Source organism: Anthonomus grandis, chromosome 18 (assembly GCF_022605725.1).
Source record: "Anthonomus grandis grandis chromosome 18, icAntGran1.3, whole genome shotgun sequence".
In the NCBI taxonomy this organism is placed as follows: domain Eukaryota; kingdom Metazoa; phylum Arthropoda; class Insecta; order Coleoptera; family Curculionidae; genus Anthonomus; species Anthonomus grandis.
The window spans coordinates 64,284-1,217,716 of record NC_065563.1 but is presented as its reverse complement, the minus strand read 5'-3'; the positions used below and the strand labels follow the sequence as shown (position 1 = coordinate 1,217,716).

Here is a 1,153,433-nt window from a genome sequence, read left to right as displayed (position 1 = left end):
AAAACATAATAAGTACCTAGTTATGTACACAATTATGCCACCCTATATATAATATTTGCTTATGTATATGCTTACTCAGTTATATTGTATTTCACGCTTTATTTGCATTATTTAGTCTATATAATCACTTGTAATATTAAGTTAAGGTAATCTTCGTTCTTGCTAACAGTACACTGTATCGCGGCTTGTCAAAATAAAAGTTTTTTAAAACGTTATTAACGTGACAGAAAACATAACTGGCGCAGTCGGTAGGATCAGGGCAGTTTTCGATTGAGATTTGCACGTCATCGAGACGATCAATCGTAAAAACGTGAGTTTTAACTCTTCAGTCCTGATACGAACGTGGAAGCTGAGATCAAACCTTATCAGAATCGCTCTGAGACGAGAGATCAGTGGAAACACCATTTGGCAGCACGACCACAGCACCTTAGCGACGCGGGGATTCATCTGATTGGAAAAAGGTAAGTGCCAATTTCCTTTCAAACCCTTTCCCTTACTTTGGATTGAGCGAGTGGAAAGTTAGTTTTAAGATTATTGTTATTTTTAAAATTTGTATTGAAACATATATTTGAAAAACTTATTTTGAATTTATCTTTATCAATTGAATATTATTGAAATTACCATTGAACTTTCTTTTGAGCAAATCCTATTGGAATCGTAGCCGATCGATAGTTCCAGCCTGGACACTTATCCCCGCTTCCATCGATACCTCACAACAGAAGCCGAAATCATGCGAGGCGACGACCGCATCGCGATGGCAAAAATTCCGCGCTGGGGTACATATGTTTCGTTGATTCGAAATAATATTTTACTGCAGTTATTATTGTAGTTTATAGTAAGATTACGCATTTAAAATTTTAAACTACCAAACTATTTTGATACTCGCTTTGAGTTTTAAAAAGAATAAAAATTCGGTATTTAAATTAGGTGGGTAAATTAACAATTTTATTTTTAACTTACATTTTACAATCTTAATTTTATTTAGAATAATGCCTACCTCTTGCTGCATTCCTGTTTAAGCTCAAAAAAAATTAAAATGGATTTAAATTTTTTTTTGTTTTTTTTTGATTATCTTCGGAATCATTCAAATTTTCGATTTTTTAAATAAGCAACAAAAATTTGGCGTAGGTACCTACCTAATTTTGTTTTCAGCATTAATATTTTTACGAAAAAGTAATACAGCAATGCAAAAACTTTCCCATAGCAACCAAGATAACCCACAAAAGTGTCAAGAATAAGTTTTTGAAAAATTGTTTTTTTTTAAATAATCTTCAAAACCACATAAAATATAATATATATATTTTTTTATATGGCATATTCTTTTACAAGTAAATAATCTGCAACTTTGGGGTAAATTATCCATTTTCGTATTTTGAGGGCAGACGAATTTGAAACACCGTTTATGTATATTTTTCCAATAAAATAAATAATAAAAAATATTTAAAACATTTATCATATACCTAAAAATACGTAATAATAAAAAAATTATATCATCTTGTAAAATGTAAAATATTAGGTCCCGCGGTATCTCCACTTAGTCGTTCCACTGTACGGCGTGCGCCACCAAATCTCGGCTTCAATTTTGACGCCACGAAACCAGTGTCACGGCTAGAACTCTCGATCGGCTACGACTGGAATATACTCTCTCTTTATCGTAAAGGAAGAAAGATTCAAACAATTTAGTAGTAAAATTAATTTTAGAATTGAGTTTATGTTATTTAATTAATAACATTATTTTTATTTTACTCTATGAGTGAACCAAACGTTGACGCATTAGCTGAAGAATTTTTCAGAACTCTCAAATTACAACAACAAAATTCGCATTTAGAAACAATCACTGAACAGTCCGAGTTATCTAATACAATGACTACTACACGATCAAATTCTATAAATTACACTCTTTTAAAAATGTACGTTGATACAATTCACCCTTACAATGGTGATTCTAATACCCTTAACAATTTCATTTCTTCCGCAGATTTTCTATTCGAAACATATGATAACCAAGAAGATCCTATTTTAAAAAATTACCTTATTAGAACTATTAGAATGAAATTAATTGACCGTGCACTAATATTAGTAGGTTGCCGCATGGAATTATTATCCTGGGCACATATTAGAACTGCTTTATTAGATTGTTTTGGCGATAAGCGTAGTATAGAATGCCTTGAACAAGATTTGTTTGTAGCTATCCCAAATAAGAATGAACAACCATTAGATTTTGCAAAAAGACTACAAGTATTGCGTAGTGCTTTAGCTCAAAAAATTAATAGTTTTGATAATAATATTATGACAGCTGAAACAAAACTTATTCATCTTAGACAATACGATACTATATGTTTAAGAACATTTATAAGAGGATTAAACAACCCCTTACAAAGTATTATCCGATTAAAAAACCCAGATTGCATAGAAACCGCAATGACAATGATATCAGAGGAAGAAAACTTCCATTATACACAAAATTTATACAAACCATTTATACCAATAAACCATAACAAACAACCAACATTAATGCACAAACCACCAGCATATTCACAGAATAACTCGCAACACAAAAATCATAATAATAATATACAATATTCAAATCAAAATAATTTTAGAACCCCAAATAATAATTTTTATCAACAACATAACTATAGACAGAATTTTATTCCACCTAGTTATCAGAATTTCAATCAAAATTCAAATTTCCCACGAGGTCCAGTTCCAATACAACCTAGGCCAATGCCTCAGAGACCTCTTCCAACCAATCGACAAGTTTTCGGTACCCCAAAGAATGTTTTCAAACCCACAGGTCGAACACCCCTTGATAAACCTGAGCCAATGTCAACCAGAACATCTTACACAATGCCAACAAATTCTAACATTCACCCCAATAATCATTTTAAGCCATCTGGCCCAAGAAATTTCATTTCGCAAGAACTTTTCCAAATGGAAAATAAAAATCTAGAAGAAAATGTCACAACCAATTACCACCCCAGTGAAGATAATGATGATTATTATGGAAATAATACTGAAAATCCTTATCAGTTAACTTCTTACCAAACAAATAGAAATGACCCCTGTACATCAACAGATTACAACGATTTTGAATATGAACCAGAATATTCTTATGATGAGAATACATTCCCTATTCCAGACCAACAAATAGAAAATGAAAATTTTCCTATTACCAACCCTTCGAAAACCCTAACATAACATACGAAGTAAATACACAAGTCACTAATGGCCTCCCTTATATCGAAATTCAAAACCCACCAATTAAACTGTTAATAGATACTGGCTGTTATCCATCAATATTACGACCCTCCATAGCTGAAAAATATTTTCCTGACAAAATCTATCAATTTTCATCGATATTAAAAACCGGAGTCGGAGAAAAAGAAGTTCTCTACAAAGCCAATATTCCAGCTTTTGCAGAATTGCAAACAAACGATTCGATTGATTTTATACTCTATGATTTTCATAACTATTATGACGGTATTTTAGGCCTTCGAGAATTAACTAAATTTATGTTTAACATTGACCTATATCATAAAAGGCTGATAAAGTCAGACGGTATTACAACCTTGTCATTCAGATATCGCGAGCCTGACTCAACATTTAAAATCACGGTCAACGCCCACGAAATTCTAAGCACAAAGGTACCCGTAACAACACATGATACTATTGACATAATTATACCTGAAGGAACAATAAATGACTCTTTATACATACCAGAAACGCTCTGCACAGCAGAAAATGGTTTTGCACGTGTTGATATTCAGAATAACACAGATGAAAATATTACTGTTGAATTAATGAGTCCAATTGACTGTAAAATTTTACCAGATTATCATAAAGATAATTTCGATTTTTTTCATTTAAACAATTTAATTAATTCAAACCCAGAAATATCCCATAATAATTACACTACATCTAATAAGAATCTCGATATTACCCAATTTATAAGACATGACCATCTTAATAAAGAGGAAAAATCAAAAGTTTTTAAATTAATCAGAGAATTCTCAGACATTTTTCATAAAGAAACTGAAAAACTATCATTTACAAACAAAATCAAACACGAAATTAAAACACATGATGAAATCCCAATACACTCAAAATCATACAGATACCCTTTCATACACAAGGAAGAAGTCCAAAAGCAAATCAACAAAATGCTGAAAGATGGAATTATAAGACCCAGCCAAAGTCCATGGAGTAGTCCAATATGGATAGTAAGTAAAAAACCTGACGCAAGTGGAAAACAAAAATGGCGAATTGTCAATGACTACAGAGGAGTCAACTCTAAAACAATTGATGACAGATACCCTCTGCCAAACATCAATGATATACTAGACAAACTAGGAAGGTGTACATACTTTTCCACAATTGATTTATCATCAGGATTCCACCAAATAGAAATGGGACCAAACTCTATTGAGAAAACAGCGTTCACAGTGGAAAATGGCCATTATGAATACGTAAGAATGCCATTCGGATTAAAAAACGCACCAGCCACCTTTCAGAGAATCATGGACAATGTACTGAAAGATATTCAAGGAAAAACCTGTTTAGTCTACATGGATGACATTATTGTCTTTTCAGCAAGCCTAGAAGAGCACATAAAAAACTTGCACCATGTTTTCCAAAGATTACGAACAGCAAGATTGAAAATTCAACTTGATAAATCTGAATTCCTAAGAACAGAAGTTGAATTTCTGGGACATGTGATAACAAAAGACGGAGTTAAGCCGAACCCTAGAAAAATAGAAGCGATCCAGAAATTCCCGATCCCGAGAACACCAAAGGAAATAAAATCATTCCTAGGACTCTTAGGTTACTACAGACGCTTTATAAACGGATTTGCGAAATTAACAAAACCATTCGCGAAATGCCTAAAGAAAGGAGCAGTGATAAAACACACCCCTGAATACATACAAGCCTTTGAAACATGTAAAAATTTGCTATGTAACGATCCTATACTACAATACCCAGACTTTAGAAAACCCTTCGTTTTAACCACAGATGCCTCAAAAATAGCAATAGAAGCCATATTAAGTCAAGGAAAAATAGGACAGGATCTTCCAATTGCATACGCATCTAGAACGTTAAACCAAGCTGAATGTAATTATTCGACCATAGAAAAGGAACTTTTAGCCATAGTATGGGCTACAAAACATTTCAGACCTTATCTATTTGGCAGAAAATTTATAATCGTCACAGACCATAAACCCCTGCAATACCTCTTCAACCTAAAAGAGCCAAACTCTAGATTGGTACGATGGAGACTAAAATTAGAAGAATTCGACTATGAAGTCCAATACAAAAAAGGAACACAGAATACAAATGCTGATGCTCTATCCAGAATAGAGATTAACATGATAGAAAATGATTCTATACTTGGAAGCCCTGGAGACATCACTGAAGAAATTGATCAATACATTGCAAATGAAAACGCTACTTTAGATGATTTAGACCAATTACCAGATCTATTTAACCCTGCTTTAAATCTAGAACCAAAATCAAATAAAATCAAAATTCTTTCTGATATACAAATATTACCCCCTCGTGACCAACGTCCACAAAATGGAGATACAATTCACTCAGCAATAGATGACCCAATATTAAATATACCTATAACAGAAAATTGTTTAAATACTTACAATCATCAAGTTCTAATTACCCACAATACAAATAAACAATATTGTGCCTTTAAAACAAAACATTTTGAGAACAAAATTAGATATCACTTAACTTTGACTAGCAACTATGTAAACGAAATCGTATACTTTTTCCGAGAATATATCGATCCTAAAGTTGTACACTGCATGTATATTCAACAATCTGAAATTGACAATTTAGGAAATAAAATAGGAGTAATCTTATCCAAAACATTTAAACATAACTCTTACAAATTAGTAATCTCCAATACATTCTTAAACGATATAGTAAATGTAGAAATGCAAATGAATTTAATAAAGAACCATCACGAGAAAACTTGCCACCGAGGTATTAATGAATGTATGATGTCACTGAAAAAATTATATTACTGGCCCAATATGAAATTAGACCTCACCCAGTATATAAACAATTGTGACATATGTCAACAAGCCAAGTATGACCGCCATCCTCCAAAAATAGAATTTTCATTAACACCCACACCTCGAGAACCTCTAGAATCCATCCACATGGACACTTTCCAAATTTCTAACGTAAAATTCCTAACTATAATAGATGTTTTTTCACGTTACGCCTAAGCTTACCCCTTAGAACCTAGTTGCAACGCAATTACAGTTCTAGATAATTTAGCAATTTTTATAAGTCATCATGGACTACCTCATCAGATTACCTGTGATAATGGCACAGAATTTAAAACTTCCCTATTAATTGATTTTTGTAAACTTCACAAAATAAAAATTCATTTCACTACTACCGGAAATTCAAATAGCAATAGTCCTATTGAAAGAGTCCATTCAACCTTAATTGATCACATTAGAGTTTTAAAACTTAAATTCCCAAATGCGACAATGAAACAACTAATGATTTACGCGATTACAGGTTACAACCTCTCTGTACATAGTGTTACTAAACAAAAACCCTTTGATGTCTTAAATGGACGTCCAAACGCTTTAGACCCTTTTGACCTTACAGATGAGATCATATTAAATAAATATGTTAATGATCGTAAAGACCGATTGAAAATTATCTATGACGAAATCTATAATCAATCTCTTAATACTAAATTACGTTTAAATGAAAAACAGAATAAAAATAGAGAAGCCCCTATAGACATTCCATCAGGATCAAAAATCTATGTAACAGATAAATCCGCTTCGAGAACTAAAGATAAAGCGCGTAAGAAAATAGAATACGTTCAAGAAGATATCGGTAATAAAATCATTACTAAAAACAAGAAAGTTGTACATAAATCTATGATACAAAAACCTAAAAAACACTTTCTTTTCCCTAGAAATAATGAATCTCCTGACACTTCAGAAGAGCTTCGCAGTTCTCCTACAAGTATTATCGACAACAGTGATAGCGACTAATCCTATCATAACCCCAATCAAATCCCCTTTATTCCCATTTCACTTAGGAAATGCGAGAATTATTGAAAGTAAACATACTTTCCTCCATTATGTAGAAATTAAACCATTAGTTATAGAGCTTACTAAACTAGAAGATAATTTTAGAATTTTAATTGCTGCTTGTAATGAAACAAATATTATTAACGCTTTGCTTTTACATCATATTAACACATTAGATATGCTTAAACATGCTAGCTACTTTATTAATGAAATCAAAACTAAACTTAATAACATTAAACCACATAGCCGTGAAAAACGAGGCTTAGTAAATATATTAGGTAAAACGTCAAAATGGCTTTTTGGTACATTAGACTCCGATGATGGAGAAAGATATGACAAAGCAATTGAAGAATTACGCTATAGTCAAAATACATATAAAAAAGAAATAAATATGCAAATGTCATTAACAAAGGATTTAATTAACAGTTACAATAACACCATACATACTTTAAGTAAAAACCAGAACTCTTTAAAAAATCATGTTGACCTTTTCAAAAAACAAATGAATAAAACAATTAATGATCTTTCTATATATTTAAAACTTCAAAATACTATAAGTCAATTAATTATAAATTGTCAGAGTTTTATTACTTTCCTAGACAATTTAGAGGATGCGATAATGTTTGCTAAACTCAATACCTTACATAGTACCGTAGTTTCAGCTATCCAATTAGAACAAATAATTTTGAATCTAACTACCCTTTATGGTGAGGAAAGACTAATATCATTTAGCGACTTAAATTATTATAATCAATTAACAGGACTTCAAGTAAGTTTTTCAAATGATAAAATAATTTTTGCTATTCATTTTCCTATATTTATAAAAGAAACTTTCGAACTTTTCCACCTGTTTGCTATTCCAACAAACCAAACCATTATAATTCCCAAACTTCCTTACCTTATAATTGGCACTGATCTACACCAATATCAAGAAGAGGCCTGCCCATTGATTGAAGACCTATACGTCTGTCAAAATGCTCTAGGACCCCAAGTGGATGACTGTACTACGTCCCTCATAAGAAAAGCAGAAAATCTAAACTGCAAGCTGCTTAAAGTTAACGTAACTACCCCTATTATCCATCCCATAAATCAGCAATATGTTCTAGCTATTCCTGCTAGCACCAAAATAAAAGCACAACAAACGTGCCAAAACAAGCAAATATTCTTTATTGATACACCTAGTTTAATAGAAATACCATATAAATGCGGTATAAGCTTACTAGGATCACAATTCTGGAATCAAGAGGATATCCTGAGATCCAACCCTTTTCATCTACCGGATGTAACATTTAATGACTTGGAAATGCAGCTGCCAGAGGAAACAATCCAACTAGATTCAATCGACTTCAACCACATCAGATCGTTAGCAGAACGCTCCAATATCTTGAAACCCCTTCCAGAGGAAGAAGAAAGAATTCACCCTGCAGCCTGGAGCTTTAGTATAACTCTTGGAACCCTACTAGCCATATGCTGTATAGTCTTCGTTATCTACACACTTATCCAAAAGAAAAGGTCTACCGAAGAGGAACTAGAACTTCAAGACAAAGAAGAAGCTGAAGAAAAAGATGCTACCCCTGGTACCTCGAAAAACAACACACCATCCCTGTTGTTTTCGACTTAGGCGGGAGGAGTTATGTACACAATTATGCCACCCTATATATAATATTTGCTTATGTATATGCTTACTCAGTTATATTGTATTTCACGCTTTATTTGCATTATTTAGTCTATATAATCACTTGTAATATTAAGTTAAGGTAATCTTCGTTCTTGCTAACAGTACACTGTATCGCGGCTTGTCAAAATAAAAGTTTTTTAAAACGTTATTAACGTGACAGAAAACATAACTACCTATAATATATATCTTTGTTATATTATTATGCATACTATGTATATTTTTTTATGTAGAAATACATTTTTTTGTTAACATGTTACATGCCATGTAATGTTATTTATTTTGTTTACGTATAAGTACCTATACGACAATAATTTTATTGAAGAAGAAGGTACATATTTCCTATATTTTGTTTTATTATTATTAGAATAATAGGTTTTTGTGACAGTGTGATTTTAAAGTCGATTTTTTGAACTTTTAACAAAAGATTAAGATCAAAAAAAGTTTATTCCATTTACTGCATTTTTCAAATATTTAACTTAATGGCGCTGGGTATTAATATGTGCAATTAAAAAGTAATCATTTTGTAAAATTAAAATTATTACTCGCTATGGAAAATCATCTTACTCGCCTGTTAAAAGGAAAAAATCAACTAAAGATTGCCTTTTTGTTGGTTGTTTATACCATGTCAAATTATATATATGTTTTTAAGCATAATATACCCTTATTTAACTATATATATAGTTAAATAAAAGAAGTAAAGCGCGCGTTTTCTGTTCGTACCCTTAGAAGTTTTAGCTGATGTCTTAAAACCTCAACACTCTATATTTAAAATTAAATCTATAGTTAGAACGCTATTCTGGTTAAGTGTTAATGTACCTTATATGTACCAGAATGTTAAATTATTATTTTTTTAATATATACTTAATTATATAAAATTTAAAGATTTTGTTGTTTAATTTCATACGTACATATATGAAATTTATCAATTTTATTTTTTAGATCTGAATTTAAGTTTATTATATTTTTAAGTAATATTGAATTACCAAATTTAACAATCATATCCTGTTTGAATTATATAACATATATAATAGGATCTGATTGGTAAATTATGTAACTCTATATTACTTAAAAGTATAATAATTTAAATATTTAATAATACAATGTATATTTTGTAATTTTTACCAATAAACAAATTAATTTCAAAGTATTTAAATGGACAATTTACTTGCCTAACAACTAATTATTCATAACATATTTTAAAATTTTAATAATTGTATTAATAAATAGTACAATATATATTTTGTAATTCTTACTAATAAAATTGGTAAATTTCATATATGTACGTATGAAATTAAACAACAAAATCTTTAAATTTTATATAATTAAGTATATATTAAAAAAATAATAATTTAACATTCCTCATTTTGAACTTGTCCGTAGCTCTATCATATATGGAGGTAGAAAGCTGTTTAATAAACTTCCACTAGAAATAAGACAACTTAAGACTGAAAAAAGCCTACGTACAAGGAAGAAAATATTTCTTGCTAGTAAAGCGTACTAAACTATGTAGCACCTAAACTATGATGAATTTTTAATGATTAGCATTTAAGTATTTTTCAAAGTTTTATATAATTTTATTTTATTTTAAATTAGTTTCTCGTTTTTATTCCTTTAATGTACAGTCTATTGGCTTTGTCTACAACTTCTATGTTTATATTGACAATAAAGCATTTTTGAGTTTAATGAGAGAGTAGGTGACAAATTTCTAAGGCCCATTTATTCTGTGGATTAAGGCATTAAATAGTTGTTTTTTGACACAAAAGTGTAAAATGTTTTGGTTTGTCTTCAAATTTTATATATTTCCTTTTCTTGGGAATTGAGATTTATTTTTACATGGTGGTGATTATTAATGGGGATTGTGGCTGCCATATTCAATGTCCTTTATTATAGTTTTTTTAATTAATACATATTATGATATATTATTATAATAATATACTCATGAAAACCCCCCATCTCTATATTTAGTACCAACTTCTTTTGATAAAAAGTAATTATGTAGTCAGAAAATTGGGAGTATATTTTTTAAAATAAACTTTTACATTAAAAATCATCTGGCTGTCTATACTTTATGCCTTTAAAAGACACAAGTTTTACTTATTAAAAAAAAAACACACTTTACATCCTGAACATATTTATTAATTTGTTTGCCTCGTATTTAGTTATTATGCATATTAGGAGAGATTAGATAAAAATTAACAAAAATAAATGCTTATACTAAAAACTAAAAATCTTATACAAAACACTACATTTTAAGTATACTGGATCCTAAAACTACAGTGAGGATACTAAATACTTTTATAAATTTAACCACTCTTTTGAATCTGGCCCAAAAAGTTAATACAAATTTTGTAAATTCTGTTTTTTTTGCCATTGTTCTTTAGCAGTTTCTTCCATTAAGGAAGGAAACAGTTTCTCTGTTGCCGCCATGGATTCCAACTTCATCTCGCACATCAGCATATGGATTCTAAAGCATTACATTATATATACTTTATTGTGTCGCTGAAGGACAAACAGGGGCAGTAAGCTGAAAAAAACAAAACTTTAAACTTGTTTAATTAATAAAAATAGGATTTTCTTACTATGGCAAAAAAGGGAGTTTTTTCCAGAGAATGGAGGAAGAAGCAGTCTTCATTGTGTTGCTGAAGGACAATAGGGGTATTAAGCTGTAAAAAACAAAATTTTAGATTTGTTTTCTTATTAAAAACAGTGTTTTTCTTACCATAGCAAAAAAGGGTTTTTCCCAGAGAATGGTGGAAGAAGCATATTATAAGATTTTATTAATAAAAATATGGTTTTCTTACTATGGCAAAAAAGGGACTTTTTTCCCAGAGAATGGAAGTCATACATCAATCATAAATGTATCATATCATGTTTCGGCTAAATAATATATGGATCTTTCTTCCTCCCAAATTTTTTAAATTTTCCTCAAATATTCTATACACCACCTGACAATTCCATTACAGCAGCTCTTTTGTTAACCATCTTAAGCTTAAATCCAAGTTTTATCAGATATCTCCGCAAGGTTGAGACTGACAAATGTTTGTCCCTTGCCGATAAGGTGTCTCTATGGTCAGAACCTCATTGTTTTTGTATTTAGAGTACACACCTTTCCTTAGCTATTTGGCAATATCCATGTCAAGTCCCTTTGATTGTCCTGCATCTTTCCTTTTTATTCTGTCTTTAATCCTTTTTTTTACAGGCATATTGTACTATAGGGAACCCCTGTTAAAAACGCTATTTTTTGCAAAGCACTACAATCATTTGTGAACTGAGTATCATTCCTTAGATTGTTATAGATATTTAGATAAATTTGTTCTTTTAAAACTGCTTGATTTCCTCTGTAGCTTCTACTTCCCTTGCTTCTTTTTGCTTCCTCAATACTAGAAAATGAACTATCAGAACTATGTAAGTCTAAATCACTGCCCAGATCACTCTTATTATTTTTATCACAAATGTTATTGTCTTTCTTGTACACCCACGGTCTCCATAAGCCCGCACAAACACTTTTCTCTTCATTTGCCAAATTTTCCTGCCTATTTTTCCAGGGTTGAAACATTTTAAGGTCTTTAGGTATAATACCAAAACAAATCCACAAACACAAATAAAAAAACACTGTTCCTCACAGTAAAAACTGCAAAAAATTTACAGGAATACAGGCCAAATTCTAAATTCTTTACTTTCATAAACGTGTAAAAAGCATACCCGGCAAAACACATCAAATAATAACCTCACATGGCCCCCCTCCCAACTATTAAAGGTGATAGACCCATCCAACAAGTATTTTAAAGGCGATAGACCCATCCGTAAAGATCTCTTTAAAAACACGACGAAAATAATACAAAAACGGTCCAAAAATTTATTTGGGTACGGCCCCGTAATTCTTAAATTCAGTGGGATAGAGAGAGATACACAATCACTTGCACAGCCTAAAGTAGGAATTGTCAGAACGCAGGTGTTTTATCTTTGTTTAATAGACTGGCTAAAAAGAGGTGACAAGTCTGTGAGTGCTGGAAGTGTTTAAAATATTTTGTAAGATGCTTGGATTTTAGTCCGCGGTCAATTTTTTGATATTATTTGTGATATTATTTTCTTTCTAAAAATTGACAGTTTCGAAAGAAAAATAAAAAATAGTATAAAACATGGGGTTTTAAGTATATTTAAAATGATTTCATAGATAGACAATATAAAATTTTGCCATTTAAACATATATATCATGCAACAATAAATATGACATAGGCGCACGGACTAGTTAGTGCGGCATCTGCGACACATCAAAGATTCTAATAGATCTCTGAACTGGACTTTATCTAAAACATTTAAGACATCCTTTGGACACAGACCTAAAATCGGCCAATACTCTTCCCGAATGACGGATAGTAATAGTTGAGGTCCTGGATGCAGCAAGGTTTTATGCTTATTTTCAAAAATCAACTTAGTAAGATGATGTTTAGAATGCAAAATTATGGGGTGTTTTTTCTGAGCTGGTAAATCTGCATTCTTTAAACGACCACCTACACTGAGAAAAATGGGCTTACTACAAACTTTAGTTAAAGGTATTCTAGTTGGTATAACCACTTTACACGCAGCCCTAATAAATTCCTCGTGTAACAATAACAGAACTGGTCTAGTTAAACGTTATTTATTACTGGCTACGCGGTATGTAAGTTAACCCAACCATTTTATTAGTAAATTTATAAAATAACTAGGTTCGTAGTAATGGTTACAGTAAAGTCATGTTAAGCAATTCTATATGCAAACTTAGTTATAACGCATAAATTACCTAGTAAAACTTACTAAAATATCTAGTAACAGTAACTAATTCCTAATAGTGAGTCCATCCAATCATACAAATTTTATATTTCCCGCGCATTCATTGTTGTCAATTGTCATTTCAGAATTCCGCTTCCGCCTGTCCGCCATGATTGATGTGGGGGATCAAAACGTGGTAGTGACTCGTGTCGTCGTTTTTGTTCTTTCTTTTCCTTTTGTTTCTCGATTGTGTCGGTGCCGCGTTTGATGCGCGTTGTGGGACGTTATTTTAATTTTATACTTGGAATTGAAGAAAAGAAAGAATTTTATACTTTGTAATGGAATTTGAAAACCATTTAAAGGCCTGGGGGCTGCAAGATTTTTTCCAAGCTTTTCGAGGTAGGTAACCATTTTTTATAGTACCTAATTATTTATGAAATTATGCTTTCTAATGACCACTACTGAAAGAATTGTGTATGGCTGCTATATAGATCCATTTATTTAGGTATCTTAACAATTTACTAGGAATTCATAAAAAAAAATTATTTCCATAAAATACTACTTTTTCTTCATTTTATAAATTTTAAAGTTTTCTAAACAACATCCTAAGTTTTTACAGCTTAAATTACCTACATTAACAGAGATATTCCAGGTGTTTCTAGTTTGTAATTAATCAAATTAAACCTGTAATCTGTGGCATAGCCCACACTCTTTATTTTTACTAAAAGCATAATATTACAAGGGATGGATTCATTTGTTATGGACACCATAAAAAATAGCTTTATAAATTGACATCTTTAGAGTGTTTTTGAGAGCTATTCTTGGCTAGGCCCTGTGGTTGGAACCTGGAACTAAAACTCCTTATTTTATTCTTCACAGGTGTTTCACAAAGTTTAAATACTAATTAAACTATAACTTGAACATTGATAGACTATTCTTAGACCTAAGTCTTTAAAAACCCTATTAAAGTCTTTTGTCAAGGTAGGATCATATGTTCATATTGCAAGGAAAGTTTAAGCTTTTTAAGATTAACTTTAAACTTATGTTTTTGAATAGCTTATCAATAATTCCATGACATTGCTATGGTCAACGGCCAAGTTAAGAAACCTTTTAGGAAGCCCAAAAGATAAAATGAAGACCAATGAAAAGTCTGGGATCTATGAAACTAATTGTAAGGATTGTGATAAGATAAGAAGTACATAGGGCAAACAAGATCAATTAATATCAGATTTAAAGAACATGTAGCTCATGTGAATTATGGTAAGAGTTGAAAAGTCAAGTTTGGCTGAGCATCTTCTGAATACTGGTCACTTTGTAGGAATAGATAATTGAAAATTACTTGAACTAGTCAATAACAATAAAAAATAAGTTCAGCAATATTTAGAAATCAAAAAACCATTCTTAATAGGGCTAAAGGTCCAATCCCTTATAGTCAGTATTAGTTTAGATAGTATCTAAACTTTGACTATTCTTGGCTTAACATAGGATGTCAAGTATGTGGGAGGTATAAATACTTTATATTATTTAAAGCATAAGGCTCAAAGTATCTCTTAGGATAAAACAATTTGAGGATAGAATAGCTGTAGTGTAAGGCAAAATATGGCTCTATATGTGGTTTATATTGAAATACAGATTCATACAGCATATTCTAATAATAATATAGAGGTATATTTAAATATAGGTTTGATAAAAATAGAATTGATAATGTCACTTCTTAAAATATTGCTATAAGTAACTCTCTTAAACCCCCTAAAAAAATTAAAATTCTTGAGTTGGATATTTCAATTGCCAAGCATATGATGTGGACCAAGGTTAGCCGAGTACAAAAACATTTAACTTCAACAATAACAATTTAAATGTTTGTGTTAAATTATTAATTAAGGGAAAGATTTTTCTGAAAACAAAAATTAACCACATGATTTGTTTGAAATTCTAAAATACTTTTCTTGTCTTTTATCTGGCTATTTTAGATGAGAGTATAACTAATGAAAGTTTCGATTTAATCAATGAAGACACAATTAACAAAATCTTTTCCAAAGCAGGTCCAGAACTGATATTTCAAAAACACTATACAGCTTATAAAAGAAGCTTAGACAAGATTCCACTTGATGCAACTAATATCACTGTGATTCCTCTAGAGGCGAGTTGGCTTAAATCAACTTCATGAGTTATTAATAATAATAATAATAATTACAGTACAATTAATTTTATGAGTCTCTGACAGTAAAATAAATATTACATTTCAATTCTTATCTTTTAGGAGCCTCTCTTAATAGACCTAAATAAAGAGATCAGTTTCTCTGAAACTGATATTGATAGTTTATCATCAAGATGCTTAATGGAAACTCCATCTACAAGCAGCTTTTTAGATGTTTCAGATTCTAACAATGAAAATGTTTTATCTGAAGATATATGCAGACCTAAAAGATTAAAAACCTATAAAAGTATTTTTTGTGGGGTAGGTTTTATCGTTTATACTATTTCAGAATTTGATTGTTTAAATTGATTGTTTTAATTTTTAACCAACAGAATTAAAGAGTAATTGCATATTTATTTTTTAATATTTCCTATATCTTTCTTACTTTTCTGGTAAACTTTGAGAGAATATTATTTTAGGGCATTGAGGCAGCTTTAAAAAAAAGCATTGATGGTCAGATTGTTTTGGCCAATAAAAATCATTTAAATAATGACCATTGGCAGAAATTGGTAAAAGCACTTATTAATGAGATGATGGCAGTATTTGGCCCTGAGTAAGTGTTAAATTAAAAAAGCTATAACTAATATAATTTTCATAATCATTGTGTAGTACCACAGATCAAAATATGTGAATTGACCCAAACATATTTAAGTTTAAAAGTATGTTTGCAAGATACAGGGTGTCAAAATTACAATTTTAATTTTTAATTTTTATTGCTTGAGAAGCATTTCAGATTTTGGCATAAAACTCAGTATATGAAGGTTTTCTATATTGAGAAACAAGGCTCTATTACTTTTTATGGTAAAACTTCTAGAGGGCGCCACTTACATTATTTCGGCAAATAACTTATCATAACTATCAACTTTTGGACTAAGGTATGTTTGGGTCAATTCACATATTATAGTCTGTATAGTCGGATATTATATATAGTCTGTAGTATCCCCAGTTTTGAGATTTCCCAACCTTTCGCAGACACTCTGTATAGCCCAGATGAATGAATATTGAGATCTTAATTTACTATCACTAACTATTATATGTTTATAAAGAATATATTGTAGATTAAGAGCCAGTACATTCATGCAAGTATCAGAGGAAATTGAAGAATTTTTTATAAATGAAGAGGCTGCAGCCTACTATATCCCCTATATACCAGAAGGAAAAAATAAGAAAGGGATAAATCCTCGTGGTAAACTTTGGAGTAGATTTTGTAATGTCAAGAAAGCCTTGAGAAATGCAAATTCTTGTATGGTCAGGGCAGAAGTAAATTATAAAAGTCCTGAAAAAACAGTGGCGTTGTTAGAAAGTCATAATTTTATAAAATTAGCTGTTGAGCCTTTAGAAAAAGTTAAAGAAGCATGGATTAATACATATAGAATAAGACAAAAAGAGTTTTTGGGAGTTGATTTATCAACTATTTTTCTAACATATCCTTGTTTGTGCCAAAACTATGGTATTAAACTAGTAAGCATTTTATGTACTATTAAAAAAACTTGTTAATTAATTTCTTTTTTACAAATTTTAAATACTTATGCACAAATATCTTTTCTTCTAGATTGAATTTGATTTTGAGACCAAATTTCCTAAACATAAAAAAGTACTATATGAAACATGGCCAAAAATTTCACCTGCTCTATTTAAGGAATATGAGGAAAAGAAAATTGACTTAAGAGATTTTCAATTTAAAGGTAGGCCATACTGATTCTTAACTTGGTGAGGAGAAATTATTTGCTTTAACATTTTTTTATTCCATTATAACTTTAAATATGCTAATTATTCTTCATTAATTCTAGAGCCAGCACTCCAACAAATCACTTTGTTACCATATCTTTTTCGAACAGTAAATGTGAAAAGTTCGAGAAAAGGTTTGCACTGGAGGCCATCCAGATCAGAACTTTTAGAAAGTTTCTTCTTAATCATATATGTAAGTCCCACATGTTAGTTACATCATTACTTACCTCAGTGAAATATTCGTAACATTTGCAAAAATGTTCTAAAATGCAATTAAAAAAAAAATCCAAAATTTCAATATTTCATATTTATTTTTGGGTCAAATTAAATATTAAATAATTCACAATGCATCTGTTGACTAATGAAATTAGTAGAATTTTAGATTTTACTTTTTTTGGGATGTTAAAAATGCACTCCATCCCTAAAATTACTTTCTTAATTTTTATTTTTCTATTTATGAATTCTTCCACTTAATTAAATTTAATGTCCACTAAAATTAGTAGGTTAGTAATTTTGGTCAGGGCTCTCTTTTTTCTAATACCAGTGCTTGAGAAGATATTTACAGATAATACTTGATGAATTATTGATCCTTGTTAATATTAGATTTTTTATTAAAGCAGTTTTATTATTTCAGAATTTCGATGAATTAGAACAACACATCAAACAAAGGCAAGAAAAACTGAAACGCTATGGAACAACATTACAGCCCCTTGCAGTAGTTGTATGTGGTGCAGGGAAGGAAGATTTTTACATTGTGGTTGAGGATATAAGGTACAAAGTTGATACAGCACTAAGGACTCTTGAGTTATTATTTAAGCTTTTTAATTCCATGGATATTGACTATCCTGCAGAAAGTGAACATATCTGGATTTTTATTCATCAGATACTATTTAATTTAAAATCTGAAAACAAAAACCCATCATCCGAAGCTGCTATAGCAGACACAAAAAATTACTTACAACTATAATGATTGGTACAAACCTAAAGAAGAATAAACTTTTTGGATTCATGTACAGTTTTTTTTCTAGACTAATTTAACAAATAATAATGCCAGTTTGCTTCATCTGCAGCTCATCTTTTTCAAAGCTTAGTGCTCTGTTTGTCTCCATTTGTCTATTGTTCATAATAAACAAAAAAATGGTACATATTATTGTAAAGAAAATAGTTGCTCTAGACATTTCCCAAACCAAAAAAGTTTTAGGAAACATTTAAAGATTCATGAACCTCAACATCGCAGTCCAAGTGTTGGTAGTTTAAGTAACCAAAATAATAAGTTTGAAGATCAGCTCATTGGGAATTATCATAATATTAACATACCTGATTCTAATTTAAAGACTGAGATTAAAAATTATGAAATAAATACTGATTTTTTAAAAGAATTTAAATTATCATTAATAAACAATAATGTTTCATTTATAACAAAGTTGTATGCACAAAATTCTTCTTGTCGAAAAGACATTCAAAATGCTATCAGCTATGTTACAGTATTACTTAATAACCCTATGAACATCTTTAAAAAATTTGTATTCACAGAACTTTGTGAGAAATATGGCATAAGTGCAGAGGATAATTTTAAAATTAATAGTTTTTTTAATGAGTTTAATGACTGTTTTCAAAGTTTAGCAACAGAACATTTAAGGTTCAAATATCTTCAAAAAAGTAATGTTTACATTGCACCTCAACCTCTTATTCTTGGTCAACATTTTGAAAGAGCTAAAGAATCTGTCATTCCCAAAAATTATACTGCTCATTATATTCCAATAGACATTGTTCTCACACAATTTTTTAAACTTCCAAATGTTTTGCTCCTAACAGTTAACTATTTAGAGAAACTGAAGAAACTGAAAGGAAAAAGAACCTACAATATTGTTCAGTTTTTTTTCATGTTTCATGAAAACGAAATTGTTTTGCCTCTCTTTTTATATAATGATGACGTAGAAATTGGAAATCCATTAGGTTCTCATGCAGGGCTTCACAAAATTGGAGTTATCTATTTTACAATAGGTTGTTTGCCGTCCAAATATAAAGCACAATTGGAAAATATTTTTATTGCACTTCTTTATCATGCTACAGATATTAAAAGGTTTGGGGAAAAAATTATTTTTGCAAAATTAATTTTTGAATTAAACTTACTGCAACAGAATGGAATAACTATAGATTTGGAAGGTAAAAAAACCACCATTTATTTTAGAGTAATAGGAATAATAGGTGATAATTTAGCCCTAAACTCATTACTTGGATTTCAGCCTAGTTTTTCTGCAAACTCATTTTGTAGATTTTGTCGTTGTCTTAAGTCAGAGACTCAGAAAAATTGTCAAAATGACCTTATATCCTTAAGAAATATTGATAATTATAATGAAGACCTTGCTACTGGCATCCCTTTCACAACGGGAATAAAGTTTAATTCATCATTTAATGACCTTAATTTTTTCCATGTTACTGAAAATTACTGTGTAGATATTGCCCATGATATTTTTGAAGGAGTTGCTTCTGTTCTTTTGGGGGCAATATTAAATCAGTTTATTTTAAATGATAAAATGTTTACACTAGAAACTTTGAATCATAAAATTGCATATTTTGATTATAGTATTAATAACAATAAACCACCTACAATATCTCAAGAACAGATAAAGAAAAGGCATTTAAAAATGAGTGCTTCAGAAATAAAAACTTTCATATTAAATGCTGGTTTAATTTTTGGAGACTTAATCCCAGAAACTAATGAATATTGGTCTTTGTACTTGTATTTAAGAGATATATTGAGAATATTAATGTGTGAATATACAGATGAATCAAATGTTGAAAAGTTAGATCAGTTGGTGTTTAATTTTAATTCATTATACATCAGGATGTTTAACACAACCCTTCGACCAAAATTTTATAACCTAGTTCATTACGCAACCATTCTCAAAATAATCGGACCGGTATTGCAAACAAGTACATTAAGATATTAATCCAAACATCGAGTTTTAAAACAGGCCGCAAATGTTGTGTCTTCTCGTGTAAATATAACCCTTACTTTGGCTATTAAACATCAATTACAGCTAACAGCTAGATTTGCTAATAAACAAGGCTTTAAGTTATCTGTTCAATTTTTAAAACAACCTGCTTTGGATGTTCTTCATATTGTGCCCAACTTTCACAACTTATTAACAAAGTCAGATGTTCCATATGCTGAGAAAAAATTGTTTAGCAAAGTAATATCAGTTAAACTTGTAACTATTCAAAGTAAGTTATTTCGCCAGAATGATATTATTGCAGTTGAGGAATTGAGAGGGATCACATTTAGGAAAATAAAATTTATTTTAATTAATGAGCTGGAAGAAATATGTTTTATTTGTATTAATATAGTTCTTTTAGAATTTCATGAGCATTTGTTTTCTTTTGAAATTAAATTTAGTGAGGAAGAGAGTTGTTGTTTTCTTGATCAATTAGCCATTTTTGATACTTTATGTGCAATTAGCAGGAATAATAAGACTTATTTGACGTACTGATGAGTAAAATCAGTTTTTCTTCTTTAGATTTTGTAATAATTTGTATTTTGTTCTTATATTTGTTTTAAATGGGAATTTAAAACAAATGGGATGGAATTTATTTGTTTTAATTTTATTCTTAAATAATACATGAAATTAAAGAATTCCAACTTAATAAGTATTTTCTTTCCATATCAGGTATATGTAAAAGAACTTTTGGATTATTGTTTTATGTTTTAAAAGTGTGTACATACATTTGTAAAAAAAAATGATTAATTTGTTATTGAATAATTAGAAATAAAAAGTTTTTATTTTATATGTGTATTTTAAAACCTTTGTTCCCACTATTGTGCTTTATGAACAAGTTGATATTTAAAATAAATTAAAACCTTGTATCTTCAAAAAAACGAAGCGTAGCACTTTTTTTCGCCAGACTTATCAAATCATTATGAAATTCATTATCATTGGCATTGAAATTTGGAAAAGGTTTTTAGTTTGCATCTGTTGGTATTTTATTGAATTAATAATACCAGCTGTTATCCACATTATATAGAAGCTTTTCTCGCTTTTAACAGAACAACCTGTATAGCTTGGTCATAATGACTAAAAAAGCAGCTTACTGTTACTAGATAATGGCTAAGAGTTACTGTGATTATGAAGCCAATTCAACTAAATACTTAAAAATTGATTTGATTACAATGTCAGCATATCTAGAACTATATTATTACCACTATGATAATTATAGTAACCATTACTATATGGCTAGTTAGTACTACCGCCGTCTATAGATTACAACAAGTCAGACCACTTACTATACCGCCCGTGTTAAAGCAAAATTGACCTTGAATCCCGCTGTTTGCTGCGTACGAGCGTTTACCAGGGTTTATCGTAAATATCGATGAAAGCAATTTCTGAGGCGCGCTGATTATTTTTATACGAGGAGTATTCATAAGAAGTATTTTAAGTCATAAAATAAGAACTTTTTTTATAGGACTGGAATAGAATGTGTTTACATGACAGTGTTTCTTAATTATTAACGTTTTTACACATTTTTTATATTAGCTTCACTTCTTTGCCTTTATGTAGCATTGTTTGTATGTATGTATATAACAAATCTAAGAATTCTATTTAAACTGTAACTTCTACTTGTCAGATTGTTTTTAAATTTTGTAGGTGCTTGGCTTTCGATAACAAGGATAGTTTTTAAAATGTTTTTGAGTTTCTCTTTTCTAAAATTGGTGTATCTAGAAGTTTTGATCAGTTCAATGAATTTGAGCTTTTAAATAAATTGGAAGCGTTTAATATGGCGGATTCAAAATGGCTGCCTTTTAAGTCAAATATAATATATAAAAAGTGAATTTGAAAAAAACCTTACTTGTTGAATTGTTTAAATTTGCTACATTTTTAGGAGTCTTATCAAAAAATACAAGTTATTACTTAATATTTGTTGAAATGTTAGAGATGAATATTCAAAAAATAAATCTAAAGTTAAAATAAATAAACAATTAAAAAACACATTTAAACGCACTAAAAAATATAAAATAATTTTAATACGGTATGGGTTATTTTAATTTTTGAATTAGGTCGTTTTAAAAATACAAAAGCGCAAAAGAATAACAAACAATTATCATAATAAGCGCTAAATAAGTAGTTTTATAAATTATATACTTTGTATTCATTTGTGGATATAGTAAATATATATAAAATATGTTAAAATATCAAAATTTACCGGGTCTTAAACGCCGACATTGGTGGCCGACAAAAAGAAGTGGGGTGTGTTGGTTTGGGATAATAGGTTGTAAAATCGGCTAAAACTATTTCAGTTACATTAGGGGGAGAAAATAAATAATAAATAATTTTTTTAAGATTGTAATGCTTTTATGTAAAACACAAAATACAGAACAAAATATTTGACATATAGGGATGAAATACATACTACTTTATTATTGGGTAATTATATTTATACAAGTAGTATGTAACCAAATTATTGTCTAAAACGCTACAAGCAAAAACTCTCTCGCGAAACGGATGCACACAAGTTAACGTACTTGCGAAAACTAAACCTGGGCTCTACCCAGCCGATGCATGGCGAGGTGAGGAACGGGGGGTGGGGCAATCGATTTCAGGGCCGCTCGAGTGGTCTGACTTGTTGTAATCTATAGGCGGTGGTACTACTAAAGATTTGGTAACCAGTCTGGCGGTCTGCAGAAAGCGGTAGTAATGATTATTAGATAGCTTAGTTAGCTCTACTAATAATCAGGTAACCACAACCAGAATCTCAAAAATGATATATAGCGCTTATTAAAGGTTACTAAATATCTTAGTCAGTTTTACTAAATATCAAGTAATCATAACTATAGTAGCCATTAAAGTATATGCAACGTGTGTTAATGATTACGAGGAAACCAGTAAGTATTACTTTTTATTTTTATATCATTAACTAGATCATCGAAGTTAACGGAACCAAAGTTTAAGTTAGCGCCTATTTTACTTAAGTTCCTAGTTATGAGGATTGAGTTTTTATTAATGGTTACTAGAAATTTTTCTCGGTGTACGCGAATAATACCGTCATCGTCTAAAAAGGGATTTAAACTGCTTAAACGATTGCTATGACACAAATTGCGTCCTTTAGATAATTGCAAGCGCTCTTCTTGAAAACTTTGTGATTGCGCAGCTTTTATAAGGCAAGCTAAAGCGATACGCAATTCTCTTAGAGAGATTAGACTGATAGTTTTTTCACTTGAACCTTTCGTGCAGGTTTTAAATCTTAAAATTAAAGCGGTAACTCTCTGTAGTCGCTGAAAGGATGAAAACCGTTCGAATGGAAAATCATTACTAATATTTACTAAGAACGATAATGTTTTTAAGGGTTTTAATCCTGGTAAATCCTCTACGTGAGGGTTTAAGGATGGCCACTCCGTCCTATTTTTAGATAACCAAGACGGACCGAACCACCACTTACTAGTTTGTATTAGCTAACTAGGCAGCAAACCGCGTGACGCCAAATCCGCCGGGTTATCTTGTGTTTGAATATATTGCCATTCATAATTTTCTGTCAAAGTCTGAATTTCAGCAACTCTAATGCCTTTAAAAGATTGGGGCTAGTTTTTAGCCACGCGAGTGTTATGGATGAATCAGACCAAAGTGTGCATTTTTTGAATTTTATTTTTATTGATTGTGTCACCTTGTTAGCTAATCTAGCCTAACAAGGTGTACTAACAAAGCGGCACAGAGCTCCAGTTTTGGGATAGTAAGCGATTTAACCGGAGCGACCTTTGTTTTAGAACATAAGATTTACAATGATGTTGCCTTCCTGATCGATGGAACGAAGATAGAGGCAAGCTCCGTAAGCCTTCTCTGACGCGTCCGCGAATCCGTGCAGTTCGACTTCTATAGGATTTTTACAAATAGCATGTCTCGAAATATCCATTTTGTTAAGATTTATTAAATCCTGTCGGTAGCGATTCCATTCTACAGAAAGACTGAGTGGCAATGGATCATTCCAGGACAATTTTCCAGCCAGAGACGCTGCATAAAAATTTTTGCTATGACAGTCGAAGTGCTCAAAAGACCTAATGGATCGAATATTTTTGCCGTTAATGAAAGAACGCTTCTTTTTGTGCATTTTCGCTCCGTTAAAATTTCAACATTGTAAATTAACTTGTCGTTTTGATATGACCAAGTTAAACCTAAAGTTTTAGTCTTCTCGTCCGGGGAAAAATCTAAAATACCACCAGATACTTCAGTTGATTTAAAGGTGTTTAGTACCTCCTGCTCGTTGGAGTAGCATTTTCGTAACTCAAAACATCCGCGCCTTAACACTTTCGAAACTTCGCGACAAATATGTTCATGTATCATGTTCAAATATGCGCATGCTCAATAGAATCTGCCCCGGAGAGAAGATCATCGACGTAAAAGTCATGACGAATGATTTCCGCAATTTCCGGACTTGAATCTTGATACTCATTGGCTAATTCAACTAGGCAGCTTATAGTTAAGAAACTAGCACAAGCATGCCCATATGTTACGGTGTTTAAAATGTAAACCTTAACTCGTTATTTGGATTTGCTCGCCAGAATATTTTTTGTAGGTTTTTTTTGTTTAGGCTCGACCAAGATTTGCCGATACATTTTGGCTACATCGGCATAAACCACATATGCGTGCTTACGAAATCTTATTAAAATTGTAAATAAATCATCTTGTAAAACCGGGTCTACGAGTTGAATATTATTTAAAGCTAGCCCGTTACTATTTGCTGCTGACGCATCGAACACTACGCGCAATTTGGTGGTTAGACTTGATTCGCGCAGAACGCCGTGATGCGGCATAAAATATTCGAAATGCGAATTATCAAAACTTTCAGTTTCGCTCATGTGATTTAATTCTTCGTATTCTCGCATAAAATTAACGTAGTAATCGCGTAACTTATTGTTTTTGCTTAGCCTTCTTTCAGTGGAATAAAATCTTTTTTCAGCTTGTTCCCTTGATTTCCCTAGAGTGCTTGGATCTTGTTTTAAAGGTAAGGTGACTACAAATCGGCCTTCCGAATTTCTACGAGTAGTTCGAACGAATATATTCTCACAGTCTATTTCTTCTTTCGATAGAGCTTTAGAGACACTAACTTCTTCTACTTCCCAGAATTTTGTTAAGGTTTTCTGAAGATCAGAACTAGTACCTAAACTGCATGAGTTAATACGAAGAGTAGAAGGGACCGAATTACCTATCATACCCGCCAAAATCCAGCCTAGCTCAGTTTCTTGCAAAAAGGGGTTATTTTTTCCACACAAAATTTTATTTTTGCCTAACAAAGTCCAAAACAGGTCCGCACCTATGAGAATGTCAATTGACCCTGGCTTAGAAAACTCTGGATCGGCCAGAGGGTAATCACACGGAATGCTTAAATTGTTGAAATGGATATTATTACTTGCGGGCGAAATACTACTTACTTGCGGAAGAATGAAACAAGTTAAAATAGCCTTAAAATCAAGTAGCCATTTACTTTTAATGTTTGACGGATTATTTGCAATTCCTAGCACTAAAAGATTGGCTTCATACCTTTCTAGACCAAGGCGATTGCACATTTCCTCAGAAATAAAAGAGGACTGTGAGCCGCAATCTAAAAGCGCTCGCGCAAAATGAATTTTTCCTTGTGCATCAAAAATCCGAATTTTAGCCGTCGATAAAAACACGTAACCCTCACCTGGAAATCCGCGTTTACTTAAAGCGGCTGTACTTTTATTTGCTCCGTTTGAACTCGCGCTAGTATTTTGATCGTCGGCTACCGAATCGATATGTAAAAGCGAATTATGCCAGGCTTTACATTTCTTGCATGGACCTGCTCTGCACCTTTTCCCGGAATGACCATCTCGTAAACAATTGGTGCACAGCCTTTTGTTTTTAATAAACGTTACTCTTTCGGCCGTAGGCAAACTAATGAATGTATGACAGGAATATATAGAATGGTTTTCCCCACAATAATAACATGCATATTTGCTTACTATTAAAGCTATTTGCTTACTATTAAACTTGTGACTACTACCTTTACTAGTATGTGAGTGTTGAGAGGACCGTTGATCGTCAGACTTACTTGGAGAAAGACTTTTTGCAATGGCTATATGCTGGAAATAGCTGTTTTCAAAACTTTCCCGTTCGTTAAATTCCCCTTCCAATTGTTCTTCCTCAACCGTACTCTCTATCTCACTCTATACTTCATTGAACTGAATATAAGTATCTTCGATCTTCGACAATCTTGCTTTTAAATTTATTCTGTCAACCTCGCCTAAACCGTTGTTACTCTCCTTGCACTAGTTAACAAATTTAGAAAAAAAGGTTAGTGAGGTTTTTAAGCTTGCGCGTTTTTTAATTAAATTGTCAGCCATTTTTATATTACTCTTAACTAGAGATAAACCTTGCTAAATAATTATCCTGTTTTTATTTAAATCTCGCTAGCTAACAACAAAGTTTGAAATATAAATTACTTGACAAAACTTGCTAAGACTTGATGAAACTAGTTTAAACTTGCAGACCAGCTAAACCACTAAGCGAATACTAGCAGAGTTGACTCAAACAATTACGCACGTAATCATTAAACTCAAACCTAGGGATATTAACTGGAAAAACTTGGTAAAAGGAACGACTCACCTCGATGCTCTAGCTTCTAGGCCCTTTCACTTACGTCCGCGGCTGTCACTTGCGCTTCCCGCGTGGACTGAGACCGCCCCGATTGCACTTTACTTGATTTTCGACGGCGAATTTATTCAATTTACCAACTTTTTAATCCCCTATTCGGCTCAAAGTGCCATGTTATAAACGGACTGTATATTTTAAATATTGACTTTATTCCATAGGAATTTAACAGGTTTGAAATTCTTAATTAAAGTTTATAAATTACGTAAATTGAACACAAAGGGGGAGCGCGGACTTGGTGTCGCTCAGGGCGGCTATTCTGTAATTTTGGAGGAAGTGACACTTCCTCTTGAGAGAAGGAATCTCACATCACGTTGCTCTCCCTAGGTATAAAAATTAGTATTCTGTAATAGCAGTGACCGTGTACGACCGGTGAACGATCATCACGATCATGTAATTCTTACAGCGTTGCCAGATTCTCGACCAATAGAATACGCGCGCTCATACGTTCGACGCGCCGCTGACCTGACAAGGATTTTGACATTTGACGTACCGGATGCCGGGTATTTATTATTTATTTTTTTGTACAACGGATTAAAAGACATTAATAATTGTCCTATAATTAATAAAGACATTAATATAATGTCCTATATAATAATTGTTACCACTTTAATAAATTAGAAATTAGATAGAAGTAGTCTGTGGTATTTAAATGACAGAGTGTAATCGATCGACTCCCATGACCAATGGACAAAAAAAAATTCTAACTGAGTGGATGAAAAAACACCCCCAGCTACAAAGTGGACTATTTTCAAATAGTTTTACAAAGAAAGACGCCCAAAACTTGTGGGAAAACATCACTGTAATGCCAAATGCATTCCCTGGGGCATCCTGTAAAACTTGGAGCAATGGCGAAAGTAGGTGACACATTAGGGTAAATAAAAACAGTTTTGAATATACCTTTCATTTTTAGTCTTGGCAAGATTTGAAGAAAAACATAAAGGCAAAAAATCCATAAATAATCCATAAATAAAAGCAAAATCCATATTATGGTTATTATTATACACAATAATAATAATCGGAGGAATTTTTTTATAATCAGAACCAACAAACCAAACAAAACAACGCTTTTTTTTTGGATTTTCATCGCCCACGCGTCTTTCTGTCACCTGTCTCGGAAGTTAGGTTAGGATACCCTTCTCCCTCACAATTTAGCAGTAGAAGTGTGATCACGCATTTTTCGCACGATGTGAGCGCTCCCCTGTTTACAGAATAAACTTTTAGTAATTTTCGAGTGAGTTCCGCCCACTTCTCGTGTGAATGTTGTTTCACGCGTTTACGGAATAGCCGTCCTGGGCTGGGATTCTAAAATCACGACTCGATCTCGATACGATCACGACTTCGAATTCGATCGCGACCCAGTCGTGACGAAGAGGGTGATTCTAAATTTCAATCGTCGGCTAAACTCGTTTTATTCGATTTGATTTAGGTTTCTTGGGATATATTTGTTATTTTTCCTAATATTTGATAGATGGAAGCGTCAATTGTCTTTTCTATTGATAAACACAAGAGTTTTCATTTATTTTGTTAATTTTTTCGCCTTCGTGTTTTTTTGTTTAAATATATGCCTATATTATTTATTTAAAATAAAAAATTGTCGTTTAAAACCATCACTATCCATTGGAAAATCATAATTGAATTCATGGAAAATCACAAAAACTTGTTGTGTTCATCCACTTTTGGTATGTTTAAACGTTTTAATATGGCAACATGTGTGCAATCAATAGGACCTAGAACACCAGGGAAATTGGATCTCTCTATAAATGTTAATTTAATAATTTCTCTAATCTCTTATATTTGAAAAATTAATGAATCGGCCAGCAAGATGATTGTCAATAATTTCAGTAATTTTATGGATCCAATGACTTGTAGTAGTTTCGCTAATTTCAAATTTAAAATCTTGTCCAATGCTTCTTTGGTAATATATGTGGCATAAAATCTTGATATATGTGCTAAAACTGCCCATTCAATGGTAACTCTATTTCCTCTGCCTCTATTATTAACAGAAGGTTGTGGAAAATAGGGTCGAATTAAATCTATTAGTTGTTGTGTTTAAGAAAGCTTCTTGATATATTAATGAAAACCTGGTATCATAGATAATATATATAATAACTAAAAATGCCTGGTATGACTATTGGTAAACAATAAATGAAACAAATACGTTTAAAAAGGATGCTGCTACATTATGCACGTATTAAAAAAGGAAGAAGCTATATCGTCTGGTGTATACGATATATCCAAGCGTGTCGTCGACAAATCGTTAAAAACTAGGCAATCCGCAAGACACTCACGACTGAAAATTTTATTTAGAATCAGTCATATCGAGTAATCGTGTCGAGTCGTGATTTTAGAATCCCAGTGCTGGTGTCTGGCTGAGAAGAGGGAGAGAGCGCCGCCGCGTCGACGGCTTGGTTGTATTTCGACATCGTGGTTTTAGATGTTGCCAAGTTGGGGCGCATAATGGACTTAGGGGCGCGTACAACGAGTTACACAATAAAACTCCATCATTGAAAATTTGTGCAATGAATTGGTTTCCAAATTTGTTTTCTAACATTTGTACATCTACTTTTCTACATGAAGAGGGAAACCATAAACGCAAACAACAACTGCAATTAACAGTCGGTCCCTCTCTTAAGAGTGCGGTCCACCACGTGACAAAATCGGTTTCGAAGCGCGACAGTAGTTTCGTGGCCGGTGCAGTTTTCGCTGAAAGTAGCAACACTGGCTGCCATAATTACCCACTCCACCGTTCCCTACTCCCTGATATATCGAATCTCGATTACCAGGGACTCAAGTCAACTGGTCTTACTTCTTGTTAGGTTTATTAACTACTTTTTATGTTATAAAGTTTTACATAAAATAGAAATATTTTGGGAACATGTTCAGAAGGTCAAAAAAGGATAAATTAACTCATATGTTCTAATCCGATTCTCGACCGTTTCAGAAATAATCGGTTCTGAAGTTTATTTGTAAGATTGTTGGCAGTTTTGTTCAAACGTGGCATGAGGATTTTCATCTGACTACCGATGTTCATTGTGTCGGTTATTAATTCCATTGCGGGTAAAATAAGCTTCATCGCTAAATAAAATGTAATTATGTAGGTCTCGATTTTGTAGGATCCATTCACAAAATTGAACCCCTAAACCAAAATCACCTTCTTGAAGATGTTGAACCGGTTGAATATGGATAGGCTTAAAACCGTTTTTCCTAAGTGTCTTCCAAACGTCTACATGTGATACTAATCGAAGTTCTTTTGTAATCCGCCTCGTACTAACACTCGGGTTCTCTTCAGCCATATCCGCCTCTCGTTCAGAATTAATTCTTATGCTTGGAAACATTCCTGTTTCCTGAGCGTTTGCAAAAACTGTCTGAAAAACTTTTCGATTAGGAATTCTTCGATTTGGAAAACCACGTCGGTATTCATCAACAGAACGTAATGCGCTACCAATACAGAAACCATACACGAATAATACTCCCTATGGGTGAATGTGTGAGACATTACATAATGGAACCGTTTGCAACGAGGTTTCAGGCTAATCACGCGCAACTGGGATATACACTAAACTAGTTTCAAACCATTCCAAATATTGTGCTAGAACAAACCTAATGATTATATTGTATTATAATAATATGTTTGATTCTTCTGCTTTGTCTCTAAGTGGTATTCCTTTTGGATAAAGTGGATTAACTTCCGGTAAAAGGTAATGTTCATAAAAATATTTTAGTTTGGGCAACATTTTAACTCTCCAAAATGCTTCATTACGAGGAATCTTCAAGAAAAACGACTATTAAAAATTATAAGGCATAGCTATAATGAATAATGGTGATGTTTCATATTTTAAAAATCATAATACATTTTCAAAAAAGAAATACATTATGTAGTATGTAGTTAAAGTAAGAGTTAAAATTATACCTTTATCGCAATATTATTGATCTTATAACATTTTTTTGAAATGTCCTCAACGAAAGTTAAATTTTAATACTGTTAAAATTACGGATTATCGGTTGAATGAGAACTTATTAATACAATGATTTACCTTCTATACAATTAATCCAAGAGGGCTTTATACTACAAAGAAACAGAATTTTCTTTTTGTAACTTGCAACTGTCCCTGGATTTGATAGTAATAGTTGTGGTTCCTTTTTAGATGTAAGGAACCATTTTCAATGATAGCAAATGTAAGTTTTTTTCTCTAATTCCCATTTCAGTACTAATTTTTGAAATTACAAATGGGCATTTAATTTTAATAATTTGAACGGAGACTCGTACTTAGAGATAAACCATTAAATGTTAAGCAGAACATGTATTTTATGTAAGATACATGTTCGCGCATTTTTCTCGACAGGTACGCAATTATCTTGACGAATAATATCCCGAACGTTGGATTGGCCGTGGAGGACCTTTGCTTTGGCCTGCGCGTGGTCCTGACTTAAACCCCATGGACTTCTGTATTTGGGGATATTTGAAATCAATTGTTTATGATAGTCCTATAATTAATAATCTAAATGAACTAAATATAAAAATTGTAAAATCTGTAAATATGTTAAAAATAATGAGGATCTTCTTTTTAAAATACGGCAGATATAAGAATTAACAAAAGTCGTAATATTTTTTTAAAAATAATCTTAGGTATTAATTTTATTTTATTTAGGATTGCATTGCTAAAAATCTAGTAAATTTAAGTCATTCACATATTATGAAAACCTAAAAGTGCGATTATGTTCTAAAAAAGTAAAAACTAACGCGACGAACGCCCTCTACCAAAAACGCGGAAACTGTATAAAACTCCAAGTCACCGGTCTTAAATAACTTTAAAATTGTATAATAAATAAAATCGGTTACATATTTCGCTCTTATTACGAGCATCTCTAGACCATATACTGGGACACCTTGTACACTTATTAATTACAAAAAAAGCATTATATTTATAGTTTAGGTGAAGTTACTTGGACAAGTATAAAAACTAAAAACGTTTAGCACGCGGCGGTTTCTTTATAGGGCATTGGCGTGCATATAACGTGTTGTTCTCTGGCTTAATATATATAGTAAAAATTTAGTTAAAAGTTATTTGACAACCAACAAAAACATTTATCAAGTCACGCAAAAGTCGTGGTTAGATTTAATGAAATATACACAGTTTTTTTTTAATTATTAAAAAAAATGTCAAAAGGTTGGGTGGTTTGTTGTTACATAGGTATAAAATAATGTCGTGGCCGTGCTGCAATAGAATATTGTTATACTTGCCTCCGCTGATATTTGTTTCGATAAGCCCAAAAATTTCCGCTGAACAATGAATTTTCATTGAAATGAAATTTTTGGGCTTATCGAAATCAAATATAAGTGAAGTTAACTATGTATTCATAATTTTGCACCCACATTTTTTTACGTCCAAAAATGCTTATCTATTTAGCATCATTATCCATCTCTTCAGAACTGGATTCGTCATTGGCATGAATTATAATTGGATTCATTCGCGGTATCTATTATATATATTTAAATTATTGTATTTAAGACTTATTGAACTTACATTAAAGTAAATATAACGAAAGGTTTTGTTAAAAATTTAAATTCAAATATATTTTAAATATGTGAATAAGTCTATTTTCTTCTTCTTTTCAATATTTGAGCGTATGAGATAGTATTTTCTAAATTGATATTTAATATAAGTGACATAATACCCAAAATAAGTAACTCGTTAATTTTAATGTCAAAAATTTAATTTAACCTTGAATTTTTATCTTAAAAAAACAGTACTGTATTTTTTTTGTTAAGCAAATATTAATGATATTTTTTAAAGTACATTATGTTTAAAAATTATAATTCAGGTTTAAAATATATTCAGGTCAAAAATGACACGAGTTAAAAAATTGATGCTCTCTTAAAATTTGATCGGTAAAGCGATCATAAACTAAGAGATTATGAAATGCCTAAAAATACCTATTTACCACAACTATTCGATTCATTATCACTAGTATTAAAAGGCCGCATAAATTTCATTTTCATTGTTCAAAAGTTGAGACGAAAGTAAATAAAAGAAAACATCAACAGTATATAACAAATAGAATAACAACAAGAACTACAGTATAATATAAACGCGAAACCGATTTTAGGGTGAGCCAAGTCTTCACCATGCTAATTTTAACACACTTACAAAATTCAAAATTGTTTTAATTATTACCATATACAGACCTATATATTATGGCAGGCATCTTAAGAAATGGTTGATTCTTCGCAACATTATTTCCACGTACAAAAGGGGTGGTCCAATAGCGCCCCAACAAGAAATATAAATTTAAATATTTTTTAAACAAATTTTCAAATGGCACATTTTTAGGCTCAAAAATGCGAAACTTCGTCCTAAATTTAACCATCTTCGTAACTCTTATATTTACCGAGATCCCAATAGTGAGCTTGGAATTTGTAACACGTCGTACATATAATATATAATATCTAATAAAAAATTACGTTTATAAATAATGGAACATAATAAAAGTTAATATTTTGCTTATATTTGTTTAGTTGAAGAAAACTGTAAAATAAAAATAATGAAACGTATAAAATAATTGCATTTCCTATTTTTGAGCGCGCGACTGTGTTTCCTATTTCCGGCGCGTCCACAATTCAATCCCAGCAGCATCGAGAGAATCTCGTATCTTCGTCTGTTTCACGTTATCCGCGCCGAACTTGCCTATCTTTATCTGACAAATATTGATTGTTGAACGGGCCGCCGCGCCGGAGGCTGTGCTGGAAAGACTCGAATCCACCGTAAATATATACGGGAATCGATCACTAAATATCGTAATATATTTTGCAGTTTATTTTAATGCGTATATGTAGTATGTTGATTGTATTTTGTACATACTCAATTTTGGAGCTTGACCAAGTCACTTCACCTAAACTATACCAGACGTTTTTTGAAATACGTTTTTTACTTTTACGAAAAGTAGCTAAACCTAAATGTTTTTTATCCACAACGTTTCATTTATTACGACCCATAACGAAAATTTTTAAACAACGACGAAAGTACACAATCACGAAAGTACAAAACACAATGCACTAATAAAATAAAGGAAAATAATAATTGCGAATATCACTTAGAATAAAATCAAGACTACTTAGCACTACCCGTTTATCAAAACCGTTTCGACCAATGAAAGCTGACCGGCAAATATTGTGCGTCCTAAGAAACAAGAACGGTGTTGCCAGATCTGCCTAAATATCCTATGGAGACCCAATTTTTAGCCAAAATTATTATTTTTTGGGTTAGGTTTTAAAAGAAACCAAAAATGTTTACAACATATATATTTCGTGTGTTATGTTTAATTAGATTTAAGGAACAGGGGATGGTCAATTTTACATTGTTTTAATAAAAAATAAAAATTTTTAACATTGTTTTTTTTGATTTTCAAAATTTTAAATAGCATCCCGTCTAGATAATCCAATAAACAATCCCTACACAAAATTTGAGCTTTCTAACTTTTTTTGTCTTGGTACAGGAGCTAACCCCGTTTTACGCAGGTAGACCTCCCTCTTAAAGCCAATTCAAAATTCGTTGGACGCTTCGTTATAATCTGTGGTGGCTGCTTCTCCTTATCCCTTATTTCTTCTGACACCTTTTTAGCTACATCTATAACTTTATGTTTTTTTTGAGTTGCAGTTTTTGACGACAATGCATCATTGTCATCAATAACTGTCAACAGCTTTCGCTTATTAGACTTTTTTATAGTTTCGTTAGACTTTAACTTACTTGTACTATCCTCTGAGGTCTTATTTTTGAGCAAGTTTTCTTGCAAATGTACAGGCTTACCAGAAATCTCTGGATTTTCATTATTGTTACCACTTTCTTTTCCATTTCTCTTTTCCATCTTTTTCGATTAATAATTTTCTTTATTCTGGCAGCTTTTGGTTTTCGCAGACTTTTTACTCATTTTTGGCATCTAAAAAATTAACATGCTTTAATGACAATTGTGGCCATATTTTGGTAAATGAGAATTTAAATAACAATTTTAATGAAATATTTATTGAAAAGGTGCTCATCCAGAACAATCGGGGTATAGGTTGTTCTAGATTTTATCAATGCCAAAAATTTTATCAAAATGTTGGCATATATTTTATAAAAATTAAGAAACTAAATTTAATCTTATAAAATAGATGTAAATAAATCTAATTTATATCCATTTATATTCTAATTATTGTAATGCAGTGAATCAAGTGGTAGTGATTGACAGGATTAATACAATAAAGTATCTAGGTCTTATAATTAAGAATGATTAAAAAAAAACATGCAAAAAATTGTAAATATTTTTTATGAAGAATTTCAAGAAATATAATTTTTTTTAAATATCTGTCACTTTTTCAAGATTGCTAATATTCAAAACAATTTTTTAGCCTTATTTTTATTATTGCTCTTCCTTTTACATTTAGCTAGCATCCAACCTACAAATATAGTTTAATAAGGTACAGATGTGATTAATATTAACGTAATATGACTACAATTTTAACCAATATAACCAATTAATTTTAGTCAATTAATTTTCACCTTGTAAGAACAAACAAATTATGATTTGATTTTAGTTATTAAGCATAAGCAGCTGTGATTTTTAGTTGGTTTGTTTATTTTCCTGATTGTATGAATTACTGTTATTCATAATTTATTGAACATAACAAATACAGGCTTAGTACAGGGTAGATGTAAACAAAATTAATTTGTAGTACCAATACAATAAAGTACACCCAGGTGCATGCCTGTATGCGTATAACTGAAAATTAATTATATTACTATACAACACAATTACACTTACTAGGGGCCCCATACCACTAATTTACATAAACCTGAGGGTAGTACATTTAAAACACAGGTAAAACAACTATAGGACACAAAGATTAAAAATTTCAGAAGAAAAGGAAAACGTTATTAGTTATTTATAGAAGGTCAAGTAAGGAATCATAATTTTCATAAATAAATCTTTTACAAAGTTCTAAATATTTTTGTTTGTTTGTAATCTCCCGAATTGTCCGCGGCAACTTATTGAAAATTTTCGATCTTATTACAGAATTACATCTTTGGCTTCCATCGAATCTGCGAACTGGTACATTAAGATGTCTTTCAGTTAGTTGTCTGGTTTCATGTTGGTGACTTATGTAGTTTTTATCTTTAAGTTTATATCAGAATACACAACTGGAGTATAGATATAAGGATCTGATGTTAAGTATTTTGGTATCACATGAGAGCGAGGTGGGGTACAATCAGTCTTTTTTACAGATTATTTTGATAATATAATTTTGAACAGTTTTTTAAAATTCAAGAGCATTATTTTAGAATCCATCCCAGGTCACTATACCATAGCATATTAGAGATTCCACAAATGATTGTGAAACGTGTGAATGGACTGATCGTTAAATAAACACTACTTTAAAAATGAACGTAGGTTATATTTGCTGGTTTTAACAAATTTCGTATAAAATTCGTTTACACAATACGGATAAATGCGTTAACTTCGCTTGCCGAAAACAGTGTGTGTTTCGTTCGGCTTCACAGAGCTCGCCAGCGTTGAGACCTTTTTCTAGTCGTCGGTTTCGCCAGGGACGTACTGAACATGCCCCCCGTCTTGAAAGGGTGCACTTTCAACAGGCAATGGACACAATCGGGTAACTGCTCGGGACAACATACCATCTTGCGTTTGCAAATAGGCAACTCGAGATACTCCGTCCTTTCCGCTGATAAGGTTAATTACTCTTCCAAGACGCCATCGCATAGGAGGTAATGAATTGTCTTTTATTAACACTAACTGTCCAATGTTGAGGCTGCCAGTAGATCTTTTCCATTTAATTCTGAGCTGCATCTCACTTATGTACTCTCTGTGCCATCTGTTCCAGAATTGTTCATGAATTTTCTGCAAAAGTTGGTACTGAGAAAGTCGGTTGTCGGGTAAATGAATGACTGATGGTTCCAATACGTTTAAAGTAGATCTTCCGATGAGGAAATGTGAAGGTGTGAGAGCGGAGAAATCATCGGGATTGGAACTTAAAGGACATATAGGACGGGAATTTAACACGCCTTCGATACGAATAAGCACTGTCTGAAAATCAAAAAGAAACAACGTATATGACCCCAAAACTCTTTTAAGGTGATGTTTTAGGCTCTTAACACCCGCCTCCCATATGCCTCCAAAATGGGGCGAATTCGCGGGAATAAAGTGCCACTTTATTCCAATGTTCGCTATTGATTCTGAAATAATTGAATTGTTTTCTTGTAGAAATTTGCCCAATAATTGAATTTCTTTATTTGACCTGGTAAAATTAGTCCCATTGTCGGAAAATACTTCCAAAGGTTTTCCACGACGATTAATGAACCTGTAAAACGCTTGTAGAAAATCCTCGGAACTTAATGATAAAACCATTTCAAGATGTATGGCTCTTGTGCTGAAACAAACAAACACTGCGACCCAGCACTTTATGACCTTAATCCCCTGCCGCGTCTATCTTTTATTAAATAAGGACCTGAATAATCGACTCCGGTTTTGACGAACGGCAAAGCTGCTTGAACCCGTGACACAGGCAAATCTCCCATAATGGGCTGATAATTATTGGAATCGTATCTAGCGCACCTTACGCAATCGTGAACTACCTTCCGAACAAGACTGCGACCAGAAATAGGCCAAAAGTTATCACGAAGGTGCGATAATAAAAGTTGCGGTCCAGCATGCATCAAATTGTCATGTTCGAATTTTGCGACTAATTTTGTTAAATGGTGATGCGGTGATAAGAGTATGGGATATTTTTTTGAGTATGAATAATTTGAGTTTGACAGTCTCCCTCCAACTCTTATGAGGTCATCATCATCCAAGAACGGATTAAGACTTAGAATTTTGCTATTAGATGATAATTGTCGTTTTTTCGATAAAATAAAGTAATCCTCAGGAAAAGATTCTATTTGCACAACCTTAAGAATTTTAGTAAAACTCGTATTGATTTCAGCTACGGTTAAATGGGTAAATACCCGATCTTTTGGTGGCTTTCTGCAATTCTCATAGAAACGAAAGATATAGGCTGCGGTTCGTTTTAAACGAACAAGACTTGAAAAACGTTCGAATGGAAAACTCCTGTTAGGAGTTGTGGATATAAATGAACTAATTCGAATTTCTGGTAAATCCTTATTTGCATAAATATTGACAGGCCAGTCCCTTTCATCACCTAAAAGCCATTTAGGGCCATGCCACCACATGTCTGAATTGATTAAATTTGCTGGACGTACACCTCGGGAAACTAGATCTGCCGGATTGTCCTTGGTGGGTACATGTCTCCACTTAAACGAATAGTTTTGTATTTCGGCAATTCGATTACTCACGAAAGGTTTTAGTAAACTCGGTGTTGACCGTAACCACCCAAGTACAATAGTTGAATCTGACCAACAAATTATCTTATCAAACTTAATATCTATCGCATTTAATGCCTTTGTCATAATTTGAGACAAAATAAAGGCTGCGCATAATTCTAACCTCGGCATTGTCAACGTTTTTAATGGGGCTACCTTTGATTTGGAGAATAGTAAATTGCAAACCGTTTTGTTTTTAGAATTTTTTGATAAAACATATACGCATGCTCCATAACTAGACTCTGAAGCGTCAGAGAATCCATGTAAAGAAATAGAGGTGGGTTGCTCACAGATAACTTTACGTTCAATAAGAATTTTATTTAGAATATCTAACTCGGATGAAAATTCCAACCAGGAATCAAGAATTCGTTTAGGAAGTGGCTGATCCCATGTAAGGTTCTCAGCCCAAAGTTTTTGCATTAAAACCTTCGCGATTATAATGCAAGGTGAAGTCAAACCTAAGGGATCAAATATGGACGCAATTTTTGACAAGATGACACGCTTTGTAATTTTTTTTGTATTTCCTTTGTGTGGAAGAGATATTTTGTAAGTGAGGATATCTTGATTGGAAGACCAAAGAAGACCTAAAATTTTGCTATTATTGTCTTTATTTTCAGAAAATTCGATTATATTCTCTGATTGCTCAACTTTGAGATCCTTTAAGACTTCATCACTATTGGACTTCCATTTTCGCATTTCAAAGCCTCGCTTTAACAAAATTTCAGGAAGTTTTTTGACAATTAACTTTGCTTGTTCAATCGAATCTAAACTTGTTAGCAAATCATCGACGTACATGTCATTTTTGATGATTTTAGCAATTTCAGAAAATTCATCCGAACACTCATTCGCTACCTCGCATAAGCTTCGTATTGCTAAAAACGAACCCGATGTAGTACCGTATGTGACCGTGTTTAATTCGTACGTTTTTATCGATTCGTTCGGGTTAGACCGCCACACAATTTTTTGCAAACGCCTTTGCTCTGGTTTAATTAAGACTTGACGATACATCATACGTATATCACCAGATAAAACAAAGGGTGGCATACGAAATCTCAATATGATCGAAAGTAAATCTGACTGTATTACCGGGCCTACCATCTGCAAATTATTGAGAGACACTCCAGTTGAAGAAAGTGATGAACCATCGAATACTACCCTCAATTTAGTACTCGAGCTTGATTCTCTAAGTACCCCGTGATGTGGCAGATAGTAGTCAGGTGCATTATCGGAAACTTGATCCGAAACTTCGGTCATGTGACCAAGCTCTTCGTACTCGCGTAGGAAATCATTATACATTTTTCGAAAAGTCTCGTTAAAAAAAAGTTTTCGTTCTAAACTAACCAGTCGCTTGATAGCTGTTTCGCGAGAGTTACCGAGTTTGCACGGAGAATCTTTTAACGGAAAAGAAACCACGTATCTTCCCTCAGGGGAGAATTCCAAATTTTCCATGAAATGTTTTTCGCATAATACTTCTTCGACCGACCATGGATTTTTCTGAGAAATTTCCTCTACTTCCCAAAATTTTGACAATTGATTTTGTAAAATAATATTTTTACTTAAATTGCATCGAGTTTTATGTGAAATTGAATGGTACGACGAATCTAAAGGACCCGTTACGACCCATCCGAGATGAGTATTTTGTAAAACTGGCCCGTGTTTTAATAAAAGGATCTTGCCTTCACTCAAAAGATTCCAAAAAACTTCTGCACCGATTAACATGTCAATCTTTTGAGGTCTTTCAAAATGAGGATCAGCTAATTGAATATGTGAAGGAATATTCAATCTGTCACGACTTATTAACGTATCGGGTAAATCATTTGTGATTTTTTCTATAATAAAACATGTCAGATCAAAACAATATGTATTTATGGTAGAACGAACTTTTAAAAAACATTTTTCCGTCGCATGAGAAATTTTACCGTTTATACCAGATATGGTTAAATTCGTCTTGATTTTTGGTAAATTCAATTTTTTATAGAGTTCATAAGTTATATAACTTGATTGCGACCCTGAATCAAGCAGTATTCGGGCATTAATGAATTCACCGTCAACATTTTGAACATTTACAACGGCCGTACACAAAAGAGCATTTTCTGACGCAGAAAGATTGCAACTTGAATTTTGGTGAACAACCGTATCACTTTCTGGAGACTGCGCACTGGAAGTTGCCGTTTTTTCTTTCGAAATATGAAGAATGGTATTATGTTTAGCTCCGCATAGTTTACAGCCTGTCCATTTACAATCTTTTGTCGAATGATTTGGACGTAAACAGTTATTACATAAATGTAATTCTTTTACTTTATTTATTCTATGAAATATAGAAAGTTTCAAGAAATCAGGACAGTAAAAAAGACTGTGATTTTGTTTACATAAAAAACAAACGTAAGTTTTTGGTTTAACTCCATATGAATTATAAGAAACATTATTGTCTTCTATCTTTTCGAATAAAGTTCTAGAATTAATGTTGCTGCGATTTTCGCGATTCACAACACGGTTGTCGCGCGTATTTGATCGTACTTCATTATCGCGTTCGTATTTATTTTTATGGAGATTCATTTCCATATTTTCAAGCAAATCTGCCCGTTCTTTTAGAAAGTTTTTGAAAAACTCTAAAGTACACGAATTCTTTTGTTTCGCACGTATTCTTTCCCATTCGCGGGCTGTATTATGGTCTAACTTACTTGATATGACGTATATAATCAAAGTGTCCCAATGTTCAGTTGGCTCACCTAATTGATTTAAAGAATTCAAATGCTTAAAAAGATTGTCGCTTAAATCTCGAATCTTAGCTGCTGACTCAGTAGATAGTGCATTTATATTAAAAATTGCACCAATGTGATTTTGGATTAAAAGGTTCGAATTGTTAAAACGATCGCATAAAGTTCTCCAGGCGATTCCATAATTTGCCGCGCAAAATTCTATAGACTGTATAACCTGTGTAGCGGAACCAACCAGAGAGGCCCGTAAATAATGAAATTTTTGAATTCCATTAATTTTGGGATTTTCATGAATAAGGGAAGCGAAAATATCCCGGAAATCTAGCCACGTTTGAAATGAGCCATCAAATTTTGGCAATTTTATTTCTGGCAATTTAATACCTTTAGAAATATCCGCATTAGACTGACTTGCTAAATGATTAGATACTAAATCGAGGTCGATTACTGGGTCGTCTTTTTTTAAATTAAATTTTTCGTATATTGTTTTTGCTAGCGATATACTAACATAATATCGTGTATGAAACTCCTCGCGTTCTGACAGCTGAGAATCAAGGTCATCGCAATTTAATTCAACGTCGTTTTGAATATCATCAAAAGTTACTAACAAAAACTCAGCATCGCGTATTCGTTGTTCCAACTCAAGGACCTTAACACGCTCAACTGTTTGGACGCCTGCTTGTTGGCTTTCAAATAATTTTACGTATTTTTCAAAAACTGTTAATCTGCCCTTTATTGAGCCTCGTTTTTTTACCAACAATTTAAATTCTTCGCTTTCTGTGACAGACATTTTACCAAGTAAAGAAAGAAAAATGCAGTAAAAAAAAAACTACCCTAACATAAAATACCTAAAACACCTTAAAAAAAGAAAAAATATCTTAAAATTAAATAAAACACAAATTTATGTATTTTTTTTTTTTAAAACAAAAATCGGATAAATTTTTTAAGCCGGCCCTGTTACAAAATAAATTCAAACGGAGAAGGCTGCAGGAATGGCGACCGGCCGGACCGACCGTAACACCGGCCGTAATAACCTCAAACGCTGTTTCTTGTTGCAAATAAAATTTTCAACAAAATGCAAATTATTTGCCTGCGTATTAACAGACAATCGCTATATCGTATCGAATTCGCTGCTAATAATAAAGGAAAAACACTAAATAGGAAAGGAAATAAATGGATCTTACTCCTTGCTGCGGCTGACCTTCGGCTTTGTTGTCGATTGGATTTCGTATTAGATTCGATTATTGGCACTAATTATTCGGCTAATCTGGCTTCAAGAAGGACCATGAAACGTGTGAATGGACTGATCGTTAAATAAACACTACTTTAAAAATGAACGTAGGTTATATTTGCTGGTTTTAACAAATTTCGTATAAAATTCGTTTACACAATACGGATAAATGCGTTAACTTCGCTTGCCGAAAACAGTGTGTGTTTCGTTCGGCTTCACAGAGCTCGCCAGCGTTGAGACCTTTTTCTAGTCGTCGGTTTCGCCAGGGACGTACTGAACAGATTGGTACAACATTATTAAAGTTTTTTTATCCAATATATTTCTAATAAGGAAAAATGTATGAATTAAGCTTTTGAGTTTAGGTGTTAAGTTTTGAATGTGTGGTGTCCATTTTCATTTTTTGTCTATTATTATACCTAGATGTTTAGTGTTTTCTACTTCTTTTATAATAAAGTGTTTGCAACAATTATTTGTTGTATAACACACCTATATGCAAGGATAAAAGGGAGTTTATATATAAAATAAAGGGTACGGATCCCAGCATTGTGCCTTGGGGCACTCCAATTTGCACAGTGCTAGGGTCAAACCGCAACACACTTTTTTCCCTGTTCCAATCCATATTTTATGTTTTCTATTAGACTATACATTGCATCATTTGTACCAGTTTTTTTTTTGAAAACCAAATTGATTTTTGTTAAGTACTTTATTTTTATTTAGGTAGTCATATAATCTTTTTTTTAAGCATTTTTCAAAAAAAATTCCAAATGTATTTATTAAGCTTATTGGTCTATAGTTAGAAACATCACTCTTAATTCCTTTTTTGTAAATTGGTGTAATAATTAAAGTTTTGAGTTCTTCAAGTATCTCTGCTGATGAGAAAATAAGGTTAAATATATATTTAAGTGGTTCAACAGTATATGGATGACACAACTTTACCATTTCAGAAGTTATGCCATCTGGACCTGGGGAAAGTTTTTCTTTAATTAATTAATATGAAGTATTAGTTCATTTTTTGTTATAGGCTTTAACGACATGCAGTTTAAGAAAGATGGATAATTTAGATTAAGCTTTGTGCACAGAAAAAAGACGGAGAAAATTTGCCTAATAAATATTTATTTGATTAATATTTATTTGAATAAACCATTTTTTTTTCAACTTAACTGCGTATGTTTTAGGTAAAAAATATTTATTTTATTTGAATAATTAAGAATGTTTGATGTCTTTGGAAAATTTGTTTGCTGTATTTTTCCGGTAACTCTTTTATGTCAAATAAATAATTATTTATATGAAATATATTTGAAATCAAAATAGATCTAAATATATTTTTTTGTTGCAAGCCGTCTGATTTTGTGGCAAATATTTATTTATTTGCGTCGCAGACTTCTTAAAAAAAGAAGGGGGTGAAACTGGCAAAGCACTCAAAGCAGGTTGGTTGGTCGTATACGTCGCGTGGTGTCGTATTGGTCGAGTCGCCAACGCGCTATGCATAGTACAGGGTACAGGCAGACGCTACTCCCGATCCCGCATTAAAATAAAACGTGTTTTCACTCTTTTTGTCGTATATATAGTGACTTGTGATTATATAAAATATATATGATGGAGGACCTCTTGAATGATTGGAAATTAAGTCATTTATGGCCTGTATTTAGAGGTAAGTAGATTTATTACTAATATATAATATTATGTATCTTATGTAGGTATATTGGCTGATGCAATTTTCATTAAAATAGGTACTTTATTTGGGATTTTCTATTGAATAATTTATTAAGTATATTTATCTTAGTAATTTGGCGGTATGACTCTGTCCACATACCTATTATTAGCGCATATTTTATTTGCACGCGAGTGCAGTTGCCCGAACGACGCGTAGCGAGTTCGGGCAAGCAGTCAAGGGCGGGAAAGACACTTTACGCAAGAGTTAGGATCAAATTTTTTTCTACAAGCGCTTAAAGGTATAATTTATTAAAAAAAAAATTAAAAAAAAATATTTTTTTTAGGTAAAATTGGTAAATATTGAAATAAATCAGCAAAAATACTTGAAATTACGCAAGCGAATAATGCAAATAAATGAATAAATAAATAATGCAAATAAGCGTGCGGAAAGTGACACTTTCCAAACTCAAATGCGTGCGGAAAGTAGCCACTTTCCGCACGCTCGTAGAAAAAAAATTTATTTAATTTTATTATTATTTTTTTTTAGAAAACAAGATAGATGATACAAAATCATTAGATGATAATGATTTAAACATATTATCTCCTGTGCTTGGAGATAGAATTCGCCTTAAAAAAGGGATTAGTCAGCTTAAAGAAGTATGTTTAACTTTGATTTTTAAATTAATATTTTTTCTAATTTCATTTTAAACTTGTTGAATAATATACTATATGTTTAATTATTTATTTAGCAAAATGAAGCACTAGAGCCCCCATCAAAAAAAAAATTTATTGATACATTACAATCCACCGAGCAATCCACAGAGCAGACCACCCATCAGCAATATACAAATTTTCAAGATCTAAATTCGGGTTCAATATTTTTGAATTTATCTGATGCTGATGATACTAACGTACCATCATCATCAATCGACCCAAATGTTATGCATCAGAATATTACACATCAAACTGAACCTGTTATTATTCTCGTCAAAAATGACCCGCCCACGACATCATCCGAATCATCACTAAGCCTACCCAGTACCATCACCGTTGATTCAGATTTTTCGTATTCATCCAGAACAAATGAGAATGAAAAAATAAATGTACTAGAAATTTTTCAAAACGTTATAGGCGAGGCACTTTTATCTAAGGCTAAGAGGACATCTTTAAACAATTTGGACCGTGACCGAATATCAGACATACTAATCACATACTTGTTAAACAGACGCAAAAAAGTAGATCATGACACTTTTAATTATTTGTCTGAACAATTAGAAAACACGTTTCCAAACGAAAAACGATGGAAGTGGTATGTGGATCCAATATAAAAAAAATGACTCGTCTAATAACAAATCCGTTCAAGCAAAAGGAAAACTGGTCGAAAAATACAGAAATCGACTTCATCTATTAAAGACGATAGAAAATGGTGAAAAAAGAAGGAAATCAGCTGACATCAGTCAAAAAGCAAATGATGATGGTATGTCTATTAAAATTAATGTTTGTATAATTTGTTCAATATATAGTATATTTCAATATTTCAGAAGAATCTACCAATTTGGACATCGGAAAGGATAGCCAAATTTGGCTGAAACATAATTTCGAGCCATACTGCAATGTCTTAGAGCATTGGAAAACAAGCTTTGTAGTTCGAAAATTAAAAAAAAATACTACAATCACGGAGTATTTAGAGGAGTGGCCAATATTGAAAACGAGAATCGCCCCTGAATTGGTAAGTTTGTAATTTCTATTCCTATACCTGTATTTAACATGATGGTTATATTTACATGACAACATATGAAAATACACATAAAATAATTATCATTTCGAAAATCCCAAATATGTTTTACCTATGAGAAAATTGCACAGTAGTTGTTTGTAGAATTAATTTTTTGTGAAATTTTATTATTTACTTAGATAGTTTTTCTTGTATTTTTAGATCAGCTATGACTTCGAACATATCCACCCTAATTCAAATATAGACATAGAAGCAGAGTTCAATAAGTTGTTCGAGAACGTGTACAGACAAAAAAAGAATAATTTGAATTCCTCCGACGACACTATTTCGACACTTTTAGAAACCGAAATAACTAAAGGTAAATTAAATTTTTTATATTATCCTCACAATGTTATTAATGTAAACCGAATTGTTATAGATTCGAAAGCCGCTATAAAAGCATACCTTTTACCTAGTTTAATTCCTCCCAAAGGACGATGCAAACTTGCTTCAAGTAAAAAGCCGTGGAAGCCTTCTATAAGCGAATCCAGAGATTCGTTAATGATACACATAAAAACACCAGGGGACCTTGAAGCAGTAAAGGGTATGAGAGTAGATTGTATGTTTCAAAAAGGATTAACTGTACAGCCATATATAGTAGCGCTAGGTTCAAATTTGTCAAACATAACCAATTTTATAGTTATTATAAATGACCAGGAATATCAGTGTTCATCATTTATAGATGCACTATCCTTTTGTTTTAAAGCATATCAAGTACTAGATGCAAAGTACCCATATAAAAGCGAACACTTATGGTTTTTAATGCAATGGACAGTGTTCAAATACCATCACTCAAAAGATCCAAAAATTTCACTGGTGATGGAATTTGTTTAAATTTTAATGATAATTTTTAAAGATGGATAAAGTAAAATAAAGCTGCTTTAAATGCAGCCACTGTTTTTTAAATTATAAAACTTTAATTACACACATCAAAATTACACATCAAAACTTAAACAAATTTCTATGTGGACAAACAAATTGCAATCGCTCATTTTCAGATTTAGTTGGGTTGAAAAAACATTATAATTACGATCATTCACATTACAGTTTTAATGTAAATGCCAGTTGTTCTTCAATTGAAGAACAAAGTTCATTGAACTTATGCGAACCTATTTCTCACGGAACAAGTTGAACTTCTATCAATAATGCATCTGAAGCTCTACCTAGTGTTCAGAGCAAAGAATTTTCCATAAATGAAGATTTTATTAGTACATACGTGTCGCGTCTCTATAGTAATTTAAATTTACCTCGAAATATTACTCAAACTATTATTGATAATAGTAGGGAGCTAGTAGAAAATATATTCACTTCTTTAGGTTCTAAAATATCATGTCCTGCTGAAAATGTAGCAATCTTAGAAAACGTATTCTCAGAAATAAACCAAAAATTTGAAGGGTTAAAATCAGAGCACCTAAGATTAAAATATTTTGAAAAAAAGGAAACTTTTATGCGCCCTCAATCATTTTATATAGGTCCCCGTACAACACTATCGAGAATCAGCACCGTAGGTACTCCAGATATTAGTATAAAAAAAGCGGAAGGACAAAAAATTTGTATTAAATCCAAACTTAGGATGTTTCTTGAACTTCCACAGGTTTACAATGATATTATCAATTACATCCATCAAGAAAGCTCTTCTCAGAATCATGTAACCAGTATTTATCAAAATACTCTTTGGAAAAATATGGAAAAAAAATTTCAAGGCAAAACTGTATTGCCTTTGCTTTCGTTTTACGATGATTTTGAACCTTGTAACGCTTTAGGTTCTAGAGCAGGATTATATAAACTTGGAGCAGTATACATTTCTTTGGCTTGCCTACCCCCCCAACATGCTTCAGCTTTAGAAAATATATTTTTAACGCAACTTTTTTACACTAATGACAGATCTGCTTATGGCAACAGTAATACTTTTGCTTCGTTAATTCAAGATATACTTTTCTTGGAAACTAAAGGTATAACGATTAAAACCGAAAATGGAATTTATCGTATTTATCTTACGCTTTTACTTATTTTAGGAGATAACCTGGGCCTAAATTCGATACTTGGTTTTACAGAAAGCTTTAATTCAGATTATTTTTGCCGTATGTGTATTGCTTCCAAAGCTCAAACCAGAATTTCTAAAACTGAAGATACTTTACCAATGATGCGTTCTATAAATAATTATAATTTAGATTTGGCTTCTTATGAACACGGCGTAAAGGAGGCTTGCATCTGGCATAAACTACCCAATTTTCATGTCACTAAAAATGTTTCTGTAGACCTAATGCATGATTTGTTAGAAGGAGTACTACGCTACGACATGGCTTACCTAATAGATGATCTTATTTTAAAAAAATACTTTACATTAAATCGTCTCAACGATAGAATAACATTTTTTAAGTTTTGTAAAAATGATTTAGGCAATCAAATGCCCCAAATAAAGTTAAATCATTTAAAAAATAAATGCATAATAATATCCGCATCAGAAATGCTCTCTCTGACGGTATATTTTGGAATTCTTGTGGGAGATTTGGTTGCAAAGGATGAAATTTCTTGGCAGTTCTATATTTTAATTTTCGAAATTTTGGAAATGTTATTGAGTCGTTCATTTACAGAACAATCAGTTGAATATCTAAAATTCCTAATTGAGGAACATCATACTCTATTTTGCCGATTATTTAATGAAACATTGAAACCAAAACACCACATTTTAATCCACTATCCTAGCATAATATTACAGGTTGGTCCGGTAAGGAATATATGGGGCATGAGGTATGAAGCCTATCATAAACGTCTAAAGACAGTTGTGAATTCAACAACCAGTAGAAAAAATTTATTATGCACAATATTTATAAAAGATTCACTGAAATTTTCCAGTAGACTATTGAGTAAACAAGGGTTTTTTGACAAATTTGAATTAGGTCCAACTAAATCTGATATGAGTTTTTTAAAAAAAGTTTCATCTACTTTTTACTTTGCCGAAAATGCATTTACAGTGTCGTGGGCAAGTATTAACAATGTTATTTTTAAAGTGGGACTTGTAACTCATGTCCCCGATGAAAAATACTTAGTTCCTAAATTTGGACTGATTAGGCATATTGTTATAGATAATAGGAATATGTTTTTAGTATGAGGAGATGTTGAGACTGTCGGTTATAGTGAGTGGCATGTTTCAGGCCTATGAAATAATATTATGTGACAGTAACTCATCATTAATTATGGTCAGTTATGATTCGCTGGAAGATTCCTTTGCTTACAGTGTTCACTATACGGGTGATGGCAAAACAGTGGTTATCCCTGTTTCATGATTTTGTTTTATTTGTTGAATTATATATTCCTTTTCATTAGGTATATAACCTTAATACATATACCTATATTATGTTTTTTCATTTGAAAGTTAGTAATAATAGTAGCATAAAACAATATTATTTTGATGCTTCTAAAGCCTCTTGTTTTGCCTACTATATAGTTCTTATACGTAAGATAAAAACCGTTGAAGTACTTATATTTTTATTCCAAAGAAGTTTTTTTTGTTATGGGTTAATTTGATATAGCCTTATGGCTTGTATAAGTGTAGATCTTTGTTTATTTTTATTCCAAAAAAAAAATATTTTTTTTGGCTGAATTTGTTATAGCCCCATTATGTATAAGTATATGATAGACCTTTGTTTATTTCTATATATTCCAAAGAAGTTTTAAGTTTTTTTTTGTTGTGGCTTAATTTTTTAATTTTTATATAGCCTTAATTATACTTATATAATAAGTAAGAGTTTTTGTTTTTGTTCAATAATAAAAATGTGTTCTACCCAAAAGGTGTTTTTTTTCTGTTTTTACTTGTATTTCATCAGAGCGTAAAATTCACGTTCCTAAAAAAATGATGTTTTTTAAAGATATAAGGCAAACTATATAAGTATACACTACGTATATAAATCCAAAAAAAATGTGACGAAGCTAAAGTATTCATTGCTTTAAAATTTAGGATCTTTTAAACAAATTGTAAACCAATTTGTTTAAAATTTCTTAAATTTTAAAGTTAATGAATATTTTTGCTTCGCCACTTCTTATTTAAGTCAGTGTATTTATATCAAATAAATATGTGTGACAAACAAACAATAATAATGTTTGTGTTAAATATATATTTGGTTGCGTAAAATATTAATCAAATAATGGGAAATAAAACTTATTTACTTGAAAAAAATATTTATTTGGGAGAAATAACCTCGGGTTTTAAATTAAATAAATAAGAACAGTCCCCCAAATAAATGTATAGTTGGTAAAACTAAATAATTTATTTAACCGGAATAATCAGTGTGTCTAAATAAAAAGGGTAATCTAAGGGTTTCTTGTCTTAAAAAAATATTTGTTTGCTTCAAATAATTAAAAAAATATTTTGAAATAATTATCATATTTCATTTAAACACACAGTTGTTTGGCATATACCAACTAAATATTTATTTGCAGGGACTCCAAATTTATTTAAGAGAAGCGTTTCGTTTTTTCTGTGTGGTCTAAAAGCAGTATGCCAGAATTTAATAAATAGAGAATTAAATGAAAATGTAAAAGTAGTTGTTGAGAAATTAAACTCAAGTCTCATAGAAAGATTTAAAAACGTTGAGCATAGTAATACACTTGCATTGTGTACATTTTTAGATCCAAGATTTAAAATGATACCATTTTCTGAAGAGTTTCTAAAAGTTAATTTGAAAAAAAGAGTAATAGGAATGGTGACATCAATACTTTTAGGAAGGCAATCAGCTAAAGAAAATGCGACCATCGCTGAGAAGGAAACAGAACTAAATGTAAATATTAGTGAATCTGATTCTGATGAAGAACTGTCCATATGGGGAGCTTTTTAAAAAACTGTTTTCTCTAATGCACAACCTAAATCAACAGCGAATTCTCAAGCAATAGTTGAAGTGCAAAGGTACTTAGAATGTGATTTAGTGCTGCGATCGAAAAATCCGTGTGAATGGTGGAGTGAAAATAGATATTACTATCCACTCTTAAGTGAAATTTTTGAAGATACATTTTGTGCCATCGCTACTTCAGTTCCTTGCGAAAGGCTTTTTGCCAAGGCTGGCCAAATAATTACAGAACGCCGAAACCGCATTAATTCAAATAAGGCAAGCATGCTAATTTTTTAAATTGCAATGAAGATCTTTAATATTTTTTAAAATGAATTTTATATATTATTAATTTTTTTTTGTGGTTTTATTGATTTTATTCAATTCTTTTTTTTTACTGTAGCATTAAACCGAAAGATGTGTAAAAAAAATTGACATAAAATAAATCCAAATGAAGGTCTTGCAATTTTTCAAATTTCGAAAAATTTTGTCTGATTTCTGTGTGTTTTTTATAATTTAAATTTAGTTTTTGGCCTAGGTTTTAGGTTATTAATAAAGGGTGGTATTATTATAACTATATATATTCAAATAACTATTTTTATAATATTATTGGTAGTTACTACTTTTAAGCACAATATATAGGTTTATACATACCAAAAATCTACATCTACATCTAATCTAAGTCTAAGTATATCTATATTTTATATTTTATTATTATAAAAATAAAATTTACTAAAGGAAAATGCTACGCATATTATTATTTTACATATTTAAAGAATTTTTTAATAAACACATTATTACTTTTATTATACCTGCTGCGTTATTTTAAAATTTGAAACTTAAACACCTATCCTATCCTTATATTATTAAGTATCTACTAGTATCTAGCCTTATATTATATTCTACACTTTGGAATGTTATTTTATTAGTCAATTATTCTAGTCTTCGGAACATTTTCCGTCCTCATGCTGGTACTCAGTGTAGTTGCATGATGATGCGTATCTTTTTTTTCGCGGTATTTTTTCGCACCGACAATTTACCAAAAATTGGACTTGTATAAATTGGCGATTAGGGCTATCTGAAACAAGTACCTGGGAAACTTCACATCCGGCAGGACACACCTCTCGAAATGATCCCCTCACATCCACTAAAAAATGACAATCCTGCCGGTAGACTCGGTCAGCACGTTCATACAATCCAATCCACCTATGCGGATTTCTGCCAGTTTGTGTGACAGGGTATAGATCTGTTAATCTATACCCTGCCGGTATATGATTATCTAATATGTTTCTGGCCTGTCCAAGGGCTATCTGGTCTACGTTTTCTGTACAAGGCATTTTATCCATGGTTCCAACATACCTTTTGAATATTCTTCAAATGATCTTCAAATGTTTTTCCCAGTATGATGACGTCATCCAGATAAAATAAACATGATTCCCAAGTCATTCCACGTAAAACTGTTTCCATAAGTCTCTCAAAGGTAGCTGGAGCATTGCAGAGCCCAAAGGGCATTACTGTAAACTGCCAAAGTCCTGTTCCAGTCGAAAATGCGGTCTTTTCCTTATCTTCTGGGTGCATCTTTACCTGCCAGTATCCACTCTTTAGATCGAGTGTTGAGAACTATTGTGAATCTGATAGCGTGTCCAGGGTGTCGTCAATTCTTGGTAGGGGATAACTGTCTTTCTTGGAACTGTCATTCAGTCGGCGATAGTCTACACAAAATCTAGTGGATCCATCCTTTTTCTTCACTAGCACAACTGGAGATGTCCAAGGACTCTGAGAAGGTTCTATCACTCCTTGTGTCCTCATTTCTTGAAGCATTGAGGAAACTTCTCCTTGTTTAGCTATCGGAATTCTTCGAGGTGCTTGTTTAATCGGAGCATTGTCTCCAGTGTTAATTCGATTTTCTTCAAGAAGACGTCGCAATTTACTAAACTGGTCTATGGTTAAATTGGCAGAAGATTCTTCAAATAGGTTTTGTAAACATACAGGAAAAGGTCTGTTTGAATAACGACTTCTATCAGCATTTTTCATGACTGCCACTACTTCAGAGCATACGCCAATGTTCTCTCCTTGTTTCAGGTGTTGATCATATCCTTTTAAATTTACCATTCGAATCAGAACAGTAGATTTCTTCTGCGTAGATAAAGTCCTGGCTGGAAAAATTCCTTGACCATATAGTTTGCAGTTTTCCCTTGGCTCAATCAAAACAGTTTCTCCCCTCTTTTCCTCCAGTTGTAGCATTAACCACCACCTCTGAATTTGCTGGTATGGTAATATCCTTGAATAACTTAACGACTCTGGTATTTACTTTATCTTCATATAGGTGGTGCATAAAAATCTCTTCATTTCTCGTCGTCAATATCCGGTTATATACATCCATTTTAAACTGCTGAACTCCGCCAATAAAACAATTTATAGAATTTTGTTCTCGGAACTCGGTTGGGCTGAAGGGTAAGCCAGATTTACTAATCCAGCAACATCGGCCTCAAACTGTTAGAGTCCTTCCTCGGGTTGTTGTCTTCTAGAGTTCAATTGAGCCTGGTACACTTGTTGTAGATGGGCTTCACCGTATCTCATCTCTAAGGTACGCACCAGTATGTCGAAATTGAGCTGATACTCGGATGGCACCATTCTTAATAGCTTGTAGCTTCTCCTCTCAGGCTTAGCTTAAGATTGATTGCCTTTTCTTCGTTATCCCAGCGATTTCCCCTAACAGCGGCCTCAAATTGATTCAAATAGGTACTCCATGCTTCTTTGCCGTCGAATTTTGGTGGCTTTACTTTCATCATTATTTGCATTCCAGGATCGGGATGAAGAGGAGTCCGTTTTACTTTCATTTCTAGTTCGTGGATCTTTTTTTGTACTTGCCCCAATTCTTCTTCTACTGTTGCTTCAAAGTTAGTCATTAATTGTTTCTGATTCTTCTCCAGATCTTCTTTAAGTTGTAAAACTCGTTCCTCTTGTTTTCTGTCTTGTTCCTTCTGCTCCCTTTTAAGATTATCTTTTAAATTAAGTAAGTCATCTTTCATGGTTCGAATCAGGTCTTCCTTTTCTTCTTTAGGTCATCTTTCATGGTCCTTATCAGGTCTTCATTTTCCTTCTTCAGGTCAGATTTAATTGTCTTTAGTAAATCTTCCTGTTTCTTGTCTCGCTCTTCTTATTTGCTGTCTCGTTCTTCTTGTTCTTCCTTCTGTTTACGGTATCGTTCTTCTTGTTCTTCCTTCTGTTTACGGTCTCGTTCTTCTTGTTCTTTCCTCTGTTTACGCTCTCGTTCTACTTTTTGCTCGTCAAACTTCCTTAATAGCAGCTCCATCAATTTCTCGGTCTCCATCTTGGCCTGACTTCTTGTTAAAGGCATACACTAAAATGAGCTTCCAAATATCCTTTACTTCTGACACCAATTGTAACGAAATTCGGGAATACACTTTTAATTGTCAACGTCAAAAGCACTTAACTTAACTCGCCTTGACTGTCGTTTAATTGTTTCCAAGGTAAAAACTGACTAAACAATTAAAACTGAATGAATTGTCATGAAGCGCGTCCTTTTTAAAACCTGATGGAACAGTTTCCAAATATTTAGAATTATCTTCATTGTTTTTGCCGAAAGAGACCAATAATTTTAGGAGAATACTGACAGTCAAAGCAAGCAAGTATACAAATTCTAGAAAATTAGAACTACAGGGATTGCGTTATTTACACGCTTAATTGGATAAAATAAATATTTTTTTTAAATAAAAACCACCACTTTTTGCCAGTGGTTATTTTAACACGCACTAGTGTGGACCTATATACACCACTTTTGCGTGTTAAAATTAACAGTCGATTTTTTACAGTGTAGCAAAAGATATAGCTACTTCTGTTTTTTCCAATTATATTATAAATGATTTGATATATCATTGATGTTTGATGAATAATTATAAAATGTAGTTCAAGATATTGAAAACTACACACCCCACAAAAATTATCGCATCACTAGTATTTTAAGATATTTTTAATATTTTTTGGAACAATCTGTATATGTATCAACTTAAAAGATATTTCTGGTTTTTTATCATGGACAAAAAATTATCGGAATTTCTTACATATTTTTTTGAAGCAAAAATGTTCGCGTAGATTATTCCTGTGTTGGCGAATGCATTAAGGTCGAAAACGTTCTAAGCAAATAGTGTTATTCTAAAGTGAAAATTTAAATTTATTGTTAATAATGGATGTGCCTGAACCGACTGAACTGAAAGACCGAGTGGACCAAGAAACATCGCTAAAAGCTATTATTTTTATTCCTTAATTTTTAAAATATTAAAAGCCGACTTCTTTCCGATAACGCTATCGCCGACGTCGCACCATAAACGCCACTGGAGATACCAGACAAGCTGCCGAGGTGCATGCGAAAAAATTCAGTTGCTATTTTAATAGCAGCGATTCTTAAACTCATAGCAGAACGCAGTTGCTACTAAACCAAATAGCAGTGAAAAAGTAACAGACTGCTAAATAGCAACCCAACACTAGACTACGTTCACGCAGTTCAGCTGAGAACTAACACTCTCCCCACCAGGGGCGGTCTCCACAACATCCGGGCCCCCCGGGATTCGAAAAGATGTCGCGGAGAATGCGATAGGATTGAAATGTCCTATCTCATGTACTGCAGCGATGCCCCGTTACCCACCATCAGCGCATCCGACGCCACGACCACGCCGTTTCGGAAATGGCTAAATCCTGCAACAGCAAATGCCATTCCGTTCAAGTTGAGCCCTCCATCCGAGGTTCCGATTGACGCCTCCATAAGCCCGACTTAATCGTGCGAACCACCAACGGGGTCACAGCAGTAATCGACGTCGCCGTTTGTTGGGAAAGTCCCAGACCTTTACAGGACCAATTTGCCAGCAAGGTTGCCACGTACTCCCAACCGAGCTTTCTTGACACCATCCGCCAGCTCTACCCCGAGGACAATATCATCATCTCCGGGCTGATCCTCGGAGCTAGAGGCACCTGGTGCTCCTCTAACGACCATCCCGAGGACTCTCCAGCTCCCGCCTGGCCTGGCGCGCTTTCTCATCTCCGGCGTTCTGCTGGGTAGAATTCTTACCCATAAATCATTCAGCGCGAGCGTCTGGGACCGAGATCAGCACCACCCCGCTCAATTTACCTACATAGCAATGTTTTGTGGAATAAAGCGTAGTCCCCTCTCCACTCTATCGCCACACCCTACTACCCTCCCTACCTCCCCCAACGTCCTCGTGCTTGTCCCCTTTTCCCCCTATCTTTTGATTTTTTTTGTGAGGTCACTGGGACCATAACCAGCTAAGTTTATTGTAGCTCTCTTCTCTATTTAGCTCTCAATTTGCTAGAGAACACGCAAATTGGAATATTCAAGATTGGTCCAATATTTTATTCACGGATGAATCAAGATTTTGTCTATATTCATTAGATAGGCGTGTACCAGTATATAGGCGACGTGTTGAACGGCACGATCAGGTTAATTTTTGTCAAACTGAAAGCCTTGGTGGTGGCTCTATCATGGTTTGGGAGGAATTTCTTTTGAGGGTCGCACGGAGCTAGTACCAGTGAATGATGGAAGACTAAATGCTGACAGGTATAGTTCAGTTCAGAGATCTATTAGAATCTTTGATGTACCGCAAATAGTCCGTGTGCCGGTGTTGCTTGTATTGTCACATGACATGCATCTTTAAACCGCAAAATTTTATGTGGAAAGAGTCATAAAGTATTATTCTAAGCGATATTTAATCATTTCATTAAATAAATAAATGTTTTAAGCATTTTTTTAAGAATTTATACATTTGATTCGTAAAATGTGCCCACGTACTATTTTGTTAAACGCCTGACCTTAGTCACAGCCACTCAAGCGTGAAAAGTTGCACAGGTCCGGCCTTAAAATTTATTTGTATTTAAAACTTTATTATTCGGGATTTTTTGGGTTTAGTTTTATTAAGTTAGAAATTCAGGATAGTTGATAGATAATATTTAATTTAAATATAAGATTTAAGTACGTTAAATGAGTTTAACCAAAAATTTTAATTTCATAAGTTTAGTTTTTAGCGTCATCAGTCCCTTATAACAAGTCAAGTCTCTTTGCTTTGCAATATGTCAAGTTGAAATAATGTATTGACTACTGTTAACCCACTGCATAGCTTTCATCAAATAGTATTAAACAATTTTAACACTGCTTTTCCTGTTGTCAATATTAAGAAACGAAATAGAAAACCTTTTTCTATTTCGTTTCTTAACAATCAGTGCTTAAAAAGAGCAATGATTGTTCCTCTTTACAAGGGTGGCGATCGCGACTGTCCTTCTAACTTTAGACCTATAGCGTTATTGCCTACTTTAGCCAAGATAGTGGAACGGCTCGTTAAGGTGAGGATGGTTTCATTTTCAAATAGATTTGGCCTATTGAGTCTTCAGCAGTTTGGCTTTCGTGAGTCTGTGAGCACAAATGATGCTTTCTTTCGCTTTCTAGAGCACCTGTACAACCGACTGAATGTTGGTGAAGTTGCAGCAGCGGTATTCTGTGACTTGTCCAAGGCATTTGACTGCATGAGTCACAGAGTGCTGCTGATGAAACTGGAGCTCTATGGTTTCAGCGGAACTGCCCTTGAGTGGTTTCGTTCCTACTTATCAAATCGTGTCCAGGCTGTCAAATTTAATGGTGGTATGTCTAAGGAACTTAATATAAATGTGGGTGTTCCGCAAGGATCAGTACTTGGTCTTTTAATTTTTCTCATTTATGTGAACGATCTGCCACAACTGCAGGTAACTGGTGTGCCGATGATACCACCATCCTGTGGCACGACTCTGATGTTTCTCAAATGGAGGCCAATATACGTGCAGATTTGTTAAAAATAAAAGACTGGTGTGATGCAAATTTTTTGACATTTAATGTTTCCAAAACAAATATCCTTAAATGTAATACAAATGATATATGTTTAAATAATGAAGCCATCAACATGCCACCGTTCAGTAAGTTTTTGGGTCTTTCCATAGACAAGTTTCTTAAATTTGAAGACCATATTGTGAATGTATGTAGAAAAGTCTCATCAGGCTGCTACGCCGTAAGGGTTGGGTTGGGTTAAGCCATATCTGCATACTTCGCGATTATCGAGTCGCACCTTCGATATGGAATTTGCTTTTGGGGTTCATGTTCAAATTCACTTTTTAGTTCAGTGTTTGTACTCCAGAAAGGGGCCATTAGATATCTATGGGGGGCCAAGCCTCGTGATTCATGTCGCCCGCTTTTTGTAAGTCATAATATTTTAACCCTGTGTTGTATTTTTATTTTGGAAACAGTTTGCTTAGTTTTTAGAAAATATAAACAGGAACTCCACTTAGGAAGCCACTATAATACGCGACAAAACTATTTGTTGAGGCTACCCATTCCTCATTTTGAACTTGTCCGTAGCTCTATCATATATGGAGGTAGAAAGCTGTTTAATAAACTTCCACTAGAAATAAGACAACTTAAGACTGAAAAAAGCCTACGTACAAGGAAGAAAATATTTCTTGCTAGTAAAGCGTACTAAACTATGTAGCACCTAAACTATGATGAATTTTTAATGATTAGCATTTAAGTATTTTTCAAAGTTTTAAATAATTTTATTTTATTTTAAATTAATTTCTCGTTTTTATTCCTTTAATGTACAGTCTATTGGCTTTGTCTACAACTTCTATGTTTATATTGACAATAAAGCATTTTTGAGTTTAATGAGAGAGTAGGTGACAAATTACTTAGGCCTATTTATTCTGTGGATTAAGGCATTAAATAGTTACTTTTTGACACAAAAGTGTAAAATGTTTTGGTTTGTCTTCAAATTTTATATATTTCCTTTTTTTGGGAATTGAGATTTATTTTTACATGGTGGTGATTATTAATGGGGATTGTGGCTGCCATATTCAATGTCCTTTATTATAGTTTTTTTCAATTAATACATATTATGATATATTATTATAATAATATACTCATGAAAACCCCCCATCTCTATATTTAGTACCAACTTCTTTTGATGAAAAGTAATTATGTAGTCAGAAAATTGGAAGTATATTTTTTAAAATAAACTTTTACATTAAAAATCATCTGGCTGTCTATACTTTATGTCTTTAAAAGACACAAGTTTTACTTATAAAAAAAAACACACTTTACATCCTGAACGTATTTATTAATTTGTTTGCCTCATATTTAATTATTATGCATATTAGAAGAGATTAGATAAAAATTAACAAAAATAAATGCTTATACTAAAAACTAAAAATCTAATACAAAACACTACATTTTAAGTATACTGGATCCTAAAACTACAGTGAGGATACTAAATACTTTTAAAATTTAACCACTCTTTTAAATCTGGCCCAAAAAGTTAATACAAATTTTGTAAATTCTGTTTTTTTGCCATTGTTCTTTAGCAGTTTCTTCCATTAAGGAAGGAAACAGTTTCTCTGTTGCCGCCATGGATTCCAACTTCATCTCGCACATCAGCATATGGATTCTAAAGCATTACATTATATATACTTTATTGTATCACTGAAGGACAACAGGGGCAGTAAGCTGTAAAAAACAAAATTTTAAACTTGTTTTATTAATAAAAATATGGTTTTCTTACTATGGCAAAAAAGGGACTTTTTTCCCAGAGAATGGAAATCATACATCAATCATAAATGTATCATATCATGTTGCGGCTAAATAATATATGGATCTTTCTTCCTCCCAAATTTTTTCAATTTTCCTCAAATATTCTATACACCACCTGACAATTCCATTACAGCAGCTCTTTTGTTAACCGTCTTAAGTTTAAATCCAAGTTTTATCAGGTATCTCCGCAAGGTTGAGACTGAGAAATGTTTGTCCCTTGCCGATAAGGTGTCTCTATGGTCAGAACCTCATTGTTTTTGTATTTAGAATACACACCTTTCCTTAGCAATTTGGCAATATCCATGTCAAGTCCCTTTGATTGTCCGGCATCTTTCCTTTTTATTCTGTCTTTAATCCTTTTTTTTACAGGCATATTGTACTATAGGGAACCCCTGTTAAAAACGCTATTTTTTGCAAAGCACTACAATCATTTGTGAACTGAGTACCATTCCTTAGATTGTGTTAGATATTTAGATAAATTTGTTCTTTTAAAACTGCTTGATTTCCTCTGTAGCTTCTACTTCTTTTTGCTTCCTCAATACTAGAAAATGAACTATCAGAACTATGTTAGTCTAAATCACTGCCCACATCACTCTTATTGTTTTTATCACAAATGTTATTGTCTTTCTTGTACACCCACGGTCTCCATAAGCCCGCACAAACACTTTCCTCTTCATTTGCCAAATTTTCCTGCCTATTTTTCCAGGGTCGAAACATTTTAAGGTCTTTAGGTATAATACCAAAACAAATCCACAAATACAAATAAAAAAACACTGTTCCTCACAGTAAAAACTGCAAAAAATTTACAGGAATACAGGCCAAATTCTAAATTCTTTACTTTCATAAACGTGTAAAAAGCATAACCGGCAAAACACATCAAATAATAACCTCACATGGCTCCCCCTCCCAACTATTAAAGGTGATAGACCCATCCAACAAGTATTTTAAAGGCGATAGACCCATCCGTAAAGATCTCTTTAAAAACACGACGAAAATAATACAAAAACGGTCCAAAAATTTATTTGGGTACGGCCCCGTAATTCTTAAATTCAGAGGGATAGAGAGAGATACACAATCACTTGCACAGCCTAAAGTAGGAATTGTCAAAACGCAGGTGTTTTATCTTTGTTTAATAGACTGGCTAAGAAGAGGTGACAAGTCTGTGAGTGCTGGAAGTGTTTAAAATATTTTGTATGCTTGGATTTTAGTCCGCGGTCAATTTTTTGATATTATTTTCTTGTGATATTATTTTCTTTCTAAAAATTGACATTTTCGAAAGAAAAATAAAAAATAGTATAAAACATGGGGTTTTACGTATATTTAAAATGATTTCATAGATAGACAATATAAAATTTTGCCATTTAAACATATATATCATGCAACAATAAATATGACATAGGCGCACGGACTAGTTAGTGCGGCATCTGCGACACATCAAAGATTCTAATAGATCTCTGAACTGGACTTTACATAACAGATATCCTAGAACCCCATGTAGTGCCCTATATCGGTGCTAATGCATGATAATGCTCGTCCACATGCTGCTAGAGTTGTTCGGCAGTACTTAGAAGAGGTCGAGGTACCCACCCTAAATTGGCCTGCACATAGCCCGGACCTTAATTCGATAGAACATGTCTGGGACCATCTAGGATGGCAAATTCAGCAACATCCAGCACCAATAAGAACACGAGATAATCTTCAAAATGTTCTTTTTGACTTCTGGACAAACGTGCGCAAGAATACCTCCAGAACCTGTTTAGAAGCCTTCGAAGACAAATGGAAGCTGTTATTAGAGCCAGGGGCGGTAACACACGCTATTAGAAAATCATTGGCTTAAATAAAGTTCATTTTTTTTGTATACATGTTTTGTACAATTTTTTTGATTTTTGTATGTTTTGGTAAATCAAAATGTTTGTCCTCTGTAGATTGAACTGATTTAAAATAAATGTTGCAAAAGTCGTATTATTTGGTGATTTAATTATCAATATCAATAAAATTTTAAAAAACAGGCAAAAAATTTAAAATACTTAAAAAATATTAAGTGATGCGATAATTTTTGTAGGGTGTGTATTTGATTGATTGAGTGATACTTGATTAATTGTAGTTTTTAATTGTGATATGCGACTTTTTAGAATATTTTGATTAATATTTCCAGCAATTACTTTTATTAAGGAGCCAAGAGGATTTAAAATATCTCGTTTTTGTTTTTCAATATGTATATTTGGGTTTATTTGTCTAATACGATGTTCAATTCGTTTTTCATAAGCAAATAGCGCTTGGTAACAAGGTGTTTTCACATTCTCTCATTGTTTAAAATCGATTTAAATAGAAAGAAATATCCCGTTCACGGGCTTTACACAATTTTCATTTTTAGCGCAGTTGCAATTATTACCCTAGTTTAGTGTCTTCACGCTTCATTTCTCAACTAATGTGACAACACAGCATCCTACGTTTGGGTTTAAAAATAGATTCCGCCCTGTTTTTCTTCTCGGCCACCGATTGTGATCTTATGTTTTTTAGGTTTAATTGTCACCGTAGTCGTAATAGTAGTTTTTTAAGAAGAAGTAGTATAAGTTTTGCTCTCCTTATACGCACACGTCAGGTTGTTGATAATTAGTTAGTAGCTCGCAGTGTTTGTTACCCCATAGTTTAGTAATATTTTCTCACGCATTAATGATGCAAAGTTTTTTAGTTTACAGTTTTACACAGTAAAAATTTCTCTCGCCATAAAATAAATTTCGCAGCTATATGCTTTTGTGTTAGATATAGTTGTTGTCTTAGTGGACAGTGATTTTTGACGTCACTCATTTACATTTCCAGTGGTTCTTTTTCTCTGACTCTGACTCGTGAAAACTTAGATTGGTTAGCATATACTGATTGCGATAACCTATCTAACCTACAGTGAAATACAGTGTTGAATTGGGGTCAATAAAGTTATTGATCCATTGTAAGTGCATGCAGAACCTTACAAGGGTTCTAACGACGGTTAAATTTTTACTTAGGCTAATTACAAATGAGCAAGGTTGAGCTAAGACCCAAACCACGCCATTTAATGGTCCTTCGAGCCGGATCCAAAGCAAAAAATTTATAACCGTTTAAATTACACACACAGTTAAGGAGAGACAAGACGCTGCTATTGACAAAAACAATAATGTGAATTCGAATATAGTGATCCTTGGTGATCCTGGTGAGATTCAGGTAATCAGTGATAGTGTACCTACCTAAAAAACCAAAAAGTGTAAAAATTACTGTGCAACCTCGTGTGCAACCTGAACCTGAACACTCGAGTAAGTGACAATTTTTAGTTTTTATGTAGACACATGTTGTGTCAAGTCTCACCTAAAACCATTGTAAAAATTTAGTGTAGATCATAATTTTAGGTTAATTTTGTAAAATAGTAGTAAATTTCAACATGACTGAAATTGAAGAATTGATTAGGCAACGTGGCGGTCATAAAGCTAGGATTACTCGTATTGTTAATTGGTTTAACAATAATAATGAAACAGAGACGGATTATTTTCAATATGATGTCAGACAGCACAGTTTAGTAAAATCTTTTGAAAATTTTGAATTAGTAGACGCCCAAATTCAAGAAATTGATCCTACCCGTGCTGATCAATCAGATATTAAAGATGTTTATTTTTCAATTTTAGCAGGGTTAAAAAGAAAAATTTTAGAGTTAACACCGCATCTCACATCACATACATCACAGAGCACAACTGCTGATAACTTTGTAGATAGGTCTCCCCATGTATATTTGCCCCAAGTAAATATTCCTGAATTTACAGGAGAGATAACAAAATGGAATGCATTTTTTCAATTATTTGATACCCTTATTTTAAAAAATAACTCTCTAACAAGCATCCAAAAATTGATCTATTTAAAACTGTATGTTAAAGGTGAACCGCTACAATTAATAGACACGTTAGAACTTTCCTCAGATAATTTAGATATAGCTTTAGAAACCCTTAAGCAGAGGTATAGTAATCAGCTTTCGATAATTTTTGCACACATCAAAAATTTAGTTGATATACCTGTTCTTTCTAAAGTTACCCATCAGAGTCTTAGCGATTTTATAGTCCGTATAAAACAAAATATGGAATCTCTAAAAAATCAAAAAATACCAGTTGAACAATGGGATTTGATTTTAATTTATATTTTTTCACAAAGGCTAGATTTTAGCACTAGAAAGGCTTACATCACAGAACGAGGTATAATCTCAAACAGGAGTTTAGAACCTTTAGACACGCATTTACCTAAATTAGAAGATTTTTTAAACTTTTTAGAGAAACGTTGCTCAGTATTAGCAGACTTAGTGGAAAATTCTTCTTATAAAGAAAAGAAGGAAAAGTCCTACCAACCTATTAAAAAATATTAACATTATTCACATGGAAATAACCAATCAGATAGTGACCTCAAAAAACCTTCGTCTTATCAGGCATCTTCATACCCTCTTCCCTTACAGAAATGCCAGTTTTGTAAAAATGTTGATCACAAAATTTATAGTTGTTTAAAATTTAAAAATTTGACATTAAAAGAAAAAACTGAATTTGTTTCTCAAAATAAACTTTGTTTTAACTGTCTCGGGTCAAAACATCAGGTTATGGAATGTCAATCTCAGTTGTTTGCATGTGGCAAAAAACATCATTCTTTGTTACATCCCACATTTCAGAATTCCCCCCATAGAAATAGTTACAGAGAAACAGTAAATACACCTAGCGGCAGGCTTAGACAGGTTAATGTCAACAGTAATAGTATTCAAAATACAAGTTCAGATAGCGTACAGCAAAATGTACAAAATCTCTCAAATCCCACCTCCAATCCCCCTTACAACAGTCATCAAAATGACAATCACTCAAGGTCTGACATAGTTCACACAACTCTTTCTGTTTTTACTGGGAATGACAATGAAATATTATTAGGAACTGCCTTAGTAGGCATTTTGGATGTTAATGGCAAATTGAAAGTTGCAAGGGCAATTATGGATCCTGGAAGCACTATTTCTATAATCTCGACTTCATTTTTAAATAAATTAAAAATTGAGCCACAATTACAAAACATTGTTATTTCAGGTATAGCAGGAAATGTTGAGAAGTCAAATAAGGCAGTCACCTTCCACATTCATTCTCTTTATGATTTAAATTTCTCACTTAATTTAAATTGTTGTGTATTGGACAAAATTACGGAATGTTCTCCACATTTTATAATTAATAGAAATAAATTAAATATCCAAAGGGATATTTTGCTTGCCGACCCACAGTTTAATTACCCAGCAATCAATCAATCGACTTGTTGCTTGGAGCAGACGTATATTATAAGGCTCTAACTGGGGAAATGATCACAATTAGTAATGAATGTTTGACATTAGTTGGTACTTCCTTTGGGTTTGTGATATCAGGTTTAATTCCCTCTCATGCACTTTTAAATGGCACTAAATTAAATCGCGACAGATCAGACAGGTTTGGCAGTTGCAATCTGACTCAAAGTTTTAAGACAGATACTCTAGAAAACTTAAATTCACTTATGGAAAGGTTTTGGTCCATAGAAACTTTTAATTTGAATAAGGCAAATAATTTATCTCCAGAAAATCAAAAGCTTGAACAATTTTTTTGTGACACGACAAAGGTTTTAGACAATGGCTTTTTTCAAGTAGATCTTCCCCTAAAAGAACCCACAGACAAAAATCAGTTAAGGTGGCATTCCGATCCTGGCAGTCGCGAGTCGGCTGCCGCAGCCGACTGCCGCGACCCATTGAAACTGCTCGGTCGCGCGACAATTACCATTCGGATAGAAGCGACCCTGTTTCCCAATTTATAGAGTCACTTAGTACTAGACCGAAGCCACTGTGAATAGTTGTGTGTGTTCGTCGTGTTTAAAGATTGAAGCAAAACTATGTCAGATATAGCAAAACAAGAACTTTTGATGCGGCTACTGGAGGACGAAGAAGAGGATGATGATATAATTTTGCTCTTACTATCTGCCAAGAGAAATAAAATTGATTCATTTTATACATCAAGACATGCTGAAGGCTGCTTTGAAATTTTAATAAAACGGCACTTGAATATCAAAGACGCAAAATTCAGAAAGTATTGCAGACTAAATAAAACACAGTTTAGATTTGTACTCAGTTTAATTCAAAATGAAATCCAACCAAAAAAACAAGGTTCGATTACAGCTGAGGAAAAAATATTTCTTACTTTAAGGTAAATATGTAAGACTATTATTTATATCATTTGACTCATTATAATAATCGAAATTAAAAGTATTCGAGTTATTTAAGTTAATTGCTGTAATGGGTAAATTAGTTGTATTCGAATTGCTCAAGTCACTAGCTTCAAGGGGCGAATGAGGCGACGAAACAGAACTTATTGGAGAATATGAATTTGATGATAAATACTCAGAGCTTTGGTGTAACAGAGAGCTATTGGAGGTATTGCTGGAACTCTGGTTTAGACTCTTTAACTCATATTCTGCTAAAATATTGAAAACTTTAGTTTTAGCTTGTATTCTCAACGCAGGAGTAAGTTTTGTCAACATTGTCCCAACATGTGAGCAAAACGATTTTTTATCATCTACATCTGGTTCATCTATTTGGACTGCGTTTGACTGAGATTTCAGATCCTGAATTTCAGCTCGTCTTTGGATATCCCTCTCTTTCCAATAATGTAATAACGCCACATTCATAGCATTATTTTGACCTACCTTCTTTTTTTTGAAAACGGCGCCGGCGCCAGTAGACCGTTTTGCGTTTGTTGTTTCATCTTTATCAGTCGTATCTGTACTGTCTGTTTCTTCCGTTACACTTCTATTTGCACTTACGACTGTTATTTCACTGTCCATTTCTATTTCATTATTCTCTATTTGTGTATTATTATCGTCATTATTATTATAAGAGTTTTCATCATTTAAAGCATCGTTTTCACCATGATCGGCATCCTGAGAGTCTTCAATATTACTCACACTTTTTCTTTCTGCTGGGATTTTTTCCAAAAACTGCAGTCTTTCAAGCAAAGGCCATTTTTTTGGTTTGCTACCCGCTGCTGATCCAGTTGGTAATTCATTTTTACGTTTGATTCGTGCGTAAGAATCTCGGATACATTTCCACCGTTTTTTGCAATCATCACCTAAAACATAAATTTTATTTCAGGTTCCTGGCAACTGGTGAAACTTACGCATCATTAGAATTTATGTATCGCATATCAGCAAGCTATATAAGTAGAATAATCCAGCAAGTTCTGAGGAGTTTAAGAAATAATTTAGTACCAATATTTCTTCCTGTGCCAACGGAAAATCAACTAAAGGGCGCAGCCAAACAATTTTGGAATAGGTGGAATTGTCCGAATTGTTTTGGAGCCATCGATGGGAAGCATGTACGTATTAGAGCTCCAACACAGAGTGGATCAATGTTCTTTAATTACAAAGATTATTTTTCCACTGTGCTGCTGGCTATAGTAGATGCAAACTACAAATTTGTCGCTGTCGATGTGGGTTCGTATGGAAAGGAAGGCGACAATGGGATATTTCAAAAGTCAGCTATGGGGAAGAAAATTATTTCTGGCCAATTTAATGTGCCTCAACCAGCATCTTTACCAGGCACAAATATCTTAATTCCACATTTTTTAATTGGCGACGACGCTTTTGCATTGGATGTCAACATGATGAAACCTTATTTCAAAGATCATGTTCGAAGTGATCGTGCTAAAGCAATCTTTAATTACCGTATCTGTCGAGCTCGAAGAGTCTCAGAGAATGCTTTTGCTCTGTTGAGCCAAGTATTCCGAATTTTATATACACCTATTGCAATTAAACCCGAAATATGTGATGACTTGATTATTGTTCTATGTTGCCTCCATAATTTACTAGGGGATGCGTATTTAGAAAATAATGGTGTCCCATTTTACCATTACGATGAGACAAAACCCAAACCTATACAAAACATGATTTCATTGGCTCGCAGGGGAGGATTTTCAAACATCGCTGGATTTCAAATCAGGGATACTCTTAAAGATTTCTTTAACTCAGAAGTTGGAAAAGTAGCATGGCAAGAAGAATGGATAAGTAGAAGGAATTGAATAAATGATTTTTTTTGGCAAATATATATTATTTCTTAAACAGGGTTTCCCACGACGAACTGGGGCGATCGATTTCTCGAAAAGTATGATTTGTGGTATATTTGGAAAATTTGGCAACGTCGATAAAGGGTAAAAATCTAGCTGTTAAAAATATTTTGAGTAATGCAGTGTTGTCGCTTCTATATAAAACCGGCAACGTTTTTCTTATTTTAAATGAAACACCCCATATATTTTTTATCATTTAGAGTCTCCATAAAAATTTAAGAAATCTGGTATACCATGTTATGGCCTACCTTTAACTGTTTTTGACAAAATGAGTTGAACATCCACTTTTTTAGTACTTTGACCAGTCATAACTTCCAAACTATTTAAGCTATTAAGCTAGAAAGAAACGGTTTTCACTGTCCTATCCTAATTTTTAAAGATCTTAATGTATGCAATGACAGTTGTCATTGCCAAAAATTTTAAAAATTAACATCTGTCATATTATTTTTTTTTAAATTATTTAGCGAGCTTTTAAAAGTTACGTGAAATAAACGTGAAAACCGTTTATCTTAAACTCTAACTTAAATAGTCTTAAAAAGTCTTTTTCGAAATCCTACGTTTCGAGCAAACGATCGCCGCAGTTCGTAGTGGGACACCCTGTATACTGGCATGCGTACAGTTTGACCATCGGATCTGTGTCTACGAAAAGAATGCGGGCGAAATTTTAAAGCGTTGTCACGTCTTACTGCAAAAATGAAATAGTATTGAATAAAAAGTAAATATAATGGTAAAATTAAGCTATATAATCATAAAAAAGATAATAAATAATGTAATGCAGTTTAAACCATATTTTTTGTTCTATTTGCTAATGTTTTGCATATTATAAAATCCAATATTGACTAACATTTATCCGAAATTCCTAATAAAACTTACAAAGCCGGCAACGTCGTGCTTTCGCGGAAGCATCTCGCTGTTTGGGGACAGGTGATTGGTTGATGACAGCGTGGCCATTAATTTATTATTTTTATGCAGCATTCTGTCTTTCTCTATCTTATTGGATCGCATCCTACCAGGTTTTGTGTAATTTTCGGAATAATATCGAGTTCTTGCGGATTCAGTGGCGGCGGCGTATGTTAATACTTTTGAGCTATTAAACTGTTTTTATTGCTGTATTTTTAGTACCTACTTAATTTTTGACCTATGACTTTTGAGTAGTATAGCATAGTTTAATTTATTTGCTATTATTGTTGTTGCTGTTTTGTTGTTGTTTTGTGTTATTTGTTTCTTTGTTGTTAAAGTTCATAATTTTTAACAGTTTTTGTGTTATTTACGTTAAAATGAATAACTTTATTCATAGCCAGGCAAGGGAAGTGATTGCGAAGGTTTATAGGTAAGTAAAATGATAATAAGAGAATTATAAAGCCTAAGCACAGTTATGAAAAAAAAACATTAAAATAAAATCATAATTTATGCGACACTAAATTTCAAAAATTATGTACCTAATGTTGTAATAAATAAAAATCATATTTAATGAAATAAAACCAAGCTGGATTGCTTTACAAACAAAAAAGATTTAAAGTTAATGTTGGTTATTTTGAATATAAAATGTCTATAAATATAAGTAATATGAATTGGAACGACGACTAAAAAAAATCGAATATCAGGATTATATACTTCTTGTACAAATTCTTAGGGTTTGCAATGAAGAAGCTACTAATAACTTCGTTAATCTACCAGTAAAGCGCAAACTTGAAAGAGTATCTCAATATACTGGCGTAAGCATTTCAATGGTGAAAAAAATTCACAAAGAAGATGAAGAAAGATTGCGGACGGACCCCAACAAAATGCTTTCTAGTCCCGGCAAAAAAAGACCGCGAATGACGAAGGTGGAACAAGACGACAAGTTTCATTTTCAAATAGTTAAACACCTAATAAATCGAATTTATATGGGTTTAAAGTTGTGCCTACTAGCAGAAAGCTGTTGCAAAAATTGCCAGAAGAAAAAAATTTTCCAAAAATAACATCTTTAAGGTATAAATACCTAAGAGAAATAAAAAAACACCGAGCCGAAGGTCGCAATATTGTCTATTTAGATGAAACTTGGATAGACAATGACCTAACGTTTAAAAAATGCTGGCAGAGTAAGACTGTTACTGGAGTGGTTATCTTCAACAGGTATAAATTGATTATACTTATTTAAATAATAATTTAAATTATACATATTATGTAGTAAATTCAACGTTTAAACAGCATAATTCGGATTATCTGCCGTGCTCTTTCCCTCGCGATATCCAGGCATCGAGTACGGCACTCTTATTTTAAGTGAATAAACTAAGTAGGTGTATCACAAATTTTGTGTTTTCTTTACTTTACTTTTATCTCAAACTTCCCTAATCTTGTCTGTCATTTTTTTATTACATATTTACAAATAAAATATTTTAGAAGACCTTAATTTCCAAATTAATATCTTACCTACAAATACCTATTTTAAAATTAAAACCAAATCATATTTTTTAATATTTAATACATTCAAATCTGTGTAATCGGTTTATAAAATTTCGCACGTCACTGGCCATTTCATTAATGAAATGAGGCGGGTCTAGTCTACAACCACGTTCCCCGCACCGATACCGCTTAGCTACAGATTGGTTGGGCAGACTTTACATAATAAGATCCAAATTTTTTAAATAAAATATGCTCTTAGTTTTGGCATTTTCCATTATAAGCAATAAATTATTTATAAAATTAAAATTAAATCCTCAAAACTTACCAGTTTAATTTTAATCTTTATTTTTAATAATAAAATAGTGTTCCATAGGAAATAAACCCTGTACTTTGTATTTTAACAGGAGTTATGTATTTGTACAATAATAATAGGAATAAATAATAATAAATGAAAATAAAAACATAGCACTTACTTGTCTTTTTTAGCTTTTTTGCTATATGCTCCCAAGTATTTTCGCGAACGGTACTGTCCTTATACGATTTTAGTCGGAAATCATATAGAGGAGGATTTTTATTAATCATTTCAATTAAATATTCATCATCTTGGTCATTAAACGTGGCCATTTTTGCTCAGTCACTGATTGAGTCGCGCGACGATACTGCTCTTGAAGCGGTCTGGCGGCGCTGCCAAAATGACGCGCATGCCGCGTTCACTAGCGGCGCGACCCAGTCGTGTACATCCAAAGGCTCTCCATTCAAATGCATACAAAGCAGTGTGCCGCGACCCGGCTGCCACCGCCGCGTCGCGACTCGTAGCCGATCGATAGTTCTAGCCTGGACACTTATCCCCGCTTCCATCGATACCTCACAACAGAAGCCGAAATCATGCGAGGCGACGACCGCATCGCGATGGCAAAAATTCCGCGCTGGGGTACATATGTTGCGTTGATTCGAAATAATATTTTACTGCAGTTATTATTGTAGTTTATAGTAAGATTACGCATTTAAAATTACCAAACTATTTTGATACTCGCTTTAAGTTTTAAAAAGAATAAAAATTCGGTATTTAAATTAGGTGGGTAAATTAACAATTTTATTTTTAACTTACATTTTACAATCTTAATTTTATTTAGAATAATGCCTACCTCTTGCTGCATTCCTGTTTAAGCTCAAAAAAAATTAAAATGGATTTAAATTTTTTTTTGTTTTTTTTTTATTATCTTCGGAATCATTCAAATTTTCGATTTTTTAAATAAGCAACAAAAATTTGGCGTAGGTACCTACCTAATTTTGTTTTCAGCATTAATATTTTTACGAAAAAGTAATACAGCAATGCAAAAACTTTCCCATAGCAACCAAGATAACCCACAAAAGTGTCAAGAATAAGTTTTTGAAAAATTGTTTTTTTTTAAATAATCTTCAAAACCACATAAAATATAATATATATATTTTTTTATATGGCATATTCTTTTACAAGTAAATAATCTGCAACTTTGGGGTAAATTATCCATTTTCGTATTTTGAGGGCAGACGAATTTGAAACACCGTTTATGTATATTTTTCCAATAAAATAAATAATAAAAAATATTTAAAACATTTATCATATACCTAAAAATACGTAATAATAAAAAAAATATATTATCTTGTAAAATGTAAAATATTAGGTCCCGCGGTATCTCCACTTAGTGCGGGTATACACGATCCGGTTTCAACGGATGCGGTAGAAACGGATGCGTTTCTACCGCATAGGATATACGCGATACACACTGCGTTAAAAACGGATAGGTATTAAAAAAAATTCAAAAATTTGATTGCTTCGAGACTTTCATCGGGAAATAATGTTTTCATTGCAAGATTCTTCATCAAGAATTATTTGTGGTCTTGAAGCAAAAGATTTTTTGCGAGAGTCAGTATAACGTGAAAACATTGAAGGCATCCATATTTTGAAAGTGGTGTAGAAAAAAATCGACAAATTTCATACAAATATTCGGCAGTATCATAATAAGTTTTTTAATTATTACAGAATGTCTAAAAAATCATTTGGCGAATTGTTGACTGTGTTAAAACAAGATATATAATTTAATAATTTGGGTGAAAATAACTAAAAACGCGCGTTACAACCGGAACGTATATCGCGATACATTGAAGTACGTGTGTTGCCCAGGATGATCCGGTTATCCGGCGCGCGGTCTTGCCGCAGCAAGCTGCGGCGCTGATCCGTCGATCCGGCATTGACGCATCCATGTATCGTCTTCTATTAAAACCTATGTGTTGTCGTGACGATCCGGCGCCGGACCGTTTTCGCCGGACCGTTCATACCGGATCGTGTATACCCGGCCTTAGTCGTTCCACTGTACGGCGTGCGCCACCAAATCTCGGCTTCAATTTTGACGCCACGAAACCAGTGTCACGGCTAGAACTCTCGATCGGCTACGCGCGACTGCACAACAGCGACTGCCAGGATCGGAATGCCACCTTTAGGCAACTCTGTTGCGCTTGCTCGAAAAAGATTTCTAAATTTAGAAAATCGCTTTAATAAAAATCCCCAGCTCTTCGAAGATTATAAAAAGTTCATTGACGAGTATCTCTCTCTTGGTCATGCACACATAATTCCCTTATCCTTGCAAAATAAAAATAATAAAAATAAATATTTTTTCGCTCATCATTGTGTCATTCGATCAGAGAGTAAAAGCACTAAATTAAGAGTTGTTTTCGATGGCTCAATAAAAACAACTTCTGGGCTTTCCCTAAACGACACTTTGCTTAGAGGTTTTACGGTTCAACCCGAACTATATGATATTTTATTGAGATTTAGAACTTTTAAATTTGCCGTGACATGCGATATAGAAAAAATGTATCGACAAATTAAGGTCAATCCGAAACATACCTATCTCCAAAATATTCTTTGGCGTGATAGTCCGTCAGAAGAATTAAAATGTATAGAATTGTTGACAGTTACGTATGGAACAAACTGTGCCCCATTTCTCGCGACTCGTGTTCTAAACGAACTTGCATTACTCAATAAAGAATCATTCCCCTTAGCTTCAGGAAAAAGAAGCAATTGAGTTGTTTTATCAATTGCAAAATTTGTGCAAATTAGCAAACTTCAATCTTCATAAATGGTGTTTTAACAGAAATAAAATGTCACACTTATTAGCAAGTTCCAAACTACCTTAATCTCAAGAATATTTCGATATTAAAACAGAAGGAGTATCTAGCAAAGTTTTAGGGATTATTTGGAAACCCTGTTGCGTATTCTACAAACCATCACAGCCAAAGTTCCCGACGACGACGTGTTCACCTGACAACACCAGAGGGACGGCTCGCTCTCACTTCTTGACCGCCGCAGCAACGATAACAGTCGCTCCTTTAATTTGTATTTTTTACGTACAATACACGCTTTTTTAAAAACAAGTAACTAGTGCATCATTTTCTACAGTTCATTTATACACGTTTCATGGTCCTTTAAAGTCGGATCCAGTTCATCTGTGGCAGAAAACAGTGTGAATGTGCGGGTAAGAATCCTAACCTTAAACCCATTTTTATTAGCATTATTTTCCCGTCTCTCCAAGTCAACGTTCAACCTACGCCGGCGCGCAGCGGCAGCACTCATTTGTATGTCGTTCGACTATTGGAGTGGATAGAGGAGGAATTGATATTTTTATTTTAAATTTGATTTTTTAGATTTTAATGCTTGAATTATTTTAGTTTGTTTTATAACAGTATTTACGTCAAATTTGATTTTTAAGTCAATATTTTTGTGTTTAAAATTTTAAATTTTTTTCCGTTAAAATAAAATACATATAAACGTCATGACAGAGGTATTACAGGTCTTCAAAAAGAAACGCTCTTCTATAAAGGCGAAATTAACAATATTTGAAAAATTTGTTAGGTCGATTGAAGGCTTGCAAAATGATACAGAATTACTTGAGCGGTCAAAAATTATGGAACTTGAGCAACGTTTGCAGGATGCCCAACAGTTAATTAATCAGTTTGACGATGTGCAAACTGAAATCGAATGTCTTGTAGATGATATTAATTCAGAATTAAATGAACGCGAGCAGTTTAGTAATAAGTTTTATGATATTTTAACAAAATCTAAAACAATAATACAAAATAATACGAGATCTAGCGATGAAAACAGCGATGTTGCTAGTCACATTTCAGGTCAGGGCTCTTTATCGGATTTATCTGATGCGGTAAAACTTCCCGAAATTAAGTTACCTAAATTTGACGGCTTGTTTCAAAACTGGTTAGAGTTTAGGTACATTTTTCAGTCACTGATACATGAAAATTGTAGAATTAATAACATACAAAAATTCCATTATCTTTGTGCCTCACTGGTTGGTACAGCAATGCAAGTAATTCAGTCAATTGAGTTTTGTGCTACTAATTATGAGGTGGCATGGAAAAACCTTTGTGAACGTTTCAATAACACGAATTTACTCATTCAAAATCACATTAATGCAATTTTTAATTCTGAAACGATTGATAAAGAATCAGCTTTTAAAATTAGAACTTTAAGTGATAATTTGTTCAAACATCTCACAAGCTTGAAACAACTAGGCGAACCAATCGAACATTGGGATACGTTAATAATATACATAGTTTCAGCCAAGTTAGACCCTAGCACAGCGCGAGAATGTACATTGTACATTAGAATTTTTTAAAAAATTTTTAAAAGAGAGAGCAGATATTCTTGAAAACTTAGAAAGTAACTTAAAAATAAAACAAACAGATTCAAGGCAAACAAAGCAGTCTAATTACGAAAATAAACGTACATATAATTCACGGGGTTTTCATGCAAATACAAATACAGATACGAATGAAAATACTTATAAACCGAATTTAAATCAAGAACAGTTAAAATATACATGTTTTTTGTGTAAAGGAAATCACAGTCTTTTCTATTGTGCAGAATATTTAAAGCTTTCAGTAGACGACAGATGGTCAAAGGCTAGAGAGTTAATATTATGCATTAACTGCTTAAAACGTAATCATAATACTAAAGAATGCAAGTGGTCAGGGTGCAAAGTGTGTAGTTTAAAACATAATACGTTATTACACGGTATAAAATCGCATACTAACACCAACCTGACAATTAATCAAGAAAGTGAAGAGCAGGTACTTAATAGCTCATATGAACCGAAAATTAATAATACAACTTGCACGATTGCATCAGCACAGAATGCACTTCTTTCAACGGCTCAAGTATACTGTCGCGATATATACGGAGAATTCATAACAGCACGTGCTTTGTTAGATTGTGGTTCACAATCCAGTTTTTTAACTAATGATTTATGTAAAACATTAAAATTACAAACCATTAACACTGATTTGACAATATCAGGTATAAGTGATAAAATTGCACATTCTTTTCAAAGGTGTCACGTGAAAATTAAATAAAAAATCAATAAGTTTTCTTTTAATGTAAATTGCTTTGTGTTAGACAAAATAACAAGTAACTTACCAGAAATAACCATAGATCGTAAGGCGCTTAAAATACCACAGCATTTTAAACTTGCAGATCCCTATTTCGAAATATCAGATAAAATAGACTTATTGTTAGGAGCCGATGTTTTTTGGAATCTCTTAACTTCAGGAAAAGAGGAACTGGGAAGCAATAGTCCTATCTTGCAAAATACTAGAATAGGATGGATAGTATCTGGTCCTCTAACTTATTTAAATGTTAACAGTTCAACAGTTTGTAATCTTAGTCAAAACATTTTACTACAAAATCAGCTTACCAAATTTTGGGAAGTTGAAAAAATTTCAAACAAAAAACCTCTTTCAAATGAGGAGGCCTTATGCGAAAAACATTTTACCGACACTCTAGAATATTCAACAGAAGGAAGATTTATAGTTTCTCTGCCTCTTAAAGAATCACCAGAAAAGCTTGGAGATAGTCGTGAATTAGCACTCAAACGTTTCGTAAATTTAGAACGAAAGCTTTTATCTAATGATAGGTTAAGAACATTATATGTAGATTTTTTACAAGAATATGAACAATTAGGTCACATGACAGAAATACAGGATGACACAGAGCATAATGAACCAGAATACTATTTGCCCCATCATGGGGTATTAAAGGAAACAAGTACCACGACCAAACTACGGGTCGTATTCGATGCGTCAGCACCGTCTTCAACGGGGTTGTCACTAAATAATTTACAAATGATCGGTCCAATAATTCAGTCGGACCTGTTATCAATCTTGTTGCGTTTCAGAACACGCGCCATTGTACTTTCAGGTGACATCAAAATGATGTATAGGCAGGTGCTAATAAATGCTAAACATCGACCTTTACAGAAAATAGTCTGGAGACCAAATCCAAACGAAGCAATTAAGACTTACCAACTGAATACCGTGACTTACGGTACTACAGCAGGATCATTTTTGGCAATACGTTCTTTACACCAGGTTGCCATAGAGAGCGAAAGTGAGCATCCAAAAATTGCTAGAATTATTCAGGAAGACATGTATGTCGATGATTTGCTCACATCAGTAGATTCAATTGAGGAAGCAGAATATGTTGTTAAAACTATATACAAGGCCCTACTAAAACGAGGATTTGAATTGCGCAAATGGCGATCAAATCGTTTCAATTGTAATACTAGTGACAACGTTTCAGATGTAGTGGAATTTACTGCTAATAAAGATCAGGATACAAAGGTATTAGGGCTACAATGGGCATGTGAAAAGGATATACTTACTTTTAAAATTAATCCATTAAATAAAGTTGATCCAAAGAAAATTACTAAAAGAGTTGTGTTATCCAGAATAGCTACCATATTTGATCCTCTAGGTTTGACGAGCCCATGCATAATATTAGCTAAGGTTTTGCTTCAAAAACTATGGAGTGAAAACCTAACTTGGGATCAGCCTTTACCATCACATATTTTGACATCATGTATCCATTTGTCTTCCGAACTGGAAACTCTAAACGAAATTATGATCAATCGAAAGGTCACTTGCGAAAATCCAAGTTATATTGCTCTACATGGGTTCTCGGATGCATCCGAGACAAGCTATGGAGCCTGTATATACGTGCTGTCAAAAAATATAAACGGTGACGTAGAATGCAATTTACTATGCGCTAAGTCTAAAGTAGCACCTCTTAAGACATTAACCATGCCAAGATTAGAGTTATGCGCAGCTTTAATTTTATCTCAACTTCTTACCAAGGTCTTGGCCTCTGTTAATATTAACATTAATAAGGTCTATTGCTGGTCAGACTCTACAATTGTATTGGGGTGGTTACGGACATCTCCAAATTTGCTTAAACAGTTTGTCGATAATCGCGTCGCGGAAATTCAGAAGCTGACTAGTACATTTACTTGGAATCACATAGTCTCACAAGAAAACCCAGCAGACCTAGTATCACGTGGTTTAAAGCCTAAACAGTTAATAATTTCTGATCTCTGGTGGCACGGCCCCAAGTGGTTATTTTTAAATGAACATGAATGGCCAATTAGCAATAACGTTATTTCAAATGATTTACCTGAAATGCGTAATTGCATATTTCTAACCAAAACGAATACAAAATCATTATTCCCATTTGAACAATTCTCAAATCTATTAAAAATTAAACGCGTCATGGCATATGTCCTCAGATTCGTGAATAATGCCAGAACACCTAAAAATAATCGTCAAAATTCATTTCTTACTTGTAACGAAATCAATGATGCTTTTAACTAACTGATAAAGGCTTCTCAGGTCGAGTCATTCGTTGACGAATTATCGATTTTATCCTCTAAGCGTCAGCTTCCAAAACCCAGTAATATCCTAAGCCTGAATCCATTTATAGACGACCAAGGAATTATGAGAGTTGGAGGCCGATTATCTAATTCAGAATATTCATTTTCCAAGAAATATCCCATATTATTGTCTCCAAATCATATCTTAACGCAATTAATTATGCGGTACGAGCACGAACGTCTCTTACATGCAGGTCCACAGCTACTGCTGTCACATATACGAGATAACTTTTGGCCCATTGCGGGACGTAACTTTGCTCGAAAGATAGTTCATAATTGCGTAAAATGCTGCAGGTATAATCCACAGTCTGTCCAACCGATAATGGGCGATTTACCTGCAGCAAGAGTACAGCGGGCATTACCCTTTATAAAGGTGGGGGTTGACTATGCAGGTCCCTTCCAAACGAAGGACCGGCGTGGACGCGGATGCAAAATTATTAAGTGTTGGGGTGGCTGTATTCGTTTGCATGAGTACTCGCGCTATACACTTAGAATTAGTTTTATCCCTTACTTCTGAGGATTTTTGGCAAGCATTCACTCGATTCATTAGCAAACGCGGAAGACCGTTGGAGGTTTTTTCTGACAACGGAGCAAACTTTGTTAGGGCTAACAAAAATCTCCAAGTCATGGCAGAATTTTTAAAAACAAATAGTACTCTTATTTCTGAATCAATTCAAAATCAAGGTATAAAATGGCATTTCATACCACAATTCCCCTCATTTTGGAGGTATTTGGGAAGCGGGGGGTAAAGAGTTTTAAATACCACTTTAAAAGAATAGTAGGTTCATATACTCTATTCCTCTTCGATCTACAAACTCTAGTTGCGCGCATAGAAGCAGTATTAAACTCCGTCCTCTCTGCCCTTTAAGCTCCGATCCCAACGACTTATCCCCTCTAACCCCCGCACATTTCCTCATCGGAAGATCAGCAATGGCGTTAGCAGAACCATCCGTGATGCACTTACCCGAAAATCGACTCTCGCAATATCAGTTGGTGCAGAAGGTTCAGGAGCAGTTCTGGAATCGCTGGCATCGTGAATATATGCACGAGTTGCAGCAACGAAGAAAATGGAAAGTTACCAGCGGCAGCCTTCACTTGGGACAATTAGTATTGGTCAAGGACAACAATCTACCACCCATGAAGTGGCGCCTAGGACGTGTTTTGAACCTCGTCGGCGGTAAGGACGATGTAAACAGAGTGGCCTCAGTCAAGACCATGGATGGAATCATCAGTAGGGCCGTCGTTAGACTCTGCCCACTTCCATGTTGAAAGACATCCTTTCAAGGCGGGGGGGATGTTGCGTATTCTACAAACCATCACAGCCAAAGTTCCCGACGACGACGTGTTCACCTGACAACACCAGAGGGACGGCTCGCTCTCACTTCTTGACCGCCGCAGCAACGATAACAGTCGCTCCTTTAATTTGTATTTTTTACGTACAATACACGCTTTTTTAAAAACAAGTAACTAGTGCATCATTTTCTACAGTTCATTTATACACGTTTCAAACCCAACCTTGATAACTTTTCTATTTCACTTCCCGAAAATTTAGAGCAAATTCCCACCACAAAACGAGCAATATTATCAAACATTGCCCAAATGTATGACCCATTAGGTTTAATTGGACCCATTATTGTATTAGCTAAAAAAATAATGCAAGAGATTTGGAAAGAAAAACTTGATTGGGATGAACAATTAAGTCCATCTCCTTTCTTACAATGGAAAGAATTTTTTCAAAATATCCCACAACTTCACAGTCTAGAGATCCCACGATATGTTTTTTATGGGTCTCATAACAATGATCCCATTTTACTTCAGATACATGGATTCTCAGATGCCAGTCGCCATGCCTATGGAGCTTGTATCTACATTAGAGCTGTTTACGCTAATAAATCTGTTTCATGTCATTTAGTCACATCCAAAAGTAGAGTCTCCCCAATAAAGGAATTAACCATTCCACGTCTTGAGCTTTGTGCAGCACACCTTCTCTCGCAATTGACAGTTAGCACAGGGTTTGTGATATTTTAAATTCCAGATTTACATTTGAAAGTGTAAATTTATGGACGGACTCTGAAATTGTTTTAGCGTGGCTAGATTCGTATCCCTCTAGATTTAATGTTTTTGTGGCAAACCGCATATCACAAATTCAGACATTAACTTCTACTTTTAAATGGAGATATTAGATTTCTACAAAGGAAAACCCTGCAGATTGCCTCTCTCGGGGACTTATCCCTGAACAAATTAAATTTCACTCTCTTTGGTGGAAGGGACCTAGTTTCCTTCACGATGTTACTGCCACATTAGACACACATCTAAGGTTAATCCTACAGTGGAGGAAGAAAGAAAGGGAAAACCTGTTCTTCTTACCACCACTTCAGATTTTTGGTGCACAATTTTTGAGAAATTCTCTAATTACTCCAGACTACAAAGAACAATAGCTTTTATGCTCCGTTTTATTAATAATTGTAAAGCATCTTCCAGTGGCGAAGCGTGAACTTTTCTTTCGGGTAGACAAACAATAAAAATTGTTAATTAGAAAAAAATGTGTATTCAATATTATTCACTTTAATGAAATAGAGAATGAAAGCGCATGAAATATTAACTCAAAGAGAAAAATATGTAGTGATATACAAAAGAAAAAAATAATTACTACTAGCATAAAAAGATAGATAGATAAAAATAAATACTACTTACAAAAAAAACACAAGTAAAATACAATTGCCAATATCAAGCAGTCGTGTATAAATAACCCCTAAAATATCCACTAAAAAAATCTTTTCTATACTTCCAAAAATAAAAATACTAATTATTAAATTACAATAGCATGCGCCCGTACCAAATGCCAAATGCATCAAAAAACAAAACTGAAGATATATTGCGGCCGACCAGATCAAGCGTGTCCATAAACAATAACCCTCAAGAGCATAATACAATAGCTGGTCGACTTCGATAGACAAAAGCTCAAATGTCTTTCCCGCGAGTAAATTTTGCATACGTAATAGCGTTGATTGAATATTTGGGAAGATACGCAATCCTGTGTTAAAAAGTGTACCCAGTCGACTATCGGATTGCCGTTCAGTTTCGTGCACCGTGTGGTGCTGCCGCGAAGCGTCAAATCTAGGAACGATTTATCTTAGCTGCGTGGACTTGGCTTTTGGCTTCTTTGAGTCAGGTTTTCAACGATGCTGGAATCTCCGGTTACGCGGCCGTGTTGGATATTTTTTTAAGATATGGGATGATGCTGCCAACCATGTTTTTATTTTTTTTTTGAACATACAGCACGGTGTCATTTATGTGGTGGTCAAGTGATAAGTGATATACTTAAGGGTGGAGGCATACTGATTTCTTAAAAGTTAAATTTTAGAAACAAATAATTACTTACCAAAATATGTTTTTGAGACAAAAATTAATACAAAAATATATATAAAAAGCTATTTTTACAAAATTACCAACAAAGTTTAATACAAGTTATAATTCCAACAAACATTATGTTTTCTCCATTTTGTGTTCAAGAGGCTCAAGTTTTTAAATAAAAAGCGCGTTGCACTTAATTAACTAAAAACTAATATACAAAAAATATGTGGAACAAATTTTAAGATATAAGTAGGTTTCACGTAAATATTATAAAGAATAATTGAAATAATTCATCAGACTTAATACCGATGGTAATATAACTTCTTGATCAATAATTTTTTGTAAAAAGTAACCCATTTTGTCATGTGATTCAATATCTGAAAAATTGTGCAGCGTAGTGCGATCTGTAAAGTAAGGGGTTGTGAGTGAGGATGTTAATAGAAATAGAAAATAGGCCACATTTTAAGTTTTAAGCGACACAGGAAAATTCTGAATTACCAGTTGTTACATACTTAAAACGATAAAAAGATACCTAGTAACAAAAAAAAAAACATTTTGTTTAAAGACCCCGCATCACGGTTATACAGGACGTCAATAGAGGTGGTATAATTAGAGGAAAGTTAAGCAATATAGTGTCCTTTTATAATAAAATCTAAATACTTCCTAAATTTTGCAAAAAACTGAAATTTGGCAAAATCATTTTATTTTTTTTTCTGGCGTTATTTCAAAATATATGACAAAAGTATTTATTAAATAAATAAATTATTGTGACCACTTTTTCTGGCCTATACGATGACACCTTTAAATTTAAAATACGACTTTCTGTCTTTAAAGAGCCATCATCAACTTGTTTTGTTTTTCTTTGTCGGCGCTATATTGACCATTGGCAGTTTAACGACGCGGGAATCTTTGGGCGCCCGGCCGTTTTGTTATTTTTTTAAGACAAGGGCGATGATGATAACAGCGCTTTTATTTATTTTGTTATTGCCGATATTTAAATGCGCTGTGATCTCGTAATATATAACTATATATAACTAGATAAATGTGGTGGTCAAGTAATGTATTGGAAGGTGCTATCTCTTACAACTTAAATTTTATGAACAAATAATTACTTACCAAAATCCTTTTTTGAGACAAAAATAAATAAATAAAAACAAAACAAAAATTCAATAAGCTTTTATTTATTAATTAGAAAATTAACAAAAATATTAAATAAAGGTGATGATATAGGTAGGTTTCACGTAAATATAAAGAGTAAATTAAATAATTAAAGATTTAATATCTATATACGGTACTATAGTTTTTTAGAGTCAATAATTTTTTGCAAAAAGTAGCCCGTAATGTGATTTTTGACAATACGGGTGTGTGAAACCAGCCAATATCTCAAAAACTGTGTAGGGTAATGAGAACTGTGAAGTACACTTTTTTTGGACAAAAATATTGAAAAATAGATAACTGAAATTAATATAAAAATAAAATCGCAAAATTTAAAAGGTTTTGAATAAGGGTGTAACAACACTATAAAATATAGAAAATAGGCCACATTTTAATTTGCAATACAGGCAAACACTTAATTACTAATTCTTAAAACTAGAAAAAGTTAATAAGAAAAAAAACAAATATTTTGTTTAACAGTATGAAGGGTCTCATCGCCATTATACAGGATGTCCAAAGTAAGGATGAGCAGTAAATGGTTTAAGTAGGCGAAAGTTGCGCAATATAAATGCAATGATTGAATAAATGCAATCTAAAAATTGGAAAAATGCCAAATACTTCCTAATATTCAGGAAAGAGGTGAAATTTGGCAAAATGGTTTTTTATTTTTTCTGGCGTTATTTGAAAATATAAAATAAAATCATTTATACATTGTTGTAAACACTTTCTCTCATTTACAAGTTAACATCTTTAACTTTTAAATACGACGTTCCTTCCAGTTTTAAATAACCCTTTTAATTACTTTTTTAACGAGGTAATTTCTAGTGAGTAGTTGGAATCATCCCTATTAAATATTATATACCTCTCTCTCTTTTAAATACAATTTCGAATTTCAAAAAATTCAAAACATACTTTATTCATAAATACATGGTACCTACTTGTTGACATGGTACTTCTATGATATAAAATAGGCACATTAATCGACATATTACTAACACATAATTTAAAAACAATACACAATAGTGGGTTCAACATACTAGTATAAACACAAAATGTATTTTCAATTTCAAAGCAAGACGACTTAAAAATTTTTTAGAGTAACATCACAAATTCTAACCTTTACATCTTTACTAAAAACTAATTATATACTATTGGCCTATTCCTAACTATCTTCAAAAAATTCTAATGCTATAAAAATACTTGCTTTTAAGAAGTTTCGTTAAGGACTTTTTAAAGCGAGGAGAACTTCTAGAGACTTTTATGACATTTGGAAAATGATTAAAAATTTTTATGCTCAAGTAAATAAGAGAATTCTTAGTTCACTTTTCGGGATGGGCATTGGAATATTGTATTCTTTTCTGATATTATAATGTTTTAAGGAGCCATTATTTTGAAGATAAAATTTATATTTTTTATATATTAGGCAAGCAGACTCAACAATAAACAAGCAACACAAGGAAAGTATCTTTAAATAGAGGTCTGCATGTCCTGTGGAGATTTATGACACTTATATTTAATGGCTCGTTTTTTAAAAACAAACATCGAGTCAAAAAGCCGTTTACTAATGCAACTCCAAAATGTTATTCCATACTGTAGGTATTTTTGTATGAAAGTAAGTTTCAACTTTCAACAACAAAAAAATAGACCGTTTGGCTGCCATTTGGCCAAACAAACTTTTTTCTGTCTAACAAAACAAAATTTTAACCATTCTAGAGCAACTCCCCTAAATCCATATCTAGAAAGCTTACCTAGCAGTATTCCATGGTTGACACAGTCAAAGTCTTTAGAGAAGTCGCAGAATACCGCTGCAGCAAAGTGACCTTCTTCAAGCTCAAATATAATCTCTCCAGGAATGAAAACATTACTCGACATTCATTTAATATGTTATTTTTTTTAATTAGGAAAGCTACCATTCGTACTATAACCAGTTTTTCAATAACTTTAAAGGCTTTTTAGGCTTTATTTTTTATCTTTTTCATGAATGAATTTCATCATGAAAACAATTATTGAAAATACTTAAAACACTAAAGACCATAAACATAATATATTGATTTAAAATTTTCTTAAAGTAAAAAAAAGAAAAAGAGAAAATGGCTCTCATAGACATGACGGGACAATATCTTTAAGAGTTCGGATTGATTTTTTGTAGATAAAATAGATTTTAAAAGGAAAGACATTTTTTTTAAAGATTTTCTAATAAGATTTTGAGATTCCCATTTTAGGTTGTTATAAATCAAAGTCTTAATTAAAAAATGCAAAAATTTATCAATATGCTGTGGACATAGGTTTGGTTTATTTATATTTATTTTATCTAGTTATATTTTATTAATTGACTTGCATAGGGTGAACTGCCCAGTTAGCCGGCCACCCCTAGTTCTCGGCCACTTTTTCACAAAATAGTTAATAAATAGAGCATTCTACAATTTATTTATATGAACATATCGCCCCTGACTAATGTAGTTCTTCGCGCACCATATTCACGCACCAACATGTAGGCCAAAGCAGGCTTAAGAAAAATTCAGTCAAAACATGTACCTCCAGGAGTGCGTTGCATTTGCCGTTTTCTTACGTTTAGTGTAGTGTGCAGCTCGAAAGTAAATAGAATATAATTTCTGAAAACATCGAGTTTTGAGGTAAGTTTTGTGACTTTTTAGTTACTAAGGGGTTAATCTTTAATAATTAGATTAAAATATACAAGAAAACTTAATATTTAAAAAGAAAAATACGTGGCCGGAAAACCGGTCAAAAAAACCTTTTCTGCCATTTCTCGGCCAGGGTGGCCGAGAAGCGGTCTAATATAAATATTTTTCTTTATCTTTTTTTAACTTACTGATAGTTAGGGACTAGAGTGGGTTTCTCTTTTTAATAATATTCAGTTGGTTAGTAGATCAAGCCAGATCTCGGCCGGGTTTTTACGAAAATCAAGGGAGATATAAATATTTTGAAAGGGGGCCGAGAACTGGTGAATCCGCCTATTTTTCGGCCATTTTTATATTTTGCCATTAAAATGCATGCAAAAAATTAGTTTCTTGCAATGAACATATTGTTTTTTTACTTTATTAATTTAAAAAAAATTAAGATCTTAAATATTAAAAAAAAAAAACAGATGTACCTACTTGTAGGTCTGGCAAACGGATCTGAAACACCGGACGCAATGTTTGTTTTTATTTTTTTTAATTTTATCTTCAAATTATTATTTTAAAATTTAATTTAAATACATTTATAATATAATTATATACGCATTTAAATTAAATTTCACAAACAATATTAAAAAAAAAAAAAAATTAAAACATAAAAACAAACATTTCTTTTGGTGTTTCAGATCCGTTTGCTAGCCTATACCTATTTACATTCTGTGTTTTTTATTTTTATTTAGATGGCTACCAAGAAAGGCGTAAAGTTAAACGTTTCAAAACCCCGTAAGATGTTCACCTACAATGAAGAAAATCTCAATGTAGCCCTTAAACATGTGAGGGAAGGAACCTTGAGCGTTAGAGCAGCTTCAAAAGAATTTGGCGTTCCCAGGAGCACTATCCAAGATAGAGTGGCTGGAAGAAAACCAGATGAATTGAAAAAAACTGGGCCAGAACCAATTATGACAATTTAAGGTGAGAAACGCATAAAAGAGTGGGCTATAGCGCTTGCTAAGTCCGGATTTCCAATAAAAAAACATGAGTTGATGGAGACCGTTACTAAAGTTGCCATTAGTAATGGAAAAATCGATTCTTTTAAAAATAATAGGGTTGGAGAGAAATGGTACTTGCGATTTCTCTCGAGACATCCAGAACTAAAATTGCGTGAGTCTGAAAGCATTAATAAAGCACGGGCAGTAGTCACCGAAGAGTATATTAGGTCATGGTTTAGGGAATTGAGTAATTTTTTGGAAGAGAATAATCTTCAAGAGGTTATGGAGGATCCTACCCGTATTTTCAACGGAGATGAATCAGGATTTTCATTAGATCCTAAAACAGGAAAAGTTCTTGCTCCTCGGGGTCTTAAGAACGTATATTCAGTTAAAAAAGGCAATGAAAAGGAAACACTGACAGTTCTTATTACATTTAATGCACATGGAGATATTTGCCCCCCACTAGTTGTATTTCCGTATGTAAGGCCCCCGAAATCAGTTATTATGAATATGCCTGATAATTGGGTTCTTGGTAAATCCGACAGTGGGTGGATGAAGAGCGACGTATTCTATGAATATGTTTGCAATGATTTCAATAAATGGCTTGAGAATGGCAATATTAAAAAGCCAATCATATTATTTATAGACGGACATCGCTCACATTTAAATATATTTTTAAGCGAATTCTGTGAAAAAAATGGAATTATTCTTTACTCACTACCACCCAACACCACCCATGTACTCCAGCCCGCAGATGTAAGCGTGTTTAGGCCATTGAAACACCAATGGAAAAAAACCGTCAGGGAATGGCAAAGTACACAGGATGATGTAACCAGTTCAATTACAAAAGTGAATTTTTGTAAAATATTTCAGCAAAGTTTAGATAAGGTAGATATGGTGCCTTGCATTAAAAATGGATTTCGTAAATGTGGACTCTTTCCATTAAATCCGGACAATGTGGATTACACAAAGTGTGTCCAAAATGTTTTAGAAAAAAACAAACGCCCAGTCCAAAAAGAATATGACATTAAACAAGAAGAAATTGATAATGCCAAAAAAGTGATAAATCTTATCGAAACAAACTTAGCTGCCAAAGGTGTTGACGCAAAAATCATTTACCAAACCATAGATGAAATAAAGGTAAAGACTGAGCATGAAACGATAAATATTATAAGTGACATAACTGTTAATGACATGGAAATAACAATACATAAAGATAATTCATTGTCAGAGTCACTACCTATTGGTAGTATTGTCCCAATGGATTCTTTGAGTATAATTCCCTTTGAGGATTTAAATTTAACATTGACAGATTTGCCGTTGGATATATCTGTCACTGACATATTTGGAGCCAAAGAACCAGAGCATAGACACAACTATAATGATTCTATAAATATTTATCAAGACAATTACAAACAGAAAGGACCAAATGACAATGATAACAAAGATGAAGCAATTGAAAAAAAACCCGAACATGATAATAAAAAAGATACACAAGGAAATTATACATCTGCTATCACCAAAGAAACTCATGAATTTACCAGTCCAATTGAAGAATTCGGTAAAAAAATTAAAAATGATGACAAAAAATGTGAAGAAGATGATCAGAATCCACCAGAAAATGAAACCCTTGCTACCATTGAAGAAAGTCACGACTCTACTAATCCAATTGAAGAGACTAAAAGTTTAGATGACAATAAAAGTGAACCAGAAAACCAAAGAAATCTTGCAGACAATGATGCCTTAACTATCATTGAAGAAGGCCATACCATCAATCAAACTGAAGAGTTCAAGCAACCATTATTATTTAAAGAATCTAAAAATAATATTCCTGAAGAACTTGGATATGACATAAATAGTAGTAAAGAAAATATTAACAACCAAACAGCATGTGAAGTTAAAGGAGCAGATGCAATAACAAGAGAAGAAAGACCATTAAAAAGTATCGAAAATGAACTAGATAAAATCCAGATTGGCGAAAAAACCCCCCAAAAATCTATGAACGACGTTGAAGTTTTAAGTCCATTTTCTCAACATCTGAAGTTTCCTGAACCTATTAAAAAAAATAACGAAAGTAAAAAACGAGATAAACTGCCAAGTGCAATTTCCTCCAAAGCTTGGAGGGAACATATTCAAAAACAAGAAAAAGAAAAACAGAATAAACTGGATGTCCAGAAGAAGAAAAAAGAAGAAAGACAGGAGAAAAAGACACTGATAGCTAAAAATATGAGTGTCTCGAAAAATAACAAAAAAAGTAAAAAAATTAAACTTATGTGTTCTCTTTGCGAGGACGAACTTATAAGTGATACAGAAGATGACAATTTGAAAAATGTAGGCTGTGATATCTGTCCTAAGTGGTACCATTTAGCGTGCACTGAATTGTCCCATTTATCATATTCAGAAGCTGCAAGCAAATATTTTATATGTATTTCTTGCCAGTAAAATACCTACCTACCTATGTATATGTTCCTTGCCGTTACTTACCTAGTTATTATAGTAGGTACTTATAATTTAGGTATCAATAGTTTTAAAAAAAGTTTTAAAAGAAGCAATGTTTTTTTTATTTTTGTTAGAGTTTTGTTTCTTTTTTTGTTTGTCTATAGAGTTTAAAAGAACTTAAGTTTTTGTTCAAAGTATCTGTCTGTTATTTGTTTGTGTATGTACCTAATATTAGGAACCTACATTATAGTAGGTAAGGTATTAGTTTTACTATTTACTATTAGTTATAAGCAATTTTTTATATTTTTGTTAACTATAGAGATTTGAAGTTCCTACAAAACTAGGTAGGTACCTACTAAGTATGTTTGTACTAAGTTGGTATTAAATATATACCCTGTTATTTGCTTCTTTAGTTGCGTTTTTTTATTTTTCAATACAAAAATAAAAACATATTACATTTTTACTTGTACGACTTATAATAAAATTAAAACAATCTTTTTTAATTGCTTCTGGACTTTATTTATTTAGATCGGTCGAAAGTCAGTATTTTTCGGCCACCCCGGCCGAGAACCGGCATTTTGAGGCCGAGAAAAATTCCACCTGGCCGAGATCTGGCAGAATGCACATTTTTTAAATTTTAATTTATTTATAAAAACTGGGAATATTTTATCCTTTTTAGACCAAAGGAAACAATTAAGAACACTATAAGGTTTCACATAAAAAAACAAAAAAAACAAATTTTGTCCTTTTTCTAATTTTATTTCTCAGTCAAAGTCAAAAATTCAGTTAGGTGGCCGAGAACTGGGCAGTTCACCCTATATTATTATTTACTTTTAGAGTATGATAAAGTTCATTAAAGGATTTTATTGTGTTTTAACATAAATTTGAAAAATTCTCTGATGGGTTTATTAGAGAAGATACATTGTTTGATTTAGCAAAGCTTTTATTAATTAAAAATATTTCTATCTTAAAAGACTGAGAACATTGTTTTTACATTATTGCACCCACGATAAGCACACTGATTAATTTTGCCTAAAGGAGCCATTGTCTCACAAACTAAACACATTTACATATATCTATCTATTTGTGATTATGATATCCAAGAAAATTTTAATTTAACTACGAAATTTCAATACGGCAAACACGAACCTGTGCAAAAACTCTCCCACACGACTCAGGGATGATCGGCCGATTACTAATGAGAAGCGACGGACAAAATTATTTTCGCGCATACTGGAGAGAATCGCCATCTATTTTTCACGCATATTTGCGGTCACGCTTTAGCCCATAAGGTTGCGTATCTTCCCAAATATTCAATCAACGGTAATAGGCTGAATACTGATGCGGCTGGACCTGTCACCTGCTTGATGCGTATATGGTTCGACTATATGCTCCAAATTTCGGAAGACAAATATCAATGTGTCTTCCTGGGGCTCGTATACATTAATTGGGTGTCAGTCCTGCATTTTTATTTTAATTGGTGCATCAGGCGGGGCGCGCCTTAGATATTATAGATAGATAGATAGATATTATAGCCGTTTAGATACTATATAAGAATAGTAAGGAGAGCGACTACATTCTGTGTTATTTTTTTTTAATTTGAATTCAACAATTACATGAAATAATTACGTAATAAATTAATGAGAAATAACTGGATAATTTTGGGTAGACAGTGTCTACCTTGTCTACTCGTACGCTTCGCCACTGGCATCTTCTCAGAAAGTAAAAGGTTGTCTCACAGTTTCTGAGCTCAGAGCTATTTATAGCACGTCAAATTCAAAAGAGTTCATTTTTCAAGGAAATTCTTGAAATAAACTCCGCCTCTGGTAAAATATCTAATAAACAAATTGCATATTTAAATCCATTTATTGACGATACTAATCTTTTAAGGGTTGGAGGTAGAATATCGCAGGCATTAGTACCCTATGAACAGAAGTTTCCCACTTTACTCCCTTCAAGGAATCATGTAGTAATTTTGTTTCTTAAAAAGGAACATATTAGACTTGGACATTCAGGTGCGCAAACTGTTTTGTCTAATGTTCGCCTTAAATATTGGCCTTTAAATGGACTCAAAGAATTAAAAAAGTTAACTTTTACATGCCCGAATTGCCGCCGATTTAAGGCAAGGCAATTTCAGCAAATAATGGCTGATTTACCTCAATCTCGAATAATCCCTCTCGTCCTTTTTCGAAAACCGGAGTCGACTTTGCCGGTCCCTTTTTTGTAAAAACTTCAAACCTCAGAAATGCTAAAATTGAAAAGGCATATGTGGCTGTATTTATCTGCATGGTAACTAAAGCTGTCCACATAGAATTAGTTTCCAATCTCTCTACACAAGCATTCTTAGCCTCTCTTAAACGCTTTATTGCTAGAAGAGGCTCTCCCGCAGTCATGTTTAGTGATAATGGCAGTAATTTTTTAGGAGCTCGCAATCAAATAAAGGAAATCTATGATTTATTAAGAACAGAGAAAGTTAAGGCAAATATAAACAATTTTCTTTTGAGTCAAGAAATAAAGTGGCAATTTATTCCTCCTCACTCTCCGCATTGGGGTGGATTGTGGGAAGCCGCTGTAAAGAAAACCAAATATCACTTAAAACGTTTAATTGGTGAGCAACGATTTACTTTTGAGGAGTTCGTCACTATACTTACCCAAATTGAGGCCATCCTCAATTCGCGACCTCTGCAACCTCTCTCTTCAGACCCTACCGATTTATCATGCTTAACCCCAGGACATTTTTTGATAGGAACTCCATTGATTTCATTTCCTGAACCTGATGTTCAGGAGATTTCTTTAAATAGACTTGATCGCTGGCATAGAATTACACAAATTCAGCAACTTTTCTGGTCAAGATGGGTTAAAGAGTATTTGTCCCAATTACAAAACAGACCTAAATGGATGTTTCCTTCAAAAAATGTTCAAATTAACGATATAGTTCTGCTTAAGGAAGATAACACTAAACCTTTAGAGTGGCCCTTAGCTAGAGTTATTAAAATTTTTCCCGGCAAGGATAACCATGTTCGATCTGTATTGTTAAAAACTAAAAATGGCGAACTTATTAGAAACATAACCAAATTATGTCCCTTGCCTCGTGAATAGTGTTCTAAGACTTGATAATGGATTTAGATTTAAGTGTATATTTATATGTATATTTGTAAAAAAAAAAATTGTTTTGAAGGGAAACCCTTCAAGGAGGGGGAGTATGTTTAAAATCGATTTAAATAGAAAGAAATATCCCATTCACGGGCTTTACACAATTTTCATTTTTGCGCAGTTGCAATTGAATAGCCTAGACGAAAAAGGGCCCATCTGTGCAGTTTGTCGAAAACCCGTTTTTTATGAATTCTGATTCCTTGTCAAAGTTGGCATATACCGAGTAGAAGAAAGGCCCACTAAACGTACTCTAAAACGGATTGAATCAGCTGTTTTTCTCTGCTGAGAAGAATAAGGGCCCATCTGCTACATTTGGGCCTTTCTTTCGCCAAGTTAAATACCCATAATTTGTGTTGATATTTGTAAACATAACCTTCAAATCATTATAATAACAATAAAATATCAGTGTGGTTTTTGGATTTTTGTTTCTTGATTCATATAATCATGGATGTCTTAGAAAATGAGGAAGCGTTATAAAAGAGAAAGTGTTATAAAATTGAAAAGAAAGAGGAAAATTGAAGAGTGGAAAAGTGTCAAAAATAAAAAGTTAAAGGCAAAAGGGGAGGAGTACATTGGTAAATCAGGAAGAAAAGCTGCTAGACAAACAGGTCAAAAATGCAGGTAAGTTAGGATTGTAAAGAATGTTGTATATAGTTTAAAATATATCTTATTTTTGTGTAGATGTAAACGAAAGTGTCTTACATCATTATCAAAAGAAGAGATGGCTCGTATATTGAAAAATTTTAATGAGATTGGAGATCATGGGGCCCAGAATGTTCACTTACAACCTCTTATCACAGTATCGTCAGTAAACCGACAAAGAAAGGGAGTGTTCAAGAAGAAGTTTAATTTTTCGTATAAAGTGCATGTCGGTGAAAGGGTGCGAAATATTGGAGCATGCAAGACTTTAGCCGCTGTGCCAACCGATAATCGTGGCAAGCACACTAACCGAAAAAACAAATTATCTGGTATTGTTGTTCAAAATATTGATGCACATATACAAAGTTTTCCATATTATATTGTGCACTATGGACCAAGCGGCGAGCGAAGAAGGTATCTGTCACCACAGCTGAGTGTTTTGAAAATGTATGAAATGTTTCTGGAAAAACATTACCCAGAAGTCCTACTCGACGCCAAACAAAATGATCAAAATTTCCAAAAATTGAAATGTGAAGTGAAATTCTTTTTATCTACAGTATTTTCGTGACAACTACAACTACACGTTTGGTCGCCCTCGTTCAGATGTTTGTACTACGTGTTCAGAAATAGAGGCCAAAATTTCCCGCGAAAAAAATGGCGCATTAAGAAGAGGTTATGAAATAGATCTTAAGTTACATAAGAAAAAAAGCAAAGCTATTTTACACAAAGATGCAAGAATGTTTGATGAAAGCTAAAGAAAATGAAGATACAGAAGTTCTCTGCTTCGACTTTAAACAAAATATTCCCTGTCCACATATGTGTACTAGTGATGTCTTTTATAAAAGACAACTTTGGTTGTACTGTATGTCCATTTACTCTGGCAAAAAAGCAAAGAGCATTATGTATACTTGGCCTGAAAATATTGCAAAGCGGGGCTGTAACGAAGTTCTCTCTGTACTTAACCATTACATAGAAGCATGCCTACCTAGCACTGTTAAAAAGTTATATATATTTACTGACGGTTGCAGGGGCCAGAATCATAACCAAAACATGCTAAAATTTTGGCAGTCATTGGTACTTAATGGAAAGTTTAAAAATGTTCAGCATTTTTTTCCACAACGGGGTCACAGTTTCCTGCCTTGTGACAGGCATTTTGCTGTTATAGAAAAAATGCAAAGAAAAAGGGAAGTAGTTGAATCGCCTTCAAATTGGAACAGCATTATAAGTACCAAATTTACCGTTGTTGAGCTTAAAAGCAATATGGTAAAGGACTTGTTGTAGCCGGATTGTCTGAACCGTTTTTTAAAAAAACCTTCACCACAAATAAGTTAAAGTTTCAAATAACCAAATACAAGTTCTTTGACTTTAAAGCTGAATCAAAGTACTTCATGTTTGGCAGCTTTTCTTTGAATGGTGTGTGTCTCGATGTATTTCGTCTTCTGAAACCTGGCGTTGAACGTGTCCCTATACCCGAAAAGCTTGCTTATTCTGGTGATATACCAATAAATGCCCTAAAACTACAAAACATCAAGGAGCTTCGCAAGTTTTTGAAAGATGAAAATGCTATCGCATTTTATGATACCTTGTCAGGTGCTACATGTACACACTAGGATGATCAGAAAGACCCTTAGCTCATGGAAAACATATTTCTGTATAAAAAAACGTAATTAGATTTTCAAATAAATATTTTTCATTTCCTGTTTTTCATTTTATTTTCTAGTAGTTCTTGTGTAATCTTCAATAGATTATCACTTGGAAGAAAAAGGGTCCATTTTTAGAATTTTTGTAACCCTGTATATCCTGTAGACATATATTTTCAGAAAAAAATTTGGTGTAAAAACATTTTGAAATACGTCACAAATACATAGGTCAATTTCATATATTACATTTTTACTTTCTTTATCCGAAATACAATTTTTTGCATTTCCTGAAAAATCCACTTTTTCAAAGATGGGCCCTTTTTCATCTAGGTCATTCAATTATTACCCTAGTTTAGTGTCTTCACGCTTCATTTCTCAACTAATGTGACAACACAGCATCCTACGTTTGGGTTTAAAAATAGATTCCGCCCTGTTTTTCTTCTCGGCCACCGATTGTGATCTTATGTTTTTTAGGTTTAATTGTCACCGTAGTCGTAATAGTAGTTTTTTAAGAAGAAGTAGTATAAGTTTTGCTCTCCTTATACGCACACGTCACGTTGTTGACAATTAGTTAGTAGCTCGCAGTGTTTGTTACCCCATAGTTTAGTAATATTTTCTCACGCATTAATGATGCAAAGTTTTTTAGTTTACAGTTTTACACAGTAAAAATTTCTCTCGCCATAAAATAAATTTCGCAGCTATATGCTTTTGTGTTAGATATAGTTGTTGTCTTAGTGGACAGTGTTTTTTGACGTCACTCATTTACATTTCCAGTGGTTCTTTTTCTCTGACTCTGACTCTTGAAAACTTAGATTGGTTAGCATATACTGATTGCGATAACCTATCTAACCTACAGTGAAATACAGTGTTGAATTGGGGTCAATAAAGTTATTGATCCATTGTAAGTGCATGCAGAACCTTACAAGGGGTCTAACGACTAAAAACTTAAATTTTAAATAAATTGGTTTGTTTTGAATCATTGCGTTTTATTAATTAGCAAAGGCTAATTACAAATGAGCAAGGTTGAGCTAAGACCCAAACCACGCCACTCATATAAATAAAATCAGTATATAAAGCGTTAATTAAGATTTTCGCATAATTTTTGAAAGTATAAAATTTTTTTATAATAAGAGTAAAATCTTACCTAATTTGTACGGTAGTAATCCAGGATTATTATTTAGATCATGGAAATCATCTATACCGTTGGTATACCGTTGATTTCGATCATCAATCTGCAACAAGTAGCATTATTTTAGCTTCATTTACATGAACTATTTCTTTTTTATTGTCATTTTGATTTTGAATCTCTGAAATTGTATTATCTTCTAATATCTGTGTTCATAAAGTGGATCTTGATTTAAGTTTACCAAGCCTTTTGTTTTGTTTCTGATATACTTCGCTCGATTTTTGTTATGTTTTTTAATAATTTGTTCTTTTAACTTAATAGCATCATTTTAAATTTTTTGGTATAATGCCTCGGTTTTAATTCGATACAAATTTATATATTCCGGATACATATGAGCAGCCATTATTTTCATGGGATCTTATGTATCCATAAGTAGATTAGTTAAAAGGATGTAAAATTTGTACTGGAATGTATAGTATTGTTATAAGCAATAACTGCATATGGCATTATACATACAATGTCTTCATTTTTTTTCTTTTTCTTTGAAAAGTCTAATATGTTCAGTTAAAGTTGAATTTAATCCTTTATTAGGGCTGTTGTGGGGTTGTAAAATGAATGAAAAATACTATACCAGAGTTTAAAGTACTGAAATTAGTGTACCAAAATAGGGTAAAACTTCATCAAATTCTGAAAAAATTATCAATTAAGATAAGGAATATTTAATTTCAAAAAATGATAATAAAGTTACTTTTGTGTTTGACCGCTAGTCAAAAGCAGGCGACTAATATTGAACTTTTAAAACCTAATAAAAATAAACAAAAACTCATTTAATTTCTATCCAACAATTACAGAAAAAAAAGACTAGGTTAAATAGTTGCATTAATAATATATTTACCAATATTGATATCGCTTGTGTGCTAGGCATGACTGCAAACTCATATTTCAAATCATAAAGGGCAAAAAATAATCCTCGGAACTAAAAACCAGTATATATACCGAAAACAATATAAAAGATTTTTTCCTGAAACAAGCCTTTTTTTATTCAACAGCTAAAAGAAGAGAACTGGGCTGACGTTTTTGGTCAGAATGATTGTGATGTAAATAGCTAATGGGGTGCTTTTACAAATATATTTGAATCGATTTTTAATCAAAGTTTTTCAAATAAACTAATATCTCAGAAAAATAAAAAAGATCTTTTATAGAGATCTTTTTTATTTTATATTCCTTACAATAAGGAAGTTAGGGAAGTAAAGGATCAGTTAGATGTTTATTTGATGATTTTTCCAATGTATGCAGATACATACAAAATTGTAAAAACAGAGTGAGATGACAGCAGCTAACCCTAGAAGCTTCTTGTTAAGGCCTATAAAGCCCAAACGAACTTTTAAGTATTCTTAAAAAAGTATAAGATAAATTGAGCCAGGGAAATGAAATATCAGCGAGTATTATCAAAATTTGCATTCCAACAATATCTGAAGTTTTTTGCCACATGTTGAACATTACATTAAAACATGGTGTACCATAAGTGCACTCATTAACCTATTTTCCAAAAAAAGGCCCATCCTAATGAATTTGACAACTATACAGTGTGTCCCAGAATGAGGGAATTTATAGGTCAAAATTACAAGGTCAAATTTCAACTACAATTTTGTAGTTGAAATTTGACCATTTGGCATCCAGCTCTGCTTGATTAAAAAATAAAATTTAGCATATTTTTATTTTTTTTTAATCAAGCATCCTTGATGCGAGCATGTTTTAAATTTTATGAGTAGGTAAAGTGGAGGGTAAAGTAGTAATTCTAGGAAAGATATAAAAAAAGTTTATAAGAAAAAGTTGTTTATAATTATAGATTGCAAAATTATGCCCGAATACCGAATTTCAGAGTTATAGGCCGACTTTGATTTTTACGTTTTGTGTACCTTTTAATTTTTTTATTCATATTTAATTATTAGAAAAACTAATTAATTAATTTATCTAATAGTTAAATCACTGATCTAAGACGAAAAACAATGAAAAACACAAAGTCACGGTCTCACAACATTTACTTAAAGCTACACGTGTTTCGCTCTATTGAGAGCATCATCAGGCCTAAAACAATAATAATTAGTATTAAAAAAAAAAAAGGAGGACATTAAAAAGACTAAAACCTTAAAAAGCCACTAACGTTGGCAAAACAGTAAATAAACATACATTTTAAGGTTAGGATGACTATACAGTTATTTAGAACCAAAAAAAAAAGAAAAAAAAAATTAAAAAAAAAAAAATTGTAAAATAATATCACACCTATTGGGAATCGTACCCGCGACAACAAGCTTACAAGCCAAACAACTTTTTGTATTTCCCTAAAAATTATATTGCTAACTTAACTATGGTACTTATTTACAGAATATACAAAAAAAAATTATACAAAATTTACAGAATTCATATTTGAGTCCGCACGCGGACATTTAAATATGAAAGAACCCCCGGGGGGAGCCGTTGTTATGGCCTGGTCTGCAAATGGTACCACTTAGCTAGTGCCGACACTAACTCCCATCGCCTATCTACGAGATTTATATGGGAACTTCAGTTGTGAATGAGCGTAATGCTCTTAGCAATGTAACGTAAGCATGCCGCGGGTTGTTCAACAGCGTCAATGGTGTTTTTTGAGGAAAAGCCGGAGTGAAAAACCTCATCAAATTTCATTCAGGTACCTTGTAGCAAAAAGATTGGCGCAGAGCGTTTGTTTGAATCTCCCACTGGCCGGAACCACGGGAGTGGGAACCGAGAAGCAGCGAGTCAATGACTCGAAGTGTGCGACGGCGACGGCGACAGGTGCAACGCCCGCTCTCGCCTGTGGCGTAGTGATGCGAAGAGTCCGGATTAATCGTCCGTTCAATCCGAATATCAAATTATTCCGAATCAATCCGGATATCTAAATCGTCCGGATACACGCCGCCCGTTCATTCGACCGACAATGAAATAAAAGCTTACACGAAGTGACACGATGTTCCACGTTCCACCGGCTAAGAGAATCCGAATTAAATCGTCCGGACAAATAACCCGGCAATCGGCAATATCGTCGCGTCGCCTTGTGTAAACATATTGCTTTATCTATCCTTATTGTACTCATTTAGAAACATAAGAGACAATATGAGAACGCCCAAACTTTTTTGTAAACAAAGCATTTTTGTAGTGTTATTTTGCATCGTTTAAAATACACTTGATTTATTACATACATAATTAGCTATTTCAGTTTTAACATCATGTAGAAATGCGTAAAAACGAAATGTCTAATGGGTTGCATAATGCATACCTTATATTCGAAAAACAGCTATAAAAAACGTTTATCGGACGGTCGAGCATCGAGCCCGAAACATGGCATAATTTGCCGAACGGGCGAGACATCGAGCGGATGAATTCATCCGGATGAAAAAACCGAATTTTCAATTCATCCAAATCAATGCTGTCCGGATATTGAATTAATCCGGATTTTTACAACACTACTGTGGCGTCTGCCGCGTCGCCGTTGGTCAGTGACGTGCTATGTTAGGTAGAGGTTGGGGGCTTTGTGGGAGGTGTCAATCGGTATCTCGGCATGGCGCTCGCTTTAAGGGGGGACCGTTTAGGATGCCCGAAAATAAACTGGAAGCCTTTTATAAATTGGCCCATGTTTAATTTGATTTTGGTTATTATATCGGATTTGGGTGATATTTCGCGTCATTTCCGTTCCTTTCACGGACACCGTGTAGAACCTCTCTGATATATCGCTGATATAATCAGAGATGTATTCCACACCGGTGCTTTCATGCAAGTCACGGATCCGCGTATATCTGTCCGCAGATAAGACGCCTCTCAGAATTTTATTTTGAAAAACTTGGAGGCGCTTCCGTTGCGTGTCCGATATGATGCACCAAACTGGAGCTCCATAGGTGAGGCAAGGTCTAATTATCTAAATGATCAGTTTATTTTCCGGGCTTAAGGGTGATTTAGGACTGATGAGGGGATAGAGTTTTTGTTGTGCTGCAAATGTTCTTTGCAGCACTGAGGAAATGTGGGCTTGAAAGGATAGTCTTTGATCGAGAACGATGCCGAGATACTCTGCCTTTTTTGAAGGGGTAATGGGAGTGTTTTTTACGATAAGTGGAGAGATAATTCGGTGATTGGTGCGTTTTCGGGTAAAAGTAACCAGCTCGGTTTTTGCACCATTCACCCTTAGCTTCCACTTATCGTAGTAGGGAAGGAGGGTTGTAAGGTGGTGTGCAAGGGTTTGTTTTGTGGCTTGGGCATAGTAGGATTGGGTATAGATGGCTGTGTCGTCAGCGTACAGTGCCAATTTGGTGTTCGCAAATTTTGGGATGTCGGATACGTAGAGGTTGTACGGTGCCTTGGAGGACACCGGCTTTTAAGTGTTTGTAAGTGGACAGGGTATTTTCAATTTTTATTTGGAAAGTTCTGTCATGGAGATATGATGTAATAAGGGATACCAGATGCAGAGGAAAGTTGAGAATGGAAAGGAGTTTGTAAATAAGGCCAGAGTGCCAAACTTTATCGAAAGCCCTCTCCATGTCCAGGAGCAACAGTGAGGTGTTCATCTTTTGGTTGTAGCCATCGAAGATGTCTTGGACTATCCTTGCGGTGAGCAAAGTGGTATTATGCCGAGGTCTAAAACCAAATTGCTCCTTAGGGATTGTTTTATTGGCTTCGACCACAGTATTAATCCTGGACAGGAGAATCTGCTCGGTAAGTGTTCCCATGGTGTTTAAAAGGGAGATGGGCCGATAGGAGCTAGGAAGAGAAGGATTTTTGCCAGGCTTAGGAAAAAGGATGACAATAGCTTTTTTCCAAGCGGTGGGAAAGTGTTAGAGTTTACTTACGCCATTTATAATGTACATTAGTTGTACAAGAGTTTTTCGGGGTAAAGCCTTAAGGAGGCGATATGGAATGCCGTCAGGACCAGGAGCTTTATTATTGGGAAGTCGGCGTAAATATTTTTGAATTTCGGAAGGGGATGTTATTAGGTTTTCAAGTACACGAGGGGATATTGGGAATTTTTGAACACCAAAATTTGCAACTGCATTGCTGATGTGTGTCTGCTCTGTGTTTGTGTCTGCGTTCTCACTGTGTATTCCCGCCAAGAAATTTGCGAAAGCTTCGGATTTATCATCGAAATCCGTTACGTAATCCCGGCCGTTATGTGCAATGGTTGGGATTTTTTGGTTATGCTTCCGCATTCCCCTCGCGAATTTCCACAGTGAGTTGTCCGTCGGTGTCAGTTTTCGCAGTTTCTCTGTCCAACAGGAATTGCGATGACTGGCAATTTTTTGTCTTATCGTGTTGGACAGATCTACAAGTGTTTGTCGGTATGTTGGTCTTTTGTAGTGTTGCCAAAGCTTCCTGATTCGATTTCTTTCTTTAATGAGGTTAAGAATGTCTTCAGGAAGTTTTTCTTGTCGGGGTGTGTCCGATACTTTTTTGGCAAGTTTGTCCTGCAGTGTTTGTATATTAGTGGTGATATTCTCTACCTCTCGTTCTAGCTGAGAAATTGTTTGAATTTCACCACTAATATTTCGTTCTGTTCGTTTAGTTTTTGTCTGAAAGTTTGATAGTTAAAGTTTTTGTAGCTGTAGGTTGTGCGTTGGTTGTTTGCTGGTTTGTTTCCCCCACCCCAGTCGACAATCACAGGCAGATGATCTGAATTGAGATCATTGACTGTGAGGGGATCTGTTAGTTGTGTTAGTCCTTTGTTAACCAGCACGTCTATGTAAGTTGGTGTCGTGCCATTTGGGGGATAGTGGGTGGGTGTGTCGGGACATAGTAGCTGTAGTTGTGGGGAGTTTTGGATATAATCATAGAGAACAACTTCGTGCTGGTTGTCTCTATGATTATTCCAGGCTCTATGTCGGGCGTTTAGGTCTCCTAGGAGAAGGGAACTAAAGTTAGGTGGGAAGAAGGGAAAAAGGTCGTTTTGGGTGATAGGTTGAGAGGGTGGAAGGTATGCCCCACCGATCAGCACATTTCCCTGTAGCGAGATGGTGACGTGCTCCAATACTGGGTTATATTGGGGCATGCGTTTGTATGGAATTTTTGTGCTGATCAGTACGGCAACACCGCCCCCTCTCACGTGCAATCTGTCACTTCTTTCGACCTGGAAGTTTCTGACTCTCAGGCGGTCGCCGCCGCGCAGTCGTGTTTCCACGAGAATAGCTATGTAAACTTTTTGGGAGCCAAGGAAGTGAATGAATTCGCTTTGCTTCTCGCGAATCCCATTGCAGTTCCACAGTAGGAGTCTGAAAATAAAATACAAATAAAAACTAAATGAATGCTTAGATGCTGAAGCTGGAAAGCTTTTCCTCAAAAAACACCCTGCTGGCGTTAAACTTTTCCATTGCCGAGTTACAACCACGCAGCATACTCACAAAACAGCAGATGGCGTCGTTTAAGCCATCAAGATTAATGAGAGACTGAAGTTCCCCTAAAGCATCCTGTATACTGCGAAATTTGTCAACGGTAATATTCGCAGTATCGGCACTGGTCCATGGAGCCATGGCAGAGGCGGGCGCGCGGCGGCCATTCAGAGTAGCGGGGAACTCCCTATCGTATGAGCGGCTGACTGGCGGCGCTTGCTGGTTCGTGGTATTGGTACTGCTGGTGGGCTGGCCTCGAGTTTGCGTTTGCCATGCTGGTTTGTTTGGCAGAGGAGCTGGGACGAATTTTGGTGCCTTCTCCGTTACCTGCTTTATGTTTCTAGAGTCGGATTCCGTGTACCCTTGATTTCTAAAACGACATGTCGCGTTTGATATTTTGTATTCCGCGCACCGTTTTCTACACGACTTTTAGCCCCGTGGCGACTTTTAAAGGCAGCACGTCGGGTGGTATTGATTTGTCTAGTCAATATGACTTTGTTGGGCGACAATTGTGAGTGTTATTGAATTTTTATCTATTTTCACGTTTTTTAATAAATAGTTTTATGCTAATTGTTTGTGTTATATGGTTTTTGGAGTTTTATGTTGCAAATTTGGGTTTAGTGGACAACTAAAACTAAAAAGGAAGTAGGTACCTAAGGTAATTGTTTAGAAAACGATTTTCTGCTATTTTTATATTTACAGTGATATTTTTGGTACAGATACTGTCTCTTCTTCCTAGAGAATCTAAATCATAAATTAAAAACATTAAGTTAAGTTGAAAATACGCGGCCCCATGATTTTGTTTTTTACCTATAAAATGCAAGATGCAAGATTTATACATTTATAGTTTATAGGTTATGTTATTGTTTGCAAAATAAAAACTGATTTTGGGATTTAAAATTTTTTTTTGTTAACATGTGGTTTATGTACCTTTTGTAGATAGATAACAGATATTTATCCTATAATTTATAACTATTTAACATTCAGACAAGGCTATACCTACCTACATACCTGTAAATAAAAAAAATAGCATAATATGTCTTTTTTATACATACTTTACAGCTTGCTTTAAAGTCATTTGTATGTTTTTTTGCCTTATAGATGTTCCCTGTAAATATCAACAATATTGTTGTGCTGCAAAGGGAGGAACACTTGGAAGAAATTCGACAATACAATATTGCTAGACGGAGGATAAGGGATGGATCCAACCCTTTTGATTTACGAACTGACATATTTAAAAAGTCATTTAGATTGAATAAGGAAATGGCCCGTTATGTATATAACTCAGTGGCTGAGAATATAGATACAACAGATAATATTGTTGCAGTTCCTCCTATTTTGCTACTCTTCACTTCTACGCTACGGGGTCATATCAATATTCCCTGGGGCAAAATTTTAATTTAAGTTTATCTCAATCAGTTGCATCTCGAGCAATACACACAGTAACCAATGCCATTGAAGAAAGATTGGGTCACTTATGGGTAAAGTTTCCAACAACAGTTACTGACAAAATGAAAATTAAGGCAAGATTCATGGAGGCAACAGGTTTCCCTGGAATTCTGGGTGCCATAGACTGTACACATGTGGCTATATATACCTAATGAAGAAGAACACAATTATTTGAACAGGAAAAATTTCCACTCAAAAAATGTTCAATTGGTAAGTAGCTATTCGTAGATGTAATTAATTGGTGGTCTCTATTATTCTCTTTAAATAAATATGCAATGGGCAAGGTGTTACAAAAATAGTTATTTATTAGACAATATAAGGGAAAAAAGTTGTGGGTTTTAGCTCGAGTCTTCTGCTGCCCGGGGCAATGTAAAAAAATTGATTTCAATAAAAAGTGCCTAGGTATTTCAGAGCTAAAACCTCAATTTTTTTCCACTCACAGAAAAGAAAAAGAATAAATGTAGTCCTATTAAAACAATATTTTTTTTGCATAAATGTTATAAATATGCCCAAATGCTAAAAAAAGGTAATACTTAGGTACCCTGGGTGTTTTGGTATTTTTGTATTTATATATTTACAACACACAATTTTTTTTTAGATTTGTGACTATGATCTGCGGATTTTAAATGTGAACGCGCAATTCCCTGGAGCTACCCATGATGCAACAGTGTTCGTGCATTTGTTGATGTGTTAAGAAGCCATATTTTATGTAAATTTTTCGGTGTGTACCTAAGCAGATTAAGACTTCATAAAAAAGGTAAGAGCAAATGTATTAATAACAATAAACACTACATATTCTAAGCAATATTTTAAGCATATTTGAATGCATTGAAAATCTATTCGTTTTGAAGTATCAGGTTACGTTTAAAATTTTGTCCGGTTGCTCATGTTGAACCCCAAACGGTATCCTAAGTTGAACCGGGGTTCAATTTAAGCAACTGTTTTTTTTTTTATAAAATATTTATCTAAATGTAATAAATACAGGGTATAATACTAAAGTGATGGTCAATATTGATACCACGTACTCTTGAGCCAAAAAAAAAAGGTTCATGTAATATTTTTTCTTACGGCACTCCGTATCCGAGATACAGGGTGCTTTGGCTTTTTTTACTTTAGTAAAAAATGCCACATTTTTATTCAACTAAAAAAAAAAACGGTACGTTCTTGCTTTTTTTAAAATAAAAATTATTTTTGTAATCTTCCATTAGTTTTTAACAAAAATGTCCTTTTAACTTTTTTCTGTGCAGTGAACAATTTCCGAGTAAAAAAATAAAATGTATTTACCTGCATTTGCTTCATCCTTAAAGATGCACAGGTCATGCAAATAAATGAATTTTATTTTTTTACTTAAAAACCGTTCACCGCACAGAAAAAAGTTGAAAGGACATTTTTGTTAGAAACTAATGGAAGATTACAAAAATAATTTTTATTTTAAAAAAAGCAGTAGCGTACCGTTTTTTTAGTTCAATAAAAATATGGCATTGTTTAATTTTAGCACCTTGTATCTCGGCAACGGAGTGCCGCAGGAAAAATTGTTACATGAACTCTTGTCCTTTTTTTGGCTCAAGAACACGTGGTATCAATATTGATCATCAATTTAGTTACACTCTGTATGTATTTTTTTGCAGATGGCGAAAAGAGGAAATTATGGAAAGTGGTCGGCGGCCGATTTGGAGAAGGCATTAGCTGCCTATAACTCTGGTGAAAAGGGCTTGAATAAATGTTATCGGGAATATAACATTCCCAAAGCCACACTACTTCGGCATGTACGAGAAACAAATAAAATAGCCAAGGGTACAAAGAAATCGTTTGGAAGAAGTACTACATTTGACAGTGAACTTGAAGAACTACTTTGTGAGCGTATCGTTCAATTTGCAAACTGCCTTTTTGGATTGACTATACGTGATATTCGAAAGATTGCTTTTGATTTGGCTGAAAAACACAAAATCCCTTATCAGTTCAACAAAGAAAAAAGAATTGCGGGTAAGAAATGGTACTACAAATTTATGAAGAGACACTCCAATTTATCACTGCGTCAACCTCAATCCACTTTACAAGTCGGCATATATGGAATAGTCGGGTAATATAGAACTTTTCATAATTTTTAAACTGGTGGCTCCATATCTAGAGTGATGGCGACATTAGAATTCTTGTTGAAATTCTAGACTGTTGGCATGAAGTAAAATTTCCGCATACGCCATCAACGCCGAAAAAGTTGAGGTTATGATTTTTCACATGTTCAGAGTTTGTACACGGGGTCAGTTAAAATCGTTTTGTGGCTACATTTTGTTGAAACAAAAGTGTTTAAGCGCATGGTAAGTTTGTTTAGGCATAATATGGTAGAAATCTTAAAGATTTGCTTTGATATTTTTCATGATACTATATAGAGTACTTGTTTTGTTTACATATTGTGTAGCGTGTAATATGGGATATTCCATATTACCCGCCCTATCCCATATCCCATATTACCCGCTCAGTATAAAATAGAGTTTTTTTTTTAATTTTCAGACATAATGGCTGCTCCCTTCAAGCAAAAGCGAAAACAATGGAGTGAGGTAGATATGGAACAATATGGGAAGATATGGAAAACGCCATTGAATCAGTAAGAAACAGAAATATGGGTTATTTGGCGGCAGCAAAAAGATTTAAAGTTCCACGCTCAACACTTTTTCGCCTCTGTCATACTGAAGGGCCTCCAGCAATTGTGAGTAAAACGAAGTTGGGTAAACGACCAGTTTTGTCAGAGGAGTTGGAAAAGGAACTAGTTCAATATTTACTTATAATGGATCAGAAGTTTTTTGGTCTGACAAGAAGGGATGTCCGATCTCTAGCATTCCAACTTGCTACACGTAACAATATACCAAATCCATTCTCTCTTTTACGTGAATCTGCGGGAAAAGATTGGTTTTCATCATTCATGCACAGGCATACGAAACTACACTAAGTTTACGAAAGCCCACTGGAACTTCCCTAGCAAGAGCCGTTGGTTTTAATAGGGAAAATGTCAATGAGTTTTTCGACTTATTAGAGAGGACTATGGCGGAGCGAAATTATGGACCTCATCAAATATATAATGTAGATGAGTCGGGGTTGTCCATTGTGCAATCAAGATGTCCAGAAGTGGTATCGCTTAGAGGCAAACGACAAGTTGGTACTCTCACATCAGCCGAAAGAGGTTCACTTATAACCATCGTAATGTGTATGAGTGCGGCAGGTAATTTTGTGCCACCGATGATCATCTTTCCACGCAAAAAAGCCAGTGAGCAGTTAAAAAAGGGGGCTCCTCCAGAATCGCTGTTTGCTTTTCACCCATCCGGGTGGATTCAAACAGATTTATTTACAAAATGGTTTGACCACTTCCTAGAGCTAGCCAAACCTTCAGCAACAAAACCAATACTGTTGATATTAGACGGCCATCACACTCACACTAGAAATCTAGATGTACTTATCAAAGCTAAAGAAAATAATTTTTTTAGTTACTATTTTATGCCTACCACCACATACAACGCACAAACTTCAGCCCCTTGATAAGACCGTCATGGGTGCATTAAAGACCTTCTATAACGAAGAAGTGAGAATCTTCATGAGAACGGAAAAACGTGCAGTAACACATTTTGATATTTGCCAGTTATTTGGTAGCGCCTATCTTAAAGTGCAATCTGGGGAAAGAGCTGATAAAGGATTTAGTGCCACTGGGATCTACCCTTTAAGAAGAAATATTTTCACAGACGAAGAATTTGCGGCCGAAATGCAAAACGAAAATCAAAATTTGCCGAACGATAATACACGTCTTCATAATGTGCAAAATAACTTGCCTTATGTTAATCCTAGTGACATAATTCCAGTTCTAGAACTAACAAAGAAGCCGGCAACTCGGGGAAGAAAATGTGGGCGTTCCAAAATAATCACGTCGACGCCGAATAAGGAGGAATTAGAACAATCAATTAATCTCTCAAAACAAAAAGTTACACGAAACGTTTTCGATGAACCTGGATCTAGTGGATTACAAACCAAGAAGCGTAAAGTCACGAAAAAATATGTACCATCTAGTTCCTCTGATTCAGAATCTGAAGCAGTAATTGATGATTCATCTGATGATGATCTGCCATTAAGCTGCTACAATAAAAAACCAACCGGTGAAGATGTCCCATGTATTTTTTGCCTAGAAACATTTTCCTCAAGCCGAAGTAGAGAAATATGGGTGCAATGCGCAATCTGCCATGAATGGGCTCACGAAGCTTGTACCAGTGCAGAAAAAGATGTATTTGTTTGCGATTTTTGCAATTCCTAGATATACTTTTATATTCATATTGATGTTCTGAAGTTAAATAATTTTAGTAAAGTTTTTTAGTTTTTTGCGTATAATAAGTCTATTCCATATTACCCGATATGCATATTCCATATTATCCTCCTTTTTTTTGTCGGCCAAAAATGCATTTTTTTTAAATGTTTTTGTAAAATTACCGAATATGATTTAATTTTTAATTTAGCACCTGACACTCTTTGGAGATACTTAGAAGTATATATTAATGAAATCATGCAGCTCTAAACACTTATGTTTTGATGTTATCGCTATAAAAATGATTGGTATTCCATATATGCCGACTTTACTCTAGGATTAAAGGATTTAACAAGGAAAACGTTCTGGAATTCTACGACTTACTGGAAAAATTGTGTGATGAGCACAAAATCGAGGCAACAACCATCTTTAACATGGATGAATCTGGTTTTTCCACCGTAGCCAAAAAATGTCAAAAGGTTGTCACGGTCAAAGGATCCAAGATCGTCGGTTCTGTGGCGAGCGGAGAACGTGGTGTTAATACAACAATAGTTTGTTGTGTGAGTGCATCAGGCTTTTACGTGCCACCTATGATAATTTTTAAGCGCAAGAGGCTTACCCCAGAACTAGGTAATAGAGCTCCACCTGGAAGTAAAATCATGATATCGGATTCCGGATACATCACCAGCGAGATATTCGTGAAATGGTTGCAGTATTTCATAAATACGGTTCGTCCTACAAAGGACAATAAGGTGTTACTCCTGCTAGATGGGCACACAACACATTGTAAAAATCTTGAAGCTCTTCTTCTAGCAAGAGAAAATGGTGTGATAATGGTTCAACTAATGGGTCATACCACTCATCGCTTACAGCCACTAGATAGATCCTTTTTCAAACCATTAGAGGTATATTACACTCAGGCTTCAGAAAAATGGTTAAGGAGCAATATTGGACGAATGGTTTCCCAATTTCAAGTAGCAGAGCTCTTAAATGAAGCATATGGAAGAGCGACAACCATTGAAACGGCAGTGAATGGTTTCAGGGTATCAGATGTTTGGCCTATTGATAGGCATGTCAAAGAATCTGATTTCATTGCTGCTGATGATTTAATGCCAAATGTTACTCAGACAAACGACCAACATGATGCTTCGGAAATTGAAGGAACTAATCGGACACTGAGGAAGACAGTACAACGGGACTGCTCCATGTCTGTGTCCGAACCACCAGTCCTCGATTTGAACCAATCTTCAACATCCACGGCATCACTATTAGATGAAGTCGCCCCTATACCCAAACAGTTGTAAATGAGAATGTAACAAAAAGACGTAGAGGCATTCAAAAGTCAGTGGAAATAACTAGTAGTGCTTATAGGGACGATCTTGAGGCCAGTGTGGGAAAAAATAAAAATAAAAAAATAAAAGAACCTGTAAAGGAAAACAGGCTAACAAACAAAGGCCCAAAAACAAAAGACTAAATGAAACAGGAATCGGGAAAATGGTTCTGTGGGGAGTGTGAATTGGACGAATGCAGGGACATGATTCAATGCCTAAAATGCAAAACATGGTTCCACTGCAGCTGCGTAGGGGTAGGTCCCAAAAAAAAGTATTTTTTTGTAATTCGTGCGTTTGTTAACGGTTCTTTTTATTAGTTTATAAGTTTCCTTCTATAAAACTAAAAGTTCTGTTCTGATTCTTAGTATTTACCTAACTTTAGTTGATAAGCCTTTATTTTCTTACATTAGTCTAAGCCAGAAAGTGTTATCTTTTTTTCTAAATTGGTCGACGTAATCTTTCTCGTCGAGTTTTCTTTTTTGAGAATAAAAATTTTGTTTTTGCAGGTACTGATTCTCTTTGGCAATATTGCAAGCCAGTGTTAATTTGTATAAATGGTTTATTTTATAGAAATAAGGATATTTATTTATTTTTTGGATGGCATTATTTCTTCAATTTATTATGCGTTTCTTGATTCCATATTGTGTGTAGGTTCAATTTGGGACACCGAGGGTTCAACTTGTGCAACCCGTTTCCCAAAATGAACCACTTGCAAATATTTTTTTAATATCAATTTAAAAATGTGTTGACATTCCAAAAATGTCATTTATGGTCACCAAATTTTAATAAAATAGCCGGTTCATCTTTCAGACCCTTTAAATTAATTATTCTAAATTTATTATATAAGTAACAGCCAGTTTTGTCAAAAGTAGTTTAATATGGGCGACCTTACCCTACATATAATCCTGATATTAATACATAGGTATATTACATAACCAATTTGTGCCAATTGAAAAAATATGTACTATAATACAGGGTAATTTTTTATATATGCGTGCCCATATACAGGGGTAAATGTATTGTAATATCTTTTATTTTAGTCCTATTTATTTTATTTTGTAGGAGATCACAATACATGGCTGATTGGGGATTCTGGATACCCTCTACAGCCATGGTTAATGACCCCTTTTCATAATCCAGCCATAAACACTCCTGAAGGAAGGTTTAATGATATCCGAGCCAGAAATTGTATTGAAAGGTGCAATGGTGTTTTAAAATCAAGGTTTAGATGCCTATTGAGGGAAAGAGTTTTAAGATATTCGCCAGAGAAAGTTGGCAAAATAGTAAATGCTTGTTCCATTCTGCACAATATCTGCATTGCTGCAAATTTAGAATTAGATGAGGACATAGTCAATGAGGAAGAAATAAATAATGGACGTTTTCAAAATGATGCTCAAGATAATATTTTCAGGCAAGGCGAAGCCACCAGGAGGCGTATTGTAAATAATTACTTTAGAAATAATTAAAATTACATTATAAAAATAATATCAATTTAGAATCAAATGGCAGATCTAAAGTAAGAAATTTATTTTTTTTATCCTATTAAATTAACACTCAAATAACCTTATAAAATAAAGCATCTTCTCTAGTCAATAAAAAACAGTTTTAAAAGTGTCTACATATTATTGCCTACAAACTGAAAGATATTAATTTTAGTTCTGGCATTTGGTTTTAAATTTCTCAGAGTTCATTTTTTTTACTACTTTCCTTTTATATGAATTTGTAAAAAAAATAACTCAATAGCTGCACACACAAATTCTTAGAATTAGTAATGCATTTATGTATTTTCATTTGATGTATGTATGTATATTTTCTTTAATTAAAATAAATATTTAAGATATTTTGTTCTTTATATTGTTGTCCGTATTTGTTTATTTGCTATTATTTACTTTAAAAATCAAAATATATTTTTTTAAACTTAGGTAGAAAAAATAGGTCTAACAATTATTACCTAAAATGAAACAAATAATACAAAACAAATTAACGGTCTATTCTTTATAAAAAAATAACATAACAGCCTTAAATCACAGTAACAAAAAAAACTTATTCTAATAAATAATTGAAAACTCAAAAATTAACATTTTTATAAATTCTAATAATAATAATTAATTGTTAGAAACAAAATCACAGTACGTAATTAATTATTTGGTTTCTGAATTAAATGATTGACTAGTTTTTCGAAGCTATCTGCAATCCTCGCAGTGTTCTGATCTATATTTTTTAATATAGTTAGTGATTCAGAAGTCATATTTTCGATGTTCTGTGATATCCTTGGAATATTTTGTATTTTGGTTCTTTTGCCTCGGACGGGCGAATTATTTTCATCGCAATAATCGTGCTCTTCACCAAATTTTATGGCTGTTGTTAGTCTGTCATGTTTACGTTTCTGTAAATAAACGAAAGTACATATTATTATACTGCCGTGCTAAGAAAGAAGAGCATAAGTACCATTTTGCTACTTTTGAGAAAAACGCATTTAAAGTTTTATTTTTGTATTTTATTAAAAGTCTTTCGTTTTATGGCAAATTCTACGGTTTTTTTTTGCCTACTGAATTCCTTGCATGTGTTTAACTATATCTTTAAAATATTATCTCTAAATATGTAAAAGTTCTTTCAAAAATAAGAAAAAACAAAAGCATAAGGGTATCTAATTTTTATTTTATGCCAACATCCCTAGAAAGAAAAGCATATATCGCCTAATCGGTACATATGCTTTTCTTGGTAAGTATTATAAACCCATACAGATTACAACGTACATAGTAAAATAGGCTTAAGCTCTATTTGATTTTAATTGCATTGTATGATTTGAAAGAAGCCTAAATAATAAAAAAAGTATATTTTTTTACTAATTTATAAGGAAAAATACATATAGAGATTAGTACAGTAAATTTATTACTTAAAAACATAAGATTTATTCTCTTAAAATATTTGCTTAACTTAATTTTAAATTAAAATGCCTTAGAGTCTAATTAAATGTTAAAATTTGGGTTTTATTTGGAACAGCTTTTATTCATCATTTTCGTCATTATCAACAGGAATATTTTGATTATTTTGGTTAACTGGCAGTTCCTTCCAAAAATTTTGTTTATGTTCTGGCATTAATTTAAGTAATTTATTATTAATAGTATTTTTTCTATCAACAGATATGCCTTTATTTTGATCCAAAGGTTCTGGTTTTTTTAGTTGAGAATTTCCTTTTAAAAATTTTTTTGGTAAAAACTCAAAAATGTCTTCTGTCCCATTTATTTCTTTTTTAAAATATAAGCTTTTTGATCCACGTTTAACTGATATTTCTTTAAAATCTCGTATCGATACCGACTTGGACTTAATTTGGTAAGTAGAGCTTAGCGATGGCCAGTGACAGAAATCGTCTTTCTTCATCTCTTCTACGATTGGTTTAACAGAACTGCAGTTTTGAACTACATCGCAAAAATCTTGAAAATCATAAACTCGACCTTGCTTTCGAAGCTGCTTTTCCACAAGGTGATGAAAGGAATCAGCTGCCATAAACGTGTGTCCAGGTTCAAAATAACAAAATGTTATAGTATTTGCACATATTTCATTTGAGTTTATAATGTAAATTAAAAAGCTGAACAAGCAATAGTTTTTGTTTTGTGCGGTGCAGTTGTCCGCCCAAAACACTATATTTTCATAGTCCCTCGCATAAGTGGTTAAAAAATTGTGGTATGTGCTAGTGATATCTTCTTTTTTTCTTCCAGTCACTCCCTCATGCCAAATTGCAGCAAATGGCGGTCTTTTTTTGTTAAATTTCCCCAAAGGAACGAAACTTTCATTGAATGCAATTATTCGGGGAGTGAATATAACCTCTTTAAACGCCTCCAAACGAGGCAACATAATAACTTTTTGTAAGTCCACACTTACATGTAAGTCATTAGATGAATTAAGTTTTTCGCCGGCCCTGTATTTTTGTCGAGCATCATTAGCCCTTTTTAAATGGATTTTATGGTTAGAACATTCACCACATTCATCGGTCTCATTTTCCGAATGAGAGACTTCATGAAGTTTGTGAGCTTCACACTTCTCACATTCTTCATGCCCTAGTTTTGTGAATGCTATATTAAGGTCATTCACAACTACTTTACGGTAAGATTCATAGCTGCAGGACGAATGACCATAAGTTTGTAAAAAGTTTGTATGCATACCTGTTATTGTCAAATCACTAGGCAAATATAGCTTTTTGGGGGCATGCTCTCTTCGATAATGCGATATTGTAGGGCAAAATGACATTACATGTAAATTTATATTCTCTGTATTTACTTTTTTTAATTGGTTATTATGTTTTCCCCTTTTGTCTTTTGGAGGTGTTATATTTTTTAATAGAGAACCATTATTTTTTTTATAGCCAAGTGTACCAGCAAAAAATTCTTTACATACTTTAACTCGTTCATTATTTGATGTCTTTAAAAAGTAATAAATGGTTTTATTTCTTTTAAAGGTACTGTGGTTTTTTATTTTACGTATTTTAACTAAACTTTCTTCGCACATATTTGATATAAATGTTTTTCTTGACTCATAATTTAAAGCCCAAATTTTTTTATTTATTTCCAATCTTCTTTCGCTTATAATTTTTTCCTTACACTTGTTTTGGCAATTGCAAGGTGGCCGTACAACGTAAGATTGAATTTTTTTCGCTTTTCTAATCTTGTTACGTTCTTCTTTGGAATGAACATATCTTTTTCTTTTTCTCATACCAGCAACCACAGCAAAGTAATCTTCTTCTGACGATACCTCACTTTCAGATAAATCGATATTATTCTCGACATTTTCCTCTGGGGTTCTAACATTGTCTTTATTACTTATAATATTGGGATCGGCGTTTTCGATATTTTCGTTTAAGTCTGATCTTTCAAAAACAGATAAATTAATGTCTTGTACACTCACATTCAGTACATCCGATGTCAAGAACTCATTAAAGCTGTTATCACTGTCATCAGTGGTGTTGGTGTGGACAATATTTGGGCTTGAAGTTTTCAAAGACAGCGCCATAATGTTTCGCGATCGCATACTGGATGTTGATGGAATATTCTGCAACAAAATTTTCACAAATGATAATATGTGGTACTTACGTACTATCGGAGACTTAAGTCATGTCCCTACACATCACCTTACAGGTTATATGGATAACTGCAAAACACGACAACTTAGCGCTTAGGAAAATTGTCAAATGAAAATGTCAATATGGAAAGGACCATTCCTGTTGATAGTATTAAGGCATGCTTACCAAGAATGCCAACTGTAAGACACAGCATAGGGACATGACTTTTAAGTCTCCTATAGTACATGTTTTACATAACAAGGAGTTATGAAATTCAAGTAGGTATCTCTTAGAATAAAGTCTATACAAAATAAAATCCATTTAGTCAAATGTCGTGTTTTTCCCGGAAATCTCGGATATTAGTTTCGAATACTTATAAATCCAGGATATATTTTAGGTATTCGGGATTTTATTACTTTTTAAAACGTTAGGTATTTTCTTCCAAAAGTCCAAAACGCACAATTTTGCCTCCATTTAATCGGCCCTGTAACTCTTGCGGTTTTCGAGATCCCGTATGTAAACACCCTCCCCGAATTTGAGACACCCTGTATAGTTAAAATTAGTAGCTGCACTAAAAATTTTTCGGTAAAACATGATAAGAACCTATGTCTTAATACCAACTTTTAGTCCCATAATTATGATAAAAGCATGAAATATTTTTAATTGCAATCATTTGATTTGTAATCACTTAAAAAAAAATAATAAAAACATTAATACTACTTACCATTTTACGTTCCATCACAATTGCATAAACAACAAAAAAACACCAACAAAATGAAAAACCAGAACAAAACAAATTAAAGCCACCTACACGAACGTCCGTCGTCTCTTACCAATTATTAATTTGCGACTAACGCTTATTCAACAAATTATGTGGGCCTGTAAATACATATAAAGAAAAGCATATGCGGCTATAGCTGGCACAAGAAGCACACACGTTCAAATGGTTTGAGCTAATTCCATAAAAAGAACAGCATAAGTGCCCATGTTCATGGTTACTTATGCCATTCTTTTAATGTATTAGGAACAAAGTTGGTCTTTATGCTTTTCTTTTTATGTTTTTGAATAAAAATATTTAATGGAGTATGCACTTGTGCTTTTTTTAATTAAAAAAAATCGTTTAAAAAATTTTTTTTTGGCAATTGTTTTTTTTTTATATGATCAGTCAATCCCAAAAGATTCCAAAAATGCAAAAAACAGAAATTTGAAAAAAATCGACTTATGCTCTTCTTTCTTAGCACGGCAGTATAATATGAAGGTATGTATATGCAGTCTTATAAAAATATAAGTGTATATTCTAAAAAGAATATACACTATACAGAGTGCATAGCTTTTTCACACACACTTCAACAACAATTTGTTTTTTTTTAATGTACTCTGTTTATTTTATGTGAGTGAAATTTTATGATTATTAAGTGTTACATATTTTTCACATTTATTTTCATAGGCTTTGAATTATACTATTGTAGGTACTTACAGGTACTTTTTTTAGAAATTCATTGCTATTAGCAAGAGATGTAGAAGTGGTAATAGGTATTGTTGAAGATGCTACCGGCATTGTAAAGCTGTCAATATCTGAATTTATTAGTGTAGGTATACCATCATCAAAGTCAAATTCTTCAATTACCTGAAAAAACATATTGTTAAAAATCCAAGTAGTAAAATTAAATAAGGGCCCAAATATTAAAAGAAAGATTTTTGCTCTTAAATATTGCTTTAATTAAATTACATCGCTGCATTAAATAATCACATATTATAATTTTTTTTAATGCACAAAAGATTTTATTTATTTTTTTTTTAAATTTATTTTGAGGAAAAAATGTAAACATACTTACATTTTCAGTCACTTCAACTGGTTCAGATGTTTTTGTTGTTGGAATACCTAATTCCTTGATACCATTATCCCCCTCAAAGCCTTTTCTTCCCATTATTGCTATCAACTTCTCTTCTATATGTGTTAAAGGAGGAATATTGGAGGAGCCACCACCAGTTTGTAATGCAGATTGCCTTAGTTTAGACGCTTTACTTTTAACTTTGCATTTCCAATCGGTAACAGCCTAAAAATATATTATATAATGCTAGTTCTAATAAAATGTAGGTAGTAGGAACACCCCAAAGAGCAAATTCTTTAAATTTTACAGAGTAGCAAAGAGTTTAAAATAATAGAATGTGAATTAGTCTACGACACCCCATCTGAATGCTTAGTTTATATTTTAGCAAGTACTCATAGTACGTACTTACCCTTCTCCATTCCACAATGGCAGATGGGAGTCCACCAGCAGGAGATTGTGTCACGAAAAAGTATACTTTATGATTCTCCACGTCGCAGTTACCTGAAGAATCCACAAAGAGTATTTCATTTGCTTGCGGTAATAGTCGCGCAACGCGTTGCATGATTGGTGTACATATTGCAACTGAATAATTGTCCTGAGCGCAAGAAACTTTATATAAGATCCCATGATTCTTTTTTTGTTCGGCTAAATATTTTTCCAGATAAATTAACATATTTTTCTCTGATCTCTCCCCGTATGTTGTTTTAAAGTTAGACTTCCATAGATTTTGAACGTCATTTTTTGTAGAAAAAAGACATCTGTCTGAAACGTAAGTCTCATACTCATCATTATAATGTATCATCATTTCGACACAGTACGTATGATAGGCACTAGAGGCATTATGACCATGCTGGAATCATTCAAGGAAACGTTTTTTAGCTGCGTCTCCTATTGGCCTATAGCGAAGTGCAGCAGCTGACAGGATAGTGTGATTATGGTCATTTTTGAATTCTATTACGCATGGCCATTTAGTAATAAGACTATTATGCTCTGGCGACTTTGACCTAACAAGTTTTCGTTCAATTTTTATATACATTTGATGAGCACAATTAGTATTTCTGCTTCGGGATGAGTGCGTTTCATCCTTCCTTGTATTGAAATGGCAGTGATATATCCTTTTAAAAATATTAACTGGCCTTACAGAACTTACTGGAAAGGTTTTTGTTATTCTATAAGTAACTTTGGTTTTTTTGTTCTAAATCATGTACCCATTTCTGAAAAGAAAATATCAACCATAATTCCAGGGAAGTAATTGTTACTTTTGCTACTATATTTTTTAAGACAGTAATTGATAAAAATACGATGAATATTTAACAAAAGAGGCAAGGCATGCTGCAGACTACATGAGAAAAGTAAAAATATCAGCAAGGTGTTTAAAATGCAAAATGCAAAATTTTTTAAATTGGTTTGACATATTTCGTGTGTTATATGCAGAAAATAAAAAGTGTTAATAAAGCCCCTTAAAAATAGGGGTTGGGGTAACTTTCGTTTAGCCAAAACCATTTATAAAAGAAATGTTTGTTTATTTTGTATCTGTTGAAGTCAAATGCCGAATTCGTCCATTTGCCGAAATAAATGGTCCATTGCCGATTAGCCGATTTAAATATTATTTAAAAAACCAAAAACTTAACCCAAAACAATCCAACCCTTGAAGAAAAGATACCTGAAGAAAATGGTAGGGTTGGATTAATTTTGGGTTAAGTTTTTGGTTTTATAAAAAGCATTTATAACGTAAATGGAATACTTATTTCGGCGAATGAGCAAATTCGGCATCTGACTTCAACATATTTACTAGGAACACCTATTAATAAAAAATCACTATACAGTGTTTCCAAGATAAGGATGTCTATCATGGGGATTTTAGTTTTTTTCTTCGAAACGAAACGTCGTACGAAAAAACTCTTAAGGTTATTTTTTAGAGCTTAAAAAGTGGCCATAAGAAAGTGTCTTTTGTTTTTCCATATCTCTTTAAATAACGCTAGAAAAAAATAAAAACGAAATCGGCAAATTTCGGTTTTTCTCGAATATCTCCGGATCTACTCAAAATTTAAAAACTTTCTAAACGGCATATTGTTAGGCTCTAAAATGCAGAACTTTTCTCTAATTTAACCAACCTCGTATCCCCTATAGTTGCCATGCATGATAGACATCCTTATCTTGGACACACTGTATATTTATCACTATCTATTTTATAAGCCCTCTTGAAAATAAAACACTTCTACAAGAAAATTATTGTAATTATCCGTTTAGGCACGGCTCTCCAGATAGTACTAAAAAAACATACAAAAATCTTTTAAAACTAATTTTGGTTAAGAGAGAGTTGAGGCTAATTCAAGTTTTTAGTTTAAAATACCCAGTAAAAAATAATAATGTTTACTTAAAAGGATACTGCTGTACCGGTAAAAAATTTGAATAAATAGAAAAGAAAAAAAGAAAAACGGCTCAACCGATTGTTATGAAATTTTGCATGCAGCTTTAGATGGTTACACTCTATAACTGAAAAAAAAATCAAATAAAAAATAAAAGAGTTGAAAATGGAAAAAAAATAAAATGAAAATTGGTACATACCCGATATAAATTAAAGAAATTTTATATATGACTCTATATTTTAATTCTTACGGAGATAAACAGCCAATATTTTGAATTTATTTTTTTAATTCTGTATTTTTTATTTGATTTCTTTTTTAGCTATAGAATTTAACCATATAAAGCTGTAGGTATGAAAAATTTCATAAAAATCGGTTAAACCGTTTTTCTTCTATTCAGATCCACATTTTTTACAGGTCCTCTTAATTCTCAAAAATATCACAAACCAATACCCTAAATAAACAGGGAGATTCATTGGTAAATGTAAATACCTACGTTAACAGTATATGTGGGACTATTCAAAAGAACCGATATTTCATAGGTCAACATTGCCTATTTATCTGTGCTATTTATCAAAATACAGGGTGATTTAATGTTTTTATTAATCTTGATAATATTGCTACTATATCTTTTGAATCACCTGGTATATTCAATAACGTAATTTGGTCTTTTTTTTTTCAATTAGCTTTATCGATTTCTCGGGGCAAAAAACAGGACTGGATCAAAAAAACATGCCCATCAATCCACAAATTTCAAAAACAACACCGTGTCTATAAAAATTTAAGAAAAAATGTGTTTTGACCATTTGAAGAGAGCATACAAAAATTAAGTCATTTAAGATAAATATTTAAACTGCTAGTTTTATTTTGGTATAAAAAATTGTTGACGAAAGAACAAGTTTTTACAAAATTTACCCAGAAAACTAATAAAATACCACCTTGTACATATACTAGTTTTGTAATTAATTCTTCTGCTTTACTAAGGCCCACTTAAATTAGTGCGCAAAAAACGTTCATAAGCCAGCCGCCATACCTACCTATTATAATAATAATATCACCATATTATACCATGCAGTTATTGTAGCAACTAAATAATCGCTAATGTGCGACTTATCATGACGTAATATGCTGTTTTATTTCTTTGAAAAGACTCTCTTTAACGGCCTGATAAAAAATTTGCGTTGCAATATCACAATTACCGCGAAAAATTATACTAACCTCTACTAGGGTTGCCAACCCTCCCGATTTAAGCGGAAGGCTCCCGCTTTTTTACTAAACCTCCCGGCTCCCGCGCCTTTAAGCAAACCCCCCACTTTTCGGTAAAAAAATATCTAGTAAAAAAATACATAATTTTTAAATTACGTCACCTAGTTCAATGTTTACCATAATTTTATTATATTAATACTTATTACTTTATAATAAATCCGGCAACAGGGAAACAACTATTAATAACGCGCGTTGCCGTCCGTCGTCCACCCCAAATCAATCAGCAGTATGAAGTCGTCGCTCGACCAAGTAAAAAGTAGGTCGCGGTCGCCCTTCGCACGGTCGGTCTCCGTCTTGAACTTTGCTCCCGGTTTTGGCGCGCAATAGCCGATCGGTATCTTTTATGTGCTATTTATAGCTCGCGGCGGTACTTCCCCGGTTTGTTTTAACTAAGCTTTTAGATGTTTAGTTAAGTTTTTAGTAGTGATTTGTACAACTTATAGTTTTGTAGACTATATTTTGGACCATTTTATGAATTAATCGGGTTTAATAAAGTTGTGTTAAACCAAAAGGTGCTTTATTTATTTCCCAAAGTAAGGCGAACCCTTGGGCAAACCAGTGATTGGAAATACAATAAAATCCTTCAAGAAATTAGGAGGGTCTCTGCTCCGTGCAGTAGAGCGCTAAAATTATTGTGGAATGTAACCGCCACAGGTAGTGTGCAGCCCCCTCCGCCCAAAAATGAATTGCAGGCCTTACAAGGGCAATTAGACCATGTCCTGCAGGGCATAAATTATATGGCCGAGCGGCTAAAGGTATGTTACGCCTTATTTATAAGTAATTCTTTAATATACACATGGCTAGTGAACGATGTTACATTAAATAGGTTTTTTTTTTTAATATTTGGTTGATATGGTAAGGTAATAATTAATTTTGCTCAATTACTCTAACATAATTTCTCTTTTGCGACGTTAGTTTTCGATAATATAATTACTTATTATATTAATTAAGTTTTATTTATCAGCTATTTAATTTCGTCAAAAGTTTATGTCTTGAATAGGGTGAACTGCCCAGTTCTCGGCCACCTAACTGAATTTTTGACTTTGACTGAGAAATAAAATTAGAAAAAGGACAAAATTTGTTTTTTTTGTTTTTTTATGTGAAACCTTATAGTGTTCTTAATTGTTTCCTTTGGTCTAAAAAGGATAAAATATTCCCAGTTTTTATAAATAAATTAAAATTTAAAAAATGTGCATTCTGCCAGATCTCGGCCAGGTGGAATTTTTCTCGGCCTCAAAATGCCGGTTCTCGGCCGGGGTGGCCGAAAAATACTGACTTTCGACCGATCTAAATAAATAAAGTCCAGAAGCAATTAAAAAAGATTATTTTAATTTTATTATAAGTCGTACAAGTAAAAATGTAATATGTTTTTATTCTTGTATTGAAAAATAAAAAAACGCAACTAAAGAAGCAAATAACAGGGTATATATTTAATACCAACTTAGTACAAACATACTTAGTAGGTACCTACCTAGTTTTGTAGGAACTTCAAATCTCTATAGTTAACAAAAATATAAAAAATTGCTTATAACTAATAGTAAATAGTAAAACTAATACCTTACCTACTATAATGTAGGTTCCTAATATTAGGTACATACACAAACAAATAACAGACAGATACTTTGAACAAAAACTTAAGTTCTTTTAAACTCTATAGACAAACAAAAAAAGAAACAAAACTCTAACAAAAATAAAAAAAACATTGCTTCTTTTAAAACTTTTCTTAAAACTATTGATACCTAAATTATAAGTACCTACTATAATAACTAGGTAAGTAACGGCAAGGAACATATACATAGGTAGGTAGGTATTTTACTGGCAAGAAATACATATAAAATATTTGCTTGCAGCTTCTGAATATGATAAATGGGACAATTCAGTGCACGCTAAATGGTACCACTTAGGACAGATATCACAGCCTACATTTTTCAAATTGTCATCTTCTGTATCACTTATAAGTTCGTCCTCGCAAAGAGAACACATAAGTTTAATTTTTTTACTTTTTTTGTTATTTTTCGAGACACTCATATTTTTAGCTATCAGTGTCTTTTTCTCCTGTCTTTCTTCTTTTTTCTTCTTCTGGACATCCAGTTTATTCTGTTTTTCTTTTTCTTGTTTTTGAATATGTTCCCTCCAAGCTTTGGAGGAAATTGCACTTGGCAGTTTATCTCGTTTTTTACTTTCGTTATTTTTTTTAATAGGTTCAGGAAACTTCAGATGTTGAGAAAATGGACTTAAAACTTCAACGTCGTTCATAGATTTTTGGGGGGTTTTTTCGCCAATCTGGATTTTATCTAGTTCATTTTCGATACTTTTTAATGGTCTTTCTTCTCTTGTTATTGCATCTGCTCCTTTAACTTCACATGCTGTTTGGTTGTTAATATTTTCTTTACTACTATTTATGTCATATCCAAGTTCTTCAGGAATATTATTTTTAGATTCTTTAAATAATAATGGTTGCTTGAACTCTTCAGTTTGATTGATGGTATGGCCTTCTTCAATGATAGTTAAGGCATCATTGTCTGCAAGATTTCTTTGGTTTTCTGGTTCACTTTTATTGTCATCTAAACTTTTAGTCTCTTCAATTGGATTAGTAGAGTCGTGACTTTCTTCAATGGTAGCAAGGGTTTCATTTTCTGGTGGATTCTGATCATCTTCTTCACATTTTTTGTCATCATTTTTAATTTTTTTACCGAATTCTTCAATTGGACTGGTAAATTCATGAGTTTCTTTGGTGATAGCAGATGTATAATTTCCTTGTGTATCTTTTTTATTATCATGTTCGGGTTTTTTTTCAATTGCTTCATCTTTGTTATCATTGTCATTTGGTCCTTTCTGTTTGTAATTGTCTTGATAAATATTTATAGAATCATTATAGTTGTGTCTATGCTCTGGTTCTTTGGCTCCAAATATGTCAGTGACAGATATATCCAACGGCAAATCTGTCAATGTTAAATTTAAATCCTCAAAGGGAATTATACTCAAAGAATCCATTGGGACAATACTACCAATAGGTAGTGACTCTGACAATGAATTATCTTTATGTATTGTTATTTCCATGTCATTAACAGTTATGTCACTTATAATATTTATCGTTTCATGCTCAGTCTTTACCTTTATTTCATCTATGGTTTGGTAAATGATTTTTGCGTCAACACCTTTGGCAGCTAAGTTTGTTTCGATAAGATTTATCACTTTTTTGGCATTATCAATTTCTTCTTGTTTAATGTCATATTCTTTTTGGACTGGGCGTTTGTTTTTTTCTAAAACATTTTGGACACACTTTGTGTAATCCACATTGTCCGGATTTAATGGAAAGAGTCCACATTTACGAAATCCATTTTTAATGCAAGGCACCATATCTACCTTATCTAAACTTTGCTGAAATATTTTACAAAAATTCACTTTTGTAATTGAACTGGTTACATCATCCTGTGTACTTTGCCATTCCCTGACGGTTTTTTTCCATTGGTGTTTCAATGGCCTAAACACGCTTACATCTGCGGGCTGGAGTACATGGGTGGTGTTGGGTGGTAGTGAGTAAAGAATAATTCCATTTTTTTCACAGAATTCGCTTAAAAATATATTTAAATGTGAGCGATGTCCGTCTATAAATAATATGATTGGCTTTTTAATATTGCCATTCTCAAGCCATTTATTGAAATCATTGCAAACATATTCATAGAATACGTCGCTCTTCATCCACCCACTGTCGGATTTACCAAGAACCCAATTATCAGGCATATTCATAATAACTGATTTCGGGGGCCTTACATACGGAAATACAACTAGTGGGGGGCAAATATCTCCATGTGCATTAAATGTAATAAGAACTGTCAGTGTTTCCTTTTCATTGCCTTTTTTAACTGAATATACGTTCTTAAGACCCCGAGGAGCAAGAACTTTTCCTGTTTTAGGATCTAATGAAAATCCTGATTCATCTCCGTTGAAAATACGGGTAGGATCCTCCATAACCTCTTGAAGATTATTCTCTTCCAAAAAATTACTCAATTCCCTAAACCATGACCTAATATACTCTTCGGTGACTACTGCCCGTGCTTTATTAATGCTTTCAGACTCACGCAATTTTAGTTCTGGATGTCTCGAGAGAAATCGCAAGTACCATTTCTCTCCAACCCTATTATTTTTAAAAGAATCGATTTTTCCATTACTAATGGCAACTTTAGTAACGGTCTCCATCAACTCATGTTTTTTTATTGGAAATCCGGACTTAGCAAGCGCTATAGCCCACTCTTTTATGCGTTTCTCACCTTAAATTGTCATAATTGGTTCTGGCCCAGTTTTTTTCAATTCATCTAGTTTTCTTCCAGCCACTCTATCTTGGATAGTGCTCCTGGGAACGCCAAATTCTTTTGAAGCTGCTCTAACGCTCAAGGTTCCTTCCCTCACATGTTTAAGGGCTACATTGAGATTTTCTTCATTGTAGGTGAACATCTTACGGGGTTTTGAAACGTTTAACTTTACGCCTTTCTTGGTAGCCATCTAAATAAAAATAAAAAACACAGAATGTAAATAGGTATAGGCTAGCAAACGGATCTGAAACACCAAAAGAAATGTTTGTTTTTATGTTTTAATTTTTTTTTTTTTTTAATATTGTTTGTGAAATTTAATTTAAATGCGTATATAATTATATTATAAATGTATTTAAATTAAATTTTAAAATAATAATTTGAAGATAAAATTAAAAAAAATAAAAACAAACATTGCGTCCGGTGTTTCAGATCCGTTTGCCAGACCTACAAGTAGGTACATCTGTTTTTTTTTTTTTAATATTTAAGATCTTAATTTTTTTAAAATTAATAAAGGAAAAAAACAATATGTTCATTGCAAGAAACTAATTTTTTGCATGCATTTTAATGGCAAAATATAAAAATGGCCGAAAAATAGGCGGATTCACCAGTTCTCGGCCCCCTTTCAAAATATTTATATCTCCCTTGATTTTCGTAAAAACCCGGCCGAGATCTGGCTTGATCTACTAACCAACTGAATATTATTAAAAAGAGAAACCCACTCTAGTCCCTAACTATCAGTAAGTTAAAAAAAGATAAAGAAAAATATTTATATTAGACCGCTTCTCGGCCACCCTGGCCGAGAAATGGCAGAAAAGGTTTTTTTGACCGGTTTTCCGGCCACGTATTTTTCTTTTTAAATATTAAGTTTTCTTGTATATTTTAATCTAATTATTAAAGATTAACCCCTTAGTAACTAAAAAGTCACAAAACTTACCTCAAAACTCGATGTTTTCAGAAATTATATTCTATTTACTTTCGAGCTGCACACTACACTAAACGTAAGAAAACGGCAAATGCAACGCACTCCTGGAGGTACATGTTTTGACTGAATTTTTCTTAAGCCTGCTTTGGCCTATAAGGATGTTGGTGCGTGAATATGGTGCGCGAAGAACTACATTAGTCAGGGGCGATATGTTCATATAAATAAATTGTAGAATGCTCTATTTATTAACTATTTTGTGAAAAAGTGGCCGAGAACTAGGGGTGGCCGGCTAACTGGGCAGTTCACCCTATGCGGTTTCTATTGGACTGATTACATGCGAGAAAGACTACACCTACGTGCGTGATGCTACTTGGCCTAATATTCGGAACCGAACAATGGTAAGTAACTTATTACTTCCGCATTATAATCCGTTTGTATACAAACGGATTATTATAGTGTATTAAGATACACTATAATAACCCGTAACCATATAAGTGGTTTAGATATCTCACAAAGTCCTAAAACGTCGTAAAAGTCGGTTTAGAGGAAAAAAATCGTGTCTGTTTTTTTCTAAAAATCTAGTATGTGCGTGTTAAGTAATAACTTTTAAACGGCTTAATATTTTGCGTTGCCTATGAGTAAAATCTCAAAAGTGGGGTGAGTCGAATCAGATCCAGTTCATGAGCTTTACGTACTAAACGCAAGGCGCAAAGTTTATGAATTGGGCTTCAAGAGGAAGAGAGGAAAAATTTATTTTATTCATGATAAATAACGAAAGTGATAATACCATTTTTACCCAAAACAAAAAAAAATTGTTTTTTGGTCCAAAAAAATGGGAAAAAACAATTTTTAAGTTATTTTTGGACAATTTTGTATATTTTTTTATTTTCTTATTTTGAAGGGATCGCATGATGGTATTAATTTCATTAGCATCCGTTTTTTTTCAATGTAGGCACTTAAAAAAATAGAACTTTATTACTCTTGCTCAGCAATTTTATTAAAAAAATATTCATGCAATTGTTTTATTACGCTACAATGCAGTGCTAACGCTCTAATTTAAAATAAAAACTAATATACTTTGTATTTTAATTGAAGATATTTTTTAGATCAAACTTGATAACGCAAAAAAAACTGGATCAGATGGCGGCCCCGATTCGAAACTTGATGACACCGACAAGCTAGTAATTGAAATAATTGGAAAAAACTCTCCAGTTATAGAAGGAATCGGGGTCGCGGATTCAATGGAGGAAGAGGTTGTAACCCAAACTCTACCGACTAATACTGAGACATTACCTGATGTAACAGAGATAAAAGAGGATGTGGGAAATACATTTGAAGATGTCGTAAGCCCACCGCTGAAGTCCCAAAAGTTAACAAGAGGTTATTATCGATAGTTCCTAAATTAATTTTCAATTCCAGCTGGCTTTGGATAGAAGGCTACAGCTGGACAAAAATACATTTCCATTAGATAAAGACCTCGATAAAGACTGTCCTCATAAAAAGATTATTACTTATATTTTTTATTTTTCCACCAAAAAACTCGTTTATTTTTGTGCATAGAAAGTAACCTTTCCAAGTAAGTTTTCCAAGCGTGTATTTATCATTCCCTACACTGTCCTTTTTCCATCATTTGATTTGACCTTTTTACTAAAATTAATTGTTTTCGGTTGCAGGATGTCTTAAGAGAAAAATCATTGTCCAAAATTCCAATGAAACAAAATACCTCGAGGACCTCAAGAGAAAAAAACTTGAACTAGAAGTCCGAAAATTGGAGTTGGAAGTGTGGGATAAAGAAAGGTCACTTAATGTAAGTCACTGTAACCTTACAAGCCATATTGAAGAGCAAAAGGACACACAAAATATTACTGAATATATTTTAAATGAAGAAGGTGATGTAATCGGTATTAATGAAAAACTATGACTGATTTAAAAAAAATTGTTATCTATCTAAATAAAAAAGGTAAATAAAGAACAATTTTGCATTTAAAAAAATATATTGTAGTTTCTTTTATACGTCCTAACCTTTCTTTTATTGTCCTATATTTTAATTAATTATTACGAAAATAATTGTAAAAATAGTTAAGTTTCTCCTCAGCTCCTATATCTATTTCATCTTGTTCTTCTGCATCTATGTTGTCATCATTGGCATTTTCTTCCTCCTCTATGTTATATTGTTCGTTATCTGCTTTTGATATGTTGCAAAGAGTGACGCAACATTTTATCATTTCGCAAGCAAACACTGTATTTCTCAGTCGAACATAATTGAGGCAAGGAAATTTTTCTTTTAAAATGCCTATAGCACATTCAACTACTCTGCGAGTCGTTTTATGAGCTCTTAGAAATCGCATTTGCGAAGCGTCACCGTCGTTTCGTAAAACAGGTGGAATAAGCCATGATTTAAGTGGATAAATGGAGTCTCCCAGCAATACAGATCCTGGAAATGGTCGCCAACCGTTTTCCATTCTTTGGAATAATGAACTAGTTCGCAGAACTCTAGCATCACTTACGCTACCAGGCCAGTTAGCGGAAACGTAGTAAAATTTTAACGAAGGACCACAAACAAGCATAATATTTAAAGAGTAGTTTCCATGGCGATCAACAAAAGCTGGTTCATGTAAACTAGGTGCATCAACTTTAATAAGTGTTCCATCAACTGCTCCACAAACAAGCGGCATACCAGCAATTTGTTTAAATTGATACATAACTCTTCCAATATCATCGGGCCAACAAACGGTTTCTCTAAGCATGGTTCTGTTAATAGATAGAACAACTTTGTGAACTATACGGCATACTGTAGCTTTTGAGATGCCATGCATATCTCCTGCACTGTGATACTGCATGCCACTTCCAAGCCAATGTAAAGCAACCATTAGTTGCTGTTTCGGCGTTAACGCGTAATTTCGCCTTGTATCGTGGGCTAGTTGTTGTTCTATTCTGTTTAAAATTACGTAGAACTTCGCACTAGGTAACCTAAATCGTTCATTAAATTCATCATAAGTATCTTCTATATAAAAATAGGAAATTCGTTCCCTAAATATTCTTGGTCTTCTCACAAAAACTCTCTCTTCCTCGTCACTTGATTCAGAATCGCCCATTTTGTAAACTTTTGCAAATTAACTCTATTATTCTAACTCACATTATTATGCTAAAAACACTCATAAAAATACATCAATTTTATTAGTAAAATTTATGAAGTCTAGGTATTTATGAAACAGTTCTCAAATTATCCTAATAAAATGTACTAATTTATTAACCAATACGCTAATAATTAATAATATTATCTAATAAGTTTATGAAACATAAATTGATAATGTAAACTAATATTACTAGATTTTTGCCAATAATATTGGACTAATATTTTTTATGAAACAGGCCCCAGGGCTTGTTTTCGCGCCATTTTAATAAAAATTTCCGGATCTCAGGATGGTCGAGAGCTTTAACACGTTCCTTGAATTTTGTGTGTCTGGCGACAATAAACTCCTCTATGGTACTCATTTTAAGGTCTGTTCTTATATCAGAGTTTCTTATGTACTGCGGAGCATTTGCGATCAGCCTAAGCGTCTTATTTTGAAATATTTCCAAGTAAGCCATTGTTGATTTTGGAATCTTTGAGAGGACACAAGACCCATATAAGAGCTTAGGTCTGATCACCTGCTTATACAAGAGGAGCTTATTGTCGAGAGACATCTTACTTTTCCTGCCCAAGAAGGGGTAGAGGCTTTGGACTAATCCATTGCACTGGTTTATTTGGTTTTTTATGTGATGGACAAAGGTATTTTTATTATCAAAGTGTACTCCCAGGTACTTCACCTCACTCTTCCAGGGGACCATCCTGCCCAGCACCGTTAAGTTTGGAATATCACGGTCCCATTTTTTGGTGATAAGGATTGCCTCAGTTTTATCCTCATTTATTTTAATTTTCCACTTTTCGGCCCATACCGCTATTTTATCAATGTGGCTCTGAATATACGCTGTTATTTGGCCCAGGTACTTGCAGCTCGCAAGGACACAAGTATCGTCCGCAAATAATGCCAGCTTAGAATAGTGATCGTTCTTTGGGATGTCTGCCTGGTATATATTGTACAGGGTGGGTGCCAAGGGGGAGCCCTGTGGGACTCCAGCTCTGATTTTTTTATAATCTTGGGTGATGTTATTTATTTGTGCAGTGAACTCCCTGTTTTTTAAAAAGCTTTGGATAAATTTGGTTATACCCGGAGACACCCCAAATGTCGCCATTTTGTAAATCAACCCGCCATGCCACACTCTATCGAAGGCTTTCTCGATATCGAGCGTGATCCTGGCAGTTGAATACTTGGAATTGAACGAATCAACTAGACTTTGCTGGATCCTTGCAAGCTGTATTTCTGTTGATAGGCCCTTCACAAAACCACACTGTTCTGCCGGGATTATTTTTAATATATTTATTTCGTCTATTAGTCTACTTAGCACCGCTTTCTCAAACACTTTTCCAATTGATGGGAGTAGACTGATAGACGATAATTTTCTGGTTTTGCTAAGTTCTTCCCGGGTTTTGGTATTAGTTTTACTATTGCCCTTTTCCATGAGTTTGGGAAATAGCTGAGGGTGAGACATTGATTAAAAATTATCATTAATTCATATATTATGTTGTCGGGTAGCATTTTAAGCATCTTATTGTTTATGCCATCGACCCCTGGTGCTTTTCTATTTTGTTGATTTGTGATTATGTCTCTTATTTCTTGAAATCTAATTCTTTTTGGGGCATTTAAAGTTTGGTATTGAATATTTTCTATTTCTCTGTATACTTGGTTAACTTGATTTAATACAGTGTGGTCCTCTGGGAAATTATTTAAATTAAATTGATTTTCTAATGAGTTATTAAATGCTTCTACTTTGTCTATATCTGTGTAGACTAAGCTTCCATCTGGTATTTGTATGGGCGGGAACTCTGTTTTGGTTGTTCCTCTCAGAACCTTAGAGACTCTCCAGTAATTTATGTGATTTTCGTCATCATTGTTTAATTCCTCTAAGAAATTATTCCACCTTTCATTCCTGAAGTCATGCACTTCATTTTTTATTCTTTTTGTTAAACTATTGGCTATTCTTCTTGCTTCTGGGTCTTTGTGTAACCTAGCCTGTTTATTTAATCTATTTCTTGTTCTAATTAGGTTTTTTATTCTCACTGGGAAAACCAAGGTGTGGGTATTTGGTATTGGAATTTTAGTAGTGGATTTTTCATATGCTGAATTAATGATGCTTGTTATTTCATTTACTTTTTGTTCCACTTCTTCTTCAGTGTTGGGAGTTGGGAGGGGATGGGTATTAGATAACAGTTCGGTGAAAAACTGCCAGTTTGTTATCTTTTTATCCGGGAGGGGATCTTTTTTGAAAGTTTGGGCTATGGATATAAGGATTGGTGTATGGTCTGAGGAACTTAGTTGATCAAGGTTTTCCACAGCGACGTTATGGCTCAGGTTTTTTATTACTGCAATGTCTAATATGTCGGGTGTCGAAAAATGATAATGAGTTGGCTCTGGTGGAGCTGCTACCCTTACTGTATTTTCTCTGACATATCTCTCAAGCTTTTGCCCGGAATTATTTTCCTTTGTGCATCCCCAGATTCTACTTTTGGCATTCCAATCCCCTGCGGCTATTGTTGGAATGTCTTCAATAAAAAGTGTATCTAAATCTTTATAGCTTAACCCTTTCGGTACGAATGACGGATAAATCAGGCACAAAAAAAAAGCCACACAGACGAATGACGGATATAACCGGCCGCGGTTCAAATTGCTTACCAGACTACTGCCTGTTATATCCGTCGCTAACGAAAATTTATGCTTGCGTACAGACGACTGACTTATTTATCAGTCACAAAAAATCTTTCCAGGTGGACGAGTGTCGGTTATATCAGTCACCGCCGGAAATAACCGACAGTCGGCGATTTCATGGTGTAGCGTACCGTACCGCTGGCATAGCGTTTAGTGTTTAGTTTAGCATAGAATGTCGCGAAAGAAGGACGCCGCACCGTCTGGCAGTCGCCCCAGAGCGAAAGTCGCAAGGTTAGATTCATATTGTGGTTTATCCGAAAGCGAAGTGCGTAGCATTTGTACTATAAACAATGTGTATTTTTCTTGTGATAGTGAAGAAGAGCCGTTTCCTGGTAGTGATAGCGAGTATAAACCGAGCTCTTCGGATGAAAGTGAGTCTTTTGAAGAAGGTCATGAATCTGACCAGGAAGTGAGTATCACAAACGAGACTGAAGCACCCCAAGGTGAGATTCCAACACCCGAGGTTGTAGTCGGTCACGAAGATTTACAGATTTTGTGGACAAAACATGATTTTATTCCAGTAGTTCATGAATTCGACAGTACAATAGCGGAATAACCGATAAGTCTTTACATGGAAAAAGGGAGATTACTACCATTATTGAGGAAACAAACAGGTATGCAGTTCAGCAGAATGCACCACAATGGACAGCTATTGACTTGAACGAATTTTTCGTGTTTATTGGTATAACGATGCTGATGACAAGAAACAAAAAACTTACTATCAAGGAGTTTTGGTCCAGGAACGAGCTGCTACATTCCCCTATTTTCGGAAAAAAAATGTCAAGGGACAAATACCTGCAAATTTAAAGGTATTTACACTTTTGCGACATTGAGAATGCTTCCGCTAATAATTGTCTCTATAAAGTCGACCATATTCTATTGCGAATAAAGGAAAGGTTTCAAACACAATTTCGGCCATTTCAGGACCTTGTTATCGATGAAAGCTTAATACTTTTTTTTTGGCAGATTAAGCTCTAAGCAGTTTATAAAAAGTAAAAGACACCGTTTTGGAGTTAAGCTATTTGTTTTCTGCGACTGCGAAACAGGAATAGTATTGGACTTCATAGTATATTTGGGAAAAGCTACAAGTGAAAATTTGGGACCCAATGAAGCAGGTATATCCGGAGCTGTTGTAACGAAGCTCATGGATCAATATCTTAACAAAGGACACTCGCTATTTACAGATAACTACTACAGTAGTCCTGCCTTGTCAACTTTTCTTTTTAAAAGTAACACTAACTCTTGTGGAACTGTCCGGCCACATAGAAAACATATGCCAAAGTTCACCGGCAAACTAAATAAAGGAGATGTTGAATGGTATTCCAGTGCAATCCGTATTCAATTGGTAACAAAATGGAAAGATCGTCGAGATATTCATATGATAACCACTATGCATGCAAACGAAATTGAAGTTCTTCCAAAAGTAGACAGGATCACTAAAGGAAACGTACGGAATCCCAGATGTGTAATGGAGTATAATAATAAAATGGGAGCAGTCGACCGTACTGACATGATGATTTCTAGTATTGACAGTATGCGTAAAAGCATAAAATGGTATAAGAAGTTGTATTTTCATGTTATGGATGTTTGTTTACTTAATGCCCACGCCATGTTTTTGACCACGGATGCTAGAAAAATTCCATTAGCGCCATTTCAGTTAGAGATCATTCGTCAGTTATTTGAGAGGTTTGTAATCGTCTTCATTTTAAAAATATAACGCATACGCAATGAGAGGCATAAAATATTGTAAGCATCTTAGTCATGCGTTTAACGCCCTCAGCGACTAAAAACCCTTTCCTAACGGCTCGTGTTTTCATTTCCACGCCGCGGGCGTTAAACGCTTCCTTTATGACCTAGATACATAAATAGAAATTATTTATAGGTTTTCCACAAATAATCCAGTAACAAGGCCTGATCTGAACCTTAATTCCGCACGATTAACCGATAGGCACTTTCCGATGTGCGTTCCAGGTACAGAAAAGAACAAGAATCCTTCCAGACGATGTCTGGTTTGTTCCCATACGAAAAAACGAGAAAGAAAAAGGACACTAGGTATATGTGCAAGGACTGCAATATTAGACTTTGCATTATACCTTGCTTTCAAATTTACCACACTCAAGCTAACTTTTAAATTTTTAACCTTAGTTTTAGAACTTATGTTACCTTTTAGAATTTGTTTGTCTTTTAATGTTCATTTCTTTGAAATATTTTATTACCTTTTTGGAATAGATTTGCATTTGCTATAGATGTATTCAAACATAAATTCGAATTTCATTTTACCTATTTTAGCATCTGACGGGTATATACGTCACTCGTCTGTCGAGTACTGCAATTACGTCGTCCGTGAGAAAAAATCGTCTGAAATAAAAGCCGTACCGAAAGGGTTAATAATTTACTAGGTGGTCTATAAATTGAAATTAATAGTATTTCTTTGTTGCCTATGTATACCTTTATAGCCGTATTTTCTATTACCGGGTCTGTTTCCCTTTGCGGTGCTTCTTTATGTATTATATTTCTTTTAATTATAATTGCTGTTCCTCCGCCCACAACGTTAGATCTGTCGTTTCTGTATATTTTATAATTAGGTATCTTAAATTTTGTGTAGGGCCTCAGAAAAGTTTCCTGAACCAATGCCACATCGATATTATTTGTAAGTAGAAAATCAATAAATTCGGATTTTTTAGGATATAGTGATTGTGAATTCCAACTAACGATGCTTAAGCAACTAGATAAGTCCCCCAGAGTAGCTTAGTTAGCACCTAGGAGTAATTTTATTGCTGGGTTTGAATATAAAGAATTTAATTTTGTTAATAAATTATCAATTTTTTTATTTATTTCAGCTTCAGGTAAACTAAGTAGATAAAGTAAGTTATTATTTTTTATATTGTTTGGGTTTTTTATGTTGTTATTGTTGAGCAGGACGTTTGACAGACCTGAGGTACCCGCCCCCAAGATGTCCGCCATAGGCTCCGCCCCCTTTGTATCCTGGTTCCTGTTGAGTGTTTTCTTTGCCATTTCTGCAAAGGTGGCCCCGTTTCTTTTAGTTTTAATAAAGTTCGGGTTTTTTGGGCACCGCCAGAAGTTTGCTGGGTGCTCTCCACCGCAATGGCAACACTTCGCCGGCGCTGCTTTATCCTTTTGACATTCAGTGTATAAATGGTCACCGTTACATTTATGGCAACGCGGCTTAGCGTTGCAATTACTCATGGAGTGCCCAAACTCCTGACACCTATGGCATTGCCCCACTTGGTCAGAAGCCAAGATTCTGCATAAGGAACAGCACTGGCGGAATAGGAAGTTCATAGAGGCAGCTTTCATTTCACAGAATCAGGGGATCTTCAGCCAGCCAAGCGTCGATATACCCAACATCTGGGAAGCCTCTACTCTCAGGACAGTGTAGGATCTAGAGAGAGGCGTGTCCTCCCCCCCAACTCTTCTCACGGATGACTTTCCTTTCCACATCGCTGCACACATCTAGTATATAAGCCTATAGAATAGTACTTAGTAGTTTGCTGTCAGTTTACACTTGATAACGGTTGGAGATACTTACCAACCGAAACGTCGTGTTACATTAAATAAATAAGACAATGCAAGTCCGACAAGATGTTTTCGATAAAAGTTCGGTTAAACTAGGAACGGGAATTTTTATGTTTTTTTTTATGCGAAATTTTCACTCTTTTTGGTATTTACGAAAAAAGTAAGGTAATTTGAGAAAAATATAAGGTAAATAACTTACCTAATTTTTCGTTTACTGTTATTTATGTTAATGTTTTTTTTAAGTCTCACACACTTCACTTAGACATGTTTTTATTTTCACTGGTGAAATAAGCGAGCTCGTTTTCTTTACCTTCAGCCTCGTATTCACTATCGTCTTCACTACTACTGCCATTATTGTCACTGTCCTCATTTCCTATTGTGATGACAAAGGGCTCGATTTCTTCCATGATTTGGTCAGTTTCCCAGAATTTATCCTCCAGAAGTTTTTCCGTGAGCCATCTAGTAAAATTTTCCCTATTCATTTGGCCATGGTAATCACCTGTGGCCAATCCGGCTTTAAATATTAAACAGGCATTGTCCACAAAACCCTTGTCGGAACCTGCATGAACAATTATTAGCCGACCTAAAATATCATTTAAAATATATATATATATTTCTCAAATTTAACGGGTCCTTGCCCGTAAAAAAATATATGACTGTAACTTAAACACACTGTTTTGTATTGTATGCTTACCCGTTGAACTAATATTTTTTAAAACACCAGTAACCGTATCGCTCTGCCAACATTTCTTGAACGTCAAATCGTTATCCACCCAAGTTGCGTCCAAGTAAATAATGTTTCGGCCTTCTTCACGATATTTTCGTATTTCGCGAAGATATTTGTATCTCCAGGAAAGAATATTGGGCCTCTCCATTAAGATTTTCCTCTTATTTCGACACTTACGCCAAAAAAAGCCATTTGACTTTAATAAAAGACGAAGCGTTTCCCTGGAATAAGAAAAATTTGCCTCTTCTTTTAATTTTCTTCTTTCTAGTTGTAACAACTTTCTAGTTGTCGGAACCACTTTATACTACAGGTAAAATCTGGTGATACAATGCCTAACTATTTGAAAATGAAAACTCTCATCTTTTTCGACGACAGTTTTCCGTGGCCGTTTTTTCGCTGAACTGGCTCACATTTCGTCAGGGTTATTTTGTCGCCTTTCTTCATCTTCCTTGTGAATTTTTCTCACAGATGATACAGAGACTCCGGTATAAAGGGAAACGCGATCAAGCTTACACTTCTTTATCGCAAAGCCTAATAACAACATTTTGAATGCATAGTTGGTATACAAAAAGCAATAAAATATAATATAAACTACTGTTTTTTTAAGAGGCACAATGTATTTCACTTTTTTTTAAATAAATTATTATAACTTACCTGTACGTTTGCTATCACTTCCCTCGTTTGACTATGAAGGACCTTACCCTCAGTGAATTTATTCATTATAATAAATGTTATTATTCGTATATATGTAGACAATAATAAAACAAACTAAAAAATTAAATAATAGGTATTTCATGTAAGTAATAAAACAGTGAAACTCCAAACCTAAGAAAATTACACTACCTACTTAGGTATACACAACACTAATATTAGTTTTTTTAATTAATAGCCACAAATAAAACAAAATAATAAATAACATATATAATAAACGGAATCCAAAAATCAACGATAAAACCTACGCCACTGTCCACCCTTCAATAGTAATCAATGTTTTGAAACGGCAGCAAGCATTGTAAACAGGTGACAAAGACCCTGTCCAATGAACTGTCGAAATAATTCATAACAAAAACACGTGCGGCGAGGGAAACCAATCACAAGCGTTCAGGTTCATAATGGCTGACCCCTATTATACAAGAAGTAGAGGAGTAGACGTAGGAATGTAGAGGTGTAACGTAATGTTGCCAGATTTACTAAACATGATCCATTTTTTGGACAAACATTTAATTGTATCATATTTAATGGTAAAACAATTGCGTATTAAAGCCAAAATGGAATAACTATTTAGATTTTAATTCTTAATATTTTACCCTCTATATCTTGTTATTGTAAAAAATCTTATATTGCATATTATTAGAAAGTAAGTCCCGCACAATTACGTTTTGAGGTTAAACGTGGCAACGTCGAATATTTTGGCCCACATTCCTGCCGCTGTTTCAGATCCACTTGCCAGACTATACAACATTGTTCATTCTGTAATTTATGAAAATAAAATGGCAGAAGAAAACCCACAACAACCTATGGATCAGGAAGCCAGTAAGTATTTATAATTTTTGTAATAATGCATTGTGACTATTAACATATTTTGGTAAAATAATAAAAATATATTATTATGTAAGTAAATATATATTGGATAGAAGATGCTTATTTTAATTTGCACGAACATTTTGTAGCAAAACTGTTCATTCGTCTGCTTTTAGGAATACAAAGCGAAAGTTTTTTTTTTAAGTATGCCATATTTATTAAGAAAAAATTGTTGTAAACTAAACATAAAAAAGTTTTCGGATATTTATATTTATTATTATTTCATTTTTGCATAGATACGTCATCGGGTAGTGTGCAGCCCCCTCCGCCCAAAAATGACTTGCAGGCCTTACAAGGGCAATTAGACCATGTCCTACAGGGCATAAACTATATGGCCGAGCGGCTAAAGGTATGTTACGTCTTATTTATAAGTAATTCTTTAATATACACATGGCTAGTGAACGATGTTACATTAAATATGTTTTTTTTTTAATATTTGTTTGTTTTGGTAAGGTAATAATTAATTTTGCTCAATTACTCTAACATAATTTCTTTTTTGCGACTTTAGTTTTCGATAATATAATTACTTATTATATTAATTAAGTTTTATTTATCAGCTATTTAATTTCGTCAAAAGTTTATGTCTTGAATATCAGATTTGTTTTATATGATTCGCAGGAATCGGGGTATGCTTTATAGTTTCATACTAGAATCAGATTTAAGTAGTTATTATTTAGCTCATCATACAAAATAAATGCACTTGGATTTAGTTTTTAAGGACTCCAAGGACGTGGCGACCCTTGGTCTAAATAGCCCGACCCGGGGCATGCGGGGCTCTGTCGCGGGAGTATTGTCTATTTCCCTTGCTACTCGTGGGACCAACTATGGACCAAAACAAAAATAAAAAAGGGGAGGATGACCTCTCAAAAACATCTGAAAATATGGACACCGAGGACTCCAAAAGCCTCACGAAAGCAACAGAAGACGAAGAAGAGCTTCTACAATCCACCGATGACGAACTCGGTAAAGACCTGAACGCCCTAAAACTAAAGGGTGAACAGAGGGCTAAGCTGAGCGGTGCAGCCAGAAAGAGGATGAAGTTCCTTATAAACAAAGGGCTGAGTGCTGAAGAAGCCCGTAAGAAAGCACTGGAGCCAATCCGAGAAAGGGCTGATCCCTCTAGTAAGGGGCCAAAAAGAGTCCGCTCGGAAGCCCACACTCCAGAGACTCATGAAAAAAAACGAGCCAAACGGAAGGAAACAGGCACAAGTGCCCCGCCTTCCAAAAAGAAGGAAACGAGCAGCAGTGCTCCGCCTTCCAAAGCTCCCAAACCAACCTTCAGTCAAATGGCTGGAGGCATAAGGGTAGCAATATTGTCCAAAGACTTCCCTGATGCTTTGATGACAGTGGCTCAGATCGCAGCCACGAAAGAAGCCATCATGGATAAAATAGTGGACGAAGCGACTTCGGAAAGTAACATTAGACCGAAGTTCCTCAGCGCCCACAACAGACCCGGTTGGTTAGCGCTAGTCTGCGAAAATATAGCCACCAAGCAGTGGCTGCAGACCATAGCCACAACCATAACACCCTGGGAAGTAGCATCTGTCAGGATAGCAGAGGAATCAGAAATTCCTCACTCCGAAATTATGATTGCTCGATTCCCCGGCAGCGAGGACTACTCAACAGAGAAGATCCTACACCTGGTGCAAGGTCAAAACGAAGGCCTTAACGTCAAAAACTGGCGAGTCGTAAGACGCCATGCCGAGGGTCACCTGGTGACGCTTACTCTCTCAGTGGACAGTGCGTCCGCGGAGAAACTGAAAAAAGAGGGCTATGTGATCAGCTACAAGTTTGGTCACACCACCATAAAGCCGCAGAACAACCCAAAATCTCAGGGGCAACTAAGCTCCTCAAGCGACCGCGCTGGCAGTTCCAAACAAGGCACAAAGCCCTCGGAACCAGAGGGTGGCAAAGGTGCCCCCGGACCAGCCCCAAGTCCCCAATAACTCTTCAATGGCTAATCCACAGCCAAGAAGAAAATCACACCACACCACTTCTGTCAAATGTAGTCAAATGTATCCAAATCAGCCTCCAGCATTGCAAAGCCGCCACGAGTGAGCTAAGAAGGAGAGTTTTTGGACAGAAGATAAATATAGGGCTATTACAAGAACCCTGGATCAACAGAGGATGCATAAAGGGCCTCAACATTAAATCATGCAAGCTAATTTACTGCACTACACATGAACAACCTAGAGCAGCTCTGCTGCTCGACAACAATTTAAAATTTTTACCTGTTCCAGAATTCATCACCCAAGACTTGGCAATTGCAATCGTAGAAGTGCCAACAGCGGGTGGTACAAGGCATATTCTCATAGCCTCCGCCTACTTTCCAAGGGACGAAGATCAAGCCCCACCCGAGATGGTACGACGTCTCATTTCATGGTGTAAAGAAAGGAACAGACACTACATCATCGGGGCCGATGCCAATGCACATCACAACATTGGTTGGGGCAGCACCGACATAAATCCGAGAGGTGAGCATCTTTTTGAATACTTGAATTCTAACAACGTAGACATTATCAACAAAGGTAGCAAACCCACTTTTATCAATGCAGTCAGAAAAGAAGTCTTAGACATAACCCTTTCTGACTCATTCACATCACACACAATAACTAATTGGCATGTGTCAAACGAACCCTCCTTTTCAGACCATCAGTCTATTTTGTTTGATTTAGAGGCAAAAATATGTCACTCAGAAGAGACGAGAATACCAAAACTTACCAATTGGGGCTCCTATGTAGAGGGTCTCTGTCTGAGTTTAGATGAAACTCCTACCGATTTAAACACAATTGAAGAACTAGAAGATTCATCTAACAATCTAATCAACGCAATCAGTAACTCCTTTGAAACAGCTGTCCCGTAAAACAGAAGGCTATCCGAAGGGACGTGCCTTGGTGGAACGAAGAACTCGGACGTTTGAAACGAGAGGTCAGGAAACTGAAAAAGCAAAAATTACTGGAGACTGGGCGCACTACAAAACAGCCCTCACCGTGTACAACAAAGAACTTAGAAAATCAAAAAGGAAATCATGGAGGCAGTTCTGCGAGGGAATAGATGAATTAGCCCCAGCACAACGTCTGCAAAAAATCCTTTCAAAAAATCATTCGAACGTAATTGGTCTACTAAAAAAGCCAAGCGGTGAATAGTGTAACGATCAAAAAGAAAGCCTAGAGGTACTTCTTCAGACTCACTTCCCGGAATCGCAGATTATTGAAGATAACCAGAACCAGTCAAATCTCCAAAACGAAGGGCTCCAAAACCCAAACGGGAGAAGTAAAAGGCTGGCAAGCAAAATCCTCACAACTAACAGAATCAAATGGGCAATCGAAAGCTTTAAGCCCTATAAATCTCCAGGCAAAGATGGAATTTTCCCAGCTCTGCTACAAAGAGGCTATGAGATACTAAAAGTACACCTACAAAAAATCTTTAAAGCCAGCCTCATTTTAGGAGACGTACCACTAGCTTGGAGAGAGGCTAATGTAATATTCATACCAAAAACGGGGCGTCGTCCTGAAAACGAAGCAAAATCATATCGCCCGATTAGTCTAACCTCCTTTCTTCTAAAAACAATGGAGAAAGCAATTGACCAATAAATAAGAAGCGTAACTCTTTCTAGAACACCGCTCCACCCTAGACAATTTGCCTACCAAGCAGGCAAATCTACAATAAGTGCACTGCACTGCCTCGTAAGAGACATAGAAAAGTCAAACGACTGCAAAGAAATTGCTCTTACTGCAATCAATGACATAGAGGGAGCATTCGACAATACCTCACACCTGTCCATAACAAAAGCCTTGCAAGACTGGGGGGTGGAGGCCCCCATCGTAAAGTGGACAGGATCAATGCTCAAGCACCGCTCCATCACAGCAGAAATAAATGGAGCGACAGCAACAGTAACCACAGTAAAAGGATGTCCCCAAGGAGGGGTTCTGTCACCTCTACTGTGGACATTAGTAGTAAACAAAATTCTTAACATATTAAGTAGATCCGGATTCACAGTTCTAGGCTACGCAGATGACCTGGTAGTAATAGTTAGGGGCAAGCACGAGGGCGTAATATCGAATCGAATGCAAAGTGCCCTAAATACTATACAAAACTGGGGCGAAACTGAAGGATTATCTTTAAATCCTAGAAAAACAATTTTAGTGCCGTTTACCAGAAGAAGGAAGCTAGAACTCAGAGCACCTATATTAAACGGAATTCAGCTAATATTTTCTAACGAGGTGAAATACCTGGGGGTTACCTTGGACCACAAACTAACTTGGAACAATCATCTAGACAAGACCATTTCCAAAGCCATAGTGGCAATCTGATCATGCCGCAAACTCGTTGGCAAGACATGGGGGCTAAAACCGAAAATGGTATACTGGATCTACCAAACAGTCATTAAGCCCATCATCACATACGCTTCGCTGGTATGGCGGCCGAAGACCAAACAAACAACTGCACAGACCAAATTAAACAAAGTCCAAAGGCTGATATGTCTAGGAATAACCGGGGCAATGTCTACTTGTCCTACCACAGCCTTAGAGACACTGCTAAACATGCCTCCACTTCACATAAGCGTGAAAAAAGAGGCAATTAACAGTGCTCACAGGCTTTTCCAAACCGGCAAATTCAAGCCTGGGGATTTAAGTGGTCACCTGCGCATCCTCGAAGAAATTAAACTGGAAAATGCCAGCAAACCACGTGACCACATAACGGCCATGCTGGATCTAGAAATTCCATTCGAAGTGATTACAGATGATCGCCAATCATGGGAGAAAAAAGAAGTACCAAAAGCCGACAATGCATCGCTATGGTACACAGACGGTTCCAAACTAACAGAAGGAGCAGGACTGGGCGTGTCAGGCCCTAACATTAAGATCTCAAAGTCACTGGGCAAATACCCTAACATCTTTCAAGCTGAAGTGCTTGCCATAGTCATATGTGCAGAAGAGTGCATCAACCAAGGCCTCCAAAGAAAACACATATTTATACTATCAGACAGCCAAGCTGCTCTAAAGGCCCTGAAAGCTTTTAAATGTGATTCAAAGCTAGTCTGGGAGTGCAAACAAACCCTAAAGCGCCTTACAACAAAGAATCAAGTAACACTATTGTGGCTACCTGGCCACTGGGGTATAGAGGGGAACGAAGAAGCTCGCCTTGCGAAAAAAGGGGCTCAAACACCATACTATGGTCCAGAGCCATACTGTGGTTTAATGAAGTCCCACATCACCGAAGACCTAAACAGGTGGGAAAAAGAACAATTGCTGTCGCACTGGAGAAGAGCACCAGGACTAAGACAGGCAAAAAAGTTTATAACCACTTCTAGAAAAAGAGCTGAACAGCTCCTAGACATGAACCGATCAGACATCAGAACAGCAGTCGGACTCCTAACCGGTCATTGCCCAGTGAAATATCACCTAAAGGCAATAGGTATAACAGAGGACGACCAATGTAGATTCTGCAGCAATGCCACAGAAACAGCAGAACACCTGCTCTGTGAATGCCCGACCCAACTCTGCAAGAGGCTCAAGTACCTGGAAGGGGTACAACCAACACCTCAAGAAGTGGGACAACTACCTCCCAAAAATATAGCTTTGTACGGCAGAAGTCTAAGACTTTTTGAGACAAACTAAGACAAGTAGAGTTATGCACAAAATATCTCACAGGTAGCAGTGCTAAGCGGCGGATCAGCCGAAACGACTCCCTTCTCAATCTACAATCTAGTTTTTAATAAAGGAATGATTTCATTTCGTAATCAGTGCAAGAATATTTATTCTCACTCTTGTTTTTATAAAAAAAAAGCTTTATTTCTCCAAGGAAATATGATTTTATAGTAGTATAACTAATTAATGATGTAGTAAGTATAAGCGTTAGCTTATATAAGTATATTCTACCAAAATAAACTATAGACTTGGTGCATTTATCATCTAATTAAATTATATATTTTACTACATCACAGAATTAAATAATTGCATATTCTTTCGTAATTTGCTTTATATTAAAATTATCTCTAAATTATTATCTCTATATAATTGTATTTGTTGGCATTTAAATTATCTAAAATGTTTAATATTTCTTTTAAAATACGATATGAGTGAGCCTGGGCGCTATCTAAAACTATCCTGTTTTTACTTTTATACCATCATCACCAACAATTATGTTTTAAATCATTAAATAAGGTATATATATCTGAATATAAAAAGCTAAACATTTCATACAACTGTGAATGATAAATAAATTGATTTAAAATTAAAATAACATAGTCATAGAAAGAGTATCGTATATAATATGTGCGAATTTTAAAATTCTGATAAAATTTTGCTTATTTCGCCCTTGTGCTCCTTGTTATAGAATATGCTTTTCGCTCAACTTCAATGTACTGGAACGTATTATTCTTATCGATGTAAGCGTTAATACTTCGACAAAAATACAGTGCTTTATCTTGATAAGGTTTTTTATCAGAGCAATGAAATCTTCAAAAAAAAATCTTTTGGATCGTTTTCTATCTACGTCTAATGCATTATTTAAAATAACTATTACATGATTTCATTAAAAATAACTAATGATTCTATTATTCAGTTTTTAGAAGAAAAACAAAATGAAGCGTGTAAAGAGAGGGAGGAAGAAAAAAAAAGAAAAGAAGAGGAAGAGCGGAGGGAAATTCAAAGGAGAGAGGGTTAGTTGGATATTTTAATCTTTGTGGACAATACTCTTGGAGAAAAAACTATTCGATTGTTCCTACATTTTATGAAACTTATGAAGGTGAATCACGATCGATGCAAAGTTAAACGTTTACGAATAAGGGAACATCAGACTTCTTTGAAAATTTGACAACATCGATAAGGGATTGGGATGGGATCTAACGAGCTAAAATGTTTTTAGATGAATAATTATATTGGAAAGAAATATCTATAAAAATGAAATTTTGGTAAATTCAGTCACTCTTTTAGGATTATTGTTAAATATAATTAGCGATTTTTTTAAGCCATGTGCGATAAATACATAATATTGTAATGAAATTTAGGAACACATCAGAGACTATAAAAGAAAATATTAAGCTAAACGTAAGTAGAACCCTGAATAAATCTCACTAATCAACTTTTAACTACAAAATACGAATAAAATACTTCAAAAACTAGAAGAATAATTTACGTATTTACATTTTCATAATAATATATTAAAGTTCATTTTTTATAATTTTTTTTTATTTCCGAAACTTTATAGCATTTTTCGTATATGGCGATGAAATCAAATGAAAATCGTTAAAGATTGGCATAGGACAACACCAGAAAAAAACACACAAACTCAAAAAGGTTAGCATATACAGGGTGATTTATTTACAACACCAAACATGATGTTACCTTTTAGTATGAGCAGCAACGTCGCATCGCTAAAAATAATATTTTCGCTTGTTATATCATATGTTGTTAAATTTTCTAAAAAATGCAATGTTCCTTATTCCGTTAATGTTTCAACTTCAGCATCGATCGTGATATATTCTGTATAGATTGAATACACTTATATTTTTAATTTTATTTTCTTTATAGAACAAAGAATCCAGAGGGGCCGCGCCCGAATATTTAGGGGGCGCATAGGGAGGGGGCCATATGAGGGCCCTTCCGATAGAGAAGAAAGGGCTGAACCGAGAGGAGGGTGGAGGGGCCGGGGAGGAAGGAGGGGCAGTAGGGGAGGCCCAAAAAATTATTATATTTATTTTTAAATATTTTTTAAGTTTTAATCATAAAATTAGTATAATTAATAAATCATAAAAATTGAATAATTAAACGTTTTATTTCAAATGCATATGAACGAATCTATGCAATGAATCTATACTACATACATGTGTTATATTTTGACACATTTTTTGGTCTACGTTCTCCCGGAGAAACTGTACCGTGAGCTCAATTATTGTACAGTAGGCGCTCTCAGTAAAAAACGGTCTTCAGTCAATAAGCCAAGTTGAATGGTCTGTAATGAAAAAAATCTCCTTTAAAATATTCTCCATGTTTAATTTTATTATTTCTTATTTACCCTTCTCTATCTTATATTTTTATGAATTTAATTCTGTTTGCGGTTCTCGAATCTCTTGTAGACGTGTGTTCGGGACAGTATTATTTTCCCCTAATTTCATAATTAGTTTAAGTGTAGTGGCAACAGCGCTCATCTGTCAATCTATTTATAATTACGCGCTGTTATTTCACTTATGTCTAGAGGCTGACCCACTATTCGGAGCGGTGTACTGTGAGTTGCTTATAAAACATAATAGACTGACAGCTTTCATATTGTATTGTGGGTTGCTTCTCTTATTTTCTGCTGTACATAACCTCAGATAATCTGATAGAATTATTTTTCCGAACACCAAAAATAATAATATTATAAGTATAAAAAATGTTTAGGTTCAATTCGAATCATTGAAACAGTTGATTGAACATAAAAAATCGCATCGTGGAATAATAATTATTCAGTGCTCTTTGTGTAAATTTAAATAAGGATTTTGAGGTAAGTTTTTGACATTATTTTATAAGCTAGCTTATATTTATTTTAATTGCAGCAGTAGAAGACAAATAAATACGAAAAAAGAGACAGTTTCCTTATTTCGATAGTTACAGATGGAGATTTTAGGTGCAATAATGAGTTTTGAGGTAAGTTTTTGTCATTATTTAATAAGTTAGCTCATATTTATTTTAATTGCAGCAGTGGAAGACAAATAAATATGGAAAAAGAGACATCTTCCTTATTTCGATAGTTACAGATTTGAAAAGTGCAATATATAAGTCTTGATAGTATAGGGGAGATTATTAGTATGTATTTATTAATATAATATAAATAAACAAATTATATTAAATTGGGGTTTTTATTATGTTTATTAATTAAAATATAAATTAATTATTTGGCTGTTTGATGTTATGCCAATTTGATTAAAAAATGAAATAAAACCACAATCGTATAAAAAGCTTCGCGCATTTTATTCGAATATTTATTTATATAGTTAAACTTTCCGTACTTTAAAAAGCCTACAAGTTTAAATAATAATAATGATAACAAATTAAATTTTGAAATTTGCTTAATCAATTAAGCAAATTTATCGCCAGAGTGTTCCATTCTTCGTTTGTAGGTTTAGACAGCGGCACTTTCTTTTTGTTTTTTTTCTTTGTGCTAAACAGCCTTCTCTGTTTTACGATTTTTGAATGACTTGGTGTTGCATCTTTCAATTTAAAATTACTGATGGACTGTTGGTTGATTGCTGCCAAAGTTGGTTCAATTGGATTAACCAATGTTTCCAAAGCTTTCCATTGTTCTTCTGTTTTAATGCCATTAACCATAACATACAAGTGTCGCAACATCTCTTCCTTTCTTACAGTTAATGTTTTGCCTTTTAAAGATGATTGATTGTCAAGTTCTTCAAAAAGAGTTTTTGATTCAACTGCTCTTTCATCACAAACAATTTTCATTTCTTTTCCTATAAAAATATAACTCATATTAAAAAAAATGACAAAAATGGAACTATATACTTGAATTAAATCAATTTTCATGCAAAATATTATATATTATTAGTTATTAGTATATTTAAAAATAAGGATAGAATAAAACACGAGATAAAATATTATTAAATATGCAAATACCATCACCCAAAACCAAATGCATGCATATTACTTTAAATATAATAAGTTAAATTACCAATTTTGCAATTATAGGTAACTGTAAAATTTAAAAACAAATAATTCATTTACCCCACTTGGTAAGAAATAGGTATACATTAAATTTATTTAATAAAATAAAAGGTTTGGGTGCTTTATTCATGCAAAAAAAATGTAGTTAAAAATCTCCTTAATTATATAAATAATACATAGCAGGCTAATAAAACCATAAATAAAACCATACCAACCCAAAAACGAAAGTACATATTCCAAATAAATTTACCTCTGATATACAGGGTCGACATTTTTTAATGGCTTGTCATGCATTGTGATGGTACAATTTCCTAAACAGTCTTATACATTTTTACCCATGATAATATTTTCATAAAAATGTATTTAAAAAATTAAAAGGTTTGCAATTAAAAAAAGATAATAATAATTTATACTGTAGAAAATAAAATATGTATTTACCATCCTCTGACGATCCCTGTGAACCCTGTGTTTCAGACTGTTCAAGTTGCCTAAACCTACAAAGTAAGTGAATGTGCTTGCACATATTCCATGCAATTGCAGAATCAAGGCAGCTGCATGAATATTTGTGAATACATACTTTGCAATCTGTACAAATAATTTGACAATCACAATGAATGTCATTTTCATTGATGCTGTACATTTTAGCTTTTGAAGAGGATGCAACTTGCCAAGTGTCTTCAAAGCTTGTAATTAAAGATATGTCTAAATCTAAACTAGTTTTATGCCTTTTCCGGAGCTGTATAATTTTAGAGGAAAGTTTACCTTTGTTTAGGATAATTAATCGGTCAAATAATTTGTCTCGTATGAATTTCATAAGGGCATTTACAGCTTTATCAAGCCTTTTAACATTTCTCCCACAAAAATAAATATACTTGATGGTACGATGCATTCTTTCAATGTGCATGTTTGTGTTTAATCCTGAATGCATTCTATAACAGTATGCCCAGGACATAGCTTTACTTGCATAATTTGACTTGAAATAAAGACCAAAATTTGAAGTGCTTGGATCATCAAGTACTGATCAGCAAGGAGTGTTTCTTAAAAAACTGTTTAGCATTTGTTTAAAGGCAGAGGGATCTGTTTCTTGGAGAAGAACTCTTAAATAAAAAACTTTTTGAGGTTAGAATAGAAATAGATAATCATCTGTCACTTTATCATGTTTTATATGCAACCCACAGTACACCGCTCCGAATAGTGGGTCAGCCTCTAGACATAAGTGTTATTTCCCCGCTCCCCGGACAATAAGTTAGTCGTCTATTGCCATCGACTCGGTAACGATTAAGTAACGTCGCGCGGCCGCCGTGTTTTGGCCACAGTTGGGTAATAGAGTCCATAAAATGAGAGAATATGCCGGTGACGTAAAATGCGCACAAACCCACTTTAAACCAAAAAATCAATAAAGGGGAGGCCCCATATTTCCCTGATTAGGTTTACTTGACCGTGAATACATGCATCTCTCTCTTTCACAAGGAAAAAGATAAAGTCGTTATAATAGTTATACCTCTCCGCTTTATTCATCACAGTACCCTTGGAAGTTCGATGGTGTTTCGCAATAAGTCAGTGTCGTCGCACTTGGGAACGCGTTGAGAGTGTAGAGTGTGCGTGTAAATTCAGTTTAATTTGTGTTTACCTACTTTTTTCTTCCAATTTTGGTGTGTTTTAATTTAAAGACTATTATTTTGTGTGTGTTTGTTACTACTAACGTATTAAAGGTAAGAAAATGTAGTAGTTTTTTTAAAAGGTATCTTACAGTGCAAATTAATAAACCAAAAGTGCAACTCCAAAGAAACAAAGAATTTACATTAACTTTATTTTTGAAGTTTTTTGATTTTATTCATATTGTCTGTTTTTTTTTCAAAACATGTAAAAATAAGAACGAATGGTTATTCAAATCATTTAGTTAGTTTATAGAACTATGTAAAATATTTAACTGTTTTGTAGATGTCGCCAAAGAAATTAGGTACGAAAGGGCAAATAATACATAGCCAGGGAAGAGAAATTATTGCCAATGTAGCAGAATTTATGCATAAAGAGGCAGAAGAAGGATTAAATATTCCTTTAAAACGCTTTAGGTAAGTTATCCAACGGTTAAAAAATCACAGATAATTAATTATTATTAAAATAATGTAACATTTAAATAAAATATTATTTACTTATAATTAACATAATAAATTATTAATATAACAATATAGATATTTTTGTGGCTGTTTAAAATATGAAATATAAAACAAAATTAGGTATACAAAACAGCTACATTACTGTTTTTTATGATATAGTTTTTATTTCTTTGGTAAAATTAATATACAGTGCTTTTCTTTGAATTCTGCCCCCCATTTATTTTTTGAACGGGTCAAAAAAAATTTTTGAAACTTGGCATAAGTAAATTGGTCTATAGATACTATTTTTCACTGTAAACTAGGTAGTGATAAATTCCAAGATGGCGGCTGGGCGACATCTTGAGAAAAAATTTTAAATAGAAAGGGGGGTCGTGTGGTACCTCATTTTAAAGGTCTCAATGAGTACTTTATAACCCTGAAATATTAGACCCATATCTTAACCCGTTTCAAAATGGCGGCCTAATAAAAAAGTATTTTTTTTTATTTTAACGTTTTACATTTTTATGATTTTTGAATAGGTAAAAATCAGTGTACGAAAATAAATGCGTCACTATTTTATTTTGACATAAAAATGACAGTTCTAGATGTCAAAATAACATATAAGCGCCATCTTTAATAAATGCATTAAATAGAAATCTTGTGTTACCTCATTTAAAAGGTTTTATTGAGAACTTTTAATATTTATTACATGGACTCGGTGGACTCCATTTTGACCTGTCTAAAAGTAACAGCCAAAAAAATACACTGTTGCGATTTTATCATTTTCACTATATCGAATCACTAACATTTGTCAAAATATTGAGGCAGATGTATTTGAAAATGTTCGACGTGAATTTTCAGATAGGTTATTTATGTGTCAAGAGGTACAAGGAAATCATTTCCAGCATCTTTTAAATTAAATATTGTCTTTCTTTTGATAAATTGTTTATTTGCTAATTGTAAATTAGTATTTCATTGTATTCTATTAAAAACGTTAATAAAATCGCAACAGTGTATTTTTTTGGCTGTTACTTTTAGACAGGTCAAAATGGAGTCCACCGAGTCCATGTAATAAATATTAAAAGTACTCAATAAAACCTTTTAAATGAGGTAACACAAGATTTCTATTTAATGCATTTATTCAAGATAGCGCTTATGTGTTATTTTGACATTTAGAACTGTCGTTTTTATGTCAAAATAAAATAGTGACGCATTTATTTTCGTACACTGATTTTTACCTATTCAACAATCATAAAAATGTAAAACGTTAAAATAAAAAAAAATACTTTTTTATTAGGCCGCCATTTTGAAACGGGTTAAGATATGGGTCTAATATTTCAGGGTTATAAAGTACTCATTGAGAACTTTGAAATGAGGTACCACACGACCCCCCTTTCTATTTAAAATTTTTTCTCAAGATGTCGCCCAGCCGCCATCTTGGAATTTATAACTACCTAGTTTACAGTGAAAAATAGTATCTATAGACCAATTTACTTATGCCAAGTTTCAAAAATTTTTTTTGACCCGTTCAAAAAATAAATGGGGGGGGGGGACTTCAAAGAAAAGCACTGTATACATACATATGTATATAAATAAATTTTATGTTACGTCTTAGAGATTTTCCGATTACGTTTAAAAATCACAATATTAATATTCATATAATTTATACATCCTATATTATTTCCAGAGAACGTACGTTGGCTGCTACAAAAATATCGAAAGATACCTACCAAAAAATATTGAAGGAGTCGGCCAATATAAAAAATAACCCCTCTTGTTCATTCAGCAGTCCAAGAAAAAAGAGGCCCAGGAAATCACGTATACTTGGCATTACTTCGACGCAACTTAAAGAAATTAGGAGCATAGTTAATGATTTTTATATAGTGGAAAAAAGAAGGCCTACTCTCAAGTGTACGTATTTACCTTTATTGTGCTTTTTTAATTTGAATCCTATTTTTTATTAGCAGTAATCCTACAAAAGATCATTGACCGATCTGTTATTCATGAGCCTATGAGTATACCATCCTTAGCAAAACTACTAAAGAGCATTGGATTTAGGTATGTATGGTTCAACCATATTTATATTTTGCATTCGTTTGTAATATTACAATTTTTATCTAGTCTTAGCGTTCATTGAAAAAATACTAAAAAGAACACTGAAAAGATATGCATATGATATTTTCATTCATATAAACTTAAAACATAGAAAATTAAAAAAATATTTAAATTAAGTTCAAATTCTAAATTGCGCTACCCATAATATAGCTATTACAATTTCCTGACTACCTGTTACAAACCCTTTTTTAATTTTATTTATTGATAAATACACACCTGTAGGATGCATAAGCATGTTACCTGTAAGTTTAAAACTCCTGCCGCGGACCAACTTCACCTGTCCCAGCTGTCGTGTCGTGGCTAAGGGATTGCACCAGGTTTTAACGATGCCAGGTGGGGCCTGTACCCACCTGTTACACCAGGTCTCCGGCTGTCCGTGGTCACGTCTCGCGAGCCGGAGAAAGGGGGGTCTTGGCTTTGCCGCCCGGACCAAGAGGAGACAACCTCATCAAAAACCTAAATCCAAGATGGGGAGCCAGGTCGAAGGATGCGTGGCTAGATAGAGGACTAGCCGCAACTGGTTTCAACCTTGGGGCACCGGGGGGCACCCCATTGTATATACCCCTTATCCCAGCATGCGGGGCTCTGCTGGGACGGACCTACATTCCCTTGCTACTCGTGGGAACATTATGGACATGAGCAAGAAAACAAAAAAAACAAAAGAACGGAGACAATCCTCCGAACATAACAGTAAGGCAGGAGAAACATCCTCCTCCTCAAAGCAAGTGGCAGGAGCAACAACCTCCTCCTCTCAGATGGCAGGGGCAACACCCTCCACCACAAAGCAAGCGGGAAAAGAAACTGCTTCAAAATCTCAAAGGAGATTTTCCTTTTCTCTTCCAGAACTGGGAAAGCCTGGGGGAAGGGACGATCCACTAAGGCGTGGACTTAGTGGTGCAGGCGTCAGGAAATACCTACGCTTTCTTCACGAGGGCATGTCACCCGAAGAAGCGAGGAAAAAAGTCCTAGACGACAAGGAAAAAAGAAAGGAAGAACAACCTCCTCAAACTTCCAAGGCATCGCCTAAGAAAAACCCCCAAGGTAAGAGGGGAAGTGACTTCATCTCACCCCAACAAAAAAAGGGGAAAAGAAGCAAAGAACCGGTGACGATCCCCGGGTAATGAAGACGAGCAAGTCTGCAAACATAGCAGGGCAAGCCACCAGCTATGCAAAAGCGGCAAAGCTCATCAGAATCGGAGTATTGCCGGAGGACTACCCTGAGGCAACTCTAACCTCCGAACAACTCACAGATGTGGAGGAAGCAATCGTATCAGAAATGATCAACAGCACAACAAAGGGCCTGCAGTTCTCAGGTATTCATTTTCGCTCGGGAATGATACTTGTGGACTGCGAGTCGGAGCAGACAGCAGAATGGCTGGCTCAGATGGCACCTAGGTTGAAGGAATGGAAAGGGCCAGCGCTGGTAGCGAAAAGAGGAGAGGACATCCCAAAAGCGCATACCATCAGCCTTTTTCTTCCACGGAGCAAAGGGCAAGACACCACAGCTCTCCTGAAACTCATTGGAGTACAGAATCCAGAGATCTCCACCGAGACCTGGAAAGTAATAAGCGCCAAAGGAAATGGCCACGGTCAAGTGCTTTCTGTTGGGATCGACACCAAATCTGCGGATAGCATCCAGGCAAAGGGATACACTATCCACTACAGGTTTGGGCAAATCCCCGTATCTGGCCTCAGAAAGCAGAAGAAGGCAAAGGACAAAAAGATGGAGCTTGATCCATCCACTTCAGCCTCTACCTCCTCCGAGCCAGTCGCCAATGAGAACACCTCTACGGCGACTGAAACACAAGAGACCGAGGGCATGGACCTCGATCTCAATGTCAACCCGACCACTTCCGCTGAGGGGAATGTCATCAGCAGCGAAGAAGAAGATAGGCTTCTGGGACCTAATGTAGACCATCAGGGGGACGGACCGGATGGCCCTGACAAATCATAAGAGGACTTCACTCTGCCAAACCAGAAGCCTCTAAATTCAGCAAATTAGCACAAATAAACCTGCAACACAAACGAGCATCCTCCGATGTGATTGCACGGATGTTTGTCAAGCAAGATCTGGGACTAGTCTTGATCCAAGAACCCTGGATCAATCGGGGGCAGATCAAGGGTCTGTCAAGCAAAACGTCAAAAGTAATATATGATACCAGGCAGGAATCATCCAGAGCCTGAGAGATAAGCCTAAGAAAGGAGAGCCTAAGAAATAACATCAATTACATATGTATTTCAGAACTCATGACACGGGACCTAACACCTATTGTCGTAAATCTCGACATTGGGGACACCAACAGGACCATAGTAATTGCGTCAGCATATTTTGCTGGAGATGGGCCTATGACACCACCAGCAGAAGTGCAAGAGCTGATTCAATACTGTAGCAGATTGCGTCTACCACTCCTTCTAGGCTGCGACGCAAATGCTCACCATATCACATGGGGAAGCACAGATATTAACTTTAGAGGTGAGTGTCTGCTTGAATATCTAACGACAACCGATCTCGAGGTTCTGAATGTGGGAACTACACCAACATTCGTAACTAAATCAAGATCGGAAGTATTAGATATTACTTTAGTCAGCTCCAGTCTCAGAGACCACATCAAGGACTGGAGAGTATCAGCTGAACCATCACTGTCCGACCACAGGATTATCGAATTCAAGCTGGACAGCATTAAATACAATCGACCCGAAAGGAGGGTCCTAGGAAAAACAGACTGGGAATTATGCAACACCAATCTGGAAAACAACTTAAATTATCTAAGCTTAAATGGGAAACCGCACCATCTAGACTTAGAGCAGGACTCACAAGCTGTCACACGTGCAATAAATGAGGCGTTCGACTCAAGTTGCCCAGTGACCAGTGAGAGACCCGTTAAAGACGCCCCGTGGTGTAATACACACCTGTCAAAACTAAGGTCAAAAGTGCGTCATCTTTTCAATACAGCGAAAAGAGACGGTAACTGGCAGGTATATGCCGAAGTGCTTACTCTTTATAACAAAGAGATAAGAAAAACCAAAAGACAGCACTTCAGAACTTTCTGTGCGGAAATCGCTAACACTCCGACTGCGGCTAGACTGCACAAAGCAATGGCTAAGGGAGGCACATACCCAATAATGGCCCTCAAAAAGCCAGATGGCACCTACACGAAGGGAGAAGAGGAGCAGGCCATCCTATTACTTCAAACACACTTTCCAGGGTGCGAACCTATAGAAACGGTCCCAATAAAGTACACCAATCCTAAAAAAGAGGACTGGGAAGTTGCAAGGACCGTCTTTACGACAGAAAGGTTGAAATGGGCAATAAACACCTTTCAACCGTACAAGTCACCGGGAGTGGATGGAATTTTTCCTGCTCTCCTACAAAACGGACAAGAGAAAGTCCTTCCTCACCTGAGTAGAATAGCAAGGACGAGCTTAGCGTCGGGATACATTCCCAGTAGCTGGCGAAGGGCAAAAGTCACCTTCATACCGAAAATAGGAAAAAAAGATGGGACTGACCCCAAATCTTTTAGACCTATCAGCCTTACGTCTTTCATTCTGAAAACAATAGAAAAAATTGTAGACAACCATATCAGGAATGACATTCTGGAGAGAGCACCTCTACATCAGTGTCAACATGCTTATAGAGCGGGCAGATCCACAGAAACCGCACTATATCAACTGACACAAATCATCCAGAAAAGCCTGAATGAGAAAGAAACAGCCATCTGCGCCTTTCTAGATATATCTGGGGCATTTGATAACACGTCACATGTAGCGGTAAAAAATGCCCTGGAAAAAAGAAATTTGAACAAAACCATAATCCGATGGATTTGTCAAATGCTTGCCACGCGTACGGCTGAGACTACTGTGGGCGAACAGACCACAGGCATCAAAACTACTCGTGGCACGCCTCAAGGAGGGGTAACTTCACCCTTACTATGGAGTCTAGTAGTCGATGAACTACTTGAGATATTGACAAATCTCGGTTTCACCTGCATAGGATATGCTGATGATATCGTTATTATAGTCAAAGGCAGGTATAAGGGCACTTTATACGACCTCATACAAAGAAGTCTAAGCATCACGGAAGAATGGTGCACATCAGTGGGGCTGAGCATAAATTCAGCGAAAACTACTATCGTACCATTCACTCGTAAAAGGAAAATGCAACCTACCAGGGACATCCACCTGGGCGGACAAGTTGTACATACATCGGATGAAGTAAAATATCTAGGAGTGACACTGGATAGTAAGCTTAGTTGGAACAAGCATCTAGAATTCACAGTAAACAAGGCCACTAAAGCCATTATGATCTGTAGGAACCTAGCGGGTAAAAACTGGGGATGCTCCCCAAAAATACTGCGATGGATGTACACCATGATGGTTAAACCCATAATCACATATGGGGCAGTGGTGTGGCATGACACTACAAAGTTAAGTACAGTAAGGCGTAAACTTGACAAGGTTCAAAGACTTGCATGCGTATGCATCACAGGAGCTATGAAAACATGCCCCACAGCAGCACTGGAGGTCATAGTTGACCTGGCACCTCTTCACCTGGCAGTAGAGAGAGCTGCTAAAAGGGCCATGTTCGGATTAGCAAGGGATAAAACGAACAGTAGGGACATTGATCAGAGAGCCTGGGTATCTCAAACAAGATCCATTCCCCTGTTCGATCTTCCCAAGGACGATATAACTCGGGAATATCACTTTGTTAGGAATTTCAGTACAAAAATTGACAGCAAAAGTGACTGGGAAAATGGATCTGTCGCCCGCTCACTTAAACAGAATACTATCAAATTGTACACAGATGGTTCTAAAACCGAAAAAGGAACAGGAGCTGGAGTATTTGGGCCTGGCACCAAATACTCAGAGCCACTGAGAAAATACACCAGTGTCTTTCAAGCGGAAATACACGCTATAGAAAGATGCGCTCAATTAATCCTGAACAAAGACTACCTCAAGCAGGACATCGCAATCTTCACCGACAGTCAAGCAGCCATAGCAGCACTGAGTTCACATGTCATCAGTTCTAAAATGGTAAGAGACTGTTTGGGCAAACATAATGAGGTAGGAAAGAGAAATAAAGTCACAATATTGTGGGTACCTGGACATACAGGCGTGCAAGGTAACGAAGAAGCCAATATTCTGGCAAAAAAGGGATCTGGTTCTCAATTTGTAGGACCGGAACCTTTCTGCGGCATAGGAAAGAATACTTACCTATATGAGCTTACAAAAATTGAGGATCAACTCAGAGAAAGCCTCTGGGATGATCATCCAGGGTTGAGACACTCCAAGATGTTCCTTGGAACCCTCGACCCAAAAAAATCTAAAGCTCTAGTAAGTTTAACTAAAACTAAACTACGGATTGTAACAGGATTCCTAACAGGGCACTGTCACCTTCGAGAACACCGCAGGAAACTAAAACTAGAACAGACAGGTGAATGCAGATTCTGTGGGGAAGAGGAAGAGACCCCAGAACACCTAGTAACTACATGCGAAACAGTTGCCGAAAGTCGTGCCATGCACCTCGGTAATTATGAAATTCCAGAAGGAAATATCTCATTACTGGAACCGTCACAACTACTAGCCTTTATTAAAGCCATAGGATTGTACGAAGTAATTTGACTTGAGAATAACATCAAGCAGTAATTAGAAAGGGGCACACAATAGATCTTTTAGGTCGCAGTGAAACTTCAGCCTTATTTTAATCTAATCTAATCTAAATCTACCTGTAAGATAAAAAAAGGTATGACCCTGGTTAATCCACTCTTTCCTCTTAATTGGACATATTATTATATTCTTCTCCTTAATGTTCTACCTAACTAGAATATCATTTTTAAAATTTTACCTGTGTCTCTTTATTTATCTTGAATTTTATTTTTAGGGTTATGAGTTTTTTAAAATTATATGTACCTGTTAGATGTTAATATGTATATAAATTTCTAACTTCTAAACATTGTTTTTTAGATGGAAGAAGACAGATGATAATAGAAAGGCCTTGATGGAATCATATGACATACGTTTGAAGAGAATAAAATACTTAAAACAAATTACCGAATTTAAAAATCAAGATAGAAATATAGTGTATACTGACGAAACCTATATACACAGTAGTCATACTTCTGACAAAGGTTGGTTTGACGAAAGCCTAAGCGGTATACGAAAACCCATTTCAAAAGGACAGTGATTAATCATCGTTCATGCTGGAGGAAAAAATGGTTTTGTTAAAGACGGTCTACTTATATTCCGCTCAGGTAAGATATAAAAAATATATATTATGTGCTTATTAATTTCTTACTTATAACATTTCAGGTTCTAAAAGTGGCGATTACCATGACGACATGAATCATGAAAATTTCATGAAATGGGTGGAAACCCAATTACTTCCGAATTTGCCACCAAATTCGGTCTTAGTTTTGGACAATGCATCATACCATAATGTACAAGTAAAAAAGAATGTTACCTCAGGAAGTAAGAAACAACTCATAATTGATTGGCTTAAGGAGCATAATTTAGAACATGACGAGAAAATGACAAAAACGGAACTTTATGAAATAGTTCTTCAAAATAAAAGATTTTATCCGATAAAGTGCTTGACGAACTAATGGAAAGTCACGGACAATCAACTTTGCGTTTGCCTCCATACCACCCAGAATTGAACCCCATTGAAAAAATCTGGGCCACTGTTAAAAACTGGGTAGCAAGCAGGAACACAACTTTTAAGTTAGCAGATGTAGAAGCTTTGACGAGGCAAAAATTTGCAGAAGTATCTGTCGATGATTGGAGAAGCATTTGTGACCATGTCGACAAAATTGAAGACAAATATATAAAAGATCATAATCTTTTTGATGAAACTTTAGATTCCCTAAAATTTACGGTAAACACTGGCTCATCAGATGAAGATTCGGAAACGAGTTCCGACGAATCAATTATCAGCAATGTGGACATTTTGTCAGATAGTGACTAATTTAATAATATGAATATGTATTATATACCGTAATAATATTATGTAGTGTTTTTATGAGCAGTAAAATGTATATACCCTTATGTGGAATTTTAATTTTTAATATCTTTAATAGCTGAAGAAAGAAAAGAAATAGATGTTTTAAAACATATTTTAAAAATTAATTTTTGTTTTAAATATTTTTTTTTTATATTTTAAGATTTCAACTGATTTTTAAACAAAAGTATTTCAAAGGACATAATCTTAAATGATGATTACATTAATGAATATCAAATAATGTTCGTATCATAATGAGTATAAAAAAAAACATATGTATTTCTTTAACACGTATCGTAAACGTTATTTTGAGTATCTAAAGTAATATATGTATGTAAAGCTAACACTTATATCCACATACGCATAAATAAAGCAAAGAAAAGTTTAAATTTATTTAACAGTATTTTAAACCCCATTTATTTAATAATATTTTAACACAATACACCCCCGGCACTGATTGTTTAGTCATAAACTATCTGCTAGAATTCTAGGCTTCTACGCTTAACGATAGCCAGGTTAGATGCGCGAAGTCTGACGTCACCGGCATATTCTCTCATTTTATGGACTCTAGAAAAATTAACACATTAAAATCCCTATAGAACTTATATTATATAGGTATACAGTTGAACTTAAAAATTCCGCTTATCTAAATTGGTTTATTGTGTTAAATGTATAGGTATGTTGTATCGTCATCACATGCTTGTAGTAATTATAATTATTAACTTTAATTTTCTCTTAATCAATAGTTAGTGATACTTTAACTTTAATTTAATTCTTTACTTGTATTTAATATTTATGCATTCAAAAATACGCGTTTTGCTAATAACTTATTTAACTTTACACAATTTGCCTTACATCTTTTCCTTTTCCCACCTTTTGTATATTCCTGAACATATCTTTCCTTATATTAAATACGAATGCGAAAAGAGTGGGAGAAAAGGAGAAGGTCGTGCTAAGCTGTGAATTGAGTAGCAGCAATTCTGGCATTGACCGAAAACCGATTTGATCCATAAGTGTCGACACTGTTTTACGCGTGTATTTTTCGGTACGTGACCTACTACACCCATCCCCAAAATATCCAGAGTAAGTTACTTTATTTACTAAGCTACTCTCTCTTTACGTTTACGAATCAGCAGGTGAGAGGTTTAGATTACCGGTTAAATTCGAATATTGAGTCAGTGAAACCTATGACTTAAGGGTTTTACTTAATTCCCTCGGGATATACATATTTCGAAGGAGTTGACCCATATGTAAAGGTTACATTAAGACTAACTCTTACATCTTTCCCGAGAACATTCCTTTAGTTACTTGGAAAGGAAAAAAATTTAAAGCAAGAAATAGCTTTGTTCTACAAAAAATCCCAAACCAGTCAGCGCTAGTACTATTGATTTAATTACATAGCAACCGGATTTTTACTCCTGCATCTATGGTCTTTGGCCAATGGGCATGCCTAATTTGGGATTCTTGTGAGAACAAAGCTAATATCTAAATAGAAATACCTAGCAAAAATACTCGCATACAACTTTTCTCCAACCAAATTATCTTCAAACATTGAAAAAGAATGTCAAAACGATAATCATAATAAGTAGCAGAATTACCAAGTTTTCAAAATACCTACAGTTTTATGCTAAACTTTCGATTATCCTATCCTATATATGAAAACAATCTATTATTATTCTCCAAATTCATTCATTCATTGCCAAATTCCAAATCAAAAGAAAAACAAATCCTTTATTTGGAGGTTAGAATAAAAACCATCCTAGTTTGGTACATCTACGTCATACGCAACAAAGAGAAAATATAGCGCGATGTTTGTTAAGTTCTGCTAAGCTGGATGCGAAATAACTCCACAGGCGTGCACTGCTGTTTTGTAATAATATTGTCACGCAAATGAATGTCGAAATGAGCTGGCAACGCCGAGGCTCAAATATCATAATATTCAACGCTCTCCGCAGAACTGTGTGAGAGATCGTTCGGTCAACATCCATAAGGATATTGCTTCCGTTATTTTAAGCGTTGCCAGTTGTTTTGTTCACGAAAGATCGCCGGCGTTTTATCTGTTTGTTTTTTGGTATTAATTTGAAATTATTTGTGACTATTCATTTAAGATATTATTGTGTGTGTGTGTATGTGTGTGTTTATATTGATAATATTGATATGGCACCTAAAAAACTTGGACGGGGTCGTGTTTTACACAGCCAAAGCTGTGAAATTGTGAACAATATTATTCAGTTCATGAAAAGGTATCATCTACGATATATATCTACGGTAAATCAATAAGAACACACAATTCCAGTATTTTGAACATTTTCAAGAAAAAGAAGAAAACAAAAACCTGTTTAAAAAAAGAAGGGTTATAGGCTGAAATTGATTAAATTGATTCTCAAATCGATTTTCACATAAAATAAGTCAAAAAGTTAAACGTCTTTTCAACCAACTTTTGTTTTATTTCCTATTTTAATTTGGTGCATAAATTATACCATAAGGAAAACACACACTGAACTTTTATATTATATTTCTTATTTTATTTTATATTAGGTATAGGTATGTTATTTAGAGCAGAAACCCACTTTAAATAAAACAAAATTATTGTATCTATTAAATTATCTTCATAGGTACGAATTACTTAGAAAACAATTTTTTAGAAGAATTATACGACGTAGAATTCTTTTATTTACATGATACGTACAGGGTGTCCCAAATCTATGTAATTATTATTATTAAGTTTTCTACCGAAAGTAAAGGTAGATGGTTAAAATTTTTTCTTCGTTCAAAATTAACCAGGCCAGAGTTATACAAAATAATTTCTGAAAATAAATTTCGTTTTCCCATAAAATATAGGTCATAGGTAGATGAGCTTTTAGAAAAAGATAGTTATTGTGTGCTCCGTTCACCTCCGTACCATCCCGAACTAAACCCCATTGAAAAAATATGGGCTTTGGTAAAGAATTGGGTTGCAGCGTGGAATACCACGTTTAGATTGCCTGATACTGAGGCGCTGGCAAGACAAAAATTTGAGGAGGTGACAGAACAATATTTTTCTTTTTCAAATTTTCAATTTAGATTCAATATTTGCCAACATGTAAGAAAGTTTGAGAATGAACTCATAGGAAAAGAAGAAGTTTTAGATGAAGCAGTGGAAAATTTAGTGTTCACTCTGTTAATACAGGCTCATCTGAGGAGAGTGAAGAGGGTTGGGATGACGATGAGACGGCAACAGAGGATGAACTAGGGTGTTCAATCCTTGAATCGGACAGCTCTGAACAGAATGACGATGTGGTGTAAATATGTAATATTTTAATAAATATTTCACTATACTTTTTCCTACTTATGTGGATACTTTGTACACTTGTTTATTTTTGTAAATATTTCACCTCGTATTTCACTAAACTTTTTTGTACTTATCTACCTACTTTGTAAATTGTAAATACAAATGCAAATGCAAAATTTAAGAAATTATTAGAATCTGCCTAAATATTATAAAAATATAACAATTAAATCTCACCATTTTATAAAATCCATATTTATAAAATCAACTATCCCACTGGAACACCCCGAATAAAGGGGGGTTTACACGATGCCAGTGACTTGAACAAGTTACTAAAATCCAGCACTGGATTTTAGTACTTGCTTTGTGTAAACATATATTCCAATACTAAATTCCAGTACTGATTTTAGTAACGATTCCAGTACAGTGAATAGAAAGCATTTCTATTTACTGGAGCAAGTGGTTACCCCCACTCCCACAATCCTCTTAACTAAACCTGTGTAGACACGATGATTCCAGCGTTCGATTTTAGTAAATAAATCAGTACGTAGTTTTAGTAATTGTTTTAAAGTGTAGGTGTTATTATTATTCAAAATGTGCGCAAAATGGACTGAAGATACCACAGTAAAGTTTGTAGAATTATATAGGGAGGAAGAGTGCCTTTGGAATACACAGTTGGTAATCTATAGCAATAAACAAGCCCGTGAGTCGGCTATAAAAAGAATTGTGGAAACAATGGAAATCGAGAATTTTGGCCCAATAGATGTAAAAAACAAAATAAAAACTCTAAGGTCGACGTATGTACAAGAGGTAGCAAAAATTAAGAAATCGCAAAGCTCTGGGGCCGGAGCCGATGAAATATATATACCAAAAATGAAGTGGTTTTCAGTTATGCATATGTTTTTACAAACAATGGATAAGAGAAGGGTAACATGCAGTAATTTGGTAAGTAAGAAGCTACTATATATTTTTTATTATATGTACCTATATTAGTAATTGAATACAAAATATATTAAACTAAAATTAAAAAATCATTCGTTCCTGCCATGAAACGGCCCCTGTAGTCATAAAATAGTGTTTATATTTATCCCTTAAATTTCTTGCAAATTGTGAAGAATGATTACTTCCTATACGTGAAACTGATGGCAAACCAACTACTTCTGACCTCCAACTTCCAAGAATAATTCTACCTTGATCGGTATCTTCTTCGTCAACGGATCCCTTTGGCAAATATTCATTTACAGTAGTGCATCTAAGCCAGTTATGTAGAGCACAACATGTTCTGACTATTTTATCCACTGATGATAGTCCACAAGCTATGGGTTTCTCAAAAACTCGAAATCTAGACACTAAAATACCAAAACCATTTTCCACAATTCTTCTTGCACGAGACAATCTATAATTGAAGATTTTTTCATCAACAGTAAGTGCATTCTTTGAATATGGCTTAAGTAAATAATGCTTTAACGGAAAAGCGTCGTCTCCAACAAGAAATCCACCATCCGGTAATATATTGTTTTCTAAAGCAGCAAAAATAGAACACTGCGCAAAAACTCCTCCATCTGAGGCTCTTCCATTGTAGCCAACATCAATGTATATAAAATTGTAATTTCCGTCTACAATTGCCATCAAAATAATACTGTTTTGTCTCTTATACTTGAAAAAGTTACTGCCACAATTCTCAGCAGCTCGAATAAGTATGTGTTTTCCATCAATGGCACCATAACATCCTGGAAAATTCTATCTATGGTTGAAATCACTTTCGATAGCTTTCCATTCTTTGTTACTTTTTGGTACCTAAAATAAAAAATACTAAATAATTTCTTATTATGCCAAATGTGTGAATATGAGATATTTTCTAGGCTTCAGAAACATATAATGGATCGAATACATTACAAGTAGAAGATGAAGTTGAAGAGGCAACACACGAAGAAGTACCATTAGCAGCAGAGGTAATAAAAGCGAATGTTAGTGGAGCTATTAATGAACCTACTCCAAAACGCCATAAGGCAGCGAAGTCCAAGATTAAAGAAGTTGCTGGTTGCATCAAAGACTTAAATTCTTTAACGACGTCTATTCGAGATCTACAATCTACGGAATCATCTGAAAATGAATTCGATATTTTCGGGAAGAGCGTAGCTGCACAATTAAATAAGTTGCCCCTTTTAGCGGCCGTCACGGCTCAAGCTGAAATTCAGCAAATTTTGACTCGTTCCAGAGTGTCAAATATAGAAGGTACAAGCACCTCATTAGGTTCTTCCAGATGCACCAGTGCATTTAGTACTTTGCCGATCCCGGAATCAGGTGAAACCTTGATTTCTCCAGAATCACCCAACACATCCCTACCACCGGCAGATAACAATACAAGCAATATTCTTTCCGAAGCATATAGATCTGCTTTTGATCTAGATACTGATAATTGGGGTTAGAATCATATACTTTATTTTCATTCATACTTAATATTTAGATTTCAGTTTAAAGAATAATGTGTTATTTTACGTTTAATTTAATAATATGATATATGAATAATTATTTTTTTACTGTTGAAAACTATGATTTTAATTTTATAAAAAAAGGAATACGACATTATTTACCTGTATAAAATCCTCCAATGCATCGTATATGGCATCGCATACTTCTGGAATAAACTTGGAAATTGCAGGCCAGGAAACACGGAATTGCTGCTGCAAATTTCGGTAACTATTTCCAGTAGCTAAATATGACAGAGTAATTTCCAATTTTGTTCTGGCAGGTAAAGCCATTCTCATTGTGGTGTCAGATCAAATCGCTGTATAGCTGGCGATATTTTTTTCAGAAGAACGTCAAAGATCGCAAGAGACATTCTCATACAGTTTCTGTATTCTTGAACGTCTTCGATGGCAAGTTCCTTTAAAAGCATGTTAGATGCACTATGCGTGCTTCTCCTTGCCAGCCATTTTCTAACCCAAATTCTTTTCTTGGGATTTGTTGTTAATTCACTCTGAACAATGTCAATTAACTCCTCTATCAGTACTTTAACACCTAATATTAAGCTTCTTTTAAGTAAAACATATTCCTTCTGCTTCGCACTCATCATTTAAATTTAACGTTTTTAATTCTCGCCTGTAACCTACACTACAAAAACTTTATAAAATGGATTTTATGCAAGTTACTTGATCAAATGACTGGCATCATGTAGACAAGAACTATCTTCCAAAGCACTTGCTTTTGGTACTGGATTCTAGTAACTTGTTCAAGTCACTGGCATCGTATAAACCCCCCTTAAAACCCGTTCTCTCTCTTTTACCGCTTGATATGCGAAATACGTCTCGCTGCAGCGCTGACGTAGGCTGTGACGTAGGTGTACCAAACTAGGTTGATTCGTACTCTACCCTGTTTACCTATGAGTATTTAAAAGCCGGCAATTTTGAGAGAACTTCATTGGTTCAATAGCTCCAATAACAGCGCGTTTCTTGAGACATGCGAGTAGTGTAAAAACTAAAAAAGGTGGGTGATGGTGACGTAGCACCGTGTATTTCTTATGGACTTCCGGTGAAGTTGAAAAAGGGGCGGAGTCTAATAGATCACGTGACGCATGCGCGAAATGGAGCGTTCTGATCGGCTGAATGTAGTGGGTGGAGGGGGGTGCGGCGAGGGGGGGTACTATCAGAGACAACCAAAGAGACGTGCACTAGGTAGAAATTTTTATCCTATTGTTGTTGCTCTCTTTAATCTGTATTTATTGTATTTCATTGTCTCACTCTTCCTTTATAAAAGGTGAGCTAAGGTGGCGCCACAATAGTAATCTTCCGCAATGCTAAATGTATTTAATTATCAGTCAAGAGAATTAGCAGTCAAGAGAAAACATTCTTCCATCTCCGTCCAAATGAATGCAAAAATACGGGATAGCTTGTGTCCCATTCTCTAGTATTTCTAAAATTATAATTAAATACGGCAACAGTGCAATCCTTGCTTAACATGAGCACGTGAATTTCAATATGGCTGAATAGTTGTTGTTGCTGATTAATTTTGTTTTGTTTTACATCGTTTGTTGAGACACAAAAGATACACAAAGATACATTAGTTGAGATTTTGGACAAGTGCTTAAATTGTACGTATTTTATTACCTACCGGATTTAGGTGAACTTGGTTGCAGTAGTTGGTAGTTGTAGTTTTTTGTAGGATACAGATTTTAGTGTTTTGACTTGTGTTAGGAACAGAAATATGTTCATTAAGGTAATTGTTAAAGCTGTAGTTAAAATAGGTATTCCATGGAGGTTCAAAAGGAAAAGTTAAGAGATTTGAAAAAAAAACATTTAAAAAAAATTAAAAAACTAACATAAATAGTCAAATGAATCTAATTTTTATAATATAACTTAAAATAATTACAAGAATAACATTTGTTCGGACTATCTGTGCTGACTATTTGCTGCTATTCTAAATTTAGCTGTAATCTTTCTGTTTTATTCCTTTAATTAATTTTTATTGACTCAAAAAATACTGCATCATGAATAATGAAACATGTGTATATGTATTTCATACACATACAAATTTAACAGTATATTCATTATTATGAAATAGAACAGACTTATCTATTCTTTACTAATTAGTAGAAAAACAGTTTTACCAAATCAATTTCCTTTATTCTGGACACCTGTTTCGCTAACGATATTAGCATCTTTAGCAAAACATTAAACTTTCTTTATTTTAAGTGTTACACCAAAGGATATATTTTTTGGAATATTATTATTGTACTGTGATAATAAAAATCTTATCTAATCCTCTATATTTTAATTGCATTTATGTATATGCATGTTACTGTTACCGTCTTAAATTATAAATTGTGAAAATAATTAAGAAAATGCATGCACATACCATATACTGAAAATACAATACAAAACGTTTCAGAATTATATTTAGTTTATTTAGTTCCCCAATTTAAATGTTGTTAAATTGCATTGTTTTAATTAAAGTCTGCCATCGTTCTGAGCAATTAAAAACTTATCAATAACTTTTTATTTGTTTTAATTAAAATCAGCCGTTCTGTCTCAGAACATAATTATGATGTTCTGACTTCTGAGACATAACGGCTGATTTTAATTAAAATAAATCATTAAATGCTTAATAGCCGAGGTTTGAATTATGGCGGCAAACGCTATCTGCGCCATCTACGTTCACCTTTCACGAAGAGAGATAAAGATGGAAAATAATCGGATATTTTATTAGCGCACAGTTGCGTGTCTCTTTGGTTGTCTCTGGTACTATGTAAAAATGTAGAATGCTGATTGGCTGAGTGTAGGATGTACAATGATTAGGTGGTATGATCCAGGAAGTGGCGACCTCTATGTGTGTTTAGTAAAAATCGGTACCGAACAATAATTAATAATGCAGATTTCTGTTTTATTTAATTAAATTAAAAAAAAAGTCTTGATTGTTTATAAGATTCGATCCTAGAGAGGTCTCTATGAATTATTAAAAGTTAAGGTGCCCGCATTGTCTAGGTTGTACAATGATTAGGTGGTATGATTCCAGGAAGTGGCGACCTCTATGTGTGTTTAGTAAAAATTGATACCTAACAATAATTAATATTAATAATGCAGATTTCTGTTTCATTTAATTAAAAAAAAAAGTCTTAAATGTTTATGAGATTCGATCCTAGAGAGGTCCCTTTGAATGATTAAAAGTTAAGGTACCCGCATTGTCTTAACCACTACCACTAACACTAGACCACAGAAGCTTGATAAGAAAATTCAAATGTTTTATGTATATCTGTAAATGAAATAAATCAATATAAGGAAAGAAGCTGCACAAATAAATTAATTGAACTCGATTCTTATATTTTAACCAAAACAAAGTTTTAATCGCCCCTGTAGTATGGAATCGAGGTTATTTCATTTAATGCTCTCTTAGAAACAATACAATACAAACGGTAACTTTAGGTGAACGATACAAACAGCGTCCCTAACAACCATTATTTGGGTTTTGTTTGTGAGTTCGTTGTGTCGTCATGAACGTAGACGAAATTGCCCAAAATTTGGAGGCACTCATGGAGTGTGGTCCGGTAAGAATTAATTTAGACTATATTTTGAATAAGAGAATTGTTATATTTTATTGAATATCTAGTCAGAACCTCAGGAGAGGGAACAAAAACCCAACCCAACCCGAACCAACCCAACCCAAGCCAGCCCAACCCGAACCAAATCCACCCCAACCCGACCCAACCCAATAATCGTAAGTATAAAAACCTCTGAAATACTGACACTTAATTTTCCTTTCAATTGTAACAGAAAACATTAAAATCTTTTATTTTGTTCCAGAGGAAAATTACAATAATAGGTGGAGGCAAAGGGGAAAAGGGAATTGGAAAAGAAAAAGGCTTGAGCGGAGGGAACAATCGGTTCTAAATAAACAAAGTAATATATAACTTTTTTATATTAATTTTATTTTTAAATTTATATAGATTAAAGTTTGTTTTATATTTTTTTTTTTAGAAGTATTACTGTCGGTAGTAACCGACGCCATGGCCTCGGTGGCCTCCGCCGTGCTGAAGCACACGGGAGCCACTACAAGCGGGTACCAGTGGCGAGGGGGCTCTAGGAGTGGCCGAGGTCGTGGCAGGGGAAGGGGGAGGGTAGAATAGGTTTTAATTTTAGATTAATTAAATTTTTTATGTTATTTATTAAGTTATAGTTAAGTTATTTAATAAGTTATTGATAGTATATAAGTTATAGTTATGTAGATAGTAAAGTCCAGTTCAACGATACATTAGAATGGTCACAGGTCAACACACCAGCATTCCACCTGCCAAACAATGTCATCCACCTTCTATTTACATTGTTTGGCAGGTGGAATCATGGTGTTTTGACGGGTGACCATTCTAATATATCGTTGCACTGGACTTGATAAGTTGTTGCGTTTTATTATTTTTTAATAAAAAAAACAAATAAATAGTTTATTATTTGTACTGGATTGCCTGTATTATTCTAAAAGTGAAAGTCTTTTGAGAAAAGTGTGAAAGGGTTTTTTAACTTTAATAATATCCTAAAGGCTGGCTACAGACTGCGCTATATCTGTGTTATACCACAGATTTAACTAGCTACGCTAGTTAAATCTGTGGTTATACTTGTATATTGCTCATTAAATTAAATTAAACGCTATAAAAATTCGCTTGAAAATCTTAGAACATTGAAAACCCTTCAATGTTCTAAGTTGAAAATACACAAATGTTCACAATAACTTTCAATTTCTCATTAGCAAATAAATAAAAAATCCATTAAAATTTATTTCTTTTTGTAGTAAGCAAGTGGAGCGTTTCTATAGATAATTTTAACTCATACTTACTACTGGTAAGAGATGTGTTGATAATTGATTGAATAGTTTTTATTTTTTAAAAAAGAGTCTCAAAGAAGTTTTTCCGTTAGTTGTTCTGTAATATATCTGAGTGAACAAAAAATAAAAATAAAATGTATGTGATATTTAAACATCATAAATCTAGAGCTTCCATGGAAGATCATTTTTATATTTATATATGTGATGTTCGTTGGTGTTTCTGAAATGCAATAAAACTCTATAGTAATAACACGTATATATTATAATTATATATTAACAAAATATAAAAATATTGATATTGGAATCACAAACAAAAAGCATTAAGAATTAATATCTACTGTATTCGAAATTGGTTATTTGTAATCTATTATTTAATTTTTAGTCAAACCTCAGGCTTCATAAGTTGACAGCGAAAGGGAAAAATGATTATCACGACAACAATGACAAACGTAACTATAAAATTATCTAGAATTATGAAATTTTTTACTCCATTTTATTTCTCTCTTCAGAAACACTAGTATTGGTAAATTCTTCTGCGGCGGCCTCTGCTATTATAGTATGTAGCCGTCGGATAAGGGTAGGGTGTCGAGGAGGCGGGTATAGGGCATATACTTCTCTCGTAGGTTCTTTTTTCTGTAATAATTAGACAATTAATTTTAAAAAATTATATGGAAGCAACGTTGTACCTATATTCTCCACAGGTTGGCAGTCTATTTTTGGAAAGAGCGGTACCAGAGTTGTATCAAAGTAGTAATATCGTCTTCAAACTTAATTTCCTAAATACAATATAATAAAGAATATATGATAAAAAAAATATTAAATTACTATGACAAAACATTTGTCACAATCAGAAGATAATGTTGCTAAAAAAAGAATTTTATTTGTTTAAGAATCATCCAGGACTTGAGAGGCACTTGTCAGAGCGAAAATCAGTTTTTTGTAAATCGCGAATTAATTACATCAACTTCACAACAAAAAATTCTTAATAAATTAACATGAAACCATGAAATATAAATTAAAGAATTAATTGTGCTTAGTAGCCACATAGCAAAATTATATTATGTTTTACGGATAAATATGAAATTGTATAGTTTACTCTCCCAGAGAGACTTTTATATTTAAATATATATTTAAAAATATATATAAAACTAGAAAAGGGATTTTCATTGTGAAAGCGAATGTTTAATAGTAAGACATGCCAATAGCACAAGGCACTTCTACACTTATCTTCTATTTACCACTCACTATTCATTATACTCCGACTTTTGATACCTCAAGGCTTATTAATAGCAAGAGTTGCCTCGCCGAATGAAAAATCCGTCACCCATTGCAATAAGTAATTACATGCATTATAACAAATTGGCCATTAAGCTAGGTTTAATCACTTATCGCATAAGATGACTCTCATATATAAAGATATCACGTAGTGAAATCTTTTGAGGGGGAGGGAGGAGATCATAACCTAATATCTGAATCGAAGTGCGTCAAGAGTTTTGGTTACAGTCGGGCCGGATAACCCCTGGATGCATGTTGAGCTAGAGTGTGAGTAAACTGATGTTTTATTTGCTTGCAATGCAAAACTCACTGCTCATACTATTTGAATATTGCTTTGCTCATTTGTAATTTTGTTTATGTTAAATAGGTTTGTCCTAGTATTTTAAGAAAATTTAACATTTTTCTAAGAGCAATAAGTATACATCTTCTAAAGGGTTATCAAACCCAGACATTCTAGTTATGCGATTATCATCACATTTCCACCATTGATCGTTATTATTAACTATAGATGTATAATGACCAGATCCAATGGTGTTTCCATGATGCTTAACAACACTTTTTACTCGGAATATTTGATCATCCAAAATAACACTTTCAGAAGCAAAATTGTAAAATTTGGTATTTATCTTATTCCCTTGAGGGCCAATTCTCTGAAGACATACTACCAAATATTTATGGCAAATAACCACTGAGTGTGTTTTTAGATTATTGTTACAGTATGGGCATAATCTATCAGAGTCTTTTAGCATTAACATTGAATTAAAATCAATTAAATTCCCACAGTTTTCAGGAAAATAAAGAAAATGAGTGTATATTAATTGTTCATTTTCATTCATATTAATATTACAGTTTTGACAATTTAAAAGTTCATGACCATTAGCTTTTATGAAAATGCTAAAATCATCTGCATCTAATCTTCTGATTAAAGATTGACAAAATGATTGAGCGTCCATTTGTTGATTTACAGCAAAATTTTCACCATTTCGACCAGACACCAGTTGTCGAACTTTTAATGTGGAATTAATTTTGGTCAGCATAATATCATTTAGAATACTGTTTAGCGCTGTATTTCGCTTTGAAATGGAAAAGCGAAATTCAGGTAAACATAAAAATGACTGTACGATGCTATTTGCATAACATGATACCATATCGGTATTTAATAAAGCAGGCGGTTTAGTAAATAAGTTGGGGTTGTTTTCGACATCTGAACTAATATCTACTACCATATTGTCATTATTATCTTCTACACTTTGGTAAGTAGAGATAGCCAATGTATTTTGTGTTGGTAAAATTTGCATTTGCTTGGTATTAAATTTTAGTTCAGTAGAGCCTTTTGTAGATTGTTTATTTTTATCAACGTTTTTTACCTGCTTGGGAATAAAACCTTTATCATAAATACTAACCACTAGCGATTTATGGTGACTATACACAGTATTTTAAATATTGTAACTCAAATTATTAAAATTACTAAAAAGCCAATCAATTTGAGTTTTTGATTTTGTAGTTGATTCGCCAACACTCAATTTGCAACTTAAACCTTTAGATATTAAACAATTTTTCAAACCATTTTCATTTTGATTAATAATATCTTGATTAAAATCACCGATGATTAGGATATCACTTTGTTGATCAATAATCTCTTCCAAACAAAATTTAGCATGTGCAATGCTCAATTTTGGGGGAATATAAACTGCTATGACATAAATTTCATTCAAGTAAAATGTGATTGATTGAAACACTGTACCACAGAAATCTTTGGTGTATTTTTTCACTGACTTTATTTTTGCTGATACATTTTTTTTCTTGAAACAAATTATGCCATAGGGTTTTACTTACAGTTTGATCGTTATTTAGGTTGGCAAACACTTCAAAATCATTTATTTGTAAATTTTGTTTCTTTTTAAGTAACCAGGTTTCAACAAAAATTAGGAAATGTGCGTCTTTAAAAATGGGATTATTTTTTATAAAATTAAAATTTTTTGGTTGACTTTGCACATTTTGATAAGGAATAATGTATTTGAGATTAGAATCATTAAAATACTGAGTGTCATACCTGGATGTTATAAGTTTGTTTTCTTGCATATTTACCAGTTCTTTATAAGCGGCATCCTTTTCGGTTACCGGTTTGGGGGCCTTAAAGTTACCAATGATGTAGAGGCCACTAAGCTTTGTGGCCCGACTACAAGCAACATAGGTACTGGTTCTCCTCATGCGATTTCCAACGTGAACAGCCATCTGTTTGTAGGTGGCACCTTGACTCTTGTGGATTGTAATTCCTTCACTGATTACAAGAGGAAACTGAAGACGCTCAACGTGAACATTGCTGCCTTTTTGAACTTTAATAGCTCTTGCAGCTTTTTCTATGGGCGTCCGAGTGTATAACACACCCATAGACTTCTTAAGAGATTCGTTTCTCTTGCGGCATTCCTGGCCTGACTTAGAATCGAAGAACTCCATCCACACTCTGAATGGAATTTTATTTCGGTCATAGTCTATTTGACGTAGGATGCCTGTTGCACCATTAACTATTCCATCACTGGTGTCCACATTCATTGAAATCATATATTTGGCATCTACCTGCAATATTAAATTTAACATTAGGCCAAAACTCTCCCCCTTTTTTAAGCTTTTTGCGTGTTCCAGAAATAAATGTTTTAGTCGTTCTGAGCAACTCCCTTTGATTACGTCTCTGGCTTGACTTACGGCTCGCTCGGTTTTAAATGTAGACAGTTTCATTTCATTGAATGCATCTACTTCTGCATTGGTGGAAAATAAATGCATAGTGTCTTCAGGAATTTGGTCAATACTGTCGACTTCCCTGGACTTGATCAATTGCACATCTTCGTCGGTCATTTTACCAAACGCCATATTATTGAGGGCAACTGCAAAAGACTTATCTTCACTCTGTCTCATTATTTCTGAAAGATCAAAATATTTAAAATGATCCCACAGATACGTTCCGCATAATTCTTTATACGGATTTGTTTTTACTGGGCAAAAAATATACATATCCCTTACTGGGGGTAATTGACGATTATCGCCGCATAAAATTATTGACATATTTTCAAAGATGACGTCAGATTTAAAGATTTGCTGCAATCTACTGTTAATATGGTCAATCTGGCGCCAACCATGGAATATTCATCTACAATAATTAATTTTAAGTCACACAAATTACAATAAATAGTATTAACGGTGTCATGGTGTAACGGAATTAGTTGTTTACCATACTGTGTATCGGGTAACGATAATGCCGCATGTAAGGTTATACCTCCGATATGCCGCTTTACCTGTAGGCGCACAAAGTAACACTTTTAAACTTTGAGGATTATTTCCCGGTATTGAGTTGAAATGGAGCAATAACGACTGGGTTATTGCCGTAATCAGGTGACTTTTGCCTGTACCTGCTGGACCACTAAGTGTGCAGTAGAAAGTTTCCCCTTCAATTAGACTATCTTGCACGACATTAAGGAACTGATACTGCTTGTGATTCAGTTTGCTTATGAGGGCTTCATACTCTGAATCGCTTATCTGATGAGGCGTTGGGAAAGCGATATGTTTTACTGGCGCTTCGTCGTCTTTCTTATCGATGATGTGATTGAATGGATCATAAATGGGGTTGTCTAGTCCATAAGGCATAAACTCATCATCGATTTCTCCACCGAATCCACCATCGACTAATTGATTTGATCGGTCTTCGGCAAGTTTCAGTGCTTCGTCGATTACCTGTTCATCTAAGACATTGAACTTTTGTCGATTTGCAACAATCTCTTGGTATCGATCTTTGTATATGGTCTGTTGATCAATGTTCTCATTTTCAACTTCATCCACTTCATTTCTCCATGGGATGTATAACATTATTTGTTCCCTATAATAGTTAAGAGGGTCTTGCTAAAGTCCATAACTACGGTAGGCTAAAATTTTAGCATGACCCCTTTTAACTAAAACGCCATTTCCATCTTTTAAGGGTAAACCATTAGCCTTTGTTTCTGCTTGTTTCTTAAAGAAATCATAATAGGCCGCAAACTCAGCCAAACATATGTTTTCCATCTCATCAGGCCGCTGTTCATAGTGTTCTATAAGACCATCACAATAAATATTGGGATCGTCATTGTCCATTTCTTTAAGTTGTGCTAATGGTTTCAACATTTTTGTCCTTTCCCTGATTGGATTTGTATGGATGTATACATAGGAGGTACAGGTGTCATGCATCGTAGTTGTAACACGCTGTAGGCGGCTTCCTGGGCACTTACTTCGCTCGCATTTAAGAAAGCTGCTGCAAGAGATTTAAGTTTGCCCTTAACATCTAAATTACCTTTTTTAATTTCTTCCATAGTCTTCATTAAAATATCAGATACACCTCTTTGGGACTTATTGATATAGTTGACTATGTAGGTGCAACAACCATATGGCTCAATAACTAATTGAATGTCCATGTTGCTCTTCATCATGGAGAACATTTCAGCATTAAAATTGTTAATAAATCCATCTTTTGGCAGCCTTTCTAAAAATAAAGTGGTTTTTAATATGTTGCGCTGTATAACATTAAGATACTCATCTTTAGACATACCAAGGTCAGCCAAAAAGTTTTCGAATGACAAATCTGGTTTATCTTTAAGCTTACGCATTATCATCAAAAACTTTTCAGACATGGCCTTACATTAATCCGCTTCCTTGGTTTTGTCAATTTTTATTGGCGTTAGAATTACCGATTTATCCATTGGAAGGTATGGGATACCATACCTGCAAACTTTGTGTCCCCGCACTTCTTTTTGACACGATTTAGAATAATGATGCGTATTAAACTGAATTATATCACGGACACTTTCTAAATCGCTATTACAGGTAATATACCTGTTCGCAAATTCGGCACACTCTTTGAAACTTTCTAGTGTTTCTTGGAATTTTGGAGCATTGGATAACCACAATAACCCGTGAACATGAGGGGATCCATGATGTTGAAATTCTATGCGGTAATAATGATGCTCTATGGGATTTTGTTTAAAGGGTCCATTTTGACTCTTTATATGCTTGAATAGCAGTTTGAACTGATAATCAAAGTATCTGGCACAAGTTATCGGATCTGTTCTAATTCAGCGAGTTTTTTCTAAGTAGGACATACTCGCGGCCTCCTCTAGAGTAACATCTTTTTGATCAACAACTTGCTAATAACTTGATTAATTCGGGCCATGCTGTTTCGGCTGCTGACACAGTAAAAAACAGTGTAGGGATTCCAAATTGACGAATCATACACAGTAATTTTGTCTTGTAATCCTCATTCCTCTTTTTTCTGAGACATGTTGCAATTGCACTGGATAATTGGATTAGTTGACGTTTTTTAAATGTATACAACAGATAGTCTGTCCTTGCAAATCGCCTGTCTTTGTGCTGGAGTTGTATTTTCGTCTGGTCAGAATAGGAGAATTTTGTAAGAAATTGGTTAGCATGTCCACAGAAAAGTGTAGGAAATGAGAGTTCATCGCTAAACTGGTCCAGCATCAAATGTATTGGCGTTTTACCTTCTACTGGGGCAAAACAGATATTTTCTAGGTTACATTTGTCAAGCAAAGTTTCTTGGCCCCCAGGATTTAAAGGCTCTTCTTCTTCATCTAAGAATTCCTCTAAATTGTATATATTGTTTTTTTCAATTGAAGATTCTGCTTGAATATTTTTTCACTTCCATTGTTTCGAAAAACGCATTATCGAACAATTCTTCAAAATTTTCACTACACACTGTTTTAGAATCCAGTTCCACCACTTTTGAGCCTTCATTTAAGATCTGTGCAGAGGATTCTACTTGAGATCGTATATAGTCATTAATATTTTTTTCCCAATCATCTGATTGCTTTATGCCTTCTTGTATGTAAAGAGGTTGTTGACACAAAAATTTTGCCGCTTTTAGAACAACTGCGGGCCGTATGGTTCCAGGATAATAATTTTTATAGTTCATTTTTCTCTTGAGCTTAACCTGAATAGTTTGTGTCTCCTCTACATGAAGTGGGAAACCATAATCTCAAACAACAGCTGCAAACAATCGTGGGGCCTTCTCTTAATGCTAGTTCAAACTTGGTTGGATGATTGATTGTAGTGTCTTCCTGCATTTTGTCACTATTCTGAATTTCACCTGTATGGGATAACTTTTGAAAAGAATCAATAACTTTTTGTTTTTTATGATTAACAGTTTTTGATGACAATACTTCATTGTTGTCAATAACCGTTAATGACTTTCGCTTATTAGACTCTATTACAACTTCATTGAATTTTACCTTACTTGTACTATCCTCTGGGATCTTGTTTATGGGCAACTTGTGTTGCACATGTACTTGTTTACTAGTACTTTGTAAATTTTTCTCTTTGTTACCGCTTTCTGTATTTTCCAATTTTTTGGATAAATATATTTTTTTTTCTGGATGTTTTTCGTCTTAGCGGACTTTTTACTCATTTTTGGCATCTGAAAAATTTATTAAGTATACTTTAACGACAATCCTGGCTACATTTTTTAGAAATTGACAATTTAACCAGTAATTTTAATAGAATATTTATTGAAAAGTTGTCCAGCAAGAAAATATTATAGAACAATCTATATCACCCATTTAAAACATAGTTATATGCATATGTTCTATAAGAATTTAAAGACTTTTTTATTTTAGATTTTAGGCCTTATTTATAATTGTTATATATATCTTATAGGAGTTTACTATATTTGTGGATGGAATTTTAAATGGCAGAAATAAACCTACTAATGTTAAATCGAAATTAAATCACATTATAATGCAATCAATTAAAAGATATTAAAAATTTAGATGAATGAAATAAAAAATCTAGACTTTACAATTAATAATGAATAATAATTAATTAAGAATAATTTTAAAATACAGAACAATTGTAAACATTTTTTGTCATAAGTTATCTTTTTCCAATATTCACAATATTGAAATCAAATCTTCTGCCTCAATTTCATTACTGCTCTACTACATATAAAAATGTAGCTAACATCCTACCTACAAGTATAGTTTATTAGAACTCCGAAGGATGTAAATAATATTAAGGTTAATTGAGGTATCGGTCCTAAGGTCCTATTAAATTAAATTTTTGATTGTTTGGTTTCCTGTAATGAATATATAGTACATTTATAATAAAAACTATATATATATATATATATATATATATATATATATATATATATATATATATATATATATAAATATATTCCAGTATTTTTATATAAATATAATTATAACTGGATATATATACCAGGTGACACAGGAAAAAGGAAACACTTAATAGCCATTTTACTCTTTAAGATTATTAAGATTAACAAATGAAATTTGGTATATAAATGAAATTATTATAAGAGTAGTTTTTATGTATTATATTATATTATTATGTATTTCGATAGAAAATAATATTCTGAAAACAATGATACTAGTTTTTGCTACTTTTTGTTTGATACTCATAGGAAAAATATTTTTTTTAAAAGTTTAAAATATGGTGCCGTGAACGCGTTGAAAATCTTAAGTTTTAATTAAGCCATCACGGAAAAATAGTTTTAACCACCGATTTAAAAAATAATCATATCAAATTATTGGGAAAAAGAAACCGCATTTCAAAAGTGGTTGTTCCCAATAATATGCTATTTAAAAAAATAAAGTAAATGCCAAAATTAATGATTTGGACATTTTAAATAGGCGTGTAAAAGACTTAGGTCATAAAATGCATACAAATTATTTTTTCGTGATTACTTAATTAAAAATTTAAACTTTCAATGCATGTCACTTCCTGTTAAACCGGAAGTGATGGAAAACAATAGAATATGTCAACAGATGCTCTTATAACTATTCTATCGCTATACCAAATTTAATTTATTTATCTTGAAAAGAAAAAAAATTATTAGGTGTTCCTTTTTGTCTGTGCCACCCCGGATATATATATATATATATATATATATATATATATATATATATATATATATATAATTATATTTATTAGTTATTTAGTTATTATTATATATGTACTATATATTCATTACAAAAAAGCAAACAATAAAAAATTTAATTTAATAATATTAGTAGACACATAGTAAGTAAGTAGAGTAATAAAGGCACTTAAGGATGTATATATTTAGATATAAAAAACTAAAAACTTAAGTCCCATTAAGTGATCATATAATAGATATAAATTGGCATAATAATTGTCATAAAAAATACTTTACATATTTGAAATAAACTTGTAGTACAAAATGCATTACTTCTAAAATAATTTTAGTTAAATACAAGCAGATAAGGAACAATTATTAGGTTTAATTTTTGCTCTAGAAGAACTTTGAAAGTTTCTATAAAGTACTTTTAAAAACACTACTTGACTAAAAAGAAATTATTTATATATACATTTTTCTCATTTTGTTCTTGTTCACACAATAAATTTCTTTACACTTTATGCATCTTAAAATCAATTTAAACCTCTGATTGGTATACTTATAGAATGCATAGTCTTACAGCATGCACATAATTTTAATGTAAATACATATTTATAAGGAGAATGTATTTTAAAAATGACTGTTAAATGTCACAATCTTGATAATGCATAAAGTTAGATAAAACTTACCTTTGATTTTGTAGAATGGAACTATGTACCAATACTATAGGATGCAATGAGTCAAATATGTTTAGAAACTTTGCTTGCTTGCTTGCTTGCTTGCTTGGTCTATCACTGCAGCAGAGCGAGTGCAGGTCTAATAAGTCTAATAATAATTATTGCTTCAGATCACGAACCTATAAACAATAGAAAATTAATGTATAGCTATAAACGGTTGATACAACATTGAGTGATCCTTAAAATTAAAATACAACATAAAACATAAAATACAACATAAAATACATATAAAAACACAAAAGAAACATTAAGAAGTTCCAAAGGAAATTTTAAAACTTTTACTATGTAAAAAAAGAATATAAAATGAATGTTTACATCATTAACCCTAATTACCACTCTGTTCTGCTGTATTTTTCACCTTCCCATATTTATTATATAAAAAATATCATGTTTATAATATACATAAATTATAAAAAAACTTACCTTGATTTTTTAAATTGAAACTGGAGAAAACATAATCTATAGCATACAATGAGCAAACTCTATTGCTTGCTTGGTTTAGGCCTTTGAGAAAGGCAATCGCCACAACAATAAAACTTAACTGCTTATGCCTCCAAATCACTGACCTAAAAAACGAACAGAAACAAACTTATAACTAAAACCGATTATAGAACGTCGAAATAATTAATATTCCTCAAAATAGGCACAAAATAAACCTTAAAAAATTTCCGAGAGAAATCTTATAACGCTTATAATGCAAAACGGAATATAAAATGAATGTTTATTTACGCTGGTTACCCCGGATACCGCTCCATATACGTTTATTTGTCAAAAGCACGGGTAACTTTGTCCTTGTAGTTTTAAGGTGCTTCTATGTAGCGATGATTTAATGGAGCGATTCGCAACGGCGACATTTAAGCGTTGTCGTCGCTGACGAACTTTTTTTTGCTAGGTTTGGGTTATTTTATTATGTTCATTTTAAGATTTTACGAATAAGTTTCTGGGTTTTTGTATATAATATTAATGTTATAATATTTAATATTATTATTGTAATATTTAATGATAATAATTTAATATTAGTTGATGTTAACCATTTTTGCTTTCTTGCAATGGTATTTGAGATTCGTGGCGACCATCGCACTGTCAAACGCAATATAGCTACTAAATAACATTAATAATCAGAGATCATGACTATACATTTAGTTAAAAAAAACATAACATGTTTGACTAAAAACATTTATTGCTAATAAAGAGGTTTTGTAAATATAAAGCCTAAAAACTCATTAAATCAAATTACAAAGTTCAACTAAATCGGACCGTTAGCAAAAAAGTTACGGTAGTCACATGACCTAGGCTGAAACTCAAATGTCAGTTATCTGCCATAATTCATTACTTGTATCCTAAATAAACCATAAATACCAAATTCTGAGAGAAGCTCCCATAAGGGTCTATTTATTGAAATAGAACAAACGGGATTTTACGTCGATTTGTTTTAATTTTTCTTTTTTATTTTGAAAAGTAATTGTAATAAAATATGAAAAGATTTAACAGGAACAGAATAAGGAATAAAAAAAGCCTTCAATACATTGAATCAAAGCTTTAGAATCCGATATATTAGTAAAAGTATGAAAAAAACAAAAAAAATAATTTTTTCCCACTGTACTATCTTTTTTTTCCAAAATTGGTTACAGGCAAATTTCAATGTGAACCTTGAACTGAAGATCCTGAGGGATCAAAGACCAAGAAAAAAAATTTTTTTTTTGCTCCAAAATCAAAAGGAGTATATACAAAAAAAATTTCGAACAAACGGTTTTTATTTTTTTTAAAATAAACTATAAGACTAACAACATTTTGTTTTTTATAAAAGTTATGAGGAATATTACGAGGTATCCGCACGTTAAATCGAATCGGTTCTAGCTATCATAAAATGGGAGAAAATAAAGAAAAACCATGAAACATAAATATCGAATTATCATGAGCCCTATGGAAAAATTTTACCTTTTTATGTTTCTATCCTGTACTACTTCAGAGTACCTTTGAAAAAGGTTATTACCGATTTGACTCTAAAATAAACGGAAAACCTATTTCTTTGCATTTTTCGATTTTGAAGCAAAATCCGGGCTCAAAATGAGCATTTTTTCAAAATATGCTCTGAATTAAAAATTTCTTTTTTCTGGTTAAAAATCATTTAAAAACTAATAAAAAAGCTTTATGACAAAAGTTTCCAAGATTTATTTGAGTGGGTACTCTTTCCCTTTATATTACCCCATAATATAAAGGGAAAAATTTGGTTCCATAAGAGCCTATGTATAGAGATAAGTCAACCGGGATTTTCCGTCGATTTTTTAAATTTTTCAGTTTTATTTCGAAAGGCAATTGTAATAAAATATAAAAAGAATTAACAGGAGGAGAATAAGGAATAATAAAAACCATCAACGAATTGAATCGAAGCTATAGAAGTCGAGATATTAGTAAAAATGTGAAAAAAAATAAAAAAAAACTCGTTTTTTCCCACGGTAGCATTTTTTTTCTTAAAATGATAACCGACAAATTATAATGTAAGCTCTTAGTTGGCAATTTCCAGTAAAAAAAACCCAAGAAAAAAAAAATTTTTTGCTCCACAATCGAAAGGGTTATAGCCATGAAAATTTCGAAAAAATGGTTTTTATTTTTTTCTAAGTAAACTATAACTCTGACAACTTTTTGTCTTAAACAAAAGTTTTCGGAAATATTACGAGGTATCCGAATGTTAAAACGAATTGATTCTAACTATCACAGAATCGGAGAAAATTGTAAAAAACTATTAATCATAAATATCAAAATATCAAGAGCCCTATGGAAAAACTTTAATTTTTTATTATTCTATCTTGTACTACTTCAGGATACCTTTCATAAAGGTTATTATCGATTTGACTCTAAAATGAACAGAAAACCTATTTATTTGCATTTATCGATTTTCAAACAAAATCCGGCCCAAAATGAAAATTTTTCAAAACATGCTCCAAATTCAAAATTTCTTTCTTCTGGCTAAAGACCATTCAAAAAGTAATGAAAAAGCTTTATGACAAAATTTTTCAAAATCTATAATAATGCTACAATATTACGAAAGAAGATAAGTTCCCTTTAAAGCCTATGTATTCGAACCGATGATTTTTTAATTTTTTTTTTAAAGGCAAATTTAAGAAATAATTTAACTAATTAAGATAAAAGGAATAGGGTCATACATATCATCTAATAGCAAATTTCAATCAAATAGGAAATTTTGATAGTCACGTGACCCTAGAACTCAATATTTTAAAATTTTGTAAAAAATCAACAATTGCATCCTAAATAAACCCCAAATTCCAAATTTGAACCCAATCGGATCAATAGCAAAAAAGTTATGGAAGTCACGTGACTTTAAAATTCAATCTGTCAAATTTCTGGCAAAATTTATTACTTGCATCCTAAAAAAAGCCTAAATACTAAATTTCAACCCAATCGGATCAATAGCAAAAGAATTATGAAAGTCACGTGACTTTAAAATATAATTTGTCAATTATCTGTTAAAATTTATTAATTGTATCCTAAATAAAGCATAAATACCAAATTTGAATCCAATCGGACTCATAGCAAAAAAGTTACAATAGTCACGTGACCCGGAAGTCAAATGTCAAATATCTGTCAAAAATTAATAACTGCATCCTAAATAAAGCCCAAATACCAAATTTGAACCCAATCAGACCAATAGCAAAAAAGTTACAATAGTCACGTGACCTGGAAGTCAAATGTCAAATATCTGTGAAAAGTTAATAATTGCATCCTAAATAAACCCCAAATACCAAATTTGAACCCAATCGGACTCATAGCAAAAAAGTACCAATAGTCACGTGACCTTAAAACATAGTCATGTCAAATATCTGTCAAAATTTATTAATCTTATCCGAAATAGGTACTAGATACCAAATTTCAACCAAATCGCACCAATACCAAAAAAGTTATGATACTCGACTAACCTTAAAAATCAATAATTTCATAAAATTTTTATCTATATCCCAAAAGCAATGTTTAAGAATTGTTAACATTTAATAATAATAAACTAAATAGCATAAAACTCACAAAATATCTAAATTCTTATTTTAAATTAAATAGATCATTACGACTGACCCGTGTATATATTCGAATAATTTTAATAAAATAATAGGGCAAATTTCATTTCGTCCCACCCCGGTATAAAACCACTGACTTGTCAAAAAAACGGCATTTTTCGAAGACGTCAAAATGTTTGCCGAATTTTCCTGGCCGCAATACACAATTTCCGCAATTGATATGCACAGATTCGGAAAGCCCATTCATTTTCTGATTCGGTGCTTCCTTTCTCTGATCGTTTCCCGTTCATTTTCATTCATAATTTTACAAAAAACCCAACCAAGTCCCGGCTACCTGTCACGAGCAAAAAATCTTCCCACACCATGCGTCAAAGTATTGTTGCCACCAGCCATTTCTTTAGAGTTTAGGTTGACACCTCCAATTACCTGCAAAAACGCAAAAAAATGGACTTTTTTCATAAAATCGCATTTTTCGGGTACTTGTACTATCGCTGGAACCCTGAAATTTTAGTATGTGTTGTAAAACAAAATTTCGGATCCTTTAGATGTTGTTTGATCCTTTCACCATGTACAGGAACGTGGCAAATGAATTAAACGCGAAAATTCGAATTGCTCAGAACCTATTAATGTTGGAAGATTGTAATTTTACATAAATAATGGGGTTATTAAAGTATTTAATGCTTGAGAATATAAATGGTCTAGGTGCCACCACTGAAAAGTTATTAAATAAAATGTGATTTTCAGGTCGGACCTTGATGGGTAAAGTTCATTATTGCTCGCCCTGTATGGTTTCCAAAAATTTCGGTTATATAGCATATGAAAGGTAAAAGATGAAGTTATTTTTTGAAAAAAAAAATTTCCCAAAATAAGTATCGTTTGGCAGAAAATTCCAAAAAACTGAAAATGCCAGAACTCGTAAAATAAATTTTTTACAAAAAAAAGCTCCAAGTATGTTAAATCTCTTATAAAACGAAGTCTTTTCGCCGAAACACTTTTTTTATAAAAATTTTTTTTTAGCCTCTGGAGAAGTTTCAATTTTTTTTTTAGTCACTTTTGTTCGCTTATAATAACTCACCCTGTATACGGATCTGGCCCAAAAAGCATACAACTCTTAAGCCCCCACCGACCCTTATGTCCTAAAAATTTCAAGTCGTTTAAAAGCTTTTTATTTGAGTTCTCGCACCCGGAAGGAATTTGACCCGTTTTTTTATGAATTTTTGACTTTGAGACAGTACCGCTCCGTTTGGTGGTACCGGAAAAAAAAATTGTTTACGGATCCATGATTCTCAATGTATTAAGAGATCCTACGCCAAATTTCATCGTTTCGCTAGCCATACAGCCAAAGATATGAATTTTTATTTCCAAAAAAACACATTTACACAAGCGACAGCATTTCCACTGGCGGCTACGATGCTTCCAAAACGTTGAAGAAGCTTAGCTAAATTATCCTTGTAGGCTTCAGGGACATCCACTTCCAAATCCGTCGACGTTGATGGTAGTATAGTTAAAACGTTCGCCACTTTATTTTTTTCAATTTTAGTACCAGCATGACTAGGTCTGCCCAACCAATCTGTAGCTAAGCGGTATCGGTGCGGGGAACGTGGTTGTAGACTAGACCCGCCTCATTTCATTCATGAAATGGCCAGTGACGTGCGAAATTTTATAAACCGATTACACAGATTTGAATGTATTAAATATTAAAAAATATGGTTTGGTTTTAACTTTAAAATAGGTATTTGTAGGTAAGATATTAATTTTGAAATTAAAGTCTTCTAAAATATTTTATTTGTAAATATGTAATAAAAAAATGACAGACAAGATTAGGGAAGTTTGAGATAAAAGTAAAGTAAAGAAAACACAAAATTTGTAATACACCTACTTAGTTTATTCACTTAAAATAAGAGTGCCGTACTCGATGCCTGGATATCGCGAGGGAAAGAGCACGGCAGATAATCCGAATTATGCTGTTTAAACATTGAATTTACTACATAATATGTATAATTTAAATTATTATTTAAATAAGTATAATCAATTTGTACCTGTTGAAGATATATTGCTAACCACTCCAGTAACAGTCTCACTCTGCCAGCATTTTTTAAACGTTAGGTCATTGTCTATCCAGGTTTCATCTAAATAGACAATATTGCGACTTTCGGCTCGGTGTTTTTTTATTTCTCTTAGGTATTTATACCTTAAAGATGTTATTTTTGGAAAATGTTCTTCTTCTGGCAATTTTTGCAACAGCTTTCTGCTAGTAGGCACAACTTTAAACCCATATAAATTCGATTTATTAGGTGTTTAACTATTTGAAAATGAAAGTTGTCGTCTTGTTCCACCTTCGTCATTCGCGGTCTTTTTTTGCCGGGACTAGAAAGCATTTTGTTGGGGTCCGTCCGCATTCTTTCTTCATCTTCTTTGTGAATTTTTTTCACCACTGAAATGCTTACGCCAGTATATTGAGATACTCTTTCAAGTTTGCGCTTTACTGGTAGATTAACGAAGTTATTAGTAGCTTCTTCATTGCAAACCCTAAAAATTTGTACAAGAAGTATATAATCTTGATATTCAATTTTTTTTAGTCGTCGTTCCAATTCATATTACTTATATTTTTAGACATTTTATATTCAAAATAACCAACATTAACTTTAAATCTTTTTTGTTTGTAAAGCAATCGAGCTTGGTTTTATTTCATTGAATATGATTTTTATTTATTACAACATTAGGTACATAATTTTTGAAATTTAGTGTCGCATAAATTATGATTTTATTTTAATGTTTTTTTTTTCATAACTGTGCTTAGGCTTTATAATTATCTTATTATCATTTTACTTACCTATAAATATTCGCAATCACTTCCCTTGCCTGGCTATGAATAAAGTTATTCATTTTAACGTAAATAACACAAAAACTGTTAAAAATTATGAACTTTAACAACAAAGAAACGAATAACACATAACAACAACAAAACAGCAACAACAATAATAGCAAATAAACTAAACTATGCTACACTACTCAAAAGTCATAGGTCAGAAATTAAGTAGGTACCTAAAAATACAGCAATAAAAACAGTTTAATAGCTCAAAAGTATTAACATACGCCGCCGCCACTGAATCCGCAAGAAATCGATATTATTCCGAAAATTACACAAAACCTGGTAGGATGCGATTCAATAAGATAGAGAAAGACAGAGAGCTGCATAAAAATAATTAATTAATGGCCGCGATGTCATCAACCAATCACCTGTCCCCAAACAGCGAGATGCTTCCGCGAAAGCACGACGTTGCCGGCTTTGTAAGTTTTATTAGGAATTTCGGATAAATGTTAGTCAATATTGGATTTTATAATATGCAAAACATTAGCAAATAGAACTAAAAAATATGGTTTAAACTGCATTACATTATTTATTATCTTTTTTATGATTAAATAGCTTAATTTTACCATTATATTTACTTTTTATTCAATACTATTTCATTTTTGCAGTAAGACGTGACAACACTTCAAAATTTCGCCCGCATTCTTTTCGTAGACACAGATCCGATGGTCAAACTGTAACGGATATTATGTTGGGATCGTTGTATAAATTGCACCCCACTAATACATCATATTTCAGAAAGTCATCCGGAACGATATTAAACTTTAACTCTGTCATAACGTTAGACATTTCAAAATTAGCTGTAAAAGACTGATTTGAGATATAGTGTCCGGACAATAATCCATTAATGCAGGTACAACAGGTTTCAATTTTATTAATAAATTTATTAAAATATTTCTTAGTCATTAACGAAATATCTGAACCGGTATCCAAAATTCCATTCATCTTTATACCATCAATTTTCATTTCACATAACGAGTTTCTATTGCCAGTTTTACAAACATTTACACTTCGGCGTTTTTCAATACTTTTCTTTAAAAAGCAATCCTCAGCTTTGTGTCCTCTTTTAGCACAAAAAGAGCAAGTTAAGGGGGTAGTACTGGACTGGGATTGACCTGTATAGGACGAGCTTCTGCCTCATTATTTTGAGGACAAAATCTTTTAAAATGTCCATCCTTACCGCATATAAAACACGTAATAGTTATTTTTCTTTTAAATGTCTCATTTTCAGCACCTGCATAAAAGCGTTTACGGGAAGATTGAGTTGGTTTAAATGAAGTTGTATCGGAAATGTTATTCTCCAATCTGGCTTTGTCTGGTTGACGTTTAGGTACAGATCCTAAGTAGGCAATGAGCTTGGAAACGACAATTCGATTATTTTTTAGCAAAAAAGAGCAGGCTCTAACTTAAATTTAGCAATTTATTTCAGTTCTCTAGCATTTATAGTTACTTCACAATTAATTTTCAAAATTCGAATAAATACGCCATGTTTAATTTTTTCCTTGTACCAGCGCGGCCGGGATGATACGTCACAGGCGCCCAAGTGGACGCAACGACCGACGCTAGCATGTCGACCGCGCACGCTGCTTTGTCAAAATAACGCCTGGGCACTAGGCTGTGGCTGGCTGGCTAGCGAGCGCTCTATAATATACCGTCGCGTCGCGTCGGCGTCTATGACGTAGCGCGTAATTGGGACGGAATCTCAGGAGGTATAAAAAACCCCAGACTAGCAGCCTTATAACTTTGCAAATACTTACCCTAACAACTTGAAATAAACGTCCTTGTTCTTATAAACTTATGTTGTATTTATTTTTGGGAAAATATAAGGTACTGTTGGGTTGGGTTGGGTTGGTAATATTCTGTGGTCCTAGTGGCACCATCTAGGTGTAGACAGATCTAACACAAAACAGTTGGCGCTTTGCGAGCTAGTATACATTCCTCCATTTACCTACATGCACGTGTTTAAAAATTTGGAAGTGTTTTCGTGCCCGTGTTGTAAAAAATACCTGCAAAAGGTGAGTAACATTTTTTGGTAGTTTGATTAGAGTATTGTTTGCATTATATTTTCCAAATTGTGTTGGTATATAGATTAACTTAACATAGTTGTTTCGTTTTATTTACTCTTTTTTTGTTACATCTAACCTCAAAAAGAAAATGGATGCCAGACTTGTAACAAGGCCGCGGCCTTATTACCTGCCTTACCATTAAATTTGTTTGCAGATAATAAAGCCGGCTACAAAATAATGCGTAATTTTTTGTAAATTTATCTTAACTGTTTACGCTGGCAAAAGTCTTAAAAAAATAATCCCATTACTTATATATTTTTTACTTACTTATATATTTTTTTAAAGAAATTTCCCACCCTATCTCAATGCAATGAGCTCCCGGCCTTATTGCCTGCCGAAATGGTTACCTTTAAGTTTCTAGCCAGGTAATAAGGCCTATTACAAGATGGTCTAAAAGTTGTTTTTCCATGTAGGATTCCTGCGGAAGTCTTAGAAAATAGTTTTTTATACCAACGTGTCAGCAACAGTTACAGCGCGGAGCAGTTTTCTAGCTTAGGTAAGTATTATAGCTGTAGCTATAATGTTCCGGCCATATTATCTGTCTCCTACATACGCAGTAGAAAATACTTTTTTATTTTTCAGTTATGGGGAAAAAAAATCGAGGAATACGAGCAAATTGGACCGAAGAAATGATGGAAGAGGCCCTTCAGCTATTAAGGAGTGGTCGGTCTCAAGAATGGGTGGAACAGCAATCTGGGATTCCGCGTCGTACCTTAAGGAATCACCTTAAATCCGGTTCCTCAAACAGGTCATTGGGAGCAAAACCAGTATTAAATATGGAACAGGAAACGGACTTAGAAAGGAAAATATTGAGATTTTCTAGCAGAGGCTTTCCGTTAACTTCGAAAGTTTTACGCCGAAGTGTTTTCAATTATTGTGAGAAAATGAGCGTTAAACATAAATTTAACCGGGAAAAAAAAATTGGCGGGTAAAGAATGGTACCGTGCCTTTCTAAGACGTCATCCACAAATAGCTCAACGCAAAGCACAGCAATTAAATCCTGCCCGAGCTCAGAAATTGAATCATTTCATTGTAAATGATTATTTTGATAAATTGGATGCTCTGCTGTGTAGAACCGGATTAAAACATAGCCCCGAAAAAATTTACAACATGGATGAGAAGGGTTGCAGATTAACCCTTCATCACCAGCAGCTAGTACTAGCCCAAAAAGGTGCCAAAAGAGTGCACTTAGTGGCGCCTGAACATGCGGAAAACGTCACAGTAGTCGCTTGTGCAAATGCCCTAGGCCATGTCATACCACCTATGACTTTATTCAAAGGGCAACGTGGAAAACCTTGCTATTCTGATGGTTTACCAGCAGGCTCAGCTGTACACATGACCGCAAAGGGCAGCATGACGACTGAGATATTTATCAAATGGCTGGAGCACTTCTCACAATTTATGTCTTCCCCTCCAACAATTTTAATTTTTGATGGAGCGTCAAGTCACCTAGATGAGTCCATTGCTGAAAAGGCAGAAACTTTAGGAATTGAGCTTTTATGCCTACCCAGTAATACGACTCACGAGCTCCAGCCAATGGACAAATCCGTTTTCCGGTCTTTTGAATCCCACTGGGATCAACAGCTTCTTGAATATTGGAGTCAACATCCTGATAGAAGGTTGAGTAAAGAGAGATTTTCTGATGTATTCACGCCAGTCTGGGGAAAGTGCATGACTATTAATAACATCTGCAATGGTTTTAGATCAACTGGTATCTACCCGTTCAGTAGAAACGCCATTCCTGAACATGCATTCGCCCCAAGTCTTCCAACTCATCGTGGTCAAAATATTGCAGCTGAAAATAGTGAGGAAAGTGCCATAGTAAGGGAAGAACTTTGGGATTCGGAAGATGATATTCCATTAGCAACATTATTTAAGACAACTAAGGATAATTCAACAGTACATTCCAGTACCAGCCCTGCAGATCAGTCTCAGTCTCAATCAACTCAGTCAGAAGATTTAGCTGAAAAAGGAGAAACTTCACATCAAAACTCTTTCTCTGAAGTTTTAGTTACACCTGATATGGCACCAATAAAAACCTCCAATCGAAGAAAGGCTTTGAATTATCGTGCTCAAGAGGTCAAAAGGCACATATTTAAGGATCGTAGTTCTGGTAAAAAGGTTACCAATATCTCAAAAAAGGGTTCTGTTGTGAAGAGGAAGTCCGCCAATACGCCAACTACGAGCCTTTCAGCTGTATGGATGTGTTCTGTTTGCCTGCTTGACTTTGTAGCCGATATGAGAGCATGTTCATCTTGTGGTACTTGGGTTCACGAAGAATGTGTTGGACTAACAGTTGAAGATAAAGAAGCATTTATTTGCCCTGAATGCATGCCCTGAGGAAATTTTAAAAATCGGCCTTATTACCTGCTACAAATTTTACTCCGTGGCCATATTACCTGCCTATGCTGGTAATAAGGCCAAAAGAGTTGTTTTTATTTTTTTGCATTATGAATGTTTAAAAATTCTTGTTTTCATTTTTTAGTTATGTTTTTTAAAAGAATACATGTTGATTTATCTTTTGTATCTTACTTTGTAATAAAAATATTTTTTATTTGGTTATAACAAAAATATTTTTCTTAACCCGGCCTTATTACCCAACAGTACCTTATATATTTTTTTTTAATTTTCCAAGCCCATTAGCTCTGAAACTTTTTTATGATTTTGATTGCTGGCGGTTACCCTTACATCGCTCTCCATAATTCCGTGCACGACAATCTCGACAAGATCAGGTTCTTCCCAGTGTACACGTGAATTTCGAAGAAGATTAACCTTTTCAAAAACATACGCCTCATAGGTATTACACCGATTGCTGTTAAAGTCAGCTGCTTTTGAAAGAAGTTCTCCTAAAATTTTCTTGGGAGGAAAAGCCTCGGAAAAATCTCTAAAAAAAACTTCCCAACTTTTAACATCCGGGGACCAATTATCAAACCAGGTCTTGGATACTCCCGTTAAAAATCTTCCTACTCTAACAATGAGTTGCTGATCTGACCATTGAAATTCATTTTTTATACTTTCGATTTCGGCCAGCCATTTTTTTGTATCCGTAAAATCTGGACGAAAAATCGGCAAATCAACATGCTCAGGAGCTGTTCTAGAAGATTTTATTGCCTTAAGCAATTCCAGAAGCACCTCACTGCTGGCTCCTTCCATTATAATAGAGTGAATGTAGGCGTGTCAGTCCAACTTCTGATATAAACAAATACACAAAAACAATAGTAATTATTGTGCACACGACAAACGAAATCTTATCACAGCAACTCGACGGCTCTTTATTGTTCGAGCGGAATAATGAATTAACTCGAATCTCGATTCCTCACGTGCCGAGTGCCGACCGTAGGCGATCGGAGTGCTGTTTTCTTTTTTCTTTTTTTGCCTGTATAAGGGATTTTTAAAATATGGAATTCCCTTATCTGTGAAATTCTAACACTATAGAATTACTCGGTTCTTTTTCCAAAAAAAATATATTAATAATAAATTAATAATTTTCAAGATTCTTATTGACAACTAAGATTTGCCCAGCAAAGTTAGGAAAGTTTCTATTTTGTTAATAAATGCGCGACCGCGTTAATTATTAATTTATCACCGCGTTAATACCTCAGTATCGTTCGTGTCCGTACCACCACTACTGTTACCGCGTTTACTAAGTAGTTCTCTCACTAAGTAAGTTCTCTCATTTACAATAACTCCCTAAAACACTGTTACTTCCCATCCCCCTGGAAATCGGCTTCGGTCATTGTTATTCCTAAACCCGGCAAAAACCTTACTTTTCCCCAAAACTGGCGTCCAATAAGTCTCCTCCCCACTTTAGGCAAAATCCTTGAGAAAATAATCCTATCCCATATTGAATCATTTTTAATTTCCCACCCAATTATCCCTGCGGAGCAATGTGGCTTTGTAAAGGGGCTCTCCACAGTTCACCAACTGTGCAGAGTCCAGCAGAGCCTCATTGACTCCCTAAATCGCTCCCACTCCACCCTCATGCTGGCTCTGGACGTTGAAAAAGCTTTTGACCTCTCCTAAATAAACGTTCCTTTCAAGTCAAAATCAATAACACCCACTCTCCTACCCGCAATATTAACGCAGGTGTTCCTCAAGGCTCACCTCTATCCCCTATCCTATACAACATTTACCAAGCCGATTTGCCAAAAACGCCCCGCACCCAAATAGCCCTCTACGCCGCCGACATCCTAATCTATGCATCCTCAAAGAAACCTTAAAACAATCCATTCATATATCCAATCCCACATGAACCTTATATCCAAGTGGTCTAGCCGATGGAGGATCAAAATCAACGCAGATAAAACTGAAGCGATTTTGGTCTCCCGGAGGCGAGACCGCTCAATCCCCCCCATAAAAATCCACAACTTCCCGGTCCCATATAAAAACCAACTCAAATACTTGGGTTTTTATCTCGACCATAAAATATCCCTAAAACCCCATATTACTAAAACCCTCTCCATATGTAACAGCTCCTTTAATGAACTTTATCCTTTATTAAACAAAAAAAGTCCCTTCTCTCTCAAAAATAAACTGCTCCTTTACACCCAAATTATAAGACCCAAACTCCTCTACGCCGCCGCTCCTTTGTTCATAAACTGCCCCAAGACCCACCTACAAAAGCTCCAAGTTTTCCAAAACAAAATTCTAAGAATAATTACTGACGCCCCATGGTTCATTAGAACCGCTGACCTACACGCAGACCTAAACATAGACACAATTAAACAACACTTAATAAAGACCCACACAAAATTTAAAGACAAACTCACAATCAATAGTGAAAGCTCTATAACGAACTTCTAACAAAACCCAGACCAGACAAAGCATCTTTTGAAAACCTTTTTCCACATTAATGCCCACTACAAGCTCCGCCCACTCATCTCCTGTCCTAAATCCCGCCCCTCATCTTCATCACCTCGGTCCCGCAGTAATCAACGCGTTAAATTCACGTACTGCGCCTAACGGTCCGAACACCCATCAGACCGCATAATCATAATTTAAAGATCAATTGACTTACCTTAAGGAAAATTGATCGGAATTATATGAGTATTGCCGTTCGAAGAATTACAATAATTACACATGTAGTACCAATTTTTTCTGAGCTCTGCAGCACGAATTTTAAAGCAAATTCCCTCCGCCCCTGGGTCTCCGGTTCCCTGCCGATGCCGCTCGATCACTCGCATTACTCATTACAATTTTTTTTTTTAAGAGCAAGATCTAGATCTGGTAGGGAAGGGTAAAGGGAGGGATTGTAATTCTTCGAACGGCAATACTCATATAATTCCGATCAATTTTCCTTAAGGTAAGTCAATTGATCTTTAAATTATATTTCGTATTGCCGTTCTCAAATTACAATAATTACACATGTAGATGTTTAAAGAGAAATAAGATCTAGATCCACGTGATGTCAGAATGTAAGAGGTTTTGGATAACATCACATAACCAAAAAATAGAAAAATAAAGATCTAGAATAACGTATTTTATTAAAGAAGAACATATATATAGTATATATAATAAACAAATTTTATAATATTATCATATTAATACAAAAAAAACTATTTTTTAAATCTTTTTACACGTTTATACTTTTATTAAGTATACTTCTAGCAAATAATGTAGAATCAGAACTCAAAGGGCGATTATAAAAAGTGTTAAATGTGTTACTTTTTTGGGTCCATCCAGCGGCCTTCCTAATCACTTCTATCGAAACTCCAGCCCTATAGGCTGCCGAAGTCGCGGCGTGTCTTGTGCTGTGACTGGAAAAATAATTTATATCCACTCCGCTTTCAGATAATGTATTCTTAATCCATTTACTAATTCTTTGTGTGGTTGCTGGATGAACAGGCTTAGCATAAGTTAAAATTAACCAATCGTCTTCGTTAGACCTGTGAGTCTGGGTTCTTTGTATATATTCATCAATTACTGAGGCTAAACATAGTGAAGGATTTTCAGAAAAGTATGGAACAACCAGCAAAGGTTGACAATTATTACGACTTGATGTCTTTATTAAATCTGGAATTTTAATTTCTAGCCTATCGCTAAAATGAGCAATATTTTTAATTCTAATTTTAGACAATGTCTGTATTCTATGTCCCGTTACTAAAGCAAGTAAAGTTACTAGTTTACAGGTCAATTTTGGCATAGGTACCTCCGGTAGAGGGTATATTTTTGCTAAATAGTCTAGAGCTAAAGAAGGGTCCCACGTTATTTGATATTTAGGTTGAGGAGGTTTCTGTCTATATATTCCTTTTAAAAACCGTTTGAAAAAGATTTTTTCTTTATCTATCGATGAAAAAACAAAAGATAAAGCGGAATATTGTGAATTTAAGGTAGAGTATGATGCTCCTGTATTATATTGTTCCGTTAAAAATAAAAACAACGTGTCTAACGAATACTTATATGGAGATTTTGATTGTGACATACAAAAACTCCACCACTTACGATAATAAATATTGTATTGAGTAAATGTACTTGGCGCCAGAGAAGATATGATAGGTGAGATACCTAATAGCGGAATTCCTCTACGGAGGAAAGCCTGCCTGACAAAATCCCGGCCTCCAGGGTAAGATGACGCCACAAAGGATGTTTCTGCCTGAAAGGGGAAATTAATAAGGTTTCACTTGGTTGAAAAACTAAAGATTTATTTAACAGTAATCTTTGATATAGAGCGTACCACGGTTGAGAATTCCATCGAGGAACTACTAAAATACCTTGAGCTTTCTCATCAATTATTTTTCTTAAACATTTAGTAATTAAGCAAAAAGGTGGAAAAGCATAAAAAAAATCTTTTTGCCATGGAAAGGTAAAAGCATTCACTGTTAAGGAATTCGGATCAGGTTTCCATGAAATATAGCGGTTGCATTTCGTATTTAATTTTGTTGCAAATAGATCTATGCTTGGTGTTCCGAACTTAGAACAGATAATGGAGAAAACCTTAGAATTTAAAGAATATTCTGTGTCAATATTTTGTAACCGAGATGCCCTATCCGCAAAAACATTTTCTTTAGTATTTATATAGGAAGCAAAAATGTAAATATTTCGGTCTTCACACCATGTCCACAACTCTCTGGCAATATTGTTCAATTTTTTGAATCTTACACTCCCCATGCGGTTAATGCAGGATACAGCCGTTGTATTGTCAACACGAAGAAGTATGTAACAATTAGCGAGATGTTGGGCAAATGATTTTACCGCATTTAACGCGGCAACCAATTCTAAATAGTTAATGTGGTGTGAGGCTTCAAAAGAATTCCAAAAACCATTTATTGATTGATCCTTGCAAAATGCGCCCCAACCAGTTGGAGATGCGTCGGAAAAAATTTCTAAATCGTAATTTTTACTTGGTAAAATTGGCATTCCCTTATTAAGCGAAAGACATTGTATCCACCATTTTAAATCAGTTTTCATATAATCTGAGACTACCAATTTCCGTTTATAATTTTGGTTATTACGTTGTAAGGCTATACATTTTTCCCGTTCCAAAATCTTTAAATAGACCCAGCCATAGGGACACGCTGGGCACGCGGCTATCAATTTTCCTATGAGTTCTGCCAATGTTTGTATCGAAATTATAGTTTTATTTAATGTTTGAGAAATAAGTTCTAACAAAAGAGTTACTTTTTGTTGCGGTAAGGATAATAATAATTCTCGAGAATCATATAAAAACCCCAAATATTTGCATTTTTGCGTTGGAGTAAAACAACTCTTTTTCATATTTATAATAAATCCTAAAGAAACTAAAATATTTTTTGTAAACTGGGAATCAGTGATTGCTGCCTGCTCTGACTTACTAATAATAATTATGTCATCAAGAAAGATCACGCATACGATACCGTGACTTCGAAGATATCGTAAGACTGGTTTAAACATTTTTGTGAATATGTATGGAGCAGTACTGAGTCCAAAGGGAAGACAGTTAAATCTATAATATATGTTATTGTTTATAAAAGACAGATATTTTCTATGTTTCCAATAAATTGAGATTAAAAAATATGCGTCTTTAAGGTCTATTGTGGTAAAAAAACAATCTTTAAATATTAAGTGTAATACTGTCCTATAATCCTCCATTTTAAAATGGGAAGGCCTCAAGAAGGTATTTAATTTTTTTAAATTTAAGATAAATCTAGAACTACCATCTGGTTTTGGCACAAGAAAATATGAGGAAATAAACTGATTAACTTGCGGACTTGTAGCAGAGATTGCACCTATAGCTATTAATTTAGATAAACTGTTCTCCAACTCTTTTGCGTTACCTGGGTTTAAATCTGGGTTTGGTATGTGTAATTGAACTGGCTTTTTTATAAAAGGCAGTTTATAGCCTTTAAGACATTGCAGTATAGCCTTTTCACGAGTAAGCAGCGACCATTGATCAATGTACTGAGATAAACGACCGGCAGTCACCTGTGATAATAATGGCTGTGCAACGGCGGTCAGGTCCTCCTCCATTGTTATAGTTGATGTTTCCCTCGATTCAAATACACGACTGGCCTCGACAACTGATGATTCCCCCTCTAATGTTGGTATTGCCGTTTCCGTGGGTTGTGCCTCCCCTCCTCCTCCTTTCTGTAACGAGGTTTCACCGAACGTTGGCGGTACTGAAAAAACTGTGAATTTCTTCTTGAAGATCCAGCAGCCTGTTTCGATGATAAAGGGCGACGAGATGAAGTGGGAACTGTAGTTCCTGTACGAATAATCTTAGGCTTCTTTTTTATAGACGCGCCAAGTTTCTTTGCTTCAGAAGAGCACTTTAGTTTTTCAGTGAAATTCTGTCCAAAAAGGAAAGAATCTATAGAGCAAGTTTCCAAAACATCTTTGACGGCGTCGTCCAAACATGGAACCATTAAGTAACGTCTATGTTTTGATAAAGAATGAAAAGCATCGGCCACAAGTTTCATTGGATCTCCTAACTTCTCCAACTCCTCGTGGGAAGAAGATGGCGTGTCTGATTTTTTAAGCTTTTCATAAGTAATATTTAATGGAACAGCTAGTGCACTTATAGCTGCTGCTAATTGGCTCTGAAGCTTTGATAAGAACATATCCTGTCTTAATATTGCAGATGTAACACAAGATTTGATTTCCGGATTTATCTCTGGTGGTTTCAGAGCCTCACATCCTTTTAAAATTGGATATTGTTCTAGAGTAATCTTACGTCCTTCTGCATCCAGACCCTTTGAAAGAAAAACTGAGAGTAATTCCGAAATATCGGAATGTACCTCTGGTCCTAAATTTTCCGGAGTTTTCTTTTCCAGTAAAGCCCATAAACCGTTAGGTGGCTGCACCTGACCCGCTTTTGAAAGAGTGGCAAGGGGACAGGTCATTTCGGCGTCTTCATCGTCACTTTGAAACCCAATCGAAACATCCGAGTCGCCTATGGATAAATAAATTTGTAAGAATTTATTGACGCCTTCTCTAATTAAAAAATGTATAACCAAGATAAGGCGAAATGTTTACGAATAAGCGATAGCGCGACGTGGCCGGCTTCGCTATGCAACTCGATATTTTTATGATATTATGTTCATTGAAACTTCACAAAAAATTTGAGTATAATTCAGTGGGTTTATAATAAGAAAACAAAACATTCCTGTGGGAAAATTGTTTTCATGCAAACTAACAAAAAAAGGATGAAAATGCACAAAGTTTTGTATTTATTCCAGTGGGGAATATTAGGAAAACAAAAATACCAGTGGGTAAATTGTTTTCAGGCAAACAAAATAATAAAGGGGGATCAAACTGCACAAAAAATTTTATATATTCCAGTGGGAATATTACGAAAACAAAAATACCAGTGGGCAAATTGTTTTCATGCAAATAATTGTGTTGTATATTTGCAGCAGTTCGTTATTTCTAATACGTATGTTGTGACAAATTCTAAAAAAAAAAAAAAAAAAAAAAATATTAAGAGACTATCTACTTACTTGATTCCTCCAACAATTCTTGCAGTAATTCCTGCAACTTTCTCTTCTTGGATTTGCGATTTTCCGCCATTTTCACCACTTTTACACGTAAACGAAAAAACCCGTCGTCGCAGAGCACACGAAAAAATTGTAATAAGTAATGCGAGTGATCGAGCGGCATCGGCAGGGAACCGGAGACCCAGGGGCGGAGGGAATTTGCTTTAAAATTCGTGCTGCAGAGCTCAGAAAAAATTGGTACTACATGTGTAATTATTGTAATTTGAGAACGGCATTACGAAATATAATGCACTGTTTTGCCTCGAATATGGATGAGCTCTCTCAGCGTAAATGTCGCAGATGCTTGTTTCTTTTCTTTTAACTCCTCGTAAAAGCCAATTATATACAATTTCTAAGAATTAAATAAATTAGCAAATCATAAATAAAATGAAATTTATTACAAAACAAACCTAAAAATAAAAAATAAAAAAAATATTAAAAAAAAATTAATAAAAACTAAAATAGAATAAATTATGCATTACTCTCATGCCCTTTAAGAGCTGCGAAGGTTTCCCGGCCTTTGCACTCCATTCCTTCCACGCACACCCCTCCCCTCCCTTCCCGATATTAATCCTTTCTCTCCCCCTGTCCCTCCATGCTCAGGAAGCAGAGCCATAAATAAAAAAAAGCCTGCCTAAAGTCCCTTAGCTGACACGTGATAGCAAGTCACAGAAAGGGCAACACCCACGCCAGAGTACGCCCGGTTTGTAACGCCACAAATAAGAAGGCAGTGGGCAGTCCGCGCAGTCCGTTGAGTGGCACTTCGAGAGTAGCAGTCCGACCGAGAAGACCGACCGCAGCAACCAACCGAGGTAAGCCCCACAGTACCGTACATCGCTCCGCCGCCGCTGTTGTCAGCATGTAAGTATAATAGGTAAGAAGGTAGGCAAATTCCTTTTTCCTATTCCTAGTGTCTACAGGATACACGGGGTTGCGTGCCGGACTGTTACGGGGTAACACTGTGTATTCCTTAAAAAGTGCTAGGGGGCTACGTGTAGGACCGTTACGAGGTAGCACCCTGCATTGGACATTATCTCCTTATTCCTAATATCCACAGGATACACGGGGTTGCGTGCCGGACCGTTACGGGGTAACACTGTGTATTCCTTAAAAAGTGGTAGGGGGCTACGTGTAGGACCGTTACGAGGTATCACCCTGCATTGGATATTATCCCATTATTCCCAACCTGACAACTTTGCCATCTTCTACCTACATTATTAAGACTGCGTCTACCGACATTTTAAACAGAATTGGCCAAGGTTACGAGCGACCGCATTTATATTAGACCGCTTAATTATCCTGTGGGTGACTTACCGCTTACAATTCCGATTAATACCGACCGTTTCATACTTTATTTTCTCTGGGCTGTATCTGATCCGTTCATTCACTGCCATAAATTACCGTACCGCTTTTACATTTTGCTTACCGACATGGGTTCTCTTCATTGCACCCCTCCTATTCCCGCACCGTACCGTATTGAATTTGGCCGTATGTAAGGCTTATTGAGAAGTGTTAGCAAAGAGATGACATGTTAGGTTTTGGGATGAATAAATGTGATTTTGTTGCAATATTGCCTATTGTTTTACTCACACAGAAGACCTGGATTACTTCAGTGGCGGCTCGTGACAGTTCAGGGAGGTAGGGCCAAATCTTGATCTAATTTGGAAATGGATTTGCTTTTAAAAAACTAATTTTATTCATTGTTTTTAATAAAAATAAAAAACACCAACAAAGCCGAAAACGCCAGCCAAATAAAATAAAAGATCTCTACGGAACCGCAAACGCCAGATGAATAATCAAAACAAACAATATCACTCACGTTTTGCTAGAAAAGATTCTATTGGTTTGGAGCCCGGCCCAAAATTATTTAACCCTTTCGATACTAACGGGTGATATGTGTCCCACCAAAAAAACTGTTTTTAATATACGCATTTATTTTTAAATTAAATGTTTAAAAAATACTAGTGGGTCATATATGTCCCAGGCAATTCTTTTTACAAACGGGTGGGTCAAAAATGTATTATTTTTATATCGGCTGTTGTCCCAGTAGTATTATGCAGTTTTTGAAATTAAATATAACTCGTGGGCTTTATTTTGAGGTTAGATTGGATAGTAAATTTGAAATGTAAACAAGCGGTTAAGTGGCGCTCTTGTTTTTGTGGTTATTAAAGGTGTTTTTTTGTCTTTAAAAGTGAATTAAAACTATGACAAGGTAAGTTTTAGTTAAGGTAAAATATTGTATGTTGTATTTGAATAAAATAAGACCCAGATATTTAGATTTAGGGACGTATATGTCCCAGTCGTAAAATTAAGATTAAAGTGGAAATTTAGGCATTAGCTGTATGTTTCTTATAACGTCAATTTATAAGGCAAAAAATCATTGAAAATTACAAAAAGTTAGTAAGCCTTTTGAATATGTGAATATTTTTTTGATATTTTTCGGTTGGAATTTATGCCTCTACACCTCGTAAAAATTTGAACATAATAATTTTATAAAAAGTTCCAATAGGTATTTAGAATTCAAATTAATATAATAAAAATAATACTGTATAATACGTTTATTACAGTTTACAGTACGTACGTTTAAAAAATAATAATTACAGCATTTATAGTCGTTATGTTTGGTGAAGACCTACATGATATATATTTTTAAAAACCCATCAGCTGATGCTTACTTTTTTGTGCTTGCAGTAGAAAACCGCTAAAACCTAAAGAATTACAAGAAATGGCTATGAGTATTGACCAGTATGGATTATCCGATGATTCAGATATGGAAGATCCTTTTCAAGATTCCGGCTCTGAGTACCAGCCCTCATCTGAAAGTGATATTGAAATGGATTCACCTAAAAAGAAGAAGCCAAAACTAGTCTCCCAGGATGAATTGGCAATTATTTGTAGTACCGACAATACTTCCAACATTGAAAACGAAAGCCCTGAAAGCCTTATTGAACCTGAAGTAATTGAAGAAAACCAGGAGAATTCTGAAAATGCAATTTGTGACACTACAAACATTCATTGGACCACCAGTAGCAGCTTATTCCAGCCAGCAAAAACCATACCAAAAATAAAAATCCCTAGCATTTTGTATTCCGACATAACTCATAAATCGTCTGAACGGGAGTGTTTTTTCAAACTGTTTCCTAAAAGCCTGTTTATGTTTATTTCCCAATGCACCAACCAGAGATTACAAATTCTCGAAGTCAAAACAAAAAAAGCATATGCTCCAACTGATCATTATGAGATCATGATAGTTTTGGGGTGTTATATTGTTATGGCATATAACAAAGTACCGTGCATGGCAAACTACTGGTCCTCTAATAAGTCACTTGGAAATGAAGCTATAAAAGAAGCCATATCACGCGATCGTTTTCTTCTTCTTACATCTAAGATGTATTATAATAATCCAAGTCGTCCAGAAAATTCAGGAAAGCTTTATTACATTGAAGAAGTAATGTCCTGTTTGAAGCATACGTTTTCAAAAGCGCGTTCGGAGAGCACATTTCAAAGCATGGATGAGTCTATGGTAAAATTCAAAGGCCGTTAGCTCTTAAACAGTATCTTCCTCTAAAACCAATAAAAAGGGGCATCAAGGTTTGGGAAAGGTGTGATTCACAGTCTGGTTACGTATATGATATGAACATATATTGCGGGAAAGAAGTTGATACTCCAGATAGCACTCTTGGCCAAGGATTAGGTGAACGGGTTGTAAAGACCTTATGTAAGTCTATTAGAGAACCGGAGGTAATGGTATGCTTTGATAGATTTTTTGCTTCTGTTTCATTGATGTCTTCCATAAAATTTGCTGCAGTGAGTACATGTATGCCAAAACGAAAAAATCTTCCAAAATTTGAAGATTTTGTCGCTAAACAAAACATGAAGAAAGGCGATTCTTGCTCTTTATTTAGCAACGTAGGTGTTGCTGCATACTTATGGAAAGATTCAAAAGAAGTAATTGTTCTCTCAAACTGCCACAGTTCTGAGATGGAAACTGTAGAACGGCGACAGAAGGATGGAACTAAGGCTACAGTGCCGTTCCCCAAAGCAATCAAAGATTATAACTCCTATATGGGAGGAGTGGATCTCTCAGATCAACTCTCCGGCCTTTATGATATAGACCGGAAGTCACAGAAATGGTGGAGAAAGGTGTTCTATAAACTTTTTCTTACTTCAGCCACAAATGCGTGGATACTTTTCAAAGAAGCTCACAATCGTGATGTTCCATTTATAGTTTTTAGTATTGAAAATACTACTACGCGCGTTTATACGGCAGCTTTTGCATGGACAGATAAGAAACGACATGCGACATGCTATAGGTGCTATAGGGTTATTACGTTGTCCATATATGAGGTGTTTTTCTTACACATGATTCGGACTATATGTATAAGATAACGGCTTTTATCTTGAAAAGCTTGCAATGCTATATTTGTGGTTGGTTTGTTGTTGTGTTGTGCTGTTGTTTCATTTTTATTTTTATTTTACAATAAGTAGCAGATATTAATAGGTAAGAATATAAATGTTTCAAATATACAGGGTGTTAGTAGTTTGAGCATACATATTATACACAGTGTTACTAAATAAGTACATACCACAAAACCGCATTTCCTATATTATATTTCTAAGATACACATATTATTTATTAGATTAGACATAAATTAAAACTTAAATTAAAAATTATTAGAAATAAATTAATAATTTCTACCTACATATTTTGTGAGATACGTACCTACCATACATTCGTTTGGTACTCGTACTCTTTATTTTTTTAGTATATTATTATTTACTTATTGTTGGTATTTTAATATTATATGTTAAATCAGTTAAATTGTCTTAGTTTTAGACATGGCAAAGAAGCAAAACCCACTTTCCGATTTTGATGAAAATCTAACAGCTCAGCCCACATTAATTAAAAATAAATCGTCGTTAAAGAGAGAAATTTCAAATGTTTTAGAAGATGAAAAAATTATTAAAAAACGTAAATTAAACGCCGATCGTTGCCGTTCTTACAGAAATCGCAAGAAAAATTTATTAGCATCAGTAACTAGTAGTAATTCTTCAAATGGTATGTCCTTTGTAAATGATGGTTCATCATCCAGTAGTGGTAATTTAGAAGGTAATAATCCTGAAGCTATTCTTTTCTCTCTAACTGTTCCAACATCCCGGAATGCATTATATTGCCAAAGTTATAAAAAATAATAATTTTGTACTCGCTTTATTTTTTTAGTATATTATTATTTACTTATTGTTGGTATTTTATTATTATATGTTAAATCAGTTATCAGTTAAATTGTCTTAATTTTAGACATGGCAAAGAAGCAAAACCTACTTTCCGATTTTGATGAAAATCTAACAGCTCAGTCCACATTAACTAAAAATAAACCGTTGGTAAAGAGAGAAATTTCAAATGTTTTAGAAGATGAAAAAAGTTCCAAAAAACGTAAATTAAACGCCGATCGTTGCCGTTCTTACAGAAATCGAAAGAAAAATTTACTAGCATCAGTAACTAGTAGTACTTCAAATGGTGTGTCTTTTGTTAATGGTTTATCATCCAGCAGTGGTAATTTGGAAGGTAATAATCCTAAAGCTATTCCTTTTTCTCAGTATATGGATCAGGAAAGTAATAGTTGTTTTCTTTTAGATGATAATATTTTGTTAGAAAGTAATCATAACCCTTTAGTTAGTAATATCACTCTTTGGTTACATTAATGCCGACTAATGTAAAAGTTTTTGAAAAAAGAACATTATATTTGGAAAATTTTATGAAAACTAACTTTTATAACAATAAATTAAATGAATATTGTCGTATATGTGACAGAATTTGGTGGACCAAAGATGTTCGCCCAGTAAAAGAAAATGATATTTCGATCCTCCATGAGGCTGGTTTTCCGAAAATGTGTGCTAAAATCGAAGACGAATGTAAATTTTATAAGAGTTGTCGAAATTGCAGTTCAAGTTTATCTCGAAAAAAAATTCCTCAATTAGCTACCGTAAATGGATTTAAGTATCCCCCTATTCCATCTGATTTGCCATATTTAAATCCTATTGCGGAACGTTTAATTTCACCTCGCTTGCCATTTATGCAAATTCGTAAAATTCATTATTTTTCCGGAAGTCAGCGATTGGTTGGCCAAATAATAAATGTCCCTGTTAACGTAAATAATATGGTTACTTCCTTGCCAAGAAATATTGACGATGATTATGCCGTAACAGTGGTAATTAAACGAAACATTATTCATAAAAGTTCCTATTTAACTGGTTGCGTTTCTAAAGGTGTTTTGCGCAGATGGTTATTGTATCTACGAAGTACACCGCTGTATATAAAATATAATGTTAAAATAAATGACGCATTTTTAGGTATAGAGGAACCATTTGATTTTGCAGATGATAATGAAACATTATACGCAGAACATCAGTATGAAGCTAAGGCTTCCGAAAGAGCTTTAGATGCAATTTCCGCGAAAAGAGAAAAAATATTAACAGCCGAACAGTTATTAAATATGCAACAACAAACAATGTTTTGGGGAGAAGACATGGTATTGCATTTAGCTCCTGGGCAGGAAAATAAACCCTTTGCATTATCTTTCGATTCCGATGCCGAAGAATTATCATTTCCGGCTATTTATTATGGTCATGAGCGACGATTTAAAGTGAAAGTTACCCCATATATGATGGCTACAAGTGAAATCCGTCGTAGGGACAGACGGGGTGTAATGCCTAATCATATATTATACATGGCAGCAAAAATAATGCGTTTAAGAATTATTCAGGCATTTCAGATTATGTTTCGAAACAACGACAATGATGTAAAACATGTTACTAGAGAACATTTATGTGATTCCCAATTTGTTAAAGAAAGTATGGAACGAAATGAATCGTTTTTAAAACACATACATACCTAATTCCATACAATACTGGCAATCCAGAAAAAAGGACTTATTTGCCATGATGCGCCAACTTGGAAAACCCACTATTTTTCTTACACTTAGTGCCTCAGAAATACATTGGAAGCCACTTTTAAAATGTGTTTATAAATTTCAAGAAAATATAGACGATGAAGATAATATCGACGATAGTATCATTGATGCTATGTCCAATAGTGCTAAAGCCAACTTAGTAAATAATGACCCAGTTATATGCTGTTTATATTTTGATAAATTAGTAGATACACTTATTAGTTCTTTCAAAAAAAAGAGGTGTGGTCCATTCCGAAAATATTATTTAAAAGATTTCGCAGAGTAGAATTTCAACATCGTGGCAGTCCACATTGTCATATGTTATTATGGCTTGAAAATTCGCCACCATCCTCAGAGGCACAATTTTTAAATGGTGAGAATTTACCGGAAACTATTAAATTAATTGATACTATTGCCTCAGCTGAGGAAAGTTTGGTTTCCAGTTCTAGAAATTTGCAAACTCACCATCATACTCATACTTGCTACAAGAAAAATACAAAAAAATGTCGTTTTGGTGCACCATTTTGGCCAATGGATAAAACTAGGATCCTATTGCCAGTATTACCAGTAGACAAAGATCATTCAAAAGTGTTATTATTTGAAAAAATGCATAGAGCATTAGAAGATGGTACTTTTGTAAATTTTGAAGATTTTCTTCGCGGATTTTATTTGGAGTCATTCAATGAATATTTAGATGTTCTTCGACAAGGGATTCACCGACCAATGGTATTTATGAATCGCGGAATGGAAGATATTTGGATCAGCCCATTTAATCCATCTATTTCAAAGGTATTACAATCAAATATGGATGTGCAATTTATATTAGATGAATATTCCTGTGCGGCATATGTTGCCGAATATGTAAATAAAAGTGAACGAGGGTTTAGTTCACTTCATCGAGAAATATTAAAATTGCGTGATAAATATCCAGATATGGATTATGAGATGTGTATGAAAGAGATTGGAAAATTAGCATTAAATAACGTTGAAATGTGTACGCAAGAGGCTGCCTGGTATTTACTACGCTTGCCCATGTCGGAGGCTTCTAGAGCAGTTCAAACTATACCCACACAACATCCAACTGAACGATTTTTAATGAAAAAATCACTGAAGGAAATGAATGACCAACATATTGAAAACTATTCTACTGATATCTGGAAACTAAACATCATTCAGAAATATGAACAGAGGCCTTCTGATTTAAAGGAAGTTTTTTTGGCCGATTTTGTAGCTTGGTACGATTTGACACGTTCAAAAAAAATAAATAACTTACCCTTCTACATGGCGGATGAACTCAGTGATGAGGATAATAATGATATTCAATGTAGTAATAGTGATGGTACAGTCTCTGATAACAATATTTCCGTTAAATATCACACAAGAAAATTCGAAAAAGTGTTGAAATGGCGATCCTATGATAAAACGAGGGAACTTTTAAATTTTAAGCGAGAAATGGTGACACTTTTTTGGCCTTTTAAGAGTGAAGAACTGGATATTTTAGATAACGACAGGTATGTTAAAGTTTATGACGAACATTTCGCGCTATTGCAAGAACGCTGCAATAAATATGATGAGCGGTTTATCTTTACAAAAAATTGAAACTGTAATTGCACGAGAATTAAACGAGGAAAATGATAGTGTTAATATAGAAGATAGCCCATTAACTGTAGGACCTTTAGTTAGGTCTGTTCAAGATGAAGATTTCCTTAGAGAACCAAATCAAAAAGCTAAAAATCTTGATATAGATTCAATTGCTCGTTCAAGTGTCGTTAGGCGAGTAGAAAACGTGATGCCTCATTTGGAATTCTGTTCAGCTTTTAGACAGTTAAATTTAAAGCAATTTACATTTCTCTTGGAGTTTATAAATCGATTAACTTTTACATCCCATGGAGAAAATCATCAACCGTTACAAGTGTTTTTTACTGGGCCGGCTGGTACAGGAAAAAGTTTCGTTCTAAAATTGTTAATGGAAACAGCAAATAGATTCTCGACGCGACATAATACCACAAAATGTGCGTTTGTTGCTTGTGCAACCACTGGTAAGGCTGCAGTAAATATTGATGGTACAACTGTACATACAGCTTTTAATATTAGTATCAATGCAAAGAGAAACTTAAATTTAAGAGAAGATCTTCTACAAACTATGCGTTGTGATTTTAATGAAGTCACTACTATTATTGTTGATGAGGTTAGCATGATGAGTTATGACATATTAAAACAAATTGACAGTCGATTGAGAGCTGTAAGTCGAGACTCGAATGCTAACTTTGGCGGATTTCACGTAATATTTTGCGGCGATTTAAGACAACTACCACCAGTAAATGCGAAACCTGTATTCTCTAGACCACCTAATTTACTACAGACCCGTATGTTATGGCAATCACTTAACTATTTTTCCTTAAATGAGGTGGTTCGGCAAAAAGACACAAAATTTTCATCAATTTTGACTAAAGTTGGCAATGGAGATATGTTAAATAAAGAAGAACGTACAATATTAGAGAAACGTTTTGTTCACACTGAAAACTTAGGGGTGTTAAAGACATTAAAGGGCGCTGTATTTTTATTTCATCGTAACAGCGATGTCGATAATCATAACTATAAAGTTTTAAATATCGATGGAAATGTTTGCTGTATGGCTGAGGATAGTATAAGCGGCTATAAAAATAACAATCAATTACAATCTACTATTCAAAAAATAGAAAAAATGGACGTTACGCAAACTGGCAACATGCCTACAAAACTATTATTGGTCATTGATACTCCTTATATAATTACACAAAATATTGACAAAATTGATAAAATTGTTAATGGTTCCTTTGGCCACCTTCGACATATTGAGTACAACACCGACGATTTAAAAAAAGTGCAACGTTTGTGGTTAGAGTTTAGTGATACCAGTATGGGAACAATGCTACGTATGAAGTACCAACATCATTCGCAAGCTTTTGGTTTTCCAAGTACTTGGACTCCCATTATTCGTCGTGAAAGTGTTATTAGTGTTGGTTCCAAAATGATTAAAGTAAGAAGAAAACAATTTCCAATTGTTGCCGCTAATGCTATGACAATTCATAAATCGCAAGGTGGAACCACAGATTTAACTAGCTACGCTCCAGATAACCACTCCAATGTATTTCATTTGTCCCCACTGAGAAAGCAGCCGCTTGCTCGCAATTCAGCCGAAAACGGATATTTCGCTCCGATTGTGGCCCTGCGTTGCAACTTTTAATTTTTGTCGGTAGGTATGCTTCCGGGTCTTCGCTTCAATCATCGCATCGTAGCATCGCTTTCGTCGGCCACTGACGCACTTTTTTTTCCTCGATGCGACGCCGACGCGACGCGGTTAATTTTATTGACTAAGTAGGTACTGTCACAGATTTTACATTTTAAATCTGTGGTACTGTGACAATAATAATTGACGAATTTTTAAAGAGGTTTGTTTTACTTGAAAAATTTTTTTGCGATTTTTTATTCGTTAGTTTTATATTTTGCAACAAATATAAAAAAAAATTAAATGAAAAGTATAAAAACGAGCGAAAAAGCTGTTCTTTTATTTTTTTGCTCTTTTACTGTATAATTAATAAAAAGATTATAAATCATAAAAGTTTTTTTTATGTAAACAATAAAGGATATATCCGAAATATTTAAACTATAATAATGTAAGTTTTATGGTATATTAAAGATAATCAAAGATTTTTAAACGATAAATTCGAAAATAAAAATTTTTCGTTTTTGTTTTTAATCTATAGGTTGATAAGATGCATAGATTGATACATTATATACCTATATAGATAGTAGTACTTTTTTTTTAATAGTTAATAAAATAAATTATTAGACTGAGGTAAGATAATCTTTAAACTATATACTTAACATAAAGTCCAAAATGTTGTTTTTGTAGAAAACGAAAAAAATGCTCTCGGGAAAAAATATTTTAGTCCTTAATATTGGGACACATATAACAGTAATGTTTTTAGGAGGAATGAATATTTGGGGTGATAGAGTTCAGTGTCTTTTATATGATGAGGCCATAATCGCGTTTTCGACCGAAATTTTGGACTTATGTTGTTTTTAAAATAAACGCCTCAATTATTTCATTTTCGTAATTAGTTTTTATTTTAAAAAGTATTCGCTATTTTAAAAAACGGCAAAACAAGTCAATGGTATTTTTAAGTTTTTACCTTATGTAGCAAATTCTTATTTTCAGGAGAGGATGGCAATGGCTGAAACTAAGGGATGATGGTTATTTTTTATGTTATTTGTTATCTTAATTTTATTGTTAAGATACAAATTAAAACACCGTACCAAAATGTATCTTAAAGCTTATATAATTATATTTTTGCAGGCAGTTACTTTATAATAATTGATGGCTACGTACACCTATTATAAAATAAGTAAAAATTTTTAGAATGTCGTATATGTACATACCTAATCCTAAATAATAAATTTGTGGTCAATAATATTATAAAATTGAAAATTCTTATAAAACTGTTCCAACATAAATATATAGCTATAATAAAATTTAATTTTACAACTACTATTATCATTATATAAGATCTTCCAACGAAGAGGAAAAATGGTATTATTTGATTCCCCCTGGCCCGAGTGGGTATTTCTCAAAAAAATCAAAATAGCTAATCGATGTATTTTAGCTCGGAGAATTCGAAAAGCGTAACAAAAAACCAATTGCATGAGAAACAAAAGACTTTTTGTTCAAGATTTTCTTCAAAATTTTTGTCCAACTTTAAAATTTTTTGACATTTTTTTTTAATAAGTTATTTTTAATTATTATCAAATAAGTGCCCAAATAAATAAAAATTTAATTCAAAAATATAATGAAAATGTGCTTTTTCCTTCATTTTTTTTAATGATTTTTTTTTCATTGTACTTGAAAGAAAAATGCTGTCAAAATATTTAAAAAAAATTGAGGGTGCCATTTGAAATAAAAAATAGGGGTAGTTTCTCGGGGGTGAAATACGCAGGGGTAGTTTTGAATACATTTTTAGAAATAGCATTGTCTCCCATAAAAACCGCATTTTGGGTTTTTTTTCTTCAAAAGTGTCCAAGTTCTACGCTGTTAACGTTGTCGTGAGACACGCTGTGTAGGAAACAATAAAACTTTTGTTGTACGAAATAACACTGTTACCAGCAAATACCATTAAAATGTGCACGGTGTTATTGATAACCTACATCAAAAGTTATATGATTTTTGCTATAGAAAAATTTTGCATTACATTTTTGATACGTTAGAAAGTAAATTGAGTGTAGGGCATCAGACATGCTCACTATTGGACATTGCTCACCATTTACCAACGGAGAACTTGCTAAACTTGAAAAATATAATATAACTGTACTGCGCTTACCGCCATATCATTGCGAACTAAATCCTATAGAACTGATATGGGCGCAGGTAAAAGGATTTGTAGCAAGACAAAACACGACTTTTAAAATGAAAGATGTTAAGCTACTGTTTGATCAAGCCATTACGGAAGCGACACCAGAGAATTGGCGAAAAGCAGTCCAGCATGTAATTAAGCAAGAGGACAAAATGTGGGATCTTGACAAGCTCATCGATCAGACAGTCGATCCTAATTATAATGTCAAGAGGTGATGACAGTTCGTCAGATGACGAAGAAGACTACAATCTATTATAATTTAAAATTGTTATACACTGTTCAAAAAGTGCCAGATCCAAAAGTGACATTTTCAACTGTTTTACTCTACATATTATGTTCAATAAATTTGTGAAAAAAATATATTATTCCATTTAAACAAAAGTAACTTTCTAAAATAAAATGGCATTTAAGTACATTAATTATAAGGTAAAAAACAAGTCCCAGTTGCACGCCTTTGGCGAACCGTTTTCAATGTTTATCAGTGGGTAACAATGGGCAAAACTCATAAATTGACCCAAAACCGGGTGGCACTACCTGCAATCAACGAAAAGAAAGAATTTTACATTGAAACTAATACCCAACTAAGGTAGTGGCATAAAATATTGGTGGATCACCAGGTACCACTTTTGCATACCTAATGAGGTTTTATTGCTCTACACACTTCTGAAATAGAGTATAAAGGGATTTTTGAATAGAGTCGTTTACTATTCAAAGAATCAAATAAATTGTTTATGTTTTCAATAAAATCTGTAGTATTAGTACCCATTTCATCATTAATGAAACGTTTTGTTACACATGTCCTTAGGGCACTTTGAGAAAAAATCTGCAAAGCCAATTTGCCTGACATCTTTTCAAAAGCATTCGGACTTATGTGTTTGTCACTAATTTTTGGCAAAACTCGTGCTGACTGGGATGATTTATCGATATTGTAAGTTTCTTTTACAACATCAAAAGAAATTTTTTTTTAAAGAGCTCAAATGTTCCATTTAGCCAGTTATTCCGAATGCTTCTGAAAAGATGAGGAACATCGTACAAAAAAAATAGTGTTTATCTTTAGTTACGTTTAACAATAATATTGCATCTCTGTTGTTACTGCCCTGGTCACAAACTAAGGCAAGAGGCAAAAATCCCATGGCATTTAATCTGGTTATTACATATATAAGTAATTCTTTCAAATTATCTTTAACAACCGAATTTTGAGAAAAAAATAGGCCAGAGGAAACTTCCAATTGGAATAAATACCCTTAATGCAAATTGCTGTTTTTTTGCTCCTCCCTAAAGGAACTAAATCTTCAAAACCCTCTATAAAATCTAACTTTTTGTTAAACTCTAAGTTTTCCTTCAAACTCATTTTATCAAATGCCACTAGGCATTTTTTTTCGTTTTGGGTCATAACAGCACATGATTGTTTTAAAAAAAATTCAATATATCATCTATACCCGTACGTAAAACCACAAAACAAAAAGTAACACTGCAATTTACAAAATAATAGTCAAAATCAATTTAAATGAAGTATTACTGGATTAAATTAATCAATAATGATTAAATTAAATTAAATTAATGATTAAAATTAAATCTGTGATACAAGAGGCTCACCGTAACCCCCTTAAATCCTTAAAACCCCTACCGCCGTACGCCGTAATAAATTTATGGTCGCCCGAGGTGATCGGTATGGGAGCCCGGGTCTTATTACATTTGGCAACAGAGCGCAACAAAACGTGCTGTTGGTCAACCGGCTTGAAAAGTCGGGCGACATTTCGGGTGACGTTTCTGCCTATGCGAGTGTTTATCTGGAGCGTAGCTAGTTAAATCTGTGGTGGAACTTATGATACAATAGTATTTACGAATATTCTAAATCACATGAAGTAAGTTTAGTCTACGTAGCTTTATCAAGAGCTAAAACTCTCGGAGGACTTTATTTAACTAATCGCAATGAAGACTATAATTTTTATCACTCCAAAAAAAGTACTGATAGAGAAACGTTAAGAACGGAGTTTAAACGTTTGGAAAAACATAAATTAGATTGTGTAACGGAGCGTTGTTTGGAAAAAATTAAAAGTATGCCAGGAATTCCTTCTATTGCATATTTAAATGTACAAAGCTTAAATGCACATGCTGTAGACGTCGCAACTGATTTTGTTCTAAAAAAATGTAAACTTTTAGCCTTATCTGAAACTTGGATAAATGATTCTGAGGACGTAAAAACAATTGATGGATATCGATGCATAACACGATTCAAAAGACGTAATGTAAAAGCTGGCGGCGTTGCAATTTATGAATCGTTACAATCATGTTTTCAAAAGTGTGAATCTTTAGATATATTTCCTATAAAATCACCTTTTGGCGATTTATGTGCTGCTCGAATTGCTTACTTTGATCATAAAACAGGCCAAGAAAAATATTTTTGTATTGTAACGATATACTGTCAAGTTGGAATTTCTAAAAAAGAATTAATGAAATTACTTGACAATGCTCTACGTCCTTTTTTATCAGATGATTTATATTATTACCCACTAATTTTATGCGGCGATTTAAATTATAATATTCGAACAGACAATGGTTCTGACAGTGTTATGCAATATTTACGTACAGTATATCGCTTAGACCTGGCCTCTGATAAAATTGTTTTTACGACCAGATCGGGTAATTGCATTGATTATATATTTTATCGGGGACTGTCAGATGTGGAAGCGGTTCCTTACGTATCGTATTTTAGTGTTCACAGACCGATTTTAGTTTTTATACATTACGACAACACATACGGCGAAATATCACAAGCGCATACGGTGGCAGAATTATTAAATTCTGATAAACCCCAATATTGCCAGATTAATGAATTCGAGGAAGAAACATTATCAAATTTATGTGAAAACGATAACGATTAAACAACTTTAGCATAATAGTATAGTTTATAAGAATACACTGAGAAAAATAGTATATCATCATCATTATAAGGTTCACTGCCTGCAATAATTTTTTTTTTGTGTAGAAGATTGGAGCACAGGGGACATAATTCGCCAGTAAGCATATTGCTTAAAATGATATGAAATTATTGAATCTGTTGAGTGTTTAAAATTAGCTCAGTCTTTATTCGGCATTCGGCTTTGTTCATTTAATTCTTATTTAGGTATTTACGTGCAAAAAGTGACCATTTAAATTATTCAGCCGTAATAGGTATGTCTATTGCACAATTTTGTATCTCTTACCTCTTATTCTAATACTATTCCCATATCAATTTAGTTGTAATCTGTCACCATGGAACCATTACCAGAAAAAACTGAAACCATCGCACCTTCTACGTCTAAAAAAAGCACAAGGAAATCGCTTAAACAATTATTACAGTCAAAGCCTGCATTTGATTCTGTGGAAGACCCACAACCATCAACTTCGAATACAACATTTGAACATACATCAAATAAGGGAATATCGGAAGAGAATGAATATGTTTTACGCCCTGTAGGACCTTATACCTTCTTTGATGACAGTGAATTACATGAATACTATGAAGATTTTAGATCGAGTGCCACCGATCGCGTTTTTGTAGCCTACACTACTCATTTAAATAACATCGATTTAAAATTTTAAAAAAATCCTGTTGTAAGAAATGTCACCATGGCAGTGGCGACTAACGTGTATGGATTTGTTATCGGAAATTCGGAGAATTTTACGGACCGAACAACTCTTCCCAGTTTGTCAGTCTTGGAGGCGAAACATCGTGTATCTTTGCTTCTACCGACGGCAGAATTTTGGTGGAATAAAAATTCCGCAGCGATGTTTATGGGATTCATTCAAAAGGTTGGAACCGCAATAAAATCGTTGGCAACGGATGAAGAATTTAAAACGTCAATGGACCGTTTTCACCAAAACAAAGATGTTTTAATAAACTTTAAAAATAAATATTTATCTGCGACAAAGGTAATTAATTGTGAAACTGTTCCGGCAGTGTTCGGTGTAAAAGTGTACAACTCAAACCAGTTCAATAGTGAAATAGCTTTACCGATGGCCCAGATAATGAATGACAATTCTTTAGAGGAATCTGATGGATACGACTTGGTTCCTCCAACGTACATGCACGCATTGGTATTGCTTGCGATGAACGGATTTAAAATTACAAGAAGTGGAATTTCTTTAGACATGGAGGTAAACTATTTGCTTTATCGTAAATTTGAACGCGCTGAGCGTAGAAGGTTAAGCGGGTTTTCTTTGCAAAAACATATTATAAATCCAAAAAGAGGAAATTCTTTTTCGACGTCACTTAATTCATCTATAAGCAATTTAAGTGATTTCGAAGAAGAACCGAATAAAAAAAAAATAAACCGAGTGCTCTTCAGCTAGAATGGTAGCTTTTTTTAAAGCAAAGTTTGACGCTTCTTTGTTTAAATTTTTTCTAAACCTTTTACATTAATTAAGCAATAAATATTTATCTTTTTAATATTAAGGTGTTCCTAATTACCTATGTATATCAAAAGTGGACCTTATTTTTATTTTCTTTATAAAAATAAAGTTTTATTCTTTCACCTTCAAAACAGGAAAAAATCATTAAAAAATCATGTTTTTTTTTTAAATCCATTAACAAAATCGTTTTTTTTTTTAATCTAAAAATTTAATTTGATAAAATATAAAAGATTTGACTTGACCTTTTATTTTACTTTTTAGATTTTTTTAAGACAATTAAACATAAGGTTCCTTTATGGTATGCGCTACCTTATCCAAGGAAAACCTTTGTAATTTTTTTTGTGTTTTTTTATTTGTTTTATATTACCGCATGTAATCAAATATATTTTCTCGTAATAATAATTATATCTTACATTATTAATTATGTTATCAATATAGGGTACATAGCATATTTTATTCAAGGGCATAAGCATTTTAAAATAATTAATAGGTATATGAAATTGTTCTTATTTTTATGGATATGGTTGTTTTTTATATAGCAAAATGATTACAGTTTTTTAAAAATTAAAAATAGTTTTTAAAATATTTTTTTTTAACAGAATGAATTCTAAAAAAAAATGTTTTAAAGGTTTTTTTTTGTATAAGTCATAATTATAACTAACATATTTCTTAATTATTTTTTTATTGTATTTTATTAATTACAAAATTACGTTATCAATATTTTAGCGTTATTTTTAAAATATTATATGAATTTGTTTTTATTTGTAGGGATATGATTGTTTCTATTGTTTCTTATATCACAAAATAATTACAGTTTTTTTAAAATAAAGTTTTGGAACTTCTTTGTAGGCCTTTTTCTTTATTTTTTTTTATAGAGGCGCACTTGCTTCAACTTTAAAATCATATTTAAAACAAAAATAACAAAGTTAATAAGGTGGTTAAGGATTATTAGTAAAAAAACCCTGTCCATTTTGCTCTTTCCTTTAAAATCAGTTTAAATCAAATTTTATTTAATTAAAAAAGGCGTTTTAAAACAATTAATTTTGTTGACAAACTTTTAAATTAAACCTTGTTATAAAATTTTACATAACGAGATAACAAAATTTAGTAGATATATTATTGGAATAGTAAAATAAGCCTTTGGAAGTTATCGCAGGAAGCCAAAAATAGATGACAAAGAATAAAATATAAACAAAGGAACATCAGTAATCGGATTATAATTTTACGAGTCGAATTGAATAGCCAAATTTTAATTATATATTTATGTTGGCTTATTGAGTCTAGTTGGAATTTTGATTGAATCAAATAATTATTATATTTTACAACAACATAATCCTATATAATAACATAATAGGATATATTAAATTTTCCAGTTCAATACGACTCGTAAAATTATAATCCCACTGCAGGTCGATAGACACGTCATATTTTTGTATCTGTTCTACTTACTTAAATGGTAGATCTATTCTGACGAACTTCGTTTGCTATTTCAACTATTAGCTGATATCTCGTTACAGACTCGCTGTATAATACTCCAAGTGATACTATTTGCCCACATTTATTTAAATTGTCTTGAAAGAATGTTATATAGTGTTTTAGCTTCTCTTCACAGGGCTTATTATTTCTGTTTCCAGCGAATGAAAACTGCCACCACTTGATATTTTGAGTAGAAAAAGCAAATGTGTCTAAGAACACTAAGTCACAAGGTGTAATGCTCAACATAAGGCGTTCTGCCTCTCCCACGTTTTGCGCGTCAACTTGGGGCAGTTTAATTGGAATGTCAACAATTTTAGCCATTACGAGGGATATTGGTAGGCCTTATCTAGAAATATAATAATAAACAAAATTAAGCTAACAACTAAATTAAATGTAATTTGTTTTAAATTACATTTAAATACAACATGGATTTGCTATATACAGCATGTCTATTTAGGATACTCTCTTCCTCCATGGTAGCTTTATTTTTAAAATAAAAAAAATATATATTTTTTTATATACAAGGGGTCAAAAAATCTACATTTAAAAACTGTTTTAACAATTTTAACATAAAACAAGGTGTTCACAAAAAACAAAAGTTTTTTTTAAATGAAATACCCGGGCCTACATATTATTTTAATTTATGATTTTTCGTAAAATTCTAAGTCATATGATGTATCACATGATATATTTTTTAACTGTTTTTTAATTAAAAGTGGTTGAAAGACCACTATTTTTCGTCTTTTAGCGGTTATAACCAATACTATACGTCATATGACAAAACGGTTTTCACATTCCTACCTTACCTTTTTATGGTCCATCTAATGACATACATTTTCAGCTTGCCCAATTGTCAACATTTCTTTGACATTTTTAAGAAAAAAATTTGAAAAGTCATGCAAATCAAATTTCCAAACTTAAAAAGTTAAGATAGGAATGTAAAAACCGTTTTGTTATATTATGACCGTTTTGTTATATTATTATTGGTTATATAATCGCTAAAAGACGAAAAATAGTGGTCTTTCAACCACTTTTAATTTAAAAAAAATTTTAATTAAATTTAACATGTGATACATCATTATTAATGGCTTGGAATTTTACGAAAAATTATAAATTAAAATAATATGTAGGCCCGGGTGTTTCATTTAAAAAAAAACTTTTGTTACGTCTTTTGTGAACAGAATTGTGTCAGGCCTGTATTATGTTACAACAATTTTAAAATGTTTCTTTAACCCCTTGTGTAAAAAAAATATTAATTTTTTGCTTAAAAAAATAATAAAAACACCATCGAAAGGAAGACACAAAAGAAAGGAAGTACTAAATGAACACGCTGTATACAAAGATATACTAAGTAGGTATATGTGTGTTCGTCTTTCTTTGTATTCCTGCGATAATTTTTCCTTAAAAAGATATTAAAAAGGCTTTTAAGTGCCCGCTGGGAAAAAGATAGGTATACCTCTAAAAATCAATAAAACTTTTATTTTTAATTAGATTTTTAACTTTCAGTTTTTAATCAAAGAAAATGGCTATATACATATAAAAAAAATTCTAGTATTATTATCTTTCTCCAAAATTATTTCTCACATTAGGTGGTTAAAGTGATAAGGGGTTTCGCAAAACTTAGGTACTTGTTGACTCATTGGATAGTCTTTCTTACTATGCGGCATGTATTGGTCACGCCGGCGGGGTGGTTAACCCTAACGGTGGGGGGAAGGCTAGGACCCCGGGGGCGCTACTTCCCGTATAATGGGAATAGTGGTGTGTAGCTCGAAAAAAGCCTTTAAAAACATCTATATTATTTTGTTTTGTCCATTTAAGCCTTTGCGCCTTTCTCTTGGGAGGAGCAGTCTGTGGCTGTCCTAAACCATGAGTGGTAGGAGCTACGCTTTGGTGGTTGCCTGTGTCGAGTTGCCATTATCCCTGTAGGGTTTGTTAAGGGGGTTAGGCTCCCCCAGCTAAGGTACCTCGGGATTGTTACACCCGTACTCAACAAATTCGTTAAGCCTCTGAGGGTTATTATTATTAATATTATTATTATTTAAATTCGAGTTTATAAATTAAATATGAAAAAGACATTATTTTAAAAATATGAACAAAAAAGATAAGACCGCTTTAGCACAGCATCACTTTTCCACAGGGCATAACTTCAATTTTGATGATGTTAGCATAGTTGATAGAGAGAGGCACTATCTTAAACGCAATATCAGTGAAATGATACACATCCAACTGCATAATTCTGTTAATCACCGAACCGATACTCAGGGCCTAAGTACACAATATAATCACATCTTAAAGCTATATAAATCCAAACTGTAAAGTACTTAACTTTTCAACGAGCCCAGGTAATATTAAACCTATTTTACAGACATAAATAGAATGTGCATCATTCCTGCTTTATAACAATAAATTCTGCGTAGAGTTACTACTAAACACTGACTTAGAAGGTGCTTTTTTTTTTTTTTTACTATAATTATTATACGTACTACTTATTCACTGTGAATCAATCTGTGATATAAGCCAATTTTATTTTATGTACACTGTGTGTTCTTTTTTTTTTTTTTGGTTTTACTTAATGGTTGTGCTGCATATTTTAATGTGTAACAATCGTATCTGTGGTGTATGTATGATGGAGATGTTATTAGGTTTTAATTGTTACGTAAACCTCTAATGTAAATTTGGTAAGTCATCTTAATTTTAACTTTTATGCTTTGTTCTCCGTTTTATTTGTGTTTTTGTTTGGTGGTTTCTTAACTATTATATTAATAACTATTGCTTTCACCATTTTGTACCAATTCTATCTTTTTCAGCCTTGAAAAAGACGTAAATAAACGTCGAAACGTCGGCTAATTTCAAATCTTGAGGTTTGATTTCTGTCCTTAACCCGCTATACTTCACTTCTACATAAATTTTGACCCAAAATCAAATGGTGATACTGAAAAATAATTTGGAAAATCGGAAAGGGTAGTTTTTGCAAGGGTAGGGGGTTAATTCGTGAATAACTTTTTTTAGGTTATTTTCTTCGCAACGTGGGTTCATTTTTTAAAAACTACATACTTTTTCCTACAAAAAAGGTACTCTTGTTGCACATCGCCCAGAACGATGGTTTTCGAGAAAATTGAAGGCAAAAAGTTTGCTCTGATGGGCTGCTAACTGGTTAAACAACATAAACTTATGAAAGTTATGGGGTTTCAAAAGTAAACAAGTAGTTATTAAATAATTAATTGAAAAATCTAAATTTCATGATTTTTAAAACATCGTATTGCTTTAAAAAAACGAAATAAACCAATTACCAAAATTCCTTATTAAATGCATACTTATTTGATTCATTAGCCTAGTTTACACCGCAAGTACCAAATATTCAATACGCGGACCCAATCCCCTATTCTCAAACTCAACGTGCGCGAGTTGACAAGTTTACACGTAAATTATTCCAAATTGTGACTTAATAGGTTTGAGAATATGTAGAGGTTTTAGTCCGCGTACTGAATATTTGGTACTCGCGGGGTAAACGTAGCTATTGAAGGTATGCGGTCTTATTACTTTATTTATTTTGCATGTACGCAAAAATGTTCTGGTTCATAAATATTTTTGTCAGTTGATTGTTGTTGAAATGTGCGTAAACGTAAAATTTCACAAATTATGGAATACCCTGTGTGTGAACTGGCAGATATGCATTTTATTTATGGAAGAGCAAACGGAAACGGTCTTTTGGCTAAGCGCTTGTATGTCCAAAAATATCCAAATCGCAGGGCACCTTCTCACCGGATATTTGCGAGAATTCATCAGCGCCTAAGAGACACAGGTTCATTTGGACATAGAAACCAAGACCGTGGCCGTAACTTGATGGTACGTACACCTGATGTTGAGGAGCGCATTTTAGCACATGTAGAGGAAGATCCGGGGATATCTGTAAGGAGAATTGCAGCGCGGGAAAACGTGAGTCGCCATTCTGTGTGGATGACTCTTAAGACTCAACTCCTGCATCCGTATCACATCCAAAGGGTACAAGCTCTTGCTCCGGCAGACTATCCCGCTCGAGTCATCTTCTGTCGTTGGTTATTAAGAAAACAGGTACAAGAACCCCTTTTTTTGGCAAATATTTTATGCACGGATGAAGCTGGGTTTACAAGAAATGGAATTTTCAATTACCATAATACACATCACTGGTCCGATGAGAACCCTCATGCTGTTGTGGAAAGTCGACACCAAATTCGATTCTCAGTTAATGTTTGGGCGGGAATTCTTGGCGATAGACTTATTGGACCATTTTTTCTACCCCCGAGGTTAATTTGACACCTTTTGAAAAGTCGCTTGTTATTTATAATAATAAACATTTTAGGCTAAATGGTCAAAGTTACCTTAATTTTCTAATACATGATCTACCAGCACTTTTGGAGGAAGTTCCCATAGCACAGAGGCAGATCACGTATTTTATGCATGATGGTGCACCAGCTCATTTTCCGCTAGCGGTGAGGAATCATTTAAACCAAGTTTTTGAGAGGCGTTGGATAGGACGTGGTGGTCCACAAGCTTGGCCAGCAAGATCACCAGATCTTAATCCATTAGATTTCTACTTCTGGGGCCACTTGAAAACTTTGGTTTACTCAGTGCCGATTAATACTGAAGAGCAACTACGTCAACGCATTATCGACTGTTCCAATCAAATTCGTACAACCCCAGGGATATTCCACAGGGTACGCAGATCATGGAGAAGAAGAGCAGATGTCTGCATTGAAATGAATGGTGGTCACTTTGAACATTTACTATGAATGAATTAAGAAATGCATTATTTTAATAAGGAATTTTGGTAATTGGTTTATTTCGTTTTTTAAAGCAATAAGATGTTTTAAAAATCATAAAATTTAGATTTTTCAATTAATTATTTAATAACTACGTGTTTACTTTTGAAACCCCATAACTTTCATAGGTTTATGTTGTTTAACCAGTTAGCAACCCATCAGAGCAAACTTTTTGCCTTCAATTTTCTCGAAAACCATCGTTCTGGGCGATGTGCAACAAGAGTACCTTTTTTGTAGGAAAAAGTATGTAGTTTTTAAAAAATGAACCCACGTTGCGAAGAAAATAACCTAAAAAAAGTTATTCACGAATTAACCCCGTACCCTTGCAAAAACTACCCTTTCCGATTTTCCAAATTATTTTTCAGTATCACCATTTGATTTTGGGTCAAAATTTATGGCAGAGGATTTTTTTTCGAAATTTTATCTCGTTTTTTAAGCCTACAATTTCAAAAAACCGTTTTTTAAATTTACCCTTTCAGTGCCCCTAACTCCCTTAATATGCATTTTCCGCCCTATAGTTATAGGAACTTTTTTAAAAATTTTTAGGAGTACTATCACCCCCCGAATTTTTTTACACCATTTCAATGACACCCTGTATAGGCGAAATGCATGCAAAACATGTTTATTATTGCTTTAGATATCGGCTTCTTTTAAGAATCAATTTAAATTAAATGGTGCGCAAAATAATTTTCTTGATTTCTTTGTCATACTAAAATTATGTTCCTGCGATACTGGTCGCAGGTCAAATCAACATGCAAAAGTTCAAGTAACAAAACAATTTAATTGATAAACCAAATTAAATAATTATATTTTGTAAACTTACCTAGGTTTTTAATTTTGTTTAAAAGATTTTTTGCCAATTGGTATTATGAATACCAATTTATTAATATATAATAATATTCATTAATAAAAATTATATTTATAAGTCAGTATAGATTTGGATACAGATAGGTACAGATTATCAAAAAATGTTAAAAGCTGTGTCTGGTATTTTCAATACGTCAACGATACTTGCGTAAGATGCGAGATCTGTGAATTTTTTATTTTCTACCAGTGGCGTCCGATTGATACTGAATAATATAATATTTGAACGATAAAAAAAGCATAAACTTAAATTCACTCTATATAGCCTAAGATCGGTCTTAAGTTTTAACCCATCATTAGAAGTAATAATGAAAGGTTTTTTTATGAAAAAATAAATCGAGGATGGGTTGGCAAATGATATCAGGTCAAGGCTATCCTACATATTGATTAAGATCGATCGTAGTTTCGGATCTTATACTATAACTAAATACACATTTTATTATCAGTATGGTCTTAATCCATTATTCTTCTGTTTATCATTGCATTTTGCCAAGGAACTGTACCCTCGGGGGAAGAAAAATAATTTGCAAATATATCCCTAACAGATATGGCCTCCATCGTTGCATTTCCTCCTACTCGTCGTAAATTTTGAAGATTATCATTGTTAAGGTTATTGTCAACTGATTCCAATGAAATTAAAGAAGGCCTTAAAAAATTATGTAAACAACAGGTCGCTAAAATAACTTTGTCCACATGTTCGGGGCTCATTTTTAATCTCCTTTGATAAATCCTAAATACTTGTGTCAAAATTCCAAAAACATTTTCAGATAACCTTCTGGCTCAGCTCAAGCGATAATTAAAAGTTTTTTTTGATATATTGTCTTTAATTTGTGAACCAGGAAACGGTCGCAATAAATGCTTGTTTAGAGGGAATGCTTCATCGCCTACAATTACGTGAGGCACAATAATATTGGTTCCTGGAAGACTTTTATCAGGAGGTATATTAAAAGAGTTCTGCAACAGTGCTTTTCCCATATTAGAAGAAGCAAATATTCCTCCATCACTGTTCTTTCCATAGGCACCTACATCTACACATATAAAACGATAATTTGCATCTACTAATGCCAGTAGAACGACACTAAATGTCCTTTTGTAGTTAAAATATAGCGAACCACTATTGGCAGGTGCTTCAATAATAACATGTTTGCCGTCGATGGCACCGATGCAATTGGGGAAATTCCATAGTTCATAAAAGTCTTTTTCAACCATTTTCCATGCGTACTTTAGTCCAAATTATGTCACAAGTTGAATATACAATTTCTCTAACAGTGCTTTCTCCTAAGCGATACGAAAATGCAATTGATCTAAATGAATCTCCTGTAGCCAAGAATCTGAAAAGAAAATTTTTATATTTCAGCTTCAAAATGTAAAGATAAATGGAAAAAACTAAGAGACAATTTTCGCAAAGCCATTAAAGGTCGTAAAACAAAGAGTGGGGATGCTGCAAGAAAAATTAGGCCCTGGAAGCTTGAACAACAGATGTCTTTCCTTCTTCCACATATCACTAAAAGACCTCAAACCTCAAACATACAAATAACAGAGGAAGAAACTGGAAATTCAAGTGAAGAGGATTCTTACTCCAATATAAGTTCACCACCGCCCACTCCATCGACTACATCGACCTCATCAGCCCCTAAGAAAAAAATACAGAAATGTCGAAAAAAGGAAAGTTTTTAAAGCTGTTTATGAAGCTGAATTAGCAGCTTTATCTGAAAGACAACTTGTACAATCAAATAGAGCTGAATATCCACCATATCCACTCTCATCTTTATCACGAACATCTCGTCAGCATTCAAATAACTTTCAAGATTCTGTGCTATTGGCAATACCTCAAACATCACCAGACATAAACCATCAATACTATTCCTACACTCAACCATCATCATCATGTCAACAGACACAGGCCCCACAATTTTCCGAGTATCTTACCAATTTACATAATTTAGATGATTCACACTAGTTGCCTGAACACTTATAAAAATAATTAGGAAAACTTTTAATTTTATTTTTTTATTATAATTTAGAAAATTTATTTTTTGAGTTTTTTTGCATATTAGACGTGTACTTTTTTTGTAATATTTTTTGTATGAGAATCAACAAGTTATTTTAGAAGGTTGCCTTTAACTTGCTTTAATTATCTGTTAAATTAAAGTTTTACTTTTTTTTCTATTAAACCACTTAAATTACCTATTTTTTAATGTAATTAACCTTAAGCATACAGCTAACCTTTCTTCTGGACCTATAGCTTGACGAAATGACGTATTTTGTCTTTCTATTTCTGGTTTTAGGTAACCTAATAATTTCATGAATTGTCCATGCGTCATTCGGAAATACTGATGAAATTTAAATTCGTCTTCTATTAGATCAGGAAATAAAGTATAGAATTCACCCTCAGTCTTACGTTTTTTACATATATTATGTATCCACATTTTCTTTTTCTTTTTTGTTTTTTTTCTGCTTCTTCGCAGCAGAAACTCAGCTAGCCGCTCCGCGTCGCTTCGATTTAGCGCGCTCTATGTGCGTATGGGCAAGAAAATGCGCTCCGCCGCGCTGCCATGCGCTCCGGCACGCTCCGCTCTAGTGGGCGACACCCTTAAGACGTGTTCTATTCGCGAATTAGCAACATTTATTGGTAGTCTCGTGGCGGCTTGCCCAGCAACTCAATATGGATGGGCCCATGTAAAACTTTTAGAACGGGCAAAATACTTAGCTCTTAGTATAAATAACAATAATTATAATAAAAACATGAAGATCCCCTTTTTCGTTAGAGAGGAGAGGACCTAAATTGGTGGCTTGAAATACTTGATAACCCAGGGGTGGATATAAGTGAACCTAAATTCCAGTTCGAAATTTTCTCAGATTCTTCTTAAGATTGATGGGGGGCTGTATGTAATACAGTGAGAACGAGGGGCTACCGGAGTAATAAAGAAAGAATTTGCCACATTAATATTTTAGAACTCAAAGCGGTTTTTAATGCTTTAAAATGCTTTACAAAGGACGTGTATAATTGTAACATCTTAATTAGGGTAGATAATACTACTGCACTAGCCTATGTAAATAAAATGGGGGATATAAGACATAAAAAATTAAATAAAGGGGCTCAAGAAAGATGGAATTATTGCGAAAGTCGAAAAATACACGTTTTCGCTTCATATATTAATACAAAAGATAATATCGTGGCAGATTTTGAGTCAAGAAACCTCCAACATGAAACTGAATTTGAACTATTTCAACAAAATATGTAAAGTGTTTAATACTCCGGAAATACATTTATTTGCTTCTAAGCTTAATACAAAATGTAAGAGATACATCTCCTGGAAACCAGATCCTGATTCAGTCTTAGTAGATAGTTTTCTTATTCCATGGACAGGGCTTTATTTCTATGCCTTTCCCCCATTTAGTATAATCAATAAAACTATAAAAAAGATTACAAATGATAAAGCAATAGGAATGTTAGTGGTTCCAAAATGGCTGTTGTTATTTGTTTAATGAGATGCATATGCAGATAGCACAATGGGTTGGGTTATTACAACATAAATAAAAACTACTTGCGTACAAACGACAGTTTTTCAGGCAGATATTTCAGATATCTTAAAAAACAAAAATGTTAATAAAAATAGCAAACTATTGCCTCTTACCCCCATCTTAGAGGAGGGTATTCTCAGAGTTGGTGGTCGTATCACCAACGCAAAATTTCTAAGTTTTTCTCAAATGCATCCTATAATTTTACCCTCAGTTCATCATATTACTACATGTTTAATTCGGGATGAACATTACAAAAACTTACATGCGGGACCACAATCATTATTAGCCACATTGCGAACAAAATACTGGTTTTTGTCAGATTTAACAACAGTCAAAAAGGTTTTGAGAAAATGTATGTAAATGTAACTACTGAGTGTTTTTTGAATTGCTTAAAACGTTTTATAAGTCGTAGAGGTAAACCTTTAACTCTTTCATCAGACAATGCAACAACTTTTGTTGGTGCAAGTAATCAACTAAAGGCCATGTATGATTTTGTAAAAACTTCACAGGCTGACATTAATAATTTCTTGACAGTCGAGTCCATCAAATGGAAATTTATTCCTGCTCGATCTCCACATTATGGTGGTATCTGGGAAGCAGCTGTGAAGTCGTTTAAATTTCATCTAAAAAGAATCATTGGTAATTATGTTTTCTCATTAGAGAATTTTGCTACTTTAACAGCACAGATTGAAGCATGTCTTAATTCCCGACCTTTGACTCCTTTATCTTCCAATCCAACAGACTATCAAGCACTAACCCCAGGACATTTTTTTAATTTTTTCCCCATTGACAACCTTCCCCGAACCTGACTGACGTGAAGTTACTAGATTGAACAACTTTCAACACATGACGAAAGTACTTCAACATTTTTGGACAAGGTGGTCTACAGAGTACTTAGCCCAGTTGCAGTCAAGAACAAAATGGAAAACAGCTCAGACACATGATATTCAAGGACAGTTGGTGTGCCTAAAAGAGGACAATTTACCTCCTCTCTAGAATGGAAACTAGGACGAATCAGTGAAGTGCATCCAGGCAAAGACAATAAGGTTCGCGTGGTGACGGTTAAGACATCTAATGGTGAAGTAAAACGTGCGTTATCACGAATTTGTATATTACCAATGAATGTATAATTGTAAGTTAGTATTAATCATAGTTTTTAAGCAGTAGCAATGTTCAATGTACTTTAATTTGTTGTAAATATGTGTACTATTAAAGTAATTGTTTAGTTGGTATTACATATCATTGAAACCGCTGTTAACTGTTTCAAGGCTGGCGGCATGTTGTAGAAACACTTTTATTTAAGTTTTTTTTTTAATTATATTTATTTCATAACAATTTAAAATAATGTAATATAGAATAGACTCTACTTTACGGGCAGTCACAGAAAATATTACCAGTGCCTCTCGAACACAGAAGCAGTCGAATCGAGTCAAGTTTTCTCAGTTTTTTACAGACAATCAGTTACTTTTGTGTGTTTTGCGTGTTATCAGTTAGTTTTGTACATAATTTTGCATTAAAATTATTACCAATCAAGAACACCTGTGTATTATTAAAATACGCAACATATGGTATTCGATTAATCTTTAAATTTTTTTCGCACGAATCGCATCAGTAGTAGTTCAGTAGTAGACCTGTCTCAATACGTGTTTTTTCGATGGCCGACACATTTTCAGAATTGTTAATAGAGGCGGTTAGAAATTCTAAGTTCCTATGGGACATGACTGATAAAAGGTACCATAATCGACTGTTGGTGGATAGGGAGTGGACGAAAATAGCTAAAGAATTAGGGGAAACAAGTAAGATAAAAAAATATTGCCTTTTTATGTTTAATTACGAATTTAAATATAATGTACATATTTATTAAGTTTAAAATACTCAGTGGCGTTTGGTGTAAGTTTTATGCTAGGTTAGTATTGGAAAACTGAAAAAAAAAACTGAATATTATGGCATATACGTAATATTATATAAACACAACATTATAATTGATTTAACTATACACGTTGTATTGGTTGTAGTGTGAAGAATCTGCAAAACTTTTTTCTTATAATTGCAGCTTTCTTTGTGGAAGCATTTTTTTTGTCGGTGGTACGTATGCTCGGGGATAAATCTTAGCATTTTTCATATCACTTGTGTCACAATCTGATATTCTCTCAAAGTCTATAATAATGTTATGCAACAATGTGATAGCTTTCACGATATGCACAGCATTTTCTACTTTAGTTTCTATAGCTTTTCCTAAAATCTGGAATTTACTAACTATGCTACCAAATGAACAGTCCACAACCATCCTTGCCCTTGATAATCGGCAATTAAACGTATCATTTTCGGTTCCCTCTTGCAATTGGGATCGCGGGAAAGGGCGCATAAGGTATTCCGTAAGAGGAAAAGCTTCATCCCCAAGAAAAACAAAGGGTGTTGTAATTGTTGAATCTGGTAGTGTTGTTTCTTCAGGTAATGGAATTGTTCCTGATTCTATTCCACGTCGTATTGGACAAGAATCAAAAACCTCAGCATCACTGTCTTGTCCGTATGAGCCAATATTTACCATAACAAATTTATAGGTAGCATCTGTGACAGCAAGGAAACCAATAGAGAAAAAATTCTTGTAACAGTAGTACATAGAACCAGAATTAGCATGTTTTTTTATTCTGATATGTTTTCCGTCTATACACCCTAGACAATTAGGAAATTGCCACCTTCTCCAAAATGTCTTTGCAATCTCTTTAAATTTTATAACCGCAGGTTCCGGCATGTGTTCCATTATCAATGTTTTCCAGATTGCTTTGCATACTTCCACGACGATAGTTGCCACCGCACTCTTTGAAATTCTATAAGAATATGCTATTTGTCTAAACTGTATGCCTGTTGCCAAGTACCTAAAAAAAAAAGATTTGTTTTAAGTTTTAGAAGAAGCGGTTAAAGGGAAGTGGAGAAATTTACGGGATACATTTAGAAAGGAGCTAAAAAAGTCCCTAAACCGAAATCGGGCGACAGCGCAGAACAAGAGTCTCGATATACCGGGTCTTGGTTACACTTCGCAGCTATGCAATTTTTAAAGCGTATAGTAACGCCTAGGGAAATGGACGGAAACGTATCAATATCTCAGGATAGAAGTACTGCCGAACAGGAGTTTCAAGAATATGAATCCCAAGAATATGAACAGGATGAACTTGAGTCACAACATGAATCGCAAGCTAGGGATAGGGATACAGAAGAAGATATTGTTACTGAATCACAAATTCAACTGCAGTTATTAAATAAGGAAAAGTCTCAGACCAAGAGGTTACAAAAGACAATACAGGATCTAGAAACATCATTACCTGCCGCAAATACCCCAATAAACCCCATTCAAGTACCGTCTTCACGAAAACGTAAAGCTAAAACACTACAAAATCACACACTTGAGACAAGAAAACTTGATGCTTTAATAAGAGCAGATGATGACGATGAGGACATAAGTTTTTTTAAATCGCTTTTACCGCATGTCCAAAAGCTTCCCTCGCTGAATAAGTTAAACTTTCGAACTCAAGCTGGTACAAGAATTAACTAAGCTTCAAACGCCGCCTATTTTCCAATATTCAAATAATGAATCGCACTCAAGCACTACAGTATCTACACCACTCTGTTCGCCTCACTCTTCAGCCTATAATAGTGGTCAAGAAACCGGTTCAGGAAATTATTTAAGATACGAATATTTACCTTAAACAATATATCAAAAACAAAAGGCATAAGTATGGTATTAAACTTTATGTTTTGTCAACCCCTAATGGAATAGTACAAAAATTTGCAGTGTATACAGGCACGTAAGATGACTATGGTGGCAAAGATCACGCACAAAAAATTGTTCTTCATTTAATGGAAGAAAAATTGGAAGTTGGACATCATTTATATATGGACAATTTTTATAATTCTTTTGCGTTGGCTAAGATATTATTAGATAAAAAAATTCACTGCACCGGAACTCTAAGGACTGGAAGAAAAAATACGAACAAACAAGTTCAAACAGCAAAATTAAAAAAAGGCGAGACAGTTGCCAAATATTCTCAAGGGATTATGGTAGGAAAATGGCGCGATAAAAGGGACGTACTGTATATTTCAACTGAGTTCGAAAACGAAATGGTAGACGTTCAAAATAAAAGAAAGGAAATTATATCTAAGCCTTTGCCAATCGTAAATTACAACAAACATATGTCTGGCATTGATCAGCAAGATCAAATGCTGTCTTATTACTTGTCGGAACGTAAAACTTTAAGATGGTATAAAAAACTTTTCATGCACATTATCGAAATGATGGTAATTAACTCGCATGCCTTATACAATAAATACTCTAGAGAAAGGATGCCAGTTCATGAATTTAGACTTAGTATTATAAAAGCACTTGTACAAGCCTCTGGAGAACAGGAGCATCGAAAAAAGCAGGATGCTTACGTGATGGTAAAAAGAGAAGGTAGAGAAAAATCAAGGACGCAGAGAAGAAGGTGTAAATCTTGTGCTGGTAAAGGTAAACGTACAGAAACAGTATACGAATGCCGAGACTGTCTAGATAACCCAGGGTACTGCTTGAATTGTTGCATCATCTACCATGAGTAAAGTGAGGTAAGTTTCTTTTTTTTGTCTCATAATTCATGCTATATTTTATTTATTTTTTTACATAGGTCGCTAGAAGTTGCAAACGTCTTGACCTGGAATTTTTTGGATAAAATTACATGTGATTTCCTGATCTGTGAAATTATTATATAAGTTATAGTTATTTTTTGATAAGATGTTTAGTTAGTATTATGATATTTACTTTTTCATATATTTACATTATAATATATAATGTTTGACTTTGAGTATATTTTCTTTTTGTTTATAAAGAATACTTTAGATTTTCTGTTTATAAGCATGTATTTCACTTTTTTTCTTTTTTTTTTATTTTACTATTATATTTATACCTATTAAAGATTATTTTCGGTTCAACTTTTAATTTTTATTATTTCCCTACTGTGAATAATTTTTATAAATGATTTGAATAGTTCAATATCCCATTCATTTGATAAAAAACAATCTTGTCGCCAAATGGCGACACCGGCACACCAGTCCTACATTTTACCTGTAGTGCCAGTGTCGCCATCTGGCGACCAAAAAAATATTTGTATTTTAGTAAGAAAAAACTGAATAATAACATATCTCTTTTTTAATATTATTTAAAGCAATTTTCAGCCAAAAAAAAAGAAAAATCAACTTGGCCCCTGACTATATGTAACAACATTTTACCAGCAGCGAACGTGTTAATTAACATGTATGTACCTATTATGCTTTACTGATATCTAATATTAACCTTTAAGTCTTAAGTTAGTGTTTAGTTAATTACGTTAAAGAAAAGAAATGTGAAATATTTCTGTTACATACCTTAAAGTAAACATGAGTCTTTCTTCTACAGAAATTGGTCGCTGGAAATTAGTTGCCTTGTACCGTATTTCTGGCCTTATAGCGTTCACGATATAATTAAAAGTTGAGGGTAGCATTCTATGCGAGAATAAATTAGTTGAGAATAAATTATGAGAACTTCTTAAACGTTCATATAAAGGGTGATTCAAATTGAGCTTCCACATTAAAAATATTTAAAAAAAAATAAGAAATTGAAAATTATAGAAAAATATTTATTTTCCCCTTGAAGGTAGTTAATTACAATTATGTATGAAAGATGACATCATGTAATAGCCCGGGAGCCAGTGACAGATTTTTTTGACCAATTTCAACCCTGACCAAACTTTGTGGAGTACTAAATTTCGTTGTGCTTTAAGGCAAAATGACCATCAGCTAGCGCACCAGCGGTGGGTGGGCCAATGGGAGGGCCGAAAACACGTAAAAAAAATTTCAACATTCAGTCATTTCAACCCTGCCGAAATGTTTGTAGATGGTAGTTTATATAATTATTTAAATAAAAAAAATCGTCAGCCGGCTGTATGTTGGTGGAAAGCCCGTCAGATGACCATGAAAACATGTAAAATTTTTTTTTAATTTCAGTCATTTCAACCCTGCTGAAATTTATAGAGATGATAGTTTATATAATTATTTAAATAAAAAAAATCGTCAGCCGATTGTATGTCGGTGGAAAAGGCGTCAGCTAGCGCTGTGAAAAGTGTAGCGCGTAAATCACATATGCCACCCACCCGCGTTGTTAAGTGTATCAGCTGACGGGCTTTCCACCGACATGCAGCCGGCTGACGATTTTTTTTATTTAAAAAATTACATAAACTACCATCTATAAAAATTTCAGCAGGGTTAAAATGACTTACATTATTATTATAATATTATTTGACGTGAATTTTACATGATACGTACAAACCTGTTAGTGATACATATATTTCATGCATTGTAGCAGATATTTCTCATTATAAATTGTTATAAATTTTAATTAATTGAATTTTTTTTATGAAATTAATGAAATTTATATATAATTTACAGTTTAAAAAAAAAATTATTAAAAAATACATTTTGTAGTGAAAAAGGCAAGTTTTTGTCAAAATAAAGGCTATTCACTGTTCATCATCAATTTCATCTTCACTGTGACTGGTACAACTATCGTTATCTTGATCATCGCATTCAGACTCACTATCAGAGCTTGCCTGTGATATTAGGTCATCATCATCACTAATGTTATCTATAAAAAAAAAAAAATATGTAAGCATTTACGCACCGTATCAAACGAAATATAATAAAAGTATAGAGTAAATTAAAAAATTTTCACCTTCTTCAGGCTGCATAGTGATGTCATCGACAGAAACTGGTAACTGTCTTCCAGTAAACCAGATGTACCTAAAAGTATCATTGACTTGTGTCCATCCATATTCCGATGGATCATTTCCATTGGGCACTTTTAGGTGTGCATGTGCCCATGTTTCGGATATGTAACATGCTCTTGAAAATTGATTGACTAATTCAGCTTGGCACGGCGGTAGACTTGACCCATCAATATTTGTTTTCGGCAACTCAAAGACGTCATTTCTACCAATTTTGTAATTTTTATGAAAAGTTGCTTCTCTTGCCTGGTTAACTTTTTGTAATTTTTTAAATCCGTACACAGCACAGATATATTCTTCAATCACTTTAAAAGGTTCACTCTTCTCATGCGATGGCATCGACATTTGTGTGAATGCTTCAATGAAGCGAGAACTTTCTCTCATTATTGCCAGCGGTCGCTTTTTTCCTTTGCGGAAAAATGATGGATTGAAGTCGCACCCGGTGAAAGCATGGAAGGCAGGCAGCGCTTCGCTCACATCTTTTCCAAGAGTGTCGAATAATTTCGTAACTTCAATAAAGCGATGGTGATTGCCGGTACCAACTTCCATATGAATGTGATGGTTCTAACGTATTTGAGACATATTACCGAGCATGATGATTAACACATCTGTATCAGAGCAACGAATTGTAATATTCGCATCGAACTTCAACTGCGAAACGTGAAAAATCATTTTGGTGTCCGCCTCCTCGTGCGCGGGGCACGTCAATGACGGCTCCAACGTTTTGACAATTTTTCCATCGTTCACTTGATATTTATAACATGATTCACAGTTGATATAAATCTCTTTATTATTCATATAAGGTGCCATGTGATTTTCAGCCCAGTGTTGAATGAAGAAATTGACGATTGCTTCTTTGAAATTCGGATTTTTCAACTCCGTAGCCAAATCTTTCGTTCGCAACTGATCGGGACCATCAATCCGATAATCAGATATTTCCATACCCCTCATTTTACGCTCCGTATCTTTTATGGACGGGAAAATGTATCTGTCGAATGTGACTATAATAACTTTTGCTGGAGTTGCACAAATCCACTGCAGAAGTTGTAGAGAAATGTTTCCAAAAGTATTTGGTACTTCTTTCATCAAGTGAAGAATGAAAAATCCATCGTAGATAATCACATCTGTGTTTGTAGGTGCTTGTGATTGAACTTCTTTCTCCAACAATTTCATCAGAGCCGATTTTTCAGTCTTGCAAATAGAACCATCAAGATGGCACATTGACAAAGGTACTGGCGTTAATGGGTACGCAAGAACCTTTGCAATATCAACTTCTTTTTGCATGGAAATGTAAAGAAGCTTGCCAAAAATATCACGCTGCATTCTCAGCTCCACTTCCTTTCCAGCAATTGACAATTTTTTTTACTGATGATACTGGCAAAAGTATGAAGTTTATTTTGTGAAATAGCCTGATCAAACTTACTTGGATCGTCTACACACAATTGTATAAATTTTTGTCTCTGCTGATTGTCTCTGCTGATTTCTGAGCGACATTTTCTGGTGCAGCTTGGCCAGTAGAAATGTTGTATAAATTATTTTTGTTTAAAACTTTATCAAACGGGTTGATATTTCGTTTTATTCCACTAATTAATCGAGCTAGTTGACTGCTGTTTTTTTTAATCACACCCTTTGACAAATCTTGTGTCACGTCTTGTTTTTTAGTTAAATGTGCATCATCTAACGTATGACTAATAATCGCAGATCGAATGGTGTGGCTGCGGCACCATCGCTGTCTAGCTGCTATCGAACTTGTGATATGAGAAATTCCAGTCAGCTTATTAGCAGCATCTGCATTAATAGTTTGCTCAAGAGTGAGGTCAACTGATTGCCTTGAAAACGGTTTCTTTGTCCTTTTAACGCCGAATGATCCCTCCTCTAGCTGCGAACGCAGGCCAGGATGTGTGTCGTCAATTTTCAGCAAATTATCGAGATATTTAACTAAATATCTCGAATAATTTGGCTGATTAAATGTGAAAAATAAGTTAACCATTTTTGATAACATATATTTGAATAACTGGAAGTCGCCTTTGCGAATACTTGCATTTAGCAACAAATAATAGTCGACGAAACGTATGTATAGCATATAGTATTGTGAGGTCTTTCCATGATCGCCTTGCAATGTTTTTTCACTGTATTCTTCGTATTGTTTTACCAAATCTAATATTTCTTCATTTTCTATGAACGGCGAAGATGCTTTTTTCTTTGAAAATTGAATTAAAGCTAATATTAATCTAGATTTGCATTCATCATCAATCGTAACATTATTTTCAAGAATGAAGCTTTCAAAATGCAACATTCTTAATGCTAAGGCAACCATGGGGTGTAGTCGTTTACACCTGTTAAAATGCTTTCCAGCAATCACACCGTTGACTGATCCACTGGCAAGCATGAGAGCATCTACCATAATATTTGTAATACCACAATTATCGATAAATTTGCCCAATGCTTTAAAATAACCCAGTTTTATATGGAAAGATCCCAAGTGTATAAATAAATTATCAAATACTCCTTTTTCGGTACTTTGGATTTGGAGGGCGATTTTCGCGATAGCAAGATCGTATGTTACCTGCATATACTCTTCTCCGCATTCATCAGCCACTTTTTTACTTTGCTGCATGGTCTCTAATACAACAGATTTGTTTGTTGGCGAAGAATTTATTGTAGTTAAATAACGAACGAGTTGTTGTGGAGATGTGTCTTCATGCACTAAACTATTGTAGCCTACCCACATCGGTGTCATTGACAACTGATAATAGTGTGAAAGCAGATGTGAGATTTACTGTTATTGAATGTAATGGCGATTCGAGAGGCAGCAAACACTCAACAATTCGCGGTCGTTTCGGATACGGTTGCAAATCGTGGCTGATTACGTCGAAACTTCGTCTATGTTTAGTTTTTTTCGGTACCGTTACGTCGACGTTAATGTTGCTCGTACTTGCAACAGCTTCCTCTCTCTCAACAGCTTCCTCTCTCTCAACAGCTTCCTCACTTTCACAAGTACTCACATCTTGAAAAATTATTCCCACGGTATCGTGAAGTGTATCTTTACCTGATGTTGTATCAACAAACCGATCATAGTTATCAAAAGCGACACCTGTATGTAATCCTGGTAGTCGTTCGATTCCATCAGGACAAATATCTGAAGTCTCGCAAGACGAAAATGTAGCTTCAGTCTCAAGGCCTTCTAGAACACTATAACTACAAGTATGCCCATATCTATTGAGAATGTTGACAATCTTTTTACTATTAGTAAGACTTTTTACAGTCAAGCCAAGGGTCATATGTTTTGAACATTTTAATCGGCCATTTAATACACCATAAATAAGATCTTCTCCATACGATTTAGCTAATCTTTTAGTTCTTGAATTATGTCTGCGACGATAATTATTTCCGGCTAAAATTTTTTCATAAAAGTCCATCAAAAAGTCAGGAACGTCGCACTCGCCCTGTATTATGTCTTTTACTGTTAAGTTTTGTGGCAAATTACGACCTTGAAGATTACGAATTTTCTCATTTAAAATATCAGCAGCAGCCTCTAAAATATTACGTTTTTCAACCTCACTATTTACGACAATGCCCCTGTATGGTTTCACAAGGGTTTTATTTTCAAAAGTTATAATGGTAATTCTTTTTGGAAATTTTTTAAGTAATCTTTCCTTTAAGTGGTAAGGTTTAAAGGTATATGCACAAATGTCTCCAGTAAGCTCTTTTAAATGATCAATAAATAAATCATTTAAAAATGTCAGAAAAAATGTTTGTTCTTGATTGATAATATTTTGAAGAACAAAGTTTTCAACAGCTGCATACGCCTCTGCACGAGCATCTCTTGTCAAATGCCACTGTGACTGTTCTTTATTACCTCTTACAACTGATTGGCGAGTATTATAATAGGCTACTTTGCACCTCTTGTGATAAAAACTATCGATATCAGATGGAAAATCGTCTACTTTCTTCACCATTTCTTCGTCAATATCATCGCTTGACTGTGCGATATTTTTCACCGTGTCGCGTCCTGACTTCGTAAGTACAAATAACTGTTCCTCGCGGCCTTTTACTTTTTTTCTGCTTTTACCACAAAAAAAACAACTATGACTCACAGTAGTATCATCAGCATTGCTTATCTCAGCAGCACATTGCCTGAAAAATATATTTATAACGTAAATACTTTCATTTATGAATAACTTAATTATTTATAAACTTATACGAAAACATTCATCGATATTGATATACATACTGCTCTGTTGAATTAGCTGCTGATTGTGCTGTAGAAACTGTAAGTCTTTCCATCTCAATGTCATCACTTTGATTTTCAGCATGGTGTCTGAAAAAGGAATAGAATTTTTGTAATGCAAAATTTCATACAACTTGTAACTTTAATTTTAATTTTAAATTATGCAGTATCACTTTCTTTAAATATATATATATATGTTAAATAACTGATATTGATATACATACTGCTCGGCTGAACCAGCTGCTGATTGTGTTGTACAAGAGTCAGAATGAGTATGTACGGTAGGTTCAGTTGCCGCAACTTCATCAGTATTATCGCTCTGATTTTCAGCATGTTGTCTGAAAAAGGAATACAACTTCAATAATGCGTTCTTAATTTCGTTTTCTATACTCTTTTCAAACTTTTATTTTTATATACATTATAAAAATTTTTATATACATTAATTACTCAAATCACATGTAAATGAAAAAATTAACTATATACATACTGTGATGTTGAAGTTGATGCAACGTCTGGTTTAGATGCAGACACTCTGTACTTTTGCGGCAAGGCGGTAAAACGTCTATAACAATCTGTGTGATATTTCTGGAATTCATTGACTTCTTTTGGAACCACAACATCACAATAAGTTAATTTATTATCCTGGCGAATTTTCAATATTTCACGACATTTGCACAATATTTTTTCTTCAAAGCACTTCAATTTATCACTTTTTCTTTTGCAAATAACGCAAAACGGTTTAACGTTAGACATTTTCGAATTTGCTCCGAAATTACTTTTACGTTGCTTCTATGTGAAGAGACGAAAAAGAACTGAACTGCGTACAAATTGAAAAGTACGACTACTGGCTCAAACGACCTCAAGGCTAAATGTGTACCTAAACTTTTGGATTTCTATAGGTCCGAATCTCACTTGCGTCTAGCCGGCCCGGTAGCATTGATCCCGAACGTAATATTACTTTTCACCTTGTGCGTCGTATATACAAGATCGTGTATATTTTACAAGTCGTTTGATTTTAACAAAAATGATATTAATAATGTTGTTTTAAATTGATTTATACACCGTTAAAAAAGTACGATTGAAAGAACTTTTTTGATTTAATTTTTTTTTTAACAACTGGTTGAATTTTCAACCAAACAACGAGCCAAAATATGAAAAAGTTTAATTTTGAAGTTTAGTGTGTTAAATTTTCAATTTTTTTTTATTGAAAATTCAATTTTTTAACAATGTAATAATTTCATTCTTAAATAGAAATACATATTATCGCATTTTTACGTATCATGTAAAATTCACGTCAAATAATATTATAATAATAATGTAAGTCATTTTAACCCTGCTGAAATTTTTATAGATGGTAGTTTATGTAATTATTTAAATAAAAAAAATCGTCAGCCGGCTGCATGTCGGTGGAAAGCCCGTCAGCTGATATACTTAACAACGCGGGTGGGTGGCATATGTGATTTACGCGCTACACCTTTCACAGCGCTAGCTGACGCCTTTTCCACCGACATACAATCGGCTGACGATTTTTTTTATTTAAATAATTATATAAACTATCATCTCTATAAATTTCAGCAGGGTTGAAATGACTGAAATTAAAAAATTTTTTTACATGTTTTCATGGTCAGCTGACGGGCTTTCCACCAACATACAGCCGGCTGACGATTTTTTTTATTTAAATAATTATATAAACTACCATCTACAAAAATTTCGGCAGGGTTGAAATGACTGAAAGTTGAAATTTTTTTTACGTGTTTTCGGCCCTCCCATTGGCCCACCCACCGCTAGTGGACCAGCTGACGGTCATTTTGCTTTAGAGGACAACTAAATCTAACAATCCACAAAGTTTGGCTAGGGTTGCGATGGTTGACAAAAATCTGTCACTGGCTCCCGGGCTATAAATGACCGCCGCGGCTCATGTGGCATGACGTAATCCATTTGGAGAAATTTTCGACTACTCTGTCGCACAAATCAGGACCTATGTTGGTAATTTCGCGTCTAATCTCTTGTTTCAGCTCCGCAATGGTGTTCGGGTTATTCTTGTAGACTTTGCTCTTAAGATACCCCCATAGAAAATAATCTAAGGGAGTTAAATCACAGGATCGCGGCGGCCAATTGATATCACCGTTACGTGAAATAACGCGACCTGGAAACTTGCCGCGCAGTACTTGGATCGTTTCTCCTGATGTGTGACAGGTGGCACCGTCCTGTTGAAACCAGAGATCTTCGATGTCCATATCTTCCAACTGTTCCCAGAAAAATTCTGTTATGATGTTCCGATAGCGAACGCCATTAACCGTAATAGCGTTCTCCGCATGATCCTCGAAGAAAAATGGACCAATTACGCCTCCGGACCAAAAGGCACACCAAACAGTCACCTTTTGAGGATGCATTTTCACTTCAACAATCTGTCTTGGATTTTCTAATCCCCAAATACGGCAATTGTGAGTATTTACGAAGCCCCCAAGGTGAAAATGTGCCTCATCGCTAAAGATTATTTTCATTGGAAAATTTGCCCCTTGTTCTCTTATCCATTCAGCAAATACACGGCGCTGTTGATGGTCCCTAGGCTTCAATTCCTGCGTTATTTGGACTCTGTATGGGTGTAACTGCAAATCTTTTGTTAAAATCCGCTGTGTAGTGGAATATGTAAGGTCCAGTTGCTGCGATCGATGACGAATCGATGTTCTTGGATTTTCGTTCACACTTTCGGCAACAATAGCAATATTGTGTTCCGACCGACCTCTACGAGCATGCCTAGGAGTTTTGATGTTAGCGACGGATCCAGTTTGCTCGAATTTTTGTACCAAATTCCAAATTGTCTTCTCACAAGGCCGATTTTGTGCGCCAAAAAATTCACGTAAAGCACGAAATGTATTTTTCCTTGATCGGCCGTTTTCATAATAGGCTTGGATAATTTTAACACGTTGTTCGGTCGTATATTGCTCCATGACTGTTTTGTTTATATTTTGACGTTAGAAATGTCACGTTGCCGTTGACAAATTCAGTAGCGTTTCAAAAAAAAAAAATTGTAATGTGGAAACTCAATTTGAATCACCCATTAAATGGTGAAACTCTCCAAAGATTGTTCTTTCCAAAAAAATTATGTCTGTTGAATTCCTTTTTTTTATTTTCATTCTTCGTCTGACACTTCGCACCTTAAGTACCACATTCTCACACAGTAAAATTTTACGTCTGTTCGACCAACCCATTTTTGCAAGACTGATCAAGTCTAGTCGCCATATCTTGTTCCTAGAAGCACGAACAAACGCCAGAGGACACAACACTCGCCGCCCGAATTGGCCGCACCGCACCGCCCGCATCTGAACGGAACTACTCGCTCACGCAGGACAGTGCTTAAGCAATGAATATTGATGCCGTCGCAGTAACCGATATGAATCAATTTTGCTGCCGAATCAATTCAAAATTAAAAATCAGATATGCTGCCGAATCAATTTTTTTAATTCTTTGAACGTCGTATGTAGGTACGTCGCGCTACTACTACAGGGTGTTTATAATCTTTCGACGAGGTTGCTCGTATAATTAGGATCACTCTTCATTACAGGTAAGTCGATTGATCTTCTAATTTTAACCGCATAGGCTGGGTAATCGTGCGCACGGCAAGATTTCATTTAATCTTATTCTTAATTTTACAATATATTTTTTGGTACTAATTGATTCGCTCGCCTGTACTATATACACAAAATGAAGAACATCTGAGCCAAATTGCACATTTTTATATGACATTTACTAAAATACCAAGGTTTTTTCATAGGTGCGCACAATTCACCGACTCTCTGCCCCTAAATAAGCAAATTATAGAGTATCATCACTGTTTTTTCCATAGTATTAGTTGTAAACTCACATAAAGTCCTTACTTAATTCGGTCCGGTTATGACTATCTACGGAATTCGAAGTTAAATTCTTTATCGTGAACATTTAACGAGTTTAACGTCAATCCTGTTAGATTCAGCTCAACATTTAAGAGAAGTGGCTGTACGAATTTAATTTTTCGTACTGGACCTCTTAAGTTTAGTGATGGGACTGGCAGGTTATAGTAAGTAAATGGTTCTGTGAAATTTCTGTAGAATTATCCTGCAGATGAGATCTTGATCTATATCTAATTCCCATTAGGGTGGTTTTTCTTTCACTCTACCAGATATTGTTTTATTTAATATCACAAATTGCAGTTTATATCAAAACGGAATCGACAATTTATATTAATATTCCATCCTGGTAAGGTCAATTACAACATCAAATTACCTTATTTGTTTTATCAGAAAACATCATAGGACTGTGAGATAAATGAATCTCAAAAAATATACTACAACACGTCCTACAAAGTGTTACTTGACAGATGCCCTACTCAATTCAGGCTCTACACTTTAAAGGCTGGTGTTCATGGTTATTTCATACTGTCTGGAAAAATACAAAATAATATCAAATGGTTGACAATTGTTATTCAATTTCCGAACGTTTTCAATGTAGTTTTTCACTTCGACAATAACCAAAAAGAAAGTCATCACCTATTATAATACCTAATAACACATCTTACAAAGTGCTTCTGCAAAGATGCCTTACTCAATTCAGGACCTTGCACTTTGAAAGCTGGTGTTTTGGCATTGTATAAACTAATAAACATAATACAGCAGTGATGACCTTATTGATGAAATCAGGCTCATGATTTCAAGTTGGTTTAAATTTTTAAGAGCGTGCATTTTAGATAGGAAGGCGTAAGAGACAAACAATCATTCGTTAACCTTTCGGAATAGATACATTTTAAAATTTGTCACGCTCCATAAATTCGTCACAAAGATAGTGACAAAGTACAAAATTAAAACACAATAAAAATTAAAATGGGAAAATCCTGAAACCGAAGCATTTGATTTTCTGTTATATCCGATTGATTCCTAGGTGTCGGTGTAGAAAATTATCGTGAATACCATTTATATGTATATCGTCCCTATTGATTATTTCCTCACTTATATTTCCTCAATTAGTAATCAAAAAGTAGTAGCCAAGTATTGAACCTATAAGGGTTGAAAAATTAAAACACAAAATGCAGTAGTAACCTTTTATTAGTTTATCCCATTAATAATAAATAAGCGGCAGAAAGTTGAATGAACTTTCACAAGCCGAAAATGATACCTGCGTTTGCGGAGAATAATTATTAATAGAAGAGAATAATAATTAATAGTTCAGACGGGACGAAAATATGGTCGCTTCATTGGTGTGCGCTATTCTTTATTTTTTTCGAAGGCAATAAAAAAAAACTTTATTATAAATCCTAAATATTGCATAAAAATAAAATGCTTAAAAAACTACGAAAGTGAATTTGGGTGTTTAATAGACTGAAAACAATTTACGATACTAGTTTTAGTAACAGTTTATAAAACGGTTTTCTGCTATTTTTTTGTATCTCTTTTACCCTAGAAGCTTACGGGACCCGGGAGTGAATAGAGGTGCTGGGTAAGGTAAATTAACTATAAAATAGTGAAACAGCATCTGTACTGCATACCTAAATACAGCACGCAGCTACAGGGTCTTTTTGAACAAAGTAAAGGTCAAAAAACCCTAAAAAAAAACGTTCTTGGTTTACTGCTTATCCACTGAGCTAGGGCGATGTTGCCATGTTAACCTACAAATATAAACAAACTACTGAAATTTATTTTTATATGGGAAAAAAGGGTTGAAGCTATCCAGGTATATTTCTTTAAATCTTAGATAGCTATTTTATTAAAATATACTTCAACGTAAGTAATAAGAAACAAATACGTCTAAAAAGTGTATCCTATATAAGAAGAGAAATCCCAGAAGACATCTATATTTATCTGCCAAAATGATAACAGTGTTTTCACGTTAAAATAGTGAACGGGTTTCACTATTTCTACACAAGCTATTACCCAGCGATGAAACATTCATCGCTTAGGCAAAGGTTCGTAACCTTCATATTTTCTAACATTTTGAGATTCTATTCGTATGAAAAAGTATATAGAAGGCTCGTAAATGTTGAACACATGGAGGGAGCTTAGGTCGTGTTGGTTGATTCAGGTGTTACAGTTCGTAGATCTTAACACACCATAGTTCACTAAACAATCCACCAGTATTCGGCGATTGAAACTCATCACTAAAAATTCGCTGATTCTAAAAGCACAACTGTCACAAGCCACGTTTTTGTTTTGAAAAGCACTCAGCAAATTTAAACATTTAACAATAACAATTGAAATATTTAACCATGTTATCTAAGACATGCGTAATTACACCTTTATAATAAGAAGACAAGAGACAGAAGGTTTTACAAAATTTAGGCGATTTTATTGGAATTTTTGTTTTGTCTAAATTTTTCTCGAGTATTTATGAAAGTAAGACCTAATATTTTGGGAAAAATCGAGAAATATGTAGTCATTTAGTGAACTGGTTCCCAGAAATGTGATTTTAAGCGACTAAACAATGTCATTTACTTTAAATGCCGTAAGTATGGTTGTTTTTTGTATTAAAAAAAAAGGCTGTCATTTACAAAAAAAGGCAAATTCGTATTTTCGCCAGCGTACAACATGTAAATACCTACATTATGAAATGTATTATGATGCCATAATTTTAACCTTTTCGAAATTGCTGGCTCATAAATGTCCCAAGAATTTTTTCAAGAACACGAAACCAGCGCTTTGTAATGCATTGGGATGGGATAATTCAGTATTGGGGATATCTCAAACGGGATTCCCGAGCTACGACGTACGTTCTCGACATTTGTAGAGAAGGTTGGTGGCTCTCGAGACGTGCGCATTTTTCTCAATTCGCTACGCTTTTAGTGAATATTAATAATAGTTGTGCCTTTATTTTAGACGCGGTAGTGATGGATTTGGATAGACCAGGTAAGAATCCACTAATTTCGATATAATTTAAATTGTTCTAAAATATTTTTATTTAGTTAATAAAATTTAAACCGTAACAAGTATTATGAAGATTTTTTTGGGTATTATTTTTGCTTACTAATGGATTTGATATACTTTCCACCTAGATCCAGCTATTATTTCTATTACGATTAAAGGTTTTAGTCCTGTAGAAGTAAATGTTTTTATAATTAGTCGCGGAAAAGCGCGGATAAGTACTACTAGGGCACATTGAATTGATTTGTTTTTATCTGAATAAAAATAAAATAAAAACATTGTTATTGTAAGAGTAATAACAGGCGAACATTTTTTTGTTATAGATTGCCAAGGTCCCTCGGGAGTAAAACTAGTGACCCGTAGAAACATGTTCGACCGTATGCAGGCCCTGGGTCTACCAAGTTTGGAAGAAAAACTAAATGCTTTGAAGGATCAAATTTTGTCCTGTGACAATTTTACAGAAGATCAAATTGAAAGTTTTAAAGCCAGTTTTGCACGTTTTAAATCACAAACGAAGCAAAGGTGGGTAAAGGCCCATAAGAAGGAAGACGTGTTTTTAAAATACAATCAATCATGGTTAGAAGGAACTATTGAAATTTCCGTGGTTATTCAAAAAAGGCCAGGCCGACCACCTAAGATGTTTGAAGAATCAAGTGAAAGGACTAAAAGAAGAAAAACCGAAGAAATACGGGCTTCATTAGCCAAGGAAGTTATCATTCATGCTGCTCAGGTTGAGTTGCGAAAAAGCGGAAAACGCGATGCTGCCGACATACTAAAGGAAATAACCACAAGTAGCCCGTTACGTGCTACGAAATATAAGAAGGCGTTTTCAGAAACAAAAACCAAAGAGCCTACCCAACTTGCTCCATTGGAGGCGCTATCAATGTTTGTGGAAGCAGATTTAACTCGAAGACAATATGAGGTAATCCGAAATACGAACAAAAAGTTTTTTCCTTGTTACAGTCTTTTACAAAAAGAAAAACAAAAATGTTACCCACCAACAGAAGAATGCAACGTAACCAATACCAGTGCCGAAAGTAATTTGCAAGCTTTGGTTGATCTCACCGTAATGCGTTTATCTACCTACCTGAACGAAGTCCTAATAACGCTGAGAGAGGAAGAAAAAGACAGTTTAAAGGTTATTTGCAAATGGGGCTGTGATGGCTCACAATAATGTCAATTCAAACAAAAATTTGAAAATGACGCCGACTCAGACGCTAACATATTTCAAAGCTGTTTTGTACCTCTAAGACTAGTTTGTGGTAAAGAAGGTAAAAATATAGTCTGGGAAAATCCTACTCCCTCATCTCCTAGGTACTGTAGACCAATAAGGTTTCGATTCGTAAAAGAAAGTACAGATGTTACGCAGGAAGAAATTGAGTATATAAATAAGTCTATACAGGGACTTCAACCAACACGTGTTAATTTACAAGAAAAAGAATTGTTAGTTAGGCATGTCTTTATCATGACAATGGTGGATGGAAAGGTCTGCAATGCAGCTACAGGCACTAAATCAACCAGCAAGTGCTATATATGTGGTGCAACCTCCAAAGAATTTAACCAGTTAAACCTAGAAAAGCCAGTCTGTTCTGAAGCTTTAGAGTTTGGACTCTCAATTTTACATGCGAGAATTCGCTTTTCCGAAACTATCCTCCACTTGGCATATAAATTGCCGGTGAAAAAATACAGAGAACGAAAGACCGAAACAGAAAAAAGTATGGAAAAGGAGAGAAAGCTGGAAATTCAGGAAAGATTTCGCCGAGAAACTGGACTCTTAGTGGATATGCCAAAGGCTAATTTCAGCAATACAAATGACGGCAATACGAGCAGGAGGTTTTTCGAGGACCCAAAACTGTCATCAGAAATAACTGGCATTAGCTATGAGACTAAAAGTAATTTTGGAAGTAATTTCAAGTGGTTATATAATTAATCATGAAAAATACAACATATATGCATTGGAAACTGCTAGGTTAGATGTTAGTCTGTACCCTTGGCACCCAATGAGTCCAACTATGCATAAAGTACTTATTCATGGTGCAGTTATAATAAAAAATGCGTTATTGCCCAATGGACAGCTCTCCGAAGAGGCTGCAGAAGCCCGAAATAAACATTTCCGAGCATACCGTCAAGATTTTGCCCGAAAATTCTCCAGGAAGGACTGCAACAGGGACATTTTTAATCGGCTTCTTTAAAGTTCCGATCCGGTATTAAGTGGCATAACGAAAGTAAACAGAAGAAAATTGGGATCTTTTCTACCAGAAACCATAACACTTCTGATGCCTGCCAGTCCTCCAGACAGCGTAACTACTGCAGATCCATCAGACAGCGAAGATGATATTTTATTTGACGAATGTTAGTTTTTTTATCATTATTAATTTTATTATTATTAATTTTTTTATATTAAATATACTTGACTTATTAAAATAAGATGTTATTTACTTTAAAATATCCTTTGGCATAGATAAAAACAAAAAAATAATTTTGGCCGCATAGATTAATGAAATACCCCTATGTGCACCAGTAGAAACCGTAGAAGGACTCCACAAGGAAATTTAAAATGCTTCAAATATTATTAAAAACAATCTCCAATCAATTAAACGTACAGGGTGGCCAGATAAGAATGCAAAGTGCTGTATTTTGGAAACTATTTGTCGTAGAGACTTGCGGTAAAAAATTTTATGACTAAAGTGGCCAAAAGAATACCGTTGAAAATATTTTTAGATTTCCAAGATGGTCGCCAGGGGGCGTAACCGCCATATTAAACTTTTTAAGTGATTTTTCACTGATATCTACTCAGTAAATATTACAAAAAAATATATGCTTTTTAAAGCTCAGCTTTACTCGAGTAATTTTTGTTTAACACTTTGTGACGTATCTATTAAAAAAAAGTGGTGAGGGGTAATTCAATTTTTTTTTGACAGCTGTAACTCTTAAACGACTGAACGGATTTTAATAAACTTGGTCTCGTTAGAAAAAACATTTATTGTTCCATCAAATTCGTCTTATCTGTGATATGTCTAGTTCTTAGTAATGCCGCTAGAGCGCGTTTTTTGATCTAATAACAGAAAATTGCAAAATTCTCTAAAAAATTAAATGCAATAATATGACTTTTTTTCATATAAATGTAGTGAAACGATAGCTAAATAGGCCAGTGGAAACCGCATCTCGATACCTTATTCATAGCCTGAAATATCGAAGAAAGAATATTTAGTTATCATATAATTTTAATAAGACGATATTACACCGATATTTATTGTTATTTATTTGTCTTTTTTCAAGGTTCGATGATAAAATGTCTTAATTTAATAATTTTTAAATAATTAAAATATTCTTTCAAAAGTTAAAACAAAAAAACGCGTATGGCCATAATAACAAAAATTACCGATTTTGAAATAAAACTAATGCCTCCTTAAATGCTCGAACTGTCTTCCATCAAACTTAATGCATTGTTGGAGCCGCTTATGCGCGGACATTACAGCAGCTTCAATTTCTGCTCTTGACAGGCTGTAAATTGCTTCTTATATTCCTATTTTCATGTCGTCTCTAGTTGTTGGTTGAATTTGGTAAACAATATCTTTCAACCGACCCCATAGGTAGAAGTCGAAACAGGTGAGGTCTGGGGATCGGGGTGGCCAAGGAAATAGACTTCCTCGCCCAATCCACCTCTCTTGAAATCTTAAATCTACATGTCCTCCTAGGCAACCGTCTAAATGCAAAAACATATTTCGTCGTAACTGCAGGGGTATATCTTCTAATAAAAGAGGCAATTGGTTCACCAGAAAATTAAGAAATACGGCACCATTTAGTGGTTGATCAAAGAAATAGGGACCTATAATAGTTTTGCCCAGAATGCCACACCACACATTGAGACTCCAATGGCCTTGATGTGGGCCCTCCCGCAACCAGTGAGGATTGTTGTCACACCAATAATGCATATTATGCAAATTATGTTTCCATCCCTCCTAAAAGTGGCCTCATCTGTCCAAAGAATTTAGGATAAAAATCCTCTATTTTCCCTAATACTGCCCAACATTCAATAATAATAATCTAACCGTCGGTCAAAGTCTCCATGATTTAAGGCTTGATGTAAAACCATATGATATGGGCGCAGTCTAAAAATTTGAAAGAAACACATTGCGAAATAATTATGTAAAGTAGTATTTTTTGTGACATAAAAATTTACCTGTGATCCTTTAAAATGTTTAAAGAATACGTGGAATTCAATGGGGATTGACATTAATAATATTGTCTTCCCTTGTTCTAGCCGAGTGTCTTCGCAACTGAGGTCGAAAGCTGCCAGTATTACGCAAATTCGCACTAAACGCGGAAAAATTCTCGCATCGCGTAAACGCCGATTTGGATATCGAGCTCTGTATACCCTTTGAGCCAATGCAGCATTTTGAAGACATTCAAAATATACCGCAATCATATCGACATCATTTGTAAAAGGCATTTTAATAGTTTTAACGCTTTACTTATGTGTGCAACAAACACAAATTGGACTGCCTAATTTTAATATTTGTTGACAAGTTGATTTTAGGCATTTGTTTTTTCCTCCATGGCCTACTCTTCAATATTCTGCCTACCTTGCACTTGCATTTTATATGCATTGATTATTATGCCCCTACGCGTTTTTTTTTTTAATTTTTTGAACAAAGAATATTTTAATTATTTAAAAATTATTAAATTAAGATATTTTATCATTGAACCTTAAAAAAAGACAAATAAATAACAATAAATATCGGTGTAATATCGTCTTATTAAAATTAGAGAAAAAATGAAAACTCCTGAATGAATGAAATGAAGTCTCAGTCTCAAAATGTCTTTTTAATTAATCAGGTGGTGACATGTTTCGCTAATAAAGCATTATCAGACCTACAATAAACAGAAAAACACACGTAACTACAATAAAACCTTACACTAAAACAAAATCAAATATTAAAAATTAGATAAAATTACCTTATAGCTAGGTGACCTGCTAAGTACTGACGGTGTAGGATTTGAACCCACGCTCCAAAGTCGATCTCGGTGAAACACCAGACCGTTAACCACTCGGCCAGCCCTGCCTATGAATATTAGAGTCAAAGGTATATATGCGTATCGTGAGCAGAAACAAGAGGTTAGATTAGATTATTAAAGATAAGTCCTGGTTCAAAGGTGAAAACATCATTAACGCATGTCAAATTTGGACTCTTTTTGGCTTTGGTGATTTCCATTTTCTCCAAGAGATCCAACTTTCTACTCTTAGGGCACTCGTGAACAATGAAAACATTTTCAGGGACGGAAAAACTATGACCCGTTGATAATAAATGGTTAGCAAATGCTGACTTAGTTTCTGTGGTGTTGGTGTCCCTGAACTTTTTAACGAGGCGTAGGTGTTCCTGTACCCTTGTGGATACTCTCCTTCCTGATTGTCCTACATAAACGGCAGGGCAATCCTTACAATTAAGACAATATACACCCGATTTAGATAGAGGATCACTTTTATCCAACGTCTTTACTAGGTTCTTTCTTAGCGAGTTAGTCGTTTTGAAAGGCTGAAAGGCTTAAAAAATTTTGCAAGTTGTTGAAAAATGCCGCCGAAATAACTAAGGCATCTAAAATTATTATTGTTGGTGATGTTGTTCGGTGGGTGGACAATGTGATAGGACAGTTTATATTTATTATGAAATTTGTAATATAATTTGTTCAAGCTGTAAAGTGAGAAATTATTGTTTACAGCAATTGTTTTTATAATATTATGTTCTTTTTGAAAAGCGTCTTTGGACAGAGGTAATTTAAATAAACGGTAGAACATTGAATTAAAGGCTGCATATTTTTGTTGATAAGGAGAATTGGAATTAAATTGAATAATATTATCTGTGGCAGAAGGTTTGCGATATACTTCAAAAGAGATACTGTTATTATTTCGGTCAAAAATAATTAATTTTCTTAACTCTGAGAGACATAACTCTGTCCCTAATAATTACAACAAACAACACCTTAATTCTGTTAAAAACAAAATTGAAACGCACGATCTTCTAATTTCCAGAGCAGACAAAGGCTCTTGTTTGGTAGTCATGAAAAGACTCGACTATGTGGCTAGAGTGACGAAATTTCTATCGACTGACGACTTCGTGCCTATTACTAGGGATCCAACGATTAGTTTTTTCTCAAAACTTAAGAATTCTCTAGATTAATGTCTTATAACTCTGGAATACTTTAACACCACTAAATCTAACCTATACCCTATAAACCCACGTACTCCTGTGCTCTATGGCTTACCTAAGATTCATAAGGAGGGAAACCCAATAAGACCAGTAGTTTCCTTCGTAAACTCTCCTTGCTATAAATTATCCTCTTGGCTTAACAATACTTTAAGAGAAGTAACTGGTTTTCGGAACGAATTCTCCATTAAAAACTCAATTGAATTTGCCAATTATCTAAAGCAAATAGATGTTCCAAACAATGCCATTTTGCTTTCCTTAGATGTAAAGAACTTGTTCCCTAGCATACCCTCGTCAGATTGTTTAACATTGGTTGAGATCCTGCTAAACAATAATAGTACTTTACCAAAACTGGTGGTAGATAATCTTATCCACCTTTTATCATTGGTTTTGGAACAAAATTTCTTCAAATTTAATGATCAATTCTTTAGGCAAAAATCTGGTCTCGCCATGGGTTCTTGTTTTTCACCATTTTTGAGCGAGGTCTTCATGAGTCACTTGGAGGAGAAAATCATGAAAAGTCGTTTTGCGGGCTTTTTGAGAGCTTATAAGAGGTACGTGGACGATGTGTGCGTGTTGTGGGTTGGTGACGAGAATGATTTATTAGATTTCTTGTCATTTATTAACTCCCTTCATAATCAAATCTCTTTTACGCTGGAAAGAGAGACAAACAGAAAATTACCCTTTTTAGATCTTCTCTTATACCGAAATAATAACAGTATCTCTTTTGAAGTATATTACAAATTTTATAATAAATATAAACTGACCTATCACATCGTCCACCCACCAAACAACATCACCAACAATAATAATTTTAGATGCCTTAGTTATTTCGGCGGCATTTCTCAACAACTTGCAAAATTTTTTAAGCCTTTCAGCCTTTCCATAGCTTTCAAAACGACTAACTCGCTAAGAAAGAACCTAGTAAAGACGTTGGATAAAAGTGATCCTCTATCTAAATCGGGTGTAGATTGTCTTAATTGTAAGGATTGCCCTGCCGTTTATGTAGGACAATCAGGAAGGAGAGTATCCACAAGGGTACAGGAACACCTAAGCCTCGTTAAAAAGTTCAGGGACACCAACACCACAGAAACTAAGTCAGCATTTGCTAACCATTTATTATCAGCGGGTCATAGTTTTTCCGTCCCTGAAAATGTTTCCATTGTTCACGAGTGCCCTAAGAGTAGAAAGTTGGATCTCTTGGAGAAAATGGAAATCACCAAAGCCAAAAAGAGTCCAAATTTGACATGCGTTAATAATGTTTTCACCTTTGAACCAGGACTTATCTTTAATAATCTAATCTAACCTCTCGTTTCTGCTCACGATACGCATATATACCTTTGACTCCAATATTCATAGGCAGGGCTGGCCGAGTGGTTAACGGTCTGGTGTTTCACCGAGATCGACTTTGGAGCGTGGGTTCAAATCCTACACCCGTCACGTTTTTGTTATATTTTTTGTTGAATTTTTAAGCCGTGTTATTGTTTTTTTTATTACAAAATATTCTCATATTTAAATTATATTTGTCAGTACTTAGCAGGTCACCTAGCTATAAGGTAATTTTATCTAATTTTTAATATTTGATTTTGTTTTAGTGTAAGGTTTTATTGTAGTTACGTGTGTTTTTCTGTTTATTGTAGGTGATGATGCTTTATTAGCGAAACATGTCACCACCTGATTAATTAAAAAGACATTTTCAGACTGAGACTTGGAGTTTTCATGTTTTCGCTAGTTACGTAGGTCTCTTTGAGATAATGGACGAGTTCTTTCAATTATTAAAATTATATGATATCTAAATATTCTTTCTTCGATATTTCAGGCTACGAATAAGATATCGAGATACGGTTTTCACTGGCCTATTTAGCTATCATTTCACTAAATTTTTATGAAAAAAAAGTCATATTATTGCATTTAATTTTTTAGAGAATTTTGCAATTTTCTGTTATTAGATCAAAAAACGCGCTCTAGCGGCATTTCTAAGAACTAGACATATTACAGATAAGAGGGATTTGATGGAGCAATAAATGTTTTTTCCAACGAGACCAAGTTTATTAAAATCCGTTCAGTCGTTTAGGAGTTGCAGCTGTTTATTTAAAGGAACATTGAATTATGCCCCACCACTTTATTTTAATAGATACGTCACAAAGTGTTAAACAAAAATTACTCGAGTAGAGCTCAGCTTTAAAAAACAAATATTTTTTTGTAACATTTACTGGGTAGATTTCAGTGAAAAATCACTTAAAATGTTTAAGATGGCGGTTACGCCAGGGGGCGACCATCTTTGAAATCTAAAAATATTTTCCACGGTATTCTTTTGGCAACTTTAGTCATAAAATTTGTTACCGCTAAGTCTCTACGACGAATAGTTTCCAAGATATAGCACTTTGCATTCTTATCTGGCCACCCTGTGCAACACGAGCGCTTAACAAGCGTACTGCAGCTTGCCTTGAACTTGGTGAGGGTGTTTTCGAAAACATTTTAAATTAGTGGAATTTTGTTTTTTACTAGTATTTGTTTGTGTTTCTTTTAAAACAAAAAATCTTATAAAAAAACTCGTTTAGAATCGGATTAAAACGTATGGGTTGGTTTATCTTATTTTCACCTTTGAACATGTTCCCAAAATATGTCCGTTTCCTCCCGAAACCCCCTGTATATCTGATGAATAGTGTTGACTTTACCATAGTAAATCTTAATTGTTTTTTGAGCAGTTTTGAAATAATAATCGGAAACCATTGATCACATCAGGGACCGTAACGATATTTAAATTTTATGTATTCTTTTAAAAGAAATTATTAAATACAATTTTTAAAATATTGCTCTAGTGTCTCAAAACGACCCTACTATTTGAATGAACTTATATTAGGTAGCGTATAAAGTAGGTTTTGCAAATAAAATTTATTTGTAAACTAATAATAAGTTAAAACGTCAAAACCATAATTTAGGATGTAATTTAACTTTAACTTGATTCAAAAAGACGTTTTTTTGCCCTGAGTATATACAGGGTGAGTTTTTTAAAGTGTTACAATGCGATATGTCAAAAACGGCTGCAAATTTTTTTTTGACATTTTGGTGACATTTCAAGTATACCGGGGGGCACTTTTTGTGATATTTTTGACATTTGTCCCTTCACCCCCCTAAGAGGGGGGGAGGGTCACTTCCTTATTTTAAATGGAATGACGTGTTTTTTATTCTTAAATACGAATCTACATAAAATATGAAGTCTGTTTACAAAAAATTTTTAAAATTGCTCTGCTGGTTACGGAATTATGATCAAAAATGTTTTGATTAAATTTAAAAATAATTCGAATATTTTACCATAATAACAGCCGGTTGCCATGGAAATCCTACTGTTTATTTTACTAGTATGGATGGAAATGAAAATCCTAGTAACAGTAGGATTTCCATGGCAACATAACAAGCAGTGTCACATAAAAATTTTGACGTGTTATTAACAAGTAAATTGTGTTTAAAAAGAAAAAAATGGAAGCGAATTTCAGTGTAGAAGTAGATATGTTGTTAATTTTGGGGGAGTGCAGAAAAAATTATAGGGAGGCTGCAGTAGTGTGGGCCGAAAGGTTTCCGGATATTCCAAAATCTCATATGGCCTTTAAGAGACTGGAGACCAGAAGTCGTATGACTGGTAGTCCAAAAAGTAAACGACGAAATCGGATTAAAACGCAAACAGATGAAAATAAGGCAGTTGCTGTATTAGGAGCAGTAGCTATTGATCCTCAAATCAGTACCAGGCGGCTTGCTTTAGATGCTGGAATTAGTCAATCATCAATTATAACAATTCTGCACCGGTACAAGTTTCATCCTTACCACATTACACTTCATCAAGAGCTTTACGGACATGATTTTGAGAATCGCATTAATTTTTGCACTTGGATTTCAACAAAAATGCGTAAAAATAACCATTTTTTGAGAAACGTTATTTTTTCTGATGAGGCTTCTTTTAATAATTGCGGGCAGGTAAGATTCAACTTATTTAAATTAGAACATATTCAAGTTTTGGTTGTTTGTTTTTCTAAAAGGTAAACAGGCACAACATGCATTACTGGGCAACCAATAATCCTCACTGGATGAGAACTGTACCAAATCAACATCCCTGGTCTGTGAACGTATGGTGTGGTATTTTCGAGGATAGAGTTATTGGTCCGCATTTTTTCCAAGGTCATTTAAATGGACAGGTCTACACAGATTTTTTAAGAAATCAGTTACCTCGTCTACTAAACCAAAATTTAAATCCTAACGTATGGTTTTAGCAGGACGGAGCTCCACCCCATTATGCCATACAGGCCTGTACTTACTTAAATGAGATTTTTGAAAACAGGTGGATTGGTCGAGGTGGTCCTGTCAACTGGCCCGCTCGTTCGCCAGATTTGACCCCCCTTGACTTTTTTTTATGGGGATTTATAAAAGACAAAGTAATGGCTAGTGCACCTACAACTCCAGAGACATGAAGAACAGGATTCGTTTTGCTTGTTCATTAGTGACACCAGCAATGTTACAGCGGGTACGAAACTCATGTCAAGAAAGGATAAGAAAGTGTTTGGAAGTCGAAGGCGGTGGTCACTTCGAACAGCTCCTTAGGCATAATACATAGACGATAAATAGTTAAAAAGTAGGAAATAATTTGTTTTTATTGTAGTAGAATATTCGAATTATTTTTAAATTTAATCAAAACATTTTTGATCATAATTCCGTAACCAGCAGAGCAATTTTAAAAATTTTTTGTAAACAGACATATTTTATGTAGATTCGTATTTAAGAATAAAAAACACGTCATTCCATTTAAAATAAGGAAGTGACCCTCCCCCCCTCTTAGGGGGGTGAAGGGACAAATGTCAAAAATATCACAAAAAGTGCCCCCCGGTATACTTGAAATGTCACCAAAATGTCAAAAAAAAATTTGCAGCCGTTTTTGACAAGCTTCTCGCATTAAACTAAGATATTTTAAAAACAGTACCTTTAATCATAATTTTGCAAGGGTAACTTTTTTTTCCAAATTAAATGGAAAATCTAACAGTTGACTTCATATAAAAAAATATTTTTTCACCTTGCAGATTTGAGACAAAAAAGGACCAAGTCCCTCTGTATGTTACGCCACTGACAATTTTATTAGAAATTGGCTTCATCAGTACTTGATAATTCACTACAATAACCTGCATGCGAAATTTAATTAAAATTGAGCAGGTAGTTTAAAAGTTATGATAAATAAACAATTAATTATTCTTAACTTTAGCACCCTGTATCTTTGTTATTAAAAATTTCTGAGAAAAATTTTATAATGAAAGTCTATTTCTTTTTAAATTCTCTATCACGTATTAAAATTAATGACGCTTAAACTGAACCACCCTGTATATATAATATCTTAGAGGTTAATCAAATAGGATTCATATTGATTCAAATTTAGTTTACTTTCAGATTACATCCCTATCATGTCGTTCTGCACTAAGCTGCGACAGATATGGACTTCGATATGGACTCGATTATTGCCATTGGCTTCTGGGAATGGTTAACGAAAACCCTCAATTTCTATACAGAATTCTTTGGACAGGCGAGTCTACTTTTAATAGCAATGGTGGGGTAAATCGCCACAATATACATTATTGGTCTTCATAAATTTCCATTGGAAGCAAGAAGTTCAGCATCAAGGACGCTGTAGTATAAATGTATGATGTGGTATAATAGGTGGCACAATTTGACGAGGCACTAAGAGGTAACATCTAGAGTTCCACAGAAACACATTGCCAATTTTATTGGGAGATGTAAATCTGGATCTTAGGCGCAATATGTTTCTGCAACTTAATGGTTGTCCAGCGCATTTTGCAAGAAATATGCGAGAACCCCTAATTGCAGCATACTCATTGCTGCATTTAGGTGTTAAATGCTGCATTACCATACTTCCTATACTCGATGTATAGAAAGAAGAAGCCTGTTTCTATGGCCAGCCAGGTCACCCGACTTGACTGTTTTAGATTTTTACCTCTGGGGAAGAGTAAAAGACCTCGTTTTTCGGACCAGGCCTACATTCAGAAAATATGATCCTCAGAATTCAAAATGCGATTCATGGTTTGCCTACAGAGGAAATTGAATGTGTCGTCATCTCTACGAGGGAAAAATTGCAGCTACGCGTGAACATAGTGGCGCCCATTTTGAACAGCTAGGACGACACTAGAGCAATGATGTTTAAAAAAACGGTCTAAATAAATCTATTAATATAAATGTATTATATAAAAGAACGCCGCCTCGCGGATTTTCGAAAAACTACTTATATTAAGTTTTTTCTTTAAACGAACATTCATTTAAACACAAGTTTTCTCAATTCGACTAATGCAATAGGAATTTACGACGATTTTTGTAATGTTAATTTTTTAATGGTTAAATTTTTTGTAATAACTTTGGTTTGAGTAGTTATATCTGAATGCGGTTTTTACCAATCTGTTCAGCTTTGTTCCCTGCTTTTAATAGCATAAAAAAATATGTATCGTTAACTTGTTGAATAACGTAAATCCCCGAGTCAATGCCCCTATCGGATTTTAGCGAAAGCTAACAGTAATATTTTTTTTATATAAAAATAAAGCAGTAGAGAGCCTTTTAACCAAAACTTATTTTAGAAAAATCGGCCCATCCAGAGCCAGTTTTCAGCTGTTTTTCTCACTCAAGCTAAAAACTCCTCCCAACACTTTACAAGTATTTGTTAAAACTTTTTTGTGTGGAAATGTTTGAAGATTATTACAATAATATTTTAAGATACCCGTTATTGCAATGTTTTTGAAAAAATTGAATTTTAAATTTTGAAGTAGCCGTAACGCCCCCTAGTAGCCGGCCAATGAAGGTTCTACGATTATTAGTTTCTGAGATACAGCCGCTTACCTCGCTTAAGTGGCCGCCCGGTACATAGTACATCCCATCTAGGGAATCCAATCCCGCAATTGCGGGATCCCTCCAAGATTCTGCGGGATCAACATTGCGGGATTTTCCGTGCGGGATCTGCGGGAATCAATATTAAAATTCCGTTGTCGACAACAAAACTATAAATGTCTTTTAAAACGCCTCAGAAAGCAAAAAACCACTCACAAATAATTACGGACTTCTAACGGATTCTAGTCGGACTGTTATATAATTGCATTACTGCACGGATTTAAATCCAAGGGAAATCTCCGAGCGCCGACGCTTCGTCGCCCGGGATTTCCCGCTGGGCTATTGGAAATAAGTCAAACAAAACAAACAGGTTATTTTACTTTCCGATTTATGTGTGTGTGTATGTGCGTAAGTGGAAAGCGTTTAACTAGTGACTGGAAACGATTTCTTCAGTTAAATAAATTACGTATTACATCAATTGTAAACTAATGATCTGTAAGCTAAAATGAGTGTCAGTGTGGTTTATAAAGAGAATAAAGGCTCAAGTTTAGTTTGGAAACATTTATTAAAATCTGAAGATGGTTTTGCAGCTAAATGTAAGTTATGCCCAAGCATTATTAAAATCTCTGCTCGTTCTACCGAAGGTCTTCACACCCACTTAGCAATGAAGCATAATATGAATTTAAAATCCAAGAATAATAGCGAGAGTGATGTTATTGACATTGATAGTGCCAGTACCGCCAGTAGCTCGAAGAGTTCGTTTACTAGTTCTACCCTTATTTCTAAGCGCTCGGGCTCAGATGACATTAGTTCTTCTATGCTACCATAGTTTGTTTATAATTGCATAAGACATAAGACCTTTTCTTAGCAATTAGCATGTTTAATAGGTTTATTACAAAAAGTTATATATATATATTGTTAACAATCCCGGATTCTTGCGGATCCGCGGGATCGATGATTTTTATCTCGCAGGTTTGCGGGATTGAAGTTTTGGTGCGGAATTGAATTCCTTAATCCCATCTCTTAACACTTGCACTAAAAAAACATATTCTGTTAATTATATCTTAACAAAAATTAACTTGAAGTAGATCAGCATCATTCAACCCTAGGTTTAGATTATGGAATGCAGAGTGTTTTTTTAATGTCACAATAAATTATTTTTACATAACGGATTATAAAGCTAAGTTGGTCAATCAATTTTGAATTCTTTGAGGACAAATAAGCGGTTGAATTAAGTTTTTAAAGAATATTTGTCACTTTAACAGTTTGTGAATTTTAGATAATTAAATTAAATAACTAAAAATATTTCACAATAAATATGCGCTCTTCTATTATTTCACGCGCATGTTTAAAATTTCGAATATGTATTAACTTGTATTCTGTAGTGAATTGCAAATACACATTTTGTATTGTTCAGACATACTTAAGACCCTAACGTACCATAGCATCACTGTACGTTATTTTAAAAAAAATTGAGTTTTCTTTTATAAACTTTAATTTTTATTCCTTTTCTATAATAAAAACCGCTTAAAAGGTTCTAGGAGTCAAGTTAATTCTTCAGAATAATGGCGCGACTTTTAATTTTTTTTTTTTTTTTTTTTTTTTATTCATTAAACGGGAAATCTCCATTACAAAAAAAATAAATTATAAAATACAGTTATGTCAATAATTAATAATCCTTACTTAAACTATTAAAAGTTAAAGTACTTAACTAAAAAAAAGACTCTAAACAAAAAAAAATAAAAACTAAAGTAAATAAACAAAAAAAAAAAATAAAAATATCTTTGTATCAACTAACAGATTAGGAACATAAATTCTCACTTGGTTTACCCATCAAACAACATATTAATTGAACAATACTAAGTATTCAAAATTTTCATTAAACTACCCTTAAAAGACCCATATGAATTGCCAAAAACATCTAGCCTCTCCTCCCGATACAAAAAATCTAGAGATCTTACCAAAAAAGAGTTTTTACCATAATTGGTTCTATGGAACCCAATATGAAATAAATTATTTTGTCTAAGTCTTCTCTGAGGAATAGAAAATTTAACTTGGGAAAGTAAATCTGGACAGGATATAATACCATTCAACAACTTATAGATAAAACAGATGTCAAACATTGTTCTTCTTTTATCCAAAGACAAAACTTTAACATAATTCAATATTTGGGAATAATCATGATGAGCAATAAGATCCAAATTAAACATGTAGTTATAATATCTTAAAAATTTGTTTTGCACACTCTCCAGTAATAACTTATAGACATTATACTGGGGAGTCCACATAATTGAGCCATACTCAAGCTGTGATCATACCAATCCTACATATACAGATTTGACAGCTTGCAATGATAACCCCTCACAATTTCTAAGCATAAAATCCAACAATCTATTAGCTTTTACTACTATTTAGTCTATATGAATGCAGAAGTTTAATTTCGTGTCAAACAGTATTCCTAAATCCTTATCAACATCCTTTAATTAAAGTTTCTGGCCGTTAATTGTGTAAAATGATAGTACCCTACTTTTTTTCCTATGAAATGAAATTTGGAAGCATTTATTAATATTCAAATCTAACAAATTATTTTGGCACCACACTGTAAGAGGCTGATATCAAGTTCATTCATAATAACCAAGAAAAGTTTGAGGTCATCAGCAAACATTAAAAATTCACAATACTCCAAGACAGCCCTAAGGTCATTAACAAACAAACTAAATAGCAAAGGAGAGCAGTGTCCCCCTTGTGGCACTCCAGAACAAACTTCAATCACCCCAGACATAAAATTACCAAGTTTAATCACTTGCTTTCTATCACTAAGAAAGCTAAGCAACCATTTTAGCAATCTATCAGAAAAACCTATATTTTTCAATTTTTCAATTAATAACAAATGATTTACCTTGTCAAACGCCTTGGAGAAGTCTGTATATACAGCATCAATTTGATACCCCTTCTCCAAGGCATCTGACAACTTGTGGTATATGAGTAAATTTGTAAGAGTGGACCGACCACCTCTAAAACCATGCTGTTCCTCAACAATAATTTCTCTACATTGCCAATTTAAATGGGCAAACATAAGGCTGTCAAAAATTGGGGATGGATGACACTATGGACACACTACAATAATTTCTAACATCATCCGTCGATCCTGATTTAAAAATAGGAGAAATATAACCTTCCTTCCATATGTCTGGAAATGTTCCAGAAATAAGAGATAAGTTAAAAAGTTTACATAGTGGCTGTGATAGTACATATCGACAGTTTTTTAAAAGAATATTGGGGATTCCATCTGGACCAATCATTAACTTATTAGGCAAAGCCCCCAGCTTATCAAACACCTCAGCCAGACTTATGACAGGACAGTCAATATTAATTTGGCTGAAAGACTTTTCAGGTGAGGTTGTGTTTGCATTTGAATAGACTGCAGAAAAGTGAGTAGCGAATAAATCAACAATCTGCTGATCATCAGTTGCAATACTATTATCTAAAAACATTTCCCTTGGCACAATGTTAGATGCTCTTTTCTTATTAACGAACTTCCAAAAATTTTTCGGATTACTAGTCAAGTTCTCATTCAAAGTAGCAAGATAATTTCTGTAGCACTCTTGACTTAACCTTTTACACTGAGCTCTCAGAATGGTAAATTCATGATAATCTATTTCATCATTGGATAGTTGGTATTTTTTATGCTTACTTTTTTTGAGAAATACCAATCTTCTTAATTCGGTAGAAAAATATGGAGGAAAGCTAGATGTCTTATATCTTTTTTGATGCACAAAACATTGTATACCAAAATTTAAAATGTTATAGAACTCTGAGACCATAATGTTAATATCGCTATCATTAAAAATAGTATCCCAATTTATAGAAAAAAAATAATCATTTAAACCCTGATGGTTCCCATTTTTAAAATCAAAATAAAATTCCTCAACTTTAAGTGAATCCAACATTACATTGTTGTCTACTCTAAAATTACAGGTATAAAAAATATGATGAATTGAGCCACAAAAAAGTGGATCTGGAGACTTAAAACATTTCATGGTGCTATCAAATTGACATAAATAGTAGTAAATAAATATTTCAAGTAGTCTTAAGTTATCGTGTTTAGTGTGTACGTATAAAATAAATCGGTTAACTATTTTTGTACATCGAGTGTTTTAATTTACACGTTAACGGTAAAAACGCTACAATTTGAAAACATACCTGACCTCACTACAACAGGTTTTTAAAGTTGTAAAATCAATGTCTGAGGGTTTTTCTGCAGTTTCTGCTGTGCCACAGGGCAGTAATTTGAGGCCGTTGCTCTTTTGAATTCCTATTGATAGCCATCCAAGGGTGGTAAAACACTGGGAAAGTCTCCTTTTTTGTTGATGACTTTAAGATCTAGAAGTTGCAAGAAAATATAAACTTTGTAGAAAATTGATTTAAGCAAAATTAATATCAAATTTATTTATTTCATAACTAATAAATTATTAATTAAGAAAACAGAGGTAAAGGATCTGAAAGTTGTTTTTCAAAGTAATATAAAATTCAATATTCATTTTGAGAGATTACTACTAAAGTGTATGGTGCACTTGGTATTGGTATAAGGAATTCAAGGAACTTCACATGTTATCTTTATGTTAACATAGGTAATGTTTACTTATATATAGTTTCGTATAAAACCATGCTAAAGCAGTTTAATATTCAAACTTTAGAAATAAGGAGAAAAACTAAATTTTTCAGAGTCGAATAGAGGCCTACCAGATGAGAACAGTGAGCTTATACCGGGTAGTGCGTCGCCGAGCGGAACATAGGAAATCCCATGTAAATTTTAAGGGGGTTAATTATTGGCTTCCCTGTACATTTTATAGAAAAAATGTAAGATAACTTTTTGAAGAGACCAGTCTGGCAAACCCTCCTGCAAAGTTTCAAAAAATTTTAATAAGCGAATCTTGAATTATTCAATTAAATGTAATTGCTAAATTAACAAATTTTCGGTTCAGGTAAAACCAGGCACCAGCCACCAGCAAACAATTTGTTATAAGGCTTTGTCAAATCTGACGTACAGCCGAATACAAATGTTTTTTTTTTTCGTTTTATCAATCTCACAACCATACATTCAAGTAAGACTTAATTATGACTATTATTGTTCTCCATCGCCAGATCTGCATGCTTCGCATTTATCGAGTCGCATCTTCGATATGGAATTTGCTTTTGGGGTTCATGTTCAAATTCACTTTTTAGTTCAGTGTTTGTACTCCAGAAAAGGGCCATTAGATATCTATGTGGGGCCAAGCCTCATGCGCCCGTCATAATATTTTAACCCTGTTATGTATCTTTATTTTGGAAACAGTTTGCTTAGTTTTTAGAAAACATAAACAGGAGCTCCACTTAGGAAGCCACTATAATACGCGACAAAATTATTTGTTAAGGCTACCCATTCCTCATTTTGAACTTGTCCGTAGCTCTATCATATATGGAGGTAGAAAGCTGTTTAAGAAACTTCCACTAGAAATAAGACAACTTAAGACTGAAAAAAGCCTACGTACAAGAACGAAAATATTTCTTGCTAGTAAAGCGTACTATAGTTTAAGTGAATTTTTTAATGATTAGAATTTAAGTATTTTTCAAAGTTTTATATAATTTTATTTTATTTTAAATTAGTTTCTCGTTTTTATTCCTTTAATGTACAGTCTATTGGCTTTGTCTACAACTTCTATGTTTATATTGACAATAAAGCATTTTTGAGTTTGAGTTATTTATGAAGTAATTATTTATAACCTTAATTATGGCTATTTTTTCGTCGATTAAATAATGCATACTTGTTTTCAAATATCAACTGTCACTGATTTATTGACACTTTTCCTCACGTCAGTGACAATATTCATTTTACTGGTGTCCGTCCGTTTGGTTTTACCTGAACCGAAAATTTGCTAATTTAGCAATTACATTTATTTGAATAATTTAAGATTCGCTTATTAAAATTTTTTCAAACTTTGCACAAGAGTTTACCAGATTGGTCTCTTCAAAAAGTTATCTTACATTTTTTCTATAAAATGTACAGGGAAGCCAATAATTGACCCCCTTAAAATTTACATGGGTTGGGTTGGGTTATATGCTTGTCAAAGCCCCACTTGCTGTAACTGCACTAAAAAAATCAATAAAACAGATAATTTAAATATTTGAAAATATGTTTCTTTATATTCACTTATAAATAAAAAATAATTGTAGCTTGAGCTATGATAGCTTGCTAGTTGCTACATCTATAAATGCTTATTCTGCTCTACATGTTGGATAAAAATATGTTTAAGTAAAATCTGTACTGTTGTGGCAAATTCATGATGAGTTACCTACATTGTTGGGTTTTTTCATCAGTAATACAGTAAAAATCAATTTAGAAAATACTATGTCATGAGCTCAAATATTGAAAAGAAGATATATGACCTTAAATTTTTAACGAAACCTTTTGTTATATTTGATTTAATCCAAGTTCAATAAATCTTAAATACAATAATTTACTTGAAGATATTTTTTATATACACAGGAGCTGAGAATTAATCAATTGATCTCTGAGCTCGTTTCTTCTTTTCAATATACTACCTCATTTTATTATAGATATTGAAAACGATGAAAAAATGAGAAAAGCCTAACTTTAAAAAATTTTAAATTTCTTAGGTTGATGTTAATACATACTTTTTTAATGAAATTTAATTAATAATGTTGCAAGCATTCCAAACATTAAAAGAAATAATGGTGATGTCATTTGAAAAAAAAAGTTGAGGTGATTTTTAGGGGATCACTTGTCGGGGGTAGTGTTTATAAGTAATTTTGGGTATACATTTTCTTTTAAAAAATTATACTTTAAAATAAAGAAGTTACAGCCTGTGACGTGGAACACCCTGTATAAATCGAGTTTCCTATAAAGAAAATACATATTAAAATAATTATTATTGAGTCTTAATTTCTTTGAAGTGTCTTTTTTGTTCTTGAATGGCTGAAGAGCTTCTATCTTTCTTCAAGATTTATTTTATTTAAGTCCAACGTAGGAAGATTCGATATTTTTCTTTTATCATGAAAGTGAAAACTTTAATTTTGAGTGATATGTCATTCATTGTTAAGTTGGCTCAGTTTATAAGTCCTTGAGATGAATGGTTTGATTTGGATAATGCATTCATTGGTGGCTTCTACCAAATAAGAACTATGAAGTAAGACATTGTCTTTGAAAATTGGGCATGACACTGGAGCATTCAATTGGCCTGGAATGGATATCAACCATTTTCCATCCATAATTCTATTAACTTGAATATCTTGGAGTTCTATGCAAAAAGGGCGACACGTTATAGCATTATGCAGACAGTATGAGAATCTTTACATAAATACTGTAGTTCGGCAGATAATTATTTATCCATATAAGAATACGTCCTATCGCTAACCACAAGGAATGGCTTTTGGGGTAAGTTTAAGAAAAATTGATTTTGGCGATACAGAATAGGTATAACTGATACTAGTGATATATATACAGGGTGCCTCCGATTAAGTCGGCACTATTGATATCTTTGTTAATATTTAAGATACAGGGTCGGTTAAATTAGCAAACTAGTAGGATTTTTTCTGTTGATTAAAATGGTGAAAACAGAAAAAAATTGAACATCGCGTTTTCGAGAAAATGTGAAAAATGTACTTTTGTTAAATGGAATCCCCTGTATATTTTTACATAAATCAAAAGAAAATAATTTTCTTAATAAAAAAGTTTATTTACACTAATAGCCTAAACCTAAAAATAACAAAGTTGTAGTGTATTAATAATTTTGTCAAATTTAGGCAAGTTATTGTTATAACCAATAACTGCATATGGCATTAAACATACAATGTCTTCATTTTTATCTTTTTCTTTTAAAAGTCTAATATGTTCAATTAAAGTTGAATTTGATCTTTTATCAGGGCTGTTTGATTCGGGGTGTTGTGGGGTTGTAAAATCTATTTTAATATTATATGATTTGAATAATTCTTTAACACTTTCATTTTGGAATTCAGATCCGTTATCTAAAATAATTGTTTTATGAATACCACAGAATGAAAAATACTATACCAGAGTTTAAACTACTGAAATTATTGTACCAAAATAGGTTAAAACTTTTGAAAATTAATCAATTAAAACAAGACATTTTTCATTTCAAAAGATGATAAAAAAGTTACTTTTGTGTTTGACAGCCAGTAAAAAGTAAGCATTTATAGCAGGTGACTTTAATATTGAACTTTTGAAACCTAATAGAAATAAAGAAGAACTTTTATCAATCATGAACTCATTTAATTTCTAACCAACAATTACAGAAAAAAACTAGGTTAAATAGTTGTATCGATAATATATTTACCAATATTGATATTGCTTGTGTGCTAGGCATGACTATGCAAACTCATATTTCAAATCATAAACGGCAAAAAATGATCTTCTAAACTAAAAACCAGTATATATACCGAAAACAATATAAACGCTATTTTTCTGAAACAAACCTTTTTTTATTCAACAACTAAAAGAAGAGAACTGGGCTGACGTTTTTGGTCAGAATGATTGTAATGTAAATAGCTAATGGGGTGCTTTTACAAATATATTTGAACCGATTTTTAATCAAAGTTTTCTAAAGAAATTAATATGTAAGAAAAATAAAAAAGATCTCTATAAATATAATAATAAGGAAGTTAGGGAAGTAAAGTATCAATTAGATGTTTATTTGATGATTTTTTTCAATGTATGCAGACAGATACAAAATTGTAAACACAGAGTGAGATGACATGTTGATAAAATGCACATAAATATAGCAGCTAACCATAGAAGCTTCTTGTTAAGGCCTATAAAGCCAAAACGAACTTTTAAGTATTCCTAAAAAAGTAAAAGATAAATTGAGTGCGAGCGAGTATTATCAAAATATGCATTTCCAACAAGATCTGAAGTTTTCTGCCACATGTTGCACATTTCATTAAAGCATGGCCTGCATGGTCTTAATGCGAGCTTGTTTTCAATTTTATGAGTAGGTAAAGTAGTATTCCTAGGCAAGATATAAAAAAGTTTATAAGAAAAAGTTGTTTAGAACGCAAAATTATGCCCGAATACCGAATTTTACAACCGTAGGCCTACTTTGAGTTTTATGTTTTGTGTACCAATTAATTTTTGTATTCATATATAATTATTAGAGAAAAACTAACTAATTTATTTATCTAATAGTTAAATCACTGATCTAAGAGTTATAAACCATCCCCAAAAATATGTTTGTAATAAAATGTATATAGTACTTCTAATTTAACAAGAAAATTTATTTTATTTACTTATTTTAAATTTATTCAATGCAGCTATCTCAAAACATTTTTCAATCGAATTATCGAAACATTTTCCAATACCTTTCCTAAACTTTTTTAAATGAATTTCTAACTTGTTCAATGGAAATTGAATTACAAGCATCTCTAATTCTTTGTTTTAGTAATTCCTTGTCATTTGCTAATGGATCGAAATAATCAATTTGCTTGACCCCGTAAATCGGAATCAGAAATGGTTAAATCTTAAAAGTTAAAAGTTTTTTGTATATAACTTTGACAGTGACAATGTTTTATAGTAGCTGCTACATTTAATTGAGAATGTAATGAGTATGTATGTGATGTAATTTTTTAAAATGTAAAATTTTAAAAAATTCCACAAAAACTCGTAAATGCAGCAAAAAAGATCCCAATAAAATAAGCGGCATGCATTCCACGAGCCGAAAAAATTCCAACTGATCGTAAAAAAAATTAGTCCAAGAACAATAATTTTTAAAATAATTTTCACTATTTAAAATATTAATATTTATTTGGTTTTTGTTTAAACTTCGAGAAAAGTGAGAATAAATAAATAATTTAAACGTAAAAATCAAAGTAGGCCTATGGTTATAAATATCGGTATTCGGGCTTAATTTTGCATTCTAAACAACTTCTTATAAACTTTTTTTATATCTTCCCTAGATATAATACTTTACAATGCTTGATTTGAAAAAAAATAAAATATGCAAAATTTTATTTTTTAATTAAGCAGGGCTGGATGCCAAACTGTGAAATTTCAACCCTAAAATTTGTTGTCATTTTTACATATAAATTCACTTATCCTGGGACGCACTGTAGACCGATCAGCCTACTTCCAAGTTTTTCAAAGCTGTTTAAGTTAATTATTTGCAATCAGCTTCTCAGTTTTTTAAAAGAGTGCAATATTTTGTCTGATAATCAATATGGATATCTTGAGAGTAAATCTACACAAACTGCTATATTGCAGTTTCACTTGTGCAGTCTTGAGGAATTTGGAGAGGCGAAAGCTTTCATTGGCAATATTTTTAGACCTTTCTAAGGCATATGATTGATTAGATAGAAATTTATTAATAAAGAAATTACAGTAATATGGGGTGAGAAACAATTCCTTAAAATGGTTCACTGCTTATCTCAACAATAGAGTCCAACAAGTAATGTTAACAAGCAAAATATCACAAATTTAAATTATTTAATTAATGGTGTTCATAAATGACTTGCCTTTTGAAATTATTGACAATATTCAAACAGTATGTAATACCCTAAGAATATTTGCAGATGATGACAAATTTATTAGTGGCGTTTCCGAACATATCTAAGCTATGCTAGAATGAAGATCTACTGTTTCAAAAAAGCAAAGATTGGTTTAGTAAAAACAAGTTTATACTGAATGAATAAAAAACGACCGTTTTGATTTTTAAAGCAAAACAAAATTTACTATATGTGCTAATAAACTTCTACATAAAATATAAACTGTAGGATATCAATCGAAACAGGTTTAAACAGAAGGTGAAACTGAAAGGTGAATACCTAAGCATGTAAACTTATATGTAGTTATGTCAGGGAGGTGTTTTTTTACTAAATAGGCCTTTTTTGGTTATATCATTTTATTTTATATATGTTTTCATGTATAATGTTACTTCATAGTACGAAATAAAGAAAAATATTATTATTATTTCCTAATATAAGTGTATCTATATAAATAACTTCAAATGGTTTCAAATGTCTATTATATTTTGATTTTCGACAGATTTGACAATTATCAATATATTTTTCATTGATTTCCAATAATAGATAATTTTATTAGAGTGAAAGTTTCTTGAATTCTGTAATGAATAGTTTTTCCCTTATGAGAAAATTGAATTATTCGATTTCTTTCTTCAGGTTAAATTTTTCAATAATTTTTTACCAAAAAACTTTTGTTTGTAGAGGTTTGCAACCATCTAAAATCTATTTAGATATTTATCTTTTATAAAAAAAAAGTTTTATCCAAATCCTTTGGGAATTTTGGGACTTAGAGCCTTTTTAATTTTTTTACCATTTGACTTTTTAATTAATTTTCACAACAAAACCTTAGATTGTAGAAGCTTAGGACCATTGTCAGTCAATTTAGGTATTCATTGTTAATATCTGGACAAAAAATTATTAAAATCCCTTGGGAATTTCAGGAGATACTGGCATTATATTGATTAAATAACAGGGAGCGCGGTCTATAAATTGGTCGCTGCCAACCAGCATATGCTGCATTCTCAATTTTGGTTGCTGGTTATCGATCGGACGCTAGCTTCACACACATCAAAAGTGTTATAAACTATATAATTAAATTTCTAATTACCTAAGAGAAACAGGGATATACATTTCTTAGAGGGGTAAGTGATTGCTCCCTTACCCGATTTATTCAGCAAGTGTCAAACATTAAATCAGAAGTATTTTAACTTACGCTATTTTAAATTAAATACATGGGTCCTTCTTGCATGGATCCCCTTCGCCATTGCTGCCTCCTTATTCAGGAAGAGAGTTAAAATCTTATCTACCAGCCCCATGCACGCCACTTTCTATCTTGCCGTCTTCCATGGGTGCGTACACGATATGCTGGAATTGTAAAAGGGTCTTTTTTGGAATTTCACACTTATTTTCTGGCCATTGCCTACAACGTAAAAGAAAAAAAATAGAGGTAATGGTTAGTATGCAAGACACAGAACACAAATAGTCAAATATATACAAATATAGCTTGCCGCCTTCTCACATTTAACAGTGTTGTTACTGACAGCTGCCAATGTTGACTGTCAATACCAAGTGTCAAACGAAAAGAAAACAAACTAATGCTTCATCCAGATGTTACAGATATCGACGCTACCAGTCGATATTCATTTGGGATTCATTCTTCATTCCCTCGAAGTATCATATACTTTTGTATATATACAGTGTGGCCCAAATTGGGTGTACATGTATGGGTATCTTGGAAACTATAAGAGATAGAAAATTAATTAAATGGGGAAAGTTGTAGGGCATTTAGTTACCAATTAAGTGCCGCTTTCAGAACGATTTTATCTTTTTTGATTTTGAAATATTCGGAAAAAATCAAAAAGTTGCATTTTTGAAAAAGGGCTGTATTTTTTTTATTTCAACGTATTTTTAAAATCTGTAAGAACATTATTAGGACGACTTTTTAAGGACAACGCATACCTGAATTCAGTTTTTGTTTTCGACGTTTCGGTTCTGAGATTCCATCCTCAACTTCTTTTTTTCTTATGGCGGTCATTTTGTTTTTTTGCTAAATTAAAAAGATCTTTTTTGTCCCTTTAAAATGATGTATAACACTTTATGAAAATATTTTATGTTTACGTCAAAAAATTAAATAGTTTTATTTTCGCTGAGTTGGCCATGGTTTTTATTGGCATTTTGTCGTACACACAATTATTATTAACGTACTAACTTGCTAACTTATACTTTTACGTAATTTCTAAATAAAATAAATAACTACTTGTAACAATAATATTAAATGAAATTATTCAAAATGACGGCCATTTTTGTTAAAACATTTTTCACATTTCTTTAAAACACTTCTAGGTACCTTGCGCAGGGTGTTTTTATTCATATTATTTAAGACAGTCTGAACCCTGTCCTCTAGTTGTTCGAGAGTCGCAGGTGGTTTAAACTCATAAACTTCATTTGTAACATATCCCCAAAGATAAAAATCCAAGGGTGTAATATCTGGAGACCTAGCTGGCCAATTTACAGCACCGCGGTTCGCGATAAGTTTATTGTTAAATGCTTGCGTTAACAAGTTTTGAACGTCCCGAGTATTATGTGCGGAACACCCGTCTTGTTGAAACCACACTTCACTCCGTATTTGTTCTTCAGGTATTATAGCTTTCACGGTAGGTAATATCTGCGCTTCCAAAAGATTTAAATATCTTTGACCTGTCAATATTTGGTGATAAATAAAGAGCCCAATAAGCTGATTATCTAAAAACAACTATAGCATTTTACTGGAAAATAATAATTAAAATATGTATGGAAATTAACTTACCATACATACCACACCATACAATAAATCCAAATGTTACTTGTAGCCTGTGTGCCGCACCATAATAAAACTACCCGTTTTATTGGTCTACGACGGTCCTATAAATAACTCGGCCAAGAAATCAAAACACGAATTATTTTTTAAAATATAACTTTAATTGAACGAACGTAACACGGAAAGGTTTTCTCGATAACTAACTTACAAAAGTATTGCGTCAGCGGAGTAAGGCGACAGTGGATACGCCCCGCCAAAAGATGTACTTATCAAGAATTATAGACTAAACAAAACATTCCTCTTTTTAAGCGAAACTGTAAGCCGGCCAGGATATGAACAATAATATTTCTCACATATAGGGTGACTCAAACAAACGTGAACTTATTAGGTATATAATAAAAATGATTATACTTTTTGCTTAAATCTATGAATAAATGCCTAATGTTCCTAACATTCTCCCACCTTAAAAATGTTTTGAGAGAACAAACATTTTTCACCAACAAGAGTTGACATCGACAAAGTAAAAGTTAAGAGTACATAATAACTTCTCGCTGATTACAGTGAACTCTTAGGAAGTGAGTCTCGTGAGGAAAAACGTCGCGGGATTCTACAGACACGACCGCACCGTGTCGTTTTCACTTCGTCAACTCGCGCATTATTTTCTTCTATGGAGGCGTAGATTGTCTCTCCTTTCGCGCTTCCCTTTGGGTTCTGGTCCTCTGCCTCGGATTCAAACTCAGGAAAAGCACAACACTCTAAAGGGTATAACCTCTGCACTGGTCTCAGCAATTCACCCGCACCAATCGAACCTTTTTGTCTTTACCGGGTAAAAGCTCTATGACACGCCCGACCGGCCAACTCAAGCGACGAGTATTGTCATTACCGATTAAAACTAGATCACCAGATACAATCTCGCGAGTCGCTTTTTTATCGCACAAAAGTTTCAGCTGACCGAGATACTCCATACGGAACCTAGCTCGCAGCTCTTGACGTAAAACCTGCAGTCTTTGCACTTTGCGACATAAAGACTCTCGATCAATCGCGTCACAGTCCGGGACACCACTTTCAACTTGATCGTGCAAAAACATAACTGGACTTAGAGGAACTAAATCTCGAGGGTCTCCAGATACGTAGGTAAGTGGTCTTGCGTTTATAACTGCTTCGCAGTCGCACAAAACAGTCAGTAAATCTTCATAATCTAATCTGGCATTTCCTAGCACTTTTCTTAACAACCTTTTTAAAATCCCAATGAAACGTTCCCAAAACCCTCCCCACCAGGCCGAAGTAGGAGGGTTAAAACGCCAAGAAATCCGTTGTACGACTGTTTCGCGCAAAATCATGTCCCAGTCTAACTTTGAAAAAGCATTCTCTGCACCCGTGAAGTTCGTACCGTTATCAGTATAAATTGTGCTAGGCCTTCCTCGCCTCGACACGAACCGACGCAAAGCTTGTATGAAACATGATGTGGACATAGACGTGGTCAGCTCCATATGAACCGCCCGATAAATAGCACACGTGAACAAACACACCCATACTTTATCACCATTTCTTAAGTACAGCGGTCCTGCAAAGTCGATACCTGTTATCTCAAAACAGGCCGCATCACGCACTCGATCTATTGGCAAGGGTGGAGGTTCTACATTAAACGGTTTTGCTTCATACCTATTGCAAATTACGCACTTTGACGTAATAGATCTAACTGTTCTTCTACCCCCAAGAATACAGAATTTTTCTCTAAGTAAACTCAGTAAAATCTGGGACCCAGCATGACAGGATTTCTTGTGCTTTTCCATTATCAAACAACTAATAACATGGTGTTTCGACGGTAAGACGATAGAAAAACGGTAGTCTTCTGTGTCCGCTCTATTGGATACCCGAGATTTCAAACGAATGAGTCCATCTTCAGCAACAAACGGATTAAGACTGCTGATCCTTTTTTCCTCTTCACCGGAAAATACCTCTTGTTGCACTTTCTTCAAAACCAAAATCTCTGCTGCATTATATTCGTCCACTGTTAACTCCCCTAAAATCTTCTGGTTGAAATATTTACAATTATGGATAAAACGAAAGGTCCAAGCAATCATCCTTATGGTCTTGGTGTATGAAGAAAAATACTGAAGAATCCAATCGCTAGTACCACAGGTGTTTAAAAGCGTAGTCACTAACCTTTTCTTTCTTTCTGCACCAATCTCTTCCTCATCAAAAACGGTTGTACCACATGGCCATGCTTCTGGACTTTTATATAACCACGCAGGTCCCTCCCACCATCTTGACGTGACTAATTGTTTTGGGGTGCAGCCTCGTGAAGGCAAATCGGCTGGGTTGCAAACGCCAGGTAAATGAGACCATTTTTCTGCCATAGTCAAATTGCGGATCTCAGTTACCCTGTTCCAAACAAAAACGCCCCACTCTTCTTTCCTCTGGATCCAGGAAATGACAGTAGATGAATCGGTCCAGAAAAAAGATACAGGTTTGCAGTCAAGACTATTGATCACTTGATCGTAAAGACGAGCTCCTATTGTCGCTGCCAACAGCTCTAAACGAGGTATTGTCATCTTTGCACTCGAGTTCTTGAGTGGCGCTACCCTCGTTTTAGCAGCCAGCAAAAAAACAGCAACCTTATCCTCCGTAGCTACACGCAAAAATATTACACAAGCGTAGGCATCTTTGCTTGCATCACAAAAGGTATGCAAGCTTAACTTCTGTTCTGGAGCAGCACCAATACCTATCCATCGTGGAATTTCAATTTTTACTAGACATGGTAGCTCTTTCATCCAACCTTTAAAAATACTAGCGGTGACGACATCGACAGGTTCATCCCAGGTTATTTTTTCTGTCCATAGTTTCTGCAAAATTATTTTTGGAGTCAAAACGGCAGGACATAAATATCCAATGGGATCGAATATTTTTTGGGCAATCGAAAGAATTTGTCGTTTCGAAACTACTACGTTTTCAACATCAATGTCATCTTTAATAAATTCTTGGCTCAAGGTTAAAACATCTTTCTGTGGATACCATGACAAACCAAAAACAGGGCAAGTATCACACATATTTTCCTCATTATTTCGTGTATACTCCCACCCTCGTAGCTCAAACTGACCTTCAGACATTATGGCATTAGCTTCCTTAATAAATCTTTTCAGCAACTCCTGATCTGGTAGACTTAAAACGCAGTTATCGACATAAAAACTCTTGCTTAACTTCTGTACGGTTTCCAAAGTATAAGCACTTGAATCGCAACATTTTTCCAAGCATTTAGACAAATGTAATTCTAAAGTGGCACCAAGTAAAAAAGGACTACTGTTTACTTCAAACACTCTTTTGTGACGCAAAATCACCTCCTGACCTTGAGCATTTAACCAAAGAAATCTCAAAAAATTTTGATTCTGTTCATTTACGCTTATTTGTAAGAAAGCCTTGCGTATATCCGCGACCACACCTATTCTATTCTCTCGAAATCTTAATAGTATTGATGGTATGAGCTCAATAAGGTTTGTTCCTTTCTCCAAGCAGTGATTGAGTGCCGGTTTGTCCTTTTCATGCGCAGACGCATCGAACACAGGCCTAATCTTTGTAGTAGCGCTATTTTTCTTCAATACTGGTCGATGAGGGAGGTAATGTCCTTCGCTAATGTCTTCACCTGCCAATGTAGTGACTTCTTCTATAATTCCTTCGTTTTTCCACTCGAAAAAAATATTTTCATATTGCTCATAGATGCCTTGTTCTTTCAATTTTCCAACAGTTGAGTTCAGCCTTTTTTGAGCAAGCTTATAATTGTTCGGGAGAGGAGGATGACCTTCGAGCCACGGAAGTCTCACTTCATAGCGTCCCTCTTTGTCAATTTTAACTGTCTGTAAAAATAGCTCCTTTGCTGCCATAGCCTTTTCTTATTTTGTTCTCTTGTCGGGCGGTGCTTGAATACCTATTGCTTTCAACTCCCACAAGTTGCTCATGCAAGCGTCCTTGACAAATAAATTCAATGTAGTCAGAGCTACATCAGAACGTGGGTTCTTATTTGGTATCCTTCCCATCAATGTCCATCCAAATTGCGTCTCCATGACAACTAGTCCACAAGTCAGTTCATAGCGTGCTCCTGTATACAACTTTCCCGCAATGTCACATCTCAACAAAAGTTCAATGGGTCCAGGGATTTGATTATCCGAGACGTCTACATTCATGGATTTAATTTCTTTAGTCCAAACACCATAATATACCGGAGGTCCTCACCACAAATCTTCATTTGATCCAATGCCTCGAATGTGAATAAATCGTCTCCTTGACAGATATTGACATCATAACAACTATGAGTATTTGCTCCTGTCCGCCAAACAGGCAGTGGATAATTTCCTCTGACCGTTTAGGTATATATCCTAGTTGCCTAGAAGTGTTCTTCAGAACATAGGATCTTTGCGAGCCACTATCAATCAAAGCTCGCACACTCTTGCAACCATTTACTCCCCTTAAGGTTACCCTTAACGTTTGCAAAAATACTGGTGTACTCGTCTGGTTAGCTAACGTTTGGTCTTTGACGGGAGTAGCTTTCTCGTTAGTACTATTAAGAGAGTCATTGACATCCCTATTTCCACGTAAATCAGGACACATTAAAACTGCATGTGATCGGCTGCAAATAAATAGCACACCTCAAACGGCCTCTACACTTTTTGGCTCGATGTCCCGACTTTAAACAACGGAAACAGGCTCCTTTTCCAGAAAGGACTTCTTTCTTTTGATTATATGTCATTTTCTGCGCCTTAAAACACGACTCGCTTTTATGGGTCCCTGCACAAAAAATAAATGGCTCAACCTCGCAATTTATTAACCCTATAGCTGTTGGAACTGCGTCATTTTCCTTGAGCATCCCTTTTCTTCTAACACCGCTTTCCTTTACAGCTGATTTTTCACCTGAAAGACCAAAACCCTCTGCCGCTAGATTTATTCTTTGCTCGTTCTCTACCTCATGCTTCAGAAAATTCATTAAGCTTTTAAGCCTAATTTCCAGAGAAGCGATGGCCGTTTCGTCTTCCGAGGTAACAGAGTAGTTGAAATTGTTAGAACGTTGCCAAACTCTAAGTAATTCATTTGGTAAGCAAGACTCAATTAAAGGATAAAGCATTGCTGAGCACTTGTCAGAAGTAATGCCAAGTGTTTCAAGTGCTCGCAGTTGAGTCTCTATCTTATCATAAAGAGTGGCAATGTCCAACCCTTGATTTGAAGTCGATTTTGTTAAAATTAGTTTCAGCAGCTCCCTTACATAAACTTCGATCTGTAGATCCTCCCTACCGAATCTACTAAGCATACTATCTACGATTTTCTTATAATTCTCACTCATGGCCGGGTAGCTCTCAACCAACTGTCTAGCTCTGCTTCCGGGAACTGTGGCCTGAATAAGATATTCTATTTTGTCATGCTCATATATAGAATCTTCATGTATTTTTCGGAATTGGGCCCAAAACGAAAGCCAGTCAAATACCATCATAATGTTTGAATTCTATTCTAGGAAATTTAAAAGATCGCCTACCTGTTATATGATTCGTTGTATTGCGGGACCCATCACTAACACCTGAGGCTGAATCTTGTTGCTCCAGCGATTTCACTAATTTTTCATATTTCAACCTCAAGCCAGTAAACCTTTTTGCATACAAATCACTAGTCTCGATCTCACTTTCAAGCTCAGCTTCAGTCGCACTTGTCAATAAAAGCTCGTATATTTCACTATTCAAAATATGCAACTCATCAAATTTTGATTTAATACGCTCCCATGTAATATCCACCGATTCTGAGTCCAACGGTACGGCACTCAATCCGAGAGTAAGCTCATTAGCCGCCTTTGTAAATGAACTCCGAATCACACTACGGCTCTTTTTCTTTTTCTCGAGATCAGACATTTTAAATGCAATTTTTAAAAATCAGAAACCGACAACACAGACCCGGTTACAAACCCTCAAACGTTCAGTAGAACGCGGTAAAGGTCCGTCGAATTAACAACAACAATAAACAGTGCAAAACTTTTTGATAAACCCTAAATACTAAAAACAAACGAAAAGAACTAGATACGAAAAACCAATTTAACACTAACAAGAACAAGAATCATAAAATGAACAAGATAAAAACTACTAAACAAGATAAAAAGTTAAATCAAATAAATAATATTTTGTAGAATTGTTAGTAAATGACGCTAAATTACTAAACAATAATAATTGTTTATACGACAAATTGCCTCCGTAGTCATGGCCTCCGCATCCGTGGCCAACTCCGCGAAAAATAAACTATTTAATGTTTTGACGTAAACATAAAATATTTTCATAAAGCCTCATACATCATTTTAAAGGGAAAAAAAAAGATCTTTTTAATTTAGCAAAAAAACAAAATGGCCGCCATAAGAAAAAAAGAATTTGAGGATGGAATCTCAGAACCGAAACGTCGAAAACAAAAACTGAATTCAGGTATACGTTGTCCTTAAAAAGTTGTCCTAATAATGTTTTTACAGATTTTAAAAATACGTTGAAATAAAAAAAATACAGCCCTTCTTCAAAAATGCAACTTTTTGATTTTTTCCAAATATTTTAAAATCGGAAAAAGATAAAATCGTTCTGAAAGCGGCACTTAATTGGTAACTAAATGGCCTACAACTTTCCCTATTTAACCAATTTTCTATCTCTTATAGTTTCCAAGATACCCATACATGTACACCCAATTTGGGCCACACTGTATGTTACCGCTAACATGCATAATAGCTAGAGATATTGGGAATTATGCGTAAATACTAAAACCGTTGGTAGTTATGCAAAATAATGGCGCGTATCAGAAATTATCGATAACTACTAAAATCACTTAGATTCAATTAGAAATTAAATATTTTATAATTATTAAAGATTTCCTAATAAGTTTTTATTATTGTACGTTTATGGCCACGTTTGCTCCTGATTTGATGTTATGACATATTATATGAGTGGACTTGTGAAAAGATCGGCTTAAATCGCCTTTTTCCCATGGTGCGGGACAAACAGCACAAGTTTATACTATCGCAATGGTCCACAAAAACACTCAAATACGTCTTTTTTCAGCCAAACCCTAAAGAAAAAATAGAACTTCACAAATGCCGTGTTACCATTTCAAATTTTTTTGAAGCGGTTTTAGGAATAAGATTGTTAATAACTTTTTTGCTTTGAAGACCTTATTTTTGAGCTTAGAATAACATATATCTTTTTCTACTTTTTATTTTTAATCCAAAATCTAGCATGAATAAGCTAAATTAATACTATTAATTTTTCAATTTATCTCTTTCTTTGAAGAATTTTTTGTTTTGTTTATTACAGGTCGCAGGGCCAGACTCAAAGACAGTAGAGATTGATTTGAGACAGGATTGCTTTACGCATGGACAATTCTATGTAGCCTGTTCTAGAACAAGTTCACCAAAAAATTCATCAGTCCTGGCACAAGAAGGCAAAACAAAAAAAATTGTTTACAAAGAAGTTCTTCAGTAGAACTTTTCTTTTATTTTCAAATTTCACGCGAGCAACGCCGCGGCCGTCGCGGGCATTCAGCTAGTTCATAAAGCGTTTGTTGACATTTAGTAGAATTATTTATTTTTATTATGTTTTGGTTTTGCTTTAGGCCTCTTTGGGATGCAATTCTACTAGTAACTTCAAGTATGTCGATCTGGGTATCTGTGTCTATAGGTATCTTGTATGGACTTCTCCATTTTCGGGTCTTCTGGCCCGTGATTACCACTTTGAGTACACTGTTCTCTGTTGCAAGAGGGCTACCTACTTTTATAGCTGTGTATACTGTGTCGGCCCATTTTAAGGCCTGCTATTTTCTCAAAATTATCAGCTTTACGTAGTAATAATGTCTTTGTTCGGGACAGTATTATTTTTCCCTAATTTCATAATTAGTTTAAGTGTAGTGGCAACAGCGCTCACTTGTCAATCTATTTATAATTACGCGCTGTTATTTCCCCGCTCCCCGGACAATAAGTTAATCGTCTATTGTCATCCATTCGGTAACGATTAGGTAACGTCGCGCGGCCGCCGTGTTTTGGCCCTCTGTAATCATGCGGTAACTCATGTAAATTTTAAGTTTAATGTTTGTTAAATACTCCCGATAACTGTGTAAGAAGTGTTTATTTGTTTTCTATATCATTTGTAACTCAAGTATGAATAAATTACGTTCTGAGTTCGAGGAATTCGTAGTTTATCATTTGCCCTGTATCCGAATATTTTAAGTGGATAAAGCAGCTAAGACGGGTAGTTTTAGCTGGCCCCCATAGTCTTCTTCTCCCGTTTGTGTTTTCGCATCTGTAGATTCCTTAGCTACTAAATTATTTACTCTTTTTTCATATTTTGCGATCTTAGCGTTTTGTTCCTTTTTTGTCTGATGTCTTTCGTATTTGTCACTTTTATATTCTGCAATCGTTTATGGAACTGTTGAGCCTATTTGCTTTGCTAAAGTTTTAATATTTTTGTATACATTTTGCGTTTGGTCACAAAACTTCATTAGTTCGTCAACCCTAGTTTTCAGTACTTCAAGGTTTCTCGATATGATCCAAAATATATTCTGTGCTTCTGGAGTAGCGTTTCGTTTCCTTTTTTTGTTTTTGTTGCATACTGCGTCTTTCTCTTCACTTGTCTGGTGTTCCTTTACCTCCTACGATATGGTCCCCTTTGCAAATGGGGGTGTCCTGGATATACCGTTTCTCGCTGGGAAGAATCCATCTCTAATAATTCCTTTCTCTTTCCTTTCTCAGTCGCATAGGACTGCTCCCAGGCCTGGTTCCCTGCCAATGGAAATGAGCAGTTTTTTGGCTGACGGTCGTGCGGGGCCTGCTCGCTCACCCGCGTCACCGACCGGAACTGGGGATCCGTGCCCCTGCTCCGTAAACTTTTCTCCTGTAGTTTAACCCTCCTATTATTTATTTATAGTTCTTGTCCATAGCCCAGTCATTATCATGTTATCAATTTATTTTATTTTAATTTTTTTATGTTTTTTTTTTTGAGGTGTAGAAGGATTCCTAGCCCTCAAAAACCTAATAGCGCCGGGATCGGAAATATCAAGGGTTGACCAAGAGCGGTCGAAATAGAAAGACGAAAAGAGTCTCGCCCCAAGTTTAGCGGAAAGAAGGCAAGGGTAAAGGAAGGAAAGTGAGTATGAAGGTAAGTACCTGAGCCACCCTTTGCATACAGTGATCCAATCTCGCCGTAGAATCATTCGAGATTGGATAACTGGGAAACAGCTCGTTTATTACTTCCGACACTCTATCATCTGTCAATTTTATTGGTTCTGTATCGCCTTTTATGTTTTTCCTAACAATGTGATAGGCTTGTCCCCACAGGACGATCCCCACTTCATTGTAGAGTTCTTTCCACATTTTTGTTTTTTCCTTTCTAATTTCGTCATTGAGCGCTTTTCTTGCGTTTATGTGTTCTTCATGGGCAGCACTTTGCTGTTCGACTGTTGCCAAGTCAAATTTTGTTTGTATGAAACCTTTGTTTTGCCCTGAGACTTCTTTGGCAGCTCTTTCTTAGTGTCTCTATTTTTTCACCCCACCAGTATGGGGTTCTTTGTCTGTTTGGTCCATAATGTTTATCTGTAGAATTGTTGAGAATCTTTCTGACCATATTTGTCAGATTGTAGTGATTTTCTGGTTTTTATCTCGGTTAATTAACATTAACATTCATCTTCTCGCCTACCCTTTCTCTGTTGATTATGGTTTTATTTTTGAATGTCATGCTTGATATAATTTTTAACGAGAATTTCAACAGCTATATGTAGATGTAGTGATAAGGGCTCGTGATCCAAAACCCTCCACTCTCTAATTTTTTTAGCTATTCCTTGCGTAGATAGAGTTAAGTCTATATGAGATCTCGTGTTTCTCCTTACGAATGTGGGGGTTCCGTCATTATGAACTGCTAGTCCGAGTCTTGCCCCGGCCTCCAAGATATATTGTCCTTTTCTATCAGTTTTCGACGAACCCCGTTCTTCTGCTTTCGTATTGAAATCACCAGCTATTACTGCCTCTCGTCCTGTAGTCTCTACCATATCTAGCAGTGTATCAATGTAAGTTTTGTGTTGTTGCAGCAGAATATTTGGAGATGCCTAAAACCCATAGATTTTTTAGCTGAAGTCCCAGTACTCCATTCTCTTTCATAACCCTCTTGACATTAATGTTTGTGTTTAAGAGTTTAAGAGCCACCCAGCTTGCCCTGTCTGTACTCCAGAGTGAATTTTTTGTTAATTTTATATTTGGCTCACTCACTACTAAAATATCTGTAGATTCTTTTGCTGCAACTTTCGCTGCCATATCGGGGGCACCAGCGGAGCGGTCGGCGTTTATTTGAAGCATCTTCAACATATTTAATTGGATTTAATAAATAAGTAAAATATGTAAAATTAATTAGGAACTAGTACTAGAAGGAATATATCACAGTCTTTTTACAGTCGGTCGAAGTTCATATCACAGTTTTATCACATATTAGGTCAATAACACCTCTACAAAAGGACAAAGCGCTCCAAAAAATTTTGCTCGTGACGTCACGCGTTTGATCGATGCACTTCGGGTTGCTTTTCGGGTGAATTCAGCTGTTGACGCTGCCGTTGTTCGTCCGCGGAAGGCTGCCTGCAACGCTGCCAGACTTTGCACATTGACGTGAACGTTAGGATGCTCTATTACTATCTTAAAATAATTAAATCTATATCTTTAACTACTCTTACTTTACAATTTGGTTAAAAAAATGAGTGCATCCTTATTTCTCTTTTTATATTTTAAACTTCCATTTTTTCAAATTTTATTATTTATCTACTTAATACCTTGTTACTTGCCAATAGGAGTTTCTATATAAATCTGACAAGGGCGCATCTACTAGTTGTACCACCTGATGAAACGAGAGGTTAGGTTGTTTATATTTATGTTCTGTGGTTGCCGGTATTTCTGACGGGATCCGCAGTAAACATTAGCTCATTATTGTGTTTTTTTTTCTCAAATCGGAACTGTTTATTTCCGCGAAACGTGTATGTTAATATTTATGTAAAATCTTCGCGTACTTTTAAATCGCAAAATCGTATTTTCGGACTAGAAAAATCCTCGGAAAAACCGGTTTCCGGCGCGCCGCGGATTTATTTATTTATATCAGACTTTAATACTTTAGTTCGTGTTTAATTTAATGTTTTTCTCCTAGTTCGGCTTGTAGTTAATACCAGAGTGTAAATATGCCTCAAAAGTGTTGTGTTCCGGGTTGTAACGGACACTTTAAAAACGGACCTAAAGTGCATGTCTTCGGTTTTCCTAAGGATATAAATCTAAGGCGAAAATGGGTAAAGCCAAGTAAAGATGAAAGCACCGAACAATAACAAGACTAGAAGTCCCACTCTCGGTCGGCTGTTTGAAGTAGCGCTCTCAAATATGAGCCGCCGATCGCAAAAAAACCACGCAAGTGTTCAGCTGTGTCGGCTTGTACGAGGGTAATGCAGACAGTTAACGGCGCGTTGGCCATCAAAATAAAATAAAGGTTTACTTACCGGGGTGTTTCAAAACAATCAAACTATGTAATTAATATTATTGTGACCCATTCTGTTTTAGTTGTAGGTATTTAAATAAAAAAGAAAATATCTTAAACTGTTTAATTGATTGAAGATCATATATTGAAGATTATAATTATAACATATCCTAAATTATTATATTATACATTACATGCATACATATAACTAAAAAATAAGAAAAACGACAACAGTAATCTTAATTTGTTTCATTGCAGAATAATACTTGTTCTACACTTGTTTAATACAAACTTGTTTAATACAAGCTTTTGTTTCTTTTAATCTTCTAGCCTCACCTGAAATATTAATTTTCTTATTTTATCTTAACAATAATGTTTTATAACAAATTGTTACAATTCATCAAATAAATCAAGGTAAATTTATCTGTATAAAAAATGAACACACTTACTAGTTTCTCCGCTATTTTGCCATAAATTTTTTGACGGGACAGCGTTATACAGCAGATTTGATCTTACTGTATTACGCATTAAGGTTTCTTGAGGAAAATGTAATTCGCAGACTCTTAATTTAATATTAATACATTCTTCATAAGTATACCGGAGTCATATTGGCATACCTATGATTAATAACAAATCCCAAAGCCTGCTTCCAAAGTTGACATCTAGAAATATCATTTACAATTTTTTTATACTGATGAATATAAAAAAAAATTACTATTATTATTATTATTATTATTATTATTATTATTATTATTGTTTCTCATTTTAATAATATTATTACCCTCTATTATGTATAAAATATAAATATTAAAAAAATTATCATTCAAAATTATACGATTATATACGATTATACTAAAACGATTCTATAAATTCTTACCTATGTTCATCCCTGGGCCACCGAAACAATGATATTTCTGTCCCTTCTCTAATCAAACATCCATTAACACAACACATTCGTGGCATTTTATCAGAATCCTTAATAAAATCCCTAATAAAACCAAATCGCAAAACAATCGCTATAACGTTCTAGCACAGTATAGTTCTACCTACAAATAGCTGCTCTGTGAGACAACTGTTATACTACTTTAAATATGCCTTATCAGACAGCCGGTATATGCATTTCGCCTGGGAGCGACTTCGAGAGACTTAAAAAGAGTAGCGTCCGATATTCGAGTGAGATAGGCATAAGAAGAGGCGGAGCGTTAAGTGAACCTTCTAGTCTTGTTAGAATTCTATTGTTCGGTGATGAAAGGTTTAAAAATATTGACAAGTTGATGTTAGCAAATTAAGCAAAATTGACTTTGGCAAGCATGAGAAACAAAATAATTTTGACAGTTTTGAAGAGTTTATTGAAAAATTTTCTGCTTTTAAACTACCGAAAGATTGGTTTACTGCTCACAGTGAGACTCAAGACAGCAAAAAGCTAACAATTTTTAAAATTGAATACACACCTGGTCCATGCATTAATTGGGCAATTGTTTTTAATTTTAATTTAAATGTTGAAACTTTTTTATATAGCGAGCCAGTTTGTGTTTTAACATCAAAATTTAAAACTCCATATACTTCCCATAGTTTAGATGATTTATATGCAATACTTAAAGCAATAGACCTTACTATTATTACCCTGCCTTTGGAGGAAAATGTTACCAATAATGACAAACCTGACTGTGACTTAAATCCAAATTCTGCTACCGAGACTGGTAAAGTCCAGTGCAACTATATATTAGAATGGTCACCCGTCAAAACAGCAGCATTTTACTTGTCAAACAATGTAAATAGAAGGTGGATGACATTGTTTGGCAGGTGGAATGCTGGTGTTTTGACGGGTGACCATTCTAATATATCGTTGCACTGGACTTTACCAATACCCTTGGCAATACTATTCTCGATCATGTCAAACCATCAAATGACATAAATAAAATAAAACGTGTGTTCGATTTTGTGTCAAACATACTAAAAAGTTTTAAAAACCTTGAAGACAACAAAATAGTGCATGCTTTCGATTTTATTTGTGAACAATTAGCTTTGCTTACAACTGCAAAGGAAAGGTACAGATATTCAAGTATGTAGTACAATAATTTTGACTTCTATATTAGTCCTCATGTATACAAGTATTTAAGAGATTATGGATCCCTAATTTTACCACATCCTCAAACTATAATGGGTATTTGTAACAAACACATGACCGATCCCCACATAGATGAAAAAAAAATGTTTTTAACTTATGCCCGAAATGTGTTTAGTTTACTAAAGGATCCTGAGAGATTTGTGACACTACTTTTTGATGAAATTCATATTGATCCTTACATGGACTATAAAGGCAGTAATATCACTGGAACATCAGTCAATAATAAGTCTCTAGCTTCCTCGGCATTTACTTTTATGATTACCAGTGTGTGTTCCAGCTTTAAGGAAGTAGTTCACATAGCTCCCATCTCCAAAATTACATCAGACATACTTCATAATTTTATTAAGACAATTATTGAAAATTTAGAGGAGATTGGGTACATAGTTTTTTGTGTTATAAGTGATTATAATGCCATTAATGGGAAAGCCATGAGTCATTTTTCAACTGCAGACCAACTTAGCATTGTTTATCCTCATCCCATAGATAATCAGAGACCATTATTTTACCTATTTGACACAGTTCACTTACTTAAATGTGTATTTAATAATTGGCTTAACTCTAAACTAGACCAAAAATTTTATTTTCCTGATTTTGACACTTCGAAGAAAAAATGTGCTTCTTTTTCTGCAATTAAAAAATTACATGAACTGGAGTATGATAAGCTTTTTAAGCTTTTAAAGTCAATATATGTATTTATGTGTATATTATAACATTTTTTACTACTTGATGGTATAAAAAAATTATTATAAATACCTAAATACATATGTTGAATTTTGGTGCAGATGTGGGGGAGTTGGGAGTCTGCATTAAATATTACACCATAATATTTAACCTGACATTCAACCAGAACTAAAACATACCTTTGAATGTTTCCTGAACTCTATTCTATTCCTAACATTTTTTAAAATAAGCCAAATATTGAGATATAAGCATATGAAATCCCTTGGTTTTTAAAAATCGGTGGCCCACATCGATGACGTCACGCGCCAAGCACTAAGGCCTTGTCTTTGAGTGGGTGTTGGCTAGAACCGAATCGCGATCATGGACGTCGTTTACAAATATGCCGCCGGGCCGCGTATTTACATACTATACTACAGCACAGGGCACTCCAACTATACTACAGCACAGGGCACTCCAGAACTCGGCGGTTCTGCACCGCACTCCGCAGTATAATATGTAGTTGAAAAATGCGCTTATTTATCACTCCATACTATACTACGCCACAGATCATTAGAAAGAAAAATGTTTTTATATGATTTTTTTAGTGCTGTAAAATTGGTAGTAACACATTTAATTATTGTGTAATTATTTATTAATTTAAATAATTACAATTAATATATACAAAATACATAATATACAAAATAATTAGTAAATAATTATTATTTTTTCTAGCTATTTCAATATAAGACAAGGTAAAGGATGTTTAAATATTTAATGAATATGATGCGACTGGCAAATTTGAAAACAAATACCTAATGTTGTGAAGGTGTGTTGTACTTTAAAAATTTTAATAGTGGATTGTGGGTTTTTAAAGGTACGTAAATACTTTTCAGTGGTTAAGCTTGACTACGTTAAGTATTTTTCTGAAGTTTGCTTTAAATTTTTTTGCAATTTCAGAACAGTTTGCAAACTGTTTAGAATTAGAAGGTGCACCAAGTAAGGATACGACTATAAGAGATTATTTTATTAGATTAATTTTAATAGAAAAATAAAACAGATTTATAGGTATTAAACAAATATTTATTAAAAACAAATACAGGTACTTGACATAAAATAAAAATAAAATATCTCAGTCTACGAAACTTTATGTTAGATCTTAACTTTATTATCTAATTAGTTGTATTAGTATCTAAATTAGTATTTTATTATAGTTAGTTAGCCTAAAATAAACTTTTTAATAATATTTGGCGTTATGGCTGTTGCAGTCCTCAGCTTGATTCAGTGGCCTTGGAACCTTACGTCTTCGGATGATTTATTTATTTTTTGCTGGCCTTCCTGCCTGAATTCTTTTTGATCAAGATGTCATTCCAGATCTTTGCGATCTTCTACTTGTGGACGTAGGCTGTACTTTAATTATTTTTCCGCGACAAATATTCTTTATTTTATATTTGTTGCTTCAGGAGTCGAGTCTCTTTTAACCATCTGTACGAGATTTGAAAAATGTTGACCTAATTGTTCTACCGCAAGTTCTTTTCTCTTAAGTAGATCATCTGGATGTGAAGATGATGAAATTTGGAACCATATCTTGTTCAAAAAACGTAAGTGTGTCATCTTTTTCTTTACTGTTATCTTCATTTGTGACCACTTCTATGTTAGAAGTATCCATCCATTTTAGTTAAGATAGGTACTATTGAATTTAATCTTTTTGTTATGAATACTAGGTGTCATCTCTTTTATTTTTTTATATAAAATAGACCTACTAAATTATGGAATGATTTCTTACTGATTAACAGTGGTGTTTGTATAAACTCCTTAAGTTTGGTATATTGTCTATAGATAGGTAACATGCCCAATCTATGGTAGATAATATTAGGTAGATGAGTAAAATAAAAAGAAAATAAATAATAATCTGTATGCAGTGCGAACGTAAAGGTTGGAATAAATGCATTTAAAATTCAGGGGTATGTTCAAAAAAAAAACGCTCGGACATGTCGATTTTTATTTTTAACTGCGGGTTTTCTTACTATAATTTTATGTATACAGGGTGGCCCAAAAATAAGTTACGGTCATCAACGTAATTTTTTTAAATGTAAACACCTATTTTTTATTTTAGATTTAGGTTCTACATCAAATTCTAAGTACATTTCATGTACCATGTCCTATACCTAAACTCGACCGTTGACGATTGAACACAATAAAAGGCTATTTTTGGAAGAGTTATTTATATCAAGCAAGAATACATAAAAATATTTTAATTAATTTATTAAGTGTTGAAAATGGCTGCCACGAACCTCTTGGCAATATCCCAGTCGATGCTGAAATTCTTGTAAAACGTTATCGATAACAGAAGGTTCTATCAATCTTATTTCTTCCGTTATTCTAATTTTTAAGTCTTCAATGTTGTTTGGCCGATTAACATAAACTTTGGACTTAAGATACCTCCACAAAAAAAAATCTAAAGGAGTCAGATCCGGCGATCTGGCCGGCCATTCAATTGCACCCCTCCGCTTCTAATCATCCGCAAAGTTTGGCTTTCATATTTTAAGCAAAAGTAATTGCTTTATTTTTATTCATTGGGGCATTTAAATTTCAAGTCTAAACTAAATAGGTAGCACCAAAGAAGATTATAGCTACGCAATAGAAAACTCATCCCTTGTAATTAAAATGACCACCTCTATGGGGCCAGACTTTGGAAAGCGTGTAGAGATGTTGAAAAAGTAACTATTCGTTACAGAAGTATTCGTTACTCATTGATACCCGAAGTAACGAATACCGAATTCAAAAACATATGATTACTTTGATTACTACCTAATACATATACTCTATACTATTTATACAGCATCAAGCGCAGACCACCGTACGTATGTATGTAATCAAATGCGAGTTATACGAAAACATAGTATAGATACGAAAAGACTAACAAATGATGACGCTGGAATTAATAGGTAAATACCAAATCAGCATTTTTATTTTTAATTAAATTTTTATTTATTTTTTATATTTATTATTAATTTTTGTGCATGATTATCGTCAATCGGTACCGATAGCGGTATTTTACATGCAAATACCAATAAAAGTAACACAATCGGTACAGTAATCATAGTAATCAAAGTAACGAATACTTTAAATGATTACTTAATAGTCGAGTAACGATTAGTAACGAGTAATCAAAAGTAACGAAAATCAACATCTCCAAAAGCGTGGCCCCAGCGAGCGCGACCGGTTTGATTCCGCGAAAAATATTTGGGTTGTTGCCGGTTACTCGGCTCTTATACCATCGCACACGGAACTCTGCTCTTAGGGTATGGACATAACGGGGATCATTGATCCTCGACCATAGCAAAGCCCCCTCGACCATTGGTCCGACCCTCGCTCCGACCCATGCGCCGCAGTGGTCACATCGAGGTTCGGAGCATCGCATTTTTACACTAGTTTGGCGTAAACAAGTGTCGCATAAACATGGATTTTTCAACCTCCTTTTCATCAGATGAAGAAGATATTATTTTGAGTTCTAGTGCTAAAAAGTGGTACCTATATAAAAGATATCAAAATACGAAAATACATCCCCTAAACAAAAAACGCATGTCGTATGGAGAATTTCATCATCTTTATAAAGATTTACGAAAAGACCCTGCCCGCTTTTTTGTTTACATGAGAATGAAAATAGAAACTTTTGATTATATTTTAAACGAACTTGGAGATAAACTAAACAAAAATTACCAGAATTGCCATTGTCAACCAATTGGATCCGAAGAAAGACTCATGGTAACTTTAAGGTAAGTTTAAATCTTTATTAATATTTCTTCCTAGAAACATTTTTTTTAAATACAAAAATTCAAAACAACATTTTCTTTTTAAACAAATATAAAAAAACAAAGCGTTACAAATTTTTTCGGCAGAAATATGTGAAACTTTAACAAATGTATTTAATTTTTTTTTTAAATACATAATGTTATACCTACCTGATTTCAGTTAAAGCCCGAATTTCCTAGAAAAACCTAGCTTTAACTTTAAAGATAAGTAGTTGGGAACGCCCATGGTTAGGCTGATTTTTAAGGGAATTACATTTGCTACTGACTTCTCGACGGATCCCAAAAATTCTCTTAAAAATTAATCTAACCATGCGCGTTTCCAACCACATATCGTTAAAACTAGAATTTCCAAGAAAATTCGGGTGTTAACTGAAATCCGGTTTTTACAGTCAATCATTGTGTTATATAAAACTTAAGGTTTAACATTTTTTTTAAATACAAACATAAAAAAACTTGAAATGTTCTTCTAATACGAATATACGGTGTGTCCAAGATAAGATTAAACTAGGTTTTGACCTGGATGAAGCGATTTCTCATAGACAAAACGTCTCGTCGGATTGAAAACTTATTTACGTCATATTAAAGAGCATGTTGAGCTCTTTAATATGACGTAAATAATTTTGAATCTGATGTTTCGTCTACGAGAAATCGCGTTTTCCAAATCAGAAATTGTTCTTATCTTGGACACATACATGACATGCCCGATTAACTTTTTTTATCCATGTTAAACGACGGCAGCGATTTAACGCGACGTTCTCCGGTCGAGGGTGTAAAAAATACTAAGCTCGATTTTTACCCTGGTACGATGTAGAGACCTTAGCTCCGTCCTATGCGCGGAACGATGGTCGGCGCTTCAATGTTGCCACACAGATCTAACAGTGTGTATTTATTATTTATGGCGAGCAGAGCTATGGTGCAATGCTATGGTCAGAGCGATGGTCGGCGCTCCGTTATGTCCACCCACTTAGACCATCGCTGGTGGCCAAATAAATTAGTTGACTATTTTTCTGTATCGAGTGTTCACCCCTAACCAACAGTAAATTGGACGCCACTATTGGAAGATGTCAGGCCATGTGTGTCAATAATTTTATGACTGTAGAATTAGCAGTAGAAATGAAAAAATAAAAATGTTTCGGTTTCCTAAAAATAAAGAACTGTGTGAGAGATAATAAGTGGATAATAAATTCCGGCAAGTTAGGGGATATTTGTGATTAAAAAAAACTGACCTTTGCTTGTTTTCTCTAATAAAAAGGGGTGTTTGTTTTTATTTTTCGAGATACCTATCAGCCATTTAGGATTCTTCCTTTGTAAAAATGTGCCGTTAAAAAAATCTTAAGGGACATTTTTTCATATAGATGCGAATCACGAATTACGAATTGTATTTTTAAGTTTAGAATATGTCAATGCCATTATTGCAATTTCATTTTCGGGGGTAATTGCACAAGTGCATCAAAATTACCGATAATTTTTCATGAAAGCATGTTGTCAAATAACTGCATGAGTTTATTCATATTTTGCCAACATCTTTAAGGCTCCGCTACCTATCTTCTAGCCACACAGCTGAGGGGCAGCGGTGAGAGAGGCGGTTTTGGTGGTTACATACTGAAAAGTGTTCCTGTGTTTTCACTAGTATTTTTTTTTAAATACTTGTAAAATATGGATGTTAAAAGAAAAGGATTTAAAGGCCGACTTAGGTTAAATGCAGTTAGAAAACGTCCAGGTCCGAAAAAAGGACAGATTGTAAGTATATATGTAATTACAATGTTTTTTGTTTGCATAATTATAATTTTTAATGTCCATTTACATTACCATTGCTCTTTGGTAAGAAATAAAAAAAAGTACGATCCGCACTAAAGCACTATGTTGGCAGAATCATGACGTGCGCATTGTTCATTTAGAGAAGAACCAATAAAAAAAGCAGGAAATATATTTCCGGAATTTTATTTAATTAAAATAGAGCGTGTGTTGTGTAATAGAGCTCTGATTTCTTTTTAGACGATTATGAGGGACAAACTACCTAGATATTTTCAAATGATAGTTGGGTTGGGTCCTGGTTGGGTTTATCTGGTACTAATAAATAAAAAAAAACAAATTTATTTGATCAAATATTGTTTTGTTTATTTAGATCAACTCAACTAGGGAAAAATGTTTGGTAATTTATATAAAATGTGGCGCCAAGGAATACCTAGATACTAGATATAGTGTTACATTATTATTCTATATATCTGATAAACTCATCCCTCCGATTACCCCATCACAGAGCGCAAAGCAGAAGAAATGGGACGAGAATATCAATTCCTAAAGTTCCCTTTAGTATAATGCAAATTTTGTTTTTATTCGGAAATAATAACATTTAACTGTAGGACTCAAAAAGATACTTTTTCAAAATACAAATTTGTATTGAGATGTCTTTATTCCAGAAGAGCTACGTTCCAATATTTTTTTTATTTCAATCGTCAATTAACAAAAAGCTCCTTGACCATCTAGAGTGATCTATAGACAACAACCCTTCCATTTTCATATAAAAGATCTTAAGATTCGCAATTGCTTATTCTCATACTTAGCCCTTTTTTAATTTTAAAAAGATACACATTCTCTTGCGCGCGCTTCAACATAAAAATAATATTATTTTAGGTTACATTAAAAATGAAGGACGAATCTACGTCATCAAGTAATTTTGAGGCTATAGATCAATCAAGTGGCAAACCTCTAGACGAGAATGTATGTTTATTTTAATATTCTTTTATATCTATATTATTATATATTCTAATTATTTTTAAGACTATAGCAGTTGACGCTAGTTAAGAAACAATAACAGCATTTCTTGGTAAAGAAAATTAAAGTATTGTACGAAATACCCCTAAAACAGTTCAGAACCAAAATGAGGTAAGTTCGTAATAATGGAACTCAATAAAATACGGTACGGTACCCATCTCCCTTATCCATTTTTCTTCAAGTTCCTTATCCAAATTCCGAGAATTCATACAATTATTTTTTCATTGTACTTATTTTTCTCTGGATATTACCTAATCTTAGATAGTTCATTATTAAAATTAATAGACATGTTTTCTAATTTGTACTTTTTTTTAGGAAAAACCTGTTAAATTAGAGGGAAGAAGATTAGTGGATATTCAATATTTCTTGGACTGTATGAAAAATCTAAATAACCACGAGCCAAAGTTTGGGTGCACCTTAAGCAACATTCATGTCATAAAAGAAGTTAGAAATGGATATGTGTCAATATTAAAGTGTGATATGTGTAGAGGAACATACGATCTGCAAACGACAGCCACAAACCCGAATCAAGATGCTGTTCTGGGGGTGATAATGATAGGGGCAGGTTACAGTGCTCTAGCGCAGCTTTCAACATGCTTAGAAACTCCTTTTCCATCTCAACGGACATATCGAATTCATGAAGATATTCTTGGAGAAACTTTTGAAATAATTTCTTTGAAATCTATGAGACGGAAAAGAAATTAGCTATAGAAGCAGGTGATCTCTCACCTGATGGGGTTCCTATGATTACTGTCGTAGCGGATGAGTCTTGGGCCAAAAGATCATATAGATCCAATTACAATTCTCTTTCAGGAGCTGCAGCAATTATAGGCTGTAGAACTAAACAGGTAAAAATTGAATTAGCGGTTTATAGTTTTTCGCGAAATCAAAAATGTAATTTTCAGGTCCTTTTTATTGGCATAAAAAACAAATATTGTACAATTTGCCAACTCTCAAAAAATCAAGGACACAATCAGATGCCTAAAAGGCATAAATGTTTTAAAAACTTTGAAGGTTCTTCAACGAGCATGGAAGGCGATATTTTAAAAGAAGGATTTCTCCATTGGTAAATTTCTTAATACGACCCTGTCCGCTTCATCACAATTTATACTGAGTACGGACTGTACGATTGTAGTATTGCGATCCTCCGCTAGGAGAGGCCTTTTCCGGTGGTCGACGCGAGTTAAAGGACAACAACCGGCATTTGCTTTTTTAAAAAACAAATTTATTGAGAACAGGGACTAACTAACTTACAACTAACTTGATTGATAGATAATGACTACATCGATTACTATATTAATTGTTATTGCTCTTGTCTATTACATTATATTTATACGTTCTAAAAATGATGACAATACAAACTAAGCTATTTCTAAATAAAGTATGCAGGGTCGGCATAAGGTGGCGGGTTGGTACCCGTAACTCGCGGCCCGTTCTCGCTGAGCCTACGACTACGTCTGCATCTGTACGCGAGTTACGGGTACCAACCCGCCACCTTATGCCGACCCTGCATACTTTATTTAGAAATAGCTTAGTTTGTATTGTCATCATTTTTAGAACGTATAAATATAATGTAATAGACAAGAGCAATAACAATTAATATAGTAATCGATGTAGTCATTATCTATCAATCAAGTTAGTTGTAAGTTAAGTTAGTCCCTGTTCTCAATAAATTTGTTTTTTAAAAAAGCAAATGCCGGTTGTTGTCCTTTAACTGGCGCAGTCGGTAGTTCGGTCTTTCCAATATTGGACAAAAATCGCCATATTTGGGTCCGTTTCTACGGTTTGAAGACCGCTACAATCCCTGGAAGCTGAAAGAAGACCTGCAGAAACCTTCAAAGAACAAGAATCGTCGGAAGTACCTGCAGCGATCCAATTGAAGCAACCACCCGTTCAGCACCGGATTGAGAACAGCTATAGTTTAGGTCCTGGGAATACAAAAATCGATTCCTTTAGGAAATTAGGCTAAGAGACAAATGGAAATTTTGGCAAGAACCTTACTGTAAGTGAACATTTTTCCTTACCATTATTTTTAAATCCTTTTGGTGATATATTTTTGCATTTATTTTCGAGTATTTTGGTATATTTTAATATTTACCAAGGTGTATTTTATTTTATTTGAGTGAATTTTAATTGAAGTTTTTACCATTTATTTTTATTTCTTTATAAAAAGACGCTTTACCTTTTTATAACCTTTATTTTTACAATTTTTACAGTTAATAATTGTAAATTTTACTAGATTTTTGAATTTCTTTTATGTCTGAGCATGAAATAAGAGAACTCAACGAGTTCATAAATTTTTTGCAAACCGTTTCTCACGAAGAACTAAGACCTTTACCTTCAATTACTATCGAAAAAAAGAAAATGAGTCAAATAGATATTGGTATGTTAAGATATCAAGCTGACAATATCCCTACTTTTGATGGCAATCCAAGACAACTCAATAGATTTATCACTGCTTGTGAGCATGTACTTCAAAACTTTCAAGATGCCACTAATTTAAATAATCCGATAAATTTAGCTTTAATTGATACAATTTTAATGAAACTGAGAGGTCGTGCAGCCGATCTCATATGCTCTAACTCAGATTTAAATTCATGGTTATTAATTAAAGACGCACTTTTAATAGCTTTTTCAGATCAGCGTAGTATTGAATGTTTGATACAAGATTTAATTTTATTAAAAATACGTAGAAATGAAAATCCTGTTCAATTTGGTATGAGAGTGCAAGATGCTCGTTCACTCTTATTTTCAAAACTCAATACTTCCGTTGCAGATGAAAATGAACGTAGAATTAAGTTAACACATTACGAAGATTTTGCCCTTAAAACATTTTTAAATGGATTACCTTACCAAATCCAACTTGTTGTTAGGCTAAGAAACCCTGACACTTTGGAAAAAGCAATTTCTTTAGTCGTAGAAGAAGAGAACTTTCTTTATTTTTCTCAAGGCAAGAATTTTCAACAAAACTATTCAAGACCGCTTACTTTACCACCCTTACCACCTCGAAATTTCCCACATTCTTCCAGGCATCAACCCCAACAACGACCATATACGAATATTCCAACCTCTAATTTTCCATATAGAAATGCTCTTCAACCGACCCCATTACCTCAAAATATTTTCAGATCTAATGTACCACAAGGTATTGGATCAATTCCCCAAAATTTGAATCGTTCAAATTTTCCTCAAGGCCCTGTTCATCTAGGCAATAACTTCCAAAATAGATCTCGTACTGACTCTATTTCACAGCCCCACCTTTTTAGAAGTAGTAATAGCTCTACTTTTAGACAACCCTTTCTACCCCCAAGTAGACCAAATAATTTTAATCCCCGAGCAAGCTCTATTATTCGAAGAAATCAACCTGAGCCTATGGATACAAGTTCTGGCAACACTATTATCCATAATAATTTGGAATCCGCTTACCCCGAATATTCAGAAAATAATTACTACGATCCTGATAATTATTTCAATGACCCCTATATTAATTTAAATTACAATTATTCTGATTATCACAGTGAAATTTTGTCGCCACATGCACAATTAACTGGTGCATTCCCAGAAACTCAATACGATGAACCTCATGATAGTTCATCACACGATCAAAGTCATCTACCTCATAGTTCCGATGAACCCTACAATTCATCTGAACAGCAAAATTTTCACGAAATCACAAACCACGAACCCGTAACATAATATACCTTAACAATATCAGATCAGATTTACCGTACGTTTACATCCCAGAAATACAAGCTTATTTTTTAATCGACACTGGAAGCTCGAGAAGTTTGATGAGTCCGCAACTAGCATACAAATGTTTTAAGAATCACATTTCAAATGAGATATTTAATATACAGACGGCACACGCTAATTCCTTTCACAATGAAGTTGCTAACATCCCTATTTTTAAAATATTTAACACCCGTGGCTCACACAAATTTTATTTATTTAGCTTCTCTCAAAAATATGATGGTTTGATTGGTACTGATCTATTAAAACAACTAAACGCTAAAATTGACCTAAAAAATAGTAAACTTTCTACACAAAACTCTGACATTCCAATAATTTTCGAAAACTCTAAAGAAATAACCAATAATAATTCCGACAATTTTTTTCAAAACTTTTCTATAATCATTTCACCAAGATCGCAAGAAGTTATTAAACTACCTGTGACTATTGAATCTGGTTTAGGAATTTTTGATTACATAAATTTCGAAAATGGAGTAGAAATTCCAAAAGCATTAGTAAACATTTCTAACTTTTACGCTTATACTATGGTCACTAATTCTAACGAGACCCCCGTCAAAATCAACATAAATAAATCATTTAACGTTGAACCAATAAATTCTTTAGACGTAAATTTTTGTCAAAAAATGGAAAGTGAACAAACTCTTACCATCGAACATGACAATTTATTAAAAGAAAATCTGAAAAATTTACGCTTACAACACTGTAATAAAGAAGAAAAAGAAAAGCTCAGAAAATTATGCTTTAATTTTAGAGACATCTTTTATTGTGACAAAATCCCATTAACTTTTACAAACCAAATTCAACACAAAATAAATTTAACAGACGAAAGCCCCATTTTCACTAAAACTTACCGCTACCCCGAGATTCACAAAAAAGAAGTCAAGGAACAAGTTTCTAAAATGCTAGATCAAGGAATTATTCGAAATTCAGTTTCTCCCTGGTCCAGTCCAATATGGATCGTTCCAAAAAAGCTTGATTCTTCTGGCAAACGCAAATGGAGAGTCGTTATAGATTTCAGGCGATTAAACGAGCGCACTGTAGGAGATAAATACCCCCTTCCCAATATTGCCGATATTCTGGACAAACTTGGTCGAAGTCAGTATTTTTCCACTTTAGATCTCGCCAATGGTTTCCACCAAATCGAGATGGATCCACATGATATTTCTAAAACCGCTTTTTCTACTGAGTCTGGACATTTTGAGTTTTGTCGAATGCCATTCGGTCTTAAAAACGCACCCTCCACCTTTCAGAGAGTGATGGATAACATCCTTCGTGGCCTCCAAAATGAAATCTGCGTAGTTTATCTCGATGACATAATAATATTTAGCACATCCCTTGAAGAACATCTTTCTCGTCTAAAGCAAGTTTTTTCACGACTTCGTGAATCGAATTTTAAAGTTCAACTGGACAAATGCGAGTTTCTCAGGAAAGAAGTCCAATATCTCGGACATGTCGTTACATCCAATGGAGTCAAACCAAATCCAGATAAAATATCTGCTATCCAGAAATTTCCAATTCCTAAAAGTCCAAAAGAAATTAAAGCCTTTTTGGGTCTTCTAGGCTATTACAGACGTTTTATCAAAGACTTTGCAAAAATAACTAAGCCCATGACAGCTTGCTTAAAAAAAGATTCAAAAGTAGTTCATTCCCCTGAATTTATCCGATCTTTCGAGCATTGTAAACAACTGCTAATTAATGCCCCTATCCTTCAGTACCCCGATTTCGAAAAAACATTCATCCTTACCACCGATGCAAGTAATTTTGCAATAGGAGCCGTTCTTTCACAAGGCAACGTCCCAAATGACAAACCTGTAGCTTATGCCAGCCGCACACTTAATGATAGTGAATCCAGATATTCTACTATTGAGAAAGAACTTTTAGCAATAGTTTGGGCATGTAAATACTTCCGCCCTTATCTCTATGGAAAGAAATTTAAAATTTATAGCGATCATCGTCCTCTTGTTTGGCTTTTTAGTTTAAAAGAACCAAATAGTAAACTTATCAGATGGCGCCTCAAGCTTGAAGAGTTTGATTACGAAATAATCTATAAAAAAGGTACTCAAAACACCAATGCCGATGCTCTTTCCAGAATTCAAATAAACGCTTTAGAAAACGAAAGCATCATTAACAATCCAGGCGAAGTCAACAACGACATCTTAGACTTTTTGCGTAATATGGCTGAAAATCCTCTCGAAAATCATGATACAATTTATTCCCGCCCTTATCTACCTGAATCGCAATACTTTAACCCGCAACCATCTACAAGCACCAACTATAACTCCAACCCGACCATAAATGAAAACGAACAACGAAAGTCCCCAAAAATTAAAATATTGCAAGATATTTTAATAAGACCAGCTAACAATAACACGAATTTAGAAGTCATAGACAATACCCCAACTTTGGCAACACCGCATTCATGCAGTGACCCTGATAATCTTAGTGAAGGAATTAAAATACTAGATGACATAATAAATAACAAACCACAGCAAATGATCATCTCTAGACATTCCATAAACAAACTTGATGTTACACACGATAAGTTCGAACATCTAAAACTTCTTTTAGTAAAAATCCCTAAATCAAACGACCAACTAATATTTGATTTACTAAAAACCTACACCACCGGAAATAAAACATTTTATCTATATTTTTATGACGACTCACTTTATTTAGATTTTAACAGAGTGTATTTAAAAAATTTCTATAGCTCTGGACTGAAACTAATTAAGTGTACAAAAATAGTCACTAACATACGAGAATACGACCATAAAATATTATTAATAAAACACCAACATGAAGGCAAATGTAATCATAGAGGAATTAACGAAACTCTAGAACACCTTAAAAGAAATTACTATTGGCCCTCCATGAAAACAGATGTTACAAACTATATTAATGATTGCGAAACATGTCAACTCACTAAATATTCCAGAACAAAACCTTATGTTCCCCTGGTTCTAACCGAAACAGTAGGCAAACCTTTTGAGTTAATTCACATTGACGTATTTAAATTCGACAATCAAGACTTCCTAACATTAATTGACCCCTTTACAAAATTAGGACAAGCAATTCCAATTTTTGGAAAAACTGCTATCGAAATTTCTAATGCCCTAATAAAATATTTTTCATTTTATGGCATCCCTCAAAAAATTATAATGGACAATGGTTCCGAATTTAAGAATGAAACTGTACAAGAATTACTAAAAGCACACAAAATCAAAATACATTTTACTACACCACTCCATCATGAATCTAATTCACCTGTTGAAAGATTCCACTCGACTCTAATTGAACACCTGCGAATTCTTAGACACAAACATAAATCAGATAATGTAACTTCTTTAATGAATTACGCAATAATTGCCTATAATAATTCTATACACTCAACAACAAAGTTTACTCCCTTTGAACTAACACTTGGACATACTAATTGTAGAGATCCCTGCGATATTATAGAACCCACATTTTATAATGATTACGTTAACAATCACAAGGAAAAAGTCAAACACATTTATCAAAAAGTGACAGAAAACATCGATCAAACAAAAAGAAAAATCGTAGAAAAACATAACACTGCCGGACCAGAACAAACACAATTTAAAATAGGTCAAACTGTTTATATAGTTAACAACACTAGAAACAAAAAAGACAATAAGTTTAAAGGCCCCTACGAAATACTACAACTACTACAGCATAATAAAGTTAAAGTAAAAAATAAACAATCTAAAAAGGTAACAACAATTCACGTTAAAGAATTAAGAAAACCCCCTGTTGTTACAGAATCCTCACCTTCGTTGGAAGAGAACTAGCCCTTCCCCAATTCCATAACCTCAACCAGAACCCTGGACTACTACCACTTAAACTCGGCAATGCCCAAAACACAGCAGACTATTGGTCTTTTGTACAAATTTTTGACGTAAGTGACATAATCCAAGAAACCAAATACCTAGAACAGACTTTTATAAAACTAAAAGAATCAATTCATAAATTCTTTGACAATAACTCCTTTTTAAACTCTTATAATCTAGTCAATTCGTTAAGTGCTAAAGTAAACTTACAAATTGAACAACTAAATCCCTTATTTAACAACCGAAACAAACGTGGACTTATTAACGGCTTAGGTTCCATTATAAAAACCATAACTGGTAATCTCGCACAAGAAGATGCTGAAAAATATGACAAAGCTATTTTGGAAATCTCTAATAACCAAAATTCGCAAAAAACTTTTATAAAAGAGCAAATAACTATATCTAAAAAATCTGTCGAACATTTCGAAAGCATAAGCAAAAATTTGTCACATAATCAACGTATTTTAGAAAATCGTGTAAAAAAACTAGAATTGGTGGTTAAACAAATGAATTTGAATAATACAAATACATACTCTTTCTTTTTAAGTGAAATACTTGTCTCTCAAGTGATAAATGCGTATCAAAATATATACGATATCTTGGATAACATCGAAATAGCGATAACATTCTCGAAATTAAATATATTTCACAGCTCTATAATCGACCCAAAAGAACTTCTAAATGAAATAAAATTAATTGGCCCTAACTTAAGTAAAACTAAGTTACCATTTGCGGCAACTTTAGAGAACATTTTACTATTCGAAAAAATTGTCGAAATTAAGGGTTATACAAAGGAAAACAAAATATTCTTTATAATAGAGGTACCTATAGTTGAACTTGAAAATTATGTACTATATCACCTCTACCCTTTGCCCGTACCCTTAAATTCCATTTACCAAATAATTATCCCTCAAAGTCAATACCTTATCCTAAATGAACACTCATATGTACTGTTCAATGCCAAATGTCAAGAGGTAGCTACAGAAATCTACCTTTGCAAAGAAAACAGCCCTCTGAGCGTATCCGAGGATCCGCCATGTGAAGTACAAATGATGTTGTATTCAAAACATCCCTCAAATTGTCGAGCCATTCAAACCGAGATCAAGTCTTTGAAAATCCAGAAGCTGGAACAAGAAAAATGGATAATTGTTTCACCCCAAAAAACCGTAGCTGTCCAACAATGTGGCCATAATAAAGAAAATATCCCAATCCAAGGCACCCTTGTCCTTGAGTTAAACCCTAGCTGCACCATACAAATTCAGGACTACCAGATTAGAAGTTTCCACGATACAAACACCCATTTTCACAACATTGAATTACCCAAGCTGACCTTAGACTTAAATGTTCGCCCTAATGCTATTGATTTACAGCCCTTTGAACTCAATAGCTTAAACTTCGATGAACTTAAGAACATTCAAACCATGATGGACATCCAAGCCAAGAAAATGGAAGAAACCAGCCAAGGACCTGTCCATATAACAAATGTTAGCGTATGGACCATCATCTTGTATATCCTGATGACTACTGTAGCCGCCTTCCTGTTGCTGAGAAAGACAAGAAAATTAATCCAGGCCAAAAGAAAACATCTCAACCAAACCACCACCACGACCAGTGACGACGAAGAAACCCTACAGAATCCGAGCCATATTGTCATATAATTCACCCCTGGGCTCATTTCTTAGGAGGGAGGAGTTACGGGTACCAACCCGCCACCTTATGCCGACCCTGCATACTTTATTTAGAAATAGCTTAGTTTGTATTGTCATCATTTTTAGAACGTATAAATATAATGTAATAGACAAGAGCAATAACAATTAATATAGTAATCGATGTAGTCATTATCTATCAATCAAGTTAGTTGTAAGTTAAGTTAGTCCCTGTTCTCAATAAATTTGTTTTTTAAAAAAGCAAATGCCGGTTGTTGTCCTTTAACTCGCGTGAGATATCGATTCGATTTGTTGTTGTTGCAAACTATACGTACCCTAAATGTACGAAATAAAGGCTGTAAAATTGAGCCGAAATTTGTGATTTTATTCCTAAAGTAAGAAGGTCGCAAGATACAAACAGAAACCCACATCGTTGATTGAAGAGGCGAGAAGATATGCATATTTACGGGCAAAAACGTGACCCAAAAAGCGCGCGGCGGGTAGATGGCGCCACGCTCAAACGCGCGCGGAAATCTTTTTGCCGTTTGTCTCTCATTATTATTTAGCGGAGCTCACCAGCATCGTCTAAGGGAGTTTTTGCATGTTTGGCGTATTATTTTGTATTATTATTGTTTTGAATTATGTCAAATTCAAGCAAAATTAACGAGTGTGCTTATCGGGGATGTACTAATACTAGGAAGAGAAAAAACAATTCTCTTAGTTTTTTAAATTTCCGATCTTTAAGCCAGTGACACTTAATGAGTGGATACAAAACACCGGGAATGCTGAAATATTTATTATGGACGAAAGCATGGTAAAAAACAGAGTTGTTTGTGAGAAACATTTTGGAGCTGTTTTCTAAACGTCAAATGTCAAAGATATTGAAATAAGTGCGAGAAAAAATAAAAACAAACAACAAATTATTTCCTTTTTAAAAATGACACAAAATTTATTATGGCTAATAAGTTTTCTTTTTTAAAAATTTATGTTTAAGAACTAATTACATATAATATTACTGGCGTCTGGGGTATTATTTAAAAACAAACAAACTTATGATAGTGACAGCTGACAAACTAAGAAGTTACATCAACCAAACACGTCCAAGCGGACACGATTGGTTATGTTATAAAGGGACTGTTCAAGGTGAACCAAGGGCTTAACCGCGGTTAAAACCGATAGATCGCTTGGAATCGGTTATAGTCTATATTTGTCACCTGTCAAAAAAACTGCTATTAACCACCAGTCAAACTATTGTAAATGTGCAGGTTTGCTCTTTCAATTTACTATAAATCTCCAAGCTGTTATAAATTTTTAAGGAATAAGTTATTATTCTCTCTACATTCAGTATGCACTATTCAGTCGTGGTTAAAAGTAATTAACCTAAAGACTGGACTTGAAAACACGTTAACAAAAAAACTTTTTACGAAAGTAGAATCTATGGAAAACTCAGAACGAGTGTGTGCAGTTTTTTTTGATAAGATTGCATTAAAACCTAAATTAGACTACAATAAGGCACATGATTATATTGAGGATTTTGAAGATATGGCATTTCTTGGTCGTCATGATTCTATTAAAAATACAGCTCTAGTTTTTTACGCAAGAGGTATTTTTGGAAACTGGAAAATTCCTTTGTGTTATTTTACCTCTCAAGGTCTGGTTAAGGGCGATATATTAACAGAAATAATAAAATATGTTATAAAAAATTTAAACAAACTAGGGCTTATTCCAGTGACATTAACATGTGACCAGGGAACAAATAATCGAAAAGCTTTTAAAAATGTAGGTGCTTCAGAAGAAAGACCCTTAATAGAGATTGAAAACCTAAAAATATTTACCATTTTTGATGTTCCCCATTTACTAAAATCTTTAAGAAATAATTATATAAATACGAAATTAAAATTTATAGTTGCTGGGCATTCGGTATCTTGGTTTGATATTTTAAAAACATATGAAATGAACAAAAAAAGCAAAACTACAAGAACATTACCAAAGTTAACCGACACTCACTTAAAACCAAATACTTTTCAAAAAATGAGAGTGAAATATGCTGCCCAAATCTTTTCAAACTCAGTTGTCGCTGCTGTTAAGTCAGCTGGTCAATTACAGGCTTTAAAAGCACAACTGCTCATAATACATCCGATTTCTTAAAAAACGTTAATTTAATTTTTGATTCTTCTAATAGCAATATATTGTCAGATTCCAATCCAAATAAAAAACCTTTATCTATAACTAATTCAATGCCATTGAAAAACCTTCAATTTGGTCTTGAATATTTCAAGAGAATTCAAGTAACTGAAGGTGGAAATAGAAGAAATAACATCTATTGTATTAGCGGCTTTATTTGGACTCTTACATCTATTCTAGGGCTTTGGGAATATTTATTATCTTCATATAAATACAAATTTCTTTTTACAAGTCATCTCAATCAAGATCCTTTGAAAAATTTATTCTCAATTGCTAGAAATAGATGTGGATATAATCCAACTCCCTCTGTTCAACAATTTAAAGTGTCTTTACAGTACATAATAAATATAAGACTACTAAATTCATTAGAAACGGGAAATTGCGAAGATCTACAAGAATTTTTAAATGTCGATGAGTCAAAGCCAAATCTTGAAGTCATGTGAAAAAGAAATCTTTATAGATATGGAGAAAAACCCTGTTTTTTCTTACAATATTAAAGAACTTGGTGCCACAAATAATGCCCAAGGAAGCAATCATACTGAGACAAATAATACTATTTGTAATAAGATTACTTTAGAAACTTGTTCCAATGTACACGTTGCTGGTTATTTTGCATATACTATTTTAGAGAGGTTTAAGTATGAAAATAACTGTGAAGATTTTTTACTTAAAAATGACATCGATATTAATGACGAAAAAGAAATATTTTTATTAAATAAAGATTATGCAAACTTAAATTATGTTTCAAGTTTAAAAATTCCATCGGCAGTGGCGAAGCGTGATTTTTTTTTCGGGTAGACAAACAATAAAAATCGTTAATTAGAAAAAAATGTGTATTCACTTTAATGAAATAAAAGAATGAAAGCGCATGAAATATTAACTTAAAGAGAAAAATTATGTAGTGATATAAAAAAGAAAAAAATGATTACTACTAGCATAAAAAGTTAGTTAGATAAAAATAAATACTATTTATAAAAACACAACATAGGTATAACCATCCAACTTATAAATCCATAATATCCATTATTTTAAAATTAATTAAAGACAAATAAAAACACAACTAAAATACAATTGCCAATATCGAACAGTCGTTCATAAATAACCACTAAAATATCCACTAAAAAAACCTTTTCTATACGGGGTGGTCCGGTTTCGATGGCGGAAAATTAAATGGCCGACGGAGGACGAAAAAATAATAAGTTTGCTATTATAAATAATATTCGAAAAATGATTTGTTAAAAAATTACAGGGTGTCAAAATTCTAATTAAAAAAATCAATTTTTTTTATTTTTCTTAAACCAATTTAGATATTTTAATGAAATTTGGCACGTTTGTACAGTTAATCAAGATGCATCTTTTTATGCAAAAATTATTAATTTTATTCACCAGTGCGGGTCGATCTTCATACAATTTTAATTAATTTTAATTAAAAAAATGATGCGCCACTGTTTTTTTTTTAATTTCTTTTTTTTATGAAATCTTTGTTTAGTTTAAAATAAAAAACATCTCTTTACTTTTTGTCGTACGACACACTGTTTGCGAGTAAAAAAATAAATTTTTATAAATGCTGATTTTTTTATTAAACAAAAAATATGAAAATACTAAATTTAATTAAAGACTAAATTATTCTGTTGGGTTCTAAAAAAGACACAAGAATCTGGATTCCGAAATTCAAATAAATAATGAATATAATAATGCTGGCAAGAAGGCAATCCATGCATAAAACAACAGACGGTTTGTTTGTATTTTATTATGACAGTTAATTATTTAAGTAAGTCAAATTATTGCGTTGGTTAACTTATTAATTTTGCTATTGTTAACAGTGTTGTTAAAAGTATTGTGAAAAATGCGTTTTTCAAGTAATGAATACGCTGATATTCATTTTTGTTATGGATTTTGTGATGGAAATGCGGAAACGGCAGTTCGTGAATATCGAAGACGGTATCCAAATAGAAAAATTCCAAATGCTCGCGTGTTCATTAGAACACATCAAAATTTTAGGAACTTCGGTCTACGTGGTATTAATGAACAATACCGAAACCAGAGAAATAATAATGAAAATCGTGTACTGCGCACTTTTGATAATAATCCAAGGCTGAGCTCTCGCAAGGCAGCTCAACAACTACAAATTCCTAAATCTCAAATATTGCGAAGCTTACACGCTGACCACAGGCATGCATATCACCTACAGTCTGTTCAGGGTTTACACCCTGGTGATGCTGAAAAGAGAGTAAGATTTTGTCAGTGGCTTTTAAACTTAACAGAGGAAAATTCCGACTTTTTACACAAGATACTTTGGACGGATGAGTCTTGTATTACAAGACATGCAAAATCAAAATTTTGTGGCACTGGCTGCAATAAACTCCTTAATAACTCGGTGTAGAAAATGTATTGAGGTCGGTGGGCTGCATTTTGAACAACTTCTTTAATTATTAATTATAATTAAAGAATATCAAAACAAAACAAAACTGTAGATGTATTGCGGCCGACCAGATCAAGCGTGTTCATAAACAATAACCGTCAACAGCATAATAAAATAGCTGGTCGACTTCGATAGACAAAAGCTCGAATGACTTTCTCGCGAGTAAATTTTGCATACGTAATAGGCTGAATGCTGATGCAGCCGGACCTCTGTAGCCTGCTTGATGCGTATTTGGTTCGATTAGATGCTCCAAATTTCGGAAGACAAATATCAATGTGTCTTCCTGGGGCTCGTATACATTAATTGGGTGTCAGCCCTGTATTTTTGTCTTACTCGGTGCGGCAGGCGGGGCGCGCCTTCGGATTAATCATGCTTAGATACTATATAATAATAGTAAGGATAGCGACTACGTTCTGTGTTAATTTTTTTAAAATTTTAATTCAACAATTACATGGAATAATTACGTGATAAATTAATGACAAATAACGGGATAATTTTGGGTAGACATTGTCTACCTTGTCGACTCGTACGCTTCGCCACTGTCCATCGGATAATTTTTTAATTTTAACCCAACATTTCATGAATAAATTTAATGTAGTTTTTGATCATTTAAAGTTAACCGGTAATGTTTTTAAGTCAACGTTTAACATTTTGTTAAATAAAATAGATATACAGTCCATTAATTTATGCCCGCAACATATTGAAGTTTTCATAAAACTATTTATTAAGACAATGTTGTATAAGCAATTAAAATGGGAAACTGAAAAATACCAGCAAATGAGAGAAAAACAAAGTTCTAAGAAGCCGCATAGAAAAATACGTATTCTATCTAATCAATGACTGAAAATTAAATCTTGCCTCTTCAGTCAATGTTTAAACAAATAAAATAAAATATATTGATAAAAATTGTTTAAATAACCTTTATATGTAAATACTTTTACTACCATTTATTTATGATTATTTCGTTACGTAAAATTTTCTGCTAAAAATATATACGAGCCCCGTCTCATTTCAGTTGGCCCACTTAGTAAAAAACGAATTTATTATTCTTTTATCGAATCTTTATTCCACAATATTACAATACCAAAAAGTATCTCATATAAACATTATGTGTTATCTCTAAAATTAGATTTTGATTGATTAATACATTTTTTAATCATATTTAAAATAGTAGAAATAAGTTTCTTATTTTTATTTTTCATTTTATTTTCATCTATCAGGGTTCTATTCATTAGGTCTGAAATCCACTAGCAAGAAATTTGGGATAGTTTTAATCAGGGGTAGTACCAGAACTTAATAAACACCATGCCTTAAAGAATTGCGGCTGTTCAATATAAATGTGTTTACTTTCCCATTTTGTTGTGTTTATAGAATAAGTAAAGCTTATTATTTGTTTAAAACTATATAACACTATAAAATTTGTCTATTTTTGGTGGTTTAAACAGAAATTATTAAGAATTTTCAATTGGGCCAACTGAAGTGGGACGGGGCTCGTATGTTATGAACAATGTAATTATATGGCGATTATAAATAATGCCCAGGCAATTTAAGATATATGATGCTATTTATCAAACCAGAATATTAACCCAAAAATAATCCAAACCTACCATTTTCTTTGGTTGGATATATAGGGTTGGATTGTTTTTGGGTTATGTATGCTGCTTATGTATTTTTGAAATCAATTATTTTCTTGGGTATTGGTAATTGTTAAAACATAAAATTTATCTTGAATAAACATTTAATTTTAATAACGTTTCGGTCTTTTTCATATTCTTGACCCTTATCAAATCTACAAGAGACATTTTTAGATTTAAAAAAATACATTTAAAAGTTTTCAACTAAAGACTTGCCATATGAAACAAAAGTCAATCTAAAGGTGTATTATAACATATATATGTTTTCAAGGTTAATTTTTTTTCAAGGTAATTAATTTTTTTTTTAATTTATAAGCTGTAGGACCAAAAGCTTAAAACACTTTACTATATGTATATTTTTGCACCTAGTATAAAAAATAACAGCCTCTGGTTGTGCCGAAATGAAGGCAAACTCTATAATATACTGTACTTTTAAAAATAAGCAAAATTATATTACTTATTAGATTTTATACTAAAAAATAAAAAAAAAAACAAAATATGAAACTAAACCTCAATATTTCAATACACTTCAATATTTTCTCCCAAATGTATACTATGGAATATGCGAATATGTCCTCAAACAGAAATAGCGCAATGCGAAAACTCCCATTTCTCTGCGATTTTATGTCTCGTCATTTTTAATACCGAGCTTGCCAAGCGAGTTTCATCATTCCTACGTATAGGGGCCCCACCTTTTAGCTTCTAAATTGCTAGATAAAGCAAAGAACGGCTGGCTGCCGCGGTCACGAAATTTTATACAGTATTTGCGCATCTTTTCCCTTTTTAATCAACGCCCACATCTTTTTGGTCCTATCGAGCTCGGATAACCCGACAAATCCTGAGGCCACGCCATTAACCGGCAACCGGCACACAGCAGCAACAAGTATGGCGGATCTCCCGATGCAGCATGCAGCCAAACGAAATATATTTTGAATCGGCATAATATTAAGGTCAGTCCTATCGATTTTATTGCCTCGTGCATTTTATTAAAATATTGCAATTATTTGAACCACATTTTTATGTTTTATTGCGTTTTTACGTATTTTAACCTATATTTTAGCTATATCGCCCTGATTTATGCTATTTTTACCCGCCCACGACGCAAGTGTGTTTATGTTTAATGCAATTTTATTTTATTTAACCATAGACACCCACATACAATCCCTTTGTATTTTTTAAACAAGCTCATACGCCTCTCGTAAACTGCGAAAATGACTAAAAAGAAGTCAAAAAGCGCTTCTAACCTAAATGATTCGGAACAAGCTCAAATAGCTGAACAAACTAGTAGGTAACCGTGACGCTTTAACAAACCAAATATGTCGGTTTCAACCATTTTTAGAAACAAAATGTGACGTTTTAGAAAATCCTGCACTAAAAGTAGATTTAACCACCCGTTTAGGCAGGATTGAAGCTATTTTTAGTGAGTTTGAAACTATTCAATTGGAAATTGAACAGATATGTCTTCGAAATGACTTCGAAGAAACAAAAGAACAAGACCAAGAGAGGTCTGATTTCGAAGAGTTATTCTATAGTACCATAACCAATGCTAAATTAATTTTAGACAAAATAACTAAGTCACATGTGACAGCTTCAAGTGACCAGCTTAGCCCGAACTCAGTGGCTTCTTTACCCCTATTTTAATCTGGAGGTCAATATGGCCCACGCTTGCCCCCCATACCATTACCCAAATTCAATGGTTCCTATAAGTCCTGCAGCAACTTTAGGGACACCTTTATCTCCCTTATTGATAAAAATTCGCAAATAAACAATATTGAAAAGTTTTATTATTTGCAATCGACTTTACAGGGTGAAGCTGCTCAAATAATTAGCTCCCTAGCAGCTACAGAGCACAGTTATTCTACTGCATGGTCTTTATTACAGGAAAGATATGATAATCCAAAGGCAATTGTACCGGGTTGTCTTTTATATTTAGACAAAGCCTAGCTCGGTTATTATACGAGGTGGAAAAAAAAGTTTTATATAAAAGTTGTAGGGTTTACCTTAAATCGCCAGGAAATGTTATAAAATATAATACAGGGGTATCGCAAAGTTAATAAAAAATACACAGTTCATTTTTTTTTAAATGGAACCCCTTGTATATTTTTACATTACATAAAAGACATTTTTTTTCTGATTTCAAAAATATATAATATGTTAATATTTGGTTTAGCCGTTTTCCCAATATTTATCTTTAAAAAATTAAAAAATAAAACAACTGTTTACCCGAATCCCCGTTGCTATGGTGTTTATCGGTAACAATAAAATAAATAATGTTATTTATTGGGCTGTCACTGTCAATGTTTCTGCTATTTCTTTTGAATATGAGTTATACCGAAGAAGAAAAGTTTGAAATTATGAGGTTGTTTTTCAAAAACAACAATAATGTTGCTCGAGCGCAAGCTGAATATCACCGTATTCATCCCGAAATGAGAATTCCTGCTAGGTCCACTTTTTATTACACTGAAAGAAGTATGAGAAACCACAAAAATCTACAAAGAAAAAAACGAACAGTTTTAGCTAACGCGGATGAAGAACTACAAATTTTATTATATTTTCAAGGTAAAAAGTTATTTTATATTTAAGAGCCTTATAAGAATTATAATTTATGCTTTGATTTTTGTAGAAAAACCATATTTATCAACCGTAGTTGCTAGTAGACACTTTCAATGCTCTAGATCTAAGATTCAAAGAGTTCTTCAGAAATATGGATATCATCCTTACAAATTGATGCCAGTACAAAAATTACAAAATAATCATGAAATAAGAAGGCTAACATACTGTAATCAGATGTTAGATATAAAAAACGTAGATAACGATATCTTTAATAAAATCTTGTAGACGGATGAAGCTGTATTTACAACAGCAGGGATGTATAATAGAAAAAATACTCACATATGGGCACCAGCAAATCCTCACGCATACGTCGAAATAAAAAAACAGGGCAGAATGTCATTAAATGTGTGGTGTGGTATCCTTAGAAACCAAATAATTGGACCCATTATATTTCAAGGATCTTTGACTGGAAATAGGTATTTGCGGTTTCTAGAAAATGAGATTGAAGCTTTATTAGAAGAAATACCTTTAAGAGAATATACCAATATTATATGGCATCAAGATGGCGCCCCGCCTCATAACTTTAGGCCAGTAAGGATTTTCTTAAATAATCGTTTTATTCAGTGGATTGGAACCCATGGTACCATTAACTGGCCACCAAACAGCCCTGATTTGACTCCTCTAGATAGTTTTTTATGGGGTATCTTAAAAATGAAGTTTATAAGGGAAGAAGTGAAAATTTGGAGGAATTAAGGGAAAAAATTCAAAGAAGTATAAACTCCTTAAATGAAGAACACATGAATATATTTCAAATGCTCTGTTAAAACTGGACAAAGATTATAGAAACTGCGTTGAAAATAATGGCGGCCATATACAACATTTGTAAATATTTAAAGAAACAAGGCTCAAAGGTTTTTTTTTTCAAAAAACCAAATTTTTTTAAAAATGATGAATTAAATATTAACATTTTATATATTTTTGAAATTAGAAAAAAAATGTCTTTCATTTAAAGTAAAAATATACAAGGGGTTCCATTTAAAAAAAATTAACTTTGTGTTTTTTATTAACTTTGCGATACCCCTGTATTATATTTTATAATATTTCCTGGCGATTTAAGGTAAACCCTATAACTTTTATATCAAACTTTTTTTTCCACCTCGTATAGTAACCGAGCCAGGCTCTGTCTAAATATAAAAGACAACCCTGTACATTCACATGTTAAATGTATTTTTGACTTGCCTATAATAAAAGACGAAAGCCACACCCAACTAAGAAAATTATTAGATTCATTTCAAAATCATTTTAAATCCCTAAAAAACCTAAATGAACCTGTTGACCAGTGGTGTACAGAATGGGAAATGTATTCCAAAGACATTGATAAACCCACTACTCAAGATTTTATAAAATTTTTATCCCAACGCTGCAGATCTTTAGAATCTGTAGATTTTAAATTAAACACAAAAAAACCATTTTATTTATGCATGTAAAAGGTTTACAGATTTGCCTATATCAGGTAGGTTTTTTGAGGCTAAAAAGGGAAATTTATGTACTAACTGCTTGAGGCCAGGACACCGACAAGGAGACTGCCAGTCAACACATAACTGCCGCAGATGTCAAGGAAGACACCATACACTTTTGCACCAAGAACCTAATCATGCAGCTAGCTTTAATGTTAACAATAACAGTAGCAGTAATGCCTCTTTTCAGCCTCACCACCAACTTCACTCAGGGTCAATGCCTCACAACCCTTCTCAGCCCAGTCGAGGTACCATTCTTTAAGCCCCACAATTCTTTAAACCATCGAAGCACCAATCCAGGCCAAAATGCCAATTGACCAAGCCCTTCTCGAGCTGCACCTATTAATTCTAATAATCCAAGTCACCATGCCACCCATCATAGCACTGTCTATGAAAATTCTAATCTAGGCCATCATGCCACGAATTTTAACCCTATTGATGAAGCCACAAGTCAATTTCATGAATCTGAATATTCAACCCCACCTAATATGAGTCAAAATACACAGAATTTGCATTGCACAAGCCAAAATCCAAATTCTTTTGTCCTTTTGTCTACGACATCCCTATATGTATATGACAAAAATCATAATCCCATTGTCTGTAAGGCCATTTTGGACAACGGCAGCCAATCCAATTTTATCAGCAAGAAATTATTTAAAATTCTTGATTTACCCTATCAAACAGTTAATATTTCAGTTTCTGGTATAGGCCCAGACATGACGGACTTAACCAAACGAACCCAGCTTGAATTTAGATCTACAGTTAGTAATTTCTCAGCTAAAATGCCCGCTTTAGTGATTGACAAAATCACAGAGCTCACACCCCAGTGTCCTATTGACATTTCTAATTTAAAAATTCCCCACCATATAATTCTTGCCGACTCCAGTTTTCACACACCATCAGAAATTGACATTTTGATTGGTGCTGGTTTGTTTTATGAACTTGGTTCCGAACAAATAAAAACATCCAGAGGCGGACCTATTCTTCAAGAAACCCAACTTGGATATGTCATCAGCGGTCCAATATCGCTACTATCCAATATTTCTTATCCTAACACCCAAACCCAGTCGCTTTTCTCTACTAATGTACTTCAAAATAGTTTAGAAAAATTTTGGTTGACTGAGGAAACCACAGAACAATTTAAAGGTACTTGTGCGACTCTCTCTAGGGAAGAGCTCGAATGCAAAGAGCATTTTAAGGCCACAACTCAGCTTGATTCTACAGGATGTTTTATGGTAAACCTTCCTACCAAACCCAGTGTTTTTGAGCTAGGTGACTCATTACAACCAGCTTTAAAACGTTTTTTCTCCCTAGAGCGAAAGTTCAGTAAATCCCCTGAAATCAAAGGGCTATATACCGATTTCATAAAAGAATATATTTCTATGGGCCATATGTCCGAAATAAATCCAGATCAACAACCCATTAGTTCTCAATATCCATCCTACTATTTACCCCACCACTGTGTTGAAAAGGGTGACAGCACTACAACCCGTCTGAGAGTTGTTTTCGATGCTTCTTGTGCATCCAGTAGCGGACTATCGCTCAACGACACACTTAAGGTCGGACCCAACGTCCAGAATGATCTCTTTTCAATTATTTTAAAATTTCGTAAGCACGATTTTGTGCTCATTGGTGATATCGCCAAGTTTTATTGGAACCCAGCCAGCGCAATTTACAGCGCATAATTTGGCGGGACAACCCAAATGAAACCCTTAAACATTTCATGCTTAATACCGTTACCTACGGCATGGCCAGTTCTTCCTACTTGGCTACTCGATGTATCAAAGAAATAGCTGATCGTTCAGCACAGGACTATCCCCATGAAAGTCAAGTTTTACTAAAAGACTGCTTTGTTGACGATATCCTTACAGGAACGAATACAAAGGAGGAACTCATTACCCTCAGAAAAAACCTTGTTACCTTGCTCAAGAACTTTGGTTTCGATTTAAGAAAATTCTGTTCAAATGAACCCGATGTCTTGTCAGACATAAATCTTGAAGGTGACACCCATGTAGTTCTTTCTGACAATCAGAGCACCAAAACTCTAGATATTCTTTGGAATTCCAAAGAGGATTTATTTATATATACATCAACCATCAAATCCAACTCTAAGCCTATAACCAAAAGAACTATACTTTCCCTAATCTCCCAAATCTTTGACCCGCTAGGCCTCCTAGGGCCAATAGTAGTTCAGGTCAAGCTGCTTCTTCAAAAATTGTGGTTGTTAAAAATAGATTGGGATGAGCCTGTTCTGGAGAATCTGGAAAAACTTCACTTACCATTTGTCTTTGGTCGATTACTTCAAAATCCCTAGGCAAGTCACTATCAAAAATGCTATTTTTATTGAGTTCCACGGATTCTGTGACGCCTCAGTAAATGCATTTGGAGCGACAATTTACATACGTTCTCTAGATTCTTTTGGCAATATTTTTGTTAATCTTTTATGCGCTAAAAGTCGCGTAGCTCCCCTGAAGGCCGTAACCTTACCTCACCCTGAGCTATGTGGATCTTTAATCCTATCCCGTTTAATGAACAAGGCTATAAATGCTTTAAATTGCAACCCTGACAAAATTCACTTCTATACTGACTCGACAATAGTCCTTTGCTGGCTCTCTTTAGAACCCCGCCAATTAAAAACTTATGTCTGTAATCGAGTAGCTGAAATCCAGCATCTCACTGAGATAAATAACTGGCATTATATAGCATCAGGCGAAAATCCTGCCGACATTATTTCCAGGGGCACCAGTCCCAAAGATTTTAAAAAATCTTTATTGTGGTGGCACGGTCCATCATTTTTATCCAAGCCGACAGAATATTGGCCTAAAGATGATCATATTTCTTATTTTTGTCGTAAAACAAACGATCCAGAAATTCTGGAAATAAATCCCAAATCAATAGTTCTTGCTTCCACCAATGTTGTAAGAAACCCCTTATTTGACAAGTTTTCCGACTACAATAAATTAGTCAATGTAACTGCGTATTGTCTTCGATTTATTAAAAACTGCAAATTGCCCAAGTTATCACGTCAAATTGGACTGTTAACACCCCTAGAACGTCAAAACGCCCTAATCACCCTGGTTCTTATGACACAAAATGAATGTTTCTATACCGACATCAAAACCCTTAAATCTAAAAATCAGCTCAAGCCTTACAGTAAGTTAAAAACTTTAAACCCATTCCTTGATTCTCGAGGAGTCATACGTGTTGGTGGACGACTCGAAAATTCCTCCCTTGACTATGAATCGAAGTATCCCATGCTACTACCCCGAGGTCATCCTTTAACCAATCTAATTATAACACATGAACATATACGAAATTTTCATCCAGGGGTGCAATCGACCCTATCATTTATTAGGCAAAGATTTTGGCCAGTTCATGGTAAATCTTCAGTAAAAGCATGTCATTCGTAAATGTTTACAATGCTATAGGAATAATCCTAAACCCCTTAATGCGCTTATGGGAAATCTTCCTGATCCACGAGTTAACCCTTCCAGACCTTTCCTCCACACAGGTGTGGACTATGCGGGATTCTTTCTCATTAAAATTCAAATTTAAGAAATAAAAAATTTATTAAAGCTTATTTATGCGTTTTTGTGTGCCTAGCCACGAAGGCTGTACACTTGGAATTAGTCACAGACCTGACTTCTCAAGGTTTTTTGGCTATGCTCAAGCGGTTTGTTTCTCGACGAGGTCTTTGTCAGCATTTATATTCCGACAACGGAACTAATTTTGTCGGAGCGAACAGTGAACTACTAGAAATTTATAAACTCCACGAAACAAACGAATTTCAATCCTACTTAAAAACTAACATGATACAATTTCATTTCATTCCCGCGCGATCGCCACACTTTGGTGGTTTATTGGAGAGCGTTGTAAAATCTTTTAAACACCACCTGCGACGTGTAATATCCGACGATAATCCTCTTACTTACGAAGAATTTTATACATTTGAGGTTCAAGTAGAGGCAGTATTGAATTCCCGTCCCCTCCTTCCCTTAAGCAACGATCCTTCTGACCAGGAAATGCTCACGCCTGGACACTTTCTGGTTGGCCACGCTTTAAACATGGTACCTGATACGAATCTGCAGCAAGCTCCAACCAATCGTCTAAACCGATACCAAATGCTTCAAGCCATGGTACAGCATTTTTGGCGCAGATGGTCAGAACAATACCTACACACACTACACGAGAGAGCCAAGTGGAGATTCAAGGGCAACGATCCAAACCTCCTTGGAGCCTTAGTCCTCCTGAAAGACGAGAACAACCCTCCTTCAAGGTGGACCACTGCACGAATAGTCCAACTTCATCCAGGCAAAGACGGTGTAACAAGGGTAGTTAGTGTACGTGCTGCTAATGGCAACATTTTCAAAAGAAGTGTAGTGAAAGTGTGTGTCCTACCCATCTATGACGATAGACCCGATTGTGACTAATGTATTTTTTTTTTAACCCTGCATATTTACGAGCATTTATATTTATGTCTTTCCACTACTATTAACTTGTATATTATGTACTTTTTGCTTAATCTTATATCTAAGTTAATTCTATGCTACTATGTGTTACTTTAAGTCTATTTGTACACCTTGTTTTAGTTATTAATCATGCTTGATTCAAATTTAGCTTAAAATTTGTGAATTTTAACTTTTATGTTGTATTGAAACGTACTCTGGTGGTTTCTGTACTGCATACTACCCCTGGTACTTTCAAGGGCGGCGGTATGGTAAATTTCTTAATACGACCCTGTCCGCTTCATCACAATTTATACTGAGTACGGACTGTACGATTGTAGTATTGCGATCCTCCGCTAGGAGAGGCCTTTTCCGGTCGACGCGGCCCGTTCTCGCTGAGCCTACGACTACGTCTGCATCTGTACGCGTAAGATATCGATTCGATTTGTTGTTGTTGTAAACTATACGTACCCTAAATGTACGAAATAAAGGCTGTAAAATTGAGCCGAAACTTGTGATTTTATTCCTAAAGTAAGAAGGTCGCAAGATACAAACAGAAACCCACATCCATAGTTTAGAGCAACATGGATTAATCTACCATAAATTAATAGCTGACGGAGACAGCAATTCACTGAAAAAAATTTTAGATGCTCATCCATATGAAAATGTCATTGTGAAAAAAATTGAGTGCAGAAATCACCTTCTACGAAATTACTCCCGGAAAATTCGAGATTTGGGTAAAGACGTCAATGCTGGGCCATTAGTTCTTCGGAAGCAAATAATCGTAAGTACTTACTATTCGAAGAAAAATTATTTTAGGAAAAATACTTATGTTTCTGGTAAAGAAAAACATATTTGTAGATTTATAACGTAGTTTTTTTTGTAGAAAGAACAGCTAAGATTACGATATGCAGTTACAAAAGCTATCAAACATAGAAAAAATGAGGGTGTTCCGATGTTAGAAAAAATAAAGTTGTTCAAACAAGACATAGACAATTCTATTAGCCACGTTTTTGGAGAACACAAACTTTGTGCAGAATTGGGATATTTCTGTCATGAGCAATATAAACCCAGTGGTAGCATATTACCAGACTTAAAAATGACAGGTAGGTTCTAAAAGCCCAAAGTGTAAAGAATTACGGTTTATGACTGCCTTATAAATATTTATAATTTTTTGTTGTTTCAGACCTATACGACAAATTATATAGCTTTGTCAGCTATCTTTTAAGAAATAGCGTGAGTTTAATACAAGATGTTGACAATCGGATCGGATCATTGCAAAATTTATTGGCGGAAAACGCATTAATTATTGCCAACGAGGATCATATCAGGCTCGCTGTTTAGCTTCTGTAATTTCTCATAATACTAAAAAGCCTATATACACGATTAAAAAATTCCTTAATCATAAAAGATTGGCGAGTTAAAAACAGGGAAGTAAAGAAAAAATATATTAAACGGAAAAGATTATTCCAAACCAAAGAGAAGTCTGGACTTGATAGCAGTTACGGTGATAAATGTCAAAAGCCTGATCTAACACCTGAGGAGTTGCAAACAGAAAAAGAAGATTTTCTAGCTAGTATTAAAAAAAATGCAGAAGAAATCAAATTAATTGAAGAGCTCACAAAGGAACAGAGCCAATCTGATTTGTGGCACTTAGAGCGAAGAAAGCGTCTTACGGCATCAAATTACTATGCAATTTGCTCTAAATTTAGTGCCAGAAGCAACGGCGATACAAAAAAGCTCGTGGAACAACTTCTGTACCCAAAAACAATTCATTCTGCTAGCATTGAGTGGGGCAAACAAAATGAAAAACGGGCAATCAATGTTTTAGAAACATTAATTGATGAGAAGATATTACCATGTGGCTTATTTGTAAGCGAAAATATTTCATTCTTGGCAGCGACTTCCGATGGCCTTATTGGGAAGAAGGGGATTGTTGAAATCAAATGCCCCTTTAGTGCTAAAAATCTCACTCCTGAAGATGCGATAATGCAAAGAAAAATATCATTTTGGAAGAAAAACGGAGAAATTAATAAAAACCACAAATGGGTTTACCAAATACAAGGCCAATTGTTGGTAACTGGGAGATTCTACTGCTGCTTTGCAGTTTGGACACCTTTGGGCATTAAGAAGGAAACTATTTTAAAAAACGATGTATTCTGCGAAAACATGAAAAAGAAATTAACTATATTCTATTCGATATGTTATTTACCTGAGCTTGTAGATCCTCGCAAAAATAGAAATATGCATGTTAGAAATATTTCCCTAAAAGAATATACGATTGTATACGATTGTACGTTTTATATGTAGCCAACTTTGTATATTTTGTAATAAATGTCTTGTTTTGTTTGATTTATGTGTTATTGGCCTTTATTTTTATTATCATCACATTTTACAATTATACCAAATCGAAAAAATTTACCATAAAAACTCTTATTCAAAGTGTCTATTTGAATTGGATATTAAAATATATCCTCATAGTCAGTTTAATATACACGCGTCCCGTAGTTATTCTCTTTTTTGCTAAGTTTTTACTGAGATCAAATTGACCTATATAAGTAATTTTTGTTATACAGTATTTGTAAAGTTTGTTCTAGTGAATAGTTAACTTGAAATTCAGGTCTAGCTTCTAAGTTTCAAGTAATTAGAACATTAAAGAAAGTAAATGGATTCCCATTGTATTCCGATATACTGATATACGTACATACCTACAATAATTATAACAATACATGGGAATTTTTTGGCCGTCTCGTCGCATCGCAAGTTACATCCCTAAAATAGCTGATGTTTACATTAAATACCACTCCTTTACTATTAGATAAGGCAAGATTATAAATATAAGATAAATGCATTGAGTAGAGATTCTTTGTTTAGCTCAACTTACTTTCTGTATTTTGTTAAAACCCCGATTTCATTTTCTTTAATTTTGTTTCATGTACGAATCCTCCCTAAATAAATTTGTTACTTATACGAGGTATTTTAAATAAAAGTTTGTTTTTTAAAACTTTGTTTCCCTCGGCCCATACGTAACTGGCGCAGTCGTTCGGATTTTTGAGACGTTCTTATCGAATACGTAAAAGAACGGTTTCTTTCAAGAATTTACTCAAAAAAAAAAAGTGCTACAACGGTTAGGTGAAGACCAGAAGCCAGATAGTGTCGATCTAAGACAGCTTTTGGACTATTTTTGGAAGACGAAAAGTAAGAGAGTACCGATCTAAGGTGGCTTTTCGTTCAACCAATCACTAGGAGAACAAGATAGACAGAGAGTACCGATCTAAGGTATCTATCCAGTAATCCAGAATCGTTGGACGCGTTGTTGTTGGACCCGTGAGACAGAAAAAAAGAGAATCGGAAGAAGAAAAAAAAAGCAGCTACAGACAAGAAAAAGAGTTGGACTAGACAGAGAAGTCATCAAATCCCAATGAAGATATTAATTCTTACCTTATTGTAAGTCTTAACATTTTTATTAAATTTTGTACATATATTTTACCTGGAAATATTCGTATATCAACGCAACAAATTATCAATGGCATATTGATAGCGGTATATACAAATATTTTTAGAAATATTTTTATATTTTATTTATAGTATTATCATATTATTTTTTTTTTTAATCATATATATATTATATATTATTTTATTTTTATTCTACACATTTAATCATTTTATTTATACTATATTTTATTTTATGATTCACGTATTGGTATATCTAATTTTTGTTTTTACAGTATCGATTATTTTTCGTACGTATTTAATATTTAAACTTTGCAAAAATTGAGTCGAATTCTGATATTAACGTAAACTCTTTAATTTCGATTCTAGATAACTTAAATTTAAAAGAAATGGCCCCACCAGATTATCAACTTTTAAAATATCAATCTGATAATATTTCCCGTTTTGATGGTAACCCAAAATTATTAAATCGTTTTATAAGCGCTGTAGAAAATTTACTTAAAGCTTTTCAAGATAAAACCGATCCAAATGCATCTATAAATACATGTCTTTTTGATACAATATTAAGTAAATTTACTGGCAGAGCCGCTGAATTAATTGTTTCTCGTGGCGAATTAAATAAATGGTCTTTAATAAAAGATGTTTTATTAACAACTTTCTCGGATCAAAGATCTATTGATTGTTTAATCCAAGATTTGATAAATTTAAGACCGAACAAAAATGAAAATCCTTTAAATTTTGGCATCAGAATACAAGATTCTCGAAGTTTACTTTTTTCAAAATTAAACTCAAGTTCAGATAACGCTGATACTAAATTAATTAAAATTAATCACTATGATGAATTTGCATTAAAAACCTTTTTAAATGGCCTTCCATATAATTTACAATTGGTAACTAGATTGAAAAATCCAGATTCTTTAGAGCAAGCTATGGCATTTGTAAGAGAAGAAGAAAATTTTATTTATTTTAAAAATGCACAACACCATACACCTAATATTCAGAGATATACAAATAACCAACAAAATCAAAACAAGACTCATAAACCAAATACTTATCATAATACAACTAATAATATGCATACACCCTACATGCCACAACCCTATCCACCATATTATAATAATCAACATTTACCATATAATCCATACAATATACAACCTTTGGCATACAGAAATCTTAATTATCCACATATTCCACAAAATCCATCTTTTCAACACAGACAAAATTTTCAAAATCAACAAAGATTTACTAGACCAAATAACCTTCAATTTAATAACACTAATCAACAAAAATTTGGTTCAAATTCACATCAATTAGCAAGAGCAAATTTCAATAGAAAAACTGAACCCATCGACACAAGTTCTGGAAATACAGTTTTAAATAATTTCAACAAAAGTAAAATTGTTTCCCAACAACTTTATAACCAAGAAGTTTTACAACAAAATCCTGAACCATCAATTTCACATACTGATGCAGAACAACCCTCAAACTCTAATTATTATGATTATGATTTAGATTTAAACTATTCTAGTATAGTTAATTTTGACGAAAATTATCCTGAATTTCATTCAATAAACCCTGAACTAATTGATCAAAGTTACACTCAAGATTATGCTGTTAATCAAAATAATGATTATCAACAAAATTATGATCATCCCTGTAATGATCTAGGAAACCAAAATTTTCCTATGACGAGCCAACCACCGAATATGACGTAATAATATTAAATAATTATAACACCCAATTACCATATATTTATATCCCAGAAATTAATTCTAATTTTTTGTTAGATACAGGAAGTACAAGAAGTTTTATAAAACCTGAAATTGCTTATTCCTATTTTCCAAAATCAATACAAGAAGAAATTTTTCAAGTTCAAACAGCACATGCTACATCATTTCATAATGAAGTTGCAACAATTCCTATATTTCCAACTTTTAATACCCCTGGTACACATAAATTTTATCTTTTTAATTTTTCAGAAAAATTTGACGGATTAATAGGTTTAGATCTTATTACGCAATTAAATGCTAATTTAGATTTTGGTTCTTGCACGTTAAAATTACCTAATATAAAAATTCCAATTTCATATGGAACTCAAAATAGTACGCCACTTAATGGCATAGAAAATTATACACATATTATAGAACCTAGATGTATACAACAAATAAAAATCCCTGTAAAAACATCTTACCAATCTCAATACGGTATTTTACCATATCAAAAAACTGATCATATAGAAATACCTGAATGTCTCGTAAAAATAGAAAATAACTATGCTTATGCAACAGCTTTAAATTCAAAAAACGATCCTGTAAGTTTACAATTTCTTGATTATATTGATATTGAACCTGTTGATTTAGCTGAATTAAATTTTATTGATCACCCTGTATATCAAGAAAAACATAATCGCGACACAGATAATAAATTAAAAGAAAATTTGAAAAATATAAATCTTGAACATTGCAACAACGAAGAAAAAAATCAAATTTATAAACTTTGCTTTGAGTTTAGAGATATATTTCATTGTGAAGACATCCCTTTATCTTTCACTAACGCTACAAAACATGACATAAAATTATCTGATGAGACCCCTATTTTTACAAAAACTTATAGATACCCTGAAATTCATCGTGCAGAAGTCAAAACTCAAATTTCAAATCTTTTGAATCAAAATATTATAAGAGATTCTGATTCACCATGGTCATCTCCTATTTGGATTGTACCTAAAAAATTAGACCAATCAGGAAAGCAAAAATGGCGCATGGTCATTGATTATCGAAAACTAAATGAAAAAACAATTACAAAAAAATTTCCGTTACCTAATATAAATGAAATTTTAGATAAGTTAGGGAAAGCACATTACTTTACAACATTAGATCTCGCTAATGGATTTTATCAAATTCAAATGAATGACGAGGACATTCCTAAAACTGCCTTTAGTACTGATCTAGGACATTATGAATTTTTAAGAATGCCTTTCGGTCTTAAAAATGCCCCTGCGACTTTTCAACGAGTAATGAATAATATATTACGTGGTTTACAAAATGAAATATGTTATGTCTATTTAGATGACGTAATTATATTTAGTACAAGTCTTCAAGAACACATTTTAAAACTAAGAAAAGTCTTTACGCGATTACGCGAATCAAAATTTAAAATCCAATTAGATAAATCACATTTCTTACGAAAAGAAGTACAATATTTAGGTCATATTGTAAATAAAGATGGCGTTAAACCCAATCCAGAAAAAATAAAAGCAGTGAAAGACTTCCCAATTCCAAAGACTACTAAAGAAATAAAATCATTTTTAGGCTTAGTAGGTTACTATAGACGTTTCATTAAAGATTTTGCAAAAATAACAAAACCCCTAACTAAATGCTTGAAGAAAGATTAAAAAATACAGCACACTAACCAATTTAAAAACTCATTTGAACATTTAAAATCACTTTTAATCAATGCCCCAATTTTACAATACCCAGATTTTTCAAAACCCTTTTTACTAACAACTGATGCAAGTAATTTTGCTATTGGTGCCGTTTTGTCACAAGGAACACTCCCTAATGATAAACCTGTCGCTTATGCTTCAAGAACTTTAAGTGCTTCAGAAACTAGATATTCAACAATAGAAAAAGAACTTTTAGCTATCGTGTGGTCATGTAAATATTTTCGCCCTTATTTATATGGACGTAAATTTTTTATTTATACTGATCATAGACCTCTAGTTTGGCTCTTTAATTTAAAAGAACCCAATTCAAAATTAGTTAGATGGCGTTTACGCTTAGAAGAATTTGATTATCAAATTATTTATAAAAAAGGTTCTCAAAATTCCAATGCCGATGCCTTATCCCGAATACAATTAAACGTTTATGAAAATGAGTCATTAATTAATAACCCTGGAGATAACAATGAAAATATTTTAGAATATCTACGAAACCTTGCTGAAAATCCAATAGATAATGAAAACAATGAACCTATAAATTTAAATGAACCTAGTACCAGTCAGCAAAAGATTAATATCATCTCTGACATTCAAATCAAACCTTTTAATGTAACCCCTGACTCAACAGCCCACAGTAATCAACCTGATATGGAGAATAATAGCCTAAGTATCCTTAATGAAATAATAAACAATAAACCTCTACAATATTTAATAACGAAATCCTTACATTCTGAATTAAAAGTAAAATTTGAAAACTTTGAAAAACATAAAATCTATCATGTTGAACTTCCATTAGATATCGAAAAAATTAAATTGTTTATTCGAGATTATATGTTTCCCGAAAAAACATGTTTTATTTATTTTTACGATAAGGAACTTATTCCCAATTTTAATGACATTTATCTAAAACATTTTCAAGGTTTTAAAATTATACAATGTACTAAACTAGTTAATAATATATTAGAACTAGACGAAAAACTTATGCTCATTACTCAACAACATACTAGTAAAACAAACCACCGTGGTATTGATGAAACTTATTCTAGACTAAAAGACCTTTATTACTGGTTAAATATGAAAAAAGATATTATTCAATATATCAATGATTGTCATATCTGCCAAACACAAAAATATAGCAGATTTAAATACTATGTACCCCTAGTTAAAACGGAAACCCCTAGTAAACCTTTTCAAATGTTACATATCGATACCTTTATTTTTGAAGGACAGAATTTTCTAACAGTTTTTGATAAATTTTCAAAATACGGACAAGCTTATCCTTATGATAAAAATGCAAAATCAGTCTGTGACAAATTAATAAACTTTTTTTTCATTTTTTGGATGTCCAGAAACTATAACTTGTGATAATGGAGGAGAATTTAAAAATGAACTTCTACAAGAATTACTTAAAACTCAAAAAATTAAAATACATTTTACAACCCCAAGGCATCATGAATCCAATTCCCCTGTTGAAAGATTCCATTCAACAATCATCGAACACCTTCGTATTCTAAAACAAAAAGATAAAAATAAAACTGTCATTGAATTAATGCCTTATGCGATAATTGCATATAACAGCACAACTCATAGTACTACCAAGTTTACTCCTCATGAACTTGTATTAGGTCATACAAATTCCCGTGACCCACTTGATTTAATTTCAACGACCTTTTATTCTGATTATGTCACATCCCATAAAGAGAAAATTGATGCCATATACAAAAATGTAATATCTAAAACTGATAAAGAAAAAGAGAGAGTTTTAGCAAAAACAAACGTAAAAGGCAACGATCCTATTGAATTTGAATTAAACCAGAAAGTCTACAAAAAGTTGTCTCCCCGAAATAAAAGTAAAAGTAAGTTTACAGGCCCTTTTACCATTATTGAAATTTTAGAACATAACCGTGTCAAAATAGAAAGTTGCAAAAACCCGGGAAAAACAGAAATAATTCATATTAAAGAGTTAAAAAGACCTCTTGTTACAGATGGTCCTTCGCCTTTGGAGCATCCCCAAAATACCACAACTTAAATAACAACCCTGGAATTTTACCTTACAAAATAGGAAACGCACAAAAGGTAATAAATCACTGGACTTTTATACAAATATTTGACTTGACAAACTTAATTCACGAATATGATAACATTTGTAATAAATATAATGAACTCAAAAATAATCTTAATATTTATCCTAAATATAAAAATGAATTTTTCAACTCATTTATAATAACAGACAATTTACAACGAAAAATTGAAGAACAAATTAATCAAATAATTCCTACTAAAAAACGTGAAAAACGAGGCTTAATAAATGGATTAGGTAGTATAATAAAAAGTATTACAGGTAATTTGGATAACGAAGATGCCGAAAGAATAGATAAAAATATAAAAATTCTAAGACAAAACCAAAATAACCTAAAACATTCCTTAAATCAACAAATGACAATCCTTAGTAAATCCGTTAACACTTTCCAAGAATCTATAAAAAATATATCTCATAATCAAGAAACATTAAAGAATCACATTAATCAAATTTTAGAAACTATGAATCATTTTGAACTAGAGAATGCCTTTATTTCCGACATTACTCGAATACACGCAACTTTTTCCCAAATAAATACACTTTTTCAAAATATATATAATATTTTTGATAAAATTGAAGTAGCCATAAGTTTTGCAAAATTAAACGTATTTCATAATGCAATTGTCAACATAAAAGATTTCCTAATTGAACTACAATTAATAAAAAAGAATCTAGGTCCTGAAAAACTACCCTTTGAACCCTCAGTAGAAACTATTTTGTTAATAGAAAATACTTTAAATATTAGAAGTTACGTTAAAGAATCAGAAATCATCTTTATTATAGAAATACCTCTGGTAGAGAAATACAATTATAATTTGTATCATTTATTTCCACTACCTACAAAAAATAAAAATAATCATTTTCAAATAATTGTTCCCAATTTTGAATATTTATTGCTAAATGAAAAACATTTTGGATATTCTAACCAACCCTGTAAAAAAATTGCAGAAAATGAATATTTATGTAATCATATTCATTCTGAATCATTCTATGAAAATATACCCTGTGAGGTACAGTTACTTAAATATAATTCTAATAGTTCAAATTGTAAACCAATATCTATAGATATAGAAGATACACAAATCCAAAATATTAACGATAATACGTGGATTATTATAACAACTACCGATATTGTAGGAATAGAATCTTGCGAAAACTCGCAAAATAACATAATGTTTAATGGTACTTATCTTATAGAATTAAGTTCACCATGTATGTTAAAATTAAATAATATAATTATTAAGGCTTATAAAAATACTAAACATACTTTTAAGAAAATACCATTACCTAACGTATCGTTTAATTTTACAAGAAACACTGTATATAAAAAAGTAAAACTGCTCAATCTTAATAATATTAATTTTAATAAATTTGATCAATTACAGAATGATATTAATTTACAAAAAAGTGAAAACAATAAATTACTTAAAAATCCTATTTATTATAATAGAACAAGTATTTGGACAGTTTTACTATATGTTGTAATAATGTAATTAATTATAGCATTTTTATGGAAGTCTCTATGGCCTTTCCAATTAAAACTTAAAAATAGCAAACCTTCAAAAGAAGATAATATAATTGTTTAAATTTTGGTCATGGAAACTTTAATAAAAAACTTTAATAAAGTTTACATTCCTTTCTAAGGATGGAGGAGTTACATCCCTAAAATAGCTGATGTTTACATTAAATACCACTCCTTTACTATTAGATAAGGCAAGATTATAAATATAAGATAAATGCATTGAGTAGAGATTCTTTGTTTAGCTCAACTTACTTTCTGTATTTTGTTAAAACCCCGATTTCATTTTCTTTAATTTTGTTTCATGTACGAATCCTCCCTAAATAAATTTGTTACTTATACGAGGTATTTTAAATAAAAGTTTGTTTTTTAAAACTTTGTTTCCCTCGGCCCATACGTAACTCGCACACCTGGAGAATATCGAACTGTAGTGCAGTGGTTTTTGGATTTCGAGGTATTTATTTTGGTTAACTCTAGTGCGGTATATTTGGTTTTTTGGTTCGATATGCCTTCTTCATCAGACGATTGTGATATTTGCCGTAAGAATGTGGGAGACAACGATGAAGCTGTCTTGATGAGTGTTTAAAGCTAAGTAAAACGGCTTTCAAGAAGGTGGAGCGATCTACTTCCTTATGGAAATGTAATAAATGTTCAAACCCGTCCAGAGATGATACAGAGTCTAAAGACACATATACAATAGCCAACGTAATGGCTAAGCTCTCAGAAATGGAAATTAAATTTAACAAGCTACTTGATAATAGCTTGTTAAATATATGATATGAAGAGCAGGTTAATATCAATGCAGAACTTAAAAAAGAAATCTATATCATAAAGAGGCAGTTGAATAAAAGAGAGCAACATGAATTAAAGAATAATGTTGTTATACATGGAGTTCCCTTTAAAAATAATGAAAATGTCGCTGAGATTGTCAAGAAAATTGCTAATGTACTAAAAGTCCCTCATAATAAAGTCCAGAAAGCCTATAGATTAGGAAGTACCAAGCAAGAGAGAAGTTCGTTACCAATTAAAGTTGTTTTTGATGATCCAGAGCAAAAAAAAGAATGGATGATGAATAAAAAAAACACAACTGTAACTACTGATAAAATAATTGGACAAGTTAATCAGCCGGAACCTATATATATAAATCATGACCTCACAAAACAGAACTTTGAACTGTTTAAAAAGGCGAAACAATTTAAAAATTCTAATGGTTATAAGTATTTGTGGGTTGGCCAAGATGGAAGTATTTTGATGCGTAAAACTGATAACAGCAGCATTAAATTGATCGAAGATGAATGTGATTTAAAAAACTAATTAACGAAGACAATAGTATTAACATTGAATACATGAACATCCAAAGTGTGCGTAATAAAATTGATGATCTGAGGTGTTCAGTGACAAGTGATATTTTATTGTTAAGTGAAACATGGTTGTATTCAAATGAAACTCCACATTATGAAATTGATGGATATTCACCAATACATTCTTGTAGAGAAACAAGGGGAGGGGGAGTAGCTATTTATTTTAAAAAAACTATAAAGTACACCCTGATTGAAAAGAGTGACAGTAGTAAAGTGTGTAATTGGATTTGTATTGCTGTGGGTAACAAAGATCTTAAAATTAGTATTATATATAGACCTCCACAATACCAAACTAACGATTCTCTAAAAGAATTTGAACAAATAATAAATAAATATTCATCTAATCATATTATTGTAGGAGACATGAATGTTGATTTACTCGAATCTTCTCACAATGCAACAAAAAATTATAAAGATTTAATTTTATTGAATGGATTGGTAATAGCAAATAAAATAAATAGGGAAAATGCTACTAGGATAACTAATACAACACAAACACTTATTGATCATGTAATATGTTCCTCATCATTAAATTTTAGATGTAATGTTAGGGTACATGATATTCTTCTCTCAGATCATAGAAAATTATCAATTAATGTAAAAATTAAAATAAAACAGAATAATATAAAGATTCACATTCAACATAAAGGAGTTAACAATGAGAAATATAAAACTAATTTTATTAGTAATTTTGATAATCAAGATTATACAATAAATTCATTTTCAGACTTAATTAACCTTATTGATAAATCAAAAACTGCTGCTCAGTACACTAAAACGAATAAATGCCATCAAAATAATAATTGGGTTACTCCCGAACTTTTGCAATTGATTAAGATAAGAGATAAAGCTTATATGGCTTACAAAAAGGATTCTAATATCATAAATCTTAAACAAACCTTTCAAAAACTTAAAAATTCAGTAAACAACAAGATTAAAACTTTAAAAAACATGTATTTTAAAAATAAATGGTTAGAAGCAGGTAATAATTCAATAAAGCAATGGAAAATATAAACTCATTTATAAAAAATACTCCAAATAAAGAAGCTATATCTGAACTGGAAATTGATGGAAATTTAATTACAGACCGTGTAGAAATTGCAAATTCGTTGAATGTGTATTTTTCTCAAATAGGCTTAGAAATAGTTAAGGAAGTTGAAACGGAAAAAAATAATGTCAATGGAAATATTGTGTTTAACGAAATAGTAAATAATCAAAGTCTATTTTTAAGTCCAACAAATGAAAATGGAATTAATGATACGTTGTTGCACCTTAAAAGAAATACTTCTCCTGGGCATGACAATGTCTCAGTGCATGATCTGGTTAGTGTTAAAGAGCACATAATTCCCATATTGGCTAAACTAATAAATCAAGTTTTTATTACTGGTGAATTTCCTGAAGAGTTGAAAATTTCCAAAATTTATCCAATTTATAAGTCGGGGCAAAAATCTTCAAAAAATAACTATAGACCTATTTCATTACTTAGCATATTTTCAAAAATAATAGAAAAACTAATAAAAAAAAGAATGCTCTCTTTTATTGAAAGATTTGTAAAGTATGATTTGTTTCAGTATGGATTTCTAGCTAACAGTAGTACACTTAGTGCTACTTTTGACCTAACCAATTTCATTTCACAAAAACTAGATCAAGGAAATATGGTAATTGCGATTTTTATCGATCTTCGGAAGGCATTTGATGTTGTTAGTCATAACATATTAATTAGTAAGCTTGAACAAATGGGATTTAGGGGTACTGTGCTTAATTTAATTAGAACATATCTAGAAAATAGAAAGCAATATGTATGTGTAGATACTTGCAAAAGTGACATAGCAATAAACAATTGTGGAGTGCCCCAGGGCTCGGTTTTGGGTCGCTGTCGCAGTCGGCCGCTGCTCTATACATTGTTTGTTCTAAGCTTGCGCCTAGTGGGTTTAAATGGACAGTATTATACTTTCGCAGATGACACAGTGCTTCTTTATACTGAAAAAACATCAGAAGAAACCGCAAATTTGGCCAATAATGATTTAAAAATTTATCATGAGTGGTTGCTACAAAATAACCTAAAAATTAATACAAACAAAACAAAATATATATTGTTTAAACAAAAAAATAAAGTAATAACAGATATAGATATAAAAATTAATAATGAAAGTTTAGAAAAAGTTGATAGCATAAAATATTTAGGACTCTTTTTGGATGAGCAACTAAGTTGGAATGAACATATTAAACACATTAATAGCAAAATAATATCATTGATCGGAGCACTTAATAAATGTAAATATTTCTTAACTGACAATGCTAGGTATAAAATTTATTATGCGTTCTTTCTTTCAGTGGTCAGATATCAAATACCAGTATGGGGAACATGTTATAACACAAATTTGATTAAAATAGAAACTCTGCAAAGAAAAACCTTAAAAATTTTATTTAATATTGATTATTTGACGCCAACAAAGATCCTTTATCAATCCTTATCTGTTCAACCAATAGTATATTTATTAAATTTGGAACAATGTAAATTAATATATAAGATAATAAATCTTAAATATAAATCCAATACAGAAATAAAGTATGTTAATGAAATTCATAACCATAATTTGAGGAATTGTTCAAATATACGTTTGGACAATGCTAGAACAGATAAGGCACTGAAAAGCCCACTGGCTGTAGCTACACAGGTTTATAACAGATTACCATCAGAACTAAAGAATTTAAAATCGTACAATTTGTTTGTAAAAAAATTAAAATTATTCCTTGTTAATTGGGACTATGTATAACTATTTTTAAACATTTAAATTGTGTTGGATAGAGTTTTTTTTGGTTTTTTTTTTAAGCTTAAGACAGTATATGTTTTGTTATTTTTATTTTTGATTGAAATTATGGGCGTCATCTCCGGTACCAATACTATAAGTATTGCTTAGGAGATTACCTTAATTCGGATTTTATATTATAGTTTACTGTATATTGTTACCTATTATAACTTGTTAATTGTTTTGATTTCTGAATAAAGGATTTACAGATAAAAAAAAAAAAAATAAGAAGAAGGTATAGCAATGGAGTCAAGCAAGTAGGTAGGTAGGTATGAAAAAAAAATTGTGAACAGTCAAAGATAACATTGTATGCCAACTTATAGTTTTAATTTTTTTACCTAGATTAAAAGTCAAATATTTAAAAAAAGTATGATGTGGGTATTAATTTTGTAAGAATATAGATATCAAGAACACGCAAGAATGTTGTTCTTCAAATGTTATTTTCTACCAAAATAAACAGAAAAGTATTGTTAGTGGTATCATTTAAAGCAATTTTCGAACCATTGTCACAAAAAAAGAAACAAAAAAATAAAAAATATACAAGGGCGAACCACCTAATTGCGATACACAGTAGATCGACACAAACTATTAAATAGTGATTTTAACTAAAAAGCAAGTTAACTTTCTCAATAAAATATAATAAAATATCACATATTCAGGGTGACAATTTAAAAACTTGAATTGGCCATATATTAGGAACGAAAAACTGGAATAAAAAAACGCCCAAAAGAGTTTCTATAAAACGAAAGAGGAAAAAAACAAGCATATTATCCCACCCTTATCTGCAACCCCTTGGACAGTATATGACAATACACCCCTAAAATCTTAAATAAAAAGGGGAGTCGAGTGACATCAATTTCCTGAAATGTGGCTTTCTATGGTATCATTGGAAAGCATTTTTCAAAACCTTCAAGATGATCTATTACTCGACCCCCCTTTAAGATTTTAGGGGTGTATCTCACCCTGTCCAAGGGGTGCAGATAAGGGTGGGATAATATGCTTCTTTTTGTTCCCCCTTCGTGTTATAGAAACCGTTTTGAGCGTTTTTTTATTTCAGTTTTTCGTTCCTAATATAAATGGTCATTTCAAGTTTTTAAATTGTCACCCCGTATATTATTCCATTCCTAAATATTCCTAATCACTACAATAAGTTCCTTTTTTTCAAATCACTTCCTTTATAAGAATTGCCAAATAGAGAATAAAACACTTAAATTCGTATAATTTTTACCATCCAAGAAATTTGGAATTTAAGAGAGATTGATAGAAAACTGGAATAATAACAATCCTGTATTTTTTAGGCTATTTTAATAATAGTGTTGATTTAATTTAATAGGCTTTAGTAATCTGAATTTTTATTCTCAGCGTAATTAATTAATTTAATACATTTATTAAATTAATTTACTGCCATTTTCATAAAGTCATAATGATTAATCAAAACACGAGCACAACTTTTTCCTTAAAAAATAGTGGGTACCTAGTTGATTCAAATATGCCTTTACTAACATATAGATCTGATTCCAATATGACTCTTATATTTAAATTTAAATAAAATATTTAGAATACGAACCTGAAAACCACCCATCTCATCAAGTATCAAGTACTCATATAATCAGCAGAGACCGCCACGTCACTGCTAGTAAAAATGCACTTGTAAGGCTCTCGAAATCCGCGAATATTTCAGCAATGGTTTAACTTTTTTTTTTTAAATTTGACTAGCCTTTAGACAAAGGTTTGATCGATGTCTATAATTATGTTTAAACTTAATTTAAAATTTATAATTACTCTTAAATGGCGTTTGAATATCAACAATGTTTGATTAACAAATTTATATATTTCTAGGCATATCCTCAGATTTTCATATAATTACAGACATGTGTTGATCCTTTATCCATAAAATTAAAAAAAAATTGAGTCAAAAAGTCTAACGGTTTTCAAATTATACCCGGATTTCTAAACCCTTAAAATGATATTTTCGCATGGCCGTGATGCGGAGCCTTAACAAATTATGAAAGTAACCGAATGCAGTTTTTTACTGACAACATGCTTGAATGAAACATTTTTGGGTTTATTTCGATGCACGAGTGTAATTCGGTAGATTATTTCCCTAAGATAAGTGATTAAATCCCAAGAACTGTTTAATCACAGTTAAACTTTTACCTTTCGTACTGATTTTTATATGGACAACTGAATAAAATTATTTGTTGCTGAACTTCATTAAAGTTATTTCAGGAAATAATCTAGCCGTATACCACTAGACCTATAAATTTAAATGGATTAAATACTTTTATGCCCAATAATTTTAAAATAAAACCCCTCGACCGCTTCGCGAGTTTTTATTAAATTATTGTACATTCAAGTATTTCCAAAGCAAAATCATGCTCAAAATATGTTAGGTAGTTTAATCGATTAAATGTATAGGTCTCGTGATATAATATATGAATATTTCCCATGATGCTCCCATCCCCAATAATGCTCCATTATTGATTTTCGGAGAAACTATCAACCGAACTTTTTTGTGTTTTATTGATTTTGATTATGAGTGTATTTAAATTATATGCAAAAACATGCATATCATGACCCAATTATGATTAATATTTTTTAACGGCACAATCTAACAATTTTAATTTTGATCCATTCAAAGGTCAGAGGGTAATATATTTTTCTTAAAGGCCTAACGCCTTTATATTCAAGCATGAAACGAGTGAGGAAGAAAGTTCTTGGAAAAATAGCCGATTTACTCCAATAAAAACCTTGCTTCGACAACTTTACCATTTGTCATGTGATAATTACCAAAGTTGTCAAAAAACCGTTTTTATTAGAGTTAATCGGCTTATATCTACATTGAGTTTTTAATTTTCCAAATCTGGAAGCAAAATTTGAAAATGTAACATGTTTGTTGTGTTATTTTAGACAATTCTACATTAATAGGTCTGTGTCCTGAAGACTTATACAAGAAGCGTTTATGTGAAAAACATTTTACAAATAAGGATTTTAAAACAGAAAAAAAAACATTTTTTAAAAAATACCGCTGTTCCTAGAAGGTATGATGAAAATTGCGAGGATGAGGTTACCTTAAAAGTTCAAACTCCAACTAGGACATATTTACGAAGAAAACGTTCTATGCCTTTAGGGAGTCCTGAAAGCAGTTCAAAGAAGAGACTACGGTTTGAGGAGTCTACTAACTTCAAACATTCGCAGACTGTTGACGAGATTATTAAACTCCCAACCGAACAATTAACGCCAAGGAAAATTAAGCTAAAAAAACGCCTTAGATGTCAAATTACTAAACTTAAGTGGTACAAAAAGAAAATTGTTAGATTAAAACAAAAAATGGTAACTACTAAAAACCTAATTTACAACATAATGCCTTATTTGACTTTTCTCTCGACTGTGGCTAAAACATTGGTTCTAATGCAGCTTAGAGGAAAAGTAAGAAAGTCCTGGAGTTTGCAAGAGAAGGAGACTGCCATATCTTTTTTCTATAAATCTCCAGCGGCTTATTTGTTTCTGAGACGAAAAGAACTGATACTACCGTCAGTTGCGACTGTTCGGAGATGGGTAGGCCATAACGTGTTCAAAACTGGTTTTGATGATAATTTAAAATACCACTTAAAACTAAAATGTGACACTATGACCAAAAGTGAGAAGAAATGTGTAGTAGCTTTTGACGAGATGAGTATTAAAGAGCTAATTGAATATAATAAGAAACTTGACCTGATTGAGGGTTTCGAGGATCTTGGTCATTTAGGAAGAAGCGCTAAAACAGCCACGCATGCATTAGTTTTCTCAGTACGCGGTCTATTTAAAAACTGAAAAATTCCCGTTTCCTATTACTTTTCAAATCGCGCAGTGACACAACAGAAACTTGAAGATTTAATTATTTTTAACTTACAAACAATTATGGATTTAGGGTTTTCTCCATAGACATATAAATAAGGAGAGACGCAACTGTTTACATTTTCGGCCGCACATACATCTTTTTAGCAACAAAGCAACGTTGCCCGCCTTCTAAAAACGTCCTAGTATCCATTTACGCGGTACTCTAAAACGTCGATCAATATTTCGTTTACAGATAACGACTTGACGACATAGCGCGGTCGTCACTCCTCCCCTTCGTAATAAAATTTAGGGTTTCATTCATGGTTGGCGTTAGAAGTAGGTTGCAGTGTTGCTTTGTGTTTCGTTTCCCTTTTAGTGTTTTTTTGTGATATTTGACATTTTTATATTAAAAAAACTATTGAAAAACAATTTGTGATGGTTCGGCAGTGTGTAGTTTGCAAAAAAATGGACTATTCTGATCCAGAACTTATATTTCGGAGGTAAGTGAAATCCCGTTCGTCGCCATTATCTTTTTTCTCAATGCCGTAACAGTGACGTGCCTACCAACTCTTTATTTATTGAATTTTAAAAATGAGAAATTTACATGAAATTTAACATTTTAGTATTGCCAATTACAAGCTATATAATTTATAATAATTAAAAAAAAACATATTTCAAGGGTATATACTTAGTAAATAGCTCTTTATGTAAATAATAAATATTTTTTATTAACAAATAAATTGTCATTATAATAATTATTATAATAGCTATTAAAGGTTGTTTTTTTCTTTTCCCATTTTAGGTTTCCTATAAATTCGGAAAGGAGAGAGAGGTGGTCTTTAATTTTGGGTCTATGTAATCAGGCAATTACAAAGTACTCCCATATTTGTTCAAGCCATTTTGATCCTAGTGATATCATGATCACACAAATAACAGGCCGAAAGCAAATTAGGCCAAATGCTGACCCTCAGTTTCATCTTTCGATTTTCTTGGATCCTCCATCTTGCAGGTACATATTTTTTTTATATAAATTTTTTATATAAACTTTTCCTATAATATATTGTTTATAAAACTATTAAATTACTTAATATTATAAAACATGAAATATGATTTTTAGCTCCGATTCCAGTGTTATGGAGACACCTCCAAAAAAGTTTTCTGAATCCAATGCGTAAGTACTATTTCTAGCTTAAGGCTATTTTATATAAATATTTTAATTTTTAGTGCTGATTGGGAAACTTTTTCCAATGCTGTCGAAGATAATACTAACCCAAGTAGTCTTCAAAATATTGAATCTTTTAATTTGTAAGTATGGCTTCGGTTATTACTATGTTATAAATACAGGGTGGGGGCTTTAAATGGAAAGATGCCTATTATGGCTCTGAAATTTAGTTTTTTTAAAATACGATTTTAAATGTTTTTGGTAAGCCAATGGGCCATATTAGGCACCATTTCATTTAAAGCCCCTGCCTGTACATAAGTATACTAACATAAGCAAGTTTATATTTGGTATATCCCACTCATAAGTATCAATATTCTAGGAGTATATCTAAGACCGAACACATCATAGTGCCAGAAAGTACAGATAGTACTGAAACAGCATCAGAGACAGAAAAGATCGTAAAAAGGTATCCATTTAAAACTATTGTATTACAACAGTTTTTTTTTAAATTTACATAACTATAGATATATTATGAGCAACTAATTTTTTTTTGCAGCATTCAGAAAGAATCAGAAACTGCTGTCATATCATTGCCTGCCTGTAGTTCAAAAGCCCAAGGTGAAAAGATATCAAGGAAAAGGTATAAAAAATATTATATACTCGTATATAAAAATCAATTTTATATTAATTTTATTTACTTTTAACTACGAAGTATTTCTACATATGTAAAGGGTGATTCAAATTGAGCTTCCACATTAAAAATATTTAAAAAAAAAGAAGAAATTGAAAATTATAGAAAAATATTTATTTTCCCCTTGAAGGTAGTTAATTACAATTATGTATGAAAGATGACATCATGTAAATGACCGCCGCGGCTCATGTGGCATGGCGTAATCCTTTTGGAGAAATTTTCGACTACTCTGTGGCACAAATCAGGACCTATGTTGGTAATTTCGCGTCTAATCTCTTGTTTCAGCTCCGCAATGGTGTTCGGGTTATTCTTGTAGACTTTGCTCTTAAGATACCCCCATAGAAAATAATCTAAGGGAGTTAAATCACAGGATCGCGGCGGCCAATTGATATTACCGTTACGTGAAATAACGCGACCTGGAAACTTGCCGCGCAGTACTTGGATCGTTTCTCCTGATGTGTGACAGGTGGCACCGTCCTGTTGAAACCAGAGATCTTCGATGTCCATATCTTCTAACTGTTCCCAGAAAAATTCTGTTATGATGTTCCGATAGCGAACGCCATTAACCGTAACAGCGTTATCCGCATGATCCTCGAAGAAAAATGGACCAATTACGCCTCCGGACCAAAAGGCACACCAAACAGTCACCTTTTGAGGATGCATTTTCACTTCAACAATCTGTATTGGATTTTCTAATCCCCAAATACGGCAATTGTGAGTATTTAGGAAGCCCCCAAGGTGAAAATGTGCCTCATCGCTAAAGATTATTTTCATTGGAAAATTTGCCCCTTGTTCTCTTATCCATTCGGCAAATACACGGCGCTGTTGATGGTCCCTAGGCTTCAATTCCTGCGTTATTTGGACTCTGTATGGGTGTAACTGCAAATCTTTTGTTAAAATCCGCTGTGTAGTGGAATATGTAATATAAGCTGCGATCGATGACGAATCGATGTTCTTGGATTTTCGTTCACACTTTCGGCAACAATAGCAATATTGTGTTCCGACCGACCTCTACGAGCATGCCTAGGAGTTTTGATGTAAGCGACGGATCCAGTTTGCTCGAATTTTTGTACCAAATTCCAAATTGCCTTCTCACAAGGCCGATTTTGTGCGCCAAAAAATTCACGTAAAGCACGAAATGTATTTTTCCTTGATCGGCCGTTTTCATAATAGGCTTGGATAATTTTAACACGTTGTTCGGTCGTATATTGCTCCATGACTGTTTTGTTTATATTTTGACGTTAGAAATGTCACGTTGCCGTTGACAAATTCAGTAGCGTTTCAAAAAAAAAAAATTGTAATGTGGAAACTCAATTTGAATCACCCTTTATATTTATAGCATCACAGCGTGATGTGACAGTGAAAATGTATTATTTCCACATTATTTAGCATAATATATATAGCTTATTAATAGATCTACATTTATGCAGGATGAGCACCACAAGCATCTTGAAGTATATATGGGAAAGTGTTACCATTTTTAATATCTCTTTTCTTTCTTCTCTAGGCATATGCACAATGCACAGTGTTTTAAAGAAATATTTTAAAATACATACGTATATTTCTACATAAAGTTTTAAAAAAAAATTGAAAAAGTTATGTTTTTAAACAGAACACGCTATATTATATTTTATAACTTAAAATCTCCATAAAATTCCAATAAATTTGATATTAGCAGCTCTAAAATAAGTGCAAATTGTTCAATATGGGAAAATAGATTTAAGTACTTAGTAAAATTTACTTTTCAGCTTTTTGTATTACTTTTATTTGCCTTTTTCATTACAGGAAAAAAAATATATGGGAGATTAAGAAAGTAGCGATTTTTCTACTCCTGAGAAAAGAAGCAAAAATTTACAACTTGTTAAAAGATGGGATGAGAGACGAAGACATAAAATTCATATATTACAAATGAAAGTTAGAAGATTAAAGCTTAGAATTACAAGTTTGCAGCGTTTAATTGATTATTTAAAAGAAAAGGCTTTAATTAGTGAATCATCAGAATCTGTCATAAAGGTAACTAAATAATTTTTCACTTTTCCAGTATAAAGAACATTAATTATTATGAATTTAATTTTTTAGGCTTCCCTTGATGGACCAGCTATAAATATTTTTGAACGGATGTTGAAAAGTTCTTCCAGTCAAAAATACAATCCTATATTAAGATCATTTGCTTTGACTTTGGCATTTTATTCACCTAAAGCATATGAATTCGTTAGAAATACGTTCAACAAAAGGTTACCACATTTGGGAACAATATCAAGATGGTATGAATCAGTTGATGCAAGTCCAGGATTTTCAAAGGAAGCACTTAATGCATTAATTTTAAAACAGGCAAACTGTGCATATCCAATTCTTTGTAATTTAGTCATGGATGAAATGTCAATAAGAAAACAAGTTGAGTGGACAGGTAAAAAATTTACAGGGTATGTTGATGTAAGTACCCAGATAGATAGTGACACTTTACCATGGGCTAGGGAAGCTTTAGTATTTATGCTAGTTGCTGTTAATGCATCTTGGAAAATACCCATTGGCTATTTTTTTAATTGATGGCTTAACAGCTGTAGAAAAAGCTCAGCTAGTAACAAATTGTTTGGAATTTGTAAATAGGAGTACTGTTTCTGTTACATCTTTAACTTTTGATGGAGCCCCGGCAAATATTTCAATGTGTGAACATTTAGGTGCTAAATTTGCTAATCCTTTAAATTTACAAACTATGTTTTCCCATCCTGTAACAAAAGAACCTATTTTTATATTTCTTGACCCCTGCCACATGATAAAGCTGGTGAGAAATTGTTTAGCAAATAAGGGAGAACTTACGGATGGTGCGTTACTTCTCTAACGCACCATCTCAATTAGACCTATCTCAATTAGAGATGTAAATTGTATTTTATAATTGTAAATTAAAATTAACTTAAATATACCTAAAGTTGATTTTGCAAAAAACTTGGGTATTGTCTTAGATGCAGAGGTTACATATTATTGATAGAAACCGCATACAAAATATACAAAATAGTTGCTCTCAAGGTATATTTGGATTACAAAAATATGTAAAATATCTTTTTAAATTTTTGTTTAACCCGGCTTTTTCATGTATCATGCCATTACTCATCAGCATGCTTTACCATTGGACTGCCATATTTCAGAGATCATTTACATATAATGATATCAACATTTATAACTCTTTACCAATTGAGCTAACAGCTCTTAATGTACAAACATTTAAAAAATAGTTTAAGAAATATTTAATAACTTTAATGTAGACTTTGTATTATTATTGCCAACTTACATATGTTTTTCTTTTAATTATTTTCGTATTTTTGTTGTAATTTACTATTTTTTAGTGCAGGCGTTATAGTTTTTTTTAATTAGTTTTTAACTATGAATCTGCACTAAAGTAACTAACAATTATTGTTTAATAAACTTTATAACCGGATATGTTGGGTTCAGTAGAGTAGCTATTCTAGCTAGACAGCTAGACTACGCCCTACCTTTTGTGGTTTATAAAATTAATGTAAATTATCTTTGTGCATTTTATGTAATATAAGACATTTATTATTATTATTTAACTTCGGTTTTGTAGATATGGAGATATGCATCTAGAAATTTTTTTTTATAATAATGTTAATAGTTAGATATAGGTAATAGCATTCTATGACTAAAATATTTGTCGAGATTAACGGGTTCACGATAAAGAAAACTCCCGGTTTCTTATATTCCCTCTTTCTTTTATTTTTGTAAAAATTTTTAACAAGATAAAAGTCTACCAAAAAAACAAAATTAAAAAAATAAATATTCCAGAAAAAACTAAGTTTTTTTTTTCTGAGAATTGTTTATATAGTTACAAATTATGAATAATTAAATATGTAGTACTTAAAATGTATCACCCGAGTGTTAACTCTTAAAGATATGCAAACATATTTTATGATTGTAACATAGGGCTAATTTTCTATTAATAATATAATATGTATGTACATATATAAATAATTTCTTTTTGTTTTAGTAAATTGCCTACATTTATATTTTCGTTTTTACGTGCTTCATAATTTGTATATTTTAAGTAGAAAATAAAATGTTACAGTACAAATTGTATTTTATTTTTTTATATTCCGGTTTGGATCTTAAAGATATTCTGACCTATAATAATAAAATCTTATTAGTAATAACTTTTAGACGCCTTTAAACGAATAGCTTTAAATATGTTATATCGCATGTCACGTGATGAGATATGTAAATATGTATGTAATTGAACATCTAATTTCCTTAACAAAGCATCTATTAAGATTCTGTCTTTATAGCAATCAAATATAATTGCCGTAGCTATTTTTTTTTTGTAATCGTAAAAATCTACCATATAATGACAGATTTTTAACAAAAAATCCATTAAACTAAAAATACAACAAATAACAAAATGGTAATGGCAAGTGGCATGTTTTTGTTAATAAATATCCAAAATATTAAAGGTACAAAAAGGCTTCAATAAACTAAACATTTTTAAGAATATAATAATTATGTACCTATGTATTATAACCAACCATACGTAATATACGTAAATTTTTTTAATGTTTCGTATGTAATTAAATAAGAAAAAGATATCTACAATCTTTACCATCGCTAATTAATTTCATAAAATATTTTAATATAAATATTTTTGATTACACCAATTTTTAATTTTTTATTAACGGTTACGCCACTGGGCGACGCCGACGAAATATAGCCGACTGATATGAAATATTTTTGGACTGCCAGATGATGTCATTACGTCTTTCTCTTTTTATTAGTGACAGACGGAGAAGCCAATATCGCCGGCTCATATGGCGGGCGCATCTGATTGCGCTCGTAGATACGTGACTCGTTTGATGCGTTGTTGACGGTTTTCTGGCGGTCTCTCTCTTCTCTGTCTCTGTTCCGCTTACGTTAAAACTAGCGTCTGCGGAACCACCGTTCCTTGTGCCGCCGGCGCTCACTCTCGCGGCACAGCATAGTCAATGTTGCCGTTTTCATCAAAGATATCATATTTTATGATTAAAACGCATTCTGGGTGAGCCGTTATGCATGCATGTGATCGTTCGAAGTCTCGCAGGCTCAATGTTTAGCAATTTTGTATTTACTTGTTTATTTTGATATAAACAAATATCATTAGCTAAGTGATTGGTTTACATGTATATCCATTTACATTATGCATGTATTGTGTTATTTCCAGCCACATTTGAAGATGTTCTAAATATAAGGATAAGGTCGAAACGTCGGCATTCTTTTGTAAGAAACTGGTTTCATTTCCTTATTGGGTCCTACTTCTGGTAACTCTTCGCTACATAAATAAGTTTATCTTTTTCTTTGTTTTTTAATAATAAAATTTAGTTACCTATACTATGGTTTTATTTTGGATTGGTGCCTTTATTCCTTCTATTGATGGTGTTTAGATCATTAGAAAATTATTTTCTTTCTAATTTGAAATATTTTTGAAATAATTGCTAATTTAAACATATTTCTCAAAAGCGATATTTTAAAAATTCCAAATCCTACATTATTACTATTTTAATGCGTTAATGCTCTTCAGTCTGTAATATGCAGCTAAATCTATTATCTATTTGCAGATCAACAATAAACAAATCGCATTTTTTTATCTTACGTTTTTTACGCATATAAAAAAATACCTAGGTATTTATTAAATAAAATATCAAAATGTTTATGAATCCTAAAAATTAGCAATTTAAAGGTTAATGGTTACATTCAGAAAAGTGCAATATGTTTTTACCATTTTTAGAATCCTGCCCAGTTTCCTAGTCATAGCAAGCACAATTTTCAACACATTTATCTCATGAATGGTGGAATAAAATAATGGCATGTGATTTTATTACATTATGAGTTCATTGAAATCGTAGTAGGTACCTTTATCAATTTTTAACTCATTTTAGGGGTCTATTTAATATTAGTGCAATCAAAAGTAAACGTTTTTTGAAGAAAATTTAAAGAGGAGACCATTGTATAGTATTTTTATTTTTTAAAGGAAAAAAATGCGGAAAAATTAAGTTTTTTGCGTGAAAACGAAAAAAAGTAATAAATAAAGTTAATATTCCCGGTACGCGGCTCAAAAGACACTAACCCAACCGATGGGAGGCTCCAACCCACGGTCGATATCCGTTTTGAGATCCAGCTCTAAAATCAAGTCTCACTCCAACCCAGGCGCGCCCTTTCGAATTTTGCTCATTCAAACCAGTTAGAATGAACATTTTTGCGCTTCGCTTGTCACTAATGTCACTATAATCAATAGAAAATCCCAACACACTGACATTATTACTACGCGTCGAAAAATAGTTCCAGATTAAAATCATTAATATTATAATAACAAATTAAAATTCCTCATTTTTTCTTTTTGGAATTGACTTAAATTAGGTTATTCTCGTCATATTAATTAATTTTGTAATGTAATTCCGATTACACTAATGTTAAATGTCACCCATTTGAGTATATAAGGAAGGACAACTATTTAACATTAATAACCAAAACTGAAAAATCCATATAAATTAGAGGTGTATCCATATAAAGTAGAGATAAGTACTTAAATAGGTACATAATGTCCTATTACTGTACCCTGTACGTAGCGATATAACCTTTAAAAAAATAATTAATAAAAGAATCCTCCATTTAACACAAACCTATTTTATTTGTAACCAACTACCACCTTAAAAAATATCTCTCAGAACTGCCGGCGCGCAACATATGCACCCGGTATTTTAATATGAATAGCGGCAACGTAGCACCACACATCTGACTGCAGAGGCACAGTGATTTCCAGGCGGCAGACGCTAGTACGTTAAAGCATAAAGACATGCTTGATCGTCAACAAACCGAATTTATGAATGAAACGTGTTGTCTCCCCTTATTTATATGTCTATGGTTTTCTCCTTCTGCCATTGTTTGTGACCAAGGAAGTAACAATAGAGGAGCATTTAAGCTTTTGGGTATAACAGCAAATAACCCATTTTTTCACATAGGTCATAAAAAGATTTTTGGTCTTTTTGATGTTCCGCACTTATTTGAAAGCATTCGTAACAATCTACTGACAGGTGTTTTTAAGCTGGAAAATCAGATTATAAATTTTGAAGTTATACTTTTAAGAAGTTAACTTTTGAAATTGACAAGTCTTCGCCTTCTGCTAGGGCACTTATAAAAATTACTGAAAAACATCTGAATCCCAATCCTTTCGAAAAAATGTAGAAAAAGGTCTTTTGAAAGATGCAGAACTATGGCAGCGGCTATTAAGACTTGCGTCGTAAATAAATTAATTAATGCTAAAGAAAGCTCGGACACCGCTGACTTTCTTTTAACAATGAACAACTTGTTTGACGCATTAAATAGTGACAGACTGTTTGATAAAAATACATTTCGTTGTGGCCTTAGCGATAAAAACATAATGACATAATTGAAATTCTCGAAAAGGGAAGAGACATTTTTATATCAATGATTAAAGTTTCTAAAAAATATAGTAAGAAAACCGCGAAACCTTCACCACATTTAATTGAATCTAGACCACCATGTTTCGAAGGAATGGTCCAAACGATAAATGCCATATTTGGTCTCTTTGAATAAGTTAAAACGGGAAATAACTCATTTATCTTAACAAAAAGATTAAACCAAGATTTTCTTGAAAATTTGTTTTGTCATTAGACAACGTAGTGGTTGGAACCTAAATCCTTCAGCTAAATCATTTAGCTTATCCTTTAGAATACAAGCCATTACGGGATTTTTAAAGCCATCCCAATCTTCTAATTGCCAAGATGATTCCGATAAACAAACATTAATTAATCCAAACCATGGTAATGTTCAACCAAATTCTGACCAAATTGCTTTTACTGGACATATTTTTGATAACAGCGACTCTGATGGAGATGATCAATCAATGATATCTGAAGCAGCAGTAAAAAATCAGGGCTGTATCAGTTCGTTAGAGGAATGCACAGTATCCTATTATGCCGGTTATCTGTTAAAAAAAGTTAGAGATAAATTTCAGTGTAATCGTTGTTTGGATTCCCTTCAAGGTTCAAATATTTTGTCTGATTCGGAGCAATTGTTTATTTTATTCAAAAATTATGGTGGACCGCAACGAACTTATTTAACTGTACCCTCTGAAAATTTAACTACGTTGGTGCAATGGTCTTACTTACTATTCAAAAAATATTTTGAAAATGTGAAGGAACAGGAATTTGTTGGTACAAAACTAAAAAATTAATTACTGAGCAAAAACTTGCGATGGCTGGGTAATAAAGATGATCGTTGCTATGAACATAGAGTATTTTTAATTAAACATTTAGTTACGACCAATCTTTTTAAATTTATTTTATTTAATTTACCTCTTAGGGGGGTGAAGGGACAAATGTCAAAAGTATCACAAAAAGTGCCCCCCGGTATACTTGAAATGTCACCAAAATGTCAAAAAAAAATTTGCAGCCGTTTTTGACATATCGCATTGTAACACTTTAAAAAACTCACCCTGTATAAGGTGATCCAGTATAAAATGAATACCCCTTACTTTTTTATTTATCTAACACAGTTGTGTTGGATAAAAAAAAGCGCTCTTCAATAATTGGCAATCTAAATAAATTTTTGATCCAAAATAATCAGAGAAGCCAATAATTATTGATATCCCTTTTACATGGGATTTCCTATAGGCATTATGACATTGTGCAATGTGCATGACATAAGCTGTCATGAAAAAAAATCCACTTATTTTTTTTCGCCTAGCTTGGCAGTAGGAAAAAAACTAAGGTAACTGTCGAAATTACACTATGTAATTGACTTAAAATGACAGGTGTAAAATTTTCAAAGGAATATCCTACACAGTATCAGTGATTTTAAGAAAATTAGGGATTTTTTATAGATTCATACATAAAGTGGTTAAGAACCTACCTTTTTCTTTTAAAATCACCCAAAATTTTACACCACTTAAGGATTAGCAGTTTATAATGAAACACCCTGAATATTTTTTAAAGAAAAACTTAAAAACTTGTTATTATCACCCTATTGTGAAATAAGTTTTGGTTGTATTACTGGATTTATTGGTGAAATATTTGTATGTTTTTTGCCGATTTTCTTAAGTATGTACGCACATACTTTCCGATGTGTTTATTTTAGATTACATGAGTAATTTATCACATTTAATGTAAACGTATGTAATCTATGTAGTTACTTTGTTGTATTTGTTACTTAAATAAATTATTACAAGTAGTATTAATTTTTATTATCTTTTGGTCAAGACTTTTTCAATATTCTCTTTGATTTTTAAACTGCGCGAGCGTATCTCGAAAATAAAAAAAATACAAATTATTGAACATAATTTTCCACTATTCGAAAGCTTAGGAAAAATGCAAGTTTTTATTTCTCTTGGAAAATTATGAAACGATGCTTTTTTCGAAAAATGGTCGATTAAAAACGTCGAAACATTAAATTTAGGATTTGATTTTTTTTTAAATTTGCCAGACAAAATTTCGAAAACGAATCAAAATCATTGAACATAGTTTTACACAATTCGAAAGCTTGGGAAAGACAATAGCCCCCTTTTTTCATGTAGGACATCACTATGAAGGTACTGTATGTGTACAGGGTGTCCCAATTCTAATTATACACGAAATATTTCGGCTCTCGTCTAAAAAAGCGCAAAAAGAATTTTTATTAAAAACAAAATTCGCCTAGTAGGTTCTTTTTTAAATAATTATTGTCCCCGATCATTTTTAGGCGAATCAAAAATTATAACATATATTTTTGAAAGCGAATGTGAACTAAAATCTAAACCCTAAATGACCGGGCATGCATATCAATAATTATTTAATATTATTAACAAAACGTAGTAAAACGACTCATTCCACAAAAATATCTTGTAAATTGTAATACGTGACGCCGATTGGCAACGCCGCGTCTCGTTTCGGCCAACGGCACGAGGGTTACCGCATATTATATTCATTTTGCGGGCGCATTGATATCTCTGTAGAAATTCACTGCTTGTCGTTCGAATAAGTTATCTATTGCGTAGCTATAATAATCTTTGGTAGCACCTAATTAAAATCTAACAATTTATATGTACTTATTTAGATACATACTTTGTATTCATATACAGTGCATCGCAAAAGTTATGTCTAAATTTATTTAAAATTCAGCGGTGTGTGCGAAAAAACAACGCTCGGACCGTAGCCGATCGAGAGTTCTAGCCGTGACACTGGTTTCGTGGCGTCAAAATTGAAGCCGAGATTTGGTGGCGCACGCCGTACAGTGGAACGACTACGTGGAGATACCGCGGGACCTAATATTTTACATTTTACAAGATAATATATTTTTTTTATTATTACGTATTTTTAGGTATATGATAAATGTTTTAATATTTTTTAATATTTATTTTATTGGAAAAAATATACATAAACGGTGTTTCACATTCGTCTACCCTCAACATACAAAAATGGATAATTTACCCCAAAGTTGCACATTATTTACTTGTAAAAGAATAGGCCATATAAAAAAATATATATATTATATTTTATGTTTTGAAGATTATTAAAAAAAAAACAAATTTTCAAAAACTTATTCTTGACACTTTGTGGGTTAACTTGGTTGCTATGGGAAAGTTTTTGCATTGCTGTATTACTTTTTCGTAAAAATGTTAATGCCGAAAACGAAATTAGGTAGGTACCTACGCCAAATTTTTGTTGCTTATTTAAAAAATCGAAAATTTGAATGATTACGAAGATAATCAGAAAAAAACAAAAAAAAATTTAAAATCCATTATAATTTTTTTCTGAGCTTAAACAGGAATGCAGCAAGAGGTAGGCATTATTCTAAATAAAATTAAGATTGTAAAATTTAAGTTAAAAATAAAATTGTTAATTTACCCACCTAATTTAAATACCGAATCTTTATTCTTTTTAAAACTCAAAGCGAGTATCAAAATAGTTTGGTAGTTTAAAATTTTAAATGCGTAATCTTGAGACGGGTGCATTCAACACAATCGTCATTCGACATAATGGACATTCGACACAATACCCGCGAAATATTTTAAACGTTCGAGTATGATCGGATGGGTCTTTTACACGTCAGCCAATTTTTATTCGAAATAGCTGTAGTGTTGTCATCTAATACAAAAAAATAAGGTTAGGTTTAGGTATATTATTTTGTTTACATTCGAGTCGTGCTTACAATAATTAGTTTATATTTATCGATAGTTTGCCAAAAGTTATTAATTTGTGAGTTGTGAGTTCTTCAGTATATTTGAAGCTTTAAAATATAACTACAAAGGACCTGGGATGATACTTCCTGATACTGATTAAGAAATACTATAACTAACTTTGTGTAATTTACTACTTGGCCTCCTATCCTGTGATTCTTCTTCTTAGAACATTAAATACCTGCATTATACTTATTGCGAAGTGAAGAGGAATTTGACGCCAAAAAAAACGTACCATCACTTGGGAAAGTGCAAGTTTTTGATCTTGTGGAAGCATGTTTTTCATTAAAAATGTGGCAAACAAAGTTCCATTTGACTTGCATAGGTGTGGTAATAGTGTTTATATTTACTACTTTTGAATAATAAACTTGAAAAAGTGCAATTTAGGATAATATGCTGGAGAAACTGGATGATTTTGATGAAGTCATATGCCTCCGAGGATATTTGGATTATAAACTATAGTGTGTCAGCTTAAATATAATAAACTGAATAACCAAAAGGACTGTAATAGACTATACCGTTTTTAATTTACTTATACACACACTTATTGCTATCAAGTAATTTGTGACTCACATTATTTCTGAATCGGTGTCGTAAAAAAGTGAAATGAGTTATTAGTTAATAATATTTATAAGTAGGAAAAGAAACAGGTTCTTAGAGAATATCATATATTATAGCCTTATTTAGATTGAGCCAAGTTTTCATTCATATTGTTGAGTTTTGTCAGGGCTGGAATGTATATAAATTACGGTAACAGTTTACTATCTTATCGACTACTCATTTTCAAGATAAAAAAAGACAGGTACACAGGATAGTGAATGTCGTATTCATCATAATTTCATTGTCGGAGACCAAAAATTTCAATTTTTTCAATTTTATTTTATCCTATCGAACGCCGTTTTTTTGTACGAATTTAAAAAATTAAACAGTTACAAAAGTTAATGTATGTCGTATTTATTATAAATTCGTTGTCGGAGACTCAATCATTTTTCAATCATTTGAAAAAAGAAAATAAAAAATATTAAAATTTTACCCCTGTTCGTTTCTTTTTTGCGCAATCAGTTTTTCTTATGAAAAATGATTATTCACCCAACAGGTCCTTTTTGCACCCAGCGCCTTTTTATATAAAAAAAAATCACTACCAACCCAGCTCAGCCCCAACCAACCCAACCCAGCCTAATACAACTCAACCCAACCATACTTAACCCAATCCCATCCAACCCAAGATTCGCAAGCCAAGCAAAAAAGCAAAGCTGAAGTTTTGGTTTCGGGGAATCACTCGATGGATATTACAGAAAGCGGGTTTTCAGGGTTGTCAAGAGCCAAGACTTAGAAGCATCGGTCTTAGCGCCAATTGAAAACTGCAATTTAAATAGGAAACATATACTAAAAAGAATAATAAGACAGCTATTGAAATTAGTTTTGTTTTTTAATTATTTTTTTTAAGGATTTATCGAATGGTATACACTATTCGATCACCTAAAAAAATAATATATTACCTGTAAAATAATAGCGCTGGCAACCCCGATAATTCAGTGTCTCGAAAGGTTTTTTCGGTACGTATTCTGGTAAGTGATTTCCGATTTGTTATTCTATTTATAATCATAGGTAGGTTATATTAATTAATTATAATGTAAAGTAAATTATAAATAAGGTATCTCATTACATAACTAATTTATACTAATTTTACAACTTGACTGATTAAATAGAAAAATGTTCGTTGAGTTTTGTAACAAATGTTTTAAATATTTGAATATTTCTTAAATCATTAGGTAGCCTATTAAATGCTTTAGATGCAGAATACATTGGGCTATTCATTCCAATCATTGTTCTATTGTAACTAATATATAAATTTAATTGACCTCTGGTATTGCGTCTATGAACGTCGTTTGAGAATGTAAAATTTATATTGCATTTAATTTTTTTGTTTATAATTTTATATATGAGTTTACATTTTTCGAACTCCATTAACTGATTCAATTTAAAAACTTTAAGCTCCCTATATAGAAAATCTGTATTTGTAAGTATATTATATTGAAACAATATTTTAAGGACCTTATTTTGTAAAATTTGGATATTGTCAAATTTTGTTTTAGAACATGTTCCCCATATAGGCATCAAATATCTAAAGTGGGACAAAAAGAAAGCATTATAGATATTCATTTTTGTATTATTTGTTAGGTAGCTTCGGCTTTTATATATACAGGGTATCATAGAATTTATTTTGGATGTAATTTTGTTTATGTGAGTTTGCCAAGTCAATGCTTGATCAATATTTAAACCAAGATATTTAATGGAGGCAACTTTCTCTAGGCTAATTCCATTTATGTTTAGTTGAATATTATTTACTTGTTTGTTTTTTTGTTTAAACAGCATATATTTGGTTTTGTCGACATTTATTTTTAACCTGTTGTAAACTAGCCATTTAAAGTACAAGCTCAGATCAGCATTAATAAATTGCGCTAACTCCTCTTCATTTTCACCTTCATATACAAGGGCCGTATCATCTGCAAAAGTAAAATATCGAGCACGTAACCTGGCAAATTTTAGACTTAATACGTATAAAAGATATAATAAGGGTCCCAATACAGAGCCTTGAGGCACTCCATATTTATTCGAAAACAATTCACTAGCTACTCCCTCCCAGTAAACGTATTGACTTCTATCTTGTAAGTAGGTTTGAATCAGTTTCAAAAAGAGTTTTCCAAATCCCATGAGCCTAAGCTTTTTTAATAAAATATCAAAACTTACTACATCAAAGGCTTTCTGTAAATCAATGAATACCACAACTACAATTTTTTTGCTATCTAGGGACTTTGAAATACAACTAATAAAGTCAAATGTTGCCGAAAGAGTACTGCTATTTTGAATAAAACCATACTGATGACTATCCAGCAATGTATTTTTATGTACAAAAGACATTACTCTTTTTTTAATAATTTTTTCTATTATTTTTGATAAAGTATTAACAACAGTAATGGGTCTATAGTTATTCGTTTGATCCTTATCGCCAGATTTAAATATGGGAGTAATTTTATTTTTTTTTAATTCATTGGGATACACACCAGTGTTAAAGACATTATTGATTAGTTTCGCTAATATATTTATAATATAATCTTTTAAATTAATTATGTCCAACACTGTTATGCCATCCTCACCTGGAGAACAATTCCGCCTTAATCCCATGATGATTTCACAAACCTCATCACAATTTGTTGGTGAAACATTCAACATACTATCACAGTTAACTTCATCAAATATATTTTCGTCATCAATATGTTGAGTCTGGTTTACAAGTTTATTAACAATACTCTCTCCGACTTGGGAAAAATGTTTGTTTAAACAATTAACAATATCTTTTTTTTCTTTTATAATTGTTCCATTTATACTCTATTTCAGAAGTGTGTAGAGCAATAAAACCTCATTAGGTATGCAAAAGTGGTACCTGGTGATCCACCAATATTTTTTGCCACTACCTTAGTTGGGTATTAGTTTCAATGTAAAATTCTTTCTTTTCGTTGATTGCAGGTAGTGCCACCCGGTTTTGGGTCAATTTATGAGTTTTGCCCATTGTTACCCACTGATAAACATTGAAAACGGTTCGCCAAAGGCGTGCAACTGGGACTTGTTTTTTACCTTATAATTAATGTACTTAAATGCTATTTTATTTTAGAAAGTTACTTTTGTTTAAATGGAATAATATATTTTTTTCACAAATTTATTGAACATAATATGTAGAGTAAAACAGTTTAAAATGTCACTTTTGGATCTGGCACTTTTTGAACAGTGTATAGTAATTTTAAATTATAATAGATTGTAGTCTTCTTCGTCATCTGACGAACTGTCATCACCTCTTGACATTATAATTAAAGGATCGACTGTCTGATCGATGAGGTTGTCAAGATCCCACATTTTGTCCTCTTGCTTAATTACATGCTGGACTGCTTTTCGCCAATTCTCTGGTGTCGCTTCCGTAATGGCTTGATCAAACAGTTCTATAGGATTTAGTTCGCAATGATATGGCGGTAAGCGCAGTACAGTTATATTATATTTTTCGGCTATATCTTCCACGGCGTATTTCATGAAACGAGTTTTGTGTAAGTTTGCTATTGCCAGCAGTTCTTTTTTTATCAAATTTGCTTCAAACGCAATACCTTTTGCAGTCAGCCAATCGATAATTTCTTGCTTTCTCCAACTTGAAGTTGGCGTCTTCTCTATTCGCCGTGAATGATAGCTTGCGTTATCCATAACCACCACCGAATTAGCCGGAAGAAATTTTATCATTTCACCAAAATAGTCCTCGAAAACGTCTGAGTTCATGTCTTCATGGTAATCTCCTGTGCGAGTCGACTCAAAGGTTAGCAGACCTTCTTTTAAAAATCCCTCTTCGCTTCCAATATGTGTGATTATAAGTCTTTTTCCTTTTCCCGAAGGTACTTTAATACCCGTAGACAGGCCTTCTATGAAAGCTTGGCGAGCACTGGTTATATTTTTGTCTTGCCACATTTTTTGGACTATATAACCTTCGTTAATCCACGTCTCATCAAGATAAAAAACTTTCTTTTGCTCCCTGCGGTACTGCTTGATACTTCTCAAGTATTGTCGTCTCCAACAAACAATTTCGTCGCTCTCCAGTAAAAGTGCTTTGCGGTTATGCTTTTCCCAGGCAAAATCCATATTTTTTAAAGTTTTCCATAAAAGTTTTCTACTTATCAACGGAATACTGTCATCTCGGCCAAGCTCCATTAAAATTTTGTCTAGGGTGGGTATTTCCTTTTTAAAATAAAAAGAGTGAACTTTTCTTCGAATTATACATTTAGCATTTTCATCAAGGACTTTTGTAGGTCGTCCTGGCTTTTGCTTGGGAGATTCCACTTGACCTGCTACTTTTCTTTCCCGCAACAATTTGAAAATGGTGGACTTTCCAATTCCACTCATTCGAGAACATTTTTCAACAATTTCTTGCACAGTAAAACTAGGGTAATCGTGTTTTATGCAATCATGTACATTTAAAATAATAACGTTTTCACTCAGCGATAGTGGAGAATTTTTAGTACATCTTTTCGTTGGACTGAATACCTCCATTTTTTAAATATTGGGATAATAATATTGTGATTACACTACAGCGTAGCAGTGACTACTAACGTTTAAAATATGATTTAAAAGTATTTATAGTCTGTATATATTACCTGACCCCATTTTTGCATGTTACAAAGCGTTAAAAGATAGGTACCTATACAAAAGGATTAAAAGTATTTATTTAGTATTTAATCTCTTTCAAAATAAAGGCATTTAATCCGTGAAAATTAAATTCATAAATATTATAAGTACCTGCGCCTATGAACTACCACGAAATGTAGCCAAACAGAACGGAATTCCCCAGTTTATTGCTCTATACACTTCTGAAATAGAGTATAAGGTAAGAGAATTTATTTGAGTAGTGTTTGATTTATTTTTAAAAAACTTGTTTATAAATTGCCACCGTTTTTTTTGACTGCCGCCTGCATGTTCCCATTCTTTGCGAAAATACTGATTTTTTAATGCTTTTATTTTATTTGTTATTTTGTTTTTAATTGTACGAAATTCTTGATCATATAACGCACTACCAGGGTTTTTTATTTTTCGTTTGTATATAAAGTCGCGTTTTTTCATCATTTCTAGCACCTCCTCATTGATCCATGTATTATTTTCTCTTATCCTAAGTGGTTTAATGCGTTGAGCTTCATTTTTTGATTTCTGGATCAAATCGGTCAGTTCCTGAAATGATGATATGCTTACATTTTGAATATTTTGTTTAAATTTATACACAAATTTTTTATAATCAATGCTGCTAATCATATATTTTATCTTTGGTTTATATTCTTTGGTGGCATAATTTATATAAAATAACAATTTCTTATGATCAGAAAAAAGAACAAGAACTAACATTTAGGTTTTCGATTAAATTCGAGCTGCCCTCTGACAAAACATGATCTATAATAGTATGACTTCGCTCTGCGACTCTTGTAGTGTTTTCATACATAATTTCATTATTTATTTTAAAATTATTTTCAATTAACAAATTTTTATAATTAGTGACCAATGCAGAACTTTTTAACAAGTCAATATTAATATCACCAACAATAACATGCTTTTTGGGATACTTTATTAAAATTTTCTCTAAATCTTTTAGGAACTCTAAGTTATTATAAGAGGGTGGCTTATATATTACACTAACCTTTAAATTAGACTCGCCAACACATACACAAACCCAGTTAACACTTTCATTCGGTTTTGACTTTTCCACTTCACGACACTTTAATGTGTTTTTTATATACACTGTTGCTCCGCCCCCTCTGCCATCTCTGCATGAATGTATAGCGGTGTAGTTGTTTAAATCATAAAAAAATGTCTCATTTTCATTTATCCAAGTTTCTGAGAAAGCTAGAATACCACAGGGATTGTTGATCAGGTCACATTTAATTTCATCGATTTTATTTCGAATGCTTTGAATATTCATATACACTACCTTTATTTTCGTTTGAGGCCTTATTAGTTTTCCAATTCCTTTTCGGAGTGAACAAGTATGACTTTTGATGTGTCATTCTTTCTTAGAAATATCGTACCATTGCTAATCCATAGGTATTTATATTCATGCTGCTTTTTAAATGCCCTAGCAGCTGTAAATAGCTTGATATTTTCTTTTGTTAAGTCATGGTTCATATATATTTTGTGGTGGTTTCTATATCCTAAATCCTTTGAGTTTAGCTGATATCTCTTTTTTGATTTAAAAAGGCCCTCTTTTGTTTTTAAATTCTCAAAACAAACTTTAATAGGAGAACTTTTGGTAGGTTCCTTTCCCAACCGGTATGCTATAAAAGTGTTTTTTTCTATAGCTATGTCCAATGTCTCTCCTATTTTGGTGACTAAGACTTGCATGTCTTCATTTTCCTCATATGGTACTCCTTGAATAATAATGTTTTTGTCCAGTTCCTGTTGTTCCTTTTTATTTAATTGGTTTTTAATATCAGCCAATTCTTTTTGTAAATTTGCATTTACTTTCACCTGCTCTTCATATTTTAGAAACAGACTATTATACTTATTGTCCATTTCATTTAACTTGGCCATAATATCTGCCAATGTATAATTTTTAGCTTGTTGATTCTGCTTTTTTTGTTTACTTTTTTCAGCTTCTATGCAGGGTTCGCAATACCAAGGCTCTTTTAGCTTGCTGATCTGTGTATAGGCTTTCTGTGAAATAGATGCACATATCCTGTGCTTCCAAACATAGCACTTTTCACATAAAAGCGCCTCATCATCATCACTAACCTTTTTATTGCAGGTATTGCAGGTCTCAGACGCTTTTGTTGGCATACTGGCAACAGCGCGCCTGATCGCTTTATTGTTTTCGGTATCCTTGACCAACCTTGGCAGTACTGCATGCAAGTTTTACACTTTAGTAATACCGATTTTTGTGTTTTTTGACTGATTTCTCATTCAACTCTTTTTCCACTTATAATCGAGTGACTATTTAATCGATTTTGATACACTTTACTTAATTTTTCTAAAAAATACCGACAATTTACTGGGTTAAACGTTTACCGCATGTACTACGTCTGTGTACACCGTTGCCACACATAATAGTGTTAATCCTTATAAATATTTTGCTTATGTGTTTCCTGTATTATATTTCGCTTTGCATGCTAACTTTAGATTATAAATTAAGTTACACGACGTAGGATAAGTCAATCTTTGTTCTTTACTTCACGTATTAATGTATTCTTGTTGTAGAAATTAAAATTGGGTTTTTTTTAAAAGACGCTTAAATCAACCCGTAACGTAATTAACGAAAGCACCTTTTTTATTTCATTTTTGAATTTCGCGTGGAATTCTACGTATGTTTCATGCATCATGTCCTATACCTAAAGTCAACAGTTAGCGAAAAAAAGACGACCAAACATTATTATTGAAGTTTACCTTACGAGTCACCTTATCTCTGAGAATTTTTATGCAGAGCAAAATTCCATTCATTCGTGTTTTTTTATTATTGGCTGGTGACCATGTATTTTCATAGAAACTGTATGACAGTTGTACGCCAAACAGATATTGTCAAGTGTGAAGTGTACGAGCAAGATAGCGGTTTTCACAATGGTAAAGTTAATGGAACGAGAAAAAATAGAAATTATGTGCTTGGTTGGGTTTGGTGATTGAGAACACGTACTCAAAGAGAAGCTGCTCAATTATTCAATGAAATCCATCCTGATCGTCCTCCGATATGTCAAAAGATGGTGAGTAGAATAGAGGCTAAATTTAGAGAATTCGGTCATGTTAGAGATCCGCCGAAATCTGGTCGTCCTGCTCGAGATGAAAATAAACAACTTGACGTTTTGCTTCCTTTGGAAGAAAATCCATGCACTTCTCTGTGGCAGATTGGGGCAAATTTACACATGGCGAAATCTATAGTTCACCGAATAGTTAAAAAGCACAAATATCACCCCTACAAAGTTATTCCTGTGCAAGAGTTATTTTGATAGAGTTATTATGACGATTTCGATAGGCGAAATGAGTTTTGTGAACGCTTACAAAACATGTGCAATCTAAATAAGTAACAAATATTATTTTTTCCGATGAAGCCACGTTCTATTTGAAGGGTAGTGTGAACAGACAAAATTATCGATATTGGGCAACAGAAAATCCGCATTGGATGATGGAGGTAAACACTCAGTACCCTCAAAAACTAAATGTGTGGTGTGGAATAGTGCGTGGAAGAGTAATAAGTCCCTTTTTCTTTGAACAGACTTTAACGGGACAAGTGTATCTCGATTTTCTCCAATTTGAATTAGATCCAGCATTACTAGCTTTATTTCCAAATCCATTGGACCTAGACTATCCTGACGAAGAACTAATTTTCCAGCAAGATGGCGCTCCTCCGCACTATGCTGCCACTGTGCGTACATTTTTGGATGAAACCTTTCCCAATCGGTGGATAGGAAGGAGAGGACCTATCGAATGACCTGCTAGGTCGCCTGACCTAACACCAATGGACTTTTTTTTGTGGGGATACCTCAAGTCGAAAGTATTTGTTAATAGGCCAAATAATCTAGAAGACTTGAAAGAGAGAATTTGCAGAGAAGTGCGCGCCATAACTCTGGAAATGATTGAAAATGTGCAACGAGACTTTATTGATCGCCTTGGATATTGTCAAGCCGTGAATGGCAACCATTTTGAACATTTAACTTAATTTTTGTTGTTTTTTATTTGTTACATGAATTGTCTTTTTTTGATAACTGTTGACTTTAGGTATAGGACATGATGCATGAAATATGCATCATGTCCAATGTACATGTACAATGCATACGTAGAATTCCACGCAAAATTCAAAGATGAATATAAAAAGTTATTTTTGAGCAACCCTGTATATACAAACTTCACGTACAAAAATGCGCAACTTGAAATAAAAATCGACGGGTCCGAGCGTTTTTTTTCGCACACACCCCTGAATTTTAAATAAATTTAGACATAACTTTTGGGATGCACTGTATATTAAAATAAAAAACCTAACTTAAAAACAAAGCACTATCGAAATTCGAAAACCCAAAATACAACACACCTTCAAAACATTGTTTTTAAATTTGAAAGTAGCATTGAATTCATTAAATATTTTAACACGACTCATCTTGTATATTAAAATCACCAACAAAAATGAAGCAAAAACCAATAATAATCATAACACATTTATTCACTCTGTTACTACCAATTTTACAGCACCGAACAAATCACATAAAAACATTTTTCTTTCTAATGCTCTGTAGCGTAGTGTATGTAGTGATAAATAAGCTCATTTCTCAACTACATATTATTATACTGCGGTGCAGAGCCGCCGAGTTCTATGGTGCTCTGTGCTGTAATATAGTATGTATAGTCTGGCAAGTGGATCTGAAACAGCGGGAGGAATGTGGGCCAAAATTGTCGACGTTGCCACGTTTAACCTCAAAACGTAATTGTGCGGGACTTACTTTCTAATAATATGCAATATAAGATTTTTTACAATCACAAGATATAGAGGGTAAATTCTTAAGAATTATAATCTAAATAGTTATTTCATTTTGGCTTTAAAACGCAACTGTTTTACCATTAAATATGGTACAATTAAATGTTTGTCCAAAAAATGGATCATGTTTAGTAAATCTGGCAACATTACGTTCCACCTCGCCGCACGTGTTTTTGTTATGAATTTTTTCGACAGTTCATTGGACAGCGTATTTGTCACCTGTTTACAATGCTCGCTGCCGTTTCAAAACATTGATTACTATTGAAGGGTGGACAGTGGCGTAGGTTTTATCGTTGATTTTTGGATTCCGTTTATTTTATATGTTATTTATTATTTTGTTTTATTTGTGAAAAAACTGATATTAGTGTTGTGTATACCTATAAGTAGGTAGTGTAATTTTCGTAGGTTTGGAGTTTCACTGTTTTATTACTTACATGAAATACCTAATATTTAATTTTTTAGTTTGTTTTATTATTGTCTACATATATACGAATAATAACATTTATTATAATGAATAAGTTCACTGAGGGTAAGGTCCTTCATAGTCAAACGAGGGAAGTGATAGCAAACGTTTACAGGTAAGTTATAATAATTTATTTCAAAAAAAGTAAAATACATTGTGCCTCTTAAAAAAACAGTAGTTTATATTATATTTTATTGCTTTTTGTATACCAACTATGCATTCAAAATGTTTTTATTAGGATTTGCGATGAAGAAGCTGCAAATAATTCGATGAAATTGCCTCTTTAGCGTAAGCTTGATCGCGTTTCCCTTTATACCGGAGTCTCCGTATCATCTGCGAGAACAATTCACAAGGAAGATGAAGAAAGACGACAAAATAACCCTGATGAAATGTTAGCCAGTCCAGGGAAAAAAGGACCACGGAAAAACCAGATTTTACCTGGAATATAAAATGGTTCCGACAACTAGAAAGTTGTTAAGAAAATTAAAAGAAGAGGCAAATTTTTCTTATTCCAGGGAAACGCTTCGGCTTTTATTAAAGTCAAATGGCTTTTTTTGGCATAAGTGTCAAAATAAGAGGAAAATCTTAATGGAGAGGCCCAATATTCTTTCCTGGAGGTACAAATATTTTCGAGAAATACGAAAATATCCTGAAGAAGGCCGAAACATTATTTACTTGGACGAAACTTGGGTGGATAACGATTTGACGTTCAAGAAATGTTGGCAGAGCAATACGGTTACTGGTGGTTTAAAAAAAAATTAGTTCAACGGGTAAGCATACAATACAAAACAGTGTGTATAAGTGTGTACAGTCATATGTTTTTTCACGGGCAAGGACCCGTTAAATTTGGGAAATATATATATTTTAAATGATATTTTAGGTCGGCTAATAATTGTTCATGCAGGTTCCGACAAGGGTTTTGTGGACAATGCCTGTTTAAAATTTAAAGCCGGAAGGTGATTACCATGTCCAAATGAATAGGGAAAATTTTACTAGATGGCTCAAGAAAAAACTTCTCCCAAATATACCTGCCAATTTGGTAATAGTGCTAGATAATGCTCGTTATCATTCGGTGCAGGAGGATAAAACCCCAACAAAATCCTGTTTAAAAAAAATAATCGCCTGGTTAACTAAGAAAGGTAGCTATAACAACTTAATTAAGCCTCTTGAACTGATAAATTTTAAATTTTAAATATATAAATGTACCTACATAATATGTACATACACGGTGAGCTAATGTGTAAAATTTTTTTAAGATCGTTTTTTGACTTCAGGCGAACAAATTTATTTGGTATTTTCAATCCCTTAACTCTAACCCCCATGCGGGGGTGACTATCAACCCCAAAATCTTAAATAGGAAGGGGTGTCGAGTGATACCCTTACCATTTAAGATTTCGGGGTTGATAGTCACCCCTGCGTGGGGTTAAAGTTAAGAGGTTAAAAATACCAAATAAATTTGTCCCTTGCAGTCTATTTGGCAATTTTTTTTTTTAAGAAAATGGCTAAAAAAAATGGGGTAGAATAAGGCTTATCCTGTATATTATTATGTATTACATATACTATATGTTATAGGTATAAGTCACGATGCAAGTGTCAGAAAATTTGATCTTTTCGATTTGGTTTTACGCCACAAACCACCTGATGAACAAAAAAATTATATAGTAGATCGGATTATAAGGTCCCATGGGCATACTCCATTAAAAACACCGCCTTATTTATGCGAGTTAAACCCAATTGAATTAGCTTGGGCAAGACTCAAATTCGAGAATGAAAGTCGGAATACTACTAGCAATTTTAACATTACAACCTTAAAGGATGTTACTGAGGATGCTATACCCTCAATTTCCGAAAATGGTTGGCAGAAATTTCGCCAGCACGTCAGAACTGTGCAGGATAAATTCTGGGAAACTGACCAAATCATGGAAGAAATCGAGCCCCTTGTCATCACAATAGGAAATGAGGACAGTGACACTAATGGCATTAGTAGTGAAGACGATAGCGAATACGAGGCTAAAGCTAAAGAAAACGAGCTCGGCTATTTCACCAGTGAAAATAAAAACATGTTTAAGTGAGACTTAAAAAAAACATTAATATAAATAACAGTAAACGAAAAATTAGGTAAGCTATTTACCTTATATTTTTCTCAAATTACCTTACTTTTTCGGAAATACCAAAAAGAGTGAAAATTTCGCATAAAAAAACATAAAAATTCCCGTTCCTAGTTTAATCGAACTTTTATCATTGCCAAAACGCTTATGCTGTTCGTTTTTTATAATCTATACCAGGTGGCTCATTTTAGTCGACGTTTGACTTTTGTTTTGTTTTTTTTAATGACCTTCAAAATACACGTACTATTGCAGTGACGTGGCCCCCTGTGACCTTAGCAACTTTTGTTTAAACTTTGTTTCTAAATTCGGCTTAGCAACAGAGATATTTGCGTGCGACCCTGTATACAGGGTGTTCTACAATCAACGTCACAGGCTATAACTTTTTTATTTTTAAGTATATTTTTTTTTAAATATATTTTTAATAGCTATAGGATCACTACCCAAAATTTCTTAAAAAAACTACCCCCGACAAATTCATTTTTGGGGGATGTATTTGTTGGGGGTAGTTTTTTAAAGTAATTTTGGGTAGTGGTCCTATAGCTATTAATTTTTTTTTTTAATTTTTATAGGTAAAAATAAAAAAGTTATAGCCTGTGACGTTGATTGTGGGACACCCTGTATACCAAAAAAAAATAACTTATTTCTAAAACCATAAAACATACAAATGAATAATTGATTAGGAAAATTTATTTTGATAAATTTTTCCTTAAATCGAATTTAAATAGTTTCACATAATACCACACGCCACTGTCCATTTTATGAATGAAGTCGGTCATGTTGTCTCCACTACTGCATTCCCCTTACCTCAGGCCGAAGTGTTTCAGATCCGTCTGCCACACTGACGCCGCCGGGCCCGCTCCGCATTAAAGCAATCCCTAAAACGCACACCATAAAGGCCAATTCACACATACGGTACTGAGCACGCACTGTGTCGATTTGAACTAAATCGATCACCTGAAGTTTCCATTGAAAATGTTTTGAATTGCACTGTTTAATTCACACATGTAGGTCTACGCACAGACTGTGCTCTGACTGTGTTGATTCCGACCGCTCTGAAAGCGATTTCTCAAGGTTACGGTCCGACACGGTAGGAGCACGGTACGTGCATAACCGCTCTAGTGAGAACTATTGGAAGGCGACCAGAGGGCGGCCGTCATGTTTCGGGCAGCGCTCGCTCATTTTCGGGTATCGCGATTTTGCCGCTGGTATTCTTCATCGCGGTTAGTGTAAATTCATCGATGTTACGAGTAGGTAGAAAAAATGCCTGTTAATGAAGAATTTTTGATAATTTATGTGCAAGAACATGAATGTTTATACAATTTACAAAATAAAGATTATGATAATAACCTAGTTAGAGATAATATATGGAAAGACATCGCAAATAAATTGAATTCAACACCGGAAGAATGTAAAAATAAATGGGCTTTGCTGCGCTCGTACTACAGAAGAGCTCTGAGCCGGCGTAAAACAGTGAGTGGTCAAGCTGCAAAAAATATGAAAAAATGGAGGTTTGAAGACCAGATGGAATTTCTTAGAAGGCACATGCAAGAGCGACAGTAAGTATCTAAATTTTACGTAAAATTTGAGAGTAGCAAAGTTTTCTTGTGGTTGAAATAATCGGAAATTGGTACATGGCGAAATTAACGTTGTTTACATTATGATTTATAAGTTTTTCTTTGTTAACATATTGTGCTATGCAAACACACACACAACACACAGAGACATAAACATTTTGTTATTATTTTTGGTTTTATATTCTCGCGCCCATAGGGCTATTAGTTCCCAGTCCCTGCTGCTAAAAAAAGACTACTAACCGTTTGCAAATGATTGTGTTCTTTATGTCACGTTATGAACTTCTGTAAAAATAAAAATTGTCAGTAGCGGTACGTTTTTTTTTGCACGTAACTCTTAATTTTAGAATGTCGGACAACGGAATTTCGCAAAATTTTTGTAGGACAAGGTTACCACTTAAAGAGCATATTTGTAGTAAACGACCCTGAAAAAATCGGCTGTGTGAAAATAAATTCTGTGACGTCATAAGTTGACCTAAAAGTCATGCAAAAAGAAATGTACCGCCACTAAGAATTTTTATTTTTACAGAAATTCATAACTTGACATAAAGGATACGTATACAAATTTGCAAACGGTAATTAATCAATTTTACTTCCACATCACAAAATGATGGAAAAATAAAGTATCGGTAAAAAAAATGAAAAAAATTTTTTTGGCTAATCGTCTTAAACGCGCAAAAAACACAATTTAAGCTAATAAAAAGTCTATCTGTCTGTATGTCTGTCTATATGTTAATTCCCGCGATAACTTTCGAAGGAATTAAGGGTTTTCCGACAACTTTCCGTTTTTCTACAATCAATTTGAGATTTTTTTGCAAAAACAGGGTGGAGTTAAAAAAAAGGAAGGGAAAAATTCGAAATATTTGGAAAAAAATGAGAAATTTATCATTTTACGAGTTTTTAAGTATGCAGATTTTAATTGTATGCTTTATTTTATATTTTTATGAAAATTTAAAAGGGTAGAGAGGTAACATTAAAAAATATAATAAAATCGGCTTTTATAATTTTTTTTTATAAAAGTAGCTCTTTTATTTTAAAATAAATAACTAAAAATTTTACCACCCCTCTAGATAATGGGTTAAATTTAAAATATGATGTATATTGTTTTCTAGGTTTTTAGGATCAAAGAACCCAACATTACCATTAGTTTTTGATATAACATTATTTAACCGAGTAACCTATCCCTTTAAAAAAGTTAAATAATAAAAGTAATGTCGAAGTATTGATTCAATTTGCAGGGGTTTTACCGGGACTGATTTAAATAAAGTTTAGTATTTAGAATTTAAACATAAATAAAAATCTTTTTGTTACAGAACCTGTTCTAATTTGGATGCGTCAGAGGAAACTGAAGCAGATGATGAAGTTGATGACAATCAGGATATCCCACAACCTTCTCCATCTCCCGCTTTAGTGGTCCCAATAATATCTTCGAAAAAGCGAAAGGCAAGTGAGGATACTCTACAACCATCTTCTCCCGCTTCAGTGGCCTCAACAGTATTTTCGAGAAAGCGAAAGGCAAGTGCTACCTCTACTCAGCCCGCTTTGGCTGATGCTTTGAAAAATTTTATCCAAGTTAGAACACAATCCCCCGATTCTAACAATCACGTCACAATACCTTCACCAAAAAGAAATCTAATGACTTTCTTTGAAGACATAGCCGAAAGTATTCTAAAGTTCCCGGAGATAGATCAGGCGGAAATAAAACGGGATCTATTTAACCTCGTGAACAGCAAAGAAATCGTTCTGCTTAGAAAAAAACAGTATATTCCACCATTGTTTTCTCCGAACTCCACGGATGGGGGACAGCAATGCGTGCAAAATATTCCTTCAGATGCCGGCTATACAGATTCCCAACACGATTCTCAGCCACTGCCGGGGCCCTCTAATCGAATTGAAGATGGGTATTTTCCAAAGTTCATAGATGGAAGACGTCAATGGGTTGAAAATATTCCTTCTCCAGATACCGGCTACACAGTATCGCAACACCGTTCTCGGCTACTGCCGGGGTCCTCTAATCGATTTGAAGATGGGTATTCTCCAAACTTCATAGATGGAAGACGTCAATGGGTACAAAATCTTCCTTCTTCAGATACCGGCTACACAGATTCCGAACACCATCCTCCGTCACTGCCAAGGACCTCCAACCAAACTGAAGATAGATATTAGGCAATGTAAAAAATGTTTCAATTTTTTTTCTATTTTTTTAATCTGTTAAACATGAATTCCATTTACGTTATGAAACCAAAATATTTTAAGTTTTTTATTATGTTTGTAAAGTTGACGTATGTATGTAGCTGTCTAAGAATAAAACAGTTATCTAATAAATATGTAATATTTAATAAATAAATATGTAATATTTATTAACCCAATATGCAATATCTCGATATGTACTACAAATAATATAAATAATACAAAATTACTCTGTATTTTGGTAGGGTATACCTCTTCTTACTACCTCCAACTGCCATGGTACCGCGCCTGTAGTGTTTAAATAATTACAGAATGTATTTCTTACACCTATAGCTACTTCACTTGAATTCCCACCCAAACGACGGAGTCCCCTTAGTGGAAGTTGCTGTGAAGTAGAGATTTGTTCTTCATATACAGGCAGGCCCGATTTATTCTCAGATCTGTCATCTCGTAAGTAATTATGTAAGATACATGCGGCCAAAATAATTTTATCAGCGTTTTCAGGATTCACTTGAAGTCTACCATACAAGATTCTGAATTTTTGAATCAGGATGCCAAATGCATTTTCAACCACACGTCGAGCTCTTGACAGTCTATAGTTAAATATTTTCTGGTTTTCATTATCTCGTGCTGTGCTTCCTGGATAAGGTCTTAATAGATTTTCTTTTAAAGGAAAAGCTTCATCTCCTAATATCACGAATGGCACAATATCATCTGAATTAGGTAATGTTCTTGGTCCCGGAACATGAAGATTACTTTTTTCCAATGCTTGTCCTAGATTTGATTTTGAAAATATACCTCCGTCACTCGATTTACCATAACCTCCAACATCAACAACAATGAATTTATAATTAGCGTCTACAAGTGCCATGAGAACAACAGAGAATGTCTTTTTGTAGTTGTAGAATAGAGATCCGCTATTTTTGGGAGCCTGGATTTGAACGTGCTTACCGTCAACTGCACCAATGCAGTTGGGAAACTGCCACATTGTCCAGAAGTCATCAGCTATTTTTTTCCATCGATCTTCTGTTGGCTCAGGCATTTCTGTTCTTGACAGAACTCTCCATATTGCATCACAAGTGGAAACTACAATTGATTGTACTGTTGAAGGGGCAATTCTATAGCTCATTCCTAGACGGTACTGGGTAGTACCTGATGCTAAGTAACTGAAAATATAATAATTGTTTAAATACTTGTTATGTGTATTAATAATGAACAACATACCTCAAAGTTAATGCTAATCTTTCCTCTGCGGATATAGATCTTCTCCACTTTGTGTTCTGTTTTTGTATGTCTGGTTTTACAAGCTTCAGCAGATTGTTAAATTTCAAGAATGTCATGCGAAAGTATCGAACAAATTGTTCTGGATCATCTTTGAGTCGAGCAAATGCTGTGTGAAATTCTCCTTCTTCCTCCCGAGCTCTCCATAAACGATTAATCTAAATCTTCCTCTTTCTTTTTTTCACTTTTCCCGTTAATACTAGATACGCTCCGCATGCTATAACTACGTCCTCCTCTCTTCGATCCATGATACAAACTAACTGTAACACGTAATAACTTGAATAGTGTGAATATGCACAACACAGCACAGTCGGTGCACGGTTACGACACAGTCGACGCACAGTACCGTATGTGTGAATTGGCCTTAAGAGAGCCAGGGCCATGCATTTTGAGTTTAATCATAACATTCTTGGAAAAAAAATATATAAATTAGAAAATAAAATATAAATAGAAATCATAAATTCTAGGAAAACGCATCGCGTGTTTTCATCGCGGACGCCGACGGATGGACTGCTGTAAGAAGCTAATAAAGGCGCCGTTGCCAACGCGCGTCGTTATTCGGATATATTATAATACTATGCATTGATTTTCTCATTTATGTTATTACATTCGACCGAATGGCTTCATCATTTTCTGGCACAATCTGGCAAGAAATGCCGGTGATTTATTTTAAAGTTAAATGTTTGGTTTCTTGTGTATGAGATTTAGCACGCGTCGCAATAGTAGCAATGATCTGTTGATTTGCTGAGGTTTTTCATGTTTTTGATGGTGATTACAATGCAGTGAAATAATATATTTATTTTTATTAACATTTAAGTATTAAACTTTAAAGTGAAGTGATGGAGTACCATTGTGAGTGTGATGAAACAGTTAACTGCTTAGAGAAACTTATTACAGGGCCCTCCCCCTTTATTCGCATGACATTTACAGAAAAGCAAACTGTTATAAACATTGGTAGGCCTACCCCTGAATTAACAATTAAGCAATAACAAAAGAAGTCTGATCGGTAATTTAATAAAAAAAATGTATGATAATTATAAGTGGCTCTGCGGTTGTCTCCATAAAAACTAAATGTATTGTTGGCCCTGTTTACTGTTTGGAAAGAAAAAAAATGTTTGAAATAAAACTGGGTACATCGATTTAAGCAATTTTTCAAATGCAGCAAAAAAACATGACCAGTCGACTAATCACAGCGCGCTTTTCTCTGCATAGCTTTGGTCGAACTCGGATTGAAACAGCCATGTCTCATCAATTTCGAGAAGAAATTGAAAGGCACAATGCAAGGGTGGATAGAAATCTTAATGTAATGCGGCGATTAATAGATATTACATGTTATTTGGCTATGCAGGAATTGCCGTTTCGCGGGCATTTTGAGTCTGTAGACTCTGTAAACAGAGGTAATTTTATAGAATGTGTTAAGTTATTAAGAAATTATTACGGCCTTTTAGCGGATCACGTGCAATCAGTTACCGAAAAAGAAAACAGACCCGTATTTAGTGGACTGTCAAATAGGATCCAAAACGATCTTATTTTGAGTATATCAGCATTCATTTTAAAAACTGTTCGAGCTGAAATTTTGCAAACGAAATTCGTAGCAATAATGATAGACGAAACTCCTGATGTCAGTGGTAAAGAACAATTATGTGCCATTTTAAGATATTTTAATAAAAATAATGAAGTCGTTGATCGGTTTATCGGATTTTTTGATGTTTCGGGAAATAGAAATGCAGAAAAACTAACTGAAATTGTACTGGATTTACTAAAAGACTACGAGTGTTCTGATAAGCTTATAGCTCAAACTTATGACGGCGCTGCAGTGCTCTCTGCGAAGAAAAATGGCGTTCAAAAAAAAGTGCGCAAACCTTGTACAGATGCTTTGTACGTATGGTGCTCTGCGCATATTTTAAATCTGGTCTTGTCAAAATCGTGTGAACGGGTTGTTGAAACCAAACACTTTTTTGGCACGATAAAAAAGTTAGCTTAATTTTTTCACACAAGCACCAAAAGATCCGATTTATATAAAGTTTTGTTCGAAAAAATTTCCGCGAGTTGTGCAAACAAGATGGGTTTATAATTCCCGAACGGTTAATTTATATACACGGAGCGTGAGAATTTAATTAATATTTTTTGTGAGATAATGGATAATTTAGCAGACTGGGATGGTGAATGTATTTCTGCAGCAAGATCATATGAATCGGCTTTAAAACATGATTTTGAATTTAACTTCTTTTTGGAAATATTTAATACAATATTTGGACAAACTGACATCTTATATAATATCTTACAGTCGAAAATTATAGACGTAGGCTATTGTGTAAAAAAAATAGATGAATTTACCGATTATGTCGAAAACTTTTACAAAAAGAATAATGGTATTTATGAAAAAATTGTTAAATTTTGTGGAGAGCCTAGAAAAATTCGAAACATAGATAATTTAAAAATGCACTATAAAAGAATACTTCGAGAAATAATTGACAACATTAAAAACGAAATAATTGACAGATATAAGGAGATTCGCCAGTTACATTTTTTAAAACTTTTAACACTTTAAACACTGACTCATTTCAATCTTTTCGATTAAAATTCCCCGATAATCTTATTGCATTTAAAATCTATATATGGAAAATACTTTGATTTTTATCGTTTAAAAAACGAATTAGTTTGTTTATATTTTTCCTCCAAGTATTCCAAACTGAATGCGTACGAAATTATAAGATATTGTCATGAACAAAAGTTATGTGTTTCCCCAATTACTGATTTTTTGGCAAAATTAATTTTAACAATTCCTGCTAGTAGTGCATCAACAGAAAGATAATGCTCTGGGCTAAAAAGAATACATACCTATTTAAGAAACACTCAAGGACAGGAAACATTAACTAATTTGGCCGTAATTTCCTTGGAAAATGAACTTTTGCAAGACATTAAACGAAATTCAAACTTTTATAACGATGTCATTGATGTTTTTTTTAAAAAAGGATCGTAGAATTGACCTAATCTATAAATAATGTTAATATTTGTATTAAAAAGTTAAAAAAATAAAAAGATATCTACTTATATTTATAGAATTTTCATTTTATTCTTAAAAAACATTTAGATGTAGCTATAGGTAAGTAAAAAAATTATATAATAAACAATAAATAATAAATTTGGAGGTTAAAATAAACATTTGAGACGGGAAAGCCTCAACAAATTTTCTAAATTTTCTCTTAATTTTCTAGAATTTGTATACTTGCTTGCTTTGACTGTCAGTATTCTCCTAAAATTATTGGTCTCTTTCGGCAAAAACAATGAAGATAATTCTAAATATCTCGAAACTGTTCCATCGGGTTTTAAAAAGGACGCGCTTCGTGACAAATCAGTTTTAATTGTTAAGTCAGTTTTTACCTTGGAATCAATTAAACGACAGTCAAGGCGAGTTAGGTTAGTGTTTTTTTGACGTTGACAATAAAAGTGTGTTCCCGAATTTCGTTACAATATATAAACTTGATTGAAATTATAATATTTTTATCAGTCTTATTTAGCAAAGTCATTCTTTTTTTCATACATATTTCCACAATATAAGCTGAGTATACATATTTATATAAAACTGATAAAATACATATCAGTGGCGAAGCGTACGAGTAGACAAGGTAGACACTGTCTACCCAAAATTATCCAGTTATTTGTCATTCATTTATCACGTAATTATTTCATGTAATTGTTAAATTAAAATTTAAAAAAATAACACAGAACATAGTCGCTATCCTTACTATTATTATATAGTATCTAAACATGATTAATCCGAAGGCGCGCCCCGCCTGCCGCACCGATTAAGATAAAAATACAGGGCTGACACCCAATTAATGTATACGAGCTCCAGGAAGACACATTGATATTTGTTTTCCGAAATTTGGAGCATATCGAACCAAATACCCATCAAGCAGGCTACAGAGGTCCGGCCGCATTTAGCCTATTACATGCAAAATTAACTCGCGGGGAAGACATTCGAGCTTTTGTCTATCGAAGTCGACCAGCTATTTTATTATGCTGTTGAGGGTTATTGTTTATGGACACGCTTGATCTGGTCGGCCGCAATACATCTTCAGTTTTGTCTGCATTTGGTGGGGGCGCGTGCTATAGTAATTTAATAATTAGTATTTTTATTTTTGGGTGTATAGAAAAGGTTTTTTTAGTGGTTATTTATTAACGACTGTTCGATATTGGCAATTGTATTTTGTTTTTTTGTAAGTAGTATTTATTTTTATCTATCTATCTTTTTATGCTAGTAGTAATTATTTATTTCTGTTTTATATCACTACATAATTTTTCTCTTTGAGTTAATATTTCATGCGCTTTCATTCTGTATTTCATTAAAGTGAATAATATTGAATACACATTTTTTTCTAACTAACGATTTTTTATTGTTTGTCTACCCGAAAAAAAAGTTCACGCTTCGCCACTGATACATATACGTATGCATATGATTGAAACTTGTGCCTGATCGATGTCCAGCGACCAAAATCGAGAACGCAGCATATGTCGGTTGCCAGCGACCACATTATAGTCCGCGCTCCATGTTATTTCATCAATATAAGGTTTGGAAATTTTTAACGGATTTTAATAATTTTTTGTCCAGATATTAAAATTCTGTGAAAATTAATTAAAAAGTCAAATGTTAAAGAAATGAAAGGGCTCTAAATTCCAAAATTCCCAAAGGATTTGGATAAAACTTTTTTCTATAATAGATAATAAATATCTAAATCGATTTTTATTAAATCGACACCGTAGCTCTTTTGCTATTGATCCGGTTGGGATGAAATTTCGTATTTGTAGTTTATTTAGGATGCAAATAATACATTTTGACAAATATTTGAGGTCAGGTCACGTGACACCGTAACTCTTTTGCCATTGATCCGATTGAGTTAAAATTTGGTATTTGGAGTTTATTAAGAATACAATTATTAAATTTTTACAGATATTTGACTTTTAACACATTATATTGACACACAACGCGACTATATAACACATTATGGTTCTTTGAAGCATGATACCCCAACAACTGATTCTCTCTTTCCTTGGCATATAAGCGTTGGCCCCTCGACTGACCAGACTTAAGTACTCCTGATAATTTGTGAATTTTTTTTAAAGAAATCTCTCACGGAAAGGCCCATCACTGACAGGACCTAGAGGTTCCAAACAGCTTTTTGGTTGTTATTTTATATCCCTTACCCCATATGTCTTCATTTAAGACAGAGCATAGCTCTTTCTACTTTTCGCCTTTGCTTTTATTAATTTCTTCCTTGACTCATTTCTTAGCCTTTCTGTATTTTTCGAATGCTTTTTCGTTTGAGCCGTTTTTTCTATGTAACCGCGTGTTCTTGCTTCCTGCTATGGTCTCATTCCACCAGTACACTGGTTTCCTATTTCCTACTTCGGTACGCTTATGCTTAAAATGCTTGTTGCACATTTCCAGTAGTATGGAGCTACATTTTTTCGGGTCTAGATCTTTCTCGCCATATATAAAACGTTTTTTACCAGCATCCATAAATTTTTTATGGATGCTGGATCGTTTAAGCCGCATCCTATTATCATTTCTTTATTACTTAATTTATATCAGTCTTTAATATCGTCAAGGAGTCTTTCCAGGAAATGCTCTTCTCTATTAGGGAAAAAAAACTGATATAACAATTACATTTTCCAGTTCAATAGCTACAAAACCATGTTCCTGATATACATTTAAAATCCTAATACTACTGTCTGTATAAATAAAAGCATCACATTCGACATCACAGTAAAGGTTTTTGCAGAGTTTTTTATTTGGTTCTTGTCCTATTCCAATATTATTTTTTTTCCTCTATTGTTTTGTAGAACATATCGTGTGCCAGTCGGAATCGGTTTAAATTAATTTGTAACAAATGAAGACACATTTTATTTATTTATATATTTTTTTTCTTTTCCCTTTCTTTTTTTTTACAAATTGCGCTGACTTGGTAGCTATCTTTTCTTCTTTGTTTTTCAGTCATTATAGCTTCCCTAAATTTTTTGCAAGCTCCAGCGCCAGCCTCGTGACCGCTTTCTTTGCATATTGGGCATCTTATAATGTAATTTTTACATTCCGTTTTAATGTGGCCTTGTTCGCCACATTTAAAGCAGCATTTTGATATATCTTTTCCTGCTGACCTACAGCTTGAAGCATTATGTCCATATTCCCAGCATTTATAGCATCTTAGCACGTCCACTCTTTCTATGATGCTACATTCGCATAGTCCAATTTTAATTTTACCCCTTTTAATCAGCAGTCTCGCGTCTGAGTCTTCTAGTGCAGTGTTACTCAAACTTTTTTCGTGACGGAACCCTTTTAAAAAACTAAATTTTTAACGGAACCCTAAACTCTAAACTAAAAGCAAAAGCAGTTATATGTGAATTGTTTATTAATAATCATACAAAAAAGATAGATACAGGTCCACTTTAATACATGCATTCATTTATTATGACTGCTTGCGGAGCCCTACCGGGGCTTCGCGGAACACACTTTGAGTAACGCTGTTCTAGTGTGACTGTAGCTGTCTGTCGCCCTTCCTGCGTCATGCGTACTGTGATTGAAACTTTTTCTAGGGATTTTATACATTCGCTTCCTATCAGTGCTCTTTGTACGTCCTTTTCATCACTTAAACCATCCATTCCTCTAATCACCACCGTTCGTCTGGATCCTCCCAATGCGATTCTTACATTTGAGTTAGTAAAAACAGCCTGTACTTTTTTTTATTGTTCCGTTTTAGCATTTTATTTGCTTTAATCAGCAGATTTCCCTCTTTAGTTTTTAGCACTTGTTTGACTTTTGACGTTTCTTCATCTCCTAGCTGTGATTTAATGGCTTTAAGCATTTCCGCATATGGCGCTCCTTCTTTTTTCGGTACGATTATAGCGTCATTTCTCTTTTTAGACTTCCTTGTCTTTCTGGCACATTAGTTATAATTTTGATACTTATATTTTCTTTATTAAAGACGCATTCTGCTATTTTTTGCAGCATTTTTCATCACGGTTTCGGCGACAATTAGGCTTGATGCCTTTGCATTAGCATCTTTTAGGCTTATTTTCCAGTCCGAAAGCTGTTGAAATGCGAGCTTATTTAAGTCTCCCTCTCCCTTTTCGTAGTACATATAGCAGTCACCGATGTAACTTTGCTCTTCTCGGTTGCTTTGAATCAGAGGCGGTTCTAATATTTATGGTTTCTTCCAGACTGATAATAGACCATCCTTCACAGATTATAGGTTCTCCATTTTCCAGTTCCTGAAAGTTTTCCAGCAAATCTTGTTCTATCCGGCCTCTCTTACTATGTGTTTCATTCTCATCTTCCCGTTCCATTATAATGGCCAGATCAGCTTTTAATATACAGCCCTCAAGCAATTTTTTAATTATACCCCTGTTTAGGATTTCGACCTGTCTCTCTAACCTGGGTATACTCTCTTTCACTTCTCGTTTTGTGTTATACTTATCATTTGAGTAGATCGTTAGGTTTTTGCTAATCTTTTTACTAGATTCATCTGGTTGTTTTGCTTTTTCCTCAGTTTCATTGTCTGACTTGCCTGCAGATTTCTTCTCCCTTGCAAAGATATCGGCCTTCTCTTTGCTACTCATAGGAGGTGTCATACATATGGAGTTTCTTCTTCCGAATGCTAGATCCCGTTCTAATTCAGCAGTTGTGCCAGGCTCCGATATTTGTATCTTTTTCCACTTTTCCTCACTCAATTCCCCCCTTTCTTTTGATGTTTATTAGTTTCCATATTTTCCAACGAGTACTGCTGCCGTGATACTGACCCGGCCTTCAGCATACCGGGGTCAGGAGGTCTTTAAAACGTCCATAGATTTGCACACAAGTGACCCATGGTGGTCCGGTTACGGCACGGCTTACCCCGTGTCACGCTTTCCTCGGCCCGGTTCCCACACCTTGAATTGGTATTGAGTTTTTTTTTAAATATACTGTTTGGTTTTAGGGATGGAGAAATTTGGGAACCTCCTAGACCCGAAAGCCTAATAGCGTCAGAGGGGATAAAGCGCCGCTCTCAGGGAGCGGGAGAATAAGGACGAAAACTTAAAAGGTAATTGGTAATAAAATCGAGGTAAGGTAAGCAGGAAGCGTTTCCGGGAACGCCCGAGCTGTCCTTAGCAGACACACATCCAACCTCGCTCGGAATGACGTTCGAAATTAGACGGCTGTCTGAGCCCCCTCCACCAATCGACAAGGTCCAGCAGCTCCCCGAGGGGGAATCCAGCCCAACCCAACCTTTTTTTTTGTAAGAAGTTAGGAAAATCTGCTTGCAGACCACTCAGGTTCTGGCGCCTGGGGGAATGTGGGGTTGGAGAAGCCAATCACGGCATGTCCCCGACCCACTAAAACCCTTTCCTCTTTTCTTTTCCTGCGACTACCTTTTCTTGGACACGTCATTACAACATCTCCTTAAGAAAAGTTTCGATTGCCCTACACCAGGTTTCAAAATTAAAACATTTCCCTTTCCTTTTTTCTTTGGTTCCTATTACATGGTATATGTAATTCTCTATTTTGTTCCATGTTTTTTTCATTTTCCAACATTTTGTTAATAATATAATTTGTGGACAAAATCTCTCCAATATCTAAATAATGATTTTGGCGCTTTCTGATCCATTGTGGACACTCAAATATTGTATGCTCAGGCTCGTCTACCAAGTATCAATAAAAAATAATAAATATAGGACTTTTGCCAGAGTTTTATCACAGACGGTTACTTACCATGGTGTTTTCTTTAAGAATACCTTTTTGTTTCATTTTGAGGAGCGATTGTTTAAAACTTTAATATTTTCCGGAACCTGTTTTATGACTAACGTCATTACATATCGGGCTCCTTTCGATTTTATTCTGTTTGTTTGCTCCAAAACAGTTATATTATCGGCAGTCTCTATCAGCTCGGAAAAGCGGGCAGCAAAGGCTCTCTGTATGCCGTTTTCCATTTTTTGCTCCTCGTGTGTTACCAATACAATCTTAACCGCATCATCGTTTGCGTCCAATGGATTTGCTCTTTTCAAATCTGTGTTTTTAAACAATTGGCGATCCCAGTCTCTGTCGGCAAGTACTTCAAAGTCAGAGTAGTTTGTAACAGAGCTTAATATAACAGTCTCATTTTCGGGTGTTTGTGTGTCTGCGTCTAATAGCAATTTCTTCTCTTTTTCGAATTCATGATCCGCAATTCAGTTCTGGATAGCACTTCTGTTAAAAATTTTTGTGTTTGACAATTTGTTTTTTTAAGTTAAGACATAGATCTTTTAGTTCTCTTGTTTAGTATTCTCTCTCTCGTTTAGTATTCTGTTCAATATGTTTTGTTATTGCTTTCCCTATCTTTGTTATCTGCTGAATGGTTTCTTTTAGAACAAAAGCTTCGCAGCATTCTTTCTTGTTATAGAAGGTCTCCGTCCGGTAAGACCGTTTTCTCTTTATTCCTAGATCGCAGAAACCTACAGAGTTGCTTCTGTTTACTTTGAATCTTTTCGGTTCGGGAATTGCTATAGATGTTTCTAGGTCCTCACTCCACGCAAGTCCATAACTACGGATGAGTCTCTCCTTTCGATATTTAATGGATAGATCCCAGAATCCATAGGGCTGCCCGAGGCAATAGCATCGGTGCTGGATTCGCCGGAACCCGCCTGGGGTATATTTTCCTTCTCTTGACTAGCCATTTTTAAGTTTTGTACATTTTAAGGCTACTGCCACCCTCCAGATCAGATAATGCAGAGTCAAGTATAATATCAATCCATTATATATTTTTTTCTTTGGTAGGATGGGACAAAAAGAGGAATCTCCTAGCCCTCGTAAACCTAATAGCGTCGGAGGGGATAAGGCGCGCCGCTCCCAGGGAGACGGGGAAAAAGGAAATTAATTTATTAGGTACGGATGATTTGGGGTAGGTTATTTATTTGGAGATGCTTAAAAACGCCTGGGCCGTCCTTAGCAAGCAGACATCCTACCTCGGTCAGCATTTTTAATCGAGATCGGATGGCTGCCTGTTCTCCTCCACCAAGCGACGAGGTTTAGCGGCTCCTCGAGGGGGAATCCAACCCAACCGGTCCACAGCAATAAACTGAACCACCAGAACCATCAAAGTGGCATAAACATAGTCCCACCATTAGATGCTCCCTCTAAATCTACTGAAAACGGCAATTTAACAAACGAGAAAGACAATAGAAAACGTCCAGAATTACGAGTAAAAACGTTGAATGCGCGTTTTCAAAGGAATAACCAACTTCCAGAAAAAGAGGCGGGTCCAAGTGGTCGGAACCTAAAGAGCAAGGGCGGGGAGAAAAACAATTCGAAAGAGGATAAAAAATCTGAGCATCAAAGAACGGGGGCAATAAAAGGGGGCAACATAAGGGGCACAAGACGGGCCGGAACGAGTGGGGAGAACATGATGATCGCTATTATCTGAATTACTTGTGGTAAATAAATTTTACAAGTGGTAATTCTAATATCAGAAAATAATAAAATAAACTGATTTATTATTATACTCTTTGCATTTTATGTAACAAATACTATTCTAACATTTTCCCAATACGTTACAAAATACTTTAAATTAGATTCATGGAAGCCATTAAAAAACACCCTTTTTTGTATTTTCTTGTGAATTTTATCTGCTTTATTTTTGATCGTTTTAAATTCTTATATGATTAAAACTAAATTAAAAAGTAATTATCATTTAATTAAAACTAGAATCTACTTCTACATTTTCTTTATCAATTCAAACGTCACAATTTTAATTTTTTTGTTTTATTAATTGAAATTATTTCAACTTATACACATAAGAGATAAATTCATGTGCCTTGAAAGACCATTTCCTATTTTAATTAATGGCTGTTGACGGGTCTGGGAATGTGAATCATTGTTATCTGGACTAAGATCCACACTTCCACTGAGACTGAGAAAACGGTAAAAAAAAGAGAAAACCTGTTAAACTCTCAGCTCTTGTTAAAACTTTTAAACATCCTAAATTTTAAATTTATGAAACAGTCACTAATGTACCCTAGGAATAAAATTTCAAGGGAAAATTCTCAGTGGGAAGAAAATAACTATTTGAACTTCAATTATGTTTTAAGAAGTCATTATTTAATTCTACAACCTCAACAAATTTAGAGAAACATTAAAAAATTGTTGATAGAGAAACGAGAATAATGTAATTTTTCTAAAATTTCACTTCTAAATAAATATCTTTTGATACAGACTATTACCCTTTAGAAATAAGATTTCCCATACGCGATCCAATACGCTGTATAAATCTTAGCATCAACTTCAAAATCCATATTATCAATAAAATTTAATGCCAAAAGCTCAAAAGCTAAAATAATTTTTAAATAAATTAAAAATGTAAGGTTAAATTAATTAATTTTTGAATTGCATTATTCTTCTTTACAATCTCAATCTGGGCGGACAAAAGTGAAGAGGTTTTTCAACAATTGCTAGTAGAGGTTCATGATTTATTCATCATTAAGAATAATTTTTCCAAAAACATTGTTGGAACAAACTACAGACCAATCCACAGACAACTGAAAAATTTGTCTAGTTATTTAATTATTTAGGTGTTATGGGTCTACACATTCTCAAAGCACCCCAAAGTTTCCTGACAATAACTAACAACTGGATTAACCCATTCAGTATTTTCCATTAGCCTTTTTACAATGCGTCGACTCTAATTGGCCTAAATTTAATTTAAGGACATAGGAAAATTTCTGGTAATAGGTATAATAATAAAATTGTGTGTATTACTAAAACACTCTTGACTAAGCTGACTGACCTTATTGACCTGTAGCCTCATCGTCCAAGAGGTCCCCGACATTGCATCCACCCACCCAATATACCAGCTGCCGGATAACTGCTGTTGCTGATACAAGTAGGAAACCTACGAAAATAAATCATAATTAAAATAAAAATAGAATAAATCACTATTATCACTATTATTTTTATTGATTCCACGAACTTTTGTATTGTTATATGTATTTTTATTAAAACAAATTGTTGACCACTATTATGCCTATACATAGGATTTTTTAAATTGCTATTGAAATTATAAAAATCTGTCAAATGATTATACTTATGATTTCGAACACATTGTTAAATAAATTGCAAAATAAAATTCTGGTGGAAGCAAATACCCGCAGCTTTCTTAATATTCTTTTAAATTCATAAAATAAATATTCTATACTATTTCGGTGTTAATAGTAGATGGATCCTCAGAACACAGTGAATAATTATTGTTTTTTATTGCCTTATAGAAAACCGCGGCTAAAAGGAAGAATACATCGACGGCTAATAGTGATGATGGAAATTGAAGACTCCGTTTGACGACCATCATTCCACCGGAAAGAAGCGAACGAGATACCATTAAGTTCGGTCCTTGTCCGGACGTTTATTTAAAAGGCCGCTTCGATATTGATAGCTATTTCGTAGCGGCCTCTTCTTTGAGAGGACTGAACTTACCGTCATCTCTCAATATATTGGACGGTCAAATGTACCAACATTTTGAAAATAAAAAAGCTCTGCCCTCGCTACTATGCAAACTGAATGCGATGAAAATAGGCACGAAGAACAAAATGTTGTACGAAGTGAGATTCGCCAACTATGGATCAGAAACAATCTACGCAATCTTTATACACAAATCTTACCAGTAAGAAGAGCAGCAAACTCTCGCGAAACGGATAAATTAAGAAGCACTCACTATGGTAAAAGTTTGGTAGAAGAAGCAAAGGCTGCCTTGAACGAGCTACCGAAGAAAAGTCAAGTCACGTCAAAAAGTCAAAACGTCTTCGAAGCATTATGTTCACGGCAGACAACTACACTCTGCAATAACAAATACCGTGTTTCGAGAGAACTATAAGCAGTTCATTCCATTGTTTGAACGACGGCTATGTAATCTACGAAACAGACACACATTCGTAGAATATATATTTTTCTATTATTGCAAACATGGACTAAAGGACCAGGAATTCGATGACATATGCACACAAGTACAAGGTCTCATTGCTTCCAACACACATATATTTTGCTCGTCCAAATGCACATTGGAGTAATTTTCAACAGCCCGACGGACACTGGCATATTATTAAATATAGAGAGGGCACAGACGGCAAGAAAATGTGTGCAAATAGACATTATTTCCTGAAGAAACACGGGTATTTATTTGGACGAGACCTTGATCGTATTTACGAAAGATTAACTAAATATATGCAATCTTATGCGACAGTGATACATAAGTTCAGCAGTAAGGTGTACAAACTATTATTGTTATATGTTTTCCAGTTGCGAACGGATTCGTGACTGTCCAGTCGCAACGACAACCGATGGAGAGATTCTTTACAGAATTGTTCGACCTATATCAAAACCTTTATGAACAGATTAATATAAGGCTAGAAGTAGTACAGGAGTTCTGGATGAAGGAGCAACTGAATCGCAATCGATTCTTCGATCAGTTTTATGCGCTACGCAGACACAACCAAGGCGATCAGCGCATTACTTGCCGATAATACTTCATAAATTGGTTAGAGAAAATGCACTTGTATTGGTACGAAATTTTAAAGAGTAAATCAATCAGGTAATTGGACCGAAAATGCATTTTCTAGAAGCAATGATGAACTCTGTTCATTTGATACCACTACGCACACTAGTTAGCCATACATATTATCTCGCGGAACAGTAGCGGCAAGTAATCGCTTTCTTCGACGGCAACCGGCAGAGAAATGCTGATAGACTAGTGAATAGCCTGAACGCATCGAAAACACTTGACAAAGTGAAATGTTTATACACAAATCCAAATTTTACCATGGACGATCTTGGGGCGGACCACTTTCTCACGATCGACTCGGTGAAAATATCTTATCGATATCGTGAATTTAACTTCAGGTAAGTATACGTTTAAGTTTCAGGTTTTTACGACGAAGTAAAGCAAAACAAACCGGGTTTAACTTGGATTAATTGATTTATTACAACGAATAAATATTAAAGCGGACTGTATGAGGTTAAAATCAATTACAAAATTTACCCGACACTGTAAAGGCGAGAAAATAATAAAAATTACAGAAGTAAAAGTTCGTTCGCGACAAAATCTAGCGAGTGCGATCGAATGTCTCTCTGCACAAGTAGTAGGTCAATAATAATAAAAAATAGGGTTGAGCAAAATTTCACTACCTGTGAATCAATCATTCACTGTGAATAAAAAATCACATTCACGACTTGATGACAACTTAAAAATAAACTGTGAAATGTCAAAATGTAAATGAGAAAGGCGCGTTCACATTGAGACAAACCCATACGCCTCAAAATTAACCGAAAGAAGTAAGAACCTATTCCACATTCAATCGTATTCGTCCGCGCCCGATCTCGCATCAGCGATTGGCCGTCGTTAAACAGGCTATCCGATTCCCAACAAGAGTCTTCGTACACACCCATTTACTGAAATTTTGATTATGAAGAGCTTCGCGTGACGTGTGGCGGCTGTCATCTGTCATTGTCACATATGAAATATGAAACGAAATTTTGTAGGTTTAGGTTATGTTTCTGTTGTGTTTTTTTGCAAATTCTGTGTTTAATTGAATTTTATTAAAATGAATGTGATTTGTGGCGAATGCCAACAAAGTTATTCAAAAAAAGCTAATTTGAGAGCTCATGTTAAGAAAAAACACCCAGGTATGCATTTAAATATTTTTTTATACATGTACTTAAATGTATTGTTTGGATATACAGTGGACCACAAAAGTGATGGTACAATAGACAATTTATATATAAATTTTATTTATAATTTTTATATGAAATAAAAATCAATTTTTACTTTTATGTATTTATTTTTTCCAATGCCCAACATCATAACATAAACCTATTTGCATAAAATATCTAACACACAATAAACAAAAAAATAAAATAAAATTTTCTATAAAAATTTAATCCACAAAAGTCAAGGTACTCTTAATTTGTGTAAATCAAAATATGCAAGTATCTTTTAAATTTATTGTTATTTTGTTATTTGCTAATAAGAACATTCCTCTAATACTATTCTGGCATTCGTTTTCAGTATTCACTAGAATATTTCTTCTTAACTTTGACTGGTAAATACAGTGATAATCATGGGAAGAACCGAATTAAGTGTCAGTGAGCGGAAAATTATTATTAATTTGCATAGAGAGGGAAAATCATACACCAAAATTGCAGAAGTGATTAAAAGAAGCAGGTCCACTATACAAAAAGTAGTAAATCGTTTTCAAAATGAAAACAGAATTGAAAATAAAACGCGAACAGGACGTCCTCGGAAGCTGTCAGAGCGCGAATCCCGGTACATATTAAATGAAATTAAGAAGGACCCAAAGAAAAGTGCCATACAAATATCATCAGAGTTAAGAGAAATGTTTGGAGTATCTGTTCATGAAGAAACTGTTCGCCGGAAACTTAACCAGGGTGGATACAAATCCTGTAGTGCACGTAAGAAGCCCCATGTTAGCGATATTAATAGAAAAAAGAGACTGGAATTCGCTGAAAAGTACAAGTCTATTGAATTTGATTTCTGGGATAAAGTTATCTGGTCAGATGAAAGTAAATTTAACATTTTTGGGTCCGATGGTCGTGTCAAGGTGTGGAGGAAACCCGGTGAAGCTCTTAATCCGAAAAATACAATCAAAACAGTGAAACATGGAGGAGGTGGAGTAATGGTTTGGGGTTGCATGGCAACTTCAGGTGTAGGAAATATTGTTTTTATCGACGAAACAATGGATCAAAAAGTATACTTAAATATTTTAAAAGAAAATTTACGTGCCAGTGCTGAAAAATTAGGGTTGCATGAGAACTATTACTTTCAACAGGATAACGACCCTAAGCACAAAGCTTATACAGTACGTCAGTGGTTGGTTTTTAATACTCCCCATCTGCTGGAAACTCCTCCCCAAAGTCCCGATCTTAATCCTATAGAACATTTATGGGATGTTTTGGGGAGAAAAATTCGGCAACATGTGATTCATAATAAATCAGACTTAAAACAGGTAATTTTAGAAGAGTGGCCAAAAATATCCAACGATGTGACGAAAAAACTAGTTCATTCAATGCCAAATCGCTTAAAAGAGGTTATTAAACTGAAGGGTTTTCCCACGCGTTATTGACAGAACTTTATTAGCCCATAGTCTGAAATGTACCTTGACTTTTGTGGATTAAATTTTTGTAAGAAATTTTATTTTATTTTTTTATTTATTGCATATTAGATATATTATGGAAATAGGTTTATGTTATGATGTAGGGCATTAGAAAAAATAAATACATAAAAGTAAAAATTGATTTTTATTTCATAAAAAAATTATAAATAAAATTTGTATTGTAATTCTCTATTGTACCATGACTTTTCTGGGCCACTGTACATAGATATTTGTTTGATTATTGTTTCATCAATTTTTTAAAATAGATTTAATTATAACTTAAGAAACCTAGACTTAGGTAAGAGGTGTAATGTATATAAAAAAAAAATTAATTTTATACTGTTTTTTTTATAAAAATTTTTTTTAACGGATTGTACCTGAATTTAATTTTAACTGTGTTGTGGTTTTTGTTGTTTTAATTTTTGTAACTTAAAGAACATTTATTTTAATAGTGTTTTTTATGTACTTGAAATTACTTTGTTTTATCTGTAATTACTTGAATCCATTTCAGTGTCCTGAGGATGACTTAATATAAGTCGAAACGTCGACATTTAGGTAAACAGGTTTCTGTTTTATTTCTGACCCCACCCAACAACCCTCCGCAATATTGAAGATATTGGGTCACAAACACGAAATTGAAAATATCCAGGTATATATACAAAAAAATCTCTTAATAAATTTGGTCTTATTCAACTTTAATAAATTTTTAGTAAGACATAATAACCTTGAATAACTGGTCAAACTAAAAAATTATTATATTTCATTAACCATTGCTTGATATAGAGATGTTTACTAATTATGAACTATTAAATTATCAATTACATTAATTAATATGCCTTTATTTTTTTCTTTAAAATTTTTTAGATAAAATAGATGTTTTCTCTCCCAAAATTAAAAGTATTCCTCATGGTGTTTCTGGATCTGTATTATGTTTAGAGTGTTATGGATCATTTTGGAACTTAAATACTCTTAGACTTCATACGAAAAGGAAGCATCCAGGTAAGATACCTAATCAAATACTAAATCATATTTTTTATCAAAATATCTATAATTTCTAGAGCAATTTTTAACAATACTGGGTATAATAAAATATGTGTACAGAAATATATAGAAAAAAGAAAGTAGTTAAAGTTTAAAGTATCTGCGGATTATGTTGATACACCTAATTATTAATTAAAGTTTTTTTATTGCCAAAAAATAGTCAAGTATAGGTTGTAATATCAGTAGTTGTAATTCTTTTCACATAAATAAAATGATATAATTGGGATATTTACCAGCATAGCAAAAAAAGTAAAACAAAAAATATGATTTTTGTATTTTATGAAAGTTGCATCAATTATTAGTTAAGAGGCAACAATCGTATTACAACTGTACTAACTGTAATGCTCACTTTTCAACTCGACAGCAATTACTGTCACATAAAAGGCAAACACACAATAAAAAAATTATGAAGCAGCTAAAATGTCCTTTGTGTTTCCGCAAAGAAGGAACGCCTAGAGCAATGATTGCACACTATGAAAGCATACATTCTATTAGAATTTCTACTGAAAAAAAGGAATTTGAATCACTTGAAGCTTTTTATTTTTGGAAATCTAAACTGGAAAAGGAGACATTTGCTTCATTTGTGAATATGCATGGCACCAAACAGACATCAAAATGCCGTAGAATTAGGTAGGTAAAATGGTAATATGTATCCCATAAAATAACAATAGAATTTTAGATATGATTGTCATTGATCAGGAGAAATAAGAAGAAGAGGGCAAAATATTCACCAAATAAAATCGCAAGGATCAAATAAAATAGGGGGATATTGTCCGGCAAAAATCAGCCTGCTAATAGAAAACAATAATAGATGTTTAGTGACATTTACGTCAAGTCATATAGGTCATAAGAAACAAGAAGATTTAGGACACTTGTTTCTGTCAAAATCTGATAGACAAAAGGTGGCATCCAAAATTGCTGCAAAGATACCATTTCAGTCAATCTTGGATGAAATAAAAGACTCTGTTGCCAATAACGGTCAAATAGAACGCTTACATCTTTTGACAAAAAAAGATTTATTTAATATCGAGAAATCATTTAATTTAAACAAGTCTTCCATACGCCACATAAATGATGCTGTAAGTGTTGAGGCCTGGGTGAATGAATTGAAATGTGCTGGCAATATTCTTTTTTATAAACCCCAACTGAGTATTGCAGAAGAATATCCTAGTCTGAAATATGAAGATTTTTTGTTAATAATCATGACTGATGGACAAAGGGCATTGTTGTCAAAATTTGGGAATGACTGTATATGTGTAGATGGCACCCACGGCTTGAATGGGTATGGTTTCGAGCTTCATACTATACTCATATTGGATGATCTACGAAAAGGATATCCGTGCGCTTTTTTTATTTCCAATAGAAATGATACTGAAGCTTTCAAAATTTTTTTTTCATGTGTCAAAGACAGTAGTAATGGGACAGTAAAACCGAGAATATTTATGTCTGACATGGCTGAGGCCTACTATAATGCCTGGGTGGAAGTTATGTGTCCGGCAGAATATAGGTAAGTTTGTTAAAAAAAAGTAGTGTTTTTATGTTAAGGTTGGTTAATAAATTATAACTATTTTTAGACTTTTTTGTATGTGGCATGTTGACAGGGCCTGGAGGAAGAATTTAGAAAAAATTGCAGATAAAGAGAAAAAGGTATGTATATTTTACTTCTGTTCATTTTAATTTTCTAATAAAATAATGTAAATTAGGTTCTTGTCTACCGAATGCTGCGAATACTACTCCAAGAACTAGATGAATTTACTTTTAACAAACTTTTGCAAAATTTTCTACAATATTGTTCAGAAAATCCAGAAATTGTTGAGTTTGGAAAATACTTTAGTGATTCCTATATAAGCAAAGTTAAACAATGGGCCTATTGCTACAGGCTACATTGTGGATTAAACACCAACATGCATATAGAACGCATGCATAGGACCTTGAAACATTTATATTTAAATGGAAAATTTATCAAACGTCTTGATAAGGCCATTAGTGCCATTATGAAATTTGTCAGGGATAAAATATTTGAGAGGTTGATCATTGTTTCTAAGGAAAGGTTTGTACTAAATTAACAGATCTACGTCACAGGCATAAAGAAAGTTTAACTATAAATTTGAAAAAAATTGTTCAATCTAATGGAAGTTGGTTAGTACCATCATCCTCTAGCAAGGAAATTTACATGGTAAAGGAAGTAAAATCTTTATGTACCTGCAATTTGTTATGCAATGAATGCTCAGCTTGCTTCCATAAATACCGTTGTTCATGTTTAGACTGTAGTATTGAATGGAATATGTGCAAGCACATTCATTTAGTATGCAAATTTGTGCAGCAGTATCCACCATCTATTGATAAAGAAGCAGAAGATATATTGGCAGGTTCAGGTATGTATTTACTTTAAATTGTAATGGATTTTAGGCAAAAGGTTTTTATTGAGGTAACCATCAAAATAATTTTTTTGGGGGAAATACTTTAACAGTTGAAAATATATTATGTATATATGTAATTAAAACTTCAACCACAGCTTAAATAAAAATTAATTAATTGAATATATCTTTAATAAAATGTAGATAACTTTTTACTGAAACTAATGGAGTCAATATTAGACCATATTTACATTTACCATGAACGCCAATGCATTATCTGGTGGGTGTAAATAGATTATAAATATATATAACATTTGTTTAAATTTAGAATTTAGGTGTTGGTATGTAGTAAGTGCCTTAATGATATATTGTACCCTAGCTAATACATGACAATGGTTAATACTTTTTGTAAAATTTTTGCAGTCTACTATAGTAGAGTGCAAACATTTTTGATACCATATTACATACTTTATATTGCATTATTGTTGGTTGTCAGGGTGGTTACAATTACTATTAATCTTCATCAAAATTTATTTAATTATCAAAAAAATTATTTGATGGCAGATGTATTTGATTCATGGTTATATTTTTGATGGTAGGTGGTGTTTCATAATTGTAGTTTAGTTTTTTACTTGGTGTTTTTGTCTAAATTTTGAAACTCATTATTACAAGATTTAAAAATTTTTTGTAGGTAATCTCATTATTGACATCAATGAAAAGGATCAAGAGGCATTAAATCTGATATCGTCACTTAGAACTCCTGGTTCCATGCAGCACACTGATAAAAGTAATTTAATTGAGGAAAAACAGAAAATTTTACAATTTATTCAAGAAACCCTTGCAAATGTTGATTCACCTGAAGAAATTGACTGCATTAAAAAAATAATAGCACCAATAAAACCAACCCTTGAAGCTATCAAGAATCAAAAACTTATAGAAATTATTATTACATTATTTCGCTCTACTGAAAAGTTAGTAAAAAAAAGTAAACATCGAGATGAGGTATGGTTACCTTCGCGACGAATTGAGAACTAAAAATGTACCTTTTCTCTTTATCTGATTTTAATTATAATTTATTGTTGGTAAAAGAGGTAAATAACTTGAGAGATTTATAAATATATAATATAATTTACAAATATATAATAAATCTGCAACTATATTAGTCTTGCTATACTTGGTACATACCAAAAGTTTTAAGACCAACAAATATTGTAATAATGCATGTAACAATGTATGACATACCTACATTTTGTCCAGAGACAGCATGCCAATTATAAAATATGTGTGCTTTATAATATTATTATAACAAATAAAGTAAAAAACCTGCTTTAAACTTAAATATAATGTAATTTACTTTAAAAACTAATTTCAAAATTACTTAAATTTAACATAAAAAATAATATGTCAAATCTGTTAAATTAACCTTCAACTTTTACTGTCATAATATAAAATTATCTACCAGACCAAAATACATTATTATAACTCATCAATTTGGTTAACCTTATAGCTGCAAAAATTACTTTATTTAATATGGGTACTTTTTTATGTTTGTATAAATTTAATAATAGTTTTACAAATAATTTTAAATATGTTTACCTCGAATATCTGGCTTCCTGTTCTTGCTCCTAAATTTATGGTTCTCCACTAATTGTACCAGTATTGAACAGTTCTATATGTAGGATTTTTGACTCCACTTGCTAAGCACAATTCTTTGTCTACACAATACTCAAAATTTTTTTGATGGTAGTTAATAGCTTCACTGATGGTCATCCTATCATCGAAATAGTAAAAAAACCAGTTCTTTAGTTTTCCACTGCCTTTCAAAAATTGAAGCGTTTCAGCAGTTATAAGTGTGTGACTATGATTATTATCGATAATAATTAACCCATGCAATCCTTGCTAAAATAATAATACAATATAGTACTTGCTAATACAATAATGTTACAGTTATTTATTTTATTAAAAACATTATGATCAAAAATATTATAAAATATAGTACCTACCTTAATAATATTGGTCACTATTTCTTGTTCTTTTTGTGCTTAGCTTAACAGTTAAGTGAATACTTGCAGGACAATATGCATTTTTTGACAATCCTTTCTGGTTCTCATTTTTTTTAGCTTTCATGAAGGCACTATGCTGGCAAACAAATTTCTTCCTTTAAGAAACAAATTGCCATAATTTTTTGTGTAGTCATATCTCAAGTCATATAAATAAATAAAAGTGATGTATTTAAATTTTAACAAGATCGTAGCTACATATTATTATTATTATTATTAATTATTATTATTCTTTACTTACTTACAAACAATTCGTTCTCCATGAGAAACAGAACGTCGCATATTCCAATGAGTATAAGATATTTCACCGAAATCAGACACCCATTGGTTAATATCTTCCATATTTTTCAAAAAGCAACGAATTTTGATAATATTTCCTTCGTTTGATACAATAATATTATTGAAATTGCTAGGTAATGTATTTTCAGTGCACTTATATCCTTCGAACACATTATTTTCTTCTTCATTTTCCATTCTTAAGAATAAAAAATTGTACAAAACAACCACAAAAACCACGAAATTACGATTTGGATATCTTCAAGAACGACCGCCAAAACACAATAACACAAAAAGTTGGGTTAAACTGGTAAACAGCTGTTTAAAATTCAAAGTGGACGATCCCATTTTTTCAAAATAGGGAGGGTAGGTGGTATAAGCATACGTTAAAATACAAATATGCCTAGCCAATGAGAGCGCTTCGGCATCGGCGTGGTATGCGAACCGCCAAATTCAAAATACTTGCCAAATTTGATTTCTATAGCAAATAGGGAACTAACATAGAATTTTAAATAAGCTAATTATACTATAAAACACAAGAAAACGTAGAGATGATTCCAATATGTCAAGTGAAAAAACAATTTTTCACTCCACGTTCGTAAAAACTCGATTCAAAGTTGCTACAATATTCAAATTTAAGGTTTCAGCTAAGAACGCGTTTCTATTGGCCGTGACGTCATGACCCGTGTTTCTCGCCGGCAACCGGCGACGCTACGATGCCGACATTCGTTTAATCGCTTGGGAAGCGCGAAGCTCACATTCCGTATTCGTTATTATTGTTCTAGTATTTTTTTTTTGTGATTTAGTGATAAAACAATGGATGAAGGTTTTTGTAAGGGCCAGTCTGATAATTTACCTAAGGTGGACATGTTCATGGTGGCAACTTTTATAAAAAATGCAGAGAGCTTTTCACTAGGAGAGGTTCGGGGAGTTAAAGCAGACAGGTAAATAATACATAGTTATTTTTATTTATCGTGTTCGCTGTTTATCATTCTCGAGTGTTTGGTAGAAACGACTTAAGTCACTATTTTGCAAAATTTGGAAAAATAATGGTTCAGTCAATATTTTCCATTCTTTCTTTGTAGCAACTAGTGTTGGGACTCGAAACGAGTTGAATACTGTCACTTATCAATATCTTAAAATTAGAAAGTAATAATTGGATTCACACTAACTTAAAATACCTATTCTAAAATTCATTTTCTCGAAAACAGCAATTTTTGACTGCCCTTATTACCTGACCTTAGAGCAGTATTTTTTTGATGTAGTCATGTCATAAAAATATTTATTAAAGAAAATCAGGGTTTTCATAACCTTTATTTAATTTATTACTTTAATTATAGGTCAGGTAGACAATCTTATGGAGATGCTGCAGTTGGTTGGGTACAAGTTCGCAGAAATCAGGACATATGCACTGTAAAAGGGAAAATTACACCTGAACATAATGTGAGAAAGAAACAATATTCAGTGAGCTGTAGCATTAATGAAGTAACTGAAGAAGTAATAGATGTCCAATGCTACGATTGCGCTGCTTCATTAGGTAGGCACCTAAGTATTTATTACAAAATTTAAAATTAATAAGATAATCTTCATATTATTGTTTTCTTTAAACAAAAACAAGATAAGACCATTTAAAGTTGTTGCTAAATAAAATATACACACTGTACTTTGTTTTTGCAGGGGGCTGTAAGCACACTATAGCATTTCTAATGTGGTTGCATCGAAGAAGCAAAGAGCCTTCTCCTACTGAAATTACTTGCTATTGGGCAAAAAGTAAGCTTTCAAAGGTTGGAACATCCATTAAATTCATTACTTTAAAGGAATTTGGTGCAAAGGAAGAACTTGCCTCAGATGAAGAAAGTACTAATTTTCTTGAAGAAGTTTTGAAGAGAGGGGGCGAAACGGATTCTGACAGTCAGTTGCTGAAACATTTTGCTACAGATGAAGGAATTGATGAAAAATTAGGATTGCATCAGTTAATGCATAAATTTGTTTTACAAGGTGGAAAGAGAGAATATTCAGAGTTCTTCACCTATTGTTCAAATGTAATGAACATTCAACTTTGTAATGAGGCAGCTATAAAAACTACAGAGCAATCAAACTGCAGCCTATGGTATAATCTTCGATATGCCAGAATCACAGCATCAAAGTTGTATGATGCTGTACATTGTAAAAAGTGTGACGGAGTTTTCGTCAATCAAATTTTAGGTGTTTCAAAGATTAAACCTAATTCTGCAATGCTAAGAGGAAAAACTTTGGAAAAAGAAGTTGTAGAATGTTTAAAAAAAGAACTTAAAACTAATTTCAAACATATTGGATTGCAATTAAACCCAAAATATCCAATTTTTGGTGCTTCTCCTGATGCACTCTACAATGAATATTGTATTGAAGTCAAGTGTCCAAATTCAGAAAAATCTCTTTCAACATATTTAACGAAGGACAAAAAAATTACTGCTAAGTACAATGCCCAAGTGCAATTGCAAATGTTTTTATTCAATAAAAAAAAATGTTTATTTTGTATTGCAGATCCAGATTTTAAAAATAATTCTAAATTTCAATATGTATGGGTAGAATATGATAGCGAACACTTACAATTTTTATTAACAACTGCAGAACATTTTTGGAGGGATAATATTTTTAAGCACCTTTATGATAGTGCAACAAAATAAAAAAACAATGTAAGATTGATATAATAATAGAATTTACCTTTTTAATTATTGAATTTTTTTAGGTGGATGTTACAACAATGAAATTAAAACAATTCTTAATATATTTAAAATATGTATTTTTGGTATTTTCTAAGCATATTATTATACAAGCACTTACTAATATCTGAGTTTCATTCAATTCAGCATCATTTTCCCTTAATTCTAATACAAAAATAACCAACTCAAAAAATTATATTTTGATAATGGTACACAGTTCTATAGAATGTTTATAAACATAATATGTACCTATAACTTTAATTTATGATATTCACTTTTCCTAACCCTGTATATGATTTTGAAGAACCTGTCATTCACAAAACAAAAAGTTGCATTATATTAATTTTTCATGAAAAAGTAAGTAATAAACAAACATTTAAATAATGAGCATTTTATTGTTTTCCTGAAATAATTCCTGACTGTAAATTTATAAGTCCACATACTATTTTAATGATTTGATCTGTATGTGGTAGTAATTTAATATCAATGCAAGCATGTGGAGCCAGAGATGAAAATTCCCTTATTCTTCGAATAACTCTCTCCACATGTATTCTTAAACTAGCTATACGTTTAGTCTCAAAAACCTCATCTTTTGAAGATTTTACAGTTCCTGAAACACTAGGGGGTCTAACTAAAATACAATTTTTGGAAACAAGTAAATGTTCAATATGTTTAAATCCTCGATCTGCCATTATGGCCACATTTTCTGGTAATATATTTAAAAAGCCACTGTGTTCTACAATCACTGCATCAGATGCCCTTCCACCAAAGCCAGTAGAAATGAAATTTATTATACCATCAGGGGTACAAGCAATAAGGTATTTCAGAGTATTGCACTTTTTATAATCTGACCATGTTAATGACTGTTTGATAGCATCAGATGGCTTTTCAATTTCTATTTCGAGACAATCAATAATACAGAACACATTACTATATCGAGCTCGGAAGGCTAGTGGTAAATTTGCTTTGATTTGATTCACTGAAGGTGATATTATACATTTTCGTAAAAATTTGCTAATAACAGGCAAGGATTTAGAAAACATTCGTGAGGCATGAACTTCAGTTGTACCAAAGTCATCCCCTAAAATTGAAAATGAATGCCCAGTTCTTATTTTCTTTAATGTTAAAAATATATATCTACTTTCTAACCCACTATATTTTTCAAGTAACTGAAATACATAATATGCAAATTCTGGTAATCCCAAATAAAGACGTGGTCTTCTTTGTAATTTTTGCATGGTACATTTTAAAAATAATCTCTGAATGTCTACCTTTTGTTCACTTTCTAGTTCTTTTCTTTCACTGGATGACAACTGATATTCTTCAGAAAAGTCACTTACACTATATGAACTTCCTCCTTCACTACTCTTATCCACACTTGAATGCTCAGAAACACCTGAACATACACTAGCGCTACTAGTACATGGCACTGGTTTAGTTGGTGTAGTTGCGACATCATATGTAGATTGTTTTAAAGGGGATAAGGCAACTGTAACACCGCTACGAATGTTGCACTGTAAACACTTGCTTCTGACTTTTGGATGGGCTTGGATAGAAACATCCTTTTTTTTAACTGCTACTAAAACAGAGCTGCCCCCTGCTACTTCTTCAATAACTCCTACTTCGCTTATTTTGGGCTCAGTATGCTCCTGATTCTGCAGTTCTCTCACAACCTCCCCCTCAGTAAACGCTTGAGTAGACGATATTGCATCAGCCACAATTTGTCTTCTGATTCTTTTAGCGGCTGTTAGTCTAGGAGGCTGACTGAAGGTTCTTTTCCTATCAGGCTGGCAGTCAAATATGTGAGGTACAGAATGTGGTTTCATTATTTTTGGGCCACCCATAATCTTAAATTTGATATAATTGTCCATATCTTCTTCCAACTGAAAAAAATATTAAATTAGTTTCAGTTCAGATTTGAAAAAAGTAGGTCATATTGAAAATGCAGATTTTTTAATAGAGACTGGTGAATAATTTTATTTCTACTTACGTTAAAATGATCTTCACAAACATAAACTCCTTTATTTGACAGCGATATGTCATTTTCATTTCTCCTACATGCTTTTAACCACTTTCTTCTGCGGTCCTTATTTCCTGGCAAGCTTATAAAAATCTTTTCTGGAGTTTTCACTGTTGTATTTTTACATAATGGTACTAAACAATATTTATACTTTTTACTCATGGTAACTAAATTGATATTCACGGTCGACAAATAAACAAAATTCGCAAACAAACACTATAAACAGAGCTACAAACATCAAAATGAGAAAATGGCCTAATTTTCGTTCCGTAACGCACGCCGTAGACCGATCGATAGCGGGTCATGACGTCACCTGCATGGCGGGCTTGGTCAGGCGTTTCAAATATGTTTATGGCAAGCTTAACTTGATCAATTTTTATTTCATGAACCGTTTATTTTTAAGACGTGTGGTTTGGCATGGGTACTTTTTCGATAATACTAAATCTATTTATGCATTAAAAAAAAAATGTGTAAGTTCCCTATTATCTTTTAATGACGAAATTTGTTAATCATTTGGAATAGCGGTACGTGTAACCGCAATGTATGAATTATTTAATTATTATTGTTAGTTAAATATTAAAAATGGGGTGATACGAAATTGAATTGGTGTGTAGAGCTGATAAATTAATTGGTTAATAGGTGGATGAGTAGATAAATAAAAAAGTTAGAAAATAAAAATAAATGGCAATTAAATTTTTTAACAATATATGGTGAACATTTTAAAGTTCGCATTTTTACATACCTCTGTGTCATAATTCTAATATGCACCTTAGTAATATAATAATTGTCAATAGTTATTTGAAAGTATAATATTATTTTAAATCGTCCACTACCACTATACATATTCTATACATTATACTTTAGTGGCTATAAAGTATATATATGGTTGGAAAAGCTGGATAAAGGGTAAATATGACTAAAAAGTCAAAGTATAAGAACAGAAAACAAAAAAAAAAAAACGTAGAAATTATATTTTAACTTTGTTTATTCCAAATAATAAAAAATCTATAAATTTATTTGTTATTTAAATATAATAATTTATGGTATTTTTAATATCAACAACCTCAAAATTAAATGCAAATAGGCTAAATGTATTAATCTGGTATATAGTATGTAGTATGTACACTCGCACTTCTTTAGCTTCTTATTTGTCATCTCTGCTGGTCATGTATATACAGCCCAAACCATGATGTATATACATCAAACTTCCATACAATAGTAACATGGAAAAAAATTACTGCTCTGTATACATTTTAATTAATAAATATATACTCACAGAGGATCTTCCCCCTCGTTCCATGTCAATTTCAAGTTAATCCAATTAGCTTTTCTGCACCCTAAAAAATATTAAAAACGTAGCAAACAAAATGTAATAGAAAATGATTAGTTGAATATTAACATACAAAATAAGCTAACATTTTAGTCTTAAAATAAAAGATATAAAAATAGTTATACAGAAACCAACACCTATGACGTCTTAAAATTTGTTTTTAAAATTTGAAACCTCCACCAAAACCTTACAAAAAATATACTTAGTTATATTATACTGATTATAACACAAAATACCATATAAAATACCACATCCTATTTTTGTTAACTTCACAGCTATAATACAAACATAAAAAAATAGCTACAATTCAAATATTATCTAGCCATTAAATACACAAAGAAATCTAGCTTATTTTTTATTTGGATAGTACATTTGTTTTTCAATTTTTCTTTTCTTTTCAATGCCCTGAGAATTTTCTTCCTCCACTTCTTTATTTTTAAATTTGTTGATTACAGCCATAAATCTGGTAAATGCATTTTTATCTAAACTTTTACCATAGCTACAAATTTCTTGCATCTTAAAATAAGTATAAACGATTTAATAAAAATGTAACTTATATTTTACTCAAACTACTTCTCGATTTTCTTCAAAGTCCATCCAGACTTTCATTTTTGAACTCTCCTGAATAAAATGGTTTACATCCTCCTGATAATTGATTTGGCTAGTTGTGGGTTGATCAACAAACAAAACATTATCCTCTTCCTCTTCCCTCACAGTTGGGGAACCTACAACAAACTCGCTCCTCTGCTCAAAAATGGCTACAGCATGTATATGTTTACAAAGTATTGTTTAGACAGAATTTTCTGGACATTCACATCTGTATTTATGAAAACATATTTTACAGATGTTACAGTATCCAATGCGACATTTCTCATCACCTAGTTCATGACAAGACACAACATAGAACTTACCACTTACCGAAACACTTTGTACTTTAAATTTTCCAAATTCTAAAAATTCTACCTTACCATTCATTTTTTCGGCTTTGTTATGGGCTTCTATTACAATTTTATGCTGATAGCTATTTGAGTTTGGTCTTGTTGACATGTTCCTTGAATGCGAATGCTTCCCCCAGACTTCTCACTTTGCACGCGCTATTAAATCCTAAAAGTAAACACAATAAAACATACTTATGTATGTTTGATAATGATAACTAAGACTTTGTACAACCTCTGATATCACTACTGTTGCAATTGTAAAATATGTGTTCTTCCCCATTCTTAAACTTGTTTCGGGTCTGACAAGCATAATCTACTTCCCTATTATCTTGTGCCCTCCAATATGTGAATTCTTCAAAATTCCTAAAATTTAAAACTGATTCTTTGACAGTTATATGGTGAATATCAAGCAAATGTTTGTTTAAACAGTTAAAATATGAAAATGTCTGGATATCATTAGTACACATTGGACATTATAATGTGTTTTATTTGTTCCTTCCCAACAAATTCAGGATGAAACTTTTTCCAATGCCTGTTTCTGGTAGATGTGCTTGAAAATTCCTTATCACAAACTTCACAGATTGCATTTTGTTGACTGTAAAATAAATAATTATTCAAATTAGAATAATTATTTATTTTACATTTTTTGAATAATTATTCTGTAGATGAGGTTCAAAAATTTTTATATTTAAAGGGTGCTTTATCTGGAGAAGCATTAAAATTAATAAATGACCTCACTTTAACAAATGACAATTATAAACATGCTTTAAATTTGCTTAAGACTAGGTATGAAAATAAACTGGTAGTTATTAATGCTCACCTAAGGGGTATGTTGGATACACCTAACCTTGCAAAGGGTTCGGGTGAACAAATAAGAAACTTTTTAACTCATGTTCGACAACATATGAATTCTTTGATAGTTTTGGGTTTGCCTGTTAAGGAGTGGGATGTACTGCTTGTTTTTCTTTTTACTCAAAAGTTAGACTACCAAACTCATAAGGCCTATGAGTTAGAAAGAAATGCCTCTTTTTCAAATTCAGTGTTGCCAACATGTGAAGAATTTATTAATTTCCTGGAAAGGCGTTGTGTTGCCTTAGAAACTATTGAAGGGGAAAGTTCTCGGGAAATTTATAAAGGTGTGTTTTTATAATCGTGTTGGGCATACACTTATTAAATGTTTTAAATTTGCTGACTTGCCATTAAAGGAAAAAGGTTGATAGTTCAAAATAACAATTTATGTTACCTTTGTTTAGATAATTCACATTCAGTCTCACGCTGTACCAAACAACATTGTCAGATGTGTAAAAAAAGACATAATTTACTATTGCATGATTATTCTTGGGATGGTAATAGGGAAGGTTTTAATAGTAAACAAAATGGAGGTCAAGGTCAAGGTGAAGAAGTAAAAAGAGATGAACCTGTTATATTAAAAATAAAATTAATTCTAATGCCTTGTTAGGGGTTTCTGGGCATTTGAATAAAATTCAAGAATCGGAGTTGGAGTTGGGTTCAGATGAGGGTTACTTTGGGAAAGAGTTTGTTGGGGTGAGTCATGGGGTTGATATGGGTACTCTAGAGGAGCCTGTACTACAACAGGCTGCTGTGGCTCATTCTAATGTACAAGTTATTCTGGCCACAGCAATTGTAAATTTGATTTGTCCGGATGGCAATAAATTGGAGGCTAGGGCACTGTTGGACTCTGGGTCCCAGAGCTGTTTTATAACAAGGAAATTGTTTAATAAATTTACAAATGTTAATTGTAAGTTAACTGAATTTAAAATAGGTGGTATAGGAAATAAGGTCACAGAAATTAATGAGGTTGTTAATTTAGTTCTCGAGTCTCAGGTTACTAACTATAAGGTAGATGTGTCATTTGCAGTTTTAAATCAGATTACCTGTAAGTTGCCTCATGTTTCTATAAAAACAAATATGGTAAAAATTCCACCAGGTATTTTATTGGCTGATCCTTATTACTTCAAGCCATCGGATATAGATATTTTAATTTCAGCAGAGTTTTACTTTGATTTAGTGCTGCCTGATTTAATTAGGTTAGGGTCAGGTCTGCCAGTTCTACAAAACTCTCAATTGGGATGGTTAATTTGTGGAAATGCGCCGGTAAAGTCAGTTCAGAAAAATAGTAATAAAAATAGCACAAACAATAATTTAAGTGTTAATTTGTTTAGTCATTCTAAGGGCCAGGACGTTAATGAGTTTATTCCAAAATTTTGGCAAATGGAAGAGATATCAGGTCAACGGTTTTTATCCTCAGAAGATAAATTGTGTGAGGAAAAATTTATTAAATCCTGTAAGAGATTAGATGATGGATCTTTTCAGGTGGACTTACCATTTAGGGAACAAAATGGATACTTAAAGTTAGGTAATTCGTATGATTTAGCATTGAAAAGGTTTCAAAACTTGGAAAAAAGGTTACATACGCACTTAAAGTTATTTTCTGAGTATAAGGAGTTCATAAATGAATATGTAACTTTAGGGCATGGAAAATACATAAAAGAGGACTCAGTAAATTCTGATTCATTCGGAGAACAGGAAAGGGTATTCTTGGCGCATCACTGTGTCATAAGAGAGGATGCTGTGTCAACTAAACTCAGAGTTGTCTTTGATGCGTCAAGTAAGACGACAACAGGATATTCAATAAATGACGTTATGTTAAAAGGGTTTTCCGTTCAGCCGGAACTTTTTGATATTCTTTGTAGGTTCAGAACGTTTTTATATGTTTTAGTGACTGATATCCAAAAAATGTATCATATGATCAAGGTAAACCCGGATCATAGAAAATTCCATAATATTCTATGGCGGGAAAAGCCAGATGAACCAGTTAAAATCATAGAGTTGCAAACCGTGACATACGGTACCAACTCGGCTCCCTTTTTGGCAACTCGTTGCTTAAATAAATTGGCAACAGATGAGATGTGTAATTTTCCGGCGGCTTCAAGGGCAATTTTACAGGAATGTTAGGTTGATGATGTTCTTTGCGGCGCAAATTCTAAAATGGAAATTTTAGAAGTACAGGAGCAATTGTTTGGTTTGTTAAACTCTGGAGGTTTTAAATTGCACAAATGGTGTGCTAATGATTTGTCTTTATTAAAGAATGTTGGTAGTGACAAGGATGGTGAATGCATTTCTTTGGATAATGAGTTTTCAAATAAGGTGTTAGGACTGTTATGGTTTCCAACTCAGGATTATTTTAAAATATCTGTTCCAGCGGCCTGTTTCATAAACCATACTGATAATATTAGCTATTAATATTAGTCTCATAAATTAATAATATTAGTATGCTTTTTTCTGTTTCATAAAAATATATATTAGACTAATAAAAGTGAAGACTAATAATATTATTTTACTAGTCAGCTGTTTACAAGTTAGTGAGGTTATGTCATAATTTGCGGTGCGGTTCCATTAAGTGGCGTTAAATTTGCATAATGTCTAAAATAAGAAGTAAAAGATCGGAAAAGCAAGTTAAGCAACAAAACTTTCTCCGAAAAATTAAAGACATGAAAGATAGTCTATTTGGACAGTTTTCTACCACACTGACCAAGGAAACAAAAAGATCCGCATGGATGGAAGTTAGGGACTATGCGGTTTCTATTGGATTGATTACATGCGAGAAAGACTACACCTACGTGCGTGATGCTACTTGGCCTAATATTCGGAACCGAACAATGGTAAGTAACTTATTACTTCCGCATTATAATCCGTTTGTATACAAACGGATTATTATAGTGTATTAAGATACACTATAATAATCCGTAACCATATAAGTGGTTTAGATATCTCACAAAGTCCTAAAACGTCGTAAAAGTCGGTTTAGAGGAAAAAAATCGTGTCTGTTTTTTTCTAAAAATCTAGTATGTGCGTGTTACCCTACACGCGTGTATACACTATAATAATCCGTTTGTATACAAACGGATTATTATAGTGTATTAAGATACACTATAATAATCCGTAACCATATAAGTGGTTTAGATATCTCACAAAGTCCTAAAACGTCGTAAAAGTCGGTTTAGAGGAAAAAAATCGTGTCTGTTTTTTTCTAAAAATCTAGTATGTGCGTGTTAAGTAATAACTTTTAAACGGCTTAATATTTTGCGTTGCCTATGAGTAAAATCTCAAAAGTGGGGTGAGTCGAATCAGATCCAGTTCATGAGCTTTACGTACTAAACGCAAGGCGCAAAGTTTATGAATTGGGCTTTAAGAGGAAGAGAGGAAAAATTTATTTTATTCATGATAAATAACGAAAGTGATAATACCATTTTTACCCAAAACAAAAAAAAATTGTTTTTTGGTCCAAAAAAACGGGAAAAAACAATTTTTAAGTTATTTTTGGACAATTTTGTATATTTTTTTATTTTCTTATTTTGAAGGGATCGCATGATGGTATTAATTTCATTAGCATCCGTTTTTTTTCAATGTAGGCACTTAAAAAAATAGAACTTTATTACTCTTGCTCAGCAATTTTATTAAAAAAATATTCATGCAATTGTTTTATTACGCTACAATGCAGTGCTAACGCTCTAATTTAAAATAAAAACTAATATACTTTGTATTTTAATTGAAGATATTTTTTAAATCAAACTTGATAACGCAAAAAAAACTGGATCAGATGGCGTCCCCGATTCGAAACTTAATGACACGGACAAGCTAGTAATTGAAATAATTGGAAAAAACTCTCCAGTTATAGAAGGAATCGGGGTCGCGGATTCAATGGAGGAAGAGGTTGTAACCCAAACTCTACCGACTAATACTGAGACATTACCTGATGTAACAGAGATAAAAGAGGATGTGGGAAATACATTTGAAGATATCGTAAGCCCACCGCTGAAGTCCCAAAAGTTAACAAGAGGTTATTATCGATAGTTCCTAAATTAATTTTCAATTCCAGCTGGCTTTGGATAGAAGGCTACAGCTGGACAAAAATACATTTCCATTAGATAAAGACCTCGATAAAGACTGTCCTCATAAAAAGATTATTACTTATATTTTTTATTTTTTCACCAAAAAACTCGTTTATTTTTGTGCATAGAAAGTAACCTTTCCAAGTAAGTTTTCCAAGCGTGTATTTATCATTCCCTACACTGTCCTTTTTCCATCATTTGATTTGACCTTTTTACTAAAATTAATTGTTTTCGGTTGCAGGATGTCTTAAGAGAAAAATCATTGTCCAAAATTCCAATGAAACAAAATACCTCGAGGACCTCAAAAGAAAAAAACTTGAACTAGAAGTCCGAAAATTGGAGTTGGAAGTGTGGGATAAAGAAAGGTCACTTAATGTAAGTCACTGTAACCTTACAAGCCATATTGAAGAGCAAAAGGACACACAAAATATTACTGAATATATTTTAAATGAAGAAGGTGATGTTATCGGTATTAATGAAAAACTATGACTGATTTAAAAAAAATTGTTATCTATCTAAATAAAAAAGGTAAATAAAGAACAATTTTGCATTTAAAAAAATATATTGTAGTTTCTTTTATACGTCCTAACCTTTCTTTTATTGTCCTATATTTTAATTAATTATTACGAAAATAATTGTAAAAATAGTTAAGTTTCTCCTCAGCTCCTATATCTATTTCATCTTGTTCTTCTGCATCTATGTTGTCATCATTGGCATTTTCTTCCTCCTCTATGTTATATTGTTCGTTATCTGCTTTTGATATGTTGCAAAGAGTGACGCAACATTTTATCATTTCGCAAGCAAACACTGTATTTCTCAGTCGAACATAATTGAGGCAAGGAAATTTTTCTTTTAAAATGCCTATAGCACATTCAACTACTCTGCGAGTCGTTTTATGAGCTCTTAGAAATCGCATTTGCGAAGCGTCACCGTCATTTCGTAAAACAGGTGGAATAAGCCATGATTTAAGTGGATAAATGGAGTCTCCCAGCAATACAGATCCTGGAAATGGTCGCCAACCGTTTTCCATTCTTTGGAATAATGAACTAGTTCGCAGAACTCTCGCATCACTTACGCTACCAGGCCAGTTAGCGGAAACGTAGTAAAATTTTAACGAAGGACCACAAACAAGCATAATATTTAAAGAGTGGTTTCCATGGCGATCAACAAAAGCTGGTTCATGTAAACTAGGTGCATCAACTTTAATAAGTGTTCCATCAACTGCTCCACAAACAAGCGGCATACCAGCAATTTGTTTAAATTGATACATAACTTTTCCAATATCATCGGGCCAACAAACGGTTTCTCTAAGCATGGTTCTGTTAATAGATAGAACAACTTTGTGAACTATACGGCATACTGTAGCTTTTGAGATGCCATGCATATCTCCTGCACTGTGATACTGCATGCCACTTCCAAGCCCATGTAAAGCAACCATTAGTTGCTGTTTCGGCGTTAACGCGTAATTTCGCCTTGTATCGTGGGCTAGTTGTTGTTCTATTCTGTTTAAAATTACGTAGAACTTCGCACTAGGTAACCTAAATCGTTCATTAAATTCATAAGTATCTTCTATATAAAAATAGGAAATTCGTTCCCTAAATATTCTTGGTCTTCTCACAAAAACTCTCTCTTCCTCGTCACTTGATTCAGAATCGCCCATTTTGTAAACTTTTGCAAATTAACTCTATTATTCTAACTCACATTATTATGCTAAAAACACTCATAAAAATACATCAATTTTATTAGTAAAATTTATGAAGTCTAGGTATTTATGAAACAGTTCTCAAATTATCCTAATAAAATGTACTAATTTATTAACCAATACGCTAATAATTAATAATATTATCTAATAAGTTTATGAAACATAAATCGATAATGTAAACTAATATTACTAGATTTTTGCCAATAATATTGGACTAATATTTTTTATGAAACAGGCCCCAGATGAAATAGACAAAATTGAAATCAAGATAACAAAAAGATTGGTGTTATCAAAAATCGCACAGATGTACGATCCATTGGGTTTGTTGGGGCCTGTAATTGTTGTTGCGAAGATTTTAGTACAAGAAATCTGGGCAAGTAAAGTTGATTGCGATGAGGAACTCCTATCAATAAGTTTAGATAAGTGGAAATCGTTTTCGGCAGATATTAAATGTTTAGTTGAATTACAAATTTCTCGTTGTCTGTTTAATAATTCGGATATTGCTGAAATTCAGATACATGGATTTGCGGATGCTTCCATGAAAGCATACGGGGCCTGTTTATATGTAAGAGCTATTTATAAAAACAAAAATGTTTCCTGTAATTTACTCTGCTCGAAATCAAGAATAGCTCCCTTAAAAACAGTGTCATTGCCACGACTTGAACTTTGTGGAGCACTTCTAGTATCTCGTCTTACTTCTAAAATTTTGGGAATTTTAAACCTTAAAATGTCTAAGGTTGTTTTATGGACGGATTCCAAAGTTGTACTAGCTTGGTTAAATGGGTCACCAAGTAGATCGACCACCTTTGTGGCCAATAGGGTTTCTGAAGTGCAGGACTTTGAATTGTCAGTGGAAACATATTTCGTCTCAGGACAACCCGGCAGACTGCCTGTCAAGGGGTTTAATGTCGGGGCAACTTTTAAAACACAAAATTTGGTGGAAGGGCCCTGAATTTCTCTATGATTCAGAAATTGATTTTTTACCTGAGGAATGTTCAATTACTGAAGGTCTGCCAGAGCAACGAAAAATAGCTTTAACTCAGGTAAAGTTAAATCAAAGGGTCATCGATTGGATAAGGTTCTCGAATTTTAATAGGTTGCATCGGGCTGTTGCGTATTGTTTTCGATTTTTTGATAAAAGGGAATCTGGGTCACTGACAGTTGACGAACTTAAACGTTCAATAAATACAATTTTAAAACTTGTACAGGCTGAGACATCTTCAAAATAAGTTATGTATTTAAATTGTCATGGTGACAATAATTCTGAAACTTTTAAGACTAGTTCTTTAAAGTGTTTAAATGCATTTTTAGACACTAATGGTATAATGAGGGTTAATGGTCGATTATCCAAGGCGAATATTGACTACAACCAAAAATTTCCAATCGTATTGCCATCGAGGCATCACGTGGTAAAGTTAATTATTTGGGCAGAACATTTAAAATTATTTCATGCTGGACCACAGGCGGTGTTGGCAAACTTAAGGTTAAGGTATTGGCCAATCCATGGTCTTAGCGAAGTAAAGTCTGTGATTGGAAAATGTGTCAAATGTTATAGGCTTAAAGCGCAAACTTATGGGTTCTCTTCCTTTGGATAGAATTTCAATTGGACGTCCATTTTTAAATACCGGAGTTGACTTTGGAGGGCCGATATATGTCAAACAGTCAAGACTTAGAAGTTCTACGACTACAAAGGCATATATTGCAAACGAAGGCGATTCATATTGAATTAGTCAGTAATTTGAGCACGGAATGTTTTATATATGCGTTGAAAAGATTTATAGCTGGACGTGGTTGTCCTTCTAAAATTTATAGCGATAATGCAACTAATTTTCAAGGGGCAAATAACTTGCTGAAAGAAGTGTATCTTTTTTTTTTAAATGAAACAAATCGGAATAATATTAACACTTTTTTAGCAAGTAAAGAAATTAAATGGAAATTTATTCCGCCGTTAAGCCCACACTGGGGGGGATTGTGGGAAGCGGGGATAAAATCAACCAAGTTTCATCTAAGAAGTATTATAGGTAATTTGACATTGTCTTTCGAGGAAATGACTACGGTATTAACAGAAATTGAGGCAATTCTTAATTCAAGGCCACTTTGTGCATTGTCATCAGATTCAAGAGATTTGAATTGCTTAACACCGTCACATTTTTAATAGGTGAACCCTTAACGTCCGTTCCTGAAAGAGATGTATCCAATGTACCCGAAAACAGGTTAAGTTTTTGGAAGTTATGTTCAAAAAATCGTCAAAATTTCTGGACTCGATGGTCAGTTGAGTACTTGACTAGACTTCAGAATCAACCGAAATGGTATGTGTCAAGGAAAAAATTAGAAAGGGATATGGTTGTTCTCGTAAAAGATGAAAACTTACCTCCTTTGCAATGGGTATTGGCACGGGTGATTGAAGCGGTTCCAGGTTCCGATAGTAAGGTTCGAATGGTAAAAATAAGAACCAAAGAGGGAGAGTTTATACGTCCCATAACAAAGTTATGTCCTTTGCCATTTGATAAGGAATAATAAATATTTATTTATTTATTTATTTATTTTACAATACAAGCCTTACAGGTAAATAAATACCCATCTACAAGGCAGGAAAGATCTTCAAATACATAAATATAACTTATGCTAACTAAGAAAAATGTATATATAACTTGTTACAAAAATCTTCTAAGCTAACTAAAACTAACTAAAAAATTACATAAAAAGTAATAAGAGGCATAGAAAATAAGTAACAAAAACGATCAAAACCTAATGTGCTGACTATAAACCTCAATTTTTATTAACGGAAATGGCTATATTATTTACAAAAAATAGCTTAATACAAACTCAGGTTACTTGTGGCTTAGTGTTCAAGTGAGCGACATAAGGCTTCCTTTGTAATATTGAAAATGTCAAAATGAGCATCATTATTGTAAATACTACACATGGTATAAATTGGTGAAAATTTAAGTAGATTTGTTCTAGGAGTAGGGAGATAAAACGTGGTATGATGTCTATTATTGAGACGAGGCGCAAAAAAATATAATTTTGACACTAATGGCGGACTATCGATTAGATAATTAAGTAATTTATGCAATGTCATAAGAGCAGAAAAGGTTCGTCGAGTTTCTAGGGAACAAATATTAAAACGTTGGAGCAGATCATCATGTGGAAAACCCTGAGGTGGGTATACATTATCACACTTAAAACATAAGTATTTTAAAAAGCGCCTTTGCACTTGCTCTAGATTGTTGATGTGTACATTATAAGCCGGCGACCATATCACCGAAGCATATTCCAATCGCGATCGTACATATGCAAAATATAATGTTTTTATGGCATCTGGATTTCTGAAATCCTTAGTGCTTCTATAAATAAATCCATATGATTTTGACGCTTCTGAGACTACTGTGTCAATATGGTATGAGAAAGACAGTTTGGTATCAAAGTACACTCCCAAGTCTTTAAAAGAATTTGTGCGTATTAATGTAGTCGTATTTAAAGCGTAGTTAAATAATAACGGTTTTAATTTGTTGGTATATGTCATAACATTACATTTAGAAACATTCAACTTTAGACCATTTTCTACACACCAAGCATTTACCAAGTCAAGATTATACTGCAATCTATGACAATCTGCGAGATTTCTTATTTTATTATATAACTTGATATCGTCTGCATAAAGTAAAAAATCGCAATCCAATTTATCACCAATATCGTTAATAAAATAGTTAAACAGTAGCGGTCCAAGCACAGATCCCTGCGGGACACCAGAAACTACATCATAGGAGCTTGACCTTTCGCCGTATAACTCCACGTACTGACTTCTACCACATAGATATGAGCGAAACAATTGAAGAGAGACAGCTGAAAATCCAAAATTACTAAGCTTATCAACAATTAAACTATGATTCAATTGATCGAAAGCCTTGCTAAAATCCAGGTATATAACATCCATCTGTTCCCCATTATCAACTGCCTCAGCAATATTCTGAGTTATAAGCAAAAGGTTTGTGCTCGTAGACCTTCCTTTAAAAAATCCGTGCTGTTGGGGAATAATAATATTTTTGGTTAATGGAAAAACTCTATCGTGAATTAAAAATTCAAAAACTTTACAAAAATTGCAAATTATGGATATAGGTCTATAATTACATATATCGGACTTATTACCTTTTTTAAATACAGGACAAACCTTGGAAACTTTCCATAATGCGGGAATAGACCCCGATAAAAGACAGTTGTTAAACAAAACAAGTAAAGGCTTTACAAGTATATGCCTACAGTCCTTAATAATAAATGCAGGAATAAGATCCGGTCCTGTTGTAAATTTAGGTTTTAATTTGTTTAAAGCATTGAGTACTTCGCGTTCTGAAAAACAAGAAATATTTATATTAAGAGAGTTATTTGGGGTATGATGAGAATTAGGGTGTAAATTATTATTTAAAAAAGATCGTTTAAAGTAGTCAGCGAAGGAATTAACTATTTCAAGGGTGCCCTTTATAGGAGTGTCCTTGTAAAACATATCTTTAGGAATATCTCTTGTATTTTTTTTATTCTTTATAAAACTCCAAAATTTGTTAGGATTATTTATGATACTGCTTTCCACATTTGAAACGTATTGATAGTAAGATTTAGATATATCTCTTTTAGATTTATTGCGTAACAATTTAAACGTGTTTATATCATCGGTTCTTCCATATTTTTTAAATTTGTTGTAATGAAAACTCTTAAGCTTTATATCCCTTATAATACTATTTGTGAACCAAGGTGGAAAATTTCTCCTAGGTATATTAGGATATTTTGGTACAAAACTGTCCAATTCCTTTAATATTAAATCATAAAAGACCTTAAACTGATGCTCCACAGAAACCGTAGCTTCCATAAATGACCAATCAGTTTTTGAAAAGGCATCATATAAATTAGGAAAATTAGCTTTTTTAAAGTTAAATGCATTTTGTAGGTTAAAAAGTGTCTTACGCTTGAAATTCATAGAGTGGCAATATTTTAACGAAATATCAAGAGCAGGATGGTGAGTATCTTCGGTTAACAACGGATCCAAAGATTTATCCACTATGCAATTTTCATTATTGTTTATGACCAAATCAAGAATTCTGTTATTTGAATTTTGTATAGAGTTGCTTTGATTGCAATTAAGAAAAGTTATAAAGTTTTGCAGTATTAAAATATGCTTATCTTGAGAATTGTTACAGTTAACGTAATTAGGTAGATTAAAATCACCCAATATGCAAATATTATTACCAAAAATGCAGTCAAGGGATGTTAGACACTCAAACAGATTTTCCAAAGTTTCAGGAGATACTGGAGGAGGAAGATATACAGCAAAAACTAAAATTGACGAGAAATCTAATACAATCTTAACACCAACAATATCTATACCGGGTTCAAGATCAACACTTTGATTTACATCTATTTTAAAAGCATTAAACTTTTTATTAACGGCTATCAGACAGCCCCCACCTCGTGATTTTCCCGTATTTAGAAAATCTCTATCGGCTCGAAAGACATTGTACACAGCCGCAACCACCTCACCATCAGATATTGACGAATCGAGCCATGTCTCAGTAAGCGCCATTAGATCATACCAACACGCAGAGGTGCTATTTAATAAATCTGCAGTCTTTGTTCTCAAGCCACGTACGTTCTGATAATAGATCAAAAAGCGCTTACTAAGTCCGGTACTCGGTGCAGTATAATAATTTTGGTTGCTCGCAGTAGGCGCCATCAATACGGGCGGGGTCAATGCAGGAGCATAGTTCAAAATCGTTAGATGGGCAGCTACAGAAGCAGCACCTTGACCTATGAAATTATCAATTAATTGCTATTGGCCGAGAATATTTGCCCGTAGTTTTGCACACGCATTCTTGAAAACCGAACATACCGATATATCCCAAGCAGCATGATCCGATTTGACAGTGTTGCCACGATTATGAGAATTATGATTAATACAATTAGAACATTTTAATGTGGAAGATTTGCATTCTTTTACTGAGTGATTTTCACTACATCTGGGACAAATTTGAGTTTTAATGCAATTTTTTGAAGAATGGTTAAATTCATTGCAGTTAAAGCAGCGATTTACTTCAACACCATCAAATACAGAGCACGCATCATATCCCACAAAAACAGTGCCCACCTTTATGATCCTATCATATGTCGCTCTATCTAATTGAACAACAGCCTGAAATACCTTGTCACTTTTTTTTGTCGTACATATTTTAAAAACATTACATATGGATTCAGAAAAAAATACATCTTTATTTATTTGTTTAATTAAATTAAGAAATTCGTCATTATTATAATTTTCCCTAAAACCTACTATACGAACCCTAGGACTAATTCCGTGAAGCTCCTTAATTTCATAGGAATCAGCTAACTTTTCTTGAGCCATCTCTCTAAACTTTTTGTTTTCTTCCTGACTTTTACAGCCTACGACAATGGAACCATTTTTAACCGCTTTTACTTTGGTTAACTGTAAATTCAATTCCGATGGGTTAATTCGATGGGTTATATCTTCCTTGGTCTTTTCAGTGGTCTGGGCTTGGTTCTTTGGCACTACCAAGACAGCAGGTTGAGTGTTATTTTTTGCTATACTTGAATAACTCACCGGTGCAGTAGTCGCCGACTTGACACTTAAGATCTTCTCAGAGATTACAGTAACTAAATCAGATTTTAGGGATTCAAAAGCAGCAGTAATAGAAGCCAGTGATGATTGTACATGCTCATTTACGAGAAGTTTTAAACGTGATTGGTCAATGGAAATACATTTTGAAACACATTCATCACACTTCCAGGATAAACCTCTTACTTCAGAAATCAAATTGGCAACATCGACGGACTTGTGAACGCAGTTGATATGCGAAGCGTTTTTACATTCACTACATGGCAGTTTTTTTCGTGATGGTATAGATTCCTCACAAAAAACACATATAGACATATTTGGTCTATTGTTTGCACTTAAATCACTCTTTTAACACATTTACTGTTCACTAATCAAGTAACAACATATGGCGTTGGATTGGCAGTCTTACAAAGCACTACTAGTGAAAATTTCTTATTTCTGCTATTAATCTTAACACACTAAAACTGTGAGCAATTACGGAGCGAAATGACAATGCTGCCGGTCGATACGATACGATACTCACCAATATGGTTGAGAATGTTAGAACGCCAATTAATGTTACCTATTTAATTATTATTCGGGTATTGAGTGTTCTTCGAATCAACAAAATTGGCATGTTTACTCACTGCCTAGTTTGTATTAAAAAAGCCGCGTCGTTTGAAGCGACTTGCCGATTCGTATCTCATCTTCATCCGTGCGCCGTCCCGCCCGCAGAACGCCAAAATAAAAGATGTATTATTAAAAAATAGTCAGTCTGTCTGTTGACTCGCTGATATTAACAACATGTAAATGCGCTCGGGCTCTAATAAAAATTGCATGTGGCTAATTCTAAATGTTTTTGTTAATGTTAAACTACTAGTTTTGTAAGTTCCTGTTCGCAGTTGTGATTGTTTAATACGAGTTTTAAGGGTTAATAAACTGTGTTGAACAATTCACCGGGCGTGTTTTATTTCACGGTGTTTGGTAACGGTTAAAAAATATACAGTCCACTACTAGGTCTACAAGGAGGCCAAAGTACACTTGGGTACTAAGGAGTCCTATTTGGAGGATTCAAATTTATTCAATGGTGGCTCTCGACTTTCAGCCTTTTAATATAGTGAATGACATTGGCAAAAAATTTGTCAACCTGTTAGACCCAAGGTATGTACTTCCTAGTTCATTTACTTTAAGTGGCAAAATGTTGAATGAATTTTATTTGATTGAATATGTTGCTATATATAATTGCGATTCCTGGACCTCCACAGCAACAGAGTCATACTTGACTGTGACATGTCATTATATTAATACATATTATGAACTAAAAACAGCTATTCTTTCCACCAAACCTCTAACAGGTGGAATAAATCATATGGCCGAAAATATAGCCCAAACCCTAATCGAAATATTCGAAGAATGGAACATTGAAAATAAAGTTACGTGCATTGTCACAGATAATGCGGCTAATATGATTAAATTATGTGAGCTACTAAAAAAAAGCATTTACCATGCTATGCACATACTCTTAATTTGGCAGTCCAAGAAAATTTTGTCATTATCCAACCAGTAATTAAAAAATGTAAAGATATAGTTAAATTTTTTAAGAGTAGCACCATTGCTATGGATATGTTTAAAAAAGAACAAAATATTGATGCAAACAACGAAGGTCATAAAGAATATAAATTGATAAAAGAAGTGACTTCTAGATGGAATAGTACATACTACATGCTTGAAAGGATCTTGAAAACAGATGATGCAATTGGCAGAGCCATACTAAAATTAAGAAAGGCACCTGTACCTCTTTCTGTTGATGAGATCACTCTTATACAAGATTGTGTTAAAATTCTAAAATGTTTTGAGGAAGCTACCAGAAAAGTATCAGGTAAAATTATTCTTTTAGGAATTGTGCATGTGGTTTTAAAGTACGTATTTTAATTTTTTAGGTAATAATGTAACAGTGTCCCTGATAATTCCTTTGACATTAGGAATTTATAATTATTTAACAACAATTCATACAGAACTTGTGACGGAGGAGGAAAAAACATTTTGCAATAGATTAATTGAATCAGTAAAAAAGAGGCTGTTTCCATATGAAACTAGGACGAATACGAAATTGGCGACATTACTTGACTCTAGGTTTATTTATATACTTATTTTATTTATCCACTGGCAAAGCCCAATTACAATTTAGGTAGTGTTATAAATTAACAAATCAAAATTAATTAATCATCAAAAATAATAATAATAAAAATTAATCTAAATCTAGTTATATTAGATTTAAAAGAGATAACTATTTCCTTACTTTAGGTTTAAAAAAGAAGCTTTTCGAAGTTAATGTAGCATCGGCAACTTCATTACTGGAAAATGAAATGTATGCTATAATGAGAAAAAGGGAAGAGATTAGCAGGTCTGTTACTGATCAAACTCAGCCAACCATTCCAACACCTAGTGCATCCTCGGCCTCGCTTTTTGCGTTCTTGGAAACGAGAATAGCTGAGAAATCAAAATCGGTAACTGTTAAGACTTCTAAAATATAAAACATTATTTTATATTTCTTTGCGGCTTAAAAGGTAAAATAAACATAATAAATTCCAAGAACTGTACAAAGATATCGCTGCGTCGGTATTTCCTAGTAATTCGCATGAAAAGGCAGTGCCGCGAGTGCGTAGGTATCGATCGTCCCCAAAGGAACAAATCCCGCCTGAATTGGGTCGATAGTTTGAGAGTTAGTCACAATTTAGCACCGAGACGAGACGAGTATGGCAGTTTCATTCGCCGCGCCGGTTTTAGGGCGAAAACACAGTGAAAGCCGGTTTCCTGCTTACCGGAAACCAGCGCCGATCGGTTCCGAATTTCGGCACTTAGTGCGGACACAGTGCCGACGAGAAAAAAGCAAATAAAAACCAGCCTTTTGTCAGTTCCAGGTTAACCTTCGCGTCAAAAAGTTGGTGTTCACTCTATAAATCGTGAGAGGGTACTTTATGGTGAATATCATCATTTGTTCAAGAAGTTGACAGATGACCCTGACCGCTTTTTTCAGTACACCAGAATGAACCATGAAATAATTCTAGATATATATAGAAAAAGTTAAACATCTTCTAACTAAAAACTGGTGTAACCTTCACAGTCAGCCCATTTTACCAGAAGAAAGATTAGTCATTACCTTGAGGTAAGTATCTTTATAATATTTACGAGTATATATTTTAAGTAGGTTACTAACAAACAAATCATTTACTATTAACAAAACGTCTAGCAAATAATTACATATGTTGGTTTTGTTTCAACAAAAATAAGACTTAAAATGGTTGATTAAATTTTTATTTCAAAAAGAAGGACAGTGGTGGGGGACATTCGGAAGTACCAGAAACCGTTTCAGGTTGTTCCATGTTTGATAAAATGAGACTTGTACATTCTTCTTCTGCAGTGAAACGATTTCTATCGATGTAATTCAGTGATTGATTGGAAATAGATGAGTTGGAAGTTGAAGGACCAAGGATCGTAGATGGAACAGATTCGAACCTATTTAGCGGGTATGAAAATTGTTCAACTAGCTCTTGAACCCGGCATCGAAAAGCTAATACGCGTGACTCAGGAATTTTTTTCACATGAGGCAGAAGACTTTTAAAAAACAAGAGGTGTTCATCTTCTTTCTCATTTGCTCGCTTAGATTTTGACTCTAGGTATGCTACTTTTTGTTTCTCAATTTCTAATAATGAGTCGTTAAATATTTCTGTTGGGCCTCGTTTCTTTTTAGATGAAAATTGTGGTGTCGAAGATACATCAGTATTCCTTTTTGTTCTCGAAGGTGTTTTAATATTTTCTTGCCTTGTATTTTCTACGATATCATCGCCAGCATTTCGTTGAGGAGGTACAACATCTTCAGTGGAACAAAAGCTGGTCTCGTCTAATTCCATCGATGACTGAATCGACTCTTCTGCTTCAGTTTGACTTTCTGCAAAGCTTTCAGTACGACCACTTACTTGTGGCAAATTTCCTTTCAACTTTCTAGGCATTACCGTATCTTTCAAAAATAAGAGCAGTTTGAAGTATGGCCACTTGGATGTCGGAGTATCATTTGCGGCATCACCTGAACGTGGAGGAGGAAATTTTCCTAATTCTACGGAAAATTGATCCCTGATATACTTCCATTTTTTCCTCAGTTTATTTTCTGAAACAAAATTACATAGTAAAAAATTGCACCGACGCGACGCCGAAATTCAAAATGCACTAAAAAGTATGAAATAAAAATAATTAGTATCAAAAATTTGTAAATATCTTGATTATTCAAAATTCAATAATTTTTTCAAATTTATTGTTTGCTTTCATTATCTTATGATTTTACCATCTCTAAAAATATACTTTCAGGATAATTTTAATTTACACCCCTCACTGACCATTTGTAATCATTCATTCATTTATCAAAACGTCAAAACCACGTTCTAATAAAATATGTTTTTTGCAGGTATCTTGCTACAGGCTCATCTTTCAGAATGCTGTCATTTTCATTCAGGGTTGGAGCTTCTACTGTGGGAAAAATTGTAACAGAAACAGTTGCTGCATTGTGGAAAGTACTGCAACCAGTCCATATGCCTGTGCCCACGAAAGATGATTTTCAAAAGATATCTGAAGATTTTAACAATATTTGGAATTTTCCACATTGCATCGGCAGTATTGATGGAAAACATGTACGCATTCTTTGCCCTAGAAATTCAGGGTCAATGTTTTTTAATTATAAAAAATATTTTTCTGTGGTCCTACAAGGAGTAGCAGATGCAAATTATAAATTTATAGTTATAGATGTCGGTGGATACGGCAAACAAAGTGATGGTGGTACATTTCAATCTTCGGAACTGTATAAGTTGCTATCGAATAAACAACTGGATATTCCAGAACCAGCGTATCTGCCTCAAACTACCTTAAAAGCACCGTTTGTACTAATAGGTGACGAAGCATACCCCTTGCTTCCTTATCTTTTGAAACCATTTGGTGGAAGAGATTTAAATTTTGAGAAAGAGTGCTTTAATAAACGTTTATCTCGTGCAAGGAAAACTATTGAATGTGCCTTTGGTATCGTGAGTGCTAAATGGAGACTACTTTTAAAGTGCATTGAAACTGACATAGCTACTGCAGATCATATAATTAAATGTATATGTATTCTTCACAACACTATAATAGACAGAGAAGGATTTGAACGACATTTGACAGATGTAAGGTTAAATATTCCTGATCACAATAGATGGCAAGTAACAGGACGACCATTAAATGAAGCCAAAACGATTAGAGATATATTTGTAACATATTTTTCCAACATCACTCTGTCATACGATAAATAATAATCTATTTATTCATATTTTTAGAGAAATAAAAACAATAATATTATAATAAACGAAATAATAGATATATATTTTCATACGTACCATCCTCTTTCATTTCTTCAGCAATTTCTTTCCAACATTTGTCAACAACATTTCTATTGCTGTGTAATTTACTTTTCTTATCCCATATTGGGCATTTCTTATACACTGATGCTATTAAAATCTCTACATCCATAGCTGTATCTGTCTGCCTGTACGAACAACCGGCTAGAAAGAACTAAATAATCATTCCGGTAAAACCGGTGACGCCGACTACCAGCGCCAACAAGCCTGAGCCTGTCTCTATTGTGTTATTGCTAACTTGAAAGCATTATTTATTATAGAAGCTTATAGGCGCCGATCGGCGCTGGCTGCCGGTAAGCAGGAAATCGGCGTCCACTGTGTTTTTACACTTACGTTTGATGTTTCGGCTTTTTTGTTGACAGTCGGGTTTGCCCCCGCGCCTTGATATCCACATTTTATTCATTACGTTTAAGTCTCAATTCGTGTCTTTTCTTGTAAAAATCAGTGTAATCTGTCCTCGAAGAATATACGGGGTTTTTTACGAGTCAAGAGTTTTATTGCAATTCAAATATACAGTCCACTAACTAAACCAGCATTTTGGCAAAGGCTGGATCTTCGATTTCGATACTGAAGCAGCCAGGCCAGTATTGGAACAAGTTTCATGTAACAATACATTTTTTGATCCTTCGGCCGGATAATTTGTGGTTCGCTATATATAAGGTGTTTCGGATATTTACATTTTTCGTTACGGGCAAAACGACGAGATTCGATTCGAGTGTCAAGTGTGTGCAATCTTGGCAGCATACAAATAAGGTAAATGTGCATGTTCTATTTACTGTCCATTGGAGAGACCTACAGCCTGCAGTGCAGTTTCAAGTCGCTGTGAGGTTCCTGTCTCCTGTTACTGGGTGTGCCTGGGTGCCAAATGCCTGCATGGTCGCCTTTGTTTACGTTCCTGGTTCCGGTGTTGCTGCGTTCCTGTAGGCCTGTTCTAGAGGGTTCCTGAGGTTCCAGATCATTTGGGGGTTCCTGTCCTAGATGGTTCCTGTTCCTGCCGTTCCAGCTGTTGTTATATGTTGTTATAATTCTCAAGTTGCTCCCCTCCAGTGGGACATTTTTACCGTTGGCAAATAAACTTATTATTATACAGTGGCGTTCGTTATTTAAAGCGCAATTAAGCTAGTTTCTAAGCACTATTTTTAGGAAACTGCATGCTTAATTTTAAGTAGGAATTTAGGTCGGGTTTAGGTATACAATTTGTAAAAGGCTTTCATTGAGTACTTAGTTCTCCGTTGTACTAGGTACCTAGCCATACTTTAACATCTGCCTATATTTTCTGCTTTCATTTATATTATTTCTTTTACATTTGACAATTTTACATTTATATTCCCAATAATAAATTAAAATGGGAAAAAGGAATACTGGATCTGCGGTTAAAACCTCTAGTCAAAGCGATGTGGCTGACAATTTAGTCAGAAAGCAGGATATTTTGACAGCCAAACTAGAGCGGTTTAGTAGATTCTTAGATGCAGTTCAAGAAAGTCCAAGTGGCTCGAAACTAATAGAGCTTGATACTAGATTAAAAGATTTAGAAGGTCATTTGTTAAACGATTACAATGAAGTTCAGTTTTCTTTAGAGGGCATAGACTATGATAGGTATCATGATAGTTCATTTGAAGATACTTATTATAGTACCATTTCTATGGCCAAAGAACTAATTTTTGATTTATCTAGTAAAAATAATACTCCATCTAGTGCCTCAAATACTACATCTAGTTCAAATAATTTACATGTCAAATTGCCGGTCATTGAATTGCCCAAGTTTTCAGGTGCTTTTGATAAATGGCTCGAGTTTAAAGAACTATATGTTTCTCTAGTTCACAGTGTAAGCAATCTTGATCAAATCCAGAAATATCACTATCTTAAGGCCTCGTTAGAAGGTTCAGCTGCTCAGTGTATACAATGCTTGGAGATTTCTGCGAGCAATTATGAGTTGGCTTGGGACATCTTATGTCAGCGCTATGACAATAAGAAATTAATCATTCACAATCATATCAAGTCTTTGTTTAGTATTCCAGAGATCAATTCAAGCTCTCCTCAGTCTTTTCGAAATTTTGTTGATTTACTGTCGAAAAACTTGAATTCTCTAGAATGCTGCGGGGTGAAAACACAAAATTGGGATCCACTTATAATTTACATGGTTTCTAGTAAATTCGATAAAGACACAATTAAAGAGTGGGAACAATGTATTTCAAAGGTGGATTCACCTACAATTTCTTGTTTAAAAGATTTTTTAACGGCTAGAGCAGACTTTCTATACAAAATTGGCCTTCATAAGCCAAACGAGAATTCTAAATCGGGTCAACATGATTTTAAATCTAAAACCATGTCTGGTAAACGGTTTTCTGGGAATACTACGACCAATAGAGATCCCAATCCAACTCTAGCTAACCGAAGTAACTCATTTTCTTGCTATCACTGTGACAAACCTCATTCTATTTACAAATGTGAGGTTTTTCATAAGTTGTCAGTAAAAGAAAAGGAAGACAGATTAAGAGCATTGAGGATATGTATGAATTGTTTAAAAAAAGGCCATGACCTTTCGACTTGTAATGCTGGGTCCTGTAGGCATTGCAAGGAGAAACATAATTCGTTGTTGCATGTTTTCAATTGTTCTTTCACTAATAATGCAAATAGTTCAGCGAGGCATTGTTCTAGTTCTAATATCATGACTTTACCAGAATCTGAGACATTGTTCCTCGACAATCAAGTTGCCAATATTCCTAATCAGACGACTAGTTGCAGCGTTTCGGTCCAAGGTCAAGTCTTGTTGGCCACTGCATTAGTCCAAGTTTCAGACATAAATGGCAAATTACATACATGCAGAGCACTGTTAGACAGCGGCTCCATGTCAAGTTTCATTACTAGAGATATGGCCGAGAAACTAATGGTTCCACAAGATTCAGTGGACATTTCCGTTAATGGCATTAATCAAGGCCATACTCATGTTTCCAAATCATGTGTTATATATTTAAAGTCTTCCAATTCTCCTTTTAAAACTAATGTCCAGTGTCTGATTATTCCAGACATTACTGATAGTTTACCTACACATTCCATTAGTCCAGGTTTCTTGGAAATTCCATCTTTCATTAAACTTGCAGATCCAAAGTTCTTCGAGTCAAGTAGAATTGATATGCTCCTGGGTGCTGCTATCTTTTGGAGGCTTCTCCGTAAAGGGGTAAGACATTTAGGGCGAAATATGCCTGTTCTCCAAGAAAGCCATCTTGGATGGTATATATCTGGGCCTCTGAGTCCAAGTCAACAAGATAAGGTTATCTGTAACCATTCTAGAACCACAGATCTGGAGGCTTCCTTAACCAAATTCTGGGAGATTGAGGAAGTTTCTGTGGAAAAACCCTTCATACAGGAAGAGCAGCAAGCAGAAGAGCATTTTCAAAAAACGTTCCAAAGAGATTCTGATGGAAGGTTCATTGTTTCCATCCCATTAAAGGAATCTATTTCATGTCTTGGCGAGACAAGATCTGGTGCTACAAAACAGTTTCTTTCATTGGAGAAAAAGCTCGCCTCCAACCCAAAACTTAAAGAAATGTACACAGATTTCATGCAAGAGTACATTCACTTAGACCACATGTCACCCTTTGAACCATCATCAAATGACACATGCTTCTATTCACCTCATCATGGCGTTTTGCGTGAAGAGAGTGCCACCACAAAGTTACGTGTGGTTTTTAACAGCTCTTACATTTCCTCAAGTGGTTATTCTTACAATTCCCTTCAACTAGTAGGTCCAACGATTCAAGAAGACCTTGTCTCAATTTTATTACGTTTCCGTCAGCATTCGTATGTAGTTTCTGCGGATATTTGTAAAATGTACCGACAAATTCGTGTAGCTGAGGATTTTAAGCCTCTACAATTGATTTATTGGCGATCCAGCCCAGAGAAGGAGCTCCAATCCTACTCATTAAACACGGTTGTGTATGGCACAGCTAGTGCCCCATTTCTCGCTACAAGGTGTCTGTTACAGCTTTCCATTGACAACCAACAATCGCATCCTCAAGTTTCAGAGGCGATTAGGCGAAATTTCTATATTGATGATTGGTTGTGGGGAGCCAGTTCGGCCACTGAGGTCATTGAACTTAGCGAGCAAGTAACTTCTATATTAGGTTCCGCCCATTTTAAGTTACGCAAATGGAGATCCAATAATCCAGATATTCTAGAAAATCTACAAGATTCAAATAATTCTGACGACAAATTCTATTTTAATCAGTCAACGACATGTAAAACTCTCGGTATGCTGTGGACAAGTACGGATGATATATTTTCCTATAACATTAAATTATCGCCATTAAAAAATAAACTGACCAAGAGATTCATCCTATCAGAGACCGCAAGGATTTTCGATCCCCTAGGCTTGATTAGTCCGGTATTAATCACTGCAATAATCTTTCTACAAAAATTATGGTCCCTGAAGGTATCGTGGGATGACGAATTGCCGTGTGAACTTTCGAATAAATGGAAGGTTTTCCGTGAAGAGCTTCCAGTCCTCAATGGCTTGAAAATTCCGAGGCAAGCCACTTTTAAAAATGTAACTAGAATCGAGTTGCATGGATTCTCAGATGCTTCTCAGCAAGCATATGGGGCATGTATCTATTTGCGCACCATAGACACGGAAAACCAAGTGCATGTGCATCTTCTTACAGCTAAAACTCGCGTTGCTCCCTTAAAGCAAGTCAGCATTCCTAGATTGGAGTTATGTGCGGCGCTTCTTTTAGCACAACTTTATTCCAAGGTTATATCTTCTTTAACAATCCAAGTTAATGACGTACAATTTTGGTGTGACTCGACAGTTGCCCTGGCATGGATTCATTCTTCTTCGTGCCATTTCAAGGTGTTTGTGGCAAATCGAGTTGCACAAATTCAGAAGGTGGCTTCACCAGAACTGTGGAGATACGTTAGCACGAAGGAAAACCCGGCAGATATGCTGTCCAGAGGCATATCACCTAGTGCCCTAGCAACAAATAAAGAATGGGTTCACGGCCCATCGTGGTTGTACAAATCGTCTTCTTTCTGGCCAGTTGACATTTCCATTTCGAGGCCATATGATCTCTCTGAATTACCAGAAGTCATATGTACTTTAAGGTGCAACTCACAACAACTTCTCGCCTTTCCTCATTTTCCAAAACCATTCGAGTCGTAGCTTATTGCATCAGATTCATACGCAATTGTAAGTCCGCTAAATCCGACAGAATCGTCGATGAATTCACCGCAAACGAGTTGCATATAGCCACAATAAAGCTGGTAGGGCTGGTTCAGCAAGAAGCATTTCTTGAAGATTTAAACTCTTTAAAGAAAAATAATTGTGTTAACAATAAAAGTAACATTTTGAGTCTCACGCCTATCCTAGTAGATGGTATCATAAGAGTTGGTGGCAGGCTTCGCCATTCTTGTTATTCTATGGTCAAGAAACATCCTATGCTGTTACCGTCGAAGCATCATTTTACCTATTTGGTCTTTAAACATGAGCATTTCAATTCTTTTCATTGCAGCCCTCAATTATTATTAGCCAGAGTTCGAGAAAAGTTCTGGCCGGTATCTGGAAGGAATATTGCAAAAAAGGTGGTGAGAGAGTGCATTCTCTGCTTCAAATTTAAACCGCGTTTTATCAGTCATCTGATGGGAAACTTACCAAAAACTCGCGTGTCTGCAAAGGGTCCGTTTGTGGATGTCGGGGTCGATTACGCAGGTCCTTTTCTTTACAAAGATCGTAAGGGTCGTGGATGCAGAACATTTAAATGTTATCTTTGTGTTTTTGTCTGTCTTACCGTAAAAGCCGTACATTTGGAGTTAGTTACCGGCCTGTCTGAGCACAAATAAGTTTCTTGAGGCATTTCAAAGATTCATTGCTCGCAGAGGCAAGCCAGCCAACATTTACTCAGATAACGGCACTAATTTCATTGGCGCCAGTAATCATTTAAAGGAACTGGGCCAATTCTTAAAGTCTAATAAAAATGACATTATAAGGGAATGTGGTGCCAATCTAAACATAAATTGGCATTTCATAGCAGCCTACTCCCCACATCATGGTGGCATATGGGAGGCTCCTGTAAAAGCAGCAAAGCGGCATTTGTTAAAGGTTTTATCAAATAACCTTTCTAATTTAACCTTTGAAAGTCTTTATACGATAATCACTCAGGTAGAAAACATTCTCAATTCGAGACCTTTAACGCCTTTAACGGCAGATCCGAATGATCTGAGCGCGTTAACCCCTTCCCAATTTCTGATTGGACGCACGTCAGGTTATTTGCCATATACAGACTGTCGAAAGACTCCAACTAATCGCCTAAATGAGTTGGAGCAGCTTGAGAAAATTCGGCAACATTTCTGTGACCGGTGGTCCACGGAATATGTGACGTCCTTGCAACAGAGAACCAAATGGAAGGTCTCAAACCCGAACCTTTGTGTGGGTGATCTAGTTTTAGTGCATGAAAATGACTTACCGTCTTTTCAGTGGCGACTTGGTCGCATTTGTGATGTACATCCCGGGAAGGATGGAATCGTGCGAGTCGCGAGTGTAAAAACCAAAACGGGTATCATTAAGCGTGCCGTAGTTAAGCTCGCGCGTTTACCTGTAGATTAAGGTTGTACCTTTAGCTAGGCTAGATTAAGGATTTATGGTGTTCTGTCGGCCTACGGCCCATGTACTAGTTAAGGTTAGGTTAAGTTGCATGGTTTCCTTTGTTATCTAGAATAAGTTTCTTTGTTGAAATCAAGTTTCAACGCGGGGGCCATGTTAAGACTTCTAAAATATAAAACATTATTTTATATTTCTTTGCGGCTTAAAAGGTAAAATAAACATAATAAATTCCAAGAACTGTACAAAGATATCGCCGCGTCGGTATTTCCTAGTAATTCGCATGAAAAGGCAGTGCCGCGAGTGCGTAGGTATCGATCGTCCCCAAAGGAACAAATCCCGCCTGAATTGGGTCGATAGTTTGAGAGTTAGTCACAATTTAGCACCGAGACGAGACGAGTATGGCAGTTTCATTCGCCGCGCCGGTTTTACGTTTGATGTTTCGGCTTTTTTGTTGACAGTCGGGTTTGCCCCCGCGCCTTGATATCCACATTTTATTCATTACGTTTAAGTCTCAATTCGTGTCTTTTCTTGTAAAAATCAGTGTAATCTGTCCTCGAAGAATATACGGGGTTTTTTACGAGTCAAGAGTTTTATTGCAATTCAAATATACAGTCCACTAACTTAACCAGCATTTTGGCAAAGGCTGGATCTTCGATTTCGATACTGAAGCAGCCAGGCCAGTATTGGAACAAGTTTCATGTAACAATACAGTAACATCATAATCACAAAACGACAGTATTTAGAAAGGCCCAAATTAAGTGAGGAAACTAATTCTTTGTTATTTTTGGGACATTTTATGTTAGTTCCAAGTAACAAACCTTGTGAAAACTGCAATTCCGCATTGTCGTGACTACGTGGCATCAATTTTACGAGTCCCGCGTGTGAAAGTGAGGTTAAAAAGAATAAGTTTACAAGGTTTAAATAATGGAAAAAGGAAATGGTTTTTTTGATATCGTTCACTTTTTGGAGGAATATGAGAGAGTTCCTTGTTGGAGTATTCGTGGTACATACAATACAGAAGTACGGAAAATTAAAAACAGTAGAAAAACTGGAAGTGGAACGGGAGATGTGTATGTCCCAAAGCTTTTTTGGTTTGAAGTTGCTGATAGATTCCTAAGACCAACAACAGAAATATTCTCGGAATCAAACCTGGTAAGTGAATTAATACTTTTTCTATAGTTAATACATTTATTACAAAATGAGAAATATTCACAAAATCATTTGATCTTGCCAGTCTACAGCCCCTTCTCCAACAAAATATGTCGCATAATTATTTCTTTTTTCACGGGCTTCGTTGCGGTAATTTCGATTTTTTGTAGCCCTTAGATTAACTAATCCCTCAGAAGGTTCCTTATGCCAACTTCCTTGTATAAGTTTACCCTGCACAAAGTCTTCTGCATCACAAGTTATGCTATCATTAGCGGGTCCAATGGTTTTTCGAATCCAGTTGTGTAGGGCACAAGTAGCTTTTGCTATTTTAACTGCAGTACGTTCAGCTACACATATTGGTTTCCTGTATATACGAAATCGACTGGCTAGTATACCAAAAGCATTCTCTACAATGCGCCTCGCACGGCAATGTCGGTAGTCAAAGATCTTCTGTTCGTATGGCATGTCTGGACGTCGAGGGTATTGAGTCATGAGATACGGTTTTAATGGAAAGGCATCATCTCCTAAGATAACACATTCTGGTGGAATCTCTAGTGCATTTGATTCAAGTGCAGTTTTAAATGCACAATGATCGAAAATTGCGCCATCTGATGACTTCCATATCCCCCGATGCCTATTAATGTGAAACAATAATCGTGATCGACTAGTGCTAACAGGACAATGCTAAATGTTCCCTTGTAATTAAAATACAAACATGTCGTATTGAGTGGGCATTGAATTACCACGTGCTTGCCGTCTAATGCTCCCACGCAGCCTGGGAAGTTCCATTTCTTATCAAATCCTTGTGCTATATTCTTCCATTCGTTTTCGTCCCTTGGTATCTGAAACAATAATCAACTATTAATACTAGGTACTGTAAAGCTCAACTAAAAAAATCATTTTTCTAATTTTCAATTCTAAATAATTTTTTTTTTACAGCAACCGGATGATGACGAGGATGAAGAAGAGGAGGAGGATGAAGCTGCTCGTACAGCGATTGAGAATCCGCCTATGGACAACAATGCTACTCTAAATAATGCAAACACCACCGGTATCTTAAATCCATCAACTAGCAATACTTCAGATTCAAATCCAGCAAGAGCAGTCACAAAACGGCCACTCACATCTCGATGTCGCAAGAAGCAAATATCATCAATCGATAATGCTGTAGCCTCCTTAGAAAAAATTTCAAATGCTCACGCAAACAACGAATTTATAGCATTTGGGACTTCCGTTGGTATGCAACTGGAAAAGCTACCGTTACCAGCAGCATTAAAATTGCAGAGTGAAATCCAAAATCTGATTACACAAACTTGCTTACAATATTTAGAGCAGAATTCTTTATCAGATTCCTCTCGTCCCAGTTCATCCTTTAGCACAAGTAGCGTGCATACTCCAGCTACAACCCAATATGCACAAAATTTTGGGGAAGGCGGTGTAACCAATCAATCAGTCGCAATAGACTCTACACATATAGCGCCACCACTAAGTTCTCCACTACAAACATACTTTTCGAATTGGTCACTTCACTGTGGTGTAAGCAACGTGTTTTATCGCGCTTATACAAATTATGTTACATAAACATTTTTATGAGTTAGTGTTTTTTTTATGCGTTTATAATAAAAATTATGAGGGATCACAGAATAAAATGTTTTGTTTTCATATTAACGTGTTTCAATGTTACATTTGGTTACATTAATAAATTACTTACCTTTATAAATTCCTTCAATCCTGCATATATGGCGTCCAACACATCAGGGCGGCTATTCTGTAATTTTGGAGGAAGTGACACTTCCTCCTGAGAGAAGGGATCTCACATCACGTTTCTCTCCCTAGGTATAAAAATTAGTATTCTGTAATAGCAGTGACCGTGTGGTGAACGATCATCACGATCATGTAATTCTTACAGCGTTGCCAGATTCTCGACCAATAGAATATGCGTGCTCATACGTTCGACGCGCCGCTGACCTGACAAGGATTTTGACATTTGACGTACCGGATGCCGGGTATTTATTATTTATTTTATTTTTTTGTACAACGGATTAAAAGACGTTAATAATTGTCTGTGTTAGTATTACCACTTTAATAAATTAGAAATTAGATAGAAGTAGTATGTGGTATTAAAATGGCAGTGTAATCGAATCAGTAAAAGCAGGAGTGTAATCGATCGACCCCCATGACCAATGGACAAAAAAAAATTCTAACTGAGTGGATGAAAAAACACCCCCAGCTACAAAGTGGACTATTTTTAAATAGTTTTACAAAGAAAGACGCCCAAAACTTGTGAGAAAACATCACTGTAACGCTAAATGCATTCCCTGGGGCATCTTGTAAAACTTGGAAGCAATGGCGAAAAGTAGGTGAAACATTAGGGTAAATAAAAACAGTTTTGAGTATACCTTTCATTTTTAGTCTTGGCAAGATTTAAAGAAAAACATAAAGGCAAAAAATCCATAAATAAAAGCAAAATCCATATTATGGTTATTATTATACACAATAATAATAATCGGAGGGATTTTTTTATAATCAGAACAAACCAAACAAAACAACGCTATTTTTTTTGGATTTTCATCACCTGTCTTGGAAGTTAGGTTAGGATACCCTTCTCCCTCACAATTTAGCAGTAGAAGTGTGATCACGCATTTTTCGCACGATGTAAGCGCTCCCCTGTTTACAGAATAAACTTTTAGTAATTTTCGAGTGAGCTCCACCCACTTCTCGTGTGAATGTTGTTTCACGCGTTTACAGAATAGCCGTCCAGGTAGGAATATACTTATTGAACATTTCGGGACTCGATACAGATACTGTAAAGAAGATAATGAGTCTCCTGTAGCCAAGTACCTCAGAGTTATTTGAAGCTTCAATTTAGCTGATAATGCGTCTCGCATAACAGTATTCTTCTTTTGAATGCTAGTTTGAACCTTCCCAAGTAGAATATTAAACATAGCCTGGTCTATGCGCATGAAATTCAAAAAGCTTGAAGGATCTTCTGCAGCAAGTTCTCGTATAAGGGTGTTACATGCACCCAATTTATTTCTTCGTTGGATCCATTGTCTTACCCAGATTTTTTTTTTCACTTTTCCTTTTTTTTCTTTATTTTCACTTATAATTAAACTTAACACTCGTGCAGCTGCCGCAATCACTTCAGTCGACGCCATTTTTAGTTTAATGCAAAAGTCAAGACATTGAATACATGAAAACACTTCTCAAAAAATGTCATATTGTCATGACTTTAACTGTCGTGACATTATTATGTCGCATGAAAACGAGCTTTTAGCGTCTAGATATTATAATAACTGCCCCACCACTATTCAGTGTGAGAAGCATGGCAAACGTCTCTGCTCTGCGTTCTCAGTTAGATTTGAGACGGATCCATATTCCATACGTCCGAAAGCCCGTATATCAGAACCGGCTATGATGCTTACGTGAAGCAAAATATAGTGGTAATTTTATTGGGCGATCTCTGTCTCTGGCCACAAGGTGTTTATTTTGGGTTGGGGTGACGTGATGTAGATGGCGCCATTTAGTCATTTTGTTAGAGTGTTATAAATTTATAGTGTATTGCTTTTTTTGATTTAATTTGGGATGGGGTGACGTAATGTAGATGGCGTCATTTAGTTATAAGTTTATAGTGTAATGTTTTTATTTATATTGGTGACTACAATCAAATCATAAGTTGAAATAAAAATTAATTTGAAGGATCCGCCAACCTGTTAATGGCGAAAAAAAGGACAATATGTTCATGGTGTTCACAAGTAAAAAACGCCCTAAAAAAGTTCAATTGTAAAACGGCCCTATTATACATGCAGGGCCGAAACTATAGTGGGGGGGGCAAGGGGGCACTTGCCCTGGGCGCGATATAGGGCAGAGGGCGCCATACACAATTAAATAAGTGAATTGCAAAACTTGAAGACAAATAAATGTACCTAGACATGGAAAAAAATCGCAAAATTTGTTGCTATGCTATAATAATTATTTATATAATTTTAGGATACCTATCTTATATATGATAAAAAAAAAATCGGCTCGGCAATGAGGTGGCATATGTGCCCCGGGCTCTTTTACCGTTGCACGTTGTTTCATTATTATTATAAAAGGGAGGCACAGGGTGATTTGAATTCGACCCCCACCATTGGGATCTCAGTTAAATTATAGCTTTAATAGAAATATGAAAATGGTTAAATTGGTACAGGGTTGCGCATTTTTGAGCTCAAGAATACGCCATTAAAAAATTGGCAATGCAAAAGTGCATGATGTTATTTTAAAATCGGTAAAAATAGGGTAAAAAAAAATTATACCGAATTTTCAAAATGTCGATTCCGATTATTTTTGGAGCCATCCCGAAGTTTTGTTAGAAATATTTTTTGAATGTCATTGTTTGGCTTAAAAATGCGCAACTTGGCCTGGGCAATTGTAATGGGTTGGGTTGGGCAATTGTGATGGGTAAGTCATCGTCGTCATCGGCCCCTAGTTGGGCAAACATTTGTCCAACTGCCTCTGGAATAGGTGGGAAATTATAGAGGGGTTCGGGAGAAGGAGATCTGCTTGCAGGTTCAGGAGAGCGATGGGGGTTTGCTGAAGGGGATCGGCTGTCGGGTTCATGAAGAAGGGGAGGGCTTTGTGAAGAAAGCCTGTTGATGTGTTGAAAAGAAAAGGAAATTCTTCGTGAAAGGGATCTACTGGCGGGAGAATGAAGAAGTGAGGTAAAATAAGGCAGTTCTGAAGAAGAACTTGATGGAGAAGGTTCGATAGTTAATGTTGGGGTGTATGGATTCTGTTGTGAAGTGAATGGAAGGGAAAGTGTGTCGGTTAAAAGTGATGGTTTTAGCATTGTAGTGTCAATTGGAACGGGAGGAGCTAATGATGGCGGAGCAGTTGACGTAGTGGTGCTTGCAGGTTCAGGAGAGATATGGGGGTTTGCTGAAAGAAATCGGCTGTTGGGTTCATAAAAAAGGGGAGGATTTTGTGAAGGAGGTCTGTTGATGTGTTCAAAAGAAAAGGAGGTGCTTTGTGAAAGGGATCTACTGTCGGGAGAATGAGGAAGTGAGGCAAAACAAGGCAATTCTGAGGAGGAACTTGATGGGGAAAGTTCGAGAGTTAATGTTGGGTTGTGTGGATTCTGCTGTGAAGTGGATGCAATGGAAAGTGTGTCGGTTAAAGGTGATGGTTGTAGCAATGTAGTGGCAACAGGAGGAGGTACTGATGCCGGAATAGTTGACGTAGTGGATGCCAGAAGAGGTGATTGACTGACGAAAAAAAGCAAGTATGCAGGAGGTTCTTGAAGAGCAGGGATTTCTTGGGGTGCAGCAGGAACGTCCATGTTTGGATCTACATTGGGAACAGGGGCCAATAATCCTAAAAAGTTATCATTTTCAGGGACCGCCACAGGTTCTTCGTCTGCTGGATGTTCATCTTCGTTCCATTGTTGCAATAATCCATCCAACCCCTCAACAAAGTGGACTGCCTACCTAAGAAAATCACCCACGGTGAAACTTATTATCAGTCAGTCAGTCAAAACAAGTCTTTTTATATATAGGTAGAGAAGATTAATATTAAGAAATGTAGTTAAGCTTATTTTTTTTGGAAAATGACAAAGGTTTATTGTGTAAAAAATTTCACATGGATCGTTGCTTATTTATCGGAGATACTACGAGTTAAAAAGAAAAATATATAAAAACGCGTGCGGCGAAAAAAAAGGTAATTGTTAATTTTAAAAGTAATTGTTAATTTTTTATTTTTGTATAAAGTATTAAATTGCAATTGGTTTAAATCGGTTACCTCTCCTTGGCCATTTAATTATTCCATTTCTAAAGCGGTTTTTGGGGGTCCGCTGCACGCCTTAACGTACCGAAACGTAAACACACTGTACCGATTTTTAATGCAAAGAGTGATGTCATCTGCCGCCGAAAATAATATTGTAATTCATTGCGACGGGATCTCGATTGCGACATTCAGCGCCAGCAAGTGGACCCAATCTGAACTTTTCTCCGCGACACTGTTTCGGCTATTTTCAGTGCGTCTACCAAAAGAGACTTCCAATGTGTCTCCCTTCTCTCTCTTCAAAGCCGACGGTGCCTCTTCGGGATTCCTCGCGCGATTCGGATATACGGGTTTTCGTACGTATGGGCACAGAATGATGTAAATAGCTCCGCACGTGCGGTAGCGATTGTAGAAGTAAACTGCTGGACAATTGAACTGCATAACGTAATTTTTTTTGGATGTTTTTAAGGTACGATATTTTGAAAACGGTAAGCCGAATTAAACTGGGGGTTTCGTTGTTAGCTTGCCCAGTATGTGTAGATTATACCCTTGGTTGTGGGATGTCAGGTATAACTGAAAAAGGTCTGTACAGGGTGTGAACTAAACCTATGCATTTTTTACAAAATTTTATTCCACGATATTTTTTACAAAACAATATTTGATTTATTCTTATATACACCAAAATACGATTAGATACAAAAAAACAATTCTTGCGTTTTTCTAAATTCCTCTTTTCAATTCTCCAGCAGTTTAGTTTTTATGACTGTTATATTATTACGACAATGAAACATATACATGTGACTGTCACTTTTTGACAGTTCTAGAATGTTTCCAAACCGAGCTATCAATTTATCTGTTTTTAGCTGTTGAATAGTAACGAAAATGTCTCTTCCCTTCCCAAGGAAGGGGTCTTATTATACAACTGCAGAACTGGAAGAAATCCTAACACAAAGCGATTCTGAAGACGAGTTTTTAGCCGAACATTTATCTGTAGACCTGAATGACGAAGTTGTGCCAGCAGTGCTTCATGAATTGACAACAAATGCTTCCGACATCGATGAAAGTGAGACAGAGGAGCCCCAAGGTAATCAAACTGTCGATTTACATGCTAAAATATCATGGGAAAATGCGAACATTCAGCCCCACGTATTCCCTTTTGATACTACAAATTCTGGTAATAATGTACCAGATCTATTTGAGAACTGTTCAGAATATGACTGCTTTGAAGTTTTTTTTGGAGAGGATATAACTGCTTTAATAGTGAATGAGATTAATAAATTTTATGAATATGTTCTAGAAAATAAGGAAGGTATTCGACCACACTCCAGGCTGAATCAATGGAAAAACACTAGTTCTCAAGAAATGCACCGATTTTTCGCTCTGAATTTTCTTATGGCGCGGGTGAAGAAACTCCAAATACAAGAATATTGGTCAATAGATCCTTTGTTAGCTACACCTGTTTTCGGGAACACAATGCCTAGGGACTGTTTCTTGCTAATCATGAGTATGCTGCATTTTTCAAATAACAATTTACCCATAAACCAAGATTCCTTACGGAAAATTCGTAAAAAATAGTGGATCACATGAGACATGTATTCAAAGGATCATTCATTCCATACAAAGAATTGTGTATAGATGAAAGTCTGATGCTTTATAAAGGTAGGGTTTTTTTTAAGCAGTACATCCCCTCAAAACGAAACCGCTTTGGCATCAAGTTTTTTGTCCTGTGTGATGCGGTTAGTGGGTACATATTAGACTTTATTATATATACTGGGGCAACTACAGAAACGATGGAATCAGATTTCGGAAAATCTGGAGACGTGGTTATAACCCTGCTCGATCCTTATTTAGATAAAGGTCATACACTTTTTATTGACAACTGGTACAGCAGTCCATATCGTTTTGTGTAGCCCCATGCTTCGAAAGGTACCATGTTCAACGAGACCCGTAGTTTTTTCTTTTAGTGTTGTTAGGGTTCTGTTTGTTTTTTTATAATTTTTTGTAATTGAGTATATTTTTTTTGTGGCCAGAATGTGCAAAATAAATATATTTAAGTCAAAGCGACATTAAAAATTTTTAAATTTTTTTTGCACTTTTTCCTGTTTTTTCTCGTGTTTTTTTTTATTTTTTTTTGCAATATCTTGTTTTTTACTAGATTGTTAAATCCAAATAAAACCCTAAACCAAATTCTAGTTTTTTTTGCTAGCTTGGAATCTTATCGACTCAATGCGGACGACGCAAATTAGCGCAGCCGAGTGATGTCGGCTGCCTACCAGTACGGCTAGCAGTGAAAGGGTTAAGTATACAACATTTTGTTTCTTTTAATATTACAAATTGTAGATTACATCATAATATATATGTATAAAATCCCATTATGCTCAGATTCAATTAGAACATCAAATTATCATTTTATTACAGAAAAATTATGGGATTTTGAAATTAAAAATAGAATAACACGTCCTACAAAGTGTTACTTCACAGATGCCCTACTCAATTCAGGCCCTACACTTAAAAGGCTGGTGTTCCTGGTTATTTTATAACATCTGGAAAAGTACAGACTTATTTAAATATGGTACTGAATAATGTAAGCTTTTTGATTATTGGCATTCAATTTCAAGCGTTTTAAATGTAGTTTTTGACATCGACAATGACCAAAAAATACTGGCTATCAGGAAAGAAATTCACAAGTTCTGAATATTGTTAAAACACATCTTACAAAGTGTTTCTGAACAGATGCCTTACTCAATTCAGACTCTGCCACTTTGGAAGCTGGTGTTTTGGCATTGTATAAACATAATATTATTTCTTAAACAGCAGAACTTTATTAATAAAATCAGGCTCACTATTCCCAGTTTTTTTTTAAATTACACAAGCATAAAATTTATTATTTTTTAACGTTTCTATAGTAAAAATATATTTTTTTCGAAATGACTAGGTAATGTGGAGTCTTTGATTTCCTATTATATTCAACTTGATGGATGAAGACCTTAGTAATACTAAGCTCGTAGGTATCGGAGTAGAAAAAAAAAATTCTTCTCACTTCCATTTCCTGAATCGAGTAGCCAAAAATCATAGATACAAATATATTAGCCGATCCACATTAATTGGTAGGGTAATAAACCTATATACTAAGGGTTGGGTTGGGAAATTAAAACACAAAATACAGGAGTAGCGAACCTTTTATTGGTTTATCCTATTAATAACTAATAAGCGGTAAAGTGTTGAAAAGTTCCGACGATACCTGCATCTGCGGGTCATAATATACAGACGGGGGACAAAAATGGTCGCTCATTAGCGTGCGCATTTTTTTTTTATTTTTTAGAAAGTAATATAAAAAATCTATAAAAAAAGTTCCTTGTCATTTTAAATCATAAATATCGCATAAAAATAAACATTTAAATTCATAAAAAAAAATCCGAAAGTTCACGAAAAAATTCACGGTTCTGTTTTCAATTTAGGCTTTTAAACAAAAAAAAATATTATAAATAAAAATGCACCCTGTATCTGATTTTTTCTTACGAATTGAACGATATATCATAGAGCACATTATTTTTGTTACTTAAAATAAAAAATGCTTTTTTGTATTTTAACATGTTAATGTTACGTCAGAATAACTTAACATATAACAGTCTCAATATTCTCTTTTACTCATAAAATGACGAAACTAAAAATCTATAGTACTTGTTTCCGGCCTGTTTATAGCTGACATGCGAACCAACCACGCGGGTTAGATGGCCGTTTACGGCCTTAATTTCAGCCTCTCAAATTCCGCCAAAATTTGGGGCTGAAGAGGGATTGAAATGCCACAAGATGCCCTCTTTGATCGATGCATTACGCATATTTTGCAACAATTCCTTTGACGCACCTACAAAGTTTGTCCCACAATCGCTAAACATGTCTGTAACACGACCGCGGCGAGAGATAAAGCGCCTTAGGGTGGCAAAAAAAAGCATCGCTTGAAAGCTCCGTAACAAGTTCCAGGTGAAGAGCCTTACAAGTTTTACTGCCACGATGCTTGCCCATAGTGATTAAGTATGGTCCTCCAAAATCCACACCACTTTGGGTGAAACATTTAATTTGATTTACCCGAAAAGATGGTAAATCACCCATAAGAGGAGCTTGTGATGAAGGGTTACACTTAAAGCAACGTACACAGGAGGACAAAACTCGTTTAATAATTCTTCTTGAAGAAGGAATCCAAAAGCGTTGACTGAGTAGGAATTGGGTAGTTTGTAAACCAGGGTGCATATATTTAATGTGAGTTTGTTCAATAATTAGAGAGGTAATTCGATGATCACAGGGTAATAGACAGGGGTATTTATGATTATAAGAAAGGGAAGCGTGCTTCAATCGTCCGCCCACCCTGAGAACACTATCCTTGTCTAAAAAAGGAGAGAGCTTCCGAATATATTTCGGTAATACTGTTAGATTAGGATTGGCTTTCGAAAGTTCTGCCATTTTATGAGCAAAATCTTCTGAATTTCTCGGATTACAAGTAACAGAGCTCTATCCAGTTCTGTCAACGTGACATGGGTCAACAAATTTAGGAGCCTTTACATATGCACAGAAACGTAAAACATATGCAACAATACGAATAATATTTGATAAAGAGGAGAATCTGGATATTAAATTATCCCAGAAGCTAACTACTGGAGTCGAGGTTAATAAAACAATCCTTCTTTTTTCAAGGTCTATACTATCGTCAAGTATACAGGGATCATTAACCCATTCAGTAAGATGAGATGTAAGGGATTCTGGTCCAGCCCACCATTTTTCTAGATGAAGTAACTCGGGGGGAAGAAGACCTCTGGTAGCACAGTCAGCAGGATTATTTTCCGACCTAATATGAGCCCAGCAATCCGCAGATAATTTTTCCTGAATATACGATACGTGGTTACTTACAAAAATAGTCCATTTATGGGAAGAAGACTTTATCGTTGTTGAGTCGCCAAATCATCATCATCACCCTGGGCTACAATATTTAAAATGGAGGCGTGATGATTATTGAATTCAGTAACAATCCCTTCAAGGTGCTTGACCCGAATTTTTGACTGTGTGTGAAGGCGTACATTATTAATGGCATTTTCAGCAACTACTTTGATTTCTTCTAAGCGGCTAACAGCACTATCGCGTTGAGCAATAAGGCCTCTTAGTTTTTTATCAGCCATATTAACGAGAGCGAAAGAAGAAAAATTAAAATTAGGATTAAAATATTTTAACCCAAGATAAAGCAATACTGAGCAAAAAACAAAGTTTTAGACAAAATATGAAAGGGGGTTTATTATTTTTCTTATTTTGATTAAACAGTAAAAAATGCTTAATGAGGTGAAATTAACCAAGCTACTTATACCTATTAATATAGAGCTATAAACTCAGAGATTCAAAAAATGGATTTATTTTTGTATATTTATTTTATACGTTAAGCGTGAAAGGTATAATGAAGTTGATTAAATAGTTATAAAATTGTTCACGCAAGAGCAGAGATATAGAGAGATCAAGAGATATTAAGAGCATTAAAGAGAAGGAGAGATGGATGAGACCATATAAAGGAAATTGTTTTGATACACTAAATTGCAACAAATTTCTGAGAAGGTATAGCAAATAGAGAGAAACTGTCACAATATATAATCAAAACAATTGAGGGAGTTATGTGAGATATTATGAGTAATATTACAAATAATACCATATATAAGAAGAGAGAGGCAAATATCGCCTATGAGTATCACAAAGAGAGAAAGAGAGAGAGAAGATTTGGCAAACCAGGGGGTTTAATATTTGAGGTAATAAGATTAATTACCAAAAGTCAATAAAAAATTTTATTATTTTATCAGCAATATTATTGTAAAGTAATATTACTAGACAAGCCTACAACGAAAACCAAATTATAAGTCCGGGCGTAGAGAGGAAATAATATTAAGTAAAGCCACCGAAACCGAGTTGATTTACTTATTCCACTCTGTAAAAATATAATAAGAGACGGACGAGGGACCAGCGGCGCTGCAACTGACGCGATACGCAATTATCGACGCGTTGAGACGCTAAATGTAAGGAGAGAGATAGATAGACGGTACTGTCCGAATGACTCGAGAATGGAATTTCTATAATTAACCAAAATTTTAAACAATTTTAACATGAGGTTTACCAATATAGCAATACCGAATATTAATTTTGTATGCTCTTACACGTTTTGGATGTAATTTTTTGCTGAAATGTATGCAATCAAAATCCTAAATCCAAATCCGCGATCGAAGTGACCAAAAAATGTAGGAGAAATATAAAAATAGTGGACTGTATCTTTAATTAATTAATGCATAAAAATTTAAGACGGCGGCCAAGACAACCCCAAAATAATTTGTGGCTCACCTTGCTGTCGCTTCTGTTCAGGACTGCTCCTCCAGGTTCAAAACAATACCTTTCTTCGCAGCACAATCTTTAAAAATATCTTTCAAATAATTAGAACCACCCACAAAGTTTGTACCGTTATCCGAGTAAATATCAGTGACTTTTCGTCGCCGCGCGATAAAACGTCTGAGAGCCGCCAAAAATGCTTCTGTACTCAATTGAGATATTAGTTCAATATGCACCGCTTTAACCGCACAACATATGAACAAGGCTATGTATGCTTTGTTGGTCTTTACACCACGAAGTTTACCCATGGTTATAGAAAACGGACCACAAAATCTATACCAATATGCGAAAACACGCTGTTGGCTCACGCGGTATTTTGGCAAGTCGCCCATAGGGGGTTGATAAGGAATAGGTTTGGTTTTCCAGCAAGTAAGGCATTTTGAAAGTACGCTATGAATGGCTTTTCGAGCTTAATAAGTAAATCGGTGAATTTACTTTTTCTAGGTATCAACAGGGGAAATTTTACATCAAATGCTAGCTCTAAGAAATCCCTGACTATCTAAGAACGGTTTTAATTTTCTTAATGCAACTTCGCTTTTCAGTTTAGCTATTTCAACAGCAAAATGTTCCAGTTGGATACATTTAGTAAGGCAAAGTAGAGAATTTTGTAATTCAGGAATAGTGATATATTCAAATGGCACAATTTCCTTTTTTTGAAATCGGTGACATATTCGAACAACATAAGCAACAATTCTTCGTATATTAGACAGAGTTTAATTTTTCCAGCAACGATTGAAATATACAGATTGTCTCTACCGCCAAAAAAGTTTTACTTTTCGCTTCTGAAAAAACTATGTCACATTCTGGAACCGATGCATTAAAAAGATTCAATGTTCCGAACGTATTTTAAAAGTTCAGGTCCATTCCACCACAAATTGCAATTTAGAAGATCGAATGGGAACATTCCTCGAGTGACGCAAACACTAGGATTATTTATGATACGATTATTGATGATACCAACATTCGAAGGAAATTCTTTTTTGTATATATGAAACACGATTAGCTACAAACTGTTTCCAAGAATGAGCAGAACCTTTGATCCAATGTAATGCGACGGTACTGTCAGAAAAGCCAAATATTTGATCAAACCTTTGAGAGAGACTATGAGTAGTAAATTGGATTAGTTTTGTAAGAAGTACAATAGACAATAACTTTAGTCTAGGTATACCAATAGTTTGGAAAGGAGCATCCTTACTTTTACCGCAAAGCAAATAGTTTTGAATATTATTATTTTTATATAAGACACGAACGTAAAGTACGGCACAATAGGCCTTCTCAGAAGCATCACAAAATCCTATTAATTGGATTGAACGAGAGTCTCGTATATCAATGTGACGTAAAATTTTAAAATCATGTAGCAATTTTAATTCAGACTTATATTTTATCCATTAGAGGGTAACTTCTTTGGGTATTTCTTGATCCCAGGCAAGTTTAAGCTGCCACAAATGTTGAATTAATAATTTTGCAAATATAGTAATAGGGGTTAAATAACCCATTGGGTCAAAAATCTTACACAAATCAGAAAGTAATTTTCTTTTAGTAAGAGGCTCTATTACAGAGCAATCAAAGTGATAAAGAAATGCATCTGAAACCGGGCTCCATTTTAAGCCAAAGATTTTTAAAAAATTACGGTTTTCACTGTGAAAAGAAAGCGACTCTGTCTGAATGTGATCTGGTATGCCTTCTAATACTTTAAGGTTATTGGTAGCCCATTTTCGAACCAAAAAACCTGCTCGCATCAAAAGAATAATAAGTTGATCTTTCATAAGTAGCAAAGTGTCCAAAGAGTCATGGGACCCATGTATATCATCAATATAAATTAATGAATAATTAAATCACTAGTTAATGGCAAATCAGAATGATCATTAGCTAATCTTAGCAAGGTACGTATTGCAAGAAAGGGTGAGCAAGTTACCCCAAAAACAACAACATTAATCTCATAATCCGAGATTGGTTGGTCCGGTGAAAAACGCCATAAAATTCTTTGGAATTTTCGGTGCAAAGGATTTACTTGTATCATCCTATACATTGCCTTAATGTCGCAAGTAAAGACGTATTTACTAAAACGAAAATTCAATAGTATCTCTATCAAATCCTTTTGCAATTTAGGCCCCGTATAGAGCGCTTTATTTAAAGAAATCTTGTTAGGTGTGCACGCACTAGCATCGTAAACAATTCTTACAGGCGTACTAGAAGATTCTTTAAATATAGCATGATCTGGAGAAGAAATTATTAATTTCAGTAAATGCAGGCTGAGAAACCGCTTTCATATGTCCACAATCTAAATAATCATGCATTATTTCTGAGTATGCACTGTAGAAATGTTTGTTTTGTAGCAAACGACGTTCGAGTGCATAAAAACGCTTTAAAGCCATCGTTCGTGTGTCTCCAAAATCAGGTGAAATAACTCGAAATGGCAACGAAACTACATAGCGACCTTGAGGCGAAAGTGTAGTTGTTTCTTCAAAATATTTATGGCAATATTGTTCCTCCGGGCTAATACAGACAACTTCTGGAACTTTTTCAACTTCCCAGAATTTTTCCAAAGTTAAATCAAGATTAGAACCAGATGTTTTTGCAAAAAAAAGTGGTTTGCTTCTGCAAAATTGGAGAATTATTAGAAGTTTTCCCAACAATTGTCCAACCAAACAACGTATTTAAACAAACAGGATTATCGAAACCCATGCAAATTTTACCATCCCGCAAAATATAAGGAACAACGTCGTTACCTAAGAGTAAATGAATTGCTCCGGGCTTATTAAAATCTGGATCAAAAAGAGTAAGATTTTCTATTTGGGGACATTTAGTCAAAGAAATAGTGGTAGTAGCGATTGGATCGCCGATTTTATCCATGATAATAGCATTTAAACGAGAGAGAACGAAACAGTCATCTTATACATACATCTGCTTGTCAAAGACCCACTTGCTGTAACTGCACTAAAAAAATCAAATAAAACTGATAATTTAAATATTTGAAAATATGTTTCTTTATATTCACTTATAAATAAAAAATAATTGTAGCTTGAGGTGCTACATCTATAAATGCTTATTCTGCTCGACATGTTAGATGAAAATATGTATAAGTAAAATCTGTACTGTTGTGACAAATTCATGATGAGTTACCTATGTTGTTGGGTATTACGTCAGTAATACAGTAAAAATTAGAAAATACTATGTCATACACTCAAATATTGAAAAGAAGAAAACAACTTATTTTTGCATTTAAAAGATATATAAACTTACATTTTTAACGAAACCTTTCGTTATATTTAATTCAATGTAAGTTCAATAAGTCTTAAATACAATAATTTACTTGAGGTATATTAGATTTTTTTTATATACACAAGAGCTGAGGATTGATCTCTGAGCTCGTTTCTTCTTTTCAATATACTACCTCATTTTATTATAGATATTGAAAACGATGAGAAAACCTTAATTTTAAAAATTTTAAATTTAAAAATTCCTTAGGTTGATGTTAATACATGTTTTTTTTATGAAATTTTATTAATAATTTTACAAGCATTCCCAACATGAAAAGAAATAATGGTGATGTCATTTAAAAAAAAAGTTGAGGTGATTTTTATCACTTGTGAGGGTTAGTGTTTTTAAGTAATTTTGGGTATACATTTTCTTTAAAAAAATCATACTTAAAAATAAAAAAATTACAGCCTGTGACGTTGATAGTGGAACACCCTGTATAAATCGAGTTTCCTATAAAGAAAATACATATTAAATATAGTAAAATATTCTCTAATTCGAAATTAATTGAGTGTTAATTTCTGTGAAATGTCTTTTTTGTTCTTGAATGGCTGAAGAGCTTCTATCTTTCTTCAAGATTCATTGTATTTAGGTCCAACGTAGGGAGATTCAATATTTTCCTTTTATCATGAAAGTGAAAACTTAAATTTAATTTTGAGAGTGATATGTCATTCATAGTTAAGTTGGCTCGGTTTATAAGTCCTTGAGATGAATGGGTTTATTTGGATAATGCATTCATTGGTAGCTTCTACCAAATAAGAACTATGAAGTAAGAAATTGTCTTTGAAAATTGGGCATGACACTGGAGCATTCAATTGGCCTGGAATGGATATCAACCATTTTCCATCCATAATTCTATTAACTTGAATATCTTGGAGTTCTGTGCAAAAAGTTGTGGACACGTTATAGCATTATGCAGACAGTATGAGCATCTTCACCTTAGAACATTGAATACACTAGAATAAAAATTGGCTGCTTTGGATTGAGCGAAACATCTACACCGGGGGCAGAGAGGATATTTTGTTGATAAACATGCTCCATGTATTCCATGTTGCCAGTGATTACTCAATTTTAACAGAAGAAAATAAAGTGATATAATAAATTATTATAATTAGCAGAAACTGAGTTGTATCCTTCATTGTAAAGCAAAAGAAACGGTGAAAAATTAACTATTTTGTACTATATTTACACTAAACACCAATAATAATTAATATTTTTAATTTGAATTATTTAAATCACCAAATTTCCACACACAGCGGCGACGTCAATTTTGCCCAGAAATATTCTCGCGATAAAGGTATTTGGCAACTGCGCTCGTTATTAACTTTTGGATGGTGCACCTTTCGTACCGTATTAGTATTAAAAGGATGTTTTGAGTAGTTTCAGTGCGTTTTTCAAATTAATATTAAGACTAAAAACTCCCTTTTTGCTGAAAAATGATAAAGAAGTCTGAAGTGGGTCACATATATTCGAAAAAAAAGGAAATTCAAATCGTTCTTTTCACAGGCGAGTTAGGTGGATTCCTTCTAGGTTATAATGTTATAAAAGACGGCATATTTGTAAAATATTTCGAGTCGGCCCGTCCTTTTAATAAAGGCTTGCACGTTGTCCTGGTCCAGATCTTTAATATCTTCCCGCTGAAGTGTCGTTGCTCCGAAATTTTCTCCACCTATCACAGATACCTAGTATGTGGTATGAAGTTTCCTCCCCTGTACCGCAATTCGGACAGAGTGGACTTTCTCTTATACCAAGAAGGTGTAGATGCCTGTTTAGACTGTTGTGCCCGGTCAGGATTCCCAAGAAGTCTTTGATACTTTGTCGGGTCTTTGTTAGCAGTCGGCTTGCTTTAGAGCCGTCATGGTCTGGTATCATTTCCTTCTCCAATTCTTCCTTGTTTTTTCCCAGGCCCAATTATTAAGTGCCTGGGAGATTTGTTTTTTGCTAAGACCTAGACAAGGTTTGGGGCCTACGAAGGGGTTAACGAAACCTTGTCTTAACAGTTCGTCGGCCCACTCGTTGCCCTCGACACCTTGGTGTCCTGGGACCCACCTCAGTCACACTTTCTTGTGTGCTGCAAGCCTTTCCAATGCGTCTCTGCATTCCTGGACTAGCGCTGAGCTGGCCCTGGGTTTCTGAATCGCCTTGAGGGCAGCTTGACTATCGCAGTAGATTCAAATCCCCCCGTTACCTTCCAAGGCCTCTCGTTTGTTTGCTACTTCGAGTATAGCAAACACCTCCGCTTGGAAAACTGTGGCGTGTTTCCCTAGCGGGAAGGATTCCCCTATGTTCGTTTTCATCCTGTACACTCCGGCTCCCGCTGAATTGGTGCTTATCATCCATGATCCATCTGTGTACTAGGCCTGGACACCACTTGGCTCTTTAATTTGGTTCGCCGACGATTCTTCCCTTGTCAGGATTTCGACTTGCAACCCCTTCTTTAACCTTAGTTTGCCACTTTCTTTAGTGCATCTGGATGTCACAATTGTTATGTTTTTACACATCCTAAGAGCAATCGTCATATGGCCTTGTTCTAAGTGAACATTGCGCCACCCTCCGCTATCTCTCATCCTTTTATACGCCGCCATGGTCTCCCTCTCAATCCAGGCTGGGAGGTCCGGTAGCCCAAGAAGAATATTTAGTGGTGCCGCAGGTGTTGTTCAGTCTTTGCAGTCTGGTCAGCTTTTGGGCGTTGGTGACCTTCTATACGGCTGGCCACCATACCACGGATCCGTACGAGATCCTCGGTCGTATGACTGCGGTATAAAGCCACTGGAGAACGTGGGGTTTTAGACCCCATCTTGTACCTATTGTTCGCCGTAATTGCCATATTAGGGCCGTTGCCTTATTTACTGCCTGCTCTACGTGAGTTTTAAACGTGAGCTTGCTGTCTAAAATGACTCCCAAGTATTTGACTGCTGCCTCTAAGTAAATACTGCCTTGCGGGCAGCCGCCCTTCACCCTGGCCTCGACACTACAGTCTCCCAGTGTAGCACTGATCTTCCGGTATTCCAGCGCCGTTTTCACCCACCTGACAAGATGAGCCGGAGTGCCCCTAGTCAGGAGGGCTTGGCAGATAGTGTCTGTTTTTGCTTTGTCAAATGCTCCTTCCACGTCAAAGAAAAGAGCAAGTGCTATTTCCTGGTTCTCTATGGCTTTTTCAGCTTTGCTCACTACAGAGTGAAGTGCCGTTTCCGTCGACTTCCCTTTCATGTGGGCATGCTGATTCCTATGTAGTGGCGATTCTATTAGAATCTTCTCTGTTATGTACCTGTCTATAGGCCTTTCTATAGTCTTTAGTAGAAATGAAGTCAGGCTTACTTTAGTGCCCTAAAGGACTTTGGTTGACGGTAGTCTTTCTTCCCCGGTTTTGGGATAAAGACCACAATTGCCGCCCTCCATGTTAGTGGAACATACCCCATTGCAATGCTGGCCTCAAAAATTTTCTTTTATTTAAGGCAGTGTGGTTTCGAGGCCTACTTGCAACATCAAGGGTATGATTCCATCAGATGCCGCAGCCTTATATGGACTAAACCCACCCACTGCCCAAGCTATGGCTTCATTTGTTACTATGTTTTTGGCGAGGTTCCAGACTGGCTCCGGATCTGGTTCCTCGCCCCAAGGTGCAGCGTTTCCTTCTCCAGGAAAGTGAGTTTTAAGAGAGAAGCTTGATGGTCTCTTCTTTGTTTGAGGTCCATAATAGTTCACCTTTCTTCAGGCATCCTATCTCGGTTTTCCTGTCAGAGCCCAGTAGCTTCAGAAGACGGACTGTGTTTGAGAGAAATTCCATCTCTCCACAGAACTTGCGCCAGCAGTCTCTTTTGCATCGTCGGAGTTCGTTTTTGAATTTCCTTCTAGCTGTTAAGTGTAAATCCCAGTTCTCTTGAGTTCCCCCCTTGAGAGCGCGGTAGTGCGACCTTCTTACGTCTTTTTTGAGACGGTCCAAAAGGTCATTCCACCAGGGCAATCTCTTGTTGCCAACTCTCCTGGAAGGGCATGTGGCCTCGTAAGAACTGATGAGTATACTGTTTAGCCGTACTACCTCTGTATCTAGTTCCTCTCTGGAGGATATGTCTCCACCTAGAGTACCCATGGACTGCACAAGACCCTCTTTAAATTTGGTCCAGTCGGTAGCCCTCAGATTTCTCTTGAGGGGCTGTTCCTCCTTATCTATGATCGGACATTGTTACGTCCTGTGATACCCTCCAGTTTTCAACCCTTTCCGCAGTGTTATGTCCGTGTTACCAGCGTTATGTCGATAACCTCTTGTCTAACTCTATTGACAAAAGTCGGTTCCGCATTTACGTTTGCTACCTCAAGGTTTTCCGCTACTACATATTCTAATAATGTCGTAACCCTCGCGTTGGTATCCGTACTTCCCCATACAATGTTGTGCGCGTTTGCGTCACCCCGCGATTAATGGAAAACCACTATCCTTACTGTATTTTGTTAACCTTTTTAGATCTTCCGTCGGGGGAAGTTGTCCATTATCATACGGAAGATATAAACTGCATATTACTAAATTATATTTTGTGCCACTTACCGTGTACTCCAGCAGAGCTGCCGTAGCATCCTTGGAGCTTACGTGAAGGAAGAGTGTCCACCTGGCCTCCTCGAGTCGAGCAGCAACTTCCCTGCTCACCATGAAATGTAGATTAAACCTTCCAGACTCGCCTTCCGTCGTCAGGTGTTGCCAGATGGGGACGCTTAAGGCCCTATTCTGTATGCCAAGGATTTCCCTGACATACTCTAAGTCTGGCCGCTCCAGTGTCCTCAGAGTGAAGACTATCTTCACTGGCCATGGGGCGTCGGATGACATCACCGCGGTGAAGGTGTGACCCCCTCGGTCAGTGGTTGACAGGAGCTCAAAAGCCAGTCTCTGTTCGTCCTCCGTGGTGACCAGAAACCAGCTCGTCTCTGTGAGTCCGGAGTTTCGAGAGTGGAGCTCAGTCTTGGTCCTCCTCATCTCAGAGATGAGATGGAGCCTGAGGCGGTCCGGTCCGCCTCCTCTTTGGTCACCCTTCCACCTTCTCTGTCTGACCTAAAAACGACCTGATTTGCCCTGTTGACTGCCCCGCTATAGGAGCCAGAACTGGGTTGGTCATTTGTCCCTCGTGGATGCCCTGACTGGGTATCTCTCCTTAGAAGAGGAGACGCGCCTGTCTGCACATCTTTTTGAGGAATGGACCTGCCCTGTTGCCTAGGCTTCTTATGCTGGCGGTCGGGTGGGGTGTCCTTTTTGATTTGCCTCTTTTTGCTAGAGGCGCCGGTGCTGGGTGTCCTCCTCCCTGACAGCGGCGGGTGCCGTGGGCAGGATGATTAGGTTCAGCTTATCTGCCTCTCACCTTACATGTTTTGCCCTTGGTCCACGCCCTTTTACTAGCTGGCGACTCCTCAAGTGTTGCCCGCTGTTCGAGGCTTTGGTAGTGCCCTTAGAGCTGCCTCCTACAAGAGGATTTGTAGAAGCAGAAGCTGGTCCTGGACGAACTGTTGATCCCTCCTGGTTGGCTTCTCGCTCCTCCTTCTTCCTCTGTTTTTCCTCTTTCCGCCTCTTTGTGCGGTTGCGGTTCTTTGCCTGCTTCTTTTTTTTCATGAGTCGCAGCAATTTTTCGGCTTTGTTAGCGTTCCCGCCTGGTCAAAACCTTTTGGTTCTGCCCTGGTCGAGGAGTTTTCGCTTACTTCAGCTTCCTAATTGCTAGCGGCTAATGACCTTAGCAGCTCCTCCGCCTGGATGGATGAAAAGTCCATCCTGGCTTCGGGGGTAGGATCCCCTGTCTTGTTTGTAGGCTCTTTTTCTCCGACGTCCCTTTCTTGTAAGTTCATAATAAGTTAATTTTTTGGGTTGGTGAGAATATTATACTCTATTTCAGAAGTGTATAGAGCAATAAACTGGGGAATTCCGTTCTGTTTGGCTACATTTCGTGGTAGTTCATAGGCGCAGGTACTTATAATATTTATGAATTTAATTTTCACGGATTAAATGCCTTTATTTTGAAAGAGATTAAATACTAAATAAATACTTTTAATCCTTTTGTATAGGTACCTATCTTTTAACGTTAGTAGTCACTGCTACGCTGTAGTGTAATCACAATATTATTATCCCAATATTTAAAAAATGAAGGTATTCAGTCCAAAGAAAAGATGTACTAAAAATTCTCCACTATCGCTGAGTGAAAAAGTTATTATTTTAAATGTACATGATTGCATAAAACACGATTACCCTAGTTTTACTGTGCAAGAAATTGTTGAAAAATGTTCTCGAATGAGTGGAATTGGAAAGTCCACCATTTTCAAATTGTTGCGGGAAAGAAAAGTAGCAGGTCAAGTGGAATCTCCCAAGCAAAAGCCAGGACGACCTACAAAAGTCCTTGATGAAAATGCTAAATGTATAATTCGAAGAAAAGTTCACTCTTTTTATTTTAAAAAGGAAATACCCACCCTAGACAAAATTTTAATGGAGCTTGGCCGAGATGACAGTATTCCGTTGATAAGTAGAAAACTTTTATGGAAAACTTTAAAAAATATGGATTTTGCCTGGGAAAAGCATAACCGCAAAGCACTTTTACTGGAGAGCGACGAAATTGTTTGTTGGAGACGACAATACTTGAGAAGTATCAAGCAGTACCGCAGGGAGCAAAAGAAAGTTTTTTATCTTGATGAGACGTGGATTAACGAAGGTTATATAGTCCAAAAAATGTGGCAAGACAAAAATATAACCAGTGCTCGCCAAGCTTTCATAGAAGGCCTGTCTACGGGTATTAAAGTACCTTCGGAAAAAGGAAAAAGACTTATAATCACACATATTGGAAGCGAAGAGGGATTTTTAAAAGAAGGTCTGCTAACCTTTGAGTCGACTCGCACAGGAGATTACCATGAAGACATGAACTCAGACGTTTTCGAGGACTATTTTGGTGAAATGATAAAATTTCTTCCGGCTAATTCGGTGGTGGTTATGGATAACGCAAGCTATCATTCACGGCGAATAGAGAAGACGCCAACTTCAAGTTGGAGAAAGCAAGAAATTATCGATTGGCTGACTGCAAAAGGTATTGCGTTTGAAGCAAATTTGATAAAAAAAGAACTGCTGGCAATAGCAAACTTACACAAAACTCGTTTCATGAAATACGCCGTGGAAGATATAGCCGAAAAATATAATATAACTGTACTGCGCTTACCGCCATATCATTGCGAACTAAATCCTATAGAACTGATATGGGCGCAGGTAAAAGGATTTGTAGCAAGACAAAACACGACTTTTAAAATGAAAGATGTTAAGTTACTGTTTGATCAAGCCATTACGGAAGCGACACCAGAGAATTGGCGAAAAGCAGTCCAGCATGTAATTAAGCAAGAAGACAAAATGTGGGATCTTGACAACCTCATCGATCAGACAGTCGATCCTTTAATTATAATGTCAAGAGGTGATGACAGTTCGTCAGATGACGAAGAAGACTACAATCTATTATAATTTAAAATTGTTATACACTGTTCAAAAAGTGCCAGATCCAAAAGTGACATTTTCAACTGTTTTACTCTACATATTATGTTCAATAAATTTGTGAAAAAAATATATTATTCCATTTAAACAAAAGTAACTTTCTAAAATAAAATAGCATTTAAGTACACTAATTATAAGGTAAAAAACAAGTCCCAGTTGCACGCCTTTGGCGAACCGTTTTCAATGTTTATCAGTGGGTAACAATGGGCAAAACTCATAAATTGACCCAAAACCGGGTGGCACTACCTGCAATCAACGAAAAGAAAGAATTTTACATTGAAACTAATACCCAACTAAGGTAGTGGCATAAAATATTGGTGGATCACCAGGTACCACTTTTGCATACCTAATGAGGTTTTATTGCTCTACACACTTCTGAAATAGAGTATAATAAAGTATATTATTAAAATCTAGCAAATTTATTGCTTATTCGAACCCGAAATGCCGCAAAATTAATGTGTGCAAAAATGAAGGTAGTGTCTGGTCGATATCCAGCAACCAGAATCGAGAACGCAGCATATTTCGGTTGCTAGCAACATATTTATAGTCGGCGCCTATAATTTAATCAATATAATCCCCGTATCTCCTGGAATTCCAAAAGAGTTTTAATAATTTTTTGTCTAGATATTAACAAATAAAACAGAATAAAATATAACAGATAAAAAACTAAATCGGTTTATAGTGGGTATAAACCGCGACAAACTAAGGTTTTTTTTTTATAAAAATTAATTAAAAGGTTAACTTCCAAAGGATTTGAATTAAACTTTTTTTTGTAATATATAAATATCTAAACGGATTTGAGCTGGTTGCAAACCTCTAAAAACGAAAGAGTTATTGAGTTAGATGTTATAAACGGCTATAACTACTAAAGGATATGGATTTGGAAAACTTTGCCTTATAGCCGTTAGGAGTTACATAGCACTTTTTATTTTTTAACATCTAACAATTGAATAATTTTTTACCCAAAAACTTTCGTTTGTAGAGGTTTGCAACCATCTCAAATGATTCAGATATTTATTATAGAAAAAAGATTATTTCAAATCCTTTGAGAGCTTTTTTCATTTCTTTAACATTTAACTTCAACTTTTTAAAGTAAAGTAATTTTCACAAAAAAACTTTAGTTTGTAGAGGTTATACTATAAATCATTTATAGTGGTTATACTATAAATCGATTTAGTTATTAATTATTAATATCTGAACAAAAAAATATTAAAATTCCTTGGGCATTTCAGCAGATACGGACATTATATCGATTAAAGAACGACATACGCTGCGTTCTAGATTTTGGTTGTTGGATATCGATTGGGCGCTAGCTTCACAAATATGAAAAAATATCTAGAAAAACAACACAAAGTGGCAATATCGGATACGTGCATTGTAAATATAGAGGTATTCTACGTTGCCAAGTTGCTTTTTTTCTCTAATTTTTTTGTCAGGCATCTTTTTTTATTCTGAAAAATTTGTTTATTACTCTCAAAGTAGCCGGCCCCGGCACACAGTGCTTCGAGTATATAGGACTTGGGACAAAAATCAGTTACTTCTATTGGGCTAAGCGTAATGCTCCGAAACTTATGCAACTTTACACAAATAAAAGGCCCTTTCATTGAAAGAATTTATAGATACAAATAATAAATGTAAAAAGTGGGAAAAAATAACTCCTAAATTTAGCAAAAAATAAACAGTACTAATACTAAGCATGAAAATGCTTTAAGGTTTATGTGAAAATTAATCTAATCAAAACTAAAATTTTGTTTGTATTTTAACTAAAACTGAAAACTATAACAAAAAAATCTTAACTTAAAAAAGGTATGGAAAATATGTACACATATTATATATAGGTTTAAGGAAAATTATTCTGAATCAGAATTATCGCTAAAATCACTGCTGACAGAATCTTCTTAATTTATGTCTATATCATCAATTAATGTCCTTTCCTCTCGTATAATATATTTTTCGACTTCCCGGTTTTGATTCTCATTTTTCTTTGAAGTGACTGTCCTTTGCGATGAGATAATGGGCTTTGATGTTAAAAGTAGTATTTTTAATAAATCCATATTACATTTTGTTCTAGAATACTTGCGGGTGTGAAAGAATCGATATTTTCTTGCCTCTTTATGCCTCGCTTCTAAAGCATCCTCGGAAAGTTGTCCTATAAGTAAAGGAAATGAATCAAGTATTTCAGATCCGTGTACCAGAACCTTATGCAAGCTAATTGGCATGTAATACCAATTATATAAATCTAAATATAATTGTTTAGTCTCATCTAAAAGTTTCTTAAACTCTAGTACTTGAATGTGACAGACACCAGAAAGAGTACCAAGAATAGTCGAAAAATTTATTATAAGACGCTTGTCTATTCCTGTTATTTCAGAGCTTAAGTCTGGATTGTAAAAAAAGGAAGCTGTATTGCCATCGTTGCTTGACCCGTATCCTTGCTTTGGTTTGTCCATAATCAGGCTATTTTTTATTTAAAATCTGACTGTATTTTCGTTTTGTTGTTTTCCACTATTTGCTTATTTTCTGCTCCTTTAACTTGCCAAGATCTTATTTGCAATCGATAACTAATGTGAAGTAAGCACGCAAAAAATCTTATCCAGCAGTGTAATGTGGACAAACCAAAGCTATAGTTTTCTACTTTTGAAGGACGGTTGGTATTTGGCAAACTCATTTCTTTCGGACTTCCACAGATGATGCATCTGGATATTGCGTTTGTATCAGAGAGAATATTTGCTACACTACCATCCATCATAGTGAACAATATTTTAAATGATACTATACAAGTAGTTCCGTTTTGAAATTTTAAAATAAAATTATTAAGGTCATTAATTTTATTTCTGCTTTGCTTGGTGAAGTGAGTTTTAACTTGAGGCAAGGGATTGCTCAAATTTAAAAGGGAATGTATTTTTTCATAAATAAATAGTTTTGGATTTTAATTCCGATGGCCATGTCTCAAAAAGTTCAGCTTTCTTTATTGATTTGACATCCTCTGAAAAAAAAATATTTAAAGCTTCGTCGCAGACTGACGCAGATAAACTATATACGAAATGATAGTATATAAATGTATTAACAATAAAATGTAAAAACTACAAATGGTTTTAAGAGGCTTTTTTTATATGCCTTTTCAAAGTTTCAAATTTAAAGAGAAATATAAAATAATTGCAAACTACTTTTACATTTATTATGGTTAAATGATAAATGACTTTTAAATTTTTTAATACATGATATTAAAGTACATACCTTGTTGTACACTGTCCATGTTTAAAAAAGATTTCAACTTTTAACCGCTTGTCTTGAAACACCAACAAAGTATACTCAAGTTTTAATAACAAAAAGGTACTGGTCAACACACGAGATTTTATTATTTTCGGTGCAAATATTTATAAACGAAAAATGCTATTTGCAACAACATTTTTGTGGAATAGTGGCTATTAGTTTGTGGTCTTTAAGATAAGGTATTTAAATACTTCTGAAAAACAAGTCACTTTTTCGATTTTTGTCCATTGGTCGAAGCACTGTGCGGCAGCGCGGTGGGTATATACCTGCCTAGCAGTCGTGTGGCCCTGGGTTCGAGTCCCAGACTTGGCATGGTCGTTTGTGATGTCCGATTTACTTTAAATACTAAAAAAATTATATAGAGGCTTTTCGTGACTAAATGTGCTCAGCACAAGGTCAATAAATGAATTTAAAAAAAAACTCTCAAAGTATATATTAATGGTTTTTGGGGTAGGTTTAAGAAAAATGGATTTTGGCAATCAAGAATACGTATAATTGATACTAGTGATATATACAGGGTGTCCGCTAATTAATGGTACATGGAAAAACCACAGACTCCTGATGTAAAAATATTACGATTTAACTATATTTACCTATATCCAAAAGTTGATATTAACTGAGATACAGGGTGTTAAACTTAAAACTTTTTTTTTGTTTTTCCCCAATAACTTTAACAAAAGTTAACTTTTTTTCACAAAAATTTGTAGTTAGGGGTTTTTTAGGTCGAGAAATTCATTTTTTTAACAAATTGAGTATACAATGTAGGGGGCGCTGTCTGCGACATCTTTTTCTCTTTCATAAGGTCATAACTTTTTTGTGCTTAACTGTATTTATGTTTTTATTGAAAATAATACTTTTTTCATATTTTTTACGTAAAAAAGGTATACAAAGTTGAAGTCGCTCAGAGTTACCGTTTTGGAGATATTTGTATTTAAATTATTTAGTGCACCATGCACTCGACCCCGGCTGAATAATTAATATAATCGGGAAATAATTCGCTTTTTTAAAGTAAGCTATGAGAAAGCAAATGAATTTAGAGACGCAGTTGTTAGGAAACCGCCATGTTGTTGTTGTTTGTTGATTAGTTTAAAGTTGTCAGAAAATATTTAATTAGTGTTTTCTGTGATTTTGCATCCAGTTTACTGTTTTGTTGAATTTTTAAATTTTTCGTAAGTTGAGAAACAATGCCGAGGCACAATCTTTTTTCAAATGCCGAAATGAGGGATATGTTGTGTGTATAAGCGCAGGCAAATTTTAATGGACGCGAAGCCTATAGACGATATTCCGAACTCTATCCAAATCGAAGACAACCTGATTTCAAGATCTTCAAAAATCTTTACGATCGATTAGGAGAAACAGGTACATTTCGTCCTAAACGGAATTCCGCAGGGCGCCCGAAGGTTATAACTCCAGAACAAGAAGAAGAAATTCTGGTCCGCGTGGCTGAAAATCCGGAAATAAGTGTAAGACATGCTGCTGCGGCAACTGGAGTAGGCAAGTGATCCATTTGTAAAATATTTCACGAAGAGGGTCTTTATCCGTATCATTTCACTCCTGTGCAAAATTTATTAGAAAATGATTTTGCGCCCAGGATAGAATTTGCCCGTTTTTGCCGTGCCCAAATAAATGCCGACCCCATGTTTCTGAATAAGATACTATTTACTGATGAAGCAACGTTTACACGTAGAGGCATTTTCAATTTTAGAAATAAACACACATGGGCATTACAAAATCCACATTCAGTACACGAGCGTCATTTCCAACATGAATTCAAAATTAATGTATGGTGTGGTATAATCGATAATCATTTATTGGGCCCTTTCGAACTACCGCCCAATTTAAACGTGGAACTCTACCTTGAGTTCCTAGAAACACATTTACCAGATTTTGTCGATGATATTCCGCTGGACATAAGGCAACATATGTATTTCATGCAAGACGGAGCGCCAGCACACTTCTCTAGAGCTGTCAGAGAGTACCTGAACAACCGTTTTCCTAATCGCTGGATAGGTCGTGGGAGCCAGAGGCCATGGCCGGCGCGAAGTCCCGATTTTAACCCGCTGGATTTTTGTGTATGGGGCTATATGAAGTCGCTCGTTTACAAAGAAATAGTGAATTCCAGAGAAGAACTATGGCAGAGAATTTTATATGCTGTATTAGGAGATCTTTCAGCAAAAGAACTGTTAAATGTATTGAAGTGAATGGTAGACATTTTGAACAGTTTTTGTCAAAAGCAGATCTATTTTTTTACTAAATCTCGTCACAGTTTCAAAATGGAAAAGTTATCAGTCGCATAGTTAAGTTTGTTTTCGTTAATGTTGTTTTCTTTCAATAGATTTTCTAGTGTCATAGTTATTTTAAATAAAGTTAATTAAATGATAATCCAATTTTTGTCTGCATTATTCTCAATGACTTATACTAAAACTGACCTGAGACGACTCTGAGCGACCCGAAAGTAGAATACCTTTTTTACGTAAAAAATATAAAAAAAAGTATTATTTTCAATAAAAACTTAAATACAGTTAAGCACAAAAAAGTTATGACCTTATGAAAGAGAAAAAGATGTCGCAGACAGCGCCTCCTACATTGTACACTCAATTTGTTAAAAAAAATAATTTCTCGACCTAAAAAACCCCTAACTACAAATTTTTGTGAAAAAAAGTTAACTTTTGTTAAAGTTATTGGGGAAAAACAAAAAAAAAGTTTTTTAGTTTAACACCCTGTATCTTAGTTAATATCAACTTTTGGATATAGGTAAATATAGTTAAATCGTAATATTTTTACATCAGGAGTCTGTGGTTTTTCCATGTACCATTAATTAGCGGACACCCTGTATATCTGATTCGACCAATGGTAATACTAATCTAAAGGTAATAATTGCACCATTTGAGTCAAATTAAATTTAATTTCAATAATCTAAAAATTTAAAATGTTTTAGATATTAACTGGTATTGGCAAACTATCAATTGTTAATCGATTTTTTACCATATTTATTTGTTTTATTAATCCAGTTAGATCAATTATTGAATTATGTAATGGGTTTAACTTAGCAAAAGATATAGCTACTTGTTTTTTTCAATTATATTATAAATGATTTGATTGATGTTTGATGAATTATAAAATATAGTTCAAGATATTGAAAACTATTTGATTGATTGAGTGATACTTGATTAATTGTCGTTTTTAATTGTGATATGCGACTTTTTAGAATATATTGATTTGCAAAAACATTTGATCACATCATTTTGATCAATATTTCCAGTAATTACTTTTATTAAGGAGCCAAGAGGATTTAAAATATCTCGTTTTTGTTTTTCAATATGTATATTTGGGATTATTTGTCTAATACTATGTTCAATTCGTTTTTCATAAGCAAATAACGCTAACAAGGTGTTTTCACATTCTCTCATATAAATAAAATCAGTATTTAAAGCGTTAATTAAGATTTTCGCATAATTTTTGAAAGTATAAAATTCTTTTATAATAAGAGTGAAATCTTACCTAATTTGTACGGTAGTATTCCAGGATTATTATTTAGATCATGGAATTTTACTCCATTCCCGTTGGTATAGATGATTCCGATCATCAATCTGCAACAAGTGGCATTATTTTAGCTTCATTTACATGAATTATTTCTTCTTTATTGTCATTTTGATTTTGAATCTCTGAAATTTTATTTTCTTTTAATATCTGTGTTCATAAAGAGGATCTTGATTTAAGTTTACCAAGCCTTTTGTTTTGTTTCTTATATACTTGATATTCTCATTGTAGATTTCCCGATTTTCGAATTTTTTTATGTTTTTCAATAATTTGTTCTTTTAACTTAATAGTATCATTTTAAATTTTTTGGTATAATGCCTCGGTTTTAATTCAATACAAATTTATATATTCCGGATAAATATGAGCAGCCATTAATTTCATGGGATCTTATGTATCCATAAGTAGATTAGTTTAAAGGATGTAAAATTTGTACTGGACTGTATAGTATTGTTAGAAGCAATAAATGCATATGGCATTATACATACAATGTCTTCATTTTTATTTTTTTCTTTGAAGTCTAATATGTTCAATTAAAGTTGAATTTAATCCTTTATTAGGGCTGTTTGATTCGGGCGGTTGTGGGGTTGTAAAATGAATGAAAAATACTATACCAGAGTTTTATTGAAAGTACTGAAATTAGTGTACCAAAATAGGGTAAAACTTCATCAAATTCTGAAAAAATTATCAATTGAGACAAAAAAAAAGACTAGGTTAAATATATTTACCAATATTGATATTGCTTGTGTGCTACGCACGACTGCAAACTCATATTTCAAATCATAAAGGGCCAAAAATATTCTTGGAAACTAAAAACCAGTATATATACCGAAAACAATATAAAAGATTTTTTCCTCAAACAAACCTTTTTTTATTCAATAGCTAAAAGAAGAGAACTGGGCTGACGTTTTTGGTCAGAATGATCGTGATGTAAATAGCTAATGGGGTGCTTTTACAAATATACTTGAACCAATTTTTAATCAAAGTTTTCCAAAAAAACTAATATGTAAGAAAAATAAAAAAGATCTCTATAAATATAATAGGGAAGTGAAGTATCAATTAGATGTTTATTCGATGACTTTTTTCGATGTATGCAAATAGATACAAAATTGTAAAAACAGAGTGAGATGGCCGGTTGATAAAATGCACATAAACATAGCAGCTAACCATAGAAGCTTCTTGTTAAGGCCTATAAAGTCCAAACGAACTTTTAAGTATTCCTAAAAAAGTAAAAGATAAATATATCAGTGAGTATTATCAAAATATGCATTTCCAGCAACATCTTAAGTTTTCTGCCACATGTTGCACATTTCATTAAGGCACGGCCCGCATGCTAATGCATTTAACAACTATACAGTGTGTCTCAAAATAGGCGAATTTATACGTAAAAATGACAAAAAAATTTGTAGTTGAAATTTGACCGCAGGGCTGGCATCCAGCCCTGCTTGAATAAAAAATAAAATTTAGCATATTTTTATTTTTTTTAAATCAAGCATGTCTTGATTCGAGCTTGTTTTAAATTTTATGAGTAGGTAAAGTAGTATTCCTAGGCAAGATATAAAAAAGTTTATAACAAAAAGTTGTTTAGAACCCAAAATTATGCCTGAATACCGAATTTCACAACCATAGGCCTACTTTGAGTTTTACTTTTGTGTACCAATTAATTTTTTGATTCATATTTAATTATTAGAGAAAAACTAACTAATTTATCTAATAGTAAAATAATCTAATAGTTAAATCACTGATCTAAGAGTTACAAACTGTTGGGGTATTTAACCCACTGTTTGGTTCACTCTTTTTCGTTAATTAAAACCAATACATAATATGACAACACTTTAATAATTTTTGTACTTGCACGGTAAACTTTAATTTTAAAGATAAATGACCAAACCAACATGGCTACCATTTCAAGCCAAAACGAGACACATCTTACCATAGTAACAAAAAACGTGTGACACATGTATGTAAACAGATGTATGTGGGTACATGGTGCTGCCGCCACTATGTAAAAGGATAAACCTCAAGCGCTTTTGCCGTGGTGGTGACATTTAGATACTTAAACTTAACACAAATCATCCCCAAAAATATGTTTGTAATAAAATGTACATAGTACATCTAATTTAACAAAAAAAATTATTTTATTTACTTATTTTAAATTTATTCAATGTAGCTACCTCGAAACATTTTTCAATCTAATTATCGAAACAAATTTGCCAATACCTTTCCTAAACTTTTTTAAAAGAATTTCTAACTTGTTCAATGGAAATTGAATTCCAAGCATCTCTAATTCTTTGTTTTAGTAATTCCTTATCATTTGCTAATGGATCGGAATAAACAATTTGCTTGATCCCGTAAGTCGGAATCAGAAATGGTTAAATCAGGTGACCTTGGCGGCCACCCAATTGGGCCGCGTCTTCCAATCCATTGATTCGGAAAAGTTCTATTAAACCATTCTGCTACTTGAATAGTGGAGTGCGCTGGACAACCGTCGTGTTGAAAATAAAGATTTATTCTTTGATCAACTGGTAAAGGTTCTAAGTATGCTTGAAAAAATCTTTTCAAAATTTGAAGATATTTTTCTTGATTACGAGATCCTTTAATAAACTATGGTCCAATAATACCTAAATGGTAAGATATGGCGCACCATACGTTGACTTTTTGAAAATATTGCCTCTTGCCATAGATTACCCCAAGTTTGGCGTTTAATTGGACCAAAACCGACAATTTTGGGATGAAATTGCACCATTTGTCGTGAAAGTAGATTCGTCCGAGAATACTATTGCCTAACCAAGCAGAAAATAAGAAACGGTGCGATTCAAAACGTAGTTTAACGACATACTATTTCCACTACCATACGATTGCACAATGAACATTTTCTGCTCCAAATTTAATAACTCCATTTTTCTGTAAATTCCGATATTATTAATACATTTTTAAATTACTTACTTTACAATAAAATAATGATATAGGTTTTTTGTATATAACTTTGACAGTGACAATGTTTTATAGTAGCTGCTACATTTAATTGAGAATGTTTACATTTTAAAAAGTTCGACAAAAACTCGTAAATGCAGCAAAAAAGAACCCAATATAATTAATAAGCATGCATTCCACGAGCCGAAAAAATTCCTACCGATCGTAAAGGAAATAGTCCAAGGGCAATAATTTTTAAAATAATTTTCACTATTTTAAATATTAATATTAAAAAGTGAGAATAAATAAATAATTTAAACGTAAAAATCAAAGTAAGCCTATGGTTATGAAATTTGGTATTCGGGCTTAATTTTACATTCTAAACAGCTTTTTCTTATAAATTTTTTTTATATCTATCTATACTTTACCATACTTGATTTAAAAAAAATTAAAATATGCAAAATTTTATTTTTTAATTAAGCAGGGCTGGATGCCAAACTGTGAAATTTCAACCCTAAAATTTTTTGTCATTTTTACATATAAATTCACTTATCCTGGGACGCACTGTAGACTGATCAGCCTACTTCCAAGTTTTTCAAAGCTGTTAATTGTTTGCAATCAGCTTCTCAGTTTTTTAAAAGAGTGCATTATTTTGTCTGATAATCAATATGGATATCTTGAGAGTAAATCTACACAAACTGCAATATTTCAATTCACTTGTGCAGTCTTGAGGAATTTGAAGAGGCAAAAGCTTTCATTGGAATATTTTTAGATCTTTCTAAGGCATATGATTGTTTAGATAGAAATTTATTAATAAAGAAATTACAGTTATATGGTGTGAGAAATAATTCCTTAAAATAGTTCACTTCTTATCTCAACAATATAGAGTCCAACAAGTAATGTTAACAAGCAAAAGACCACAAATTTAGATTATTTACTTAATGGTGTTCATAAATGATTTGCCTTTTGAAATTATTGACAATATTCAAACAGTATGTAATACCCTAAGAATATTTGCAGATGATGACAAATTTATTAGTGGCATTTCCAGACATACTAAGCTATGGTAGAATGAAGATCTACTGTTTCAAAAAAGCAAAGATTGGTTTAGTAAAAAGAAGAATTATAGTTAGTTTATACTGAATAAACAAAAAACGACCATTTTGATTTTTAAAGCAAAACAAAACAAGGAAGCGACCCCAAAAGAAGTAAACCTCAACAATTACAAGGTTAAAGTGTGTGTACATATTGATGAATTTTTAGACTTTTCAGAACACATTGAACATTGACAAGTTAAATTAAATAAAGCTTATTTTTGTTTCTCTACAGCGCTAAAATACCTAAATGAATGGATTAGTATTTTGAAAACTTTGAGTCCGCAGCTAGGCATGGCATTATTTTCTGGGCAGCCAACTCCAAGATAAAAAATATATTTGTCATTCAAAAAAAGGTAATTAGAATAATGTTTAAGATGCAGTAGTTAGAATCTTGTAAAGGTATTTTTAGATCTAAGGGGATTTCAACTGTGTAACTTGTTTATATTTGAAGCAGTGATGTTTTTATTTAAGAATAGAGATAAGTTTCCTACTACTGTTGATCATGGGTTTAATACTTGCAATTATGTAATATTAACTACCCTATATAGAGGCTTTCACTCTTTGAACAGAGTACCTACTATATGTGCATAAAGTTATTTAATAAACTTCCTCATAAAATATAAACTATAGGAAATCAAACGAAACAGATTTAAACAGAAGGTAAAACTGAAAGCTGATTACCTAAGCATGTAGACTTATATGTAGTTATGTCAGGGAGATGTTTTTTTTACTAAATAGGCCTTTCTTGGTGATAATTTTATTTTATATAAGTTTTCATTTATAATGTTACTTCATAGTACTAAATAAAGAAATATATTACTATTATTTCCTAATATGAGTGTATCTATATAAATAACTTCAAAAGGTTTCAAATGTTTGCTATTATATTTAGATTTTCGACAGATTTCACAATTATCAACATATTTTATAATAAAATTTTTTCAGCTTAATTTTATTAGAGTGAAAGTTTCTTGAATTCCGCAATGAATAGTATTTCCCTTATGAGAAAATTGAATTAATTTGATTTCTTTCTTCAGGTTTAACATTATTTATTACTTGGTAAAATTCAATTAATGCCATTTCATTAAAATGGTTACTTAAAACTTGTTTAAAAACTGGACATAAATTTTGTGAGAAAAAGCGAATGAAATTTTTTTTTCTAAAAAGAAAATCCTAAAGTCATTATAGGAAATACTCTTTCAAAGACGCTCATACAGAGACTAAACACCCCCAAATCCCTCAAGCAACTTTTGCAACAAAATATTGATGCTACATCAAAAGCCTTCTTCAGATCAATTGCCCCAACCACTTGTTTTTTATCCAAAGCTCAATTATAATCTTAGATTATAAACATAATCTAAGTTTGTTTAAATAAATGATTTTCAAAAAGAAATGAAACAGAAATGAAGGAGACAAAACAAGGGACCAGTATTCCAGAATATGTAAAACCAGAGATAAATATTAGACATCTTACAAGTAGATATTGAACACAGCCCTATATGTGACTGATATAATCTAATTATTATGACTGGACTGAAAAGTGTGATTTTAAAATCCACAATCCTAAGATAAGAAATCTCAGATTTAATATGGTCTTTTTGCATTTTAATTGTATAATTTTATAACTCTTGGTTATTCAAACTAAATACATTCTCCATGCACCCCGCAAAAAAAAAAAAAATCTCTCTTAAGACAAGTGGTATCTAAGACAGTCCTAATCTCTATAAAAAATGTCACATCAACTGCAAATATCAACCAAACCTAACAAAATATCAAAAGCCACAGAGAGAGCCCCCAATCTTTACTTGTGATCTCCCAATAATGGATGTTAAAGAAAGCATCAAGTTTACAATAAGTATCGCATGATTGACCTGGTCAAAGAAATGCCCTTTTCCATACACTGCAAGCAAGTGCTTTGTTTACAAAATAAGTCTTCTAAGTAATCTTACCACAGCAATCTCACCATTTTAAGAATATAAGAATATTAAAAAATTAAAGGATACAGTCCATCTGATTGCTGCTTCCTTTGATCTTTTATGTGCTAGCTTTTTGGTAATTATTAAAATCGCGAAGCTCTTAACTAAATGAGTTGGCAAAGACAGATATACAGTATCTTCTAGTGAATTAAAAATTAGTTTTTGTTATATAGGGTTAATACTTGGTATCTGTTTGCTAATACTATTCTATTCCAGGCCTTTTACTAATTTCATTATTATATTGTTCCATAAGTTTTATAATGATAGAAGTAATAAATGGTAGAAGCTGTTTATTTGATATAATAAATATTATGACTTAGAATAGGGCAACAAAAAAGCAAATACCTATACTCTCAAAAGTGTTATAAACTATATAATTAAATTTCTAAATAAGAGAAACAGGGATATACATTTCTTAGACAGGTAAGTGACTGCTCCCTTACCTGATTTATTCAGCAAGTGTCAAACATTAAATCAGAAATATTTTAACTTACGCTATTTTAAATTAAATACATGGGTCCTTCTTGCATGGACCCCCTTCGCCATTGCTGCCTCCTTATTCAGGAAGAGAGTTAAAATCTCATTTACCAGCCCTATGGACGCAACTTTCTACCTTCCATGGGTGCGTACATGATAAGCTGGAATTGTAAAAGGGTCTTTTTTAGAATTTCACACTTATTTTCTGACCATTGCCTACAAGGTAAAAGAAAAAAAATAGAGGTTATGGTTAGTATTCAAGACACAGAACACAAAATATATAGCTTCTCCCGCCTTCTCACATTTAACACTGTTGTTTACTGACAGCTGCCAATGTTGTCTGTCAATACCAAGTGTCAAACGAAAAGAAAACAAACTAATGCTTCATCCAGATGTTACAGATATCGACGCTACCGGTCGATATTCATTTGGGATTCATTCTTCATTCCCTCGAAGTATCGTATACTTTGGGTCCATTACAGTAGCCCCCCCGGTTGTTTAAGAGCATTCATTTTTTAGCACCCTATAGCTCTCACCTAGCACTACCTAGCACCCAACTTACAGAGCTAGCACCACACCCCCCAGCGAATTATAAAATATTTTCACCGGGGGGGGGCTATTGTAACCCAACCCAACCCAACCCAACCCAACCCAACCCAACCCAACCCAACCCAACCCCCCCCCCCCCCGTTTGTGTTATTTCCCCAAAATTTTAGCACATGATAGCCCTTACCTAGCACTACCTAGCACCCAACTTAGAACGCTAGCACCACCTCCCCGAGCGAATTATCAGAACATCTTTACCGCGGGGGGAGGGCGGCTAATGTAACGCGAGCCCCCCCGTTTGTGTTATTTCCCTAAAATTTTAGCACCCGATAGCCCTCAGCTAGCACTACCTAGCACCCAACTTAGAAAGCTAGCACCACCTTCCTTAGTGAATTACAGAATATTTGAACATTTTTAGCGGTAGGGGGGAGGGGGTTCGGGTAGGGTTAATTGGCTATATCGATCGACGCTGTTCGTCTTGAGATATGATTGAGACGTGTATGTTTTATTTTGTGTATTTATTCTAGAAGATAAATTCAACTGAGAAGAAGGCACGCGCGTCATATAAAAAAGGACAGAAAAGTGTATATTTCTTGAGATGGAAAAAGCTTGGGTGGTGTAAAAGCGAGATGGGGAATCAACGAGCTCGTTGTCGCTAATGACGCGGTGGCTTATACTCACTTGAATTTAAATCAACAGAGGTTTTTTTAAATTTTGCCTTCATTATTTCATTTATAACCTAAATATATTTTTGACAATATTGTTTTTCTTACTCGATGACCTTGGTTAATTTATTATTTTACAAATTATGTACAGGATGGCCCAAATTCTAATTAATAATAATTTGATGCTTAGGAAAATCACGTTAAGAAATTTAAAAAAAAAACATATATTAGCATTTTAATTCGCAGATATAGGCAGGTCTACCAAAAACGAATATCTGTTAAAAATATAACCTTGCAAACAAAACTACCTATATTATTGTTCAGAATTTTCACTTTAAAGAAAATTTAATTAAAATAGTTTCCTCTGAAAAAATCAAGGAAAAAATCAATCCAAAATCAAAAATATAATTAACAGTATAATTTGTTGATTATTAAGTATATACGTTGGTATTTAAGCCGCCAATTTGCTAATTTTTATTAATTCTTATAAATTATTGCTTAATTTTATTATATTTAGCTTTTTCAATCTTATCATTCTCATCATCTCTCAATCTCAATCCTCAATTTGAACTAACCAATAGTCAGTTAAAGCGATATGTATAACAACTTAGTTTATAGGGATAGAGAAATACGATATACGAAATACACGAAACCCGCAACACGCCGAAGCCCTGTGACCGGTCTCCCTAAATGTCAGTCAAGACGCTGGGATTCCCAGTGCTCCTCTGATTTATTTTAGGCTTACTTTATTAAACTTTATTTACATTTACACGCACTGAAAAAGTGAAGTTGTACTTACATACCTACGTAATTTTTGTTGTGTTTAGTTGAGTCATTGGTTGAGTTGGTCATTTTTCTTTTGATTCTGTTTATCTAAGAGGTAAGCGTATTATTACCAAACTAGCTGGTATCCGCTGATAGGACAAATATGTGAAGTAGTCAAAGGCAGTAAGACTGGGCCAGTAGGTATTGATTTGTTGGGGTAATTAAGAAATTCGAAAATAAAATAGTCAACTCAAAAAACAAATAGTGTTTAGTGTTAAAAACACTTATGTACATATTATGGTGCTTGTGCTTACTTGGTTATTTTATAAACTAACCAATAATATTAGCTATTTGTTCGAGTTATTGACTCAATTATTATTTTATCGGTGTAATTTAAAGAGACCAGAAGAAATTCAGGCTAAGCAATTGAAAGGTCCGCGGCGAGACACTCAGTTTTTTTTTCTTTTTTTTATGAATGATCGTTATGTATTATCTAAGAACTATTATGTAGGCAAAAGGATACCGCGGTCGATTTTGTCAGGTAGAACCATTTTGTGTGTTTGTTTTAATATTTTTAATATTTAATATTTTTTAAATAAAATTTCGCAGAGTTACTAAGCTTTTATGCTCTATTTAACGAACTAAAACTTAGTATTTAATTGTCTTCAGGGGTGGGTAACACATGAGATTTAATTACCTTATTTTTCACCAACACCCTACAAAATTAAAAGTTGTCGAATTATTGAATTTAAATATTGTTTACCCAGCAACACAAAGAAAACACGTCATTGGCTTCCAAGGCCAACTAATTATCCGCACCTCGATTGTAAACGCTGAAATAAAAAAAAAATAATTTGTAATGAAATTTTCATACTTACTTAGAGAGCATCGTAGGTAATAAGTTTGACGTTTGTTACATTTGTCCTACACATGATCAAAAAAGGTGCATGCAGAAGTACGTATAACAAAAGAGCCGAGTGCTATTTAACATGGCCTAGGACAGAGCTTGCTCAAGGTCTGACTAAAATAAATGGCGAGGCTACAATCTCTGAGGTCCTAGACCATTTTTTTAGTGGAAGTATGTTTTCGGCAGAATATATAAAAAACTGCAAAAATTGTAAAAAGCAGGTAGGTTAAAAACTTATATACCTTGTAGTCTAAACTTATTGATTTAGAGCAGGAAATTAGCAATACTATTCCTAAAGAAAAAACTTGTATACAGTGCAAAACTGATACCATGTGTACCATTTATTTTAGTTACCAAGAATGTTAAGTTTTTTTTGTACCTACATTTGTTATTTGTTAGAATATTTCAATTCTTTTATTTCTAGCCAATTAAAAGGCTACTTTTTTTGATGTTTTACTAGTAAAGTAACTTAAATAAACGAAATTAAAAAGTGATAATTTTTCTGTCAAACATAATGTGCATTAAATAACTACTGAAACCAACTTGTTATTTTAACACATTTTTGTAATATTAAAAATTTGTCTTTAGTTGAACGTGAAATAAGAATATTTATATTTCACTCTGAAAAATAAAATATTTTTACGCATTAACTTGTTATTTTTTTCCATTTTTAGCACAAAAATTTATCCCTTCTTTTTTTCGCAAGCATTACATTACCTACATTGTCTACCCCTACCCTCCATGCAGTAAATATGTTTGCTAAAATTCGGTAGGGGATGAGGTGCTAGCTTTGTAAGTTGGGTGCTAATTAGTGCTAGTAGTATGTTAAACCGTGTTAAAGTTTTGGACAAATATAGAAACGGGGGGCTCGCGTTACATTAGCTCTCCCCGGTAAAAATATTCTGTAATTCCCTAGGGAAGGTGGTGCTAGCTTTCTAAGTTGGGTGCTAGGTAGTGCTAGCTGAGGGCTATCGGGTGCTAAAATTTTTGGGAAATAACACAAACGGGGGGTTCGCGTTACATCGCTGGGGGGTGTGGTGCTAGCTCTGTAAGTTGGGTGCTAGGTAGTGCTAGGTGAGAGCTATAGGGTGCTAAAAATTAATGCTCTTAAAAAACTGGGGGGGGCTGCTGTAACGGACCCATATTTAGCCGGTATTTTAATATGAATAGTGGCAACGTAGCACCACACATCTGACTGCAGAGGCACAGTGATTTCCAGGCGGCAGACGCTAGTATTATGTGATGCTCACCAGTGAGCGTTCGGCTCGTGGCAACACTATCAGCGATCGGACCTAGTGCCGATTCTGGTCTCTGGCGACTGTTGGCCGCGAAGTTCTCGAACAGGCTTATAACCGATCGGCGACGCTATAGCTTTGGGTAATTTCAGGACCCGTCTTGAAACACAGACCAAGGAGTCTAGCATGTGCGCGAGATCGGGGCGTGTCGGGCTTGGTAGCGGGAACCGGTTAACGAGCCGGGACTGGGCGACGTGAAGGTCATTCGCGTGACCGAATCCGATCTCGGTCTTGTGCCTTGGCCTCCCGCGGAACCGCCTTGCTGCGAGGCCCGGAGGCGTCCTTCGCGGGAACTTCCGGTGTCCTCTTCGGCCGCTATTTAACGGTCAGCTCAGAACTGGCACGGACCGGGGGAATCCGACTGTCTAATTAAAACAAGGTTTTTGGTTAATTAAAACAAACAAACATTTTGGTTGTTAAAGTTTGTGACGCGACACAAATAGCCTCTCGCAAGCATTCGCCGATTTAGCGCCTCCCCGTGGTAACAACCGGGAACCTAGGTTCGCCCTAGAGCTAAAGCTAAACGGTGCGCGCTCCCCGAATAATAAAATTCGAGGGGCAGCAAAAAACCTCCGAGTATAAAAACTCGGAGGGCGAGACGCCGAGTAGAAAAACTCGGTGACTCGTGAGAGAGAGATGCAGCTGGACTGGGAGCTAAGAAAGAGGGCAAGATTTGAAGGTGAGCAAGAAAAGCTCACACAAGGAAAGCAGAAACGAATGGATTAAAGATTGGCGGGGTCGCAGAAATGCGGCTCCGCCCCTTTCGGCTGCAACTTTTTTAGGTGCCCCTAGTTATAGCACGCACAAAGCACCTCAGACACAAGACCGGACAAAAGGAGCACCAAGAGTTTCTGTTTTTCCCTCTAAAAGCGATCAACAACATCAAAGCTAGAGCACAAACACTGTAATGCCGCCTTCACTTCTTGGCCAAATCTCTTTTTTATAAAACGAGCCACGTGCCCCTAGTAATCTTTCTAGCGGGGCAAAATAAATAGGGGCTCCTGGGCTGGACCACCTCTCTCTCGAACATCGGATTAAAAGGCAAAGGACTGGCGCGAAGAAGGAACACGGTATTTTTTAGCACTTTTTTACGACAAAAAAGGGCAAAACAAATCAATATGGAGTGCAAAGAGAGTATGAATAGAGTTTACGGCGCAACGGGCTCGGATACCGTAGTGCAGGTCGGGGACGGTGCTAAGGAAGGCCGGACTGTCGGATCTGAAAGTTACTTCCTACCAAAATACGCAAACGCAGACACAAAAAAGCGACAGAGACGAGAGGACGATCAAGATGGATCTAGTCCTTTCGCCAGAAAGCCAAAGCTTAACAGGTCGCCGACAATTACACCAACAGCGATGGAACAGGCCCATGCGCTGATTGGAACGCAAAAGGTTTTCCTTAAACAATTAGAAAGAAACCTATTTGCAAATATAACAGACACGACGGACGAGGACGAAATCTATCTGACGCCAGACAGAAATCCGCCAAAAACAAGGTGGCAAGAATCGGACGAACCTGAGTACGAAGAAGCGGGCGAAGAGACGCTCAATGACACAATAAGGGGAGGCGAAACAGCTACCCGAGGTCAAACAAGTAACACCAAACCAGGCCGCAACAGTAGTATTAATAATACTCAAATTACAACAACGGACGAGGGCAGCGGAACAGAGACTGAAACAAGTCAGTCCAATGCCGAGCATAACCCGAGAAATAAAAATAAAAATGTAGAAAGTGCTGGGATCACTGACCTAATTAACGATGTTATCAACTCAAAGAACAACATCATACAGGCCACAACTAGATACAAAGGCGGCAAGATACAATTCAACAGAGACGAACAGACCATAGTAAGGACTGAAATCGAGAAAATTACAGACATCATTATTAAAATTACATGTAACGCGGGACAGAACGCACAAATTAAAAGATTAGAAGAAAAGATAGAGGCACAAAGTAAAATGATAAACGAAATAAAAAACCAAATGTCAAGGGAAAAACTAGGGGTTGACACACACGCACGTAAAAGAACAGAGAGAACACAACAAGAAGAAGTAGAGGTACCTAAATTACCACAAACAAAAACTAGACCGACAAAAAAGAAACTAGGGGAACCTATCAAACCACCAAAAAAGATAGGGGAACCTGGACCGAGCGGAACCAGACCAACAAATAACACACAAACTTACACCCAGACAGTTTATATAGAATCGGAAATAGAAGAAAAAGAAAGCAATAATAACAGTGAGAATGAGAGCAATGGGGAACAAGAATGGAAAACAGTTCAGAATAAAAGAAAGCAAAAAGAGCGCTTAGATAAAGAAAATGAAAAAGAAAAAAAAATAAAAACGTACGCGGATATAACTAGGATAGAAAGAAAGCCAAGACCGAGAACTGAAATTAAAAAATAGGAAAGCCCAAAAAAGAGAGCAAAGGACATGAATAGACCCCAGATAATAATAAAGAAAGAGGGAACAGAGGAAACAAAAGAAACCACCAAATTATTTAAGGAAATATTTAAAGAAGATAGAGCCGGAATAATAGAGATAATCCCTCTGAAAGCTGGCAGGCTGAAAGTAATCCTAAAAGATCAGGAAGCGGAAGAGAAAGTAAAAAATAAACTAGAAATAAATAAAGACAAAGTACAAATGGCAAAAGACGAGATGCGAAGACCTAAAATAAAAATTACTGGGGTCGAAAAAAGAGGCTACACCGACCAAGAGATTATAAGCATATTAAAGGAGGACAATCACGAATTGGATAGTAAATTCCCAGGCAAAATCGAAACCTGGAAACTAGTAGCCAGGAAACAATGTCTGCGTACAAGCAAGGAAAATCTGATAATAGAAACAGATAACACTACAATAAGACACATACTAAGGACAGGACGAATAGTACTGGACTTTAAGTCTTACTTTGTAAAAGAAGACATAAGTGTTGCCCTATGCTTTAAATGCCATAACTTCGACCATACCGCGAAAAAGTGTCAACTACCAGACAATCAGATACGCTGTTTCAAATGCGACAGGCAGGGACACATGCCGAACGAATGTAGAAACACGTACGACTGTAAAAACTGTAAACAAAGAGGAATAACGAAAGACTTAAGAAGACATACAGTAAGAGATAGAGGCTGCCTAGTTTATAGACAATATAAAGAGAGGTGCCGAAATCTCGTAGACTACGGACAATCAGATACGGACACAAGGACTATGGAGCAATAATGGCTCTAAAAATACTACAGATCAACGTAGACAGAGGACGGGAAGCTTCTTTCCTGATACAGGAAAAAGTAACACAATACAGACCAGACATAATCATGATACAAGAACCATATAAAAAGTTCCAACTACAGGGGTACACAAGACATACACAAGAAGGAGTCACAAAGACGGAAACTTGGGTACATAAAAAACTGCAAGTGACAACAAGGAAAGAATATACCGACAAAAACAAGACAACAATACAATTAACTGACAGAACAGGCAAGACGGTAACGATAACGAACGTTTATGACGAACCAGGTGGCAGAGAAAATACAAAACTGGACACCTGCACAGAAATGATGAACGAAATAAAAAACCATCACGTAATTGCAGGAGACATAAACGCACATAACGAAGCTTGGGGAGGAAACAATACAGACGAAAGAGGAATAAAATTACTAGACTGGGCAGTAGAAAACAGATACGACATTGTGAACGATAAATACAAGGGACCGACCTTCTCAAACAACAGAGGGGAAAGTTATATCGACATCACAATGACAAAAGGCATAGACATAACAGAATGGGACGTACTAGGGGACGAAACACTGAGTGGACATAAGTACATTACATACAAGATACAAGTCCAAATGAAACGCAAACCAGATAAACTAACGTACGATTATACAAACACAGACTGGTACGCGATAAATGTAAGATTAAGAGAGAAACTGGCAGAAACAGACTGGACTTGTACAGACAAAGAACAGACAGAACAAAAGGCGGAGATCCTACAAAAAACAGTGCAAATGGCATGCAAACAAATAAAGACAAGACTACTGACACACGAGCAGCAAGCATGGTGGACTGACGAGCTAAGTAGACAAAGAACAAATCTAAGATACTTACGGACGTTGGTACAAAGAACGCGTAGAGACAACAACAATGACAACATAAAAGAACAATATACAAGGGAAAGAAACAGGTACAAACAGAACATAAAAATGGCCAAACTTAAATCAATACGGGACCAGGTGACGGACATGACTGAAAATAATCCCTGGGACCGAGTTTGGAAGTTCTTTAAAAGAACAAAAAAGGAGCCTACGACCAACATAAAAAAGGACGACGGGACGTATACAAAATCGGAGGAAGAAACACACAATTATTTAATAAATAAATACTTCCCTACAGATACGCCACAAACAGACTCCCAAGAACAAACAGACGTTAGAAACAGACAAAAAATATACAAAGACAGACAGGAAAGAGTAATAGGGGAACATGAAATATACAACGCACTAAGAGACATGAAACCTAACAAAGCGACAGGAGACGACAAAATTCCCAGTGAGGCAGTTAGGCACATGTGGGAAGAGCTAAAGGAACCTATAATAAAAATCTTCAATGGATGCTTAGATAATAACGTTTTCCCAAGATGTTGGAAAGTAGCTAGGGTGTGCTGGCTCCCAAAAAAGGACGACTCATTAGTCTGCTGCCGGTGCTGGGAAAACTTTTAGACAGGACAATTAACAAAAGACTACAAGCACATTTAGAATACAATAACGCACTCAATGACAGACAGTTCGGTTTCAGAGAGGGAATCGGAACGATAAACGCACTAGACAGACTAATGACAGAAATAAAAAGGAACAAGGAAGACAAAGCACACCAGCTGGTGGTCGCCCTGGACCTCAGTAATGCATTCAACAGCGCATGGAGGCCAAACGTCAGCCTAGAACTGGAGAAAGCTGGGGTCTGCGGGGACCTACAGAGGCTGTGCGAAGACTTCATGACAGACAGACAAATAAAAAGTGGAAACATAACGAGACAAATAAACAGAGGATGCCGGCAAGGATCCAGCCTCGGACCGACCCTATGGCTAGTAGTCATGGAGGGATGGTTCAGAGAACTGGAACAAGCGGAAATCCGATACAGGACCGAGCAGCTCAAAGAGCAAGACGTAGACATAACACAAACAGACAAACTGGCGTACTCGCAGGCGTACGCGGATGACTAACTGATTGTCATAACTGGCAAATCAGCGAAAACAATCGAAAGAAAGTGGAAGGTCATCTGGGACACCTGCAAAAGATGGGAGACGCAGGCAAACCTGAATTACAATGGACAGAAAACAGAAACGATGTTCATCCCCATACGAAACAACATACGCGAACCGACAATAAGAATAGAGAATGACAGACTAGAGCACAAGGAACACATCAAATACTTGGGACTAACCATAGATAGACGGCTGAACTTTTATGAACATATAAAAACAATCAGAACAAAGATCAATAGAATTACCATGAGACTCACGGGACTGATCACACAGAAATATGGGTTCAGGAAAGACATTGTGAGAGACATCGCACTAAAAGTAATAATGCCGGCGATTCTGTACGCCTCCGAAATGTGGGGGCACAGGGCAGAGACGGTGTTGGGGGAGGCGTCACCTAGACGCCGCAACACGCCCAATTCTGCTGCTGTGCACCGGAGCGTACAGAACAACATCTAATGCGGCGATCCAAGTCTTAGCGGGGTTTCCTCCGGCTTGGATCGAAGCAAGACAAAGACATAACACTTACACACAACATAAAGAAGACATACTAAAAACACAGACGCGAACGACAGACAGACCACACCCAAGTTTAGTGGACGTACAAGTACCTACGGACACACAAGACAGTGTAGAAATATGGGTGGACGCTTGCAACGGACAAAGAAACAGCGGTCTGGGCCTGGTAGTGTACCGAAACGGGCACAAAATCAGTGAAACCGGAGTAACGCTGGCAAGACTAAATAATAGTAAAAAGGCAGAAATGCTGGCAATACTAAAAGGCATAACAACCGGAAAGCAGCAAGGGCAACATATTATGATACACACAGACTGTAAAAGTGTGACGGAGACGAATCTGAATAACAGACCTAGAGACAAACTCATCGCACATTTAATGATAGTAATACTTGAACTAAGAAAAGAAGGCAGGTGTGCACAAATAAAATGGTCAAGAAGAACAAACCAGAAAATAAAGGAAGCGCATAACATAGCGAGAAGATACGCGGCAAGAAACATTATAAACGACCCGTACGAGCAGTACAATTACAAAACCCGAGAGGAAAGACGGATACAAAGAACTGAACAAGTAATAGCGTCTTGGCAAACATATTGGAACGATACCGACAAAGGCAGAACAACATACAATCTATGCAAGACAGTAGGCTACGAACAGATCAGCCTGTCCAGCAAAGCCATACAGTTAGTAACTGGACATGGAAACTTTAAAGGATATCTGGCCAGATTTAAACTAAAAGATACAGAGGGTCACTGCGACTGCGATGTTAACGCAATAGAAACGAGCGAACATATAATGTACACCTGTCAAAACGAACAAAACATACAAACAAGGCAAACAATAACAGAGAACTACGGGGACCTAAGAATACAAATAAGACAAGACAACGGTAAAACAAACTTGACAGACAGACAAAAGATCGAGTTCTGGGCGGATAGCGTAGTTAGGGACAGCGATCCCAGCACGCAGTAACATAAAAAACAACAATGTAAGTAGAATTAGGCTTGATATTGTTATTAAATTAAACTCTTTAGAACATAAGTATTTAGTAATGTAAGAAACAAGAATTATAGTGAGCTTCAAGCAAAATAAAAATGTAAATCTGTTGGAAAGTGGAAATAAAGAAAAGAAAAAAAAAATGGGCCTTCTTTCCTCGCTAATTTTTAGGGAGGCGTGAACGGTGACAGCGTCTTTTCGCTGGAACCGGTCACGCTTCAGGCGGAGGTTGGTGGGTTGCCTTGGCGGTGTTTTCGACAGCATAGTGGGTGGCTATTTACAGCCACAAAGGGTTTTTCAATACTTCATACTGAAAGGTAGCTAAGTAAAATCCAAGAATGTCTAATTAAAACAAAGCATTGCGATGGTCTTAACGTGATGTTGACGCAATGTGATTTCTGCCCAGTGCTCTGAATGTCAAAGTGAAGAAAATCAATCAAGCGCGGGTAAACGGCGGGAGTAACTATGACTCTCTTAATCGATCGGCCCCTGGCCGATCGATAGGTGTTTTGTACGCGAGCTGTCGGTAAACGAACGCAAGCGAATCATTTAGTGTCTTAGAACCTATATTTCACAAAATGTTTAGCCTATCTCGCCAAACCGGTTGCCTCCATGTGGCAGGGCTGCTATGGTCGGTTCTTGTAAGAACCGATTAACCGGACCCCGTGTACTTGTGCTTGTACACGTGTCATTGCGGAAGTGGGCTCATTTCTTCTTTGAAGATTAAAGGCTGGCTTTGGCGTTGCTAACAGTCAGCTACCCACTTCACACACTTTATCTGGACCGTGTAGTTCATCCTCAGTTTTGCGATGCCTCGTTGTGCCTGCCTGAAAGAGTTCGCTACTGAGTCGGGTTTAAGAACTCACCTAACTCGGCTGCGGTGCAGGGGACCCCCTGGTCCTGACTCGAACCAGTACAGAGTATGCGGCGGGCGTTACGACACCTACACTGTGATGCGACTTCACTTTAAGGTCGCGCACCCGGTTGAGTTTAACTCCTCTTTAAGAGCGATACGAAACCGTGGAGCGCGTTACCAGAAATTTGGCTCGGGACCCAGATCAGGTCGAAGATGATATGCGCCTGATGGCTCAGCATGAATTGGATTACAAGGGGCGCTTTATCAATAAATACTTACTTGCATTCCTACCTCACAGAAACCTTGATTGGATTAAAAACCGTAGACGATCAGCTTTCTATAGGGACTATCTGGCAAGCCTGGGGGTCGACGAACCTTCTCGAGATATCCTCTTGAATTGGCACTTGCAACTGCGGATGTCACTATTGCGGAGTCCACCACATCTCCGGTGGCAAGCACCTCCCGTGCTTCTCTTTCTATCACGCTTGGGCCTGACGATGATCTGCCAAACAACCACATTGTGGTATTCCTGGAAGAGCTCTGCCGCGATAAAGAGCTGAATAAAATCGAGAGTGAACTCCTAAACCTTTCACTTATCAGAGTTCAAAAGCGGCATAAAAATAGAGTGAGCAAATTCCTCGGCGAATATATAAAACAACTTTTCCCCATCAGAGGCGAAAAGTTCAAGCCCAAAAAGAGGGCTCAAAACAGGCCAACACGTGATCCCCTTATACGCACAGCTGGCCAACTCCGTGGTCTGAAATACAAACAGGTACAGGAAAGCTGGACCAAAGACCGAGCCCGAGTAGCGCACTCTATTATAAATGACATTCCGTTGGATGAGGCAGTGATTCCGTTAGACATCGAGCTGGCGGAGAGGGAGTACGTGGAGATTTTCCGGGCGACGCACGAGGTGGATTTACAGCCTGCAGGACCAACTTCCTACGCAGACCAACTTGGCACTCCGATTACACCGGATGATGTCAAAAGGGCACTTAGGGAAAATAAAAGTAACTCCAAAGGGCCCTGACGGCATAAAGCATGACACCTTAAAAAGGGTCGCAGCATGGAAGCTCTCTCTTCTGTACAACATCATGCTGCTTTATGGAGTTACACCCTTATCTCTAAAAAGGGCAGGACTGTATTGATACCAAAAGGTGGCGACCCGGAGAATATTAATAATTGGCGGCCTATAACGGTTTCTTCCGCAATTATTAGATCTCTTCATAGGATTCTCGGTTGGCGATTGGCCGACATCCCGGTACATCTTCACCAACGAGGCTTTAAGCGACTAGATGGTGTCGCTCTGAATGGCATTACCCTGCATTCTATTATCAAAGAGCGTAGAAAAGCTCTAAGGCCATACAACCTTATAAGTCTCGACCTGCGGAAGGCTTTTGACACTGTCTCTCACAAAGCGGTAGAAAGGGCTGTACGTAGGTTGAACTTAGGGTCTTTCCTGACCGAATACATAGTCGACAGTTATGTCGGGTGTACTACGGTTTTGGATATTAAAGGGAATACTAGCAATCCTATTAGTATGCAGCGGGGGGTCAAACAGTGATCCACTGTCACCACTCTTTAATTTTGTCATTGATGAAACCATCCGATCCCTAGAAACTTCTGGTCTGGGTTTACCAATAGGGAAGCATAAATTTGCCTGCCAAGCCTACGCTGATGACCTTATTTTGTTTACCAATTCCCAACGCGCAGCCATTAAACTTCTCAACCAAAGCGTTGAAAATTTCAACAAGTTAGGGCTATCCCTTAATATCGGGAAATGCGCAGCGATATCAGTCAATGTGAATCGTGGCAACAAACACATATATTCCATTAGTAGGAACATTTTTCACATAAACGGTCAACCAATAAATCAGCTTAATCCTGGCGAATTCTTCAAATATCTTGGCAAAAAGTATAACTCCCTCGGGGTGACCAAAGACTCTAATCTGCTGGATGACATCAAAGCTCGATTAAGCAGGATCCAAAAAGCTCCGCTTAAACCACAGCAACGACTCGAGATTATTTAAACGTATCTGATACCGTCAATTCTAGATTCATTGCAAGACCCTACTATTACACTCAGTTTAATCGATGGTGTCGATAAGGTCGTCCGCATAGCAGTCCGACGTGCACTTTGTTTGGCGCGGACCTGTCAGGACGCCTACCTCTATGCTCCCATAAGAACGGGTGGACTTGGAGTTATGTGTGTTTCGCTCAAGCGTACCGATTATCATGCTAGGGCGCTTGAGAAAGCTCGGACACTCCGAGTCCGACAGCATCAGGGCTATTTGGGCCTCTGAAACGGTGGGCGGATTGATGGGAAAGCTCAAACGATGGGCGGGTCGTGACGGCCAGAGCACAGGCCAGATTAAGACGTCATGGTCCTCAAGGTTAGATCAAGGTTTCAGTGGCAATGGGACAAGGAGCTGATGCACCAGCGAGCTCCAGCTGGGTGGGTAATCCGCCCCCCTTCTGGTCAGGCGGCGATTAGGTCAAAGCTATTCAGCTGAGGAGTAATCTGCTTCCAACTAGAGGGATTCCCTCTAACCCGCCTGCCGAGCGTAAATGCCGAGTAGGCTGTGACAGGGTTGAATCTCTTAGCATGTCCTGCAAAAATGCCCTGTCACGCACACTGCTCGTGTGCGCAGACATGACACTATTGTCACTCTCCTCGGCAAATATGCGAGGGAGAAAGGTTTTGAGGTTGAGGTTGAGCCTCGGATCCGCTGTCGGAACGGACTGCTAAGGGTTTCCGATATCATCGCCAAAAAGGGCGATCAAGTCATGATCAGCGACGTCTGTGTCAAGTGGGAGGGCCCGCTGCCGTTGGCTGCTGAAGCAGCCAACAAAACGGCGTACTATAGCGAGCCTCTTCTGCTTGATGCGGTCGCTGCACGGCTGAATTGCCACAATATCGTTGTCGCACCCTGTGTTGTGGGGGCCAGGGGAACCTGGCCAAGTTGTAATCAAACGCTGAAAAACATGCTCGGCCTGGGGCGGGCGGAGATTTGGAGAGTCTTGTGTAACGCAGTCAAAGGCACTGTGCTCACACATAAAGCCTTTGGTAGAGCAACGGGCACGTAGAAACTGGTCTGGCAGGTCGGTCAGATGGCACTCGTGTTTGTTTGTCCTGCATAACGTTTGTTTTTTATTATTATTTTTAATTAATATTTAATATTCGTTGTGTCAATGTGATGAAGGGAGATGTGCCATTTTTAATTTTCAAGTTTTTTTTCACCCCTTTATCAAAAATATGCTTGTCCATGGCTTGTCAGCCCGTGAAGCAGCCAGATCTGAGTACTCCCCCTGTGCGGGGCTCCATCTTCTACGCACATAAAGACACGATACGGGGGGGGGACTGTTGTATCGTGACGTCCCGGCTGGGATGATGATACGCACCTGAATTCGACCCTGTGTCTAAAACTTTTACAGAGTGCTTCTGAACTAGCCAAATGCCTCGTCATCTAATTAGTAACGCGCATGAATGGATTAACGAGATTCCCACTGTCCCTAACCACTTTTGCAACTTCCGGGAGTTGAGGAAAACCCGGGAGTTGAAACTTCCGGGAGTCGGAAAAATCTCGGGAGTTGAGGAGTTGAAACTTCCGAGAGTCGAGTCGAGAAAAGGGACAGGGGAGATGGCAGAGGCAAGGAGGGCTGACAGGTCGTACGACGACGACAAATACCTACAAAAAGAGGAAAAAATCGCGAGGGAAAGGGAAGGAATCCCGAAGAGGCAGACGCTGGCCAGGTCATCACCAGCGAAACCAATGGAGACAGAAATGGGGAAGTCCAGGGCAGGGATATTGGCAGCCGATAAGATGGTGAAGAGAGGACAGGAGGAAGAAGAAACGGATGGGAGTGGAAATTTGAAAGCGAGTGGGCGGAGGGAGTAGGAAGGTTAGTGCAGAGTAGTAACTGTAGTATTAGTAGTAGTAGTGAGAATGATACAGAAATTAGAGCGGGCAAACGCAACTCAGCGGCGAGTAAAAATAGGGGGATATAAAGATAGAATACAGAGTAATTAAAAAGAAATTGGCGGAAATCGATGGATTGACACATGAGGAGGTGAACGGGAAAATTAGGTTCACCCGCGACATGCAAATGGGGGTATCGAAGGCGATTAAAAAAATTAAGGGGGCAATGGAAAGGATAAGCGAACGGAATAACGAGATGGAGAGTAAATTATGATTAAATGAGGAAAGAATGAGATTGCAAGAGGAAAGGTTGGACGATTATAAAAGAATATGGGAAGTGTATGGGAAAATGGAAGATATGATGAAAGAAATGAGAGTAAGGTTCAATGAGTTAGGAAATGAAAAGGTGAATGTGGGATCAACAACGGTAGAGAAAATAAACGAAAATAGGACGAGAGGACAAGAGAGCGATAGAATAAAAGGGGCTAGAGAGGAAGAAGTAAGAACGAGTCAAACGAACAAAGCAGTTACAGAGGGGGCAACAGATACGGGGGGGGGGAAGAAGGGGAATTTAAAGAACAAAGAAGGAGGAAAAGACGTAGCGCAGCAGAAAGGGATGCAATCAAAATCTATGCTGACATGGCGGCGAGGAAGCACATCGTGACGGCGAGACCAACACCGGGGTGGAATACACCAGAAAAAGCGGAAGACGTGAAAATAATCATTAAGGGCAAAGGGAGACGACGTACTAGAAAGTATACGAAGAAACGTAAAGTCGGAGGAGACAGGGGGTTTAAGGGGGGCATTTAAAACTAAGAATGGGAAAGCAGTATTAATATGTAACGACGGGAAACAAAGGGAGAAAATTGAGAGAATTGTTAAAGAAAGGGAATTAGGGGAAATTCACAACAGGGGAAAAAAAAGACCACTATTGATAATATCGGGGCTACCAAAGGGCATATCAGATAAAGATTTATTAAAAAATATAGTGGTGGAAAATAAAAACGTAAAGGACGCAATACTAAGGGAAAATCTACGGGATGAAAATGACATGAGGGTGAAATTTAGAAGAGGGCCGAAATGGGACCAGAGGGAAAGCGTAGTGATTGAATGTCACAAAGGGATTTTTAAAGCCATAGTCAAAGAAGGTAGGGTAGTCATAGACATGGTGTATAGGGCAGCTAGGGAATATATCGACGTCCCGATGTGCTTCCGATGCTGTAGGTACGGACATAGGTATAGGGATTGCGCCGACAGGTCACCGCCCTGTGGCAAGTGCGCGGGTGAACACGACGGAAAAGATTGCGACGAAACACGCGATCTGCAATGCATAAACTGTAAAAGAGCAGGCATTGATAAAAGACGCCATGCCGCGGGCGATCCAGGTTGCCCTGTTTTCAAGAGACAGAGCGTAAGGGTGAGGGAGAACACCGATTATTAGATCCATGGGTATCAAATGCATACAAGCTAATTTGGGGAGGGAAAAAGCAACCACAGAAAGGCTACTAAATTATATGAAGGAGGAAAGGATACAAGTGGGCATGGTTACGGAACCGTACCACAAAATCGAGACAAATGACTACGTCTGGTTGGGAACAGAGAAGTCTAAGGCGGCAATTCTACTAGATAAATCAATTAAGGGGGTTTAAATTAACAAAATATGGGGTCAAAATTATATAGGGGTTGAACTTATTAAGAAGAGAAAAGGGAAAATCGTAGTTGTTTCTGTATACGACGAACCGGGAGGAAAAAAGAATAATAAATTGGACAGAATAAAGGGAATTTTAGAGACTCTGAAATGCGTAATAGTGGGAGGGGATTTTAATGCAAAAAATAGTATCTGGGGTGGGAGTGAAACAGATGAAAGGTGGGAGGACTTATTTTAATGGGCTACAATAAACGGATTTAACATAGCAAATAGGGGAACGAAGCTGACTTTTTTCTCAACCAGAGGACAAAGTTGGGTGGACGTAACCATGGCCAGAGGAGCGGCGGCAGATCGTTGGGAGGTTCTTGAAGAAGAGTAGGGATGGCTGATCCAACAAATTTTACGGATCAGTTCCGAACTGATCCAGTCCAAGCAAATACCTGTTCCACGGATCAGATTCAAGTTCGAGTCCGAACTCCGAACGGAATCCAAATACATTGCGGCCTATGGAACTAAAATGACGCCGATTAATGTTTTAAAAAAAAAGCCATCACTTAAAACCGAATCGAAAATCGAAAAAAAACGTATTAAGAAAAATGAATTAACTCTTTGTGATATTATTTAAATAAAAAAGCATAATAGCCAAATAACTAAATGTTAACAAAAATAATATACAAAGATGTACCATGTTCTGTTAGAATTATGCCATTCGTGTAAATAATGCCATTCATTTAAAATATCTGAATTGTTTTTAAAACATCGATTATTTATCGGTATTGATATTAGATTACCTTACTATTCTTGGAAGCACAGCAACTTGTCGTCCTCCGTCCGTCCGTCGGTCGTTAAAATATAGAAAATTAGTTTTGTTTTGTACTTTTTGCAGTTCCTAAAATGTACATTTTGTTTCCTATGTAGGTATTATATTTTTTATAAGAACGTTTTATTTTTGTTTGCATTTTTTCGCAGGTTACTACTAGAATATGTTTTTTGTTATATTTCTTTGGTAAACGAATTACATATCATTTTTGTTTTGTGTTTTTTTATTACAAGGAATACATTTTATTTTTAAAAGTCTTATCTGTGTTCTGTGTTTAATACTTAAAAATAAATAAGTACCTACTGTGTTTATGATAACATAGTGTAAATCCCCATCAGTTGTGATTTAAAACCCAAACTACAATAATAATAATAATAATAATAATAATAATAATAATAATAATAATAATAATAAGGTAAGAGTATTTCGACTATTTCGGAATATCAACAAAACAGTGCCAGTCCGTCCGCATCACACCAAACAAAATTAGTTCGGACTCGAACCATCAATACAACATAATTAAACACCGATCCAAGGGCGGTGGCGCTTCGCGCTACTTGTTTTATTACTACGGCATTATCGTTTAAACGTAAACCAGTCCGGACTCGAACTTGGACTCGTAAAATTTCTAGTGGATCAGTTAGTCCACTGTTCCAACCGTAAGGATCAGTTCCGCGGGATCAGTTCCAGTATTAGGCAGCCATCCCTAAAGAAGAGACCCTCAGCGGTCACTGCTATATTAAATACAAGGTTGAAGGCATACAGACTGTGAGTAAAAAATGGGTTGAAAATTGGGAAAACACGAATATCAGAGAAATGAGAGAAGAGATAAAGAGAAAAGCCACAACAATCCAAGTAAGAATAGCCAATACAGAAAATGCAAATGAACTAAACAAAGAAATAGAAGAGTTACAAAAAGAGCTACAACATATAGGTAAGAGGTTCATAAATAAAACACTGCAAAAAATAAGGGAAACAACAGAATGGTGGGATACGGAAATACAAAATGAAAGAAAGAAAGTAAATAGAATAAGGAAACAAATGAAAAGAAGCGCGAACAGAAGGAATGAACGAGGACTATATAGAGGATATAAAGAACCAATATATAGAAGAAAGAAGCAGATACAAAAAAATGATCACAAGAAAGAAAAAAGAAACCATAGAAAGAGAGATAGACGAACTAGCAGAAAGCGGACCATGGGATAGATTGTGGCAAATTTTCAAAGGAAAAAATAGTACAGACATCGAATGTGAATTATGGGAAGGAGGTAGGAAAATAGAAGGACATGAGAAAGACATATACCTAATTAAAAAATATCATCCGGAAATGAATGATATGCAAAAAAAAACAAAAGCCGAGGAAGAAAGAGAAAATAAGACTAAACAAAACGGGAAGTGTAAAAGAAATAGAAGAGGCTATCAAAGCGCTAGATGACAAAAAAGCAATAGGGGAGGATAGAATAAGCAACAGATTTATCAAAGAGATATGGAACTCATGTCCGGAATTACTCACGGTCCTGTACAGGAAATGTTGGGAGCTTGGCACTTTTCCAAAGTGCTGGAAAAGAGCCAAGCTCGCGTGGCTGCCAAAAGGGGGGGGGGAGGCCTGAGACCAATCAGTCTCTTACCTGGGATGGGAAAGGTCCTGGATCGCCTGGCGAACTGCAGACTACAGTTGAGTCTGGAAAGGATGGGGAGGCTCAGCAGCAAGCAGTTCGGCTTTAGGAAGGGAAGGGGCACGATAGACGCCATCGAAAACTGGATGGGCGAACTTAAAGAAGGAAAGGAAAAGGGGTATCACCAGCTCATGGTAACGCTAGACATGAGCAATGCGTTTAACTCTGCGGGACCTGGGATGGTGATGCGAGAATTAAGAAAGGCAGGGGTAAAAGATAATTTATTGCTTATGGGATGGGACTTTTTAACAGGGAGAAAAGTTATATCGGGGAAAATAGAAAGGGATATCGAAAAAGGGTGCCCACAAGGTTCCAGTTTGGGACCCACACTGTGGTTGTGCCTGACGGAAAGTTGGTTTGAAAAAATGAAGGAATGTAGGAACGATATATGAAAGGAGGAAATTGAGCAAGACGGAACACGATTAGACAATGCTGATCGCAGGAAAGAATGCATGGCGTGGCAGGCTTTCGCTGACGATAAGCTATCATAATAAGAGGAAAATCATGCAAAGCAATAGAAAAAAGGTAGGAGAAGGTATGGGAGAAAACCAACGAATGGGGGAACAGGAATGGACTCACCTACAACAGAGGGAAGGGGAAGATAGGGTAGAACTAGGGGAAACGATAAAATATTTGGGAATCACGTTATACGGTAAGGGGCTATTTTTAAACCACCTAAAGCGAATAAGTCAAAAAGTGGGAGCATCAATGGGGAAAATAAATGGGCTATTGCAAAGAAGGGGATTAAAAACAGGGGAAATAGTTAATATATTATATGAGAGGGTGTTCAAACCTGCTATGCTTTACGGGGCAGAGGTATGGGGGTTCAAAGGAGGGGATAGCAGGAACAAGAAACAGCTGGAGGCCATCCAAAGAGTGGCACTTAGAGGTATGGGACCGTCGTACGCAACGGTCGCCACGGAAACCCTGCAGGTGATGCACGGCTGTGCTCCTCTCTGGTTGGAGGCAGTCACGATGGCTGAGATGAGGGCCAGGCACTGGGAAAAAGTGATCAAAGGAAAAGCACAAGAGAAATAGAGAGTTGCGATAGATGAGAGAGTGAAGTTGGTCGAAGAAACAGAAGTAAACAGGCACGACGTCACGGTGTGGGTAGACGCAGCAGTGGGAAACCAGGGACGGGACTCTATACATTTTCTTTCTTTATTCAGAGAAAAGAAGCGAATAAGTAAAGGAAGAGATAAGGATCGCTATATATATTGGTACTCTATAGACGTTTCCTTATTTATTTCGTTGTTTCTCGGGTATGGAGAATCCGATATTACCGATTCTAAAAACATTAGGCAACTCGGTAAGATCCACTCGTGAATAATGAAGAAAGAAGTAGAAATTGACAATATTGACATTTTTATGTTTTGTTTTTGTGCCTCATTCCCTATAGAGTTTTTCCTTATTTAAAATGTTACCTGTGCAAAGGTATTTAATAAACAATGAAGAAAATCGCGGACGAATTTATAGATATAATTTACAAAAAAGGGTGTTCAGAGCTAATAGTGATCCCTTTTCGCTACCTGATCGGCCATTTCAAGAGTTATTTCGATTAAATAAAGATCTTGTGGCATATTTGTTTAATATTCTACTACCCCATATGGAAAACCAGCAAAGAAGAACTAGACTTCCAAGGGAAGTTAGGATATTGATTTCAGTAAGGTTCTTAGCAACTGGTAATTATCAAAGAGGGGTGGGCGAGGAATGGATATCGTCAACAAGTCAGCAGGTAGTCAGTAGATGTATATCCGAGGTTTCAAACTTAATTGTCATCCATTTAGGCGCCATATGCATTCAGTTTCCATTACAAAATATTCAGAAAATGGATATCAAAAGAGGTTTCTCAGAAAAGGGAGGATTTCCAGGAATAGTTGGGTGCATAGATTGCACCCATATATCAATTTTGTCACCAGCTTTGGAGGAGCACAATTATGTAAACCGCAAAGGTTTTCATTCCAAAAATGTGCAGATTATTTGTAGCTACAACTTATCAATGCAAGGTTTCCGGGATCTACAAATGATGCTTATATATGGAGAAGCTCTCAAATAAAGCAGTTCTTGCAAAATGAATATAATAGGGGTAGGTAATTTAATTTGTTTAATTTTGACTTGTTATACATTAAATGTTTTTGGTACATACTAAATGCAGCACTACAACTTTTCAATTTGTTATAGGCGAAAGAAACACTTGGTTAATAGGAGATTCAGGGTACCCACTTGAACCATGGCTAATGACTCCATTTGATAACAATCCTCCCCCAAATACACCAGAAGGTCGTTATAATCAATCTCACAAAATTACCAGAAGTATTATTGAGAGGTGTAATGGTCGATTGAAAGGTATTTTTAGATGCCTGTCAGGAGAGAGAAAGTTAAGATACAGTCCTCAGAAAGTGGGAGTAATTGTAAATGCTTGTGCTGTATTACATCATATATGCATAGATGCAGGCCTAGAGTTTGATGAAGACCTAAAACAAAATGACGATAATGAAGACCCAGACAATAAATACAAGCTCATATTCAAAACCCAGACTTAAACCAAGGGAGGCAAGTTAGGCAACAAATTGTCAAGAGATACTTCACAAATGTTTGAATAGGAACTTAAAACATGGGCGTTTGAATTTTCAGATGTCTAAATATAAATAAAAAATTGATAAAATGAAGTAATTTTGAAAAACATTATCATCTTTAGTTAAATGATTCAATAGCTTATACCCAAGATGTTTTCATTTTAAAATTGACTAAGCACATTAGTTCGTTAACTTTTTGATTATGTAGGCATAGTTTATAAATATTTAACTTCAAAAATGCATACAATGGTTCCTTATTCAGATAATAAATCATTTATAAACGTTATTTTTTTTTAAATTGAGAACAATCCAAGAGGTAATTTATTTAAATGTGTGCTATATATTTACCAAGATTTGGGATGTCTCATTTTGTATAATTTTAAAATATTTATATTCTAATAATTATGCTTTTTGTAAATTATAGGTATTTACTTGTTAATAAAATATTACTAAAGTAGCCCTTTTTTGTTTTTTTGTATTGATATTTCAAACGCCTTAGAAAAGAAACCGTTTCTGGTATCAATAGGAATTATGAGAGAGAACCAGGAAAAAAATCAAGAAAAATAATATTAAAAACTCTTTTATCAAATAAGGATCATCCAGGTGAACATCTAATAATTTATATCCACAACAAAAATATTAATTCATAACAAAAATAGGAACTCATGTTTATAGAAGGAACTTAAATACATATATATTTATACAGTGTAACTTATAGTGGATGGATTATTAAATATACATATTATCATAAATAAAATCAAAATGCTGTATTTAATTAGATTGACATTTACAGCAGCATTTTGAATTCCCAGAATTTTTTGCCATTATTGCATCGTTAAGAGTGTTTTATTATCATTCTTCATAGCTATTTTGCTAACTTTATTTGGTTTATTTATCTTGCCTATAAACTTTCGTTTTATACAATTTTTCTGTGAGTGAGTTTCTTCACTGCCAATTGCTACCAAGGAGGTAGTTCAGATATCTTCTATATTTTCATTAACTTGTGTGGATTGTGGTGCTGTGGTGGATGTATTTGCAATTGCTCTTCCCGAGGCTTTTCTAGTATTACCTTTTTTTCCATGCTTTCTTGGGTCTGTAATTTTTTAGTTGTGATTTAATTACACTAAGGAGTAATAAAAATAGCAATTTATGAACTCTTAGATTTTTACATGATGAAACAAACATTATGTTTCACAAATTAATACTTTACCACTAATCCTAACTCCTCTGTAGCATCTCCTTCTACAGCTGACCATCCAATTAAACCCATTAACTTTTCTTTGATGGGAGTCAGTTGAGGTACTGGACCTCCTCCACCTGTCCTGTTCATGGCCAATTTTATAGTTTGAGCCTTTACCTTAACTTTGCTTTTCCATTTGGAAAATGCCTCAAACCAAATAATCACAATTATTATTGCATTGACAATTATTAAAATGTTGTAATTTTACATACTACATGTATATAGTTACACAACAAGTCTGTATCTTGTATATATTTATATTTAAATCATATAGCTTTAACTGTAAGTATACCTCTATCCACTTATCTGGGGTTTTAGACCCATAACCCACACTATTTAGTTGAGTGGCTGCTTCACTCCACATTTTCTTATAGTGCTGCCGGCCATTTACCCCAGAAAATGCCTTGGTAAGCATTTCTGGGTAATTCATCAAATACTCGACCAGCACTTGCCACTGCACAGGGCTGGTTTTTGGGGCTCTGTTAATTGGAATTGGAAGATCCATTTTAACTTAATTGTCCTGAAACACAGATAAACGAAATGATCTTATATACCTCAATATGTAAGTAGGCAAATATTTTTTTTACTTTAAGAAACTCCACAAATTAAAAATTATCACAAAGAAGAAAAATAAAGTAGTACGTAGCTATATTAATAAAAACTAACCTAAAAAAAAGTAAATAATAAATTTCCTACCTTACGTGACCTACTCCATGAAAGTAGACAGAGATAAGTAGAAATTCGACATACAATAGAGTGAGAAGAAAATAGTAGCTCTTTAATAAGGAGACCATTTTATCTGTCCTTATTTAAAGAAATTCCGAGCGCACGCGATCAGTGGCGATCTAATCCGATTGTAGTTACGGAGTACAAATGGCCAAGCGATAAGGATTATAGAGAATCGCTTTCGCTCTTTTTGTTACAGAGTTAGATGACTGTTAAATGAACTGTAGACTGTTAGACAACACGACTTCACAGATGCCCTACTCAATTCAGGCTCTACACTTTAAAGGCTGGTGTTCCTGGTTATTTCATACTATTTGGAAAAGTACAAAATAATGTCAAATATTTGATTATTGGTATTTAATTTCCGAACCTTTTTAATGTAGTTTTTTACTTTGACAATAATCAAAAAGAAAGTCATCACCTATTATAATACTTAATAACACATCTTACAAAGTGCTTCTGCAAAGATGCCTTACTCAATTCAGGATCTTGCACTTTGAAAGCTGGTGTTTTGGCATTGTATAAACTAATAAACATAATACAGCAATCAGTTACTTATTGTTGAAATCAGGCTCACTATTTTCAGTTGATTTACATTTTTAAGAGCGTGCATTTTATGTAGGAAAGCGTAAAAGACAAACAATAATTCTTTAACGTTTCGGAATAGATACGTTCAAAAATGTAATAGTCGGTTTCACTTTAGTTAGTGGTCTAGTTGCACAAGTCATTAATTAAAAAAATTTGGTACATGTGGAGAATACATATATATATATGTTATATCAATGGTCTAATAGGACAACCTAAGTTATCTCTACAACGCAATAGATCTTCAAAACATCAACAAGTCGCACAGATATTAGATTACTTCTAGAACAAGGACTATTGTTCTAAATCATAAACATCTTTAATTACTTCAATCATAGAAGAACCAGTAAACAGTAAATAAGGCGTAGTTTCCCACGAAACCCAAGAAGCTTGTTGACGATGATTCCATTTATTTATCCACAACGCCACCAGGACTCTACGTGACCTAAATTGCAGCATCAGCACCACAGAAACTATTTAAGCTTGGCCATGTCTCTATAATTAATAAATTAATATTATTATTGTTGTACTGTAGTAATAATCATATCTTTTATTTAACTCTTAATTGTTTTAAAATCCAAAAGTTATAATTGTATAATGTAATTAAAGTTTTTTTTTTAAAAAAGTAAATTCAGTGATTGTGATTTAACAAATTGGCGCAGTCGGTAGGATCCAGAAGAAACACCTAGTTGGTGGTGGATTCTTATCCTTTAAATGGTTAAAGAACCAGCAGCCCCAAGAAGGCAATAAAAATTGTGGTGCCTACATCAGACGACTTAAAAGCGACATCACTGCTAATCTCTGGTGGACATCAGCCATTGGTCCTCATAGTCTTATCGGACTACGGATTAGGAACACCTAGTGAAACCCCTGGTAGATCTGGTAAAGAAATCATGGCTCCAATGATAATTAAGATTGTGAAACTGTAAGTTTGAATTCTCATTGTTTATTATATTTTTGATGAAGATTTATTATTTATTAATGATTAAATATTCTTGATTGAATATTTTCATTAAATATTATTTATTATATTGAGTTATATTGAGAATTTCATTATTGAAATATTATTGAAGTATATTGAAGAATTATTATTGAAATATTATTTATTATTGATATAAATTTAAATTAATAATCACTGCTAATATAAAGTTTTATTTTAAAATTTATTTAAGAGTTAACTATACCAATTTAGACAAATAATAAATTATTGAGTATATTATTCAATAAATTATTTAAAAAAATGGCGACATCAACTCAAACACAAAGTGAAGTTTCAAATGCGGCAGAAATTGTAATTGAACCATACAAATTGTCTGAAATTTTCTCTATTGTGCCAGAATACGACGGCGATCAAATTTTTTTAAACCAATTTCTTGATGCTTGCAATCATGCAATAGATATGTGTGTCGGTGAACAAAAATATTTATTGCTTATTCATATTAAAAACCGATTAAGAGGCAGAGCAGCTCAATTGATAAACTCTCGAAATCCTTCTACCTACGAAGAAATTAAACAATTATTAAACGCTCATTTTGGCGATTCTCGCGATTTGTCGTCGAATTTCTTACAACAATTTTAAATGCACATCCAATTATAAAAACAGTTAATTTCTCTAATATTAATATTGAACCCTTTCAAACAGAAACAATTTTAAAAACTAATCAAAATATCAATTTTCAATAAAAAGACCGTCTTTATTCAATAAAAAAACAATTAAGACTAGACCATTTAAATTCTGAAGAAAAAGAGGCAATTATTAATCTTTGTTTAGATTTTGAAGATATTTTTTATCTAGAAGGAGATAATTTAACATTTACAAGCGAAATTAAACATTCAATAGATACAGGAAACACTAAACCTATTTTTACAAAATCTTATCGATATCCTCAAATTCATAAAGAAGAAATAAAAACTCAAATTCAAAAAATGTTAGATCAAGGTATAATACAACCTTCAATTTCTCCATGGTCATCTCCAGTATGGGTTGTCCCCAAAAAATTAGATGCCTCAGGTAAACAAAAATGGCGAGTTGTTATCGATTATCGACGATTAAATCAAGAAACTGTAAATGATAAATATCCATTGCCAAATATTTCAGATATCTTAGATCAGTTAGGTTCATGTGAATATTTTACAACTCTAGACCTTGCTTCAGGCTTTCATCAAATAGAAATTAACCCTAAAGATATACCTAAAACTGCTTTTTCAGTAGAAAACGGACACTATGAATTTAAAAGAATGCCTTTCGGATTAAAAAATGCCCCGTCAACTTTTCAACGAGTAATGGACAATATTCTTTTAGGCATTAATAACGAAAGATGTTTGGTTTATATGGACGATATAATTATTTATTCAGCTACACTTTATCAGCATATTCAGAGATTAAAAGAAGTATTTTCAAGACTACGAAAAGCTAACCTCAAAAGTCAACCCGATAAATGCGAATTTTTGAGAAAAGAAGTAGCTTATTTGGGTCATATTATAACACAAGATGTGTAAAACCCAATCCATCAAAGGTTGAAGCTATAATTAATTATCCTATACCTAAAAACCCTAAAGACATAAAATCTTTTCTTGGTATAGTAGGCTACTACCGGCGATTTATTCCAAACTTCGCAAAAGTTTCGAAACCCCTTACTAGATTACTTCAAAAAAACATTCCTTTTGATTTTGGTATAGATTGTAAAAATGCTTTTGAAAAATTAAAAAAAGCTCTTGTCGAAAATCCGATACTTATTTATCCCAATTTTGACGAACAATTCTTATTAACTACAGATGCTAGCGCATTCGCTATAGGTGCTATTCTTTCACAAGGCCCTATTGGAAAAGATCTTCCTATCGCATACGCATCGAGAACGCTTTGTCCAACCGAAACAAAATATTCTACCATTGAACGCGAACTATTAGCAATTGTTTGGGCAGTAAAACATTTCCGTCCTTATCTATTCGGTAGAAAATTTACTTTAATAACAGACCATCGCCCACTCACATGGTTGTTTTCAATTAAAGATCCTGGTTCAAGATTAGCTCGTTGGCGTTTAAAACAAGTATAGTCGCTTCGCTCCTATACTTTGGGTCCGTGGGGACCAGTTTGGAACGTTTAGGTCCTGTCAGTGATGGGCCTTAGAGGATTTCTTTAAAAAAATGGTAAATTATCAGGAGTACTTAAGTCTGGTTAGTCGGGGGGGCCAAAGTTTATATGCAAAGGAAAGAGAGGACCAGTTGTTGGGGTATCATGCTTCAAAGAACCATAATGTATTATATAGTCGCGTTGTGTGTCACTATACTGTCTTATATTTCAAATAATTGTCAAACTATATTAATTGTATCCTAAATAAAGCTTGAATACCAAATTCCAACAGAATCCGACCAATAGCAAAAAAGTTACGGTAGTCACGTGACCTACGCAGAAACTCAAATGTTAGTTGTCTGTCATAATTTATTAGTTGTATTCTAAATAAACGATAAATACCAAATAAACCAACAATACAAATTTTTTTTGATCCAAAATCGATAATAATGGGTAGTACAGGGGGTGTGAAAAAACAAATGAAAGAAACTTTTTTCCCATGGTACAATTTTTTTTCTAAATTATTTACTGGTAACTTTAAGAGTTATAACTTAAGAGTTATACCCACAAAAAAATTCGAAAAATAGGTTTTTTTTTCTTAATAAACTATAAGACTGATAACTTTTTGTCTTGTGTATAAGTTATGACAAATATTATGAAGTATCACGTTAAAACGAATCAATTCTAGCGATCATAAAATCGTAGCAAATAGAGAAAAACCATGAAACATAAATAACGAATTATCAAGGGTTCTATGAAAAATATACATTTTTTTATTCTTCTGATGAACTATGATGATGTACTACTTCAGAATACTTTTAAAAAAGATTATTACCGATTTGTCTCTAAAAGACACGGAAAACCTATTTCTTCGCATTTGTCGATTTTTTTTGAAGCAAAATCCAGGCTCAAAATAAGCATTTTTTCATAATATGCTCCGAATTCAAAATTTCTTTTTTGTGGTTAAAAACCATTCAAAAACTAGTAAAAAAGGCTTATAACAAAAATTTCTACGATTTATACGAGTGCCACAATATAAAGGGAAAATATTAGGTCCCATATATCTGTCTATATAATCTGAGCGGAATCGAATAAGAAACACTTTGACCAATTTTCAACTCATTCTGATGTGAGGTTTTTTTTTTAAGTACTTTTCTAAGATGCTAAAAGTGACCAATCACGAGAGCGGATTAGACGTCGGAAAAGCGGCAAATGAGCAGGACTACGGCGCCAAAACAAATGACTCTCAAAAATAATAAACAACTCATATTGTTGCATCAAAATGGATACAAAACACATCAAGGAAATTGATTATATGAACGAAATGCAAGAAATTGTAGATCGTTCGGCAAATATACTAAAAGTAAGTAAAGTGACTAAAATAAAATATTATTAAGGACTGAATATCCATAACTATTAAAAAAAATTACGAACTGATAGTTTTAGCAAATATGTATATGATCGCAATAAATATTACAATAATGTGATTTTAATAGTTTTTTTTTATAAGATTACTACCAATGAGAATAAGGAACAAAGCAAAGATTCGTACTGGGCGGAAGTTTTTGCAAAACAGTGTTCCAGTGCGAGTTTGGTTGTCCCTGCACGTAAGTATTAAATTAAAAAATTTAAAAAACATAATTATAATAATATTTTCTATACATTTTCTTTAAAGCAGAAGAAAAAACTCAGGCGGCCAACGCAAGGGATGGTAAGTTAAAATTATTGCTTCTGAAATACTTGATTTTTTTATATATATACAGAGTGTTACAAAATTCGGTACAAATATTTTAAGAGCGTTTATTTTTTTCCTATAAATATATGTCCTAAAATGTACTCCCTCAGAGCTACAGCTCACGCAAATTGCTTAAAGAAAATCGATTATTTGAAACACTGACTATAGTTATACGTCAAATCTTTTGGAAATTTGCCTAATATAAATAAGTCCTAATTATTTTGGGTCCTATTGAAATTTTCCGTCTCAAAAACGGTGTAAACCCAATTTTAAGAAAGCAATCAGGGGAGCTTACCTGTTGTAATTCTACAACGGATAAAAACTGTAAAATCTAAAAGTCAACACAATTTAAAATAAGTTAATCCGCGGCAACGTCGCTTTTCTACCATGCCGCTACCAGCCTTTTGATGTTCTATAAATAACCGCGACCCGCGCGGCGTCTTTGTGTCAGTCGCTCGTCACCTCTCAGCGAGTCGCCTTTGAGCCGTCTCGCGGTATCGTCTCCGTCCAGTTGTAAGATGGAAGACACGCTCGCAGCAAATCAAAATTGAACTTTGTTGTTTTCTCTTGAACTAATTTAACTTTACAACAAAAAACCGCTGCAGAAATTGAAGGCGGTTGAGTGAAGCAGTAATCGGCCCCCATGGTGGAGCAGTTCTTCTTAAATCCTTAAATTTGTAAGTAAGGTCTCTCCTTACATAGGAGAGCGCTACAAGTGATTGGGGCAGAAAAAACCTCCCCACATTTGTTGGTCCTACGACCTCGGATATATTCATCGACTTCACTCAGTTTATGTCGTAAAGTTCGCTGCTGTTTCCTGTTTAAAGTTCCTGGTTCCTCCTAATGTTCTGGGTCTCTCCTAGAGTGGATTGGTAAACAAATCTCCCAGTATCAAGTACTCTCTCTCATTTAAATTAAGTTTACCAAGTGGACAAAAAATTGTACGGAAAATCGCAAATCGCTAGTTAATGCGTAGTGCTCGGTTAGTGCTCGTGTTCTCAAGGACTTATTGGTAAGTTCGTTCCAAACTCTTTGTAAATACTCTTTTGGATTCATAAGGATAATAACTTTGCTATAAACTATTGTGTTAAATTTGTGCGTATGCAAAAAATAAGGTTTAATCTCGGTTTAATAAGGTGCTCTAAATAAATCTCTTAGCTAAGTATAGCTTAAAGTAGCTCTGACTCAATCTAAAACTGTAAATTGGTTTACAATAACTACTCATGTAAACAAAAACCACTCGGTTCTCACAATTTGTAAAGTTTAACTAGGTTTTAACCTAATTATATGTTTTATTTAACGTTTTATCTTATCTCAGTTCTCTATATTTAATATAGTATATCAAATTCACAATGACAGAACCTAGGGAAAGTGCAGAAGCACCAGACTTGACAGTGGGTGCAAATAAAAGACTGGCTAGTTTAAAGGCTAGAATCACTCGTACTTATAACTGGGTGCTGCAAAACCCAGACTGTGACTCGATCAGTACTCTTGAAATAAAAAAGGAGCAATTAATCTCTTATTTTAATGATTATGAACAAATTCAACAAGAACTTGAGCAATTTGACAGTACTTTAATTTCCACAGAAGTAGACGAGTGGGAGGCAAAGTATGTCACAACCCTTACTTTAATAAAAGATAAAATGTATACACACACCTCTTGAGACACTCTCAAGATCTGCTTCTTCTACTACTATAGTGAATAATTCTAGTAGAAACACTGAAATTGGTAATTTACCAGCCTCATCAAGTGTCAAACTACCTCAACTGTCAATAAACCCATTTACTGGGAATTTTTTTGAATGGAACTCATTTATTCAATTATTTTCTACGCTCATTATCCAAAATAATGATTTGACGGATTTACAGAGATTTATATATTTAAAATCCTACCTCAAGGGTGAACCGTTAAATCTTATTCAAAACATTGAGGTTGTTGATACTAATTTTCAAATAGCATTAGACACATTAAAGGATAGGTATGAAAATAAGTCTCGTGTTATTAGCCTTTTAATTAAACGCCTCAGACCTTAAGAGATTTTTTAACTCATTCTAAACAAACACTGCAAGCCCTCGGAAATATGAATGTACCAGTGCAACACTGGGATTTAATTCTCATTGAAATAGCTCCTAAGTCAATTCCCACTTTTGCTCAGTTTCATGAATTTCTGGAAAAAAGATGTGAAATATTAGAAAAGCTCAGCTTAATGAATATAAACAAGAATCTAAGCCATCTAAGGCAAGGGTTACCCTACATAATGCTGAAAACTTTAGGTCAACTGGCCCCTCGACTGGCCCATATTTAAAATGCTTGTTTTGTTCAGCGACAAATCACAAGTTATATCAATGTGATAAATTTAAATACATTTCTCCACAGGATAGGTTTAATTTCACTAAAACTCAACAGTTGTGCAGAAATTGTCTAGGCACAAAACATATGGTTGGGACCTGCAGCTCCCAGGTCTCGTACAGCATCTGCAATGGTCGACACCATTCCCTACACATAAGTTACCCAGCAACAAGAAATATTACAAGTACTCCCTCAAGTGCTTCTCAGACAAATAGAAATCAGATTTCATCTCTCTCTTACAACCTCTCCAATAGCGCCCAAGTCTCTAGTCATCATTCATCGCAAAACCCTGCTAAAACAGCAAGTTTTTCGAGTCCAAGACCTCAAACATTACACATAACTACACAACAGGAGGAAGTTACTCCCGTGGTTATTCCTAATTCGTTCAGTTTTTTGACACAAGATACATCAGATCCCTTAGAATGTTTTCAGCCTGAAAATCAAACCTCATGCCTCTCAGCTATTGCTCAGACAGGCCAAAAAAGTCATATACTTTTAGCCACAACCCTTGTTACACTGTATACCAAGAATGGAACTCCGGTAACAGTAAGGGCACTTCTAGACAATGGAAGTCAGACTTCCTTTATAACCCAAGATTTATGTAATAAATTAAAGCTTACCTCATATTCAAGAAAACTTGAAATTTCCACTCTTTCTGAGAAGTGTTCAATGTCTGATTTGATGGTGGACATAAAGATATTTCCACATAACAGCACTACCATCAATTTTGATGTCTCTTGTGCAATATTGCCAAAAATAACGTCAAAATTGCCCCAAGTAAATATAAATAGAAGCTCACTAAGCTTACCTCAGAATATTAAGCTTGCTGATCCGACATATTCTGTGCCTGGTCCAATTAATATACTTCTCAGTTGTGATGTTTACAATGAAATATTAATTGATGGACTCATTAAGTTAGGAAAGGGATTACCCACCCTACAAAATACTTACTTTGGATATATTATATCTGGATCTCTTCCTGAAAGTTCCTTGAATTATTAGAGGAACCTGAATTACAATACTCAACCTGAGGAAAACGCTTTAGATATGTCAAACTTCTCATTTTTTGTTCAGACTAGCCCAATATGTGACCCTATACAAAACTCAATAGAATCTCTTATACAAAAATTCTGGGAGGTTGAAGAAATAGAAAGACCTGCACTCGCTTTAGAAAATAAGGCCGAAGAGATTTTTAAGGCCATCACTACTTTCTTGCCAAATGGAAGATTTCAAGTCGATTTACCTTTAAAAACTCCGAATAAATTTCAAAAGTTAGGTGACTCTTTTTATAGAGCAAAACGAAGATTTTTGAATCTTGAATCAAAACTTAGTAAAAATAAGAAGCTCTACTCTGACTATAAATCCTTTATCGAGGAATACATTTCCTTGCAGCATGCTGAAGTTATTCCTCTTACCCTCATGAATGAATTGTCTCACAAAAAGTTCTTTTTGCCACATCATTGTGTGTTACGAGAGGATAATCTTACTACTAAACTCCGGGTAGTGTTTGATGGTTCCATGAAAACCACCAGCGGCATTATGCTTAAAGGCTATTCAATTCAGCCAGAACTCTATGATGTTCTTTTAAATTTTAGACTCTTTAAGTTTGCCTTCACTGCAGACATTCAAAAAATGTTCAGGCAGATCAGAATTAACCCTAAGCATACGTTTTTGCTGAATATGCTGTGGCGTGATTCTCCTTGTGAACAATTGCAATGTCTAGAACTTCAGACAGTGACATATGGCACAAATTGTGCACCATTCTTAAGTACACGTTGTTTAGTTGAGTTGGCAAATTTAAATAAAAATAAATTTCCTCTAGGAAGTATGGCACTCCTAAAAACATGTTACGTGGATGATATTCTCTATTCAACCCATGACCTTGATACATTAAAAAAGACTTATTCTGAAGTGACTCAACTTCTGAACATGGCTGGTATTCATTTACACAAATGGTGCTCCAACTCCACTTTATTTCTCAAGGATATTTCCAACTCATCACAAGAGCAAAATTATATAATTGCTCCAGAAAATGGTTCGAACAAGGTGCTAGGACTCTATTGGGATCCAAAGGGTGACTATTCAGTGTCCTTACCCAATCTCCAAATAAAGAATAGTTATACGAAGAGAGAAGTCCTCTCTATAATAGCTCAAATTTTTGATCCAATTGGTCTCATCAACCCAATCACAGTAATTGGAAAAATAATTATGCAAAAGGTATGGATCGCTAAATTAGACTGGGATGATTGTTTAAGTCCAGATATTCACAAGGAATGGTTAAAGTTTATAACAGAATTTCCCGCTCTCAAGGGTCTAAATGTACCGCGACCATTACTGACTGAAACCAATATCTTAAAACTAGAGTTTCATTCCTTTTCAGATGCCAGCATAAAGGCATATGGCTCCTGTATTTACATGCGTGTTGTTTACTTAAATAAATGTACATCTTGCATACTTATCTCCTCAAAAAGCAGAGTGTCTCCAATAAAAAATATTACACTGCCTAGATTGGAGCTTCTAGGTGCTCTTTTGTGTAGTAAATTGACTAGAAGAGTAGTAACTATTCTACAGGAGCAAATTCCTTGTTCATTTACGGTAAACCTGTGGACAGACTCTGAGATTGTATTAGCATGGATTCGTGCTTCTCCCTCTCGATGGACTCAGTTTGTGTCTAATAAAGTAGCAAAAATACAAGAAGTTGCCTCTAATTATACCTTTAGATACGTAAAATCGAAGGATAATCCAGCGGACATTCTCTCTCGAGGAATGACACCTTCAAATTTGATAAAATCAGATCTCTGGTGGCACGGCCCACCTTTTTTGCAAGATACTAATTTTGACTTAGAAACCTATAATGTACAAATCAATGTTCTAAATCCACCCGAAGAAAAGGTATGTAGTCATCTGAGTAAAGTTACAACGGAACAGTTTTGTGATTACTTATCTAGCAGATTTTCAAATTTTACAAGGCTACAACGTAGCTTTGCGTACTGTTTAAGATTCATTAATAAATATAGGAAATTAGCTCAAGAACAAGACACATCTCTTACAGTAGAGGAGCTTAAAAACTCTGAGAACAAATTAATTGCTTTGGTTCAAAATCAATATTTTTCTACGAAATTAAACAACTCTTGAATGAGAAACCCCTGTTTTACATGGCTAGAATAATTGAACTTTTACCAGGCAAGGACAAAAGAGTCAGAGTGGTTAAGGTATTAACTAGAGATGGAACCTTCACCAGGCCAATTACCAAATTATGTCCTTTGCCTAATGGCGCTAACCAAGACTGTTAAGTGTTCTAAAGAATAGATAATGTGTTAGCCTAATTTATATTGTTGTTAGCATAATTTTAAGTTCCTGAAGATTTTAGTTTAAAGATGTAGAAGTAAGTGTTTTAAGTTTCTAAGTGACTTTAATTTGTAACCAAGTTGTGACCTAATGTTTAGAACTGATTTAATCTAAAGGCTACCTCTGTAATCTTAAATCTAGATAATATGTATCTTTCTTGTGCTTGCAAACTTAACCAGTTACTTTCTTTATTTGAAGTAGTTACTTCAAGGGGGGGGGGAATATATTGTAATTCTACAACGGATAAAAACTGTAAAATCTAAAAGTCAACACAATTTAAAATAAGTTAATCCGCGGCAACGTCGCTTTTCTACCATGCCGCTACCAGCCTTTTGATGTTCTATAAATAACCGCGACCCGCGCGGCGTCTTTGTGTCAGTCGCTCGTCACCTCTCAGCGAGTCGCCTTTGAGCCGTCTCGCGGTATCGTCTCCGTCCAGTTGTAAGATGGAAGACACGCTCGCAGCAAATCAAAATTGAACTTTGTTGTTTTCTCTTGAACTAATTTAACTTTACAACAAAAAACCGCTGCAGAAATTGAAGGCGGTTGAGTGAAGCAGTAATCGGCCCCCATGGTGGAGCAGTTCTTCTTAAATCCTTAAATTTGTAAGTAAGGTCTCTCCTTACATAGGAGAGCGCTACAAGTGATTGGGGCAGAAAAAACGTCCCCACACTTACCCTTATGATAGCCCATATCTTATGTTTCCAATAACAAATTTGAAAATGTAGAACACAACATATAAATAGCCATAAAAAAATCAAAAATTACACCTCGTTTTTTTTCTAATTTAATAGATTAATCAGGTTTAATAATGCTCCCTTTTGTTTATCAGTGATTTTCTCGAAAACTCTTGGGCCGTCGTCCCACCAAAGATACGCGACGGAGACGCGAAGGCGATACGATTTCGCCTGGACACATTCAGACGACATGCAGTTGCCCCACCAAAAATACGCGTTTCGTGTTTCCTACGTTTAGTTGTTCAGTTTAGTTCAAAATGTCATCGAGTGAAGACGAGGATGTGGTTGCAATGTATTGGTATTTGCGGAATAGAAAAAAAAATAAAAAGGCAAGAAAAAGAAAATGATGGGTGCATCCTTTTATTGAGAAAAAATTTAAAAAAATGTTTGTTGCTGCTAAGAAGCTGCACAGACATCCATTAAAATCCAGTTCAGCATTTCGTTGTGCCATAATAAACAAAAAAACAAAACTTCGATAAATGAAAAAAAAACGCCAACACACACAGCTTGAATGTTGCTTCGCAACTGACACGTCCAGTCTCCCGGCAACACGAAGGCGACACGCATTTGGATGTGTCTTCGGCGCAGCGTTGGTGGGGACAACATGATTTTAAAACATGGGTTCGACACGAAAGATACACGCTGGCGACATCGCGGAGATGTGGCGTCGCTGTCGTGTATCTTTGGTGGGACGACGGCCTTAATTATATGGAAAAAATGCAAGAGACAAGTAATTTATATTTTTTCATGGCTAATTAGATGGTGTTGACAGATTTCTAAATTTCTTATAGGAAACATTAAAAGAGCACCCAAAAAACGGGGACTTGCAAATTTCCAAAAGATTTGACGTATAACTATAATCGGTGTTTCAAATAATCGATTTTCTTTAACGCAATTTGCACGGGCTGTAGTTCTGAGGGAGTGCATTTTAGGACACATGTTTATAGGAAACAAAAAGTCTTATTATAACTCCAACAATACGCTCTTAAAATTTTTGCATCGATTTTTGTAATACCCTGTATATATAAGAAAACTAAAAAGTTATTTTTATTTTTTTTATTTATCTATGTAAGAGTAGAACTTTTTTTCTATTTATCGTAAAAAACATCAAACTTCGTTAAAAAAAATGCTTGTACCAACACCCAATATGAAGTGGCTATCCAGGGTAGTTCTTTGGAAAATATATCGATGGATTGTAAAAAATCTATAAATAGGAATTCATTGACAACTTTGCATTAGAATATTTTAAGAATTTTACCATTTTCATAAATAGGTGTGAACTGCGTCAATTTAAATAGAACACTCTGTATATTATATAAATTCTTATCTTAGAGTGAAAATTAAACTGCATTTTATACACCGTTTGTTAAAAAAGTCCCGGACCTCCTTAATAATTTGTGACGCGCCCTTTTATTAAAAGCGTCCCAAATAAAAATTATAGATTTCTTTCAGGGCTACATTAGGAAGATAACTTTATGCATATTATACACCAGTTTTTATAAATTAGTTTTAATTATATTTTAATAAATATGTCTCTTTCTGAGAAAGAAATACTCACACTTCTTATGATTCGAGGCTCCGGGGGTCGCGAGCGATCTTACCAACCAAGACCTTTTCCAATACAATATTTCAAGACCGCCCACCAATTTCGAAATTTACAATGATAAGAAAATTTCAGAGGTTTGAACAAACTGGAGCTTGCAAAGCCGTCAACGAACAGGGAGGCCAAAAACCCGAAGCAATTAATAATCAAAAAAGTATAGAAATACTTTAACGTTCTGTTGAAGACCAAAATTTATCATTACGCCAACCAGACGCTTCTTTTATATCGGTTCGAAATGTCCTTAAACGCAATAAATTCATCCTTATAAAATCACCTTAGTATAGAAATTGCTTGAAGATGATTTTGATCGCCGCTTAGAATTTTGTAATATCATAATGCAAAAATGTGAAGAAAATCGATTTAAAAAAAAAACATGAATCGAGATTTATGGCACAGTTAATCGACATAATTGCAGCTATTGGTTAAATGAAAATCTGCACTGGATGTGTCAAACACATACTAAGTATTCTGAAAACGTAAAGGTTTGGGCAGGTTTATGGTAATAGGTCCATTTTTAATCGAGGATAATTTAAATGCCACCCGATATCTGGATTTGCTAGAATATCAGATAGTACCAAAAATAAAGAAATGCTAATGCAAATTTTCATCAGATAGAAATGGTTTCAACAAAATGACGCCTGTCCTCATTTTGGAGTTAATATAAGAAGATTCTTAGATACAACTTTTCCAAATTGTTGAATTGGAAGATGTGAAGTTAAATGGCCAGCAAGAAGCCCTAATTTTACGCCCCTAGACTACTTTCTCTGGAGTCATTTAAAAAATAAAGTTTATGCAACAAATCGGAAAATGCATAAAAAAATATACCATTTCATTTAAAAAAAGCTAACTTTGGTCTCTACTACTCTTGTGATGCCTCTATATGCAAAATTATTTTCCTAATGTAGATCTGAAAGAGATCTATAATTTTTATTTGGGACACTTTTTGATAAAAGGGCGAGTTCTCGAATTATTAAGAGGGTCCGTGACTTTTTTAACACACAGTATAATGTCCTATATATACCTATCTAAGTCAAACGGCTCTTGATATACTTTAAATGTAGTTTATGTAAGAAATGACGTTGGCAGATCGTCAAAAAATTATATTAAATTTCGGTACGATTTCTACGTACGAAGAGGATTGACTTTAGTCCTATGTGTTGAAGAAAGAAGTACAAAAATGGCATTGAAAACTTTGCTAAAAGTGATTTTTTTAATAGAAATTCAATAATTTTATCGTACCTAAAATGAATCAGAAAAAATTTAATTTAGTGTATATCTTAAAAATCATAAAAATAGGTTTAGACTTTCACATATAACAAAATATATTATGTAGGTTGTTTCATTTAAATTAATGAAGTTAATATCTAGTTCCAGTATAACAAAATTTTCTAGTTGTGCGTCTCTACTGATCTTGACAAGTCGCCAAATTTTCATTTCAATTCATTTCGTATTTATAGTTTTTCTACAATCCATCGATGCAGGTCCCAGAAAACCATCCTTAAAATAAAGAAGCACACTGTAAAAACTAATTTTCAGGTAGTTTGATTGTTTTCTTTTATTTATTTGTTACCGTTTAGAGTTGAATCGAGAAACGCTCGAAGATAACTCTGAAGTAAACCATAGTTTCGAAGAAACTATGATGTGGTATGGAGAATCAGTTAGGAAAGAGGCGGAATTGTTGGAAATGCAAGAAAGGGAAAGGTACGAGGAAGAAGAGAGGCTAAAGTGGATACGGGAGCAACGGGAAGAAAACAGAAAAAGAGAGGAAATCAGGAGAAATTTAAGAAGACAGGAAAGTTGTGACAGCAGAAGGGGTGATGAGAGAAGTAGGAGTAGAAGTAGCAGTTATAGAGTGGATGAAAGAAGAGGTAGAATGCGTGGACGAGGTAGAGGACGAGGAAATGTACAGAGACGAGGTTACACGGGAACCGGTCGTAGAGGTCACGGACAAATGGCGACAGACACCCGGCAACAACAGGCTGGAACAGCAGTAGTTGGGTGTCTGACTTATAATAATAACGCGTCTTTGGTCGCTTTCACAAGGCAATTTTTAAACAAATAAAAAAAATTATTATTTATTCTTTGTTATTTTTTTATCCTCTAAATGTTATTAATTAAAATTGGTAAACATGATTTGAGTTAAACATATATTAAAAACTCTTAATATATTCAAATTCAAAATAAATTTATTAATCAATAAAATAACGAACATCATTAACAATTTACAATAAATAAGCCATTATGATAAATAGAACCATGCCTTGATTATGAAACCGTTAGCACAGATGCAAACCTGTCTAGCAAGGCTCTTTTTTAAAAAACGAATAATAAATAAAAAACAATGAATAGTAATAACTATTAACCTGGCCAATATAAGTACTTTTCTGAATACCAATTTATGATAATACAGTTTTTGATTTTTTTAACAGTAAAAGAAATTTCCGTTAAAAAAATCAAAAACTAAAAAAAGGTAGACGCGCAAGTGGTGCAAAGAAAAACGTGGCATGTTAAAAAATGCTACTTGTAAAGACATTTTATTTTAGATAGAGACAAGCGAATACCATTTATAAAAAATTTATACAGCCATTTTCATAGTTTTTTGCATTTTTTTTAAATTAATTGTATTTATTTCAAATGAAATTAAGCATTCTATTGCTGTTTTTCAAGGAGATAATTTTACATATATTTTTTAAATACTAATGAAAATTGTTTAACATGTTCAGGTAATTTATTCCAAAGTTGATTTTTGAAAATTTGTGTTTCTATGCTGTGGAACTCTAAATAGGTTTATAAATCTTGTGTTATACATATGAAGATGATTTTTAAAATGTTATAAATAAAGGTGTACATATGGCATTTCCTACAATTTTTTTATATTCAAAATATGGTAAATGGTATTTTCAATGCAAAACGCATACAGCAGTTTTGGAGTTTTTTTTATAGGGTAAGCAGTTGTTTCAGTCAGAGAATTAGAATACAAAACATCACAGTAATCGAGCAAAGAAAGGACTAGTGAATACAATACAAATAATATATTTAGTAATAAATGGTAAATAGTTTTTTAGACCATACAGTTTTTTTAGGTGTATATATACAATTTTAAGCTTACTTTAGCGCTAAGCTTACGAATTTAAAATGTAATACCGCTTTCAAAATACACGCCTAGATTTTTGACCTCATTCACTACTGGTAGCTGAACACTGCTAATCTGTGCATGAAAATTAGAAGAAACCTGAAAAACATTTTTGCCACAACCCAGTATTATTGAATACTCTTTTGTCAAATTAGGTATATATATATATATACAGGGTGTCCCAAAAGTGATGGATCAAACTCAAACAGGAGATAGAGGGAGTCATTTACAATCAAAATCACCCCCTATGTTATGCAATTGTGAATAGGTTAAAAGTTATAGCCATATATGTGTATTTTTTTAATTCCAGCACCTTTGTCAAATGCTTTTAAAAAAATTATACAGGTGATTAAACAATCTGTTTTTTTTTATTGTACCTAGAAATGATGGGTCTCTCCAACAAAAATATGTTTCTTAAACATTACTTTTTAAGAGCACTAGAAAAACAATTTTTTTGATGCCATTTTTTTGCGAAGAAAATATAAGACATGCGAGTGACCCTGAACCTTAAAAACTTCTTTAAATCATACTGATTCCAGCAAAGTACAACTTGAATAGATTATTAAAATTTCTTATTGTCTAATTAAATTTTTATTTTTTTAAGAAATAAGCAAAAAAAATATTCCATGGCTAAATCAATATTTTGCTTTATTATTTTACGAAAAAATAATAAAATTAAGATAGTAGTCTAAGTAGTAGTATAAAGTGTCTCAAAAATATTTAAAAGTACTTAAGTATGTCGACTTCTAATACTGACCAATTTATCTGCGGTTATTTTGAAGAATGTTGATTTGTCGTGTTTTTTGTCGTAAACAAAATTTAAAAATAATTTAAAATAGGTAGTGTTGTGTTGTCCAGGTACTGGCTAAGTACATACAATTTTGTATTATTTATACAACTGAACACATAATGCCTTATACCGTCCGTGAGTATGCAGAAATGCATTATGTTTATGGATTTTGTAATGGAAAAGCTCGAGCGGCTGAAAGGGAATATCGTGAACGATATCCTGACTACAGGGTGTTTCAACGAGTGCATAACGCATACGTGGAGGCGCAGATTCCTGGAAATCCTCGCAGAATAGGAAGACTCCAATATATTTACAAATATAAATTAAGCTAGATTAACAGCATTTCAGATAAAACCTTTTATATTGCTCACAATAGGCAGTTTTTAATATATTGCTTAACCGTCGAAAATATGTATAGCAAATATAAACGTTTTCGACATTTTACGGTGTTGAAAATTTAACATTTTTCTAACAGCAATAAGTACACATCTTCTAAAGTGTTATCAAACCCAGACATTCTAGTTATGCGATTATCATCACATTTCCACCATTGATCGTTATTATTAACTATAGATGTATAATGACCAGATCCAATGGTATTTCCATGATGCTTAACAACACTCTTTACTCGGAATATTTGATCATCCAAAATAACACTTTCAGAAGCAAAATTGTAAAATTTGGTATTTATCTTATTCCCTTGAGGGCCAATTCTCTGAAGACATACTACCAAATATTTATGGCAAATAACCACTGAGCGTGTTTTTAGATTATTGTTACAGTATGGGCATAATCTATCAGAGTCTTTTAGCATTAACATTGAATTAAAATCAATTAAATTCCCACAGTTTTCAGGAAAATAAAGAAAATGAGTGTATATTAATTGTTCATTTTCATTCATATTAATATTATAGTGTTGACAATTTAAAAGTTCATGACTATTAGCTTTTATGAAAATGCTAAAATCATCTGCATCTAATTTTCTAATTAAAGATTGACAAAATGATTGAGCGTCCATTTGTTGATTTACAGCAAAATTTTCACCATTTCGACCAGACACCAATTGTCGAACTTTTAATGTGGAATTAATTTTGGTCAGCATAATATCATTTAGAGTACTGTTTAGCGCTGTATTTCGTTTTGAAATGGAAAAGCGAAATTCAGGTAAAGATAAAAATGACTGTACAATGCTATTTGCATAACATGATACCATATCGAGATTTAATAAAGCAGGTGGTTTAGTAAATAAGTTGAGGTTGTTTTCGTCATTTGAACTAATATCTACTACCATATTGTCATTTTTATTTTCTACGCTTTGATAAGAAGAGATAGATAATGAACTTTGTGTTTGTAAAATTTGCATTTGCTTGGTATTAAATTTTAGTTCAGTAGAGCCTATTTGTTTATTTATTTGTTTAGAGACTTGTTTTGTTTATTTTTATCAACAATTTTTACCTGCTTAGGAATAAAACCTTTATCATAAATACTAACCACTAGTGACTTATGGTGACTATACACAGTATTATAAATATTGTAACTCAAATTATTAAAATTACTAAAAAGCCAATCAATTTGAGTTTTTGATTTTGTAGTTGATTCGCCAACACTCAATTTGCAACTTAAACCTTTAGATGTTAAATAATTTTTTAAACCATTTTCATCTTGATTAATAATATCTTGATTAAAATCACCGATGATTAGGATATCACTTTGTTGATCAATAATGTCTTCCAAAGATAATTTAGCTTGTGCAATGCTCAATTTTGGAGGAACCTAAATCGCTATGACATGAATGTCATTCAAGTAAAATGTAATTGCTTGAAAAATTATACCAGAGAAATCTTTGGTGTATTTTTTCACTGACCTAATTTTTGCTAATACATTTTTTTTCTGGAAACAAACGATGCCAAACGGTTTTCTTACAGTTTTATCGTTACATATGTTAGCAAAAATTTGAAAATCATTTAATTTTATATTTTTTATGTTTTTATATAACCAGGTTTCAACAAAAATTAGGAAATGTGCATCTTTAAAAATAGGATTATTTTTTATAAAATTGATATTTTTTGGTAGACTTTGCACATTTTGGTAAGCAATAATGTATTTGACATTAGAATCATTAAGGTACTGAGTGTCATACCTGGACGTTAAAAGCTTGTTTTTTTGCATATTTACCAATTCCTTATAAGCAGGATCCTTTTCGGTTGCTGGTTTAGGGGCCTTAAACTTACCAATTATGTATAGGCCACTAAGCTTTGTAGCCCTACTGCATGCAACATAGGTACTGGTTCTCGCCATTCCATTACCAATGTGAACAGCTACTTGTTCATAGGTGGCACCTTGAGTTTTGTGGATTGTAATTCCTTCACTGATTAAAAGAGGAAACTGAAGACGCTCAACGTGAACATTGCTGCCTTTTTGAATTTTAACAGCTCTGGCAGCTCTTTTTATGGGCGTTCAAGTGTATAATACACCCATAGACTTCCTAAGGGATTCGTTTCTCTTGCGGCATTCCTGACCTGACTTGGAATCGAAGAACTCCATCCACACTCTGTATGGAATTTTATTTTGGTCATAGTCTATTTGACGCAGGATACCTGTAGCACCATTGACTATTCCATCACTAGTGTCCACATTCATTCAAATCATATATTTGCCATCTACCTGCAATATTAAATTTAACATTAGGCCAAAACTCTCAGCTGTTTTTAATTTTTTTGCTTGTTCCAGAAATAAATGTTTGAGTAGTTCTGAGCAACTTCCTTTGATGACGTCTCTGGCCTGACTTATTGCTCGCTCGGTCTGAAATGTAGAAAGCTTCATTTCATTAAATGCATCTACTTCTCTATTAGTGGCAAATAAATGCATAGTGTCTTCAGGAATTAGATCAATATTGTCAACTTCCCTGGACTTGATCAATTGCACATCTTCGTCGGTCATTTTACCAAACGCCATATTATTTAGGGCAACTGCAAAAGACTTGTCTTCTTTTTGTCTCATTATTTCTGTAAGTTCAAAATATCTAAAATGATCCCACAAATAAGTTCCACATAATTCTTTATACGGATTAGATTTTACTGGAAAGAAAATAAACATATCTCTTACTGGCGGCAGTTGACGATTATCGCCGCATAAAATTATTGGAATATTTCCAAAGATGGCGTCAGATTTAAAAATTTGCTGCAATCTACTGTTAATATGGTCAAACAATCTGGCACCAACCATGGAATAGGTAAGTTATAGTAAACATAGCGATAGGTAATGATAATGCGGAATGTAAAGTTATACCTCCGATATTAAATGCCGCTTTACCTGCAGGCGCACAAAGTAAAACTTTTAAACTTTCGGGATTATTACCTGGTATTGAGTTGAAATGCCGCAATAACGACTGGGTTATTGCCGTAATCAGGTGACTTTTGCCTGTACCTGTTGGACCACTAAGTGTGCAGTAGAAAGTTTCCCCTTCAATTACACTGTCTTGCACGACATTAAGGAACTGATACTGCTTGTGATTGTTTGCTTATGAGGGCTTCATACTCTAAATCGCTTATTTGATGAGGCGTTGGGAAAGCGATACGTTTTACTGGCGCTTCGTCGTCTTTCTTATCGATGATGTGATTAAATGGATCATAAATGGGGTTGTCTAATCCATAAGGCATAAACTCATCATCGATTTCTCCACCGAATCCACCATCGTCTAGTTGATTGGATCGGTCTTCGGCAAGTTTCAGTGCTTCGTCGATTACCTGTTCATCTAAAACATTGAACTTTTGTCGATTTGCAACAATCTCTTGGTATCGATCTTTGTATATGGTCTGTTGATCAATGTTCTCATTTTCAACTTCATCCACTTCATTTCTCCATGGGATGTATAACATTATTTGTTCTCTGTAATAGTTAAGAGGGTCTTGTTGAAGTCCATAACTACGGTAAGCAAAAATTTTTAGCATGACCCCTTTTAACTAAAACGCCACTTCCATCTTTTAAGGGTAAACCATTAGCCTTTGTTTCTGCTTGTTTCTTAAAGAAATCATAATAGGCCGCAAACTCAGCCAAACATATGTTTTCCATCTCATCAGGCCGCTGTTCATAATGTTCTATAAGACCTTCACAATAAATATTGGGATCGTCATTGTCCATTTCTTTAAGTTGTGCTAATGGTTTTAACATTTTGGTCCTTTCCCTGATTGGATTTGTATGGATGTATACATAGGAGGTACAGGTGTCATGCATCGGTAGTTGTAACACGCAGTAGGCGGCTTCCTGGGCACTTACTTCGCTCGCATTTAAGAAAGCTGCTGCAAGAGATTTAAGTTTGCCCTTAACATCTAAATTACCTTTTTTAATTCCTTCCATAGTCTTCATTAAAATATCAGATACACCTCTTTGAGACTTATTGATATAGTTGACTATGTAGGTGCAACAACCATATGGCTCAAAAACTAATTGAATGTCCATGTTGCTCTTCATCATAGAGAACATTTCAGCATTAAAGTTGTTAATAAATCCATCTTTTGGCTGCCTTTCTAAAAATAAAGTAGTTTTAAATATGTTGTTCTGTATAACATTAAGATACTCATCCTTAGACATACCAAGGTCAGCCAAAAAGTTTTCGAATGACAAATCTGGTTTATCTTTAAGCCTACGCATTATCATCAAAAACTTTTCAGACATGGCCTTACGTAAATCCGCTTCCTTGGTTTTGTCAATTTTTATTGGCGTTAGAATTACCGATTTATCCATTGGAAGGTATGGGATACCATACCTGCAAACTTTGTGTCCCCGCACTTCTTTTTGACACGATTTAGAATGATGATGCGTATTAAACTGAATTATATCACGGACACTTTCTAAATCACTATTACAGGTAATATTACAGGTTCGCGAATTCGGCACACTCTTTGAAACTTTCTGGTGTTTCTTGGAATTTTGGAGCATTGGATAACCACAATAACTCGTGAACATGAGGAGATCCGCGATGTTGAAATTCTATGCGGTAATAATGATGCTCTATGGGATTTTGTTTAAAGGGTCCACTTTGACTTTTCATATGCTTGAATAGCAGTTTGAACCGATAATCAAAGTACCTGGCACAAGTTATCGGATCTGTTCTAATTAAGCGAGTTTTTTCTAAGTAGGGCATACTCGCGGCCTCCTCTAAAGTAACATCTTTTTGATCAACAACTTGTGCTAATATGTTGATTAATTCAGGCCATGCTGTTTCGGCTGCTGAAACTGTAAATCATGCACAGTAATTTGGTCTTTTCGTGCTTCCAATAAGCAGGTGAACCTGCAATTCTACTAAGAAAATGGAATCCCATGTCACTTCGAATCAGCTGGTCTAGAAAATTTGCTTGCCTTACTTGTCCAGCTGTATATTTTCCATCCTCATTCCTTTTTTTCTGAGACGTGTTGCAATTGCACTAGATAATTGTTTTAGTTGACGTTTTTTAAATGTATACAACAGTCTGTCCTTGCAAATCGCCTGTCTTTGTGCTGGAGTAGTATTTTCGTCTGGTCAGAATAGGAGAATTTTGTAAGAAATTGCTTAGCATGTCCACAGAAAAGTGTAGGAAATGAGAGTTCATCGCTAAACTGGTCCAGCATCAAATGTATTGGCGTTTTACCTTCTCCTGGGGCAAAACAGATATTTTCTAGGTTGCATTTGTCAAGCAAAGTTTCTTGGCCCCCCGGATTTAAGGGTTCTTCTTCTTCATCTAAGAATTCATCCAAATTGTAAATGTTGTTTTTTTCAAATGAAGATTCTGCTTGGATATTTTTATCGTCATTCTTAGATTCTAGGGACACTTCCATTGTTTCGAAAAACGCATTATCGAACAATTCTTCAAAGTTTTCACTGCACCCTGTTTTAAAATCCACGTCCACCACTTTTGAGCCTTCATTTAAGATCTGTGTAGAGGATTCTACTTGAGATCGTATATAGTCATTAATATTTTTTTCCCAATCATCCGATTGCCTTATACCTTCTTGTATGTAAAGAGGTTGTTGACACAAAAATTTTGCTGCTTTTAAAACAACTGCGGGCCGTATGGTTTCCAGGAGATAATCATTTTTATAATTCATTTTTCTCTTGAGCTTAACCTGAATAGTTTGTGTCTCCTCTACATTTCTAGGCAATAATTTGGTCGAAGTATCTATATTTATAGGGACATTGACTATTTGGCCAGTTATGTAACACTGTCGTGCATGAAAGGTAGCCTGGCCGACACCATCCTTTCTTCAAGGATAGTCAGATCTTTTAGCTCAACTGGTATAGGGTGAACAATATTATGATAGCCGGACCAGAACTTTGGCAATTGTCCTTTATAAATATTTGATGAGCAAGACTTGCAGAAGAAACCCCCATCATCATTGCAAATTTGTGTAGTGAATTGGTTTCCAAATTTGTTTTTTAGCACTTGTAGATCTATTTTTTTACATGAAGTGGGAAACCATAATCGCAAACAACAGCTGCAAACAATGGTGGGGCCTTTTCTTAATGCTAGTTCAAACTTTGTTGGGCAATTGGTTCTAGTATGTTCCACCTCCTTTTCATTATTCTCAATTTCATCTGTATGGGATAGCTTTTTAAAAGAATCAGAAACTTTTTGTTTTTTCTGAGTTACAGTTTTTGATGACAATGCAGCATTGTCATCAATAACCGTTAATGATTTTCGCTTATTAGACTCAGTTACAATTTTATTAAAATTTACCTTTCTTGTACTATCCTCTGGAATCTTATCTTTGGGCAACTTGTTGCAAATGTACTTCCTTAATTAAGGTTTCTAAATTTTTCTAATTGGTACAACTCTCTTTTTTTGCCAGCTTCTTGGATAAATATTTTTCTTTTTTCTGGAGGCGCTTTGTCTTAGCAGACTTTTTACTCATTTTTGGCATCTGAAAAATCAACTTGCTTTACAATACAATACAAATAAATATATTACTGTATATTACTGTATACTATATATATATATATATATATATATATATATATATATATATATATATATATTTGTAACATCATAGCATTAATTTTCCACCTAGACGACTCAATGTCTGTATGGGCAGCACATACATGATCTAATATTTTAAAAATAAATAACGTATATGGTTACCTAGACAGAAACTAAGCAATCAATAATTACAAAAACAGAACATATATTGTATTATATGTACCTACACACATACATATCACATATTCAAATAAAAACATCCTACATTTTTTACTAAAATTTTTAATTTGGTTTATGCTTCTAACTGTTACAGGTAAGATATTGTACAACTTTAGAGCCAAATAAATGAAAGATTTTAAATTTAATGTTTTATGACTAACTGGTAATACTAAGTATCTATTCACATTTTGCAGTGTTTGATAAAGATGATCTATTTCTTTCTTCTCTTTTTTATGAATAAAAATGCAAGTTGATAAAATAAATAATTTTTGAACATTGAAAATTTGTTTATTATATAACAGATTGGTTGTATAAAATTTACTTTTTTTATTTATTACTTTTAGAATGTAGTTTTAGACAATTTGTAGAGGTTTTAAACTACATTAGGTTCCTCGCCATACAACTATTCCACAACCCAATATAGATTCTACCAAGGATTTATAAATTAAAATTGACAAGTTAGCATTGAAGATCTTCCTTAAAATACAAAACTTATATTCTAATTTCCTAACTTTAGATGCTACATTATTTATGTGATGTGTCCATTTAAGATTTTGATCTATAATAACACCAAGATATTTTGTTTGATCACAAGATTTTATTTCATCACTATCACTCACTCATATATAATCAAAAGGTGGCCTACTAGTCATTTTTGAGGAAAAAGCTACTGTGTTTTTTGAAGGTTCAGTGACAATTTAAAAATGGTCTAGCCAATGTTTGACTTTATTAAATCTTAATTTAACCCTTTCTTTCGTTTCCCCCCATGTCATTTCTTTAAATATTAAGGCTATCATCCGCGTATGAAATAACTTCGGCATCAATTTTTATGTTAAGTAAATAATTTATGACGTATGTAATAAATAAAATAGGTCCAAAAATTGTACCTTGTAGTATGCCAGTTTTAATTTTCATCAGGCCACTTGTTAAGTTATTTATTTTAGTACATTGGGGTCAATCTAATAAGTAGCTTCTAAACAGTTTCAGCACAGTGTCTCTAATACCATAATGCTCTAAAATATCCAGAAGTTTGTTGTGAGGCACTGTGTCAAATGCCTTTGCAAGGTCCAACACAATAAACAATCGTTTCAAGGCTGTTATTCATGTTTGTAGAGATTTTAGAGGTAAGACGCTGTATTGCATCAGTGGTTTTAGCCCCTCTGTAAAAGCACATTAAATTTTTGATAATACATTTTTGTCAAAAAAAAATTTAACCAGCCTGCACTTTACTGCTTTCTCAAAAATGTTTGCTAGATTACTTATCAAACTATTGGGCTAGTAGTTTTGAATTTTATTTTTTGATTCTGATTTGTGTATCAGGGTAATAACAGATTCTTTAAAATGAGATGGGACTATTTCGCTTTTAAATATTAAGTTAATGATATATGTTAGAGGAGATATTATAAGTGAAATGACATGTTTTTAATAAATGCACAGATATTCCATCTTCATCTGGGGCACAATTTATATGTGGTTAATGATTTCTGTCTCTGATACAGAATTTAAGAACATGGAGCAGCTTAAACTATTGGTTAACTGAGGCGATGTATTTGGTACAGAAATTTTTTGTTCTAGTTTTGTCCCGACATTTATAAAATAATTATTGCAGAAGTTTACAATTTCTGTCTCACTTTTAAATTCTGTATCATCATCTTTCGTGATTTTAATTTGCTTATTACTCTTTATTTTTCATGCGGTTTATTGTTTCATACATTTTTTTATATTGTTGCTGTTGCCTGTAATTTCTTTTTTGTAGTAATTATATTTAACTTTATTAATTAATGTTGAGGTTATTTCGGTAGGCTTTATATTCTGACTCAAATAAAAGAATTGGATTTTTTAATAATCTCCTTTTTAGATTATCTCTGTGCTTTATTGAGGTAATTAATCCATTTGTAATCCATGGCTGGGCTTTTTTGTTGGGTTTTTTTCCAGTTTTGACAACCACCTTAGAATGTTCTGTGGAATTCATTAAGTGGGATACAAAGAAAGTTTCTGTTTTAAAATATCATAATTAATTTTATATTGGATTTTTGTTGCTTGTTCTTTTTGTTCTGGGTTTTTGCAAGAATTGCGTTTAGTGACGTTAATCATGATTGGGTAATGGTTAGTAATATAGGTGTCTAAAATAAATGACTCAAAAAAGAGCTGTTGTATTCTACTTTTAATAAAGAGATAGTCAATGCATGTTCCTGTATCATATCATGTGGTATTATTGATATAGGATGTATAGCCAAACCTTGCTAAAAAGCAAAGGTATTCATGCACAGTTGGGTCATTTACTGCTTTAAGATTTATATTAATATCTTCTGTAAAAATTTGAATCATATTGCTTGACTTGCTAATATTCAGATAAATCCCCAACAAAAAACTAATCATTTACCTTAGGTGATTTATAAATTGCAAATACACCAAAAGAGTAATCACAAAACTCAAATGTGATTCTACTTAACATTACCTTTGATTTTTTCAATTTATTATGAGTGACTTCTGGATTTAATGTGGATCTGATCAATATAAGAATCCCATCATATCAATTAAAGTCTCCCTGATTATAGTAAGTGTCATACCCTGCAATTTTGTACAGATCGCAAGAATTTAACTTAAAGCATTCAGTCAATATGAATATATCACAATATGTGAGCTTGCCCCGTTGAAACAGTAATAACAACTTATCAAAATTTACCTTGGCACTTCTTATATTTTTGAACAACATTTATTAACCTAGGTGATTTACTTACTAATTCATACAATGGCTCCAACTCCATTAGCCGTCCCACTCTACCTTCAGTCAAATTGTCAAGTTCATTTAATATTACTTCTTGAGGTTTGTACCATAAAGATCCATAATCGATTTTATTTCTTAAATGTTTTAAATGATATTGGCATGTGGGACAATTAATGTTATTGGCTGCATGATGTGGATCATATTAATATCAACATTTTTGTTAGCTTCAACACAGTTTTAAAATTTCTTAATATTGCTGGAACAATTTGTAGCTCCACTTCTATGTCTGTTCTTGTGAAAGAACCCTTAACACTTAAAATACCTTAGCTATATTGAAAAGTTGTTGATACATAATACAGAACAAACTATATCACTTTCATTAAAAAATTTTTATGTATATGTTCTATAAGAATTTCAAAATATTCCTATTTTAGATTTTAGGTCTTATGTAGAATTGTTGTAGTATAACTTAAATTATAGAAATTACAATATTTGTGGATAGAAGTTTAAATTGCATAAATTTTATGTAAAAATAAAAGCAGTACTCTTATTTATACATTGGCTAAAATTAGCCTCTAAATAAATCAAAAACAATGTTAATTAGCAGTAATGTTAACTATTATAATTCAATGAATAAAGTGGTAGTGGTAAACTGGATAAATGAAATAAAGTATCCGGGCTTTATAATTAATAATGAACGATTAAGAATGATCTTTAAATAAGATGCAAAAAGATTGTAAATATTTTTTTGCCAAGAATTCCTAAATATCTGTCTGTATCTAGATGTAAATAATACTATGGTGACTTATACACTCTTTTAAACAGAAATTGTACATTTCAGCCATCATTTTATCTTCAGGCTTAAAAAGGGACTAGTTCCCACATATTTTAACCAATATATAATGTCAAGAGCCGGAATTTATTTGTAGGCTACTTAAAGTTCAATTAATTTTCACCTTGTAAGAATAAATAAAACATCAATAATAATCTCATAATTTAATTTAATTATAAATGATTTTAGTTATTAAGGTGCTGTGTTTTTAATTTCTTGTGTTCATCTTCATGATATTATAATTTACTACTTAATATTGCTTAATAACAATATTTTTTTAACAATAAAATAAATAAAAATATCATTAGGATTGTTTTTATTTTAATAATTTAAATAGTAAAATTTATAAATATTAGTACTAAATATTTATTAAAAAATAAAAAAAAATATTAATATTTAGGCTTATGAGTAATAAATGCACTTTTTAAAGATGTCAATATTTCCATAGCAATAACTAGAAAATTGAATCCCATTAAGATCATAGTAGACATAAATTGGCATCATTATCATAAAAAATACTGTAAATATTTAGAATAGACTCAAAATAAATAATACGAGAATAAAATGCTTTACTTAAAAAATCATTTTAGTTAAATGTAAGCAGATAGACAATAATTAGGTTTAATTTTTGCTAGGAAAAAAACTTTCTAGAAAGTTTTTATAAAGAATTGTATGGCTACTTTAAAAATTACCATTTGACTAAAAGGATATTTATATATGTATATATTTTTCTTCATTTGTTTCATATAATAACAGTTATTTTCTTTCCTCTTTATATGTTTAAAAATTAATTTACACATCTGAGTGGTATACACTTTATAAAATACTTTTACTTTAGATCTCTAAGACACCCTAAGTAGAAATCATATCTATAACATACACATCTTTTTCATGTGTAATCACATATTTATACGATGAATAAATTCTAAAACTGAGAAATATTATAATATTGATAATATTATTGCTTGAGATCCTAGAAACAATAGAAAATTAACTTATAGCTAAAAATTGTTGATATTGCTCAAAATTACCACAAAAGAAACATTAAGAAATTCTAAAGGCAATTTTATAACTCATATGTCAAGATTTACAATATAAATAGATTTTAAGATTACTGTAATCATAATATGCTTAAATTAACATAAAAACCAAATAATACAATAGAATTCAATGATCCAAATTTGTCCAAAATTTTTGCTTGCTGGCTTGGTTTATCACTGTTGCAAAGCAAAATGCAGATCTAATAAGCCTAATAATTATTATTGCTAACCTAAAAACTATAATAAATTGATAATTAACACTCAAATAACTTAATAACTAAAAACTGTTTATAACACTTTATAACACACGAATATTCCTCAAAATTAGCATAAAAGAAATTTCCGCGGAAATTTTACTCTTTGATGCAAAAACGGAATATAAAATGGCCGTTTATTTTCCCTGGATACGCGAGTTGCCGACCGATGCTCTTTTGTTTTTGTTTATTATAAATCACGGCTAACTTCGTACGTGTAGCTTTAAGGTAGCTTCCCGGTGTAATGCGATGATGCGCAACGGCACATTTAACCATCATTTAACCATCGTCGCCACTGACGATATTTTTCCACCATCTATAGATTACAACTTGTAATGTTGTAATCTATAGACGGTGTTTTTCTTTTGGAAGTTTATCCAGTTTGAATTATTTTATTGTGATGATCATAAGATTTGATGAATAAGTTTTTGGATCCATAATTATTTAAATTAAATAACTGCGAATTAAGTAATTAAATATAATTTTCAATTTCGTGTTTGTGACCCAATATCTTCAATATTGCGGAGGGTTGTTGGGTGGGGTCAGAAATAAAACAGAAACCTGTTTACCTAAATGTCGACGTTTCGACTTATATTAAGTCATCCTCAGGACACTGAAATGGATTCAAGTAATTACAGAGATAAAACAAAGTAATTTCAAGTACATAAAAAACACTATTAAAATAAATGTTCCTTAAGTTACAGAAATTAAAACAACAAAAAACAAAAACCACGACACAGTTAAAATTACATTCAGGTACAATCCGTTAAAAAAAATTTTTTATAAAAAAAAACAGTATAAAATTATTATTTTTTTTTTTTTTTTTTTTTTTTTTATATACATTACACCTCTTACCTAAGTCTAGGTTTTTTAAGTTATAATTAAAATAGGAGCGTAGAGTTATTTTTAACATGGGTTAAATTGTAGGTGTTACTGTGGGCAAACTAGAGTCCTGAGGATGACTTAATATAAGTCGAAACGTCGACATTTAGGTAAACAGGTTTCTGTTTTATTTCTGACCCCACCCAACAACCCTCCGCAATATTAAATATAATATTTAAATGAAGGATTTATTTATTTGAAAGGAATATTTTCATCAATTTTTAAATATTATATAAAAATTAATTATAAATGATAAAAAAGCCAAGAAAAAAAACTTTATTTTATTTTTTTCTATAATCTATCTAAATCTATAAGTTTTTAAATAAAGAATTTAAAGTAAAAGTTTTTAAGTTGTTTTAGGGAAAATGGATTTAGGACTATACAGGCTAATATTAAATGCCACAAATCAATGCGTTCAGCCGAATCTCCGCATCGATACTCTAATGTCACTCAGCAGATTAGCGCTTAGGGTCAACCGCTAACGTCAGCTGAACGTATCCATTGTTTAAATAACAGGGAGCACGGACTATAATTTGGTTGCTGGCCAAACCGACATATGCTACGTTCTCGATTTGGTCGCTGGAACTCGATCGGACGCTAGCATGCATAGTACCTATATATGTATTTTATCAGTTTTATATAAATATATATATTTATCTTATATTGTGGAAATATGTATGAAAAAAAGAATGACTTATAAAATAAGACTGATAAAAATCGCATAACTTCATTCAAGTTTATATATATTTTGCTTGTGTGGCCTTTTGTGTATCTAGAATGATTACAAAGTATGATTTGTTTTCATCCTGGTCAACAATTCAACAGCTATGGGACCCATTAGTTGTAAACCAGGCAGAATTGCATGTTTTAACTGCTGATTAGTTTACTACCCAACCACGAATAAATAAGCTAAATGAAGCATGTTAGGATTCCGCAGAGATCATGAAATGTGTTTGATGGGGCTAAGACCATGTTGTTAGTAACTTGTGTTGTGTTGACAAAATAATATTTAATTTAAGTCAGTGTGGCAACATCCACATTTATTACTTTTAAAAAAAAAAGCTTAAAAAAGCTTAAAGCTTTCTTTTTTTTTGTTAGATTGAAAATAATCAAATAATTGCTGGTAAGTTGGTATCCTTTTTTAGTACCTAATAATAATGTGGTTTGGTTTATTACTATATTAATTTCTATTATTGGCTATTGGTTTCAAATTGGTTTGGCAGTGTATCTGAATTGAAACAGTGTTAATTACTACTTTTATGAAAGGCAACACTTTCAGTTTGTGCACAAATAAAATACACATCATCTGTTTAAACTAATGGATGAACATTATTTTGGTATTGGTTATTGGTATTGGCATTCAAAATAAATAACTATTGGTTTACATTGTGTAAATATTTGTATATTTGTTGGTTAAACAAAAATATATACTGTATTGGTTTGTTTTAATATTTTTACTGATTAAATAACTGTTGAAAACATGGTTGATGAAGCTGAACTCAAAGTGAACGTTAATAGGCGTGGTATTTGCAAGTCAAAACTAACAAGTTTTAATAAGTTCTTGTCTTCAATCTCTGCTTTGCCTTCGGATAATGTAGAGGGCTTAAAAATTAGCGAATTGGAAAGCAGAGTGGACAAACTCCCAGATATATTTGCTGAATTTGATTCTTATCAAACTTCGATAGAATTACACCATGAAAACTTTAATGAACAACTTTTGGAAAGGGAAGAATTTGAAAATTCCTACTACAGTTTGCTTGCCACTGCAAATCAATTGCTTAAAAAACATTCTAACAGTTCCAGAGATGGCAGTACTAATAGTGATATTGCTTCTGAACGGGGCAGTAATAATGTATTGAATGGTGATTTATCTCAAATAAGAGTTCAGTCAGGCCCTAAACTCCCATCTATTCCCTTACCCACATTTTCTGGTAGTTTCGAAAAATGGCTTGAGTTCAGAGACACATTTAGATCATTGGTTCATGATAATAGCAACATTTCAGAGATTGAAAAGTTTCATTTCTTGAGAGAATCTTTGGAAGGTAGCGCAAAGGATGTGCTACAAAATCTTGATATTAGTTCTACTAATTATTCTATCGCTTGGGATTTGTTGTGTCAGAGATATGACAATAAATCCATTTTGGTGAATAATTACCTTAAATCACTTTTTGGTCTTCCAGCTATGACTAAGGAATCAGCTGGAGAAGTACGGGTACTATTAGATGGTATTGTTAGAGGACTTCGATCACTAAGGGCTCTTGACATACCAGTTGATAGTTGGGATTTGGTCATTATCTTCTTTATGTGTGAGAAGTTAGATGCTATTACTGCTAGAGAGTGGCAAGAGCAGAAACCAAAAGACAGGTTGCCTACATTGGTTGAGTTCAATCTATTCTTGAAAACTAAAGCTGAATTGTTGGAGACGCTTGAAGGCCAGTCAAAGAAAAGCAGGTTGGTTAATCGTTCAGAGAATAAAAGTAAGCATTTGAACTCTTTTCTTAATGTCACTTGAAGTTGTTTAATTTGTAAAAATCCGCATTCTATAATGAATTGCTCCGAATTTCTTAAACTATCAGTTTATGATAGGTATACAAAGGCAAAGCACCTTAGACTTTGTCTGAATTGTTTAAAACCCAATCATATGAGCAAAGATTGTCGATCTGGAAATTGTAGAAAATGTTCTACTAACCATCATACTTTACTTCATTATGATAAAAAACCTTTTAAAGAAAAGCAAGTTAACTTAAGTCAAGATTCAAATGTATCTCAAAATGCTATTGGTAATAGTGATGTAAGTGTAAACATGTCTTCCTTTTGTGTTGGTCAGCAAGACATGTTACTTTCCACTGCATTAATTCAGGTATTTGGTTCACATGGTCAATCTATAACTGCTAGAGCTTTGCTTGACTCAGGCTCGCAATCAAATCTTATAACTGAAGATCTTTGTAATAAATTGAATATTTGTAAGCAAGAAATCAATATCTCAATTATTGGTATAAACCAGTTGGCTTCTTGCATAAGATATAAATGTAATATAGTGGTACAATCTCTTCATAATAACTTTAGTAAAAATATCTCTTGTCTGGTAGTGCCTAGAATTGTTGGTCATCTTCCTGGTAAAACCTTGGACGTGTCTCAATTGCAGATTCCAAGACATTTAAAGTTAGCAGATCCCGGTTTTGCTACTTCTAGTAATATTGATCTTCTATTGGGAGTTGATTTATTTTATCAACTTTTGTGCATTGGTCAGTTTAGCTTAGGTGATACTCAACCTATTATGCAAAAAACACGGTTTGGTTGGATTATATCAGGTCCTTGTACTGTTGGTCAAATAACGCAATCTTCACTTCATTGTGGGTTAAATATAAATTTGGATATTCAAAATCAACTGGAGAAATTTTGGTCAATTGAGGAACCCCCAAATTCTTTAAAGCCTATACTTTCAAATGATGAAAAAGAATGTGAGGCTATGTTTGTTCAAACAATGAAAAGAAATAAGGACGGCCGATTTGTCGTTCAAATTCCCTTTAAACAATGTCCATCTGTATTGGGAAATTCAAGTTGCTCCGCTAAAAGGCAGTTTTTTTCATTAGAAAGAAGATTGAATAAAAATCCACAAATGAAAGAACTGTATAGTGACTTCATGAAGGAATATAAGGCTATGGGTCATATGTCTGAATCAACAGAGCATTCTGGTGATATTTCTTACTTTTTACCTCATCATGGAGTACTAAACGAAAATAGTTCTACAACTCGTTTGCGTGTCGTTTTTAATGGTTCATCTCCCACAGATAATGGAATATCTCTTAATGATATTCAGTATACTGGTCCAAACATACAGGATGATTTGTTGGAAATATTATTAAGGTTTAGAAGGCATAATATAGTCGTATGCGCCGATGTCGCAAAAATGTATCGCATGGTATTGGTTGATGAAAACCAAAGGAACCTGCAAAAAATTTACTGGAGAGTTAGTCCAGATGAAAAGCTAAAGGTTTATTCTCTCAATACTCTTACTTATGGAACCACTTCTGCCTCTTTTTTGGGCATAAGGTGCCTTAAACAGCTGGGTCTAGAGTTTGAAAATGAGTATCCCGAGGCTTGTAATGTAATTTTACATAGTTTTTTTGTAGACGATTTGCTCTTTGGGGCAGATACTGTTGCAGAAGCTGTAGATCTAAGTTCTCAGGTATCTAAAATATTGTTAACTGGCTGTTTTTGTCTTAGGAAATGGGTATCAAATTCACCTGAAGTTATTAGTCAAATCGTTGGAGATGCCTTGAACAGTGTTCTTAATACTCGTGACATACATTTTAGTGATGAGAATAAAACTCTTGGTTTATATTGGTCATTTAAAAATGATAATCTTATGTATCATATTTCCTTAATTGATAATGAAAATTATAGTAAAAGGACAATCCTTTCATCTATTGCTAAAATATATGATCCATTAGGATTACTTTGCCCATGCATAATTATTGCAAAGATGATTTTGCAAAAATTGTGGAGTACAAAGATTGGTTGGGATGAATCTTTGCCCTCAACTATTTATAGTCTTTGGCATAAATTAAAACAAGAATTGGTAGTCCTAAATAACTTGAAGATCCCGCGAAAAATGCTTTGTTCTGATTCTGATGTTGTGGAATTACATGGGTTCTGTGACAGTTCTGTTGAAGCTTATGGTGCTTGTCTCTATATTAAGAGCTCAAGCAAAAGTGGTCAAACGCAAATTTCCCTAGTATTCGCTAAGGCTAAGGTAGCTCCTCTAAAAGTGATAACACTTCCTCGACTGGAATTAAGTGGTGCATTGGTTCTTGCGCAATTGGTCAGCACTTTCAAAAGATCAGTAAATGTTATTATTGACAAAACATATCTGTGGACTGATTCATCAGTCGTCTTAGGCTGGATTTCTCAGTCACCTCATAATCTACAAACATTCGTTGGAAATCGTGTATCCCAAATACAATCATTGACTTCAATTCATAATTGGCACCATGTCTCATCAAGGAACAATCCTGTGGATATATTATCCTGGGGATGTTATCCTCAGTCATTGATCATTAATGAAATGTGGTGGAATGGTCCTCATTGGCTGATTAATGATTGCTCAGAATGGCCCAAATCAATTATCGAAATTGAAGTTTTGCCTGAATTAAAGAAAAACATTCACACTTGCCAGGTTATTCCTGAATATTTTCCAATGAAAAGATTTTCTAGTTTTTCTCGTTTAAAGCGTAGTTGTGCTTACATTTTACGATTCTGTTATAATTGTAAGTTAGAAAAAACATTTAGGCATAATGGCCCATTAACAGCCCGTAAGCTAAGTAATTCATTAGAAAAATTGGTCATAATCTCTCAGAAGGAATCTTTTCCATATGAATACTCATTACTTTTGCAAAAGCAGCAATGTCGCAAAGGCCCTTTAAGTACTCTTAACCCATTTATTGATGTGAAGGGAGTTTTAAGGGTGGGTGGTAGATTGGAATTATCGGATCTGGATTATGCCAAAAAACATCCTGCTGTTTTATTATCCAAACATCATTTTACCAAATTGTTGTTTTCTTTTGAGCATAAGTTATTATTACATGCTGGTCCCCTTCACTTACTTGCTTCAATTCGTGAACATTATTGGCCAATTGGTGGACGAAATTTAGCAAGGCAGACAGTTCACAAATGTTTAAATTGCTTTAAAGCAAGACCTAAATCAATTGGGCAATTAATGGGTGACCTACCTAAAGAGCGCATCTCTCCTGATCCTCCATTCCATATTACTGGAGTTGACTATGCTGGTCCTCTTCTTATAAAATCTAAGAGTGGGCGGGGAGCCAAGATTTCAAAATGCTATGTGTGCCTATTCATATGCTTTTCTACTCGTGCGGTGCATTTGGAGTTAGTATCAGAGCTAACCTCTGAAGCATTCATTTCTACTTTGAGACGTTTCATATCCCGGCGAGGCAAACCTTCATTAATATGGTCTGACAATGGTACAAATTTTGTTGGTGCCAATTCAGAGTTAAAAGAGCTTAGTCAATTCTTGCAGAGGCATAGCAAAGGATTGGCAGGAACTTTTGAAAATGAAGGGATTAGTTGGAAGTTTATTCCCTCTCGCGCTCCTAACTTTGGTGGACTATGGGAAGCGGGAGTAAAGGCTTGCAAATTCCATATAAAGCGTGTTATGGGAAATGCTTCATTAACTTTTGAGAATCTCTATACGCTGCTAACCCAGATTGAAGCCACGTTAAATTCGCGCCCATTGATCCCACTTACTAGTGATCCAAGCGATTATGATGTATTAACACCAGCTCATTTTTTAATTGGTAGACGATTGACAGCTTTGCCCGATCTTGATGTTAAAGAAAAGTTCGACAATCGTCTCTCAAGGTTTCAATATATTCAAAAGCTTTATCAACACTTTTGGGTGCGTTGGTCGAAGGAGTATGTTATCCTTCTCCAACAACGATTTAAGTGGAAATATCCTCAAAGAAACATTCAAGTGGGTGAGATGGTGATACTTCGCGAGGACAATCTCCCTCCTCTTAATTGGAGAATGGGCCGTGTAAGTGAAATACATTTAGGATCTGATAAACAGTGCCGAGTAGTGTCCGTTAAAACCTCTAATGGCATACTGAAGAGACCTATCTCTAAGATTTGTCCCTTACCTATTGACATTACTGATTAGTATGCATTTTACTTACCGTGATAATGTTAATTAGCTTTAAGATTTGTTTCATGTATTTAAACACTGTTTTCTTAGTTTTAGCCACCTTTGTCAAATTTTATTTTGTTGAAAGCTGAACCCTTTCAAGGTGGGGTGTATATGTTAGTAACTTGTGTTGTGTTGACAAAATAATATTTAATTTAAGTCAGTGTGGCAACATCCACATTTATTACTTTTAAAATCCGCCACTACGTAGCGCTCGAATCATGAAATGCTAAAAAATTTATATGTCACTTGTCATCCCTCTCTCTCGAGCAAGAAATGGTTGGGTAAAGAAGCGCCTTGTTTATTGCTGAATATAAGTTTGGTTTTTAGCCTAAATAAGGTGTTTTAATAACAAAAAAGTGTTAACAACAAATAGCTGAAGCTTAGGAAACTCTCCTAACACATGTACTTAAGGACATCCATCAAGACATCATTGAGATTCTACCATATTGATGAAATTGAGAAACCAGGAAGAACTGCTTGTTTTTACTACATTTGGCTAGACTACACAGCCAGAAATAAATAAGCTTCATGAAGTATTTTAGGATTCCCCAGAAATCATGAAATCTGTTTGATGGGGTAGGTACAGTCATATGAGGAAAGAAATAAAAATTAGAAGTAAACAGGAATCTAACAACTGAACTGTGACACAAACTAGACAATCAACTTTTTTGTTGTGAGTAAAACGGAGCAATATTTCAATAAAGTCTCACTTATTACTGAATTTTTTCACCAGAACTTGAATGCATTTATAATTTATATACTTTATGTTGTCTCAATGTAATATGCATATGTAATTATATATACTTTATTTGTTTCAGATCTTGAATAGTCAAAAAGGCACGAGAATCTTTCAACTGGACATACCCTATTGTTGGGTAGAAAATAAAACTTATTTTATGTTTATATTTCATAACCTCATTATTGTTTTATCAACTTTTATCATACAGTTATTTACTTTTAATAATTAAAGATAAAAATGATCTATAATAAAGGTTGAGTTTTATTCAAGATTCCATTCCTTAACGCATAAACCAAATTTGATCTATATTACTTTGCAGTCATTAGCATACAGTTATTATCCATTTTATACATATCTTTAATTTTCATCAAAATGACTATAATAAATAGTTTACATTTTAAAACATACAATTAAAATTTACACTTAGGCAAACAATCTTTACACTCATATAAAGCAGATATTATTGAGACAGTTTTCTAAGAGCTACTGTTTATAAGTGGCGATCAGTTTATATTTGTACACTTAATCCAACATATTTCATAGACAGTATTTATACCTGAATATTCTTACACACTTAACTTAAGAACTGCCTTATTATAAAAGATGTATTATAATTAAGCAAAAGAATAAGGCAGTTCTTAAGTTAAGTGTGTAAGAATATTCAGGTATAAATACTATGTCTATGAAATATTTTGGATTAAGTGTACAAATTTAAACTGATAGCCACTTATAAACAGTAGCTCTTAGAAAACTGTCTCAATACGATCTGTTAAATCAATGTTTTTAATTTATTTAGAAAGTCTTTTAAGATATGTACTTAGGTCATTAATAAGTTACAATGTCTTGCAGAACAGCAAACATATCTGGTTGTCAAATTGGTATGCTAGCTGAAAGGGAGGACAACAAAAATCCAAGGACTAACCTTTGAAGCACACTTACAATTATCTTTTAGTTTCTCATAATGCTCTCGGTCAAATAAATATGTTAAATCATTTATAATATTTTTGTTAGATTAGCTATTTTACAATTTTATTTTCCAGTAGAAAAAGAACATGAATACTTTCCCAATTCTCTTAAATATTTCAGGTTTATGTGTTTCAATGAGTTCACTCATCATTATCAGACTCTAACACCACATAGCTGTAATGTTTACATGAAAACCCAGTAAGTTTATAGGTTTTTCTGCCCTTCTAACCCAACCCAACCCGCTATATTATTTCAATCTTTTAGGTAGGAACAATAAATGGTGAACACAATTAAATAATTAAGTAAAATCATCTTTATTTCATGAACTTATGTTACACTTACATATCACTTTATGTGATAGAAAAGAGAGATTTAACAAAAACAGCTGTTCTTACACCTAATTTAAACATAAACATAATTTGTTAATGCCATATACACATATGTCACAAAGAAAATCTTTACACTTCTTAATATTATTAATAATCAAAGGATTTAAAGCCGAAAAGTTTTATATTATAATTACATATATGAGAAATCATCATTTAGAAATTCTTGATTTGAGAAAAAACATTTTTTTATTAGATTTATATAGATATTGTTTTATAGTAATTTTATATTGCAGTAAAAAGCTTGGTAGGTAACAGTTTAATGGTAGCAGGGAGAGTATTACAGAGTTTGGGACCATAGAAGGAAACCCCACACTTAACCTTGTGCATCCTATAAAAATCTCTATTTCTTGTAAAATGATCATGTACAATTTTGTTTGTGAAGTAATCACTAATATGTTGTTTAATATGTACTAAACTATATGATATATAAATACTTCTCTGTAAGGAAACTATCTTTGGTATCTAAATAATATATAATATTGAACAACAACAATAAGATGAAAAAGTCTCTTGAGTTTTAGACTGACTTTCTCTGCTTCTTTTCACCACCATATTCCACCTTATCATCAACTCAATACTTGAAACATCTTGCTGCCAGAATCTGCATTCCTATCCATCATTAGTACCACAACTGGATGCTATCAACTACTTCGGTTATCCTCTTGGATATTTAAAGCCTGCCATCTCGCTGACCTGAGCATTCAGACTAAGTGGCCTGCTTCCAGTCATGAGCAAAACCGGAAATTTGCCAATCTTTCACATTTTGGACCTTATTCTAACTAATAAGTTCAATATTTTCTCCTTTTTGGTCTTGTTATTTATTTACATAATACATGTAGAGGTTAGGTTGTCATTGAAGCTCATATTACATTAAGGCCTACCTTTAACGCTTGCGTTTTCTTCACAATTCAAATAATAACAATGATCCACAGTTAGATTTTGTGTTAAAATAAATAAATAGTAATTAAACTTCCACTCCCGCACCCAAAATGCCATGTATGAGTCCTTCCGTCGCATGAAAACACGGTAAATTCTAAAACTTTACAACTTTGTCGAATCATCACGGCTAAAGGAAGGCGACTTGGTAAAAGATATGCACATAATCGGATTCTCCAGAGTCTCTAGAATTATTCCATACCGATTTCGAGAAATTCTGAGCTAATTTAAGCATTTTATCAATAAAAATAAGAAGCAAGTCCGAGCCGATACATCCACGTTGACGTCATGTCACTGATGTAATCAAAACATCTGTAAAAGTCGGTATTAAAATCGCCCGTAGACGTCAAAATCGACCATTTTCAGACGATGTTTTAGGGTATAAAAAAAGGTTTTTACCTTATGATTTGTACATGGAAAAATAGTATAAAGCCTTAGGAACAGTTTAACATCAATTCTGGACCGATTCCAGGTGGTTTTAGTAGTCAAATTTCGATTATAAAAAGGGTCTTATTTTCGAACGGAAACGGTCGAAAAGCGCAGGTTTCATTGCCTGGGTGACGGGCTTGTTGGGTGCTAGACCACTTACTTATTGTACCCTGATAGCCCCGCACCGGGGGTGTTCAGCATTCCACTGACCGATTTTTGGCACTTTTTTTAGAAAATTGAATTTTTTTGGAAAATTGTGTTATTTGAAACAAAACGGTATATAGTATATTATAGCCAGATAAATTCCGCGTGTCTGAAGGCAAAATTGGTCTTCGTACGTTGCATAGGTATGCCAGTATTAAGCGTCAAAGTTAAAAAAAGGTGTAGAGCAAAAACTACTCTACGTAGATGACTGTAGAGTATATCAGAAAAAAGCTCTTAAAAAGTATTATAAATGTTGAAAGTTTGAAATCTCCAAGTGCCACCCTTAAAAAGTTATTAAATAAAATGTGATTTTTTTTGTCAATTTTTTGGACCTTCATGGAAAAAAATTTTTATTGCTCGCCCTGTATGGTTCACAAAAATTTCGGTTATATGGCATTTGAATGACAAAAGATGATGCTATTTTTTCATAAAAACTTTTTTTGCGAAATAAGTACCGTTTAGCGGAAAATTCAAAAAAACTGAAAATGCCAGAACTCATTAAAAAAATTTTTTTAAAAAAAAACCTCTAAATATGTTATTTCTCTCATAAAACTAAGTCTTTTCGCCGAAAAACTTTTTTTATAAAAATTATCTTTTAGCCTCTGGACCATTTTTTTTTTACTCAACTTTGATCGCTTATAATAAATCACCCTGTATACGGATCTGGCCCAAAAAGTACACAGACACGTAACCCCCAAGAACCCGTATATCCTGAAAATTTCAGCTCGATTGAATGCTTTAAATTTGAGATCTCGTCGGAAACTCGAATTTTACCCATTTTTTTACAAATTTTTGACTTCAACTCGGTACCGCTCCCTTTGTGGGTACCGAAAAAAAAAATTGTTTACGGATCCATCATTCTCAATGTATTGAGAGGCCACATGCCAACTTTCATCGTTTCGCTAGCCATACAGCCAAAGATATGAATTTTTATTTCCCAAAAAACACCCAAATTAGGGTCGGACGTGGCGTGCATAATATACTCGCTGACGCTCCTATATAACAACTAAACATAAGTGATTCAAGCAGTATTGCAATAACAAGATCACCAACAAAATTCGAGTTAGCTATAAGAGAGGGGAACTATAACATGTAGTTGCTGCTTGCGACTGTGGTTTCCTTTATCATGCACAAAATTGAATCGTCACAATTTGGAATTAAAGTATGGGAATGACTTTGTAAAAAACATTTTTGTGCTTCCTGTTTACAAAATATTTATAAAGGACCTTTCCCTAGATATTGGTCTGGAAATTACAATGTTGTTCATCCTGTTCCAGAAGAATTAAAAGATCTAACAACCTTAGAAGAAAGAATGGTCTCAGCCAGAATACCATTTATGCAAATTAAAGGGAAGTTGGCTATGCAAGACAGTGCTATATAACTGGTCAAATTGTTAATGTACCAGTTAATGTAGATACAACTACTAAAATCCTTCCAAGAAATTTAGATGACACCCAGACAATTCAAGTTCAGCTAAAGAAAAAACTTAATATTAAAAATGCTTATTTACTTGAGGCCATTAGACCTGCAGTTGTAATTAAAGCAGCTAAATATTTATGTCAACAACCTCTGTATGTCCAAGAAGGTATTCAAGTGTCTGACAATTGGCAAAAAGATATAGAAAACTACATTAGCTCACAACAAAATCACGCTATTAATATATTAATAGATGCATTAATTAGGCAGATTGATCTTGAATCATTCAAGTATAGTACAACAAAACAAATTAATAATGTTGCAGTTGATAAACTAAATAATTGTGAAACAATGGAAGCCGAAAAATCAAATAGTGCTGTAATGTATTGTAAAAAAGAGGCCAATATCCATCAATTTGATGAATTTTTAAAAGATGAAGAACCATTGAATCCTGGTGGCCAAGAAACTTTATTAAACAAGAATAATCTAGAAAACATCTGTTTCGCCCCTGGGGAAGGAAAAACTCCAATCCATTTAGTGCAGGACAAGTACAGTGATGAACTCTCCTTTCCAAGTCTATATTGTGGAAAAATGAAACAATTCTTTGTTAAGTACAGCTACTCAGATGAAATTAAAATACAACTTCAGCACAAAGACAGGAGATTTGCAAGGACAGATTATCTTCTATATACATTTAAAAAAAGCCAAATAATTCTATTAACAAAAGCAGTGTACACATGCCTGAGGAAAAAGAAAAATGAAAGTGGAAAATATATCTGATTTCATCGAGCAACTTGTGAAAAATGATGATGGCTATCATTTTCTTAATAAAATAAAAGGTTCTCTGGCATACTGGAAGCAAGAGAAAACAAAACTAATGTGTATGATTCGACAGTTTGGAATTCCAACATTATTCATAACCATTTCCGCAGCTGAAACAGCATGGCCTGAATTTATTGTAATATTAGCTAAGGTTATTGATGGTAAAGAAATTTCACTTGAAAAAGCTACTACCCTCTCTTATTTGGAAAAGACCCGTTTAATCAGGACTGACCCTATAACATGTGCTCGATATTTTGACCATAGATTTAAGTTGTTATTTAAACACATGAAGAGTGATAGTGGACCATTTAAGCAACACCTAATAGTAAATTTTTACTATCGGGTAGAAGTTCAACATCGTGGCTCACCCCATATTCATGGTTTACTGTGGTTAGCGAATGCCCCGAAATTTGATAAAACCGCTGAAAGTTTCAAAGAATGCTGCCAGTTTGCCGACAAGTTCATCACTTGCCAGGGAGATCTAGAGAGTTTCAGTGAAATAATCCAATTCAACACTCATCATCATTCAAAGTCTTGCAAGAAAGATATAAAGGGATATGAGGTTAGTAAATATATTTTAATAGATGTGCATAGTTCATGTGAGTTAAAAGTAAAAAAAAATAGGTATTTTGAGAATAATAGCAGTAAATCTTTGCCTTTTCATTGGTTCTCTTGTATATAGTACTATTATATAATTATTCACATTTGAATTACTCTTTGTCATTATTAATCTCATGTAAAAAGGCTGATATTCAAAGTCTCCAGTTACTTCAAAATAAAGTAATGCTAATCATTTTATTTTATACATAATACATTCTAATTAATTTAATTATTAAAATACTTAGATGGCTTTTCATACACCTAAGATGTCTTCAAGAATACAATATATGCAGAATAATAAATAGTTAATTTTATTTCAGGTCTGCAGATATGGTATCCCCTATCTTCCAATGGATGAAACCACCATATTAACGCCTATTAAACTAGACAGGAAAATAGATACCAATAAGGAGTTAAGAAAAACCATGTCCGAGAAATTGTTGCTGATAAAAACAAAATTACAAAGTAAACCTGTGTCCTTCGAAGGATTTTTAGCAGATCTCAGTATGTCAAAAGAAGAATATCTAACAATAATTCAACACAACATATTTAAGACAACAATGTTCCTAAAGAGAAAGCCCAAGGATTGTTTCATCAACAACTTCAATGCAGAAATGTTCAGTATGATGAGAAGTAGTATGGATATCCAGCTAGTCTTTGAACCTTATGGTTGTTGTAGCTATATAGTCAACTATATAAATAAATCCCATAGAGGTGTGTCAGATTTACTCATGAGAACAATGGAAGCCATTTAAAAAAGGCAACCTCGACATCAAAGGTAAATTAAAGGCAATGGCGTCTGTTTTTTTAAATGCTAGTGAAGTAAGTGCTCAAGAAGCGGCCTATTGTGTGCTTCAGATTCCCCTGCATGAAACATCCAGTGGATATATTTACATTCCTACTAACCCAATAAAGGAAAGAACAAAGCTATTAAAATCCTTAGCAGAACTAAAAGAAATGCCCGATGATGACACCAAAATCTATTGTGATGGTTTGATTGAACATTATGAACAGAGACCAAACGAAGTTAAAAATATTTGCTTGGCAAAATTGGCCGCCTATTATCAATTCTCCAAGAAAGAAGAAGAATCAAAAAAGCAACCATATTTCCATTGAAAGATGAGAGCGGACTCTTAGTTAAAAGAAGTCATCCTAAAATCATATCCTATCGACGTTATGGACTACAACAGGACCCTATAAACCTTTACAGAGAACATATCATATTATATGTTCCTTGGAGAAAAGAAGTAGATGAAGTTGAAAATGTTGATCAGCAAATAAAATATGTTGACCGATATGCTGAAATAGTTGAAAATAGACGGAAATTTATTGTTTTAGATGAGAAAATATTGAATGAGGCATTGAAATGTGCCCAAGATAGAACAGATGATCTCATTAATAATGGCTTTGAAGGCAATATCGGCGATGAATACATGGCATATGCGATAGATAATCCCGATTATAATCCATTTGATGGCATTGATGGAAACCAAAATGAAGCACCTGTGAAACATATGGCATTTCCCACCCCTCATCAAATTCCAGACTCAGAGTATGAGGAACTTATAAGCAAATTAAACCAAAAACAATATGAGTTTCTAAATATTGTACAAGACCAGTTACTTGAAAATCAACCATTTTATTGCGTACTTAGTGGACAAGCTGGTACAGGAAAAAGTCACCTAATAACAGCCATAACTCAAACATTATTAAGACATTACAATTCAATTCCTGGAAATAATCCTGAAAGCCTCAAAGTTTTACTGGCTGCACCAACAGGCAAAGCAGCATTTAACATTGGTGGAATAACTCTACATTCTGCTCTGTCCTTAATCAGTATGATCATGACTTGATTCCTTTAATCATGAAACAACACAATCTATTCTGCCTTATGTGACCTTAAGCTCATCATAATTGACGAATATTATGTTTGAATTTGAATAAAATGTTTGAATATGTAAACAGTAGATTGCAGCAAATCTTCAAATCTGATACAGCTTTTGGAAACATCTCTCTCAACATAGATACCAAGGACGGTTTAGTCAATGGTGCTACAGGTGCCCTTCGAAAAATTGAATATGATCAGAATCAGATTCCAAATAGGGTATGGATAGAATTTTTCGATACAAAGACTGGTATAAATTGTCGAAACAAACATAAAGCCCACATATACTATATATATGCCCACAATATACCAACCACTTGGACACCAATACTAAAAACTGCAAGAGCGATCAAAATCCAAAAAGGGAGTAACGTCCACGTCGAAAGGCTACAGTTTCCACTTCTCATCAGTGAGGGAATCACCATCCATAAGAGTCAAGGTGCTACCTATGAACAAGTGGCTGTTCATATAAGTAAACGAATGTCCAGAAGCAGTGTGTACGTTGCCTGCAGCCGAGTTACCCAACTTAGTGGATTGTACATCATTGGACAATTTAAGGCTCCAAGACCACCGACCGACAAAGATGCTGCTTTCAACGAGCTCAAAAATTTGCAGACTAATAAGCTCCTAATATCCAGGTATGAGAACCAATTTGTCAAAGATGTTCATGTTAAAAAGGTCATTGCTTATCAAAATGTACAAAGCTTATCAAAAAATCTTAAATTTATAAAAAACAATCCGATCTTTAAAGATGCACATTTGTTATTTTTTGTTGAGACTTGGTTACACAAAAACAGTACTACTAATATAGAAATAAATGGTTTTGAATCTTTTGCAAATTTATTCAGTAATAAAAATATAAGCAAACCTTTTGGCATAATTTGTTATATGAAAAAAGATTTAAATGCAAAAATAAGTTCAATAAGTAAGTACACTAAAAATTTCTCTGGAATAGTTTTTCAAGCTGTAACATTCCTTTTAAATGATATTTTTCTTATGGTAGTATACAATCCTCCAAAGTTAACAATTTTACAAGCGCAACGTTGTTTAAGTGACAATATTTTTGATCAGCAAGGACGTATATTAATTATCGGTGATTTTAATCAAGACATAATAACTGAGACACAAAATGGCCTTAAAATGACTTTGAATTTCAAAGGTTTAACATCTAAACTTGGTGTAGATGAATTTACTACAAAATCTAATACTCAAATTGATTGGCTTTTCAGTAACTTTAAAAATTTACAACATTTTATATATAATACCGTTTGTAGTCATCATAAAGCCATAGTGGTTATTATTTATGATAAAGATTTTATTCCAACATTACCAAAAACTGTTAATGAGTCTCAAAATGTATCTTAAAAATTACACTTTAATGTTAAGAATACTATATTTAGCAACCCAAGCATCCTTACAGGAAGATGAAGAAAGTATTAATAATGATGATGACATTATTTTAAGTTCTGATGATGAGAGTATCCCTAATGTTTATAGCACACCACCTTCATTGATGAATAGAGATAATGTTTCGTGTTATGCTAATAGTGTTTTACAGTCACTTTTATGTTTACCAGAAATTCGTGAGTCAATTTCAAAGCGAAACACCAACATTAACTCTAGGATTCATGACATTATGCTAAAGAGAACAAATTCTGCAATGGCAGTGCGACAATTACTAGGATGCATATTCCTACGTCAAGAGCAACAAGACGCTGAAGAATTCTGTAGAAAATTATTGAGAAAATTGGACGTAGACGATGTTCAAATCTACATTAATGCTCGAGCTCATCTGGATGTAAAACATTGTGAAAACTGCAACATTAATGAATATGGAACTAACGATATGGTCAGTATATATATAGCATATTTTCCGGAAAACTGCGGAAATAATATAAATTTTGAATTGATGTTTATCCCTAGACAAAGTGAATTAATATGTCAAAATTGTAGTAATAATTTAACAACATTCTCCAAACTTACCTTTGTTTCTAAATATTTAGTTTTACAACTTCAAAGGTCTCAGATTATAAATGGTCGTTCAGTTAAAATAAATACCACCTTTTCAAATTTTAATAATCAAAATTTAGTTTTAGATAATTTCAGATTTAAGGTGAAGTGTGTTATCAAGCATCATGGTTAAGAGATTACTTCTGGCCATTATACATCTGTGGTCAACATTAATAATCAATGGTGGAACTGTGATGATAATAATATAGGTAAAGTATCTAATTTTGATGACACATTAAAAGATATCTATTTGATGATATTAGAATTAATTACAAACTAAGATAATTAACAAACGCTTATATTTTTTTTACTTTACATTATTTAAATTTTTTGCTTCTTTTACATTAAAAGAATTAAACAAAATTATATGCAAGCATTTCATAATTTTTAATAGACAATGTTCATGATGAAATAATAGATACTTTAAATAGAATTTTTTCTATACTGTATTTATCAAGTCATATTTATTATTACTGATTTATTGTTTAAAGTAAAAAATATAAAACATATTGTAAATATGGAATTTCAGATAGATATTCTAGAAATAAATTACTTTATTTTGAAATAAAAAACCTTTAAATAAAAATAATAACTATATGTGCAGAAAATGAGAAATCTATTGGTAAAACTTCTAAATAATATGAGAAAACAAACAAAATAAATATTAAATTTATTTATTACACAGAATGTATAGAAAAATAAAAAATTAAATAAATTCTTTGGTCCATATATTTTTTGATTATATAATTAATATTTATATATTGCAAAATATTGATATCTCAATTCAGTTTTTATTTTTTAAACTTCAGTAATTTCAAGTAGTCTTAATTAATATGTCCAAATGTTTCTATTTGTTAAGATTTCTTTACTTATTTTCCAACAACAAAAATAACAGGTTATTTATGATAGTATTATTTATAATTCATATTGTGACCAACAAATATTTATAAATCATTATAATTTGTTTCTATAATACACTATGATTGTCTTATAGTTTTAGCTACAGCACCACTTGATATGAATAGCAACTTAAGTAAATAAAAAGGCTTAAATAAAAGTACTAAAACAGCTAAAAATGCTAAAGTACCAAAAAGCCGAATAAAACTACAAGTAGCTAAAAAAAATTAAAGTTGTGTTGTGCTAAATCATTAATCCAATCAGGTATCTTTAAGGCAACTTTTGTTATTATTTGGTCAATATTATTATAATTAATTATTATAATTAATTAATAATTTAAATATTATTGCCTCATAAATGTATAGTGTTAAATTAGTCTTGCTTCTTATAATCAAACATTTTTTAATCCTATTTAAATACCTAAAATGGTAATAGTATTCAAGTACATGGCTAAGTATTTTTAACTTGATAGTTAACTATGATTGTCTATAGCTTTAGCTACAGTACTACTTGACATTAATCGCCACTTAAGTAAATAAAAGGATTAAATAAAAGTACTAAAACAGCTAAAAATGCTAGAAAGTACCAAAAAGCCCAAAAACATTACAAGCAGCTAAGAAATGCCCAAGTAATATTGTGCTAAAATATTAATCCAATCAGGTACAAATACTAATATTTTTTCATTGGGTTGGTGAACCTTATTAAAGATTTTTGTTTAACATGGAACTAGTTTCCATGTTAAATTGTTCCGTGTTTACACGGAACTAAAAGTTTTTTACTTGGCTTTATAAAAATGTTTATTGTATATCAATAATTACATCTTTGCAATATATTTAATATTATATTATCAAAGATATAAATTTTAATAACTAAGGTGCAAGGAAAAGCAAAGAAACATACCTGATAAAAAAATTGTAACATATGTTTTACTGTTACATGCTTATTTTAATCCTTTTAAGTAACTACCAAAAAAACCACAATAATATTATACATATAATGGTTATTAATAATTAGAGTTCTACATAAACGCTGATACATAAGTACTAAAATAGCTAAAAAAAGCTTAAGAAAGTACTAAAAGCGCAAACAGTACGAAATTTACTGAATATACCAAAATACTAATATTTTGTGTACCCATGTCAAAAATATTATTTAAAAGAAAATGAAGTTTTTTGAAAGTTTTTCTTAGTAATATCACAAATGTAATGAGAGAAATTTACACTCTCGTTAGATTTTTGTATATTTTGTGCAACATACAAGATTTTAGAAGAAATTATACAAATTAACACAGAAATATTCTTATTACAGGCCCTTCAAATTGGAGAACAACCATGCATTTTAAGCCAGAGGCCCTCTGACAGCCAAACTAAAGCTTCTAAACGACGTCTACAAGAAATACAAATAATTTCAATATTGTATTAGCTACATTAACGTTTTAGTAAGTAATCTATAATGATTCTATAACTTTTTTTTTCTCCATTTTCTCCGATTGTATAATAACTAGAATCGAATCGTTTTAACGTGCGGACACCTAGTAATATTACTCACAACTTTTTTAAAAGACAAAAAGTTGTCAGTCTTATAGTTGATTTAAAAAAAAATAAAAAGCATTTTTTCTAAATTTTTCTTGGGTTTTTTTTATCAGAATTTGCCAGTTTAGGACTTATTAATTAGGAATTATTAAAATTTGTCATTAATCATTAAAAAAAAAATGGTACCATGTGAAAAATGTGTATTCTTTAAGTTGTTCCATATTTTTACTAATATGTAGGATTCTACAGCTTCGATTCAATTTGCTGGATTTCTTTTATTCCTTATTCTCCTTCTGTCAATTCTTTTCATATTTTATTACTATTGGCTTTCAAAACTAAAACTGAAAAATTTTAAAAATCCACCAAAAAAACTCGGTGGTCTTTCTACACGAATTGTTATAGGACCTAATCTTTCCCTTTATATTGTGGCACTCGTCGAAATCGTGGAATATTTTGTCATAAAGCTTTTTTACTAGTTTTTGAAATGTTTTTAACCAGAAAAAATAAATTTTGAATTCGAAGCATATTTTGAAAAAATGCTCATTTTGGTGCCTCATTTTGCTTCAAAATTGAAAAATGCAAAGAAATAGGTTTTACCTTTATCTTAGAGTAAAATCAGTAATAAACTTTTTTTAAAGGTGCTCTGAAGTAGTACAGGATAGAAAAATAAAAAATATAAATTTTTTCCATATGGCTCTTGTTAATTAGATATTTATGTTTAATAGTTTTTTTTAATTTTCTCCAATTCTATGATAGCTATAACCGATTCTTTTGACATACAGATACCTCGTAATATTCCCAAGAACTTTTATTTAAAAGAAAAAAATGTCAGAGTTATAGTTTATAAGAAAATAAAAAACCATTTTTTCGAAATTTTGCGTATAGTATACCCCTTTCCGATTTTCGACCAACAAAAAAAATATTTTTCTCTTGGGTTTTTTCACTGGAAATTGTCAGTTTACGGCTTACTTTAAAATTTTTCAATAATCATTTTAGGAAAAAAAAATGGTACCATGGGAAAAACGAATTTTCTTTTGTTTTTTTTTTCACATTTTTACTAATATCTCGGCTTCTATAGCTTCGATTCAATTCGTTGATGGTTTATTTTATTACTTATTCTTTTTATATTTTATTACAATTGCTTTTCAAAATAAACATGGAAAATACAAAAAATCGATATAAAAATCCGGTTGTCTTATCCCAATACATAGTCTCTTATGGGACCCTCTTTTCCCTTTATATTGTGGCACTCGTATAAATCGTTAAAAATTTACTTTATTAAACTTTTCTACTAAGTTTCGAATGGCATTTAAGATAAAAAAATAAATTTTGAATTTGAAGCATAATTTAAAAACGTAAATGAAATTACTTTGAAAACAGCGATTATCTGCATACTATGGTGAATACGCCATAACATTCGCCAGCACAACAGTGTATTAATTGAGGACTCTGTTTTAGCGTATTTACCCTAGATGCCACTAGCGTATTATAATAATATAAGAAGGTATCATTGAATATTGGTTATATTTATACGAGTTACTTGAGAGCGGAGCGTATTGTAACTTGTAACACATCATGGTTCTTTAAAGTATGATACGCATCAAGAAAAAATGGTGAAGGTTTCGACTTGCGACACATAAACGCTAATAACTTTTGTTCTATGGTGATTTTTTTTTCTGGTTTTCACTGTTTTATGCAAGAAGGTTGAGGCTACGTGACTGTGAATTTTTTTTCCTTCCGAGATAAATGAGCTTAAACTTACATTTTCTTTTCGCAAAAAAAAGTGAATTTTTTGAGAAATAATTTTTTTTCTACTTGTAAAAAACGTTTAAATTTTCTTTTGTTTTCACCGTTTGAAAGCCTAATCCTTTAGGATTAAATAGAGGTATTATTCATGGCGCTACGTATTATACAGGGTGAGCTGTGTTAACAAATATAAACCCCTTTTTGAGCCTTTTTTTGGCCGTTTTTTTCTACTTTTCTTAATAACTCTTTATTGGCGGCACCTAGAGATTTCAAACTTTTAGCGTTTTAAGAACTTTTTAAATCCTATTTTTCGACATACTCTACACCTTCTACGTAGAGTAGTTTTTGCTCTACACCTTTTTTTACCTTTGATGCTTAAAACCGGCATACCTATGATACCTACGACAACCATTTTTTTCTGAAACCACCGGACACTATCTGGATATAATCCACTAAAAACCGTTTTTCTTTAAATGTTACCGTTTTTCCGCAACGCGCTGTTATTTAAGAAAAACCCCAAAAAAAAAAGCCGTTCCAATCAACCAGTCATACCCTGGAGACACGGAGCCAGCTCATGGTACAATAAAGTTGGCGGTCCAGCACCCAATGTAAAAGCATACGGACGACGTCACTATCGAATCGCACATGGCCAGGGGCGCGTTCACACTGGATGTCGGGAGTTCTGTGGACGCACTCGGCAGCCTGGGTAAAGCGTTTATGGTAATATTTAAACTCGTTCACATTTGAGGGTAAATTTCGTCGGAGGAAGGCGGACAGAGCAACTTTTTAACCCGGTCTTCTAAATAGTTAAAAGTTGTCCGACTGGCCCGCGCAGACGTAAATATAGGTTTTATTTGAATATTTAGAAATGTCATAACCCCAGAAAATTGTTTTGAAAAAAAAATTGAATACAAATAAATAAAGAAACATTTAAAAAAATTACTTTGAGTAAAAATAATGTCTGTAATTTCAAGTCACACCCACAATCTAGTCGTGGATGAAAATCAGAATTCCATTATAAGTGAAGATGGTCAATTAGTTTTAACTTGCAGAATTTCAGGTAGGTTCTATAATACATAATATTCAATACTACATAATTATATGAAACTACATGTAATACCTACCTATATTATTTAATAATCTATTCCTTCTTATGTTTTTTATAGCTATAACTATTATACTTAATCCTAATTGAAGTATGTAAATAATTCCAAACTACAACGGCAGTCACTTAATGTATCTTTTCCTCTCGATATTTTTTTATATCCTGCATATTTTTTAGACAAATCTCTCCTGTATTTTCCAAAAAATCTGGTAGAAGAAGTCTTTGGTACCATCAACCACGTCAGCCGCAATCAAGGCAATAATCACATGAAGAGGACTTGAGCTCTGAATTAGATGATGAACCAATTGTTATGAATGATTTAAATTCATCAAATGTATGTTAGTGCCAGTTTTATCTTATAAATACTTATGTGTTAAAATTATTTGATAAATAACTCAATGTTATCTCATAGAATGACATTACCACAGTACTTCAATCCCAATTTCTAATTTTTAAATTAGTTTTGACATTTTAAGTGTTGTTTCTAAAGTTGGTTATTTATTAAATAACTTTAACATATGTTTATAATACCGGCCCTTAGAATTATATAATTATGTACATATGTTATAAAATATAAAAATGTAGGTATACTTATATATATTTTCTTTGTAGACTACATCGTTTTCCATTGCATTTTCATTAGAATCAGATTCTGAAAGAATCCAATGGACAAGAAAGGATGTGATTAGGTTAATAAGCATTTATAAGAACCATACAAAACTATTTAAGTCACAAACATTGAGAAATGAGAAAGTGTGGAACTAAATTGCAGAAAAAATGGGCAAATATACAGGGGAGCAGTGTAAGAATAAATCCAAATACCTCAAATCAAAATATGTAAAGAAAAAGGATAATATGTCAAATAAGGCAACTGGACAAAAAAAAGTAACATTTGAGTATTTTGATCAATTCGAAGACATGTTTGGCAGTGCACCCAATATTCAGCCAGTAGCAGTTGCATCTACAAGTGTGGCAATTCCTCCCATATCGGCAGATTACCAAGCAATTCCTTCTACATCCACGGATGATAATATGACCGAGAATATCACTGAAAGTGCAAATAGCAATAATGAAATTATTGATGGTGTTGTAAATAATGTTACAGTAACCAAAACACTAAAAACAAAAAATGTGCAATTTAAGCAAATAGAGCAAATGACTCAAGAAATTTAAAAAAATAAGGGAAGATCTAAATAAACGCGAAGAAAATAAACAGAGGCGGCATGAGGAAAACCTTAAACAAAAAGAAGAAGCCATAGAAGCTTTTAAGGAATACATTAATTTTTTAAAGCACAATAAGTGATTTTTTTTTCAGTTCCTGTATAAATATTATTTTTTGTTAAAGTTATTTTTAGAATAAGGGATAATAATCATTGATTTGTGTAATAATTATAATAAATTTCTAGTCTAAAGAAATAGATTTAAGTGTTCTAAAAAATGTACCTACTCATAATTCTGAGTTTCACATAATTCTAATTAATTTTCAAGAATGTTGGGTATGTAAATGAAAATCAAAACCTTTGTTAGTTAAATTTGTAATATACAATATTACAATACAAAAATTAAAATGCAGTTAAGAGTAAAGTTGTTATTATGTTCTTTAAGCTTTGATTAGATAGAATTAGATCATTAGTTTAAATATTTGTACAAATCTTCGTGATATAAATAATTACATAAGATATTTTTTGAAATATTTTTTTATTCAATAAAACCTTAAAAAATAACATTTTTATCTTATTTAACAAAATAAGGACCTACATTTAAATATGAAATCTAGGCACCTAATACAGATGTTTTATACAAGGTGTCTTAAATAATGTATCTCATTATTGCTATCTTGGAAACTATTATTATAGTTGTTAAATATTGATTATAGTTGTTAAAGTCAAAATTTAGTTAATTAGTCAGTAAATTACTGGCAATTTGATTTCTTAATTCCAGTCCTTTCCTATATGATGTTTCAGCGTATTGATGTTCTTTTGTATTTGTATTAGTTATACCCTCAGATGTATATGCATCTATGTAATTGTCTGAGAACATTAAACATATATTGTATAAAACACATCCAGCTAGTATAGTTTAACATTAGGAATAATTTGTGCCTTTGACATATCAAGATATTTCAGTCTTCTAAAACGCCCAAACAGAAGTGCAAAACTTCTTTCTATCAATTGTCTGGTTTTGGCATGTTGTGTATTGAAATTCAGCTCCTTTCTGCCAAGGTTGCCTCTGTCTATATAGGGTGGCATACATTTTATTAATATCGGGTATGCTTTATCCCCTAGGATGAATTCGTTTTGTCCAAAGTAAAGTTCTGGATTTGAAGTTACATTTTTGAAAAAGTCGGAATTCTTGAAAATCCTTAGGTCACCAACGGAGTTTGGATAACCAACAAACACATCTCGAAACCTTCGTTTATGGTCACAAATAGCTTGCAAAGTAATTGCATGGAAACATTTCCTGTTGATGTAAACCTCAGGATTTTCTTGTGGTGCCTTTATAGGTACATAAGTCCCATCTACTGCTCCAACCACTCCAGGAATTTGACCCCACTTGAAAAAGTCATTTTTAATTTCTCTTCGCTCTTCAGTTGATGGCCATTTAATTATCTCTGGACCCAGCTCAACAAGACAACCTACCACTCTTTCAAAACATTTAAATAAAGTTGATTTTGGCATATCAAATCTACCTCCAACAGATCTGAAACAAAAGAAAATTCTGTTGTCCTAAATGTTGAGAGGTTTATTGTTAATAAGACCTAGAACTGGCATTATAATGTCCCATTGACCACATGTTAATTGAGTTTCAACTACCCATTAACCTATATGTTTTTAATATGTTTAACTGCTAATAGTTGACTTCGAGTTGAAACTCAACCTGTTGTCCACGAGACATTATTATACTGGCCCTAATATAAAGAATTTTCTACTTACCGATAACTATCGGGTGTACTCATAATCCAAATTGAAGCTAAAATTTGCTTTTGAGGCGATATTCTTTCTGGACCATATGAAAAGTTTTTCATTTTATTCTCCAGCTTGTTCTGAAGCCAACTGAATGCTTCTCTGGTTATGCGGAAGTTTTCCTGGAACTCTTGGTCTGTAAAATTGGGACAGTCACAGATATAAAATTATCTGTACGTTCTATGAACCTTTTCTCACAACTTTTATTAATGTTAGAGATAAAAGCAGCAGTCTGGGAAATTGCACAGGCAACATCTTCATCAGTTGATGAATCACTACTATCTGCTTCAATAATGTTTTGAAAAAAATTTATAGCATTAGGATTTATTTTAGTCGACAATCACACACGACTCTTGCACAAGAAAAATATACACACATTTAAAAAAATAAACAAACAATTATAAGATTGCACTGCGCATGACCATATCGTTCATAGAGGTGAAACAAAAATTGTCGGGGCGAAATTTGTGCGGGCGTGACATGTAAAATTTAACCGGGTGAACTTTTAACCCATGGGTAGCGACTGTGTACGCGCCCCAGATGACGCAACCGCGGTGTTTTCGGTGTCATGGCGGCAAATTCTACGTTCGGGCGGATCCGACTTTTTCAATTCCAGAATTAGCGGCTTAAAATGGGTGGAAATGATCAGGAATTGGTAGTGACGATATTAGGAAACTTTAAATTTTCCGAATATGTGCATATCTTTTATTGAATGGTTTTTATTGCGGCGGGAAAATTCGCCGCGCATCTGACGTCTCATCTTATTTACATTTTTTACCGGCCGGCGGGCTCATTTGCGTTCCGAGTTAGAGTAGGAAAAGCGGTTTTAGAGAAGGATGTCTGGCCACAAATTAGAAACGCGTCGTGTTCGTCTCGTGACGTCATGAGTTATTTTATTAATGAATTATTAGTATTATGGGGACAATTTTGAATGGTTTTTTTGATAAATTACTAGGATAAATAAAATGAATATAAATATTAATAAATATATATTTGAAATATACAGAGGGTATTGATATTACGGAACATTTTTGAGGATAATAATAGTATAGAAATAGAATTATACAGGGGGTTTTAAGGTTGTGGGCATAAATAAGGAAAATATTATTTATAATTATAGTAATCGTATTATACAGGTTGTTTTAAGGTTTAAGAACATTTACAAGACATAATATTTATAATAATAATAAAAGCAGCATAAAGGTTAGGACAAGGTATAAATATCTGGAAAAAAAATAACAGTAATAATAGTTTTAATTTAGTTAGGGTTCTTTTAGTGAGGGTTGCTAAATTGGTAATAAATTTATATTAATAGGTTACCAATTTAGAAAAAAAAGGCATTGATGCATTGTCAAAAAAATGTATGGTTGTCATAGTATCATTGTCAAAATGGTGTATTTTTTTACTATGTTACTGATATCACGGCTTTTATAGCTTCTATTCAAGTTGATAAATTTTTTTATTCGTTTTTTTTCCTTTAAATTTTTTTTATTTTATTATAATTGCCTTTTAAAATAAAAATACAAAAAAAAAAACAAGAAACAAACCTCTTTTTCCTGTCCTAATACATTGCTTCTTAAGGTCCGTTCAGAGTGGAAGCGTCGAGCGTCGTAAAGAGCGTTTGTCGAGCGTCAGCATCCGATTCAATCAGGATTGTTTATTTTTCGCGTTTTATGGTGGTTAGTTGGTCAAGATGACTTCAGGGAGTGACATGAACGAGGTGCTAATAACCGAAATACAGGCACGACCGCCATTGTGGAACACGAAATTGGGATCGTATAAGGACAAAAATTTAAGGGATCGTCTGTATGCTGAAGTGGCTGAAATTTTGGGTATTTCAAGTAAGTATGTTGTAAATTAAATTATCTTAATATCTATAGCTAGCTAGATAAACGTTATTATTTTACACGACGGTTTCATTTTAATCTACGCAGCCAAATTTTTCGAAGAGAGTGTATTTAAGCTATACAGGGTGTCCCGAAAGTAATGGGACATAGAACAACAGTATATTCCTTACGTCAAAATAATGTGATTTAGGTCAACTTTCCTTATCCTAACTTTAATAGTAACTGAAATACAGGGTGTCAAAGTATTATTCAAATTATCGCTTTTTTCTTATAGGTCCGGAGCTAAATGACATATTTACATGAAATTTAGAACATACATTTTGTTAAAAAAGAAAAATAAAATTGTGCATACAGTTTTTGTATTATTGATAGATGACGCTAGTTGTGTTAGTTTTTAAAATTAAAAAAAAAATAAAATAAATTTTTACTTATCTAAAGAGGGTTGTTACTAAAATAGTCCTTAAATAAATCTCGAATTTCTGTAGCAAGTTTAGAGGCTCTGTTGTTTCTTACATTTAAATTATTTACAATGAAAAGATACAGAATAATGAAAATAGTTTTATTTATTTTGTTTTACTTACACAAAAGTTACCTATGATACATATTATGTATTAATAGAGTGAGTAATTATTATATTAATAATAATAATAATTCACTTTATTTTAGGTACAGAGTCTAGCTCAAGTGAGTCTGACTCTAGTTCTGGCTCGTCTGGAGCTCATATGAGTGAGGACGAGAGTCAGGTGGAGGCACAACGAAATATAAAGGATCAGATAGAACAAGTAGATAAAAATCTGATTGATATATTGGGTAACGATCCTTTGGCTATAACAACGGTCGGGCCAGAAGTACACACAGAAATAGCTAGGAGATGGACTGTATTCAGTCGAAATGGGTTAGATAAAGACGACAGGAGGAGCCTCATTGAAAAGTAGGTCGAAGGTTTTTCACCACCTAAACTTAATAGGGAAATCAGCGGGCTTTTAAGAGACACTCAGATTAAACAAGATAATTTCCTACTACACTTACAAGAACAAATAGCGGCCGCAATATCAGCTATAGCAATTCCTATGGAGACATACGTTACCAATCCTACTGACGAAACCAATGAAAATTTGCAGGCCCTGGCTAATGCCTCCAAAGTTTTAACGGATGTCATACATTCGTTGTCAACACACAGACGATATGGATTGTCAAATAGCATCGACAATTCTATTAGAAAAGTCATCATGGACAGTATTGATGCTTTTCTCTTTGGAGAAGATATGAGCAACTATATCAAGTCGGCCCAGGTAGTGAAGAAAGTGTGCAATGAAATAAAAATGAAATATACCCCACGTTCTTCTGGAATCCTAAGTTCGTCAAGTAGAAGCCATCCTGTGCCAGGACCCTCCAACAAATATGGTACCAATCCAGATTTTTTTGCCAAGCGGTACATGTTGTGTCGAGGTTCACTTTATCTTCTTTGAAGGACCACCCATGAGGGAACTAAACTCTCCTTACTTTTTTATGTATTTATTTAAAATTAAAAGTACAAATTGTATGCTTTTATGCTTCCTACAGCCTAAAGTTATAAATTGAGTCGTGAACGTGAACGTAACGTGAGAGAAGCGAGAAGAGTCTATCTTTTTGACAGGACCGCTGCAACATCAAACCAGCGCGCTTCAGTTATTCACGCTGTTGTCGCGTTTTTCACTAATTCTTATTTACTGAGACGGAACATGCCGCCCCCGTTGAAAAGTCCTACTTTTCAAAACAAGTATACTATAGTACTATACAATAGTACTAAAGATAGCTAGAATCTATGATAACATAACATGAAATAAACGAAAACATGGATTCTTAATTTTACATCATTTAAGCACTTTAACGTTTATAAGTCTTCCACTGGTAGAACACAAATCTTCGATAAGGATCTTCTTGACGTTGTCCCATTAGCCAGGCGAACTGAAACAACCCTCACGACGTTGTCTGCTCCTGGGTGCAACTCCACAATCCGCGCCATAGGCCAGCGCAAGGGTGGCATATTGTCCTCCACCAAAACCACAAGCGTGCCCACCTTCACCGTGTTCTCGAAGTTTTTCTTCCACTTCGTGCGTGTCTGGAAATTGGCCAGGTATTCTTTCGACCATCGGGTCCAAAACTGTTGATACAGCTGCTGCAACCTCTGATACCTGGATAATCTGGATACGGGAATGTCTCGTACATCGGCTTCAGGAGAACTGGCTAAAGAATCGCCTATGAGGAAGTGGGACGGTGTCAAAGGAATGTAGTCATTTATATCATTGGAAATCGGTACGAGAGGACGCGAATTTAAACATGCCTCGATTTGCACTAGTAATGTGTACATTTCATCAAAACGCAGCGACGAATTGCCCAAAACTCTTTTTAAGTAAAACTTCGTTGATTTCACTGATGCCTCCCACAAGCCTCCTACATGGGCTGATCGCGTCGGTATGAAATGCCATTTTATTTCGTCCCGTGCCAAAAATGAGGTAATCGTTTCATTGTGCGCTTTGCTATTTAATAGTGTATAAAGTTCCATAAAATAATTGTTCGCTCCAATGAAATTGGAACCGTTGTCCGAATATATGTCGCTAGGTTTGCCGCGTCGAGAACAAAATCGTTTTAACGCGTTAAGAAAGCTATCTGTAGTCATATCCGTTACTAACTCCACGTGGACTGCTCGCGTCGCGAAACAAATAAAAATACATATGTATGTTTTAATTAACTTACTTCTGCGTAATGTACCCGCTTTGACATATATCGGTCCCGCGTAATCTACCCCACAATTCGTGAACGGTCTACTTGGTGTGACTCGTGAACGCGGTAGAGACCCCATTAAAAACTTACTTGGTTTTGGAGCTACGCGGTAACATCGTACGCACTTGTGAATTATTCGTTTAACTGCATTCTTGCCGTTAATTGGCCAAAATTTTAGTCGAATAACTGATAACAGGTTTTGAACACCCGCGTGTAGGTTTTTTAAATGTTGCTCTAAAATAATAAGGTCAGTCAACTTATGTTTGTAAGGCAAGATTATTGGATGTTTCTGAGAATACTCTATATCAGAGTTTGTCAATCTACCTCCTACCCTGAGAATGCCATCGCTATCTAAAAAGGGGTGTAGACTGAGAATCTTACTATTACTACAAACATTTTCCAATTTTTTAAGATTCGCGATTTCTTGCGTAAAACATTCACCTTGTGCCTTTCGAATTAAAAGTAAATCAGACTCATGTAGCTCTTCGACGGTTAATACATCGGAAGAAGCTTTTATTTTCTTTAACGTGCGATTTTTAAATCTACTAATATAAGCTACCACTCTACGTAATTTGTTCATAGTCGAGAACTTGTCAAAAATATTTATATCATTTTCTAACGCTTTACTCGCAACATTTAACGATATTGTTTTTGTTTTTAACTCAGGTAAATTATCCATATCTAAATTTTCATCGAGCACACAATTTTGAAAACCGTGTGTTAGAAATTCGGGTCCGTAAAACCATATTTGGTTTCCGATTAGTTCTTTTGGGTCTAACCCACGTGAGATAATATCTGCAGCGTTTTCTTCACTTTTGACGTGCCTCCAATTTCCTATACTAGAAATTTCTGTAATCTTTGCAACCCGGTTAGCTACAAAGGTCTTGAGGTTACATGGTTCAATTTTGAGCCACGATAACACTATAGTCGAGTCCGTGAAATAAATAGTTTTACAAATGTCAATATCGAAAATTTTCCTAATTTTGTATACTAACTCCGCGAGTGAGTGCGCTGCGATTAACTCTAATCGAGGTAAAGTCTGTTTTTTAATCGGTGCTACTTTAGATTTTGCCGTTAAAAGTTGTATTTGTTTTTCGCCGGTTTCGTGTACAGAGCACAAATACACACATGCGCCGTACGCCTTTTCAGAACTATCGCAAAACCCATATAGTTCGATTGTCGCTGGATTAGAAACCAATACTTGACGATTTATTTCGATTTTATTTAGAAGAGGAATTTGTGAAAGAAATCGTAACCAATATTCTTTTAAATTGTTGGATAATTCCTCATCCCAATCTAATTTAAGTTGCCATAATGTTTGAATAAGCAACTTTGCGTTTATTATGGCTGGGCCTATAAGTCCGAGGGGATCGAATATTTGCGATATAACAGAGAGCACTGAGCGTTTTGTAACTTTATTATTGCTAATTTTAACGTTTACAGAATATTTTAATATATCCCGACTTGCATCCCAAAATATCTCTAATGTTTTAAGTTCTTTCTTGTCGTGAAATATAACTAAGTTTTCTTCTGGTTTTTCGGTTGTCTGTAAAATATAGTTTAAAATTGACCATTGTTAGATGACCATTTTCTTAAGTTTAAGTTGGCCTGAGATAAAACATCCGTGATTTCGTGATAAATTTCTATTGCTTCACTAATCGAATTTACGCTTAAATATAGATCATCCATGTAAAGCGAGTCTTCAATAATTTTTGAAATCCTGGGATATTTTTCTTTATTTTTTATAGCAAGCTCTTTTACGCACCGGGTCGCTTGAAATGGTGCACTTGCCGTCCCATACGTCAGCGTATTTAGTTTATAAACTTTAATCGGTTCATCGGGATTCGTTCGCCATAAAATCTGTTGAAACTCACGTTCGCTAGGATCGATTAAAATGCATCGATACATCATTTTAATGTCCGCGCAAATAACATATTTTTTAAGTCTTGATCGCAAAAGAATCGAGAATAGATCTGATTGTATCGTCGGTCCGGCTAAAATCATATCATTAAATGAAACGCCGGTTTCACTTTTCGCGCTCGCGTCGAAAACTACTCTGCATTTTGTCGTTACCGAGTCTCTTTAAACTGCAGAATGTGGCATAAAAAATGATTGATTTGCGATCGATTGGTCCGAGTCTAAATAACATTTAAAGGTCATGTGCCCCAAAGTTTCATATTCGTTCATAAAAGCCGTGTATTGATCCTTTAAGTTTTTGTTTTTATTTAATCGCGTTTCTAAGTGTCTGAATCGTTTGAGAGCCACTGATTTAGAGTCGCCTAGTTCGCCTTCAACATTTTGATTGAACGGGTATTTTACGATAAACGTTCCGTCGGTACTGCGCGTCGTCGTTTCTTTAAAATAGTTTTCGCAATATTGTTCATTTTTTGACAATATTTTTTCATTCGAAAATTCTTCGAGTTGCCAAAACTTCTTTAAAGATTCGTCTAAGTCCCGATTCGTAATTTTCGCAAAATTACAAACTGTTTTTTCGTATTGTTCGTTAAAACTTAAATTCCCGCTAAAAATTTATCCTAAACAGGTTTTTTGTAGGATTGGCATGTTATTTCCTAGTTTTATTTTTCCGCTTTCGAGCAATTCAAAAAATATGCCAGCACCGAGTAACGCGTCTATTTCCTTTGGCACATTAAACTGTTCGTCTGCTAAGTTAATGTTTTTAGGGTAATTTAATAAGGACTTATCAAATTTAAAAAGTGGCAATTTTTCTGTTATAACGGGTAAAACTAAAAATGATAAACCTATCTGAAAAGTATTAAATCGCGATTTTATATTTGTGTAAGCACGATGCGAGATATTCGTTACGATTTGGTTAACTCCAGATAAAGGTAAATTTATTTCTTCACATGATAAATTTAATTTTTTACATAGGGATTGGCTAATTAAATTTGACTGGCTTCCCGAATCGAGTAAAACATTGCATTTATGCCAACACCCGATATTGTCGGCAATAAATATCGTTGCAGTCGATAATAGGACGTGATTTTTATTAAATGTCGAGTAAGAAATAGATTCATCAGACATTCTTGGTTCATTTATTTCATTATTATCGTTCCTATTTACATCCTTACAATTAAAACCATCCATACTGCAGAAACTATGAACGCCCGGCCTGATTTGATCCCTCATGACATCAGCACAGCATAAAGAAACCAGCAGTCGCACTTCAATAAAAATACATTGGCTTGAATAAGCGAGTTCGGTGCATGTGTACTAACGCAGGCGAGGCATATTTGCTTATAGTAGGGATGCCGCTGACACTCGCTACGGTCCACGTGGCTTTTGCCTTGGCTAGAGCCGGACTTAAACATTTTTTTAGATATTATTATCTTGTAAAATAAAAATACCTACATAGTACAAATATTGATTTTTTAATATTAATAAAGTTCATACAATAACAAAATATTTAAACAAAAATAAACATCGCATTTCTACATCTAACAACGACGATATAGAAGAATACGTGCAGGACGTTAATTAGGTATGTACCATAAATTTAAGAGACCATTCTTTGAATAATTTTAAAATAAAAAGTTCATATAAACATATGTCCAAAAATTCTTCGTTCTCAATATACAGGGTGTTAAAATTTAACAACAACTAAAATATACGCAACTGACTTTTGTGCAATTTTTATTATGTTCTGTGGATTATACAAATAAAACTTTTTTGTCTCTTGAATTTTTTTCGTATCATGCTTAGTTAATAATAAATTCCAAAAGAAACTTTTCCCCAAATTCCTTGTGTGATCCAGGGGTATGCAATTAAGTGGACTTTTTTTTTCTCGAAAAATAAGCGAGATACGAAAAAGTTGTATTTGTATTTGAGTGAATCAAATAAGATATTAAAAATGGCACAAAATTCAGGTGCCCCAATTTTTTTGCCACAAATATTTCTTCAGGTCCCGTTCGAGATTACACTGAAACTAATAAATTTAATCATATTAGGGGTAAATTAGCTCCTTAATATTATAAATAACACCGCCAAAGAACTTGCGGACCTATGTTCATATGAACTTTTTGTCTTAAAATTACTCAAACAATCGCCTGTTAAATTATGTATGGTACATACTTAATTAACACCCTGTATAATAACGGTTTTAGATTAACATCTGACTACATAGTAGTTTAGGGACAACTAATTATACAAATAAAGTAATATTTCAAAACAAATAGAAACTCTTAGGCCAATAAATAAAGACAAATAGTTGGCAACAATTCAAAACAATTCTAACATCTGCGAATTTTTGTTATATTATTAAGTACCAACTAAAGTAAAAGTATACAATTTTGCAACTCTCTTAAATATGACAACACTGTTAAAATGGCAGAAATATAAATAATGTCCTTAAAAATCCAAAAAAAATATTACATTGCTGCAACCTTAATTGATGCTTAATTATGTTATTTAAGCCATACAGCCAAATTTGCAGCTATTAAAAACTTTGGCAAAGTCAATTATTTTGCTTCATTAAATTAAAATTAAATTTTTGACATACCCCTCTTTTAATACAAAAGTTTTTATAAAAAACGCTACGCTTTGTAAAAACGCTATTAAAATAGTCACTAAGTACGGCGCTGAACTAGGCGATACACCTATGAACACAGTTGGATAAACACTGAGCTCGGCATCCGGAGAACATGGCTGCGGCATGGCTAAGGATGCTATTAGTTCGCTTACATTTTCGAGCGGAGTGCGACTGCTGGTTTCTTTATGCTGTGACATCAGCTCGTCCATCCGAGTCGCGTGAATCATCGAAGTTTCTTATTTCTCCATCCCTTTGATTTACTTCGCCGTGTCTTGACGGCTGCTGCGCTTGCTGCTGCTGCTGATTTTCCCGCTGCGACGTCATCGGCGTGGCTTCGGTTTCTCTCCGTCCGAAGTGGCGCTGGTGAAAGGAAGTGTTGCCGTTGTGAGGCGGAGGCGCGGAAGGCCGCGAAAGACTACTCCTTCAGATGATAAAGTAATAAGAAGATGTTCCCAAAAAAATCCTTTCTTTACTGCCGTGGATATTAAGAAAGGAAACCCTTCCATTTCACTATCCATCCGTTCCATAAGAAGACGCTTAGGCGAAGGAAACCTCCAAGCCAGACGACCGGCAAAGAAACCATTCATTTCCAAGAAAAATCGGCATGCTCGTTTAAAATTTGCTAGAGAACATTCCACTTGGACTTATAACCAATGGAAAAACATACTTTGGTCCAATGAAAGTAAATTTAATTTATTTGGGTCGGATGGAATAAAGTATGTAAGGCGTCCCCCACATCAAAGATTCAATCCTAAATACACTAGGCCAACCATAAAACATGGTGGAGGTAATGTCATGGTATGGGGTTCTTTTTCTGGGCATGGACTAGGTCCGCTAATAAAAGTTGAGGGTATTATGGACAGATATCAATATTTACAGATCCTCAAGAATCATATGATACCTTACGCCGAAGAAAACCTTCCACTAATTTGGAAATTTCAACAGGATAATGATCCTAAACATACAGCTAAAATTGTTAAAGATTTTTTTGCGGAGGAACAGCTCAACGTTTTAGCCTGGCCTCCACAAAGCCCCGACTTAAATCCCATTGAAAACCTATGGGAACAATTGGAGTTAGATGTTAGGCGTAAATATCCCGAAAAATTTAAAAACAAAGAAGAACTGTTTTGCGCATTATCGCAGGCCTGGCAGGAAATACCAGAAGAAAAAATTGTAAAATTGTTGGAGTCGATGCCCAGAAGATGTGCAGAAGTTATTAAAAACAAAGGTTTTGCTACCAAATATTAGGTTTATTTTAAGTATTTGTAATATTTTGCTTAAGTTTCTCTACTTTTGACCGCTTAAAAAATAAAAAAAAAATTTTTTGTGGGTTTATAAATAATTTTCTTATACACTAGTTATTTATTTTTTATGTTGTATTTGTGTTCCACCTAAAACAATAAAATATATTTTTAAAAAGTAATCTATCAATATTTTTTTAAAAATAATCAAAAGTTTCTCTACTTTTGGCCGCTACTGTATATTTTCTTTTGAGGTTGAGGATGTGTATTTTTGCGATTTGCCGATTTTGTACTGTCAAAATTAATGTTAATTGCCTCAAGCGTGAAGCATTTTTTAGTTAAAAATTCGGTTAATTCTTGCAAAGTTGGTAAACTGTTGTTCGATTGTTTATTTTCCCATTCTCTTTTACTTCTGTCATCAAGCTTTTGTAAAACGATGGGAATTAGAAGCGTGTCCCAATATCGCACGGGTAATTCTAACTTTTCAAGGGCCGTTTTATGTTGGTGTAAAGTGTCGAGTAGCTTTCGTAGCTGGGCGGATGATTCTTTTACTACGTTTGGCAGATTAAACAAAATATTATTTACATGGTGATTTATGATTGCCCTTTTATTTTCATAGCGGTTTCTCAATAAATCTAACGCGATCGTGTAATTTACCGCGGTTACGTCTAAAGAATCAATTAGTTTTAGCGCGTCATCTTTACAACAAATCTTTAAGTATAAAAACTTATCGATTTCACTGAGGTCGTGTCTATTATTTACCACCGAATTAAAAACATCTATAAACCCATACCAAGTCTCGTACTTTCCATGAAAATTTGGCAACCCCAGGTCTGGCAGTTTGGGTACAGCACCCGTGCCCAATGCCAACGTTTGCTGAGGTTGAGGCATTGCCAAACCGGAAGAATTTATTTTCGCGCGTTGATTAAATTCGTATTCGGATAAAAGTTTCTTCGCGTACGAGATAACCCTGTAAAATTCAGATTCTGTGTCTAAACGGTAGTCTTTTTCTTCTGGCAATAAGAACTCTAACCGTGTCTGAATCCGATCAAATTCCGAGAAGTCGTCTTCAACACTCTTTAAACGCGTTTCGATTTGAAATATTTCGTCTTTATATTCGCGCAAATAATTAGAAACCCGATCTAATCTTTCACATATTACTTCACGTGCGTGCTTATATTCCTGAATTTCATCATCGGCAATGGTTATATTTTTCTTACCCATTTTTGGCTCGATTCTTGTCAAAAATGGCTCTTAAACTCGATAATACTTTCGTGTCAATATGCCAAATGCTTAGGCAAACGAGATACACCGTGTAAAATCAACGACCGTTTCAAAAATTCGTGTAAATTAACAATATACGATAAATACAAATACATACGTGAAAAATCGAGTGATTTGGCAACGTCGCTTGACGCTCCGATTACGTGTACACACAACGAGAACAAGGAATTTTTGCAAAATGGCCGAGTCAATAAAATATGAAATATACGAATACCAATTTCTAACTACATAATATACTACGGAAACGAGAATAACTACGAGAAAATACGTGAAAGAAGGATTAACGTGAAGGATAGGTTGGATAGGAAGCATAGAACGATCTAACCTTATTTGTGTGTCGAGACGCAGGCTTCAGATTTTTCCATTCGCCGCCATTGTTTACCACCATAGGCCGTGTTGCTTGGATCTTGAATCCGCTCGATTGGACCAAAATGTTGTGTCGAGGTTCACTTTATCTTCTTTGAAGGACCACCCATGAGGGAACTAAACTCTCCTTACTTTTTTATGTATTTATTTAAAATTAAAAGTACAAATTGTATGCTTTTATGCTTCCTACAACCTAAAGTTATAAATTGAGTCGTGAACGTGAACGTAACGTGAGAGAAGCGAGAAGAGTCTATCTTTTTGACACAGAACACAAATATATAGAGAAGTGGTGGTTGCATACAAACTGAAAGAAATTCTTCTGACACATCAGCTAGCGGCCTCTCGCTTGGCAGCGGAAACTGTTGTAACTAACTTGACAGTTTGACGTGTCTAATTGGACCAATCTAAATGGTAGAAAGGCGTGGCCAAATTAAGGCGGGAAATTACATTTTTTTTAATCTGACAATCTTATCATTTAATTGTAATATCTAAAGCAAACGCCTAATCAAAAAGGTTACTCATAGAGAAAAGAGCCTTTTTGTTTAGGTGTTAGCATCAGATATTGATCTGAACAAAAATAAAACTTTTCAGTTTTATTTTAGATATCTAAATAGGTTAATTTACTGCAATAATCTACGAAAGTGTACTAACAATAGTGTACGACATATCCAATTGGACAAATGGAAATAAAACAATGTTTTTTTTTGCTTTAATACATTTATTATTTAATTTTCCTGAAAAAAAAATTACTTAAAATGATATACATAATATTCAATAATTCATTATAACAGACATTATATAAATTAGAGTTAATCTAAAAATGTTTAAAATTATTTTGTTAGCACTGAACTACCCTAATTTTATACAGATTAGAAAAGGTTGTCAACATTTTTGTGCTGTTTTCTCTCATAATACATCTAAAGGCATTCCCATTAGGTTAATAATATCCTCATTTTATTAACACATAGAGCACAGATGTAAATAGCTCAGTGGGGAGCTATTTACATCTGTGCATAGAGTCAATAGAGGATGAATTATTCTTATTTAATATGTACTTAATATGTATCTGTTTCCTAAAGAAAAATTAAACAGATTTTAAAATTATTTAAATTATAATCTAAATATTAATTTTTAAAATTAATTAAAAATTCTATAACAGAGTATTATTGAAAGAAACAATATATCCATCGACAAAACAAAATAAACTCTTTCAAAATGAAAACAACTTTTTAGTATAATAAACATATATCACTTACATAGAATATATTTGTTGGTCTCTTATAATACTAACAACATATCTTGGAACTATAATATTACTAAAAACTTAATTCAAGGATAGATGTTTACATAAAATAAAAAGAAACTCTTAAAAAAACAAGTTGTAAGAAAAACATTAATTCTGATCCATTCCGGGTGCTCCGATCTCTTAGCCGCTATACCTATGTCTTGTCTCAGTGAACACAGGAAGTGGTATGATACGAGCAAGAAATAAAATAAAAAAATAGACAGTGCAAACCTTATAAATCAATTTACTAAATGATTCATGTAAAAAAAAGACAAAATAAATGTTTAAATAAATATGTATTGTAGTGTAAAGCCAGGGGTATCAGCATTATTAAAATTTGTGGAGAACTGATCAGAAGAAATTCTATAGCTCAAAGTCTTAATAATATTTACATTGCATATCCCTCTCTATGTTTTTCTTGTAATAAGAACTGAAGGAAATTAAAAAAATCTTTTATTACTGTTTCTCGGAAACATTTAAAATATACATACTCTTACATCAAGGTCAGGAAAATTTCAATCAATTTTTAATTGTTGAATAGAAAATGAGAGGCCAGACATTTTGTAATATGTATTTATAATAATCAAGTTAAAAATTAAATACTTGAAAAGTGAAACTTCTTCATTGAAATCAACTGAATTTGATTTTATTAAAGACTAAAGATTGACAATACAAAAACATAATAGTAATAAATAAAATCAGATTTTCTTACCAGAAACCTGGAATTGCTTGCCGCAAATTAATTAAAACACTACTCCCAATATTGAAAGAGAACTTTTTAGAAAAAAAGTCATAAATTCAAAATAACATCCTTAAAACAAATAGCAAACTCAACCCACGCTGACATTCATTGAAATGAAAAACAAACTCAAATGGTATGACAATGACAAATGATGTTCTATCAGTCAATGTCAACAACTGTCTGTCAGCTCCCTGTCAATTTTGCCAAGCAAGATGGCCGATATACGATTCCGATTTTCACCATACAAGTTTCATCCATGTGCTTTTTGACAGGACCGCTGCAACATCAAACCAGCGCGCTTCAGTTATTCACGCTGTTGTCGCGTTTTTCACTAATTCTTATTTACTGAGACGGAACAGTACAAGTTCAACAACCGAAAGAAGACGGAGGGAGGCAGGAAAGTCCAGAAACCACAAAAGAGCAGGAGAAGACCGGACTACCGGAGGAATTAGAGGTAATTAATGCCGGAAGCTTATGTAAATTTTATAGAAATTGGCAAAAAGTTACCCAAAACCCTATAATATTAGAATGGGTTATAAATTACCGTTTTGTTGAAAACCTACACAGAGTAATATTCCTAGAAACTTTCTTGCTCAAAATTCACAGGTTGAAATCCAGCATTCGAATTACGAACTAATTAATATTGGTGCTATCTCTAAGTTTACCTAATGGTTCTTTACGGTTTATACTTAACCTTAAAAAATTAAATACTTTTTTAATCGACCCACCCCACATTTCAAATTAGAAGATTATAGAAGTGTTAAGGATTTAATCCATCCTAACAGTTTTTTATGTAAGATTGATTTAAAAAATGCTTATTATTCGGTAAATATTCATAAAAAATTCCGAAAATATCTGACGTTTACATTTCAGAATGAAACGTATTGTTTTAACTGCTTACCATTTGGGCTCTTTATTGCACCTTATGTGTTCACGAAACTTTTAAAACCAGTTCTTACACATTTAAGAAATTTAGGTATTGTTTGCATAGGATACCTGGATGATATCTTACTATTCACATAATAATCACCTCAACCTATGAAGAGGGAGTTCAACACTCTAACAAAGCGGTAGAATTAATAACATCCCTAGGTTTTATTATAAATAAAAAACAGCATTTTTGTCCCTAATCAAGAATGTAAATTCCTTGGATTCATTTTTAATACGGTTAATATGAAAATCTTTTTGCCGCTCGATAAGAAAAACAAAATTATGCTTACCTCTAACAGCTTTTTAAACCGTAAGACGTGTTCTATTCGCGAATTAGCAACATTTATTGGTAGTCTCGTGGCGGCTTGCCCAGCAACTCAATATGGATGGGCCCATGTAAAACTTTTAGAAAGGGCAAAATACTTAGCTCTTAGTATAAATAACAATAATTATAATAAAAACATGAAGATCCCCTTTTTCGTTAGAGAGGACCTAAATTGGTGGATTGAAATACTTGATAACCCAGGGGTGGATATAAGTGAACCTAAATTCCAGTTCGAAATTTTCTCAGATTCTTCTTAAGATTGATGGGGGGCTGTATGTAATACAGTGAGAACGAGGGGCTACCGGAGTAATAAAGAAAGAATTTGCCACATTAATATTTTAGAACTCAAAGCGGTTTTTAATGCTTTAAAATGCTTTACGAAGGACGTGTATAATTGTAACATCTTAATTAGGGTAGATAATACTACTGCACTAGCCTATGTAAATAAAATGGGGGATATAAGACATAAAAAATTAAATAAAGGGGCTCAAGAAAGATGGAATTATTGCGAAAGTCGAAAAATACACGTTTTCGCTTCATATATTAATACAAAAGATAATATCGTGGCAGATTTTGAGTCAAGAAACCTCCAACATGAAACTGAATTTGAACTATTTCAACAAAATATGTAAAGTATTTAATACTCCGGAAATACATTTATTTGCTTCTAAGCTTAATACAAAATGTAAGAGATACATCTCGTGGAAACCAGATCCTGATTCAGTCTCAGTAGATAGTTTTCTTATTCCATGGACAGGGCTTTATTTCTATGCCTTTCCCCATTTAGTATAATCAATAAAACTATAAAAAAGATTACAAATGATAAAGCAATAGGAATGTTAGTGGTTCCAAAATGGCTGTTGTTATTTGTTTAATTAGATGCACAATGGGTTATTACAACATAAATAAAAACTACTTGCGTACAAACGACAGTTTTTCAGGCAGATATTTCAGATATCTTAAAAAACAAAAATGTTAATAAAAATAGCAAACTATTGCCTCTTACCCCCATCTTAGAGGAGGGTATTCTCAGAGTTGGTGGTCGTATCACCAACGCAAAATTTCTAAGTTTTTCTCAAATGCATCCTATAATTTTACCCTCAGTTCATCATATTACTACATGTTTAATTCGGGATGAACATTACAAAAACTTACATGCGGGACCACAATCATTATTAGCCACATTGCGAACAAAATACTGGATTTTGTTCAGATTTAACAACAGTCAAAAAGGTTTTGAGAAAATGTATTGTTTGTTTTAAGAATAAACCTATTTTAATTAATCAGTTAATGGGTGATTTACCCGAGAATAGAATCACTCCTGCTAGAGCATTTTTACATACAGGCTTAGATTACTGTGGCCCTTTTCCAGTTAAAGCTAATAAATTACGCAATTCAAAGGTTATAAACATTTATGTGTGTATATTCGTTTGTTTTAGCACGAAAGCTCCTCATTTAGAAATCGTGTCAGATTTAACTACTGAGTGTTTTTTGAATTGCTTAAAACGTTTTATAAGTCGTAGAGGTAAACCTTTAACTCTTTCATCAGACAATGCAACAACTTTTGTTGGTGCAAGTAATCAACTAAAGGCCATGTATGATTTTCTAAAAACTTCACAGGCTGACATTAATAATTTCTTGACAGTCGAGTCCATCAAATGGAAATTTATTCCTGCTCGATCTCCACATTATGGTGGTATCTGGGAGGCAGCTGTCGTTTAAATTTCATCTAAAAAGAATCATTGGTAATTATGTTTTCTCATTAGAGAATTTTGCTACTTTAACAGCACAGATTGAAGCATGTCTTAATTCCCGACCTTTGACTCCTCCTATCTTCCAATCCAACAGACTATCAAACACTAACCCCAGGACATTTTTTTTAATTTTTTCCCCATTGACAACCTTCCCCGAACCTGACTTACGTGAAGTTACTAGATTGAACAACTTTCAACACATGACGCAAGTACTTCAACATTTTTGGACAAGGTGGTCTACAGAGTACTTAGCCCAGTTGCAGTCAAGAACAAAATGGAAAACAGCTCAGACACATGATATTCAAGGACAGTTGGTGTGCCTAAAAGAGGACAATTTACCTCCTCTCCAATGGAAACTAGGACGAATCAGTGAAGTGCATCCAGGCAAAGACAATAAGGTTCGCGTGGTGACGGTTAAGACATCTAATGGTGAAGTAAAACGTGCGTTATCACGAATTTGTATATTACCAATAGATGTATAATTGTAAGTTAGTATTAATCATAGTTTTTAAGCAGTAGCAATGTAGAATGTAAGAATGTAGAATGTAAGAATTAGGGGAAACAAGTAAGATAAAAAAATATTGCTTTTTTATGTTTAATTACGAATTTAAATATAATGTACATATTTATTAAGTTTAAAATACTCAGTGGCGTTTGGTGTAAGTTTTATGCTAGGTTAGTATTGGAAAACTGAAAAAAAAACTGAATATTATGGCATATACGTAATATTATATAAACACAACATTATAATTGATTTAACTATACACGTTGTATTGGTTGTAGTGTGAAGAATCTGCAAAACTTTTTTCTTATAATTGCAGCTTTCTTTGTGGAAGCATTTTTTTTTGTCGGTGGTACGTATGCTCAGGAATAAATCTTAGCATTTTTCATATCACTTGTGTCACAATCTGATATTCTCTCAAAGTCTATAATAATGTTATGCAACAATGTGATAGCTTTCACGATATGCACAGCATTTTCTACTTTAGTTTCTATAGCTTTTCCTAAAATCTGGAATTTACTAACTATGCTACCAAATGAACATTCCACAACCATCCTTGCCCTGGATAATCGGTAGTTAAACGTATCATTTTCGGTTCCCTCTTGCAATTGGGATCGCGGGAAAGGGCGCATAAGGTATTTCGTAAGAGGAAAAGCTTCATCCCCAAGAAAAACAAAGGGTGTTGTAATTGTTGAATCTGGTAGTGTTGTTTCTTCAGGTAATGGAATTGTTCCTGATTCTATTCCACGTCGTATTGGACAAGAATCAAAAACCTCAGCATCACTGTCTTGTCCGTATGAGCCAATATTTACAATAACAAATTTATAGGTAGCATCTGTGACAGCAAGGAAACCAATAGAGAAAAAATTCTTGTAACAGTAGTACATAGAACCAGAATTAGCAGGTTTTTTTATTCTGATATGTTTTCCGTCTATACACCCTAGACAATTAGGAAATTGCCACCTTCTCCAAAATGTCTTTGCAATCTCTTTAAATTTTATAACCGCAGGTTCCGGCATATGTTTCATTATCAATGTTTTCCAGATTGCTTTGCATACTTCCACGACGATAGTTGCCACCGCACTCTTTGAAATTCTATAAGAATATGCTATTTGTCTAAACTGTATGCCTGTTGCCAAGTACCTAAAAAAAAAGATGTTTTAATTTTTAGAAGAAGCGGTTAAAGGGAAGTGGAGAAATTTACGGGATACATTTAGAAAGGAGCTAAAAAAGTCCCTTAACCGAAATCGGGCGACAGCGCAGAACAAGAGTCTCGATATACCGGGTCTTGGTTACACTTCGCAGCTATGCAATTTTTAAAGCGTATAGTAACGCCTAGGGAAATGGACGGAACCGTATCAATATCTCAGGATAGAAGTACTGCCGAACAGGAGTTTCAAGAATATGAATCCCAAGAATATGAACAGGATGAACGTGAGTCACAACAACATGAATCGCAAGCTAGGGATAGGGATACAGAAGAAGATATTGTTACTGAATCACAAATTCAACTGCAGTTATTAAATAAGGAAAAGTCTCAAACCAAGAGGTTACAAAAGACAATACAGGATCTAGAAACATCATTACCTGCCGCAAATACCCCAATAAACCCCATTCAAGTACCGTCTTCACGAAAACGTAAAGCTAAAACACTACAAAATCACACACTTGAGACAAGAAAACTTGATGCTTTAATAAGAGCAGATGATGACGATGAGGACATAAGTTTTTTTAAATCGCTTTTACCGCATGTCCAAAAGCTTCCCTCGCTGAATAAGTTAAACTTTCGAACTCAAGTGCAAAATCTGCTGGTACAAGAATTAACTAAGCTTCAAACGCCGCCTATTTTCCAATATTCAAATAATGAATCGCACTAAGCACTACAGTATCTACACCACTCTGTTCGCCTCACTCTTCAGCCTATAATAGTGGTCAAGAAACCGGTTCAGGAAATTATTTAAGATACGAATATTTACCTTAAACAATATATCAAAAACAAAAGGCATAAGTATGGTATTAAACTTTATGTTTTGTCAACCCCTAATGGAATAGTACAAAAATTTGCAGTGTATACAGGCACGTTAGATGACTATGGTGGCAAAGATCACGCACAAAAAATTGTTCTTCATTTAATGGAAGAAAAATTGGAAGTTGGACATCATTTATATATGGACAATTTTTATAATTCTTTTGCGTTGGCTAAGATATTATTAGATAAAAAAATTCACTGCACCGGAACTCTAAGGACTGGAAGAAAAAATACGAACAAACAAGTTCAAACAGCAAAATTAAAAAAAGGCGAGACAGTTGCCAAATATTCTCAAGGGATTATGGTAGGAAAATGGCGCGATAAAAGGGACGTACTGTATATTTCAACTGAGTTCGAAAACGAAATGGTAGACGTTCAAAATAAAAGAAAGGAAATTATATCTAAGCCTTTGCCAATCGTAAATTACAACAAACATATGTCTGGCATTGATCGGCAAGATCAAATGCTGTCTTATTACTTGTCGGAACGTAAAACTTTAAGATGGTATAAAAAACTTTTCATGCACATTATCGAAATGATGGTAATTACTCGCATGCCTTATACAATAAATACTCTAGAGAAAGGATGCCAGTTCATGAATTTAGACTTAGTATTATAAAAGCACTTGTACCAGCCTCTGGAGAACAGGAGCATCGAAAAAAGCAGGATGCTCATGTGATGGTAAAAAGAGAAGGTAGAGAAAAATCAAGGACGCAGAGAAGAAGGTGTAAATCTTGTGCTGGTAAAGGTAAACGTACAGAAACAGTATACGAATGCCGAGACTGTCCAGATAACCCAGGGTACTGCTTGAATTGTTGCATCATCTACCATGAGTAAAGTGAGGTAAGTTTCTTTTTTTTGTCTCATAATTCATGCTATATTTTATTTATTTTTTTACATAGGTCACTAGAAGTTGCAAACGTTCTTGACCTGGAATTTTTTGGATAAAATTACATGTGATTTCCTGATCTGTGAAATTATTATATAAGTTATAGTTATTTTTTTGATAAGATGTTTAGTTAGTATTATGATATTTACTTTTTCATATATTTACATTATAATATATAATGTTTGACTTTGAGTATATTTTCTTTTTGTTTATAAAGAATACTTTAGATTTTCTGCTTATAAGCATGTATTTCACTTTTTTTTTATTTTTTTTTAATTTCACTATTATATTTATACCTATTAAAGATTATTTTCGGTTCAACTTTTAATTTTTATTATTTCCCTACTGTGAATAATTTTTATAAATGATTTGAATAGTTCAATATCCCATTCATTTGATAAAAAACAATCTTGTCGCCAAATGGCGACACCGGCACACCAGTCCTACATTTTACCTGTAGTGCCAGTGTCGCCATCTGGCGACCAAAAAAATATTTGTATTTTAGTAAGAAAAAACTGGATAATAACATATCTCTTTTTTAATATTATTTAAAGCAATTTTCAGCCAAAAAAAAAAAGAAAAATCAACTTGGCCCCTGATATGTGTGATGATATATGTAATGTATGTATGTATGTAATGTGATATAATATATGTAACAACATTTTACCAGCAGCGAACGTGTTAATTAACATGTATGTACCTATTATGCTTTATTGATATCTAATATTAACCTTTAAGTCTTAAGTTAGTGTTTAGTTAATTACGTTAAAGAAAAGAAATGTGAAATATTTCTGTTACATACCTTAAAGTAAACATGAGTCTTTCTTCTACAGAAATTGGTCGCTGGAAATTAGTTGCCTTGTACCATATTTCTGGCCTTATAGCGTTCACGATATAATTAAAAGTTGAGGGTAGCATTCTATGCGAGAATAAATTAGTTGAGAATAAATTATGAGAACTTCTTAAACGTTCATATAAAGGGTGATTCAAATTGAGCTTCCACATTAAAAATATTAAAAAAAAAATAAGAAATTGAAAATTATAGAAAAATATTTATTTTCCCCTTGAAGGTAGTTAATTACAATAATGTATGAAAGATGACATCATGTAAATGACCGCCGCGGCTCATGTGGCATGACGTAATCCGTTTGGAGAAATTTTCGACTACTCTGTGGCACAAATCAGGACCTATGTTGGTAATTTCGCGTCTAATCTCTTGTTTCAGCTCCGCAATGGTGTTCGGGTTATTCTTGTAGACTTTGCTCTTAAGATACCCCCATAGAAAATAATCTAAGGGAGTTAAATCACAGGATCGCGGCGGCCAATTGATATCACCGTTACGTGAAATAACGCGACCTGGAAACTTGCCGCGCAGTACTTGGATCGTTTCTCCTGATGTGTGACAGGTGGCACCGTCCTGTTGAAACCAGAGATCTTCGATGTCCATATCTTCCAACTGTTCCCAGAAAAATTCTGTTATGATGTTCCGATAGCGAACGCCATTAACCGTAATAGCGTTCTCCGCATGATCCTCGAAGAAAAATGGACCAATTACGCCTCCGGACCAAAAGGCACACCAAACAGTCACCTTTTGAGGATGCATTTTCACTTCAACAATCTGTCTTGGATTTTCTAATCCCCAAATACGGCAATTGTGAGTATTTACGAAGCCCCCAAGGTGAAAATGTGCCTCATCGCTAAAGATTATTTTCATTGGAAAATTTGCCCCTTGTTCTCTTATCCATTCAGCAAATACACGGCGCTGTTGATGGTCCCTAGGCTTCAATTCCTGCGTTATTTGGACTCTGTATGGGTGTAACTGCAAATCTTTTGTTAAAATCCGCTGTGTAGTGGAATATGTAAGGTCCAGTTGCTGCGATCGATGACGAATCGATGTTCTTGGATTTTCGTTCACACTTTCGGCAACAATAGCAATATTGTGTTCCGACCGACCTCTACGAGCATGCCTAGGAGTTTTGATGTTAGCGACGGATCCAGTTTGCTCGAATTTTTGTACCAAATTCCAAATTGTCTTCTCACAAGGCCGATTTTGTGCGCCAAAAAATTCACGTAAAGCACGAAATGTATTTTTCCTTGATCGGCCGTTTTCATAATAGGCTTGGATAATTTTAACACGTTGTTCGGTCGTATATTGCTCCATGACTGTTTTGTTTATATTTTGACGTTAGAAATGTCACGTTGCCGTTGACAAATTCAGTAGCGTTTAAAAAAAAAATTGTAATGTGGAAACTCAATTTGAATCACCCATTAAATGGTGAAACTCTCCAAATATTGTTCTTTACAAAAAAATAATGTCTGTTGAATTCCTTTTTTTTATTTTCATTCTTCGTCTGACACTTCGCACCTTAAGTACCACATTCTCACACAGTAAAATTTTACGTCTGTTCGACCAACCCATTTTTGCAAGACTGATCAAGTCTAGTCGCCATATATTGTTCCTAGACGCACGAACAAACGCCAGAGGACACAACACTCGCCGCCCGAATTGGCCGCACCGCACCGCCCGCATCTGAACGGAACTACTCGCTCACGCAGGACAGTGCTTAAGCAATGAATATTGATGCCGTCGCAGTAACCGATATGAATCAATTTTGCTGCCGAATCAATTCAAAATTAAAAATCAGATATGCTGCCGAATCAATTTTTTAAATTCTTTGAACGTCGTATGTAGGTACGTCGCGCTGCTACTACAGGGTGTTTATAATCTTTCGACGAGGTTGCTCGTATAATTAGGATCACTCTTCATTATAGGTAAGTCGATTGATCTTCTAATTTTAACCGCATAGGCTGGGTAATCGTGCGCACGGCAAGATTTCATTTAATCTTGTTCTTAATTTTACAATATATTTTTTGGTACTAATTGATTCGCTCGCCTTATAGTACACAAAATGAAGAACATCTGAGCCAAATTGCACATTTTTATATGACATTTACTAAAATACCAAGGTTTTTTCATAGGTGCGCACAATTCACCGACTCTCTGCCCCTAAATAAGCAAATTATAGAGTATCATCACTGTTTTTTCCATAGTATTAGTTGTAAACTCACATAAAGTCCTTACTTAATTCGGTCCGGTTATGACTATCTACGGAATTCGAAGTTAAATTCTTTATCGTGAACATTTAACGAGTTTAACGTCAATCCTGTTAGAGGAGGGTAAGTTAATTTAATAAGAATTAACTTGTGTACTGTAACTTATATAGTTAATACACTTCAAGTCTAGATTCAGCTCAACATTTAAGAGAAGTGGCTGTACGAATTTAATTTTTCGTACTGGACCTCTTAAGTTTAGTGATGGGACTGGCAGGTTATAGTAAGTAAATGGTTCTGTGAAATTTCTGTAGAATTATCCTGCAGATGAGATCTTGAATCTCTCTCTATATCTAATTCCCATTAGGGTGGTTTTTTTTCACTCTACCAGATATTGTTTTATTTAATATCACAAATTGCAGTTTATATCAAAACGGAATCGACAATTTATATTAATATTCCATCCTGGTAAGGTCAATTACAGCATCAAATTACCTTATTTGTTTTATCAGAAAACATCATAGGACTGTGAGATGAATAAATCTCAAAAAATATACTACAACACGTCCTACAAAGTGTTACTTCACAGATGCCCTACTCAATTCAGGCTCTACACTTTAAAGGCTGGTGTTCATGGTTATTTCATACTGTCTGGAAAAATACAAAATAATATCAAATGGTTGACAATTGTTATTCAATTTCCGAACGTTTTAAATGTAGTTTTTCACTTCGACAATAACCAAAAAGAAAGTCATCACCTATTATAATACCTAATAACACATCTTACAAAGTGCTTCTGCAAAGATGCCTTACTCAATTCAGGACCTTGCACTTTGAAAGCTGGTGTTTTGGCATTGTATAAACTAATAAACATAATACAGCAGTGATGACCTTATTGATGAAATCAGGCTCATGATTTCAAGTTGGTTTAAATTTTTAAGAGCGTGCATTTTAGATAGGAAGGCGTAAGAGACAAACAATCATTCTTTAACCTTTCGGAATAGATACTTTTTAAAATTTGTCACGCTCTATAAATTCGTCACAAAGATAGTGACAAAGTACAAAATTAAAACACAATAAAAATTAAAATGGGAAAATCCTGAAACCGAAGCATTTGATTTTCTGTTATATCCGATTGGTTCCTAGGTGTCGGTGTAGAAAATTATCGTGAATACCATTTATATGTATATCGTCCCTATTGATTATTTCCTCACTTATATTTCCTCAATTAGTAATCAAAAAGTAGTAGCCAAGTATTGAACCTATAAGGGTTGAAAAATTAAAACACAAAATGCAGTAGTAACCTTTTATTAGTTTATCCCATTAATAATAAATAAGCGGCAGAAAGTTGAATGAACTTTCACAAGCCGAAAATGATACCTGCGTTTGCGGAGAATAATTATTAATAGAAGAGAATAATAATTAATAGTTCAGACGGGACGAAAATATGGTCGCTTCATTGGTGTGCGCTATTCTTTATTTTTTTCGAAGGCAATAAAAAAAAACTTTATTATAAATCCTAAATATTGCATAAAAATAAAATGCTTAAAAAACTACGAAAGTGAATTTGGGTGTTTAATAGAATGAAAACAATTTACGATACTAGTTTTAGTAACAGTTTATAAAACGGTTTTCTGCTATTTTTTTGTATCTCTTTTACCCTAGAAGCTTACGGAACCCGGGAGTGAATAGAGGTGCTGGGTAAGGTAAATTAACTATAAAATAGTGAAACAGCATCTGTACTGCATACCTAAATACAGCACGCAGCTACAGGGTCTTTTTGAACAAAGTAAAGGTCAAAAAACCCTAAAAAAAACGTTCTTGGTTTACTGCTTATCCACTGAGCTTGGGCGATGTTGCCATGTTGACCTACAACTATAAATAAACTACTGAAATTTATTTTTATATGGGAAAAAGGGTTAAAGCTATCCAGGTATATTTCTTTAAATCTTAGATAACTATTTTATTAAAATATACTTCAACGTAAGTAATAAGAAACGAATACGTCTAAAAAGTATATCCTATATAAGAAGAGAAATCCCAGAAGACATCTATATTTATCTGCCAAAATGATAACAGTGTTTTCACGTTAAAATAGTGAACGGGTTTCACTATTTCTACACAAGCTATTACCCAGCGATGAAACATTCATCGCTTAGGCAAAGGTTCGTAACCTTCATATTTTCTAACATTTTGAGATTCTATTTGTATGAAAAAGTATATAGAAGGCTCGTAAATGTTGAACACATGGAGGGAGCTTAGGTCGTGTTGGTTGATTCAGGTGTTACAGTTCGTAGATCTTAACACACCATGGTTCACTAAACAATCCACCAGTATTCGGCGATTGAAACTCATCACTAAAAATTCGCTGATTCTAAAAGCACAACTGTCACAAGCCATCGTTTTTGTTTTGAAAAGCACTCAGCAAATTTAAACATTTAACAATAACAATTGAAATATTTAACCATGTTATCTAAGACATGCGTAATTACACCTTTATAATAAGAAGACAAGACACAGAAGGTTTTACAAAATTTAGGCGATTTTATTGGAATTTTTGTTTTGTCTAAATTTTTCTCGAGTATTTATGAAAGTAAGACCTAATATTTTGGGAAAAATCGAGAAATATGTAGTCATTTAGTGAACTGGTTCCCAGAAATGTGATTTTAAGCGACTAAACAATGTCATTTACTTTAAATGCCGTAAGTATGGTTGTTTTTTGTATTAAAAAAAAAGGCTGTCATTTACAAAAAAAGGCAAATTCGTATTTTCGCCAGCGTACAACATGTAAATACCTACATTATGAAATGTATTATGATGCCATAATTTTAACCTTTTCGAAATTGCTGGCTCATAAATGTCCCAAGAATTTTTTCAAGAACACGAAACCAGCGCTTTGTAATGCATTGGGATGGGATAATTCAGTATTGGGGATATCTCAAACGGGATTCCCGAGCTACGACGTACGTTCTCGACATTTGTAGAGAAGGTTGGTGGCTCTCGAGACGTGCGCATTTTTCTCAATTCGCTACGCTTTTAGTGAATATTAATAATAGTTGTGCCTTTATTTTAGACGCGGTAGTGATGGATTTGGATAGACCAGGTAAGAATCCACTAATTTCGATATAATTTAAATTGTTCTAAAATATTTTTATTTAGTTAATAAAATTTAAACCGTAACAAGTATTATGAAGATTTTTTTGGGTATTATTTTTGCTTACTAATGGATTTGATATACTTTCCACCTAGATCCAGCTATTATTTCTATTACGATTAAAGGTTTTAGTCCTGTAGAAGTAAATGTTTTTATAATTAGTCGCGGAAAAGCGCGGATAAGTACTACTAGGGCACATTGAATTGATTTGTTTTTATCTGAATAAAAATAAAATAAAAACATTGTTATTGTAAGAGTAATAACAGGCGAACATTTTTTTGTTATAGATTGCCAAGGTCCCTCGGGAGTAAAACTAGTGACCCGTAGAAACATGTTCGACCGTATGCAGGCCCTGGGTCTACCAAGTTTGGAAGAAAAACTAAATGCTTTGAAGGATCAAATTTTGTCCTGTGACAATTTTACAGAAGATCAAATTGAAAGTTTTAAAGCCAGTTTTGCACGTTTTAAATCACAAACGAAGCAAAGGTGGGTAAAGGCCCATAAGAAGGAAGACGTGTTTTTAAAATACAATCAATCATGGTTAGAAGGAACTATTGAAATTTCCGTGGTTATTCAAAAAAGGCCAGGCCGACCACCTAAGATGTTTGAAGAATCAAGTGAAAGGACTAAAAGAAGAAAAACCGAAGAAATACGGGCTTCATTAGCCAAGGAAGTTATCATTCATGCTGCTCAGGTTGAGTTGCGAAAAAGCGGAAAACGCGATGCTGCCGACATACTAAAGGAAATAACCACAAGTAGCCCGTTACGTGCTACGAAATATAAGAAGGCGTTTTCAGAAACAAAAACCAAAGAGCCTACCCAACTTGCTCCATTGGAGGCGCTATCAATGTTTGTGGAAGCAGATTTAACTCGAAGACAATATGAGGTAATCCGAAATACGAACAAAAAGTTTTTTCCTTGTTACAGTCTTTTACAAAAAGAAAAACAAAAATGTTACCCACCAACAGAAGAATGCAACGTAACCAATACCAGTGCCGAAAGTAATTTGCAAGCTTTGGTTGATCTCACCGTAATGCGTTTATCTACCTACCTGAACGAAGTCCTAATAACGCTGAGAGAGGAAGAAAAAGACAGTTTAAAGGTTATTTGCAAATGGGGCTGTGATGGCTCACAATAATGTCAATTGAAACAAAAATTTGAAAATGACGCCGACTCAAACGCTAACATATTTCAAAGCTGTTTTGTACCTCTAAGACTAGTTTGTGGTAAAGAAGGTAAAAATATAGTCTGGGAAAATCCTACTCCCTCATCTCCTAGGTACTGTAGACCAATAAGGTTTCGATTCGTAAAAGAAAGTACAGATGTTACGCAGGAAGAAATTGAGTATATAAATAAGTCTATACAGGGACTTCAACCAACACGTGTTAATTTACAAGAAAAAGAATTGTTAGTTAGGCATGTCTTTATCATGACAATGGTGGATGGAAAGCTCTGCAATGCAGCTACAGGCACTAAATCAACCAGCAAGTGCTATATATGTGGTGCAACCTCCAAAGAATTTAACCAGTTAAATCTAGAAAAGCCAGTCTGTTCTGAAGCTTTAGAGTTTGGACTCTCAATTTTACATGCGAGAATTCGCTTTTCCGAAACTATCCTCCACTTGGCATATAAATTGCCGGTGAAAAAATACAGAGACCGAAAGACCGAAACAGAAAAAAGTATGGAAAAGGAGAGAAAGCTGGAAATTCAGGAAAGATTTCGCCGAGAAACTGGACTCTTAGTGGATATGCCAAAGGCTAATTTCGGCAATACAAATGACGGCAATACGAGCAGGAGGTTTTTCGAGGACCCAAAACTGTCATCAGAAATAACTGGCATTAGCTATGAGCTAATCTATAGACTAAAAGTAATTTTGGAAGTAATTTCAAGTGGTTATATAATTAATCATGAAAAATACAACATATATGCATTGGAAACTGCTAGGTTGTATGTTAGTCTGTACCCTTGGCACCCAATGAGTCCAACTATGCATAAAGTACTTATTCATGGTGCAGTTATAATAAAAAATGCATTATTGCCCATTGGACAGCTCTCCGAAGAGGCTGCAGAAGCCCGAAATAAACATTTCCGAGCATACCTTCAAGATTTTGCCCGAAAATTCTCCAGGAAGGACTGCAACAGGGACATTTTTAATCGGCTTCTTTTAAGTTCCGATCCGGTATTAAGTGGCATAAGGAAAGTAAACAGAAGAAAATTGGGATCTTTTCTACCAGAAACCATAACACTTCTGATGCCTGCCAGTCCTCCAGACAGCGTAACTACTGCAGATCCATCAGACAGCGAAGATGATATTTTATTTGACGAATGTTAGTTTTTTTATCATTATTAATTTTATTATTATTAATTTTTTTTATATTAAATATACTTCACTTATTAAAATAAGATGTTATTTACTTTAAAATATCCTTTGGCATAGATAAAAACAAAAAAATAATTTTGGCCGCATAGATTAATGAAATACCCCTATGTGCACCATTAGAAACCGTAGAAGGACTCCACAAGGAAATTTAAAATGCTTCAAATATTATTAAAAACAATCTCCAATCAATTAAACGTACAGGGTGGCCAGATAAGAATGCAAAGTGCTGTATTTTGGAAACTATTCGTCGTAGAGACTTGCGGTAAAAAATTTTATGACTAAAGTTGCCAAAAGAATACCGTTGAAAATATTTTTAGATTTCCAAGATGGTCGCCAGGGGGCGTAACCGCCATATTAAACTTTTTAAGTGATTTTTCACTGATATCTACTCAGTAAATATTACAAAAAAATATATGCTTTTTAAAGCTCAGCTTTACTCGAGTAATTTTTGTTTAACACTTTGTGACGTATCTATTAAAAAAAAGTGGTGAGGGGTAATTCAATTTTTTTTTGACAGCTGTAACTCTTAAACGACTGAACGGATTTTAATAAACTTGGTCTCGTTAGAAAAAACATTTATTGTTCCATCAAAATCGTCTTATCTGTGATATGTCTAGTTCTTAGTAATGCCGCTAGAGCGCGTTTTTTGATCTAATAACAGAAAATTGCAAAATTCTCTAAAAAATTAAATGCAATAATACGACTTTTTTTCATATAAATGTAGTGAAACGATAGCTAAATAGGCCAGTGGAAACCGCATCTCGATACCTTATTCATAGCCTGAAATATCGAAGAAAGAATATTTAGTTATCATATAATTTTAATAAGACGATATTACACCGATATTTATTGTTATTTATTTGTCTTTTTTCAAGGTTCGATGATAAAATGTCTTAATTTAATAATTTTTAAATAATTAAAATATTCTTTCAAAAATTAAAAAAAAAAACGCGTATGGCCATAATAACAAAAATTACCGATTTTGAAATAAAACTAATGCCTCCTTAAATGCTCGAACTGTCTTCCATCAAACTTAATGCATTGTTGGAGCCGCTTATGCGCGGACATTACAGCAGCTTCAATTTCTGCTCTTGACAGGCTGTAAATTGCTTCTTATATTCCTATTTTCATGTCGTCTCTAGTTGTTGGTTGAATTTGGTAAACAATATCTTTCAACCGACCCCATAGGTAGAAGTCGAAACAGGTGAGGTCTGGGGATCGGGGTGGCCAAGGAAATAGACTTCCTCGCCCAATCCACCTCTCTTGAAATCTTAAATCTACATGTCCTCCTAGGCAACCGTCTAAATGCAAAAACATATTTCGTCGTAACTGCAGGGGTATATCTTCTAATAAAAGAGGCAATTGGTTCACCAGAAAATTAAGAAATACGGCACCATTTAGTGGTTGATCAAAGAAATAGGGACCTATAATAGTTTTGCCCAGAATGCCACACCACACATTGAGACTCCAATGGCCTTGATGTGGGCCCTCCCGCAACCAGTGAGGATTGTTGTCACACCAATAATGCATATTATGCAAATTATGTTTCCATCCCTCCTAAAAGTGGCCTCATCTGTCCAAAGAATTTAGGATAAAAATCCTCTATTTTCCCTAATACTGCCCAACATTCAATGATAATAATCTAACCGTCGGTCAAAGTCTCCATGATTCAAGGCTTGATGTAAAACCATATGATATGGGCGCAGTCTAAAAATTTGAAAGAAACACATTGCGAAATAATTATGTAAAGTAGTATTTTTTGTGACATAAAAATTTACCTGTGATCCTTTAAAATGTTTAAAGAATACGTGGAATTCAATGGGGATTGACATTAATAATATTGTCTTCCCTTGTTCTAGCCGAGTGTCTTCGCAACTGAGGTCGAAAGCTGCCAGTATTACGCAAATTCGCACTAAACGCGGAAAAATTCTCGCATCGCGTAAACGCCAATTTGGATATCGAGCTCTGTATACCCTTTGAGCCAATGCAGCATTTTGAAGACATTCAAAATATGCCGCAATCATATCGACAGCTTCATCATTTGTAAAAGGCATTTTAATAGTTTTAACGCTTTACTTATGTGTGCAACAAACACAAATTGGACTGCCTAATTTTAATATTTGTTGACAAGTTGATTTTAGGCATTTGTTTTTTCCTCCATGGCCTACTCTTCAATATTCTGCCTACCTTGCACTTGCATTTTATATGCATTGATTATTATGCCCCTACGCGTTTTTTTTTTAATTTTTTGAACAAAGAATATTTTAATTATTTAAAAATTATTAAATTAAGATATTTTATCATTGAACCTTTAAAAAAGACAAATAAATAACAATAAATATCGGTGTAATATCGTCTTATTAAAATTAGAGAAAAAATGAAAACTCCTGAATGAATGAAATGAAGTCTCAGTCTCAAAATGTCTTTTTAATTAATCAGGTGGTGACATGTTTCGCTAATAAAGCATTATCAGACCTACAATAAACAGAAAAACACACGTAACTACAATAAAACCTTACACTAAAACAAAATCAAATATTAAAAATTAGATAAAATTACCTTATAGCTAGGTGACCTGCTAAGTACTGACGGTGTAGGATTTGAACCCACGCTCCAAAGTCGATCTCGGTGAAACACCAGACCGTTAACCACTCGGCCAGCCCTGCCTATGAATATTAGAGTCAAAGGTATATATGTGTATCGTGAGCAGAAACAAGAGGTTAGATTAGATTATTAAAGATAAGTCCTGGTTCAAAGGTGAAAACATCATTAATGCATGTCAAATTTGGACTCTTTTTGGCTTTGGTGATTTCCATTTTCTCCAAGAGATCCAACTTTCTACTCTTAGAGCACTCGTGAACAATGGAAACATTTTCAGGGACGGAAAAACTATGACCCGTTGATAATAAATGGTTAGCAAATGCTGACTTAGTTTCTGTGGTGTTGGTGTCCCTGAACTTTTTAACGAGGCGTAGGTGTTCCTGTACTCTTGTGGATACTCTCCTTCCTGATTGTCCCACATAAACAGCAAGGCAATCCTTACAATTAAGACAATATACATCCTACTTTTATCCAACGTCTTTACTAGGTTCTTTCTTAGCGAGTTAGTCGTTTTGAAAGCTATGGAAAGGCTGAAAGGCTTAAAAAATTTTGCAAGTTGTTGAGAAATGCCGCCGAAATAACTAAGGCATCTAAAATTATTATTGTTGGTGATGTTGTTCGGTGGGTGGACAATGTGATAGGACAGTTTATATTTATTATGAAATTTGTAATATAATTTGTTCAAGCTGTAAAGTGAGAAATTATTGTTTACAGGAATTGTTTTTATAATATTATGTTCTTTTTGAAAAGCGTCTTTGGACAGAGGTAATTTAAATAAACGGTAGAACATTGAATTAAAGGCTGCATATTTTTGTTGATAAGGAGAATTGGAATTAAACTGGATAATATTATCTGTGGCAGAAGGTTTGCGATATACTTCAAAAGAGATACTGTTATTATTTCGGTCAAAAATAATTAATTTTCTTAACTCTGAGAGACATAACTCTGTCCCTAATAATTACAACAAACAACACCTTAATTCTGTTAAAAACAAAATTGAAACGCACGATCTTCTAATTTCCAGAGCAGACAAAGGCTCTTGTTTGTTAGTCATGAAAAGACTCGACTATGTGGCTAAAGTGACGAAATTTCTATCGACTGACGACTTCGTGCCTATTACTAGGGATCCAACGATTAGTTTTTTCTCAAAACTTAAGAATTCTCTAGATTAATGTCTTATAACTCTGGAATACTTTAACACCTCTAAATCTAACCTATACCCTATAAACCCACGTACTCCTGTGCTCTATGGCTTACCTAAGATTCATAAGGAGGGAAACCCAATAAGACCAGTAGTTTCCTTCGTAAACTCTCCTTGCTATAAATTATCCTCTTGGCTTAACAATACTTTAAGAGAAGTAACTGGTTTTCGGAACGAATTCTCCATTAAAAACTCAATTGAATTTGCCAATTATCTAAAGCAAATAGATGTTCCAAACAATGCCATTTTGCTTTCCTTAGATGTAAAGAACTTGTTCCCTAGCATACCCTCGTCAGATTGTTTAACATTGGTTGAGATCCTGCTAAACAATAATAGTACTTTACCAAAACTGGTGGTAGATAATCTTATCCACCTTTTATCATTGGTTTTGGAACAAAATTTCTTCAAATTTAATGATCAATTCTTTAGGCAAAAATCTGGTCTCGCCATGGGTTCTTGTCTTTCACCATTTTTGAGCGAGGTCTTCATGAGTCACTTGGAGGAGAAAATCATGAAAAGTCGTTTTGCGGGCTTTTTGAGAGCTTATAAGAGGTACGTGGACGATGTGTGCGTGTTGTGGGTTGGTGACGAGAATGATTTATTAGATTTCTTGTCATTTATTAACTCCCTTCATAATCAAATCTCTTTTACGCTGGAAAGAGAGACAAACAGAAAATTACCCTTTTTAGATCTTCTCTTATACCGAAATAATAACAGTATCTCTTTTGAAGTATATTACAAATTTTATAATAAATATAAACTGACCTATCACATCGTCCACCCACCGAACAACATCACCAACAATAATAATTTTAGATGCCTTAGTTATTTCGGCGGCATTTCTCAACAACTTGCAAAATTTTTTAAGCCTTTCAGCCTTTCCATAGCTTTCAAAACGACTAACTCGCTAAGAAAGAACCTAGTAAAGACGTTGGATAAAAGTGATCCTCTATCTAAATCGGGTGTATATTGTCTTAATTGTAAGGATTGCCCTGCCGTTTATGTAGGACAATCAGGAAGGAGAGTATCCACAAGGGTACAGGAACACCTAAGCCTCGTTAAAAAGTTCAGGGACACCAACACCACAGAAACTAAGTCAGCATTTGCTAACCATTTATTATCAGCGGGTCATAGTTTTTCCGTCCCTGAAAATGTTTCCATTGTTCACGAGTGCCCTAAGAGTAGAAAGTTGGATCTCTTGGAGAAAATGGAAATCACCAAAGCCAAAAAGAGTCCAAATTTGACATGCGTTAATAATGTTTTCACCTTTGAACCAGGACTTATCTTTAATAATCTAATCTAACCTCTCGTTTCTGCTCACGATACGCATATATACCTTTGACTCCAATATTCATAGGCAGGGCTGGCCGAGTGGTTAACGGTCTGGTGTTTCACCGAGATCGACTTTGGAGCGTGGGTTCAAATCCTACACCCGTCACGTTTTTGTTATATTTTTTGTTGAATTTTTGTGCCGTGTTATTGTTTTTTTTATTACAAAATATTCTCATATTTAATCTATATATGTGTCTGTACTTAGCAGGTCACCAAGCTATAAGGTAATTTTATCTAATTTTTAATATTTGATTTTGTTTTAGTGTAAGGTTTTATTGTAGTTACGTGTGTTTTTCTGTTTATTGTAGGTGATGATGCTTTATTAGCGAAACATGTCACCACCTGATTAATTAAAAAGACATTTTCAGACTGAGACTTGGAGTTTTCATTTTTTCTCTAGTTACGTAGGTCTCTTTGAGATAATGGACGAGTTCTTTCAATTATTAAAATTATATGATATCTAAATATTCTTTCTTCGATATTTCAGGCTACGAATAAGATATCGAGATACGGTTTTCACTGGCCTATTTAGCTATCATTTCACTAAATTTTTATGAAAAAAAAGTCATATTATTGCATTTAATTTTTTAGAGAATTTTGCAATTTTCTGTTATTAGATCAAAAAACGCGCTCTAGCGGCATTTCTAAGAACTAGACATATTACAGATAAGAGGGATTTGATGGAGCAATAAATGTTTTTTCCAACGAGACCAAGTTTATTAAAATCCGTTCAGTCGTTTAGGAGTTGCAGCTGTTTATTTAAAGGAACATTGAATTATGCCCCACCACTTTATTTTAATAGATACGTCACAAAGTGTTAAACAAAAATTACTCGAGTAGAGCTCAGCTTTAAAAAGCATATATTTTTTCGTAACATTTACTGGGTAGATTTCAGTGAAAAATCACTTAAAATGTTTAAGATGGCGGTTACGCCAGGGGGCGACCATCTTTGAAATCTAAAAATATTTTCCACGGTATTCTTTTGGCAACTTTAGTCATAAAATTTTTTACCGCAAGTCTCTACGACGAATAGTTTCCAAGATATAGCACTTTGCATTCTTATCTGGCCACCCTGTGCAACACGAGCGCTTAACAAGCGTACTGCAGCTTGCCTTGAACTTGGTGATGGTGTTTTCGAAAACATTTTAAATTAGTGGAATTTTGTTTTTTACTAGTATTTGTTTGTGTTTCTTTTAAAACAAAAAATCTTATAAAAAAACTCGTTTAGAATCGGATTAAAACGTATGGGTTGGTTTATCTTATTTTCACCTTTGAACATGTTCCCAAAATATGTCCGTTTCCTCCCGAAACCCCCTGTATATCTGATGAATAGTGTTGACTTTACCATAGTAAATCTTAATTGTTTTTTGAGCAGTTTTGAAATAATAATCGGAAACCATTGATCACATCAGGGACCGTAACGATATTTAAATTTTATGTATTCTTTTAAAAGAAATTATTAAATACAATTTTTAAAACATTGCTCTAGTGTCTCAAAACGACCCTACTATTTGAATGAACTTATATTAGGTAGCGTATAAAGTAGGTTTTGCAAATAAAATTTATTTGTAAACTAATAATAAGTTAAAACGTCAAAACCATAATTTAGGATGTAATTTAACTTTAACTTGATTCAAAAAGACGTTTTTTTGCCCTGAGTATATACAGGGTGAGTTTTTTAAAGTGTTACAATGCGATATGTCAAAAACGGCTGCAAATTTTTTTTTGACATTTTGGTGACATTTCAAGTATACCGGGGGGCACTTTTTGTGATATTTTTTGACATTTGTCCCTTCACCCCCCTAAGAGGGGGGGAGGGTCACTTCCTTATTTTAAATGGAATGACGTGTTTTTTTATTCTTAAATACGAATCTACATAAAATATGAAGTCTGTTTACAAAAAATTTTTAAAATTGCTCTGCTGGTTACGGAATTATGATCAAAAATGTTTTGATTAAATTTAAAAATAATTGGAATATTTTACCATAATAACAGCCGGTTGCCATGGAAATCCTACTGTTTATTTTACTAGTATGGATGGAAATGAAAATCCTAGTAACAGTAGGATTTCCATGGCAACATAACAAGCAGTGTCACATAAAAATTTTGACGTGTTATTAACAAGTAAATTGTGTTTAAAAAGAAAAAAATGGAAGCGAATTTCAATGTAGAAGTAGATATGTTATTAATTTTGGGGGAGTGCAGAAAAAATTATAGGGAGGCTGCAGTAGTGTGGGCCGAGAGGTTTCCGGATATTCCAAAATCTCATATGGAATTTAAGAGACTGGAGACCAGAAGTCGTATGACTGGTAGTCCAAAAAGTAAACGACGAAATCGGATTAAAACGCAAACAGATGAAAATAAGGCAGTTGCTGTATTAGGAGCAGTAGCTATTGATCCTCAAATCAGTACCAGGCGGCTTGCTTTAGATGCTGGAATTAGTCAATCATCAATTATAACAATTCTGCACCGGTACAAGTTTCATCCTTACCACATTACACTTCATCAAGAGCGTTACGGACATGATTTTGAGAATCGCATTAATTTTTGCACTTGGATTTCAACAAAAATGCGTAAAAATAACCATTTTTTGAGAAACGTTATTTTTTCTGATGAGGCTTCTTTTAATAATTGCGGGCAGGTAAGATTTAACTTATTTAAATTAGAACATATTCAAGTTTTGGTTGTTTGTTTTTCTAAAAGGTAAACAGGCACAACATGCATTACTGGGCAGCCAATAATCCTCACTGGATGAGAACTGTACCAAATCAACATCCCTGGTCTGTGAACGTATGGTGTGGTATTTTCGAGGATAGAGTTATTGGTCCGCATTTTTTCCAAGGTCATTTAAATGGACAGGTCTACACAGATTTTTTAAGAAATCAGTTACCTCGTCTACTCCTAACGTATGGTTTTAGCAGGACGGAGCTCCACCCCATTATGCCATACAGGCCCGTACTTACTTAAATGAGATTTTTGAAAACAGGTGGATTGGTCGAGGTGGTCCTGTCAACTGGCCTGCTCGTTCGCCAGATTTGACCCCCCTTGACTTTTTTTTATGGGGATTTATAAAAGACAAAGTAATGGCTAGTGCACCTACAACTCCAGAGACATGAAGAACAGGATTCGTTTTGCTTGTTCATTAGTGACACCAGCAATGTTACAGCGGGTACGAAACTCATGTCAAGAAAGGATAAGAAAGTGTTTGGAAGTCGAAGGCGGCGGTCACTTCGAACAGCTCCTTAGGCATAATACATAGACGATAAATAGTTAAAAAGTAGGAAATAATTTGTTTTTATTGTAGTAGAATATTCGAATTATTTTTAAATTTAATCAAAACATTTTTGATCATAATTCCGTAACCAGCAGAGCAATTTTAAAAATTTTCTGTAAACAGACATATTTTATGTAGATTCGTATTTAAGAATAAAAAACACGTCATTCCATTTAAAATAAGGAAGTGACCCTCCCCCCCTCTTAGGGGGGTGAAGGGACAAATGTCAAAAATTATACAAAAAGTGCCCCCCGGTATACTTGAAATGTCACCAAAATGTCAAAAAAAAATTTGCAGCCGTTTTTGACAAGCTTCTCGCACTAAACTAAGATATTTTAAAAACAGTACCTTTAATCATAATTTTGCAAGGGTAACTTTTTTTTCCAAATTAAATGGAAAATCTAACAGTTGACTTCATATAAAAAAATATTTTTTCACCTTGCAGATTTGAGACAAAAAAGGACCAAGTCCCTCTGTATGTTACGCCACTGACAATTTTATTAGAAATTGGCTTCATCAGTACTTGATAATTCACTACAATAACCTGCATGCGAAATTTAATTAAAATTGAGCAGGTAGTTTAAAAGTTATGATAAATAAACAATTAATTATTCTTAACTTTAGCACCCTGTATCTTTGTTATTAAAAATTTCTGAGAAAAATTTTATAATGAAAGTCTATTTCTTTTTAAATTTTCTATCACGTATTAAAATTAATGACGCTTAAACTGAACCACCCTGTATATATAATATCTTAGAGGTTAATCAAATAGGATTCATATTGATTCAAATTTAGTTTACTTTCAGATTACATCCCTATCATGTCGTTCTGCACTAAGCTGCGACAGATATGGACTTCGATATGGACTCGATTATTGCCATTGGCTTCTGGGAATGGTTAACGAAAACCCTCAATTTCTATACAGAATTCTTTGGACAGGCGAGTCTACTTTTAATAGCAATGGTGGGGTAAATCGCCACAATATACATTATTGGTCTTCATAAATTCCCATTGGAAGCAAGAAGTTCAGCATCAAGGACGCTGTAGTATAAATGTATGATGTGGTATAATAGGTGGCACAATTTGGCGAGGCACTAAGAGGTAACATCTTGAGTTCCACAGAAACACATTGCCAATTTTATTGGGAGATTGAGTCTATTGAGTCATCTCTACGAGGGAAAAATTGCAGCTACGCGTGAACATAGTGGCGCCCATTTTGAACAGCTAGGACGACACTAGAGCAATGATGTTTAAAAAAAACGGTCTAAATAAATCTATTAATATAAATGTATTATATAAAAGAACGCCGCCTCGCGGATTTTCGAAAAACTACTTATATTAAGTTTTTCCTTTAAACGAACATTCATTTAAACACAAGTTTTCTCAATTCGACTAAGGCAATAGGAATTTACGACGATTTTTGTAATTTTAATTTTTTAATGGTTAAATTTTTTGTAATAACTTTGGTTTGAGTAGTTATATCTGAATGCGGTTTTTACCAATCTGTTCAGCTTTGTTCCCTGCTTTTAATAGCATAAAAAAATATGTATCGTTAACTGGTTAAATAACGTAAATCACCAAGTCAATGCCCCTATCGGATTTTAGCGAAAGCTAACAGTAATATTTTTTTGATATAAAAATAAAGCAGTAGAGAGCCTTTTAACCAAAACTTATTTTAGAAGAATCGGCCCATCCAGAGCCAGTTTTCAGCTGTTTTTCTCACTTAAGCTAAAAACTCTTTTCAACACTTTACTTTACAAGTATTTGTTAAAACTTTTTTGTGTGGAAATGTTTGAAGATTATTACAATAATATTTTAAGATACCCGTTATTGCAATGTTTTTGAAAAAATTGAATTTTAAATTTTGAAGTAGCCGTAACGCCCCCTAGTAGCCGGCCAATGAAGGTTCTACGATTATTAGTTTTTGAGATACAGCCGCTTACCTCGCTTAAGTGGCCGCCCGGTACATAGTACATCCCATCTAGGGAATCCAATCCCGCAATTGCGGGATCCCTCCAAGTTTCTGCGGGATCAACATTGCGGGATTTTCCGTGCGGGATCTGCGGGAATCAATATTAAAATTCCGTTGTCGACAACAAAACTATAAATGTCTTTTAAAACGCCTCAGAAAGCAAAAAACCACTCACAAATAATTACGGATTTATCTAGTCGGACATCTGTTATATAATTGCATTACTGCAGGGATTTAAATCAAAGGGGAATCCCCGAGCGCCGACGCTTCGTCGCCCGGGATTTCCCACTGGGCTATTGGAAATAAGTGAAACAAAACAAACAGGTTATTTTACTTTCCGATTTATGTGTGTGCGTATGTGCGTAAGTGGAAAGCGTTTAACTAGTGCTTGGAAACGATTTCTTCAGTTAAATAAATTACGTATTACATCAATTGTAAACTAATGATCTGTAAGCTAAAATGTAAGCTAAAATGAGTGTCAGTGTGGTTTATAAAGAGCTCAAGTTTAGTTTGGAAACATTTCTTAAAATCTGAAGATGGTTTTGCAGCTAAATGTAAGTTATGCCCAAGCATTATTAAAACCTCTGCTCGTTCTACCGAAGGTCTTCACACCCACTTAGCAATGAAGCATAATATGAATTTAAAATCCAAGAATAATAGCGAGAGTGATGTTATTGACATTGATAGTGCCAGTAGCTCGAAGAGTTTACTAGTTCTACCCTTATTTCTAAGCGCTCGGGCTCAGATGACATTAGTTCTTCTATGCTACCATAGTTTGTTTATAATTGCATAAGACATAAGACTTTTTCTTAGCAATTAGCATGTTTAATAGGTTTATTACAAAAAGTTATATATATATATTGTTAACAATCCCGGATTCTTGCGGATCCGCGGGATCGATGATTTTTATCTCGCAGGTTTGCGGGATTGAAGTTTTGGTGCGGAATTGAATTCCCTAATCCCATCTCTTAACACTGGCACTAAAAAAACATATTCTGTTAATTATATCTTAAAAAAAAACTAATTTGAAGTAGATCAGCATCATTCAACCCTAGGTTTAGATTATGGAATGCAGAGTGTTTTTTTAATGTCACAATAAATTATTTTTACATAACGGATTATAAAGCTAAGTTGGTCATGCTTTGGTCAATCAATTTTGAATTCTTTGAGGACAAATAAGCGGTTGAATTAAGTTTTGAAAGAATATTTGTCACTTTAACAGTTTGTGAATTTTAGATAATTAAATTAAATAACTAAAAATATTTCACAATAAATATGCGCTCTTCTATTATTTCACGCGCATGTTTAAAATTTCGAATATGTGTTAACTTGTATTCTGTAGTGAATTGCAAATACACATTTTGTATTGTTCAGACATACTTAAGACCCTAACGTACCATAGCATCACTATACGTTATTTTAAAAAAAATTGAGTTTTCTTTCATAAACTTTAATTTTCATTCCTTCTCTATAATAAAAACCGCTAGGTTCTAGGAGTCAAGTTAATTCTTCAGAATAATGGCGCGACTTTTAATTTTTTTTTTTTTTTATTCATTAAACGGGAAATCTCCATTACAAAAAAAATAAATTATAAAATACAGTTATGTCAATAATTAATAATCCTTACTTAAACTATTAAGAGTTAAAAAAAAGACTCTAAAGTAAATAAACAAAAAAAAAATATCTTTGTATTAACTAATAGATTAGGAACATAAATTCGCACTTGGTTCACCCATCAAACAACATATTAATTAAAAATATTAATTGAACAATACTAAGTATTCAAAATTTTCATTAAACTACCCTTAAAAGACCCATATGAATTGCCAAAAACATCTAGCCTCTCCTCCTGATACAAAAAATCTAGAGATCTCACCAAAAAAGAGTTTTTACCATAATTAGTTCTATGGAACCCAAAATGAAATAAATTATTTTGTCTAAGTGTTCTCTGAGGAATAGAAAATTTAACTTGGGAAAGTAAATCCGGACAGGATATAATACCATTCAACAACTTATAGATAAAACAGATGTCAAACATTGTTCTTCTTTTATCCAAAGACAAAACTTTAACATAATTCAATATTTGAGAATAATCATGATTAGCAATAAGATCCAAATTGAACATGTAGTTATAATATCTTAAAAATTTGTTTTGCACACTCTCCAGTAATGACTTATAGACATTATACTGGGGAGTCCAGATAATTGAGCCATACTCAAGCTGTGATCGTACCAATCCCACATATACAGATTTGACAGCTTGCAACGATAACCCCTCACAATTTCTAAGAGTAAAACCTAACATTCTATTAGCTTTTACTACTATTTGGTCTATATGATTGCAGAAGTTTAATTTTGTGTCAAACAGTATTCCTAAATCCTTAGCACCATCCTTTAATTGAAGTTTCTGGCCGTTAATTATGTAAAATGATGGTATCCTACTTTTTTTCCTATGAAATGAAATTTGGAAGCATTTATTAATATTCAAATCCAACAAATTATTTTGGCACCACACTGTAAGAGGCTGATATCAAGTTCATTCATAATAACCAAGAAAAAAGTTTGAGGTCATCAGCAAACATTAAAAATTCACAATACTCCAAGACAGCCCTAAGGTCATTAACAAACAAACTAAATAGCAAAGGAGAGCAGTGTCCCCCTTGTGGCACTCCAGAACAAACTTCAATCACCCCAGACATAAAATTACCAAGTTTAATCACTTGCTTTCTATCACTAAGAAAGCTAAGCAACCATTTTAGCAATCTATCAGAAAAACCTATATTTTTCAATTTTTCAATTAATAACAAATGATTTACCTTGTCAAACGCCTTGGAGAAGTCTGTATATACAGCATCAATTTGATACCCCTTCTCCAAGGCATCTGACAACTTGTGGTATATGAGTAAATTTGTAAGAGTGGACCGACCACCTCTAAAACCATGCTGTTCCTCAACAATAATTTCTCTACATTGCCAATTTAAATGGGCAAACATAAGGCTGTCAAAAATTGGGGATGGATGACACTATGGACACACTACAATAATTTCTAACATCATCCGTCGATCCTGATTTAAAAATAGGAGAAATATAACCTTCCTTCCATATGTCTGGAAATGTTCCAGAAATAAGAGATAAGTTAAAAAGTTTACATAGTGGCTGTGATAGTACATATCGACAGTTTTTTAAAAGAATATTGGGGATTCCATCTGGACCAATCATTAACTTATTAGGCAAAGCCCCCAGCTTATCAAACACCTCAGCCAGACTTATGACAGGACAGTCAATATTAATTTGGCTGAAAGACTTTTCAGGTGAGGTTGTGTTTGCATTTGAATAGACTGCAGAAAAGTGAGTAGCGAATAAATCAACAATCTGCTGATCATCAGTTGCAATACTATTATCTAAAAACATTTCCCTTGGCACAATGTTAGATGCTCTTTTCTTATTAACGAACTTCCAAAAATTTTTCGGATTACTAGTCAAGTTCTCATTCAAAGTAGCAAGATAATTTCTGTAGCACTCTTGACTTAACCTTTTACACTGAGCTCTCAGAATGGTAAATTCATGATAATCTATTTCATCATTGGATAGTTGGTATTTTTTATGCTTACTTTTTTTGAGAAATACCAATCTTCTTAATTCGGTAGAAAAATATGGAGGAAAGCTAGATGTCTTATATCTTTTTTGATGCACAAAACATTGTATACCAAAATTTAAAATGTTATAGAACTCTGAGACCATAATGTTAATATCGCTATCATTAAAAATAGTATCCCAATTTATAGAAAAAAAATAATCATTTAAACCCTGATGGTTCCCATTTTTAAAATCAAAATAAAATTCCTCAACTTTAAGTGAATCCAACATTACATTGTTGTCTACTCTAAAATTACAGGTATAAAAAATATGATGAATTGAGCCACAAAAAAGTGGATCTGGAGACTTAAAACATTTCATGGTGCTATCAAATTGACATAAATAGTAGTAAATAAATATTTCAAGTAGTCTTAAGTTATCGTGTTTAGTGTGTACGTATAAAATAAATCGGTTGACTATTTTTGTACATCGAGTGTTTTAATTTACACGTTAACGGTAAAAACGCTACAATTTGAAAACATACCTGACCTCACTACAACAGGTTTTTAAAGTTGTAAAATCAATGTCTGAGGGTTTTTCTGCAGTTTCTGCTGTGCCACAGGGCAGTAATTTGAGGCCGTTGCTCTTTTGAATTCCTATTGATAGCCATCCAAGGGTGGTAAAACACTGGAAAAGTCTCCTTTTTGTTGATGACTTAATAAGATCTAGAAGTTGCAAGAAAATATAAACTTTGTAGAAAATTGGTTTAAGCAAAATTAATATCAAATTTATTTATTTCATAACTAATAAATTATTAATTAACAAAACAGAGGTAAAGGATCTGAAAGTTGTTTTTCAAAGTAATATAAAATTCAATAGTCATTTTGAGAGATTACTACTAAAGTGTATGGTGCACTCGGTATTGGTATAAGGAATTCAAGGAACTTCACATGTTATCTTTATGTTAACATAGGTAATGTTTACTTATATATAGTTTCGTATAATAATTTTTAGTATATAAATTTTTCAGAGTCGAATAGAGGCCTACCAGATGAGAACAGTGAGCTTATACCGGGTAGTGCGTCGCCGAGCGGAACATAGGAAATCCCATGTAAATTTTAAGGGGGTTAATTATTGGCTTCCCTGTACATTTTAAAGAAAAAATGTAAGATAACTTTTTGAAGAGACCAGTCTGGCAAACCCTCCTGCAAAGTTTCAAAAAATTTTAATAAGCGAATCTTGAATTATTCAATTAAATGTAATTGCTAAATTAACAAATTTTCGGTTCAGGCAAAACCAGGCACCAGCCACCAGCAAACAATTTGTTATAAGGCTTTGTCAAATCTGACGTACAGCCGAATACAAGAAATGTTTTTTTTTTCGTTTTATCAATCTCACAACCATACATTCAAGTAAGACTTAATTATGACTATTATTGTTCTCCATCGCCAGATCTGCATGCTTCGCAATTATCGAGTCGCATCTTCGATATGGAATTTGCTTTTGGGATTCATGTTCAAATTCACTTTTTAGTTCAGTGTTTGTACTCCAAAAAGGGGCCATTAGATATCTATGTGGGGCCAAGCCTCGTGACTCATGCGCCCGTCATAATATTTTAACCCTGTGTTGTATCTTTATTTTGGAAACAGTTTGCTTAGTTTTTAGAAAACATAAACAGGAGCTCCACTTAGGAAGCCACTATAATACGCGACAAAATTATTTGTTGAGGCTACCCATTTCTCATTTTGAACTTGTCCGTAGCTCTATCATATATGGAGGTAGAAAGCTGTTTAAGAAACTTCCACTAGAAATAAGACAACTTAAGACTGAAAAAAGCCTACGTACAAGAACGAAAATATTTCTTGCTAGTAAAGCGTACTATAGTTTCAGTGAATTTTTTAATAATTAGAATTTAAGTATTTTTCAAAGTTTTATATAATTTTATTTTACTTTAAATTAGTTTCTCGTTTTTATTCCTTTAATGTACAGTCTATTGGCTTTGTCTACAACTTCTATGTTTATATTGACAATAAAGCATTTTTGAGTTTGAGTTATTTATGAAGTAATTATTTATTAACTTAATTATGGCTATTTTTTCGTCGATTAAATAATGCATACTTGTTTTCAAATATCAACTGTCACTGATTTATTGACACTTTTCCTCACGTCAGTGACAATATTCATTTTACTGGTGTCCGTTTGGTTTTACCTGAACCGAAAATTTGCTAATTTAGCAATTACATTTATTTGAATAATTTAAGATTCGCTTATTAAAATTTTTTCAAACTTTGCACAAGAGTTTACCAGATTGGTCTCTTCAAAAAGTTATCTTACATTTTTTCTATAAAATGTACAGGGAAGCCAATAATTGACCCCCTTAAAATTTACATGGGTTTTCCTATGTTCCGCTCGGCGACGCACCACCCGGTATATACATCTGCTTGTCAAAGCCCCACTTGCTGTAACTGCACTAAAAAAATCAATAAAACAGATAATTTAAATATTTGAAAATATGTTTCTTTATATTCACTTATAAATAAAAAATAATTGTAGCTTGAGCTTGATAGCTTGCTAGTTGCTACATCTATAAATGCTTATTCTGCTCTACATGTTGGATAAAAATATGTTTGAGTAAAATCTGTACTGTTGTGGCAAATTCATGATGAGTTACCTACATTGTTGGGTTTTTTCATCAGTAATACAGTAAAAATCAATTTAGAAAATACTATGTCATGAGCTCAAATATTGAAAAGAAGATATATGACCTTAAATTTTTAACGAAACCTTTTGTTATATTTGATTTAATCCAAGTTCAATAAATCTTAAATACAATAATTTACTTGAAGTATAATAGATATTTTTTATATACACAGGAGCTGAGAATTAATCAATTGATCTCTGAGCTCGTTTCTTCTTTTCAATATACTACCTCATTTTATTATAGATATTGAAAACGATGAAAAAATGAGAAAAGCCTAACTTTAAAAAATTTTAAATTTCTTAGGTTGATGTTAATACATACTTTTTTAATGAAATTTAATTAATAATGTTGCAAGCATTCCAAACATTAAAAGAAATAATGGTGATGTCATTTGAAAAAAAAAGTTGAGGTGATTTTTAGGGGATCACTTGTCGGGGGTAGTGTTTATAAGTAATTTTGGGTATACATTTCCTTTTAAAAAATTATACTTTAAAATAAAGAAGTTACAGCCTGTGACGTTGATAGTGGAACACCCTGTATAAATCGAGTTTCCTATGAAGAAAATACATATTAAAATAATTATTATTGAGTCTTAATTTCTTTGAAATGTCTTTTTTGTTCTTGAATGGCTGAAGAGCTTCTATCTTTCTTCAAGATTTATTTTATTTAAGTCCAACGTAGGAAGATTCGATATTTTTCTTTTATCATGAAAGTGAAAACTTTAATTTTGAGTGATATGTCATTCATTGTTAAGTTGGCTCAGTTTATAAGTCCTTGAGATGAATGGCTTGATTTGGATAATGCATTCATTGGTGGCTTCTACCAAATAAGAACTATGAAGTAAGACATTGTCTTTGAAAATTGGGCATGACACTGGAGCATTCAATTGGCCTGGAATGGATATCAACCATTTTCCATCCATAATTCTATTAACTTGAATATCTTGGAGTTCTATGCAAAAAGGGCGACACGTTATAGCATTATGCAGACAGTATGAGAATCTTTACATAAATACTGTAGTTCGGCAGATAATTATTTATCCATATAAGAATACGTCCTATCGCTAACCACAAGGAATGGCTTTTGGGGTAAGTTTAAGAAAAATTGATTTTGGCGATACAGAATAGGTATAACTGATACTAGTGATATATATACAAGGTGCCTCCGATTAAGTCGGCACTATTGATATCTTTGTTAATATTTAAGATACAGGGTCGGTTAAATTAGCAAACTAGTAGGATTTTTTCTGTTGATTAAAATGGTGAAAACAGAAAAAAATTGAACATCGGGTTTTCGAGAAAATGTGAAAAATGTACTTTTGTTAAATGGAATCCCCTGTATATTTTTACATAAATCAAAAGATAATAATTTTCTTAATAAAAAAAGTTTATTTACACTAATAGCCTAAACCTAAATATAACAAAGTTGTAGTGTATTAATAATTTTGTCAAATTTAGGCAAGTTATTGTTATAACCAATAACTGCATATGGCATTAAACATACAATGTCTTCATTTTTATCTTTTTCTTTTAAAAGTCTAATATGTTCAATTAAAGTTGAATTTGATCTTTTATCAGGGCTGTTTGATTCGGGCTGTTGTGGGGTTGTAAAATCTATTTTAATATTATATGATTTGAATAATTCTTTAACACTTTCATTTTGGAATTCAGATCCGTTATCTAAAATAATTGTTTTATGAATACCACAGAATGAAAAATACTATACCAGAGTTTAAACTACTGAAATTATTGTACCAAAATAGGTTAAAACTTTTGAAAATTAATCAATTAAAACAAGACATTTTTCATTTCAAAAGATGATAAAAAACTTACTTTTGTGTTTGACAGCCAGTAAAAAGTAAGCATTTATAGCAGGTGACTTTAATATTGAACTTTTGAAACCTAATAGAAATAAAGAAGAACTTTTATCAATCATGAACTCATTTAATTTCTAACCAACAATTACAGAAAAAACTAGGTTAAATAGTTGTATCGATAATATATTTACCAATATTGATATTGCTTGTGTGCTAGGCATGACTATGCAAACTCATATTTCAAATCATAAACGGCAAAAAATGATCTTCTAAACTAAAAACCAGTATATATACCGAAAACAATATAAACGCTATTTTTCTGAAACAAACCTTTTTTTATTCAACAACTAAAAGAAGAGAACTGGGCTGACGTTTTTGGTCAGAATGATTGTAATGTAAATAGCTAATGGGGTGCTTTTACAAATATATTTGAACCGATTTTTAATCAAAGTTTTCTAAAGAAATTAATATGTAAGAAAAATAAAAAAGATCTCTATAAATATAATAATAAGGAAGTTAGGGAAGTAAAGTATCAATTAGATGTTTATTTGATGATTTTTTTCAATGTATGCAGACAGATACAAAATTGTAAACACAGAGTGAGATGACATGTTGATAAAATGCACATAAATATAGCAGCTAATCATAGAAGCTTCTTGTTAAGGCCTATAAAGCCAAAACGAACTTTTAAGTATTCCTAAAAAAGTAAAAAATAAATTGAGCTACCGAAAAGATATCAGCGAGTATTATCAAAATATGCATTTCCAACAAGATCTGAAGTTTTCTGCCACATGTTGCACATTTCATTAAAGCATGGCCTGCATGGTCTTAATGCGAGCTTGTTTTTAATTTTATGAGTAGGTAAAGTAGTATTCCTAGGCAAGATATAAAAAAGTTTATAAGAAAAAGTTGTTTAGAACGCAAAATTATGCCCGAATACCGAATTTTACAACCGTAGGCCTACTTTGAGTTTTATGTTTTGTGTACCAATTAATTTTTGTATTCATATATAATTATTAGAGAAAAACTAACTAATTTATTTATCTAATAGTTAAATCACTGATCTAAGAGTTATAAACCATCCCCAAAAATATGTTTGTAATAAAATGTATATAGTACATCTAATTTAACAAGAAAATTTATTTTATTTACTTATTTTAAATTTATTCAATGCAGCTATCTCAAAACATTTTTCAATCGAATTATCGAAACATTTTCCAATACCTTTCCTAAACTTTTTTAAATGAATTTCTAACTTGTTCAATGGAAATTGAATTCCAAGCATCTCTAATTCTTTGTTTTAGTAATTCCTTGTCATTTGCTAATGGATCGAAATAAACAATTTGCTTGACCCCGTAAATCGGAATCAGAAATGGTTAAATCTTAAAAGTTAAAAGTTTTTTGTATATAACTTTGACAGTGACAATGTTTTATAGTAGCTGCTACATTTAATTGAGAATGTAATGAGTATGTATGTGATGTAATTTTTTAAAATGTAAAATTTTAAAAAATTCCACAAAAACTCGTAAATGCAGCAAAAAAGAACCCAATAAAATAAGCGGCATGCATTCCACGAGCCGAAAAAATTCCAACTGATCGTAAAAAAAATTAGTCCAAGAACAATAATTTTTAAAATAATTTTCACTATTTAAAATATTAATATTTATTTGGTTTTTATTTAAACTTCGAGTAAAGTGAGAATAAATAAATAATTTAAACGTAAAAATCAAAGTAAGCCTATGGTTATGAAATTCGGTATATTCGGGCTTAATTTTGCATTCTAAACAGCTTTTTCTTATAAATTTTTTTTATATCTATCTATACTTTACATGCTTGATTTAAAAAAAATTAAAATATGCAAAATTTTATTTTTTAATTAAGCAGGGCTGGATGCCAAACTGTGAAATTTCAACCCTAAAATTTTTTGTCATTTTTACATATAAATTCACTTATCCTGGGACGCACTGTAGACCGATCAGCCTACTTCCAAGTTTTTCAAAGCTGTTTAAGTTAATTATTTGCAATCAGCTTCTCAGTTTTTTAAAAGAGTGCAATATTTTGTCTGATAATCAATATGGATATCTTGAGAGTAAATCTACACAAACTGCTATATTGCAGTTTCACTTGTGCAGTCTTGAGGAATTTGGAGAGGCAAAAGCTTTCATTGGGAATATTTTTAGACCTTTCTAAGGCATATGATTGTTTAGATAGAAATTTATTAATAAAGAAATTACAGTAATATGGGGTGAGAAACAATTCCTTAAAATGGTTCACTGCTTATCTCAACAATAGAGTCCAACAAGTAATGTTAACAAGCAAAATATCACAAATTTAAATTATTTAATTAATGGTGTTCATAAATGACTTGCCTTTTGAAATTATTGACAATATTCAAACAGTATGTAATACCCTAAGAATATTTGTAGATGATGACAAATTTATTAGTGGCGTTTCCGAACATATCTAAGCTATGCTAGAATGAAGATCTACTGTTTCAAAAAAGCAAAGATTGGTTTAGTAAAAACAAGTTTATACTGAATGAACAAAAAACGACCGTTTTGATTTTTAAAGCAAAACAAAATTTACTATATGTGCATAGTTATTTAATAAACTTCCACATAAAATATAAACTGTAGGATATCAATCAAAACAGGTTTAAACAGAAGGTGAAACTGAAAGGTGAATACCTAAGCATGTAAACTTATATGTAGTTATGTCAGGGAGGTGTTTTTTTACTAAATAGGCCTTTTTTGGTGATATCATTTTATTTTATATATGTTTTCATGTATAATGTTACTTTATAGTACGAAATAAAGAAAAATATTATTATTATTTCCTAATATAAGTGTATCTATATAAAAAACTTCAAATGGTTTCAAATGTCTTCTATTATATTTAGATTTTCGACAGATTTCACAATTGTCAATATATTTTATAATAAAATTTTTCATTGATTTCCAATAATAGCTTAATTTTATTAGTGAAAGTTTCTTGAATTCTGCAATGAATAGTTTTTCCCTTATGAGAAAATTGAATTATTCGATTTCTTTCTTCAGGTTTAACATTATTTATTAGTTGGTAAAATTCAATTAATGTCAATTCATTAAAATGGTTACTTAAAACTTGTTGGAAAACTGGACATAAATCTTGTGAGAAAAAGCGTATGACATTTTTTTTCTAAAAAGAAGATCCTAAAGTTATTATAGTAAATACTCTTTCAAAGATGCTCATAAGAAGACTACCCCCAAATCCCTTCAGCAACAAAATAATGATGCCACATCAAAAGGTGTCTTCAGATCAATGGACACTGCCACAACCACTTGTTTTTTATCCCAAGCTCATTAAACATAATCTATGAAATTAATTATTAGATAATAAACATAATCTAAGTTTGTTTAAATAAATGATTTTCAAAGAAATGAACCATAAATGAAGGAGACAAAACAAGGGATCAGTATTCCAGAATATGTCCAACCAGAGATAAATATTAGACATCTTACAAGTAGATATTGAACACAGCCCTTTATGTGACTGATATAATCTGATTATTATGACTGGACTGAAAAGTGTGATTTTAAAATCAACAACCCTAAGATAAGAAATCTCAGATTCAATATGGTCTTTTTGCATTTTAATTGTATAATTTTATAACTCTTGGTTATTCAAAGTAAATACATTCTCCATGCACCCCTCAAAAAAAAGAATATAAATCTCTCTCAAGACAAGTGGCATCCAAGACAGTCCTCATATCTATAAAAAATGTCACATCAACTACAAATATTGATCAAAGCGAACAAAATATCAAAAACCACAGAGAGAGCCCCCAATCTTTACTTGTGATCTCCCTATAATGGATGATAAAGAAAGCATCAAGTTTACAATAAGTATCACATGATTGACCTGGTCAAAGAAATGCCCTTTTCCATACACCATAAGCAAGTGCTTTGTTTACAAAATAAGTCTTTTAAGTAATCTTACCACAGCAATCTCACCATTTTAAGAATATAAGAATATTAAAAAATTAAAGGATACAGTCCATCTGATTGCTGCTTCCTTTGATTTTTTATGTGCTAGCTTCTTGATAATTATTAAAATTGCAGAGCTCTGAACTAAATAAGTTGGCAAAGACAGATATACAGTATCTTCTAGTGAATTAAAAATTAGTTTTTGTTATAGGGTTAATACTTGGTATCTGTTTGCTAATACTATTCCAGGCCTTTTACTAATTTCATTATTATATTGTTCCATAAGTTTTATAATGATAGAAGTAATAAATGGTAGAAGCTGTTTATTTGATATAATAAATATTATGACTTAGAATAGGGCAACAAAAAGCAAATACCTATACTCTCAAAAGTGTATGTGTGTGAAGCTATCGTCCGATCGATAACCAGCAACCAAAATCGAGAACGCAGCATATGCCGGTTGCCAGCGACCAATTTATAGTCCGCGCTCCCTGTTATTTAATCAATATAATGCCCGTATCTCCTGAAATTCCCAAGGGATTTTAATAATTTTTTGTCCAGATATTAACAATGAATACCTAAATCGACTGACGATGGTCCCAAGCCTCTACAAACTAAGGTTTTGTTGTGAAAATAAATTAAAAAGTCAAATGGTAAAAAAATGAAAAAGGCTCTAACTCCCAAAATTCCCAAAGGATTTGGATAAAACTTTTTTTTATAATAGATAATAAATATCTAAATAGATTTTAGATGGTTGCAAACCTCTACAAACGAAAGTTTTTTGGTAAAAAATTATTGAATTGTTAGACACTACTACAAACGGGGCCTATGTAAGTTTTCCTTAAATACAATAAATGAAACCTCCTCGGGTATACTTTCTAGGCATCCTGGTAACAATCCAGCCAGTGGTTTTAACGCAATTTTTGATTGGACCTTTATGGAGAATATTGACTGTTGTCTCCTGAAAGAGAGCGATTACCTAAAGGGAAGACCTGGACTCCTTTTGTAGGACCTGACTGTAGTATCAACGACTTAGAGCTACTAGCCCCGATGGTTTAATTCCATACTACTATTTGGCTGGACTTGGATCTTGTATTTCTACTCAGAAATCACTATCTTTGTATTTGTTATATAAAAAAATAAACAATTGGCAAATTATTATGGCCTTTTGATTGGTTAAAATAACTCAATTTAATTAGTTTAAATAGAGAGTTTTGCAACATTTCTTAAATCTCTTCACTTAAAATATTTATTATTAATATTAAAAAAAGTTTCATTTGAATCCTGTGAGAGTTTTGGAAGTTATAGCTTTTAAATTTTTTTTGTACATCTAAAAATTCAATAATTTTTTACCAAAAAACTTTCGTTTGTAGAGGTTTGCAACCATCTAAAATCTATTTAGATATTTATCTTTTATAAAAAAAAAGTTTTATCCAAATCCTTTGGGAATTTTGGGACTTAGAGCCTTTTTAATTTTTTTACCATTTGACTTTTTAATTAATTTTCACAACAAAACCTTAGTTTGTAGAGGCTTAGGACCATTGTCAGTCGATTTAGGTATTCATTGTTAATATCTGGACAAAAAATTTATAAAATCCCTTGGGAATTTCAGGAGATACTGGCATTATATTGATTAAATAACAGGGAGCGCGGACTATAAATTGGTCGCTGGCAACCAGCATATGCTGCATTCTCAATTTTGGTTGCTGGTTATCGATCGGACGCTAGCTTCACACACATCAAAAGTGTTATAAACTATATAATTAAATTTTTAATTACCTAAGAGAAACAGGGATATACATTTCTTAGAGGAATATTTTAACTTACGCTATTTTAAATTAAATACATGGGTCCTTCTTGCATGGATCCCCTTCGCCATTGCTGCCTCCTTATTCAGGAAGAGAGTTAAAATCTTATCTACCAGCCCCATGCACGCCACTTTCTATCTTGCCGTCTTCCATGGGTGCGTACACGATAAGCTGGAATTGTAAAATGGTCTTTTTTGGAATTTCACACTTATTTTCTGACCATTGCCTACAACGTAAAAGAAAAAAAATAGAGGTAATGGTTAGTATGCAAGACACAGAACACAAATAGTCAAATATATACAAATATAGCTTGCCGCCTTCTCACATTTAACAGTGTTGTTACTGACAGCTGCCAATGTTGTCTGTCAATACCAAGTGTCAAACGAAAAGAAAACAAACTAATGCTTCATCCAGATGTTACAGATATCGACGCTACCGGTCGATATTCATTTGGGATTCATTCTTCATTCCCTCGAAGTATCATATACTTTTGTATATATACAGTGTGGCCCAAATTGGGTGTACATGTATGGGTATCTTGGAAACTATAAGAGATAGAAAATTAATTAAATGAGGAAAGTTGTAGGGCATTTAGTTACCAATTAAGTGCCGCTTTCAGAACGATTTTATCTTTTTTGATTTTGAAATATTCGGAAAAAATCAAAAAGTTGCATTTTTGAAAAAGGGCTGTATTTTTTTTATTTCAACGTATTTTTAAAATCTGTAAGAACATTATTAGGACGACTTTTTAAGGACAACGCATACCTGAATTCAGTTTTTGTTTTCGACGTTTCGGTTCTGAGATTCCATCCTCAACTTCTTTTTTTCTTATGGCGGTCATTTTGTTTTTTTGCTAAATTAAAAAGATCCTTTTTGTCCCTTTAAAATGATGTATAACACTTTATGAAAATATTTTATGTTTACGTCAAAAAATTAAATAGTTTTATTTTCGCTGAGTTGGCCATGGTTTTTATTGGCATTTTGTCGTACACACAATTATTATTAACGTACTAACTTGCTAACTTATACTTTTACGTAATTTCTAAATAAAATAAATAACTACTTGTAACAATAATATTAAATGAAATTATTCAAAATGACGGCCATTTTTGTTAAAACATTTTTCACATTTCTTTAAAACACTTCTAGTTACCTTGCGCAGGGTGTTTTTATTCATATTATTTAAGACAGTCTGAACCCTGTCCTCTAGTTGTTCGAGAGTCGCAGGTGGTTTAAACTCATAAACTTCATTTGTAACATATCCCCAAAGATAAAAATCCAAGGGTGTAATATCTGGAGACCTAGCTGGCCAATTTACAGCACCGCGGTTCGCGATAAGTTTATTGTTAAATGCTTGCGTTTACAAGTTTTGAACGTCCCGAGTATTATGTGCGGGACACCCGTCTTGTTGAAACCACACTTCACTCCGTATTTGTTCTTCAGGTATTATAGCTTTCACGGTAGGTAATATCTGCGCTTCCAAAAGATTTAAATATCTTTGACCTGTCAATATTTGGTGATAAATAAAGAGCCCAATAAGCTGATTATCTAAAAACAACTATAGCATTTTACTGGAAAATAATAATTAAAATATGTATGGAAATTAACTTACCATACATACCACACCATACAATAAATCCAAATGTTACTTGTAGCCTGTGTGCCGCACCATAATAAAACTACCCGTTTTATTGGTCTACGACGGTCCTATAAATAACTCGGCCAAGAAATCAAAACACGAATTATTTTTTAAAATATAACTTTAATTGAACGAACGTAACACGGAAAGGTTTTCTCGATAACTAACTTACAAAAGTATTGCGTCAGCGGAGTAAGGCGACAGTGGCTACGCCTCGCCAAAAGATGTACTTATCAAGAATTATAGACTTAACAAAACATTCCTCTTTTTAAGCGAAACTGTAAGCCGGCCAGGATATGAATAATAATATTTCTCACATATAGGGTGACTCAAACAAACGTGAACTTATTAGGTATATAATAAAAATGATTATACTTTTTGCTTAAATCTATGAATAAATGCCTAATGTTCCTAACATTCTCCCACCTTAAAAATGTTTTGAGAGAACAAACATTTTTTCACCAACAAGAGTTGACATCGACAAAGTAAAAGTTAAGAGTACATAATAACTTCTCGCTGATTACAGTGAACTCTTAGGAAGTGAGTCTCGTGAGGAAAAACGTCGCGGGATTCTACAGATACGACCGCACCGTGTCGTTTTCACTTCGTCAACTCGCGCATTATTTTCTTCTATGGAGGCGTAGATTGTCTCTCCTTTCGCGCTTCCCTTTGGGTCCTGGTCCTCTGTCTCGGATTCAAACTCAGGAACAGCACAACACTCTAAAGGGTATAACCTCTGCACTGGTCTCAGCAACTGTCCTCCGACGGTATTCACCCGCACCAATCGAACCTTTTTGTCTTTACCAGGTAAAAGCTCTATGACACGCCCGACCGGCCAACTCAAGCGACGAGTATTGTCATTACCGATTAAAACTAGATCACCAGTTACAATCTCGCGAGTCGCTTTTTTATCGCACAAAAGTTTCAGCTGACCGAGATACTCCACACGGAACCTAGCTCGCAGCTCTTGACGTAAAACCTGCAGTCTTCGCACTTTGCGACATAAAGACTCTCGATCAATCGCGTCACAGTCCGGGACACCACTTTCAACTTGATCGCGCAAAAACATAACTGGACTTAGAGGAACTAAATCTCGAGGGTCTCCAGATACGTAGGTAAGTGGTCTTGCGTTTATAACTGCTTCGCAGTCGCACAAAACAGTCAGTAAATCTTCATAATCTAATCTGGCATTTCCTAGCACTTTTCTTAACAACCTTTTTAAAATCCCAATGAAACGCTCCCAAAACCCTCCCCACCAGGCCGCAGTAGGAGGGTTAAAACGCCAAGAAATCCGTTGTACGACTGTTTCGCGCAAAATCATGTCCCAGTCTAACTTTGAAAAAGCATTCTCTGCACCCGTGAAGTTCGTACCGTTATCAGTATAAATTGTGCTAGGCCTTCCTCGCCTCGACACGAACCGACGCAAAGCTTGTATGAAACATGATGTGGACATAGACGTGGTCAGCTCCATATGAACCGCCCGATAAATAGCACACGTGAACAAACACACCCATACTTTATCACCATTTCTTAAGTACAGCGGTCCTGCAAAGTCGATACCTGTTATCTCAAAACAGGCCGCATCACGCACTCGATCTATTGGCAAGGGTGGAGGTTCTACATTAAACGGTTTTGCTTCATACCTATTGCAAATTACGCACTTTGACGTAATAGATCTAACTGTTCTTCTACCCCCAAGAATCCAGAATTTTTCTCTAAGTAAACTCAGTAAAATCTGGGACCCAGCATGACAGGATTTCTTGTGCTTTTCCATTATCAAACAACTAACAACATGGTGTTTCGACGGTAAGACGATAGGAAAACGGTAGTCTTCTGTGTCCGCTCTATTGGATACCCGAGATTTCAAACGAATGAGTCCATCTTCAGCAACAAACGGATTAAGACTGCTGATCCTTTTTTCCTCTTCACCGGAAAATACCTCTTGTTGCACTTTCTTCAAAACCAAAATCTCTGCTGCATTATATTCGTCCACTGTTAACTCCCCTAAAATCTTCTGGTTGAAATATTTACAATTATGGATAAAACGAAAGGCCCAAGCAATCATCCTTATGGTCTTGGTGTATGAAGAAAAATACTGAAGATTCCAATCGCTAGTACCACAGGTGTTTAAAAGCGTAGTCACTAACCTTTTCTTTCTTTCTGCACCAATCTCTTCCTCATCAAAAACGGTTGTACCACATGGCCATGCTTCTGGACTTTTATATAACCACGCAGGTCCCTCCCACCATCTTGACGTGACTAATTGTTTTGGGGTGCAGCCTCGTGAAGGCAAATCGGCTGGGTTGCAAACGCCAGGTAAATGAGACCATTTTTCTGCCATAGTCAAATTGCGGATCTCAGTTACCCTGTTCCAAACAAAAACGCCCCACTCTTCTTTCCTCTGGATCCAGGAAATGACAGTAGATGAATCGGTCCAGAAAAAAGAGACAGGTTTGCAGTCAAGACTATTGATCACTTGATCGTAAAGACGAGCTCCTATTGTCGCTGCCAACAGCTCTAAACGAGGTATTGTCATCTTTGCACTCGAGTTCTTGAGTGGCGCTACCCTCGTTTTAGCAGCCAGCAAAAAAACAGCAACCTTATCCTCCGTAGCTACACGCAAAAATATTACACAAGCGTAGGCATCTTTGCTTGCATCACAAAAGGTATGCAAGCTTAACTTCTGTTCTGGAGCAGCACCAATACCTATCCATCGTGGAATTTCAATTTTTACTAGACATGGTAGCTCTTTCATCCAACCTTTAAAAATACTAGCGGTGACGACATCGACAGGTTCATCCCAGGTTATTTTTTCTGTCCATAGTTTCTGCAAAATTATTTTTGGGGTCAAAACGGCAGGACATAAATATCCAATGGGATCGAATATTTTTTGGGCAATCGAAAGAATTTGTCGTTTCGAAACTACTACGTTTTCAACATCAATGTCATCTTTAATAAATTCTTGGCTCAAGGTTAAAATATCTTTCTGTGGATACCATGACAAACCAAGAACAGGGCAAGTATCACACATATTTTCCTCATTGTATACTTTTCCTCGTGTATACTCCCACCCTCGTAGCTCAAACTGACCTTCAGACATTATGGCATTAGCTTCCTTAATAAATCTTTTCAGCAACTCCTGATCTGGTAGACTTAAAACGCAGTTATCGACATAAAAACTCTTGCTTAACTTCTGTACGGTTTCCAAAGTATAAGCACTTGAATCGCAACATTTTTCCAAGCATTTAGACAAATGTAATTCTAAAGTGGCACCAAGTAAAAAAGGACTACTGTTTACCCCAAACACTCTTTTGTGACGCAAAATCACCTCCTGACCTTGAGCATTTAACCAAAGAAATCTCAAAAAATGTTGATCCTGTTCATTTACGCTTATTTGTAAGAAAGCCTTGCGTATATCCGCGACCACACCTATTCTATTCTCTCGAAATCTTAATAGTATCGATGGTATGAGCTCAATAAGGTTTGTTCCTTTCTCCAAGCAGTGATTGAGTGCCGGTTTGTCCTTTTCATGCGCAGACGCATCGAACACAGGCCTAATCTTTGTAGTAGCGCTATTTTTCTTCAATACTGGTCGATGAGGGAGGTAATGTCCTTCGCTAATGTCTTCACCTGCCAATGTAGTGACTTCTTCTATAATTCCTTCGTTTTTCCACTCGAAAAAAACATTTTCATATTGCTCATAGATGCCTTGTCCTTTCAATTTTCCAACAGTTGAGTTCAGCCTTTTTTGAGCAAGCTTATAATTGTTCGGGAGAGGAGGATGACCTTCGAGCCACGGAAGTCTCACTTCATAGCGTCCCTCCTTGTCAATTTTAACTGTCTGTAAAAATAGCTCCTTTGCTGCCATAGCCTTTTCTTCTTTTGTTCTCTTGTCGGGCGGTGCTTGAATACCTATTGCTTTCAACTCCCACAAGTTGCTCATGCAAGCGTCCTTGACAAATAAATTCAATGTAGTCAGAGCTACATCAGAACGTGGGTTCTTATTTGGTATCCTTCCCATCAATGTCCATCCAAATTGCGTCTCCATGACAACTAGTCCACAAGTCAGTTCATAGCGTGCTCCTGTATACAACTTTCCCGCAATGTCACATCCCAACAAAAGTTCAAAGGGTCCAGGGATTTGATTATCCGAGACGTCTACATTCATGGATTTAATTTCTTCAGTCCAAACACCATAATATACCGGAGAAACTTCACCAGAAATCTTCATTTGATCCAATGCCTCGAATGTGAATAAATCGTCTCCTTGACAGATATTGACATCATAACAACTATGAGTATTTGCTACCTCCTGTCCGCCAAACAGGCAGTGGATAATTTCCTCTGACCGTTTAGGTATATATCCTAGTTGCCTAGCAGTGTTCTTCAGAACATAGGATCTTTGCGAGCCACTATCAATCAAAGCTCGCACACTCTTGCAACCATTTACTCCCCTTAAGGTTACCCTTAACGTTTGCAAAAATACTGGTGTACTCGTCTGGTTAGCTAACGTTTGGTCTTTGACGGGAGTAGCTTTCTCGTTAGTACTATTAAGAGAGTCATTGACATCCCTATTTCCACGTAAATCAGGACACATTAAAACTGCATGTGATCGGCTGCAAATAGCACACCTCAAACGGCCTCTACACTTTTTGGCTCGATGTCCCGACTTTAAACAACGGAAACAGGCTCCTTTTCCAGAAAGGACTTCTTTCTTTTGATTATATGTCATTTTCTGCGACTTAAAACACGACTCGCTTTTATGGGTCCCTGCACAAAAAATACATGGCTCAACCTCGCAATTTATTAACCCTATAGCTGTTGGAACTGCGTCATTTTCCTTGAACATCCCTTTTCTTCTAACACCGCTTTCCTTTACAGCTGATTTTTCACCTGAAAGACCAAAACCCTCTGCCGCTAGATTTATTCTTTGCTCGTTCTCTACCTCATGCTTCAGAAAATTCATTAATCTTTTAAGCCTAATTTCCAGAGAAGCGATGGCCGTTTCGTCTTCCGAGGTAACAGAGTAGTTGAAATTGCTAGAACGTTGCCAAACTCTAAGTAATTCATTTGGTAAGCAAGACTCAATTAAAGGATAAACCATTTCTGAGCACTTGTCAGAAGTAATGCCAAGTGTTTCAAGTGCTCGCAGTTGAGTCTCTATCTTATCATAAAGAGTGGCAATGTCCAACCCTTGATTTGAAGTTGAATTTGTTAAAATTAGTTTCAGCAGCTCCCTTACATAAACTTCGATCTGTAGATCCTCCATACCGAATCTACTAAGCATACTGTCTACGATTTTCTTATAATTCTCACTCATGGCCGGGTAGCTCTCAACCAACTGTCTAGCTCTGCTTCCGGGAACTGTGGCCTGAATAAGATATTCTATTTTGTCATGCTCATATATAGAATCTTCATGTATTTTTCGGAATTGGGCTCAAAACGAAAGCCAGCCTTTTATACTACCATCATAATGTTTGAATTCTATTCTAGGTAATTTAAAAGATCGCCTACCTGTTATATGATTCGTTGTATTGCGGGACCCATCACTAACACCTGAGGCTGAATCTTGTTGCTCCAGCGATTTCACTAATTTTTCATATTTCAACCTCAAGCCAGTAAACCTTTTTGCATACAAATCACTAGTCTCGATCTCACTTTCAAGCTCAGCTTCAGTCGCACTTGTCAATAAAAGCTCGTATATTTCACTATTCAAAATATGCAACTTATCAAATTTTGATTTAATACGCTCCCATGTAATATCCACCGATTCTGAGTCCAACGGTACGGCACTCAATCCGAGAGTAAGCTCATTAGCCGCCTTTGTAAATGAACTCCGAATCACACTACGGCTCTTTTTCTTTTTCTCGAGATCAGACATTTTAAATGCAATTTTTAAAAATCAGAAACCGACGACACAGACCCGGTTACAAACCCTCAAACGTTCAGTAGAACGCGGTAAAGGTCCGTCGAATTAACAACAACAATAAACAGTGCAAAACTTTTTGATAAACCCGGTAACGAACCACCCAAAACGCTCTACAGAACGCGGTAAAGATTTATCTCTCAAAACAGTTTTGCCGAAAAAACAAACTAACGAAAACGTATAAACACTTTCCGAGAACGATAACAATTCAATCAAGGTCCCGTCACGGTCGCCACTATGCGCCGCACCATAATAAAACTACTCGTTTTATTGGTCTACGACGGTCCTATAAATAACTCGGCCAAGAAATCAAAACACGAATTATTTTTTAAAATATAACTTTAATTGAACGAACGTAACACGGACAGGTTTTCTCGATAACTAACTTACAAAAGTATTGCGTCAGCGGAGTAAGGCGACAGTGGCTACGCCCCGCCAAAAGATGTACTTATCAAGAATTATAGACTAAACAAAACATTCCTCTTTTTAAGCGAAACTGTAAGCCGGCCAGGATATGAATAATAATATTTCTCACATATAGGGTGACTCAAACAAACGTGAACTTATTAGGTATATAATAAAAATGATTATACTTTTTGCTTAAATCTATGAATAAATGCCTAATGTTCCTAACAGCCTGCGTTCAGCCACTTCATGAGGATTTTCACTAGCCCAAAAATGACGATTATGCCTGTTGAATACTCCGCAGTTGCTAAAAAACGTCTCGACGGTCTAAATAATTTTCCTGCTGAAATTAGGTATTTCTTGACATTGCCTTACAAACCAGTTTGAAAATTCTAATCGTCTTGGGTAGTCTGTATCCCTTAAATCTTGAACAATAGTAGGCTTTTATGGACGATATTTTTTTTAAGGACTCTTTGAATGGTAGTCCTTGGCATATTCATATCAGTTGCAGCTTTTGGAGTCAATGTTTTTGGGTTCGCATTAAAATGGTCTAAAATGTTTTCATCGCGAGCTTCATTGTCGCTTTGATAATTTTCTGGCGTTGGTATTTCAAAACTTTCATGAGTTCTAAGGTTCATGACAAGCTTAGCGAATTATTGAGGGGTTGCTATTTCAAACCCTATTTATTGTCTCTTGATGAAAGGAAACTAATTATTGTAAGCAAAATGGACTGTATTTTCTAGTAAACCCTAAACTATCTATCATGGCCGACGGCTGGTTACAAAAGAGAGCGAGATCTTCCTTGTGGCCACGCACCTTCACATTTTTGTTAGCTATGTTGCCAGATTTAAAATACGAGATACATACAAACGAAATCAATGAGTTAGAGATGACTAGCCATACCGCCGGCCTTGAAAGCACAAGCTTTCAACACAAAATCTAGCTAACTACCTTAAATCTACTTTACAAAGTTGAACTGAGCAAATTGAACAAAATACAAAACTCTTAAACCTAAATAACCACTACCTTAAATCTAACAAGTATACAACCGATTACACCAGTATACATAGATTTATTACAAATAACACCTTCTAAATCAATAACAGCCAACGTCCTGGACCTTAAAACCAGTAAACAACAACATAAACCCTTACAACCGTCAAAAATAGCTTTAATCCACACTACAGTCTACACTTCACCTTTCTTGAAGCCCATATCAGTCTCTATTTGCTCTGGATTAGGCAATACACAAAGCTTGTGTATTGTTCGCCTTACAACACCACTGAGAGTCTTGACACTTGCTACTCGGATGGCTCCATCCTGTCCTGGATGAACCGCAACCACGCGACCTAGCTTCCATTGAAGTGGGCTGGTATTCTCATCCTTCAGAACAACCATTTCTCCGACTTCTAAGTTAGGAGAGGTCTGCTGCCATTTGTTCCTTTTCTGCAAAGTGGTGAGGTACTCGACACTCCAGCGTTTCCACATATGCTGCACGACCTGCTGCATAAGGTGGTATTGTTTCAAACGATTGGTTGAAACATCCGATACATCTAGTTGAGGGATCGCTATCAGGGCTTCTCCAATCAAGAAGTGTCCAGGTGTTAGGGCCTGAAGGTCATTAGGGTCCGACGATAGAGGAGTCAATGGTCGCGAGTTTAGTACCGCCTCCACTTGAGAAAGTATCGTAGATAAATCCTCAAATGTGAAATTTCTATTTCGAGTTAAACGGATCACGTGATACTTAGCCGATTTTATAGCCGATTCCCATATGCCGCCTTGATGGGGTGACCCGGGTGGAATAAAATGCCAATCTATTTTATTTTCTAAACAATATTCGCGAACCGCATGTTCCCCTTGAATCCTGCTCAACTCTTTATTTATTTTAATTAGCTCGTTGTTAGCCCCAACGAAGTTAGTTCCGTTGTCCGAATAAATACGTCTACAAATGCCCCGTCTTGACACAAACCTTTTAAAGCAGTTGAGAAAACTATCTGTACTAAGGTCTCCCGCTAATTCTATATGAACTGCTTTGGTAGAGAAACAAATGAACAAACACATGTAGGCTTTTACTATAGCTCTATTACGCAACTTACCATCCTTCAAATTGAATGGTCCAGCAATGTCCACACCGCAAACATAAAAGGGTCTCTGAGGCGTAATCCTATCACTCGGTAAATTACCCATTTTTTGCCTCAACACTGTCGGATTTACTCGAAAACAAATGTGACATTTAGATAGTACACTGCGTACTTCTTTTCGACCATTAATGATCCAAAATCTATTTCTTAAAGAAGCTAAAATCGCCTGGGGGCCTGCGTGCAATTGTTTTTTATGTTGATCAAGAATAATTAATCGCGTCAATTGATGTTTTTGCGGTAATATAATAGGATGCTTTATACTATACAACATATCCGACCTTTGCAATCGCCCACCTACTAAAATTAAACCATTTTCATAGAACGGATCTAACGATTTTAGTTTGCTATTTCTTAAAACATGTCCATGCTTTTTTAAGCTACGTAAATCCTCAGCAAATTCTTGTTCTTGAGCGACCTTTGCTAATGAAATTAATGCGTTTTCTGTTTCCTCAGCTGTTAAACATTTACTAACCTCCCTATCACATAATTTAAGGTTTAAATTCCTATAAAATCTTAAACACCATGCAACTATTTTTACAAGTTGAAACAAAGAACTTTTAAGAACAAATATCGATTTGTCCGGCACTATAGAAATCAAACTAATTTTTTCCTTTTTTCGCTCTGGAATTTCCTCGGAATTATTGGTATCACCTATTGGCCAGTATTCTCTATCTTGACATAGCCATGACGGCCCATGCCACCATAAATTAGACTCTCTAAGCCTACTTGGATTCATTCCGCGAGAAATGATATCCGCGGGATTATCGTTCGACACTACATGATTCCATTCCTTAACGCTACTTAACTCCTGAATTTCTGCTATCCGATTTGCTACATAAACCTTCCAATTGCTAGACTCTTCCCTAAGCCACGCTAAAACTATTGTGGAGTCCGTCCAAAAATAAGATTTACCTATAGTAATATCCAACGCCCCTACTACTTTATGGACAAGCCTAGCTAACAACAACGCTCCGCACAATTCAAGCCTTGGAATCGAGGTATATTTTAATGGTGCGACACGGGATTTAGCACATACCAGATTTACTACGATTTCACCCTGTTTATTTAACGATCTTAAATACACACAAGCACCATATGCACTCTCACTTGCATCGCAAAACCCGTGCATTTCAATACAAACCGGTTCACATACAACACAGTGTCTAGCAATCCTAACAGAATCTAACAATTCTAACTCACTATAAAGATTCCTCCATAATGTCAACAAATCAAGGGGAATGGACTCATCCCATCCTAGCTGCAAGTGCCATAATCTCTGTAAAATAATTTTTGCCTGAACAGTAATTGGGCCAACCAAGCCTAACGGATCGAAAATCTGCGATATGATCGACAAAATCAGACGTTTTGTAACTGGGGTACGACTTGATTTAGATCTAATTGTATATTCTAATGTGTCTTGATTTGGATTCCAAAACAGACCAAGTGTCTTTTTCATATCACTCTCAGGAATAAAATAATTAGATGGATAATTATTGTCATTTGGGAAAGCCTTAAGCACTTCTACCGTATTAGAACCCCATTTACATAATGAGAAACCATATTCTTTTAAGTTATGCGCAACCTCTCGCCCTAGCTCTACTGCCTGACTAACAGAAGACGCCCCTACAATAAGGTCATCCACGTAAAAACACTTTGATATGACCTTGCTTACTTGTGGCAACCTATCCTTTAACTTATTTGAAACTTCCTGCAAACACCTAGTTGCTAAGAAGGCGGCAGAAGCAGTTCCATATGTAACAGTGTTTAATCTGAAATGCTCTAAATCCCTATCTGGACTGCTTCGCCATACGATACGTTGCAAATCTCTTTGTTCCGGTGAAATATTAACTTGTCTATACATCTTAGTTATATCAGCTGTTATTACTACCTCATTTTGTCGAAACCTAACAAGAATATTAAATAACTCATCCTGAATTGTTGGTCCAACTTTCAAAACACTGTTTAACGATAACGAACTACTACTCTTGGCACTCGCATCAAACACGACTCGTAGCTTTGTCGTTGTACTAAACTCATTAAAAACAGCGTGATGCGGCAAGTAAAAAGTCTTTGAATCACTCACAATTTCATCCTCATTAATTTTTGACATATGCCCTAAGCTGCTATATTCGTCTATAAACTGGCAATACCTTTGTTTTAATGTTGGATTTTTTGCAAATTTCTTTTCTAATGAATACATCCTATTTTTTGCCATATCCAACGATTCGCCTAACTCATTTAAATTGGATTTTGTTGGAAGATTTACACAAAATCTACCCGTTTCATCCCTAGTCGTTGTTTTTACGAAATGCTCTTCACACTCTTCTTCTTCACGCGAATGTGACGGTTTGCTAATAGGAAATTCCTCAACAAGCCAAAATTTCTCTAATTGTTCCTGAACATCCTGTACTACATGATGACTCATTACTCTATTATTAGTCCTATTCACATTCTCACTACCCACTTGCATCGCTCCCGAAACTATCCAACCCAAAACCGTTTTCTGCAAAACAGGTTTTTCTTTTCCCAATTTAATTTGACCAGCGCACAATAATTCGAAAAAGACTCCTGCGCCCAATAAAACATCTACTCTGGAGGATTTGTTAAAACCAGGATCAGCTAACTTGATATTAGTAGGGATGTCTAAGTCTACCATACTAAACGACGAAGAAGGTATGTTTGAAGTAACATTTTTTAACACTAAAAATGGAATATTTGCTGTGAAATTATTATGTACCGACTTAATTGTACTCTTAATTTGAACTTTTACATTAAAAGATTTGTCACCAATTCCCGAGATAGACATACATATTTTTTGTATCTTTAAACCCAACTTTGCTGCAAACTCCTCTGTAATAAAGTTAACCTGGGACCCCGAATCTAATAAAGCCAGCGGCGGCTCGTCAGGGTAGGCAAGGTAGGCGCCGCCTACCTTATAAAATTCACTTGTAAATTTGAAAAAAAATGACCATTATAATTTATATAATATAATCATTCTTTTTAATGTAATATTAAAATATCTGATAAACCTCCTAGTCTAATGTTAATACGCATGCATCTATCGCCACTTTAGGTGAAACCTGAGCTAGTCTAAAGCGACTCGCCTCATAAAATCAAATGAATACGATATATATGGGAAGGCGATATTTCCAACCGCCTGTATTTAATGGTCTCTACGGCGGCATCTCCTATACAAAACTTACAGCGGCCGACGTGAAAAAAAATTATTCTATGCGACAAAAAGTGCACTGTTAGTGTAAAAACACAGTGGACGCCGATTTCCTGCTTACCGGCAGCCAGCGCCGATCGGCGCCTATAAGCTTCTATAATAAATAATGCTTTCAAGTTAGCAATAACACAATAGAGACAGGCTCAGGCTTGTTGGCGCTGGTAGTCGGCGTCACCGGTTTTACCGGAATGATTATTTAGTTCTTTCTAGCCGGTTGTTCGTACAGGCAGACAGATACAGCTATGGATATAGAGATTTTAATAGCATCAGTGTATAAGAAATGCCCAATATGGGATAAGAAAAGTAAATTACACAGCAATAGAAATGTTGTTGACAAATGTTGGAAAGAAATTGCTGAAGAAATGAAAGAGGATGGTACGTATGAAAATATATATCTATTATTTCGTTTATTATAATATTATTGTTTTTATTTCTCTAAAAATATGAATAAATAGATTATTATTTATCGTATGACAGAGTGATGTTGGAAAAATATGTTACAAATATATCTCTAATCGTTTTGGCTTCATTTAATGGTCGTCCTGTTACTTGCCAACTATTGTGATCAGGAATATTTAACCTTACATCTGTCAAATGTCGTTCAAATCCTTCTCTGTCTATTATAGTGTTGTGAAGAATACATATACATTTAATTATATGATCTGCAGTAGCTATGTCAGTTTCAATGCACTTTAAAAGTAGTCTCCATTTAGCACTCACGATACCAAAGGCACATTCAATAGTTTTCCTTGCACGAGATAAACGTTTATTAAAGCACTCTTTCTCAAAATTTAAATCTCTTCCACCAAATGGTTTCAAAAGATAAGGAAGCAAGGGGTATGCTTCGTCACCTATTAGTACAAACGGTGCTTTTAAGGTAGTTTGAGGCAGATACGCTGGTTCTGGAATATCCAGTTGTTTATTCGATAGCAACTTATACAGTTCCGAAGATTGAAATGTACCGCCATCACTTTGTTTGCCGTATCCACCGACATCTATAACTATAAATTTATAATTTGCATCTGCTACTCCTTGTAGGACCACAGAAAAATATTTTTTATAATTAAAAAACATTGACCCTGAATTTCTAGGGCAAAGAATGCGTACATGTTTTCCATCAATACTGCCGATGCAATGTGGAAAATTCCAAATATTGTTAAAATCTTCAGATATCTTTTGAAAATCATCTTTCGTGGGCACAGGCATATGGACTGGTTGCAGTACTTTCCACAATGCAGCAACTGTTTCTGTTACAATTTTTCCCACAGTAGAAGCTCCAACCCTGAATGAAAATGACAGCATTCTGAAAGATGAGCCTGTAGCAAGATACCTGCAAAAAACATATTTTATTAGAACGTGGTTTTGACGTTTTGATAAATGAATGAATGATTACAAATGGTCAGTGAGGGGTGTAAATTAAAATTATCCTGAAAGTATATTTTTAGAGATGGTAAAATCATAAGATAATGAAAGCAAACAATAAATTTGAAAAAATTATTCAATTTTGAATAATCAAGATATTTACAAATTTTTGATACTAATTATTTTTATTTCGTACTTTTTAGTGCATTTTGAATTTCGGCGTCGCGTCGGTGCAATTTTTTACTATGTAATTTTGTTTCAGAAAATAAACTGAGGAAAAAATGGAAGTATATCAGGGATCAATTTTCCGTAGAATTAGGAAAATTTCCTCCTCCACGTTCAGGTGATGCCGCAAATGATACTCCGACATCCAAGTGGCCATACTTCAAACTGCTCTTATTTTTGAAAGATATGGTAATGCCTAGAAAGTTGAAAGGAAATTTGCCACAAGTAAGTGGTCGTACTGAAAGCTTTGCAGAAAGTCAAACTGAAGCAGAAGAGTCGATTCAGTCATCGATGGAATTAGACGAGACCAGCTTTTGTTCCACTTAAGATGTTGTACCTCCTCAACGAAATGCTGGCGATGATATCGTAGAAAATACAAGGCAAGAAAATATTGAAACACCTTCGAGAACAAAAAGGAATACTGATGTATCTTCGACACCACAATTTTCATCTAAAAAGAAACGAGGCCCAACAGAAATATTTAACGACTCATTATTAGAAATTGAGAAACAAAAAGTAGCATACCTAGAGTCAAAATCTAAGCGAGCAAATGAGAAAGAAGATGAACACCTCTTGTTTTTTAAAAGTCTTCGGCCTCATGTGAAAAAAGTTCCTGAGTCACGCGTATTAGCTTTTCGATGCCGGGTTCAAGAGCTAGTTGAACAATTTTCATACCCGCTAAATAGGTTCGAATCTGTTCCATCTACGATCCTTGGTCCTTCAACTTCCAACTCATCTATTTCCAATCAATCACTGAATTACATCGATAGAAATCGTTTCACTGCAGAAGAAGAATGTACAAGTCTCATTTTATCAAACATGGAACAACCTGAAACGGTTTCTGGTACTTCCGAATGTCCCCCACCACTGTCCTTCTTTTTGAAATAAAAATTTAATCAACCATTTTAAGTCTTATTTTTGTTGAAACAAAACCAACATATGTAATTATTTGCTAGACGTTTTGTTAATAGTAAATGATTTGTTTGTTAGTAACCTACTTAAAATATATACTCGTAAATATTATAAAGATACTTACCTCAAGGTAATGACTAATCTTTCTTCTGGTAAAATGGGCTGACTGTGAAGGTTACACCAGTTTTTAGTTAGAAGATGTTTAACTTTTTCTAGAATATATTTGAAGGTTTCATGGTTCATTCTGGTGTACTGAAAAAAGCGGTCAGGGTCATCTGTCAACTTCTTGAACAAATGATGATATTCACCATAAAGTACCCTCTCACGATTTATAGAGTGAACACCAACTTTTTTTCTAGTAATTATTTTAGTTACAAGGTTATCTAACGCAATAAATTCATCGTCAGATGAGCTAGATGCCATGTTGACGCGAAGGTTAACCTGGAACTGACAAAAGGCTGGTTTTTATTTGCTTTTTTCTCGTCGGTACTGTGTCCGCACTAAGTGCCGAAATTCGGAACCGATCGGCGCTGGTTTCCGGTAAGCAGGAAACCGGCTTTCACTGTGTTTTCGCCCTTAGGCGGACAATTCGGGCGCCTTCGACCGTCTTCGTCAATTCGCTCGAAGCGCTCGTTCGTCGATCGATAAAGGGGAAAGGGCTGGTGATTTTAGAGTACGATTGTACTAAATCTATCACAAGTGGAAAAAAATTTAGCACGCAATACAAATTCTGTTTTCTTACTTAAATGTAAAAAATATTAAAATGTACATTTTTCATGGCAGTCTAGGTTTTTGCTGTAAAATTTTCAAGCGATGACTACGATTTTTATAACGTATTTAATTTTTAGTACAATTGGGTGAGTTTCAGTATTATAATTAAATCACGGATGAGATGAGCCCTCGTTCAATGGAAAATCAATTGTGGGGCGGGATTTTGTGCTGTGTGGCGTCTTTGTTGCACTTATTTAAAACTACATAGGAGCAATAAAGATGGTGATGGTACTAATTAATACTAATAATATGATAGGAGGAAAATAATTCCAGATTTTTCTTGGCGGGGTTTTGTTTTTATTCATTAACGGTTTGTGGCTGGTTTCTTCCGTTTCTTTCAGCTTTGAACGATTTTTCTGCTGTCGTACGTCGTATGGTTGCTTCTCCATTGAATTTTGAATTTGGTTTATATTAGATAAGTATAAGTATATTAGAATAATAATTGTGCTATTAAAGTTTGTAGAGGTAGTAGAGGTACCTATTAAGGGGTTGTATATTTTTGAGAATAATATAATATAGAGTAGAATATAGGTAATTTTTGTAGAAGAAGAGGTGCAAACCTAACCTAGTTGTTTGATCCTTTTACTATTTTTTTTAGAATGGCCAATAATCTCGCCGAAACCCCTGTGCATGATGTAATTTGTTCTTTACAAGAAACCCCATTTTGCCGCCTAACTGAAAATGATCGTAGGGAAATAATTTCTATTGGTCGCCCTACACCCCCCTCCCCCCTTTCAATTTTAAAACCTGACAAAAAGCAAGGCCAAGCATTCTCGCGATACTTTAAGACCCAGTGGTTCGAAACCCATCAATGGTTATGTGGTAGTTATTTTAAACAAAGTTTGTTTTGTTGGCCTTGTATACTTTTAGGAGGTAATAGAAATAATGTTTGGGTATCTCAGGGTTTTTGCGATTTAAAAAATCTGTCAGCTAGCATAAAAAAACATGAATCGTCAAAGGAGCATATGAGTAGCTACCTTAGTCTAAAGCGCTTGCAAAAAAATAGTAGCACTATACAGGATGCATTAAAAATACAGTCTTCTTTGTTTTTAAAATCCTATAACGAGGATGTAAGAAAAAATAGAAATTTATTGAGCTATTTGAGTGATCTCACCTGTCATCTTGCAAAACAAGAATTATCTTTTAGAGGCCAGAATGAAAAATCCGATTCTTTTAACACTGGCAATTTTCGTGAAACATTTAACTTGATTAAATTTAATTAAACGTGACATCGAAATGCAAAACCATATGAATTTGTATCTCTGAACACCTTTTGGAGACAATACATAAAGAAATAAAAGAAGCATTATTTTTTCTGTACAAGCTGATGACACTACTGACATTTTAGAAAAATCACAATGCGCTATTTCGGTCAGATATGTAAACCAATCTGGTGACATTAAAGAGAGATTTTTAGGATTTTTTGATGTAAGTTAAGATAGAACGGCAGACGCGATGTACGAATTAATTGTTTCTGTTTTAAGTCCTTTCGATTATAAGAAAAATTTAGTTGGTCAATGTTATGATGGCGCTAGCGTAATGGCTGGTTAAATGGTTTGCAAAAAAAATGGCTTGCAAAAAAATGGCTTCGTTAAATGGTTTGCAAAAAAAAATTAAAGACGATGCTCCATTAGCTTTATTTACACATTGCAGTGCGCACCGATTAAACTTAGTTCTACAGAATGGAGCAAAAACTATTAAAAATTGCCGAATTTTTTTTTGCGAGCGTAACTTCAATTCCCGGCTTCTTCCATCAATCTGCAAAGCGAACATTTATTTTAGACTCTATAGTTGGAAAAAGGATACCGACTGCTGTAGATACCAGATGGGCTTCACGTTCAAAAATCGTTCATCTTTTAGATTCAAAATGGAATGACTTAAAAAAAGTTTTTCAAACAATTATTGACGATTAATCTTCATCATCCGAGTCAATTAACGGGGCAAAGGGAGCAAGTAGCAAGGGATCTTAGATTTATGAAAGGTTTAGAATTTTCTTTTTTAACCGCGGCTTACAAAAATGTATTTGATATTACGGATCCACTATTTAGTATTTTGCAAAAAAAGTCTTTAGATATAGCTTATTGTCAAAAACAAGTATTTTTAACAAAAGAGCGTCTACAGTCCTTGCGGAATGAATTAACCTTCGAACAATTTTTTGAAGAAGCAAAAATTAGAATTTCAGGCGATATGATAGATAGCGTGGATAATCCTACACCATCAAAAAGAATAAAATTATCAAACACTATCAAAGGGGATGAAAAGTTTTCTTTGCGAATTTTATTTTGTGAGATTATTGATAATATTTCGACGCAAATAGATGTTCGGTTTGCAGATCTATCGCAGTTAACTTATTTTGCATTGGTTGATTCTTCTAAGTTCCAAGAGTATAAGAAAAATTTTCCAACTTCTTTAGTTACAAGTGTCACCAACCTTTATAAAAATATTTTTGACAAACAGCAACTAATTAATGAGTTAAGTGTAATTTTTCACGATGAAGAACTAACAACATTAAATGTATTTTAAAACATTTTATAGATAATGGTCTTAAAGAAATATTTCCCCAAGCTTTTACACTTTTTATGCTTATTGCTACAATACCAATCACAAGTACATCAGTTGAAAGACATTTTTCATGCCTTAAACGCATAAAAACATATTCCCGAAATAAAATAGGTATTTTATTTCGGGATTCTCTTTTGCTCTTTACAGGGATCTGATAATTTTACAGATTTAATAATAAGTACGTTTGCACTTTTAATGGATAGAAGAATAAACCTTATTTATAAAAATTAGTTGTTTTACAACTAAAATAAAAAACTAAAAAAAAAAACAAAAAAAAATTTAAAAAATCAAAAATTAAAAACAAAATCTATGTTAAGTATTAGAATATTATGATATCTTTTAGTTATATAGTATTCAACTTTAATCTTTTTTAGAAATAGTATTAAAAAGAAGAAAACTACATAAGCTCAAAGGTGCATAATTAAATAACCATGCATTTTTGGTAAGTAAGTAAAAAAGATCTATGTTAATAAAAATTAATTTATTTGTATTTGTTTATAATATAGAAGAATATTTACTGCATCTTTGCATCTTATAGAGGTATCTGTCAATAACAGTAGGTAGTGTATATATCTAAGGATTTAGTGAAATTAAATGAAATATGGATATAACACAAAAATTACGATCATAATTTAAATTCATACAACTTTGTAAAGGTGTGTTTCATTTTGTTTTTTTTTTGTTTCCGCATTTTTTTTTGATTGAAATCTAAATTTAAAAAAAAATATTTTTAGGTAATTTTTTTTAAAAGATTTCGAAAACGTTATTTTTTTCTTAATTTTAGTAAATTATTAATGACAAGTGGCCGTCGCACCACAATTTTTTTTTTAAATCCCGAAAAAGCGGGGGGAGGGGGAGTTCGGGCTACTCGGTGTGCGCACTGTTATAATAATAAGTCGCCTACCTTAGATTAGAGGGCGCGAGCCGCCACTGAATAAAGCCCTACACTGAATAAACTCATTTCTACAATTTCTAATTTCTATGACCCCTGTAGATAATACTATTTGACTCGATATTTGTTTTGTCCTAACATTACTAGTGCAAGCTACGCTATTCCCAGTGTTTCTGGAGTCCTGATGTAATATCGTATTGTGCCTACCTCTACATTTTTTACACCCGTAAGATTTACAATTTCTAACCTGATGACTCGACCGTAAACAATTAAAGCACAATCCTAAACTCTTAATCTGTTCTGAGCGCCTGTCTATATCTAATTCTAATAACTTCTTACAAGTATAGACAAAGTGGTCGCCTTTACATACCTCACACTTAATTTTAGCATTAAATTTTTCTAGTGAGTTGTCTACTGCAGCAAACGCTCTATTGCCTACATTTTTATTTGGAGCTCTGACTGACTTGTTATTACACTCAACTGTACTTAATATTCGGGCCTTATTTTCTAAAAACTCTATAAAATTGCCTAAATTAGGATCACCCTTGTACTCCGATAATGATCTTTCTTCCCACTCCTTTTTAGAATCTAAGTCTAATTTTCTACTCAGAAAGAAGATAATTAGTCTACCCCACTGCTCTATTGGCTCTCCTAAAGTCTTAAGTGCCCTTACATGTTTTTCTATATTATCAACTAGGCCCTGTAATAAATTGTGAGACTCTCTACTAAGTGGAGCTATATCAAATAGTTCTTTTAAGTGCGTCTGTATAATAATAGGCTTGTTAAAAAACCGTTTTTTCAATAAATCGATGGGTACTGCATAATTACTGCTAGTGACTTCTAAGCATTCTAAAACTCGCTTTGCCTCACCTTCTAATGAGTCTAACAAATAATAAAAACGTTGTACATTATCTAATGTAACGTTGTTATGAACTAAAGTCTGAAACGTTTCATAAAATTGTTGAAACTTACTATAGTCACCTGCAAATTTTTGTAAACCTATACTAGGTAATTTTACCCCTACACTATGTGACTGTTGCATACCTTGACTACTATTATTTGTTAAAACCTCTCTATGTTCGAACTCATATTTTTCTACGTGGCCTCTGGCAAGCGTAACAGATCTATAGTACAACTCCTCAAATTCGTAATTAGCATCTTCATTAAATCTAGATTCGTCTAATAACTGAATTTCTAAGACAGTTTCCTCAAAACTACTCAACAAAGGTTCGACTTTCTCTAATCTAAGCTTCAACTCGCTTATACCATTGCTAAGATTTATTGTTTCCAAAAAAACCGAAAATTTTCTAATTTGCTCTTTAATTTGTTCTAGTTTTTTCAAAAACCTATTCAAAAATTCATCCTTTTCCGCGGATGCTGTTTTCTTACCCATCGTGTCTGTCTAACAACAAGCTAATTTTTAACAAAAAATATTCTAAGTTCAAATCTATAAAAATCAAGCAAAATTTAATGTAACTCTAACCCGACGAACTCGTTTCTTGACAGATTATTTCATTGGCTGCGCGCCGGCCGGTGCCGACCAACTAGGATCTATGTTTGAACCGATCCGAAATACCCCCAACTTCGACTCGGCATGGCAACGTGAGTACGCCGCGTTCCCGTGTTGCTACCCCGCTCGATACACGACAATGACCTTAAAAAACAAAATTAAATTTGCCGACCTCTTCTGCTATCCTGTTACAGTTTTCGTATAATTATTATTTAATAACCGATTTTACGAGCTGGAACCGGCCGATTTTCTAAACGACAAGCTTCAATTTTGTTCTTTCTACTGCAAAAATATTACGACACGATATCTAAATACGTAAATTGATCAATGGCAATTTATTCCCAGGCTACCTTATCAAGGCTACTTTTTTCTAAAAACAACTAAATTTCTAGCGGAATAAACACAATCAATACTATAAAAATGCAAAATTCGATCAATATTTACGGCTCTCCTCGATACTACGGACTTACATGATGGCTTCTCCGCCGGCCGTGATTTACCTAATTTTCCACAAAACACCGTGGAAACCTAGCAATAAATTCGTCTCGAATGACCAATATTGAGAGGTTGCTATTTCAAACCCTATTTATTGTCTCTTGATGAAAGGAAACTAATTATTGTAAGCAAAATGGACTGTATTTTCTAGTAAACCCTAAACTATCTATCATGGCCGACGGCTGGTTACAAAAGAAAGCGAGATCTTCCTTGTGGCACAGTATAAAGAACAAGACAGTAGGTTCACTCTCCGACTTTTTTTACGCGGTCGTAAATCATTATTTAGTTTCGACGGCAATCCTTTACGATACGGGGGGTGTTTGAAACATTTTTAATAAGGAATATTTTCGTACATCGCGGCGGGCAGCGTGCAATATATGGAATTTTTTGAAATTAAAGGCACTTTGTATTATTGTTAAAATGAAATTGAAAGAATATTATTAAGTATCTCTTTTGAACAAATAACTGTAAGAAAAACACTTGGTAGATAGCTTTAAAATTAAGTTTATTAGAATGTACACAATTAAATCTTAGCTTTACGTTCCTTTCATGTTTTTTTCTTAACTGACCAAGAAACTATCTACCTATGGGTATATAACCTACCGTTAATATACCCATTTTTTAAATATTTAATAAAATTTACATAATAATGTGATAACAACACTCAGCATATGGAACTCGGTAACAGTGAAATATAAAAAGGCAGTTAAATAAAAAAAACTTATTAAATGCCTAATTATTTGCTTTTTAAATAGGGGATGAAAGAACAAACCACTAAAATTCAAATAAAACGAAAATAGGTGTTTTACAACCTAGAATTCTTATAAATATGCAAAATGAATATAGTTTTACATTGGGGATTATAGTACACATTAATATTTTGAAACTTAAACCCTTAAAAACCACCCTTAATGACGAAAAAAATGCAGTTTTAAGTATGGTTAGACGGTATAAGTGGCTAAAATTTATATCATTCAAATGATTGCAATGCAAATAATAATAAATCGGATAGCTTTCACTATTAAAAACCACCACTAATAACAGAATATTACCAAAAATTTTGCATTTTTTTAGATTAAAATCACGATTTAAAAAAAATATGTACTCTAAATCGCTGACACTTTTTGAACATATTATTGGTACCTATATATAGTCCATTGTAGAAGGCTACGCTTTAATTTTTGAAATAAATACATAATTTTTTATGATACAATTTTTTTAAAACTGCAATTATTTTTATTTTATTCCTAACTTTTTTAATTTTTATGCTAATGACTTACAATCAAGTTTATTTTTAAAGTTTTCGATAGTACATACTTGAAAAAATGTGCTAGATATTTGTCTAAAAAACGTTTTTTTTTTTATTATTTCACGTTATTATTTTACGTCATTATATTTTGTTATCTAAAAAAACGGGTTATGTTCACACAGTTGTATCTTAGCGTCTATAGCACCTAGATAAATCAAACAAAAGCCAATTTTTTGTTTTTAAACCAACTTTTGTTTATTAGATTTTTTTGTAGGATCTCAATTTTCCGAGATATTTCAGAAATACTGAAGAAAAGCGTGTATTTTTTTCGGTAAACTAATCCATTTTTATTTTAAAAAAAATGTATATCCCCTTTTGCTCCTGCAGCCATCTACGCAACACATCGCCGGCATTTTTAAAGTACAAAACTTCCGCACAACGCTATTATAGTTCTAATATTGAAAACGCCCCTGTATAACGCAGTCGCCACCGGGCAGCAAAAAAGAGTAGCATCAGAAAGCGAGTGAGAAAGGCAACATTTTGGGCGGCGCTTAGAGTGATCCTTCTATTCTAGTTTATGTTCGGTGCTTGTGGCCACGCACCTTCACATTTTTGTTAGCCATGTTGCCAGATTTAAAATACGAGATACATACAAACGAAATCAATGAGTTAGAGATGACTAGCCACGAATAGTCTTGGACCTGGCAGTTGTCTCTCAGGATACAGTTCCAAATATCTGGCGATTGCAAGATTTGCATTCCTATTACATGTAATATAACATTCCCATATGTCAAATTTCATGACGATTTTTGGAAATTACAATTTTAGACAAAACTTACTAAAAACAAAAGAAAAGAACTAGATACGAAAAACCAATTTAACACTAACAAGAACAAGAATCATGAAATGAACAAGATAAAAACTACTAAACAAGATAAAAAGTTAAATCAAATAAATAATATTTTGTAGAATTGTTAGTAAATGACGCTAAATTACTAAACAATAATAATTGTTTATACGACAAATTGCCTCCGTAGTCATGGCCTCCGCATCCGTGGCCAACTCCGCGAAAAATAAACTATTTAATGTTTTGACGTAAACATAAAATATTTTCATAAAGCGTCATACATCATATTAAAGGAAAAAAAAAGATCTTTTTAATTTAGCAAAAAAACAAAATGGCCGCCATAAGAAAAAAAGAATTTGAGGATGGAATCTCAGAACCGAAACGTCGAAAACAAAAACTGAATTCAGGTATACGTTGTCCTTAAAAAGTTGTCCTAATAATGTTTTTACAGATTTTAAAAATACGTTGAAATAAAAAAAATACAGCCCTTCTTCAAAAATGCAACTTTTTGATTTTTTCCAAATATTTTAAAATCGGAAAAAGATAAAATCGTTCTGAAAGCGGCACTTAATTGGTAACTAAATGGCCTACAACTTTCCCTATTTAACCAATTTTCTATCTCTTATAGTTTCCAAGATACCCATATATGTACACCCAATTTGGGCCACACTGTATGTTACCGCTAACATGCATAATAGCTAGACATATTGGGAATTATGCGTAAATACTAAAACCGTTGGTAGTTATGCAAAATAACGGCGCGTATCAGAAATTATCGATAACTACTAAAATCACTTAGATTCAATTAGAAATTAAATATTTTATAATTATTAAAGATTTCCTAATAAGTTTTTATTATTGTACGTTTATGGCCACGTTTGCTCCTGATTTGATGTTATGGCATAGTATATGAGCAAACCACATATTATATGAGTGAACTTGTGAAAAGATCGGCTTAAATCGCATTTTTCCCATGGTGCGGGACAAACAGCACAAGTTTTTACTATCGCAATGGTCCACAAAAACACTCAAATACGTCTTTTTTCAGCCAAACACTAAAGAAAAAATAGAACTTCACAAATGCCGTGTTACCATTTCAAATTTTTTTGAAGCGGTTTTAGGAATAAGATTGTTAATAACTTTTTTGCTTTGAAGACCTTATTTTTGAGCTTAGAATAGCATATATCTTTTTCTACTTTTTATTTTTAATCCAAAATCTGGCATGAATAAGCTAAATTAATACTATTAATTTTTCAATTTATCTCTTTCTTTGAAGAATTTTTTGTTTTGTTTATTACAGGTCGCAGGGCCAGACTCAAAGACAGCAGAGATTGATTTGAGACAGGATTGCTTTACGCATGGACAATTCTATGTAGCCTGTTCTAGAACAAGTTCACCAAAAAATTCATCAATTCTGGCACAAGAAGGCAAAACAAAAAAAATTGTTTACAAAGAAGTTCTTCAGTAGAACTTTTCTTTTATTTTCAAATTTCACGCGAGCAACGCCGCGGCCGTCGCGGGCATTCAGCTAGTTCATAAAGCGTTTGTTGACATTTAGTAGAATTATTTATTTTTATTATGTTTTGGTTTTGCTTTAGGTCTCTTTGGGATGCAATTCTATTAGTAACTTCAAGTATGTCGATCTGGGTATCTGTGTCTATAGGTATCTTGTATGGACTTCTCCATTTTCGGGTCTTCTGGCCCGTGATTACCACTTTGAGTACACTGTTCTCTGTTGCAAGAGGGCTACCTACTTTTATAGCTGTGTATACTGTGTCGGCCCATTTTAAGGCCTGCTATTTTCTCAAAATTATCTGCTTTACGTAGTAATAATGTCTTTGTTCGGGACAGTATTATTTTTCCCTAATTTCATAATTAGTTTAAGTGTAGTGGCAACAGCGCTCACCTGTCAATCTTTTTATAATTACGCGCTGTTATTTCCCCGCTCCCCGGACAATAAGATAGTCGTCTATTGTCATCCATTCGGTAACAATTAAGTAACGTCGCGCGGCCGCCGTGTTTTGGCCCTCTGTAATCATGCGGTAACTCATGTAAATTTTAAGTTTAATGTTTGTTAAATACTCCCGATAACTGTGTAAGAAGTGTTTATTTGTTTTCTATATCATTTGTAACTCAAGTATGAATAAATTACATTCTGAGTTCGAGGAATTCGTAGTTTATCATTTGCCCTGTATCCGAATATTTTAAGTGGATAAAGCAGCTAAGACGGGTAGTTTTAGCTGGCCCCCACAGTCTTCTTCTCCCGTTTGTGTTTTCGCATCTGTAGATTCCTTAGCTACTAAATTATTTACTCTTTTTTCATATTTTGCGATCTTAGCGTTTTGTTCCTTTTTTGTCTGATGTCTTTCGTATTTGTCACTTTTATATTCTGCAATCGTTTATGGAACTGTTGAGCCTATTTGCTTTGCTAAAGTTTTAATATTTTTGTATACATTTTGCGTTTGGTCATAAAACTTCATTAGTTCGTCAACCCTAGTTTTCAGTACTTCAAGGTTTCTCGATATGATCCAAAATATATTCTGTGCTTCTGGAGTAGCGTTTCGTTTCCTTTTTTTGTTTTTGTTGCATACTGCGTCTTTCTCTTCACTTGTCTGGTGTTCCTTTACCTCCTACGATATGGTCCCCTTTGCAAATGGGGGTGTCCTGGATATACCGTTTCTCGCTGGGAAGAATCCATCTCTAATAATTCCTTTCTCTTTCCTTTCTCAGTCGCATAGGACTGCTCCCAGGCCTGGTTCCCTGCCAATGGAAATGGGCAGTTTTTTGGCTGACGGTCGGGCGGGACCTGCTCGCTCACCCGCGTCACCGACCGGAATTGGGGATCCGTGCCCCTGCTCCGTAAAGTTTTCTCCTGTAGTTTTACCCTCCTATTATTTATTTATAGTTCTTGTCCATAGCCGAGTCATTATCATGTTATCAATTTATTTTATTTTAATTTTTTTATGTTTTATTTATTTTTTTTGAGGTGTAGAAGGATCCTTAGCCCTCGAAAACCTAATAGCGCCGGGATCGGAAATATCAAGGGTTGACCAAGAGCGGTCGAAATAGAAAGACGAAAAGAGTCTCGCCCCAAGTTTAGAGGAAAGAAGGCGAGGATGAAGGAAGGAAAGTGAGTATGAAGGTAAGTACCTGAGCCGCCCTTTGCAGACAGTGATCCAATCTCGCCGGAGAAGCATTCGAGATTGGATAACTGGGAAACAACTCGTTTATTACTTCCGACACTCTATCATCTGTCAATTTTATTGGTTCTGTACCGCCTTTTATGTTTTTCCTGACAATGTGATAGGCTTGTCTTCACAGGTCGTTCTCCAGTTCATTACAGAGTTCTTTCCACATTTTTGTTTTTTTCCTTTCTAATTTCGTCCTTGAGCGCTTTTCTTGCGTTTATGTGTTCTTCATGGGCAGCACTTCGCTGTTCGACTGTTGCCAAGTCAAATTTTGTTTGTATGAGACCTTTGTTTTGCCCTGCGACTTCTTTGGCAGCTCTTTCTTAGTGTCTCTATTTTTTACTCCACCAGTATGGGTTCTTTGTCTGTTTGGTCCATAATGTTTATCTGTAGAATCGTTGAGAATCTTTCTGACCATATTTGTCAGATTGTAGTGATTTTCTGGTTTTTCTCTCGGTTAATTCATTCATCTTCTCGCGTAGCCTTTCTCTGTTGATTATGGTTTTATTTTTGAATGTCATGCTTGATATAATTTTTAACGAGAATTTCAACAGCTATATGTAGATGTAGATGTAGACCCTTATCACTAAGGGCTTGTGATCCAAAACCCTCCACTCTCTAATTTTTTTAGCTATTCCTTGCGTAGATAGAGTTAAGTCTATATGAGATCTCGAGTTTCTCCTTACGAATGTGGGGGTTCCGTCATTATGAACTGCTAGTCCAAGTCTTGCCCCGGGCTCCAAGATATATTGTTCTTTTCTATCAGTTTCCGGCGAACCCCATTCTTCTGCTTTCGTATTGAAATCACCAGCTATTACTGCCTCTCGTCCTGTATCTAATATTTGGAGATGCCTAAAACCCATAGATTTTCTAGCTGAAGTCCCAGCACTCCGTTTTCTTTCATAACCCTCTTGACATTAATCTTTGTGTTTAAGAGTTTAACCAGGCCACCCAGCTTGCCCTGTCTGTACTCCAGAGTGACTTTTTTGTTAATTTTATATTTGACTCACTCACTACTAAAATATCTGTAGATTCTTTTGCTGCAACTTTCGCTGCCATATCGTGGGCACCAGCAGAGCGGTCGGCGTTTATTTGGAGCATCTTCAACATATTTAATTGGATTTAATAAATAAGTAAAATATGTAAAATTAATTAGGAACTAGTACTAGAAGGAATATATCACAGTCTTTTTACAGTCGGTCAAAGTTCATATCACAGTTTTATCACATATTAGGTTTCTCTTTATGACAGTCGTATTTTCTCTACTTCTTGGCTTGCGAAATGGCTCTTTTAAAAGCAGTTCATCGGCCTGTTCCCAATCTGCTCAACACAATCTTTAGAGAGGTGACCGTCCTTACCACAATTTATGCATATACTACGTTTTTATGTTTTCCATAGTTTCTTTTATTTTTTGCTTAAGGAATTTCACTGCTTGATCGTTTTTATCCGTAACCAAGAGAACACTGCCACTTTTTGCCTCTTGCATTTTCTGAATTATCTTTTTACTGTGCCTCTTAATTTGGCTTTCAGTTCTTTTGCAATCTCTTCAAAGGGGTTGTTGCCTTTCTCGAGGATTATGACAGTTGTGCCTCTCTGCCATCTCCTTCTGTCGTTTTATTTTATTTTTTCTTCTTTCTGCAGGTCTTTCTCATTGTTTGTATAGATGGTTACGTATGTATTTTGGCCATAAAAAATGGCCTCAACCATTTTTTTAAGCCTGTGAATTTCCTATCCTTCTATTTTATGGATTGCCACTTTATCATCATCTATAGTTTCCTGTCGCAGTTCTATTAAACGATCCCAAAGTTCCTTCTCACTAGTTCCCTGGTTTATTCTAATGATCTTTTGATTTATGATTTCTTGTGATCTTCACTGCTGTGCGGTTGTACACCTCAAAATTGGCTTCCGTGTCGATGATTTCTCGATATCGCTCTTTAAACAGCGCCTCGATGCTCGTACATATTTCTAATTCGTTTGGACATACTAAAACGACTTTAACCGTTGCCTCTTTTGTTTTGAGGGGGTTACCTACTTTTATTTCCGTGTTCAGATAAACACTGTCCTTCCAGTCCTTTTGAGGTGCCGTGTTCCATACATCGTAAGATGTTAGTTTTCCTATGTCAAGTAGATCTCTTTCACCTTGCTGAGTCCACACTGAAGTTTGTGTACCTTCATCTACCTTCTCCCTTTTTTTATTAGGAAACTATCAAAGTTCTTGTAGAGTTCCCTTTCCACTTTACTGGCCGCTTGATTGATAGATTGTGCTAGCCCTTTTACTTGTTTGTAGACATTTTTATTTGCTCGTCCGAACTAATTCGTTTATGTTTAGCAATAATTCTGTAATATTTTATTGCATCCTTTGTTGTGCTTCCATCTTGTGGCATTCTCTTTTGGGTTCTGGAGATACATACATCCGTACTTTTGCTCTTATCAATTATTCTTGTAAAAAAACGACTCGCCGATGCGTTTGAACCTCTCGTTACAACATCAGGTGAATTAAATGTTCTTCTTATTGATCTTCTGCGTTATTCAAGGTCTTCAAGTCTTAGTAGTAGTTCACGTTAATCTTCGTCAATACTTTGGCTACATAGTTTGGTGTTAGTGCTACTTAGTTTCTTGGATTCTGTGTTCCGTAATGATAGATTGTCGGGGTGGTTATTGGAGTGGGATTCCCCGGTATAGCACATACCATTGTGTTACACCGTTACTGGTACGCCACCATACGCCCCCGGACTATAAGCAATCGAATGACCTCAGTTCGTCGCGCTGTTTCTCGTGCTCACGTGTACTTCGGAGAAAATCTGGCTCTCCGAAGTTTCTTAGGAATTCGATGGTTGCTGGTATAATATAAAGGAGGATTGTTTGGCGCGGAGAATTTATAAATCAAGCAACGTACCGCAAAATTTACTCACACTGCGCACAGTATTTTATGTTTGGTTGTCTTGTTGTTGTTCGTAGTGGTTGTAAAATCTTGTATTTCGTGCATCAAAAGATACTATTTGTTATAAAATTGACCAAATCAAATTAGTGTTAAAGAAGAATGGAGTGCTGGATTAAAGGTGTTGCAAAAAATGTGATTCGCTTGGATGATGCATCAAATCAAGGTGATATGACGGCGTCAAGTTCTAGTTTTATGGTTTCAAGTTCAAGTAGTAAAATATCTAATAACACACTGAAGGTGAAAAAACGAAAGTATGACGAATCATACATTAATCTCGGATTTGTTGATTCTAACGGCTCACCTCTTTGTATGTTGTGCAGCAAACTCCTTCTTAATAGTTCGATGGTACCTGCTAAGATGCGCCGACATTTAGGAACTGTACATCCCGACTTCAAAAACAAAAGTAAAGAATTTTTTCTACGTAAAAAAGAACAATTTGTATGTAAGTATTTGGTTAGTTACCGCAGTGCCCAAGCAGGAGAAGCGCACACTATCGCTGAAAAGCTAATAAAACCATGTGTGGTAGACATAACAAAATGTATGCTCGACGAAAAATCTGTAAAGCATCTTTCTACAGTGCCGCTTTCGAACGATACAGGTACGCGCCGAATTGGGGATATCTCAGCAAACATAAAACAAGAACTGGTTTCAAAATAACAAATTCGTCTTGCAAATGGATGACTTAACTGATGTTGCTGGACTGGTCATCTGCTAGTAATTGTGCGATATCTATATAAACATTCACTCGAAGAAGACTTGCTTATGTGCTCATCGCTGCCTACTAACATAACCAGAGAAGACATGTTTAACACGATTAACATATTTTTTGAAGAAATCCAACTCGATTGGAATGATTGCATTAATATTTGTACCGATGGAGCCAAGGCAATGACAGGTAGAACAGCAGGAGCAATCTCACAAATAAAAATGAAAGCGCCAATTTGTAATTCCAGCCACTGCATCCTGCGTAGATAACCACTCGCTGTTAAGAAAATGCCACCAAATCTAAAATTGGTTCTTGATGAGTTAGTGAAAATAATAAATTTTGTCAAGTCACGTCCACTACAATCCCGATTGTTCTCAATATTATGTGAAGATTATGGTAGCGATCATAAAACACTATTGCTCCATACTGAAGTGAGATGGTTGTCTCGGGGTAAAACTTTAACAAGGCTTTTTAAACTAAGAACAGAATTACAAACTTTTCTTACAGATGTTTTAATTTAAAAGACCGTTTGTCCGATAAAAGCTGGTTATTTAGACTAGCATTTTTAGCAAACATCTTTGTAAAACTTAACCAATTAAACCTGTCACTACAAGGAAAACAGACAACAGTTTTCAATGTGAACAACAAAATAACTGCCTTTATAAGAAAATTAGATTTTTGGATTACTTGTTTTGGTAAGAGAGAAATCGAAAGCTTTTCATTGCAAAGTGAGTTCCTTAGTCACCATAGTCTTAGTGATACAGAAATATTTCAAAATGAAATATTTGTTGGATTGGTGCAATATCTCAATGATCTGCAAGAGACTTTTGAATCTTACTTTGCTGAAGAACAGAATACAAAACTGAAAATAAACTCATGGATTCAAAACCCTTTTTCATCTAAATTACAAAAGCCTGAAAATATATCTAATCAGATCTATGAATCATTTCTAGAAATGACATCGGATACAAGCATAGAATCATTGTTCAAAACAATTTTACTAAATGATTTTTGGTGCAGGGTTCGTGATGAAAATCCACAACTTGCTACAGAAGCTTTGAATGTTCATCTGCCGTTCCCAACAACGTATTTATGTGAAACCGAATTTTCAGCATATACAGTTACAAAAACAAAATACCGCAATAGACTGGATGCCGAACCAGACATGAGAATTCAACTTTCTTCTATCAAGCCTGACATTACCCAGTTGATGAGGAATAAAAAACAATTATATGCCTCGCATTTAATGAAATTAGTGTTATCATTTGCTTACTAACTCACTACTTACTGAATCTATCTTTTTTTGTATGATTATTAATAAACAATTCACATATTAACTAAGAAAAAATTAATCATGCTTGCATCATGCCCAATCCAACCCAACCCAACCTTCATTTAACAGCGACAAATGCTGCAAACAATTTTCTTGAAAATGTTCCTGTAGACATCTAACTGCAAAGTGGACACCAAAAAGCAATCGATGAAAACAGACAAATATTGTTATCAATTATTTTTTGTATAGTATTTTGCGGTAGACATGATATGTCTATTAGAAGAAAACAAACAGATAAGGGTCTTTTAGTAGATTTATTGAAGTTGAGAATCAATTCAGGGGATGACAAATTAAAGAGTCACCTAGAAAAGTGCCATCGCAATGCAGTTTACACATCTCCAAAAATACAACACGAATTGATAAATTTATGTGACGAAGTTATTAAGGAGAATATAATAAGTGAGGTTCAGAAGACCATGGCTTACGCAGTCTTAGTTGATGAAACAGCAGACCTAGCTGGGAAAGAACAGCTGTCAATAGACGTGCGATTCTACGACGAAAGCAGAAGGAAAATCAGAGAAGAATTTGTAGGGTTCATTGAACTAAAAGCACAAAATGCTTCAGCAATTGCCGAAGCAATTGACAATTTCTTGATTAGTTTTAACCTCCCAACCAAAGATTGCGAAAGGTGTAAATTCGATGGCTCTTTACAATGGCTGGGAAAGTGGGTGGCGTACAAGCCATTTTGAGAAAAAAATATCCTCGTGCTTTATATTTGCATTTTTTAAGTCACAAACTTAACCTTGTTGTGAATGATGCGAACGAAGTGCCAGAAATTAGAAATACTTTCGCCACTGTAAAGGATGTTATAAAGTTTTACAGAGAATCATCTACATGTCGAAATTACGCTCTAAACCTATCACGCATGTGTGAGACGGGATGGTCCGAAAAATACAAATCAATCAGAAAAATCTTTTCCTTCCTCAATGAAGAATGATGATACTTTTAAGCATGTTTCAAGGCAGAACATGATCTTTCAGTAGTACACTTTGAAATAGAAAGTTGAAACAAACAATTTAATGCAATGCAAAAAATACTTTTTTTACACTTAATTTGCCTTGAATTTTGCCGCCCTAGGCCATAGACTATATCTTCTTTACGGTAAGTCCGCCACTGTGTACAGATCTAACAATATTTTTTAAACTTACTACTTTCAATAAAAGGTGCTATAATACATTTATATGCTCCCTCCAGTTTTTGTAGTATTTTTTAAATACTTTCCAGTAAAACCTACAATAAACAAATCTTCTTAATACAAATACAAAAAGGTTTTTAAAAACTATCATTGTAATAATTTTGTCCATGATGTTAATTTTGTTAATAATTAATAATATTAATAATTATACCACTTATATAATAATAATTAATATAAGTGGGACGATTTAGTTCGCCTTATATATTTTTAAATCTTACCTTTCGAGTCACTTCTGTTGCAATTATAATATCAAATCTTAGAATTTGTCAGAGTTGTTTTACAAAATACATATGCACGGAGGCAAGGAAGGTGTTTTGTTTCCAAACATATTCATCTATTCTTTGTTGTCAAGTTTACATGCATTTTCAATAGAGGAAATTTTCAGCTATAATTAACACAAGATGTGAAAACCACAATACTGTCAAAGTCCCAATTAAATATTTGCACCAAATACGCTATTTACTAATAAGTACGAATCGTACTTAACCATTACGTAAGCAGCTCCAGAGGCGAAGGAAGTCACACATAATTTCCTCCACACATAATTCCTCCACATATAATAATATTAAATTAGGTTATTGTTGTTAGATTTGGGGTTAAAAATAAAAAGTAGAAATAGATATATGTTATTCTAAGCTCAAAAATAAGGTCTTCAAAGCAAAAAAAGTTATTAACATTCTTATTCCTAAAACCGCTTCAAAAAAATTTGAAATGGCAACACGGCATTTGTGAAGTTCTATTTTTTCTTTAGTGACTGAAATGACTTCTTAGTTTGGCTGAAAAAGTAAACAGAAAAAACAGACGTATTTGAGTGTTTTTGTGGACCATTGAGATAGTAAAAACTTGTGCTGTTTGTCCCGCACCATGGGAAAAAGGCGATTTAAGCCGATCTTTTCACAAGTTCACTCATATAATATATAATTTACTCATATACTATGTCATAACATCAAATCAGGAGCAACCGTGGCCATAAACGTACAATAATAAATACTTATTAAGAAATCTTTAATAATTATGAAATATTTAATTTCTAATTGAATCTAAGTGATTTTAATAGTTATCGATAATTTCTGATACGCGCCGTTATTTTGCATAACTACCAACGGTTTTTAGTATTTACGCATAATTCCCAATATGTCTAGCTATTATGCATGTTATATCCAATTTTCCCACAATAAATGTCAACTTCACAGTCACCCAGTCCTTGGTTCTCACCGGATCAAATAACACTTATCTTAACCAGATAAGTCACTTCCCAGACGCCGGATCAACAGACACCCACAGACACGATCAACCAAGATGCCTGTTCCCACTGAATCGGCATATTTTACACATAAATAGGAGGACAAAAACCATTGTAATGAATTATTTAGATTAGACTTTTTAAGTTAAGTCACGATACTGTAATCTTTAAAACTATAATTTTATATAATAAAAAATATTTTTTAAAAAGGTAATTTTAAAATCAGTGATATAACAATTGGCGCAGTCGATGGTAGGATCTGACAACATATAAATTATCAGAAATTTTCTCAATAATTCCTGAGTTTGAAGGAGATCAAATTTTTCTTCAAACATTTCTTAATGCTTGCGATTGTGCTTATAACATGTCCACCAGAAATCAGAAACATCTATTAGTAATTCACATCAAAAATAAATTACGCGGAAGAGCAGCACAGCTAATAAGCTCTAGAAACCCTTTATCATACTTAGAAATAAAGCATCTACTTAACTCTCATTTTGGTGATACTAGAGACCTATCCTCGCTTATTCAGGACTTGCAACGCATTAAACAAATAATAAACGAATCTCCTTTAACATTCCTAAATCGTGTTCAGACCTTAAATGCAAAAATGTATGCAAACATTCAGAAATCCAATATGTCAACTGACGAAAAACAAGCACAAATAACTCTAATAGAATCAATGGCACTCAATACCTTACTAACAGGATTAGAACCCAGAATTGGTCATATCATTCGAGCAAGTAACCCAAGAGATCTTTTAGAAGCCCAGGTTCGCATAAGACGTGAACTTCAACTGTCTTACTTTGAAAATCAAAAAGCTGTTAAACCGAACCCTCCTAAACCAATTTCTAATCAACCAATAAACAAAAGACCCAATCTTCAACCACCCAAATGTCATTCATGTGGCCGCATTGGTCATTATGCTAATGAATGTCGCTCACAACAACGACCAAATTATTTTCAAAATGGCAACAACAACAATTTCCAAAGGCCCCTCTTTAATAACAATCAGCCTAATCCTATTCAACAAAATAGACCCCACTTTTCATCTTCTAACCCACAATCAAGTAATTTTCAATCACGTCCTTCAGTAATACAAAGAAATCCAAATTTAAATCTCGACAAGTTTAGAGCCCATTTTGTCAATCGCGATCCTAACTATGAAAATAGTTACCCTAATAACTATTATTAATCACACGATAGACATGATTTTTCCTCAGAATTCAACCAATACGATCAATCAACAGATCAAATCGATATCCAAAATTATCAGGATTTTCTATCCCTATCCAATCAAAACCACCCACCAGACCTTATGTCCAATATGACCCACGAATCAGAAAAACCAGTCAGAAATGACAGAAATCCAAGACAAAATTCAGACATTGAATCTAGACGATTTCGACCCGTTACTGAATTTCCTGAAACAGAATTTTATGTAAACCCCCTTTTAACAGTTAATCCTAAAAACTTATACTACATTACAGACGCGACAAATACCTTAAAACTATTAATCGATACAGGTGCAGGTATTTCAATATTTAAAGAAAATGCCGTGAAAAATTTTAAACAACGTTTTCCCGAAAAGGTTTCTATCCAAGGTATTACCGCTGAAAAATTTCTTATTACAGAATCGACCCTTGTACCCTTTAAAGTCGGAGACCCACATAAAGTCTATATATACAATTTAGATATTGATTTTGACGGAATCTTAGGTCTTGATTTTTTGGAACATTATAAATGCACTATTGATCTAAACAACAAACAATTAATAACTTATGTTAAACCCGTGCCATTTTACAAAATTGAGAAAAGTACAGAACTTAAAGAAGAACCCTCTAAAAGAAATTATTCAAATAAAATTAATATTCCAGCCAGAACAGAACAAATATTTAAACTTAAATGCAATCTCTCAAATACGCTATTTTATCTAGACAAGAAATCGAAAAAGTCCACATCCCTAATGCTTTAGTTCACATAAATACAAATGGTGAATTTTTTACGTCAATAGTCAATGCTAATGCTATCCCCAAAAGTATAGAATTTTCCGATATTCAAATTGAACCTTTTGTTTCACATACCCTATTAAATTACAATACTTCTAAAATTCAATCCAATTTTCCCAGCAATCGAATTAAGAATATTAAAAACCAACTTTGCACAGAACATCTAAACGAAGAAGAAACTGAACTTATTACTAATCTTTGTCTTGAAAACGAAGACATATTTTATCTCGAAGGCGATATACTTTCTTTCACTAATGAAATCAAACATCAAATCGAAACAAATAATGCCAGGCCCATTTTCACTAAGTCCTATAGATACCCTCACGTCCATAAAGAGGAAGTAAAATCCCAAGTAAACAATAGATCAAGGTATTATCAGTCCCTCTCTTTCCCCATGGTCCTCCCCAGTTTGGGTTGTGCCGAAAAAAATGGATTCTTATGGAAAACAGAAGTGCAGACTACAGAAAACTTAATGAATCGTTTACTCGTCCACAATTCACGATCACATTAACCGACTAACCGATGTTTTCAAACGCCTAAGGAAATCCAACTTTAAAATTCAACCAGACAAGTGTGAGTTCCTTCGAAAAGAAGTAGCTTACCTTGGCCATTTAATAAAACAAGAAGGAGTAAAACCAAATCCCGAAAAAATTAAATGCATAAAAAATTTTCCAAAATTAAAATCTCCGAAAGATTTTAAGTCCTTCCTTGGTCTTACTGGCTATTATCGACGGTTTATCCCAAATTTCGCCAAAATTTCTAAACCATTAACAAGATTACTCCAAAAGGATATACCTTTTGACTTTGATGCAGATTGCAGACATGCTTTCGAAGAGCTCAAAAATGCGTTAATTTCAGACCCAATTTTAATATATCCAAATTTCGATGAACCATTCCTTCTAACCACTGATGCGAGTGCATATGCAATAGGCGCTGTTCTATCTCAAGGCCCCGTTGGAAAAATTTACCCATTGCCTTTGCGTCAAGAACACTATGCAGTGCTGAAACAAAATATTCCACCATTGAAAGGGAACTCCTTGCAATTGTGTGGGCAGTAAAGCAATTTCGTCCATACTTATATGGAAGGAAATTTACTCTCGTCACTGACCATCGCCCTCTCACGTGGCTCTTTTCAATTAAAGACCCCGGAAGCAGATTAGCACGCTGGCGTTTAAAGTTAGAAGAATATAACTACAAAATTATTCATAAACCTGAAAAAGTAAACAAAAACGCGGACGTCCTTTCTAGAATTAAAATTCATTCAAAATAATCATTTTTAAGATTGCTTAAATTTTCAAAAGAAGATTTCAATTTTCGCTTCAAATAAAGACGATTCTGACTCAACCCTAAGTGCTGATGAAAAATCAGATGATGTAATAGTAGACGATAAAAAAATAACAGGAAAATATAATAATTTTGCCCATTTATACGAAACAACATCTTTAATTGACTACTATAAAATCGAAATTTCAAATGAACAACTTTTAGAAAATACTCATAAAAGAATAGTCACCTTTTTTTGGCAAAACAAACTAGAAGAGCTTCATCATAAAATATTAGATGATATCTTTGAAGAAGACGCCAACTTTGGAGCAAATCAAATTAATATATTTTCTAGCAGATCTGTCAAAAATCAAAATTATTTAAGAATTCCCCTTCCTTTCGACCCTGAAATGGTAATTAAGCATTTGTTTTACGTGATTTATACGGGACAAAATAAATTTGATATGTCAATCACTTATTACGTCGAAAACCGCCTTGAATTACCTATTTTAGAAATGTTATCTTACGTTTTATCTTACGACAAAGACATTAAAATCAAAATTTGCCAAAATCTCATTAAAACTCCCGACGCTGACGAAATTGCCCAAATTCTAGATCATTACGATCGCGGTAAAACTAACTTACACCGTGGCATAAATGAAACGACACGTCGAATAAAAGAGACACAAGATATACAATTGGCCAGGTCTTTCAAAAGACGTCGGAAATCTTATAAAATCATGCGAAACCTGTCAAAAAGTTAAAGCCTGTAGGAAAAACCTAAACAACCCTCTTGTAACAACCGAAACTTCTAAAACACCATTTGAACGTATTAATCTCGACATTTATGAATACCCAACTAGAAATTACGCACTGACCATAAGAGACGAACTCACTAAATTTACGCAGGCATACCCTTTAATTGACAAAAATTCCAAAACAGTCAACATCCTTTTATTATTCTTTCAAAATTATGGCACTCCCTTAAGGATCCATGCAGATTATGGCCGTGAATTTGACAACATCCTTATGAAAGATCTTTGCGAACTCTATGAGATAAAACTAACATTTTCTAGTGTAAGCCACCCTCAATCCAATGGCCCAATCGAAAGATTCCACGCTACTTTAGGAGAAATGATTCGGGCTAATCAATCCGAAAATCCAAACGATCTCCCTTTCAACATATTACCATATGCTGTTATTTGTTATAACATCACAAAAAATAAAACACACGGATTCACACCATACGAGCTTATTTTTGCATACGTCCTCCAGACCTCCTGAAACCATCTATAACGAAGAAACTTTAATATCCAAATATGTACGAGACTTAAGCAATCGAATGCAATACTTCTATAAAGTTGCACGATCTGAAACTGATAGAAAAAAAGAAAAAGCTAAGGAACGTTTTGATCAACATCTTTCCCAAAACCGTCCAAACAGAAGAACAAAACTATGTTCCAGTATTCTTCCATATCCAATAGACACAGACGCCATCTGTGAAGCCCAACTCCTTAGACAACTACAGAACATCTACCCAGGACATGCCAGACTTCCATAGTACTTGCAAAAGATTACAACATCCAAGAAATCAGCCCAAACTTATGGCTAATAGCCGTTGCTGACCCTCTTCCCATAACAATCAAATGTGGTACCAGAGATATCGTCACGAAAATCACTAACAACAATACACATCTTGAAACTCCAACCTGAATGTAATGAATTTGTTGGCAGCACGATAATCCACGCCCAGAAACAGATTGACGCACATGACAACATCACCTATAGCAGTCATCCAGTTATTATACCCTACAGCTGCTGTGACCACCTACCAGGAAAAATACATTTGCCCGATTTGAAACCATTTAAACTGAATAAATTGAACTTAGAGGACCTCAACATAGCACAACATAAGCTAAACCAATATTCTGACGATCTGGACCGACTCATAAAGCAACCCTTTGTTAACAAACACATAAGCTGGTTTACTATTGTAACAATAATCTTGATTGTAGTATTGCTCACCCTCTACATCACCTGTAAAATGCAAAAAACAAAGAAATCTCAAAATAGGAATCGCCACTTCCAGCGATGACCATCCTCCTTCACCACCTAAACATCCAGGCAATACTTTTACCCAACAATGGAGGAAGATCCTTCCCAGAAGAAGACCAAGCATTCATATTGGAGATCTCGTAGAAGAGGGAGAAGAACTAGAGCTCAACCCGAACAAACAGATGTGTTAAAAAGTTGCTGTCACACATCAACTTTTTTTTAATGGGGGAGCTGTTATATACAATTTTCCCACAATAAATGTCACCTTCACAAAGTCACCCAGTCCTTGGTTCTCACCGGATCAAATAACACATATCTAAACCAGAAGTCACTTCCCAGACGACGGATCAGCAGACACCCACACACACGATCAACCAAGATGCCTGTTCCCACTGAATCGGCATATTTTACACATAAATAGGACAAAAACCATTGTAATGAATTAATTAGATTAGACTCTTTTAAGTTAAGGCACGATACTGTAATTTTTGAAACTTATAATTTTATATAATAAAAATATTTTTTTAAAAGGTAACTTTAAAATCAGTAATATAACATGCATACTAGCGGATTTTGGATATTAGCGGTAACATGTATACAAAAATATACGATACTTCGAGGGAATGAAGAATGAATCCCAAATGAATATCGACCGGTAGCGTCGATATCTGTAACATCTGGATGAAGTATTAGTTTGTTTTCTTTTCGTTTGACACTTGGTATTGACAGACTACATTGGCAGCTGTCAGTAACAACAGTGTTAAATGTGAGAAGGCGGCAAGCTATATTTGTGTTCTGTGTCTTGAATAGTGAATACTAAAACTATTACTTTTTTTTTTCTTTTACGTTGTAGGCAATGGTCGGAAAATAAGTGTGAAATTCCAAAAAAGACCCTTTTACAATTCCAGCATATCCTGTACGCACCCATGGAAGACGGCAAGATAGAAAGTGGCGTGCATAGGGCTGGTAGATAAGATTTTAAGTCTCTTCCTCAATAAGGAGGCAGCAATGGCGAAGGGGGCCATGCAAGAAGGATCCATGTATTTAATTTAAAATAGTGTAAGTTAAAATATTTCTGATTTAATGTTTGACACTTGCTGAATAAATCGGGTAAGGGAGCAGTCACTTACCTGTCTAAGAAATATATATCCCTGTTTCTCTTAGGTAATTAGAAATTTATTTGAGAGTATAGATTCTAAGGCATAATATTTATTATATCAAATAAACAGCTTCTACCATTTATTACTTCTATCATTATAAAACTTATGGAACAATATAATAATGAAATTAGTAAAAGGCCTGGAATAGTATTAGCAAACAGAGGGTCTTGTCGATTTTAAGTATCTTCGATTTTGCAATATTTTAAAATTTGAGCATAAAGAGTACTTTGAAAAGAATAGATTAAGAGAAAAAAATTTGCGGATCATTCACATAGGACGCTAAAAAATAATATTAAATTATGTCTAAAATGAGGTCTACTCTACTCTATTTGATGATCGAAACTCCTTGCTATTGATAATTACATTGTCAAACTTTTGACATATGATCTTGCAGTTGCCAAATTGTGTATATATGTAATAAGCAACAAGCACATCTAAAAAGCATATCTTATATAAGAGAAAATATGAAAGACATCTAAATCTATTTGCCAAAATGCTAGCAGTGTTTTTACACTATAATAGTGAATGGGTTTTACTTTTACACACATTTGTACACAAGCAAAAAATTCATTCCTTTATGCAAAGGTTCGTAGCTTTCATATTTTCTAGCATTTTGAGATTCTATTCATATAATTTATCCCAACCCAACCCATCCCAACCCGTCTCATCTCATGTCATCCCAGCCCAACCCAACACCGAGCAAAATCAACCCAATGCAATTAAACCGAGCCCAAAACACTAAAAACATTCATATAGAAGAAATAAAAAATTATTTAATCAAAGAACATGTATGGCAACGCTGTCACCTCCTGGCGTTATGACGTTATGTCAAACGTCAATAAAAAAGAATAATGAAGGAAGGTGGAAGGGAATTTTGTTTTTGTTATTTATATGAAAAATAAATATTCTTTAGACTTAATTTTAAATATAGGCATATTTCATATTATTTTTAATTAGGATCGAAATCTAAAAAGTACCAAAACAATAAATAATACATTATGGGTGTCTTCGGTATGTTTTTTTACACGAAAATAAAGGGACTTAATTACAAGAAAAGGTAAAATCTTTTTTTTTTATGTTATATAAACAATTTCGTCTTTTTGGTCATATTTTATGTATAATTTCATTTAAATTAAATAATTTTTCCAAAACTACAAAATTCTTAGTCGCAAAAAAAATAAAAAAAGTAAAACTGGCACAGTTGAAATCTGAACCCAAACCGACCGGCTCATAGTTCGCTCCCAATACCATTAAGCCATAAAGCGCTTGCGGTCAATGTTCGACAACGAGTTTATATAGTACCTAGGTACACATTGTCATGATTTTTTTTATTTTTATTATTTTATTAAAGAAAATGTTATTCATCCTCCAATTTTTTTTGCTTAAAATAGTCCAAAGAAGATTAGCTTACTATTTCATATTCAAAAATGTTAAAATTCGGAGATACCTAAAGTCGACTAGAACCGCAAACAGATACCAAGTATTAACCCTATGACAAAAACTAATTTTTAATTCACTAGAAGATACTGTATATCTGTCTTTGTCAACTCATTTAGTTAAGAGCTTCGCAATTTTAATAATTACCAAAAAGCTAGCACATAAAAGATCAAAGGAAGCAGCAATCAGATGGACTGTATCCTTTAATTTTTTAATATTCTTATATTCTTAAAATGGTGAGATTGCTGTGGTAAGATTACTTAAAAGACTTATTTTGTAAACAAAGCACTTGTTACAGTGTCACAGATTTACAGAATACTGTTCTACTATTCTGTAAATCTGTGACAGTGTATCGAAAAGGGCATTTCTTTGACCAGGTCAATCATGTGATACTTATTGTAAACTGGATGCTTTCTTTATCATATATTATTGGGAGATCACAAGTCAGTGGCAAAGCGTGAACTTTTTTTTCGGGTAGACAAACAATAAAAATCGTTAATTAGAAAAAAATGTGTATTCAATATTATTCACTTTAATGAAATATAGAATGAAAGCGCATGAAATATTAACTCAAAGAGAAAAATTATGTAGTGATATAAAACAGAAATAAATAATTACTACTAGCATAAAAAGATAGATAGATAAAAATAAATACTACTTACAAAAAAACAAAATACAATTGCCAATATCGAACAGTCGTTCATAAATAACCACTAAAAAAACCTTTTCTATACACCCAAAAATAAAAATACTAATTATTAAATTACTATAGCACACGCCCCCACCAAATGCAGACAAAACTGAAGATGTATTGCGGCCGACCAGATCAAGCGTGTCCATAAACAATAACCCTCAACAGCATAATAAAATAGCTGGTCGACTTCGATAAACAAAAGCTCGAATGTCTTCCCCGCGAGTTAATTTTGCATGTAATAGGCTAAATGCGGCCGGACCTCTGTAGCCTGCTTGATGGGTATTTGGTTCGATATGCTCCAAATTTCGGAAGACAAATATCAATGTGTCTTCCTGGGGCTCGTATACACATTAATTGGGTGTCAGCCCTGTATTTTTATCTTAATCGGTGCGGCAGGCGGGGCGCTCCTTCGGATTAATTATGTTTAGATACTATATAATAATAGTAAGGATAGCGACTACCTTCTGTGTTATTTTTTTAAATTTTAATTTAACAATTACATAAAATAATTACGTGATAAATTAATGACAAATAACTGGATAATTTTGGGTAGACAGTGTCTACCTTGTCTACTCGTACGCTTCGCCACTGTCACAAGTAAAGATTGGGGGCTCTCTCTGTGGCTTTTGATATTTTGTTCAGTTTGGTCGCTATTTGCAGTTGATGTGACATTTTTTATAGAGATTAGGACTGTCTTGGATACCATTGTCAAGATTTATATTCTTTTTTTTGAGGGGTGTGTGGAGAATATATCTACTTTGAATAACCAAGAGTTATAAAATTATACAATTAAAATGCAAAAAGACCATATTAAATCTGAGATTTCTTATCTTAGGGTTGTTGATTTTAAAATCACACTTTTCAGTCCAGTCATAATAATCAGATTATATCAGTCACATAAAGGGCTGTGTTCAATATCTACTTGTAAGATGTCTAATATTTATCTCTGGTTTGACATATTCTGGAATACTGGACCCTTGTTTTGTCTCCTTCATTTCTGTTTCATTTTTTTTTTAAATTCATTTATTTAAACAAACTTACGAGTTACAATTTTGTGTTAAATATAATTTAAACCTCTAAATAGTGCATTTAAGCACTGGTCTCGAGAATAACAAATAAAATGATAAATTTAAACAAATTTAAATAAGAAATGGTTTCTAAGTAATATAATAAATAATAAACCCTATAAATGCTCCAACAAACAGTCATCTAACAAATTAATTATACAACTTATGTAAATTCAGTTCTAGATCAATCATGTTAATACTGGTGAGCCAATCATAGTTAGATAATACATTAGCATTTCTATTTTGTAATATTTGTGCCTTATTAAAGTTGGCAAAAGGTATTGAAAATGTTTTAGAAAAAAGCATTATAAATCTTATTATTAACTTGATTAAGGGCATGATGGGTCCATCAGGAGACCTATATGCACAACTGCCTTGGCAGCCCACTGTTTCGTCAATTCAATTATAAATCTTAAATTTACTTCCCCTAGTTAAATAGTTGCTACTTCTATACAAAGCAGAAAGCATGGGTACTATTTTTTCAAGGATGTGTTGTGCTCTGTTTGACATGAAAAATAAATAACTATAGTGAAAAAATATTTAAAAAAGGAATGTTAATATTTATTAATACTTATCAATTCATTGATAATTTTCAATATATATTTGAAAGAGTATTTCCTATAATAACTTTAGGATCTTCTTTTTAGAAAAAAAATTACATTTGCTTTTTCTCACAAGATTTACGTCCAGTTTTAAGTAACCATTTTAATGAATTGATATTAATTGAATTTTACCAAGTAATAAATAATGTTAAACCTGAAGAAAGAAATCGAATAATTCAATTTTCTCATAAGGGAAAAACTATTTATTGCAGAATTCAAGAAACTTTCTAATAAAATTAAGCTATTATTGGAAATCCAGGAAACATTTTATTATAAAATATATTGATAATTGTGAAATCTGTCGCAAATCTAAATATAATAGCAAACATTTGAAACCATTTGAAGTTATTTATATAGATACACTCATATTAGGAAATAATAATAATATATTTCTTTATTTAGTACTATGAAGTAACATTATATATGAAAACTTATATAAAATAGAATGATATCACTAAAAAAGGCCTATTTAGTAAAAAAAAAACATCTCCCTGACATTACTACATATAAGTTTACATGCTTAGGTATTCACCTTTCAGTTTCACTTTCTGTTTAAACCTGTTTCGATTGATATCCTATAGTTTATATTGAATTGAATTGACGAAACAGTGGGCTGCCAAGGCAGTTGTGCATATAAGTCTCCTGATGGATCCGTCATGCCCCACCGGGGGTTACCAGAGCCCAACGGCCTTAGAGAAACCTATAAGGCTCTCTGGTCTGAAGGACTTAAAGTCGCTCGGTACACTGAAAATGTTACCCAAGTATTTGAACCTGGCGCGCGTGAGTGCTGGGCACTCCCCGACTACATGGTCAACGTTTCATCCTCCTCACAGCACCATCGGCATTCCGGGTTGTCCGCAATACGGATAGTATGGAGATGGCTTCTTAAGTGCCAGTGACCGGTTAAAAGACCTGTCACTAGCCGAATTTCGCGTCTTTTTAGGCGTAGTAGATTTTTGGTGAGAAAGGCAGAGGGCCCACCTATGTGCGCTTTGGCCTGTCTCATACCAGGGGACTCAGTCCATCTTCGGTGGGTCCACTTGTCCAGCAGACCCTTCATTGATGCGACCGCAACGCATTTGGCGATACCAACTATGGGTTCCGGCCTCATCGGCACATTCGCGGATCCCAGTCTGGCAAGAGCGTCCGCTTGTTCATTACCTGCATGGCCAGGTATCCAGATGAGCTGGACCCTGCATCCAACCTGTACCAGTTTTTTCAGGACTTTTATGCACTCTAGTACAAGCTTGGATCTTACCTTTGCGGCCGTGATAGCCTTAATGGCAGCTCTGCTGTCCGAGCATATTGATACGACTGTATTGCGGTGTCCGCAGCTTAGGATTTTCTGTCCGCATTTTAATACAGCGAATACTTCGGCCTGGAAGACAGTGGCGTGCTCCCCCAGCGAGTTACCCTACTGGTATGTGGGATCCCACCAATAAGCCCTGATCCAGCTCTGTTATTCATTCTGGAGCCATCTGTGTACCAGATGGTCCCCCTATTTAGCAATGCAGGTCTGTTGGAATGCTGCCACTCCTCTCTGCCTGCAATGTGCGTCACGAATCCCTCGCAGTCCACAGTAACTGGAGCCATGCAGTCACTGCCCATCAGAAGGAGAGGACATTCCTGTATGGCCCGTGACCAAATTTTTGCATAGTTTATATTTTATGTGGAAGTTTATTAAATAACTTTATGCACATATAGTAGGGACTCTGTTCAAAGATTGAAAGCCTCTATATAGGGTAGTTAATATTACATATGCGAGTATTAAACCCATGATTAACAGAAGTAGGAAACTTATCTCTATTCTTAAATAAAAACATCACTGCTTCAAATATAAACAAGTTACACAGTTGAAATTCCCTTAGATCTAAAAATACCTTTACAAGATTCTAACTACTGCATCTTAAACATTATTCTAATTACTTTTTTTTGAATGTCAAATATATGTTTTATCTTAGAGTTGGCTGCCCAGAAAATAATGCCATGCCTAGCTGCGGACTCAAAGTTTTCAAAATACTAATCCATTCATTTAGGTATTTTAGCACTGTACAGAAACAAAAATAAGCTTTATTTAATTAAACTTGTAAATGTTAAATGTGATCTGAAAAGTCTACAAATTCATCAATATGTACACACACTTTAACCTTGTAATTGTTGAGGTTTACTTTTTTAGGGGTCGCTTCCTTGTTTTATTTTGCTTTAAAAATCATAGGGTTGTTTTTTGCTCATCCAGTATATACTTGTTTTTACTAAACCAATCTTTGCTTTTTTCAACAGTAGATCTTTATTCTAGCATAGCTTAGTATGTCTGGAAACGCCACTAATAAATTTGTCATCATCTGCAAATATTCTTAGGGTATTACATACTGTTTGAATATTGTCAATAATTTCAAAAGGAAAGTCATTTATGAACACCATTAATTAAATAATCTAAATTTGTGATATTTTGCTTGTTAACATTACTTGTTGGACTCTATTGTTGAGATAAGAAGTGAACCATTTTAAGGAATTATTTCTCACCCCATATTACTGTAATTTCTTTATTTATAAATTTCTATCTAAACAATCATATGCCTTAGAAAGATCTGAAAATATTCCCAATGAAAGCTTTCGCCTCTCCAAATTCCACAAGACTACACAAGTAAAACTGAAATATGGTAGTTTGTGTAGATTAACTCTCAAGATATCTATGTTGATTATCAGACAAAATATTGTATTCTTTTAAAAAACTGAGAAGCTGATTGCCAACAATTGACTTAAACAGCTTTGAAAAACTTGGAAGTAGGCTGATCAGTCTACTGTGCGTCCCAGGATAAGCGAATTTATACGTAAAAATGATAAAAAAAATTAGGGTTGATATTTGACCGATAGGCATCCAGCCCTGCTTAATTAAAAAATAAAATTTTGCATATTTTAATTTTCTAAATCAAGCATGGTCAAGGTAGTATATCTGGGGAAGATATAAAAAAAGTTTATAAGAAGACGTTGTTTAGAATGCAAAATTAAGTCTGAATACCGAATTTCATAACCATAGGCCTACTTTGTTTTTACGAATAAATTATTGGGGGGGGGGGGGTATCAAGTATAGTCACTTAAATATTAGGTGTTTTGTGTATGTTATTTATTTATTTATTTATTTAATACATCAACGGGCTTTGGCCCAATATTAAGAAAAAGACAATACTTATAGTTAACACAAAGGAACAATTACCATTACAATTCACAACACCTTATAGTTCTAGTTTAAGACAGCATTATCAATTAATAAGATTTAATTTCTTAATGATCTTATCAATTAATAAATTTTAATTTCTTATGGTCTGATGATGCTCTAGTCGAACGAAACATGTAGTAACCTTCGTTATTTTATTAAATGTATGTGTGATGCTGTAGATTTCGTGTTTTTTACCTTTTATAGAAGTGTATGACCAGCATCTTTGGGATAATGGATGAATTTTTCGAGTTAAAGTGTTTAGTTTTGTTTAAGTAGTATTTTTATTTTAGGCCTGATGATGCTCTAACTAGAGTGAAACACGTGTAGCCCGTTTAATTACATGTTGTGAGACCGTGACTTTGTGTTTTTATTTGTTTTTCGTCAATTAGTGAGAATTCCAATCATAAACAACCGTTGTAATGTTATTCTAGAATATACATAACCTCATCCATTTTTTAGAAATGCCGGGACATTTAAAATTTCTCTCCTCCGTTACTTTTATTAGTAACGGAGGGGAGTAACTGTAAAGGAGTAGAGATAATTGCTGATAAATTGATTATTATGTTGTCATTTTACTATTTTAACATTTCTTATACCTTTGCTGTTGCAGAATGGTAAAAACAAAAAATAAAAGCGATTTGGACATTAAAAACAAGAGAGAGAAGAGCAAAGAATCAATGCGTCGACTTCGCGAACAGATAAAAAGTGATCCAAATAAGTATGAGGAATCAAAAAGGAAAGAAAGAGAAAGATACCATGCTCGAAAAGCAGCAGGAAAAATTAAAAGCATTAACGATCTGAACCCAAGGGATCAACGACCAGTTGGGAAAATATGGCGTAGTAAAGTCAAGGCGCGATATGAACGAAATAAAGAAAACCAACGTTTAGAGACCTATTTAGATGAAACCACGCCTCCTCCTAGTACTCCAAGACGTAGCCCATTATTTGATAAAAATATTACTCCGAGGGACAATAATTTAGAAGATGTAGATGCAGGTCCTTCTCGATCAGGCAGCAGACAAAGTTTGACTGGACAAAAAGTAAGACGCAAGAATAGACAAGGACTAAATATGAAAATTGAACTACTAACTAAAAAACTAGAAGAGTCTGAAAAGCGTACTAGGAAATATAGAAAGCGTTATTATAGATTAAAGTCTAAAAATAAAAGTGAAAACGAAAGTTCTGAAATCTAATGAGTCATGAAGTTGGTCGATTCATTAAAAGTTGACAAAAAAATAAAAAAGAGGCTTTTATTTGGAGAAATACTTACTTCCCAGCTTAAAGAAAACTTAGGCAACAAGGTAAAACAAAAGACAAAAGGAAATTTTTACTTAATATTTCTGGTGATAATATGTCAATATGGATACACCAGTTACCTTTGTAAAATTGCTTCTACCAATATATTGTATAGCAAACAGAAAATAAAAAATAAATCCATTATTGACAAAGTTGTTTGACAAGACTTTGTCCCGGAAAACGAGACACAATTACCTTAAAAAAAAATAAAAAAACAAAAAAGATACCTTAGTGATACCCTGAAAAACCTATATTTGAAGTTCAAGCGAAATTATCCTGCAAATAAAATTTCATATGCAACGTTTTGTAAATTTCGACCCTTTTGGGTACTGCATCCCAACGTTAAAGATCGTAACACTTGCACATGTGTGATTCATGCTAATACAAGTTTAATTATTTCAAAATTAAAGCATTTGAAAATAATTAATGAGGGCACTCCAGAAGACCTTGTAAATAATTTATCTTGCACAAGTGAAAAAAGGGAGTTATGCTTGGAAAGAGAGTGTTTTGAATGCATAGCTAAGAAAGTAACATTTTTACCATTCAGCGAAAATGAATATACGAACTACCAAAAATGGCTAATGAAAAGAGAAATCTTAATAATAAAGGGACAAGAAAAAATCTGTACCAAGACTGTCAAAGAGAGAGTATTATGCACCAAAAAAGAACTATGCTCTATTCTTCAGGACATTATACCAAAATTTTTGCTACATGTCAGAAACATAAGGCATCAGTATCAAACAATTGATACCATTAAGAAAAATCTATCCATAGATGAGATACTAATACACGTTGATTTTTCTGAAAATTACCTGTGTGAGTATGGCGAAGAAGTTCAGTCTGCGCACTTCGGGGCTTCGAAACCTTAAATATCATTACATACTGTAATCGTATATTACCGACCTGTTTTTAATGAAGCTATTATTCCTTTATCATTCTGTACCATGTCGGATGATCTACGACATGATCCAGTTGCTATTTGTGCTCATTTGGATCTAATCATAACAGAAATGAAGAAAATAGTATCGCAAATAACAACAGTGCATTTTTTAAGCGACGGTCCTACAACGCAATATTGGAACAAAAAAATGTTGTACTTAATGGCTCGTTATCTTACAAAACAAATGAACGTAGATATCTTGAGATGGCATTACAGCGAAAGTGGACATGGAATTGGGGCTTATATAAAAAGACACGCTGATTGACTAGTTGCCCAAAGGCAAGATATTTATAAAGATATTTCAAATTTCGCGGCAATGGTAGAGATTTTTAATGGATCTTCAAAAGTGTTGGGACTGGACAAGAATGTTATATTGAAAATCGAAACTCTTCTGCCTATAACTCTTCCTACATTTAAAGGAACAATATAATGTCACGAAATATGTTGGTGTCGATCATCTCCAAACGTCATCTCTGTGAGATTTCTGTCCTGTTTGATATGTAGCCCAGACGAAACCTGCTCACACTACAATCTTTGCCAAATTCTGCTTTCATCTAGCGATGGTGAGGACATGATAATCATAATAAAATGAAGTCATATTATTTATGACTTTAATTTTTAGGCACTACTGCAACAGGCAGAGATCGGCTAAGATATGAAGACATCTACCCATCTTCTGATGAGGAAGTTCCTGCAGCAAAAGAAGACTACGATGGTTCAAGCGATGAAGATATTCCTCTGCAACAGTATTACAAAAATAAAATGCTTGTAGAAATCATTAAGCAAGACTCTTTTGTTGTGGTGAAACTTTGTGGAAAAAAAATAATTAGGCATTATGTAAGTAAAATAATTTCAGTGGATCAAGATAACGAATACACAGTCTCGTTTATGAAAAAAGTCGGTAATAATCCTTTTGAATTTCCTGATAAACCTGACATTTCTACAATCGATAAAAATGACATTATGAAAATTTTAACTAAGTGGAATATTAATGAATTTAAACATACTTACTCTTTTGAAAATGATATTATAAAAGGTTTTGATAATTTATATTAAGTTATAGAGGGCTTAATTTCCTTTAATTTTTTAAAATTTTTGTTCTTTTCATTTTCTTTAGGAACTGAATCTTGTGTTCATGAAAAATAAAGTTTGTTTTGTTTTAATACATATAACATACATAAAAAATTGTGTATTTTCTTTCACAGTTTCCTCCGTTACCATTCTTCTCACCTCCGTTACCTTAATTCTCTACTCCGTTAACTCCAAAAATTAAAATTTTCTGTTTTTGTATGAAATTGTTATTTGGAAGCTGGTAAACATATCAAAATTATTACATTACGACATATTACTCTATCTAATACTATAAAAATATATGTAAAAAAGATACATGTATGTATTATGAAAAAAAAAGTAAAATGTTTTGGTTTTGACAAGAATGACCCATCTGCCGAACTAAAACTCTATGAGTATTTATGTAAAGATGCTCATACTGTCTGCATAATGCTACAACGTGTCTACAACTTTTTGCATAGAACTCCAAGATATTCAAGTTAATAGAATTATGGATGGAAAATGGTTGATATCCATTCCAGGCCAATTGAATGCTCCAGTGTCATGCCCAATTATCAAAGACAATGTCTTACTTCATAGTTCTTATTTGGTAGAAACTACCAATGAATGCATTATCCAAATCAGGCCATGCATCTCAAGGACTTATAAACTGAGCCAACTCAACTATGAATGACAAAATTAAATTTAAGTTTTCACTTTCATGATAAAAGAAAAATATCGAATCTTCCTATGTTGGACCTAAATATAATGAATCTTGAAGAAAGATAGAAGCTCTTCAGCCATTCAAGAACAAAAAAGACATTTCAAAGAAATTAAGACTCAATAACAATTATTTTAATATGTATTTTCTTTATAGGAAACTCGATTTATACAGGGTGTTCCACTATCAACGTCACAGGCTGTAACTTCTTTATTTTAAAGTATAATTTTTTTAAAGAAAATGTATACCCAAAATTACTTATAAACATACCCCCGACAAGTGATCCCCTAAAAATCACCTCAACTTTTTTTTCAAATGATATTACCATTATTCTTTTAATGTTTGGAATGCTTGTAAAATTATTAATTAAATTTCATTAAAAAAGTATGTGTTAACATCAACCTTTTTTAAAATTAGGCTTTTCTCATTGTTTTCAAGTTCAATATCTATAATAAAATGAGGTAGTATATTGAAAAGAAGAAACCAGCTCAGAGATCAATAGATCAATCCTCAGCTCCTGTGTATATAAAAAAGATCTATTATACTTCAAGTAAATTATTGTATGAAAACTTATTGAACTTACATTAAATCAAATATAAAACGTTAACGTTAAGTTTAAACGTTCGTTAAAAATTTAAGGTCAAAGTCATATCTTCTTTTCAATATTTGAGCGGATGATCGTATTTTCTAAATTGATTTTTACTGTATTACTGATGTAATACCCAACAACATAAATAACTCATCATGAATTCGTCACAACAGTACAGATCTTACTTAAACATATTTTTATCCAACATGTAGAGCAGAATAAGCATTTATAGATGTAGCATCTCAAGTTACAATTTTTTTTATTTATAAGTGAATATAAAGAAACATATTTCCAAATATTTAAATTATCAGTTTTATTGGATTTTTTTAGTGCAGTTACGGCAAGTGGGTTCTTGACAAGCAGATGTGTATATAAGATCACTGTCTCATCTGGTAGGCCTCTATTTGACTCTGAAAAATTTAGTTTTTTCTCCTTATTTCTAATGTTTGAAAAATTTACAATTACCCGGTGCTATTTACAATTTCCCCTGATATTTGGGATAAATGTAAATTAATTTTAGTCTAAATATCGGTGATAATGTTTCAAAACAAAGAGTAATTGGAAACAAATGGGCGGATAATAATTTTTCCTTGACTAACATTATGGTAGTTTTATATCAAGATCTGTCATTTACAATTACCCCATGTGCAACGTTTACAAATACACCATTAAATAATACTAAACATTTGAAAGTAGTTTTTATTAAAGAAAAGCTGCCTACAAAGCCACTTCTTAAAAAACATAAAGAAAAATAAAAAACTTAACTCTAGTTAACTCAGTTTTTGCCCAATTATGGTCTATTTTTCAAATACACATAACATAGCCAGGAAAAATATACAGCAATTTTCTTTTTTTTTAACTGAATTTTGGGGTCTGGTAAAATTGCTACTATTGAGCTGAACTCAATCTCTGTAGTTGGTTCTTCTCGAGCAGCAAAAACAGTAGAATATTTATCTTCTCTTCCAAAACAACTGACATAGATTTCCTCCTCATCTATAGATACTTGTTCAATGCATACTACAGATTGATAATGGTTTGTTTTCCTTGGGCCCCCCAAAAAGTCTTATCACTAAAAACATGCCGGGTTTAAGTTTGTTCCATTCTGGCTGTTCATAATCTACTTCTTTCAAATGTTCTTTTATGCAAGATTCCAGAAAATCAGAATCATCTGATTCATTATCTGAGCTATAATTTGTATTGTTTTCATTGAGGTCTTCATTGTCTGAATCAGTTTCAATTGGATTTTTCTTTTTCCCTGTCTTTTTTTGTTTCTTCTGTTTCTTTTTTAAATCTTTATTTTCTTTATTCTTATTTTTCTTGACTTCTTTTTCCCTTCTTTGAGCTTCAATAATTTTCATTTTTTCCACGACTTTTTCATTAGTAAGTATTTCACTGTATTTTACAGATTTTAATCTTGGTACTGGATTAATTCTTCTTTTAACAACCTCTAATTTTTCGTAGCTGGTATTCATTGCTTGACAGAAAATATCTATTATTTTACTTGGGGTTTTAATTGGAGTTTTATGGGTAGAGGTCGAAGGAATAGCAAGTTCAGGACCATAGATTTTAGAAACGTTTTTTTCCAAATTTATATCAAGTGTGCTGTTTTCTAAGGTAGTATTGGCTTGATTATTTACACTTAATATTTTAAGATTTTCAATAGGAGATTGCCTCGGAGATTGCTCTTCAATATTTTCTGTAAATTGTGTAGGGCTAGTGCATGGTGTGGATGAGTTTTTAGATTTTAGCTGGTTTTCTTTATACCTTCTTAACAAAACAGGATTAAAATCTGCCTCAGGAAATTTTGTTGAATCGACTGGAAATGTGCCAGTAGAAATAAAACCTTTAACGATGTTATCATGTTTCATAGAATCTCTCCAAACCTCTCCTAATAACTAAACAAATTGAGATTTTGATAACCTGATGTTACCTTTACCAATTTGTTTTTTCACTGGACCGAAGACACATTTATCCAATGGTTGGATCTTATCAGTCAAATGACTCGGAAATTTGTAAACTTGAATGTTGTTATCAAGTGCCGCATTTACAATATGACAGCTTATGTGAGAACTATGCCCGTTATACATTAAAAGAGCTGTTTGATTTGGTGTTCCCCATGTCCTTCTTTTATTCTGAACCTCTTGCACAAAAGCTGTAAAAAACCATTCAAAAAACTGGGGTTCCTCCATCCAACCATTGGATGAAGTAATGTATAGGTTCCCTGGGTAAGCTTTTTCTGAAATCCATCTTGGTTGAACTGCTGCTCCTTTAAATAGTATATAGGGGGGCAAATACGAACCATCTGCACAAATTGTTGCCAACACTGAAATGGATTCTCTGCCTGATCCTCCTGTGACACGTACTAAAGCTAAAACCAAAAAGGAAGGTAATACAATGTTAGTTTAAAATTAAGGAAACTTACATTTTCCTTTTTCTCCTAATGCCTTTAGTTTGTGTGGATCAGTACCAAATCCACTTTCATCTGTGTTAAAAATAAATGATGGTTTTTCTTCCAAATTATAATTCTAAACAAGCTGCGAAAGTTCATTATCAAAATCGTAAACAACCTTCAGGGTCTCTGGCGTCTTTTCTTGATTTTTTTAGTAGTTTGAGTTTTTTAAATGAAATTGAGGGATTCCGTTTTAAAAACTCGTAGTACCAATCGTCTCCGGGTATACCATCTTTAAAGGGATATTTAATTTGAGAAATCTCGACATATTGAGCCACAATATTCTTAATTTCTTCTTTGTCACAGTGATAACCCATCCTAGCAGGAGCTTTAATACACTGTACCAACTTTTCTTCTTCTTTTGACAACACTGATGGACGCCCAGCACCTATTTTATATACAGAGATATTGCGTCCTTTAATTCGATGAAAAATACAGGATTTGGGAACACCGTAAAAGTTTTCAGCTTGTTGATATGTCTTTTTTTTTAACCTCATCCCACTAAATACAAATGCAACCTGATCATGTACATTATAGTCCAAGGTTAAAACATTGCTGCAGAAGCACCATACATTTTAAAGCCCGCGGCTATTTGACAAACACGCCTTTTAGATGTACCCCGTTTTTACAATTACCCCACTTGACCCTATTAGTAATATTCTCAAAATGACTATTGAATTTTATATTACTTTGAAAAACAACTTTCAGATCCTTTACCTCTGTTTTGTTAATTAATAATTTCTTAGTTATGAAATAAATAAATTTGATATTAATTTTGCTTAAATCAATTTTCTACAAAGTTTATATTTTCTTGCAACTTCTAGATCTTAAGTCATCAACAAAAAGGAGACTTTCCCAGTGTTTTACCACCCTTGGATGGCTATCAATAAGAATTAAAAAGAGCAACGCCCTCAAATTACTACCCTGTGGCACAGCAGAAACTGCAGAAAAACCCTCAGACCTTGATTTTGCAACTTTAAAAATCTGTTGTAGTGAGGTCAGGTATGTTTTCAAATTGTAGCGTTTTTACCGTTAAGGTGTAAATTAAAACACTCGATTTACAAAAATAGTTTATAAACCGATTTATTTTATACGTACACACTAAACACGATAACTTAAGACTACTTGAAATATTTATTTACTACTACAGTAGGCTCGCGTTAATGTGAACTCAAAAAATTTCGACTTAGTTCGCATTACTGAAATGTTCACATTATGGAGATTATATTAAAAATACCTAAAATTAAAATAAAAGGGAACTACATTGTACTTTATTTATGTTTGTATTTATTTATTACAGTTTTAAGCATTATACAAAAGTTTTATGTAAAAAAAGATGTAATTTTTATTTTTCACTTTTTTTTTGCGACATGTTTAAGGCTACAGCCTTTTCTTTTAAACCTTTTAGTGTAATAATGTTCTTTATGTCGACATAGTTTTGATTGGCCCATTGTGTGACATTTTTCAAGGCTGCAAGAGCCTCTAAATGCGTAACTTTTTTTTCTTCAAAACTTAATATCTCGCAGTCACTATCTTCTGAATCATTGCTACCGAGATTTTCCTCCACTGCGTCTGTATTCCATTCCTCAATGTCTTTGGGATTATGATCAATCTAGAAACAATCATATCTCAAAGAAATTCTAAAACTATTACAGACTTTCTTCTTTTAATTTCCAAAAATCGAAAATGAAAAGGAGTAACTAGCACTAAATAATACCTGTTCAATTGTTTGAAGCAATGTGGTTTCATTAACTGTACCTACTCTAACATCATTTTCCCACATCTCTTTTAGTCGAGCTAAAGGTAGGTCATCCTCCTCCAAATTTTTTCCCAAAATATTATTCCAACATTTTGAAATTACTGAAGGCTCTATTTTTTGCCAGGCCATATGCAATTGCATAATAGCATCTCTTAAAGTTATAACTTTTAGGGCCTCAGCTACTCCTTGACTCTTTGATACAATTGAACTTAATAGGCCTTTTTTGTAAAATAGTTTGGTTATTCGCAAAACATTTTGGTCTAATGGTTGAATTAATGGTGTAATATTTGGGGGCATGTAGACAACAAAAATGTGTCCATCAGAAGTTTTTAATTCTTCTGCCGGTGAATGCGAAGAGGCATTGTCTAACAGGAGAACGGCTTTTAAATGAAAGTTTTTGCTTCGTAAAAATGATTTAACCTAAAAACCCAATTTAGTCTTAAAAAATTAAAAAGCAAACAAAACTTTCACTTACCTCTGGAACAAAATGCTTAAAAAACCAATTTTTAAAAATTTCCTGCGTCATCCAGGCATTTTTAATGCTTTTATAGATGACTGGATTATCAAATCCTTTAAAACATCTGGGTGATTTTGCTTTTCCTAGTACTAAAGGCGTTAGTTTGTGCGATCCTGTAGCATTTGTGCACCCCAAAGGAGTTATTCTTTGTTTAGCTATTTTTGGACCAAGCGCCGCTTTTTTAAAAATTGCAACATAGGTTTTATCTGGCTATAACTTTCAAAATAAACCCGTCTCATCTGCATTATAAATTTGATCTTCACTAAGATTAAGCTGCTTCATCCTTTTTCTTAAGCCTTCAATAAAGGGATTTACAAGGTGAGGCTGCGAGGACAACTTTTCACCTGCAATTATAAGCAGCCTTATACCATATCGCCATTAAAATTTTTGATTTAATTTTCTATGTAAATCTAGAGCCTTTTCTTTAAGCATATCACCCGTAACTGGCAAATTTTGTTCACGCTGTTTGGTAAACCATTTATACAGCAAAGTTTCCATCTTGGGGTTTTCTGCACTTCTTCAAAGTGCATTTTTTTATTTTATTAGGTCTTAAACTCTCTCCAACAACTTTTAGAATTTTTCTTCTTTATTTTTAATTGCACAAATAGTTGATTTTGCTATTTGATATTTATTTGCTAGTGTAGTAACACTCATACCATTTTTGTGCTCTTCCAAAATTGTTGATTTCTCATAGTTAAACATTTAAACCATTTTAAAAGGCCACTGCGCAAGATGCGACACTCTCTCTTATCTAATAAACATCAACTAAATGACCAAACAAGGTTTCAAATGCGTAAACCCAATATCCACTAACAAGCCTAGACAAGTCTACACAGATTTCTTAAGATTACTAAAGATTTCTTAAAATTCACATTATCGAAGTATAAGTTTGTTCACACTATAGAATTAACATAGAAAATTATTGGTGTTCACATTAATGAGTTGTTCATAAAATCGTAAGTTCACGTTACCGCGAGTATACTGTATTTATGTCAATTTTAAAAGTAGCGCCAATGTTTTGAAGAATTAACTTGACTCCTAGAACCTGGCGGTTTTTATTATAGAGAAGAAATAAAAATTAAAGTTTATGAAAGAAAACTCAATTTTTTTAAAATAACGTACAGTGATGCTATGGTACGTTAGGGTCTTATGTATGTCTGAACTGGTCTTAAGTATGTCTGAACAATACAAAATTTGTATTTGCAATTCACTACAGGATACAAGTTAACACATATTCGAAATTTTAAACATGCGCGTGAAAGAATAGAAGAGCGCATATTTATTGTGAAATATTTTTAGTTATTTAATTTAATTACCTAAAATTCACAAACTGTTAAAGTGACAAATATTCTTTTAAAACTTAATTCCACCGCTTATTTATCCTCAAAGAATTCAAAATTGATTGTTTTTTCAAGAATTCTTGATACCACTCAAGACATTTCAAAACATGACCAACTTAGCTTTATAATCCGTTATGTAAAAATAATTTATTGTGACATTAAAAAAACACTCTGCATTCCATAATCTAAACCTAGGGTTGAATGATGCTGATGTACTTCAAGTTAGTTTTTTTAAAGATATAATTAACAGAATATATTTTTTTTTGTGCAAGTGTTAAGAGATGGGATGTACTATGTACCGGGCGGCCACTTAAGCGAGGTAAGCGGCTGTATCTCAGAAACTAATAAGCGTAGAACCTTCATTGCCCGGCTACTAGGGGGCCTTACAGCTACTTCAAAATTTAAAATTCAATTTTTTCAATAATCTTGCAATAACGGGCATCTTAAAATATTATTGTAATAATCTTCAAACATTTCCACACAAAAAAGTTTTAACAAATACTTGTAAAGTGTTGGAAAGAGTTTTTAGCTTGAGTGAGAAAAACAGCTGAAAACTGGCTCTTGATGGGCCGATTCTTCTAAAATAAGTTTTGGTTAAAAGTCTTTTTACTGCTTTATTTTTATATCAAAAAAATATTACTGTTAGCTTTCGCTAAAATCCGATATGGAGCATTGACCATTCAACAACTTAACAATATATATATATCTTTTTATGCTATTAAAAGCAGGGAACAAAGCTGAACAGATTGGTAAAAACCGCATTCAGATATAACTACTCAAACTAAAGTTATTAAAAAAAATGTAACCATTAAAAAATTAAAATTACAAAAATCGTCGTAAATTCATATTGCATTAGTCGAATTGAGAAAACTTGTGTTTAAATGAATGTTCGTTAAAAGAAAAAACTTAATATAAGTTGTTTTTCGAAAATCCGCGAGGCGGCGTTCTTTTATATAATACATTTATATTAATAGATTTATTTAGACCGTTTTTTTTAATCATTGCTCTAGTGTCGTCCTAGATTTTCAAAATGGGCGCCACTATGTTCACCCATAGCTGCAATTTTTCCTTCGTAGAGATAACGATATATATCAATCATCAATTTCCTCTCTAGACAAACCATGAATCGCATTTTGAATTCTGAGGATCATATTCTGAATGTAGGCCTGGTCCGAAAAACGAGGTCTTTTACAGAGGGAAAAATCTAAAATGGTCAAGTCGGGTGACCTGGCTGGCCATAGAAGCAGGCTTCCTCTTTCTATACATCGAGTATAGGAAGTATGGTAATGCAGCATTTAACACCTAAATGCAGCAATGGGTATGCTGCAATTAGGGGTTCTCGTATATTTCTTGCCAAATGCGCTGGACAACCATCAAGTTGCAGAAACATATTGCGCCTAAGATCCAGATTTACATCTCCCAATAAAATTGGCAGTGTGTTTCTGCGGAACTCTAGTTGTTACCTCTTAGTGCCTCGTCAAATAGTGCCACCTATTATACCACACCAAACATTTATACTACAGCGTCCTTGATGCTGAACTTCTTGCTTCCAATGGGGATTTATGAAGACAATAATGTATATTATGGCGATTTACCCCACCAGTGCTATTAAAAGTAGACTCGCCTGTCCAAAGAATTCTGTATAGAAATTGAGGGTTTTCGTTAACCATTCCCAGAAGCCAATGGCAATAATCGAGTCGCCTATCGAAATCCATATCTGTCAAAGCTTAGTGCAGAACGACATGATAGGGATGTAATCTGAAAGTAAACTAAATTTGTATCAATATGAATCCTATTTGATTAACCTCTAAGATATTGTATATACGGTGTGGTTCAGTTTAAGCGTCATTAATTTTAATACGTGATAGAGAATTTAAAAAGAAATAGACTTTCATTATAAAATTTTTCTCAGAAATGTTTAATAACAAAGATACAGGGTGCTAAAGTTAAGAATAATTAATTGTTTATTTATCATAACTTTTAAACTACCTGCTCAATTTTAGTTAAATGTGGCATGCGGGTTATTGCAGTGAATTATCAAGTACTGATGAAGCCAATTTCTAATAAAATTGCCAGTGGCGTAACATACGGAGGGACTTGGTCCTTTTTTGTCTCAAATCTGCAAGGCGATAAAATATTTTTTTATAAGAAGTCAACTGTTTAATTTGGAAAAAAAGGCAGTGTGTCTAAAATATCTTAGTTTAATTGTACAGAAACGCCAGTTAAAACTGCTGCAAAAACTAAAAAAAAAAGAAAATTAGGCTTGAATCTTAGATTAAACCTGACAAATAAAATAATGAATTAAGGTAACTTTTGTTCATTGACATCTTTTATATTCAACTTTTTTTCGAATCCAAGCCCGATTTCCTTTTTTTTATAAATTTTCGCAACATTTTGGCAGGTATTTCTGAACAATTAAAGTAAAACCACAGATTTACAGAATACAGATGCAAAACTGATCGAAAATACGCGTGCGAGCGCCAGACTTCAGACACGCCTCCTGGGTGATGGATTTCCATCATCCGCCTAGTACGGTGGCAAGGGGTTTAATTTGCTGCAAGCCTCCGCGTCGCGTGCTTCTAATTTTCTTTGCGTAGTACGCGTGTTTATGATTAATAACTAAATTGAAATAATATATTTGTATTTTTTTTAAATATTTTTTTAGTATTATTTTTGTTGAAATGGGGGGGTATAAGTGTGTATATCTTTATTGTTCCAGCCACAGTGGTGAAGGAACGAAAATTTTTAAAAATTTTTAACAAAAAAAAAACAAGATGTAACTTTAAAATGTAAATTTCGTACTTGTTATATGATAACACTAAAGGCTGTACTAGCACTTTGGCAGCAACTTTCTAGTTTGGGCTTTAGCTATATTAAATTGAGAAGAATCAACCAGGATTGTTTAGAAAATTTTTTTGGCAATACTAGACAACAACAAGGCAATTCCATAAATCCAACTCCAATAGAATTTGAAAGGGCTTTCAGAAAACTTTTTTGTCAAACTTTTTTGCATTCAAATCACATAAATTGTGCTGACGACTTAGGACTTCTCTTCGAGCATTTGAATAATACTAAACGTGCGACTTTGCAAAAAAAAAAATTATTCCAGAGCAAAAAATTAAAGCAATTACCCTGCAAGATTATGATTACAAAAAGGAAAACTTGCCAACGCAAAATGCATTTATTTACGTCTGTGGGTACTTAATTAATAAAACTCTAAAAATTCATAAACGTGATATTTGTTTAAAATTTGCCAGTGATGCTAATGTTTTAGACAACAACTTATTTACTTTATGTAATGTACAAAAAGCAACTCTTGCCTCGGGATCGTCGGGTATTCGGGTGAAGATGAAATGGGTAAAGTTGGTAAACTCCGTAAAATATTATGTGTCTCGGTTTTCTTAATCCTCACCCGTTCAGCCAAAACCCTAGTACTAACGTTTGGTGATTCTTCGTCAAGTCTTAAAATTTCTTCCTCTTGCCCCAATTGCACCACAGGAGGTCCGCCGCAATTACCCTTCTGTCTTTCGATGAAACTTTCAGTCTCCCTTAGGCAGTTAATCAAATTTAAAAAATATTTTCTTTTGGGATGAAATCGATTTGGGAATGTCCGATGAATGAAATTAGGGTATTTACCGTTTACAATAATATCTAAAACTTGCCAAACATCAAAGACATATTCGCCATTTCGGAAAAGGGTACATTTCTTGGTCTATGGGCCATTATGGTTTTATAAGTTGTAAGAAAACACCAAATACAAATATGTAATTAAAAAACGTAGATTTATTTTAGGAGTAATTAAGAAGCTTGTAAAGAGTGTCAGAAGCGTTTAAATTTGTTACTTTGACAATACGTAAAAAGTTACTGGATCCCAAGGTCAGCCAATTTGTTTAGAAAGAAGTATCTAGATTTTAAAATTAAGATATCTAATAAACGGATTCTCAGGCCGACATTTACTAAGAATACTTTTTTTACAAGAAAAGATTGGATAATTAGAATTTTTTACTAGAACTTTATTATACAGGGAAACAAAAAATTTTGGTATTTTTAACACATGCAATATACCGCAGGTGGCACCCTCTGCAAGGTATAGCAAATCCGTGAACGGATTTCAATTTCTCGTTCCAAAAAACCCCCTCATACCAAATTTTAATTTAATATCTTATGAAACACTCGACTTATTAAAAAAACGATTCTATATTTCTTATTTTGAAGCCCTGTATATTGAATACCGAGCGCCCAATTAAAAAATGGCATAACGAAAGTCGCATTATTTTGGTCCACCCTATTTATGGCCGGCGGATTGGCCTCCTTTTTCCGGACACCCTGTATATACTCAGAGCAAAAAAACGTCTTTTTGAATCAAGTTAAAGTTAAATTACATTCTAAATTATGGTTTTGACGTTTTAACTTACTATTAGTTTACAAACAAATTTTGTCTGCAAAACCTACTTTATACGCTACCTAATATAAGTTCATTCAAATAGTATATAGGGCCGTTTTGAGACACTAGACACTTAAAAATTGTATTTAATAATTTCTTTTAAAAGAATATATTTCATTACAAAGCGCTGTTTTCATTTTTGTGTTCTTGAAAAATTCTTGGGACATTTATGAGCCAGCAGTGTCGAAAAGGTTAAAATTATAGCATCATAATACATTTCATAATGTATTTATTGTACCTGACGCAAAATACGATTTTTACAAAACCATTTTCAGCTTTTTTACCAACAAGATATTTCTTGTTTAGGCACTTTGTGTTGATTATAACGTTTATAGATGTGCTGGCGAAAATACGAATTTGCCTTTTTTTGTAAATGAAAGCCTATTTTTGTTTAAATACAAAAAATAACCATACTTACGGCATTTAAAGTAAATGGCACTGTTTAGTGGCTTAAAATCACATTTCTGGGAACCAAATATCTCTAGCTCACTAAATAACTACATATTTTCTCGATTTTTCCTAAAATATTAGGTCTTTCTTTCTTAAATACTCGAGAAAAAATTTGAAAAACAAAAGTTCCATGGTTAAATGATTCTAAATACTTCGTTAAAAGGCGCGGTTGCCATATATCTTCTGGAACTTTCAAGATTATTTTCTATGGGTATACAGTGTGTCCGAGATAAGGATGTCTATCATGGGGATCTCGGTAGCTGTAGGAGATACGAGGTTGATTAAAATAGAGAAAAGTTGCGCATTTTAGAGCCTAACAATACGCCGTTTAGAAAGTTTTAAAATTTTGAGTAGTTCCGGAGATATTCGAGAAAACCCGAAATTTGCCGATTTCGTTTTTATTTTTTTCTGGCGTTATTTAAAGAGATATGGAAAAACAAAAGACACTTTCTCATGACCACTTTTTAAGCTCTAAATAATAACATGGCGAGATTTTTCGTACGACGTTTCGTTTCGAAGAAACCATCATCAACTTAATTTTTTTATATGGCGTGTAAAAAAAGTACAGTCTGTATAAAATAGCATATTTTATTACGATTATAACGATGTATGTATGACACAATATGTTGCCACAATATTTAAATGTTAAAAATTGGATTTTTTTTTAAATTCCGATGGTTTTGATGTAGTAGGCGGTGAAATGATGACGCTGAGTATGGTTTAGTAGGCTGCTATTACTAATATTTTGAAATACTAAATAAAAATCACGTTATTGACAACTTAAAAACTTTATTGACGTCACGTAGCTAGGTCACGTGATTATTTTAAAGAATTAAACACATTATTAAATTAAAAAACTACCTACTAAAAACCCAAAAATACTAATTTAAATCATAGTAATAAATGTTCAAACAAATTACCATTATTCTCCAAACAGAGATAACATCTTTTAACAGTCGAGTTTAAAACTCTTCTTAACATATCAGGTGTAATGCTCTCAAATGCTTCAAGAACTATTCTCCTCAGCTGATCCTCAGATTTAAAAACACGACTGTAAAGATAATTTTTGCAATAGCCCCAGAGAAAAAAGTCGAGCGGAGTTATGTCTGGGGAACGAGTAGGCCAGGGAACTGTTAAATGTGTTCCTATCGATTTTTCCGGAAATCTGTTCGATAGATACTCTCGCACGATTAGGGCATTGTGTGCGGGTGCACCATCCTGCTGAAACCAACAGTTTCTAACCTTGGCAAGCGAAGTTGTCCAAGGATTCTTCCAAATCGCGTTCCAATACGTTGCGATACCGCTCCGAGGTAAGGGATTGTTGTAAAAAAAGGGGTCTATTAAATCTGTTCCAAAAATACCAAACCACATAATAAAACCGAAACGGTGCTGATATCTAGCCATTTGGTGTACTCGGGGATTATCTCTTGACCAATAATGGGTGTTCTTCCGGGTAAAAAGCTTTCGTCGGACCAGATAATCCTATGGGGAAATGTTTGATCCTCCTGACACTTCCTGGTGTACTATTCACAAAATGCTCTGCGCCTTTTCTTCGTCACCAGGTCTGAGACCTTTACAGATTCGGAATTTAAACGGGTGGTATTTATGTTTTTTTAAAATGACATGGGCAGTAGATTATGGTATTCCAGTGGTATTTTCAATTTTTCTAACAGTTATTTCCGGATTTCAGTTACATCTAATACCACATTATTTTCTTTTTTTTTTCATTGCAGGGCTTATTTCTTGACAATACTGGCTTCTTAAACGCACCATACTGCTTAAGATTGAAAACCAATCGTCCGAAAATTTTTGTACTAGGTTGTTTCCTGTTTGGATAGTTATTTAAATACATACGACCCGCTTCAACGGCGTTGCTGTAGCATAGGTTATAACATTTCGACATATCAAACTTTTCCTCAGGTAAAAAAGCGTCTTCTATTTTGTAACAAAAAAACTAGCAACAAGACGCAAAAACAGAGTTCAAAAAGACAACGTCAACTAAATTTATTAAATAATTAAAACTATTTACATCACTTAAGATAAAAAGAATAAAAATTAATGGTTATAATAAAAACTACTTTGACATTTAATTTTTATTTAATTTTGACATTTTCTCAACGTCAATATTTCACAGCCTACTACATCAAAACTATCGGAATTTAATAAAAAATCATTTTTTACAATTTAAATATTGTAGAATCATATTGTGTCATACATCGTTGTAATCGTAAAAAAATATGCTATTTTATACAGGATGTACTTTTTTTACGCGCCATATAAAAAAATTATGTTGATGATGGTTTCTTCGAAACGAAACGTCGTACGAAAAATCTCGGAATGTTATTTTTTAGAGCTTAAAAAGTGGCCATGAGAAAGTGTCTTTTGTTTTTCCATATCTCTTTAAATAACGCCAGAAAAAAATAAAAACGAAATCGGCAAATGTCGGTTTTTCTCGAATGTTTCCGGAACTACTCAAAATTTAAAAATTTTCTAAACGGCGCATTGTTAGGCTCTAAAATGCGCAACTTTTCTCTAATTTAATCAACCTCGTATCTCCTATAGCTGTCGAGATCCCCATGATAGACATCCTTATCTTTTACACGCTGTATAAATAGAGTTGAGTCGACTGTTATGACCTTAAAAGAAACTCAAAACAGTAAAAAAGTATCTAATATATAATTGCTGAGTGCTTTTCAAAACGAAAACGATGGCTTGTGACGGTTGTGCTTTTAGAATCAGCGAATTTTTAGTGATGAGTTTCAATCGCCGAAAACTGGTTGATTGTTTAGTGAACCATGATGTGTTGATAAGATCTACGAACTGCAACACCTGAATTAACCAACACGACCTAAGCTCCCTCCATGTGCTCAACATTTACGAGCCCTTTATGTACTTTTTCATACGAATAAAATCTTAAAATGTTAGAAAATATATGAAGGCTACCAACCTTTGTCTAAGCGATGAATTTTTCATCGCTGGGTATTAGCTTGTGTAGAAATAGTGAAACCCGTTCACTATTATAACGTGAAAACACTGCTATCATTTTGGCAGATACATATATATGTCTTCTGGGTTTTCTTTTCTTATATAGGATACACTTTTTAGACGTGTTTGTTTCTTATTACTTACATTGAAGTATATTTTAATAAAATAGTTATCTAACATTTAAAGAAATATAACCTGGATAGCTTCAATCCTTTTTCCCATATAAAAATAAATTTCAGTAGTTTGTTTATATTTATAGGTCAACATGGCAACATCGCCCTAGCTCAGTGAATAAGTTTGTTGTATTTAGGTATGTAGTACAGATGCTGCTTCACTATTTTAACGTTAATTTACCTTACTCAGCACCCCTATTTACTCCCGGGTCCCGTAAGCTTCTAGGGTAAAAGAAACACAAAATGTTTTCTATTAAACACCCAAATTCACTTTGGCAGTTTTTTAGGCATTTTATTTTTATGCAATATTTAGGATTTAAAAGAAAGTTTTTTTTAATTGCCTTCGAAAAAATTAAAGAATAGCGCACACTAATGAAGCGACCATATTTTCGTCCCGTCTGAACTATTAATTATTATTCTCTTCTATAACAACAATTTGGTCCGTGAGGACCAGTAGAAATTTGTAAAATTTTTGTCAGTACTACAAAAAAAATCTCCAGAATTATCCAAGGAGTGCCCTAAACACGCAGTGGGGAAGAGACCTCGGCATGGTGCTCTACCCAACTTTTTCTTTTTTTAGTACTTCGAAAAAATTAACATCTATAGTAAATATAGAGAGAAAAGGGAAGGTCTTATTATCTATTATAATCAGAAATAAATTTCATTGAAATATGAAATACTTATTTCTAGGTATCATGCTTCAAAGAACCGTGGTGTGTACATTACAAAGCGTGTGTACAATACGCTCCGCTCTCAAGTAACTCGTATAAATATATAATATAACCAATATTTAATGATACCTTCTTATTTTATTATAATACGCTAGTGGCATCTAGAGTAAATACGCTAAAACAGAGTCCTCAATAAATACACTGTTGTACTGGCGAACGTTATGGCGTATTCACCATAGTATGCGGATAATCGCTGCTTTTAAAGTAATTTCACTTACGTTTTTAAATTATGCTCCAAATTCAAAATTTATTTTTTTACCTTAAAGGCCATTCAAAACTTAGTAGAAAAGTTTAATAAGTAAATTTTCCACGATTTATATGTGCCACAAGATACAGGGAAAAGAGGGTCCCATTTATTAGGGTATTGGGATAAGACAACCGGGTTTTTATGTCGATTTTTTTTATTTTTCAAATTTATTTTTGAAAAATAAAAATTTAAGTTTGAGCTCGTTTATCTCGGAAGAAGTTTCTTGTTGAAAAAAATAGTTTTAACAAAAAAGAAAGCTACATTTACGTAGGGCTGTTTTGTCCGCATTATCGGGAACGTTACCGTTTAGGCCCCACAACCGTTTAAGTCCGCGAGGTACCGCGCAAAAAGTACAAATTTCATTCACAGAAAAATCCGACTTCTAGAGGGTTTATCTTAAAAAGCGCCCTTTCAGAGCTGCTTTTATATAAGGCCTGTAACGTTAATGAGTTTCAGAAAATTCGGCTCGGTCAGTTTTCCAGAACGGAATCAAAATTTTTTCGTCAAAAAAACGTTTTTTGCCACGCTCACCTCTTCGGGGTGGATGTGGCGAAAAATTTTTTTTACCATTATATACGCTCATCCTTCGCTCTTATAATAATTTATTCTCCGCAAAGGCAGGTATCATTTTCGGCTTCTGAAAGTTCATTCAACATTCTGCCACTTATTTATTATTAATGGGATAAACTAATAAAAGGTTACTACTGGATTTTGTGTTTTAATTTTTCAACCCTTATAGGTTCAATACTTGGCTACTGGATTAAGGAAATATAAGTGAGGAGATAATCAATAGGGAGGATATACATATAAATGTTATTCACGATAATTTTCTACACCAACACCTAAGAACCAATCGGATAACCAAACAGAAAATCAAATGCTTCGGTTTCAGGATTTTCCCATTTAAATTTTTATTGTATTTTAATTTTGTACTTTGTCACTATCTTTGTGACGAATTTATGGAGCGTGACAAATTTAAAAAAATATCTATTCCGAAAGGTTAAAGAATTATTGTTTGTCTCTTACGCTTTCCCATCTAAAATGCACGCTCTTGAAAATTTAAACCAACTTGAAATCGTGAACCTGATTTCACAATAAGGTCATCACTGCTGTATTATTTTTTTTTAGTTTATACAACGCCAAAACACCAGCTTTCAAAGTGCAAGGTCCTGAATTGAGTAAGGCATCTTTGCAGAAGCACTTTGTAAGATGTGTTATTAGGTATTATAATAGGTGATGACTTTCTTTTTGGTTATTGCCGAAGTGAAAAACTACATTGAAAACGTTCGGAAATTGAATAACAATTGTCAACCATTTGATATTATTTTGTATTTTTCCAGATAGTATGAAATAACCATGAACACCAGCCTTTAAAGTGTAGAGCCTGAATTGAGTAGGGCATCTGTCAAGTAACACTTTGTAGGACGTGTTGTATATTTTTTGAGATTCATTTATCTCACAGTCCTATGATTCTGTTTTCTGATAAAACAAATAAGGTAATTTGATGTTGTAATTGACCTTACCAGGATGGAATATTAATATAAATTGTCGATTCCGTTTTGATATAAACTGCAATTTGTGATATTTAATATCTGGTAGAGTGAGAGAAAAACCACCCTAATGGGAATTAGATATAGAGATTAAAGATCTCATCTGCAGGATAATTCTACAGCAATTTTACAGAACCATTTACTTACTATAACCTGCCAGTCCCATCACTAAACTTAAGAGGTCCAGTACGAAAAATCAAATTCGTACAGCCTTTTCTCTTAAATGTTGAGCTGAATCTAGACTTGAAGTGTATTATAAGTATATAAGTTACAGTACACAAGTTAATTCTTATTAAATTAACTTACCCTCCTCTAACAGGATTGACGTTAAACTCGTTAAATGTTTACGATAAAGAATTTAACTTCGAATTCCGTAGATAGTCATAACCGGACCGAATTAAGTAAGGACTTTATGTGAGTTTACAACTAATACTATGGAAAAAACAGTGATGATACTCTATAATTTGCTCATTTAGGGGAGATTCGGTGAATTGTGCGCACCTATGAAAAAACCTTGTTATTTTAGTAAATATGTCGTATAAAAATTTTCAATTTGGCTCAGATGTTCTTCATTTTGTGTACTATAAGGCGAGCGAATCAATTAGTACCAAAAAATATATTGTAAAATTAAGAACAAGATTAAATGAAATCTTGCCGTCCGCACGATTACCCAGGCTATGCGGTTAAAATTAGAAGATCAATCGACTTACCTATAATGAAGAGTGATCCTAATTATACGAGCAGCCTCGTCGAAAGATTATAAACACCCTGTAGTAGCAGCGCGACGTACCTACATACGACGTTCAAAGAATTCAAAAAATTGATTCGGCAGCATATCGTCGGTTAAGATGCAATAGCTCGTAACCCCCATGAACATTTTTTTAAAGGAGGAGAAAAAACTAACTACACGTGAGTGGCGACGGTACCTTAAACCAATAAATCCTGGAATTTCAACAAAAAAAATAACTGTATGATCGTAAAAAGAAAAATAATGATTTTGAGCTATTTAAGTGGGGTAACGAGATATTGCTCGAATTAAATGTCGACCAAATGTGGTGTGGGGAGGCTTTTTACTGCCCCAATCACTTGTAGCGCTCTCCTATGTAAGGAGAGACCTTACTTACAAATTTAAGGATTTAAGAAGAACTGCTCCACCATGGGGGCCGATTACTGCTTCACTCAACCGCCTTCAATTTCTGCAGCGGTTTTTTGTTGTAAAGTTAGATTAGTTCAAGAGAAAACAACAAAGTTCAATTTTGATTTGCTGCGAGCGTGTCTTCCATCTTACAACTGAAACGGAGACGATACCGCGAGACGGTTCAAATGCGACTCGCTGAGAGGTGACGAGCGACTGGCACAAAGACGCCGCGTTGGTGGCGGTTATTTATAGAACATCAAAAGGCTGGTAGCGGCATGGTAGAAAAGCGACGTTGCCGCGGATTAACTTATTTTAAATTGTATTGAATTTTTTAGTTTTTATCTGTTGTAGAATTACAACATATTCCCCACCCTTGAAGTAACTACTTCAAACAAAGAAAGTAACTGATTAAGTTTGCAAGCACAAGAAAGATACATATTATCTAGATTTAAGATTACAGAGGTAGCCTTTAGATTAAATCAATTCTAAACATTAGGTCAAAACTTGGTTATAAATTAAAGTCACTTAGAACTTAAAACACTTAATTCTACATCTTTAAACTAAAATTTTCAGGAACTTAAAATTATGCTAACACATTATCTATTCTTTAAAACACTTAACAGTCTTGGTTAGCGCCATTAGGTAAAGGACATAATTTGGTAATTGGCCTGGTGAAGGTTCCATCTCTAGTTAATACCTTAACCACTCTGACTCTTTTGTCCTTGCCTGGTAAAAGTTCAATTATTCTAGCCATAGGCCAATGTAAAACAGGGGTATTATCCTCCTTTAGGAGTACTAAGTCATTAACCTTAAGGTTGGGACAAGGATATAACCACTTCGGGCGATTTTGAAGTCTGTTAAGGTAATCTACAGACCACCTTTTCCAAAAAATTTGCCGAACGTTAGTAATTTTTTGCCATAAATCTAGTCGATTTTCGGGGACGTTTGTCACATCATGTTCAGCAAATGAGGTAAGAGATATACCTATTAGGAAGTGTCCGGGAGTAAGGAATGTCAAGTCTGAGGGATCATTTGATATGGCACAGAGTGGCCGTGAATTTAACACTGCCTCAATTTGGGTCATAACGGTGCTAAGTTCTTCAAATGTGAATTTTGTATTCCCTACTAGTCGAATGAGGTGCTGTTTTGCGCTTTTAACAGCGGCTTCCCAAATACCTCCATGGTGTGGAGATCGAGGGGGTATGAACTTCCATTTAATCTCAGAAGTTGCCAGAAAGGTTTGGATAGCCTGAGAGATACTATGTTTAGAGAGAAAATCATGAACCTCCTTGAGATGGTTACTGGAACCTAAAAAATTTGTTGCATTGTCACTAAAAATTATCCTTGGGTTTCCTCGTCGGCTAACAAAACGTTTCAGGGTGAGTAAAAAGGCTTCAGTTGAAAGGCTAGACACCAATTCGATATGGACTGCACGAGTAACCATACATACAAAAACAGCCATATAACATTTAGTTATTGGTGCCCTTCGAAGATTAGAGCTCTTAATAAAAAATGGGCCTCCAAAATCAATACCTACATTTGAAAAGGGGTGAGAGATACACACACGTTCTCTTGGCAAGTCAGCCATAAGTTGGGCAGCTGCTTGGGCCTTAAATCTAAAACAAGTTAAGCAAGAGTGAATGATTCTTTTAATTTCTCTAAGCCCATCAAGAGGCCAGTACCTAAGTCGAACATTGGATAGAGTATTTTGGGGTCCCGCATGACACAATCTTATGTGTTCCCTTCTCAAAAGAAGTTGCACAATATGAGATCTTGAAGGTAATAATAAAGGAAATTTCTGTTCAATAGGAACTTCTGAGTTGCTGAGTCTACCACCAACATGCAGCATTCCATCCTTACCAATGAATGGGTTTAACTTTAAAAATGGTTTATTTTTCAGGGGTTTCTCATTCAAGAGTTGTTTAATTTCGTAGAAAAAATATTGATTTTGGACCAAAGCAATTAATTTGTTCTCAGAGTTCTTAAGCTCCTCTACTGTAAGAGATGTGTCTTGTTCTTGAGCTAATTTCCTACATTTATTAATGAATCTTAAACAGTACGCAAAGCTACGTTGTAGCCTTGTAAAATTTGAAAATCTGCTAGATAAGTAATCACAAAAGTGTTCCGTTGAAACCTTACTCAGATGACTACATACCTTTTCTTCAGGTGGATTTGGAACATTGATTTGTACATTATAGGTTTCTAAGTCAAAACCAGTATCTTGCAAAAAAGGTGGGCCGTGCCACCAGAGATCTGATTTTATCAAATTTGAAGGTGTCATTCCTCGAGAGAGAATGTCCGCTGGATTATCCTTTGATTTAACGTATCTAAAGGTATAATTAGAGGCAACTTCTTGTATTTTTGCTACTTTATTAGACACAAACTGAGTCCATCGAGAGGGAGAAGCACGAATCCATGCTAATACAATCTCAGAATCTGTCCACAGGTTTACCGTAAATGAACAAGGAATTTGCTCCTGTAGAATAGTTACTACTCTTCTAGTCAATTTACTACACAAAAGAGCACCCAGAAGCTCCAATCTAGGCAGTGTAATATTTTTTATTGGAGACACTCTGCTTTTTGAGGAGATAAGTATGCAAGATGTACATTTATTTAAGTAAACAACACGCATGTAAACACAGGAGCCATATGCCTTTATGCTGGCATCTGAAAAGGAATGAAACTCTAGTTTTAAGATATTGGTTTCAGTCAGTAATGGTCGCGGTACATTTAGACCCTTGAGAGCGGGAAATTCTGTTATAAACTTTAACCATTCCTTGTGAATATCTGGACTTAAACAATCATCCCAGTCTAATTTAGCGATCCATACCTTTTGCATGATTATTTTTCCAATTACTGTGATTGGGTTGATGAGACCAATTGGATCAAAAATTTGAGCTATTATAGAGAGGACTTCTCTCTTAGTATAACTATTCTTTATTTGGAGATTGGGTAAGGACACTGAAAAATAGTCACCCTTTGGATCCCAATAGAGTCCTAGCACCTTGTTCGAACCATTTTCTGGAGCAATTATATAATTTTGCTCTTGTGATGAGTTGCAAATATCCTTGAGAAATAAAGTGGAGTTGGAGCACCATTTGTGTAAATGAATACCAGCCAAGTTAAGAAGTTGAGTCACTTCAGAATAAGTCTTTTTTAATGTATCAAGGTCATGGGTTGAATAGAGAATATCATCCACGTAACATGTTTTTAGGAGTGCCATACTTCCTAGAGGAAATTTATTTTTATTTAAATTTGCCAAATCAACTAAACAACGTGTACTTAAGAATGGTGCACAATTTGTGCCATATGTCACTGTCTGAAGTTCTAGACATTGCAATTGTTCACAAGGAGAATCACGCCACAGTATATTCAGCAAAAACGTATGCTTAGGGTTAATTCTGATCTGCCTGAACATTTTTTGAATGTCTGCAGTGAAGGCAAACTTAAAGAGTCTAAAATTTAAAAGAACATCATAGAGTTCTGGCTGAATTGAATAGCCTTTAAGCATAATGTCATTAAGGGAGACTCCGCTGGTGGTTTTCATGGAACCATCAAACACTACCCGGAGTTTAGTTGTGAGATTATCCTCTCGTAACACACAATGATGTGGCAAAAAGAACTTTTTGTGAGACAATTCATTCGTAAGGGTAAGAGGAATAACTTTAGCATGCTGCAAGGAAATATATTCCTTGATAAAGGATTTATAGTCAGAGTAGAGCTTCTTATTTTTACTAAGTTTTGATTCAAGATTCAAAAATCTTTGTTTTGCTCTATAAAAAGAGTCACCTAACTTTTGAAATTCATTCGGAGTTTTTAAAGGTAAATCGACTTGAAATCTTCCATTTGGCAAGAAAGTAGTGGTGGCCTTAAAAATCTCTTCGGCCTTATTTTCTAAAGCGAGTGCAGGCCTTTCTATTTCTTCAACCTCCCAGAATTTTTGCATAAGAGATTCTATTGAGTTTTGTATAGGGTCATATATTGGGCTAGTCTGAACAAAAAATGAGAAGTTTGACATATCTGAAGAGTTTTCCTCAGGTTGAGTATTGTAATTCAGGTTCCTCTTATAATTCAAGGAACTTTCAGGAAGAGATCCAGATATAATATATCCAAAGTAAGTATTTTGTAGGGTGGGTAATCCCTTTCCTAACTTAATGAGTCCATCAATTAATATTTCATTGTAAACATCACAACTGAGAAGTATATTAATTGGACCAGGCACAGAATATGTCGGATCAGCAAGCTTAATATTCTGAGGTAAGCTTAGTGAGCTTCTATTTATATTTACTTGGGGCAATTTCGACGTTATTTTTGGCAATATTGCACAAGAGACATCAAAATTGATGGTAGTGCTGTTATGTGGAAATATCTTTATGTCCACCATAAAATCTGACATTGAACACTTCTCAGTGAGAGTGGAAATTTCAAGTTTTCTTGAATATGAGGTAAGCTTTAATTTATTACATAAATCTTGGGTTATAAAGGAAGTCTGACTTCCATTGTCTAGAAGTGCCCTTGCTGTTACCGGAGTTCCATCCTTGGTATACAGTGTAACAAGGGTTGTGGCTAAAAGTATATGACTTTTTTGGCCTGTCTGAGCAATAGCTGAGAGGCATGAGGTTTGATTTTCAGGCTGAAAACATTCTAAGGGATCTGATATATCTTGTGTCGAAGAACTGGACGAATTAGGAATAACCACGGGAGTATCTTCCTCCTGTTGTGTAGTTATGTGTAATGTTTGAGGTCTTGGACTCGAAAAACTTGCTGTTTTAGCAGGGTTTTGCGATGAATGATGATTACAGACTTGGACGCTATTGGAGGGGTTATAAGAGAGAGATGAAATCTGATTTCTATTTGTCTGAGAAGCACTTGAGGGAGTACTTGTAATATTTCTTGTTGCTGGGTAACTTATGTGTAAAAGGGAATGGTGTCGACCATTGCAGATGCTGCACGAGACCTGGGAGCTGCAGGTCCCAACCATATGTTTTGTGCCTAGACAATTTCTGCACAACTGTTGAGTTTTAGTGAAATTAAACCTATCCTGTGGAGAAATTTGTTTAAATTTATCACAATGATATAACTTGTGATTTGTCGCTGAACAAAACAAGCATTTTAAATATGGGCCAGTCGAGGGGCCAGTTGACCTAAAGTTTTCAGCATTATGTAGGGTAACCCTTGCCTTAGATGGCTTAGATTCTTGTTTAAATTCATTAAAGCTGAGCTTTTCTAATATTTCACATCTTTTTTCCAGAAATTCATGAAACTGAGCAAGAGTGGGAATTGACTTAGGACCTATTTCATATTCAAAGGCTCTATGAGTAGAATGATCAACCTTTTCTAAAAATATTTCAATGAGAATTAAATCCCAGTGTTGCACTGGTACATTCATATTTCTGAGGGCTTGCAGTGTTTGTTTAGACAGAGTTAAAAAATCTCTTAAGGTCTGAGAGCTTGTTTTCACTAAAGAGGGAGCCTTCAGCAGGCGTTTAATTAAAAGGCTAATAACACGAGACTTATTTTCATACCTATCCTTTAATGTGTCTAATGCTATTTGAAAATTAGTATCAACAACCTCAATGTTTTGAATAAGATTTAACGGTTCACCCTTGAGGTAGGATTTTAAATATATAAATCTCTGTAAATCCGTCAAATCATTATTTTGGATAATGAGCGTAGAAAATAATTGAATAAATGAGTTCCATTCAGAAAAATTCCCAGTAAATGGGTTTATTGACAGTTGAGGTAGTTTGACACTTGATGAGGCTGGTGAATTACCAATTTCAGCGTTTCTACTAGAATTATTCACTATAGTAGTAGAAGAACCAGATCTTGAAGAGGTGTGTGCATAAATTTTATCTTTTATTAAAGTAAGGGTTGTGACATACTTTGCCTCCCACTCGTCTACTTCTGTGGAAATTAAAGTACTGTCAAACTGCTCAAGTTCTTGTTGAATTTGTTCATAATCATTAAAATAAGAGATTAATTGCTCCTTTTTTATTTCAAGAGTACTGATCGAGTCACAGTCTGGGTTTTGCAGCACCCAGTTATAAGTACGAGTGATTCTAGCTTTTAAACTAGCCAGTCTTTTGTTTGCACCCACTGTCAAGTCTGGTGCTTCTGCACTTTCCCTAGGTTCTGTCATTGTGAATTTGATATACTATATTAAAAATAGAGAACTGAGATAAGATAAAACAGTAAATAAAACATATAATTAGGTTAAAACCTAGTTAAACTTTACAAATTATGAGAACCGAGTGGTTTTTGTTTACATGAGTAGTTATTGTAAACCAATTTACACTTTTAGATTGAGTCAGAGCTACTTTAAGCTATACTTAGCTAAGAGATTTATTTAGAGCACCTTATTAAACCGAGATTAAAACCTTATTTTTTGCACACGCACAAATTTAACACAACAGTTTATAGCAAAGTTATTATCCTTATGAATCCAAAAGAGTATTTACAAAGAGTTTGGAACGAACTTACCAATAAGTCCTTGAGAACGCGAGCACTAACCGAGCACTACGCATTAACTAGCGATTTGCGATTTTCCGTACAATTTTTTGTCCACTTGGAAAACTTAATTTAAATGAGAGAGTACTGTGTACTAGGAGATTTGGTTACCAATCCACTCTAGGAGAGACCCAGAACATTAGGAGGAATCAGGAACTTTAAACAGGAAACAGCAGCAATCTTTACAACATAAACTGAGTGAAGTCGATGAATATATCCGAGCTCGTAGGACCAACTAATATGGGGAGGCTTTTTACTGCCCCAATCACTTGTAGCGCTCTCCTATGTAAGGAGAGACCTTACTTACAAATTTAAGGATTTAAGAAGAACTGCTCCACCATGGGGGCCGATTACTGCTTCACTCAACCGCCTTCAATTTCTGCAGCGGTTTTTTGTTGTAAAGTTAGATTAGTTCAAGAGAAAACAACAAAGTTCAATTTTGATTTGCTGCGAGCGTGTCTTCCATCTTACAACTGAAACGGAGACGATACCGCGAGACGGTTCAAATGCGACTCGCTGAGAGGTGACGAGCGACTGGCACAAAGACGCCGCGTTGGTGGCGGTTATTTATAGAACATCAAAAGGCTGGTAGCGGCATGGTAGAAAAGCGACGTTGCCGCGGATTAACTTATTTTAAATTGTATTGAATTTTTTAGTTTTTATCAGTTGTAGAATTACAACATGTGGGTTAACAGAATTATGTAAGTTTGGTCCATCTAAGGGGCTTGAAATAAAAATGTCACTATTAAAATGCAAAAAATATAATTTTTAGCAAGAATAGGAAAATCAGAACCAACTAAACCTACATGTGACTCAAATTCTCATTAAAGGCGTGGCAATCTACAGGAATAACTGATTTAAGTTCGTGGAGATGTTTAAACTTTTGAGCTTTTATTTTCTTCTTAGTCAAATTAAGTGGCGGCCAAATAAGGCAGACTTCTTTTCGACATCGCCGTTGGGGGAGCTCAGTCCATGAATCATCAAAATTTAGTTTATAGAAAATTATTCCTTCGGAGGTGTATTTTATCGCTCGGTAACATTTTTGCTTCCTGGTCTTATACTACCATACATTTGATTGACCTTTACAGAAAAGTCACGGAATAAGTCATAATTGACCCATTCCGCACAATAAGGAAATGGATTTCTGCGACCATCTCGTGTAATTGACAAATAAGTCGAAGGAAGTCTTTAGTTTCTTTGATTTTAGTCTCAATTCTACTATGAACAGAATCACATTGCATTTGCGTATGCCCACGCTCAAGGTACTTCTGTTGAATAATAATATTTTTGGTTGCTGATAAAAAAAGAAGAGCATTGGCCATGATATTGTTCCTATTTTGGTAGGTGCACCCATCACTGTAAATAATAATTTGCTTGCTGTTGTTAGTGAATCTCGAAATGTAGTCAACGACCAAAGACGCAAGCGTGGAAGCTAAAAGGTCACTTTCGACTTCACTAAACCAGTAACACATTACATGCTTAGTTTTTATGTTCATAATTGTAAAATTGTGACAGCATAATTTTGTTTTATAGTACAAAGAACTAGCATTCAAACTGGGGCATACTTTTACAGCTTGCAAGTCCATCAGCAACAGTACTGCCTCTTCAGCATCGGCCAATTTTATATCATTCGCCTTTTCTTGTCTTGCTCTTTTAGCAATGTGTATCGCATAAAGTCCTTCTTCTAAATTTCCTACTTCATACTGGCAACAAAGATCGCACCTTTTTTTTTTCGGCTGATAGATGGCAAGATTTTTTTCTTGAAACAGGTCATCGAAAGTTTTTCGACTCATAGATTTTTTATTTTCAGTTCACATCTTGAAAGATACGCCCTAAATAAAGCCGTTTTTGATGGCACATTTTGATCCAAGTACAAGTTAGATGATGTTTGACGACAATAATGGGATGGCAAGAAAGACAATTCATCAAAGAACTGATTTAAAAATTCCTTATCACTATTTTTCTTTTCGCTTAAGTGAGCAGCCCTATTCTCATTCTTGCCAACTTTTGATTCATGCATACCATGTTCACCCTTTTTAACCCATGAGCTTACTTAAAATTCTCCTAGATATGGAGTAGACAAGAAAAGTTTTTTGCAGACATTCGTTTTCTGGCCATCTATTGTTAAACTATAAAACATCGAAAAGTTTCTCGACGAATTTTCATTTTTTGTGTATGTTCTTTTAACAGCTAACAGAGCTACATTATTAACCACATAAACTTTTCGCTGATCCCAAGTCATTTTCCAAAACTTTTCAAAAAGCTGCCTTCTTTTCTCTTCGAAAATATTTGAACAGGAACGTAGTTTACTATTTTTACAAAGATTGGAATCACATTATTCTTTCAGCTTTAGGGGCAATTTGTTTGTATTTTTTGGTCTCGCCGTCTTTTTTAAATCCGGTATATTTTTGTCCTTTCTGGCGAAGAATTCTATTTTTTTCCCTCTTCCATAGTTGTTTTAAAGGTTTCCTTTTACGTTTTTAGTCACATTTTCTACATTACCGCTACTTGATCCACCGTCTTCATGTTGTTCATTTTCTTCTTGGTAACTTGAGTCGCTCTCCAAATCTGATTCATTGTTTCTTTCTGATATCATGGCTGATGCTTCTTCCTCGGTCTGCATGTCTCCTAACCTGGGGCTGTTTAGTCTTTCATTATCATCCGTTTCGTCCTTTATAATCTCCAAATTTGTATTGTTTGGTACATCACTAAATGGTATGTCGATTACACTATGTGACTGCGAAATATTGCAAGTTTCGCTTTCTAAGGTATATAATTCTTCTCTTAGATTGTTCGCGTCTAAAAAGAATTCTGTAACGGAATCGACAGTAGGTTGAGCAGCTATCGTCTCATTCTCCATAATGTCTTCAAAACTTTGCAAATAATTGTGCAAGATTTGAGGCTCTATTGGATACTCTTTTTCATAATGGCCTACTTGTTCATCTGGCGGCACAGTTACTAGCACAATCGGTTGATTTTCTCCTGAACTACTAGAAGCAGATTCATTTACCTCAGTGGATTTACATTCTGGAAAAAAAAAACAATTTTCTCTTACACAAACCAAAATACTTAACTTGGTGTGCCTTTTCAGAATTTGACATAAAAAATGGCCAACGTTGCCAGTATTTAGTAGCTTAGGCTTTAGCCATTTATTAGCATTACATCATTACATCAGACCTCTGTCAATCAACCCCAAAGGTTTTATGAGTTGTAAACGCTCCATACACTATTTTTTTATTTGTTAGACCCCCTATGTACAGGGTGGCCAAATAAGAATGCGAGGTACTGTATCTGGGAAACTATTCATCGTAGAAGCTTGCGATAAAAAAATTTATTACTAAAATGGCCAAGAGAATGACCTGGAAAATATTTTCAAGTTTCTAAAATGGCTGCTAGGGGGCGCAACTGCAATCTTGAATCTAGAAAACTGATGTTTCTGTAAATTTTGCTGAATTAACCTAACAAAAAAATAGCTGATTATTAAAGTAGAGACTAATCCGAACCTTTTTTATTTGAATAGTTTTGCTGTATCTCTAAAAATAAAGTGGTGGGGGATGTTCAAAAGTTGGCTTAAAACACACCCTGTATACCAAAAACGCCTTAGCCGATTTTATCAAACTTAGGCTAGTTGAAAAGAGCTATTATTAAGCTACGAATATTATTATATTTCATGTTTTTTTAGCTTTACATCTCGCCGCTAGAGGGTTTTTTTCGGCTTTCTGACACAAATGACAAATGACATAATTTTCTCAAAAAACTTAAATGCAATGGTATAAATTTTTTTATACAAAAAAATAGCTTAATGACGCCTAAATATGCTTGCGAAAACCGCATCTTAATATCTTCATCCTAACCTAAAATTTAGGCCAAAGAAAATTTTATATGGAAATCCCTTAATATTTATAAAAACTACAAAATAATTTATTTCGAATTTCTTTTATAATGTAAGTTGTGGCCCTATAAAGGACCGATTTTAAAAAGAAAGGGTTTTAATGCCCCCGTAAATGCTCGAAATGCTGACTATCACGCTCTATGCATTGCTGAAGCCTCTCATGGGTAGATAGAACTGCAGCTTCAATTTCGGCTCTCTGTATGGTATGTATTGCATTACGAATGCGGTTTTTCATATCTTCTCTAGTCGTAGGCTGAGTCTGAAATACAATGTCCTTTAACCGCCCCCATAAATAGAAATCAAGACAGGTTAAGTCTGGGGATCGCGGAGGCCATGGAAACAGGCTTCCTCTTCCAATCCACCGCTGTTGAAAAATGTTATTAATATGCTCTCGCACATTCCTAGCAAAATGTGCTGGGCAACCATCCAACTGCAAAAACAAATTTTGCCGGACTTCCAGTGGCACATCTTCCAGCAACAACGGTAATTGATTTACCAAAAAGTCGAAAAAAACATTGCCATTTAGAGATTGCTCAAAAAAATATGGTTCAATAATGTTGCCTCCAAGTAGACCACACCACACATTTAAACTCCAGCGCCCTTGGTGCTGAACTTCACGCAACCTATGCGGATTATATTAAATGTGGCTTCATCGGTCCAAAGAATTTTAAATAAAAAATCTCTGTCCTCGCGTATCATGCCTAATATCCAATGGCAATAGTCCAACCTACGGTCAAAGTCTGCTTCTTCCAATGCCTGATGAAAATTAACATGATATGGGTGCATTCTATAAATATATTTAAAAAAAAGCTGAACTTAAATAAATTCATATATGGCGATGGCTATTAGAATTTACCTATTGTCCTTCAAAATATGTTGAATCGTTGTTCTTGATATGCCTAATTCAAGGGATAATGCTCTTGTGCTAACATGAGGATTTCCTTCAATATATCCCAGTACGCTGTTAATATTATCCACATATCTTCTAATTCTTGGCCGTTGAAACCTAGGCCGAAAACTACCATTGGCTCGTAAGTTCGCCACTAATCGGGGAAAAAATCTAATATCGCAAGGACTTCGATTTGGATATCGAGCAGCATAAACTCTTTTTGCTACTGCAGCATTTTGAAGACATTCAAAATAAACCGCAAGCATATCAACAGCTTCATCGTTCGTAAAACGCATTTTGCAAAAACAAAAAATGCTCAAGTAACGTAAAACTTTTGACAACTTACTATTGACAATTTGAGGAATGTTTATAATTTGAGTAGACATTTGTTTTGTTGCATTCCATGGCCTGCTTTCTAATATTTATTTTTTTCGTATTATATCCATAGTGAATATATAACATAAAATAGGTCTGATTTTTGATATAAGCATTATTAATACTTACCTTTTAGTGATATTAGGTAATATTTTCAAAAATGGTAAATTTTGTTTTCAAAAGTAGTGAATTTTAAAAAATTCCAAAATAATTAGTGTAAAAAAATTAAAATTTAAAGGTATAAAATATTCTTTGGCCTATATTTTAGGTTAGGAACAAGATATCGAGTTGCGGTTTTCGCAAGATTATTTAGACATCATTTAGCTATTTTTCTGTGAAAAAAAAATCATATCAACGCGTTTAAGTTTTTTGAGAAAATTAGTCATTTGTGTCAGAAAGCCGAAAAAAGCCCTCTAGCGGCGAGATGTAAAACTAAAAAAACATGAAATATAATAATATTCGTAGCTTAATAATAGCTCTTTTCAACTAACCCAAGTTTGATAAAATCGGCTAAGCCACAAATATAATGGTAACAAAATCTCATTTTTGCAAAAAGTGTGGGTTACGAGCTATTGCATCTTAACCGACGATATTAGTACTAGCATAATAATAATAACAGTGTTTTATTTATCTAGTGTGTAATAATGGCTATTATTAGTCACAGCCATTGTACGCGTGTTAAATACTATATTTTATCTACAACTTTACACTTATATGTAAGTATACAATATACTTTTTTAGTTCAAGAATGTGTTGATATTTTTAATATCACCTGTCACCTAGATGGTGTACAGTGGAGTAATAGACCAATTAGGTTCTCAATCAAGTTGTCAAAGTTAATGTATTACTTATGTTTACAAGTACTTAATAGTTGTAGATAAAATATTTATTTCTACAATTTAAAAAATAGTTCAAACTCTGGTAAAGAAAATAAGGGAATAAGTCGGCATTAAAGCATAAAAGAAAACAAAAAGTAAGTGGAAAAATATAAAGCATTAATTGGTATGTATGTAGAAGCCTATTCTGTAGACCTTTAGTTTAAACTTAAGTACCTACATACCTATATTTTTAAAATAAATAATTTAAACTAAAATAAAACAATATCTCTCGATTTTATGATTTAGTTAATCTGTTTTTTATGAAATTGATAATTGATATACAGGATGTTTCAGTTTATTGTTGCATAACTTTAAGATTCGATAGAACTTTTAAAATTAATGCATAAAGTCTATATAAACATAGGTCGAAAAATGATTGGCTTCCGAAATACAGGGTGTTGAAAGTAAAAAATGTCATTTTTTATTCAACTAAAAAGAACGTTACGTTTCTGCTTTTTTCACAATAAAAATTATATTTATAATTTTCCACAAGTTTCTAACAAAAACCACCTCTTCACTTTTTTCTGTCCGGAGAATGGTTTGTGCCAAAAAAAATAAAATCAATTTACCTTCATGACCTGTGCATCTTTAGGGATTAAGCAAAGAGTTGCCTCGCCGAATGAAAAATCCGCCACCCATTGCAATAAGTAATTACATGCATTATAATAAATTGGCCATTAAGCTAGTTTTAATCACTTATCGCATAATATGACTCTAATATATAAAGATATCACGTAGTGAAATCTTTTGGGGGGGGAGATCATAACCTAATATCTGAATCGAAGTGCGTCAAGACTCAAGAGTTTTGGTTACAGTCGGGCCGGATAACCACTGGATGCATGTTGAGCTAGAAGTGTGAGTAAACTGATGTTCTATTTGCTTGCAATGCAAAACTCACTGCTCATACTATCTGAATATTGCTTTGCTCATTTGTAAATTTGTTTATGTTAAATAGGTTTGTCCTAGTATTTTAACAAAATTTTACATTTTTCTAAGAGCAGTAAGTATACATCTTCCAAAGTGTTATCAAACCCAGACATTCTAGTTATGCGATTATCATCACATTTCCACTATTGATCGTTATAATTATAATAATAACTATAGATGTATAATAGAGAAAAAATGAAAACTAAGTCTCAGTCTCAAAATGTCTTTTTAATTAATCAGGTGACACGTTTCGCTAATAAAGCATCATCAGACCTTATTCTGATGCTTAACAACACTTTTTACTCAGAATATTTGATCATCCAAATTAACACTTTCAGAAGCAAAATTGTAAAATTTAGTATTTATCTTATTCCCTTGAGGGCCAATTCTCTGAAGACATACTACCAAATATTTATGGCAAATAACCACTAAGCGTGATTTTAGATTATTGTTACAGTATGGGCATAATCTATCAGAGTCTTTTAGCATTAACATTGAATTAAAATCAATTAAATTGCCACAGTTTTCAGGAAAATAAAGAAAATGAGTGTATATTAATTGTTCATTTTCATTCATATTAATATTACAGTTTTGACAATTTAAAAGTTCATGACCATTAGCTTTTATGAAAATGCTAAAATCATCTGCATCTAATCTTCTGATTAAAGATTGACAAAATGATTGAGCGTCCATTTGTTGATCTACAGCAAAATTTTCACCATTTCAACCAGACACCAATTGTCGAACTTTTAATGTGGAATTAATTTTGGTCAGCATAATATCATTTAGAATACTGTTTAGCGCTGTATTTCGCTTTGAAATGGAAAAGCGAAATTCAGGTAAACATAAAAATGACTGTACGATGCTATTTGCATAACATGAAACCATATCGGTATTTAATAAAGCAGGAGGTTTAGTAAATAAGTTGGGGTTGTTTTCGTCATCGGAACTAATATCTACTACCATATTATCATTATTATGTTCTACACTTTGGTAAGTAGAGATAGCCAATGAATTTTGTGTTGGTAAAATTTGCATTTGCTTGGTATTAAATTTTAGTTCAGTAGAGCCTTTTGTTGATTGTTTATTTTTATCAACGTTTTTTACCTGCTTAGGAATAAAACCTTTATCAGAAATCCTAACCACTAGTGATTTATGGTGACTATACACAGTATTATAAATATTGTAACTCAAATTATTAAAATTACTAAAAAGCCAATCAATTTGAGTTTTTGATTTTGTAGTTGATTCTCCAATACTCAATTTGCAACTTAAACCTTTAGATATTAAACAATTTTTCAAACCATTTTCATTTTGATTGATAATATCTTGATTAAAATCACCCATGATTAGGATATCACTTTGTTGATCAATAATCTCTTCCAAACAAAATTTAGCATGTGCAATGCTCAATTTTGGGGGAATATAAACTGCTATGATAATAATAATAATAATAATCTTTATTTAGCAAAAATGCTACATGACATATCAAAATTAAATATATAAATACAAAGCTTGTTTAGTTTAATTTACATCCATACACACACACACGTAATTCCACAATCGATGTTTTGATTTGGTTGCGCTCGGGTCGGGTTGCGGCCTTGTTGGACTCAGCCAAAATAGTGCGGTCCCACGCTGTTTCCATGGCTGCACGTTTTATCCGGGTCACCAGGACAATAACGACATCCCGGCAACATAGAAACACACCACCCTAACCATGACCTAGATATGGATGCGTACAAACTAAATATTTAAAATTAAAGACAATTTTACAGTATAATTAAGAATACAAAATAATCATTTACATATTACCTATTTACGGAAAATAAAAAATAAAATAAAAATCTGTCATAATCGGGAAAAATTACATTTTTGTGGTTATACTATACTCTATTTCAGAAGTGTGTAGAGCAATAAAACCTCATTAGGTATGCAAAAGTGGTACCTGGTGATCCACCAATATTTTATGCCACTACCTTAGTTGGGTATTAGTTTCAATGTAAAATTCTTTCTTTTCGTTGATTGCAGGTAGTGCCACCCGGTTTTGGGTCAATTTATGAGTTTTGCCCATTGTTACCCACTGATAAACATTGAAAACGGTTCGCCAAAGGCGTGCAACTGGGATTTGTTTTTTACCTTATAATTAATGTACTTAAATGCTATTTTATTTTAGAAAGTTACTTTTGTTTAAATGGAATAATATATTTTTTTCACAAATTTATTGAACATAATATGTAGAGTAAAACAGTTGAAAATGTCACTTTTGGATCTGGCACTTTTTGAACAGTGTATAACAATTTTAAATTATAATAGATTGTAGTCTTCTTCGTCATCTGACGAACTGTCATCACCTCTTGACATTATAATTAAAGGATCGACTGTCTGATCGATGAGGTTGTCAAGATCCCACATTTTGTCCTCTTGCTTAATTACATGCTGGACTGCTTTTCGCCAATTCTCTGGTGTCTCTTCCGTAATGGCTTGATCAAACAGTAGCTTAACATCTTTCATTTTAAAAGTCGTGTTTTGTCTTGCTACAAATCTGTTGAGTAATTCAGTTTAAATCGACAAAAAATATAAACAAAATTTATTTTAATTTGTTACGCCACTGTTCTTTACGGCGGCGCTATGTAATAAAGGAAACCACCCCGCCCGCCTGTTATGACACCGGCTTGTAACGGCCTATCCTGAGATAGAGTGAGTCGAGTAGTCGTCGGTGACGAGGAGTCAAGAGAAATGTTGCCCTTGATTTGCAATAATGTGCATGTGTAATAATTAGTCTTTAATTGGGGTTGTAATGGGATTGGGGTGAATTTGTCCTAAATAAAGTGTAGTGCAAGTGACATTGGGTTTTATTGGCCAAGTGAAATGGATATCAATACGAGAAATAGAAAATAGATAACGGGTGGAATTCTCGAAGTCCCCCACATTTTTTGGTGACCCCGACGTGATAAGTCGCAATAAGTGATGAAATATTGGATCAGAAGGCAAGAAAATACCCAATTTAGCCCTAGAAAATGTAGTTTTGGTGAAATTTGGGATTGCATCATTCCCGTTTCTGCGGCTGCGCCCGGCACCGCATAGCAAAGTAATCCGTAATCCGAATCCGTACCTGTCGGCTCCTGATACCGCTTGGTAACAACCGTTTTTATTCGAATAATTGTTCTGGCGAATGAGAGCGCTGGATTCGATTTGTCATTTGGTTGAATGGATGATGACGAAATTGGTGTTTTGCAAGTTGAAAGGTCAAGTCAAGTAAATATAAATAAGGATCATGGTAGGTAGGTCAGTAGCGGTCGGGTAAGTTTTTAAACAGTTTATACAATAATAATGTAATAGGGTATTTTTGTTAGGGCTGTTGTCAATTATTATGTAGTGCGTTTTAAGTGGTATTTTCTTGACAGTAAAATAAATAAGAACTTAATAAATAAATAATAAATTTGATAAATATGATCCATACAAGTAATTAATGGATAACTAATAATAGGTACCTAAATAGAAGTAATAATAAATAAATATCGAATAATAGTCGATAAATAAATAATAATAATTAATTAATATTAATAGATATTAATAAATAATACTAATTAATCATCAATAAATAAATAAGAATAGTAAAATAATAAATAGGGCAATAACAAATAAATAGATAAAGACCTTTGAATAAATAATAATAAAATAAATAAGTAGAATTTAAATAAATAAGAAGGCCTGTCAGTGTGTTGACTAAAATAAAGTAAGTTATTTTTAGGAAATAGAAAGTAAGTAGATATTTCTTCCCCATCCTCTCCCAGTTCATGTAAAATAAACAATAAGTAGGTAAATAAATAATATGTAAATTTAATAATAAATTAATAAGTAAATAAAGTAGTAAGTATCAGGTAAATAGAATAAACAATAACGAGATATACATAAGTGGTAAATAATAATAATATTTGTGAGTGTTACGCAAAAACTATAAAATAATAATTTTTGTAATTTAATAAGTAAGATTTTATTTGTCAACAATGCCTACTGCTCAAGATAAAGAAGATTTAAATAAATTAGTTAGTGATAAATTACAAATTTGTGCCCAATTGGATCGGTTTAATAATTTTATCACAAATGTAGATGAGTCTGTGTCCAAGTTAATCATAGAGGCTCGCCTTAAAAGGTGTGAGACTCTATGGGACAAGTTTGAAGAGTTACAATCAAGTATCGATTTTATAGAGCCGTCTGATGGTTCGGAAAGAATAGATTTCGAAGAAAATTATTTTGAAACTGTATGTGAATTTCAAGAAAGATTAAAGGACCTTTCAAAAGGTGATGTTCAAATAAATAATAATAGTGAAATAAATAATATAAATAATGTTCAACAAAACTATGTGAAGCTACCTTCACTAGATTTACCCACCTTTAGTGGGAGCTATGACTCTTGGTTAAGTTTTTATGATACTTTTGTGGCTTTAATTCACAATAATAATTCTTTAGGGCCCGTACAGAAGTTTTATTATTTGAAATCCTGCTTAAAGGGCGAGGCTGCTCAGGTGGTTCATTCTATTGAAGTAAGTGATGCAAATTATAATATTGCCTTTCAGTTGTTACGAGATAGGTTCGAAAATAAAAAATTTATAATTCAGAGTCATGTTAAGGCTCTTTTTGAGTTACCCATGGTAGGGAAAAATGTTCTTAATGATTTGCGCACTCTAACTGACAGTATTCAGAAAAATATCAGAGCCTTGAAAAGTTTAAATGAACCCGTGGACAGTTGGAATACCCTGTTGATTTACATGTTTACTAACAAGTTAGATATACATTCCATGAGAGAATGGGAAACATTTTGTGTCAAACAAAGTGATATTAAGTGTCAAGATTTTTTCAATTTTGTTAATGAACGTTGTCATGTATTGGAAAATTTAGAGTCTCATAAAAAATCGTTAAGTCAGGGTGGTTCTTTAACTGGGTCAAATAGTTCACAAAATAAGTCTACTGGGTTCAAGGGCTCGAAGGGTGTTCATAGTTTTGTAGCTACAGAAGGTCAAGGGGGTAGCTCGGGTGACAAAGGGCACAATAATCTTTGTCCTATATGTAAGGGCAATCGACATTTAATATTCAGATGTCCTAAATTTTTAGGTTTAAAGGAATATGAAAGGATAAAGGAAATAAAAGGATTACATTTATGCCTAAATTGTTTTAAGAGTAATCATATTAGTACGAGATGTTCCTTTAAGGGTTGTGATAAATGTGGTAAACCACATCACACTCTATTGCATTTAGATTTTTCAAAGACTGAGCCTAAAAATAATGAAAATAAAATTAATGTCAATAATGCTTCATCAAATAATGATAGTGAAGTTGAAATAAGAGCTACACCTCAGGGTGAAACGGTAAGCACCCATAGTAGTTTGAGTGTGAATAATTGTAATCAAGGCGAGGTGTTGTTATCAACAGCTGAGGTTTTGATTGTTGATGATAACGGGGCTACACATAATGTGAGAGCACTGTTAGACAGTGGCTCACAATCGAATTTTATTAGTTCTGAAGTTGTTAATAAGCTTAATTTAAATGTCAAGGAAATAAATATGAGCATATTGGGGATAAATACATCAATAACTAAAACAAATAAGGCTGTGGAAATTTATATTAAATCAAAAATAAATGAATTTTCTGTTTTGTTAACATGTTTTGTGTTAAATAAAATAACTAGTAAACTTCCAACGGTGCATATAAATAAAGATAAATTGAAAATACCTTGTAATATTAGCTTAGCTGATCCAAGTTTTAATATCCCAGCCAAAATTGATTTGTTGTTAGGGGCGAGTGTATTTTATGAGCTTTTACTTGCTGGCCAAATAAGTAATCAGAATATGCCCACTCTACAAAAAACAAGGTTGGGGTGGATAGTAAGTGGTACTGTGCCTGATAGTTGTAATAATAAAAATGGTGAAATTAGTGAAGTGCCTGTTAACAGTTGTTTAAGTGTTTGTGGCTTTTCATCAAAGATTAATATAAGTGACCAATTAGAAAGGTTTTGGAAATTAGAAGAAGTTAATGAAGGGAATCTCTTAAGTAAAGAAGAAAATGAATCTGAAGAGCTTTTCAAACAAACAACCACAGTTGGACCAGAAGAAAATTTATTGTTCAGCTTCCTGTGAAAGGAAATTTAGATAATCTTGGTTCTTCGAAGGAAATTGCTGAAAAAAGATTTCTTAAATTAGAGAAAAGGTTAAATGCAAATAGTGACTTAAAGGAAGAATATTCTCGATTTATCAAGGAATACGAAGAGCTTGGTCACATGACTGAGATATCGAAGGAAGAAATAAAATGTAAGGAAGCTGAATATTATATGCCACATCATGGAGTGGTGAAAGCAGACAGTACCACTAAGAAGTTGCGAGTAGTGTTTGACGCCAGTGCGAAGACCAATAGAGGTGTTAGTTTAAATGAGATGTTAAGAGCAGGGCCTACTATACAGGATGACTTGTATTCCATTTTGATAAGATTTAGGAAACACAATGTCGTCCTGGGAGCTGATGTCGAGAAGATGTACCGACAAGTATGGGTACATCCCAATCAAAGAAATTTACAGAGAATAGTATGGAGAAGCAATCCAAATGATGACTTCAAATATTACCGCCTGAATACATTGACTTATGGCACTACACCTGCTTCCTATTTGGCAATTAGATCATTACATGAGGCAGCAATGGAGCAGCAAGAAGCTTTTCCAAAGGCTGCTTTTGAGATATTTCAAAATTTTTTTGTTGATGATCTTCTTACGAGGGGATCGTCAGTAGAAGAAGTGATAGAGCTAAAAAAGGGCATATCACAGGTCTTAGAAGGACGCGGATTTAAATTACGGAAGTGGGTGTCAAATAGAATAGAGATATTTCAAAATGAGGAAGCAGACAATATAAATCAATATGTAGTGGATAAAGAAGTTACCAAAACATTGGGGCTAGTTTGGAATATAAGGCAAGATAGCCTTCAGTATGTAATTTCTCTAGATTATCCTGTGAAAGTTACAAAACGTAATGTTTTGTCAATAATATCTAGAATTTATGACCCCCTTGGGTTGGTGGGTCCAATTATCATTGTCTCAAAAATGATCATGCAAGAAATATGGAGGGGCAAGCTTGATTGGGATGAAGAGCTTCCCCACAATATCCATGAGTCATGGAGGCGTTTTTTCCAGAACTTGCCATGTTTAAATAATCTTCAGATTTCTAGACATGTAATGAGTGAAGATGCTATTAAAGTAGAATTACATGGGTTTTGCGACGCGTCTGAAAGGGCTTATGGTGCGTGTATAATTTTGCGATCGATATCCTACAAAAATAAAGTACATACTTACCTTCTTTGTGCCAAGTCCAGGGTCGCACCATTGAAAACGATAACCCTCCCAAGGTTGGAACTATGTGGGGCGTTGTTGTTGTCAAGATTAATTACTAAAACAGTAAATTCTTTGAAAATGGAAATTAATAAAATTATAGGGTGGACCGATTCCAGGATCGTTTTGGCATGGTTGTCTTCGGATCCCAGTAAATGGAGTATTTTTGTGAGCCACCGAGTTGCAGAATTACAAGAGAATAAATTAGTGAATAAGTGGAATCATGTGGCAAGTCAGGATAATCCGGCCGACCTCATCTCGAGAGGTTGTAGCGTAGTTGAATTGATAAATTCAGATTTATGGTGGCACGGACCAGCATGGTTAAAAATGGATGATGATTATTGGCCTGATCAAAATGTTTGACAATTTGCACGCAAGATTTGCCAGAAATAAAAGGTGTAAGGGCTCATTTTCTACACTGTACTTTAGGTGAAGGTAATGAATTAATAAATAAATTTTCAAGTTTTCTGCGGCTTCAAAGAGTAACCGCGCTTTGTTTAAGATTTTGTAATAATTCTCGATTGAAAGGGGGTGAGAGATTAAATGGAAATTTAACGGTAAATGAATTAGAGAAAGCTTTGTGGGTTCTTTGCAAAATTTCTCAGGCTTCTGATTTTCCAGAAGAACTTAAGGCGTTAAAAAATAAAAAACTGATTTCACGATCAAGTAAGTTAATTTCATTAAATCCTTTTTTGGATGATAATAATGTTTTGCGTGTAGTTGGGCGCATTGGAAAGGCTTTAATTCCATATGATAAAAAATTTCCTATTATTTTAGATAATAACAATTTTAGTAAGTTAATAATAGAATATGAACATAAAAGGAATTTGCATATGGGCGCCCAAAATTTATTAGCGAACATTCGTTACAGATTTTGGATTTTGGGTGGTATTAGTGCGGTCAAAAGAGTACTGCGTAAATGTATTGTATGTTTTAAGGTTAATCCCTCTAGCATTCATACTTTGATGGGTGAACTGCCTGAGCGGAGAATTTCACCTGCTAGACCTTTTTTTACTTGTGGCGTGGACTACGCAGGTCCCTTTAACATAAAGACTTCAACTTTGCGAAATAGCAAAATTTTAAAGGCTTACCTATGTGTGTTCATTTGTTTCGTTACGCGAGCCGTTCATTTAGAAGTCGTTTCCGACCTCTCAACTAGCGCCTTTTTAAATGCTTTAAAACGGTTTATTAGCCGGCGTGGCAAATGCCAAACTATATTTTCTGATTGTGGCACAAATTTTGTGGGCGCTAACCACGAAATGAGGGATTTTATGAATTTAATTAATAATGAAAATTTTAATAATAAGGTGATCAAACAATTGTCTCAAGATGGTATAAATTGGAAGTTTATACCGCCTCGATCCCCTCATTTCGGTGGTTTGTGGGAGGCTGCGGTAAAACAGGCAAAATACCATTTAAAACGCATTGTAGGCAATGCAACCTTAACTTTTGAGGAGTTGACAACAGTTTTTACTCAAATTGAGGCCTGTATGAATTCCCGGCCGCTTAGCGCTTTATCTAATGATCCAAATGATCTTTCGCCGTTGACTCCGGGACATTTTTTAATTGGAGACTTGTTGGTGGCTCTTCCGGAGTCTGATGTGAGTGAAGTGAATCCGAATAGGTTGAATAGATTTCAGTATGTGAAACAGCTGGTTCAGCATTTCTGGAATCGCTGGCAAAGGGAATGCCTCAGTGAACTAATTAGACGTTCTAAGTGGGATCAAGTTACTGGTCCAACCATCAAAATTGGTGACTTAGTGTTGTTAAAGGAAGAAAATCTACCGCCTTTAAAGTGGTCCCTAGGTCGGGTTTTAGAATTATATCCGGGCAGTGATAATATAACTCGGGTTGTGTTGGTCAAGACTGACCATGGTAATTTTAAGCGCGCTGTAGCCAAATTGTGCATTCTGCCACTGGCTTAATTTGTAAATAGTTAGTACCCTTTTAGTGAATAAGAATAATATGTTAACTTGTAGATTAAGTTCTTTTTAAATTGAAATTATTCATATTAGGATTAATTTTTTTGTTGAAAGAAGGTGATTCTTTCAAGGCCGGCGGTATGTTGCGTAATTCAATTTAAATCGACAAAAAATATAAACAAAATTTATTTTAATTTGTTACGCCACTGTTCTTTACGGCGGCGCTATGTAATAAAGGAAACCACCCCGCCCGCCTGTTATGACACCGGCTTGTAACGGCCTATCCTGAGATAGAGTGAGTCGAGTAGTCGTCGGTGACGAGGAGTCGAGAGAAATGTTGCCCTTGATTTGCAATAATGTGCATGTGTAATAATTAGTCTTTAATTGGGGTTGTAATGGGATTGGGGTGAATTTGTCCTAAATAAAGTGTAGTGCAAGTGACATTGGGTTTTATTGGCCCAGTGAAATGGATATCAATACGAGAAATAGAAAATAGATAACGGGTGGAATTCTCGAAGTCCCCCACAAAATCCTTTTACCTGCGCCCATATCAGTTCTATAGGATTTAGTTCGCAATGATATGGCGGTAAGCGCAGTACAGTTATATTATATTTTTCGGCTATATCTTCCACGGCGTATTTCATGAAACGAGTTTTGTGTAAGTTTGCTATTGCCAGCAGTTCTTTTTTTATCAAATTTGCTTCAAACGCAATACCTTTTGCAGTCAGCCAATCGATAATTTCTTGCTTTCTCCAACTTGAAGTTGGCGTCTTCTCTATTCGCCGTGAATGATAGCTTGCGTTATCCATAACCACCACCGAATTAGCCGGAAGAAATTTTATCATTTCACCAAAATAGTCCTCGAAAACGTCTGAGTTCATGTCTTCATGGTAATCTCCTGTGCGAGTCGACTCAAAGGTTAGCAGACCTTCTTTTAAAAATCCCTCTTCGCTTCCAATATGTGTGATTATAAGTCTTTTTCCTTTTCCCGAAGGTACTTTAATACCCGTAGACAGGCCTTCTATGAAAGCTTGGCAAGCACTGGTTATATTTTTGTCTTGCCACATTTTTTGGACTATATAACCTTCGTTAATCCACGTCTCATCAAGATAAAAAACTTTCTTTTGCTCCCTGCGGTACTGCTTGATACTTCTCAAGTATTGTCGTCTCCAACAAACAATTTCGTCGCTCACCAGTAAAAGTGCTTTGCGGCTATCCTTTTTCCAGGCAAAATCCATATTTTTTAAAGTTTTCCATAAAAGTTTTCTACTTATCAACGGAATACTGTCATCTCGGCCAAGCTCCATTAAAATTTTGTCTAGGGTGGGTATTTCCTTTTTAAAATAAAAAGAGTAAACTTTTCTTCGAATTATACATTTAGCATTTTCATCAAGGACTTTTGTAGGCCGTCCTGGCTTTTGCTTGGGAGATTCCACTTGACCTGCTACTTTTCTTTCCCGCAACAATTTGAAAATGGTGGACTTTCCAATTCCACTCATTCGAGAACATTTTTCAACAATTTCTTGCACAGTAAAACTAGGGTAATCGTGTTTTATGCAATCATGTACATTTAAAATAATAACTTTTTCACTCAGCGATAGTGGAGAATAAGTACATCTTTTCGTTGGACTGAATACCTCCATTTTTTAAATATTGGGATAATAATATTGTGATTACACTACAGCGTAGCAGTGACTACTAACGTTTAAAATATGATTTAAAAGTATTTATAGTCTGTATATATTACCTGACCCCATTTTTGCATGTTACAAAGCGTTAAAAGATAGGTACCTATACAAAAGTATTAAAAGTATTTATTTAGTATTTAATCTCTTTCAAAATAAAGGCATTTAATCCGTGAAAATTAAATTCATAAATATTATAAGTACCTGCGCCTATGAACTACCACGAAATGTAGCCAAACAGAACGGAATTCCCCAGTTTATTGCTCTATACACTTCTGAAATAGAGTATAACATTAATATTTTGTTAAGACGTATTCCCTTAGTAGCCTTTTGAAGAGGTTAACACTATTACAAACTTTTATATCATTTGGTAATTTATTAAACTCACTAAAGCCTTTGCAAAGAATAGAATTTAGCATTTGGTTGGTATTACATCTATTAACTAAAATAAAATCAGTACAGTTTCTTGTGTTATAATTATGCACGTCTAGAAAAATTGATAATTTATCAGTTAAATATTTTGGCAAAATACCTTGTTTTAATTTAAATATAAAAAAATTAACATTAAAAGCAATCCTTTGTTGAACAGATAACATATTTAAAACATTTAACATAATTTTAATAGGTGTGTATCGGTTGCATTTTAATATCGTTCTCATGGCTCGATTTTGAATTTTCTCAATTTGGTTGATTTTATACTGAGGCAAATTATATAATAATGTTGAACAAAATTGTATATGAGGTAGTGCAATGGCATTGTATAAAGAAAGTTTAGCATAAAGTGATAAATTTTGGCCTACTTTGTTTATAAATCCGACCTTTTTTGAAAACTTCCTCATAATGTAATCAGCGTGTGAATGAAAATTTAAATTTGAGTCCAGAATTGTTCCCAAGTACTTAATATTTTTGTCGTACATCAATCTTTCACCGTTTATTGTTATAGCAATGCTTTGGACATCTAGTGAACTTGTTTTAGATTTTTTTGCAAATATGCAGAATTTAGATTTAGTGGTATTTAAACTTAATTTGTTTTTACAAAGCCAGCAAAATAGATTTTTAAGTTCATCATTTATGTCCGCTATAATTTGTTTTAAGTTTTTACCAATAATATATAACATAGTATCGTCTGCAAATAAAACTATACAACATTTTTTTGTTAGTCTTACTATGTCATTTATGTACAGGGTGGCCAAATAAGCGAGATAAGCGGCTGTATCTCAGGACCTGTACATCTGGCAACAATGGAATTTTTTTTATTATTATAAAAGTGGCCATGAGAAAATTCTGGAAATTATTTTTTTCCGTAGTTAGTTATTATTCCGTATTAAGTTCCGTATTTCACCGCAAGAGGGCGCAACTAAAAATTAAATAAAAGAAACGTCTTTTTCTCCGAAAACTTAAATATTAACTTATACTTTTGATATTATTTTTAGTAAGCCTAGATAATTTGCTATAATTTTGGTTTATGAATTATTGAAGTATGAACTATAGTAGGGGTGGGGGAAGCTATTGAAAGTGGAATCATTAAAATCGGTGTAAATTCTAAACCACTTATTCGATTTGAGCAATTCAAAATTTATTTGCAAGATAAATATAGCTGCTTTAAAAGTCTGATCTCATCACTACCCTGTAGTTCCTAATAAAACCGCCAGAGGGCACAATTTGTAATAATTCCAGTTTTTTTCATTTGGCTCCAAAAATTCAAATTAAATGGTATATTTTTGACATCCTATTTACAAAGTAAATAAAATTTGCAAAAGTACTGTGAAAACCGCACGATGATATCTTTGCTTGTTTTAAAGTTATAGCGAATTAAAGTTTTTTACGCACCGAGCCTAAACTTACGTACCGCCATCTAGTGTCTCGTCTAAAAATCTCTAATTAGTATTACCACAACTAGGATACCATGATGTTGTCATAATTAATAAATTATGAAAGTAATGATTGATAAATTATAAATTAATAATACCTATGTATCACAGAATGACTGGAAGTTTATGTGACTTTCTTAAGGCGAATAATTTTATTAACGAATTTCTTTTTATATTTAAATTATGGTCCTGAAAATAACCGATTTTAAACCCAAACATATTTGGTATTTAATGCCTCGATAGGTGTTCAAACTACTTTCCATCACATTCCAAACAAGCTTCCAACCTTCTTTAGGTGGATAAAACTGCTGTTTCGATTTCAGCAGCTGATATTTCATTTATTGCACCACGGATTCTGTTTTCCATATCGTGTCTTGTTGTAGGTGGAGTTTGGTACACAATATCTTTTAAACGACCCCATAAGTAAAAGTCTAGGCATGTTAAGTCGGGTGACCTGGCCGGCCAAGGATATAGACTCCCCCTTCCGATCCAGCGCCCTTGAAAGTAATTATTTATATGATGCCGCACCAAACGGGAAAAATGTGCTGGGCACCCGTCCAATTGGAAATACATGGTCCGTCTTACTTCCAATGTCAAATCTTCCATGAAAATAGGCAAGGAATTTGTTAAAAATTGGTGCTGGACTTCTCGCATCCAACGAGGATTTTCAACCGACCAATAATGCATATTATGTTTGTTGACTTTCCCATCGCTACAAAAAGTGGCTTCATCGGTCCACAGAATCTGTGACAAAAAATCCCTGTTTTCGCGAATCATTGCTAGTATCCATTGGCAAAAATCAATTCGGCGCTCAAAATCATGTTCGTTTAGAGCTTGGTGTAGGATTATATGAAAAGGGTGTAGCCTTAAAATAAAAAGAAATGCCTATATTCGAGAAGAAAATTATAATAAAAAGATGTATTACCTGTGGTCTTTAAGTATATTTTGAACAGTAGTTCGAGCTATTCCCAAATCTAAATATAACGCACGAGTTCCAATATGCCTATTAAACTCTACGTAGGCCAACACATTAATAATGTTTTCTTCAGTTCTTCCAGTAGAGCGACGGCTTCTAAATTTAGGCCGACTAAAACTCCCAGTATCGCGTAGTCGCTGTACCAACCGTGGAAAAATTCTTCTGCCATAATGGCGGCGATCTGGATAGCGAAGGGCATACTGTCTTTCAGCTATTGCTGCATTTTGAAAGCACTCAAAGAAAACCGCAATCAAATCCACAGCTTCATTATTTGTTAAAGGCATTTTACAAAAAATCGAGCAAAGAAAATTGAAAACAGATTTAAACTGGCCGTCTAATAAATATTTGACGTTTCCATACAATCCTTTTTAAAAGTTTCTTTTGTTTTTGCCGCCTACTATACGTTAACTAGACATTCTAAGGCCGAGCGCTAAATGGCGGTATATAAGTTTGGACTCGGTGCGTAAAAGACTTTAATTCGCTATACTTTTAAACAAGCAAAGATATCATCGTGCGGTTTTCACAGTATTTTTGCAAATTTTATCTACTTTTTAAATATGATGTCAAAAATCTACCATTCGATTTGAATTTTTGGAGCAAAATGAAAAAAACTGGAATTATTACAAATTGCGCCCTCTGGCGGTTTTATTAGGAACTATAGGGTAGTGATGAGATTAGACTTTTAAAGCGGCTACATTTATCTTGCAAATAAATGTTGAATCGCTTAAATCGAATAAGTGGTTTAGAATTTACACCGATTTTAATGATTCCACTTTCAATAGCTTCCCCCACCCCTACTATCGTTCGTACGTCAATGATTCCTAAAACCAAAATTATAGCAAATTATCTAGGCTTACTAAAAATAATATCAAAAGTATAAGTTAATACTTAAGTTTTCGGAGAAAAAGACGTTTCTTTTATTTAATTTTTAGTTGCGCCCTCTTGCGGTGAAATACGGAACTTACAAATAATTTCCAGAATTTTCTCACAGCCACGTTTATAATAATATAAAAAATTTCATTGTTGCCAGATGTACAGGTCCTGAGATACAGCCGCTTACCTCGCTTATTTGGCCATCCTGTACGACAAAAACAGTAATGGGCCCAACACTGTTCCCTGTGGTACGCCGTAATTAACTATTAGATATTCAGATAAAAAATTATTATATTTAACTTTTTGAACTCTGTTGGACAAATAAGATTTAAACCATTTTAGAGCATTGTGTTTTACATCTATGCTTTTTAATTTTTTTTAACAAAATATCCCTATTTATGGTCTCGAAGGCTCTTTTAAAGTCCAGAGACACAGCCAAAACGTAGTTGTCAGAATCTATAGCTTTAAGAAATTCATCACAAATATTTACAACTGCAGACTCGCAAAAGTGATTTTCACGAAAACCTGATTGGTTGGGCACTATTATTTGGTTTTTGTCACAAAACTGCACTAATTGTTCTTCAACGCACATTTCTAGTAGCTTTTCGTAGATCGGAACTGTGTTAATAGGTCGAAATTCACTATGTTTTTTTGTGTTTTGCACTTTGGGAACTGGAATGACAGTTGACACTTTTCATGACTCCGGGAAAACACCACTACTCAGTGATGTATTGACAATGTCCAAAAGTCGGTCACCAATAACATAAAATTCATCAGATAGAACTTGTTTAGTTATTCCACTTTCACCACCCCCGACGTTTTTTAGGCTTTTAAGAATTTTATTCATCTTGGCCATAGATATTCTTTTAAAATCTGTAAAGAAATTATTAGCTGTTGGAATCTCGGGGTTTATCTGAGTTATGTTGGGCTGCGGTATATTTTGAACAATTAGGTCAACAAAATAATGGTTAAATTTTTGTGCTATATTTTTTTCATTGGTTACTACTTCTGTATCAAAAATAATTTCGCTGGGTAACAATTGACTTTTTCCTGGTAGGAAAAAGTCAAAGCTCCTTTGGGTTATTTCTATTTTGGTCAATGGCCTCTGCAAAATATTTTTCCTTCTCTTGTCGGATTTTATTGACTATGTCATTTCGTTTCCTTTTATATGCATTCCAAGTAGCTTCGGTTTTACTAAAAACAGCTCTTTTATATAAAACGCCCCTTTCGCACATCACAACTCTAATATCGTGCGTAATCCACTTCTTATCTACATATTTTTGTTTAATGACATTTTTTACCACGGGACACATTTTATTTAGAATTGTACAAATATCTGTGACAAAAGACTCTGCCCGTAAATTTACGTTGGAAATATTGTTGTTCCAAGTTGTTTGTAATAAATCTTGTTGTAAAATAGCACTATTATAATTACGCATGGTTCTCTTGTATGTGGTTACATCAACATTTTTCTGTCTTTGGTGGCCATCCGTTACAGTCAAAATCGAGTGGTCACTATTTTTTGGAGTTAAGTGTACCTTATGCTGAAGATTTTTGTCATTTGTGATGATGTAGTCAATTAGTGTCTGGCTTCTATTTGTGATCCTGGTGGGTTTTTTAACAAGTTGTGTAAAACCGTAGGAATATATGTCGTTTTTTATTTTTTTTGCATAATAGGAGTACTTAAGCAAATCAAAGTTAAAGTCACCTGTGATAATAATTGTCCCATTAAATTCGCTAATCCGGTCCAGGTATTCATTAAAAAATTTAATGAAATCTGCGTCATTTTTTTGCGGTGGGTGATATACAACACCACATAACAGTTTATTACTGCCTGAAGAAATCTCCAAAGACAACAACCACACATAATTGTTAATGCATTGTGCAGTTTTAACTCTGTATTTAATATCACTCCTTACAAGCGCCAATACTCCGCCAGTTCTATTATTATCTGTGGTACATTGCTCTATTTTGTACCCCTCTATCTTAAGTTCACAAGGTTCTACTTCTTCTGACACATGAGTTTCACTTAATAAAAGAATTTTAGCTCTCCAATCATTCAGTAATAAGGTAATACCATCTCTGTTATTAAGATAGCCTTGACAGTTAAAATAGTACTATATTAGAATTTAAAGCTATATTTTGGTCTAATTGCTATTTTATATACCTTCTGCTCTGGATTTTTTCGATTCTCTTATATGACTCACATTTAGCTACATCCCATGTCACGCGACCAACATCCAAATTAAGGCCAAATTTCTGGTTTGATAAGACATAATTTACGCACTTAACCCTTTCAGCGTTACATTCCTTTACGTCATGATTGCCACTGCATTTACCACATACTTTACTTTGTTGACACTCTTTGGCCATATGTCCATACCGACAGCACTTAAAACACCTCTTAATATTGTAGTCATTAAATACCACGCAACGATTCCATCCAATATTCATTTTTTCCCTTTAAATAAAAAGTCCATAGTTAATTCGGTCAACTTCCAGGATTAAGTTAAACTTTTTATTTACTACTGTTGTTCTTCGTAGTACTTTAATTTTTGTATCAGGACGCCTCTGGATATTATTCTGCTTTTCGATTTTGGACACTATTTCTTCATCGCCTAAAGAATGTTCACTTTCATTTATTCCGACCACTTTAATTCGCCTTTCCAGATTTTTTGGCACATTTACAGTGTACTTGGCTCCCATTTTCTGCTGTATTTCAGTCCTAATACTGGTAAGGTCCTTTTCGTTACTACAATTGACTATAATTCCACCGTTTTTGGTGGCTTTTCTTAATGACAATCCCGCCCCTATATCCGTTGGGTTCACCTTGCTTCTAATGTCCTCCTTCACTTGATTTACATTTTTTCGGCCTCTTTTTGTTTTACAACCTGCTGTTTTTTAAGGCACTGGCATACGATGTACCTGACTTCCCATTAGTTAAAACAGGTGTTGGTACTTTGATCCCCTTTAATGATGTAATTTCATCCTCAAGGCTTTTATTTTCCACTAGTAACATGTCTACTTTTTCGGTAAGCTCCTTGGTCTTTGCCACCAAAAACTGCAAGGTATTGCTGATTTCACTGGCAAAATCCTGATCCAGAATATCGTCAACACGGCTTCTTTTCCTTGTACGCTCACTTTTGCTACTTCCATCACTTGACCCTACTTCACATTTCCAAGTGGCCTTTTTCATGTGAAAGCCGCGCATATCAACATTTCCACACTTCCCATGGTAGTACTTTTTACACCCCGTACATTGGATTATATTTTTTATATCCTCAAACTGTTGTTTGCATTTTACGCAAAAACCTGAGGGATCTCCATCGAAGACCATAGCCCCACCGGTAATTTTTCACTATTTTTACCAAAACAAAAATTTTATTCAACAAAAATTTAAAATACGGTCACACCTCGGTACGCTTATATGTTTACTTAATTTATTGTAAACACGCAACAAACGGTAAGACCGCCGGACCATACGTGTTAACCGTCTCGCACCTCGACGACTACTAAATAAGCTATGACATAAATTTCATTCAAGTAAAATGTGATTGCTTGAAACACTGTACCACAGAAATCTTGTGTATTTTTTCACTGACTTTATTTTTGCTGATACATTTTTTTTCTTGAAACAAATTATGCCAAAGGGTTTACTTACAGTTTGATCGTTATTCAGGTTGGCAAACACTTCAAAATCATTTATTTTTAAATTTTGTTTCTTTTTAAGTAACCAGGTTTCAACAAAAATTAGGAAATGTGCGTCTTGGGAAATGGGATTATTTTTTATAAAATTAAAATTTTTTGGTAGACTTTGCATATTTTGATAAGCAATAATGTATTTGACATTAGAATCATTAAGATACTGAGTGTCATACCTGGATGTTATAAGTTTGTTTTCTTGCATATTTACCAGTTCTTTATAAGCGGCATCCTTTTCGGTTACCGGTTTGGGGGCCTTAAAGTTACCAATGATGTAGAGGCCACCAAGCTTTGTAGCCCGACTGCACGCAACATAGGTACTGGTTCTCGTCATGCGATTTCCAACGTGAACAGCCACTTGCTTGTAGGTGGCACCTTGACTCTTGTGGGTGGTAATTCCTTCACTGATTACAAGAGGAAACTAAAGACGCTCAACGTGAACATTGCTGCCTTTTTGAACTTTAATAGCTCTTGCAGCTTTTTCTATGGGCGTCCAAGTGTATAACACACCCATAGACTTCTTAAGGGATTCGTTTCTCTTGCGGCATTCCTGGCCTGACTTGGAATCGAAGAACTCCATCCACACTCTGAATGGAATTTTATTTCGGTCATAGTCTATTTGACGTAGGATGCCTGTTGCACCATTGACTATTCCATCACTGGTGTTCACATTCATTGAAATCATATATTTGGCATCTACCTGCAATATTAAATTTAACATTAGGCCAAAACTCTCCCCCTTTTTTAAGCTTGTTGCGTGTTCCAGAAATAAATGTTTTAGTCGTTCTGAGCAACTCCCTTTGATTACGTCTCTGGCTTGACTTACGGCTCGCTTAGTTTTAAATGTAGACAGTTTCATTTCATTGAATGCCTCTACTTCTGCATTGGTGGAAAATAAATGCATAGTGTCTTCAGGAATTTGGCCAATATTGTCGACTTCCCTGGACTTAATCAATTGCACATCTTCGTCGGTCATTTTACCAAACGCCATATTATTAAGGGCAACTGCAAAAGACTTATCTTCACTCTGTCTCATTATTTCTGAAAGTTCAAAATATTTAAAATGATCCCACAGATACGTTCCGCATAATTCTTTATACGGATTTGTTTTTACTGGGCAAAAAATATACATATCCCTTACTGGGGGTAATTGACGATTATCACCGGATAAAATTATTGAAATATTTCCAAAGGTGGCTCATATTTAAAGATTTGCTGTAATCTACTGTTAATATGGTCAAACAATCTGGCGCCAACCATGGAATATTCATCAACAATAATTAATTTTAAGTCACACAAATTACAATAAATAGTATTAACGGTGTCATGGTGTAACGGAATTAGTTGTTCACCATACTGACTAACGGGTAACGATAATGCCGCATGTAAGGTTATACCTCCGATATTAAATGCCGCTTTACCTGTAGGCGCACAAAGTAACACTTTTAAACTTTCAGGATTATTTCCCGATATTGCAATAACGACTGGGTTATTGCCGTAATCAGGTGACTTTTGCCTGTACCTGCTGGACCACTAAGTGTGCAGTAGAAAACTTCCCGTTCAATTAGACTGTCTTGCACCACATTAAGGAACTGATACTGCTTGTGATCAGTTTGCTTATGAGGGCTTCATACTCTGAATCGCTTATCTGGGAAAGCGATATGTTTTACTGGCGCTTCGTCGTCTTTCTTATCGATGATTTGATTGAATGGATCATAAATGGGGTTATCTAGTCCATAAGGCATAAACTCATCATCGATTTCTCCACCGAATCCACCATCGTCTAATTGATTTGATCGGTCTTCGGCAAGTTTCAGTGCTTCGTCGATTACCTGTTCATCTAAGACATTGAACTTTTGTCGATTTGCAACAATCTCTTGGTATCGACCTTTGTATATGGTCTGTTGATCAATGTTCTCATTTTCAACTTCATCCACTTCATTTCTCCATGGGATGTATAACATTATTTGTTTCCTATAATAGTTAAGAGGGTCTTGCTGAAGTCCATAACTACGGTATGCTAAAATTTTAGCATGACTCCTTTTAACTAAAACGCCACTTCCATCTTTTAAGGGTAAACCATTAGCCTTTGTTTCTGCTTGTTTCTTAAAGAAATCATAATAGGCCGCAAACTCAGCCAAACATATGTTTTCCATCTCATCAGGCCGCTGTTCATAGTGTTCTATAAGACCATCACAATAAATATTGGGATCGTCATTGTCCATTTCTTTAAGTTGTGCTAATGGTTTAAACATTTTTGTCCTTTCCCTGATTGGATTTGTATGGATGTATACATAGGAGGTACAGGTGTCATGCATAGGTAGTTGTAACACGCTGTAGGCGGCTTCTTGGGCACTAACTTTGCTCGCATTTAAGAAAGCTGCTGCAAGAGATTTAAGTTTGCCCTTAACATCTAAATTACCTTTTTTAATTTTTTCCATAGTCTTCATTAAAATATCAGATACACCTCTTTGGGACTTATTGATATAGTTGCCTATGTAGGTGCAACAACCATATGGCTCAAAAACTAATTGAATGTCCATGTTACTCTTCATCATGGAGAACATTTCAGCATTAAAATTATTAATAAATCCATCTTTTGGCAGTCTTTCTAAAAATAAAGTGGTTTTAAATATGTTGTGATCTATAACATTAAGATACTCATCCTTAGACATACCAAGGTCAGCCAAAAAGTTTTCGAATGACAAATCTGGTTTATCTTTAAGCCTACGCATTATCATCAAAAACTTTTCAGACATGGCCTTACGTAAATCCGCTTCCTTGGTTTTGTCAATTTTTATTGGCGTTAGAAATACCGATTTATCCATTGGAAGGTATGGGATACCATACCTGCAAACTTTGTGTCCCCGCACTTCTTTTTGACACGATTTAGAATGATGATGCATATTAAACTGAATTATATCACGGACACTTTCTAAATCACTATTACAGGTAATATACCTGTTCGCGAATTCGGCACACTCTTTGAAACTTTCTGGTGTTTCTTTCTTGGAATTTTGGAGCATTGGATATTCACAATAACCCGTGAACTTGAGGAGACCCACGATGTTGAAATTCTATGCGGTAATAATGATGCTCTATGGGATTTTGTTTAAAGGGTCCATTTTGACTCTTCATATGCTTGAACAGCAGTTTGAACCGATAATCAAAAAACCTGGCACAAGTTATCGGATCTGTTCTAATTAAGCGTATTTTCTCTAAGTAGGGCTTACTGGCGGCCTCTTCTAGAGTAACGTTTTTTTGATCAACAACTTGTGCTAATACCCTAATTAATTCGGGCCATGCTGTTTCTGCTGCTGAAACGGTAAAGAACAGTGTAGGGATTCCAAATTGACGAATCATACACAGTAATTTTGTCTTTTCGTGCTTCCAATAAGGAGGTGAACCTGCAATTCTATTAAGAAAATGGAATCCCATGTCACTTCGAATCAGCTGGTCTAGAAAGTTTGCTTGTCTTACTTGTCCAGCTGTATATTTTCCATCCTCATTCCTTTTTTTTCTGAGATGTTGCAATTGCACTAGATAATTGGATTAGTTGACGTTTTTTAAATGTATACAACAGTCTGTCCTTGCAAATCGCCTGTCTTTGTGCTGGAGTTGTATTTTCGTCTGATCAGAATAGGAGAATTTTGTAAGAAATTGCTTAGCATGTCCACAGAAAAGTGTAGGAAATGAGAGTTCATCGCTAAACTGGTCCAGCATCAAATGTATTGGCGTTTTACCTTCTCCTGGGGCAAAACAGATATTTTCTAGGTTACATTTGTCAAGCAAAGTATCTTGGCCCCCAGGATTTAAAGGCTCTTCTTCTTCATCTAAGAATTCATCTAAATTGTATATGTTGTTTTTTTCAATTGAAGATTCTGCTTGAATATTTTTATCGTCATTCTTAGATTCTAGGGGCACTTCCATTGTTTCGAAAAACGCATTATCGAACAATTCTTCAAAATTTTCACTACACACTGTTTTAGAATCCAGTTCCACCACTTTTGAGCCTTCATTTAAGATCTGTGCAGAGGATTCTACTTGAGATCGTATATAATCATTAATATTTTTTTCCCAATCCTCTGATTGCTTTATGCCTTCTTGTATGTAAAGAGGTTGTTGACACAAAAATTTTGCCGCTTTTAGAACAAGTGCCGTATGGTTTCCAGGAGATAATCATTTTTATAGTTCATTTTTCTCTTGAGCTATGAAGAACAATTTTTTGTTCGTGATCTTTGCCACCATAGTCATCTAACGTGCCTGTATACACTGCAAATTTTTGTACTATTACATTAGGGGTTGACAAAACATAAAGTTTAATACCATACTTATGCCTTTTGTTTTTGATATATTGTCTAAACATTAATCTACCCCTCCAAAGAACCATGAATTCGTCTAATGAAAGTTCCCTCCCAGGATAATATATTTGACTCATCCGATCATTAAAAAAGTTGATCATTGGACGAATTTTTATATAATCTGTCTACTTTTTTATTTTCGTCTGCTGTTCTGGATGTTGGATTCTTTGAAACATGCAGTTCACGTAGAATTAATAAGAACCGATTCCTGCTCATACTATTTGCAATAGCTTGATTATGAAAAAATGGGTCCTTTTTCCAGTAATCCTGTAATCTTGAAATTTTTACGTTTACCATATGTAAAAATATGCCCAAAAAAACTAAGAAGTCGTCCATCGTTAAGTCTTTCCACAAAGAAATTCTTGATTGCTCTGAAACTCCTGGAGAACATAAAATTTCAACTGCATTTCGGTTTGTTTCTTCAATAATTTTTAAAAGAATATCGTTGGTCAACAAAAAACGGAAATATCCTAAAGGCGTATTTTCAGTTGGCTGAACTAGCAGTTCTTCAGTTTTCGTAAAAGGGTGACTAACCATGCCACCCGGAGCGTCTTGCCAAATAATATCATCATAATTTACATTATCTGCAACTTCTGATTGTTCCTGCTCTTGTAAGCTATCAGGGGTGGCACTATCATCTGGCTCTACTCCACTGGGAAGGGCATAATCCTCCTCGTTATCAGAAAAGTTATAATCTGTATCAGAGAAATCACTGTCTTCTAGAATCTGTAACAACTCCGCGTCACTAAGTTTTTCTGAAGGCTTCTTTTTTTTAGCTTGAGAAGGACCCGCCACATTACTATTGTCGGCCATTTTCCCGCCCGCACTAAGACAATCAGCGAAACAAAAAACACAAACCACGTACATAAAAGTTTACAAAAATGTCTAACCTGTATGCCTATTCACCCTTCCGAACTATAATAGCGAGCCGCGTAAACTGAAGCACCATATAATAATATATCGAAGACGGGGGCACAGCAGTCTAGACAGCAGTGTCGCCAATTGGCGACAGTGGCAGCGAAATTGTTAACCTGAATAGTTTGTGTCTCCTCTACATTTCTAGGCAATAATTTGGTCGAAGTATCTATATTTATAGGGACATTGACTATTTGGCCAGTTATGTAACACTGTCGTGCATATCCTACCTGTCGGATTTTCATGAAAGGTAACCTGGCCGACACCATCCTTTCTTCAAGGATAGTCAGATCTTTTAACTCAACTGGAATAGGGTGAACAATATTATGATTGCCGGACCAGAACTTTGGCAATTGTCCTTTATAAATATTCGATGAGCAAGAGTTGCAGAAGAAAACCCCATCATTACAAATTTGTGTAGTGAATTGGTTTCCAAATTTGTTTTCTAGCATTTGTAGATCTATTTTTCGACATGAAGTGAAAAACCATAATCGCATACAACAACTGCAAACAATGGTGGGGCCTTCTCTTAATGCTAGTTCAAACTTGGTTGGATGATTGATTGTAGTGTCTTCCTGCATTTTGTCACTATTCTGAATTTCACCTGTATGAAATAACTTTTGAAAAGAATCAATAACTTTTTGTTTTTTATGATTAACAGTTTTTGATGACAATACTTCATTGTTGTCAATAATAATTGTATTACTCTATTACAACTTCATTAAATTTTACCTTACTTGTACTATCCTCTGGGATCTTGTTTATGGGCAACTTGTGTTGCACATGTACTTGTTTACTAGTATTTTGTAAATTTTCCTCTTTGTTACGGCTTTCTGTATTTTCCAACTTTTTGGATAAATATATTTTTTTTTGCTGGATGTTTTTCGTCTTTTTACTCATTTTTGGCATCTGAAAAATTTATTAAGCATACTTTAACGACAATCCTGGCTACATTATAGAAATTGACAATTTAACCAGTAATTTTAATATAACATTTATTGAAAAGTTGTCCAGCAAGAAAATATTATAGAACAATCTATGTCACTCATCTAAAACATAGTTATATGCATATGTTGTATAAGAATTTAAAGACTTTTTTATTTTAGATTTTAGGCCTTATTTAGAATTGTTATATATAACTTATAGGAATTTACTATATTTGTGGATGGAATTTTAAATGACAAAAATAAACCTCTAACTAATGTTAAATCAAAATTAAATCAATTAAAAGATATTAAAAATTTAGATGAATGAACTAAAGAATCTAGACTTTATAATTAATAATGAATAATAATTGATTAAGAGTAATTTGTGTATAATTATTATGGCTATAGTTTGTTATCGGCAAATTAAAATTCCTTAGCATATTTGGATATTTAGGCCTATTATTATTAGATTTATTAAACGTTTTTAAACTTTTTTGTTCCGCTGACTGAATTTGAAAATCGTTAACTAACATATTTAAAGCTGTATTTAAATCCTGTGGATTTTTGGTTCTCATTAATGAACCAATTGGATCTTTTAACCCTCTTAATAAAACCCTTAAAGCTAAATTTCGGCAGTATTGAGACAGCACTGGAGATTCTATCACACTTGAATGGGTTGAAATAAATGATATTTGCAAATTTAATAAATTTAGTATTTTATTATAAAACTCGAATGTTGTCTCTTTTTCTTGTTTTATTTCTGCCATTTCGATATTTAACGTATAAATATCACGCTTATCAGCATAAGCATTTAGTAATGCGTCTTTTAATTCTTGCCAATTTGTTATTAAACTAGATGAAATATTTATTGCGGCTTCACCTTTTATTTTAGAAATTAAACTTGACATTAATTATTTATTTTGAAAATCAGTTAAATCTAAAGTATTGTAAAATTTATTTACAAGTTTTTCCGAAATATTTAAAAATCTAGAAAGTAGTTCCGTTTCGCCATGAAACTCGGGAACCATGTCTAAGTATTCCTTTTTTAAGGGAGGAAAGGTTGGAGTCGAAGCTCCCGCACCTTCGTTAGGCATATTAAAATTGTTAAAGTTACTCTCTTGAGTTCTTTTTTCCTTATTAAAGTTTTTGCGATGTGCCTTCGCTTTTACTTTTAAAGGAGATCTTGAACGATATTCTCTGTATCTGAAGATGATGAACTTTCGTATGAGCTATCACTATCAGTATTAGACACTCTAAATGACATTAAATGTACTTACAGCAAAACCAGTATCTTGTCCATACGTAGCCCTTCAATGTCCCTTTGAAGTCTCGTCTCTGGATCTGGCTGCTTCCGACGTTGATATTCCGTCAACAACGTAGTACTGTTCCGGATCTTCTCGTTGAGCTACTCAATGGGCTTGGAAAATTTAAAAAAAATATATATATATTTTCCCAAAAATAAATACAACAGAAGTTTATAAGAACAATGACGTTTATTTCAAGTTGTTAGGGTAAGTATTTACAAAGTTATAAGGCTGCTAGTCTGGGGTTTTTTATACCTCCCGAGATTCCGTCCCAATTACGCGCTACGTCATAGTGTGCCCACAGAGTGGACGCGAGATTCTCGCTTACCGGTGACTCGCGTCATCTCGCGTTTATCGCTTTAAGAATTATTTCGAATGTTTATATGAACGTATACACAGTTAAAACCGTTTAAAGCAGGTCCGCGCAGATAACCTGCTAGCCAGCGTCATAGAATAATATTGAAGGGGTATACTAGAATGAACACTCTCATATGTGCCGTGGATCCAAATTGAGGCGCCTCCTTGCGGCTAGGTATTGTATTAGAAAGAGTTTTCGCATACCCAATAACTTTTAACGAGCGTTATTTTACTTATGCGATAACGGTAACTGGTATTATATTTTTTAACGGCGAATGCGCCGGATAAAAATTAAAATTGAGTTCCCATGTAACCTAATGTAAATTCATACTTCCTCTTGACATAAATGCTGATTTTATTTGTTAACGGATTTTTAAATTTTTTAGTAAAATCCTTAATTTATTCTAAATTAGTGGAAACTTAGTAATAAGATATTTGACTGATATTTAAAGCTCTAGGTATCACCTAAGGAATTATAATATGTAATATTTTATATTTTCACAAAACCGAAAAAAAGATTAAATGGACTGTTTTGGCCTCGTTTATTTTTTTGTGTACCAGTGTTTTTTTATTTTATATGCTCAATGACAGTTAAAGCAAACCTAAAATTTAAAAAAAGAGGTTTTGATGTTTTTAAATTAGAAAATTTTACCCAAAAACTGGATAAATTTTTTTTAAATGCATGGTGACTTTTTCTTGAAGACACTGAAATTACATTTTTTTTTTCTTTTGAAAATTATTTCTAACTTTCACTAGGCAATGGTTTTCTTATTAGAAAAAAGAAATAATTTTACTTCACAAGAATTGAATTTCGCATTTCCTTTCTCCAAAACAATAATTAATATTTAAAAAATAGAAATATTATTTTAATTGAATGTACTTTCGGTTATTTCCTATAAATTATTAACTTTAAAATTTAAATTTTTAAATATTATTTCAGTTAAGTAAAAAAAAGACTTAACAAAAGTTGCTAAATGGAAGTTTTTAGAAAATTTACACACCTTTTATTCCAATTATAATTTTTTTAAGGAAAAAACGGCTTGCACAGTTTGGATTTTTAGGTCTGCTAATTAACGTAGAGTAAAAGGTATGAGAAACAGCAAACTAGGTCATAAAGGCCTTTTTTAGTGAGACAATCCTAAAAGTTTGTAATTTCAACATAAAATAAATAAGAATGAGGTGATACAGTCTTAAATAGAACACATTGTATAGTTTGTTTGAAGGCATTAAATATAATAATCTCTCTAAAATCAAAGAGGTATACAATAAACACAGTTTATTGTATACCACTTATTTTGAGGCTTAAAAAAAACACAACAAATTGTAGAATTATAGTTTATTTTACTTTTTGTAATTAAAGCGTTTTAATTGTGGTGCTTTAGCATTTTTAAAATAGGGTGGACATTTTACAGGGAGGCACTTTACATTTTTACCTTTAAGAATGTTATTAATTTCCCTAATATAATTAAAAGTTACTACATTAACAAAATATTTAAAAATAGTGTTCGATATTAAATGATTATGCATACAGGATGTAAGTTTTACTTTTACTAAAAGTTGTTTTAAAACATATTGTAGAACTCCCTTCTTATGCAGATCTGTGTTTAGAACATACTTGATTATGGAATATGCCTTACCCAACTTAAACACAAACTCTTTATTGACATAATACAATCTTGTTTTATTATCCGTATATTCCCGTTCTATCATGATATCATTGTCAACATTGTCCTCTTCATGATCTCGAATTAAAAACATTTTCATACAAAAACAGTTTTTAACACTAATTCTCGTTTTCAGTTTTTTAAATAAATAGCCGCAAACATATTTTAAGACTTTTTCTACCATAGGTGTCTGTCTGGCTGGCAATGAGCTTGGAATAGCAGTATATTCAACTGGATCTTCTTTGTTATCATCTTCGGGCAGTCCCTGAAAAATACACATAATTTTAATTTTTAAAATTATTAACTTAAAGCAAAAAACTTACTTGTGACACAAGTCGTTGCAATGTAAGAAATATCTCGGATTCATCATCTTCGCAATTTGCTGACATAGAATGTTTAGATGTAAGATTTTTTACTAAAAGTGATTTATAAATAGGGGTGAATGCTTCGGCTGTCGGGTTAATAAATCTAAATGCCCGTTGTCGTATTTGACCGAAGAAGTTTTCCAAAGGATCCTGATTGAAAGTCCTGGGCATTAAATAAGTTATTTCTGAACTGGCTAATTTATCAAAAATAACTTTAAAATTTTCGATGGTGAAAATTAAATTTTTAAAAGATGGAGGAATACAAAGGCTATTTTCTTTTACACATCGAAATGTTTTTAAATTGCTTACTGCAGCTGCCCAAAATTTAAAATGTGCAGAATTTTTAGTTAGGGCTGATCTTAAAATTTTCCTTTTTCCTGGATGAAACGTACTTCCATTTAGGCTATCAAAGAGCTGGTCCATAAACTTTACAAAAACAGCTGTACTTTCTGCCTCCCTCGGCATTTGTCGTATCTGCTCATTATAGTTTACTTTCATACCTGGAAATAAATAATACATTCAGTAACAATTAAGGAAAGCGTAAATACTTCAAGAAAACAGTACATCTTAAAACTAGCAAATCAATCATATTGACTAAAAAAGGATTTTTTTCATTTATAAAAAATCTTACCACTACGAGCAAGTACATTCAATCCAACAGCCACTGAATGGCTTAAAACCTGGCTGCAAATGGATACTTTCATTTTATTAATTTTTCTTCTGTTTACATGGATATCGCTTAATTTGGGACACAGTTTAAGCTCTCCGAAAAATGAGTCCATTTCATAAAGAGAAATTAGATGATCCCATTTTGCTTCTCTTTGAAGTCCATCAATTGAAAATAGTATATTATATTTTAAAAAATTATTTCGTACTCCTTTAATTAAATGTGGGACATCATAGATTGGTACAACTTCCAAATCATTAATCTCGAATGTGTTCCTTGTCCACTCCTCACCAAATCTTACATGTTTTTCTTTCGTATCAGCAATTAAAGACCGAATTGCCGAGACGTTATTAGTTCCCTGGTCACATGTTGTTGCAATAACTGTTATGCCTATTTTGTGACATTCAGAAATTATTGTTTTCAAAATGTTTTTGATGTCATGAGCTTTTGTGGCCCCATAACAAAAGTTATAATAAATCGGTTGTTTCCACTTCCTCATGACACCTCTCAAAACATAAACCTAAAAACAAAATATAATTTTTACATTATAGTATTACACAATAATAATAATTACAAACCTGAACATGATTTGCAATTTTATTGGTTGTATAAAAACCATAGTCTTCAAAGCCAACTATGCTGCCTTTGGTTCTGTCTATAGATAAATGAGGTTCAATGCTCATTTCATCAAACATGAGAAGACAAATTTTATCCCTAGGATCCTTAAAGTTTTTAATTTCAGCCTTTAATATAGACAAAACTTCATAGTTAATGCCTGGTTTAACAGGAATCCGATTTAATAATTTTCCAAGGGTTTATCTTGATGGAAGGGCAAATATCCTGCTCATAAATTTGTAATTTGCACCACTGTGCTTATAGAATGCAAGAGCAAGGACTTTGTCCTCTAGCGTAAACCTTCGACCCCTTGGCTTTTTATTGGAATTCTCTATCTGAGATTCAAAAAACCTTTTCCTGATCCTATCTATCCATGCTGGAAATTACCCCTTTAAACCCAAATGGATTAGTCAAGTCTGGAAACTGCAGCTGCCTTTTAAGTGACATTTTTGATCTTCGTAACTTAGTTGTCCTCTTTTTGAAGTACTCAGCTTTTTCATAAAAGTATTTAGCCTTTGGGGTTAACTGGACTTTTCTAGTTACATCAACTGCTCTTAATAATTCAGTTGCTCCTGAAAAAAGGTATTTTATAAAATCATTGTGTATTGTTTAAAAACAAACAAATATATTTGAATGATTTATAAAATATACACATATTAGAAATTAGAATATAATGAACTTACTAGGAGCCAACCGAGTATCTTCCACTAACGGGTTTTCTGTTTGTTCTACCTCAAACTTTTGCAAGCCACTGGGCCCTGGATTGGAGGTGACACAACTTTCCACCTCATGTTTTCTCTTTATTCCTGATATGCCTGGTTTATTAATTGAAATATTATCTTGTTTTGGAAAGTCTTCTTCTGGCATTTTAAACTTAATATTGAGTAAGGGATCTACAACACAAAAAAAAAGTTCATTAATTTTTAAAAACTTGATAAACCTGATAAAAACCGTAGTGGCATAGACTGAAAAGTTTTAAAGTGGCATGATAAGTAATAATTTTTATAAAAGATTAAAAGTGGGTTAAAAAAACAACTAGTGACAAACTGTCTTGTGGGGGACAAATGCTCTGTTACCCCCTTGCTCATGGTCTACACCACTGAAAAACTATGTGTAAACTGACCTGGTAAATTTAATGATGGCACTGATGTTTTTAAAAGAACCTGGTTAGGCCCAAAGTCACTTGGTGTAAAATGGTTTGAGCACATTCGGTTACCACTGTAAATTTTGTTGGGATTTTTGTCCAACAAAGCCTTGTTGCCTGTCAAGCTCACCCATTTCTCAAATCTAAGATAATCCACTGAAGGATTGGGGAATCTATGATTCTTAGTTTTTATTAGGCCACAATCTTTAACTGCACAGTAGACAGACATATTGTCCTAAAAACCATATTAATTAAAGTTAAAAAGTTCTTAGAGAATGAGTTTAAAAATTATATACTCATATATATGTTTTAAAGAAACTTTACTCACTACATATATGTATGTAGACCTTTATTCAGGTTATATTGCCCATAACTATTAATGTTTCCCATATTTTGATTACTTTTAGTCTTTAAAAAAATAAAAGATATTGCAAAAATTGAAAAAAAATTAAAATAGAGTGTCACCCAGGATTGTTGTATCCCATATTAGACTATCTTAAATTTGTGACTAAAATGTATACAAGCAAATACTTACTACATATGTATGTAGAATGCGATTTTTAGAAAAATCTGTATTTTCTTCCATGTGCATCCTGTTATTTTTTTTATCTGCAAAAACACAATAATTATTCTGTTTCAATTCAAAAATATCCCTTTTATATAAAATATATTTTCTTTCGATGATAGATAAGTAAAACTGAGGTTATATTTTTCAGCTGAGATATTTAATGTTAAAAATTTTCAAATATAAAAACATTAATTTCTTGACCATGTAAAATATTAAAAACTATATTTCAATAAAAGATTGATTGGTCTTTATTAATTAAAACTTTTACAATAAAATTTAGTTTCATAGTGAATTGGCCCCAGCTGTTATTTTTCATTATGCTTATAAAAATGTTATGCTTTTTGAAACAAAACAGCCAATGTATTTTTTTTAATAAAATAATCATACTAAAAAAGTAAGATTATTTTATTTTGCAATTGGACAGAGCTTTGTAAAAAAATGTAAACTATGACAGATAGAAAAATTATTAGTTAAAAGGACAAATTTTTAAAGAATATTTTAACTCTTTGTAAGTAAGATGCCAGCAGCATACCTTTTTTGGTTTTTGAGATATTTAGGAAAAATGCAAATCAGCATTTTCTTTAAAGCTTATTATATCTGTAAAAATTTTAAAATCTGCAAGAACATATTCAAAACAATTTTTTATGGTAAAAACAATTATTGCATTAGTTTTTAAATTTGATTTGTCAAACTTCGATCAACTTCATGTATTTTCTTATCTAGACACTTCAATTATTTTCTTATTGAATTATCACAGTTTAAAATAGCTTTTTTAATTACCAATTCAACTATGTGTCACACTTTGACATACCGTTAATTTTCTCTCTTTCTATAGAAAATGATATATCTCTCAATCTCATGTACAAGAGAGAAAAAATTTTGGAAAAAATAGAGCATCTTTTTAAATTTTTATTTATAAAATGTATGTATAATTATCAATTTTTTTTATTAGGCATAGCTTAGCAAATTTAAAAGCATATAAATCTAAAATACTGTCACTTTCATAATTTTTTTTATAATTTCATAATTAATTTTTCAGGTGGAAAAAGTGGAGCCATTTTTTAAAATAATATATTTAAATATACCTGAATACAATTAAAATTAATTATTTTATAAATATCTAATATTTCCAATTAGTTCTTGTCAAAAAAGTCTTTATCTGACTGCGACCATAGATGATATTAAAGATATTAGGTACATATAAATATGTAGTTTAAATGTTGATCTGCTATTATATTACAAATGGTGTAATATTATTCGACTCTAGTCAGATACTCGGTGAGATACTAAACTGGTTATACCTGGTCTGCAAACACTATATTGACTCTTAACTATAATAATATATCAAACATAGTCACATCAAAAAACTTGTGTGGCCCCTCAGTGCTTCTGTATATAGGTATAACAAGTTTACTAATTGATTGTAATAATAAAATTTGAATGTGAAATTTAAAATGCTCATATTTTATATTCTCCAAATAATAAATGCCCCAGGCAAGGTTTATCATAACCCTAAACTATCTATATTATTATTAGCACATCTTATAATAACAAATAAATTCGATTTAATAAGTTGTGTACTTAGTATGTCAATATGTGTAATTAGTATGATCTTACCTGGTTACTTCCAGCAAAGCCTTCAGAGAAAAAAAAGTTCTTAAAACTGGTATCAACAACCACTACACAATCAAAAGAGTACACAAAACACTGAAAAACAAAGCAAAACTTAACACACTGCGAACAGCCGTAGAAATAATTAGAACAACCCTGTGTCTCGGAATAAATAGAAGACTCAGGTATCAAAATTACAGGTAGTTATTTATTATCTTTTCTGGTTATTTTATTCCTAAAGCGGGCCATTCACTAGACGAACCCGTACCCGACTCCCAACCGAGACCCGGCCTGCGACTCATCCACCGACGTCCACACATACACCACGAACCTTGCAAAGAGTTCATTCGTACAGTGGTTGTGGTGAGCCCTACATACACACTATGTCTCCCGCGTGTTCCAAGAAGTCAAAAGTTGCTTTGGCAGTTGGTGCAATTTTGTTATTCGAAAATGAAAAACAGAAAAAACGGATTTGGGTGAAAAAGTGGTTGCAAAAGAGAGAACATTTTACGCATTTACGTTTATTGAAATGTATCCAATCCTCTGAGCCTCTTGATGTTATAAATTATCTCCGAATGGATTATAACACATTTCAAGAATTATTAATGTTAATAGAACCTCTTATAAAAAGGGAAAATACTGTATTCAGAGAATCAGTTACTGCTGAAGCACGGTTAGTGGCAACTTTGAGATTTCTGGCAACAGGGAGGAGTTACGAAGACTTAAAGTTTTCGTGTATAATTTCTCCTCAGTTACTTGGAAAAATCATTCCAGAAACGTGTCGTGCTATATACATGTCCCTCCGGGAAAAATACTTGCGGGTAAGTACTTTACTGTAATAATTGCATGTTAAAAGGAATGTAGAAATAAGAAAAAATGGAAAGTTTGTTTATTGAGTTTGCTTACTGCTACAAATTAATGACTAACTGTTATTAGTTCTTTGCTTTGTCAAAAGATAAAAATTCATCCATGAAAACATGATCTGTAGTTTTCGCAGCTGCATCAGTTGTAGGTGTGGACACTTCTGATTGAGAGGTAAAAGGTAAGCCGGCCGCATTTGAGTTTGGTTGTGTGGATGTTGTATGATTGATGTAAGTTTGTCGGAAGATTTGTGCTGCACTTGACTGAGTGGAAGGTGTATTAAGATTGGTGTAGGTTGGTTGATAGGCTTGTGCTACATTTGGAGGAGTGAAAGATGTAAGATTGGCGTAGGTTGGTCGATAGACTTCTGCTGCATTGGGCTGAGTGTAAGGTGTAAGATTATTGGTATATGTTGGTTGATAGAGCTGTGCTGGTGGTACGTAAGAGACACTTTGACAAGGTGCTGGTTGGTGAGTGAATGAAATACTAGAAGAATCAGTAAGATTCCCCAATTTAGCATAAAAAAGCACATCTGATATCAATTTTTGGGCTATTATCTTTTGTCTGTCTTCAGTCTCCTGTAACTGTTGGCCAATATTTTTGCCAAATGTTATTTCTTGCGATTCTTCTTTATCAGTATGTGGGGGTGCAGTCTCTGTTTGCAAAATTTTAAGGGAGGCATCCAAAAATTGGTGTTTCTTCTTTGTCCAGGTGTTCTCTGACTTCTGAATTCGCTTGTTACGGGAAGTTGATGTCGAGCTCTGAGATGTTGCAGGTGATAAAACTGGTGAACTATCCGAAGGTTGAGTTGAGTCTTGTGTGTGTGAATCAGTGTCCTGCAAAATACAATTAACCGATATTAGTTTTTTTTTTCCAGTTTCCCTCAACAGAAGAGGAATGGCTTCAAATAGCAGACCAGTTTAAGAAAATGTGGCAATTTGAAAATTGCTTAGGAGCCGCAGACGGCAAACACATAGCAATAAAACAGCCGCCAGGTAGTGGATCATACTTTTATAACTACAAAGGATTCTTTAGCGTATTATTTGCAATCGTAAATGCTAATTATGAATTTATTTATGTTAATTGTGGAACGAATGGTAGAATATCAGACGGCGGTGTCATCAAGAATACAGAATTTTACCGTTTATTGACAAAAGGATCTTTAAAACTGCCTGAGCCAATCAGTATGGCAGGAATTAGAAACAAATTACCGTTTGTGTTTATAGGAGACGAAGCGTTCAGTCTTATGACGAATTTTATGAAACCCTACAGACACACCACCAGAATTGACTATGGGGAAAAATGTTTCAATTATCGACTTTCCCGTGCGCGTCGTGTAGTCGAAAATGCGTTTGGAATCCTGGCCAATAGATTTAGGGTTTTGCTAACACCAATAGCTACCAAAGTAGAGACAGTTGACGACATCGTAATGGCTTGTTGTGTTTTACATAACCTATTACGAGGCAAGAGTACTACATATATTCAACCTAATCATATTGATAGAGAAGACGTTAACTCTGGAACTGTTTTATTAGGTGACGATAGGCACACTAATTCAGAACTAACGTCACTGGATATTTCTAGGCACGACGTTCCTACTATTGGCGCCAAAATGGTACGAAATGGATACAAGGAATATTACAATAATGCTGGTGCCGTCGACTTCCAAGATAGATTTGTACACTGATAAATTCATTTATGTCTACTTTGAATAAAGTACGTAAAGTAGTGAATTTTGGGTTTTCATTAAATAATAATTATTATAATTTTTTTTTAATCCACCACCTCTTTCAAACAAGGGCGTAGATATTATTTTTTTCTGGGGGGGTAATTTTTTTGGAAGTTAATGTATGTAGGTACATGTAAGTCTACAATAACATATTATACAAACATACCGGGTGTTTTTCAAAAGTGGCTCACCCCTATAACTTTTTTATTTTTTAAGATAAAAAAATGAAATTTGGCAACAGTGTATGGGTAAAAGACGGTCAATTATATTTTTCTAGGGCTACTTGATGTTAAATTAACGATTTTAACGAAGTCAATGGCACTCTAGATTGAATTTAAAAAACCTAAATATTTTTTAACAGATATGTCAAAAGTTGACATATAGGTGTCATTGTACGCAGAATGACATTTTCTATCGAATAAAAATAAAATATACAGAGGGTCCCATTTAAAAATCGAAAGTTATGGTCATTTCCGGTCAAACCGGAAGTGATAAAAAATAATTGAATACGCCATTTAATTCATCTCAATGACCCATACACTGTTGCCAAATTTCATTTTTTTATCTTAAAAAATAAAAAAGTTATAGGGGTGAGCCACTTTTGAAAAACACCCGGTATATATACATATGTTAGATTTAATCTCAGTTTAGCACTGTTGCAAATGTTATTAATTTTAATTTTTTAATTTATTTTTTTTATACTTATATATATTTTTTAATATAAATACATTATTCTGGGGGGGGGGTAATTACCCCCTTTATCTACGCCCTTGCTTTCAAACGACTTTAATTTTTTTCTGAGTTACATTATACAAACAAGGTAGATAAAAAAATACTTACTGAGGTATGTGAGTTCTCCTCGATGTTATTGTCGTCTAATATCGAAGACACTGCTGGACGAGACTCTTCTTGATCCATAAGAAACGACAATAGATCGAAGTACCATGACGTATGTTCTGGTACATCTTCTGCCCCCGTTCTTGTTCTTTTAGCGCCATTAATCCGCCTTAGTTGCCGCCGGAAAGATGCCCGTAATGATGACATCTTTTTTATAACAAATTCCTTGTTTGCATTTGGGAAAAGTGGTTTGCAACTGTTAATTAAAATATCATAAGCAGCATTTTTCTTTTGCTTGTTGCGATAATCTTTACTTTTGATATCCCAAAGGCAGGGATTTTCTTGATATAGAAAAATAAATTCTTCCCAAAAAACTTTGTTGTCTTCGAAAGACATTTTCAATTCACTTTTAGCGCACGTTTAACTGCTGCAGGCTGAAGTCACACTGGACAAATCTGCGGTACCCACACATACACAAATTCGCACGGATTGGTCGCGGTCGGGTCGTAGGTTCAGTGATCCGATCGGCGAACTCACAACCCGACCCTGACCGGTGCGCGCCTTGTCTTTCAATGTCACTCATTAGCGGATCGGTCGCCGGACAAGTCAGGGCAGACCGATCCGGCCAACCAATCCGCTAATGAATGGCCCGCTTAAATAATTTTTAACCTGACCGGCGTCGGACTGACTGGAGCCCATAAAATATTGTAAATGATATTTTATTTTCCTTCTTTCTCTTTTCTATGTCTTTTTCGACCTGAACGTGAACCTATGACCCCCCCGCCGCACTTTGGATCGATTGTAGGGAACTGCGTTTCCATCACATGTCTATCTCTGTCCTCGGTTATATCTGTCTCTTTTTATTCAGGTTAATGAGTGTGCGAGGTACGCAACCCACCATTATTCGTGTTTGAGAGCTCTCTTGAGCTTGAACTCTTAAAGTAACTTGAGCGTGTGGCAAGAGGCTAAATGTCTAAATTAATTTATTAAGTTGCGAGAAATATAATAAGTTGTTGTGAGTTATGTGTGGTAGTTTCCATTGAACGGATTAATCCCAACATCCAGCGCATCTTAAACTGGCGATCACATTATTAGATTAGACGTAGTAGGCCGTCGACAAGAACCCAGATGCTTACATTTGGTGACCCCGACGTGATTTGCTAAAAATGACGCGATGTTTAGTTCCTTTGGGTAACTGCTAACATATTATGGACATTTTTCACAACCGCCGTTGGAATTTATGGTCTGGTATGAACAAATTATCCTAGTTTGGTTTTTGATTGCACGAGGTAGCCGCATGACGTATTTCCGGTCCGCCATTTTTGAATTTCCATGGTGACGTTGACATTTGATGACGTTGACAGCTGGAGAAGGAATCTGCTGTACCGGCTACATCGGTAAAACAGGAATCTACCGTCCGCCATATTATGCATATCGTGTATGCAACCCGTAATACACGCATGCATTGGTGGTAGTATAACCACAAAGTGTTCACCATAAAATGACTAATTCCACCATTTTGATATTTTTTCATATATAACTCGAATTTGAAAGCCCTGCTGCAGCATTTGCTGTTTTCAACTATCATTAAGGATGTTGACCTGGTAATGTGCTGTTTTGGACCTGGACTAGGATTACTGCTGCCCTGCTGACTGGTGTACTGGATCTCCTGGAAGCATTGAACTTTTTTTGATGCTGAGATGATAGACCTTTGATGTCCCGCCCACATTCCTGCAGTTCTTCTGTGACAGCCTTCGCTGGATTTTATAAAGGTTTTCTTTAAAACTTATTTTTAAAACGGTTTAAAACTTAGGTATTTTTCAAATTTTGTGTATATTTTAGAATTATTTGTTTACAATGGCCGATGATGAAGCTTTGGCTACTGCTCTAGCGCAAATTGCTCGTTTGCAGGCGCAAGTAGATCAGCTCACGGTTGAGGCTGATCAGCCTGCGGTTGAAGCAGCTCCTGCTGCAATGCCGGGCATAAATTTTAATGGTAATGGTGAGGCTGTTGGTGCTAATGGTGTGAACGTGCAGTCTTCATTCCGCTTGGACCATTATAGAGTTCCCAAATTACCTCCATTCTCGCAAGTGGACCCTGCCCTTTGGTTTATTCAGGCTGAAGTGTCCATGAGAAATGCCCGTATTCTTATTGAATCCACCAAAGCTGACACTGTTCTTGCAGCATTAGATGTGGAAGTCTTAGGTTGTGTTAGGGACATTATAATCATGAATCCGCCACCTGTAAATATCTATGAGCAAATTAAAGCCCGTGTTATTGCAACTTACGCTGAGTCGGATGAGATGAAGCTGCGTAAACTGTTGAAGGGGCAAGTAGGAATTGATGGCAAGCCGTCGTTGATGCTAAGCCGTCTTAGAGGTCTTAGCAACGGCACGGTCGATGACAATATTATTAGATCAATTTTTCTTGAACAGCTCCCTCGAGAGCACCGTGCAATTCTCGTTTCAGCAGGTGTCTCAGACCTTAATCGTCTAGCTGAGGCTGCTGACCGCATTGCCGAATGTGCATCTACTAGTTCAGAGCCTTATATTGCTTCTGCCTCTAAGCCATCAGCTACCTCAGTCCCTGCAGTTTCAGAAATAAAGCAACTTATGGATAGTATTGCCGCTCTCAACAAGAAAGTATTACACCTTGAAAAAGAGCTTAAGAAAACACGTTCACGCTCGTCTTCGAATTCTCGTAGAGCGTCAAACTCTAGAGAAGATTCTTCTTCTCTCTGCCGCGCTCATACTCAATACCCAGATAATCCAACCTCTTGTCGGAAGTGGTGTTCTAAGTATGACGATTGGGTCAATAAACCAAAAAACTAAGTGAACCTTCCCGGTTGGAGATGGTCGGAGAAGGTGTTCGAATTTCTAATCGTCTCCACGTTCGTGATCGTACTAGTGGTCAGTTATTTCTGATTGACACTGGTGCTGACATTTCACTACTTCCTGCCATTCCTAAAATTAAGGGAAATCCCTCGGGAATACAACTTTTTGCTGCGAATGACACTCGAATCGACACTTTTGGAGAATCTTTTAGGGAACTTGATCTTGGTCTAAGACGTCCTATCCGCTGGAATTTTGTTATAGCTGCAGTCCCTTATCCCATTATTGGTGCGGATTTACTTTCGCATTATGGTTTGACGGTGGATGTTAAGAAGAAATGTATTATTGATACTAGAACTTCCGTCCATTTAAAAGCAATCGACAGACCAGCTGCCTACCAGTCTATTAATAAGCTCAGTTCCGACTTTAGTTTTTGCGAGGTCCTTGCCGAATTTCCGCAATTGACAGGCGCTTCTACTTTGAGCCCTCCTGTTTGCAGTGATGTATTTCATCATATCATTACCTCTGGTCCTCCTGTATCTGAACGTGCTCGTCGTCTCCCTCCTGCAAAACTTAAGGCCGCCAAAGACGAATTCCAAGCTTTAGTCGAGGCAGGTATTTGCCGCCCTTCTTCTAGTCCTTGGGCAAGTCCTATTCATTTAGTGCCTAAAAAAGATGGTTCTTGGCGGGTTTGCGGAGATTATCGACGCTTGAATGCAGTAACTCTACCTGATAAATATCCTACGCCGCACCTGCACGATTGCACAGTCAATTTGCACGGTAAGACTATTTTTTCTTCCTTAGATCTGCATAGAGCCTACAATCAGATCCCTATGGCCCCAGAAGACGTTGAAAAAACTGCATTAATTACGCCATTTGGTCTATTTGAATTTCTTTATATGACTTTTGGTCTTAGAAACGCAAGCCAATCTTTTCAGCGTTATATTAATCGTGCTTTGAGCGATCTGGATTTTGTCTTTATCTATATCGATGATATCTTAGTCGCCTCTTCTTCACTAGAACAACATATTGATAATTTACGAACAGTTTTCCAGAGACTACAGAAATTTCACCTTCGTTTGAATATTAGCAAATGCGTTCTTGGCGTTCCAGAACTTGAGTTTTTAGGTTATATGGTTAGTGCTGAAGGCCTACGTCCAACTCCTGATAGAGTGACTGCCATTTTAGAAGCCCCTAAACCTAAAACTATAGCTGACCTTCGTCGATTTCTTGGAATGGTGAATTTTTACCGCCGCAATATTCCTTATGCTGCGAAAACTCAAGCTCCTTTGAACTCTTTATTTGTCAATTCAACTAAAACAGTGGTAGAGCAGTGGTAGAGCAGGAGAATCAGGGTGTTTGGGAACCGTTAGCATTTTTTTCACGCAAATTTTCTCCCTCTCAACTCCGTTACAGTGCTTATGACCGTGAACTTACTGCTATTTTTGAAGCTATTAAATATTTTCGTTATTTGCTAGAAGGTTGCGATTTTAAAATCCTCACCGATCATAAACCTCTCATATATGCATTTAAGCAACGCTCTGATAAAGCTTCTCCGCGACAGTTACGACAATTATCATTTATTGCCCAGTTTACTACCCATATTGAGCATATTGCAGGCTCTCAAAATTTGGTGGCCGACACCTTGTCTCGTATTGAACCTGTACAGTTGCCTCCTGATTTTAATGTGAAAGAACTCGCGGAATTGCAAGACGGTGATGATGAATTAAAATCGATTTTTACTTCGTTGGATCATCCATTAAAGCTAAAAAAGCTTCAGTGGGGTCCAGACTTGGTTAGTGTGTATTGCGAATTATCTGGTGAGACTATTCGTCCTTTTATTCCTGTCAGCCTTCGCCAAAAAGTTTTTCATCAAATTCATGATCCAGCTCACCCTAGTAGTAGAATTACTGATCGGATGGTTCGGCAACGGTATGTTTGGCCTAACATGCATCGTGACATTGCAACATGGTGCAAGAACTGTTTAGAATGTCAACAATCCAAAATTAGCCGTCATGTGAAACTTGTTCCTGAACATTTTTCTACTCCTGATGGACGATTTGATCAAGTTCACATTGATATAGTTGGTCCTCTTCCATTGTCTGAAGGATTCTCTTACTGCCTGACAATGATAGACCGATTTTCTCGCTGGCCTGAAGCAATTCCTATTAAGGATACGTCTGCCCAAACTATTGCTAGAACTTTTTATGATACTTGGATTTCGCGTTATGGTACTCCTAGATTGCTTACCTCGGATCAAGGAACTCAATTCGAATCACGCATTTTCTCGGCCCTACTCTCTTTAATTGGTTGTCAGCGTATTCGTACTACCCCTTATCACCCTAAATCGAATGGAATGATTGAGCGTTTTCACCGCGTACTAAAGGCCGCTATCATGTGCCATACTGAATACAAACAATGGACTCGTTCTTTATCCACCATTTTGTTGGGAATTCGTTCCCATGTTAGAGCAGATACTGAAGCTTCACCGGCAGAATTTTTGCTTGGCTCTACTCTACGTCTTCCTGGAGAATTCTTTCTTCCGGACGACGTTACTCCAGATCCAAACATTTTTATCGAAGAATTTAGACAATATATGCGTGAAATTCGACCTGTGCCTGTTGCACATAAATATAAAAAGCGAATTTTTTACTTTAAAGATTTGTATAACTGTACTCATGTATTTTTTAGAAACATAGCTAAGAAGTCTCTCGAAAGGCCTTATACTGGACCGCATAAAGTTTTAAACCGCGTCTCTGATCGTGTTTTTGATATTGACATCAATGGTAAATCGAAAAGTATCTCGGTTGACTTATTAAAACCAGCATTTTTTATTGCTGATGAACTCAACGGCCCAGTGGAACCTTCCGAAAGCACTTCTAATCAGGATGGTACTGTGAAACAACCTCTTCTTAGAACTTACCCTCGTAAGAAAGTCACTTTTGCACCCAGTGTAAAATAATTATATTTTGTTTTTTTTTAGTTGATAACTATATAATCAATATTTATTTTAAGGCGATTTTATTTTAAGACCTAAGTATGTTACATCTCATCTAACACTTAAGTTTTAAGCTTTTATAAACCTTTGTAAATCTATTTTATTTTCTTTAATGTCGTTGTCACTGGGGAGGGAGTGTGTAGGGAACTGCGTTTCCATCACATGTCTATCTCTGTCCTCGGTTATATCTGTCTCTTTTTATTCAGGTTAATGAGTGTGCGAGGTACGCAACCCACCATTATTCGTGTTTGAGAGCTCTCTTGAGCTTGAACTCTTAAAGTAACTTGAGCGTGTGGCAAGAGGCTAAATGTCTAAATTAATTTATTAAGTTGCGAGAAATATAATAAGTTGTTGTGAGTTATGTGTGGTAGTTTCCATTGAACGGATTAATCCCAACATCCAGCGCATCTTAAACTGGCGATCACATTATTAGATTAGACGTAGTAGGCCGTCGACAAGAACCCAGATGCCTACACGATATTTACTTGTTTCTCCATCTAGCGGTGAGGTATTGCTTTTTAGAGGCGGGTCCACCCTTTTAATAGGAGTGGACAGGCCGTGAGGGGGACTTCCGAGAACCACACCGTCGGATCGATAGCGTGGGGATTTATTACCGGTGCGTTTTAACAGTTTTGAGAGAGTTTTCTCAATATTATTTACCTTGAGAGCTAGATCACTGTCACTGTCATGACTTCTTTTACGTTTATACATTTTTTTTTTAATGGTTAAACACAAATATTTTGTACACGGTACCGAAAAATAAAAGGCGAAATAACTCGCGCGCGCGAACGGTCTGACACATAAAACGAGAATGAGGCTCGACGGACGGGACAGCGGGGGTACCGACAAAAGGCGATGTTGTCAAAACTTTTTATTTTTAGCTTTGAATTGTGTGGTCTGACTCAGGAAATAGAGGTACTACAATTGATCTTATTTACGGAGACGAGGCCTAATATAATACAAAGTCTACATTAAAGTTATTAACTATTTCTTAAACTATTTTTTAAATGTTTGTACATTAAGAGCTGTTAGCTCAATTGGTAAAGAGTTATAAATTTTGATATCATTATATGTAAATGATCTCTGAAATATGGCAGTCCAATGGTAAGGCATGCTGGTGAGTAATGGCATGATACATGAAAAAGCCGGGTAAAACAAAAATTTAAAAAGATATTTTACATATTTTTGTAATCCAAATATACTTTGAGAGCAACTATTTTGTATATTTTGTATGCGGTTTCTATCAATAATATCTAACCTCTGCATCTAAGACAATACCCAAGTTTTTTGCAAAATCAACTTTAGGTATATTTAAGTTAATTTTAATTTACAATATAATATGTGCTTAGTTTTAAGAAAGTCTTTTTTAGGACCGAAAATCACATTAGACTTTAAAGAACTTAGCTTAAGGTATTGCTCAGAAGATTGTTTTAATAAATTAATATCATGATTTATGATGAACGAAACACCCTGTATATATGAACTATATATAATTTATTCATTTCTGAATAGTATGGTCTTGGTATTTAAGCTTCTGGTTCTATTGGTTGTAGTTAAATCTAACTGTTTATTAGCTTCATAAAAGATTCTAATATTAAAATACGATTTTAAAATAAGCTTAGAAACATGGATAGGATGTTCTGATAATATTTCATCATCATATATATGATCACCGAACGTTTGAAAAATTGAAATAGGTAATATATTTAATGTTTTTATTATTAACACTTGCAGCAAATTGTTGTTATTTTTATTTAATATGCCATACGTCTTATTAAAGAATCTAAAGAATTTTTCAGCTTCCTTGCAAATATCAATTACCCACTTGGAAGCTTTTCTCAGCTTTCCATACGTTTTCCTTTTTTGTAAAAATGACAAAGTTTCTTCATTAGTTTCCAATGCTTCAACGCACTTGGAACAATTTAAAATTTTGGCTAGCCCTTTTACTACAAAGCCTGATATATAGGAAACAATGTCTTCTGTATAAACAGTGAGGTCCCAAGCATTAGTTGTTATATAGTTGTTTTTAACATCTTCATTAACTTTATTTAAGAAAATTTTAAACGCAGAAGACTCTTCGAAATTTCCTTCCGATTCACTAAAAAGTTTAGGATGTGATCCACATGTTAAAATCGGGATTGAATCAAGATATACTGCATTGCCTGATTTAGGGGCTCTAATTTCTGAATGTATCAACAGCCTTTTATAGGAAGCTTCGAACTGCCTTGCTGTTGGGTTGTCATTATGTCCACCTTTGCTACGTATTGCTCCAAAGAATAACTCTAAATGGTCTTGAGAGATTTTATACGTTAAAATATATTTTAACAGTTTTTTTTATTTTACTAAATAAAAATAATTTTTTTGCAGGCTTTCAATACAAATTAAAAATCCTAAAAATCCAGTTTTTCTATTTGATTTTATAAGTGGTTTACCATTTAAACTCAATTTAATAATGTAATTTTTAACATTATTGAGGTATTCATATATAAAAGTTTCATTATTAGTTGATAATGGCTTTTTAAAAGAGTATTTTGCAAAAACGTTGCGAGAATTAAATCTATCAAATAGATTGTTAAAGGTTAATAAAAAATTAGATGTTGGACCTGACTCTTTAAAATCAAAATCTTTTAAGTCTGAATGATTTTATGTTACGCCTCTGTATTATGTTACGCGCCTCTGTTTTAAACCTATTATTTCGCCCGTCCATCTCTCTCTTGCTTTAAACTATAATCGAGCCACGTTATGTGAATCCATTCCGATATTCCTGTGTAACCAAAAGAGACAGATATATATCGATCATGTGCGCTAGTAGTAGTGGTGGTGGTAAATGTCTGTTTGCGTGTGCAACGGCCCCGCGAGAGGGAGAGAGTCGCTTCTTGCCTTTTGTATAATCTCAGAGTTTTTATATAATAAGTAATGAACTTCGTTTAGGCATTTTAAGTTTCAATTAAAGGTTGTAAAATTGAGCCTTTAGTTTAATTTCCACCATTGGGGATGTCTCAGGCACCCTGCCGCAAGTGAGCCCCAACACAAGTTGATCTTTCGAGCCGGATAGCTGAATTTATGGTCCTTCGCAGCAAAACCCAAGAAACCCAAACGTTTGTATACGTCCAAAAATGGCGACCGTACAACTCCCAGCGGCCGCTGCAGCCGGCGCACCGATTGGCATGACGCAATAGTTTGTTTACATGACAAAATTGAATTTTTTGTCTGACGGAAGCAGTAAAACGAGGTTAGTCCGATCCATTTTATTATCCTAATCCATTTTAAGTTAATATTTATGCCAATTGAACCATTTTATTGCATATTATGCCAATTTTCATCTAAATTGGTGTTTGTTTACTTTACTAACCTAAACGTAGCTATACGTAAATTATATTCTATTAAATCTATTCATTCGTATCGACTTTAGTCACCATTTACTCGCCATTTTTATGGTATTCATGCATATTTAACCTAAGCTTTATTTAAAGCAAAAACTACCTATCTAAATAAATATTATTTGTGTTTATTTTTTGTGTACACTGTACCCCACAAACCTCCAAGATGCCTAAAACTAAGCGAAGTAGCAAATCTAACGCAGACATTCCTAGTAATGTCGAACAATCTGTCCAACCTCAAGAGGACGAGCAAATTATTATTTATAATAATCTAATTAGTCGCCGTGACGCTTTAACAAATCAAATCAATCGATTCGAAACCTTTTTAGAAACAAAATGTGTCTCTTTAGACAATCCTCTTATAAAAATCGACTTAACAACCCGGTTAAGTAAAATCGAAACCATTTTAACTGATTTTGAGCATATTCAATTGGAAATCGAGCAAGTGTGTATAAACAATAAGTTTGATGAATCAAAAGACCAAGAACAAGAGCGTGAAACATTCGAAAATTTGTTTTACACTAATATTTCTAATGCGAAATTAATTTTGGAAAAAATAAATGCTTTAAATGTACTACCTACCACTGAAAGCACTAATTTAGTGGCGAACTCTCAACACACAAACTTACCCTTCTTCCAATCGGGTGGGCAATATGGTCCTCGTTTGCCACCTATACCTCTACCCAAATTTGATGGTTCATATGAGACTTGGACTCATTTTAGAGATACATTTGTCTCCCTTATTGACAAAAATGTGCAAATAAATAATGTAGAAAAATTCTACTATTTACAATCTACCCTACAGGGTGAAGCCGCTCAAATTATTAACTCTCTATCTACAACTGAAAATAGTTATAACACTGCATGGTCCCTCTTAAAGGAACGATATGAAAATCTAAAAGCTATTATTCATTCTCATGTGAAATGTATATTTGATTTACCCATAATAAAAGATGAATCCTATACTCAACTGAGGAAATTTCTAGATACATTTCAAACCCATTTTAAATCTCTCGAAAATTTAAATGAGCCTGTAGATAAATGGTGCACACTTATTATTCATCTTTTAAGTTCTAAGCTAGATTTTAAAACCCGAAAGGAGTGGGAAACCCTTTCCAAAAGTATTGATAAACCAACAACTCAGGACTTTGTAAGTTTTTTATCACAACATTGTCGATTTTTAGAATCTTTAGATTTTAAATTAAATACCAAAAAACAATATGGTAAATTTGAAAAAACTTATGAGCGAAAATCTTTCATTTCCCAGAATTCTATTCCATCTTGTCCCATGTGTAATGATAATCACTTTATTTATTCATGCAGGAAATTTCATGATTTGCCTATCTCAGGTAAATTCTTTGAGGCAAAAAAGGCAAATTTATGTACAAATTGTTTACGACATGGACATCGAAATGGAGAATGTAAATCTGCTCATACTTGCCGAAGGTGTCAAGGTAAACACCACACACTTTTACACAACGATTCTAATATCTCAAATTCAAATTTTAGCCATCGCAAATCTTCTTATCAATCCCACTCATTTCAGGACAGAGACAAGCAACCTAACCAATCATCGCATCGTGCCATACCGATGATACAACCTAAACCCAACTCGACAAACCAAAATAATCATAAAAGCTTAGCCCAAGGCGAAAATGCCAATCGAAATGCCAATCACCCGACTACACTTTTAACTCCAAGTAATTATTATACCCCAAATAACGAGTCATTTTTGCAGAATGCACAACCTCAATCAAATCTTATTCACTCAAATGAACCCACTTACTCACATATACCTAATATGAGTGAAAATACTCAAAACTTACACTGTACTAATCAAAACCCTAATTCATTTGTATTACTGTCTACAGCATTAATATATGTTTATGACAAAAATAAGCTACCTATTCTTTGCAAGGCTGTTCTGGATAATGGCAGTCAATCAAATTTCATTAGTGAAAAATTGTTTAAAAAACTTGATTTACCCTATACCTCTGTAAATATGTCAATCTCAGGCATCGGTCCAGATGTGACAAATCTCAACAAGCGTACTCAGTTACATGTTAAGTCCAGTGTAAGCAACTACTCACTAAACCTGCCTGCATTAGTCATTAATGCAATTACTGAGCTGACGCCTCAATTTCCTCTTGATATTTCTAACATTAAATTTCCAAATAATCTGCCCTTTGCTGATACATCTTTCCATACACCATCAGAAATCGATATCCTGATAGGTGCAGGATTATTCTATGAAATTCTTGGTCCTAATCAAATTAAAACAGGCAAAGGCAATCCTATTCTTCAAGAAACCAAGCTTGGATGGGTGATAAGTGGTCCAATATCCTTGTTAGCTACATCCCAAGCCAAATCTCAATCATTCTTTTGCACTAGCGAGCTTCAAAATAGTCTGGAAAAATGTTGGTCAATCGAAGAAACCACAGAGCAACATCCACAAAAACTTTCCAAAGAGGAGCTTGAATGCGAAGAGCATTTCAAGAATACTGTTGTTCGTGATTCAACAGGCCGTTTCATAGTTAACCTTCCGATCAAACCCACTGTTTTTGAACTAGGCGATTCCCTGAAATCATCTTTAAAACGTTTCCAGTCTTTGGAAATAAAATTCAATAAAAACCCTGAAATGAAAGAGTCCTATTCTAAATTCATTAAAGAATATTTGCATCTAGGACATATGTCCAAAATAGATCCCGATAAATCCATATCTTCTACATATCCCATCTACTATCTTCCCCATCATTGCGTGGAAAAACTGGATAGCACCACAACACGCCTAAGAGTCGTTTTTGATGCTTCTTGTACCTCGAGTACTGGCATATCTCTTAATGACACTCTTAAGGTGGGTCCCAATATCCAAAATGACCTTTTTTCTATTCTCTTAAATTTCCGAAAACATAATTATGTCTTAACAGGAGACATAGCAAAAATGTACAGGCAATTCCTAGTAGATCCCAGTCAGCGTAGCCTACAGCGCATAATATGGCGGGATAACCCAAATCAAGAAATTCAACACTTTGAACTCAACACCATCACATATGGAATGTCCAGTTCATCTTTTTTAGCCACTCGGTGTGTAAAGGAAATTGCTAACCAATGTGTAAACGATTACCCTCTTGAAAGCCATGTACTTATGTTCAATTGCTTTGTCGACGACATTTTAACAGGATGTGCTACGAAAAAAGAGCTTATCAACCTTAGAAAAAATCTGGCCAATGTACTTAAACCTTATGGGCTTGAACTGAGAAAGTTTCAGTCAAATGACCCTGAAGTACTATTTGATTTAATTCCTGAAATCTCTAGTGATTCTAATTACATTTTAAACGATGACTCCCAGAGTACGAAAACCTTAGGTATTTCCTGGAATTCAAACCAAGATTTATTTATATATACTTCAACCATTAAATCAACTTCGCAGTTTGTAACTAAGAGAACTATACTCTCGCTTATATCCCAAATTTTTGACCCTTTGGGCCTTCTAGGTCCCATGATAGTACAGGTCAAAATCCTTTTACAAAAATTATGGCTATTGAAAATAGATTGGGACGAACCAGTTCCCATAGACATTTTTAGAACCTGGAATAATTTTATATATCATTTATCTCTTGTTGATTATTTTAAAATTCCCCGACAAGTAACGATTAAAAACCCTATTTTTTTTGAACTCCACGGTTTTAGTGATTCATCCATCAATGCTTTTGGTGCGTCTATATACGTACGATCAATTGATAGCTTCGGTAATATTGCTGTTAACCTCTTATGTGCCAAAAGCCGAGTAGCTCCCTTAAAGGCTGTAACTTTGCCACACCTTGAACTCTGTGGCGCTTTAGTTCTTTCTCGACTAATGACAAAAACTCTAACTGCTCTAAACTTAAATCCATTTAAGATAAATTATTACACAGATTCAACCATTGTCCTTTGTTGGCTTTCTTTAGAGCCACGCCAGCTAAAAACTTACGTATGCAATAGAGTTTCTCAAATACAGCAACTAACTGACACCAACAACTGGTACCATATAGCATCTGCTGAAAATCCAGCCGATATTATTTCACGTGGTATTAATCCCCAAGATTTAAAAACTTCTCGTTTATGGTGGCACGGACCACTATTCCTTTCAAAACCCTTAGAAAGCTGGACCAATGAAAATCATATTTCAAATTACCATAAAGGAAAGTTCAATCCTGAAGTTTTGGAATTAAACCCCAAATCTATAATTCTTGCTTCAAGTAATATTACTCCAAATCCCATTTTTTATAAATTTTCCAATTATGTTAAGCTTACTAATGTCATAGCTTATTGTCTCAGATTTATTCATAATTCAAGAGCACCCAAATCATCACGTCAAGGTGGGAATTTAACACCCCTTGAGCGTGAAAATGCATTGACATGCATGGTAAAAATAATCCAAAATGAATGTTTTTCTAGCGACTTTAAAGATCTCCAATCTACACATGGATTAAAGAAACAAAGTAATTTAAGGTCTTTAAATCCGTTTGTTGACAACAGAGGAGTCTTACGAGTTGGCGGACGACTTGAAAATTCAAGGCTTGACTATCAAGCTAAACACCCTATACTTTTGCCACAAGGTCATCCTTTTATCAGTCTTGTCATATCTCATGAACATCAAAGGAATTTCCACTCCGGAACTCAATCCACTTTGTCTTTTGTAAGGAAAAATTTCTGGCCTATACATGGCAAATCCTCAGTTAAGGCTGTTATTCGCAAATGTGTAGCTTGCTACAAGGCAAACCCTAAGTCTTTATCAACTCTTATAAGCGACTTGCCTAAACCTCGAGTGAATCCATCTACACCTTTCCTTCATACTGGCATAGATTATGCAGGGTTTTTCCTAATCAAGAATTCCAAAATAAGAAATAAAAAATTTATTAAAGCTTACCTCTGTGTATTTGTGTGCTTAGCCACCAAGGCGGTACATTTAGAGCTGGTAACCGATCTAACTTCCAAAGGTTTCTTGTCGATGCTCAAAAGGTTTGTGTCAAGACGTGGCCTATGCCAACATATATATTGTGACAATGGCACAAATCTTGTTGGAGCGGACAGCGAGCTACGCGAAATATATAAAATATATGAAACCTCTGAATTTCAATCCTATTTCGTGGCAAATATGATTCAATTTCACTACAATCCCGCGAGGTCTCCTCATTTTGGAGGTTTGTGGGAGGGTGTAGTTAAATCTTTTAAATACCATTTACGACGGGTACTGTCTGATAAAAATCCTTTAACATATGAAGAATTTTATACGTTTGTGGTTCAAGTGGAGGCGATATTAAACTCACGTCCTCTCTTACCTATCAGTAATGACCCCCATGATTTTGAAACCCTAATTCCCGGACATTTCCTCGTTGGGCATCCATTAAACCTCATTCCCGACGTAGATCTTCAACAAACAGCAGCAAACAGGTTGACCAGATATGAAATGCTGCAGTCTATGGTTCAACACTTTTGGCTAAAGTGGTCTGAGCAGTACCTTCATACACTTCACGAACGATCCAAATGGCAGTTCAAGACTCCAGACCAGAATCTTCTTGGATCCTTGGTATTGCTGAAGGATGCGAACAGTCCCCCATCCAAATGGAGTACCGGAAGAATCGTTGCTACGCATCCTGGAAAGGACGGCAACATCCGTGTGGTTAGTGTGCGTACATCCAATGGGAACATTTTAAAAAGAAGTGTCGTGAAAGTCTGTATACTTCCAATTAATGATGATATTTAATCTATAACTCTGTAATGCGTTTATACAGTAAACCTAGAGTAAACCCTTTTCTTTTTATGAATATTTTAAGGACTTTAGGCCATTTCCATTTAAAGGTGACTTAAATTTAAACCAACTTTGTTAAGTTAAGGTTTGTTATTTTAATCTTAAGTATTTCAGGTTTACCATTTATATTGAAATTTAAGATTTATATTTGTTTTACGATTTAAGTGTATTTTAATCTTAAGTTTATTGAAAGTTACCGCAGTACTTTCAAGGGCGGCGGTATGAATGATTTTATGTTACGCCTCTGTATTATGTTACGCGCCTCTGTTTTAAACCTATTATTTCGCCCGTCCATCTCTCTCTTGCTTTAAACTATAATCGAGCCACGTTATGTGAATCCATTCCGATATTCCTGTGTAACCAAAAGAGACAGATATATATCGATCATGTGCGCTAGTAGTAGTGGTGGTGGTAAATGTCTGTTTGCGTGTGCAACGGCCCCGCGAGAGGGAGAGAGTCGCTTCTTGCCTTTTGTATAATCTCAGAGTTTTTATATAATAAGTAATGAACTTCGTTTAGGCATTTTAAGTTTCAATTAAAGGTTGTAAAATTGAGCCTTTAGTTTAATTTCCACCATTGGGGATGTCTCAGGCACCCTGCCGCAAGTGAGCCCCAACAAAGTCTTCTCTTAAAAAAGTTAACGCATCACTGACACTCTTACTAAAAGTTTGCACTGCAAGTCTAACTTTCATTTTTTCTCTTTCCCATTGTAAATGCCTTAATTTTACTTTTGTTGCAGCATGCAAATCTTCTACATGTTGTTTATTTACCAACTTGACTATATATTCCCATTTTATAACATTTTTGCCACCATCCGTAAGTTCTCCCTTACTTGCTAAACAATTTCTCACCAGCTTTATCATGTGGCAGGGGTCAAGAAATATAAAAATAGGTTCTTTTCTCATCTATCATATCATCAATCATTTTAATGTTCACACATTGAAATATTTGCCGGGGCTCCATCAAAAGTTAAAGATGTAACAGCACTCCTATTTACAAATTCCAAACAATTTGTTACTAGCTGAGCTTTTTCTACAGCTGTTAAGCCATCAATTAAAAAATAGCCAATGGGTATTTTCCAAGATGCATTAACAGCAACTAGCATAAATACTAAAGCTTCCCTAGCCCATGGTAAAGTGTCACTGTCTATCTGGGTACCTACATCAACATACCCTGTAAATTTTTTACCTGTCCACTCAACTTGTTTTCTTATTGACATTTCATCCATGACTAAATTACAAAGAATTGGATATGCACAGTTTGCCTGTTTTAAAATTAATGCATTAAGTGCTTCCTTTGAAAATCCTGGACTTGCATCAACTGATTCATACCATCTTGATATTGTTCCCAAATGTGGTAACCGTTTGTTGAACGTATTTCTAACGAATTTATATGCTTTAGGTGAATAAAATGCCAAAGTCAAAGCAAATGATCTTAATATAGGATTGTATTTTTGACTGGAAGAACTTTTCAACATCCGTTCAAATATATTTATAGCTGGTCCATCAAGGGAAGCCTAAAAAATTAAATTCATAATAATTAATGTTCTTTATACTGGAAAAGTGAAAAATTATTTAGTTACCTTTATGACAGATTCTGATGATTCACTAATTAAAGCCTTTTCTTTTAAATAATCAATTAAACGCTGCAAACTTGTAATTCTAAGCTTTAATCTTCTAACTTTCATTTGTAATATATGAATTTTATGTCTTCGTCTCTCATCCCATCTTTTAACAAGTTGTAAATGTTTGCTTCTTTTCTCAGGAGTAGAAAAATCGCTACTTTCTAAATCTCCTATATATCTTTTCCTGTAATGAAAAAGGCAAATAAAAGTAATACGAAAAGCTGAAAAGAAAATTTTACTAAGTACTTAAATCTATTTTCCCATATTGAACAATTTGCACTTATTTTAGAGCTGCTAATATCAAATTTATTGGAATTTTATGGAGATTTTAAGTTATAAAATATAATATAGCGTGTTCTGTTTAAAAACAAAACTTTTTCAATTTCTTTTTTTAAACTTCGTGTAGAAATATACATATGTATTTTAAAATATTTCTTAACACTGTGCATTATGCATATGCCTAGAGAAGAAAGAAAAGAGATATTAAAAATGGTAACACTTTCCCATATATACTTCAAGATGCTTGTGGTGCTCATCCTGCATAAATGTAGATCTATTAATAAGCTATGTATATTATGCTAAATAATGTGGAAATAATATATTTTCACTGTCACATCACGCTATGATGCTATAAATATACATATGTAGAAATACTTCGTAGTTAAAAGTAAATAAAATTAATATAAAATTGATTTTTATATACGAGTATATAATATTTTTTATACCTTTTCCTTGATATCTTTTCACCTTGGGCTTATGAACTACAGGCAGGCAATGATATGGCAGCAGTTTCTGATTCTTTCTGAATGCTGCAAAAAAAATTAGTTGCTCATAATATATCTATAGTTATGTAAATTTAAAAAAAAAACTGTTGTAATACAATAGTTTTAAATGGATACCTTTTTGCGATCTTTTCTGTCTCTGATGCTGTTTCAGTACTATCTGGCACTATGATGTGTTCGGTCTTAGATATACTCCTAGAATATTGATACTTATGAGTGGGATATACCAAATATAAACAAACTTGCTTATGTTAGTATACTTATGTACAGGCAGGGGCTTTAAATGGAATGATGCCTAATATGGCCCATTGGCTTACCAAAAACGTTTAAAATCGTATTTTAAAAAAACTAAATTTCAGAACCATAATAGGCATCTTTCCATTTAAAGCCCCCACCCTGTATTTATAACATAGTAATAACCGAAGCCATACTTACGAATTAAAAGATTCAATATTTGGAAGACTACTTGGGTTAGTATTATCTTCGACAGCATTGGAAAAAGTTTCCCAATCAGCACTAAAAATTAAAATATTTATATAAAATAGCCTTAAGCTAGAAATAGTACTTACGCATTGGATTCAGAAAACTTTTTTGGAGGTGTCTCCATAACACTGGAATCGGAGCTAAAAATCATATTTCATGTTTTATAATATTAAGTAATTTAATAGTTTTATAAACAATATATTATAGGAAAAGTTTGAATTGTATAGGTATATTATGTCCTATTTATATAAAAAAAATATGTACCTGCAAGATGGAGGATCCAAGAAAATCGAAGGATGAAACTGATGGTCAGCATTTGGCCTAATTTGCTTTCGGCCTGTTATTTGTGTGATCATGATATCACTAGGATCAAAATGGCTTGAACAAATATGGGAGTACTTTGTAATTGCCTGATTACATAGACCCAAAATTAAAGACCACCTCTCCCTCCTTTCCAAATGTATAGGAAACCTAAAATGGGAAAAGAAAAAAACAACCTAATAGCTATTATAATAATTATTATAATGACAATTTATTTGTTTTGTTTGTCATGTACACCAACTATAAACAATTTTGACAATCTAGTGCAATATGGAATTACTTAATAACAATAATTAATATTTTACCAAGAATTAGGGTAATATAAGTAGGAATATCAATGAAATTAAATAAAGGTTGATGTTAACTTAAAAAGTCATGAATCATAAAAAATATTTATTATTTACATAAAGAGCTATTTACTATATACTTGAAATATGTTTTTTTTAAACATTATAAATTATATAGCTTATAATTGGCAATACTAAAGTGTTAAATTTCATGTAAATTTCTCATTTTTAAAATTCAATAAATAAAGAGTTGGTAGGCACGTCACTGTTACGGCATTGAGAAAAAAGATAATGGCGACGAACGGGATTTCACTTACCTCCGAAATATAAGTTCTGGATCAGAATAGTCCATTTTTTTGCAAACTACACACTGCCGAACCATCACAAATTGTTTTTCAATAGTTTTTTTAATATAAAAATGTCAAATATCACGAAAAAACACTAAAAGGGAAACAAAACACAAAGCAACACTGCAACGCCAAACATGAATGAAATCCTAAATTTTATTACGAAGGGGAGGAGTGACGACCGCGCTATGTTTCAAGTAGAGATGTTACAAAAAGAACGGAACAGGTTTTTGAGAATAGGTTTCACAAAGCCTGTTCAGTGAACAGTTCTTTTCAAAGAACGGTTAACGGAACAGTTCCGTAAGTTTCGCTATCGTTCCCCACGAACGGACTGACTACGCATGTTCTCAATATGTCGGGACTGCCACTGGCTATGCCGACGCCGGTTTTCGATTCCCGATTCCGTTCTTTGACGATTCGCGAGTGCTTGTCGGCTTGTTGACTTGTTCACGTGTATAGTTAGCGTGAGATGCCAAGATGTCGTACTCATCGGTTCTTTGCTGTTATTTAAAATGTTATTTTATTTAACTGTGGGTTCTAAAAATGTTTGTTTTGTTTGCTTTTATTTTTTATACGAACGTTTTGCTTTTATTAAATAGGTATATTTAGTTGTTTTACGTTTTATTACTCAATTTTTTGAAATCTCTAATAAATTTTTAAATAAGAATAAATGAAGTTAATTAATTTAATTATAAGTTTTACTTAGGTAGATATATTAAACAAATATCCATAAACAAATGTCTATATTATAAAATATACATTTTATACATTGAGTTTATTATATTGACAAACACCAAGATATTATAAACCTATAATAGCTTTGTGTTTGTATTCAAAAACAAAAGCTGATGTGTTTTAGAGTTTCCTAAACGGTTTCGCCTGTCAGTAAGTATTTGCCCAGCTTTTGAAAATAAATGCTCACAAGGAACAGAGGTCGCAACAACACAGCATTTTTTCCTTACCAATAATGCTAAGTTTGAGTAAACAAATCTGTTCTCGAGCCACCAAGTCAAAGGGTCCATTTTTCTTTCAAGGGGTTCATCTTCCATATATCTCTGGACTTCAATAATAGATCTGGCTGTTGAGGATTTTATTTGAGTGGGTTTGTTTGAGCTTAATTTGTCAACGGAGGCCCATATTGAGAGTTTCTGTTTTTTCTCGACATTAAAAGGTTCGGCAATTTTTGACTCATTTTGTTGACTTCCCGTTTCGTCAGTACTGGCATCTTTTTTAACTTTTTTCTGCTGCTCCAAATCTTTTCTATAAATAATGTCTGCTAATGCAGAAATTACTTCCTTTTGAGCTTTTTTTCCCGCATCTTCGCTCATAAAAAACAGGGTTTTAAAACGTGGATCCAAAAAAGTACACATGGCTAATGTATTGCTATATTCCACATTTCCAAGGCGTTCCGTAAGTTCTTTTTCGAGTTTCTTTGCCACAACTTTTGCATTCACAGCAAAGTCTGAAGACTCTAAAATCTGTTTGCAGACACCCAACAGCCCATTAGTAACAACAATTACTAATGAGGCAGTCATGTACTGTTGACCGCTAACGACCTTTGTTGCCTCTTCAAAAGGTTCCAGCACTTTTTGCAGATCCCGAAGTATTTGCCACTCTTCCAAACTAATGGGTGGCAATGTGACGTCCAAGAGAGCTACCGTACTCCGTACTGCTTCCTCCAGTTCGGTAAATCTTTGCAACATGTAGAATGTGGAGTTCCACCTTGTCGCCACATCTTGAATGAGTTTGAGAGGATTCTTGACTCCACTGTTCTGCTGAGTTTTTATCAGTTTAAATGTTGCCTTGGGGCTTCTTTTAAAATGACCAACAACAGTTTTAACTTTATCTAAAAGTTCTCTATTTAAGTCTAGATTTAGGGCACTTTGAACTATTAAATTAAGTGTGTGAGCAAAACACCCAAAATGCTTCCACCCAAGTTCTTTAGCTATTGCTGACTTGATATTTGATGCATTATCTGACACAGCGAGCATAATTTTTTTTTCAAGTCCCCATTCTTCTGCTACAGATTTCAAGTCAGCAGCAAGATTTATGCTAGTATGAGCCTTATCAAAGAAAGCACATTTTAATAGGGCTGACCGAAACCTAAATTCTTCATCTATAAAATGTATTGTAATTCCGACAAAACTATCATTTGTCTTGGAGGTCCAGGCATCAGTTGTTAGGGAAACTGATGAAACTTTCGAAATAATTTCTTTAACACGCAAGACGCACTCCTCATACAAACTAGGTATGTAACTCCTCGAAATTGTTTGGCGAGATGGAAGTTCATAATTAGGATTTAGTGCTTTGACGAATTCCCTGAATCCCAAATCATCGACAATTCTAAACGGCTGGTAGTCCCAATAAAAGAGTTTAAGTAGCTGGGCATCAATTTTTTTTTTACAGCTTACTGTCACTTTTTTTGGTAAATATGATGACAAGGTGGTTTGACGTGGTTTTGGGTGAATGGTGCCACTAGCAGGAACAGAGCTAATTGAACTAGTACCAGGACTGGAGCTCTCAGTAGGCAAAGGCGCTTGTTCCTGTGGTTTTTCTATCTGAAATTAAAAAATATACCTTAAAAATAACGCAAATATAATTTATTTATTTATTTTGTATCTCAAAGTCTTAAACAATCATTGGGCTAAAAAAACAAAATTAAATAGCAATATTATTCGCGATTCGCATTTCGCAAGCCTATATGAACTAGGCTTAATCCTCCTTATTCGCGTCTAAACTGTGAAACGTCATCTGACAAAGAAAAATTGAAGAAAGGATTGGCCTATTGCCTATTGGCCATGGTACATTTTGGCGGTAAACGCATCATCTAAAACTTATACATGACTTTTTTTACCAAATAGCAGAGGTGGCGCTAGGATATAGCGATATAATAAACTTAAGACTGTGATTACTCTACCACATAATATGTATGTATTATGTATAAATTAAAATATAAAATAAATTTATAACCAAGAATATGTACTTACCTCGTAATTCCCTATCGTAATGCCATTTCTAGTTGTTTGTGTTTGCCCTACTGACAATTGCACCGTAGGATGTTTTTTAGAAATATGTCTTCTTAAATTCGAAACAGAGGATTTAAAAGAAATATCACTCTTGCAAATGTCACATTTTGCGATTTGATTAGTCTTATCTACGATTGTAAAAAAAACTCCATACAGGGCTGCTTTTTCTACTCATTTTGAATTAGACAAAAATGTTGATTGCAACACAGCACAACGCGAAAACAATTAAAACCACAAAACAAAAAAAACAGTAAATACTAAATAAAACAAGGGAGGCTACTAAGAATATACTGACAACAGGTTCTAACTTATCAAAACTGATCTGTCAATGTCAAAATCAAAACAATAATAAAAAATAAAATCCAAGAAAATAAAAACATTAATATTGTAAGCGATACCGTGTATCAAACTATTATCAAACTTTTTTCGGTAGTTTATAGTTTTTTTTAAGGCTTAAATGGAAAAACCATGTGTAACCATGTAAACATGCATTTTCTTGTATAACGGTGAATTTCGTATTTTTGAAAAAAATTAAAATACTTAAAAATAAGAAATTTTTTTCATAAAATTTTTTCTTTTGAATAAAGTATTTATTATTATACTATTATGAAACTTTTAACATAACGCATAAATAACATTTAAATACATACAATACAAAAAAAAATTATTAAGTGACCTTAAAAAAAGTAAGTTTAACTTTAACTTTATATAAAAGTATAAAACGCCATATAATCGATGTCTTACCATAGATCCATACAATTAAATCAAAAGAACAGATGAACAGGTGAACAGGTTTATAGAACATGTTCTCTGAAAAGAACGGAACAGTTTGAACCTGTTCACGATTTTTACCTGTTCTTTAACATCCCTAGAGAAGACGCGCGCATTCAATAAAACGAATGGGTAGTGTCGCGGTCTTGTGTAATTTCTTGGTATTAAGGTGGTGGGGAAGTCACGTAGACGGCGCGATGCATTCGGCGTAATCCATCAGGACCGGCGTTAAACAAATATGTTTCGCAATTCTAACAATACCAGATAAATCTTTGGTGTATTTTTTCACTGATTTTATTTTTGTTGATACATTTTTTTTCTGGAAACAAATTATGCCAAACGGTTTACTTACAGTTCGACCGTTACTCAAGTTGGCAAACACTTCAAAGTCATTTAATTTTATATTTTTTTGTTTTTATAGAACCAGGTTTCAACAAAAATTAGGAAATGTGCATCTTTAAAGATGGGATTATTTTTGATTAGGTTAAGATTTTTTGGTAGACTGCACATTTTGATAAGCAATAATTTATTTTACATTATAATCATTAAGATACTGAGTGTCATACCTGAATATTAAAAGCTTGTTTTTTTTTGCATTTACCAGTTATAATAATATATAATATTAATATGCAGAATCCTTTTCGGTTGCCGGTTTAGTTGCCAATAAACTTACCAATGATATAGAGGCCACTAAGCTTTGTAGCCCGACTGCATGCCACATAGGTACTGGTTCTCATCATTCGATTTCCAATGTGAACAGCTGCTTGTTCAAAGGTGGCACCTTGGCTTTTTGTATTGTAATTCCTTCACTGATTAAAAGAGGAAATTGAACTCGCTCGGCATGAACGTTGCTGCCTTTTTGAATTATTCTGCGCATCTTCGTTCTTCTGTGATCTAAATGGTAGGTATTCATATTTTAGTGGATCACGTGTGTTAAAAGTAAACAAACTTTTTTGCTGGTCCCGCAAACCCGTGCCCTGCTTTAGTTCAAATTTAAGTGTCTTCACGTACGGTGTTTATTTCTCGGTGTGATAATTTCGGTTGAAACCTATTACGAAAAACTTATTATTTTGTATTAACGTTAAGTGATAGTGATATAATGACGAATTCACGGAAAAGGAAAGTGTTAAAGGAATTGGACGATATGCGAAGGAAGTTTGCACGTTTGGAAAGACAATTACGGTCAGCCTCCTCTTCAGAATTGCAAGGTACAAATTAATGATAAATTTTGAGTGTGACGTGTGTGAATTGACTATAGAAATTCCTGTACACATTTTGTGTGCATACTAAGTTATAAAGGGTGAGTTGTCTTGACTACAAGAAGCCTGTACACGTCTTGTGTTCTATAATATTATAATATGGGTATAATATTATAGTTGTCTTGACTACAATAAGCCCGTACTCGTCTTGTGTACCAAATTATAACGAGTCTAGTCTTTTGAGTTACGTAAGCACATAGTCATAGTGCTTCAAAAGATATTGCGTATTTAATGGCTTAGTTATTTTAATCAAATATAAAAGCTCCTTCATACACATATTTAGGTGTATATTTACCTTGACTGCGTTAACTTGAAGAAGAATTCAGTTTATGCAATTTTGTTTTCTTATTTTTTCTTTTCTTTTTCTTCGGTGTTTTTGGCATTTTGTCAGAAGTATTATTATGTTGCTTTTTACGGTTTTAGATTTCACTGGAAGTTCAGAGTCGGAATCAGACAGAGAACCTATAGTAGAGCAAAGTTCTCATCAGGGTGAATCGCCAACACCTGATAGTTGAGCATCGGATAGTTGAGCCCCAAGATCCGAAACAAAATGCGGAGGTTGTAGATTTTCAGTAGCGGCTCGTCAGGGGACGCGGGTGAAGCGCCGCTTCACCACAAATTTTAAAAAATTTAAGAGTTTTAAAATAGAGTGTGTCAATAAATCAGATACGGTAGTGAAAATGGGTACTGAAATAAAAATGTATTGGAAGCCGCATAAGAAATGGTATTTTGGAACAGTGATTGCGATCGAAAATAGCTTCACTAGTAGTGATAGCGACTCTGATGATATTCCATTAAATTTGTTGTCTAAAAACTCATTAGGCGATAGCGAAGAAGATCTTCCGCTTCAGAAGTTAAGAGAGAAGCTTATTGGTGCAAATAGCATTCCACTCAAGATTGCAGCTAGTGTTGAAGTGGAAAAACCTAAAGAAAATACAATACCTCTCAGTAATGAAAAAGTTTTTGGTATTATCAATGAACTGTTCTCCTACTGCGAACCGTGCGAATTTCAAGATGATTCGGATAAAGATCCGACATACATTCAGCATTGTGAAGTTCCACATTGCAGAGAAACAGATGAGGTATTTGCTGCGTGTCCAAATTGCCTGCGCTTATTGTGTTGGACTCATTTCTCCGAGGATGGTACGTGTCAGCGCATACATGAGCTTCCTGTAGTCAGCTTAATATTTCAGAAGTACCAGAGGACTTCACAGTTGATGGAAATTCTAAGGAAAATGAGACAGATTTGACTGCACACAAGAAGGAAAATAAAAAAAAGTTGCTTCCCATCTTAGAAATCTAGGTGAAGCATATTTTAGTTACAATAGTAAAATGCAAATACCTGCCAGGAAGGTTCTTCGACCCAGGTGTAGTGGTTCTTTTTGTAATAAAGTAGGGAAAAATGTTTAATAATAACAGATGAAGAACATCACAAAATTCTAAATGACTTTTAAGGGACTGGAAACTTACAACTTCAGAGGGAATTTGTAGCTCGGTTTGTAAAGCGTAGAGATACCAAACAGAAAACAACAGAAAAAGGCCATGTTTCTAGACGGGAAAAAAGTAACTATTACTTTTTGCCGGGGAATGACTCAATACCAATACCTGTGTGCAAAACAATGTTTCTTAATACTTTAGGCATTACTGATAAATTTGTACGTAATACCTTAGCCAAATTAAAAGAAACTGGTATTATTGAAAAAGACAAACGTGGAGGTAGATGTTCAAATTAAAAAAAACATGATAAATATATTCGACAGCTTATATTAGAACCTATTAAAAGATTTCCTCGGATGGAATCGCACTATTGCCGAAAAAACTCCAAGCGTGAATATCTTCACCCTGATCTTACAATTAAAAAAATGTATAGCATGTTTACAAATGAGAATAGTGATAACAACCTTAGCTATCAACTGTATCTCCAGGTGTTCAAAAGTCTTAAATTATCTTTCCATCATCCGAAAAAAGACCAGTGCGGATTATGTTTTTCCTACCGAGAGGGTAACGCCGACAAAAAAAGAGAATTAGAGCAAGAGTACCAGCAGCATGTAGCCGAAAAAGAGTGTGTTCGGAGTAAGAAGCAGCAAGAAAAAAACGATCCAGATATTTCCAAAGTATGTGCTGTATTCGATCTCCAACAAGTAATTTTTTTACCTATTACCAACGAGAACAAGTTATTTTATAAACGTAGATTAGCGAACTATAACTTCACTATTTACAATATTAAATCTAAGGAGTGTCATTGTTTTTTATGGCATGAGGGTTTGAGTAAGCGGGGTTCTAGTGAAATTTCTACTTGCTTGTATATCTACCTTAACGAACTTGACCAAAAAGGCACAAAAAATGTTTCTTTGTTTTCTGATGGCTGTAGCGGCCAGAACAAAAATTCCATTGTAGCATCTATGGTATTACATATGGTGAGCTCATCAGAAAACATAGAAACCATTTCACTGCGATTTTTTGAGCCATATCATGGTCAGAGTGAGGGTGACTCTGCACATAGTGCGATTGATAACGCAATTAAAAAATCTGGTGATTTATTTGTACCCTCACAGCTAACACCGATATTAAGATTAGCAAGGCGCCAAAATCCTTATATTGTGCATTCTCTTACATCCAATGATTTTCTAAATTTTAAAGAGCTGTCAAAAAATTTGAAGATTCTTTCAGTAAGAAAAGACGATGACGGAAATCCTATCGACTGGAAAATTATTCGCGAAATAATGTTGACAAAAGAAACCATTGACAAAATTTATTTTAAAAGCAGTCACCTACAAATTGATTATCAATGTATCACACTAAAACGCACTGCTATGCAAGCTAAATTTGCTCCACCCCGCTTAAATCATCCCTCTGGGCCCAAAATTTCCTCTGAAAAGTTTAACGACTTAATGAGCTTGTTCACTACCTCAACGCCATCAGTGATAAAACTTCCCGAGCATGTAAGGTTTTACAAGGAATTACCACACTAACAAACATTTATTATTAAAAGTTTAAGTCAATACTAACTTGTAAGATTTGTTGTTGTGTTTTTTTTATTTTAGAATTCTGTTTTTCAGTTTAGATCTATGATCTGTATGCACTCAAAGAAAAAAAAAATTGTTTCCATTAACTCCCATATGTATATGATACTCTTTCTGGCATAAAATTACTCTATTAAAAAAATTTTCATTTATTAATAAAACAAACTTGATGTTAATGAGAAAACATGTATTTATTTTGGCCGTATGTCATATTTTCCTTTTGAACTTAATTCTATAAAATATAACTTAGGGGCGTAACTCAAGGCGTATCTCACTTTTTTTTTTAACTTAATTTTATAAAAAGACTTAGGGGCGTATCTTTTTTGAAGGGGTTTATTAACCCTTTCTGAAAAACCCAAGTAATATTCCTTTTAAACCATGAATCTACATACTTTAGTACTATTTTTTATAAGTCAAACATTTTCAACTTTCCATTTTTTTTATTTAAATAATTATTCAAACATATTATTTTTATAAAAAGTGGCTTAATTCAAAATGCATAATTTTGAGATACGCCCCTATGTCTTTACAGTGACGATAAGAGCATCGGCGACCGCCACCGCATGTGTCAATGCAGCACAATTAGCAGAAACAATAATCCGATGCAACACCTCCCCCCGCGCTTACGACGGTTGCTATGGCAACGGACGGACAAACACGCGGGGTAATTTACAGAACGGCGCTGCGTATGCATGCCGCTGCCAGCCAAAGGTTCTTATTCTATTGATGTTTATCGGAAGTAAATTCCATCGCGTTCGGGAATTTTTTTATAAAATGTTGCCGTTATATAACCCAATTTGCATAATAAAATTTTGTTTTTGCTGCTTATGGTATATTTTGGGTTTTGCGCTTCACCTCTTCCTAAAGTCACGAGCCGCCACTGTAGATTTTACAGAATTGCTGGGTAAAAACCCAAGCACTCCATCAATTAAGGCCTTAAAATTGCATGATAAATTAGTGACTAGATGGTCTACATTCCTAACAACTGGGATTCCATTGGAAACAAGAAAAGAATTAATTTTAAAATACCCTTGTCCAGAAAATTGTCCTTACTTACCTCCTCCAAAACTCAATGAGGAAATTAATTCTATTTTAACGCCTGAGATAGGTAAAAATGATAAATTTTTTGTTGCGTTGCAACAGCAACTTTGTCAGAGGGTCGCAGTCGCCCTCGTCAGTATTATCGTCGATCCACGAACTCCGCCAGATAGAGGTAACATTTTTCTATCGCTCGCCGATTAAAAAAAAAATTTAAAAACCAATGGTTAGAGTCCATAAAATGAGAGAATATGCCGGTGACGTCAGACTTCGCGCATCTAAGCTGGCTATCGTTAAGCGTAGAAGCGTAGAATTCTAGCAGATGTGAAAGAGAGAGATGCATGTATTCACGGTCAAGTAAACCTAATCAGGGAAATATGGGGCCTCCCCTTTATTGATTTTTTGGTTTAAATTTAAGTTTGTGCGCATTTTACGTCACCGGCATATTCTCTCATTTTATGGACTCTAAAACTTACCAATAATTCTAAGATTTTAGGCTGGGTTACCGGGATTAAATTGCCTTTCGATTCAAGACCCAAAAATAAATTATTTATTATGAATAATAATTGTACAATTATTATAAATACCATAAAAGCGCTTATTTAAAGGAAATAAAATCATTACTGGAAAAAACGGTTATTTCAAGATGTACGTTAAGTTTTGTTCTTAATTTAAAGAAATTAAATACCTTTATTGCTGTAAAGCACTTTAAATTGGAAGATTATCGAACAGTTAAGAAATTATTATCAAAGAATGATTATTTAACAAAATTAGACTTAAAAGACGCATATTTTTTGTTACCCATAGCGCAAAGATATCGAAAATATTTGAGGTTTAAGATTAATAATGAACTTTTTCAATTTAATTGTGTTCCTTTTGGGTTGAATGTAGTACCCTATATTTTTACTAAAATAATGAAAGTAGTGGCCACCTACTTGCGAAAGTTAGGCTGTAAATTAGTTATATATTTGGATGACATTTTAATTATGTCAAATAGCTTTATTGAATGCCTAAAATTTACCAAATTGGCTTTAGCCAAACTTACTTCACTAGGGTTTGTCATAAATTTTGAAAAAAGTATATTAACACCAACTAAAGAAATAACATACTTAGGTTTTGTATTTAATACTTCCTCTATGAATATGTACAGTGTGGCAGACGGATCTGAAACACTTCGGCCTGAGGTAAGGGGAATGCAGTAGTGGAGACAACATGGCCGACTTCATTCATAAAATGGACAGTGGCGTGTGGTATTATGTGAAACTATTTAAATTCGATTTAAGGAAAATAATTTTAAAATTTATTAAAATAAATTTTCCTAATTAATTATTCATTTGTATGTTTTATGGTTTTAGAAATAAGTTCTTTTTTTTTTGGTATACAGGGTGTCCCACAATCAACGTCACAGGCTATAACTTTTTTATTTTTAACTATAAAAAAAAAAAAATTAATAGCTATAGGACCACTACCCAAAATTACTTAAAAAAACTACCCCCAACAAATACATCCCCCAAAAATGAATTTGTCGGGGGTAGTTTTTTTAATTAAGTTTGGGTAGTGTTCCTATAGCTATTAAAAATATATTAAAAAAAAATATACTTAAAAATAAAAAAGTTATAGCCTGTGACGTTGATTGTGGAACACCTTGTATACAGGGTCGCACGCAAATATCTCTGTTGCTAAGCCGAATTTAAAAACAAAGTTTAAACAAAAGTTGCTAAGGTCTCAGGGGGCCACGTCACTGCAATAATACGTGTATTTTTAAGGTCATTAAAAAAAAACAAAACAAAAGTCAAACGTCGACTAAAATGAGTCACCTGGTATAGATTATAAAAAACGAACAGCATAAGCGTTTGATAAAGGTTCGGTTAAACTAGGAACGGGCATTTTTTTTTTATGCGAAATTTTCACTCTTTTTGGTATTTGCGAAAAAGTAAGGTAATTTGAGAAAAATATAAGGTAAATAACTTACCTAATTTTTCGTTTACTGTTATTTATATTAATGTTTTTTTTAAGTCTCACTTAAACATGTTTTTATTTTCACTGGTGAAATAGGCGAGCTCGTTTTCTTTACCTTCAGCCTCGTATTCACTACTACTGCCATTAGTGTCACTGTCCTCATTTCCTATTGTGATGACAAGGGGCTCGATTTCTTCCATGATTTGGCCAGTTTCCCAGAATTTATCCTCCGCAGTTCTAACGTGCTGGCAAAATTTCTGCCAATCATTTTCGGAAATCGAGGATATAGCATCCTCAGTAACCTCCTTTAAGGTTGTAATGTTAAAATTGCCAGTAGTATTCCGACTTCTTATTAAAAATTTGAGTCTTGCCCAAGCTAATTCAATTGGGTTTAACTCGCGTAAATAAGGCGGTGTTCTTAATGGAGTATGCCCATGGGATCTTATAATCCGATCTACTATATAATTTTTTTGGTCACCAGGTGATTGGTGGCGTAAAACCAAATCGAAAAGATCAAATTTTCTGTCACTTGCATCGTGACTTATACCTATAACATATAGTATATGTAATACATAATAATATATAGGATAAACATTATTCCACCCCATTTTTTTCAGCCATTTTCTTTAAAAAAAAATTTTTTTGCCAATCGATATTAGACTGCAAGGGACAAATTTATTTGGTATTTTTAACCCCCTAACTTTAACCCCACGCACGGGTGACTATCAACTCCAAAATCTTAAATGGTAAGGGTCGACTCGACATCCCTTCCTATTTAAGATTTTGGGGTTGATAGTCACCCCCGCATGGGGGTTAGAGTGAAGGGATTGAAAATACCAAATAAATTTGTTCGCCTGAAGTCAAAAAACGATCAACAAAAATTTTTTTAAAAAGAAAGTATCTGAAGAAACTGGGGTGGAAAGTTTTCATTAGGTCACCGTGTATGTACATATTATGTACGTACATTTATATATTTAAAATTTATCAGTTCAAAAGGCTTAATTAAGTTGTTATAGCTACCTTAGCTCTTAGTTAACCAGGCGATTATATCTCTTTTTAAAGAGGATTTTGTTGGGGTTTTATCCTCCTGCACCGAATGATAAGGAGCATTGTCTAACACTATTACCGAATTGGCAGGTATATTTGGGAGAAGTTTTTCCGTGAGCCATCTAGTACAATTTTCCCTATTCATTTGGCCATGGTAATCACCTGTGGCCAATCCGGCTTTAAATATTAAACAGGTATTGTTCACAAAACCCTTGTCGGAACCTGCATGAACAATTATTAGCCGACCTAAAATATCATTTAAAATATATATATTTCTCAAATTTAACAGGTCCTTGCCCGTGAAAAAATATATTACTGTAACTTATACACACTGTTTTGAATTGTATGCTTACCCGTTGAACTAATTTTTTTTAAACCACCAGTAACCGTATCGCTCTGCCAACATTTCTTGAACGTCAAATCGTTATCCACCCAAGTTTCGTCCAAGTAAATAATGTTTCGGCCTTCTTCACGATATTTTCGTATTTCGCGAAGATATTTGTATCTCCAGAAAAGAATATTGGGCCTCTCCATTAAGATTTACCTCTTATTTTGACACTTTTTTGACTTTGACACGCCAAAAAAAGCCATTTGACTTTAATAAAAGCCGAAGCGTTTCCCTGGAATAAGAAAAATTTGCCTCTTCTTTTAATTTTCTTTCTAGTTGTCGGAACCACCCACTTTATATTCCAGGTAAAATCTGGTGATACAATGCTAACTATTTGAAAATGAAAACTGTCATCTTTTTCGATTACAGTTTTCCGTGGCCGTTTTTTCCCTGGACTGGCTAACATTTCATCAGGGTTATTTTGTCGCCTTTCTTCATCTTCTATGTGAATTTTTCTCACAGATGATACGGAGACTCCGGTATAAAGGGAAACGCGATCAAGCTTACGCTTAAGAGGCAATTTGATCGAATTATTTGCAGCTTCTTCATCGCAAATCCTAATAACAACATTTTGAATGCATAGTTGGTATACAAAAAGCAATAAAATATAATATAAACTACTGTTTTTTTAAGAGGCACAATGTATTTCACTTTTTTTAAAATAAATTATTATAAATTACCTGTAAACGTTTGCTATCACTTCCCTCGTTTGACTATGAAGGACCTTACCCTCAGTGAATTTATTCATTATAATAAATGTTATTATTCGTATATATGTAGACAATAATAAAACAAACTAAAAAATTAAATATTAGGTATTTCATGTAAGTAATAAAACAGTGAAACTCCAAACCTACGAAAATTACACTACCTACTTATAGGTATACCAACACTAATATCAGTTTTTTTAATTAATAGCCACAAATAAAACAAAATAATAAATAACATATAAAATAAACGGAATCCAAAAATCAATAACAAAACCTACGCCACTGTCCACCCTTCAATAGTAATCAATGTTTTGAAACGGCAGCAAGCATTGTAAACAGGTGACAAAGACCCTGTCCAATGAACTGTCGAAATAATTCATAACAAAAACACGTGCGGGGAGGGAAACCAATCACAAGCGTTCAGGTTCATAATGGCTAACCCCTATTATACAAGAAGTAGGGGAGTAGAAGTCGGAATGTAGAGTTTGAACGTAATGTTGCCAGATTTACTAAACATGATCCATTTTTTGGACAAACATTTAATTGTACCATATTTAATGGTAAAACAATTGCGTAATAAAGCCAAAATGGAATAACTATTAAGATTATAATTCTTAACATTTTATTCACTATATCTTGTGATTGTAAAAAATCTTATATTGCATATTATTAGAAAGTAAGTCCCGCACAATTACGTTTTGAGGTTAAACGTGGCAATGTCGAATATTTTGGCCCACATTCCTGCCGCTGTTTCAGATCCACTTGCCAGACTATATCTACCAGAAGAAAAAATATCAAAATTAAAAAAGCTAATTTTAAAGTTTCAAAGCAAAGTTAGGTGCAGAATCAGACCCACATAGCAATAAGAAGCATATTCATATCTATAGCATATACCCAGAATGTGATTGAACGTAAATTCTTATTTTCATATTAGCATGTTCTACCAAGATATAGTTATGTACCACCTATATTCTTAGACGTATGTTCCCGTGCATTTATTCATAACATATGCTAAGAATATTTCGCCATATTCTTATAAAATACTTTATAGGATATACTTCAGACGATGTGCGTAGCATATGCTTATGATATACCGGGATATATTATACAAAACAACATGACAACAGTGCCACCTGGTGCTACTGCCTCAGCCGGTAGTGCGGCCAGCCGGTATTTTTGACATTTTTGACGCCATCGGTGTCATAGACAAACGATCGAACGAATATCGGTGTTTATTTTTTATTTTCCGTTTCGTTCTCTGTTCTTTTGTTTGAGAAACTTTTATTATCGTATACGAGAATACGAGGCCTGTAGTTCCGTAGTCAAAATCGTGTATAAAAATAGTGTATACCGTGAGGGTTTACTGTGGCAATGTACATAAATGAGGATTGAGAGTTAAGTTTAGGAACATTAAATTCCAAAGAAACATTAAGCAGGGGTATTCTTCAGAAGACTCTGAGTTTTATTGAAATTTAAAAAAAAAGACTGTCTTGTGCGTGCTAAGGATCTAGGTATTAGTGTAGGTAGGTACACAGCTTTTTTAGTTTGTATATCAAATAAACTATACAAAATTTCTCAAGTACGGTTGTGTTGATTGTTCTCCGTATAAAATCACGAATATTCCAGTACACAGTGAAGTTATTTTGGTGTAAGTTGAAACCCAAATTAGTAGTGGCTTCTTGTTAGTGTTTTTCATATTTTGCATGCGGGAAATCCCTTTAATTATACGTCAATTGTTAAAGTAAGTTAAACAAAGGATATTCATTCCAAGCATACACGCAAATTTGCGAAATTCTTTTTTGATTGGGATAGTATTCCTGAACAAATAAAATGAGCTCCGAGGATCTGACAAACAAACAACTTCTAGATTTGCTTACACAAAACATGCAGACTTTGAAAGCTGAAATTATCCAAGATTTGGGAACAAAGTTAAACGAAACAATACAAACTGTAAAAAATCTCGAAACTGAGAACAAAATTCTTAAAAAGCGTATTGAGCAATTGGAATATGAGTCACGATCAAATAATCTAATACTATTTGGCATACAGGAAACCATTAACGAAAATCTAAAATCTGTGGTTAGTGACTTCTCATCCTCCCTACTTCAAATTAGTATTGGCTCTCAAGATATCGATGAGGCATATCGCATTGGACAGAAGGCAAGTGGTAAGATCAGACCAATTTTAATTAAATTTCTAGCCAGCCATGTTGCCCGTGATGCACGGAAAAATGATTATAAATTAAAAGATAGTCAATACGCCCTCTCGGAAGACTTGCCTAACGAACTCCTTCAACTGAAAAAGAAATTACTTTTCTATAAAAAATCAGCACAGAGTCAGGGATATTCAGTAAAACTAAGAAAAGACCATTTAGTAATAGATAACAAAAACTGGTATTTAGATGACCTGCTAAAACTCGCACCACAAACTCCTGGAACATCAAGTAGCAGCGAATCCCTTAACTCAACACTTGTGAATAGTAGACCCACTTTTCCTATCACATCTTCAGATGGAAATAATGCTCCGGTCCAACAGCTATTACCCCCGCCTAAACCAGTAAATAAGAGATACAACTTTCGTTCAAAAAACTAAAGCAGCCCAACAGGTTTGAGAATAACACACCAACACCAACATGTTATTATCAAAATGTACGTGGACTTAAAACGAAATTCGACACTTTTTTTTCTTCAATAAGTGATTGTGAATATGACCTTGTAGCATTAACAGAGACTTGGCTTAGTGAGGACATAAATTGCTGCGAACTGTTCCCAGCAGAATACGAGGTGCGGAGAAAAGATCGCGATTTCCGTCGCGTAAATCTGAGTCGTGGAGGTGGAGTACTATTGGCAGTTAAAAATCCCATTACTTGTTTAACAGTTGATACTTCACATATCTCAGATCTATTTCCGAATATAGACTTTCTTGTTTGTAAATGTTCGATTTCTTATAAATCATTGTTTGTTCTTGTTCTATATGTGCCACCTTCAGTAACAGACGATGATTTTGAACTTTTTTTTGAAACATTGTTACAAATTGATATATGTGACCAGTTCCTTATTGTGGGTGATTTTAATGTACCTAGGTATATTAATGATGTGTGCGATAGAAAATCCGTTGCTGTTAATGCTTTTTTGCAATATTTTGAACTTAAACAATGTAATAATGTTCTAAACCAATCAAATAGGTTATTGGATTTAGTTTGTTGCAACTTTGAATGCCAAGTCGCAAGGGATAATTTACCTTTAATAGCTGAGGACGTATACCATCCAGCTCTGGTCATTAATGATATGAGTTTGTGTAAAGCTAATGTAGCATTTAAGGAACGTACTAATCAAAAATCATTTAACTTTAAAAAAGCAAATTTTCCTACTCTTTATAATGATATACTTAACACCAATTGGAATTTCCTAAACAATATTGGTGATGTTAATCTAGCGATAAAAGAATATAACGACACACTCTTTAAAATTTTTGATAAACACGTTCCCCTACGCGTAATTTACATGTTGGTATAACAGCGAAATTATTAAAAATATTAAATATAAAGCTAAGATGCACAAAAAATGTAAGTTGACGAATATATTGTTTTACAGAGAGGAGTTTTGTAGGATCAGAACGGTAGTGAAAATGCAATTAAAAACAGCCTATAAGTCTTATATAACAAGTTCTGAGGAAAATATTTTAACTGACTCTAGTCGTTTTTGGAACTTTGTTCATAATAAAAATAGGACGTCAACTATTCCAGGCATCATGCGTTATAAGGACAGGAACCTCAATAATCCCCAAGAAATAGTCGATAGTTTTGCACATTATTTTAATTCTGTTTTTCTACGCTCCGGTGCAGTAGCCGTCTTTGACTCTTTTCGCATCACCCCGGTAACCCAACACGAGATCCTCGCTGCTATCGCTTCGCTGAGAAATAAATTCACGGCTGGCCCGGACGGCATCCCAGCATTTTTAATTAAAGATTGTCGATATGCTATGGTACGCTCGTTGGAAATCTTATTTAATCTCTGTTTAAACAAAAAAGAATATCCTATGACATGGAAAGAAGCACGAGTATGTCCTGTCTTTAAGGGTGGTGATCGTGAGCATATCGAAAACTATAGACCAATTTCTATCTTGTGTAACTTTTCAAAGGTCTTTGAGAAAATACTTTATTCACGAATCCAGTTTTTTGTCTCTAATAAATTGTCTCTACATCAGCATGGCTTTTTACCGGGAAGGTCCACTGTTACAAACTTAACAATTGTCACTCAATTTATTGCGAATGCCTTGGATAGCCAGAGCCAAGTTGATGTAATTTATCTAGATTTTTCAAAGGCTTTTGATCGCTTGGATCATAATATACTCTTAAATAAACTTCATAGTTTTGGTTTTCTATCGGATTCCTTGATCCTTTTTAAGAGCTATCTCTTAAATAGAAAGCAATATGTCTGTCAACGGGGTTTCTGTTCCTATAAATATACTGCGTCATCGGGGGTTCCCCAAGGGTCAAATTTAGGTCCATTATTCTTTCTCTTATTTATCAATGACTTAAGTGATAAACTAGATCAACAAAAGCTCTTATTTGCTGGTGATCTAAAAATCTATTCTTCTGTAACCAATACTACTGATTGCATGTCTTTGCAGAACGATTTGAGGTGTGTAAGTCTGTGGTGTGATGAAAACAGGTTAAATCTAAATGTGTCCAAGTGTAAGGTGGTGTCCTTTTCTAGAAGGAAAAATGTAATCGAATTCGATTACACCCTTTCCACAAAACTTACTCGATGTTCATCAATCAGTGATTTGGGTGTGGTGTTTGATAATAAGCTTACCTTTGTGAACCAGATAGATAATATATCAAACAGTGCTAGTAGAGTCTTTGGATTTATTGTGCGAAACTGTCGGGGTTTCAGTAACATAGAAGCCTTAAAAAACTTATATTTTGCTCTTTTACGTTCTAAATTGGAATATGCTTCTATAGTGTGGAACCCTTACTACCAGGTTCATAAATATTCTATCGAAAAAATACAGAGAAAATTTTTAAAGTATCTTTCCTTTAAAGCTGACGGATTTTATCCTCCTCAGGGAATCTCTTACGAAACTCTCCTAACTCGCTTTTCCGTGGAACCTCTTGAAATTAGAAGAAATAGATCGTCGGTCTTGTTGGTGCATAAGATATTGCATGGGAAAGTTGATTGTCCTGAGCTACTAGAGAATCTAAATTTTTCTGTGCCGCGTCTCAACTCAAGAAACACAAACTTATTTTATTGCCCAGGGGCCAGGACAAATGTAATGTTAAGTTCACCCTTATACGTAATGTCAGACAATTCAAACAAAATAACGCCATTCTGTGATCTATTTGTTTGCTCACGTAATAATTTAATTAAATTAAGTTTACAGAGTTGTTTACTACTTCTTAATGAACTTATATTCGCGACTTGGTATTCTAAAGTTTACGTATCGCATTTGTTATGGTACTCTATTTAGTATGCTTAGCTGATTTATATTTCGGGTTGAAATGATATTTTTGTTTCTTCTTTTTTTTTTTTCTCTTTCCTCTCTCTCTGAAATTCTTGTTTTTTTTTTCTTTTTTTCTCTTAAAATAATTTTTTAGGTACTTATAAGCTATTTAGACTTAGTTTATCTTTATATTTTGAACATTTATAATGACATATATATATAGGTATGTAAATTATATTGCCCATTAAATGGATATACTGTTGGGCTGTACTGCTTTAAATAAAAAAATAAATAAATAAATATTTCAATTTATACCTAGTTTGATAGGTTTTAATTTTTCTAATTAGTTTTAGTTATTATGTTTAAGTTAAGTTTGAAGAGGTATCACGTAAAATGTCAACAAAAAAACAACCAAAAAGTAAACGTTCACTTAGACGCATAGTGACCAAAAAAACTGAAACAGAACTTTTGCTGACTTCAGATGACACTCTATGACCCTATCCAGAGTTATAATTGGTAAGTATGTATAGTGGTTTGTGTAATTCCTTTTTTTCTAACTGTAGAACCATATGGTTATAAATTTAATCCAAGAATTTTATTATCCAAAATTAAAATAGGGCCAGCTAAAAACTCCTTTATATTGTTGATTTTTTAAAATTTATATAATTATTATTTATATAATTATTATTTATATAATTATTATTTATATAATTATTATTATTTTTATTTTATTTTTAAGTTTATTAAGGATGTCAAGATTTTTTTAGATATCTAAAAAAAATGTTGACGTCTTTATTGTTTAACAACAATAAATTTTTGTAAACTCAGCTGTGGTTCATAGAAAAAATTGTTTTTTTATATATATTTTTTTATATCCAAAGTCCATACACTATACTTACATCATTAGGAAAAATCACAGATTTGAAATAACTATTAATGGAACTTTTTCTTTTTAGATGCAGTGAGATGTAATAAAAGAACCTCAAATGCGTGTGATGATGAAATAATCAGTGAAATAAAAAGATGGCTGGTCAAGGCAAAGGAAAGATTGCAAAACAAAAACAAGAGAAGTGAAAAGTAAGTGCATATGGTTTTATTTATTTTAGATTAGTTATTAGCCTTTTATCATAATTTTTGGTTTGGTTTCAGTATTGATATGTAACCGATGTTAAGTAAATTCTGAAAAAAAAACATATTCTCCAACATTTTTATTTTTTAGATTGGCTGACAAACGGAATACACAAGAGGACAATAATGTATAAAATATGTTGCATTATGTGATTTTTATTGAATAAATTTTATAAGCATATTTTATGTAGCTGATTTTTGTAGCAAGTATGTTCCAAGAATGTGCTATGCATATATAGCCAAGTATTCCCAGTATATTCCTAGAACATTCCTAATCCTAGTGCATAGCACATGCTACTTGCGGCCAAAAGTATATGCTGAGCATTTTCTCAGTACATATAAGTATAATTCTTGGCACATGCTCAGCACATATTTCCAATATTCTTATACGTAAAAGTCGATTCTAAACACATGCTGGGTATATAATTTTGCTATGTGGGGAGACTTTGCTTCTTTTGTGGGAAAATTAGTGTCAGTGTCACCAGGATCAAATTACGGTTGGTTACACACTAAACCATTTGAAATTGTTAAACTAAAATATTTAAAATGCAATAACATGAATTATAACGGAAATATGTTAATTCCTCATTATTTAAGTATTAAATTTAACTGGTGGTTTCAAAACATCACCAAGAAAGACAAAAATTTAAAGCAACCTCCCTTTAATTTCGAAATATTTTCAGATGCTTCTACCTCAGGTTGGGGTGCATTTTCTAAAGTAGAGGGAGCGAAAGGGTTCTGGAACAGTATAGAACAAAATCAGCATATAAATATTTTAGAACTTCAGGCGGCTTTTTATGCCTTAAAATGTTTTGCAAAAAATATATTTAACTATAATATTCTTCTTAGGTTAGATAATATTACTGCTGTCGCTACAATAAATAGAATGGGAAGTACAAGATATAAACAATTAAATAATAAATCTAGGGAGCTATGGGATTGGTGTGAAAAAAGACACATTTTAATTTGGGCCTCATATATTAATACAAAAGAAAACATTTACGCTGACGCCTTATCTAGAGTAACATCAAGAGAAACTGAATACGAATTAAACCAATAACACCTCTACAAAAGGACAAAGCGCTCCAAAAAATTTTGCTTGTGACGTCACGCATTTGGGCCATGCACTTCTGGTTGATTTTCAGGTGAATTCGGCTGTTGACGCTGCCGTTGTTCGTCCGCGGAAGGCTGCCTGCAACGCTGCCAGACTTTGCAGATTGCCGTGAACATTAGGATGCTCTATTACTATCTTAAAATAATTAAATCTATATCTTTAACTGCTCTTACTTTACAATTTAGTTAAAAAAAAGAGTGCATCCTTATTTCTCTTTTCATAATTTAAACTTCTATTTTTTCAAATTTTATCATTTATCTAATACCTTGTTACTTGCCAATAGGAGTTCTTTCTATATAAATCTGACAGCGGCGCATCTACTAGTTTTGCCACCTGATGAAACGAGAGGTTAGGTTGTTTATATTTATGTTCTGCGGTTGCCGGTATTTATGACGAGATCCGCAGTAAACATTAGCTCATTTTTGTGTTTTTTTCTAAAATCGGAACTGTTTATTTCCGCGAAACGCGTATGTTATATTTATGTAAACTCTTCGCGTACTTTTAAATCGCAAAATCGTACTTTCGGACTAGAAAAATCCTCGGAAAAACCGGCGCGCCGGCCGGGCGGCGCCGCGGTTTTATTTGTTTATATCAGACTTTAATACTTCAGTTCGTGTTTAATTTAATATTTTTCTCCTAGTTCGGCTTGTAGTTAATATTAGAGTGTAAATATGCCTCAAAAGTGCTGTGTTCCGGGTTGTAACGGAAACTATAAAAACGGACCTAAAGTGCATGTCTTCGGTTTTCCTAAGGATATAAATCTAAGGCGAAAATGGGTAAAAGCCATACATAGAGATGACTTTGAGCCCACAAACAACACCAAAGTATGTGAAGCTCATTTTCCTGAAGGTAGTATAATAAAGAGTACTCAAGTTCAAGATTTCAACACAGGTAAAATTTTTACAATAGAATTACTAAAACCACGGCTAAAAGAAGACTGTACACCATCTATTTTTTTAAATTGCCCTAGTTATTTGTCAAAAATTATAAAAATACGGCCAAGTAAAGATGAAAGGTTTAAAAATATTGACGAGTTGAATTTAGCAAAAGCCCTTGAATTAAGCAAAATTGACTTTGGCGAGCATGAGAAACAAAATAATTTTGACAGTTTTGAAGAGTTTATTGAAAAATTTTCTGCTTTTAAACTACCGAAAGATTGGTTTACTGCTCACAGTGAGTCTCAAGACAGCAAAAAGCTAACAATTTTTAAAATTGAATACACACCTGGTCCATGCATTAATTGGGCAATTGTTTTTAATTTTAATTTAAATGTTGAAACTTTTTTATATAGCGAGCCAGTTTGTGTTTTAACATCAAAATTTAAAACTCCATATACTTCCCATAGTTTAGATGATTTATATGCAATACTTGAAGCAATAGACCTTACTATTATTACCCTGCCTTTGGAGGAAAATGTTACCAATAATGACAACCCCGACTGTGACTTAAATCCAAATACTGCTACCAATACCCTTGGCAATACTATTCTCGATCATGTCAAACCATCAAATGACATAAATAAAATGAAACGTGTGTTCGATTTTGTGTCAAACATACTAAAAAGTTTCAAAAACATTGAAGACAACAAAATAGTGCATTCTTTAGATTTTATTTGTGAACAATTAGCTTTGCTTACAACTGCAAAGGAAAGGTACAGATATTCAAGTAGTACAATAATTTTGACTTCTATAATCTATACTATTAGTCCTCATGCGTACAAGTATTTAAGAGATTATGGATCCCTAATTTTACCACATCCTCAAACTATAATGGGTATTTGTAACAAACACATGACCGATCCCCACATAGATGAAAAAAAAATGTTTTTAACTTATGCCCGAAATGTGTTTAGTTTACTAAAGGATAATGAGAGATTTGTGACACTACTTTTTGATGAAATTCATATTGACCCTTACATGGACTATAAAGGTGGTAATATCACTGGAACATCAGTCAATAATAAGTCTCTAGCTTCCTCGGCATTTACTTTTATGATTACAAGTGTGTGTTCCAGCTTTAAGGAAGTAGTTCACATAGCTCCCATCTCCAAAATTACATCAGACATACTTCATAATTTTATTAAGACAATTATTGAAAATTTAGAGGAGATTGGGTACATAGTTTTTTGTGTTATAAGTGATAATAATGCCATTAACGGGAAAGCCATGAGTCATTTTTCAACTACAGACCAACTTAGCATTGTTTATCCTCATCCCATAGATAATCAGAGACCATTATTTTACCTATTTGATACAGTTCACTTACTTAAATGTGTATTTAATAATTGGCTTAACTCTAAACCAGACCAAAAATTTTATTTTCCTGATTTTGACACTTCCAAGAAAAAATGTGCTTCTTTTTCTGCAATTAAAAAATTACATGAACTGGAGTATGATAAGCTTTTAAAGTTTGGCTATTCTTTAAACCAAAAAGCATTGTTTCCCTCATCTTTAGAAAGACAGAATGTTAAACTCTCTTTAAAAATTTTTAATTCTTTCGTAGTAGAAGCATTAAGGCATTTTGGTAGCCGTATACCATTTTCTGAAGATACTGCTGATTTTGTCCACATAATAACAACATGGTGGAAAATTGTGAATGTCAAAACCCCATTCAAAGGCAAACATAAACGAGACATATTTCAAGAACCAATTGTTAAAAAACCACTCACTGATATTGACATAGATCCCAAGATTGAATTCTTAGAAAAATTATTAAGCTGGCTTGATACTTGGCAACCTAGTAATTTTTCTAAAACTCTTACTCGACAAACAAGAACTGCTTTCAGCCATACTGTTTATGGACTGCTCGAAATTACCAAATTCTGTTTTACGGAACTTAACATGAATTATGTTCTTTTAGGGAAATTCCAAACAGATCCTCTTGAAGATAGGTTTGGTAAATATAGACAAATGGCAGGCGGTCATTATCACATCTCTGTACGACAGTTATATGAGACAGAAAAGAGACTTAGAATTCAATCTATATTAACACTTCAGTCTCGCAGTTTTGGCCCTATTAATATTAATAAGTTCTATGAGCTTCCCGATTATGACCTAGATGATAATTGCTCTCCAGAAGACTTTTCTCAAATTCAAACCTTGTTGTCTCAAATTTCAGTAAATTATGATCATTTTCAGAGCATCGAGGACATATTGCCATTAATTACATATTTAGGTGGTTATTGTTGCTATGTTACAATCAAAAAGCTAAAATGTGACAGTTGTAAAGGAAAACTGGTATATAATGAGCAATTTATAGTTGAAGACAATTTTGACCTAATTAATAAATTAAATCGTGGAGGACTGCTATATCCCCAAGACCAAGTTGTAAATATTGTATCTTTGACTTACATAATTTTTAACAGATTAATAAATGAATTTGAGGATATATTTTTACAAACCTATAACAAAAGACAGTTCATGTGTCAGTTAATTTTGAAATATTCTATTGCACAAAAACATGTATTACATTTTGATGGATGCACTAGTCATAATGCAATAGATGTTTTAAAGATAATTATTAAAAGTATATCCAATACACTTTTAAAAAATTATTGCACTAAGAATAATGATCAATTAAAAAAAACAAGTAAAAAAAGAAAACTGGATACCCTAACGAAGTAGACTATATAATATACCAACCACTAACACTACTAATTAAAATATAATAGTTCTTTATCAAGTTTATCTTAACTTTAAATAGTCTACTTACAAAAAAAACATATAAAATATATATTTGAATCTAAAGACTATGTAGGTCCTAGGTAATTAATTTAGTTATTTATCCAATTGATTTACTTTAAATGATTCTAATTAATATGACATTCCTGATTATGACAGTTTTTTTCAAATTTTCCTAATTATGACAAGGTGTGGAATAGTTCAATATATGTATTTATGTGTATATAATAACATTTTTTACTACTTGATGGTATAAAAAAATTATTATAAATACCTAAATACATATGTTGAATTTTGGCGCAGATGTAGGGGAGTTGGGAGTCTGCATTTAATATTACACCATAATATTTAACCTGACATTCAACCAGAACTAAAACATACCTTTAAATGTTTCCTGAACTCTATTCTATTCCTAGCATTTTTTAAAATAAGCCAAATATTGAGATATTAGCATATGAAATCCCTTGGTTTTTAAAAATCGGTGGCCCACATCGATGACGTCACGCGCCAAGCACTAAGGCCTTGTCTTTAAGTGGGTGTTGATTAAACCCAAGTGCTTATGCAGAAATAACAGTCTCTTTCGGCTCACCGAAAATTGACCTTTTTGCAATCAAGCAAAACACTAAATGTGTAAGATATATTTCATAGGGTCCAGATCCGGATTCCGACCGGTCTGTGTCGATGCTTTTACTGTAAATTGGGGAAATTTAAATTTTTATGCATTCCCTCCATTTTGCTTAATTCCTAGAGTTATAGAAAAAATTAAAACAGACAGAGCGTCAGGTATACTTATATAGTTCCTTACTGGCCATCACAGGCATGGTTTCCCGTTTTTGTCGAATTGCTTACAGAAAAACCTCTTATTTTTTCACCAGAGCGTAACTTACTTATGTCTCCTTTCAGGGAGAGCCACCCACTGTACAAGTCCCTTTCCCTGGTGGCAGGGAAGTTATCCGGCAATCCTTTGCCAGAAAGGGTTTATCCGAATCAATCATACCAACTATGATAACTTCAATTTCAGGAACAACATTGAAGCAGTACAGTACTTGTTATAAGAAATGGTGGGAAATTTGTAATTCTATTATTAGATAATTCTATTATCTAATCACGACCCCTATATATACAATTTAGATTTGTTATTAAAATTTCTTCTAAAAGCTCATAATGAAGGACTTTCGTATACATCAATTAATACTTACAGGTCTTCTCTTGCCTTAATTCTAAAATTTTGTCCGCAAGACTTATTTGTTATAAAACGTTTTTTAAAGGGCCTGTACAACAAAAGACCTTCTGCTCCAAAATCTTCCGTTACTTGGGATCCTAGTCCAGTTTTAACGTTCTTAAGGGGTTTATTTCCCTTAGAATCCCTTAATCTTAAAGATTTGAGTCAAAAACTTCATTAACTCATTTTCGTCACTTTATTAACTCTAACATCTGCAAGTAGAATGCAAACAATATCAAAAATATATTTGGAGCATATAACACATAAAGTAGATAGGCTTGAAATAAGGATACCCGGTAAAATTAAGACATCCGGTCCTGGAAGGTTACAACCATGTTTAGTATTCCCTTATTTTAAAGAAAATCCTGCCTTATGTGTTGCAAAAACTTTGGAATTTTATATTCAAATAACGTCCACCTATAGAAAAAGATCGGATGCCCTAATTATAACGTATAAAAAACCTTTTCATACGGCATCTACCCAGACTATTAGTAGATGGGTTAAGGAAATTCTTCATAGGAGTGGTATAGACACAAATATATTTTCGGCTCATAGTGTAAGGCATGCTGCTACGTCAGCAGCTTATAGGTCCGGCATAAACATAGACAATATTAAAAATACGGACAGAAAAGTCATCGGTTTTTGCGCGATTTTATAATCGCCCAGTAGTTCCCGATGCAAGAGACTGCGAATTGTATTATTAGAGGTAAAAATAATAAAACTTCAATGTAAAAAGATATACTTTACATTTATTATTATTATTTAGATGTATTAGATTAAAGTTTTTCGTTTAGTTTGAATTACTTCGTTTGCATGAATTTGTGTTATTATATAATTCCATAATCGCATTATGAGTAATTGCTTTCAACATCTACCAATTAGATCACAGAAGAACTTCGATGCTCGAATAATCAAGATTGATCATCCTTACAGGTAAGTCGATCAATCTATTAATTATTCTAACGTAACATTAGCATGTTAAAATATAAAAAAGCGCATTTTTTATTTTAAGTAACAAAAATAATGTGCTCTATGATATATCGTTCAATTCGTAAGAAAAAATCAGATACAGAGTGCATTTTTAATTATAATATTTTTTTTTTTATTTAAAAGCCGAACTTGAAAACAGAATCGTCAATTGTTTTCACTTTAATAAACAGCCAAATTAACTTTCGGATTTTTTTTATGAATTTAAATGTTTATTTTTATGCGATATTTATGATTTAAAATGACAAGGAACTTTTTTTATAGATTTTTTCTATTAGTTTCTAAAAATAAAAAAAAATGCGCCCGCTAATGAGAGGCCATTTTTGTTCCCCGTCTGTATATTATGACCCGCAGATGCAGGTATTGTCGGAACTTTTCAACACTTTACCGCTTATTAGTTATTGATGGGATAAACCAATAAAAGGTTCGTTACTCCTTTATTTTATGTTTTATTTTCCCAACCCAACCCTTAGCATATAGGTTTATTACCCTACCAATTAATGTGGATCCAGGATCAGCGAATGTATTTGTATCTATGACTTTTGGCTACTGGATTGAGGAAATGGAAGTGAGAAAAAAATTCATGGGAAGTGGATATAAATGGTATGGCTGATAGTTTTCTACTCCGATACCTACGAGCTTAGTATTATTAAGGTTTTCTTCTATCAAATTGAATATAATAGCAAATCAAAGACTCCACATTACCTAGTCATTTCGAAAAAAATATATTTTTACTATCGAAACGTTAAAAAATAATAAATTTTATGCTTATGTAATTAAAAAAAAACTGGAAATAGTGAGCCTGATTTTATCAATAAGGTTCTGCTGTTTAAGAGATAATATTATTTTTGTACAATGCCAAAACACCAGCTTCCAAAGTGGCAGAGTCTGAATTGAGTAAGGTATCTGTTCAGAAACACTTTGTAAGATGTGTTTTAACAATATTCAAAACTTGTAAATTTCTTTCCCGATGGCCAGTTTTTTTGGTCATTGTCGATGTCAAAAGCTACATTTCAAATGCTTGAAATTGAATGCCAATAATCAAAAAGCTTACATTATTCAGTAGCATATTTAAATAAGTCTGTACTTTTGCAGATGTTATAAAATAACCAGAAACACCAGCCTTTTAAGTGTAGGGCCTGAATTGAGTAGGGCATCTGTGAAGTAACACTTTGTAGGACGTGTTATTCTATTTTTTTTTAATTTCAAAATCCCATATATTTTCTGTAATAAAATGATAACTTGATGTTCTAATTGAATATGAGCATAATGGGATTTTATACATATATATTTTGATAAAATCACATATACAATTTGTGATTTTAAAAGAAACAGAATGTTTTATACTTAAAGAGAACCTCCTTAACGAGAGTTAAGGTTGTTAACCAGTTCGTTGAAACCCATTACCAGAAGAAGTAAATTCGCTAAACCGCATCGCTCACGCATCTAAAGGGTGATTCAAATTGAGTTTCCACATTACAATTTTTTTATTTTTTTTTTTTAAACGCTACTGAATTTGTCAACGGCAACGTGACATTTCTAACGTCAAAATATAAACAAAACAGTCATGGAGCAATATACGACCGAACAACGTGTTAAAATTATCCAAGCCTATTATGAAAACGGCCGATCAAGGAAAAATACATTTCGTGCTTTACGTGAATTTTTTGGCGCACAAAATCGGCCTTGTGAGAAGACAATTTGGAATTTGGTACAAAAATTCGAGCAAACTGGATCCGTCGCTAACATCAAAACTCCTAGGCATGCTCGTAGAGGTCGGTCGGAATACAATATTGCTATTGTTGCCGAAAGTGTGAACGAAAATCCAAGAACATCGATTCGCCATCGATCGCAGCAACTGGACCTTACATATTCCACTACACAGCGGATTTTAACAAAAGATTTGCAATTACACCCATACAGAGCCCAAATAACGCAGGAATTGAAGCCTAGGGACCATCAACAGCGCCGTGTATTTGCCGAATGGATAAGAGAACAAGGGGCAAATTTTCCAATGAAAATAATCTTTAGCGATGAGGCACATTTTCACCTTGGGGGCTTCGTAAATACTCACAATTGCCGTATTTGGGGATTAGAAAATCCAAGACAGATTGTTGAAGTGAAAATGCATCCTCAAAAGGTGACTGTTTGGTGTGCCTTTTGGTCCGGAGGCGTAATTGGTCCATTTTTCTTCGAGGATCATGCGGAGAACGCTGTTACGGTTAATGGCGTTCGCTATCGGAACATCATAACAGATTTTTTCTGGGAACAGTTGGAAGATATGGACATCGAAGATCTCTGGTTTCAATCTCTGGTTTCACGGTGCCACCTGTCACACATCAGGAGAAACGATCCAAGTACTGCGCGGCAAGTTTCCAGGTCGCGTTATTTCACGTAACGGTGATATCAATTGGCCGCCGCGATCCTGTGATTTAACTCCCTTAGATTATTTTCTATGGGGGTATCTTAAGAGCAAAGTCTACAAGAATAACCCGAACACCATTGAGGAGCTGAAACAAGAGATTAGACGCGAAATTCCCAACATAGGTCCTGATTTGTGCCACAGAGTAGTCGAAAATTTCTCCAAACGGATTACGTCATGCCACATGAGCCGCGGCGGTCATTTACATGATGTCATCTTTCATACATAATTGTAATTAACTACCTTCAAGGGGAAAATAAATATTTTTCTATAATTTTCAATTTCTTCTTTTTTTTTTAATATTTTTAATGTGGAAGCTCAATTTGAATCACTCTTTAGTACCACCCGATACAATCCCGTGTTTATGGGATAAACCGCATTTCGTACTGAGAAAAAGCTGGCCAGCTAACGCGAGTGAAAAACTGTAATCGAGAGAAAACCAGGTAAGGTCTCACAACCAATTGTCAAAAAACAATAAATACAGTCCACTTTTCTCAACAGTGAGCTTTCGATACAGTACTTTCTTCGCAAAAATAAAAATCAAATAGACATTTTGGTTGAACTGGTACAACATTAAGCTGTACTAAATAATTTGAAGGCAGATATCTCGAAAACGGCGACTCTGAGCGACCCGAAAGTAGTATACCTTTTTTTACGTAAAAAATATGAAAAAAGTATTATTTTCAATAAAAACTTAAATACAGTTAAGCACAAAAAAGTTATGACTTTATGAAAGAGAAAAAGATGTCGCAGACAGCGTCCCCTACATTGTACACTCAATTTGTTAAAAACATGAATTTCTCGACCTAAAAAACCCCTAACTACAAATTTTTGTGAAAAAAAGTTAACTTTTGTTAAAGTTATTGAAGAAAAACAAATAAAAAGTTTAAAGTTTAACACCCTGTATCTCAGTTAATATCAACTTTTGGATATAGGTAAATATAGTTATACCACAGCATAAAGAAACCAGCAGTCGCACTTCAATAAAAATACATTGGCTTGAATAAGCGAGTTCGGTGCATGTGTACTAACGCAGGCGCGTCATATTTGCTTATAGTAGGGATGCCGCGGACACTCGCTACGGTTCACGCGGCTTTTGCCTTGGCTAGAGCCGGACTTAAACATTTTTTTAGATATTATTATCTTGTAAAATAAAAATACCTACATAGTACAAATATTGATTTTTTAATATTAATAAAGTTCATACATTAACAAAATATTTAAACACAAATAAACATCGCATTTCTACATCTAACAACGGCGGTATAGAAGAATACGTGCAGGAAGTTAATTAGGTATGTACCATAAATTTAAGAGACCATTCTTTGAGTAATTTTAAAACAAAAAGTTCATATAAACATATGTCCAGAAATTCTTCGTTCTCAATATACAGGGTGTTAAAATTTAACAACAACTAAAATATACGCCACTGACTTTTGTGCAATTTTTAGTATGTTCTGTGGATTATACAAATAAAACTTTTTTGTTTCTTGAATTTTTTTCGTATCTTGCTTAGTTAATAATAAATTCCAAAAGAAACTTTTCCCCAAATTCCTTGTGTGATCCAGGGATATGCAATTAAGTGGACTTTTTTTTCTCGAAAAATAAGCGAGATCCGAAAAAGTTGTATTTGTATTTGAGTAAATCAAATAAGATATTAAAAATGGCACAAAATTCAGGTGCCCCAATTTTTTTGCCACAAATATTTCTTCAGGTCCCGTTCGAGATTACACTGAACCTAATAAATTTAATCATGTTAGGGGTAAATTAGCTCCTTAATGTTATAAATAACACCGCCAGAGAACTTGTGGACCTATGTTCATATGAACTTTTTGTCTTAAAATTACTCAAACAATCGCCTGTTAAATTATTTATGGTACATACTTAATTAATACCCTGTAAAGTAACGCTTTTAGATTAACATCTGACTACATAGTAGTTTAAGGATAACTAATTATACAAATAAAGTAATATTTCAAAACAAATAGAAACTCTTAGGCCAATAAATAAAGACAAATAGTTGGCAACAATTCAAAACAATTCTAACATCTGCGAATTTTTGTTATATTATTAAGTACCAACTAAAGTAAAAGTGTACAATTTTGCAACTCTTTTAAATATGGCAACACTGTTAAAATGGCAGAAATATAAATAATGTCTTTAAAAATCCAAAAAAAATATTACATCGCTGCAACTTTAATTGATGCTTAATTATGTTATTTAAGCCATACAGCCAAATTTGCAGCTATTAAAAACTTTGGCAAAGTCAATTATTTTGCTTCATTAATAATTTTTGACATACCCCTCTTTTAATACAAAAGTTTTTATTAAAAACGCTACGCTTTGTAAAAACGTTATCAAAATAGTCACTAAGTACGGCGCTGAACTAGGCGATACACCTATGAACACAGTTCGATAAACAGTGAGTTCGGCATCCGGAGAACATGGCTGCGGCATGGCTAAGGATGCTATTAGTTCGCTTACATTTTCGAGCGGAGTGCGACTGCTGGTTTCTTTATGCTGTGGGTATATAAATCGTAATATTTTTACATCAGGAGTCTGTGGTTTTTCCATGTACCATTAATTAGCGGACACCCTGTATATATTTTTGTTCATGTGTGGTAAAATAGGAGATTTTTTTTTGTTTTTATATCCGTTTGGTAGGTGTCATTTTTTTTTCTTTTCGAAATTATTTTTTTTTTGTTAAATATTTAATATGGCGGATTTGCGTACATGTTTTTTAAATGCGCGGTCGCTTGTGCCACGACTGGCAGAACTAAAGGAAATTATCAATGAGGGTGATTATGATATTGTAGGAATTTCTGAAACTTAATTAAATTCGAATATTTTATCATCGAATAATAATATTAATGGGTATAACATTTTAAGAAATAATAGAAAATCTAGAGGTGGTGGGTTGGCTTTTTATATAAAAAACAACTTACAATTTTCTAATATGGTTTCTGTTAGTGAAGAAACTTGTAAAGAGTTATGGTTTCAACTAAAATTTTTTCATAAAAATTATATGGTTGGTGTCCTCTATAGACCTCCCAAAGGTAATATCAATAATTTTCTACAGACTTTTAAACAAAGGCTGGCTGATTTCCAGCCTTTGGAAATCATATGTGGCGGTGATATAAATTTAAACCTTTTAAATATGGAACATCATTATGTATCAACTTTTTATGATTGTACAGAGCCTTTAAATTTACAACAAGTTATAATGGAACCTACAAGAGTTACAGGGACATCATCTGCACTTCTGGATTTAATTTTGATTGCAAATGACAAAACAAGCTTTGAGGCTGGTTTTAGCGATTTAGAAATTTCTGACCATTGCTTGACGTATTGCAACATAATAAACAAAAAAACTAACAAAAACCTTAAATTTATGTCACGAAACCTCAAAGACATTGATAGAGAATTGCTTAACGAATTTTTACAGGTCACCCCATTTGAACATATAATTTATTTGGAAACAGTTAACGAAAAAGTCGATGCTTTAAATAATTTTTTGATAAATTTGTTCGACGTTTTAGCATCTCTAACCCAGCACAAAATAAAAAAACAACAACCTCCATGGTTAACTTATACCATTAAAAAAATTATAAGTTTGAAGAACAAAGCCTTTAAAAAATATCAAAAGACTGAAAAAACGGTTAAAAAACTGATTTGAATTGGGACTATTACAAACAAATTAAAAATCAAGCTAGCATTGCAATATGTGAAGAAAAAAACAATACCTTGCACAGATAGTAACTATGGGCACAGATGTAAATAGCTCCGCACCAGATAAATATTCGTAAAGCCGAATTCGGCCCTTCATCAATTTCTGCGATAGGCGGCGCACCAGTCGAAACGCTTAATATTTTGACTATTTTTGCTGTAAAGACGTCGCTATGTTGCCAAACTTAAACCTAAATCTTTAATATACAGATATAATCATTCAAACCTCGCCTATAGGAAATAGTCTATGGGCGTAAGTGAGAGGGGACATATGGAGTCCGCATGAGACAGACAGAGGGCACAATACATGCCGTTTCCAAATTAATACGTTTGGCAACACTGATATTTCTGCCGCACGGCTCTCCGCTCGTTCGTCGAAAACGAGACCATTCTTATCCCCACCACACTGCGCCGCCAATATGAGATTGCATTTCAAACGTTTAACGTTATTTTTATTTCTAGCTTCCTGCTTAATCAACAAAGATTAAATTTAAAATCGCTTGCTATTTTCTTATTAAAATGTGTTCTCTTGAGGAAAAAAAGCAAATTATTAAGTGGTATTATGCCGGCAGTTCTGTCGATAAAATATCAGGCAGAATTGCATTCACGTTCGAAAATCGGCCCATTCCCGTACGCAGCACAATTTTTGCAATTATCCATAGGTTTGAGACCTTGGATAATTGCAAAAATTGTGCGTGGCCTGGATTGCAGGAAATGCTACTCAAATGAGCAACCATCTGTTGTTACACCGCTAGGCGAGGAAAGGGAGCTTCGAGAGGTTAATGTTTGTGCTGTTGCTGAAATGAACTTTCCTTGCAATAGTACAACCATTGGCAAAGAAACGGGTATTGAGCCTTTAAGGGTTAGAAGAATTTTAAAAAGAAATAAGTACATGTGCTATAAGTTGCAAAAAACACAAGAAATTTTCCCAAAGGACCATGAGAGACGGATGGAATTTTGCCATGAAGTATTAGAAAGGGCAAATCGGGACGAAATATTAATTAGTAGCATTTTGTTTTCAGATGAGTCCTCTTTCTCTATTTGTGGTAAACATAATCCGTCCATTACAGTGGGTTATTCGAGGGAAAATAAGCACATAGGCATACCGCAACACGTACACAATACCCTCAAAAGGTTAATGTATGGGCTGGCATTTTAGGTGATTCAATTATAGGCTCTTTTTTTATCGATGAAAACCTTAATGTCAACACATACTTTAATCTTTTGAGGGATGAAGTTCTTCCTGCTATTCGAGGGCTCAATATCAATTTAGAACAAGTTTGGTTTCAACAGGATGGTTGTCCCGCTCATAGCGCATTAGTGGTACCTCAATTTCTCGACATCTTTCCCTGATCGAACAATCAGTGGAAACGGTATTATTAAATGGCCCGCCAGAAGCCCCGATTTAGCCCTCAATGATTTTTTTTTTGGGATACCTAAAAGAACAAATTTATAGGCACGAAAATGAATGGGCTACTAAATTAGAAGAGCTTTGTGTTAAAATTAGGCAAGCATCTCCATTGAAATGTTGTCGAACACGAGAAGGTCGTTTTATGATCGATTGACGTACTGCACTGCTAAACAGGGTGGCCTTTTTGAACCTGCCATAAGATAATTTTAATTTTTATTTAATATTATCAAATTAACTTAATTTTTTGCTTTATTTTGAATTAATTTTTTTATTTCCTGTCCAATATTTAGTTAATTTATGTTTACAACATTATTGCAATCGGTTTTTACTTTATTTTTTGCTGTTAGGACAGGCAGCAACAAAAACTCAAACGAAATTTTTTTTTTAATTTGCCACAGACCAGCGCATCCCCGCTTGAACGCCTTAAGAATAAGAATACCAGAGACAACCATCGAGACGCGTAACTAGGCCTACAAATTTATCCGATTGTTCTATCTCACTTTAACACATGCATTTTCCTATACCGACGTCCTTTTTTAGTATTACAGAAGGTAAACGAAGATGGAGCCACAAGCGACGTTTAATTATTAAATGAATGTTGCCAAGAGGTGTGCACTTTCAAATAATTACCAAATACTTAGTATTTTCTTTCTTCTTCTTTTGTGTACAATTAAAAGCGAAGGAGTGGTAATGAATTTTTAATCTGACAATGCCGCACACCGCCGCCAACTGCCAAGGACATCAAAATAAATGGCGTCTTTCTATGTTTATGTGTTTTTTTGTGAGTTCTTTGTGAATTTTCGTTATTTTTTTGTCAGAGTTTTTTTGTGAGTTTATTGTGTTAAGAGACTTGTTTTTTGGTTTGTAGTAGTTAAGCATTTTGTGGTTAATAATAAACAATTAAAGGTAACCCCTTAAAATTAAGTGAGAGTGTTGTATTCTTATTGTGCTATTTTTAGGTATAATCCTTGTAAACATGGGGTTAACTTGTCTTGTATGTGGTTCAAGGGAGGAAGAAGTCTCAAAAATGCACTATTTTCCTGCCAACCTGGATAGGTAAGATTCTTTTAATATTACTTAATTCCCTTAAATTTCAATAATTTTTCTTAAGTTGCTTAGTGGGGGTTACCAGTACCAGTCCTAAATTAGGGTTGGTAGTGGACAAAACCCAGTGGGTTTAAAATAATAAAACCCAATTAAGTATAGGTACTGTTTTTTTTTTAAAGAACTTATTGTTAATGAAATAAACAACAAACATTTTTTCATTTCCAAATAATTTTTTTGTCAATACATATATTAGGGATACTTATATTCCCCCTCTTATACCTGTAAGGTTATCATAAAAAGAAACATAAAAGTAGGTAATAGAAGTAACTAATTTAAAAAAAAAAATTGACATTCTTGGTTTTATTCCTGTGTCCTTCAATATTATAAATATTAAGCAATAATATGAATTTATGGATTTAATAAAGCACATTAATTTCTGTAATAATAAAAAATAGCAACTTGAAAGTGTAATTTTCATTTAATTATTTGTTTTTTTTTTGACAACAATAGAACAATAAAAATATAATTAGAAGAAGCAAAAAAGCTAAAATAAAACTAAAATTAGGTTCAGTAGAGGGTATAAAAATCCATCATATTTAACTCTTTATTTAAAAGAGATATTACCTACTTAATGTTATTAAATTTTTTAAAAATAATTCTTACTTTTCTCTTGCTTTTTCTTCTGAATAAGTGATATTTTTATTATTTAGTTCATTTTATTTACATATTATGTATAGTTGATTCTTCCAGCCTTCATACTTACATCACAATGATGCCACCAGCAAATTTCATAAGCTGACGCTTGGTGTCATTGATGACATAAGTATGAAGGCTGGCGGTCAACTGTACATACCTTTTAATTCTTGTAACCTAACAATACTATAATAATTGTTTTTAGATCCAGGATTTGGCAAGATAAATTGGGCATGAGGTTTACAGGAGAGACCCTCAGAAATCAGAGAATCTGTAGTAAGCACTTTGAGAGAAAATCATATTTGGATTTGATTAGCTACAGGCTTCGTAGGGATGCAATTCCAATTAGCTATGAAAATATGCCATCATCTTCTCAGTCTCATGTAAGACCTCCTGATGTAGAGCATGTTTTGGTGATAGAACAGACATGTACAGGTAGCTATATTAAAGAATTCATGTAGATAATTTTTATATAACACAGTTTTGCAGTGTGATGTAGAAGGTTGTACAGTTGAAAGTAATTAAATTTTAAAAAAATGTGACAAAGAAATATTAGAGTTTTGCCTAAGAATTAATAAAGCTTAATGTTGGTAATATATTAACATGGTTTGGGTGCTATGATTTTACTACTTTAATAAGTGATTTTTCACAGATCAGTATTCTGACTTGCTTTTGACTTATACTAGGCTACTCATATATAATAGGCTTTATAATGGTAATTCTTACCCAATTTAATTTTGATTCTCACATTTGAGTTATATTTAAAAATCTGAAAAATATTTGATAATAATGGTTGATTTATTGTTCAGAGACAATGTTTTATTTTTTTTTTTTTTCAGAAAATGTAGATGAAACCTGCAAAGATGCTAGGCCAACCAAGGTAAATAATCCTGCAGGCCGCAAACTATTCCGAAACATAGAAAATTTTTCAAAAGGAGATTCTACTCCCAGGAAGGCTAAATTAGTGAAATTCATTCACAGCAAAGAAGATCACTTGAGAAAATTAAAAAAGTTATGCAGGAAAAGGCTACATTGCGTGAAAGCACTTTCAAACCTTACAGAAAGTAGCCTTGTTAAGAATATATTTAAAGATATGTCATCAGTGACAGCAAACTTCATGGTGTCCCAAATCCGTAATTCCAAGGTTAAAGGTGCTAAAGGGAGAAGATGGAATTTGGAAGACAAGATTTTAGCACTTTGTGTATTTAAAAGAAGCCCAAGATGCTACAGTTTGCTAAGAAAATTTGTATACCTACCCCATAAAATATTTGAAGCAGGTATCAATCCTCATATCTTTAGGCAACTGAAAGACAAACTGCCTATTGGAATTGACAGATGTTGTTGTTTATTATTCGATGAAATAGACATCCAAGAGAATGTACAATATGACAAAGGTACAGATAGGATTGTAGGATTCGAGGATTTTGGTGATATTTCCACAAGCTCTGTTGAAGCAAAACCTGCCAATAAAGCGTTGGTGTTTATGCTTGTAGGCTTAACACAGAATTGGAAACAGCCTGTTGCATTTTTCTTTAGCAACAATGGGTGCAAGTCTTCTGATTTGCAAAAATGCATTTTTGATGTATTAAATGCATCAAAAGTGTATGCTGGACTGGATGTTGTGGTCACAATCTGTGATATGGGTCTCAGCAATGTCAAATGTTTAAAAGATCTTGGAGTTACAGCAACTCCATTTTTCTTTTATGAAGGCAGACAAATTTATGCCATGTACGATCCACCACATTTATTAAAATGTACATATTCCTTATTTCGGCAACATAATATGTTGTTGCCTGTAAAAATTGGAAATGAACCTGCTTCAGTAATGGAAGCAAGGTTTAGTGATATTAAAAATGCATATGAAATTGATGTTAACAACTCAATAATATTCAGAACTCTGCATAAAATCAAGCCCACCCATATTAAACCAGTGATGCGCTATGCAATGAAAGTCTGTGTGGCAGCCCAAATATTTAGCCACACTGTTGCAGCATTTCTTTATTCGCTTGTCAGTTCAGGTAATATTTAGTATATTATTCCTATAGCAAGTAAAATAACAATTGTTTCTTTATTTTTTAGGAATTTTGGAGGGCAGAGTAATTGCGACTGCCACCTTTGTTAAAGAAGTAGACACTCTTTTTGATAGCTTTAATGGCAGAACAAATTGAGCTCCTGAAGGAAAAGACCTTCGCTGTGCTATAAGTGAAGAGTCCAAACATCTACAATATTGGCAAGAGGCATTTAATAAAATAAATAATTGGACATTTAAAAGATTGGACAAAAGAGGGAGAATAAAAAAATCTAGACCACCGTCACAAAGAGGATGGCTTACTTCTCTGAATGCCATCAGAGGAGTATGGGCCTATATGAAGAATATGGGTGCTTCATCCTTGCGGCCAAGATCCTTAAACCAGGATACTTTAGAGAACCTATTTGGTTCCATTAGGTATGGTTGTGGTTGCAATGACCATCCAAATTGTAAACAATTTATTGGCAGCTTAAAGACCCAAATCTTAAATGGGTTAACAAATCAAGCAACCGCAGCAAATTGCGAAGAAGATGATAGCATTCTTTTATCAACTTTAAAGGTTTTTTTAAATGTTGAAAAAGAGACTAAAAATGAATCCGATTTAGCAGTTGTTAAGGCGGTTATAGAAAATGACCAAACTGAAGCAATAATTATTGAGGAAATCTCTGACAGAATTTTTTCTGATGTATCTGCTGGCAATGTAGATGTGTTTTCAGTTGCCTATGTTGCTGGCTTTATAATAAAAAGTATTTTTAAACAAATAGATTGTGAAGTATGTAAGGTTGACATAACTTCAAATGATCTGGAACTACACAATGTATATATAAGTAATAAGGAATGGACAGATTCAAAAAATTCCCTTATATATCCCAGCCAAACATTTACTGCTGTAGTTGGAAGTAGCATAACTACATTGGAGTTGTTTTTAAAAAAAATGCAGCAAAGAGAAATGTGCTTTTGAATGCTGAAAATTATTTAAAAACAAATTGTAATTTTGAATGGCTAACATGCATCAGTCATCAAAAGCTCATTTCACATCTTACAATCCGGTCTGTGTGTAAAATTGGTATTCCTTGGTGGTGTAAAAGGAAAAATCAGGATATTAAAGAAACAAGGAAAGAAAAAAGGGCGAGCAAAAGAAAATTGAATAAATTTAAGCGTTGATGATAATTATTGTTATTTTCTTAGTAAGATTATTATTGTTTTATGTTATGTAGCATGTATGTATAATGTTTTTGCAATGTGTATTTCTCATTCTTATAAGTTACATATTATATTATTTTGTCTATCTTTTCGAAAAACACTTCTTGATTTTTAATTGACCAAAAGTAAAACAACTTGTTTATCTGCATATTAAAAGTCCCTTAAGTTTTTTTTATGAATTAACTGAAAATATTAAGGAAGTTTATTATTTTAGTTATTATAAATTCTTTTCTAACGTTTATTGTAATATATACTATATTAAACAAAAATAAGCAATGCAGAGCAAGCTTTTCATTAACACATGTAAATGTTATGTCCTTAAGAGAGCTTATATAAACAGTTATGTAAGAAAATAAAACTTTTAATTTACAGAAAATATTAATTAAACAAAAATAAAAATTTCTTTTAACAGTATTGACTAAGGTGATGTCATTATTTTATTCTTTATTATAGTTATTTTTTTACTGTTTCAATTGCGAATAAAAAGATTATTCAGGGTTTTATTTGAAAACTTTTAATGTAAATATCTTTAAAAGTTAGAAAAACTAAATTTGGTACAAATAATAATTCATCTAGGGGGTTGGAGAAACTAGGAAGAGCCGGTCAGAATACTTTAAAAAAGTATTTAAATAATTAATACTTGCACTAAAAAAATGTATTTAAATGTTAAATACTTTTTATAATTATTTAATTTATAAATTTAATTTATGAATTTTAAGAACAGGTTTAAATATTTAATGAATTATTTAGACCTGTCTTTTTTGTACCAAAATTAGTATTTCCAACAGTTTCGCTTTCATAGATATTTATATTGAAACTTCAAATTGACACCCTGCATAGCAAAATATCAACATAAATCAGCTGATCCTAAAAAGAAATAAAATAAAATTCAAATTTCCCGCGTAAATTTCTGGACAAGATGCCTCCAGCGCCATCTTCGTTCACCTTCGATGACGCTAAACAAGGATAGCTACATGGATAATAATTTTGTGTTGGCTTGCGCGTCTTGAAGGTTGTCTCTGCTTATAGTAGGGATGCCGCTGACACTCGCTACGGTCCACGCGGCTTTTGCCATGGCTAGAGCCGGACTTAAACATTTTTTTAGATATTATTATCTTGTAAAATAAAAATACCTACCTAGTACAAATATTTATTTTTTAATATTAATAAAGTTCATACATTAACAAAATATTTAAACAAAAATAAACATCGCATTTCAACACAGTTCGATAAACAGTGAGCTCGGCATCCGGAGAACATGGCTACGGCATGGCTAAGTGTAAAAACACAGTGGACGCCGATTTCCTGCTTACCGGCAGCCAGCGCCGATCGGCGCCTATAAGCTTCTATAATAAATAATGCTTTCAAGTTAGCAATAACACAATAGAGACAGGCTCAGGCTTGTTGGCGCTGGTAGTCGGCGTCACCGGTTTTACCGGAATGATTATTTAGTTCTTTCTAGCCGGTTGTTCGTACAGGCAGACAGATACAGCTATGGATATAGAGATTTTAATAGCATCAGTGTATGAGAAATGCCCAATATGGGATAAGAAAAGTAAATTACACAGCAATAGAAATGTTGTTGACAAATGTTGGAAAGAAATTGCTGAAGAAATGAAAGAGGATGGTACGTATGAAAATATATATCTATTATTTCGTTTATTATAATATTATTGTTTTTATTTCTCTAAAAATATGAATAAATAGATTATTATTTATCGTATGACAGAGTGATGTTGGAAAAATATGTTACAAATATATCTCTAATCGTTTTGGCTTCATTTAATGGTCGTCCTGTTACTTGCCATCTATTGTGATCAGGAATATTTAACCTTACATCTGTCAAATGTCGTTCAAATCCTTCTCTGTCTATTATAGTGTTGTGAAGAATACATATACATTTAATTATATGATCTGCAGTAGCTATGTCAGTTTCAATGCACTTTAAAAGTAGTCTCCATTTAGCACTCACGATACCAAAGGCACATTCAATAGTTTTCCTTGCACGAGATAAACGTTTATTAAAGCACTCTTTCTCAAAATTTAAATCTCTTCCACCAAATGGTTTCAAAAGATAAGGAAGCAAGGGGTATGCTTCGTCACCTATTAGTACAAACGGTGCTTTTAAGGTAGTTTGAGGCAGATACGCTGGTTCTGGAATATCCAGTTGTTTATTCGATAGCAACTTATACAGTTCCGAAGATTGAAATGTACCACCATCACTTTGTTTGCCGTATCCACCGACATCTATAACTATAAATTTATAATTTGCATCTGCTACTCCTTGTAGGACCACAGAAAAATATTTTTTATAATTAAAAAACATTGACCCTGAATTTCTAGGGCAAAGAATGCGTACATGTTTTCCATCAATACTGCCGATGCAATGTGGAAAATTCCAAATATTGTTAAAATCTTCAGATATCTTTTGAAAATCATCTTTCGTGGGCACAGGCATATGGACTGGTTGCAGTACTTTCCACAATGCAGCAACTGTTTCTGTTACAATTTTTCCCACAGTAGAAGCTCCAACCCTGAATGAAAATGACAGCATTCTGAAAGATGAGCCTGTAGCAAGATACCTGCAAAAAACATATTTTATTAGAACGTGGTTTTGACGTTTTGATAAATGAATGAATGATTACAAATGGTCAGTGAGGGGTGTAAATTAAAATTATCCTGAAAGTATATTTTTAGAGATGGTAAAATCATAAGATAATGAAAGCAAACAATAAATTTGAAAAAATTATTGAATTTTGAATAATCAAGATATTTACAAATTTTTGATACTAATTATTTTTATTTCATACTTTTTAGTGCATTTTGAATTTCGGCGTCGCGTCGGTGCAATTTTTTACTATGTAATTTTGTTTCAGAAAATAAACTGAGGAAAAAATGGAAGTATATCAGGGATCAATTTTCCGTAGAATTAGGAAAATTTCCTCCTCCACGTTCAGGTGATGCCGCAAATGATACTCCGACATCCAAGTGGCCATACTTCAAACTGCTCTTATTTTTGAAAGATACGGTAATGCCTAGAAAGTTGAAAGGAAATTTGCCACAAGTAAGTGGTCGTACTGAAAGCTTTGCAGAAAGTCAAACTGAAGCAGAAGAGTCGATTCAGTCATCGATGGAATTAGACGAGACCAGCTTTTGTTCCACTGAAGATGTTGTACCTCCTCAACGAAATGCTGGCGATGATATCGTAGAAAATACAAGGCAAGAAAATATTGAAACACCTTCGAGAACAAAAAGGAATACTGATGTATCTTCGACACCACAATTTTCATCTAAAAAGAAACGAGGCCCAACAGAAATATTTAACGACTCATTATTAGAAATTGAGAAACAAAAAGTAGCATACCTAGAGTCAAAATCTAAGCGAGCAAATGAGAAAGAAGATGAACACCTCTTGTTTTTTAAAAGTCTTCTGCCTCATGTGAAAAAAATTCCTGAGTCACGCGTATTAGCTTTTCGATGCCGGGTTCAAGAGCTAGTTGAACAATTTTCATACCCGCTAAATAGGTTCGAATCTGTTCCATCTACGATCCTTGGTCCTTCAACTTCCAACTCATCTATTTCCAATCAATCACTGAATTACATCGATAGAAATCGTTTCACTGCAGAAGAAGAATGTACAAGTCTCATTTTATCAAACATGGAACAACCTGAAACGGTTTCTGGTACTTCCGAATGTCCCCCACCACTGTCCTTCTTTTTGAAATAAAAATTTAATCAACCATTTTAAGTCTTATTTTTGTTGAAACAAAACCAACATATGTAATTATTTGCTAGACGTTTTGTTAATAGTAAATGATTTGTTTGTTAGTAACCTACTTAAAATATATACTCGTAAATATTATAAAGATACTTACCTCAAGGTAATGACTAATCTTTCTTCTGGTAAAATGGGCTGACTGTGAAGGTTACACCAGTTTTTAGTTAGAAGATGTTTAACTTTTTCTAGAATATATTTGAAGGTTTCATGGTTCATTCTGGTGTACTGAAAAAAGCGGTCAGGGTCATCTGTCAACTTCTTGAACAAATGATGATATTCACCATAAAGTACCCTCTCACGATTTATAGAGTGAACATCAACTTTTTTTCTAGTAATTATTTTAGTTACAAGGCTATCTAACGCAATAAATTCATCGTCAGATGAGCTAGATGCCATGTTGACGCGAAGGTTAACCTGGAACTGACAAAAGGCTGGTTTTTATTTGCTTTTTTCTCGTCGGCACTGTGTCCGCACTAACTGCCGAAATTCGGAACCGATCGGCGCTGGTTTCCGGTAAGCAGGAAACCGGCTTTCACTGTGTTTTCGCCCTAAAGGTGGCATTCCGATCCTGGCAGTCGCTGCCGTGCACACTGCTTTGTATGCATTTGAATGGAGAGCCTTTGGATGTACACGACTGGGTCGCGCCGCTAGTGAACGCGGCATGCGCGTCATTTTGGCAGCGCCGCCAGACCGCTTCAAGTAGTGATGGGCATAATCGGATGATCTCGATAATCGATTATCCGGTATCCGAGTATTTTAATAATCGGATGATAATCCGAACTATTCCGAATGTTTAAAATCAACCAAAATTCAACGAACAGCAAAGAAACTAAGAACCGTTTGAATTATTGGAGACCGGCGCACAGTGACGACTTTTGCTAATCTAGGGGAACAAAAGTATTACTTTGTAATAGACACAATTTTTGTGTGCCAAATTTATATTTGATGCATATATTAGTAAAGAGAAGTAATTTTTAAGCAGTACCGTGCGCAGGGGGCAAGCCCTCCCCCCTCCTAGTGCTCAAAAATTAACTCTTTTAAAAAGCAAATCCCTCCAATACTTTTTGGGTATATAATAGTTAGGTTATTTTAAAAAAATACCCAACGACCCCCCCCCTCCCCCCTGAAACACCCCTCCCAGAACCACTGTTTTAAGCTTACATTTTTTTAATATAGAACAAAAAATATCTCAATATTTTTTTTATTAATTGAAAATATTCTAAGCTGTCTTTAAAGATCTGTATTGTAGTATTCAAGTATTTCTAATTAAAATAAATTAGATAATAATTATTCTTTTGCTTACATATTACAAAAAAGATAAATATTTTCTTAAGTCTAAACACAAATTAAAAATTGGCTACAAAATTTTGGTTTGAAAACAATAGATACTTGAATAGTATGTAAAATAAATTAAATAGTTATTCTGCACATATAAAAAAAAGTTCAATAAAAATTAAAGACTTAATCAGTCTCACTGTCACTATTATTATCGCTATCGATATCGCTCTCATAAATTCTTTCCAATTCCATATCTGGTGCTTTTAAAAGACCCAAAGCCTCAGGTGAAAACTGTTTTAAAGGTTTACTAGTTTTATTTCTAAAGCTATTTATTACTGGATCTGATGCCACTAAAAGATGATGCATTAAATCCTGCATTGTAGCTTTCCTGGAAAATTTTCTGGTGTTGTATTCTCGCACTTTCTTAATATCTTTATGCATGCACTCTTGCGCATCTTCGGATAGTTGTCCAATTGGGATTAACGCATTTTTTATGATGGCTGAGCCATGTACCAAGATTTTATGCACAGTCACCGGCAAATAGTACCAACTGTAGTGTTCTAAGTACATAGCTAGAGTTCGGTCTGCATAAATCTGATATTTTTCTGGATCAATTTCAAACCCAGAGGATAGTACCTGAAGAAGTATTGCAAATTTTTTTATTAACTCCAGGTTCACTCCAGTAATTAGGCTTGAAGTTTCAGGATTGTCGAAGAATTTACGGGCCGTATTCCCGTCATTACTGGATCTGAAACCCTGCTTTACAGTGTCAACCAAAATATTTAATTCTTGTTTAAATCTTTTTTGCACTTGTTCTTTTTTCTTGTTTGCTATTTCTTTATCACTTCCTTTTGCTTGCCATTTTTTGAATTCTAATCTGTAAGATATTTTAAGAAGACATTCCATTGTTCTGATTCGTGCATGTAAAGAAGATATACCAAAACTATATACTTCTGACTTGGCTTGTTTATTTAAAAATTTGTTTGGGTCATTCATTTCTTTCGGTCCACAGCCACAAATATAGCACTTTTGTGATGCAATGTGCAAAAGGGAATTACAAATTTTTGTGTCAACCATGGTAAAGGAAAGATTTGGTGTAATTCTTACAGTATTATTATTTTCGAGATCATAAGAACATTTTTTTAACTGTGAAATTTGCGATTTAATCTTGTCTGTTTCAGTTATAATAAGTCCTTCGGTTTCTTTTTTTTGCAAAAGCTTAACTGGTCTGCAGAATCGGGTGCTTGCTGGAGTCGGATTTTGCCATAAAATATGTTGTTTGCCCTCTGACTCATAAGATAATCGAATTGGAACAAGGGAAATTACAAAAATTGCACTGTCATCTTCATTTTCGCAATTTTCCATTAAATAACGTTGCTTGTAGTTAGTATAACCACTGCTTCCATCGCAACCCCATTTTAACAAAAGTTGCAGTTCAGCATCACCATTGCAAAATTGATTAAGAACTTCATTCTGAACGGTACAAAGCCTATTTATGGTATGATCCAACAGCGATTGCAGAATGATTTCTGCAGAAATGTCTGTCACGGTAATATTTTCAGGATAACAATTTTTTTTTGCCTCAATTATACCTTTATCATACGAGGGTAACAGTTTTATACCACGACCTTTTAGTTTTTGATAGACGCTTATATAGGACCTCCTGCTCATTTTACCATCTAAGAACATGGCCAATGCCTCATTCTTTGAGAAATTTTCAAAATTATTATTAGTTGAAGTCCTTTGCTCGGCTTTTTTTAGTGCTGTGGCAGCGGTATTTCGTTCAGAGGCAACCTTTCTTACTATCAAAGCAGCATCCCTTTTTCCCTCTGCATAAAGTTTCACTTGTGCCGCATACAAAATTTCTTCTCTTGAGTGCGACTGGAGTAGTCCTTCTATTTTTTTTCTTTTATTTTTTTTACAAAGTTCTTCAAAATTTTTCTGTGGTCTTCCCATTTTTGAGGTTGATGGTTGTTCAGCTTGCTCAGCATTCAAATCAAAATTTATTTGTTGATTAAGCCAATTGAAGTTTAATTCTAGAAATTTTTTTTCAATTCGATAACTTTTTTCCCACTTTTCAGCAAATTTGTATCCTAACTTTTTTAGCTTTTCCTTAATTGAATTTTCTGAGTCTTCTGGAAGCATATCCACATTATATCTTGACAGAAAATATGTATACATTGCTTCATTTTTGATATCTTTTGATTTCTCGGTGCGCCAAGCATCAAACAGGTTTCTGTGAGTAATGACAACCTCATCTAAAAATTGAGAAAAAAAACAAAGTTGCAAAAAGTTGCAAATTTTTATTTTTGTATTTGAAAGAACATTGCCGAGGGACCATATAAATTTTTTAAATTTTACTGGAATCTGCTGGACTCAAAATATATGACTAGTTGTAATCAATTTGTTAAAATTTAAAAAATTTTGACATATCTAATAAAAAAAATTAAAATCTTATATAACGCTACTCAAATTTTAAAAAAATCATACTGTTTGCAAAAGTACATACCTACATCCATTTTATAAAATAGGAACCGAAACAACAAACCAATACACTTTTCACTACGAGCCTTTTACAACTACTTGAAATTGCAAATAAAAACTGCTATAACATAAACACTTCAGAAATGCTTTACATTCTTATCAATTAAACCGATAAGAACTTATAATTTTTTGCTTTTTCGTTTGGATTCATGCGAGTTCGGCATATTTTTAAAATATTTCGAGCAAAAATTAAATGAACTATTTTTTCTAAAAAAATACTTTTGTTCCCCTAGATTGCCAAAAGTAGTCACTGTGCGGCGCGGGTGACGACGTTGGCGACAGGCACAGTCATGTCAGTGGTATAAACATAATAGTGCTTGGTGTAGTATAAAAGTAAAAAGTGCAGTTTGATTTCGTGTTTTAGTTGTTAGATTAAATAGATCGGGGCAGTTTAAGACAGTTTTTTTATTAGGTGATTGAAAATGCCTGCAGGTAGTAAAAAATCTATTGTTTGGGACTATTTTAAAAAAACTGACAACAAAACTGCAACATGTAGCCTCTGTAAAAAGGTTTTAAAGTATTTTGTAAGCACTACTAATTTAATGCAACATTTAATTAGAATCCACCCTATTCAAATGCAAAATGAAAATAATCCCACGAATGAACCCAAAAATGTAGAAGTCGCAAAAAAATCGAGAAATGACGCTCCTTTAACTTCCAAAGACACATCGGTAAATAGGGGGATCGAAGCAGACACTGGACCAGGTATTGACAATAAAAAGAAACCTGTAATTCAAAAAAGGCCAAGTAAACAAATGAAAATCTATGGAGCTACTGACGAGCTTTCGGAACCAAAAATTGCTCAAATTAACGAAAAGTTATTAAAAATGGTAGTTCTTGATTTTCAGCCAATATCTATAGTAGAAAATATTGGATTTATAGAATATTCCAAGCAGTTAAATCCATTATATAAGCCACCCAACAGAAAAAAATTTGCCTACGAAATTCTACAAAAAGCATATACTGACTCAGCTTCAAATCTTAAAATGGTGCTAAATAAAATTAAATACATGTCAATTACAACGGATATGTGGACTTCCGATAATAACATAGGATATATAACAATCACCTGTCATTTTATAAACGATGACTAATTATTTTCTCGGATTTTAGCTACTAAAGATGGAGCATTACTTACAGCATCAGGTTCGCATACAGCTGAGCACTTAAGTAAGGCAATAACAACTATTTTAAATGAGTGGAGTATTTATGACAAAATTAAAACCGTGGTATCTGATAACGGGGCCAACATAAAGTGTGCTTTAAAAGATTTCCTTAAAATGCATCACCATCCATGTGTTGCACACACATTAAATCTCAGTGTGAATGAGGCTTTAAAAGGAAATCAAATATTAGTTAATATTTTAAAAAAATGCAGGGGCCTGGTAGGACATTTCAAACATAGCGTCCTAGCCGCCGAAAAGCTAAAATCTACACAACAACAAATGAACACCCCAATATTAAAAGTCAAGCAAGACGTTGCTACTAGGTGGAATTCGTGTTTTTTTATGCTGGAGAGGCTTTTAAAAATTAAGGACAGCTTGTGTATTGCAATAGCAAGTCTTCCAAATGCTCCAGAAATTTTAACTGCCAACGAATGGAAGATAATAGAGGACTGTGTTCAAGTACTGAAGTCGGCAGAAAATATGTCAACCATTTTATCAGCCGAAAAATACCCTACTTTATCAATGGTCATTCCATTGTTTCGTGGCTTTCAACATTTACTGAGGAACATAATACCAGAAACCGAAATAGGCAAAAGACATACTTTTCGAAGTAGTTACTAGAAGACTTGGGGCATATGAAAGTAGCAAAATTGCAGCTAAAGCTACCTTTGTTGATCCGAGATTTAAGAAATTTGCATTCGGTTCTGAAGATAATGCCACTAATGCTCAGAAATGGTTAACTGAAGAATTAACTCAACTTTTGGCTTCGAAAAATTTAAAAATAGCCAGTTCAGAGACTACCGAGAATGAAACATTGACAATTGCTACTTCAACAAACCTAGAACCTCCTCCGGATATTTGGGCACATTTTGACACGAAAATTTCCAATATCAAGACATATTCAACGCCAAGAAGTGTGGTTATTTTGATAATAAGGCAATATTTGGAGATGCCCCCACTTGATAGAAAGAAAGATCCATTAGACTGGTGGGCAAAATGTAAAAATGTTTTGCCTGAAATGTATGAGCTAGCAACCAAATATTTGAGCATCCAAGCAACGTCGGTGCCTTCAGAAAGAGTGTTTTCCAAAGCAGGGGAATTGACCAGTTTGAGGAGAAACCAAACATCCTCGAATAATGTGGATAAAATTATTTTTCTAAATTCGGATTTTTCACAATAATTACTAATTAGCTAGTTTTTTTATTCAAGAATTTCATTTTTGTTAAGTCATTTTTTAAATTCTTATCACTGTTTTCTTTTGGAAGATTTCCTTTGTTTTTGAAGTTTACATTTTTGTTATTTTACATATACAAATATGTACATTGGTATATTAGTAGTTCTTGATGTTTTTTTTAGAATACTGTTTTCCTTTAGTATTTGTCTGAAACACTTGAATTTTATTTAGAAAACTAGACTATGTTTATTTCTAGTTTTAATTTTTGTTTTCTTACTTTGATAAATATTATATTTTTTCTCTAGAAATTTTCATTTAAATTTGTTACTAATTATTTCTATGCCTTTATTAAAAGCTAAAATTTAGATTTTCTTTTTTTTTAATATAAATAAGATTATTATACTCGCTATAATTAAAAATATGCTATCTGAATTTAATCTATTTAAAATACCTAATTCTCCAGAAAAAAATTAATAGTGTCCATATTTTATTATTAACTTTATATCATTATTAATATTATTATCAAAAGAATTTGATAGGCGACGCCATAATTTAAAATTTAAACGACTGAGTGAAAAACGAATACATCGTTTCCATTTCGATTTTTTTCGCATTCGAATCGAAATCCAGTCTCCGAGCTCCGATAATTCGAGTTCGAATCCTTGCGCATGCAGTCAAGGCACGTCATTTTACCGATTATTTACTATCCGATTATTTGGCAGTCATAATCGGAACATTCCGAATATTTCGATAATCGGATGACCGATTATTTTTCATCCGAATGATCCCATCACTAGCTTCAAGAGCAGTATCGTCGCGCGACTCAATCAGTGACTGAGCAAAAATGGCCACGTTTAATGACCAAGATGATGAATATTTAATTGGAATGATTAATAAAAATCCTCCTCTATATAATTTCCGACTAAAATCGTATAAGGACATACCGTTCGCGAAAATATTTGGGAGCATATAGCAAAAAAGCTAAAAAAGACAAGTAAGTGCTATGTTTTTATTTTCATTTATTATTATTTATTCCTATTATTATTGTACAAATACATAACTCCTGTTAAAATACAAAGTACAGGGTTTATTTCCTATGGAACACTATTTTATTATTAAAAATAAAGATTAAAATTAAACTGGTAAGTTTTGAGGATTTAATTTTAATTTTATAGATAATTTATTGCTTATAATGGAAAATGCCAAAACTAAGAGCATATTTTATTTAAAAAATTTGGATCTTATTATGTACGAATGCCAGTATACAGGGTGTCCCACTACGAACTGCGGCGATCGTTTGCTCGAAACGTAGGATTTCGAAAAAGACTTTTTAAGACTATTTAAGTTAGAGTTTAAGATAAACGGTTTTCACGTTTATTTCACGTAACTTTTAAAAGCTCGCTAAATAATTTTTAAAAAAATAATATGACAGATGTTAATTTTTAAAATTTTTGGCAATGACAACCGTCATTGCATACATTAAGATCTTTAAAAATTAGGATAGGACAGTGAAAACCGTTTCTTTCTAGCTTAATAGCTTAAATAGTTTGGAAGTTATGACTGGTCAAAGTACTAAGAAAGTGGAGGTTCAACTCATTTTGTCAAAAACAGTTAAAGGTAGGCCATAACATGGTATACCAGATTTCTTAAATTTTTATGGAGACTCTAAATGATAAAAAATATATGGGGTGTTTCATTTAAAATAAGAAAAACGTTGCCGATTTTATATAGAAGCGACAACACTGCATTACTCAAAATATTTTTAACAGCTAGATTTTTACCCGTTATCGACGTTGCCAAATTTTCCAAATGTACCACAAATCATACTTTTCGAGAAATCGATCGCCCCAGTTCGTCGTGGGAAACCCTGTTTAAGAAATAATATGTATTTGCCAAAAAAAATCATTTATTCAATTCCTTCTACTTATCCATTCTTCTTGCCATGCTACTTTTCCAACTTCTGAGTTAAAGAAATCTTTAAGAGTATCCCTGATTTGAAATCCAGCGATGTTTGAAAATCCTCCCCTGCGAGCCAATGAAATCATGTTTTGTATAGGTTTGGGTTTTGTCTCATCGTAATGGTAAAATGGGACACCATTATTTTCTAAATACGCATCCCGTAGTAAATTATGGAGGCAACATAGAACAATAATCAAGTCATCACATATTTCGGGTTTAATTGCAATAGGTGTATATAAAATTCGGAATACTTGGCTCAACAGAGCAAAAGCATTCTCTGAGACTCTTCGAGCTCGACAGATACGGTAATTAAAGATTGCTTTAGCACGATCACTTCGAACATGATCTTTGAAATAAGGTTTCATCATGTTGACATCCAATGCAAAAGCGTCGTCGCCAATTAAAAAATGTGGAATTAAGATATCTGTGCCTGGTAAAGATGCTGGTTGAGGCACATTAAATTGGCCAGAAATAATTTTCTTCCCCATAGCTGACTTTTGAAATATCCCATTGTCGCCTTCCTTTCCATACGAACCCACATCGACAGCAACAAATTTGTAGTTTGCATCTACTATAGCCAGCAGCACAGTGGAAAAATAATCTTTGTAATTAAAGAACATTGATCCACTGTGTGTTGGAGCTCTAATACGTACATGCTTCCCATCGATGGCTCCAAAACAATTCGGACAATTCCACCTATTCCAAAATTGTTTGGCTGCGCCCTTTAGTTGATTTTCCGTTGGCACAGGAAGAAATATTGGTACTAAATTATTTCTTAAACTCCTCAGAACTTGCTGGATTATTCTACTTATATAGCTTGCTGATATGCGATACATAAATTCTAATGATGCGTAAGTTTCACCAGTTGCCAGGAACCTGAAATAAAATTTATGTTTTAGGTGATGATTGCAAAAAACGGTGGAAATGTATCCGAGATTCTTACGCACGAATCAAACGTAAAAATAAATTATTAACTGGATCAGCAGCGGGTAGCAAACCAAAAAAATGGCCTTTGCTTGAAAGACTGCAGTTTTTGGAAAAAATCCCAGCAGAAAGAAAAAGTGTGAATAATATTGAAGACTCTCAGGATGCCGATCATGGTGAAAACGATGCTTTAAATGATGAAAACCCTTATAATAATACTGACGATAATAATACACAAATAGAGAATAATGAAATAGAAATGGACAGTGAAATAACAGTCGTAAGTGCAAATAGAAGTGTAACGGAAGAAACAGACAGTACAGATACGACTGATAAAGATGAAACAACAAACGCAAAACGGTCTACTGGCGCCGGTGCCGTTTTCAAAAAAAAGAAGGTAGGTCAAAATAATGCTATGAATGTGGCGTTATTACATTATTGGAAAGAGAGGGATATCCAAAGACGAGCTGAAATTCAGGATCTGAAATCTCAGTCAAACGCAGTCCAAATAGATGAACCAGATGTAGATGGTATAAAATCGTTTTGCTCACATGTTGGGACAATGTTGACAAAACTTACTCCTGCGTTGAGAATACAAGCTAAAACTAAAGTTTTCAATATTTTAGCAGAATATGAGTTAAAGAGTCTAAACCAGAGTTCCAGCAATACCTCCAATAGCTCTCTGTTACACCAAAGCTCTGAGTATTTATCATCAAATTCATATTCTCCAATAAGTTCTGTTTCGTCGCCTCATTCGCCCCTTGAAGCTAGTGACTTGAGCAATTCGAATACAACTAATTTACCCATTACAGCAATTAACTTAAATAACTCGAATACTTTTAATTTCGATTATTATAATGAGTCAAATGATATAAATAATAGTCTTACATATTTACCTTAAAGTAAGAAATAATTTTTCCTCAGCTGTAATCGAACCTTGTTTTTTTGGTTGGATTTCATTTTGAATTAAACTGAGTACAAATCTAAACTGTGTTTTATTTAGTCTGCAATACTTTCTGAATTTTGCGTCTTTGATATTCAAGTGCCGTTTTATTAAAATTTCAAAGCAGCCTTCAGCATGTCTTGATGTATAAAATGAATCAATTTTATTTCTCTTGGCAGATAGTAAGAGCAAAATTATATCATCATCCTCTTCTTCGTCCTCCAGTAGCCGCATCAAAAGTTCTTGTTTTGCTATATCTGACATAGTTTTGCTTCAATCTTTAAACACGACGAACACACACAACTATTCACAGTGGCTTCGGTCTAGTACTAAGTGACTCTATAAATTGGGAAACAGGGTCGCTTCTATCCGAATGGTAATTGTCGCGCGACCGAGCAGTTTCAATGGGTCGCGGCAGTCGGCTGCGGCAGCCGAGTCGCGACTGCCAGGATCGGAATGCCACCTTAATCGTTTAACCTCTGATTGATCAGGATTTTTTGTTGCAATCGAACGACTAGACGCTAGTGCATAAGCAGCATACGTTAAAAGACAAATACGCCCAGCCAATGAGAATTAAAGATGGGACCAAATACCGATTGATCCCTTCGTTTACGCCCGTAAAATTTCGCGTGCCTATTGGTATTGGCAATATTGGCATATTAATTTTGTTTTGTTTTCCCTAACCTAGATTGCAAATTTTATTTTATTTGCTTTGCTTCCTGAATTATTTAATTATCGCCGATAATTATTATTTATATCGATTTTGCCACTACGTCACCCTAATATTACAAGGTTGTATGTAACTGAAGGGTAGATGTCTTATCTTGTTCCCATCATCCAAGAGGGACACAACAAGACTGAGTTGTGTCTAATTACTCGAAGGACCAATCAATATGATTAAAAAAAATAAAACAACACTTGTACAACATAATATGTACACATTTAATAAACAAATTTTTACTTTTAGTTTTCCTTGCCTCAACTGAGCCCTTATTTAATATATATATATACTCTATACACTAATTTCAGTCATTATATACACTGTACAACTTCTTTTTTTTTACATTGCTTCTTCAACTTCACTCAACAACACTTTATTGATTTAATTTGAGTTGACATAATAAAGGCCGCCATTTTGCTTCCATTCCATAACTTGGGTTAAACGAATTAATACGTTTAAGTATTTAGGGCACAGAGAACCGAACAGACACAGAGAACTTTACCATCAACACAAACCAATTTATATGAGACAGTACAGAGAGACAGAGCTATATTATTAATTAATGCAACTTTTCACATTTCAATTTTTCTTACAAAGGCCATTCTTTAAATTGGCACGTTGTAAAAAAACCAGAGCAGAGAGACCGGGCGGCGCAACCTTCGCTCCACAACAAAAACATACTACGACTGACCCAATTTCTTTCTCCCATCAGCCTCAGGTGCGCTGTCGGCTCGGTAATCTATTTTTAGAATTTAAAGCGGTGTTGTTGTGAGTTTTTACAACAGTAACAATTATGATAATTTAGGAAAAATCGATTTAAAAAAATGGACTTACCTAAAACGCAAACGATTAAGTACTTTTCTTTTTTATTAAACAAGAAAGTTAAATGGACAGTAAAAATAAATTATTTTGATATAAAATTCCAAAAAAAACAAAATTTTCTTCAAAAAATAATTTATTGAAAAAAACATAGGATTCCGTTATATCAAAAATAAATTTTCTTTTTTCCAAATGTAACATAGAATTTTGTAACACAAAACTAGTATTTAATTTAACATACACAGCAATAATAGCTTTGTCGCATCTTTTTAATTCCAGTGGAATAATTAGTTCTGTTTCAGCTGTAACATGCCCCTTTCTCAATTTTCTTTGATGTAAACATAGGCTAACGAGAGAATAGACGCAAAGGTGGGTCCAGACTACTCGTGCTCGTGCTCGTACTCCGGCTTTTACTTGCGACTTGCTTATATGTGGACGTGGCGACAAGTCGGAGTGGGAGCAGCGCAAGCCAGGCAAGTACGTTACTCGTGAGGTTCCGACCGGTGTCGGTACATCAAAGGAAGCTCGCACGGACTTGTAAGTTTATTGGACGGAAATTTTTCGAATTTCGTATACTTGTGACTTGTGTTGTGTTGTTTACGGTCAAACGTATTTTAAACGTTTAATTTTTATCAAAATGGAGTGGACGAACGATCGCGTTATTGATTTAATTAAATTATACGAAAAGCATGTAGTTTTGTGGGACAGTACAAATAAATTTTACAAAATTAATAATAAAAAGAACGATGCTTGGAAAGAAATATCACAAGAATTAAATTTAGATGTACAGGAGATAAAACGCAAAATTACGTCACTACTGGCAACATACAGAAAAGCTAGGCAAAAAGTTGCACAAAATAACAGATCTGGAATGGGCACAGATGAATTATATTCTCCTTGGTTTGCCTTTAAACATTTTCATTTCTTGCACACGAAATATCAACCCAAGGAAACAATAAATACAGAGGTACGTACCTATATCTTTTTATCTAATTATAAGTGCCATTTAAATAAACTGCTCTTCAAAATATTATCCTCATTTAAACACCGATTAAAAAAATTAAAAATCTTTTAAGAAAAAATTGTAATTACACTTTAAAAAAATTCTGACAAAATTATTTTTAATTTATTGATAATTATCTTGCCATGGTACTTTTCCTTGATTGACGAAATAAACTGCAAATTCATTTCTTATGCTTTGGGAATTCTGAGAAGATTTACGAGGTATGTTTCTTAAAGCCCGGAATGTAGAGTTCGGCTCTGGTTCATTTCTCCAATTTCCTGGAACAATTTCTCCATTTTGCTCACAGTCAAATGTTAAGGTTGGTGTATATGTATTCCTTGCATTATGTCTTAAATAATTGTGTAAATAAACACAAGCCATAACAATTACTTGAGCTTTTTGGGGCTCCAAAAGTAAGGGTTTCCTAAGAACCCGAAATACTGCTGAGACTATACCAAAAACATTCTCTACTATTCGTCTGGCTCTACTCATCCTGTAATTAAAAACCCTTTTGCTTGATCCCTTTTCTTGCTGTCCTAAGTATGGTTTCATTATATTATTATGCAACGGAAATGCATCATCCGCAACAAAAACATACAGGACCAACATTTCCCTACCAGGAAGTTTTCTACTACTTGGAAGATTTAAAGAGCCATCCTCCAGTTTTTTGTAAAAGGTTGTATTCCGAAAAACACCGCCGTCTGATATTCGACCTTGACAGCCCACGTCAGCGTAGAGAAAACAATAATCGGCATCAACAACAGCAAAAAGAACAATACTAAAAGTTCCTTTGTAATTAAAATAGTCACTGCCTGTATTTACTGGACACTGAAGAACAACGTGTTTGCCATCCATTGCCCCCATGCAATGTGGGAAGTTCCATAGTCTTTCATATTGAGCTGCTACTTGAAGCCACTCATTCTCTGTTTGAGGCATCTGAAAAAAAGAAACATTTATTAATAATATTTAAATATTGTAGATTTTCTTGGACAGATTTTATTAATTTAATAAGTCAATTTTTTAGGAAACTTCAACACAAAACCTAGAAGAGGAAGAAGTAGAAAGTGAAGAAGGACATACACAAGAAGCACCAAATAACAACACTATTGAAGAGACTGTACCACAAGAAAATAGTTTGGCCCAAACTAGGCAAATCACTGGACGCAAAAGAATACGTAGTAATGAAGATCCACGAATAAAAGAATCGTTTGAAATATTAAAGAAGATAAACAATAAAGAGAGAGATGAGTATGACGCATATGGTGAATTCATCGCTCGTAAGTTAAGATCATTGGATAAACGAACAGTTTATCAACTGACCAACTGTTTACGTCCAGAAAGGTTTTAATGACATCCTGTTTAAGGCAGAGTTAGGGGAATACCCTATGCAAAGACCCAATCTAGGAAATTATAGGGCCCAAACACTACAGGCGTACTGGAGTACGGCTTCCCCTTCAACCACTAAATCAGCTTTAACGGTTCAAAGTCCTTTTCCCTCGCCTCATGCAATAAACACGGAACATCAACCACTATTACAACCGTCACAACTAACACCTACACCTACAACCTCTCAGCCTGAACAAACCATTAACTATCCATTAACGCCATGGATTAACACTCTCAACACTAATCAATATTAAAATTTGCTTAGAACATTGAAAGGCTAGAATTAGTAAACAACAACTTTGTTTGAGTCCAACATGTGCACAGGGGCAAGAGGGGTGTTTTGTTTACAAACATATTTTCCGATTCTCTGTTGTCAAGTCGACGTAAATTTCCAACGGAGGAAATTTTTAGCTATATTTTAACCATTATAACGTTAATTTAACTTATTTGTGTTGTATTTTATAAGAAAATTTAAAATAAAAAGTATAAATACTACAGTTAACCTATTTTAAGAATAAATATAATATCCTTAAGAAAAAAAAACAAAATTATTAACATTTTTATCCCTAAAACTGCTTCTAAAAAATTTGAAGCGACAACACCGGAGCTTAAGCGCCTGAGCCATACGCGTAGTGTTATCTGTCAAACGGCTTTTTGTTTATTTTCGGGATTCGTGTATTTTCTTTAATTTTCGGATTCAAAAGGAAAAAGGCCACATTTTAGTGTTTTTTTAAATTGCTAGGATGGGAAAAACTTGTGTCGTTTGTGCCGGATCATGATAAAAAGGTGATTCAAGCCGATCTTTTCACAAGTAAGTACCGATACTTTCATAACATCACATCATGGGGTAACCATCACCATAAACGTAGAATAGGGGATCTTATAGATAAACCTAATAAAAACTTGAATGTGAAAGTGTGCGTAAAATACCAAAATATTTATATTTTTAAATCTAAATATTTTTTTGAACATATTCATCTATCAATAGGCTATAAAAAATATAAAACTAGAATTTTGTCCCTGGTTTTATTACAGGATTTTATGTTTTGGCAGAAAGAAGGCAAACCTAATACCCATGTACCTATCTATGTATAGTTATGTTTTTTTTAATATAGACATTAGGTAGATAGATGAAATTACTAATTTTTTATTGCCTTTAAAGAATTTTAAAATTTATTTAGATACTGATATCTATGTATAAAGTTAATTTTGTCTTTCCCTAAAATTTGGTCGATAATTTTTTTTTTGTTTTACCATATTGCAACTTACAATAATATATATAGTAATTGGCACCACACATTAATTCATTACTGTAATTTTTTTTTGCTTTTTGATTAAATATCAAATACTTATTATAGATTGCCTAATATATGCCCAAAGGGAACAATGGATTTCATTAATGGAAATCAACACAATTAAACAGAACATATTTGTTTGTTCAGATCACATCTTTAGAAGTAATTTCTTATATAAGGAAGATAATATTATCAGTAGCCAGACTTTATTAAAAAAATCAGCTCTACCTCAAAGGTAATTTTTTTTTTATATATTTTTCTAGTATAAAAAAATCGTCACAAAAAGGATTAGTGTTACTCATATAAGCTTTATTTATACCTAATACTTATTAAATTAGGTATGTATGTAAAACTATTTTTTTACTAGGATTTCTGATGCACTGGTTAAAAACACAGCAGCCGATAATTCAGTTAATTTACCAAGTGATTTACCCTTCAAAGCTGCAGGGGTAGCTTTCCTGAAGAGTGCAAAAACTTCTTTAGCTTCCAAAATGGTATATAGTACAAACAGTGAAGCTAATATAGATAAGTATGGATAATTAAAATAGATTAATATTCTTGATACACCAAATTTTGTATAATTACAGATCTGATCATTCATCATCAACAATAACTGCATCTGAGATTAATAGTTCTACAGTAACCGTGGGGTCTAGGTCAACAATTACTATTTCTCATCCAAGCCGTTTTTGTTTAACTGCTACACATTCCCTGACTCTGCCAAGGAAAAGGTAAAAATACACTCAAAATTGACTACTAGTTTTATGCCATGTATCATCCTATTCTATATATCTTATTTAAAAGTGATATAGTATTTTATTGTGTTATATTTGGTTAATTAAATGCAATTAATCAAATGTATGATATTACAAAGATTCTTTATAATAACATACATTTTATTGATCAATTGGATGATCATAATACATTTTTTTAATTTTTTCTTTTTAATTTTGGTAATACTATATTTTTATGTATATTATTCTAGGGTAAAATCAAAGTGATATCCTGAGGACCTAAGCACTGATGATTCCACCGTTTCAAAAGCTAAATCACTTGTTACCAAATTATGGAAAAAAATAAAGAACAAAAAATTTAAATTCAAAGATTGCAATAAACAAATTTGCCCCAAAGAAATTGAATTAGATGTCTCAAGTCATTATTAAAATACTTAAGAAATAATAACATGATTTTCGAAAAAGCCCAACATACTACATATTTTATTTGACTTGTAAAAGTACTTGTTTGTATATTACTACTAATAAACTATCTAATCTAATCTATTGTACATAGTCTTTATTCTTAGGTAAGCTTTGTTTTTTAGTATAAATTAATATGATATAATATTTGGTATTAGGTATTATATAGGTCACTGTTAAATGTCTCGAAACCATTATACAGGCTAAATACTCATAATAAAAATCTTATAACCTATAAAAAACCTGCAACTCCTTCACAATTTGAATATCCTCGTAGTTTTAACTCTTTCCGCTGAATCAATACTGTTCCTTTAAAAAAGTCAGCACCATAGAAGTATGTATTATGTGATATAAACTAAGTGATGTAAAACTGAGTTTTGTCCAATATAATAATAACAATAAAATTTTGCAAAATGTTAATAATTTGTGTCTTATAACATGGTTTATTAAGAAATCTATAATATTATATTAATAAAATATTTAATTTCCATAAAAATGCTTTGACAAAAATGGTGTCTTTTATTAGGACCTTCCTCTAACGAAGTCCATTAAAAAAACACATAAATAGCTCATAAATGGTAATATTACTTATACTCAAACTCTATAATAATTAATAAAAATTTATCAGGTAAATATTTGTTCACGACGTCACTGGTAGAGAGTGCTTGTATCAGTGGCATCAACAATGCGATCGAGCGGCGTTGCGATGCCATTACCGTTTTCTCGTTTTTTCATACTTTATTTTCATTTATTTAAATTTAATATTGACTTCGATATAGAGTATTTTATCAAATTTATTTTAAAAAAATGCTTGATATTTTATTAAAGGGGAGCAGTAGTATTGTTTTGAGCCTTCGGAAACAACTGAAAATGTTTATGATATTATAAAGTGATTTTTGCCATTTCTCTTTAAGCATTTGGCATCATTGCATAAGAGATGTTGCAAGCAAACAAACCTGTCCATAGTTCCACGGCATGCTACTTCTAGCCTTTCAATGTTCTAAGAAAATTTGTGAATTATTATTAATAAAGTTTTGAACGAATTATTGTTTACCTACCTTTATAAAATCTTGAAAAACTTCACATAAAGCACTGCATACCTCTGGCACAATCAGCGAAATTGACTGCTTGGAAAACTTAAACAAAAAGCTTAAGCTAGTGTACGAATCACCCGATGCTAAATATCTTAGTGTTACAGCTAATCGTTCTTTTACAGGAATTGCTTTTCGAAATGTTGTGTTTTTCTTCATAATTTTTGGGCCGATTAAAATTATGATTTCCTCAAAATTAGTAGGCGACATTCTACAGAATGTATGAAAGTGGAGGTTTTCAATATTAAGGTCGCTAAGTAAATTGCTTCCACTGCATTTGCTTTAACTTTTAAATAACGACGTAACCCACCACCGTCTCTTCTTTCTCATTTTTGTTTTTTGTTTATTTAATAAACAATAAATTACACTAAAAGCCGCACTAGCCGCCACAAGCTCGTCGTCGCTCATTGGAACAGCCGGAGTACAAGCAATTTAGCAAATAAATAAGTCTATGTGGACGGTCCAAGTAAATGGTGGCACAAGTAGATCAAGTTCAAAAAGTACAAGTAAAAGCCGGAGTGCGAGCGCGAGCACGAGTAGTCTGGACCCACCTTAATCTTACCAAGGAACGTGGCGCACGCCGCACTTGGCGCTGTCGTCGGCCGGCCTTATTAAATTGGAAATTTAAAAAATCGCGCGGGTTTGTTTCGACGGAGTGATGAAGCGGGTTGCCGGATTGTGCTAAATCTAACAAAATTAAACTACTGCTACAGATGAATGATCAGAAATTCGCCCAGTAAGATATTTTTATCTGTATTGCCTATTTATTATCTGTAGCGCGTATTTTTTTGTAGAGTAGATTATTTGATTAGTTTTATTTACGTTTATAGTGGAAATCATATAGTTTAGGTATTAAGGTTTTTAAGATATTTAGATACTAAATTTTATTAAATAAAATGTAAATTGTTGAGGCGAATTCATGTTTTACAGAAAATTATTTTATTGCGTAGTATTGCGCTTTCTAAAAAATTGATATTTTTTAACTGTTAGCAAAATTGATACAATAAAGTATGTACCTAGATATCGTTGCATTTAGAAGAATACCAGGTTACTTCATTTCTAAAATTCTTAAGAGTCATCACATAAAAAAAAATTGAAAATTTAGGTTAATTACCATAATATTTTTACAGGCTATTTTCGACACTTACTGCCACTTGTAACACGTAACACCTTCTGTAAAAGCTCGTCAAAAAAGAAAATTGTTGGTGTATCTTTTTTTGACATCTGCCAAGTACGTCAGAATTTTGCTTCAAATTTATTTAATTTTTTTTTGAAAGAAAGAGTTTGATGTTTAATTAATCAATTTATATTAGTTTTGTCTCTAACTAAACTTTTATTTAAAATTATTTGTAATAAACCACTTTAATTATTAAAAGGAACGCAACCCTAAAATAAAGTTACCAATCGACCAAAAACTATGTTTTAAAAAGATTAAAAATTATAAAAAATGCTTGTTTAGGGAGCAGTTTAATTAACCATTAGTTACACGGTACAGATTTATTTTTTTATATTTACTTATCTGATTTAACTTTTTTGGACCACCATTGTATAAAAAAAATTGTAAGATAAAATTTGTACTTAACCTATAATAAGAATAAAATACAAGGCTGTCCAATTTAAATATTTTTTTTCTTTTTTTTTTAACTTTTTACAATACTTTGTATATATCTAAAACTATTTGTAATAAAGACTATAAAAGAAATATGTCACCCCCTACATTTTTTTTACACGGTGACCAAAAATACGAATATTTCAAAAGCTGAAGATTTTTTAAAAAATCGTTAAGACACGTCAAATTAGTTAATGAAGAGTACAACTTTTTAATGAAAATTATGCCGTTTTTTCTTTTACCCCCTGCCATTGGGGTGGTATCCGACCTTATGGAAGTTCTTAAGAATAATAATAATTCCTAATGATAAAAAATAAATTATATAGGAGATTAACCCTAAATAAAATATCTACAAAAAGCAACCACTTTTTTTTCACTAACCAGTAACCAACTACAATAACATTTAACTTATTGGGTCATTTGGGCCAGTTGTAAAAACTTTTTTTAATTAGTAAAAACCTTTTTTTTGGGAAAAAAATGTAAACGGCAACATAAAGACATACCTATGTATAATAATTATAAGGGCCTTTCAAATAAAGTATGGCCTGATAAATTATATATATTAGTTCCAAATCAAGTAGTGTGCTGTTTTTTTGTTGTTTAAAAAATTATCAATATTATCGAATTTATAAAAGCAAAGAACGAAAACAAGAATCTAGGAAACTAATAAGTTTGTTTTGATAAACTGACCACAGTTAAAAACCCAATCGTGACAAATATTTGGTCTTTTAACGGGACACTTAAACATTTTCAAACTGCATTTCCGTCTAAGGTTGTCGCAATTTAAATAATAACATTTATTGCTACCTGTAAGACTAGACATTTTTGTTTTGTTTCAAAAATTAACAACGCTAAAAAAAGTAAACTACTCCCCTTAGGCCAATGTTTATGAAAAAAATTGCGGGCTTTATCACATGACAATATTATGATATGCAAGTCATGCCAAAAACAAAATAATCACACAAGGTGAGCCGTCGAGCCGCTCAACTCAATATGATCATAGAATAACCAGACAAATCAAGATCGACACGCGCGACACGCTAGAAAAGAAATTTGGCACGAGCGAAATTCCTTGGCCGCCCAACTACCGTCCGGCTTATCGAGTTGGGTGTCCAAATAGGTGCCATTTACAATGCATTGGAGTATTTTTCTATTTGTCTGGTTATTCTATGTTGATAGGGAACCAAGCGCCAAAATTTAAAAAATGAGTTAGTGCTGCCATCTTATAGTAAAAGGTCTAATTTACGTTATTTTAAATAGTAGAAAATTAAAATTTTACCCCAGGCGCCATCTCTGAGACGCTGAACCAAGTGACATCGGCAAAACAGGTGTTTCGGCTTTTATGTAAACAGATCCAAGCGACACACATTTTCATAGTATTACGAAATGTCGTTTGGTTCCCTTTACACATATGTGGCTTGATAATTTGTGGTTTTTTGTGTGAAAATGAGTGCAAGATCAAAACTGATTGTGTTAAAAGCACTTAACTAAAACTGTAAGGAGGATAACTATCCAGATTTTTTAACGAAAAAGCCTAAGGTAAGCATACCATAAAATAAACATTTTATATAGGTTAGGTTATTTAGTAAGACTTGTTTTCTCGTTTATTTCCTTTAATTTTCTAAATTTTATTTAGTATTTGAATAAATTTGCCATTGATTTTAACAAATTATTCAATTAAAAGTAATATATATCTAATCATTCCAAGAATTTTAATAGATATATTTCATCTAAATAGATCCAACTTGAACAAATGGTGGTTGGTTCCTTTTATACAAAAACGAGTTATTATATTATGCACATGTTTTTAAAGATCCATTTATATTAAAATTTTCAGATGATTGTCAAAAAAGAAATTGATAACGTTTTTATAGAGTTGATCAATCTAAAAAGACGTCGGAACAATTTAATTGACTTCGTAACTAGACTCTTTCTCGTCTTTTTTAAAATCAATATTTCCCAGTTTCTCAAGAAAAAAATAGTTACATACTTATTTATAAATAAATTCTGTGATTGTCCTTAATTCCTTACATCATAATAGATTTAAAGTTATTTTGACAGTATATGTGTGTTATATTTTTTATTACATCCCCTAAGAATCATACCGAAGATGATAACCAAGAAAATGAAATTCCTGAAAAAACAACAAATTTGCGATGATCGCCTCAAGAGGGAGATGATCCAATTGAAAGTCCAGCACCAGATTTAGTTGGAATAAATTTAGATTTAGATCTCTTTGAAGATGATAATTACGGATTTACAAGTGAGTCAATATGTGAAACATTCGAAGTTTTAGAAGACGGAGAATTATATGCAGTTTCAAACCAATCTCAAATTTGTCCCAAAGATTCCGTGCTTCCAAATAATTCCGATACTACTACAACAGAAAACGAGGCTAATGCATTTTCCAGGCATATTTCTGAAGGTGCATTGGACAATATAAATAGACTTTTTTTGGGAGACTATTCTAGAGATGCAACATCCAGCCGCTATAGTTCGGGACATAATAGTGAGGAGAATGACGACCATGAGAAAAATGATGATGATAAAGCGACTTCGTTCCAGAAGAAATCGGTTCGGAGGAAAGTGAGCTTGAAGATATTATAGAACAGATAGAAGAACAAAATACGTCAAGTGAAATCATAGCTGAAACGGAAACTTGGAAAGGATGCTCAAAAAAAGGAAGAAAAAATAAGTACCCAGGACAAACGTTTGCTACAAGAAAGAAAATGCGAGACTTAAATAAGAAACATTATAACGTTAAAGGAAAGTTAGTGCCCAGCAAAAAATTTGTTAATTACCTTTGTAAATGTCAAAAAAAGTGTAATGAAAAAGTTTCAGAAGAAATAAGAATGAATTTGTTTCTTAAATTTTGGGCTCTCGGTTCGTACGATTCGCAAACAGGGTATATTGCCTCGACAGTAAAAGTAACACCAGTAAAATAAAAGCGTTCCAAAGAAGGGCCAGGCAAAACATTTTCTAGGGTATATAATTTACAAGATACAGAAGTTTGTCGTGACATGTTATATGTACCTATGTACGTATGAACATATGTACATTTTATATGTAAGAGAAATTTAGACGCTTGGAATAATAGCACTGATTTAGACTTTATAGTAGCCAGAGAGTATAAACCAAATCTCCTTTTAAGACCTGGCGGATTTCTTATTTTTTTAATTAATCAATCTGTCCCAACTTTATATTATCTCATTCCACGTTTGGCTCATAAGGAACAAATTGCATCATTGCTGAACGAAATTTTATTACAAAAAATTAATTTTAAGCCCATAAATTGTTCCAAACATAATTTGGCAGAAAAAATAGCATCTTTTCTTGTAAGATGTGCGATTTACTTTTAGTGTAAAAGGATTAATAAAATTTTTCGAGGCCACGATGCAAAATTTGTACTTTTTCTAAAAAATTGTCCTAACAAAAGTATAATTGATCCAGTCAAAGTAACTGCTTACAAGATGGGAAAATAAAAGAAAATTGAAGAAGAAGTATAAAAAATAATATTTTATAATATATATTAGACTTTGTGTCCTTACTTTTGTTTTTGTTTTATATTTAGTTTGACAAAGCTAGAGCAGATATATGTATAATGTAATATATTCAATTCATCTATTTCTATTTGTTAATGAAATGTCATATTGCTTTAGTGAAACATCCTAATTTTTTTTTCTGTTTATTTATTTAGAGTAGGCATGTATCTCCATATTAGCCCCTTTACTGTATCTGTTATTTGTTAATGATTTACCCTTAATCGTTGATGATCCATTGGATTTAGTTATGTTTACATCTTAGAAATATTAATTTATGTTAAGAAAATTTTAAACAGCTTTACGGCCATGGGACCAATTTACAATTATAATACGCGAAATAACAGTAATCTACTAGTACCAGCTCAAAATTTGTCACTCTTTGAGAAAAGTGCTCGCTATATGGGTATAAGGCTGTTTAACAAATTACCTGCCCATTTAAGGAACATGAGTTTCTCGGCTTTTAAAAATGCTATGTCCAGAATATTGTTTAACTGCGAAGCATACAATATTGAAGAGTTTTTTGTATTAGATTTGGTATGAATCTTTTGTATTTTGTTTTAACTTTAAATTTATTTTGTACTTCTTTTGACGTTTTCCATACTATTTACTGTTTGGTCTTATGAATAAACATTTATTTATTATTTATTATTCATTATCTATACCTAATAAGTATATTTTATTCTGTAAGGGTATCCAAAAAAACCTTTGCAAAAAGTTGATATTTAATGTTTTATTTTAAATAAAAAATATTTAGATACTAAAAAATGCTATTTTTATTAATGTATCACAAATCTTTTCGTTTTACTTATAGTGTTGTTAATTTTTCTTGTTAAACGTTTAACCATTTTTTCCAGGTTAACTATGTATATTGTTTGAATTTTTCCGAAATAAGCAATTTAATTCTGAAATCTATCAGTTTCAGGAGAGAAAATAGCTTGTTTTAAAAAAATTCAAACAATACCGTGTGACAAAGGTAAGAGGTTTAAAAAATATAAAGGCATTTTTTGACATATATTTAGATATTTTCCGTCACTTATGACGAAATAAGGCAGATAAATTAGTGTCACTAACAAGAGATGCCAAATACCTGAATATGTTTAAAAAAATGCTTTCACATCATTTCTACCGACATGACAAATTTAATTTGTTTATCTTAAAAAATAAAAAAGTGATTGAGTGTTGCCTCTTACCATTGTCACTCGGTATTCGGTATACAGGGTGTCCCAGATAAATTGATATACATGGGGATATCGGAAACCGTTATATATACAGGGTGGAGTTTTTAGAAAACCTGCAATATCGTCGCCATCTTAAATCCGATTTTATTAAAATTTGGTAGTTTTGGAATATCAACTATGACCAATCAATTGACGTTTACGATATTTTTCTAGGCCTTCTAGTTTTGCGACAACCATAGCCAACTTTGTTATTTCTTATGGGCGCCATATTGGATTTTTACACATTTCAATTGTCATTTTAATTCCCTTTTTAATGGTGTATCACACTTGCATATCAGTTGTGCACTTCGGGTACTTCCCATTAGAACTCCATGAGAGCGGGAGAGAAAGGTAGATCCATTTATTAAGGGGTAAATGAGATACACATCTAATATGCAAGTGTAATACATCATTGAAAAGGGAATTAAAATGACAATTGAAATATGTAAAAATCCAATATGGCGGCCATAAGAAAGAACAAAGTTGGCTATGGTCCGGTCGTCGCTAAACTAGAAGGCTTAGAAAAAAAGTAATACCACCATTCGATTGGCCGCAGTCAATAATACAAAACTACCAAATTTTATTAAGAGTGCGGTCCACCACGTAACAAAATCGGTTTCGAAGCGCGACAGTAGTTTCGTGGCCGGTGCAGTTTTCGCTGAAAGTAGCAACACTGGCTGCCATAATTACCCACTCCACCGTTCCCTTCTCCCTGATATATCGAATCTCGATTACCAGGGACGCAAGTCAACTGGTCTTACTTCTTGTTAGGTTTATTAACTACTTTTTATGTTATAAATTCTTACATATGTACATACGGGGTGTTTCGGGAGGAAAAGGAAATATTTTGGGAACATGTTCAGAAGGCCATAATAAGATAAATTAACTCATATGTTCTAATCCGATTCTCGATCGTTTCAGAAATAATCGGTTCTGAAGTTTATTTGTAAGATTGTTGGCCGTTTTGTTCAAACGTGGCATGAGGATTTTCATCTGACTACCGATGTTCATTGTGTCGGTTATTAATTCCATTGCGGGTAAAAGAAGCTTCATCGCTAAATAAAATGTAATTATGTAGGTCTCGATTTTGTGGGATCCATTCACAAAATTGAACCCCTAAGCCAAAATCACCTTCTTGAAGATGTTGAACCGGTTGAATATGGATAGGCTTAAAACCGTTTTTCCTAAGTGTCTTCCAAACGTCTACATGTGATGCTAATCGAAGTTCTTTTGTAATCCGCCTCGTACTAACACTCGGGTTCTCTGCAGCCATATCCAGAACATTTTCTTCATTTTCTACATTTAGTCCGCCTCTCGTTCAGAATTAATTCTTATGCTTTGAAACATTCCTGTTTCCTGAGCGTTTGCAAAAACTGTCTGAAAAACTTTTCGATTAGGAATTCTTCGATTTGGAAAACCACGTCGGTATTCATCAACAGCACGTAATGCGCTACCATTACAGAAACCATACACGAATAATACTCCCTATGGGTGAATGTGTGAGGCATTACGTAATGGAACCGTTTGCAACGAGGTTTCAGGCTAATCACGCGCAACTGGGATATACACTAAACTAGTTTCAAACCATTCCAAATATTGTGCTAGGACAAACCTAATGATTAAATTGTATTATAATAATATGTTTGATTCTTCTGCTTTGTCTCTAAGTGGTATTCCTTTTGGATAAAGTGGATCAACTTCCGGTAAAAGGTAATGTTCATAAAAATATTTTAGTTTGGGCAACATTTTAACTCTCCAAAATGCTTCATTAGGAGGAATCTTTAAGAAAAACGACTATTAAAAATTATAAGGCATAGCTATAATGAATAATGGTGATGTTTCATATTTTAAAAATCATAATACATTTTTCAAAAAAGAAATACATTATGTAGTATGTAGTTAAAGTAAGAGTTAAAATTATACCTTTATCGCAATATTATTGATCTTATAACATTTTTTTGAAATATCCTCAACGTAAGTTAAATTTTAATACTGTTAAAATTACGGATTATCGGTTGAATGAGAACTTATTAATACAATGATTTACCTTCTATACAATTAATCCAAGAGGGCTTTATACTACAAAGAAACAGAATTTTCTTTTTGTAACTTGCAACTGTCCCTGGATTTGATAGTAATAGTTGTGGTTCCTTTTTAGATGTAAGGAACCATTTTCAATGATAGCAAATGTAAGTTTTTTTCTCTAATTCCCATTTCAGTACTAATTTTTGAAATTACAAATGGGCATTTAATTTTAATAATTTGAACGAGACTCGTACTTAGAGATAAACCATTAAATGTTAAGCAGAACATGTATTTTATGTAAGATATATGTTCGCGCATTTTTCTCGACAGGTACGCAATTATCTTGACGAATAATATCCCGAACGTTGGATTGGCCGTGGAGGACCTTTGCTTTGGCCTGCGCGTGGTCCAGACTTAAACCCCATGGACTTCTGTATTTGGGGATATTTGAAATCAATTGTTTATGATAGTCCTATAATTAATAATCTAAATGAACTAAATGTAAAAATTGTAAAATCTGTAAATATGTTAAAAATAATGAGGATCTTCTTTTTAAAATACGGCAGATATAAGAATTAACAAAAGTCGTAATATTTTTATAAAAATAATCTTAGGTATTAATTTTATTTTATTTAGGATTGCATTGCTAAAAATCTAGTAAATTTAAGTCATTCACATATTATGAAAACCTAAAAGTGCGATTATGTTCTAAAAAAGTAAAAACTAACGCGACGAACGCCTTCTACCAAAACCACGAAAACTGTATAAAACTCCAAGTCACCAGTCTCAAATAACTTTAAAATTGTATAATAAATAAAATCGGTTACATATTTCGCTCTTATTACGAGCATCTCTAGACCATATACTGGGACACCTTGTACACTTATTAATTACAAAAAAAGCATTATATTTATAGTTTAGGTGAAGTTACTTGGACAAGTATAAAAACTAAAAACGTTTAGCACGCGGCGGTTTCTTTATAGGGCATTGGCGTGCATATAACGTGTTGTTCTCTGGCTTAATATATATAGTAAAAATTTAGTTATATAACAAAAATATTTATCAACTCACGCAAAAGTCGTGGTTAGATTTAATGAAATATACACAGTTTTTTTTTAATTATTAAAAAAATTGTCAAAAAGTTGGGTGGTTTGTTGTTACATAGGTATAAAATAATGTCGTGGCCGTGCTGCAATAGAATATTGTTATACTTACCTCCGCTGATATTTGTTTCGATAAGCCCAAAAATTTCCGCTGAACAGTGAATTTTCATTGAAATGAAATTGAAAATAAAATTTTTGGGCTTATCGAAATCAAATATAAGTGAAGTTAACTATGTATTCATAATTTTGCACCCACATTTTTTTACGTCCAAAAATGCTTATCTATTTAGCTTCACTATCCATCTCTTCAGAACTGGATTCGTCATTAGCATGAATTATAATTGGATTCATTCGCGGTATCTATTATATCTATTTAAATTATTGTATTTAAGACTTATTGAACTTACATTAAAGTAAATATAACGAAAGGTTTTGTTAAAAATTTAAATTTAAATATATTTTAAATATGTGAATAAGTCTATTTTCTTCTTCTTTTCAATATTTTAGCGTGTGAGATAGTATTTTCTAAATTGATATTTAATATAAGTGACATAATACCCAAAATAAGTGACTCGTTAATTTTAATGTCAAAAATTTAATTTAACCTTGAATTTTTATCTTAAAAAAACAGTACTGTATTTTTTTTGTTAAGCAAATATTAATGATATTTTTTAACATACATTATGTTTAAAAATTATAATTCAGGTTTAAAATATATTCAGGTTAAAAATTACACGTGTTAAAAAATTGATGCTCTCTTAAAATTTTATCGGTAAAGCGATCATAAACTAACAGATTATGAAATGCCTAAAAATACCTATTTACCACAACTATTCGATTCATTATCACTAGTATCAAAAGGCCGCAAAAATTTCATTTTTATTGTTCAAAAGTTGAGACGAAAGTAAATAAAAGAAAACATCAACAGTATATAACAAATAGAATAACAACAAGAACTACAGTATAATATAAACGCGAAACCGATTTTAGGGTGAGCCAAGTCTTCACCATGCTAATTTTAACACACTCACAAAATTCAAAATTGTTTTAATTATTACCATATACAGACCTATATATTATGGCTGGCATCTTAAGAAATGGTTGATTCTTCGCAACATTATTTCCACGTACAAAAGGGGTGGTCCAATAGCGCCCCAACAAGAAATATAAATTTAAATATTTTTTAAACAAATTTTCAAATGGCACATTTTTAGGCTCAAAAATGCGAAACTTCGTCCTAAATTTAACCAGAGCTACGAATTTGTAACACGTCGTATAATATATAATATCTAATAAAAAATTACGTTTATAAATAATGGAACACAATAAAAGTTAATATTTTGCTTATATTTGTTTAGTTGAAAAAAACTGTAAAATAAAAATAATGAAACGTATAAAATAATTGCATTTCCTATTTTTGAGCGCGCGACTGTGTTTCCTATTTCCGGCCCGTCCACAATTCAATCCCAGCAGCATCGAGAGAATCTCGTATCTTCGTCTGTTTCACGTTATCCGCGCCGAACTTGCCTATCTTTATCTGACAAATATTGATTGTTGAACGGGCCGCCGCGCCGGAGGCTGTGCCGGAAAGACTCGAATCCACCGTAAATATATACGGGAATCGATCACTAAATATCGTAATATATTTTGCAGTTTATTTTAATGCGTATATGTAGTATGTTGATTGTATTTTGTACATACTCAATTTTGGAGCTTGACCAAGTCACTTCACCTAAACTATACCAGACGTTTTTTGAAATACGTTTTTTACTTTTACGAAAAGTAGCTAAACCTAAATGTTTTTTATCCACAACGTTTCGTTTATTACGACCCATAACGAAAATTTTTAAACAACGACGAAAGTACACAATCACGAAAGTAGAAAACACAATGCACTAATAAAATAAAGGAAAATAATAATTGCAAATATCACTTAGAATAAAATCAAGACTACTTAGCACTACCCGTTTATCAAAACCGTTTCGACCAATGAAAGCTGACCGGCAAATATTGCGCGTCCTAAGAAACAAGAACGGTGTTGCCAGATCTGCCTAAATATCCTATGGAGACCCAATTTTTAGCCAAAATTATTATTATTTTTTGGGTTAGGTTTTAAAAGAAACCAAAAATGTTTACAACATATATAGTTCGTGTGTTATGTTTTATTAGATTTAAGGAACAGGGGATGGTCAATTTTACATTGTTTTAATAAAAAATAAAAATTTTCAACATTTTTTTTTTGATTTTCAAAATTTTAAATAGCATCCCGTCTAGATAATCCAATAAACAATCCCTACACAAAATTTGAGCTTTCTAACTTTTTTTGTCTTGGTACAGGAGCTAACCCCGTTTTACGCAGGTAGACCGCCCTCTTAAAGTCGGATTTAAGATGGCGACGATTGCAGATTTTCTAAAAACCCAATTTTTAGATTTAGCCCGATATTTTGAAAACCCTTCTAGATATCTTGTATGTTATTATCGCATCTAATTGGGCTTGGAACTGCACAACTGTTTCCACATTTAACCTTCTGTATATATAACGGTTTCCGATATCTCCATGTATATCACTTGATCTAGGACACCCCATAGTTAACCGCCAAAACATTTTGAATAATAATTTAAAGAAAAAAAATGTAGAAGTCAACATAAAATTATGTCTTTAAAAGGTAGGTACTTAACCGTTGGGTGGCGCATCAAACTCTCCGACAGCATACAACGTTGCCGTTTCCCTTATATTTTGGGTGTTATAGTTCAGTTCAGAGATCTATTAGAATCTTTGATATACCGCAAATAGTCCGTGTGCCGGTGTTGCTTGTATTGTCACATGACATGCATCTTTAAACCGCAAAATTTTATGTGAAAAGAGTCATAAAGTATTATTCTAAGCGATATTTAATCATTTCATTAAATAAATAAATGTTTTAAGCATTTTTTTAAGAATTTATACATTTGATTCGTAAAATGTGACTGCATGTGCCCACGTACTATTTTGTTAAACGCCTGGCCTTAGTCACAGCCACTCAAGCGTGAAAAGTTGCACAGGTCCGGCCTTAAAATTTATTTGTATTTAAAACTTTATTATTCGGGATTTTTGGGTTTAGTTTTATTAAGTTAGAAATTCAGGATAGTTGATAGCAAAATAATATTTAATTTAAATATAAGATTTAAGTACGTTAAATGAGTTTATCCAAAAATTTTAATTTCATAAGTTTAGTTTTTAGCGCCATCAGTCCCTTATAACAAGTCAAGTCTCTTTGCTTTGTAATATGTCAAGTTGGAATAATGTATTGACTACTGTTAACCCACTGCATAGCTTTCATCAAATAGTATTAAACAATTTTAACACTGCTTTTCCTGTTGTCAATATTAAGAAACGAAATAGAAAACTAAGAAAGTTACTACGTAACTAAAGTTATTGCCTACTTTAGCCAAGATAGTGGAACGGCTCGTTAAAGTGAGGATGGTTTCATTTTCAAATAGATTTGGCCTATTGAGTTTTCAGCAGTTTGGCTTTCCTGAGTCTGTGAGCACAAATGATGCTATCTTTAGCTTTCTAGAGCACCTGTACAACCAACTGAATGTTGGTGAAGTTGCAGCAGCGGTATTCTGTGACTTGTCCAAGGCATTTGACTGCATGAGTCACAGAGTGCTGGTGATGAAACTGGAGCTCTATGGTTTCAGGGGAACTGCCCTTGAGTGGTTTCGTTCCTACTTATCAAATCGTGTCCAGGCTGTCAACTTTAATGGTGGTATGTCTAAGGAACTTAATATAAATGTGGGTATTCCGCAAGGATCAGTACTTGGTCTTTTAATTTTTCTCATTTATGTGAACGATTTGTCACAACTGCAGGTAACTGGTGTGCCGATGATACCACCATCCTCTGGCACGACTCTGATGTTTCTCAAATGGAGGCCAATATACGTGCAGATTTGTTAAAAATAAAAGACTGGTGTGATGCAAATTTTTTGACATTTAATGTTTCCAAAACAAATATCCTTAAATGTAATACAAATGATATATGTTTAAATAATGAAGCCATCAACATGCCACCGTTCAGTAAGTTTTTGGGTCTTTCCATAGACAAGTTCCTTAAATTTGAAGACCATATTGTGAATGTATGTAGAAAAGTCTCATCAGGCTGCTACGCCCTAAGGGTTATTGCCACCAGTCTTAATTTCTCCATCGCCAGATCTGCATACTTCGCGATTATCGAGTCGCACCTTCGATATGGAATTTGCTTTTGGGGTTCATGTTCAAATTCACTTTTTAGTTCAGTGTTTGTACTCCAAAAAGGGGCCATTAGATATCTATGTGGGGCCAAGCCTCGTGATTCATGTCGCCCGCTTTTTGTAAGTCATAATATTTTAACCCTGTGTTGTATTTTTATTTTGGAAACAGTTTGCTTAGTTTTTAGAAAATATAAACAAGAACTCCACTTAGGAAGCCACTATAATACGCGACAAAACTATTTGTTGAGGCTACCCATTCCTCATTTTGAACTTGTCCGTAGCTCTATCATATATGGAGGTAGAAAGCTGTTTAATAAACTTCCACTAGAAATAAGACAACTTAAGACTGAAAAAAGCCTACGTACAAGAAAGAAAATATTTCTTGCTCGTAAAGCGTACTAAACTATGATGAATTTTTAATGATTAGCATTTAAGTATTTTTCAAAGTTTTACTATACAGGGTTACTGGTAATTCGATACATTCCTTTGGAGATGTGATAGGGGAGGGGGTAAGAAGTAAATTGAACCCTAATATGTATTATGCAAAAGTTGATAGTTTTCGACATATTTAATTTTTTCTGTTTTTCTTCAAAATGTAGACCTTAGTGGTTTAAAAGGCAGTTTCCAGAAAATCCGCTGTATATTTTTTTAACCTTTTAGGCAAAATACATGCTCAACACAATAGTGTTACGTTTGTAATGGCAAAAGTCCCGCAAATAGTTGTAACCATAGGTAAATTCTCGATGCAAAGTGTAATTTTTTTTTCTTAAATAAAATACTACACTTTCTAGTGGATATTTTTTGAAAAAAAATTATGCTACATTCTTCAAAATTTCCTCAAAACTTCCTTATTATCTAAGCTAGCTCACAGGATACAAATGCTTAAAAGTTAGGTGACATGGTTTTGTATTTTTATTATAAATTGTAAAGTAACGCATTTATCAGTATTTACCTTCAGAAATCTTGTTCAAAATGAGAGCCTCTATTGCGAATACAGGCTCGGCAGCGCCTTTTCATTTCAGTCTTTGTTGTTCTAGTTGTTATGGTATTCCTGATCTGCCCGGCAGCGTTGGTTATTCTTTGGATAAGATCTTCCCGGGTAATTATTGGGGTTGCATAAACCAGTGCTTTCATTTGACCCCATATGCTATAATCAAGCGGGGTCAGGGCTTCGTGCTGGCCAAGCTATTGGACCTGACCTACCAATCCAACGATTCGGGAAACGTTCATCCAGGAACTGACCGCCGAAAATGAGCTGGACAGCCGTCATGTTGAAATATCATTCGTCCTCTAACGGCGAGAGGAATATCGTCAAAAAGATCTTGTAGGTCATGTCGTAAAAAATTTTCATAAATATCCCCGTTTAAATGGTCTGGGAAAAAATGTGGTCCTATTACATCCCGGCCAATAAGTCCCATCCACACATTTACAGAAAACTTTCTTTGAAAACTGGTTTCTCTTGTTAAACGGGGATTTTCTTCGGCCCAAAAATGAAGGTTATGAAAATTTGTAATGCCCTCATGACTAAACTTTGACTCGTCCGTCCACAAAATGTTGGTTAAAAAAGTTCTATTGTCTGCATCAGAATTTATAATAAATCTGCAGAATTCTACCCTTCTTATCGGGTCCCCTTCTTCCAATCCTTGGACAGGCGTATAATGGTAAGGATGGCTTCCCATTTGCCGAATCGTGGACCAAACTTTCCATTGCGATGATCCTGTTTGCTGCGCTACGGCATTAGTGGATGTGGTTGGATCGTCTTCAAAATGTCTTAATATTTCCTCCTCATCTTCTGCTCGATATACGCGAGGAGCGCCAGCGTCACCTCTTCTTGGTTTTACGGATCCAGTTTCGATATCGACCTACCGAGCGATAGCTCGGTAGGTCGAAGCGAAAACACGGACATTTGGAATGCGGCGGTTCGGAAAGCGACGTTGGTATTCTCGGCGAGACTCCGCGGCATTACCATTGCAAAACCCATAAACAAACATAATATCTGCATATTCAGCGTTAGTAAACGTGGCCATAGCGCAGAAACCAATAGAATACCTTCTTTGAAAACACGAGAAAAATAAACTCGAAACTCGTAATTTAACTACTTTCCACAACAATTATTGCTGTCAGACTATCTACACATCAAATTTTTAACAATAAAATTAAAAAAACAAATTGTTGCTATAGTACTTAAATACCATAGAAGTAAATACCACTTGGCATTTTTCAAGTGCGTTCTTACTATTAATAATAAAAATACAAAATTCTGTTAAAATTTTTGGTAGCATTTATAGCCTATGAGTTACCTTATAGGCTATAAATATAAGAAAGTTTTACGTAAATTTTGAAAAATGTAGCATAATTTTTTTTCAAAAAATATCCACTAGAAAGTGTAGTATTTTATTTAAGAAAAAAAAATTACACTTTGCATCGAGAATTTACTTATGGTTACAACTATTTGCGGGACTTTTGCCATTACAAACGTAACACTATTGTGTTGAGCATGTATTTTGCCTAAAAAGTTAAAAAAATATACAGCGGATTTTCTGGAAACTGCCTTTTAAACCACTAAGGGCTACATTTTGAAGAAAAACAGAAAAAATTAAATATGTCGAAAACTATCAACTTTTGCATAATACATATTAGGGTTCAATTTACTTCTTACCCCCTCCCCTATCACATCTCCAAAGGAATGTATCGAATTACCAGTAACCCTGTATAATTTTATTTTATTTTAAATTAGTTTCTCGTTTTTATTCCTTTAATGTACAGTCTATTGGCTTTGTCTACAACTTCTATGTTTATATTGACAATAAAGCATTTTTGAGTTTAATGAGAGAGTAGGTGACAAATTACTTAGGCCCATTTATTCTGTGGATTAAGGCATTAAATATTTACTTTTTGACACAAAAGGGTAAAATGTTTTGGTTTGTCTTCAAATTTTATATATTTCTTTTTTTTGGGAATTGAGATTTATTTTTACATGGTGGTGATTATTAATGGGGATTGTGGCTGCCATATTCAATGTCCTTTATTATAGTTTTTTTAATTAATACATATTATGATATATTTTTATAATAATATACTCATGGAAACCCCCCATCTCTATATTTAGTACCAACTTCTTTTGATAAAAAGTAATTATGTAGTCAGAAAATTGGAAGTATATTTTTTTAAATAAACTCTTACATTAAAAATCATCTGGCTGTCTATACTTTATGCCTTTAAAAGACACAAGTTTTACTTATAAAAAAAAAACACACCTTACATCCCTAACGTATTTATTAATTTGTTTGCCTCGTATTTAGTTATTATGCATATTAGGAGAGATTAGATAAAAATTAACAAAAATAAATGCTTATACTAAAAACTAAAAATCTTATACAAAACACTACATTTTAAGTATACTGGATCCTAAAACTACAGTGAGGATACTAAATACTTTTATAAATTTAACCACTCTTTTGAATCTGGCCCAAAAAGTTAATACAAATTTTGTAAATTCTGTTTTTTTGCCATTGTTCTTTAGCAGTTTCTTCCATTAAGGAAGGAAACAGTTTCTCTGTTGCCGCCATGGATTCCAACTTCATCTCGCACATCAGCATATGGATTCTAAAGCATTACATTATATATACTTTATTGTGTCGCTGAAGGACAAACAGGGGCAGTAAGCTGAAAAAAACAAAACTTTAAACTTGTTTAATTAATAAAAATAGGATTTTCTTACTATGGCAAAAAAGGGACTTTTTTCCAGAGAATGGAGGAAGAAGCAGTCTTCATTGTGTTGCTGAAGGACAACAGGGGTAGTAAGCTGTAAAAAACAAAATTTTAGATTTGTTTTCTTATTAAAAACAGTGTTTTTCTTACCATAGCAAAACAGGGTTTTTCCCAGAGAATGGTGGAAGAAGCAGTCTTTATTGTATCACTGAAGGACAACAGGGGCAGTAAGCTGTAAAAAACAAAATTTTAAACTTGTTTTATTAATAAAAATATGGTTTTCTTACTATGGCAAAAAAGAGACTTTTTTCCCAGAGAATGGAAATCATACATCAATCATAAATGTATCATATCATGTTTCGGCTAAATAATATATGGATCTTTCTTTCTCCTCCCAAATTTTTTTAATTTTCCTCAAATATCCTATACACCACCTGACAATTCCATTACAGCAGCTCTTTTGTTAACCATCTTAAGCTTAAATCCAAGTTTTATCAGGTATCTCCGCAAGGTTGAGACTGAGAAATGTTTGTCCCTTGCCGATAAGGTGTCTATATGGTCAGAACCTCATTGTTTTTGTATTTAGAATACACACCTTTCCTTAGCAATTTGGCAATATCCATGTCAAGTCCCTTTGATTGTCCTGCATCTTTCCTTTTTAATCTGTGTTTAATTCTTTTTTTTACAGGCATATTGTACTATAGGGAACCCTTGTTAAAAACGCTATTTTTTGCAAAGCACTACAATCATTTGTGAACTGAGTATCATTCCTTAGATTGTTATAGATATTTAGATAAATTTGTTCTTTTAAAACTGCTTGATTTCCTCTGTAGCTTGTACTTCCCTTTGCTTCCTCAATACTAGAAAATGAACTATCAGAACTATGTAAGTCTAAATCACTGCCCAGATCACTCTTATTGTTTTTATCACAAATGTTATTGTCTTTCTTGTACACCCACGGTCTCCATAAGCCCGCACAAACACTTTCCTCTTCATTTGCCAAATTTTCCTGCCTATTTTTCCAGGGTCGAAACATTTTAAGGTCTTTAGGTATAATACCAAAACAAATCCACAAACACAAATAAAAAAACACTGTTCCTCACAGTAAAAACTGCAAAAAATTTACAGGAATACAGGCCAAATTCTAAATTCTTTACTTTCATAAACGTGTAAAAAGCATAACCGGCAAAACACATCAAATAATAACCTCACATGGCTCCCCTCCCAACTATTAAAGCTGATAGACCCATCCAACAACTATTTTAAAGGCGATAGACCCATCCGTAAAGATCTCTTTAAAAACACGACGAAAATAATACAAAAACGGTCCAAAAATTTATTTGGGTACGGCCCCGTAATTCTTAAATTCAGTGGGATAGAGAGAGATACACAATCACTTGCACAGCCTAAAGTAGGAATTGTCAGAACGCAGGTGTTTTATCTTTGTTTAATAGACTTGCTAAAAAGAGGTGACAAGTCTGTGAGTGCTGGAAGTGTTTAAAATATTTTGTAAGATGCTTGGATTTTAGTCCGCGGTCAATTTTTTGATATTATTTTCTTGTGATATTATTTTCTTTCTAAAAATTGACATTTTCGAAAGAAAAATAAAAAATAGTATAAAACATGGGGTTTTACGTATATTTAAAATGATTTCATAGATAGACAATATAAAATTTTGCCATTTAAACATATATATCATGCAACAATAAATATGACATAGGCGCACGGACTAGCTAGTGCGGCATCTGCGACACATCAAAGATTCTAATAGATCTCTGAACTGGACTTTATGTGAACTAGCGTCTGCGGAACCACCGTTCCTTGTGCCGCCGGCGCTCGCTCTCGCGGCAGAGCATAGTCAATGTTGCCGCTTTCATCAAACATATCATATTTTATGATTAAAACGCATTCTGGGTGAGCCGTTATGTGCTCGCTCCCAGTCTCGCAGACTCAATGTTTCGCAATTTTGTATTTACTTGTTTATTTTGATATAAACAAATATCATTAGCTAAGTGATTGGTTTACATGTATATCCATTTACATTATGCATGTATTGTGTTATTTCCAGCCACATTTGAAGATGATCTAAATATAAGGATAAGGTCGAAACGTCGGCATTTTTTGTAAGAAATTGGTTTCATTTCCTTATTGGGTCCTACTTCTGGTAACCCTTCGCTACATAAATAAGTTTATCTTTTTCTTTGTTTTTTATTAATAAAATTTAGTTACCTATACTATAGTTTTATTTTGGATTGGTGCCTTTATTCCTTCTATTGATGGTGTTTAGATCATTAGAAAATTATTTTCTTTCTAAATTTTGAAATATTTTTGAAATAATTGCTAATTTAAACATATTTCTCAAAAGCGATATTTTAAAAATTCCAAATCCTACACTATTACTATTTTAATGCGTTAATGCTCTTCAGTCTGTAATATGCAGCTAAATCTATTATCTATTTGCAGATAAACAATAAACAAATCGCATTTTCTTATCTTACGTTTTTTACCGATATAAAAAAATACCTAGGTATTTATTGAATAAAATATCAAAATATTTATGAATCCTAAAAATTAGCAATTCAAAGGTTAATGGTTACATTCAGAAAAGTGCAATATGTTTTTACCATCTTTAGAATCCTGCACAGTTTCCTAGTCATAGCAAGCACAATTTTCAACACATTTACCTCATGAATGGTTGAATAAAATAATGGCATGTAATTTTGTTACATTATGAGTTCATTGAAATCGAAGTAGGTACCTTTATCAATTCTTAACTCATTTTAGGGGTCTATTTAATATTAGTGCAATCAAGAGTAAACGTTTTTTGAAGAAAATTTAAAGAGGAGAGGCATTGTATAGTATTTTTATTTTTTGAAGGAAAAAAATGCGGAAAAATTAAGTTTTTTGCGTGAAACGAAAAAAAGTAATAAATAAAGTTAATATTCCCGGTACGCGGCTCAAAAGACACTAACCCAACCGATGGGAGCCTCCAACCCACGGTCGATATCCGTTTTGAGATCCAACTCTAAAATCAAGTCTCACTCCAACCCAGGCGCGTCCTTTCGAATTTTGTTCATTCAAACCCGTTAGAATGAACAAAACATTTTTGCGCTTCGCTTGTCACTAATGTCACTATAACCAAAAGAAAATCTCAACATACTGACATTATTACTACGCGTCGAAAAATAGTTCCAGATTAAAATCATTAATATTATAATAAAAAATTAAAATTCCTAATTTTTTCTTTTTGGAATTGACTTAAATTAGGTTATTCTCATCATATTAATTAATTTTGTAATGTAATTCCGATTGCACTAATGTTAAATGTCACCTATTTTAGTATATAAGGAAGGACAACAATTTAACATTAATAACCAAAACTGAAAAATCCATATAAATTAGGTATAGGTACTTAAATAGGTACATAATATTCTATTACTGTACCCTGTACGTAGCGATATAACCTTTAAAAAAATAATTAATAAAAGAATCCTCCATTTAGAACAATGGAGGCTTTTCTAACACAAAGTTATTTTATTTTTAGCCAACTACCACCTTAAAAAATATCTCTCAGAGCTGCCGGCGCGGCGCCCAACATATCTAGCGGGTCCGTTACAGTAGCCCCCCCCCCCCCAGTTGTTTAAGAGCATTAATTTTTTAGCACCCTATAGCTCTCACCTAGCACTACCTAGCACCCAACTTACAGAGCTAGCACCACACCCGCCAGCGAATTATAGAATACTTTTACCGGGGGGGGGCTAATGTAACGCGAATCCCCCCCGTTTGTGTTATTTTCCCAAAATTTTAGCACCCGATAGCCCTTACCTAGCACTACCTAGCACCCAACTTAGAAAGCTAGCACCACCTTCCCTAGGGAATTACAGAATATTTTTACCGGGGAGAGCTAATGTAACGCGAGCCCCCCGTTTCTATATTTCTCCAAAACTTTAACACGGTTTAACATACTACTAGCACTAATTAGCACCCAACTTACAAAGCTAGCACCTCATCCCCAAGTGAAGTTGTACTTACATACCTACGTAATTTTTGTTGTGTTTAGTTGAGTCATTGGTTGAGTTGGTCATTTTTCTTTTGATGCTGTTTATCTAAGAGGTAAGCGTATTAATACCAAACTAGCTGGTATCCGCTAATAGGACAAACATGTGAAGTAGTCAAAGGCAGTAAGACTGGGCCAGTAGGTATTGATTTGTTGGGGTAATTAAGAAATTCGAAAATAAAATAGTCAACTCAAAAAACAAATAGTGTTTAGTGTTAAAAACACTTATGTACATATTATGGTGCTTGTGCTTACTTGGTTATTTTATAAACTAACCAATAATATTAGCTATTTGTTCGAGTTATTGACTCAATTATTATTTTATCGGTGTAATTTAAAGAGACCAGAAGAAATTCAGGCTAAGCAATTGAAAGGTCCGCGGTGAGACACTCAGTTTTTTTTTCTTTTTTTATGAATGATCGTTATGTATTATCTAAGAACTATTATGTAGGCAAAAGGATACCGCGGTCGATTTTGTCAGGTAGAACCATTTTGTGTGTTTGTTTTAATATTTTTAATATTTAATATTTTTTAAATAAAATTTCGCAGAGTTACTAAGCTTTTATGCTCTATTTAACGAACTAAAACTTAGTATTTGATTGTCTTCAGGGGTGGGTAACACATGAGATTTAATTACCTTATTTTTCACCAACACCCTACAAAATTAAAAGTTGTCGAATTATTGAATTTAAATATTGTTTACCCAGCAACACAAAGAAAACACGTCATTGGCTTCCAAGGCCAACTAATTATCCGCACCTCGATTGTAAACGCTGAAATAAAAAAAAAAATAATTTGTAATGAAATTTTCAAACTTACTTAGAGAGCATCGTAGGTAATAAGTTTGACGTTTGTTACATTTGTCCTACACATGATCAAAAAAGGTGCATGCAGAAGTACGTATAACAAAAGGGCAGAGTGCTATTTAACATGGCCTAGGACAGAGCTTGCTCAAGGCACAGTATAACAATAAACCAGTAAGTCGACTCACCGACTCGGTGGGCCGAGCGTCAGGGACCTTGAGCGCAATAGGTTTAGATTTCTACACCTATTTCATTCACTCAGTTGGGATTGATCGATCGACAGAAGCGACGCATAGAGATCATTAGCGGCGCGTATCGGATGAAAAAAATTTTGTTTAAAATGGTGAAAGTCAAGCAGAAATCGGGAGTTGTTTGTGCCTATAAGCGTTGTATGAAAAAAACTTATAATAGTAATGAGAAATTTCATCGTTTTCCCAAAAACATGGACCGGTAAGAATAGACAAATTATACATAATCATTGTACCTATTTTAATTTTTTTATATTATGTCTTACGCTTTTTTTGCTTGTGATAAGATTTAGGTAGGTAACAGTTTTTATTTTTATTGTAGAGCAAAATTGTGGCTTGAGGCCTGCAACAGGGTTGACTTGTTACCCAAAGCAAATGAAGTTCACAAAAGTTATCGTTTATGTGCCTCTCATTTTGAGCCCCATATGTTTAAACAACATAAAGAAAGGCAAATCCTTCAAAATACAGCTATACCCACAATCTTTAACATGCCCTCAACAACTACAGTGGGTAAGAAGTTATTAATAATTTAATCCCATTGGTTCTCAGAAATACCCTTTGAAAAGAATAGATACCTCTATTTGTTTCTTTTTATGATAATCATTAGGGATGGTCGGGTATTGATGGGTTTACACATTATGCAAAAAAAAAATTATATGTTTAATATTAAATTTATTTATTCAGTTATCTTGGGTAAAAGGTACTGGTTAAAAATGCACATATTTCGAAAAAAACTATTTTTTTATATAGGTACATATAATAGCTATTTATAATCTAATTCCAAGAACCAAGTTCCCTATCTGAAATTGACCCTATTTTAAAGTCTTAAGTACTTAATTACTAATTTGCATTTTTTTGTTTAAAAGGAACAATTAGTATGGAAGTTGAAGTCCCTAAATTAGATGTTGAAACTTCTGAAACTTCACATAGCATTGCAGAACAGTCTAAAACTCCTAGCAATGCACAAAATATTGCTGATGTGCAGTATGAAACTCCTGGCATATCACATAGCATTGCTACGCAGTCTGAAACTCCTGACCGCGCTCCTGACACTTTACGCAGTATTGCTGTACAGTCTTCACCAAATGAATCTTTCAGTCGCAGTATTCAAACTAGCCAAAAATTAACTTGTTCAACTCCTAGGAAAAAAAAATTGTCAGATATGTGTAGCGAGTTGAAAACTGAAGGTATTAGGCTTAAGAAACAAAATGACTGTTTAATTCAGAAGAATAAGGAATTAAAAAATCAACTTGACAAAGCCTCTGATTCTATTAGTTTAAGTAAATTACAAGAACTTATTTGTAAATTTTGTCATAATAATAGCGAGCTAGCTGATTTTATTAACGCACAATTAAAATTATCACAGCATTTACCAAGGGGTCGAAGGTATACTGACGAATATAAAAATAAGTGTTTATCAATTTATTTTTCTGGACCTCAATTATATCGAACTATTTTAAAGAAACTATTTTGTTTACCTAGTCGACAAACTTTAGGGACTTTATTTAGGGGCTTAAAAATATCTTGCGGTTTAAATAATGATGCCGTATTTAAAACCTTAAAATTAAAAGTCGATTCTTTAGCCTCTCATGAAAAGTTTTGTGTATTATGCGTTGATGAGATAAACATTAAGGCCAATTTGTTTTATAATCATGCATTGGATTATATTATCGGGTTAGAACATACAGGAAAAACAAGCGTCTTTAAGACAGCTAAAGTAGCAACTGCTTTAATGGTCAGAGGCATTTCCTCGAATTGGAAACAACCTTTGGCGTATTCCTATTATAACACCACATGTCCGGGCAAAACCCTACATGATATAATTAAGGAAGCAATTAAAAAATTAAAAAAAATTGGCCTTAACGTTATTGTTCTAATTTCTGATATGGGATCTAACAATATCCAATTAAAAAACATTTTGAAAATAACCCGTGAAAAACCTTTTTTTTATGTAGACGAACAGCAAATATTTTTTATGTTTGATATACCACACCTTGTCAAAGCTTTAAGAAATATGCTGATAACATATAATTTTTTTCTAAGTGATAATTTAATTTCATGGAAATTTATCAAAACGTTTTATGAACAGGAAAAAAAATATCCCATTCGGTCCGCTCCTAAACTTACACGCTCACATATTTATCCCAGCAGCTTCGAAAAAATGAAAGTAAAATATGCCACTCAATTATTTAGCAGTACAGTTCATGCAGGTTTGCAAACCTACATAAAGTTTGGTGCTTTACCCGAAGAAGCAAAACATACAGCCGAATTTATCGACACTATAGATAAGCTTTTTGATATATTTAATTCAAGTTCGTGTACAAATTCTAAAAAGTATAACCTTGCCTTTAAAGGTTTAGATTATCAAATTGATTTTTTAATTAGGTGCTCAAATATGTTTAAAAATCTTAAACTTATTAATAAAAAGGACGGGAAAAATGGCACAAAAAAAGTTAAATTTATTAATGGTTTTTGTATTTCTATAAATTCTCTTTTGCAGCTATGGCCTCAATTAAAAAATAATGATTTTTCATTCCTCTTAACACGCCGACTAAATCAAGATTGCCTTGAAAATTTTTTTGGGATAATTAGACAACAAAATGGAAATTGTAGAAATCCAACTGCAATACAGTTTAAAAGGTCTTTTAAAAAATTGTTTTGTACAAAATTATTTAATTCGGGTGGCCAAAACTGTGCAAATGATGAGGCAGAAATTTTTTTAAAGGCTGTAGATTTATTAAAAAATTTAACGGAAGAACAAATATTTCAAAATGTTTCAACTAAAACGAGTATAGATTTGCAAAAAAAACCTTGTAAACTGACTAGCGATTATCAAAAAAATAGTTTATTAGAAAAAAATTTTGTTAGATATTTTGCTGGGTATCTAATAAAAAAATGTTGCGAGGTGCATAATTGCAATCTTTGTGAGGCATATTCAAAAACATATGAAAATATTGAAGAAACAAGTGTTTATTGTTATTTACGTGCATATGAAAATAAAAATTTAGATGATTTTGGAGAGTTGAAAATGCCTCATAAAGATTTTATTACATATATTTCAAGATTGGAAGGAATTTTTCAAAAAAATTTTGAAAGACTTGCAACAGAAACTAATATAGTTGCTAGCTTAATAGGTTTAAGTGAAAATTTAATGTTTTATCACCCATGTGACCAGTTTCCGATAAAATATTTATTAAGGCTTTTTTTTAGAGTACGTTTGTACTATACATTAAAATTTATTAATAAAAACTTTAAATCTAATAAAAAAGAAAAGTTGTTAATATGGCAAAATAAATAAAAATGTTTTTGTATAAAAATTGGTTTTTTATTTGAAGCCAAAGAAAATAACGTTATGCTGAAGTGCTGATGAGCTTAAATTGTATATATTTTCATTTTATTAACAATAAATGAGGATTAAAATTTTTTTTTAATATAAACCGTGCGGCGGTGTCGCGCCACTGCGCTGAGAATATCGTAAAATTTTGCCCGCATAGTAAAAACGGGCTAGCTTGAAGGTCACGAAACGCCGAGAGCTATTATGAATGATATGTCGGAGAGTCGACGTACTGGTTTATTGTTATACTGTGCTCAAGGTCTGACTAAAATAAATGGCGAGGCTACAATCTCTGAGGTCCTAGACCATTTTTTTAGTGGAAGTATGTTTTCGGCAGAATATATAAGAAACTGCAAAAATTGTAAAAAGTAGGTAGGTAAAAAACTTATATACCTTGTAGTCTAAACTTAATGATTTAGAGCAGGAAATTAGCAATACTATTCCTAAAGAAAAAACTTGTATACAGTGCAAAACTGATACCATGTGTACCATTTATTTTAGTTACCAAGAATGTTTACCAACCAAGTTTTTTTTGTACCTACATTTGTTATTTGTTAGAATATTTCAATTCTTTTATTTCTAGCCAATTAAAAGGCTACTTTTTTTGATGTTTTACAAGTAAAGTAACTTAAATAAACGAAATTAAAAAGTGATAATTTTTCTGTCAAACATAATGTGCATTAAATAACTACTGAAACCAACTTGTTATTTTAACACATTTTTGTAATTTAAAAATGTGAAATAAGAATATTTATATTTCACTCTGAAAAATAAAATATTTTTACGCATTAACGTGTTATTTTTTTCCATTTTTAGCACGAAAATTCATCCCTTCTTTTTTTCGCAAGCATTACATTACCTACATTGTCTACCCCTACCCTCCATGCAGTAAATATGTTTGCTAAAATTCGGTAGGGGATGAGGTGCTAGCTTTGTAAGTTGGGTGCTAATTAGTGCTAGTAGTATGTTAAACCGTGTTAAAGTTTTGGAGAAATATAGAAACGGGGGGCTCGCGTTACATTAGCTCTCCCCGGTAAAAATATTCTGTAATTCCCAGTGGCGGCTCGCGCCCTGTAATCTAAGGTAGGCGACATATTATTATAACAGTGCGCACACCGAGTAGCCCGAGCTCCCCCTCCCCCCGCTTTTTCGGGATTTAAAAAAAAATTGTGGTGCCACGGCCACTTTTCATTAATAATTTACTAAAATTAAGAAAAAAATAATGTTTTCGAAATCTTTAAAAAAAAATAACCTAAAAATAATATTTTTTTTAAATTTAGATTTCAATCAACAAAAAAAAATGCGGAAACAAAAAAAACAAAATGAAACACACCTTTACAAAGTTGTATGAATTTAAATTATGATCGTAATTTTTGTGTTATATCCATATTTCATTTAATTTCACTAAATCCTTAGATATATACACTACCTACTGTTATTGACAGATACCTACTATAAGATGCAAAGATGCAGTAAGTATTCTTCTATATTATAAACAAATACAAATAAATTCATTTTTATTAACATAGATCTTTTTTACTTACTTACCAAAAATGCATGGTTATTTAATTATGCACCTTTGAGCTTATGTAGTTTTCTTCTTTTTAATACTATTTCTAAAAAAGATTAAAGTTGAATACTATATAACTAAAAGATATCATAATATTCTTCTACTTAACATAGATTTTGTTTTTAATTTTTGATTTTTTAATTTTTTTTTAATTTTTTTATTTTAGTTGTAAAACAACTAATTTTTATAAATAAGGTTTATTCTTCTGTCCTTTAAAAGTGCAAACCTACTTATTATTAAATCTGTAAAATTATCAGATCCCTGTAAAGAGCAAAAGAGTTCCTTTTCGATGGAAATTAAAGCAAGTGATGATAAGCGCTCATTACCTATTTTATTTCGGGAATATGTTTTTATGCGTTTAAGGCATGAAAAATGTCTTTCAACTGATGTACTTGTGATTGGTATTGTAGCAACAAGCGTAAAAAGTGTAAAAGCTTGGGGAAATATTTCTTTAAGACCATTATCTATAAAATGTTTTAAAATCGACTCTACATTTAATGTTGTTAGTTCTTCATCGTGAAAAATTACACTTAACTCATTAATTAGTTGCTGTTTGTCAAAAATATTTTTATAAAGGTTGGTGACACTTAAAGACAAACTAAAGAAGTTGGAAAATTTTTCTTATACTCTTGGAACTTAGAAGAATCAACCAATGCAAAATAAGTTAACTGCGATAGATCTGCAAACCGAACATCTATTTGCGTCGAAATATTATCAATAATCTCATAAAATAAAATTCGTAAAGAAGACTTTTCATCCCCTTTGATAGTGTTTGATAATTTTATTCTTTTTGATGGTGTAGGATTATCCACGCTATCTATCATATCGCCTGAAATTCTAATTTTTGCTTCTTCAAAAAATTGTTCGAAGGTTAATTCATTCCGCAAGGACTGTAGACGCTCTTTTGTTAAAAATACCTGTTTTTGACAATAAGCTATATCTAAAGACTTTTTTTGCAAAATACTAAATAGTGGATCCGTAATATCAAATACATTTTTGTAAGCCGCGGTTAAAAAAGAAAATTCTAAACCTTTCATAAATCTAAGATATCCCTTTGCCCCGTTAATTGACTCGGATGATGAAGATTGATTGTCAATAATTGTTTGAAAAACTTTTTTTAAGTCATTCCATTTTGAATCTAAAAGATGAACGATTTTTAAACGTGAAGCCCATCTGGTATCTACAGCAGTCGGTATCCTTTTTCCAACTATAGAGTCCAAAATAAATGTTCGCTTTGCAGATTGATGGAAGAAGCCGGGAATTGAAGTTACGCTCGCAAAAAAAATTCGGCAATTTTTAATAGTTTTTGCTCCATTCTGTAGAACTAAGTTTAATCGGTGCGCACTGCAATGTGTAAATAAAGCTAATGGAGCATCGTCTTTAATTTTTTTTTGCAAACCATTTAACGAACCAGCCATTACGCTAGCGCCATCATAACATTGACCAACTAAATTTTTCTTATAATCGAAAAGACTTAAAACAGAAACAATTAATTCGTACATCGTGTCTGCCGTTCTATCTTGACTTACATAAAAAAATCCCAAAAATCTCTCTTTAATGTCACCAGATTGGTTTACATATCTGACCGAAATAGCGCATTGTGATTTTTCTAAAATGTCAGTAGTGTCATCAGCTTGTACAGAAAAAAATAATGTTTCTTTTATTTCTTTATGTATTGTTTCCAAAAGGTGTTTAGAGATACAACCTATTATATCGTTTTGGATAGTCTTAGACAAACCAGAAAAATTATTGCCTATTTTTTTTAAATGGTTTTGCATTTCGATGTCACGTTTAATTAACAAGTTAAATGTTTCACGAAAATTGCCAGTGTTAAAAGAATCGGATTTTTCATTGTGGCCTCTAAAAGATAATTCTTGTTTTGCAAGATGACAAGTGACATCAATCAAATAGCTCAATAAATTTCTATTTTTTCTTACATCCTCGTTATAGGATTTTAAAAACAAAGAAGACTGTATTTTTAATGCATCCTGTATAGTGCTACTATTTTTTTGCAAGCGCTTTAGACTAAGGTAGCTCCTCATATGCTTCTTTGACGATTCATGTTTTTTTATGCTAGCTGACAGATTTTTTAAATCGCAAAAACCCTGAGACACCCAAACATTATTTTTATTACCTCCTAAAAGTATACAAGGCCAACAAAACAAACTTTGTTTAAAATAACTACCACATAACCATTGATGGGTTTCGAACCACTGGGTCTTAAAGGATCGCGAGAATGCTTGGCCTTGCTTTTTGTCAGGTTTTAAAATTGAAATGGGGGGTGTAGGGCGACCAATAGAAATTATTTCCCTACGATCATTTTCATTTAGGCGGGAAAATTGGGTTTCTTGTAAAGAACAAATTACATCATGCACAGGGGTTTCGGCGAGATTATTGGCCATTCTAAAAAAAATAGTAAAAGGATCAAACAACTAGGTTAGGTATGCACCTCTACTTCTACAAAAATTACCTACTTTCTACTCTATATTATAATATTCTCAAAAATATACAACCCCTTAATAGGTACCTCTACTATCTTTACAAACTTTAATAGCACAATTATTATTCTAATATACTTATACTTATCTAATATAAACCAAATTCAAAATTCAATGGAGAAGCAACCATACGACGTAAGACAGCAGAAAAATCGTTCAAAGCTGAAAGAAACCGAAGAAACCAGCCACAAACCGTTAATGAATAAAAAGAAAACCCCGCCAAGAAAAATCTGGAATTATTTTCCTCCTATCATATTATTAGTATTAGTACCATCACCATCTTTATTGCTCCTATGTAGTTTTAAATAAGTGCAACAAAGACGCCACACAGCACAAAATCCCGCCCCAGTCCCCACCATTGATTTTCCATTGAACGAGGGCTTATCTCATCCGTGCTTTAATTATCATACTGAAACTCACCCAATTGTACTAAAAATTAAATACGTTATAAAAAACGTAGTCATTGCTTGAAAATTTACAACAAAAAACCTAGACTGCCATGAAAAATGTACATTTTTAATATTTTTTACGTTTAAGTAAGAAAACAGAATTTGTATTGCGTGCTAAATTTTTTTCCACTTGTGCTAGATTTAGTACAATCGTACTCTAAAATCACCAGCCCTTTCCCCTTTATCGATCGACGAACGAGCGCTTCGAGCGAATTGACGAAGACGGTCGAAGGCGGCCGAATTGTCCGCCTAACAGTGCACTTTTTGTCGCATAGAATAATTTTGTTTCACGTCGGCCGCTGTAAGTTTTGTATGGGAGATTGCCGCCGTAGAGACCATTAAATACAGGCGGTTGGAAATATCGCCTTCCCATATATAATATCGTATTATTCGTATTCATTTGATTTTATGAGGCGAGTCGATTTAGACTAGCTCAGGTTTCACGTAAAGTGGCGATAGATGCATGCGTATTAACATTAGACTAGGAGGTTCATCAGATATTTTAATATTACATTAAAAAGAATGATTATATTATATAAATTATAATGGTAATTTTTTTTCAAATTTACAAGTGAATTTTATAAGGTAGGCGGCGCCTACCTTGCCTACCCTGACGAGCCGCCGCTGGTAATTCCCTAGGGAAGGTGGTGCTAGCTTTCTAAGTTGGGTGCTAGGTAGTGCTAGCTGAGGGCTATCGGGTGCTAAAATTTTTGGGAAATAATACAAACGGGGGGGTTCGCGTTACATTAGCCCCCCCCCCCGGTAAAGATGTTCTGTAATTCGCTAGGGGAGGTGGTGCTAGCGTTCTAAGTTGGGTGCTAGGTAGTACTAGGTAAGGGATATCGAGTGCTAACATTTTGGGGAAATAACACAAACGGGGGGGGTTCGCGTTACATTAGCCCCCCCCCCGGTGAAAATATTTTATAATTCGCTGGGGGGTGTGGTGCTAGCTCTGTAAGTTGGGTGCTAGGTAGTGCTAGGTGAGAGCTATAGGGTGCTAAAAAATTAATGCTCTTAAAAAACTGGGGGGGGCTGCTGTAACGGACCCATATTTAGCCGGTATTTTAATATGAATAGCGGCAACGTAGCACCACACATCTGACTGCAGAGGCACAGTGATTTCCAGGCGGCAGACGCTAGTATTATGTGATGCTCACCAGTGAGCGTTCGGCTCGTGGGAAGCACGTCAGTTCTATCAGCGATCGGACCTAGTGCCGATTCTGGTCTCTGGCGACTGTTGGCCGCGAAGTTCTCGAACAGACTTATAACCGATCGGCGACGCTATAGCTTTGGGTAATTTCAGGACCCGTCTTGAAACACAGACCAAGGAGTCTAGCATGTGCGCGAGATCGGGGCGTGTCGGCTTGGTAGCGGGAACCGGTTAACGAGCCGGGACTGGGCGAGGTGAAGGTCATTCGCGTGACCGAATCCGAGCTCGGTCTTGTGCCTTGGCCTCCCGCGGAACCGCCTTGCTGCGAGGCCCGGAGGCGTCCTTCGCGGTCCTTCTCCTCGCGGGAACTTCCGGTGTCCTCTTCGGCCGCTATTTAACGGTCAGCTCAGAACTGGCACGGACCGGGGGAATCCGACTGTCTAATTAAAACAAAGCATTGCGATGGTCTTAACGTGATGTTGACGCAATGTGATTTCTGCCCAGTGCTCTGAATGTCAAAGTGAAGAAAATCAATGAAGCGCGGGTAAACGGCGGGAGTAACTATGACTCTCTTAATCTATCGGCCCCTGGCCGATCGATAGGTGTTTTGTGCGCGAGCTGTCGGTAAACGAACGCAAGCGAATCATTTAGTGTCTTAGAACCTATATATATTTCACAAAATTTTTAGCCTATCTCGCCAAACCGGTTGCCTGCACGTGGCAGGGCTGCTATGGTCGGTTCTTGTAAGAACCGATTAACCGGACCCCGTGTACTTGTGCTTGTACACGTGTCATTGCGGAAGTGGGCTCATTTCTTCTTTGGAAATTAAAGGCTGGCTTTGGCGTTGCTAACAGTCAGCTACCCACTTCACACACTTTAACTGGACCGTGTAGTTCATCCTCAGTTTTGCGATGCCTCGTTGTGTCTGCCTGAAAGAGTTCGCTACTGAGTCGGGTTTAAGAACTCACCTAACTCGGCTGCGGTGCAGGGGACCCCCTGGTCCTGACTCGAACCAGTACAGAGTATGCGGCGGGCGTTACGACACCTACACTGTGATGCGACTTCACTTTAAGGTCGCGCACCCGGTTGAGTTTAACTCCTCTTTAAGAGCGATACGAAACCGTGGAGCGCGTTACCAGAAATTTGGCTCGGGACCCAGATCAGGTCGAAGATGATATGCGCCTGATGGCTCAGCATGAATTGGATTACAAGGGGCGCTTTATCAATAAATACTTACTTGCATTCCTACCTCACAGAAACCTTGATTGGATTAAAAACCGTAGACGATCAGCTTTCTATAGGGACTATCTAGCAAGCCTGGGGGTCGACGAACCTTCTCGAGATATCCTCTTGAATTGGCACTTGCAACTGCAGATGTCACTATTGCGGAGTCCACCACATCTTCGGTGGCAAGCACCTCCCGTGCTTCTCTTTCTATCACGCTTGGGCCTGACGATGATCTGCCAAACAACCACATTGTGGTATTCCTGGAAGAGCTCTGCCGCGATAAAGAGCTGAATAAAATCAAGAGTGAACTCCTAAACCTTTCACGTATCAGAGTTCAAAAGCGGCATAAAAATAGAGTGAGCAAATTGCTCGGCGAATATATAAAACAACTTTTCCCCATCAGAGGCGAAAAGTTCAAGCCCAAAAAGAGGGCTCAAAACAGGCCAGCACGTGATGCCCTTATACGCACAGCTGGCCAACTCCGTGGTCTGAAATACAAACAGGTACAGGAAAGCTGGACCAAAGACCGAGCCCGAGTAGCGCACTCTATTATAAATGACATCCCGTTGGATGAGGCAGTGATTCCGTTAGACATCGAGCTGGCGGAGAGGGAGTACGTGGAGATTTTCCGGGCGGCGCACGAGGTGGATTTACAGCCTGCAAGACCAACTTCCTACGCAGACCAACTTGGCACTCCGATTACACCGGATGATGTCAAAAGGGCACTTAGGGAAAATAAAAGTAACTCCAAAGGGCCCTGACGGCATAAAGCATGACACCTTAAAAAGGGTCGCAGCATGGAAGCTCTCTCTTCTGTACAACATCATGCTGCTTTATGGAGTTACACCCTTATCTCTAAAAAGGGCAGGACTGTATTGATACCAAAAGGTGGCGACCCGGAGAATATTAATAATTGGCGGCCTATAACGGTTTCTTCCGCAATTATTAGATCTCTTCATAGGATTCTCGGTTGGCGATTGGCCGACATCCCGGTACATCTTCACCAACGAGGCTTTAAGCGACTAGATGGTGTCGCTCTGAATGGCATTACCCTGCATTCTATTATCAAAGAGCGTAGAAAAGCTCTAAGGCCATACAACCTTATAAGTCTCGACCTGCGGAAGGCTTTTGACACTGTCTCTCACAAAGCGGTAGAAAGGGCTGTACGTAGGTTGAACTTAGGGTCTTTCCTGACCGAATACATAGTCGACAGTTATGTCGGGTGTACTACGGTTTTGGATATTAAAGGGAATACTAGCAATCCTATTAGTATCCAGCGGGGGGTCAAACAGTGATCCACTGTCACCACTCTTTAATTTTGTCATTGATGAAGCCATCCGATCCCTAGAAACTTCTGGGCTGGGTTTACCAATAGGAAAGCATAAATTTGCCTGCCAAGCCTACGCTGATGACCTTATTTTGTTTACCAATTCCCAACGCGCAGCCATTAAACTTCTCAACCAAAGCGTTGAAAATTTCAACAAGTTAGGGCTATCCCTTAATATCGGGAAATGCGCAGCGATATCAGTCAATGTGAATCGTGGCAACAAACACATATATTCCATTAGTAGGAACATTTTTCACATAAACGGTCAACCAATAAATCAGCTTAATCCTGGCGAATTCTTCAAATATCTTGGCAAAAAGTATAACTCCCTCGGGGTGACCAAAGACTCTAATCTGCTGGATGACATCAAAGCTCGATTAAGCAGGATCCAAAAAGCTCCGCTTAAACCACAGCAACGACTCGAGATTATTTAAACGTATCTGATACCGTCAATTCTAGATTCATTGCAAAACCCTACTATTACACTCAGGTTAATCGATGGTGTCGATAAGGTCGTCCGCATAGCAGTCCGACGTGCACTTTGTTTGGCGCGGACCTGTCAGGACGCCTACCTCTATGCTCCCATAAGAACGGGTGGACTTGGAGTTATGTGTTTCGCTCAAGCGTACCGATTATCATGCTAGGCCGCTTGAGAAAGCTCGGACACTCCGAGTCCGACAGCATCAGGGCTATTTGGGCCTCTGAAACGGTGGGCGGATTGATGGGAAAGCTCAAACGATGGGCGGGTCGTGACGGCCAGAGCACAGGCCAGATTAAGACGTCATGGTCCTCAAGGTTAGATCAAGGTTTCAGTGGCAATGGGACAAGGAGCTGATGCACCAGCGAGGTCCAGCTGGGTGGGTAATCCGCCCCCCTTCTGGTCAGGCGGCGATTAGGTCAAAGCTATTCAGCTGAGGGGTAATCTGCTTCCAACTAGAGGGATTCCCTCTAACCCGCCTGCCGAGCGTAAATGCCGAGTAGGCTGTGACAGGGTTGAATCTCTTAGCATGTCCTGCAAAAATGCCCTGTCACGCACACTGCTCGTGTGCGCAGACATGACACTATTGTCAATCTCCTCGGCAAATATGCGAGGGAGAAAGGTTTCGAGGTTGAGGTTGAGCCTCGGATCCGCTGTCGGAACGGACTGCTAAGGGTTCCCGATATCATCGCCAAAAAGGGCGATCAAGTCATGATCAGCGACGTCTGTGTCAAGTGGGAGGGCCCGCTGCCGTTGGCTGCTGAAGCAGCCAACAAAACGGCGTACTATAGCGAGCCTCTTCTGCTTGATGCGGTCGCTGCACGCTGAATTGCCACAACATCGTTGTCGCACCCTGTGTTGTGGGGGCCAGGGGAACCTGGCCAAGTTGTAATCAAACGCTGAAAAACATGCTCGGCCTGGGGCGGGCGGAGATTTGGGGAGTCTCGTGTAACGCAGTCAAAGGTACTGTGCTCACACATAAAGCCTTTGGTAGAGCAACGGGCACGTAGAAACTGGTCTGGCAGGTCGGTCAGATGGCACTCGTGTTTGTTTGTCCTGCATAACGTTTGTTTTTTATTATTATTTTTAATTAATATTTAGGTATTCGTTGTGTCAATGTGATGAAGGGAGATGTGCCATTTTTAATTTTCAAGTTTTTTTTCACCCCTTTATCAAAAATATGCTTGTCCATGGCTTGTCAGCCCGTGAAGCAGCCAGATATGAGTACTCCCCCTGTGTGGGGCTCCATCTTCTACGCACATAAAGACACGATACGGGGGGGGGGGGACTGATGAGCATATCGTGACGTCCCGGCTGGGATGATGATTCGCACCTGAATTCGACCCTGTGTCTAAAACTTTTACAGAGTGCTTCTGAACTAGCCAAATGCCTCGTCATCTAATTAGTAACGCGCATGAATGGATTAACGAGATTCCCACTGTACCTAACCACTTTTAAAACTTCCGGGAGTTGAGGAAAACCCGGGAGTTGAAACTTCCGGGAGTCGGAAAAATCTCGGGAGTTGAGGAGTTGAAACTTCCGAGAGTCGAGTCGAGAAAAGGGACAGGGGAGATGGCAGAGGCAAGGAGGGCTGACAGGTCGTACGACGATGACGAATATCTACAAAAAGAGGAAAAAATCGCGAGGGAAAGCGAAGGAATCCCGAAGAGGCAGACGCTGGCCAGGTCATCACCAGCGAAACCAATGGAGACAGAAATGGGGAAGTCCAGGGCAGGGATTCTGGCAGCCGATAAGATGGTGAAGAGAGGACAGGAGGAAGAAGAAACGGATGGGAGTGGAAATTTGAAAGCGAGTGGGCGGAGGGAGTAGGAAGGTTAGTGCAGAGTAGTAACTGTAGTATTAGTAGTCGTAGTGACAATGACACAGAAATTAGAGCGGGCAAACGCAACAAGATAGAATACAGAGTAATTAAAAAGAAATTGGCGGAAATAGATGGATTGACACATGAGGAGGTGAACGGGAAAATTAGGTTCACCCGCGACATGCAAATGGGGGTATCGAAGGCGATTAAATAAATTAAGGGGGCAATGGAAAGGATAAGCGAACGGAATAACGAGATGGAGAGTAAATTACGATTAAATGAGGAAAGAATGAGATTGCAAGAGGAAAGGTTGGACGATTATAAAAGAATATGGGAAGTGTATCGGGAAATGGAAGATATGATGAAAGAAATGAGAGTAAGGTTCAATGAGTTAGGAAATGAAAAGGTGAATGTGATCAACAACGGTAGAGAAAATAAACGAAAATAGGATGAGAGGACAAAAGAGCGAAAGAATAAAAGGGGCTAGAGAGGAAGAAGTAAGAACGAGTCAAACGAACAAAGCAGTTACAGAGGGGGCAACAGATACGGGGGGGGGGGGGAAGAAGGGGAATTTAAAGAACAAAGAAGGAGGAAAAGACGTAGCGCAGCAGAAAGGGATGCAATCAAAATCTATGCTGACATGGCGGCGAGGAAGCACATCGTGACGGCGAGACCAACACCGGGGTGGAATACACCAGAAAAAGCGGAAGACGTGAAAATAATCATTAAGGGCAAAGGGAGACGACGTACTAGAAAGTATACGAAGAAACGTAAAGTCGGAGGAGACAGGGGGTTTAAGGGGGGCATTTAAAACTAAGAATGGGAAAGCAGTATTAATATGTAACGACGGGAAACAAAGGGAGAAAATTGAGAGAATTGTTAAAGAAAGGGAATTAGGGGAAATTCACAACAGGGGAAAAAAAAGACCACTATTGATAATATCGGGGCTACCAAAGGGCATATCAGATAAAGATTTATTAAGAAATATAGTGGTGGAAAATAAAAACGTAAAGGACGCAATACTAAGGGAAAATCTACGGGATGAAAATGACATGAAGGTGAAATTTAGAAGAGGGCCGAAATGGGACCAGAGAGAAAGCGTAGTGATTGAATGTCACAAAGGGATTTTTAAAGCCATAGTCAAAGAAGGTAGGGTAGTCATAGACATGGTGTATAGGGCAGCTAGGGAATATATCGACGTCCCGATGTGCTTCCGATGATGTAGGTACGGACATAGGTATAGGGATTGCGCCGACAGGTCACCGCCCTGTGGCAAGTGCGCGGGTGAACACGACGGAAAAGATTGCGACGAAACACGCGATCTGCAATGCATAAACTGTAAAAGAGCAGGCATTGATAAAAGACGGCATGCCGCGGGCGATCCAGGTTGCCCTGTTTTCAAGAGACAGAGCGTAAGGGTGAGGGAGAACACCGATTATTAGATCCATGGGTATCAAATGCATACAAGCTAATTTGGGGAGGGAAAAAGCAACCACAGAAAGGCTACTAAATTATATGAAGGAGGAAAGGATACAAGTGGGCATGGTTACGGAACCGTACCACAAAATCGAGACAAATGACGACTACGTCTGGTTGGGAACAGAGAAGTCTAAGGCGGGAATTCTACTAGATAAATCAATTAAGGGGGTTTAAATTAACAAAATATGGGGTCAAAATTATATAGGGGTTGAACTTATTAAGAAGAGAAAAGGGAAAATCGTAGTTGTTTCTGTATACGACGAACCGGGAGGAAAAAAGAATAATAAATTGGACAGAATAAAGGGAATTTTAGAGACTCTGAAATGCGTAATAGTGGGAGGGGATTTTAATGCAAAAAATAGTATCTGGGGTGGGAGTGAAACAGATGAAAGGTGGGAGGACTTATTTGAATGGGCTACAATAAACGGATTTAACATAGCAAATACGGGAACGAAGCCGACTTTTTTCTCAACCAGAGGACAAAGTTGGGTGGACGTAACCATGGCCAGAGGAGCGGCGGCAGATCGTTGGGAGGTTCTTGAAGAAGAGACCCTCAGCGGTCACTGCTATATTAAATACGAGGTTGAAGGCATACAGACTGTGAGTAAAAAATGGGTTGAAAATTGGGAAAACACGAATATCAGAGAAATGGGAGAAGAGATAAAGAGAAAAGCCACAACAATCCAAGTAAGAATAGCCAATACAGAAAATGCAAATGAACTAAACAAAGAAATAGAAGAGTTACAAAAAGAGCTACAACATATAGGTAAGAGGTTCATATATAAAACACTGCAAAAAATAAGGGAAGCAACAGAATGGTGGGATACGGAAATACAAAATGAAAAAAAAAAAAGTAAATAGAATAAGGAAACAAATGAAAAGAAGCGCGAACAGAAGGAATGAACGAGGACTATATAGAGGATATAAAGAACCAATATATAGAAGAAAGAAGCAGATACAAAAAAATGATCACAAGAAAGAAAAAAGAAACCATAGAACGAGAGATAGACGAACTAGCAGAAAGCGGACCATGGGATAGATTGTGGCAAATTTTCAAAGGAAAAAATAGTACAGACATCGAATGTGAATTATGGGAAGGAGGTAGGAAAATAGAAGGACATGAGAGAGACATATACCTAATTAAAAAATATCATCCGGAAATGAATGATATGCAAAAAAAAAACAAAAGCCGAGGAAGAAAGAGAAAATAAGACTAAACAAAACGGGAAACCCAAAAGAGGTTAGTGTAAAAGAAATAGAAGAGGCTATCAAAGCGCTAGATGACAAAAAAGCAATAGGGGAGGATAAAATAAGCAACAGATTTATCAAAGAGATATGGAACTCATGTCCGGAATTACTCACGGTCCTGTACAGGAAATGCTGGGAGCTTGGCACTTTTCCAAAGTGCTGGAAAAGAGCCAAGCTCGCGTGGCTGCCAAAAGGGGGGGGGGAGGCGTGAGACCAATCAGTCTCTTACCTGGGATGGGAAAGGTCCTGGATCGCCTGGCGAACTGCAGACTACAGTTGAGTCTGGAAAGGATGGGGAGGCTCAGCAGCAAGCAGTTCGGCTTTAGGAAGGGAAGGGGCACGATAGACGCCATCGAAAACTGGATGGGCGAACTTAAAGAAGGAAAGGAAAAGGGGTATCACCAGCTCATGGTAACGCTAGACATGAGCAATGCGTTTAACTCTGCGGGACCTGGGATGGTGATGCGAGAATTAAGAAAGGCAGGGGTAGAAGATAATTTATTGCTTATGGGATGGGACTTTTTAACAGGGAGAAAAGTTATATCGGGGAAAATAGAAAGGGATATCGAAAAAGGGTGCCCACAAGGTTCCAGTTTGGGACCCACACTGTGGTTGTGCCTGATGGAAAGTTGGTTTGAAAAAATGAAGGAATGTAGGAACGATATACGGAGGAAATTGAGCAAGACGGAACACAATTAGACAATGCTGATCGCAGGAAAGAATGCATGGCGTGGCAGGCTTTCGCTGACGATCAAGCTATCATAATAAGAGGAAAATCATGCAAAGCAATAGAAAAAAGGTAGGAGAAGGTATGGGAGAAAACCAACGAATGGGGGAACAGGAATGGACTCACCTACAACAGAGGGAAGACGGAAGCAATGTTTGAACCTGCGCGTAGAAAGGTACGGCCTCCAGTTGTCAAACTAGGGGAAGATAGGGTAGAACTAGGGGAAACGATAAAATATTTGGGAATCACGTTATACGGTAAGGGGCTATTTTTAAACCACCTAAAGCGAATAAGTCAGAAAGTGGGAGCATCAATGGGGAAAATAAATGGGCTATTGCAAAGAAGGGGATTAAAAACAGGGGAAATAGTTAATATATTATATGAGAGGGTGTTCAAACCTGCTATGCTTTACGGGGCAGAGGTATGGGGGTTCAAAGGAGGGGATAGCAGGAACAAGAAACAGCTGGAGGCCATCCAAAGAGTGGCACTTAGAGGTATGGGACCGTCGTACGCAACGGTCGCCACGGAAACCCTGCAGGTGATGCACGGCTGTGCTCCTCTCTGGTTGGAGGCAGTCACGATGGCTGAGATGAGGGCCAGGCACTGGGAAAAAGTGATCAAAGGAAAAGCACAAGAGAAAGAGAGAGTTGCGATAGATGAGAGAGTGAAGTTGGTCGAAGAAACAGAAGTAAACAGGCACGACGTCACGGTGTGGGTAGACGCAGCAGTGGGAAACCAGGGACGGGACTCTATACATTTTCTTTATTCAGAGAAAAGAAGCGAATAAGTAAAGGAAGAGATAAGGATCGCTATATATATTGGTACTCTATAGACGTTTCCTTATTTATTTCGTTGTTTCTCGGGTATAGAGAATCCGATATTACCGATTCTAAAAACATTAGGCAACTCGGTAAGATCCACTCGTGAATAAAGAAGAAAGAAGTAGAAATTGACAATATTGACATTTTTATGTTTTGTTTTTGTGCCTCATTCCCTATAGAGTTTTTCCTTATTTAAAATGTTACCTGTGCAAAGGTATTTAATAAACAATGAAGAAAATCGCGGACGAATTTATAGATATAATTTACAAAAAAGGGTGTTCAGAGCTAATAGTGATCCCTTTTCGCTACCTGATCGTCCATTTCAAGAGTTATTTCGATTAAATAAAGATGTTGTGGCATATTTGTTTAATATTCTACTACCCCATATGGAAAACCAGCAAAGAAGAACTAGAGTTCCAAGGGAAGTTAGGATATTGATTGCAGTAAGGTTCTTAGCAACTGGTAATTATCAAAGAGGGGTGGGCGAGGAATGGATATCGTCAGCAAGTAGTCAGTAGATGTATATCCGAGGTTTCAAACTTAATTGTCATCCATTTAGGCCCCATATGCATTCAGTTTCCATTACAAAATATTCAGAAAATGGATATCAAAAGAGGTTTCTCAGAAAAGGAAGGATTTCCAGGAATAGTTGGGTGCATAGATTGCACCCATATATCAATTTTGTCACCAGCTTTGGAGGAGCACAATTATGTAAACCGCAAAGGTTTTCATTCCAAAAATGTGCAGATTATTTGTAGCTACAACTTAAAAATCCTTACATCTACAAATGATGCTTATATATGGAGAAGCTCTCAAATAAAGCAGTTCTTGCAAAATGAATATAATAGGGGTAGGTAATTTAATTTGTTTAATTTTGAGTTGTTATACATTAAATGTTTTTGGTACATACTAAAAATGCAGCACTACAACTTTTCAATTTGTTATAGGCGAAAGAAACACTTGGTTAATAGGAGATTCAGGGTACCCACTTGAACCATGGCTAATGACTCCATTTGATAACAATCCTCCCCCAAATACACCAGAAGGTCGTTATAATCAATCTCACAAAATTACCAGAAGTATTATTGAGAGGTGTAATGGTCGATTGAAAGGTATTTTTAGATGCCTGTCAGGAGAGAGAAAGTTAAGATACAGTCCTCAGAAAGTGGGAGTAATTGTAAATGCTTGTGCTGTATTACATCATATATGCATAGATGCAGGCCTAGAGTTTGATGAAGACCTAAAACAAAATGACGATAATGAAGACCCAGACAATAAATACAAGCTCATATTCAAAACCCAGACTTAAACCAAGGGAGGCAAGTTAGGCAACAAATTGTCAAGAGATACTTCACAAATGTTTGAATAGGAACTTAAAACATGGGCGTTTGAATTTTCAGATGTCTAAATATAAATAAAAAATTGATAAAATGAAGTAATTTTGAAAAACATTATCATCTTTAGTTAAATGATTCAATAGCTTATACCCAAGATGTTTTCATTTTAAAATTGACTAAGCACATTAGTTCGTTAACTTTTTGATTATGTAGGCATAGTTTATAAATATTTAACTTCAAAAATGCATACAATGGTTCCTTATTCAGATAATAAATCATTTATAAACGTTATTTTTTTTAAATTGAGAACAATCCAAGAGGTAATTTATTTAAATGTGTGCTATATATTTACCAAGATTTGGGATGTCTCATTTTGTATAATTTTAAAATATTTATATTCTAATAATTATGCTTTTTGTAAATTATAGGTATTTACTTGTTAATAAAATATTACTAAAGTAGCCCTTTTTTGTTTTTTTGTATTGATATTTCAAACGCCTTAGAAAAGAAACCGTTTCTGGTATCAATAGGAATTATGAGAGAGAACCAGGAAAAAAATCAAGAAAAATAATATTAAAAACTCTTTTATTAAATAAGGATCATCCAGGTGAACATCTAATAATTTATATCCACAACAAAAATATTAATTCATAACAAAAATAGGAACTCATGTTTATAGAAGGAACTTAAATACATATATATTTATACAGTGTAACTTATAGTGGATGGATTATTAAATATACATATTATCATAAATAAAATCAAAATGCTGTATTTAATTAGATTGGCATTTACAGCAGCATTTTGAATTCCCAGAATTTTTTGCCATTATTGCATCGTTAAGAGTGTTTTATTATCATTCTTCATAGCTATTTTGCTAACTTTATTTGGTTTATTAATCTTGCCTATAAACTTTCGTTTTATACAATTTTTCTGTGAGTGAGTTTCTTCACTGCCAATTGCTACCAAGGAGGTAGTTCAGATATCTTCTATATTTTCATTAACTTGTGTGGATTGTGGTGCTGTGGTGGATGTATTTGCAATTGCTCTTCCCGAGGCTTTTCTAGTATTAGCTTTTTTTCCATGCTTTCTTGGGTCTGTAATTTTTTAGTTGTGGTTTAATTACACTAAGGAGTAATAAAAATAGCAATTTATGAACTCTTAGATTTTTACATGATGAACCAAACATTATGTTTCACAAATTAATACTTTACCACTAATCCTAACTCCTCTGTAGCATCTCCTTCTACAGCTGACCATCCAATTAAACCCATTAACTTTTCTTTGATGGGAGTCAGTTGAGGTACTGGACCTCCTCCACCTGTCCTGTTCATGGCCAATTTTATAGTTTGAGCCTTTACCTTAACTTTGCTTTTCCATTTGGAAAATGCCTCAAACCAAATAATCACAATTATTATTGCATTGACAATTATTAAAATGTTGTAATTTTACATACTACATGTATATAGTTACACAACAAGTCTGTATCTTGTATATATTTATATTTAAATCATATAGCTTTAACTGTAAGTATACCTCTATCCACTTATCTGGGGTTTTAGACCCATAACCCACACTATTTAGTTGAGTGGCTGCTTCACTCCACATTTTCTTATAGTGCTGCCGGCCATTTACCCCAGAAAATGCCTTGGTAAGCATTTCTGGGTAATTCATCAAATACTCGACCAGCACTTGCCACTGCACAGGGCTGGTGTTTGGGGCTCTGTTAATTGGAATTGAAAGATCCATTTTAACTTAATTGTCCTGAAACACAGATAAACGAAATGTTCTTATATACCTCAATATGTAAGTAGGCAAATATTTTTTTTACTTTAAGAAACTCCACAAATTAAAAATTATCACAAAGAAGAAAAACAAAGTAGTACGTAGCTATATTAATAAAAACTAACCTAAAAAAAAGTAAATAATAAATTTCCTACCTTACGTGACCTACTCCATGAAAGTAGACAGAGATAAGTAGAAATTCGACATACAATAGAGTGAGAAGAAAATAGTAGCTCTTTAATAAGGAGACCATTTTATCTGTCCTTATTTAAAGAAATTCCGAGCGCACGCGATCAGTGGCGATCTAATCCGATTGTAGTTACGGAGTACAAATGGCCAAGCGATAAGGATTATAGAGAATCGCTTTCGCTCTTTTTGTTACAGAGTTAGATGACTGTTAAATGAACTGTAGACTGTTAGACAACACGACCTACAAAGTTTTACTTCACAGATGCCCTACTCAATTCAGGCTCTACACTTTAAAGGCTGGTGGTCCTGGTTATTTCATACTATTTGGAAAAGTACAAAATAATGTCAAATATTTGATTATTGGTATTTAATTTCCGAACGTTTTTAATGTAGTTTTTTACTTTGACAATAATCAAAAAGAAAGTCATCACCTATTATAATACTTAATAACACATCTTACAAAGTGCTTCTGCAATGCCTTACTCAATTCAGGATCTTGCACTTTGAAAGCTGGTATTTTGGCATTGTATAAACTAATAAACATAATACAGCAATCAGTTACTTATTGTTGAAATCAGGCTCACTATTTTCAATTGATTTACATTTTCAAGAGCGTGCATTTTATATAGGAAAGCGTAAAAGACAAACAATAATTCTTTAACGTTTCGGAATAGATACGTTCAAAAATGTAATAGTCGGTTTCACTTTGATGAAAAATTTGTCATGCTCTATACATTTGTCACAAAGCTAATGACAAAGTACAAAATTAAAACACAATACAAATTAAAATGGGAAAATCCTGAAACCGAAGCCTTTGATTTTCTGTTATATTCAATTGCCAAACTCTTAGGTATCGGTGTAGAAAATTATCGTCAATACCATTTATATGTATATCCTCCCTATTGATTATCTTCTCATTTATATTTCCTCAATCCAGTAGGCAAATAAAGTATTGAACCTATAAGGGTTGAAAAATTAAAACACAAAATCCAGTAGTAACCCTTTATTATTTTATCCCATTAATAATAAATAAGCGGCATAAAGTTGAATGAACATTCACAAGCCGAAAATGATACCTGCGTTTGCGGAGAATAATTTATTAATAGAAGAGAATAAAAATTAATAATTCAGACAAGACGAAAATATGGTTGCTTTATTGGCGTGCGCTCTTCTTTAATTTTTTTGTTCGAAGGCAATAAAAAAACATTATTTTAAATCCTTGCATTTTAAATATTTTACTTTCAATATTGCATAAAAATAAAATCCCTAAAAAACTGGGAAAGTGAATTTGGGTGTTTAATAGACTGAAAACAATTTAAGATACTATTTTCAGTAACAGTTTACAAAACGATATTCTGCTTTTTTACTGCTATAGGAAAATTTCTCTACATACAACTTTTCTAGTACAGTACAACTTCGATAATCCGGACACATATCGTTCCAAGCAGCGCCGGAGTAGCGAGGTGTCCGGATAACTGGATTATTATTTCAAAAGTTTTATTTTAATATACTATCCACATACTAGCTTTTTTTAGGTATAAATAAATCATTGTACCCTAATTAAAAAAGAAAATTATGTTTATATTTCAAATTATAACATACATAATAAGTAAACATATACATACACATGTTGTTCACGCAGGTACACAAACATATATGTAACTAGAAATAAAAATACATTATGTAGGACAAAACATAAATTACAAATACAAGACAAAAAAGTGCAAGTTTAAATGGCTTTGAAAAAACTATCAATTTTTTTCTGAACTGCCTTAGAGCTTGCTAATTCAGTCGCTTTCTCTTTGACGTTCTTTAAAAGCAATATTTCGTGCATTGGTAAGTAGTTTTCTTCAGCCCACTGAATTCCCAATGTTAATGCTTTCACAGCATCGCTGTGTTTCACTTTAGTGGCAATAATCTCAGTATCTCCATCTAAATCATTGCTCTCTGCATCCTTAGATTTTAGCGCATCACCTATTACCTCCTCTTCAGTCAAATCAACAATGACTTCATTTTTGCCTAAAGCCCATTCAACAATTTCTTCCCGATTCAAACTGTTTTCAGGATCTATCACAAGCAAGGAAGCGGTAATGGTTTTTAAATCTTCCTCGTTTATTTGACAAAGTCGTCTTTGAAGTTCTGAAAGTGGAATGTTTTCTTCATCAGATTCCTCTTCTTCTGCATCAGTTCTTTGGTTCGGCCATAATGCTATCCAACTTTTTTGGATATTTTTTTCAGATATCAACTTCCAAGCAATATCTAGATTAACAAGTGCATCTTTTAAATTAAATTGCTTTAAAACTGTAACTAAATCGTCACCTTCGTGAGCGATAATGTGATTTAGTAGCCTCTTTCTATATGCTACTTTTATGTTTTGGATTAAGTTTTGATCCATTGGCTGTAAAACTGCTGTGCAGTTGGGCGGCAAAAACATGACTCTGAAATCAGGATCGAAATTTATTTCTGTCTCAGGTGGATGAGATGGAGCATTATCTACAAGTAATAATGCTTTATGAGGTCGGTTAACATCCGATAAAAAACGTTTGACGTCTGGTATAAAGCAAGTCTTAAACCATTCGAAGAACAATGTCCTGGTCATCCAACCTTTGCTGGTTGCCTTGTATTTAACAGGTAAAGTAGCATTCTTAAATGCCCTTGGATTTGCGGATTTTCCAAGAACTAAAAGGGGTAACTTATGAGTTCCAGCCGCATTGCAACAGGGCATGAATGTTACGCGATCTTTAGATATTTTTCGCCCTGGTGCTGATTGTTCCTGACTATGAACCCATGTAGTGTCCGGCAAGGCTCTCCAAAAGGCCGCTGATTCATCAGCATTATAAACTTGGTCACGACTTAGCTTCATTTCATTAACCACAGCTAGAAATTTTTCTTGAAAAGGTACTATAGCACTTACATCACTGGAAAGTTTTTCACCACACACTTTAAGAAAGCGTATTCCGTGCCTTTTCTTAAATTTGTCAAGCCAACCTGAACTCGCTAAAAAATCACTCTTCCCAGTTATTCTTTCATAAAATTGTTTAGCTTTCGTTCGTAAGATATCAGAAGAAACAGGTACATGAGCACTACGCTGCTGTAGAAACCACTTATATAAAGCAGCTTCAACTTCGGGATGTTCTCCCTTTCGGATAACCTGCCTTTTACCTGAAAAGATAAAAATATGTTTCATAATAACATTACCTACAATAAAAATTAAATCATACATACCTGCTCCACTGAATGACTCCGACACAAATCTTCTTATTTTAGTTTTGTTTTTCTTTATATCACTTACAGTTGATTTTGGTACATTAAATTTCTCAGCCACCCTGCGTATGCTTCCCACCTTATCAAGAAAATCTAATATTTTACATTTCTCCGCAAGAGTAACTGTGTTATGCGGTCGTTTATTTGGCGCCATTTTTTTTTTAATAACACATTGACACACGACGCACGGTAACTAAACGATAACTGACCGCCAAAGGCGCCAAACCCATTAGGTTGCTAACAATATTGGTTTTGACAAGTTTAAAAAGGAAAAATCCGTTTATAATCGATTCGTATTGAAAACATTCCTTTATCCGGACTACAGAGGTAAAATATCCCGACACCTAGGAACGCCGGATTACTGGAGTGTCCGAATCAGCGAGTGTCCGAACTAGAGAAGTTGTACTGTATCTTTATAGAACACAAAACTGTCGCAGCAACTGTTTTTTTACCCTAGAAGCTTACGGGACCCGGGAGTGAATAGGGGCACTGTAAAAAATAGGGTGGTAAAAAGAATAAACAGCGTGGTAAATTTCTTGAGTGTTAAATTTAACACTATGAAGTATACTATGTAGTATTTTTTAACACTTAAAGAAGACTTTAAAGTGGTTAAATTGACTGTTAGGTTCCACCCTATTTGATTAGGGATTACGTCGGGTGTTCGACTTGTAGACAGAAAAAGAAAGTCGTGTAATTGGTTACGAGAAATTAATTTATTCTCCTAAACTTTAACTGGTTAATCGCGGCAATCTCTGATTTTACACTTTACTTTATATACAACTATTTATATTTTATGGATTTTTATAAAAGAGCGCGGAGCCCGGTACATGTCTAATATGCAACCACCTGGGGCCGTATTTTCGAAACCATGCGAGAATCTTCGTATGCGAACAAAGTCGAGCGGCAAAATTCGCACACGAATTAAAAAGTGCATTTTTGAACAGCATTCGAAATTTCATTCGCATGCGAACATGAAATGTAGTGGCAACGTATCAAAGTCGAGTGCTATTGGAGGCCATGTCAACTGGGATGAAGACGATAAACATTTTTTTAACCTAACCTAAAATTTAAGTTTAAAAACATCAGGGAATTTTGAAGTTTTTTCATGGCGTTTCTTGGGATTTTGCGAATTGATTTTTTTCTTAAATGAATTCAAAAAATAAACAAAATATTGCGGTTTTGTGTCGAGTGAGAAAAAGAAAGTATTAATTTCATTTATGGAAGAGCACCCGGAATTAAAGTCGGGCAAATTCACCCACAATTTTTCGGCTAAAACTGCACAAACCTTGTGGATAAAAGCAGCGGACAGATGACACAGTCTCCGGAGCACATAAAAAATATATCAATTCTATCGTAATAGGCTTGCTTAATCTATATAATTTATTAAATTGAGCATCAGAATACATTTCAAATGGGTCAAGAAATGGAGAGTACATCCTATTCCTTCTATCTGCCAGTCTGAGAGTTTCAGTCTCTTCCAGTGCATCGACGTCGTTTCTTTGCACAAGATTGTTTAATCTTGCCATTTGATTATTGTTATTTTTTTTCAATAAACAACAAAAAAAAACAGGACGAAAATACTTAACCAACTCACAAAAAAAAAGAAAGCTCGTTTAAAATCAAAACAAGACAAGTGGCAGAATCGCACACGAACTTTGAAATTCGAATGGTATATACCCATTCGAGACACCACATGCGAAAAAGTTCGCATACGAAGCGGTCGAAAATACGAATATCGATTTTTCTTGCGAAATCCTCTAATTTCGTATGCGAATCAAAGTCGAATGGTTTCAAAAATACGGGCTTAGGTCTAACATATCGCAAAGACTACACTCCAACGACTGTTTTAAAGGCGAAAACCGAAATTCAGACTCGTTACAACTATTATTTTTTGCATGCCCTACTTCTTTTTTATTACAGGCGGCTCGAACTTATCGCGGGAACAGTTCCTTTGACGGCGCGTATTTTTCAGCGCTTTCCGGGTACGAAGCCATAAATCACGAGCACTTCTGCCGAATTAGGGGAATGTCGAGTGATACAAAATGGTATGAGGTATTTAAAACCGTGGGTATGGCGAGCTAACTATTAAAATATAAAAAATCTCCTAACATACCGCCGCCCTTGAAAGTATCTAGGAGATATCTTTCAAAATAATCAGAAAATGGAGATGAGATGCTTACCTAAATCAGAGACTGCAAAATTAATACTAAGATTTACATAAGCAGTTAAATACTTAAATTTACATACACCAGCAAAAACATTTGTACTTTAAATTACATTACCAAATCACGCTTAAAAATAGACGCATCATTGTTTTTTTAAAAAACAAATAGGTAATCTTAAACTAAAAGGATTATATTCCTAGTACAAATAGGATGAGAAGTGGACTGTATTATTAAAAATTAGCATGAACATTTCGTAAAATAAATACAAATGATTATTCCACTGGAAGAACAAAGCATAACTAAAAGCTAGCTTAAAATATAGATTTCATATAATACTAAATTAAGCAAAATAAACACATTTTACAGCGTCAACAAGGGGATAGCCCTTTTTTATTCACTTTCGCGAATGTCACGGGGGGATTCGATGGGCAAGGGACAAATCTTTGTTATAGAAGCTTCACAACACCACTAGAAGTTCGCACACTTACTACACGAACTGTTCCATCACTTCCAGAATGCAAGTCGACAACACGTCCTGTTCTCCATTGCAAGGAAGGCAGGTTGTCCTCCTTTAATAGGACCAGAGAACCTAATAGCTCCGATGGCTTGACCTTGGACTTCCACTTGAACCTTTGGTGCAAAGTATGCAGAAATTCACCAGACCATCTCTGCCAAAAGTGCTGAGACATCTTTTGCAGGTGCTGATACCTGGAGAGGCGACCATCAGGAACGTCCAATAAATCCAGCTCTGGATATTTATTAAGAGGGCGACCAATAAGAAAATGCCCTGGTGTCAGCGCCTCGAGGTCATTCGGGTCATCACTGAGAGGAGTGAGCGGTCGGGAGTTCAGTATGGCCTCGATTTGTACAAGCAGGGTATAGAATTCCTCATAGTGTAGAGGAGTATTATTTAAAACACGCTTAAGATGCTGTTTGGTGGACTTTACCGAAGCTTCCCAAAGACCACCAAAGTGTGGCGAGTGAGAAGGAATAAAACTCCATTGAATTTTATTATCCCTTAGCGCATTTTGAAACCTTTTATCCCTTAAAATAGTGTTAATTTTGTCAAACTCATTCTTAGCCCCAACAAAATTAGAACCGTTATCAGAATGTAGATTTTTGCATAGACCTCTTCTAGATACAAAGCGCAAAAAGGCAGAAATAAAAGATTGAGTGGTAAGCTCTGTAGCTAGTTCGAGGTGTATTGCCTTGGTTGTCAAACACACGAACAAACAAATATAGCACTTAAGAAGCCTTCTATTTTTAAATTTGGAGTCCTTTAGAACAAAAGGTCCGGCATAATCTACACCGGTATTGTAAAAAGCATAGGAGGGAGTAACCCGGACACTGGGTAGAGCTGCCATTTGGGCTTTTAATGATCGAGGATTGGACTTGAAACAAATTATGCACTTCCGAATCACTGATTTAACCAGTTGCTTGCCATTTATTGGCCAAAATTGCTGCCTCACAAATGACAGCGTAGCTTGCGTTCCTGGATGTAGATTGCGGATATGCTCATGGGTGACAACAAGCTTAGAAAAGGGATGATTATAAGGTATCAGTATAGGATGTTTTTGGTTAAACGTCAGCTTAGAATGGTTTAATCGACCACCTACTCGTAGGAGGAGATCACTGTCAAGAAAAAGGTCGAGAGTACTAAGCTTACTACTAGGCCTTATCGTCTTATTATTTTTTAAGCTGAATAGGTCTTCAGGAAACGCGGAACTCTGAATTAACCTTACAAGGCAATTGACACTTTGTATTACCTCAGTTTGGGATAAGGCACCAGTAATTCTTTTGTCTTTATATTTTAAGTTAAAATGAAATCGCAAACAATAAGCGACTACATTAATGAGCTTTGAATAAGAGGAATATTTCGAGCATAGGCTCATAACAAAATCATTGCTCTCCTTTGCAAAGAATATTAAGGATTTAGGATTAATGTCGATTATTTTAGATTTCTCGGTATTTTGTCGAGCGTAATTCGACACATGATTATTTGAAGGCCAAAAACTTTTATGTTTCAATAAAAAGGAGGGTCCGTGCCACCAAAGATTATTACTCTGCAAATCAACTGGGCTCATACCTCTAGAGATGATATCTGCAGGATTTTGTGACGAAATCACGTGATACCAATGGTCAACCATTAGAATATCGTTTAGAGAAATGCCAGTTGTTGTTTTAGATGAGGCGTCGAACAATACCCTTAACTTGGTAGTAGTGCTGTCCAATTTTTCAATGGCATGGTGGGGCAAGTAATAGATGGGGTCTGACGTTTTTTCTTGGGAATTAATTTTTGACATATGTCCTAATTTTTCATATTCCTGAATAAATTGTGTGTAAGAGAATTTAAGTTCAGGATTCCTTGTAAGTTTCATTTGACCTGAAATAAGCAGGTCATAAAATAGACTAGCTCCTATAAGGAGATCAATTTCAGAGGATTCAAAGAAAGTGGGGTCTGCCAGAGTAATTTCTTTGGGAATAATGAAATTAGATACATTTAGCGTCTGCTGAGGACATTTATCGGTAATTTTATCGATTACTAAGGCAGTCAGATTAAAATGATGACTCTTACTTAAGTCCTTAATCATTAATGAGGTTTTCTTATTAATATAGGTTGTTCCCTAATTTATACCACAAACAGGGATGTGCACTTTCTCACACTTGAGGTTTAGGATATCAAAAAAGGTCTTTGATATAAGATTAGACTGTGACCCGCTATCAAGTAAGGCTCTACAGGGTATGGGTCTTGAATAGCTGTCATAAACATAAACTAAAGCAGTAGATAGGAGCACAAAAGTATTTGGTACAGAATTAGCACAAGCAAAACTGTAATCAATAGGCAAATCAGGCTGAAGATTATTCTCTTGTTGAGGATTACAAACCTTTTGATCTACTACCACTTGGTGTGAAGTAGCGTGGGGTAATTGATTCGATGGCAAGAAACTCGGGGTTTCACAAAGATGAGGATTTATGTTACCTCTTTGAGGATTGGGCAACTGTGTTGGGTTAATACCATCATGGTTATTGCTTGAGGTTGCCCTTATTTGGGCGGAAAGCGTATTTTGAGGAGGTTGCTTAATAATACTTGGATTTACATTTGAGGTTATGTGCCTGGAATCTTTCTCAAAGTTATTTGTGGGGTAATGTAGCAATGAATGATGCCTTCGCTGGCAAGCTCTACAAGAATGTTTGGATGTGCAAACAGATGCAAAATGACCTGGACGTAGGCAATTTGTACATAATTTTAGACGTTTCGCCTCACTGTACTTTTCGCTCACAGGAAGTTTGAGGAATTTCTCACATGCATAAACAAAATGGCTATCTTTACAAACAGGACATTTACTTTTAAAAACGGCATTGGTGAATGTCTTAGGTGTACCATAACTCTTTTGAGGATTTGGATCATGTTTATTTTGCACTTTAAAATCAATTGACTCTAAGAGGTGGCAACGCTCTGTGAGGAATGTAGTGAGGTTAAGGATTGAAGGGCTATCAAAATTCTTGGAATAGATTTCCCATTCCCTACGTGTAAGTTGGCTAAATTTTGAGGTAAGTAGATATATTAAGGGTGTGTCCCAGTTATCCACATTTTCACCTAGATTTTTTAAACATCGATAATGTTTTTGAAAGTTATCTAAGAATTTGCGTAACTGGATATGGTTATCTTCTTTGAGGGATGGCAAGCTGAAAATTGCTTTCATATGAGCATGAATTATGGCCCTCTTATTCTCATAGCGCTCTTTGAGTAAATTCCATGCAACAGCATAGTTGCCATCGGTAGCTGTAAGGGAGCTAATTATCTGGGCAGCATCTCCTTTAAGGGCAGACTGGAATTTTTGCACCTTGGGTAAAGAGGGATTTTTATCAATAAGAGCCATATTATTTATAGGGTTGTTGCTGAGCTCAGGGTGAGTCTCAACGGTTAAACCAGGATTGTTGCTAGCATTTTTGAGGTTGGTGGCTTGTAATATAAGTTTTGCCTTGGAAATTATTGAGAAGTATTTTTCCTCGAAGTCTGATCTGACCTCGGTCTGATCTTGAGCATCAGGCAGTTTGTGCATCAAACAAATGTCTTCGATACCCAATTGAATTTGTTCAAATTCCTGCAAAAGGGAATCAGCAGCTTTAAACCTGGTCTCAATTTGGACGAGGTCTGAAGGAGTTAAAAGCTCGAGTTGGGGTAAGGCATTTAAAAATGTTCGGAAACGAGTTAGAGAGGCTTTCATGTGACCTCTTTTGTTGATGAGGAATTTTATTTCTGCCTTAGCCTTATCTAAAATTTGTTCTGAACTAAGATCTTCCGTCATTTTGATGGTAACTGAGAAAACAATAAAAAGTTTTGCACTTATTTACCTATGCCAAAAAAGAAAAGTTAAAGGTTAAAAATCTTAAAACAACAATATAAAAATTAATGGGTTAAACAACCAAGGCTAAACCAAATTTTACAAAACCTGAAAGAGATTAAAAAACACACCAAATAAAATTTAAATTAAATTATTAAATTTTATTATCAATAGTTTAGTAGGCTGGATACAAATATTTTGTTTTTAAGGCTATATATGCAAAAATCTATTTAAAATGCATAACTCAATTCTTAGAAGGGTGAATATGAGAATTTTAATCTTAAAAACATTAAAAACATATAAGTTTAAATAAAAAAATAAGGTTTAGAGCTAAAAATGTAGTTTATAATATGTCAAATAGGTTTTTAGGGTTGAAAGATTTAGTTTATTAAGGGTTATATAAACTCTTCATTAAATTATGGTTGCATTTATTGAACTAGGTTAAAATATAAATATAGGTTTCAAGTAAAAATCCACAAAACAGCTTAATTACTGTAGGTTACGAAGGTTAAAATGTAAATAGAAAATAAAACCAAACTTTATAGGTGTAATTAAAACCAACTTGCACAAATCTTAGCTTAATTTGAACAAAACAGCTCATCAAAAACGTTAAGGTAACGGTTTGGAAGTCAGGATGACCCTAGGTTTACTGCTGGCTTTAATTACTTGGGTTATAATTGACTAACCTTTAATTACTGACTTGTTTTCCTTCTACTAGGAACACTGGTTGCTGGAACATCGACGAAAATACACTAAATATGGGTCGCACTACCATATTTTCCACATCAGGCACGAAGGATCAAAATTTTATGTTAGGTTCCACCCTATTTGATTAGGAATTACGTCGGGTGTTCGACTTGTAGACAGAAAAAGAAAGTCGTGTAATTGGTTACGAGAAATTAATTTATTCTCCTAAACTTTAACTGGTTAATCGAGGCAATCTCTGATTTTACACTTTACTTTATATATAACTATTTATATTTTATGGATTTTTATAAAAGAGCGCGGAGCCCGGTACATGTCTAATATGCAACCACCTGGTCTAACATATCGCAAAGACTACACTCCAACGACTGTTTTAAAGGCGAAAACCGAAATTCAGACTCGTTACAACTATTATTTTTTGCATGCCCTACTTCTTTTTTATTACAGGCGGCTCGAACTTATCGCGGGAACAGTTCCTTTGACGGCGCGTATTTTTCAGCGCTTTCCGGGTACGAAGCCATAAATCACGAGCACTTCTGCCGAATTAGGGGAATGTCGAGTGATACAAAATGGTATGAGGTATTTAAAACCGTGGGTATGGCGAGCTAACTATTAAAATATAAAAAATCTCCTAACATTGACTTAAATTTATTTTTATTTTTTTGCGTCTTATATTAACACTAATAAATACTTCGCGCCGTGCTAAAATATTTTTATATTTTTATTTGGTAAAAACAATGCGTCCAGTGTAAATATACCCTTAAAACTGGTTAAATTAACACTAAACGTGTGCGTGATTCACTGCTACAAGTCGTGAAATTACCAACCCTGTGTCTCTCTACTTTCTTGACGCATCGACCTGAACCTGACCTGTCTGATTTCGTCTCCGCGTCGTTAATTTAATTTAGTGTTTAGTTTAGTTTGGATTTTTGTTTGATTTATAAAGGTAAGCGTGCTCCGAGTAAATATGTCTTCAATTATATTTAAATTATATTATAAAAACAAGGGAAAGTTTTGTAAACTATCGGAAGACTTTTGCTATGAAGATGTGGATTTAGGTAAGTTCTTATATTTTTTTTTCATTGAGGTTTTGCAAATTGACATGCATTGACACCACAATAAAAAATAATTTAACTTTTAAAATTACTTTAGAAGATATGGTTAGTGGTCTAGTTGCACAAGTCATTAATTAAAAAATTTGGTACATGTGGAGAATATATATATATATGTTATATCAGTGGTCTAATAGGACAACCTAAGTTATCTCTACAACGCAATAGATCTTCAAAACATCAACAAGTCGCACAGATATTAGATTACTTCTAGAACAAGGACTATTATTCTAAATCATAAACATCTTTAATTACTTCAATCATAGAAGAACCAGTAAACAGTAAATAAGGCGTAGTTTCCCACGAAACCCAAGAAGCTTGTTGACGATGATTCTATTTATTTATCCATAACGCCACCAGGACTCTACGTGACCTAAATTGCAGAATCAGCACCACAGAAACTATTTAAGCTTGGCCATGTCTCTATAATTAATATTAATATTATTATTGTTGTACTGTAGTAATAATCATATCTTTTATTTAACTCTTAATTGTTTTAAAATCCAAAAGTTATAATTGTATAATGTAATTAAAGTTTTTTTTTAAAAAAAGTAAATTCAGTGATTGTGATTTAACAAATTGGCGCAGTCGGTAGAATCCAGAAGAAACACCTAGTTGGTGGTGGATTCTTATCCTTTAAATGGTTAAAGAACCAGCAGCCCCAAGAAGGCAATAAAAATTGTGGTGCCTACATCAGACGACTTAAAAGCGACATCACTGCTAATCTCTGGTGGACATCAGTCATTGGTCCTCATAGTCTTATCGGACTACGGATTAGGAACACCTAGTGAAACCCCTGGTAGATCTGGTAAAGAAATCATGGCTCCAATGATAATTAAGATTGTGAAACTGTAAGTTTGAATTCTCATTGTTTATTATATTTTTGATGAAGATTTATTATTTATTAATGATTAAATATTCTTGATTGAATATTTTCATTAAATATTATTTATTATATTGAGTTATATTGAGAATTCCATTATTGAAATATTATTTATTATTGATATAAATTTAAATTAATAATCACTGCTAATATAAAGTTTTATTTTAAAATTTATTTAAGAGTTAACTATACCGATTTAGACAAATAATAAATTATTGAGTACATTATTCAATAAATTATTAAAAAAAAAAAAAAAAAAAAAAAAAAAAATGGCGACATCAACTCAAACACAAAGTGAAGTTTCAAATACGGCAGAAATTGTAATTGAACCATACAAATTGTCTGAAATTTTCTCTATTGTGCCAGAATACGACGGCGATCAAATTTTTTTAAACCAATTTCTTGATGCTTGCAATCATGCAATAGATATGTGTGTCGGTGAACAAAAATATTTATTGCTTATTCACATTAAAAACCGATTAAGAGGCAGAGCAGCTCAATTGATAAACTCTCGAAATCCTTCTACCTACGAAGAAATTAAACAATTATTAAACGCTCATTTTGGCGATTCTCGCGATTTGTCGTCGCTTATTCAAGATTTGCAAAGAATAAGACAATTAAATAATGAAAATCCGTTAAATTTTCTTAATCGCTTAGAAGTTTTAAATGCAAAAATTCATGCTAATATTCAAAAATCCAATCTGTCAGCAAATCAAAAACGAAAATCGTATTGCACATATAATAAGAGCTAGTAATCCAAGAAATATGCTCGAAGCGCAAGTACGAATTAAACGAGAATTACAACTCTCGTATTTCGAGACTCAAAACTCCCGATTACGACAAGTTCAACCTATAATTCAAAAGAAATTTAATGTAAGAACACAAAACTTTAATACCAACCAAAGTAATTCACAAGAACAAACGTATACTCCAAGACCAACCTATCAACAATTTTCTTCTAATTATAATTCAAGATCGAATTTTTATCAAAATCAGTCAAACACAAGTAATTTTTCGCAGCAAAGACCACAACAATTTACACAAAGACCTCAAACACAGAGACCTCAATTTCAACCAAATCAAAGACCAAATAATTTTCAACCTAGACCGATAGTTACTCAAAGAAATCCAAATTTAAATCAAAGGGCACATGTTGTTAATTATTCTGATAATGACAACTTTTATCCTGAAGAGTATATTTATTCTAATATTGAACAAGAAGAATGTGAAATTTATCCTGATCAAACAGATCAAGTCGAATATCAGTCAAATTTTCCTCGGGTTATCGATCAAAATCACCCACGTCATTCGATTCGGTCGATCGATCAGCCCCTCTCAGAACTCGAACAAGAGACTCAGACCTTAACAATCAACTATCAAGAGACCCTTCAAGACAAATTAATGTAAATCCTTTTCTTTCAGTCAATTCAGAAAACCTTTATTATGTCAATGACGCATCAAATAAGTATAAATTATTAATTGATACAGGTGCAGGAATTTCTATTTTAAAAAACAATGTTGCAAAAAAATATCATGACCATTTAAAAGAAAACTTAATTATACAAGAAATTACAGATCAAAAAATATTAATTGACGAATCTGTTTTAGTACCATTTGATGATTCAGGTGAATTACATAAAATGTATGTCTACAACCCGATATTGACTTTGACGGTATATTAGGTTCAGATTTCTTAAAACATTACCAAGGAATCGTTGATATTAAAAACAGGAAATTGATAACTAATTTTAAAACAGTGCCACTTCATAAAATAAGTGACAAATCAACAGATATTCCACAAAATCCAGAAATTAACTTAATAAAAGAAAATAAAACAATTCAAAATGAAATAAAAATAGAACCTCGTACAGAGAAAGTATTTAAATTAAAATGGAATCTTTCTAATACGGATGCAATAGTTACAGCAAAACAAATAGACAAAGTCTATCTCCCAAATTCTCTAGTTCACGTAAATGAACACGGCGAATTTCTTACAACAATTTTAAATGCACATCCAATTATAAAAACAGTTAATTTCTCTAATATTAATATTGAACCCTTTCAAACAGAAACAATTTTAAAAACTAATCAAAATATCAATTTTCAACAAAAAGACCGTCTTTATTCAATAAAAAAACAATTAAGACTAGACCATTTAAATTCTGAAGAAAAAGAGGCAATCATTAATCCTTGTTTAGATTTTGAACATATTTTTTATCTAGAAGGAGATAATTTAACATTTACAAGCGAAATTAAACATTCAATAGATACAGGAAACACTAAACCTATTTTTACAAAATCTTATCGATATTCTCAAATTCATAAAGAAGAAATAAAAACTCAAATTCAAAAAATGTTAGATCAAGGTATAATACAACCTTCAATTTCTCCATGGTCATCTCCAGTATGGGTTGTCCCCAAAAAATTAGATGCCTCAGGTAAACAAAAATGGCGAGTTGTTATCGATTATCGACGATTAAATCAAGAAACTGCAAATGATAAATATCCATTGCCAAATATTTCAGATATCTTAGATCAGTTAGGTTCATGTGAATATTTTACAACTCTAGACCTTGCTTCAGGCTTTCATCAAATAGAAATTAACCCTAAAGATATACCTAAAACTGCTTTTTCAGTAGAAAACGGACACTATCAATTTAAAAGAATGCCTTTCGGATTAAAAAATGCCCCGTCCACTTTTCAACGAGTAATGGACAATATTCTTTTAGGCATTAATAACGAAAGATGTTTGGTTTATATGGACGATATAATTATTTATTCAGCTACACTTCATCAGCATATTCAGAGATTAAAAGAAGTATTTTCAAGACTACGAAAAGCTAACCTCAAAAGTCAACCCGATAAATGCGAATTTTTGAGAAAAGAAGTAGCTTATTTGGGTCATATTATAACACAAGATGGTGTAAAACCCAATCCATCAAAGGTTGAAGCTATAATTAATTATCCTATACCTAAAAACCCTAAAGACATAAAATCTTTTCTTGGTATAGTAGGCTACTACCGGCGATTTATTCCAAACTTCGCAAAAGTTTCGAAACCCCTTACTAGATTACTTCAAAAAAACATTCCTTTTGATTTTGGTATAGATTGTAAAAATGCTTCTGAAAAATTTAAAAAAGCTCTTGTCAAAAATCCGATACTTATTTATCCCAATTTTGACGAACAATTCTTATTAACCACAGATGCTAGCGCATTCGCTATAGGTGCTATTCTTTCACAAGGCCCTATTGGAAAAGATCTTCCTATCGCATACGCATCGAGAACGCTTTGTCCAGCCGAAACAAAATATTCTACCATTGAACGCGAACTATTAGCAATTGTTTGGGCAGTAAAACATTTCCGTCCTTATCTATTCGGTAGAAAATTTACTTTAATAACAGACCATCGCCCACTCACATGGTTGTTTTCAATTAAAGATCCTGGTTCAAGATTAGCTCGTTGGCGTTTAAAACAAGTATAGTCGCTTCGCTCCTATACTTTGGGTCCGAGGGGACCAGTTTGGAACGTTTAGGTCCTGTCAGTGATGGGCCTTAGAGGATTTCTTTAAAAAAATTGTAAATTATCAAGAGTACTTAAGTCTGGTTAGTCGGGGGAGCCAAAGTTTATATGCAAAGGAAAGAGAGGACCAGTTGTTGGGGTATCATGCTTCAAAGAACCATAATGTGTTATATAGTCGCGTTGTGTGTCACTATACTGTCTTATATTTTAAATAATTGTCAAACTATATTAATTGTATCCTAAATAAAGCCTGAATACCAAATTCCAACAGAATCCGACCAATAGCAAAAAAGTTACGGTAGTCACGTGACCTACGCAGAAACTCAAATGTTAGTTGTCTGTCATAATTTATTAGTTGTATTCTAAATAAACGATAAATACCAAATAAACCAACAATACAAATTTTTTTTGATCCAAAATCGATAATAATGGGTAGTACAGGGGGTGTGAAAAAACAAATGAAAGAAACTTTTTTCCCATGGTACAATTTTTTTTCTAAATTATTTACTGGTAACTTTCCTTGAACCTTGAACTGACAATCCTGACGGATAAAAACCCAAGAAAGAAGAAACATTTTTTGCTCCGAAATCAAAAGAGTTATACCCACAAAAAATTTCGAAAAATAGGTTTTTTTTTTCTTAATAAACTATAAGACTGATAACTTTTTGTCTTGTGTATAAGTTATGACAAATATTATGAAGTATCACGTTAAAACGAATCAATTCTAGCGATCATAGAATCGTAGAAAATAGAGAAAAACCATGAAACATAAATAACGAATTATCAAGGGTTCTATGAAAAATTAACATTTTTTTATTCTTCTGATGAACTATGATGATGTACTACTTCAGAATACTTTTAAAAAAGATTATTACCGATTTGTCTCTAAAAGACACGGAAAACCTATTTCTTTGCATTTGTCGATTTTTTTTGAAGCAAAATCCAGGCTCAAAATAAGCATTTTTTCATAATATGCTCCGAATTCAAAATTTCTTTTTTGTGGTTAAAAACCATTCAAAAACTAGTAAAAAAGGCTTATCACAAAAATTTCTACGATTTATACGAGTGCCACAATATAAAGGGAAAATATTAGGTCCCATAAGAGTCTATATATAGGGATAAGACAACCAAGTTTGTACGTCAAGTTTTTTCATTTTTCAGTTTTATTTTGAAAGATAATTGTACTAAAATATGAAAAGAATTAACAGTAGGAGAATAAGGAATAAAAGAAACCATCAACGAATTGAATCGAAGCTATAGAAGTCGAGATATTAGTAAAAATGCGGAAAAAATAAAAGAAAACTGGTTTTTTCCCATGGTACCTTTTTTTTTCTTAAAACGATTATTGACAAATTTTAATGTAGGCCCTAAGTCATTTTCGCCAGTTGAAAAACATACTGCCATATTTCTCAATAACTTTTAATTGACCCAACTCTTGCTCACTTATTTCATTGTCATGTCACCCATTGGACAGGACTTGTGCCCACATTGTTGACCATCCACATTGAATGAAATTATGAATCATATATTAATATGATTTGATTAATATAAGAGCATAATACATTCAGTGCATAGCACCAGATAAAACCAAATATTTTGATATAAAGATTGCTCCTTAATATAAGTACCATAATATATATACATATAGGTAGTCGAAGAGAAAAGGGAATAATATACATAAATACATAAATCTGTCAGTTTCATTACTATACTATTTAGTATTGTATAGTATATTAGAATTAAATTTTATTCTCAAAACAATATAGATATGTTGCTTGTGCTTATTTTATGATAGTAGGTAAAAATCATATACTGAAATTTTTTTTTGGACATAGCAGCTACACTAACTTTAGTTACTAAACTTTCCATATTAGTGCCATTAAAGATATAAATCATTACTTCATCTGTTTGAAAGTTAACAAATATAATTATCAGATGTAAGTTTTTAACACAAAACAATCTTCCAGATATTTTGAAAAGCATCACATGGTTGTCGAATGAATTCATTCTGGCATTGATTCTTGATTGAAAAATTTAACGATATAGAAATGGCTGAGCTCTAAGCTTATTATTGGTAAATGCTACCTTTCCCAAATTTTGGTGATTAGTTTATTGCTTGTGTAGATTTAACAAAAAGTTTTACCTAATCAAGCAAATATTCTCTTTATGAAACATATATTATTGTGATTTCATTAATACAAGATACAGTGTCAAACAAAATAATAAATTCTTATTGGGCTCACCACTTTATGGATAGCATCAAATAAAACCAAATATTTTGACATAAAAATTGCTTCTTAATAAGTACCATAATATATATATAAATATTCCCTTTTCTCTTCAACTACCTTCAAATACATAAATCTGTCAGTTTTATTGATATGGTATTTAGTATTGTATATTTTATTAGAATTGTATTTTATTCTCAAAACAATATAGATATGTTGCTTGTGCTTATTTTAGGTAAAATTCATATATTGATATTTTTTTGGGCATACCAGCTAGAATAACTTTAGTTACTAAAATTTTTATATTAGTGTGATTAAAGATACAATGCATAACTTTATTTGTTTGAAAACTAACAAACATATTCTTCAGATGTAACTTTTTAACACAAAACAACTTCCAGATATTTGTGAATTCAATCTAGTGAATTCATTCTGAGACTGATTCTTGATTGAAATATTCAACTATGTAGAAATGGCTGAGCTGTAAACTTGTCATTTGTAATTTTTCTCTTTCCCATATTTCGGTGATTAATTTTATTGCTTGTGTAGATTTAATAAAAAAAAACTAATATTCCTAATCAAGCTTCTTAATAAGTTCCATAATAGGGTAAACTACCCAATTCTTGGCACCTTAAGGAGATAGCTACAAGTTTTTTTTCATAAGAAAAAAAATATATGAAATAGAGACACTTTACACAATTTTTGACAAATAAAAATCTCTAAAGAGTTAAACAATAACAAAAAAAACTCGAAATATTTATCAAAAATTAGTTGAAACTGCAAAAATTCTCAAATTTAGCAAATTTCCAATAGTTGGCACCTTAGAGCCAATTGTTGGCACTAAAAAAATTCCAATTGTTGGCACCCTATTTCACCTGAAATAATAAAAGCGAAACAAATTTTAAAAGAAACATTTATTGAAAAATGTACCTATTTATGCCTTGTGTACCCTTATACTGTACTATTTATACCCTATGTGTTAAAAATTTAGACTAACTAAATTAACAGTCATCCAGTTTATAAATTTAGCACAGAACAAAATAAACAAAAAAAAAAATGATTTTAAACTAAAATAGGGCAATAACATGCAGTTAACTTATGAAGTTTTATTTTTAAAATCACAACTTTTACATACAAAGTTGTCATGATATATCTCGTGTTTCATTAAACATTTATAATGATAATTTCTGGTGCAAGTTGAACATTTTACACCAAAATTAATGATACTAATATTGTACGTACATATAAAGCATAATCAATTTTTTGTTATGGTATTTTGACTCAAAATGGACTCGTTCAACTTTACAGTGCCTTCTTGTTCTTTACTTTCACTCTCAAATAAATTTCTGACATGGGTTTCTTTCTTTTTTGCAACCTGTATATTATTCATTTGAGAGCTTGGACCCGCTTCTGAAAAAATGTTTGAGTAATTAGACATATTTAATTTTTTTACACCTTTGTCCTTTTCTTTTGTTATATTATTTTTTGCTTGTAGTTTTTTCACTTTTTTGCTTGTTTTCCTCTTTTTTTAAATCATTTTCTTTCTTCTTTTTTTCCTTTTCCAATGCATTTTCTTCTCTTTTTAATTTATTTTCTTCTTTTTTCTTTTCCTTTTCAATTTTTATTTCTTCTTCTTTTCTTGAAGACTTTTTTTTATAGTCAGAGGAAATTAAAACAAATGATGTTCTTGTAGATGTCCTCTTTCCGCTTCTTTCAGGTGTTTTAGGCTTTTCTAAGTAGTGTGCTATATTTAATTCGTTCGGCACAGGATCCACATTATCATCACTTTTATGTGTTTCAAGCACGGAGTCACTTGCACTTTTTAATATAATATTTTGAGATATAATCAATTTTGGTTTCTTCTTTTCAGGTGTGTAAACATCTTCGTTCGAGATTTTAGATTCTGTTTTTTTAGGACTTTTAATTTTAATATTTTCCAAATTTGTCGATTGTCCATCTTCATCATGATCATCATATTTGTCTTCTAATATTTTATCACTTTCAGGAAATTCATCATTATTATCCATCCGAGCAATTTCAAAAACTACAGGCATGCTAAGTATTTCTTCTTCAAGATATTGAACATTTTCTTCAATTTCTGCAACCCCTATTTCATATTCATTTATTTCCTGCTCAACCTCTATAAGACTATTTTCTACTATAGAGATATTTAAAGCGCTGGATGGTTTAAGCTTGGAGTAAATGTTTCTTAAAATGTCAAAATATTTACAATTTTTATGATTTTCGACAGCTTTTCCGGTTTCAAGCTCTTGAAGAAGATCAGTATTTAGCATTTTGCAAAATAAATCAGAGTCGATTTTTTTGTCGGTTTTAATTTCCTCTAGATGTTCAATTTCCCTTTGTTTCTTACCGAGACATTTAGAATAATCAATACTCTCTGGATTCCACGGAAACAAACCAGAACTTTTAAAACCGTTGACCTTTAAATTTTTTAGTGCTTTATCCAATATGGGAGCAAAGTGATGTTTTCCAAATTGGCAATATGGATTTTCTCTTCTCCAGCTTAGTACTCCGTACTTCCAGAATGTTTTTAGCGGCTTAAAACAAGAAACGTCTGCCGGTTGCATAATTCTTGTTGAGTTGGGATATAAAGCCACTAAAATTATTTGCAACTGACTGCACACTTTACTAAGCTCATAGGTGAGATGTGTTGCATGTCCATCAACAAATAAAATAACTGGAAATAAAATTTGCTGTTTCACAAGGTTTTTATGAAATATTTCTTTGATATAATCAATAAAAACTTCGGACTTCATCCAGCCATTTTCAGTGGAGGCAATACCCCAGTGATCTGGAACACTGTCTGATAAAGTTTTTGATATTCTCTTATTGGGAAATATTATTAGAGGCGGAGTCACATCCCCTGCGGCCGAAAAACTAAACATTACTGTTAGATTTTGCTTTGCCTGGCCCCTGTCAACTTCATAAACATTTTTCTCAGACTTTGCTGCTAGAACTTTTCCAAGTTTTGGGCAAAACAAAAAACATGTCTCATCACCATTATACACTCGTCGCGGATCTTCCAAAATGGAAAAGTATCCTTTACTTTTTAGGTACGTTTCTATATCCCCAAACCATTTTTTAATATCGTTTTCAGAAACGTTAGATGATGCACTTGTTACTGCTTCTGGTGTGCGATGAGTTAAAATAGGATGTCGATTTAAGAATGACCTATACCAGTGGTCACCTAAAAATAATATGCAGGTTATTATAAATTATAAAATCAACTAAAATAAATGTGTAAAGGAATAAGAAAAAGGATACCTGGCATGTTATTTTTAAATGGATTTGGACGTTTATCATCATCTAAAAACTGTTTCACTGATATCTGTAAATCAATTTTCCGTCTTGGAAAGCCTTTTTTCTGACTTTCGAGAATCCAAGCTACGAGCAGCTTTTCCTCATTTTCAGTCAGGTAAGTATTTGGACCAGGTCTAGCTTTGGAAAATTTAGCTCCCAATCGGAATTGGAGAGTAGATCTAGGGATTTGGTACTTCTTGGCTACAGACTTTTTTGTTGCGCCGTTTTTAATTTCGCTCAAAGCTTTCTGAATTAATTCTTCACTATATTTTTTAATAGCATTTTTTTTATTTTTCTTTGTAATTTTTACCATCTAGAAATAATACAAATTTAGGTAGATTAATTTCACTTAAGGGATTTTATAAGGAGGAAAAAATTTGAAAAGTTTACAGAAAAAATGCAAAGTCGGAGTTACAGTAGATATAAAAAAGGTAGGAGTGCAATATTAAAGGTTAGACATAATTTGCCCGTTGATTTATATTCTGGTGATGGATTAGAAAGAACGAAACACGTGTTATTATTAATATTGTACACCCTTATATTAATATTAATTTTCCTTTCTTACAAACATTAATACAATTTTTTTAGCCACCTCAAATAACATTTTAAAATTATAAAAGCAAGTAAATTACTAAATCAAAATAGTGTGATAAAAAGGAGGTGCCAATCATTAGAGTGCTAATTAAAATGCTAAATCCATGGGTGCCAAAGAATTGGAAAATCATCAATTATCATGCCCAATAATTGGCACCCTTAAAAAAGAGAAAAAATGTTAGGTTAGAATGGGTTAAACCATTTTTTAGCTTTAATTTACGCTTTATCCAACAAATCAAATATCTACTACAGGCAATTCTTCTGTCCAAAGTACCAAAATATTACATAATTGTCAAACAGATTCTTACCTTGACGCTAATTTTTGATAGAATTCACATCATCTCACTACACTTTTACCGGCTAAAGCCATAAACAATATTACACAACGTGAACAATGAAGTCTGGTTATTGGACAGGGTTGCCGCTATTTGTCTATTTTCTTAGAATTTAAATTAATTTGAATTCGACTTTTTTATTCAAAGAAAACTACTAAGGGTGCCAATATTTGGTCGAGTGCCAACAATTGGGTGTTTTACCCTATATATAGAAATAATCTCTTTTCTCTTCGACTACCTATATACAGGTAAATTTTTCAGCATCATTGTAATAGTATTTACTATTTCTAGAAACTAAGACAGTTATTAATACTTATTTATAATAACTTGGTCTCAAGCTCTTGCTGCTTTCAAATAATCTATTAACCTAATTTCCATGTATTAAAAAAGCATTAATGTTGAACTTCTATTACCTCTAAAGCATAAAACTACTAAAGGAGTAGAATGTAGTGATAGAAAAGATAATAACTGTAATAAAAGACAATGAAGACATAACACAGTGAACACAATGAATACAGTTGACTTAAAAATACTTTAAATTAGAATGTACTTATAATGTATTTGCACTCAAAATATCTAGATAAGCAAGTTTAATGTAAAAATATATGACATTGATTACCTTAATCATGGTTCAAATATCTAAATAATGATCTGCAGCAAATTTTATTTGAAGTCACTAGAGTTACTAGTCAGTGACACAAGATCACTTAATCTACTCACGAGCTTAACTTGCCTCTCTTGTCAATACACAGCAGAATTCTCAGAGTATCCATCCCTTGGAAAGATCATCCGGTTTCTTCTCGACGACTTTGTTACTCTCGTTAATTTGTTGGGCTGGATGAGGAGCTGAGAAAGAGGTCTTCTACCTCCTAAACAAAGGCGCAGAATGGGCATACTCAGGTTTAAGTGTAGTGGTGCTCGCCACTTTCTTCAGTTACAGAACAGAAAAACTAGTTTAAAATCAAACAATAATCACCAAAATTGTAATTAGTGTAGTTTAAACTCATCCAACTCACCTTTTCTGAACTATAATTTTCAATAATATTTACATGTCAAACTAAAAAGAAATATCTTTCTGCTTTATTCTTTTTTTCAGGTTTCTCTCAATTCTCGGTAGCAACTAAGGAACGGTACACAAAATCTATTGCTATTTATTTAAATCTAGGATCCAAATAAAGCAGTCAGATTACAATTTATAATTTTTTTCTTAATAAAAAAACACTTTAAAGGCTTCATACACATCACACCATGAAGAATGACAGTATTGACAGTTGACACTGTTGGCAGGGACGAGATACCGATGTTGTCAAATTTCCTTTTTTTATATGCAATATGAAACTTAATAATTTTTTAAATCACTTATTTGACGAACAAATTAAAAAATAATATTCTTTACTAAAATTTTTAGTAAAGAATATTAATTATTCTTTACTAAATTTTTTCTTTTACTAAAATAATATTAATTACTTAATTTACGAAAATCAAATTAAGCTATTTAAATTCCCATTATCTTATTTATATCCCCATTAACATGGGGACTTTTTAATTTCTATTTTTTTATATAAATAAATAGTAGGCCGGTATAACAAAATCATCATTAAAGGCGTCGTAATAAATGAGCAGGACTCATTTGCCGCTTTTCCGACATCTAATCCGCTCTCGTGATTGGTCACTTTTAGCATCTTAGAAAAGTACTTTAAAAAAAAACCTTACATCAGAATGAGTTGAAAATTGGTCAAAGTGTTTCTTATTCGATTCCGCACAGATTGAGTGTTACAAAATTCGGTACAAATATTTTAAGAGCGTTTATTTTTTTCCTATAAATATATGTCCTAAAATGTACTCCCTTAGAGCTACAGCTCACGCAAATTACTTAAAGAAAATCGATTATTTGAAACACTGACTATAGTTATACGTCAAATCTTTTGGAAATTTGCCTAATATAAATAAGTCCTAATTATTTTGGGTCCTATTGAAATTTTCCGTCTCAAAAACGGTGTAAACCCAATTTTAAGAAAGCAATCAGGGGAGCTTGCCCTTATGATTGCCCATATCTTATGTTTCCAATAACAAATTTGAAAATGTAGAACACAACATATAAATAGCCATAAAAAAATCAAAAATTACAAGCCACTTCGTTTTTTTTCTAATTTAATAGATTAATTAGGTTTAATAATGCTCCCTTTTGTTTCTCAGTGATTTTCTCGAAAACTCTTAGGCCGTTGTCCCACCAAAGATACGCGACGGCGACGCGAAGGCGATACGATTTCGCCTGGACACATTCAGACGACATGCAGTCGCCCCACCAAAGATACGCGTTTCGTGTTTCCTACGTTTAGTTGTTCAGTTTAGTTCAAAATGTCATCGAGTGAAGACGAGGATGTGGTTGCAATGTATTGGTATTTGCGGAATAGAAAAAAAAATAAAAAGGCAAGAAAAAGAAAATGATGGGTGCATCCTTTTATTGAGAAAAATTTTAAAAAAATGTTTGTTGCTGCTAAGAAGCTGCACAGACATCCATTAAAATCCAGTTCAGCATTTCGTTGTGCCATAATAAACAAAAAAACAAAACTTCGATAAATGAAAAAAAAACGCCAACACACACAGCTTGAATGTTGCTTCGCAACTGACACGTCCAGTCTCCCGGCAACACGAAGGCGACACGCATTTGGATGTGTCTTCGGCGCAGCGTTGGTGGGGACAAAATGATTTTAAAACACGGGTTCGACACGAAAGATACAGTGCTACAACTGAAAGAACCTCCGCGGAAAGAATGCGGCAAAAAAATATTTTCGTTTTTGCAACGTTGCCACTTCTTCTCATAATTTATTATACTAATATGTCTTATATATTTATTATTACTTTTTTCTAACTTAAAATTACATATTTTATAACACTTCACCAAAACACGCAGTCTGTATTAAAAATTATACTTAATACTCATACGTAATCTACATGATTTATGCAGCGAAGGCGAAAATCACCAGCATCATAATTCTTTCATTACCCGAAAAGTGTCTCAGCTGGCAACAGACCGCACAGATGATCTTGCAGGTGCTCCGTGGAGGCGGGTCCCGAGCTGCGACGTTTCGTATCTGTCTCCTGATTCGTCCAGCCATACACGTGACCTACAATGGTTGTTTGGCACGCCATACATTTCTATATTTTAGGTTTAAAGACTCCTTGTCTGGTTATCTTGCCATAGGCGCGCGTAGAGATTTTGGACGATTTTGCGATTTCGGCGTTTATTAATTTGCGATTATATTTAACTGTTATTTATTGTTGTTGTTCTTGTTATTTGCGATTTTTTTTCTATTATTGGTTATTGTGGGTTGTTTTTTTTTTTTGTTAAAGACATTAGATATTTTATTTTCCTTGATTACGCATTTAGCGGAAAATAAAGTAAGTATAGATTAAGCTACCAAATACGATTTTTATAAGTAAAATGGTATATTTATTTCTAGAGTTTTAAAGTAATTTTTATTTTACTTTCAAGTATTCATTATGGAAAGAAACCAATTCTTACATAGACAGGCATTAAGCGGTCAATCTAGGGAGATAATAGCAACTGTTTATAGGGTTTGCGATGAAGAAGCTCTAGCCAACGCATTTAAATTGCGTTTTAAAAGAAAGATTCATCGAGTTGCTCTGTATACTGGAGTTTCTAAAGATAGAGTAAGTCAAATTCATAAAGAAGATATGAAACGACAGGCAGAACACCCAGATCAGATGCTTTCTTCCTCACCTAATAAAAAATCTCGAATCTGTCTCTTAAGGGATTTTGACGACTTTCCAATTATAAGACGCACAATCAACAATTTTTATTTAGAGCTTAAGATGGTTCCCACTGTTAATAAATCAGTTATTAAGTTACGAGAAATTATGAATTTCCCGTATAGCAGAGAAACCTTAAGAAAGCTTTTGAAGGCCAACGGATTTTACTTTAGAAAGTGTCAAAATAAAAGAAAAATCTTGGTGGGGCGACCTGCAATTCTTCATTGGCGCTATAAATATATAAGAGCAATTAGAAAATATAGGGAAGAAGGAAGAAATATTGTGTACCTTGACGAAACATTGGTGGATAATGACTTAACTTTCGGAAAATGTTGGCAAAGCAATGAAGTTTTTGGGGTTGTTAGCAACATTAGAGCAAATGGTAAGCATATTTGTGCGCTCATTTTAAAAATTGTACTGAAACGTATTCAGAATACTGTTAATTTTTTTTATTTCTCCATAATTTTCAGAGTAATATAAAATTTAAAAAAAAAAATATTTTTAATTCTCCCTATTTACTGCTTCTTATCACAACGTACGATATAAAGTTAAGTTTGAATAAATATGAATCAGCGGCAAATAATTTTATTTAAAAGTTATTATTTTATTTTATTTAAAAGTTAGATGTTTTTCTCCTTCTTACTTCTATTTTCAGGTCGATTAGTAATTGTTCACGCCGGATCTCAAAGTGGCTTTGTACCCAACGCTAGTCTTGTTTTTAAAGCGGGTCAAGCTAGTGGCGACTATCATGGCCAAATGAATAAAGCCAATTTTACTAAGTGGTTAGAAGAAAAATTGTTGCCGAATATTCCTCAAAATTCAGTAATTATACTGGAAAATGCACCCTACTACTCAGTTCAAGAAAACAAAGTACCAACCAAATCATCTATTAAAAAGGACATGACAGAATGGCTCACCAAGAATGGTAATTTTTAAATTCCACAAATATTATATTTTTTTATAAGTGCTGAAATTATAATACGACTTTTTTTGTAAATTAATTATTATTCATTTAAGGAATTTTATTTTAAGGAATTCAACACGACCCAGCTGCACGAAAATAGGAATTATTTAAAATAATTCAACGAAACAAGCCCCCCAGTGATGAAAAAAACTATGTTGTGGACCGAATAATTCGGACCCATGGGCATGTTCTGTCTTCGCACACCTTCATACATGTGCGAATTAGTCTTGTGTAGTTCATGAGCGAACTAGTTCAAATGATCGAATCACTTCAGTGAACTAAATGATCGAAACAGTATACGCAAAAAGATTAGTTCACATGCGAACTAAACTTTATTTCAACGGAGATCGATTCTGACTGATATCTAATGTAATGAAAGGGAAGCGAAATATGAGCCGCAGAGCTGAAAGCGGTGATCGAACGTTTGAAATATAAACATGAAAATACTTACGTCTGGCGAATGGCGATTTGATTTTGTTTTAGTCGGTGTTTTAGTCGGTCTGGTACTGTTTTGATTCTGCACGACTTGTCAATCATTGATTAAATTTTTTAAGTTCATGTAATTATTTATTATTGTTGTAACAGTAACAAAAAGTTCAGAGCAAAAACATTATTTTTTAAATAAAATTTATGCTAATATTAATAAACCGAGGATGGCGCCGAGAAGGAGCGATATTTGGTTCCATTTTAAAGAAATAAGTGGGAAGGATAGTGCAAAATGTTTATACTGTGAGCAAATATTATCTACAAAGAACGGATCTATGGGAAATTTAAATAGACACATGAAATTGAAACATCCTCTTACTCCTATAAAAAGAACCGGAAATTTATTACTATCAGCTGATCAAAAAGATGATTGTTCGGAATTATCTAGGCCAAGTACATCTAGTACTGGCCAAAGTTCTGATAAAGATAACATAGATAATTTTGTACCTCCGTCAAAGAGAAAAAAAATAATCCAGAGTGACATTACAAATTTCGCAATCTCAAAAAAAACTTCTTTCTGTCGCTAAAAATAAAGAGATTGACCAGCAGGTTCTGCAATGGATTGTAAAAGGGTATCATTCATTTAGAGTTGTAGAAGAGCCACATTTTCAAAAATTATGTGAAAAATTGTGTCCTAGTTATAAATTGCCCTGCCGAAAAACCGTAAGTGATTAAAACAAGATGTGCAAACAAGGTGGAACTCTACTTTAGATATGATTGAACAAATTTGTAAAATAAAAGAGGCAGTCATATGGACTTTAGCATTAGAATGTCCAAGTTTGAATGTTATATCTGCTACAGAATGGTCAATACTAAACAATTTGGTAGAAATTTTGCAAATATATAAAGATATAACCACAGAAATCAGTGCGGAAAAAAATGTTACGATATCGAAAATCTTAATTTTTGTGCGTGCAATATATCAACACTTAATATTATATGAAAATAAAGAACATTTAGAAAATGAAGTAAAGTCAGTAATAAAAGAAATGTTAAATGAGTTTTACCGCCGGTTCAGAGACGTTGAATCTGTTGAGATTCTCACTGAATCAACTATTTTAGATCCACGATTTAAAAAATTCGGATTTAAAGATTAAAACAAGTATACTACAGCAGTTGCAAATTTGCGAAAAAGACTCGCTCCAGCACACCATGATGAACAAGTTACAACAAAGGGTATCGAGACAGAACCAGAATCTACATCTGTTATATCAACTTTATGGTCGCATTTTGATGAAAATGCAGGCAGGGTTTTGCAAGAAACAAACAACACTGCATCAGGTATTATAGAACTTGACAGATATTTAAGCGAGCCACTTGTCAGTAGGAATGAAGATCCTTTTTCTTGGTGGCAATCGCGTAAATATGTCTATCCTAAATTGTTTTATTATATGAAAAAAAGGCTATGGCATACAAGGTTCCGTGCGAACAAACATTTTCTAAGGCAGGATTAGTATTAAGTGAGAAACGTACTCTTTTGAAAAGCCAAAAGGTGAGCAAAAAATTGTTTCTAAATGCTAATTTATAATTCTTATATTTTTATATCACTGTTTTAACATATATATTTATTCAGAAGAAAGAATAATAATTAATTTATGTCTAACTTTCTTAGTAGGCATTTGCTAGAATTTGCTTAGTTTATTTTACTTTAGGATCATTTTACTTTGTTTATACTGTTATTTTAAGTTTTTGTATCTTTTGCTTTTCGGATTTTATGTTCATGTTCATATATCTTTCGATATAGTGTAAGTAAATGTCGAAGGCGAAAAAATAGAAATAAACGTTTTCACAGTTGATGTCGCTGGTTTTTTATTTCGATCGCTAAAATAACATCGTTTACAATAGTTTATTAAATTCCATACTCCAATAGTGATTTAATTATTCTGTCTCCTCATATTCCATTTAATTCTATAACCATAATATATGATATATTTGTATACAGTTTTTCAGACAATCTTATCTTTAACTAACTCTAAAAATCCAAACTACACACATTCCAAAGCTCAATACCAGGCCATATTTCTTAACCTAAACAAACCATTAAGATAATACCTATTTATGACACCGCACCAACATTCGGGTCTATTACACATATCCAATTTCATAAGGATCGACCTTCTGTTGACTAAAGCTATTTAATAATAATAATCTATGTAATAATATTTATGAATAATAATATGAGAAATATTTTTTTTTTTTTTTAAAGAACTTAAAATCTAAATTACATATAGGTACATACTACATAGTTGCAATTATCAGCATAAGATTTCCCGCTTTTAGATAGAGCAATGTTTTTCATGCTGAAAGTGTTTAGTTTTGTTCGTTTCTATGCAGCCATTCTGGAACCCCGATGTGAAAAAATCTTCGTCGACGACGATGGGCAATTTTTGTGCAGCGGCAGTTGACCAACATTTGCACTTCAATAAATTGCCTATTTGGGGTTTGAGGGACAGACAAGTACCTGTGATATTTCACAACCAGGTGGGCACGTTTGTTTGAAACAAGCTCGCACGTCGGTAAGATAAGCACAATCCTATCTGTACACATTATCGATTCGTTGATAAACCCCTATCCAGCGATGAGGGTTTCTTCCCGTCTGCGTAACTGGATATAAATCCTGTAAGCGATATCCTTGAGGTATGTAATTTTCCAAAATTGTACGCGCCAAATTCAGATCTTGAACACCAACATTCTCTGTGCACGGTAGGTAGTCTATCGCCTCAACCACATACACATCGTAAAGATTAAAAATGACTAACAACATAACAACATTAAAAAGCATGGTCATCACTCCTAATTTTACAAACTAGAAGACTACTAACCCACTTCCCACTTCACTTGTAATCTGGGACCAAAGTATATAGATTTCAATTGTTAGACTGTGCTGGGACTGTTGCACTATTGTAAAATGTAAATTGTTTATTGTTATTGTACTGTAAATCAACACCAAACAATGCAAACAGAGAGAGAGAGAGGGGGAAGGAATGCAACAAAACAAAACAACGTTCGACAGACTGTAAAATACTTAAAATAATATTTACTCATAACTCATATTGAGCGATTTAGATTAAACTGATTAAGTGACCGTAACCCGTAACCGCTAATCGCGACCTTCCGTCCTTCCAAACTTAGTGTATTGAAAACTGAAAAGTGACCTTGTTAGGGTGTGTGAGTGTGTACTGTGTGTGTGTGTATACCTATATGTATTTTGAAATATTATAATTGCCTTTGTTAGTTTGCTATTACAATACAAAAAATAAATTGTTCTCATCTTGTTTACATAATACATATTTTTAAAAATTTATATCCGATTGATACTGTCTTTTGCCGCTTCGCCTGAAATTCAACTTTATCTTTATTGCGGAATATCCCGACAAAAGTAGGTATTTTTTTATTTTGCATTAAGAAATAATTTATAAATGTGAACTACTACTTGTTAGTAGTTACTACCACTGGCACCGGCGATCAGTGATCTAAATGAACTAAATGAACTAAACTTTTGTACTATTCACTTTCCTGAGCGAGATGGAAAGATGGAAATCACAAAAATGAACTAAAATTCCCAAGTCTAGTGCGAATTAAATCCGATAGAATTGGTTTGGGCGCAACTAAAAAATTATATTCGATCTCACAATACAACGGGTGATTTGACAATGAAAAATTTGGCACAGTTAGTCCAGGACGGAATTGAGTCTATAACTCCTTTACACTGGGCAAACTGTTACAAACATGTCATGGAGATTGAAAATAAATTCTGGGAGACTGATCAAATAATGGAGGAAGTCGAACAACTTATTATTACGAATGCTGATGGTAAGGATGATAGTGAAACTTGACGAAGAAACCGACAAAGAAAATTATATACAAGCCTTACGTATTTATTTGCATTATTATTTATTTAATTTTTGTTTAATATATGATTTTATTTAATTTTTTAGAAAACGTCGACCAAGAATCGGGTTAAAACCTATTGCTAGTACATATGGGATGTGTGGTGGACAGAGTTAATCTTTATTAATCTGGCACACACATGTCAGGGTTCTAGATTGACTTGGCAAAACTAGAAAACTAGTCAAGAGTGACAAAAATAGAACAGCTAATTTTTACTTTAAAAAATAAAATCCATAGGGAAAAAATGGCTAGTTCTTTTTTATATTACGGTCTGGTAATTTGTTGATTTAAAATGTTAATTGTTACAAGTTAGTGAATAGGCCAAATACTGCCCTAAATATTCTGTTTTTACGACTGAAAATGGTAAAGGAAACACAGTGAAATTTTACTTAAATTATTTAATTCGGATAGAAATTCAAATTTAAATTTATCAGCAAAAATTATTAATCCGAAACCAAATTCGTGACAAATTTACAAATATTAAATATTTTCAGGAGGTATGTTTTATTTAATTGACGTTATCGCGATTGGACTGTATTTTTTACCCCTCTTTCGAATCGAATCAGTCATTTTTACCTAAAACCACACAGAAAAAAGTTTTTTTCGAAGCCTTTTTTCAAATCTGCCAAAAAGACACTATAAAACTTTATGGAATAAATCGACAAAATACCTCAACTGAGTAATTAATTGAAGTTTCCAAATGCACTATTATTTCTTTGGTAATGGGTGAACTATTAATTTTGTTTGCAATTTTAGGGCGTTGCTCTACTTATGGGCGATAGTGTACAATTGTATATGATATATCCTTTAATATAAATATAATTTTACTAGATACAATTTTTTACTCTTTATATGCGATTTTAACTTTATAAATATTTAATTTAAAAACGAACTTCTTGTATAACCTTATAAGTTTCATATTATTTTTACTTAATCATTGTGTAAATTATTAGTCCATTTTTAACTGTTTTACATGAATTTATCATATTTATTCTAATTAAAAAAATAATATTATTAAATTAAAAATAAAATCGCCCGCTACTGAGGCAGCCGAATTTCTTACACAATTCGCCTCTGCCCCCTCAGCCGTTGTTACGGTTCTCTCGGTTGTAGGACTGTACACGCTGGCGACATCGCGGAGATGTGGCGTCGCTGTCGTGTATCTTTGGTGGGACGACGGCCTTAATTATATGGAAAAAATGCAAGAGACAAGTAATTTATATTTTTTCATGGCTAATTAGATGGTGTTGACAGATTTCTAAATTTCTTATAGGAAACATTAAAAGAGCACCCAAAAAACGGGGACTTGCAAATTTCCAAAAGATTTGACGTATAACTATAATCAGTGTTTCAAATAATCGATTTTCTTTAACGCAATTTGCACGGGCTGTAGTTCTGAGGGAGTGCATTTTAGGACACATGTTTATAGGAAACAAAAAGTCTTATTATAACTGTTAGGGCCAAATTTGAACAGCGGCATCACCGCTCGTAGTTAGTTTAATGAGAGTATTCAATAAGCTGACACCACGACGCCGTTCCTATGTACCAGTCGTTACTTTTACGGTTGTATTTAATATAAATATTAAAGTTATTACAAATAAATTATACAGTCCATATCGAACCCTTCATTTTGGTCCAGCCGAACCGGATTTGAGGTAGAAATTACATTTATTGTGGCAAATTTGGTGCCTGTTGTCGCGGCCATTTTTGCAACGCCTTCAGGAGGCTATTTTTGGAGCCTACTACTGCTAGTTCCCAGGCCGGAATTTGCAAGTTTGTTAATGGTTTGATTGCTAAAGTGGTTATCAGGAAGACATGTAAGTCCGTTGACATTTATTACTTTGGTCAGTCTATTTGGGTTATTTTAATGTTCAGTTCTGGTAGGTTTGTTTAGTGAAATACGTATAATTACATTTTATTTATATCTCAATAGTTAAAATATCAAATTTAAACAAACTTAGATTAAAAAGAGGTGGTATTAAAGGTCAGTTGACAAGACTTAAACACCATTTTGATGCCCTTGACCTAAATAATATTTCTGAATTGGAGGTTACTCAACTTCATAGTCGCCTAGACTCGCTCTACCTCTCTTGAGCCAGTTTGAAGACATTCAAAATGACATTGAGGTAGAGTTGAGTGCCGCTGATCAGGAAAATGTAAATATTGATGAAATTATTGAAAAGGAATCTTCAGAGAGACTTAGTTTTGAGGAGGAGTTTTACTCTATTATTAGTAAAATTAAGATTGTTGTTAATAAATTTAAGTCATGCAATATGTCACATACTAGTAGTTCAGGTAAAAGTGCAAAGGCGACTTCCAGCATTGTTGCAAGGTCTATTCACGATATACCTGATGTACCGGTGACAGTCCAGAGCACTGCAAATACTCAAACTTTCTTTCAATTGGAGCCATCAGCTCAACCTCAAACTTTCTCTCAGTTGGAGCCATCAGCTCAACCTCAAACTTTCTCTCAGTTGGAGCCATCAGCTCAACCTCAAACTTTCTCTCAGTTGGAGCCATCAGCTCAACCTCAAACTTTCTCTCAGTTGGAGCCATCAGCTCAACCTCAAACTTTCTCTCAGTTGGAGCCATCAGCTCAAACTCAAACATTTTCTCATACTCCTATGTTTGTTAAGCTGCCTGATCTAAAGCTTCCTATGTTTAACGGAGCCTATGAAAAATGGCTGGAGTTTAGAGACTCTTTTGTTGCAATGATTCATAATAATTATAATCTAAGCGATGTACAGCGTTTTTATTATTTAAAATCATATTTAGAAGCCGAGCCTCTGCAGGCTATTGCTAATTTAACGGTAACAAATGACAACTACTCTGTTGCCTGGTCTCTATTGGTTGACAGGTATGAGAATAAACGATTAATTATCTTTAATTACATAAAGGCTTTGTTTGAGTACCCTGCATTAACTAAAGAATCGCATAATGATTTGAGAAAGTTATATGACTTGTTTAACAAGAATTTGCGCTCGCTTAAAAGTTTGGGACAAAATACAGACGATTGGGACACTTTGATTGTCTATTTACTTACTAGTAAATTCGATTCAATTTCACGGAGAGAATGGGAGTCTTATCCAATTTCAGGTGAATTGCCCCAGTTTAAAGATGTAAATACATTTTTAAAGGCAAGATGTGAAATTTTGGAAAAATTGGAATCTGTTAAACAGCCAAGGACGTTGCCGCGTACCGAAAATAAAGTTCGTTGTCACCATTCTACCATGAACTCCCAAAAGCAAGCCAAATTTGTTTGTTATTTCTGTAAGAAAAATCATTCCGTCTATCGGTGTTTTGCCTTGAAAAAATTGGATGTTAAAGCTAGAAGTTCAGCAGTAAATAAATTGAATTTATGTGTTAATTGCCTTAATCCCTCTCACACCATAGAAAATTGCTGTAGTAATTCAACTTGTCGCCAATGTGGACTCAAGCACAATACACTTCTTCATTCATCGAGTAGCCATACTCCGGACGATCAACAGCATAATAGGCGTGATGCCCCAGACGCAGGTGAAGCAGTCGCGGAGCCGATGACGACACTTGTTGGTCATACGAGTGGACAGGGGACGACGTTGTCAGTTTTATCGACGGCGAAAAAAAGAGTTTGTGATTCTAACGGAGCGATGTATGTTGTGCGTGCATTATTAGATGCTGGATCTCAGAGTAATTTCATTACGGATAGTTTGGTAAATAAATTGGGTTTAGAGAGGCATAAGATTAATTTTGATGTTATGGGTGTCGGTGAGGTTCTGACGACCACCGTCAACTCCAGGATAAATTTAAATATTTCTTCAACTAATGGACTTTTTAGCGATTTTATTTCTTGTCTTGTTATTTCCAAAATAACTCAATTTTTACCCACGACGTCATTTGATGTTTCGCAGTGGAATTTGCCTGCTGATTTGGAATTAGCCGATGATTCCTTTAACATACCAGGGCCAGTTGATATCTTATTAGGAGTAGACATCTTCTACCGTATTTTATTAAATGAACAAATAAACTCACCTGGTTTGCCGGTTGTACAAAAAACGAAATTAGGATGGATCTTTGGCGGTCATTTTAATAAGAATTTTAACAAAGTTGGTTTTTCAGAAAACACTGTTATTTCTTGTTTTTCTAGAGATATTTCAAATGAGGTTATTGATATGCAGTTGACAAAATTTTGGGAGTTAGAACATTGTCCAGAGACATTAAATCAGCTATACTCGGATTCTGAACAGTTTTGTGAGGATCATTTTATGCAAAATTATAGTCGTGATCATAAAGGTCATTTTATCGTCAAGTTTCCTTTTAGGGATAATGTTAGCAAATTAGGAATGTCTAAGGAAATGGCTGCTAAGCGTTTAACATTTTTGGTGCAGCGTTTAAACAAAAATAAGTCTTTAGAAAGAGAGTATATTGATTTTCTGAATGAATACCGGGACTTAGGGCATATGGTTAAAGTCAAAAACTTCTCTATCAGCGACGTCGATTCCAGGTTATGCTATTATTTACCGCATCATGCAGTTCTTAAAGAATCAAGTTTGACGACAAAGCTTAGGGTAGTTTTTGATGCGTCAGCCAAGACAGATACTGGATTATCTTTAAACGACATTCAGTATGTGGGCCCAACTATTCAAAGAGATCTCTTGTCTATACTCTTACAGTTTAGAATTTACCCGTTTGTCATTAATGCAGATATATCCAAGATGTATCGTCAGATACTTATTCATCCCGATGAACGACGATTTCCAAGAATTTTATGGAAGGATCCGCAGTCCTCGGATGCTTCTATTGAATGTTACGAGCTACAGACTGTTACTTACGGTTGCGCCTCGTCGCCATTTTTGGCAGTCAGATGCCTAAAGCAGTTGGCATTAGATTTTAAACATAAATTTCCACAGGCTTGTGAAATTATTTTAAACTGCTTTTATTTTGATGATCTTTTGGCCGGAACCTTTTCAAGTGCTGAACTATTGCAGCTTCAACGAGATATATCATTTATTTTAGAGTCTGGAGGTTTTAAATTAAGAAAATGGCTTTCTAATAGGCCTGAATTGCTGCCTAAGTTTCATGTAGATAATGAAATATCTTCGGGTATTTTGCAAATTGGCCAAACTGAACAAAATAAAACTTTGGGTATCATTTGGAATGCTTATAGTGATACTATTCATTATTCGATAAAATCATTTTCTGGTAGGGGCATTCTGACCAAAAGGGTAATTTTGTCAGTAACAAGCCAAATATTTGACCCTTTGGGACTGCTAGGGCCAATAGTTGTCGTTGCAAAACTTATTTTGCAATCTTTATGGCAAAGCCAGCTCTCTTGGGATGAGCCAGTACCGGCAGTTCTTACTGAAAAATGGATACATTTTTGTGAAGACCTTCAAACTCTAAATGAGTTAAAAATTCCAAGGTTTGTTTTATGCAATGGTTTCCTAAAGGTTTGTTTATATGGATTTGCAGACGCCTCCGAAAGGGCCTATGGAGGCTGCGTTTATATAGTAAGCTCTACAGAGGATGGTGTTGTGTCTTCTAATCTATTGTTATCAAAGTCTCGCATTGCCCCAATTAAGACTATAAGTTTACCTCGCCTTGAGCTGTGTGCTGCGTTGCTTACTGCAAAGTTGGTGGATAAGGTAAAGGAATCCATCAAGTTAAACATTGATAAATGTTATTATTTAACTGACTCCACTATTGCTCTTTGTTGGATAAAGGGCTGCCCAAGTCGTTGGAAAACATTCGTGGCAAACAGAGTCACTAAAATTCAGGCCTTAACCAGTTCGATTGATTGGTTTCATGTAAGGTCAGAGGAAAATCCTGCCGACTGTCTATCCAGAGGCATTTCAGCCCAACAACTTTTAAATTTTGAGCTATGGTGGAAGGGACCCGTGTCTTATTTTTTATGCTCAGATAATTTGCAAGAGTTCCCAGTTGTACCACAAGAAATACCGGAGGAAAAAGTTGTTTCCCATTCGTCTATTGTCTTCGAGGCACCTGATTTTAATTTAGATAAATTTTCACAATTAATTAAATTACAAAGGGTGTTTGCATATGTCTTAAGATTTATTAAAAATTTGAAAGATAAAGGGAAATTCTGTGGGCCTCTGTCTTGTAGTGAGCTTAATTTCTCGTTACAGAATTTGTTAAAAATTGCTCAAAAACAATCGTTTCCCAGTGAATATCATTCCTTTTTAAGTCAGAAGAAAATAAAAATGTCTAGTAAACTCTTGAGCCTTAATCCATATATTGACAGTGATGGTTTAATAAGAGTAGGTGGTAGGATTCAAAAGGCGAAGGTTTCTGAGGAACAAAGGCATCCTGTAATTTTACATAATAAACATTTTTTAACTACTTTGATTATGCGTCATACCCATGAACGCCTTTTGCACTGCGGTCCACAGCAGTTGTTATATACTGTAAGACAACAATATTGGCCAATTTCTGGTCGTGGCCTAGCTAGGTCTGTTGTTAGACGGTGCGTTATTTGTTTTAAGGCTAAACCAGTAACTGCTGATTATATTATGGGAAATTTACCCGAATGTAGAGTATCAGCGTACCAACCAGTGTTTACATATACTGGTATTGACTACGCAGGCCCAATTGAAATTCGGGACAGAAAAACTAGAAATCCCAAACTTTTAAAGGCGTACATATGTATTTTTATTTGTATGAGTACAAAATGTATTCATCTAGAGTGCGTGACAGATCTTACAAGTCAATCGTTTATTTTGGTTTTGCGGCGATTTGTTGCGAGAAGAGGTAAACCTTTGCACCTTTATTCTGATAATGGCACTAATTTTGTCGGGGCCAATTCAATTTTACGTCAATTTTTTGAGTCCAATTCTGATAGGATTGATTCTGCTTTGTCTAGTGAAGGTATTAACTGGCACTTTATACCTCCCAGGGCTCCTAATTTTGGCGGGTTATGGGAATCGGGCATTAAATGTGTTAAGTATCATTTAAAACGCGTAATTGGTGAAGCTAAACTTACCTACGAAGAGCTTAGCACGATTTTAACGCAAATAGAGGGAGTGTTAAACTCCAGACCTTTATCGCCATTGTCAACGGACCCTGAGGATGTGACACCTCTGACCCCAGCTCATTTTCTGCTGGGAAGACCGATGACAGCCCTTCCCGATGATGACTACAAGCAAGTGCCTGAAAATCGTCTTGCCAAGTTTCAGCGACTTCAATCAATCGTGCAACACTTTTGGGAGCGTTGGAACAAAGAATATATTTCGGAGTTGCAAAGCCGGGTCAAGTGGAAGAAAAATCATCCTTCTTTGTTGAAGCTTGGATCTATTGTGCTGATTAAGGAGGACAATTTGCCGATTTCAGCATGGAAGCTAGGTCGAGTCACAGAATTACACTACGGTGAAGACAAGGTCGTACGAGTCGCCACAGTTATGTGCAAGGACAGGACCTGTTGTAAACGGGCTGTTACAAAACTTTGTGTGCTGCCTATCAGTGAAAATAATTTAATAGAATAGAATTAATTTTAAAATATGTTCTGTTAATGCCTGATTGGTATTGTATTTTATTTAAGTTAGTTTAATATTTTTTCTTAAGGCTAAGGCACTTGTAACAATTTAAATTTATTTAGTTTGCTTGTTTTTTATATTACTAATGTTGAAATTGATATTTCAAGGCGGGCGGCATGTTAGGGCCAAATTTGAACAGCGGCATCACCGCTCGTAGTTAGTTTAATGAGAGTATTCAATAAGCTGACACCACGACGCCGTTCCTATGTACCAGTCGTTACTTTTACGGTTGTATTTAATATAAATATTAAAGTTATTACAAATAAATTATACAGTCCATATCGAACCCTTCAATAACTCCAACAATACGCTCTGAAAATTTTTGCATCGATTTTTGTAATACCCTGTATATATAAGAAAACTAAAAAGTTATTTTTATTTTTTTTTATTTATCTATGTAAGAGTAGAACTTTTTTTCTATTTATCGTAAAAGACATCAAACTTCGTTAAAAAAAATGCTTGTACCAACACCCAATATGAAGTGGCTATCCAGGGTAGTTCTTTGGAAAATATATCGATGGATTGTAAAAAATCTATAAATAGGAATCCATTGACAACTTTGCATTAGAATATTTTAAGAATTTTACCATTTTCATAAATAGGTGTGAACTGCGTCAATTTAAATAGAACACTCTGTATATTATATAAATTCTTATCTTAGAGTGAAAAGTAAACTGCATTTTATACACCGTTTGTTAAAAAAGTCCCGGACCTCCTTAATAATTTGTGACGCGCCCTTTTATTAAAAGCGTCCCAAATAAAAATTATAGATTTCTTTCAGGGCTACATTAGGAAGATAACTTTATGCATATTATACACCAGTTTTTATAAATTAGTTTTAATTATATTTTAATAAATGTGTCTCTTTCTGTCTTTCTGAGAAAGAAATACTCACACTTCTTATGATTCGAGGCTCCGGAGGTCGCGAGCGATCTTACCAACCAAGACCTTTTCGAATACAATATTTCAAGACCGCCCACCAATTTCGAAATTTACAATGATAAGAAAATTTCAGAGGTTTGAACAAACTGGAGCTTGCAAAGCCGTCAACGAACAGGGAGGCCAAAAACCCGAAGCAATTAATAATCAAAAAAGTATAGAAATACTTTAACGTTCTGTTGAAGACCAAAATTTATCATTACGCCAACCAGACGCTTCTTTTATATCGGCTCGAAATGTCCTTAAACGCAATAAATTCATCCTTATAAAATCACCTTAGTGTAGAAATTGCTTGAAGATGATTTTGATCGCCGCTTAGAATTTTGTAATATCATAATGCAAAAATGTGAAGAAAATCGATTTAAAAAAAAAAACATGAATCGAGATTTATGGCACAGTTAATCGACATAATTGCAGCTATTGGTTAAATGAAAATCTGCACTGGATGTGTCAAACACATCTAAGTATTCTGAAAACGTAAAGGTTTGGGCAGGTATATGCTAATAGGTCCATTTTTAATCGAGGATAATTTAAATGCCACCCGATATCTGGATTTGCTGGAATATCAGATAGTACCAAAAATAAAGAAATGCTAATGCAAATTTTCATCAGATAGAAATGGTTTCAACAAAATGACGCCTGTCCTCATTTTGGAGTTAATATAAGAAGATTCTTAGATACAACTTTTCCAAATTGTTGAATTGGAAGATGTGAAGTTAAATGGCCAGCAAGAAGCCCTAATTTTACTCCCCTAGACTACTTTCTCTGGAGTCATTTAAAAAATAAATTTTATGCAACAAATCGGAAAATGCATAAAAAAATATACCATTTCATTTAAAAAAAGCTAACTTTGGTCTCTACTACTCTTGTGATGCCTCTATATGCAAAATTATTTTCCTAATGTAGATCTGAAAGAGATCTATAATTTTTATTTGGGACACTTTTTGATAAAAGGGCGAGTTCTCGAATTATTAAGAGGGTCCGTGACTTTTTTAACACACAGTATAATGTCCTATATATACCTATCTAAGTCAAACGGCTCTTGATATACTTTAAATGTAGTTTATGTAAGAAATGACGTTGGCAGATCGTCAAAAAATTATATTAAATTTCGGTACGATTTCTACGTACGAAGAGGATTGACTTTAGTCCTATGTGTTGAAGAAAGAAGTACAAAAATGGCATTGAAAACTTTGCTAAAAGTGATTTTTTTAATAGAAATTCAATAAAGAAATAGAATTTCTAGTTGTGCGTCTCTACTGATCTTGACAAGTCGCCAAATTTTCATTTCAATTCATTTCGTATTTATAGTTTTTCTACAATCCATCGATGCAGGTCCCAGAAAACCATTCTTAAAATAAAGAAGCACACTGTAAAAACTAATTTTCAGGTAGTTTGATTGTTTTCTTATATTTATTTGTTACCGTTTAGAGTTGAATCGAGAAACGCTCGAAGATAACTCTGAAGTAAACCATAGTTTCGAAGAAACTATGGTGTGGTATGGAGAATCAGTTAGGAAAGAGGCGGAATTGTTGGAAATGCAAGAAAGGGAAAGGTACGAGGAAGAAGAGAGGCTAAAGTGGATACGGGAGCAACGGGAAGAAAACAGAAAAAGAGAGGAAATCAGAAGAAATTTAAGAAGACAGGAAAGTTGTGACAGCAGAAGGGGTGATGAGAGAAGTAGGAGTAGAAGTAGGAGTAGAAGTAGCAGTTATAGAGTGAATGAAAGAAGAGGTAGAATGCGTGGACGAGGTAGAGGACGAGGAAATGTACAGAGACGAGGTTACACGGGAACCGGGCGTAGAGGTCGCGGACAAATGGCGACAGACACCCGGCAACAACAGGCTGGAACAGCAGTAGTTGGGTGCCTGACTTATAATAATAACGCGTCTTTGGTCGCTTTCACAAGGCAATTTTTAAACAAATAAAAAAAATTATTATTTATTCTTTGTTATTTTTTTATCCTCTAAATGTTATTAATTAAAATTGGTTAACATGATTTGAGTTAAACATACATTAAAAACTCTTAATATATTCAAATTCAAAATAAATTTATTAATCAATAAAATAACGAACATCATTAATAATTTACAATAAATAAGCCATTATGATAAATAGAACCATGCCTTGATTATGAAACCGTTAGCACAGGTGCAAACCTGTCTAGCAAGGCTCTTTTTTAAAAAACGAATAATAAATAAAAAACAATGAATAGTAATAACTATTAACCTGGCCAATATAAGTACTTTTCTGAATACCAATTTATGATAATACAGTTTTTGATTTTTTTAACAGTAAAAGAAATTTCCGTTACAAAAATCAAAAACTAAAAAAAGGTAGACGCGCAAGTGGTGCAAAGAAAAACGTGGCATGTTAAAAAATGCTACTTGTAAAGACATTTTATTTTAGATAGAGACGACATTTTTTTTAAATTAACTGTATTTATTTCGAATGAAATTAAGCATTCTATTGCTGTTTTTCAAGGAGATAATTTTACCTATATTTTTTAAATACTAATGAAAATTGTTTAACATGTTCAGGTAATTTATTCCAAAGTTGATTTTTGAAAATTTGTGTTTCTATGCTGTGGAACTCTAAATAGGTTTATAAATCTTGTGTTATACATATGAAGATGATTTTTAAAATGTTATAAATAAAGGTGTACATATGGCATTTCCTACAATTTTTTTATATTCAAAATATGGGAAATGGTATTTTCAATGCAAAACGCATACAGCAGTTTTGGAGTTTTTTTTATAGGGTAAGCAGTTGTTTCAGTCAGAGAATTAGAATACAAAACATCACAGTAATCGAGCAAAGAAAGGACTAGTGAATTACATAAATAATAATATTTAGTAATAAATGGTAAATAGTTTTTTAGACCATACAGTTTTTTTAGGTGTATATAAGTATACAATTTTAAGCTTACTTTAGCGCTAAGCTTACGAATTTAAAATGTAATACCGCTGTCAAAATACACGCCTAGATTTTTGACCTCATTCACTACTGGTAGCTGAACACTGCTAATCTGTGCATGAAAATTAGAAGAAACCTGAAAAACATTTTTGCCACAACCCAGTATTATTGAATAATCTTTTATCAAATTAGGTATATATATATATATATACAGGGTGTCCCAAAAGTGATGGATCAAACTCAAACGGGAGATAGAGGGAGTCATTTATAATCAAAATCACCCCCTATGTTGTTATGCAATTGTGAATAGGTTAAAAGTTATAGCCATATATGTGTATTTTTTTAATTCCAGCACCTTTGTCAAATAAAAGCTTTTAAAAAAATTATACAGTTGATTAAACAATCTGTTTTTTTTTATTGCACCTAGAAATGATGGGTCTCTCCAACAAAAATATGTTTCTTAAACATTACTTTTTAAGAGCACTAGAAAAACAATTTTTTTGATGCCATTTTTTTGCGAAGAAAATATAAGACATGCGAGTGACCCTGAACCTTAAAAACTTCTTTAAATCATACTGATTCCAGCAAAGTACAACTTGAATAGATTATTAAAATTTCTTATTGTCTAATTAAATTTTTATTTTTTTAAGAAATAAGCAAAAAAAATATTCCATGGCTAAATCAATATTTTGCTTTATTATTTTACGAAAAAATAATAAAATTAAGATAGTAGTCTAAGTAGTAGTATAAAGTGTCTCAAAAATGTTTAAAAGTACTTAAGTATGTCGACTTCTAATACTGACCAATTTATCTGCGGTTATTTTGAAGAATGTTGATTTGTCGTGTTTTTTGTCGTAAACAAAATTTAAAAAAAATTTAAAATAGGTAGTGTTTTGTTGTCCAGGTACTGGCTAAGTGCATACAATTTTGTATTATTTATACAACAGAACACATAATGCCTTATACCGTCCGTGAGTATGCAGAAATGCATTATGTTTATGGATTTTGTAATGGAAACGCTCGAGCGGCTGAAAGGGAATATCGTGAACGATATCCTGACTACAGGGTGTTTCAACGAGTGCATAACGCATACGTGGAGGCGCAGATTCCTGGAAATCCTCGCAGAATAGGAAGACCTGATGAAAATGCTGAGGCAGAAGATGACATCATTGAAATGGCATTAGAGGAACCTTCAACTAGTGTTCGCCGCATATCAAGACAGTCTGGTATTCCGAGAACAACAGTACACCGCATTTTACGAAGAAACCAGTTGCATCCCTATCATGTACAACAGGTTCAAGATCTATTACCGGGTGATTATGACAAGAGGGTGGAATTTTGTAGAGAAATGCTTCATCGTAATAGGCAGGATCCACAATTTTTTAACAAAATTTTATGGTCAGACAAATCTAGTGTTCAGAGGGCGGGAATATTTAATATTCACAATTTACACCACTGGGCATATTTTAACCCCAGAATTGTTAGAAATGACCGCTTTCAACATCAATTTAGTGTGAACATGTGGAGTGGCATTCTTAACGGTTCATTAATTGGGCCGTTTGAACTACCAGCCAGATTAAATGGTGAAATCTATAGGAGATTTTTGGAAGAAAACTTACCTGTTTTACTTCAGGATATTCCATTAAATATTCGTCAATCAATGTGGCTGCAGCACGATGGAGTGCCCGCCCATTACAGCCTTCAGGTGAGACAGTTTTTAAATGAGGCCTGATAGCAAAACTATCATGTAAAACAATAAACCATTTTCTAATGTTTTTTGTACCTTATTGCAATCCACCAACCCAACAAAACACAATTATTTATTTTTAAAAATTGGTAAATATTGATTTAGCCATAAAATTCTTTGCCTCTTTTTTGAAAAACTTAAAATTTAATTAGCCAATAAGAAATAATGTATTTAAGTCATGCCTTGCTAGAATCGGTATGAAACGTAGAAGTTTTTAAGCTACAGGGTCACTCTTATGTCTTACATTTTTGAGAAAAAAATGGCATCAAAGTTAAGGGTACTTATTTTTAAAGTTGTAAAAAGTCCAAAAAGAAATTTTTTTTTAGTTCTTTCGAAAGGTAATATTTAAAAAAATATTTTTATTAGAAAGGACATCACTTCTAGGTAAAAACAAACAAAAAAACGCATTGTTTCATCCACCGTATAATTTTTTTATAAGCTTTTATTTGACAGTGTGCTTGAATTTAAAAAATACATAAAAATGGCTATAACTTTTAAACTATTCACAATTGCATAACAACATAGGGGGTGATTTTGACTAAACATGACTCCTTCTATCCTCTGTTTGAGTTTGATCCATCACTTTTGGGACACCCTGTATATATAGATTTATATATAGATATACAGGGTGTCCCAAAATTAGTGGACGAAACGCAAACCCTGTATTCTTTGGTCAAAAATAACCTCACTTTTTCCTATAAACATATATCGGCAAACGCCCCTCAAGGGAGCTACGCCCCTTTTAAAGGGGGCACCTGAAGATGGTTTTTTCCACTTATTTTCTAAACGGGTAAATATAAAAATTTTAAATTTTGGTATTCTCCCAATTTTGATATGCTGAATTTAGTTGTCATTTCATAATTTTCATTATTTAGTCAGGTGCGTATCATTTAGGGGGTGAGCCTAAAAAAATACTTAAAAAAAATTGTTTGCAAAGTTTTTGTTTTTTTTTTCTTTAAATTTTAAAAATTTAAAGCATTTTACGTAAAAAAGTACCTCTTGGTCAATAACGCTAGGAATTACCATTTTCGAGAAAAACGCATTTAAAAATAACGCTGCATAGTATTATTAATAACAATTTTTATTAAGACTCAATAGCACGCTTCAAAAGTAAACTGACAAATAAAATTGCAAACAGATAAAAATACTAATTTATTTGAGGCAAATGTTCAAATAAGTTTCCGTTTTCCTGAATGCATAACCTGGACCTTTTTTGAATGTTTTGGGTCGATCTAAGAATTTCAAATCGGTTTTCTCTTATTTGGCCTGCAGCTGCGAGAATTCGCCGCTGAAGCTCTTCTGGAGTATCAATTTCGGTGGCATAAATAATATTGCACATATTACCCCAAAGATAATAATCTAGAGGATTAAGGTCGGGCGATCGTGCAGGCCAGTTTATTGGACCACCTCGGCCTGTAAAATTATTGTCCAGCCAGTTTCTCACCTGTCGGCTGTAGTGAGCTGGTGCCCCATCGTGCCGAATAAATCATTTCCAGCCGAGTTTCTATGGGAACATGGTCCAGTAAATCTCTGAGATTATTTTGAAGAAAATTTAAATAATGGCGACCAGTTAACCTGTGTGGCAAAATAATTGGGCCTATCAATTTATCTCCTATCAAACCCGCCCATACGTTAAAGGAAAATTTATGCTGAAAGTTAGTTCGTCGAACTACTCTCGGATTCTCGATGCTCCAAAAATGAGTATTACGGCTGTTAAAGCCCTTACTCCTAGAAAAAGTTGCCTCATCTGACCACAAAATTTTTTGACGAAGATTTGGATGATTTAAAATCCAATGACAAAAGTCTACTCGAACTGGAAAATCTTCTTCTTCTAACTCCTGAACCCTTTTATAATGGAAAGGATGGTATTCTAACATTTTAGTCAATCTGAAATTATTTTTAAATATTTTAAATTGCATAGTAAATAAGCCTAAACCTTAGTAAGCCACTAAACATTCCAGTTAGTCGTCAAAAGGATTTGTTTTGGGGTGTTTGATGTTTGTGATAAGACTTTTCCAAGTAAATAAAGTAAATAATAATAATAATAATAGTAATTAGACTATTTTGAAATGAATTTAATACGATCCGACGATAATAATTAATAACAACACTATTTATACCAATCTCAATTTTCAGTTATAAGTACTTTAAATTTAATTTTTTGGATAACAAATTAGGTACTTAATTATTTATTTATCATATTTAATTTTACTTACATTTGACTTTGGGATATTGGTAATCTCTTCTAAGGTTCTCAATGATATTTGAGGGTTTTCTTCAATTAAATTCATTACTTCCCCATAACCATCATTTGCAATTGGTCTTCCTTGCCCTCGAGCACATTCGAAGGATCCATATTCAAGTAAATTTCTATGAATTCTAACAAAAACTTTCCAATGTGGAAGCCTTTTTGCAGGAAACCTCCGCCGATACTCTCGTTCAGCGGCATGTGCGTTTCCATTGCAAAACTCATACATAAAATGAATATCTACTTTTTCACGGGTCGAAAAGTCTTCCATAGTTAAAAAGATATTAACAATTTGAATGCAAAATGACAACTAATCAATTACAACAAATGTGAATGTCATTATGCAGTGTGTCAATTTTTCCAAAGCCTGCTACTAAGTTTTCATAAAAATTGGCAGTGAAAATAATACTATGCAGCGTTATTTTTAAATGCGTTTTTCTCGAAAATGGTAACTCGTGGAGTTATTGATCAAGAGGTACTTTTTTACGTAAAAAGCTTCAAATTTTTAAAATTTAAAGAAAAAAAAACAAAAACTTTGCACACAATTTTTGTTTAGGTATTTTTTTAGGCTTACCCCCTAAATGATACGCACCGGACTAAATACTGAAAATTATGAAATGACAACTAAATTCAGCATATCAAAATTGTGAGAATACCAAAATTTAAAATTTTTATATTTACCTGTTTCGAAAATAAGTGGTAAAACCATCTTCAGGTGCCCCCTTTAAAAGGGGCGTAACTCCCTTGAGGGGCGTTTGCCGATATATGTTTATAGGAAAAAGTGAGGTTATTTTTGACCAAAGAATACAGGGTTCGCGTTTCGTCCACTAATTTTTGGACACCCTGTATATACTGTATATATAGATATATACATATATCCTACTCCATGGCCACAGAAACATATATATATATATAGTCACTCAATGAATTAGAATCAAATCCATTATTTGAATTTAAACTTTAAGACTTTTTGGACTTTTTTTAAAACTTGTAACAAAAAGAAGATATTATATTTATATACCCAATAATGTAAAATTATACACAATTTTATTGAATTCTTTAGGAGTTAAATTCCAGCCCCTCTTTAATAATAGTTTTTTGGTTAGCTTCAATGCAGATTGCTTGCTATTTTAATCTTCGGCTCGGTTACAAAGACCCTCTCACCCGTACGTAGCTATTTTGTAAATTTTTGTTCTGGCCACTCAAATCGCAAATATATTTATTTATGATTGTGTAAATGACAAATAGAAAAGAGAAATATGTCTTGATATACAACTTGCGCACGTCCTAAAACGGAATCTCTAGGAAATCCTTGGGAATACTTTCGGTGGTTTGAAAACAATTTTCAAATTGAAATTTGTTTTTGCTGGAACAGCTACTTTTGCTTTCGCTTACTTTTCCGGACTGTTTATGTAATGTTCAAACCCTTGCTACAAAAAACATATTGTTAAATCTCGTGAAAAGTTTTAATTTTCATTACAAGTATTTAGTCTCAAATTGTTATGTCCCTAATTGTTATGTACATACTGAAATCGATATACCCGAATATCTTTTAATTTATAGATGCTATTTTTCCCTGACAATCCATCCATCTTTCTTCAAGTCTGAAAGTTCCAATCATTCATTCGTTCCAATCGCCTTCCTCATGGTAGTTTAGTGTTCTATAAGTTGGTTTTCTACAGAAAAGAAATTATAATTTAAAATATGAAAAAAAGTATCAACAGAAAAACTTACTGTGAGAACTGAACCCAGGCAATGCAACATATTGTTTCGTCCTTATTATGGACTCATCGGTGTTACATATCCGAAAAATGTTAGAATTTCCAGGAAGTAACAGACAAATGTTGCCGTGGGGTAAAAAAGAAAACATTTGCCAAAATATATTTTTATTATTTTTAATAAAAATATATTTTAGGTCTGAATATATTATTCTATTAATTCAAAAGTAAATATATTTTATTGTTATATACAGCGAAATTCTCCCTAGTAAACACCACTAGATACAACGGATATTCTATTAAACAGACGCAAAAACATCACAGAATAAATCAAACATAATTGAAACTGCTGATGAACTAATAAATAGGATTTTTTTTTCTTTCGAAAACCTCTTAGGATCAACCACTAGAGTTCTGTCATACCTAGTAATGACCAGTTCAATAAAGCGGACGTCTGATCCAGAAGATGCTTTACAACTTGCGGTTTGACAGATATCATCAAGAATAAGAATTTACTGGAATTGCAAGATGATGAGAATTTTTTGAACTCAAACGAATTATGTATGTTGAAAATCCGTATTCAAAACAAAAAGTTGAAATGCAAGAAGATTTTCAGTACCAACAATGTATCCCAAATTATGATTGTTACATTAACCAAGGAGCTTAAAAGTTTTGCCGAAAATAACGAAAATGCAGTCTTCCGAGTTTCTTTACGAATTAGAAATACGATTTCTGAAATTTCTATTAAAAAAGAGGAGTCTAACAATAAATGATTTTTTGCGAGAGTGACATTATAATTTTTTTTTCATTAAATCAGACACTCCCTTAAACGGACACTCTGGTCTCGTCGGTGTACGACTAAGGAATATTTCACTGTACTTAGTTTGTGCATCAAATTAAAAAATTATAGTGTCCCTAAAATAATAAATTCTTTTGTATTTATATAGTCATATTATTATCAATAACAGAAAAAATTACTTTAAGATTTCAAGAAAAAAAATCAGTACCAACATTTCAAGTACCAACATTCAAAGTGGTACGAATCTGTACACAATTTTTTTTTCTCTGTTAAAAAGTATATTAATATGACAATAAAAGTACATCGACCCAAACAATACATCAAAAAATAAAATAAGTTCAAGGGATTTTCTGGGGGTTCTCAATAACTATAATGTAGGATTAAAATATTCTTAATCCTTAAATTCGTCCATCCATCTTAAATATGCTGTCAAAATCTCTTCAACAATTTTGTGCATATTGGCGTGGCGTGGATCTGAAAAACACATTAATCCTCAAATTCGTCCATCCTTCTAAAATATGCTGTCAAAATCTCTGTATCGATTTTGTGCATATTGGCGTGGCGTGGATCTGAAAAAGATTATTAATCCCGTGTAACTGTCCTTTCCGTTACACATCTTTATAAGTTTGATTAATGAGAACCCCCTTAGCGTTTTTTCTTGAACGCATAGCAAACATCAATATCGATAGTAATAAGCCTATGTTACCTTTAATGCCGGGCAATTCAGGTACAATATAAGCAATTCTAAATGTATGCCCAGTCCAATACTGGCATATAGCTTATTTCCAATTTCTAAAGCACATTTTCCAAATATGCTTTATACGGAATAGGATATGATAGCTCCATAGGCTGTCCTCCAGAAATTTACTCCAATATATTTACAAATATAAATTAAGCTAGATTAACAGCATTTCAGATAAAACCTTTTATATTGCTTACAATAGGCAGTTTTTAATATATTGCTTAACCGTCGAAAATATGTATAGCAAATATAAACGTTTTCGACATTTTACGGTGTTGAAAATTTAACATTTTTCTAACAGCAATAAGTATACATCTTCTAAAGTGTTATCAAACCCAGACATTCTAGTTATGCGATTATCATCACATTTCCACCATTGATCGTTATAATTAACTATAGATGTATAATGACCAGATCCAATGGTATTTCCATGATGCTTAACAACACTCTTTACTCGGAATATTTGATCATCCAAAATAACACTTTCAGAAGCAAAATTGTAAAATTTGGTATTTATCTTATTCCCTTGAGGGCCAATTCTCTGAAGACATACTACCAAATATTTATGGCAAATAACCACTGAGCGTGTTTTTAGATTATTGTTACAGTATGGGCATAATCTATCAGAGTCTTTTAGCATTAACATTGAATTAAAATCAATTAAATTCCCACAGTTTTCAGGAAAATAAAGAAAATGAGTGTATATTAATTGTTCATTTTCATTCATATTAATATTACAGTGTAGACAATTTAAAAGTTCATGACTATTAGCTTTTATGAAAATGCTAAAATCATCTGCATCTAATTTTCTAATTAAAGGTTGACAAAATGATTGAGCGTCCATTTGTTGATTTACAGCAAAATTTTCACCATTTCGACCAGACACCAATTGTCGAACTTTTAATGTGGAATTAATTTTGGTCAGCATAATATCATTTAGAGTACTGTTTAGCGCTGTATTTCGTTTTGAAATGGAAAAGCGAAATTCAGGCAAACATAAAAATGACTGTATAATGCTATTTGCATTAATACATTTAATACAGATTTTACTTATGACACCATATCGTTGTTTAATAAAGCAGGTGGTTTATTAAATAAGTTGAGATTGTTTTCATGATCTGAACTAATATCTATTACCATGTCATTATCTACACTTTGGCAAATAGAGTCAAATAATTTGCTTGGTAATAAATTTTAGTTCATTGAAACCTTTAGTAAATGGTTTATTGTTATCAACGTTCTGATTTAGCTGCTTCGGAATAAAACCTTTATCATAAATACTAACCACTAGAGATTTATGGTGACTGATGTATAGTGCTACAACTGAAAGAACCCTCGCGGAAAGAATGCGGCAAAAAAATATTTTCGTTTTTGCAACGTTGCCACTTCTTCTCATAAGTTATTATACTAATATGTCTTATATATTTATTATTACTTTTTTCTAACTTAAAATTACATATTTTATAACACTTCACCAAAACACGCAGTCTGTATTAAAAATTATATTTAATACTCATACGTAATCTACATGATTTATGCAGCGAAGGCGAAAATCACCAGCATCATAATTCTTTCATTACCCGAAAAAGTGTCTCAGCTGGCAACAGACCGCACAGATGATCTTGCAGGTGCTCAATGGAGGCGGGCCCCGAGCGGCGATGTTTCGTATCTGTCTCCTGATTCGTCCAGCCATACACGTGACCTACAATGGTTGTTTGGCACGCGATACATTTCTATATTTTAGGTTTAAAGACCACTTGTCTGGTTATCTTGCCATAGGCGTGCGAGATTTTGGACGATTTTGCGATTTCGGCGTTTATTAATTTGCGATTATATTTAACTGTTATTTGTTGTTGTTGCTCTTGTTATTGTTATTGTTGTTGTTCTTGTTATTTGCGATTTTTTTCTATTATTGGTTATTGTGGGTTGTTTTTTTTTGTGTTAAAGACATTAGATATTTTATTTTCCTTGATTACGCATTTAGCGGAAAATAAAGTACGTATAGATTAAGCTACCAAATACGATTTTTATAGGTAAAATGGTATATTTATTTCTTGACTTTTAAAGTAATTTTTATTTTACTTTCAATTATTCATTATGGAAAGAAACCAATTGTTACATAGACAGGCATTAAGCGGTCAATCTAGGGAGATAATAGCAAATGTTTATAGGGTTTGCGATGAAGAAGCTCTAGTCAACGCATTTAAATTGCCTCTTAAAATAAAGATTGATCGAGTTGCTCTGTATACTGGAGTCTCTAAAGATAGAGTAAGTAAAATTCATAAAGGAGATATGAAACGACAGGCAGATGCTTTCTTCCCCACCTAATAAAAAATCTCGAATCTGTCTCTTAAGGGATTTTGACTTTCCAATTATAAGACGCACAATCAACAATTTTTATTTAGAGCTTAAGATGGTTCAGACTGTTAATAAATTACTTATTAAGTTACGAGAAATTATGAATTTCCCGTATAGCAGAGAAACCTTGAGAAAGCTTTTGAAGGCCAACGGATTTTACTTTAGAAAGTGTCAAAATAAAAGAAAAATCTTGGTGGAGCGACCTGCTATTCTTCATTGGCGCTATAAATATATAAGACCAATTAGAAAATATAGGGAAGGAAGAAATAATATTGTGTACCTTAACGAAACATGGGGGATAATGACTTAACTTTCAGAAAATGTTGGCAAAGCAATGCAGTTTTTGAGGTTGTTAGCAACATTAGAGCAAATGGTAAGCATATTTGTGTGCTCATTTTAAAAATTGTACTGAAACGTATTCAGAATACTGTTAATTTTTTTTATTTCTCCATAATTTTCAAACTAATATAAAATTTTTAAAAAGAATATTTTTAATTCTCCCTATTTACTGCTTCTTATCACAACTTACGATATAAAGTTAAATTTGAATAAATATGAATCAGAATAATTTTATTTAAAAGTTATTATTTTATTTTATTTAAAAGTTAGATGTTTTTCTCCTTCTTACTTCTATTTTCAGGTCGATTAGTAATTGTTCACGCCGGATCTCAAAGTTTGTACCCAACGCTGGTCTTGTTACAATACGCTTCGCGTATTGTAAGAACGCATCCTGCTAAATTGAGGGATTTTCGGACCCTGCGTCACATAAACGTTAATAACTTTGCTCCTATGGCGAATTTTTTTTTCTGGTTTTCACCGTTTTATGTGGGAAGGTTGAGGCTACGTGATGATGTAAATTTTTTTTTGCCACGCCGCCCCGAAGAGGCGGGCGTGGCAAAAAACTGCTTTTTTCGCGAAAACAGGATCTTTGGCGGGTGGGGGAAAATTGACTGAGCCGAATTTTATGAAACTCATTGACATCAAAGACCTCCACGGAAACCTGCTCCCAAAGGGCGCTTTTTAAGATAAACCCTTTAGAAGTCGGATTTTTCTGTGAATGAATTTTGAACTTTTTGCGCGGTACCTCGCGGACTTAAACGGCTATGGGGCCTAAACGGTAATGTTCCCGACAATGCGAATAAAACAGCCCTTTTCTACGTAAATGTAGCTTTCTTTTTTATTAAAACTATTTTTTTCCAAAAGAAACTCCTTCCGAGATAAACGAGCTCAAACTTAAAATTTTTTTTTTTGAAAAAAAAAAAAGTGAATTTTTCGAGAAATAAATTTTTTTCTACTTCTAAAAAATTTTTTTAATTTTTTTTATTAACACCGTTTGAAAGCATAATCCTTTAGAATTAAATAGAGGTATTAATCATGGCCCTACCTATTATACAGGGTGAGCTGTGTTAACAAATATGAACCCCTTTTTGAGCCTTTTTTTGACCGATTTTTTCTATTTTTCTTAATAACTCTTTAACGGTGGCACCTAAAAATTTCAAACTTTTAGCGTTTTAAGAACTTTTTAAATCCTATTTTTCGACGTACTCTACAACTTTCTACGTAGAGTAGTTTTTGCTCTACACCTTTTTTTAACTTTGACGCTTTATACCGGCATACCTATGACACCTACGAAAACCATTTTTTTTCTGAAATCACCGGACACTATCTGGCTATAATCCACTAAAAACCGTTTTTCTTCAAATGTTACCGTTTTTCCGCAATGCGCTGTTATTTAAGAAAAACCCCCAAAAATAAGCCGTTCCAATCAACCAGTCATACCCTCGAGACACAGGGAGCCAGCTCATGGTACAATAACGTTGGCGGTCCAGCACCAAATTGACCCAATGTAAAGGCATACGGACGACGTCACTATCGAGTTGCACATGGTCAGATGACGTAAGCGCGGGGTTTTCGGGGTATTGTGGCGGCAAATTCGGCCCGTTTGCGCTACGAGTTAGAGTAGGAAAAGCGGTTTGAGAGAAGGATGGAGGATGTCTGGCAACAATTATAAACGCGTCGTGTTCGTCTCGTGACGTCATGAGTTATTTTATTAATGAATATTATTAGTATTATGGGGACAATTTTACGCGGTTTCTTGATAAATTACTAGGATAAATAAAATGAATATAAATATTAAGAAATATATATTTGAAATATACAGAGGGTATTGATATTACGGAACATTTATGAGGATAATAATAGTATATAAATAGAATTATACGGGGGGGTTTTAAGGTTTTAAGGCATTTATAAGGAAAATATTACTTATAATTATATTAATCATATTATAAAGGGTGTTTTAAGGTTTAAGGACATTGACAAGAAAGATAATATTTATAATAATAGTAATAGCAGCATAAAGGTTAGGACAAGGTATAAATATCTGGAAAAAAAATAATAGTAATAATAGTTTTATTTTAGTTAGGGTTCTTTTAGTGGGGGTTGCTAAATTGGTAATAAATTTATATTAATAGTTTATCAATTTAGAAAAAAAAGACATTGATGCGGTGTCAAAAAAAGGTGTATTTTTATATTTTTTTTACTATATTATTGAGATCACGGCTTTCATAGCTTCAATTCAATAAGTTGATAAATTTTTTTATTCGTTTTTTTTTTCTTTAAATTTTTTTTATTTTATTATAATTGCCTTTTAAAATAAAAATTAAAAAAAAAAACAAGAAACAAACCACTTTTTCCTATCCTAATACATTGCTTCTTATGGGACCTGATCTTCCTCTTTAGATTGTGACACTCGTATGAATCGTGGAAAAATTTGTCATAAAGCTTTTTTACTAGTTTTTGAATGGTCTTTAACCAGAAAAAAGAAATTTTGAATTCGGAGCATATTTTGAAAAAATGGTCATTTTGACCCGGATTTTGTTCGAAAATCGAAAGATGCAAAGAAATAGGTTTTCCGTTCATTTTAGAGTCAAATCGGTAATAATCTTTTTTAAAGGTACTCTAAAGTAGTACAGGATAGGAAAATAAAAAATTAAAATTTTGCCATAGGGCTCTTGATAATTCGATATTTATGTTTTACAGTTTTTTTCAATTTTCTCCGATTCTATAATAGCTAGAACCAATTCGTTTTGACAGGCGAATACCTCTTAATATACCCAAGAACTTTTATTTAATACAAAAAGTTATCAGAGTTATAGTTTATTTATAAAAAAATAAAAACCATTTTTTCGAAATTTTTCGTGGGTTTTTACCCCTTTCGATTTTCGACCAAAAAAAAAATTATTTTTTTATTGGGCTTTTTTACTGGAAATTGTTAGTTTAGGGCTTACTTTAAAATTTGCCAATAATCGTTTTAGGAAAAAAAATTGTACGGTGGGAAAAAACCAGTTTTCTTTTGTTTTTCCCACATTTTTACTATAGTATCGCGGGTTCTGTAGCTTTGATTCAATTCGTTTATGGTTTCTTTTATTCCTTATTCTTCTCCTGTCAATTCTTTTTATATCCAGTTACTATTGGTTCTCAAAAATAAAACTGAAAAATCAAAAAAATCCACGAAAAAACCCGGTTTTCTTATCCCCAAACATGAATTCTTATGGGACCTAATCTTTCTCTTTATATTGTGGCACTCCTTTAAATCGTGGAAAATTTTGCTATTAAGCTTTTTTACTAGTTTTTGAATGGTCTTTAACCAGAAAAAAGAAATTTTAAATTCAGAGCATATTTTGAAAAAATGGTCATTTTGACCCCGGATTTTGTTCGAAAATCGAAAATTGCAAAGAAATAGGGTTTCTGTTCATTTTAGAGTCAAATTGGTAATAACCTTTTTTAAAGGTACTCTGAAGTAGTGCAGGATAGAAAAATAAAAAATTGATATTTTTCCATAGGGCTCTTGATAATTCGATATTTATGTTTTACAGTTTTTTTCAAGTTTCTCCGATTCTATAATAGCTAGAACCGATTCGTTTTGACATACGGATACCTCGTAATATTCCCGAGAACTTTTGTTTGAAACAAAAAGTTCTCAGACTCAAAGTTAATTCAGAAAAAAATAAAAATCATTTTTTCGAAATTTTTCGTGGGTATACCCCTTTCGATTTTCGACCAAAAAAAAAATTTTTTTTTTATTGAGTTTTTTTACTGGAAATTGTTAGTTTAGGGCTTACTTTAAAATTTGTCAATAATCATTTAAAAAAAAAAAAATTGTACCGTGGGAAAAAACCAGTTTTCTTTTGTTTTTCCCACATTTTTACTAATATCTCGGCTTCTATAGCTTCGATTCAATTCGTTAATAGTTTCTTTTATTACCGATTCTTTTCCTGTTAATTCTTTTTATATTTTATTACAATTGCTTTTCAAAATAAAAATGGAAAATAAAAAAAATCGACATAAAAACCTAGTTGTCTTATCCCAATACCCTAATAAATGGGACCCTCTTTTCCCTTTATCTTGTGGCACGTATAAATCGTGGAAAATTTACTTAATAAACTTTTCTACTAAGTTTTGCATGGCCTTTAAGGTAAAAAAAGAAGTTTTGAATTTTAAGCATAATTTGAAAACGCAAATAAAATTATTTTAATTCAGCGATTATCTGCATACTTTGGTGAATACGCCATAACTTTCATCAGTACGACAGTGAATTAATTGATGAGTTGATTCAGCATATCCACCCTAGATGTCGCTAAAGAATTAACATTAATATTTTTAGTATATTTTTTTTTATCTTGGATGGCCTTTTTAATAGAAAGGTTTACTTTACTTACACTCATGAGACCTAAACTTTTTTGCTCTTGGTTTAACCTGGCTTTTTAGGGCAGAGCCTATTCCCTTCACCAAAAATGTAGGAAATAGAGAAAATAATATTGTCATTTGCCAATAACGACCTTTATTCTCCTTAATGTTTTTAGGCTCTAATGCTACATAACATACAATCATAATTTTTAATGAAGATATTACGTGTGTGTTTATATTATGTGTTATGCTTTAATACATGTTGTCCTTATCTTAATAAAAAAATTTATATATGTACATATAATTTCTGCATATTCTATGTGAAGTATACAATTATTATTTAAATAATATATAAAACTAATTAACTTAATAAGATTACAAAAATATTTATTACATGTCAAACCTGTATACAACTGAACTTTGTCATGATTATTTTTTATGTGCTCATATGAAAAACTTAATTTTAACTTCTGCACTTTTTTCTTTCACATCCTCCAGTTTTTTGCGACAAAATGAATTTTAGCTCTGCTGTTGGTGCAAAATTGAAATCATGTCCCTTACTGGAATTTGACACCGGCTCACCTTCTACAAAATTGTTGACAGTGTCTCTGTTTGAAGTACCATGCTTCAAAGAAGTGGACGAACTTGTACTGGGTATAGATATGTTTGTACTAAGCAATTCTGTATTTACCTTGAAAAAAATCAAGCTTTGAAATAAATAAAAATAAGTTGGAAGTATAGACTTACCTAGGTTTTTGACAATTTCTTTAATTTCTCCTTGGTTAACCTCTTTGCATGTGGAAAAGTAGTGAGGCCATTCATTGTATTTTTGTCAACAATTACATACCAATGCATGGACTGAAGGTTTTTTATCCATTTGCCTACAAGGAACAAAATTTATAGATTACCTCATTTAGGTATTAAAAAAAATGAAAGATTTAGTAAAAATACCTTAGTATTCCTTGGCAAAGATATTCATTTTTCTTTTTCCAGGGGCTCTTTTGAAAATTTAAAGATATGACAGGTCCGTTTTTCGCTATGATGCTTTCAATCTGGTGCAAAACACATAACCTTTGTTGGTGTAGTCCACTAAAATAACAAAAACAAAATCAAATATAACAATCAAAACATTATGACATAACCTTAAAATGTATGTATTTTCATAAATTTCAGGATTATTCACTAAAAATTGGTAATTATGAAACTGAATTAAAAAAAAAACTTGTATGTGTGTAATTGTGATACTTACATTTTATTTTCATATAGGAAAGTAAGAAAGATGCGGAGACTTAAAAATATCTTCCAACATTTGTTTGGATTTTGGGAACTTCCTTTGCCGGTGGCGTTTATGCTTGTGGGCCGGAAAGTGACATTGAAATGACAAGTGAAAGTCTCTTCGTCTTCTTCTTTTTTTCTTCGATTTTTATGGCTTAAGCCCGATAGCAACCAACGTGAGTCAGAATTATGCAAAAACATGTTAAGGTGGCTTTACATAAAGGAATTAAGCTGTTTACCTTCCAAACAATACCAAAGTTGTTAATTCGTTTTTTTAGGCATAATTAACAATTAAATTGTAAATAATGGCTAAGAGTTAAACGATACACTTTATAATATTAAAATTAATAATAGACAGAATTTTATAACTTAATTGCCACCGAATAGATGTAACTATTTGGTAGTATAGTACTTTTTTCAATCGGACCAAAGCAAATTTTTTAAATTATTTCCAATGTTGATCTGGTTTACGATTTTATTACCGATTCATTTTAGAACCCTGACATAATTTTGATATATGTAGGTTTTGAGAATATTTTCTACTAAACTAAAATTAAAGAGCGGAGCGTATTGTAACACATCATGGTTCTCTGAAGCATGATACCCAGAAATAAGTTAGTAATATTTCAATGAAATTTATTTTTGATTATAATATATAATAAGACCTTTCCTTTTCTCTCTGTATTTACTATAGATTGACGAAAAACAAAGAAAAACACAAAGTCACGGTCTCACAACATGTAATTAAACGGGCTACACGTGTTTCGCTCTAGTTAGAGCATCATCAGTTACAGCATAAGTGTGTGGATGGCTTCTAAAGGCCTGATGATGCTCTAACTAGAGCGAAACACGTGTAGCCCGTTTAATTACATGTTGTGAGACCGTGACTTTGTGTTTCGTCAATTTTGTATGTTGGTCTCTTAGAGAATAATGGATGAGATTTTTGGATTTATTATAGATGTTAATGTTTTCCAAGTACTAAAAAAAGAAAAAGTTGGGTAGAGCACCATGCCGAGGCTAAGGTTTTAACTCAGAGCCTTATGAGGATACGGCAGGTCTCTTCCCCACTGCGTGTTTAGGGCACTCCTTGGATAATTTTGGAGATTTTTTTTTGTAGTACTGACAAAAAATTTTAAAATTTCTACTGGTCCCCACGGACTAAAGTAGACGCGAAGCGTCTACTTGTTATAAGAGCGTAGCTCTTATAGAGGGCCGCTTCTTTTTGGGAGTTTTCGCACGACCTCGGGACTCGTCGGATAAAAGTGTCTATAACTTTTTTTCTAATAAGGGTAGAAAAATGATTTTTACCGTTTTATAATCTAGAAATATGAGGCTTTAATCTGATTATTTACAAATTTTCATTTGTGTTTTTGTTTAGCACTAGGACGCCTTCAAAGTCAAAAAATTTTTTTTTCCTAAATTTTTTCCGCGTGCTTCGATACAGGTCGCAACGGTTCATTGAATTTTATGAAATTTAATGGGTCGATTAGACCTCATCCCTAGATGGACTGTATACTTTTTGGTTATTCTCAGCACACGGGAAGTATTTTTTTTTAACGCTCAAAGTTTCAGATATGTGTGATATTCCAGCCCCTCTGACGGTTTAACGGTGTGTTTCCGGAAAAAATGACTCACAGAAGATAGGTGCCGCTCGTCGAGAACTACAATTTATATTAAGGACTTTTTTTGAAAAAATCTTTTTTTTGGAAAAAAAATCAAAAAAACCCAAAAAAATTGACTTTTTTTAGTTTTTTCTCTGTACAATTTTTATGGTGCAAAATTTAAAAAAATTTCATTTGGATTAATTAAACCTGCATCCTTTCCGAATAAAACCGTGTATTAAGTTTAACGCTATCATTTATACAGGGTGAGCAGCGCTCAGTTGAAAATACCCTTTTTCACACTTTTTTTTTCCCGCCTTAATAACTTTTTAGCGGCGCCACTTAGAGCCAAATGGCTTATGGGGGGTTTGTAGCGTGTGATAAGCAGAATCTTTTCCAATTTCAACCGTACTTCTAAGTAAAACCGTTTTTGAGTTATGAATTTTTTAACATTTTTTGACTTTGGAAATTAATTGTGCGCACCCGGTATGTGATAGAAGAACTAAAACCAATCGAGCAGATGCGCCATTCATTTTACTATAACATACTAAAATTTCATTTTTTCGCTATTTTTACAAGTACCCTAAAAGTAATTTTTTTTCAAAAAAGTCCCAAGTACGAAAAATCGTTAAAAATCTACCCACACAAGAGGTACATTCGAGTCACCTATGACCGGCGTTTTCGCCGGCGTGCGCATGGCAACGAACACGGCGATTTTCGCCGAAAAAAGACCCTTTTTATAATCGAAATTTAACTACTAAAATCGACTGGAATCGGTCCAGAATTGATGTTAAACTGTTCCTAAGGCTTTATACTATTTTTCCATGTACAAATCATAAGGTAAAAACCTTTTTTTATACCCGAAATCATCGTCTGAAAATGGTCGATTTTGACGTCTACGCGCGATTTTAATGCCGACTTTTACGGCTGACTTTTACGTTTTGACAGCATGACGTCAACGTGGATGAATTGGCTCGGACTTGCTTCCTAATTTCATTGATAAAATGCTTAAAATAGCTCAGAACTTCCTGAAATTGGTACGAAATTATTCCAGAGACTCTGGAGAATCCGAATATGTGCATATCTTTTACCAAATCGGGTTCTTTTAGCCGTGATAATTCGGCAACGTTTGACGTTTTAGCATTTTCCGTGTAATATAATATAATATTCATGCGACACAGTGGCTATACAAGGCATTTTGCTAGACAAAAATTACAACACAGTGGGTCCTAATGATAAAAAAAAAATCTAATCGGGATTTAATGGGTATTATTATTTTATATGGTAATTTTTTTTTTTTTTTAACTTTTTTTGTATTTGCCCGATTTGAATGAAATTTGGTATTTAGGTTTGGTTTAGGGTATAATTAATATTTTTTTACAAATTTTTGAAATATTGAGTTTTAGGGTCACGTGACTACCAAAACTTTTTTCCTATGGGTCCGATTTGATTGAAATTTGGTATTTGGGGTTTATTTAGGAAATAATTATTGATTATTAACAAATTTTTAAAATATTGAGTTTTAGGGTCACGTGACTACCAAAACTTTTTTCCCATGGGTCCGATTTGATTGAAATTTGGTATTTGGGGTTTATTTAGGAAATAATTATTGATTATTAACAAATTTTTAAAATATTGAGTTTTAGGGTCACGTGACTACCAAAACTTTTTTCCCATGGGTCCGATTTGATTGAAATTTGGTATTTGGGGTTTATTTAGGAAATAATTATTGATTATTAACAAATTTTTAAAATATTGAGTTTAGGGTCACGTGACTATCAAAAGGTTTTTGCTATGGGTCCGATTGGATTGAAATTTGGTATTTGGGGTTTATTTATGAAACAATTATTGGTTTGTATCAAATTTTTAAAACATTGAGTTTGAGGGCCACGTGACTATCGAAACTTTTCCTTTCCGATGCGAAAAGCGTGTGACTGTCCAAAAATTTCCAAAAGATGTCCTATACTTGCCTATACTTTCCTATTTAGTAGTAAACTTATAAAAATTAATAAAATAAATAGGCATTTAATACACGCATTAAAATAATTAATAGATAGATATATCTATAATATATGTATAGGTTAGAGTGTTAGATATAAGTTTTTAGATTATTAAGTGACACAATGAGTTTTTCAAATTTGTTTGAGATATAGGCAGATGTGATATGAGCCATTATTCATCATAATTACCGTTGTTCTGCTTGAAACTCGTGGGTAAATATGCTCGGTACAGGGCCAATAGAAACAAAAAAGGGTCACGAAACCAGTTGCTGTGTAAAAAACGTGCTTCCATTTGTTTTTTTTTTAACTTTTTTTGATATCTCGGATTTTATAGCTTCTATTCAGTTCCTTGATGGCTTCTTATTCTTTTCTGTTAAATTATTTTCATCTTTTAATATAATTGCCGTTCAAACTAAAAATGGAAAATTGAACAGTCGGCGTGAACATTCTTTTATCCAATCCCAATACACAGACTATTATACGATCTAATCTGTTCCTTTGCTATTGTGACACTCCCATAAATTGTAGAAAACTTTGTCAATAAGCGTTTTTACTATTTTTGAATGATCTTGAACCAATAAAACAATTGAATTGGGAGCATATTTTGAAAAAATTTTCATTTTGGATACGGATTTTGTTTGAGAATTGAAAAATGCAAAATAAATAAGTTTTCATTTCGCTTTAGAGTCAAATCGGTCATAAACTTTTTTAATGTCGATGTCCCTGTCGATTTTCGAACAAAATGTTTGGTTTTTTTTACTAGAAATTGTCAGTTTAATGCTTACATTAAAATTAGTCACTAGCCATTTTAAGAAAAAAAAGTGATATAGTGGGAAAAAACGAGTTTTCTTTTGGTTTTCCCACATTTTTACTTATATCTCAACTCGTATAGCTTCGATTCAATTCGTTTATGGTTTATTTTATTCTTTATTCTCCTCCTGTCACTTTTTTTATATCTTATTACTATTGGCTCTCAAACATAAAACTGAAAAATCAAAAAAATCTACGAAAAAACCCGGTTTTCTTATCCCCAAACATGAATTCTTATGGGAGCTAATCTTTCTCTTTATATTCTGGCACTCGCATACATCGTAGAAAATTTTGTCATAAAGCTTTTTTACTAGCTTCTGAATGGTCTTTAACCAGAAAAAAAAAATTTGAATTCGGAGCATATTTTGAAAAATGCTCATTTTGGTGCCTGATTTTGCTTCAAAATCGAAAAATTCAAAGAAATAGGTTTTCCGTTTATTTTAGAGTTAAATCGGTGATAATCTTTTTTAAAGCTACTCTAAAGCTGTATATGATAGAAACATAAAAAATTGAAATTTTTCCATAGGGCTCTTGATAATTCAATATTTATGTTTTACACTTTTTTTCAATTTTCTCCGATTCTATAATAGCTAGATCCGATTCATTTTGACATGCGAATACCTCGTAATATTCCTGAGAACTTTTATTTGAAACAAAAAGTTGTCAGAATTCCAGTTAATTTAGACAAAAATAAAAACCATTTTTTCGCAATTTTTCATGGCTATACCCCTTTCGATTTTCGACCAAAAAAAAATTATTTTTTTTATTGGGTTTTTTTACTATATATTGTTAGTTTAGGGCTTACTTTAAAATTTGCTAATAATCATTTTCAAAAAAAAAATTTACTGTGGGAAAAAACCAGTTTTCTTTTGTTTTTCCCACATTTTTACTTATAGCTCGGCTTCTATAGCTTCGATTTAATTCGTTTATGATTTCTTTTATTCGTTATTCTCCTCCTGTTACTTCTTTTAATATTTTATTACTATTGGTTCTCAAAAATAAAACAAAAAAATCCACGAAAAAATCCGTTTGTCTTATCCCCATACATGAATTCTTATGCGACCTGATCTTTTCCTTTATATTGTGGCACTCGTATAAATCGTGGAAAATTTTATCATAAAGCTTTTTTACTAGTTTTTGAATGGTCTTTAACCAGAAGAAAAAAATTTTGAATTCGGAGCATATTTTGAAAAAATGTTCATTTTGACCCCGGGTTTTGTTCGAAAATCGAAAAATGCCAAGAAGTAGGTTTTCTGTTCATTTTAGAGTCGAATTGGTAATAACCTCTTTTAAAGGTATTTTGAAGTAGTACAAGATAGAAAAATAAAAAATTGAAGTTTTTCCATAGGGTTCTTGATATTTCGATATTTATGATTAATAGTTTTTTCCAATTTTCTCCGATTCTATAATAGCTAAAACCGATTCGTTTTGACAGACGGATACCTCTTATTATTCCCAAGAACTTTTATTTGATACAAAAAGTTGTTAGAGTTATAGTTTATTTATAAAAAAATTAAAACCATTTTTTCGAAATTTTTCGTGGGTATACCCCTTTCGATTTTCGATCAAAAAAAATTTTTTTTTTCTTGGGTTTTTTTACTGGAAATTGTTAGTTTAGGACTTACTTTAAAGTTTGCCAATAATCATTTTAGAAAAAAAAAATGGTACGGTGGGAAAAAACCAGTTTTCTTTTGTTTTTTCCACTGTTTCATTATTATCTCGGCTTCTGTAGCTCTGATTCAATCCGTTAATGGTTTATTGCATTCCTTATTCCGTTTCTGATAATCTTTTGCTTATTTCATTATATTGGCCTTAATATAAAGGCCAATATAAAATAAAGGATATTAGAAAAGGCATATGGCAAAACCAGTTTGGCATATTCCAATGCAGGCATGAAACATGATTTGCTAAAAATGTATGTTTTATTTAGGTAAAATTATTGAATTTTTAAAAAGGGTTGATATATTATGCATAAGTGTGTGCTAGAGTCATATTATTCATTTCAGCATACTTATTTTCATCGCCATAAAAAAACACCTTTATCAGGCGTGACCTAGACCTAAGTCTTCACCAACCTTCATCCTCCTGTATGACTGCATTTGACTCTCAATTCTTTGCTTGAAAAATGCATTAAAGCCTTCGAAATGTATAAGGGATTGGACAGAATAAGAGGAGATTAGTATGAAATACATCGGTTAGTTTTCAAGGGAAGAATTTAGGGGAAAGGTGAATGAATCGTGAGAATACAAAACTCATTGCTCGAGGATCTACACAGATGGCTCATCCAAAATCTTCAGAGCAGCTGTTTAACGAGTTGCTTGTCACTTGGATCGCCAATCTTTGAAGAGAGAGGGCCGAAATAAAAGAGTAGAGCGGAGCTCTTATCACATCATGATTCTTAGAAGCATGATACCCCAAAAACCGTAAAAACAAGACCTTGTATGACTCACAGCGTTGCTGGGGCAGCACCTGTTAAACAATCTTTTTAATTAGTTTCCTCTGACCAAAAGCTTTTCTACTGGTCCCAACTGATCAAAGTACGAGCGAAGCTCGTACTTGTTATAAGAGCGTAGCTCTTATAGAGGGCCGCTTCTTTTTGGGAGTTTTCGCACGACCTCGGGACTAGTCGGATAAAAGTGTCTATAACTTTTTTTCTAATAAGGATAGAGAAGTGATTTTTACCTTTTTATAATCTAGAAATATGAGGCTTTAATCCGATTATTTACAAATTTTCATTTGTTTTTTTGTTTAGCACTAGGACGCCTTCAAAGTCAAAAATTTTTTTTTGTCCAATTTTTTCAATGGGAATTCGCTACAGGTCGCAACGCTTCTTTGAATGTTATGAAACTTTACGGATCGATTGGAGTTTACGTGAGACAGTGCGGTATAGTTTTTGGTTATTCTCAGCATACGGGAAGTATTTTTTATTAACGCTCAAAGTTTCAAACATGTGTGATATTCCAGCCCCTCTGACGGTTTAACGGTGTGTTTCCGGAAAAAATGACTCACAGAAGATAGGTGCGGCTCGTCGAGAACTACAATTTTTATTAAGGACTTTTTTTAAAAAAATCTTTTTTTTTGGGAAAAAAATCCAAAAAACCCAAAAAAATTGATTTTTTTTAGTTTTTTCTGTGTAAAATTTTTATGTTGCAAAATTTAAAAAAATTTCATTTGGATTAATTAAACCTGCATCCTTTCCGAATAAAACGGTGTATTAAGTTTAACGCTATCATTTATACAGGGTGAGCAGCGCTCAGTTGAAAATACCCTTTTTCACACTTTTTTTTTTCCAGCCTTAATAACTTTTTAGTGGCGCCACTTAGAGCCAAATGGCTTATAGGCGGTTTGTAGCGTGTGATAAGCAGAATCTTTTGCAATTTCAACCGTACTTCTAAGTAAAACCGTTTTTGAGTTATGAATTTTTTAACATTTTTTGACTTTGGAAATTAATTGTGCGCACCCGGTATGTGATAGAAGAACTAAAACCAATCGAGCAGATGCGCCATTCATTTTACTATAACATACTAAAATTTCATTTTTCCGCTATTTTTACAAGTACCCTAAAAGTAATTTTTTTTCAAAAAAGTCCCAAGTACGAAAAATTGTTAAAAATCTACCCACACAAGAGGTACATTCGAGTCACCTATGACCGGCGTTTTCGCCGGCGTGCGCATGGCAACGAAAACGGCGATTTTCGCCGAAAAAAGACCCTTTTTATAATCGAAATTTAACTACTAAAACTGACTGGAATCGGTCCAGAATTGATGTTAAACTGTTCCTAAGGCTTTATACTATTTTTCCATGTACAAATCATAAGGTAAAAACCTTTTTTTATACCCGAAATCATCGTCTGAAAATGGTCGATTTTGACGTCTACGCGCGATTTTAATGCCAACATTTACGGCTGACTTTTACGTTTTGACAGCATGACGTCAACGTGGATGAATTGGCTCGGACTTGCTTCCTAATTTCAATGATAAAATGCTTAAAATGGCTCAGAACTTCCTGAAATTGGTACGAAATTATTCCAGAGACTCTGGAGAATCCGAATATGTGCATATCTTTTACCAAATCGGGTTCTTTTAGCCGTGATAATTCGGCAACGTTTGACGTTTTAGCATTTTCCGTGTAATATAATATAATATTCATGCGACACAGTGGCTATACAAGGCATTTTGCTAGACAAAAATTACAACACAGTGGGTCCTAATGATAAAAAAAAAATCTAATCGGGATTTAATGGGTATTATTATTTTATGTGGTAATTTTTTTTTTTTTTTAACTTTTTTTGTATTTGCCCGATTTGAATGAAATTTGGTATTGGTTTAGGGTATAATTAATATTTTTTTACAAATTTTTGAAATATTGAGTTTTAGGGTCACGTGACTACCAAAACTTTTTTCCTATGGGTCCGATTTGATTGAAATTTGGTATTTGGGGTTTATTAAGGAAACAATTATTGATTATTAACAAATTTTTAAAATATTGAGTTTTAGGGTCACGTGACTATCAAAAGGTTTTTCTTATGGGTCCGATTGGATTGAAATTTGGTATTTGGGGTTTATTTACGAAATAATTATTGATATTTAACAATCTTTTAAAATATTAAGTTTTAATGTCACGTGACAATCAAAACTTTTTTCCTATGGGTCTGATTTGTTTGACATTTGGTATTTGGGGTTTATATAGGATACAGTTATCAATTTTTAGCAAATTTTTGCAATATTGAATTTTAAGGTCACGTGGCTATCGGAACTTTTCCTTTCCTATGCGAAAAGCGTGTGACTCTGTCCAAAAATTTCCAAAAGATGTCCTATACTTGCCTATACTTTCCTAGTTAGTGGTAAACTTATAAAAATTAATAAAATAAATAAGCATTTAATACACGCATTAAAATAATTCATAGATACATATATCTATAATATATGTATAGGTTAGAGTGTTAGATATAAGTTTTTAGATTATTAATTGACACAATGAGTTTTTCAAATTTGTTTTAGATATAGGTAGATGTGATATGAGCCATTACTCATCATAATTACCGTTGTTCTGCTAGAAACTCGTGGGTAAATGTGCTCGGTACAGGGCCAATAGAAAAAAAAAGAGTCACATGACTATAAGTTTTTTTTCTTATTTTATTCATTTGATTGAGAGTTGATCTTTTAATATAATTGACTTTCGAAAATAAAATGGAAAATAGAAACAGTCGACGTGAAATTTCTATTATCCAATCCCAATACACAGACTATTATACGGTCTAATCTTTTCCTTTTCTATTGTGGCACTTCCATAAATTGTAGAAAATTTTGTCATTAAGCTTTTTTACTATTTTTTGAATGATCTTGAACCAATATGTTCATCTTGAATACGGATTTTCTTCGAGAATTGAAAAATGGAAATAAATAGGTTTTCAGTTCATTTTAGAGTCAAATTGGTTATAACCTTTTTTAATCCTTCCCTGTCGATTTTCGAACAAAAAAAAAGTTTTTTTTTTGTTTTTTTTACTAAAAATTATCTGTTTAGGACTTACATTAAAATTAATCAATAGCCATTTTAGGACAAAAAGTGATATAGTGGGTAAAAACCAGTTTTGTTTTGGTTTTCCCACATTTTTACTAATATCTCGGGTTTTATAGCTTCGATTTAATTCGTTGATGGTTTCTTTTATTCCTGTTTTTCCTCCTGTTAATTCTTTCATATTTTACTACATGTGCCTCTCAAAATAAAAGTGACAAATAAAAAAAAAATCGATGTAAAAACTCGGTTGCATTATCCCATTATGGGACCTAATCACTTCCCTTTATATTGTGGCACTCGTATACATCGTGGAAAATTTTGTCATAAAGCTTTTTTACTTCTTTTTGAATGCTCTTTCCTTAAAAAAAGAAATTTTGAATTCAGAGCATATTTTGAAAAAATGCTCATTTTGGGCCGGATTTTGTTTGAAAATCGAAAAATGCAAATAAATAAGTTTGTGTTCATTTTATAGTCAAATCGGTAATAACCTTTTTTAAAGGTACTTTGAAATATTACATGATAGAGTAATAAAAAATGTAAATTTGTCCATAGGGCTTTTGATAATTTGATATTTTGATTTAATTGTTTTTTCCTATTTTCTTCGATTCTGTGATGGCTAGAATCAATTCGTTTTAACACTCGATTACCTCGTAATATTCCCGAGAACTTTTATTTTAAGCAAAAAGTTGTCAGAGTTATAGTTTATTTAGAAAAAATAAAAACCATTTTTTCGCAATTTTTCATGGCTATACCCCTTTCAATTTTCGACCAAAAAAAATTATTTTTTTATTGGGTTTTTTTACTAGAAATTGTTAGTTTATGACTTACTTTAAAATTTCCTAATAATCATTTTAGGAAAAAAAAATGGTACGGTGGGAAAAACCAGTTTTCTTTTGTTTTTCCCACATTTTTACTTATATCTCGGCTTCTATAGCTTCAATTCAATTTGTTTATGATATGTTTTATTCCTTATTCTTCTCCTGTCAATTCTTTTGATATTTTATTACTATTGGCTTTCAAAAATAAAACTAAAAAATCAAAAAAATCCACGAAAAAACCCGGTTGTCTTATTCCCATACATGAATTCTTATGCGACCTGATCTATTCCTTTATATTGTGGCACTCGTATAAATCGTGGAAAATTTTATCATAAAGCTTTCTTACTAGTTTTTGAATGGTCTTTAACCAGAAGAAAGAAATTTTGAATTCGGAGCATATTTTGAAAAAATGTTCATTTTGACCCCGGGTTTTGTTAGAAAATCGAAAAATGCCAAGAAATAGGTTTTTCGTTCATTTTAGAGTCGAATTGGTAAAAACCTTTTTTAAAGGTATTTTGAAGTACTACAGGACTGAAAAATAAAAAATTGAAGTTTTTCCATAGGGCTCTTGATATTTCGATATTTATGATTAATAGTTTTTTCCAATTTTCTCCGATTCTATAATAGCTAAAACCGATTCGTTTTGACAGACGAATACCTCTTAATATTCCCAAGAACTTTTATTCAATACAAAAAGTTGTCAGAGTTATAGTTTAATTATAAAAAAATAAAAACCATTTTTTCAAAATTTTTCGTGGCTATACCCCTTTCGATTTTTGAACAAAAAAAAATTTTTTTTTCTTGGGTTTTTTTACAGGAAATTGTTAGTTTAGGACTTACTTTAAAATTTACCAATAATCATTTTAAGAAAAAAAAATGGTACGGTGGGAAAAAACCAGTTTTCTTTTGTTTTTCCCACATTTTTACTTATATCTCGGCTTCTATAGCTTCGATTCAATTCGTTTATGATTTCTTTTATTCCTTATTCTCCTCCTGTCAATTCTTTTCACATTTTATTACCATTGGCTTTCAAAAATAAAACTGAAAAATGAAAAAAATCCACGAAAAAACCCGGTTGTCTTATTCCCATACATGAATCCTTATGGGACATAATCTTTCCCTTTGTATTGTGGCACTCGTAGAATTGGTGGAAAAATTTATCATAAAGCTTTTTTGCTCTTTTACAAGGTCTTATAAAAAATTGAAATTTTTCCATAGGGCTCTTGATAATTCGATATTTATGTTTAATATTGTTCTCCAATTTTCTATGATTCTGTGATAGCTAGAATCAATTTTTTTTAACACACGGATACCTCACAAAATTCCCGAAAACTTTTATTTAAAACAAAAAGTTGTCAGATTTATAGTTTATTTAGAAAAAACTAAAAACCATTTTTTCGAAATTTTTCGCGGGTTTCTTTTCGATTTTCGACCAAAAAAAAATAATTTTTTCTTGGGTTGTTTCAGCGGTGATTTTAATTTTTTGGCTTACATAAATATTTGATAGTAACCAAGTCAGGAAAAAAAATAGCACCGTAGAAAAAAACCAGTTCTCCTTTGTTTTTTCCCCATTTTTACTAATATCTCGCTTTATATAGCTTCTATTCAATTCGTTGATGATTTCTATTATTCTTTTATCTTAAATTCGTTTCATACTTTATTACAAATAATTTTTAATTATTGATTGTGCAATGATTTTAATCTCATTGCATAAGGGTTGTTAAAGGAGGTGACGCTTATTTTAATTCGACGGTGGCTACTACCCATACCATACAATAAGCGGAGAAATTTTAGACCGTCAAAAGACACCACTATTTGAGTTAGCAAATTAAGATAATAAATTAAAAAAATGTTTAATAATTGTCGTCATTTATTTTGCATTTAGTAATTTTTTTTTGGTTGAAAGAAATAATACAGCAGAAATATGACACAAAATACAGACAACATGTTTTAACTAAAAACAAACAAATTTTATAAATAAATTAAACAACAAACTAAAATTAATTATTTATAAATTGTCTGGTAAATTCGAAAAGTTCTCCAATTTTTATATTCATGATATTTTTATTGTCCATTATAAGTTAAAAAATGACGTTACTCAGTCAAAAAAACGCAAATTAAACAAATTAACTTAAAAAGTCGAATACTACTTTTTAAATAAAAGTCAATTTGCCCTGCCGTCAAATAAATGATTATTTTAAATACATTTTTATCAAGAGTCCTCCTGCTAACAAATAAAAGTATATTTGGCAACGCTGTCAAAATTATAAAATTCTTCTCATCATCATTATTACTCGTTTCTTGTATCCAAATGCTAACAAGTGTCAACTGTCTGTCATTGGTCATGGTCTGTCGCTAAATTTTATTGTTATATTATTTGTGAAGAAAAAATGTAAATAGGAATCAAAACATCTTATTTATATGATTTCAATCATAAATATATAGTGATTCGATTTTGTGTATCGTGTATGAGTGCTAATTGCTACCGATAACATTTCTGTTTCCAAGGATAGAAGAAAAGGCATAAAATATTGTTTATTTTACAAGTTAGAAGAAGAGAAATACTTATCAATTTAAGTTATTAATACTGTGCAGCAGGAACATTTGTTGAACAAATTGTTTGCCAATCTGTGTTATAGTGTTGAGTTTTTATTTGTTTTGTTTTCTAGGTTATAGTGAAGGCTTTGTTATACTGTTTGTTGCAAAAAGTGAAATTGCTATATTGTGCATCTATAATTTTTGATGTAAGAAATCTATTGTTATTTTGTTAGTGCACTTAATTGCCAAGTATTTCTCATAAAGTTTTTATCTAACCTATTGGTCTATTGATTATAAAACTATAAATTAACAAACCAAAGGTATTGATAGGAAGTGGTATTTAGTGGTTACTGTTTTCAAGTTAAGTTAGTGTCCTTTAGAATAAAATTTGCTGCACAGTATATCAGGATATTTGGACATTGTGAAAGATTAAGGCGATTGGTATCCTGTATTTTTACCTCAAACTTACCTATCGAGATATCTTCTAGAAAAAAACTGCAAGGTAAATTTTAATTTAATTTATTTTTTGGCTGTGTTGAATTTATTCACTGTGTTATGTGTCAAGTGGCTTAGCTTGTATGGAAATTTATAATTAATTTAAAAGATTATTTAATATAACACCCCAAATAACATAATATCCAAATATCATTATTTTATTACTAACTTTTACCACTATTAACCTTTAAAGGTAAAAATACAACTTGAACACTTAACATTGTAATGAGTTGCTGTATATATGATTTACAACGAAGGCATATTAAATAACTATTAATCAGATATGGTATTTTGTGGTAATATATCAAAATTTACAATTTTGATCACTAATTCACAAAATACTTCAGTATTATAAGTTTCAGAAATCGATAAAAATAGATAAAATCATCTGAAATGCTAAAAATCATGACATTATAAGAACATTAGTTTATCCAATTCACTTTTTAAGTTTAATATTTTAGTAGGTACTTATTTATCTAGTGTCAATTTAATAATATTATTTTATTATCATTAAATTCAAAAGGCTCCATGGCCTTATATAAGTTTTTATTTATTTTCGTTAAATCTATAGATCTTGGCAATTATTAAAGACATTTTAGAAATAGATCATGTTACATATTACAGATTTATAGGTTTAGGACCTAGGTTTTTCAAATATCAGAATGAAGTAACTGAGTCAACCAGTTATTGTTTTGTATTCACAACTAACTGAATAAATTTGTCAGCTTTCAAACAAATTAAGTAAAACTATATAGACTTTTAAGTACTGACATCAAAAGCACTGTTACATTGTTTTAATATCTATGGAGGTTATTCTATCTACTGCATACAAAAAATATTCCAATTTAGATGTAATAGAGATATTATGATTTAAGGCATATATACTACACATACACACACAATCATTTGATACAATGATAATTAATCTTATTCTAACTTATTCAGTTTTAAAAATTATACTAGGGATTTGCCTCAATATTTTAAATATTTATTAAATATTACTAAGGTAATATTTAATATTTTAATTTGCTTAGTATAAGGTAGTCTTGTTATGTAATTTATATATATCACCAAAAGAGTTAACACCAAAACTTGGTATTGAAAAACCCCTATTAATTAGCCACTCAATGATTATATGAAGCTAGGAAATTTTTATATATTATTATAAATATAATCAAATGTAGTTAAAATATTTTATATAAATCACTTGATGAAGGACCTTAGTGACTGAGACAAATGCCTACATGTATTTGTTTATTATATACCTTAGTTCTTAATATCTCTGTTACACCTATACTGCAACTTTTTTTAGGCACAACGGGTAGAATATTCTGTATGGATAATACAATGAGGTAACAGTTGCTTTTGATGTTAATGCTTAGAAATGTAAATAGAAAAGTAGTTTTACTGCATCTCTTTAAAAGCTGATAGTAATGAATTAATTTTGAGATTGATTCTTCCTAAATGTAACTATTCAAAATAAATTTTGGTCTTAAACTTATAATTCTGTAATATGTATACCTAGTAGAGATAATATTGTAATAGAGCACTTATTAAATTTATTGATAATAAAATCATATTATTAAATGGATACAATAACTATCATAACTTGATCTAAAAATTGTCTCTCGATAAGTTGGACATATCAAGATTTTCCCTTTTCACTTCAGCTATATATTTCAATTTATTTTCAGTTTCGACACCACAGTTTTGTTAGACTTTAAACAAAAAAGATACAGAAGTTTACATAAGCTATATGGAATTTTCTCATGAAAGAACCTTAATATAAAATTCTAAGAATAAGACCAAAATAAAATAAAACAAGGACAAAATATTATCTACCTGTACTTATACTATACACAAAACATTAAATGGCTGTCAGAATAATATGACTGCAGTAATTATCTTATAAAATTGAGTTGAGTTGAGTAGTAAATAATTTATAAACAGGAGAAATAGAGCTCTGCCTCAGGACTGACTCTTGTGGACTCCTGAGCATGCTCCCTGCCATTCTGAAAAAAACATTCTCATGGCACAATTTTACTTTCTGCCTCTTTCTGAAGTAACACCTCAAGATTAACACTATTGAAAGCTTCTCTGAAATGACATGATACTCCATTGGTGATTTCCTATTGTTCGACTGATTGGGTAATATCAGATATTACTTTTTAGATCTGATAATAATACAGCCAAACTGACTTTTACTTAATATGTTGCTGTTTGCCATGAAGTTTTAAAGTCTTTTAAGAAAAAGTTTCTCCATTATTTTTGTCCACTCCCTTATATAGTGAAACTTTAAACATTCTGGAAAAAATGCCTTTTTGCAAAGATTTATTTATTAAAATATCTAGAATATGGGCTATTAATTTCATATTTTTTTTTGAAAATTACTGCTGGTAAGTTTGCTTAGATTTGTGATCAAAATTGTAAATCAGGTAATATTACCACAGAACAACTGTTAAATGTTCAATTTATATTTTTATAATAGTTTTATTTAACTTATGATTTGAATGATTGTGACTGATTACTAAATAGTAGCTATAATGTTTCTATGATGATTAGGTTTACTTCAAATATACTTTTAATTGAATAATTTGCAAACAATACTCTTACAACTATATTTAGTATAGTTACCAAATAAAGTACTTCTAACGCAAGTCAATAAATATAAAAAGGCAAATACAACTACAAATAACATAAAATATATGTCATAAAGCAATAAGGTTACAAGAAAGAGATCAGTAAAGTTGAACTGAAGGTAATCAGTGAGTAGATTTATTAAATTATTGAATATTTAATACCTCAGCAGTAAAAATAAATCTCATGTTTATCGAATTAATTTGTGTTTAGACTTTTCTAACACATAAAGGGGGAGCCTTTAAGGGATCGTTTAAGGTTATTTATTTTTTCATTTTCATTGTATCTTCTACCCTTATGCTTCATTTATTGCTTAATAAAGATTTTTTTTTTGTCTGAGTAAATAGGTTAAAAGATAAGGTATAGGGCATTTGTTAAGCCTGGTTATCTAAATTGCAAAGAAATATGTTCTAAACATTTAAAAATTACTCAATTTGTAATGAATGTTTTAATAATGCTGTTTAAGAAATCAATTAAATTATTGCAATAGAAACAGATCAATATTATTTTTCAGATGCCTAGAATGAAGAAACAGTCAGCCAGGACTAAGAGATGTTTAAAGAAAGCCAAGATTAATGCCTTAAAAAATAATGAATCAGAACATGATACAAATATTATACAAAAGAAAGAGACATGTATAGGTAAAAATACTAAAAGGAAACAAACTGCTACGCAAGATAATAAATTAACACCTGCAAAAAAATCTAAATTGACCAATGATTTGTCAAATAGAAATCAGCAAAACGTTCCTGTCGTTTGTTCCATTAACGATATTATTGAAGTGACAGATATCCAAGGAAATCGAGATATAGAAACAAACAAAAAGGAACTTGAAAATGGCAATTTGGAACAGGAATCTGAAAAAAATAAAAATGTTGAAATGGTTTCTAAAGATAACTCTACCATGCCTATATTATTACATAAGCCTACACCTTTTGAATTGGCTATACGAGAGGGACCAACGGTTGTATGTAGTTGCTGCTTAAGATTGTGGTTTCCATCTATATGTAAAACAATAAACATCCAGCGATTGGAAGATAAGTTTGGCTCCGATTTTATTCATAAAATTGTAAATAATGGTTACGATTTTTGTGGCTCTTGCCTAAGTAATCTTTACAAGGGAAAACTACCCAAATTCTGGTGTGGCAATTATAATATGGTTCATGCTGTACCAGAAGAGTTAAAAGGATTATCAATTTTGGAAGAAAGAATGGTATCGCCAAGAATACCCTTTATGCAAATTAGGGAAGTTGGATATGCCAGGCAATGCTACATAACAGGACAAATTGTTAATGTACCTGTAAATATAAATACATCCACTACATTACTTCCTCGGAATTTAAATGATAGTCAAACCATACAGATCCAGTTAAAACGTAAATTGGATTATAAAAATGCTTATCTATTTGAAACTGTGAGGCCAAAAATAATCTTGAAGGCAGCTGAATATTTGTGCAAGCAACCTCTTTACCAGCAAGAGGGTATAGAACTTTCTGTTTCAAAAGATTGGGAACAAAGCATTGAAGATTTTATAAAAACTTCAGGTGGTCCTTGTGAAATAAATAAAACGTCATCTGAGTTATTGAATAAAGATGTCGAAAAAATGAAAGTTAATGAAGGAGATACATCACTCACAAATATCTTTGATCCAGTTAGCATAATAAATAATTCAAATGATAAGCAAAATATTTATGACTTAACTGAATTTTTAGAAGATGATGAGCCGGTAAATCCTGGTGGTCAAGAAACTCTTCTAGATAAATGTAATTCAGAAAATATCTGTTTTGCACCAGGAGAAGGAAAAACGCCACTGCATTTAATGATGGACAAATACAGTGATGAATTGTCATTTCCATCACTATTTTGTGGATACGCTAAAGAATGTTTTGTTAACTTTAGTTACTCGGACGAAGTTAAAATATTACTGCAACACATGGACCGAAGATTTGCAAGAACTGATTTTCTACTATACGCATTTAAAAAATGCCAATTAATACAACTAACAAAAGCGGTTTACACAGCCCTAAGAAAAAAGAAGAATGAGAAAGGGACATATACAGCTGGACAAGTTAGGCAAACAAACTTTGTTGAGCACCTGATTCAAAATGACCAAGGATTCCATTTTCTTAGTAAGGTCAGAAGTTCACCTGCATATTGGCAACGAGAAAAAACAAAATTGCTGTGTATGATTCGTCAGTTTGGAATTCCAACTTTGTTTTTTACTATATCTGCGGCAGAAACGGCATGGCCTGAATTGATCGTCATATTAGCAAAGATAGTAGATAATAAAGAACTTACCCTTGAGGAAGCAAGTAATCTACCCTATATCGAGAAGACTCGTTTAATTAGAAAAGATCCCGTAACATGTGCTAGGTACTTCGATAATCGGTTTAAATTGTTGTTTAAACATATGAAGAGTGCCAATGGACCTTTTAAAAAGAACCCAATAGAACATCACTATTATCGGGTAGAATTTCAGCATCGTGGGTCCCCACATGTGCATGGATTATTGTGGTTGTCTAATGCTCCCAAATTAGGTGTGACGCCAGAGAGCTTCAAGGAGTGTGCCAATTTCGCAAATAGGTATATTACCTGCCAGAGTGACTTAGAAAGCGTACGCGACATTATTCAGTTTAATACACACCACCATTCCAAGTCATGTCAAAAAGATGTTAAGGGATACAAAGTTTGTAGGTATCATATCCCATATCTCCCAATGGATGAGTCTGTTATACTCATGCCAATTAATATTGACAGAGTAAAGGAACCAGAACTACGTAAAGCCATGTCTGAAAAGTATTTTACGATAATGACGAAACTTAAAGCCAAACCAGATTTATCATTTAAAGAATTTTTGGATGATCTTGGTACCTCTAAAGAAGAATATGTAAATATTATTCAACACAATATATTCAAACCAACATTGTTTTTAAAGAGGCAGCCAAAAGACGGATTTATTAATAATTATAATGAGGAAATCTTTTCCATGATGAAAAGTAACATGGATATACAATTAGTCTACGAGCCATATGGTTGCTGCTCTTATATTGTAGGCTACATCAATAAATCGTCACGAGGAGTATCTGACCTATTAATGAAGACAATGGAGGAAATTAAAAAAGGCAACTTGGATATTAAAAGCAAACTCAAGACTCTTGCAGCAGCTTTTTTAAATGCCAGTGAGGTAAGTGCTCAAGAAGCAGCATACTCAGTGTTGCAATTGCACATGCATGACACTAGTACCTCTTACATATACATTCCTACAAGCCCAATTAAAGAAAGGACAAAAATGCTAAAGAGCTTAGAAGAACTAAATCAGATGGATAGTGATGATATTAACATATACCAAAAGGGGCTAATAGAACATTATGAAGCAAGACCCGACGAAATGGAAAATATTTGCTTAGCAGAATTCGCAGCCTACTACGAATTTTTTAAAAAAGAGGCAAGAACGAAAATCAATAGTTTACCCCTAAAAGACGGTAGTGGCGTCTTAGTAAGAAGAAACTGCGCTAAAATTATTTCCTATCGTCAATACGGACTTCAAGAAGACCCCAAAAACTACTACAGGGAGCAGATCATGTTGTATCTTCCATGGAGAAATGAAGTGGATGAAGTAGAACAGGAAAGTATAGATCAACAAACCATATATGAAGATCGATTTGAAGAACTTTCTATAAATCGTAAAAAATTCAATGTATTAGATGAGAAGATAATTGATGACGCCCTCAAACTTGCTGAAGAGAAATCAGATGCATTAGTTCATAACGGATTCGATGGAGAAATCGATAGTGAGTTTGGTGTATATGGTTTAGACAAGCCCATATATGATCCATTTAGTTGTGTTGGTCAAGATGATGATTCTCCAGTAAAACATGTAGTATTTCCAACACCTTATCAAATAAGTGACTTAGAATATGACTCGCTTATAGGTAAGCTAAACCATAAGCAATACCATTTTTTAAATATTGTGCAAGATAGTATAATAGAGGGAAAAACTTTCTACTGTATACTTAGTGGATCCGCTGGTACAGGAAAAAGTCATCTAATCACAGCAATTACTCAGTCGCTGTTGCGACATTACAACTCAATTCCAGGAAACAATCCTACCAGTCTTAAAGTTTTGCTTTGCGCTCCGACAGGCAAAGCCGCATTTAATATTGGAGGCATCACCCTACACTCGGCATTATCTCTTCCTATATCTCAATATGGTGAAGAATTAGTTCCTTTGAGCCACGAACTAGTTAATACGATTTATTGTAATTTACGTGATTTGAAGTTAATTATAATAGATGAATATTCCATGGTAGGCGCCAGAATGTTTGACCATATTAATAGTAGATTACAGCAAATATTTAAATCTGATGCTGTCTTTGGTAATATCCCTATTATTATGTGTGGAGACATTCGCCAACTTCCACCAGTGAGGGACGTATTTATATTTTTGCCAGTGAAATCAAATCCGTACAAGGAGCTATGTGGCACATATTTGTGGGACCATTTTAAATATTTCGAATTGACTGAGATAATGAGACAGAGTGAAGATAAAGCTTTTGCCGTAGCCCTAAACAATATGGCTCTTGGCAAAATGACTAATAAGGATATAGAGCTTATAAAATCAAGAGAAGTTCATACAGATCTAATTCCTGAAAATGCAATGCACCTATTTGCCACTAATAAGGAAGTAGATGCATTTAATGAAAAAAAACTGTCCACATATAAAACAGAAAGGGCAGTAAGTGAGGCTCGAGATATCATAAAGGGAAGTTGCTCTGATCGCTTAAAACACTTATTTATGGAATATGCTAAAGGGTTAAAAAAAGAAGAAAGTTTTGGCTTAATGTTAACATTAATTCTACAAGTAGATGCCAAATACATGATATCTATGAATATAGATACTAGTGACGGCATAGTTAATGGTGCAACTGGTATTCTACGCCAAATAGATTTTAATCAAAACCAGATTCCATATCGAGTTTGGATTGAATTTTTCGATGACAAATCTGGCAAAGAATGCAGAAACAAAGCACAATCCCTTATGAAATATAAACATATTCCATCCACTTGGACGCCAATAGAAAAAGCCGCAAGAGCTATTAAGATTAAAAAAGGCAGCAACGTACATGTTGAACGACTTCAATTTCCTCTGTTAATCAGCGAGGGAATTACTATTCATAAAAGTCAAGGCGCAACCTATGAGCAAGTTGCTGTCCATACTGGCAGTGGGCTGACCAGAAGCAGTACCTACGTTGCTTGTAGTCGGGCCACTAAGCTTAGCGGCCTCTATATTGTTGGAAACTTCAAGGCTCCAAAACCGCCAAACGAAGATAATGCAGCTTTTAAGGAATTAGTAAGTATGCAAACAAATAAACTTATGACATCAAAGTATGACAATCAATATATTAAGGATTCAAATGTTAAATGCATAATTGCTTACCATAATGTGCAGAGTTTCTCAAAAAATATTAGTCTTATCAGTAATAATCCAATTTTTAAAGACGCACATATATTAATATTTGTTGAAACATGGTTGCATAAGAACAAACAAAATTTAAAATTAAATAACTTTGAAGTTTTTGCCAATTTAATTAATGATCAAAGTGTCAGTAAACCTTTCGGAATTATTTGTTACAAGAAACTAGATATACCAGTGGAAATAAAATTAGTGAAAAAATATGTAAAAAACTTCTCTGGTATACTTTTTCAAGCAATTTCATTTTTTTTGAATGATATAAATGTTATAGCAGTTTATATTCCACCAAAACTGACTGTTAAAGAAGCAAAAATTTGTTTAGACGAAATTCTTATTGGGCAACAAGGGGACATTTTAATCATTGGAGATTTTAATAGGGATATTATTAATAACTGTGATAATGGTCTAAAACATTGCTTAATATCAAAAGGCTTAACTTCAAAACTTGACATTGGTGAGTCTACTACTAAATCAAGAACCCAAATTGATTGGCTATTCAGTAATTTTAATAATTTAAGTCACAATATTTATAACACGGTATATAGTCACCATAAATCAATAGTGGTTAGTCTTTATGACAATGGTTTTATTCCAAAGCGTCAGTTAGATAAAGCAAACAACGATGATTTAACAAAATCTCTTATGAAAAGTCGATTTAGAACTAGTCACACTTTAACTCAAAATGTTTTATCTGATTCCATCTATCAAAATGAGAGTGTAAATAATGACATCGTAATAGATCTTAGTTCGGATGAGGATAATATTCCTTATGTAATAAATAAACCACCCGCATTAGTAAACGAGGATAAGGTGTCCTGTTATGCAAATAGTGTTATTCAATCATTTTTATGTTTGCCCGAATTTCGCGCTTCTATTTCAAAGAAGAATACAGCATTAAATAATATTTTAAATGATATTTTGCTGAAAAAAATTAATAGCACTGCAACAGTTCGTCGATTAGTAACTGGACCACATAGTGACGATTTTGCGGAAAATCAACAAAAGGATGCCCAATCATTTTGCCAGGCTTTGATTCAAAAATTAGATGTTGATGATTTTGGGATTTTTATAAAAGCCACCACCTATGATCTCTTAAATTGCCAAAGTTGTGATGTTTATACAAATGGGGGCGAACAACTGATATACACATATTTTCTTTATTTTCCTGATAACTGTGATGATGTAATTGATTTTAATTCCATGTTAATTTTAAAAGACTCTGATAGGCTTTGCCCTAATTGTAATAATTGTAATCTAAGAACACGCTCAGTAGTTGTTTGCATCAAATATTTAGTGGTGTGTCTTCAGAGAATTAGTCCTCAAGGTAGTAAGATAAACACCAAATTTTTCAATTTTGCCCCTGAAAGTATACATTTGGATAATCAAATATTTAAAGTAAGGAGTGTTATTAGACATCATGGAAATACCATAGAATCAGGCCATTATACTTCTTTAGTAAATTATGATGATCAATGGTGGAAATGCGATGACAATCGGATAACAAGAATATCTAGCTTCGATAATACTTTAGAAGATGTATATTTATTAGTCTTGGAAAAATGTTAAATTTCGAAACTAGATATCATCCTACATGAAAACCGATACTACTAGCCTATACAGACGGGCGACCACACAAGATGAGGAAAATTTTTTCAAAATCCACGCCACGCCAATATGCACAAAATCGATACAGAGATTTTGACAGCATATTTTAGAAGGATGGACGAATTTGAGGATATTAATGTGTTTTTCAGATCCACGCCACGCCAATATGCACAAAATCGATACAGAGATTTTGACAGCATATTTTAGAAGGATGGACGAATTTGAGGATTAATGTGTTTTTCAGATCCACGCCACGCCAATATGCACAAAATCGATACAGAGATTTTGACAGCATATTTTAGAAGGATGGACGAATTTGAGGATTAATGTGTTTTTCAGATCCACGCCACGCCAATATGCACAAAATCGATACAGAGATTTTGACAGCATATTTAAGAAGGATGGACGAATTTAAGGATAAATGTCTTTTTTTAAATCCACGCCAATATGCACAAAATCAACACAGAGGTTTTGATGCTTATTTTAAAAGGCTAGACGAATTTAAGGATTGATGTCTTTTTCAAATCCACGCCACGCCAATATGCACAAAATCGATACAGAGATTTTGACAGCATATTTTAGAAGGATGGACGAATTTAAGGATAAAGAATATTTTTCAAATCTCGTTTAATTAATGAGAACCCTCAGTAAACATCTTTATTTTCTTCTTTGTATGGGCCATTATATTTATATGGTCATATTCTAATACATTTTAAACTAACATAAAACACATATTCTATTTTTTACATGAAAATAAAATAAACAAATATCAAGAATGCTAGATCTTAGTAAGATTCACATAAATTTCTATTTATGGTTTGTTTTTTTCTCTGCCATAATATAGCAGTATATCATGTTACTGGCAATATAATTACTTTTTTTTTAATCTTTTTTTTTTTTAATATTAAAAATAAGTTTTCCTTTTTTTTTTAAATAACATCCCGAAATCGTATTTCTAATTTGAAAAGAAAACTGTAACGACTCGGGATGTTAAGCTTTTTAGTTAGGATAATGTCTTCCTTCACCTTACGTACCAGTAAGAACCAAATGCTATGCATTTGGTCGATACTGGAACTTCATCGACATGAGAATCTTCGGATAGTATTTCAAATCGATTTTAAATTTCTGTTTTGATCTTCACCAACACATTTGACTCTAGATTGAAAAAATCATTAAAATTTTCATCATCATTCAAGTTCAATCTATAATGAGCTAATAAGTACGTGAAGTGGTAAATCATTTTTTAATCAAATGTAAAAGCCGCATTATGGAGGCAATTCTGAACAGCTTCTTCTTTACGTAATTTTAATGGGCTTTGACAAAGTAAATTGCAGTGGAGTCATTTTTCTAATATTCTCAAAAGGTGTCCCAGCAGTTTTAATGTTTAAAATTTCTCAAAAAGAAATGTGTTAAAAAAAATTTGACGCCACACGAAGAAATCCACCTAAACGTCAAAAAATCCAATTTTTCATTTTCAATTCATTCTTATAGATTTTGAGCTGATTTTTAACGACATTTTGCATTCCGAAATTTTGTAATACTTTAAATAACGAAGTTGCTGAATTTCAAAGTTTCGTATTTCCCATTGTTCTTCAACATGTGCACGGAGCAATCTTTTTTCCCCGTTCCACTTACGTCTCCTGTACAACCGATTCCTGCCCGTATGGTCGTTTGAGAAATGAGGCGACCATTTCACGGCTGTCCTGTGAAACTTTTCTATATATGCTTAGGTGGATTTCTTCGTGCCGCGTCACAATTATTATGTCTACTTCTACATTTCAGACCTAAAAATATTTCAAAAGGTAACATTTATTTGTTACTTTCTGAAATATCAAACATTTTTCGGATATGTATCACCCAGTAAGGACGAAACTATATGTTGGCAGTATATCCATATGGCAGCAGTATAGCCTGGCTTCAGTATCCACATTAAGTAAGTTTTTGCGTTCAATATTTTTCTCTAATTTTTTAAATTATATTTTTTTGTAGGAATTCAAATCATGCCTCAGCTAGGAAGGATGACTTGCCAGGACTTACATCTCCCAATTATCCAGTTTATTGAACTTATACTATAATGCATATAATACAAGGAATATAAACAGAAAGCAAGTAATTGTATTTTAACTGTATTTCCTTTATGAAGATTGGTAAGAGTATATTTTTAACTATTCACTATAATATTATTTAAAAATCCTTTTTATAATTATGTCAAGTTAATTTTAAATCTGGTTTTTGTGGTTTATCTAGTACATGCATTTATTGCAATGCATTTTAGCACACTTAGATTAGAGCGGAGCTCTTATCACATCATGATTCTCTGAAGCGTGATACCCCAAAAACCATAAATACAAAAACCTGTAAGACATATTGCTGACCACGTTGCCGGAGCACCTGTTAAACATCATGTAATAAATTTAATTTTTAAATAGTCTCCTCTGACCAAAAGCTTTTCTACTGGTCCCAACTGATCAAAGTACGAGCGAAGCTCGTACTTGTTATAAGAGCGTAGCTCTTATAGAGGGCCGCTTCTTTTTGGGAGTTTTCGCACGACCTCGGGACTCGACGGATAAAAGTGCTTATAACTTTTTTTCTAATTAGGGTGGAGAAATGATTTTTACCTTTTTATAATCTAGAAACATGAGGCTTTAATCTGATTATTTACAAATTTTCATTTGTTTTTTTGTTTAGCACTAGGACGCCTTCAAAGTCAAAAAATTTTTTTTGTCCAATTTTTTCAATGGGAATTCGATACAGGTCGCAACGGTTCTTTGAATGTTATGAAATTTAACAGGTCGATTACAGTTCATGGGCTACTTATCTGTATAGTTTTTGGTTATTCTCAGCACACGAGAAGTATTTTTTTTTAACGCTCAAAGTTTCAGATAAGTGTGATATTCCAGCTCCTCTGACGGTTTAACGGTATCTTTCCGGAAATAATGACTCACAGAAAATGTATGCGCCTCATTGAGAACTACAATTTTTATTAAGGACTTTTTTTGAAAAAATCTTTTTTTTTGGGAAAAAATCAAAAAAACCCAAAAAAATTGATTTTTTTTAGTTTTTTCTCTGTAAAATTTTTATGGTGCGAAATTTAAAAAAAATTCATTTGGATTAATTAAACCTGCATTCTTTCCGAATAAAACGGTGTATTAAGTTTAACGCTATCATTTATACAGGGTGAGCAGCGCTCAGTTGAAAATACCCTTTTTCACACTTTTTTTTTTCCCGCCTTAATAACTTTTTAGTGGCGCCACTTAGAGCCAAATAGCTTATGGGTGGTTTGTAGCGTGTGATAAGCAGAATCTTTTCCAATTTCAACCGTACTTCTAAGTAAAACCGTTTTTGAGTTATGAATTTTTTAACATTTTTTGACTTTGGAAATTAATTGTGCGCACCCGGTATGTGATAGAAAAACCAAAACCAATCGAGAGGATGCGCCATTCATTTTACTATAACATACTAAAATTTCATTTTTTCGCTATTATTGCAAGTACCCTAAAAGTATTTTTATTTCAAAAAAGTCCCAAGCACGAAAAATCGCTAAAAATCACCCTGCACACTGATGAAATCTCGAAGTCGCCTATGGCCGCGTCTCCGTGGCGACGAAAACGGCGATTTTCGCCGAAAAAAGACCCTTTTTATAATCGAAATTTAACTACTAAAACCGATTGGAATCGGTCCAGAATTGATGTTAAACTGTTCCTAAGGCTTTATACTATTTTTCCATGTACAAATCATAAGGTAAAAACCTTTTTTTATACCCTAAAACATCGTCTGAAAATGGTCGATTTTGACGTTTACGGGCGATTTTATTGCCGACTTTTACGGCTGACTTTTACGTTTTGACAGCATGACGTCAACATGGATAAATTGGCTCGGACTTGCTTCCTAATTTCATTGATAAAATGCTTAAAATAGCTCAGAACTTCCTGAAATTGGTACGGAATTATTCCAGAGACTCTGGAGAATCCGAATATGTGCATATCTTTTACCAAATCGGGTTCTTCTAGCCGTGATAATTCGGCAACGTTTGACGTTTTACATTTTCCGTGTAATATAATATAATATTCATGCGACACAGTGGCTATACAAGGCATTTAGCTAGACAAAAATTACAACACAGTGGGTCCTAATGATAAAAAAAAATCTAATCGGGATTTAATGGGTATTATTATTTTATATGGTAATTTTTTTTTTTTTTTTACTTTTTTGGTATTTGCCCGATTTGAATGATATTTGGTATTTGGGTTTGGTTTAGGGTATAATTAATATTTTTTTACAAATTTTTGAAATATTGAGTTTTAGGGTCACGTGACTACCAAAACTTTTTTCCTATGGGTCCGATTTGATTCAAATTTGGTATTTGGGGTTTATTTAGGAAATAATTATTGATTATTAACAAATTTTTAAAATATTGAGTTTTAGGGTCACGTGACTACCAAAACTTTTTTCCCATGAGTCCGATTTGATTGAAATTTGGTATTTGGGGTTTATTTAGGAAATAATTATTGGTTTGTATCTAATTTTTAAAATATTGAGTTTGAGGGTCACGTGACTATCAAAAGGTTTTTCCTATGAGTTCGATTGGATTGAAATTTGGTATTTGGGGTTTATTTATGAAACAATTATTGGTTTGTATCTAATTTTTAAAATATTGAGTTTGAAGGTCATGTCACTATCAAAAGGTTTTTCCTATGGGTCCGATTTGATTGATGTTTGGTATCTGGGGTTTATATAGGATACAATTATCAATTTTTAGCAAATTTTTGCAATATTGAATTTTAAGGTCACGTGACTATAGGAACTTTTCCTTACCGATACGAAAAGCGTGTGACTCTGTCCAAAAATTTCCAAAAGATGTCCTATATTTGCCTATACTTTCCTATTTAGTAGTAAACTTATAAAAATTAATAAAATAAATAGGCATTTAATACACGCATTAAAATAATTAATAGATACATATATCTATAATATATGTATAGGTTAGAGTGTTAGATATAAGTTTTTAGATTATTAAGTGACACAATGAGTTTTTCAAATTTGTTTGAGACATAGGTAGATGTGATATGAGCCATTATTTATCATAATTACCGTTGTTCTGCTTGAAACTCGTGGGTAATGTGCTCGGTACAGGGTCAATAGAAAAAAAAAGTGTCACGTGACTATAAATTTTTTTTCTTATTTTATTCATTTGATTGAGAGTTGTTATTTGAAGTACTTAGATTTATATGTATATAGGAAAAATAATGATTATTATATTATTTTTATTTATTTATGATACTCGTAGTTGTAATCGTGAGAAACAGAGTTATTAAGGCTTAAGGTTATGGCTTGAAATTATTTGTAAAGAAAATAAGAGTAATAATTAGTAGTAGTAATAATTTTAGTTTATGGGATTCTTTCAAGTAGGGGCTGTTAAGTAGAATGTGAAAACAGTTGCTGTGTGAAAAACGTGCTTCCATTTGTTTTTTTTTACTTTTTTTGATATCTCGGATTTTATAGCTTCTATTCAGTTCCTTGATGGCTTCTTATTCTTTTCTGTCAAATTATTTTCATCTTTTAATATAATTGCCTTTCAAACTAAAAATGCAAAATTGAACAGTCGACGTGAACATTCTTTTATCCAATCCCAATATACAGACTATTATACGATCTAATCTGTTCCTTTGCTATTGTGACACTCCCATAAATTGTAGAAAACTTTGTGAATAAGCGTTTTTACTATTTTTGAATGATCTTGAAGCAATAAAAAAATTGAATAGGGAGCATATTTTGAAAAAAATTTCATTGAATACGGATTTTGTTGGAGAATTGAAAAATGCAAAATAAATAGGTTTTCATTTCGCTTTAGAGTCAAATCGGTCATAAACTTTTTTAATGTCGATGTCCCTGTCGATTTTCGAACAAAATGTTTTTCTTTGGTTTTTTTTACTAGAAATTGTCAGTTTAATGCTTACATTAAAATTAGTCACCAGCCATTTTAAGAAAAAAAAGTGATATAGTGGGAAAAAACGAGTTTTCTTTTGGTTTTCCCACATTTTTACTTATATCTCAACTCCTATAGCTTCGATTCAATTCGTTTATGGTTTCTTTTATTCCTTATTCTCCTCCTGTCACTTTTTTTATATCTTATTACTATTGACTCAAGCATAAAACTGAAAAATCAAAAAAATCCACGAAAAAACCCGGTTTTCTTATCCCCAAACATGAATTCTTATGGGAGCTAATCTTTCTCTTTATATTCTGGCACTCGCATACATCGTACAAAATTTTGTCATAAAGCTTTTTTACTAGCTTCTGAATGATCTTTAACCAGAAAAAAAAATTTTTGAATTCGGAGCATATTTTGAAAAATGCTCATTTTGGTGCCTGATTTTGCTTCAAAATCGAAAAATTCAAAGAAATAGGTTTTCCGTTTATTTTAGAGTTAAATCGGTAATAATCTTTTTTAAAGCTGTATATGATAGAAACATAAAAAATTGAAATTTTTCCATAGGGCTCTTGATTATTCAATATTTATGTTTTACACTTTTTTTCAATTTTCTCCGATTCTATAATAGCTAGATCCGATTCATTTTGACATGCGAATACCTCGTAATATTCCTGAGAACTTTTATTTGAAACACAAAGTTGTCAGAGTTCCAGTTAATTTAGAAAAAAATAAAAACCATTTTTTCGCAATTTTTCATGGGTATACCCCTTTCGATTTTCGACCAAAAAAATTTTTTTTTTATTGGGTTTTTTTACTATATATTGTTAGTTTAGGGCTTACTTTAAAATTTGCCAATAATCAATTTAAGAAAAAAAAATGGTACGGTGGGAAAAAACCAGTTTTCTTTTGTTTTTCCCACATTTTTACTTATATCTTAACTCCTATAGCTTCGATTCAATTCGTTTATGATTTCTTTTATTCGTTATTCTCCTCCTGTCAATTCTTTTGATATTTTATTACTATTGGCTCTCAAAAATAAAACTAATAAATCAAAAAAATCCACGAAAAAACCCGTTTGTCTTATCCCCATACATGAATACTTATCCGACCTGATCTTTTCCTTTATATTGTGGCACTCGTATAAATCGTGGAAAATTTTATCATAAAGCTTTTTTACTAGTTTTTGAATGGTCTTTAACCAGAAGAAAAACATTTTGAATTCGGAGCATATTTTGAAAAAATGTTCTTTTGACCCCGAGTTTTGTTCGAAAATCGAAAAATGCCAAGAAGTAGGTTTTCTGTTCATTTTAGAGTCGAATTGGTAATAACCTTTTTTAAAGATATTTTGAAGTAGTACAAGATAGAAAAATAAAAAATTGAAGTTTTTCCATAGGGCTCTTGATATTTCGATACTTATGATTAACAGTTTTTTCCAATTTTCTCCGATTCTATAATAGCTAAAACCGATTCATTTTGACAGACGGATACCTCTTAATATTCCCAAGAACTTTTATTCAATACAAAAAGTTGTCAGAGTTATAGTTTATATATAAAAAAATAAAAACCATTTTTTCGAAATTTTTCGTGGGCATACCCCTTTCGATTTTCGACCAAAAAAAAAGGTTTTTTTTTCTTGGGTTTTTTTACTGGAAATTGTTAGTTTAGGAGCAACTTTAAAATTTGCCAATAATCATTTTAGGAAAAAAAAATTGTACGGTGGGAAAAAACCAGTTTTCTTTTGTTTTTTCCACTGTTTCATTATTATCTCGGCTTCTGTAGCTCCGATTCAATCCGTTAATGGTTTATTGCATTCCTTATTCAGTTTCTGATAATCATTTGCATATTTCATTATATTGGCCTTAATATAAGGGCCAATATAAAATAAAGGATATTAGAAAAGATATATGGCAAAACCAGTTTGGCATATTCGAATGCGGGTTTTTATGAAACATGATTTGCTAAAAATTTATGTTTTATTTAGGTAAAATTATTGAATTTTTACAAAGGGTTGATATGTTATGCATAAGTGTGTGCTAGATTCATATTATTTTTTTCAGCATACTTAATCTCATCACCATAAATATCAGGCGTGGCCTAGACCTAAGTCTTCACCAACCTTCATCCTCCTGTATGGCTGCATTTGACTCAATTCTTCGCTTGAAAAATGCATTAAAGCTTTCGAAATATATAAGGGAACACTACGCATATCCTGAATCATAAAATTAAGAAACACCAAAGCTTTCAATAGAATCCAGAAAAACTAATAATAAAGCTAATGATAATAATCAAATAGTGCAAATTAAGGTGTATTGGACATAGAATTAGAGGAGATTAATATGAAATACATCGGTTGGTTTTCAAGGGAAGAATTTAGGGGAAAGGTGAATAAATAGTGAGAATACAAAACTCGTTGCTCGAGGATCTACACAGATGGCTCATCCAAAATCTTCAGAGCAGCTGTTTAACGAGTTGCTTGTCACTTGGATCGCCAATCTTTGAAGAGAGAGGGCCGAAATAAAAGAGTAGAGCGGAGCTCTTATCACATCATGATTCTTAGAAGCATGATACCCCAAAAACCGTAAAAAAAAATGATCGTTAAGCTCACAGCGTTGCCGGGGCAGCACCTGTTAAACAATCTTTTTAATTAGTTTCCTCTGACCAAAAGCTTTTCTACTGGTCCCAACTGATCAAAGTACGAGCGAAGCTCGTACTTGTTATAAGAGCGTAGCTCTTATAGAGGGCCGCTTCTTTTTTGGAGTTTTCGCACGACCTCGGGACTCGTCGGATAAAAGTGCTTATAACTTTTTTTCTAATTAGGGTGGAGAAATGATTTTTACCTTTTTATAATCTAAAAATATGAGGCTTTAATCTGATTATTTACAAATTTTCATTTGTTTTTTTGTTTAGGACTAAGACGCCTTCAAAGTCAAAAAATTTTTTTTGTCCAATTTTTTCAATGGGAATTCGATACAGGTCGCAGCGGTTCTTTGAATGTTATGAAATTTAACAGATCGATTACAGTTCATGGGCTACTTATCTGTATAGTTTTTGGTTATTCTCAGCACACGGGAAGTATTTTTTTTTAACGCTCAAAGTTTCAGACATGTGTGATATTCCAGCCCCTCTGACGGCTTAACGGTATCTTTCCGGAAATAGTGACTCACAGAAAATGTATGCGCCTCAACGAGAACTACAACTTTTATTAAGGACTTTTTTTGAAAAAATCTTTTTTTTTGGGAAAAAAATCAAAAAAACCCAAAAAAAATGATTTTTTTTAGTTTTTTCTCTGTGAAATTTTTATGGTGCAAAATTTAAAAAAAATTCATTTGGATTAATTAAACCTGCATCCTTTCCAAATAAAACGGTGTATTAAGTTTAACGCTATCATTTATACAGGATGAGCAGCGCTCAGTTGAAAATACCCTTTTTCACACTTTTTTTTTTTCCCGCCTTAATAACTTTTTAGTGGCGCCACTTAGAGCTAAATGGCTTATCGGCGGTTTGTAGCGTGTAATAAGCAGAATCTTTTCCAATTTCAACCGTACTTCTAAGTAAAACCGTTTTTGAGTTATGAATTTTTTAACATTTTTTGACTTTGGAAATTAATTGTGCGCACCCGGTATGTGATAGAAGAACTAAAACCAATCGAGCGGATGCGCCATTCATTTTACTATAACATACTAAAATTTCATTTTTTCACTATTTTTACAAGTACCCTAAAAGTAATTTTTTTTCAAAAAAGTCCCAAGTACGAAAAATCGTTAAAAATCTACCCACACAAGAGGTACATTCGAGTCACCTATGACCGGCGTTTTCGCCGGCGTGCGCATGGCAACGAACACGGCGATTTTCGCCGAAAAAAGACCCTTTTTATAATCGAAATTTAACTACTAAAACCGACTGGAATCGGTCCAGAATTGATGTTAAACTGTTCCTAAGGCTTTATACTATTTTTCCATGTACAAATCATAAGGTAAAAACCTTTTTTTATACCCGAAATCATCGTCTGAAAATGGTCGATTTTGACGTCTACGCGCGATTTTAATGCCGAATTTTACGGCTGACTTTTACGTTTTGACAGCATGACGTCAACGTGGATGAATTGGCTCGGACTTGCTTCCTAATTTCATTGATAAAATGCTTAAAATAGCTCAGAACTTCCTGAAATTGGTACGAAATTATTCCAGAGACTCTGGAGAATCCGAATATGTGCATATCTTTTACCAAATCGGGTTCTTTTAGCCGTGATAATTCGGCAACGTTTGACGTTTTAGCATTTTCCGTGTAATATAATATAATATTCATGCGACACAGTGGCTATACAAGGCATTTAGCTAGACAAAAATTACAACACAGTGGGTCCTAATGATAAAAAAAAATCTAATCGGGATTTAATGGGTATTATTATTTTATATGGTAATTTTTTTTTTTTTTTTACTTTCTTGGTATTTGCCCGATTTGAATGAAATTTGGTATTTGGGTTTGGTTTAGGGTATAATTAATATTTTTTTACAAATTTTTGAAATATTTAGTTTTAGGGTCACGTGACTACCAAAACTTTTTTCCTATGGGTCCGATTTGATTCAAATTTGGTATTTGGGGTTTATTTAGGAAATAATTATTGATTATTAACAAATTTTTAAAATATTGAGTTTTAGGGTCACGTGACTACCAAAACTTTTTTCCCATGGGTCCGATTTGATTGAAATTTGGTATTTGGGGTTTATTTAGGAAATAATTATTAATTTTTAATAATTTTTTTAAATATTGAGTCCTAAGGTCACGTGACAGTCAAAACTTTTTTCCTATGGGTCCGATTTGATTGAAATTTGGAATTTGGGGTTTATTTATGAAATAATTATTGGTTTGTATCAAATTTTTAAAATATTGAGTTTGAGGGTCACGTGACTATCAAAAGGTTTTTCCTATGGGTCCGATTTGATTGATGTTTGGTATCTGGGGTTTATTTAGGAAATAATTATTAATTTTTAACAAATTTTTGATATATTAAGTTTAAAGGTCACGCGACTATTAAAACTTTTTTCTATTTGTCCGCTTTGGTTGAAATTTGGTATTTAAGGTTATAAATATTGATAATTAATAAATTTTTAAAATATTAAGTTTCAAGGCCACGTGACAATCAAAACTTTTTTCCTATGGGTCTGATTTGTTTGACATTTGGTATTTGGGGTTTTTATAGGATACAATTATCAATTTTTAGCAAATTTTTGCAATATTAAATTTTAAGGTCACGTGACTATCGGAACTTTTCATATAATTCAATAAAATAAATAAGCATATAAGACACGCAATAAAATAATTAATAGATACATATATCTATAATATATGTATAGGTTAGAGTGTTAGATATAAGTTTTTAGATTATTAAGTGACACAATGAGTTTTTCAAATTTGTTTGAGATATAGGTAGATGTGATATGAGCCATTATTCATCATAATTACTGTTGTTCTGCTTGAAACTTGTGGGTAAATGTGCTCGGCACAGGGGCAATAGAAAAAAAAGAGTCACGTGACTATAAGTTTTCTTTCTTATTTTATTCATTTGATTGAGAGTTGGCATTCGATTTATTTAGGTTTATATATAAGGAAAATAGTGATTATTATATATTTTTTTATTTATGACAGTCGTAGTTGTAATCGTAAGAAACAGGGTTATTAAGGCTTAAGGTTATTAATAGCTTGAAATTATTTGTAAAGAAAATAAGAGTAATAATTAGTAGTAATAATATTAGTTTATGGGATTTTTTTAAAGTAGGGGTTAAATAGAATATAAATGTGAAACCAGTTGTAGTGTAAAAAACGTGCTTCAATTTCTTTTTTTTTAACTTTTTCTGATATGTCAGATTTTATAGCTTCTATTCAGTTCCTTGATGGTTTCCTATTTTTTTTCTTTTAAATTCTTTTTATCTCTTAATATATTTGCCTTTTAAAATAAAAATGGAAAATAGAAATAGTCGACGTGAAAATTCTTTTATCCAATCCCAATACACAGACTATTATACGGTTTAATCTTTTCCTTTTCTATTGTGGCACTCCTATAAATTGTAGAAAATTTTGTCAATAAGCTTTTTTACAATTTTTTGAATGATCTTGAACCAATATGTTCATCTTGAATACAGATTTTCTTCGAGAATTAAAAAATGGAAATAAAGAGGTTTTCAGTTCATTTTAAAGACAAATCGGTTATAACCTTTTTTAATCCTTCCCTGTCGATTTTCGAACAAAAAAAATGGTTTTCTTTGGTTTTTTTACTAGAAATTATCTGTTTAGGGCTTACAATATAATTAGTCAATAGCCATTTTTAAACAAAAAGTGATATAGTGGGAAAAACCAGTTATGTTTTGGTTTTCCCACATTTTTACTAATATTTCGGGTTCTATAGCTTCGATTCAATTCGTTGATGGTTTCTTTTATTCCTATTTTTCCTCTTGTTAATTCTGTCATATTTTACTACATGTGTCTCTTAAAATAAAAGTGAGAAATTAAAAAAAATCGATGTAAAAACTCGGTTGCATTATCCCAATACATAGACTCTTATGGGACCTAATCATTTCCCTTTATATTGTGGCACTCGTATACATGGTGGAAAATTTTGTCATAAAGCTTTTTCACTTCTTTTTGAATGGTCTTTACCTAGAAAAAAAAAATTTTGAATTCGGAGCATATTTTGAAAAATGCTCATTTTGGTGCCTGATTTTGCTTCAAAATCGAAAAATGCAAAGAAATAGGTTTTCCGTTTATTTTAGAGTTAAATTGGTAATAACCTTATTTAAAGCTACTCTAAAGCTGTATATGATAGAAACATAAAAAATTGAATTTTTTCCATAGGGCTCTTGACAATTCAATATTTATGTTTTACACTTTTTTTCAATTTTCTCCGATTCTATAATAGCTAGATCCGATTCATTTTGACATACGAATACCTCGTAATATTCCTGAGAACTTTTATTTGAAACAAAAGGTTGTCAGAGTTCCTGTTAATTTAGAAAAAAATAAAAACCATTTTTTCGCAATTTTTCATGGCTATACCCCTTTCGATTTTCGACCAAAAAAAAATTATTTTGTTTATTGGGTTTTTTTACTATATATTGTTAGTTTAGGGCTTACTTTAAAATTTGCTTATATTCATTTTCGGAAAAAAAAAATTTACTGTGGGAAAAAACCAGTTTTCTTTTGTTTTTCCCACATTTTTACTTATATCTCGGCTTCTATAGCTTCGATTTAATTCGTTTATGATTTCTTTTATTCGTTATTCTCCTCCTGTTACTTCTTTTAATATTTTATTACTATTGGTTCTCAAAAATAAAACAAAAAAATCCACGAAAAAATTCGTTTGTCTTATCCCCATACATGAATTCTTATGCGACCTGATGTTTTCCTTTATATTGTGGCACTCGTATAAATCGTGGAAAATTTTATCATAAAGCTTTTTTACTAGTTTTTGAATGGTCTTTAACCAGAAGAAAAAAATTTTGACTTCGGAGCATATTTTGAAAAAATGTTCATTTTGACCCCGGGTTTTGTTCGAAAATCGAAAAATGCCAAGAAGTAGGTTTTCTGTTCATTTTAGAGTCGAATTGGTAATAACCTCTTTTAAAGGTATTTTGAAGTAGTACAAGTTAGAAAAATAAAAAATTGAAGTTTTTCCATAGGGCTCTTGATATTTCGATATTTATGATTAATAGTTTTTTCCAATTTTCTCCGATTCTATAATAGCTAAAACCGATTCGTTTTGACAGACGGATACCTCTTATTATTCCCAAGAACTTTTATTCGATACAAAAAGTTGTTAGAGTTATAGTTTATTTATAAAAAAATTAAAACCATTTTTTCGAAATTTTTCGTGGGTATACCCCTTTCGATTTTCGATCAAAAAAAAAATTTTTTTTCTTGGGTTTTTTTACTGGAAATTGTTAGTTTAGGACTTACTTTAAAGTTTGCCAATAATCATTTTAGGAAAAAAAAATGGTACGGTGGGAAAAAACCAGTTTTCTTTTGTTTTTTCCACTGTTTCATTATTATCTCGGCTTCTGTAGCTCTGATTCAATCCGTTAATGGTTTATTGCATTCCTTATTCCGTTTCTGATAATCTTTTGCTTATTTCATTATATTGGCCTTAATATAAAGGCCAATATAAAATAAAGGATATTAGAAAAGACATATGGCAAAACCAGTTTGGCATATTCCAATGCAGGCTTTTATGATACATGATTTGCTAAAAATGTATGTTTTATTTAGGTAAAATTATTGAATTTTTACAAAGGGTTGATATATTATGCATAAGTGTGTGCTAGAGTCATATTATTCATTTCAGCATACTTATTTTCATCGCCATAAAAAAACACCTTTATCAGGCGTGACCTAGACCCAACCCAAACCAACCTTCATCCTCCTGTATGACTGCATTTGACTCTTAATTCTTTGCTTGAAAAATGCATTAAAGCCTTCGAAATGTATAAGGGATTGGACAGAATAAGAGGAGATTAGTATGAAATACATCGGTTGGTTTTCAAGGGAAGAATTCAGGGGAAAGGTGAATAGTGAGAATACAAAACTCATTGCTCGAGGATCTACACAGATGGCTCGTCCAAAATCTTCAGAGCAGCTGTTTAACGAGTTGCTTGTCACTTGGATCGCCAATCTTTGACGAGAGAGGGCCGAAATAAAAGAGTAGAGCGGAGCTCTTATCACATCATGATTCTTAGAAGCATGATACCCCAAAAACCGTAAAAACAAATAGTGGTTAAACTCACAGCGTTGCCGGGGCAGCACCTGTTAAACAATCTTTTTAATTAGTTTCCTCTGACCAAAAGATTTTCTACTGGTCCCAACTGATCAAAGTACGAGCGAAGCTCGTACTTGTTATTAGAGCGAAGCTCTAATGGAGGGCCGCTACTTTTGGGGAGTTTTCGCACGACCTCGGGACTCGGCGGACAAAAGTGCTTATAACTTTTTTTCTAATTAGGGTAGAGGAATGATTTTTATATTTTTATAATCTAGATATATAAGGCTACAACTCTATTATCTTCAATTTTTCATTTGTTTTTTTGTTTAGGAGGGGGAAGCCTTAGAACTCAAAAAAAAATTTTTGTTCGATTTTTTCCACGTGTTTCGATACAGGTCGCAACGGTTCTTTGAATTTTATGAAATTTAACGGGTCGATTAGACCTCACCTCTAGATGGACTGTATACTTTTTGGTTATTCTCAGCAAACGGGAAGTATTTTTTTTTAACGGTCAAAGTTTTAGACGTTTGTGATATTCTAGCCCTTCTGACGGTTTAACGGTATCTTTCCGGAAATTGTGACTCACAGAAGATGTGTGCGCCTCATCGAGGGCTACAATTTTTATTTAGGAATTTTTTTGAAAAAATGTTTTTTTTAGAAGAAAAATCAAAAAAACCCAAAAAAAATGCTTTTTTTTAATTTTTTCTGTGTAAAATTTTTATGGTTCAAAATTTTAAAAAATGTCATTTGGATTAATTAAACCTGCATCCTTTCTGAATAAAACGGTATATTCAAATTAACGCTATCGTTTATACAGGGTGAGCAGCCCTCAGTTGAAAATACCCTTTTTCACACTTTTTTTTTTCAAATATTAATAACTTTTTAGTGGAGGCACTTAGAGGTTTCATTCAATTGGAGCATTTAAAGAACCTTTTAAAAGCAATTTTTTGACACACTCTACAATCATCTACGTAGAGTAGTTTTTGCTCTACACTATTTTTTGACTTTGACGCCTTATACCGCAATGGCTATGCCACCTACGAAGACCATTTTTGCCCTCAAACACGCGGAATTTATCTGGCTATAATCCACTAAATCCGTTTTGTTTCAAATATCACCATTTTCCAAGAAAATGCAATTTTCCATGAAAGGTCCCAAAATATCGGTCAGCTGAATATTGGTACCCCTACGGGCCCGATGATCAGGGTATAAAAACTAATGTGGTCTAGCACCCAACAAGTGCGCGTCTCCATGGCAGCGAAACCGGCGATTTTCGCCCGTTTCCACTTAAAATAAGACCCTTTTTATAATCGAAATTTAACTACTAAAACCGATTGGAATCGGTCCAGAATTGATGTTAAACTGTTCCTAAGGCTTTATACTATTTTTCCATGTACAAATCATAAGGTAAAAACCTTTTTTTATACCCGAAATCATCGTCTGAAAATGGTCGATTTTGACGTCTACCCGCGATTTTAATGCCGAGTTTTACGGCGGTTTTGACAACATGACATGACGTCAACGTGAGCAGTCAACGTCAACGTGGATGTATCGGCTCGGACTTGCTTCTTATTTTTATTGATAAAATGCTTAAATTAGCTCAGAATTTCCTGAAATTGGTGTGAAATTATTCAAGAGACTCTGTAGAATCCGATTATGTGCATATCTTCTATCAAATCAAGTTCTTTTAGCCGTGATAATTCTTGTGACAGTGTTTTCATGTGACAAAAGGACTCATACATGGCATTTTGGGTGCGGGAGTGGAGGTTTAATGTGGACTATTTATTTATTTTACCACAAAATCTAACTGTGGATCATTGTTATTATTTGAATAAGTTGTAAAGAAAACGCAAGCGTTAAAGGTAAGCCTTAATGTAATGTGAGCTTTAATGCAATGACAACCTAACCTGTGTCATGTACTATGTAAATAAATAATAATACCAAAAAGGAAAAAATATTGAACTTATAAGTTGGAATAAGGTCTAAAATGTTGAAGATTGGCAAATTTGCGCTTAACTAAACGTTGTAAATGTTATATTACACCTTGCATATAAGTATATAATCAGTTTTTTGCGTTTCAAGCAAGAGGCGTGTAACCTTAAAAAAGTAAGAAAATTCAACTACAGTTATGTGTCCCTAGTAAAATATGAATAACAAATAGATATCTGTATGATCTAACAATGAGCGCCCATACAAGGGTATCTTAATGTTTTTGCTTCTGACTGTCACACATTAGTCTGAATGCTCTGGTCAGTAAGATGGCAGGCTTTAAAAATCTAAGAGGATAATCAAAGCAGTAGATAGCATCCAGTTGTGGCACTATCCAATGGGAGGAATGCAGATTCTAGCAGCAAGATGTTTCAAGTATTGAATTCATGATAAGGTGGAAGATGGTGAAAAGAAGCAGAAAAAACCAATCTAAAACTAGAGAGACTTTTTTTTATCTGTTCTTTATTGTTGTTTAATATTCTTTATTACTTCAGTACCAAAGATAGTTTCCTTACAGAGAAGTATTTATATATTACACAGTTTGGTACATATTAAATAACATATTAGCGATTACTCCACAAACAAAAATGTACATGATCATTTTACGAGAAATAGAGAACATATATATATACAGATCTTTATAGGATACGCAAGGGTATGTGTGGGGTTTCTTTCTATGGTCCCAAACTCTATAATGCTCTCCCTGCTACCATTAAACTGCCAAGTTTTTTACTGCAATTTAAATTTACTATAAAATAATATTTATTGAAAAAATGTTTTTTCTCAATACAAGAATTTCTAAACGATGATTTCTCATATATGTAATTATAATATAAAACTTTTAGGCTTTAAATCCTTTGATTATTAATAATATTAAGAAGTGTAAAGATTTTCTCTGTGACATATGTGAGCTCCTTTGTGTATATGGCATGAATAAATTGTGTTTATATTTAAATTAGGTGAAAGAACAGCTATTTTTGTTAAATCTCTCTTTTCTATCAGATAAAGTGATGTGTAAGTGTAACATAAGTGTTTCTGAAATAAAGATGATTTTACTTAATTATTTAACTGTGGCCACCATTTATTTTACCTACCTAAAATATAGCGGGTTGGGAAGGGCAGAAAAACTTCCTGGTTTTTCATGTAAACATTACAGCTATGTAGTGTTAGAGTCTGATGATGATGCAACAAACATCAACTCATCAAAATGCATACCTCTTGACAAAAGATTGGCATTTTCATTTGTCGAGAAAAGTCTTCCCAACCCACTATATTATAGCCACTCCACTTCAACAATGGACTTCTACTTACAAAAAAAAAAAAGATTTAAATAATATTGAATGTTTTTTCCTTTAACTTGGAATATTTAAGAGAATTGTGTGAGTATTCATGTTCTTCTTCTACTGGAAAATAAAACTGTAAAATAGCTAATCTAGTGAAAATATTATAAATGATTTAACATATTTTTTTATAAAGTGGGCTAATATGAATGATCTCTCTTTAAATGTAAATAAGTGCTACTCAATTGGATTCTCTAGACTTAAAAATAAAATGATTAATATATACACTATTGATGACATAGTACTTAGTTCTGTTGACTCAATAAAGGATTTAGGAGAAGTCTTTGATACTCAGCTCAAATTTGGGGAACACTGTGATCTTGTGGAGGGGAAGGCCTCTCAGATGTTAGGCTTTGTTTTATGAACTTGTCGAGACATGTCTATATCTACTTTGAAGATACTTTATTGTTCATTGGTTAGAAGTCATTTAGAGTATGCCTCGATCATTTGGTCTCCTTTTTATAATTGTCACAAAATGCAACCTGAAAGAGTCCAAAAGAGGTTTACCCAGTACTGTTCCTACAAGTTGAATATGCAGGATAACCTACTTGACATGGAGGCAATATTGGGACTTCAATTGTTGGAATCTAGAAGGATTCAAAGTGACCTCAGCTTTATGTATAAGGTTATTCATGGGCTTATTGATTGCCCTGCTCTCATCAACAGCTTTAATTTAAAGGTCCCTGCACGCACCCTAAGGAGACATGAACTGTTTGCTTTACCAATCTGTCCTAGTCTTGCCTATTTCAACTCTCACCCTGAACTTGATCCATTTGCAAGCTCACTCTCTGGATTTATTGGTCAACTGGGTCAAATATTTTAATTTATTGTTTTCTTATTGTGTTTATTTCTTGTGTATATGTTTTGAAGACTGTCTAATTATGTTCGTGAAAGTACTTTTATTATGTTAATTATACATCTTTTACTTTATTTAATATTGTAACCAAATCTTTTGTACAATGGGGTTTCCCGTATATTGATTGAATAAATGAATAAATATTTAATTGACCGAGAGCATTATGAGAAACTAAAAGATACTTGTAAGTGTGCTGAAAGGGTTAGTCTTTGGAGTTCTCTTGTCCTCCCTTTCAGCCAGTGTACCAATTTAGAAACCAGATATGTTTGCTTTTCTGCAAGGCATTGTAACTTATTAATGACCTAAATACATATCTTAAATGACTTTCTAAATAAATTAAAAACATTGATTAAACAAGATATATTATGATTAAGGAAAAGAATAAAGCACTCCTTTAGTTAAGTATGTAAGAACATTCAGGTATAAATACTGTCTATGAAATATTTCGGATTAAGTGTATGTACAAATTTAAACTGATCGCCACATATAAACAGTAGCTCTTAGAAAACTGTTCCAATAATATCTGCTTTATATGAGGGTAGATTGTCAAAACTATTTATTATATGAAATTTTGATTAAAATTAAACATGTGTATGAAATGGATAACAATCATATGGTAATAACTGCAGAGAAGAGCATAATGTGGTTTATGCCTTAAGGAATGGAATCTTCAAAAAAAAAAAACAACAACAACTACTATAGATCAATTTTCTCTTTAATTATTAAAACTAAATAACTGTATGACAAAATTTAATAAAACAATAAACAGGTCATGGAACATAAACATTAAATAAGTTTTATTTTCTAACCAAAAATAGAGACTTTGGGTGCAGTTGGAAGATTCTCGTGCCATTTTGCCTATTCAAGATCTGAAACAAATAAAGTATAAATAATTAGATATGCATATTTCATTGAGACAACACAAAGTATATAAATTATCTTCTGGTGAAACAATCCAGTAATAAGTAAAACTTTATTAAAATATTGCTCCGTTTTACTCACAACAAAAAAGCTGATTCATATCCCTTCAAACACATTCCATGATCTCTGGGGAATCCTAACATACTTCCTGTAGCTTATTTATTTCTGGCTGTGTACTCTACCCAACAGTAAAGACAGGCAGTTCTTCCTGGTTTCCCAATTTCATCAATATGGTAGAATCTCAATGATTTCTTGACGGATGTCCTTAAGTGCATGGTCTGAGCCCTATCAAACACATTTCATGATCTCTGGGGTATCCTAACATACTTCATTTAGCTTATTTATTTCTGGTTGTGTAGTCTAATCAGCAGTTAAAACATGCAATTCTTCTCCTACAACAAATGGGTCCCACAGCTGTTAAATTGTTGACCAGGATGAAAACAAATCATACCTTGTAATCATTCTAGGTACACAAAACAAAGGCCACACAGGCAAAATATATGCGAACTTGAATGAAGTTATGAGATTTTCATCAGGTTTATTTAGCAAATAATTTGTGTTGAAGTTTTCCAATAAATATTAGTTAAAAAATAATAATTTCTCAAGGTGAATTATGTTATTGTTTTGTTGGGTTGACATTGACATCTGAATTTAACTGGCTTGTCAAATTTAGATGTCATTGAGCATTGCTGTTTGAGCTTGGCATGTCATGGGCGCACTAAAATTTATTTTTTCACGGTCGGTTTGATAAATTATATAATTTAATATTTTGCCGCAAAATTCATATACCTAGTTCTAATTGTTTTTTTTTCAATTTGGGGTTTGGGCGACATAGGGTAAGTTTAGTAGATAAATTTCATTGCAGGGGTTGTTAAAGCAAGTGACGGTTATTTTATTTCAATGGTTTATTTTACTAGCTTAATTTTAGCTTCTATTGATCTTTCCATTTACCTAATTGACTTTCAAAATGAAAATGGAAAATAGAACAGTCGACGTAAGAATTCTTTTATCCAATCCTAATACACAGATTATTATACGGTCTAATCTTTTCCTTTTCTATTGTGGCACTCCCATAAATTGGAAAAAAATTTGTCAATAAGCTTTTTTACTATTTTTTGAATTATCTTGAACCAATAAAAAAATTGAATTGGGAGCATATTTTGAAAAAATTTTCATCTTGAACACGGACTTTCTTCGAGAATTGAAAAATGCAAATAAATAGGTTTTCTGTTCATTTTAGAGTCAAATCGGTTATAACCTTTTTTAATCCTTCCCTGTCGATTTTCGAACAAAATGTTTTTCTTTGGTTTTTTTTACTAGAAATTATCTGTTTAGGGCTTACATTAAAATTAGTCAATAGCCATTTTAAGAAAAAAAAAGTGATATAGTGGGAAAAAACCAAGTTTTCTTTTGTTTTTTCCGATGTTTCATTAATATCTCGGCTTCTGTAGCTCCGATTCAATCCGTTCATGGTTTATTGTATTCCTTATTCCGTTTCTGATTATCATTTGCATATTTCATTGTATTGACCTTAATATAAAGGCCAATATAAAGTAAAGGATATTAGAAAAGATATATGGCAAAACCAGTTTGAAATATTTCAATGCAGGCTTTTATGAAACATGATTTGCCAAAAGTTTATGTTTTATTTAGGTAGAATTATTGAATTTTTACAAAGGGTTGATATATTATGCATAAGTGTGTGCTAGGGTCTTATTATTTATTTCAGCGTACTTACTCTCATCGCCATAAAAAACATCTTTATCAAGTGTGGCCTAGACCTAGAAGTTTTCACCAACCTTCATCCTCCTGTTGACTGTCAATTTTTTGCTTGAAAAATGCATTAAAGCTTTCGAAATGTATAAGAGAATACTACACATATCCTGAATCGAAAAAATAAGAAACACCAAAGCTCTCAATAGAATGCAGGAAAACTAATGATAAAGCTAATGATAACAATAAAATAGTGCAAATTATGGTGTATTGGACCTAGAATAAGAGGAGATTATAATGAAATACATCGGTTGGTTTTCAAGGGAAGAATTTAGAGAAAACGTGAATAGTGAGAATACACAACTCATTGCTCGAGGATCTACACAGATGGCTCATTCAAAATCTTCAGAGCAGCTGTTTAACGAGTTGCTTGTCACTTGGATCACCAATCTTTGAAGGAAGACGGCTGAATGAAAAGAGTAGAGCGGAGCTCTTATCACATCATGATTCTTAGAAGCATGATACCCCAAAAACCGTAAAAACAAATGGTCGTTAAGCTCACAGCGTTGCCGGCGCAGCACCTGTTAAACAATCTCTAATAAATTTAATTCTTTTTTGAATTGGTTTCCTCTGACCAAAAGCTTTTCTACTGGTCCCAACTGATCAAAGTACGAGCGAAGCTCGTACTTGTTATAAGAGCGTAGCTCTTATGGAGGGCCGCTACTTTTGGGGAGTTTTCGCACGACCTCGGGACTCGGCGGACAAAAGTGCTTATAACTTTTTTTCTAATTAGGGTAGAGAAGTGATTTTTATATTTTTATAATGTAGATATATGAGGCTACAACTCTATTATCTACAATTTTTCATTTGTTTTTTTTTTTAGGAGGGGGAAGCCTTAAAACTCAAAAAAAAATTTTTGCTCGATTTTTTCCACGTGTTTCGATACAGGTCGCAACGGTTGTTTGAATTTTATGAAATTTAACGGGTCGATTAGACCTCATCTCTAGATGGACTGTATACTTTTTGGTAATTCTCAGCACACGGGAAGTATTTTTTTTTAACGCTCAAAGTTTCAAACATTTGTGATATTCTAGCCCCTCTGACGGTTTAACGGTATCTTTCCGGAAACAGTGACTCACAGAAGATGTGTGCGCCTTATCGAGAGCTACAATTTTTATTTAGGACTTTTTTTTTAAAAATTTTTTGTTTAGGAGAAAAACCAAAAAAACCTTAAAAAATTGACTTTTTTTAGTTTTTTCTCTGTGAAATTTTTATGGTGCAAAATTTAAAAAAAATTTATTTGGATTAATTGAACCTGCGTTCTTTCCGAATAAAACGGTGTATTAAGTTTAAGGCTATCGTTTATACAGGGTGAGAAGCCCTCAGTTGAAAATACCCTTTTTCACACTTTTTTTTTTCAAATATTAATAACTTTTTAGTGGAGGCACTTAGAGGTTTCATTCAATTGGAGCATTTAAAGAACCTTTTAAAAGCAATTTTTTGACACACTCTACAATCATCTACGTAAAGCAGTTTTTGCTCTACACTATTTTTTGACTTTGAGGCCTAATACCGCAATGGCTATGCCACCTACGAAGACCATTTTTGCCCTCAAACACGCGGAATTTATCTGGCTATAATCCACTAAATCCGTTTTGTTTCAAATATCACCATTTTCCAAGAAAATGCAATTTTCCATGAAAGGTCCCAAAATATCGGTCAGCTGAATATTGGTACCCCTACGGGCCCGATGATCAGGGTATAAAAACTAATGTGGTCTAGCACCCAACAAGTGCGCGTCTCCATGGCAGCGAAACCGGCGATTATCGCCCGTTTCCACTTAAAATAAGACCCTTTTTATAATCAAAATTTAACTACTAAAACCGATTGGAATCGGTCCAGAATTGATGTTAAACTGTTCCTAAGGCTTTATACTATTTTTCCATGTACAAATCATAAGGTAAAAACCTTTTTTTATACCCGAAATCATCGTCTGAAAATGGTCGATTTTGACGTCTACCCGCGATTTTAATGCCGAGTTTTACGGCGGTTTTGACAACATGACATGACGTCAACGTGAGCAGTCAACGTCAACGTGGATGTATCGGCTCGGACTTGCTTCTTATTTTTATTGATAAAATGCTTAAATTAGCTCAGAATTTCCTGAAATTGGTGTGAAATTATTCAAGAGACTCTGTAGAATCCGATTATGTGCATATCTTCTATCAAATCAAGTTCTTTTAGCCGTGATAATTCTTGTGACAGTGTTTTCATGTGACAAAAGGACTCATACATGGCATTTTGGGTGCGGGAGTGGAGGTTTAATGTGGACTATTTATTTATTTTACCACAAAATCTAACTGTGGATCATTGTTATTATTTGAATAAGTTGTAAAGAAAACGCAAGCGTTAAAGGTAAGCCTTAATGTAATGTGAGCTTTAATGCAATGACAACCTAACCTCTGTCATGAGTGTCATGTACTATGTAAATAAATAATAATACCAAAAAGGAAAAAATATTGAACTTATAAGTTGGAATAAGGTCCAAAATGTTGAAGATTGGCAAATTTGCGCTTAACTAAACGTTGTAAATGTTATATTACACCTTGCATATAAGTATATAATCAGTTTTCTGCACTTCAAGCAAGAGGCGTGTAACCTTAAAAGAGTAAGAAAATTCAACTACAGTTATGTGTCCCTAGTAAAATATGAATAACAAATAGATATCTGTATGATCTAACAATGAGCGTCCATACAAGGGTATCTTAATGTTTTTGCTTCTGACTGTCACACATTAGTCTGAATGCTCTGGTCAGCGAGATGGCAGGCTTTAAAAATCTAAGAGGATAACCGAAGCAGTAGATAGCATTCAGTTGTGGCACTATCAATGGGGAGGAATGCAGATTCTAGCAGCAAGATGTTTCAAGTATTGAATTCATGATAAGGTGGAAGATGGTGAAAAGAAGCAGAAAAAACCAATCTAAAACTGGAGAGACTTTTTTTTTATCTGTTCTTTATGGTTGTTTAATATTCTTTATTACTTAGGTACCAAAGATAGTTTCCTTACAGAGAAGTATTTATATATTACACAGTTTGGTAAATATTAAATAACATATTAGCGATTACTCCACAAACAAAAATGTACATGATCATTTTACGAGAAATAGAGAACATATATATATACAGATCTTTATAGGATACACAAGGGTATGTGTGGGGTTTCTTTCTATGGTCCCAAACTCTATAATGCTCTCCCTGCTACCATTAAACTGCCAAGTTTTTTACTGCAATTTAAATTTACTATAAAACAATATTTATTGAAAAAATGTTTTTTCTCAATACAAGAATTTCTAAACGATGATTTCTCATATATGTAATTATAATATAAAACTTTTAGGCTTTAAATCCTTTGATTATTAATAATATTAAGAAGTGTAAAGATTTTCTCTGTGACATATGTGAGCTCCTTTGTGTATATGGCATGAATAAATTGTGTTTATGTTTAAATTAGGTGAAAGAACAGCTATTTTTGTTAAATCTCTCTTTTCTATCAGATAAAGTGATGTGTAAGTGTAACATAAGTGTTTCTGAAATAAAGATGATTTTACTTAATTATTTAACTGTAGCCACCATTTATTTTACCTACCTAAAATATAGCGGGTTGGGAAGGGCAGAAAAACTTCCTGGTTTTTCATGTAAACATTACAGCTATGTAGTGTTAGAGTCTGATGATAATGCAACAAAAATCAACTCATCAAAATGCATACCTCTTGACAAAAGATTGGCATTTTCATTTGTCGAGAAAAGTCTTCCCAGCCCACTATATTATAGCCACTCCACTTCAACAATGGACTTCTACTTACAAAAAAAAAAAAGATTTAAATAATATTGAATGTTTTTTCCTTTAACTTGGAATATTTAAGAGAATTGTGTGAGTATTCATGTTCTTCTTCTACTGGAAAATAAAACTGTAAAATAGCTAATCTAGTGAAAATATTATAAATGATTTAACATATTTTTTTATAAAGTGGGCTAATATGAATGATCTCTCTTTAAATGTAAATAAGTGCTACTCAATTGGATTCTCTAGACTTAAAAATAAAATGATTAATATATACACTATTGATGACATAGTACTTAGTTCTGTTGACTCAATAAAGGATTTAGGAGTAGTCTTTGATACTCAGCTCAAATTTGGGGAACACTGTGATCTTGTGGAGGGGAAGGCCTCTCAGATGTTAGGCTTTGTTTTATGAACTTGTCGAGACATGTCTATATCTACTTTGAAGATACTTTATTGTTCATTGGTTAGAAGTCATTTAAAGTATGCCTCGATCATTTGGTCTCCTTTTTATAATTGTCACAAAATGCAACCTGAAAGAGTCCAAAAGAGGTTTACCCAGTACTGTTCCTACAAGTTGAATATGCAGGATAACCTACTTGACATGGAGGCAATATTGGGACTTCAATTGTTGGAATCTAGAAGGATTCAAAGTGACCTCAGCTTTATGTATAAGGTTATTCATGGGCTTATTGATTGTCCTGCTCTCATCAACAGCTTTAATTTAAAGGTCCCTGCATGCACCCTAAGGAGACATGAACTGTTTGCTTTACCAATCTGTCACTCCAACTATTCTTTACATTCTCCAATCTGTCCTAGTCTTGCCTATTTCAACTCTCACCCTGAACTTGATCCATTTGCAAGCTCACTCTCTGGATTTATTGGTCAACTGGGTCAAATATTTTAATTTATTGTTTTCTTATTGTGTTTATTTCTTGTGTATATGTTTTGAAGACTGTCTAATTATGTTCGTGAAAGTACTTTTATTATGTTAATTATACATCTTTTACTTTATTTAATATTGTAACCAAATCTTTTGTACAATGGGGTTTCCCGTATATTGATTGAATAAATGAATAAATAAATATTTAATTGTCCGAGAGCATTATGAGAAACTAAAAGATACTTGTAAGTGTGCTGAAAGGGTTAGTCTTTGGAGTCCTCTTGTCCTCCCTTTCAGCCAGTGTACCAATTTAGAAACCAGATATGTTTGCTTTTCTGTAAGGCATTGTAACTTATTAATGACCTAAGTACATATCTTAAATGACTTTCTAAATAAATTAAAAACATTGGTTAAACAAGATATATTATGATTAAGCAAAAGAATAAAGCACTCCTTTAGTTAAGTATGTAAGAACATTCAGGTATAAATACTGTCTATGAAATATTTCTGATTAAGTGTATGTACAAATTTAAACTGATCGCCACATATAAACAGTAGCTCTTAGAAAACTGTTCCAATAATATCTGCTTTATATGAGGGTAGATTGTCAAAACTATTTATTATATGAAATTTTGATTAAAATTAAACATGTGTATGAAATGGATAACAATCATATGGTAATAACTGCAGAGAAGAGCATAATGTGGTTTATGCCTTAAGGAATGGAATCTTCAAAAAAAAAAAACAACAACAACTTTCTCTTTAATTATTAAAACTAAATAACTGTATGACAAAATTTAATAAAACAATAAACAGGTCATGGAACATAAACATTAAATAAGTTTTATTTTCTAACCAAAAATAGAGACTTTGGGTCCAGTTGGAAGATTCTCGTGCCATTTTGCCTATTCAAGATCTGAAACAAATAAAGTATATATAATTAGATATGCATATTTCATTGAGACAACACAAATTATATAAATTATCTTCTGGTGAAACAATCCAGTAATAAGTAAAACTTTATTAAAATATTGCTCTGTTTTACTCACAACAAAAAAGCTGATTCATATCCCTTCAAACACGTTCCATGATCTCTGGGGAATCCTAACATACTTCCTGTAGCTTATTTATTTCTGGCTGTGTACTCTAACCAACAGTAAAGACAGGCAGTTCTTCCTGGTTTCCCAATTTCATCAATATGGTAGAATCTCAATGATTTCTTGACGGATGTCCTTAAGTGCATGGTCTGAGCCCTATCAAACACATTTCATGATCTCTGGGGAATCCTAACATACTTCATTTAGTTTATTTATTTCTGGTTGTGTAGTCTAATCAGCAGTTAAAACATGCAATTCTTCTCCTACAACAAATGGGTCCCATAGCTGTTAAATTGTTGACCAGGATGAAAACAAATCATACCTTGTAATCATTCTAGGTACACAAAACAAAGGCCACACAGACAAAATATACGTGAACTTGAATGAAGTTATGAGATTTTCATCAGTTTTATTTAGCAAATAATTTGTGTTGAAGTTTTCCAATAAATATTAGTTAAAAAATAATAATAATTTCTCAAGGTGAATTATATTATTGTTTTATTGGGTTGACATTGACATCTGAATTTAACTGACTTGTCAAATTCAGATGTCATTGAGCATTGCTGTTTGAGCTTGGCATGTCATGGGCGCACTAAAATTTATTTTTTCACGGTCGGTTTGATAAATTATATAATTTAATATTTTGGCAGCAAAATTCATATACCTAGTTCTAATTGTTTTTTTTGAATTTAGGGTTTGGGCGACATAGGGTACGTTTAGTAGATAAATTTCATTGCAGGGGTTGTCAAAGCAAGTGACGGTTATTTTATTTCAATGGTTTATTTTACTAGCTTAATTTTAGCTTCTATTGATCTTTCCATTTACCTAATTGACTTTCAAAATGAAAATGGAAAATAGAACAGTCGACGTGAAAATTCTTTTATCCAATCCCAATACACAGATTATTATACGGTCTAATCTTTTCCTTTTCTATTGTGGCACTCCCATAAATTGTAAAAAAATTTGTCAATAAGCTTTTTTACTATTTTTTGAATGATCTTGAACCAATAAAAAAATTGAATTGGGAGCATATTTTGAAAAAATGTTCATCTTGAACACGGATTTCTTCGAGAATTGAAAAATGCAAATAAATAGGTTTTCTGTTCATTTTAGAGTCAAATCGGTTATAACCTTTTTTAATCCTTCCCTGTCGATTTTCGAACAAAATGTGTTTCTTTGGTTTTTTTTACTAGAAATTATCTGTTTAGGGCTTACATTAAAATTAGTCAATAGCCATTTTAACAAAAAGAAAGTGATATAGTGGGAAAAAACAAGTTTTCTTTTGTTTTTTCCAATGTTTCATTAATATCTCGGCTTCTGTAGCTCCGATTCAATCCGTTAATGGTTTATTGTATTCCTTATTCCGTTTCTGATTATCATTTGCATATTTCATTGTATTAACCTTAATATAAAGGCCAATATAAAATAAAGGATATTAGAAAAGATATATGGCAAAACCAGTTTGAAATATTTCAATGCAGGATTTTATGAAACATGATTTGCCAAAAATTTATGTTTTATTTAGGTAAAATTATTGAATTTTTACAAAGGGTTGATATATTATGCAAAAGTGTGTGCTAGAGTCTTATTATTTATTTCAGCGTACTTACTCTCATCGCCATAAAAAACATCTTTATCAGGTGTGGCCTAGACCTAGAAGTTTTCACCAACCTTCATCCTCCTGTATGACTGCATTTGACTGTCAATTTTTTGCTTGAAAAATGCATTAAAGCTTTCGAAATGTATAAGAGAACACTACACATATCCTGAATCGAAAAAATAAGAAACACCAAAGCTCTCAATAGAATGCAGGAAAACTAATGATAAAGCTAATAATAACAATAAAATAGTGCAAATTATGGTGTATTGGACCTAGAATAAGAGGAGATTATAATGAAATACATCGGTTGGTTTTCAAGGGAAGAATTTAGAGAAAAGGTGAATAGTGAGAATACACAACTCATTGCTCGAGGATCTACACAGATGGCTCATTCAAAATCTTCAGAGCAGCTGTTTAACGAGTTGCTTGCCACTTGGATTGCCAACCTTTAAAGGAATAGGGCCGAATGGAAGGAGTAGAGCGGAGCTCTTATCACATCATGATTCTTAGAAGCATGATACCCCAAAAACCGTAAAAACAAATGGTCGTTAAGCTCACAGCGTTGCCGGGGCAGCACCTGTTAAACAATCTCTAATAAATTTAATTCTTTTTTGAATTAGTTTCCTCTGAACAAAAGCTTTTCTACTGGTCCCAACTGATCAAAGTACGAGCGAAGCTCGTACTTGTTATAAGAGCGCAGCTCTTAAGGAGGGGCTCTTCTTTTTGGGAGTTTTCGCACGACCTCGGGACTCGGCCGACAAAAGTGCTTATAACTTTGATTCTATTTGGGTTAGAAAAATGATGTTTACTTTTTTATAATTTAGATATATGGAGCTACAACTTGATTGTTTACAAACTTTCATTTGTTTTTTTGTTTAGGACTAGGACGCCTTCAAAGTCAAAAAATTTTTTTTGTCCAATTTTTTCAATGGGAATTCGATACAGGTCGCAACGGTTCTTTGAATGTTATGAAATTTAACGGATCGATTAGAGTTCATGAGCTACTTATCTGTATAGTTTTTGGTTATTCTCAGCACACGGGAAGTATTTTTTTTTAACGTCCAAACTTTCAGACATGAGTGATATTCTAGGCCCTCTGACGGTTTAACAGTTGTTTTCTGGAAATAATGACTCACAGAAGATATGTTTGCCTTATCGAGAACTACAATTTTTATTAAGGACTTTTTTTGAAAAAATCTTTTTTTTTGGAAAAAAAATCAAAAAAACCCAAAAAAATTGATTTTTTTTAGTTTTTTCTGTGTAAAATTTTTATGGTGCAAAATTTTAAAAAATTTCATTTGGATTAATTAAACCTGCATCCTTTCCGAATAAAACGGTGTATTAAGTTTAACGCTATCATTTATACAGGGTGAGCAGCGCTCAGTTCAAAATACCCTTTTTCACATATTTTTTTTTCCAGCCTTAATAACTTTTTAGTGGCACCACTTAGAGCCAAATGGCTTATGGGCGGTTTGTAGCGTGTGATAAGCACAATCTTTTGCAATTTCAACCGTACTTCTAAGTAAAACCGTTTTTGAGTTATGAATTTTTTAACATTTTTTGACTTTGGAAATTAATTGTGCGCACCCGGTATGTGATAGAAAAACCAAAACCAATCGAGAGGATGCGCCATTCATTTTACTATAACATACTAAAATTTCATTTTTTCGCTATTATTGCAAGTACCCTAAAAGTATTTTTATTTCAAAAAAGTCCCAAGCACGAAAAATCGCTAAAAATCACCCTGCACACTGATGAAATCTCGAAGTCGCCTATGGCCGCGTCTCCGTGGCGACGAAAACGGCGATTTTCGCCGAAAAAAGACCCTTTTTATAATCGAAATTTAACTACTAAAACCGATTGGAATCGGTCCAGAATTGATGTTAAACTGTTCCTAAGGCTTTAAACTATTTTTCCATGTACAAATCATAAGGTAAAAACCTTTTTTTATACCCGAAATCATCCTCTGAAAATGGTCGATTTTGACGTCTACGCGCGATTTTAATGCCGACTTTTACGGCTGACTTTTACGTTTTGACAGCATGACGTCAACGTGGATGAATTGGCTCGGACTTGCTTCCTAATTTCATTGATAAAATGCTTAAAATAGCTCAGAACTTCCTGAAATTGGTACGAAATTATTCCAGAGACTCTGGAGAATCCGAATATGTGCATATGTTTTACCAAATCGGGTTCTTTTAGCCGTGATAATTCGGCAACGTTTGACGTTTTAGCATTTTCCGTGTAATATAATATAATATTCATGCGACACAGTGGCTATACAAGGCATTTAGCTAGACAAAAATTACAACACAGTGGGTCCTAATGATAAAAAAAAATCTAATCGGGATTTAATGGGTATTATTATATAGTCGCAGACTATATTATGCACGCGAGGTCGGGCCCGAAAAATCGTGTTTTTTTGGAAATAAAAATTCATATCTTTGGCTGTATGGTTAGCGAAACAATGAAATTTGGCATAGGGTCTCTCAATACATTGAGAATGATGGATCCGTAAACGATTTTTTTTTCCGGTACCACCAAACAGAGCGGTACTGTCTCAAAGTCAAAAATTCGTAAAAAAATTGGTAAAAATCGAGTTGCTCACGAGATCTCAATTTTAAAGCGTTCAATCGAGTTGAAATTTTCAGGATATAAGGGTTCTTGGGGCTTACGTGTCTGTATACTTTTTGGGCCCGATCGGTGTACAGGGTGAGTTGTTATAAGCGAACAAAAGTGACTAAAAAAAAAATTCAAACTTCACCAGAGGCTAAAAAAAAATTTTTTTAAAAAAAGTGTTTCGGCGAAAAGACTTCGTTTTATAAGAGATTTAACATACTTGGAGCTTTTTTTTGTAAAAAATTTATTTTACGAGTTCTAGCATTTTCAGTTTTTTGAGATTTCCCGCCAAACGATACTTATTTTGGGAAATTTTTTTTTTTCAAAAAATAACTTCATCCTTTACCTTTCATATGCCATATAACCGAAATTTTCGTAAGCCATACAGGGCGAGCAATAATGAACTTTACCCATGAAGGTCCGACCCGAAAATCACATTTTATTTAATAACTTTTTCGTAGTAGCATCTGGACCATTTATATTCTCAGGCATTAAATACTTTAATAACCCCAATATTTATGTAAAATTACAATCTTCCAACATTAATAGGTTCTGAGCAATTCGAATTTTCGCGTTTAATTCATTTGCCACGTCCCTGTACATGGTGAAAAGATCAGACATCATCTAAAAGATCCGAAATTTTGTTTTACAACACATACTAAAATTTCAGGGTTCCAGCGATTGTACAAGTACCCGAAAAATGCGATTTTATGAAAAAAGTCCATTTTTTTGCGTTTTTGCAGGTAATTGGAGGTGTCAACCTAAACTCTGATGAAATGGCTAGTGGGAACAATACTTTGACGCATGGTGGATACAAATTTTTTGCTCGTGACAGGTGGCCGGGACTTGGTTGGGTTTTTTGTAAAATTATGAATGAAAATGAACCGGAAACGATCAGGGAAAGGAAGCACCGAATCAGAAAATGAATGGGCTTTCCGAATCTGTGCATATCAATTGGGGAAATTGTGTATTGCGGCCAGGAAAATTCGGCAAACATTTTGACGTCTTCGAAAAATGTCGTTTTTTTGAAAAGTCAGTGGTTTTATACCGGGGTGAGACGAAATGAAATTTGCCCGATTTTTTTATTAAAATTATTCGAATATATACACGGGTCAGTCGTAATGATCTATTTAATTTAAAATAAAAATTTAGATATTTGGTGAGTTTTTACTATTTAGTTTATTATTAATAAATGTTAACAATTCTTAAACATTGCTTTTGGGTTATAAATAAAATTTTTTTGAAATTGTTGATTTTTAAGGTTAGTCGAGTATCATAACTTTTTTGGTATTGGTGCGATTTGGTTGAAATTTGGTACCTAGTACCTATTTCGGATAAGATTAAGAAATTTTTACAGATATTTGACATGACTATGTTTTAAGGTCACGTGACTACCTTAACTTTCTTCCTATTTGTCCGATTTGATTGAAATTTGGTATTTGGGGTTTATTTAGGATGCAATTATTAATTTTTCACAGATATTTGACATTTGACTTCCAGGTCACGTGACTATTGTAACTTTTTTGCTATTGGTCTGATTGGGTTCAAATTTGGTATTTGGGCTTTATTTAGAATGCAATTATTAATTTTTGACAGATATTTGACATTTGACTTCCGGGTCACGTGACTATTGTAACTTTTTTGCTATGAGTCCGATTGGGTTCAAATTTGATATTTATGCTTTATTTAGGATACAATTAATAAATTTTAACAGATAATTGACAAATTATATTTTAAAGTCACGTGACTTTCATAATTCTTTTGCTATTGATCCGATTGGGTTGAAATTTTGTATTTGGGCTTTATTTAGGATGCAAGTAATAAATTTTGACAGAAATTTGACAGATTGAATTTTAAAGTCACGTGACTTCCATAACTTTTTTGCTATTGATCCGATTGGGTTCAAATTTGGAATATGGGGTTTATTTAGGATGCAATTGTTGATTTTTTACAAAATTTTAAAATATTAAGTTTTAGGGTCACGTGACTATCAAAATTTCCTATTTGATTGAAATCTGCTATTAGATGGTATGTATATATTTATAGATAACATTTTGTATTACCCTATTCCTTTTATCTTAATTAGTTAAATTATTTCTTAAATTTGCCTTTTTAAAAAACATTAAAAAATCATCGGTTCGAATACATAGGCTTTAAAGGGAACTTATCTTCTTTCATAATATTGTAGCATTATTATAGATTTTGAAAAATTTTGTCATAAAGCTTTTTCATTACTTTTTGAATGGTCTTTAGCCAGAAAAAAGAAATTTTGAATTTGGAGCATGTTTTGAAAAATTTTCATTTTGGGCCGGATTTTGTTCGAAAATCGATAAATGCAAATAAATAGGTTTTCTGTTCATTTTAGAGTCAAATCGATAATAACCTTTTTAAAAGGTATCCTGGAGTAGTACAAGATAGAAAAATAAAAAATTGAAATTTTTCCATAGGGCTCTTGATATTTCGATATTTATGTTTAATAGTTTTTTACAATTTTCTCCGATTCTGTGATAGCTATAATCAATTCGTTTTAACATTCGGATACCTCGTAATATTCCCGAAAACTTTTGTTTAAGACAAAAAGTTGTCAGAATTATAGTTTATTTAGAAAAAAATAAAAACCATTTTTTCACAATTTTTCATGGCTATACCCCTCTCGATTTTGGAGCAAAAAAAAATTTTTTTTCTTGGGTTTTTTTTACTGGAAATTGCCAACTTAGGTCTTACATTATAATTTGTCGATTATAATTTTAAGAAAAAAAATGGTACCGTGGGAAAAAACGAGTTTTCTTTTATTTTTTTTCACATTTTTACTAATATCTCGACTTGTATAGCTTCGATTCAATTCGTTGATAGTTTCTATTATTCCTTATTCTCCTCCTGTTAATTCTTTTTATATTTTATTACAATTGCCTTTCGAAATAAAACTGAAAAATTTTAAAAATCGACGTAAATACATAGACTCTTATGGGACCTAATTTTACCTTTATATTGTGCCACTCGTATAAATCGTGGAAATTTTTGTTATTAGGCTTTTTTACTAGTTTTTGAATGGTCTTTAACCAAAAAAAAGAAATTTTGAATTCGGAGCATATTTTGAAAAAATTGTCATTTTGACCCCGGATTTTGTACGAAAATCGAAAAATGCAAAGAAATAGGTTTTCCGTTCATTTTAGAGTCAAATTGGTAATAATCTTTTTTAAAGATACTCTGAAGTAGTACAGGATAGAAAAATAAAAAATTAAAATTTTTCCATAGGGTTCTTGATAATTCGATATTTATGTTTAATAGTTTTTTCCAATTTTCTCCGATTGTATAATAGCTAGAACCCATTCGTTTTAACGCACGGATACCTCGTAATATTTCCGAAAACTTTTGTTTAAGACAAAAAGTTGTCAGAGTTATATTTTATTTATAAAAAAATAAAAACCATTTTTTCGAAATTTTTCATGGCTATACCCCTTTCGATTTTCGACCAAAAAAAAAAAAATTTTTTTCTTGAATTTTTTTTGTGAAAATTACAAGTTTAGGGCTAAAACTAAAATTTGTCATAAATTATTTTAAGAAAAAAAATTATACCGTGGGAAAAAACCAGTTTTCTTTTGTTTTTCCCACATTTTTACTTATATCTCGGCTTCTATAGCTTCGATTCAATTTATTTATGGTTTTTTTATTTCTTATTCTTCTCCTGTCAATTCTTTTGATATTTTATTACTATTACATTTTAAAATAAAAAGAAAAATTAAAACAAATCGACGTAAAATCCCGTTTGTTCTATTTCAATAAATAGACCCTTATGGGAACTTCTCTCTGAATTTGGTATTTATGGTTTATTTAGGATACAATAAATTATGACAGATAACTGTCATTTAAGTTTCAGCCTAGGTCACGTGACTACCGTTACTTTTTTGCTATTGGTCCGATTCTGTTCGAATTTGGTATTCAGGCTTTATTTAGGATACAATTAATATATTTTGACAGATATTTGAAATATAAAACAGTATATTGACACACAACGCGACTATATAAAAAATTATGGTTCTTTGAAGCATGATACCCCAACCACTGATCATCTCTTTTCTTGACATATGAGCGTTGGTACGCCTGATAATTTTTGTTTTTTTTTTAGAATTTCTTTATGGCTCTTCACAAACAAGACCTATAGGTTCCAAACTGGTCCCCACGGACCAAAAGTATAGGAGCGAAGCGACTATACTTGTTATTTTATATGGTAATTTTTTTTTTTTTTTAACTTTTTTGGTATTTGCCCGATTTGAATGAAATTTGGTATTTGGGTTTGGTTTAGGGTATAATTAATATTTTTTTACAAATTTTTGAAATATTGAGTTTTAGGGTCACGTGACTACCAAAACTTTTTTCCTATGGGTCCGATTGGATTGAAATTTGGTATTTGGGGTTTATTTAGGAAATAATTATTGATTATTAACAAATTTTTAAAATATTGAGTTTTAGGGTCACGTGACTATCAAAACTTTTTTCCTATGGGTCCGATTTGATTGATATTTGGTATCTGGGGTTTATGTAGGAAATAATTATTAATTTTTAACAAATTTTTGATATATTAAGTTTAAAGGTCACGTGACTATTAAAACTTTTTTCAATTTGTCCGCTTTGGTTGAAATTTGGTATTTAAGGTTTATTAAGGTAATAAATTTTGATAATTAACAAATTTTTAAAATATTAAGTTTCAAGGCCACGTGACTATAAAAACTTTTTTCCTATGGATCTGATTGTATTGAAATTTGGTATTTGGGGTTTATTTACGAAATAATTATTGATTTTTAACAAACTCTTAAAATATTTTAATTTTAATGTCACGTGACAATCAAAACTTTTTTCCTATGAGTCTGATTTGTTTGACATTTGGTATTTGGGGTTTATATAGGATACAATTATCAATTTTTAGCAAATTTTTGCAATATTGAGTTTTAAGGTCACGTGACTATCGGAACTTTTCTTTTCCGGTGCGAAAAGCGTGTGACTGTCCAAAAATTTCCAAAAGATGTCCTATACTTGCCTATACTTCCCTATTTAGTAGTAAACCTATAAGAATTAATAAAATAAATAAGCATTTAATACACGCATTAAAATAATTAATAGATACCTATATCTATAATATATGTATAGGTTAGAGTGTTAGATATAAGTTTTTAGATTATTAAGTGACAATGAGTTTTTCAAATTTGTTTGCGATATAGGTAGATGTGATATGAGCCATTATTCATCATAATTACCGGTGTTCTGCTTAAAACTTGTGGGTAAATGTGCTCGGTACATGGCCAATAGAAAAAAAAAGAGTCACGTGACTATAAGTTTTTTTTCTTATTTTATTCATTTGATTGAGAGTTGTTATTTGAAGTACTTAGATTTATATGTATATAGGAAAAATAATGATTATAATATTATTTTTATTTATTTATGATACTCGTAGTTGTAATCGTGAGAAACAGGGTTATTAAGGCTTAAGGTTATGGCTTGAAATTATTTGTAAAGAAAATAAGAGTAATAATTGGTAGTAGTAATAATTTTAGTTTATGGGATTCTTTCAAGTAGGGGCTGTTAAGTAGAATGTGAAACCAGTTGCTGTGTAAAAAACCTGCTTCCATTTGTTTTTTTTTTAACTTTTTTTGATATCTCGGATTTTATAGCTTCTATTCAGTTACTTGATGGCTTCTTATTCTTTTCTGTTAAATTATTTTCATCTTTTAATATAATTGCCTTTTAAACTAAAAATGGAAAATTGAACAGTCGACGTGAACATTCTTTTATCCAATCCCAATACACAGACTATTATACGATCTAATCTGTTCCTTTGCTATTGTGACACTCCCATAAATTGTAGAAAATTTTGTCAACAAGCGTTTTTACTATTTTTGAATGATCTTGAACCAATAAAAATATTGAATTGGAAGCATATTTTGAAAAAATTTTCATTTTGGATACGGATTTTGTTCGAGAATTGAAAAATGCAAAATAAATAGGTTTTCATTTCGCTTTAGAGTCAAATCGGTCATAAACTTTTTTAATATTGATGTCCCTGTCGATTTTCGAACAAAAAAAATGTGTTTTTCTTTGGTTTTTTTTACTAGAAATTGTCAGTTTAAGGCTTACATTAAAATTGGTCACTAGCCATTTTAAGAAAAAAAAGTAATATAGTGGGAAAAAACGAGTTTTCTTTTGGTTTTCCCACATTTTTACTTATATCTCGACTCCTATAGCTTCGATTCAATTCGTTTATGTTTTCTTTTTTTTATGGATTATTCTCCTCCTGTCACTTTTTTTTATATCTTATTACTATTGGCTCTCAAAAATAAAACTGAAAAATCAAAAAAATCCACGAAGAAACCCGGTTTTCTTATACCCAAACATGAATTCTTATGGGAGCTAATCTTTCTCTTTTTATTCTGGCACTCGCATACATCGTAGAAAATTTTGTCATAAAGCTTTTTTACTAGCTTCTGAATGGTCTTTAACCAGAAAAAAAAATTTTTGAATTCAGAGCATATTTTGAAAAATGCTCATTTTGGTGCCTGATTTTGCTTCAAAATCGAAAAATGCAAAGAAATAGGTTTTCCGTTTATTTTAGAGTTAAATCGGTAATAACCTTTTTTAAAGCTACTCTAAAGCTGTATATGATAGAAACATAAAAAATTGAAATTTTTCCGTAGGGCTCTTGATAATTCAATATTTATGTCTTACACTTTTTTTCAATTTTCTCCAATTCTATAATAGCTAGATCCGATTCATTTTGACATGCGAATACCCCGTAATATTCCTAAGAACTTTTATTTGAAACAAAAAGTTGTCAGAGTTCCAGTTAATTTATAAAAAAATAAAAACCATTTTTTCGCAATTTTTCATGGCTATACCCCTTTCGATTTTCGACCAAAAAAAAATAATTTTTTTTATTGCGTTTTTTTACTATATATTGTTAGTTCAGGGCTTACTTTAAAATTTGCCAATAATCATTTTAGGAAAAAAAATTTTACGGTGGGAAAAAACCAGTTTTCTTTTGTTTTTCCCACATTTTTACTTATATCTCGGCTTCTATAGCTTCGATTCAATTCGTTTATGATTTCTTTCATTCGTTATTCTCCTCCTGTCAATTCTTTTGATATTTTATTACTATTGGCTCTCAAAAATAAAACTAAAAAATCAAAAAAATCGGGTTTTGTTCGAAAATCGAAAAATGCCAAGAAGTAGGTTTTCTGTTCATTTTAGAGTCGAATTGGTAATAACCTTTTTTAAAGATATTTTGAAGTAGTACAAGATAGAAAAATAAAAAATTGAAGTTTTTCTATAGGGCTCTTGATATTTCGATATTTATGATTAACAGTTTTTTCCAATTTTCTCCGATTCTATAATAGCTAAAACCGATTCGTTTTGACAGACGGATACCTCTTAATATTCCCAAGAACTTTTATTCCATACAAAAAGTTGTCAGAGTTATAGTTTATTTATAAAAAAATTAAAACCATTTTTTCGAAATTTTTCGTGGGTATACCCCTTTCGATTTTCGACCAAAAAAAAAGTTTTTTTTTCTTGGGTTTTTTTACTGGAAATTGTTAGTTTAGGACTAACTTTAAAATTTGCCAATAATCATTTTAGGAAAAAAAAAATGTACGGTGGGAAAAAATCAGTTTTCTTTTGTTTTTTCCACTGTTTAATTATTATCTCGGCTTCTGTAGCTCCGATTCAATCCGTTAATGGTTTATTGCATTCTGTTTCTGATAATCATTTGCATATTTCATTATATTGTCCTTAATATAAGGGCCAATATAAAATAAAGGATATTAGAAAAGATATATGGCAAAACCAGTTTGGCATATTCGAATGCAGGTTTTTATGAAACATGATTTGCTAAAAATTTATGTTTTATTTAGGTAAAATTATTGAATTTTTACAAAGGGTTGATATGTTATGCATAAGTGTGTGCTAGAGTCATATTATTTTTTTCAGCATACTTAATCTCATCACCATAAATATCAGGCGTGGCCTAGACCTAAGTCTTCACCAACCTTCATCCTCCTGTATGGCTACATTTGACTCTCAATTATTCGCTTGAAAAATGCATTAAAGCTTTCGAAATGTATAAGGGATTGGACATAGAATAAGAGGAGATTAGTATGAAATACATCGGTTAGTTTTCAAGGGAAGAATTCAGGGGAAAGGTGAATAGTGAGAATACAAAACTCATTGCTGGAGGATCTACACAGATGGCTCGTCCAAAATCTTCAGAGCAGCTGTTTAACGAGTTGCTTGTCACTTGGATCGCCAATCTTTGAAGAGAGAGGGCCGAAATAAAAGAGTAGAGCGGAGCTCTTATCACATCATGATTCTTAGAAGCATGATACCCCAAAAACCGTAAAAACAAGACCTTGTATGACTCACAGCGTTGCTGGGGCAGCACCTGTTAAACAATCTTTTTAATTAGTTTCCTTTGACCAAAAGCTTTTCTACTGGTCCCAACTGATCAAAGTACGAGCGAAGCTCGTACTTGTTATAAGAGCGTAGCTCTTATGGAGGGCCGCTACTTTTGGGGAGTTTTCGCACGACCTCGGGACTCGGCGGACAAAAGTGCTTATAACTTTTTTTCTAATTAGGGTAGAGAAGTGATTTTTATATTTTTATAATGTAGATATATGAGGCTACAACTCTATTATCTACAATTTTTCATTTGTTTTTTTGTTTAGGAGGGGGAAGCCTTAAAACTCAAAAAAAAATTTTTGCTCGATTTTTTCCACGTGTTTCGATACAGGTCGCAACGGTTGTTTGAATTTTATGAAATTTAACAAGTCGATTAGACCTCATCTCTAGATGGACTGTATACTTTTTGGTAATTCTCAGCACACGGGAAGTATTTTTTTTTAACGCTCAAAGTTTCAAACATTTGTGATATTCTAGCCCCTCTGACGGTTTAACGGTATCTTTCCGGAAACAGTGACTCACAGAAGATGTGTGCGCCTTATCGAGAGCTACAATTTTTATTTAGGACTTTTTTTAAAAAAATTTTTTGTTTAGGAGAAAAACCAAAAAAACCTTAAAAAATTGACTTTTTTTAGTTTTTTCTCTGTGATATTTTTATGGTGCAAAATTTAAAAAAAAATTATTTGGATTAATTGAACCTGCGTTCTTTCCGAATAAAACGGTGTATTAAGTTTAAGGCTATCGTTTATACAGGGTGAGAAGCCCTCAGTTGAAAATACCCTTTTTCACACTTTTTTTTTTCAAATATTAATAACTTTTTAGTGGAGGCACTTAGAGGTTTCATTCAATTGGAGCATTTAAAGAACCTTTTAAAAGCAATTTTTTGACACACTCTACAATCATCTACGTAGAGTAGTTTTTGCTCTACACTATTTTTTGACTTTGACACCTTATACCGCAATGGCTATGCCACCTACGATGACCATTTTTGTCCTCAGACATGCGGCATTTATCTGGTTATAATCCACTAAATACCATTTTGTTTCAAATATCACCATTTTCCAAGAAAATGGAATTTTCCATGAAAGGTCCCAAAAAATCGGTCAGCTGAATATTGGTACCCCCCCGGGCGGAGCTCACAGGGTATAATAACTAATATGGTCTAGCACCCAACAAGTGCGCGTCTCCATGGCAGCGAAACCGGCGATTTTCGCCCGTTTGCACTTAAAATAAGACCCTTTTTATAATCGAAATTTAACTACTAAAACCGATTGGAATCGGTCCAGAATTGATGTTAAACTGTTCCTAAGGCTTTATACTATTTTTCCATGTACAAATCATAAGGTAAAAACCTTTTTTTATACCCGAAATCATCGTCTGAAAATGGTCGATTTTGACGTCTACCCGCGATTTTAATGCCGAGTTTTACGGCGGTTTTGACAACATGACATGACGTCAACGTGAGCAGTCAACGTCAACGTGGGTGTATCGGCTCGGACTTGCTTCTTATTTTTATTGATAAAATGCTTAAATTAGCTCAGAATTTCCTGATATTGGTGTGAAATTATTCAAGAGACTCTGTAGAATCCGATTATGTGCATATCTTCTACCAAATCAAGTTCTTTTAGCTGTGATGATTCGGCAAAATTTTTGAAGTTTTAGAATTTACCGTGTTTTCATGTGACAAAAGGACTCATACATGGCATTTTGGGTGCGGGAGTGGAGGTTTAATGTGGACTATTTATTTATTTTACGACAAAATCTAACTGTGGATCATTGTTATTATTTGAATAAGTTGTAAAGAAAACGCAAGCGTTAAAGGTAAGCCTTAATGTAATGTGACCTTTAATGCAATGACAACCTAACCTCTGTCACGAGTGTCATGTACTATGTAAATAAATAATAATACCAAAAAGGAAAAAATATTGCACTTATAAGTTGGAATAAGGTCCAAAATGTTGAAGATTGGCAAATTTCCGCTTAACTAGACGCTGTAAATGTTATATTACACCTTGCATATATTATAAGTTGTCAGCGTTTCAAGCAAGAGGTGTGTGTAACCTTAAAAGAAAGAAAATTCAACTACATTTATGTGTCCCTAGTAAAATATGAATAACAAATAGATATCTGTATGATCTAACAATGAGCGTCCATACAAGGGTATCTTAATGTTTTTGCTTCTGACTGGTAGCAGGCCACTTAGTCTGACTGCTCAGGTCAGCGAGATGGCAGGCTTTAAAAATCTAAGAGGATAACCGAAGCAGTTGATAGCATCCAGTTGTGGCACTATCCAATGGGAGGAATGCAGATTCTAGCAGCAAGATGTTTCAAGTATTGAATTCATGATAAGGTGGAAGATGGTGGTAAAAAGAAGCAGAAAAAACCAATCTAAAACTGGAGAGACTTTTTTTTATCTTATTGTTGTGGTTTAATATTCTTTATTACTTAGGTATCAAAGATAGTTTCCTTACAGAGAATTATTTATATATTACACAGTTTGATACATAATTAACAACATATTAGCGATTACTCCACTAACAAAAATGTACATGATCATTTTACGAGAAATAGAGAACATATATATACAGATCTTTATAGGATACACAAGGGTATGTGTGGGGTTTCTTTCTATGGTCCCAAACTCTATAATGCTCTCCCTGCTACCATTAAACTGTTACCTACCAAGTTTTTTACTGCAATTTAAATTTACTATAAAACAATATTTATTGAAAAAATGTTTTTTCTCAATACAAGAATTTCTAAATGATGATTTCTCATATATGTAATTATAATATAAAACTTTAAGGCTTTAAATCCTTTGATTATTAATAATATTAAGAAGTGTAAAGATTTTCTCTGTGACATATGTGAGCTCCTTTGTGTATATGGCATGAATAAATTGTGTTTATGTTTAAATTATGTGAAAGAACAGCTATTTTTGTTAAATCTTTTTTTTCTATCAGATAAAGTGATGTGTAAGTGTAACATAAGTGTTTCTGAAATAAAGATGATTTTACTTAATTATTTAACTGTGGCCACCATTTATTTTACCTACCTAAAATATAGCGGGTTGGGAAGGGCAGAAAAACTTCCTGGTTTTTCATGTAAACATTACAGCTATGTAGTGTTAGAGTCTGATGATGATGCAACAAACATCAACTCATCAAAATGCATACCTCTTGACAAAAGATTGGCATTTTCATTTGTCGAGAAAAGTCTTCCCAAGCCACTATATTATAGCCACTCCACTTCAACAATGCACTTACAAAAAAAAAAGATTTAAATATTATTGAATGTTTTTTCCTTTAACTTGGAATATTTAAGAGAATTGTGTGAGTATTCATGTTCTTCTTCTACTGGAAAATAAAACTGTAAAATAGCTAATCTAGTGAAAATATTATAAATGATTTAACATATTTTTTTGTAAAGTGGGCTAATATGAATGATCTCTCTTTAAATGTAAATAAGTGCTACTCAATTGGATTCTCTAGACTTAAAAATAAAATGAATAATATATACACTATTGATGACATAGTACTTAGTTCTGTTGACTCAATAAAGGATTTAGGAGTAGTCTTTGATACTCAGCTCAAATTTGGGGAACACTGTGATCTTGTGGAGGGGAAGGCCTCTCAGATGTTAGGTTTTGTTTTAGGAACTTGTCGTGAAATGTCTATATCTACTTTGAAGATACTTTATTGTTCATTGGTTAGAAGTCATTTAGAGATGCCTCGATCATTTGGTCTCCTTTTTATAATTGTCACAAAATGCAACTTGAAAGAGTCCAAAAGAGGTTTACCCAGTACTGTTCGTACGAGTTGAATATGCAGGAGAACCTACTTGACATGGAGGCAATATTGGGACTTCAATCGTTGGAATCTAGAAGGATTCAAAGTGACCTCAGCTTTATGTATAAGGTTATTCATGGGCTTATTGATTGCCCTGCTCTCATCACCAGCTTTAATTTAAAGGTCCCTGCACGCACCCTAAGGAGACATGAACTGTTTGCTTTACCAATCTGTCACTCCAACTATTCTTTACATTCTCCAATCTGTCGTAGTCTTGCCTATTTAAACTCTCACCCTGAACTTGATCCATTTGCAAGCTCACTGGATTTATTGGTCAACTGGGTCAAATATTTTAATTTATTGTTTTCTTATTGTGTTTATTTCTTGTGTATATGTTTTGAATACTGTCTTATTATGTTAGTGAAAGTACTTTTATTATGTTAATTATACATCTTTTACTTTATTTAATATTGTAACCAAATCTTTTGTACAATGGGGTTTCCCGTATATTGATTGAATAAATGAATAAATAAATATTTAATTGACCAAGAGCATTATGAGAAACTAAAAGATACTTGTAAGTGTGCTGAAAGGGTTAGTTTTTGGAGTTCTGTTGTCCTCCCTTTCAGCCAGTGTACCAATTTAGAAACCAGATATGTTTGCTTTTCTGCAAGGCATTGTAACTTATTAATGACCTAAGTACATATCTGAAATGACTTTCTAAATAAATTAAAGACATTGATTAAACAAGATATATTATGATTAAGGAAAAGAATAAAGCACTCCTTTAGTTAAGTATGTAAGAACATTCAGGTATAAATACTGTCTATGAAATATTTCTGATTAAGTGTATGTACAAATTTAAACTGATCGCCACATATAAACAGTAGCTTGTAGAAAACTGTTCCAATAATATCTGCTTTATATGAGGGTAGATTGTCAAAACTATTTATTATATGAAATTTTAAAATTAAACATGTGTATGAAATGGATAACAATCATATGGTAATAACTGCAGAGAAGAGCATAATGTGGTTTATGCCTTAAGGAATGGAATCTTCAAAAAAAAAAAACAACAACAACTACTATAGATCAATTTTCTCTTTAATTATTAAAACTAAATAACTGTATGACAAAATTTAATAAAACAATAAACAGGTCATGGAACATAAACATTAAATAAGTTTTATTTTCTAACCAAAAATAGAGACTTTGGGTCCAGTTGGAAGATTCTCGTGCCATTTTGCCTATTCAAGATCTGAAACAAATAAAGTATATATAATTAGATATGCATATTTCATTGAGACAACACAAAGTATATAAATTATCTTCTGGTGAAACAATCCAGTAATAAGTGAAACTTTATTAAAATATTGCTCCGTTTTACTCACAACAAAAAAGCTGATTCATATCCCTTCAAACACATTTCATGATCTCTAGGGAATCCTAACATACTTCCTGTAGCTTATTTATTTCTGGCTGTGTACTCTAACCAACAGTAAAGACAGGCAGTTCTTCCTGGTTTCCCAATTTCATCAATATGGTAGAATCTCAATGATTTCTTGACGGATGTCCTTAAGTGCATGGTCTGAGCCCTATCAAACACATTTCATGATCTCTGGGTACCCTAACATACTTCATTTAGCTTATTTATTTCTGGTTGTGTAGTCTAATCAGCAGTTAAAACATGCAATTCTTCTCCTACAACAAATGGGTCCCACAGCTGTTAAATTGTTGACCAGGATGAAAACAAATCATACCTTGTAATCATTCTAAGTACACAAAACAAAGGCCACACTGGCAAAATATATGCGAACTTAAATGAAGTTATGAGATTTTCATCAGTTTTATTTAGCAAATAATTTGTGTTGAAGTTTTCCAATAAATATTAGTTAAAAAATAATAATTTCTCAAGGTGAATTATGTAATTGTTTTGTTGGGTTGACATTGACATCTGAATTTAACTGACTTGTCAAATTCAGATGTCATTGAGCATTGCTGTTTGAGCTTGGCATGTCATGGACGCACTAAAATTTATTTTTTCACGGTCGGTTTGATAAGTTATATAATTTAATATTTTGCCGCAAAATTCATATACCTAGTTCAAATTGTTTTTTTCAATTTAGGGTTTGGGGGACATAGGGTAAGTTTAGTAGATAAATTTTATTGCAGGGGTTGTTAAAGCAAGTGACGGTTATTTTATTTCAATGGTTTATTTTACTAGCTTAATTTTAGCTTCTATTGATCTTTCCATTTACCTAATTGACTTTCAAAATGAAAATGGAAAATAGAACAGTCGACGTAAGAATTCTTTTATCCAATCCTAATACACAGATTATTATACGGTCTAATCTTTTCCTTTTCTATTGTGGCACTCCCATAAATTGTAAAAAAATTTGTCAATAAGCTTTTTTACTATTTTTTGAATGATCTTGAACCAATAAAAAAATTGAATTGGGAGCATATTTTGAAAAAATGTTCATCTTGAACATGGACTTTTTTTAATCCTTCCCTGTCGATTTTCGAACAAAATGTGTTTCTTTGGTTTTTTTTACTAGAAATTATCTGTTTAGGGCTTACATTAAAATTAGTCAATAGCCATTTTAAGAAAAAGAAAGTGATATAGTGGGAAAAAACAAGTTTTCTTTTGTTTTTTCCAATGTTTCATTAATATCTCGGCTTCTGTAGCTCCGATTCAATCCGTTAATGGTTTATTGTATTCCTTATTCCGTTTCTGATTATCATTTGCATATTTCATTGTATTAACCTTAATATAAAGGCCAATATAAAATAAAGGATAGTAGAAAAGATATATGGCAAAACCAGTTTGAAATATTTCAATGCAGGATTTTATGAAACATGATTTGCCAAAAATTTATGTTTTATTTAGGTAAAATTATTGAATTTTTACAAAGGGTTGATATATTATGCAAAAGTGTGTGCTAGAGTCTTATTATTTATTTCAGCGTACTTACTCTCATCGCCATAAAAAACATCTTTATCAGGTGTGACCTAGACCTAGAAGTCTTCACCAACCTTCATCCTCCTGTATGACTGCATTTGACTCTCAATTTTTTGCTTGAAAAATGCATTAAAGCTTTCGAAATGTATAAGAGAACACTACACATATCCTGAATCGAAAAAATAAGAAACACCAAAGCTCTCAATAGAATGCAGGAAAACTAATGATAAAGCTAATGATAACAATAAAATAGTGCAAATTATGGTGTATTGGACCTAGAATAAGAGGAGATTATAATGAAATACATCGGTTGGTTTTCAAGGGAAGAATTTAGAGAAAAGGTGAATAGTGAGAATACACAACTCATTGCTCGAGGATCTACACAGATGGCTCATTCCAAAACTTCAGAGCATCTGTTTAACGAGTTGCTTGTCATTTGGATCACCAATCTTTGAAGGAAGACGGCTGAATGAACAGAGTAGAGCGGAGCTCTTATCACATCATGATTCTTAGAAGCATGATACCCCAAAAACCGTAAAAATAAATGGTCGTTAAGCTCACAGCGTTGCCGGGACAGCACCTGTTAAACAATCTCTAATAAATTTAATTCTTTTTTGAATTAGTTTCCTCTGACCAAAAGCTTTTCTACTGGTCCCAACTGATCAAAGTACGAGCGAAGCTCGTACTTGTTATATAGGAGCGTCTGCGACTATATTATGCACGCGACCTCGGGTCCGAAAAATCGTGTTTTTTTGGAAATAAAAATTCATATCTTTGGCTGTATGGCTAGCGAAACGATGAAATTTGGCATAGGGTCTCTCAATACATTGGGAATGATGGATCCGTAAACGAATTTTTTTTCCGGTACCACCAAACGGAGTGGTACTGTCTCAAAGTCAAAAATTCGTAAAAAAACCGGTCAAAATTCATTTTTGCACGAGATCTCAATTTTAACGCTGTCAAAAAAATTGAAATTTTTAGGCATAAAAGACTTTATAGTAATTCATGTCTGTATACTTTTTGGGCCCGATCGGTATACAGGGTGAGTTGTTATAAGCGAACAAAAGTGACTAAAAAAAAAATTCAAACTTCTCCAGAGGCTAAAAAAAAATTTTTATAAAAAAAGTGTTTCGGCGAAAAGACTTCGTTTTATAAGAGATTTGACATACTTGGAGCTTTTTTTTGTAAAAAATTTATTTTACGAGTTCTGGCATTTTCAGTTTTTTAGGATTTTCCGCCAAACGATACTTATTTTGGGAAAATTTTTTTTTTCAAAAAATAACTTCATCCTTTACCTTTTATATGCCATATAACCGAAATTTTTGGGAACCATACAGGGTGAGCAATAATGAACTTTACCCATGAAGGTCCGACCCGAAAATCACATTTTATTTAATAACTTTTTAGTGGTTGCACCTGGACAATTTATATTCTCAGGCATTAAATACTTTAATAACCCCATTATTTGTGTAAAATTACAATCTTCCAACTTTAATAGGTTCTGAGCAATTCGAATTTTCGCGTTTAATTCATTTGCCGCGTCCCTGTACATGGTGAAAAGATCAGACATCGTCTAAAAGATCCGAAATTTTGTTTTACAACACATACTAAAATTTCAGGGTTCCAGCGATAGTACAAGTACCCGAAAAATGCGATTTTATGAAAAAAGTCCATTTTTTTGCGTTTTTGCAGGTAATTGGAGGTGTCAACCTAAACTCTGATGAAATGGCTAGTGGAAACAATACTTTGACGCATTGTGGTTACAAATTTTTTGCTCGTAACAGGTGGCCGGGACTTGGTTGGGTTTTTTGTAAAATTATGAATGAAAATGAACCGGAAACGATCAGGGAAAGGAAGCACCGAATCAGAAAATGAATGGGCTTTCCGAATCTGTGCATATCAATTGGGGAAATTGTGTATTGCGGCCAGGAAAATTCGGCAAACATTTTGACGTCTTCGAAAAATGCCGTTTTTTTGAAAAGTCAGTGGTTTTATACCGGGGTGAGACGAAATGAAATTTGCCCGATTATTTTATTAAAATTATTCGAATATATACACGGGTCAGTCGTAATGATCTATTTAATTGAAAATAAAAATTTAGATATTAGGTGAGTTTTTACTATTTAGTTTATTATTAATAAATGTTAACAATTCTTAAACATTGCTTTTGGGATATAAATAAAATTTTTTTGAAATTATTGATTTTTAAGGTTAGTCGAGTATCATAACTTTTTTGGTATTGGTGCGATTTGGTTGAAATTTGGTACCTAGTACCTATTTCGGATAAGATTAATAAATTTTTACAGATATTTGACATGACTATGTTTTAAGGTCACGTGACTACCTTAACTTTCTTCCTATTTGTCCGATTTGATTGAAATTTGGTATTTGGGGTTTATTTAGGATGCAATTATTAATTTTTCACAGATATTTGACATTTGACTTCCAGGTCACGTGACTATTGTAACTTTTTTGCTATTGGTCTGATTGGGTTCAAATTTGGTATTTGGGCTTTATTTAGAATGCAATTATTAATTTTTGACAGATATTTGACATTTGACTTCCGGGTCACGTGACTATTGTAACTTTTTTGCTATGAGTCCGATTGGGTTCAAATTTGGTATTTATGCTTTATTTAGGACACAATTAATAAATTTTAACAGATAATTGACAAATTATATTTTAAAGTCACGTGACTTTCATAATTCTTTTGCTATTGTTCCGATTGGGTTGAAATTTTGTATTTGGGCTTTATATAGGATGCAAGTAATAAATTTTGACAGAAATTTGACATGTTGAATTTTTTAAGTCACGTGACTTCCATAACTTTTTGCTATTGATTTGATTGGGTTCAAATTTGGAATTTGGGATTTATTTAGGATGCAATTGTTGATTTTTTACAAAATTTTAAAATATTAAGTTCTAGGGTCACGTCACTATCAACATTTCCTATTCGATTGAAATTTGCTATTAGATGATATGTATATATTTATAGATAGTATTTTGTATTACCCTATTCCTTTTATCTTAATTAATTAAATTATTTCTTAAATTTGCCTTTAAAAAAAAAATTAAAAAATCGTCGCTTCGAATACATAGGGTTTAAAGGGAATTTATCTTCTTTCATAATATTGTAGCATTATTATAGATTTTAAAAAAATTTGTCATTAAGCTTTTTCATTACTTTTTGAATGGTCTTTAGCCGAAAAAAAGAAATTTTGAATTTGGAGCATGTTCTGAAAAATTTTCATTTTGGGCCGGATTTTGTTTGAAAATCGATAAATGCAAATAAATAGGTTTTCTGTTCATTTTAGAGTCAAATCGATAATAACCTTTTTGAAAGGTATCCTGAAGTAGTACAAGATAGAAAAATAAAAAGTTAAAATTTTTCCATAGGGCTCTTGATAATTCGATATTTATGATTATTAGTTTTTTACAATTTTCTCCGATTCTGTGATAGCTATAATCAATTCGTTTTAACAGTCGAATTCCTCGTAATATTCCCGAGAACTTTTATTTAAGAGAAAAAGTTGTCAGAGTTATAGTTTATTTAGAAAAAAATAAAAACCATTTTTTCGCAATTTTTCATGACTATACCCCTGTCGATTTTGGAGCAAAAAAAAATTTTTTTTTCTTGGGTTTTTTTTACTGGAAATTGCCAACTTAGGGCTTACATTATAAGTTGTCAGTTATCATTTTAAAAAAAAAAAATTCTACCGTGGGAAAAAACGAGTTTTCTTTTATTTTTTTTTACATTTTTACTAATATCTCGACTTCTATAGCTTCGATTCAATTCGTTGATGGTTTCTTTTATTCTTTATTCTCCTCCTGTTAATTCTTTTTATATTTTATTACAATTGCCGTTCGGAATAAAACTGAAAAATTTTAAAAATCGACGTAAATACATAGACTCTTATGGGACCTAATATTTCTCTTTATATTGTGGCACTCGTATAAATCATGGAAAATTTTGGCATTAAGCTTTTTTACTAGTTTTTGAATGGTTTTTAACTAGAAAAAAGAAATTTTGAATTCGGAGCATATTTTGAAAAAATTGTCATTTTGACCCCGGATTTTGTTCGAAAATCGAAAAATGCAAAGAAATAGGTTTTCCGTTCATTTTAGAGTCAAATTGGTAATAATCTTTTTTAAAGATACTCTGAAGTAGTACAGGATAGAAAAATAAAAAATTGAAATTTTTCCATAGGGCTCTTGATAATTCGATATTTATGTTTAATAGTTTTTTCCAATTTTCTCCGATTGTATAATAGCTAGAACCGATTCGTTTTAACGCACGGATACCTCGTAATATTCCCGAAAACTTTTGTATAAGACAGAAAGTTGTCAGAGTTATATTTTATTTAAAAAAAAATAAAAACAATTTTTTCGCAATTTTTCATGGCCATACCCCTTTCGATTTTCGACCAAAAAAAAATTTTTTTTTTCTTGGGTTTTTTACTTGAAATTGCCAACTTAGGGCTTACATTATAATTTGTCAATAATTATTTTAAGAAAAAAAAATTATACCGTGGGAAAAAAACCAGTTTTCTTTTGTTTTTTCCCACATTTTTACTAATATCTCGGCTTCTATAGCTTCGATTTAATTCGTTGATGGTTTCTTTTATTTCTTATTCTCCTCCTGTCAATTCTTTTGATATTTTATTACTATTACATTTCAAAATAAAAAGAAAAATTAAAACAAATCGACGGAAAATCCCGTTTGTTCTATTTCAATAAATAGACCCTTATGGGAACTTCTCTCTGAATTTGGTATTTATGGTTTATTTAGGATACAACTAATAAATTATGACAGATAACTGACATTTGAGTTTCAGCCTAGGTCAGGTGACCGTAAGTGCAAGTACCGTAACTTTTTTGCTATTGGTCCGATTCTGTTGGAATTTGGTATTTGGGGTTTATTTAGAATACAATTAATATGCTTTCACAGATATTTGAAATATAAGACAGTATATTGACACACAACGCGACTATATAACAAATTATGGTTCTTTGAAGCATGATACCCCAACAACTGGTTCTCTCTTTCCTCGGCAGGTAAACGTTAGCCTCCCCGACTCACCTAAGTACACCTGATAATTTGCGATTTTTTTTAAGAAATCCTCTAAGGCCCATCACTGACAAGTCCTAAAGGTTCCAAACTGGTCCCCACGGACCAAAAGTATAGGAGCGAAGCGACTATACTTGTTATATAGTCGCAGACTATATTATGCACGCCACGTCGGGCCCGAAAAATCGTGTTTTTTTGGAAATAAAAATTCATATCTTTGGCTGTATGGCTAGCGAAACGATGAAATTTGGCATAGGGTCTCTCAACACATTGGGAATAATGGATCCGTAAACAATTTTTTTTTTCGGAACCACCAAACGGAGCGGTACTGTCTCAAAGTCAAAAATTCGTAAAAAAATTGGTAAAAATCGAGTTGCTCACGAGATCTCAATTTTAAAGCGTTCAATCGAGTTGAAATTTTCAGGATATAAGGGTTCTTGGGGCTTACGTGTCTGTATACTTTTTGGGCCCGATCGCTATACAGGGTGAGTTGTTATAAGCGAACAAAAGTGACTAAAAAAAAAATTCAAACTTCTCCAGAGGCTAAAAAAAAATTTTTATAAAAAAAGTGTTTCAGCGAAAAGACTTCATTTTATAAGAGATTTAACATACTTGGAGCTTTTTTTTGTAAAAAATTTATTTTACGAGTTCTAGCATTTTCAGTTTTTTGAGATTTTCCGCCAAACGATACTTATTTTGGGAAATTTTTTTTTTTCAAAAAATAACTTCATCCTTTACGTTTTATATGGCATATAACCGAAATTTTTGGGAACCATACAGGGCGAGCAATAATGAACTTTACCCATGAAGGTCCGACCCGAAAATCACATTTTATTTAATAACTTTTTCGTAGTGGCACCTGGACCATTTATATTCTCAGGCATTAAATACTTTAATAACCCCATTATTTATGTAAAATTACAATCTTCCAACATTAATAGGTTCTGAGCAATTCGAATTTTCGCGTTTAATTCATTTGCAGCGTCCCTGTACATGGTGAAAAGATCAAACAACATCTAAAGGATCCGAAATTTTGTTTTACAACACATACTAAAATTTCAGGGTTCCAGCGTTAGTACAAGTACCCGAAAAATGCGATTTTATGAAAAAAGTCCATTTTTTTGCGTTTTTGCAGGTAATTGGAGGTGTCAACCTAAACTCTGATGAAATGGCTAGTGGGAACAATACTTTGACGCATGGTGGATACAAATTTTTTGCTCGTGACAGGTGGCCGGGACTTGGTTGGGTTTTTTGTAAAATTATGAATGAAAATGAACCGGAAACGATCAGGGAAAGGAAGCACCGAATCAGAAAATGAATGGGCTTTCCGAATCTGTGCATATCAATTGGGGAAATTGTGTATTGCGGCCAGGAAAATTCGGCAAACATTTTGACGTCTTCGAAAAATGCCGTTTTTTTGAAAAGTCAGTGGTTTTATACCGGGTTGAGACGAAATGAAATTTGCCCGATTATTTTATTAAAATTATTCGAATATATACACGGGTCAGTCGTAATGATCTATTTAATTTAAAATAAAAATTTAGATATTTTGTGAGTTTTTACTATTTAGTTTATTATTAATATATGTTAATAATTCTTAAAGATTGCTTTTGGGTTATAAATAAAATTTTTTTGAAATTATTGATTTTTAAGGTTAGTCGAGTATCATAACTTTTTTGGTATTGGTGCGATTTGGTTGAAATTTGGTACCTAGTACCTATTTCGGATAAGATTAATAAATTTTTACAGATATTTGACATGACTATGTTTTAAGGTCACGTGACTACCTTAACTTTCTTCCTATTTGTCCGATTTGATTGAAATTTGGTATTTGGGGTTTATTTAGGATGCAATTATTAATTTTTGACAGATATTTGACATTTCACTTCCGGGTCACGTGACTATTGTAACTTTTTTGCTATGAGTCCGATTGGGTTCAAATTTGGTATTTATGCTTTATTTAGGACACAATTAATAAATTTTAACAGATAATTGACAAATTATATTTTAAAGTCACGTGACTTTCATAATTCTTTTGCTATTGATCCGATTGGGTTGAAATTTAGTATTTGGGCTTTATTTAGGATGCCAGTAATACATTTTGACAGAAATTTGACATATTGAATTTTAAAGTCACGTGACTTCCATAACTTTTTTGCTATTGATCCGATTGGGTTCAAATTTGGAATTTGGGGTTTATTTAGGATGCAATTATTGATTTCTTACAAAATTTTAAAATATTAAGTTCTAGGGTCACGTGACTATCAAAATTTCCTATTTGATTAAAATTTGCTATTAGATGATATGTATATATTTGTAGATAATATTTTGTATTACCCTATTGCTTTTATCTTAATTAGTTAAATTATTTCTTAAATTTGCCTTTAAAAAAAAAATTAAAAAATCATCGGTTCGAATACATAGGCTTTAAAGGGAACTTATCTTCTTTCATAATATTGTAGCATTATTATAGATTTTGAAAAATTTTGTCATTAAGCTTTTTCATTACTTTTTGAATGCTCTTTAGCCAGAAAAAAGAAATTTTGAATTTGGAGCATGTTTTGAAAAAATTTTCATTTTGGGCCGGATTTTGTTCGAAAATCGAAAAATGCAAATAAATAGGTTTTCTGTTCATTTTAGAGTCAAATCGATAATAACCTTTTTGAAAGGTATCCTGAAGTAGTACAAGATAGAAAAATAAAAAGTTGAAATTTTTCCATAGGGCTCTTGATAATTCGATATTTATGATTAATAGTTTTTTACAATTTTCTCCGAATCTGTGATAGCTATAATCAATTAGTTTTAACATTTAAATACCTCGTAATATTCCCTAGAACTTTTGTTTAGGACAAAAAGTTGTCAGTGTTATAGTTTATTTATAAAAAAATAAAAACCATTTTTTCACAATTTTTCATGGCTATACCCCTTTCGATTTTGGAGCAAAAAAAATATTTTTTTTTTTTGGGGTTTTTTTACTGGAAATTGCCAACTTAGGGCTTACATTATAATTTGTCAGTTATCATTTTAAGAAAAAAAATGCTACCGTGGGAAAAAACGAGTCCCTATACATAGACTCTTATGGGACCTAATTTTTCCCTTTATATTATGGCACTCGTATAAATCGTGGAAAATTTTGTCATAAAGCTTTTTTATTAGTTTTTGAATGGTTTTTAACCAGAAAAAAGAAAATTTGAAATCGAAGCATTTTTTGAAAAAATACTGATTTTGAGCTCGGATTTTGCTTCAAAATCGAAAAATGCAAAGAAATAGGTTTTCCGTTCATTTTAGAGTCAAATTGGTAATAATCTTTTTTAAAGATACTCTGATTTAGTACAGGATAGAAAAATAAAAAATTGAAATTTTTCCATAGGGCTCTTGATAATTCGATATTTATGTTTAATAGTTTTTTCCAATTTTCTCCGATTGTATAATAGCTAGAACCGATTCGTTTTAACGCACGGATACCTCGCAATATTCCCTAGAACTTTTGTTTAAGACAAAAAGTTGTCAGAGTTATAGTTTATTTAGAAAAAAATAAAAACCATTTTTTCACAATTTTTCATGGCTATACCCCTTTCGATTTTGGAGCAAAAAAAAAATTTTTTTTTCGTGGGTTTTTTTTTACTGGAAATTGCCAACTTAGGGCTTACATTATAATTTGTCGGTTATCATTTTAAGAAAAAAAATGCTACCGTGGGAAAAAACGAGTTTTCTTTTATTTTCTTTCACATTTTTACTAATATCTCGACTTCTGTAGCTTCGATTCAATTCGTTGATGGTTTCTTTTATTTCTTATTCTCCTCCTGTCAATTCTTTTGATATTTTATTACTATTACTTTTCAAAATAAAAAGAAAAATTAAAACAAATCGACGTAAAATCCCGTTTGTTCTATTTCAATAAATAGACCCTTATGGAAACTTCTCTCTAATTTTGGTATTTATGGTTTATTTAGGATACAACTAATAAATTATGACAGATAACTGACATTTGAGTTTCAGCCCAGGTCACGTGACTACTGTAACTTTTTTGCTATTGGTCCGATTCTGTTGGAATTTGGTACTCAGGCTTAATTTAGAATACAATTAATATATTTTGACAGATATTTGAAATATAAGACAGTATATCGACACACAACGCGACTATATAACAAATTATGGTTCTTTGAAGCATGATACCCCAACCACTGGTCATCTCTTTCCTTGGCATATAAACGTTGGTACACCTGATAATTTTTGTTTTGTTTTAAGAAATCCTCTAAGGCCCATCACTGACAGGACTTAGAGGTTCCAAACTGGTCCCCACGGACCAAAAGTATAGGAGCGAAGCGACTATACTTGTTTTTAAAGCGGGTCAAGCTAGTGGCGACTATCATGGCCAAATGAATAAAGCCAATTTTACTAAGTGATTGAAAAAAAATTGTTGCCGAATATTCCTCAAAATTCGGTAATTATACTGGACAATGCACCCTACCACTCAGTTCAAGTACCAACCAAATCATCTATTAAAAAGGACATGACAGAATGGCTAAGCAAGAATGGTAATTTTTAAATTCCATAAATATTATATTTTTTTATAAGTGCTGAAATTATATACGACTTTTTTTGTAAATTAATTATTATTCATTTAAGGAATTTTATTTTAAGGAATTCAACACGACCCAGCTGCACGAAAATGGGAATTATTTGAAATAATTCAACGAAACAAGCCCCCCAGTGATGAAAAAAACTATGTTGTGGACCGAATAATTCGGACCCATGGGCATGTTGCTCTTCGCACACCTCCATACATGTGCGAATTAAATCCGATCGAATTGGTTTGGGCGCAACTAAAAAATTATATTCGATCTCACAATACAACGGGTGATTTGGCAATGAAAAATTTGGCACAGTTAGTCCAGGACGGAATTGAGTCTATAACTCCTTTACACTAGGCAAACTGTTGCAAACATGTCATGGAGATTGAAAATAAATTCTGGGAGACTGATCAAATAATGGAGGAAGTCTAACAACTTATTATTACGAATGCTGGTGGTAACGATGATAGTGATGACGATTCTTCTGACAGCGACGAAGAAAGCGACAAAGAAAATTATATACAAGCCTTAGGTATTTATTTGCATTATTATTTATTTAATTTTTGTTTAATATATGATTTTATTTAATTTTTTAGAAAACGTCGATCACGAACCGGGTTTATTACGGTCTGGTAATTTGTTGATTTAAAATGTTAATTGTTACAAGTCAGTGAATAGGCCAAATACTGCCTTAAATATTCTCTTTTTATGACTGAAAATGGTAAAGGAAACACAGTGGTACAATAAATTATTTAATTCGGATAGAAATTCAAATTTAAATTTATCAGCAAAAATTATTAATCCGAAATCAAATTCGTGACAAACTTACAAATATTATTTTCAGGAGGTATGTTTTATTTAATTGACGTTATCGCGATTGGACTGTATTTTTTACCGCTCTTTCGAATGGAATCAGTCATTTGTACCTAAAACCACACAGAAAAAAGTTTTTTTCGAAGCCTTTTTTCAAATCTGCCAAAAAGACACTATAAAACTTTATGGAATAAATCGACAAAATACGTCAACTGAGTAATTAATTGAAGTTTCCAAATGCACTAGTAGTTCTTTGGTAATGGGTGAACTATTAATTTTAGGGCATTGCTCTACTTATGGGCGATAGTGTACAATTGTATATGATATATCCTTTAATATAAACATAATTTTACTAGATACAATTTTTGACTCTTAATATGCGATTTAAACTTTATAAATATTTAATTTAAAAACGAACTTCTTGTATAACCTTATTATAAGTTTCATATTATTTTCACTTAATCTTTGTGTAAATTATTAGTCCATTTTTAACTGTTTTACATGAATTTATCATATTTATTCTAATTAAAAAAATAATATTATTAAATTAAAAATAAAATCGCCCGCCACTGAGGCAGCCGAATTTCTTACACAATTCGCCTCTGGCCCCTCAGCCGTTGTTACGGTTCTCTCGGTTGTAGGACTGTAGACAGTATTATAAATATTGTAACTTAAATAATTAAAATTACTAAAAAGTCAATCAATTTGAGTTTTTGATTTTGTAGTTGATTCGCCAATACTCAATTTGCAACTTAAACCTTTAGATATTAAATAATTTTTTAAACCATTTTCATTTTGATTAATAATATCTTGATTAAAATCACCAATGATTAGTATATCACTTTGTTGATCAATAATGTCTTCAAAACATAGTTTAGCTTGTACAATGCTCAATTTTGGAGGAATATAAACTGCTATTACGTAAATGTCATTCAAGTAAAATGTAATTGCTTGAAAAACTATACCAGAGAAATCTTTGGTGTATTTTTTCACTGACTTCATTTTTGCTGATATATTTTTTTTCTTGAAACAAATGATGCCAAACGGTTTTCTTACAGTTTGATCGTTACATAGGTTGGCAAAAACTTAAAAATCACTTAATTTTATATTTTTTTTGTTTTTATATAACCAGGTTTCAACAAAAATTAGGAAATGTGCATCTTTAAAAATGGGATTATTTTTTATAAGATTGAGATTTTTTGGCAGACTTTGCACATTTTGGTAAGCAATAATGTATTTGACATTGGAATCATTAAGGTACTGAGTGTTATACTTGGATGTTAAAAGCTTGTTTTCTTGCATATTTACCAGTTCTTTATAAGCAGGATCCTTTTCGGTCGCTGGTTTAGTGGGCTTAAACTTACCAATGATGTAGAGGCCACTAAGCTTTGTAGCCCTACTGCATGCCACATAGGTATTGGTTCTCATCATTCGATTTCCGATGTAAACAGCTACTTGTTCATAGGTGGCAACTTGACTTTTGTGGATTGTAATTCCTTCACTGATTAAAAGAGGAAATTGAAGTCGCTCAACATGAATGTTGCTGCCTTTTTGAATTTTAACAGCTCTTGCAGCTCTTTGTATGGGCGTCCAAGTGTATAACACACCCATAGACTTCCTAAGGGATTCGTTTCTCTTTCGGCATTCCTTGCCTGACTTAGAATCGAAGAATTCCATCCACACTCTGTATGGAATTTTATTTCGGTCAAAGTCTATTTGACGTAGGATGCCTGTTGCACCATTAACTATTCCATCACTGGTGTCCACATTCATTGAAATCATATATTTGGCATCTACCTGCAATATTAAATTTAACATTAGTCCAAAACTCTCAGCTGTTTTTAATTTTTTTGCATGTTCCAGAAATAAATGTTTTAGTCGTTCTGAGCAACTTTCTTTGATGACGTCTCTGACTTGACTTATAGCTCGCTTGGTCTGAAATGTAGAAAGTTTCATTTCATTGAATGCATCTACTTCTGCATTGGTGGCAAATAAATGCATGGTGTCTTCGGGAATTTGGTCAATATTGTCGACTTCCCTAGACTTGATTAATTGCACATCTTCGTCGGTCATTTTACCAAACGCCATATTGTTTAGGGCAACTGCAAAAGACTTATCTTCACTGTGCCTCATTATTTCTGTAAGTTCAAAATAACTAAAATGATCCCACAAACACGTTCCACATAATTCATTATATGGATTAGTTTTTACTGGGCAAAAAATATACATATCCCTTACTGGGGGCAATTGACGATTATCGCCGCATAAAATTATTGAAATATTTCCAAAGATGGCGTCAGATTTAAAGATTTGCTGCAATCTACTATTAATCTGGTCAAACAATCTGGCGCCAACCATGGAATATTTATCTATAATAATTAATTTTAGGTCACATAAGTTACAATAAATAGTATTTAAAGTGTCATGGTGTAACGGAATTAGTTGTTCACCATACTGACTGACGGGCAACGATAATGCCGAATGTAAGTTTATACCTCCAATATTAAATGCCGCTTTACCTGTAGGCGCACAAAGTAACACTTTTAAACTTTCGGGATTATTACCTGGTATTGAATTGAAATGGCGTAATAACGACTGAGTTATTGCTGTAATTAAGAGACTTTTTCCGGTACCGGCTGGACCACTAAGTGTGCAGTAGAAAACTTCCCCTTCAATTATACTATCTTGGATAACATTAAGGAACTGATATTGCTTATGGTTCAGTTTGCTTATGAGGTCTTCATACTCTGAATCGCTTATCTGATGAAGTGTTGGAAAAGCGATATGTTTTACTGGCGCTTCGTCGTCTTTTTTATCGACGATGTGATTAAATGGATCATAAATGGGGTTGTCTAGTCCATAAGGCATAAACTCATCATCGATTTCTCCACCGAATCCACCATCGTCTAATTGATTGGATCGGTCTTCGGCAAGTTTCAGTGCTTCATCGATTACCTGTTCATCTAAGACATTGAACTTTTGTCGATTTGTAACAATTTCTTGGTATCGATCTTTGTATATGGTTTGTTGATCAATGTTCTCATTTTCAACTTCATCCACTTCATTTCTCCATGGGATGTATAACATTATTTGTTCTCTGTAATAGTTGAGAGGGTCTTGTTGAAGTCCATAACTACGGTAAGCAAAAATTTTAGCATGACCCCTTTTAATTAAAACGCCACTTCCATCTTTTAAAGGTAAACCATTAGTCTTTGTTTCTGCTCGTTTCTTAAAGAAGTCATAGTAAGCTGCAAATTCTGCCAAACATATGTTTTCCATCTCATTGGGCCTTTGCTCATAATGTTCTATAAGCCCATCACAATAAATATTGGGATCATCATTGTCCATGGCTTTAAGTTCTGTTAATGGTTTCAAAATTTTTGTCCTTTCCCTGATTGGATTTGTATGGATGTATACATAGAAGGTACAGGTGTCATGCATCGGTAGTTGTAACACGCTGTAGGCGGCTTCCTGGGCACTTACTTCGCTCGCATTTAAGAAAGCTGCTGCAAGAGATTTACGTTTGCCTTTAACATCTAAATTACCTTTTTTAATTTCTTCCATAGTCTTCATTAAAATATCAGACACACCTCTTTGAGACTTATTGATATAATTAACTATGTAGGTGCAACAACCATATGGCTCAAAAACTAATTGATTGTCCATGTTGCTCTTCATCATGGAGAATATTTCAGCATTAAAGTTGTTAATAAATCCATCTTTTGGCAGCCTTTCTAAAAATAAAGTGGTTTTAAATATGTTGTGATGTATAACATTAAGATACTCATCCTTAGACATACCAAGGTCAGTCAAAAAGTTTTCGAATGACAAATCTGGTTTATCTTTAAGCCTACGCATTATCATCAAAAACTTTTCAGACATGGCCTTACGTAAATCCGCTTCCTTAGTTTTGTCAATTTTTATTGGCGTTAGAATTGCCGATTTATCCATTGGAAGGTATGGGATACCATACCTGCAAACTTTGTGTCCCCGCACTTCTTTTTGACACGATTTAGAATGATGATGCGTATTAAACTGAATTATATCACGGACACTTTCTAAATCACTATTACAAGTAATATACCTGTTCGCGAATTCGGCACACTCTTTGAAACTTTCTGGTGTTTCTAGGAATTTTGGAGCATTGGATAACCACAATAACCCGTGAACATGAGGAGACCCACGATGTTGAAACTCTATGCGGTAATAATGATGCTCGATGGGATTTTGTTTAAAGGGTCCATTTTGACTTTTCATATGCTTGAATAGCAGTTTGAACCGATAATCAAAGTATCTGGCACAAGTTATCGGATCTGTTCTAATTAAGCGAGTTTTTTCTAAGTAGGGCATACTCGCGGCCGCCTCTAGAGTAATATCGTTTTGATCAACAACTTGTGCTAATACCTTGATTAATTCGGGCCATGCTGTTTCTGCTGCTGAAACTGTAAAGAATAGCGTAGGGATGCCAAATTGACGAATCATACATAGTAATTTTGTATTTTCGTGCTTCCAATAAGCAGGTCAACCCGCAATTTTACTAAGAAAATGAAATCCCATGTCACTTCGAATAAGCTGGTCTAGAAAATTTGCTTGCCTTACTTGTCCAGCTGTATATTTTCCATCCTCATTCCTCTTTTTTCTGAGACATGTTGCAATTGCACTGGATAATTGGATTAGTTGACGTTTTTTAAATGTATACAACAGATAGTCTGTCCTTGCAATTCGCCTGTCTTTGTGCTGGAGTTGTATTTTCGTCTGGTCAGAATAGGAGCATTTTGTAAAAAATTGCTTAGCATGTCCACAGAAAAGTGTAGGAAATGAGAGTTCATCGCTAAACTGGTACAGCATCAAATGTATTGGCGTTTTACCTTCTCCTGGGGCAAAACAGATATTTTCTAGGTTACATTTGTCAAGCAAAGTTTCTTGGCCTCCAGGCTTTAAGGACTCTTCTTCTTCATCTAAGAATTCATCCAAATTGTATATGTTGTTTTTTTCAATTGAAGATTCTGCTTGAATATTTTTATCGTCATTCTTAGATTCTAAGGGCACACCATTGTTTCGAAAAACGCATTATCGAACAATTCTACAAAATTTTCACTACACACTGTTTTAGAATCCACGTCCACCACTTTTGAGCCTTCATTTAAGATCTGTGTCGAGGATTCTACTTGAGATCGTATATAGTCAATAATATTTTTTTCCCAATCATCTGATTGCTTTATACCTTCTTGTATGTAAAGAGGTTGTTGACACAAATATTTTGCTGCTTTTAGAACAACTGCGGGCCGTATGGTTTCCAGGAGATAATCATTTTTATAGTTCATTTTTCTCTTGAGCTTAACCTGAATAGTTTGTGTCTCCTCTACATTTCTAGGCAATAATTTGGTCGAAGTATCTATATTTATAGGGACATTGACTATTTGGCCAGTTATGTAACACTGTCGTGCATATCCTACTTGTCGAATTTGCATGAAAGGTAACCTGGCTGATACCATTCTTTCTTCAAGAATAGTTAGACCTTTTAACTCAGCTGGAATACGGTGAACCATATTGTGATTGCCAGACCAAAACTTTGGCAATTGTCCTTTATAAATGTTTTGTGAGCACGAGTTACACAATAAAACTCCATCATTGAAAATTTGTGCAATGAATTGGTTTCCAAATTTGATTTCTAACATTTGTACATTTACTTTTCTACATGAAGAGGGAATCCATAAACGCAAACAACAACTGCAAACAACAGTCGGTCCCTCTCTTAAAGCCAATTCAAAATTCGTTGGACGCTTCGTTATAATCTGTGGTGGCTGCTTCTCCTTATTCTTTATTTCTTCTGACACCTTTTTAGCTACATCTATAACTTTTTGTTTTTTTTGAGTTACAGTTTTTGACGACAATGCATCATTGTCATCAATAACTGTCAACAGCTTTCGCTTATTAGACTTTTTTATAGTTTCATTAGACTTTAACTTACTTGTACTATCCTCTGAGGTCTTATTTTTAAGCAACTTTTCTTGCAAATGTGCAGGCTTACCAGAAATCTCTGAATTTTCATTATTGTTACCACTTTCTTTTCCATTTCTCTTTTCCATCTTTTTCGATAAATAATTTTCTTTATCCTGGCAGCTTTTTGTTTTCGCAGACTTTTTACTCATTTTTGGCATCTAAAAAATTAACATGCTTTAATGACAATTCTGGCCATATTTTGGTAAATGAGAATTTAAATAACCATTTTAATGAAATATTTATTGAAAAGGTGCTCATCCAGAACAATCGTGGTATAGGTTGTTCTAGATTTTATCAATGCCAAACATTTTATCAAAATGTTGGCATATATTTTATAAAAATTAAGAAACTAAATTTAATCTTATAAAATAGATGTAAATAAATCTAATTTATATCCATTTATATTCTAATTATTGTAATGCAGTGAATCAAGTGGTAGTGATTGACAGGATTAATACGATGAAGTATCTAGGTCTTATAATTAGGATGATTAAAAAAAAACATGCAAAAAATTGTTTGTCAAGAATTTCAAGAAATATAAATTTTTTTAAATATCTTTTACTTTTTTCAAGATTGCTAATATTCAAAACAATTTTTTAGCCTTATTTTTATTATTGCTCTTCCTTTTACATTTAGCTAGCATCCAACCTACAAATATAGTTTAATAAGGTACGGATGTGATTAATATTAACGTAATATGACTACATTTTTAACCAATATATTATAATACTAGGATGAGAGAGATGCATTTCAGTCCTATTCAAAAGTCAATTAATTTTTACCTTGTAAGAACAAACAAAACATCAATAATGTCTTATGATTTGATTTTAGTTATTAAGCATAAGCAGCTGTGATTTTTAGTTGGTTTGTTTATTTTCCTGATTGTATGAATTACTGTTATTCATAATTTATTGAACATTACATGCTTAGAAATTGATTAATGACTTAATTATTGACTTAACAAATACATGCTTAGTACAGGATAGATGTAAACAAAATTAATTTGTAGTACCAATACAATAAAGTACACCTAGGTGCAAGCACCTGTATGTGTATAACTGAAAATTAATTATATTATTATACAACACAATTATATTTACTAGGGGCCCCATACCACTAACTTACATAAACCTGAGGGTAGTACATTTAAAACACAGGTAAAACAACTATAGGACACAAAGATTAAAAATTTCAGAAGAAAAGGAAAACGTTATTAGTTATTTATAGAAGGTCAAGTAAGGCATCATAATTTTCATAGATAAACCTTTTACAAAGTTCTAAAAATTTTGGTTTGTTTGTAATCTCCCGAATTGTCCGCGGCAACTTATTGAAAATTTTTGGTCTTATTACAGAATTATATCTTTGGCTTCCATCGAATCTGCGAACTGGTACATTAAGATGTCTTTCAGTTAGTTGTCTGGTTTCATGTTGGTGACTTATGTAGTTTTTATCTTTAAGTTTATATCAGAATACACAACTGGAGTATAGATATAAGGATCTGATATTAAGTATTTTGGTATCACATGAGAGCGAGGTGGGGTACAATCAGTCTTTTTTACAGATTATTTTGATAATATAATTTTGAACAGTTTTTAAGAATTCAAGAGCATTATTGTAGAATCCATCCCAGGTCACTATACCATAGCATATTAGAGATTCCACAAATGATTGGTACAACATTATTAAAGTTTTTTTATCCAATATATTTCTGATAAGTCTAAAAATATTTCTAAGTAATATTTCTAAAAATTTATGAATTAAGCTTTTGAGTTTAGATGTTAAGTTTTGAATGTGTGGTGTCCGTTTTCATTTTTTGTCTATTATTATACCTAGATGTTTAGTGTTTTCTACTTCTTTTATAATAAAGTGTTTACAACAATTATTTGTTGTTCATCAATAACTATTTCCTTAAAATTTGGCCGATTTGCATCTGTTAGAGAGAAGGCGACATAAACATTTTTTAAAATATTTAGGGACAATTTTTACTTGTTTAACCATATCTTTACATTCCTCATGCCATTTATGAGTTTCGTTCTTACAAGATTTCAAGTAACATCCTTAAATACATGAACTGTGTCATCTGCGTAAGATGCCACCTATATGCAAGGATAAAAGGGAGTTTATATATAAAATAAAGGGTACGGATCCCAGCATTGTGCCTTGGGGCACTCCAATTTGCACAGTGCTAGGGTCAAACCGCAACACACTTTTTTCCGTGTTCCAATCCATATTTTATGTTTTCTATTAGACTATACATTGCATCATTTGTACCAGTTTTTTTTTTGAAAACCAAATTGATTTTTGTTAAATACTTTATTTTTATTTAGGTAGTCATATAATGTTTTTTTTAAGCATATTTCAAAAATTTTTCCAAATGTATTTATTAAGCTTATTGGTCTATAGTTAGAAACATCACTATTAATTCCGTTTTTGTAAATTGGTGTAATAATTAAAGTTTTGAGTTCTTCAAGTATCTCTGCTGATGAGAAAATAAGGTTAAATATATATTTAAGTGGTTCAACAGTATATGGATGACACAACTTTACCATTTCAGAAGTTATGCCATCTGGACCTGGCGAAAGTTTTTCTTTAATTAATTAATATGAAGTATTAGTTCATTTTTTGTTATAGGCTTTAACGACATGCAGTTTAAGAAAGATGGATAATTTAGATTAAGCTTTGTGGTTGTATCAGGAATTTGACATGCCATACTAGTTCCTATTTTAGAGAAATATTCATTACAGAAATTGGCCATCTCTGTGTCATTTTCAAAGTCTTTATTATTTAGATCTTTTATATAAATGTCTCAGTTAGATTTAACTTTAGGTTCATTAGAAGCATCACTCAGAATTTCATAAATCTTTTTAATATCATGTAAATATATAGTAGTAGTTATTAATTTCTGTAAATTATTTCTATAAGTTTTATATTCAAGTTTCAGTGTGTCATTATTTTTATTTCTTAATAACTTTTTCTTCATTTGGTCTCTTTTTTTAATTGATGTAATAATACCTTCAGTTATCCAGGGTTTAATTTTTGTGTTTTTTTTTGTTGTATATCTTATTTTTGTACATTTATTTTTTATGGAACTAAAAATGTTTATGAAGTTTTGATATGCCAGGATTGAGTTTTTTATTTCATATACTTCTTGCCAGCTTTGATTTTGTATAAGTTCTATAAACTTTTGCTTGAAATTGTATAATGAGTTTTTAGGTTCTTAGTATTATCACTAGGGTAGTCTAGCTTGGAAAAAATCTCTAGATAAATAGGGTAATGATCTGTTATATAAGTCTCTAAAATGTAAAGATTAAAATTTAATTTGTTTCTTTGTGGACCATTTTGTCATAAGAACATGATCAATACATGTATCTTGTGTTACTCTAGTATATGAGTGATGAGTGAGCTGTAACCATAGTAAAGGAGCATACTTATATATCTAGTGCTTATTAAGTTTGTTTTATTTAAGATGTCAATGTTGAAGTTGCCAATTATAATACTAATGCCCTCTTTTTTCCAAAATGATTTAGATAAAGATCAAAGTCATTAAGAAATAAATTTTTTGAGGTGTTGGGAGATCTGTAGCATGCTATAAGTGAATAATGTATAGAGCTTTATGAACATGTGAGTTTAGTTAGCATTATTTTTGAAGTAGGGAGAGTTGTATGCTCTATTTCAAATTAAATACCATCTCTTATGTATATAATTAACCCATCACAAATATTATTTGAACTATTGTTATAATTAGTTATAAACCCTGGGATAGTAAAGTTTTTTATTTCTGGAATATGCTTAGTTTCACCCAGTACAATTATGTCAAGTTTATCAAATTTTTTTTGTTTATTAAGGAGGAATTTCGTGCTTTTTGAATTTTAAATTCATTAACGTCATAGCGCCTGTCTTTTATTAGATCAAATTGGATTACCTTTTTTCCAATCCATTGAGTATAATAACCTCATTGTTAGCCATTGTTTAAGTTATTTATAATTGTTTTTAAGTTTAATTTATAAAGAAAATAAACATATAACTAGATAAATAATAACACTTGATAGAAAATAAAGGTAACCTGTGTTTTTACATTCCATAGTCTATCTTATTCTTAAGCTTTTGTCTATAAAAAATCATAGTTGGGCATTCAGAAGCATATGAGGTATGTTTTTGTGTCATAAGAAAGTCCAAACCTATTATTTGCCTCAATACAATTTGCACAGCTTTTTGTTTGTTGTTCACAGTCCTTGCAGTCATGTTGTGCACCACAGTATGAGCTGATGTTATAGTATAGTATTGCCTAGTAATAATATTTTTTTTAACAATAAGATAAAAAAATATTATGATTGTTATTAAAAATTTATATGAGGTTTCTATTTATACTTGTATTAATTCAAAAACAATAAAAAATAAAATTAGTAGACACATGAGTAATAAAGACACTTATTGCATTACTTTTTAAAATACATATATATTAATTTAAGAAATTTTGAAGTGAATTTTTATATAGGAATTATATTTAATTTATGTGTTTCAAAGTAAAAATAATTATTTTTTAAAAAAAGTCTTTATTTAGTCAATCAAACAAAGAGAACTTATTTCAAGTTTTTAACTACAATTAAAAATTGAATATTATTAATGGATACACACTTTATGATATGTTAGCTAAACTTAAATGCTTAATTATACATACCTAATCAGCATGACTCTTTATTTTATATATAAATAATATTTTTTTTGTTATTTTGTTGTCATTTTTTGTTGTTTATTAATATTTTTTGGAAAAAGCTAATCAGTTGCTTGGGAGACTAGAGCAAAACTTTTCCATAAATTATAATGAGTTAGAAGCCATATTTCATTAGTAATATTAACCATCAGCAATAATATCATTATTTTTATATGGGAATATAGTTAGTACTATTACGAGATGTTCATTTTTTATGTATGATCATACATTATTTAATGTTATTTTAATTATCAAGTTTTGTTTATTTTTATGTTTTATTACTTAAAATTATAAAATAAATAGTGTTTAGTTATTATATACTCATTTAAAAATGATAAAATTTTTTAATGTGTTGAGACATTTTTTTGAGCAGCATTGTAAATTTAAGAGTAAACTTAATTCTTCTCATTTGTATATACAGTCATTCAGTTGTTTAGGTGCAAAACTACATTAAAGACTATAAAATTAAAATTTTGACTTAGAACTTAAACAAAAATTTAAAAAAAAATTACTGCAATGGTGGTGACTGTGTGATCATTCTAAATATATCTCTACATAATTCTAATCATTTCTTTACAATATTAGAAAATTAATTCATTGTAAAGATTTTTGTTGACAAATATTTGCTATAACTATCATAGTTAGATGCAAGTACAACCTAATTGTTGCTATTATAATACATCTAGTTTTGAAAACTCTACTTAAATAAAAGGATAATTATCAATGTATACTTTTTTTCATTTAATCATATACAATACAGAATATTTTCTTTCTTTACTTATTTGAAAATTAATCTACACCTCTGGCAGGATACTCATTTTAATATACTTTTAACTTGTATCTTTTAAAATATTCCAATCTATCCTATATATAAAAATTTAGAACTAAAAACTGTTCAGTATTTACATTCAATAGAGCCTCAATTGTAAAATCATGACACCTCTAGAGTCACTTTTTTATAATATTGGTTATTATCCATTCTGTATATATAAATAGTTCTATCTATAAAGGGGATTTTCAAGAATAGTAAATCACTAACTTAAGTTAAAAATCTCAGATATTTAATTTGGGAATTTTGTTTCCTCCCAAGGTTAATAAACAATTTTTCTATTTTGTCAGGAAATTGTCATTCTTGTTATATGTGAATATATAAACTCATTTTCTTCATGTAAAGGAATAAACACATAGACATTTAATCTTAATTTCCAAAAATAGGATCATGTCTTTCACCTATCCCCATTTTTATCATATAATTGGATTTTAAAATTATTATGTTTATAATGCAGTTAAATGAAAATAAAAACTTACCTTTGATTTTGTAGAATAGGACTATGAACACTATAGGATGCAATGAGACCAATTTTTCTAAAGTTTTTTCAATTTTTCCTTTCCTTGCTTGCTTTGTCACTGCACAGTGCACCAGAGCAACTGCACCTCTAATAAATCTGTGAATTATTGATTACTAACCTAAAAACGCTAAAAAATAAACTTATATCAGAGACAACCATCGAGACGCGTAACTAGGACTACAAATTTATCCGATTGTTCTATCTCACTTTAACACATGCATTTTCCCAGTGGCGGCTCGTGGGTCAATCTTCAGGGGGGTCATTTTGGTTTGAAAACGTATAGTTTACTCTAATAGAAAAAAAAAACAAATCAAACTATTGATTTTTCAAGTATTTGAAAGATCTTTTAGCATTTATATTTTAGATAAAAAATACAGACTTAGATAAAACTCAATAATATTTACCGAGATATTTACCCTATTAAGCGGGTAAAAATAACTTTAAATGCTTAAATCGTTTTCCGAAAATTAACTTTGCCTTTTTATTAGAGTAAATATTTTAAATAAAAATATAAGAAAAAGGGTATAAACAGGTTATCGAAACCACTCTACCCAGAACCATCGTACGTTTTGGAGATCGGCCGAAAATGCGTATAAATTTACAAAAAATATTTTTATCGGTTTATGTTGACTCGCCGCTTTTTGCAGGATAAGATTAAGTTGATGGGCATAGCAGTGAATAAAGTGTGCATTTGGGTATATTTCTTTAATTTTTGTTTGTACTCCTCCCAGTTTACCGCTCATGACTGATGCACCATCGTAACTTTGGGCAATTAATTTTTCAGGTGCTTGATTAATTTTTGATAATTGAAGTTCTTCCAATATTACATTAGTTAAATGTTGTGCTGTGGCTCTCTCAAATCTTTCATGTACAATATCAGTTAATACATATCGCAATATGACAATCATCTGCGTTTTATTGAAGCTGTCTGTGATCTCATCTACTTGAATTGCCACAAAATTTGTCTGGCCAATCTCCTTAATTATATGAGTGTACAATGGCTAACATTGATTCTAAAATATCGTTCTGAATTGTTTTTGATGTGCCTTTAAATACTGTACTTTTTTCAATATGTTCTTTAAACATTAAATCCAGTTCAGAAACAAAATCGATAAGGCCCAGAAAAATTCCAGGATTATTGGAGCTGATACTTTCGTCATGACCGCGCAATGCAATTTCGAAAACTCCGCAAAATTTTACACAGCCGATTAGTTTGTTTAAAATATACCTATTTTTAGAAACCGATTCATTAAAGTCATGCACAGATTTACGATATACACTATCAAGTTTCTGTCATATGTCAACACCAAAGTATATAGTTTTCAACTGTTAGACTGTGTTAACACGTCCTAAACTTGCGTAACTCATTGATGAATTTATATGAGTAGTGGAAGAAGCAAGCTTTGTAATTTTCACTTTTAAATGCTTAATGTCAATTACTCCGTTTTTCGCCCATACAGCGTCATTCGAAGACAGTAAACACGGGTAGCAAAAAAATTAGTAGCATTTCTCACACTGCAGCCACAAATCCAATCACACAAATTGTACATTGATTCTTTAAAATATTTTTGAATATCTTTACCCCTATCCTTTGTTGTTTGTTTTAAATTCATATTTGGTTTTGGTCAACCACTTTCCTTTTTCTCAAGCCGTCATAATTATTTAAATTAAAATCTGCTGGAACATCATAACCAGCAGATTTTAAGGCAATTATTTCGTGCGGGCGGCAAACAGTAACTATCTAAAACAAAACTGAAAACATTCATCCAGTCGGGCCGTCGACTACGTTGGCGATATAGGACTGAAAGGTAGGTGACTCTCACTCCCGCTCACGAAATGCTAATTTGCCTTCTTTGTTCTATTTTACATGCATTTCTTCATAAGCCGTAAGAACTGTATAGGGACAATTTAAAATACGGCCCAGCCACGGGCTTGTGATGCGCGCGAGGCGCGACGTTAATAATATATTTGTTTTGCCAATGCAGACTGCTTAGAGAATTTTATAAATCACAATTAAGTTTTAGATAAAAGATATTTATAATAAAATTGGTATTTTTATGAGATTATTTAAGGGGGGTCATTGACCAATTGACCCTAAGAAGGAGCCGCCACTGCATTTTCCTATACCGACGTCCTTTTTTAGCTTTACAGAAGGTAAACGAAGATGGAGCCACAAGCGACGTTTAATTATTAAATGAATGTTGCCAAGAGGTGTGCACTTTCAAATAATTACCAAATACTTAGTATTTTCTTTCTTCTTCTTTTGTGTACAATTAAAAGCGAAGGAGTGGTAATGAATTTTTGATCTGACAATGCCGCACACCGCCGCCAACTGCCAAGGACATCAAAATAAATGGCGTCTTTCTATGTTTATGTGTTTTGAAGTGAGTTCTTTGTGAATTTTCGTTATTTTTTTGTCAGAGTTTTTTGTGAGTTTATTGTGTTAAGAGACTTGTTTTTTGGTTTGTAGTAGTTAAGCATTTTGTGGTTAATAATAAACAATTAAAGGTAACCCCTTAAAATTAAGTGAGAGTGTTGTATTCTTGTTGTGCTATTTTTAGGTATAATCCTTGTAAACATGGGGTTAACTTGTCTTGTATGTGGTCCAAGGGAGGAAGAAGTCTCAAAAATGCACTATTTTCCTGCCAACCTGGATAGGTAAGATTCTTTTAATATTACTTAATTCCCTTAAATTTCAATAATTTTTCTTAAGTTGCTCAGTGGGGGTTACCAGTACCAGTCCTAAATTAGGGTTGGTAGTGGACAAAACCCAGTGGGTTTAAAATAATAAAACCCAATTAAGTATAGGTACTGTTTTTTTTTAAAGAACCCATTGTTAATGAAATAAACAACAAACATTTATTCATTTCCATATATTTTTTTTTTCAATACATATATTAGGGATACTTATATTCCCCCTCTTATACCTGTAAGGTTATCATAAAAAGAAACATAAAAGTAGGTAATAGAAGTAACTAATTTAAAAAAAAAATTGACATTCTTGGTTTTATTCCTGTGTCCTTCAATATTATAAATATTAAGCAATAATATGAATTTATGGATTTAATAAAGCACATTAATTTCTGTAATAATAAAAAATAGCAACTTGAAAGTGTAATTTTCATTTAATTATTTGTTTTTTTTTTGACAACAATAGAACAATAAAAATATAATTAGAAGAAGCAAAAAAGCTGAAATAAAACTAAAATTAGGTTCAGCAGAGGGTATTAAAATCCATCATATTTAACTCTTTATTTAAAAGAGATATTACCTACTTAATGTTATTAAATTTTTTTTAAATAATTCTTACTTTTCTCTTGCTTTTTCTTCTAAATAAGTGATATTTTTATTATTTAGTTCATTTTATTTACATATTATGTATAGTTGATTCTTCCAGCCTTCATACTTACATCACAATGATGCCACCAGCAAATTTCATAAGCTGACGCTTGGTGTCATTGATGACATAAGTATGAAGGCTGGCGGTCAACTGTACATACCTTTTAATTCTTGTAACCTAACAATACTATAATAATTGTTTTTAGATCCAGGATTTGGCAAGAGAAATTGGGCATGAGGTTTACAGGAGAGACCCTCAGAAATCAGAGAATCTGTAGTAAGCACTTTGAGAGAAAATCATATTTGGATTTGATTAGCTACAGGCTTTGTAGGGATGCAATTCCAATTAGCTATGAAAATATGCCATCATCTTCTCAGTCTCATGTAAGACCTCCTGATGTAGAGCATGTTTTGGTGATAGAACAGACATGTACAGGTAGCTATATTAAAGAATTCATGTAGATAATTTTTATATAACACAGTTTTGCAGTGTGATGTAGAAGGTTGTACAGTTGAAAGTAATTAAATTTTAAAAAAATGTGACAAAGAAATATTAGAGTTTTGCCTGAGAATTAATAAAGCTTAATGTTGGTAATATATTAACATGGTTTGGGTGCTATGATTTTACTACTTTAATAAGTGATTTTTCACAGATCAGTATTCTGACTTGCTTTTGACTTATACTAGGCTACTCATATATAATAGGCTTTATAATGGTAATTCTTACCCAATTTACTTTTGATTCTCACATTTGAGTTATATTTAAAAATCTGAAAAATATTTGATAATAATGGTTGATTTATTGTTCAGAGACAATGTTTTATATTTTTTTTTTCAGAAAATGTAGATGAAACCTGCAAAGATGCTAGGCCAACCAAGGTAAATAATCCTGCAGGCCGCAAACTATTCCGAAACATAGAAAATTTTTCAAAAGGAGATTCTACTCCCAGGAAGGCTAAATTAGTGAAAATCATTCATAGCAAAGAAGATCACTTGAGAAAATTAAAAAAGTTATGCAGGAAAAGGCTACATTGCGTGAAAGCACTTTCAAACCTTACAGAAAGTAGCCTTGTTAAGAATATATTTAAAGATATGTCATCAGTGACAGCAAACTTCATGGTGTCCCAAATCCGTAATTCCAAGGTTAAAGGTGCTAAAGGGAGAAGATGGAATTTGGAAGACAAGATTTTAGCACTTTGTGTATTTAAAAGAAGCCCAAGATGCTACAGTTTGCTAAGAAAATTTGTATACCTACCCCATAAAAGAACACTTTTAAACATGCTTGGAAAAGTAACATTTGAAGCAGGTATCAATCCTCATATCTTTAGGCAACTGAAAGACAAACTGCCTATTGGAATTGACAGATGTTGTTGTTTATTATTCGATGAAATAGACATCCAAGAGAATGTACAATATGACAAAGGTACAGATAGGATTGTAGGATTCGAGGATTTTGGTGATATTTCCACAAGCTCTGTTGAAGCAAAACCTGCCAATAAAGCGTTGGTGTTTATGCTTGTAGGCTTAACACAGAATTGGAAACAGCCTGTTGCATTTTTCTTTAGCAACAATGGGTGCAAGTCTTCTGATTTGCAAAAATGCATTTTTGATGTATTAAATGCATCAAAAGTGTATGCTGGACTGCATGTTGTGGTCACAATCTGTGATATGGGTGTCAGCAATGTCAAATGTTTAAAAGATCTTGGAGTTACAATAGCAACTCCATTTTTCTTTTATGAAGGCAGACAAATTTATGCCATGTACGATCCACCACGTTTATTAAAATGTACATATTTCTTATTTCGGCAACATAATATGTTGTTGCCTGTAAAAATTGGAAATGAACCTGCTTCAGTAATGGAAGCAAGGTTTAGTGATATTAAAAATGCATATGAAATTGATGTTAACAACTCAATAATATTCAGAACTCTGCATAAAATCAAGCCCACCCATATTAAACCAGTGATGCGCTATGCAATGAAAGTTTGTGTGGCAGCCCAAATATTTAGCCACACTGTTGCAGCATTTCTTTATTCGCTTGTCAGTTCAGGTAATATTTAGTATATTATTCCTATAGCAAGTAAAATAACAATTGTTTCTTTATTTTTTAGGAATTTTGGAGGGCAGAGTAATTGCGACTGCCACCTTTGTTAAAGAAGTAGACACTCTTTTTGATAGCTTTAATGGCAGAACAAATAGAGCTCCTGAAGGAAAAGACCTTCGCTGTGCTATAAGTGAAGAGTCCAAACATCTACAATATTGGCAAGAGGCATTTAATAAAATAAATAATTGGACATTTAAAAGATTGGACAAAAGAGGGAGAATAAAAAAATCTAGACCACCGTCACAAAGAGGATGGCTTACTTCTCTGAATGCCATCAGAGGAGTATGGGCCTATATGAAGAATATGGGTGCTTCATCCTTGCGGCCAAGATCCTTAAACCAGGATCCTTTAGAGAACCTATTTGGTTCCATTAGGTATGGTTGTGGTTGCAATGACCATCCAAATTGTAAACAATTTATTGGCAGCTTAAAGACCCAAATCTTAAATGGGTTAACAAATCAAGCAACCGCAGCAAATTGCGAAGAAGATGATAGCATTCTTTTATCAAATTTAAAGGTTTTTTTAAATGTTGAAAAAGAGACTAAAAATGAATCCGATTTAGCAGTTGTTAAGGCGGTTATAGAAAATGACCAAACTGAAGCAATAATTATTGAGGAAATCTCTGACAGAATTTTTTCTGATGTATCTGCTGGCAATGTAGGTGTATTTTCAGTTGCCTATGTTGCTGGCTTTATAATAAAAAGTATTTTTAAACAAATAGATTGTGAAGTATGTAAGGTTGACATAACTTCAAATGATCTGGAACTACACAATGTATATATAAGTAATAAGGAATGGACAGATTCAAAAAATTCCCTTATATATCCCAGCCAAACATTTACTGCTGTAGTTGGAAGTAGCATAACTACATTGGAGTTGTTTTTAGAAAAAAATGCAGCAAAGAGAAATGTGCTTTTGAATGCTGAAAATTATTTAAAAACAAATTGTAATTTTGAATGGCTAACATGCATCAGTCATCAAAAGCTCATTTCACATCTTACAATCCGGTCTGTGTGTAAAATTGGTATTCCTTGGTGGTGTAAAAGGAAAAATCGGGATATTAAAGAAACAAGGAAAGAAAAAAGGGCGAACAAAAGAAAATTGAATAAATTTAAGCGTTGATGATAATTATTGTTATTTTCTTAGTAAGATTATTATTGTTTTATGTTATGTAGCATGTATGTATAATGTTTTTGCAATGTGTATTTCTCATTCTTATAAGTTACATATTATATTATTTTGTCTATCTTTTCGAAAAACACTTCTTGATTTTTAATTGACCAAAAGGAAAACAACTTGTTTATCTGCATATTAAAAGTCCCTTAAGTTTTTTTTTATGAATTAACTGAAAATATTAAGGAAGTTTATTATTTTAGTTATTATAAATTCTTTTCTAACGTTTATTGTAATATATACTATATTAAACAAAAATAAGCAATGCAGAGCAAGCTTTTCATTAACACATGTAAATGTTATGTCCTTAATAGAGCTTATATAAACAGTTATGTAAGAAAATAAAACTTTTAATTTACAGAAAATATTAATTAAACAAAAATAAAAATTTCTTTTAACAGTATTGACTAAGGTGATGTCATTATTTTATTCTTTATTATAGTTATTTTTTTACTGTTTCAATTGCGAATAAAAAGACTATTCAGGGTTTTATTTGAAAACTTTTAATGTAAATATCTTTAAAAGTTAGAAAAACTAAATTTGGTACAAATAATAATTCATCTAGGGGGTAGGAGAAACTAGGAAGAGCCGGTCAGAATACTTTAAAAAAGTATTTAAATAATTAATACTTGCACTAAAAAAATGTATTTAAATGTTAAATACTTTTTATAATTATTTAATTTATGAATTTTATGAACAGGTTTAAATATTTAATGAATTATTTAAACCTGTCTTTTTTGTACCAAAATTAGTATTTCCAACAGTTTCGCTTTCATAGATATTTATATTGAAACTTCAAATTGACACCCTGCATAGCAAAATATCAACATAAATCAGCTGATCCTAAAAAGAAATAAAATAAAATTCAAATTTCCCGCGTAAATTTCTGGACAAGAAGCCTCCAGCGCCATCTTCGTTCACCTTCGATGATGCTAAACAAGGATAGCTACATGGATAATAATTTTGTGTTGGCTTGCGCGTCTCGAAGGTTGTCTCTGACCCAATGTAAAGGCATACGGACGACGTCACTATCGAGTCGCACATGGCCAGATGACGTAAGCGCGGGGTTTTCGGGGTATTGTGGCGGCAAATTCGGCCCGTTTGCGCTACGAGTTAGAGTAGGAAAAGCGGTTTGAGAGAAGGATGGAGGGTGTCTGGCAACAATTGAAGGGTGGAAAAGCTAGAGAGCCTAAGTGCCAAAAACATAATTTTACAGGAGAGCGTGTTTTAATTTGTGGTACTTAGGTCGCCTAGCTTTGACGTGCTGAGAAGGTTTTAAATTGGAGGGCCTAAGTACCGTGTTATTATTATTGGGTATTTTAAACAACGGATTGTGAACAAAACTAAAAAACTTTATTTCTCGAAAATTTTCGTTAAAAAATAACATTCTGTATTAATACAAAGAAAAGAACCAAAACTTAAAATAAATGAACCTTAGAACATTGAAAGGCTAGAATTAGTAAACAACAACTTTGTTTGAGTCCAACATGTGCACAGGGGCAAGAGGGGTGTTTTGTTTACAAACATATTTGCTGATTCTCTGTTGTCAAGTCGACGCAAATTTCCAACGGAGGAAATTTTTTGCTATATTTTAACAACCATTATAACGTTAATTTAACTTATTTGTGTTGTATTTTATAGGAAAATTTAAAATAAAAAGTATAAATACTACAATTAACCTATTTTAAGAATAAATATAATATCCTTAAGCCAAAAAAAAACAAAATTATTAACATTATTATCCCTAAAACTGCTTCTAAAATATTTGAAGCGACAACACCGAAGCTTAAGCGCCTGAGCCATACGCGTAGTGTCATCTGTCAAACGGCTTTTTGTTTATTTTCGGGATTCGTGTATTTTCTTTAATTTTCGGTTTCAAAAGAAAAAAGGCCACATTTTAGTGTTTTTTTAAATTGCGGATGGGAAAAACTTGTGTCGTTTGTGCCGCATCATGATAAAAAGGTGATTTAAGCCGATCTTTTCACAAGTAAGTACCGATACTTTCATAATATCACATCATGGGGTAACCATCATCATAAACGTAGAATAGGGGATCTTATAGATAAACCTAATAAAAACCTGAATGTGAAAGTGTGCGTAAAATACCAAAATATTTATATTTTTAAATCTAAATATTTTTTTGAACATATTCATCCATCAATAGGCTATAAAAAATATAAAACTAGAATTTTCCCCTGGTTTTATTACAGGATTTGATGTTTTTTTTTGTTGTTTTGGCAGAAAGAAGGCATACCTAATACCCATGTACCTATCTATGTATAGTTATGTTTTTTTAATATAGACATTAGGTAGATAGATGAAATTATTAATTTTTTATTGCCTTTAAAGAATTTTGAAATTTATTTAGATATTGATATCTATGTATAAAGTTATTTTTGTCTTTCCCTAAAATTTGGTCGATAATTTTTGTTTGTTTTATCACATTGCAACTTACAATAATATATATAGTAATTGGCACCACATATTAATTCATTACTGTAATTTTTTTTGCTTTTTGATTAAATGTCAAATACTTATCATAGATTGCCCAAAGGGAATAATGGATTTCATTAATGGAAATCAACACAATTAAACAGAACATATTTGTTTGTTCAGATCACATCCTTAGAAGTGATATTTTATATAAGGAAGATAATATTATCAGTAGCCAGACTTTATTAAAAAAATCAGCTCTACCTCAAAGGTAATTTTTTTTTAAATATATTTTTCTAGTATAAAAAAATTGTCAAAAAAAGGATTAGTGTTACTCATATAAGCTTTATTTATACCTAATACTTATTAAATTAGGTATGTATGTAAAACTATTTTTTTACTAGGATTTCTGATGCACTAGTTAAAAACACAGCAGCCGATAATTCAGTTAATTTACCAAGTGATTTACCCTTCAAAGCTGCAGGGGTAGCTTTCCTAAAGAGTGCAAAAACTTCTTTAGCTTCCAAAATGGTATATAGTACAAACAGTGAAGCTAATATAGACAAGTATGGATAATTAAAATAGATTAATATTCTTGATACACCAAATTTTGTATAATTACAGATCTGATCATTCATCATCAACAATAACTGCATCTGAGATTAATAGTTCTATAGTAACCGTGGGGTCTAGGTCAACAATTACTATTTCTGATCCAAGCAGTTTTTGTTTAACTGCTACACATTCCTTGACTCTGCCAAGGAAAAGGTAAAAATACACTCAAAATAGACTACTAGTTTTATGCCATGTATCATCCTATTCTATATATCTTATTTAAAAGTGATATAATATTTTATTGTGTTATATTTGTTTAATTAAATGCAATTAATCAAATGTCTGATATTACAAAGATTCTTTATAATAACATACATTTTATTGATCAATTGGATTATTATAATACATTTTTTTAATTTTTTCTTTTTAATTTTGGTAATATCCTCAGGACCTAAGCACTGATGATTCAACCGTTTCAAAAGCTAAATCACTTGTTACCAAATTATGGAAAAAAAATAAAGAACAAAAAATTAAAATTCGAAGATTGCAATAAACAAATTTGCCCCAAAGAAATTGAATTAGATGTCTCAAGTCATTATTAAAATACTTAAGAAATAATAACATGATTTTCGAAAAAGCCCAACATACTACATATTTTATTTGACTTGTCAAAGTACTTGTTTGTATATTACTACTAACAAACTAATCTAATCTATTGTACATAGTCTTTATTCTTAAGTAAGCTTTGTTTTTTAGTATAAATTAATATGATATAATATTTGGTATTAGGTATTATATAGGTCATTGTTAAATGTCTCAAAACCATTGTACAGGCTAAACACTCATAATAAAAATCTTATAACCTATAAAAAACCTGCAACTCCTTCACAATTTGAACATCCTTGTAGTTTTAACTCTTTCCGCTGAATCAATACTGTCCCTTTGAAAAAGTCAGCACCATAGAAGTATATATTATGTGATATAAAGTAACTGATATAAAACTGAGTTTTGTCCAATATAATAATAACAATAAAATTTTGCAAAATGTTAATAATTTGTGTCTTAAAACATGATTTATTAAGAAACCTATAATATTAAGAAAATATTTAATTTCCATAAAAATGCTTTGACAAAAATGGTGCCTTTTATTAGGACCTTCCTCTAACGAAGTCCGTTAAAAAAACACATAAATAGCTCATAAATGGTAATATTACTAATACTCAAACTCTACAATAATTAATAAAAATGTATCAGGTAAATATTTGTTGACGACGTCACTGGTAGAGAGTGCTTGTATCAGTGGCAACAACAATGCGGTCGAGCGGCGTTGCGATGCCATTACCGTTTTCTCGTTTTTTCGTACTTTATTTTCATTTATTTAAAGTTAATATTGACTTCGATATAGAGTATTTTATCAAATTTATTTTAAAAAAATGCTTGATATTTTATTAAATGGGAGCAGTAGTATTGTTTTGAGCCTTCGGAAACAACTGAAAATTTTTATGATATTATAAAGTGATTTTTGCCATTTATCTATAAGCATTTGGCATCATTGCATCAGAGATGTTGCAAGCAAACAAACATGTCCATAGTTCCACGGCATGCTACTTCTAGCCTTTCAATGTTCTAAGAAATGAACAAATTAAACTAGTTTGGAAGACATCTGTAGAATTCCTTATATTCTTCTTTACCAAGATACGGTACCATCTCCAATAAATTTTTCCTTTTATCTTGGTTTATTACTACTCCTTTAGGTTTTTCCAGGAATGTTGCTTCTTTTAAGTGTTGAAATGTCTTTCCTTTTTTAAATATTTTAATTTTATACCAGTTTTCGCATGTGCCATTTGACGTTTTCATTTCAATATATCCTTCCCGTAAAAGACTGTCAGAAATTCTAATTCCTGTGGCTTTAGAAATGTTCATATTTTTGGTATTTACAAGTGTATCAGTTGTTTGCTGAATTTCAAAAAAGTGCACGACTGAATCCATATCTATGACTTCAAATGGGTTATGGTATCTCGCCGTTTTTACAATATCGTGTAATTCTGAGGGGATAAAAGCTTTTGAATTTCGTTTTCTTTTCTCTATTACAGCGAAATCTCGATCACAGCTGAGAAAGCTGTGTCCACTGATAAGAAATTTGTGAGTAATTTCTTTAAATTGGCCATGAGCTACAAGCCAAATTAGCAAAAACAGCATCATGCGATTTTTATTCTGGCCAGTACAGTTATCTGACCAGATGATTAACCGTTCCTTGTAGCAGAAAGTATTAGGTTCATTGAGTACTGTAAGAAGACAGGAGGCAATTTCGTCACCACCTCTGGAAGCTGTGGCCTCATGCCACATACACATGTAGGCCTTATTAATATTGCTAATGTGTACTGCCAAGTTATAACACGAAAGCTGTCTTTTATAAAACATGTCACTATGGGTTAATGTTGGAACGAACATAACCTGTTGCAAGTCTATAGAAATGACAGTAAACTGACTAGATGGCAAGGTTATGCATATCTGCAAGAGCAGCTTTGTATTTGCTATGATGCAAAGCTAATTTCGTTTTGGCCTCAGAACTTTCGGAGTTATTCAAATTAATAGAACATGCCAAAAAATTGCACGTCTTGCATGTGTCGGTCCTTGGTCGATGAAACGACAGATTGGGGAGCTTTGTCTTAAATATTCGACTATAATATTTGTATGTAACCACGGAATTTGGATATTTATCTTTGAATGCATGAAAAAGCCGGTTGATGTTAAGATCCGGACTAAGGTACTTTTTAGAAGACTGACTTCTTCCATAATGACTCTCCTCTGCCGGAATTGAGTTTATATGATTTATAACAGATAACTCATCCCTTTCAGTAAACTTTAGGTTTTTTACTCCCCTTTTTTCTTTAAAGATGTATTCCCCATTTTGTTTTCTTAAAACAAGATTGTGTACTCTCTTGTCGGACAAAGCGAATGTATTACAAAATGTTTTTTTACATACGTGAAGTAATTTTTCTGCTTTATCTGGAATCTGGTAATAAACTGAACATTGCCTTCGACTAGCAGCTGGCGTGTCATAGTGGCCATGACGCCTTCTTTGAATTTCGGCTATTTGTATGATTCCCATTAGGTAGGTTCCTTGGTTTTTTTCATCAAGTGAATAGAAATCTTGGTGAAGCTTTAACCTTTGTTCAAAGGAAAGCACGCGGCAACTGTACTTGCATTTACAAGTTACCTACAAAAAAACAACCTTAAGTATCCAATGAAATGTATTAATCAATTATTTTAAGATCATTTAAATCAACAAAAACAATACTGATGTCAAAACTAGGTAGGTACCTAATACAAAGAATCGGTAATTTGGTCAATAAAATTAAGCCATTTAAAGTTAACTAAAAAGTTTTTGTGCGAATTACTCTCCTATAAACAAAAATGCTCAATCATTTTATACCAAAAGCATCTACACCATGTTGTACCTACCTATAAAGTTAAGAGGCGTGGTTTTTAACCAAGCAACATGCTGGTCGTGAAACGTTATTGATATTTCCGCGTTAAGTTATTATTGGAAGGAATTCGATATAACCATAAACTTACCATTTCCGCTGGCAATGATTTTGCAGGCCGCAATCTGCCACTTTTAGTTTGATATTCCTTTCCACTGACTCTTCTTTTATTCCTGTCATTTTTCTTATTTATTTTAACCTCCATTTGCACGTTTCCTTCCATGGCAATAAAAATTTAACGCAAACACGTTCGAAGCAGAAGGTAAACTGACAAATAAATAATAAGGAACAATGCGACAGGCGCCGCTGTTGGCACTTAGGCCCACAAGCTCGACCTGCCTTTCTGGAGATAGGTCCTACGTTTATGTCATGCGTGTTTACTGGCGCTTTCAATGGTTATATGGACTTAGGTCGCTTATAGGACATCCATCCCAGTAAATAGGTCTGTTTTTTGCAAAAATGTTAATACTAAAATTTTTGGCACTTAGGCTCTCTAGCTTTTCCACCCTTCAATTATAAACGCGTCGTGTTCGTCTCGTGACGTCATGAGTTATTTCATTAATGAATATTATTAGTATTATGGGGACAATTTTACGCGGTTTCTTGATAAATTACTAGGATAAATAAAACGAATATAAATATTAGTAAATATATATTTGAAATATACAGAGGGTATTGATATTATGGAACATTTATAAGGAAAATAATATTTATAATAATAGTAATATTAATCTACAGGGTGTTTTAAAGTTTAAGTGCATTAATAAGAAGAATAATATTTATAATAAAAGTAATATTAATCTTCAGCATGTTTTAAGGTTTTAGTGCTTTCATAAGGAAAATATTTTACTTATAATTATAGTAATCATATTATAAAGGGTGTTTGAAGGTTTAATGACATTTACAAGAAAGATAATATTTATAAAAATAGTAATAGCAGCATAAAGTTAGGACAAGGTATAAATATCTGGAAAAAAAAATAGTAATAATAGTTTTATTTTAGTTAGGGTTCTTTTAGTGAGGGTTGCTAAATTGGTAATAAATTTATATTAATAGTTTATTAATTTAGAAAAAAAAGACATTGATGCGGTGTCAAAAAAGGTGTATTTTTATATTTTTTTACTATATTATTGAGATCACGGCTTTCATAGCTTCAATTCAATAAGTTGATAAATTTTTTTATTCGTTTTTTTTTTCTTTAAAATTTTTAAAATTTTTTTTACTTTATTATAATTGCCTTTTAAAATAAAAATTAAAAAAAAAAAAAACAAGAAACAAACCACTTTTTCCTATACTAATACATTGCTTCTTATGGGACCTGATCTTCCTCTTTAGATTGTGACACTCGTATGAATCGTGGAAAAATTTGTCATAAAGCTTTTTTACTAGTTTTTGAATGGTCTTTAACTAGAAAAAAGAAATTTTGAATTCGGAGCATATTTTGAAAAAATGGTCATTTTGACCCCGGATTTTGTTCGAAAATCGAAAATTGCAAAAAAATAGGGTTTCTGTTCATTTTAGAGTCAAATTGGTAATAACCTTTTTTAAAGGTACTCTGAAGTAGTGCAAGATAGAAAAATAAAAAATCGACATTTTTCCATAGGACTCTTGATAATTCGATATTTATGTTTTACAGTTTTATTCAATTTTCTCCGATTCTATAATAGCTAGAACCAATTCGTTTTGACAGGCGAATACCTCTTAATATACCCAAGAACTTTTATTTATTACAAAAAGTTGTCAGAGTTATAGTTTATTTATAAAAAAATAAAAACCATTTTTTCGAAATTTTTCGTGACCCCTTTCGATTTTCGACCAAAAAAAAATTATTTTTTTATTGAGTTTTTTTACTGGAAATTGTTAGTTTAGGGTTTACTTTAAAATTTGCCAATAATCATTTTAGGAAAAAAAAATTGTAAGGGGGAAAAAAACAGTTTTCTTTTGTTTTTCCCATATTTTTACTTATATCTCGGCTTCTATAGCTTCGATTAAATTCGTTAATAGTTTCTTTTATTACTATTCTTTTATTACTATTTAGATGTCGCTAAAGAATTAACATTAATATTTTTAGTATATTTTTTTTTATCTTGGATGGCCTTTTTAATAGAAAGGTTTACTTTACTTACACTCATGAGACCTAAACGTTTTTGCTCTTGGTTTAACCTGGCTTCTTAGGGCAGAGCCTATTCCCTTCACCAAAAATGTAGGAAATACAGAAAATAATATTGTCATTTGCCAATAAAAACGACCTTTATTGTCCTTACTGTTTTTAGGCTCTAATGCTACATAACATACAATCATAATTTTTAATAAAGATATTAGTATTAATATCTTAATAAAAAATTTTATATATGTACATATAATTTCTGCATATTCTATGTGAACTATACAATTATTATTTAAATAATGTATAAAACTAATTAACTTAATAAGATTACAAAAATATTTATTACATGTCAAACCTGTATACAACTGAACTTTGTCATGATTATTTTTTATGTGCTCATATGAAAAACTTAATTTTAACTTCTGCACTTTTTTCTTTCACATCCTCCAGTTTTTTGCGGCAAAACGAATTTCGGCTCTGCTGTTGGTGCAAAATTGAAATCATGTCCCTTACTGGAAGTTGACACCGGCTCACCATCTACCAAATCAATGACAGTTTCTCTGTTTGAAGTACCATGCTTCGAAGAAGTGGACAAACTTGTACTGGGTATAGATAAGTTTGTACTAAGCAATTCTGTATTTACCTTGAAAAAAATCAAGCTTCGAAATAAGTAAAGATAAGTTGGAAAAAAGACCTACCTAGGTTTTTGACAATTTCTTTAATTTCTCCTTGGTTAACCTCTTTGCATGTGGAAAAGTAGTGAGGCCATTCATTGTATTTTTGTCAACAATTACATACCAATGCATGGACTGAAGGTTTTTTATCCATTTGCCTACAAGGAACAAAATTTATAGAATACCTCACTTAGGTATTAAAAAAAATGAAAGATTTAGTAAAAATACCTTAGTATTCCTTAGCAGAGATATTCATTTTTCTTTTTCCAGGGGCTCTTTTAGAAATTTAACGATATGACAGGTCCGTTTTTCGCTATGATGCTTTCAATCTGGTGCAAAACACATAACCTTTGTTGGTGTAGTCCACTAAAATCACAAAAACAAAATATAACACAAATATAACAATCAAAACATTATGACATAACCTTAAAATGTATGTATTTTCATAAATTTCAGGATTATTCACTAAAAATTGGTAATTATGAAACTGAATTTAAAAAAAAACTTTTGTATGTGAGTAATTGTGATACTTACATTTTATTTTCATATAGAAAAGTAAGAAAGATGTGGAGACTTAAAAATATCTTCCAACATTTGTTTGGATTTTGGGAATTCCCGTTGCCGGTGGCGTTTATGCTTGTGGGCAGGGTTGGGTAATACGCGGCAAAAATAAATTTACTACATTGTTACATTTACGACGTCGCAAATGTAGTAAATTGAAATTTGTCGCAAATTAAAAATGTCGCAAAATCTGCTTCTAAATTTAAGGTTATGAAACTAGTTGTTTACATCGTTTAAATTCATTTTTAACGGTTTTTAGAGCTAAGCTGTTTGTTTTTCGTTCGATTTTTCGTGATAATTTAATTCCCTAGTGTTGTAATTGTACCCCTGTTGGTACCACAGTTGATACCATGATGAATACCGATACCGCAAACTCTGAAAAGGGCAGAAAGCCCCACAATTTATACAAGGATTTGAATCATTACATTTGGACAATGGAAGAATGGGAGCTAAGTGTGACACGTGCAACCATATTCTAAAAAATACAGCAATATCTCGCCTTCGTACACATAGGTAAGTAAAACTCTTTTCCTATAAATATAGTGCCTATCTTTATATTAAAATTTGGGATTTTTTTGCCTAGGCTATAACATAATAGAATAGTTTAAAACCTCTTTTCTAAATAAGTCATTATTGTGTTATTACTGTTATTTACAGAAAAAGATGTTTTCGCAAGAGCAGTAGTATTGATTCTAAAGAAGGTGAAGCCATATCATTATCGTCAGATGATAGTGTGAGGTCTGAAAATGTAATGACACCCATCGATAGGCCAGTTAGACGGGTTAGACCACTTAACAGGGAAATTAATTCTACTGCTGCGTCTACTGGAATAACTTCTGACGATGAAACTCAAGAAGTGCCCCAAGAAGTGGTTATGGAAGTTGAAGTAAACACAAGTGCCCCTCCTCCCCAATCTTCATATAGAGTTTTAGATATTGTAAGTACCTACATACTTTTCAATTGATAAAAATGTTATTAAAACTTTTTTTTTACTTGTATTTATGTATAGACCAGGATCGATAATTTTTGAAACCAAACAAAATTATAGTAGGATGAAACCCATTGTAAAACGAAGAGAATATTACAAATATTAAAGGAAAAATAAATTACCGGCGATCGGACGTCGGGAAGGGGGTGGTGGTGAATTTTTGATTAAAAATTAGGCTGCTTTTTCGATATAAGTCAAAATAAAGTGAAACAAATGTACATTATTAATCAAGAAAATTACAGTGTATTTGGGACATAAAAAGGTAGATTCTCTCAAAATTTCGTGAAAAAAACACATTTTTTGTAAAAGATAAACATAAAAAACCAAAAACTTGTTTTTTTGCTTTTTTTACGTAAATTTTGAGGTTATGTGAAAAAAGTGTAAAAACAAAATTTGTAGACCTTATTATTATCTACAACTTTGCTATTTAACTTTTTTCTATCGCACTTGTAGTTTTGGCGGAAATTAAGTTAAATTGTTTCTAACCTCAAAAACTCACCCCTCTGCCCCTTCCCGACCTCTGATCGCCCGTAATTTATTTTCCTTTTAAATTTTACTATATTCTCTTCCTGTTCTAACATGTTTCATCCTACTATGTTTTTTTACATTTTTTGCTATTTTAAAAGGTATCAGCCCCGCCTAGTAACTTTTATTTTATTTATTAATTTTTAGAATTACCTAATAGATTTATTAATTTTTACAGGAAAACCTGGAGATAATTCCATCCCCTGTATCATCGCCACTACCGATATCATCATCAGAGGTTGATGAGTCGTTGGCCAGCTATTGGAACATGGATATGCCAAAGAGGAGCGCCAAGGTCGCAATTTTCCCATCAATTTCGCAGCTTCCATTTCCACTGCATCCTCATCATCATCATCATCGAGGACTGACATATCAAGATCGTCTAAGTTAATTAATGGAAATAAAAATAACAGCAGGCAAAAGAAGGAAAAAAAAAACAAAAAACCTAAGTTCCTTTGTTGACAAAATGAATCAAAAAGAAAAAGAAGAGGCAAATATATCTTTGGCAAAATTTTTTTTTGGGTGTAATATTCCGTTCAGTGTTGTGGAAAGTGACCATTTCAAGAATTTTTTAAAACTTTTACGTCGGGCATACAATCCGCCTACAAGAAAGACCTTATCTTCTACCCTTTTGGATAAAGTCCATGAGCACGTGTTAATAAACAATAAAAACAGTTTAAAGAAATCAGCCACATTACTTATAGATGGTTGGAAAAACTCATCAAATAATACAAACAATGTAGTAACAATGCTACAAACTCTTAATGGTGAAACTGTGTTTCTTGAATCTTATGACTTTTCAACAGCCAAGGAAACGCGTGAAGCACTTGCAAAAGTCTGCAATAACGCTCTTGAAACGGCAAAATCAGCATACAACTGTGAAATTTACGCCGTAGTCTCTGATAATGCTTCGAATATGGTAAAAATGGGTCGCCTTATAAATTTATGGCATAGCACTTGCAGCAGTCATACAGGTAATCTCCTTGTTAAGGACATAGTAGATCATGACGTCATGAAAACTGTGACTCTGGTGTTAAAAGAATTTAACATCAGAGTAACAACATAATTCACACAACTTTAGAAAACATGATTTTACAGAGAGGGGGTTTAAAAATAGTCTTACCTGTTGAGACACGTTGGTGCTCTCATCGTGATTCTTGTGATTCCTTGCTGAAAAATGTACGGATCATGAAACAAGTCGCAGCAGTCGCAGCTGAAGAACATACTAAAATTAAGGCTGAAGTTACATGTTATCTTTACAATGAAGAATTTATAGAATCCGTAAAAGCAACAGTAGCTTTGCTAGATCCAATTTGCAAAATCATTAACACATGTCAAAATAAATCTACTTCCATTGCAGATTCCACAGAGGAGTGGTTAAAATTGAACAATCAAGTTAAGGAATCAGAAAGTTACAATGATAAGATTAAAAGATGTGTAAAGTCACGAACGAATATGGCTTTAACATATATAGCTTGGCAGCAAACTATTTACACCCCAATTATAGAGGAAATTTGTTAAGCAAAGAACAGAAACAAATGGTTCAGGATTTCCTTATTAATAGTTTGGACTCCGAAGAGAGCTTGGACGGTCTTAATGCTTTTATCAGAAATGAGGGTATTTTTGACACCCTAAAAAAGAAGGCACAAAACATTTCTGTTTCAACATTTTGGGGTTTAGTAGAAACAAAATATGAAGCTCTTTCAACTTTGGCACAAAAGTTACTAAGTATTCCAGCTTCATCAGCTCAGTTGGAGAGATTGTTTTCTAACTGGTCTTTTGTCCACTCAGATTTGAGAAATAGATTGACCAAAGAAAAATCAAGCAAGTTGGTTTCAGTTTATTATTCCCTTAAGCTTAAGGACAGCAATATTTCAGATCAATATTAATATTAATACCTTATTATTATTATAATAAACGTGTCTTAGTTATATTATTATAAGTTGTCTATCCCGTCCAGAATTTAAACAATTTTTTTTTCTTAAAAAACTGTGTTTTATTGATTTTAAATCCTTGAGATTTTCACTTTCAATAGTTTCAATGTTTTCTTTCATTGAATTTGTTACATATTGTCGCAAATGTAGGTAATAAATTAAATTTTTTGAACGCGTCGTAATATACATTTGCGACAGTCGTAAATGCCGTCGCAAATGTACAATTTGCTACTTACCCAACCCTGCCATCAACGCCGAAAAAGTTGAGGTTATGATTTTTTACATGTTCAGAATTTGTACACGGGGTCAGTTAAAATCGTTTTGTGACTACATTTTGTTGAAACAAAAGTGTTTAAGCGCATGGTAAGTTTGTTTAGGCATAATATGGTAGAAATCTTAAAGATTTGCTTTGATATTTTTCATGATACTATATAGAGTACTTGTTTTGTTTACATATTGTGTAGCGTGTAATATGGGATATTCCATATTACCCGCCCTATCCCATATCCCATATTACCCGCTCAGTATAAAATAGAGTTTTTTTTTTAATTTTCAGACATAATGGCTGCTCCCTTCAAGCAAAAGCGAAAACAATGGAGTGAGGAAGATATGGAAAACGCCATTTGAATCAGTAAGAAACAGAAATATGGGTTATTTGGCGGCAGCAAAAAGATTTAAAGTTCCACGCTCAACACTTATTCGCCTCTGTCATACTGAAGGGCCTCCAGCAATTGTGAGTAAAACGAAGTTGGGTAAACGACCAGTTTTGTCAGAGGAGTTGGAAAAGGAACTAGTTCAATATTTACTTATAATGGATCAGAAGTTTTTTGGTCTGACAAGAAGGGATGTCCGATCTCTAGCATTCCAACTTGCTACACGTAACAATATACCAAATCCATTCTCTCTTTTACGTGAATCTGCGGGAAGAGATTGGTTTTCATCATTCATGCACAGGCATAAGGCTACACTAAGTTTACGAAAGCCCACTGGAACTTCCCTAGCAAGAGCCGTTGGTTTTAATAGGGAAAATGTCAATGAGTTTTTCGACTTATTAGAGAGGACTATGGCGGAGCGAAATTATGGACCTCATCAAATATATAATGTAGATGAGTCGGGGTTGTCCATTGTGCAATCAAGATGTCCAGCAGTGGTATCGCTTAGAGGCAAACGACAAGTTGGTACTCTCACATCAGCCGAAAGAGGTTCACTTATAACCATCGTAATGTGTATGAGTGCGGCAGGTAATTTTGTGCCACCGATGATCATCTTTCCACGCAAAAAAGCCAGTGAGCAGTTGAAAAAGGGGGCACCTCCAGAATCGCTGTTTGCTTTTCACCCATCCGGGTGGATTCAAACAGATTTATTTACAAAATGATTTGACCACTTCCTAGAGCTAGCCAAACCTTCAGCAACAAAACCAATACTGTTGATATTAGACGGCTATCACACTCACACTAGAAATCTAGATGTACTTATCAAAGCTAAAGAAAATAATGTTACTATTTTATGCCTACCACCACATACAACGCACAAACTTCAGCCCCTTGATAAGACCGTCATGGGTGCATTAAAGACCTTCTATAACGAAGAAGTGAGAATCTTCATGAGAACGGAAAAACGTGCAGTAACACATTTTGATATTTGCCAGTTATTTGGTAGCGCCTATCTTAAAGTGCAATCTGGGGAAAGAGCTGTTAAAGGATTTAGTGCCACTGGGATCTACCCTTTAAGAAGAAATATTTTCACAGACGAAGAATTTGCGGCCGAAATGCAAAACGAAAATCAAAATTTGCCGAACGATAATACACGTCCTCATAATGAGCAAAATAACTTGCCTTATGTTTATCCTAGTGACATAATTCCAGTTCCAGAACTAACAAAGAAGCCGGCAACTCGGGGAAGAAAATGTGGGAGTTCCAAAATAATCACGTCGACGCCGAATAAGGAGGAATTAGAACAATCAATTAATCTCTCAAAACAAAAAGTTACACGAAACGTTTTCGATGAACCTGGATCTAGTGGATTACAAACCAAAAAGCGTAAAGTCACAAAAAAATATGTACCATCTAGTTCCTCTGATTCAGAATCTGAAGCAGTAATTGATGATTTATCTGATGATGATCTGCCATTAAGCTGCTACAATAAAAAACCAACCGGTGAAGATGTCCCATGTATTTTTTGCCTAGAAACATTTTCCTCAGGCCGAAGTAGAGAAATATGGGTGCAATGCGCAATCTGCCATGAATGGGCTCACGAAGCTTGTACCAGTGCAGAAAAAGATGTATTTGTTTGCGATTTTTGCAATTCCTAGATATACTTTTAAATTCATATTGATGTTCTGAAGTTAAATAATTTTAGTAAAGTTTTTTAGTTTTTTGCGTATAATAAGTCTATTCCATATTACCCGATATGCATATTCCATATTACCCTCCTTTTTTTTTTGTCGGCCAAAAATGCATTTTTTTTAAATGTTTTTGTAAAATTACCGAATATGATTTAATTTTTAATTTAGCACCTGACACTCTTTGGAGATACTTAGAAGTATATATTAATGAAATCATGCAGCTCTAAACACTTATGTTTTGATGTTATCGCTATAAAAATGATTGGTATTCCATATATGCCGACTTTACTCTAATTATTAAAAAGCTTTTTGGAGTTATAAAAAAACAATAAAATTAATTGAAAAACGTAAAATTTTTATCGAGATAGGTATTTAAAACCAGCCATTGTCAAATTTAACAAATTGTCTTAATTTTATTAAAATTGGTGGTCATTAATATACCAGGCGTTTTAAGAAAAAAATTTTTTCAGTGTTATATTACCTTAACATGAATCGTAGCCTCTGTCTATTCAAATTTTGATCTCCGCTATTAAATTAAAAATGTTTGAAATGATAAATCAAAAATTAACTTTTAGTATTGAAAATACTACTACGCGCGTTTATACGGCAGCTTTTACATGGACAGATAAGAAACGACATGCGACATGCTATAGGTGGATCAACGCCGCGTCGTGGATTTTATTACGTTGTCCATATATGAGGTGTTTTTCTTACACATGATTCGGACTATATGTATAAGATAACGGCTTTTATCTTGAAAAGCTTGCAATGCTATATTTGTGGTTGGTTTGTTGTTGTGTTGTGCTGTTGTTTCATTTTTATTTTTATTTTACAATAAGTAGCAGATATTAATAGGTAAGAATATAAATGTTTCAAATATACAGGGTGTTAGTAGTTTGAGCATACATATTATACACAGTGTTACTAAATAAGTACATACCACAAAACCGCATTTCCTATATTATATTTCTAAGATACACATATTATTTATTAGATTAGACATAAATTAAAACTTAAATTAAAAATTATTAGAAATAGATTAATAATTTCTACCTACATATTTTGTGAGATACGTACCTACCATACATTCGTTTGGTACTCGCTTTATTTTTTTAGTATATTATTATTTACTTATTGTTGGTATTTTATTATTATATGTTAAATCAGTTAAATTGTCTTAGTTTTAGACATGGCAAAGAAGCAAAACCCACTTTCCGATTTTGATGAAAATCTAACAGCTCAGCCCACATTAATTAAAAATAAATCGTCGTTAAAGAGAGAAATTTCAAATGTTTTAGAAGATGAAAAAATTATTAAAAAACGTAAATTAAACGCCGATCGTTGCCGTTCTTACAGAAATCGCAAGAAAAATTTATTAGCATCAGTAACTAGTAGTAATTCTTCAAATGGTATGTCCTTTGTAAATGATGGTTCATCATCCAGTAGTGGTAATTTAGAAGGTAATAATCCTGAAGCTATTCTTTTCTCTCTAACTGTTCCAACATCCCGGAATGCATTATATTGCCAAAGTTATAAAAAATAATAATTTTGTACTCGCTTTATTTTTTTAGTATATTATTATTTACTTATTGTTGGTATTTTATTATTATATGTTAAATCAGTTATCAGTTAAATTGTCTTAATTTTAGACATGGCAAAGAAGCAAAACCTACTTTCCGATTTTGATGAAAATCTAACAGCTCAGTCCACATTAACTAAAAATAAACCGTTGGTAAAGAGAGAAATTTCAAATGTTTTAGAAGATGAAAAAAGTTCCAAAAAACGTAAATTAAACGCCGATCGTTGCCGTTCTTACAGAAATCGAAAAAAAAATTTACTAGCATCAGTAACTAGTAGTACTTCAAATGGTGTGTCTTTTGTTAATGGTTCATCATCCAGCAGTGGTAATTTGGAAGGTAATAATCCTAAAGCTATTCCTTTTTCTCAGTATATGGATCAGGAAAGTAATAGTTGTTTTCTTTTAGATGATAATATTTTGTTAGAAAGTAATCATAACCCTTTAGTTAGTAATAATCACTCTTTGGTTACATTAATGCCGACTAATGTAAAAGTTTTTGAAAAAAGAACATTATATTTGGAAAATTTTATAAAAACTAACTTTTATAACAATAAATTAAATGAATATTGTCGTATATTTGACAGAATTTGGTGGACCAAAGATGTTCGCCCAGTAAAAGAAAATGATATTTCGATCCTCCATGAGGCTGGTTTTCCGAAAATGTGTGCTAAAATCGAAGACGAATGTAAATTTTATAAGAGTTGTCGAAATTGCAGTTCAAGTTTATCTCGAAAAAAAATTCCTCAATTAGCTACCGTAAATGGATTTAAGTATCCCCCTATTCCATCTGATTTGCCATATTTAAATCCTATTGCGGAACGTTTAATTTCACCTCGCTTGCCATTTATGCAAATTCGTAAAATTCATTATTTTTCCGGAAGTCAGCGATTGGTTGGCCAAATAATAAATGTCCCTGTTAACGTAAATAATATGGTTACTTCCTTGCCAAGAAATATTGACGATGATTATGCCGTAACAGTGGTAATTAAACGAAACATTATTCATAAAAGTTCCTATTTAACTGGTTGCGTTTCTAAAGGTGTTTTGCGCGGATGGTTATTGTATCTACGAAGTACACCGCTGTATATAAAATATAATGTTAAAATAAATGACGCATTTTTAGGTATAGAGGAACCATTTAATTTTGCAGATGATAATGAAACATTATACGCAGAACATCAGTATGAAGCTAAGGCTTCCGAAAGAGCTTTAGATGCAATTTCCGCGAAAAGAGAAAAAATATTAACAGCCGAACAGTTATTAAATATGCAACAACAAACAATGTTTTGGGGAGAAGACATGGTATTGCATTTAGCTCCTGGGCAGGAAAATAAACCCTTTGCATTATCTTTCGATTCCGATGCCGAAGAATTATCATTTCCGGCTATTTATTATGGTCATGAGCGACGATTTAAAGTGAAAGTTACCCCATATATGATGGCTACAAGTGAAATCCGTCGTAGGGACAGACGGGGTGTAATGCCTAAGCATTTCAGATTATGTTTCGAAACAACGACAATGATGTAAAACATGTTACTAGAGAACATTTATGTGATTCCCAATTTGTTAAAGAAAGTATGGAACGAAATGAATCGTTTTTAAAACACATACCTAATTCCATACAATACTGGCAATCCAGAAAAAAGGACTTATTTGCCATGATGCGCCAACTTGGAAAACCCACTATTTTTCTTACACTTAGTGCCTCAGAAATACATTGGAAGCCACTTTTAAAATGTGTTTATAAATTTCAAGAAAATATAGACGATGAAGATAATATCGACGATAGTATCATTGATGCTATGTCCAATAGTGCTAAAGCCAACTTAGTAAATAATGACCCAGTTATGTATATGCTGTTTATATTTTGATAAATTAGTAGATACACTTATTAGTTCTTTCAAAAAAAAAGAGGTGTGGTCCATTTGGAAAATATTATTTAAAAGATTACTTTCGCAGAGTAGAATTTCAACATCGTGGCAGTCCACATTGTCATATGTTATTATGGCTTGAAAATTCGCCACCATCCTCAGAGGCACAATTTTTAAATGGTGAGAATTTACCGGAAACTATTAAATTAATTGATACTATTGCCTCAGCTGAGGAAAGTTTGGTTTCCAGTTTTAGAAATTTGCAAACTCACCATCATACTCATACTTGCTACAAGAAAAATACGAAAAAATGTCGTTTTGGTGCACCATTTTGGCCAATGGATAAAACTAGGATCCTATTGCCAGTATTACCAGTAGACAAAGATCATTCAAAAGTGTTATTATTTGAAAAAATGCATAGAGCATTAGAAGATGGTACTTTTGTAAATTTTGAAGATTTTCTTCGCGGATTTTATTTGGAGTCATTCAATGAATATTTAGATGTTCTTCGACAAGGGATTCACCGACCAATGGTATTTATGAAGCGCGGAATGGAAGATATTTGGATCAGCCCATTTAATCCATCTATTTCAAAGGTATTACAATCAAATATGGATGTGCAATTTATATTAGATGAATATTCCTGTGCGGCATATGTTGCCGAATATGTAAATAAAAGTGAACGAGGGTTTAGTTCACTTCATCGAGAAATATTAAAATTGCGTGATAAATATCCAGATATGGATTATGAGATGTGTATGAAAGAGATTGGAAAATTAGCATTAAATAACGTTGAAATGTGTACGCAAGAGGCTGCCTGGTATTTACTACGCTTGCCCATGTCGGAGGCTTCTAGAGCAGTTCAAACTATACCCACACAACATCCAACTGAACGATTTTTAATGAAAAAATCACTGAAGGAAATGAATGACCAACATATTGAAAACTATTCTACTGATATCTGGAAACTAAACATCATTCAGAAATATGAACAGAGGCCTTCTGATTTAAAGGAAGTTTTTTTGGCCGATTTTGTAGCTTGGTACGATTTGACACGTTCAAAAAAAATAAATAACTTACCCTTCTACATGGCGGATGAACTCAGTGATGAGGATAATAATGATATTCAATGTAGTAATAGTGATGGTACAGTCTCTGATAACAATATTTCCGTTAAATATCACAGAAGAAAATTCGAAAAAGTGTTGAAATGGCGATCCTATGATAAAACGAGGGAACTTTTAAATTTTAAGCGAGAAATGGTGACACTTTTTTGGCCTTTTAAGAGTGAAGAACTGGATATTTTAGATAACGACAGGTATGTTAAAATTTATGACGAACATTTCGCGCTATTGCAAGAACGCTGCAATAAATATGATAGCGGTTTATCTTTACAAAAAATTGAAACTGTAATTGCACGAGAATTAAACAAGGAAAATGATAGTGTTAATATAGAAGATAGCCCATTAACTGTAGGACCTTTAGTTAGGTCTGTTCAAGATGAAGATTTCCTTAGAGAACCAAATCAAAAAGCTAAAAATCTTGATATAGATTCAATTGCTCGTTCAAGTGTCGTTAGGCGAGTAGAAAACGTGATGCCTCATTTGGAATTCTGTTCAGCTTTTAGACAGTTAAATTTAAAGCAATTTACATTTCTCTTGGAGTTTATAAATCGATTAACTTTTACATCCCATGGAGAAAATCATCAACCGTTACAAGTGTTTTTTACTGGGCCGGCTGGTACAGGAAAAAGTTTCGTTCTAAAATTGTTAATGGAAACAGCAAATAGATTCTCGTTGCGACATAATACCACAAAATGTGCGTTTGTTGCTTGTGCAACCACTGGTAAGGCTGCAGTAAATATTGATGGTACAACTGTACATACAGCTTTTAATATTAGTATCAATGCAAAGAGAAACTTAAATTTAAGAGAAGATCTTCTACAAACTATGCGTTGTGATTTTAATGAAGTCACTACTATTATTGTTGATGAGGTTAGCATGATGAGTTATGACATATTAAAACAAATTGACAGTCGATTGAGAGCTGTAAGTCGAGACTCGAATGCTAACTTTGGCGGATTTCACGTAATATTTTGCGGCGATTTAAGACAACTACCACCAGTAAATGCGAAACCTGTATTCTCTAGACCACCTAATTTACTACAGACCCGTATGTTATGGCAATCACTTAACTATTTTTCCTTAAATGAGGTGGTTCGGCAAAAAGACACAAAATTTTCATCAATTTTGACTAAAGTTGGCAATGGAGATATGTTAAATAAAGAAGAACGTACAATATTAGAGAAACGTTTTGTTCACACTGAAAACTTAGGGGTGTTAAAGACATTAAAGGGCGCTGTATTTTTATTTCATCGTAACAGCGATGTCGATAATCATAACTATAAAGTTTTAAATATCGATGGAAATGTTTGCTGTATGGCTGAGGATAGTATAAGCGGCTATAAAAATAACAATCAATTACAATCTACTATTCAAAAAATAGAAAAAATGGACGTTACGCAAACTGGCAACATGCCTACAAAACTATTATTGGTCATTGATACTCCTTATATAATTACACAAAATATTGACAAAATTGATAAAATTGTTAATGGTTCCTTTGGCCACCTTCGACATATTGAGTACAACACCGACGATTTAAAAAAAGTGCAACGTTTGTGGTTAGAGTTTAGTGATACCAGTATGGGAACAATGCTACGTATGAAGTACCAACATCATTCGCAAGCTTTTGGTTTTCCAAGTACTTGGACTCCCATTATTCGTCGTGAAAGTGTTATTAGTGTTGGTTCCAAAATGATTAAAGTAAGAAGAAAACAATTTCCAATTGTTGCCGCTAATGCTATGACAATTCATAAATCGCAAGGTGGAACTTATGATACAATAGTATACGAATATTCTAAATCACATGAAGTAAGTTTAGTCTACGTAGCTTTATCAAAAGCTAAAACTCTCGGAGGACTTTATTTAACTAATCGCAATGAAGACTATAATTTTTATCACTCCAAAAAAAGTACTGATAGAGAAACGTTAAGAACGGAGTTTAAACGTTTGGAAAAACATAAATTAGATTGTGTAACGGAGCGTTGTTTGGAAAAAATTAAAAGTATGCCAGGAATTCCTTCTATTGCATATTTAAATGTACAAAGCTTAAATGCACATGCTGTAGACGTCGCAACTGATTTTGTTCTAAAAAAATGTAAACTTTTAGCCTTATCTGAAACTTGGATAAATGATTCTGAGGACGTAAAAACAATTGATGGATATCGATGCATAACACGATTCAAAAGACGTAATGTAAAAGCTGGCGGCGTTGCAATTTATGAATCGTTACAATCATGTTTTCAAAAGTGTGAATCTTTAGATATATTTCCTATAGAATCACCTTTTGGCGATTTATGTGCTGCTCGAATTGCTTACCTTGATCATAAAACAGGCCAAGAAAAATATTTTTGTATTGTAACGATATACTGTCAAGTTGGAATTTCTAAAAAAGAATTAATGAAATTACTTGACAATGCTCTACGTCCTTTTTTATCAGATGATTTATATTATTACCCACTAATTTTATGCGGCGATTTAAATTATGATATTCGAACAGACAATGGTTCTGACAGTGTTATGCAAAATTTACGTACAGTATATCGCTTAGACCTGGCCTCTGATAAAATTGTTTTTACGACCAGATCGGGTAATTGCATTGATTATATATTTTATCGGGGACTGTCAGATGTGGAAGCGGTTCCTTACGTATCGTATTTTAGTGTTCACAGACCGATTTTAGTTTTTTATACATTACGACAACACATACGGCGAAATATCACAAGCGCATACGGTGGCAGAATTATTAAATTCTGATAAACCCCAATATTGCCAGATTAATGAATTCGAGGAAGAAACATTATCAAATTTATGTGAAAACGATAACGATTAAACAACTTTAGCATAATAGTATAGTTTATAAGAATACACTGAGAAAAATAGTATATCATCATCATTATAAGGTTCACTGCCTGCAATAATTTTTTTTTTGTGTAGAAGATTGGAGCACAGGGGACATAATTCGCCAGTAAGCATATTGCTTAAAATGATATGAAATTATTGAATCTGTTGAGTGTTTAAAATTAGCTCAGTCTTTATTCGGCATTCGGCTTTGTTCATTTAATTCTTATTTAGGTATTTACGTGCAAAAAGTGACCATTTAAATTATTCAGCCGTAATAGGTATGTCTATTGCACAATTTTGTATCTCTTACCTCTTATTCTAATACTATTCCCATATCAATTTAGTTGTAATCTGTCACCATGGAACCATTACCAGAAAAAACTGAAACCATCGCACCTTCTACGTCTAAAAAAAGCACAAGGAAATCGCTTAAACAATTATTACAGTCAAAGCCTGCATTTGATTCTGTGGAAGACCCACAACCATCAACTTCGAATACACTCTCACGAGATGTGTCAAATAAGGGAATATCGGAAGAGAATGAATATGTTTTACGCCCTGTAGGACCTTATACCTTCTTTGATGACAGTGAATTACATGAATACTATGAAGATTTTAGATCGAGTGCCACCGATCGCGTTTTTGTAGCCTACACTACTCATTTAAATAACATCGATTTAAAATTTTAAAAAAATCCTGTTGTAAGAAATAACTACACACAATATTCTTTGGTAAACACTGTCACCATGGCAGTGGCGACTAACGTGTATGGATTTGTTATCGGAAATTCGGAGAATTTTACGGACCGAACAACTCTTCCCAGTTTGTCAGTCTTGGAGGCGAAACATCGTGTATCTTTGCTTCTACCGACGGCAGAATTTTGGTGGAATAAAAATTCCGCAGCGATGTTTATGGGATTCATTCAAAAGGTTGGAACCGCAATAAAATCGTTGGCAACGGATGAAGAATTTAAAACGTCAATGGACCGTTTTCACCAAAACAAAGATGTTTTAATAAACTTTAAAAATAAATATTTATCTGCGACAAAGGTAATTAATTGTGAAACTGTTCCGGCAGTGTTCGGTGTAAAAGTGTACAACTCAAACCAGTTCAATAGTGAAATAGCTTTACCGATGGCCCAGATAATGAATGACAATTCTTTAGAGGAATCTGATGGATACGACTTGGTTCCTCCAACGTACATGCACGCATTGGTATTGCTTGCGATGAACGGATTTAAAATTACAAGAAGTGGAATTTCTTTAGACATGGAGGTAAACTATTTGCTTTATCGTAAATTTGAACGCGCTGAGCGTAGAAGGTTAAGCGGGTTTTCTTTGCAAAAACATATTATAAATCCAAAAAGAGGAAATTCTTTTTCGACGTCACTTAATTCATCTATAAGCAATTTAAGTGATTTCGAAGAAGAACCGAATAAAAAAAAATAAACCGAGTGCTCTTCAGCTAGAATGGTAGCTTTTTTTAAAGCAAAGTTTGACGCTTCTTTGTTTAAATTTTTTCTAAACCTTTTACATTAATTAAGCAATAAATATTTATCTTTTTAATATTAAGGTGTTCCTAATTACCTATGTATATCAAAAGTGGACCTTATTTTTATTTTCTTTATAAAAATAAAGTTTTATTCTTTCACCTTCAAAACAGGAAAAAATCATTAAAAAATCATGTTTTTTTTTTAAAATCCATTAACAAAATCGTTTTTTTTTTAATCTAAAAATTTTATTTGATAAAATATAAAAGATTTGACTTGACCTTTTATTTTATTTTTTAGATTTTTTTAAGACAATTAAACATAAGGTTCCTTTATGGTATGCGCTACCTTATCCAAGGAAAACCTTTGTAATTTTTTTTGTGTTTTTTTATTTGTTTTATATTACCGCATGTAATCAAATATATTTTCTCGTAATAATAATTATATCTTACATTATTAATTATGTTATCAATATAGGGTACATAGCATATTTTATTCTAGGGCATAAGCATTTTAAAATAATTAATAGGTATATGAAATTGTTCTTATTTTTATGGATATGGTTGTTTTTTATATAGCAAAATGATTACAGTTTTTTAAAAATTAAAAATAGTTTTTAAAATATTTTTTTTTAACAGAATGAATTCCAAAAAAAAATGTTTTAAAGGTTTTTTTTTGTATAAGTCATAATTATAACTAACATATTTCTTAATTATTTTTTTATTGTATTTTATTAATTACAAAATTACGTTATCAATATTTTAGCGTTATTTTTAAAATATTATATGAATTTGTTTTTATTTGCAGGGATATGATTGTTTCTATTGTTTCTTATATCACAAAATAATTACAGTTTTTTTAAAATAAAGTTTTGGAACTTCTTTGTAGGCCTTTTTTTATTTTTTTTTATAGAGGCGCACTTGCTTCAACTTTAAAATCATATTTAAAACAAAAATAACAAAGTTAATAAGGTGGTTAAGGATTACTAGTAAAAAAACCCTGTCCATTTTGCTCTTTCCTTTAAAATCAGTTTAAATCAAATTTTATTTAATTAAAAAAGGCGTTTTAAAACAATTAATTTTGTTGACAAACTTTTAAATTAAACCTTGTTATAAAATTTTACATAACGAGATAACAAAATTTAGTAGATATATTATTGGAATAGTAAAATAAGCCTTTGGAAGTTATCGCAGGAAGCCAAAAATAGATGACAAAGAATAAAATATAAACAAAGGAACATCAGTAATCGGATTATAATTTTACGAGTCGAATTGAATAGCCAAATTTTAATTATATATTTATGTTGGCTTATTGAGTCTAGTTGGAATTTTGATTGAATCAAATAATTATTATATTTTACAACAACATAATCCTATATAATAACATAATAGGATATATTAAATTTTCCAGTTCAATACGACTCGTAAAATTATAATCCCACTGCAGGTCGATAGACACGTCATATTTTTGTATCTGTTCTACTTACTTAAATGGTAGATCTATTCTGACGAACTTCGTTTGCTATTTCAACTATTAGCTGATATCTCGTTACAGACTCGCTGTATAATACTCCAAGTGATACTATTTGTCCACATTTATTTAAATTGTCTTGAAAGAATGTTATATAGTGTTTTAGCTTCTCTTCACAGGGCTTATTATTTCTGTTTCCAGCGAATGAAAACTGCCACCACTTGATATTTTGAGTAGAAAAAGCAAATGTGTCTAAGAACACTAAGTCACAAAGTGTAATGCTCAACATAAGGCGTTCTGCCTCTCCCACGTTTTGCGCGTCAACTTGGGGCAGTTTAATTGGAATGTCAACAATTTAGGCCATTACGAGGGATATTGGTAGGCCTTATCTAGAAATATAATAATAAACAAAATTAAGCTAACAACTAAATTAAATGTAATTTGTTTTAAATTACATTTAAATACAACATGGATTTGCTATATACAGCATGTCTATTTAGGATACTCTCTTCCTCCATGGTAGCTTTCTTTTTAAAATAAAAAAAATATATATTTTTTTATATACAAGGGGTCAAAAAATCTACATTTAAAAACTGTTTTAACAATTTTAACATAAAACAAGGTGTTCACAAAAAACAAAAGTTTTTTTTTAAATGAAATACCCGGGCCTACATATTATTTTAATTTATGATTTTTCGTAAAATTCTAAGTCATATGATGTATCACATGATATATTTTTTAACTGTTTTTTAATTAAAAGTGGTTGAAAGACCACTATTTTTCGTCTTTTAGCGGTTATAACCAATACTATACGTCATATGACAAAACGGTTTTCACATTCCTACCTTACCTTTTTATGGTCCATCTAATGACATACATTTTCAGCTTGCCCAATTGTCAACATTTCTTTGACATTTTTAAGAAAAAAATTTGAAAAGTCATGCAAATCAAATTTCCAAACTTAAAAAGTTAAGATAGGAATGTAAAAACCGTTTTGTTATATTATGACCGTTTTGTTATATTATTATTGGTTATATAATCGCTAAAAGACGAAAAATAGTGGTCTTTCAACCACTTTTAATTTAAAAAAAATTTTAATTAAATTTAACATGTGATACATCATTATTAATGGCTTGGAATTTTACGAAAAATTATAAATTAAAATAATATGTAGGCCCGGGTGTTTCATTTAAAAAAAAACTTTTGTTACGTCTTTTGTGAACAGAATTGTGTCAGGCCTGTATTATGTTACAACAATTTTAAAATGTTTCTTTAACCCCTTGTGTAAAAAAAATATTAATTTTTTGCTTCAAAAAATAATAAAAACACCATCGAAAGGAAGACACAAAAGAAAGGAAGTACTAAATGAACACGCTGTATACAAAGATATACTAAGTAGGTATATGTGTGTTCGTCTTTCTTTGTATTCCTGCGATAATTTTTCCTTAAAAAGATAATAAAAAGGCTTTTAAGTGCCCGCTGGGAAAAAGATAGGTATACCTCTAAAAATCAATAAAACTTTTATTTTTAATTAGATTTTTAACTTTCAGTTTTTAATCAAAGAAAATGGCTATATACATATAAAAAAAATTCTAGTATTATTATCTTTCTCCAAAATTATTTCTCACATTAGGTGGTTAAAGTGATAAGGGGTTTCGCAAAACTTAAGTACTTGTTGACTCATTGGATAGTCTTTCTTACTATGCGGCATGTATTGGTCACGCCGGCGGGGTGGTTAACCCTAACGGTGGGGGGAAGGCTAGGACCCCGGGGGCGCTACTTCCCGTATAATGGGAATAGTGGTGTGTAGCTCAAAAAAAAGCCTTTAAAAACATCTATATTATTTTGTTTTGTCCATTTAAGCCTTTGCGCCTTTCTCTTGGGAGGAGCAGTCTGTGGCTGTCCTAAACCATGAGTGGTAGGAGCTACGCTTTGGTGGTTGCCTGTGTCGAGTTGCCATTATCCCTGTGGGGTTTGTTAAGGGGGTTAGGCTCCCCCAGCTAAGGTACCTCGGGATTGTTACACCCGTACTCAACAAATTCGTTAAGCCTCTGAGGGTTATTATTATTAATATTATTATTATTTAAATTCGAGTTTATAAATTAAATATGAAAAAGACATTATTTTAAAAACAATAATAGAAGTACCTACTCACATTTAAGTATTCATTAGGTTTGTTAAGAAAATATATCAAAATATTCTTTTGTTTGACACAATATCATTATAAGGCGAGACAAGGTTTTGGAAAGTATAATAAAATATATTATTATGATTACACTTACTTAATTATTAATATCTACTTGCCAAAAAATCTTGGCATTTAAGTAATTGATTGTTAAAATAATTCCGCATCTAAAGTTATGGAAAAATGCCGAGCTCGGAAAGAGCGGAATTATTATGACAATAAATTAACTAAAGATTTTGAGGCAAATAGGTATTTATTATTTTTTTTTACATTTACATAATTGAAAATAAAATATTGAAAATAAAATATGGTTATATTATGTACTTTTTTATTAATAAATATTAAATACAAACATGTTTTTATTTATTTATTTGTTATGTTATTATTATGGATGGCGATTTCGAAGAGTTTTTAGATACTTCGAGGATACAGCTTTGTCTTTCTCTTTCCGTCGATAGGACCAAGTTAACCACTTACGTGTGGTAACTTTTTGGACAGTCACCTGATAGCGAGACGTTCTAGTTCTTTCAAGCAGTACTATGCTCGTAAATTTGGCATTTTCTGGAAGTGCTTGAATTATTATATTTTTATGTCGGCCCATATTTCCTAACGTTGGTATCTCAGTTCCAGTTCCTGTGTACAAAAAATGCCACCAAGAACTACCGAGGTTACTAGACACCCAGGCCTCTAAAAAGACAAGAGGTGTATTATCCGACATTATTCGCTCTACTTCATTGGTATTGAGTCTTCTAGGATCCGGGAGCTCGTCAGCAATGCTAAAAGAAAAACATTCTAAGAAAAGTGAAGATATTTTATTTCGTTAGAATAAAAGTCAATAACATAATATCTAATAATACACATATAATACATTTATATGCATTATACGTGCACAAAGCGGCAAATTCATATTTAATTTTAAATTATTAATGCCGGGTATTATAAAACTTTTTTTCGTAGTTAACTACATATTTAGGTTGGAATGTTCCTAAAAACAATTAAAATTTACATTGCAAATATAGGAATTTTTTGTGTCAACTTTAATAGTTAACTTAACTAGATTTTTATATTACCCGGCATAAATGTTTTTATTTTAATTATACTATTTTTAATTTAAAAACTGACTTTATATTTGCATGTATTTATTAAAAGCAGATTCTACAGCAGGCAAAAATATAAATGTTGACAAAAATATCATTATGCTAATCGAACCCAATTATTTTTGAATTTTTTATATACAATTAGAATAAATTTATTCTTACCAATAAACTAAGCATTGTATCACTACTATCGAAATTATTATCTTACACCAATCTGAGGAAAATAATGCTGAACACTTCATTTTAACTATTTTATCTAAGTGTTTTGTTATTGCCTGTTCCAATATACAGGGTGTCATTGAAATGGTGTAAAAAAATTTGGGGGGTGATAGTACTCCTAAAAATTTTAAAAAAAGTTCCTATAACTATAGGGTGGAAAATGCATATTAAGGGAGTTAGGGGCACTGAAAGGGTAAATTTAAAAAACGGTTTTTTGAAATTGTAGGCTTAAAAAACGAGATAAAATTTCGAAAAAAAATCCTCTGCCATAAATTTTGACCCAAAATCAAATGGTGATACTGAAAAATAATTTGGAAAATCGGAAAGGGTAGTTTTTGCAAGGGTAGGGGGTTAATTCGTGAATAACTTTTTTTAGGTTATTTTCTTCGCAACGTGGGTTCATTTTTTAAAAACTACATACTTTTTCCTACAAAAAAGGTACTCTTGTTGCACATCGCCCAGAACGATGGTTTTCGAGAAAATTGAAGGCAAAAAGTTTGCTCTGATGGGCTGCTAACTGGTTAAACAACATAAACTTATGAAAGTTATGGGGTTTCAAAAGTAAACAAGTAGTTATTAAATAATTAATTGAAAAATCTAAATTTCATGATTTTTAAAACATCGTATTGCTTTAAAAAAACGAAATAAACCAATTACCAAAATTCCTTATTAAATGCATACTTATTTGATTCATTAGCCTAGTTTACACCGCGAGTACCAAATATTCAATACGCGGACCCAATCCCCTATTCTCAAACTCAACGTGCGCGAGTTGACAAGTTTATACGTAAATTATTCCAAATTATGACTTAATAGGTTTGAGAATATGTAGAGGTTTTAGTCTGCGTACTGAATATTTGGTACTCGCGAGGTAAACGTAGCTATTGAAGGTATGCGGTCTTATCACTTTATTTATTTTGCATGTACGCAAAAGAAATGTTCTGGTTCATAAATATTTTTGTCAGTTGATTGTTGTCGAAGTGTGCGTAAACGTAAAATTTCACAAATTATGGAATACCCTGTGTGTGAACTGGCAGATATGCATTTTATTTATGGAAGAGCAAACGGAAACGGTCTTTTGGCTAAGCGCTTGTATGTCCAAAAATATCTAAATCGCAGGGCACCTTCTCACCGGATATTTGCGAGAATTCATCAGCGCCTAAGAGACACAGGTTCATTTGGACATAGAAACCAAGACCGTGGCCGTAACTTGATGGTACGTACACCTGATGTTGAGGAGCGCATTTTAGCACATGTAGAGGAAGATCCGGGGATATCTGTAAGGAGAATTGCAGCGCGGGAAAACGTGAGTCGCCATTCTGTGTGGATGACTCTTAAGACTCAACTCCTGCATCCGTATCACATCCAAAGGGTACAAGCTCTTGCTCCGGCAGACTATCCCGCTCGAGTCATCTTCTGTCGTTGGTTATTAAGAAAACAGGTACAAGAACCCCTTTTTTTGGCAAATATTTTATGCACGGATGAAGCTGGGTTTACAAGAAATGGAATTTTCAATTACCATAATACACATCACTGGTCCGATGAGAACCCTCATGCTGTTGTGGAAAGTCGACACCAAATTCGATTCTCAGTTAATGTTTGGGCGGGAATTCTTGGCGATAGACTTATTGGACCATTTTTTCTACCCCCGAGGTTAATTTGACACCTTTTGAAAAGTCGCTTGTTATTTATAATAATAAACATTTTAGGCTAAATGGTCAAAGTTACCTTAATTTTCTAATACATGATCTACCAGCACTTTTGGAGGAAGTTCCCATAGCACAGAGGCATATCACGTATTTTATGCATGATGGTGCACCAGCTCATTTTCCGCTAGCGGTGAGGAATCATTTAAACCAAGTTTTTGAGAGGCGTTGGATAGGACGTGGTGGTCCACAAGCTTGGCCAGCAAGATCACCAGATCTTAATCCATTAGATTTCTACTTCTGGGGCCACTTGAAAACTTTGGTTTACTCAGTGCCGATTAATACTGAAGAGCAACTACGTCAACGCATTATCGACTGTTCCAATCAAATTCGTACAACCCCAGGGATATTCCACAGGGTACGCAGATCATGGAGAAGAAGAGCAGATGTCTGCATTGAAATGAATGGTGGTCACTTTGAACATTTACTATGAATGAATTAAGAAATGCATTATTTTAATAAGGAATTTTGGTAATTGGTTTATTTCGTTTTTTAAAGCAATAAGATGTTTTAAAAATCATAAAATTTAGATTTTTCAATTAATTATTTAATAACTACGTGTTTACTTTTGAAACCCCATAACTTTCATAGGTTTATGTTGTTTAACCAGTTAGCAACCCATCAGAGCAAACTTTTTGCCTTCAATTTTCTCGAAAACCATCGTTCTGGGCGATGTGCAACAAGAGTACCTTTTTTGTAGGAAAAAGTATGTAGTTTTTAAAAAATGAACCCACGTTGCGAAAAAAATAACCTAAAAAAAGTTATTCACGAATTAACCCCCTACCCTTGCAAAAACTACCCTTTCCGATTTTCCAAATTATTTTTCAGTATCACCATTTGATTTTGGGTCAAAATTTATGGCAGAGGATTTTTTTTCGAAATTTTATCTCGTTTTTTAAGCCTACAATTTCAAAAAACCGTTTTTTAAATTTACCCTTTCAGTGCCCCTAACTCCCTTAATATGCATTTTCCGCCCTATAGTTATAGGAACTTTTTTTAAAATTTTTAGGAGTACTATCACCCCCCGAATTTTTTTTACACCATTTCAATGACACCCTGTATAGGCGAAATGCATGCAAAACATGTTTATTATTGCTTTAGATATCGGCTTCTTTTAAGAATCAATTTAAATTAAATGGTGCGCAAAATAATTTTCTTGATTTCTTTGTCATACTAAAATTATGTTCCTGCGATACTGGTCGCAGGTCAAATCAACATGCAAAAGTTCAAGTAACAAAACAATTTAATTGATAAACCAAATTAAATAATTATATTTTGTAAACTTATCTAGGTTTTTAATTTTGTTTAAAAGATTTTTTGCCAATTGGTATTATGAATACCAATTTATTAATAAATAATAATATTCATTAATAAAAATTATATTTATAAGTCAGTATAGATTTGGATACAGATAGGTACAGATTATCAAAAAATGTTAAAAGCTGTGTCTGGTATTTTCAATACGTCAACGATACTTGCGTAAGATGCGAGATCTGTGAATTTTTATTTCATTTTTGAATTTCGCGTGGAATTCTACGTATGTTTCATGCATCATGTCCTATACCTAAAGTCAACAGTTAGCGAAAAAAAGACGACCAAACATTATTATTGAAGTTCACCTTACGAGTCACCTTATCTCTGAGAATTTTTATGCAGAGCAAAATTCCATTCATTCGTGTTTTTTTATTATTGGTTGGTGACCGTGTATTTTCATAGAAACTGTATGACAGTTGTAACGCCAAACAGATATTGTCAAGTGTGAAGTGTACGAGCAAGATTGCGGTTTTCACAATGGTAAAGTTAACGGAACGAGAAAAAATAGAAATTATGTGCGTGGTTGGGTTGGTGATAGAACACGTACTCAAAGAGAAGCTGCTCAATTATTCAATGAAATCCATCCTGATCGTCCTCCGATATGTCAAAAGATGGTGAGTAGAATAGAGGCTAAATTTAGAGAATTCGGTCATGTTAGAGATACGCCGAAATCTGGTCGTCCTGCTCGAGATGAAAATAAAACAACTTGACGTTTTGCTTTCTTTGGAAGAAAATCCATGCACTTCTCTGTGGCAGATTGGGGCAAATTTACACATGGCGAAATCTATAGTTCACCGAATAGTTAAAAAGCACAAATATCACCCCTACAAAGTTATTCCTGTGCAAGAGTTATTTTGATAGAGTTATTATGACGATTTCGATAGGCGAAATGAGTTTTGTGAACGCTTACAAAACATGTGCAATCTAAATAAGTAACAAATATTATTTTTTCGATGAAGCCACGTTCTGTTTGAAGGGTAGTGTGAACAGACAAAATTATCGATATTGGGCCAACAGAAAATCCGCATTGGATGATGGAGGTAAACACTCAGTACCCTCAAAAACTAAATGTGTGGTGTGAAATAGTGCGTGGAAGAGTAATAAGTCCCTTTTTCTTTGAACAGACTTTAACGGGACAAGTGTATCTCAATTTTCTCCAATTTGAATTAGATCCAGCATTACTAGCTTTATTTCCAAATCCATTGGACCTAGACTATCCTGACGAAGAACTAATTTTCCAGCAAGATGGCGCTCCTCCGCACTATGCTGCCACTGTGCGTACATTTTTGGATGAAACCTTTCCCAATCGGTGGATAGGAAGGAGAGGACCTATCGAATGACCTGCTAGGTCGCCTGACCTAACACCAATGGACTTTTTTTTGTGGGGATACCTCAAGTCGAAAGTATTTGTTAATAGGCCAAATAATCTAGACGACTTGAAAGAGAGAATTTGCAGAGAAGTGCGCGTCATAACTCTGGAAATGATTGAAAATGTGCAACGAGACTTTATTGATCGCCTTGGATATTGTCAAGCCGTGAATGGCAACCATTTTGAACATTTAACTTAATTTTTGTTGTTTTTTATTTGTTACATGAATTGTCTTTTTTTTATAACTGTTGACTTTAGGTATAGGACATGATGCATGAAATATGCATCATGTCCAATGTACATGTACAATGCATACGTAGAATTCCACGCAAAATTCAAAGATGAATATAAAAAGTATATACAAACTTCACGTACAAAAATGCGCAACTTGAAATAAAAATCGACGGGTCCGAGCGTTTTTTTTCGCACACACCCCTGAATTTTAAATGAATTTAGACATAACTTTTGGGATGCACTGTATATTAAAATAAAAAACCTAACTTAAAAACAAAGCACTATCGAAATTCGAAAACCCAAAATACAACACACCTTCAAAACATTGTTTTTAAATTTGAAAGTAGCATTGAATTCATTAAATATTTTAACACGACTCATCTTGTATATTAAAATCACCAACAAAAATGAAGCAAAAACCAATAATAATCATAACACATTTATTCACTACCAATTTTACAGCACCGAACAAATCACATAAAAACATTTTTCTTTCTAATGCTCTGTAGCGTAGTGTATGTAGTGATAAATAAGCGCATTTCTCAACTACATATTATTATACTGCGGTGCAGAGCCGCCGAGTTCTATGGTGCTCTGTGCTGTAATATAGTATGTATAGTCTGGCAAGTGGATCTGAAACAGCGGCAGGAATGTGGGCCAAAATTGTCGACGTTGCCACGTTTAACCTCAAAACGTAATTGTGCGGGACTTACTTTCTAATAATATGCAATAAAAGATTTTTTACAATCACAAGATATAGAGGGTAAATTCTTAAGAATTTTAATCTAAATAGTTATTTCATTTTGGCTTTAATACGCAATTGTTTTACCATTAAATATGGTACAATTAAATGTTTGTCCAAAAAATGGATCATGTTTAGTAAATCTGGCAACATTACGTTCCACCTCGCCGCACGTGTTTTTGTTATGAATTATTTCGACAGTTCATTGGACAGCGTATTTGTCACCTGTTTACAATGCTCGCTGCCGTTTCAAAACATTGATTACTATTGAAGGGTGGACAGTGGCGTAGGTTTTATCGTTGATTTTTGGATTCCGTTTATTTTATATGTTATTTATTATTTTGTTTTATTTGTGAAAAAACTGATATTAGTGTTGTGTATACCTATAAGTAGGTAGTGTAATTTTCGTAGGTTTGGAGTTTCACTGTTTTATTACTTACATGAAATACCTAATATTTAATTTTTTAGTTTGTTTTATTATTGTCTACATATATACGAATAGTAACATTTATTATAATGAATAAGTTCACTGAGGGTAAGGTCCTTCATAGTCAAACGAGGGAAGTGATAGCAAACGTTTACAGGTAAGTTATAATAATTTATTTCAAAAAAAGTAAAATACATTGTGCCTCTTAAAAAAACAGTAGTTTATATTATATTTTATTGCTTTTTGTATACCAACTATGCATTCAAAATGTTTTTATTAGGACACGCGATGAAGAAGCTGCAAATAATTCGATGAAATTGCCTCTTAAGCGTAAGCTTGATCGCGTTTCCCTTTATACCGGAGTCTCCGTATCATCTGCGAGAACAATTCACAAGGAAGATGAAGAAAGACAACAAAATAACCCTGATGAAATGTAAGCCAGTCCAGGCAAAAAACGACCACGGAAAAACCAGATTTTACCTGGAATATAAAATGGTTCCGACAACTAGAAAGTTGTTAAGAAAATTAAAAGAAGAGGCAAATAAATTTTTCTTATTCCAGGGAAACGCTTCGTCTTTTATTAAAGTCAAATGGCTTTTTTTGGCGTAAGTGTCAAAATAAGAGGAAAATCTTAATGGAGAGGCCCAATATTCTTTCCTGGAGGTACAAATATCTTCAAGAAATACGAAAATATCGTGAAGAAGGCCGAAACATTATTTACTTGGACGAAACTTGGGTGGATAACGATTTGACGTTCAAGAAATGTTGGCAGAGCAATACGGTTACTGGTGGTTTAAAAAAAAATTAGTTCAACGGGTAAGCATACAATACAAAACAGTGTGTACAGTCATATGTTTTTTCACGGGCAAGGACCCGTTAAATTTGAGAAATATATATATTTTAAATGATATTTTAGGTCGGCTAATAATTGTTCATGCAGGTTCCGACAAGGGTTTTGTGGACAATGCCTGTTTAAAATTTAAAGCCGGAAGGTGATTACCATGGCCAAATGAATAGGGAAAATTTTACTAGATGGCTCAAGAAAAAACTTCTCCCAAATATACCTGCCAATTTGGTAATAGTGCTAGACAATGCTCGTTATCATTTGGTGCAGGAGGATAAAACCCCAACAAAATCCTGTTTAAAAAAAGATATAATCGCCTGGTTAACTAAGAAAGGTAGCTATAACAACTTAATTAAGCCTTTTGAACTGATAAATTTTAAATTTTAAATATATAAATGTACCTACATAATATGTACATACACGGTGAGCTAATGTGTAAAATTTTTTTAAGATCGTTTTTTGACTTCAGGCGAACAAATTTATTTGGTATTTTCAATTCCTTAACTCTAACCCCCATGCGGGGGTGACTATCAACCCCAAAATCTTAAATAGGAAGGGGTGTCGAGTGATACCCTTACCATTTAAGATTTCGGGGTTGATAGTCACCCCTGCGTGGGGTTAAAGTTAAGAGGTTAAAAATACCAAATAAATTTGTCCCTTGCAGTCTATTTGGCAAATTTTTTTTTTTAAGAAAATGGCTAAAAAAAATGGGGTGGAATAAGGCTTATCCTGTATATTATTATGTATTACATATACTATATGTTATAGGTATAAGTCACGATGCAAGTGTCAGAAAATTTGATCTTTTTGATTTGGTTTTACGCCACAAACCACCTGGTAAACAAAAAAATTATATAGTAGATCGGATTATAAGGTCCCATGGGCATACTCCATTAAAAACACCGCCTTATTTATGCGAGTTAAACCCAATTGAATTAGCTTGGGCAATACTCAAATTCGAGAATGAAAGTCGGAATACTACTAGCAATTTTAACATTACAACCTTAAAGGATGTTACTGAGGATGCTATACCCTCAATTTCCAAAAATGGTTGGCAGAAATTTTGCCAGCACGTCAGAACTGTGCAGGATAAATTCTGGGAAACTGTCCAAATCATGGAAGAAATCGAGCCCCTTGTCATCACAATAGGAAATGAGGACAGTGACACTAATGGCAGTAGTAGTGAAGACGATAGCGAATACGAGGCTGAAGGTAAAGAAAACGAGCTCGGCTATTTCACCAGTGAAAATAAAAACATGTTTAAGTGAGACTTAAAAAAAACATTAATATAAATAACAGTAAACGAAAAATTAGGTAAGCTATTTACCTTATATTTTTCTCAAATTACCTTACTTTTTCGGAAATACCAAAAACAGTGAAAATTTCGCATAAAAAAACATAAAAATTCCCGTTCCTAGTTTAATCGAACTTTTATCATTGCCAAAACGCTTATGCTGTTCGTTTTTTATAATCTATACCAGGTGGCTCATTTTAGTCGACGTTTGACTTTTGTTTTGTTTTTTTTAATGACCTTCAAAATACACGTACTATTGCAGTGACGTGGCCCCCTGTGACCTTAGCAACTTTTGTTTAAACTTTGTTTTTAAATTCGGCTTAGCAACAGAGATATTTGCGTGCGACCCTGTATACAGGGTGTTCTACAATCAACGTCACAGGCTATAACTTTTTTATTTTACGCTATAATATTTATAATATAATTTAATAGCTATAGGATCACTACCCAAAATTACTTAAAAAAACTACCCCGACAATTCATTTTTGGGGAACGGGATGTATTTGTTGGGGGTAGTTTTTTTAAGTAATTTTGGGTAGTGGTCCTATAGCTATTAATTTTTTTTTTTAATTTTTATAGGTAAAAATAAAAAAGTTATAGCCTGTGACGTTGATTGTGGGACACCCTGTATACCAAAAAAAAAGAACTTATTTCTAAAACCATAAAACATACAAATGAATAATTGATTAGAAAAATTTATTTTGATAAATTTTAAAATTATTTTCCTTAAATCGAATTTAAATAATTTCACATAATACCACACGCCACTGTCCATTTTATGAATGAAGTCGGTCATGTTGTCTCCACTACTGCATTCCCCTTACCTCAGGCCGAAGTGTTTCAGATCCGTCTGCCACACTGACGCCGCCGGGCCCGCTCCGCATTAAAGCAATCCCTAAAACGCACACCATAAAGGCCAATTCACACATACGGTACTGGGCACGCACTGTGTCGATTTGAACTAAATCGATCACCTGAAGTTTCCATTGAAAATGTTTTGAATTGCACTGTTTAATTCACACATGTAGGTCTACGCACAGACTGTGTTGCTTCCGACCGCTCTGAAAGCGATTTCTCAAGGTTACGGTCCGACACGGTAGGAGCACGGTACGTGCATAACCGCTCTAGTGAGTAGTGATGCGAAGAGTCCGGATGAACCGTCCGTTCAATCCGAATATCAAATTATTCCGAATCAATCCGGATATCTAAATCGTCCGGATACACGCCGCCCGTTCGACCGACAATGAAATAAAAGCTTGTACGAGGCTCACGAAGTGACACGAAGTTCCACGTTCCACCGGCTAAGAGAATCCGAATTAAATCGTCCGGACAAATAACCCGGCAATCGGCAATATCGTCGCGGGGCCTTGTGTAAATATTGCTTTATCTATCCTTATTGTACTCATTTAGAAACATAAGAGACAATACGAGAACGCCCAAACTTTATAAGGGTCGCCTGACCTTCAGAAGTTTTTTTGTAAACAAAGCATTTTTGAATTGATTTTGCATCGTTTAAAATACACTTGATTTATTACATACATAATTAGTTATTTTAGTTTTAACATCATGTAGAAATCCGTAAAAACGAAATGTCTGATGGGTTGCATAATGCATACCTTATATTCGAAAAACAGCTATAAAAAACGTTTATCGGACGGTCGAGCATCGAGCCCGAAACATGGCATAATTTGCCGAACGGACGAGACATCGAGCGGATGAATTCATCCGGATGAAAAAACCGAATTTTCAATTCATCCGAATCAATATTGTCCGGATATTGAATTAATCCGGATTTTTACAACACTACAGTAGTGAGAACTATTGGAAGGCGACCAGAGGGCGGCCGTCATGTTTCGGCCAGCGCTCGCTCATTTTCGGGTATCGCGATTTTGCCGCTGGTATTCTTCATCGCGGTTAGTGTAAATTCATCGATGTTACGAGTAGGTAGAAAAAATGCCTGTTAATGAAGAATTTTTGATAATTTATGTGCAAGAACATGAATGTTTATACAATTTACAAAATAAAGATTATGATAATAACCTAGTTATAGAGATAATATATGGAAAGACATCGCAAATAAATTGAATTCAACACCGGAAGAATGTAAAAATAAATGGGCTTTGCTGCGCTCGTACTACAGAAGAGCTCTGAGCCGGCGTAAAACAGTGAGTGGTCAAGCTGCAATAAATATGAAAAAATGGAGGTTTGAAGACCAGATGGAATTTCTTAGAAGGCACATGCAAGAGCGACAGTAAGTATCTAAATTTTACGTAAAATTTGAGAGTAGCAAAGTTTTCTTGTGGTTGAAACAATCGGAAATTTGTACATGGCGAAATTAACGTTGTTTACATTATGATTTATAAGTTTTTCTTTGTTACCATATTGTGCTATGCAAACACACACACAACACACAGAGACATAAACATTTTGTTATTATTTTTGGTTTTATATTCTCGCGCCCATAGGGCTATTAGTTCCCAGTCCCTGATGCTAAAAAAAAGACTACTAACCGTTTGCAAATGATTGTGTTCTTTATGTCAAGTTATGAACTTCTGTAAAAATAAAAATTGTCAGTAGCGGTACGTTTTTTTTTGCACGTAACTCTTAATTTTAGAATGTCGGACAACGGAATTTCGCAAAATTTTTGTAGGACAAGGTTACCACTTAAAGAGCATATTTGTAGTAAACGACCCTGAAAAAATCGGCTGTGTGAAAATAAATTCTGTGACGTCATAAGTTGACCTAAAAGTCATGCAAAAAGAAATGTACCGCCACTAAGAATTTTTATTTTTACAGAAATTCATAACTTGACATAAAGGATACGTATACAAATTTGCAAACGGTAATTAATCAATTTTACTTCCACATCACAAAATGATGGCAAAATAAAGTATCGGTAAAAAAAAATGAAAAAAATTTTTTTGGCTAATCGTCTTAAACGCGCAAAAAACACAATTTAAGCTAATAAAAAGTCTATCTGTCTGTATGTCTGTCTATATGTTAATTCCCGCGATAACTTTCGAAGGAATTAAGGGTTTTCCGACAACTTTCCGTTTTTCTACAATCAATTTGAGATTTTTTTGCAAAAACAGGGTGGAGTTAAAAAAAAGGAAGGGAAAAAATTCGAAATATTTGGAAAAAAATGAAAAATTTATCATTTTACGAGTTTTTAAGTATGCAGATTTTAATTGTATGCTTTATTTTATATTTTTATGAAAATTTAAAAGGGTAGAGAGGTAACATTAAAAAATATAATAAAATCGGCTTTTATAATTTTTTTTTATAAAAGTAGCTCTTTTATTTTAAAATAAATAACTAAAAATTTTACCACCCCTCTAAATAATGGGTTAAATTTAAAATATGATGTATATTGTTTTCTAGGTTTTTGGGATCAAAGAACCCAACATTACCATTAGTTTTTGATATAACATTATTTAACCGAGTAACCTATCCCTTTAAAAAAGTTAAATAATAAAAGTAATGTCGAAGTATTGATTCAATTTGCAGGGGTTTTACCGGGACTGATTTAAATAAAGTTTAGTATTTAGAATTTAAACATAAATAAAAATATTTTTGTTACAGAACCTGTTCTAATTTGGATACGTCAGAGGAAACTGAAGCAGATCTCCATCTCCCGCTTTAGTGGTCCCAATAATATCTTCGAAAAAGCGAAAGGCAAGTGAGGATACTCTACAACCATCTTCTCCCGCTTCAGTGGCCTCAACAGTATTTTCGAGAAAGCGAAAGGCAAGTGCTACTTCTACTCAGCCCGCTTTGGCTGATGCTTTGACAAATTTTATCCAAGTTAGAACACAATCCCCCGATTCTAACAATCACGTCACAATACCTTCACCAAAAAGAAATCTAATGACTTTCTTTGAAGACATAGCCGAAAGTATTCTAAAGTTCCCGAAGATAGATCAGGCGGAAATAAAACGGGATCTATTTAACCTCGTGAACAGCAAAGAAATCGTTCTGCTTAGAAAAAAACAGTATATTCCACCATTGTTTTCTCCGAACTCCACAGATGGGGGACAGCAATGCGTGCAAAATATTCCTTCAGATGCCGGCTATACAGATTCCCAACACGATTCTCAGCCACTGCCGGGGCCCTCTAATCGAATTGAAGATGGGTATTTTCCAAAGTTCATAGATGGAAGACGTCAATGGGTACAAAATCTTCCTTCTTCAGATACCGGCTACACAGATTCCGAACACCATCCTCCGTCACTGCCAAGGACCTCCAACCAAACTGAAGATAGATATTAGGCAATGTAAAAAATGTTTCAATTTTTTTTCTATTTTTTTAATCTGTTAAACATGAATTCCATTTACGTTATGAAACCAAAATATTTTAAGTTTTTTATTATGTTTGTAAAGTTGACGTATGTATGTAGCTGTCTAAGAATAAAACAGTTATCTAATAAATATGTAATATTTAATAAATAAATATGTAATATTTATTAACCCAATATGCAATATCTCGATATGTACTACAAATAATATAAATAATACAAAATTACTCTGTATTTTGGTAGGGTATACCTCTTCTTACTACCTCCAACTGCCATGGTACCGCGCCTGTAGTGTTTAAATAATTACAGAATGTATTTCTTACACCTATAGCTACTTCACTTGAATTCCCACCCAAACGACGGAGTCCCCTTAGTGGAAGTTGCTGTGAAGTAGAGATTTGTTCTTCATATACAGGCAGGCCCGATTTATTCTCAGATCTGTCATCTCGTAAGTAATTATGTAAGATACATGCGGCCAAAATAATTTTATCAGCGTTTTCAGGATTCACTTGAAGTCTACCATACAAGATTCTGAATTTTTGAATCAGGATGCCAAATGCATTTTCAACCACACGTCGAGCCCTTGACAGTCTATAGTTAAATATTTTCTGGTTTTCATTATCTCGTGCTGTGCTTCCTGGATAAGGTCTTAATAGATTTTCTTTTAAAGGAAAAGCTTCATCTCCTAATATCACGAATGGCACAATATCATCTGAATTAGGTAATGTTCTTGGTCCCGGAACATGAAGATTACTTTTTTCCAATGCTTGTCCTAGATTTGATTTTGAAAATATACCTCCATCACTCGATTTACCATAACCTCCAACATCAACAACAATGAATTTATAATTAGCGTCTACAAGTGCCATGAGAACAACAGAGAATGTCTTTTTGTAGTTGTAGAATAGAGATCCGCTATTTTTGGGAGCCTGGATTTGAACGTGCTTACCGTCAACTGCACCAATGCAGTTGGGAAACTGCCACATTGTCCAGAAGTCATCAGCTATTTTTTTCCATCGATCTTCTGTTGGCTCAGGCATTTCTGTTCTTGACAGAACTCTCCATATTGCGTCACAAGTGGAAACTACAATTGATTGTACTGTTGAAGGGGCAATTCTATAGCTCATTCCTAGACGGTACTGGGTAGTACCTGATGCTAAGTAACTGAAAATATAATAATTGTTTAAATACTTGTTATGTGTATTAATAATGAACAACATACCTCAAAGTTAATGCTAATCTTTCCTCTGCGGATATAGATCTTCTCCACTTTGTGTTCTGTTTTTGTATGTCTGGTTTTACAAGCTTCAGCAGATTGTTAAATTTCAAGAATGTCATGCGAAAGTATCGAACAAATTGTTCTGGATCATCTTTGAGTCGAGCAAATGCTGTGTGAAATTCTCCTTCTTCCTCCCGAGCTCTCCATAAACGATTAATCTAAATCTTCCTCTTTCTTTTTTTCACTTTTTCCGTTAATACTAGATACGCTCCGCATGCTATAACTACGTCCTCCTCTCTTCGATCCATGATACAAACTAACTGTAACACGTAATAACTTGAATAGTGTGAATATGCACAACACAGCACAGTCGGTGCACGGTTACGATACAGTCGACGCACAGTACCGTATGTGTGAATTGGCCTTAAGAGAGCCAGGGCCATGCATTTTGAGTTTAATCATAACATTCTTGGAAAAAAAATATATAAATTAGAAAATAAAATATAAATAGAAATCATAAATTCTAGGAAAACGCATCGCGTGTTTTCATCGCGGACGCCGACGGATGGACTGCTGTAAGAAGCTAATAAAGGCGCCGTTGCCAACGCGCGTCGTTATTCGGATATATTATAATACTATGCATTGATTTTCTCATTTATGTTATTACATTCGACCGAAAGGCTTCATCATTTTCTGGCACAATCTGGCAAGAAATGCCGGTGATTTATTTTAAAGTTAAATGTTTGGTTTCTTGTGTATGAGATTTAGCACGCGTCGCAATAGTAGCAATGATCTGTTGATTTGCTGAGGTTTTTCATGTTTTTGATGGTGATTACAATGCAGTGAAATAATATATTTATTTTTATTAACATTTAAGAATTCAACTTTAAAGTGATGGAGTACCATTGTGAGTGTGATGAAACAGTTAACTGCTTAGAGAAACTTATTACAGGGCCCTCCCCCTTTATTCGCATGACATTTACAGAAAAGCAAACTGTTATAAACATTGGTAGGCCTACCCCTGAATTAACAATTAAGCAATAACAAAAGAAGTCTGATCGGTAATTTAATAAAAAAAATGTATGATAATTATAAGTGGCTCTGCGGTTGTCTCCATAAAAACTAAATGTATTGTTGGCCCTGTTTACTGTTTGGAAAGAAAAAAAATGTTTTAAATAAAACTGGGTACATCGATTTAAGCAATTTTTCAAATGCAGCAAAAAAACATGACCAGTCGACTAATCACAGCGCGCTTTTCTCTGCATAGCTTTGGTCGAACTCGGATTGAAACAGCCATGTCTCATCAATTTCGAGAAGAAATTGAAAGGCACAATGCAAGGGTGGATAGAAATCTTAATGTAATGCGGCGATTAATAGATATTACATGTTATTTGGCTATGCAGGAATTGCCGTTTCGCGGGCATTTTGAGTCTGTAGACTCTGTAAACAGAGGTAATTTTATAGAATGTGTTAAGTTATTAAGAAATTATTACGGCCTTTTAGCGGATCACGTGCAATCAGTTGCCGAAAAGGAAAACAGACCCGTATTTAGTGGACTGTCAAATAGGATCCAAAACGATCTTATTTTGAGTATATCAGCATTCATTTTAAAAACTGTTCGAGCTGAAATTTTGCAAACGAAATTCGTAGCAATAATGATAGACGAAACTCCTGATGTCAGTGGTAAAGAACAATTATGTGCCATTTTAAGATATTTTAATAAAAATAATGAAGTCGTTGATCGGTTTATCGGATTTTTTGATGTTTCGGGAAATAGAAATGCAGAAAAACTAACTGAAATTGTACTGGATTTACTAAAAGACTACGAGTGTTCTGATAAGCTTATAGCTCAAACTTATGACGGCGCTCCAGTGCTCTCTGCGAAGAAAAATGGCGTTCAAAAAAAAGTGCGCGAAACTTGTACAGATGCTTTGTACGTATGGTGCTCTGCGCATATTTTAAATCTGGTCTTGTCAAAATCGTGTGAACGGGTTGTTGAAACCAAACACTTTTTTGGCACGATAAAAAAGTTAGCTTCATTTTTTCACACAAGCACCAAAAGATCCGATTTATATAAAGTTTTGTTCGAAAAAATTTCCGCGAGTTGTGCAAACAAGATGGGTTTATAATTCCCGAACGGTTAATTTATATACACGGAGCGTGAGAATTTAATTAATATTTTTTGTGAGATAATGGATAATTTAGCAGACTGGGATGGTGAATGTATTTCTGCAGCAAAATCATATGAATCGGCTTTAAAACATGATTTTGAATTTAACTTCTTTTTGGAAATATTTAATACAATATTTGGACAAACTGACATCTTATATAATATCTTACAGTCGAAAATTATAGACGTAGGCTATTGTGTAAAAAAAATAGATGAATTTACCGATTATGTCGAAAACTTTTACAAAAAGAATAATGGTATTTATGGAAAAATTGTTAAATTTTGTGGAGAGCCTAGAAAAATTCGAAACATAGATAATTTAAAAATGCACTATAAAAGAATACTTCGAGAAATAATTGACAACATTAAAAACGAAATAATTGACAGATATAAGGAGATTCGCCAGTTACATTTTTTAAAACTTTTAACACTTTAAACACTGACTCATTTCAATCTTTTCGATTAAAATTCCCCGTATTATTCGTAATTATTCCCCGATATCTTATTGCATTTAAAATCTATATATGGAAAATACTTTGATTTTTATCGTTTAAAAAACGAATTAGTTTGTTTATATTTTTCCTCCAAGTATTCCAAACTGAATGCGTACGAAATTATAAGATATTGTCATGAACAAAAGTTATGTGTTTCCCCAATTACTGATTTTTTGGCAAAATTAATTTTTTATAAGGAATTTAACATTTAACTATCAGGAATTTAACAATTCCTGCTAGTAGTGCATCAACAGAAAGATAATGCTCTGGGCTAAAAAGAATACATACCTATTTAAGAAACACTCAAGGACAGGAAACATTAACTAATTTGGCCGTAATTTCCTTGGAAAATGAACTTTTGCAAGACATTAAATGAAATTCAAACTTTTATAACAATGTCATTGATGTTTTTTTTAAAAAAGGATCGTAGAATTGACCTAATCTATAAATAATGTTAATATTTGTATTAAAAAGTTAAAAAAATAAAAAGATATCTACTTATATTTATAGAATTTTCATTTTATTCTTAAAAAACATTTAGATGTAGCTATAGGTAAGTAAAAAAATTATATAATAAACAATAAATAATAAATTTGGAGGTTAAAATAAACATTTGAGACGGGAAAGCCCCAACAAATTTTCTAAATTTTCTCTTAATTTTCTAGAATTTGTATACTTGCTTGCTTTGACTGTCAGTATTCTCCTAAAATTATTGGTCTCTTTCGGCAAAAACAATGAAGATAATTCTAAATATTTCGAAACTGTTCCATCGGGTTTTAAAAAGGACGCGCTTCGTGACAAATCAGTTTTAATTGTTAAGTCAGTTTTTACCTTGGAATCAATTAAACGACAGTCAAGGCGAGTTAGGTTAGTGTTTTTTTGATGTTGACAATAAAAGTGTGTTCCCGAATTTCGTTACAATATATAAACTTGATTGAAATTATAATATTTTTATCAGTCTTATTTAGCAAAGTCATTCGTTTTTTCATACATATTTCCACAATATAAGCTGAGTATACATATTTATATAAAACTGATAAAATACATATCAGTGGCGAAGCGTACGAGTAGACAAGGTAGACACTGTCTACCCAAAATTATCCAGTTATTTGTCATTCATTTATCACGTAATTATTTCATGTAATTGTTAAATTAAAATTTAAAAAAATAACACAGAACATATTCGCTATCCTTACTATTATTATATAGTATCTAAACATGATTAATCCGAAGGCGCGCCCCGCCTGCCGCACCGATTAAGATAAAAATACAGGGCTGACACCCAATTAATGTATACGAGCTCCAGGAAGACACATTGATATTTGTTTTCCGAAATTTGGAGCATATCGAACCAAATACCCATCAAGCAGGCTACAGAGGTCCGGCCGCATTTAGCCTATTACATGCAAAATTAACTCGCGGGGAAGACATTCGAGCTTTTGTCTATCGAAGTCGACCAGCTATTTTATTATGCTGTTGAGGGTTATTGTTTATGGACACGCTTGATCTGGTCGGTCGCAATACATCTTCAGTTTTGTCTGCATTTGGTGGGGGCGCGTGCTATAGTAATTTAATAATTAGTATTTTTATTTTTGGGTGTATAGAAAAGGTTTTTTAGTGGTTATTTATTAACGACTGTTCGATATTGGCAATTGTATTTTGTTTTTTTGTAAGTAGTATTTATTTTTATCTATCTATCTTTTTATGCTAGTAGTAATTATTTATTTCTGTTTTATATCACTACATAATTTTTCTCTTTGAGTTAATATTTCATGCGCTTTCATTCTGTATTTCATTAAAGTGAATAATATTGAATACACATTTTTTTCTAACTAACGATTTTTTATTGTTTGTCTACCCGAAAAAAAAGTTCACGCTTCGCCACTGATACATATACGTATGCATATGATTGAAACTTGTGCCTGATCGATGTCCAGCGACCAAAATCGAGAACGCAGCATATGTCGGTTGCCAGCGACCACATTATAGTCCGCGCTCCATGTTATTTCATCAATATAAGGTTTGGAAATTTTTAACGGATTTTAATAATTTTTTGTCCAGATATTAACATTCTGTGAAAATTAATTAAAAAGTCAAATGTTAAAGAAATGAAAGGGCTCTAAATTCCAAAATTCCCAAAGGATTTGGATAAAACTTTTTTCTTTAATAGATAATAAATATCTAAATCGATTTTTATTAAATCGACACCGTAGCTCTTTTGCTATTGATCCGGTTGGGATGAAATTTCGTATTTGTAGTTTATTTAGGATGCAAATAATACATTTTGACAAATATTTGAGGTCAGGTCACGTGACACCGTAACTCTTTTGCCATTGATCCGATTGAGTTAAAATTTGGTATTTGGAGTTTACTAAGAATACAATTATTAAATTTTGACAGATATTTGACTTTTAACACATTATATTGACACACAACGCGACTATATAACACATTATGGTTCTTTGAAGCATGATACCCCAACAACTGATTCTCTCTTTCCTTGGCATATAAGCGTTGGCCCCTCGACTGACCAGACTTAAGTACTCCTGATAATTTGTGAATTTTTTTTAAAGAAATCTCTCACGGAAAGGCCCATCACTGACAGGACCTAGAGGTTCCAAACAGCTTTTTGGTTGTTATTTTATATCCCTTACCCCATATGTCTTCATTTAAGACAGAGCATAGCTCTTTCTACTTTTCGCGTTTGCTTTTATTAATTTGTTCCTTGACTAATTTCTTAGCCTTTCTGTATTTTTCGAATGCTTTTTCGTTTGAGCCGTTTTTTCTATGTAACCGCGTGTTCTTGCTTCCTGCTATGGTCTCATTCCACCAGTACACTGGTTTCCTATTCCCTACTTCGGTACGCTTATGCTTAAAATGCTTGTTGCACATTTCCAGTAGTATGGAGCTACATTTTTTCGGGTCTAGATCTTTCTCGCCATATATAAAACGTTTTTTACCAGCATCCATAAATTTTTTATGGATGCTGGATCGTTTAAGCCGCATCCTATTATCATTTCTTTATTACTTAATTTATATCAGTCTTTAATATCGTCAAGGAGTCTTTCCAGGAAATGCTCTTCTCTATTAGGGAAAAAAAACTGATATAACAATTACATTTTCCAGTTCAATAGCTACAAAACCATGTTCCTGATATACATTTAAAATCCTAATACTACTGTCTGTATAAATAAAAGCATCACATTCGACATCACAGTAAAGGTTTTTGCAGAGTTTTTTATTTGGTTCTTGTCCTATTCCAATATTATTTTTTTTCCTCTATTGTTTTGTAGAACATATCGTGTGCCAGTCGGCATCGGTTTAAATTAATTTGTAACAAATGAAGACACATTTTATTTATTTATATATTTTTTTTCTTTTCCCTTTCTTTTTTTTTACAAATTTCGCTGACTTAGTAGCTATCTTTTCTTCTTTGTTTTTCAGTCATTATAGCTTCCCTAAATTTTTTGCAAGCTCCAGCGCCAGCCTCGTGACCGCTTTCTTTGCATATTGGGCATCTTATAATGTAATTTTTACATTCCGTTTTAATGTGGCCTTGTTCGCCACATTTAAAGCAGCATTTTGATATATCTTTTCCTGCTGACCTACAGCTTGAAGCATTATGTCCATATTCCCAGCATTTATAGCATCTTAGCACGTCCACTCTTTCTATGATGCTACATTCGCATAGCCCAATTTTAATTTTACCCCTTTTAATCAACAGTCTCGCGTCTGAGTCTTCTAGTGCAGTGTTACTCAAACTTTTTTCGTGACGGAACCCTTTTAAAAAACTAAATTTTTAACGGAACCCTAAACTCTAAACTAAAAGCAAAAGCAGTTATATGTGAATTGTTTATTAATAATCATACAAAAAAGATAGATACAGGTCCACTTTAATACATGCATTCATTTATTATGACTGCTTGCGGAGCCCTACCGGGGCTTCGCGGAACACACTTTGAGTAACGCTGTTCTAGTGTGACTGTAGCTGTCTGTCGCCCTTCCTGCGTCATGCGTACTGTGATTGAAACTTTTTCTAGGGCTTTTATACATTCGCTTCCTATCAGTGCTCTTTGTACGTCCTTTTCATCACTTATACCATCCATTCCTCTAATCACCACCGTTCGTCTGGATCCTCCCAATGCGATTCTTACATTTGAGTTAGTAAAAACAGCCTGTACTTTTTTTATTGTTCCGTTTTAGCATTTTATTTGCTTTGATCAGCAGATTTCCCTCTTTAGTTTTTAGCACTTGTTTGACTTTTGACGTTTCTTCATCTCCTAGCTGTGATTTAATGGCTTTAAGCATTTCCGCATATGGCGCTCCTTCTTTTTTCGGTACGATTATAGCGTCATTTCTCTTTTTAGACTTCCTTGTCTTTCTGGCACATTAGTTATAATTTTGATACTTATATTTTCTTTATTAAAGACGCATTCTGCTATTTTTTGCAGCATTTTTCATCACGGTTTCGGCGACAATTAGGCTTGATGCCTTTGCATTAGCATCTTTTAGGCTTATTTTCCAGTCCGAAAGCTGTTGAAATGCGAGCTTATTTAGGTCTCCCTCTCCCTTTTCGTAGTACATATAGCAGTCACCGATGTAACTTTGCTCTTCTCGGTTGCTTTGAATCAGAGGCGGTTCTAATATTTATGGTTTCTTCCAGACTGATAATAGACCATCCTTCACAGATTATAGGTTCTCCATTTTCCAGTTCCTGAAAGTTTTCCAGCAAATCTTGTTCTATCCGGCCTCTCTTACTATGTGTTTCATTCTCATCTTCCCGTTCCATTATAATGGCCAGATCAGCTTTTAATATACAGCCCTCAAGCAATTTTTTAATTATACCCCTGTTTAGGATTTCGACCTGTCTCTCTAACCTGGGTATACTCTCTTTCACTTCTCGTTTTGTGTTATACTTATCATTTGAGTAGATCGTTAGGTTTTTGCTAATCTTTTTACTAGATTCATCTGGTTGTTTTGCTTTTTCCTCAGTTTCATTGTCTGACTTGCCTGCAGATTTCTTCTCCCTTGCAAAGATATCGGCCTTCTCTTTGCTACTCATAGGAGGTGTCATACATATGGAGTTTCTTCTTCCGAATGCTAGATCCCGTTCTAATTCAGCAGTTGTGCCAGGCTCCGATATTTGTATCTTTTTCCACTTTTCCTCACTCAATTCTCCACTTTCTTTTGATGTTTATTAGCTTCCATATTTTCCAACGAGTACTGCTGCCGTGATACTGACCCGGCCTTCAGCATACCGGGGTTAGGAGGTCTTTAAAGCGTCCATAGATTTGCACACAAGTGACCCATGGTGGTCCGGTTACGGCACGGCTTACCCCGTGTCACGCTTTCCTCGGCCCGGTTCCCACACCTTGAATTGGTATTGAGTTTTTTTTTAAATATACTGTTTGGTTTTAGGGATGGAGAAATTTGGGAACCTCCTAGACCCGAAAGCCTAATAGCGTCAGAGGGGATAAAGCGCCGCTCTCAGGGAGCGGGAGAATAAGGACGAAAACTTAAAAGGTAATTGGTAATAAAATCGAGGTAAGGTAAGTAGGAAGCGTTTCCGGGAACGCCCGAGCTGTCCTTAGCAGACACACATCCAACCTCGCTCGGAATGACGTTCGAAATTAGACGGCTGTCTGAGCCCCCTCCACCAATCGACAAGGTCCAGCAGCTCCCCGAGGGGGAATCCAGCCCAACCCAACCCTTTTTTTTGTAAGAAGTTAGGAAAATCTGCTTGCAGACCACTCAGGTTCTGGCGCCTGGGGGAATGTGGGGTTGGAGAAGCCAATCACGGCATGTCCCCGACCCACTAAAACCCTTTCCTCTTTTCTTTTCCTGCGACTACCTTTTCTTGGACACGTCATTACAACATCTCCTTAAGAAAAGTTTCGATTGCCCTACACCAGGTTTCAAAATTAAAACATTTCCCTTTCCTTTTTTCTTTGGTTCCTATTACATGGTATATGTAATTCTCTATTTTGTTCCATGTTTTTTTCATTTGCCAACATTTTGTTAATAATATAATTTGTGGACAAAATCTCTCCAATATCTAAATAATGATTTTGGCGCTTTCTGATCCATTGTGGACACTCAAATATTGTATGCTCAGGCTCGTCTACCAAGTATCAATAAAAAATAATAAATATAGGACTTTTGCCAGAGTTTTATCACAGACGGTTAGTTACCATGGTGTTTTCTTTAAGAATACCTTTTTGTTTGTTTTTTTAAGTTAAGACATAGATCTTTTAGTTCTCTTGTTTAGTATTCTCTCTCTCGTTTAGTATTCTGTTCAATATGTTTTGTTATTGCTTTCCCTATCTTTGTTATCTGCTGAATGGTTTCTTTTAGAACAAAAGCTTCGCAGCATTCTTTCTTGTTATAGAAGGTCTCCGTCCGGTAAGACCGTTTTCTCTTTATTCCTAGATCGCAGAAACCTACAGAGTTGCTTCTGTTTACTTTGAATCTTTTCGGTTCGGGAATTGCTATAGATGTTTCTAGGTCCTCACTCCACGCAAGTCCATAACTACGGATGAGTCTCTCCTTTCGATATTTAATGGATAGATCCCAGAATCCATAGGGCTGCCCGAGGCAATAGCATCGGTGCTGGATTCGCCGGAACCCGCCTGGGGTATATTTTCCTTCTCTTGACTAGCCATTTTTAAGTTTTGTACATTTTAAGGCTACTGCCACCCTCCAGATCTAATGCAGAGTCAAGTATAATATCAATCCATTATATATTTTTTTCTTTGGTAGGATGGGACAAAAAGAGGAATCTCCTAGCCCTCGTAAACCTAATAGCGTCGGAGGGGATAAGGCGCGCCGCTCCCAGGGAGACGGGGAAAAAGGAAATTAATTTATTAGGTACGGATGATTTGGGGTAGGTTCTTTATTTGGAGATGCTTAAAAACGCCTGAGCCGTCCTTAGCAAGCAGACATCCTACCTCGGTCAGCATTTTTAATCGAGATCGGATGGCTGCCTGTTCTCCTCCACCAAGCGACGAGGTTTAGCGGCTCCTCGAGGGGGAATCCAACCCAACCGGTCCACAGCAATAAACTGAACCACCAGAACCATCAAAGTGGCATAAACATAGTCCCACCATTAGATGCTCCCTCTAAATCTACTGAAAACGGCAATTTAACAAACGAGAAAGACAATAGAAAACGTCCAGAATTACGAGTAAAAACGTTGAATGCGCGTTTTCAAAGGAATAACCAACTTCCAGAAAAAGAGGCGGGTCCAAGTGGTCGGAACCTAAAGAGCAAGGGCGGGGAGAAAAACAATTCGAAAGAGGATAAAAAATCTGAGCATCAAAGAACGGGGGCAATAAAAGGGGGCAACATAAGGGGCACAAGACGGGCCGGAACGGGCGGGGAGAACATGATAATCGCTATTATCTGAATTACTTGTGGTAAATAAATTTTACAAGTGGTAATTCTAATATCAGAAAATAATCAAATAAACTGATTTATTATTATACTCTTTGCATTTTATGTAACAAATACTATTCTAACATTTTCCCAATACGTTACAAAATACTTTAAATTAGATTCATGGAAGCCATTAAAAAACACCCTTTTTTTATTTTCTTGTGCATTTTATCTGCTTTATTTTTGATCGTTTTAAATTCTTATATGATTAAAACTAAATTAAAAAGTAATTATCATTTAATTAAAACTAGAATCTACTTCTACATTTTCTTTATCAATTCAAACGTCACAATTTTAATTTTTTTGTTTTATTAATTGAAATTATTTCAACTTATACACATAAGAGATGAATTCATGTGCCTTGAAAGACCATTTCCTATTTTAATTAATGGCTGTTGACGGGTCTGGGAATGTGAATCATTGTTATCTGGACTAAGATCCACACTTCCACTGAGACTGAGAAAACGGTAAAAAAAAGAGAAAACCTGTTAAACTCTCAGCTCTTGTTAAAACTTTTAAACATCCTAAATTTTAAATTTATGAAACAGTCACTAATGTACCCTAGGAATAAAATTTCAAGGGAAAATTCTCAGTTGGAAGAAAATAACTATTTGAACTTCAATTATATTTTAAGAAGTCATTATTTAATTCTACAACCTCAACAAATTTAGAGAAACAATCAAAAATTGTTGATAGAGAAACGAGAATAATGTAATTTTTCTAAAATTTTACTTCTAAATAAATATCTTTTGATACAGATTATTACCCTTTAGAAATAAGATTTCCCATACGCGATCCAATACGCTGTATAAATCTTAGCATCAACTTCAAAATCCATATTATCAATAAAATTTAATGCCAAAAGCTCAAAAGCTAAAATAATTTTTAAATAAATTAAAAATGTAAGGTTAAATTAATTAATTTTTTAATTGCATTATTCTTCTTTACAATCTCAATCTGGGCGGACAAAAGTGAAGAGGTTTTTCAACAATTGCTAATAGAGGTTTATGATTTATTCATCATTAAAAATAATTTTTCCAAAAACATTGTTGGAACAAACTACAGACCAATCCACAGAAAACTGAAAAATTTGTCTAGTTATTTAATTATTTAGGTGTTATGGGTCTACACATATTCTCAAAGCACCCCAAAGTTTCCTGACAATAACTAACAACTGGATTAACCCATTCAGTATTTTCCATTAGCCTTTTTACAATGCGTCGACTCTAATTGACCTAAATTTAATTTAAGGACATAGGAAAATTTCTGGTAATAGGTATAATAATAAAATTGTGTGTATTACTAAAACACTACTTGACTAAGCTGACTGACCTTATTGACCTGTAGCCTCATCGTCCAAGAGGTCCCCGACATTGCATCCACCCCCCAATATACCAGCTGCCGGATAACTGCTGTTGCTGATACAAGTAGGAAACCTACGAAAATAAATCATAATTAAAATAAAAATAGAATAAATCACTATTATCACTATTATTTTTATTGATTTCATGAACTTTTGTATTGTTATATGTGTTTTTATTAAAACAAATTGTTGACCACTATTATGCCTATACATAGGATTTTTTAAATTGCTATTGAAATTATAAAAATCTGTCAAATGATTATACTTATGATTTCGAACACATTGTTAAATAAATTGCAAAATAAAATTCTGGTGGAAGCAAATACCCGCAGGTTTCTTAATAATCTTTTAAATTCATAAAATAAATATTCTATACTATTTCGGTGTTAATAGTAGATGGATCCTCAGAACACAGTGAATAATTATTGTTTTTTATTGCCTTATAGAAAACCGCGGCTAAAAGGAAGAATACATCGACGGCTAATAGTGATGATGGAAATTGAAGACTCCGTTTGACGACCATCATTCCACCGAGAAGAAGCGAACGAGATACCATTAAGTTCGGTCCTTGTCCGGACGTTTATTTAAAAGGCCGCTTCGATATTGATAGCTATTTCGTAGCGGCCTCTTCTTTGAGAGGGCTGAACTTACCGTCATCTCTCAATATATTGGACGGTCAAATGTACCAACATTTTGAAAATCAAAAAGCCCTCGCTACTATGCAAACTGAATGCGATGAAAATAGGCACGAAGAACAAAATGTTGTACGAAGTGAGATTCGCCAACTATGGATCAGAAACAATCTACGCAGTCTTTATACACAAATCTTACCAGTAAGAAGAGCAGCAAACTCTCGCGAAACGGATAAATTAAGAAGCACTCACTATGGTAAAAGTTTGGTAGAAGAAGCAAAGGCTGCCTTGAACGAGCTACCGAAGAAAAGTCAAGTCACGTCAAAAAGTCAAAACGTCTTCGAAGCATTATGTTCACGGCAGACAACCACACTCTGCAATAACAAATACCGTGTTTCGAGAGAACTATAAGCAGTTCATTCCATTGTTTGAACGACGGCTATGTAATCTACGAAACAGACACACATTCGTAGAATATATATTTTTCTATTATTGCAAACATGGACTAAAGGACCAGGAATTCGATGACATATGCACACAAGTACAAGGTCTCATTGCTTCCAACACACATACATTTTGCTCATCCAAATGCACATTGGAGTAATTTTCAACAGCCCGACGGACACTGGCATATTATTAAATATAGAGAGGGCACAGACGGCAAGAAAATGTGTGCAAATAGACATTATTTCCTGAAGAAACACGGGTATTTATTTGGACGTGACTTTGATCGTATTTACAAAAGATCAACTAAATATATGCAATCTTATGCGACAGTGATACATAAGTTCAGCAGTAAGGTGTACAAACTATTATTGTTATATGTTTTGTTATATGTTTTCCAGTTGCGAACGGATTCGTGACTGTCCAGTCGCAACGACAACCGATGGAGAGATGCTTTACAGAATTGTTCGACCTATATCAAAACCTTTATGAACAGATTGATATAAGGCTAGAAGTAGTACAGGAGTTCTGGATGAAGGAGCAACTGAATCGCAATCGATTCTTCGATCAGTTTTATGCGCTACGCAGACACAACCAAGGCGATCAGCGCATTACTTGCCGATAATACTTCATAAATTGGTTAGAGAAAATGCACTTGTGTTGGTACGAAATTTTAAAGAGTATATCAATCAGGTAATTGGACCGAAAATGCATTTTCTAGAAGCAATGATGAACTCTGTTCATTTGATACCACTACGCACACTAGTTAGCCATACATATTATCTCGCGGAACAGAAAGTAATCGCTTTCTTCGACGGCAACCGGCAGAGAAATGCTGATAGACTAGTGAATAGCCTGGACGCATCGAAAACACTTGACAAAGTGAAATGTTTATACACAAATCCAAATTTTACCATGGACGATGTTGGGGCGGACCACTTTCTCACGATCGACTCGGTGAAAATATCTTATCGATATCGTGAATTTAACTTCAGGTAAGTATACGTTTAAGTTTTAGGTTTTTACGACGAAGTAAAGCAAAACAAACCGGGTTTAACTTGGATTAATTGATTTATTACAACGAATAAATATTAAAGCGGACTGTATGAGGTTAAAATCAATTACAAAATTTAAGACCCGACACTGTAAAGGCGAGAAAATAATAAAAATTACAGAAGTAAAAGTCCGTTCGCGACAAAATCTAGCGATCGCGATCGAATGTCTCTCTGCACAAGTAGTAGGTTAATAATAATAAAAAATAGGGTTGAGCAAAATTTCACTACCTGTGAATCATTCACTGTGAATAAAAAATCACATTCACGACTTGATGACAACTTAAAAATAAACTGTGAAATGTCAAAATGTAAATGAGAAAGGCGCGTTCACATTGAGACAAACCCATACGCGTCAAAATAAACCGAAAGAAGTAAGAACCTATTCCACATTCAATCGTATTCGTCCGCGCCCGATCTCGCATCAGCGATTGGCCGTCGTTAAACAGACTATCCGATTCCCAACTTTAACACATGCATTTTCCTATACCGACGTCCTTTTTTAGCTTTACAGAAGGTAAACGAAGATGGAGCCACAAGCGACGTTTAATGATTAAATGAATGTTGCCAAGAGGTGTGCACTTTCAAATAATTACCAAATACTTAGTATTTTCTTTCTTCTTCTTTTGTGTACAATTAAAAGCGAAGGAGTGGTAATGAATTTTTGATCTGACAATGCCGCACACCGCCGCCAACTGCCAAGGACATCAAAATAAATGGCGTCTTTCTATGTTTATGTGTTTTGAAGTGAGTTCTTTGTGAATTTTCGTTATTTTTTTGTCAGAGTTTTTTGTGAGTTTATTGTGTTAAGAGACTTGTTTTTTTGGTTTGTAGTAGTTAAGCATTTTGTGGTTAATAATAAACAATTAAAGGTAACCCCTTAAAATTAAGTGAGAGTGTTGTATTCTTATTGTGCTATTTTTAGGTATAATCCTTGTAAACATGGGGTTAACTTGTCTTGTATGTGGTTCAAGGGAGGAAGAAGTCTCAAAAATGTCTATTTCTACCAATACTATTTTCCTGCCAACCTGGATAGGTAAGATTCTTTTAATATTACTTAATTCCCTTAAATTTCAATAATTTTTCTTAAGTTGCTCAGTGGGGGTTACCAGTACCAGTCCTAAATTAGGGTTGGTAGTGGACAAAACCCAGTGGGTTTAAAATAATAAAACCCAATTAAGTATAGGTACTGTTTTTTTTTAAAGAACACATTGTTAATGAAATAAACAACAAACATTTATTCATTTTCAAATAATTTTTTTTTCAATACATATATTAGGGATACTTATATTCCCCCTCTTATACCTGTAAGGTTATCATAAAAAGAAACATAAAAGTAGGTAATAGAAGTAACTAATTTAAAAAAAAAAATGACATTCTTGGTTTTATTCCTGTGTCCTTCAATATTATAAATATTAAGCAATAATATGAATTTATGGATTTAATAAAGCACATTAATTTCTGTAATAATAAAAAATAGCAACTTGAAAGTGTAATTTTCATTTAATTATTTGTTTTTTTTTTTGACAACAATAGAACAATAAAAATATAATTAGAAGCAAAAAAGCTGAAATAAAACTAAAATTAGGTTCAGTAGAGGGTATTAAAATCCATCATATTTAACTCTTTATTTAAAAGAGATATTACCTACTTAATGTTATTAAATTTTTTAAAAATAATTCTTACTTTTCTCTTGCTTTTTCTTCTAAATAAGTGATATTTTTATTATTTAGTTCATTTTATTTACATATTATGTATAGTTGATTCTTCCAGCCTTCATACTTACATCACAATGATGCCACCAGCAAATTTCCTAAGCTGACGCTTGGTGTCATTGATGACATAAGTATGAAGGCTGGCGGTCAACTGTACACTGTGTCCCAATTTGGTTGTATTTGCAGGTTATCTCTGTTATTTTTAAAGATAGAGATGTGCGGTTTTCGCGAACCTGTGTCACTTTTTTGTAAAATGTTTATTGCCGTAAACAGAATTGAGATACCTTTTTTTGTTTCTGAGATACAGGGTGAAATTGAAAATTTTCACTTTTTGACGACTTGCTCTATCTCACGAACCATATAAGTTATAAAAAAAGTAAAAACTGCTATGGATAGATAATTTTAAATAAAATTCAGAGGCGTAGTCAAAAATTTTATTAAAGGCATTATTTAAGAGATATGACCCAAACTTGCATTTTTTCAAATGGAACACCCTGTATTTTTTCATACCAATAAATTGCGCTATTTTTTCCGATTAAAATGATATATTGATATAATGATATTTTGTTTCTGAGATACAGGGTGAAATTGAAAATTTTCACTTTTTGACGACTTGCTCTATCTCACGAACCATATAAGTTATAAAAAAAGTAAAAACTGCTATGGATAGATAATTTTAAATAAAATTCAGTGGCATAGTCAAAAATTTTTTTAAAGGCATTATTTTAGAGATATGACCCAAACTTGCATTTTTTTAAATGGAACACCCTGTATTTTTTCATACCAATAAATTGCGCTATTTTTTCCGATTAAAATGATATATAACACTTGGTATCTTAAGTCATGATAAATGGCCAAAACATGCAAAAAAAAAACAAATCATAGCGAAAAAAACATTAGTTGGCCATGAAACAGAAAAAATTGAAGTTGGCTGTTTAAAGATGTCAGTATGAAGCTGTCAATAATTGTTTAGAATTTATTTATTTCGAACGAAAGTTTTTAAGTAAATATTTTAGTATTTTTCTTAAGGGATAGAGCGTATTTTTTAAGAATGACTAATAATTTTGAAAACAGTCACAAATATGACATGATAGCTTGTTTTATTGAGTCCCAAGAAAATAGTGACAGGGCATCCGATTTGTATTTAAACAGGTATGTGTTAGTGTCGTTACCTAATATTTGCTATTATACCTACTTAAAACAATTTTTCTAAGATATCCTGAAAGGCGTCAACCAAACAAGTCTATTTTTCGGAGAATAAAAATTAGTTTGATTAATAATGGATCATTTACAAAGCCAAGAAATAAAAATTACCAATTAGGCAAAATCAGGAAAATAATGAAATTGCGGTTTTAGCAAGTGTTGAGGCAAATCATTCAAATTCCTGTCGAAATATTGAAACTAATGTAGGAGTGTCAAAGAGTCAAACACAGCGAATATTAAAAAAATATAAATATAAACCATACCATTACATCCCGGGGATGCGCAAAGGCGAATAGTTTTTTGCAATTGGTTTTTAGAGCAAACTCGAATTGTTCCAAATTTTTCCAGAAAAGTTATATGGTCCGATGAAGCATATATAAGTTGCACTGGAATTTTTAACCGTCATAATAACAGGCATTGGTACACTCAGAATCCATACTTATTACGGGAACGCCAACAACAGGGCAGATTTGGATTTAGTGTATCATGCTTTATTTTGGGCACTAAAATAAAGTATGTTTTTTATGAACACACTTTAACAGCAGCCAGATATCTGGAAATATTGCAGCGGATTTTACCAGAACTTCTAGATGAGATACCGTTGGCATTTTTAAATAGCATATATTTTCAGCAAGATGGGGCGCCAGCTCATAATTCTCAAATAGTAAGGCCATTTATAATCGAGACATTCGAAGATCGATGGATTGGTACCCACGCTCCAAATAGGTGGCCAGCTAGATCACCGGATCTTTCTGTTTTGGACTTTTTTGTCTGGTCTTTCTTAAAAAACAAAATTTATTTAAATGTGGTGCATAATTTGCAAGAACTTCAGGATGCTACAGTTCAAGCCTTTGAAGCCTTGCAAGCAAGGCCGTTTATTATTTTAAATGCCTTGCGGAGAATAACAACTCTATGCCAATTATGCGTTCAGGAAAATGGCAACCATTTCGAGCAATTTAATTAGTTTTTACAAATTTTTTTATAGGACTGTAGAATTAATAAATAAAAAAATAGCTTGTTAAGGTTCTTTGTTAAATTTATTCAGTTGTTACAATATTTTTTTTAATAAAATTGCTTAAAACAAGAGTTTTTGTATCTAAGACTTTTAAATATTATATAATTAAAAGGTTTTTATTTGGTTATAAAAACTTCTATCACGGTATGATTGACATCTTTAAACAGCCAACTTCAATTTTTTCTGTTTCATGGCCAACTAATGTTTCTTTCGCTATGATTTGTTTTTTTTTGCATATTTTGGCCATTTATCATGACTTAAGATACCAAGTGTTATATATCATTTTAATCGGAAAAAATAGCGCAATTTATTGGTATGAAAAAATACAGGGTGTTCCATTTAAAAAAATGCAAGTTTGGGTCATATCTCTAAAATAATGCCTTTAAAAAAATTTTTGACTATGCCACTGAATTTTATTTAAAATTATCTATCCATAGCAGTTTTTACTTTTTTTATAACTTATATGGTTCGTGAGATAGAGCAAGTCGTCAAAAAGTGAAAATTTTCAATTTCACCCTGTATCTCAGAAACAAAAAAAGGTATCTCAATTCTGTTTGCGGCAATAAAAGTTTTACAAAAAAGTGACACAGGTTCGCGAAAACCGCACATCTCTATCTTTAAAAATAACAGAGATAACCTGCAAATACAACCAAATTGGGACACAGTGTACATACCTTTTAATTCTTGTAACCTAACAATACTATAATAATTGTTTTTAGATCCAGGATTTGGCAAGAGAAATTGGGCATGAGGTTTACAGGAGAGACCCTCAGAAATCAGAGAATCTGTAGTAAGCACTTTGAGAGAAAATCATATTTGGATTTGATTAGCTACAGGCTTCGTAGGGATGCAATTCCAATTAGCTATGAAAATATGCCATCATCTTCTCAGTCTCATGTAAGACCTCCTGATGTAGAGCATGTTTTGGTGATAGAACAGACATGTACAGGTAGCTATATTAAAGAATTCATGTAGATAATTTTTATATAACACAGTTTTGCAGTGTGATGTAGAAGGTTGTACAGTTGAAAGTAATTAAATTTTAAAAAAATGTGACAAAGAAATATTAGAGTTTTGCCTAAGAATTAATAAAGCTTAATGTTGGTAATATATTAACATGGTTTGGGTGCTATGATTTTACTACTTTAATAAGTGATTTTTCACAGATCAGTATTCTGACTTGCTTTTGACTTATACTAGGCTACTCATATATAATAGGCTTTATAATGGTAATTCTTACCCAATTTACTTTTGATTCTCACATTTGAGTTATATTTAAAAATCTAAAAAATATTTGATAATAATGGTTGATTTATTGTTCAGAGACAATGTTTTATTTTTTTTTTTCAGAAAATGTAGATGAAACCTGCAAAGATGCTAGGCCAACCAAGGTAAATAATCCTGCAGGCCGCAAACTATTCCGAAACATAGAAAATTTTTCAAAAGGAGATTCTACTCCCAGGAAGGCTAAATTAGTGAAAATCTTTCACAGCAAAGAAGATCACTTAAGAAAATTAAAAAAGTTATGCAGGAAAAGGCTACATTGCGTGAAAGCACTTTCAAACCTTACAGAAAGTAGCCTTGTTAAGAATATATTTAAAGATATGTCATCAGTGACAGCAAACTTCATGGTGTCCCAAATCCGTAATTCCAAGGTTAAAGGTGCTAAAGGGAGAAGATGGAATTTGGAAGACAAGATGTTAGCACTTTGTGTATTTAAAAGAAGCCCAAGATGCTACAGTTTGCTAAGAAAATTTGTATACCTACCCCATAAAAGAACACTTTTAAACATGCTTGGAAAAGTAACATTTGAAGCAGGTATCAATCCTCATATCTTTAGACAACTAAAAGACAAACTGCCTATTGGAATTGACAGATGTTGTTGTTTATTATTCGATGAAATAGACATCCAAGAGAATGTACAATATGACAAAGGTACAGATAGTACCTTTGTCATTATTGGCAGCTTAAAGACCCAAATCTTAAATGGGTTAACAAATCAAGCAACCGCAGCAAATTGCAAAGAAGATGATAGCATTCTTTTATCAAATTTAAAGTTTTTTTTAAATGTTGAAAAAGAGACTAAAAATGAATCCGATTTAGCAGTTGTTAAGGCGGTTATAGAAAATGACCAAACTGAAGCAATAATTATTGAGGAAATCTCTGACAGAATTTTTTCTGATGTATCTGCTGGCAATGTAGGTGTGTTTTCAGTTGCCTATGTTGCTGGCTTTATAATAAAAAGTATTTTTAAACAAATAGATTGTGAAGTATGTAAGGTTGACATAACTTCAAATGATCTGGAACTACACAATGTATATATAAGTAATAAGGAATGGACAGATTCAAAAAATTCCCTTATATATCCCAGCCAAACATTTACTGCTGTAGTTGGAAGTAGCATAACTACATTGGAGTTGTTTTTAAAAAAAAATGCAGCAAAGAGAAATGTGCTTTTGAATGCTGAAAATTATTTAAAAACAAATTGTAATTTTGAATGGCTAACATGCATCAGTCATCAAAAGCTCATTTCACATCTTACAATCCGGTCTGTGTGTAAAATTGGTATTCCTTGGTGGTGTAAAAGGAAAAATCAGGATATTAAAGAAACAAGGAAAGAAAAAAAGGCGAACAAAAGAAAATTGAATAAATTTAAGCGTTGATGATAATTATTGTTATTTTTGTTAGGGCCAAATTTGAATAGCGGCATCACCGCTCGTAGCCAGTTTAATGAGAGTATTCAATAAGCTCACACCACGACGCCGTTCCTATGTACCAGTCGTTACTTTTACGGTTGTATTTAATATAAATATTAAAGTTATTACAAATAAATTATACAGTCCATATCGAACCCTTCATTTTGGTCCAGACGAACCGGATTTGAGGTAGAAATTACATTTATTGTGGCAAATTTGGTGCCTGTTGTCGCGGCCATTTTTGCAACGCCTTCACGAGGCTATTTTTGGAGCCTACTACTGCTAGTTCCCAGGCCGGAATTTGCAAGTTTGTTAATGGTTTGATTGCTAAAGTGGTAATCAGGAAGACATGTAAGTCCGTTGACATTTATTACTTTGGTCAGTCTATTTGGGTTATTTTATTGTTCAGTTCTGGTAGGTTTGTTTAGTGAAATACGTACAATTACATTTTATTTATATCTCAATAGTTAAAATGTCAAATTTAAACAAACTTAGATTAAAAAGAGGTGGTATTAAAGGTCAGTTGACAAGACTTAAACACCATTTTGATGCCCTTGACCTAAATAATATTTCTGAATTGGAGGTTACTCAACTTCATAGTCGCCTAGACAGAGCCGAACCTCTCTTGAGCCAGTTTGAAGACATTCAAAATGACATTGAGGTAGAGTTGAGTGCCGCTGATCAGGAAAATGTAAATATTGATGAAATTATTGAAAAGGAATCTTTAGAGAGACTTAGTTTTGAGGAGGAGTTTTACTCTATTATTAGTAAAATTAAGATTGTTGTTAATAAATTTAAGTCATGCAATATGTCACATACTAGTAGTTCAGGTAAAAGTGCAAAGGCGTATTCCAGCATTGTTGCAAGGTCTATTCACGATATACCTGATGTACCGGTGACAGTGCAGAGCACTGCAAATACTCAAACTTTCTCTCAATTGGAGCCATCAGCTCAACCTCAAACTTTCTCTCAGTTGGAGCCATCAGCTCAAACTCAAACTTTCTCTCAATTGGAGCCATCAGCTCAACCTCAAACTTTCTCTCAGTTGGAGCCATCAGCTTAACCTCAAACTTTCTCTCAGTTGGAGCCATCAGCTCAACCTCAAACTTTCTCTCAGTTGGAGCCATCAGCTCAAACTCAAACATTTTCTCATACTCCTATGTTTGTTAAGCTGCCTGATCTAAAGCTTCCTATGTTTAACGGAGCCTATGAAAAATGGCTGGAGTTTAGAGACTCTTTTGTTGCAATGATTCATAATAATTATAATCTAAGCAATGTACAGCGTTTTTATTATTTAAAATCATATTTAGAAGCCGAGCCTCTGCAGGCTATTGCTAATTTATCGGTAACAAATGACAACTACTCTGTTGCCTGGTCTCTTTTGGTTGACAGGTATGAGAATAAACGATTAATTATCTTTAATTACATAAAGGTTTGTTTGAGTACCCTGCATTAACTAAAGAATCGCATAATGATTTGAGAAAGTTATATGACTTGTTTAACAAGAATTTGCGCTCGCTTAAAAGTTTAGGACAAAATACAGACAATTGGGACACTTTGATTGTCTATTTACTTACTAGTAAATTCGATTCAATTTCACGGAGAGAATGGGAGTCTTATCAAATTTCAGGTGAATTGCCCCAGTTTAAAGATGTAAATACATTTTTAAAGGCAAGATGTGAAATTTTGGAAAAATTGGAATCTGTTAAACAGCCAAGGACGTTGCCGCGTACCGAAAATAAAGTTCGTTGTCACCATTCTACCACGAACTCCCAAAAGCAAGCCAAATTTGTTTGTTATTTCTGTAAGAAAAATCATTCCGTCTATCGGTGTTTTGCCTTGAAAAAATTGGATGTTAAAGCTAGAAGTTCAGCAGTAAATAAATTGAATTTATGTGTTAATTGTCTTAATCCCTCTCACACCATAGAAAATTGCTGTAGTAATTCAACTTGTCGCCAATGTGGACTCAAGCACAATACACTTCTTCATTCATCAAGTAGCCATACTCCGGACGATCAACAGCATAATAGGCGTGATGCCCCAGACGCAGGTGAAGCAGTCGCGGAGCCGATGACGACACTTGTTGGTCATACGAGTGGACAGGGGACGACGTTGTCAGTTTTATCGACGGCGAAAATAAGAGTTTGTGATTCTAACGGAGCGATGTATGTTGTGCGTGCATTATTAGATGCTGGATCTCAGAGTAATTTTATTACGGATAGTTTGGTAAATAAATTGGGTTTAGAGAGGCATAAGATTAATTTTGATGTTATGGGTGTCGGTGAGGCTCTGACGACCACCGTCAACTCCAGGATAAATTTAAATATTTCTTCAATTAATGGACTTTTTAGCGATTTTATTTCTTGTCTTGTTATTTCCAAAATAACTCAATTTTTACCCACGACGTCATTTGATGTTTCGCAGTGGAATTTGCCTGCTGATTTGGAATTAGCCGATGATTCCTTTAACATACCAGGGCCAGTTGATATCTTATTAGGAGTAGACATCTTCTACCGTATTTTATTAAATGAACAAATAAACTCACCTGGTTTGCCGGTTGTACAAAAAACGAAATTAGGATGGATCTTTGGCGGTCATTTTAATAAGAATTTTAACAAAGTTGGTTTTTCAGAAAACACTGTTATTTCTTGTTTTTCTAGAGATATTTCAAATGAGGTTATTGATATGCAGTTGACAAAATTTTGGGAGTTAGAACATTGTCCAGAGACATTAAATCAGCTATACTCGGGTTCTGAACAGTTTTGTGAGGATCATTTTATGCAAAATTATAGTCGTGATCATAAAGGTCATTTTATCGTCAAGTTTCCTTTTAGGGATAATGTTAGCAAATTAGGAACGTCTAAGGAAATGGCTGCTAAGCGTTTAACATTTTTGGTGCAGCGTTTAAACAAAAATAAGTCTTTAGAAAGAGAGTATATTGATTTTCTGAATGAATACCGGGACTTAGGGCATATGGTTAAAGTCAAAAACTTCTCTATCAGCGACGTCGATTCCAGGTTATGCTATTATGTACCGCATAATGCAGTTCTTAAAGAATCAAGTTTGACGACAAAGCTTAGGGTAGTTTTTGATGCGTCAGCCAAGACAGATACTGGATTATCTTTAAACGACATTCAGTATGTGGGCCCAACTATTTAAGATCTCTTGTCTATACTCTTACAGTTTAGAATTTACCCGTTTGTCATTAATGCAGATATATCCAAGATGTATCGTCAGATACTTATTTATCCCGATGAACGACGATTTCAAAGAATTTTATGGAAGGATCCGCAGTCCTCGGATGCTTCTATTGAATGTTACGAGCTACAGACTGTTACTTACGGTTGCGCCTCGTCGCCATTTTTGGCAGTCAGATGCCTAAAGCAGTTGGCATTAGATTTTAAACATGAATTTCCACAGGCTTGTGAAATTATTTTAAACTGCTTTTATTTTGATGATCTTTTGGCCGGAACCTTTTCAAATGCTGAACTATTGCAGCTTCAACGAGATATATCATTTATTTTGGAGTCTGGAGGTTTTAAATTAAGAAAATGGCTTTCTAATAGGCCTGAATTGCTGCCTAAGTTTCATGTAGATAATGAAATATCTTCGGGTATTTTGCAAATTGGCCAAACTGAACAAAATAAAACTTTGGGTATCATTTGGAATGCTTATAGTGATACTATTCATTATTCGATAAAATCATTTTCTGGTAGGGGCATTCTGACCAAAAGGGTAATTTTGTCAGTAACAAGCCAAATATTTGAGCCTTTGGGACTGCTAGGGCCAATAGTTGTCGTTGCAAAACTTATTTTGCAATCTTTATGGCAAAGCCAGCTCTCTTGGGATGAGCCAGTACCGGCAGTTCTTACTGAAAAATGGATACATTTTTATGAAGACCTTCAAACTCTAAATGAGTTAAAAATTCCAAAAATTCCTAAAGGTTTGTTTATATGGATTTGCAGACGCCTCCGAAAGGGCCTATGGAGGCTGCGTTTATATAGTAAGCTCTACAGAGGATGGGGTTGTGTCTTCTAATCTATTGTTATCAAAGTCTCGCATTGTCCCAATTAAGACTATAAGTTTACCTCGCCTTGAGCTGTGTGCTGCGTTGCTTACTGCAAAGTTGGTGGATAAGGTAAAGGAATCCATCAAGTTAAACATTGATAAATGTTATTATTTAACTGACTCCACTATTGCTCTTTGTTGGATAAAGGGCTGCCCAAGTCGTTGGAAAACATTCGTGGCAAACAGAGTCACTAAAATTCAGGCCTTAACCAGTTCGATTGATTGGTTTCATGTAAGGTCAGAGGAAAATCCTGCCGACTGTCTATCCAGAGGCATTTCAGCCCAACAACTTTTAAATTTTGAGCTATGGTGGAAGGGACCCGTGTCTTATTTTTTATGCTCAGATAATTTGCAAGAGTTCCCAGTTGTACCACAAGAAATACCGGAGGAAAAAGTTGTTTCCCATTCGCCTATTGTCTTCGAGGCACCTGATTTTAATTTAGATAAATTTTCACAATTAATTAAATTACAAAGGGTGTTTATCTTGTAAATTTATTAAAAATTTAAAAGATAAAGGGAAATTCTGTGGGCCTCTGTCTTGTAGTGAGCTTAATTTCTCGTTACAGAATTTGTTAAAAATTGCTCAAAAACAATCGTTTCCCAGTGAATATCATTCCTTTTTAAGTCAGAAGAAAATAAAAATCTCTAGTAAACTCTTGAGCCTTAAATCAAAGTAGTTACACATTTTTTAACTACTTTGATTATGCGTCATACCCATGAACGTCTTTTACACTGCGGTCCACAGCAGTTGTTATATACTGTAAGACAACAATATTGGCCAATTTCTGGTCGTGGCCTAGCTAGGTCTGTTGTTAGACGGTGCATTATTTGTTTTAAGGCTAAACCAGTAACTGCTGATTATATTATGGGAAATTTACCCGAATGTAGAGTATCAGCGTACCAACCAGTGTTTACATATACTGGTATTGACTACCCAGGTCCAATTGAAATTCGGGACAGAAAAACTAGAAATCCCTAACTTTTAAAGGCGTACATATGTATTTTTATTTGTATGAGTACAAAATGTATTCATCTAGAGTGCGTGACAGATCTCACAAGTCAATCGTTTATTTTGGTTTTGCGGCGATTTGTTGCGAGAAGAGGTAAGTAAACCTTTGCACCTTTATTCTGATAATGGCACTAATTTTGTCGGGGCCAATTCAATTTTACGTCAATTTTTTGAGTCCAATTCTGATAGGATTGATTCTGCTTTGTCTAGTGAAGGTATTAACTGGCACTTTATACCTCCCAGGGCTCCTAATTTTGGCGGGTTATGGGAATCGGGCATTAAATGTGTTAAGTATCATTTAAAACGCGTAATTGGTGAAGCTAAACTTACCTACGAAGAACTTAGCACGATTTTAACCCAAATAGAGGGAGTGTTAAACTCCAGACCTTTATCGCCATTGTCAACGGACCCTGAGGATGTGACACCTCTGACCCCAGCTCATTTTCTGCTGGGAAGACCGATGACAGCCCTTCCCGCTGATGACTACAAGCAAGTGCCTGAAAATCGTCTTGCCAAGTTTCAGCGACTTCAATCAATCGTGCAACACTTTTGGGAGCGTTGGAACAAAGAATATATTTCGGAGTTGCAAAGCCGGGTCAAGTGGAAGAAAAATCATCCTTCTTTGTTGAAGCTTGGATCGATTGTGCTGATTAGGGAGGACAATTTGCCGATTTCAGCATGGAAGCTAGGTCGAGTCACAGAATTACACTACGGTGAAGACAAGGTCGTACGAGTCGCCACAGTTATGTGCAAGGACAGGACCTGTTGTAAACGGGCTGTTACAAAACTTTGTGTGCTGCCTATCAGTGAAAATAATTTAATAAAATAGAATTAATTTTAAAATATGTTCTGTTAATGCCTGATTGGTATCGTATTTTATTTAAGTTAGTTTAATATTTTTTCTTAAGGCTAAGACACTTGTAACAATTTAAATTTATTTAGTTTGCTTGTTTTTTATATTACTAATGTTGAAATTAATATTTCAAGGCGGGCGGCATGTTAGGGCCAAATTTGAATAGCGGCATCACCGCTCGTAGTCAGTTTAATGAGAGTATTCAATAAGCTCACACCACGACGCCGTTCCTATGTACCAGTCGTTACTTTTACGGTTGTATTTAATATAAATATTAAAGTTATTACAAATAAATTATACAGTCCATATCTTAGTAAGATTATTATTGTTTTATGTTATGTAGCATGTATGTATAATGTTTTTGCAATGTGTATTTCTCATTCTTATAAGTTACATATTATATTATTTTGTCTATCTTTTCGAAAAACACTTCTTGATTTTTAATTGACCAAAAGGAAAACAACTTGTTTATCTGCATATTAAAAGTCCCTTAAGTTTTTTTTATGAATTAACTGAAAATATTAAGGAAGTTTATTATTTTAGTTATTATAAATTCTTTTCTAACGTTTATTGTAATATATACTATATTAAACAAAAATAAGCAATGCAGAGCAAGCTTTTCATTAACACATGTAAATGTTATGTCCTTAAGAGAGCTTATATAAACAGTTATGTAAAAAAATAAAACTTTTAATTTACAGAAAATATTAATTAAACAAAAATAAAAATTTCTTTTAACAGTATTGACTAAGGTGATGTCATTATTTTATTCTTTATTATAGTTATTTTTTTACTGTTTCAATTGCGAATAAAAAGACTATTCAGGGTTTTATTTAAAAACTTTTAATGTAAATATCTTTAAAAGTTAGAAAAACTAAATTTGGTACAAATAATAATTCATCTAGGGGGTAGGAGAAACTAGGAAGAGCCGGTAAGAATACTTTAAAAAAGTATTTAAATAATTAATACTTGCACTAAAGAAATGTATTTAAATGTTAAATAATTTTTATAATTATTTAATTTATAAATTTAATTTATGAATTTTATGAACAAGTTTAAATATTTAATGAATTATTTAAACCTGTCTTTTTTGTACCAAAATTAGTATTTCCAACAGTTTCGCTTTCATAGATATTTATATTGAAACTTTAAATATAAATATCTATGACAACAAAATGAAAAGAAATCAATGAAAATCCATGAAACACCCTGCATAGCAAAATATCAACATAAATCAGCTGATCCTAAAAAGAAATAAAATAAAATTCAAATTTCCCGCGTAAATTTCTGGACAAGATGCCTCCAGCGCCACCTTCGTTCACCTTCGATGACGCTAAACAAGGATAGCTACATGGATAATAATTTTGTGTTGGCTTGCGCGTCTCGATGGTTGTCTCTGACTCCAGGTTTGTTTGCTTGCAACATCTCTGATGCAATGATGCCAAATTCTTATAGAGAAATGGCAAGAATCACTTTATAATATCATAAAAATTTTCAGTTGTTTCCGAAGGCTCAAAACAATACTACTGCTCCCCTTTAATAAAATATGAAGCATTTTTTAAAAATAAATTTGATAAGATACTCTATATCAAAGTCAATATACGTTAAATAAATGAAAATAAAGTACGAAGCAACGAGAAAACGGTAATGGCACCGCAACGCCGCTCGATCGCATTGTTGATGCCACCGATACAAGCACTCTCTACCAGTGACGTCGTCAACAAATATTTACCTGATAAATTTTTATTAATTATTATAGAGTTTGAGTAGAAGTAATATTACCATTTACGAGCTATTTATGTGTTTTTTTAACGGACTTCGTTAGAGGAAGATCCTAATAAAAGGCAGCATTTTTGTCAAAGCATTTTTATGGAAATTAAATATTTTATTAATATAATATTATAGATTTCTTAATAAATTATGTTTTAAGACACAATTTTGCATAACTTTATTGTTATTGTTATATCGGACAAAACTCAGTTTTACATCACTTACTTTATATCACATAATATATACTTCTATGGTGCTGACTTTTTCAAAGGGACAGTATTGCTTCAGCGGAAAGAGTTAAAACTACAAGGATGTTCAAATTGTGAAGGAGTTGCAGGTTTTTTATAGGTTATAAGATTTTTATTATGAGTATTTAGCCTGTAGAATGGTTTTCAGACATTTAACAGTGACCTATATAATATCTAATACCAATTATTATATCATATTAATTTATACTAAAAAACAAAGCTTACCTAAGAGTAAAGACTATGTACAGGGTGGCCAAATAAGAATGCGAGGTACTGTATCTGGAAAACTATTCATCGTAGAAGCTTGCGATAAAAAAATTTATTACTAAAATGGCCAAGAGAATGACCTGGAAAATATTTTCAAGTTTCTAAAATGGCCGCTAGGGGGCGCAACTGCAATCTTGAATCTAGAAAACTCATGTTTCTGTAAATTTTGCTGAATTAACCTAACAAAAAAATAGCTGACTATTAAAGTAGAGACTAATCCGAACCTTTTTTATTTGAATAGTTTTGCTGTATCTCTAAAAATAAAGTGGTGGGGGGTGTTCAATAGTTGGCTTAAAACACACCCTGTATACTAAAAATGCCTTAGCCGACTTTATCAAACTTGGGCTAGTTAAAAAGAGCTATTATTAAGCTACGATTATTATTATATTTCATGTTTTTTTAGTTTTACATCTCGCCGCTAGAGGGCTTTTTTCGGCTTTCTGACACAAATGACTAATTTTTTCAAAAAACTTAAATGCGTTGATATGATTTTTTTTTTCAAAAATAGCTAAATGATGTCTAAATAATCTTGCGAAAACCGCAACTCGATATCTTGTTCCTAACCTAAAATATAGGCCAAAGAATATTTTATACCCTTAAATTTTAATTTTTTTTACTAATTATTTTGGAATTTTTTAAAATTCACTACTTTTGAAAACAAAATTTACCATTTTTGAAAATATTATCTAATATCACTAAAAGGTAAGTATTAATAATGCTTATATGAAAAATCAGACCTATTTTATGTTATATATTCACTATGGATAAAATACGAAAAAAATAATTATTAGAAAGCAGACCATGGAATGCAACAAAACAAATGTCTACTCAAATTATAAACATTCCTCAAATTGTCAATAGTAAGTTGTCAACAGTTTTACGTTACTTGAGCATTTTTTGTTTTTGCAAAATGCGTTTTACGAACGATGAAACTGTTGATATGCTTGCGGTTTATTTTGAATGTCTTCAAAATGCTGCAGTAGCAAAAAGAGTTTATGCTGCTCGATATTTAAATCGAAGTCCTTGCGATATTAGATTTTTTCCCCGATTAGTGGCGAACTTACGAGCCAATGGTAGTTTTCGGCCTAGGTTTCAACGGCCAAGAATTAGAAGAAATGTGGACAATATTAACAGCGTACTGGGATATACATGAGGAAATCCTCATGTTAGCACAAGAGCATTATTCCTTGAATTAGGCATATTAAGAACAACGATTCAAAATATTTTGAAGGACAATAGGTAAATTCTAATAGCCATCGCCATATATGGATTTATTTAAGTTCAGCTTTTTTTTTAATATATATATATATATAGAATGCACCCATATCATGTTAATTTACATCAGGCATTGGAAGAAGCAGACTTTGACCGTAGGTTGGACTATTGCCATTGGATATTAGGTATGATACGCGAGGACAGAGATTTTTTATTTAAAATTCTTTGGACCGATGAAGCCACATTTAATAGTGACGGTAGAGTCAACCTGCATAACATGCATTATTGGTCTGCAGAAAATCCGCATTGGTTGTGTGAAGTTCAGCACCAAGGGCGCTGGAGTTTAAATGTGTGGTGTGGTATACTTTGAGGCAACATTAGTGGACCATATTTTTTTGAGCAATCTCTAAAGTTGAGTTCATTGAAACTGCAGGGCAAGGTGGTTCAGTTTGCTGATGATACCACCATACTATGGAGCCATAAAAATTCTGACTATATTAAGACTTGTATCCTTGAAGACCTTCAGATATTATCAGGGTGGTGTGCTTCCAATAGGCTCGTGTTTAATGTAAGAAAGACGTCTATTATGGGGTTTAAGTGCGATGTTCAGGGTCTGATATTTGACGAAAATTCCCTCTTGCAGAATAAAGAGTGCTGCAAGTTCCTAGGAATTACCATTGATGGTCGCCTTCGGTTTGAAGATCATATTTTACATTTAGCTGGGAAATTATCTTCTGGATGTTTCGCAGTAAGAATGGAAAAACAAGAGCTGGAGGGGTGGTTGCACGTTCAGTGTACGTTTCACTTATTAAATCTCATATTCGGTATGGCTTGCCTTTTTGGGGTTTAACCAATAAGGGGCTACTTAACATTATCTTTGTTATTCAAAAAAAAGCAGTTAGATACCTGTGTTCTGCTAAGTTAAGAGATTCTTGCAAACCCCTCTTCATTTCTGAAAAAATCCTAACTCTTTTTTCACTCTTTATCTTAGAAACAGCTGCTCTTATTCACAAAATTCCCAAACTACCCTCTGACACTGGCCATTTGACTCGTCGTGTAAATGATGTTCCCCTACCTATTCCTACGTCTTCCCTTACCAAAAACTCATTATTTTACATAAGTAAAAAAATTTACAATCATGTTCCTCTGTGTGTTAGACATATATCGGATGTTAAGAAAATTAAAAGAGAATTAAAGTCGCTTTTATTGGCTAAGGCATATTATAACCTGGATGACTTTTTTAATGATAGGTTTTAACCTTGGACATGTTGGAAAGTTTTCTTTTTTTCCTTTTTTCTTCTCTAGTTTTGTCAACAAGTTTACCCTTATTTAGTAATTGATTGTTTTATTTAGTTATCTTTAATTTAAGTATGTTCAAAAGGTTTTGTCTTCTTGTGTTTAATTTTGTTCATTGTTTTGTCAATTTTTGAAATTGTATTTGTGTTTTGTTTTTTTAGCTGGTAGGATGCTTGTACACAAGATTATTCTTACGTAATATAGCACATTTTCTTTCTTCTTCCGTTGTTGCTGGAAGATGTGCCACTGGAAGTCCGGCAAAATTTGTTTTTGCAGTTGGATGGTTGTCCAGCACATTTTGCTAGGAATGTGTGAGAGCATATTAATAACATTTTTCAACAGCGGTGGATTGGAAGAGGAAGCCTGTTTCCAACCTAACCTGTCTTGATTTCTATTTATGGGGGCGGTTAAAGGACATTGTATTTCAGACTCAGCCTACGACTAGAGAAGATATGAAAAACCGCATTCGTAATGCAACACATACCATACCGAGAGCCGAAATTGAAGCTGCAGTTCTATCTACCCATGAGAGGCTTCAGCAATGCATAGAGCGTGATGGTCAGCATTTCGAGCATTTACGGGGGCATTAAAACCCTTTCTTTTTAAAATCGGTCCTTTATAGGGCTACAACTTACATTATAAAAGAAATTCGAAATAAATTATTTTGTAGTTTTTATAAATATTAAGGGATTTCCATATAAAATTTAAATTTCTTTGGCCTAAATTTTAGGTTAGGATGAAGATATTAAGATGCGGTTTTCGCAAGCATATTTAGGCGTCATTAAGCTATTTTTTTGTATAAAAAAATTTATACCATTGCATTTAAGTTTTTTGAGAAAATTAGTCATTTGTGTCAGAAAGCCGAAAAAAGCCCTCTAGCGGCGAGACGTAAAACTAAAAAAACATGAAATATAATAATATTCGTAGCTTAATAATAGCTCTTTTCAACTAGCCCAAGTTTGATAAAATCGGCTAAGGCGTTTTTAGTATACAGGGTGTGTTTTAAGCCGACTTTTGAACACCCCCCCACCACTTTATTTTTAGAGATACAGCAAAACTATTCAAATAAAAAAGGTTCGGATTAGTCTCTACTTTAATAATCAGCTATTTTTTTTGTTAGGTTAATTCAGCAAAATTTACAGAAACATCAGTTTTCTAGATTCAAGATTGCAGTTGCGCCCCCTAGCGGCCATTTTAGAAACTTGAAAATATTTTCCAGGTCATTCTCTTGGCCATTTTAGTAATAAATTTTTTTATCGCAAGCTTCTACGATGAATAGTTTCCCAGATACAGTACCTCGCATTCTTATTTGGCCACCCTGTACAATAGATTAGATTAGATAGTTTATTAGTAGTAATATACAAACAAGTACTTTTACAAGTCAAATAAAATATGTAGTATGTTGGGCTTTTTCGAAAATCATGTTATTATTTCTTAAGTATTTTAATAATGACTTGAGAAATCTAATTCAATTTCTTTGGCGCAAATTTCTTTGTTGCAATCTTCGAATTAACATTTTTTGTTCTTTTTTTTTCCCATAATTTGATGAATCATCAGTGCTTAGGTCCTCAGGATATCATTTTGATTTTACCCTAGAATAATATACATAAAAATATAGTATTACCAAAATTAAAAAGAAAAAATTTGAAACATTTATTATGATAATCCAATTGATCAATAAAATGTATGTTATTATAAAGAATCTTTGTAATATCATACATTTGATTAATTGCATTTATTTAAACCAATATAACATAATAAAATACTATATCACTTGTAAATAAGATATATAGAATAGGATGATACATGGCATAAAACTAGTAGTCTATTTTGAGTGTATTTTTACCTTTTCCTTGGCAGAGTCAGGGAATGTGTAGCAGTTAAACAAAAACGGCTTGGATGAGAAATAGTAATTGTTGACCTAGACCCCACGGTAACTATTAATCTCAGATGCAGTTATTGTTGATGATGAATAATCAGATATGTAATTATACAAAATTTGGAGTATCAAGAATATTAATCTATTTTAATTATCCATACTTGTCTATATTAGCTTCACCGTTTGTACTATATACTATTTTGGAAGCTAAAGAATTTTTTGCACTCTTCAGGAAGACTACCCCTGCAGCTTTGAAAAGTAAATCACTTAAATTAACTGAATTATCGGCTGCTGTGTTTTTAACCAGTGCATCAGAAATCCTAGTAAAAAAATAGTTTTACACACATACCTACCTAATTTAATAAGTATTAGGTATAAATAAAGCTTATATGAGTAACACTAATACTTTTTGTGACGATTTTTTTATACTAGAAAAATATATTTAAAAAAAAATTACCTTTGAGGTAGAGCTGATTTTTTTAATAAAGTCTGGCTACTGATAATATTATCTTCCTTATGTAAGAAATCACTTCTAAGGATGTGATCTGAACAAACAAATATGTTCTTTTTAATTATGTTGATTTCCATTAATGAAATCCATTGTTCCCTTTGGGCATATATTAGGCAATCTATAATAAGTATTTCTATAAAAAGCAAAAAAAATTACAGTAATAAATTAATATGTGGTGCCAATTATTATGAAAATGTAAATACGTTAGTTATTCTTCTAGTTTTTGTACAATTTTATTAGTTTTCTGGAGTTAAAGTTGATTCGTAGGGTTTCTTTAGGGTTCTACTTACGTTTGGTTTATTATTTTCATCTATAGTGTTTAGTTTTTAAGTAGTTCATCTTGTTCGAGAGCCCCATTTTGGCCCCAATGTAGGTTATTTAGGTTATATTATTGTAAATCCCTGTAGTTCTAATTTTCTAGAATTTGTATACTTGCTTGCTTTGACTGTCAGTATTCTCCTAAAATTATTGGACTCTTTGGGCAAAAACAATGAAGATAATTCTAAATATTTCGAAACTGTTCCATCGGGTTTTAAAAAAGGACGCGCTTCGTGACAATTCATTCAGTTTTAATTGTTTAGTCAGTTTTTACCTTGGAAACAATTAAACGACAGTCAAGGCGAGTTAGGTTAGTGTTTTTGAAGTTGACAATAAAAGTGTGTTCCCGAATTTCGTTACAATTGGTATCAGAAGTAAAGGATATTTGGAAGCTCATTTTAGTGGATGCCTATAACAAGAAGTCAGGCCAAGATGGAGACCGAGAAATTGATGGAGCTGCTATTAAGGAAGTTTGACGAGCAAAAAGTAGAACAAGAAGAACGAGACCGTAAACAGAAGGAAGAACAAGAAGAACGAGACCGCAAACAAGAAGAACGAGACCGCAAACAGAAGGAAGAACAAGAAGAACGAGACCGCAAACAGAAGAAAGAACAAGAAGAACGAGACCGTAAACAGAAGGAAGAACAAGAAGAACGAGACCGCAAACAAAGGAAAGAACAAGAAGAGCGAGACAAGAAACAGGAAGATTTACTAAAGACAATTAAATCTGACCTGAAGAAGGAAAATGAAGACCTAATAAGGACCATGAAAGATTACCTAAAGAAGGAAAATGAAGACCTGATTCGAACCATGAAAGATGACTTACTTAATTTAAAAGATAATCTTAAAAAGGAGCAGGAAGAACGAGTTTTACAACTGAAAGAAGATCTGGAGAAGAGTCAGAAACAATTAATGACTAACTTTGAAGCAACGGTAGAAGAAGAATTGGGGCAAGTACAAAAAAAGATCCAAGAACTAGAGTTGAAAGTAAAGCCACCAAAATTCGACGGCAAAGAAGCATGGAGTACCTATTTGAATCAATTTGAGGCCGCTGCAAGGGGAAATCGCTGGGATAACGAAGAAAAGGCAATCAATCTTAAGCTAAGCCTTAGAGGAGAAGCTACAGAAATATTAAGAATGGTGCCATCTGAGTATCAGCTCAATTTCGACGTACTGGTGCGTACCTTAGAGATGAGATACGGTGAAGCTCATCTACAACAAGTGTACCAGGCTCACTTGAAATCTAGAAGACAACAACCCGAGGAAGGACTCCCAACAGTTTGAGGCCAATGTTGCTCGATTAGTAAATCTGGCTTACCCTTCAGCCCCAACAGAGTTCCGAGAACAAATTTCTATAAATTGTTTTATTGACGGAGTTCGAGATCCAGATACTAACCACGCTCTAAGGATGGTTCATCATGAAAGTATATCAGAAGCTTTGGCCCATGGACTAGAGTATGAGGCAGCTTTTCAAGCAACTAGAAGGCAGACACGAATAAGGCAAATCAGAACTTCGGAAAGTGATCTCGAAGACCGCCTAAAGAAGATTGAATCATTATTAGCGAGGAAACCTAAAAGACCATTGCAATGCTGGAATTGCAATGAGGAGGGGCACCTTAAACGTCAATGCCCAAGCCTTTAAGAGATCCAAGGAACCAGGAAAACTTTAACTAGTCAGCTTTATGGGGCGCAAGCTGGCTGGGTGCTACCAAGCCCCACGTATAAGACTAAACCGGCTGCCACATCCTGGAGAGAGCTTGGTAGTACCGGGAAAAATATGCGGCCGTGAATGTGGGATGGTAGTCGATACAGGATCAAGTAATACTATCGTGAAACCAAACATCGTAGCACACTGTAGGCTTTCAGCGGGGTGCAAAGGGGGGGAAGATGGAGCACACGAGAAATGGCCTGTAGAGTGGGGCGCGAAAGCGTCAAAAAGACTCTGTGGCGGACCCCCAAGGAGGGGGAAAAGTTGGTCAAGAGTCTGCCATTTTCCAGGATCTTTGGTGTCGCTCCTACCTTCCTCTCAACTCGGACTCGCTGCCTTCACGAAGAGAACCCCAAGTTCTCGGGCGCACCCTGTTAAGACTCATCATATATTTCAAGGAATACATGGTGAGGCACCGAAGCGAGACGGGCCTGACGAAGTCAGGACGGGGCTGGGGAAAGGGGGGAGGGGGGAGAAGCCTTTCGCGTCGGGTTACTACTGTGAGTTGGTCCTGGGGCCAGCCGGGTCACTACCCGATACCCATCAGTCCCAGGTGGGAGGAAGGCTTCGAAAAACAGGTGACAAGCGAAGAATTAGAACACCAATAAAACTGTAAACAATGAATAATAAAAAATGTAACATAAAACCATAATTATTAACAATAAAATAAACCACATAGAAAATAACATAAAAAATAAGACATACTAACCACATAGTCATATAAATTATCATCACCATTGTAACTTAACAAGAATAGAAAAATGTATACTCACCTCTCTTAAACCCCTATCACTTTCTTTTAACAAATTCTAACTAAACTGCTTATATAAACTAAAATAATTAATGTATTAGGGACGCTCATAAAAACGCTTTAACTCGCACGAATTATAGATTTGTGTGGCAAAAGATTGTTTTTAAAAACAAAATATATTAAAGTACGATACAGAGTACAGTAGCTTAGGTACAATAAGAATGACTAAAACTAGAATTAACTTATATTTATAAACTAAAAAGAGCTAGGCTGGCATAAAGGTGGGCCGCTGCTGGATAGGCACTATGTGACTATGTAACTCCTCCCTCCTTAAGAAGCAAACATAATGGAATGAGTTTGCTTGGTATCTTGGAGCTCAGCTTCGGACTGGATGTCTTCAGAAGGTAGCTTCTTCTTCTGGCATCGCGTTCTGGCATAGGAAAACAATTGGCTTCTGTAGAGCAATATTAAAAGTATGATGACAAGACATGTAGTTATAATGCTTATTATCATATAGGTTGGTGAAGATTCTTCATGGATTTCCTGGATTGGGGTGAGTTGACTAGCGAAATCTTTTAGGTGGTAGACTTCCTTGAAATCTACGGTGTTGATATTGATTGCTGGGTACTTCATCGGTAGGATGGTGGTGTCAAGATGAAGTTCTGGCAGAATTAACGGTTTTCCTTGATTTATACGAATATCGTTGATAAACTTTCTGGTTCCAATGGAGACTTCACAAGGATGTGGAATTGTAATGAGAGTTGGTGCGTTAATTGACAGGTACTTGTCTGAGCCACATTTTGTAAAGGCTTGGACCTCTTGTTCGGGAATCACCAAGACTTTAGTTCTAGTTATTTGCTCAACTAGAGGTTGTTTCAGGTGTAGATTACTAAACTGGCAAGAGGTTGAAGGTAGATTTTTCATAAGCTGAGCAATACAACTATCTTCTTCGTGAAAGACTTCTTTACAGTAGAATATTCCTTCAATTTCGGGGCAAGAGTCTTTTTCATATTGGATATTGTTCTGTGTTTGTGCCACATAGGGGTATTTAGGAATGATAATGGTATGGTTTTGAGGAGTAGGATAGATATGGTGAAAGGTATATGTTTCAGGCTTTAATAAGGGTATTTGAATTGAAAATATTATCCTATCCTTTGAGAATAAAACTTGTGTTCCAATAAATTGGTAGAATGAAAGAATATTTTTAAAGTTTGGTACAGTGTCTCGATCATAATTCGCTCTTAGGTAGTTTAATGTTTCATTTAACTCGGATACAGAAATAATAGAGTTATGTAAAGAGTTCAATTTAGCAAAAAGAATGGCATCTTCTAGGTTGTCAAGAAAATTAATTAGGTTTTGACAATCCAAATTGATTTGGGAAAGCAATCCTTCGATCTATGTATTCATGCGCATCTTTTAAAGAGTCTTTTAAAATTTCCCAGACAAATTCAATTCCTTTTTGAAGTTTTATTTGGTTTTGTTTGATTATGGAAAGAGATTTGTTGAAGTGTTCGATAAGATGTTTTGATAATGACATTTGAACATTTAAATGTTGAATAATGTTTTTCTGATTTTGTTGTAAAGCTGTGATAGCTTGATCAAATCTTTTTCCGTCTTCAGAATCTAATGTCCCGAATAACCATTTTTCTGCGCTACCTACAATATTAAAAAGGCCTCTTTTAGCTCTTTTATGAGGGATAAGATTGTTTACTTTATTCTTAATTATATCTATTAAATATTCGGTTCTAGAAAGTAGACTTTCTGTTAGACCTTGATAAGATAAGATATGTGTGTTAGTATCGTTTTTATGTAATATGTTAGAACTTAAAATATTGAAGGAGCTAACTAGTTTTTCTAATTGTACATATATAATATCTAAATCTACATAGTGTAAAAATACGTGTTTATTATATATAATTCGTGCATGTCCTAATTCAATAGGAAGTATAGGATTCTTAATGGTTGTTAGTTGGATATCTTCACTGCTGATTAGCTGAAGTAGAAGGCCCAACGTCAATATTGTCTTTGTTAAGGTCGTCATGTTCCTGCAAAGGAACAACATGTTTAGATTTTGGTTTTCTTGCAGACCCTTTATGGTAAACACCTTTTGTAGTTAATAATTTTATAGGTGTTTGATCATTTACGTTTGTTTTCACAAATTTGGGTAGTGCTTTACTACGAAATTTGGTTTTAATGTACGCTGGTTCATTAATATGATGTTCAGGAGGGTCATTTCTTTTGTCATTCCGTTTGTTTATAATATTTTCTTTTATTTCTTGATTTGAATTAGAAATTCTTGCATAGAGTTTTTTGCAGTTTTCTTTATGATTCTGTATGTAATCAGAAATTATTATGTGATCATTAAGGTCAAAAGGATTAGTATTATTTATATGACCTTTAATAATTTCAAATGGAGTGAACTTTGTAACACTGTGTATGGAGTTATTATATCCTAGTAATGCTCTTTTTACCAGTTGTTCTGGGGTAAATTTATTTGAATCCTTAAGGCAACGATAATGTTCTATTAAAGTGGAATGAAAGCGTTCCACAGGTGAATTTGAGTTGCTGTTTTTCGCTGTAGTGTAATGGAGTTGGATTTTATAAAGAGAACAGAAATCTTCAAGATCTTTATTTTTAAATTCTGTTCCTCTGTCACACGTAATTTAAAGTGGCAAGCCATGATGTGTAACAAATGTTAAAAGGTTTTCAATTACAGCTGTTCCTGTAACACTACTTAAATGGTAAGCTTGTGCATAGCGAGAAAAAGCGTCGATGATAGTAAGAAAATTATGATTATCTATTTTAAAGGTGTCGATGTGAATTTGTTCAAACGGTTTTGTTGTACTCGGTGTTAAATTAAATTTGATTACAGGGGGATCTCTGTCATATTTATTCTTTTGGCAAATATCACATGAATTAACGTATCTTTCTATATCCATAATCATACTAGGCCAATAAAATCTATGGCATAATGCTTTTTTCATTTCGGTTATGCCTCGATGACATGTTTTTGTGGTGTGATATAGAGTGAGTTTCATTTGTTGTTCTTCTGACGTTTCAATGTCTTGTAACATTGTTGAACATTGTACAAATTTATAGGCTGTGTTAACAAAGTAATTTTGTAAGGTTGTTGTGAAAAGTTTGCTAAATTCTTCATTTCTGAAAAACAAGGCCTAAAGGTTTTTGGGATTTATGTAATTTTTCAAGAATTTAATAATGTCTCGTATAGGTTCTGTTTTTGGAAATGTTACATAATATCGAGTATTCTGAAAGATTTGTTCTACTTTACAAGTTAAGCTCAATATATCTCCTACAGTGATGACTATTTGTTTTTTTATAGTTATTGAGTGTCCTTTCTGAGATTGGTAAATTAAAAATAGGGTTTTCTAATGATGTGTGCACAGTTTCGAGATCATCTGAATTCTCTTGTTCTTCCAGTGGAGTTGATGATTTTGGAATGGGTCTTTTTGAAATAGTAAAATCAGATATTATGTTTATTTTTGGTTTCTGCATTTCTAGAATTTCGTCTAAAGTTTCTGGATCTAGGTCTGGAAGTTTTTCTGAGTGTTGTAAAAGTTCATCGATAATTTCGTCAATATCACCTGGATTATTATCGATTGAGGCTGTCTCTACAGCATTTAGGTCAACGGGGTTTCTAGAAAGAAAATCTGCTGCAGTATCTGATTTGCCTTTTTTATACTTAATGAAATAATCATATTCCTCAAGTTTAAGGCGCCATCGTACTAAGCGACTATTTGGTTCTTTTAAAGAAAATATCCATTGTAGCGGTTTGTGGTCTGTTATGACTGTAAATTTGTTGCCAAATAGATAAGGTCTGAAGTATTTGCATCCCCAAACTACTGCGAGTAACTCTTTTTCAATTGTGGAGTAATTAATTTCTGCAGGGTTTAGCGTTCGTGATGCATAGCTTACAGGATGTCCATCTTGTGATAAAATAGCACCTATAGCATAATTAGACGCATCTGTAATAAGTTCAAAGGGTTTTTCAAAATTGGGGTAAGCTAAAACAGGTTCGGAGGTTAATATGTTCTTACAGGTTTGGAAGCAATCTATGAATTCTTTAGTGTGAATTACCCTTTCGTTTTTTTTTAAGCAATGAGTCATGGGTTTGGTTAGTTTGGCAAAATTTTTGATAAATTTCCTATAGTAGCCTAAAATTCCTAAGAAAGATTTTATTTGTTTTTGAGTTTTAGGGATAGGAAATTTCTGGATAGCTTCGATTTTTTTCGGGTTTGGTTTAATGCCTTCGGGTGTTACTACGTGTCCTAAGAAATCGACTTCTTTTCTTAAAAATTCACTTTTGTCTATTTGAATTTTTAATCCCGCTTCTCGCAATTTGGCAAATACAAGTTTTAAATTTTGAATATGTTCTTGTAGGCTTGTGCTAAAAATTATTAGATCATCAATATAAACCATGCATATTTTACGTAGCTTCTTTAAGATTTCATCCATCGCACGTTGAAATGTTGCTGGTGCATTTTTTAGTCCGAATGGCATACGAACGAATTCAAAATGACCATCTTCTACAGTGAAGGCTGTTTTTTGAATTGTTGATCTAGTGTTGTAAAGTATTGTGACCGTCTTAATTTATCTAAGATATCATTTATGTTTGGTATTGGCCATCTATAATCGATTGTTTTTGATTTTTGATTGAATTTTCCGATAGTCGATTACTAGTCTCCATTTTCGTTTATTCGAAGCGTCAAGTTTCTTTGGCACAATCCATATTGGAGAGCTCCATGGGCTTGATGATGGACGTATTATTTCTTTATCTAGCATTTCAGCTATTTGTTTCCTAACCTCATTTTTGTGAATATAAGGATATCTATAGGATTTGGTATGTATAGGTATTTCGTCCGTTGTTTTTATTTCGTGTTTAACATGTGATGTAAATGTTAATTTGTCTCCCGGTTTATGAAAAATGTCTGAATATTCTTGACATAACTTTAAAATTTCTTTTTTTTCTTCTGAATTCATGTGGTCAGTTCTAATGAAGTCCTTGATGTTACACTTTGTACTTTTACTAGTGGATTTATTGTTATTAAAAATATTATCAAAAGAAAACATTTCATAATTACCACTATTAAAAGGTTCTACTGTTAGCGGTTTTGTAAGAACAATGTCTATTGTTTTGTCCGTCTGGTTTTCAAGTTCAACAGGGGCAAAACCGTTCTCAGCATAAGATAAAATATGTGGGATAAAAAGTTCATTTATTAATCTAGGTTTTATTATTATGTCGCCTTCGTAAATGCTTACTGGAAGCCTTTTTACAAGTTTCTCGTGTGGGTTTACTGATAAAGAAAAGTTGACATCATCTGGTTGACGATAACAAAACGGAATACTAATACAGTGACCTACTAAGACTTTATTAATAAGGTCAATGTTTAAATTTAGCTTTCTTAAGTCAGAAAGACCAATAATTCCGTCATAAAAGTCATGAAAGTCAAATAAAATACAATCTATTTCATCGTTTATATTATATTCTTTAAAAAGAGGTAATGTAGCTTGACAAAGAGTTTGTTGGCTACCTAAGGCAGTTTTGATAGTGTTTTTATTATTATATATACATTGGGGGAAATATTTTTCTGCTATTGTGGGTTTTAAGATAGATTTGCTACTGCCAGTGTCGATTAAAAGCTTAATGTTTAGATTTTTTAGTGTTACGTAGGGGAGTGAATTGTTTGATGAAATATTAATTTCTATCAACTTTGTTGATTTGTTAGATGATCCTGAGTAAAATTTTCAGAGTTTGTATTTTTATTAGAAGTATTCTGTGAGTCATTAGATTCATAATTATTATCAGAATAATAATTATAGTCATTAAAATATTCATTTTGAGAATATTCTTCTTGTTGAGAATATTCGGGTAAATATTCTTCATTATAGTCTTGATTGTAGACTTCCTCTACAATATAGTGAGGTTTTTGTTGACCTTTGTATTGTGTAAAATGATTTTTAAAATGATTTTTAGAATTAAATCTTGCACTTTGAATTGTAGGGTTTCTTGAAGTTGTTGACCTTGGTTCAGGTTTAGGTAGTAAATGTTCTGGAATTTGATTAGGCTTAAAAACATTTTTTGGCTTACCAAAAACTTCTTCGTTTGTTGGTAATCTTCGTGGAGGTAAATTTCTGGGTCTTATGTCAATAGGTTGACAAGGCCATTGTGGATTAGTTGAGAATTGTTTATTATTATTGAAGTTATTAGAACTATTGTTTGCAAAATGGTTATAATTAGTGGGAAAGTTACTTTGATGTGGAAACTGGTTTTGATTTGGAAAATTATTTCCAAAATTATTATTATTATAAAAAGGTTGGTTACTTTGAAATTGTCTTTGATTATTATATTTATTTTGATAATTATTGTTTCCATTGATGCTTGTATGGCCATATAATCGTTCGAAGTTTTCGAATTCGATTACGTAAGCCATTGCATCTTCCAAGGATTCTGGTTTTTTAAGATGCATGTTGTTTTTCAAAGTTCCCGTACAACCAGCAATAAATGTATTTAACGCAGTTTTATCATGATGTTTAATTTGATAGGTTTTTTCTTGTGTAGCAATTGTTATATCATTACTAATACGCTGTGCGACACTGCTTCTTAGAAGTTGTAAACGATTTCCAAAATTTAATAAGTTTTCATTTCTGAATGGTCTAGCTCTAGTGAGCTCTTGTATTAAACAATCAAGGTCTCGTCTATCTGAGAAGCATTGTCTTAAAGAATTTTTTAGATCTTCCCAATTATTAATTTCTGCTCTGTTCCCGACAAGAACTTCAGCTCTACCGATAAGTTTTTCCTGAATAGATTCAAAAATGTGTTTCATTAACTCATTATCATTAAATGGACTATAACTACAAATAATATCTTCGCATCTGGAAATGAATTTATTCAAAGTATTAACATCACCATCATAAGGTTTAATGTTATCTAACCGTGATTTAAATAGTTCCCAATTCATTTTGGGTTTCTCAGTATTGTTTGATGCAGTATTCATATTGTTTATATTAATATTATGTAATAGGTTTACCAACTCTCCTAATTCTGTATCAGAATCAATATCTGACATTAAAAATTTTAAATAAAAAATATGAAATTATCTTTTATAAATACTATAAAAATAAAAATTGTTTTCAAAATAAAATTATTTTCAAAATATAAATATTCGAAAATCATAAGATTAATTGTGATCGATTCACTGAACTAAAATTACGAACTTTCTTAAAATTAAATGCAATTAATTTGCTAAATAAAATTAGTTTTATGTACGATACAAAAACTAATGAAATTAATACGTGCAATACGTAGAACCTAAAATTATCCCTATTAAAACCTTAAACAGAGGGTGGAATAGGGGCAAAAAGGATGTGACACTAACCTTTTCCGATTCTGTATTGCCTGCGCCTCTGCACCACTTTCAGCACCACACTGGTTCTTTCGGATTGCGTCTAAAGGGTTGAAACCACCACGGTGAAAGTTTTTATCGTAGCGAAAAATACATACACCGGACACAATCCTACCGACTGCGCCAATTATAGATTTGTGTGGCGAAAGATTGTTTTTAAAAACAAAATATATTAAAGTACGATACAGAGTACAGTAGCTTAGGTACAGTAAGAGTGACTAAAACTAGAATTAACTAATATTTATAAACTAAAAAGAGCTAGGCTGGCATAAAGGTGGGCCGCTGCTGGATAGGCACTATGTGACTATGTAACTCACGCTTTATAATCGCGAAAATAATAATAACAACCACGCGGTCATGCTTACGCTTATTAACCGAATCACGCTTTCCAACAACATAACTCACTATCATACATTCAGGCATCGTAACAAATCATCATTAAACTCTGTAAATTTAAATAAACTACCAAACTAAAAAGTCTTTAATCTAACTTAACTGTCTCACTTAACTTAACCTCTAATCATAAAAGTAATAAAAATAAAAATAATAATAAAACAAACACACAAGTAACTGAAAAACCAACCAAAGCGGAGATGGAGCTAAAATGGGAACTTAAACAAACATCTGGATAAAAATATATCGACCTCGGCAAAGAAATAAGGAACGTTTTTACCACTTTTTGGTTCAAAAAGGGAAAATAAAAATTTATGATGGAACAAAACTGCGGAATTAATACTACTGCACAGAGGGACTCGGACACCTCAGTGCCGGTCGGAAAGGTTGGTAAGCAAGAGGGCCACCACCGACCGTCAGCCAGCTACCTCAAGAGTAACGATATTATAGAAAGTGACGACCAGAAACAAACAGAAAGAAAAATGGGGAGGCAAGAGGACGACCCCAGTTTCAGCCCATTCGCCAGAAGGGCAAAAATCAATAGATCGCCCCAAAGACGAGGGAACTATCAACAGCTCTTAATAAACAGAGCCCAAAGAAAAACTGAAATAGAGGCAGAACAAACAACAGACACGGAGGGAGAAGTTTACAAAACACCAGAGAGACAAGAGACACCAAAAAACAGAGGCAGACGAAATAATGACACAGAGAATAGAAACAAGGACGACACAATAAGAAGACGAGAGGATACAGAGGAAGAAGAGGAAGAGGGACAATACGCGACAAACACAGATTCAGAAATAATTGTAAGCACGGACATAGACACTAAATCAATAGACTTAGATACCATAGACTTAGAAAGTGGCGGGGTCATTGAATTAGTAAATTTGGCCATAGAAAATAAAAACAATATCCTAAAAGCGACATCCAGATACTCCGGAACAAAGCTATCTTTCAACAAGGAAGATCAGACTACGGTCCGGAGTCACCTGGAAAGTCTGACAGATATCTTGATTAGACTATCGGTTAAAGCGGGGGAAAATAACAAAATACAAAGATTAGAAAAACAGATAAATGAACAGAGCCAAATCATAAAACAATTACAAAAAGATATGATACAAGTAGTTAAAAACACGACGAAAACAACGACACATAAAAGAAAAGACACAGACTTAAGCATCCAACAAAAAAGTATAACAAACAAAAATGCAGAGGAAAAAGAAATGCCATCCACATCCTACCAGAAAAATACAAAGACAAATAAAAAACAAAAAGAGATAATCTCGCAAACATATACACAATCACAAGTAAAAACACAAACAAGAACTAAACCACAAAACCAAATAGATAGTGACAAAGACAGTGAATGGGAGATAGTCTCAAGAAAAAATAACAATAAAATAAATAACAATCATGAAAAAGGAATAACAACAAAAAAGACATACGCAGAAATAATTAGCAAAAACAAACAAGTACAAAAAGAGCCCGATAAATGGAAAAGCCCAACAAAAAGAGTAATTACAAACGAGACAAAAACAATAATCACACAAATCGAAGGACAAAAAGACGGGAAAGAAACCTTAAAGAAATTTAAGCAAGACTTCAAACAATACAAGAGGGGTATAGTTGATGTAATAATTCTTAGGGAGGGGAAAAATAAAAATTATAATGACACAAGACATATACGAACAAATAGCTTAAGAACTAAAAGAAAAGAACTACATTCCAGAATAGAAAAGAACAAGAAAACCAAAAATAAAAATAACGGGGATAGAAAAGAAAGGATATACAGATGATGAAATTATACAAGTAATACAAGAAGACAACGAATTATTAAACAACCTATACCCAGAGAAAATAAAGGAGTGGAAAGTAATGGCCAGAAAACCATTCATGAACCTACACAAAGAAAACATAATAATCTAAATTGACCCTGACACAGCGAAACATGTACTAAGACGAGGACAACTAACAATGGACTATAGACGATACTACGTAAAGGAAGACATAAGCGTAGCCTTGTGTTACAAATGCCAAGAATTGGGACATACGGTAAAGTACTGCACAAAAGCAGAAAATACATGCTATAAATGCGGAAAAACAGGTCATGAACCGGTCAGTTGTAGAAACCTCTTTGACTGTAAAAACTGTAAGTTGGCCGGGGTACACAGGGACAACAAAAAGAAGCAATAAGAGGAAACATAGACTACGGACAGACAGATGAAGAGACAAGAACAATAGACATGGAATAAAAATGGCTCTAGTAATAGTGCAATTCAATGTGGACAAGGGTAGAGAAGCGATGATACTTCTAGAAAACACGATAAGAACAGAGAAACCGGGAATTGTGCTATTGCAGGAATCATATAACAAAGGACACATAACAGAATATACGAGACACAGACTGGACATAAAAGACAAGGTAGAAATTTGGGTGGACAAAAACATAACAGCAACAACTAGACAAGACTTATCTACAAACAACTGTCATACAATACAAATAAAAACAAAACAAAACAAACACATACTTTTTTCTTCAATCTACGATGAACCGGGAGGCAGAAAAAAACAAAAGACTAGACGAAATAGACAAACGTATAAAAAATATAAAAGAACAACACATAATTGGAGGAGACTTTAACGCACATAACGAAGCGTGGGGAGGGACAATAACAGACGAAAAGGGAACAAAAATAATAGACTGGGCAGCCGAACGAAATTATAACATAGTAAATAATAAAAAGGAAGGGCCAACTTTCAGAAGTTCAAGAGGTAACAGCTACATAGATCTGACCATGACGAAAAACATAAATATAGAAAATTGGCGCGTGTCACAAGAGGAAACTCTGAGTGGGCACGCGTATATTTCTTTCACAGTAAAGACAGAATGTAACACAAGGCGGCAAAGACAAGAACTAGACTTTGAAAATACAAACTGGAATCCGATAAAAAGAGAATTGAACCTAGAAATAGAAAAACACACATGGGTAATGAACAACACAAGAGAATTAGAAACAAATGCAAAAAGACTCCAAGACATATGTAGCCACGCATGTAGAAATATAGCAAAAAAATGGGTAACAGAGGAGCAAAATGAGTGGTGGACCGCGGAATTAGAAATGAAAAGAAAGCAATTAAGAAGACAAAGACTGATTATGCAAAGAATAAGAAACGAACATAACAGAAAAATATAAAAAAGACAGAAACGACTACAAAAAATTAATAAAAATCGCAAAATTAAGATCGATACAAGATAAAATCCGAAATACGACAGAAACAGACCCGTGGGAAAAAGTATGGATGTTCCTGAGAAGAACATCCAGACCGCCAAACATGAACATACAAAGAGAAGATGGAACTTACACCATAACGGAAGATGAAAAAAAAATGACTATTTAATAAATAAATATTTCCCGAAAGACGACATAGAAAATGATACAACTGAAATGAAACAGATAAGAAATAAAAACAGACAATACAGAGAAAGAAAAGAGCCGAAAATAGGCAAACGAGAAATTGAAGTAATAATTAGTGAATTAAAAAACAATAAAGCAACAGCGGAAGACAAAATCCCTAATGAGGCTATAAAAGAAATATGGACAGAAATAATAGATAAGCTGGTAGCAATATATAACAAATGCCTAGACATGGGCGTTTTTCCCCAATGTTGGAAAAAAAGCAAATATATGCTGGCTCCCAAAAAGTGATGGCGGAGCAAGACCAATAAGCCTGTTACCCACACTAGGAAAAATACTAGATAAGATAATAAACAAAAGACTGCAAACACACTTAGAAAGATTCAATAAACTAGATGAAAGACAATTCGTATTCCGGGAAGGACGAGGGACCATAGACGCACTGCACAAAATAACACAAAAATTAAACAAAAAGACAAGTAGACACTTTTTGATGGTGGCCCTGGATCTCAGCAATGCTTTTAATAGCGCCTGAGAGCCTTTCCTAAGCAAGGAAATGGAAGGGGCTGAGATCTGCGGGTACTAAGAAGGGTATGTGAAAGTTTTATGACGGACGTTATTGGTTATGCAGGGTTGGTTCAGAGACCTGGACGAAGCAAGACAAGACTGGAATAGACAATACGAACAACAACATATAATAAACGAAAACTAGGAAGACGATCTAGTACACGCACAAGCATACGCAGACGACCAACTACTACTTATTCCTGGTAAATCGGCAAAAGAAATAGAAAGAAAATGGAAAATAGTATGGAAAGCGTGCAAGAAATGGGAGCAACAATCAAAGGTGAAATATAATGATAGGAAAACTGAAATAATGTTCTTACCCAAGGGAGGAAACATTAGACCACCAGTAATAAAGACAGACGGCACAAACATAGAACAGAAAGAAAGCTTGAAATACTTAGGGTTAATAATAGATAAAAAACAAAATTATATAGAACACATAAAAAATATAAGGACAAAGACACAAAAGGTATCAACTCTCACGAGATGTGTTATTACAACAAAATACGATTATAAAAAAGCAATTCTACCAGCCATACTGTATGCATCAGAAATATGGGGAACAAAAGCAGAAAGTGTCTTTGCAAAAAGACACTTAGAGGCTGCAATGAGACCATTATTAATAATTTGTACCGGGACATACAGAACGACGTCAAACGCCGCTCTACAAGTATTAGCTGGGGTGCACCAGTGTGGATAGAATCAAAAGAGAGGTTCAATTCATATGAGCTAAGTAAAGAAGACATAGAAAAAAGCTAAAATCAGAACAATAGACAAACCACACCCAAGTTACCTAGACAAAATAAACTATATCAATCAAAATACAGCGGTCCACATATACGTAGATGGCAGTCAAGGAGAAAATGGAAACGGAATTGGTTTAATAATATTAGACAATGAACAAATAGTAACAGGGGAAAACAATAACAAAAGGTTTTAACCTCAATACAAATAGAAAAAATAGCGGTCTGGAAAGCAATAAAATTAGCACTAGATAGTGAACTTTATCAAAAAGTAATTATAAATACAGATTGTAAAGTTATTATAGAAAACTGGGATAGCAAAAAAAATAAAAACAAGATTGGACGGTCACATAAGAAAAGATATAGAGAAACTAAGAGAAAAGAATATAGACATAGACATAAAATGGAAAAGCAGAAAAGACAGATATATAAAACAAGCGCATAATCAGGCAAAAAGAAGGGCTACGATACAAGAGGTAACTTGGGACCTGAAAGAATACGTTTACCAGGATAGGACAATAAAACGACTAACAAGAAACGAACAAATCAAAGAAAAATGGCAAAGTTACTGGGAGAGTGTCGACAAAGGCCGATCAACATTTAAAATCTGTAAGCAAGTGGGCGATGAACTAATCCAGCTTACGCACAAAGCGGTACAAATTGGCGACAGGACACGGTAACTTTGAACATTACTTACAAAGATTCAACCTGAAAGACACAGACGGACGATGCACATGCGGACAAGGACAAGAAACTAACGAACATATAATGCAGCACTGTACAGAAATAAACAGACACGAAACGAGACAACGAATAATATTAAAATACGGGGATTTAGAATTAAAATTAAGGGGGGAAACAAGGAAAACAAATAAAACACATATCGATAAATTAAATGAATGGGCAAATGACGTAATCAATGACCCAGAAAGTGAGGTGCAGTAAGACCATAACTAGGATAAGATTCGGACAAAAATGATAAATGAAACAACAAAATGTAAAATAATAGTAGATAAGAAAAGATAAGATAAGAAACAAATAAGAACAAATCCAAAATTGTACAATAATAAAAGCTGACGAACTATAATTAGAGCATAAGAAGTTAATGTAAGATATGATGTTATGAAAAATAAAGAAAAAAATAGAAAAAAGAAAAAGGGAGCTTTCCCCGCTGTTTTTAGGGGGCCAGTATTCGTTGACACCGCAGGCAGACTTGTACTGTCGGCGTGGTCGCGATGATGGCTCCAGGCGGAGGTTGGTGGGTTCCCTTGACGGTGGCTTCGACGGGATGGTGGGTGGCATTTTAGCCATAAATGGGACAATTTTTCAGATTCATACCGGAAGGTGGGAAATTCAAGTTGCATGTAGGCTTTCAGCACCACCCAATTTAGTTCTGGAGTCTGCAAATTGAAAAAGGATCCCGATTCTTGGATTGCATGAAGCTACAGTCACCATTGGCTTAACAACATTCCAACAGCCAGGATTAGATGTTATGAATGCTCAGCAGTTTAAAATGGATGCATATAACCGGATATTGACGACGAGAAATGAAGAGATTTTTATGCACCACCTATATGAAGATAAAGTAAATACCAGAGTCGTTAAGTTATTCAAGGATATTACCATACCAGCAAATTCAGAGGTGGTGGTTAATGCTACAACTGGAGAAAAAGAGGGAGAAACTGTTTTGATTGAGCCCATGGAAAACGGCAAACTATATGGTCAAGGAATTTTTCCAGCCAAGACGTTATCTACGCAGAAGAAATCTACTGTTTTGATTCGATTGGTCAATTTAAAAGGATATGATCAACACCTGAAACAAGGAGAGAACATTGGCGTATGCTCTGAAGTAGTGGCAGTCATGAAAAATGCTGATAGAAGTCGTTATTCAAACAGACCTTTTCCTGTATGTTTACAAAACCTATTTGAAGAATCTTCTGCCAATTTAACCATAGACCAGTGTAGTAAATTGCGACGTCTTCTTGAATAAAATCAAGTTGTGTTTTCCTTGCACGATAATGACCTGGGAAGAACTGATTTGGTGCAGCATCGAATAAACACTGGAGACAATGCTCCGATTAAACAAGCACCTCGAAGAATTCCGATAGCTAAACAAGAAGAAGTTTCCTCAATGCTTCAAGAAATAAGGACACAAGGAGTGATAGAACCTTCTCAGAGTCCTTGGACATCTTCAGTTGTGCTAGTGAAGAAAAAGGATGGATCCACTAGATTTTGTGTAGACTATCGGCTACTGAATGACATTACCAAGAAAGACAGTTATCCCCTACCAAGAATTGACAACACCCTGGACACGCTATCAGGTTCACAATGGTTCTCAACACTAGATCTAAAGAGTGGATACTGGCAGGTAAAGATGTACCCATAAGATAAAGAAAAGACCGCATTCTCGACTGGAACAGGACTTTGGCAGTTTACAGTAATGCCCTTTGGACTCTGCAATGCTCCAGCTACCTTTGAGAGACTTATGGAAACAGTTTTACGTGGAATGACTTGGGAATCATGTTTAGTTTATCTGGATTACGTCATCATACTGGGAAAAACATTTGAAGATCATTTGAAGAATATTCAAGAGGTATTTGTTAAACTGCGAGGGGCCAACCTGAAGCCTAAGTCCTAAAAAATGTTGCTTGTTTCAAAAAGAAGTTCGATACCTTAGCCATGTAATATCAGAAAAAGGTGTCAAGACTGATCCAGATAAAGTAGGGGCAATCGAAAATTGGCCACGACCCACTAACGAAACACCAGTTAAGAAGCTTTCTGGGCCTTTGTACCTATTACAGAAGATTTGTAAGAAATTTCGGTGATCTTGCAAAGCCTCTACATAAGCTCACGGAGGACAAAATGGTATTTAGTTGGTCAACAGACTGTGAAGAAGCATTTCAACGGTTAAAAAGAGCACTATGCACATCTCCGATTCCTGGACAAACTTTTATTTTGGATACCGATGCAAGTAATGTTGGTGTAATAATAAATAATAATGTGTGGGGCCGTTCTATCACAAAAATATGAAGCTGGCGAGCAAGTGATAGCTTATTTCAGTAAAACGTTATCAAAACCAGAAAGAAACTATTGTGTCACCAGACGAGAGCTATTGGCAACAGTAAAAGCTATTGAACATTTCTGATTACTTTAGTAAGTGGCCCGAGGTTTATCCGATTCCAAACCAAGAAGCAACGACAGTAGCTGAAGTGCTGTTCCAAAACTGGATTTGTCGATTTGGTGTACCCAGAGAGATACATTCAGACCAAGGAAGGAACTTTGAGTCACAAATATTCCAACAAGTATGCCAGTTGCTGGGAATCAATAAGACCCGTACAACCCCACTACACCCTCAGTCTGATGGAATGGTTGAAAGATTTAACCGCACATTTGAAACCTATTTGAGGATGGTGGTAAACTCTAAGCAAACCGACTGGGACACCTGTATACAACCATTCCTATTGGCATATCGTTCTTCTATCCACAAGTCAACTGGAAAAAGCCCGGCAAAAGTTGTCTACGGTGATGAACTTCGTTTACCTTTGGACATTATTACTGGAAGACCCCACAAGTCTGAAGCAAGGGATAAGCACGGGATAAACTTCATCTAGAAAGTAACAGAATGAAATCGCGTTATGAAATAAAGGCAAATTCTACCGGTTTTAATCCTGGGGATAAAGTCTGGTTATACAATCCACGGAGGATGAAGGGCAAGTCACCAAAGCTCCAGAAGGATTGGGAAGGTCCATTCAATGTGGTCACCAGAATCAACGACGTGGTGTATCGTATCCAGCGACATCCGACAATGAAGATGAAAATTTTAAACATCGTCCGACTAGCGCCCTATCATGACTCAGGTGGTCCCATGTTTGATCGGGACGATCAAACTTGAGAGGAGAGCAGTATTATGAAAATGTAAATACGTTAGTTATTTTTCTAGTTTTTGTACAATTTTATTAGTATTCTGTAGTTAAAGTTGATTCGTAGGGTTTCTTTAGGGTTCTACTTACGTTTGGTTTATTGTTTTCATCTATAGTGTTTAGTTTTTAAATAGTTCATCTTGTTCGAGAGCCCCATTTTGGCCCCAATTTAGGTTATTTAGGTTATATTATTGTAAATCCCTGTAGTTCTAATTTTCTAGAATTTGTATACTTGCTTGCTTTGACTGTCAGTATTCTCCTAAAATTATTGGTCTCTTTGGGCAAAAACAATGAAGATATAGAGAATAAATATTTCGAAACTGTTCCATCGGGTTTTAAAAAGGACGCGCTTCGTGCCAATTCATTCAGTTTTAATTGTTGAGTCAGTTTTTATCTTGGAAAAAATTAAACGACAGTCAAGGCGAGTTAGGTTAGTGCTTTTGACGTTGACAATAAAACAAAAAAAGTGTGTTCCCGAATTTCGTTACAATATGTATTATTGTAAGTTGCAATATGGTAAAACAAACAAAAAATTATCGACCAAATTTTAGGGAAAGACAAAATTAACTTTATACATAGATATCAATATCTAAATAAATTTCAAAATTCTTTAAAGGCAATAAAAAAGTAGTAATTTCATATATCTACCTAATGTATATATTAAAAAAACATAACTATATAGATAGGTACATTTAAAAATATAAATATTTTGGTATTTTACGCACACTTTCACATTCAAGTTTTTATTAGGTTTATATCTATAAGATCCCCTATTCTACGTTTATGATGATGGTAACCCTATGATGTGATGTTATGAAAGTATCGGTACTTACTTGATTTGCAAAGATCGGCTTGAATCACCTTTTTATCATGATGCGGCACAAACGACACAAGTTTTTGCCATCCTAGCAATTTAAAAAAACACTAAAATGTGGCGTTTTTCGTTTTTAAACCAAAAATTAATGAAAATACACGAATCCCGAAAATAAACAAAGAGGCCGTTTGACAGATGACACTACGCGTATGGCTCAAGCGCTTAAGCTCCGGTGTTGTCGCTTCAAATTTTTTAGAAGCAGTGTTAGGGATAAGAATGTTAATAATTTTGTTTTTTTTTCTTAAGGATATTATATTTATTCTTAAAATAGGTTAATTGTAGTATTTAGACTTTTTATTTTAAATTTTCCTATAAAATACAACACAAATAAGTTAAATTAACGTTATAATGGTTGTTAAAATATAGCTAAAAATTTCCTCCGTTAGAAATTTGCGTCGACTTGACAACAGAGAATCGGCAAATATGTTTGTAAACAAAACACCCCTCTTGCCCCTGTGCACATGTTGATCCACTCATGACACTTGCTCCATCATAACTTTGGGAAATTAATTGATCTGGACTTGTTAAAACGGAATTTAATGATTTTTCTATACAATCAGCTAAGCAAATAGCATTGTGGTCAGTGGATTTTAAAAAAGTCCAAAATCTTTCAACGGGGGTCCCATTTGGTAAATTATATCGATAAACTATTACCATTTGAAAAATATTTGAAATGTCACTTGTTTCATCACTTATTACAGATACAAACTTTGAAGCGGCGATTTCTTTTTTAATGTGTGCTTGACAAACGAAAAGCATACAGTCTAGTAAATCATTTTGGATATCTTTAGACGTATCTTAAGCACAGTAGCTTGCTGCAAATGATCCTTTAGTGCCAAGTCCAATTCGGCAGAAAAATTTACGAGGCCTCTAAATATTCCAGGATTTAATGAGTCCTGTTTTTCATCATGCCCACGAAGGGCAAGTTCAAAGGCGCCACAGAACTTAACACAATTTATAATTTTCGATAATACATATCTATTTTTCTTTACTTGTTGGTTATGCTTTTCAATATTTAATCGGTATGCACTATTTAATTGTTGCCGGATATCTTGTTTACCTAATAAATTAAATCCTAATTTAGCGGATATGTGTAACTTTGAACATTGATGCTTTTTAAGTTTTTCGGATAAATGAACCAAGTCCACACCACATTTTGTCCATTTTGATGCCTCATCCCCATATAATAAACACGGAAAACAATAAAGAGTGTTAGTAACTGAACTCCCGCACAACCAGTCTGTTTTCTCGTAAATGTCCATTTTAAAAGACCGTTTATAGTCCCGATTTTTGCCTTAGGTTACGTTGCTTATAACTATATTTGGCTTTGGACGACCAATATTTTTTATTTTTATCCTCTCCTCTAACGAAAGTAATGAAAATTTAATTGTTTTTAAATATTCCACGGTGACTAGCGTTACCAAGTGTCCTCCTTTCGGGAGGACAGTCCTCCTTTCTTGCTGTGAGCTCTCCTTTCTCCTTTTCTACCCAAATGTCCTCCTTTTGAACTGCTTTTACACTAAATCCTGCTTTTAATTTTTAAGTCAATTTAGCGGCTATTTAGCGACTATCTTTATTTTACTATATTTATCGCTATTATTTTCTTTTATTTAAGAGTTTCTTACGCTAACATTTCATATAGCAGTCGATAGATGTCTCGCCCTTCGCCCGTATAGTTGTTTTATTTTTGTAGCGTAGGTACCGTACGGCGGACGGCGGTATTTTGTAACCAATAACCATAGATGTATAAACAAGGATATGTCCTTGGTTATACGTCTATGTTTGTAACAGACGGCGCCGGCGGCGGCGGTGTAGGTCCGGCTGATTTTTTTGGTGATTTTAGATTTTAGTGTTATCTTATCTCTGTTTTAATAATATCTATCAGCAGTGTGGCCAGATTGAGCGATTTATCGCAATTTGGGCTACTACAGGCCCTATATATTGAATTATGGATCAATCATTAACTTCGACTCCAAAAAGTAAGAAAGTGAAGCGTTCCAGCTATTTCAATGACGCCTGGCTTTCATTCTTCAAGAGTTTTCCTGGGTGAAAAAATATACTTTTAATATAGAAGAAAACAAAAAAACAACTCAGGCATATTGTGTAATATGTAGATCGCATTTTAGTGTAGAATATAAGGGATATACAGCTCTTTCTAACCACGAAAAAACTGCCAGTCATCGTTCAATGAGTGAAGCTGCTTCAACGAGCAAATCAATAACAAATTTTTATGTTAAATCAAACACTGATGAGGAATTAACAGTCATTGCTGTAGAAGTTGCCAATATTTATCATTGTGTGAAACATAGCATGTCATACAATTCATTGGACTGCGGTTTAAAACTAGACTCAGAAACGTTTTCAGATTCTAAAATAGCAAACAAAATATTTCGTGGAAGAACAAAAGCTACTGCTATAGTTCAAAATGATTTAGCACCTTTTATTTTGGAAAATATTGTTTTTAATTTAAAGTCACAAGATATTTTTTTTGCTATACAGACCGACGCATCAAATAAAAAAAATAGAAAGTTTTTTTCCAATTTGTATACAATATTTTGATAAAAGCGGTATTCAAAACGGTAGTTCTAGATTTGTGTGATTGATGAAGTAGAGAGTGCGAGTGTTTTGAAAATGCTAGAAACCTCATTAAAATTTTACTATATTAAGCATTTTACAGCGGATTAAGAATTCCAACAATTCTTTATACAAATTAATATGTGACAAAAATAAGAATGTTTTTAAAGCTAACTGTCATGCTCATTTAATCCATAACAGTGTAAAAAAATCTTTGGGAAATTTAAATCTAGATGTGGAGAATATCATTCTTAAAATTTATGCTCACTTTTCCAACTCGGCAAAAAGAAGAGATAAATTCAGTGAATTTTGCGATTTTACTGATACAGAATTTAAAGAAATTTTACGTCATGTAACAACCCGATGGCTATCAATGGCACCGGCTATTGATAGAGTTGTGTTGTTATGGGATGCTCTAAAATCTTATTTTCTATCGGCAGAAGATTTACCAAAGGTAGTTAAATCAGCCTTGTTAATCTCTACTGATAATGAAATTCCAGACAAGGTTTTAATATATTTAAACTTTTTATCCCACATTCTAAAAATTTTTCAAGACACGGTATTAAAACTAGAATCAAATGACACAACAGTTTTAAACACACAGATAAAAAGGATCTCTTAACATAAAGTAAAACGAGTTTAAACCAAGGCCGCCATGTCTTTGGATATAGCCAAATGAATATTACCTTAGGAAAAACTTACCACATCCTTAGCTTTAGTCTACTACTATTTTGAAATGTTAAGTAAATATGTCCTAATAGAAAGAACAGCAAATTATTTAGTTATTTGGTCTAAGAGAAGAAAAAAAAATAATTTTCTCTCCCTAAGGTCATTATGTTTTTGGTACAAGAGTCTTAATCTTAACTTCAAAACGTGTGATCTTCTCATATGTACATAAATGTACTTGTCTGAAAGACATTTCTTTGACGGAAATAAATAAATGGCTTAAAATCTAAAAATTTAATGGATACAAGATCATTAAGTTCTTACGTCAAATATTAAATATCTTGTATTAAGAAATTATTTACTTGACCCAAAAATTGTTATTTCGGTTTCGGAAGATAACTTTTCGAAATTTCGTAATATAACTCACAAAAAAATATAAAATTAAGTTAAGCCTGTCAGAAAACACTATAATATTAATTATAAAGGTACTTAGACAGCTTCACACAATTTTACATTTTTTTGTGGATTACGACTGTTCACAACCAAATACGTATACGAGTATATAATATCTTTATTGTATTTAAAGCCCCTTTATAATTATGTTTTTTTTTATTAAAATGTATCTTATGTTTTCATTTTTCATATACTGTTTTTGATTTTACTTTTTATATTTTATTCACTTAAATAAGTTTTCGCATTCAATATTAAATATCGAAGCAAAATTTATAGCGCTTTTTACGACGTTTTTTCGAGGATATAAAAAAGAAAAGAAGATAAAATATTAATAACACACTTTTATTTTATATTATGGAAGTCATAAGTTTCACAAAATACATACTAATATTATATTGTTAATATTTAACGTCAACGCAAAATTAAAAAATCTGTAACACTTATTGCACTAGTCTTATTTTTTTTTATTATTTTATGAAACCAGAAGGTAATAACAATTGTCTAGGCTTATGGTTTCTAAGTTATTTACATTTCCAAAACTCTAATACTTGTAGCTAATATCTGCTAACCAGACTAACCACTTATGCATAACTTAATAGAATATCCTGAAAAAATTAACATGATGAATGACAATAAAACATTGAATTTATTCCTTTTACTATTATGATCACACTGTATATTATACATATATTTTTCGATATAAGAGAAAAAAAATTAAACGTATATTTTTATAAAAAAGGATTACTTTTCACACTAGTTACATAAATGTTTGCACCAAGGATATTTATTTTGTCCTAAAATGGTACGATTCTTAGCTCGAAGTAATTATCTTATTTAAAGTACATAACCTTTCCTTCAAGATTTTAATTTTAAAGTAAAAAAATTCTCTTCTGCTAAGATTATATTTTCTTCTTTTAGGAAAATTTATAGCAGTTTTCGCGGAAAAGTCCTGAACTTGTCCGGGATTCTTTTCCCGAGTCTTTTCCTGTATTTTTATTGGTTTTAATATGTCTGCATTTTATCATCGGCCAATCGAAACTTAGGAAAACAATCCCGGACTAGTTCAGGACTGCCCTGTGAAAATAGCTATAGCTATATTAGCTTCTAAATAATATTTTAACGCAAACGTCGACCATTTTATTTAAGATACAAAAATAATTTACACAAAAGATTTTAAAAAGCAATGCATGCTTATTTAGTTATTTATAAACTAATCTAGGTATACCTATAAGAAAGCAAAAAATGCATTATAGCCCTACTGAGTATTTTAAACCTACACACGCATATAGGTACCGGTATAATTTAAAAAAAGTAATTAAAAAAACAATAAAAACCACATATATTTATAATATAAATATACCTTCAAACACAGGCCACAAGTGTTCCAAAGCATTCCGCTTTAAAAAAAGAGAAAACTTCACTTACTTCAACTTCAAAATTAATGTTGTCCATGTTGAAAAAACCAAATTCACACACAAAAATGCGATTATACGTCGTGTCATGTCGACAATGCCGCGTCTAACTTGCTAATGACCGGAACGACCAAAGGACAAAGTTCCGACAAAGGGAAAACACCGGGGTTATACCTACGCGACCCAACGCAAAGCACCTGTGACGTTAAAGCAAGAACGTACTCTTTAAACAAGTATCGATAAATTCACAATTTTCGATAAATTCACAATTTTATTCTTAAAGACAGTTGTCTAATAGCAAGGATTTAATTCGCTAAGATAATTAGAAAATAATGCGAAGAACATGGATTCTCTTTTGACAAGATAACGCGAATTTGAACCAAATGTATATCCTTAATTAAAGATAATTAACAGCCAAGATAATATATTTTCTTGTAATAAGAAGTCATTTTTATCTGTGCATCTTTCAAATAATAGAGACATTTTTAACTAAATTATCTAATAGGGTCAATAAGAAATTTTTTGGATTTAAGGTTATGGAGCTTTTGAAAAAAATACCTGAAAGCGAAAAGAAAAGTATTGAGGCAGATTTTGCTTCATTTCTAGAGATTGCCATAAAATATTGTAAAGATAGATGTGAACTGGACCAAAATTCAACTTCACATTTATTAAGCAAAATATCACTAAGTGAAAAATGCTTTAATTATGATGACATTATTAATGTTATTACGCGGTTGCGTTTGCAGGACATAATAGGATTAGACTGTGATAAATTATTTGACGAGTGCCAGGTATTTGAAAAAGTTTTTGATAGGCTGAAAACAGTAGATCCTAATTTTATAAATTGTGATACGGTAGCCAAATATGTAAACATTTTTAATGCAATCGAAATTCCCAATATTATTAATATTTTTAGAGTGATATCATATATTTTAAGCATGCCAGCTAGTTCCGCTTTTCCCGAAAGGGTTTTCTCTGTTATGAACACGAAGTGGCGAGATGAAAGAAACAAAGCTTCAAAAGAGCTAATTAAAAGCGAAATTATAATTTTTTTTAATCAGCCCGAAAAGTGTGTTGATTTTTACAAAAAAATAAAATCAAATAATTCTTTATTATCTGCCGCAAAATCTGAGCAGAAATATAAATTTTTGTTTCCCTAAGAGCCGATAATTATTATTGTATGTCGTTTTATCAGTATCTGTTTAATTTCTGTCAAGTTTTTCTTAAGTTTCGTTTTTTATTTGTATTGCCACAATAGGCACTTCTTTTAGACTGATTCGTTTTGCGTTATTAGATTAAGTTTGCATATAATATTTTCCTTTTTTTTTGTGTTGTTAATTTTTATTATTTGTTCGTTAGAATTTATTTATTTTCGTTACAAAATTTATTTACGTTATGTTTGCAAATTGCAATATTATCCCCCCCTCTTTCCAGAAAAGTCCTTTGGCTTGTGGAAAACTTGGCAACCCTAACGGTGACGCTGCTCACCGGTCCCGCCATTCTTCATCAAAAAATAAGAAAAACAAAAAGTCAAAAAAGCAAACAACGCAAGTACTTTCCAATAAATAAGTTAAGTATTAAATAGCAATACTGCCACCGATTTAAAAACAAAACATCAAAAATTTCGCGCCAACACTCCCAATCATACAGTAAGATCACAACCAAACTGTGCACACGGGCGAGGTAATTATCGCAGCCTGTCGCGGGGCAGCAGGCATGCAGGGACCAACGGCTCTACCAATCAGAACTCGGGGCGCGATGAGCCAACACCACCGAAATAAAGATTTCTTTTGAATTAAAGATTCTTTATTTCGGTGGTGTTGGATGAGCACGATCGAGCAGCGAACGACAAGATGTGGTGAGTCGTTACCGCGCGTTGTGCGGAGTTTTCGCGTGTCGCGGTAGGTATTGAGATGGATTAGAACTTAAAATAAATACTTAATTGCGGTTCTGCTATTTCCTATTTAAATTCTTTTTTAGATCGAATAGAAATAATATTAATTTAAGAATGATATAGAATGTTTGTTGTATGTTTTCTGTTTGTTTAAAAAAAATATTATGGGAGTGCACGTGCACATGTGCACTTATTGAGGAACCGCCACTGATTTTAGTTTACATATGCATAATTGTTATCGTATAATTATATTACTAAATTTATATTGCACACAAAATTTAATTTAAATGTTATGTAATTTTTGTTATTATTTTGTTCTATGAATAAACGCATAATGCATATTATTTAAATTAACCCATACATATGTTTTTTTTTCTCTGTTATGAGATTACGTCTGTCCAGATTGCAAATTCTTTCAACATCTACAGGGCGTTTATAATCTGAGACGAGGCTGCGAAGTATAATTAGAAAATCAATCGACTTACCTGTAAGGAAGAGTGATCCTAATTATACGAGCAGCCTCGTCGAAAGATTATAAACAACCTAGCCCACAAGAATATTCCTTTTTACCCACCCCTAGCAATCTGGACTCTTTAACGCGTCGTCCTGCGTGAGCGACTAGTTCCGTCCGATGCGGGCGGTGCGGCCGATCCGAATTTATCAAAGTATAAAAAACTATAGCGCTGTCCTACGTGCAGTCGCATTGGTAATAAAAATGTTTCTTTCGAAATTCGCGCGGTATTTATATTACGCGGTAAATTATTTGATTTTCCTTCGCTTGTCTTCCGATATGATTACGTTGTAGTTTCTGGTTTACCCTATCCATCGATACGCGTACAAAGCAAAACAATTTTTTATCGCCATTCCGGCCAGACTCACACATCGTCATTCTGTTTTGCGTATCCGTCGAGTTAGCGAGAAAATAAAATTGTGTCGTACCGTATCTCCGGGAGTGAAATAAATTGTTTTTACTGTTTGTGAATCTAACAAATAATGTCGAAACGTAGTGCCTCACCAGCAAAAATTAGGAGTAAAAGGCAAAAAATTAGCAAATTACTACAAGAGTTGGAAATATTTAAGGAAAAATTTCAAAGCTTATCGTCAACCTCGGGTAAGTTATGATGGTATTTAAATCATCGGCTCTTTCTCTAAGGCCTTTTATGTTATATAGTTGTACTATATAATTAAGAATTTAATTTAGTCTACCGTGGGTAGACTGAAAATTATAGAACCGTGGGTTCGAATTGTTGAATTATAGAACCGTGGGTTCAAATGTGTTTTAAAATTGGTCGTGGACCATACAATTTTCATTAAGAAGACATCTCTATTGTTTTAGAGTCTTCTTCGTCTGAAGATGAGAGTGATCACCAGTCGCCAGTACATTCAGGACTGGAAGACATGCCAATTGAATTAACTGATAATCAAGTAGATCTCCCCTCTCGTCCGCCTACACCTCAACCTAACATAATTATTCCTCCTCCTACCTTGGAGGTAACACCGTCAACGCCATCAACCACTGATTTTTCAGTGGCGTTAGGGGCGAAACCGTCTGACATTCAGATTCAGGGCCAAGATCTACATGATGAGATTGTATCAAGGTGGGAATTTTATCTCAAAAAAGGTGTTAAGAAAGAAGAAAGGCAGAAAATATTAGATAAGCATCCAATACCTAAGAATTGTCAAGCACTCAATCCTCCTAAAGTGAATGAGGAGATTTTAGACTGCTTAAGTGAGTCCGTTAACAAAAAAGATTATTTTTTTAAATCGTTACAAGGTTCGTTACAAGTTATCAGGCTTAGCTGATGCTGCATTACTATTCTCTAACGTACATAATGCTTTATCAATGCTCCGTAGACAGAATATTATGCCTTCTTTAAATATGGAGTCTCGAAAAGTGGCATCATCTAGCCAATTAGACACTGTTTGGTGAAAAGTTTGGGGAAGCAGTGAAGAACAAACAAAATTTAAAAAAGACCAGCGAAGAATTGAAAAATAAGTTTACCAATTTTGGCCGACCAGGACCAGCTGTACCGAGTACATCTCCATCTAAGCACCCTCCTGCGAACACCTCTTCTACACGTTATTTAAACTATCGGCGAGGGAAGAGGAACGTCAGAATGAAAATGGACAGGACCATTTACAAGCCAAAGAAACAATCAGGGAATCGGGAACAATCCAGGAAACATTAGCACCGGTAAATACAAAATATGCAGCTCGTTTATCACGTTATATTCTTACGTGGCAAGAATTAACTAGTGATAAAATTGTCCTACAATGGATTCAGGGTATTAAATTGCCATTTAATCGTGAACCCTGCCAAAAGTTTTTTGCTTCAAGAGAATACTCTGAAAAAGACTTAGATCTTTTTAAAAAATCATTAAGTGAGCTATTAGAAATTGGTGCAATTTCAAAAAGCTCTTATACCAAAGGCGAATTTCTATCGCCGTTTTTTCTTGCCACGAAGCCCAATGAAAAAAAGAGATTTATTTTAAATTTAAAAATGTTAAATAATTATATTTTGGCTCCACATTTTAAACTCGAAGACTCAAGAACAGTTCAAAAACTCCTCACGAAAAATTGTTACGTAACAAAAATAGACTTAAAGGACGCTTATTTCCTGTTACCTATTCATAAAAAGTATAAAAAATATTTGAGATTTATATTGGAGGGTCAAAGATATGAGTTTAATTGCCTTCCGTTTGGGCTTAATATTGCTCCTTATATTTTTACTAAAACTATGAAACAAGTAGCAACATTTCTACGCCTTCAAAATGTTTTATTAATAATATATTTAGATGATATTCTAACTATATCCAAAAATAACATTGAATGTGAAATTAATACCAAGCTCACAATTAATGTTTTAACTAGACTTGGTTTCATCATTAACAAAGAAAAAAGTCAATTAGTACCTTCAAAAGAAATAACCTATTTGGGGTTCACATATAACCTTAATAGAATGACACTTTCCTTGCCTATAAAGAAAACAAGGTTAGTAGAAAATTTGATTTCAAAAAACTTAATGAAGTCAAGAATTAAAATCAGGGAATTTGCAAAAATTATTGGACTTCTGGTAGCAGCAGCTCCAACCATACCTCATTGTCGCCATCATATAAAAATATTAGAGCGAATAAAATTTAAAGCTCTAAAAGGGAAAACATATAACGATATAATGCCTGTATCTAATGAAATTATAAAAACTTTAAATTGGTTGTTACATAATTTAAATGGCTCTGCGGAGATTAAACCTAAAAAATTCTCTCTAGAAATCTTTTCAGATGCTTCTCTTTCGGGTTGGGGTGCCAATTGTAATGGTAAAAATTGTCAAGGGTTCGGGAACAAATCAGATAGGCGAAAACATATTAACTACTTTGAAATAAAAGCTTCCCTTTATGGATTAAAATCTTTTACTAAATTAAAAGAAAATATTAGAGTTTTACTTAGAATTGACAATAAAACTGCAATAGCTTGGCATTGCAGCAATAGGGAAGGGAGCGTTAAATATCATAATCTAAGTAAAATAACTTACAATCTTTTAAACTGGTGCGAACAAAAACAAATAACAGTTTTTGCTTCCTATGTTTCTTCTAAAGAAAATAAGAAAGCTGACAAGGGTTCACGACAAACTTTTGTTGGAACAGAATATGAGTTAAATAGCCAGGCATTTCTAAAAATAGTCAAGATATTCGGGCAACCAGAAATAGACCTTTTTGCAACAAAATTAAATACAAAATGCAAAAGATATATCTCATGGTTCCCTGATCCAAACTCCATATCAGTAGATGCTTTTACATGTTCTTGGAAAGAAGAATATTTTTCCGCCTTCCCTCCTTTCTCTATGATATCTAAAACTTTGGATAAGATTATTCAAGACCAGGCTACAGGAATTTTGGTTGTTCCTGCGTGGCCCTCACAGCCCTGGTACCCCTTGTTTGTAACCCTGTTACTTGACAAACCTTTAATTTTTAAACCTAATAAAAAATTATTACTTTCCCCTTTTAGAGAACCGCATCCTCTTCACACGAAAAATTTCCCTGGTGGCAGGGAAATTGTCTGTGTAAATATTATAAATTTGTTTTATTACTTATAATATTATTAATTTACGGTATTTTTCTTCGGTGTTTAATACGGTGTTTTTGTTAAATATGGAAAACGAAGAACCTTCGACAAGTTGTGTCCCGCCGCCTGCCAAAAAAGCAAAAAGACATTATTTCACTTCTGCGGAATACCAACTAGTTAAAACTGTATATGAAAGTGTTCGTGCTAAAAATCCCGATTTGTCGGTTGAGGACGCGGCAGAATTATGCGGAGATTTGACAAAAGTTAGTTCCAGAACAGTTTTCAAGTCTCTTAAAGTTGATGAAAAAAATGAAAACAAAAAAAGTAGAAAAAAAGGGGCAGGAAAAAAAATTGTTCTAGATGAGGACATAAAATATATCATTAGGCGAAAAGTGCACAGATTTTTTTTTAGAAATGAGATTCCAACTATTAAGAAAATTAAGGCCGAACTTGATAGTGACAATTATTATTTACCTAAAATTTCCGTTGGTGTTTTAAAGCGTAACATTACGCGACCTAAATTTTCGTTATTTAAAAAGGAACCGGAAAAGTTTTTTGATTGGCAAAAAAGAGATTGTTTTGTAGTGAAGGACTCTCACGAGATGTGTTCGTAAACATCGGCGCGAAGGAAGAAAAATTTATTATACCGATGAAACATGGCTTAATGCAGGACACACCCGTGGAAAAGTATGGCAAGACTTAAATGTAACAAATTTACGGCAAGCTTTTCTTGATGGGCTTTCCACGGGATTGAAATCGCCTTCTGGAAAAGGTCGTCGTCTAATTATTACCCATATAGGTAGTGACTCTGGATTTTTGGAAGGAGGTCTGAATGTTTTTGAATCCAGAAAATCTAGGAGGAGATTATCATGAAGACATGAACGCTGAGGTTTTTGAAAAATGGTTTTCGTCCGTGTTGAAGTGTATGCAGCCCGGTTCGGTTATAGTGATAGACAATGCACCTTATCATAGTCGGCGAGTGGAAAAAATACCCACGACTGCTTGGCAAAAAAATGATATAAAAGATTGGTTAAAATCAAAAGGCGATATAAAATTTGACGAAGACATGCTTAAGGCACAATTGCTTGATATTGTTCGTGTCCATAAAGCACAATATATTAAATATGTGGTTGATGAAATGGCGCGAAACAGTGGGGTTACAATATTGCGGTTACCGCCGTATCATTGTGAACTTAACCCGATAGAACTTATATGGGCACAAATAAAAGGCGAAGTGGCCAGCAAGAATACAACGTTTAAATTAAATGACCTTAAAGTGTTATTAAATGAAGCTATCGGTAATGTAACACCCACGAACTGGCAAAAGTGCATCGAACATGTGGTGAAAGAGGAGCAAAAAATGTGGGATTTGGATAATCACATTGAAGTTGTTGTGGAACCACTTATTATCACTCCTGGCTCTGGAAATAGTGATAGCGATGATTCTTCTTCAAGTTCTTCTGATGAAACCTCTGATAGCAATTAGCGCGTTTTAACCATTATAGAGGTACAATATTTATTATTTAAAACTTGTTTATTGCAACAAAGTTTCCTTCATATCGACGGTTAAATGGCAAAAGGCCCTAAGCCGCAAATTTTGTTTTTATGGGAAACGAAAAAAACGTGCAAAAATTTTATTTTATAAAATGTATCTAAAATTATTTTTTAGGTTTTAGAAGCATATTGTCAGATATTATTATACACTGTCGTTAGTCCTTGAATGCAGACCCATCTATTTTAAAGTAATTAAAATATTGATTAGGCCTTTGTAACTTACACAGGTTTATAAACCTCATAAAGTTATGTGGGTTAGGCCCATAACTAAAGTACCATTTTAAATACCTACCTTTACTAATAGGTTTAATAAAATTAACTAATTTAGACATTAACGTCTATATTTTTGGTTTAAAAACCAATAGCATTTAAGTATTTATTAAAATGTAACAAAAGTAATGAAATAATGAATCAGAATTTTTTGTTCTTTACATTTTTTAAAACTCTTCAGTAGGATTGTCTTCTTCATCGGACTCAGGTAGAGTTAACATCATTTCTCCTTTTCCAGTAAGGTCCTTATACTCCTTTTGATATGCCATAGGTATAATATTTTTTTCACACATTTCGAGGATGCTATTTAATTTCTTTGCTGCTATTGACAGCGAAGCATTGTAAAGTGGAGGTAATTGCATATTTCTAGATCCACGTGTATCCAAAAAAATGAAATTGGGGGCATCCTTAAGAGAATATTTAAATTGGACTTCATTAGATTCTTTAAGAAAAGTCATTTGTCTAATGTCTAGATATTTAATTATGCTTCCACTGGTGTCTTTTTTTATTTTGTCGGGCCAAAATCTTTTTTGTATGGCTTTAAAATCATGAAAATCACTGTAAGTTAGTGTTATAACTTCATACGGGCGAGGATTTACTCTGGAATTCCTTATCACTGTTGGCCATTCACTAGGCGCCCATACTAGCATTTTTTTGGTATATAATTCAATAGACCCATAAACACTGTTCACCTGCATGTAAGTGTGACCAGGAATTAAAAAAGTTATCTTTATTGATATTATTACATTCTTAGAAAGCTTTAAGAAAAATGGGAGGAGCGCCATTACAGCTCTATTCTTATTTTGTCCACTGCATGAGTCACAGTACAAAGCTATCTCTTTTGTTCCCCCGGCTTCATCGACAAGTAAAAGGTATTTATATAAAACAGAACATACTTCATTGCAACCCCTTTTAGCATCACTTTCTCCGCATAAGAAACAGTAAGAATTCCGTGTCCCTGCTTCGTAAATGGTTTCATTATAAACTGCGTATCGATTATAATAGTAAATTCGCATATCTAGTTGACCGTGTGGTGTGCTTAAAACTTTCTGCATATCAAAACTGGTACACAAAAATCCCTCCTAGTTGGATTTTTTTTGATCGACAAGGTAGTGCTTCTTGGCTAGTTCTTTTTCTTCAATGTGGGCTTTGTATTTTTGTTTTTTTTCGTCTGATGCTTCCTGCTCCTTATATTCAATGCAAGTATTGCATTTATCTTTTCTAGGAGCATGAAAACCTATATTAAACTCATAGACATATAAATAAGGAGAGACGCAACTGTTTACATTTTCGGCCGCACATACATCTTTTTAGCAACAAAGCAACGTTGCCCGCCTTCTAAAAACGTCCTAGTATCCATTTACGCGGTACTCTAAAACGTCGATCAATATTTCGTTTACAGATAACGACTTGACAACATAGCGCGGTCGTCACTCCTCCCCTTCGTAATAAAATTTAGGGTTTCATTCATGTTTGGCGTTGCAGTGTTGCTTTGTGTTTTGTTTCCCTTTTAGTGTTTTTTCGTGATATTTGACATTTTTATATTAAAAAAACTATTGAAAAACAATTTGTGATGGTTCGGCAGTGTGTAGTTTGCAAAAAAATGGACTATTCTGATCCAGAACTTATATTTCGGAGGTAAGTGAAATCCCGTTCGTCGCCATTATCTTTTTTCTCAATGCCGTAACAGTGACGTGCCTACCAACTCTTTATTTATTGAATCTTAAAAATGAGAAATTTACATGAAATTTAACACTTTAGTATTGCCAATTATAAGCTATATAATTTATAATGATTAAAAAAACATATTTCAAGGGTATATACTTAGTAAATAGCTCTTTATGTAAATAATAAATATTTTTTATGATTCATGACTTTTTAAGTTAACATCAACCTTTAATTTGATTGATATTCCTACTTATATTACCCTAATTCTTGGTAAAATATTAATTATTGTTATTAAGTAATTCCATATTGCACTCGATTGTCGAAATTGTTTATAGTTGGTGTACATGACAAACAAAACAAATAAATTGTCATTATAATAATTATTATAATAGCTATTAAAGGTTGTTTTTTTCTTTTCCCATTTTAGGTTTCCTATAAATTTGGAAAGGAGGGAGAGGTGGTCTTTAATTTTGGGTCTATGTAATCAGGCAATTACAAAGTACTCCCATATTTGTTCAAGCCATTTTGATCCTAGTGACATCATGATCACACAAATAACAGGCCGAAAGCAAATTAGGCCAAATGCTGACCCTCAGTTTCATCCTTCGATTTTCTTGAATCCTCCATCTTGCAGGTACATATTTTTTTTATATAAATAGGACATAATATACCTATACAATTCAAACTTTTCCTATAATATATTGTTTATAAAACTATTAAACTACTTAATATTATAAAACATGAAATATGATTTTTAGCTCCGATTCCAGTGTTATGGAGACACCTCTAAAAAAGTTTTCTGAATCCAATGCGTAAGTACTATTTCTAGCTTAAGGCTATTTTATATAAATATTTTAATTTTTAGTGCTGATTGGGAAACTTTTTCCAATGCTGTCGAAGATAATACTAACCCAAGTAGTCTTCCAAATATTGAATCTTTTAATTCGTAAGTATGGCTTCGGTTATTACTATGTTATAAATACAGGGTGGGGGCTTTAAATGGAAAGATGCCTATTATGGCTCTGAAATTTAGTTTTTTTAAAATACGATTTTAAACGTTTTTGGTAAGCCAATGGGCTATATTAGGCACCATTCCATTTAAAGCCCCTGTCTGTACATAAGTATACTAACATAAGCAAGTTTGTTTATATTTGGTATATCCCACTCATAAGTATCAATACTCTAGGAGTATATCTAAGACCGAACACATCATAGTGCCAGCTAGTACAGATAGTACTGAAACAGCATCAGAGACAGAAAAGATCGTAAAAAGGTATCCATTTAAAACTATTGTATTACAACAGTTTTTTTTTTAAATTTACATAACTATAGATATATTATGAGCAACTAATTTTTTTTTGCAGCATTCAGAAAGAATCAGAAACTGCTGCCATATTATTGCCTGCCTGTAGTTCAAAAGCCCAAGGTGAAAAGATATCAAGGAAAAGGTATAAAAAATATTATATACTTGTATATAAAAATCAATTTTATATTAATTTTATTTACTTTTAACTACGAAGTATTTCTACATATGTATATTTATAGCATCACAGCGTGATGTGACAGTGAAAATGTATTATTTCCACATTATTTAGCATAATATACATAGCTTATTAATAGATCTACATTTATGCAGGATGAGCACCACAAGCATCTTGAAGTATATATGGGAAAGTGTTACCATTTTTAATATCTCTTTTCTTTCTTCTCTAGGCATATGCATAATGCACAGTGTTTTAAAAAAATATTTTAAAATACATAGGTATATTTCTACATGAAGTTTAAAAAAAAAAAATTTGAAAAAGTTATGTTTTTAAACAGAACACGCTATATTATATTTTATAACTTAAAATCTCCATAAAACTCCAATAAATTTGATATTAGCAGCTCTAAAATAAGTGCAAATTGTTCAATATGGGAAAATAGATTTAAGTACTTTACATACTGTACTTACCTTTTGAATTTAAAGGACGCCAGTCAAAGAATAGAGCGCGTCCTTGATAATCAAGAGCAGGTTTCCAGGAACCTTAACATTAGGGTATTTAGAGTATCCTACTCAGAGAACGAAAATATTCGTGCCAAAATGTTAGGCATATTCCAAAAAATGAACGTCCCAAATATCATCGACGCTGATATGGTAAAATGCACTAGAATCTCTCCCAGGCATCCCACCGGCAGACCACCGTCAGTACTTATCCGGTTTGCAAGTGACGCTGTCCGCAAATCGGTATTTAAAAATAGAAATCTTCTTAAATCGACAAATACTGTAATTAAAGAAGATTTAACACGATACCGCGTGAATTTATTGTCCGCTGCAGGAAAAAAGTTTTCCTATAAATCCGTATGGTCTTACAACGGGGTTATTTGTGTAAAAACTGGTGACACGGTGCATAGAGTGAAGTGCCTTGAGGATTTAGATAAATTGCAGCCGAGCGTACGTAATTAAAATTAGTAACAACAAACCCTGTGTAGTGATATAAGGTTAATTTTAACGAACTTAGGTATACTGGCTATACATAGTAAATTTAATACTGCTAAATATTTCCAATTTTACGATTTCTAGCTTTTTTTTTAGTACCTATATTATTATTTATTTATTGCAATTTTCGTTTTTTCTTTAACAATAATCATTCTAACATGCCAGTATAACATAATTTTGGGTGCGCTAGGACTGTGATTAATTGTTTACTACATTATTTATTTGTTGTAAATATTACTGCTTGGTGGCAATTGTTTAATTTTGGGTTTTTTTGTTTTTGCAGTAAATTAAAAGTTATAATACATATTATTTATCAATATGAGCAGTTACTAGGGCGTAGATTTATATTTTCTTCACATTAATTGTGTTTATTATTTGGATTTATCATATGTTACTTAAAACCTGCACCCACTTAAAATTTAAATTGTTAATTACTCAACCTGCATATTTCTATTGCCCACATACAATCATAATCAATTTATAAATATTTTTTATTCATAATTGTTAAACTGTACTTGGGGGTGATTTATTATTTTCTTGATATATTTTTGTATATCTTATGATTGGTAGATACTTCTGGAGCCATCTTTATTATGTAATGATGTTGTTTGTTGCGTTAATATTTAGTTTAAAGGAGTTCTTTGTTTATGTACAGTTATTTTATTAATTTTTTTTAAATTTTTATGGCGTGAAAATGAAAGTAGCGCATAACTATTTACGCTCAATAAATACAGCTTTCAATGACTTTCAGACTTTGATTGTAAATTCAAATAATTTTGATGTTATTTTAGTCACAGAAACTTGGCTTTCTAATGGTCAGGATGTATCTGTTTTCAAAATGCCGGGCTATAATTTTTATATGAAAAACAGAGATGGTAGAGGAGGCGGTGTGGGTGCCTATGTTAAAGATCACTTAGATGTAGACTTAATTATATTTGATTTCCCAATAACTAAAGAACTTGAATATATCTTTTTAAAAATAAAGCTAAAATCTTCTTCTATTGCCATTGGTAATTTTTATCGCCCCCCAAATATAAACATAGGTCCTCTTTTGAAAGATTTTGATAACATTTTATCTGAAGTTGTTCCAAATTTTGATGTGGTATTATGTTTAGGAGACTTTAATATTATTTTTTTTGATTTTAATAATGTTGTTTACTTAACTATACTTAACTGTTTTGACTCATATAATCTTGTTCAGATACTTAACGAACCAACTCGGATAACTCAAAATTCAAGCAAGCTTATAGATCCATTTTTTATCAGTGATACCACATTAGTTGCATCCTCTGGCACACTCTCTGCCGATACAATCTCTGATCACAGACTCGTTTTTGTTGACTTAAAACTAAAATCTAATAAACCTTTATCAAAACTTGTTACGTATCGTTGTTTTAAAGGTTTTGTTTTAAATGATTTTTTGTCCGATCTCTACAATTTGCCTTGGATGGACATTGTTTATGAGAACGATATAGACAAAAAATTACTTCTTTTTACTAATTTTTTAAACAGACTTTTTGATATTCATGCTCCCTTTAAAGAATCTAGAGTGACAAAACCTTATGCTCCGTGGCTAATAGAAAATTTGAAGGCTGTCATGAAGGAGCGAGATAAAGCCTTACAAAAATTTAAGCGTACTAAAGAACCTCAAGATTGGGACCGTTACAAAGAACTACGTAATTTTACAGTTTCTGTACTGAGATCCGAAAAAAAGGCCTATCTCAATTTTATTTCTAGACAAAAAAACATAAAAAAAACATGGTCAGCACTAAGATCGTTAAATGTCCTAAGCTCAAGTGATAGCAAGTTATCACCTAATTTAACAGATCCAAACTTAATAAACCAGCATTTTTCTCAATTTTTTAACAACAGATCTAACGACTGTGATGAAACTATAGAATTTTACGAAAACAACAAATTCAGCGCATCGAAAAATTCAATTCAATGACTTACGCATTATAGCAATTTTACCTGCAATTTCGAAAATAATGGAGAAAATTTTATACAGCCAGATGTACTCATATTTAAATGATAATGGTATGATCTCAGAATTGCAAAACGGGTTTCGTAAGGGGTATTCCACATCCTCCGCCTTGGCTGTGGTAACTGATGATATAATTGAGGCACTGGATCATGGACTTGAAAGTATTCTTATACTATTAGATTACTCCAAGGCATTTGACACTATAAATCATCGACTCTTGTTGGCAAAGCTAAGATATTACGGTTTCGACGTCGACTCACTGTCACTCATCGCATCATACTTCTCTAACAGGTCACAAAAAGTGTTTGTTAATGGTGTGTACTCGGAGTCTAGTGCCATACTATCAGGAGTACCTCAGGGCTCTATCCTTGGCCCCCTTTTCTTTATTATTTACACTTTTGAACTTATAAGCTCTCTTCATGTCGGAAAGATACAAGCTTTTGCTGACGATACCCAGTTGTACTATCACTTCTCTTCAAAAGACTTTATTTGTAACGAAACTATCAATCATGAACTACACAACCTAAAAGATCTCTCTAAAAAACATGGCCTTCAACTAAATCCATCAAAATCAAAACTTATGCTGTTTGGCAAAAGAAATCAAAACGAATATTTAAAAAATAATATTAAAATCAAAATAGATGACCAAATATTACCATTTTGTAATTCTGCTCGTAATCTAGGTGTTATACTTGATTGTCAGCTTAGTTTCTCTGATCATATTAAGTTACTTCTACAAAGGTCATTTACATCGCTTAAGCAACTATATTCCAATAGAAACCTTTTAGGTACCAAGTTAATGACAATGTTATGTGAAACTCTTGTACTTTCCCACTTTAACTATGCTGATTTTATTTATGGCCCTTGTCTTCGTCAAGCGGAACAATATCGTATTCAAAAGGTGCAGAATACATGTATTCGTCTAATTTTTAATTTAAGAAAGTCAGATCACGTATCACATAAAATTAATGAGTTGAACTGGTTAAATATGTCAAATCGTAGAACTCAACATTTGGGTCTTTTTATGCATGGTTTAATTACTAATTCAAAATTCATATCTAAATCTCTAAAAAATAAATTTAAAACCAATTTGAGCGTCCATGATATAAATACCAGAAATAAATTTAAATATATTATTCCTCGACATAATACAAGAACATACAAGAAGTCTTTTACTTATAATGCGATTAAAACATGTAATTCCTTGCCAAACAATGATTTACTACTTTATAATTTTACTAAGTTTAAGTCAGGATTTAGGTTGTATTTGTTTAGAGAACAGTTGAGCTCCTATTTTTTAACTCACTAGTATGGTGTGCTCCAGAGGTAACATGATGGTTGTTTACGATTGCATACAGAGGTATTTGTTTATGTACAGTCTTGTTTTGGTGCAGGTTGTGAGTTTTATATCTCCTCCGTGTTGGGTATAAGTATTTTTTTGGTGTGACCAATTGTTTCTTTATAATATTTCATCTTTATATTATTTTTCCTATTATTATTATGTATGATTACCGAAATTTATTTATTATTTATTAGGGTTAAGTTTGAGTAGCCTTAGGCTAGACTTCGCCTTTTTTTTTCCATTTGTAATATTTGTCAATCTATTGTTTTTTTTTTCGAATAAAAGACGATTATTATTATTATTATTACTTAGTAAAATTTTCTTTTCAGCTTTTCGTATTACTTTTATTTGCCTTTTTCATTACAGGAAAAGATATATAGGAGATTTAGAAAGTAGCGATTTTTCTACTCCTGAGAAAAGAAGCCAAAATTTACAACTTGTTAAAAGATGGGATGAGAGACGAAGACATAAAATTCATATATTACAAATGAAAGTTAGAAGATTAAAGCTTAGAATTACAAGTTTGCAGCGTTTAATTGATTATTTAAAAGAAAAGGCTTTAATTAGTGAATCATCAGAATCTGTCATAAAGGTAACTAAATAATTTTTCACTTTTCCAGTATAAAGAACATTAATTATTATGAATTTAATTTTTTAGGCTTCCCTTGATGGACCAGCTATAAATATTTTTGAACGGATGTTGAAAAGTTCTTCCAGTCAAAAATACAATCCTATATTAAGATCATTTGCTTTGACTTTGGCATTTTATTCACCTAAAGCATATGAATTCGTTACAAATACGTTCAACAAACGGTTACCACATTTGGGAACAATATCAAGATGGTATGAATCAGTTGATGCAAGTCCAGGATTTTCAAAGGAAGCACTTAATGCATTAATTTTAAAACAGGCAAACTGTGCATATCCAATTCTTTGTAATTTAGTTATGGATGAAATGTCAATAAGAAAACAAGTTGAGTGGACAGGTAAAAAATTTACAGGGTATGTTGATGTAGGTACCCAGATAGACAGTGACACTTTACCATGGGCTAGGGAAGCTTTAGTATTTCGTCGCTTTGGTAGTGAAGAGTCGTAACCCACAAAAAATTGAAAATTGAGTTAAGACTGTCAACAAATAGTAAAAAGTATAAATTTTGGTTATTAAAAGTATCCTAAGCCACAACCTATATAAAGTCCCTGAAACATAAAATTTGCTAAGAGATCTAACCCACATTTTAATATAGTGAATAGGCATAAGCAGCTTAGCACTTTTAGCAACTGCGTTTTTAAGCGTTATGGATCAAAATATTATAGATGTGAATAAAACTAATCCACATTTTTATGGTTTCTGTGTTGGCTCTTGCGTCCCTGTTTCGGCCCTCTCGTGAATGCTGAGTATCTTTTTATCTCTTTTTGGTGTCGTTAGTTAAAAAAGAATCAATATACACACAAAGTCTACTAAATTACCTTTCGAAATCGCTATTTGTTTATGTTTTGGAATAATAATTGCACGCATTTAGTGCGCTTTGTATTCTTGAGTTAGAGCGTTGACTGTTTAGTTTTTTTGTTTATTTAGTTAGTGTTTTTGTATTGTTAAGAGTGCTTTTTAAAAAATGTCTTCAAGGAGTAAACTTATAGTCCAAAGAGCACTAGAAATGCAGTTAAATGATGACGAAAGGTCCGACGAATCCTCTGATAATGAAGAAAAAGAATATACCATACTATCGCCGGTTTATTTTGGTAAGTACATAATTATTTTTCGAGTGAATAGTGCGGAATTAGGCGTACGTAATTCGTAATTAACGTACTTTCTGTATCTAACATGATTATAAATATGTACAAATTAAATACCTAACTCATTGTAACTTATAAAAAGATAATTATTAAAATGTATGCACATTTTAGATAAAATGCCGGTTACTGCAGGAGATTGTGGGCAAGACATTCCCGATACCGATGGGTTATTAATATCGCCACCAGTAACAGTTTAAGGTATAAAAAATTTAACGCAAGTACGCAGTCGCATGTGATTTATTAAAAATAATGTTTTTTTTTTCAATTAATATTTTAAGTTAAGTTTAATTAAATTAAATTAAAAAATTAAATAAATATATTTATCGTTTGTAATTCTAAGCATGCATCTGCGTTACATTTAAAGTAGTCGTTTTTTTTAAAATTACGTTTAAAATGTTATTACTTTTAGGCAGAGAACAAAGCGTTGAATTTCCGGGGCTGAGTGCAGTCACGGCTTACCATCAAGAATTTTTGAACAGTCGAGTATCACCACCAGTTGAAGGTAGTTTGTTAATTATTGTAATCAAGTACACCATATTTTTAATTTTCAGTGCAAAATCAAGAAAATCGAAACGACGATAACGACGAAGCATCTTCAAGTTCAGAACCGTTAGTAAATGTAAGAAAAAGGCTTTTGATGGAAAGAAACAATGCCACATTCGATGTCACCGAAAATGCAGAGAAGGAAAAGCTAACCCATCGTAACGAAAACGTGACCCATCAAAATGGACCAGAAATGTCCAAAAAACTTTAGGAATGGAGGGAAAAGAATATCGGACACAGAAGGGAAGACCTAAAAAAGCAAAAACAGTAGCAGAGGTAAAATGTAGATGTCATTACAAATGTAATGAACTTTTTTCCAATGAAACGCGACATGATATTTTTAACGAATTTTATAATATAAAAAGCGAAGAGTCAAGGTGGAACTTTATTGCTAAACATGTTCAGCGTATCCCAAAGAAGCGTTCATACGTTGTACAAAAAGAGGGTAGTCGAAGAAAGTTTAGCTTAGTATATAAACTTACTGCAAGACATACACAACATCAAGTTTGTCAAAACTTTTTCCTTAAAACTCTACAAATTTCGAGTAAAAAGGTACTTACAGCACTGGATAAAAGTTCTGCACATGGAGTCGTTAAGCCAGATCAAAGGGGCAAGAAATCACCACCGCAAAAAAAATCTGAAGCAACCAAAGACATAATAAGATCTCACATTAAAAAATTACCCTTAATTTCTTCACATTACTGTAGAAGCACAACAAAGAGGGAATATCTCCCTACAGGATTATCTGAAAATAGAATATATTTAGATTATAAAGATTATTGTGCAGAGCTTGGAGTAGTACCAGAAAAAGCTAGCTTTTATAAGCATATTTTTACCTCGGAGTTCAATATTGGTTTCCATCGGCCTAAAAAAGATCAATGTGATTATTGTGCCGAGTTTAAAAACAAAAATGATGAGGAAAAGATAAAAATGCAAGACAGTATGGATGCACACTTGGCCCGAAAAACAGAGGCTAGAGAAGCAAAACAAATCGACAAAAATCGTGCAAAACTTGACAAGAGTTTTTTGTGTTTTGCCGTAGATATGAAGAAAATTCTTTTAACGCCTTCATTACAAGTAGGAAAGTTATACTATACCCAAAAACTAAAGACATTTAACTTTACCGTATATAATTTGGGGACTGCACAAGCTGAAAATTTTATGTGGCATGAGGGGGTTGGCACCAAAGGTTCGTCAGAGATCGCAACCTGTTTGTGGAAACTTTTAAATGGCTTTAGCCCTGAAGTAAAAGAAGTTACATTCTATGCTGACACAGCATCGGGACAAAACCGTAACTGCATTAATGCTGCCATGTTTTTACGAGCTGTACATTTGCTTCTGATTGAAATTATTGACCAAAAATTTATGGAGTCAGGACACTCTGAAATGGAATGTGACAGCGTTCATTCTGCCATTGAAAACCGTGGTAATAAAATCGATATTTACACCCCAGAGGGTTGGTACACAGTAGCTCGAACTGCAAAAACTAAGCAACCATTTTACAATGTTACTGAAATGAACTATTCAGATTTCTTAAATTTTAAATCTTTTTCCAAATCCGCAATATTAAACAAAAAAAAATGTACAGATGGAAGTAATTTGAATTGGTTAAAAATAAAATGGATTCAATATAGGAAAGAAGAACCTAACAAAATTTTCTTTAAAAAACGTCTTGATGATTCTGAATTTCGTTCCATAGAAGTTAAAAAGGCATCTTTAAGAAATGGCGTATCTTCCCTAAATGCAGTTATACCTAATTTGTATACAACTAGTATACCAATTAAAAAACGAAAATTAACGGGCTTGCGTAAGTTATGCGAATCTGACTCCATAAAGTCTGCTTATCACGGATTTTATGAGGGACTAAGAACCACTGATGAGGATCAAGTTGAATCCGAGAACGACGAAAACTGACAGTTTAAATAAAATTTATTTTTAAACATTTTGTATTAGTAATATTAATAATAAAAAGTTAAAAAAAACTGCTGAGTTTTATCATTATTTTATAACATTATTATTGTTAGATCTTTTCACATCTTAAAATATTCCGGCAAAACAACTAGCTCTGTGGTAGTGAAAGGGGCTAAGCCACATAAAACCTAAAATATTGTTTATAATTTCAAAATAAAAATATCCACACAACAAGTATGACACCTAATTACAAATATCAAAAAATTGTTATGATTTGACCTTTTTTTAATATTCTAGAAAAGAATATATAAGTTTTTTGGAAACAAACTTTTTTGAAAGCGCGGTAGCTCCAGTTTTACTTTATGTGGGTTAGGACAGTTCACAACCAAAGCGACGAAAATAACTTTAATTATTTTTCGTTTGTCCGTTTAGGAGAAATAGCCAAAAGTCTTAACGAAAATTTGTCTTTTTTTATTGCCTCGTATTCACAGGTATGCCACCCAAAATTTATTAGGTACCTTGACAGGTGGTAAACATCATATAATTTGTCCTAATAAGTTCACTGCATTAAAATTCTAAATTAAAAAACTCAGCTATCAATTACAACCAGTGGCGAAAGGTGAACTTTTTTTTCGGGTAGACAAACAATAAAAATCGTTAATTAGAAAAAATGTGTATTTAATATTATTCATTTTAATGAAATAGAGAATGAAAGCGCATGAAATATTAACTCAAAGAGAAAAATTATGTAGTGATATAAAAAAGAAAAAAATAATTACTACTAGCATAAAAAGATAGATAAATAAAAATAAATACTACTTACAAAAAAACACAACATAGGTATAACTATAACTTATAAATCCATAATATCCATTATTTTAAAATTAATTAAAGACAAATAAAAACACAACTAAAATACAATTGCCAATATCGAACAGTCGTTCATAAATAACCACTAAAAAAACCTGTAAGATGTATTGCGGCCGACCAGATCAAGTGTGTCCATAAACAATAACCCTCAACAGCATAAAAAAATAGCTAGTCGACTTCGATAGACAAAAGCTCGAATGTCTTTCCCGCGAGTAAATTTTGCATACGTAATAGGCAGAATGCTGATGCGGCCGGACCTCTGCCACCTGCTTGATGCGTATATGGTTCGATCATAGACTTATAACCAAGGATAGACCCAGCATGTTTACATTAAACAAAATCATACACGCATATAGATATTTAGGCCATGATGCCAAGTTGAAAAGATGTTTCGCCGAAAAATGTATTATTTTTCTATTTATTTGCCAATAATCCACAAATTATCACACTATTTACTGTAACAAGTTCCCATATCAAAATAAAAATATTCGTGTCATGCAAAATTTGTTCCTCATCAGGTACCTAAATACCTAGAAATACAATAAAATACCAGAGTCACATCCCTAGAATAGTCATTATAGCTGACTATGTAAATTGTCTCTATATATACGATCGTCGTTAGGTTAAGTTTAGCATTAGTTCCGTGCCAAAGCTCGCTGTTCGGGATTATTGTTCACCATACGTTTGTACTTCTAGTTAACCTTATTTTAATAAATGTTTTTTAAAAAAAAACCCCGTCGATCTTGTTATTTAACTGGCGCTGCGAACAGGATAGCGCAATTTCGTCCTTTATCGGAAGTTCCGTTGTGCGAAAGTGAATTTTAATTCTTCATGCGCTACCAAAAACATTGAACTGCAAAGGTGTTTCAACATTTTTAGTGGAAAATAGACAGAATTTTTTTTCCAACTAAATAGAGAGATTGCAGTTCTGCGGACATTGGTAAAACATAACCGTAGCTGTGTGTACGGGATGCGCTGATAAAAATAAGACACAACTCTTGAGGCACACTTTAATAAACTTCTCTTAAATTTTAATACACAAATCGTGAAATTAAAGGAGAAAATACAAAAATGAAACGTTCTGCTTTTTAGTCTAAAGCCGTCTGATCTCACTCGGACGGAGTGGGGCGCTTATGAAGTACGTTTATGAAATCTAAGATGGCGCTACAGGTATAAGTATAATAAAATAAAATAAATTTATGGCGCACATTTCTAATATTACACTTTTGGATATAACTGCTCGTACATACCGCCGACCTTGAAACATAAAGTTGTTTCAACCTTAAATCTAACAAATACTTATTTTCAAAAAGTTAACACAAATTTCAAATCTTAAATTCCAAAAAAAAAAATTAAATTTAAGCTTAAAAGGAATTAAAATAGACTAACTCTAGCACAAACATCTAACACGGACATAAATCAAAAGAACTTACAAAGTAAGTTTATGTCGATTGGTTTCCTGTAAATTGTCACAATCGGGAAGAGGACAAATCTTAGTTAGCGGGCGCTTGGAACAAGTTCCGTCACCAAACCGCACCGAAACCACTCTTACTATTTTGTCACGTCCGGGATATAATTCAGTCACTCTAGCCATCTTCCATTGAAGAGGTGGCATATTATCGTCTTTCACAATAACTAGATCACCAGTAGACACAACTCTAGCAGCATTTTGACACCATTTTTGTCGGTTCTGGAGCTCGGACAAATATTCAAAATACCAGCGTTTCCAAAAATGCTGAGTAATCTGCTGGATTCTTCTAAAATGGGTCAGACGATTCTGTTTCACTTCAATGACATCAGGATCGGGAACGGATACCAGAGGTCTTCCAATCAAAAAATGGCCTGGTGTTAATGGCAATACATCATCAGGACTGGATGACATTGGACTAATCGGCCTTGAGTTAAGGATCGCTTCAATTTGCTGAAGTACGGTAGTAAAGTCTTCGTAGTCTAGTATTGTGTCACCGATCACGCGTTTCAAATGCGTCTTAAAACTCTTGACTCCGGCCTCCCACAAGCCACCAAAATTTGGTGCACGCGGTGGAATAAATTTCCAATTTATACCGTCATTAGCCAAACTTGTTTGAATAGATGTCGATTGATCTTTAAAAAATCTTTTTAATTCCGAATTAGCACCTGTAAAATTGGTACCATTGTCCGAAAAAATGTTCAATGGTTTACCTCTTCTAGAGACAAATCGTCGTAAACACGCCAAAAACGCATCACTGGACAGGCTAGTTATCAGCTCTAAATGTATCGCCTTCGTTGCCATACAAACAAAGACACATACGTAAGCTTTAATAGGCTTATAATTCCGCGTTTTTCTGTCCCTTAATAGAAAATAACCAGCATAGTCACAGCCAGTATTTAAAAAAGGAGAACATTGTTTAAGGCGCTCAGGAGGTAAATTACCCATTAAATAAGCGTATGGTTTAGGTTTAGTCTTAAAACATATAATACATCTATGTACAATTCGTCTGGCTAAATTTCTACCTGCAATGGGCCAGAAATTTTCCCTAACTGCGTATAAAAGTTGTTGGGGACCGCAATGAAAAAGACGATTATGTTCATTTACTAAAATTAACTCGGATAATTTATGCTTGTTATGAAGAAGGATCGGGTGTTTTTAGAAAACAATATGTCAGATTGTTGCAGTCTGCCTCCAACACGCAAAATATCATTGTCTAATATTGGCGACAAAGAAAGTATTTTACTAGAATTACTGATAGAGCCCTTATTTTTTAAATCATTTAATTCTGTCCGAAATGACTGTAATTGGGAAATTTTTATTAATGTATTCATAGCTTCACCTAATTCTTTACATTGTAATTCACCGGTTACACGATTACTCCTTTTATTTTTTGAATTAAAAATAAATCGTTTGCAATATGCTATAACACGTTGCAGTTTTGTTAAGCTCGAAAATTTATCAAAAATGTCCCAATTATTTTTTGACACATTAAAATGGACTAAAGTCTTTTGTTCAGGAATGTCTTCATCCACGGATAAACAATTCTGTGGCCACGCAGATTTTTTTAATTTTAGCCAAGAAGGACCTTCAAACCAAAAATCATTGTTAATTAATGATTCCGCAAAGACACCACGGGAAATCAAATCTGCCGGGTTATCAAAGGACCTAACATGAAACCAGTCGTCGGGATTTGTTTTTTCTTGGATAAAACTCACCCTATTTGCCACAAACTTTTTCCATCGATCGGTGGAGCCTTTAATCCAACATAAAGTTATAGTTGAATCGCTCCAATAAAAAACTTTATGAAAATCAATTTTTAAAGATTCCTTTATTTTTTCACCTAGCTTACACCCTATAACTGCACCAGCTAATTCTAATCTAGGTAACGTAACTGGTTTTACTGGGGCCACTTTACTTTTAGCTGTCAATAACTTACTCGTACATTGATTTACGGATTCACAACGGATGTATGCGCATGCGCCATATGAACTTTCAGACGCATCAGAAAAAATATGAAGCTCTATGGAAATAGAATTAACATTAAAAACATGTCTCGGGATTTTTATTTTATTGAGAAACTGAAGGTCTTTGCAAAACACAATCCAATTATCACGAATAGGGTTTGAAACTTGTTCATCCCAAGAAAATTTAGATTTCCAAAGCATCTGCATTATTAATTTTGCACGAATTATTATTGGACCTAAAAGTCCTAAGATATCAAATATTTGACCTATTGTTGATAAGATTATTCTTTTCGTGATACTAGAAAAATCAGGAAAATGTGAAACTTGATATTCGATGGTGTCGGAATGCGAATTCCAATAAATACCCAAGGTTTTATTGTTTTCACCCTCACCTAGATGCAGAATGCTAACATCTAAAGAAGAATCTATGTTTAATTGATCCAAAAATTCTATTTTATTTGACAAGTACTTGCGTAACTGAAATCCTGCACTTTCTAAAATTTTACTAACATCTCTTTGAATCGCAAGTAATTCAGATTTTGAATCAGCTCCGTAAAGCAAATCATCAATGTAAAAACAATTTTTAATAATATTAGATGCTACGGGATATTTTTTCTCATTTTCAATAGCAAGTTGTTCTAAACAACGAGTCGCTAAATATGGAGATGACGCTAAACCGTAAGTAATAACATTTAATTCGTAACATTTTAGAACATCGGTTGGTTGTTCTCTCCAAAAAATTTTCTGATATTGCCGATCAGCCTTATCAATAATTACTTGTCGATACATTTTCGATATATCAGCGTTAAGGACGTAAGCATGTCTCCTAAAATTTAAAATAATGGTCAACAAATCATTTTGTACTGTAGGTCCTACATGTTGAATATCGTTTAATGACAATCCGCTACTAGTACAAGCTGATCCATTAAAAACTACTCGTAAACGAGTGGTTAAACTAGTCGTTTTTATTACCTCATGATGGTTCAAAAAATAACCAACATTTTCGCACTTATCAATATTTTTTGAAATTAAAGACATATGTCCCAGCATTTCATACTCTCTCATAAAGTCAATATACTGGTTTTTAAGATTATCATTTCTTGATAAACGTCTCTCTAAACAATGAAAAGCTCTAATCGCATTTTGCTTGGAATCGCCAAGCTGTTCCTTATTTTCCCTAAACGGAATTTTAACTACAAAACGACCCTCACAATTTCGAGAAAAATTTTCTTTAAAATGTAAATCACAAATATCATTATTTTTACAAGTATTCTCACACTGTTCAATTTCCCAAAATCGCGTCAAATTTTTATGTATTTCTTCCTCTACTGTCGAAAATAAAGAAACGCTTTTATCACAAATCAAAGAAAAATTTAACTCACCACCCAAAATCCAGCCTAATTTAGTAGATTGTAAAGTTAAATTTTTGCATAACTTAATCTGGCCTGATTGTAAGATTTGATAAAATAAACTAACCCCACATAAAATATCTATTTCCTTTTTTATATTAAACTCAGGGTCTGCGAGCTTTATATCTGAAGGAATATTTAAAAAACTATAATCAAAACTCATTATAGGCATAGGTCGTGTAATTTTAGGTAATATTAAACACGAAATTTCCTGCGAAAAATCACCCAAGTTTGAACGTAAAATTAAACTTGTTTTATAATTTGAAAAAACCGTTTCGCTATTACCAACCCCGGTAATAGATACATTAGTTTTTTGTTTATTTAAACCCAGTTTATTAAAAAATGATTCGGTTACAAAATTCGATTGTGAACCGGGATCCAATAAAACTCTTGCCTTGACACAGTGGTTGCTTTTATTTAGAATTAACACTTCTGCTGTGGATAATAAAGCATATTTATTAGATTGTTGCCCTAACAATGACAATCTTTGAATTGGCTCTACATCATAGTCAGCCAAAAAATGTTGATCGTGAACATCGCATGAAGTTAAATCGTCGGTCGTTGCTTGCGTCGAGGTTAAAATCAGCTGTTCCTCTGTTTCACCGGTCATCTTCGCGTCGGAATCGGTGTTGTCGCTACTACTCTGCAAAGTATCTCGATCGGGCCTACTATGTTGACTAACGACCAAGGTAGGACGCGGATCAGAATGTAAAATCGAATTAATATGTTTCGAACAATTTCTACATGGAGATTTTTGACATTCTTCCACTGTATGATTGGGATTTAGACAATTCACGCATAATTTTAATCGTTTTACTTCCGAATTTCTTTTCGCAATGTCAAAATTATTGAATGTAATACACTTAAAAATGGAATGGGACCCTCTACAATAAAAACACATAAACCTTTTATTATCTGTCGCTACATAAGAATTGACAACGGGTTTATTTTTCTTATAATCGAATTTAAACGACTGCCGATTATTATCACCCTTTACAACTTGTAATTTTTCTAAGAGTTCACATTTCTCTTTCAAAAAATCATTAACGTTTGACATTGTGGGAAGTGCTTCGCTATATTTATATGCTTCCCAGTCGCGCCTAGTACGACTATCAAACTTACTGGTTAACAAATAAACTAACAAAATTGACCATTCGTCAGTATTTTGCCCTAAAGAATTTAAACTACGCAAATTTTTCGTAAACGTATCAAACAAATTGCGCAAGTCAGTGTAAGATTCCCTATTAAGAGACGGTGCATCGAAAAGTGCTTTAACATAATTAAAAATTATCAATTTATTATTTTCGTATCTCTGTTTGAGCAACGAAAACGCTACATCATAATTTTGCTCAGTAACTTGTATGGATTCGATTAACTGTGCTGCTTCACCTGTTAAATGCGCACGCAAATAATAAAATTTTTGAACACTGTCCAGTGATTCGTTCTTGTCAATTATTGAATAAAACGCATCTCTAAATTCCAACCATTTGTCGTAGGAACCAGAGAACTTTGGTAATTTTAACTCAGGGAGTTTTACCGAAATTTTACATTCCCGAGTACTATTTCTAGAAACATTACTGTCACCAGAAACGTGACTATTGGTACCATTTCTACCGGCACTAAACTTTGAAACAAGTACTGTGGCTCGCGAGATGGCATTAAAATACTCATTTTCAAACAAATTTAACTGTTCTATTTCGGTCTCTGACTTATCACTAAGTGGGACAAGCATTTCAATCTCATCATGACACGCTAAAAATTGATCATAGATGGGTTGAACTTTATCTAACCTGGCACCAACTTCTGTGGATTTTTCCTCAGTGAGATTTTCAGAGTCAATAGTTTCAAGATAGTTTCGAAACCTAGTTAACGTAGCCTTTATTTGGCCTCTTTTTACTTTTAATTTAGCTAATTCTTCTGACATTTTGATTTAAAAGGTATAAAAAATACCAAAAATAAATGTAAATAAGTAACAAAGTAAAATCAAGAAATCGAAGAAGACGAATCGTGTCAGATAAGTCTGTCAAAAGGTCTGTACAGCAAATCAAATATTCCTACTCACAGTTTTCCGGCCTGGAAGTGAGCTTATAGAAATTCCTAGATATCAGCAAATATGTGATCGTCGTCACAAGCCGGCAACGTTGCGTCGAACGCCGCTCGATTGCTTCGAACTCCGTCGTCGTCGGGCGGAGCCGCTCGCCTTGCCCAAAAAAAATGGACGCGGTCGAATTTACCTTCAAGATAATTTACCTTATTTCTCTTGCCATGTGGCTCGAAAAGGACCAAAATGTACGGGATGCGCTGATAAAAATAAGGCACAACTCTTGAGGCACACTTTAATAAACTTCTCTTAAATTTTAATACACAAATCGTGAAATTAAAGGAGAAAATACAAAAATGAAACGTTCTGCTTTTTAGTCTAAAGCCGTCTGATCTCACTCGGACGGAGTGGGGCGCTTATGAAGTACGTTTATGAAATCTAAGATGGCGCTACAGGTATAAGTATAATAAAATAAAATAAATTTATGGCGCACATTTCTAATATTACACTTTTGGATATAACTGCTCGTACACTGTGTGTTAAACCATATCCTATCTAGACCAGTTAGACGTTATCCAGGCATAAGATTGGTACCATTTGAGGAAAATTGTTGCAGTATAGACTCTGTGGATCAAACCATGTCACCACTGTAAGTAATTGCCAAATTGCCATTTAATGTCTGATGCTTCGTCTCGATTGAGAAAAATTTTGTTAAAAAATAGGGTTGCTTTAGGGTTAAATTTCATTAATTCTGATAGTGATTCAGATAGCTCAGAAAACTCAGACGTAGAAGAAATTAATTTAGATAGTACTTTAACACCTGTGACACAGGAAACTTCTGAAGTTCAAGAAGAACTTATTTCATTATTAAACAAATTAAATTTAAATAATAATACAATGGAAAATATTAGATTTTTCACTTCTCTTTTACCAATGTTCTCAGGAAACCAGGAACATCTAGAAAGCTTTATTAGAGCTATAGATGAATTTTACGATTTGTATTACATTACCGCGACTTCTGACGATCAAAGAAAAGTTGTATTAGCTGCGATTAGGTCAAAGTTAGTTGATACTGCACAAAGTTTCTTACTGTCACGCCCAGATTTAAATGACTGGCCTTCAATCAAAACAGAATTAAGAAAAAAGTTTGGTGATCCCGTGACATATTTGATTTTATTACAGCAATTACAATATATTAAAAGAAATAAAGGTGAAATGATTTTAGAGTTTGTTGAAAGATTAAAATGTTTTATGCAAAGAATTATCTGCAAAATAAATGCCGAAGTTGAACATGAAGCTTCAAAATTATTACTTTTAAGTCAAGCCGAAACGACATCAGTTTTAATTCTTACAGCAAACTCACCACAAACACTAAAAACGATGTTAATGCTTAAACAACCTCAAACCTTAAATGATGCTTATGCTCATGTCGTAAATTTTAATATTATAGAGTCACAAATAAGCTTTACTAACCATCATTCTAACCTCCCAAATCCGAATTACAATCCCACTCATAGAAATACAAATGCAGGCCCACATAACCAACATTTCAGCGTAAATCATCAAGCCCGTGCCCCAGTCCCACCCCGTGCTCCACAACCTTTCCCTAGCCAACCAGTTTTTGTACAACCACGACCTATCCCAAGGCGTTATCCTACCAATGCTGAAGTCTTTGGCAATCAATCCAAGCCAATCAACCTTCCCTATAAACCCCCGCAACAGGACGCTCCCATCCCAATGTCAATCTCGACAGCTGGGCCCTCCCGTATCTACCAACAAAGACCACAATCAGCCAGAAACACCAATTTTTTCCAACGTACTGGACCAAAAAATCTCTGAGGAATTATCCAACATCGAGACCTACGAACAGCCTACATCCTATTTCTATTCCGAAGACGGGAATACATAGAACCAACTGGAACAATGTGATTTTTATTCTGACAAAAATTACGAATCTTTCCAGGAAGAGGAAAACCTTGACAATCAAGAAAATTTTCAATACCCCTTGAATCAAGAGTCAACTTAAATAACTTAGCCCAGCAAATCGAATTACCTTATTTTTATTTACCTCAACAACAAATGACTGTCCTAATAGATTCAGGCGCCTCCGATTCCATAATATCTCCAAAGGTGGCACAGCAATTCCCAAACAATTTTTTTATGAGCCCTTTAAAGTAACATCATGTAAGAATACGTACAAGGAGAACAAAAATTTAGACATTCTACTTTTATCAGAGCTAGGTATTCAAAAATCTTTTAAAATGAGAGTCTTAAACTGGCACAATGATTTTGACGCCCTTATTGGGACAAAAGATCTGAGAGAACTCAATGCCCTGATAGATTACAAAAATAAAACTCTTACCCTCAAGAACATCAAAATTCCATTCTCCTTAGCCTACAATAAACCTTTATATAGACCAATTACAAATATTAATAATCAACATCTAGTCATTCCAGTCAATTATAAAAAAGGAACAGCTATCTTGCCGTCATTTAATATAAATGAGCATGTGATCCCCGACTGTCTTATAAATGTCGAAAATAGACTATGTAAAATCCCAAACCCGAATCCCAATGTTCATGTTAATTTTCACCAACGCCTAAAAGTCATTCCTCAAGACCAATTTGATTTAATCAACCCACCTAAAACTACTCCAGAAAAAGTTAATCCTAAAGACCATCTTCACCTTGACCATCTAACATCATTAGAAATTTCGCAAATCCTTCCACTTTGCCATGAATACAAGGACATATTCTATCACGAGGACTGTGACCTTACATGTACCACCAAAACAAAACATGTGATTCGAAACAAGCTCTGATCGACCCATATATGTAAAGTCATACAGACATCCCCCTAGCATGAACAAGGAAATTCAAGCTCAAATTCAAAAACTCCTTGACAATAAAATAATCCAACCTTCAATATCTCCATATTCCGCCCCAGTGTGGATAGTTCCCAAAAAAGCAGATGCTTCGGGTGCGAAAAAATTCAGAATGGTACTCGATTTTCGCCGACTCAACGACGTCACCTGCGAAGAAAAATACCCTCTTCCCAGAATCGAAGAAATCCTTGATAGCCTAGGAAAATGCGCTTACTTTTCCACTATAGATTTAGCTCAGGGGTTTCATCAAATTGGAATGAACCCTTCTTCCATTGAAAAAACTGCCTTCACGGTAAACAACGGCCATTATGAATATTTACGCATGCCATTCGGTCTTAAAAATGCGCCGGCCACATTTCAAAGAATGATGGGTGAAGTTCTACGTGACTATCTTTACAAATTCTGCTTTGTTTACATGGATGACATCGTAATATTTTCAAAATCCTTAACTAAACATATCGACCACATTCGAAAGATTTTTAAGAGACTCAGAGAAGTTAACTTAAAAATACAGCTTGATAAATCCCAGTTTTTGTCAAAAGAAGTCTCCTTTTTAGGCCACATAATCACTGCCGAGGGAATAAAACCCAATCCATCAAAAATTGAAGCAATTAAAAAATATTCCATGCCAAAAACTCAAAAAGAAATTAAATCTTTTATGGGACTAGTCGGATATTATCGGAGATTCATCAAAGATTTTGCTAAAGTAACATTTCCAATCACGAAATGTCTTAGAAAGGGTAGCGAAAAATGCATTGGAAATCAAGAATATATTGAAGCATTCTAAAAAAGCAAGGAACTCATTACTAATTCCCCAGTTCTTCAATACCCAAATTACAATAAACCTTTTAAATTAACGACCGACGCTTTAAATATCGCCATTGGTAGCGTTTTATCTCAAAACGACCACCCAATTGCATTTTTTTCTCGGACATTGAACTCCGCAGAGCGCAATTACTCCACCATAGAACGCGAACTCCTCGCTATTGTGAATTCAGTAAAACATTTTCGCTGCTATTTATATGGAGTAAAATTCACCATTGAAACAGACCATAACATCCTTGTTTGGCTTTCTAAAATAAAAGAGCCAAATGGCCGCCTTATCTGCTGGAGGCTCCAACTTGAGGAGTACAACTTCAAAATTAAGTACAAAAAAGGCAAAGAAAATGTAGTTGCCGATGCCTTATCCCGGATTGAACTTAACACCCATGAGATAACCGACAAGGAAAATGACATACGGTCCAACGCCCCTAATGCTGACGAGACAGTTGCAAACTTAGCAGATTTCGAATTAGCAGATTTTGTCCTTAATGAAAGATATAATGACCTCATTGAAAAGCAAATAATTAGTCCTAATAACAATTTTCCGCCCAAATCCCCAACCCCTGCTATTGCAGAGGAAATTGATAATGATTGTGATATTACCGTCCATTCAAACAACGATACTCACGGAAAATTCCTACCAATATCAGAGCTACCTCTAAATTATGCCAGCAATCGTGTCGTAATAAACTATGGAGATACCTTCAAACACACCCTTACTAGACCGTTCAACAAGAGACACTACTACATATTAATTGAAAAGCAAAATAGACAAGAGCATATCCTAAAAGTTTTTAAAGAAATTATTAAACCAGACGTGACGACAACAATTTTTATAGCTAACGAAGACCTAAGAGTAGAGTTTCAACGACTTGTCTCTATAACCCTTAACCCATCAGCAAAACTAATTCTGTCAAACACTTACTTAACAGACGTCATAAATCCAGAACAACAACAGGAAATAGTTTCAAACTACCACAGAAAAAATCACAATGGCATCAACAAAACCTATAATAACTTAAAACAAAAATATTACTGACCAAAATTAAGGGACTGTATTACCAACTACATAAATAAGTGTGAGATTTGTCTCCAAAATAAATATAAGCGGCATCCCTACAGGATTGCTTATGAAGGACCACTCCTTGCTGAAAAACCCTTCAAAACAATCCACTTGGATATTTTTCAGTTTTCAAACTGCCAATTTCTTACCATCATTGATTCATTTTCCAAATATGCACAGGCCTATTATATAACTGATAAAAATGCAGTCACAATTCTCAGCAAATTAAGACACTATTTTTCACATCATAACACTCCACAAAAAATAGTAGCAGACCGCGGCAAGGAATTTCAAAATAACATTTTTGGAGAATTCTGTCAACTCTTCGGTATTGAAACACACTACACAACACCCTCAAATTCTTCTTCCAATAGCCCCGTTGAAAGATTACATTCAACTCTCTTAGAAAAACTTAGAATACTAAAAATGGAAAATCCAGACGAAACTCCCCAAAACATTATGATTTCAGCTATACTAATCTACAACCAAAGTATACATTCCACAACTGGCTATTCTCCCTTTTCAATTCTATATCCCCTACATAAATGAACCAAGCTTTAATAATGATTTAACACTTTTTGAGCAGTACAACGAAAAACGCAAAAAAGAATTATTGCCCTTTTACGAACATATTTATAAACATGCGCATGACAAACAAAAGCACAATACACAAAAACAAAACAAAAATATAGATAACCCCCCTAACATAAAAATAGACCAAATAGTGTATAAAAGAAATCCTCTTAGAAATAAAATACATCCACCCTATATTAAAACAAAAGTTACAGCTATCGGCAAAAATAAAATAACGGGAATTTCTAAGAAAAACACAATAAATACCCACATAAGGAAACTAAAGAGACTTAGGAAAACTTCCAATTCTTTTCAGACTCCCGATCCTGATCCTTCAAATAGTAACGAGCCCATACCAGGCCCTTCAGGTCTACAATCTACCCAATAATGAATATTACATTGAAGAAGTGGCTTCATCCCTTATTGTTAATAATTACCATACTACATATATACCATTTAACATATCTAGTATTAAGTACACCTTATCCCATTTTCTTAGTAATGTATTAATCTTAGAACATATGGTGAATAATCAAAATAATAATTTCACGAAAACACAATTTTTCCATTTATACAAAATTTTAAATTTTAAACACTTTTGATAATTACGCTAAATTTAATGTGTATAAAAGTGACCGTGCGAAGCGAGGATTAATGAACCTCCTTGGTACTGGTATCAAATTCGTCACAGGAAACCTTGACAATGACGATTTGCAAACTATTACGGAGAATGTAGAAATTTTGAAGCATAATCAACTTAACGCCATGCAAAAAATCAATGACCTGAGTTCATTTGCAGGAAACGTCATGAATAAATTCCAAGAAAATATAAGAACTATCAATGAAAATTCAAAAACAATACAAAGCGAACTATCAAAAATTAATAATGAAATAAATCTAATATTGTCCATTCAAGATCAATATATCCAAATAACATCGTTAAATAACTTTTTAGAAAAATTGTCAAGAATTTTTTCTTTTGCACATTTGAAAACACTTGATTTAGAGATTTTAACAGTAAATGAAATAAAGGAAATCTGGGAATTTTTAAGTTTACACTATCCTGAAAATGCCCTATGGTCCATTGAACATCTCTCGGAAATAACACTTATTTGTAAAACTGGATTATTAATATTCGACGAAATGGCAGTTTTAGCAATTAAAATCCCAATTTTTGAGAAAAATGCATGTAATCTAAATTTTGTATACCCGATCCCAAATAATCAATCAAAAATGTTATTTAGTCCTAGTAAATATTATTGTAATGACCTTTGGTACCAAAACTGTATAGAGATTAATTCTAAATGGTTATGTTCAAATCCTCTTATTAATAACTGTAAATTACCAGAAAACTGTCAATATGTGACTGTTCTCAATAACTATTAAGTACATACGATAACGTTCAAAAAGTCCTTACTGTTCTGTGCCAAGAAGGAAGAAATTGTTTACGAAAACTGTTTCCAGTTCCAAAAACTAAATATAGTAGGTTGCTCTCTTATACAAAGTCAATGCGATGTAATTATTAACCATCACAAATATGCCTTGGCTATAAATAACGTATCTATAAAACAACTTCCAGATGCCACTAAGTTGCAACCATCAAATTTTTCTATTCATTTGCAATTGAAGCATTTGGAAAACCCTGCAAAAATCCAAGATGATCTTTTAGAACCTGTTAATTTTGATGAAATTATCTCGCAAAAAGAGACTCACTATATTATAGTTTTAGTTGTATGTATCATATTAGTATCTAGTATATGTATAGCACTATACCAGTGGAAGAAATACAGCTCCCTGAAGGCCATTCCAGTGAAGACGCTTCGGCAGATCATCAACGAGGACGTTGAAAGATCTGAGGGTGGAGGAGTCACATCCCTAGAATAGTCATTATAGCTGACTATGTAAATTGTCTCTATATATACGATCGTCGTTAGGTTAAGTTTAGCATTAGTTCCGTGTCAAAGCTCGCTGTTCGGGATTATTGTTCACCATACGTTTGTACTTCTAGTTAACCTTATTTTAATAAATGTTTTTTTAAAAGAAGCTCCGTCGTTATCTTGTTATTTAACTCCAGTTTTATACGACCGCACCCAAAACAACGGAATTTCCGAAACAAACTGACCTGACGACCAAAGTGGCAACTCATCTGTTTACGACGTAAATTCATTTTTACTATTTCATTCATTTTTCGTGTGCGCTGTTGCCTAACAGAGATCTCGAGCTTTATAGTCCTTTTTTGGTGATTGTTTTATTGTTTTTAACGTTTTTTGTATTGTTTTGGACTATTAAGACTTAGTACCATGACTAAAAAGTGTCACGTGTGCCAAAGAAGGAGTACTACGTCGGAAAATGTATCTTTTCATAGGTAAGCAAGAATGTTTATGTCAAGCATGATTTTGAGTATCAGTGGCGGCGCTACGCCACGAAATGATAGTAAACCATACCATAAAATAATGTGGTTTTCATTTCATGACAATAAAGTAGTGTATTTTATAATATTATATATTGTATTTTGTGAGTTCATTCACGAAATAAAATAATATAACTTTTAGGTAGGTATAATAACATAAATTAAGAAATGAAATAAAAAAGTTCACTGTATGTTTTGTTTTTTTATGCAAAGTTCATGCTAGGCAAAATAACATTATCCCATTATATAAAATAAGGATTGGTCAACTTTTAGCTTTTTATACTAAAATCAATTTGATTTGCCTCGGATTTGCATTTGCCCATAGTAAAATAAACTTTTTTTAAGTGATTGCTTTTTTCAAATTTATTTTTTGATATTTTTTCTTGAAAATAAGTTGTTTGTTTTGTTCTTTTGTTGTAATTATCCCAAACAAGTAAAGAAAATGTATCATGCTGTGCAATGTTTAGTAAGAGTAAGTAGGTATTTTATTTTATTTTCCTGCATGAACTCATAAAAATAAAAACACTTATTATTTTATTTTGTTTGCATGAACCAAATATTAGGTACCTAAATCTTTCGTTAAAAATATCTATTTTATTTTAGACATCAGAATCTGTAATTTTTTTTTTAATTCAAAATTGCTTTTAGTCGAGCTTTTAATCAACAGAGTCTATAAGGATAAGGTTGCATCATGGTTTATAAATAAATCCTTGTATCTTGAAAAAAACTTAAAGAGCATAATTTAATATTTTCTAAAAACAAGGCAACTATTAATATCATAGTAATAATGTTATTTTATTACTTACCCCCTAAAGTACTTAGTTACTTATAAATACTAGATTTTAATTTTTTAGATTTCCATCTGAACCTGCTGTCAGAAAGATTTGGTTATCCCTTGTTAGAATAAACCAATTACCAAAATCTGCACTGATTTGCTCTGAACATTTTGAGTCATCTGACTTTTTTCAGAGTCGAGATGACAAAAAATGTCTTAAGCCAGGTTCCCTTCCAAAGTTAGTGGAATCTCTTTATGGCCGGTATTAGACTATAAAAGATATTTGACAAAGATCTTCTATAAAAGAAATTTTATAAAATATTTTACAGTGTAATGTTACTTCTTTTATAAAAGATTAGTTTTATAAACTATCTTTTATAGCATTTAATAACATATGATTACATTTGATAAAATATTTGACCATTTCAAAGCAATATGGCGGATAATAAGTTTGTTTGGTGCGTTGCGGCGACCAAATTATTAATTTCCGAATATGAGAGTTACGAAATGTTATATAATCATCAACATCCGGATTACAAAAATCGAAATAAAAGACTAGATACATATAAACGAATTGCTGAAATAATAAATACAGTAAGCAAAGGTTGCAAGGTGGAGGATATTAAAAAAAAACTAAATGGGTTAAGAAGCCAATATTTATCAGAGAAAATGAAGGTAAATATTTTATTTTTTTATAACATTTTACTTTTTGGTTTATTGACATATAATACAATTAAAAGTTAATTATTTATTATTTTATTTAATGCTCCAGGTAATTCAGTCCAAAAAAAGTGGAGCCGAAGAGCATGATGTTTATAAGCCTAAGGTGTATTGGTTTCCTTTATTAAAATTTTTGGACAAGTCAACAGAAGCTGATACATCAGAATCCAATTTAGAAATCCAGTCTGAACAATCCCAAGCGGGAAGTGACATTTATAATGCCATAAATCAAAATAATGTAAGTTATATGATTATATATAATTTTCTTGCCATGGAACTTTTCCAGAACCGTTATAATATGATTTAAATGCATCTCTTATTTCTCGACCATGGCGGTTCCCTCCAATATGAACCTGTCTTGTAAGAACTTGCATTTTCTGAAGATCTTCATCGATATGAACGTCTTGGTATTGAAAACCATTTTCAGTTCGAGTAAAAACGTCATGGCGTGTATATAGATGTTTTCGTCTTTCAGTTAACAGATTATGTAATGTGCAAGCAGCAAGTGTGATGCATGTAACTTTTTCAGGTGCTAAATTAATTGCAGTTAAAAAAACTCTGAATCGGCTTGCTAATATTCCGAAGCTACTTTCGACCATTCGTCTTCCACGAGATAGTCTGTAATTAAATATTTTTTCTTCCTTAGTTATATTTTTTAAAGAATACGGTTTCATAACATTGTAGCTCAGAGGAAACGCGTCATCAGCTAGAACAACATAGGGCATGGTAATATTTGTGTTCGGAAGATTTTTGCCGTCGGGAATGTTTAATATTGTTCTGTCTAGTAAGCATCTTCTTAGTTGGCTTTTAGCGAACACCCCACTGTCACCGATTCTGCCATTCGTTCCAACATCTACATACACAAATTTATAGTCGGCGTCAGTGAGAGCAAATAATATGATACTATGATAAGACTTATAGTTAAAGAAATGAGAGCCGCCTATTTCCGGACAATTAATTCGAATGTGTTTTCCATCCATTGCTCCAATTGTATTGACCACATTCCATTTGTTTTCAAACTCCTTGGCAATATTTTCCCATTCCTCTCTAGTTGTTGGTGTCTGTAAGAAAAATAAATATTTTAAAAGTTTATCTAACACATTTTTTTATTTACAGGATGACACCAGTGAAAAGGCAGAAACTACAACTTTAGCTTCCAAATCTGCTACAGATGGCATAAAACCAGCGGTTTCCATAAATAAAAAAAGAAAATCTATTCCTTACGATGACCTACTAGTTAAAGCTTCTGCAACCATGTCAGAAATGGGTAAAATTGTGAAACAAACTTCAGTGCATAATCAAACACAGGATGATGCCCTAGATACTTTCGGGAAATTTGTAGTATCTGAATTACGTGGGATACAAGGAGCCAGCAATGAGTTTGTACTAAGGCAAACAAAACGCAAAATTCAACAAATATTAATGGATACTTGGGATACTCTTGATCAACCGACCAGGCTATTAAGTCCAGCCTCATCCCAAGAATCATGGAGGTCATTACCACAGCCACCCCATCATAGTTATACTCCGTTGGAGTATAATTTTAATAATAATTTCAATGAAGAGAATGGGCTAACCAATTCTGATAATTTGATTAGCGATGCACTTAGAATGGCTAACGTGACAAGCACAGATTTTCAGCATGAAAATATTTGAATAAATATTGATTTGTATTATTTCATTTTTTTTGTTTCTATTTAAGTTCTAGTTTTGTTATAAATAGAAATAAAGAATCATTTTTATTATTTTTTACAAAGTAATTTTACTACATACCTTCAGATATTCATTTTTCAATGCCTGATATATGGCCTTGGACGTTTCCGGGATTATGCCTGATAGGGTACATTGAGGTATACGACTGCTGTATTGAAGACTGGAATAACTCTCTCCAGTTGCCAGAAATCGAAGGGTCACCATAAGGCGTTCCTCAACGCTGATAGGATTCCTTAAGTGTGTATTTTGTCGGGATATAATTGGTGCTATTTTTGAAGCAATAAACGTAAATGTTTCGTGATCCATTCTTAAATAGTTTTCATAACTCCTACTATCTTCAGATAGTAACTCTCTTAGCAGATTATGATGGATTCCTCTTAAATTACGCCTCGCTACCCAGGGTCTTTCCCAAAGTCGACGGTTTTTTTCTTTTTTTCTTTTTAACACTAAACACATTGTAACAACAGCAGCACTCATAGCAACAGCGCAAGCTAATGCACGTCTTTCATCCATTTTTAAATAAAAATAACGTCGCGATTCTCTTTAAATTTTACAAAGTTCTTTGATAGTGTAATACTGTTCTACTGCTCAAAAACTTTTCTTAAAAGAACTAGAATCAAACAAAATGTTTTATAAAAGATCTTTGTCAAATATCTTTTATAGTCTAATACCGGCCTATGATAGTTCCTCGACTAGGTAAGAATTTTGTTAATTATTTTCTGCTTATTTTAAAATATTTGCTATATTCTTTAAAAAATTTAAAAAAACTTACCTAAACCAAGAAAATATTGGAATTTCAAGTCTCATGACATTTTGAAATATACATATGTATGTATAGGTATATAGATTTGATGTTTACAATTTTCTTCCTCAAACAACCTGCATTTTAGAATAATAAAAATTGATATGGGTCTATTTAATAATTCCTTAAGTAATTCTTAATGAAAATCAGTCATTACTATTTTTATTTAAAAAAATCCTATTAACAGTTCTTGAAATTTGAACTATAATAATGACTAATTAAATCTCCTAGTCTTTATCTTTCCCCTCTAATCTTTATATCCTAAAAAAAAACAAAATATATACAGGGTGTCTTAAATACCATGTTCCACATTGCTATCTTGAAAACTATAAAAGATAGGCGATTAGGGCGGTTAAATTAGAAAAAAGTTGCCAATTTTGATGCTCATTCCAAATCCTTTTACAGTGTTGCAAAATCCTTGTTAGTTTCTGAATTACAGGGTGATTTATAAAAAAACCTCAAAATTTATTTTAATGAATATTTTGAAAACTATTTATTTTAGAGACATAGTTTAAATTTATGACGTTTCGAATATATTGTAGAGCAGGAAAAAATATAAAATATTGCAATTTAAATTATATTTCTAAAATGAACAGTTTTTGAAATATTAATTAGAATACATTTTGAGTTTTTTGTTTATAAATCACCCTATAATTTAGAAACTAACATGAATTTTGCAACACTGTAAAAGATTTGGAGTGAGCATCAAAATTGGCAATCTTTTTTTAATTTAACCGCCCTCATATGCCTTTTATAGTTTCCCAGATAGCAATAGTGGCACATGGCATTTAAGACACCCTGTATAGCCTACTTTAATGGAAGAAAAAACCTTAATAGTACATATTTTTATCAATAATATGTACAATATAATTTTTATGTCACGTTTTGTATATTAGTACCTACAATTGCTGTAGATTTATAAGTAAAACTTTTTCAGTTCATCATCTCAAAGTTTTAACATCAGTTTGTCACCTTGTGAATCCAAGCTTACAGAAAATGAGCCGGTCGCTCGTAATGTTACTGCGAAATGTTTACCAGACATTGATCATGAATTATCCTGCATACCTGGCCCTTCAGAAATGATACAGAGATCATCACCTACATCTTAGCCTGTACTAGTGTTTCAGCTGATCATTCCACATTACAGTCCAAGGCAGGAGTGTCTCAAGGTGTTAAGCAGAAAAAAAGGTAATACTTATGTATTTTAATTTCTACGTATTTTTTTAATAATTATGACCAATTTGAATCAAAAAGCAAACAAATAATTAAATTTAATTAATTATATCTTTTTCAGAAAATATTACATAGGAGATATTTCCTCGGATGATTTTTCTACACCTGAAAAGCAAAGAAGAACTATTAAAAGAATTAAAACAAGAGACGTTAAGTTGAGGAGACAAAAACGTATATTGCAAATGAGAGTGAGAAGGCTAAAATTAAGAATCACCAATCTAACTTCTTTGTTGGACTATCTTAAAGAAAAGGCATTTATTTCGGAAAATGCTGAATCCGCAGTAAGGGTAATTTTATTTGTAATAATATTATAATATTAATATTAAAAATTACTAACTTCTTAATCATCGAACTATCTTTTTTAATAAACGAGACAATCTAACATATTTTTCAATTTCATTTTAGGCTTCTGTATCGGGCCCAGCAGCAGATATTTTTGATAGGATGTTAAAGGGACCAACAACTGAGAGATACAATGAATCTCTTAGGTCATTTGCGATTACCCTTGCCTTCTATTCTGCAAGAGCTTATAACTTCGTGCGAAATACGTTTAATAAATCTATACCTCATATCAACGTGATTTCGAGATGATATAAGTCAATTGATGGGGGTTTACTGAAGAGGCTTTGACAGCAATTAGATTAAAGGCACTCGACTCCTCCAAACCCCTTTTATGCAATCTAGCTGGACGAAATGTCCATACGACGTCAAGTGAAGTGGACTGGGCAAAAGTTTACCGGGTATGTTGACTTTGGAGCCAATGTTGACGGAGATAGCCTTCCTGAAGCTAAGGAGGCACTAGTGTTTATGGTGGTAGCCATTAATGATTCTTGGAAAGTGCCTGTTGGGTATTTTCTTCTCAATGGGCTTGAATCTGCTGCTAAAGCAGACTTAGTAATTAATTGTATCAGATTTGTGCATGAGGCAAATGTTATTATTACTTCCGTTACATTCGATGGTGCTCCCGTAAATATTAGCATTTCAGAAAAACTAGGATGTAATTTTCAAAATTTCTGGAATCTAAAAACCAGCTTTCAGCAGCCTGTAACAACTGATCCTATTTTTATTTATTTAGATGCATGCCATATGCTCAAATTGGTTCGCAATTGTTTGGCTTCTAAAAAAGGGAATGAAGTTGGGTTAACAAATTCCAATGGCCAACCAATAGATTGGTCCCATATAGAAAACCTAAATAGCAAACAAAAAAAGGAGGGGTTACATTTGGCCACAAAGGTTCAAAACCGACATGCAGTGGTATAAAGAAAAAATGAAAGTTAGGATAGCAGCTCAAACAATTTTTATCTCAGTGGACTGTATAAAATATGTATATTAAAATAAAGTAAAAATGCCAAGGTGGTGGCGTAATTAAAAAAATACGAAAGTAAATCGTCGTGCGTAAATGACGCGAACCAGAAAAGAAAACCTCTTCCTGCGATTAGATGGAAAGGCTAAGGTCGAGTGGCGGCACCGCTCAAACGAACGACGGAGACGGTCCCGATGGCGCGATTTTGCGGTTCCAGGAATCGCAGGAATCTTGAATCGTTGTTGCCGCGTTGGAGAAAAAATAAATTAAATGAAATGCCTAACATTTTACAAATCTAGACATGCCGCCCACCTTGAAAGAACCTTTCAATATTTATATAAATGTAAATAAAAATAAACTTAAAATTAGTTTTACAAATTATTAGTCACAAAACCAATAACCCGATAACATTAAAATTATTATTCGAACTGAACAGGCAACACACTTATTTTGTTCACAGCACGTCTGAATGTTTCAGATTTAGTTTTTACTGAAACCACACGCACTATTTTGTCCTTTCCAGGATGCATATCTATAATCCTACCCATACTTTATAGCTGTGGTGGAGTATTCTCCTCTCGTAGCAGATGCACCGATAACTAATGCACCGATTTTCAGCAGGTCATTATCCTTGGTCCTCCATTTAGGTCTCGCATGTAGTGAAGTCAAATATTCGGACGACCAACGGCGCCAAAAGTGCAAAACTAGCTGCTGCAGGCGTTCATACAAATTTAATCGGTTGGCAGGAACTTCAGTGACGTCTCGTTGAGGAATCGTTGTCAGCAAGTCGCCAATCAGGAAATGGCTAGGTGTTAGAACGGATAAATCTTCAGGATCGTTGGATAGTTGGGTCAAGGGGCGGGAGTTTAGTATTGCCTCAATCTGACACAATACTGTAGAGAGAGACTCGAATGTTAAGTAAGCCTCCTTCAAAACCCGGAGGAGGTGATATTTAGTGGATTTGACCGCGGCCTCCCATAAACCTCCGAAGGATGGAGAGCGTGGCGGTATAAAGTGCCATTTAATGTCATTATCCAATAAAAATAAAGATACCTCCCGGTCCTTAAGAGATTGTTTAACGGCTTCAAATATTTTACCTAACTTTGAATTTGCCCCTTTGAAATTAGAACCGTTATCGGTGTAAATGTCCTTACATAACCTCCTGCGAGACGTGAACCTTTTCAAAGCATTCAAGAAAGAATGAGAACTTAAATCCCCCACTGCCTCTATATGTACCGCCCGAGTGACGAAACAAATGAAAATGCATATGTAAGCTTTAACCACCTTTCTTGAACGCAACTTACCATCATTGATTAGGATAGGTCCAGCAAAATCACATCCAACGGTTAAAAATGGACGTGAAGGTAAAAGTCTAGATGAGGGAAGATCTCCCATGATGGGCGTACTAAAGGAAGTTTTGTATTTAAAACATACAAGACACTGACGTATTACGCTTTTGACAGCATTCTTCCCGTTTATAATCCAATATTTTTGTCTCAAAATTACTAACAATGCTTGAGTAGAAGCATGAACATTTTTATTATGTTCATAAGAAATTAAAAGCTTAGTAAAATTATGATAAGGGGGTAGCAAAATCGGATGCTTAACATCTGGAGTAAGTAAAGAATGACGAATTCTTCCTCCCACTCTTAATATATTTTTATCATGAACAAACGGGTTCAGAGAACAAATTTTACTACTCTTAGACACTGCCTTACCTTTTTTAAGACAATAAATTTCTTGCTCAAACGAAAAAAATTGGACCATTTTTATTAAAGACATAAGGGAATTTTCAATCTCTTCGTAAGATAGTTCAGAATAAATTTTATTTTTGTTTTTTGGACGAATATTAGAAATAAATCTCAATAAGTAAGCAAATACTCTCAACAACTTAAAATAACTAGAAAACCGTTTAAAAACATCCTGATCCTTATAAATATTATTGTTCACAAAAGTCAATTGAACAGATTTTTTCTTTTCAGGTAAGTCGTTAGTATTTTTTAAAGTAAAAGTCGGCCAGCTTGATACATGATTGAAAAGAAAACCAGGACCATGTCACCATAAAGCTGAATCATTTAATTGTGAAGGACTTAATCCTCGCGTTAACAAGTCGGCGGGATTTTCTTTTGAACCTACGTGTCTCCATTGCTGTTTTGTAGTAAATTCCTGTACTTGAGTAACACGGTTGGCTACAAAAGTATTCCAGAAATTAGGCTCACCAGCAATCCAGTGAAGCGTTATTGTTGAGTCCCACCACAAGTAAATATTTTCAATTTTTAAGGCAAAGTTTTGTTATATTTTATTTACTAAATGAGCTAAGAGGACAGCTCCGCAAAGCTCAAGTCGAGGTAGGGAAATGGTCTTGAGTGGCGCAATCCGAGATTTAGCGCATAAAAAATTTGAATGGCGCATTCCGTAAAAATCAGTTGTCACAATGTATGTGCATGCCCCGTAAGCAGCCTCACTGGCATCACAAAATCCATGTATATAATTCTATAAATAGGTAATTTTTTATTGTAACTTGTCGTGGAATTTTTATTAAGTCTAGTTCTCGCAAATGGTCAAAAAAAGCACTCCAAAGAGTATAAATGTTATCTGGAACAGATTCGTCCCAGCCAGTTTTTAATTGCCACAGTTTTTGCATAATGCGCTTAGCGCGTACAGTCACAGGCCCCAAAAATCCCAACGGGTCGAAAATTTTTGAAATGGCCGATAAAATTTCACGTTTTGTAATGGGAATTTTCCTATCAGAGTCAAAATTAATGTCATATCCGAAAGTGTCACTTAATGGCTGCCAAAACAGGCCCAAAGTCTTTTTAGTTTTGTCATCAGATAAATCATAGTGTTCGACTTGATTGACGTCACAATCGTCTAAAACTTCAATTTTATTAGAGCAAAATTTTCTAAGTGGAAAACGTGCTGAATTTAAAATTTCAATTATCTGATTTTTTAATAATTTTGTGTTTTCTATTGAGTCTGAGCCGGCAATGACGTCATCAACGTAAGAGCAATTTAAAATAATCTTACTCCCGTTAGGGTATATTTCAGAAAAATCAAAAGCCGCTTGATTTAAAGCGCGAATCGCTAAAAAAGACGCTGGGGCAGTTCCATAAGTGAGAGTGTTTAAAGTATAGTGTTTAAGCTCTTCATCAGGAGAAGAGTGCCAAACAATCCGTTGAAGCTGCCGGTCTGCTTCATTAACTTGAACCTGGCGATACATTTTTTCTATATCTGCCGTAAAAACCACATTATGAGTTCTAAAATTTAACGTTATGGAAAATAAGTCACGCTGTAAAACAGGCCCAGTTAATAAAATATCATTTAAAGAGACGCCATTACTACATTTAGCCGAGGCATCAAATACGACGCGCAACTTTGTTGTAGTGCTGTCGAGTTTGGTTACCCCGTGGTGTGGCTGATATTAATACACTGTTTCCGTTGGAAAGTTTATATTTTCGTATTTAATTTCAGACATATGGCCCAATTTTTCATATTCACTCATAAAAGCGCAATATTGTTGTTTTAAATTTACATCGCCCTGAAGCCTACGCTCTAGTTTATAAAATCGTTTTATGGCCATATTCTCTGAGTCCCCAAGTTCAAAATTTTTTATTTTAGGTAAGCAAACTTCAAACCGCCCGTTTGAAAGTCTTTTAAAATTTTCTACAAAATGTTTTTCACATAGTTTTTCTTGCGGCAAAAAATCCAGTTTAGAATTTTCACAATTTTCGATATTCCAAAATCTTTCAATATCCTTATGTAAATCATTATTTGTTATGGTTAGATTGCATAAAGTAAAGTCATTCATATTATTTAGGCTATTTATAGGATTAAAAAATAATGTGCCAGTTAAAACCCAACCCAATTTAGTGTTTTGTAACACTGCTTTATTACCCACAAGTTTAGTTTGACCCACACATAAAATGTCAAAAAATACATTAACACCTAACAAAAGATCTACAGGCCGTGACAAATAAAAATTCTCATCGGCCAATTGTAAATTATCTGGAATATTAACTTGAGCTGGGTCAAAAGAAATCTGCGGCAAGTTTTCTGTTATTTTTTCCACAATTAAAAATGATTGGGTTGATTGATAAGCATTATTTATAGAAATTATTTTAGTGTTTATTTTCCTTGAAATTTTATTTAAGGAATTATTAAGCCCCGCCACCGGCATATTAACGTTTTCTGGTATAAAACCAAGCCTTTTTATTAAAGAATTAGTCATAAAATTGCTTTGTGATGCGCTATCAAGAATAGCCCGAACTTCGATATAATTTCCCTTAAAATCAACAACTTTAATCATAGCGGTAGCCAAAAGTATTTGTTTTTTATCCGAGGATAAACAATGCATCGTCACATTGGGTGAAGGCAATAAAACATCGGTACCAACGTCTGGTTGATCCGTATCAGTGGATAAAATTTATTAGGTAATAAATCTTGAGTTGCAAGTAAAGTGTGAGTCATAGAATCGGTGTGTGTTTGTATGTTTTGTGGCTCTCTTTCCCTCTCACCCTGGTGTATAGTTTGAACCCTGGGTGGAGCATTAGCCTTGACAAAAGTCGATGTATTGTTTAAACCACGAGTGTTAAAATTTTCACGATTAGATTGGCCTACGTTTTGATTTTGATTGGGATTATAATAAAAATGTAATAACGAATTATGTTTACGGCCGCAATGCTTACACCCTGCTGAAAGACAAGAATTATGATCATGAAATAGGCGCAAACAATTAATACACAGTTTATGTTTTTTAATTTCATTAAAAAGTTCTTTGTTATTCATATTTTGTATTTTATAACATTGAAAATTTAAATGATTTTTAGTACAAAATGCACAGCTTACTTTTCCAGTGATAATATGACTGAGTACCTTATGGTGCTCCTTATTATCACTCATCTTACCTTTATTTTCAAGTGTCTCCAGAAAATTACACCGTTTTGTCAAAAATGCCGTCAGCTGTGTTATTGGCGGAAATTCTATACCCTCTTTATTTAACTATTCCTCCCATTCGCGCTTTGTGATAGAATCTAATTTTGAGGTTAACAAATAAATTAAGAGGGTATCCCATTGATCTGTGGGCTGTCCCAACACAGCCAAAGAATTTAAATTTTTTGTGAAATTGTCAAGTAAAGTTCTCAACTGAAAATGTGATTCATTTTTCATAACATTAAGTTCAAAAATATTTTTGACGTGAGTGTGCATGATCAAACGTTTATTGTCATACCTCTCCTTTAGTATACCCCAAGCAACTTCATAATTTATATTTGATGTCTCTTCTCTGAAGATTGAATCAGCTGAGCCGCGTCGCCCTTAAGACAAGATCTTAAATAATAAAATTTTTGAACGTTAGTTAAGCTACAATTAGAGTGTACTAATTAATTAAAAATATCATAAAAACCTAACCACTGATGATAAGTCCCGTAAAATTCTGGTAGGTTTATAGGTGGCAGCCTAACAGGTCCCTGCAAGTCTACACCTGCATTTTGATTTGCATTTGGGGTCATGTTTTGAAAAGGAAAAACCGGGGGTAAAGCGGAGGAGGATTGTACAACCGCTTGCTTGTTAGAAATTAATTTTTTTGCCTTTCCCAATGACCCAAAATATTTTGCCTCAAAATCATCGAGTTCAGTGGGGTCCGAATCCCCATTTAAGTACTCAATTTCTTCCTGAATATGCACAAATTTGTCTAAATGATCCGTAATTTTATCCGTACGCGTTATTAATTCTTCAAAATTACCCATCGTTGGGTCAAAACTGTCCTAGTTACTTGAGCTTTAATATGCCCCCTTTTAACTTTAAGTTTGCTAAGGCTTTCTTGTACGGTCGACATCGAGCTATCACCGGTTTCAGTTTCACTCATTTTAAATCTCTCCGACAGTAAAATATCAAATTAAAAACAAATGGTAAAAATAGGAAATGTAACAAAGGAAATTTGACGACTTACCACAGTTGTTTTCCTCGAATAGTTTGCACTGTTTTGCACCAAACACTACTGGTTATCTGCGCCGTTTGAACCGAAATTATGTTTAATGGTACTGTTTTGCACCCAAAATATGTATTTCGGCCTGAATTGACCCAAAATTTACTGGCAATCCCGGTTCGAAGTGTCCAAAATTTGTGTATGTAATTGGACCTACAGGTCGCGTGTAATTATTAAATCAAAGATTTTTATTTCAGTGGACTGTATAAAATATGTATATTAAAATAAAGTAAAAATGCCAAGGTGGTGGCGTAATTAAAAAAAATTGAAAGTAAATCGTCGCGCGTAAATGACGCGAACCAAAAAAGAAAACCTCTTCCTGCGATTAGATGGAAAGGCTAAGGTCGAGTGGCGGCACCACACAAACGAACGACGGAGACGGTCCCGATGGCGCGATTTTGCGGTTCCAGGAAATCTTGAATCGTTGTTGCCGCGTTGGCGAAAAAACAAATTAAATGAAATCCCTAACATTTTACAAATCTAAACAGTTAGTGTTGCTCTTGACTATCTACGTGAAGATCAAAAAGATCCCCAATTTCTTAATTCTAAGGCCACCTCAGCTTTTATATTGTTCTGTAATAATGTTTTTGACAATTTCAATTCGCAGAATAACCTTGCAAAGTATTCTTTCAAAAAACCCCTTTCAGAGAAAACTAAGCCAATATTTTTCGCTTATTTAAATAATTTTAAGGATTATATTCTAGGCGTAAATTTTAATAACAGATCAGTTTTAAAATCTCGGAGGCGAACAGGCTTTTTCGGATTTCTAATTAACATTGAGAGTCTTCAGAATATGTATTCATGTTATGTAGAGCAAAAAAGATTACTAAAATATATTCTTACATATAAATTATCGCAAGACCACCTAGAATTATTTTTTGGAGCGATTAGAAGCAGAGGGGGTCATAATGACAACCCCACCGCGAGACAATTTGAAACTAGTTTTAAGAGACTCCTTATACATAGTCAAATTTCAGCGCCAAATACTGGAAAAAGTGTGAATTTAGAAAAAATAGCTATTTTGACTTGCGGCTCTGGCACTAAAATAACCAATACTGTTGATGGGGAAAATATGTTAGAAACTTCAGAATATAAATTGTTTGAGGAAAAAAAAAAAATAAATTAAACGAAAATGAACTTTTAGGCTCACCAGTGTAGCATTTAACTCCATATGTAGAAGACATGGTTACTTACATAGCAGGATTTGTTGTAAAAAGCTTACAAAAATGTATAACTTGCCAGAAATGTCTGAGTATATTACAATCTGATGATGCACCTACACAATTTCAAAAAAGAAAATCGTACGGAAAACTCTTTCAGCCTAGTAAGTTTATTGAGCATCTTTGTAAAATAGCAGAAAAAGAATTCAGGGATTTCGATAAATCTTTTGGCATAGTAAAGAACCATAACAACTTGTATGATAAATTAATTATTAAGACCATGCATAATATACCTCCTCAAATTTTTAATGTTTTTGGTGATCATTTATATAAAATAGAGCCACTGGAAAATCATTCATTTATAGTTACAAAATTAATTTTAAAATTTTATTTTAAAATAAGAATATTTTACGAGACAAATAAACGATTAGACTCGATAAGAAAAGATCGGACCAGAAGTGTAAACACTAAAACTATTCATTTTCGAGGTGAATAAAACCCTTATAAATAAAATATTATCCATGAACCAGGGTGTTATGTAATAAATGTTATTAAATTGTGACGTATCCATGGTGCCTAACAAAAACATTTCTACATACAATTATTTTTCAAAAATTTAGCTTTTAAAAATTAGTGTTAGTATACCCCATATCCGACCCAAGAAATAATATACGGTTCACAGGTGCAAAATAGCGCTAAAAAATAATAATATCGAATTTACTCGGGTTTACTAAATTTGCTTTTTAATAATATCATAAGTAAGTAATGTGTATTTAATGTACCAAAAAACAAAAACATTTTTATGTTTTTGTTTTTTGGAGTTATAAGTCTATGGACCTTATCTACATTCTTAGAATTAATAAGAATATATAATTTTTTTTCCTGGAATAATTTTGTATTTAATATACATAGTTAGGTGTTAACGTTATAGAATTATAGGTAGTCACAAGAATTTGAAGTTTATTTTATATATAAAATTAACATAAATACACAAATAACCTTAACACCTTTTTTATATAACATTTTGTTGAACCTTTTACTGGCCTTTCCTTTAGCTTAAGTCAGTGGTTAACTCAGAGGTGGTCAATATCTTTTTTTGGACTTAAACACCTGTTCAACTAGCTTGTAAAAGAAAAGATATAGAATTAGGTCACCAAAATTAAATTGTTAAAGAGAAATAGGTAATTATGTACAGGGTGGGCCAATTTAGACGTTTTCTTATGGGAAGTCGTGTCCCTGTTAGAGATAAAAAAATTTTGACCTCCATTCTCCGGGCTCAAATTTTAAAAGAAGTTTATTGAAGCAAATGAAATTTTGCTATGGCAAACAGTTTGGCCGCTAGAGGGCGTTTCTGAAATTTGGTCATTTTCGTTTTTCGGCTATGGCTGCTGTGTTTTTAAAGATAAATGATTTCTGTAAAGACTTTCTTATAGCACTTTTAAGCGCTTAACATGCTCATGATATTTAAATTTATACAGGGTGCTTCATTATTAAATTTTTTTTTTTTTTTTTTTTTAATGGAATGCATATTATTTTTTTGCATTTTCTTGTAGCCCTTAAAATTCCCTTTTCAAATATATATAACACTTATAATCTAAATTCATTAGTTTAGGAGATATAAATAGATTTCTTAAGTATCAATAAATTATAATGCCGTGCCATTTAAAACGCCTAAAAAACAGTAGAGTAGGCGGGTGACACAATTGCGGGTGAAACAATTGCGTAAAGGGTTGAGTAGGCGGTTGTCAAACTGCTTTGAGTAATACGTCATTTTGACATAAACAAGCTTATTTTCATAATCTGTTTTACTTTGTATTTCTTTTATGTGATAATCACAATGTATCAAAACTAAATTCGATATGATTAAATGTTTTATTGAATGTAATGAAAATGCAAGAGAGGCCTGTAATTTATATCAACGACGATATCCAGAACGGGGGCAGCCACATAGTACGCTGTTTGAGAAATTAAAAAGAAACCTTATTAATTTTGGTTCTTTTGCTAAACCGCGAAGAAATGCTAATAATAATATGAATGACGATCAAGAACTATTGGATATAACAGTTTTGGGCGCAATTGAAAATAACTCTAATCTATCCACCCGGAAATTGGAAGTAGACGGATTTAAAAAAAATATAGGTATAAAGCTTATCGAACCCGAAAAGTTCATCATCTCTTTCCTGCGGATCGTGATAGAAGATTGGAATTCTGTCGGTGGTATTTGCAAAAGTGTGGTCAAGATACAACATTTGGCTACAATTGTATTTGGACGGATGAAGCATCGATTAGTAGTGCAGGCATTTTTAATAGGTATAATAGGTATACCTGGGCTCGAGCAAATCCTCACGCAACGGTGGCTGTAAGAAATCAAGGCCGTTACAGTTTTAGTGTATGGGTAGGCATATTTCGTGGTAGATTTATTGGTCCCTATATTTATGATGGACAGTTAAATTCAGAGCGATATTTACAAATTCTGCAAACGCAAGTTGAGCGCTTCCTAGAGGAATTGCCTCTAGCCCAGCAGAGGCATCCTATATTTTTCCAGCAGGATGGTGCGCCACCGCACAATTCTAGAGTGGTCAGTAATTATTTAAATGAGCAGTTTGGTGAGCAGTGGATAGGAAATCAAGGTCCAATACGTTGGCCGCCTAGATCCCCTGACTTAACACCCTTAGATTTTTATCTTTGGGGAAGAATAAAAGACTTGGTATACCAACAGCCAATTACTTCAAGAGTAATGTTGGAAGAAGCTTTACATAATGCATTTGCAACAATAACAAATATTGAATTAAGAAACGCTGTTGATAATGTTGAAAAACGTAGCCGCTGGTGCATTGATCAGGAAGGAGCTCAGTTTGAACACTTGTTATAAGTACGTAATATATAGAGTTGCAGTTTTAGTTAAAATATCAATAAAAAAATAAAATCTGGTTTTTAGTTTTTGTTTGTTAGTTCATATTCTAAGTTTAAAATAAATAAATAAATAAATACTTTTATTTTTTTTTTATTTTTTTACAGTATTATTTTGTTTTTATAACTGTATTTGTCCATTAATATAATTAATATTTAATAAAACAGGAGCAATTGTTTAATTTACTTTTGATTTTTAAAAGCGCTTACTGAAGTATCACAAATAAAAAATACAGAACCTATAACGTCCTTTTTTAATCTTTGAGTGTCTTAAATAACTGCACTTATTTTTAATAAGAACGTTGATATCTCAGGCCCTTAAATTCTCATTATATTTGATAAAACATCTAATCATATGGAATTTTTTGAAAAATTGATACGTTTTTGGATTCTAATATCAAAATATAAATACAAAGGAAAACATAGATTATAAAAACAAGTTTGTTTATGTAAATATTAAGCTTCACTTATAGCAGTTTAAAACACGCCTATTTTTCCGTTTACGCGATTAAAATGGAGGGTCATTACCTACGTGTTTTTAATATTTAAGAAATTTATTTATATATCGTAAACTATTAAATTTAGATTATTAGTGTTATATATATTTGAAAAGGGAATTTTAAGGGCTACAAGAAAAAGCAAAAAAATAATATGCATTCCATTAAAAAAAAAAAAAAAAAAAAAATTTTTTTTAATAATGAAGCACCCTGTATAAATTTAAATATCATGAGCATGTTAAGCGCTTAAAAGTGCTATAAGAAAGTCTTTACAGAAATCATTTATCTTTAAAAACACAACAGCCATAGCCGAAAAACGAAAATGACCAAATTTCAGAAACGCCCTCTAGCGGCCAAACTGTTTGCCATAGCAAAATTTCATTTGCTTCAATAAACTTCTTTTAAAATTTGAGCCCGGAGAATGGAGGTCAAAATTTTTTTATCTCTAACAGGGACATGACTTCCCATAAGAAAACGTCTAAATTGGCCCACCCTGTACAGAAATAATGTGAATTTATTTATGTGAATAAATTTATATATTATTTTAGAAAATCTTTGGTTTTCGTTTTTACTTTCGTTTAACATGTTATGGGGTTAAGAAAAAAGAATCTCTTATAAAATGCTCATAGTGGAAAAAACAATTATTACAAAAGTATTAATCCCATGGCGAACCTTAAACACCTCGAGTCTTAAAAAAAACATTTTTTTTTAATATTTATTAATTATGTAATTAATTAATTTATAATTTTTGTAATTAATTAACTGATTAATAAATTCATAACAATGTTACCGGCCAAAGCTATCGGTCTTTAACAATTTTAAATAATATTTTATACCGATTTAAAAAAAAATAAATGAAAATTTTCGCGTAAATTCAAGCTTCAATTTCTAAAACACTGAGCGGTAGAGACACAATTTGTTTATGGTATCTTAACACGAAAATAAACAAGCCCTTTAAATTTCAACCTGCTGCCGACCTACTTTTTTTGCAATTTTTAAAATTTCCGCTCCAAAAACAGCCCGTACGTTTCGTATGGCATTAATAATTTATTATTATTGTTATTATGATATAAAACGGGTGTGTACTCTCATTTTACCACTTTTTCGTTTATCTGCCACACGTAATAGGTATAAGTTTGGTGACAAATTTTCAAATTGTCTCAGTAATCCAAATGACATCCGGTTGTATATCATATTTACAATATTTTATCAGTTTATAAAGATATTTTATAAGGATTAAGGATTTATTAAATGTAAAGTCATAATTAAAATAAATAATATATTGAAAAGAAAAAATAGTATTACAAAAAATTAACTACGCCTATGGCTGTTGAAACGAAATGACCGAAATGAAAAATCGATACGTTGAGGCATGCGTGTTTCACGGCGACATCAGAGCAGCAGTCGCTGCAGCGGACGGTGCGACGTTGCCAAACGATGGTTTATCGCTTTTCCTAAATTTCCATGACTGATCGCTACTTATTGCGATTTATGAATGAGTAGTTTGGTCTATCCTTGGTTATAAGTCTATGGGTTCGATTAATTGCTCTAAATTTCGGAAGACAAATATCAATATGTCTTTCTGGGGCATACAATATTGGCAGTCAGCCCTGCATTTTTATTTTAATTGGTGCGTCAGGCGGGGCGCGCCTTAGATATTATAGATAGATAGATATTATAGCCATTTAGATACTATATAATAATAGTAAGGAGCGACTACGTTCTGTGTTATTTTTTTTTAATTGTAATTCAACAATTACATGAAATAATTACGTAATAAATTAATGACAAATAACTGGATAATTTTGGGTAGACAGTGTCTACCTTGTCTACTCCTCGCTACTGGTTACAACACTACTGAAGAAAGTGTACTAATAGTTAAATGGTTTTACCAAGGCAATAGTTACCGAGAAATTTTGAATAATAATTTAATTAAAACCACAATGTTATTATGACAACTTAACTTGGCAGTTTACCTTTACCTAACTTTCTCACCTTGAGCGATATCTGGAAGTACGGGGTGACAAAAAAGACGAAATTTTCACCATAACTTTTCGCCGATAACTTCTAAAACTGCGACACCCTATACCTTCATCATTTTATTTCTTAACTACCTACTTAATATTGTATTTTTAATTTTTTTTTAGTGCTTCTTAAAATCATGTTTACACTGGTAAAACGCACATTGTAAATTTACATAACATTACGTTGGCAATTTTGTTACAATATATTGTGTAAAATTACATTCCATATGTAAATATTAAATGGGTACACAATAAACAATGTAATTTTTGGATGTGATTATACACTAACCATTATGCAGAAATTTACAGAGTAGATTATGTACGTTTCTAAAGTAAATTTACGATATAAATTACGTAATAAATTTATGTAAATTTACCTAGCTGGCTAGAAGTAAATATTAAAATGCGAATTTCTTTATTAAAAATCATATGTATCCTATGTGAATTTACGCAAAGCGTATTTATGTAAATTTTTCGTTAAGTAATATAAAATTACATACGAATTATAATAATATGACAATATAAATAAAATACTATAAAATATTTAACAAAATAAGTGTATTTCTAAAAGGCACATTCACATAACATTAGACATATCAAAAAATTGTCAAAGGTCACTTTTTAACTATGTATACTTCAAAAACCGTTATAATATAAAATTTAAATAATAGATACGAGGTGGTCTTTCCTTAATGCGGAGTTCTGTTTGGAGATATGTATATACAAATGAAACAAATAACTTATGTAAGAATATAAAAAAGCACATTTTACAATTATTGTCATACATATGAGGATTTTTAAAAAGTATTGAAAATGAAAATATATTTTTTCTAATATATCACTGACTTAAAGTATATATAGAGTACTAAAAATTAGATGACTTGTAAATTATACAGGGTTACTGGTAATTCGATACATTCCTTTGGAGATGTGATAGGGGAGGGGGTAAGAAGTAAATTGAACCCTAATATGTATTATTGCAAAAGTTGATAGTTTTCGACATATTTAATTTTTTCTGTTTTTCTTCAAAATGTAGACCTTAGCGGTTTAAAAGGCAGTTTCCAGAAAATCCGCTGTATATTTTTTTAACTTTTTAGGCAAAATACATGCTCAACACAATAGTGTTACGTTTGTAATGGCAAAAGTCCCGCAAATAGTTGTAACCATAGGTAAATTCTCGATGCAAAGTGTAATTTTTTTTTCTTAAATAAAATACTACACTTTCTAGTGGATATTTTTTGAGAAAAAATTATGCTACATTCTTCAAAATTTACGTAAAACTTTCTTATTATCTAAGCTAACTCATAGGCTATAAATGCTACCAAAAATTTTAACAGAATTTTGTATTTTTATTATTAATAGTAAGAACGCACTTGAAAAATGCCAAGTGGTATTTACTTCTATGGTATTTAAGTACTATAGCAACAAATTGTTTTTTTTTAATTTTATTGTTAAAAATTTGATGTGTAGATAGTCTGACAGCAATAATTGTTGTGGATATCGGGTATTTCCGAGTTTTAGCAATTTTTCGTACGTTTTATTTGCATTAAAACACCAACATTCTATAAAAACCAATTTATTTACGGAAGAGAGCACGCCATTTTTTTTGTTACTCCCCCACGTCCTGGCGAGAGTGTCTTCTTCAAGCGGCGCGGCGTGGCGGTAGCGGCGGCACAGAGTTGCCGCGACAAGAGTTACGTACTGGTTACGCAAAGTTGCCAGATTGATATAATAATGGTGATTATACAAATAAAAAACCTAATGATATTTTACATATACCCCCCACCTTGAAAGGTTCTACCTTTCAAACAAATTTATAAAATAAAGTCTTATATGCTAAGCTTAAACCTAGCCTACAGTTACCAAAATAGCATGTAACAAACACTTAAAGTTAATTATCTGATAAGGGCAAAGCACAAAGTTTGGTAATAGCCCTTTTTATTACACCCTTATTTGTTTTAAGTGACACAACACGACATTTTCCATCAACTCCGGGATGCAATGTTAATACTCGACCCAGCTTCCAATTTAGAGGGGGAAGATTGTCATCGCGCACAAGCACCAACTCACCAACCTCCAAGTTCTTTTCTGGATTCTTCCATTTCCACCTTTGCTGCAGTAGGACGACGTACTCCTTAGACCATCTGGCCCAAAACTGTTGATAGAGCCTTTGTAGGTGTTGAAACTTGGATAGTCGGTTTTCATTCAAGTCCAGAAGACTTGGATCAGGTAGCGCAGTCAAACGTCTCCCGATCAAAAAATGTCCGGGAGTAAGCACATCAAAATCACTGGGATCCGAGGAAATAGGCACTAATGGGCGAGAGTTTAGGGTGGCCTCAATTTGGGTTATTAAAGTATACAAATCTTCAAACGTGAGGGATGCATTTCCCATAATTCTTTTAAGATGGTATTTGCAAGACTTCACTCCTGCTTCCCAAATGCCACCAAAATTGGGAGACCTAGGAGGGATGAACTGCCAGCGTATTCCATCATTTTCAAATACTTCTTTTAAATAAGAAGCTTGATTCTGTAAAAGATTGCCAAGTTCTTTAAGTTCAGACTTGGCACCAACAAAATTTGATCCATTATCAGACCGTACAATAGATGGCTTGCCTCTTCGTGAAACAAACCTTCTAAAAGTTGCTATGAATGCAGATGTGGTTAGCTCTGACACAATTTCTAAATGAATCGCGCGGGTGGAAAGGCATATAAAAACACATATATATGACTTAATTATTTTTGCACCTCTGCCCTTTTTTGTTTTAAGATTTATTGGTCCCGCATAATCCACACCGGTTGCATAAAAGGGAGGTGAAGGGGTTACACGATCTTGTGGGAGATCACCCATAATTTGACATGGTGATCTAGGTTTTACCCTAAAGCATCTAATACAATTACGTACTACTTGCCTTGCAAGGTTCCGTCCACCAAGTGGCCAATAATGCTCACGTAAGGAGGCTAATAACTGCTAAGGCCCAGCATGTAAGAGATGTTTATGCTCATTTTGAAAAAGCAACTTGGCAAAAAGGTGCTTACAGGATATTACAGCAGGATGTTTTTTAGCAAAGTCCAGTTGAGATAATTTTAGCCTTCCTCCCACCCTGAGTATACCTTGGGAGTCGATAAAGGGGTTTAAGGTGCTAAGAGGTCCCTTACGTATGTACTCATTTTTCGACAAAACTGCATACTCCGTGGCAAATGAATGTTTTTGCGAAATTTTAAGCAAAATTTCAGCTGAATGATGTAACTCCTCAGCTGTAAGAGGACCATTGCTGCGTAGACCTTTAGCCACTTTGCAATTAGAATAAAAACGCCAAATATATGCCATGGAACGTTGCAGACGACAAAAATTCGAAAATCTGTCCATGGGAAAAATATCGGGAACTGTCTGACTAGTATTAACCTGCTTTTTCATTTCAGGTAAGATATCCATCTGAAAAGATGACTTTGGCCATTCAGATAAATCTGAAACTAGCCATTTTGGCCCATGCCACCAATTCTCGCACTTTAATAAAGATTCAGGATACATACCCCTGGATAAAATATCAGCAGGGTTGTAAATAGAGTTAACGTGATGCCAATCACCTTCTGAGGTCAATGATTGGATCTTGGACACTCTATTTCCTACAAAAGTTTGCATGTTATGAGGGGATTGTGACAACCAACCAATCACCACGGATGAATCAGTCCATAGATAGGTTTTGTTGATCTGTATATCAACAGATTGTTTAAAAATATCCACTAGCTGTGCCAAAACAAAAGCGCCACATAATTCTAACCTGGGAATACTTACTACCTTTAAAGGGGCCACCTTGGATTTAGCACATACTAGGGAAACTTGAAAAATACCATCAGAATTAGCTGACCTTAAGTAAAGGCAGGCGCCATAGGCTTCTATTGAACTGTCACAGAAGCCATGCAATTCAACTAAGACAGGGTCATGACAAACCATTTGTCTGGGTATTAAAAGCTCGTTAAGATAAACTAATTGATTACTTAATCTTTGCCATAAAGAATGAATATTAAGAGGGAGTGAATCGTCCCATCCTATTTTTTCACACCACAGCTTTTGCAAAATTATTTTTGCCAGGGTCGTACAAGGGGATACCAGACCTAAGGGGTCATAAATTCTGGCAACAGTTGAAAGTATTGCTCTTTTGGTAATTTTATCGTTCAAAGGTAAACATATACGATACATAAGATTATCTTCCTGGACAGACCAAAACAGCCCAAGAGTTTTATTTACTGTCTTATCCCCGAACGAAAGGTCATCATTAACAAGCACTGGAGTTGCATCTTCAATAAGATTCAATACCTCAGGGGCATTGGACAACCATTTTCTCAACTCAAAACAGCCAGTTTTTAGAATAGAACAAATTTGGTTGCTGAGCAGAGCAGCCTTTTCAATAGTGTCGGCTCCAAAAAGCAAATCATCCACAAAAAAATTATGAAATATGATGTTCGAAGACTCAGGATATTGTTCCTCAAACTCAAAACCCAGCTGCTTCAAACAGCGTATTGCCGCAGATGTCGTTCCATAGGTCACAGTATTCAACTTGTATACCCCTAAATCGTTAGTAGTGTCTGAGCGCCAATAAATTTTTTGCAGAGATCTTTGCTCAGGTTCTACCAATATCATGCGATACATTTTCGCAACATCTGCACAAACAACAACATTTGGAATTCTAAAACGGAGAAGTATGGCTATAGGGTCATCCTGCAAATTAGGACCAGTATATTGCAACTCGTTTAGAGAAACACCATTATCTGTGGGTGCAGACCCATTAAAAACCACTCTCAACCTTGTAGTTGAGCTGTTCTCGTTCAACACACCATGGTGTGGTAGAAAATAGGAGGGTTCAGATGAGTCATTACTCTCATCCAATGACATATGTCCCATACTTATATACTCCGACATAAAATCTATATAAAGTTTTTTCATTTTTGGATCTTTGTGCAATTGCCTTTCAACGGAAAAAAATTGTTTCTTAGCCATGAATGATGAGTCACCAAGTAAGGATGGAGATTTTTTAAAGGGTATTTGAACGATAAATCTCCCAAGCTCATCTCTTGTTACGGTTTTAGCAAAAATCGATTCACATTCCTTATCATCATTAGATAGGATAGGTTTTAGAGTGCTTGGAGGTTCCTCTATTAACCAAAACTTTTCCAACTGATTGTGCACTTCAGAATTTATATTTAAGTTACAATGAGTAATATTGGAGGCCAAGGAAGGTGAAAGAGGCCCAGATATTACCCAACCAAACCTAGTCTTCTGTAAAGTAGGTTGACGAGGACCAAGAGTAAATTGACCAATACACAACAGTTGGTAAAAAAGTTCTGCCCCCAATAGTATGTCAATTGAACCTGGAGTTGCATAATTAGGGTCAGCCAACCTTATGTGCTTTGGAATGTTTATACCACTAGTGTTTAAGGGCAAACTAGGAGTACTACTACTTATTTTTGGCACGACCAAACAAGATATCTTTCTGGAAAATTGATTATGTAATGATTGAATTTTAAATTGACATCGATAATTGATGCAAGATGTTGTTTGATTTATTCCAATGACTGATATGTTCGTTCTTTCCATTTTAATTTTCAAGTCATGACATAACTTCTCAGTCATAAAATTTGACACTCCCTGAGTCCAGAAGTACTCGACAGGTACGTATAATTCCAGTAGGACCAACAACTTGTACTAGGGCAGTTGACAGTAAAATATCAATGTGTGAACTGGTACATGACGACATACTGACAACATTTTGTTCAGTTGGAGCAGTTTCTTGGTTAGTTTCTAAAGTAGGCTTAGCGCCAACAGTGTTGCTTTGATAAGGCCTGTGAGACGATGGGTCTTTCTTTGGATAATGTAGCAATGTATGATGCCTTAGCTGACATTTCTGACAAACACCTGACTTACAATCCTTGCTAGTATGATTGGCCTTCAAACAATTTAAACACAAGCGCAAAGCTTTTGCCTTTTCATACCTTGCATGGATTGAAAGTCTTAAAAACGAATCACAGTTTGTAATGTTATGATTTGACATGCATACAGGGCAAGAAGAAGAAAAACCACCAAAATATACCTTTTTCTCCTTTGAACTTCCACTCTCCAGGGTCTCTAACAGCTCCGCTTTTGTTTTAAGGAATTCTTTAAACTTCTCTAAAGTTAACAAGTCATTCTTATTTTTACGTTCCTGCCACTCACGAGCTGTTAAAGAGTCAAGTTTATTAACCATAAAATAAATAATGATGATGTCCCACGAATTTACATTAATTGATAATGCTTCAAGCGACCTCATACCTTTAATAATTCCATCCAACAACCTTCTAATATCACCTGCACTCTCTTTCGACATGTTGGGAATACAAAACAAAGACTTCAAATAATTGTTAACCAAAATGGATTTGTTATCAAACCGCTCACATAACAATTCCCAAGCAATGTTGTAATTTGCCGAGCTAATTTCCAAACTCTGCAATATGCTTTTCGCCTTACCCTCCAAAGAACCCCTTAAAAAGTGAAATTTTTCTATGTTCGAGATGTTATCATTACAATGAACCAATGATTTGAAGGTATCTCGAAACTCAAGCCAATTGTTAGGGTTTCCAGAAAATGTGGGAATGGGTATAGATGGAAGTCGTGGACCCGAGTGCAAAACAGGTTGACGTGTGGATTGTGCTGAACCACCAGAGTGCAAACTTTCATTATCACTCCTTTGCGAAAAATTATTTTGACAATCTGGTTTACGATACTTGTCCAGAAGATCTTTTCCAGAGGCAAGCAATCTAAAATATGAATTTTCAAAAACCTCCCGCTCTAAAATTTGCTCATCAAAATTTTCGTGATTTACCTCTATATAAATCTGATAGGTATCAAATTCAGAATAAATTTCTGGCAATTTATCCAACCTAGATCTCAATTCAGTAAGCTGAGAACTCTCAAAGGGATTTAATTCTGGATTACTATTTAATTTTTCCAATAAACCATTTAAAAACTTGCTAAACATTGTGAGCTTAGCCTTGCAAACTCCACGTTTTCTTATATTCAATTTAACCTCAGCTTCGTCAGCCATGTTACAAATTCTGTTATAATATTATTAAAATAACAATTTTTATTCAAAATACCAATTTAAAACAGAATTATAACTGTGTGCTTGAACTAGTACCTACATTTTATAAAACATAAAAACAAACCAGTGCAACAAAGATATATGCAAAATTACACACATAAGCTCGAATATAATACTTAAAATTTAACCTTAGTAGGGTTAAACTACAACCAATGCTGTATTTTTATCTGACCAAACCAAAATGTATACTCAAATACACAGATAAATTACAACAAAATGCACCAAAACTAAATATAAACACAAGGGATTTATTTATTTTACCAATACAAAACAAAATCTAGGTTATAGGCGATAAACCAAAACTGAAGCCACAAAAACTTACCAATTTGCAGCCCAAAATTACCACAAAATAAGAATTATTTATTTAAAAGGATACAAGTGCCTATTTTTTCCCAGTGCTGCTTCCAAACCATACAGCATGAAAATCTCCAATTTTTTCAGTCCAAATCCAATAGGACTACCCCACAAAACATCCAAGTTTGAATTCTTTATACCATACCATAATCCATATTATTTTCTACGCTTCAAGCAAGCCGCCATAACCAAACCAAACGGCAAACCAAAGCAGAAAAGGCTCTCCCGTAACGACCAAAAACAGCAGGCTTTTTTCACAATTTTATACCATTTTCACCGGCTTTTTCCATTATCGGGCATCGAAGGACCATATTATATCGGGTATTTCCGAGTTTTAGCAATTTTTCGTACGTTTTATTTGCATTAAAACACCAACATTCTATAAAAACCAATTTATTTACGGAAGAGAACACGCCATTTTTTTTGTTACTCCCCCACGTCCTGGCGAGAGTGTCTTCTTCAAGCGGCGCGGCGTGGCGGTAGCGGCGGCACAGAGTTGCTGCGACAAGAGTTACGTACTGGTTACGCAAAATTGCCAGATTGATATAATAATGGTGATTATACAAATAAAAAACCTAATGATATTTTACAGTGGAAAGTAGTTAAATTACGAGTTTCGAGTTTAATTTTCTCGTGTTTTCAAAGAAGGTATTCTATTGGTTTCTGCGCTATGGCCACGTTTACTAACGCTGAATATGCAGATATTATGTTTGTTTATGGGTTTTGCAATGGTAATGCCGCGGAGTCTCGCCGAGAATACCAACGTCGCTTTCCGAACCGCCGCATTCCAAATGTCCGTGTTTTCGCTTCGACCTACCGAGCTATCGCTGAAACTGGATCCGTAAAACCAAGAAGAGGTGACGCTGGCGCTCCTCGCGTATATCGAGCTGAAGATGAGGAGGAAATATTAAGACATTTTGAAGACGATCCAACCACATCCACTAATGCCGTAGCGCAGCAAACAGGATCATCGCAATGGAAAGTTTGGTCCACGATTCGGCAAATGGGAAGCCATCCTTACCATTATACGCCTGTCCAAGGATTGGAAGAAGGGGACCCGATAAGAAGGGTAGAATTCTGCAGATTTATTATAAATTCTGATGCAGACAATAGAACTTTTTTAACCGACATTTTGTGGACGGACGAGTCAAAGTTTAGTCATGAGGGCATTACAAATTTTCATAACCTTCATTTTTGGGCCGAAGAAAATCCCCGTTTAACAAAAGAAACTAGTTTTCAAAGAAAGTTTTCTGTAAATGTGTGGATGGGACTTATTGGCCGGGATGTAATAGTAGGACCACATTTTTTCCCAGACCATTTAAACGCGGATATTTATGAAAATTTTTTACGACATGACCTACAAGATCTTTTTGACGATATTCCTCTCGCCGTTAGAGGACGAATGATATTTCAACATGACGGCTGTCTCATTTTCGGCGGTCAGTTCGGCAGTTCCTGGATGAACGTTTCCCGAATCGTTGGATTGGTAGGTCAGGTCCATTAGCTTGGCCAGCACGAAGCCCTGACTTAACCCCGCTTGATTATAGCATATGGGGTCAAATGAAAGCACTGGTTTATGCAACCCCAATAATTACCCGGGAAGATCTTATCTAAAGAATAACCAACGCTGCCCAGCAGATCAGGAATACCATAACAACTACAACAACAAAGACTGAAATGAGAAGGCGCTGCCGAGCCTGTATTCGCAATAGAGGCTCTCATTTTGAACAAGATTTGTGAAGGTAAATACTGATAAATGCGTTACTTTACAATTTATAATAAAAATACAAAACCATGTCACCTAACTTTTAAGCATTTGTATCCTGTGAGCTAGCTTAGGTAATAAGGAAGTTTTAAGGAAATTTTGAAGAATGTAGCATAATTTTTTTTCAAAAAATATCCACTAGAAAGTGTAGTATTTTATTTAAGAAAAAAAAATTACACTTTGCATCGAGAATTTACCTATGGTTACAACTATTTGCGGGACTTTTGCCATTACAAACGTAACACTATTGTGTTGAGCATGTATTTTGCCTAAAAAGTTAAAAAAATATACAGCGGATTTTCTGGAAACTGCCTTTTAAACCACTAAGGTCTACATTTTGAAGAAAAACAGAAAAAATTAAATATGTCGAAAACTATCAA

The 1,153,433-nt window shown here is 33.5% G+C and overlaps 17 protein-coding genes, 4 long non-coding RNA genes and 1 pseudogene across 23 annotated transcripts; 9 read left to right on the top strand and 13 right to left on the bottom strand.

The window, feature by feature from the left end:
* Positions 1 to 135,407: 135,407 nt before the first annotated feature.
* On the top strand, positions 135,408 to 144,236 carry LOC126747043 (eukaryotic translation initiation factor 3 subunit A-like). Its single transcript, XM_050455524.1, has 5 exons — positions 135,408 to 135,489; positions 135,774 to 135,886; positions 142,105 to 142,201; positions 143,073 to 143,207; positions 144,220 to 144,236. Exons 1-5 carry the CDS (start codon positions 135,447 to 135,449, stop codon positions 144,234 to 144,236), a joined length of 405 nt encoding a protein of 134 aa, XP_050311481.1. The 5' UTR covers positions 135,408 to 135,446.
* Positions 144,237 to 147,137: 2,901 nt separating this feature from the next.
* On the top strand, positions 147,138 to 155,588 carry LOC126747042 (uncharacterized). The gene is made up of 4 exons (XM_050455523.1): positions 147,138 to 147,268; positions 148,980 to 149,203; positions 149,260 to 149,350; positions 155,369 to 155,588. Exons 1-4 carry the CDS (start codon positions 147,138 to 147,140, stop codon positions 155,586 to 155,588), a joined length of 666 nt encoding a protein of 221 aa, XP_050311480.1.
* A 4,784-nt stretch (positions 155,589 to 160,372) lies between these two features.
* LOC126747040 (uncharacterized) lies at positions 160,373 to 166,288 on the top strand. The gene is made up of 3 exons (XM_050455522.1): positions 160,373 to 160,614; positions 161,532 to 162,093; positions 166,140 to 166,288. Exons 1-3 carry the CDS (start codon positions 160,405 to 160,407, stop codon positions 166,286 to 166,288), a joined length of 921 nt encoding a protein of 306 aa, XP_050311479.1. The 5' UTR covers positions 160,373 to 160,404.
* A 1,140-nt stretch (positions 166,289 to 167,428) lies between these two features.
* Positions 167,429 to 170,595, bottom strand: LOC126746849 (uncharacterized). The gene is made up of 3 exons (XR_007664002.1): positions 170,341 to 170,595; positions 167,664 to 167,753; positions 167,429 to 167,610 (listed from the first exon to the last, which is right to left on the bottom strand). It is a non-coding gene; the product is annotated as an uncharacterized LOC126746849 (long non-coding RNA).
* Positions 170,596 to 234,017: 63,422 nt separating this feature from the next.
* Positions 234,018 to 234,745, bottom strand: LOC126746851 (uncharacterized). Of its 2 annotated transcripts, XR_007664005.1 has the most exons (4): positions 234,723 to 234,745; positions 234,460 to 234,573; positions 234,239 to 234,325; positions 234,018 to 234,141 (listed from the first exon to the last, which is right to left on the bottom strand). It is a non-coding gene; the product is annotated as an uncharacterized LOC126746851 (long non-coding RNA). The 2 variants fall into 2 exon arrangements; XR_007664004.1 differs by lacking the exon at positions 234,018 to 234,141 and having other exon boundaries at positions 234,187 to 234,325.
* Positions 234,746 to 289,879: 55,134 nt separating this feature from the next.
* Positions 289,880 to 297,895, top strand: LOC126746836 (uncharacterized). Its single transcript, XM_050455229.1, has 2 exons — positions 289,880 to 290,391; positions 295,923 to 297,895. Exons 1-2 carry the CDS (start codon positions 290,366 to 290,368, stop codon positions 297,646 to 297,648), a joined length of 1,752 nt encoding a protein of 583 aa, XP_050311186.1. The 5' UTR covers positions 289,880 to 290,365; the 3' UTR covers positions 297,649 to 297,895.
* An 88,538-nt stretch (positions 297,896 to 386,433) lies between these two features.
* LOC126746837 (uncharacterized) lies at positions 386,434 to 388,685 on the bottom strand. Its single transcript, XM_050455230.1, has 2 exons — positions 388,168 to 388,685; positions 386,434 to 388,060 (listed from the first exon to the last, which is right to left on the bottom strand). The coding sequence occupies exons 1-2, from the start codon at positions 388,357 to 388,359 to the stop codon at positions 386,570 to 386,572; spliced, it is 1,683 nt and encodes a 560-aa protein (XP_050311187.1). The 5' UTR covers positions 388,360 to 388,685; the 3' UTR covers positions 386,434 to 386,569.
* A 12,284-nt stretch (positions 388,686 to 400,969) lies between these two features.
* On the bottom strand, positions 400,970 to 402,802 carry LOC126746838 (uncharacterized). The gene is made up of 2 exons (XM_050455233.1): positions 401,230 to 402,802; positions 400,970 to 401,104 (listed from the first exon to the last, which is right to left on the bottom strand). Exons 1-2 carry the CDS (start codon positions 402,800 to 402,802, stop codon positions 401,091 to 401,093), a joined length of 1,587 nt encoding a protein of 528 aa, XP_050311190.1. The 3' UTR covers positions 400,970 to 401,090.
* Positions 402,803 to 406,976: 4,174 nt separating this feature from the next.
* LOC126746843 (uncharacterized) lies at positions 406,977 to 410,182 on the bottom strand. The gene is made up of 2 exons (XM_050455238.1): positions 409,093 to 410,182; positions 406,977 to 407,843 (listed from the first exon to the last, which is right to left on the bottom strand). The coding sequence occupies exons 1-2, from the start codon at positions 409,223 to 409,225 to the stop codon at positions 406,993 to 406,995; spliced, it is 984 nt and encodes a 327-aa protein (XP_050311195.1). The 5' UTR covers positions 409,226 to 410,182; the 3' UTR covers positions 406,977 to 406,992.
* Positions 410,183 to 436,491: 26,309 nt separating this feature from the next.
* On the bottom strand, positions 436,492 to 453,153 carry LOC126746852 (uncharacterized). The gene is made up of 3 exons (XR_007664006.1): positions 453,069 to 453,153; positions 446,553 to 446,641; positions 436,492 to 438,090 (listed from the first exon to the last, which is right to left on the bottom strand). It is a non-coding gene; the product is annotated as an uncharacterized LOC126746852 (long non-coding RNA).
* Positions 453,154 to 498,305: 45,152 nt separating this feature from the next.
* Positions 498,306 to 533,402, bottom strand: LOC126747039 (putative nuclease HARBI1; annotated as a pseudogene).
* LOC126746839 (uncharacterized) lies at positions 499,311 to 975,736 on the bottom strand. 2 transcript variants are annotated; one of them, XM_050455234.1, is made up of 2 exons: positions 973,492 to 975,736; positions 499,311 to 499,582 (listed from the first exon to the last, which is right to left on the bottom strand). In XM_050455234.1, exon 1 carries the CDS (start codon positions 975,677 to 975,679, stop codon positions 974,558 to 974,560), a length of 1,122 nt encoding a protein of 373 aa, XP_050311191.1. In that variant the 5' UTR covers positions 975,680 to 975,736; the 3' UTR covers positions 499,311 to 499,582; positions 973,492 to 974,557. The 2 variants fall into 2 exon arrangements, with proteins under 2 accessions (XP_050311191.1, XP_050311192.1); XM_050455235.1 differs by lacking the exon at positions 499,311 to 499,582 and adding an exon at positions 500,083 to 500,107 and having other exon boundaries at positions 974,045 to 975,736.
* LOC126746844 (uncharacterized) lies at positions 573,527 to 586,665 on the bottom strand. The gene is made up of 2 exons (XM_050455239.1): positions 586,424 to 586,665; positions 573,527 to 576,839 (listed from the first exon to the last, which is right to left on the bottom strand). Exon 2 carries the CDS (start codon positions 576,493 to 576,495, stop codon positions 575,539 to 575,541), a length of 957 nt encoding a protein of 318 aa, XP_050311196.1. The 5' UTR covers positions 576,496 to 576,839; positions 586,424 to 586,665; the 3' UTR covers positions 573,527 to 575,538.
* Positions 678,643 to 1,124,317, top strand: LOC126746840 (uncharacterized). Its single transcript, XM_050455236.1, has 2 exons — positions 678,643 to 681,793; positions 1,124,136 to 1,124,317. Exon 1 carries the CDS (start codon positions 678,735 to 678,737, stop codon positions 679,824 to 679,826), a length of 1,092 nt encoding a protein of 363 aa, XP_050311193.1. The 5' UTR covers positions 678,643 to 678,734; the 3' UTR covers positions 679,827 to 681,793; positions 1,124,136 to 1,124,317.
* Positions 703,662 to 745,527, top strand: LOC126747038 (uncharacterized). The gene is made up of 5 exons (XM_050455520.1): positions 703,662 to 704,248; positions 705,166 to 705,339; positions 708,697 to 708,997; positions 745,322 to 745,442; positions 745,515 to 745,527. Exons 1-5 carry the CDS (start codon positions 703,811 to 703,813, stop codon positions 745,525 to 745,527), a joined length of 1,047 nt encoding a protein of 348 aa, XP_050311477.1. The 5' UTR covers positions 703,662 to 703,810.
* On the bottom strand, positions 766,545 to 769,114 carry LOC126746841 (uncharacterized). Its single transcript, XM_050455237.1, has 2 exons — positions 768,903 to 769,114; positions 766,545 to 767,609 (listed from the first exon to the last, which is right to left on the bottom strand). Exons 1-2 carry the CDS (start codon positions 769,019 to 769,021, stop codon positions 766,739 to 766,741), a joined length of 990 nt encoding a protein of 329 aa, XP_050311194.1. The 5' UTR covers positions 769,022 to 769,114; the 3' UTR covers positions 766,545 to 766,738.
* Positions 766,606 to 768,770, top strand: LOC126746845 (uncharacterized). Its single transcript, XM_050455240.1, has 2 exons — positions 766,606 to 766,654; positions 767,904 to 768,770. The coding sequence occupies exons 1-2, from the start codon at positions 766,642 to 766,644 to the stop codon at positions 768,752 to 768,754; spliced, it is 864 nt and encodes a 287-aa protein (XP_050311197.1). The 5' UTR covers positions 766,606 to 766,641; the 3' UTR covers positions 768,755 to 768,770.
* Positions 776,878 to 779,233, bottom strand: LOC126747037 (uncharacterized). Its single transcript, XM_050455519.1, has 2 exons — positions 778,747 to 779,233; positions 776,878 to 777,802 (listed from the first exon to the last, which is right to left on the bottom strand). Exons 1-2 carry the CDS (start codon positions 779,055 to 779,057, stop codon positions 776,878 to 776,880), a joined length of 1,236 nt encoding a protein of 411 aa, XP_050311476.1. The 5' UTR covers positions 779,058 to 779,233.
* On the bottom strand, positions 779,133 to 819,327 carry LOC126747036 (uncharacterized). Its single transcript, XM_050455518.1, is given in 6 exon segments — positions 779,133 to 779,256; positions 781,935 to 782,272; positions 786,272 to 786,732; positions 818,025 to 818,240; positions 818,819 to 818,900; positions 819,184 to 819,327. Coding segments are annotated over 6 exon segments (1,365 nt in total).
* LOC126746850 (uncharacterized) lies at positions 887,700 to 997,711 on the bottom strand. The gene is made up of 3 exons (XR_007664003.1): positions 997,683 to 997,711; positions 888,310 to 888,443; positions 887,700 to 888,253 (listed from the first exon to the last, which is right to left on the bottom strand). It is a non-coding gene; the product is annotated as an uncharacterized LOC126746850 (long non-coding RNA).
* Positions 902,395 to 914,444, top strand: LOC126746835 (uncharacterized). The gene is made up of 3 exons (XM_050455228.1): positions 902,395 to 902,623; positions 905,768 to 914,264; positions 914,321 to 914,444. Exon 2 carries the CDS (start codon positions 905,768 to 905,770, stop codon positions 912,290 to 912,292), a length of 6,525 nt encoding a protein of 2,174 aa, XP_050311185.1. The 5' UTR covers positions 902,395 to 902,623; the 3' UTR covers positions 912,293 to 914,264; positions 914,321 to 914,444.
* LOC126747035 (uncharacterized) lies at positions 998,439 to 999,919 on the top strand. Its single transcript, XM_050455516.1, has 3 exons — positions 998,439 to 998,528; positions 998,673 to 998,952; positions 999,707 to 999,919. Exons 1-3 carry the CDS (start codon positions 998,458 to 998,460, stop codon positions 999,917 to 999,919), a joined length of 564 nt encoding a protein of 187 aa, XP_050311473.1. The 5' UTR covers positions 998,439 to 998,457.
* Positions 1,124,318 to 1,153,433: the final 29,116 nt, after the last annotated feature.

Excerpts from the sequence above, each read along its gene's own strand:
- LOC126747043 (XM_050455524.1), top strand. The coding sequence starts at position 135,447 with ATGGCAGAAGAAAACCCACAACAACCTATGGATCAGGAAGCCA. Across the intron at positions 135,887-142,104 it reads ATATGGCCGAGCGGCTAAAG|TTTTTAGAAGAAAAACAAAA; the intron begins GTATGTTACGTC and ends TCTATTATTCAG. Across the intron at positions 142,202-143,072 it reads GGAAATTCAAAGGAGAGAGG|AACAAAGAATCCAGAGGGGC; the intron begins GTTAGTTGGATA and ends TTTTCTTTATAG.
- LOC126747042 (XM_050455523.1), top strand. The coding sequence starts at position 147,138 with ATGTCGCCAAAGAAATTAGGTACGAAAGGGCAAATAATACATAGCCAG. Across the intron at positions 147,269-148,979 it reads ATTCCTTTAAAACGCTTTAG|AGAACGTACGTTGGCTGCTA; the intron begins GTAAGTTATCCA and ends TATTATTTCCAG. Across the intron at positions 149,351-155,368 it reads CTAAAGAGCATTGGATTTAG|ATGGAAGAAGACAGATGATA; the intron begins GTATGTATGGTT and ends ATTGTTTTTTAG.
- LOC126747040 (XM_050455522.1), top strand. The coding sequence starts at position 160,405 with ATGGAAATCGAGAATTTTGGCCCAATAGATGTAAAAAACAAAATAAAA. Across the intron at positions 160,615-161,531 it reads GGGTAACATGCAGTAATTTG|GCTTCAGAAACATATAATGG; the intron begins GTAAGTAAGAAG and ends GATATTTTCTAG. Across the intron at positions 162,094-166,139 it reads TCTAGATACTGATAATTGGG|AAGTATTACTGTCGGTAGTA; the intron begins GTTAGAATCATA and ends TTTTTTTTTTAG.
- LOC126746836 (XM_050455229.1), top strand. The coding sequence starts at position 290,366 with ATGGAAATTTTGGCAAGAACCTTACT. Across the intron at positions 290,392-295,922 it reads ATTTTGGCAAGAACCTTACT|AATCCTCACCTTCGTTGGAA; the intron begins GTAAGTGAACAT and ends CTGTTGTTACAG.
- LOC126746837 (XM_050455230.1), bottom strand. The coding sequence starts at position 388,359 with ATGAGTAAAAAGTATAAATATTGTTTAGTACCATTATGTAAAAATACA. Across the intron at positions 388,061-388,167 it reads TTTGTGAAGATCATTTTAAC|TTGGAAGAAGATATGGACAA; the intron begins GTAAGTAGAAAT and ends TATTTTTTTCAG.
- LOC126746838 (XM_050455233.1), bottom strand. The coding sequence starts at position 402,802 with ATGGCGCCTACTGCGAGCAACCAAAATTATTATACTGCACCGAGTACC.
- LOC126746843 (XM_050455238.1), bottom strand. The coding sequence starts at position 409,225 with ATGGATGTAGAGATTTTAATAGCATCAGTGTATAAGAAATGCCCAATA. Across the intron at positions 407,844-409,092 it reads TGAAGAAATGAAAGAGGATG|AAAATAAACTGAGGAAAAAA; the intron begins GTACGTATGAAA and ends ATTTTGTTTCAG.
- LOC126746844 (XM_050455239.1), bottom strand. The coding sequence starts at position 576,495 with ATGAAATGTTTTAAGTCTCCAGATCCACTTTTTTGTGGCTCAATTCAT.
- LOC126746840 (XM_050455236.1), top strand. The coding sequence starts at position 678,735 with ATGGGCGCCCAAAATTTATTAGCGAACATTCGTTACAGATTTTGGATT.
- LOC126747038 (XM_050455520.1), top strand. The coding sequence starts at position 703,811 with ATGTCTCCCGCGTGTTCCAAGAAGTCAAAAGTTGCTTTGGCAGTTGGT. Across the intron at positions 704,249-705,165 it reads TCCGGGAAAAATACTTGCGG|TTTCCCTCAACAGAAGAGGA; the intron begins GTAAGTACTTTA and ends TTTTTTTTCCAG. Across the intron at positions 705,340-708,696 it reads TTAGCGTATTATTTGCAATC|AATTATTTGTTTACAATGGC; the intron begins GTAAATGCTAAT and ends TGTATATTTTAG.
- LOC126746841 (XM_050455237.1), bottom strand. The coding sequence starts at position 769,021 with ATGAACCATGAAACCTTCAAATATATTCTAGAAAAAGTTAAACATCTT. Across the intron at positions 767,610-768,902 it reads AGATTAGTCATTACCTTGAG|GTATCTTGCTACAGGCTCAT; the intron begins GTAAGTATCTTT and ends TGTTTTTTGCAG.
- LOC126747037 (XM_050455519.1), bottom strand. The coding sequence starts at position 779,057 with ATGTCAGATATAGCAAAACAAGAACTTTTGATGCGGCTACTGGAGGAC. Across the intron at positions 777,803-778,746 it reads AAATTATTTCTTACTTTAAG|GTTCCTGGCAACTGGTGAAA; the intron begins GTAAATATGTAA and ends ATTTTATTTCAG.
- LOC126746835 (XM_050455228.1), top strand. The coding sequence starts at position 905,768 with ATGCCTAGAATGAAGAAACAGTCAGCCAGGACTAAGAGATGTTTAAAG.
- LOC126746839 (XM_050455234.1), bottom strand. The coding sequence starts at position 975,679 with ATGCCAAAAATGAGTAAAAAGTCTGCGAAAACAAAAAGCTGCCAGGAT.
- LOC126747035 (XM_050455516.1), top strand. The coding sequence starts at position 998,458 with ATGGGAGCTAAGTGTGACACGTGCAACCATATTCTAAAAAATACAGCA. Across the intron at positions 998,529-998,672 it reads TCTCGCCTTCGTACACATAG|AAAAAGATGTTTTCGCAAGA; the intron begins GTAAGTAAAACT and ends TGTTATTTACAG. Across the intron at positions 998,953-999,706 it reads CATATAGAGTTTTAGATATT|GAAAACCTGGAGATAATTCC; the intron begins GTAAGTACCTAC and ends TAATTTTTACAG.